The sequence below is a fragment of the Leptinotarsa decemlineata genome, unplaced genomic scaffold (assembly GCF_025532065.1).
Source record: "Leptinotarsa decemlineata unplaced genomic scaffold, Ldec_3_MD MMD2_tig00000010_RagTag_RagTag, whole genome shotgun sequence".
NCBI lineage: Eukaryota > Metazoa > Arthropoda > Insecta > Coleoptera > Chrysomelidae > Leptinotarsa > Leptinotarsa decemlineata.
In genome coordinates, this window is record NW_027412538.1 from 3,353,848 (window position 1) to 4,507,280 (window position 1,153,433).

At 35.2% G+C, this 1,153,433-nt stretch overlaps 9 protein-coding genes, 3 long non-coding RNA genes and 2 pseudogenes across 19 annotated transcripts; 6 read left to right on the forward strand and 8 right to left on the reverse strand.

Moving 5' to 3' along the window:
* Nucleotides 1–12,383: 12,383 nt before the first annotated feature.
* Nucleotides 12,384–49,380, reverse strand: LOC111502328 (endoplasmic reticulum metallopeptidase 1). Its single transcript, XM_074171274.1, has 12 exons — nucleotides 49,109–49,380; nucleotides 38,378–38,915; nucleotides 31,219–31,388; nucleotides 29,169–29,379; nucleotides 28,774–29,082; nucleotides 23,814–24,043; nucleotides 23,581–23,764; nucleotides 22,309–22,457; nucleotides 22,059–22,250; nucleotides 18,401–18,719; nucleotides 17,624–17,799; nucleotides 12,384–15,113 (listed from the first exon to the last, which is right to left on the reverse strand). Exons 1-12 carry the CDS (start codon nucleotides 49,115–49,117, stop codon nucleotides 14,949–14,951), a joined length of 2,652 nt encoding a protein of 883 aa, XP_074027375.1. The 5' UTR covers nucleotides 49,118–49,380; the 3' UTR covers nucleotides 12,384–14,948.
* A 188-nt stretch (nucleotides 49,381–49,568) lies between these two features.
* Nucleotides 49,569–57,401, reverse strand: Csp8 (chemosensory protein 8). The gene is made up of 2 exons (XM_023156393.2): nucleotides 57,169–57,401; nucleotides 49,569–49,786 (listed from the first exon to the last, which is right to left on the reverse strand). Exons 1-2 carry the CDS (start codon nucleotides 57,335–57,337, stop codon nucleotides 49,638–49,640), a joined length of 318 nt encoding a protein of 105 aa, XP_023012161.1. The 5' UTR covers nucleotides 57,338–57,401; the 3' UTR covers nucleotides 49,569–49,637.
* Nucleotides 57,402–65,370: 7,969 nt separating this feature from the next.
* Nucleotides 65,371–79,294, forward strand: NijC (Ninjurin C). Of its 6 annotated transcripts, none has more exons than XM_074171278.1 (3): nucleotides 65,371–65,526; nucleotides 70,666–70,839; nucleotides 78,961–79,294. In XM_074171278.1, the coding sequence occupies exons 1-3, from the start codon at nucleotides 65,497–65,499 to the stop codon at nucleotides 79,186–79,188; spliced, it is 432 nt and encodes a 143-aa protein (XP_074027379.1). In that variant the 5' UTR covers nucleotides 65,371–65,496; the 3' UTR covers nucleotides 79,189–79,294. The 6 variants fall into 6 exon arrangements, with proteins under 6 accessions (XP_074027379.1, XP_074027377.1, XP_023012162.1 ...); XM_074171276.1 differs by lacking the exon at nucleotides 65,371–65,526 and adding an exon at nucleotides 66,283–66,438; XM_023156394.2 differs by lacking the exons at nucleotides 65,371–65,526; nucleotides 78,961–79,294 and adding exons at nucleotides 66,283–66,438; nucleotides 75,628–78,527.
* A 3,267-nt stretch (nucleotides 79,295–82,561) lies between these two features.
* Nucleotides 82,562–118,244, reverse strand: Art8 (Arginine methyltransferase 8). Its single transcript, XM_074171280.1, has 5 exons — nucleotides 118,013–118,244; nucleotides 92,510–92,746; nucleotides 89,676–89,863; nucleotides 85,169–85,407; nucleotides 82,562–82,910 (listed from the first exon to the last, which is right to left on the reverse strand). Exons 1-5 carry the CDS (start codon nucleotides 118,061–118,063, stop codon nucleotides 82,573–82,575), a joined length of 1,053 nt encoding a protein of 350 aa, XP_074027381.1. The 5' UTR covers nucleotides 118,064–118,244; the 3' UTR covers nucleotides 82,562–82,572.
* On the forward strand, nucleotides 100,121–116,116 carry LOC111510941 (prostaglandin reductase 1). The gene is made up of 6 exons (XM_074171281.1): nucleotides 100,121–100,506; nucleotides 102,199–102,301; nucleotides 103,453–103,641; nucleotides 113,918–114,191; nucleotides 115,673–115,772; nucleotides 115,855–116,116. Exons 1-6 carry the CDS (start codon nucleotides 100,401–100,403, stop codon nucleotides 116,082–116,084), a joined length of 1,002 nt encoding a protein of 333 aa, XP_074027382.1. The 5' UTR covers nucleotides 100,121–100,400; the 3' UTR covers nucleotides 116,085–116,116.
* A 1,022-nt stretch (nucleotides 118,245–119,266) lies between the features above and the next one.
* Gclm (Glutamate-cysteine ligase modifier subunit) lies at nucleotides 119,267–128,318 on the forward strand. Of its 2 annotated transcripts, none has more exons than XM_074171282.1 (4): nucleotides 119,267–119,601; nucleotides 123,795–123,996; nucleotides 124,170–124,490; nucleotides 126,613–127,007. In XM_074171282.1, exons 1-4 carry the CDS (start codon nucleotides 119,488–119,490, stop codon nucleotides 126,990–126,992), a joined length of 1,017 nt encoding a protein of 338 aa, XP_074027383.1. In that variant the 5' UTR covers nucleotides 119,267–119,487; the 3' UTR covers nucleotides 126,993–127,007. The 2 variants fall into 2 exon arrangements, with proteins under 2 accessions (XP_074027383.1, XP_074027384.1); XM_074171283.1 differs by lacking the exon at nucleotides 126,613–127,007 and adding an exon at nucleotides 127,932–128,318 and having other exon boundaries at nucleotides 119,269–119,601.
* Nucleotides 128,319–130,667: 2,349 nt separating this feature from the next.
* On the forward strand, nucleotides 130,668–134,218 carry LOC111510940 (uncharacterized). The gene is made up of 2 exons (XR_012464568.1): nucleotides 130,668–131,986; nucleotides 132,394–134,218. It is a non-coding gene; the product is annotated as an uncharacterized lncRNA (long non-coding RNA).
* A 22,857-nt stretch (nucleotides 134,219–157,075) lies between these two features.
* Nucleotides 157,076–951,293, reverse strand: side-IV (sidestep IV). Of its 2 annotated transcripts, XM_074171284.1 has the most exons (14): nucleotides 950,955–951,292; nucleotides 501,875–502,007; nucleotides 429,002–429,210; nucleotides 399,208–399,318; nucleotides 384,358–384,561; nucleotides 367,482–367,633; nucleotides 350,151–350,295; nucleotides 322,370–322,500; nucleotides 317,773–317,932; nucleotides 262,866–263,159; nucleotides 201,718–202,020; nucleotides 169,294–169,632; nucleotides 162,254–162,393; nucleotides 157,076–157,276 (listed from the first exon to the last, which is right to left on the reverse strand). In XM_074171284.1, exons 1-14 carry the CDS (start codon nucleotides 951,088–951,090, stop codon nucleotides 157,145–157,147), a joined length of 2,589 nt encoding a protein of 862 aa, XP_074027385.1. In that variant the 5' UTR covers nucleotides 951,091–951,292; the 3' UTR covers nucleotides 157,076–157,144. The 2 variants fall into 2 exon arrangements, with proteins under 2 accessions (XP_074027385.1, XP_074027386.1); XM_074171285.1 differs by lacking the exon at nucleotides 169,294–169,632 and having other exon boundaries at nucleotides 950,955–951,293.
* Nucleotides 481,060–481,153, reverse strand: LOC111511322 (U6 spliceosomal RNA; annotated as a pseudogene).
* On the forward strand, nucleotides 728,968–731,316 carry LOC141480799 (uncharacterized). Its single transcript, XR_012464569.1, has 2 exons — nucleotides 728,968–730,592; nucleotides 730,929–731,316. It is a non-coding gene; the product is annotated as an uncharacterized lncRNA (long non-coding RNA).
* Nucleotides 737,530–739,878, reverse strand: LOC141480800 (uncharacterized). Its single transcript, XR_012464570.1, has 2 exons — nucleotides 738,254–739,878; nucleotides 737,530–737,917 (listed from the first exon to the last, which is right to left on the reverse strand). It is a non-coding gene; the product is annotated as an uncharacterized lncRNA (long non-coding RNA).
* Nucleotides 881,441–882,560, reverse strand: LOC111504306 (probable serine incorporator; annotated as a pseudogene).
* Nucleotides 951,294–1,086,193: 134,900 nt separating the features above from the next.
* Nucleotides 1,086,194–1,087,690, reverse strand: LOC141480801 (uncharacterized). The gene is made up of 3 exons (XM_074171286.1): nucleotides 1,087,194–1,087,690; nucleotides 1,086,913–1,087,134; nucleotides 1,086,194–1,086,855 (listed from the first exon to the last, which is right to left on the reverse strand). Exons 1-3 carry the CDS (start codon nucleotides 1,087,242–1,087,244, stop codon nucleotides 1,086,208–1,086,210), a joined length of 921 nt encoding a protein of 306 aa, XP_074027387.1. The 5' UTR covers nucleotides 1,087,245–1,087,690; the 3' UTR covers nucleotides 1,086,194–1,086,207.
* A 28,837-nt stretch (nucleotides 1,087,691–1,116,527) lies between these two features.
* Nucleotides 1,116,528–1,117,656, forward strand: LOC141480802 (uncharacterized). Its single transcript, XM_074171287.1, has 2 exons — nucleotides 1,116,528–1,116,736; nucleotides 1,116,791–1,117,656. Exon 2 carries the CDS (start codon nucleotides 1,116,792–1,116,794, stop codon nucleotides 1,117,467–1,117,469), a length of 678 nt encoding a protein of 225 aa, XP_074027388.1. The 5' UTR covers nucleotides 1,116,528–1,116,736; nucleotide 1,116,791; the 3' UTR covers nucleotides 1,117,470–1,117,656.
* The last annotated feature ends 35,777 nt before the right edge of the window (nucleotides 1,117,657–1,153,433 follow it).

The window sequence follows — 1,153,433 nt, forward strand, 5'->3', positions numbered from 1 at the left end:
CCCATCGTTTTGATTTTGTTGTGAAACGATAGAGCCATGTTTCATCTATTGTCACATATCGATGGATGAATTCGGGATTTTCATAGTGGAACAGTTTCAAACACTGTTCAGAATCATCAAATTGTTGTTCTTTTAGGTCCAACACGTTCCCATGGTATCTTTGGAGCCTCAGCTATCGCGATCAACTTCACTTAGCAATTAACTATATATAAAATTAATGTGTAGACTTTTTTGAGGCTAAATTATACTTTATGAGATACTCACAGATTTTCGAGATTTTTTCTGCTCAATTAGTTTTCGAAATATAGCCTGACAAAATTTGTATGACGTCATATTTTACTTTTTTTTTCAACAATAAACGATTGCAGTTCACATTTCCTCATTCAACAAAACGTTTTCCATATGATCGAACCTTTTTCTATCCCTCTTCAATTACTTATTGCTGAGTTTCCTGAAATTATAATGAAATTCCATGTAACTTGCATTAAGTTGAAACTAGTGAACTAGATATTCGAAAATACGTTCCTTTTAGAATTCGGAGGTCAAGTTAGATGTTGAGGAAAGATAGTTTTTTACAAAAGTAAATATTCGAAAATACGTTTCTTTTAGAATTTGGAGGTCAGGTTAGATGTTGAGGATACATAGTTTTTTTAAATTCTAAAGAAAGGTTAGACTGAGCTAGGTTAGGTAGCGTTAGGTTAGGTTGAGTTAGCACGTGATAAATTATGGAATTTGAATCTAATTTAAAGAAACTTGGAAATAAGTAACTGAAAAGAGATAGAAGAAAGTGCGATGAAATGGAAAAAGATGTGTTGAATAAAAAATATGTTAATTGCAATCGTTTATTGATTAAAAAAAAGGTAAAATATGACATCATACAAACTTTGACAGGCTTTATCTCGAAAACTACTTGGATCCGACAAAAAATAAAGAGTGTTCTGAATTCCTACTATCACGTAGTATCATTCCAGCAAAAATCGCGAAAATCCGTGAGTATCCCATAAAATACAATTTTCCCTTTTTTGATGTTTTTGAAGGTACATCACTTCTCAACAAATCACTTTCTCAACAAATGATTTTCTAGATACAAAGTCCGGATAATGTTTTATCAAGCCAAGCCTTGGCTAAAACAGTTTTTTTTTTATAGCCAAAAAGCAATGCTTCATCAACACACAGAATTCTTTGTTTTCAATTTTCTTCAAACTAATAAAAGTTGCCTCACTTAAAATGTTCCACCACCCAAACTAATAGCCGGCAGCTGTGAAATTTGTACACGTGTGTTTAAAGGTTAGGGTTAACTTAAAATCATATGGATTTAATACTAGTGACGCCATCTGTGTTAGCCTACGAACTTTTCAGCTCATCTGGTACATTCTTACTTACACGCTTTATATTAGCTTCACCTGTATGTATGTATGTATGCTTGTTTGTATGCATGTTTGTTTGTAACTCTCAAGCTCGGGATCTGTATTGACAGAATTATCGGCATTATTGCTTGATCTATTCGCGGGAAGATGGCGCTGTACGTAACCTCCTTGATACGTTGTTCAAAATAAAATCAAAATAATGAATATAGTTTAAAAAACTAAAAAACACGCTTTTATATCATATGGAATTCAAAAGTAAAAAATATAGTTTTAAAAAACTAAAATCAAGCTTTAAATAAACATCGAACCAAAAAGTTAAAAATAAATATATTTAAAAAAAATAAAAAACACGCTTTTAAATGACATCGAACTTAAAAGTTAAAAATATTTTTTTTTAATAAGCTCAAAACAATAACGATCGAAAAATACTAGTATTATTGTGACAAAAGCGGGGGCACTTTGTGCCAGTATTTTTCGATCGTTATTGTTTTAAGTTTATTTTAAAAAAATATTTTCAACTTCAGTTCGACGTTCTTTAAAAGCGTGTTTTTTAGTTTTTTTTTTAACTATATTTATTATTTTCTCTGACATGATGAATATTTCTTGATTACTATGAAAATTGTTAATAATCTTCGTTTCGATTATTCATTGCGATTTAAGTTCGTTTTTCATTGTTCAGAAAGAAAATCTGCGAAACTATTACTACTGATGCACTTCAAGGGATCTGATGTTACTTTTATTCTTTAAGTTTTTACTATTTTGATTCAGAATATGAGAGAGGGGCATAAAAGTAAAAAGTGGAATACGGTGATTGTACTCGAGTCATTGATGCTGTTAATTTTTTTCTAAATTTCAGTTTTTGCCTCTCAGTGTAATACTATATGATGTTCTCAAACAATTTTTGGCCAATTCTCATCTACGAATTCAAATCGAAGAGACTTCAGCCTCTAAGATGAATCCCGAAGTGGTCGACCTATAGTAATCCAGGACGATGATTTGAGAACCCTGGGGGAGACTGGAAAAACTGGGCGTCAGCTCCCGTTTTTGATGTTTTAAAACATATTAGAAGGATTAAAAATCTCGAAAAGTGGGTGCTCCAGGATTTGAAGGAACAACAGAAATTGTCAGGTTTCGAAATCTATTCCTCTTTGCTTTTGTGCAACCAATACAATCCTTTTTTTGATCGGATTGTCATGTGTGATGAAAAGTGGATCCTCTACGACAATAGGAGATGTAAAGGAAGTGGTTGGACACCGATAAGAAAACCAGGCACTTCCCTAAGACAAAAGCACACAAAATAATGGTTCCTGTATGGCGTTCAGCGGCTGGTGTGAGTCCTATTGTGAGAAAATCGACGAAATGTACCAAAATTGCGTCACACCTGGTCAACAGAAGGGGTTAGATCCTGCTTCACGATAACACCCATTCGCACGTTCCGAAAATTGAACGAATTGAGCGACGAAGTTCTGCCTCACCCACCATACTAATCAGACCTCTCGCCAACCGACTACCATCTCTTCAAGCACTTCGATAACTCTCTCACCGGTAGAACCTTCGCCTATCAGGATCAGGCAAAACGGCCTTCGTCGACTTCATCGAAACACTAGTACACAATTTGTATGCTGAGGGAATTAATCGACTTGTAGTACGTTGGTAAAAGTGAATTGATCCAAATCGCGCTCGATCAAATTGAAAAAGTATCCACTGAGATATTACAGTTTAAAGTAGACTCATACAAACGGACAATACTTTTGAAACAACCTAATAGTAAATTGTCACATATCATATAAACAGCATCAAAAAGTCATTTTTTTACTATTGTATGAAGGACTTTTTTGTGCAAATTCGAAAATAATTATTGATGTATTAGGTATAAAAAAACGTGTTTGATAAAATATCCCTGAAGAAGAGGTGTCGCAGTTCTGGTACGTGATAAAAGTGATTTTGATGATAAAAAATTATACAATATGTTAAGACTTCATTTGTCTTGGGTACCCCCAAAATGGGGTGCTACATTTCTATTGATGTAAAACTTTAAACTGGTTGTTGAACAAAAAGGGTTGGAGTATAGAGATAAGCTATTATACCATTTTGAGTGATCATTGATTTTTTCATTTTCTAAACGTAATGTAGCTTCTAAATTTGACACGGTTTGTTACTCTGCAACTTAAAGCCTGTATCAGATCATAAATACATTTTCTAAGGTTTTGGTAAGGTAAGTAACCCTAATTCAGACAGTTTAAGGATAGGGGGAACTATATTACTTATGAATAAATATTGAAATAGTTTTGGGAGTGGAAAACGTTCATGTAGCATTCAGTATATACCTATTTAACATAGATATCCGTCGATGACACCTCCAGAATGTTCAGAATTGCACAAAAATAATGTTTCTGATGATAGTACCATCGTAAGCAATTTCGACAGCCATCGAAGCAGATTGACCATAATTTCGATGAGATTAGAGCCAATTTTCGACAGTGTTCGCAAATCCGACATAAGACATGTACTCGATTCAGACATATTTCATATTGAGAACTAAGCTCCATAATCACCTTATTCCGTTGAAAAGTAAACTCAATTTCACTCCATTCATAAGAAAAAATACGAATCTATTCAAAAATAGTATTTATTCAAACAAGAATTCCAGAATTAGGATTTCTAGTTTCAAGCAAAGGTCTTGTTAAGTTCTTCGACTTCAAAAACATTTCTTTCATTAACTTGCTCTGGTGTAACAATTTTTTTTACAATTTCTTCGAAACTGTACCAGATTTCATCATCATCTTTTCGCCATTTCCAATGATTGGGACCACTCTTGCATATGGTCTTCACCTTTACGCCAGTGTCTTTGATTTCTGTAATGATGCCGCTCTCTCTCTCTCTCTCTAAATTTGTCCAAGCTCCTCCTATCAAAGTTTTATGATAATAACAATATATTTTTCATTGTCGCCTCCTGCTCAGGAGACCTTTTGAATTTTTCCAAATATATATTTATTGGGTTGCCTCCTCTTTGGGAGACCTTCGGGTTTTTGAATTCACATACATGCCCCCCTTTACGTGGTTATCCGAACCACCCCAGCTTGGATACCGGTGTGAATGAAGGGGGCCCTAATTTCACATTTTTGACTAAACTTTCTCAAAAACTTTTACATATTGATGACTTTACACATAGACAATCACAACATATATAAAAGCCTCCGCGTACCTTCTTTGTGGACGAACTTTATCGGCACGTCCGTCCTCTACCACGGCCACTACGAAACCTCGTAATGATAATCGTTTACTTTGGTTTCAGGTATTGCAGGTTCATTTGGTTGTTGAATATCGGCTAGTTCAAACTCCTGACTATCTTAATTTTCAACGTTCTTCTTTTCCTTATTTTCATTTTTCTTATTCTCTCCATTATTTTAATTTAATCTCTTTTTTCTTTTGCGGGCATTTTCTTCAGCTATTGTTCTTTTTTCTTCCCTCTTGTGCCTTCGCTGCTCCTTTTCATTTTCTATTTTCTTTTTTTTATCGATTTTCTTTGAATAGTATGCTTTCCAGGAATCTGATGTCACGGACGGTAACTTTTCCTTCTTCACTTTACATTTTCTTGATGCGGTTGGCTCTGGCCAAAACAGCGCAGTTTTGAATGGTGATGGAACAACAACTCCGGGAAGAACTTTTTGGTATTTGTTGTTAGAGCATCAATAGTAGGTTTTTCTGTCAATCCCGGTATTATCAGTAGTTACATCTCTGTCAGTTTTCTCAGGTGTTGTTTCATTTAAGTATTCTCGTAGTTGTGAGATTGTTGTCCTATTCTCTAACTCGGTGTATATTGATGATGCCTCTTCATTTACGTCACGTAAGTATCACGAAGTGAAATAAAGTCTTGTTCATAACATTTCCACATTCACTCCATTCATATTCGAGCGAACAAAAATCTCAAGTTCGAAGGACGGTATCATTACTATCATTAGGCGTCGCTAATGAAAAAGATACACAGAGAATAAGTGTGATTCTACGTAATGTATTTCAAGCAAATCCACGTGTTAATTGTCGACATGGACGTGGAATAGATGTACCTCAATTATTATGAAGTGTTTTCAGTGTTTTCTCGAAGGGAAAGTTCAAAGTACAGAAAGAACTGTAAAAACCATTGTCTTCACAGAATGAAACTGGGACAGTAACGTTGATGGATTCAAGAACATTCTGTATACATGAATTCTTTGTTTTTGATAATTCTTTTCAAAATTTCAACACTGTTTAAGTTATTATGGGTATTGTGCGCATGTCAAGGCTGAAATGTACTCATTTTTGCCATGATTTTAGTTTTGGTTTCAAAGGCCATTCTGATTGAGTGAATAGAATTTATTTTTGGAATAGTGACAACGCAATATCAAAAATTATCTAAGTTACTCTTTTTATTGAAAGAGTGAGTTTGTTTTCATTGTTTCAGTTGATAAGTATACCTTCCTTCTACTTGTGTAAAAAGGTGTGGCCGCTGACGGTCACATCAAGGCTGTTGCAGAAGAAGAACACAACTTGCCAACTGGTAATGAAAAAACTGGTTTGGAAATCACAACTAATAATTTTCACGCCCAATAAATTGAAAAAATCACATGAATTCCACTTGAGATTGATGCCACCATATATACAAATACAATCCACCCTTATGTGGGAGTGGTTTACTCTTGTGATTTTTCTAAATATTCTGCTGATCGAGGTGTTCCCATTGAAATATTTCAATGTAAATTTAAAATCTCGTATCACTTGATCTGATACTGTTACCACCAATGAGTAGAGTCAAATCAATCCCCTTCGGAAGGTAGTTCACTTTTGTGTTATTTCATATTCTTCTGCCGACCAAGGTTTTCCTATCGGAATGTTTCAGCCAAACTTCATGATTTCATATCTCTTTATGAGTTTTTATTGTCACCAATGAGAAAATTTGAATCAACGCCATTCGAAGGGTAGTTTACTCCTGTGATTTTTCACTATATTCGACGACCAAGGCTTTCCTATCGGAATATTTCAACCAAACTCCGTTACATTTTTTTCTTTATGAGATATCATTGGCTCCAATGAAAAAAGTTGAATCTACCCCTTTCAAAGGGTAGTTTACTATTGCCATTTTTTCAAAGGCTAGTTTACTCTTGTAATTTTTCGAATTCTTCTGCTCACCAAGGTTTTCCTATCACTTCAACCAAACTCCATTTTTTTATCTCTTCATGAGTTATCATTGGGTCCATGAGAGAAGTTGAATCCACTCCGTTCAAAGGATACTTTACTCCTGCGATTTTCCATAATATTCTGCCTACTAAAACTTTTCTAACGAAACGTTACAAACAAACTCCATAATTTCTCATATCCTTATGAGTTTTTATTGCCACGAATACACACTGTTGCCATCAATGAGTAAAGTTGAATCAAACCTTCTAGAATGTATGGAAAGATGTGGAGTTTACTCCTGATCACTAAGCCTAAGGATTAAGTGGGGAATGGGAAAAATACCAGCGTGGTTCAAACAGAACTGGCTGCTATCTCAATCGCCACAAAAGAAATAACCAGGAAAGGAATTTCTGGCAAAAACATAACGATCTGCACTGATAGTAACAAACCCTATAAGCCTTGAACAGACAACGTGTTATCTCAGGGCTAATACTAGAGTGCCACCAAAATTCAGCCAAAGCCTCGGTAGATAAAAACATTAGCCTAAGCTGGGTTAAAGGACACGACAGGAGTAAAAGTAATCGTATCGTCGACTCTTGAGTCAAGGAAGCGTCTGGACTAAGAATTTTAGGACCCAGTGACACCTACGGCCTGATGACTTCGACAATTGCGGACTTTGGACCTAACCCAGCCACCTGTGATAATCACCCAGCTATCTTTCTTGCGAGCTCTCAAGGACCTCGACATACACAGTTGATGAGAATTTCCCACAGAACTCGCTAGAGACATCACCTACGATGAGCACAATGCTAGATTTTTTGGTAGCTCTCAGAGACCTCGACATGGACAATAAATGATAATTTCCAAAAGAACTCGTCACACAATACTACAGACAACTCGCCAAAAGATTTCACAAAATGTATTGTTTAAAACTTTCCCGCAGAATTTCGCTCAGAGCTAGTAGAGAATATCCCGGCGGCGGACATTTAATGAAGATATAAAACTCTCAACAACTTCCAGATAATTCTCAAAAAGCGTTACAATGTCCTAACAAAAGGTTGATGAGATATGTTTAGGACCCCTTCGTTTTACCTGGGTATTCTGTAGTCTTCACCTATGCGATTATCCCAATATCAGTATAAAGATCAATTTGCCTGAAAAAAATATACTTAGTGTAATGTATTGGGACTTGATACCAATAATTAAAATGACTCGTGGTTTTACTATAGGTGTTTATTGTTGAACGATTACATACATACTCCCCTGATACCTACTGTTTTTTTCCTCTAAGAAACTGACGTCCTCAAATATAAACTGAAGTACCGAGTGGTCCACTAAATCAATATACTACACTTAGAATATAAATTAATGGAAAAGTTCGAACTGTCAATTTTGTTTGAAACGTTTTCGCACTTTCCAAAGTAATTCTAGAGTCATTTGAAGGCACTCTCATAGACAATTTTCAATCCATATTTTCTGAAGTCTATACATTTCACTTTTTAGATATCTACACAAGAAATCAGGGGGAGACACATTGGATACCTGATAAGACCATTCATTGCTTTCTGTTCTGCCAATCCGGCACGGCGGAAAAAGGTTGTCCTAATCAAAAATGTGATAGTCATTTCATATTTCAACATAACGGTGCTGTCTGCTGTTCCGCATTAAGCATTGATGTCACAAAATGTGATGTCCCATAATGTTTTTGAAGGGATAACTGAAAAAGAATACCTATGCTAAACAAATGTCTTTAGAAAATTTGCATCAAAGAATTATCAACGAACGCTGTTGAATCACTCTGGAAAATTTGATAAAATTTAGAAATAATCTTTAATGTTAGGTGTATGCATTTTTCTTTCATGGACAAAACACAAGCACTACAGAAAAATCCTTTAGGCGCTCTTGAATCGGTGCCTGTGCGAAAATAGTCATTCACATTGGATTTGAATCGCTGAAGGAAGTTCATTCCACATAAACGCCGTTCTCCAGATGAAAGAGTTCTTAAACTATATGATGGAATTGGTCGATACTTGATGAAAATCCATAACTAACGTATTCAAAAAACACTTTATTGTGAGATTTTCACTGAACGATTTCACAAAAACGCGTTTTTGTCAAATCGTTTAGTGAAAATCTTACAATAAAGTGTTTATTGAATATGTGAGTTCTTAAACAGTGAAGTTCAAGGTGAACTGAGTTGAACCTCAAAACGATGAGCAGCCACTGTCCGTCGCGTATTTCTGATATATACCGCTTTTGGTGGAATCAAATGTGCTAAGTCACTTGAACACTTCCCGTGAAAGTATCTATAGAAGATAGGCAAATCTCCAACCTTTCTTCGTTGTTCCAGACAATCAAAGTTGCAATTGATGTTCGCTTCTCCAATCAGGCGGATGGCTCTTTTCCAGATGGAATCCAAGCAGCTTCAGGGCGTGTTTGGGGCAGAACTCCGTACATGAAAACAATACTCCAAAGAAAGTCTACTTATCAAAGCAGAAAGAAGAATGGGCTAATTTAGTTTTTTATTGAAAATTATATAATATAAAAGTAAATCATCTCTCAAATATCCCACAAAATTTTCCGGTTTATATGTCAATTAATAACTGAACAAGAGCAATTGAAAATGTGAGATCGCCCGCGGTACATCTTGACGTCACACCAGGCAAACAAGCTTCGAGCGGTGGCAACCAGGCCTGAACTTGGAGATTATGAATAGCTGCTATGTCAATTCAATTTAATTTTCTTCAAAGTAATGTATATATCAATTCTGGGTAACTGGCATTTTTGAGACAAAAGTTCTATAATAACTAAAAAGTTCCTTGAGATTCCAAGACATAATTTCGTATTTTTCTCTATGACGTAAATACACACATCGGAAAAGTCTAGGGATATTTTTAAAAATGGCAATAATTTTTTTTAGATCGCTTTAGGGAAAAAAAAAGTTGACGGGTGATTATTAAACGAATGTAACTTACAACAAAATTTATTAAATGGTCAAAAATACTGAGTGCGCATATAAGCAAAACTAAAAAAAATATGGCTCTTCTTTGGCACCCCGAAAAAAAATCATAATACAAAAAAAATTGGAATCAATACAAAGTATGGCCTCCACGCTGATTTATTACGGCCCTACATCTATCGTGCATCGACAAAATGAGATTGTCAATGTCTTGTTGAGGTACATTTGCCCATTCAGCGATTAAAAGCTCTCTCAATTGAAACGTTGTGTGAATGTTCCCCATATGCGGAGTAATTCTTCGTTGAAGCATTTCCCACACATGCTCGATGGGATTCAGGTCCGGTGATTGTGCTGGCCATGGCAATACATCAACTCCTTCGTTGGTGAACCAGTCAGTCACTAGACGCGCGACATGTGGACGAGCATTATCGTGCATTAGGTGGAAGTTTTGACCAAAAGCAAACGGACGGACGATAGGTAGAAGAATGGTGTCGAGGTACTATCGAGCTGTGAGGGAGCGATTTGGAAAAACGAGATCGGTTCTGCCGCCGATCATGATTCCGCCCCATAGCATTACTGTACCACCTCTGTATGTGTGGACTTCCTGGACGTGTCTCAAACGTTCATTATTTCCAGGTCGTCTCCACAGTCTTACTCGACGAGAATCTGGATGAAATCCAAATCTGGATTCGTCTGTAAACAAAACTGTGGCCCAATCATTTGCATCCCAGTTTTGATGTTCTTGACACCACTTTAATCTTCTACCGCGATTGCCTCTCGACAAAGGTGGACATCTAAGTGGCCTTCTATTGTGGAGATCTGCTTCATGCAGTCGATTTCTGACAGTATCACGACCAATGGTTACCTGGTGCGTCTGCTGCAACACGTTAACCAACTCAGGTGCTGTGATTGTCGGTTGTCTTCTTATGGTTAAGACAAAAAATCGGTCTTGAACTGCAGTTGTAGTGCGTCCTCGCCCTGGATATTGTTCGGCTGGACTGCCAGTTTCACGGAAACGCCGCCACAATCGACTGATAACACTTTGGGAGACCCCCAAACGAAGAGCTACATCATTTTGTCGCATGCCACCTTGATGAAGCCCTACAGCTCTATTCATCTCAGCCAATGGTAAGTGATGGCGTTCCATGTTAAAGCACAATATTTCCAGTTTTATTGCTGAGCAAGAACTGCATAGAATGTACAAACTCGACACTTTCAGATTATTCATTTTAGCCGAAAACCTACAGTTTGTATAAAACTTGATAAAAGATTAGTTACCGTTTTTGCAGGCTTTGTTCAACCCATAGAAATCTACAGGGTGGTCGAGTGTACCAATTTAATCGAAATTAAACGACCTCATGCATTTATTTTTATGATATTTAGTATGTTATAAAAATATCCCTAGACTTTTCCGATTTGTGTAGATCTTCGCTCAATATTGTTTTTCGAGTTCCAGTTTTCAACTAATATTCCAGACAAAGTAGAATCTGATGATGTATCAACAGAATTCATGTCTGATGTACTCAAACTCTCACTGTCCAATACCTTTTGATCTGTTCATTAACTTGAATTCCAACATCAAAGGACTTTTCCTGTGATGATTTGATTTTCAGCGATATCTTCGTTACAAGTATTTTTTTCCTTTTTTTGAACAAACGATGGAGCTTCCAAGGTCATAGCTTCTAAACATGAAGTATAATTCCAAAAGATTATGTTAAAATTCAGTCAACTCTGTTAGAAATCAAAATAATCGAGAAGAGATACATATATATATATAAAAGAAAATAGATGTTTCGAAATGAAAACTCGAAACATTCATTACCCCCATTGTAACCCGTGGGTTGGGCTATCTATGGGGCGCGTCCCCAGGTGGCGGATGGGGGAAGGACTGGGGACCCTGTCCGGGAAGACAATATGTGGCCTTACGGACGGGATCGCCGGACTCATGGTCAGTGGCAGAAATAAGTAGGGTGAGGGGAACTAAAACTTCTCAAAAGCCTTTGCGAAACATGCCACTGTGAACCAGCCTACCCAAGCTAAGGTGTAAGGAATCGTGCCGACAGCTGAATGGCCGCAGGGTAATATGCGGTCACGAACGATACCTTTGGAGAACCGGGTGAAACCTTATTGTAATCAACCTTCCTCTGGTAATGCGGGGCTCTGCCAGTGGTGACCAACTATTCACTTGCTACTCGTGGGAATACGCATATATGAAACAAGCAAACACAACAGAAACCAATACCGAGGCTGGACAGAAGTGCTCACCTCAATCTATGGTGATGGCTGAGGTTGAACAGAAATGTCCATCCCAATCTACCGCCCATCACCTTGTGATTTAATACAAAGGCGGCGCATTTGCGGCGCCGAGGCTGAAAGGAGAAAGAGAGCGAAAGAGACAGGAGTGGTAGCAACTATAAGTGCACCCTCCTCACCCACTACACCTCCAACAGCAAGGGCACTTCCTGCGGCGGGCGCCATGATCTCCTCCTTGAATAAAGGCAAGAAACCGGCTGCCCCTGTAGGAAAGCGCCCTCACTGGAACACCTCCACTAGGAGAACCCCGGGAAGGTTGAAGAAGCCGCGCAACGACAGTAATGTCGCTGCACCTTCCAAATCTTTCGCGGAGGCCGCCGGAAAGGATAGGATGGACGATGACCTAGAAGGACAACTCCTAGGGAGGATGTACAATGGGTCACATGTGGCCTAAGTGCTGTGGGTATACACTCACCCTGCCTACTATATACATACATACTCCCAACGTACTTACACAGTAGGTGCTGGTAAATGCCTGCCGGAAAACAAATATATCTGAAGAAAAGTGAATAAAAACAAGAGCTTTACTCGAATATGTATTATAATCCGTATAAACTACTTGGTGATATTCTCACAATAAAACAAATGGAGAACGAGAAGGAATTTATTTTTATAACAGTTGTAATAATGAATTTTTTCAACAAAATGGTGTGCGTAACGTCACCGAAAATAAATAACGCATTATACAAAAATTTGGTGTTTTGTTATAAGTATCACATTACTTCTATACTCTATACCTCAGCACCTATCTACGTAAAAATTCTTCATGATATATTGCAAGTTAATTTTTATTCATGCACATGCTTTAGATATTATTCAACATTAGAGATATGGTAATCTAGGGCAACAAAAATAGTACGTGTTTTGAAGCATACAAAATAATAAATAAGATACCGGAGATCCGAAATCGGCCATAAAATACAAGTTCTTGAGAAGTATTGGGGATAACATTAAATGGGATAAAATAAATGAAATATTCCTAAAAAAAATTTGGTTATTAATGGCTGATTTCCACTCATACACAAGATATTTTTCAGATATTTCAAAAGGAATATAATTTTGCCAAAGTTTCAAATATTTATAAACTTCATTAGGGATCATAATCGACCTTTCAAGAATCACTATGATCATACAATTTTAAAATTTCAATCTAACCATTGAGTTTTGAAATCAGATTACAATTCCGCTCCCTACATCCATGTGCAGGTTATAATTTCTTATCAAAAAAAAATCAAAATATTTCACATCCTTTACCCAAGTTCACACTTAATTATTCTGAACTTCTTCTATACTTAATCATTTGCTGAAATAAATTCGTTGGCAGGTAGACCATATGATTTTTTTTCATTTTGAAGATTTGAAATGAAATTGCGGACACTTTTTTCCCTGATCAAAAAAAAACTCAATACCTGACTATCTCCCGAATCAATAGATATTTTTACATGGTGAAATTTTCTGAGTTATTTTTGTTACTGTTCCCTTTCGAAACATATTCAAGAATGACCCAGTAATTATGAAATTCTATTAATTTTTCTATCCTCAGTGATGGCTTTGAGGCATTCAGAAGTTCTCAAGTCCAAATTCCGTTGCCTACGATACAGTTGAAACCGATTCAATATGTTGACGCCAAAGAAGTTTTACCACACAGGTCAAAAATTTTACACCACAGGGCATGGTGTGCAGGGACACATATATAAGTACAGTAATAACTCCCATAAACGCTTTTTCAAAAATCCTCATTGCTACTGAAATATTTACAAAAATACCTCTGACACATAGACCAAGACTGGACTAGGTCAACCCTTCTTCTTAATCATTCTGGAAGTTCCCGACCGAACGAACTTTGCAGACCTAAGTGGAAACTTTTTTTTGTCAAATAGGCCGAAACGGCAGGCAACGTGTTAATATTGTGTTGCAGTGCAGATGAAGATATTTATTTAAATATGGAAACTACAGTCAATTGCTTGGGTCTAGTTGTGGACTCATTTGTCCAATAAAGTGCCAAAATTTTAGTCTCGTTCAAAAATCGTCAGTATAAAACCCTCCTGACCAAGTCACATCTAATATTTGCAGATTGTTTTCAAAATAAGGTAACATCAAATAACCCTGGGTACGCTTATTTTGAATACCGCAAATATTAAAAATTTGTGAATGAAAAACAACATTTAATTGTAAATCAACACTAAAATAATCCTAATGAAATGTTACTATCACATTCTGATTTTTGAATATCGGTAAATAAAAAAACAGTACCTCACATTATTATTTGGCATTGGGTGAAGTCAAACTTAAAGCACTATGTTTCTAAAAACTAATAAAATTGCATAGGAACACAAAGAGGTACACAATTGAATACCAATATATGCATTTATCTACAACTTTTCTCACAAAGATCATATCGGAAATATTCAACTGCCCCTTTCTTCATAAACATAACATAAATATAACAGAAATATTTGAAGTAAGTAATGTAAATCACATTGCAGTTAAAAGTTTGCATAAATACAAGAATAGTACGTCATTTAAAACATACGACACACACAGGAATAGAGAAATGCACTTCAACAGATAAAAGAGTGATTAAAATGCTTGCATAAAAAATAATAAGAAATGGTTAATGAAATCTATGAACCTAAATCACATTCAACGAATACAGTGTAAATCACAAATTATAAAAATAACGGATGGGATTTTCACAAATCAAATACAAAAATATTTTCATTCAAATATTTGCTTCAAAGAATTGAGCTACTAAACTATATATCATTCACAAATTTGGGTTCATGATATTCCCGACTGAATTTAGGCTCTTAGAGAAGAAAAACGCAGTTTACCATAAAGAAAAATAAGATGACAAATATTACATTTTTTTGTTGGTGAAATCAAAACAAAACCCAACAGAAAAAATGTAAAGATGGTGATATGTATTCAATTGGCCCAGACCATAAACCCTTTACCAAATCTGTAAAACTTTCAGGAAAGAGATACTTGACCCACTTTCTTTGAGAATACTTGAAAACATGCTATAGCCAATAGTGTCTGAATAATATTCAGGCAGCATGGCCCCTTTGGCACAAATGTGCCGCGCGGACTCTTAGAATTCGTCAAAATCAGTCAATTGCAACCATGCTTGTAATAAATACTACAGAACATTACTACAGTATCCAGGATTCATAGGAAGCTGTCCAATGAGTAACTGTAGTCCAGGAAGGAAACTGAGCCACAAAATGCTGGAATTCTTTAGAAGCCTTGCCGGGGCCAAAAAGGTAGTGTGAAGTTATAGCCAAGTCCATTGTAGGGCCTTTGTGGTCTTCAGGAATCTGCAATAAATTATATTAGTTGTAAAAGTATGAAATAAAAAATGGATAGGATAAATTTCTTCACAGATGTTTGAAATACCTTAATCTTCTGTGAGAAGAAAAGACTAATGAATTTATTGTCATGAAACAATCAGTAAGTGATTGTTCTCAATCCAGTTAATACATGAATCAAGCAATAACTGATAGGTATTGCTGTTAAAGAACTGGTTGTCAAAGTATTTTCAAAATTATTTCAACTTTCAACTGATCTAGCTGCTTTGTTTCATTTTCAATTCAGTTTTTATAATACTCATAGCCTGGTAGTATTCAATAATTTCATTTAATGAAAAATAAAACTTTCTATGGTCTTTTACTATTTGTAACTAAACTTAGGGCAGTTTCGTCCTATAAGGACATTTTCAAAATTAATAAAGAGTTTATTTTATTAGAATTGAAGGGGTTATATTTTTAGGAGTGATTAATTTTTGGGAAAGAAAGTTTTTGGCTTTCTACTACTCCATCTTTCAGTTTGTGTCTGAAAGTTACTTCTTTGCAGGATCTACACATCCATGTATAGAGTTACTTATTTTCAAATTGATTACTTCCTTCCTTTCTTTGGAAGATTCCCTCGTCCTTTTTTTGTATCAAGATGGAGTAGTAGAAAGCCAAAAACTTTCTTTCCCAAAAATTATTCACTCCTAAAAATATAACCCCTTCAATTCAAATAAGATTCCTCTTGGCTGGGATTAAATCAAATAGGTGAATGAATATCATTATGATGTCATCGATGACATAAACAGATCAAGCTTATTCCGTGACATTATAAATCTTTATTCATGAATGAATTGTGTGTATTTTCTATAATGTTATCCAATTTGGTACTGAAGAGCCTTAGGGCAAGTGTCTTACGGCGAAATATCGGTGTATACCAGTGAGGATGACAGTGTTCTATGTAAGTGCAATTTGTTACCATTCATTTAAAGTAGAACTCATGTGAATGATATCTGATTTTTATTCCACAACGAATGTTTGAAATACAAACTGAGTATAGAAAAGTATCTTCTGTATAATTCAGTGTTCATATAGAAGTATTTGTTTCGAAAGAATTTTTTCTTTCGTATAATTCAATGTTTATATGAAAGTAGCTGTTTCAGGAGGACTTTCTTTCAGTTTGTGTCTGGAAGTTACTTCTTTGCATGATCTACACATCCTTGTATAGAGTTACTTATTTTCAAATTGATTACTTCCTTCCTTTCTTTGGAAGATTCCCTCATCCTTTTTTTGTATCAAGATGGAATAGTAGATATCCAAAAACTATCTTTCCCAAAAATTCATTGTATTAGTTTCAAAATGTCAAACTAATAAATAAAGTTTATTGTATAAGTTTGAAAATGTCCATATAGGACGAATCTGCAGTAACGTTAGTTACAAATAAAAAGTGGTAAAAAACATAGAAAGTTTTATTTATAATTTTTCATGATGATCTCTTACTACGTGGTAGATTAGATTAAATTGTCGGGGAGCTGGCCAAAGGCCTGATTCACTACGACCTTTTTCAGATCTATTGTGATGCTCCTTGGTTGTTCTTGCTTGATCTCTTTGATGAGACTCCATAGTCGTGTACCTGACTCCTTCATATAGCCGGCATCCTCTGGTTTCTCTTCCCCGCATCTTGCTTGTCTCAGCCTTGCTATCGCTTCGCATTCACAGAGCACATGCAGTGCGGTTTCTTCCTCTTCTTGGCAGAACCTGCATTGGGTTTCTTCTGCCAGACCCATGTTGCTCATATGTTTCCTGAGTCGGCTATGCATTAATAGACCCACCACTACCCTTATCACCTTTCGGTTGTGGTTTAGCAGGTCTTTCGTGAATCTGGGCGATGGTTTCTTTATGAATTCTTTCGCCTGCCTCATTCCTGGGAGCTTATTCTACCAATCTATCGATTCGGCTTGCATCCAGAAGGGTTCGCTATCCCCCAGAAGGGTTCTGGGCCGATCATAGCCTTGGATGCGCCTTCACGGGCTTAGAACATCAGCCTCCTCATTGCCCTTGTCACCCTCATGTCTGGGTAGCCAAGCTAGAGTGATCCTTGAGTCTAAAGCTGAGTGCGATTCTTGTCTTTGTTCTACGTGGTAACAGCTACATTCACCAATTTCATTTGATAATTTTTTTCATATTACTTGTGTACCTCAGGTCACACTCTAAAAACTCTTGCTGATTGTGCTGCATGTTCCCATGATAGAATGACGTGACATGGTGAAGTAAAAAGAACGATATATGCAGTTCTGAGGTTGAGGGACAAGGAGCCTGGGAGACTACATACAAAAATCGTATCTATCCATAAAAAAGGGACCAGATGAAGTCATAATGTACCTGAAGTCATAATGTACCTCAGGTTGTCTTTTAGTATTGAAAAATTCATGAGATGCAGGTTCCATATAAAATTCGAATAACCTGCTGAACTTTTGAAGATTTAAAAGAAATTCCAGATCATGATTATACAATGAAATTAAATCAGTTGCAAAACTTACCTTGAAATTCAAAGACAACACAAAGGGAACAGCATCTAAACCATGTGCATAATAAATAAAATATGTTTTACGCCCATTCCAAAGAGGACCAGCAAGTAGCTCATCTGTTTTTAAGCTCCAACTTTCTAGCTCAACTCCTTGAACTGGTGATATTATTATTCCCAAGTGGGGTGGACCTGCAGAGCAAATTATACATTTCAAATTATAATAACAAAAAGGAGGAAATTGATGTGAGACATTGGTGGTTGCCACAACCGTCCAATGTGTTGTGCTTTCAGGACTTGGACACAGATAATTATCTTTGAGGAGCATGTATTTAATACCTTTTTTTTAATGTTTTTCACTATTGATTTACTGAAAAGATAAATATTATTTACCATGAGTTAAATTTACCAAGTTCCCACTTTAAGAGATTAGCTTCATCAGACGTGTCTGATGCATGAAGAGAGGTTTTTGAATATGTGCGAGTTTCTTAGATAAGAGGAAGTATTAATAGTTTGTAAAAGCTGAGCCTCAACCAACCTTTTTTCAGAATATTGTTGATATTTATAAAATATATTGCAGAAGATCGAAAAATATTGCTTTTTGTACCTCATTACTGTAGGGAAATATCTTAGGTTGTTTTTGTTCAACTTCAAAATTACACTATTCATATGTTTCTCTTTAGGTTTAACTCTTCTTGAGAACATTTCCTGTACTCTCTTTCAAATGTCTGTATGTAATTCAAAAACCAATTTTCTGGATGTGTTTAATTCAATATCAATCTATTTCACTAACCTTCAGCTTGTATCGTTATTGTCTCCCCACCACGTACAGTCGTTCTCTGTAATACTTTCATCAATACTGGTTTCTGCAGTACTGGCGGAGGGCCTGCCACCCAGTGTGTCTTCCATATCATAGTCATCACAGGCACTATGTATGGCAAACCACAGTATAGATGGTCGACACAATCTTGGGTAACGAGCTCAGCTTTTCTCATGTTTGGCACATGTCTGTCAACTGTATGCGGGCTATTGATGTCCATATCCGCTATCCAGAAACCAGTCATTTCTTTGGTAATGTTGCCAGAACTGTCATGGAATGTTCTACGAGTATGCTGAAAAATGAGACATTTTGTACCTACGGTCTGATTTTAACTCAACCACTCCTTTCAACTATTTCGTTGAAAAAGCAATATTGAAAAAAAAATCGTTTTTCATCTGAATTCATAGCTTACTGACAAGTTTCATCAGAAAGACAAAATAAATATACGTTTATCAGTTATCAACACAAGAAAAGCATATTTTAGACAAAAAATGAAATGGACAAAACGATATTTTTTCATTTCCTCATAGACAGTTAATAAAGTTTGTTTCTAAGATATTATAAATCTTGGAAGTGACATTGAGTGATATCTGAATCATGTAGCTATTTAATGAAGGATATTATCTGCACTAGATGAGCTTAAATATCAAAACTAAAGTGAATATTGATGATGAAAGATAAACATCTGTCCAGAAAAACCCATGACATAACTTATGCTGAGCCACATTATTTCAGATAAAATGCAAAACAATTTATCCAAAACTATTATTCTGTTTTTAAACAGATTTTTTATTATTTTTACATTTATGCACACCGTTTTTTCTGAGTTCGAGCAAAACATTTACAAGAATATTCAACCATTGAAATGAACATAAAAAAATAGGAAAAATAAATCAATCCTGATGGAAACTAATTGAATTCCTAAATGAGCAAACGCACTGTCTTTGAAGAGGTTTTCATTGGTCAATAAAATCATAGAACTTTATAATTATTAACAGTGCCACAAAGAGGCTTTTACAATATAATTTATTCGATGGTCCCATTTTAGATGTCTATTAATCATTATTTGACTTATTTGACCTAGTCGCTTTCAAGAATTTGTGTATTATTGGTAATTTTGAAAGGGCCAAAGTTAAATAATAAATTTTCATAAGAAGTGAACGGAAGATATAGGATTTTATCAAAATTCATCGTTAAAAAGTTATTGTCAAACCACCGAATAATATTTTTGAAATATTCTAGAATAATGGTTTTCGATTAAGTCCAAGTTTCAGCTGCATATGAAATAACCGTATCATCAGCAAAAGTGTGATTTTTTCCTTTGGTTTCTAGTGAAAGCAAGTTATTTATAAAGATATTAAATAGTAAGGGTTCTTGAAGAGTAATTTGTGGAACCTCATATTCAATAAATTTTGGATCAATAAAAATATCTTCAATTTGAACTTGTTGTGAGATGTTCTTATTCATTAAATGATTTTTCAGGTATAGAGATTGTGTTTAATTTTTTGCCATAAATATTATTCACCTGTTGTTTTTTATTAGTATTGGCCATTTCCATGTAACCTGTATTTTGTCTACGTGAAAATAATGTTTTTTATCAAGAGTTGAAGAGCAAAAATGTGAGAAAAGGAATGATAAATTGAAAAAAATCAATATTCGGTCGAAAACTGCAGGACATTTAAACCAATGCAAGTATTTACACTGCCGCCAAGATGTGACACAAATATAATTATTTGCCTGGGGATACATTTGAAAAGTCCAAAAGCGATGAGTCAAGAATGGAGTATACGAGGGTGGTCCGAAAAGTTTCCGACCTAACAAAGATACAGGACATCTTTTCAGACGTTTTTTCATTTTTCAACATAGTCTCCTTTAACACTCAAAACACATCTTCCAGCGATGCTCCCGTCTCTGTAATCCGTCCAAAAAAGACTCGGTGTTTTTCTCTGTTCCTTCACTTGACGAAAATATCTGTCCTCCGAACGCAATTTTCAGATGAGGGAACAAAAAGAAGTCGCTTGGAACTAGATCTGGTGAGTAAGGAGGATGGTCAAGCAGTTCAAACCCCTGAGGTGTGAGACGGTGCGTCATCTGGGTGAATCAGAATTTAGTTTTTCTGCAAATGTGGCCGTTTCTCCGCCAGTTCTGCCTTCAGCTTGTCAAGTAATGATGCGTAATATACTCCTGTAATGGTTTTTAATTTTTGAAGATAATGGATTGAAACAACTCCATGACTATCCCAAATAACGGTCGCCTTCGCTTTTCCAGCCAAATAACAGTTTTTGCTTTTGTTGGGCCGGTTCCCCCTTTGCAGTCCACTGTTTGGACTGTATTTTTGTTGAGGGCGTGTAATGTTGTATCCAAGTTTCGTCTACAGTAAATAATTGGCGCCAAAACTCGAATGTATGGCGCCTGAACTGCGCCAACGGAGCGTTGAAAATGTTCATTCGAACAAGTTTTTTATCTTATGTGAGCAAACGCACCATCCAACTCGAGGACAGCTTTCTCATGCAAATGTTGATTCAATATGTGACAAACACTTTTTTTGTCATGTTCTAACCTCTTCTATCTCTCTCGCTTTAATTCGACGTCTAGCACCATTTGGTGAATTTTGGCGATGTTTTCGTCGGTAGTTGCAGTTTTTGGACGTCCAGAACGTTCATCGTGTCCTAAGCTCTTACGACCACATTTGAATGCAGCTATGATAAATGATAGTGCAGAGTCCCCATAAACAGAATCCAACTCATCTTTGATTTGCGTGTGCATATTGCCTTTCAAAAACAAATATTTAATGACTCATTCAAACGACTGTTACATAACAACTGTGCTACCAAAATGGCTGAAACTTTGGTGAATAACAGTCAACAGATGAACAACGAAATTCACTAGTTTTCATTTACGAGTGCCGCTGTCTTCATTTTGAGGTCGGAAACTTTTTCGACCACCCTCGTACACACTGTGTCTACGATAAGAATGAACAGCATGGGGATATCGAAAAGTAGCGCAAGTAGCGCAAATAGTTTCTGTTTATTTCCTATAATACATATTAGCTCCTTGTTATTACATTACAATTACATTTTATAAACTAAACCTTTGATATTGCGACTTTGTATTCAACAAACGCAAAAATTCCGGCAAGTAGTAAATCAATTTACTTCATGTATCAAAATATGACATTTTTTCCAGTGCATCTATCTAACATTGAAAAACTTTCTAAATGGCATATTATTAGGCACATAAATGCGCTACTTTTCTCTAATTAAATCGACATCACTTACCGTTTCCGATATCCCCATGCTGTTCATTCTTATCTTGGACAAAATGTATACACAAGTTTAAATCCGCATGAAAAAAGCGGGAAAAATTCACAAGTCAAAAATAAGTTTTCTGATTTGAACATAGCCAAGTATATATACATTACACATTACAAGACGAAATGATCATTTCATCAATAATTTATCCTAATTATTTTCATATATTTTCTTATTATTAAGGCATAATTCAGCTCATTTAAATTAAGAAACACATATAACTTCACAGGTTTCAAAAACCACACAAAAAGTTTCATTCAGACTTCATATCAATAAAAATTTTTGATTTCATGTCCATTTCACTGTTCTAATTCACTTACCGTAATCATAAATCTTTGGGGAGCTAAAGCACCTGCTTCGCCAGAATAAGGAAACCCTAATGGCGTGAGTATTAATATAGCCAGAGACAATAAAAATAGGCCAGTCAAGAGGCTGAATATCCTTTCTATTCCTCTAACAAGTAATCCTAGTGGTACAACAAAGGTGAATAGTGTAGAGAACATGCATGTGACCTAACAAACAGAGAAAGTTTCATCAAAGTACATTAAAAAAGTTTGATAAGCTACAAACCATTATCGCTATGAGATATTCAGCATGGCTGCCAGCCCCAGCTCTACCCATTATTGGTATGAACAGGTAAAGGGCTCCTATCATTAAGTAAAAGCATTGTACAAACGGTAGTCCCATCATTGATATATGGAGGAAAATCCATTTGGAATCTGTCAATGATAATATCAAAAATGAATAATTAAATCCAATGTAAGATCTCTGCAATATCCAAAATAGTAGCTCGAGGACTTGAGAATTGTAAATTTCTCGATTATTTAAATTCAGCAATAAAATAAACTCAAAATATACTAAATTAACTGAAACAAACCGAAACGTAAAAAATTATATTAAAATGTACCATAAGGAAATAGTTTCAACTGTTAAGAAAAAACTTTCGCTAGATTTTCGTAAATCTTCCTCCAGTGACTAGAGAGAGGTAGTATAATGAATAATGAGATAAGTCTGATAAATCTATTAAAACATTTTCTGATATTTCGGGATGTCATCGCTTTTGTTTACTCAGGATTGTTCAGAACAGATGAGTCCAGCAATGCATTTGTGATTCAGCTTAGCACCACTGATGAGACCTATAGCGGGTCGAAACAGCGCTGGGTAGCCTCATTTATATTTGATATTCAAGAAAAAAGTTCTTTATCGATTCCATAGATGGCGTATCTGTTAGAGGAGATGTCATCGCACTTGTTCATCTGTCTTAATGTTTTGGTGACTTTGTTCCCATGCTCATTTCACTTCAAATTTACATAAATTGTCAATACCTACCGAATATTTGCAAAATTGTTTCGCATGTCATGCGAAATGAAGGCCAAAGGCTTTATTTTGCATTAAATGTGTTTTGCCACATCTTATATATTTTATAATATTCAATTCAAATTTTTAATAAAGCTTTGTTGTCTGTAGATCAATATCTTATTGACAAAATAATATTGTATCAATGATAAAGTGATTCATCAAAGTGTATATGGATTAATTTTCAACCATTGCATTTGCAATGTAAATGCAAAAAAATGTGTTTATTTACGACATCACATTAGAAACCTATTAAATTATCAGTGTATCTTCTGCGTGTTAATTACATATAAACCTTCTACTTGAATCACCCTATTCTAGTACAAAAACACGCATCAAAGTCCGTTGCGAAGTTTTGAAGATCTAAGTATACATAGAGACAGACAGTGGAAAGTGACTTTGTTTTATACTATGTAGTGGTTTAATTTAATACCAGAGTCTGGATATTCATGAAGTGCTAAAAACAATTCCAATGGTATTATTTACCTCTCCATTGGTTGAACAACATCGATTTAAGAACATTTCCTAAAGCAGCAGCAAACACCCAAATTAGAGCTATAAAACTCGATCTCAATCTTATCAAAACTCCCATCAACAACACTACTGTCCAAATTGTTTGATATGCATCATAATACAATTGAAACAATGTCCAAGGGGAAGAGTCAATATCCTGAAAAAGTAGCCTATTAAATAAATGATGTGACTGTGAAAAAAGTTACCTTATTATACACTTTGGCATGCGTTAAAATAGTTGCCATCGATACGATTAACGTTGGAATCACATACAAGAAGAATACCCATAAAGGACGGGCATACCAACTCATGGTTCGTCCCAGGCAATTGAGGAATGTTGCTATCAATACTGTTGATATGACTGACAAGAGCCAAGACAGAAAAACAACAATCATGCATCCTATAAGTTTCCTAAAGTATTGTCTTTTAGTGAGGCCTGAAATTAAATATTTATTCATATATTCAGAGTTATCCAAAGTAACAAAATAACTTTAATATATTTGTAAATATATTGTATTCCCCAGATATTCAATTACTTAAGAGTAGTACTTCACGACAAAATTAAATTCAATAGCGATTGTCTTCTGATAGAGAATTTGAAGTCTTTACCACATGATCAAAAGTCAATCACATTTGAAAGTGGACATGTCACTGTCTAATTTGAACATTAATCAATTTTTAATGCTGATTAGTCTGACTACCCAGTGTTTCATGTATTTTTATAAATCTATTATTTCTTTTGGTCATCATCTTCATAAAGATTATTATTATCACCATACAAAAGCTTGAGGAAACGATATCAATGTCACAAAGTATGGACTTTTGCTGATCACAGTTGACTACTTTAAACACAATTAATTCAACAGCTTCGATTCACTATTCACGATTTCAATAAAGACGCAAAGTACCAGCCTTAATCCTGCTAGGTATATAATAATACAAGAATGAAAGTTATCCAGTGTCTTCATATGAATCCAGAAGGAAGATTTTTCGGTCAGAATACTCAGAAAAAAATAAAGACACGTGTTCCAATCTAGTTTTTCTTCATCAGTACGATACAGCCAAGTGCGGGTGTCAAGCATGTAATTATAGCTACCTCCGTGGTACAAGAAGTTTTTCTTGTAAATGAGCTTTTTCTTGAAATCTAGTATATGTGCACTTAGCTGCACTGTATGGATGAGGGTCATGCAACTGAAAACACGTGTCTATAACTTATTTTTTTCTAAGTGCTCTAAAACATTGACAGTGATAAAACCTTATCACATTTTATTCTCTGGGTGACCTACATTAGGGAAAGATATATCATGAGAAAGATAGAGAGCTATTTTTGTTGTTCTAAGAAAACAAATTCCTGTTGACAAAGATGTTTGGGACATTTTTTGAAATCTCTTCTGAAAAGGATAACCACAAATTGACTAATCAAATGGAAAACAACTCTTCAATATAGTCATCTTGCGAGATTATTCAGAATGGATAAATGCAGTATAAACAGTATGCAGTATAACAAATCAATCCAGTTACTGACTAATTGGAATTTTCGAACTTTCATATTCGACAGTAAATTTTTTAAGTGAAATTTTCAATTTGTCCTTTATTACAAGAGAGATCTGTCCATCTATATTTATTTATTTTTTAGGTTGTGAATGGTTAGGAGCTTAGAAAACGTGAAGAAATCAATTGAGATGTGTACACTTGTAAATACATTAACTTTTCCTTTTTGGGAAAGAAAGTTTTTGGCTTTCTACTACTCCATCTTGATTAAAAAAAAATTAATCACTCCTAAAAATATAACCCCTTCAATTCAAATTAACTTTTCCATTTATGAATTCCAAATATATAATCTTTTTGTTAGTTTGATCTTTGAATTTCACTAGTTCGGACTTCCATTGTCTATTAGATAAAATGATTTGAAATCCCTGAAACAAGTAAAAAAGAATAATTAAAAAAAAAAGAGAATAGTTGAAAATAACAATTATATTAAGCAACAATAAACCTGAAATGAAATGATAGTAAAATAACCTACAAGTAAAAATATAATAATTGAATAAATAAAAATTAAAGGAATGCAAAAAGAAAATAATAAAAATAAAAAAGTGTAGAGATTCCAAGTCACGTTAGTTCACGACGTTTCGATTGTTGGTATCTACAATCGTCTTCGGGTGATGACTGGACTGATTCCTCCGAGAGATGACTATTTTATAGGTCGTTGAAATACTTTCACTTTCTCTACTTTCCATTTTCCGCTTCACTGATTCCGTGAGAGATGACCGATTTGGCGGGAGTTGGTCATTTCTCGTTTGATGATGGGTTTCCATATGTTTCGTATATCTACGCTGGCCTGGCTGAATACGTTGTTGGACAACATGTATGCGGCTTCCTTAAATTTTCTCCTGAACCAATGTTCCTCTCTGTGCAAGATCTCAGCTTGGGACCACTCGATGTTGTGTTGATGGGTCCAAACATGGTCTGCTATTCCTGATTTGCTGGTTTCTCCTCGCTGTGTGTGCTTCTTGTGCTTTCGTATATCTACGCTGGCCTGGCTGAATACGTTGTTGGACAACATGTATGCGGCTTCCTTAAATTTTCTCCTGAACCAATGTTCCTCTCTGTGCAAGATCTCAGCTTGGGACCACTCGATGTTGTGTTGATGGGTCCAAACATGGTCTGCTATTCCTGATTTGCTGGTTTCTCCTCGCTGTGTGTGCTTCTTGTGCGAGAAATGACCAACTCCCGCCAAATCGGTCATCTCTCACGGAATCAGTGAAGCGGAAAATGGAAAGTAGAGAAAGTGAAAGTATTTCAACGACCTATAAAATAGTCATCTCTCGGAGGAATCAGTCCAGTCATCACCCGAAGACGATTGTAGATACCAACAATCGAAACGTCGTGAACTAACGTGACTTGGAATCTCTACACTTTTTTATTTTTATTATTTTCTTTTTGCATTCCTTTAATTTTTATTTATTCAATTATTATATTTTTACTTGTAGGTTATTTTACTATCATTTCATTTCAGGTTTATTGTTGCTTAATATAATTGTTATTTTCAACTATTCTCTTTTTTTTAATTATTCTTTTTTACTTGTTTCAGGGATTTCAAATCATTTTATCTAATAGACAATGGAAGTCCGAACTAGTGAAATTCATCACGAAACATTGTCAATCACCTTCAAACAAAGTTTGATCTTTGTTTTGCTTTACGGCCACCGCCATCTTGCAGCACTCCCTCAAATAATTAAAGTTAAAATGTAAGTGAAAGGGTGTTATTTGTTCAAAAAAAGAAAAGTATTTTGAGCTAATGGCTTAGATGAAGCAACACTGTGTATTTCTTTTATTAAGACTATCAAAAGAATAGGCATTAGAGAATGTTTGAATGACGCTTTTGATATTATTATTAATCAATACTGAAATGAAACAAAGTTCTGATATATTTTTCACAGAAGTAAAGGTAGGTGTACCTTGTATATAATTCAAATATGTAAATATTTATCTACAGTTGAAGCAGGTCAGTGTTATGCATATTATGTGAAATACAAATTTCAAAACAACACTGCTTTGTGAAATAGAACATGAAAATATTTTATGTAAACAAAAATTGAGCAAGTAAAAACAATGATGAATGAATACCTGATGAACATTTGTTCCTTTTTCAGTTATAACTTAAAGTGGATTCATGTTCTAGTCCTAAATTGTAAGTCACAAGTCATGAGAAATTGGATATTTGCTTTACATCTGTTTAAAATCTGTTTTTCCATTAACCACCTGTCACGACAACTCTCAAAAGTCAAAACTTGTGCGAACTAAGAACTAACGAAGTCTTACCTTTTAACGTGTGATTCATACATACAGAAGTCATACATTTTTTGAAGTAATGAATAGAAAACGTGAATTCACTTGAAACTTGTGACTTATGACTCAAGACTGCCTACATGAATTCATCTTTAGTTTTCTTATTTCAAATTTATTTTTGTCCATTTTCAATTCAGATTTGAAAACCATTGTTGACAATTTAAAAATGCGAATTTTACATGTACTATCTGGGCTGAACTCTAGGCCAAACACATAGATGGCGCTAATGTTATTGCATTCAACGCTTTTACAGTTGGTACTAACCTTCAAAAGAAAGCTGTCGAAATTTCATGATAGTCTACTCATAAGTTTGTGAGTTATTGTGCTAAGAGTGACACTACTTTTGATATTTTCAAAACAATGGATAAAAACAATTTCTTGTTTTAATTTTACACTGCTTCTTGATGGGAAAAAATACCTTTCAAGGGAAGTAATGGCTTGAAAAGTATTATAAGGACCCTGCTTCATCAAAAACAACAATTAAACGTTGGTATAGTGACTTCATATGTGATTGTAGAGTCACCGACGATGCAGAACGCAGTGGACATCCAAATGAGGCAGTAACACCAGAAAACAAAAATATCCACAAAATCGATATGAATGATCGAAAAGTGAAGTTGCGTGAGTTAGCTGACATTGTAAAGATATGAAAAGGACGTGTTGGCTTTATATTGCATGAGCATTTCACTATGAGAAAGCTCTGTTCAAAGTGGGTGCCGCGGGAGCTCATTGCTATCCAAAAACAAAAACGTCTTGATGATTCTGAGCAGTTTTTGGCCATGTTTAAACATAACAAACCAGAATTTTTGCGTTGATAAATGACAATTGATGAAATATGGATCCATCACTTGCCGCATATGGCAAAGAAAAAATTTTGTTTCATCAAGACGATGCACGGTGTCACAAGTCAATCAAAACAATGCCAAAACTACATGAATTGAATTTTGAATTGCTCTCACATCCATCGTATTCGCCAGATTTAGCTCCCAGCAACTACTGGCTGTTTGCAGACCCCCGTAATAAATTTCGCTCATATGAAGAGGTTATGGCTGAAACGGTGGCCTATTTTGTTTTACCTTTTCCTAAAGGTTCTTTCATTGAAAGGCATCAAACAAAATGAGTTAAAAAAATAAACAAGAAGAAAATAATTAAAAAAAGTGAGAACACTTTTTTTAGGCTCTTGTTGCTCTCAGGGTACTGCCAAAAATCTTTAAATGAGTATTATGAAACAAATTTCTGACTTATGATGAAGAAATGCAATTCTGAATAACATGAACATATACTAAAAAGTTTTTTTGAATTGTCAGCTGTACTCACCATCAGTTTTTTCAGCACTCCTGGTGTTACCATAAATTGAGTAAAATGAAAATATCACAGACGATATGTTTATAATATCAGCTACCAACATGGGCCAACGTATAACGAATGCTCCGAGAAAATCAAAGAACACCAAATTTCCAGCACGATACTTTTCAACATTGGAAAGATGGTGGCCTTGAGCCATCCCTTTGGCCAGAGCTAATATGTTATCTCCGGTTCTCTGCAGTGAACCTAGAGGGACTTGCTCTATTGAATCGAATTTTGTATGGTAGACATATCCATTGGCTGACCAAGCGAAGTCCAACCCTGCAATGATGATTTCTAGTCATTTCCAGAGTAAATGAAGAGAGAATAGCTTCTTTTGGAAATCATCCATGAATGAGAAAACTCACCAGATAGGTTTCCAAAATCCCTGAATATCCTATAATCAGTATCTCCAGGTATCACTCCGCTTTGAAATATTTCTTGAGCCAATGACGAAGCATATGGATAAGGCACTTCTTCTGAGTATGTTTCCAAAATCCATGGATGGTTTGGGCCTGCTTGGAAGAGAACCTCTCGTCCACCAGCTCCACAAGCTTCCAAATTTATGAAAGCTCTAACCTGAAAAAAATATTGAATAGATTTATTTTGGAAAGTCTTCTTATCCGAGGAAATTCATTACTAATTTGTAGTTGATTAGCAATGATCTAATAGTAGTAGTGATCAAATCAAAGGAAATTAATTTCAACTCTCAAGTACTACAAGAGTTTATTTCATGTTACATGGACGAAACTGCATAAAACACTACACTACTGTATATTTGAATGATACACAGTAATTTTGTATCCAAGAAAAAGCCCATAAGGTATATTAAACTTTGGAAGTTATCGAACTTTCTCTTTTGAGGTGATCTTCCTATAATTTTCTGTAGTTCTGGACAAAATGAAAATTGTAGATTTCAAAATGTGTAAACTTCAAAATAAAATGGAACCTTTGAAGAAATAATTATGACTCCCCCAACAATAAAGTCTGACAATAAATCTTAACTTCATAGCATGGCTCAAATAAGACTCCGAATTTTACGCAACTCGTGGCTGTACTTCCAAAGGAGACCTGCGAGTTGCGAGTTCACAAATACACCCAGCAGGACATGGCAGGTGAGCAATATTTCACAAAAGCTAGTAGTGTCGCAAAACAGTAGGAATCAAGAATATTCCCAAAAACATCTTTTCCAAGAAGTACAGTTCCCAGAAACGATCACAAAATAATGTAGAGCCGCAGGATAAGATTTCATGAAGATATTTTCAAGTAACTATAATACACCATGAACTCCTCCTTACTGTTTTTGGCTACCTAGGGCTACCTGTAGGACTACTGAAAAGTTACCTTTGCAATCGTTTTCAATGAGCTGTGTAGAATAACGAAAAACCGGTGTTATTCAAGGTTCAATATTGGGCCCTCTCTGATTCGTTTTATAAACATCTCAATTTCATAGATAACTGCAATTTGCAACCATGCATTGTTACGTCGACGATACTCAGCTGTACATGGAATTCGACGAGAATTCAATTTACGAGGTCCTACGGCAAATTGCCTATTTGTCAATGAACGCATCTAAATCTAATGTCATGCTTTTTGGTAGAACAGCTGCGAGAATCATTGTTCTGACCTGATAAGTAATAGATGGAAAAGAACTTCCCTTGGAAAGAAATTACAGAAAACTTGGGCCTATATCTTGACAATAGTCTTCACAAATTCTGAAACGGGGGTTATGCAAATTTTAAAATGATATATTCCAACAGGGCATTTCTGAATAAAAGAAGTGAAATTATTCTATGAGATACTTTAGTTCTCTCACATGCCAACTACACAGACATGATGTACACTCCAGGAATTTTGAAGAGTGACAGTTTTAGAATTCAAAAGCTCCCTAATGCATGCATTAGGCTCATTACGGGTACGATGAAACGAGAACATATTTCACATCTGTTTGGGGATGTGGGTTGGTTGTAATTGTATGGAACCATCATTAAAAGCCATTATTGTTTTTACTAAGTGCTCTATAGTTGCACCTATAGTAAGTAATAATAATAATAATCGTCTTTATTGTTTCCCAGCTGTAGTTACATGCAAATATTTAGATAAATTACAGAGCTAGTTGCTGATATAACAAAAGGTGAAGTTCAATTCAGCTAGAACAAGTGCTACTGAGTTGTTCTTGAAGACTGGCTATACATCAAATCATCTAAAGGACCAATAATTTCAGGCCAGTCTTCACTTCAAAGGTTTTGTCCTTTGTAAACGTCAAATAAATTTTTAAATCCTTTAGAAAATCAGAAATTAAAGATATAACCCAGTATATGGTCGTTTGTACTACAGCGGTACTGATGATTTGTTTTGTTATCAACAGAAAACCATTATGGTAGGAATTCGAAACGGAGTTGTCATTTATATTTTTACCTCTTTAGCCCACTTGTGTTGAGTGATAAAGCCGTGGGACGCGGGCAAAAAGTTCTCCTCCGCTCCATTGAATAAAAATATGATATTATGCCTCAGCCTCTTGTTTGATTTCGACAGAACTCGTAATATTTCCAGCATGACTGCGCAGCTTGCCCCATCATCACTCGCACCTGAAAAACACCATCATATAATCCAATAATGGCGAACCTTTTGAACTCTTTGTGTCAAAATTGGAAAAATCGAAACATAATTTTCGTGGCGTGTCACACATCACAAAAGTAAAAAATAAAATAACAGAATTATTTTTAATTCAAGTTAATTCATTGAACAAAACCAAAAAATAATATGAAATTAGTGAATTTTTTGCTGCTGAAGTTTGTCTGTTAAATCTATTTCGGGTTTATATTTGGTACACTTCAAAGCCAAGCAAGCGCCACTGACTTCATATAATAATAATAATACTAATAATAATAATAATAAATCTTTCTTTTCCTTTTTTTGACAAAGTTTTAAAATTTCTATAGGAATCGTCAAATAAAAAAAAAGAGATCGAAGAACAGAAGTTTCTGAAAAAAAGATAATAACAACTACCTACTCATACACATAAATTATTCAAAGCGATAATAACAGTTATCAACAAGAAAATCCTTGAGTTTTCTTTTGAAGATATACATAGTTTTGTATTTTTTTATAATATCTGGTAGCAAATTATAGGGTGATACAAAAGCTAATTTGGTTTTTGCAAATGGTACAAAAATATTCTTTTTTTGTCTTGCTTACATTCACATGGTACAAACAACTTGTTTCTATTCTCAAAAACAGACAAGCATAAGTCAAAAATAAAAAGACTGGGAACAGTTAGCATTCTAAAATTTTTAAAAGCATTTCTGCATGAATTACGGTTACTTATGCCACTAATGATACGTATATGTTTTTTTGTGCTGTAGAGATGTCAGAGCAGCGAGAGGAAAGACCCCAGAAGCATACTCCATATCTTAGTCTGGAATCAACCTGGAATCAACCTCAGCATCTGATCAACATTCAAAACCTGCCTAATATTTCTAAACTGATATGAAATATAGTTAATTTTATTGATTAGGAACTCACACTGGTTCTGCCAATTCAAACATTCATCAAGACCTGAAAATTTTAAGCTCGCAAATTCTGTTGTTACCGTGTCAGAATTATCAATTATTCTGAAACTGATGACATCACATTCCTTTTGCCGATGATGAAATCTCATTCGACGTGTCATCTGCATGCATTGTTAAGAATGTTCCGGGCGTTGCATACTCCAAATCATTTATGTACAATACAAACAATATAGGTCCCAATATCGACCCTTGAGGTACTCCTAATTCGAAAAGGCCATGCTGGAAGTTGCATTGTTAATAGCGACATCTGTTAACCAATTCCGTTTGTTTGTCTTAATATTATTCGATGCTGTCTAAATAAAATATGTGAATGAAAAAAATGTTAGCAAAGCCATCGCTAATATTTTAGTTGTTAAAGTATCAGGTAATCTGTTCCAAGATTTAAAAATTTCTTTTTCGTAGTTGTACTCATTTTCATCTTTCAAACGATTTCGTTCCATATTTTAAATTCGACAAATTCTTGAGTCCAAATGCTATTCTGAAAATCTACCAATTGCATCTCTAAATCGTCAATTAGCATCCACTGAAAATTATTTTATTCCAAAGTATAGTACCTAATCATTTACATCAGGATACTTAATCATTTTAGTTGTCTGTTGTAGGCTTCTAAACTGGTTGAATTTTCGCTCTTTTATGAAACATTAAGAATACACAGACATATATTAAATTCATTATTTGTACATCTGAAATCCTGCTTTCAATAAAAACCATGACGATAAATTGATAGCTCTGATAAAATTTCTGTAACTGTTCGAAAAGAAGGTTCCGTAGCCCGCAGTTTTATGGTTGACATGCACATGTTTTATTTTTTTGAAGAAATACTGAAATATCTTGTGAACAGTTGATTTTGTTTATACGGAATGTTTCACTAAAATGAGTCATAATCACCTCGGAATTTCAAAACTATCCTAAAATACAAGGTGTTCCATTTGAAAGAGCTCAGTTTTGGTCCATTTTTATATCTTCAGACTTAGTCATAACATTTTGGAAATGTTACTCCTACAAGACGATGGAATGAAGTATTGTGATGATTCAATAATAGCTTAATTATGTATTCTATCAAACTGTTGAATCTTATGGGGGAATCAATCACTCAGGAGCGGAATACCGAGTTTTTTTTAGTAAACAAAAGAATATTTCGAAAACCGTTCATTTTTGGTATAGAGTGTACACAAAGTCATATTAGAATTATACCAGGTATTCAAAAATGTGAAAATATACAGGGTGTTACACTGGAATTAAGGAAGTTGATTCCAACTTCCGGTATAACCAGAACTGTTGGGAAAACCGCATTACCTTCATTCGATAAAGCAAACTGAAAAACATATGTTTGCCAATTTTCAGGATATGAATCCAATTATTTCCCAAAATACGGCTAACCGACGATTATTGCGCCGTATCCTTTTTTGGAAAGAGTGGCCATGGGCGACATTATATTGGGTCGCCTAATATACACAGGATGCCTAAACAAGTTTAAATTGTTTAGGCATCAAAATATTCCTAATAAGAATAGTATTCAAACCCAGAACCCTTCGGATATTTTTCTTTGAAAAATCAAAAAGTACTGAGCAGTTAATTACTGAGTACTTATTTTCTAAAAGTAACACCAACGTGGACAGACTCTTTGATTAATCATTAAGGCATATTTGAACGTTTATGTTCATATTTTCAGATTTTTAAAGAGATATATTTATTCTACCAGAAAATGTCTGGCTTGACTTGTTACTCCTAATTTATTATACAGTAACAGACAATCAGTCCTGATAAGTACGGTTTCATGAGCAAAACAAACCCATTTCAATATGTTGAATATAGATAGGTTTCGGTAGAAGTATTTTTAAACAGTTTCATTTAGCTTGTCCTGTTTGTTTTTTTGGGTCAAATTTTGTAATTGAAGTTTGACCCCCTTCCTGCCGACACATTGATCTGATATCTGTATCTTTGTAAATCCAAAATGGCCGCACCTTCAAAATGGCGGATTATATTATGTTTCACAACTACCTCAATATGGGTATCAAATGACAAGGCTTGACTTGTAGAATGGTAATACACTTTGAAAAAGAAGCAAATTCAAGATGACCGCAGCTATACAGAATGGTGGATTACATATTATATTCATATTACTGAGGCATTAAATGAATTAAACAGAATGAGAAGTATTAAGTGATAAAGTCGGAGGCTAAAAACTCGAAATTAAAATAGTAAAACAACAAACGGTTATAATGAAAAAAATTTTTAATAATGTAATGTAGTGTAACCTGAGTAAATATGTAACAACTACGCCCAACGATTTTATTTTTTTTCATCTGATCAATACCGTAGATTGCTAAGGAAAATGGTGTGATGACTGCTACCCAGTACATCAGTACATTATCTACATCATGATTATCATTTTTCCAATAAAAACGTTCAACATAAGTTTTTTTTAACTTATTTTACCATAGTTAAATTCAAGTAAAAAAATCATAACATAAACTATAAAAATGGAGTTTATTTTTTATCATTTCACATAAGAACATCGATTCCCATTCATTCAGAAAAATCAATAGACATCATCAATCAATGATTCATTACTTATATCATTACCGAATGATATTGTCTGTAGATGAAGGTCATATTACTCATAAATAGCTATTTTTAAATCTTTAAACAAGTAGAACAGCCCGCCATACCTTAGTAAAATTATTGATTATAAATATGTATTTATGTTCGTTAGAATAACAAAGAGTTGCGATAAGCAATACAAACATTTAATATCCACAAAATATAAAAAAATTTATAAATTACCCTAAATTCCAAATATTTGCTTATTTTTTAATCATAGTCTCAGGAGTAGTTCACTATTACAATTTAACTTACTTTATTGTGTCTAAATGTGGCTAACTTCCTCAGAGGTTTAACCATCATGGCTTATCATCGGACAGCATCGGCTTGTCATCGGACAGCAAGCCATGATGGTTAAACCTCTGAAGAAACTAGCCACTCGCACCAGTGAAACGTCAGGAAAAAATTCCAAAAATCCACGGCTTTCAAACTCGAAAAACAGTGATACTGAAAACCTCAGCCGCGAAAGTCTAAACCATTTTGTCAGTTGAGGATCTGTTTGATTCCAACGAGGCAACATGCGATACATCGCTATTAACGCAGTTTACATGTACCCAGGATGAAGATGAAGAAGAAAAAGAATAACAAGAAAAATTCGGAAGTTACGACTCGGACGATTATTTCACTACTTTTTTTTAACTTGGATTGCTTTTATTTTTTTAATCTCTTTTAATATCCATTATTTTGCAATAGTTTCAAATTAAACAGGATCACAACTGACCCGTGGAATACTGGCGAAACCACGTTACAACGCGCTAAGTACACTACCTCACAGGTGGCGTGGAAACGTGTGCATATTATGACAATTACAACTTTTTGAATCGTTATATCTACGGTGGCTCGTAGGAAAAAAGTATTGATAAATTTTTTGTAGATAATTTTATGATCTACAATTTTAGTCTGAAGTTGTTTTATGATAAAACTTACCGTTTTGCTGAAAATCGCGAAAAAACTCATTTTTTTTTGACCTTTGACATTTAATAAAAATGTTTCCATATAGGGAAAAGATGGGGAACTTTCAACTATTATTTTTATTCATATTATAAATATATTTCTGATTTGTAGCTTTGTGGGAATTTAGGTAGGTTAGAATGTCTAAATTTATAATGCATACAAATAGCATAAAACCAATAGGAAAAGATATTTGTAATATTTTGTGTAAAAAATAGTTTTTTTGACCTTTGGCCTTGGAATATCTGTAGTCGCGCACAGGAAGGTTTTGAAACAAGTTCCGAGGTGAAATCACTAATATTCCTGATTTAATTAGCCTTTTTCCAGAGAATAGTACAGCAAACGTACGGCAGTACTAGTAGTAAGGACAAACATAAACTATTCACATGTAAAACAGTGTTATTCACGTAAAATTAATTTGTTATTTGAAAATATAAATCTCATATAAAAAATTATTTTGTGCTAGTAAAGCGTGTTTTTTATAGAGGTATAGAACTTTAAGTTGCAATAAAACAACGATGGATTATTCGATTGACATGAATTTTATTTATCCGAAAGATAATCTTGTGGCATTACATTTTAAATATGATTTCTGGCATATGACCGCCACGGCTGGCGCGGATGTAGTCCAATCTGGACGTCCAATTTTCGATGACTTTTTCCAACATTTGTGGCCGTATATCGACAATAACACGGCGAATGTTGTCTTCCAAATGGTCAAGCGTTTGTGGCTTATCCGCATAGACCAATGACTTTATATAGCCCCACAGAAAGTAGTCTAGCGGTGTTAAATCACAAGATCTTGGAGGCCAATTCACAGGTCCAAAACGTGAAATTAGGCGGTCACCAAAAGTGTCTTTCAATAAATCTATTGTGGCACGAGCTGTGTGGCATGTTGCACCGTCTTGTTGAAACCACATCTCCTGGACATCATGGTTATTCAATTCAGGAATGAAAAAGTTAGTAATCATGGATCTATACCGATCACCATTGACTGTAACGTTCTGGCTACCATCGTTTTTGAAAAAGTACGGACCAATGCTTCCACCAGCCCATAAAGCGCACCAAACAGTCAGTTTTTGTGGATGTAACGATGTTATGACATACACTTGAGGATTACCTTTACTCCAAATGCGACAGTTTTGTTTGTTGACGTAGCCATTCAACCAGAAGTGCGCTTCATCGCTAAACAAAATTTGCTTATGAAAATTGGGAACAACGGTAATCCCATTTTGGGCCCATTCGACGAATCTACGCCTTACTTGATGATCGTTTGGCTTCAATTCTTGCACGAGTTGGATTTTGTAAGCACGCAAACCAAGATCCTTCCGCAAAATCTTCCATAAAGTGGATGGACACAGATCCAATTCCTGTGCTCGATGGCGGATGGACTCCTCCGGGTCTTCCTCAATGCTATGCTGTACAGCAGCAAGAGCTTCTTCTGTACGCACCGTACGGCGTCTCTGGGGATGCGAGTTATCAATAAGAGTAAACGTGGTGCGAAAACGTTCCATGGTTAATCGAATTAACTGCTCTGATGGACGATTTTGTCGACGATAAAATGGACGTAGTGCGCGATACGTTTTCCGCACAGAACCATTATTTTCGAAATAAAATTGCACTATTTGCAAGCGTTGTTCAGGCGTGAGTCTATTCATGATGAATTGCCAAACCAAACTAAGAATAAATCACTTGACAGCTGTTAAATCGGTCGCCATCTTGAAAAGTAATGCCAACTTAAAGTTCTATACCTCTATAAAAAACACCCATTATAATGCCAACAAAGCATTGCTGTTTTGCGAATTGTACGTCGGATAATCGATATCCGGAAGAAAACTTGTTTTTTATGCCATTTATTAAACCTCATATTAATGAGGTTAGATGTAAGAAATGGAAACATGTTTCAAAAAAAGTGGATTAAACAGTGCAATAAATAAATAAATATTCATATGTATGCTCTAACCATGAAATGAATAGTAAATTTTTCATATTAGTTAATAACCATTGATTAGAATGAGATATAACCTCAATCGTTCATTAAATTATATTCATTTATTATATTTAATTGGATTTATTTCACTACCATCTATATTTCATTCATATTTCACTCGGAAATAAATCTGAAATTCATAATTATTTTGAATTTCTTTTATTACTGTTTGAATCTACCGCTACTCTTTTACTTGAGTCTGTATACTAACCTTTCTATTAATTCACTTTTTTCCAGTTACTTTCAAATTACGGCATGCAAGCCAACCTTTTAATGTTACAGGAACATTTTCTTCTGTTAAAAACATTCTTTTTTATTTGTACTCTACCATATGTTTATATGAGGATTAGGCAGTGTTTGTCCCTACCGAACTACTAGCGCCGCTAGTGAGTGATTTTTCGTACTTCAGGAAAAAGTTTCATTCTACTTATAGCAAAGAAAAACTTTCAAATGAGCTCACCTGGGCTGTCCATAACAGAATCGAAGTGGCAGTTGATCAACAAACTGTGGTGAGATTCCTTCTCAGATCCAATTTTAACGACGACGTTTTGTATATCCTGATAAACATTCGTCATACCATCTAAGAACTTCAAAGTAAACGCCCCCGATGCCTTCTGGATGTCCAACTGTATGACGTGGTGCTCGTCAGCCTCTTTGATAATGCTATCGACTTCCTGCTTGAGGAAATTCACAGCCAACACCTCGTTTTCGTAACTTCCTGCCGGTCGTGGTCCGATTTTCGTTAAATTTTTCAAAATATTGTAGGAGCGCTCCGCTATGAAGCTGTCGGGATATTTCGATTCTTCGGCGATCTTTAGACCAGTCGGTAACTGTTTTTCTATCAAGATAACCAAAAAGAAAACGACCAGTATCAGGACAAAGACCGCCAGAAAGTTGATGTACGGCATAGGCCGGCGGAATTTAGATTTTTCGCGATTGTGGTCGAAGAATTCATTGCCGGGCGATCTGTCGTAGAATCGATTGCGCAGAAGGGAATTCTGTAGAAAAAATAAGTTTGAAAAAGTTAGTACAATGGAAATGAAGCTACAGAGGCTGCTCCTACAATTTGTTTGAAGTGACACACAAGATGTCTAGGCCAAAAATGGACAGTTTCGTAGATAACGATATTTAGATAAATTTTTTCAACACCAAAGTATAGTTCCTGATACATATTGAGGTAAAAATAATATACACAAGTACAAGCAGAAACATAAATAAGAGAAGGTGTATAGGTACATACGAAATCAACTCGGTAAAACAAGTGCTCTCAATTTCATGATATTATTCAAGATAACATTTTTTCTCATTTGATAAGTGAAGACAGGGCATTCCGTGTTAGGAATCACACGTTAAAAGGTAAGACCTCGTTAATCCTTAGCTCGCACAAGTTTCGACTTCTGAGGGTTGTCGTTCGTACGGGTGCGACAGCTGGTTAACGGAAAAACAGATTTTAAACAGAAAACAGATAAAAAATGTGATAAACCTTTTGGATGGTTTCAGGGTTTTGCCGTGGTCTTCTTTGGTTATGATTTCCAAACATTTCGACTGCAACTCCGGAAGTCAACTTCAGTGGCGAGGTTGAAGTACTCTTCTTGACATGTCAACTGAAACTGAAGCTCCCATTTCTGCCGTTGTCATTTATGGTGCTGATTTTTCGAGCACTTTCTGTAATGGCTGGTTCGAGCGATTTTGTTGACTTGGCTTCGTTTTGGCGCTTTTCAAAGCTGTGTGCCCGATCTTTAGTAGATATGTTCTCTCTTCCTTTCTGTTGAAGTTCTCTTGGTATTTGTGAATTTCTATGGCTTCTAAATGTATTCTTGTTGAATAAAGATTCAAAGTTGCTATCCTCTCGGTATTTTCGAACAGGATCTTGTGTTTCCCGTCGGACAGTGCATGTTCAGAGACTGCAGACTTCTTGGTTTGTCCCAATCGGCAACTCCTCTTGTGCTCGACTAGGCTTCTTTTCTTCCAACGCTTCTTTTCGTCTGATCGATATAGACTTTACCACAGTTACATTAAATCCTGTAAACTCCCGCCGATTTATGTGGATCTTTGCTGTCTTTTACTGATCTCAGATATTTTCTTAGTTGGGTTGAAGACGGTGTTGATTTTCTCATTCTTCAGAATTTTCCCGATTCGGTTGGTGGCACCTTCTATGTATGGCAGATAGACAGTGCCTAGGGTTGATCTTCACTGGTGTTTTTCTTCTTTTCCTTTGGACGTGAAGCGCGGATTATGTCTTTTCTGTCGTAGCCGTTCACTTGTAATACAGTTGTTAGGTGTTTTATTTCGTCGTCGACGTACCTTTCTTCACATATTCTCAAAGCTCTGTTCACTAGGGTTTTGATGACGGTTCGTTTCTGTTTTGGGTGATCATTGGATGGTTGTGATAAACTGTGTCATAATTTTCTTTTATTTCAAACGGTGCAGAACTCTCTGGGATTCATAGGACAGTTAATGGGGAATGTTCCTCAATTTGGGTTATTACAGCAAATGCAAGTTTGAACAAAATAAAGTTGAGTTTAATTCATGATTTTTTCAAATTCACTTCGAAAAGTATTCAAATTGATGATGTTGGGTTTTAATTTTTAAAGGGATTTGTTTCTAATTCACATATAATTTATACGTACCTAGATATTTTACTTTAAAAAAGGAAAATTATCTTTATAAATCAACAATTAAGGCAAAATATAAATTATAGTTCAATACCACTTGTGGAAGTGGTATTGAACTATAAACACATAAACAACAGTTGTTTTGTTATTTATTTATATGGAGGAAAATAGGTTAGGTGCACAAAATGTCATATGTCACCGAATGTCTCGGAACTCGGAACATAAGTAAGCAGAACAGCACGCCTCTGAAATATGTCATCTTTGTTTGTCTCATACAGGTAACAGATTCATTGTCCTTCATTAGCTATAACCGATGTTGCAAAATGGTGAAATAGAAACGAATCCCTTTAAATGTTGAATGCATTATTTCATTCCTCTTTTTTAAGTATTAAAATAATTTTAAAAGAAAAAGGTTGAAATGATAAGTTTAAAATGAGTTGTTTTAAAGCTCTTTTATGAAATCTACTTGATTTTCGTCAGGAGGAACATTCCTCATTTCAGCATAAATTCATTAGAGATTCTTGTAAACTGTATTAGCATTCCCATATCTAGATATTTTCGGGATAGTTCACTGAAAAGTTACATTTAGGGTTGTGCTCTTCAGAGGACACAATTTTATTTTTTTTTATGTGTAGGGAAGTTAATGTAAGCTGAAGTTCAAGTTTGTGGGTCGCAACCCTTGTTCCCCGGTCTCCATCTTGAAAAAAGGGGTGCAGAGGGTTTTCACGATGTATCTTGTAAACTAACGACCCTACAGAAAATTTGATCCCACACCATTTGTAGCAAACCAAATTATCTACAACTCTATTCCTATTACTTTTTATCGTAAAATAAAAAATAAAAAAATTATAAACAAAAATGACTGAACCTTTTTTTGAACAAAATTTTTGGCGTTATAACTTTGTTATCCCACAATAGAATAACATCGAAACAATCTTATAGAGATTTTTTCATTGAATAATTTCCTCTACAAATTTGTTTAATTTCATTAATTTACGTGGGTTTTACAGCGCTCCGAAGTTCACCGGGTTCTTGAATACTCGTAAGAATCGATGGTGGTTTTACATAAAGTGGTTTGGGATCCGAACTCGATTTTGAACAACATTATTGTTAAGCATGTTGGGTATGTACAAGAACCCCACGGACTAATATTTGATGGCTAATTCGAAAACCCAGATATCGCAGGAACAAAGTCGTGGGAGCTCTTGTGTCAGTCACAAGAAGAAGCATCAATCGATAGAGATGATAAAGTTTAATAAGAGCACCGTACCAACATTTTCTCAAGACACATTTCTTGGTGATGAAAAGAACAATGCAAACTTAAAAGACCTTCTCAAAAGTGCTGTAGGTTTTAGTGTTGTCCAAGCTGAATCAGATGATGCAGATCGTCCGTTCTGAGGTTACTGCATCCCAATCTTCTGATTCTGTGACTATCGTAGCAGAGAACATTGACATTCTTGTCATTAGGAAGGAAGCAGTCTAATGTATTTTTTTTAAACCAACTTCAAAGCAGCGTACATCTGATCAATTATACTGTCCTTCAGGTTTTATATATGGCAACATCATTGCAGAAAATATGCTGTTTCTCCATGCTAACATAGGCAAACCTGGATCCATTAAAATTTAACAGTAACATCCCGAGTTAGCTAGAGGAACAGCATTATTTTTCAGTGAGAAAGTCGGTAGCAAACTTTTTTTCGTCTATTTATATGGTGGAAATAAAGATGATTCTCTGTAGATCATGAGATTCGCCAAGACAGTAACCAAAAATGCATCGCTCCTTTCAACACAAGATGCAGCCTGGTTCAGGATCACCAGGTTCAGTCGTGGCTCAACAAACACTGTGATTCTGAAGATTGAGGCTAGAAAGAGCATTGAAAAATTTGGATACCAATCCAAACTTTCAAACCTCCAGCATTTCCCGAACTTCTGAAATCAATTTTCTGCAGATGCAAGGGAAACTGTGAAAGTATATGTGGTTGTCGATAGGCAAGCGTTAAATGCTCTGCAGTGTGTCATAATTGTTCTAGTGAAACCTGCAGTAATATGATGGAAATACCAAAATTAATCTAAGAAAATTAATTCGGAGGCGAACCACGCACAATGACGACAATTCTAACTTCCTATATTCTGCAAACATTGACCTCCGATACTGAATTGGATTCCGAACCGCAGCATGGACCATCAAAGAAAATGAAAACACAATAGCAGGAAAACAAATTTTTTAATATATAATAATGCGCCTAGGAAATGTCCGTGGATTAGGCCTACTGGGGATACCACTTTAAAAAACGCGCCTCCAGACTCTAGGGTCGATAATAAATGAATGAGAATAAAGGAGTGTGAAGGAAATAATAAATTATATGAATAAAGATATATAACAGAAAACTAAGCGTAATGGTTCGTTTTTATCTTATTCTTACAAGTATTCAAGAACCCGGTCTACTTCGGAACGCTGTAAAACCCAGATAAATCAATGAAATTAAACAAATCTGTAGTGGAAATTATTGAAAAACCCTCTATACGATGGCTCTGATATCATTTCACTGAAATATGATTAAAAAAAAGTTATTACACCCAAAAGATAATGTGTTCAAAAATTCTGTTCTGTATCTGAATCGGTAGAGTGGAGAGGGTGAGTGTAGGCCCACAGCACTTAGGCTACATGTGACCCATTATACATTCTCCCGAGGAGTTGTCCTCCTAGGTCATCGTTCATGCTGTCCTTTCCAGGAAGGTGAACAGGTCACTGGGAGACATCTCCTCTATATCAGCAGGTGTAGGCCAAGACTAGCCAAACACACACTCTCTTATTGACGATAACTCCGGACACGACAGTTTCATCTTCCTGTTCATACATCCTGCATAGAGGTGTGTCCCCTAGCCCCATATTATGGAGGTGTTTTCTTAGTTGACAGTGGCCAGTCAGAAATCCTACTTTCAAGCGTAGATTTTTTTCTGGTCATCGCCAGATATTTCTTCGGTGCCAGCTTCCCAGGGTCACACAAGGTGATCCTGGCAAGATAACATCCTTTGGTTTCGTCCCATCGATTTAGGGATTGAGCATGTGTTTAACGTTTGGCTAGTTTCGCAATTGTCGGAAGTCATTAGGCCGTAGGTGCCACTAGGTACTAAAATTCTTAGTCCAGCCGCTTCTATGGCTGAAGAGTCGGTAATGCGATTACCTTTACTCCTGTCGTGCCCTTTAAACCACCTCAGGATAATGTTATTATCTACCTGCTTCGACAAAATATTTTTCTCGAGAGAATTTATCTGGTTGAAGCTGGGATGATTCTGCAACCGTGTTAGGAATCACACGTTAAAAGGTAAGTCATTGTTAGTCATTAGCTCGCACAAGTTTCTCAACTTCTGAGAGTTGTCGTTCGTATGGGGCGACAGCTGATCAACGGAAAAACACATTTTTTAAACCAAGGCTTTGGCTAAATCTTGGTGGAACTCTAATACTAGCCCTGAGGTAACACGTTGTATGTTCAAGGCTAATAGAGCGTGTCTGCTATCGGTAAAGATTGTTATGTTTTTGCCAGAAATTCCTTTCCTGGTTATTTCTTTCGTGGTGATTGAGATACCAGCCAGTTATGTTTGAACTTAATCCTGAGGCTCAGTGATCTGGAGTACACTCCACATCCTGAGCCTTCTTTGATTTTGGAGCCGTCTGTATATATGCGTATTGCATTTGTAGCATCTGACTCTGTGTAAGGTTTATTTAACACAAACCTGGGTTCAATTGCATCACTTGTTGCCTGCAGTAGAGGTTGCGCAGTGAGCGCTTCTCGCCATAGGCTCAGCCTCAATTGACCCATTTCTACTTCGAGGTTTACACCAGCCGTGCTCAATCGTAACATGGCCATTAACGCAACCTCCTTAACGTACAGGTCAAGAAGGGTCAGACCAGTAATTATTTCCATTGCCGCAGTCGGTGTTGTTCTCATGGCTCCTGTGATGTTTAAATAAGCCAGTCACTCTATTTGATATAATTTTTGGATGGCCGTTGCTTGTAGAACTTTCGGTCCCCATGCAATGGCTCCGTACGTTGACATAGGTTTTACTGCAGTGTAGATCCAGGTGACCACACGGGGTGAAGACCCCATGCGCGTCCCACTGTCCTCCGACATGGCTCATAAGCCACATATGCTCTTTTTGGTCTACTCTGTAGGTGAGAGTTCCATGTTAGCTTCCTGTCGAGGAGTGTAGTTCATTATCTGCATCGTCTGTGGAGATAGTCAGAAAAATTCTCAGTTGTTTTTGTTTATAATTTTTTTATTTTCCATTTCACGATGAAAACTAATTAGAATGAAGTTGTAGATAATTTGATTTCCTACAAATAACGTCAGATAAAATTTTCTGTAGGGTTTCTAGTTTGTATCCCTTTTTTCCAAAATGGCGGCCAGGGAACAAGGGTTGCGTCTCTTGAACTTAAACTAATCCCCCCTACACATCAGAAAAATTAAAATTGCGACCCCCGAAAAACGCACGCTAAGACCTAAAAAATGTAACATTTCACTGGACTGAGAGCCATTTGTTACGTATGACTCACCAGCCAACGATCTATTTTCTAGCTGGAGTTTGAACTGGAAAGTGTCTAAAATTCATGATAATAGAAAGACAATTTTCAAACCTTCAAAAATTATATATAACTTGGATTTTCTAAATGTTCCATCATATTCAAATGATCCTAGAACCCATATTGTAAATATACAGAGAAGAGAGACAGTTGTAAAACTTTACAGTTGTTAACAATTTCCATTTCCAGACAACCGTGTGCAGAGTCCTCCTGACATATTTCTCGAAACGGTAATTTGAAGTAGATGTCGAATTTTATCCGGTATACACCAGATTATGAGCCACCGTGAGTTTATGAAACAAGGACAAAAGTCGAACAAAAACGTTGATTCACCACTTTGAGAAAACATAAAATTAACATAAACAAGGCTCCAGAAATAGAACAGATTTATTCCTATTACGTTGTTTCAAAAGTTTGGCCGTTTTAATATCATGTGTTTTTGTAGCTACAATCTCAAAAAATTATTAATTCTTTTGTGTCTTGGTCCTAATTTGAATTTTTGGCCTCTTCTGAGCTTATTGCTATATGATGTTGAGATTTTCGCCCAATTTTTCTCTACGAATTCATATTGATCCAACGCGCTGCTGAAACAGAGCGAAAAATTGACCAGGCATTTGGCACTAATAGTGTTGATGAACGTATTTACGAAAATATGATAATGTAATATTAAAAATGGATCATGTGCACAGTGAAAGTTATAGATATGTACGATGTTGACGTGATTGTTCAATTCCATAGCACTACCTAAATCACATCACCAGTTCCGTTGCTAAGGAAAAATCTGGGTTGCTATGTACATTTTCTGATTTGTTCAGTTCAAAACCGCCATTTTTTATTCGTTTATCTTAAGAGTAAATTTTTAATCTGTGTTTAGAGCTTCTAACAATTTTTTTTATATTTTCTAAAATAATGGAAAGTAAGGAAGAAATGGTAACTCCTTCCGGTTTATTGGATGCAAAACTTCAATAAAGGAAAATGGCATCCCCGCTGAAAACACGACATTTTTGTTATTTTGTCAATTCTTTCATGAATAAATATTGAAATTCATGAAATAACACAGTGATAGTTTTCAACACCGGAGGAAATTATTTTCGTTCTCAAAAGATATGCTTATTCATTCAGTTATGGCTTATACATTTGAAAAATGCATCTAGGGACGTTATATGTATATTTCGAAAATCGTATAGTTTGATGTGGGAAGATAAGAACTTCATTGTACGCGTGTACGCCATTATTGTGATAACACGAATGCGCTAAATTACTTTTAGATAACAACAAGTAAATTTGAAAATATTTTGAACAAATTTGTGACACAAATAGCTTCATTTTTTGTCAAATGCAATCATATCATCTGTTATTCAAATAAGAAAAACGACCGCGTTTCACTCATTTATTAAATTTTGATTATTTATTATAACTGTTTAGACAAAGTGTGAAACAAATGGTGCGAGTCTCAAGGTCAAAAGCAATGTTGCCGAGTCGTCTAATATCCTCCTCCAGCCGGTTGGACGACACTAACTTGCTCAGTTGGGCCACTTGAGAATCTGCCGCTCAACGAAAAAATAGTGAGCGTTTCAATCAAACACTTATTGTTTAACTAATTATCTATCAATTCATTTTCATTTCAGGTCACATTAATTTGTTTTCTTCACAAATTAGCTTTCTTGCTATTTTTGCTACTCCTATTTGCTCATATTTTGACATTATTTTTATATTTAACTAACTCAACTGAATTTTTTTGGTACCATTATTTTTATCAATTCAATAATTTTAATTTTTAAATTCGATTCCATTTCATTAGTTCCTCTCTAGATTTCTAACCTGTTAACACCTTTTAGACAATGGAAGTCCGAACTTGTAACATTCACTAAGTTAAAATTATCGGGAACCTTTCGGAGAAAATTTTTGGACAATTTCCAATCGAAATCACTGATGTCCGTCTAAAAGTTTACGTGAACCCTCTTAAACATGAAAAGGTCAGATTCAGAGTTATGAATTAGCCTACTTCATCTTCTGAATACGACTTGGTTGATGAAACATGCGTCAAGAAGAGTGTTGCAGTTCTGGTGGTTGGAATCAGTGCTTGTTTTAAAAATATCTAATGTTCAAGTTACTATAAATGAAATATATTAAGTGGCCAAGAGAGTGAATAAACCGCTTGATTGAAATTCAAATGTCCTCATTAGTTTCAGTTTGATATTTTATTGTAGTTGCTGGTTTGACACACCTCATTAAACAATTTTGACCTAATAAATTCCGTGAATGAACTCCAATTGTTCTATTAGCTCCTTTTGTTTATCGTGCCCGTTCAGTAAAGTTTAAAGATATAAATTTGCATATATTTTATAGAACAAAACGATTTTTTTTCAATAAATAAATACAAATATTTTGATTTCAAACACGAACTAGCGAAAGTCAATATTTCCATAACTGATTGGAAAATCTATGATGAAATCCGGATGCGATGTGGATTATGTATTTATGATATAAGTATATAGAATATGTGTATTGTATAACATATGATGTAAAAATATGCATAAACTGTACATATGTACATATATGTACAAAATAAATTACTTTCCTATAAAAAATTTTGATATTTTTATTCTGGTTCCATCAAAACGGATAAGTCATCCAAAATAAGTGCTTCTGATTTTTTAAGAAGTCATGTTTATTTTCTTCAGAATGAGTTTAAATATACATTTCCAGACCAAACGGGGACTTAGAATAGTTTTTTCGTTTTGAAACAAAAGAATTGTCATTTTGACAGACATTTTAATAAAGAATTGTTTTCTGGAGAGCATATCTGAAAACTAGATAAATATGATAATTCATTATCATTAATAGTGGATTTGCGATGAAATTAGCCATTACTTGATGAAAATCTATAACGTATTCAAGTAACACTTTATTAATATTTTCACTGAAAGGTTTACAAAACCGCAGCACGTGTTTCCCTATACAATACCTTTCTCAGGCGTGTTCATTCTGGCACGTTTTTTAGGTAAATAATAATATGATATTCACTTTCCATTTGACACATTCAACATCATCATAACCTTTTCATTCAATTGCTAGAATATAATTATACATGCTCTTGGGATCTTTGTAAATTCTGTTGTAAATTAACTCCTCGAATTATCTAATTTTAATTGTCACAATATACTCGAATTTTATGCTTGAATTATATTAAATAATATATGAATAATTTCAAATATACCGTATCGGATGAGGATTTTGTTTGGAGCACAACAACTCTTGCCCAAATGAAATTCTCAATGTTAACAGCATAATTGATAGAAGGAAAGGATTACAATTATATTCATTAACTAATGATGATGAACTATATAAACATTATTATGCAGTTCCTAATCCCCATTTTTCTTCAATATTTGGAATTTCAGGCTAACTATCTTGAAAATGAAAAATTAAAAAATGTATCACAGCCAATGTATAATAACAGACTAATAATCTAGTTTACCTAGGTAATTGATCAGTTTACCAAATGTTGAGGAAACCGAAGAGTGGTGAATAATTTTCTTTCAACCAATCTTTAGTTGTCTTTCTTCATAGAGTGACAGCCAAAATTATATATTCACCAATGTTAAACAAAGAAAGTAGACCGGCGGTTAGTTGATAATAATGACTCAAATCTTGGAAAAATGAATCAGACACATATTTATCAACCCTTTGTGTAGCAATATCCCAATGGGTGAACAAAAAAGTTGTGGACAGCTGAATGAGTGTACAAGCTGAGTATTTGACATAATAAAATATTTCAAATCTTCTTAATTATTAGATACACTGAAAAATCTCTGAACTGAGGGAGAGTTGTAAATAATTTGTAACCATTCAATGACTGTATTTTTATTAGTGGAACTTAAAAAAGTAGGAGCATACCTCTAAAATTGTGAACAACACATTGCAGATGGATTGTTCGCTACTTTTAAGAAACAGTCCATGGTATAAAATAAAAAAAACTTTTTTTGCTTACCTTAGACATTGTTCTCGCAAACACTGCACAAATTTGAATGAACTTCAGGTTAACTACACCTGTTTATTACTCTTATCATCGACAAAGATAACATTTTATCATCAGTTTTCCCTTCTTACATGTAACTGCCGGATAAAATGTATCTATAATTTTTAGTAAACAAATAATAATTAAAAGATTGCGCATACCACAACACAATTTAGGCAACACTTTCCTTGTAAAATGTCACATTCCAAATATTGAATTGTCAAATAGACGAGTTTCAATGTTTCAAAGTGCAAAACGCAAACAACAACAATATTCGGAATCGACACTTAATGTTACTCAACTATTCACGCTGAATATCGACCTTGGCGACGATCGCGACTAACATGTGAACTAAAATCGTAAGGAAACGCAAGACACAGGAAAGAGACTCAACGTTGTTTTCACAAACATTATCAAATTTCTAACGAACAGATTGATTCTGTCACTATTTATTTTGAAAATAAAAATGGCGACATGAATAAATAGCAAACAGTAAATCTCATCAGGTTTTTATAGTTGAATATTTATTCAGCAATGCGATCCAAACATCCGGATACTTAGATTGAATGAATATTGCAATTTTTCTCGCATTTGCAGCTTGTCGATGGTCGCAAGAATGACAATTATTTCCAATTATTTCTGGCAGAGCATCTGAAACAAAATTATGAATACATTTTTAGATTGTTTGCTGAGTGAGTGTAAAAGTAGAGTGATAAATTATTTGTGACTATTTTTCTGGCCACATCATCAATTAAAGCAAGTATATTTCACAAATCATAAGTTCAAATCCGCCATCGACTAACTTTTTTCCTCTAGATAATTTATTTGGAGGAAGGGGGATTGATTCTGTCATGTTACATGGCCGAAAGGACTATAGGTAACCTATCCAAAACACAATGCTAATATGACTATAGTTGAGGATGCCGCTGATATCAAAAAGAAAAAAAGAAAGATGAAATTGTTCCAATATGAAGATACACGTCTTCGGGTGACAATTGGGGATACTAACAATCGAAACATCGTGAATTATAACTTTATTTGGAATCTTTTGATTGTAATTTTCATTTCTTGTTATTCATTTTTAATTTTCATTTCGTTTTAATATTTAATTCTTTTAATTTTTGGTTGTCACTTGTATTTTATTTCATTGTAATTTCAGTTTTTTGGCTTGATATAATTGTTATTTTTTTAGCTAACCTTTTTATTTTTTAGATTATATCAGATTCTTTCAGGGATTTCAAATCAATTCATATCATACTAGACAATGGAAGTCCGAACTAATGAAACGCACCATGAAACATTGTCAACCACCTTCAAACAACTTGTGATAATTACTTTCCAGTATAAATCATCTATTTTCCAAGCATATCAATTCAGATAAAGTTACAAATAAATAGTTTTGAAAAATCTATTGATCTGCTTACATAGAATGTAACAGCAGGTTTGGTGCTTTGATATTTTTAGAGTGATTTATTTAACGGGTGATAAGTAAAAGCAGTAATTTGTTTTGGGAAGGTTGAAAGATACGGTAGGTAAGTATCATTCATTGGGACCAATTTGATGAACACATTTCTCAAGGTCATATATTTCTTTAAATTAAATTTGAGGCATGCCTGCCTCAGGCATGCATTTAAGTAAGGATAAAAATACAGTATCAACTTTAGGTCCTGATAAAATACTTTCATTTCTGATAAAGGGTTGCTTGAGTGTAGTGTTGAATCCACTACAAATTATTTTCAATCTTATTCTGAAGTCAGCAGTTTTTCCAGAAACTTGGAATTTTTTTTTAAAGTTTGTCCAATTCATAAAGCGCAGGATCGTATCGTTATTAGTAACTATATAGGCCAATTACCAACTTTGCAAAGCTTTTGGTGATGATTATGTACAACCACATTTACCTGTCAACTAGACATATTATTTTCGACCCACAATCAGTAACATGGTTGTTTTTGATCAATTTTTGTAAAGCCGTGGACTGTATTATTCATGCGATTCTCATTCACAAACTGTCTAATATGGGTTTCATTGAAATCTATATTCATTTTTTGAAAGCATATCTTGATGAAAGAAAGCAGTATATCTACTATATTGGTTTTCCTTCAAATATTTATTTTGTCACCAATGGCGGCCGTCGAGGATCTAATCTTGGGCCATTACTTTTATTACTGTTCATAAATGATTTATGCAACACATTATACTACAATAGATTAACATTTGCATATGATTTGAAGTTATACACCTGTGTTACCGATAGAGATGAATGTTACTGGAGTTTTAATCCCAACACTAAAACGTTATTTTCAACACCTCGACACGTGTTTCAATCACCAAGTGATCATCTTTAAGAGGAAGATTGTTTAGAGACAGATTAGTTTAATCCCAACACCAAACCGTTATTTTTAACGTTATTGTTAGAAATAATGGATTGACGTTAGGATTAAAACTCCAGTAACATTCATTACTACACCAAAGGTTCCAAACAGTGCATCACAAGTAGTAGCCGGTCGGTTCGACGTGCATGCTTTGTTCACTCACTCGATTCGACCGCCGTGTTGGTCGGTGGTTCAAGCCTCAGACTGAACGATCAATTTTCACTTGCTATCGTCCAACCCGTGATAGGAATCACACGTTAAAAGGTAAGACCTCGTTAGTCTTTAGCTCGCACAAGTGTCGACTTCTGAGGGTTGTCGTTCGTAGGGCTGCGACAGCTGGCTAACGGAAAAAAAGATTTTGAACAGACAAATGACTGTACTAGATTGCAACAGCAACACTCTGAATGACTGATGCCGCAAAAAGCGTTTCGATTTAAATTTTTAGAAATGCCAAATTGTATCATTTACCAGAAAATTCGATACATTATCAGCTATAATATCCCAAGGACATTGATAACTAACGAAATTATTTTATCACAGTTTTCGAAAGCACGTTATTTGGTAACATCCCGACGCCGAAGGCGGAGGGATGTTACCTAAAATAACGTGCTTGAGGAAGTTGTGATAAAATTATGAGTTATTTATCAATGTTCAAGGGATATTCGGTGAGAAATTTTTTTGAAATTCGAACAAAATTATTTATTGAACACACAGTTATTAAAAGAACAATTCGTATAATGATATTCCGTTGATCTTTCCATAAATATTTTCCAAAGGTATTTTTTACCATTGACAGTATTTTTTGGTGTATTTTCTTCAATAATTTTGTCAATTGCCGCATCATTTTGAACACCAAAGCGAGGAAGTGACATTTTCGAAATAAATTGAATTACTGAAATGTCAAACAACTTTATTGTGTTGGTTGCTTAGCAATGTCATGACATAAGTGATAACTACCCGTGAAGACTATCCATGGGTAGTTATCAGTGTAATGATGGTTTCATTGGTTATTTCGACACACATGACTAGAAATAGACAAATTTGATAGGATAATTTTTTTGGCAAAAAATTTTCGATAAAACTATCTTAGATAGGACTAACACTATCAGGTTTTATTGTCAAAAATTGTATATATTTCAATAATATTCTATACCTACTTCCCTATAGCTTGGCTTAGTGAAGTCATAGTAAGAATATGGGTCCTTGATATAAAATCGCATTTATAATCAGTATACAGGATGTAACTAAATTGAGGAGGTGATTCCTCATCAAAAAAGATAGGATCTTTTATATAAATAAATTTCATTGGAGCATCCCTTGTTAAGATACAGCCCCTTAAAGGGGTTACATGGAATTTGTATAACAATGTTTTTCATAAGCACAATATTGAAATTAACCTGACGTTTTGTACTACCAAAAAGACACTTCGCCAGACATTTATTTGGTTTACCCCATGGTTGTAAGGGGTGGAAAACGCAACCCCTAAAATTTATTTCCAATGTAACTTTTTGTCTTATTATTTACCTTTTAAAAATTTATTTCCGATATATTATATTTTATATTATATTATATTATATTTATTACATCCTTCAAGATCACAAAAAATGATATAGGATACGTCTTATAGAAAATAAAATATATACATACAAACATAAATATCAATATACATACATATAATTATAAATATAAGTGTAAATGCAACGATAAAGATAATACATACACATAAGTATAAATGAACGCAAATAAACGTACATACATATAGGTATAGATATAGATAAAATAGTTGGCAAATAGAACTTAACATAGCATCTATTATTAGTCCTCACATTGACTCAAATATTCTGCAATACTGTAAAAGCAACCGCTAATCAGAAACTTTTTAAGTTTGGCTTTGAAGATAATATCGATTTTTTCACTTCTAATTATGAGAGGTAGAATATTAAAAAAATTTGCACCAGCAAAAGACGAGCAGTTTTCAAAAAACGAGTTTGAATGTTGCCGAAGTCTTATCAAATCACCATGTCTCGTTGGGTACGAATGCATTTCAGAATTTCGGTGATGATCATGTATGTAATTTATGTCATCATAATGCAGTCATCTTCAGTGGCGTGGTCAATGTATTTTTTTGACGTATCAACTGACACGTCAAGAAGAGTACAGTTGAAGATGACAGTTGCAGTCGAAACGATTGGAGATTATAACCAAAGAAGACCACAGCAAAATCTGGAAACCAACCAAAATATTGACGCCAGCCGTGAAAGCCTACATTCCAATAAACACTATTATCATTATTCAATTTTTTCTATTGTATGACGATGTCAAATGAAAATAGCGCTACCCAGCAAACACAATCATGTGAAGTTGACATGAATGTTACATAACTGATAATACGTGTTATGTAACTATGTTACCTAAAACTTACATCTCTGTTATGGCGAAATGCCCGCCACAAATACAACCTGATTTTTACGTAACATTAATGTCATTATTTTACATATATTTTATATATAATTTTTTAATTATTTTTATAGATTGAATATTTCTTATATTTATATGTAATAAGGAACTACAAATAAATATTATTATGATTTAATTTCAATGAGTAAACATAAACAAATATAACACTCACAGAAAAACTTGGAATCATTAACTGGAAAAAGGATCCTTCAAAAACCAAAACTTCCAGACCAAACTCTGCCTCCACAGTTTTTTTTTTGTAAAAAATACTCATCATGAAAAACACAAATCTCAACGTATCACGTGATAAAAATGTTTCAAAAACTCTAACCTCTCCCACAGAACTTTACACAGACCAACATATAACTCGAAAACGGGTATAACTATTTTGCAGGTCTGCAGGTCAGCAAATTGTTCTCAGTAGACAGTGCTCTCGTAATCTTGTAGAAGGACAGAAATTTTTGCAGGTCGGGTCTGCCAGACATGAATCTCGACCAGGTTAATCATTTTCGACAAAAAAAACTTCGAACCCCCACCCAAAAATTTCACAATTCTCAAAAAATTGGTAATACATTTTGCAGGTCGACGGAAATTCTTGCAGGTCGGATATGCCAAACATGAATCTCGACCAGGTTAATTATTTTTGAAAGAAAAATTTTCCAAGCCCCACCCAAAAATTTCATAATTCTCAAAAAATTGGAAATACATTTTGCAGGTCGGCAGAAATTCTTGCAGGTCGGCGGAAATTCTTGCAGGTCGGGTATGCCAAACATGAATCTCGACCAGGTTAATCATTTCGACAAAAAAAAATTCAACCCCCACCCTTGAGTATGGAAAAATCCCACATTTCTCATTAAATTGTATATAAACCTTGCAGGTCGGCAGAAAATCCTGCAGGTCGGGTATGCCAAACATGAATCTCGAGCGGGTTAATCATTTTAAACAGAAAAACTTTCCAACCCCCACCCAAAAATTTCACAATTCTCAAATAATTGGAAATAAATTTTGCAGGTCGGCGGAAATTCTAGCAGGTCGGGTATGCCAAACATGAATCTCGACCAGGTTGATCATTTTCGAAAAAAAAATTTCAACCCCCACCCTTTGAGTATGGAAAAATTCCCCATTTCTCATTAAATTTAAAATAAACCTTGCAGGTCGGAAGAAACTATTGCAGGTAGGGTATGCCAAACATGAATCTCGACCAGGTTGATCATTTTCGACAAAAAAAATTTCAACCCCCACCCTTTGAGTATGGAAAAATTCCCCATTTCTCATTAAATTTAAAATAAACCTTGCAGGTCGGCAGAAATTCTTGCAGGTTTGGTATGCCAAACATGAATCTCGACCAGGTTAATCATTTTCGACAGAAAAATTTTCCAACCCCGACCTGCAAGAATTTCTGCCGATCTGTAAGGTTTATTTTCAACTTAATGAGAAATGTAGAATTTTTCCATACTCAAAGGGTGGCGGTTGAAATTTTTTCTGTCGAGAATGATTAACCTGGTCGAGATTTATGTTTGGCATACCTGACCTGCAAGAATTTCTGCCGACCTGCAAGGTTTATTTACAATTTAATGAGAAATGGGGAATTTTTCCATACTCAAAGGGTGGGGGTTGAAATTTTTTCTGTCTAAAATGAATAACCCGCTCGAGATTCATTTTTGGCATACCCGACCTGCAGGATTTTCTGCCGACCTGCAAGGTTTATTTTCAAGGTAATGAGAAATGTGGAATTTTTCCATACTAAAAGGGTGGGGGTTAAAATTTTTTCTGACGAAAATGATTGACCTGATCGAGATTCATGTCTGGCATACCCGACCTGCAAGAATTTCTGCCGACCTGCAAGGTTTATTTACAATTTAATGAGAAATGTGGAATTTTTCTTTACTCAAAGGGTGGGGGTTGAAATTTTTCCTGTCGAAAATGATTAATCTGGTCGAGATTCATGTTTGGTATACCCGACCTGCAAGAATTTCTGCCGACCTGCAAGGTTTATTTTCAAGGTAATGAGAAATGTGGAATTTTTCCATACTAAAAGGGTGGGGGTTGAAATTTTTTCTGACGAAAATGATTGACCTGGTCGAGATTCATGTCTGGCATACCCGACCTGCAAGAATTTCTGCCGACCTGCAAGGTTTATTTACAATTCAATGAGAAATGTGGAATTTTTCTTTACTCAAAGGGTCGGGGTTGAAATTTTTTCTGTCGAGAATGATTAACCTGGTCGAGATTCATGTTTGGTATACCCGACCTGCAAGAATTTCTGCCGACCTGCAAGGTTTATTTTAAAGGTAATGAGAAATGTGGAATTTTTCCATACTAAAAGGGTGGGGGTTAAAATTTTTTCTGTCGAGAATGATTAACCTGGTCGAGATTCATGTTTGGTATACCCGACCTGCAAGAATTTCTGCCGACCTGCAAGGTTTATTTTCAATGTAATGAGAAATGTGGAATTTTTCCATACTCAAAGGGTGGGGGTTGGAATTTTTTCTGTCGAAAATGATTAACCTGGTCGAGATTCATGTCTGGCAGATCCGACCTGCAAAAATTTCAGGCCTCCTACAAGATTACGAGAGCACTGTCTACTGAGAACAATTTGCTGACCTGCAGACCTGCAAAATAGTTATACCCCTCAGAAAACTCAGAGAGATTCTCATCTGTGTCAAAAAGTCATGGCATCTGGTTGTTACCTACAACCTGAAAACAGAGCGAACATATTATTGAAGTAACAACTTTACGTAGAAGTTATGTGAACCCTAATATACCATATTGACCTAAGTTTTTACGTGCTACGACATATTCACATAAATTATTTATGCCCAAGCACAAGTTTTACTTTTGTGGGTCTTCTTTTATTTATTAACCATTGTAAACTTGATTTGAAATATTTAGTAAATCAATATTATTATTGTTATTATTATTATTATTATGTAAATATGGGGTAAAAGCATCTTAGAAATAAAATTAAGTAGTTACATAAATGTATTTCACAAGAGTACACATGTTCCGTTAATTTTATGTCATATTTACGTAAATGTAACAAGTGTATTTGCTGAGTATTACCAAAATACTTTCCTTACTTTCTTCAATGGTAACTATAATCGATTTCGCGACAGTACGTTATTTTGATCCGTTATTCAGATCGAAAGTTTTGTGAAATTCAATAAAGTTTCACTGCATAATTTGAAGTGTTTTTGCACTGACCTTTGATCTGGGATCCCAAAGCATCGCAAGGCGCTCTGTCCAGGGCACACAGCAGCTGTTTCTGCATGTAGTCGTTTCCGGGTAGTCTTTGGCTTTTCGTTATCGTGGCCATTAACAGAACAAACAAGACCAACGAGGTCCATTTCTTTATCAACTTCTGGGAATGCATTTGTTGTATACTTTATCATTAGAGCACAAACTGCGACTGAGACTGTCGCACACTTGACTTCTATTAAAATTCGTAAATCTTTCACTGATGGCTTTTACCCCGAGAATAAAAATAGTTGAGTAGGGCAGAAGCGCATACGAGGGGAAAAAGATGTTCCAAATAGGGACAGTTATTTTTTCGCTGTGAAGGAAAAAGTAACACATTTATGTTTACTTATTACAAAAAAAAATCAAATCTTTCAAAAACTCTGGCTAGAGTGTGAAATTATTACCATATGTGAAATCAATAATTATTTTTATTGAAGTTTAAGGGTTGGTGGCACAAGTACTTTTCCTCTTGGTAGTTGTTTTCGATAATTAATATATTATGTGCAGGGCCAGAATTGGAAGTCTTGCGGCTTTTGGGCACATAACTTTTTTGTTACAAAAAAGTGAAAAATAGTTCAAAACTAATCACTCTCACATATATAGAAGGAAAAGGAAAGATGATGGACCCCTTAACAATTTTTTTCATAAAAGTTGAGTTTTTAACCTCTCACTAAGAAAATTGGAATAATTTCAAAAAAAAAAAGAAGCGGGCGTGTTTAACAGTTTCCATTCAAGTGGTTGGAGTTTTGAGCTCGAAGAAGCGATAAGCTGTAAGGAAGACCTGCAGGATCAACCGTTTTCGGATTTTTTTACTTATTTTATTTCTCATCAGCTCATAGGTACAAATTACATATCACACATAAAAAAGTATTGCCAGTGAAATGCTCGATAAAATCAAAAATTGATAGTTACCTAATGGAAACTTGCAATCAGGGCTTTCTGACATATCGATACCATTATTATTATGTTTGTGCAAGTATTCTTAGTGAAAATGCAAAAAGTTTGAATAGGGTGGAAAAACGTAAAAGTTGCAGACCCATCAAAATTTGGAATTTTTTTCATCTTTAATGTGGGGGCCTCTCATCTGTGGAAGACCCGGGGCAGTATATAGAGCCCCGTCTGCCCTCCCCTAAATCTGGTCCTGCTTATGTGTTTGTATTGTTTGTGGTTGAATCCAACAGGGCCTCAAGACATGACATTGAATTTGTTTTCATGGAAGATTGTTATCTGAGTCTTTTTGAATAATTTCAAATTTTCCAGTGACAGAGGTTTCCCTCCAGGTGTTTCCTTCAAATTATTAATGATGACGGGTCACCGGGACCGCAAAGTAACTATCAGGTTTACGTCTGAAAGTACAATTTTGTTTCATTCAATATCCATCAAAATGATCCGTCAATACCGTGTAGAACATCCAAATTTTCATCAAGAGTTTTGGAGTCCATTTGAATTAGTTTCAAACACAAGCTTGTTTTCCTTGCCTTTTGGGAACTCTGAGTTGTCCATTTTTTACTGGGAAGCTATCGAAAAAACAAAACCATATCTTTTTATGACACCCCCAACAATCATCTGTTCATAATACTAGTGTGTGTAGGTAGTCTACAGTAGGAGTTCCCAACCGACGGTACGCGTATAGTTCAAGTAAATGATATGGTGCAACCTACCTTCCAACAGATCCCCTTTAGTAACATAGTTAGGGAGCTAACTAATTTCGTTATCCAATAATCATTTCTAATTACATAAGGATCACAATAGTAACATAGTTAGGGAGCTAACTAATTTCGTTATTCAATAATCATTTCTAATTACATAAGAATCACAATAAAAATGATAATGATAAAAATAAAATGATAAAAATATATATGATACTATATATAATAAATATTTCGTTTATATACGTGAGTAGAAAAGTATTGATTCAAATAATAGGGTATTAATTGAAATACTCCTGAATACTACTTACTCACACACACACACACACAAATATATAAATAAATAAATATATATATATATATATATATATATATATATATATATATATATATATATATATATATGAACACGTAACAGCACACCTTGATAATGACAAATGAGATTTTGTCGAAACGTTGGTGAAATTAGAGATAATATCACATACACGGATCATATACCCGAAAAACCAGTTCAGCATATATATAATATATATATATATATATATATATATATATATATATATATATATATATATATATATATATAGGGGGGATATCTCAGTATGGTGTGTCCACACTTTTCAGCAATATACCCAAGGGCATACACTTGTTCAAATGTTTTTGTCTGTAAAACTTCAAGTAGGTTTTTGGTATAGTAATTTTCAAAATACAAATTGTTATCTAATAAAAATGTTTGTATTTCATCTTTCTTCGAATTTTTATTCGGAAGGTACTTTGTTGAGCTGTCGCGAATGATAGGATCCAAATTTGGGATCAATGTGTTTTCAAACCATTCCTCGAAACTGTTAGCTTCCATGTTCATATGATAGTCAACATTGCAGTCCTCAAGTTTTTTTCCACATAATTTCAAAGAATTCGGAACCTATCTTTTACTTCCTCCGCAATGCACAATGATTATTAGTGATCCTTTGTTTGCAGGCATGTTAGGCGTACACATTCGTGAACCATCAGTTCACCCTTTCGTAACTGTGTCGTGAGTGTCATATCAAGTTTCGTCCAAATAGAAAATTTGCCGTTGTTCTTGTCTATATTTAATTATTTGTTCCACTATTCTTCTGCTTTCCCTAACTGCTTCATCTTTGTTTAAATCTAAATCCTAGTTTCTTTATCCAATTCTTAAGAGTTTTGTCACAGCAGCTCACGTTATGGCCGGAAGTATTCAACTTCTTCCTTATGATTTCAGTTGTAGGAATCTTATTGCTTTTGTAACAGTCGTATATTGTTTTTTTCAACGATTTTATTAGAAGAACATCTAAAGGTTTTGCTAATCCTATATCACATCGCGTCTTGCGTTCATAAGGTTTTTATTTGACTATTTTACGTACAGTTGAGAAAGGAATTTCGGTCAAATCTGATATTGCTTGTAATAGTTTGTTTACCTCGAAACCAAACTTGAGATGTAGATTCTACTATGCATTGAAACATACTCTCTGTTTCAATATTAAAATGCATCCGAATCCTATTCACTGACATGCCATGACACATGTAACGAGTTACTTGTGAGAGAGTGGATTTTCTGAACTCATGTACATAAAAATAAACATAGAAGCAGAATGAGTGTTGAAGAGGACTCAGAAAGTGATGGTAAGTTCCATCACTCCTAATGTTGATATTTCAATCACAGGCAAATAACAACAAGTTTCACAGTAAAGTCTATAAAAGTAAAGTCCGTGTTAGGAATCATACGTTAAAAGGTAAGACCTCGTTAATCCTCAGCTCGCACAAGTTTCGGCTTCTGAGGGTTGTCGTTTGTAGGGGTAAGACAGCTGGTTAACGGAAAAACAGATTTTTTTAAAACAGATATATGTACTAACTTTTTATTTGTATGTTTTTAGACCTATGTGTAATAAATAAAACTGTAAATTAATACCTTTTTCTTTTTATTATTCCTTCATTACAAACATGTTTAAAATAATCGAATATGTAACCATGCAATATAACGTTTTTTTCAGAAAACTCAGTATCGGTCAGTGATGAATAAATTTATACAGTGCATTGCATCCCTGAATAACTTTTGGTGCAATGATTTGCAGGAAAAATAAAAAAACACGTCAACCATTGTACACAGGGGGACACATTCTGACATATTCACATTTGATGTTATTTCCACCCGCAGAGCATGTCACCAATTTTTTTTAATGGGATCACCCTATATTGTTTCGCATTATCAGATGAACAGATATGGTATAAAGCTTATGGTTCGGGAGCTATAAATTATTTGAGTTGAAAACGAGCCACCCTGAATAACTTTTGGAACAATGATTTTCAGGAAAAATAAAAAAAACACCTCATCCACAGTATGCAGGGGGACACATTTTGACATATTCACATATACAGTGCATTTCATTCACAACGAACCACCCTGAATAACTTTTGGTGCAATGATTTGCAGGAAAAATAAAAAAACACGTCAACCATAGTACATAGGGGGACACATTTTGACATATTCACATTTGATGTTATTTCCACCCGCAGAGCATGTCACCAATTTTTTGTTAATGGATCACCCTATATTGTTTCGCATTATCAGATAAACAGATATGGTATAAAGCTTATGGTTCGGGAGCTACAAATTATTTGAGTTGAAAACGAGCCACCCTGAATAGCTTTTGGAACAATGATTTTCAGGAAAAATAAAAAAACACCTCAACCACAGTATGCAGGGGGACACATTTTGACATATTCACATTTGATCTAACTTTCCCTGTCGCAAACCAAGGCCATATTACCATTTTTTTAATGGATCAATTGTTTTGCATTATTAGATTTGCATGATAAACAGATTTCAACAAATTAGAATACATTATGGCCTGAAGTTCATAATTTGGAATGAACTTCTGTACAATATTTTACCTACGTTTCATAGGTGTTTTTGTGAAGTATACTTTAAAAGTCTCATTTTGCCTAGTTAAGTTTGAATTCGATATTCTCTTCATTTTGTATTCGTCTCAGTCTACAATAACCATTACCTACCAGGTGAAGTTACAATTGGTATTTCGATTTTTGTGAATTCTTGAGAAGCAATGGTTTATAAACTTGGAGAACGGATTGAAATAGTGAGTTTGTACTACCAGAAGGGTAATATTGCTAGAGCTGCTGCCCATATGTTCAATGATAATCATCCAGGATGAAATGTACGACACAAAAACGTTTCGGAATTATTGAACAAATTTATGGAAACTGGATCTATCAACAATAAAAAGCATAACCGTTCAGGAGTTGTCAACGATGAAGCTATTTGTACTGCAGTTTTAGGCACGTTGGACTAATGGAAAATTAAATTGATGGATTTAGCCGTTACTATATACATGGTAGGAAATGATAATGAAGAGAAAAGAAATGAAACTTTCTATGTTTTTTACCACTTTTATTTGTAACTAACGTTGTATAAGTTTGAAAATTTCCGTATAGGACAAAACTGCAGTAACGTCAGTTACAAATAAAAGTGGTAAAAACATAGAAAGTTTTATTTCTCTTTTCTTCATAATGGAAAATTCGCAATCTCTTACTAAGTTATCTCGAGAATCAGGAATCAGTCGTACAAATGTTTTCAGGATTCTTCATGAGTACAAATTTCATCCATATCAGATTAGACTAGTTCATGAATTGAATGAAGATGAATTCGATAGACGTATCGAGTTTTGTGAAAGACTCACTGAACGAATCAACTTGCATCAGAATTTCTTGTATGAAATTTGTTTTTCGGATAAATGTACGTTTAGTTTTAATAGAGAGGTGAATCGACAAAATTGTCGATATTGGAGTGATACGAATCCTCATTTATACCGTCAAGTTCATTACCAACGACCTCAAAAACTGAATGTTTGGGTAGGAATTTCAAGTGACCACATCATAGGACCTTTTTTATCGATGATAATTTGACTAGTGATAAATATTTGGATATGTTGGAGAATCGAATAATACCGTGCATGAATAGGGCAATTGAGGAGGATATAAATTTATTCGAAAACGAAATAGTTTTTCAGCATGATGGTGCACCTCCTCATTATGCAGCTCCAGTGCGACAATTTTTGGATGATCATTTTCCTGGTCGCTGGATTGGCAGGTCCTACAGAATGGCCACCAAGGTCTCCAGATCTCACTCCGGTAGATTTCTTTCTATGGGGTCATTTGAAATTGTAAGTGTATGAGATAGAATCAACATTGGGAGATTTGAGAGAGAATATCACGAGACATTGCAGAGAAATAACACCAAAGATTCTCAACCATGTGAGGGCGGCAATGGAAGCTTATTTGTACCATTGTATGGAAGTTGGTGGAAACGTTTTTGAACATTTACTATAGAAAATTGTTTTCTTCTCATTGTCCAGTTATCATATTTTGATTCAAGAATTAATAAAAAATCTCTTTTTCCGATTTATTGCTTTCATATTTGTCTCTAGAACGAATTTTTCAAAATGATGTTCCCTGTATAATTGTTGATCTGTTTTTTTATTTTTCCAGCAAATCATTGTTTCAAAAGTTATTCAAGGTCAACGATTATATAATCGTTGATTCAGGGTGGCTTGTTTTTCAACTCAAATAATTAGTAGCTCCCGAACAATAAGCTTCAGACCATATGTTTATACTTTGTTGAAATCTGCTCATGATGGAGTATCTGATAACGCGAAACAATATAGGGTGATCCACTTAAAAAAATGTTGGTGACATGCTCTGAGGGTGCTATAAGAGAAGTAACATCAAATGTGAATATGTCAAAATGTGTTCTCCTGTACACTATGGTTGATGTGTTTTTTTATTTTTCCTGCGAATCATTGTACCAAAAGTTATTCAGGTTAGCTCGTTTTAAATGGAATGCACTGTATTGTTGAGAAAGTGATATTGCATTTTAGTGTACAAGAAGTATATTTTTGTTAGATTCAGGTTAATCATATGTTTTCTGTTGCATCTTTTGTAGATCGTATCACTTCACGAGAAAAAAAATATCCGTTTTTAATTATTGGTAACTTCGCATGCATTTCAAACTAAGTACGCATGGACGCAATTATAAAACCAATTGAACCTTATTTTAGAACACCAACTATTAGTACGGTGTAATTAGACCTAAACCTCAACATCCAAAGTAAAAGTTTTCCTCCAACACCAAATTGCTCTACATAGTCCCCTTATTCTATGGTAAAAAGTTACACCATTTTGAGCGTCGGGTTTGGGGGTGAGGGGGGGGGAATTTGAAAAATCACTAGTTTTTTTAGTTTTTCGTAAATATTTCAAAAACTAAGCGGTTTATCCTAAACATTGTTATATACAAAAATATTCTACGTTAAATTTTAAATAAGAATGGTCCTTTTCATAATCACTCTAAATTGTACGGTTCAAGAGTTACAGACGGTGTAAATGTTAACTTTTTCATAATTTTGATAATTTTTTTAAAAAATAAGCTTCGTAAAAGAATGTTGCTATTTCAGTGGCCGGTGGTATGTTAGTGATAAGCCCTTGAAGGAACGACAACCTCACCACCTTATCAAGGGACACTCTTTTTTAAGGGAAAAGAGGCTTCCACAGGCCTAGGCCATATAAACCTGTGGTACGGAGAAACCCACCCTGAACTTTTTACGAACATTGCAACATAAATTCACTTCTTAAGCATAAATATCTTTCAAATTTGGAATGTTCAATGTGCGTGAGGGTGGGGTGGAATGGAGGGGGAGACAACAGGTGCAGAAGACAGAACCGCCATTGGTTGCGGCCCGCGGTCCAAGGTCACTATGATGGCGGCCACGCCTGCTTGTACTACCACGTTTCTCCTAACAATTATTTTTACTTTTTCAACCTTCTATGGTGCCTCTTAGCCTCTTTTTGACTATAATACTGTAGTATATTATTACTCTTTAATTAAATCATTTACTTATTTCTATATAGCTTTATTTGGAAAAAAAAACCTTAAAAATTATATCATTTTTATTTTTACACCGTCTGCAACTCATGAACCGTAAATTTTACAGGGAATATGCATATGACATTTTTTGTTTAAAATTTCATGTAGAATATTTTTGTATATTACACTCTTTGTGCTAAACAGCTTGGTTTTCAACCAATTTCCAAAAAACTAAAAAAACTACTAAATTTCCTACTTTTTCTCCCCCTCCCCCCAAACCCGACGCTCAAAATGGTGTAACTTTTTACCAAACAATAAGAGGGTTATATAGAACAATTTGGAGTTGGAATAAAACTTTTACTTTGGATGTCAAGGTTAGGCCTTTTTTTAGGTTAATAACACCGTACTATATGTAATTTGATGAACAACAGAATGGTCGGCTTTCGTCTTGGTACCGAATATGTATTGTTGTGAAAGATTGACCTAACAACCGGCCATAGTGCTCAGGAGTGGCTACAAAAACGATTTTCAAATTCAATACAGTTCAAATATATTTTTTATGAAGTTAACTATGCATAAAGTGAATGAAGAAATGCTAGATTGAGTTCGAGACTTTGTAAAAACAAAGTTGAATCATATCATATGAAGTGATATCGTTTGCGATCAGGATTAAGCGACATCAGTAAAGTAGACGGCCCAATCAATAATCTACAATCAACCACAAAGGCGAATAAACTATTTCAGACAATGTCTATATCACCGATACAAATCAGAAATGTAAGTATCTACGTTTCAGATTTTTCAGATAAGTTAATCCTTAATCATAATTTTTATGTATATTCTATGTTGAGAATAGGAAATATTCGAGTGAAAGGTAAATATAGAAAGCCCATAATTTCGTAACAAATAAAAACGCACATACCTATTTTGATCAGGAAAGTTTTGATCAGACCCCAGTACATAAGATTATGAAAATAATTTCATTATACTCATTAACAATGCAATTATATTTGCGTTTCCTCTCATTGTTATTTGATTGAATTATTGCTTATATAAAGCTTCTATGATTCATAATACGTTAGTGCAATTTCTGATTACTTTACGATTGAATCATCTGTAGATTTTAAAAAATGTTTCACATTTCTATTCGAAGTATTTCAGGCGTTGAAAATGTTCACCGTTACTAGATGAAATTATCAGAGAAATTGTATATTTTATTTTCTGGCTGTGACTCTAGAGAAGATGGCGTTACGAAAATATTACGTTAACGTCAACAAATGTGCAAACCGCCAATTTTGTAATTCCATGTGTAATATGGTTATATGTTTTCTTTTTTAGGTTTTTTTGTAGTAGGTAAAGTGAAATATTGGGTTTTAAATAGGATTTTTGAGATTTTGAAAAATTCTATAAGTACCTATTAATCTTTCGCGTCGCAGTTTTTTTTTTAGTAAATTGAAGTAATCTTTTGTAAATTTCTGATAAACGATTGCATTATCAAATCAATCCTCAGCGTAGATAATGATATGTCAACAAAACAGAACAAAAACGATGGCCTCCGGAATTTATCATATAAACCACAAATGCGACTTCCAAAACGTGTTATAATAATACTATTATAGTCGATAGTTACGAGAAGTTGACAAGATGGCGCAACGCACAGATGGCAACATTATTTCTGAAATAATAAAGGTATGCTTTTCGAGAACTGACATGTATTGAGTTTTTCTATTAAAAATGAATTTTTGCGATCTACGCAACTTCATGTTATTGTACAAAATGACAAAAATTTACGAAATGGCCGAGCTATATTTTGCCATTATTTTCTCTCACATTCTCTTTATAAGATAGTAACAAAATGAATAGTTTTTCAAAATACTACTCCGAAGTCTTTTTGAAAATAATTGATTTTCTATCAGAGATAGTTTCAATCAAACATTGAACACCAATGGTTCAAATACATTACGACTCGAACAGAAGTATGCTTGGAATTGTCACTAATTACTAAATGATTCTTTTAATTTTTTGTACTTTGAGTACCTACTTGTTTATGGAAAGCTAAAATAAGAAACTGAAAATAAATCTATTAAAACTTTTACAGAACCCCTAGAATTTTGGAATTCCAGAAGAATATCATCATTTCCTTTTGCTTCAACATTTTTTGAATTATTAAATTCGATCAAAAAAATATTTACCTACGTTATTTTTCAATAAAAACACAAATTGGTCGAAATTCAATACTAAAATATCTAGTGAAATTGAATTTAATGATTGGTGAAAATGATAATCAACTAAAAATACTATCATTAGGTACATATCATAACGAAAAGCCTCAGAAAATGAAGACTGTGAAAAGTCATGTTTTAAGCCAAGGTAAATAGCAGGTATTTCCCCTTTTAGAAAATTAAAGTGACTAATGGATTTACCTACATTAATAAAATTAAATTATTCCAACTTATTCTACATGAAAGTAATTCTTGTCAACTTCAAATCAGAAGCTGTTGTTTTCCACGGGTACATGATAGAAAAGTTAGGATGAAGTATACATAATAAACAATATTAATGCAAAACATATATACTATACATATTTCTTTTCCGAAAAAAAAATCCAAAAGTTGGATTATTTCTCGAAATCAAAAAGATGGTATTCAAAAAAGTTTTTTGAAAACAATTTTCAGTCCATATGCAAAATTTCAGCTGTATGAGGTGTTTTTGATTGTTCCCTTTTTTTCTTAAATCGAACCAGTATTGTTCCAAAATATGATTCAGAGCAATCCACATAAAACTTATTATAATATGAGAAAGAAAGGTTTTGACTTTCTACTTCTCCATCTTTATAAAAAAAATGTGGGAATCTTCCAAAATAGGAAGAAAGCAATTAATTTTGAAATATACTCAATACTACATACATTTCATTAGCAATTTTTTTATTTTGATACACTCTATACACTCGTTTCGAACAAATGTTCACAGTTTTAGCTGTTGATGAGAGCACAAAAACACTCAGACTGTTGACAGTGGCATACGGTGATTGTACTCTGGGTCAGAAACTTGTTGAAAAGAAAAGATGTGAATGATGACGCTCGCTCTGGACGTCCCAGCACATCAACAATCGATGAAAATGTTGGGAAAGTGAAGAAAATTGTTATGAAGAAACCTCAAATCACTATAAGAGAAGTTACTGAGGATGTCGGTATATTGGTTGGCTCATGCCATGCAATTTTTTTGTAAATTTTGGACATGAAGCGTGTGGCAGCGAAGTTCCTTCCATAATCGCTCAGGAATTGTTGAATGACTTCAACGGCGATCCAGATTTGCTTACCTAATAAGATCGTAATGGTTATGACATCGAAACCAAAGTCCCATCGCCCCAATGGAAGAGCCCAGGAGGGCCAACACCAAAAATAGCACGCCAAGTTCGATCAAATATCAAGATTTTGCTCGCTGTTTTCTTCGATTACCGTGGCGTAGCGCATCAGTTCTTGCCACATAGTCGTATAGTCAATAAGGAGTATTATCTTGAAATAATGCGATGCTTTCGAGAAGCAATATGAAGAAATCGTCCGGTATTGTGGAATAACAATTCAAGGCTTCTGCATCCCGATAATGCACCTGCTAACTCATCTTAGTTCAGTCGTAATTTTTTGGCCAAAAAAAAACATCATAATCATGGTTCAGCCACCGTATTCACCAGATTTGGTCCACTGTGTTTTTTCTGTTCCCAAGTCTGAAGAGACCCATGAAAATACGGCGTTTTGCAAAGATTCAGGAAATAAAAACCGAATCGCTGAAAGAGCTCAAGGACATATCAAAAGTGCACATCAGAACTGCTTCGAGGATTAGAGAAAACGCTGGCCCAAGTGTATTATGTTAACTAGTTTAGTGATCCAATAATTTTCCTGAAAAAAAGGTTGGTTGGATAACAGGATTAATTTTTTCTAGAAAAAACAAATGTTTTCTTGCCGACGTTTCGAATTTAATTAAATTCTTCTTCAGGGCTCGAAAAGTAGTTTTTTCTACTATTTTAAAAACCATCATACATATTTAAGAATACATACTTAAGAAAAAATAAAAAAACATTGCAAAACAACCAAAATTTCCAAGACAACACCAACACCAAACAAAAAAAACATTGTAAAACAACCAAAATTTGTGTTGGTGTTGTCTAGGAAATTTTGGTTGTTTTGCAATGTTTTTTTTTTTTGAAAGTATCTAATATGTCTGATGGTTTTTAAAACAGTAACAACAAGAAAAAATTCATTATTTTACACAACCTGATGAACGGAAAAGAAAGATTTTAAACAGATTTTTTTAAACCAACCTTTTTTCAGACAAGTGTATTATAATGTGAGGGGGGCTACTTTGAAGGAGACAAAATATAAATTAATGAATTCCAGCGATTCCGGATTATTAGTTATCAGTTTCTTCATCTCCTGAAGAAGTCAACTTGGTTGAGTAAACCCGCGTTGAGAATAGTATTGAAGTTCTACTGATCTCTGAAAATTGGTTGTTTCCGGATTTATTTCACGCCAGAGGTTCCAATTTACCTTTTACTAAAAACCAATCTCATCTGAATATCATGGACTCCTTCCATTGAGAAATAATTCATTATTGTTTTTGAAGAAGGAAAATCAGATATCGATATACTTTAGAAATTGTTTACCGAACAAAGAAATTTCTATCAGTTGATTTATCTCAGACGAATGATCGATTATTTGCCTTGTTTATCAAAGTGAAATTTCATTTTGAGATTTCAATTACTTATATTATTAGAAGAGCATGTGCAGCCATAGTCATTGTTCAATATAATTTCATTACACTACATTTGCTACTTGTAATTTCTGGAATGCCTGGGAGAGTCAATGAGATCCGTGGTAGTGGACTTGATATTCTGGTAGGAAATTTGTATGTATTAGATGTGATAGATAGGACAATTAGAGTTTTCACATACATCAATTAGCCAACCCCAATAAAACAAAATGCAACCTTCGAGTAGGTATACGAAATAGGTATAAAGTTTCCAAATAACAATTAGCTTTATTAAACAATTCGTGAAACTCAAAAAAAAATGTCAAAGTCTAGTCTCGCGACATTCAGCAAATGAGAAATATCATCGAGTTTAATCATGTCATGAATACATATTTACGAATCTATGATTCATAGCCATCCTCAAAAGTCTCTCGCACTTAACTTTATTAATTCAGACGTTTCAAAATTTTATCGAATAATTGAATTTTGTTTCATTTTTTCTGTCCGCAATTTCTATTCAGAGCATCCTACTTCACTTTTGAATTTTAGTTAATTTCAAAATATGATATCTTGACCCTAAAAGTCAAGAATAATATCTAGGATAATAAGGATATTAAAATCTAGTTTTTCTAAAACTGATACCAAATCCGAATATCAATTTCAAAAAATGCGGTGTGTTTATTGAATCATATTTAGACACAACTTCGAACAATCGTATTCTGCCAATAGAATTGAAAAAATTTGAACTACTTCTTCTGGAAATGTTATGAAAAAAAACATATTTTTTTTGTATTTTATATGTGATTTTGCGCCCACGCTCTTAAGCATGTTTTCAATGTTATTGCTCAGTTTTTTAGATTGCTCGGCAAACCATGGACAAGAATCATATTGATAAATGACTAGCGTTTTTAATTGGTCATACCTACAAGAAACTTAATATGAACTTCAATAAGTAATTTATAAAAATATATCATAAGCATATAGGTAAGTATAAATTGAAAAATTCCTTTGACGATCAAAATATTCTTCAAAAGCAATTTGCAATGCGATGTTTCGTTCATGTATTGTAATTTGTTATACAAAGAGCGATTGACTGCAACCTCACAAATATAAGTATATCATCCACTTCTAATTTGAACAATATCTCCAATGTATGTATATTTGTTTCAGAAAACTTTAGATGTCAACAAGTATGCAACAAAAAAAACTATTGCCCAAGGACTCCTAGATGTTGCTTTATTAACAGCAAATGCATCCCAGCTAAAATACGTTCTGCAAGTTGGCGAAAAACACGAATTTTATGTATTGATGCTTTGTCTGATAATAATATCCATCTTGTTACAGGTTAGTATAATGTTGACTCATTTGAATATCCGAAGTAACAGCTCTATACAGGGCTTGTCTTGATGAGCGTTAATTAGCCGTTTCTGGCAAACTATTCAACGGATCAACCTGAAAATTCCACAGTATGCATAAGTCAATATGACCTACACTCCTAAAATATTTTAGACGGAGCGGCGTTGTCGCTTCTATTATTATGATTCACTATCACTTTGTCAACAAATTCATATACTATTTCTCTATACCTACCTATTACCGTTTAGAAGATATAAATTAATTTCGATATTTTTTTACCAAACATGAACTTTTATAAATGCTGATAATCTTGAACTCTCTTGCACTAAAACGATCAAATTTGAAATAGAGGGGAGTGATCTTCACTCTGAGTCATATTTTCATTTGCCTCATACAGGGTCTTCAAAAATGCAGATACTTTGATCTCATGAAACACCCTCTATATTTTAACATTTTTGAGCTCTACATCCAATTTTAGATTAACTTTGTTCAGATAATACTATTTTTATTTTGAACCGTTTTCGAGATAAACTGTTTCAAACGGAAATTGACATGGTTTCCTTTTTCATCACTCATTTTTGTAAAACAGATTTCGTTTGATGTTTCCCAATTAGTCACAGATAATACAATGAAAAGATAATTATTAAAATACTCCTCAACCATCGAATGAAACTTCTCTTCAAACAATAGTTTTATTAACGCAGAAACACGAACTGAAAATAATAAACCCATAAATTAATGAGTTAATTTAATCTTCAGTGTATTTCAGAATATGTTCAAACACATCTCCACCTCTACTTAAACAAACATGTAATCTCTTCAAAAGATTGTCATGTGTAGCGCTTCTGATCAAGTCTGGAGTCAAACTATTAAAAGCAGTTGTAACTCTCGATTTCATATCTTCCATTGTTGTTATTGGAGTAGAGTAAACCATATTTTTAATGAAACCCCACACGAAATAATCTAATGGATTCCCATCTGGTGTTCTAGGAGGCCAACGAAAAGGTCCATTATTACCAATCCATCTGTCTTTGAAGATTTCGGTTAAAGCTTCGCTGATTGAATGAGAATTATGGGGTGGATCACCATCCATTTGGTACCATACACGTTCTCTTTCTGCTCTATTTTTTAAAATCATTTGAATTCCATTCCTCAGTAAATCTTCATATTTTGATGCATTCAAATTATCATAATAAAACTCGATATAACAAATTGACTCATTCTTTATGGCACAAAATACATTGAATTGCCATCTTTCTTGAAAACCCCTTCGGCGGACAACATGGGGATTCTCTGGCGCCCAATAATGACTGTTGTGTCTATTGAAAACTTCATTTTTTGTGAACTTGGCCTCATATGTCCATATGATATTGTCAAGGAAATGTTCATCCTTTCGAGTCTTGACAAGTAACCATTCAAAGAATTCCACTCTACGAGGTAAATCAGTCTCTTTCAAATGTTGGACACAGTAGAACTTATAGGGATGCCATTAAGAATTCGAAAAATTGTCACGTAGGGTATACCTACGTAGGGTATACCTACGTAGGGTATACCCTTTCAGCCTCGTGCAGAGAAGCATTTGGAAATGCATGAAAGTATCCCAAAACTGTTATACCATTGTCATCATCACCCACTTTAGTCTTCTTACGAATGATTTTTGGACAGAAGGTTCCATTCAACCTACAGTTTTTTAGTAATCGATTTATCACATTATTATTCGGCTTCGGAAGTTGTGGACATCTTTCATGAAATACTCGGCACGTTCTACTTGCAATTCTATTTCCCTCACCATAAATTATTAATAAATTCAAGAAATCTTCATTAAAGTAACCTAATCTTGACATTATTCTATTATAATTGGTAGCTATGACAATCAGTCAAAATCACCAACGAAAGTCTGACGTTAAAGAATTGGTTTATTTATTTTTCCAAAGCACACTATTAAAAAATATTAATGTGTACTTTTGTACGTTAGAGACCAATACCTCAATGTATACAAATTGTAACTTTTTCTAAGGTAGGTACATACCAATTTCGAATTGACTGATCTGAGAAAGTTAAAAAACTGGATCAAAAAGAAATATTACTAAGTATGAAAAAAAATGAATATCCAAAATAAGTGATGAATTCAAAAAAACCACGTCAGTTTCCGATTGAAACAGTTTATCTCGAAAACGGTTCAAAATAGAAATAGTATTATCTGAACAAAGTTAATCTAAAATTGGATGTAGAGCTCAAAAATGGTGAAATATACAGGGTGTTTCATTTGAAAAAATTGAGTTCCACTCATTTTTTCATGAGATCAAAGTATCTGCATTTTTTGAAGACCCTGTATGAGGCAAATGAAAATATGACTCGGAGTGAAGATCCTCATAGTATCACTCCACTCCATTTCAAACTTGATCGCTTTAGTGCAAGAGAGTTCAAGATTATCAGAATTTATAAAAGTTCATGTTCGGTATAGGGAAATAGTATATTAATTTGGTGACAAAGTGATAATGAATCATAATATGATATTATATATGGGGTGTTCCATTTGAAAAATCAAAGAAGCCGCTACTTTATAGTAGAAGCGACAACGCCGCTTCGTCTAAAATATTTTAGGCGTGTAGGTCATATTGATTTATGCATACTGTGAAATTTTCACGTTGATCCGTTAAATAGTTTATCAGAAACGGCTAATTAACGCTCATCATGAAAAGCCTTGTATTATTGAAAAAGAAAATAAAAATATTCAATCTTGAAAATATAGTTGCTTACATTTTAAAACTTATGATTAACAAACCAAGGAGAATAATCTAGATCAATATATTTTTGAATCGTTTTTTGATTTCTAGTTATCGATAGCAACCCTAAATCCTTCAGTTCTTTATATAATTAATATTACTGAAGTTTTTTTTTCCCAACACCAAACCCTTATTTTAACCAAACCGTTATTTTAACACCTCGACACGTGTTTCGATCACCAAGTGATCATCTTCAAGAGGAAGATTAGAGAAAGTTTAATCTTAAAGAAAATTTAATATTTCCCTTGAAGATGATTACTTGGTGACTGAAACACGTGTCGACGTGCTGAAATAACGGTTTGGTGTTGGGACAAAAACAACAGTATTATTCATTACCACACCAAAGGTTCCAAACAGTGCATCACAAGTCTTTATATAATTGTTGAAAGAAAAATGAAGTCTGAATTTCTGATCCAAGAAAAATGCCAAAGGTAGCTTTTAACTGTATTGTCAGCTCATTTTTGAATATGTTCCAGTAAATGTGCTTTGAGAGACCCTATTCTAAACAGACTATTGTTCACTTTTCATAATCGTTCTTAAAATTTTCAAGTGAGATGATTCAGATTTTCATAACAAAATAATTTTGGAAGTTGATTAGGTAATTCTAACCATCATCAGTCGGATAATCGTTAAGGTGGAAGGCAGAAAGTTGGAAATAGTCGACTTGATAAACGAAATATGGTTTGTTAACATTTTTCTGGCAGATCTGGTTGGTGTGGAGTGTAGGAATATATTGAACCTATTATCATCATTTCGTAATAATTATGTCCATTGTGGTTGCTACTAGTCGTAAAATGGCTTATTTTTCTAATTACTTCCAAATGAAGACCCTCTGTTTCATAGAAACCAAGTGTCAGTTTCAGTTCTTCGGGGACATATAAAAATTGAATTATCAATAGACTATAACATTTTTTAAGTGTAATAAAGTATACAAAGTAGTACCTGAAAGAACAAAATTTGGCACCTAGCTCCTTTGAGTTTGGAGTCCCCTTAACGCCCTTAACACCAAAAACATATTCAAACTTGATGTCCTGGAAATTGGTATTTACCTCTTTTTGAACAGGAACGTTTCAAATACTAATTGTTTTCTCAAACATTATATTTCATTGTCTCTATTTCAATTTGATAACTTATTTGCATATTTAGTTCCGAAATTTTCGTATTTTGCTTTGAGATTTTAAATCTCTACAATAATTATGAACCGATGCTCCATTCAACTATTCAAATGTTTTTACAAGAATGTATTTTTGTTTAAAATTTTTTAGTTCCTACATTAATGACTGGCACCTTGAAATTTTTTGAATAGTTACAAAAATATCTCCACTGGATTCTGCTAGTAACCATTTCTATTATTCTACTATTCATATTCAACTATCAAAAATTCACGATCAAAATATTTTGTGTTAGTTGGAATCCTCTGCCTCACTTTGCACATGTTGAGGGACTGCAGATTACATTTGGAAACTCATCACGCCACAGCAAATTCCCTTAATCACCTTACAACTATTTTGGCTTTCATTATTACAGTTTTAAATCTCATCATTTCCTGTTTTGACCCCACCATCGCCAGATACACAGTTTTTGAACCCCCTGACATTTCAAACTCTCTCAACGGAATTTTAATTGTTTTCATTTGCAGAGTAAGCAAAAAGAGACCAGAAAATAGTCTATAAAATGAAGGAATGTGTTAATTAATTGAAGGCAATTTCGAATTTAGGAGTCTAAAACTTCTAATTCTATCTCTACGTCATTCATTATTCCAAATAACGTTATTTACTTTGAACTAGTTGAGAAATGATATGCTTAATAACGTTGATAACGTTATTCACTTTGCACTAGTTGAGAAATGATATATTTAATTTTTTTATAATATTCTATTTCTAATTATGAGATCAATAATAAGTAATAAGAATATATTTTGTTAACATTTTAAAATTACAAAATAACGTAACATTACTATATAGTAACATATATTCTTTATATTTTTCAGCTTGTAGTGGCTATACTTTTTATTATAATAGGAGGACTGAATATAAATAAGCAGAGAGACTACAAAGCAGCCATTATTCTGAACGACATAATACTTATGTTCATTTTTATAATTTCGATCATTAATATTATTATTTCTGGTTTTGGTTTAGAATACGCAAGTCAACCATTAATGCTTATAGAAACCCCCGAAAAAATTTCAGGTAGACTCAATAGTTAATATTGTTTGGTGAATATTTTATTTAGATAACAAAAACTGAAGAAATATGTTCCTGTACTTCATTATCGAATATCGACATATATGTTAAATTATTACATTGAAATATATTGAGGAACACATGCGTAGATTGAAGATCTGATTTCTACAAAGGAAAGTTTTACAACTTTTCTTGAAAATAATTCTGGGGACGAAAAAATATTTTTCATCTTCTTATCATAGAGAAAAGACCGGAAAATCTTCGGAACTATAAATATTGCTAAAATATATTAAACTCAATTACTTTATTTAGAGTCTCAAGAGTGAAATCTTTAAATACCTAACAAATATTTTAACACTACTAGATATTCAGTAGTTTATCTTGAAATTTCTCAAGTCCACATCCATCATTTGCAAATAAGGGTTAGCCCTAAAGCTCAAATAAATAAAAACCGGTTTTGTGAAATAGAAACTTTCAATTAGAATATATAACAGCAAATCATTTTCCATGTGTCTCTCAAGAATAGGATTTATAGCACGAGCACAAAAGTTTCCATTGAAAATCAATAATTCGACTTCTTATTACTTTTCACTTAATACTTATTACTGTAGTAGGAACATAGTAATCGTGACATAACGGAATGTAGGTACTCATATAACGCCTCATTCAGAACAAGGGGCACCAATCGAATGAAGGATCTTGTTCATTCCTGCAAATGTTGGCAAATTCTTGCGATTTACAACTTATGACTGAGAGATGCTTGAATCCATTTTTTTTATCTCTAGCAAAGACATTTTTGGCGCATGACTAATTGTTATGTCGCGATAAGATAGAATATTTTACAACAAAGCCGCAATGCAATTAGACTGCAAAATATTGTGAATCAATCCACTGTAGATGAAAAAGAAATCGTGTGAGAGAAGTGTCGTGTTCAGTATTGCCAGGTCTACAGTTTTTGCAGTAAATCTCCTGTTTTGGATCTCAAACTATTGTTCTAATTTTCAAATTATGAACACAAATAAACGTAATATACAGGCATAATAATATATACCTGCTACTTCTTAATCATTACTTTCGCCTTCATAAAAAAATATTAGATAGTTGCAAAGAGGGGTAATACAATGAATCATCAGAATTTCCTAGACATATCTCATTCTTCTAATTTGGAAAATCTAAAGAAAATGCCTACAAACTGAGATAAAATAAATAATCAATTAAATTTATTACATTTGTATCCCCTAATTTCATTATCCTTCTATCTTTCAGTATTTGTAAATTTCTCTCTTGATTTACTACCAGTTTTAATAAAAAAGATGGCAATAACGCTATAATCCTACTCATTAATAAATACAATTCAATATCCGTCGTGGTATCTAACAAAACAGCTAATGTTTGATAATGAACGTCTACCAGAAACCTCCAGTATAGGAGAGAATGCTCAAATTAGCGAAACAATTTCAAATTTAGTAATTGAAGGTTCCACTCATTAATTATTATACATTTTTTCAATATTACAGAAATGAGAAACATGACCTCATAATATACACTAACCAAATTCATCTAGTTTTCACTTTGTGTATAGTAAAATGAATATTATTACCCAGAAATATATAATTTTTTAGCGTCAGACTTTTATATCAATTTTATTTTACAAAATAAATCACTTGATATGAAGTAAACAAGGGTGTTGATTTTCCGAACTGGTCATTTCCTGAATCTCGAAAATTTTGCAGAACAAATGTTGAAAAAGAGTAATCGTATGGATTTTTTACTTGCATAATGATACATGATTGAGTTGAAGCGAATCCGCCGATTTCATTCCAATAAAATAAGAGGCTAGACGATGCTTTTAGTTAAACATATCTACATGTTGGAAACGGAGCACAAAAATCAAAGTATTGGCGATCTTACACCAGACAGCGTTGTTTCAACCCGCCTTAGACCTCATCAGAAATGATAGGCTAAACAACGAATGCATTACTGGAATCAACTGTCCCTAATGAACAAGGCTGAAAAAGTGAAAGCGATAACATGTCCCTTCACGAAGATGAAATCTATGGGATCTCTGTGTTGTAAGGACATTTTCATGTTGAGCAGTAGGTTCATATAAAAAGCAGTAAAAAATACATCTTGTAGTTACATACTATCATGGTAATTTTCACTATTCAGTCATTTGATCAAAAAGTAAAACGAGTCATCAGTAGATTCTACACCTTCCCTTTCCGATTCACATCAATGGTTTTGGGTAAAAATTTGCAGGAAATTATCTCGTGAAAGTTTCCCCAAATTTCAACAGAATGATTCATAAAAAAGAATACAATGGGCTGTTTCGAATGTGACTTTTGTCAGTGTTCATAGTTCTCATGCTATAGTTTATATCCAGCCATTCGAAAGCATAAAAAAACCCTTGTAAATTTTCGATATGCACTCTCTTTAAATTTAGGGAAACTTTCGAGAGAAATTAGGAATTGTTTTTTAATCTCCATTTTGGCTGGTGAAAGGTGCGTCGAGAAAATTACTGCATTTCTGGTGATTGAGAAAAATGCTAGTTATAACAATATTTTCGTGGTATACAACTATTTTTAAATGTTCATGACTGCCTTGAATTGATTTAAACTGGGTGAAAATCAAAATATTAAAAGGTGTTCAATAACTGTTCAGGTACTCTTAACAATGATAAGAAACTACAGTTGATACTTTTCTTCTGTAGGTTACTGCAGCTTTATTGTCGATAATAGTTGGAATTCTTAGAGGTTATGAAGATGAAAAACTAGAAACACTGTCATGGTTGTTGAATCAAATATCGTTGGGGTTCGTCACTGGTACCTTATTTTGTGAAGTCATCAAAATGAACTTTGGACTGGATCCAGCAATACATATAAACAATACAATACTTGGATGATATATGACATGTGATTTCTTGATTGATTCGGGGGGTTCAAAAAGCTCTTTAGTTTGATTTTTTTTAACTGTGCATGTACTTTGCCAATTCACAGAATGAATGTCTCATTAAACAAATTTGGCAAAATACGGCACTGATAAAAACCTTTATTTCAGTTATCAAATAGTTATGTTTTACTTAATATTTTTTTGTTTACCAATTTTTATTTTTTTTTGTTTTTCTTTTTGTTTAAAAGGTGGTTCAAGGATGCATCTGCATACTTCTAGGTTCCAGTTTGAATCTCAACAAAGAAGATCATCAAGATAATGCTAACACAGCAAATAATGTTGTTTTGTGTATCAATGTCATACTAATGGTTTTGAATATATTAATAAATGCTTTTGATATGAAAGAAGCAGATGATGGTAGTCATGTTACAAATTCAAACATCACTACAACTGAAAGTAGTTTGTTATTTCGATAATGAACCAGTTGTAATTTCTTTATCATTATGTTATTTTCATTTCTGTGAAAACCTGATTTAATACTCTAATTTGTTAACTTATGAATAAATACAATATATAACTTATTTCATAATTATATATATATATATATACATATATATATATATATATATATATATATATATATATATATATATATATAGAAAATGGTATTGTCTGAAACCAATAAATTGAATTGAAGTAAAACAATCTAGAGTTATTATAAACCCAAAATTATGTATGCAGATTTTTTTACATTATTTCAGATGTTATCACAAAGTCTGTACTTTATGTTCAAGATCTTGATTTACATAGCACTGTACAAATGGAAGACTTATTAAATTGTTCGTCTTCTGAAGAAACTACTTCGCAACGGCAGTTCTTCATACTACCAATATTTAAATATGATTGAAATATAATTTTCAGTTGAAATTTCACAATTTCAGACAACTTCGACAGTCAAATTAAAACCATCAAAATTTTATAAGTCAACCTCTAGGCAACAATCAATTCATGTCACCTATCTTTCTCAAGTAAATTGTAGATTTCATTTTTCTTTAGTTACTTTCATCAGACTGACTGCTGTTGTCAACCAATTATAACATACTGAATGAAAACAAATATAAGTTTAAGTACACATTACTATAAAATTTCTCCACCCTGATGGAAATTTCAGCGACTATGAACACTCGAATGATCCCAGAGGTTAATAGCATCCCATCTTCATTCCAATACTAAACAGTGCTGTTTCGAATTGCATTCTATCCCAACTAGAACAACCCTGAGTAAGTAGTGGTGATGAAGACTCCCCTTATGTAGACGCCATTTATGAGACCGTCGTTTGTCTTCCATATTCGAGGTGCAAGTTTTCTGATCCCACAGATGGCATCTTCGTAAGAGGATTTGTCATCGCTACTACTCTACTAACTCAAGTTGAGTATAAAACAGCTCGTTGATAAGTCGCTGATGCAATTTGAACATCTACTCTTTTACTAAACTATTTGGACCAGATGACTTGCAATATTCTAGGCGTGTAGGTGAAGCGGCATTGTCCTCTGTTGCTTCGTCCATGTATTCCGTCTTCTCAAAGATGAGAGCGATTCTTCCATTTTTTTATATAGTTTTGTGTCAGGATCTACTCTAACAGGTCCTAGATTGAAGACAGACTGTGAAAAACCAAGACAAGTACTTCATAAAAAGCACTGCGTCAAAGCAAGTAAGAGATATGTGGAACCACATATTGGGTGAATGATCGGAGAAGTACTCCTATTTATCTTTTCATTTTCATGGAATTATTTTCCAGCAGCTTTACTTCTTTGACCTGCCTTAATATTTTAGACGAGCACGCTCGATGATACTACAGTAGACAAAAACTTATATTCTTGCCTGCTGTGGCCGACAATCCTATGTGACTATTCCATAATATCTGTATATCCTTTCAATGTGAACATTAGTTGGTGTGGCGTCGAAGATCAGTCAACTCTCACCACAGATCTCCCATAGTGTCCATTACCTGTCAACTTATTGCCTATGCCATGAAACCTGTGATCTGAGAACTCACCCAAAACTCCCCACTAGCTTGGAGACTATGGGCCATAAAGCAAGTAGTCCTTCCAAAAGTCCCACATTCACTGTACCAGACTACTTTCATGTCTGACCAATGGGCTTCTCCGATATTGATCAAAGCAGATCCGTAGTGTCTCTCAGCACACTTGTACTCTAACTTTGAATCTCTGCTGTTGTACCAGTCATCACTATCCGTGGGTATTCTCAACTTGTGCACTAACTTGAGAGTGTTTTTTTTTATTTTATTACTACTCTCCCTCAAGGAAAGTTTTTCCTAACCAACAACGTGTTTGACGTTTGTTTGAAAGTGATTGACAATGTTTCGTGATGAATTTCACTAGTTCGGACTTCCATTGTCTATTATATAAAATGATTTGAAATCCCTGAAACAAGTAAAAAAGAATAATTAAAAAAGAATAGTTGAAAATAACAATTATATTAAGCAACAATAAACCTGAAATGAAATGATAGTAAAATAACCTACAAGTAAAAATATAATAATTGAATAAATAAAAATTAAAGGAATGCAAAAAGAAAATAATAAAAATGAAAAAGTGTAGATTCCAAGTCACGTTAGTTAACGACGTTTCGATTGTTGGTATCTACAATCGTCTTCGGGTGATGACTGGACTGATTCCTCCGAGAGATGACTATTTTTATAGGTCGTTGAATACTTTCACTTTCTCTACTTTCCATTTTCCGCTTCACTGATTCCGTGAGAGATGACCGATTTGGCGGGAGTCTAAATCCCGCCAAATCCCGCCAAATCGGTCATCTCTCACGGAATCAGTGAAGCGGAAAATGGAAAGTAGAGAAAGTGAAAGTATTTCAACGACCTATAAAAATAGTCATCTCTCGGAGGAATCAGTCCAGTCATCACCCGAAGACGATTGTAGATACCAACAATCGAAACGTCGTGAACTAACGTGACTTGGAATCTCTACACTTTTTTATTTTTATTATTTTCTTTTTGCATTCCTTTAATTTTTATTTATTCAATTATTATATTTTTACTTGAAGGTTATTTTACTATCATTTCATTTCAGGTTTATTGTTGCTTAATATAATTGTTATTTTCAACTATTCTTTTTTAATTATTCTTTTTTACTTGTTTCAGGGATTTCAAATCATTTTATATAATAGACAATGGAAGTCCGAACTAGTGAAATTCAACGTGTTTGAGTTGTGGGTCAGTGTGTATTGTTATGCTGTAAGAACTATTAACTTGGATTTTTATCGTACTTTGAATACAGTACGTACTTTATTTAGTTTCATCTTTGACGCCTGTTCCATATTTTTACTGGGGAATTTATATACACGACTTTTATATATACATATATGATAAATACCTACCTATTTTATTCATATCACACTGTTATTATATTCTATATATGTTTTGAGTTATTGACATACCATATGTATATACTGTACCACAGTGGCAAATGAATAAATAAATGAATATGGTTGGCAGAAGGAGATTTGATCAAATGTTTTGCTTCAATAGATGACACTGGATTCGAATGGTTTCAGCAAGTCCCCATAGGCTGGAGGAAGACTTACACTTATAGGGTTTGAGAAATGAAGGGCTTTCCATCATTTCATATGGACTGAAAATATTGTCAAATCAAGACCAGTATAAAAAGAAATTTATTCAAAGTATTTAAAATTGACATTTTGAACATTTGTATGACTAGTTTTTTCTCGAAATAATTTCTTGAAAGAGAGAAAGCTAAATCAGAATAACAAAGTTATTCTGATTTAGCTTTCTCAAATATTGAAATCAGCTGAAAAAATTCAATTCATTTATTCTCAGAACGTTCCATATCATCTTTCTCGTACTTCTCTAACATGGCTCTTACTAAAATACACTTTGTCAAGTGGCAAAGACAATACTCCGGGTGTTCAACTTCCGAAGGATCCAGCATGGTGACCTCGATGGTGTACTTCCTTTTGTCAACTGAAGATCTTCTTAACAATAAATCATATGCCATTGGGGTTGATTCTTCTACCTGGATGTTGGTAGGTAACACTATTGTTGTTTGTTTCCAATGACTGGGTGGCGATTCTGGTTCGGTAGATAAAATCACCGGTTCCGAAAATTTACTTGGAAAATTGCAAGTAAACCAAAGACATATTCCTGAAAAAAAAATTGAAGGAAGTATTCCTATGTAAAGATTGAAACTTCTCAAGTAGCAAAAAGCTATTGGAAATGAATTTTTTTAATATTCATTTATTTTATTTTGAACATTCATTTATTTGAATCTTATATACGAGTATCACATCTAGTGATTAATAGCAATACCTTGCCTAAAAATGCCCTACCCTTAGACAACAAATTATAGGAACCTCAACTTCGTTGAGAAACAAAAGTTTATGAAATATTTGTTTCCTGTTATCAATTTTTATTTTTAACCCATATTCTTCATTAACTAAACTTCAATTTATGTCTTCACTCTCAGTACTTCACTATGGATTATAACCTGTACCTTGTTGCTTGTGTGGGTTTCGATTTTATTAGAGACACAAACAATTGTGAAATACAAGTAATGTTAGATTATTTTTTCCATTTCATGTTTCATGTCTATGACACTTTCTTCAGACTCAAAATCAGATATATGGAGAATATTATTCAATACCTCATGTGATTCCTATTCAATATATAGAACTATGGTCACTTGCTGAAGATCTATTATTATGATATTCATACTAAAAACGTTCTGGAATTATAAATATGAAATTTTTATTTAACATATCAGGAAACACATAAAAATGACCTAAATTTTATTATTTTTTATCAGTCTTTTTGTACTTAAACATTGAATATTACTATAAAATATGTAGAACTTGGAAGAAAATGAACCGTGGAGTCGGGTAAAGTATATGGACAAATGTTTTTTAAGGATCGTAAAAAATCTTTCACAAAATAAAAAAAAGTATTGATAAAAATCCATCAAAGTTTTAGTCAGAAAACTCTCACATTCAATGTACTCTTTTCTCTATTGAAGTTGGGTTATTGCAAATTCCCGTTTATTTCATTATTTTGTGTAAAAATATATTCCTTTACATTTAATGTAATGTATTGTCATATATATTATTGGTATGAATTTTAAATCTGATATGCATTGTATTATCATAAATCAATAAAATACTCAAGACCAAAAGAAGTGAGTTTGAATGAATTTTTCAGATACTTTCATAATCTTTCTATTACCTTTTTGATGTATAAAATAAGTTTAGAATATATGTTACCATTAGTTGACATATTGTTCTTGAAAAGACAAAACTGACCATTTCATAAAAATTGTATCATTGTTTTAAATAAATGTGGCGTTCGCCGGAAAAAGGTACATAGTATAAGAAAACCACTTTTTGAGGAAAACACGTTTAAAGTTTTGCAGTGTATTACTCTTATGTACACGCCTTCAGTGTGTTGTAAGGTCTTGATATCATTGGTCTGGGTATCTGTGACGTCATTCTTCAATCTGCCATGTTTATTCACTTTGTAGTGTGGCGGTAGCTTCAGTTATCGAGTCTGTGAATGGAATGCAACGCAGCTGATTTAAGTAATCTTTTTAAGTAATCTTTTTGTTTCTGCATTTTCTATTTCATCGCCACAAATATTTTTTTCAGTTTCGTAATTTTCGTAAGAATTTCATCGTGAATTATTAATTTATATGAATTCTATTTTATTAAAATGAAAACAAGTGACGATTTTGAAAAAAACCAAGAGGTTTTAAGAGTTCGAAGCAGTTAATGGGATATACTATGAGGAATGTAATGAAGATGAATCTTCTGCAAGTTCTTGTTTGAATATTACATCACAACATTGTGAAAAGGAGTATGTTGAGTTTGTGGAGAATTTGAAGGATTCATACCTGAATAGTTATCGCATCAGCATCGTAGAACTTAAAGAATCTGGAATACGGGTACCTGTACCCATATCTTTTTTCAGTGAATGGTTCTTAACATACAATTACCAAATAAAGGTGTAAGAATATTTTTTCGCAAGTTTGACGAAGTTCGTGTGGAAGAGCACTCTTTCGAATGAACAAAACCATCGTGAAGTCAAAACTAATTTTGTTACACACTATGTACCTTTTCTCGGCGAACACCGCATATACTTGTAATTCCTAAACAACAAATAGTTAATAAGAATATATTTCGAATATTTAACAACATTTTATAAAATATTTATATAAAAATATACTAATTGGGCTAATTTTTGTGTAATTGAATATCAGTTAATTATTCAAGATGTTTTCTTTCATTTTGTGCCTGAAAAAATATTCTGACCATAGTCTAGATAGGTATTTCCTTGTACGCTGTAGTATATATTGAATTAAATAAATTTTTTCATCACCTCGGAACGAATTATTAAACCTTACATCAACTTACCTTGATACTTTCCCGTTTTGTTAGCAACAGCAACATGCCTTAATTTAATTGTATCGAGTTCTTCCAATGTTACCTCATTCAGATCTATCCAGAGTACAACTTCTGGATCAGACAATAACGATTCGGGAAATACGATATCAGTTACGGGTGTCTTTGAAGCATTTTCTCTCAATTTCGCACCTAAGTAAGTCATCGAAACTCCCTGTACATCTTCCCAATAATCATACATCGAAGGTAAACTGAAAAATATCAATAAATTGGATTTGGATAGTTGTGCCATTGGGACTGCTCGAAAGCTCGAGATGGATTTAATGAAAATCGATTTGAGGATTATTATTATTCAATCCCTAGATGTTTCACTGAAATATATACTTTTCTTTCTATTTAATTCCTCAACAAAAAATGTACTGCATGCAGCAAGTTCCATGAAATTGAAATTCAGTAAACGCAACATTTAATACTAAACGCATGTAAAAATATTATTTTGCACATTAAATACTGAAAAGTAGACGAAAAAAAGGAAATTTAATTACAGTAACGGTTAATTACTACTGTTGTACAATTATCTAGAGAAGAAAATTGGATTGAATAATTTAGGAAACACTTGCTATATGAATAGCATTTTACAAGTGTTATTCATGACGAAGAATTTCAAGAACGAAGTTTTAATGATGAACAAGAACGGAAATGTTTCCTACTTATTCATCAAACTCAAACACCTGTTCTGCAGCTGTAGTTTCGTAAGAAGGTATCATCTTTCCCTCCAACCGACTTCCTTGAGTCTTTGGAGTCCATTAGATACTCGTTAGGACAACAAGAGGATTGTTCCGAATTCTTGGGGTTCTTGTTGAATACTCTTCGTGAGCAAAACAACAGCAAAATCAATACAATACCGCTCTGGATTGAATGATTCCGTACAGCCCATCTCGTCTTGTGTTTGTAAATCTTTTGCTGGAAAAATCCTCACTTGTTTACTTTGTAGTAAATGTTCAAGAAGTAGTGAAAACTTATGTGAATTTCTGGAACTTCATCTAGCTTTTCCTAATATGACTAATAACCAGTCCGTGTAAAGCTTACTGTTAAATCATCTGAAAATGTAATTTTTAACAGGTGATGATCGACTGTATTGCCAAACATGCGTCAAACTAACTGACTGTTATAAGAAAACAAGTATAGGTGATGCACCAGTCAATCTAATAATAACACTGATGATCTTCAAACAAAACTCAACCTCTAACGGAAACAAGAAACTCTTAGGAAGGTTCGAAATAGATGAACATTTCAATCTAGTAGACCACTATTATAATATTCATGCATTCATTGTTCACTGTGGTTCTGGCGTTGAATTTGGTCATTATTACTCCTTGGTCAAAGACGAAACGGACTGGTTTAAGTTTGATGATAGTCGTGTCACGAAGTGTTCTGGCGATGAATTGAATCTATTGGAGCCTCTGGAGACACCCTAAATATTGTTTTATAAGAGAGAAGACATTGGTAGATCAAGATCTTCAGATGATGTGGTGCTACAGGTTTTTCTGCAGCTGAAAAAGCAAATGCGCCACTGGAATCAATTAAGTCGCCCCGGAACGCCAATAAATTTTTATTGTTGTTTTTATTTTATTTTTATCGTTGTTTTAATAACATTTCTTTAATTATCTGCATTAAATGTGGATTGAAATTTAAATAATGAGAGAATTGTTGAAAGAAGAGATATGTTTTAGGAAAGATTAGTTTTTGGGAAATAGGTTTTTGGCTTCCTGATTCTCCATCTTTATACAAAACAAAATGTATGTGCGTTTCGCCATTCAAAACAGAAACATATGATCTAAACTGATCATCTATAAAAATCAACTACTGATGAAATGTGCGTCTTGAAGTTCTGTAGCGCTGGTTTGTAAAATAGTTGTTAACGCCGAAAAAACTTGCCGGCCGTACGCCTATGGCACTTTATACCTGCCATGCAACCTTGCACTTCAAGGGTCACAGACACCAGTGCCAAAACGAGAAAACCTCAGAGTAATAATAAGACATAGAGTTGCCACGCCTCTACCAATACAATACATGTATAGGTTGTTCACGTTAAGAAGAGAATGACGTCACAAGATGACAAGTTACGTCGTTGCCAACATGTGCACTATTTCGAACTTTCAAATTTGTTTGTACTGTTGATATGTTTTATTGCTATTATCCTTACTTACTTTTAGTTTAGGCATATTGAATATATGCAGGTCTTATCAAAAGAAATGATTAGTTCTGCAAAGAAAAGAAAGACTGACACTTTTCGAGTTTTTTTCGATTCGGCAACGTCTGAAATCTTACTATCAGTTGAGCAACTTACAAAATGAAATGTTACTAGTTTCATTGCTGTTGAAAGCATTTCAGTGGGAATTTTAACATTGTTATGTTGGATATACAAAATACCAATAATAAAGTCATTCTCTTCTTAACGTGAACAGCCTATATTTTGAAACGGGTATTGGACTATCCTTTTCTGTACAACTTATGGGCAAAGGGGGGTGGCGGGTAATGAAAGGTTATGGAGAGTTTGTTGGACCATTACCTATATATTTATAAAATAAATCATTTCAGGTGAAAATGCATTCTGATCAAATAGTTCCTACAGGAAATCTGATTTATTATTAATGGTTATGGAAATGAGGCCAATTTTTCTACCACCAATTTTATAAATATATAATATCCCTCCGATTATCAACTAAACCAACCGTCACTGTTTTATGGTCCAACTTATTTTCCGGAAACAAACAAATTTATGCTGCCTTCAATGTAAGGATGGAAAAGGCCTCTCTATTGTCTTTTGTTACTCTGAGAGAAAAACAGTAAGTGTGTTGTGTCGCATGATATATGAAAGGAAAGGCATTAAAAACTCGATTTGTCTATTTGATGTATTCATCCAGAAATCTTGTAAAAATTTAACTATATGTTTCTATAAAAACCACACAATCTACAGTCCACTTACTACCCAACAATAGTAGAGGCAGATAAGTTATATATCAACCAATCAGTTTCAGTGAAATATTAAGTCACGTCATCGTTCAAATGGCAGCCACTGCTTCTCTGGCGCACAAATCAGGTTGAATTTTACCGATGACATGGATTATGTCGGTTTGACGGCTGTGATTTGTGGCTTATTCGCATAACATGCGACTTAAGAAAACCTCACAAGAAAAAGTCAAACAGGGTCAAATCGCCCGATCTCGGAGGCCAGTTCATATCACCTCCACATGAGATGACCATGATCCCAAAATCGCTCGTGCAGAATATCTAATGTGACATGAGATGTGTGGCACGTAGCCCTGTCCTGTTGAAACCACATGTCGTTGGTGTCCAGGTCATCCAATTCAGGCCAAAAGGAGTTGGTAATCATCGAGCTGTAGCGCTCGCCGTTGACAGTGATGGCTTGGCCAACGTTCTCAAAGAAATATGACCGATAACACCGCCAGCCCATAATCTACACCAAACAGAGACTTTTTCGGAACGCATTGGACATTCTTGGATCTTATGTGGATTGGTATCGTACCAAATTCGACAATTTTATTTGTTCACGTAACCATTCATCCAGAAATGGGCCTCATCACTCAAACAATTTTTTGATTAAAATTTGGGTCAATTGCCAACTGCTCCAGAGCCCATTCAGCGAACACACGTCGTTTTAGTGAGCGACGCGAAATCGACTGCCTCGGATTCTCTTGCACTCTCACAGACTGCGGCGATGTTTTCGGCAGATCTTGCGTTTTGTCGACGTTGATTAAACAATTTCATTATTTGTACGTATTGTTAAATGGCATTTCCGTCCCTAGTGATTTCCCAAAACCGACTGAACAAATGACAACTATTTTGACAGATGTAGCTTCAACAAGTTGGCCGTAATCAATTGTCAAAGTTCGTAAGTCCCTGTTGGAAAACGGTATAGTTGTTATTTATTGGTTGCCTTCATGTTTTTCTACATACTTTCTGTGTTCTTGACGTGAGTGAGTAGCTTCTATATATTGTTATATAGGTCATATTTAAAGGGTTGAAATACACAGTCATTTTGTGTAAGTTAGTAAAAATATTTATTGGCTACATGTAGACGTATGGATTATTCAACACATAGGAAGCCAACTACTCCACATGTATCCTGCAATGAGTGAATTTCGAACAGACGATATCTTCGCAATTTCATATTAATTTGTAATTAAGTTAGTCATAACACTGTCAGTTAATTTGCTGAATATCTTCGGAACATAAACTTGTAGACGACTTGACTTTCATTTGAATCGTATTTACGTTGAATTATTATTAGTTTAAGTGTTTTTGTTGTATTCATTCAATTTTTTTAACCTCATATATCTCTTTACCCTTGATAAACTTAGTTTGAGTTTTTATCAATAGCATAAATGGCATCTTCGCGAAGAAGGTCACCAAGATTTGTTGATCACATTTCAACATATGTGAAATTACTGTTTCTTGTAAGAGCTCTAATCTGTACTATTGATATTTTTTTCACCTGCAAGGTGCTGAGTACAGTGTAGCCGATTCAGGAAACATGAGACCATCTTGTTTGAGGAATTTATCTCTAGCTACAATGACAGAATCCAACATAGCTTCATGAAGTAGGTAGAACCCCATCCATTCGGACACTATAATGTCAACTTTTTCTGGTAAATCAAGTTGTTCTACCTTGCAATGAATGACCTAAAATAAGTAAAGGAATATAAATTGCTCCGTATCAAAAATCAACAGTATTTCAAAAAACAAGCAAATCACGTTTATTTGAGTGTTTCAATTGAATTTCACAATTATTTGAATAAATCTTTCATATATCCAAAACCTTTTGTTAATTATATAGCAATTCTTATTACATATGAAATTGAAGGAAACAAATATTTTTTTTAAAGAATGTTAATAGGTATGCTGTTTCCAATTTCTCGTGTTTTCTTGGTTAGATTTTGTTAACCTTCCAGCGGGCGCGGTATTTATACCAACAATAAAGGGCGAGTGTATTAACTAGATACGCTAATGGCTAAATAGTTGTTTTAAGATGCAGGTAATGATTTGGTGGAAGATTAATAAACACTGTATATCTCAACAATTTTTATTGAATTCCATCATAAACAAAAACTATGACATAAAACCCAGAGATGATGTCCCCTAGATGTTGCATATTACACATATTACTGTATCGCAGCTTTGCAATCTTGACAGATGTGCTTTGAATGTTCCATACAGATGAATTTCTGTATGGAGGATCACGCAGAACCGCGTGATCCTTGTACGTTTATCATTTTGACAAGGTTTACATCTTCTTTCACTTGCCGCATCTACTGTCTCGATACCTAGTTCTGCTTTTTTATGAAATTTTTTTGAGCTCGTTTTGCAGGTAGTATTGTGTTCTTTGTTTGACGTTTCCTTTCACAAGAGCATTTGAAATTAGACGAAGGTATTTTCTTCTAAGTATATTTTCTTTATTATTGGTGGAATAGATCGCGGCTACATTTAAGATTGAAAAATATACTACTAACGGCCATCGTCTGGTGTTCCTGGCAATATGTAAGAAGCACAAAGCTTGTCTACTGTATCTATACCTCCTTTCGTGAAGTTATAGAATGTTATAATCTCGGTTTCTCTCGGTCACCTGTATCTGCGTCGATTGCTGTGTCATCATGCAGACTTGAAACTAATATAACATTTTTATAGCGCTTAGGCACGTAAGAAACAAGAGTCATGTCCTTCCTAAAACCAAAAATACTGGTATTGGGCTCACGCTTTTTTGTAAATTTAAATTCATTTGGAATTTGGACTTTATTTTATTTCAGCGTTCCTACAAAGGCAATTTTTTTCTCATCAAGGTCTTTTATCAAATCAAAATCCGAAAACCAGTGGTCAGTGTTCTCCCCGTATTTAATATGAAGAATGGGCCATATGGTTGAGTTCCTGCGTATATTTCCATGTTATAAGTGTAAAAGATGCGAGCATCAACCATGGCATAAATTTTGATCCCATATATTTATTGGGTTTTTGGGGATGTATAAGATAAAGGAGCACCTTTCACGAAATGCCTCTAGTTTTTCTTCTATTGTAACATTTTGCCCAAGCAAGTAGCATTTTTGGAAATTAGTCACAAACTTTTCGAAAATATTCCTATCGGAGCCAAGCGATCTATTCTTTTTCGTTCTATTCTCGTATATGCAGTCAAAACGTAATGCTCTCATTAAAAAAAAATTTCTTCAAACTCATGATTGTTTTGAAATCATCCATTCTCCATAGTTCTTCAAGGTTAACTCGATTACCATGGTAGATGCCCGCCAAATAAAGCAAACCCAAAAGGGCTGCTATTTCTATTTTGTCTGTATCTCTGACATCTCTTGGACGAGAATAATTAGGTATTGCAGGACTTATACTTATTTGTGAAGTTCACGATGCTCTCAATCATAGGATCAGTTATAAGGCACTTCCAAATATCAAAAATGTCCGTGAGATTCTTAGCTGATCCAATAATCCCAGCGAGATGAAGTAATATATTACGAGTTGGTCGCTTAATATTTCTGTTTGGGTTTTTTTGCCAAATCCATGATTCGAAAACTTTTCCATTTTCCTTTAGGTGAGCTATATAAGCCTCGTTGGAACTGTCTGCTTCGTCTTCGGCATTGCTTTTACCGCTCAATTCGGACTCGTTATCACGTTCCGAAACATGTTCCTCTTCGTCTGTATCGCTATCATTTATAATTAAATCGTCATCCGTGTCAGCAAAGATCAAATTTGTAACATCTTCAATATCTGTGGGACCATTGAGATTGAAAATCTGCTTCTTATAAACAAAAGAAATTAGTTGCCACGAGCGGTCGCGTGTATATGAGAGAACAGAGCTCTCATATTAACGAAGACAGTTTTCAACACAAAAAAATGCATGAAATAGTAATATCTTATCAATAATACAACAAGAATAATTTAACGATAAAAGAAAAAAGCAGATGTGACAAAAACTTACCGAAACAGTCGCGCGTATAGATAGATAGTTATTGTACTAAATCCATTACTCGTGTATCTACCACATACGCGCGACCGCTGGAAGGTTAAAACAGCAAATATAGCTATATGAATAATTATACACTTTGAATGAGAGAGATAACCTGCATGTGTGAATCTTTCTAAAATTATGCTCTTCTAGGAATTATCAATTGGAGTAAACAGCAGCCCGAAAAATTCCCTCGGACCTTCGCACTTAGATTTGTTTCTCATAAAATTTTTAAGTTATCCTTTTTCAAATTATATCACCTTTTCTTGAAACATCTATATCTAAATATTGAATTGTTTTGACAATAGTTTACTTACTCAACATACTTTAATAACATTCTCGAAACTATTTTCTTTGGCAACTTCCTCTGCAATTTTATAAACGTTGCTAGCCTCAACTGCATAAACAGTCTTAGCTCCTGCTTGTGCGCAAAAAACTGACAAAATTCCAGAACCGGCACCAACGTCTAAAACAACTTTACCGCAGAACTCATCTTTATTGTTTAAAATCGCATTTCGATAGGATTTGTTTCTCTCAGAGTCTTCCAACATCAATCTGTGGATCTGAAAATGACGAAATTTATGTTACACATTTAATGGAGGTTATTTTGAAATTCATCTAACAAAACAACAAAATAAAATATTAGGTAGTTTCAAAAGTGTTGTCCGTTATTATGAATCTACTTTAAATGATATCTCAGTGAACACTCATTCAATTTAATCTAGATAAACGCCATTTGAATCAGTGTGTACTTTTGCCAGCATAAAATTGGTTGCACGGAATTCGATAGAGTCGACGAAAGCCGTTTTTGCCTGGTCCTGATTGATGAAGGTTCTACCGGTGGGAAAGTTATCGATGTGCTTGAAAAGATTGTAGTCGGTTGACGAGAGATCTGGGGAGTAAATGGTAGGCGAGGCAGCACTATGACGGTGATCTGTGAAACATGCGGGCGGTTGTTGTTGTGAAGCAGGGTCAGATCTCTTCTGTAGACCAAAGCCGGCTGCTGCTGACGAAATTTTCGGTTTGGGCCAGTTGCAGAAAGCTATAGTGAATCACTCCAGCCGCTGACCACCAAACAGTAACCACGGTGGTTTTTGATAGGTTTTCGTCTTCAGGAACTGCCTGAGTGGGTCATCGCTGTCCAACCACTGTTCTGAAAGTCTCCTGTTGTAGTGGATCCACTTTTTATCACACGTGACGATCGGACCCAAAAAAAGGATCACTTTGGTTGCGCAAAGCAATTTCGATTGTTCAAATTGTAGGTATAATAATAATTAGGTATATTATTTTTCCTTAACTATTGATTACCAAAACAGATGGGTTTCTGTTGAAAAAGGGAACCTTCATCAGCTTTCAGAAATAATTTTAGGTCAACCAGAGCCAAGCCAAACAAAAGAGAAAAGTCGTTAAAATTAACTGCTCGATGTTTAAGAAATCTGATATTTTTAAACATTCAACCTCATCATTCATTTCATTATCATGACGTTAAGGGTCCAAAATATATTATTCAGTCTGTGTACCCCATTTAGAATAACTGTCGTACCCTATTTAGAATAACTGTCAAGACGTACTTAAAAGTATAATAAATATCGAAATTTATTTTATGATTGTTCAGCTTTGATTTTAACATGATAAAATTAATGTCTGGAATAGTCTACATACTTCTTATTGGAGACAGAGAAAATATAAAAATAACCCTTGCAGTGACATCTATATATCAGTAGCAGGCTCACGACATTAGAAATATCGGGGAACAGTCGGGAATTCTTGCGGACTTATTCGCTGGACATGTAGAGGACGTTAAGAGTACCGGGTTTGGAAATAATTTCAGACTTTCTGATTGGTGGGAATTTTTATGAGATCATTTGAATTACATCCCCTAACAAAGTTAAATTTGGAAATTTTTGAGAAAGAATTAAGGCAGTCGTGCGCGGACCCCAGGGTCGTTTGGGGGCTCTTAAATGGGGCGGTTGGCCCCTTTGGGGAGGTTGCTGGGAAAGCTATTGAAGGGACTGTGTTGCTAGGTGTTTTAAGACACTGGGTCGCGAGGGGATTTTAGTAGTGATTAATATTTGCGGTTTATTTGGTTAGCTGACTTGAGGTAAAAAGTCAGGAGCGTACGAACTCAGAAGTAGGTCGGTTGGACTTTCTACGAAGTTCTGAGTAAATTCTAGAGGTACTGAAATACGAGGTAGTTCAGAGCACCGTTTTGCGATTGTTTCGGGATTGATAAATATTCGCGGTTTAGTTGAATTGAGGTGAGCGGAGAATTGTCTAGTTCAGTTGAATTTCCCACAAAGATTGGAAATTCTTGAGGAAGTTTTGTGTGGGTTGAAATATTTAGATAATTCATGTCACTGTTTTGAGAAGTGATATTGGTATTTGGGAGTTTGTCGCGTTTTATTTGGCTAACTGATTTGAGGTAAAATGTCAAGAGCGTACGAACTCAGAAGTAGGTCGGTTGGACTTCCTACAGAGTTTGTGAAATTATTGAGAGAACTCGCGAAGTGATCGGGTTTTGAAAGTATTCGCGATTTGATTCAATTTAGTTGATCTAGAGAACATTTTCAAGTTCCTGGTAACAGTTTGGGGCAGTTTTTGGGAAAGAGTAGCTTTTGTTGAAAACTTCAGGAGAGTCCATCTACGTTATTTATTGAGCATATTTAAAAACAATTGTGATATATATTGTATATGTTATTGCATGCGTATGTGTTTTTATATTTTCGAATTGGCACCTAGGGTATTATTGAAAATTCATTACTACGAATCGGGTTCCATTTTTCATTATTAGGTTAAAGCATTTTCCATACGTTATACAGGAAGGAGCGATTAGGTAGGTCTCTTAATAGTTCATTTTGTTTTTATAGCAGATCTAGTAGAATTCAGGCCAGGCATATCTGTGTCCTGAGTGATGTTATTTCAATTTTCAGAGAAATAATCCTGTCATTTAGTTTTAGTGGTTTGTTCATATTTTTCACATGATTATAAAATTATATATTTCTTTTTCTTTCATATTACACAGTTTGAATAATGTTCAGTGAAACAGATATAAAAGAATAGTATCGATATCATTTTGTGTAGGTTAAACTCCAGTTATTAATTTTTGTTGATTATTTTTTATCAATTGTTAATCCGATTATTCCGCCGACATTATTCATCAATAAAGTTGGTTTGTGAAAACTCCGCTAATATTATTTTATTCCATAACCAAGCCATTGCTCTATGAAGATAGAAAGGTAAAAAATTCAACTTCTGACCAAGTCGCCCACGTATTCTCAATCCGTGTGATCAGGACGGATTTCAAACTTTTTCTAATCTCCCCCATATACAGGGGGTGTATTTTTCTGGTGCGAGTATAACTGAGATAATTATTTTACAGTGCCTTCATTTCAAAACTACCCTTCCCTAGTATTTCGTTTAGCAGGGAGAATTTGCCGTAGGCGAAAAACACGTCAATTTAGATATCGAGGGGGAAGTTTAAAACCACTGCCAGTGGTATTTTAGGCTGGACCCCCTTACCCCTAGATACCCCCACTTAATAATTTTAAATGGCACCCCCTATCTTGTAATATATTATTTTATAGATCTTAAAAATCCTCACTCAACCCCGTTTAGAAAACTGAAATTGGTTTAACCGCTCTCGTAAAATAGGGCAAAAAGAAAATTAATTATAATAAAAAATAAAATAATAGTTATTGCAATTAAATGAATGTACCTTACTTTATTAGGTGTCAGTAATCCTGTGTCTTAGATCCTGAATGTCCTGCGGGGGAGTTTTGTATACCATTGTCTTCAAATAACCGCAGAGAAAGAAATCCAATGGCGTTAAATCCGGAGATCTCGCCGGCCATTCCAGAGCGCCTCTTCTGCCAATTCATTTGTCAGGATACCGTTGATCGAGCCACTGTCGAGCATGCAATGCGTAGTGTGGCGGTGCGCCGTCCTGTTGAAAATGTAAATTTTGTTCATCCAAGAGCGGGTTGTCTTCTTCATCAACTTGGCGTTCTAAGGACTGTGTTACATTTTCCAATAAGTTTAAATACAATTGACCAGTTAAATTTTCTTCAATAAAAATAGGGCCAATTATTTCGTTTCCCAGAATTCCAGTCCAGACGTTTATTTTTTGTGGATATTGCGAATGATCCTCTCGAAACAAGTGTGGATTTTCGTTATCCCATTATCTACAGTTATGATTATTTACAAAGCCATTAAAAAAAAAGTTGATTCATCACTGAAGCAAATATTTTTTATTGAATTCGGGTCATTTTGAATTCTCGCAGTCATTATTTCACGAAATTCAATTCTATCATAGTCATCGTCACTGAGTTGCTGAAGAATACTCATTTTGAAAGGAAAGAACTTGTTTAGTTTTAAAACTTTGTATATCGAACCAACTGAAATATTTACTAACTTAGCGACTTTCGAAATTGAAGTAGTAGGCTTAACGGCGAATTGTCCTAAAATCTCAATCTGTGCGGCTTTCGTAAGAACTCTTGACTGCTTTACTGCTTTGTACGAGCACACCTTTCTTCAGCACCATAAATAAAAATAATTTCATTTCTTTCTTGCAAAGTGTACACCATTACGATTTGTATTACTGTCAGTGCAACTGACACCACTTGACAAACAGTTTAAAATCAGGAATAACTAATTCTGATAAATGTTTTCACCATTTAAGTGTAACTGACGCCAAGAAGCAACTGTGTGCCCTTATCTCACTTTCAGTTATAGCAAAAAACTCATTGTGAAAAAGAGACATAAACATACCCTTATTGAGTCAGTGGTAGCGGTTCCATAAATTTTTGCATTTTGTTATAATTCATTTTCTTTTTGCCCTATTTTACGAGAACGGATTAACCAATTTCAGTTTTCTAAACGGGGTTGAGTGAGGATTTTTAAGATCTTCAAAATGATGTGTTACAAGATAGGGGGTGCCATTTAAAATTATCAAGTGGGGGTAACTAGGGGTAAGGGGGTTAAACCTAAAATACCACTGGCACTGGTTTTAAACTTCCCCCTCGATATCTAAATTGACGTGTTTTTTGCCTACGGCAAATTCTCCCTGCTAAACGAAGTACTAGAGGTGGGAAGTTTTGAAATGAAGGCAATGTATATCATTAGTAGTATATTTATAGGGATCGCCAATTCAGACCCGACGGTCATTTATTACAGTTGGTCACCTACTATTTCGAGCTTACTAACTTTCTCAATACGATTCAAACCATCAAAAACCGCATGGGAGCGACAGCTTCCATGCGCTGTCGTTTTTGATGAGCCAGTTTCCACCAGGGTCCTCAAATCCTCTTCCTATACTATAGGTAGACTACTTTGGGGCTCATATTCAAGGCTAGAATTTCCGGAACAAAATTTCGCAAACCAACGTCGTTGGTGCGTTCATTAATACTACCATTGCCAGTTCGATTTGAATTCGTAGAGAGAAATAGGCCGAAAATCGCTCAACGACATCATAAAGTAATAAGCTGAAAAGAGACGCAAAATCAAACTTTGGAAAAAAATTAACAGCATCAATTTATAGTGTACGAAATTCTCTATCGATCAGTAACTACCACGACACAAGAATAAATATTTCTCGAGATGTGGAGCTACAAAACACCTGTGGCATTAAAACGGACAAAATTTTTGAAAGAACCCAAGACTGAATTATAACAGACAAAATTAAAATGATAGTGTGCCATGTAAGTGAAAATTTCATATCAATTCTCTTTCATATACGTTGTGTAGTGTTTCTATGGATATTTGTTTAAATTCCATTACGATTATTTGGAGTACAAACTGAATGGGAAAATGGTTTTCGTGTACATTCTATATTCTTATGAAAGTAGTTGTTTCGAAAACATTTTTTGATCCAGTTTGTCTATTTATTAAGAGTTTTCAGTACTACTTCTTTTCTTTGAAAGTTTCCCACATTTTTTGGTCAATGATGGAGAAAGGAGAGAGCCAAAATATTTCTTTTTTTTTTCCTTTTCAGAATAACTGAATGTTAAACATAGGTTATGTTTATTCTTGTGGCCACTTAGGCCACATGTGACCCATTGTACATCCTCCCGAGGAGTTATCCTCCTAGGCATCGTCCATCCTGTCCTGTCCTGGAAGGTGTACAGGTCACTAGGAGGCATCTCCTTTATACTGGCAGGTGTAGGCCAAGACTCGCCGAACACACACTCTCTTTGGCAACCTTGAGGTGTATCACGGTGGCCTCCGCGAAGGTTTTAGAAGGTGCAGCGATATTACTTTCGTTGCGCTGCTTCTTCAACCTTCTTGGGGTTCCCTCCGTGGAGGTGCACAAGTGAGGGAGCCTTCCTGCCGGGATTGAATATCAGAAACTGAGTAAAATAATTTACTTTCACTCGCGGGAAGAACAAAAAACCACGACAATATATGAAAACAGACAGGACTAAGTTTTATCATCTGTGTTAGTTTCAATATGTCCGCTAGATAGATAGATAGATTTATTAGTGTGCTACATTATGTAGATGGGACAGGTCATATTTCACAGGTATAATATTAATTTGCAATATTATAAGATGCCATTTGAATAAAAAATAATGTGACACACATTGTAAAACAAACACATACATGTTAAAATATAAGTAAAAAAATACTGTGTAGAAACCTTTTTCTGATAGAAACTTGGGGTGGTAGTGCTTTCATATCGCATGGCAGCATATTAAAGAGACGAATACCAGCAAACATATAGGAGACTTTTTATACTTTGCGTGATGAGCATATGGATATTCCTAGTATGATAATTATGGACTTCCGATCTCGACTCTAGTTGTCTTCTATTTTCATGGATATACGTCAATGTTTTCAAAATGAACAAAAAGGCAACAATTAGTATTTTATTTTGACGAAAAATCTCTTTACATGACGTTCTGTAATCTAGATTGAAAATTAGCCTCTGTAACGCTTTCTGTTTTATGAGAATTCTGTCCACCTCAATTGCTAAACCTCAGACAGCAATGTTGTTGTAAATAATGTACTGAAACTTAGCGAAAGAAACTGATATCAGTGCCTTAGTATCTGATTTATTCTTAAGGGATTTAATGAGATAATATGATTGGTTCAATTTCTTGGATGTGAACTCTATAAGTTCTTGCCAAGTGGAATGTGAATTCATTATTGTTCCTAAGAATTTTGTTGAGCTTGTTAATGCCAAGGATTCATTCCGGAAAATGGAATTGAAATCATGTAGGCTTCGAGATGAATTTGCAAATTCCATGCAGACAATTTTTCTCGGGACAATGAACATTTCTAGAAGTAGAAGAGAAATTGAGTCACATTGTGATATTGTTTATCCTTAAAAAACAGTTGCTATCTGGCATATTAGCAATTTTGAATGTAGAATAATGATTATAGACGAATTCTCCTATGATGTTTTTGTATTTTTATATTCAAGAAAAGTTTGTTAACGGCCTTCACGCAACTGAATACCTATATTTTCTTATTTGAACAGGATTGTACTAGGAAGATCTATTTGACCGCATTATTATATTTGCTATTGCAACATACCAGCAGGTTGGCGTAATTACTTACAAATACTCACCAAACTATATATCTTATTTTAGCATGTAGAAGTCACAATAACAAATTGATTTCAATTTAAATATCCTTCAAAGGAATTTCGATTTTGGGGCTAGTTTCATGTCTAAGCAACTTGCAATGCAATTTATCAATTATTGGTCTGAGTAATAAGCAATCCTCTTGAAATATGAGAAGAAAAGCAATATTTTTTTCGATTTTTTCAATCGTACCGTCGATTTTGAGTAGAGATGATAGGATTAAATATATATTTTGTGATCTTACTGAGTAGTGGATGACCTTTTTGTGAACCTTTTGACATTTTGACCAAAGTTCGAACCTTCTCAGTGAGTATCGATTTGACAAGTATACCTACCATTCGATGACAGATGTCAAAAATTTATATTGTAATTTTTTATAGAAAACTCGGGTATCCAACCACCCAAACTGGCTATCGAAATGTGTCAAATCAAGTATAATTGATTCTCAATCAAAACCGATAACATTACGTTATACATATTGTACTTTTGGTTTTATCAGTGATAAGGACATGGACCTTGTGAATCAAAAATACGTTTTTACCTTGTCACTTAAAAGATACCGATCAACAAACAATAACCAATTAAATGAGTATGTGATACGGGAATCATTTTCATAGATTTTATAACGTTCAAGATGGTGAAGGCGAAAGCATATATTTTTGATAAACAATTTGATGGTTTTCCAAAAAAAGATGATTTAAAATTGATAGAAGAGGATTTGCCGCCAATCAAAAATGGAGGTGAGGCAATAGTCAGATTTAATATTTGCATTGCGAAAAATTTTAAGAGTGTGAGCCTTGAATTCTTGAATAATTGTGCAAATTATTAGAAAGAGGTGAAAGTAAATAATGTTGGAATTTCTCTATTTTCATTTGTTCAAAAACGTGTTTTATCTAGCAAGAAATTGTTGATTGATTATTTTTCAATTATCTGTTTATATATAATTAAAATATTTCTTTGGAATTCAAGGTTTGGCAATTGTATATTATTGTCGTAAAACATAAAAAAAATTGGCAATTCAGAAGAAAACATTCAGTGTCAAACTTTTATGTTTGGGTAAATATCAACCGTATTCCGATGATCAAGAAACAAATAACTTGCTTTAGTTTCGATAACAAACTCGAACCTGGAATTCCACTAAATAGACAAAAACTAGTCTTGAGTCGCGTATTTTGTTGTGAAATCTTTAGTTTCCACTACACCGTTTTAGTTTTCATGATACCTTCTCTAGACTATGTTTTAATAATGGGTTGCGATTTTCATCTATCTAATTTTTTGAGCGAAAGAAGCGAGAGTGAAAAATAAAATAAGGTACTAGATGAGACCATCATTAAGAAGACGAATAGTATATGGAACGGATAAATTCATGGCAGATTTGCTCCATCTCCATCTGATTTGCTCCTTCCAAAGAAAGGAAGGAAAGTAATCAATTTGAAAATAAGTAACTCTATACATGGATGTGTAGATCATGCAAAGAAGTAACTTTCAGACACAAACTGAAAGAAAGTCCTCCTGAAACAGCTACTTTCATATAAACATTGAATTACACGAAAGAAAAAAATTCTTTCGAAACAAATACTTCTATATGAACACTGAATTATACAGAAGATACTTTTCTCTATTCAGTTTGTATATCGAACATTTGTTGAGGAATAAGAATCAGATATCATTCACATGATATTCTACCATCCGTGAAAACCTACATTGTAATATATATATATATATATATATATATATATATATATATATATATATATATATATATATATTATATATATATATTATATATATAATAATGAACTTGTATCTGACAGTCATTCATATACATACAACTGTCAAACAATAACTGAAAATAAATGATTGATGTACAATACAGGGTGTGTTGCATTTTCAATCACCAACACATCTACATCAGCAGTTCGTGATCCTATAAATATGGGAGAACAAGAGGACGCCGCATTCTTGACTAACTTCGCGACTATCCATGTTCGTAGAAATCTTGAATCATTATTTGTAACATATAATTAGATTCTTGAATAACTTCGCGACTATCCACGTTAGTCGAAATCTTGAATCATGATATTCAAATGTCTTTATTGTGAATAAATTTGTATTCAATAAAGTTTATTTTTAAAAATATAAATTCAGTGAAAACCACATAACATCGCTGATCGTTTTCACATAGTCCTCTCTGTTTAAAAAACACAGACAAAGCATCTACACTTTTTGATCTTTCCGGCCGCTGACGAGACATTTCATTGTTGACAAAAAAGTCGCCCGTTATACAAAGTTTTCTGCGTACTCAGATTTGCCTCGAATAATCTAGTATACTTCAAAATAATTTTGTGACTGATAAACATCTCTTGATGTACATAACGTGGTGTTATGTCAGATTTTTGAAAAAACGTATATAATGAAGTAATTTTTTTTAGAATTCCTCGCAGAAGCCGTGTATCTTAGCGTGGATCCATATATGCGAGCGTACGCGCCCGATTTAAAATTGGGAGAAACTTTTTTGGGATCACAAATTGCCAAGTAAGATTTTTCAATCTCTTCATTTATATTTACGAATGCGGCTGCGTTTCGAAAATTTCATTATATACAGCGTGACTCACGTTCGATGGTAGGTTAGACGTTTCTGGAAAACGCAAAGCATGATTTTCCTGAAAATTTCACCTCTCACATTTCCTTACCTGTTCTATCGATCTAAAATTTTTCAGCATTGCGGCGGTGCCACTTCTATCAAAAAGTCCTAGCAACCAATAATCCTCCTTAAAATAACGTGAGTTGGCGTATGTAGTTGTAACATATGCCTTGTAATCCAAAGATCGTGTGTTGAAATCCCATGGACTCTATTTTTTTTTTATTATCAGCAGTAACGTTATACAGAAAAATTTGTATGATACATTTGTTAAAAGTGATTTTATTTTGCTCGTGAGTTTGCTCCACTTGCTGACGCTCGTTTTGCAATAATCCCCACTCACAAAATAAAATGCCACTTTCAACACTTGTAGGTAAAACATGAATAACTATTTTTCCACCAAAACGGCTTTATTAAGAAAACTTGACGATTTAGGTATAGGGATATGTATATCATCTTGAAGCATTTTTAACCACTTTTCAATTTATCGAGTAATATACATGGGGTTTCATTTGAAAAAATGAAGTTTCGAGTAATTTTATGCACAATGGAAATACTAGTAATTTTAGCACGCCCTGTATGTCGATTTCTTGGTGTTATTTGAATATTCGAGTTTGTCCAAACTATCATCGAAATATCAACTTTTCATGAATTGAGAGTACTGATGTAGGTACTTAATTTCAATTGAGGCTGTTTTGGACCATATTTAGCACAATTTATTTTTCATCTCGAAAACAGATAGAGATAGGTATAGGACATTATTAACAAGATAGGTATTGAAATACCAGAGCGATTCCAAAAATGTATTAATATACGGGGTGTTCCATTTAAAAAAATAAAGTTGCTAGGTTTTTTTGATGGAAGTGGCAACGCCGCAATGCTGAAAATTTTTATATCGATAGAACAGGTAAGGAAATGTGAGAGGTGCAATTTCAGAAAAATCATGCTTTGCGTTTTCCAGAAACGTCTAACCTACCATCGACCGTGAGTCACGCTGTATAATATTGGGGCTTTTTAAATATTCATCATATCAACTTCTTCGAAGGATCATCGATAGTAAAAACCCCAAATACCCTGTGGGCCAATACGTCATAGGTCAATTCGGATGGAGAACTCACACCATCGCCACTGGAAACATTTTGGGTATGACTGGTAGAGGAAGAGCACCGACTCTAGTCCCCAAACTTGGAGATCTACCGTTATCTCTTGCACTCGGAGCCGCTGGAATGGTGGGGTGAGTACATTCTATAGTCAATAATCAACGTGAAGAGATCAGTTCAACTTCAAGGGGTTATACTTTTTCTCCTAGTTTCCAAGATTCTAGAACGTTTCTAAAATAGGTGAAATATTTATAAACACATGAGACTGAAGCTAAGTTCAGTTGGCAAATCTCCTCATGACCTCTACATACTCATGAGCGGCTAGTAGAACCACCTGATATAATGTCATGCAATATTGCCGTGCAATAGTCCGTTTTCAAAGTAAAAAGGAGTTCCACTGAGTGCACTATAATTTGGAACTTCATCACACTTGAACACGTTGAATTTTATAATTTGAAAGATAGAATTTAAAGCTGACGTTGAATGAATACAGCAAAAATACTTTCATCATCACTATACCTGATCACCGACCACTGGTGAAAAATAACAGTTTCTGAAGAGAAGCTAGGAGAGCTGCGTTCTTTCTCTGCCTCTCTCTCTCTAGGTTTATTGGACGTTGCCTCCCACTCGGCGCATTTGTCCATCCTCTTCCTACCAAAGTTGATAGGAGCTTCGTCTGGGGGGCGAAGCGGTCTTGCTCGAAGCAATGCTGCCACCCTTTTTTGTCAATCTTATTTATTATGAAAACACTAATTTTTTTATTAAGTCGCCTCCTTCTCTTCTATCACATATCTTTCTTATAATTTATGCAATTCTATTCACACATGGACATCCGGTCCACCCCGGCTACTAAGCGGCGTGAATGGGGGTAGTTATTATGTATATCCACTTTAGCACTCACACATGGACATCCGGTCCACCTCCGCCTCCATCAGACATGAATGAGAGTGATATTCCTCTTCAAACACTTATGAAGCTTTTCACAAAATATTAATTTTAATGGTGGCACGTTCTATGATGGCGGACCGTTACAACACAAACTGAGTTCCATCTACAACAAAGGCATCCGCATACCTTCTTTGTGAATGGTCGTTATCGGCCCGTCCGTCCACCACCATATCATGAATGAAACTCCGAGCTTATTTCCTTTACTTGCTGTTATCCTGCGTTCTTTTACTCGCTGTTATCCAAGTACTCAATTTTTTGCGTATTTGTGTTTCATGAAGTGCTGAACTATGATTTGTTCAGAGAACAAATACTCGAGAATAATGCAAAGCGCACACTGCGACAGCACGGCACTTGACGGGAACATGCCGGAAAAGGAACGTGACATGAATTTTCGTTTTTCTTTCTATTGTTTCATACGGGGGGGGGGGGGGGAGCAATGCAATGCGCACACTGCGGCATGACGGATACATTGCCATTTACTTCGCCCCCTGTTTCAGTTGTTTCCATTTTTTCTTCTATCTCCTGCCAAGCATTTTATTTCATTTCTACATGGTAATATAATTTATTCGATAAATCAAACAATACAGATATTGTTGGATTTCACATATCAATTTTTCCTAGAAATTCTCTGTATTTTTGTAGCGACAATCCGGTGGCTGAAGGAAAGACTCGTGAATATCTCGTGGTGTCTTCATTGAGCACTAAAATCCAAGGGCAAACATGAAGTTTTTGCTTTTCGATCGGAGACGGCCTGCCCCAAAAACTCCCCCACCCCATAATAAACAATGGAAAAAGAAGCGAAACTTAATGCCGTCCGTCTTCGCTCGAAAACTCCCTGTGACTGTTCCAGAGGTTCCTTCCACCTCTGTTCCTTTCCTCCTCATGCTGCATGCTTAACCTTGGATTTCAATGCTCTACGAAGACACCACGAGATATTCACTCGTTTTTCCTTTAGTTCTCTGGATACGAGAATACGGAGAATATCGAGGAAACATTGATATGTGTAATCCAACAACACCCTGTACTGTTTCATTTGTCCAATAAATTATATTACGATGTAAAAGTTGCAATTAGAATATCCTCCTCACCGGATGAGGTGTCAGAATCCGACAGGGAAGTCATCGTAAACAATACTAGTATCGAGCTATTAAATACGGGAGGAGAAATAAAAAGAGGAACCGAGTAGGAAGGAAAGGACTTCATAGAATAAAAATTATAGAAGTAATTTCTTCTTCGATTCAAGCTGCGCATATAAAAATTACAAGTCACACATAGACAAGGATAACATATCAGATGTCTACAAAACTAATATGCGGATCATGTCCAAATGTTCATATATGAAGGGCTTCAAGAAATTTTAAAAAAGGATCTCCGAACTTAAAAGTAGTTTTGAATTAAAGATGAACTCCAACTATACGAGCCCCTTTTTAGAGAACAATCACGATTTCAACACTGATTGCAACATACTTCATACAGAAAATAAAGGACATACATGTAACCTGCAGGAGTCTCTGGAAATTGATAGGGGCAAACATTCAAATTCCCCACTTAATGACCAATAAGATGTTAACAACTCCATTGTGTAAATGACAATGTGCACAAGTCAATATGCAATCCATCTAGACTCCAGAGAGCTTTGCCTGGGCCGTTTTCTGTAAAGCCTTCGGCGACCAGGCAATTGCACCATAAATGATCATTGGTCTGACAATCATCACATAAATCCAATGGATTTGTTTGAAACCTGAAGTTCCACCACAAATCCTTTGACATGTCCGTAGGGACAGTCTGGCTTTGTGTGAAACTTTTTCCAAGTGAGCGTTCCAGTTTTTTATCAAGGACAATGCCAAAATATTTCCAAATGGATTGACCTCACCATTGAGGGAACAACGTCCAACGTGCTTTGGAGGATATTACAAGCTACCCTTCCCGACGTGGACCTTGCCAAGATGACAAGGTCATCTGCATAAGCTTGCAGATCTATTTTTCTTCTGTCGAGGGCATTACTACCGATGAAGATACTTTGTTAGCGAAACGCGGCTAGAATAAAAATTTAATTTGTGAAAACTGCTTAATTATCCTCATGGATGGTTTTATTAATTTATGACACTACAGTCTTCCATCATATGGGTTTGAGAAAGCCTAAAACTATGCATATTCCAGCAAATGAACCCACAACAAACGCGTATAATCGACGAAAAAGATCTATTAATCTATTGAAATTAATTTTTTGTTGAAATTGTATAAGTCTATGATCCAGTAAAAGTCTGAAACGTCCTCACTTCTTCCCATTATTGCGTCAATTTTAAGTAGCATCTAACAGCTGGATTGAAGAACAAATTACTATTTCTTTATCAAAAAAAAGGAATTTAAAGCTGACGTAGAGCTGACGTAGTTCAGCACTTTATGAGACACTGATATGCAAAAAATTTTACGACATGGATAACATCAAGTGAAGGTCGCAGCTCTCATATCCTCACTTCAGAAACTTCTTACTTTTCACCGGGTGTGGTGGCCAGTTATATAGAAAAAAGTATTTTTGTTTATGATATAGCGGAAAGTATTTTAATATTCATTCTACATCAGCTCGAAATTCTCATTCAGATTAGATAATTCAACTCATTCAAGTGTGATATTTCCCTCAGTGGAGCTTCCGTTCACTTTGAAAACGGCAAATGAGAAATCACATATATAAGAATGGTAATACACGGTCGGTAGCCGGGTGGTTCGACGTGGGTGCCTTGTTCACTCAGTCAATAGGCCGATGTGTGAGTCGAGCCACAGGCTGAACGCTCGATTTTCACTTGCTACCTCCCAACCCGTTTTAGGAAACACACGTTAAAAGGTTAGACCTCATTAATCCTTAGCTCACACAAGTTTCGACTTTTGAAGTTTGTCGTTCGTAGGGGTGCGATAGCTGGTTAATGGAAAAAAAACATATTTTAAACATAACATACTACCTGAGCTGAAAAGTCTCGGGCCTGTCAAATAGATGACGCTAGTTTCATTGCATTCACCATTTTTTTCAGTCAGTACTAACCTTTGAAAGAAAGCTGTTGAAATTTCATGATATTCTACTCATAAGTTTGTTAGTTATTGTGCTGAGAGTGACATTACATTTGTGATTTTCAAAACAATGAATCAAAAACAATTTCGTGTTTAAATTTCACCCTGCTTCTTGATGGGAAAAAATACCGTTTCAAGGAAGCAATGGCTTGGAAAAGTGTCATAAGGACTCCGCTCCATCGGAAACAACAATTGAACGTTGGTTTGCTGACGTAGAGACACGACCACAAACGTGGTCGTAGAGACTCCTATGATGCATAACGCAGTGGACGTCCAAATGAGGCAATAACACCAGAAAACAAATAAAATCCACGAAATTGTTTTGAATAATCGAAAAGTGAAGTTGCATGAGTTATCTGACATAAAAAAAAGAGTTGGCTTCATAATGCATGAGCATTTGAGTACGAGAAAGCTCTGTTTAAAGTGGGTGCCGCGCGTGCTCACTGTTGACCAAAAACAAGAACGTCTTGATGATTCTGATCAGTGTTTGGCTATGTTCAAATGAAACAAACCGGAATTTATGCGTCGATATGTGACATTGGATGGAACATGGATCCATCACTTCACCTCGGAATCAAAACGATCGTCATGTAACTGGGCAGCTACTGGTGAACTTCGTTCAAAGCACCGGAAGCACAACAATCGGCTGAAAAGGTTATGACCTCGGAATTTTAGGATGTGCGTGGTATAATACTCATCGACTATCATAAGAAGAGAAATACCATCAACAGAGAATATTATATAGCGTTATTGGAGCGTTTGATGGCCGAAATTGCAAAGAAACGACTGCATATGGCAAATAATAAAAATGTGTACCAGTGTGAAGGTAGCCATGGGTTTCAGCCACGAATTGGGGGAATTCACCATTAACGGAAAGGAGTGCGCCAAGCCACCATTTGTCGTTAAAATTCATTGTCTTTTATGACAATAATTTCATAGCCATCCATGGAAATTTCCACATGAAACGATAGTTTTCAACGTTTTCAATAATACCTTTACAGTCCTCGATTTTGTCGCGGAAAAAAAAACATTTTCTGTGACCATATAGATACGACGAATACTTTCGTTTTATGTGAAAATAACCCCAGCAGCACAAACTTTTCAAAAGATATATTTTTTTTTATCAAAATAATTGAATGGGTTGCAAGGAGGGGTATTTTTCCGCGACAAAATCGAGGACCATATAGGTATCATAGAGTTACAGGGAATGTTTTTTTCCGCGATAAAACGTAAAGGTATTATTGAAAACTATCGTTTCATGTGAAAATTTCCATGGCTGGCCATGAAATTATTGTTATAAAAGACAACTTTTCATGGCTAGCAATGAATTTTAACGACCAATGGTGGCTTGGCGCACTCCTTTCCGTTAATGGTAAGTTCCCCCAATTCGTGGCTGAAACCCATGGCTGCCTTCACACTGGTAAAATTTGTTTCATCAAGACAACGCACCGTGTTACAAGTCAATCAAAACAATGACAAAACTACATGATACGACCTTGAAATTGCATCAACATCCACTGCTGAAACCGAGGCATATTTTGAGGCAAAAGATAAATCGTTTCACAAAAGTAGAATCATACCAATCATTCTAGCCCCGCTGAAATGATTGTGTAACTCTTGATGGAGATTATGTTAATGAATGAAGCCAATTTTCAACAAAAAAAACCCATTTTCTTTTCAAGGCCCGGGATTTTTCAGACCATGGTTACCAAATGCTTCTACTAGTAGCTCTGTTAAGAATATTAAGAAGACATGAGGAGATTTGCCAACTGAGCTTAGCTTCGGTCTCATGTGTTACAAATATTTTAGAGAAATTTTAGAATTTTGGAAACTAGAAGGGGAAGTATGGACCAGTACATCAGGTTCCTTTCGACAACATTCTACTAGTAATAGGGGAGCCTAATAGGGGAGTCCAAGCGGGGATTTTGAGATTTACTAAAGCGCGGCAGACTAATATACTTTTATACCTTGTACCCGGTTAACTACCTCCCCCCATATATAAGGCCGCCCGTGAAGGATAAAGGATTAGATTAGTAAAAAAAAAATTGATTACAGAAATTATTGAGCGCGTCAGATTAAGGTAGGGTGAGTTAATTACATGCTGAAAAGTGTATATTCTAGTAATCTGACAATTTTAGAGTGACGTAAAAAAAGGGGAGGGCACAAAGTTGTAAAAAAATAACGTCATTTCGATATTCACGAGCGCAGCAATTTTTTTTATTTTCAAGGAAATAATTCAAGGATAACGAAAATTATATAATCTGACGATTTCCGCAAGCCGAAATAACAAAAAATCGTCGACAAAGTTTAATGTGTGCAGCTGTATGATACCTATATTTCCCTCTCCGAGTTTCTATTCCTCTTTCACTTTTTCTTTATCTACTTTCTCACTGCGTCCCCAATCTGAATTCTGTTGCCATGACGCCATCGCAGTTGATCAGTTAATTAATCAATTGATTATAAAAAATTAATTTTTTTGAGCATTAATTATTCTACTTAAAAAAACATACACTTATTTATTTGCATGGTATTTCCTGAGCTTTTCAATTATTTAAGTTCAATGATTTAAAAAAAATATATTTTTTTGTCAGATTAGGCGAATCCCTCTAGATAATCATCCGATTATGAGTCTAGAACATTAGGATGAACCATATATATATACAGGGTGTCCCTGGACTTGCTCTTTTCCTCTCGGGAATGTATAGATGGGGTCAAAATATCACCAGTACTTCATATAACTTTTTTCCTAAAAGTCTTCGTAACCAAGTTACGGGCCCTCGAAGTTACAAAATGAAAAATGTTTTTCTTTGATAACTTTTCAAGTGAATATTCAAAATCATCCAAATTTTGGAAACTGACTAAACAAATGAATTCCGTCGATGAGCTTTCATGCAGGAGTCAGTTGTTTTGCTACAAAGTCAGGAACGGACTACCCCCGATGGTCCACACCCCAAAACTTTGAAATGACAGATATTTTTCAATATTTTTCAACAAAATAAGGTTACTTGGACAATTTTATGAATAAAAGTACTCGTGTGGAAAGTCGATCGGAGCAACGAGTCTTGATAAAAATGTAGTCTACTCGACGACATCAAACCCGCTCGTCCACCATTATTTGAAATGAATAATTATCAAAGCAGAAATAATAATGATAACGTTAATTCAACAACATTTATAACAGGAATAATACAAAGTATGCTAAAATGAAGTCGTAAACAAAAAGTACAGTACCTATATGGAAGTTTAAGTCACAATTGTGATAGCAGATATTTTTTCAAAAGAAATATCAAGTTCTGTAGATTCGTGGTGTTTTTAAACTAACAAGCTACTCTACTATGAAATATCGAATTCATTCCATATTTTGTATGTACATAATACGTGTGGAATAATCACGTTTCGTGTTGATCAGTTATCTGAATCTCATGAAACTCAACATTCGAATGTTTCAAATTCTTCTTCACAGCTAAACTGTTGAGGAGTTTCACTGATAATTAGAATTTTATGGGAGAAATTCTTCAACACGAATCTAAATTTAGCTGAAAAAACGCACATCGGAAAAAATATTTACTATACTAATAAAAAGCAAACGAATGAACTACAAAAACGGCTGCACATGATCAGGTGAAAAATATCCAGGGAATAATTATGTTCCATTTCTTTCACAGATGTTGACAAAAAAACCTTTTAGGAAGTTTTGATAAAAAATGAGAAACTGGAATGCGATTTTGTTTTGTTGAGTGGTGTGTTGTCATATGACTATCATTGTATTGTCAATATTCATAGGATATTTTGAATTTTTTTTGATATGGCCGAACAGTTTACATTCAATGAATATGCAGATATGCATGTATTTTATGGACGAGCATTTTGTAATGCTGCAGAAGCTCGTCGTCTGTATTCCGAGCATTTTCCCAATCGAACGGTACCGTCAAGAGAAACATTCGAGCGTGTCGATCGCAGCTTGAGGAAGACAGGTATGTAATAATTGATAATTAATTTGAGCACGTTGTTTTATTTCGATATTATTGTAGGTACTGTTTTGCCAAAACGAGGTGGTGAGGGCGCTCCTAAGACTGTACGTACCGTTGTATTGGAAGAAAATATTTTGGAAGCCGTCGCTGATGATCCTTCAATGAGCATCAGAAATCTATCAGAACAGTTCCATACATCCAAGTTCACTATTCATAGAATAATTAGGGAACAACTGCTCCACCCATTTCACATCCAGAAGGTACATGCCATGACACCTCAAGATTTTCCAGCACGACTGGAATATGCCAATTGGTTCATGGATAGGCAAAGAGAGGATATGACTTTTATTAATCGAGTTTTATTCACTGATGAAGCAGGTTTCAGTAGAGATGGAGTTATCAACTCTCATAATCTCCATTTATGGGCCGAAGAAAATCCCCATGGGATATTGCAAACCAAACACCAACGGAAATTCAACGTGAATGTTTGGGCTGGTATCATAGGAAACCATCTCATAGGACCATTCGTTCTACAGGACCGATTGAATGGAGAACGTTATTTGGAGTTCATTCAGAACGATTTGAATGGACTTTTGGAACATGTTCCATTGCAAAACCCGAAGAGATATGTGGTTTATGCATAATGGCGCTCCTCCTCATTTTAGTTTGATTGTGCGTGACCATCTGAACCATATTTTCCACAATAGATGGATTGGTAGAGGTGGGCCATATTCATGGCCATCGCGGTCTCCGGATTTAAATCCATTGGATTTCTTTCTGTGGGGGCATCTAAAAAGCCTTGTTTACGCTACACCTATTCACACAAGAGATGCATTGTTGAATAGAATAACATTACATTGTGAAGCCATACGAAACGAACCTGGAATGCTATTTCAAGTACAGAGAGGGTACTTCGCAGACTAAGAAAATGTATAGAGAGAGAAGGTGGTCATATCGAGCAGTTTCTGTAGCGGATTTTTCATTTCTGTTTGCTCTTGAGGCTCTTGAGTTTCGTTAGTTAAACGTATTTACATTATAAAAATTCGTTATGAACATTTTACCTATCATTTCCATTTTCTCAAAAACTAATATTTTTGAATAATGGTAGACATCTCAGGATAAATGTTGTTGAATTAACGTTATCATTATTATTTCTGCTTTGATAATTATTCATTTCAAATAATGGTGGACGAGCGGGTTTGATGTCGTCGAGTGAAACTACATTTTTATCAAGACTCGTTGCTCCGATCGACTTTCCACACGAGTACTTTTATTCATAAAATTGTCCAAGTAACCTTAATTTGTTGAAAAATATTGAAAAATATCTGTCATTTCAAAGTTTTAGGGTGTGGACCATCGGGGGTAGTCCGTTCCTGACTTTGTAGCAAAACAACTGACTCCTGCATGAAAGCTCATCGAAGGAATTCATTTGTTTAGTCAATTACCAAAATTTGGATGATTTTGAATATTAACTTGAAAAGTTATCAAAGAAAAACATTTTTCATTTTGTAACTTCGAGGGCCCGTTACTTGGTAACGAAGGATTTTAGGAAAAAAAGTTATATGAAGTACTGGTGATATTTTGACCCCATCTATACATTCCCGAGAGGAAAAGAGGAAGTCCAGGGACACCCTGTATATATATATATATATATATATATATATATATATATATATATATATATATATATATATATCTTAATCTGACGGGCTTGAGTATTTCAAAATGGCGAATTTTTTTGCACATTATAATAATAGCCGCGAGTTTGTGTCAGATCGAAATCGTCAGATTATTGAATGAGAGCTTTTTTTGTTGCACTTAACACCCCCTTAGAAAATCTAACGTGCTCGATTAAATTTTTTTCTTTTCACTTTCAACATTTACGTACAACCACCCATATCATGCAAACGATCAGATTACCATACCAACATTATTAAAAATACGTAGGACATGATACTATCAATATCTGACGCGATCGAGTATGTCCAGTCAAGAATATTTTTTTACATATTTAAAAATCTATAGCAGCTTCCCCCACCGACGGAAAGTTATATATTATATAACATTTTTTATTCTTATCATCTAAGCTTTGCAACCTAAAATGTCTGTCTCTATGACGCTCGAGTAAGTCCCCATTTTGCATCGTGGGCTCCCCTACTATAGCCAGGATTTTATTCTCTTTAGTTTCTAATGAAAATGAAATTCGGTCATGAAAACATATAAACTCATAAACGACAACTTGAGGCTAAATTGATTGACTCTACTCTGACAAAAGCATGAAAATATGTTTAAATCAGTTTTTTAAAATAAAAGTTATCTCTGATTATCAATCCACTTTTTATGACTTCAAAGTTGTGTTTTACTTTTATAATTCAGTTTTGATCCAATAATACAGTTTCAAATGAAATAATTCTGTTATATATTCTAGCAACACAGCCTATTTTGGTCTGCTTGAATTGTGTAAGCCCCAAGCGGGAGAAACAGTTGTCGTTTCTGGAGCAGCAGGAGGTGTTGGCAGCCAAGTTGGACAGATTGCCAAAATCAAAGGATGTAGAGTAATAGGGATAGCAGGATCCAATGAAAAAGGCAAATGGTTAGTAGATGAACTTGGATTCGACCATTTTATAAACTACAAAACCGACAACATAGATGAGGCCCTCAAGAAATTTGCGCCTGAAGGTGTAGACTGTTACTTTGATAATGTAAGTAAATTTGCTGATGAAATTCAATCCATCTGAATTGCTTATTGAACCTTCATCTTATTTTGAAGAAAAACCCCCGAAAAGTCCAGGCGAATCCTTATAGAGGTTTTATATTCAATTTCAGGGGTTCAAAATAAATATAGTTTAAAAAACTAAAAGAAACACTTTTAAAGAATATCTTACTAAAAAGTTGAAAATAATTTTTTTTAATAAGTTTAAAACAATAACGAACGAAAAATACTAGTATTATTGTGAAAAAAGCGACGGGCGCTTGATATACAAAAAATATGGCACAAAGCGCAGACGCTTTTTTACAAAAATACTAGTATATTTCGTTCGTTTCTGTTTTAAGCTTATTTACGTAAAAAAAGAGCAGGTAGTCACAATAAGGAATATGGGATGAATGAAAAATATTGTATGACATACATAACACGTGATTCAATTGAATAAGAATGTCCGTACGCACAAATTTGAAATTCAGTATTTACGTTACTCCAACTTTCAGAAAAAATGATGCCATACTGTAAGAAATTGTTCAAATGTTGCATAAAATTTTATAATTGTTCGTATATCACCTATGGCATGGAATTATAACAATTATGTTTCTAATCATAAAAACAACTACTAGACCAAATTTTGTGGTGAAAGTTTTTCGAATTTTCAAAAATGACACGTTTGAAGGGGTATGGCGGGTATTTTGGACCGTCGGAATAGTATGGCGTGGTGATTTTTGTACAAAATTAATGAAAAACATTTGTTTAAAAAATTAGCCTGTAAGAACAAAATAGAAAAAACATTAAAAAGTATGGCGAGTCTTAACACCCACAGGAGAAGTATGGCGTATAACGAGCGCCTGATTTTTTGTTAAAATACCGATAAACTGAAGAAATTTTGTGAAGAAAATTGTTTGATACCTACTGATTTTCGGACAATATCAATTAATTATTCTGCAATTGCGTCCCGCGCACCACTGGTAAGAACATACTTTTCCTTTCATTTATTACGTATATGAACCCCCTTAGAAGCGCCTACTATAAGAAATGACTTACCAAACTCTTCCACCATTTCCCGGTCTATAACTTTTTCATTGTTAATAAAGATTTCAAGACGAAACTGACATTGACAGTCACCATGGCCCCAATAAAAAAAGACGGTCTTTTTCAAAACTATTTTCCGGGTTTTCTGGCTGTGGTCTGCAGGTTTTTATGCATGACGTTTCGTTTACTACTGCGGTAAATTATCAAAGGCGAAAACAACCTACGCATTTAAAAATATGGTGTACAATTGGGAAAGAAAAAGTAATTTATTTGACCGTATGAAAGGAAGTAGTTGTTTCGGAAGGACTATTTTCAACTAACTCAATCTAGTTATCCTAAAAAACAAGTCACCCAGTGAAAAATGAAAAAGAACAATATAATTATTAAAGATGAAGATAAATATATATGTTTTATAAGCAGCAGTTAACAAGATAAATTTTATAGGTTGGTGGAGAAATAAGCAGTACTGTTATTCAAAATATGAATAAATTTGGAAGGGTATCAGTTTGTGGCGCTATTTCAGGCTATAATGAAAAAGTTAAAGGTAACTATTTTATTGTGAATTAAATTCAAGTCTTATTTGTTAGAGGTATTATTTAGTATGTATTCAACTTTATATTTTTCAGCTCCATCAATATATGGAAAAGTAGTGAGCAGCGAATTGGTAATCGAAGGATTTCTTGTAACTAGATGGTTGGATAGATGGAATGAAGGAGTGCAGCAGAATATAAAATGGCTGAAAGAAGGAAAACTCAAATACAAGGAAACCGTAACAGAAGGATTTGAAAATATGTTTACTGCTTTCACTGATATGTTGAAAGGTGTCAACACAGGAAAAGCAATCGTCAAAGTGTAGTTAATGCCAAAATATATATATAATCAAACAGAGCTCGCATTAAGAATATTACCAAAGAAATGAAATAATTTGGAAAACCTTTAATATACAATTTTCCTCCTACATAACATTTACCAAAAGTAATCTGGTTTCAATAAGTCAGGTTTTTGTGTTCCTGGGTCAGTGATAAAAAAGAGAGCCATGAGATGAAGTTCACTAATGAGTGATGTATGAAAAAATACATGAATGGTTTATACAGCTTGTCAATAAATACTTAGTCTAAATGTTTAATTTAACAGTAGTATTTAAACTAAGGTAGGCTTACATCATTTGTCCCATTTCTAGGTAACTTTTTTTAATAGACAGCATCAACTACTGGGTCATTACTCAGCTGGGAACGTCAATTCTCAGTTATGTATGGTAGAAGTTAGTTTGTTTTATAAAATTCAACGTATTTTTGATTCGGGCCACATCATTCAATAAGCATTCTTGTAGTGTGTTAGGCATATTCAGTGTCTGCCTAAGTTGTTCATAAACTTGACATTCGATTGAGATGTGATGACCGTCTCTATGCTATTGCAAATGTTGCATACTTCTGGTCTATTGCTCCGTAATAGGTATAATTAAATGAGACAGGTATGTCTTATTTTCAAGCTGGTTAGTATCACTTGTTCATGTCGGGTCAACTTGCACAGAGAGTTTGTTTTGTCTACCTGCTGTTTGACAGGCTTCGTTATTAGCTGCTTCATTTCCAGAGATTCGGACATGTCTTGGTGACCAAATGAAGTATAAATTTTTTCCGTATTCAGATATCCAGTTAGTCAATACGATCATGTGTTGAACAAGTGTATCATCTGAAAATATGTTCTACATAGTCTAGAGAGAGCTCAGCGTGTCTGTGCATATTACGATAGTTTTTTGTTTGACTGATTCGGAGTACCTAAAATCTAACAGGATGGCATATAACTCAGCAGAGAATATGCTAGAGAATTTTAAAAGCAACAAAAGAGGCTGCCTCTTTTTCAGGTGAATTACTGAAATTTTGAACAGTTTTTGAGATTTTCGTGTCAACCTGAACTGACTAGTCAGATGTAAGTGATTTGTTATTTCATGTGTTTACCTAAGGTATATTTGTAAAAGCTAATTCAACTCAGTATCATAAGAAGTTGAATGGCAAAATTGAGTAGTTCCAACAAACAGTTATAGTTAAGTGATTGCAGTCAGTACTGTATTTCTGAAAAACTATGTTCGAGGTTCTTTATTAATGCAATTGAACTCAAAACAATGACTTTTAGAATTGTTGTCTGTTTAAGCATTTGTGCGTGCTAATCTCACAAAACGGCCCAACTGAGTGGCTTTCACTAATGTGTTATGATAAAATTCACTTAACAATTAGTGTTCAATTTAAATCAGTTCATAAAAAAATTTATGGTAATTCACATCAAATATTTGTTGGAAAATAATACTATAGTGGTAGTGGTGGTAATTTTTTGACCAGAGCCATAATAATCTAAGAGAAAACTTCCACCTGTTACTTCCTTCAGAAAAAAAAATAGAATAAAAAGGTAACAAAAAAAACTTGAAAAGAAGCCCAAGTAAAACTCAAGGAAACGAGAGGAAAAAAAGAGAATCAGCAAAAGAAAATAGTTAATAAAAAACATCCTGATTCCGAAATATTTGCTGAGGAATGGGTCCAAACTCTTGGCTTTTCAGAAAACGTCAGCTTCATGAATACTGATCTTCCACATTCTGATAACAACAGAGCTGAGGAAGATGTACCTTGGATATAGCCACTGATACAACTTTGGGCTAAATTGTACTTTATGGGATATTCACGGATTTTCGCGATTTTTTCTGGGATAATACCTACTACATGATAGTAGGAATTCAGAACATATCTCGTGACTATCCCATAAAGTACCATTTTCCCAAACTTTGTTTCTACTAACCTCCAAATTTTCATAACTTTCGAAATAGGTACTGGTTTCCATATGCTCCATTATTAAGAAAATATGAAAAAAGTCTTTTATTTCAATTGTTAGTAGGTTCCTGTGAAAGCCGTGGCCCCAAAAATCACTTATTATACAACTTCTCTATGGCAAATCAATTAAGAACAGGAAGCACAAAGCACAAACTATATCGTGCCTTCGGCATGGGACATGGGCACCGACATATGTCGATTGTCGATGGTCGATGGGCATGGGTGCCGCTGTCACGTCTTGTCTCTTCACTCACTTGTCAGGTGTCAGAAGACAGATCCTGAGAAAGAAAGTTTTTTGCCTCCTACTTCTCCATCTTGATACAAAAAATGTGTAGATCATGCAAAGAAGTAACTTTCAGACACAAACAAAAATTAATCTCTCCTAAAAAAGCCTTTCAATTTAAACAGATTCTGACTTTTATAACTACAATAAAAAAATATTGGGTTCTGTGCTTCTGACTCTCAGAATTTGTTTACTATTTTGTGTCAAAAGCACAGAGCCCAAGAAGTGTAAGAAAAAGTTGCTGCACCTAGATTGCATCGTTCCTTCCAGAAGTTATTCTCTACCTTTTTGATATTGATGTATTTTGATCGAGCAAAAAGAACGAATTACTTTTGGCGGAAATGACAGATCGAGAATAAGACATACCATAGATGCATAGAAACCCCGGAGATTCAACTGACTGACTTGTACATATGTTGTTGATAGATAGTGAGTGCAAGAATCGAAATCTTGTCGCGAGTATTTTGTTCAGATCTTCAATTGAAGTACCAAAATATTGACATTGAAAATTGAAGTAATACAGTTTAACATAGTCAAGCTGAATGGTATTCAGCAGCAAATGAAATTTATTAATCATTCATCAAGGCAGTAGGTCGAGAGTTTTTGATAGGGAAAGAGCCCAAGTAATTATACCAAGAATATTTACGCATCTTTGACACATCTGTAAAGTCAAAATATTCTTGGATATGGTCAAATATGTAAAAGTAGTCTGTATTCCCACAATTATATCTGATGATTTTTCAGTTTTCTGATTGGTGCAAATATAAATAAAATTTATTAGAAAGGGAGGAGATATGATAAACAGTTCTTCAGTTTTCTGGTAAGAACCTACTGTCTGAAAATCAGAGTTAGAAATTACTTATTATCGTTCCAACATACATATACATACGTCTCGGGTGTACATATAACTGTTCTGTTCTATGTCATATGACAGTGACACACGACTATTGACACTAGCCAAACAACCAAACAGGAATTTGAATAATTTTTGTTGAATAATTTTGTAGCAATTGGCAGCAAGTTGAGATTATTCATATCATACTAAATCAGAAGTATGCTAACATTATACTTGTAATTACGTTTAATATTTTAGGTAAAAATTAGGCGGGGTCGAATCACGTGTTTTAGTTACAATATTTCTAATTAACTATTTTTGAATCATGGTGATGGAGAAGTACAATTTGGAAAATCTCGATGAATTCATTATCAATACTGGGAATATTTTATCAATTAATGATATTACAAAAAAACCCAACCAAAATCCATCAGAAGAGGTAAGTTTTCAAAATTCAGTATGTTGATAAACATTTGGAAAATGGAATACTGTAGGTACAGTGTATTGCACCACATGAAATAGAATAGATGAAAATAGATAGGTACACCTCAGAAAAGGTTTTCAACATTTCATGTATACCATCCAGATCTTGCACTCACAAGCTGTCTGATAATCAGTAAAAGAATATGTAATTGCACAATCAAAAAAATAATACATATTAAAATAGTTTATGAGATAATGTGGTGGATTTGCAACTATAATGTACATTCTAGTAACTTGCTAATTGGACTTTCCAGTAGTTTATATTACGCAGTAACTTTTCGGGTGAACTTTTTAGTTTGCCCATTACACTTCAGCAGATTCTCTATTGACTTATTCTTAATTTTTTCAGATTGTGGACGGTTATAAACCCCAAAAAAACAGTATAAAATACATTCTGGTATTGCATATTTGAATCAAATGAATATCTGGAACATGAGCTTATGAAAATTGTTTAGTGAATAGTGTTGATAATTTTTATCAAGTAACGAGTGATTCCATTCATATTCCTCATGAATCTTTAACAATATGAAGTTATAAACTTTGAGAAAGTTGTTCCAACGTATACCATTGGAGCTATGTACATACACCACATTTCAACTTTTTCTTTTACTTCAATGAAATTTTTGTCGGTGAGTAGGTAGTTTGTCTTCAAAAATTTTTTGAAGTAAAAGAATGAGCATGCATTAACCGACAATGTGGTAATATTATTTCTAATATATTCCAATTGAACAATGCAACATTCTGTTTATAAATGTGAAGTGTAAGTAACATCAAGTCTAATGAATCTTTTCACAGTTTTAGTCAACAATTTTTATTAACTTCATTAGTCAAATTATGAACTGTTGTCAACCCTTATAAAAGTTCTTTTTTTATATTCAGAGTAGTAATTTTATAACTTGTAAGCAACCATATAAGCAAGCAAATATCTTAATAACATTTACCCCGTAGTGATGAAACTAGCAGATGAAACCAGCAGATGGATCTCTCCTATTCAAACAGAAATCAAATAATTCTGAAGACTGTATTGACGAGGGATACATATGTATGCCTGCCGAAAAACATCTACTTCCTCGGCTATTACCTCGCTGGACATTGAATTATATTCGACAGACATTTATGCAAGATACCTCACAAAAAATTACAAACATCTACAAGACTAACCTCTGTGAGATATTTTGCATAAATCCCCATTAGCCTACTGAAGTCTAGTTTTTTGGTCTCCTTATTTCTGGTTACAATTTTTCAAAGGCTCTCTGATTAGTTTCACAGTTTAATGTCATGTTTCACATCTACTGTATTATCAATTTTGAGATTCTTGGAACTCTTATATCATCATCATTTATGGCTTTATTAGATTGAAATTTTGAATTATTATAAAAGGGAAGAGAGAGTTCATCTGAAACACTTACTTCCTTGATCATGCGATGTTTCTTTCATGTATTTTTTATTCAAATTGGTCTAACAACGATTTTACTTGTCAATGACCTATAAGGTTCAGAGGATTCTTATTCAAATACTACAGTCTCTTGAACTACCACGACCATTCTTTTTGCTATAAGTTGAACGCATACATTTCAGTTCATTTCTATGTGCAGTGGTGGTTAGTTTTTTTTGAAATTATTCTTCAATACCGTTTTGAATTATGAATGCTTTTTATACAAAATATGGACAACATCAGATATTTACTACAAATCAAATATACTTCAGATAACTTTATAAGCAAAAAAATACATTTTTCTGGTCAACATAAAACATATTTCAACAGAGATATTTTTTCATCAAATCAATTAATTATTTAATAACGATAAAAAAAGCGATTTATTTCCAACAGGAGTACCCAGTTACAGGAAATGCTATTATTACAGAGAATATATGAAATGAATATTAAAAATAATGGAATATAGAAATGTCTAAAAGTAAATGCTAAAACAAAGTATATATAAAATATTCGTATACGTAGAATTTCAAAAAAGGAATGAAAAATTGAATATATAACACAAAAAGTTACAAATCATGCAATGTAGCAGTACTGACACAAATGTTATTTATAGTATTATTAAAAGTGATTGTGGATACATGATACCATGGCGTTCAGAGAGTTGAAATGAATATCGTAGTGTTCATAGATTTTATTGAAGCTACTGCCATAAAATTCAATGGTGATCGTAGCATATTTGTGCGTGATGCTTCGCGATAGAATTTCAGATTGTGTTGACCTTCACTTCTTGGTACTAAGAAATTAATTTAGGGTAAAAGAACCGTACTGTCAATATTGTTGCTTAGTAATTTATGCAGAAATTTTATACCAAGGATAAGTCTCCTATTTTCCAAAGATGTCATATCAAATCGTGTCAACAATATGTTATGATCGATGCCTCTCGTGGGGTATTGACCATTAACTTTTAGACATAAGTATCTTAGGAACTTCCTTTGCACGCTATCAATTGATGTTTTTTGTTAGTCGTAAACTGGATTCCATAACACAGAGCCATACTCTAACTTAGATCTGGCATACGCAAAATATAGCAATTTTAAGGTGGCAACACTTTTGAAGTTCTTGCCATTTATGTAAATGAATACAAGCATCCTATTTGCATCAGCAGTCATATTCCTTATATGTGTTGTGAATGTTGATTTACTGTCGTATGTTACACCATGATCTTTTATCTCATGTACGCAGTTGATTGTAGTTTTGTTGATTGAATAATCATACATTGAAGTTCGCTTTTTTTTGTAAATGATATTATTTTACATTTGGAGACGTTCAGTTGTAGACAATTATTATTACACCAAAGTTTGATTACATCTAATTCATGTTGTACACTTTGGCAGTCATTAATGTCGTCGATTTTATAATATAGTTTCAGGTCGTCTGCAAATAGTAGGCTAGGAATATTCAAACAGGTTGCCAAGTCATTAATAAAAATTAAAAATAAAAGAGGTCCAAGATATGATACATAAAATACAATCCTAGACTTCATGGTAGGTATTCTCAAACCCCTTCTTCATTAAAACATAAAAAGATTCCACTGCCCTATTTTTTTATGTATGACTCAGTGGTTTTCTCAACAATGTGTTCAGGTACATTGCAGTTATATTTTCGCCATGGGATGTTCAATTTCAATGCGATTCCTATCTCTTCAGGTTCTCATTATGGTGGTATCCGATGTACTGTAGAAGTTGGATATAAAGTGGTCAGCCCCCTTGAAAACTCTCATATCAGCTATACATATCCTTTTACATTTTGAAAAAACAAAGTTGTTCAAAAAGTGCAATAGATATAAAGTGGACATTTACATATATAATCTTGTTCTTACCCCAATTATATTCTGATAGGTACTTTTCTGTACCATCAGGCACTAACTAGTTAACACCCTTACAATGGTAGATTGTTTCTTTAGCTCCATCACTGTGAAGTTTTCTTTCAAATCAGTAATGTCATCTTTTGATCCTTCTCATCATAGAATTGTTCAAGTGGAGCCTAGAAAAGTAACATACTTACCTAATAAATAAATTTCTATCAAGAATGTTTGGATATTTCTCTTGAAGATGATCACTTGGTGATCGAAACACGTGTCCAGGTGTTAAAATAACGGTTTGGTGTTGGAAAAAAAATCCAGTAATATTTAATATACCTTTGGTGTAGTAATGAATATTACTGAATCTTTTTCCCAACACCAAACTGTAGAATCTTCCTCTTGATGATGATCACTTGGTGATCGAAACACGTGTAGAGGTGTTGAAATAACGGTTTGGTGTTGGAAAAAAATTCCTGTAATATTTAATATACTTTTGGTGTAGTAATGAATAATACTGGAGTCCAATCGCAACAGTTCAAGTTCAATCTTCCTCTTGAAGATGATCACTTGGTGATTGAAACACGTATCGAGGTGTTAAAAATAATGGTTTTGTTGGGATTGAACTCCAGTAATATTCATTTAAGAATTTGTATGTGAAGGAAAGATCTCCTACGTAACTGAGTTAATGAAATTTTGAAAGATTCAAGTATGTTTTGAAACATTTCACAATTGTTTCACTTAAAATTTCAATATAATCAGTCATAATGTAATAATAAGAAACAAAAGATCTGAAGGTGTCATCTATATCGGTAAAACCATGTGATACATATATAAATGAAAATATTTTCAGTTGGTGGATGCTGTTAACTGCACTATCAAGGAATTCCAAACAAGTGATACTTCTCAACCACAATCAGATCATTTGCTGATTGTTAACAGACAAAATGACAATCTCAAAATAAGTGAACATGAACTTTCTGACCTGAAAATTGGATTCAAAGTATTTTTGAATAATGACAATCAGGAATCATTTACTGAAGCTATCCAGAAAGGTAAGAATGTGACGTAAGTTATTATATATATATATATATATATATATATATATATATATATATATATATATATATATATATATATATATATATTTTAAATTGATTTTTATATTGATTTGATGAATGAGAAATGAGAAACGAATCTTTTATTGTTTTTTCTCTTATATTTTCAGCACTTATGATTTTGAATGTGAACTCAATTGATGATTTGATCATATCGTTCAAACATAAACAGTCAGAAGATAAAAAAGATGACTTAAGCCAAATACAAACAGTATGGAAAATCCTGGAAAGTTTTGTATCTGAAGAAAAAATAAAACAGATTGGGATTGCCGATATTGAAGAAAATACCTTCAGAGCTCTTCATGAATGGGCTCAAGTGAAACCCACGATCATACAAATAAATCTTGCAAGTTGTTGTGTGGTCCCACCAACACTGCAAACTTTCTGCAAAGAAAACAATATTAAACTATTAACACACAGCGATCCAAGTGGTGAGTATATTCAGTCTCAAATGAAATTGAGAAAAATGAAACATCTGAAACAAAAGTAAAGAATTAGAACCCTCCAGAAGTCATTACAAAGCTTATTGGGTGAATATTGATATTTGATCTCTCACTTTGAACTATCCCTAGGGACAGATCAAGAATTTGGTTCTGGGAGGGGCGTTCTCGCTGATGTTAATGAAGTAATTTTATATACATGTTTTTTCTACATACTCTGATAGTATGAAAATATTAAATTGTACATCAGTTTGGATTTCCTAACATTCCCAAGGAGTTTCTCTGAACATATCTTCATTACATGTATTGTTTTTTTCAAAGAAAATTATAAATTGTTATGTAAAATTGAAACAAATTCGTCTTTCCAATGAGCTTCCGTTTTGAAGAGTACTCCAAATGGAGTGATTTGGCTCTTTGGTGTGAATGGGGTCACAAGTTCACCTGTACGTATGGTTAAGTGAAACAAAAAATATCTTTGCTGGTGAATATCGAAGTTATACTCTTATAACCTAAAATTTTCATACTACCAGTTTTATGACATCATCCTTAGTTTTCTTTCTGTGGAAAATTTATTATTATAGGCTATCTTCACTGGAAATATTGGAGTGAATCAGAGCACCATGTTAGAGTTTATAAACAAGATCCACGCACAAAACAATATATCTGTTTAAAATCTGTTTTTCCGTTGATCAGCTAAGAAATATATTTTGAGCTGGAGTTAGAGCAAGCCTATAATGCCATCTATCTCCTTTTCAGTCTTACAAAAACGGTACAAAATAATAGATCACCCAAAAACAATTTTCAGCCTTTTCAGTTTCGAATATTTCCATGTAATTGAAAAACTGAGAGTAGTTGGTCTTTATCATGTTGGATACATGTCATTCGCAATGCTATCCGAAGCTGCATCAGGATGTTGTAAAGGTCATGTCTTGTAATTGAGTAGTCGACAATGACCAGAGGGCTTATATCATATGTTCTGAATCATTAGAACAAGGCTGAAGAAGCATGAAAGAAATAGACAAGTCGGCTGTGGTGGAGCAGGCACTCAGTGAAGGAAACCACAGGATTCTGTTTGAAAACATGAAACTTGTTGCCCCCAACCAGGGATACCATAGCCGACTGGTACGGGAGGCAATAGAGATCTACAAACACACAAAACAATTCTGCTGAAGAATATGTCTGTGTATTAGGGAGTTATTATACAATTGTGGATATAACAAAAGCCAAAGATGATGTCTTTCTTGTTTTTTTTTGGTGAAGTTCAACAAATGGATATTCAAGCTACTCATAATTCGATTCATTTGAGTGGTTTTAATGAGGATTTGAGCACAGACTGTTTGAAATTTGATACTTGTGATGATATTTTATACATTACTTACCTCCCAAAGTTTTGTTGAATATGTAATACCCATTGAGATGTGGATTAATAAAAATATTGTTGCTATGTATTTAATTTTTATTTTTCAGAAATGTATGTAATAAAAATTTGAAAAATGATTTATTAGTTGATCTACAAACTGAACAATTATGACATGTGATATAACAATCAATGCAACATGACATGTGTATGTATATGTTATTAACAATATATTTATCTCTTTTTCTGAACAAATTTTACAAGTAATACTTGGGTTGGTGATAAAAGGGCAGCTATTTTTGTTGTCTTTTGGACGTTGGCTCCATTCATTTTCAGATAAACAAACTGAATCTTTTTTATTGAAAAACTGGCTGCCATCTGAAGCGATCTATCGGCGGATCATCTCTAATCTCCCATTTGAACCCTTCACTGTGACATTTCGGACATACAACTCTATCACCTTTACCTGTATAAATAAACCCAGCAGCAGCAATTTTATCTTTTGGAAATTCAGACGTCCAATTATGAAATGTTTCAAGTATATCTTCAGAAGTTTTGAAATTTCTTTCATGTAAAAAACATGAGGTATACACAATAAATCAACGAAAAGTTGTAAATTATATATTTACAGATACATCGTCTTGTAGTTATAAAATTTAATCCACACTTGTATTAATTTTTGCAATTAACCTAAAACTTATATTTTGTCACAATGGAAAGTGATTAGGGTTTTTTACTGATTTGACGATTTTACAGAGTTGAATATGAATATTCAAGACCATAGAATCAATAGTAGTTCCGAAACAAGTAAACAAACACCAGATATTATTGGTTCATCATTATTCAAATGTGCCCGATGTAAACGTTTATTCATGAGTATAGCACCATATGATGTATGTTGCTCATATCATAGCCGTGAGGATCGAGCAACACGCAGAAAACGGGTACGATTTCAAAGGGAGATGGCGGACATGTTAGAGATGAATAGGATAGATAATATCATATATATAATATATCCAGTAAAATGGATTGATGGGAACTCTCAGTCATATCTCAAAATTCTCCTCTACTTTGCCAAGCTTTGGCTTCTAATGGGAAGCTTCTTCAGGGCAGTAAACATGAGTATGAAGCAATGAATTGAATATATAAATTAATAAAAAAAGTGAAACATGTTTCAACATGTGTCCAACATGATCTAGGACCACCTTTTTTTAACTATTCAAGTACTACTGAGTGAACCCAAAAAATTAAAAAGAGAGTTCAAGTTTGGAAACATTTTTTATCATATATGAATTATCTAAAGTGCCTTTTATATAATTTATTATTTTAAAAATTGAAAAAAAAATTTTTGTATCAGGTACTTTCTTCATTTCCATGTTCCTTTTTTCATCTGATAACTGATTTTATTGATATTTTAAAAAGTTTTATGATACTTTCGCCTAGACTTTATGGTAATTCTTCACGGTAATTTAGTAAAAACGAGTTGAACATTTTAAAATGTACTTTCAGTACATTTTCAATAGGTGGATTCTATTAACCAACTGTTGAGGGTCAGCAAATGAAAAATACTTATCTGTTTGAGTAGTTTTTCGAAACTGATTGTGTTTACAATCCACTATATTGGATATACTTGTATTTTTTTAAGTTGAAAACCGACCCTATTCACCATATTTTACGGTAGGAAAGACAGTCTACTTAGCACAAGTGGCTTTTTGGCACTCTGCTTCTATATCTTGCGTTTAAAATGCTCTTAATTCATTGACTCATATGGCATTATAGCAGTTGTGATGCATTGTTTGGAACCTTCGGTGTACTAATGAATATTACTGTAGTTTTTTCCCAATACCACACCGTGGTTTTAAAATAACGGTTTGGTGTTGGGAAAAAACTCCAGTAATATTCATCATAGCAGTTGGATATTTTTCGGTGTATACAAAACATACTATTTCACATTCTTGCGCTATCATTACTGATAATAACATATTAATTTGGACACTTTTATAATTTTATATATTTCAGTTGTATTATTATAAATTTGCGGTATTTTGTAAATATTCATTCTTTTTTTATTTCAGATATTCTTCCAAAGTCTTCGGGGGAGGGCATATTTGGAAAACCACTGGTTCTGAAATGGGCCTTGAGGTATTTGATTCATGTGAAATGCAGAGGAGTATTAACTACAAAGGGTTATTTATTGAATTTCATGAAAGGATAAAACATTAGAATAAGTTTGATGTGTAATATTTTATGTTATTTTATTCTGGATTTACTATATTTATACATATGCACTTGCCATTCCATTTTTTAAAAGAAAATCAGATTTTTGTTAAGAGAAAGAAACATTTTGAAGAATGGTGCAATAAACATATTTTGATACTGTATTCGATATAGGAACCTTGGTTGTGATATGAATTATAGTTAACTGACAAAAAGTTAATAAAATTATTTTATTGAGTGATTAACTATGCCCCTGTTGCAATTCCATTCCAAGGCAGCAGTGAATGTGATCGAGAGGGAAATTGGAAGTGAAAGAGAGCAGAGATAATCTGAGAAATATAAGCACGATACCATTCTGTAAATCCTTGTTGATTGGAATTTCCTGTCAGTCACCTATCATCAACTGTGTCAGGGATATAGGCTAGACCAATGACGTTTTCAGTGAAAACAGGTTATAATAAATCTAGAAAAGACAAAGTGACATATTTTCATTTCCTCAAATAAGTATACACTGATCAGAAGTGAATTGCGATCTTTTTCCATATTATTTTGAAGCATCTTGAATAATGTGTAAATGTTGTTCTGAAATAGCTGACCGGTAAAAACTGTGTTCTGTACTTGGTAGAAATTCTATATAACCATTAAAATTTTTTTGAAAGATATTTCTGTATTAAGAGCTCAACATCCTCAACAATACAGTACTATTCAATAAAGAGGCAACTTGTTACTCAGTAACTTTATTCACAGATACAGAAATACAATTAAAATATAACTTTTTTTTTACTGGTTGTATGTCGCTGTATCTTGTTTTATTTGTCAGCCTCATGACTAAATTGACTATTCATGTATTCTTCGTAAAAACATTTCAAATCTATCTATTAAAGCCATTATGTCATATCTTCAACTCAATTTTTTTGACTGATAAAATTCCTTCTGCTTTCAAAGATTCTATCACAACTCCGATTTATAAATCTGGGGATAAACATAAAACAAATAACTACAGACCAATAACAGTTATTAATAACTCTGCTAAAATATTTGAAAAGATTTTAAAAAATAGACTAGTCGATTATTGTAACATAAATGGGATCCTCTCCAAATCTCAATATGGATTCAGAGAAAATTTATCGACTGAAGGAGCAGTTTTTGAATTGGCAAATAATGTTTTCAATAGTTTTCAGGATCAGGCAAATGCATCACTGTATTTTTAGACTTAGCCAAGGCATTCGACACCGTCAATCATGATATCCTCTTTCAGCGGTTACAGGACATTGGAGTTAGAGGAATGCCTCTCGAAATTTTCAAAGATTACATATCTAACAGAATTCAGATAGTTAAAATTAAAGATTCATATAGTAATCCACTACCCGTCAGCATGGGCGTACCTCAGGGAACAGTATTAGACCCTATTTTATTTTTGCTTTATGTAAACAATATTTTTAATATCAGCAATTTTGAAGGAAAACTATTATCCTACGCCGATGATACTGCGGTAGTATTTGTGGGATGAACTTGGAATGAAACATATGAAAACGCAAACAAAGGAATGAAATCGATATATAATTGGCTAAGTAATAATCTATTGAGTCTTAACATAGATAAAACTAAATTTATAATTTTCACTTCAACAAGAAAAGATCAACCTGACGAAAACTTCATTAAGATTCACAAATTAACGTGTACAGAAAACCAAAACTGTGGATGTTCCCGAATATATAAAACAAATTCTATCAGATATTTAGGTGTCATGATCGACCAATTTCTACGCTGGAATGATCACATAGATCACATAGTGAAAAAACTCCGCAAACTGATTCGGAAATTTTACCAACTAAGAAGTATCCTAAGTAGAGATGTCATACTGACGGTGTACGGTGCCTTGGTGGAGTCGATGATTAGATACTGCATCTGAGTATGGGGTGGTTTATTCAAAACATCACTACATAATCTTGATGTTATACAAAATACATTGATCAAAATCGCATTGAAAAAGGATAGGAGATATTATACAGAGTTACTTTACGAACAAAGTGGTTTGTTCAAAGTCAGAAAATTATACGCTCATCAATGTTTATTATGGATTTGTAGGAACCCCATTAACAGCATTTCACATAAATATAATACGCGAATGACCTCCAACCAAGCAATTACCATACCACACTGTAGATTGAGTCATAACCAGAAATTTGTGACATAGTTTGGTCCGAAATTATATAATAAGCTACCACTCCATTTGAAGAATAATAATAATTATCATAAATTGAAGAAGGAACTGAAAGTTTTCATCAGAAATCATTATGATCAATTGCAGGATATCTTTGAAAATGTTTAAGCTAAATTACCTGCTCTCTCTTTCTCTCTTCTTATTTCCTCACTATAGCCATCATTCTCCAACTGCGGTTTTTAACCTAGTGAGGTGGATAGTATTATGTAACCAAACGACCTATTTTAGTTTTTTCTTTTTTTTGTATTTATTTTATTATACATTATATAACACACCTTATATCAGTCTGTAGCCACGACACAAGCCTAGCTTAGGTGGCTACAGATTGTGTAATATATAGTTATATGATACAAAAAAAAATAGAATGTTAACTCTGTTCTGCACTTCCATTCTGTGTGGAAAAGTTTAGTCTAGTATCAGTGTAATTATCTTCATTCGGGTTTGTAGGCCGTCGTAGTTTGGAACTGTATCCTAACGTTTCGCCAGCACGAGTGGCTGGCTTCTTCACAGATTTATTCATCTTGATGATTCACCGATGACTGGTGATCTCTAGCTCTAGTTCCTAGGTTGTACTTATGTTGACTCAGGTAGCCCGCCTTTCTTGTTGATGCGTTGCTATTGGCCGAAGTGTTATTACCTGATGATGACATGACATTGCATTGCACTGTTGCCACCTTAGCATCTTTTAGTATAGGATTCCAAATCCGGTTCAGCTACGGTGGCACAAATATTGTGTGAGCTTTTGACAATTTATGCATCAGATGCCTGTTAACAAATTAATAATAAATACAGAGAGTACTGGCCACAACTTTCTCACAGGTGGCCATGGCAATCTCATCTTATATGCCATGACATAATTTCATTAATTTAATATACTATAAAATGATAACCTGACAAACAGTATTTCGTGTTCAATACTATAGAAGGTTTTTAGAAGGTCCAAATTAACAGCTGTTGTAATTTTCTTTTTATTGATGGAATCTATTTATGTTACCTAAAGCCTGCTAATTTGTTCTGTGTATCACACAGAAGATTTCATTTTTTTCTTGTATATAATTTACTTTTCTGATGTTGCTAAGAAGTGCGATTGGTCTGAAGTTGTTTAGCTCACTTTTGTTGCATTTTTCAAACAGAGCTGTCACATTTTTAAACTATCTGGAAAAATAAGTTCATGCCAGATATAATTTAGTTATTTTCCAATTCTGATATCTGAAAAAACCTGACATATCTAACGTGTCTCAGTTATTCCACAAACATAATATCTACTTTCTTTCAGAAACAAGGCAAAAAGGAAGCATTCAGATAAAAAACCTTTTCAGGTGTAGAACATGTCAATTACAGTAAACATTACAGAAATAGTAAAAAAATCATGAGGCAATATCATTAATATTGGTTAAGAATATAAATGGCCACAGATGTATGAATAACTAGGTTATCACAAGGTCAATATACTTAATGTAATATTGTTATATTGGATACAGAACACGAACATATACATCTATATGTAGGTTCAAAAGAGACTAAACTACATCACAATGCAGAATGATACGACATGAAATATTCAACGCGAACATCATCAATTCAAATTATCATTGAAGAATTCTTCCAGCGAATAATAAGCTTTGGAGAGAAGCAAAGTTTTCAATGTATTCTTCATGATCACAGAAGACGGAGTTCTGAGAGATTCAGGTACCGTGTTATAAATATTCATGATTGAAAAAGGTATATTTTTTTGAAGATAGGTCAAATGTGTCTTTATATTCAAAATGTTATTTTTGTTTCGTGTGTTGTGGGTGTGGTTTCTATCATGAGTCGCAAAAAGAGATACATTTTCTTTGACAAATACCACAGATTCATAAATATAGAGACCTGTTAGTGTTAATATTTTTTTATGTACGAATATTTTTTTACAGCTTTCTCTCTGAGAAAGGTTGAATATTTTTCTGAGATACCGTGTTTGCAATACGAATATTTTTTATGTATGTGCAGACATTCCCCAGAATATAATGCCATATCTGATGTGACTCTGAATATAACCATTACATGCTAACATCGCAGCCTCAGTGGATATACCTATTTTGTGTAATTATTTTCAGGGCATAGCAGTACCTTGACATTTCTGTTGCCACTTTATCTATGTGGCTCTTCCAGTTCAGCTTTGAGTCAATTATAATTCCAAGAAAGGAAAGTTGGGACACTGGTTCTAAAATAGTTACACCAACACTAAAAGTATTATTTGTTCCGTTTTGGGTAAAATATATGATTTGTGTCTTGTTTTTGTTCAGTTTGAGATTGTGTGATGTAAAGTACTCCTCCAGAATCTTTAGCCTGAAAAAGATATTTGCCTGTAGGTAGTCGTGATCGGTTGAACTGAAAACCACAGAACAGTCATCGGCATACTGAACTATGTATTCATCAATAACTTCAGGCACATTGTTAGTGTGAAGAATGTATAATACTGGGCCCAACACTGACCCCTGGGGTACACCTCTTATAATACATAGCATTTCTGATTTCATTAGATTTCCATCAGTATTCCTTTCAGTAACACATTGCTGACTATTTTTCAAATAGTACATAATTAGTTCGAGTGGCAGCCCTCTGATACCGTAGAACGACAGTTTTGTGATCAGTAACCTATGGTCAACACTGTCAAAAGCCTTGGACAAGTCCAGATTGACAGCTGTTGTAGCCTTTTTACTATTGATACATTCAATTACCTTACATAGAGCTTGATAGTTAGCTCGAGTAGTAGATTTATTTCTTCTCAATCCATTCTGCATATCACTTAGAAGATTATTATTCTCTAAATAAGTGATCAGTCTATTGCATATTATTTTTTCAAAGTTTTTACTAACATTTGACAATATTGCAATGAGCCTATAGTTGATTATTTCATGTTTATTTCCCTTTTTAACGATAGCTTTGACATGCGCAATTTTAAGATTATCAGGAAAAATACCTGTCAAAAATGATAAGTTGCTTATTTGTGCAATAGGTTCACATATCTCATATGCTACATGTTTCAGTAATTTAGTTGGTATTTCATCTTCACCCTTTACTATTTTTCAACTTCAGAATAGTATCATAAACTTCTTTTGAATCTGTTGGGAAAAGAATATGCTTTTATCAAATGATGGAGGCTCTAAATACTTATTGCTCCTACTTACACTATTCAAAGCTGTGCAGTTATTAATAAAGTACTGATTCACCTCATTTAGAGCTAGTGTTTTATTAGTTTCATCTGGAGAAATGTTTTCCGATACCGACATAGGTGTCTTAGTGTCCGAACCAGTAATAGATTTTGCCAGATTCCATACTGTCTTGGACTTATCAGTGGATGTTTTAATGTAATTTTTATTACAGCGTTGTTTTGCTTCTCTAACTACTTTTTTGAAAATAGTGCTATATCTTTGGTATGTATCATTAGATATGCCATTTTTTTAATCTGTATAAATGTTGTTTACGTTTGCTTGATGTCTTTATTCCTATGGTAATCCAATCCCTATTTTTTAAGTTGGTGTCTGCTTTACAAGATTTTAGTGGGGTGACTATATTCATTAGTTGTCTGAGGACTCCAGTGAAATAATTATAAGCTTCATTTGGATTATCATAGGAATAAAGTTGATATATGTTGATATTTCTCAATTCATTTTTCAATTGATCAAGCTTAGCATCTGAGAATACTCTTTTCTTATTTTTTTATTTGTTTTTTTAGTTTTAATTTTTCCTGATCTTTCAATTCGGAGCATTTGAGTCTCATAATCGGATAATGCAGAGGTAATAACTTCTCCAGGATAATCGTTTTCGAAGTTGATAAAAATATTATCCAGTAGTGAAGAAGATCTTGATGTTATTCTTGTCGGTTCATTTGTTTGTTTGTGCAGATTATATGTTAATAAAAGGTGTAGAAAAGACTGAGCGGTTGCATTATTTGAATTCATAAGATTGATATTGAAATCACCAGATAGTATTGTATCATATTTCCTGAATATATTTTGTACAAGATCAAGTATTTCAATGAGAACTTGTAGGAATATATCTAAATTTCCAGAAGGGGGCCTATAGGTACAAATTATAATACATTTAATTTCCTTACAAACTACCGATGAGCATTCTATTATACTTTCGAAACTTTTAATTCTGATTTCGACAATTTCACAACTGTTCAACGGAGTTTTAGAGAAGATGCATGATCTGCCGTGTATTCTTTCCCTTCTTGAGTATGAAGAGGTCATTTGATAGCTCTCTAACTTAATCAGATATTGCTCAGTCTCTGTGAACCAATGTTCTGTTATACTTACAAATGAGGGTTGACATTCAAGTGTCTTCAAAAATATTTCTAATTCCAAGGCCTTATTTTTCTGACATTGTATGTTTTGGTGTATAATACTATAGTGTCATTTCAGGTCTGGGGATGGGGTAATGATTAGTGTTTCTTTATTTATCTTATTATAAGCTTTTTTCATTTTTATTTTTTCTTCTATATTGTTGATATTAGTATTATTTACCCTCTCCACTTTCTCGAAAAGACTGCAGGTTTTCGTTTTCATTGATTTGTATGGTTTTGACCACAGTTTTCAGACTTGTTGGGGATATGAGGGCATTCTTGATTAAGTCACTGATCATAAATTTGCTATTTGGCCTATTAAGGTCTATTTGATACCTAAGAGAACAGTTAAGCTTATTTCTCCTGAATTTCTCTATTCTTTTTTGAAAACTTCGAGTTATATATTCATCTGGGCATTCATTCAGTTGTGGTATAATTATAAGGTTTGTGAACTTACTGATATTCATAACATTCTTAATGGCAAGATTTAGTGTTTTACTTATTACTTATGTTATTCGTGTTGAACATGATGATAACATAATCATCCTGACCGTAATTTATAACTTTGGCAAATGTATCCTTGCTTATTTCCGACAGTTCATTACCAGGGCAGATCCATTCATCAATCCTATAGGAAAGGCAGTCGGTTGTTAAGCTAAGAACTCTTTGGAATCATTGAGCATATTGATCTCCAGTAATTAGTATTTTCTTCTTCCTGTGTGGAAGTTGCGTCACTGCGGAGTTGACTTCTGGTTTCTCAATATTCCCTATTACTGTTTTCCGGTATTTCTTGTGCATATTCATTTAAGATTGAGGCATTCCTGTCTTTGGACATATCAACCTGTTGGATTTCGTCCATAAGTGATACATTATTTCTTTTTTCTTCATTAGGTAATCTTGTGTCTGTATCTTCAAAAATTTTCCTTTTTTTATTCTCGGATTCTATTTTCATTTTCTCTACTTTCCACTCTGTTGTCACAGATTTCTTTTCTTTTGCTTTCATGATGTTGTTTTTTTAGGCTTATGTTTCATGGTGTGTTTTTCTTTTCTCTTTCCATATTTATTACAAATACTTCCATCAGTTGTAGATTGCAATAATTTTTCATTTCTCATTGATAAGTTTATACTTGGCAACAATTTAGAGTGGTTTTCCAGACTGCTCTCAGTTTGTGAGAATCTATCATGAGTCATTTTTATTTCTATTTGTTTTTGCTGGTCCATTATTTTATCAGTTTGCGTACTTGCAAAAATTAGCTCCCCTGTCTTATCGGCATCTTTGCTATTCGTTAGTGTTTTTATCTTTGATTTAAGGATTTCAGTAGTTTGTTTCTGTTGTAGAATTTTATTTGTTAAATCCCTTTCAATTTCAATGGTATCTTCATAGAATTTGTTGAGCTCTATTTTCATTTTTTCTATAGTATTGTTTTTAACTATAATCTCGTGTTTCAGTTCTTCTATGCATTTCTTGAGGAATGTATCACTATCACTGTCTTTGTCATGGTATGATTCAGATGCACAATCCTTGCATATTATTTTGTGTCCTTGTAGTAGTCTTTTTCCATGTATTCTTTCAGCACAACTGTGGTGAAATACTGCACAATACTTCACACACACATAATATTGATTCAGTGTTTTTTTACAACAGGTGAACATGAAATTGTTATTTTTATTGGAACCACTATCAAGAACATATTTACAAGCCGCCATATTTGGTATTCAAGACAGATAACAATTTGCATTCATTTATAAATAATTCAAAGTCAGCATAGTACAAATTGAAAAAATTTGGGCTCTACAAGCTCCCATTATCAATACGTTAGTAGTAATTTCCCAAATGTCCTTTGATACCTCTTTCTACCTACCAATGCAAGTCTTAGGATCAGGAGGTGACATCATATACCTAGGTTAGTTTATAAGTCGCTCATGAGTTGACACAGTATGTCGAAACAGCTGTTAGCGTTGAATGTTAGTGTTGTGTAAATTGTGAAGTACCCATTCAACCCGTGTTAGGAATCACACGTTAAATGGTAAGACCTCTTTAGTTCTTAGCTCGCACAAGTTTCAGCTTTTGAGAGTTGTCGTTCGTAGGGGGGCGACATGAGACATACATGTTGGAATATTTTGTTGGACATTTTGTACACATCTCGTGTACAGTGATTTTCAGAGAAAAATTTGGAATTCCAATAAGATCTATCGTGTATCCAGTTTTCGTTCTATGAATTTATTTATTTTAGTGTACTGAACAATATGCTTATCTCGAAATATTTTGTTGCTCGGAAAACATATTGAATTAACGTTGAAACATGTGCGAAGCCTGAGGAATCAACTGAAAGCAGAAAAAAAGATAAAAAGAGGGCTAAAAGGCACAAAATAGACTGTAAATTATAGGGTTCATTCCGCCTCAGCTCTTGGGTCAAGGTTCAGAACCGGCATCATCACTAATCTGAAACACTAAGATCCTGGTACATTCTCAGAGAATAGTAGGGCCTTGTTCAAAAAGAGAATACAAAATGTTTTGAAGAATGAAGATGCAGTCAGGGTGAATAGGTACTGTGTTTGGTGGCGAATTTAAATTGTGAAAGGTGAACTAATTTTGAAGGAAATCACGTTTTTCACCACATCAAATGCTACAATTTATCACAACACAAATTTGAACGACTTTCAGGAAAATTCAAAGAGTTGAAAAACGTAACAATATCTCAGTAAGTGGTCACTTTGATGACGTCATTAATCTCCACCCGTGCATGATAACTTTTTATAATTCTTTCAAATATTTCGCGGATCTAGATTTTTTTAATAATCGTATTCATTTTATTCTGTACAAAACCCTTATCAAAATATTTGGGAAAAAAATCAACCCCGACCTCGTGCATAATAATTTTCAAAGAAAAACCATTATCTGCCAGACAAAATATTTCGAGATACAAGATACGAGTTCTGTTCATAACAATAAAACGAATATATTCATAGAAAAAAAAAATCTCGATTTATGAAAGGGTTTGAAATGTTATAGATTTTTCTTCGAAAATTATTATTTCTTTCCTTCTTGTTGGAAGGTTGCTCGCGTTAAGACTATATACTATTGACCAGTCGCTTTGCCATCAGTGATATCAAAAATCATGGAGAAAGTTGCAAAACATATCCTCAAATATTCGGAAGGCTTCAACATCTTGAGCGATCATCAATATGGCTTTCGGAAACAAAGAACAACAGGCAACCTTCTGTCGTTGTCACCCATATTTGGAATAACATAATTGAGAATCAAGAGCTCTTGGGCTATTTCTAAGGCTTTCGGCCGTATGTGGCATATGAGGCTTTACTGGCCAAACTTCGATGCTATGGCTTGTCGGATCGTTTCTGTGTATGTCTCTTCAGCTTCCTGAAAGAACGTTTTCTGCAAGTGGCCGTCGATGAATTTCTCTCGAATACTTTCACCATAAACACTGGTGTTCCCCAGGGATCCATATTGTCTCCAACCCTCTTTTTATTGTATATCAACGACTCATTGGAAAAAACCAAGAATGCAATATATTGCTTTGCTGACGACAGCACCCTTGTGCTGCAGGAGGTTGCATATCTTAATGAGGATCTAGATGTGAATTCGAATATGAGTGAAAGTAACCAGATTCAATTCAATGCCACAAACATCCAGGCATCTGTTTTCTCCAAGAAGATAAATGTCTCCGAACCGGATATAATAATTTCAGGTTAGACAATTTCGCTTTCTGCTTCGATAAGTTTGTTGAGGGTTAAAATGGACACCAACATGTCTTGGCATAATCATGTCGCTGGAATTTCAAAAGCTGTTTTTCAAAAGCTTGGAACACTGTTCCGAAACAAAAAACTGTATATACCTCAGCAACTTTTGATGCTTTATAAAGGTCAGTTCAGACCTTCTTTGGAGTATTGTTCTCATGTATGGAGCTCTGCCCCCAAACATCCAGCACTGGAATTCAGCACTGAAGTTGCTGGATTCCATCCAGAAAAAAGCCATCCGCCTTATTGGAGACGTGAAGATCACGTGTAACCTTGATAGCCTGAAATATAGAAGAAAGGTTGGAGATTTGTCTCTCTTCTATAGATACTTTCACGGGAGGTGTTCAAGTGACTTGGCATATTACCAAGTCACTTACTTGGCACATTTGATTCCACCAAGAGCGGTACATATCAGAAATACGCGACGGACTGTGACTGCACATCGTTTTGAGGTTCAACTCAGTACATCTCGAATTTCACTGTTTAAAAACACTTTTATCTGGAAAACTGTGTTTATGTGGAATAAACTTCCTGAGAACGGTTTTTCCTGTAGTGCTTGTGTTTTGTCCTTAAAAAAAATTATACGTGAGGAATGGGTGATTTTCTGTTCGGCAAAATATTCCGACTTTTGGGTATTATGCAATACGAAAGATATGAAGGAGTTGATGATTTTTCTTTGAAAATTATTGTACACGAAATTGGGTTGATTTTCTGCCCAACAAAATCTTGTGATCTTTTGACGCAATTAATCAAAACAATCAAATGAACCCAACAATGTCAGTTTTAGAATTGCATTGGTTGAGTTTTCCTTTCCATCAGGAAACTTTGCACGCCCTAAATTCATCGATTAAATTGATGGATTGAGATAGGAATAGAGAACAGGTGCAAACGTGAGTGTTATACAATACCATATGTGAAAAGATATATAAGTCGGATCACTTTGCTACGAAACTCTTACGTTACACATCTACAAACGCGATACTGTAAAATGTAATTTACAATTTACATATATCCTCCAGTTTCCAGAAGTACGTCGAATATGGGGTGAATAAACTTTCTATGTATCCTACGGGCTCAGCTTCCGCATTTTTAATGCAAATACGTATTTGAGTAGTAGGAAGTGCTTCCAGGTGATAACCCCGGTGATATCCTTGATTTAGTTGAAATTTACATTTTTTCTTATTTAAGGGTTGCCGAGGGACGAAGATGGGCGAGAAGAGAAAGGTTTATGTTGCCTTCAAGTTAGAGATGACATGATATGTAAATAAATTTAGATCAGCTCAGCATCGGCGTGCAAGAGATGATGGCTGTGAGCCATAATTTTGAATTGCAAATGAGAAAACAATTTTTTTTCGTTTTCTCCCTGGCCATCAGACACTGATAGCTCATACGAGAGATTTAAGAAATAATTTCGAATAATTTCTGACTAACAAATATAACAGGTTTCTTCTATATTTTCAATGGTGATGAACAATCATTGTGAGATTTGAATCAACAATCATTTTGAATAACCTTAAACTAAAATTCATACAGGCATGTAGAAACATTAGATTTAGCATTACCTATTGAAGTATTCAGATGCTTTCAACTTTTTCCATATAAAAAATAACCAAAATAAAGAGATATAACATTCGTAGAATGTCGATAGTTTTCGAGATGTCGCTTATATGAATTTTATGAAAATTCTATGTTATATCGGTTGATCAAGTTCTATAACTACTTATTTTAAGGGTTCAGAAACGTGAATAATCCCTTAGTGCTCCCAGTTCGAAATACAGGGTGTCAATTTGAAAACTTTCCGTCCTTAATATTTTCCTTCCAGTAAACAATATGAGGAATCGAAAAAACAGGTCAATTTTATTGTTAAGGAAGACACTTTCAAGGACTATTTGTAACCCTTGTGATTACCCTTAGAATTTTAAATGGGAAGGGGATCAAGTGGCACATCATTTTGATTGGCGTTCAATTCTGCTTCCAATGGAACCCTGACTTATTATTTTTTGATGAGCATTTTTCGAAAAATAGCATTCTAAACTTATACATGTAATTGGAATTTATTGTATTGACTCCTTTTAGAGAGTAGGTGGTACGATTCCAACCAGTGACGGCTCATGAATTGGAGAACAGGGGAGACTAAAGTCATAAAGACTATATACACACAGAAAGGCCCGCCGGAGGCGCGAAAATTTTTATGTTGTTGCACGCTTTGCTTAATACAAGTTAGGACATGGGCGTGACAATGCGTAAAAAGTGCATGAGGAGCTATGGACTATATTTTAGTTTGTAAACTATTTAAATGGCCGGCCATGACCGCAGCCCCATAATAGGTTTGCGCAATTAACTTTCGCCACACGTACGAATTAAAAAATTAAACAAATCGTCAGCTGTGCTCCCAGATGAAACATCATGAAAACCCATAAAACGTTCTACCACATTACCATCTTTGACATATCTAAAAACGATTGAAAGTTGTGATGTACAGGTGAGATCGGTAGTTTCATCAATTTCCCATGCAATATAAGAAACACTTTCAATCCCTTTGCTTATATTTTCCTTAATAATATATGCCACATTGTCTATAAGCTCATTTTGGATGCTTTTTGAGGTGTCCGAAAAAAAACGCTACCGTTTAAAAAAGTGCCAAATTGTGAATCATATGTGCCCCATAACATTAAAAGTTCCTTGTAATTGCCGCGATTAATCGAATCTTCGGTTTCATCGTGTCCACGAAAAGCTAATTCTTGGGAACCCAAATAAATCGTAATATCGATAAGTCTTTTTGAATTCGATCGATTTTCCCTAACCTGATTATTAAAATAAATTATGGCCTCTTTTTGACCTGTATCTAAAGCTGTTGCTATATTTTGTTTGCTAAACAATTTTAATTTACAAGACAAAAATATGTGCTCCTTAGATTGAAAATGTCTTTCTGTAGAACGAGGTAAATTTTTTAATCGGAGTATCCAATTTTAGACCACGTTTGTATTCGGTTTGTACGGAAAATAAAACACAGGGCCAACAAAAAAGTTTTTCTCGTTTAATGAAGCCGGTTAACCAATCGCATTTATCGTACCAACGAATATTAAATCCATGATTTTTTCGATTATCTGACGATTTAATTGAAATCAAATTAGGTTGAGGCCTTCCCTGAGTTTCAATAATGTAAAATTTATTATCATAAGATAAAGACTTAAAATTATTTGTCAGTGACCAATCGACTATATCGTCAGATTTTCAATTTCGTCCAACTTATCCATAATAAATGGAAAAAAAAACTTACCGAAAATTGAAAACCTGAAAACACCTTGAAATTGAAAGAAAACACTTTATAAACACATTAAAAATATTACCAAAAAGCACTGCTATAATACAATACTGCCTGTTTTATACACATATAACAAATATTATCAAGGAACACTAAAACAATTTACCGAAATATTTTTCAATATAATCATAATTATTTGTCAATATCTTTTAATTAATTGCGATGAATAGCCTCAAATTTTATGGGGAGGCTATGCCTCCCTTGCCTCCTCTGACGAGCCGCCGCTGGTTCCATCCCAAACATAAACATCAAACATAAAATCTACTTACTTACGCTTATCTTATAAACTGTTCGAAATGTCGTCCATTTTGCTCTGAACAGTAATAAAGTCTGTTGAACTACTTTTCAACATTACGGAAAACTTCACTAGGAATTGACTGGCATGCTGTTGTAATTCGCCTTTTAAGTTCTTCAATATCAGAAGGTTATATTTTATAAACAACGAATTCAATATGCCATCAAAAAAAAAATAAATCTATGGGTGTTAAATCCGGTGAACTCGGGGGCCATTCAATTGCTCCCCTTCTGCCAATCAATCTATCCTGAAATCTCTCGTTTAACCACTGTCGGACGGGAGGAAAATAATTAGGTAGAGCACCGTCCTGCTGGTAATGTAACGGATTCTCCCGCAAAAGTTCATTACCTTCTGCATCCATTTGAGTTTCTAGCCTGTGAGTTATAAGAGGATCGATAGTCTCTTTCAAGGTACATATTGCCAGTCAAGTTTTTTTTCCAAAAATAATGGACCAATAATGACATTTCCAAGAATACCAGCCCAAACATCAACTTTTTGTAAGTGTTGTGTATGCCCTTCCAAAAAAGTATGTAGGTGTCCGTCACTTCAATAACGACAATTTTGTTTATTAACATTGCCATTCAGGAAAAATGATCACTCATCGCTAAAACAGATGTTAAACAGAAGATTAGGGATGGCATTTACTTGATGAGACATGATTTCACAAAACTCATAATCCTCGTACAGTTCTGGTCAAACCATGCATCTCAGTAAAGACGTACTAATAATTACTTCTGTTAGTTCAGAACGCCATTTTTCGGAAAATGCTCAAATAGTTCTTGAAAGTGTCCCTCTTAACAATTAAATTGTTCACTGGAAGATATTAGATATTAGAGATAGAGATATTAGATATTAGAGTCATGTGGGATAAATGTATGCAATTATTAGTAAATTGCTCCCAAAATAAAAGTGTTAGTTAATTGAAAAAAAATCAACGTTTAATCTAATGAAATAAATCTTTATAAATGAAAACAAAACATAAATTTTTAATTTTAATAATAATTTTTTATTTTAATTGAAACTTTTAATCAACAAGGGAAATTGCGGACACTTACCCTCATCAGTGGGAAAGTGTCCGCATGCCTTCGGTTAAGTGTACGCAACAACGACAAAGTGTACGCACGACAGAAACTTAACTTATTGTACATAGATCACAAGTAAATATGCCACTCTCGTAACTGGTACAGGCTTCGTGTCACCAAGATTTACAAATTGTAGGTACCTAGACTCAATCCACACTTCAGCCGTATTTCCGCACTTTTCTCGACATAACGGACAATAGCATTCTTGTTTCGAAGATTTATCTTTCTTAATATTGTATTTATTCTTTGGATTGCTTCTGGTTTTCTTGTCCATCTTTGGTATTCTAATTCTCTTAGATTTTTGATCAATTTGTTTTTGTTTTTCCTCCAACTTATTTTTGAAGGGACTATTGGTGATTATTTCCGATTTGCTATAATTTTTGCGTCAAGTCTGATTATATATCGCCTTTGGTAATGGGATTATATCGATTAAGGAAATATGAGACTGGTTATCATTCGAAATGTTACGAAGAGAGCGAAATAATTTGCTACTCCTGAAATTCTTCAATTTTGTCCATTGGATCTGTAAGTGCGAGTAATGGTTCATTGGCTTTGTTTATTTCAGCTGCAGCTTCCATGTTCCGTTGTCTAGGTAGTGTTGAACTTTGTTCATTATGCACTTCAGCAATAGTTGCAATGACGTGTTGTTCAGCCAGTGATGCACTTGGTTGACGATGTGTTTCAGCAATAGTCAAAATCTCTTACCTTTCTGCCAAATCGGCAGACGTAGAAGCACTTGATTCTTGTGCAATAGATGCAATAGCTAAAGCTCGATGACTTTATCTACCTTGAATTTCTACTGTAGTTACAGAATTTGAAGTGGATGGATTTTGAGTGACAGTTTCATATGGACAAAACATATCCGTAACTGAGAAGGGTGCGAAGTCTGCTTCTGTAAACAGGGTGTCATCGTATGGATATATTCCAGTGAGCCTGGATGCGGAAGCTGCGTTACCAACAGTTACAACTTTTCTGAAGGCTCTGTCGAAAATCGAAGATACTTGGTATTGATTAATAGATCTACCGGGATGTTGTGCCATCCATTTATCAGCTTCTATTGCGTACTGATTTTTCAGAAGACTGTAAATAGCCCTATCCAAGGGCTGTAGCTTGTGACTGCTGTGAGGTGGCAGTGTGTGTATAATGATGTTATTCTGTCTACAATACAAGGTAGTTTGCAGACTAATGTGGCTTGAATGATTATCAATAACCAACTTCTTGGCTGTATTAATTTGCTCTTGAGTACAGATTTTGCGATCAGAACATTTTCTTATATATTTGTGAGGCATTTTCAAATAATACTTGAAACATTGAATTTTACTTCAGTGGGGTAAGTATACGAATTTTAATACTGCGGACACTTACCCGCGTATACTTTCCCCATCCCGTCAAAGCAAACGAAAATAAAAAAAAATAAGTACGACTTTCCTTAGAGAAAACACGAAAATACTAAAAATTATTGATTAATTTCTCCTGTTCATAGTCACTTTATATATATAATTAGACTAACCGTAATATCTTCACCATGCAAATGAATTTCACGAAAATTAATAATATTTCTATGCAGAAATAATATCGTCGAATAATTATTTACAGTCCTGTACAGCAAACCTGTGACGCAGTACTCTCGCTTGGCAGTTCAACAGCGAACTAAATGTGGCAGGTCTCGACAAGTTGTCAACCGTGGTATTCGCACGCTGTTTACTTCGAACACTTATCCGCCCGACATATTGAAGTCTCGTCCACACCAGAGCGAATATCTTCAAGTTCGTAGTCGTAGTTGATCCATCTACTTTGTGCGAGCAGTGCGAGAGCGGTAAATATGCCAAAAAATCCAGCTCGAACGATCATATGCACCTTAAGGTGCGTGTTCACCAAAAAAGCGAGCACGAGCGAGCATTCGTGTATGTTTGCTCGTGTTTGTTCGACATATTGATGTCTCGTCCACACCAGAGTGAATAACTTCAAGTTCGTAGTACTACCTTCTTCTCGATCTTTTCTGAACGCGAACAAGCATACGTTCGCTCGCTCGCTAGCCCGTATTCACCAGACGATTATTGATGAAGAATGCTCGTTCACCCTTGTTCGCTCGTGCTCGCTTTTTTGGTGAATACGCACCTTTACGGTTACCCCACATGATTCTAAGGGTGGGAAGTTTTCTCAAAATTTGTGAAATTTTTTCATCAAAGTGGAGATGATATTGCGTCCTTCTATGTCTTTTCTGGGATTTATTCTGAGAGACACATTATCCTGAGGTGGGTTAAAGGGCACGACAGGAGTAAAGGTAATCGCATTGCCGACTCTTTAGCCTAGCAAGCGGCTGGACTAAGAATTTTAGGACCCAGTGGCACCTACGACCTGATGACTTCGACAATTGCGGAACTAGTCAAATGTTACACCCATGCTCAATTCTTAAAGAGATGGGATGGAATCAAAGGATGTAATCTTGCCAGGAACACTTTGGGCGACCTTAGGAAGCTGGCTCCGAACAAATATCTGGCGATGACCAGGAAAAATCTATGCCTAACAATAGAATTTCTGACTGGCCACTGTCTACTAAGGAAACACCTCCATAATATAGGGCTAGTGGACACAACTCTATGCAGGATGTGTGAACAGGAAGATGAGACTGTCAGGCATGTCCTGTGCGAGTGCCCGGAGTTATCGTCAATAAGAGAGTGTGTGTTCGGCGAGTCTTGGCCTACACCTGCCTATATAAAGGAGATGTCTCCCAGTGACCTGCCCACTTTCCTGGAAAGGACAGGACGGACTATGACCTAGGAGGACAACTCCTCGAGAGGATGTACAATGGGTCACATGTGGCTTAAGTGCTGTGGGCTTACACTCACCCTCCCTACTCTACAGATACAGATATTCTGAGAGACTTTTTGAAAATGTTATATGGTTTTTGAGAAATTATTTTATGTGAACTGGAATGGTCCAATATTCTGACACTGTCATATGAAATTATATAGTCGCAGAAAATAGTTAATTGTCAAATTCTCAAAACTATCAAACTATACTATTAAAACTACATCCTTTTTTCGACGAAGATTTTTTGATAAGTGCCCAATTGTGAGAGACATTTTTTCGCGTGACCAATTGTTGGCAACTTTTTTTCGGGACACTCATGTTTTTACTTGTATCGTTTATGTTTCGAGTTAAAATTCGAGTATAAAGTACAAGAGAACTACAGCGTGACAATCACGATTTTAAAAATGAATATTTATGGAGACAGCGATAGATACTTGAGTTTTAAGACGTTGTGTTCAGATTTATCTCAACGAATTGTAGTTTTATCCCCTTGACAAACTTATCCACTTTGAGCGGCAATTTTATTGTGATAATAAGTGATGATAGCAAAATGATTGTCTAACTTACATCCATAAATATGATAAATATTTATTAGTATTGTAATATATTAGTTACTTATATTGGGCTTATGTTGGAGTTTACCATGTTTAGGAAACAAGAAATACGACCAGGTATAAAGCAGTAACATATGAGTGTATATCGTGTGTCTATGGGAACCATTTGTTTACTATAATTTCCCGAAATATACTTCATTCTTAGACATAACAAGTATAAATTAACTGGTTTGGTGATCCAACTTTTTTTCAAGAAGGGTTGGTTGGGTAACAGGATCAATTAAAAAAAAACAATTGTTTTCTTGGAAACGATTAAATTCTTCTTCAGGGCTCGAAAATAGACATTGACCTTATAGTGGGTTCGTTAATTGCCTTTAATTTGATTTCTACTATACTGATTTAACTGTGGAGAAATATTTGTTTCTTTTATTTGAATTTTCAGTTTATCTTTGATATATTTAATAGGTATTTTCAACGTCACTATCAGATCATATTTTCATCAGAATATAGGAATATTATAATCGTAAAACTTTCCATATATACGTATTGTATTAAATTCACCTTTTGATATGCCCAATTTGTGTAATTGTCACGACATAATTAATTACGGTAAACTTCAGTTTTTATAGTCTCCTCCCTACGCTCATGAAATTAACCCACTATCTGGATCAGATCATTACGTTTTTCAGTGAAACAAAAACCTCCATCAGACGCGAATTGAATCAAATTCTAATTCGGCAATTAATCCCTTTCAATAGGCGATTAGAATAGTAGGAAGGTGGCTTTTGAGATTACCCATCGAGCGTATCCCTTTGGAGTTGCCACGAAACGAACTAACCGATGATAATTCCCTCAGGGAGAAACAAAACTTGTTGTTTTGGAGTTATAGCAAATATTGGTTTTCTCTACATGTTGGAAATTGATCACTGAATATTACATTTATACTGGATTTGCAGATACTTGATGTTATAATAATCTATTCTCTGATATTTGTGAGCGATGTTTTTCATTAATGAAATATTTGAATACTGGAAAAATGTACATGAAAAATCGTGAGTTCAATATTTTTTTGACTCAAAATAAAATAATAATAATTGTTTCAAATTTTTGAAAATCATCTTGTGGACTTTCCAAGTCAATTTCATGAAAAATATAGAAAATGGTTTAAAAAACTGATACAATTATTTTTAATTTATTTTAGTCATCTCCCTACGTACGGTTGTTTCTATGCATTGAAACTTCACGACTGTTCTTATATACTTCAGATTTTATAATATAAAATATTATTAACTTTCATGTTGGCTTCACATTCATAACCCCTCAGCTCCTAAAGTCTCGAAAGCTTAAACAGAAAAAGAGTTCTAATTTTTCTTGTCTCAGACTGCAATACTTGGTTTAATAGCACGCCGTTTCTTTACAAATTCAATAGAATAACTAAAAATTTTAATCAACAAAAATACCTTTCATGTGAAATGTTGGAATGTTAAATTTGGAATATGCGATGAAATGGTTGAATAGATAGTTACATGTACCCTTGAAATTAAATCCTATCGACCGCACTGATCATTCCGTTCAAGTGTTCTGTCACATTGAAATATACTGTGGTTTTGTGAGATGTCTATTAATTATAACCTGTCTTTCATGTGAACTTTTTGTTTTCATGTAATTTTCTTTGTTATGAGATCTCGTGATTAAATTGCATGCAATTTGTGAATTATGATCGATCAAATGAAAGTTTTATACCTGTCTTGGATGTTGGCTGGATCAGTAGATCAGTATAACATAGTTTTCGTAACTGTATGGCAGTTAGTTTTCCTACTAACCATTTCAATTAATTTAGGTCCTGAAATTTTATGGGTTGGCAACAGGATTTTTATCTGTCCATTACGTTTTGTTCTATTTTCAAACCGGGTAATTCAGATTTGTAAACATTGTGATATTCTGGTGTTCATGAAAATGTTGTCACTGATGTTATAATATTGGTCTGGTGATTGTTATCGGTATGTGTTGTTTCTGAAAAAATGTCATCGCCTAATAAAAAAACAGTCATCAAAAGTGAAATAATTTTTGCAGTTTTCAATAATTTTGAAAGTGTTAAATGTGAGTCGGATACGTTATCAAAAGTGAAAAATAAAACATCTCTCGCTACAGGTAACATTAAATGAATAAAAAAATTATTTCAACACAAATCCTTATTTTATATTAGGTATTTCAATAAATACCATTGAAAGAGTGGTTAAAGAATGGGAGCGATTAATTTCAGCAACGAAGAAGTAACATTTTCTACCCCAAGAAAAAAGCGGCCTAGAAGAGCACCAGTAACCGATATTCGCGAGTATGAGTATTCCAATATTAAATGGATTATTTACGACTTTCATAAGACGAAAGGGTGTCGTATTGTAAAAAAGTTCTAACACAAAATTAATGACGTTTTGGGAATGGTGGCTTCCGAAACATCTCTTTGTAGAATTTTAAAGAAAATAGGATTCAAATGGAGAAGGACTGAAAATAATAAAAAAGAAAAAAAAGAGAAAATAGACATTAGAGCATTGAAGATCAATTATTTACATAAAATCAATTAATTCCGAAGCCAACAGCGAACAATTATGTTTCTTGATGAAACAAACATTCATAGTGGGCATACATCTTCCAATTACTGGACGGGTAAATCAACCATGGTTATTCAAAAATACTGCGGAGGGACCAAGACTCATTATGATCCATGCAGAAGGTGGCATGTGCTTTATACCTATTCGTCTGTTTATATTTAAATCAGGCACAACTTCAGGAGACATGGTGAAATGGCTGAACGAAAAAAGTATTATGTTCACTCGTAACATGCTCAAACCCGAATTAGACGAGTTGAACAAGGTAAATAAAAAGCATCATATTAGATAAAAATTTGATGAGGTTCTGCTTGAACACGGACATAACGTTTAGCGACTTCCACCCTACTATCCGGAATTGAATCCCATTGAACTCACCTGGGCTACTGTCAAAAATACCGTGTCCAAAAGAATGTAAGTTTCAAGTTGGAAGATGGCGGAGCACGAGTTTGATCAAATCACTTCCGAGGAATGTCAAAAGCGTTGCCAACATGTAGTAGATATAGAGCGGAAATATTGGGAAAAAGAAACATTCGTAGACGTTCAAATAGAGGTAAATCCAGTGATTATGAATTTAAATGAGGATAGCAGCGCAATCACAAGTAACAGTGTAGATGAAGAAAATTTGTATTCAGATAGTGACTGATTAAAGTTTATATTTCGATAAGTGTACCATTATATAACATTATAATGAACTATACTACTACTTATAATACTAAATAAAATGTGGAAAGAAATTACGAAGAAGTCTTGTTCCATTTGCTACCCTAATTAAAACTAATTATAGGTACGAATTGGTTGCTCTTAGGAACTCTTGTCGTAAATAATGAAAAAACAACAAGGTATTTCTGCAGAACTATTTTTCTTACACAGAAATAACATCTCTTTATTGACGCACATAATAATTTTCTCTTGGATAAACTTCACGTTTCACCGGGTTTATAAAAAAGAAAGATATCAAGTCACTGATGTAACAAAATATTGAATCAATGGTAATGTGAACGGATCGAATTTTGCTGGGTCATAATAAGATTGATGTTATTCAATGAAGGTGTTATTGTTTGAAAAGAGAGGAATCAATAATATCTATTTCGTAAGGGTTACTATCAGCCCTTCGTTGCATGAATATTACTATTTTTCATTAAATTATTAGTTTTAAACTATTATTTATTTTTCACTTTTTAGTTTGAAATTCGATAAAAATTGTGGTCGTGAAGATATTCACGAAATTTCATCAGTTCGGACTTCCATTGTCTAATATAGGTGATATAAATTGATTTGAAATTCCTGAAAAATCATTTAAAAAATTAACCGAAAATAACAATTTCATTTGAACAAAAAAACTGAAATAACAAAGAAATAACATATAACCAAACAACAACCAAAAAAAAATTGAAATACCAATAAAAACTGAAAATTAAAAATTATTATTAACAAACAATTAAAAATAAAAATAAAAATTAAAAGATCCCAAACCAAGTTATGTCACGACGTTTCGATTGTTAGAGGGGAATCATCAATACTCTACAAGACCGTGCCTTCGAGCTCTGTAATACAAAGGAAAGTCTCGAAAGGGAACTAGGCATCATCAAAAACGACCTTCAACGGAATGGTTACTCCAGAGTGATGGTAGAACAGGTTTTAGCTAGAAGATAGCAAGAGCTCCACAAGTAAGAGAAGCCTCCACAACCAGTACTTGTACTTCCCTACATCAGAGGATTATCGGAAAGGATACGAAAGATTTGGTCCAAGTATAACATCAGGACCTGCTTCAGATCTGGGAACACTATCCGTAGCAGCTTCACGAAAACCAGGCCACCAAACGCGGACTGCGATTCCAAGAATTGCATTTACCGGATACCCTGCGAGTGCGGAGAATCATATATCGGTGAAACTAAGATGTCATTGAAAGTTCGCATTGCTGAGCACAAGAAACACACACAGCGAGGTGAAATCAGCAAATCCGGAATAGCAGAGAATGTTTGGGCTCATCAACATGATATCAAGTCGGCTCAAGCTGAAATCATCCACAAAGAGGAACATTGGTTTAGGAGAAAATTCAAAGAAGCTGCGTAAATGTTGTCCAACAACGCAATAAGTCAAGCTAGCGTAGAGATACGTAACTTATGGAAACCTCTAATCAAACGAAAAACGATCAACTCCCGCTAAACGGTCATCTCCCACTAAAAACCAATGAAGCGGAGAGAGAGAGAAGAGGGGATAGGTGAAAGCACCCAAATGGCCTATAAATAGTCGGATCTCGGAGGAATAAGTCCAGTTATCACCCGAAGACGATTTTGGATACTAACAATCGAAACGTCGTGACATAACTTGTTTTGGAATCTTTTAATTTTGATTTTTACTTTTTTGTTGATAATAATTTTGAATTTTCAGCTTTTATTGATATTTCAATTTTTATTTTTTTCATTGTTGGTTTTATGTTATTTCTTTGTAATTTCAGTTTTTTTGTTCAAATAAAATTGTTATGTCCGGTTAATCTTTTTAATAATTTTCCAGGAATTTGAAATCAATTTATATTATATTAGACAATGGAAGTCCGAACTGATGAAATACACCACGAAACATTGTCAACCACCTTCAAATTCACGAAATTATTGTACAATATTGCTTTAAAAGAGTTAGGCTCAGAAGTGATGTGAGAAGTGACATACCTAGACCACTAGTTGAGCAATTTATTTCGTGTCAATTTGTTTTTGAAAGGAATGACTTGTATAACGAGCGTTAGTAAAAGAAAAATGGAAAAGTCTGACATTGAATTTTTTTCTCAAAAAAGGGAATGATTCCATTCCTCCTAATCTTACTCGATATCATTGACGTACCTACATCTGAAAGTGAAAGGGTACCCTGCTAGATATAAATAGAGACCGGTAAATGACTCGGAATTAGTCTACTTCATCTCCTGAAGGCGTCAACTTTCTTGGTGAAACACGTCTAGAAGAGTGTTGTAATTCGGGTGTTTGGGAATGGTGCTGGTTTTGGATTAACTGTTCATTACCTTCAATATTTTTATAACATAAATCGAATGGGATCTTTGCAATTTGATGAACTTCTATTCACCAAACTGAAGAAAGATAGATAGTTATTTTATTCAAGAAAACTGAATATGAAACAGTCTAGGCTAGACAATATGATATAATCAACAGAAAGTGAATATCGGTCATTGTATTTGTAGTGAGTAACAGAATGTTGATAGACTGTTGTCGAATGGCACCCGAAGTAACAAACATTTCGTTTGCTACTGCGGCAGTCATTATCAGTGGTATGTGAATCGACTGTTAGCAACTACTGAGTCAGTTGTTGCTGAGCCTTTGATATTTTCAAGATACAACTAGAATGTGATTTTGAAATTTTGACGCTGCCGAAACGGCTCGAAAAATTAATCAGGTTTGCGGAATTTTGTTTCCGAGATTTCAGCTCCGGAGATGAATCCCGAAGTGGTCGACCTAAAGTAATCCAGGACGAGGATTTGAGGACCCTGGTGGAGACTGAACCGTCACAAACGGTGCGTGAGATGGCAGAAGAACTGTGCGTCCGCTCTCAAGCGGTTTAAATCGTATTGGAAAGGCCAGAAAGCTCGAAAAGTGGGTGTCTCAGGATTTAAACCATCGACAGAAATTGTCACGTTTCGGGGCCTGTCCTTCTTTGCATTTGAGCATTCAAAGCGATAATTTTTTAGATAGAATCCTCACTTGATGAAAAGTGGATGCTCTACGACAACGGGACAGTGGTTGGACACCATGGTTACTATATGGTGGTCAGCGGCTGGTCAGCACATCCATTCGTCAAATTGAGGAAAGGTGGATAGTTGTTTTGTTTATTAAAACTGAATCTGAGACACTCAATGACTAGACAATATGGTATAATCAACAAAAGTTATTATCGGTCATGCTATTCGTAGTGAGGCATATTTTGATCAAGAGAACTAAATCCGGAATGATATAGGCCGTGGTCGAAAGGAACCTGACGTATCGAACGTTTCGTCAGCTACTGCGGCATACATCATCAGTGGTATGTGCGTTGACTGTGAATACGAAGGTTATCTCTTGAAGTCTCAGCAACGACTCACTTATATTTTTTCATGAAGAATTGTATGAAGTTGAAGGTTTGGATGAATCAGTTCGTTCGCCCGATTAGACGACAACCTTGATACTCGTACGACAATTTGAAAAATTGTGCTGCTTCTGAAGCATTACAATTCGTTACGTAACAAAACTTACCCAGAACACTGTATTGATTATTAGATCAATCGATTTCTTTGCTACAAAGAATAGAAAATGTGCAATTTCGTATTTCTAAAAACTGTACAAGAAAAATGTTGTTTGCATTTTATTGGAATGTACGAGCTATATCACGATGGTGGCGTTTTACTTTATAGCGTGCCTTTCACATATCATTTCGGTACGTATACAGATAATGTTCTGGATTCAATAAAATGCAGCCTTTACAGCTCGTCATATACATATATGAATATTTGAGTGAGACTTTTATATTCCGGATCCCAAGAAATCGAGGCAGATCTTGCAATGAATGGGAAATATCGATAAAAAAGCATTGTGTGTAAATGGAAGGGTTCATTGGTCTATATATATATATATATATATATATATATATATATATATATATATATATATATATATATATATCAATATTAAATTTTACAAAAAGGATTTGAAGCTTTATATCTTCTATTAATTTTCCGCGAGCGCTTTCGACAGTTGGTAGTACTGTCATCTTCTTGGCACTCCTCGCTACACTACACTACTGAAAATTGACAGGTTATTGATAGGTTATTGTTACAATTAATTGATTTTTTTCATCAGAATTACATTTCGGAACTTTCCTTCGTTTAGAAATTGAGAATCCTTTCTTGGTTAGATTTTTTGATTTCTTTGGCGTATACTTTTCTGATTTTGAAGAATGATTGAAGTTTTGTATAGTCGGCAATATCAGAATTGTGGTTGATGCGTAGAGCGGCTTGAATCATCGAAAATTGTGTGGCTGTCTTATATTTCTTGAATGATCACCAACACAACGTTTTCAGGGTATTTGAATCTCCCAACTACAGACACTTTGTATGCTGCAGCATACCTATATTTATATGTCTGTAGTGAAAGATCTAGCGACAAATGTTTCACTGTGTCTTCAATTTTGGAGAGAGTACACTCCAATTTCTCCTCAATGCATGCTAAAACTAAACTAAAAAGTTTGCCCTTCTACACTTGTATAAAGTTCTCCATTATAATTTTTATATTTTTTTAGATTGTGGAAGGTAACAATTACCCAAAAAAGGTCGATAAAAAAATGTCGTTAAAAGAATAAGTATATGAATAAAATATCAAGTAGACCATACTTTTAACACAGTCTGAACTGTGCGGAAAAATATCACGCAGATGTATGTAATTAGTCACTTTTAGACTTTGTTTCCCTTGCTCATTGGTGTTTTCTTAGCAGCCGTAGAAAAAGGTATTTTCGTTCGATCAACCAATCTAGCTCCTGTCTCACGAGGCACAACATTGAAGCTGCTTCTCTTTATAATAGTTATTGGTGATATTGGAAATTCATGTGTATCTCCACAAAAAACAATAATATATGCTGATGGTATCTATCAAATAGTAGCAGAAAATGAACTTATTCTCTCTGTTTAAGCTGCAAATAGAACTACTGGTGAATTTTCACAATGGTGCACAAATAACGGTCCACTTGTTAATGTAAATGAATTTGTTTTCATGAATCAACAAAATATTCTTCCCAATGATCTTTGTTAACTGATAAAAATAGATCACATATCTATAGAGCAGGTGAATCGATATAAGTTTCTAGGATTAACGATTGATCAGACGTTAATTTGGCGAGAACACACATATTATCTAATCTCAAATCTGAGTAGAGTCTGCTTCGTAATAAAACAACTACATGGGACAGTATCTCTACAAGTACCCACACTGGCCTATTTCGGACTAGTAAAATCTAATATCGAAACTTTACATAATTGATTGTAAAAAAATAATTAGATGTATCGCTGGCATACACTGTAGACAATCATGTAAGACAACTTTCAAAGATCTGGCTATTTCAACACCACCGTCTTTATATATTTCACTTATAACTTTGAATATCAAAAGAAACGGATCACACCAAACAAAAAACAGTATGATAAACACAATACTCGCCAACAACTGAGACTACGTTATTCACGATTAGCCCTTGGGCAAGACTCATCAAGCTTTCAAGGAGTCGTATGTTATAACAAAGCAACTAGGTTACTAGGAAATATTGAAAACTACAATGAATTCAAAAAAGCTCTAATGGACCTTCTCTTGGAAAATGCCTTTTACAATGTCGAATGATTTTTAGAGACTTGAATGTATAACCTGACTTTTTATTCTGTTTTCTTCTGTTTGTATTGACTAGTCTGATAAATGTAATTTTTTTATTGCTTAACTGATTTGTTAGTTCTTTATATCAGTATATTTTTCTCATCCTCTCTCTTTTGTTCACCAAAAATCAATTGAAACTAAAATGCACTAAGTGCTCTTTCCGATTCCAAGCATAAATTTTCTTCAATAAAATAAGTGCTATAGAAAAGGATATCATATTGTCAGAAATTATGATTCCTCTAGATCCAGTCGATTAATATATTGGGGTTCGAATTGAATACCAATATATTTTGGAAAATGGCGACAGCTTCTGAGAAACTAGAAACACTTCTTTGAACTAAAAGGTATGAACCCAATAGGTACGAAACATCAAAGAAATATATTTCTCTATTTCATAGAAACTCTCACGTACATTGGTCGATTTAGTTAGTCCAATTAATTTTTGCAAAAGCGGTTTATCGAAAGTAGGTGACAGTCTATTTTTACGCATTGCTTCTAAATTCGACTTGTATACACTCCTCTGTATATCACACCTCCAGAGTTGCTGAAAGTATCAAAGTATCACATTCTCGAATATATCAAAGTATATATAGGTTTCAGGAGAACAAGATGGAATTCTGAAACGAATTGCTGCAGAAACTATTTTGTAAACTCTCATCGTGGATAAAAATTCGTGAATCTTTGTTCAAGAATTTTGAAAAGTTCTGAAAGACTGACTAGGTGAAGTATTTAATATGGGATAATGGTAAATTATCTAAAACGTTAAAATGTCCTCAGGCACTGAACAAATATTATTTGAAGATACTGTAATCAATAAGGCATTGAAACTGTGAACTACTCTTCATTCAATGTGGAATATAGTTTTATAATAGCTTTTCTAGGTGTATCTTATTTCATAACTAGCGATCCGCCCCGGCTCCGCACGGGTGCAATGCTAATACTAAATATAAATATGAACACGTGGGATCGCTGCTAATCGTAAAGTGCTATAGGGGGAAGCCCGCCCTTCGACATGCTATTTTTGGGGACGCGCCGCCGGCCCGCCGGCCGGTACGGCCGCAACCACCATGTGCCTGCATTTTGAATCTGTAATATCTTCGAAAATATTCATTTGATGTACGTGCTGTAAATGGCCATTTGATCTATATTGAATGCGCAATGTATTTAAAGTACTTGATTGGATAAGGATTAATGTTCTATTGCTTAAAATCGCTTCGTAAATGAGTCATTATTTTTTGAGGATAAAAAATGGTTATTGTAGGTTATCCCTAAGAGATGGACATATACCATTGATAACTTTTTTATAGATCTTTTTTAAGATGTACAATACTGTAGAACAATTTTTGATCTATATCGTAGGGGTCAGCTAGCGTTTGCAATGTAAGCGCAAAAAATGTCTTTATTTACGACATCGCAGGTGATGGTGTATCTTTCTGCTTGACTGACTAACGGGCTCGGGACGGGTGGGAATACCGATTATTTTTCTACTCAAAACTTTCGTAATATTATTTCTGATTTGATTTGCCTATATTTCAATGAGCACTGTTTTTGTTGAATATACCCAAGTATCATTTCTGCTATTAGTAAATAGTATCATTTGAAAAATAGAAACAAAGAGTCGACAACGAAGTCTTTATTTTATGTTTAAATATTACATTAATATATTACATGATGAAAACAATGACACTTATATGCAACTCTCCTGTATTCGATTCGACGTGGTAACAACTTCTGGACCCCTATATTTATGTGAGAGGGTTTGTGCGCTAGACATGGTTGGCAGCCCTGTCCGGCTAGGCCTCTGCAGACTTCTATAGATCTGTAAAAGAAGACGAAATTGAAGGAAACGAATTTATATTCCTTGTGTAAAATTTTGTTTCGTAACAGTTTGGTTCAATCTCATACTCGTGGGTTAGTTTCAGGGTCAGAAAAGACCTCCATTTTGAATGAAAACTTCGTTAGTTAGCAATACCATGGGAGCAATCATTATGGAGATGGTTTGAATCTATTGTTGGTTTCTTGATTGGCATTTTGAAAAAGGGATATTTAATAAGTGGGTTGAAAAAATCTTAGGCTATCACACAGATGGCGCTATCAGTCTCGAATCCATTTGAATTTTAGTTAACCCCAACCTTCAAAATGAAAAAAGCGATTTATTTCCAACAGTAGTACCCAGTTACAGGAAATGCTATTATTACAGAGTAGGTATACATGGAATGAATATTAAAAATACTGGAATGTAGAAATGTATGAAAGTAAATGCTAAAACAAAGTATATATAAAATATTCGTAGAAGTAGAATTACAAAGAGAAATGAAAAATTGAACATATAACACAAAAAGTTACAAATCATGCAATGTAACAGTACTGACACAAAAGTTATTTACAGCATTATTAAAAGTGATTGTGGATACAAGACACCAAGGCGTTCAGAGATTCGAAATGAATATCGCAGTGTTCACAGATTTTATTGAAGCTACTGCACATGAAAGTCAATGGTGATCGTAGCATAATATTTGTGCGTGATGCTTCGCAATAGAATTTTAGATTGTGTCGACCCTCACTTCTTGGTACTAGAAAATTGATCTCGGGTAAAAGAACCGTACTGTCAGTATTGTTGTTCAGTAATTTATCCAGGAATTATATACCAAGGATGACTCTCCTATTTTCCAAAGACGTCATATCAAATCGTGTCAACAATATGTTATGATCGATGCCTCTCGTGGGGTATAGACCATCAACTTTTAGACATAAGTATCTCAGGAACTTCCTTTGCACGCTCTGAATTGATGTTTTTTGGTAGTCGTAAACTGGATTCCATAACACAGAGTCATACTCTAACTTAGATCTGGCATACGCAAAATATAGCAATTTTAAGGTGGCAATACTTTTGAAGTTCTTGCCATTTCTGTAAATGGATCAAAGCATCCTATTTGCATCAGCAGTCGTATTCCTTACATGTGTTGTGAATGTTGATTTACTGTCGTATGTTATACCAAGATCTTTCATCTCATGTACGCGATTGATTATAGTTTTGTTGATTGAATAATCGTACTTTAAAGTTGGCTTTTTTGTTGTGAATGATATTATTTTACATTTGGACACGTTCAGTTGTAATGATTATTATTACAGCAAAGTTTGATTACATCTAATTTATGTTGTACACGTTGGCAGTCAGTAACGTCGTCGATTTTATAATATAGTTTCAGGTCGTCTGCAAATAGTAGGCTAGGAATATTCAAAGAGGTTGCCAAGTCATTATTGAAAATTAAAAATAAAATAGGTCCAAGATTAGAACCTTGTGGTACCCCAGATGAAACTATGTACTGGGCCGACGAATTGTTTTCTGTTAACTATATATGATTCAATTAGAGTAAGCAGTTGGTTAGTGAGTCCCAATTTTGTCAATTTGCTGAGAAGAACGTAATGATCTATTTGATCGAAGGCCTTTTGAAAGTCTAAATAAACAACATCGACTTGTTTTTGCTTGTCCAGGTACGTACAGAGATATTGATTTAAATATGCAAGATTTGTCATACATGATCTTTGTTGTACGAAACCATGCTGAGTAGGTGAAATAACTATTTGAATATGAGAGTATATAATATTTTGCACACATATCTCGTTTAAAAAAGTTACATAAAATTGAAATTGCCCTGTACTTTGTGATATCGGTAGAGTCGCCTTTTTTTAATATCGGACAAATTCGAGTCGTTTTCCACTGCTCAGGGAAGGCACAAGTTGATAAAATTAAGTTGAATATGCCTATTAGAGGTATAGAGAGAACGTCGATACAGTCCCTTATCACAAGACTAGGAAATTTTTTGAAGCAGTAATAATATTGATTTTAGAGAAGGCAGGGATGTTTAATGTATCTAAATCAGAATCATGAGAATTTTCACGAAGCATATTCTTGTCCGAAACCAAGTATACACTTCTGAAGTACTTGGCGAATCCATTGACAATATTCCCAGGTGTACGAATTTCACACAGCTTTCAGACTATTAGCTTGTGGGATACAGCATTTTGAGTGAAGCAACTTCTGTAAGTTTGAAGAAAATGGATGAAAAGGAATTTAGTTTGTTGATAAAGCATTGCTTCTTGGCGAAAAAAAATTGCTGAAGCCAAGGCTTGGCATGCTTGACAAACATTATCCGAACTTTGCCCCAGGAAAAACAATCGTTGCGAAGTGGTTTGTCAAGTTTAAATGAAGTGAAATGAGCATCGGAGACGATACAAGCAATAGACACCCCAAAGAAAACATGAAAAAGTACACAAAATGGTTTTGAATGACCGCAAAGTGAAGTTGATCGAAAGAGCTGAGACTCTAAATATATCAAAGGAACGTGTTGGACATATCGTTTATAGATATTTGTGTATGTGACAGCTCTGTTCAATGTGGGTGCCGTGCGAGCTCACAATCGACCAAAAATAACAACGAATTGATGATTCTGAGCAGTGTTTGAAGCTGTACCACCATAAAACACCCGATATGTCCATGGATATGTGACAATGGATGAAACATGGCTCCATCATTTCACAACAGAATTAAAATAATAATTATCTGAGTGGACTGCACGTGGTGAACTGACTCTTAAGTGTGCAAATACGCAACAATCGGCTGACAAGGTTATGTTATCAGTATTTTATAATTCGCATGTAATATTTCTAATATTTATCGACTTGAAAAAGGAAAAACCATCAACAGCGCAGCGAGCATTACATAGCGTTATTGGAGCCTTCGAAGGACGAGATCATGAAAATACTGCCCCATTTGAGAAAAAAGTTGATTGCTGTTTCATCAAGATAATGTACCGTGTCACAAATCAATGAAAAATATGGCAAAATTGCATGTATTAAGCTTAACATTGCTTTCGCAACCACCTTATTCTACAGATCTATCCCCCAGCAACTTTTTTCTGTCCTTAGATTTCAAGAGAATGCTCGCTGGAAAGGAACTCAGTGCCGTTGAAAAGGTAATCGTTGAAAAGGTAATCGTTGAAACTGATGCCTTTTTTTAAAAGCTTTCATTCAACTTGACTTGTATGTATGTTAACAAATCTTGCAAGTTCAATTTGACATACTTCCCGGTATCCGATTGACCTGAAATTTTGTATGCGGTCCAGAACCGATGACAATGCATGTTAATCATAAACGTAACCTGATGCTACTGCCAGGATCGGCTCTGTACGAGAGATCTCCTCAGCGGTAAATAGCAGGGACACGGTGAGGCCGTACCGAGGACTGAGTGGCATCAGGGTGTAAAATGATGTCGTGAATGTACCACCTCCGGGCACCGGAGCGCACCCTGTTGTATATTAGCTCTTACCCTGTTAAACGAAGCTCTGGAAGGAGGAGTAGGTACCTACCTACTTCTATAGAATATAGTTCATCCTAATAATAGTTTTCCCCGTTCCTTAAGTTTTTCTGTTGAAGGACTCTCCGTTTTATAGATTGACTTTCGTATTAATCGATAATTATAATGAAAGCTTGTCACGATAATTTCAATTTGTAATTGAAATTTTGTAATTAAGTAGACACCTACTGAACTTCTAAGCAATTCATAATATTTTCAATTAAATGAAAGTGCCGTGAATGCTTAAAATGAGGAACTTGAACCTTGAATAACTTTTTTGCACGCATAGGATTTATCAGGTTTGAAATTTTTTGCAGTACCTAGTTGAACCGCCAGAATGTTTCTCAATTTAAATTTCATCTGACTGAATATGTAGAGATTTCTTGTAGGCATCGCGACAAGTTTTTATTATAATTTCAATTCTGTAAAGTGGTTAATGTGATTTAAAATTTTATTTTGATTTTTTTAGGGCACTTGAATAAAAGCTTGTTTCAACAGTTTTTTATCATAATTTTATTTGAAGCTAAAGACACATCGGGCTATGAACATGGTATCGAAACGTTTCAGTCGAACTGAAACTTTTTGGGTCGAGTAGTGGTCGTAAAGATTATTTTCTGGAATATTCTCAGCTGAATGCATGTATATAACAACAAAATATCGACTCTCAAATTGAATACATTTTATTAACTGATTGACGATACATTTCAGAACATTTGTTTGAGACTATATTATACGGAAGTCGTGTTTGTCAACAATAGTCGACCTACCTGAAGCGGGTAGATACCTACCTGTACGTCGCGTATTCTTTTCGATTTCTTTGAAAATCAAAATAACGTTTTCATTCGTATTGAAATATTATACAAAAAACTTTCGATTATGATTTCGGGTTTTCTGGATATAATAAGTAAATTGTTCTTATTCAAGGAAACTATTCAATCGGAAGATTGTTGTCTTATTTTCGTAGAGTTATGTGAATCTGTGACGTGTGGCAATCCATTTTTAATTTCGGTCTCTCACATCTGTTCATTACATTTGTGAGTTTTATTTGATTTATAAATTCATTCAGGTTGTCTCAGTAGAGACAAATTGAACCTGTGAATTTCTGTAGAAAAATTTATGACAAGTTTTAATATTCAGTGATCTCTCAATATATAATTCCATTGGTTCAATTCTATTGGGGCATTGACAGTGACTGAAATTGTGAATAATTGCATCTAGATATTAATCGGTTTATCGCTGTTAACTTCCTCCTGGCTTTTAACTTTTCCATCATGTTTTCGTTCGAAAGGAAATGATCATCACGAAGAACCGAGCTTGAAAGAAATGACAAAAATTAGTTTTGAAGCTACGAAAAATCTGTATATTTGTTCAATTTCACGCAAATTGATCATAGAAAAACGAGTTCGAGAAGTATACAAATAAACGATTACATTCACATACCGTCTGACTGGAGGGGACATGTGTCATTTCTTTGGCAACGTGTCTGAAGTCATATTCCTCTCCTTCTTCTTCGAGGTCTTCTTCTTCTCTGACCCCAGGCGGCTCATAAACTTTCATGAATCCATGCATAGGACGCCTTTCTGAAAATCAAATGATTTCAGTGTTAATTTTGGGTATATAGATTCACGTGGAAGCTTCATTAAATATAATACTCAGATCGGGCCTTCCATTAGCATTGGAAACGGTAGCGTGAACACACAAACATGCAACACATTATCCCATGGGCCTCTTCTCATTTTACCTCTTCGCTTTCTCTTAATATCATTCGCTGATTTGATGTCAGAATGATGTGACTATAATTTTGTGGATTTGGAGGTGAATACAAAAAATGCACAGTTCTGAGTTACTTTTTATCACTTCACTATCTTTTTCCAAAAGATAGTGAATTGATAAAGAGCGACCTAAACTTGGACATAACAGTATTAAAGATATGGAATTTTCGTAGTGTGATTTTTAAAATATGGTGTGTATCACTATTTAATACACATTTATTTGCTTTCTATAGCTTTATCAAACAAAAATGGTATTCAGTAAATGTACCTACAAACAGTAAATATACAGTAAATGTAGTAGTTTGAAATTAGGTAAATAGAAGGAGGTGTTAATAATAAATGGGTAGCCTATTGATGAACAGGTAGTTTGCTTAATAAAGGAAATCTATTCAGAGTAATATCAAAAAGATGTTTTCAGTTATATCACATATATGCAATTAATTATTTAAGAGGTTAAGGAGTAATGAAAGGTTAACATCTAACTGTTCATTTGGTAAATTATTGGATTGTTTTCCTTTGTTGGTGTCAAGTGCTTCTGAGAAATTAAATTTCGAGCTTTTTCTTTCTGAATGTAAAATTTCAAAATTTGGATCAACATCATCTATAAGGTGATTTGAATAATTTGAATCTCTCCTGTGGTTATCAAAGCTCCTTTTATGTCCTAGAATGCGGGTTTTGGAATTTCTAAAAGTTTTGCCGACATATATTTCAGGACCATCTCCATATTTGAATTTGTAAACCCCAGATTTTCGTGATTTTTCGGTTCTAGTTTCATTGTCTTTAATGCATTCGCTCAAATTATTGCTGGTTTCATAGGAGGTTGTAAAACTATGTTGTGTAAAAAAATATTTTTTTTGTCACTAGATTTGCTTGAAAAGTTAATGAACATTATTCAATTGGATCTTGTTTTTGGATGGAGTAGACTTCTCTGATAGCAATAAAACATCTTTTTTTTTAATGATTTGATCTATTAGATTTAGGTCATGGCAATTGTTATATGCTGTTTGTTTTATAATATTGAGTTTTTTTAAAGTTTGAGTATAACAAATTGAAATGTAGTCTACATATCTGTACTAATATTGATTATTTCTGCTAACAGGGGGTGTACGCTAATGATATTTTCTAAATTGTTCATGAAAATTTCGGTTAGTAGCCGAACTGTTGATACGTCAAAAATTCAACCCGTAATCTATACAGAAATAATCTCCTTACTAGAAATTTGTATCAAGCAAAATTATTTTACATTCAGTAACGTCATTTACAGTAGTAAACATGGCCTTATCATTGGTAAGTAACCCCTTGAGATCCCTACAATTTAGGAATTATTATCAATGTACGTACACCCCCTCAGCAGAAATATTCTATATTGGTATAGATATGTAGACGATATTTCAATTTATTACACAGGAACACGAGCAATACTTAATAATCTTGAGAATTGGATCAATATTCTACACTCCAATATCACAACTCAGTTGATTTTCTAGACCTCACGATAACAAGAGTAGACAATAGTCATAGCTTTTTCATCTACCATTATCCATCTCACAAGGACATAACCATTCATAAGTCTTCATTACATCCCTATCAGCATATAACACCATACTTATGATGTACTGTTTGGAACCTTTGGTATAGTAATATTACTGGAGTTTTTCCCAACACCAAATCGTTATTTTCAACACCTTGACACGTGTTTCGATCACCAAGTGATCATTTTCAAAGAGGAAGATTAAAACTAGAAACTAATGCGAGCTAACCCTATTTATGCTATATCGGTATCCCATACAGGTAAACCATCCAGACCTATACCAAAGAGCATACTATATAGCTTGTTAAAATAAAATAATGTTGTTGGGTTTACTGATTACTACATATGGACACATTGCAGAAATAAATTTGGATAGGCAATATTGTGGAATTAATTTTTATATAGCTGAAAATTGTTTTATATAAACATATATTGTAAAATAATAAATAAGGCAAAATTGTGAAATTAATTTAGGTTGGTATACCTGTATGGGATACCGATATAGCATAAATAGGGTTAGCTCGCATTAGTTTCTAGTTTTAAACTTCCTCTTTGAAGATGATCACTTGGTGATCGAAACACCTGTCGAGGTGTTAAAAATAACGATTTGGTGTTGGGAAAAACTCCAGTAATATTCCATATATAACACCATGATACATACACTACTGAATATTCCTATGTCAGTCTACAATTTCATTCTTGAACATAAAAAAGCTTTGATAACCACAAGGGACATACTATAAATAGTAATATATTATGGACATTTCGAAAATGAGTGTTATTTCATTTAACTCCTGGTAATTATGGATATCCATCAACTATAAATGGAGTCCCCGTGGAGCGCCAATTGATTTTTATTGTTGTTTTTTTATTTGTACTTTGTTTCATAATTTCACAATATTCATCATAATAATAATAGAGTAATTAATATATATTCAATAATTTCTGATTTGATATATCTGCCATACATCGGAATATTGAGAATGAAGAGAAGATTAAATAGCCATCGGATTGTCAGACAGTGGCTAATTTAGATTTTCAATCCTTTGAATATCAAATTCAGAATTTCATCAATACTCACAAGAAAAACACTACAACAGAATTTAAGATTTTTACTACTAGAGGTTTTACAAAAACTGAGACGCGTGTTTCGTATAGGTACAAAAGCTTCCTCAAGAAGGACTGCTCGAGGAAGATTCATAGTGAAAATAGTAAGTACTGTAAATTGTGTTTTAATGAAGATTTGAATCAAGTGTCGGTCAATTTCATGAAAATTTTCAATTACATATATTACATTTCTCATAGGTGAGATTCATTACTACTTCGAGAATTTGAATTTACACAGAAAAAAAGCAAAGAAATGAAATTCGCCGCTTTCTCACAAATATATTTGAGAATTTGTGAAGTGGACATTGCCACTGTTTTATAAACTGTTACGTGCAAATTTACAAATGAAGTATTGTAAAATACATTTTTGTGAAATTTAAAAAGAACATATGTGTTTGGAACTAATTTGCAGATAACTCTCACGCTGCACTCGCATATATACTTTGTCAGTATGTATGATGATTGGCTTATAAAGTGCTAATGAATAGGTTGTCCATTTTGTCCGATTCATTGAGTCTTCTTTCAACTATATCTCTGTGAATACTCATTCAATTTTTTCGAAATGAGTGTCACTTGAATCAGTGCACTTTTGCCAACGTAACACAAGTCGATTGATTACGTCAGCATGAAATTTGCATGCTCAGGATTAGATGAAGTCGACGAAGGCCGCTTGATCTTGACTGGCGAAGAACCTATAGGTGATTCAGTTATCGTAGTGCTTGAAAATATGGTAGTCGGTTGGCGAAAGATCTGGGGAGTATGGTGGGTGAGATAGAACTTCGACTCTTAATTCATTAAATTTTCGGACGGTAATTTGTGAAATGTGCGGACGATTGTTGTCGTGGAGCGGGATCGGACCTTCACTGTTAACTAGTGCCGGATGCTGCTGACGCAATTTTTGGTTGATTTCCTTCCAATAGAATTCTGCTGTGATGGTTTGGCCGGGTTGCAGAAATTATAGCCGCTCACCACCACACAGTAACCATGGTCCTTTTTTTGGTGAATTTTTGGCCTTTGGGAAGTGTCCGGCTGGCTCACCGATGTCTAACCAATGTTCTAAAAGTCTCCTACTGTCGTAGAGGATCCATGTTTTATCACATGTGACGATCCGATCGTTTTGGTTGCCCAAAAGCAAAGAAGAACAGACCTGAAGAGTAACAATTTCTGTCGATCGTTTAAATCGTGGGGCACCCACTTTTCGAGCTTTTTGACCTTTCCAATACGTTTTAAATCATCCAAAACCGCATGAAAGCTTATGCCCGGTTTTTTCCGCCACTACACGCACCGTTTGTGATGAGTCATGTTCCACCAGGGTCGTCATATCCTCGTTCTGGATATCTGTAGGTCGACCACTTCGAGACTCCTCTTGGAGGCTAAAAGCTCCGGAACGACATTTCGCAAACCAACGAACAATGCCTTCATTAATACTAAAATTTGCTAAATGCCTGGTTGATTTTTCGGGCTGTTTCGGCAGCGTTTTAGTTCAGTTTGAATTCGATGAGAAAACTTGGCAGGAACTCGCTCAACAACTTCATATATTTACGAGCTGAATGGAGGCTTTGACCACCCTAATATCCTTCTCAACTCAGATAAATCTGGTGGTTCAGTTTTCTATAACAAACTTTTCACATATCGCCATAAAAATAATTCTGAAATTGGACAAAAGCGATGGTGATCATTTTTTTATGAGAACGTACAGTTCCTCTCTGATATTATATTCGCAATATGATTTTTCCGTGATAGAAATATTGATTCCGATCAGACATACACTCATGAATTTATTACACGTAGCTCTAGAATCAATATTTTTTCAATTCAGCTATGACCCGACCCACTGAAAATATTGTCCTACCTGTACAAGCAAAACGATGTCATGCTTTGATGAGCTAGAAAGATGAGTCACTTTTATAGTCTCTAATTTAATCCGTCTAGCAGAACAATAGGGCCTTGTATTTTCTCATAATTTGCTTTGTGTTTTGAATTAGGGTTATCTGCACATACATTTTCGTTGAAGTAGCATGAGAGTAATATACTTTCTTGCACTTTGGAGAAAATTTGAAACAAATATATTAGTTTTGGAAGATAAATAAAAGTAATATCGGAACATTTGTTGCTAGCCATTACGAATTGACGTCAAAATGAATCGTGGAACTTTTGGGATATTTCATTCTAAGAGCTAAAGGATTATTTTTCATCATGCATTATCACAAAATATCTGGTTTGAATTGAAAGGATTATATTTTAAGGAGATAATAATTTTTTAGGAAAAAAAAGTTTTGGCTCGGTGTTGACAACAAGTTGTTCATTTATAAACGAATAATAAGACCAGCTATGTTGTACGTCTGTTTCCTATTGTGCAGGCTCAAAAAAGCTCCTCCAAAGAGACCCGAGACCATGCAGAATAAGGTGCTCCGTATTTATTTATTTATTTATTTATTTACCAATATAGGGGTTACAAACAGATTAACAAATCCAATAGAGAACGAAGTATAACATAATTCTTATAAGAGTGACAGACTCTTCAGAAATCATCACAACTTATCAATGAACATTTTTTTCATCCTGCGTTTGAAACAGTCTGAAGAGATTTCAAAATATTGAATATCATTGCAAATTTCGTTAACGGTTTTAGGCATTCTATGATGTGGTGAATTTTGAGCAGTACTTTTCTTTGTGCAAGTTAACTGAAAGAATTCTGTACTCTTCAACTTTCTACCCTGAACATTGAACTCGATTTTGGAATACAGCTCTAGGCAGTGGACTAATCCTTTCATCAACTTGAAAATCATGATAAGATCCGTAACAGTTCTTCTATCCTTCATAATACTGTATTGGCGCATAATGGGACTGTAATCGCTATTCATAATTGGAAAATTTAATTTGTGACTAATGTAGCGAAGAAATTTGTTTTGAACTCTCTCAATACGATTTATGTTTATGTGGTACTGAGGATTCCAAACAACCGATGCAAAGCAGAGCCATGTACATATGAATATTATAAATTGAGTAGAGGTTTTGCCGTTCTGAAATTTTGACAGTTTCTTTTGAGGAATCCAATAATACTATTAAATTTATTGATGAGAATTGAATGACAACTTCGAGTCTATAATTATTCCCAAGTCTTTAACTTCTGAAACTGATTTTGGGTCATGATTTTCAAAGTAATAATTATTTCTGATCATATTTTTGTTCATGGAGAATGAGATCCACATTTTTGTGGATTGAGAAACAAATCATTATCATCACAGAATTTTTTGCACGATTAGTGACAGATGCATTTAATTGGATGATCTGTTAGATCTGGCTGAAGTTGAGACGGTCACAGATCATATCAGGAAGCTGTGTTAGATTTTTGTTTTAATCTATATATAAGGTCTCATTGACCAGTCTACTGTGCCTGTGCGAAAGTAGCGATTCACACTGGATTTGAATCGCGGGAGATTGAATCCATTTGGAAAAACGTTCTCATGAAGTTTATTCCACATAATCGCAGTTCTCCAGATGAAAGAGTTCTTGAACAGTGTTCGAGGTGTACTGAGTTGAACCTCAAAACGATGAGCAGCCACAGTTCGTCGCGTATTCCTGATATGTTCCGCTTTTGGTGGAATCAAATGTGCCAAGTCACTTGAACACCTCCTGTGAAAGTATCTATAGAAGAAAGATAAATCTCCAACCTTTCTTCGATGTTCCAGGCTATCAAGGTTGCATGTGATATTCGCATCTCCAATCAGGCGGATGGCTATTTTCTGGATGGAATCCAGCAACTTGAGGGTATGTTTGACGGCAGAGCTGCATACATGAGAACAATACTCCAAAGAAGGTCTGATCTGAGCTTAATAAAGCATTAACAGTTGCTGAGGTGTGCACAGTTTTCTGGTTCGGAACAGTGTTCCAGAAACTTCTAATTGACGCTCATCGTGAATAGTAAACATTAACTTTACCATACACATGAAGCACATGCAAAAACGAAAATACTGAATTAGCTGCGGCACAAACACTCAGACTAATAATGAGAACCAACACAAACTCCAAACAATCTACAGAAATTTTTGCGAAAATAAAGTACACACCATACTGATTTCTGATAATATCGGGATCGCTTCCCTCCACTGCACCCCTTTGATTAACCGCCTCCACCATGAAATGTTGCTCAGACGTGGGGGTGAGCGGCGTCCTAACGCCTGTCACGGAGCCGTCTACGACGAGATCGTCGGCAGCGATGACCGCCTCCATGGGTTGGTGCTTGGATCCGTTGTCGGTGGGACGCGAACAGGGCCGACCACGATGGGGGTGGGCATAGTGACAGCGGCAAAGGGCGGCCAAGACGAGGCAGACACCCGTCGCCAGGCAGGCAGCTGTTCCCAGAAGACCGATGAGAAGGGGGCTCACTGGCATGACTCCTGTTGAACCTGGAAATGTGATATTATGGATAACATGTCGGTGGCGGAAAACTGATTGTTAATTCAATATTTGTTCTGAAAATAGAGGAAATATTATTGTTGCCGTGTAATATTTGTTTTCCATTCATAATATTCCCTCACAAACTTCATATATGATAAATAATACGTGTGAAACAGCATAAAAGGAAGATAAACCACACGACTGTGAATATGATGTCAAAAGGGACCCTTTATTCGGGTAACAAAGCCAAAAATGAGATATTTGGCGCTTTTATTAGAGAAAATCTTGTTGATCAGTCGTAGTCATTTAGAACTTGCTGGACGGTGTCTGAAGTCGAAATTATTATTTGTTTTGTTTCTAATAATCTATGATGAAGGGTGTTGTTTTCCTTACTGACACTATATTTCAAAATGTTGTTACTCGTCGTGAATTATACAAGTCCGCAACAAGAAAGCTGCCAGGAAGTGCTCAGATGTTTTCTATATATTGAGATGTTCTAAGAAATAAAAAAATACTCAAAAAATCCAGAACGTCAGGTTCTTTTGAACCTGTATCTTGAAGTCATAAATAAATGCTTGAAAAGAAGCTTAAAAGCAGTTATTCTTAACGATGGTGGTTTCTATGCCCCCATTTCTGTCATTCCGTAAACCTCGAGGAAACCTACAAGAACCTGAAACAGATTCTTTGCAAATTGAAATATGAAGACCATGGTTGACAAGTGTGCGGTGATTTAAAAATCCTGAGCATGTTGCTCGGACAACAATCTGGGTTCACCAAACTCCCATTCTTTTTTGTGTCTGTGGGATAGTAGAGACCGAGCAAATCACTGGACCAAAAAGTGTTGGCTTCCGAAGGATCTTAATTTTGGCGAGAAGAACGTCTTGCATGAAACTTTGGTTTCTCCTCATGAAGTTTTTCAACCATCGTCATTTTCGGATTCAGCACACCCAAAAATATAAGAATTACGCAAAAAACAAAACAACTCTCGAATGTAGACTTGTGAGAAATGAATTATCAATACAAGTGCAGAAGGGACGGTACCTGGAATAATGTTGGAACAGCTTTGAATCTTAAATGTGGTAATCACGCTATGAAAATAATAATTTTTTTCTTTATTGTTTACAGAACTGACAGTTGAAGGAGTACCAAAATTTTCATTCTGAACTAGTTTATGTTCTTCTTATTTGGTGCAAATCTTCAGAATTTGTTCAGAACAGATTCCTTCACACCATTACTTTCAGACGACTAGTTCACCATTCATGGTATTTAATCAAGAAATTGTGAGTGATTTAGGATTCGTGATTGAGCAATTACAATTGATTTCCTTCAGAATTTCCAGCAAATGAATTATACGTAAGATACTGTTGAGACTTCCAATACTGGCAAACAACTTCAACTCTCTATTTATATTGGGTCTATTCCATATAGTTATAGTACTAGAAACATTTAGAAATTATAAAGAAGTGTTCCCCCTTTGATGAAACGAATAAAACAAATCAATGGAACACAACAAGCTTGAAAAATTATCTAGATTCAGGATTTCAGGTAGTTCAATTGAAGATAAAAGAGGTCATAACGTTGCATACACGAACTGGTCTAGAACTACTGATACGATCGATTGTAGATCGAAATTTGGAATCACGGATACAACGTGTATCATCTAGTAGTGCTACTTCTGAAAGAAGTTGGGAAGTTGCAGAGGAAGACAGGAAGCGATGTCTCATTAGGCAGAAGAGTTCAAAATCTTACATCTATGTTAAGTTAAGGTTAAGTACTATTAATGGGATCGAAGACAAGTCGGAACAACACTGTCTGGTATTGGATCAAAGATTCACATCACTTGTGCTCTGATATGACAGAAGATATTTCGGTTCAGCCATGAAATAGGACTCAGGAGATTTACGTGGAATTTTTAATGGAAGAATGTTAGCGATGATATACAAAGTTTAGCTTCGAACAACATGAATATTTTCCATACATTCAGTGACCACTTACATACAACTTTCTATATAAGAAACCCTCTTCATTGATTGACAGTAAAGATGGAAGCGACCACTTAAGCGACCACTTATAACGCTAGATAAGATGGGAGCTGGTGTGAGTCTTGGATATTTTTGTCTTGAGATCTCGATTTTTATTGTATGTTCACATGTTTTTTATAAGAAAATCAAACTGCTGATTATTCAGGAATGGCTGATATATCCAAAAATAAAACAGTTTGAAATATGAAATCTGTTTGAAATCTGTTTTTCCGTTAAACAGCTGTCGCACCCCTACGAACGACAACCCTCAGAAGTAAAAACTTGTGTGAACTGAGGATTAACGAAGTCTTATCTTTTAACGTGTGATTCCTAACACGAGTTGGACGATAGCAAGTGAAAATCGATCTTTCAGACTAGGGCTTGAACCACCGACCAACACGGCAGTCAATTTGAGTGAGTGAACAAAGCACCCACGTCGAACCGCCTGGCTACCGTATAGACAATACAAACATTTATCAAACAACGTATCACAAAATTTAATTTTTCATAAAAAAGTTTTTAGGGTTCTGTCAGTGATTAGTTATGGAATACCGTTGTCTTTCTCATAAAAAAAATATTAAAAATGATGATTCACTAATACGAATATTTGATTTATTTGAATCCAAATATCAATTAAACCCTCCTCAAATGGATTACTTATTTTTAAAATTTTCCATACATAAACGTAATTTACTGCATACATTTTTATTTTGGAAATAGTAACTTTTTCTAATCACTTTTTCACTTATAGCCGATTGCATTTACACCTCAAATTTAAATTACATCAGGAAAGGAATCGTATTTCGTGTGAAATGTTTTTATTTGTAAATTGCAAAGTGCTTTCGGCTGTTACGCTATCATCAGTGCGATACCTGCAAGAAAGTAATATTCAATGATATTCATTTCAATTTCAGAATGAACTTTAAATTCTTTTAATATTGTCGAATTACTTACTCGTCAAGTATATACAAGAAGATCCTGCTGTCTTAAGGTACAACAACTTTAGTAAAAACCACTCTGAGTGGACATGAACATGAACATCACAATAAGCAAACATTTGCACAAAATGTGAATGTTCCTGTTTGAATATTTTTGAAATTATTTTTACAGAAAACCATCTCCAACGTGCCGAGTACGAGAAGGAAAAGGAAATGAAAATTTGACATTGACACAAAGTCTTCAACTATTACAGAACATATTTGGTTTGACAAATGATATATTTAGTGACCACAGTACGTAAAGTTTTCCAAAGTGAGCAAAGAAACATTCAATTGGGATTTTGAGAAACGTTGATTTTTGAAATGATTAATTTAATCGTCTATGTAAAGGAATATATGATCTAATTAATTGTACTTGCGTATTCAGGAAAAGGGGGTTGTTGTGTAATTATTTGTATATTTGTAAATCTTCTAGAAAATCCAACCTATTGAAATTTTTTGAATTGACTTCTTTTAGAAATTGTGAATTACGACTGGGGCTGAAATTGTTTTCAGGTGTTCATTTATTCGAACTTTCAAAGGTCTACAAGTCCTTCCAATATATGAGGCATTGCAATTAAATTTGTAGATTCCACTTTTTTACAACTTATTGATTTTATCTTTTGAGTTAACTAAATGTTGACTCAAATTATTTGAACTTTCGAAGGAACATTTAGCAACTTTTAATTTATTGCTGATTAGACTAGATACTTTCTGGGAAATGTTTCCATTCAAAAAAGGTAATGAAATATATTTAGAAGGTTCTTCAATAAAGGGATAAGTGGGATTTTGTTCTCTTTTGTTCTTGACTATATGAATTGAATTTGTGATGAAATTAGGGTTATAGCCATTGTTTTAAGCAATCTGTTTGAGGATATTTAGCTCAATATTATAATTTCTAAGTGCGAGTGGGATTTATCAGTCACATGTTTGCAGTTTTATCAAATCTCAAAATTTAAATTATAATTTGACATACTTCAACGGAAAAATGCTACTATCCCCAAGTTTTTTAACTTGGAAGTATATGCTTGTGATATATCGTTCGGAAGGATCCTTTATTTTCTATTTAAAAATGTTATCGTTTTCAAGTTCATTGCAACAATTAAGATAGAATGAATTAAAATCATGTGGTTACCGAAATTCGACAAAACTGATATGTAATGCAAAACGTAATGAAATGTAGAATACAAAAAAAATGGATGTTAACGAAGTTGATGTTCAAAATGTTCATCGCGCGTCCTGACAACAATCTAACATTATTTAACATATCAGGCGTGACCGACCAAATCGCAAGCGTTATTCGTTCTTTTGAGTCATTCAAATCTGAAGTTTCAGTTTTGTACACATTGCTCTTAACATATCTCCATAAAAAAAAAATCTGATGATGAAAGATCAGTTGATCACGATGGCCATTCAATCGATCCTCGCCTCCCTATCCACCGATTGGGAAATATTGTATCGAGGTATTGCCGGACATTAACTTGGTAATGTGGTGGTGCTCCATCCTGCTGAAATCATATCGTATTCAATGGAACTTGAGGATTTCGTGGATTAGGATATAAATTTGCTAAACTTGGAATGATATCATTTTGAAGTAGTGCCATATAATTATCGCCATTCAAGTTGCCCTCAACGAACAAGGTACCATTGATATGGTTTGAAACAACCCTGCCCAAACATTAACCTTTTGAGGGTATTGCGTGTGTTCCTCTCTCATCCAGTAAGGATTTTCCGTTGATCAGTAGCATTAGCATGACCATTAAAAGACAAAGTACACTCATCAGAAAACATAACGTCTTCTAATTGGATGACATTTTTATCCAACATATCCATCATTTACCCACAAAAATAAGTTTTTCTATCGAAATTGAGCTCCTGAGTGGGGATCATTTTATATGGATGCATTTTATTTTCTTTTAATATGTTTCCTATCGATGTATGGCTAACAATGAATGTAGTGAATACCTGTCTACTCGATGTATGTGGGTTTTCCTCAAACTCAAGCATCTCATCTAATTTGAGTTCATCACTCATTGCATTGGCAGCTGGTTTTTTATCTACCCCACATGACCAAGCTCACGAAACTGCTTCTCTATTTTGCTATTGAGATATGGGTGGCAAATTAGGAAATTTCTCATGAAATAGGCGAGCTCCTTCCTGTTGGGTTCGGGTTTTACTTCTGTAACCAATCATTTGTAAAATTGTTATTATGCATTTCCGTTAATCAAACCATTTGTCAGACTTGAAGTTAACGAACTTTAAACTTACATTGAAGTACTGACAACTGATGTTGACGAGACATTTCGAACTAACGTTGCCACGGAAATTATATACAGTTTTTTGAAGTATATCATGTGAAAAACATTCCAATGGTTTTTGCTTACTTTCTTATTATCACTACCTCAACATGAAATAAGTTTTGAGTATATTGCAATTAGTTTTGAGGGTATTTTATCGAATTTCGATAACGACATAATTTTAATTTATTTTGTCTTAATTGTTGCAATAAACTTGAAAGCGATGAAATTTTTGAATAGAGAATAAAGAGACCTTTCAAACGATATATCACAATCCTATACTTCCTATTAAAAAAAAAGCGGTAGGGGTAGTATTTTTCCGTTGAAGTATGTCAAATTATAATTTAAATTTGACGTGTTTCGGGTTTTTTTAAAATATGTACCGTAACTGAAATAATGAATTTATTCCATGTTCACAAAGACCATTTTAACATTGCATAAGTTTGATCAGTAATTTCTCAATCATTTCTCAATCAGCCTGTATAGTAAAACGTTTGCTTCGCTATAACGTACAATTTATCTCGAAATATTCCCCATGAGTACACCAAATTAACTTCACAAACATTACCAATTACAGTAGTTTCCAAATCTAATATTGTGATTACAAAGTCTGCTGTACTTCCAACGGGGAACGGTACACTTCACAAATTTGCGCACATTCTGGGAGTTGGGAGTTGCCTTGGAGAACGCCGCGGGTTCATTTATTGGGATTAATTAGTGAACTGTAAAAATTACGTTATATTGCCTTTGTACGCTTTCTGGAAATTTCCTTTGAGACGGTGCCGGCAGTGCGTTCGTTTGTTTGAGTCGACGGCCTGTTGAAAATTTGAACCGATTCGTCGTACGCCTACGAGGGGACAACATAATAGGTTTGTGACCGAATACTAGTTTTTCATGGAAGTGAAATCATTTCACAGATCCACGACAGGGGTATTGCAGCTCTGACTCTCTTCCAAGGGAAGAAACTGTCATTTTTTTAAAGGATGTAGTATATGTGCATAGTACTTTTCGGTTGTTTGTTGTGTCGCTAAAACATGTTCTATGAAATGACAGTTGACACTGACGGAAGAACAGAGATGTTGGCGTTGTTTGGTGAGACTAGACACGTGCATGAAATTAAGTACCATAAAATATAATATTAATGCTGTATATTATTATAAATAAGTATGTAAATAAAGCTTGTAAATAGTATTCATAAGTGTGGTAAATGATAACACAAAGGACAAAACGCAAGCGCTACAGAAAAATCTTTCAGTCTCTCTCAGAGCAGTGCCTGTTTAAAAGTAGCCATTTACATTGATTTGAATCGCTGGAGATTGAATCCATTTGGAAAAAAGTTCCACATAAACGTGGTGTGTGGTGTACTTTGAAATGATGAGTAGCCACGGTTTGTCGCGTATTTCTGAAATGTTTTGCTCTTGGTGGAATCAAATGAGCCAAGTCACTTGAACACTTTTCGTGAAAGTATTTATAGAAGAGAGACGTATCTCAACCTCTCTTCGATGTTTCAGACTATCGAGGTTGCAAGTATCCAAGGGTCTGATCAGGCGGATGGATCTTTTCTGGATGGAATCCAGCAACTTCAGGGTGTGTTCCAGGGGCGGAGCTCCATACATGAGAATAATACTCCAAAAAAGTTAGATCTGAATTCTATAAAGCATCAAAAATTGCTGAGGAGTGAACAGTTTCTTGGTTCGGAACTAGGTTCCATGCTATTGAGAATCATCCTTTGCAATTTCAGCGACAAGATTGTGTCAAGACATATTGGTGTCCATTTCAACCCCCAACAAACGTATCGAAGCAGAAAGAGGAATTTATTATATTTGGTTCGGAAACATTCATCATTTTGAAGAAAACTCTGATGCCTAGCTTTTTGTGGCATTGAATTGAACCTGGTTACTGGTTACACCGAGGTCCTGGAATCCAAATGAAATGACGAGTCAGGTGTGGTGTCGTCAGCAAAGCAATATATTGGATTCTTGTGTTTTTCCAATAAGTCGTTGATATACAATAAAAAGAGGATTGGAGACAATATGGATCCCCGAGGAACACCAGCGTTGATGTTAAAATTATTCGAGAGATATCCATCGATGGGAACGTTTTTTCAGGGAGCTGCAGAGCTATACACAAAAATGATACGACAAGCCATAGCATCGAAGTTTGGCCAGCAAACCATCATGGTCAAAGGCCTGAAAAATATCATCAGTTCAAACGAACATTGTATACCTGGATTTCGAGAACAGTTTAAGAATTCTGAAAAAATCTAAAAGGACAAACAATTTTTAGCTTACATCAGGGTGATCTATGTTGTTTGACTGGCCTACTTATAGATCGAATCATCATTTTAAGAGACTGGTACTGTCAGAAGACAGTGCGTACCGAAGCAAGTTTTGAGTGGTAGATTGAGTTGTACTCTAGTTATCGGACCTGAGAAATCATTCACTGAATTAACGAATCGATTTCTTCGAAAAACTGGATTATTTGGTTGAGTTTGAGTATGTGTCAGCCACAACAAAACCCGTGAGTTGCAGTGTAGAATCAAATAGTTCCACATGCTTTGGGCCTATCTACCTACGGCTTTTTGATACATTGAAAGATACATAAAATGTTTTTAATAATTTTTTCTCGAGTTCTCGAGTTATGCCAAAGACATTTGATTGTGATAGTAAATATGATTGAGTCAGAATACCGAAAAAACATATCAATGAGAATGATTTATGAATGGATTTGTGTTTTTTTTATAATGTTATCCAGATTTGAACTGAATAGCCTTAAGACAAGGTTTTACTGCGAAATATATCAGTGAAGATGACAATGTCAAATGTAAGTGAAATTTTTACCTTCCATTCAGTGAATTGTGTAGAAATCCTGTGAATGATATCTGATTCAGTTCCATATCGAATGTTTGGAATACCACCTGAGTAGAGAAAAGTGTTTTTTTATAATTCAGTGTTCATATAAAAGAATTTTGTTTCGAGAGAATTTTTTTTTCGTGTAATTCGATGATAATATGGAAGTAACTGTTTCAGGAGGGTTTTTCTTCCAGTTTGTGTGAAAATTACTTTTTTGTATGATCTACACATTTATATGTAGAGTCACTTCTTTTGAAATTAATTAAATGGAACTGGCCGATACTTGCTGAAAATCCATATTAAAACTAATTAATACAGTTTATTGTATGATTTTCACTATGAAGGGTTTTATAAAAATCGCTTTTATGTTTTGAAAAACCCTTGTAAATCCCTTTGTAGTGAAAATCATACAATAATCTGTATTAATTAATTTCTTTTTTGAAATTGATTGCTTCCTTCTTTTTTTTTTGGAAGATACCCACATTTTTTTGTAGCAAAATGGAGTAGTAGAAAATCAAAAACCTTCTTTCTCAAAGTGATTAAATTTTTTTGAAAAATAAAAATTTGAAGTGAATTTGTTTATTTTTCCGATTATATTTTGGAACAACACTCAATTTTGTAGACTTTTTTATCGAACATACAATAACTATCTGGGATATTAAAATTTTAATTATGAAATGAATAGATAAAATGGCAAACCATTTAGAGTGGGGTGCACAATATAATCGATTTCCTTCATTTTCGACGCATATGATCTAGTACATTTCATTAATCGTTCAGACTATTGAAACTCAAGGCCATAGCCAAGAGGGGGATCAAGGGGGATTTATCCCCCCCGAACAATGTGAGGATTTTGTGAGGAATACTGAATAAGGGCGAGAAAATGTGAGTATTATGGTAGCTCAAAGTAAGCAGTTTTGACATGATATTGGCAACACCGCTTATGCCATTTCTGCGGAATATATAAGAGCCCTGTTGAGCACGCAGGCGCAGTTCTGTCTTACGTGATCCAATGCGAGTACGGAGATATAAGCGAAGTAATAGTGCATTGTGTGGAATTATAGTTGTGCGAATTAGTGAAGTGAAAGTGAGTAAAGATATGATTTTTTAATTTGAAGCCTTATACGTTCATTGCAGCTCACATTTATTGAATTTAGCTCTGGCTCATTCTTGTCAAGTACAGCCTATTCGGAATACTAATGGAATTATAAAATCCGTTGGAAATTTCAGCAAGTCCTCGGCAAAACAAAACAAGTGCTTGAAAGAGAGTATTGAAAGAAACTTTCCCGAAACACAATGGAAAAACCTCACGGCAATGTGCGAGACCCGTTGGATTGGAAATCACGATGGGTTGTTAAGATTCAAGGAAATCTATGAAGCTAGACGACTAGACTAGACGACTTAAGCACTGACATGGATTGTGAAACATCGTCAAAGGCTGATTATTTTCTGAGATCAGTCATTTCGAGTGATTTTGTTATAAGGTTATGTTGCTCAGGAATGTTGTTCCCATGCAAACTGACACTATGCAAAATACTTAAATCTCCCATTTGCGATTTGGCAGCAGCTTTACAACATATTAATTTAATCATGAAGACTATTGAAGATATTCGCCAAAATATTGATTCAAAATATGCTAATCTTTTCCAGAATGCACAGAATTTGCTCTGTACTGTAAACGAAGAGATTAAAATTCCGCGAATAACGTCACGCCAAGAGCATAGGGCAAACTACAACACAAAAGAATCTGAAACTCATTTTAGAATTACTATAATGATTCCACTTCTGGATGATTTCATTGATCAGCTTCAGTCGAGATTCCAAAATCATAAAGCCACATTATCATCTCTCAACTTTTTAATTCCTTCTGTGTGTTGCAAAGAACAAATCAATAATAAATATCAAGAATATTCCTTTGAGTTCTATAAAAAATATTCAGAATGGGACTTTGTGAATGCTGAATTAGACATGTGGTGGTTAAAATGGCTGGAAGAATCTGAAATAGATCGACCATCATGTTATATAGAAGTTCTCGGAGAATGCAACCAGTCCTTATTTCCAAATATTCACAAACTTTTAAAGTTCTTGGCGACACTGCCTGTTTCCACATGTACCCCTGAGAGGACTTTCTCTTCCCTGAAATGACTCAAAACTTTTTTAAGAGACTCCACAAGCCTGGAACGACTAAATGGTTTGGCGTTAATGTCAATCCACCGTAGAATTGACATCGACACCGAGGAGGTAATTGATTTGTTCGCTGCGAAGAAAGTTAGAAAACTAAATTTGATTTTGTAAAAAATGTTAATATTTCTGTAATGGTTTTCTAATAAATATATTATATCATGTAACAGCATTTTTTTTCTTTCGTTTATTTTAATATTCCATGTGTTTCTACTATTCCACCAAACCAAACCTCCTCCGAAATGATTTTCTGGCTACGGCCTTGATTGAAGATACTTTTAAGGCTGAAGAAAATTGGTGATGGATATGGATTATCGTTTCTATATACTGTCTGTTCAGAAAATAAGGTGAATTTGCATTTTTCTCAAAAAATATTTATTCATTCATCAATTTCTGTTTTGTCCCCGTTAAAGTAGTCCCAGTCAGATATAATATACTTATGCCAGCGTTTTTTCCAATCCTCGAAGCAGTACTGATTTTGGTTTGTCCTTGAGCTCTCTCAGCGACTCGGTTTTTATCTTTTCAATCGTTGCGAAACGCCGTCCTTTCATGGGTATCTTGGATATAGGGAACAGAAATGAATCGCAGGGGACCTAACCTGGTGAATACGGTGGCAGAGGCAGGATTACGGTGTTGTTTTTTGACAAAAAAAAACTGTGAACAGGCACTGACGAGTAAGCAGATGCATTATCGTGATGCAAAAGTCATGAATTGTTTTTCACAATGAGGGGTGTTTTCTTCGTATTGCTTTTCGCGAAGAATCGAAGAAAGCCACCTGTAAAAATTTTTCTGATTCCGAGTATAATCATCGTATGCCACTGTCGAAATTTCCAGTATTTTTAAGTACTTCATTCCATTTTTCATACAAAATTTGATACAAACTCTTCAATCCATTTCTTCGATAGCAAAAAAATCGACGAACACCCAAAACACTTCTAACTTGTATGCCTCTCACCAACGAACCAAACAGTTGAAACTGTGAACATATGTTCAAAACTTAGTGTAGCAACATAAAAAGAAAACAAAATCGCTAATCGAATATTCACCTTATTTTTTGAACAGCCCACGTAAATTATTTTTGCAAAACTAATTTACGTAGCTAAAAGTTCCGGAAGAAAAGATACCTAAGTTATGAAATATCTCATACTTATCGGGAGATGAACATTTCTGAGGCTGGATTCTCACCAGAAACTTATCCGAGACCGACAAAAAGTGCCGTTGTAGTTTTTATGTGTTAATATTTCCACCATCGAGTAAGTAAAATATATTAGAAAATTCCTATATAAAACTGTCATTGAAGACATCCAATCCTCAATATTTTTCCACCAGAGACAAATTTTACGGCCAATAAAAAATCATTTTGTAATATTTCAACGATTATTCCAATGTTATGTTATATACAGTGCATTCCAGTTGAAACGAGCCACCCTGGATAACTTTTGGTACAATGATTTTCAGGAAAAATTAAAAAATATATCAACAATAGTATACAGGGGGACACATTTTTACATATTCACATTTGATGCTACTTTCCTATCGCACTCCCAGAGCATGTCACCAATTTTTTTAATGGATCACCTTATACAGGGTGTCCCTGGGAAAAGAGGAAGTCCAGGGACACCCGGTATAATCACCCTATAACTAAGATGGAAATCGAATAAGTTATCAAAAAAGTTTGTAAGAAAAAATCGTCCAGTATTGATGAAATTCCTGGTCATGTTATGAAAAACGTTGCCAATGTAATTTCTGATCCTTTGACTCATATAGTTAACTCCACTTTCATAGAGAGGAGGTTTCCTGATATACTGAAAATGTCAAAGGTTTTTCCAATATATAAAAATAAGGGCTCGAGATCTGACTGTGCATTTTACAGGCCTATATCGCTACTTAGTCAGTTTTCTAAGATTATTGAATACTGTTTCTATCAAAGATTATATGATTACTTTGAATCATTCAGGTTATTTTCTTTTAGTCAGAATGCTTATAGAAGAAATAAATCCACAGTTGGTGCAATTGATCAACTCATTAAACATGTGTTGGAAATCTTGGAAAACAAACAGCAGACTCTGGGGTTATGTTTTGATTTGAGCAAAGCTTTTGACCTCGTTGACCATGACATACTGCTACACAAATTGCAGGTTTATGGTATACGTGGCCCTGAATTGAATTGGGTTAGATCTTACCTGACTGGCCGTAGTCAGCTGGTCTGTGTGAATGGAATTGACTCTGTAAGTAAATGTATAGTAAGAGGGGTACCTCAAGGCTCTATTTCAGGACCTCTTTTATTTTTGGTTTTTATTAATGATCTTCCGAAATTTTGTTCGAAAGCTTCCATTACTATATTTTTCGCGGATGAAACTAACATCTTGGTATCTGTGGAAATTATGTCCAAAGTAATTGTCAATGCTTATCAAGTAACTGATCAAATCAAGGAGTGGTGTTCTACAAATGGCCTGCTGCTAAATTCTGCCAAATCTCAAATGCTCAACTTTGTTACTAAAAATATAACTATTGATAAAAGCTATTTGGTAAGATTAAATAATGAAACTTTACATCAAGTTAATTGTACTAAATTCTTGGGTGTTGATATTGATAATAAACTTACCTGGAGATTCCATGTTGATAGTGTCAAACTGAAGCTCAGTAAACATATATATTTAGTTCGTAGGTTGAAACAAACTGTCTCTTTTGATGTTCTCATGCTTTTATACCACAGTTTAATTCAGTCAGTGATTTCCTATGGTCTTGAACAGTGGGGCTTATCAGCTAAAGGTGATGAAGTGTTTGTTATTCAGAAAAAGGTAATCAGAATTCTGGCTGGGGCATCTTCAAGTGTAAACTGCAGGCCATTATTCATTCGTTATAGTGTATTAACAATGCCTATTTTGTATATCTACCAAATTCTGATATATATATATATATATATATATATATATATATATATATATATATATATATATATATATATATATATATATATATATATATATATATATATATATATATATATATATATAAGAAACAATATTTCAATTACTCCTAGAAATGAGCAAATCCATGAACATTTCACCAGAAATAACCCTCAACTTTATCAGCCTTATAGTAGATTGACAGTATCGAAGAATCACCCCATGTGCTGTGGGATTAAACTAAATAATAAGCTCAGTGATGACATTAAGTCCTCAAACATCAATGTCTTTAAAATCCAGCTCAAGGTTTTTCTATTGCAGAAAGCATACTACTCTGTGGATGAGTTTCTCCTTGAATCATAATTTGATTGTAGCTTAGTAATTTTATTTTTATTCAAGTTATGCTTTGTATTTGATTTTTTATAATAGTTTGACCTGTTGTATCAGCCAGTATTTTATGATGATGTTTGCCTAATGTGATTGTAAATGAAAACTGATTCAAAAAATGTTTGATTGATTGACTGATATATTATTTCGCGAGATTCTCCATGATGAGTAGATTTCAACAAAGTATAAAACATCTGATCTGAAGCTTATGGTTCGAGAGCTACAAATTATTTGAGTTGAAAACTAGTAACCCTGAATAACTTTTGAAATAATGATTTGTAGGAAAAATAAAAAAACAGGTCAACAATTATACAGGAGGCCACATTTTGAAATATTCATTCTAGCAATGGAAGCAATAAATTAGAAAAAGAGATTTTTTATTAATTTTGAATCAAAATCTGATGACCGGACAATGAGAAGAAAAAAATGTTCTATAGTGAATGTTTAAAAACGTTCTCATCAACTTCCATTCTGTATGACCTCTTCTGCCAATCCAGCGTCCAGGAAAATTATAATTCCAAAAATTGTCGCACTGGAGCTGCATAATGAGGAGGTGCACCATCCAGCTGGGAAACTATTTCGTTTTCGAATTAATTTATATCCTCCTCAATTGCCCTATTGATGCACAGTATTATTCGATTCTCCAACATATCCAAATATTTAACGCTAGTTAAATTATTATCGATGAAAAAAGGTCCTATGATGTCGTCACCTAAAATTCATGCCCAAACATTCAGTTTTTGATGTCGAATGGGTATGAACTTGACGGTATAAATGATGATTCGTATAACTACAATATCGAAAATTTTGCCGATTCATCTCTCCATCAAAACTAAACGTACATTCATCCGAAAAACGAAGTCTATACAAGAACTTCCGATGCAAGTGAATCCGTTCAGTGAGACTTTCACAAAACTCGATACGTCCATCGAAATCCTCTTCGTTCAATTCATGAACTAGTCTAATCTTATATGGATGAAATTTGTACTTATGAAGGATCCTAAAAACATTTTTTCGACTGATTCCTGATTCTTGAGATCACTTAGTAAGAGATCGCGAATTTTTCATTAGTCCAACGTGCCCTATAACTGCAGTAGCTTCATCGATGACAACTCCTGAACGGTTATGCTTTTTATTTTTAACAGATCAAGTTTCCATAAATTTGTTCAATATTTCCGAAACGTATTTGTGTCGTACATTTTTCCTAGATGATTATCATTAAACATATGGGCTTTAACACTATTTCCATTCTGGTAGTACAAACTCACTATTTCAATCCGTTCTCGAAGCGTAGGTAATCGTTATTGTAGAATGAGACAAATACAAAATGAAGAGAATATAGAATTCAAATTTTAACTAGGCAAAATAAGACTTTTTTGAAGTATACTTCACAAAATCACCTAGGTAACAGATTGTACAAAGTTCATTCAGGGTGGCTCGTTTCCGACTCAAATAATTTTTAGCTTCCAAACTATGAGTTTCAGACTATAAAGTATTCTACTATGTTGAAATCTCTTCATCATGGAACATCTGATGAAGCAATACAATTGATCCATTGAAAAAATGGTGACATGCTTTGGGGCTGCCATAGGGACAGCTAGATCGAATGTGAATATATGAAAATGTGTCCCCCTGTATACTATGGTTGACGTGTTTTTTATTTTTCCTGCAAATCATTGTATCAAAAGTTATTCAGGTGGCTCGTTTTAAATGGAGTGCACTGTATATATCATAGAAGTCACTATCAGTAATCAAGTAGATTGAATATTTCAGAAAAAGATTGAATGAAATTTTACTTATCGTATTTACTTCTATTTATAAAAATAGTTGGAAGAGTTTTCATTACTGTAGGGAAACTGTATATTATTGTATACTGAACGTATCCGACAACTATAAGAGGGAAAATTCGTTTGTAATATTCTATGTTCTTCCGTAGTTCTAGCAGTTCTGAAACAAAGTGATATCAAAACATGGAATAACAATGAAATTAATTCATATTTCACATTCTCCGAATATTACAAGTGAATCTTCACAAGTATTTCGTCTCTTTAAAACCCCTGTAAAACCTCCCGAAACAATAAGCTGGAAAGTAAAAGTCAGACCCACACAAAATTAATCTTCTGGCATTTTGTAAGTCCCACTTTCAGAGAAAGAAAAAATGAGGAGCATCAGCACGGAAAACAATTTTCATCGGTTGTCCGACTTGTAGAAATAGAATGTTATAGTCAGGAGGCCAGTCAGAATCACGTTTGGTTTGCAATAAACAAAATTTTCTTTTTTTTCGATATTCGACAATGAAACTGGATTGTGAATTGATTTTGATTAATGTTAAATATAATACATAATTTCTACTAAGATTTGTATTTGTTACTGACGCAGTTTGACAAACAAATCCTTAAATATAAAATAATGTAGAGAATGTCATATACATAGGTTCATCAAACCTGTACTTGAAATAACAAAATGTAACCTGAATCAATACTACCGTATTTGATTTGACTTCCATAACATAAAAATTACTGAGTATTGATCCAAAAATACTACTTACTCCAAGTACCAATGGATTCTAAACTAGTTGTCAAATTGACAAATTCAAAAGGGAAAAGCTGCATAGTTCTAGTTGGTCTTTGAGGGTTTTGAAATTGGGGTTTTTGTTAAATTTATTTATTTCCAATGTTACCAACAAAATCATCTCTCTTCTTTCACTGCACGTATGGATAATTTTCATGTTTGCTTTATATACTGTGTGGTTTGTTTCTTGTAGGTGCAAATTCGATTGATGTTATATGAATTCTGAAAAGTTGACATCACGTATTCTTATGTTCGTTTTCACGTTTGATCTAGGGCCGGTCCATATATAATGTCGCAATACGCTAATCGGGAGAATATGAAAGACTCGCATAGATTCAATTTAAGTTTTTTTGATATCAAGTGCCTGAACGACATGTATAATTGAGTTCATCCGCGTTATGTTGTATTTTGATTGATCTGACGCAATCGTGGAAATTGGATATATAGAGAGCAAAGAGTAGAGGTCCCAAGACAGAGCCTTCTGGAACGCCATAATGTCTTCTGAAGGAAGAACCGTTCAAATTGACAGTTCAAGTTCGTCCAATTAGGTAACTCTCCAGGAGTGAAACTGCTCCGCCAGAGAAGCCAAAATATTTTAGTTTCTTACATAAAACAGACGGGTCCAAAGTATCGAAAGACACCATAGTCTAATAGAATGAGACAGGTCAAATTTCCCTTATCAATTGCTGATCTATAATCAGACTCAATGCTGTGGTTGTACTGTATTGAGGATTAGTCATAATAATATATCTCGTAACCTGTTCTTTAATTATCATTTCGAACGCTTTCGAGAATGTTGGAAAAATACTGATTGGTCTCAAATCTACAGTTCTGCAGGATTATTACATTTAGGTAAAGGTCTGACATTAGCGTGTTTCCACAGAGAGGGGAATATATTGGATTTGATGGCAAAGTTAAAAATATATGTAATATGCTCTAATAAATGAGGTACTATCTAGTTTAGCATGCGAATAGAGATTCCATCAGACCATACAGCATTGCTTTTTATTGTATTGAGGCATTTCAGGACGGTTTTCGAGTACTAAATTAGAAATCAGGATCGTGTAAAAGTATTGTGTATTTATCAAGCAGGGCTGTTTGTCCTTGGGCTTTACTCAGTACCGTTGTATCAGTGGATGAATTCCAGGTGTACTTTTATCACGAAGTACTTCAAGTGATCTCAGGGTATTCCGAGTATTTTGAGTATATTTGTTTCAAAACATAATTCAGGTATGTAGCTTTCTCTCTACGAATGGCATCACTAACGACATAGATCCGTAAGTCATTATAGTAGTTCCATGACCTAATTGTTTTTAGTTTTCAATATCGTCGAAACGCTTTATGTTTCTAGTTGAAGAAGTTGAATTGAGTTGAGTGGAAGTATCGAGTTGAAGCATGTTTGGTTTGGTTGCCTTTATCGTACGGTAAGGCGTATGACCATCGAATATATTTATAACCTGGTTATTGAAAAAAGTTAGCATTTTATACGAAGATATTCTGATAGACAATTTGTGACATGATGATCAGCAATTCAGAAGATTATAGCAACTTTCACATCCTGATGTACGTTTTGATTTAAAATACTAAGACTAAATTGTTATTATAAGATGAACTGAATTTTTCTAAAACCCGCTGAGGTAAATATTAAAATAGAAAAATACAATCGACCTTTTTCTGTTAAAAACAAAACAATTACACAGGATGTATCATTAGTGGCGACTTAAACGTTATACTCTACGAAAAAAGGTTTATTTAAAGATATACCCTATAAGTGGATACTACATAGATTATAAATAACTCCAGTGGCATCGCAAAGGATTACCTGGTTGGTACTTGTAGTAAATTGCATTGTAAATCACCAGTTTTTTGTAAGTTATCTTTATGTTATCATCAGTTTGAACCTTTAAAGATACAAACTGTCTGTCTCGTATTCAGAAAAATGATGTGACTTGTTTGATTTCTCAGTATTACAAGTGAAAAGAGGTGTTATAATTAAATAAAGTTGACAGTAAATGAAAATTATAAGACATCCATGCTGCTTACAATTTCATTTTCGTTGCTCTACTAAATGAATTCATAATTTGCCTGTTTTGTACTTGGTTCTAGTATCTTATCTGAATTGTACTTGTACTTTTCAGTTTTACTAACTATGGAAATCTTGGTAGTTATTTCAAGAATATTATCTATTTCAGGTTAGTTATTCAGCACCTAAATGAGTCAAGCCGCTGGGTCATGATTCTTTCAACTTATAGAAATGCGACATAAGGCTGAACCGCTTTGTACGCCGCAGTCATTTGACGAAAAATATTTGGGCTTCACGCCACTCCAAGTGAAATATGACTCTGCACAGGTTTTTTTAATTCGGCCACAGGGACCGAACAAAAGGAGTGCATTGTTCACTGTGAAAAGGGCTGGACGGAAAACGGATGTTTTTTATTGTGAATTCGCCAATGATTTTGTGTGGGGTTTGTGGGGTACTTGAGTTTCGAGTACAATGGTCAAAAAAATAACTAACGACAAACAAAAGTTTGTCCCCCGACAAATTGGAATAATATGCGGCGTTTTTTGCTTTATAAAGAATATTCTGACTTGTTCGTCATTGGAGATTTTCCCATCTCATTGTTTGTTCTATGGAAGTAAAACAATTTGTAATCTCTCAAATCATTCTTTTGCAGAAAACTATTGAACGGTGAACATATTCGGCAAAAATTGCCTCCCTATATATTGGGGCATATATGACAGTTAACTAAAATGATATTATTTCCGTACACTTTGAACTTTGAGGGCGAGTTTAATAATAATTATTATACTCAGAATCCAGCAATTTCTCCGAAACAACTTTCTACCTTAAAGGAAAACAATAATGACAAACGGTAATAGTGTTACATAAAAGACTTGGAAGTCTTTCACTGTCTATATGAATGGCATTGTATTGGAAAAACGTTTGATAAACTTAAGAGTTTTGAAAATGTCAACCAGGATGAGTAATGCCAGGTTGGATCCCAAGAAGTGCTCGATATCCCAGGAGCAGGTAAGTTTTCTTGGCATGTAATGCCTGAAGAGGGAAAAACACCAACACAAAAAAAGGATATTGTGAAGGACTGCTCTAGATATTCTTTCAACAATCTTTCGATTTTGAGTAAGTCAGATTATTGATGATATCGATAAGCACATTTTTCACAGAAGGCATCAGAAAGAAAAAATTTCAGATTTGAGGCAACTTATTCAAGAGATATTGTTTACATTGTTTCTATTATCCACTAATTGATTTTTGATGTCTTGAAAATAGCTGAAAAATTCCTCAGATGACAAAGTAGAATCATTTAATTTCAATATCACTATATACACTTTCCGCTGTGTGTCCCTATGTATGATCAGCTCTTTGAAACTACACAACGGTTTTTGGTGAGTGTTTTTAAATAGATAGAATGATTCAAGAGGAAGGTTTTTATGTATATAACATGCTTAACATGTGATGTCGTGTATAAACACATTTTTTGCGCTTACATTGCAAATTCTGGCTGAACCCTACGAGATAGGTTGATCAAGAAATTGTACACCTTGAAAAAGTCTTCGAAAAAGTTCGCGATGGTATATATCTCACAATAACCATTTTTCATCCTCGAAGAATAATGGCTTATTTAAGATTTTAACCAAAACAATATTATTCCTTATCCAATTAAGTACCGTGAGTATATCGTGCATTAAATATAGATCAATATGGCTCCTTACACAATGTAATTTGAATGAATATTTTCGAAGGTATTACAGATTTGAAATGGAGGGACATAGCGGTTGCGACGGTATCGGCCGGGGGCCGTCGGCACGTGCCTATAAATAGCGCGTCGAAAGCCGCGCTTCGTCCTATAGCACTTTATGATAAGCAGCAATCGCACGCGTTTATATGTATATTTAGTTTCAGAATTGCACCCGTGTGGGGCCGAGACGGATCACTAGTAAGTAATATGTGTCTTTATGAGGTCCTAAGCAGATTTTGTTTCATTTTTGGCTTCAAACAAAAATTCCTGCGATTTTGGCCGATTTAATCATTAATCAGGGTCCTGTTTTTGTTTTTATCGATATACTTTGTCAACCAACAGACTGTTGCACTCTGCATTAAATTGATTTGTGCAATTGGCAATGTGCGCAAGTCTATATTCAGTCCATCTAGCCTTTCTCCAGAAAAATTCGGAGAGGAAGTAGATCTAGAAGAATCTCCATGGGCGCTGACGGTGTGGTACTGATGGCACCACTGATAGTCAGATAAGCCTGTGTCTGTAAGCCAGAGAGCTTCGCCTGGGCCGTTTTCTGTGAAGCCTTCGACCACCAGGCAATTGCACTATAAGTGATCATTGACCTGACAATCATCACATAAATCCAATGGATTTGTTAGAGACCTAAACCCCAAGTTTCACCACAAATCCTTCGACATGTCCATAGGGACAGTCAGGCTTCGTGTGAAACTTTTTTCAAGTGAGCGTTCCAGGTGAGTCTTTTATCAAGGACAATGCCAAGATATTTCACCTCCGTGCCAAATGGAATGACCTCGCCATTGAGGGAAAGTGGCATTAGATCGTCCAATTTTCTCCTCCTGGTGAAAGGAATTATCACAGTTTTGCTGGGGTTGACAGACATTTGCTCCCTCAGGCACCAACTGTGAACAACGTCCAACGTGCTTTGGAGGATATTACAAGCTACCCTTCCCGACGTGGACCTTGCCGAGATGACACGGTCATCTGCATAGGCCTGCAGATCTACTTTTCTTCTGTCGAGGGCATCAAGCAGACTATCCACCAGGAGCGACCACAGAAAGGGAGATAGTACCCCACCTTGAGGGCAGCCTCTGGTGACCCTGAACCTAATGGCTTCGCCTTGAAGAGTCGTAGTTGCAGTTCTGTTACCAGCATGGCATATATTTGAACTAACTTCCTTGAAGAGTTCAAGTTTTTAAAAAGTCTGTTAGTGCGTCAGCCGCGTCATCAGGATCATCCAGCATATAATAATTATTTCAGTCATAATTAGAAACTATGAAAATACTGACCCATTATTTGACGAAAATTAAAAACATTATTCATTATAATAATTATACAATTTTCACGATGAATTTCCTTCATCAGTTAGACTGCTGAAATCATATATTTTTTACCCAAATTAGTTTACTGCTGTGAATTCACATCTTCGCTTCGAAACGAATGCAACTAAAATTATTGTTTCAACAAAAAATAATGACAAATCAAGGCTATTGAACCATTATTTTGACAAAAACATTGTTTTATCAGCAATATGGTGCCTCAAACCACCATTCAGTCAGTTCATAGTTGAGTAAAAGATATTAAAGCAAGTTCAATGGGTGAAGGGGTTCAGTGGAAGAGCGAGCTGTCTCATCGCATACAACCGCTTTCAATGTATTTGTTTATACTTTTAGCTGAATCAAATAATTCAGGAGTGATGATCAACTTGAATTTTAAGGGAAAAGTTATGTGCAGCTGATCTTTCATATCTTTCGCAAGGTGTCTCTCAAGCTAATATTTTCATCTTTCATAAGTATTCATCAACTTTTGATTTTTCAGCAATCTTTCTGAAATCACCTCCTCGAAAGAATATAATGTATACAATGAAACCTTCAAATATTCATATAGCTCCAGGTACGGAGTACCGCAAGATTCTAATTCAGGATCGCTCTTGTATTCATTTTTTATTGATGATCTAACTGAAATTCAGTTCAGTTCAAAATTGTTCTACTTTGATGAACCCAAAATATTCAAAGATAAAGAAGATATGGAGACTGCTTGTACCTTCGGAAAGAACTAGACTAAATATTCGACTGGCATTCCAGTATATTCAATTTCGAAATTGATATAATGACGTTCCCCTTTCTATCATCTACTGTCGGGCACTTGTGATGTACTGTTTGGAACCTTTGGTGCAGTAAATAATATTACTAGAGTTTTATCCCAACACAAAACCGTTATTTTCAACACCTCCACACGTGTTCCAATTACCAAGTGATCACCTTCAAGAGAAAGATTACCTTCATCAATATTCATTCACTATCGGGTATATAGAGAGTTGGAGGGGTCAAATTGCAATCATTTCTAATTAATCTAATCTAATTGTCGAAACAGAAATCGACTAGCACTTCTGCTTCTGAAACAAACATGGCATATAAAAATAATCCTCCACAACCTCTGTTGACGCGAAAAAATTTCAAGATGAGGGACTGCCAATGGGATCGCCACTTTCACCAGTCATAGCCAACATATATATGGAGTGGTTTGAAACTCTGGCCATTGAAGAAGCCCACAAGAAACCTCGAGTCTGGTTGAGATATGTTGACGACACCTTCATAATATGGAACCATGGGAATACTGAACTAGACGCCTTTCTGAAACACATCAACAGCGTGAGACCTTCCATCACTTTCACAATGGAGAAGGAAATCCACAATGAATTGCCATTCTTAGACGTTTTGGTGAAGAGAACCGACACTAAGTGGGAAACATCTGTATACCGAAAACCCACTCATACGGGACAGTATCTGAACCACGAATCCAACCACCATCAATCGACAAAAAGAGGAATCATCAAGACTCTATTAGACCGTGCTTTTGGGCTTTGTAATACAAAGGAAGGTCTCGAGAAGGAACTAGACATCATCAAAAGTGATCTTCAGCGGAATGGATATTCCAAAGCGATGGTAGAAAAGACTTTGGCTAAAAGACAGCAGGAGCCTCGCAAGGAAGAGAAGCCGTCACAACCAGTGCTTGCACTTCCCTACATCAGAGGATTATCGGAGAGGATAAGAAGAATTGGTTCCAAGTACAACATTAGAACCTGTTTCAGATCCGGTAACACTATCCGTAGCAGCCTCACGAAAATCAGGCCCCCAAACGCGGACTGCGATTCCAAGAATTGCATTTACCGGATACCCTGTGAGTGCGGAAAATCCTATATTGGTGAAACTAAGAGGCCATTGAATATTCGCATTGCCGAGCACAAGAAGCACACACAGCGAGGAGAAACCAGCAAATCAGGAATAGCAGACCATGTTTGGACCCATCAACACAACATCGAGTGGTCCCAAGCTGAGATCTTGCACAAAGAGGAACATTGGTTCAGGAGAAAATTTAAGGAAGCCGCATACATGTTGTCCAACAACGTATTCAGCCAGGCCAGCGTAGATATACGAAACATATGGAAACCCATCATCAAACGAGAAATGACCAACTCCCGCCAAATCGGTCATATCTCACGGAATCAGTGAAGCGGAAAATGGAAAGTAGAGAAAGTGAAAGTATTTCAACGACCTATAAAATAGTCATCTCTCGGAGGAATCAGTCCAGTCATCACCCGAAGACGATTGTAGATACCAACAATCGAAACGTCGTGAACTAACGTGACTTGGAATCTCTACACTTTTTTATTTTTATTATTTTCTTTTTGCATTCCTTTAATTTTTATTCATTCAATTATTATATTTTTACTTGTAGGTTATTTTACTATCATTTCATTTCAGGTTTATTGTTGCTTAATATAATTGTTATTTTCAACTATTCTTTTTTAATTATTCTTTTTTAGTTGTTTCAGGGATTTCAAATCATTTTATATAATAGACAATGGAAGTCCGAACTAGTGAAATTTCAAATTCCATGCGTAATAACTACTTCAGACTACTCTCGGATCTTTTTCCTTTTCAACTGATATTTCCATAAGGATCTCATGAATTCGATTGTAGAAAGCTTCCTCCGCTTAGCCTCATATCGTCTGCATAGTCCTCCAGTGGCTGTGTCCGGAATCCGATAGAGGTTTTGCAACAAACTCGCCAACTACCGTGCTTTTTGTTCTCGTTCGGACTTCCGCCTTATGGAAATACAGAGAGGATCTGCTCAAAACAGGCCGTGTTTGTTTCAATGTTTGGATAATTTTATTTCTAATGGAGGACCAAGCAGCCATCATAAATAATCTTTGGAAGGCATATTCATTGATGTAGTTTATTTTAATCTATCTTTATTCGGAAATGTTTATATAATGATGGATTTTCAGGAAACTAAAAGGTGAAAAGTCTCTTTTTCCAATCACATGAATTTTCTTTTGTTCAATATTGATTAGGAGATACTTTCAAATCATCTCACTATGATTGACGAACAGAAAAAGTGCGAACTTCATTATTAGTGAGTGGGGAAACATTTTATTTGTAATTCTAACAGGGTTCTTCGTTTATCCTCGTATTTTTCGAGAAGAGCAACACTTACTGCTGCAGGTGTTTTCAGTCGCAGACCCACGACAGAGATATCAACCTGCCTAGGAACCTATGCGACTGTATTTCAAGCGGAAATTTACGCTATTGACCTGTATGTGGAAAGATTGAAAGAATCCAAACATATACACAAGTCAATAAAAATATTCTCGGACAGTCAAGCGGCGTTGGAAACTCCTACTGAGCAACGTCTAAATTGGTAGCAAATTGCCAAAAACGACTCTCCTCGATAGGAAGACTGAACAGATTGTCTCTGGTCTGGATTCCTGGCCATACTGGCCAAGAAGGTAATGAGGCTGCTGACTCCCTTGCAAAGGAGGGTGCTGCAAACAGCTTCATCAGACCAGAACCAGTCATTGGCATCACTTTAGGATTTGCCAAACAAACATTGAACACCTGGATGGCAAGAAGATTCATAGACTTCTGGCAGAATCTTCCAGGATTGGCTTACTCCAAGGCGTTAATTCACCTTTCGAAGCTTGATACCAAACAGTTGTAAGACTACAGTAGGGATGAACTACGATGTCTAACAGGGTACTGTCAATTGAATCATCATATGAAGAGACTCGGACTGTCACAAGACAGTGTGTATCACATCTGTTTGGAAAATCATGAAACAGCAGAGCACATACTTTGTTCTCCGCTGGGAACCGAATCAGGTTTTCAGAATTTGGCAGAGCCACATTCTTACTCTCACCATCTGACCTGAAAGACCACTCACCATAGAAATTAATCGGCTTCATTGAAAAGCTGGGTTTATTTGGTCGAGTGTGAATAGGTGTGAGCCACAATAATCCCCAGCGGGTTGCGGTGGAGGGTCGAATAGAACCACTCACTTTGGACCTTACCTAACCTAACATTTACTTTTTCATTGAACAGAAAGTCGTAATTTTCTCAATTATTATATTGTAGCAAAATTTTGTTCACATTGTGAAAGAAAAAACAGTTCGGGTATGAAATGACTTATATTAGGATTTCAGTAAATATCGACTTTTGCAAAAATATTCATTCTAGTTTCTTGAAACAATGTTTTTAGTTCATGTAAGACATACTGTGACCCAAATCAAATATAGAAGCACCTGTTACGTACAGATATATGGATTTTTTTGAAAAAAATCACAGGATATCAAAGGAAAAGCGGGAATTTCAAGACCCTTACATGAATACTAAACAAAACCACCCTTCCAGCCATAAAATATATACCAGACTCAGGAACAGAAATCGAAATCACTGAATACGCTTCAGAAAACTTACGCCGGGAACAATTCCCGAGTTGCAAAAAACCCTGCCGGTCGACTTTTAACAATTTACATAACCAATTTAGTCATCTGAAAAATACATAAATCAGCAAGAAACCTATACATAAAAACGTTCTGTTTCTCTCTGTTGATGGCGCAGTCAAAAGGCCGCATTTAATATCTCATGAAGTCCTTTGTTGGTCCACGGATACGGCCAGACATAAAGGTTTCCATGGAAAGATGACGAGGAAAGAAGACGAACTCGTCGACAGAAATGAATTATACATGACCTGGTATAGAGTATGGAAATATGAATGGTGGAAGAGAGGAGCGGGCCAGTCGACCAAAAATATTCAAATAAATGAGGTGGGAATGAAAAACTGACGACTGGGTAGCCGTGAAGAAAGAGTGAAAGTTATGGCGCAGGAAATTCTGCTTTTGATTCCAGATAGTTCTTGCGACATATTTTGTTTAACAGACAGAGCCTGATGAAGAGGCGGGTTGAGTCGGTCAGGAGATGATTCAGCTGGAAAATTTTCAGGAAAAATATTATTATTATATATACTTTATTCTCCAAAGAAAAAATCTTGTTGACAAAGTTAATGAATAAATATAAAAGAATACATAAATGTCATATGAATATAAAAATATAGATAAAATATAATGTAAACTTGAGTATGAAAACACTGAATAAAAAACCACAAACTATGGTTGAAACATATATACACATAAAACATGCTAAGTTAAAAATGATGGGTATAGAACTCAATCAAACTGTAATAGGGTTTACTACTCAAAATTTCTTTAATCATTTTTCTGTACTGATTGGTATCAATATTCATCTCTTTAGTGTAACTCGGCAGATGGTTATACATCTTCACACCATTGTGAAATAAGGAGTCTTTGACCAGAGAGTTGCAAGGAATAGGTAATTTTGAATTTTTTTGCACGTTCTGACGAGTTGTATAGTGATGGGTGGTATCCTCAAGTTTCACAAGATGTTTCTTGATTAAACACACTGTTTCCAGGATAAAAAAAGCCACAACCGTCAAACTATTTTTATCTATAACAGTTGCCTGCATGAGTCACGAGGTTTAGCTTTGCACAAGTATCATATAGCTCTCTTCTGTAATACAAAAACATACTCCAGCAAATTAAGGCTACACACACCCCAAAAAGTATACCGTACCTTAAGTGAGACTCTACCAAAGCGTGATATGCTGTTTTTGCAGTATAAACTCCCAATTCTCTAGCAATAACTCTCACTGCATAACAGCCGGTGGAAATTTTACTTTTCATTTTTCTGATGTGAGCGTCAAATTCCAGTCCACCGTCTATATACAGCCCCAGAAATTTAGTACACTCTCTGTTTTCAATGATACCGTTCGCTACAGATAAATTCTGAAGTGAACATTCGAAATATTAAGGGAGAGTAGATTGGAATCACACCAAGACTTGATTTTTTGTATATCATGAGCTATTGTCTCATTGAGTATATTTATACCTTTACTACGCCACAATATAGTGGTGTCGTCAGTGAAAAGAATGAATGTTCCAGATATACTTATGTTCATCAAATCGTTAATATACAACAGGAACAATATGGGACCGAGAAACGATCCCTCTGGTACACCAGTATTTATTTCAATACTGTTTGAACATTTGATCGTTTTCACAATCTGACTGCGATCATTGAGATACGACTCAAATCACCGTAGTGTTATCCCTCTACATCCATAGATATTCAGCTTTCGTAGCAGTATTTTATGATCATCGCAGCCAAACGCTTTTGTAAGGTTACAAAATACTGCTGCAGCAGCATCTCCATCATTCATATTGGAATACACCTCAAACAGGAAAGAGAATATTGCATCATAAGTGGTCTTGTTGCTCTGGAATCCAAATTGATTTTTCCTCATAAGGTTATGGCGAAGGAGAAATTCATTGAGTCTTTTCTTAACTAGTTTTTCAATTATTTTTGCAATAGTAGGAATGAGAGTTATTGGTCGATAATTTGAAGGATCATCTACAGAGTTACCTTGATATAAAAGAATCACTATCGAATGTGATAATTGAATAACTATTTTTGTTCAGATAGGGCCTTTAATTGAGCGCTTTCTATCTTTAAATTTAAATTAATCAAAGGGTGTGAGATATCGGATATTTTCATTCGTTTGAAATATCTTTTGTTTCCATTATGTGTAGAATATCGTTCAAATGTCTGCCACGGCTTCTCTGGTTGGAGCGCATCCGAAACGTCGTATTTTCCATGACTGGTTTGTGGTTTAGTCGCATTCACCTGCGACTTGAGGAAACCCCACAGATAATGTTTAATAGTTCGCATGACTATGCCCTCAAGTCTCTCGTGCACAATTTCCAATGTGGCATGAGCTGTGTGGCACGAAGCACCGTCCTTTTGAAATCACATGTCATTGTTGTCCAGATCACCCAATTCAGGCGGAAAGAAGTTAGTGATCATCAACCTATAGTGCTCGCCGTTGTCAGTAATGGCCTGGCCAACGTCGTTCTCAAAAAAAATGGACCAATGACAACGGCAGCCCAAAATCCATAACAGAAGGTGAATTTGTTGTTCAAGTGGCCATTCATCCAGAAATGGGCTTCATCGCTGAAAATGATTTTCAAATGGAAATTGGGGTCTATTGCCAACTGCTCCAAAGCCCATTCGGTGAACACACGTCGACGAGTATGATCGTTTACTTTCAGCCCCTGGTTCAGTTGAATTTTGTACGGGTGCAGGCCTAGGTTACGTTAGGAAGTGAGTGGGTCTATTCAACCCTTCACCGCAACCCGTAAATGTTTACTGTGGCTCACACCTATTCACACTCGGCCAAATAAACCCAGCTTTTTAACGAAACCGATTAATTGTATGGTGAGTGGTCTTTCAGGTCAGATGGTAAGAGTACGGCTATGCCGAACTCTATGATCCTGACTCGGTCCCAAGCGGGACAGGCACAAAGTATATGCTCTGCTGATTCATCATTTCCCAAACAGAGGTGACACACACTGTCTTCCGAAAGTCCAAGTCTCTGCATATGATGATTCAAATAACAGTGACCTGTAAAAAGACCTGTTAGACATCGTAGTTCATCCCTACTGTAGTCCAACATCTGTTTGGTATCAAGCTTCGAAGGATGAATTAACGCCTGGAAGATTCTGCCAGAAGTCCATGAATCTTCTTGCCATCCAGGTGTTCAAAATTTGTTTGGCAAAGCCTTCAGCGATGCCAATGACAGGTTCTGGTCCGACGAAACTGCTTGCAGCAGCCTACTCTTCAAGGGAGTCAGCAGCTTCGTTGCCTTCCAGGCCAGTATGGCCAGAAATCCAGACCAGCGACAATCTGGTAAGTCTTCCTATCGAGGAGAGTCGTTTTTGGCAATTTGCTACCAATTTAGACGTTGCTTGGTAGAAGCCAAGAGCTACCAACGTCGCTTGACTGTCTGAGAATATTTATATTGGCTTGTGTGTGAGGTTGGATTCATCCAATCTCTCCACACATAATTCAATAGCGTACATTTCCGCTTGAAATACAGTCATATAAGTTTCTAGGCAGGTAGATATCTCTGTCCTGGGTCTGCGACTAAAAACACCTGCACCAGAACCGGAAGGTGTTTTTGATTCATCTGTGAACCAACAACTATTTGCTCTTAATATTTCCTTCTCTCGGAGGATCCAGTCCTCCCTATTCGGGAATAGTACTTTATAAGGCAGTTCGCAGTTGACAGTTGGAGGCATAAAGTCAGAGGTCATTTCCAGAATGCTGTGACTTCCAGTGTCAACCAACAATCTGTTTCATTCTGCATTTAATTAATTTATGCAATTGGCAATGTGCACAAGTCTGTATTCAGTCCATCTAACTTCTCTCTCCAGAAAAATGTGGAGAGGAGGTATTTCTAAAAGAATCTCCATAGCCGCTGACGATGTGGTATTGATGGCACCACTGATAGCCAGACAAGCCTGTCTCTGTAAGCCATAGAGCTTCACCTAGGCCGTTTTCTGTAAAGCCTTCGGCCACCAAGCAATTGCACCATAAGTGATCATTGGTCCAACAATCATCACATGAATCTAGTGGATTTGTTTGGGACCTAGACTCCAAGTTTTACCACAAATCCTTCGTCTGGCTTTGTGCAAAACTTTTTCCAAGTGAGTATTCCAGGTGATTATTTTATCAAGGATAATGCCAAGATATTTCACCTCCATTCCAAATGGAACGACCTCACCATTGAGGAAAAGTGGCGTTAGATCGTCATATTTCCTCCTCTCGATGGAAGGGATCAACACAGTTTTGCTGGGGTTGACAGACATCTGCTCCCTCAGGCACCAACTGTGAACAACGTCCAACGCACTTTGGAGGATATCACAAGCTACCCTTCCCGACGTGGACCTTGCCAGGATGACAAGTTCATCTGCATAAGCTTGCAGATCAACATTTCAGTTAGCGTAAGTCACGACGCAAAATCCGCATATTTGTGGTCTGCGAAAGGCGAGTTCTCGTGAGCGACGCGAAATCGACAGTATCAGATTCTTCTGCACATTCTCACAGATAGCGGCGATGTTTTCGGCAGATCTGGCGTTTCATCGGCGTATGAGTATTGGTCGATCGTTCACTGAATCAGTGGTCCTAAATTCACCCATTTTGATAAAATAATTTTATTATTTGCACATGTTGTTGAATGTTACTTTCGTCCATGGTGATTTGGAAAAACAGACTGAATAAATTACAGATGTAACTCCAACAAGATGGCCGTTATCAATTGTCAAAAATGTGTGTCAGATCATTCCGATGATTGGAACACGTTGTAATGAGCTAATTCGATCCTTAGGAACGTGGACATATAAGAACTGTGCAGAACCCCATCTCAGTGTGAATGATAAACCAGTTTCCAAATCTGCCACCCCTTTCAAGTTCTAAGAATGTGCATTGATGAACAACTCCATTGAAAAATACATTGTTCGAGTTTGATATCAGCTCTCCATTCGTAGTGCTATCTTCTGAAAAATGTAAGAATGGTACAGTTCAAGTAAACGATATAGTGCCCCCCACCTTCCAACAAGACACAATTTACTTCACGACGTTCCGATTGTTACTGAGGTGATGACTGGACTATTCCTCCGAAAGATGACTATTCATAAGTCATTCGAGCGCTTTTACCTAACGTCTCTTTCCTCTCTCAGCTTCACCGTCTTATCGGAAGTTAACCGTTTGGTGGGAGTTGACTGCTTGAATACAGATTTCCATATGTTGCGTATTTCTACGCTAACTCGGCTGAATGCGTCGTTGGACAACATATATGCAGCTTCTTTGAACTTCCTTTTGAACCAGTGATCTTTCCTGTGTATGATCTTAGCTTGGCACCACTTGGTGTTATGTTGATGAGTTCAAACTTGTTCTGCTATTCCATGTTCTAATTTCTCCTCGCTGTGTGTTTCTTTTATGCACGGCAATGCGGACATTCAGTGGTCACTCAGGTTCACTGACATAGGATTTGCCGCACTCACGGGGTATTCGGTAAATGTAATTTTTGGAATTCTAATTCGCGTTTGGTGGCCTGGTTTTCCTGAGGCTGCTAAGGATGGTGTTTCCGGATCTGAAGCAGGTGGAGATGTTATACTTGGACCCAATTCTTCCTTATCCTTTTCGACAATCCGCTGACGTAGGGAAGTGCAAGCACTGGTTATGACAGCTTCTCTTCTTTGCGGGGCTCTTGCTGTCTTCCAGTCAAAGTCCGTTCTTCTGTCTGCCTGTTCTTATATATAATTGATATTTTAGCTATTCATTCTGATTTTATATCTTTTTTCATAGATTTCGAGTCGAATTAGAATCATATTAGACAGTAGAAGCCCGAACTAGAAAAATTCATTATGAAACTACTTTCAAACAAACTTCTCATTCCATTTTTGCTATTTCTAGACTCTCGGAAGCATCCAAAAATCTAATGTTATGTACTAATGTCAACAATTTTGGATAGTTACCATTTATTCTCTACCCGTACTCCAAGGCATATTGAGCGACACCAGATTTTTGTGATCTGCAAAATCGAAAGGGCTGCGTGTTCTTTGAAACAAATTTGACCGGTATTTTCATATCCAACGAACTTTCTGAAACCTTGTACACTTATTTGGGGTCAACTAACATTTGCTGAAGTGAGCTGAAGACATAAAGTCGAAAGAATGCAAGGCATTATGTTGAAATCTGAATTTTGTTGAAAATAAAAAACTATTTTTGAATTTGAATGTCATAGCCACATAACGTACATTTCATGGCTTTGCGATTATCAATCGTTTGTCGTATTTTAAATTATTTGTAACAAATATCGCTCATAAACAGAACCTTACTGATCCTTATTATTAATCATTCACCAAAAGCTCAACAGTACTAACTCACCCTGTAATTTAGCTACTCCTTTGAAGGTAACTGGATCGATTACCATGGGGTCACTCCTGCCTTTGGCGTTGACGGCGTAAAGTACAATCCTGTAGCTCGCCCCCGCATCGAGTCCGTTGGCGGTGAAAGACGGCGGCGTCCGGTAGGTCGTCAGGTTGTGCCTAATCCGTAAGCCCGGCAGTTCGAGGATTTCCATGAGAAAGCTTTGGGGAAGGCCGCCATCGAATCCCTCCAGACAGTCAACTTGGACAGAGTTCGAAGTCTGGTTGATGAGGGTGCAATTTTGTAGTTGCGACGGTCGGCCTGAAAAACATCAATTCCAAATATAAATAATATTAAAGGTGACATTCTGTATACTAAACAGAAATGTAGGTATATTCCAAACTTCTGTATATTGATGAACAATGAAAATATTCGACATTTTAACGTCAGCAATATTTGCCTGCTAAAAATATGTCAATCGATAATAAATATACAAAACAATATGTTTTTGAAACAAATAGTATTTTCTTCTGAGCTTTCCAGTATCTCTAAAGTTACAATGTATTGGGATTTTTATTTCGATTTGATCGCCTGATCATTCATAATAATAATAATAATGATAATAATAATACTGTAATAATACTGTAAATTCGTCAGAAGTTCGGATCCCCTTCTCTGCATGGTCAGTGACCATGAGAGAGCAGGAATTGGAGCATTTCTCTTTAGGGCAGCTGCACGAGCAGCTGATGATTTCAGTATCTTTTTCGACACTGAACGAAGTGACCACAACTCTGTCACCGAGTTGGAACCCGTTCAGCAAAAAGCTCAGATAAAAGCCGCAGAGATCACCTTACTTTTGCGGAAACACAAGGATAAGCCAATGCATGGGGTTTTCTTCAATAACATTGGAGACCTTGGCTTATCGAAGCGCCTGACGTTCACTTTTCTCAGGTCGAGTTGGCTGAAGTCGAAAACTGAGGGGTTTATCATGGCTTGCCAGGATGGTGTCTTCAACACCTTAGTCTACCGCAGTCGTGTGATGGGTATAGAGGTTCCTCACACATATTGAATCCGTTGTGGGGAACGAGAAGTGCCTAATTTATTGGAACTATTCGTTCCCCACCCTCAGACTCATACAAGATAATAAGCCTGATGTAGTCCCTCTCGACCACCTGGGCAAAACGATATTTTTCGTGGAGTTTTCAGCTCCTGGCGAGACAAATATCTTCAGAAAAGAGGAGGAAAAACGGATAAAATATCGAGATTTTCTTTTCGAACTCAGAAGACTCTATCCAGATCACTCTGTCAAGATGGTTGTTCTGATTATTGGATAAACGGAAAATATTTTACCTAATAGAAATACACGAAGAAATGGATGAATATAGGTTATTTTCATCTGTCAGTTTCAGACAAAAAGTAATTCACAGAACAAATATACTTCTTCACAAGCATATATTTTAATCAATTTTAAAAAGATTCAAGGTATAGAATTCGGTATTATAATTCGGTAACTTATTGAAGAGCTGTGGCCCTACGATTTTGGGAGAATTACATCCTAATTTATATTCAAAGATAGTAGAATTTTTTGAATAAATCCACACATGAATAGGTAATAAATATTTATGTAATTGTTCTGATGATTATTTTTTGCACCAAGATAAGATGAGCTTAAGCGGACCAGCCCCAGAAAATTATTCCATATCATCTAGGCAAGTACGTTTGTTCTTAAGAAGCATGTTCACTGTACACCAGTGTATTCAACTTATTAGAAACATATATGCAGTAATTTGTGAAATTCAGGGTTTTATCAAGATAAGTTCCTAGGAATTTAAAACTCTCATCTTGCTTAATACAGCTGCCCTGAATACAAATTTTGAGTCGAGAGCATTTTTTTCTGATAATTGTGAAATCTGTTGAATCTTGTTTTAGTGCTATTCAGAAATGGAAAGTTCTCACTGAACTATTTGCTAGCATCATTCAGTATACTATTACATTTGGATTCAAGAGCATCATCTGATTTTTCAGACATCAAAAATGAAGTATCGTCAGCATAAATGAACATGGCGTCTGCAGAAATACACCCAATTTCATTTAGATATAATATGAAAAGTACAGGACCCAAAATAGACTTCAGTTGGATGAATAAAAACACTTTTGTCTAATTACCACTAGTTAATTTCATGTATACGGCCGGTTCCGGGTTTAACCCCATTATCAAGTGTAAAACTTAAATGTGACAATTCGAAAAACCATTCAGAACATCAGATGTGATCTTCATTATACCAACTCAAGTTTATACCAATGTTACGGACGTTTATCAAATTCAAAAATTCATCCAATAATTTGGGACACATTTCTCAGGATCGACACATCAGTAATAACAAAACCACCACTTAGGTAAAAAAGCTAGACTCACTTATAAAACGGAAAACACCTCAGTCAGTCACATTCGATCCCCCCGTCCTAGTCCACAACTCCTTCAATACCCCATTGGATTATAACACTCTCAGCATCCTGTCTGAAGGCTTCAACTTCTCCATAACTCCCAGATCCATTTCCATCGAAACCATTATTACCCAAACAGAATCGGTCATTGCTCACCTACCTGAAAACCTTGCTGAAGAAGAACCTGAACAATAACCCAGATATAGTCGCCTGTTCAGCAGACAAAGGCAATGCCATGGTGTTTCTCAATACCATAGACTACATCGACAAGATGACGACATTACTCGACTCTCCGAAATACCAAATAACCCTTAGAGACCCAACCGTATACCTTGAAAAGAAGACCAAAGCACTCATCAACAATTCCAATATTCCCACTGAGAGGGAGAAACCTCTCATTCCAAGAGAGAAATCTTCTCTTCTCTCCCATCGTAAGAGCATTTGGTTCACCCACACACGCCCTTGCCAAGTTCTCCTCTCTCTCCAGTTCTTGCAAACCTCCATTTGGAGGACTTCGAGACCAGAGCCATTGACATGTCTCATCTCAAACCCACGTGTTGGCTTTGATATGTGGATGACGTCTTCGTTATATAGCCCCATGGATCCGAAGATCTACATGCAGTGCTGGACCACATCAACTCCTTACACTTCGACCTAAAGTTCACAATGTAAGTTGAGAATAATAACTCACTCCCTTTCCTAGACGTTCTCATCACAAAGTCCAAGAGCTTCTTCTCACACACGGTCCACCGAAAACCTACCCATACTATCCGCTACCTCAATGCGAAGTCCCATCATCATCCTGCCCAGCTAAATTCCGTTTTGAATTCCCTCATAGATCGTTCTACAAGACTCACTGACAACCACAACAGATCCAGGGAACTATACGAACTCAAAGCCGCCGTTCACCAAAACGACTATCCCGTCTCCCAAATACAAAGATCCATACAACGACAGCAAACACAAACTCCACCCCACGAGTTACCGGAGGAACAGACCAACTAGACGAAAGCTGTTCTCCCCTACATACATGGAGTTACTGACAAAGTGAGCCGAATTCTGAAGAAACATAACCTAAAGACAGTATTCACAGTCAACAACCAAATCTCCACTATTTCAAGAACATCCAAGGACACGATACGCAATGAAGCACATTGCATATACGGAATGTTCTAACTGTCCCAGAACTTACATCGGCCAAACCAATAGGATAATTTCCAACAGAGCCTATGAAAATGAACTAGCTGCTCGCAAATCAGATCCAACATCATCTCTCTTCAAATACCACCAGGAAACAGGCCACACAAACACCAAGACCATTGCTATGGAGAAAAATCTTCAGGCCAGGATAATTCGGGAAACAATCAAAATTAAAAAAAGGCCCAACTGGCTTAACAAGCGAGATGACCCGCAGAGATAACCACAAACATGGAGGTCATTGTTGTCATGCAAGATACCTGTTTGCGATTTTTCTAGAAATGAATGCTTCTAGAAAAATCCATGACAAGGTAATTTTTTTGAAGATATTGATATGAACCCTTTTTTCCGATGTACTTGTCTGAATTACTTATCTAGTTCATTTCCTTTCAATAACATGTTGGGAATCACACGTTGAGAAATGAGACCTCGTTAGTCCTTAGCTTGCACTTGCTTGGTCGTTAACAGAAAAACAGATTTTAACTGATAGATCAACAGATTTTCATTAACGAAACGTATTTGGCAAAAAGTTTGCTGAAAATAAGTATCTTTCAGTTCTGATGATTATGAAAGATAAATTATTCAGATTCATCATACCAAAGAATAATTGATGAATATCCTACATTTATTGTCAGCGCCCCCTACATTTGACAAAACAAAGACGAAATCCTAAGTGGGATTCAAAATACCTCCATTTCGTGAAATAATTAATCGAAATTCAACATCTTGAACAAACTGAGGCGATTTTCCTCTGCCTGAACTATACGAACAAACTTCCCCTAGTCCACTAGGAATACACGAAACTGCTTCCTAAAGTACAACTGCGGCCAATTCACAATTTGATTCAACAGCAGACATTGCAGGAAAGTCCTGGAAAGCAAATCGAGCATTCGAGAATATTCTATTCGAGCCCATAGAAGTGGGTGAGTATTAATTTCTCCCAATGGAGAGTAATAGGGATATGGTGAGAATTTATTGATATTCGATTTTGGCAATTCTGTTTCTATTAATGGATTATGTTGATATTTTCTGGAATTCAATTCACCAGTGCGTGAAATATTCATCAAAAGCGGACGTTTCAGAGCTGTCTCCAAAACATACAATTATATGAAGGTTGAACCTTAATCGAGATTTTTGTATTCTGTTTGATCCACATTTTCGCAACTGGAATTCAGTATTGACTTAAGGAAATTAAAACATGCCTGAAATGAATCGAACTTTTTAATTAGTTTGCCAGGAGGTAATTAACAAAATACCAATCAGAAAGTATTTTTTGCTAATTTTTTTGTTGAATGTTGAACTGGAAAGTTCACCATTTCTGTCTCCATCTCGACAAATGTTTCTCCTTGGAGCGAAACAATGTTTTCAAGCAAAAATTAACAAACAGTGAAAAATGAGAAAGAGAAATTAGAGTCTTTGAATAATTTCAAGGTATAGATTGTTTTCCACTAGTACAGTAGATACATTTTCACTTGTAAAATGCGAAACATAATTCTTGTTCAGATTCATTCATAATCATGGTGCTTTCTTGAGAAAAAAAATGAAAAATCAGTCTTGAAACTATAGGGTCTTTCATTAAGCACTTCCTATATTTGAATTTAAATAAAACAAAGTGTGTGTGTGAGATATCGAACTTTTGGTATTCGTCTGAAATACCATTATGTGTGGACATATGTGTGGGACGGTTGACGGTGGGACTAAGTTGACGTGGGTGATTTGCTCCAATCACTGAATCGACCGCGTGTGAGACACTGGTTCTGACCGCAAGGCCGGACGATCGATGTTCACTCTCTATCATCCAACCCGTGTTGGGAATCACATGGGTGCGACAGCTGGTTAACGGAAAAACAGATTTTGACCGATGAAAAGGGTTTTGTTGGCTTTGAGGACCGCTGTGGTTTGTAGCGTATTCGCATTCACCTGCGAGTTGAGAAAAATTGGCAATTCCATTCTACGAGAGACTCAGTCGATTTCATTCCAGTTTACAACTCAATCAACCTGAAATTTTTAACACCTCAAACATTCCTAATCCTCCTCCATGGACCTTTCCAAGCATTAAAATTGAAAAAGGGCTTGTACAATTGAGGAAAAATAACACCAACTATAGTCTAATTTTCGCAACTTTTCCACAACTATTGCAGCAATTCCAAGACTGTATCCAAATATACACCGACGCATCCAAATCAGAAAAAGGAGTAGGGTCAGCATTCACCAATATTACCCCCAATCACTCTTTCAAACTACCAGCAGAAAGCACTGTGTTCTCAGGAGAACTTATGCCATAAGGAAAGCACATGAATATGCAGAGAAAAGCGATCATTCAAAATTCTTGGTGATAACCGATTCGTTAAGTACAATCGAGGCAATAACGAAGTTAAACCCAAAATACACCATCATACTTCATATCATACTCCAAAGAATTATAGGCCGATCAGTAAATTATGTGTATTTGGCAAACTTTTTGAAAAAATAATATATAATAACATCCTTGATACGGTCAAGGACATCATAATCAGTGAACAGGATGGTTTCTTCCCCCATTGATCGATAGAAACTAATTTAATAGGATTCACCGATTTTTTGTTAAACTCGATGGATAAACAGGTTCAGGTTGATGTTGTATACACCGACTTCAGTAAGGCTTTTGATAAGATTAGTCACAAAACTTTATTAAAGAGACTTGCTGAAGTCGGTGTGAATGACTTTTTATTGAGATGGATATGGTCCTATTTGAATAACAGGTCACAAATAGTGGCCATAAATGGATTTACGTCACTCCTCTTCACGGTATCCTCCGGAGTTCCTCAAGGCAGCCATATGGGTCCTTTATTCTTCATTATATGCATCAACGAAATCTCTAGTTGCTTTAATAAGTGTAAATTTTTACTATATGCCGATGACTTGAAAATCTATCACACAGTAAAAGATTCATATGACAGCGGAGAAATTCAGGAGGACTTGAAGCGGCTTAAAAAATTCTGTGATGATAATGATTTGTTTCTCAATCCACAAAAATGCGTGTCAATCTCATTCTCCAGAAACAAAAATATAATTAGAAATAATTATTACTTTGAAAATCACGAACAGAAATCAGTTTCAGAAGTTAAAGACTTGGGAATAATTATGGATTCGAAGTTGCCATTTAATTCATATATAGAAAAAGCCGTCAATGGATCTAATAGTATCATTGGATTCCTCAAAAGGAACTGTCAAAACTTCAGAACGGCAAAACCTCTCCTCAATTTATATTATGCATATGTACATAGTAGGCTCTGCTTTGCATCGGTTGTTTGGAATCTTCAGTACCACATAAACATAGATCATATTTAGAGAGTCCAAAACAAATTTTTTCGCTGCATTAGTCACAAATTAAATTTTCTAATTACGAATAGCGATTAGTCCCATTATGCGCCAATAAAATATTATGCCTATGAAGGATAGAAGAACCGTAACGGATCTCATCATGATTTTCAAGTTGATGAAAGGATTAGTCCACTGCTCAGAGCTTTATTCCAAAATTGAGTTCAATGTTCAGGGTAGAATGTTGAGGCGTACAGAATTCTTTAAGTTAACTTGCACAAGAAATGCCGTTCAAAATTCACCACCTTATAGAATGCTTAAAACCTTTAACGAAATTTGCAATGATATTCAATATTTTGAAATCTCTTTAGACTGTTTCAAACGCAGGATGGAAAAAATTTCATTGATGAGTTGTGATCATTTCTGTAGTCTCTGTCACTCTTATAAGAATTATGTTATTTTTCGATTGTCCAATTCAATTTACAGAAAATTAAAATTTACATTTTTTTTTCTCAAAGGCCACTTGAACTGAAATTATAAAGTGAGTTCTGTATTGGATTTGTTAATCTGTTTGTAACCCCTATATTGGTAAATAAATAAATAAACATAAGCTTCACTCACTCATCGAGAAAAGTAAACGTATCCACTTTATGTGATTTCCATCACATGGTGGTATAGCCGGTAACGAAAGGGCCGACCAGTTGGCAAAGGATGTTATTACTAACCCACTCACAGATATTGAAAAAAGAATAGCCCACCCTGACCTGAAACCGTTTTACAAATAAATCCTTAGTAACGTATGGCAACAGCAATGGAATGGTTCCACTTCGTTATCAGCAATTAAACCATTGGTCTCACCCTGGAAGTCACTTCCAAAAACGAGAAAATTGCAAGTTATCCTGTCACGTTTTCGACTAGGGCCCACTCGCCTCACTCATGAATGCATCCTCACCGGTAATAACCCTCCAACATGTGAAGTTTGTGACTGTGTAATAAGTGTCAAACATATTTTATCTGAGTGCTTATCCTACTACAACGAGAGAGTTGAGGTCGACGTCCCCCCTTCAATTGAAGCAGCGTTATGACAAAATTGCAACTATGGAAAACTAATTGCCTTTCTGAGACGTATGAAGCTGCTGCACTGAATATTAAAATTTATTGTAAGAAATCAATACTGCTATAAAATTTGAATTGTCGCTAATAAGCCTCGATGTTGATGTGACATTAAATAAATGTAAATGAAAAAAATCCAACGGAGTCGAATTGCACGATCTCGGTGACAAGTTCACATCACCTCAACGTGAGATGGTCATGCCCTCAAATCACTGGTGCAGAATTTCAAATGTGGCATAAGCTGTGTATCACGTACCGCCGTCCTGTTGAAACCACGTGTCGTTGGTGTCCAGATCATCTAATTCGGGTCAAAAGAAGTTGGTAATCATCGACCTATAGTGCTCGCCGATGACAGTGATAGCCTGGCCAACGTCGTTCTCAAAGAAATATGGACAGATGACGCCGCCAGCCCAGTTTTTCGGGATGCATTGGACGTTCTTGGACCTCATGTGGATTGGTATGGTTCCACATTCGACAACTTTGTTTGTTCACGTACACATTCATCCAGAAATGGACCTTATCACTGTAGATGATTTTTCAATGAGAATTAGGGTCAGGTGCTAACCACCCCAGAGCCCATTCAGCAAAAACACGTCGTTGTCTATAGTCGTTTACCTTCAGTTCCTGGGTCAGTTGAATTTTGTATAGGTGCAGGCCCAAGTCGCGTTGCAAAATTTGCTAAGCTGTGATCTGCGAAGGCTAAGACAGACAGCGGCGATGTTTTCGGCAAATCTTGCGTTTTGTCGATGAACGGGTGTTGATCGATCCTTCACTGAACCAGTGTACACACACATCGCGAAGAGTCCCCTTGGTAGTACGAATATAGCGACCTTAAAATGGGCGAAGCGCGCGATACGTTGCCCGAACAGAACTCCCATTTTGATGAAACAATTTTATCATTTGTACGTGTTGTTTAATGCTTTATCCGTTCATGGTGATTTGGCAAAACAGAGTGAATAAATGAAAACTATTTCACTAGTTCGGACTTCCATTGTCTACTATATAAAATGATTTGAAATCCCTGAAACAAGTAAAAAAGAATAATTAAAAAAGAATAGTTGAAAATAACAATTATATTAAGCAACAATAAACCTGAAATGAAATGATAGTGAAATAACCTACAAGTAAAAATATAATAATTGAATGAATAAAAAATTAAAGGAATGAAAAAAGAAAATAATAAAAAAATAAAAAAGTGTAGAGATTCCAAGTCACGTTAGTTCACGACGTTTCGATTGTTGGTATCTACAATCGTCTTCGGGTGATGACTGGACTGATTCCTCCGAGAGATGACTATTTTATAGGTCGTTGAAATACTTTCACTTTCTCTACTTTCTATTTTCCGCTTCACTGATTCCGTGAGAGATGACCGTTTTGGCGAAAAATGACCAACTCCCGCCAAAACGGTCATCTCTCACGGAATCAGTGAAGCGGAAAATAGAAAGTAGAGAAAGTGAAAGTATTTCAACGACCTATAAAATAGTCATCTCTCGGAGGAATCAGTCCAGTCATCACCCGAAGACGATTGTAGATACCAACAATCGAAACGTCGTGAACTAACGTGACTTGGAATCTCTACACTTTTTTATTTTTTTATTATTTTCTTTTTTCATTCCTTTAATTTTTTATTCATTCAATTATTATATTTTTACTTGTAGGTTATTTCACTATCATTTCATTTCAGGTTTATTGTTGCTTAATATAATTGTTATTTTCAACTATTCTTTTTTAATTATTCTTTTTTACTTGTTTCAGGGATTTCAAATCATTTTATATAGTAGACAATGGAAGTCCGAACTAGTGAAATTCATCACGAAACATTGTCAATCACCTTCAAACAAATGAAAACTAATTTGATAGATGTAGCTTCAACAAGATGGCCGTTATCAATTGTCAAAGTTCGAAAGTCCCTGTTGGAAGACCCTATATATCAATTCCGAGGAAAATACTCTCTTTTTTCGTAACTTTGATACCTTTTTTCATGATAATAATTACAAATTTTCAATACGCGTTTCACAACATGATAGTTTTCTCAGTTACACTAGTACTCTTCATTAAGTTACCATGCAATTTATACAAATTATCGACATTTATCAATAGAGATTACTACTGGGTAAACAGGTAGTCTTGAAAACATTCAAAAAGTTGGTAAATTATTGTTACTAATGATTCGACCAATTCCAGGAAATTTCTCATGGAATTAATTCAACAGTAGTGACAGAATAACTCCTTGTTGGTAGTTCGAAATTTCTGAATTCCTAGTAATTTTAACGATGGTCTGAAAACCACACAAACTCCCTATCTTCTTCTACCATATAGTAATCGCAGGAACTCATTAAGAATATATTAAAAATTCAACTTCCCAATTTATTTCCCTCGATATCACAAATTTATTCCCAAGCGTCCTTCCAAATGAGTCCTACGAACTCATAGATGAAAGTCTAATCAAAAATCACACAAACTTTCCAATTTATTCAGATATTCTCACTCTACTAATCAGATGTATGAATAGAAATCATTTTGAATTCAATAACATCATATATAACAACACAGAAAGCCTCATAATAGATAATCCTCTAAGCCCCCTACTAGCTGAAATATTTATGGACAACTATGAAAGAACTATTAGACAACACCCAATTTTTGAAAACTTCATGTATTGGTTCATGTATGTGGCCGACGTCTTAGCCTGTTTCACAGGTACACATCGACAATTATAATCATTCCTCCAATTCATCAGTTCCATTCATCAAAACATGAAATTTACAATTAGAGAAATGAACAACAAACATGACTGTGCAATTTACCACAAGTTAACCCGGAAAAACACAAGTTTCAGTAACCAGTCTCATCACTCTCAGCGACATAAACGAGCAGCTTTCCACAGTATGATTAGTATCCCTATGTCGATAGAGAGACCAATAGGGTCACCAATCCGTAATTAAGTTTATATTGTGAACATTTGTAAAAATTATCATGATTGATGTTATTGATTTCGACCAAGTAACGAATCAGTGACAAATCTTCTAAGAGAATTTCAAAAATGAACCCGAAGAACTTCTTCATCTCCTGAAAGCCATGAGATTTTCAGAGTACATTGGACAACATGCCTCTATCAGCGGGTTGAAGGACATCGAGATGCAATAAATCAAGAAGCTAGGTCGTCATCTAACCACTAATGCTGCAATAAACTAGTTGCTGCAACGAACCTGACACTCAACATATCAGTTTTAAAAAAGACACAACATTGAAGAATAAATCAATGAACTGAATTGAATATCACTGGACTTTTATCCCAACACCAAACCTTATTTTCAACACCTTTACAAGTGTTTCGATCACCATGTGATCATCTTCAAGAGGAAGATTAATTTTCCTGAAAAACTGGAAAAAAAACACCTGTGGATAATGTAGAACGCCAGATCAAGGTCCCTCACACCTGTGAGAAGATGTGAAATCCGAACCAGGAATCAGTACTCAAAACTCCAGGATACAAATCCCAACCTCAAACAGCAAGTAGGTGGAAAAGTAATTCCTATATTTGAAAAACGGGACTATTTGAATATACCTTCCTAGGTAGACTTCATTCATTTTAAAACCAGCAATCCATTTTAACATAAAAATAACATGGATTTTCTCAACAAAGGTCCACTAATACAGCAATGTATTAGTGCATTTGACTGTCAATCATGAGAAATTGGCTTCAAAATTGGAATAATATGGCATAAGATGTGTTTCACAAAGTTGGATGAATTCATTTCTCCAGAACCGCGATCAATATATGTCATTGCAAATGATGAGAAATGACAGTACCTTCAAGTTTAACTCTGAACGTAGAAACATAACAATGAGTGTACCACAGGGCTCCAAATTAGGTCCTATTTTGTCCATTTTCTATGTAAACAGCGTTGACTCTATAGTTGAACAGTAGTTACACAGCCTATACTGACATTTTTCCATTAATTGTCTCTGCACCTAATACTATAATTTTAGAAAATTAATTTTCAAGTACATTGAACCAAGTATCCAGTTTTTTCAATGGGCACGATTATTTTCTAGGGCAGATAGAACACAGGCTATTCGTATTCAGAATCGGCAGAAAACAAATTGAAAATTTCCAGTTCAATGTAAATAACATATCTTCAAAAAGTGATGGTAATAGTGTTGCGTTTTTAGGTATTTATTTGGATTAATTCCTGAATTCGAATAGTCATTGCCATCATCTGATATCGAAACTCAATTCCTGAAGTTTTTTTTATCAATATGAGAATGAAAGTGACTAGAGCTCAATTAAGTACCTATTATGGTCATGTAGACTTTAGAATTAGGTAGAGTTTTTGTTTCTGAGGAGGGGCAACTCCAGCATGAAACGTATTCGTTGCACAAAAGTGTATTGTAAGACACATGGCAAATATTTCCCAAAGAGAGTCTTTTTTAAAATATAATATTTTAACTCTTGCATTAGTCTATATATTTGAAATGTGTGTATTTGTATTTAAAATGAGTACAATTTTACATTAAATGAGAGTATTCATCACCACGATACGAGAATCAGAAATGAATTACTTATTCTGGGCCAGAATACAATGGTCCAAAATATGTGAAGGCTTCAAAGCATCTGCATGATTTTGAAGTAACACTGAAAGCATATCTCTCAGAAAGTCTTTTTTATACACTAGCAGAATTTTTCAACGATTCTTAGGTCTGTCCTAATTTTACTATCGTCTCATTTAATTTTTATAATTGACTATATTTTTTTTAATTTATTGTGTTGACAGTTTCCTGAACAACTTTATATTGTCTCAATGGAAATGAAGTTTTATCATTATTATTTGTACCAAGTTTTCGAACAGGCGAGTAGAGGTGAATATGCTTAAAACTTTGTCCTGACTATAAATGTGACCGCATCAACAGACAGATAGACATATTATTTCAAAGATTGCTTTCAATATTTATGTTAGTAAATAAGTGAAACAAGTGTAGTAACTGTGAAGTAACTGAACTGAAGTGTTTTGAATTGTATTTAGGTTGAATTCTCACTACAATAAAATTGTTGATGAGACATTGTCCATATCATTATTGCTTAGCATTATTGCATAAAATAATTATATTTCCTTTCAAACTGAAATTATATATCCTAATTTGAAATACATGTTACTGAAATTTTATATATCTGTAGAAAAAATACTCAGGATCATTAATTTCATTTGGCTCAAGAACTCGTTCAGAAGTTAATGATCACAATATTTTTTGAGATGGTGATTCGTTAAATCAAGCGTCTGTCATTTCGCTTCATGGCTACCCCGCAAATGCACGACTAAAAATTATACTCAACTCAATTGCCAGTCAAGAACCGTCATTACCCTAAAACCCATTTCAGTTTTCATCGATTTCGTTCACGAAATAACCGATGTTTTCATAAATAACATAGGCGGCAGTGGAAGTAACACCAAGATTTCGCATGCAAACACGAACGTACTATAAAAGTCACCGATTTGGTTTTTGTTGTTTTTGATCGATTCTGTGAAATATCCACTTGTCATGAAACGGTATCTGCACATTTCGATGCGATATCTATAACTGCTCCGGGAAGCTTGGAATGGAGACACTTCTTTTACTCGATTTGTAAGTTGTGATATATGGAAGTTTGTTATGCAATTCCCTTTTATTGGCCTCGCGAAGAAAAATGAACTCAATTCGTTCATATTTATGTTTCTTTCGTATGGAAATCAACGATATTTCACTAGATTGATCCATGTTGATGGCTATTTTTGGTTGAATAAGAAACGATTTCATCTACTCAGCACACAAAATACTTCAAATAACTGTGAAAAATTCCAAAAGTGATTTATAAACGTAGACGTTGAAGATATTAACCGCCTGATTTTTTAATCTGTTTCACGAAAAAAATACAGGACTGATTGAGCCCCTCTTCATTTGTTTTTAAGGTACGAACTTTGAAAATGAGTAACATCTTTATGATATTGTTCCTCAAGTTGTTACTTTATTTTCAAATTTTACTCGTTCGTGACGTCATAATTAAAAGAAAATGGGTGACTTATATTACAGTGTATGTGTTGTTTCAAAAGTTTATTTCTTCTCAATGTCCACTTTTTTTGAAATGTTTGCTCTACGAATTCTAGTTGTACCAAAGCGCTGCTGAAACAGCCCAAAAAATCAACCAAGCATTTGGCAATGATAGTTTTAATGCATATACTGCTCGACGCTGGTTTGCGAAGTTTCATTACGGAGATTTTAGCCTCGAAGATTAGCCCTGAAGTGGTCGACCTACAGTATCCAGGACGAGGACTTGAGGACCCTGGTGGAGACTGACGCTTCTTTGCTTTCGCGCATCCAAAACGATCCTTTTTTTGGATCGGACTGTCACGTGTGATGAAAAGTGGATCCTCTACGACAAAAGGAGACGTTCAAGACAGTGGTTGGACATCGATAAGCCAACCAGGCACTTCCCAGAGGCGCACTTCCAAAGAAAGGCCATGGTCACTGTGTGGTGGTCAGCATCTGGTGTGATGCACTCTAACTTTTTGCAACCGGGCCAAACCACTTCCGCAGAGTCCTATTGTGAGGAAATCGACAAAATATACCGAATTGTTTCAGCTGCTAGCACATGTCAGCAGGAAAGGTCTGATCCTGCTCCACTCATCCACCATACTGTCCAGATATCTAGCCAACCGATTATAATATTTTCAAGCACTTCAATAACGTTCTCTTTGTCAATCAGGACCAGACAAAAACGGCCTTCGTCAATTTCATTTAATACCGTGCACCCAACTTTGATGCTGACGTGATCAATCGACTTGTGTTACGTTGGCAAAAATGCACTGATTATTATTGAATCTTGCATCGTACAGTACATCCGTACAAATGATTTTCAGGAAGGATAATAACAGCATAAAATGATAATAAAAAACTTTTAAAACAAGTTTTCATTTATGTGCCCTACAAAGATCAAAATAAAATTTTAAATCACATTAACCATATTCATTTATGACTTTACAGAATTGAAATTATAATAAAAGCTTGTCGCGATAATTTCAATTTGTTATTGAAATTTTGTAATTAGGTAGGTACCTACTGAACTTGTAAGCAATTCATAATGTTTGTAATTGAATAAAAGTGCCTTGAATGCTTAAAATGTGGAACTTTAACCTTGATTAACTTTTTTGCACACATAGGATTTATCGAGTTTGAAATTTAAAATTCTGTATAGTCATAAATGAATGTGGTTGATGTGATTTAAAATTTTATTTTGATCTTTTTAGGGCACTTAAATAAAAGCTTGTTTTAAAAGTTTTTTTTAACATTATTTTATTTTATATTTTTTAGTTTCAATCGATAGTTATCGATCAATACGAAAGTCCATCTATAAAACGGAGAGTCGTTCAACAGAAAAACTTAAGGAACGGGGAAAACTATTATTAGGATAAACTAAATTCTATAGAAGTAGGTAGGTACCTTCTCCTCCGGCATACCTTATAGAAGAATTAGCTTGTTATATTTCTTAGTCTATTCATTTCATTGATGGCGTGATTATTACATGGCCGAGTCCCAGTTAATTTCGAACAATCTAATTCTTCTATCAGGAGGCCTTCTATTGATGTGACCCTAATACTCAAAGCCCCGTACGTTTGACCGGCAGCGAATAACTTTGAACACAAGTATACAACAGCGTGGTCAACCGTACTACCCTGCGTTTTGTGAACTGTACAAGCCCAGCATAAAAAAATTGGCAACATTCTATGTTCAGCTGTACCAGGGCTGAATTTACCGGGAAATTGCACAGTTTTTGGTTGAATAACGTGGATCTCATCTTTGTCGAAGTCGATACGGACTGATGGAATGTCCGTGTCATACATTTGTGGTCTCCGGAAACAGGGTCATATAATTTCTATTATATGACCGATGATACCATTCACTAGACCCTTAGACACATCAACATTGTATCGCAAGATCACCTTGGCCCCCACACATATTTCCAACTCTTTAGGCAACCCCCCAGTCTTGTTTATATCAGATTTAATTTTTTTTCTAGAAATATATTTTTTTTATTGGAGGCAACCCTGGATGTGGCATCTGTTTCATGGTAGGCCTACCAACTGCCTTTCATAAACGAATGCGTATACAAAATTACGTGTCCCTGCTATTTACCGCTGAGGAGATCTCGCGTACGGAGCCGATCCTGGCAGCAGCATCAGGTCACGATTATGATTAACATGCATTGTCATCGGTTCTGGACCAGCATGCAAAATTTCAGGTCAATCGGATACCGGGAAGTGGGTCAAATTAAACTTGCAAGATTTGTTAACATACATACAAGTCAAGTTAAATAAAAGCTTTAAATATAAATAGCTATGAAAGAAAGGAAATGGTGTACTCATTACGGAAAAAATGAATTGAAGTCAGTACGCGGATGCAATGGGATGATGTTTAGGAGTGGAAAATGATTTGTCTCATGATTTCAACTTCTGGAAAACATCGAATACAAAAATTTTAGGAAAAGTAAAGACCTACAAATTCTGTAGTTTCATTTTTTCACATCACCTGAAATTCTCCGAAAAGAATTGGGAAAACCGGTTCTTTATTTTTTGATTTTTTCTATAAAAACAATTTGTTTTGGACGATATTTGATGAGTAGTTTCCTTTTCGTGATCTGAATACAGTGCATTCTATTTAAAACGAGCCACCCTTGAATAACTTTTAGTACAATGATTTGCAGGAAAAATAAAAAACACGTCAATCATAGTATACAGGGGGACGCATTTTGACATATTTACATTTGATGTTACTTTCCCTATCGCACCAGCAGAACATGTTACCTATTTTTTTTAAATGGATCACCCTATATTGTTTCGCATTATTATCAGATGCTCCATGATGATCAGATTTCAACAAAGTATAAAACAAATGGTCTGGAGGTTATGGTTCTGCAGATACAAATTATTTGAGTTGAAAACGAGCCACCCTGATTAACTTTTGAAACAATGATTTGCAGGAAAAATAAAAAACAGGTCAACAATTATACAGGAAGCCACATTTTGAAAGATTTGTTCTAGAGACAAATATGGAAGCAATAAATCAGAAATAAATTTTTATAATAATTCTTGAATCAAAATCTGATAACTAGACAATGAGAAAAAAAAATTCTATAGTAATTGTTCAAAAACGTTTCCACCACTTTCCGTACAATGGTACAAACGAGCTTCCATTGCCGTCCACACATGGTTGAGAATCTCGGGAGTTATTTCTCGGCAATGCCTCATGATATTCTCTCTCAAATCTTATAATGTTGTTGATTCTATCTAATACACTTCAGACTTCAATCAACCCAATAGGAAAAAATCTACAGAAGTGAGATCCGGAGACCTTGGTGGCCATTCTGTAGGACCTCTCCTGCCAATCCAGCGACCAGAAAAAATATCATCCCAAAATTGTCGCACTGTATATGCATAATAAGGACGTGCTATTTCGTTTTCGAATACATTCATATCCTCCTCAATTGTCCTATTGATGCGTATTATTGGATACTCCAACATATCTATGTTGGAGTATTCAAATCAAATGTGAAAATATGTCCTCCTGTATACTATTGTTGACGTGTTTTTCTATTTTTCCTGAAAATCATTGTACCAAAAGTTATTCAGAGTGGTTCGTTTTGAATGGAATGCACTGTATACTGTTTAAAAAAAATCTGTTTTTCCGTTAATCAGCTGTCGCCCCCATACGATCGACAACTCTCAGAAGTTGAGAAACTTGTGCGAGATAATGACTAACGAGGTCTTACCTTTTAACGCGTGATTCCTAACACGGTTGCAGAATCATCCCCGCTTCAACCAGATAAATTCTCTCGAGAAAAATATCTGGTCGAGGCGGGAATCGAACCCACGATCTTCCGATCGTGAGTCGGGCGCACTACCACCGCGGCCAATTCCACAACTGTGATACTTTCAAATTGAGGGTTCTTCACATCTGCGAAGCATTTTGTCATTGAACTGTCGAAAGACATTCGTCAATAAAATGAAATGAGGATGCAATATTATTTTTGCAACATTTCATCTACTGCCGAAAAAAGAGTGTTTTCATTATCAATTGTTAACTTCAATTGTTATTTTTATAGGATCTCCGATAGGGGTATCGAAAAATAATTAACATAACAAACAGAATGAGCAAACATTATGTAGATTTCAATTCCCATTGATATATAAATTCCGATGATTTCAATACAGATGCTCCTCTTCTCTGTTATGAATTCATCAAACTTGAAAGTCAGTAAGGTCTCTAGAAGTGTAATAACAAATTTTGCGAGTTTCGACAGACCGACTCTATTCAAATTACGAGAAATTAATATTTGACCCCGGAAATAACTTGGAAAAGATAGGGTGGAAAAGAGCAATTAAAATTCAACACTCTTGCATCCGCTCCTGCCCGCTTCATAATTATTCATGATCCGTGAGCTATACTTTGATACATCCACCAAAGTTATCCTTCTCATCAAATTTATATATTATTTTGTAATATCATTTTAACCTTATCATGAAATTGAATATGAGAGAAGTAGGAAAATTAATTGTTTTCCAAAATAGCCGCCTTCAAAAATGATGAACTTTTTCACGAGGTCAAACTTATTCTAGAGTTTTAACAGTTTCCTCACTTATGTCTTGATTCAAAGCAGTGATTCCCAAAGTCATCCAGATGGACTCCCAGGGATCCACGAGACCCCTGGGGGTCCACGAGACCCCTAGGAATCCATCTCCCAGGTACATCCCTTCCATTGAAATTATGACTATTTTGTGATTGTCATTGCAGTGTGGAAGTTATTAATGTTTGATTTCAATTGCATCATGACTGAGTAATAGTGTAGTAATCACACATTTGAATAAATAACACAAAGAAAAAACAAATACCAAAATCTTGGTAATAACTTTCTTTTCCATCCAGTAACGGTTAAAACTTTTGGTGTTTATGGCCCAGAATCTTTGTTATTCGTTCATGAACTCGGAAGGAGAATAGGTCAAGCAACAAAAGATCACCTTTCTACCTCTTTTTTGATAGAAATAATTAATATCGCTATTTAACGTGGTAATGCTGTTTCGGTCTTTGAAACTATTCCTTTTTCACATAATTTTGATGAGATCATGCATTGCCCTCATTTCAGAAAGGAACTAAAATCTCTTCGAAAAAATCCGAGATATGTGGATATTCATCAGTCTCCTATCGAGGTTGATTCGCAAGTGATTGATCTACCTTCTTATTTTTTAGAGCGGCCAATGGACTTAGGTCATTCTTGCCCCCCCAAATATGAGTTGCAGTCCTCGTGGTTCTGGTACCCTTTCAGTGGAAGAGCTTCATGAAGCAAGAGGCGAATCGAACATTTTATGAAACCCTTCATCGATTGCAGCTTGAGTAAAGGTTTTTATGTAGATTCTGTGAAACATGTTCTTCCTTATGACTCAGTAGAGAGTTGTCCCGAAAAACTTGAAAAAAAAAATTGGACAAGTGTTGTTCATGATGAAGAATTTCAAGAATGGGGTTTTAATGATGAACGAGAACGAGACTGTTTTCTACTCATTCTACATACTCAAACACCTGTTCATGCAGCTGCAGTTTCGTAAGAATGTATCATCTTTTCCTTCAATCGATTTCCTGGAATCTTTGAAGTACACTAGATAGGTACTCGTTAGGACAACAAGAGGATTGTTCCGAATTCTTAGGGTTCTTGTTGAATACTCTCCGTGAGCAAACAATAGCAGAATCAATACTTCTGACTGCTCTGGATTGAATGATTCCGTACAGTTTATCGTCTTGTGTTTGTGAATCTTTTGCTGGAAAAATTACCACTTGTTTACTTTACAGAGGTAGCAAAGACGTATGTGAATTTCTGGAACTTCAACTAGCGTTTCCTAATATGACTAATAACCATTCCGTGTTCTTAAATTATTTGAAAATGGGACTTTTAATAGGTGATGATCGACTGCATTGCCAAACTAACTGACTGTTATGAGAAAACAAGTATAGTTGAGGCATCAGGCAATCTAATCATGACACTGACGATCTTCAAACATGACTGAACCTCTGACGAAGCAGCAAACTCTTACGAAGGTTCGAAATAGATGAAAACTTCAATCTAGTAGACCACTATTATAATCTTCATGCAGTCATTATTCACTGAGGTTCTGGCGTTGAATTACTACGTCTTGGTCAAAGACGAAACGGACTGGTTTAAGTTTGACGATAGTCGTGTCACTAAGTGTTCTGGTGATGTATTGAATTTATTGGAGCCTCTGGAGACACCCTATATTTTGTTTTATGAGGGAGGGCATTGGCAGATCAAGATCTTCAGATGATATGGTGCTTCAGGTTTTTCCAGGTTTTCCTGCAGCTGAAAAAGCAACTGCGTTACTGGAATCGATGAAGTCGCCCCATAGCGCCAATTAAATTTTTGTTTTTGTTTTATATTTTGTATTTTGGACGTGTTGCTGATGAAAATAGTCAATTGAATAACACAAAAAATATATATATTCTTTTATTTTCACCACACCAAATGGGGAGTTTTCTAATTGAAATACGTGAGAATTGATTGCTTTTTTATGCTTTGAGTAGATGTCAAAAACGGAAAGTTGGATGGAATCACTTTTTTGATCGATCAACATCACTTTTTTGACATCCACCCGAAGCAAAATCAATTAATATATTAACCAATCAATTTTCACTTTTTGTTCGAAAACGGTTAATTCGTGGTTGGAAAGTAGTCGTAACGCAAATCTCCACTATCAGATCAAATCATCAAGTGTGCTACATTTTTGAGAAGGTACTGTCAAGCTCTATTGAAATATACATAAATATACAGGGTGTCCCATAAAAAATCCAATTAAATAGTATGTAAACAAGTACTTTAGGAATGTTTTCATAGGAACAAGAAGGTTTTGACAGAAAAAAGTTACAGCGACTTTTCGATAAGCACATTTTCGAATAACATGTTGTAACTCAGAAACGATGATAGATATCGATATGCGGTTTTTACCACTGAGTTTGTCATGAAATTTGACCCGCAAACAGAGTCATCAGTTTTCATCTAATTAGTTTGAAAACAGGAGTTTACCCCTTTAAATGTATCCAATTTGGTCCACTCTGTACACGTACATACACGCCTGAAGAGGTTATTGCTGCGTGTTGCGTTTTTGTAAAACTGTGTAGTAAAAATCTCACAATGAAATGTTTCTTGAATAATATAAATGAAAACGTATTTTCATTTCAATCCGGTATAGGGAATTCATTCGTTATTGAGCGGCTATACTTCGTTTTGTATTTCTGAGCATAGTCTTGTTTTGAAGAGTATAGCTTCCATAAAAATTCATTTCATAGTATGCTCACTATTGCTCACTGACTATTTATCTACAGTTCCGACGCTCTTAGCTGATTGGAAACAGGAAATACCAAACTCGTCAAGTCGAATAGCTCAAGATGAAATTTTCTCAGGTTTGTACAATGGATCCAATTTCCTAACATGGGAAATTCAAATTCTCTGTTGGAATATTCTTTCGTCAATTACTTTAAATTAAATGTTGGTAGTTGTTACTGAAAGGCCACGTGCACAATTAGATAATGAGTTGATGTTCCACCTTGTGGAATTTGGTGAATTTGGAGTCGAACGGCCATTTTCAGTTTTATCAATTGAATTGCTGGGCGTGGAGAAAAATCAATTATCTTTGAAAGCATATCAAGCACTTCAGTGAACGAATTGTTGGCATAATAATAGTGATAATAGAAAATTATATACCTACAATAATGGAAAAAGATAACATTTTTGTAATGGATGAACTCAAAAATTGAGGCGATTTCAACAATGTTTTCATATTTAGAAATCTACATTGTCACCGGGGACGTATTTTATTTCCAAAAAAGTTACCAATGAAAGTCATTTTTTGACTTGTACGGCGGCAGAGTCCCTAATATGAATAATAAAAGTAATGTTGATAGAAATCAAAGATATCGCTTAAAAATTATTATATTTTCAGATTATTAGATTTTAATTATTTGTCGATGAATGAAAATTCACAAAACATATGACGTCGTTGTCATTTCGAACAATACCATTTGAGTAAGAAGTAAGCATGGTCAGTCCAAAAAATGCAATCTTTCAAGGCCAGAGATAACTGTGTGAAAGCTATTCTGCGGGTTTTTCGGCCGTGGTATGTCTGACGTTTCGCCTACTACTGTGGTAGACATTATCAAACTCGACTTGGTAACGGTTGCAGTGCTCAATTTGGATCTTCCGTTGTTTCGAACGCATTTACTACGATGCTCGTATTTGACTCTGATTCAATATTTTTATTAGTGGGCGTGGCCTGCTTTCTCTCAATTGGATTATCTGACCTTGTTTGTGTACCTCTAAGGACAGTTAGCCAGACGTTATTGAGTGTCTTCTTTGCTGAGAGCATGTTCGGTTACAGTAGATTTTTCGGTTATGTCATTCAAAAATACAGTAATACTCGATAAAAGTCAAAATTACTATCCAAGAGTTTACTTGTATAGAGAGACAATAGACATTCGAAAACACGATAGAAAAGAAGAGGAAATGAACATCAATCTAGTCTGGCTTTCTGTACTTAAAGGTACACAAACAAGGTCAGGTAATCCAATCAAGAGAAACCAGGCCACGCACACTAATGATAAGATAAAACTAGAGTCAAATACGAGCATCGTAATAAATGCATTCAGAACAAAGGGAGTAACAACTCTGGCACTGCGACCGTGACCATATCGCTGTTGATAGTTTCTACGCAGTAATAAACGAAACGTCAGGCATACAAACCTGCAGACCACGAACACTCGCTAAATAGATTTCACACATGGTCAATCCATCAATGGAAATAATGTCTACGGGATCGACAGAAAACTCATACCTATTCCTTCAAAGGTGAACCAGGGTCCCAACGGGATCTGTGCCAAGCGTCAACATCTTCTATCTTCAGCTTTCACTGAATTCCTTTTTTAACATCAATGGACGTTTTAGTTTATTGTGTGTTACATATATGGCGTCTTAAAGGGGTATCTTCACTTTATGCTTATAGTCTAAGAGCCAGTGAGCGGCTACCTGCATGTATTTGACCAGACTCAGGTTTTTGTACATTGAGGCCCCGATACCTACAGGACATGAGATGGGACCTGACTGAGCCCAAAGTGGTGGACGCGGTGCGTGCGCAGATAGGACAGGTATTGGTTTCTTAGTAATTTTAAATGCATTTGACGACGTTTGCCGTTTTGATATTTTAAAATATATCAATATCGTAAACGGAAAATAATAACTGCTGAACATTACCTCGCGTTCAACATTGTGGCAGACAGTTTTGAAAATGTTAAAAAATAAGTTTTGAAAGTAATTGACAAGATCTGCCATTGATACATTTTACTTATTATAGTTTTAAAATCTTATATTAATTAGGGCAGAAGTATTCAGTGTGTACAAGAATCAACAAATAACAAAATCTGAGATACTCCCCGGCCAGATGTCTATGTATTACGATAACTGAAGATTGAAACGTAAGTATTCAACTAAAATTAGGCTAATACAAGCAGATATTTGGTTTCTGAAGAGCTGTAAAAGATATTCAATTTTTCCTAATTTTATCACCGTAAATATTCCTATTAAGTCTTCAGTTGCTGATAAAGTCCAAAAATTCGCCAAAGAAAAATGGCTTGATTTAGAAATCGATCATCTGTACACTAACCATAGTCTCTCTTCAGTTTTAATCTTCCTCTTTGAAGATGATCACTTGGTGATCGAAACACGTGTCGAGGTGTTAAAAAATAACGATTTGGTGTTGGGAAAAAACTCCAGAAATATTCATTACTACACCAAAGGTTCCAAACAGGGCATCATAAGATCATGGTTGAAACTGAAATGCTAGCTAGTGGATCCGTTTCAAGTTTTATTGAGGGCAAGCACTTTAACCGTTGTAAAAGATTACAACGGTAATTTATTTTTGTCAATTATTCATTTATTATTGTCAATTATAAAATTTTGAGATGAGAGCACAAATTTGTGGGGTGAGATTGTGCCATTCAGTGGCACAACTTAAGTTCTCGTATTGATGCAAAAGTTATAGATCTCTGCCATGAAAATGGCATATCATTTATAGCTTTGTCCCCAAATGCTACCCACCTGCTACAACCTGTAGATGTAGCATTTTTTAGACCTGTTGAAATTGCCTGGAGAAATATTTTAAATGAATGGAAAGAACATATTCGCAATAGTCGCTGCATGACAGTTCCCAAAGATGAATTTCCAGGAGTGTTAAAAAAAAAACTCTTGGATATTTTATAGGAAAATTGTGCTCAAAATCTCATAGATGCGGTATTTTTCCTGCAACCCCTCAATTATAAGAGACAGACCATCACATCTACAAGGACCAAGATGAAAAGAAGAAGTCTTAACGTTCCTGCAGGAAGAAGTATCACAGCTTCCGACATCAACCCGCAAGATATTTATGACTTACCAGGGAGCTTGAATCAACCTTCACTTCATCAGGACAGACTCATAAGCAACCTAATCTTCCTCAAAGAGTGACAAGACTTGATCACGAATCTGATAGCGAAAATGACAGTACAGGACATGTTTCTTATGCAGAAAGCGATTAAAGTCCCTATTCACCTCAACTGAGCGAGCGATCTGATACAGACATGGTAGCCATTGAAATTCCTGACACAAATGTGCAGAAAAAAGAAGTTAGTGCTGGTGAATATGTACTCGTTATGTACGAAAATCAACTGTATCCAGGACAAGTAAAAGAAGTGGCTGAGCATACAGTTTTGATTTCAGCAATTGAAAAGTGTGGGGGAAATTGACAGGCCATGTCAAGTATCTAAGAAAGAAAGTTCCTGAATGACCGTAACTTAAATATTTTGCTCATTCAAATTTGATTTATTTTGTGCTTGATATTATTAGTTTGGTTTTTATTTGTGTCACCCTTAAGAGATACATTTCTCTTCTATTTGTATACAAATTCTTCATAGAATATATGTTTTTTGTACACAACTGTGTGAATTTATCCAGCCCTATATTCATTGAGTGAAAAGATAAAGGTGAGGACATGACATTTGTGTTTCTCTATTGAATATGCATTGAAAACCGATATGGCATCTAGACGTTTGGGAGGCCAAAATCCGCCTCTGTCTTCAGAAATGGATTATTTATTTCTCAACTTCTTCGACAGATGTTGAAGGAGTTTGGAATGCGAAATTATGTTAATGTTGTTGATTGACAACTGAAACATTCGATATACTCGATGTGCTCTCTGATATCAGTCTGTTGCCATTTCGTTACTATCCAAATTTTTCTTCAAGGCGGGTAGCCGAGTACGATCTATTTCTGAATAGCTGTTCGAAATACAATTCTCTCCAGATATGAGAATATACGCTGATTCTTTTAGTTTACGTCTCTTGGAGTGAGGCTCATTCGTAATCATTTTTGTCTTGGTCCACTCAACTCGATGTTCACCGTCTGATTTTGAAATGTGTATTGACAAATCAGATCCTGCCTTTTGAATAGTTGTGCATCAAAAGAAGACCTTATCAAAATCGAGTCGGATCAATACCACATATTTTAAAACAAAGTTCTCCCGGTATATCTGCCTGCACGCGATAAACTCATAAACTACAGAATTCACTACAAAATTCAAACTATTGCGCGACAAAATAAAATCAAACAGTCTCGCAAACAGATGCGACACATGTGATCAAGAAAGGTTGCAATTGCGTTGGTTTTGTTTTGGGTGGTGAATGACTCTAAAGATTGCGGTCGTATTTTTGTTCCGTGTTGTATTAGGTAGAAAGGTAAGGAATAACCTATTGTAATATGAAAATTGATAGTTGTGAACATACTTTTGTTGTTCTATTCTTGCGATGCCGTGGCGTGTCGCTAGTGATGAAATCAAAATCATACTTCTGGTTCAAAAAAGAAAATATGATTGAATAAAACTGGCCGATACTTGATAAAAATCAATATAAGGAAACTAATCAATACAGTTTATTGTATGATTTTCACTATAAAGGGTTTCACAAAAACCGCGACACATGCTAAACAATAGGTTCCTAAAGCATAAACTGAGAGTTACTTCTAAATTAATAATACAATCTTTATCAAAAAAATTATACAGTCAAGCTTTGAAAGAAGTTTACCCAATTCGAAGGGAAGAGGATAAAAGTTATAGAATCATAACCTACTTAGGCGAACCCACTACAAATATTTCAGATTTTCTGCATAGCAAAGGTGTAAATACTGTTAGGCCAAACTGGAAGAGCGTTCAAAGCCCGCATAAAGAAACACAAGTATAGTTTCCACAATGGAAGAATAATTTCCACATATACCAGTCATTTAATCTCAGAGGGAGATACCTTCAACCATAAATACAAACCCCTCCATTTCCAGGAGAAAAGTTTGAAACTCAACCTGTTGGAGAGTATGGAAATAAACAAATTCAAAAACTCTCAACATCTTTTGAACGATCAAACTGAATTGAATAATTCGCCATTATTGAATCTGTTCATTTGCAGGTGAAAATAGTTAGGTATATTTACAGGTATACTTTCGAAAAATTCATCGATATAAGGTTCGTTCCAACCAGCGTCAGAAACAGTTTCTGACAGTCAGGATTGTGCGCAGTAATGTGATTGCGTTCCAACGTGAGTTTCCAACCATTAGTAAACTATCAGTTTTCTGTTCCATCCAAGATTCAAACCTGTTCGATATCTAACAGAATGGTTTGAGGATTATCTTCCATCCATGAATCTGATGCATGCGTATTCCGTATTACTGTTTTTGTTTTATGTTCATGCAACTTGCAAACAACATAACCTGCAAAAATTGTTATAAAATAAATTATGTATTTGCTGGCGCAGGAAAAATTAGGAATTCTTTAAGTGAACCTAAAATATGAACATCTTCAATTACACAAATTAATTATTGCGGTGACCTACTTTTACCTCCCAGTTCCATGTTGATTAGTAAATAGAATAGAGATATAAAATACTGCAACCTTCTTTTACTCTTATTTGCTGATGATACCCTTGTATATACGGAAAACTGTGATTTAAAAGAAGCTGTACAAAATATCAATATATCTTTAAAGATCATTGAATTATATCTACAAGTGAATGAACTCAAATTGAATATCAACAAATCTAAGGCAATGATGGTTACAACAAATTCGAATCAAAGAAAGATTGATACTTACGACGTTAATATCAGCATATTCAATAATCAACTCACAATTGTAAATGAAATTAAGTACCTAGGATTCATTATAGACCATCAATCAAATTTGAATAAGCATGCCGAGTATACCATTAGAAAGATATGTAAGAAAAAGTATTTTTTCTCTAGAATTTCAAAATCTTTATCAACCTTTGCTAGACTAACATGTTACAACTGCATAATGAGGCCACACTTTGACTGCTGTGCCACACTGATGTATCTATTCAATCAAAATCAAATGGGACAGTTGCAGAAACTACAAAATTGAGGTATGAGAATCATTTTGAGATGCAACCAGTATACCCCTATTGAATCTATGTTGAATACTCTACAGTGGCAGCCGGTACATAAAAGAATGTATTATTTGAGCATGATTTTTATTTTCAAAATTACGAGTGGGCTACAACCAGCCTATCTTAGCAGATATTCAGTCCGAAATAGTGACATTCATTCATATAACACAAGAACATGTAATACATTTTATAGATTTCGAACAAACTATAAGAGTGGAATGAATTCATTGTTCTTTAAAGGTCTTGATAGTTTCAATAAGTTACCTGATGAAATAAAACATGTAAATTCCTTAAAAGTATTCAAAAAGTTATTATTAGAATATATCAAATTGTAATACATGACGCACTGTAAAATTATATACGTATATAAATTATTCATATATGCATAACTATATATTGTATATTAGGATTCCTAAAATAAAGTCTACTACTACTACTCTCTAGAAATACACTTGATTAGATTTATTTTTAAAGGTTATGTTGAAATTCCATGCCAAATTTCAGTTGAACTATCAGCTGTCAGCTGTTCCAATCAGAAATTTCAAATTAATCAGAAACCAATATCTACCAGACATGCGCGTTGACAACGATTTACAAACTGTTGGAAATCTGTTGGTGACTCAAGGTTGGAACGAACCTATAGTTAATGAGTTCATACCTGACCTTTTCAGGTAGATTCATTATTTAGGCAGACGAGTAGGTAATAGGTTAGAGTATAAAATGATTGTAATTTAGAAGTAACTCTCAGTTTATGCTTGAGGAAGCTATTGTATAGCGAAACACGTGCCTCAGTTTTTGTAAAACCCCTTGTAGTAAAAATCATACAATGAACTGTATTGATTAGTTTTTAAAGAAAATATGATATAATTCTTGAAAATAAGAGAATGTATTTTGTTCCTGCCTAATTGTAAGTGACAGTGATCAAAATCCCTTCGATGAAGAGATAAGTATAAGAAGCTTCTGTCTAACAAAGTTTGAAACTCTGTACCCGAAGGCTTTTTATCCAGATTTAGGATTTTCATCAATAACAAAACTTCAGTCACAAAGTCTTCTTCGGAAGAGTCGCCACCGGCTCACCCGATCCCTTAGTAAGATTCCATTGATTTCTTGTTGTGCGTGCTATTGCTTCCGCTAACACGACTTTCTCGTTCTTTGAGAGCGTATCCTGAGGGAGACGGACGCTCGGAGAGAGCCCTTGAGTCCGGGATAGCGCCTCTAGTAAATCTTGTTTCCCCACGTGTAGTTCGATTTAAGCGTGCCTAAAACGCACCGGAGGTCCTTAATCGCCGAAAGTGATTTATCGCGTAACGTAAGTCGGGTCAGCAGTCACTTTGACCTCTTTGGACTTCAGGAAGAGCACTACCGCGTTTTCGTTTCGGAAAGGGAGCGGTTGTTTGTGTGAATTAGCGTCTTCTTCGGAGTGATTAACGTTCTGGGTCGACAATGCAGATTTGCAGGTGGTTTCAATGAACACAAGATAGAACAAATATGTTATCAACAATAATGCTGTGCCATCTCAACAATCCTCAATCTTCAATTCTTCTCCATCAATTATACTCCGAGTTTTATTTTTGCAAACATCCAAATTATGTATTTCATCAGTTCGGACTTCCATTGTCTAATATCATATAAATGGATTTGAAATCCCTGAAAGGCTCTGTAAAAAAATTAACAGATTGGCTGTATGTTATTTCATTGTAATTTCAGTTTTTTGCTCAATAAAATTGTGTTTCAGCTAATATTTTAATTTTTTTACGAATTCTTTCAGGGATTTTAAATTATGCTTCATCATATTAGACAATGGAAGTTTGAACTGATGAAATCCCACATAGCAATAGATATTCCAGGAATATTTCATGAATATACATTCAAGGATCTTGTATTATGCTATGGATATGCCATGGATATATACATCTTCGGGATAATATTCCCTGGAAGTGCTCCTGGCGAACCTTTGATACATTCTAAGAATATTCTTTGGGGATATTCTTGGAATATCTTGAAATATTCTTAGAATATGTAAGGTATATTCTATTAAGAATATTCCGGGAGTAGAATCCGAGGAATCACCATAGAATATTCTAAAAATATATTTTATGAAATACTTGACGTTTCTACAAATATTGAAAATAAAAAATCTTATTCGAGATATTTATTCACTGAATAAAATATTCCTGAATATTGTCATGTTACAAATATTAGAAATGTATTCAAATTAGGATGTTCCTACTCTCAAAAAAATGTATACTGAAAAATATACTGAAATAACAACTTTCTGAATTCATCAGCGCTAATTGAAAAATAATAAATATATCATTTCATTCAAGAAGAAAAAATGTATAACATCAAGAAATGAGCGAGATATAGGTTTCTCACTTCAAAAAATAAACCCACAAATAAAGTATTTTAAAATGAGTGGTATGATGGGTTCTTCAATGAATTTCACTCACTCAAAGTTATCCAAACTTTGCTCACCAGAAGAGTTTTCCTACTATTTGTCCAACATTAACGTTCATTATCACTGTTTGAAAGTGACACAATAAAATTGGAATAAAAATCAAATAGATATTTTTCTCATAGGTTCCTCATGAAAATTTACAACTTTTTATGACTTGGAGAGCAACTTGCATTCCCTAGATGAAAAGTACTCATTACGTATTCAGTTTCTTGGCGCACCGTCTTGTACCAGGTACCACTCCGTTTCCTTTTGGGCATATTGATACTATCTTGAAGAAGAGTGATGAAAATCATGGAAACAAATGATACAAAAGAATGTGTCATTCACTTACTTTTCTCTACTGGAGATACACAACTGAAATCACTCTAGTTTAAACATGTCAAACCAACAAATCCCAACTCTCCTCGGGCCTGAAATGAGGTATTGTAGGCTGAGCATCGTGGCTTTATTATGTCATTTACTTGTAATATGTAATATTACATTATTATGTCATTTACTTATGTAATATGTAATATGTAATATGTAACTCTACTGTTTGAAGATGCAAAAGCAAACTATTCGCTGTGCTGCAAATTGGACAGCTCAAACTATAAATGGTACACTAAACATGAGAGAATTATACTTTGATAATGACACCAATACACCATACATTACTCACGCAAACCTGCCATGTCAACCGCCATGTTAAATCAAATGTCGATTTCAACGCAAAGCTGCCAAGCGATGTCTGTCGCGCGCTACAATTCAATTGACCAATGAGAAACGTCCAATAGTTCACTAAACAATTTCTCTGTTGCCAGAATTTGTCGCTTTGTAATTGAATAATTTCAATTACAAAAAGACAAATAGGATGAGAATAAACCGATTCATTGATGTATTGGTTCATTTATTGGCCCATTCGAATTTTTTTGTCGTTTCCAACAGTCAGAATTTTCGCGTTAAGTTCAAAAAGTTAGGTTATGCATTCGATTGAAATCTTCAAATATTTTTGTTTTTAATAATATTGAATTATTTGAATACGTTATCATAAGATAATTCAAAATTCCAGTAAAACATATAATACAATATTCCAAGATATACCGTGGGGATATATTCTAAGAATATACCAAATACCATATGGTATATTCGATTGACAATATACTTAGAATATTCACGGGATAATAATCCATTTATAGAAATTCTATGCACATTCTTTCGGGAACAATCCTGACATATTCATTCAAGCATATTCTATGAATATTCTAAATGCATGTATATATTCCAAGAATATTCTATGAATATTTGGAATATATGCATTCGTTTTATGACATTGAGGGAATATTCCATGAATATATGGTGCTGTGTGGGATGCACCACGAACCATTGTCAACCACCTTCAAACAATCCAAATAATGAATGATAATCAGGAATTGGAACCTCTCTGTGGCTCAAAATATCATGGTTTTAGATTTCGTTGAAGTGATGAGATTACGAGCTATCCTTCTGATGTGATGGATTTTTGAGACAATAATATCAATGATCATAGGTATCTTAATACTTTTGTTGTCTTAGTGATTTTTCGACCAGCAGAGGTTATACATGAAATATCGAGCATTCGACAATTCATTATTTAAAATTTTGAAATAATTGCACCTCCATCCATTTCAAATCTCATCAAGAGTGTTCTGTGTAGAAAAAATACTGTATGATCATTGCGGCGACTCTGTTGTCAATATTTTTCCAATATTAATGAAAGTTTGCAAGAATACTTCGTGATTCAGTAGGTTTTCTGTTTATAGATATTTCTTTAACTGTGAAATATTTTTTGAATATATTTGTATGAAAACTGATGGAAATTGATGATAATTTTCTTAGGTACGTTGCCTTTACTCAATTGTCTCTATATACGGCATCATCAGATATAATTGGGCTCTTACTACTGTTTCAAACAGTACGGGAAATTTCATTGATTCATTATCGTTACGGTCAACACAAATATACCCACAGATCAAACAATCAGAAATCAAGAAATGGGTAACTCTAACATATTTTGGTAGGTCAAACAACAGAGATAATTGCGGGTTCCTTCAGAAAATGTGGAAGTGGCATCCAGACCCATGCCAGGTTATCTGAGTTTCTTTTCAATGCCAAAGATAATGTGCACAAGTTGGAGAATTCTGTAACAGTGTTTATATAGGACAATGTGGTAGAAATTTCTTAAAACGGTATGCTGAACGTAAAAATGATTCGAAGTTTTCAAACCATTCCTTGGGATGCAACCACAAGTTTCCGAATCTGAACGTTACGGACATTTTGCACCATTCAAGGAAGGGTTGCAAACTCAATTATTTGGAATCCTTGGAAATTTATAAGCATGAAAATTGCCATCTGTTAAATGATCAAATGGATCTAGTTTACTCACCGGTTTTCGAATTAGATTATCTACATTGTCACAGATAAACAAAATTCAGGTGCTCAATTAAGCTAAGTACTTCTGTTATTTCCTACAGTGGTGTTATATAAGGGCTAATGTAATCAATCATTTTTAGTTTAATGTATAAATTTGAAAATGTCTTTATAGGACGGAACTGCAATAACGTTAGTTACAAATAAACGTGATAAAGAACATATAAAGTTTCAATTCTCAATTTTTATGATGATTTCCTACTACGTAGTACGTCAGGTCAGGTTAGGTCCAAAGTGAGTGGGTCTATTTGACCCTACATTCGACCCTTGCAATCCGCAAGGGTTTATTGTGGCCCACACCTATTCACACCCGACCAAATAAACCCAGCTTCTTAATGAATCCGATTAGTTTGTATGGTGAGTGGTCTTTCAGGTCGGATGGTGAGAGTACGGCTCTGCCGAACTCTAAGAACCTGATTCGGTCCACAGCAGGGCAGACACAAAGTATGTGCTCTGCTGTTTCATCATTTCAGAAATAGAGGCGACTCACACTGTCTTTCGACAGTCCAAGCCCCTGCTTATGATGATTCAAATGACAGTGACCGGTAAGAAGACCTGTAATTCATCGTAGTTCATCCCAACTGTAGTCCAAACAACTGGTATCAAGTTTCGAAGGGTGGATAAACGCCTTGGAGTGAGCCAATCCTGAAAGATTATGCCAGAAGTCCATAAATCTTCTTGCCATCCAGGTGTTCAAAGTTTGTTTGGCAAAACTTAAAGCAATGCCAATGACAAGTTCTGGTCCGATGAAACTGCTTGCAGCACCCTCTTTTGCAGGGGAGTCGTCAGCCTCATTGCCTACCACGTAATGTTTACATCCATTAATTTATAATTGCGATTCTTGAAATAATATTCATTCACGTAGGATGAAAAAAAAAAAGGAAAGAACTATAGCACAAATATTCTCAAAGAAACCAGATAAAACACTGAGTTCACCATGTTCAAAGTTTCCTTGTCATCAAACTTCAGCATGTCAAATTTTCACTAGAGATATTGACAAGAAACATTTTCATGGATTTGTGATTTGAGATGAAAAGGAACTCCGCTTATATAGGGTCTTCCAACAGGGACTTCCGAACTTTGACAATTGATAATGGCCATCTTGTTGAAGTTACATCTGTCAAATTAGTTGTCATTTGTTCAGTCCGTTTTGTCAAATCAACATGAACAGATATAGCATTCAACAAGACGTACAAATGATATTCTACGGTCGCCATAATCGTCCTACCAAAGGGACTAATGGCAATGTGGATAAATTCAAGTCCACTGGTTTAGTAAACGATCGACCAACACCCGTACGTTGACGAAACGCAGGATCTGCCGAAAACATTGCCGTTGTCTATGAGAGTGTGCAGGAGAATCCGACAAAATTTAACTTACTCAGGAAATGAAGCTGGAGCTTGGCAGTTGTCCCTAATTTTCATCGAAAAATCATCTTCAGCGATGAGGCCTATTTCTGAATGATTATCTCCCGAAAAATTCACTGTTTGGTGTAGATTTTGGGCTGGCGGCGTAGTCGGTCCATATTTCTTCGAGAACGACGTTGGCCAGGCCATCACTGTCAGCGGCGTGCACTATAGATCGATGATTGACAACCTTTTTTGGCCTGAATTGGATGATCTGAAAACCAACGACATGTGGTTTCAACTGGACGACGCTTCGTGCCACATAGCTCATGCCATATTGGATATTCTGCACGGATATTGTGAACTGGCCACCGAGATCGTGCGATTTGATCCCGTTAGACTAATTCTTGTGAGGTTTTCCTATATTGCAGGTGTATGCGAATTACCCATAAACCACAGCGATCCTCAAAGCCAACTTAACCTATGCCATTGGTCAAATTCAGCCTGACTTATGCATTCGGATGCATGATGATATATTTCACATATAATGGCATCAATAGCCTCTTCAAATGAATAAAAAAAATCGATGATACCTCACACACACTTTGCTATATTTAAATTTTAAGATAGGAAGCGGTCAATGAAATATCCCATATTTGCTTGGACTCCTTAAGGGATGCTCTTCTGTGAAGGACCACTAAAAATTCGGTCGGTTGCAATTGCAAATTGCGGTTTTGTCACTGAATGAATGTGGAATAGGTTCTTCAGAGATAACTATTGTAGTCTCCCAAATGATGAACATTCATTGGGATGAAGTTCAGGAAGTTTAAATTAATTTTTCTTTCCAACCACGACATTATTTGTTTGTTTGCTGCTTCTCGTTATTTAGGCTAACTTGATTTCCCAAGAAAAAACAATGTTGGATGAGGAAGTGAAATAGTTATCAAACGGAGAAACTCCTCATTTCAGTTGAAAAAACAATGTTGTCAGAGCCCTCTCGTCGACAAATGGTGCAACACCACTATTTTTCTGATCCAAGGGTACTAAAAATTACACCTTTCAAAGTGAATATTCTCTGACTTTGATATCTTGTCTCGTTCAAACAGTAATACGGAAGGGGTCAAAGTTGTAGTACCCATCAGAATCTTCTGAACAAATTGAAAATGAACTGGTCAAAAAACCTCTGGTCAATAATGACGTAGTATACATCCAGTTAGAGCGTAACACCAGAATTAGAAGTTAATATTATGGTCAGTTGAATGACTACAAAATTATGTCAGGTAATACACTTCAATAAGTCGGTACCTTGAAAGGCGACAGAAATTTCTTTCATAAAGGTGACGAAAAAAATTGTAAAATTATCGATAGATCATTCAAACTCAGTATTAAAATTATGCAATCTGAATGTTTTCATCAGTTTGATACCATCAAAACATAATAAACTTCTTCTTCATTTGTATCTCCATTCTGAGTATTAGTTCCCTGAATTTCATCACAATATCAAAACTCAATCACCGAGAGTTTAAAAATATTATGGTTCACAGAATCAGTTTCATATCACGTTTTATAGTGCATAAAACATGATTCTACATCAGTTTCTCTAAAGCTTTCGCCTCAAGACCATATTAAACCATAAATGCAGACGAAAACAAAATAATATCATACCCATCTCTGAAAATTTCAGCAAATTCCTGAGAAGACAATAAATCGGATGTATAGCCCCACCAATAAAGCCGAAAGAATATTGTCCATAGAAACATAAATCGCAATAAGCTTTCACATACATTTTCATAAGCAGGCCATGAATTCGCAGGCGAATGATAAAATTCCGAAGATGGAAGTAAGTTTCCAGTCAGTGGACTCTTGGCAAGACCTTGCATTCGCGCTCATACATAAAACATTAGATGCTTTTGTGAAAAGACACTTATTATCATAACCAACTATTAACAGTAGGATGACTTTGGCTTACTCGGGTCATTTGTTGACGAAGTAGGACATGAAAAAATGGAGAATGGATTATGTTTGTAGTTTCAGTGAACTCTCATTTCAAATATTGAATATTGAACTTTTTCAAATGGAGATAAGCAAGCAGTGCAACAAACTGTCAAAAAATCTCTGATATTAGCGGATTTTCCTGTGGTTAATATTCATGAGAAGATGACCTTAGAAATAGTATTCCATGAAAACGCAGATTTACTGATGTATGAGTCCTTAAAAAGTTTTGTTCGAGGTATATTAAAGAATCATGAAGTGTATTTTTGATACCATTCCCCTTTTGAGTAATTGAAGCTATCAGTATAACATTACCCTTGAAAGTGACTGTATTGAATATGACTCCCAGACTGCTGTTAGCACAGTAAGAGAATACAACAACAGGCATCTAGAGTTAACAACAACAGGCATCTAGATGTCTGTTGTTATTAACTTGTCTAACTAATCTTAATGAACTGAAGTCTATGGAATAATTTTGTTGCAAGTCAAGATGGGCGACTGCTGATTTTTCTGGTCTTCATTTTTGAGGTGTACTAAGTGTTCCTAATAACTTGTTTTAATGGATCTTTCAGTCGATCCATAATATTTTGCATTGTAATCCTTACATTCAGTTTCGTAAATTCAAGACTATTCCGAATTCTCAACTATGTCCTTTGGATTCCTTAAAAGGCTCTATAGTGTATGACTTGTTTTTTGAATACAACCTATATACCCACTTCCTTGAAAACGTTTCCACGTTTTTCGTGTATTGGTGGTATGAATCAACAACTAACACATCCAATGCGGTGCAGAAAAATATTGAGAATGGATAGTTGTTGGTTCACCGATGGATCAAAAACACCTTCAGGTTCTGATGCAGATGTTTTCAGTTGCAGACCCAAGACAGAGATATCAACCTGCCTAGGGTCATATGCGACTGTATTTTTAGTAGAAATATATGTCATTAAATTGAGTGCGGAGAGATTGGTAGAATCCAACCAAATATACAAGTCAATAAAAATATTCATGGACAGTCAAACGGCGTTGGAAGCTTTTGGCTCCTATCGAGCAACGTCTAAATTGGTAGCTTATTGCCAAAAACGACTCTCCTCAATAGGAAGACCTGATAAATTGCCTCTGGCCTGGATTCCTGGCCATACTGGCCTGGAAGGCAATAATGTTGCTGACTCTCTTGCAAAGGCGGGTATTGCAAACAGCTTCATCGGACCAGAACCTATCATTTGCATCGGTTTAGGCTTTGCCAAACAAACATTGAACACCTGGATGGCAAGAAAATTCATTGGACTTCTGGCAAAATCTTCCAGGATTGGCTCACTTCAAGGCGTTAATTCACTCTTCGATGATTGAACAGTTGTTTGACTAGAATAGGGATGGACTATGATGTCTAACAGGTCTTCTCACACGTCACTGTCGTCTGAATCATCATATGCAGCGACTCGGATTGTCGGGAGACAGTGTATGTCACCTCTGTTTGGAAAATGATGAAACAGCAGGGCACATACTCTGTGCCTGCCCCGCTGGGGACTGAATCAGGCTTTTAGAGTTCGGCAGAGCGGTACTCTCACCATCTGACCTGAAACACTACCCACCATATAAACTTATCCTCTAAGTTAAGGAGCTGTGTTTATTTGGTCGAGTATGAATAGGTATGAGCCACAATAAACCCTTGCGGGTTGCGGTAGAGAGTCGAATAGACTCACTCACTTTTGACCTAACCCAACCTAAGTCGGAAGGGGGCAAAATGAAAATTGATGGATAAATAAATTGTTTTCGAGAAAAATGAAAACTCGCCTCATTTTTTTAACAGACTGACCTAACTTTGGATGCTGATTTGGAGATATAATCATGCGGAAATCATTTGAAAACCTATACTTCCCAAATCATTCAGGGCTCTTTCAGAATCATTTTACAAGGAAATGAAAATCAGAATACAACAAATTAAACAAATTCATCCACATGAGATGTTCTCCAGACTAGGATTCATTTTATTGAAAAAAAATCCCAAAAAGTTCAACTATACCCTGTATATTTTTAACAACAAAAGGAACTAAAACCACGTATTCAATCGTCTATTAAATGATCATTCAATTGCGGTGTTTACATAGCAGAAACATTTTCAAACCATTTGCTTCGAGTAGGATTTAGAGTCATCAAAATGACATTGATGACGAAACAAAGCTAAACTGATAGTTCTGTAGGTACATTGAAATCCCAGGAATTAGTCCTTGATTGAATCGGTATCAATAAGTGATGGGTTCAGAATAGTTCAGGAGCGTTTGTGAATTAATACATTTTCTCCATGATTTTACGGAACGTTCCATTAGCACCATTTGCATGAAACATGTTGATTTTGAATGTAAGTGTTTCGTCGGATTTATATTCATCGGTGAAATTGAACACTAGTGTCTGTGTTTTCAGTGGGGAGGATTCAAACACAAATCTGTTATTTTATGCACTTTATGAGGAGAGCATGAAATTTGGTATACTCATTGAAAAATTTGTCTCGTCTCAGGAAACCTCATTTTCGGGTAGGTATGCTTTTAGGAGCAAATTATTGATTTTTCATATATGATTGCGATTTAGTTACCCACAATGCATGTACATTTCAACATATGTGGAAATTAGGGTGAAATTTCACGGACAAAAGCAATATTCTGGGATGTCTGTCTATCTTCTAGGGCGATATAATGAATATCATTCCAAGTTGGGTATAAATAATTTGTTTCATTTAACTCCAAAAGAGGGACAACTTCGCATATACTTAGCATGGGCCGTAAACTATTAGGTATACTACCATATATGAGCTGAAAAGTTCGTTGGAGAACACACAGATGGCGTTACTAATGATAATAATGAATAATACTAATTTTATTGTGCATAAATTGATAGATGTAGCGGTTACCACGTAATAGGAAATCATAATAAAGAAGAGAGAATTGAAACTTTCTATGTTTTTACCACTTTTATTTGTAACTAACGTTACTGCAGTTTCGTCGTATAAGGATATTTTCAAACTTATACATAAGTCCTTATAGTCCTTACAGGACGAAACTGCAGTAACGTGAGTTGAAAGTAGTAAGAAACATAGAAAGTCTCAATTCTCTTTTCTTCATTATTACTACATAAATTACTCACAAAAGGGTAGGGGTTGGCCTATGGCTATCTTTCACCCCACCTGTTCAATAATAAAATTAACATTTTCGAGTGATAAGATATTGGCGTGATGTAATTCGGTTTTCTTCGAACACACACAATTTAAGAGAACGAATGTGAATAATATATCTCAAACTACAGAAAAGCAAAGGAAAACACTACATTACTCCATACTGTTCAGCAAAGTTGATTTCAAATGATATGTCACTTCATATAAAGATGAGTTCAGGAAAGTATGAAGGATGCTAACGGTGCATCCTTCATATTTAGATGTGACATCATTTGGAATGTTGAATTTATTGAACGTAGTGTTGATATTACGGATATCAGAACGAGGTATTATAAACTGATACAAATACATGGATATTTTGTTTTTAATGAGTTCAACAAGAAATATTGTGATCAATATCTCTTGTTCAATTCTCCCAAACCTATTAAAAGAGGAGTATTGTGCTCTCTATAAGGTACACAGCAGACAAAGCGTATACAAGAATTTTGAATGTGTTGCAATTTTTGTCGATTATATTCAGGGAGAAAATTATAATAAACTGAAGCGCAGTCTGGCCCTGATGAAGTGCCCGTCATTGTACCTAAAAAATGCGCAAATGAACTCGCACTAGTATTTTGCAGACTTTCCAACCTGTATTAAAAGAAAGGGATTTTTCCTTCTTGTTGGAAGATTGATTGCGTTCAGCCTATTTCCGAAATGGGCAAAAAAATCTTTTAAATAACTATAGACCAGTCGCTTTGCTATCAGTTATATCAGAAATCGTAGAGAAAGTCGTAAACCACCATATCCTCAAATATTTGGAAGGTTTCAACATCTTGAGCGATCATCAATATGGCTTTATGCCACCATATTTGGAATAACGCAATCGAGAAACATGGAGAATCAAGAGCTGTTGCGCTTGATATTTCTGAGGCATTTGACCGTGTATGATATGATAGTTTGCTGGCCAAACTTCGATGCTGTGGCTTGTCAGATCATTTTTGTTTATGGCTCTTCAGCTTCCTAAAAGAACTTTCCCTGCAAGTGGCCGTCATGGATATCTCTCAAATACATTCACCATCAACGCTAGTGTTTTTCAGGGATCCATATTGTCTCCAACCCTCTTTTTATTGTATATTTATGACTTATTGGAAAAAACCAATAATATAATATATTGCTTTGCTGATGACAGCACACTTCTCTCGCCATTCCATTTGGATTCCAGGACATCGGCTACGGAGACACATCTACACCGGCAACAGGAGGTTGCATATCTTAATGAGGATCTAGAAATTATTTCGAATTGACGTGAACGAAACCAGGTTCAATTCATTGCTACAAAAACCCAGGCATCGGTTTTCTACAAGAAGATGAATGTCTTCTAACCGGATATAATGATGTCAAGTCAGACAATTCTGCTTTCTGTTTCGATGAGTTTGTTGGGAGTTGAAATGGACACCAATATGCTTTGACATAATCATGTCGCTGGAATTGCCAAGGCTGCTTCTCAAAAGCTTGGAACACTGTTCCGAACCAGAAAACTGTACACAACTCAGCAACTTTTGATGCTCTATAAAGTTCAGATCAGATCTTCTTTGGAGCTCTGCTCTCAAACATATCCTGAAGTTGCTGGATTCCATCTAGAAAAAAGCTATCCGCCTAATTGGAGTCGCGAACATCACGTGCAATCTTGATAGCCTGGAATATCGAGAAAAGGTTGGAGATTTGTCTCTTTTTTATAGATACTTTCACGGGAATTGTTCAAGAGACTTGGCCCACTTGATTTCACAAAGAGCGGTACAAATCGGAAATACGCAAAGGTCTGTGACTGCTCATCGTTTTGAGGTTCAATTAACTACATCAACTTTATTGTTTGAGAACTCTTTCATCTGGAGAACTGCGTTTATGTGGAATAAACTTCCTGAGAACATTTTTCCAAATAGATTTAATCTTCAGCGATTCGAATCCAATGTGAATCACCACTTTTGCACAGGCACCGCTCTGAGAGTGCCTTGAGGATCTTTCTGTAGTCCCTGGGTTTTGTCTTTGAAAAAAATTCTATATGCGAATAAATGAGAGATTTGACGAGTTTGAGTTAAATTTTAGTTGTGAAGTGATTTCAGTTTGAAAAATGCTATTTTGAATATATCTTGTACGTGGTCATCAAAATCAAGTTTTGACCGATAATCAATCCAATATTTTTCATTGAGTCACCCATTCAATATTATTTTGATTCATTTCGAGAATACATTGTTTGATCGGATAAGTCTTTCTCTGGCAGACTGCAACAGTTTTGTTCGAGTTGATACGCAAGCTATGTTCTTCAAAATTGACTTGGGTGTTTTGGGAGATCTCCGTTAATATTGCTCACATAACTTGTTCGATTGATGTAGATTTTGTAGAAATTCATATTGAATACAGAATGAAGGAAAATAAAGTCAAATAAGATTTTATTGAAACAACGATAAAAATAAAATAAAAACAACAATATAAATTAATTGGCGCTCCGGGGCGACTTCGTTGATTCCAGTGGCGCATCTGCTTTTTCAGCTGCAGGAAAACCCGGAAAAACCTGAAGCACCACATCATCTGAAGATCTTGATCTAACAATGTCCTCTCTCTTATGAAACAAAATATAGGGTGTCTCCAGAGACTCCAATAAATTCAATGCATAGCCAGAACACTTCGTCGTGACACGACTATCGTGAAACTTAAACCAGTCCGTTTCTTCTTTGACCAAGGCGTAATAATGACCAAATTCAACGCCACAACCACAGTAAACTATGACTGCATGAATATTATAATAGTGGTCTGCTAGATCGAAATGTTCATCTATTTCGAACCTTCCAAAGAGTTTCTTGTTTCCGTTAGAGGTTGAGTCTTGTTTGAAGATCATCAGTGTTATTATTAGATTGACTGGTGCCTCAGATATACTTGTTTCCTTATAAAAGTCAATTAGATTGGCCCATGTTTGGCAATATAGTCGATCATCACCTGTTAAAAATTCCATTTAAAGATGATTTAACAATAAGCTTTGCACGGACTGGTTATTAGTCATATTAGGAAAATCTAGATGAAATTCCAGAAATTCACATAAGTTTTCGCTACTTCTTGAACATTTACTACAAAGTGAACAAGTGAGAATTTTTCCAGTAAAAGATTTACAAACACAAGACGAGATGGGCGGTACGGAATCATTCAATCCAGAGCAGTCAGGAGTATTGATATGAAGGAAATAATTTTTACATTTTCAGGTAATTTGAAAATGCTCTAATAAACCGAAACCGGTCGTTAAAGTTATTTGAAAATGATTTGATACACCGAAATCGGTCGTAACAAATGATGTACTCAGTAAAAATTAGACAAAAGTTATATTCTTTATTCTCTATCGCTCACATGGCTTTCTATATCATACAATCGCAAGGTGAATATATTTGAAAATCGTCAGAATTTAGATGAACTCGACAAAAGTTTAAACATGATGACAAATGAAAAATTATTATGACAAGTAATAAAGGCCCGAGAATACTACCTTCGTGTACTCCAGAAATGGTTTATTTGAGTGTAGAGCATAGCATGTTACTATCAAGCGTTACTCTTTGTGATCGCCTCAGATATAGCTATTCATTAAATCGAAACCCTCTTTACAGAAACCTAATGAATTTTAATTTCGCAAGAAGAAGCTGAAATTTGACAAGACTGAAGGCTTTGCTTCGATCCAAAAGAATTAAAATCGATGGGATAGATTCATCAACATGAGTGCATACATCATTAACAACCTTCAAAAGAGCCGTTTATGTACAATGTTCCGAACGAAAGCCGTGCTGTACTTCTATTGAGCTATTATTGAACTCCAAGTATTGTCTGATCTGTAGAGGAAGTCTTTTTTCAAATAGTTTGGAAAATGTAGCATTGAATCCATATGATTTTCTATTAACCCTAACCTTCAATAGATAAGTTTACAAATTTCACAGCTGTCGGTCTATTAGTTTGTGGGAGAGAACATTCTGAATGAAGCAACTTTTGTTAGTTCGAAAAAATAGATAAAAAAGAATTTCGTGTGTTGCTTTTTGGCGAAAGAATACTGTTGAAGACAAGGCTTGACTTCATAAACATTATTAGGACTTTGCATCAGGACAATCAACCGTTTAGAAGCGGTTTGCTGAGTTCAAAGGAGGTGATCTCTGTTCATAGTGGGTGTCGTGCGAGTTCACAATCGAGGAATTGGCCGCGGTGGTAGTGCGCACGACTCACGATCGGAAGGCCGTGTGTTCGATTCCCGCCTCTACCAGATATTTTTCTCGAGAGAATTTATCTGAAGCTGGGATGATTCTGCAACCGTTCAGGAATCACACGTTAAAAGGTAAGACCTCGTTAGTCCTTAGCTTGCACAAGTTTCTCAACTTCTGAGAGTTGTCGATCGTATGGGGGCGACAGCTGATTAACGGAAAAACAGATTTTAAACAGACAAGAAACAACAACTAATTGATGGTTCTGAGTAGTGTTTAAAGCTGTTCCATCATAAAAACCCTAACTTAGACGTCGATATGTGACAATGGATGGAACATGGCTCCATCATTTCACACCAGAATCAAAACTATTGTCATCTGAGTGGACTACACCTGGCGAACCGACTCCAGAACTGGCAACACTCGGCTGGCAAGGTTATGGTATAAGTTATTTGGAATGCGCATCCATCGACCGTCTTGAGAAGGAAAAACTATCAACAGTGACTACCACATAGCGTTATAGAAGCGCTTGAAGAACGAAATCGCAAAAAACGACCCCATTCGAAAAAAAGAAAGTGCTGTTTCGTCAAGACAATGCATCGTATCACAAATAAATGAAAACGATGGCAAAATTCCGCATCCACCGTATTCTTCGAACTATTTCAGCAAGGAAGATTAATCTTCAAACTTTTCAATATTGAATTCTTATGAAAGTTCAACTTCGAAGTCAAGTGACGACCTACAAAATTTTATCATTATCGAGTACAATATACAATGCAGTTTTTATTCATTCATTCATTATATTAAATATTTTTCCGAAGTTTGCTTGAATTGAAGTTGGAACAAGTGATGATTGGAAATTTTCCGTGCCGTAGATTATTTCGACAATATAGAAGTCGCTTCGGTTATGTTCACAGAAGTTGAGTTATTTGTCATTTAATTCAAAGAAAAAGTTTGCTGCTGAGTGAGAATGAAACATTATCGAAAATAATGCATGCCGGTTATTTCTCAGAATTCAGAAATGATTAATCGGAAATGAATCAATTCAGGTGATCGATAGTTCTTTAGAACATGTTCGAAAAGAATGAGAGTTTGCTGTAGAAATATATATGCAAAACATGATAAGAATTCCAGAGGATGATGAGGGATATGGGTCAGTTGATGATGGAATATACAGTGTGTCCCAGCTAAAAAATGTCACCCCCCTAATCTGTGAACTCGTGAAAAAATTTGAAAATCGCTTAGACCCGTCGATTTTCATTTCAAGGGAAAACACGTTCACTGAATACATCATCATTGTGGCTCACACCTATTCACACTCGGCGAAATAAACTCAGCTTCTTAACGAAGCCGATTAGTTTGTATGGTGAGTGGTCTTTCAGGTCAGATGGTGAGAGTACGGATCTGTCGAACTCAAATAACTTGATTCGGTCCCCAGCGGGGCAGGCACAAAGTATATGCTCTGCAGTTTCATCATTTTCCAGACAGAGGTGACACACACTGTCTTTGGACAGTCCCAGTCTCTGAATGTGATGATTCAAATGATAGTGACCTGTAAGAAGACCTGTTAGACATCGTAGTTCATCCGTACTGCAGTCCAACAACTGTTCGGAATCAAGCTTCGAAGGGTGAATTTTCAATGGGACTACAATACTTATGATACATCATTTTGAAGGAAATTCAATCCCAAATACATCGGTGTACTGAAATAGAGAATCGATCAAGATTTGTTGAACTTTGAATCAAGATATTTTTATTTATCATCACCTAAAATGTTATCATCATAATGAAGGTTCTCTGTGGGTACACCACTCACTGTACTGGAAAATAATATGTTTTCAGAAATAATAGTTTAGAAGGCGTGACAGACGTTTTCATAAAAAATAATGTCGCCATGTGTTTTTGTATACGCATATCTTTGTTCAAGCCTTGGTATATTGATGTAATCGATTCACTTCATTCAACAATTTGAAAACTATCGAAAATGGTTTATACTATACAAGAGAAAATATCCATTGTACCTGTGTATTTTGGAAATGGACGATATGCTGGAGCTACGGCTCAAATTTTCAATGAAAATCATCCAGAAAAACCACCTCATATCAGTACGTCATTCAATTGTTGATGAAATTTATGAAATCGTGGTCTGTGCTGAATAAAAAACATGAACGAGAGAAGCCTATGTGAAATGAAGGAGTCGCTGTTGCAGCGACACTCAATAATGTTTGCTATTAGACCAGCCAGAAATATATATACAAGTATGAAATATTGTCAATTTGTTCGCAAAGACCTTTTCAAACAAATCTTTCTTCAACATTTATGTATTTTTGTATCCCAACAACAAATAAACAAAAAATTGAAAGGCATCAATGAAACAAGTTAGCTGTTTGAGACAAAAGGAAAACAACGAAATTTCAAATATAACATTTCTTAATTGAGAAATTATTCATAAAATATCTGTTGTGGAAGTATCAGCCTTGTATATGTATGTATATTCACACATAGGCAGTAATGCTTCTGTGGTATTACTTTATTCACAATCTGTACCCTTATATCGTTGTGAATAAATAATTATTTTACCGTAGTATGCGCTGGTCAGGCCCTATCCCCTGAAGCCCCGATACATTCAGGAGGGTGTGCCAGTATTATCAACCAATGAACACTCCCCACACCGTGGAGTAAGTGATCATTGGGTCTCGGAATCATGTGTCCTGAGCAAGCACAGTGAGCCAAGAATGATAGCCTTTTGCATCTGTGTGGCTAAGATTTCTGCCTTAGTGCGGCAAGCCGGAATGATTTCAAGATTTGAGAGTAGAGAGGGCATCATTCCACCAAGGAACAACCATTTTGACAGAGTGGTCTGGATAGAGTCTACGGAGTTAGATATTTTATCCGTTTTCCCTCCTATTTTCGAACGATATTCGACTCGCCAGGAACTAAAAACTCCACGACAAATATCGTCTTGCTCTGGTGGTCGAGAAGGACTACATAAGGCTTATTAACTTGTATGAGCCTGAGGGTGAGGAACGATAAGAGGAACGTAAGAGTACCGTAGATGGTACATAGCACTCTTAGGGCCGCGTTATGTCGATGGATGTAGGCCGGGACCGCATATGCTGTACATGCTGATAGCAAGTATATTATGGTCTCGGGTGCCTCGCGGCAGGCCCTGCACCTTGTGTCAGGAACCTCTATACCTACTTATTACGCGACTGCGGTGTACTAACGTGTTGAAAACACCATCTTGACAAGCCATGATTGATGAACCCCTCCGTTTCCGACTTCAGCCCACTCGACCTGAGGAAAGTGAAAGTCAGGCGCTTTGATAAGCCAAAGTCTCCAATGTTATTGAAGAAGACCCCATGCATTGGCTCATCCTTGTGTTTCCGCAGAAGTGAGGTGATCTCTGCGGCTTTTATAGGAGCTTTTTGCTGAATGGCTTCCAACTCAGTGACAGATCGTTTAGTGTCGGGTAGCTGCCAGACTATTTTCAGTACCATTCTCTCATGTAGTCACTTCAAATTCAAAAGTCCACAGCCTCCCTGTTGTCGGGGGAAGCACAACCGTGGAACGAACGATTTGAGATGCAATCTCCTGAAGAGATGCATCATTTTTCGGGTCTTTACGTCAAGTTGATACAGCTCCTTCCGAGTCCACTTCACTACTCCAAACGAGTAAAGTAAGATTGGAACGGCAAGCATATTTGTTGCAGAAACTTTGTTCTTCCTCGACAGTTTCGATGACCAGATCTGTCGAAGTTTCTGCTGATACTTGCCACGGAGAGAGTTCTTCACTGCTGCTGGCATTGTTCCACCCCTAGAAAAGTATACGTCTCTCCGACATCCAGATGGTATACACTGCTTCCATCTACAAGCTCCATATCCTCTCCGTAATCCCCGCATTGTCCTCTTTTGAGGTGGACCATTGCACATTTGTCTATCCAGAATTTCATACCGATAGCATGCGTGTACTCTTTCACCATTCTCAAGGATTGATGGAGATCCTTCTCTCCATAGGCATAAAGTTTAAGATCATCCACCTCCGGTTTCCGGGGGTGCCATAGTTATACCCTCGAGTATTCCTGAGCGCAACGTCTAATGGCAATAGTGAGATGCAGAAGAGTAGGGGACTGAGGCAATCGCCCTGAAAGACACACCCCACATTATTATTATTGACGGAATTGATATATTATTTGGAAAGCTGTTTTCGGTCAATCACGTTATATTTGTGTGAGGTGGAGGATTTGGCGAAGGTAATCGTTATCGAATATTGTCGACACGACGGAATACAGTATCTATAATAAATTCATTGTCAATTTTACCGCATAGTCAATCTTTTGAACAGCCCAATGTGTGAACACGAATCACCGCGCATTCGCCATACCGCTAAGAGAAATGCGCTTTCGCCAGTTTGTAGACAGGTTGGGCAGCGATAGTGATGCATAATCAATCAACCGATTCTTACACTGCCGGTGGACAATGAAACTATCTTGGTGCTTCGAATACATGCGAATTTTACGCCACCTTTTCTGATCAAATATTCATTCACGGAAGAGGGTTTCGATCGTTATAAATGAAAACATGACAGACATTTTTCATTTGTATATACCGCTTTTAATTTTTTCCACATGAATAGTGTGCTGACGAAATATGTTTTTCTAGTATTATTCATTCAACGTACATTACTTTTTTCTTCACAGTTTTTATTAGATGTCATACGCAATATGATTTATTATGAAACGATCACAAATATGAAATTATTTCAATATATAATCATCCAGATTCGGAGAGTGAGTGAGATATTAAATTTGATGTAATTCATCGATCCGAAGGAATTGAGAGACATATATTTTTTTAAATCTCTGACGGGAATTCATTTTTTCAAAACCTGATTTTTGGCTACGTATTTTGGGTTTTTTTTTCCGAGATGAGTTTTAGAGAAAATATCGCTTGTGAATAGAGATAAATATCGCTCCTAAAAATAAATGAGTTTAAAAATGAAATCTGTTCTGAAACACGCAGGTATTGATTGGGCTACATATTAGAGTAACCAGATAGGAAACATTTTTTTATGTAACGAGTTGGTGAGATACCACAAAATAGCGTGGGTCACGCAAAATGAAATTTTGCAATTTATACCAGATTTTTCGATAGACAATATTCTTTCATCACTATTCAGATAATAAAAATTTCACATCTGACAATATTTTTCTATTATACACAAAACATCTGAAAAAAATAATTAGTGCCTATGATAATTAATTTTCGATTGACTTCGATGAATATGAAAGAGAACAGCAATTAATTATTTGACTTAAATAATATACGGTTTTGTTTTTCGTATTTTGTCACTTACTTTTCTTTCGTATCTGGGTACAAATATTGAATAGAGTTAATATCGATAACGATTTCCAGAAGAGTCACTTCATACAAAAAAACAAAAATATAACATTAAACTTGTCGGAAGAATATTTTTTGAGGATCCAATAATTCTTCTTAGGTATATAGCCTTCCAAAATCTGGAAAATGAACAAAGCTAAATCAATAGAAAATCTGCTGAAGTTTGATGGAAGGTAAACTGAAAAGTTCATCCCGATTAGTTAGTAACTTGTCGTATCCCCAAATTTTGTCTACAAATCGAAAAATTTAAAGGAAAAAAATTAATATTTATACTTAGCTTTCATTAGTGGTCGACGTTTCGGGAAACATTTTTTTTCCGTTTCCAAATCCTGAATTTCATTTTAAAACTTCGGCCCCAAATTGTAAATACCTACCTTCAATTCTTTTGACATAATATGTCGTATTCATGAATTTTTCCTACAAATTGGAATAATCAATTGAAAAAAATATTCATACTCAGCTTTCTTCAGTAGTCTTTTATTAGAAAACATTTTTTTTCCACTTTCAAAACTAAAATTCACTTTCGGTTTACTTTCCTTTTTCCACAGGAACAAGGTATATTGTTAATACAATTATAATTTTGGATTTAGTTTGTGGCAGAATTCATATAACATCTAGACAGATCATTCTTGCAATGTATGCTAAAAATGATGCAATTCCCAATTTGAGACGAAAGTATTGAAGAGAATTTTGGGGTTCGATAATGGAAAAAGATTGATTTACAAAATGTCGACTACTAAATAAATTGATTTTTGCAATTTGTAGGCAAGATTTATGGATACAAATTACTGACTATTTGGACTCTTTGGTGGTTCATTTCAGCAGCTTCTCCGTTGATTTAGCTTTTTCATTTTTTAGAAAATTGAGTACAGCAAGAAACATTGTACATGTTTTGTAATAATCCTGATTAAAAATTATAGAATAGAGCTCAATACAGGTGTATAAAATGTAAACTTTATATTCACAACCTCGAGTTACTGCTTGAACACAATATACTACACTCAAAGTGAAATATTTCATTCGTCGGTAACTTGTGGTGAATAATTTTATCCATATACTTGTTGACACTTGATATTTTGGAGTGAAAAAATACACCTTCGTCAGTAGAAAACAAAAAACATTCACACAATAACTGTTTTATTCTGAAACGCTTCTTTGCATTCTCAACTTCTTCAACTGACTTCATTTTTCTCATTCTTCATATTGACATAATTAGTTTGTTGGTGAGAGGCATGACAGTTAAAAATGTTTTGCGTATGTGCTCAAAAACAGTTGAAATGTTGACAGAGGCATACGATGCTTGTACTTTGAGTACACCGAAAATTGAGATGATGTGAATGGCGATGCTGGCTTTGGACGCTACAGAACAACAATAACCGATGATGAAAAATGAAATTTCACCATATTTTATGAACAGAGTGGTACATACTCATATTATATACAATTTTCACGACTAAAGGTTCAGTATCAGAGATCGTCAAAGAACCCTTGCTGATCATTCCATATCGGCAGGCCGTTTCCAGCTGATTCTGGACGGTATCAACATACGCACTTCCATGAAGTTATGTGTATATGATCTCATTGGTAGAAATTTCCGCGAATCGGGCCGGTGCTCTTCGGTCTAATGGGTGACAAGCTGAAGAGGCAGTGATATTTTTGCCAACCGATAATGGAAACTCTTTGAAAAGTTTCGATGAGGAAAATTTAATATCTGAAATTTTATTGACAGCCGAAATCGAACACATGTCAATTACAAATCCAATGTTTGTTTGAAGGTGGTTGACAATGTTTCGTGATGCATTTTATTAGTTCGAACTTCCATTGTCTGATATGATATAAATTGATTTAAAATCCCTGAAAGATTCTATAACAATCAAAAAGATTAGCTGAAAAATAACCATTATATTAGGCAAAAAACTGAAATCACAATGAATAAAATACAAGCAACAATTGAAAATTGAAGTGATAACAAGAGATCAAATTTAAAAATCATTATTAAGAACTGAAAATTAAAAATTAAAGATTCCAAGACAAGTTACGTCACGTATCTTCAAACTTTTTCGAGTGATGACTGGACTTATTCCTCCGAGATCTAACTATTTATAGGTCATTCGAATGCTTTCACCTATCCCCTCTTCCCTCTCTTCGCTTCATCAGGTTTAGCGGGAGCTGACCGTTTGGCAGGAGTTGGTTGTGTTAGCTTGGCTAAAGTGGATATACACATATGCGGCTTCTTTGAATTTTTCCATGAACCAGTGTTCCTCCTTGTGGATGATTTCAGCTCAAGACCCCTTCATGTTATGTTGATGAATCCACACATGCTCTGCTATTCCTGATTTGCTGGTTTTTCCTCGCTGCCTGTGTTTCTTGTACTCGGTAATGCGAACTTTCAATGGCCTCTTAATTCCACTAATGTGTGATTTTCCGCACTCGCAGGGTATCCGGTGAATGCAATTCTTGGAATCGCAGTCCGCGTTTGGTGGCTTGGTTTTTGTAAGGCTGCTACGGATAGTATTCCCAGATCTGAAACAGGTTCTGATGTTACACTCAGACCCAACCCTTCTTATCCTTTATGACAATCATCTGATGGAGGAAAGTACAAGTACTGGTTGTGGCGGCTTCTCTTCCTTGTGGAGCTCTTGCTGTCTTCTAGCTAAAGTCTGTTCCACCATCACTTTGGAGTAACCATTCCGTTGAAGGTCATTTTTTAAGGTGCCTAGTTCCTTTTCGAAACCCTTCTTTGTGTTACAGAGCCCTAAAGCACAGTCTTGATGGTTCCTCTCTTAGTCGATTGATCGTGGTTGGATTTCTGGTTCAGATACTGCCCCGTGTGAGTGGGTTTTCGGTATACAGATGTTTCCCATTTAGTGTCAGTCATCTTCACCAATACGTCTAAGAGTGGCAATTCGTTGTGAACTTTCTTCTCTGTTGTGGAAGTGATGGAGGGACTTACTTTATTGATGTGCTACAGGAAGGTGTCTGGTTCTGTATTTCCATGGTTTCATATTATGAAGGTGTCGTCAGCGTATCTTAATCAGACCAGAGTTTCAAACCACTCCATATATATGTTGGCTACAACTGGTGAAAGTGGTGATACCATCTTACGTAAAGAATTCATTCGTTCTTCAGGTGGAAATAACAGTTCCATACACAGCATCTTAGAGATTCCATGATTACTTGTATCGGTGAGTTTGTTCTATCTTTCAGGTCCCTATCTTCGGATAGCTTCCTTTGTATGATTTGAAGTGCTTCTTCGACAGGAGCTTTGGTGTAGAGGCTTTCCACGTTGAAACTGATTACTGATCCTGCTCTGTGTCGAACTATTAGGGGCAATCGGAGTCACAGTATACTGTATTTTGGGAGTAAAACTCAGGAGCTATCTAGGAAGATTATAGTTTCAATACTTATATTATAATAATAATAATATATTTCACTACGGTGAAAAAAAAAATGATAATGCTGGCGCGCCCTCCCGAATGTATCGGGGCTTCGGGGGATAGGGCCTGACCAGCGCACACTACGGTGAAAATAATAATAATGATAATAATAATAATAATAATAATAATGTTTATTTATAAATACACAACATCACAAGATAGTAACATGTAAATAAAGCAATACAAACAAACATGGAGAAACCCACTAAAACCGTAGTTGTGTGTGGGAATTCTTTAGTTACGCAATGCGTAACTGATGTGCAGAATTGATTTTACATTCAAACAAGGCGATGAAAAAAATTCAATATTGAACTGAGACTACAGGACACAAATGAATGATAAATTTTTCAAAAATAAAAGGTATGTTATATAAATAAATGGAAATACATTTAGCAGTAAACGAGTATGAACGAACAATGACAACGTAGATATTTTATTTTGAAGTACAAAAGAGGATTATTTATTTATTCATGAATTTATCATGAACAATGTCTCTATTAGTATTATATGCATACTTTTTGAAGATGGTTTTCATCAGGTTAATATTATTTATTTGATGAATGTATGTTTTGTACAGATCAGGTGAGTGATTAAAAATTTTTGCACTGTGGTATTTGTAAGAGTGTTGTCCAATTGACTTTTTTGTTGCGTTTAGCTGTACATTACCTTTTGTTTTAGTGCGAGTAATCATGACCAATTTGGTGAAAATATGTTTCATTTTTGAAGATATACAATATTATATCATACATATATAACTGTCGTACATCAAGTAGCTTTGAATCTCTAAAAATATAATCAGAGGGGTAGTCATTCTTTCTATTGTACATAATTTCAATTATTTTTTTTGTAATACCTCAGCTTTTTTCAGGTGGATGTCTAATATGCCACCCCAATTGAGTATGGCATATTGAAGCCTAGATTGTACCAATGCGTGGTATATTATTTCGAGATGATTGATATCGAGAACGGATCTCAAGTACTTGAATTTATACAATAAACATCTCAATGATTTAGTTATTTCTTTAATATGTTCATTCCATCTGAGATGTGAATCAATTGTGACTCCCAGGTATTTAATATGATCTGTTCTTAGGTCTTCTATTTTTTTTCCGTGGTTATTTATTATTAATTCATTATAGTTGGGTAGTTGATTTTCGTAGCTTGCAATGGGTAGACATTTTGTTTTATCAAAATATATTGTGAGTGACTGATGATCAAACCAGTCTTCCAATACATGAATTTGAGTTTCAACTTTCATTTTCAATTTTTCCCAATTATCATCATTACATATTATGGCCGTATCATCTGCAAAACTGTAAATGGAACCATCTATATTCATGGTAAGTATAATGAAAATAATGTAGGTCCAATCACAATACCCTGTGGTATACAATAAGTAATTTCTCTTTCAGAACTGAGAGTATTGTTTACTTTCACTATTTGCCTTCTGCTACCCAAATAACTTCTGAAAAGTAGTTGTGTTTTGCCACGTATTCCTGATTTATTTAATACCCCTAACAACTGATCGTGGTCAACAGTGTCAAAAGCTTTTGCTAAGTCTAAAATACACATAATGCCGGCCGTCTCTGATCTATGTGTCCGTTTATTTCCCCTGTTAGTGCAGCAATTGCATCATTAGTTGAGAGACCTTTTCTAAAACCATATTGTTTGCAAGAAATAATCCTATATTCATCAATGTATGAAGTTATCCTCGAATTCAGTGCTTTTTCGAATACGTTATTGAAACTTGTTACAAGAGATATTGGCCTGTAGTTATTGACTATCTCCGGTTTTCCTTTTTTAAATATGGGTGTGACTATCGATATTTTGAACGTGTTTGGACATTGACCGGTTTGAAATATATTATTTATTGAAAGGGTTAGTAAGGGTGTGATTTCAGTTGCTAATTCCTTGAGTTCTTCTGCTCTGATACCATTATGTCCTGGCGATTTTCTATTTTTCAGAGAGTATAGTATTTCTCTGATCTCGTTATCAGGAATTGATGTAAGGAAGAGTGAATTTGTACCAGGAGTTTGTTCTGGAATATTCGTAGTATAAAAGTAATCAATGCATATTCTGTTATTTATAATCATGGAACGTGAAGTTGAGTTTGAATATAAAAAAGACTGCCATTTAGGCATGAGGAAGCTGTACGCACAGCCGCGTTTGTTCACGTTAGACTAAAAATGTGTTTGAATGAACATTTCTAACATTCCGTTGACGCAGTTGAAGGGCAATAAATACCATTTTACGCCCAAAGCAAAAAGACAGTGGACTGCAAAGGGGAAACAAGCGCCAAAGAAGCAAAAAAATGTTTTCTCAGTTGGAAATGTGATGACGACTGATTTTTGGGATAGTCATGGAATTATTTTGATCGATAATCTTCAAAAAGAAAAAAACATCACTGGAGCATACTACGCATCATTACTTGACAAGCTGAAGACAGAACTTGCGGAAAATGGCCACATTTGCAAAAAAAGATCATTCTGTTTCACCAAAGCAACGCAACGTCTCACAACTCAGCGGTTGCCATGGCGAAAATCCACAAATTACGGTTTGAACTGCTTGACCATCCGCCTTACTCACCAGATTTAGTCCTAGTCGACTTTTTTGTTCCCACATCCGGAAATTATGCTCGAAGGACCGATATATTCGTGAAATGAAGAATCAATCACATCTGTGAACAATTATTTTGCAGAGTGTGTAGAGTCAAAACGAGACTATGTAGAAAAAAAAAACCTGAAAAAAATGTCTTGTATCTTTGTTAGATCGGAAACTTTCCAGACCACTCTCGTATATCTACAACACAAATATTTTGTGATCGAATTCGAAATCTTTGAAAATTTTCATAACCCAATGAGTGAAGAAATAGAAATAGCATGCGTATCCTAATACATATTCATACCCACTTCTCATTATAATTGGAGCAAAAGTTTCAATTTTCACGAATAAGGATTCATTCTGAGTAACTCAATTCAAAATCAAACCAAAAGAATCATCATTCGCATTCTATTCGGAATCGAATCATTTAATTGGAAGAAAATCGTTCAAAAAAACTTCTATGCACTGTTCAATATGCAACTCAACTACTGAAACGCCGGGAGCCACCGAATGAAGTAATCGATCACAATTAAATGTGTGGGACAATCAGATTTTTTACCTAACGCAGCGTAAATCTTCGTCGGGCTTTCGAGAAATCGTGAATCAAATGTTGAACGCGCGAGAACGAAATTCAGATGTTATTGCTCACTGTGATTTATGGTACTGTACATAATTGGAAACAGAAGATTCGCCTGAATGAAGTTGCCTGAATGCAGCACCGAAAGTTTAAAGATGAAATCGGTTGGAAAACAAAAATTTTAAACGCTTTGTAAGAGTGAAAACGAACGTGAAATCATTGAAAAAAATATAGAGACTTAAGTAGTTAGCAGATAACAAATATAATGTTTCTCATATTCCTGACGAATAAACAATAATACAGTCCACTATCCCTCTGGACCTGTACGTTAAGGAGGTTGCGTCAATGGCCATGTTACGATTGCGCACGGCTGGTGAAAACCTCGAAGTAGGAATGAGTCAATTGAGGCTGAGCCTATGGCGAGAAGCGCTTACTGCGCAACCTCTGCTGCAGTCAACCAGTGATGCAACTGAATCCAGGTTTTTATTCAATAAACCCTACAAAATACAGATAAAACACAGCACTGAGTCAGATGCTACAAATGCAATACGCATATATACAGACGGCTCAAAAACCAAAGACGTCTCAGGATGTGGAGTGTATTCCAGATCACTGAGCCTAATGATTAAGTGGGGAATGGGAAAAAAATACCAGCGTGGTCCAAACAGAACTGGCTGGTATCTCAATCGCCACAAAAGAAATAATCAGGAAAGGAATTTCTGGCAAAAACATAACAATCTGCGGAGATAGCAGACAAGCCCTATTATCCTTGAACAGACAGCGTGTTACTTCAGGGCTAGTACTAGAGTGCGTCCAAGATTTAGCCACGGTAGATAATAACATTATCCTGAGGTGGGTTGAAGTGCACGACAGGAGTAGAGGTAATCGCATTGCCGACTCTTCAGCCAAGGAAGCGACTGGACTAAGAATTTTAGGACCCAGGGGCACCTACGGCCTGATAACTTCGACAATTGTGCATCTAGCCAAACGTCACACCCATGCCTGAAGATATGGGATGAAATCAAAGGATGCAACCTCCACCTCCACAATATGGGGCTAGTGGACACACCTCAATGCAGGATCTGTGAAAAGGAAGATGAAACTGTCAGGCATGTCCTATGCGAATGTCCGGAGTTACCATCAATGACAGAGTGTGTCTCCAGTGAGTCTTGGCCTACACCTGCTGATATAAACTGATATAAAGGAAATGTCTCCCATTGACCTGTCCATCTTTCTGTAAAGGACAGGATGGACGATGACCTAGGAGAACAACTCCTTGAGAGGATGTACAATGGGTCACATATGGCCTGAGTGCTGTGAGCCTATACTCACCCTCCCTACTCTACAAATGAAGATACAGTTCACTACATAATTTTGTATGAACTGTTTTGGAAGAAATACTATGAAATTGAAGTCATCTCAAAGTTTAGTTTGCAATTTCGAGTTTCTTCTGAACAGTTTCAAATTATATTTACTGACATAAACGTTGCTGAAAATACAGTCAGTATTTTATAGTGACAAATTTTAGGTTGTTACTAGCTGACCCGGCAAACGTTGTTTTGCCACATAAATTATTTCTTTAGGAAAACTTACAGATAATAATAATCCCTCAATGCAATAGTGTGTACAATATTTTTTGTTAGTCCATGTTTAGCTACTTGTCCGTGTGAAAAACATGGTGTGCTCAAATCCGAGCCACAAACGAAAATCGTTTGGCCTCAGAACTCAGTACTGTCATTGCAAATGCCAATCCAACTGAAAATTGCACATGCCTAAAATGAATTGGCACATCTGTCGGTATAATACGGAATCGTGGTATTGATATATTTCCACCTTGGAATTTGCCATTTGAAATGCTGGCTCTGACAACGCTTTTCATTCATTTTTCATGACTAATCGCGTGCCGATGCATATCCGTGGTAGATTCAAGTTACGGAGCGATCCAACCTTCAGTTGTCAATTATGCAGTGGCATGCCTGGCGAATACAATGAGTTCAAACACTCTATTGGATAATGCACAGATTCGGTGTCGTCTCTAACTGTATCTACTTTCGATGGAAGAACAATAATAGGGGCCCAAAAGTGTGTAGGGAGTGAGAGAAGCCTTATTGTGTGAGGAAGACCGTTCTCATCTCTGCCCTGTGTTGTTTACTTAGTGATAAGTGACACCGGTACACACCTGACGAGAATAACTGATCTATGATCAGGGTTGAAAGTCTATTAAAAAATAGGAGTTGGTAATAGAAGGATAAAAATCAAGGGTTATATGTATTCTTCAGTGCCACATTAAACAAAAATATTTTGTCCAAAAAATAAAAGAAATGTTTGGATTGGAGCACCCTTATCACATCAGGGGATAAGAAATAGTTTGAAACCTACTCTCAGACCTACCGAATATACAGATGGAATTTCATAAAAATCGGTCAAGCCGTTTCCGTGGAGTATGGCAACTAACACTGTGACACGGGAATTTCATAAATATAGGATGCTGTAGTTGACTGCATATGTCAATAGTTCGAAATTTATCTCAGCAGTCAGTTCATTGAGTATAAATAGTCAATCTGCATCATAAGACTGCGATATCTGTCATTATTCTGACATATGAAGTTACTGCGTCTCACAAAATTCCATAAGTTGTATAATTCCATTTTCCACTTTCCATTTTTTATGAAGACAGTCTGAATACAAAAACAATTACCCATTTTGTATTATAGATCATAATCAGAATGCCGCCACCTATTCAACGTACATACTCTTTATTTCCAATATTTTCATTCATTTTACAGTTAGGTATACAAGTAGACGTCTACCAGTACACTTCTTCTTTTATTCAGTCAAATCTTAGTAATTATTCAAAAAAAATTTTTAGAAATTTCAGCAGGAACAATCTTGATTTATTGAACACTGGATTAATAATGGAAAATTGGGATTTGTACTCAACTGATGTTAATGTTATATACGACAACCTGATGGAGAATATAGAAAGGCAGGTAGAACTAATTTCACCATTGAAATCATTCACAATAAAGAAAAATGCACTTCCCTGGTATGACCATGAAGTTGTTGTATGTAGCAAAGCAACAGATAGGGCTTATAAAGCATTTAGGAGTAGCATTGATGTAAACGAAAGACAATTGAACTGGAATATATATATATATATATATATATATATATATATATATATATATATATATATATATATATATATATATATATATATATATATATATAAACAACCACAGAAATGAAGTGGTGAATTTTCTCAAAATAAAAAAATTAAGTTATTATAAAATAGAAATCCGAGAAAAATGTGGAAAACACTCGAAACTCTTATCAAACCCAATAATGCACATATACCTACTCAAATAATTTTTGAAACAACAACAGCTAATTTAGACTACGACAAGGCTGAAATGTTCAATTCTTTTTTCATTGATAGTATAGTATCAATTAAAAATAGTATTCCCTTAGCCTACTCTTGGTCAAACCATAACCTTCCAATAATTGAATGCACTCTGGTAGTTTTTAAGCCTTTAACCTTGAATATAACAGTATTATGTATATATTAATAAATGCTCTTATTATTATTATAGAGTTTATTTTCATAGTGAAGTAGAGTGGGATGTGAGGGACAGAGAGAGATATTTTCATAGTGAAGTGGGAGGTAGGGTGAGATTTTAGGGACGGAGAGAGATACCTACTTTCAGTCATGACATACTTAGAATCGGTGGGCATTGTGTATTTGTCTGAAGGGACTAATGTAACAGGTGGTAAAATTGCTTGAACTTTTGAAAGGGTCTTATCTGTACCTGGCTTCGTATAGAAAACACCTAGTGGAGATTTGAGTGGAATTTCTAAGAATCATTCATATGAATGAATTCCATCTTTTGAGGTGTTCATAGGTATCAATTTAAAAGTGAATCATTTGAAATCACATTTTGAAATTGTCATTTTCAACTCAATTTTGACTTTTTATTATAGTTCTACCAGGCAAAATCGTAGAATTGTAAAATAGCAAAATAATAAAACCCATACGATCATAAAAAGCTTGAGAACCAATAAAAGTATACGAATCAGTAATAGCATAGAAATAGGAACGGAATGAATGAACTGGACACAACGAGGGGATAGTCTTGGACGTGTCTGACTGTACTCTAAAACATAGGTCCGAGGTAGCTACTGCTAGAGGCTGCCGGAATCCCAGATTTCAAGAACCACATCTGGAGAAGTGTAAAATAACAGCTTTGATTTTCCTTGATGGTTTCTGGGGATAGTATTTCGATCAAAAGTTGTAAAGTTCAGTACGTTAAACCTTAGGGTAAGACCCTGTACTTAGTTATATTTCCTATTGAGGACATTGGAAAGAGTCAGAACACTGACTTCCATTTATTTTCAATATTGATTTAGTAGTTTTGTTAACTAATTCATTTCGAAGTTGGAGATGCAAAACCCCATTAAAACTCTCAAGTAAACCGTATTCCTTGTTTCATCAGAATTCTTGAAGTGTCTCCTATCCCAGTTCAACTAAGTTGGTCTACAGTGAGAGATGTTGAAAAGTACACTATTTTTAGAAACTTCTATAGATGGTATTCGAATGAAAGCTTTCAATTTGGTCCCTTTCCATCACTCATCATAGAATTTCTATAGAAAATCAAGTACCCACCTACGCCCTTGCCTTCGTAAATCAGAAGCTAGTCATTCCAATTGGATTAATGTACTGCATTTTTGCTCAAGATCAGGAGAGATTTAATTTTTGGAAAAGAAAGTTTTTGGTTTTCTACTACTCCTAAAATCATAACCCTTTCAATTTAAACAAGATTCCTTTGGCTGGGATTTAATCAAATGAGCGAATGAATGTCATTACGATGTCATCGACGATGCAAATGTCTACCAGATGACATTGTTCCATATGAGTGAAATTTTTACCTTTCATTCAGTATATTCTGTAGGAATTCTGTGAATAATATCTGGTTCGATTTCATAACGAATGTTTGGAATACAAAATGAGTGGAGAAAAGTGTTTTTTGTATAGTTCAGTGTTCATGTGAAAGTATTTGTTTCGAAAGAATTTTACTTTAGTGTAATTGAATGTTCATATGGAAATAGTTGTTTAAGGAGAGCATTTGTTTCAGTTTGTGTCTGTGTTACTTTTTTGCATGATCTACACATCCTGGTATTGAGTTACTCCTTTTGAAATTGATTTCTTTCGTTCTTTTTTTGGAAGATTCCCCTATTTTTTGGTATCAAGATGGAGGAGTGGTAGAAAGCCAAAAACTTTCTGTCCAAAAAAAAATATAAAGAGTAAACCTCTTAGCATAAACAATTTTGACTCCTGGCAAAAACATAACAATCTGCGGTGATAGCAGACAGAACGATGCCTAGGCATATGCAAATGGTGAATGTACTATCAAAAGTCGTTGTCGGCGAAGAACACTCTAGAAAAAAAATTCAAAATATGGACCAAAAATGACAAGAAAGCAAAATCTGATATCATCATTTCCATTAGTCCTCCGAAATTCATACAAACCAAAATAGTTACTCTTTATGGGAAACTTATTCTTTATCGTACAGATGAAAGAAATGATGTACGTGGACATATCAATCTATTATTTAAGCTGGTAATAATATGCTCTATGAACCAATTAGTCAATCTCCAGTGCCAGACGTATTTTTAATGAAACATTTTTTACCCCCGAGAAGGGGTGTCATTCACAATTAGGGCGAAATAACCCCCAACTCATGCTCATTTCTTAAGTGAAGGGTACCTAAATCTCAATCTTTGCTCTTCTTGGCTATCTTTGCTGTTTCACAAAACTATAAATAGCTCACTGACTGAACTAAGATTGAAAACAAAATTTCAAGAGGTTTCGTAGAAATTTGGAAACAGAATATTTCAGAAACTAATTGAAAGAAAAATCTCACCTGCGACGACAACCTGGAAGACGCAAGGCTCTTTCTGCTTGCCAATTTCGTTCTCGCCGTAACAAAGTAGAGTGCCGTAGTCGAGATCGGTGGTGGGGGTGTAGTTGAGGCGTGAAGAGGTGACCTCGTTGGTGAATTTGCTGGGAGAGACATCGCTCTGGTCGCCGCTGTTGTTGAACGTCCAGTGGAAGGTCACGACGGCGGGGTTGGCGTCCACCCGGCACCGCAGAGTCACGGTCTCCTGCTTCAGTGCTCCGTAGAGCTCTTCGCGCTCCTGAGCACACACCGGCACATCTGCAAACAGAGTGGTCAGTGTATAGGGGTGTGAGGTGACAATGGAACAATCAGATGTATGCATTCGAACGATATAATGAATTGTTTGGACCATGAAAGACCCTGAATACATTACAGGAGATGCGTGGTGTTCAGTTGAAATGTTTGATATACAGGGTGGGGCACCGACAACGAAACAGATCGAATATCTTCAAAACACATGTGTTCTGAAAGAAATGCAAGAACACGTCGATTTTTAATCCAAGAGAGATATCTTCCTATCGTAACCTCAACTGTCATGCCTCTTCCCCCACCCCTCGGTGACTATCACCCAAACAATTTGAATAGGGAAAGTAGTAAGTGTGACCCATCGTTAAAAAGGTAATTTCATAATTCTTCAAACCACATGTGTTGTGAACATAATGCAAATAATTCTCCAAACCACATGTGTTATGAACATAATGCAAAAACACGTCAGTTTTAAATCCAAGGGGGACAAATCCTATCGTTACCTCAACTGTCATATTTTTCTCCCCACCCCTTGGTCACTCATACAATTTGATTCGGGAAACTACTAAATGTGGCACAGCATTGAAAAGGTAATTCTATTGCAGGAAAAACAACTGTTTCTTTTTTCAATTCACATTTTATTTGAAAGGTAATGTGAACAACTCACGAAAAAAGAACAACAATTGAAAAAATTACATAACCCAATCATCACAAACTACTTTGATTCACAGTAGATGCTCAAAGTGTTCGCTATTAACTTCCATAAATGAGTATAGGTTATTCTCGAAACGCCGTCTGATGTTTTTGAGCATTTCTGAAGTTTGAAAATGTCCATATAGGACGAAACTGCAGTAACGTTAGTTACAAATAAAAGTGGTAAAAACATAGAAATTTTCATTTCTCTTTTCATCATGACCTCCTACCACGTAGTAACTGCTACATTCATCAATTTATTTCTGAAGTTATTTGATGACATTTGTACCTTAGGAATAGCAATAGACTTACTACGCCTATGTATTGGTATAATGAAAAACCTTTTGTATCAGTGCTTATTTGTGTCAGTTCTTTGGCAGTAGTACATCAGGTACATTCAAGGATAGGAAGGAAATAATTGTATATCATTTAAAAATAATGAATGTGCCAACAAAGCTAGTAGAATTTTCAATGAGCAACACCCAAACAAAAACGTACATCGTAAATACGTTTTGGAACTAATTCAAAAATTTTGACAAACGGGATCCGTGGCAAATAAAACACGTGAAATTGAAAACTCAGTAAGAAACAAAGCAGTGGAGGTAGCAGTTTCAGGACAGATTGCTGCGTATCTAACTCTTGGTACACGAAAGCTTGCCGAATTATCTGGAGTAAGTCGACGTACCGTCGACCGGGCGAATTTTGAAAGCTCACAAATTCCATTCATACAAAATTGAACTGGTTCAGGAACTTTACGAAGACGACTTTGATCGTCGAATACAAATTTGTGAAATCATGAGTGAACGTGCTATACAAGACCCAAATTTCGTTTTCAATATTTGTTTTTCGGATGAATGCAGTTTTTATTTCAACGGGATTGCCAATCGACATAATTGTCGGTACTGATCAGATTGCAATCCAAGAGTGTTTCACCAAGTAGGTACATATGCAATTCTCTCAAAAATTGAATGTTTGGGCTGGAATATTTGGCGATCGTATTATTGGTCCATTTTTTCTACCAGGTAATTTGACTGGGGATATGTATTTGGAATTACTCGAAGATACCGTTGATCCAACTTCAACGGACATGGTAGAAAACGATAACCGATACCTTGAGGATCACCGAATATTCCAGGACGGAGCTCCTCCACATTTTGCTGTAGCGGTTCGTCAGTACCTGAATGAAAGATTTCACAGACACTGGATTGGAAGAAGAGGATGCAGTGAATGGCCCCGCTGATCTCCAGATTTATCCCCCTTAGATTACTTTTTGTGAGGCCACTTGAAAAGTAAAATATACGCCACTCAGCCAGGTTCGTTAGCAGAGTTACGTCAACGTATTATTACCGAATGTCGTCAAATAACCCCAGACATGCTCCAAAACGTCAGACAACGTTTTGAGACGAACTTATACTCATGTATGGCAGTGAATGGAGGAAACTTTGAGCATCTACTATGAATCAATGTAGTTTGTTATTTTTTCGTGAATTGTTCACATTACCTTTCATATGAACCGTGAATTGAAAAACGAAACAGTCGTTTTTCCTGCAATAGAGCGCCAAAATGGAAAGTTGAGTAGCGAACACTCATATGTCGGAATTCCTTAAAGAATTACCTTTTCAATGCTGTATCAACCTTAGTACTTTCCCTAATCAAATTGTATGAGTGAACAAGGGGTGGGGAGAGAAGTATGACAGTTGAGGTAACGATAAAATTTGTCTCCCTTGGATTTAAAATTGACGCGTTTTTGCATTATGTTCACAACAACTGCGTTTTGAAGAATTCGTTTTCGGTGTCGAGTTAAACTGAACCATAATTCATAATTTCCTACCCTGAAAACCCCCACTTACTTATCAGTTTTGAATCAAATCAGACCATAATTGCAAATCTTGTCCGCCATTGTGAAGCCGTCATCTTGTTTTTGCCCCTAGAAAAACTCCATAATGTCACCGAATTTATGTCAAATTAGCTTGCGAATGAAGTATCATAATTTGGAATACGGAACATTTTTTTCTGCAAGAAGGCGCCAAAATCGAAAGTTAGGTAGCTAAAATTAACATGACCGAATTCCTTATGAAATTACCTTTTTAAGGATGTGTCACACTTACTACTTTCCCTATTGAAATTGTTTGGGTGATAGTCACCGAGGGGTGGGGGAAGAGGTATGACAGTTGAGGTTATAATAGAAAGATGTCCCCTTGGATTACAAATCGACGTGTTTTTGCATTTTTTCAGAACACGTGTTTTGGAGATATTCGATTTGTTTCGTTTTCGGTGCCCCACCCTGTATAAAGTACAAGATGCATATAAGGTAGGATGGCGGGCGAGTCTAATGCATCTCTCAATATTTGTTATAAATGCAAGAGTTCTATAGTAAAACAATTCATGAAATGTGAAAATTGTGAAAAGGTTTATCACCCAAGTTTTGCCAATCAAAAAAGGTGAAAATAATTGGTAATAATGCTGCTGTGTGAATAGTGAAACCAGTGATATGGAACACTCGATGTTGTTGACATTCAAAACTATGACAAGGTATACTTCAATTTATTTAAATATATAATGAATTAAGAAGATGTAATCCACGAATTGCGTGAAAAAATAAAAATACTTATATCGAAGCTATACAACTATGGTATTAGAGGTGTTTGTCTCAGTTGGATTGTGTCTTTCATTAAAAACCGATCACAGTTTGTCAGTTTGGAATATTTCAATAACAACTTACTTCAGGACATCAAATCTTCTGAGGCTCAAATCGATATGGGTGTCCCGCAGGGCTCTGTCTTGGGCCCGGTTCTCTTCATTTTATACAAAATGAAATTACGAAATCGTTTCCAAACGTAGGACTTACAATTCATGCTGAAGATACCTCTTTACTTATATCTCATTAAAATCCAGATACTTCAAAAGAAACTTGTGAAAATACCTTGAAACAACTCATTGCATGGTTCAATGAGATTTGTTTGCATTTCAAAAGTTCAAAAGTGACTACTCATGTCGTAATCTCTTCAAAAATTACAACGTTCTCACTGGTATAGGTCTGTATGTGTTTAAAATCTGTATTCGTTTACGAAAATGAGCAATGGAGATTTTCACTCGTACAACACCCGTCGTAACAATGATCTGTGACTGTCACTGTCCAGGGTCAATGTTAATACAAAGCTCCAAGTAGAATCGGAGTTAAAATCTTTAATAATTTACCAGATACCCGGAAAGGTCTGGAACATGAGAATAGTTTCAAAAAATATTCAAAACTTTATTTAGTTGAAAAATATTTATAAGTACTCCATGACTGAATACTTCTAAACAACAATCCAACCATATACCTGTTTCTTGTCTTATGTGTGATAATGCTTTTATTTATATATACCATATTTTCAACCTGACTGTGTACTGTATCTACGTATGTATCTCTTTGTCTCTTATCCATCTAACCAACCTGACTGTTCTACATGAAACATCAATTGGCTAGGTAAAACTCAGGTACTTGAAATTTACTTACTTCAAATTGTAAAATATAAATGAAAAACATTGAATATGTAGAATTTAGTTAGTAGAGACACGCCGGAACAAGTCATTCGTAAAATTGTTTGGAGAATATCTCACAATAAAGTGGTTTTTAAATAGGTGTTTCACCACAGTTGTACCGTTATGTTTATTGTTGAAAAGTAAAAAGTGTTTCTAGTCGAATCTTGTGGTTTTGGCTGATACGAAATGAGTGGCAGTGGCAGTGAAGGGAAGAAAAGGCAAGCAGGCCTACAATCATTCCTTTTTAAGAAACCAAAGTTAACCTTGACAACATATTCTCGTACCTACTTAATATTTTCGTTTTTTTTTTACAGATTTTTCGTGTTCCCGCTAGATCTTTGAATTGTTTATTATTTTAATCACAGAATATGAAAATTGTTTGGTTCCCCAAGTACTATGGTGAAATCCCTGATACATTGTTTAAAAGTGCCAAAGGATGAAATACAACGAAGAAGTGGCTGAATTCAGAAACATATCTACGCAATACAATGACTGAAGAGAGATTGAATAGTTTGCCATTACTGTACGTGCATCAGGATATTTCTTAAATAATGAAAGCTGAAGGAGTCTTGAACGTATACATAAGGGAGCACAATAAAAAATTATTTCTGGAGGTGTTATGAAGAATTAACATATCAAAAATATTATGTTTATATTATGAAATATTATATGTTCGACCATTAATGAATTTGATTCCTAAAAGTCATTATAATCTACGTGTTAGTTAAAACATTGATGGATGTAGTCGCTACTACGTGGTAGGAAATCATAATGAAAACAAGAGAATTGAAACTTTCTATGTTGTTACTTCAATGTAGAAGTTTGAAAATAATCTTACAGGACGAAACTGCAGTAACGTTAGTTACAAATAACGTTAGCCATGGACTGGCTGAACATGTTATCTCTTCAGATCATGTTATGGATTATGAAAATACAAAAAGTTTAGCAGTTGGAAATAATAAAGTCAAAAGGCTATTTCTGGAAATGGTTCACATAAGTGAAAATAATAATAATTTAAGTCAAATCTATCTTGACAATCACATTTGATCTGGTGCTCTGACAAAAATTTTCAACGTCACATTTGCATTTGACTTTTCGGCTTTTTTATGTTTCCATTTATATGCCTTTTTATATTTTAAACTAACTTTGGTGAGTCTTTTGTAATGTTTTCATTATTATATAATGTCTGCATTATATTTTTTTGTAGATATTCTTGATAAAGGAAAAAATAAGTTTCCGAAAGCGTGAATAACAGAAAATAGTGTTTCTATAGCCCACAGAGATTTGACTGAAATACCCACTCAAAAATAACCTATTGTTTTATAAGCCAGTCGAATAAACTTTACATTTCAATATATATATATATATATATATATATATATATATATATATATATATATATATATATATATATTTATATATATTTATATAAATATGTATATATATATTTATATAAATATGTGTATATATATATATATATATATATATAATGAAACATACTGAATGTTATTAAATCAAACAGAAAAAAACTTCGAATATGAGGTTTCTATGAATAACCCTGTATTCTCGGATCATTATACTGTAATAACAAAGAAAATGAGTGCGATATTTCAAGCAATTTTTAGAAGATCGTTAAAAGAATCAAGGGAATCTAGGAAGGACCATTAAAACCAAACGTTCTTCGAAAAGAACGATCCATTAAACAAATGAAGAGAGAGTATGTGGAAATTTCATTCGGAATGAAGTCTAGCAATTTTCATAGAATGCACTTTTGTATAGTGCTTTTATTCACATTCATTTCAGCTGTCATGAACTAGCGCAATGGGCTGGTGACTGATGGTGGGGCTTTTATTTCTAAATTCAATGCGGCGTTTCGCCTTTATCATAACGGGGGAAACCACACATTCAATGTGTCGTCTGAATGCGGAATTCCATAGAAAGGGAGTCGAAACGATGTACCACTTCATTTCGTTAGGCGCATGGAAAATCTTGTTACTGGAAACACACAGTTTTCACTTATAACAAAATGAAAGGATTTTCAATGTATGAACACTAATGATCCTATTCAGCACTTTTTTCTTCATGTTTCATACATATATCTTCTGATGACAACCACTGATGTATAAAATGAATTAAAACCCAACTGGCTATCTTTGAACTGATCATAATTATTCAATAACGAAACAAACACAACATAGAACCAACTTTTGAAGATTCATAAGACTTTGAGACTTCCGTTTTTTACTCAATCTGCTAAGCAAATAGTGCGAAAATCAAATTCCCCACATTCGAATATACAGTGTCACCGATAAAGTCCGCATCAAATGGGAAACTTTTTTATTTATCGTTTTATGTGAAATTTGATTTTGGCAGTAGATTTTGCTTAAGAAATGATGTCAAATGGCATCTACAAAACAGGTCACGTGATTTCCTTAACCTGTCAAAATTGACATTTAAAAAAAGAAACATCCAAATATCCAAAAATATCTAAGGATAAAAACATTTTCTTTTGTAATTTTATACCCACACACCAAGTTTCAAACCCATAATAAGTATTTTATATTTTCACTATTTTTCCGCACTCCTGCTTTTTCTACTAAAATTTAAGCACACCTGTACTAAATCATTTATTTTAACTAAATTCGTCACCGAATTTCTTTTTTTGTAATATAATAATATTTTAAGAGCCTCTTTGATGTTAAAAACAAATTTTGAAAAATAAAAGTTGTCAAATTTGATGCAAAGTTCATCTAGTTTCAACATGGCTTTCAAAACTATCCAGTACTTGAGTTTTTTAATGAGCAAATGGCCTCACAATATGAATTAGAAAAAAACGGAACATTAGGAAACATCATTTCGTGATTTTTGAAGCCCATTCAATAAAAGAAAAAAACTCATAGTATTTACATTTACCTACTCCGCTAACAACACTAATTTAAAAAAACTGGGTAGGCTGTGAAAAAATATGAAACTACATAATGTGTTTTAGAAAACGTCACTGTCACTGAATAAATTAATGCCCGTTAGTTCAATGTAATGTATGAAAATTAAAATAATATGTTATCTTTACAAGAAAAAATTGAAATTGTGCTAATTTGTGGTGAAAACACATTGCATCGACAAGTGGCTGATATTTTTAACGCAAGACATCCTGGAAGACATGTACAGCAATCCACTGTAAGTAGGATTTTAAAAAAATTTAACTCACACAATAATGATGAGGTTCAGTTGGTTGTCTGCCTGGATGTTATCGAACAGGGAAAATCAAGTATTACCAATATTGCAGATAGAACAGGCGTTAAAAGAGAAAGCGTAAGAGCAATTTTACATAAAAATGAATTCAAACCCTACAAACCCAAATTTATAAATACCTTAAAGGAAAGAGATTTCGATGTTCGACTAGATTTCTCTTTCTGGTACCAAGAAGAAGTAGAATTAAACAGAAAATTTCCTTACAAAATCCTATGGACCGACTAAGCTACCTTCACATCGAACGGCGTAGTCAGTTCCCAGAATTGTAGGCGGTGGGCTCAGGAAAATCCTCATTTTGTGATAGAATGTCGGAACCAATATTCATTTAAAACAAATGTGTGATGCGGTGTTTTAAATAATCAGGTAATCGGACCATTCTTTTTTAGACACAATTTAACTTCTCAGGATTATTTGCAATTTCTAAATACTGAGATCAGTGATATAGTGGACAATATGCCGGTTGAAATAAGACACAGTCTGTGGTATCAATGTGACGGGGCTCCTATTCATAGTTCAAGACAAGTCAAAGAGAAACCATCAGAAATGTTTAGGGGCAAAGTTAGTGGGCGAAATATGGAGCAAATATGGCCGCCTAGGTCGCCAGATTTAACCCCACTAGATTTTTTCTTGTGGGGTTACTTAAAACAAATCGTTTATAAACAAACACCTTTTCGTGACGTGAATCACCTAGAAACTGTTATTAGAAACTCTATTTTAAACATAAACCCTGTGAGTATCAGCAACTCAATAAAAGATGTATCAAGAAGGACAATTATCTGCATAGAACGCGATGGAAGACATACAGAAATGTAGTGTATTTAATGTCGTGAGTCTTTTTTTCGTGTTTTTTTGCTATTAGGTATAGGTGCATGTTTATTTTCAGTTCCTTTTAATTGAGATTAAATTCCACTGTATTTTTTGTTAAAAAAACAATAAACACTCTAAGATATTGTTTCCTAATGTTCCGTTTTGTTCTAATTCATATTGTGAGGCCATTTGCTCATTAAAAAACTCAAGTACTGTATAGTTTGGAAAGCCCCGTTGAAACTAGATGAACTTTGCATCAAGTTTGACAACTTTTATTTTTCAAAATTTGTTTTTAACATCAGAGAGGCTCTTAAAATATTATTATATTACAAAAAAAGAAATTCGGTGACGAGTTTAGTTCAAATAAATGATTTAGTACAGGTGTGCTTAAATTTTGATAAGTAGAAAAAGCAGGAATGCGGAAAAAAGTGGGTATAAAATTACAAAAGAAAATGTTTTTTTCCTTTGATATTTTTGGATATTTTGAAGAATAATGTCATTTTTCGATGTTTCTATTTTTAAATGTCAATTTTGACAGGTTAAGGAAATCACGTGACCTATTTTGTAGACGCCATTTGACATCATTTCTTAAGCAAAATCTACTGCCAAAATCAAATTTCACATAAAACGATAAATAAAAAAGTTTCCCATTTGATGCGGACTTTATCGGTGACACTGTATAGTTTATAGATATTAGGTAAATATATGGCTAATGTATTTTAACCTTATCTGATATGGGTAACTTTGTACATCTTCAGAATTAATGAATGTGTTGAGATATTGGCTGAGTTATATATTTTTTGTAGATGTTTATGAAGCCCGGAGTCGAAACATACCAACACGTCTAGAGTCAGCAGATGATGTTTATGCCTAACAGTAGATTTTCTGCCAGAAAAACAGTAGATTGGTACGAATGACATCAGAGAATATATTTTATAGACACATAATGGACTTCCTACCATTTTTTCTTGAAAATAAATATGTATTACCACCAAAAACAAAAACCAAACATGGACATGTTACACGTCCACGAAATCAACATATCACAACACAAAGGCAAGAACTAATATCCCGAAGTTCATAAAAATTCTCTGCTCCAAAATTATACAAAACACTTCCACATGAAATCAAATTGATTGAGAACCCACATCGCTAAAAAAGAACTGAAATCTTTCATACATGAAGAACCCCGGAAAAAATTTCATGAAGTCATTGTTGATCGACGTGAATGCTTACTACTTTTTATACTCTATCACCTCTCCTCTCATTCACTACTCGCTAGTATGTAACCTTATATTGAATTATATATAATAGGTTTAAGTTTATATTTCTCCAACTTAATTTTATCGATGTCTTTATTTTTCTTTGTCTTTTATTGTATATATATTTTTAGTATTATTTTATCACTAACAAGCACGTAGAGAGCTTATGTGATTTCTTGTTCATTCATACATAAATCTTATATAAATCGTGTAAATTGGCAGGATGAATAAACTTTATTATTATTATTTTTAATATATACATGGTAATTCCACATATAGGTTACATCAGTGGTCATGTTCTTGTTAGGTCAGATTTACCTACTAATTAATCGATTACCAAAATATTAAATGCCGTAGTCTTCGTACGTGAGAAGTATCTCAAAAATATGATTTGAGAACATACTTCAGCACCCTATGATATAACGATTATTTCGTGTTCTCTGTGCTACATTTGATCATTACACTATTACACACAAAACTTAAAGCATAACTCAAGGCAAACTGGTACAAATCCGCACAAACAAGAAACTCCGCTTCATGCATTTAACTTCGGATATCATATTTGTCTATGAGACAAGTTCTGTTCGAGCAGTTCCACGCTGCACAACGACAAAGTTTTATGAAATTTCCTTTATGCAGACCCACTTCTGAAAACTTTTTACCTTTGTTATTGAATATCACAATTCCGGCAACTTTGTTCGAAGTTGAATTTGTTCCCTCAGAGGTGATTGAAGAATCCCTGGAAGAGATAATGAATATTTCTGATTGCTGTTTAGAATCTTCCATTTTTTTGAGCAATTTCCAATGAGGAGGAAATTTACCAAGCTAACTCGTATCATATTTAAATAGTCTTGAGAGTTTCTATAGTGAAGTGTTTTCAATTTGTCTAATATGATCCTAATATAATTCGAAATCTATGAAGGAACAAATGAAGTTAGATTGAACCGCTGAAATATCAAGTATATATGAGTAATAAAACGAATGAAAGGAATAAGATAAGTAAGGAAGTAAGAATATGATAAAATAATTTATACAGGATTTGTCCATGTCCTAAATTAAAGCCTACACCATTCATTTCACAAAAGAGGAACATATATATATTCAGATCCTATATGTTGAAAAACTTTAAAAAAAGATTTGGTGACCGAATAATAATAATTTTTTAGTACAGTATATATGTACTGTAATTTTCTCTTATTCTTTTCAAATTTCTCTTTGTCGAAGGTTGAGTTTGAAACATCTTTCCTGACACTTCGCCCATTCACCTCAATTATTATTATATATCTGTAAAGTCTGGAATCAGTGCAAAAAATATTCATTTACTGAATGAAAAACTTGACTCAATAAACATTTTTTGAATGCTGTTTTGAATAATTTCAACTCAGAAATAGAATTCATAGTCAAGGTAATTTATTAAAAATCTTTCGGCAAATATTATAAATGGAGAATTGAAAATGATATATGTATATACATTTTTTGAAAAAGGTATATATAGATCAGTATGTTGTTTTGTATTGACTGAATGCACTTTTAAAATGTTTTGTATTGCAGTATACAAATACCTATACAGACTTCAGAAGTAAACAGACTTGATAGAGTAAAGATTTTAATCAAAATAAAAGATGGAAATGACAAAAGAGTAAAAAAAATTGAATAAAAGAGATTGATAAAATGGAAATAAGCAAAAAATTTAAAAAAAATGAAAGTTGAAGAAAAAACGAATTTAAACCAAGTTACTTCACGACGTTCAGATCGTTAGTATCGTCAATCATCTGAGAGTAATAACTGGTCTATTCCTCGAGGTCATTTGAGCGCGTTAACCTACCCTCTCTCCTCCCTCTCCGCTTTACTGGTTTAGCGGAAGTTGACTGTTTTCTGTTGATTACTGGTGTCCATATGTTGCCTATCTCTACGCTAGCTTGGGCTAAATAAATCATAAGACAATATATACGCATCTTCTTAGAACTTCTTCTCAAACCATTGGATGATATCAGCTTGGGACCACTCGATGTTATGTTGATGAGCCCAAACATGTTCTGCTATTCCAGATTTGCTCATTTCTCCCCACTGTGTATTTCTTTTGTGCTCGGCAATGTGGAATTTCAAAGGCCTCTTTGTTTCACCGATATACGATTTGCCGCCCTCACAGGGTATCCGATGAATGCAATTCTTGGAATCGCAGTCCGCGTTTGGTGGCCTGGTTTTTATGCAGCAAGAGCCTCTTCTTTTCGAAGTTTTTGCTGTCTTCTAGGCAAAGTCTGTTGCACCATCACTCTGCAGTAACAATTTCTTTGCAATTTTTTTCTGACGCCTAGTTTCTTCTTGAGACCTTCCTTCGTATTACAGAGCCCGAAAGTACGGTCTACTAGAGTCTTGATTCAGATACTGTCCCGTGTGGGTGGGTTTTTGGTATACAGTGTATCGTGTGTTTGGTATACACTTAGTGTCGGTCCTCTTCATCAATACGTTTAAGAAAGGCAATTCGTTGTGGACTTTTTTCTTCAATGTGGAGGTGATGGAAGGTTTTACGCTGTTGATATGCTTCAGAAAGATGTCAAGTTCTGTATCGCCATAGTTCTCTATCATGAAGGAGCCGTCAAAGTATGTCATCCAAACTCGGTGCTTCTTTTGGGCTTCTTCAATGGCCGGAGTTTCAAACCACTCCATATATATGTTGGCTGTAACTGGTGGAAGTGCAGATTCCATTTGTGGTTTCTCAACTTGTGGTTCATACTTTTTTTCGCGCAAATTTACCTTTTTCTATAAACATGCATATTTTTGTCAGAACTGTTCATTAGCTCTTAATTGTTCCATTGACAGATTTCATGTTGAAAATTTACGTCAAATTTTCACAAATTTGAATGATGTTAAATCAGTTCACCTGTTTTCGACGCCATACTCAGATATCAAAATATTTTTCGGGGATATGATTTTGAACGATATAATTAATTTAGTTGAAGTGAGAGAACTCAATTATCTATTCGATGGAGATTGTAGTTTTTGCGTTAGTAACATTCCCGGATTGCAGCATTATTTTTAAATTGAACAAGGAAACATTACTCATTAGTTCAATAGAGAAAAATTTTTGGAAGACTCGAAGAAAAAGCAATAATTAGTTTCTTGTAATTTTCTTCATCTGAAAACAATTGAATTGATTTCAAACTCGAATTTCGCTCGAACTTTCAGCTCAAAATCTGTCAACTAACTGATAAACTATTAGGAAACTTCTATCTTGAATTTTAAAGAAGTTATTTTGGAAGAATTTTTTCTTCCATGTGAATTGAAGTTCATAGGAAAGTATTTTATCAAATGGGCTTCTTCTCTCAGTTTGTATCTGAAAGTTTCCTACATTTTTTTGTATGAAAACCATAGAAATAAATAGTCAAATCTCATTTTCACTACATCAATAATTCACAATGGCCACTCAAGAATAAATTCCAGAAAAAGAAATGAAATTAAAAAGAAGTGAATTACTAGTAGGTGTTTATGTTCACAAGATAAAAACAGGTATGCAGTTATTGTGCATCATTGAACGTCTGGATTGTATACAATTGTTATAGAGAAGTGGAATGTGTTGAGACAGCAGTGTGTAAATTTTAGTATATGTTAATATCATTGACTTTCAATTAAGTTTTTGAGTTAGTACTATATAACCTCTATACATTTTATATAGGCTAGATGTATTTTCTGTCAAGTGGAAAATACACAGAGTAAAAAAAAACTATTGAAAACAATCATTGAAGACGGATTATTACTGAAGTATAACCAGAGATTTTGTAGTTTCTCAGAACTATGTGATTTAACATTCATTGAAACACATAAAAAATTGTTGACCCTAGATTTGAATATTTGAAGCGTTACAGAATCAGGTATTTTTTTTGAAAACTTATTTGCCTTCGGTTCATCAATAATTAACAGGTAATTGTCCAGCAATTATAGGATATATATTTTCGAGTTCAATGCTTTTATAATCCATCAGTGAAGTGAAAGAAAACGCAATATTCACCTTTAGAGTCTCACTAATAGTTTTGAAAATCAGTAACACTGACGCTTCAAGTTTAACAAACATTTCAAAAATATAGACATCCCAGTAAAAAATTGACTCTCATTTCTAGATGGATATATATAAAAAGTTTGTTCGTTTTTCCGCCGAGAAAATCATAAATGAAATGAACTGTAGCATTCTTCAACGTACAAAAATACATTTGAAGAGGAACGAACTCATGCCCCTGTTAATTTCGTGAACTTTTTTTTGTATCGGCTAATTCAATAATTGAAGTGAGATCGAGTTCTTACAATACACCGAACACCAGTTTGACTGAGTAAGCTATTGTGTAGCGAAACGAGCCTTCAGTAAATTTATTAGTGTTATTAGTTTATGTCAAGTTCTTGGTCAGTAAATTGATAGTCATTTAATGGAGTTGGTTCAGCACATACCTGTCTAGTGCTTCTTGCTGAAAGTAACTGATGCATAAAATTTAGAATTTTGTTTTTTTTCCGAAATCGATGGAACTATATTATGCAACTGTTTTTGACAATTCACATACCTCAGGTACACCAACCTACCAGAGTCAACATAAACACGCTTTACGCAATATACCTAATCCAGGTCCATGTATCAACCTAGCTTCATTCATCAACGTCATTTCCATCAAGAGCCACTCAATCATTTCAACGCCACTCTAACACTTCAATACCAGTTTTGTAGAATATTTACTTTTGCCTCAAAATAGGCCACAGTTTCAGCAATAACCCCTTCATTCGAGCGAAATTTTTTACCAGTGAGCATTTGTTTAAGGACTACGAACAACCAGTAGTCGCTGGGAGCCAAATATGGTGGAAATGGTATATGCTCCCGCATATACCATATTCACCAGAGCATGTCGGGTCATTTTCCCGTAATTTCGGCCTTCAAATGCTCCAGTAACGCTATATAATTTCTACTGTTGATGGCATGAATATTGAACCACGCACATCCCAAAATACCGAGGCCATAATCTTTCCAACCGATTGTTGTGCTTTCGGACGCTTTGGACGTGGTTCTCCATCCAGATGACGATCGTATTGATTCCGGAGTGAAGTGATGGATTCTTATAGACAAATGCTCATGAATATGAAACCAGCACGTTCGTTCAATAACTTCACAATGTCAGCTTACTCACGCAACTTCACTTTTTGATCATTCGAAACAGATTCGTGGACTTTTTTGTTTTCTGGTGTAACTGCCTCATTTTGATGTCCACTGCGTTCTGCATTATCGGTGTCTTTACGACCACGTTTGAAGTCAGTAAACCAACATTCAATTGTTGTTTCTGATAGAGCAGAGTCCTTATAACACTTTTCAAGCCATTACTTCTGTTGAACGGTATTTTTTCCCATCAAGAAGCAGTGTAAAATTGAGAAACAAAATTCTTTCTGAACCATTGTTTTGGAAATAATAAAAGTAGTGTAACTCTTAGCCCAATAACTCACAAACTCATGAGTACTATATTATGAAATTTCAGCAGCTTTCTTCTGAAGTTCAGTACAAAGTATGAAGGAAGGTGCTGCAAGCAGCTTCATCGGACCAGAACCTGTCATTGGCATCGTTTTAGGCTTTGCCAACGTGCAACGTCTAGATTGTCCCTGGTCTAAATTCCTGGCCATACTGGCGTGGAAGGCAATGAGGTTGCTGACTCCCTTGCAAAGGAGTGCTGCAAGCAGCTTCATCGGACCAGAACCTGTCATTGGCATCGCTTTACGCTTTGCTAAACAATGATTGAACACCTGGATGGCAAGAAGATTAATGAACTTCTGGCAGGACATTCCAGGATTGGCTTACTCCAAGACGTTTCTTCACCCTTTGAAGCTTGATACCTAATAGTTGTTGAACTACAGTAGGGATGAACTACGATGTCTAATAGACCTTCCTACAGGTCACTGTCATTCGAATCATCATATTGTCAAATATGGAAAATAATTATGAAATAATTCAAATTCATTTAAGTAAATACATGAATTGAAAGTTGTTCCACTCTCAACTTCAATATTTTAACAAAAAAAAACTCAGTATTCAGAATTCCATCTTTTAATATTCCAAGTTCATAGACATTGAAATTGATCCGATCACAGGATATAGAAATATAAAACAATCTCCAAATACGCAAACTTTGCACAAGTTGCATGCTGAGCATGCAACTTATTTTACAGTACAGTCAGTACAGTTACCTTAGTACAGTGACCGGATCAAAGTTGCAATGTCAGCGTATAGATCTTCATAAATATTGAGGGAGGTCAAGATCATGAAGAGACAGTATTCAGAAATTCATTTGAGTATCTATGGATCATTAGCAATGCAGCACATCTCCTTCTCTTCAATCCTGCTGGGTGGAAGAATAATGTAAGTTTTTGCAGTTTTAATGTATTTTTTTTATTAACATTTGAATGTGAGTTTATTCCTAAAGTATTTTTTTCCGTTTCTTCACAATAAATATTTAATTGTTTTTAAATGAGTTCTTTCATTATTTGGATGAATGAACGAATAGGTGAAACAGCGAATAAAATCCTCTCGTTAATAGCCGAGCGAGTACTGAGTTGCGACAATATACAGAGACTCGGACTGTTGGAAGACAGTGTGTGTCGCCTCTGTTTGGGAAATGATGAAACAACAGAGCACATAATTAGTGCGTGCCCCGCTGGGGACCGAATCAGGTTTTTAGAGTTCGTTAGAGCCGTACTCTTACCATTTGACCTGAAAGCCCACTCACCATACAAACTGTTCGGCACCGTTGAGAAGCTGGTTTTATTTGGCCGAGTGTGAATAGGTGTGTATAGGGTCAAATAGACCCACTCACTTTGGACCTGGCCTAACCTAACTAGTACTAATTGAAAAAGTGGTAAGAGCAATTAGACTAGCGCCATCTATATGTTGGGCCCGAGATTTTTCAGCTTATGCAGTAGTACACCAAACTACCCGAGTCGCAATACGCTGCTGTAATATCCAGTCATCGGAGATGAACCCAGGATGTATAAACCTTTGAAGAAGCTAGCTACTCGCACCGGCGAAACGTTAGGAACAAATTCCAAAAACCGACGGCTTTCAAACCCAAAAAAATGTGACAATGAAAACCTCGGCCGAGGAAGCTTCCACCATTTTGTCAAATGTTTCTGTTTCTACGTTTCGATAGATTAAATCAGTTTGACCTTCACCCGACATTTTCTGAATTCTTTGCATTATTGAGACTAAATTATATGATGAGCAGACACAGTGACATAATTATGAAAATATCCTGGCGCCTTTATATATCACAAGGAATTTCCAAGTACATTTTTCATTTCCCCATCAGAAAAATGAATTTTCTCCAGTTTTCCAGTTTTATAACCAAGGAGACTCATTTTCTCCTTTGCAAGACACAATTAGTCTGAGGAAGGGGAGGTAATTGAATTATTAATTTTGTTAAAAACGTAAGTTAGGCTAACAGCGCTGAATGCTCTTGGAGTTTTTCATAACAATTTCTTTTCGTAACTAATTCAAATGTTTCCCAGGATTAAGTTAGACTTGGTAGCAGCAGAAATAATTATTACCATTTTGTTTTCATTCTCTCAAAAAGTAACCCAATGGAGCTCCTCAGTGAAACGATAAATTATATGAATGTTTGAGCTGATAATGCATGAAAATATTTGATGATAACGAAAAGTTGAGTGAGTTGACTGATGTGATACTCAGGTAGGACCTGAGTGGATAAGTGAAAAAGTTTGTCTGATATTTGAATTGGAAGAAACGGATATCATTTGAAATTATAGACCTATTTCAGTTATGTATATAAAGCTAAAGTTTTCCAAGTGTCAGTTTATGGACAGATAATGCCAAAGTGAAACTTCTTATTTCACATTATTACCATGGTTTCATGAGTAAGAGGTGAAATGCATCTAATTTAATCAATACATCAACTCAGTTCGGTTTCAGTTACCTATTTGTTAGTCTATTTTTTCATTCCTCCAACAGTGGGTCAATGGTTTGTCATCCTTTTATTATTTGTTACTATCTGTGTTATCTGGGGTACTAAAGGGTTAGAATCTTGGACTTCTGCTATTTACAATATGCATTAATATTTGTTGTCATTTGGGGTACCGCAGGGTTATAATCTTGGACCTATTGTTTACAATATGCATTTGGCTAATAGCCTGGAATGTGGTCATTTATTATTTGCAGATGAACTGAAACTTTACACAACGCTGCAAGATTGAGAATGTCTCCAATCTCAACTGAACATTGTTGAACCTTGGTCTTCTGACAATAAACTCCACATGAATATATAAAAAAGTCGGTAGCTTAAGTCGTAACTTAACCTTGGTGCAGGTCTCGTATTTGTTTGGAAATACAAAGTATCTCAGTATTTTAGGAGACAAAAGATTTGGGGGTTTTATTTGACAGATAGTTGAGACCTTTGTTAGATAGAGACATTGTTAATTAAACATTTTATCTTCCAGTTTAAAAATTTGGGATTTGTTATCCATAATTGTAATCAATTTATAGATATCCCAGCATTGAAAACTTATTGTACATCAAAATGGAATCCTGTATACCTATAGATTGTGACAGTACTGCTCTATAAACTATCCAGCGACGTTTTTTGAAAGTTCTATATTTGGAGGCAGTGAGAGGAATTCCTCAAATTATTTTATTTCAGAAATGCAGACCACCTTTCCTAGCTTACAGAAGAACTTTCGTAGCATCACTTTTTGTATTTTATCATTTGATTATACTGTTTGCGAGACATGATGGAAATCTTTTTGTTGATTTGAACTTGTAGATTGTAACATACCAATCATTTGAATGTGGGGCTCTGCCAGAAGTGATTAAAATCTTCCCTTGCTACTCGTGGAAACACTCATGGATGAAACAATAAAAATAGAAACAACAAAAACAAAAACCAATCCCGAAGCTGGACAGAAGTGTTCACCTCAATCTAAGGCGGTGGCTGGGAATGAACAGAAATGTCCACCCCAGTCTACCTTTGGAATGAGGCTAAACATAGCAGATTACGTCCAACAGCAAGGGCAGTTCTTGCGGCGGGCACTAAGAGCTCCGCCTCGAATAAAGACAAGGAACCGGCGGCCCCTGCAGGAAAGCTCCCTCACTCGTGCACCTCCACGGAGGGAACCCCAAGAAGGTTGAAGAAGCCGCGCAACGACAGTACTATCGCTGCACCTTCCAAAACCTTCGCGGAGGCCACCGTGAGGCCCCTCAAGGTTACCAAAGAGAGTGTGTATTCTACGAGTGTTGGCCTACACCTGCCAATATAATAAAGAGATATCTCTTAGTGACGTGTACACTGTCACTGGAAAGGACAGGATGGACGATGACTTAGGAGGACAACTCCTCGGGATGTTGTACAATGGGTCACAAGTGGCTGTGAGTCTACACTCACCTTCCCTACTCTACAGATACCAGATACCCCGTTAGCGATCTTGTCCAACGTATATTGAAGGATGCTGTTTAGGCGGGTTTTCATTTATATTTTTTACTTCATATAACATTTAGCGGAGTACACGTCTTGCTTGTCTGTTTTTCCATTCACATGATAACAATAATGACATGATAACATGATAACAATAATATGTGAATATCGAACACCCTCTGTGTGCATGTTTGAAGGATTTGATGGAATATCTGGTAACATTGCCTGGGTTCTGATGTGAAGGACGGAATTTTAAAAGGGTAGTTTCTGTGCCTGACTTCCTCTGAAGAGGGCGTAGTGCTGATCTAAATGGAAAGTTTGATATTCACCAATCAGGAAATATTCCAACTTGGAAGTTACGATATGAATGTTGACATGAAAGTAAATTACTTAGAATCATTCTCTATATTGGCTCATTTTTACTTATAATTTTTACAATAGTTTTTTTTATTTTTGTTATTTTAAAGTTCTACCAGGCGAATCGAAGCAAATTGAGACAAATCCATACATATTGAGAGAAATTCAGACATATTGAGAAAAATTCAAGTGAATTTAAAAAACTTCAGGTGAATTAAAAAATCGAGAAATCAAGCTTATTGTCAACATTGTAATTTGTGACAAAAAACAAGTTTGTAGTTGGAGTTATAGTTAAGAGATAGAAACCAAAGTCGGATTCCGAAAGTGAAGAGAGTCCCTGAACAGTTGGCTGGAATATCGAAGCACCTAGATCCTAGATAACTGCTGATAAATATTGCCGGAATCCTGGATCGCATATCAGATAGTGAGAAAAATAAAATCATTGGTTTCTTGATGATAAGAAAACCTATTTTCAGTACTTTAAATTGAATTGCTATAAAAATTGAACGATTGAACGTCAAACCGCACCTTTGTCTCCACAAACTCAAGAGCTACTCATCCCCACGTGAGCATTACTACTATTTTCTCAAGGAAATAAGAAAATAGCAAGGGTAGTTTATACTATAAAAAAGTAATGGGACTTTGAAGATTTGAAATTTAATGAGGATTTACGAGTCAATGAAATTGAGGCCCGGATTATTCCAAATATCTAATAAACCGGTCATAGAGATGAACTTTGAGGGCTTCTATATGTTGAACTTTCGCTAATTTCATTTTAACCACATTGAAGAAGAGATGAAAAGGAAATAAACGCCTCTGCTAACCTAGCTGATGTCGCGTAGAAACCCCAATGGATATTTTCTGTATGAATGCGGTTCTACAGGAATCACACCTTCGTGTTCAGAAAATTCAATAACTCAGCCACATCCCGTGAGTTGGGCTACCTATCGTGCGCGACACAGGTGGTGGATAGGGGAACGTCCAGGGGACTAGAGGCCCTGTCTGGGAAGCCAATGTGGCTTTACGGACGGGTTTGCCGTACTCCTGATCAGTGGCAGAAATAAGTAGGGTGAGGGGAACTAAAACCCCCCAAAAGCCTTTGCAAAACATGTCACCATAGACCAGCCTACCCAAGCTAAGGTGTAAAGAATCGTGCCGACAGTTGAATAGCCGCAGGGTGATATGCGGTCACGAATGATCCCCTTGTGAAACTGAGCGAAACCTCATTGTAATCAGCCTACCTCTGGTAATGCGGGGCTCTTCCAGAGGTGACCAACTCTTCCCTTGCTACTCGTGGGAACACACATGAATGAAACAACAGAAACAACAAAAACAAAAACCAATCCCTAGGCTGGACGGAAGTGCTCACCTCAATCTGAGGCGGTGGCTGGGGATGAACAGAAATGTCAACCCCAATCTACCGCTTGGTATGAGGCTGGACATAGCAGATCACCTCCAACAGCAAGGGCACTTCATGTGGCGGGCGCCAACAGCTCCGCCTTGAATAAAGGCCAGGTACCGGCTGCCTTTGTAGGAAAGCTCCCTCACTTGTGCAACTCCACGGAAGGAACCCCAAGAAGGTTGAAGAAGCCGCGCAACGACAGTACCAAAACCTTCGCGGAGGCCACCGTGAGACACCTCAAGGTTGACAAAGAGAGCGTGTGTTCGGCGAGTCTTAGCATACACCTGCTAATATTAAAGAGATGTCTCCTAGTGACCTGTTCACCTTCCTGAAAAGGACAGGATGGACGATGACCTAGAAGGACAACTTTTCGGGAGGCTGTACAATGGGTCAAAAGTGGCTTAAGTGCTGTGAGTCTACACTCCCCCTCCCTACTCTACAGATACCAGAACATAGCCATATAGATAGAGAACTCCAACGAGACGACACATAATCAATCAATGAGTTTAGAAGATTCTGTTTAGAGTTGAAGACAAAATTTCTGAACTATCAAATTGATTCGAATCATTGACTACTGAAAATTATTGAAAATAAGTTGACTATAATCAAAACTGAGATCATTACAAGCACCAACTTTTGAATTTTGGAGTAGAAACAACATTACCAATAGACCGGGAGCCCGTGACAGAAATATTGACCCTATTTTTTACCGTCTGCCTTTTTCAGAGGACATATTTACAACCACAAACAACAATATTATGCATTGAACGAATTTTTTCACATGCTTAAACATTAACTCTAGTTTGCATAAAAAAAGAGGTTCTTTGACCAACATTTTACCGTTTGCCATTAATGCGACCGGAAGGCTAGGTAAGGCAACCCACAAAACGAATGATTGGCAGCCGGTTACATGGTGTTCTGGCTGAAGCATGAATTTTTTATTCAACCAAAAAAATGGTTAACTAAAATCAATTGTTTACCGTCTGCCAAGCACAGCGTAGACTAACAGTAGCCTGAAATGAACGAATTTTCACAAGGCAGACGGTTTGCCGGTGTATTGATAATTTATAGGCATTAGTTAATTAACAATTTTTTTACAGTGTCTCTGATCATTTTTTACCATATGAAACTTGGTGAGATATAAACTTCAGTATTAAAAATACAGAGAAAAATTATTGGCTGACAAATAGACCGTGTTCATACAACTGAAACATATTTTTTGATTTGTTAAAAAAAGTAATAACTTTTGCCGACATTTTACCGTCAGCTATTGTTCACTTGCAATATATATTAGGTGGACAAATTGTCAATCGGCAGACAAATATATTGTGTTTATACAACTGAAAAATATTGACACAGGCAATAGGTAAAAGTCAACTTGGTCAAACAAAATCATAACAGTGAATCATTTGAAAAAACCAACCAAAAACCATGAACTGAATTATTCAGTTTAATGAACTTCTACCAGTGATTCACCGTAAAAGAAATGCAGATGGAAAATGAACCAACGACAGTATAAAACTCACTTTTTTTCCACTGAAATTATCTGGTCAATATTCGAAATCCACTTTTGAATCACCCGCACGATGCTCAAATCATCCGCATGCAAATATACTCGACCAGCATTTCGCTTCTTTAATTAAAACCAGCCGTTGACGCCCCTGCGACAAGTGGAATAACGTTTGGAAATCAAACAAAGCTCGGATTTCATCTAATTGCGGACTCGCTTATTCGAACATAAGCTAGTCAAATTAAAAACACTGGAGGCATATGAAACGGCGTTAGTAGCCACCATATGATAGAACACAGAACGCCTGGGTTTTACAGAGACCCTGCTTTTTGCACAAATGAAATTTTGTCTGATCTGGAGGGCCACAGAACTAAAAAGTTGAATAAAAATCTGCTAGAAAATTCATAGAAATGAGTGAGCTACTGAAAATATTGATGAATGAACAGATAATAGGGAACTTGCATAAAAATTCAATCACGTAAAATTATATTGAGAATAAAAATATATCGAATTGAAACGGTTATATTTTCAGAAGTGATTAATTTTTGGGAAAGAAAATTTTTGTCTTTCTACTACTCGGGTACACAAGAAACCCCACGTTTGATTGAGTTATGCTCATGATACTTTCATAGTATGTTACCACAGAGACTTAAAACTGGACAAGTTTTCATAAAACCTCAATAGTGTGAGACCTTTAGTTGAAATCCAACTTGAACCAAGAAATCCAGATGTGCATGTGAAACGGATCAACAAGTGTAAAGCATATATTCATGGAAAACTAATTCATAAAAGAATATATTTGAATTTGAAATTCAGATATTCTGGAGGGTAATGGATCAACGAAGAGAAGAATTATTAAAACACTGATTGATCGATCCTTTATTCTTTGTAACAACACAGAAAGTCGCGATAAGGAACTGTACTACAGTGAGAAGGGTCTAAAGGGTATTCGATATAAACGAAAAATCAAAGTAGCACATGAATGAACGTGAGTAAACAATATTTTTCGATGTTACGACGAATGATAAAAACAAAGGACCAAGCTGGTGTTCTTCACAAGACTCATTGTAGAAATCGTGATGCTGCACACACGGGAGGAACATTGAACTATCTAGGTTACGCGTTTTTTACATTCCTCTGTTTGTAAGTTTATATATTGAAACTTGCCAAATTTTTTTGTCAGTGTTGGTGGTTTGACCAATCATCGTTTCGACGTTTCGGCTCCTACTTTGAGGCCATTTTTAAGAATCACTTAGATTTGTACCTACATGACACAAGGACGAGGTCGTAATCTCCCTTGTCCCCAAGTTAGTATGGGTAGGTTTTCGGTAGACCGTGTGTAGACTCACATGGGAGACTTATCACAAAGTCCAACAACTCCTTCTCACACACGGTCTACTGAAAACCTACTCATACTAACCGCTACTTCAATGCCAAGTCCCATCATCATCCTGCCCAGCTCAATTCAGTTCTGAATTCCCTCATACATCGTTCTATTAGACTCACTGACAACCACATTAGATCCATGGATCTATACGAACTCACAGCCGCCCTTCACGACTATCCCGTCTCCCAAATACAAAGATCCATCCAACGACAGCAAACACAAACCCCACCCCACGAGTTACCCAAGGAACAGAACAACTAGAGAAAAGGTTTTCTCTCCTACATCCATGGAGTTACTGACAAAAAGAGCACAGTATTCACAGCCAACAACCCAATCTCCACTATGCTAAGAACACCCAAGGACACGATACACAATTAAGCACAGGGCTTATACGAAATATTATGTTCAAACTGTCCCAGAACTTATATCGGCCAGATGAATAGAATAATTTCCAACAGAGCCTATCAACATGAAGTAGCTGTTCGCAAATCTCTCTTCAAACACCACCAGGAAACAGGCCACACAATAAGCTTCGAAAACACCAAGACCATTGCTACAGAGAAAAGCCTTCAGGCCAGGATAATTCGGGAAGCAATCGAAATTGAAAAACGTCCCAACTGCCTTAACAAGCGAGATGATTCGCAGAGGCTACCACAAACATGGAGGACATTGTTGTCACGCAAGATACCTGAAAATGACTCAGGTACCCGGTCAGGCAAACCAGATACCTGCTACAACAACATAAATATGGGCTCCGAACAACAGAGTGACCAGTGCGAACTAAGAGTGGATCACAGCAAATATAGAGCTAGTAACGAGACTTGGGCACAAAGGAGATTACGGTCTCGTTGTCGAGTCATGTAAGTACAAATCTAAGTGAAACGATGAAAACAACAGACGGGGTTCAACCTGGACAACCACCGGTAGACAGCTATTTCAGCCTATTGGGCATCGTCAGTAGCGGGCAGGCGGTCCTCGATTGAAGACAACATGAGAAAAACCAAGAAAGTACTTGATAAAAATAGCTGCGTAAACGCAAGCGAAACATAAGTGGAACCACCTATTGGTGTGACATATATATATATATATATATATATATATATATATATATATATATATATATATATATATATATATATATATATACTATTTATATATATACTTATATAAAATCTAGAAAGGTTAATGCAGTCAAGCTGCTGAAAAATAATTCCATGAAAATCAAAAAATAAATGGATAAGTACTTCTTGATCATTCCTATATTGATACAATTTATGAGGTTGCAGTCAATAGCTGGGCTGTTACAAAGAAAACTCTTTGTTATATGTCAAGTTTTCGCTATATTTCACACCTTCGTCATGACAACTACAATAATGAGATTATATATCTTGTAAAAAATATATAAATATGGAGAACTTACTCACGTGAGAATAAAATATAAAATGGTTCAAAAACAGATAGAAAAAACATGAAATGATGACAGTTGTTCAAAATTTGACTGACAATGTCAAGTGGGAAAATTTAGAATAATACTCGAATTACTAGATCTTTTGATTTCTTCATCATATTTCAGTAGGTATGTGTGAATTTTGCTGAAACTATCAATATTAGTTCAGCTATTGACCGCAACCTCACAAATTGAATCGATTTATAGTTAATCCAGTCACTAATTCACGTTTTTCGATTACCAAGTGGTCATCTTCGAAAGGGAGATTAAAACAGTTTGATCTGCTACTTATTATAATGTTTGAATTTTAAAGCTGTAGGTACAAAGTGGCGTTACGAACCTAACTAATACGGACACCATCAAAACATGCGTCACGGGCCTCATGAAAACAAGCTGCGGGCCGCATGCGGAGTTTGGTGCTTCCGTCAGAGGCTGAGTCATGTTTGAGGATCTTCAGTGTTATTATTAGGTTGACTGGTGCCTCAGCTATACACCTTGGCGCATGTTTGGCAATACAGTTGATCATCATCCGAATTCGAAATTGAAATCCAATAAAATATGTGGATTTTAAAAATTCTCATGAATGATTATATTTATATAGTTTTAATAAGGTAGCAGATCCCCGCCTATGATGTCGAGTAGAACACAGCCTGATGTGGTTCCGGTATTAAAAGTTATTGTTCATTGATTCACCATCGGAGAAAAACGATACATATCGAAAAATACTACTATACTTCATAGTTCTTTGACACCTCGGAGAGCAGTGATATGCGTGACAGGATACAGTCCTAATTGGCATTGTTTCGAAAAATGTTTTCCGTTGGATCTTTCCCATCCTAATAGCGCAGAGTGTTTTTGAAGCATAAAATGATTTCGGTATTTCCACAAACCGTAATAATTTCGTGCTGTTCGGCGTTTGTCTGAAAATATTCGAATTTCAGATAATAAGATCATTGATGAAATTGTTATATAGGTTATATATAACAAGGAAGATTAACCTTTCTCTTGAAGATGATCACTTGGTGATCGAAACACGTGTCGAGGTGTTGAAATAACGGTTTGATTTTGGAAAAAAACTCCAGTAATATTCATTACTACGCCAAAGGCTCCAAACAGTGCATCATGAGTTGTAATAGTTTGTTTCCATCGAAACCAAACTTGGGGTGTAGATTCTTCTATACATTGAAACATACTCTTTGTGTTTCAATATTCAAATGCATCCGAATCTTATTCACTGGTATCTCTTTTTCGCATTGTTCACCATTGCTATTGGAATTACTTCACTGTGAAAAGTCTGCGTAGTTATCATACTCGTTACTATCAGTACGTGTCCACATTTTAAACAAATAACAATAATTTAAAGTAATTATAACTGCACCAATATCGAATTTCAACACTCAAATCTCGATCAGTTCCTGAACTGAACAGGACGGCTATAACCATCCCCACATTCCCCGATTTCTATTCATCACCGTAACATGACTTCCAATTTGATTTTTTGACTCTTCAGCCAATCATAGAACTTGGTTAATAAAAATTATCCAATACGAACCGCCAAGTCTACAGTCCACGCGGACTACTTCGCTGCCGGTTGATTTCAATGTATTGGTTTTTTGGCCTTTCACAGTGCCGTCAACTTTAAGAGTGCACAACATTGCTTACTTCGAACCTACTCCGGTTATCAGGCGTATGGTCTTTTTTGAGACCTGAAAATCATTGCGGCATGGCTGGAATTACTCTTTAAGATTGTGCTATAACGAGAGTGAAATAAACTAAATTATGTATTACACAGTATTTTTGTACTGATAATATATCGTAGCCTTCTCATCAGAAACAAGATACTAGATAAACCTTTATTTAAATTTTCTGTATCAATATACCAATTAAGGGAGTCATCGATTGTAGTACCAAGAAGTTTCCAATTTTCACACATTGTATAGCTGTTATAACTTGAAATTAGTGGCAAGTGGATTTGAGTAGTCGGAGCAGATTTGAATCAGATTATTTTTTTGTCGAATGCACATACATAATCCATACTCTGACGTTTTACTTTTTGAAAATCATTGATTATAATTATAATATCATATATAATATGTATGATACTAAAAAAAAATCACAATAGGTGTATCGAAATTGCATATAACTTTTCAGAGAAGTAAGAGAAATCAGTATTGGTTTTTCATGAAAATTGTGAGTACTAATAATAAACCATAATTCAAAATTGATTTTAATGCAACAGTTCCTCTTAATTTCAACATATGTTTTTGCAAAATAAGTACTTGATTTCATATTACTGGAGTTTTTTCCAAACACCAAATCGTTATTTTTAACACCTCAACACATATTTCGATCACCAAGTGATCACCTTCAAAGAGGAAGATTAAACTAGAAACTAACGCGAAGCTAACGCTATTTATGCTGTATAGATATCCCATACAGGTAAACCATCCAGGTGTTCCACCCATACAGGTATACCAACCTAAATTAGTTTTACAATTTTGCCTTATCTATTATTTGTTATAGCTGTATACAAAACAATTTTCAGCTATATAAAAATCAATTTCACAATATTGCCTATCTAAATTTATTTTTGCAATGTGTCCTTATGTAGTAATCAGTAAACCCAACAATATTATTTTAACAAGCTATTTCCTGTATTGTACGTCTTTCTTTTGTGAACCTATCATGTGTTAGAGGGAAAGTCAAAAGACGATGCACTAAAAATTTAACCCAGCACGTTTGTGCTGTCCACAGTGATGTGAACTGTCAGGAATATACCTGTAAGTGCTTGTTTCTTTTTTAAATAAATCGCATTCCAACCCAATACGATATACAGGAAATACGTACAATACAGGGTATTGGGGTATTGTAGATGACATAATAAGGAAGAAAAAGTTTACGTTGAGAATGAACGAAATCTCGACTTTCAGAAAGGACAAAAACCAAGATAAATAAATCTCAGTTCCATACCACCAATATACGAAGTACTTTGGAAATATTTCCAAGGAACTAGGTATGAAGGTGGTTTTTAAAAGAAGTCATACACTACAGAACCTTTTGGGAAGTCCAAAAGACAAAGTCGAGAATTCGGAAAAGTCTGGAATTTACGAAATAGAATGTAAGGACTGCGATGCAAAATATTATGGACAGACAAATAGATCTATTGAAGTAAGATATAAGGAACACATATCACACTTAAAATATGGAAGACCTGAAAAGTCAGCAGTCGCCCATCATATTTTGCAGTATAACCATTCCATAGAATTGAGTTCACTGAGATTAGTTAGACAAGTTAATAACAACAGGCAACTAGATGCCTATGAGAGTGTAGAATAAGTTAACACAATATTATTGTGAATAACGATGACGGGCCTATCAAAGAGCATACTATATAGCTTGTTAAAATAATATTGTTGGTTTAGTGATTACTATATACGGACACATTGCAAAAATAAATTTAGATGGGCAATATTGTGAAATTAATTTTTATATAGTTGAAAATTGTTTTATATACAGCTATAACAGTTAAACTTATATTGTAAAATAATAGATAAGGCAAAATTGTAAAACTAATTTAGGTTGGTATACCTGTATGGGTGGTACACCTGGATGGTTCATCTGTATGGGATATCTATATAGCATAAATAGCGTAAGCTTCGCGTTAGTTTCTAGTTTAATCTTCCTCTTTGAAGATGATCACTTGGTGATCGAAACACGTGTCGAGGTGTTGAAAATAACGATTTGGTGTTGGGAAAAAACTCCAGTAATATTCATTACTACACCAAAAGTTCCAAACAGTGCATCATAAGTACTTGATTTCATATTTTATGAACTAAAATTCTCGAAAGCTCAAAAACGAATTTCAAAATTTCCATCAGTATTTCTCGATCACATGAGTTTTGCGGAGTCAGTGGAACATGGAAAGTAAAATAGGGACCAATCGGAAATTAACATAAAGTATGCAAAAATATTTGCAAACGTTACAATCGAATGCGGATGCGGACGAGTTGAGTAAATAGACATTTGAATACAGTATTCCGCCTTTGTTTCGACTGATATCTTCGTACTGACGTAAAGAAAATAGAACTCAATGGGTATGTGGTAATCTACTTTGAAAGTGATTAACTAGTTGAACGTTTATGTTTCCGTGTCTTGAGACTAAAGTTGATGAGAAATTCAGTGAGTTTCGTGTTATTTCGTATGTAGATGTAGTTTTATGGATGAAAGTAAGTTTCTGAGGAAATAAATAATCAGGTATTCATTGTTGATTTACAGAATTGTATGTTGTTGGTTTTTTAACATCTGAAGAAAATTTGCGAAGACCACAACTAGGGTTATGCTATGTTACGATATCTGTAACAATGAGTAAAACGATTCATTTCGAACAAAATATTGAAAAACATCTTTTTATATCACTATTGATGATGACTATTAGTATGTGATCGTTTCTTGTTAGCTGAATAGGCAATGAATCATTCACATTTGTAACAGAATAGAACTGGCCGATACTTGATGATAAGTCGATATTGAAACTAATGAATATACTTAACTGTATGATTTTCAGTATAAATGGTTTTACGAAAACCGCGACACATGTTTCGCTATACAATAGCTTCCTCAAGCGTAAACTTAAAGGTACTTCTGGATTACAACCATTTTATATCTACTCTAACATATTCCCTACTCGTATGCCTACTTTATAATGAATGAATCTACGTGAAAACGTCAGGTATCAATTCATTAACTATATGAATAAATTTATCGCAAAATAAAAACTATCGCGAAACAAATGAATTCATGCAGTCTCACATATCGATGGAAGACACATGATGGGGTAAGTTTGCGCTGCTTTCATTAAGAGTAGTGGATCAGAGTTGAGGAAGCGATTTTGTTTTCTGCTGTGGTTTCGTCTTCGGGACCGAAGAAACATCTGTATATCGAAAACCCACCCAGTATCTGAACCAGGAATCCAACCACCATCAATAGACCAAGAGAAGAATCATCAAGACTCTACTAGACCGTGCTTTCGGGCTCTGCAATACGAAGGAAGGTCTCGAAAAGGAACTAGGCATCATCAGAAATGACCTTCACCAGAATGGTTACTCCCAAGTGATGTTGGAACAGGCTTTAGCTAACTAACTTGCTTCAGCAAGAGCTCCACAAGGAAGAGAAGCCGCCACAACCAGTACTTATAGTTCCTCACATCAGAGGATTGTCGGAAAGGATAAGAAGGATTGGGTCCAAGTATAACATCAGCACCTGCTTCAGATCTGGGAACACTATCCGTAGCACTGTCACGAAAACCAGGCGGACTGCGACCCCAAGAATTGCATTCACCAGATATCCTGCGAGTGAGGAGAGTCATACATCGGTGAAACTAAGAGGACATTGAAAGCTCGCATTGCCGAGCACAAGAAACACACACAGCGAGGAGAAACCAACAAATCCGGAATAGCAGAGCATGTTCGGACTCATCAACATAACATCAAGTGGGCTCAGGTTGAATACGTAACATATGGAAACCTCTAATCAAGCGGAACTCGACCAACTCCAGTCAAACAATCAACTCCCGCTAAAAACCAATGAAGCGGAGAGAGGGAGGAGAGGATAGGTGAAAGCACTCGAATGACTTATAAATAGTCAGATCTCGGAGGAATACATCTAGTAATCACCTGAAGACGATTGTGGACACTAACAATCGAAACGTCGTGAAGTAACTTGGTCTGGAGTCTTTTAATGTTCATTTTATGTCAATTTTTTTTGGTTGTTGCTTGTTATTATTTCATAGTAGTTTCGGTTTTTTGTTTAATAAAATTGTTTTTTCAGCTAATCTTTTTAATTTTTCACAGATTCTTTCAAGGAGTTTAAATCAATGTATATCATATCAGACAATGGAAGTCCGAAATAATGAAATACACCACGAAACATTGATGTTATTTTAGCTCCGTAACTCGAAAATTCCCCATTATCTGATGGTTAGTCAACAAGCAGTTGAGTTCATTTCTGATGAAATCTGTGAGGTGAGTGAAAAAAATGCAGTAAAATCTATCGAAAATGGAGAAAACACTCTAAAACTCCAAAACATTCAATAAAGAATCATAACCTGACCGTGTTGGTCACTATTTCACATTAAAAGTCCTTGAATCCTTTTAGTTCAAGCCAACTACGGGACCTCGCAGTGGGCATTTTCCAGAACTTATCAATCTGGAAAAATCCTTGCTTTCAATGGGAATATTCAAACTTCAAGAGCTTGAAGAAAACGATACTGATTCATCGAGCTATATTTCGTTCAGAATTTTGTGTATAAATGAACTCAAATTATAAGAAAACTACCAAGAATTCTCCCTTCAACACGGACAAAAACCATTTTACGTTCCTCGTTAAATGAGAGAACATGGTACAGAAATGTCGCATCAGAGCTCACAGCAATGTTCCTCTTGTGGAATAGATTAAAAGCCTTCATGTTGTGAACTTGTCATGCCAAACCGAACTTCGAACAACAAACATCCGCTGCGGTTATGTAATTACTTATTCCAACTACTAAACGACTGGGCAAATAACTTGTTACAGCGTACTTCTCTACTGCATTTTCATGCTCTTATTTGATAACGGAAGTTTCCCCATTTTCCGTCGTTCATTTTTGATATATTGAGTTTTATTCGTTTCCTGTTGGATGCTTCTGAACGTTTGTGTGGCATTTTCCGTTGGAGACAATTTCCTTGACACGTTGTTAGTCAAATTTGTTAGTTCAGTCATTTTTTCCTGTCAAAAAAATAAATTATGAAACAAAATTATCCAAAAAGACTTCAAAATTGGTTTCACTATTGTTTCGAAAATGTCCAGATAGGAAATATTCCAGATAAAGAGATGTCTTATTTTTCGGAATCAAGACAGACTGATGAATTCTCAGGTTGTTTCAAAAGTTTTGTACGTTTAAATATCATGTGTTCTTGTAGCTCCCTATCTCGATACATATTCAATCTACTGTATATAATGATCGATGGAGAATTTCATACCTACTCCATACATTAATGCTGTTCTTTATTTTCAAATTACTATTTTTTGCGCCCTTTCAGCCACCATTATAAGATGTTTTCGAGCGAAACAAAGCGTTGCCAACACAGCCCGAAATTTAACCAAGCATTTGGCAATAATATTGTTAATTAACGCACTGTTCAACTTTGATTTGTGAAATTTCGTTCCGGAGATTTCAGCTTCGATGATGAGCTCCAAAGTAATCGACCTTCAGTAAACCAGGACAAAAATTAGAGGACTCTGGTGGAGATTGATGCATCACAAACGGTGCGTAGGGTGGCAGAAAAACTAGACGTTAGCTCCCATGTGGTGTTTGATGGTTTGAAACGTATTTAAAAGGTCGAATAGCTCGAAAAGTTGGTGCTCCACGATTTTAACGATCATCAGAAATTGTAACGTTTCGAAGTATGTTCTTCTTTGCTTGTGTACAACCAGAACGACCTATTTTTGGACGGATTGTCACATGTGACGAAGAGAGGATCCTCTACCTCAACAGGACATCGATGAGTCACGCAGGCACTTCGCAAAGGCGAAAGCCCTCCAAAAAGATCATGGTTACTGTATGGTAGTCAGCGGCTAGTCTAATTCACTATTATTTCCACGACAACGCATGTCCCCACGTTTCGCAAATCATCGTCCGAAAATAAAACGAATTGAGCGTCAAAGTTCCGCTTCATCTACCATACTTCTCAGACCTCTCGCCAACCGACTACTATCTTTTCAAGCACTTCGATAACCTTCCTTCGCCAATCAGGACAAGACAGAAACGGCTTTTGTCGATGTAATGTAGGCAATTGCCATGTATAGGCAATTTACTACTATCAGTATAAACGGCGGGCGCACCTGTTTACCTAATACTTTTTCAGTTTAATACAGTTTGTGGAAAACTGTTTGTGGAAAAACGTAGCTTCAGTTGAACACCACAATTTTAGCGACGACGATCAAGAGTTTTTGTCCACTTGCATCATTGCTAATATAGTTGAGACAAAGCACAAAGTCTTGTGCTAGTGAGTCAAGGATGGCTTTGAGAGGAATTCAAATGGAGTTCAACCCAGCTCTTAGTGACTGGTCTGTGCATTGGAAAAGGTTGCAGCAGTATTTAACCTTGAATGATATCACTGAGGACAATATCAAGTGGGCAATACTGTTGAATAGCTTGCACCAGGATGCATACGGGTTGCTTCAAACTTTATGTGTGCCAGATGAGCCAGAAACGTTCAGTTTGGCGATATTAACCGGTCATTTGGATAGTTGTTTCAAGAAACAAAATGTTGTTTTTGTAGAAAGATTCAGTTTTAATTCAGCATCCAAGCGGGAAGCAAAAAGTGCTCAAGAATGGAGTGCAAGGTTGAAAAAGCTATCCATGTATTGCGATTTTGGTGCATCCAATTCATGAGCACTATTTTGAGATACAAAAATACAAATCATGAAAGTATAAAACAACAACAGCAATTAATTGGCGCTCCGGGCTACGTCATTGATTACAGTGGCTCATTTGCTTTTTCAGCTGAAGGAAAACTCGGATAAACCTGCAGCAACACATCATCTGAAGATCTTGATCTGCCAATCTTATCTCTCTTAATAAATAAAATGTAGGGTGTCTCCAGAGGCTGAAATGAATTCAAAAAATCGCCACAACACTCAGTAACAAACAGTTGCGGCATAAGAATATCCAGTCTCTATTGAAGTAGGGCTGGTTTTAGACCGTCAGGTCCTGGTGACTTGAAGGGGGAAAAGCCCGATATGGCCCATCTTATCTTGTCCCCATCAATTACTGCACTAGCAGATTGCCAGTCATATTGTGAGGGTGTTGTTGGTACTTCCATCTAGTTCGTTGTTCAGGAAAGACAGAACCTGGAAAGTAAGTTTCCATAAGAATCTTAGTCATTTGAGAGTGCCTTCTGTAGCCTGAAAGCTGGTGGGAAGTCTTCGACTGCCTCACAGTAGGCTCTCTAGGGTTCTCTTTGTTTTTGTCTGCAGACTTTTTTGAACTCTCAGAGGTTGGCTTGATATATACCCAGTCCTTTTCAAGTCTTGTACGTTTTGTCTTGTTGAAGGTCGTTCTCGCTGTTTTCCTGAGGTGTTCCAGTTCAGGGCATCACCATATATTGGTTGTGCCATCTGTTTGAACCATTCTTATCGGACAGGATTTTTTGTATGCAATGTCTGGTGCATTATGATGATGCCCAAAACGGACTTCCTTATGAGGGGTCAGATCTGTTAAGTATATCGTTTTCTTTGATTTTATTCACCAAATATATTTGAAATAAATCAAGAACCCTGTCTGCCATACATATCTTTTTCCAGATCTTTTTGTTTTTGAATTCCAGAATGCTTTTTCATCTGAGCAGTAAGAAAAACATCAAGTATAATAGCTTCATGTAACGTAGCAGACAATCAAAACACGAATGACTTCAGAGAGCCTAATTGTCATGTCAACTTGGTCACAAAATGGAGGAAAATTCCAAAATATTTCATTACGCAATATGAACGTCTACTATATGAGATCAGGGGTGTCTGTTGCCGAAAACGATTAAAAACCCAAGAGCAACATCCGGTTACAAAAATGAAAACGTAAAACTCATCGCGAGAGTCGTAGAATAATTTTTCCATCTGCAAAATATCTGAATTGTTACTCAGGGACGGCACTCGTTCATCCCGACCAGAGAAATTTCTCATCTCTGCAACCCGAACGACACAATGAAATGTTGACCTGAATATATAATTGTTCCTGTTTTGAAGCTGATATCAGAACAAAATGGTTTTATTTTGGATAAATGTTCCGCCTGTTCCGTGTTGTGTAACTACACGGGGATTTTGTTCAGGGCGTAGTGTTTTTAGATTGGTGCGCTGTAAATGAATGCCGAAACAGTATTTTTATTCGATGGAATTTCATTCAATTGAAAAATTTCAGAGTAGTGATATTCCACAATTCAAATAGCAATCCAAAAGTCAACATTCAAGTTTATCCAGATAATACATTTCGTTTTCTATCATTCATAAATAATTGAAATACTCAAGAACTATACACCCTTTCCTGATAATCACCAAATGAAAATGAACTTGAATCGAAATGAGTTATGGCCACATCCCAACCAGCAAAATTGTTTTATAATTTCATGTTCCTGCAACAGTTTTATTTTGATGGTATTTTATAATTACTTCCAAAATGCTAATTGATTATATTAGACGAGCCGTGAATAAAATTATAAACACGTTATGAAAATATTCACAAAATGATCACAGAACCGTTTTTACAACTGACTTATAAAACATATTTTCCTTCAGAGGTAAATTGTTTTGTAGAAGTTTTACAGCACTTTTCTGTGAGGTTTCTATGCTCTTTATAAACCTATTTCAAGATTATTTTATAACTGCTTCCTATAGCTTCAATAAAATTATTTTATTGAAATGCTTTCAAACACAATTTTGTTTCCATTACCATATTGTCACTTCAATGATAATTTCCCAACTATTTCATAGTATGGTATATTTTCTACAATTCCAAAACAACAAAATAAGTGTTATAAAATCAAATTGCTTCCGCTAATATATATTTGCTGTCGCCAACAATAAAATGCATCACGTAAGAAGAACCAGCTAACATTGATTTCAAAGGTCGTGTAACGAAGTACGGTTTGTCAAGTTTCATTTGACTAACGTCCCCAATAACTATAGTGTTTCGTTTTAGATAAAGACCAACGTAACCTAGTGCTTCAATTTTGTTCTTGCAAAAAACATGATAATCAATGATTAAAATCTGTCGATTTGAGTGGAGCACCATGTTTATATACACTCAAATCACTAGCTCAAAACTACTTCGAAATTCAGCCTTCATGATCGATGGAAAAAGCTACTTAGCCAAAACATTCCGACAGATAATATTTATACAAACAATACGTGAGAAATCGAGTCTTCATTTTTATAGAAATCTATAGCTTCAAAAGTAGTCCGATTCTGAAATTCACTATATTTCATCTCCATACCTTGGGTAGACTTGAATTTATTTACTGAGGACGATATTTTCTTCTTTTTCTGTTATGAAGTTTTACTCTTTATTGCAACTCTAACAGGCTTCTGCATTAGTATATGAATTTATTATTGAGCGTTTTTCAATATTTGATATAGTTTTAATTTTTTTACTTCCAGTTTAATCGACTATTTACAGATTAACTTTGATTCATGGGAAGCCATTAATATGTCAATGGTTTTTTGCGTCACTATTTGTACGTGAATATGTTTCAATTGAACAAGAGCTTGACGATTGTATTTAACGTTATCTGTTTGTTTGTGATCATTCGTCGCTAATACCCCCATATTAAAACAACCGTATCGAACAGAAATATCAGTTTCGTAACTCACTGTTAAATGGAACTGCATTCAGAGCTTCAATTTTGAATGATGTAGGTACGTGGTGTAAAAAGTGTTATAGATTTCTAATCGGTAAATCACTAGAAAACAAATTGGCTTCCTCACAGTCAGAAGTTTTTTCATAGTGTGCATTAATAATAATAATAACAATAATAATAATAATAATGATTTTATTCCAGTCAGATCACAATTCAAATGATATTGGAACAGTCAAAAAAAGAGAACACAGCACATGTATATATAAAATCTTGAATAATAGTAAAAATTGATATTCTGATAATTATCACCGGTCATATCCGTAAGAGTATAAAAATACATATTTAAAATACATTTAAAATGCATTCAGGCACCATAGTCACTCAATAAAAAATTCATCTACTTTATAGTAACATTTACTGATACGAAGCTTTCTCAATTTGTTTTTGAATCTTCTGTAATTCCTCTCACTCGCAATATCCTCAGGCAGCTTATTGTATAGTTGAACCCCTGTAAAGAAACGGACATTTTCGAATAGGGTTATTCTATTTTGTAGTATCTGCAAGCGAGTACTGTATCTTGTATTATAGTTGTGATTATCACCACTTGTCGGGAGGTTAGAGAGTTGTAATTGAATTGCCAATAATTATTTCATGATCTATATACATGGCTTAGTGGGGATATTGTTTTCAATAAAGTAGGGTTTGCTAGAATCTGTAAGTTCAATTCCGTAAATCAGGCGTATTATTTATTCTCTTTTGTGATATCAGTAATCTTTGAGATGATACTGCATTACGTTCGATAACTATATTATAGGTTTTATGGGGATATATGAGGGCATAGTATATACTGATAAGTTGAAGCTGATTGAAGATGTTCTTCATTTGCAGAATGGCATAATACCCACTAGTTACTTTCTTGCTGATATGATCAATACGATTTCTGAAAGATAGATTGGATTCTAAGAACGTGCCTAAATTCTGATGTAATGAATGTTCTGTTGCGTATATTTATTTCCAGGACCATACTATTGTTTTTTTGTAGAGTATTGCATAAGAATGTCTCCGTTTTGATTAAGAATTAATCGATAAGAGAGACACCAGTTACTGAATTTGTTATGAGGTTCGTAAACTTCCTTATCGAATTCACATTCATTTTCACTCTAAAATGCAACAGATACATCATCAGCATATAATACCAAGCAATAGACATTCATATACTCTGGCAGATCATTGATGAATATAAGGAAAATCAATGGACCCAGTATAGATGCTTGTGATACTCCTAGGTTGATGTTATGCAATTCGGATCGTGCTCCATTGAGTTTCACAATAATTTTCTTGTGCCTTTTGAAAGTTGATCTGAGTCAGATGTGCTGGATACTTAGACGAAAGCAAGAAATTCATGGACGAAGCACTTAAAAAATATGCAAACCGCAGACACGTGTTTCTTGATTATCATTTTTTTCAAGTACACATGCACTACAGGAAAATCCTTTAAGCGCTCTTACAGCGGTGCCTGTGCGAAAGTAGTGATTCAGATTAGTTTTGAATAGCTGGAGATTGAATCCATTTGGAAAAACGCCTTAAGGAAGTTTATTCCATATAAACGGCGAGGTGAACTGAGTTGAATCTCGAAACGATGAGCAGCCACAGTCCGTCGCGTATTCATGATATGTAACGCTCGTGGTGGAATCAATTGTGCCAAGTCATTTGAACATCTCCCATGAAAGTATCTATAAAAGGGAGATAAATCTCCAACCTTTCTTCGATGTTCCAGGGTATCAAGGTTGTACATGATGTTCGCGTCTCCAGTCAGGCGGATGGCTCTTTTCTGGATGGAATCCAGCAGCTTCAGGGTATTTTTAGGGGCTCCATACATGAGAACAATATTTCAAAAGAGGTCTGATCTGAGCTTTATAAAGCATCAGAAGTTGCTGAAGTGTGTCTAGTTTTCTGGTTTCGAACAGTGATCAAAGCTTTTGAGGAGCAGCCTTTGTAATTCCAGCGACATGATTGTGCCAAGACATATTGATGTCCATTTTGACCCTCAACAAACTTATCGACATTTTTCTTTATGGAGAAAAGCGACGCCTGGGTTTTTGTGGCATTCAATTGAACCTGGATACTTTCACCCCAATTCGTAATCACTTCTAGATACTCATTAAGATATTCAACCTCCTGCTGCCGGGGTCGTTAGTAAAGCAATATAAAGGATTTTTGGTTTTTCCAGTAAGTCGTTGATGTGCAATAAAAAGGGGGTTAAAGACAATGTGGATTTCTGGGGAACACCAGCGTTGATGGTGAATATATTCGAGATATATCAATAGACGGCCATATACAAAAATGATCAGACAAGACACAGCATCGAAGTTTGGCCATCAAACCCTCATGCCACACACTGTCAAAGGCATTAGAAATATCAAGCACATCAGCTCTTGACTGTCCATGTTTCTCGATTGCGTTATTCCAAATATGGGTGACATAGGGTAGAAAGTCGCCTGTTGATCTTTGTTTTCGAAAGTCATATTGATGATCACTCAAGATGATGAAGTCTTCCAAATATTTGAGAATATGGTGGTTTACGGCTTTCTCCATGATTTTTTATATCACTGATTGGAAAGTGACTGGTGTACAGTTATTTAGAAGAGTTTTCTTGACCTTTTTGGAAATAGGCTGAACCCCTTTCTTGTGAGACATGTGAAAAGTCTGCAAAATACTGGTGAGAGAGAGAGAGAGAGAGAGTAGATAGTCAAAGTAGAAAGACAAAAACTTCTTTCCCTAAAAATCAATACCTTCTGAAAATATACCTGTTTCAATTTCAAAAATTTGCATTTTTAAATGATGGCTTCAGTATGTACTTGAAATAATGTCATTTCTCGAAAGTTTGAAACTTTCGCCTTCAAGTATTCGTTCATTTTCTATTATTATCAATACGTTACTTAAAACTTACTTTCTAACTTATAATCCATTAGCAGATTTACAGATTTACACTGATTGAAAGAAAAAAATTACTTTCATCAATATGAGATATATTTTTGATGTTCAGTGTTTCATCAAATATTTGATTCATGAAAAATTAATACATGATATCCTTTAACAAACGTCCTTCAATCGCTCATTATATATGCATTATTTATGTCACAGTATACGCATTATTGTGTTCCTGATTATCATCTAATCACAAACATAATCATTTGGAGTTATTTTGTTATATCTGCAGCCCTTCCCGGAAACCATTATGTGACTGATATTTAGCATAAACATTGTTCACTTGTTATGATTATGAACATTTACTCCAATCAGTTTGTTGTAAACATTGGTTGGAGCTCTCAGAATATTACTGAAAGTATTGGTATTCCCAATAGCTGAAATTCATTCCAGAAAGGACGAATAGGAAAAATACCATTACTTTTAGATATATGCCTGAAAGCTCCTGAAAGCACAGTTGTATACAACAAAACTGGCGGGATTACATATTTATCAGTAAACTCCTAATGTTTATTTGAACAAAGGGTGATGGTTTATGATAGAGATGGGTTAAAATTCGTTGTAGTTTTTGAAACATGAAAGTGGCATGCAACACTGCCTTCGGCAAATCTGATACAACCCAAGTAGTCTGGTCAAATTAGACCAAAAATAAGAGTAAAGCTACCTAAATTCCAACCAAGCTGAAAATCAGTAATATTGTTTGAAATATGAATAAAAATAAAATTTGAGAGTTATCCATCTCTCTCCTGTATTGAAAAAATATTATTCGAAGTCAAAAGCAAAAAAAATGAGGTTTTCGCGATTTTCAGCAAAATGGTGAGATTCATCATAAAAATACTCTCAACAAAAATTGTAGATCATAAATTTATCTACAAAAAATTCACCAATACTTCTTTTCCTACGAGCTACAGGTTTTGAGGTATAACTATTCAAAAAGTTGAAAACATTGTAATCGTCATAATATGCATGAGTACGCCACGTATATATATATCTCTGTAGTTGTAAAATATGTTGCAATATTCTTCTATTGATCATTGCAACTAACACTACATAATTTGAAAAACTACACCTCACGATTTGATCTCCACAAACGTTTATTTGGAAATATATCACAACATGTTTCGCTAAGACATAAGCTTTTTCAAGAGATTCATACATCAATTATTTCAATTTGAAAATAGCACTGACAACTTTGAAAATTTGGGAAAAGAAACAGAAATGGCATTGAGAGGGACATTGAATAGCATTAATAACAAACACTACATATCATAAATCAGAATTTTTGAAAGGAGGTAGTTTTATGAATGAATTGAAACTTGTGAAATCAATACGCAGTGAAATTAACGAAAATGATGTTATATTGACTAGAGAAGATGAAGGCAACACGGTGGTTGCCATTGACCGAATTGACTATGTCAACAAAACCCTTGATTTCTTGAATTTGGGAAATTTTGAAATGCAAAGACAAGTGAAAGATTTTTTGAAAAATTCAAACATACTTATTACTGAAAAAAAAAAGTTCAAATCAACATTGATGAACTCCCAAATGCCAAAATTATATTCACTAATGAAACTGCACAAAGATAATTATCCAGTTAGACCAGTGATTTCCTTTGTCACTGCACCATCAGTGAAATTATCAGAAAGGCTAATCAATATCATCTTGAATCATTGTAACGTCCAACCAAAATTTAGTCAACGGAATTCATATGACTTAGTCAATAAAATAGAGAACATACCTCTACCAGACAATGCAAAATCACTATCCTATGATGTGCAGAATCTATTTTCCAGCATACCTCCTGGTGATACTATTACTTTAATAATAGAATTATTAAATGAAAATAGAGTGAACCCAATCATGAAACGAGAAATAATTGACCTTCTGTTATGTCTCAGACAAAATTATTTTCAATTCAACAACAATATTTATACCTCCTCAAAAGGTTTAATTATGGGAAATCCATTAAGCCCCATACTTGCAGAAATTTTCATGGATAATCTAGAGAAGTCGATTTTCAAACATCCTATGATTAAGAATTTCTTGTATTGGCATAGATATGTGGATGACGTTTAGGTATGTTTTACAGGTACTAAGAGGCAATTAAATACTTTTCATAGAGATATTAACAAAATTCATGAAAACATTAAATTCACTATTGAAATAGAAGCAGACAACTCAATCAATTTCTTGGACCTAACAATTAGTAGAATGAACAACAAACATGATTTTTCAATTTATCACAAACCGTCCTATACGGATATAATTATACATTACGATTCTACCCATCCTTATCAACACAAAGTAGCAGCTTATAATAGTATCATTCACAGATCAGTCAATGTTCCTCTTTCAATAGATAATTTCGATAAAGGACTGAATATTATCAAGCAAATTGTGGTCAACAATGGGTTCAAAGCCGAATTAATAAACAAAATACTTGCCAAGAAAGTCTACACAAAAGAGATTCGAGACGTTTTTTTCTATTGATAAGGTAGATAATCAAAATTATAGAGCTTCAACGTAATTTGGATAACCAACGGAAAAAGTGGCTTCATTTTTGAGGAATCGAGATATTAAAATTGCATATAGAACAAGTGAAATGTTGGGAAAGTTAGTTAAAAATAAGACAAAACATCCAAATTCGAGAAATCAGGAGTATATAAATTTAAGTGTGGAACATGCCCTAGGGTATATATTGGTCAAACTGGCAGGACATTTAGGAATCGAATCCATGAACATCATACGAGCTATGTAAATGAGAAAACAAATTCAACGTATTCAAATCATCTTCTAGAAGAAAATCTTATCTTCAACGAAGAGTTCGAAATTTTGCACACAGAAAATGAAGGTTTGAAACTGAATCATTTGGAAGCAATGGAAATTAAGAAACTTAAAAATTCAAACATTCTAATGAATGACCAACTAGATTTGAGTAGATCACCATTATTGAACTTGTTTTCTTAAAAACCGAGAAAGAATTATTATTGATGTAGGTGTGAGGTAATATGCTTCAGGTGTTCATAGTTGAACATGTACGTTAGATAGAGGTTCAGGTAATTTCTTAGAGGTACTCTCAATTACGGTTACCTGTAGTAAATAAATATTAATGTAAATATAACTTGATGTATAAATCACTTGAAAAAGCTAATGTCTTAGCGAAATATGTTGTGATATATTCTCAAGTAAAGTTTGTGGAGATCAAATCGTGAGGTGTAGTTTTTGAAATTACTATGGATCTTCATCAAGTAACGGCCGAATCAATCAGAAAAAAAACTTTACTTCCACCTGCGCCGGAAAAACTGTTGAACACAATCTTTTGCAATTGCAAAAAGAGGTGCAGTGCTGATTGTGATCGCAAAAAAGCCTGACTCTTTTGTTCTCTGGCATGTACACCTTGTCAAGGTCGATCGTGCTCTGATATCGAATCAACAATTGTGGAAGAACAAGAATAAGAAGAAGAAGACCAAGACAAACAAGAACAAAAAGATCAAGAAGGAAAACAAGAAGAAGCATATGAAAGTTACGACTGGGACGATTAAATTTCACAACTTTTTAACTTTTCAATCTCTTCTAATATCCATTATTTTGCAATAGTTTCAAATCAAACAGTATCACAACTGACCCGTGGAATAGGCCTACTGGGGAAACCACGTTATAAAAACGCGCTAAGTACACTACCTTATAGATGACCAAACGTGTGCATATTACAACTATTTGAATCGTTATATCTCAAAAACGGTGGCTCGTAGGAAAAAAGGGATCGATATTTTTTTTTTAGATAATTTTATGATCTATAATTTTTGTTTCGAGTATTTTTATGATAAAACTCACTGTTTTACTGAAAATCGCGAAAAAGTCGTTTTTTGACATTTGACCTCGAATAATTTTTTTTATACATAGAAAAGATGGGGAACTTGCAAATTTTATTCTCGATCATATTTTAAGCGATCTCACTGATTTACATTCTGGTGAGAATTTAGGTAGCTTCGAATGTCTGAATTGACCGGACTGAAGCGGAAGATAATGGAAACTAAAAATATATTATAAAATTGATTATAACTCATTATTATTACTGATATTATTGAAAAAAAATTAAAGATATTGATCAGACCATGAACGCTAGTGAAACTCGAATATAGCTCCTTTCGTGCGCCAACAAAAAATATTTTCTTTCGAAACATCTATGCATTGGAATAAAAAAAATATTGGTCGAAATTAATGAGACTGATTCATGACACTAGAATTTTAGATAATTTTCAAAGTACATATACAGCAAAGTATAGCATTTCAACAATGAACAATGGTGAAATTTCCATTCCAAAGAATCTCTTAATCTTTTTCAAACACTATTGTTTTGTTTGTAAGTTGAAGAATTGAACTTTCGAATATGTAATGCAATAAATATTTTGAAGTATTCTGCTGGAAATATTACCGTACCGTATATTTTCATCAATTTTCCTTCCAATTTCACTCTACACATGAACGATATTAGCATAATTGAATAATCAATTTATCATGTTTCACCCTGAAGCATAATTGTTAGTGTTTCCATGTGTAGTTGTGGAAATAAATATATAATGAATTAATTTTCGGTTGGTTATTATTGAACGCTCATTATGAAAAGAAAAGGTAAATTCTAGTAACAGCTACATACATACATTGATGTATAAGTTTGGAAATGCCCTTATAGGACGAGACTGCATTAATTTTAGTTACCAATAAAAGCGGCAAAAAACATAGAAAGTTTCTATTCTCATTTTTCAAAAAGGAACGGTTTTTCACCAAAGTTTTTAGGTTTTCGTGGCGTCTTTATTTTCTAACTGAACCGATTGTGAATATTTTCTAAACATCCCTAAAATTTATGTTCAACTCTTCATACCATGATATACTGAGTATTGTTTTCTCCAATTCACATTCTTGTTGCTCCAACATATAAAGTGAACTTCCCGTATCAATAATATATTGAAATTTCTTCAGCTAATAGCTTTCAGTTCTGAGTTAGTTACTTGTGTGGAATGTACTTTCTCCTAAAGCCAATTGTTGTGGATTCCGAATATATTTCAGTTCTTGTGAAAAAGATTTAGTACACGAATAACATGTACATTCGTGAACGATTTTCTTTCTTGGTCTTCCACCGCAGCTCATTCTTTATGGATAGTTGAGTCAAAACATCGCTGTTAGATCAAGAATGCTTTGTTTTATGACCTCCAGTTTCAACTAGTTGCCTTGCACAGAACAAAACAGTATAATTTTTCATGAAAAATATTAACGATACCAAAGGAGTATAGTCAGGGTAGCTGTTCGTCAATTTTTCCAGTTGACAGTTGGACAGTTGAGTCAAAACATCGCTGTTAGATAGAGAATGCTTTGTTTTTTGACCTCCAGTTTCAACTAGTTGCCTTGCACAGTAAAAAATAGTATAATTTTTCATGAAAAATAATAACGATACAAAAGTTGCTTCACAAAGTAAAAAATAGTATTATTTCACATAAAAATAATGACGAAACAAAAGAAATAGTGTCAGGTTAGCTACTCGCCGATTTTTCCAGTCGACAGTTGAGTCAAAAACATCGCTGTTAGATCGAGAATGCTTTGTTTTTTGATGTTCAGCTTCAACTAGTTGCCTTGCATAGTAGAAAACAGTATAATTTCACATAAAAATACTAACGATACGATACGATAACGGCAGTAGCGGAACACGCGTTTGAAAATGTGAAACTACTTGCACCCGATCATGGATACCACAGTCGGCTTGTATGGGAAGCCATAGGAATCCATAAACATACAGAAAACTACAACAGAAAACAGAAGGCGACGACAACACTTAACCGGTTTTGGAATCCCATACTAAAAGATACTGAAGTGGCAGCAGTGCAACACAATGTAACAGGTAATTAATACTTCGGCCAATAACAACTTACCAACTAGAAACGCGGGCTACCTGTGTCAACATAAATACAGCTTACGAACTAGAAATCACGTCTTCGATGAACCATCAGAATGAATAGACCTTTGAAGAAGGTAGCCACTCGTGCTGGCCAAACGTTAGGATACAGTTCCAAACCACGACGGCCTTCAAACCCGAACGAAGATCGTAAAACGTTTGGGAAAAATTACTATTTGGTATAAACAATATCGAGGATGGATGAGAGACTACTTATTCAAGTGAGTTTTCAGTCTTTTCTTGAACTTGTTGATTATGAACGATAAGAAATCAAGAGGTAATTGATGGTAATATTTGTGTGCAAGAAGCAGCGGGTGGAGACAGAAGAATTATGTTAGGGAATGACAATTGAACTCAAAAGTGAAATATATAGAGGAGAGATACATACGTATGAGGAAATAAGTATTTCGAAATAATTTTCAAAATATTATTCTCTCGCAAAAACCTACACAGTAGTGTGTGGTAAACGTCTGTCAAAAAACAACTACTTTCCCGGCTAATAACACGCTGAATATTGAATTATATTCGACAGACATCCATGCAACATTTCTCACAGAGGCGAGTCCCAGACACTTTGCTATCTGGGTAAGATCTTTCTTGTACTGACGAGATGTAGACCCCGAAACCAGAGACAAGCCTCTGTGAGGAATGTTGCCTGAATGTCTGTCGGATATAATTCAATATCCAGCGTGGTAATAGCCGGAAAGTAGTTGTTTTTTTTGACAGACGTTTACCACAACCTACTGTGTAGGTAGTTGGGAGAGATTATTATTTCGAAATTTATTTCGAAATATTTCCTTATACAACTAAACTGTTTCATTTATTTTACAAAAATTATTTCCTAACGAAAAATGTTTTCAATGAAAACTAATAGTAAACTCCAGTCACGATTTTTCGAAAAATACATTCGCGATGTTGATATTTCAATACGTCTACAGAAATTTCAGTATGCAGAAGAGAGCACTCGTGAATTTTTCCTTGCTGGTATGAATACGACCAAATACAGATTTCAATATTCAACAAAGTGTTCCACTTTTCAGTTACAGTTCCCATTCAATACGTGTGGGGAACGTTACGTGGGGACTTTTTCATAATTCCCAATACTGATGGAGGATACTCATAACTGATGAAGTAATTGCGCATAGAAATGAACTGGTGAAGGAAAATCGATATGCGGCACCTTCTGTTCTTGTTTTTTCAATGCAGCCTGTCAGATATTTCGTGGACATTTTCCAAGCGTTCATTTCTATAAGTGAAATTTTTATGATTGGTTCATACCTGTAGACTGGCTGGAGTTTAATTTTTCTAGAGCATCAGTCGAATGGCTTCTAGCTCTTGAAATGATTGAATTTTTAATATCTGAGTGTTTCATGTGAAATGTTGAAATTTCAACAATAAACAACAATTTCAAGAAAATACAAAGTAGGCTGGCAATACTATACCGTAACTTCTCCAGATAAGCCTCTCCTGACTCCTGATGATGCCATCTTTGTTAACGAAACTCTGTTGAGATACAATATTTCAGTAGGCTTTTCATTGATTGCCAACGTCTTTTGGTAAACCAAATTGAAAGGCATGTAAAAACCAAAGCTAAGTAAAACTTCTTTAATTGACGACTTCATTTTGTGGGAATTCATGTTCACTGAGGATACACTATAAAAACTATACAAACACACTTTTGTCTATTTTCCACGATAGTTTTATATTTGTTGACTAGTTTCAGTCATTTCAAAATTAACTAGATTATAGTGAAACGGTTATATTTTTAGGAGTGACTAATTTTTGGGAAAGAAAGTTTTTGGCTTTCTACTACTCCATCTTAATACAAAAAAATATGGAAATACATGTAACTTTCAGGCACAAACTGGAAGAAAACGCCCTCATGAAACAACTACTTTCATATAAACATTGAATTACACGAGAGAAAAATTCTTTCGAAAGGTATCTATACAGGGTGTAACTGAATAAGTGTAAAACATTTGAGGAGGTGATTCCTCATCGAAAAAAAGATAGGATTTTTCATATAAAGAAACTTTATATAAAGAAACATCTCTTGTTAAGATACAGCCCCTTAAAGGGGGTACATAAAATTTGTATAACAAGCACAAGCACAAGCACTGTAAAAGTTACAATATTGAAATTAACCTGACGTTTCATTCCACCAAAAAGACACTTAGCCAGTGATTTACTTGGTTTACCCCATGGTTGTAAGGGGTGGAAAACGCAACCCCTAAAATTTATTTCCAATGTAACTTTTTGTCTTACTATTTGTTTACCATTTGGAAATTCATTTCCGATAGCCTGTTTCATTCTAAACAAAAACTGTCTCCTGTGTTTTTTGCCCAAAATGATTCGGTTCGCAGCAAAACATTATTTTGAGAACAACTACAGAGATACATCGTCATAAATGCGAAAATACGAAACTTATCTATCTAGTAGGTCGCTATTAGCGATAGTGACTATTAAATTGTTATGACGCTGTCAGTTACTGTTACTTTAATAATTCAATTGTTATTGAAATGACATACACAAATGAGGAAATGGCTGATATGCATTACATTTACGGTCTGCCGCAGCGGGAATGGGTGAGAAGCTTGTAGAAGATATGCTGAAATGTATCCTCAACGGCAGCATCCTTCACATATAATATTTGTTCGGCTTCATCAACGATTACGAGAATATGGTTCATTAGACAAAATAACGCAGGATTGTGGTCGCCATCGAGAAGTATGAACACCACAGCTTGAGGAAGCAGTACTTAAATTAATAGAAGAACAACCTACTACCAATACTAGAAAGATTGCTTTCCAGCTAAATGCTGATCATATGACGATATTTCGAATTTTAAAGGAACAACTCTTATACCCTTACCATCTGCAACGAGTACAGGCACTGTTACCGCGAGACTTTCCAAACCTTTTTGAATTTTGCAATTGGATGCTGGAAATGATTAGAAGAAATTATGACTAGCTGAAGACGATAGAATTCACAGACGAATGTAGTTTTTCTCGGGACACGATCATTCTCATAATTACCACATATGGGCTGATGAAAAAACTCACGCTCATGTCGAAACTAACAGTTTCTTCTTAACGTGTGGCTCGGAGTTATTGGGGTTGATTTAATTGGTCCTCGATCAAATGGTGAGGCATACGTTCACTTTTTAAGAGAATTACATCCAGTACTGCTGCAGGAAGTTCCTTTGGGCGTCAGAAGGAATATGTTTTTTATTCATGATGGGGCTCCCGCCCACTTTAGTCAAGTAGCATGTCAGCATTCAACTGAAACATATGCAAATCAGTGGATAGGTCGAAGAGGACCACATAACTGACCAGCTCGATCCCCAGATCTCAATCCTCTCGATTTCTCTATTCTCTATCGTACTCCTGTAGAGGACTCAAGAAACCGCATCGTCGATGCGTGCAGGGTAATCAGAGAGACTTCAGGAATATTTGATCGAATACGTGGCTCAATGCGCCGACGTCTAGACGCATGCGTAATGTCTGAACATTTAGTATGATTTCTACATGTTGTGTGTTTTGTTATTAATAAATTAGTTTTGTTTATTACCCTTCAATCGTTCAAAGTAGGTACTAACTACAAAATAACAATAAATCCAGTTCGCATTTATCACAATGTTTCTCTGTAGTTGTTCGTAAAATAATTTTTTGCTGCGAACTGGTTTATTATAAGCAAAAAACCCAAGATACATTTTTTGTTTAGAATGAAACAGGCTATCGGAAATGAATTTTTGGATGGTAAACAAATAATAAGACAAAAAGTTACATTGTTACATTAAATTTTAGGGGTTACGTTTTCCACCCCTAACAACCATGGGGTAAACCAAATAAATTCCTGGCTAAGTGTCTTGTTGGTAGTACAAAACGTCAGGTTAATTTTCATATTGTAACATTTTTAGTGCTTGTGAAAAAAATTGTTGTGCAAATTTCATGTACAAGGGATGCTCCGATGAAATTTCTTTTCATGAAAGATCCTATCTTTTTTTCGATGAGGAATCATCGTCTTGAATGTTTCACACTTATTTAGTTACACCCTGTATATGAAATATCAACAAAAATTAGTAATGAAAGAACTTTATTCAATTTCCTCAAGATCAGAACACAAATATGTTGATATAAATTATACAGGTAGAATCTCTGAGAATATTGAAAATTATCTTTCAAAATTCAATCTACAAACATCGTTCAAATTTAACGAGAATTCAAGAAACAGAATATTCAATGTCAAACCTAAATTAGACAGAGGGAAGAGATCTGGTATTTTTGGGAAAGAAAGTTTTTGGCTTTCTACTACTCCATCTGATACAAAAAAATGGATGAGAGAATCTTCCAAAGAAAGGATAGATTAATCAATTTGAAAATAAGTAATTCTATACATGGATGTGTAGATCATACAAAGAAGTAACTTTCAGACACAAACTGAAAGAAAGTCCTCCTCAAACAGCTACTTTCATATAAACATTGAATTACACGAAAGAAAAAATTCTTTCGAAACAAATACTTCTATATGAACACTGAATTATACAGAAGATACTTTTCTCTATTCAGTTTGTATATCGAACATTCGTGGAGGAATAAGAATCAGATATCATTCACATGAGTTCTACTTTGAATGAATGATAATAAATTGTACTCACATGGAACACTGTCACCCTAACTGGTATACACGTGTTTCGCCTTAAGACACTTGCCCTAAGGCTCTTCAGTACCAAATTGGATAACATTATAGAAAATACACACACTTCATTCATGAATTACGATTTTAAATGTCACGGAATAAGCTTGATCTGCTTATGTCATCGATGACATCGTAATGACATTCATTCACCTATTTGATTTAATCCCAGCCATGATGAATCTTATTTGATTTGAAAGGGTTATATTTTAAGAAGTGATTAATTTTTTGGGAAAGAAAGTTTTTGGCTTTCTACTACTCCATCTGATACAAAAAAATGGATGAGAGAATCTTCCAAAGAAAGGAAGAATTAATCAATTTGAAAATTTTTTGTATCAGATGGAGTAGTAGAAAGTCAAAAACTTTCTTTCCCAAAAAATTAATCACTCCTAAAAATATAACCCTTTCAAATCAAAGATCTGGTATATATCGACTAGAATGTGGTGAATGCCCCGCTATATATACATGCCAAACTGGTAGGAATTTTGATATAATATATCATGAACATCTTCAAAATTAGAAACATAAAATAGATAAAGATAATTCAGAAATCCTTCACACATGCAAAAAAGGGGAAATGATTAATTTGTTGGAATCTATGGAAATAAACAAGTCAAAGAAAAATCCCAATTCTATTATCCTCAACGAACAATTTGATCTAAACAATAGTCCTCTCCTGAAACTATAACCCAGTTCCCAAAACCAAAAAAAATTTGTTATGTTCATGGATATACTGCTATTAATTGAGGTTATCCAGGTATAGACGATGTAGGTACCAAATTATTCATGATAGGTATAAGAAATGTAGGTATAAATTACTCAGATTTGAATGTAATGTAGTTGGTTTTGAAAATGGTGTAATGACCGAAACTAGTCAACAAATATAAAACAAACGTGAAAAATACACAAAGGTGTGTTTTTATAGTTTTTATAGTGTATCCTTAGCCAACGAAAGCTGCTCGGGTATCCTTTGAACATCAAAACAACAACTCATTTCGACTACCCCGGTCTCCCAATAATCGATCCAAACCACTAAGCTTCGCTTCAAAGTATCCGTCATAAGGAAGATCGATGGTTGCCAAAGGGCTTCAAATATTCAGTTCCTCACGTTCGAAGCGCTACTCTCAATTTCCATTGTTGTATTTGTAAAATATTTCATGCTAATCCCTATGAACGGCCCGAGGAGCGGGAAAAACTCAGAAGCCTATGTTTATTACGTTCTTATTTCGGCACTGAAGACGCTTTATCTGGCTCTTTACGACTGAATGAGCGATATTCAATTTACGTTCCGTAATGTCTTTGTTCCCAAGCTTTCGTTGGGGTTGGCGATTTTTTTTGTTCCGTTCAGTGAAAATCTGTTACTTCTTACCTTATTAGAATGGTAATACATTTAAGTGATCAAATGGAAATCCAGTAAAAATTACAGCTTTGAGTAGGCATTTGAAACAAAGTTTTGCTAAAACAGCGATGAATTTTGAATATTTCCAAAATTTTTCGATTTGTTGAATGGAAAGTTCTGTTGACGTGATAATATAATACACTCTTGTCAGTGTTTCCTTCAATCTTTGAAGCAGTTCTGCTATGCACTTTTTGGTGTGCCCTTGAGCTCAGCGATTTGATTTCAATATCCGCAATCGTCGCAAAACGCCGTCCTTCCATGGGTCCCTTTAGATTTGGAACAGAAAAAAGTCGCAGGGGGACAAATCTGGTGAATATGGTGGCTGAGGCATGATTACTAGGAAAAACTATATTACCAATGCGTCAGGGAAGTATCTCTATCCCTCGTAAAATCATATTTGTCGAATAGATATCAAGCAGTCGATAACAATAATTTCATTTCGAATTTAAAACTCGTTGAACACGCTGTTCTCCAAGGATCAGTATTGGAACCATTTCTATTCATAATTTACATGAATGACATTAGCAACTTCATGCATCCATATAAATCTGTTTCATTCGCCGACGACACTACGTTTATTTACTCTGACAAAAATTCTTGTGAACTATCTAGAATATCAAAGGAAGTTGATGAGAATGCAGAAAGTTGTTTCGTGACGAATCGACTCAAACTGAATACAGACAAAACGCAATAGTTACAGTTTTCAGCAAGCTCTGCCGCTACATCAAGTGCAAACAGTGTTAAATTACTTGGATTACTTGTCGATAGTACTCTCACTTGGACCTGTTATATTGACCAAATGAGTAAAACATTATCTAGAACTATTTTTTTATTGCGTCAGTTGAAAAATATAACTGGTTTCGATACACTAAAAATAACAATTTCTCCCTTTTCCATTATAACATTAGTTAGCGTGTTATACTCTGAGGTAACACAACTGGAGCTGTAAATTTTTGAATCTCAGAAAAAAGCTCTCAAAAGGATAATTACTAATTCTGGTTATAAGGATCATTGTCTACCTCTGTATTTGAAATTGAGAATAATGCCGTTACTTACATTATTTTTGTTCAGAGTTCTCATAGAAACTCATAAAAAATCAACTTCATTAATCAAGCAATCAGACCTTCATGACTTTCAACCTCTACAACTATCTTCCCGATAGTTTCAAAATTCTTAGTATGTCCAAATTCAAAAAAAAAACAATAAAAACTTATTTTTCGAGTTTTTGATTCTATTCTATCGAAGAATACGCGAGTCATTTCGAATGTTCATAATGTCAACATACATACTCAATTTTGTTCTTATATTTTTGTATTTGTGTTTCTCGTTTGTTTTATAATATTTTGATCGTTAACAAATTACTTTAATGCTATTTTTTGACTTGCTACAAACATTTTATTATGTAACGTGGTGAAATTATCTTGTGTTATCTTAAATTATTATCTTATCTTATCTTTAAAAAAAATATTGATATGTTGGAAACAATTCTTAATCCTAAACATCTAACATGAGTTCGTTTTTGATTTGGAAGTCAGGTTAGATGTTGAGGGTAAATGCTTTTTTCCAAATGAAGCATTCTGAAATACGTTAGTTTTTACTTCAGATTCCAGGTTACATATGTTGGTTAGGATAGGTTATGTTAGGTTAGTTTAGTTGAAAAGTACTCGATTTTATTTAATTCATTTTTGATGTGTTTAATGGTAACTACAAACATCTAATTTCAGCTACAATCAACCCCATCGTATGTAGTTTGGGGACAATTGTTATTTCATGATTTGAACTCTCGTAGCTTTTTTGCTATACTTCAAAAGAATATAAAATATAGTAATATTTTGTTTTTACTACAATAAACTACAATCCATTTAGAACCTATTACAGAATTTTTTGGCATTATTACTCGTCCTTCTTAGTTAGAATAATATCAATAGTGCTTTCTCAGTAACCGATAAGAATACAAAAAAATTAACATTACCATATTTATCAGTATCGTTTGTATGTAAAGTAAGCTAAAACAAGGTAAATTTTTTTCAAAGCTGGTTCCAGCGTGACGAAGCTCGAACTTGACGTGCTTTTTGGTGTTTGCCTCTACTGGGCTCTTCCATAGGGATGATTGGGCTTCGGTGCGATCCCCACCAAGATACTAGTGATTTACACCTACATGCTCATTAATGAATCGTACATCGGAAATAAGCGCTGTTTCATTAGTAAATCATTATATGGAAGTGGCTGCAAATAATTTGTCATGCATGCAATTTGTTTCGTGTAATTATGGATGAGACCGATAGATTAGATTAGATTAGACCGGTTCACCTCAAATGTTGATTGAAATGTGTCTATTGTGTGATTTGAACGACTCTGTTACAATGAACTTGTGCAAAACTTAAGCGTTACTCAGTAGTTTTAATGGTTATCCTACCTGGTGTTGTAAAATGGTAACTGCTTTGGGAAATAAATACAATGTAGGTAGAATTTGTTACTTCCACTATGGAGAATATAGTAAATAACATATGATTATTCTAGATTATGAATAAATCTTCAAAATTTTATTTGTAGTGAAACAATGACACACTGCAACTAGTACCAGTCTATTATCCTTCTCAGTTATAGAATAGTATGCATACTTCCTTTCATTTGACGGACGTCGTCGCACATCTTTACTCACGAGAAAATTTCGCTTTTAAAGCTTGCCAACCATAATTCAGGACAAAATATATGGAGCCAATCCTCTATCACCGTATTCGCAATGAAACAGTGCCTATTTCGATATGAGATGCATTTAATGAACATATGACTGTGAATTACGCAATTCTTCAGATGGAAGAGTTCTTAAACAGTGAAGTTTGAGGTGAGTTGAACCTCAAAATGATGAGCAGCAACGGTTTGTCGCGTATTCCTGATACGTACCGCTCTTGGTGGAATTAACTCAGAAAAACGTTGGTATATTCTATATCATTCCCGCTATAGTTAGCTTAGCGTGACGTTATCAAAACTTCACAAAAGAAAAAAGTCAACTGATTTCCTTCAGCGGTGGTATTTCTACCACGGGTTGGACGATAACATCACAAAGTGGTCTACCGGCTCTTGTACAAGTTTGATGGGTAAATGATAAACTACATAAATGATACTTACATTTTATAATTAGTTTCACGGGATTGCTGGTTCCTTTACCTTCCAGATTTGCCGCCATGCAGGTGTAATCTCCTGCTGTCGATCTAGCAACATTCTGTAAAACCAAGCTCTGGTCACTCATGATGATTCCTGCTGTAACATTTTGAAATATTTCCATTCCCTGTAAAATAGATGTGAATATAAAATTCCGTATTTTCATGGATCTCACAGAACATAATTGTTATGAAAACATTTGATACTAATACCCTCAGTTGCATTTTATAATGCAATAAGAAATAAAATTCGACTTCATCCCAGATAACCTTAAGAATACGCTACATAAAAATATGAGGCTAATGATTTCAAAACTGGGTGTGATGAAGTTGTGAATTTCGAAGTATTATCAGATGATTCCATAACAATTGCCCCTCGTATTTGATTCCGGAGAAGTACGAGAAAAATAGGATTTTTTACTGAATCTTCTATATTCTGAAAATTTTGTCTGTACCGATCACACCAGTCAGTTATATAGTCTACAGAGCCCACTCACCATTGTGACAGTGGAAAGGAAATAATTACATTAAAGCTCATCTTTTTCTTCAATGGTATGACTTACGAAAAACTCACAGGAGTAGTTGGATCAACATATTTTGGATGATGCTTCAATTATTCAAATATTGAAGTCGCAAAAATTTGTTTGAAAATCTCGATTGGTATCTGATATACTACATAGGAGAGTAGTGATTAAATTCGATCATCAGAAACCTAATGAAAAAATAATTAATGAGATGAAGATCAAGTTAGCCAAACTATCATGAAAGGAATGGAATTTGTGTCGTTTTTCAAGATTATTAACTCGTATAAAATTTACTACAATCTTAAGGTTGTGATCATTTTCTTGGGAAATATGATTATAGTTAATAAGCCGCAAAACAAGTTGTTTTTCTGGAAAATATTTTTGAGAAGAGATGCCTATGTGATATCTTTCCTCTTTTTAGGAAAGCCTAATCAACGTACCAATTTACTTTGTTGCTGGCTAAAAACAACATGCAATGATGTTCCATATTCGTCCGAACACCTAATTATGGACATCCTATCTACAACTCAAGCAGGTGAGCAGAAGGAATATGAGGAGGTAAATTATTTAATTTATCGAGACACCTGAAACCTAATCAACACGTTTTGACTGACAAGGATTATGTATCCAATGTTCATCTTGATTGGTAGATCTTCAAGTAGGTACCGAGTATAGGTTTATATTAATTTTTTCACATTTTTTGCAGAAACCAATGACAATGAAGATACACCCACAACAGTTTCTGCTCAACCATAAATGAAAAATTCCCTGACCTCATTGAAAGCACCTGCCAATTACTGATTATCATTACTTCTTTCCAACCTTCGAGCAACTTCCGGATGAAAATTACGCAATACTATCGGTAGCTTCCACACAAATTCCTGTGGCTGGTTACCTCACACCAAACGAGGTTTCTGAGGAATTTGGTGATTCTGATTACCAAGTGCTGTCTGCTGCTCCTGTGCCAATCTTGGAAACTGAATACTATGCTTCTGAGCAACTTTTGGAGGCTGAAAACCCTGCTTCTGGCAAATTTTCAATTCTGATTATAATATTTTGATGAATGCAGCTCCAGCACAATTCCCCAAGACTGATTATCCTGTGATTAATGCATCATCTGCGGAACTTGGGACTGAATACCTTCTGCTAACCGCAGATTCCGGAACACGTTCAGAGGCCGATTGTCCTGTACTACCTATGGTTTCTTCACAACTCTTAGTTTCAGAGACTGATTCTGATTTCTGATGACACAACACTGACGATGGCTTTGGTTCAAGTCCCAGAATCTGATAACGTTGCTTCCTCTCAAGTTTCGTCTGATGCTGAACGCGATTTTAGCTCTGACGACAGTTAGTGAGACCCTGTTCCCCTAGAAACGAAAGACATTTCTGCCAAGAAGAGCAAATGAAGACAAGTATTGTTCAAAAAAAAATAATAAGAATGGAAGAGAAGTGGCAAAAAACTGAAGCCGAACTTCTCAAAGCACAAGGAAAGATCTATAATTCATTAGGAAAGATCTGAAAAATTTTGCCTGCGAAACAAATTGGTCATGGCAAACTTCAATGTTCTGAAAAAATTATTGAAGCGGAGAGAAAGCAAATTTTTCAAAACTCTTATGCATTGGGCAACACTGAACGACAGTATATTTTCATTCTCTTCTTTGAAGGAAGTTATACCTAAGTACAGATATAAACGAGAAAACAGCAAGAGGATTCCCAATAATGCCTTTCATCTTAGAACTGAGAAAAATGAACCTATAAGGGTTTGTAAGAGGTATTTCAAAAATACTGTTTGCTTTACGGATCGGCCCATTAGGACTGTTTCAGAGAAGAAAAATACGTCTATGTTTGATGATAAGCGAGGTCAACATGGAAAACAGGTAACTGTTCCGGTTGTACTGAAATATTCAATTAGGAGTCATATTGAAAAATACCACGTATTGAAAGCCATTACTGCAGTTCTGTTACTAAGAAAGAATATATTGAAAGAGGGAAAATAATCAGAGATTTGCATATGGATTATTTGGAAGAGTGTGAAATGAATGGTGTATCACCTGGAAATTATGTAATGTGTGCCAGGATTTCCAATGAGGAAGGAATTCAATTTATCTTTCTTTCAACCTAAAACAGATCAGTGCGAAATTTGCCAATCATATGAAAATATGAACAGAGATGACGGGCAGCTAGCCAACAATCTTATGAAAATCATTCGATGCATAAATAATTAGCTCGGCAAGAGAAGGTCACCGTTTATGATCTGCAGGCCATATTACCATGCCCAATAGGAGAGACTTTGCCTTTTTACTACGTCAGTAAGCGAGGAGTTTACAACCAAATTTCACAAATTTCTATTGTTGAAAAACGACACAAGTCAAACTAGAGAATCTATTATAATTCAACATAAATAATTGTAATAGACTATAGCTGATACTTAACACCATTATCTTTAAGTTAGGTAACATAGTGCAAAACAAAAGTTTGAATAGGTCGTGAACTAAATTATCAAACTTTTGAAAAAACTTAAATCTCGTGTACTCAAAAGCGCTACTTTTCGTCATATGTAATTTCTTCTCCGAAATAACGATTTTTTCAATGAATACTTTTCATGATGTGAATGTGACATTTCACCGGATTCAAAACGTTTATGATATTTCATGTATACATTCTGGAACGCAAATATGATTCAAGTGTTATGGAAGCTTCATGATGATGCCATTCATTTATTTCAAAGAAACAAATAGCTTTGTATATACAGTTCACGATATTTATAACAAATTACTTTCAAAGAATCAGATATAAATTATTTTCATTAGAAAAATACCACTGTTTTGTGTTGCACCGCTGAATTTGTATAAAAAGCAGTAATTCACAAACTTTTTGATGAAACTCTTATCTAGTTGTAATGCTCGTAGATTACAATATATCTTGAGAGATACTTCACTATATTACTGTGCATGGATACATGCCCTGCGAGGTGTTTTCTTGAGCGTCTAGTCGAGCGGAAGCTTTCCTCTCAATGGCTGATGATGTAAGCATGATATGAAAGGATGCGGAACTCTCACTGGTATCCAGAATATCGAGATATATAATGAATAATAAATGAATATAAAATCAATCAATATTGATTTGGAAATAGGGTTTGCAATGTCGCACAGTTTAAACAAAGAGAGAATTTTGCGGAAAATCATATGTTGCCCAGGGATTTCACCGAATTCACAAATAGTTTTTGTCCAAGAGAAGAATACCCAGTTATAAATTCTGGGTATTCTTCATCTAATGGAAGCGAACAAACAGTTTATCCTATAAATACCACCAAAAATACCATACCATTGATTTACTGAACTTGTTTGGAGCTTTTCTAAATATCCTTGTTGATGAAATAAAAACTGGCTATTTTACGAAAAACAGTAGATAATATAATGGTAATTGGGGTTGATTTCTCAAAGTAACGAAATACCTATTTTCACAGTAGAAGTTGTAACTTGTTTATAAAATAAGAGCAGGAAAATTATACCATGTACATTGTTTGGCCAGGTAGCCTGTTTTTTACAGGTCTAAAGATGTATTCAGCTTCAGATTTGATTTTTTGAAATATAATGTACAAGATAGAATAGTTCTGAATAAGAAATGCATCTTTTTATCTTTCTTTTAAATTCACAACTTCCATATTCTGATTATTTCTAGTTTTTTCCTTTATATTCATATTACAATTGCGCTTCAGGTTTCGGAAAAAATGAAAATGCGTAGTGCGAGATTATTAACACTATTTGGAATATTCAAAAAATTAATTATCCACATGTTTTTACACTTCGAAATATTCTGCAATCTCTAGAACATAGTTCAACTTTTTCATTCAATTAAATTTAAACATTTTCTGGTCAATCACGTCATCTGTTTATCTTTCATGACATATTATATCTTTCATGAAATTTCCAAAAATAGGAGATATCAACATGGAATTTCGTTAGCACAGCATCAATTTCATCTCATTTATGCACAGAATCGAATCAGTTTCGGATAAGGAATATTACATTATACTTACATTATGAAACCAAGACAATTTGTGTGCTTTGGGATTTGAACGAACTGAGCATTCGAAATAAACATCGTCTCCTTCTTTGATGTCATCAGGATTGAGAGATATTCCCATCCTCAATGTAACTATTGGCATATCTGTAAAAAAGGATGTCTTTGATTAGATTTCTAGATAGCAATTTCGAGTACGTGAAACTGGTTAACACTAACTTCATACGGAATCACAGTTTGTGGCAGTTGATAATTTGTCGAATATGCGAGAAAATGGTTGATATCGAGAGAATAATGTGTTTCTATCCGGAACCAGTGCATGATAATTATAGGCATTGAAGATGCTTCTGAGCACGGTATGTACAAGTAAGCATACAACACATTTTCGTATCTTTCAAAGTTTTTGTATTCTGGCACAGATCGGCCAAACAAGTTCAACTAGACTTTTTCCCGATATCACGCTTGGAAGATAAAAAACTTTCATTTTGAACATATTGTTGTATATGATGGAATCGGCCAGTACTTGATGAAAATCCATAACTAACGTATTCTAAACACACTTCATTGTGAGATTTTCACTAGAGGGTTTTACAAAAATCACAGTATATTTAATGAAATATGTTCTGGATATGATGGAGATTCTTAGCAGAATTTACCTCAAGTAGTCCATATAAGTTGGTGGAGGCTTTCGCGGACAAAATTTTCAGTATTACAATCTTCATTCGGGTTTGATCCCGTCGTTATTTGGAATTGCATCCTGACGTTTTGCCAGCACTAGTGGCTTACTTCTTCAGAGGTTTATTTATCCTGATGATTCACCGATGACTGGTGATTTCTAGTTACTAGTTTGTATTTATGTTGACTCAAAAGCGGGGAATTATCAATACCCTGACCGTAGAATATGTGAACCAGAACTCTTACAAGAAGAATTGGAACAACTTCAAGTTACTTTGAGATCGAATGGATACAGTATAACCGAGATCAATAAGGATATGAATCTGAAGACTTCCACGAGTCAAAATAGGGAGGAAACTCAAACAGTTGCACGTGCATTTCTACCGTACATCCCTAGGGTTACAAACAGAATCGGTAAAATCTTGGGGAAACATAAAATGAAAACAGTGTTCAAGCCCACCTGGGAAATACAACAGAGCCTTAGATCTGCAAAAGACAAAAAATATCCACTATCAGCTGCGGGGTATATCTTATACTATGCACCTGAGAAAAAGTTTATATCGGTAACACCGAACGATCCATGGGTACAAGGGTGAATGAACATTGGACAAACTATAGATTAGGTCAAATAGACAAATCGGCAGTACCGGAACACGCGCTTAGTGAAGGAGATCACACGATACTGTTTGAAGATGGAAACTACTTGCCCCCGATCATGGATACCACAGTCGGCTTGTACGGGATGCCATAAAAAATCACAATCATATAGAAGAGGAGCCGGTAGCGCTACACACGGATTTGAAATCCCATACTAAAAAAGACTGAAGTAGTAACGGCGCAATGTAATGTTACGTTATTCACAGGTAATAAAACTTCGGCCAATAGCAACGCATCAACAAGAGAGGCGGACAACCTGAGTCAACATAAATACAACATACGAACTGGAAATCACCAGTCATCGGTGAACCATCAAGATGAATAAACCTCTGAAGAAGCCAGCCTTTGGTGTTAGGAAACGTTAGGATGCAGTACCAAACTGCGACGGCCTTCAAACTTGAATGAAGATAGTAACACTGAGACCATACGAGTTCAAACTTTTTGCGTTTATTGAAATTTCTCACCTAGTCATTATCGATTATTTGTTCATAGAATAGGCAAAGATGCATCCCGTTTAGCTGCAGGGGAAACTCGTACAGTAGACTCTCTGTTCAAGTTGCTCCATCGCGGTTATTGTAGTTTGATTCTGTAGCTTTCCTAGCTAAACGCCTCTTCATCTGATCAATGGTAATTTGTAGGCTTTGTTTTGTAGGTATGGATTATTTCCTCATTCTTCAGTTACTACGATGAACTCGTTGAAAGACACTTCTCAGCCCACTAAGCTCACCAAGTAGTTTCTCTCGTAAATGCCGAAGTATCCTGATTTGTGCTCTTCGTGAGATCAATTTGTGCAATACCGTTATTATTCTACTACTTGCGAGTGTAGAAAAACTTATTGAATCTAGTTAACCTTGACAACCATTTTTGGACAATTGCTGTCATCCCGTTGATGATCTAGCTTGAGTTCCTTCTCATTCCATTAATTTTCCAGCCGTTTCAATTTAATTTTTTTCCAACCGCTTACTGTGAGCTATCAAAGTGAGCATTTATGGTGAATGTCAACATATCCTCATGATTTGTTGCACTTCGGTTTCCCGTTTTACAAGTTCTCTTATAGATCTGGGTTGGGGATGGGCTTTCAAATGTGTTCTTATACTCCTATATTTTCTTTTTCGGGTTTTGATATTGGTTTGCCATTTAATTTTTCTAGTGTCCTCAAAGTTCTAGAAAACACGCATCAGTCATTTGCCCTTCAGATCTATTGATGACGTTGTTTGCTGTCTCAAATTTTTGGGATGCACATAACCCACGATGATTATTCATTGAAAGTTGACGATTGCAAGTTTTCATGCTACCATGATCTTGCCCAAAGGGGGATATTTGGCTAGTCATGTGAGTATTCTTGAGCTGGTTTGACAATTAGCTGACATATTCATTCAACGTCTTCTTGATCATATCTTTCAGTATTTATGAGTTAACATTTCCCAACGCTTCTATTCCATTAAAAACTTCGCATGTTAAGGTTGGTTTCCGAGTTTTGCCGTGGTCTTCTTTGGTTATAATCTCGAAACCTTTCAACTGCATCTACGGCAGTGGCGTGGTCGGAGTACTCTTCTGGACGTGTCAGTTGACACGCCAAGAAGAGTAATTTGTATGAGTTGACACGTAAAGAAGAGTACTCGGACAGCGCCACTGAAGATTACTGCCGCAGATGCAGTTGAAAGTGTTGTAATATGTTGAATAATACATTTTTTCTACACCCGTACTCTAACAATACACTTATATGACCATAATCTGTTTCATAATGATATCCATTATGATATAGATTTTTCATAACGATACAAATTATCAACCAATAGAAACCCATAATTTTTCAATCAAGAATCCTGTTCCTTTGTTTGTCCTAGATTCTAACCTAAGTAACTAATTGCTTTATTTGTCAAAATCAGTTTTCATATTACCTACCTATATTATCAAAATGTCTGAAAACAGCGATATAGAAGGAATACCATCGACTCCAATATTTTTGAAAGATCAGATTAATTACAGTTGTTATATTCAATATAAATATAATTAGAATCTTTATAGTTTTCATATATCCATGATAATACTATTAAGTTTGTGTTTTTGAAAAAATTACTGTAAATGTGTTCAATACAAATATAATATTTATCGTTTTTCATTATTTATCGGCTTTAGAAAAAATAGCGTATGCAACTCTCATGTAATGGTTATTAAAACACTCGCATATACCATACAAAACTCGCCTTCGGCTCGTTTCGTATCCCGGTTAATGCTCGTGTCTTAATAACCATCATTACATGATCGTTGCATAATATACTATTATTCCCTCTTATTTTCATTATGCTATGCGTGGCGCCATCTGTTACCCAATAATGACAATAATGACGTCAACAATATATTTTAATCATGGCCGGTTTTGACTTCATGTACGTACAGTGTTTTGACAGAAATTGATTTTATTTTTACTTTTAATATATTATAATAAAGTGGTGTGTTACAACAACACGAGTATTATTCATGACTATTCCAACATGGTAGCAGTCCGTGGTTAGGTGATCAGCAAGCCAGAATCAGAAAATAGACTGTGAAGGACAGTTCACGCCTCGTGCCGGCGATAGTTTACAAAAGTGCAAATTATAGTAAGAGTTATTAACAAAATGGCTAAATACGCAAGAAAAGAAGACATAATGTTGCCATTTTCGATGGCGTGAATTATTCAAGTTGGAAGTTGAGGCTACTAACTTTACTAGAATACAAAGAATGTAACGAACCCGCCATTTTGTCAATGTCTGTCAAATATATAAATCAAGAAGCGGATTGGAAGAAAATGGATCTGAGAGCAAGAACAATTATATTGAGCATAATATCCGAATAACAATTAGAATATATGATTGAATGTTTAACAGCCTATGAAATGATGAAAAAGTTTGACAAAATATATTTAACATAGTCTACTGCCATGCAAATAAAATGGAAGAGTTGAAATTGGATAATTACAATATAAAAGAAGAATTTTTTGTTGAAGATTGGCGGAGGTTGGCGGAAGCCAACCAAAAAATAGAAGCCAGCTGTGAAATCCTGCATTCCTGTATACTTTGCACATTGTGCTTTGCTTTTGACTTGTTCTGTACGGTTTGATTTCCATGTATATTTTCGTTTCTCATGATTCTGTTTCAATTGCGTCCAAGTTCATTATTTTTGCTCTTTCCGTTATGTAAGTGGTACAATTCATTAATTAACAACTGCATTCAATTCATTTGTTGTCACATCTCGCAATGAACGTATCGCTTCTACAATACTCTGATCGATTGTTAGTCCCCGTACGGTAAATTGTAATCTTTGTGTAATTTTCCAGATGGACCACAGTCTTTAGGTCTGTTTTTTGTTTTTTAGTGGCAGAGTTCGTACCTGAAACCTCCTAACAGAATTCGAGACACTAATTGTATTTTGTTTTGAAATTATTTCTACGAAAACATGTATTGTAGCTGAAAAATTCGAAAAAGAAAAAAAGATCTTTATAATTATAACAACTTTGGAGCTAAATAACCGACGGTAATGAAGTAAATGCGGAAAATAAAACGATGCAATGAATTTATTCTTAGTGAATTATATACCTCCATGAATATGAATAAGTGAAAAAGTACAATGCAGGAAGGCAAATGTGAAATTATGCTTCCATCGAGGATGAGCAAATGTTCATTTTTTTCAGCTTTTTCATTGAATTCAAGATAGTAGTAACAGAATTATTTTAGTAGGCTAGAAAACTATCGATTTTTTGATCTGTAGTTTGAACTACACCGATATACTATCCTAGATATCGATTTTGGAACATATTTCTCATCCAATTCATCTATCACATGATCGATTTTGTCTTCTAAAGATTTCGTTGAAGAAAAGTTCAAATAGCACAAGTTCCTGTATTTCTTATAGTTATCATCATATCGTCAGGCATGCTTATCAATTCATAAGCTGGTCAACAGAAAAACAAATTTCAAATAGATTTTTAGATCATCCTCTAATTTTGTTTGTTCAAGGGGATTTGGCAACTTCTTCAACCATGCAAGAATGATGACAACTTTTCGTCATTTGACCAGAAGCTAAATCGGTCAATTCTCTCTATAAAGAGTAATGTTGAGAAAATGTCCCCAAATTCCATTTTTTCCGATATAATGGCATTGATATTGAAGATAGTTTCAATATAATTAAACCATTATTCTGTCCCGTTTTCCCAGAAAGGGGAGAGAATAAGTGATTTCGCTTTATCAATTTGTTCTTCTGGATCAAACGATATCTTTGTTTTCTTTGGTTCATTCTGAATGATATTCTCATCTGGACTGGGAACAAGTATGTCTTTACTAGAAGTAACCACGATTCGAAATGTTTTAAAAAACATATCAAATTGAAATGAATACATCAATTATGTTAAACAATAAACGTGAAATGGAAACACAATAACTCAAAAATGAAAAAAAAAAAGATAAAATGAACCGAAAATTCAAAAATAAATTGAAAGAGAATTCAAACCAAGTTACTTTATGAAGTTTCGATCGTTTCATGAACTGTTTCATGAGTTTAATGTATTAAAATTCAATACTGTCCACTATCGCTGTAGTTTTCAATGCCTATTATTTTGTTTTTTCAATATACAATAACATATAATTCATTATAACATTAAAATCAATAGTTCAAAAATAACTTCTCAAAACGCTCAAAGTTGCGAACTCGTTTCCTCCTTTTCATAAAAGAGGATATATGCATCTCCACTCACCATTTTGGTGAAACCAGTGACACGTGTGAATCATTGTATTCGTGCCACGGGCCAGTATAAGAATTTCTGCAGAATGCTGTATAATATCCCACTGCGATTCGAAAATGCATATAGATTATAACGACAAGGAGTCACATTTTCTGCTGCATAATTGTTCATTTCTAATCCATCTAGAGGAAATTCGATGGCAACATTATTTAACTGTAATACAATCTCGAATGGTTGGGGCACTAGTTGAAAACTCATCATTGTTCAATTGATTCAGCAGAGTTGTGAAGTCAAAGTCTTTCGAATTCGTAAACTCGAGATACTGCTACATTGGTGTCGATATCGAAATGTCGTAGGATTTCTGCAACTTGTTGTTTGTTGAGCCGTTGCAGAAATGCAATCATCCTTTTGACTTCTTCAATAGAAATTTATTCATGAACTTTTGAAAGCCATATATTTTTTTAATATTTGACAAATCAATCCAATAACATAACAAAAATTGTTTTAGATATTTTTTTCCACTGAAAACTCAATTCTAGGCGTTAATGACTGTGATGATTTGATACTACGGAATAATAATTACTGCAAGTGATATCCAATCACTTTAAGATTCTTCACTATTTTCGTCAAAAAAACTACTATCCATATATACAAAAAATGAATTGCTGTTCGTTAGTCTCGCTAAAATTCGAGAACCGGTGTACAAAAAAAATAATAAAATGAAAACAATAAATAAAAGAATTCAAGAACGGCTGGACCAATTTATATGATTTTTGTGTTTTTGGATATAGCTTCGTTGTAAATGAGATAATAAGTATTGAAAAATGATATTTTATTAATAATAATAATAATAATAATAATAATAATAATGGAGCCTGTAAAGTCGTCAGGAGTTCGGATCCCCTTCACTGCACGGTCCGCGACCACGAGAGAGCAGGAATTGTAGCATTTCTCTGTAGTAGCTGATGAACCCGGTTTAGTTTTCGACTTTGAACGAGGTCATCACAACTTTGTCAACGAGTTGGAACCCGTTCAGCAAAAGGCTCATATAAAAGCCGCAGAGATCACGTCACTTCTGCGGAAACACAAGGATAAGCCAATGCATGAAATCTTATTCAATAACATTGAAGACCTTGGCCTATCAAAGCGCCTGACTTTTGCTTTCCGCAAGTCGAGTGCCCTGAAGTCAGAAACTGAGGGGTTCATCAAGGCCTGTCAGGTTATTGTCTTCAATAGCTCACTCTACCGCAGTCGGGTGATGAGTATGGAGGTTTCTGACACAAGGTGCAGGGTCTGCCGCCAGGCGTCCGACACCCTAATGCATTTGCTGTCAGCATGGTCAGCATATGCGGTCTCGGCCTATGTCAGACGACATAACGCAGCCTTATCACCACTTACGGCACTCTCACGGTTTTGATGAGACATCAGGGTTGCTCTACGCTCCGGGGGATATTGAATCCGTTGTGGAAAACGGGAAGTGCCGAATTCATTGAACCTACGTGTTCCCCACCCTAAGGCTCATTCAAGCTATTAACCTTAATGTGGTCTTTCTCGACCATCAGAGCGTGACGATATCTGTCGTGGAATTTTCATCTCCTGCTGAAACAAATATCGTCCGAAACGAGGAGTAAAAACGAACAAAATATCGAGTTTCTGTCTTCGAACTCCGCAGACTCTAAGCCAGACCACCCTGTCAAGATGTAACTGTAGAAGGTTGTCCTACTTGGCTCACTGCGCTTACTCATGGTACATGATTCTCGGACCCAATGATCACTTACATCAACGTGTGGGGAGTGGTCGTTGGTTGATAATGCTGGCGCGCCTTCCCTAATGTATTGGAGATTCGAGAAATAGGGCCTGACCAGCGCAAATTTCGGTGAAAATAATAATAATTATAAGAGAACTCAAGAACACCTGGACCAATTTTTATGATTTTTGAATTGTCTTCTTCGGAAACTTAAGTATCATAAGTGTCAATTCATGATCACAACACAACAAAAAAATATTTTTTGAATGTTTCCTACACTAAATTAGTCAATTTCTACTAATTTTGGGGTGATAAAAACGAAAATAACAATGAAAAATTTTTATTAGCTCTGGTTTTTGAGATACACAGTACTTAATCTTAAAGAGTAGTTATACTATACGTGAAAAGTGAAAGTACATAAAACAATATTGTTATGTTTCTTTTAGAATATTTTAAGTACAAAATTAATAAAAAAAAACATTATTCTTAGTGTTTTGACAAATAAAAGAAGTTTGTACCACCAAATTTCAATTAAGTCCATCCGATTCATTGTAAGATCGCTGTCGTTTAGCTTGTCTTTTATAAAACACTTCTGGAGCATCCCTACACACAGACCAGCAGTAGTCTGCAAGCATTGCTTCATTCCAACGGCCCTGATATCTCTGTTCCATTAAGGCAATGTCTTGATGGAATCTTTCTCCATGTTCGTCACTCACAGCTCCACAGTTTTGTGGGAAGAAATTAAGATGAGAGTGAAGAATATGAATTTTTAAGGACATGTTGCATCCAAGTTGGTGGTAAGCTTGAAGAAGCTCTTTAACCAATGCTGTGAAGTTATCATCTCTTTTGTTACCTAAAAACCCATGTACAACCCCCTTAAAGGCTTCCCAGGCTCTTTTTTCATTTCCTGTTAAAATCATGTCAAAAGCAGGATCATTTACGATTTCAATAAAGATGCCTTCCTTGACTTTAGCATCACTCAGCCTGGGAAACTTTGCTCTCAAGTACTTAAAAGCTTGTCCTTCCTGGTCCATGGCCGTCACAAAGTTTTTCATTAGTCCCAACTTAATATGTAATAGGGGAAGGAGAACATCCTTAGGATCTACAAGAGGCTCGTAAACTACATTTTTCTCATTAGGGTTTAGGTCTCGTGTAGGCCAGTTCATTTTTTTATAGTGAGATTTTCTATCCCGTCTGTCCCACATACACAAAAAACAACAGTACTTGGTGAACCCTAATTGCATTCCTAGGAGTATAGCAATGACTTTCAGATCACCACAGATGTGCCACTTGTGTTGTTCATATTTGATTGATTGGAGAAGTGTTTTCATATTTATATACGTTTCCTTCATGTGAACTGCATGACCTATAGGAATAGAGGGTAGCTGATTTCCATTATGCAGAAGTACAGCTTTTAAGCTTAGTTTTGAAGAGTCTATAAACAGTCTCCATTCAGATGGAGTGTGATCCAAATTCAAGCAGTCCATCAAACCATTAACATCAGAACAAACTACGAGGTTTTCTTTTTTCTCAAAAAAAGGAAGCAAATCTTTTTGACGCTGTCTGTACTGAGATATTTTCACATCATGTTTTAGAAGATTCCACTGTTGTAGTCTTGACCCTAACAGCTCAGCCTTTTCCTTAGACAAGCGAAGATCTCTTATAAGGTCACTCAACTCTACTTGACTAATTCTGTGCGGATCACTAGACCTATCGCTTACCTCAAAATCAGGGTCATAGGATGTAGAAGGATGGGTTGCTCCTTCTAAACAGTCTTCATCACCTTCCTCTAAAATTTCATAGTTTTGGGGTGGAGAAGGGACTGGCAAATTGTCTGAGTGTGGTACAGGCCGAAGAGCAGATGGGAGATTAGGGTATTTAACCGTTCCTCTTTTCCTCATAGATAAACCTTGCTTAATGGGAGGAGTTAAGCAGAAATAACAGTCGTCTGTATGATTGGTAGGCTCACGCCAAACCATAGGTACTGCAAAAGCCATTGCCCGGTTTTTATTTTTCAGCCACTCTCGCAATATGGCGGAACAAGAATTACAACATACATGAGGAGCCCATGATTTATCTTGGTCCCTAACTTTCACATCAAAATAATGTTCATAGGCTGTCTTAACGATAGGTGTCATTTTACGTTTCTGAGTCTTAAATGTTATTTCACCACATATATAGCAAAAGCTATCGACAGAATTCACACACTTTCGAGGCATTTCAGATCAGCACTTAAATTAATTTAAAAATCAACTTCACACGATAATTTCAATAGCAACCACTTGCGTACAATTGACAAACTCACATAGGTTATGTTTACTACTTAAGAACAGCTGATGAGAGGGGTGTTATGTAAACAAACATGTGTACCAACTGTTGGTGATGAAATATTTCGTTTGTTGAAAACTCAATATACATATATATAATATAATGATACTATATCTTGAAAACAAGAGCTAATATATAATTTTTATGGTCACTTTCGGTTTTAACACGTGGAAATACATTAAAATCATCTAATTTCAACCCCGAAACAAAAACTTTGTTGTGTTGTGATTTATGAATAATAATAATAATGTTAATCATCATCAATAACGACTGGTCCACATTTTTTGATTTTTGTATTTTTAAATTTGTCTTCGTCGGAAATAGGATAATAAGTATTGAAATATGATATTTTATCAATAAAAAATAATAATAATAAAAGAACTCAAGATAGACTGGACCAATTTTCATGATTTTTGTGCTTTTGGATTTGTCTTCATCGGGAATTGAATAATATAGAATAATAAGTATTGGAATATGATACTTATCGATGAAAAAGATAATGATGAAAGAACTCAAGAACGGCTGGACCAATTTTTATGATTTTTGCGTTTTGGATTCGTCTTCGTCGGGAATAGGATAATAAGAATTAAAATATAATATTTTATCAATGAAAATAATAATAATAAAAGAGGAAAAATATCAGTGATAATAGTGACGTGTATAGGGTGATTTACTGAAGAGTGCACTCTCACTACCAATTCCCATTCATTTTATTATAATATAGCAATACCTAATGATTTTGTATCAGTTTTAAAATCCGGAATCCGCTCATACATTGACTGTCAGGCGGAACGACGTTTGCCGGGTTCGTCAGTCTTCCAATATAAGAATAATACTGTTTGTGGGACTTGAAATCGATCAAGTCGGACTAGGTTGTCAAAGCCAAATGCGTGCTAATATAATATTTTTGATAACAAAGTTCAAGCCAAACAAAATACTGCTCGTAATAATATAGATGGATGAAACGAAAAATATGAATGTTTCTATTTCGACTGGAAATTTCTTCCATGTACTACTTCAGGTCGACTCTTTCACTCACAAATATAACCATTTGTTTCTTGACATTTCCCTTACCCGAAAAAGCAACCAATGATTTGTTTGCAGAGAAAGCTATTTTGTGTCGTTGTTTGCGAACTTTGTAATGTTAAAGACGAGTTAACACAATTTGCAAGGCTCCTCGAAGAACAGAACTTTATTCCGTCTGTAGGTACATTAAAAGGGTTTCGCTCTACACTGCCTCATTTCTAAACTTTATGCGCCTCTAGAAGCTTCTGTTTTAGTAGAGATACTTCGTAATTATATTGATTCAGATATGCTTTGTGGAGTTGGAGTGCTCTGGAATTGTTTGTTTTTATCTTCGAAACTTTCACGAAATATCCAAGAAACACAAAAATTTCAATAATTTATGATATAATGTAAATATGTTGTTATTTTTTCTGATTTTTAACGAGAGAGTTTAACTTGATAATAATAACTTCGAATATAACGAGTAATGATTTGTCTGAAGTTACATTTCCATAATATAATCCAGAAATTTCAGAAGAATATTTTTTTAAATTTTCAAAAATTCTACAAGCACGTTATATAAGTGCATTCTGAACTAACATATCGGAAATAGCGACCAATGGTATATGAGAAAAGAATTGATTTACTGGGATGGTCAACATATGAAAGTTCATAACCCCCACATTATTCTTCAGTACTTTCCCCATTTAATTGTTTTCATTCCACTTTCTTGAAAAAGAATGCGGTTCATAGATAGATCGAATTCTTTTACCGCCATTTTGAAGCAAACACAAACCCTCTTTTCATATACAGGGTGTTTCCTAACTACGGTACGAAACTTTAGAATGTGATTCGTTAGGTTGTTTCAAGAAAAAAATTTATTTTGAACTTTAGTCCGGAGTTTAAAAAAAACCGGATTTGTAAAATATCATAAATATGCTTACACCAATTTGGTTGACATTTGCTAAAGTTATCTGAAGTATTAAGGCGCTTTTTAAGCTTCAACTATATAGAAATTATTAGGTCGAGTAGAGTCTTAGTTGGCACCACAGTAAAAAGGATCCGGAAAAATTACGCTACTAACTTGTAGTTTTTAATTTTTTTTTTGGTACTCAACTAAAAATAAAACTTTTTCGTCTCTTGTACTTCCTTCATATTTGGCTTCGTTTTCGAGAAAAAAAATTGAAGCCACTTTGCATATCATGAACACCTGTTTGGAGACCAACTGACAGTGATATACAGGCTGATTCACGGTGGATGACACATTAGACGTTTCTGGTGAACCAGACAACGGATCACTTTGAAAATTTAATGGAGGGTATATTCGGACATTCTCTAGCCAACTAAAATATTTTCGACGATGCGGTGTTGCCGCTTCTATTCGAAAGCAGTAGCAACTTTGATTTTTCAAGTGGAACACTCTGTATATAATATTATTTTTGGAATCTCCAACAATTTCTCGACAACTTTTCTTGATATTTCTATACCTATCTGTTACCGTTTTCGAAATAAAAATTAATTTCAATTTTTTTCTTCGAAAATCATGACTCCTAAAAATGCCGATATCTTTTAGTTAAGAAGTACTATGATATCGAAATTTGGTTTGGAGTTAGGTGATACTTGGACACTTCCCACACGTCAGACTAATCTCCGTTATTTCAATACAGGGTTGTGAAAAAATACAGTTTTTTCGTTTGCTTGAAAAAGTTGCTGAAATTTGATTATTTTAAATGGAACACCCTGTATATAATTGAAAATTCGGAAAGCTGCTGAAATTTGCTTCCTTTCTATGTATATCATACCTATACCTAACTAGTCAAGTTTCGGACTTATGAACATTTATTTGTGAAAATGTCCCTTCAGAATGGTATTTCCATTCGGTATTTGGTAAGCAGGCCATGATTACTATTTGACAGTAGCATTGTGACATTCTCCTGATAATATCGACATTTTCGTCACTTCAGAAGTTGCAAATACCTTCAAAACGATGGAACAAAACTATTCAAACGAAGTTCTTATGAATTTGTTTATTATTTTTGGACAGTGTGACAAAATTATCAGCAGAACATGTAGAAAGTTCAATGAAATGTATTCGAATCTACCGCCAATGAACCTCAAGAAATTTATACGAATTCAGAACAATTTCAATGCATTTGGATCAACTTTAAAAGCACCAAGAAACTTGCCTCGACCCGTAACTTTCGAAGACAACCAGATAACTGTCTTAGCATATTTTCACGCATTTCCCGGGTCATCGATAAGAAGTGCTGAAGAAGATTTGGGTATAAAATATTCATCGGTTCAAAGAATCTTGCGAAGACACAAAATGCATGATTATAAATTCACCAAAATTCAAGCAATGAAGCCTCAACATCCTCAACAGAGAGTAGAATTTTGTGAAATGTTGTTGACACGCATTCAACAAGATCCACTTTTTTTAAATAAAATTATTTGGACTGATGAATCGAAATTTTCGAGAGAAGAGATTTTCAATAGAAAAAATCGTCATTATTGGTCCAGTGAAAATCCTCACGTCACAAAAGAAGCCGAATTTCAAAAAAAATTTAGTTTTAATGTCTTCTGCATGTTGAGGGACAACAAATTGAGGTACGTGATATACGAGGAGTCATTTACATCCAGAAGCTACCTGAATATTTTGGAGAATACTGTAGACAGTTTCGTGGATAATCTGCCACTCGAAGATTATCGAAACTGTTGGTACCAACTTTTTCAAGCAAACGAAAAAACTGTATTTTTTTACCACCCTGTATTAAAGTAACGGAGATTAGGCTGACGTGTGGGAAGTGTCCAAGTATCACCTAACTCCAAACCAAATTTCGATATCATAGTACTTGTTAACTAAAAGATATCGGCATTTTTAGAAGTCATGATTTTCGAAGAAAAAAATTGAAATTAATTTTTATTTCGAAAACGGTAACAGATAGCTATAGAGAAATATCAAGAAAAGTTGTCGGGCAATTGTTGGAGATTTCAAAAATAATATTATATACAGAGTGTTCCATTTGAAAAATCAAAGTTGCTACTGCTTTCTAATAGAAGCGGCAACACCGCATTGTCGAAAATATTTTAGTTGGCTAGAGAATGTCCGAATATGTCCTCCATTAAATTTTCAAAGTGATCCGTTGTCTGGTTCACCAGAAACGTCTAATGTGCCATCCACCGTGAATCAGCCTGTAGTTGTCATATCAGTGAAAGTCGGAGTTGTGAATTTGCAGTGATTCCATCATGAATAATTTCACCAACGCTGAAATAGCTGACTTTTCTTTAATGACAAAACACAAGCACTACAGGAAAATCCTTAAGGCGCTCTCAGAGCGGTGTCTGTGCGAAAGTAGCGATTCTCATTGAAATTGAATCGGTGAAGATCAAATCTACTTGAATATCATTCTCAGGAAGTTTATTCCACATGAAGGAAGTTCTTTAAACGAAAGAATTCTCAAACGAGGTTTACTGAATTGTACCTCAAAAGGTCGCCTCAGTCCGTCGCATAATTTTGATATGTACCGCTCTTGGTGGAATCAAAAAACGTGCCAAGTCACTTGAACACTTCCCGTGGATGTATCTATAGAAGAGAGACAAATCTCCAACCTTTCTTAGACGTTTCAGGCTATCGAGGTTTTACGCGACGTTCGCGTCTCCAATCAGGTGGATGGCTCTTTTCTGGATGGAAGAAAAGTATAAAATTTCTCTCGAAAAAAAATCGCATTATAAAGCAATCATTAGTGAATCGAATGACAAAACGAAAACACTTTGGCACATTGTAAACAAAGTTAAAGGAAAACATAAATCTAACAAAATATCTGTAAATAATTTTAATAACGAGGTCCTAACCGAACCAGAAAACATGGCCCCTGTGTTTGGATGATATTTATCAACAGTGATAACTGATAAACTGAATGAACATTTTGGTCAACCAGTTTTCCACACAATGTACCACAGGTGAATTCAATCCTGCATCAATGTTCTTTGAACCCGTCACAAAGGACGAAATACTTGAGGTCATAAACTCATTACCGAATGAAAAATCTACAGATCCGGACGAAATTCCGATTCCAGTAATTAAAGACACCACTGATATAATTACACCAAGTCTCGAGCATATTATCAATCTGTCCGTTTTGCAAGGCAAATTTTCCTCTAGCCTCAAATTAGCCTCTATAATTCTTATTTAAATAAAAGGCGATCCAAGTAATATTGAGAATTATAGACCAATCGCTTTACCAAGCATTTTTTCTAAACTGATAGAGAAAGTAATGGCCAATAGAATCACAAATTTTCTCAACACATTTCAGATTTTATGTGACAACCAGCATGGATTCCGTAGTGGTTTATCAACTGAAACCAGCACGATTGAATTTGTTCAATATGTCAACAACAAAATGGACTCTGGCGAATCCAGAGTCCATTTCCTATGATCTTACTAGAGCTTTCGACTCGGTCGATATTCCTTTCATATCTGATAAATTGAATAACCTTGGTGTCCGCGGCCCAATCAATGAGTGGATCGTGTCCTTCCTCGAACGAAAAAAGTTCATTGTTAAGATTGATGACGTCATTTCGGAAGAATTTGAAACAGATATTGGTACACTCCAGGGAAGCGTACTCGGTCCTCTAATTTTCCTCATTTTTATTACCGACCTTCCCATTCACATATCTCAAGGAAGGGTGCTTATGTATGCAGATGATACTTGCATTACTGTGTCAGATACTTCATCTGTAAGACTATCTGAAACGGTCAACACAATACTAAGACAGTTCAAGGACTGGTGCTTTAAAAATAAACTTATGAATAATCATAATGAGACGGAATATATAGAGTTTTGTAGCAAACATAGAACACCTCTGCATTTACCGCTCTCATTTGATGGAGGGGAAATTGAGTCATCTATAATGGTGAAGTTCTTAGGAACACAATTCGACTGCAACCTATCATGGAACTCGCATGTCGATGTAGTTTGTGGCAAGCTGAACAAATGTTTGTATGTGGTCACCAAACTCCAAAACATGCTGGAACAAGATTGTCTGCTTGAAGTTTACTATGCACTGGGGTACTCCGCTATTTCATATAGTATCGTTGTCTGGGGTCAAGAGTCCGAACTACAAAGAGTGTTTGTGTTGCAAAAACGTATTATTAGGCGTATTTTCTGCTTATCTCATAGAATATCATGCAGAGACACCTTCAAAAGTAATAAAATTCTCACAGTGCCCTGTATTTATTCATTAAAACTTTTGACTCACATTTTCAAGAACCTAAGCAGCTTTAGAAGATATTGCGATATTCACATGTGTGACACCAGAAACAAAAGAAACCGAAGAAAATTTGTCACTCCATGCAATAAAAAGCTCCAGTGACTACTGGAATTCGTCTATTCAACCTTCTGCCCCTCGAATTGAGAGAGAACAGAAGTCCAGATATCCTCAAACGCAAATTGAAGAAAGTACTCGCCGAAGGATGCTTTTACTCCCTCCGTGAATTCGAACTTTTTTGTCGTTAGTGACTTTCAGTACTGACCTTCTCATATTTCTTCATATCTTGCTTCATCTTTGTGTGATTTTTCACAGGCGGTGAAGTATGCATCACTGAAATACCCGATTCAAATTCTGTTTTTGACTCGATGATTCATAATATTCAAGAATGTAATCTTTTTTTTTCAACCATTATTTATGTATGTCATTTTATTTGTATATATTCATCGGAAACAATTTAATTTGTGAACTTGGACTAATCCGATCTATTACTTGTTAATAGGATATGGATGTAATAAAATTTGAATTTGAATTTTGAATTTGAATTTGAATACAGCAACTTCAGGATATGTTGGGGGGCAAAGCTCCATACCTTAGAACAGTACTCTAAAAAAGGTCTGATCTGGTCACTACATCAGGAACATATGCCTTGTTGATATTGAGCTGTTTCAAAATTCGCCTGACTAGACGCTGTCGAAAAGTAATTACCGGCATTGTGGATTCTAGTATGGAAATAGTGGGTGGTGCCTTTCCCAGAAAACCATCTGTGGAGTAGAATGCAAATTTTTCAGCTTGTAAATTTGCTTTTTCTATGTCTCTTGTTGCTATTGAACCATCCGCTTATCTCAGTGATGGAATTGTGAATTTTGTTAAGTTCTGATTAACAGCTGCAGCTAGCGACCAGAAAAATCTAGACCCGTTGAGATTGGCAAGCAGTTCAACCCTAATTCTCTGACTGTGAAGTTCTTTCTTTCATTTATTTTAATTTTGCAGCTGTTGTGAGCATTAACAAACCTAGTTCGGTTTTCGGCATTGGGTTTTTGCCCCACTGCTGGTAGGCGAGATTTCTGGAGGCGATAGCTTACTCGCAATTTTCGTTGAACCATGGTTGGCCGTTAGGTCGTTCCATTGAAAAATGAATATATGCATTTATGGATGATAGAATAACTTACGTGACCTCAGAAGCACCAGTCGATCTTTAGAGCCGAAACAAACATCTAGACAGGGAAAATTTTTGAAATGGTCTTGAAGATTCTCCTATTCAGCTGATCTGTAATACCAAATCCTGTGCGGCTTAGATTGTTCACCGACATTTATCGGTAATTCACTCAATGAAGACTAGAATATTCTCCATCACGGTGAGGAATCCCGCTTGGCCCATTTTCAATCAAAGTAACTTTCGCAGCTCATTTCAAAAGCTTCAGCGTCGCGATCTTGTTGGTCGTTGATATTTGAACATATGTAAATTCCGGCAGTGATTTGCAGAAAGTCAGTGGTGTTTGCAAGTGAAAAGAATAGAGCTCTATAATGTGTATCGCTTGGTGATCGCTAAATGCAGCATATGAATTCAGTTACCATCTGTAATATTATTTTCAACCACATAACATCAAAGGTTTGGGGTCAATTCATTTCCTCCCTTTGTCAGTAGAGATCACTTCTGATAAAGAGAGATAATTCCAAAGTTACGTCTGAAACGGGAGTGGAAATCATAGCCGGGATATAGAAAATTGACGGGGTTTGTTGAAGCACTGATTTTCGTTTTTGTTAGTGCAATAATATGAGGAATATTTGATTGCAGATGTTGGTGCACTGAGTTTATAATTGAGTCTAGGCCTCTGATGTTGCAGATATCGATTTTGAAGTTGCTAGTGGGCCTCTTAGCAACTGTAGTTACTATATTTATGGAATAGCAAATGGAAATGCGGAAGAAGCACGTTGGCTGTGGTGCCCTCTGAGATGCTACTGGACTTAATAATTTCAACCTAGTTCGGGCTAAATAAGCGCCTTATCACATCAAATAACTGAAACGACTCAAAGAATCACCCTCTGAAGTTTCGTACCGTAGTTAGGAAACCCCTGTTGGAAAGGATAGAGTTGTAGTGATCGGACCAATTGTACATGTGCATTGATGGCATAAAAAGTATTGGAAAGGTTAACAATCTCGAAAAGTGCGTGCACCTTCATGTGAATGGTTAACAGAAATTGTCACGTTCCAAGGTCTTCTGCTTGTGCGCAGTGAAAACGAACCTTTTTCGGATCGGATCGTCATTTGTGATGAAAAGTGGATCTTCTACAGCAGGAGACGTTGAAGGTGGTAGTTGGACATTGACAAGCCACCCAGGCACTTCCCAAACGCGAAAACCCACTAAAAAAGACCATAGCTACTGTATGATGTTCAGCGGCTGGTGAGATCCACTATAACTCTCTGCAAGGCCCATCCGCATGGTTCACAAAATCACTGTCTGAAAGTTAAACAAATTGAGCATCGAATTCCTGCCTCAGCCACTATACTCCCCAGATCTCTCACCAATCAACTATCATCTTTTCAAACACTTCGATAACTTTCTCACCGGTAGAACCTTCGCCAATCAATAGCAGGCAAAAACGACCTTCGTCGACTTCATCGAATTCCGATCAACCAATTTTCATGCTGACGGAAGCAATCGACTTGTGTTACGTTGGTAAAAGTGCACTGTTTCTAATGGATCTTATTGGAACAACCTTACATCATTGGCCAAAGGAAATGTAATATCAAGTGCATGAAACATTTACTTTCATTTCTGGAAGCTTTCCTGTGATTTGTTTCAGCCACCTATCTCAACAAATTTGAACGTTTGATTTTCTCCTCTTTCCTCCTTTCTCAGCACTATATTCGCAGCAGCAGCAGCACTATAAGAAGTTCTGAATAACAAGAAAATTTAATGGTGATCTGAAACATTTGGTTCACCCACTAAGACAGTCGAATGTAACTATATCAACAATATGAAATTGGAAAAGAAATAGAAATTTACTGTACATAGATCAATTCTGATACTTTATACATATCTACACATATTTGAAGGATAAACTTTTAAACAAAATTGCATCCAAATACATATTCTAAAATGGACGTAGGCAAATATCAGATTTCAAGGTCCAGCAGAAATAGTTCTCGATTAAAATTAAAACTGAATGTCCAATTACCGAAACGATACACACTCTGTCTCTTCAATATCCCTCAACCAATTAAAATAATCAATTATAAACATAAATGAACTAGAGTGCATTCTTTTATGATGTAATTGGAGACGCGAATGGTGCCTATTAAACTTGATTATGGCAATTAGTGTCTCACCCTCTGGGAGATACAATTTGGTAATGACATCGTTAAGTTGAATAAATAATATCACCACTTCAATTCTATTGGTTGCCCGTATACAATAGACGTTTATCAGTCAGCCATGAATAAACCCTCAATGTCCTTAGAAGCAAATATTGATTATTTATGGAATGCCAGTTCGAAATTTCATTAAAGCGTTAGTTTTGCAATATGTCGTTCTTCCATTTCGAAACTTATATATGTACAAATGGGAAAAATGTTCATATGAAATAACTTCTTTCCAGTGCGTAATTGTACAAAATAGCATTTCATTTGTTAATTTGTATTGCTTGCATATGAAAATTGGAATATATATCGTTTTTGGCAAATGGCACATTATATAATGAATGAAAAAGTAGCTTCTGAGAAAAAACACACACACACACATATATATATATATATATATATATATATATATATATATATATATATATATATATATATATATATATATATATATATATATATATATATATATATATGAAATCTGAAGTTTTCACGGATAGGAATATGCTAAACTGGTTTTCCGGGTATTTGATCCGTGTATGTGATATTATCTCTAATTTCACCGACGTTTCGACAAAATCTCATTTGTCATTATCTAGGTGTGCTAATACGTGTTCAGAAGTTTTGTTGACCTTGCTCAACTCACTTCTTACTATACTGGTAAAACGGTATTCGTTACGTGTTCAGATATAGAGGGTCCATAAACACTCTACTACCTACTACTTAAATGTTGTTGAGTTTTACCTGAGTTCTTCTTCTTCTTGGTTGACCTCATCTCCCCGTTAAGGTATCGCATATGAAATCTGAAGTTTTCACGGATAGGAATATGCTAAACTGGTTTTCCGGGTATTTGGTCCGTGTATGTGATATTATCTCTAATTTCACCGACGTTTCGACAAAATCTCATTTGTCATTATCTAGGTGTGCTAATACGTGTTCAGAAGTTTTGTTGACCTTGCTCAACTCACTTCTTCCTATACTGGTAAAACTGGTAAAACCAGTTTAGCATATTCCTATCCGTGAAAACTTCAGATTTCATATGCGATACCTTAACGGGGAGATGAGGTCAACCAAGAAGAAGAAGAACTCAGGTAAAACTCAACAACATTTAAGTAGTAGGTAGTAGAGTGTTTATGGACCCTCTATATCTGAACACGTAACGAATACCGTTTTACCAGTATAGTAAGAAGTGAGTTGAGCAAGGTCAACAAAACTTCTGAACACGTATTAGCACACCTAGATAATGACAAATGAGATTTTGTCGAAACGTCGGTGAAATTAGAGATAATATCACATACACGGATCAAATACCCGGAAAATCAGTTTAGCATATATATATATATATATATATAATATATATATATATATATATATATATATATATATATAAACTATAGATGTAGATTGAGTTTTTGTTCTTTATATTCAAGTTTGTTGCCTCATATAATGTGTCTTCCAAAAGTGACTTCTAAACTTTGACAATCAATAACTGCCATCTTACTGAAGCTACACCTGACAAATTAGTTGTCATTTATTCAGTATGTTTTGCCTAATTAGCATGGATGGATATGGCAGTCAACGATACATGCACATTATATATTTGTTTTTTCAAAATGAGTATTCTATACAGGAAACTATTCGCCATATGGTGGATGAATTTGAGTCCACTAGTTCAGTAAACGATCGACCAACACCCGAATTGATTCCTTCTTTCCTTCCTTTGAAAGATTTCCACATGTTTCTGTATAATGACAAAATTGTTCTCAAAAGTACTGTTGTAAATTATTACACCCTAAGGAAAATAACGCCGGCCGCCACTGATAGCCGTAAACCAATTGTGACAAGGGTAAGAGCGCTCTCAGTCCGACCGAAGTTTCGCAGTTCTTCGATGTTCGCCGGCGTTCTAGACATGGCGAGAATAATACTACCGGCTTCGATAGAATTCCGAGGAATTTTTCACCTCAATCGATTGCCAAATATAAACGCCATCCACTCGCCTATCGGGATAGTTTCGCGGAAAGTGCGGTGTAGAGCGATCTAATAAGGCGATAGACGTTTTTTATTGAATGGAACTGGCCGATACTAGATGAAAGTCTATATTTAAACTAAGTAATACAGTTTATTGTATGATTTTCACAATTGAAGGATTTTATAAAAACTACGACACGTGTTTCGCTATACAATAGCTTCCTCAAGCGTAAACTAGAATTTTCTTCTGAATTACAACCATTTTATACTCTAACATATTACCTACTCGTATGCCTACTTTCTAATAAATGAATCTATCTGAAAAGGTCAGGTATGAATTCATTAACAATATTAATAAATTTTTCAAAGTATTGTGAATTTACTCAACTATTTTCACCTGGAAATGAACAGATTCAATAATATCAAATCATTCAGTTCAGTTTGATCGTTCATAAGATACTGAAAGTTTTTGAATTTGTTTATTTGCATACTCTCCAACAGGTTGAGTTTCAAATTTCTCTTTTGAAAATTGAGGGTCTTGTATCCATGGTTGAACTCATGTCCCTCTGTGATCAAATGTGTGGCATATGTGGAATTCATTTTTTCATTCTGAAAACTATTCTTGTGTTTCTTTATGCGGGCTTCGAATGTTCTTTCAGTTTGGCCTATATAAAACATCGGACATGACCCACGTGATAATTTATACACTTCTGATTCTTCTTCACTTCCTTCAAAGATTGGCTGTATAACTTGTTTTGAAATAGAGAGGCTTTTATTTATGGTTCAACTCATGTCTCTCTGTGATTAAATGAATGGCTTGTGTGAAATTGATTTTTTCATTCTGAAAACTATTCTTGTGTTCCTTTATGTGGACTTTGAACATTCTTCCAGTTTGGCCTGTATGAAATATCGGACATAACATGATAATTTATATATCCCCGATTTTTCTGAAACTGAACTTTTATCTTTGTTATTCTTAATGTGCAAACGTAAGTTGTTGGTTTTGAAAGCGATATTCAAACCTTTGTTGTGCAATAAATCTGAAATATTTGTAGTGAGTTGGCTTAAGTAGGTTAAGGTTCTATAACATTTATTCTCTTCCCTTCTAATTGGGAGACTTCCTTCAAAGCTTGGCTGTATAACTTTTTGATAATAAAGAATGTATTAGACTGCTATCATAATCATTGTTGACGGCTATTTGTTTTATTATGTTCAGTTCTTTATTGAAATTCGACTCTGACAAGGGCACATTTATTAGTCTGCGGATCATACTGTGTTTGTCACAGAATTACTTCCAATTCAATTAAATTTTTTACTCATCCTCTAAAGTTCTCATAATGAGAAACCCACTCAGTCCTATTCTGGCAGAGATTTTCATGGAAGATTTGGAGAGAAAAATACACAGTAACCCAGTGGTTACAAGTTTCGTGTATTGGTACAGATATGTGGATGATATCCTGGTATGTTTTACAGGAACGAACAGACAGTTTTTGAATTTTATCAATTATCTCCATCCTTTTATCACATTCAGAATGGAGATGGAAAAAGACGACTCTATAAATTTTTTGGACTTGACAATAACAAAAGTTAACAAAAAACATGATTTTCCATGTATCGTGTACATACAGATATTATCATTCATAATTCGTTCACCCACCCGTATTAACACAAAGTAGTAGCTTTCAACGATATGATCCACATACTGATAAATGGGCTCTTGTCAGAGTCGAATTTCAATAAAGAACATTGATTACTATAGTAGTAGTAGTAGTCTAACACATGCCTTATTATCAAAAAAAGTATACAGCCAATCATTGACAATAGGGGAGCAAAAGCGGTTATTTCGGGATTTACTAAAGCGCGGCAGATTAGTATACAGGGGGATACCTTGTACCCGGTTAAGTACCTCCACCAAATATGAGCCCCATTTATAAGGCCGCCTATGATGGATAAGGGATCAAATTAGTAAAAAGAATTGATCATCAGAAATTCTCGAGCGCGTCAGATTAAGGTAGGGTGACTTAATTACCTGCTAAAAAGTGTATATTCCAGCAATCTGACAATTTAAGAGTGACGTAAAGAAAGGGGAGGGCAGCAAAGTTGTAATTTCGACATTCTCGAGCGTAGCTAATTTTTTTTATTTCGAAGGAAATATTTCAAAAATAACGAAAAATATATAATCTGACAATTTCCACAAGCCGAAATAACAAAAATTCGTCGATGAAGTTCAATGCATGCAGCTGTGTGATACCTATATTTCCATCTCCGAGTTTCTATTCCTCTTTTCTGTATTCACTATTTCTCTATCTATTACTCTCTCACTCCGTCCCCACTCTGAATTCTGTTGCCATGACGCTATCACAGCTGATCACAGAGACTTGTTAGTAATGAAGATGGAGATGATGATTATTCAATCAATTAATTGATGGATGTAGCCGTTACTACGTGGTAGGAAATCATAATTGAGAAAAGAGAAATTGAATTTGTATGTTTTTTACCACTACTTTTATTTGTAACTAACGTTACTGCAGTGTTTTCCTATAAGGATATTTCCAAACTTATATATTGTATAAGTTTGAAAATGTCCTTATAGGACGAAACTGCAGTAACGTTAGTCACACATAAAAGTGGTAAAAAACATAGAAAGTTTCATTATTCTTTTCTTCATCAATCAATCAATTGATTATAAAAAATTAAATTTTTTTTGAGCATTTGAAAAAAATTATTTTCTTATAAATACAAATATTCTACTTAAAAAACATACACTTATTTATTTGCATGTTATTTCCTGAGCTTTTCAATCAATTGAGTTCAATGAATCAAAAAAACATTAAAAAGAAATATTTTTTGTCAGATTAAGCGAATCCCTCTAGATAATCGTCAGATTATGAGACAGCACGTCTAAAACATGAAGATGAACCATATATATCTTAATCTTACGCGCTTCAGTATTTCAAAATGGTGAATTTTTTACACATTATAATGATGGCCGCGAGTTTGCTTCAGATCGAAATCGTCAGTTTATTGAATGAGAGCTTTTTTTGTTGTACTTACCACCTCCTCAGAAAATCTGACGAGCTCGATTAAATTTTTTTTCCTCTCACTTTTAACCCTTACGTACAAACCACCCACACCATGCAAACGATCAAATTAATATACCAATATTATTAAAAATACGTAGGACATTCATGCTGTCAATATCTGACGCACTCGAGTATGTCCATGCAACAGTATTTTTTTACATATTTAAAAATCTCTAGCCGCTTTCCACACCAATGAAAAGGTATATATTATATAATATTTTTTTCTTCTCATTATCTGAGCTTTGCAATCTAATATGTCTCAATGACGCTCGAGTAAATCCCTATTTTGCATCGTGGGCTCCCCTGCAAGTGAAGAAAAATCGGAAGTATAAAAATTACCGTTATCGTTATCGTCTGATGTTTTGTATAGTTCAAACTAGAATCCCGTTCAGAGCCTGCATAAAGGAACACAAAAATAGTTTCCAGAATGGAAAAATAAATTCCACATATGCCACCCATTCAATCACAGAGGAAATAAGTTCAACCATGAATACAAGTCCCTCCATTTACAGAAGTAAAGTTTGAAACTCAACCTGTTGGAGAGTTTGAATAAACACATGTTAGGAATCGCACGTTGAAAGGTAACACCTCATCAGTCCTTAGCTCGCACAAGTTTCGACTTCTGAGGGTTGTCGTTCGTAGGGGTGCGACAGCTCATTAACGGAAAAACAGATTTTTTTTAACATTCAAAAAACAATTTTTCATGAACGACAAACTGAATTGAATAATTCAGCATTATTGTTCATTTCCAGGTGAAAATGGTTAAGAATATTTACGGTACTTCTGAAAAATTTATTCATATAGTTAATGAATTCATACCTGGTTGAAATGGTTGTAATTAGAAGTAACTTTTAGTTTACGCTTGAGGAAGCTATTATATAGCGAAACACATGTCGCGGTTTTCGTAAAACCCTATATGGTGAAAATAATAAAAAAAACTGTAATAATTAGTTTCGACAGACATTTGATTAATAATTGAGGTTTGAGTTTGTTCCATTTTGATATTGATTTGAATATTCTAAAGAATAATTTAAATAAAATCCAACTAATTTGAATTAGAATTTATTCATTACTGTGTTGAATAGGAAAGCCTGCGATCGTCGGTCGCAAATCAGAATATAAAAAAATATAAAAATACTTAGTTTTTATAATGCTATCCTGACCACAAATACAGAGTGATTCAGCTATACATATATAACACCTTCCCCTTTAATATTATACGATAAAATGAACAAAAAAAAACACAATTGAGAGCCAAAACGTTCTGGAGGTTCAATTTGGCTTCTTCTTCTCAATGAACGATTATTATGATCAAAATCGTCACTTTCGTTATCTTTACCACCACTATCACAACTTTTGGGAAAGAAAGTTTTTGGCTTTCTACTACTCCATCTTGAAACAAAAAAAAAAGGATGAGGGAATCTTCCAAAGAAAGGAAGGAAGTAATCAATTATGAAAATGAGTAACTCCATACATGGACGTGTAGATCATGCAAAGAAGTAACTTTCAGACACAAACTGAAAGAAAGTCCTCCTGAAACAGTTACTTTCATATAAACATTGCATTTCTTTCCCAAAAATTAATCACTCCCGAAAATATAACCCCTTCAATTCATCATATCACAACTTATATTACTGTTTTCACTCACCTCATCATCACTATCTACATGTACAGTATTTACATTATTTACAAGTAAGTCTGAACGAGAAATGATATCGACGTTACTGATGTATTCACAGGTGTAAAATCCTTTTCAATTTGATTTAAATGACGTTTTCATATCATTCCTTCAGTTGTTCGAATTTTGAAACTTCGTTTCCCAAGAACATCTATAATGATACCACCACTTATCAGAATTATGTCTAAAATCGCGAACCCAAACTCTATCGGTTACCTCAAAGTTTTCCCTTTTTCTTCCCTTGAAATTATTAATTCGAATGTTTTGTTTCCTATTGACTGTATTTTTCACAGACGGCAAACATAAATCGAATCTACATCTCAATTTACGTCCTAGCAACAATTTTGCTGGGGTTTCACCTCTCGTAGTTTGAGGAGTATTTCTGTAATGGAACAGAAATCGATTTATTATTAAATTCAAATCAATATTATTGCTATCATGTTTTGCTTTCAAAATTGCCTTTTTCATGATTTTAACTGCATTCTCCGCTTGTCCGTTAGTTGCATGATGGTAAGGAGAGCAAAGGAACAACCTCGTCGCCAATGTTCTGTTTTGATATTAATTTGAATATTCTAACAGAATGATGTAAATAAAATCCAACTAATTTGAATTAGACTTTATTCATTACTGTGTTGAATAGGAAAGTCTGCGATCGTCGGTCGCAAATCAGAATATAAAAAAATATAAAAAATACTTAGTTTTTATAATGCTTTCCTGACCACAGATACAGAGTGATTCAGCTTTACATATATAACAAAGTTGAAATGTTTTGTAGTATTGAAAGTAAAATAGAGTTGTTTGATTATTGTTCAGTGTAGTCAATTATTTGTTAACCCTCGGGGAAAAACATATCAGTACATTTTAATTCAGTTGTCCATATTTTCTCTTATCACTCCTTCTTAATTCAAGTACTTATGTCATTGTTTCTACGCTAACTGGTGAATAATTTGTGAAAATCACAAAATTATTGAGAAAAAGTTGACTGGAAAAAGTGAAAAGTTCAGTTATTTTCAAAAAAAGAGCTTAGGTTTGGTTACTTGAATGACATATTTGATTTTTAGGTCTGGTCCTAGTTCTAGGTGATTCTACAAAACCAACCAAAAAACGCAATATTGTGAATTTGGCTGATACACACTGTATGTGAAAATTTCAATTAAAATCCGTGGATTTTCAAGTATGGACGTGAAACAACAACGCTGCATGTAGGCAATTCAAAGTATTACCCCATGTTCTCAGACTATTAATATCCGATTTTTTCATACTCGTCCAGCGAAATAATCCCCTCAGAGACAAATATAACTTACAATAGACGTTCAATCTCCACTTGTCCTCCAGGGCGCTGTCAGGGATGGACGGATTCTCCGCTCGACAAGTCAAGTATTTGCCGTCGTCGTCGATCACTGGCACGAATGTCAAAATGCTCAGGCTCTGATTGTTCTGCTCCGAGAACTGAAACAAACGAGGGTTTATTGGTTTTTAATTTGTCTGGCGGAGCCCAACATTACTGTGAGTTGTGGGAGTGGCTGTGTGACAAGAAATATTTTGGAAATCTATTTAAGTGAGTTAACGATATTAGTCTCCATTTTTTTAGGAAATTGGAAATTCTATTGGAGCTGGAGAATTTTTTTCGATGATGTGAAATGGAAGGATATTATTGAGGTAGTGTGGATGAATTAAATAAAATTGATAGGGCTGTTTTTCCAACAAAAATTAAATGGTTAAAGTCATTTTAACTTTTCTGATTTATTATCAGAACCCCTCACTAAACTGATCAATCTATGTTTTTCATTTGGAACCTTCTCGGATGTATTTGAAATAGCAAAAGTTATTCCTATCTGTAAGAGCAAAAACAGAGACATTCCTTGAATCCTCATTTTCCACCAGAAAACTTAAATACTCTGTGAAAAATAGAAACCTTGGGATTACTGAAGGTTTAATGCTATAGAAATGAAGCAAAATATGTAGAAACAGCTATCAAAAAATAATAGTTACACAGGTGTTCTACATCAATACAAACAATATAAAAATGGCCCCACTATCTCAATCAAAACAATCAAAGACAATTATTATATAAGCAGAAAACCAAACAGGATAATAATAATTCCACGTACTTGTGGCAAACTATCAAAACATCAACATTGTCAACAATAATAGAAATATATCAAACAAAAATTAAATATCGAACATTTTCAGTGAACACTTCGCTAATATAGTGTTGTAAATCATGCCTTAAAAAAATAACGCCGGCCGCCACTGGTAGCCATAAACCAGTTGTGACATAGCTGAGAGCGCGCGAATGTACGATGTTCGCTGCTATTCTAGATGTAGCAAGAATAATGCTACCTGATTCGATGTTCCGGCGCCTTCGATTGCCAAATATAAAGGCCATTGACTCAGTCAAGTGGAAGTTACAGTGCGGTACGCGAAGCGATCTAGTAAGGCGATAGATATTCGAATAATAGTTGCAGTTTCAGTTGGAGTGTTTGTTGCATTTGAAGTGAAATGAAGTTAGGTTTGATTATTGTTCAGTGTAGTCAATTATTGGTCAATCCACGGAAAACGTAACATTTGGTGTCGGAAGTGGAATAAATGACTGAAAAATTTTCTGTCCCATGGTGAGAACAAGGAGTGCATTGGTTCCTCTCTTTCTGTTGGCATATATGAGTTCCCAACACGACGCAACAGGTTACAGATCATCCATGTTGATAACTAGTAGGGAACTGAAGATTCCGATAGATGTATTGTTTCGCAGTCCTTCCGATGAATCTCAAGTGGTACCCCTTTCAGAGAATGTGAATGACCTGAAGGAAATTGTACACAAACGCGCCATCCACTCGCCCATCGAGACAGTTAAGTGGAAGTTATAGTGTGGCACGCGAAGCTATCTAGTAAGGTGATAGACATTCGAATAATTGTTGAAGTTTTAGTTGAAGTGGTACTTTACTAGTTCCTGCTTGTCAATTTCCCTTCCAGAGATTCTCACTTTTCTGGCCGGAGAAAATAGTATTCTTCCCATGGTTATCGCCTAGGTCTCTTCCGGGTTCACTCGGATCTTCCATTCGAGGTACCAGCGCTCGAGGTTGTCCAATGCGCGTTGCATGTAGACAATCCCGAGCTACCGACCCATGGAAGATGAGAGGAGAGCCGTGTCGTCGGCGTAGAGGGATACCTTCACATGCTCGGACTTCGGAAGGTCACTGGTGTAAAGAGAATACATCGTGGGAGAGTGCACGGCCCCCTGTGGCGAGGATCTTTCTGTTGCCAGACAGAGAGCCCTCTACTCTAACCTGAAATGTTCTGTCTTTCAAGAAAGACCCAATTCACTGGATTAGGCTCTGAGGCAGGTCGAACACAATTAATTCATGCAGAAGGCCTTCGTGCCAAAAAATTTCGAAGGCCTTTGAGATGTATAAAAGGACGATATGAACTTTTTTATTTCGGATCAGGTCCGCGATGGTATTTTCAACCAGTCTCAGAGCCTGTAACTCAGTAGTATCCACCACAGTTCTCTCAGTAGGACGATTATGACGATCGTAAAATGTTTGAAGCACGCGGTACGTTGCCCGAACATAACACCCATTTCAATAGAACAATCTCACTACTTGCACGTGTTGTTTCGTCCACGTCGATTCGGAAAAACTGAATAGCAGATGTTGCTCCAACAAAATGGCCCCGTGTTAGTCCTCAGCTCGCACAAGTTTCGACTTCTGAGGGTTGTCGTTCGTAGAGTTGGGACAGCTGGTTAACGGAAAATTTGATTTTGAACAGATTTTTTTCAATTGCCTAAGTTTGAACCCTATACAAGTGACATTTATTTCCACTATTCAACTTTTATAACTGAAATACTCGTAGTAGAACAAGATGACAACGTTACGGAAATACCTTCACATTATGCTGCTTCTCTTCGTCAATTCCCAAATGGAGCGTTTTCTGGAAGATGGTTAGGCATGATAATTGATATAAATGTATTCTTGATAAATTTGAGGAGAGAAAAGGAAGATATGATGTTGAACTCTTGCAAACAATCTGTGATTTTTCGAATATTTCTACTAGTAGTGAAACAACAAATATCGCAAAGTGATTTCATTCAGAAGAAGACGAATTACTCCAAGCATCACGAACTGAATAAAAACGGAAAAAAGAACCGGAAAGGCAATTCCTGCGACTAATTCAAACGATTCGCTATGAAAAGTGGTCTATATATTTCCACTGTAATTCAATGTAACAAGAACAGCATCTCCCAGAGCTCATTAACTTTGAAAAATTCCATCCGTGTCTGAAATCGTTTGTTACGCATACTTTTGTGACGGCATCTTTTCACTGAAGTTGGAAATTCTTTACAGATTCCTTTCCTTTATTCAATATTGAATGGGTCGCATCTGACAAAAGGGAAAAGCACAGCGCGGTGATTAGGGTGATTTCTTATCCAAATACACAAAAAGGTGGAATCCACTGTCTGCAGCATCCAGGAGAATAGCTAGTTTTGTTCCAGAAGGTTTTATAGGACTGGTCACGGAAACAGACGAGTCCTTCCGTTTGACCCTTATTTATTTTCGTAAATAGGGACTTTGTATAAGCAATGCATTTGAATTTGTTACGTAATGAAGCTGAAACGTGAAATGCAAGATCTCTCACCAATGATAAATTACAAGAAATATGTTGTAGGAAATTGGTGAAAATCCATAGTAATTTCAAAAACTGCACCTCACGATTTTGGAAAATATATCACAACATGTTTCGCTAGCACAGTAGCCTTTTCAAGTGTGCTAGCGAAACATGTTGTGTTATATTTTTTGAAATAAAATTTGTGAAGATCAAATCGTGAGGTGTAGTTTTTGAAAATTATTTCAAATCAAGTTATGCGATGAAATCGGAAGATACGAGATGGAAATCCATAAAGTGTTCGAAAAACACTTTATTGTGGAATCTTCACTACACTGTTTACCAAACCGCACTGCGTGTTTCATATTAATGAACACTACAGGAAAATCCGTAAGCCACTCGAGTTGTGCCTGAGCGGAAGTAGCGATACACGTTGGATTTGAATCGCTGGAGATTGAATGCATTTGGAAAAACGTCCATTCCACATATACGCAGTTCTCCAAATGAACGAGTTCTTGAACAGTGGAGCTCAAGGTATACTGAGTTGAACCTCAAAACGATGAGCAACCGCAGTCGCTCTTGATGGAATCAAATGTGCCAATTCACTTGATCACATTCCGCGATATTATTATATCCGGTTCGGAGACATTTATCTTTTTGGAGAAAACCGATGCCGAGGTTTTCGTGGCATTGGATTGAACATCGAGATCCTCATTAAGATATGCAACCTTCTGCTGCCGGTGAAGATGTGCATCCACAGCCGATCCTGCAATCCAAATGGAATGATGAGACAAGTGTGCTGTCGTCGGCAAAGGGTTGGAGACAATATAGATCTCTGGGGAACACCAGCGTTGATGGTAAAAGTCTTCGAAAGATATCCATATGAAGGCCACTTACAGGAAACGTTCCTTCAAAAATATGAGGAGCCATACACAAAAATGATCCGACAAGCTATATCATCGAAGTTCGGCCAGCAAACTATCATGCCACACACGGTCAAAGTCTTTCCATGGACCACATGTAGCTTTCTGTGCTCGAAGACTTGGTTACTTAAAAAACGGAAATGATTTTTATTCAACTCACTCCATAGAATTGTAATTGTATTGGAATAATTTCGTTTGAAATAATGTGTTCTTCTCTTCAATATATATTATTTTGCAAAATAGAAACACTGAATCAAAGAAACTGAAATAGTCAACTTCCGTCATCCATAAACATTTTGACAAAGCTTGATCGTTGTTTCGATTTCAGTACACCGATCAATTCACCTTTGAAATTCGCAACTTTTTTGTATTTCAACCAATCTTCCAACTATGAAGATTGCTGAGATACTGATAGTGACACGCTTTATAAAAGCAACCTGTGAAAGTAATACGTAAAAACCAACATTATCGAGTTTTACCAAGATCGCTCTCTGGCTTACAGGGACAGGCTTGTCTGGCTATCAGTGGTGCCATCACTACCACACCGTCAGCGACCACGGATATCCTTGTAGATCTACCCCCTCTCCACATTTGTCTGGAGGGAGGGGCTAGATGGACTGTATTCAGACTTATGCATATTGCCAATTGCACAAATCAATTTAATGCAGAGTGCAACAGACTGTTGGTTGACACTGGAAGTCACAGCATTCTGGAAATGACCTCTGACTTTATTCCTCCAACTGTCAACTACGAACTGCCTTATAAAAAACTGTTCCCGAGTAGAGAGAACTGGATCCTTCGGGAGAAGGAAATATTAAGAGCAGATAGTTGTTGGTTCACAGATGGATCAACAACACCTTCCGGTTCTGGTGCAGGTGTTTTTAGTCGCAGACCCAGGACAAAGATATCTACCTACCTAGGAACCTAAGCGACTGTATTTCAAGCGGAAATTTACATTATTGAATTGTGTGCAGAGAGATTGGAAGAATCCAACCTCATACGCAAGTCAATGAAAATATTCTCGGATAGTCATGCGGCGTTGGAAGCTCTTGGCTCCTACCGAGCAACATCTAAATTGGTAGTAAATTGCCAAAAACGACTTTCCTCGATAGGAAGATTCAACAGATTGTCTCTGGTCTGTATTCCCGGCCATACTGGCATGTGAGGTAATGAGGCTGCTGACTCCCTTGCAAAGGAGGGTGCTGCAAGTAGCTTCATCGGACCAGAACCTGTCATTGGTATAGCTTTAGACTTTACCAAACAAACATTGAACACCCGGATGGCAAGAATATTCATGGACTTCTGGGAGATTCTTCCAGGATTGGCTCACTCCAAGGTGCTTATTCACCCTCCGAAGCTTGATACCAAACAGTTGTTGGACTACAGTAGGGATGAACTACGATATCCAACAGGCCTTCTTACAGGTCACTGTCATTTGAATCATCATATGCAGAGACTCAGGCTGTCGGAAGACAGTGTGTGTCTTCCGACAGCAGATCATATACTTTGTGCCTGCCCCGCTGTGGACGAATCAGGTTTTTAGAGTTCGGCTGAGCCGAACTCCTACCTTATGACCTGAAAGACCACTCACCATACAAACTGATCGGCTTCGTTAAGAAATTGGGTTCATTTGGTCGAGTGTGAATAGGTGTGAGCCACAATGAACCCTTGCGGGTTGCGATGGAGGGTCGAATAGGCCCACTCACTTTAGACCTAACCTAACCCAACCTCTACCAAGATACAACACCGTTTTTGTCGACATTCTGCTTCGAAAATGGATTTTATTACCTTATTATCACCTCATTATTACCTTATTATTTCAGTTGTAATAGAATTAATTACTCAATAATGGTTAGTTGTAGAATGTTATTGTACGAAATGAAGATCACTGTAAATAATACTCAAAAAACTTTGTTATGAATACCTTCTAGGAAAGGTACTATTTATAATAATGTGGAAGTTATCATGAACTACTAGTTTTCTAGATATATACGAGTATGATCGTCATTGAATAATTCAGCGATCATGTGTATGGAATAACTGATCAAACCTAAACAATTTCGATAATGTATCCTTTGAACATTTGGTGAGTGAACTGTGTTATTAAAATTGACCTATTAATATCCTGTTCTTGTCATTATTGGAATCAATATTGTTTGTATGCGTTATTTCATGTTCAGTTCCTGCATTATATTACATTGTGATGAGTTTATGGATAATCAATTGATCTGGGAAATGCAATCAAACGTGAAAATAACAAAGATATATGGTGAAGTTTTATGTATACATTCATGATGCAATAACATGTCTTCTGTAGAACTGACGATGATAATTTCAAGTCAATAAAATTGAATATTGCCGAAGAAAAAATGAAGTGTTGTTCAGAGGGTTACTCAAATAATTGTGAATATTGGTTTATATGCGATACAAAACTAACTACAAACTCTGGAAAATTACTTCTTTTTACAAAAAACGATTTTAAAGTCTCGAAGTATTTTGAAATAATCAGTCATTTATATTTCGTAACCGTCACAATATTAATCATGCACTGATATTTTTGAAGCAATTAAGTGGTGAAAGTAGGATTCAACTAACTCAAGCTTATTTTGTACTATCGTTCAGTCAAGTGTAACAGCTGTATGTCACCTGCCGATATTTCTGAAATTATTGAGTTTTGTATCATCAGTCGAGTAGCAGAAATATTTCTTGATTTGTTGGTGTTGGTCATAATTCACGAGTGTCACAAGGCCAGAACTGTGCCGATTCTGAAAACAAAAGACTATTCCATGTACTGAATATTCTAGTCGATATCAATTTTTAAGTTATTTTCATTAGACGGGTTGGCTGTCCTTGTTCATCTTCTACTGCCTGAACCACTGTGCATGCTGTTTTTGGCGAGTGCATTGGCTTGGGATGTGGGGATTGAGCAAACCGGCCATCGGATACCTGCTTCCACGTAGCCCCGCTGGTTCTGTTATTCCCTAACTGAATGACATCCCAACGATGGCTCAATCCTAAGGTGTGTGTATCCGTGCCGAGAGGATGAATGACACTGAGCCCATCAGCTGCCTCTACGGAACCTTCGAGATACCGGGCGCCCTCTCGTCGTAGCATCGCCTTGTCACGGTAATGCGGGCCTCTGCCGTGATTGACCTTCTTTTCCTAGCTACTCGTGGAACTTTCATGGGCAGAGTAAACTTAAAAATTCTTTCCGACGCTGAGTCTACAGAGGAGATGGATGTCGATCTTACGACTCCAACTGATCTCCCTGTATATTTAGATCAGGAGCGAGAGCTTCTCAACTCTCCAACTCCTGATCCAAAAACTGAACCTGAAAAAAAAGGTTTGGTGGTGCAGTCAGGAAACGACTGAGTTGTGTCCTCAAGAGCGGGGTACATTATAAAACCGCCTTGCACCAAATTCTTGAGCGGCGAACGCAGAATCCGTCTCAAATGGAGGAACAAAATCCTCATGAGCAGGTTAGCAAACGTTTGTGTTCAAGTGATGATTCACCAAAACCAGAGGCGAAAAAGCCCTGCACTGTTGAATCTAAGGTATCGTCAGGTGTAGGTGAGGTGCAAAAACCCTCATATGAAAAGGTTGTCGCGGGTATCAAGGTGGGAATTTTGTACTTTGACTATCCGACTACCTCATCAACGATGAAACAGCAGATCATATACTTTGTGACTGCCCCGCTGGGGACCGAATCAGGATTTTAGAGTTCACCATACAAACTAATCGGCTTCGTTAAGAAGCTGGGTTTATTTGGCCGAGTGTGAATGGGTGTGAGCCACAATAAATCCTTGAGAGTTGCGGTGGAGGGTTGAATAGACCTACTCACTTTGGACCTAAGCTAACCTAACCTATTTGTAATGAACAATGTGTTATTGTTACTGATATCTCACAACTCTTACGCTGGATGATACTAGAGCCCAAAAGTGTTGAAACTATGATCAAGTACCAGTTTGTCCTGTTTAGATTTACGACGTCTGTTAGAAAAATAAGGTACAGTTTGTCAAATTTAGGAAGCGACTTCAAGGTCTCGGCTTCCCTAAGATACGCGTGACAGAGCACCCTTCAAGACGATCAAAGCATAGTCTTAATGACGATCTTGTAGTGTCAATTTCGGTGATGTATAGACCGCGACAAAAGTCTGCGCTCTAAGAAACTGGCATTCGAATCGAAATTGAAACGCAAAATTTTGTGTGGCAAGCGAGAGAAATTATTGCTAATGTACTTTTTTTCATGCAACAAGAAGCTTATAATGACATAAGCAGGGACCTAACCTAACCAAGAGCGCTGTGCAAAAGCGGTGGGATCAAGTTTGGGTAGCATTAAAAGAATAGCTCGTGAAATGAAAATGGTGTGTCGTCATCCTCTTTTTCAACGCCTGATAACAAACACAAAAAAAGCATCTAAATCAGATTTTGATGATTGCAACACACGACTTTTTCGTCGATTATTATATTACTAAGAAAAATATTCCCACCTTACGCCGCATACATAAAAAATACGATGACGAAAATGCTCACAGGAGATTTCCCAGGAAAGTGATGAGAAAAATAGGGCTCAGATGAAGAAAAACAAAAAAAAATTGAAAATTGCTCATGAAAAAACTGGCGATTCAGAAATTGCGAAAAAATGTTCTCAGCAAAACAATTATTTATATAGATGTGTATGCTTCACAAACACATGAGAAGAGTTGGAATGATGATTCGAATGAAGGGTTGCTTGCACCAATTTTAAAAGGGCAGGAGGAGAAAAGGGACTTGTTGAAAATTCATATCTAAAATTCAAATCTAACGCAAAATCGGGCGACTATCATAGCGATATGAATTACGACAATTACAAAAAATGATTGCAAGAAATGTTAATTATCAATCTTTCAGAAGGAAAGATTTTATTTATATTCAATGCCCCATACCACAATATTCAGTATTAAAAGTGCCTAACCATGTCCTCAAGAAAAGATGAGATGAGTTAATGGAAGAATATTCCAAAAAAAATTCTTCACAAGAATACCGTTTGTCTCGTTGAGAAAATCCACTATTTTGTCTCGTTTCATCTTGTGTCGACTTCACTTATCTTGATGAGGAATTTTACTTAGTATTTAAAGTTTGCAACTGGTGAACGAAGCATTCATATATTAGAATCGTACTGCACTGGTGCTAATTACTTCAATCTGGTATTCATGGTGTCAATTGTAAAAAATCCAAAAACATGAATATTACCCAACACCAAACCGTTATTTTGAACACCTAGACATATGTTTCAATCACCAAGTGTTTCAAATTAATTTTACAATGTTGCCTTATCTACTGTTTAAAAAAATCTGTTTGAAATCTGTTTTTCCGTTAACCAGCTGTCGCACGCCTACGAACGACAACCCTCAGAAGTCGAAACTTGTGCGAGCTAAGGATTACCGAGGTCTTACATTTCAACGTGTGATTCCAAACACGAGTTGGACGATAGCAAGTGAAGATCGATCGTTCAGACTAGGGCTTGAACCACCGACCAACACGGCCGTCAATTCGAGTGAGTGAACAAAGTACCCACGCCGAACCGCTTGGCTACCGACCGACTAGTCAGGTAAATCTGATAACTAAAATATTATTTCAACAAGCTATATGGTATACTATTAGGTATTGGTCCACCATCGTTATTCATAATAATCTTATATTTACTTATATCTACGCTCTCATAGGCATCTACATGCCTGTTGTTAACTTGTTTAACTAATTTTAATGAACTAAAATCTATGGAATGGTTTTATTGCAAAACATGATGGGCCACTTCCATATTTAAGGTGTGCTAAGTATTCCTTATATCTCATTTCAATAGATCTTTTAGCCTGTCCATAATATTCCTTCCTGTCCTTACATTTAACTATTCCGAATTCCCGACTTTGTCCTTTGGATTTCCTAAAAGGTTCTGTAGTGTATGTAGTGTAGTGTATTCTTACCTAGTTCCTTGAAAATTTTTCCAAAATTTTTCGTGTATTGATAGTATGGAACTGAGATATATTTATCTTGGTTTTTGTGTTGGGATAAAACTCCAGTAATATTCATTACTCCAACAAAGGTTCCAAATATTGCACCACGAATCCAAAAACATGTGAAACGTATTTTTATGATGAACACTTTGTAGGCTTATTTTGAATTGAATTACACCAACCGTACTTCGGGGTCGAACACGAATCCTGAAATCTTGAGTGGAAAGGGAGGTGATACTTCCTTTCAAAGGTCATTGGATCTTCAAACATGTTAAGTTAGATTTTGGATTGAGCCAAGTTAGATGGGGCCATTTTCTGTTTTATTATATAATATATACTGATTATTTGTGTGATATAGATTTCAAACCATAAAAACTTTACGCTTCACAACATGAAACTGTCAAACGACAGTAACTCGTGATCAGTTCGTCTTCAAATTGCCAACTCACTTTTGTGGGAGTTTTCAATGATTGAACGCAAACATCAACTATTTTTCTATTTTTTTCAGTTGTAGGAAAAAAAGATACTATGATTTATCATGTCATGCATTGATGAAGTTTGGCGAAAGATTCATTGGTCCCAATTTTTATTTATCTGGAACTGTTTCTGAAACTTGGTCTTCCGAAAAGAAGAGACGAACAAATTTTCTGCTGATCAGTGTACTTCATTCCATAAGAATCTTCATGTTTTCGAAAATTGATATGTATCCACACGAAGTCAACAAACACCTAAGGATAAAATGAATTGATTGTGTCACACAATGAAATAGTCACATCTTCTAGAATGAGTTGGAGAAGAGAAATTAATACCTTTGACAGTATTGTCAAGGATAATATTCTCTTTCATGCAAATACTTAGTTGATGAAATTATTCATTTCTGAGGAAAATTTAGTTTCTTGGAGACTTAATAACAAATGATTGAAGTGAAACATGTATATAATATTATTCCCAGATTGCGCACGGCTGGTGTAAACCTCGAAGTAGGAATGGGTCAATTGAGGCTGAGCCTATGGCAAGAAGTGCCTACTGCGCAAACTCTGCTGCAGGCAACCAGTGATGCAATTGAACCCAGGTTTGTGTGTGTGATAAACCCTACAAAATACAAATAAAACAGAACATAGAGTCAGATACTACAAATGCACTACGCATATATAGATACGGCTCAAAAACCAAATAAGGCTCAGGATGTGGAGTGTACTACAGATCACTGAGCCTAAATATTAAGTTGGGAATGGGAAAAAATACCAGCCTGGTTCAAACAGAATTGGCTGGCATCTCAACTGCCACAAAATGAATAACCAGGAAAGGAATGTTTGGCAATAACATAAGAATATGCACCGATAGCAGACAAGCAATATTAGCCTTGAACAGACAATGTGTTACCTCATGGCTAGTACTACAGTGCCACGTACCAAGATTCAGCCAAAGCCTCGGTAGATAATAAAATTATCCTGAGGTGGGTTAAAGGACACGACAGGAGTAAAAGTAATCCCATTGCCGAATTTTTAGCCAAGGAAGCGGCTGAACCCAGTGGCACCAACGGCCTGATGACTTCGACAATTGCGGAACTAGCCAACTCAATTCCTAAAGGAAACACCTCCATACTATGTAGCTAGTGGACACACCCCAGTGCATGATGTGTGAACAGGAAGATGGAACCGTCAGGCATGTCCTATGTGAGTGTCTGGAGGTATCGTCAGTAAGAGAGTACGTGTTCGGCGAGTCTTGGCCTACATCTGCCGATATGAAGGAGATGCCTCCAGTGACCTGTCCATCTTCCTGGAAAGGACAGGATAGACAATGACCTAGGACAACTCCTCGAAAAGGTCACATGTGGCCTAAGTGCTGTGGGCCTACAGTCACCCTTCCTACTCTACAGATACAGAAAAAAATCATTCTCAAATACGGCTTGTTGCACTCACATTTGTGGTCATGTGAAAAAAATGGTTTCTATAGCATCATGTATTGCATGAAAATCGAAATTCAATTAATATAATATTCCATTTATTCATACGTTATATATTATGTGAAACGTTGCAAACAAAATTAAATAATACTTTAGTATTCAATGAATAATGGAGTCGAATGATTTAATTACGCAAGCACACAACTACCAATTATTGATATATATTTCATTAATTTATTACGGAAAGCAAGGATGAAAAAAAATCATTTTGTATGGGGCCCGTAAAATCACCACTAGAGTTGAGTGAGTATTTGGTAATTCAGAGAGGTCTGCCATTGAAATCCTGTGATATATTGCAATATTAATATTATTCATGGAATTGGAGAATATTGAAAAATAGGAAAAAAATGTTCTATGAAATGAAGTGAACTACTTTGAATGAAAATACAAATTTGATTGAATTGTCACATAGCACAATATCACCACAGTGAAAACTGTTATTATTAGGAAGAAATCTTTGTAGAAAATTGATATTTTCAGTCAAGACATAAAATAAAAAATTGATGTACGTTTATCAGTAGTGAATTCATATGTTTTATATGTTTTTTCATTTCTAGGAAGTTTTTTTCACTGAAATGAACACTGCCATTTCCCTAATTGTACTAACGACTGTCATGGCGGACCACAATCGAAATGTTTGTTTTTTTAGTCGATAAGTAATAATAATAATAATAATAATAATTTATTTGTTCTCACATGTATGTTCTTACTAATATGAACTATATGATTCAAATTGTAACATCATATGAAGCACTAATTAGATAACAAATGAACTGAAAACCCACAAAGTCGAAGACTGTCTGTGGTGTGCGTCTAGCCTATGGTAAATAGTATCGATTAATAGTGCATGAAGCCAATGCCAATATATTCCCACCTTCAAATTTGAATTTTATAGTAAATAAGCGTGTTTAATATGCTACTGAAATAGTGGTCACTTCATACAATACTAAAAATTACAGAACAAACAAGTAATTTAACATACAATTTTCCCAACATTAGTAAACAAAAAAGATATATATATATATATATATATATATATATATATATATATATATATACACATACATACATATACACATACATATATAACAAATAAATAACAGATAAGGGTAATAATAAACGTATGATAACACTTCCTATAAAATAATACAAACCTACACAAGTTCATGAATAGTGAGTCTGTTTGAAACAATCAAAAATTTTTTCAGTTTCTTCTTGAATCCTCAATAAGAATGAGTTTCTTTTATTTCGACAGGAATAAAATTGAAAAATTTTGGCACCAAGTACGAAAAGCATCGCTGTCCTATAGATTTTGAAGCTAGCGGTGTTCTGAAATAATTGGACTTTTATCTTGTTTCGTAGCAATGTTCTAGTCTTCTGAGATTAGATTTTTTTTGAATTCAGAGCAAGATACAACAGAGAAATAATGCTGGCGGATGTCAAGGATTCTAGATTCGGAGTATATCGAGAGGGTTTGTTTAGTAATATTTTCAGAAATGTTTTTTTAAGTGTTTTTTTTATTTAAATGATTCGAAAAAGATGTTTCCGAATTGTATATCACGTACAACATAATAAAAATATATTTTGAATTCATATTATCTTTGAGTTTGAACCATTTGTTCGCAACTTTGATATTTTGTCACTTATTTCAGAAGTTCCAACCGTTTTCACACGCTTTATATCAGCTTCACCTCTATTTATGTACGTTTATTTGTTTGTAACTCTCCTTTTCATTTCATATCGGGATCTGTATTTGACAGAATTATCGACATTATTGTTCGATCTTTTTGCGGGCAGATGGCGCTATACATAACGTCCTTGAGATATTGACATTATTCCTTGATCTATTCACGGGCAAATTGTGCGGTACATAACCTCCTTGATATAAATCGAACTCACTTTACATGTATTTCTTCATTCAAAAAAAATATTTTTTTTCATCATGACGCGTGCCTGCTGCCTTATTTATAACCATCCATTGCGCTCCTGCTGCCTTGGACTTGGTAGCTGATTTTCAGACTCCCTCTCCGGAATCGGAAAATATCAAAATATCAACGGTCATTGTTCTAAACAATATACGACTGATTGATCCCAAAGTTTAGATGTAATGAATATAGTTCAAAAAGACAAAAATACGCTTTTATAGCTTATGAAACAATAAAATGAAGAATAAATATAGTTCAATAAACAAAAAAAACACGCTTTTAAAGAACATCGAACTGAAAATTTGAAAATATTTTTCCTTAAATAAGCTTAAAACAAGAACGAACGAAAAATTAGTAGTATTATTGTGAAAAAGTGTGGGCGCTTTGTGCCATATTTTTTGTATATCGAGCGCTTGTCGGTTTCTTCACAATAATACTAGTATTTTCCGTTAGTTATTGTTTCAAGCTTATTTTAAAAAAATATATACAACTTTTTAGTTGGATGTTCTTTTAAAGCGTGTTTTTTACTTTTTCAAACTATATTTATTATAAGTTCACTTTAAACTGTAATATCTCAGTTGAATTTTTGCTAACGTAACACAAATCGTTTGATTTCTTCAGCATAGAAATTATGTGCTCAGGATTCGATGAAGTCTACGAAGGCCGCTTCTGCCTGGTCCTAGTCGGCGAGTGTTCTACCGGTGATAGTTGGTTGGCGAAAGATCTGGGGAGTATAGTGGGTGAGGCAAAACTTTGGTACTTGATTCGTTCAATTTTCAGACGATGCTTTATGACACATGCGGAAGGGTGTTGTCGTTGCTGACGCAATTTTTGGTGCAGTTTGTTGATTTTTTCACAATAGGTGTCTGCTGTGGTGGTTTGGTCCAGTCCACTCGTAACGATCCGACAAAAAAAAATCGTTTTGGAAAAAGCAACCAAGAACATACTTCGAAACTTGACAATTGCTGTCGATCGTTCAAATCGCGGGCCACCCACTTTTCGAGTTTTATGAACGGTTTTGAACCATCAAAAACTGCATGAAAACTGACGCTCAGTTCAAGGATTCTCGAGATATTTACCGAATATTTTCATAATATATCTCTTACAATTGGTTCCACAAACTCTCCGTAGCAGCTGAAGTTTCAAATAATACAAATAGCATATTGAAAGTGTTACATTTTTGGAGGTGACTAATTTTTGGTTTTTGTCTTTCTACTACCTACTCCATCTTGATACAAAGAAATGTGATCTTTCGAAGAGAGGAAGGAAGCAATCAATTCCGAATGATCTAAATAGATGTGTAGGTCATGCAAAGAAGTCACTTTCAGACACAAACTGGAAGAAAAAGTCCTTCTAAAACATCTACTTTCATATAACATTGAATTAAATGAAAGAAAAATTCTTTCGAAACAGATACTTTCATATGAACACTGAATTATAAAAAAACACTTTTCTCTACTCAGTTTGTATTCCAAACATTCGTTATAGAATTAAATCAGATATCGTTCACAGGATTTATACACAATATAGTGAATGAATGATATTGTGAAAAAAAACACCTTTTATGGATTTTCTATTTTATTTGCTATTATTGTTACCCACTTTGTTGTACACCTGAATATTATGAGCGAAAATAATTATTATTATCAATGTTCAATAATTATTTTTTTGAAAGAGCAAATTCCTTCTGTCAGCCCACCGAAGACATTTGGAGGTTGTTGAAAAATCGGAACACGATTAGAAAACGGGTCATTCGTTTATGTTACGTGAAAACCTTTTGAAAAAGAGTATTAGATATAGTTATCTGATTTGATTCCATAACGAATGTTTGGAATACAAAGTAGAGAAAAGTTTTTTTTGTATAATTCAGCGGTCATTTGAAAGTATTTGTTTCGAAAGATTTTTCTTTCGTGTAATTCAATGTTTACAGGAAGGTAGCTGTTTCAGAAGGGCTTTTTTAAAGTTCGTGTCTGAAAGTTACTTCTTTGCACGATCTACACATCTATGTATAGAGATGCTTCTTTCAAAATTGATTGTTTCCTTCCTGTCTTCTACAGATTCCCACATATTTTCTATCATTTTCTATCAACAAAAAAAATAGTTTTGAACTGATATACATTTTTTCTTACAGCTAGAAAATTCATCGTCGACACAAACCTCTTGTTCACATTACGTAATCTGCTATGCTTTTCAACGACAGCAAGTGAAAATCGTTCAAGCCTGCGGCTTGAACCACAAACCAACACAGTGGTCGATTGAATAAGTGAACAAAGCACCTACGTCGAACCGACTGGCTACCGACCTACTTATTCAGACGTACTGTCTTCAATATTTTTTAACGAATCATTATATTTTTCACACCCCTCAATAATTCTGATCTATTAACGATTTTAAAACCCTATAGAAAAATTAACCGCCGACTCCTCTGGATCAGGAAGTTTTCTTAGCTTAAATTTCTTTTAGTTTAATCTTTCTCTTGGAGATTATCACTTGGTGATCGTATCCTTCAAGTTTCTCAAACAGAGCATCAAGAGACACAGTGTCAAATGCTTTGGCCAAGTTCAGAAAAATTGCTAAACACTTAGATGATTCGTCAAGAGAAGTTATTATTTCTTTTGTTAGATCTTAGATAGCATTTTCAGTATTTGAATTCTGTATAAAGCCATATTGACGTTCTGTTATAACATGATGCTCCCTGAAAAACGTTACCAGTTTACTTTTGATGCATTATTCAAAGAATTCAGTCTAAGTAGATATAACAGAGATTAGTGCATGATTACTAAGTTTTTATGGATAACAATTTCTGAAGAGAGGTGTAGCTATAGAGTGTTTTCACTGGAATGGAATTGCTTCATTTTCTACAACACTATTTTTCGACAAAATCTTAGGCTATACTCTTTGATGAGGTGTTTGATTCGGTTTATTCATATGTAGGAAAAATATGATCAATGAATCGACATCGAGATATTGATATTGAATGAACCGATTATTATCCGTGTTAGGGATCACACGTTGAAAGGGAAGACCTCGTTAGTCTTCAGCTTGCACAAGTTTCGACTTCTGAGGGTTATCATTCGTAGGGGTACGACAGCTGGTTAACGGAAAACATATTTTAAACATACATTTTTTTATGTTCTAGTGCAAATGTCACGTTCAGTTAATTAATGACTTCCAGACCAAGCCTCACATTTCGCAGATTATCCTCGTTTATTGTAATAAATACTCACGTTTTTTGCGAGCCTCTTGACAGGCCTATTTCCCTTCCACCAAGTGATAATGGCATCAGGCCTGGATCCCGAAGTCCGGCATTCCACTTCGTACCTTTTATCAGCAGACACGTATTTTTCTTGCGTTAAAATATTCACACTTTGGGGTTTTACTGAAACAAAAAAGAAGGAATTAATCAACCGCTGAAATTAGTCTGGTTGGCGCGGAACGTTTGTAGGGCGAAAATAAAGTGAATTGAATTTTTTGTTCGGCATTTCTTCATCCTGTCAGTGTTGAATTTGCAATTGTTTTGCGACATTTGTCTCCAATCATATTTTTCTTTGTATCATCTTGGTCATACAATTATGACGAATTAGTTCATAATTATGGAAGTGAGGGAATTTTTGAGTCAACATTTGGGAGTATAGAAACCTCATTTATATTCTATTGTACAAAACGAAATATATAACCTCGATACAGTGTCACCACAAATTACTAAGAGTATCAGAAAATATAGGTTTCAGAGGTGAACCATTGAAACTTGTCACTAGTTACTTATCGAACAGAAAACAGAGAGTTGAAATCAATAGTTTATTCAGTTGAGATCAAGTGATTGCATGTGGAGTGCCCCAAGGAACGGTGCTTTTCAAAGAGAAATTTAGAAAACAAATTCAATACAAATTGGACCCTAACAACACATAGACACAGAACACTTTAAATTACATTCAACTCGAACTGCCTTGAATATACTGCTTATATTTGTGAACATCAGAAGAGATTCATAAAATAAAATCAACGAAAAAAAAAATAGATTAATATCTTTGTGGGGCCCAACTCTACCTTTACCCCCATACTCAATTCACTTTTATTGTTATATTTTATTATCATTGTATAACTCTTTGATCTTTATTATTATTATTATATATGGGTGTATATATATATCTATATATATATATATATATATATATATATATATATATATATGTATATATATATATATATATAAATATATATATATGTATATATATATACATATATATATATATATATATATATATATATATATATAATTTTTACTTCATTATTACATTTTATAGATTAGACTCATGTTTTAGTAGCATCCCCATGCACAAGCGTTCACCTTTTATGGATTTTCTATTTTATTTGCTATTATTGTTACTCACTTTGTTATACACCTGAATATTATGAGCGAAAATAATTATTATTATCAATGTTCAATAATTATTTTTTTGAAAGAGTAAATTTCTTCTGTCAGCCCACCGAAGACATTTGGAGGTTGTTGAAAAATCGGAACACGATTAGAAAACGGGTCATTCGTTTATGTTACGTGAAAACCTTTTGAAAAAGAGTATTAGAGTTTTTGAGTTTGTATTTCATCAGTTCGGACTTCCATTGTCTAATATAATATAAATTAATTTGAAATCCCTGAAAAAAAAAATAGGTGACGTAACTTGGTTTGGAATCTTTTAATTTTTATTTTTAATTCTCTGTTGATTTTTTTTTTAATTTTCAGCTTTCATTAATATTCCAATTTCAATTTTTTTTTGGTTGTTGCTTGCATGTTATTTCTTTGTAATTACAGTTTTTTGTTTTATAAAATTGTTATTTTCGGTAAATGTTTTATTTTTATTATTTTTTTTTCAGGGATTTCAAATAATTTATATCATATTAGACAATGGAAGTACTAACTGATGAAATACACCACGAAACATTGTCAACCACCTTCAAACAAACTTTTGAGTTTGTGTTGAAAATTGTGGGAGATTGGAAATAACTTAGATAATATCTTTTGATTCTTGTCACATGTTTACTCTAATTGCAGGTAAAAACTCAGAATTTGAATCAACTGGTATGTATTTTTTGAAAATTGTTTGGAAAAATCATCATAAGTCTAGACATGAACATATTTACCATCAGGGATCCTTTTAAACGATCGTATGCTTTGACGTAATATGAATAACAATGATATGAATAAAGATCTGATTTACAAACATCAATTAAAAAAAATAACTATCAGGCATACAAAAATGTATATTTCATAATGACATTTATCTTTCAAAGCTAACGATAGAAATGACATAAATCATCTATTTAAAACATCATCAGATGATGGTACTGAATAAAAAAAAAACGTGAGCGGAGAAAACACACTAAAATTTCGTGGTTCTGTTTAAAACTAATGAAATTTCGTGATTTTAATGATTTCATTGATTTTTGACACGTTACATTGTCTTGATGATACAACACTTAATTTTTGTTCAAAATGAGCCGTATTTTCGCGATTTCCTTCTTCAGACGCTCCAATAACGCTATGTAATAGATGTAATAATCACTGTCAATGATTTTTTCTTTTCAGTATAATCGATGAATATTATATCATGCGCATCCCAAAATACTAATACCAGTGCTCAGAATCATCAATTTGTTGTTGTTTTTGATCGATTGTGAGCTCGCACGGCACCCACTTTGAACAGAGCTTTCGCATACCAGAATATTAATGCACTATATTTCCAACACGTTCGTTTGATATCCTCAGAGACACTACTATCTCGATCAACTCCACTTTGCGATTATCCAAAATTTTTTCGTGAACTTTTTTGATGTTTTCGTCGGTAACAGCATCTTTGGGGCCTCAGCTGCATGCATCGTCCTTGGTGCTCATTTCACCTCGTTTAAACTCAGTAAATCACTTTGCAACGAGATATTGTAAATAGTTTCAGAAGGAAAACTAAAATTGACAATAAAAGGGAGATTAGTCTTAAAACAAATGGTATCCGGATCAATGATTGAACAGAAGTTGCCAATAATTTTGCTTGCCACTTTGCCAGAGAAGCTTCGGCAGCTCTGTTAGAACATGTCACTACCACATACAGTCTCGGCATTTAATGAAAACTCAATGTTTTTTGAAGAAGTGCTAGAACCTGAACTAGTTTCAACAATGTCCCAACTAAAATATGTCATTTTATCCATATCTGAAATTCTATTGAATCTTATTAACTTCTCTATAATGGAAGGCGTGTTTCCGAGTGTCTTCAAAATAGCCAAAGTTATTCCAATTCTTAAAAGAGTTCACATGAAGATATAGATAACTATCGCCAAATATCATTACTGAGTATTCCATCTAAAGTAAACTAAAACATTCAAGATTATAATCGATCATCAACATGGTTTTAGAAAAGCTAGATCAGTTGAAACTGCTATTGCTAGAAAATTCGAGTTTATTTACAATGAAATCGATAAGGGGAAGTAAGTAGTTTCAATATTATTTGACTTGGCTAATGCGTTTGATTCAGTAAATAGTGACATAATGGTTAGTAAGTTATAACATTGGCATTAGTGGTTCCTTCTGGAATGGATAAATTTTTTTATGGGAGATTGGAAATGGTAGTGACTGTGAAAAATGCAATATTCAAGATATTATCCCTGGGGTACCACAGGGATCCATTTTAAGAGCACTGCTTTTCTCTATCTACATAAATGATGTTCCGAAGTATATAAAACAAGGTTCATTATCCTATTCGCAGATGTCACTACCATCACAGTTCCGGAAATACTGCGGACTGGATGACATGATTTCTTGGTGTGATAGAAATCAACTGAAACTGAATGAAACTAAAACAGTACATTCACGCTTTGTTTTAAGGAAAACAGTGAAACTAAACAACATCCAACTTTCGGAAACAGCTAAACTCCTTGTTATGTTTATAGATGAAATCTTATCTTGGGAGCCCCATATCGATCATGTCAGCAACAAATTGAATCAAGCAATATTTGCAATACGACAGATCAAAGGCGTGCTTAGTTTAGATGGTGTCAGGACTGTTTACTATTCATTGGTTTACTCACATTTGGCTCAGAATGTATTAATGTGGGGTTCTTCTGTGGGGGCAAAACGCATTTTTATTGTTCAGAAAAAATTAATTAAAACTATCTTCAATATTGCACCGAGGGATAGCTGTAGACCCGCTTTCTGCAAGAACAAGATACCAACGTTATCGTGTATATCTATATATATATATATATATATATATATATATATATATATATATCTATATATATATATATATATATATATATATCTATATATATATATATATATATATATATAATATATATATATATATATATATATATATTATATATATATATATAAAGCTCCGCTCCTTGTGAAAAATAATGTACCCAATCTGAAAGATGAATCAATAGTTCATAACTATGCAATACGAAATAGACATTTATTAACTATTCCAAAACATATTCAAGGAATCACTTGCATAAAATGCCATAATATTATTCAAGATATTGAAGATTTGCATATTATACCATTTGAAAAACAAATAAAGAAGCTATTAACTAATAAGGGATATTACAGCATAGAAGAATTTTTAGAGAGGGATACACTGTTATGATTATTGCTTTCACTGCATTTCTTTCATCCTAGTTAAAATAGATAAGTACTTTTTGATCACTCCCATATTGATTTCAATTTAAGAGCCACCAATTTCAGTACTATATCAAGTACTTTCTTGATTTTTCTCATCTTGTCTTCAATCGAGGACCGCCTGCCTGGTACTGACGATGCCCAATAGGCTGAAACAGCTGTCTACCGGTGACTCTTGAATTGAAATCAAAATGGGAGTGATCAAAAAGTACTTATCTATTTATTTTTTGATTGACTATATATATAATGTTGTATGTGTATCTGGGTTTGTTTTATTTTTTATATATGTAACAGTTAAGTACCTGTCTTGAGTGTCCGATTCATGTTATACTGTGAACCATTATTATTGTTTTATATAATAGGTACTCATATTTTTTATTTATGACATGGCTTATATCATGTAAATGATCGAAAAGACGAATAATGTTATTATTATTATTATTATTATTATTCCTGGTACAAAGTCCGAATAATGTTCATCAAGCATTGGCCTCAACAGTATTTTTTCGCCGAAAATAAATGCGTTAATAACACTCGAAATTTCTTTTCTTTATTTTTCTTTAAACTTACAGAAGTTGCTTCAGTCAAAATGTTCTATCCCACAAAGTAATAGTCCGACAGCTGTGAATTGAAGGTAAGGGTAGCAAATATGGATTTGATACTAGTAGCGCCATCTGTGTGTTAGCCTACAAACTTTTCATCCCACCTAATATATGCACATTGCCAAAGAATACAAAGCCCATAGAAGCTCAGCTTGACTAGCAGTACGAGGTCAGTATTTAATGTGGGTATCAACAGAATTGGGTAACTTCATTACTCCTGATTGAAATCAAGAAGACGTCAGTGAATTGGGTAACTAGCAGTCGCTGACAACCATTCGGCTGAATCATATCGAAGAGGGGATGTACTCCAAAATTTAATTACAAAGAAGACTGTCAGCGACTGCTACCTAGAGTTCTGTTGGTAATCACATGAAATACTGACATCGTACTAGCATCGCCCTCTGGTGGTCAGGTTTAGCACTACAAATTTTAGAGTACACAAAAATGCCAGTTCTGAGCTTCTATGGGCTTTGTATTTTTTGACATTTACAATCGATCGTCATACTTTCTTGTTATACCGACAAAAAGTAGAGGTGAATCATTGAGGTTAATATTGTGCAATTCATTCAGTTTTACCATCTTGAGGAAGTTTGGAAAGATGACAAATGTAAGTATTAAAAATTTTCGATACTGGGATTTTCCGCTTGTCCACTATAGAAAATTTTTTCCAGACCGAATATCTGCAATCGATTACAAATTCCCAATTGTAGACTTCAAAGATTGAGAATGATCGTTCTGAAAATGTCTTTTCAAGCGCGGATCGTCAGCTGCCTTTCCTTTCTAGCGGCATTCCTCGATAGATTGATATTTTCACAAAGAAGTACGGTACGTAAATTGGCATGCTTTCGACGAAATTGAACGGGAATACTCTCTGAAAAAAAATTGGATTTATTCGAGTAGATCAAATTATATTGTCGTCTGATGAAAGAAATATACTTTTTGCTGCGAAATAATGAGATAGATAAACCAGGGATCAAAAGAGCGGAAATACCATCGATTGTGGAAAAATATCAAAACGTCTTTAGATAATGTCATCTCAATGTGGTGTATACTGTAACAAATTAAAGAATTAACTGACTGAAACAAATGTATTTCCAATAATATTTCACTTATCACAAACTAATTTATTTACAACACTTAGCAACTAACGCTCAATTTATTTCCACTATTTGAATTCCTTGTTTAACCGCTCGATTCACTTTCTGAACTCTCCCTTGGGTCGGGAAGCCGGACTTATATAGTGTAAAGGTTCTTTCCCGAAATCTGGAGTCGGTACGATACTCGACTAAATTTTACCGGCGGTTGCCGACTGCATTCCTTTTGCGGTAATGTCATGTGTTTGTTCACTGGCCGGCATATCGGTCAGGGGCGGCTTGAGGTTCGTTACAATACATACTAATTTGTGAACGTGAACTTGTTTCGATGAGTACTACATAAGATGAGTTGATACATTTTCTGAGGAAATGAATCAATATGCATCTTGGTAATATAAGGGAAGCAAATGTTCCATTCGGCGATTCAAAGTGTAAAAAAGCGTTATTAATCTAATCAACAAGTTCAAACACATGAAAAATAGAGATAAAGGTTCTAAAAATATGAGCGATAGCTCATTCGGTTCGGAATCACATCTAGAAAAATATTTTCGAAGTATTTTGGTGCAGGTAAAAAACTGCAATTGTTATTAACAAAATAAGATTAAGAAAACTGGTATTTAGTTTATCGTTAATAACTCAAAAAATATTAATATTTGAGCAATTTTGAAAAAAGCTCTTTGAAGAGGAGAAAATTTCCGATAAAAAGTTACTACTCCTGAAACTCTATCTCCATTATTTATAATTTTAATTTGACGTTGAAAATGGGGTTCCGCGCGGCTGTTACGGTATGCGCACGCTGCCGCTAAAGAAAGTTCATCAAAAGAAATTTTTTTCATAATATAAAATGTAATTTTAAACATTTGAAAAAATCTAGTATCTTCTTAACACTTGAATGAATCGAGTCACGTAGAAAAAAAGTTTTATCACCATTTTTCAAAAAGTTATTCAATTGTTAACTAACAAAACTAACTGGATGCCACGTCCAGTGGCGTCTCTAGCGGGATTTGAACGAATATTTTTGACTTAAAAATGTATGACACTGACTTTTGTGCCATTTTTATTATTTCTATGGATTGAGCAATAAGAAATACAACTTTTTTGTTTCCCAATTTTTTTAGTATCTTGCTTAGTTTTTAAAGAAAAAAAAGTCGACCTAATTGCATATCCCTGGACCTCACAAGGAATAATATGTGGAATTGAATGTTTTTTTTTGAAATTATTATTTTAACAATTTTTCATTACTAATTATGTAACAATAAAAACAAATATTAGATAACATTAACATCTAGACTAACGAATTGCACTAAATTAAGTGTTGGAAATCGCCAACCGTCTGGCCGCCACATCATCGAATTTCGCACTCTTCTGAAAATACCTGGAGTATTTTTTATTATGTCACATGAATTTATGATTTCATTCCATAAATCCTCTTCACTTTGAATAGCTGTTTTGTATACCAAAGGTATACCAAAGATGTTTCCAGAGAAAATAATCTGAGGGATTCATTTCGGGCGAGCGAGGTGGCCATGGGTGTGGGCCTGCTCTCCCAATCCAGCGATTATGGTAATTTTCATCCAAAAATTGCCGTACTACTTATACTTAAGTGTGGTGTAGCACCATCGTGCATGTACCACATACGAATACTTCCATGACTGGAATTTCTTCTAAACGTCCAGGTAAAACAAATTCTAAGAACCTTCGGTATTCTGCTCCATTAAGCCTAGGTGGAAGGAAGTGAGGCCCAATGAGATGGTCCTCGACAATTCCAACCCAAATGTTAAAAGAAAACGGTTCTTGAAAATGATTTTTTATCAAGGCGTGTGGATTGTTTTCGGCCCAAATGTGATTGTTGTGGAAGTTAATAATTGAATTGCAAGAAAAAAAAGCTACATCTGTAAACAATTTTCGACTTAGAAAACCTGGATTTCTTCTTATTTTATCGCGTAACCAATTAGAACAAGCTAGTCTTATAGGCAAATCTCTGGGCAATAGAGCTTGCACACGTTGAATGTGATAGGGTTATAGCTGCTGGGTTCTCAAAATCTGCCACACTGTGACATGGGTTATATTCAGTTCTTCTGTTATTTTCCGAGTTCTGGTATGAGGATTTACTTCAATCTCATTCAAAACAGCTTCTTCAATTTGAACTTTCGTACCGTTGCCGGCCTCCCAATGACAACCGTCGATCTTTAAAAGCTGCCTGTTTCAGAAAGTCGTGCATGGAGACGTACAAAAGTTCTTCTATTAGGCACTACACGCTGAGGAAATTTTTCATCTGTTATGGAATGACTTCCGTGAGCCATTCCATAACAGAAATGAATATCTGCCATTTCACTGTTAGTAAATTGAATCATGTTTTACAAAAATGGTTCGAAAAATAACCACTAAACACACTTTTTATAACAATTATAAATTAAAACCTCATAAAGTTGACAACAACTGTCAAGTTGTTTATTAAATGCTGCAATCGTTTTGCAAGGCAACCCTTGATTATTATTTATGGTATTTTCAGAATAGTGCGAAATTCAATGATGCGGCGGCTAGACGGATGTATTGAAGCCGAAGGAGGCCATTTCCAACACTTAATTCAGTGCAATTCGTTAGTCTAGATGTTAATGTTATTTAATATTTGTTTTTATTGTTACATAATTAGTAATGAAAAATTGTAAAAATGATAATTTCCAAAAGAAACATTTAATTCCCCATATTATTCCTTATGAGGTCCAGGGATATGCAATTAAGTCGATTTTTTTTCTTGAAAACTAAGCAAGATTGAAAAAAAATCACGAAACAAAAAAGTTGTATTCATAATTGCTCAATCCAAAGAAATAATAAAAATTGCACAAAAGTCAGTGGCTAACATTTTTAAGTCAAAAATATTCGTCCAAATCCCGCTCGAGACGCCACTGGACTTAATAAATTGAATCACGTTCGGGCTAAATTAGCTCCGTAATGTTATAAATACCATTGCCAAATAACAATGAAATAAGGTAAAAGATATTTGAAATATTTACGAATAACTTTTTTTTTATTTTTATTTTAACACCCTGTATCTTGAGAACGAAGAATTTGCGGACGCATATTCATGTGAACATTTCGTCTCAAAATTACCTAAAGAATCGTCTGTTAAATTTATGGTACATACTCAATTAACATCCTGTATATGCCTTCAAGTCTCAACGGAAGAGTTTTTTGAAGCTGAAGAATACAGGTCCAGCGTACAACACATCTGGTCTCATGACTTGTTTGTTGTTGAGCAACTAAGCTTGTAGGTGATACTTGGGTTCCACCACAGTACCCGCTGATGAATCGACAAACTCAAATGCTTATGAAAATTGAAAATTCAAGCACCTATCCACGAAAACTCTCAGATATCAAGGGTTTCTCTGCTCATTGAGATTTCTTCATTCATTGGGTAACTTTCCAAAAATGTTCACCTTAGTGAATTTTTCGAATAGGTAATCAATTCAGTTTTCGTAATTTCAATGTTGATTTTGTTATTTGTCATATTCGGCACGACAGTGGCATCGAACAACTCACCCTACCGAGCTCACCGTTTTAAGAAACGGTCAGTTTGACGTTAATATTGGTAATTATTTCATATCCATTGATAGTTTCATCTTCACCAGTATCACAAATAGAGGCTTCACTTTATGAAATAAATATTTGACGTTATCAGTTTGACAGTTTTGAAATTTAAAGATTATTTATTCAAATACATTAGGATATCGGATATACTTCCTGATACTTTGTCCTCTTCAAAGTAGTCCCCTTCAGATTTAATACACTTGTGCCAGGGTTGTTTTCAATTCTCGAAGCGATTCCGACATAAAGCACTCTCAACCATTCTGTTTTTATTCGCATAACGCCGTTCTTTCATGAGTCTCTCCAATCTTGGGAACAGAAAAAAGTCCCAGAGGGGCAAATCTGGGGAATGCGGTGGCTAAGGCATGATTATGGTCTTGTTCTTGGGTAAAATGTTACAAGCAATTATTGACGAGTGAACAGGTGCATTATTGTTATGCAAAAGCCAAAAATTGTTTTTCCACAATACCAGACATTTTCTCCGTATTGCTTTTCACAAGTGGTGCATAACATCAAGACGATTCTCCTTGTTGACCGTACTATCATGTGGCAAGAACTTCCGATGCATCTCGCCATGGTAATCTAAGAAAACAGTGAGCAAAACCCTGACTTTTGAGCTTTCGAGCAAATATGGATCCCCGTTGGTCAAAATTCATTAATTTTGGAACGAACTGAGCTGCCACAAGATTCATGCCGGAATTTCCTGAAAAAATTGTATGGCATGAGCCAACCGATATGCCGACATCCTCAGCAACTTCGCTAATAGTGATTTGACGATTCTCCATATGACTTTTTTCCACTTTCTCAACATTTCCATGGGCGGGGCGTCATTCACATCTTCTCGACCTTCTGTGATAAGCCTGTACCTCTTGTGACATTTTTCTGACTGAGGGTACAATCACCGTATGCCATTATCAACATTTCGAATGTTTTTGAGCACTTGATTTCATAGAACATAATTTCATTCAAATAATTTTTTTCACTTCTTTCGATATCCAAAACTCGCCGAAAACACAAAACACTTTTAATTTTTATGCCTTTCGCCAACAAACTAAACATGCCCAACATCTGAAACTGTGAATATGTTTTCGAAACGAGTATAACAACAATAAATATAGTTTAAAAAAACTGAAAAACCTGCTTCCAAAGAAAATCTGTTTAAAATCTGTTTTTCCGTTAATCAGCTGTCGCCCCCATACGAACGACAACTCCCAGAAGTTGAGAAACTTGTGCGAGCTAAGGACCAACGAGGTCTTACCTTTTAACGTGTGATTCCTAACACGAACTATCGAACAAAAAAGTTGAAAAGCTATTTTTTCAAATAAGCTGAAACCAATAACGAACAAAAATTAATAGTATTTGGCAAAAAGCGCCCACATTTTTTTCACAATAATACTAGTATTTTTCGTTCGTTATTGTTTTAAGCTTATTTAAAAAAAATATTTTAAATTTTTCAGTACGATGCTTTGAATGCGTGTTTTTTAGTTTTTTAAACTATATTAATTTTTCATTTTTAGTTTCGTATGCTATAAAAACGTGTTTTTCAGTTTTTTTAAACTATATTTATTTCATCTTAACTTTGGGATGGATCAGCCGTATATTTTTTAGAAAAAAAACCATTGATATTTTCCGATTCCGGAAAGGGAGCCGGAAAATCATCTACCAAGCCCAAGGCAGCAGGCGTGAAAAGAAATACTTTTTTCCAATGAAGAAATACTTATAAAGTGAGTTCGAATTATATCAGGGAGGTTTCGTACAGCGCCATCTGCCAGCGAATAGATCAAGCAATAATATTGATATATCAAGGATGTTACATACAGCGCCATATGCCCGTGAATAGATCAAGCAATAATGTCGATAATTCTGTCAAATACAGATCCCGAGTTTGAGAGTTACAAACAAACAGATAAACATACATACAGGTGAAGCAAATAAAATCGTGTTAATGTTGATAAATAAAAAAAACTTAGTCAAATGGATGTAGTCCGTGAAATTTGTACATTCACCTCATTCTCAGAACAGACATCGTATAAAAGTTTTTTGAACAAGTTACTCAAAAGTAAATGAATGCTTGGTTGATAAATTAAAATGAAAACATGTTTCTTTTTGAAATATTCAATATTTGCATAAGTCTTTTCAATTACCTGACATCAAGACATCGTTAAATATAACACAAAAAAACCTTATCCAAGAAGGAGCATAATTAATTAGTCCAATAAAAATGTGAGCGTGAGTGGATGTAATGGAGTTTCCTTTGAACAAAGTTGCAATTTTGTGTACAGAGTTGAGTAGATGCACTTCTTCCAAGTTAAAATCATTTAAGATTGTTAGTTAAAGGTAGTGTATCCTGAACATAATATCGATTGAAAGAACGAAAATGAACTGAAGTGCATAAGAGCCTTGCCCGAAGGAATTTGTGAGAAGATTAAGTTCTCCAATTTCCTCGTTCTCCTGCAATTTGAATTAAAAAAGAGGTTCTACTTTGTTCCGCTCATTAAGGATGATTCTATTCATCAATTTATTTGTTGATCATTATATAGGTATCAAAAACTCAAACTTTCCGAAATATGTTTGTATCATTTCAGAAAGATGGTTTAACTTATTATTACTTACTTCGACATGGAAAAAATTGACCAAAATTAGTTCTGATCTTGTCTGTAGTTTAACTGACAGTTCAAGTGCTGCAATCCAAAATAGATCAACTGTTCTGATTGATTATTTCAACAATCGATAGTTGAGAAGTGAATCTGATGAAATTATCACTTACATCAGGTATGAAAAAATTCGTAATCAACCTAAGAGCAAGAGAAAAGTAGGTAAAATGTTCAGGTTTCTCTCCAAAAATAAACAAAATATCAAGTCAAATCATCTAAAGGAACGATTCGTTCAGGTCAGGCTAAGCTTACCTACACAGTAAGTTTATGGACTCAAATCAAATCATTTAATTTTTTTAAGGCAACATACAGTTGATACCGTTGGAATCAATATTTTGTAAACATTCAATAACAAGGTTAAGAGACAGCTGTTGGTTGACATCTGCCGAACTTCCGTAGTGTCGTTCCGACGACCTACACCGAACTAGTTCTACAGTTATTCACGGGTGAGGGATTGATCGGTTACTCTAATTGTCAAGGGTTGTTTAAGGGTTGCATTGCTTTGAGAAGGAGTTTTGATGGGTCATGGAATTGTTGATGATGTCCCGAGCGGATGTGGAGGAATTGATAGATTTATGATGTTGTGCACAGCGCCCTCTTGGTGCTTGTAGCGTAGATTTGATACACAGTGGCAAAAACTGGATAGCTGTTAGATGTGGCAGTCTCTCAGATTTCGGTGTTGACCTTCGTTGAGCTTGGTTGAGAGTACAAGGGTACCATCTGACTGATTTGTAGGATATATATGGTTGTATTTGTGCCATCCTTCACGGGGATTATTTCTACAAGTCAGGATTGTATAGTGGAAGACTGGTGTGGATATTTGCAGTCTGAAACTTGAACTCTTTTGAGGATTTTTGGTGGTTACCGAACTCATTGTGCCAGGTAGAAGGATTTGCGAAATCAAGTATGTCTGAATCACTATCGCATCTCTCATGTGGTCTTATCTGTGATATCATCTCTTCAATTCTACAACCTTCGTTTCTCGTTCCTAGATTCATAAGAAACAGAAGGCCCTCAGTCACTCATCAAGTCCCAGTAGGACTTCCGTGCGGAGCACCGCACAGGAAGAAACGTATAGAAAACCCCTTGGCCAGGGTAAGAATTATACCATTAGATGTGCTTTTAGTAATTTTTGATCCCATTGTTGTAATTCAACTCAATATTAGTTTTGAAGAGAGGTTTCAGCACTCATTCAATTAGTCAACTAGTCCCTATTGAATGGGCTCGAATCTCACTTTGGTTTTATCTGATTCTGATTGAGAATTTCCTTTCGTAGGGTTTTTTTTTGGGATCCTATTTGGTGATCCATTACAGGTTCATCTTGTTGTGCCCTACAGGGTGATCTATCTTGGTGGTGCTACAGGGTGATCTATCTTTACGGTGCTACAGCGTGATCCATCTCCGCCGTACTACAGGGTGATCCACCTCTGTCGAACTACGGGGTAGCCTAACCCCATATACCGGGTGGCCCAAAAGGAGCACGCAAGTTATAATTGATTTATTTGAATATTTGTGTAATACTGAGTTATTTAAATAATTGTTTGCCCTTTTGATTATTGTTACCTGTTTAAGCAATTGTTCGCCCTTTTGTTTATTGTTACCTGTGTGATATAGTGATTGCCTTTCTAGCTGAATTCGCCGCTAGTAGACAACGTGTTTGGTTTCATTTGTAAAACGCAAACTGAAGTGTTTTCTCCCTTTTACAATCGTTTGTTGACACCGATGCGCTACGCCTGAGCTCACGCAACGCAAACGAGATTGTCTCACCTTCCAATACTAGTATTTACGATTTCGCCCACACCTACTCAATTTTCGTGGTAGTTTCACTTGACGTATTGTAGTTTCTTTTAAGAGTCGTTACTACCTAAATTTATGGCTGATTGAATTTGTGGTTATATCCACCGGGCGCTTGTATTGGCATTTGAACATCGCGTAGTAGTGTGAATATCGCATTGTTGTCTTAGAAGCGTTGTCGGTTAATCCATGCAAGTTAGGTTTACTGAATAAATCATATTGGGGATCTTTATCTTTCATTTCCAATATTAATTGGTAAGTTATTGATATTGTAAGTTACTTAGGGTATCTGGAGGATTAAATTTACCTGGCGCCCATTAAGATCTATTTGAAAATTGCTAATTTGGTTAACCCACTCCCGTCTCCAGTGTTTAGCTTAGCCGCGGATACCCATCTGTCTTATTTGTTACCGACAGATGATTTAGTCTCCTATTGTGGTTTGTGAGGTGATAACAGGTGTCAGTGCAGGATTCGTCAAAGAAGTAATTTTTGCATATGCTTTTGGCGATACCACTGCCAGAATCGATTTTCATTGCAGACCGGCTTCGGGCTATTTGGCCTCTCGTCAGTGCAAGGTAGTGTCCAATATCAACAGGAAGCCGATGATTTCCTTTGATAGTGAATCAAAACTTTTCAGAGTATCATACTTCGAACAAAGCTGGAGCGAACGACAGGCAATGTTTCTGCAATCGCCCCCTCACCTATAGTGAGTGGGCATACTTGAAGACTGGCTTTGAATCAAATCATCTGAAAGAAGAATTCGTTCAGGCTACTCACTATAGGTGAAATTCATTTCCTCATATGGGGAATTGGGCTATATGGATGAGCAATTGGTTAGTACCCCGTCTACAGGCAGAGGGGGCGATGGCAGATACGTTGCTTGTCATTCGTTTCAGCTTTGTTCGAGGTATGATACTCTGAAAGGATTTGATTTCCAATTATAGGAAATCATCGACTTTGGGTTGATGTAGGACACCGCTTGCACTGGCAAGCAACCAAATTGCTTAAAATCGATTTGCAAGTGTGCCTGTTCCAATAGGTGGCAGTCCATAAATCTACTGTGTAGGTAAGGGAAGACAAATTATTCTTTCAGATCGGGGTTTCTCAAAGTGGGGTACGCGTACCTCTGGGGGTATGCCATTGAATTATCGAGTCGCGCATGCTAGTTCTCAAAGCAAAAAAAAGTTCGTCGCTGACGTGAAGTTATCAAAGGGGCATAAACCAAAATACGATTCAAATATGATTCAATGGTTGGAAACTGGTTCTTTACACGAGAAATATGCTGTAAATCAAATATTTTTCCACCATTCCACGAAATGTACAAACTACGTCGAGTCCTATTTCGTTTTTTGTTCTATTACTCAAGGCTGAGCATGCGTATCTACTGTTTTTTGTATTAATTTTCAATACATGCCTATCGAGAGTCAGTATTTTTTGAAGCGCTTTGCAGTGGTTTCGAAGATCTAATAGGGGTACATTGGACGATGAGTTTGAGAAATCTTGCTTTAGATAATTTGATGTAAAACCTGTCTTTTCAAGTATGCCCACTCAGGTGAAAAGATCAATTTATAGAAACATGATGATGACGAAGGAACGTATTCCAAAAACACTTTATTGTGAGATTTTCAATAAATTGTTTTACAAAAACGCAACACGTGTTTCGCCATACAATGGCTTCATCTGGCGTGTCTTTCAACTAATTCTACACATTCAATACTAAATATATATATATATATATATATATAGTTTATGGAGTACCTGAAATCAAAGTACCTGTAAACGAAGTACCTGAATTTTAAGTAGCTAATATTTTACCTGAGTTTCTAACGAATTAAATTAGCTGCACTTATGTTCCATTTTCACATTTGAAAAAATATATTCAGTAACGGAGAGTTATTGAGTTCCTGAATCTATTGATTTCTAAGCATTCTAGAAGATTAAGTTTCCAACTCTTCTCTTCTAAATGTAACACCTCGTACTCATGATTGAACTCATGTCCTTCTGCTAAAAGATGATTTGCAAATGTGGAATTGGTCTTTCTATTTACAAAACTACTCATATGTTCTTTAATTCGTTGGAAAAATGTTCTTCCTGTTTGGCCAATATACAGTTTTGGACGAGAGCCACAAGTCAGCTTATATACTCCTGATCTATCCGACACCAAAGTTTTGTCCTTATTGTTTTTAATAAATTTACTTAGGTTATTATTCGTTCTATAAGCTACGTTTACGCCTTCTTTCTTCAAAAAACGGGCAATATTCCTGTTTGGTTCCCCCACACATGTCAATGTCTTATAACTAACGTTTTCGCATCTTGAATATGGGTAGACCAGATCCATGGCTTGCTTTTGTCGTTTTTTGGAAAGAATGGAGCTTACATGACGAAGAAAGCAATTCGGCCAGGTGCATACAATGCTATGAAAGTTCATCTTTTCCTCGCAATCTTATCAAAAATAATTCCAGAAATATAATATTTGGGTAAAAACATTACATTCAGGATCTTCAACAATAACCGTCAAAACTACTCTAAACGAAATCTATTCTGACATGATGAAACCATCTTGTATATTTGAAATTGAGTTCAGTTTTTTTTTATTCATTCCGAGATATCTTTTTATCTTACATTCATTATGTATATTGATGAACAAATTTGGTCGTTGAAAACGATCACGAACAAAAAACGTTCAATATCGGTTTCAAACTCACAGTTAATATCTAGTACGGCCACTTTTGTCTCAGGTTCCACGATATTATTGTTGCTGGCTTGGCAGATCAGTCTTGCGTGCAAATGTTGTCTACCGACGTTTGGGAATGACAGGTGGTTGACGGTTGCCCCATCGGATCTGATATCGAAGGAATCATCGATTATGGTATTTTCCAAGAACCATATTACCCTTGGCCGTGGACGACCTGTAACAAAAAATGAACAGACTCATTATGGTGGAATTAGGTCACTCTAATATGCATAAAAGAAATTCCGGCACCTGAAAATAATTACAGGTACCGGAGTAAGGAAGCTGCAGTACACGGATGACAAATAGTTCCTAACCATGTCTACACTGAAGATTTTTTTTAGACTGAGACAAACCAGCTCTGACAAACCGGTTACTACACAGGGTGTTCCAAATTAGGTCGAAACCATTGCCAACTCCGTTTTTATTGATGATACGAATTCGTTTGAATGGACAAACTGGTAGAACCTTCAATGGCCTTCTCGATACCGAAAACAAAAAAATTGATTGTCGCGTTTTAAAATATTTCATAAAATGAAACACCCCATATTTTATCATGTATTTCGATTCGTAATAACATTCTCAACAACAAAAAATGTCTTCGTTCTGGCGATTAAAGAGCTATAAAATATCCAGTAAATATTCAAAAACACCGCCTTCTTGTTGAACACATATTTGGGCCTTTCTCTTAACACTACCTGTTGCTTTCATCACAATTAGGCCGTCAATTCTATTATATACAGTTTCAATCTAATTTTTTAGTTCATCTATATTACTAGGTTCCATTTTGTTCATTTCATTCCCCAGAATTCCCCAAAAGATAAAAATCTAGAGGTGTCATGTCGGGTGAACTAGGAGGTCACTCAACAGGGCTATTCGTAGCAATCCATTTGTTACCAAAACAGCCTCGCAACATTCTTTTTACGCCAGTGAAACTATGTGCTGGTGCTCCTTTCTGCTGGAAATAGATCATCCGACGAGCCTCCAGATCAAGATCATCGAAAAACTCTTTCAACACACTTGTTAATAAATTAATGTAAGGAGGTCCTTTCCAAGAACTATGGTAGAAACATGGATCAATAATTCTGCATCAGAGCTTGAGGCGTCTCGCGGAACCTGGTGCCACTACGCGACTGCGGAAGACTATGGTGTTGCATACACCATACTGTTGCAAACACCATACCTGAGAAAAGCGAAGGTCAGATACACCAATGAGACGAAGTCATCAATTTTGTTTCAGTAGACCTCAGACATTGGCTTATCCTTGAATGAAGTAATCTCTGCGGCTTCTATGCGGGCCTTTTGCTGAACCCTGAATTTTCAGTAAGCCCTACTGATTTTGACTTGAAGAAGGAACGGAAAGTTGACATTCCGGAGTGCAGGATCTCAGAACAGCTTCCTATACAATGTTCATTTCGTTTTTCCAGTAATTTTTCGGTCATATTCTGTAGAGTCCATTACTACAGTAGCATTGCTCTTGTCTGCTTTTTGATCCCATCTGTAGATAAGGGTTCTGCAACTCTGCAGAACTTGATAGAAAAATAATCGAACTGGAGGAACCAACAGTATATACAGAAGATGCCATGCGATCTAACGAAATCACAATTCAGTGTTGCCAACCACCTCAACAAGGTTTCCTAGATACCAACAGACATTCAGAGAATCATTTCGGAATGGGGGGCATTGACACCATGTCTACAGGCTGCTTACGGAAAATCCAAAAAACATCAGTGTTACTCAGGCCGATCATACATGACTCTGTACCCCAAATTATGCGCAAAAAAAGTACCTCGTTACACTTCTACATCAACTAAGTCTTACTGAAGCTAATGTGAAGGACTCAGGAGACTTTATTGATGAAATCAAAAGAATTTGGTTAGAGTTACGATATCTTGCGAGATTTCTACACGCATTGAAAGCTGTAGAGAGATAAAAGAAACAATTTTTCAGTGAGGTATTGTAGAAGTTTCATGTGCGATTTGAGTTTCCTGTCTATTGCATAGATGAAATGTTTGGCTTTCCACCCAGGTAGAATATGTGCTATCAGAATTATTGTCCATTAACTGAATTCGAATTAGTTGTTTGGACATCTCCCGTCTATTTCATATCTACTCAATTGCACAATAAAATATTTTATTATATGACTCATTAGTTCGAATGACTCTAAGAAAATCGAAATTACCTACACAGGTACCATAATAACATTTTGATTCAGTTAAGAGAATATTTCTCAAAGTATATTTGCATCTGCTACATCTTTAATCATTCCAAGCATTTTTACGTGGTAAAGTTGAAGGTGATTCTATTACACCTTATGGTATTCATAAACATTCCTAATGCTGACAGTATGGAGTTCGAAATATTCTGTTCCTTATATTTTAATTCACAAACGATTCAGCAGCGACACGACTCATGAATAGTTTACCATTGTCAAGCCCTCCCTATGTTTTTACGAAAGGGTCTTTATGCTGAGATGTAACCCATGTCTACCTTCTTCACACTTTGTTAACCCCTCGCAAATCCAATCAGGGTATCTTTTCAGTGAGTTGATGATGACTTTCCTGTTTCGGGTGGAAAAAATATGTCACGGTATTGTTACAGAAAAAAAAAAGTGGACGGATACATATGAATTTTTAATGAAAATGCGACCCAATGTAAAATAAGATATTCACTGACCTAAAAATGGATTCTGCTTTGATGATAATGCTTTCTGACCCTCGAAATATAAATAACAAATGTGTTGGGAGAACTGTTTCTTCAATAGGTTCATTCCACCGGAAAACACATCGATTTATAATACTGTCTAGTTAGGCGTGACAGGAATATGAGGGATTGGGTACAGGAATATCTATCAGCGAAAATTCAAATGACAAAGTTTTCCGGGACATCTGGAAATCATTTTTGGTCCATTGCGTGCCTTGGAACGGACAATGCTGGTAGATTTTGTCTAGTACTATTTTTGCAGTGCATATATTCAGAGTTTGGTAAAGCTCTTAGCACTGCCAATGGAAGGTTCTGGTCCAATAGGACTTTTTCTTGAGGACAACACAAGCACTACAGGAAAATCCTTAAGGCGCTCTCAGAGCGGATCCTGTGCGAAAATAGCGATTCACATTGGATTCGAATCGCTGGAGAATAATAAATCCATTTGGAAAAACGTTCTCAGGAAGTTTATTCCACATGAACGCAGTTCTCAAGATGAAAGAGTTCTCAAACAGAGAAGTTCGAGGTGTACTGAGTTGAACCTCAAAACGATGATCAGCCACAGTCCGTCGCGTATTTCTGATAGTACAGGTCTTGGTGGAATCGAAAGTGCCAAGTGACTTGGACACTCCCCGTGAAAGTATTTGTAGAAGAGATACAAATCTCCAACCTTTCATCGATCTGAGCTTTATAAAGCATCAAAAGTTGCAGAGATATGTACAGTTTTTTGGTTCAGAACAGTGTTTCAAGCTTTTGAGAAGCAGCCTTTGCAATTCCAGCGACATGATTATGGATGTGTCAAGACATATTGGTGTCCATTTTTACCCCTAACAAACCTATCGAAGCAGAAAGCGGAATTGTCTGACCTGACATTATTAGATCCAGTTCGGAGACATTTATCTTCTGAGAGAATATTGATGCCTGGGTTTTCGTGATATTGAATCGAGCCTGGTTACTTACACCCTAATTCAAAATCACTTCTAGATCTTATTAGGATATGCATCCTCCTGCTGTAGGTGAAGATGGGCCCCTATAGCCAATGTCCTGGTTCCAAATAGAATGACAAGACAAGTGTGCTGTTATCAGCAAAATAACATAATGGAATTCTTGTTTTTTTTTTCAATGAGCCTTTGATATACAATAAAAATAGGGTTGGAGACAATATGGATCCTTGGGGAACACTAGCGTTGATGATGAAAGTGTTCGAGAGATATCTATCGACGGCCACTTTGCTGGGAGCCATACCCACAAATGATCCGATAAGCCATTGCATCGAAGTTTGGCCAGCAAACCTTAATGCCACACACGGTCAAAGGCCTTAGAAATATTGAGCACAAAAGCTCTTGATTCTCCATGTTTCTAGATTGTGTTATTCCTAAAATGGGTGACATACGATAGAAGGTCGTCTCTTGCTCTTTGTTTCCGAAAGCCATATTGATGATCGTTCAAGATGTTGAAGACTTCTAAGTATTTGAGGATTTCCAAATATTTGAGGACTTTCCTCATGATTTTTGATATCACTGATACAAAGCGACTGGTCTATGGTTATTTGAAATATTTTGCTCACCCTTTTGGGAATAGGCTGATCGAGAGCAATCTTCCAACAAGAAGGAAAAATCCCTTTCTTGTAAGACAGGTTGAAAAGTCTGCAAAATACTGGTCAGAGTTCATTTGCGTACTTTTTGAGTATGATGACGGAAACTTCATCAGGGTCAGACGCCTTGGCCAGGAATCCGGTTAATAGACAATTTGTTGTTGGGTTTGTGAAAGCAAAGTCTTGCTAAAATGGTTGGCTGTCTGAAATTATTTTCCCCAATGTATATGTGAGGTCAGTTCCTGCCAAACTCTTCACATGAATCAGTAAAATGAGTTTTTACTTGGAAGATCCCCAATCAAATTGATATATCTGTTCTGAGTTTACAACTGTGTACACCTGCACTTGAACTCAAAGGTGTTTTTGATCCAGCGGTGAACCAAAATTAATATGATTGTAGTATTTGATCCTTCCCGTCAAACATACTTTCGCTTCATGAAGGTTTCTGTATTCACATCACTGTTGTGAATGAAATAAGGGAATGTAACATGATGGGTTTCAGTGGTATCCATAGAGAAAGAAATTTCCAAAGGAAAATAATAGGTATATCGCAGTGGCCCAGTCGGCAATTAGTGTTCTGTGATGAATTGAAATTGAAAATTTCGATTTGATAGTTGGAACAAGTTGAATTCGTCGACAGTAACGTACTACATATTCATCCAATACATTCTGATTTGTATTTGAAATGATATACTCGTACATTTATCACAATAGGGAATTTCATTCATCTGGAGGCCTACGCCGCCTAAATTATCTTTAGGGCTGAAGGATTCTCTACCTAAAGGAATAAATTATTACACAGTTGGTTCACTAGATAACGGAATTTTAATTTTTCAGAAGTGAAATCAACGGAATTTCTATTTTGCTAACGATATTCCAAATGGAAGTTCTGAAAGCTTCAAGTATATCGATCAAATTGAATGAATGAAATTATTTATTGGAGATAATATATTTTATAGCCAAAATATTGCACAAGTTATTGATGTAGTGGATTACACTTGCATCAATTGTGTTGAAATAATCCAAAATAAAATACTGAATGGTAGGGTGAAAAGTAGCTGACAAAAATATTCCATCACGCTTTTTTCTTCAAATTGATGCTCATTCTTAAAATCCTACTTAATTGTGTTTATATACTAAAAAAGTTATCACGCTATTAATGATATATTCTCGTCATCGGAAAAATATGAAATGAACATCAACATGGTCGTAATGCTCACTTCGCATGTTCAGGCAGTGTTACTGAATAATTGAGGGAGCGCAACTTGGTGGATGTCATTCATTTTGGAGGACCGTAAGACAGAAGAAGGGCGATGAATCATTAGTTACTTTTCTGGAATGGAATTCAATAATCAGAGTGAAGATGTATATATTTTGCCCAGTTATAAAACAGGTAAATTTTATCTCTTCGTTGATTATCTGGCAACATAAAAATTTGGCGTCATTGAATTTCAAGTATCACAAAAAATGAAAAAAATATCCACTCGTTTCTTTTTCAATTTAGTTTTTACAATTGGAAAACTATATTTCAAATTACATCAGTTGCAATGAAATCACTCATGAAATTTACTTTGTTCGGAAGCTTATACTATTTAGAAAAAGAACCCGTCATTTCATCAAAACTGAAAGTTTCTTCATAGGTAGAAAAAGTAGGCTATTTTGAAGTTTGGATCGAAGTATCTTTGTCAATTACAGCTTGCCAAAGCTGATTGTTATTTTATGCACTCACAAAGTGGAACGAGGGGTCATTATCATCGAGGAACTCGAGTAGCCAACAACGTATTGAGATTCATGCAAGCGGAAGCAACTGTAGATGAAATGAGAATACCTTTTGTGAAGATAAGAAGTGAAAGAAAAAAATAAGTGAAATTGTAACAACATCGTATTTTAACTTCAAGAACGAGTAACCAAGGCCAAATAATAAGAGATGTATCGAAAAATTCCAAAATTCTGATTCAACAATTTTACGCAGATGCATAATTACTTTCCATATCGAAGAGAAACAAGTTCATACGCTTAGGAATGGTAATAATCATTTGATAAATTGACTATAGGGGGGCAGAGAGGAGTTGCGAAAAGAGATTCATACTCTTGGATTTCGATGGAAAATTGTGAAAAATAACAGAAAAATATTGATGAAATGCCAGCCTATTCAATATTATAAAATTCTTGATGAAAATGCGGACCTATAGAATGGACCATGGAAGGTCTGAAAAAATCTGACCATAAAACATGCGTGTGGGGAAAAATGGGTTTGTATCTAATGCTCACTTCAGATGCAAGTCGAATTGTAAAGGTAATTATCACGGCGAGATGAATTTTGGAAATTATTAGAAAAGGGTTTCGGAACAGTTGATTGCGAATTTATTGTTGAGAAGCGTTGTGGTGATCGGTAATGTTTAAAAAAAAATCTGTTTAAAATCTGTTTTTCCGTTAACCAGCTGTCGCACCCCTACGAACGACAACCCTCAGAAGTCGAAACTTGTGCGAGCTAAGGATTAACGAGGTCTTAACTTTTAACGTGTGATTCCTAACACGTACCGTACCGTATTTGTATATTGTACCGTACCACAATATACAAATCGACAAAATGCCAAGAACTTAAACCAAAAACAAAGAAAAATATTTCATATGGAAAATTATAAACTGAAACCTGAGTCATATGCTATCATAAAAAACTATAAGCCAAAATACAAGGAGTATGAAACAGATCAGCTTATTCTAGCAGAAAATCACAACGTTGTACAATAATTATTGTGGCCGTATTAATGTTTCAGGCATCACACCCACAGTTACACATTTTTTCGAAATTTCATGATTTTCCAATCATTTTATAGCATTTGAAGGTATAAATCGGAATTCAAAAAGTACAATTTGTAAATTTACATAGAAGTTATTGAATTTTTGTTGTTTTCAACTTATAAATTGAATATTGGATGCGCAGTATATCTCGCAGAGTGGCGCAGACACATTGACATCGAAAAACTCGTGCAGTGAACATTGTGTCAGGATGGTGAATGGAGAAATTATTTTGTGTGATAAACTGAAAAATAAAGTTACCATCGGACGAGGCGAACAAATTATGACAAACGTTTTGAGATTTATATTAGCGTATGCAATAAAATATCCACTTACCCAGGTAAGAATTAATAGTAATAATAAGTGAAATTGTAACCAACATTGTATTTCAACTTTGAACGTTCAAGAACGAGTAGCTTAGGCCATAGGAGTTTGCGTGCGAACTGTACGAAAAATGAAAACAGAAACGGAAAAAATACAAAATGGTGAGAAAAAAACTATAACTTCAATTAAAATTTCAAAATTGTGATGTATTATGCTGATATCGGCAAACAAGCCAATTGCAATCATGGTTATCAGAAAGGAATATACCATTTAGAAATAAACATGGAAAAACCTGAATTATATGCCCTCATGAACAATTTTGGACCAAAATTCAAGCGGTATGAAATAGATCAGTTCTTTCTAGCAGCAAATCACAAAGGCACATCACCTGAATTTGAACCTAATTGAGTTGGTATGGGCTGGACTGATTACGTTGCAAATAAAAAAGTTACTTTCAAGCTTTCTTCCAAGCAATGGGAATCTCGTTATGGATCTGCGAATAAACTCGAGGGCGATTTCATGCCAAATGAACCCATGATAGACACCATTGTGGATGATATGAGTGTTGATTTACATGATGAGGATGTACCTATGATGAATTATAAATTGAAAGTAATTTATCATATCTTATAGAGCAAGTTATTGCATAGCGGAACACGTGTGTGGTTTTGTAAACCAATCATAGTGAACATTTCACAGTCTACTGCATTCGTAATTTTTTTTACAAATATTTTTGTTGAATAATGGTTGTCTCCATTCTGTCGTTCGTGGATTATCGAGTTTATAGATCCGTTATGCTTCATATGAGTATTTATATGAAGTTAATTCTGTGATTATACAAGTATTTTATAACATTCAAATCAACAGTTCAAAAATAACTTTTCAAAATGCTCAAAGGTGCGACCTCGTTTTCTCCTTTTCCTAAGAGATGATGTATGCATCTCCACTCACAAGCAATTTTGGAGAAATTGGTGACACTTGTGAATCATTGTATTCGTGCCACGTGCCAGTATAAGAATGTCTGCAAAATGCTGTATAATGTCCGCTGTAGGTAGACCCACTGTGATTTGAAAGTGCATATAGAGTCTAGCGACAAGGAGTCACATTATCTGCTGCATAATTTTTCATATCTAATCCATTTAGAGGAAATTCGATGGCAACATTTAACATGCCTCTAAATCTTTCTGTTAGAGAAAATCTTTTAAAATGAATGACTGAAATACGGGGAAACTTATGGATCGATGGAGACTTTGTGCATTTTTTTCTTTCCTTGCTACTTGAATACATCGGTTTTTCATGTCCATTCAAAGTTTTCTCTCTTGTGAAGAAATTCAAGCAATGTGATAAACTCAATTGGCCACTTCTTTGTGGTATGGGGAGTGACAAATCCCAGAAAGGATCGAAGGTTACAGATGAGTGTCCACAATGTGTGCACTTCATCGTGGATTTTAATTGACCAACGAAATTATCTACAATCTTAGAGTTATATGTACTCAAATAACTCAGCCACGACTCTTGTGCTTTTCCGCTGTCGCTCATTTTTTCGTTGATCTTCGTTAAGGTCGGTTTAGGTTTCTCAATAATTCTAATAACGTCATCATGTAAACCTTCTGAAAGATAACGAAGAGACTCCTGGGCGTCTTGATGAGCATGACCCATGAATCGAGGGGCAAAACTCTGAATCTGACTTTTTGAAGAGACTGTGTTCACTGCTTTATCAGATGAATCTTCTGACCACAATTCCTTGATAACTTCCGCAAAAGTTTTGATTAAAGCACCCTCTGTACTGGGAATATTAGTATTGATATCTTTCATGTACTCATCCATCCATATTCTAGTAACCATCTCGTATTTGATAAATATTGAATTACACCTGTTCTTCAAACGGGTGTTGCCAATATTTTTCAACCCATCAAGCCCAAGGGTTTTGACTGAGAAACGTATCACTGAACTAATTGTGTTGTAGCTGTTGTGAAGTTCATATTGTTCAGATTGCTTTGCAATATTCACACTAGAGAATTGAAGCAATATTATTTTTGAATATCGAGGCCAAAATATATACTATAGTAAGGGATTTACTGGGATTTTTTCGCCTTGTTCGATTTCCTTGCCACTTATTCGCACATCAAAAAATAAAATCCTGACGTACTGTCTGGAGAGATTGACAAATCCTGGATATTTCAGACCGAATGTAACCACTGCCGTAAAGGAGAGAGAAAAACTCGAGGATTTAATATATTTGAAGGACTCACGAAAGAACTTCATTCGAATTATGGGTGATGCGATGCGATTCCTTTAGAGAGGCGGAACAAATGACGGAATCTAGTTGAATCAAAAGAACTCTAACGACTGAGATTAAAGAGTCCCTGTTTCGTTGAATAATAGACTATAAAGGAAAGGTAATTTAGCGCTCGAGAAGCTTAAAAGACACGTTAATTATACCCGGGGAGAAAAGCAGAGTGCGTTTTCTGTTTTTCGAAATGAAAATACTAACAAATTCGCAAATTTGATGGAGAATAAAGAACTAGTGATCTTTGGGATATTCTGCAGATCCAATACTTTTATACGGATTCATATAGATTCACAGTCAGCAGAACGAAATGATTTTGTTTCAGAAAATCGTCTGCAGGAGAATTTTAATATATTACAGGTATTGTCTAATGAAAGTCAGAAAAAAAATGTTTCACTCATGTCTATTCCAAACCGACTTTCTTTAACCTTGGCCTATTTTCTCTGATATGAAGTCAATACCACATTCTGAAAACTGAAGTACAGAAACCGGCTACATGAATATGGAAAAAAAAGGTTTTGAAAATGAAACCATGCTGTCTTGAGATAAGGTTAGGTAATTATTATATTTGACCTATCAATTGAACAATTACAGTGGAACTGTGTACAAAGTTTTTATATGTTTTTTGTTCTATATTTTTATAGCCGTAATTATCCCTTTCTTTGATAGTATATCACATCTAAGTTCATCTGTTTCATCTTCAATCCCATTCCTTCATTTATTTCAGGAATATGGCCATCATAATTTCCCGAATACCAATGTACCAAATAAAAATGAAAATACAACATAGGAATTCGATGAACTGATGTTTTAGAATGTTCCAGTCCAGGATGTGGATGGGTGATTGTAGAGACTCATGGGATTGTACAGTCTCATACGCATCTATCATCTCGATGATTTTTTATGAATACCTTCAAACTGCCCGATGAATGTTCAGACTCTTGATAGTTGTCTTCTACCATCCTTACTTCATGTAATGAATATCATTTGTTTCACGCTTTTTCAACCTAATGAAAGTCAATAAAAATTATTGCAATTTACTATTAAAATGACCAAAAAACATGAGCCGCGGCATATTCAGGAATGAAAAATTGGATTTTTCCAAGAATATCATAGCTCATAATTAGACTAGTACAGAAATCCACCTCAAAAATAAAAATTCAACGGAGCGGCTATGGGTTTCTCGGAAGAGACTAAAGTCTCGTTCTGTGGTGATTAGTATGAAAATAGATTCAATTTAATTGGAGGAAAGGAGTTGGTTTACAAATATCAGCGTTGATGGAGTGTGTACAATTGCAATGTTGCATATCAAGCTGTTGCATGTTTAGCCGATTTCCACGCTCATTAAATATCGGTTACTCTTCCTGGTATAACACTGAGATCGGTCTAGACTGAATAAAATGCTATGCTTCATTGATAACGTCTGCTGATGTTACGAACATCAACGATGTATACGAGGGTGGTCTAAAAAGTTTCAGAACTAACAAGAATGCAAGACATTTCTTCTGATTTTTTTCATTTTTCAATATAGTCCCTTTTCAACTCTCCACACTGTGACGCTTTCTTCTTTGTAACCCGTACAAATAGTACTAGACGTTCTTCTCTGCAAAATAATTGTTCACGAAGGTGACTGTCTCTTCATTCGCCAGAAATATCTGTCCTACGAGCGCAATTTTCAGATGAGGAAATGAAATGAAGTTGCTTGGCTAGATCCGGTGAGTGAGGAGGATGGACGAGCAGTTTAAACCTTTGTTCTAGGATTTTCGTCATGGTAACCGCTGATGTGTGAGACAGTGTATTGTCTTGGCAAAATAGGATTTTGCAAATGAGGCCGTTTTTTCGCCAGTTCTGCCTTTAGCTTGTCAAATATTGATGCGTATTCATCCACAAAACGGTTTTTGTTATTTTTTGAGTTGGTTTCACCCCAACAGTCCACTGTTTGTACTGTATTTTGTTATGTATCCAAGTTACATCTGCAATAATTAATCGGCGCCAAATCTCGGATTCATTGTGCGTTAACTGTGCCACCAGAGCATTGGAAATGTTCATGCGAACATGTTTTTGGTCTCCCGTGGGTTGGACTACCTATCGGGTGCGTCTCCAGGTGGCGGATAGGGGAACGGCCAGGGGATTGGAGGCCCTGTCCGAGAAGCCAATGTGGCCTTACCGATAGGGTCGCCGGACTTTTGGTCAATGGATGAAATAAGTAGGCTGAGGGGGAATAAAACCCCCAAAAGCCTTTGCAAAATATGCCACCGTGGACCAGCCTACCTAAGATAAGGTGTAAGGAATTGTGCCGATAGCTGAATGACCTCAGGATGATATGTGGTCACAAACGATCTCCTTGGGAACTGGGCGAAACCTTCGTAATCAGCCTACCTCTGACAATGCGGGGCTCTGTCAGAGGTGACCAACTTTTCCCTTGCTACTCGTGGGAACACACTTGAATGAAACAACAGAAACAACAAAAACAAAAACCAATCCCAAAGCTGGACAGAAGTGCCCACCTCAATATACCGCCTGGAATGAGGCTGAACATAGTAGATCACCTCCAATAGCAAGGGTACTTCCTGCGGCGGGGACCAAGAGCTCCGCCGCGAATAAAGGCAAGGAACCGGCTGCCCTTGCAGGAAAGCTCCCTCATTTGTGTACCTCCACGGAGGGAAACCCAAGAAGATTCAAGAAGCCGTGCAACGACACCTTCCTGGAAATGACAGGAAGGACGATGATCTAGGAGGACAACTCCTCGGGAGCATGTACAATGGGTCTCTTGTGGCCTAAGTGCTGTAAGTCTTCACTCACCCTCCCTAAATCTACAGATACCAGATACCAGATGTTGTTGGTCTAACATGGAAAAACTCGGCACCCAACACGCGGACAGCTTCCTCATGCCTAAATGTTGATTTAAAATGTTACAAACACGTTATTTCGACATGTTCATAACCTCTGCTATCTCTTTCACTTCGCTTCGGTGATCAACTAGCACCATTTGGTGAACTTTGGCAATGTTGTCGTCGGTAGTTGTAGTTCAATATGATGAATGATGGTGCAGAGTCTCCATATACAGAATCCATCTCATCTTTAATTTGCGTCGGTGTATTGCCTTTCAATAACAAATATTTATTGACAGTTCGATTCTCGATTTTGTCCATTTTCATAAAAATACTCACATCAACTCACTCAAACGACTGTTACATAAAAAGTGCGCGTCCAAAATGGCTGAAATTCACACAAAACTGAATTCACTAGCTTCCATTTATCTGGATTATTACATCGGAAAGTCACGCAGCTACATATTAATATACTTACAAAAATGTTATGATACGCAAGACCATTGAAAGTTGACCCTATCCAATTGATAATATGATAGAACTGATCAATACTTAATGATAATCTTTCAAATTGGCTCAGTACGGTGTGGGGTACCACAAGGTTCTAATCTTGGACCTCTTTAAGTTTTAATTTTCATTCATGATCTGGCAACCTCTTTCAATATTCCTAGCCTACTATTTGCAGACGACCTGAAACTTTATTATAAAATCGACGACATTACTGACTGCCAACCTGTACAATCTGAATTAGATGTAATCAAACTTTGGTATAACGATGATCGTCTACAACTGAATGTATTCAAATGTAAAGTAATATCATTAACAACAGAAAAGCGAACTTTAATGTATGATTATTCAATCAACAATACTACAATCAACCACGTACACGAGATAAAAGATCTTGGTATAACATATGACAGTAAATTAACATATTCAACACATATAACGAATATGACTGCTGATGTAAATAGCATGCAGAAATGGCCAAAACTTCGGAAGAATTGCCACCTCAAAGTTGCTATATTTTGCGTATGCCAGATCTGAGTTAGAGTATAGCTTTGTGTTATGGAATCCAATTTACGACTATCAAAAACCTCTATTGGGAGCGTGCAGAGGAAGTTCCTAAAATACTAATGTCTAAAAGTTGATGAACAATATCCCACAAGAGGCATCGATCATAACATTTTGTTGACACGATTTGATATGACATCTTTGGAAAATAGGAGAGTTATCCTTGGTATAAAATTCCTGCCTGAATTACTTAACAACAATATTGACACTACGGTTCTTTTACCCGAGATCAATTTCTTAGTACCAAGAAGTGGAGGTCGACACAATCTGAAATTCTATTGCGAAGCATCACGCACAAATGTTATGCTACGATCACCATTGAATTTTATGTGCAGTAGCTTCAGTAAAATCTGTGGAAATTGCGATATTTACTTCGACTCTCTGAACGCCTTGGTATCAAGTACGAGTATCAACAATCACTTTTAATATCACTATAAATAATATTTTTGTCAGTAATGCTACACTGCATGATTTGTAACTTTCTGTGTTATATACCCAATTTTCCAATCCTCTTTTGAAATTCTACGTATATGAATATTTTATATATACTTTGTTCCAGCATATATTTCCATACATTTTTATATTCCATTATTTTCAATATTTATTTCATATATACTCTCTTATAATAGCATTTCTTGTAACTGGGTACTCCTGTAGAAAATAAATCCCTCTTTTATGACGTATTAAAATGAAACACTTCATTGTGAGATTGTGACGTGTGATGTTGCTATTGTATAGCGAAACACGTATGACCTATCCAATCGGATATCAAAAGTGAACGCTGAAAGATCGATGCAAAATTACTGAATTTATGAGTTATTGATTATCCTATTGGGAATCTACGGGTATTTCACTGATTTCCTGAACATTGGCAAAGTAGTATCAATCAGAATTGGAATGATTAAAGATGATGACATTTCTATTCACTTTTGAGGAGTATCCACAACCTTCAAATTTTCTATTGGAGAGTTTGAAACCATTCCTAAATGAGGTTGATGTGATTTGTGGCATACATTTTCAATATTCTATCGAGGATCTCATTATATATTTTTCAAAAATATAACTGTTTGACCAACATCATAGTGAGTAATGAATTTAGATTACATGCATGATTTTGTTCACTTTCGATATCTGTTTACAGTTGTTTTTCTGATTGATTATACAACCTGCTCGGAAAGAACTATACCTATAATTTCAGAATTGAATACTAACCTCCTCTCACTTCACATAAGAGATTGACATCCGAACCTTCATTGTAGGGTCCAATTAATACTGATTTGTCCACATGTTGGCCATCGTATATTTGTATATGTTGAGGAGGCACTGAAACAAAAAAAAAACATTAATACGTTTTCAAATTCTGATGTTATTTATGAAAACTATGGTAAATATTCGTTTTGAGGGCACCCGGTGATTTTGAATGAATTTTTGAGTGTACTTACGCATATTGATGCGTAGATTACGAATCTGGAAGAAAAAAGCGGCGCTCTTTCTTTTTTACAAAGTTACGGCCCTTCATAATTTAGAAGAGGACAATTTTTCAGCCTTCTTTTTCACAAGATAATCTGTTTAAAAACACAAGCATTTATTCACTAGGTCACCTCTACACCTTATTCCTCCTTCCTTGGTACTTTTTACTTCAACAATAAACATTTTTCCAATAGAAAATTAAAAAAAATGTACACAGCTGCTTTTTGGTTATATATCTTATTATCAAGTTTTTAAGGTTGTTGACATAGTTGGTATGACTGATGCAAGGATTCGTTTTTAAATTAAGTTTTTTTATAAGGAAAATGTTGATTGTTGAATTGAAAAGTATCAATTAAGGAGAAATAAGGTGTTAAGGTGACCTAGTAAATAAATGCTTGTGTATTCAAATACATAGTTGATCTTGTGAAGAAGAAGGAGGCTAAAAAGTTGCCCTTTTCTGAATTTTGAAGGGCAGTAACTTTGTAAATGAGGAAGAGCGCTGCTTTTTTCGTTCGGATTCGTAATCTACGCATCAAAATACGTAAGTACACTTGAACATTTTTTCAAAATCGCCGGGTGCCCTCAAAATGAATATTTACCTTTGATCTTTTTGGTCATGTTTGAATAATAATGATGAGTATGATATGTGATAGAATTGGGTGATAATTGATGGAAAGTCATGATTATATATGTATGTAACCCTGATATTTTTAATAAACGGTTTATACTTCAATACTAACCGAGTTCGAAATACATATATCATTCAAAAACTTTTGCTTCACCGTCGAAGCTAACTCATTTCATACTACGCAGAGCTTCATCAAACAATCCTAAAATATAATAAAAAAAACAGTTTATCGCACATTTCGTAACATCACTCCAGTGACCAACTGATTCTTCAAAGACAAAACACAGGCACTACAGAAAGATCCTCAAGGCGCTCTGAGAGCGGTGCCTTCACGTCGAATTTGAATCGCTGGATATCAAATCCATTTGAAAAACGTTCTCAGAAAGTTTATTCCGCATAAATGCAGTTCTACAACTGAGTTACTGAGTTACTGAGTGGAACCTCAGAACGATGAGCAGCCATAGTCCGTTGTGTATTTCTGATATGTATCACTCTTGGTGAAATTGAATGTGACAAGTCACTTGAACACTTCCCGTGAAAGTATCTATAGGAGAGAGACAAATCCCAACCTTTCTTCGATGTTCCAGACTATCTAGGTTGACAGTGATGTTCGCCTCTATTCTAGGTAGCAGCTTCAGGGTATGTTTAGGGGCGGAGCTCAATACAATAGTCTAAAGAAGGTATGGTCTGAGCTTTTTAAAGCATCAAAAGTTGCTGAGGTGTGTACAGTTTTCTGATTAGGAACAGTGTTCAAGATTTTGAAAAGCAGCATTTGCAATTCCAGCGACATGCTGTCCATTTCAACCTCCAACAAACTTATCGAAGCAGAATTGTCCCCCTGTCATTATAATATCCGGTTCAGGTACATTTAAATTTTTGAAGAAAACCGATGCCTGGTTTTTTGTGGTTCTGAATTCAACATTTTTACTTTCACTCCAATTCGAAATCAATTCTGGATCCTCATCATGATATGCAACCTCCCGCGGCTGATGAAGATGTACATCCGCAGCTGATGTCCTGGAATCCGAATGAAATGACGCTGTCGTCAGCAAATCAATATATTGGATATATGAGGAAAGGTTAACGTAGTCAAGCTGTCAAGATGAAAATGAAAATGAAAATCTGATTCTCTACCCATTGGCTTATAATGTTACATTCGAGGATCAATACATTGGTTGAATAGAACTGGCCGATACTTTCAATCCATATTAAAACTAATTGATACAGTTTATTGTATGATATTCACTATAAAGGGTTTCACAAAAACCGCGACACGTATTTCGGTATACAATAGCTTTATCAAGCGTAAAGTTTACGTTTGAGGAAGAACTGTTTCGTATTAACCGTATTTGTAATATTCAACTGCTATTCAACCAATTTCAATGTTAGAAAACAAATATATCAAAGAGGAATTATTCAATTCTAGTTGGTCATCGAGTAACTTTTGATACTCAAGCATTCCAGAAGATTGACCTTTCTCTCTCAAATGTAAAATACTCAAGTGGTAAATGAACTCATGTCGCTCTGCCAGAAAATGATTTATCTAAAGAAATGAACTTTAAACGTTCAACTCAGTCTCAGATACACAGTAGGTGGAATGGACTGACGCCTATCAGAAAACAACTTCCCTGGCTAATACCACGAAGGACGTTGAATTATATCCGACAGGCGTCAGTGCAGGAATCTTCACAGAAAATTTCCTGCATATGCAATTTGCAATGCAACTGAATGAGTCGACCTTCAATTTTGGAACGGGCACACTTGCAGATCGGTTTTGGGCTCATTAGCCACTCGTCAGTGCAAGATAGTGGCCATCATCGACCTAAAATCAATGATATTCCATAATTGAAAATCGGAATTCTTTCAGAGTCTTTCATTCATCTTCCTAAGTTGGAGCGTACAACAAAATGTCACTCTATCTAGAGGTACGGATATGCAGTTGGTTATTACGGATATGCAATTGGTTAGTACGTCGCCCACTAGATGGAGAGACATTTTGTTGTACGCTCCAACTTAGGAAGATGAATGAAATACTCTGAAAGAATTCCGATTTTCAATTATGGAATATCATTGATTTTAGGTCGATGATGGCCACTATCTTGCACTGACGAGTGACCAAAATTGAAGGTCGACTCTTTCTGTTGTATTGAAAATTGCATATGCAGGAAATTTTCAGTGAATATTCCTACACTGCCGCCTGTCGGATATAATCCAACGCTCTTCGTGGTATTAGCCAGGAGGGTAGTTGTTTTCTGATAGGCGTCAGTCCATTCAACCTACTGTGTAGATATATTCGAGACTGGCTTGAAAGTTTAAAGTTCATTTCTTTAGATTTGTTTACTGCCAGTCTTCAAGCACACCCCACTGACTAATAAAAAAGAAAATGATTTGTAAATGTTGAATGTTGGAATTGAGAAAAGAACGAGAAGCGGAAACCAAAATGTTTTTTTTTCAAAAACTAATATCTCCTAAAAAATACCCCTCTCAGTTGAAAAAAAAATACAATATTTCTGACATTTCAGTAGGGTGGGATATCTGCAAGAAAATGTCGCTAAAAGCAAACGACAAAACCTAGTTTCAAAATGACAAGTAAGCCACAAATTTTCTTTTCATTCCGCTTTGTATAGATAAAATGTAAATCACACCGAATATCATCTTATTTTCCCGGAAGCGGTTTTATTTCCACAAAAAGAAGGGTTTCTTCAGGAATTGAAATTAGGGTCCCGTTCTTTAGAAAATGCCGGCTTGATCTGTTGCCGCTGAGGGTGCTCTTGAGTCGTTTCGAAAAATGTGACCAATTCAGGAGCTCTTGACGGGGGATCATTCGTAAGAAAACTGGGTGAAAAACTCTTCTGATATCGCAATATCGAAGTAGGTGGTTGAGAAGTGATCACTATATTGTACATTCAATCGATTGAGAACTACGAAGAAGGTAGTGATGATCCGATATCAAGTAGATGAATGATATAACAATAACGATCGAGATATCTTCTGTATTTAGGAAAATATCCGACTGTGGCTAAAAAATGTGTCCAGTTCTGCTTGTTATTTGAAAAATTTCTCAATTTCATTGATGAAAATGATAATAATCATCGTTGAAAGGTATAGTAAGTCACAGGTAGAAGGGGATTATTGAAATGTTGCTGCATTATTACTGCCAGCATAAATACTTGGAGTTCCTCAGTGGTCTCTTCTACTTTCATGCAAAAATATGAGAAGTTCAGATTTCCATGTTATCGACATGATCGATGCCTCTTTATAAAAACGATCGAAACAGTGGTTTTGAAAATGAAACAGTTAAATTTCCGAATCCAGGGCTGAGGATGAGTAAGTAAGTAAGTAAGTAAATTTATTCAATTCATTTATATGACAAAATACATAGTCGTTCGTCTATGACAAAAGGATAAAAAAATAAAATAAAATTGAAATAAAACTAAAAATAAAATACATGAATAAAGATACATGAAATGTAGAGATTATACAATTCTAATGAAAGTTACGGCTACCTAAGCAAGCTTCTGTTGTAGCCAGAAAACTAAATATTACATCTTCACCTCTATAACCAATCATAGTGAATAGAGTATAGAAAGGAAGAGATAGTAAAAAGAAGATAGAGAATGAGAAAAAAAGAGAGATGTCTCTCTTTCTGTGATGCGCTGATATTTCTTATTCAAGTATCAGAAGAAGCATATCATGATCATTGTGAACAAATTTTTTCAACTCTATTTTGAATTTGAGTTTGTTTTTCATGTCTCTCAATGATTCAGATAGAGTGTTGTAAAGTTTGGGTTCCAGATAGGTTATGAATTTTTCATTATGCGTGAGTCTACATCGTGGAACAATCATGGTCTTAACTGAACTGTTACGAGTATTGAAAGCATGCTGTACAAATTTGATTGAAGAATTTGCAGTCCATAATAAACTCTGAAGAATACAAGTTTTTCTAACACCAAATATCCCAGTTTCATCATACAACGACTGGGTACAATACATCCGATCTTGTTTCATCATGATTGTTATAAATGCATTTTGAATCACTTTTGAGTTAATTAGCGATGTCTTGAAGGTACCACCCCATACTATTATACTGTAACGTATTATGGAGTTAGCCAAGGCAACATACATCATCAGTATCATTTCCCTGTTTACTATATTCCTGAGCTGATGAAATTTATATATTAATTTACGTAGTCTAGCTACTGTAAAATTAATGTGTGCATTCCAACGAAGAGATTGGTCCACTAATACGCCTAGGTATTTTATTGTATCCGTTTTCTGTAAAGAAGTACAGCTACAATTGAGAATATTTGCACAAGATGTTTTTGTTGATTTTCATGATGTTTGTACCTGGTTGATCTTTAGTTGTTGGAGAAACAATTTGGTTTTTTTAACATTGACACTGAGTGTATATTTCTTTCCACGTTTTTCCAACAAAAGTGATAGCTGTGTCACCAGCAAATGAAGTTATTTCACCATTGAAATAAGAAATTTTGAAGATGTTCATATATATTAGAAATAATATGGGTCCTAATACAGTTCCTTGGGGTACGTCCCGAGTAATTTTTAGTGGGTCGCTGAGAGAGTCGTTTACCTTGACAATCTGTGTTCTATTTGTCAAATGGGCTTCATATATTTTCAAAGCAACACCCCTCACATCCATTTTCATCATGTTCACAATATGGGAAAATGTATAAATACAAATCAGCCCTGATTTTCTCCTCTTCAATCGTGAAACCTTATGTTCTTATAGAGAGAATAATTATTTCAAATCAAAAATAAGTTTTTTTGGGGAAGAAAGTTATTGGCTTTCTACTACTCCATCTTGATACAAAAAATGGGAGAATCTTCCAAAGAAAGAAAGAAAGCAATCAATTTCAAAAGAAGTAACTCTATACATAGATGTGTAGATCGTGCAAAGAAGTAACTTTCACACAAACTGGAAGAAAAAGCACTCCTGAAACAGTTACTTTCATATAAACATATACTGTGTAGAAATCCTGTGAATGATTGCTGTTTGGAATACAAACTGAGTAGACAAAACTGTTTTTTGTGTTCATATAAAAGTATTTGTTTCGAAAGAATTTTTGTTCCGTATTATTCAACGTTTATATGAAAGTAGCTGTTTCTAGAGGACTTTCTCTTCCAGTTTGTGCCTGAAAGTTACTTCTTTGCATGATCTACACATCCATGTATAGAGTTACTTATTTTCAAATTGATCACTTCCTTCCTTTCTTTGGAAGATTCCCCCATTTTTTGTATCAAGATACAGTAGTACCTAGAAAGCCAAAAACTTTCTTTCCCAAAAAATTAGTCGCTTCTAAAAATATACCCCTTTCAATTCAAAAATAATAATTTGTTTGGATTTCTATTTCTTCATCTCCATTAAAAAATGTGGAATACTTCCAAAGATAGAAAGAAGCAATTGAATGCCTTTCTTCGGATATTCATCATTGTATTACATGAGGAAATAGAAGTAGAAAATAAGCAACTTTTTTCTAAACATCAGTATCTCCTGGAAATAGTCCCCTTTGGATTTAAGTTACATGAATAAATATGAATTCACAGGGATGGAGGTAATCATTCAGTTTGCTCTGCTGTATTTCAGATCGAATCACTTTACTGAAATTCATTATTTGGAATGTGAGATGAATAAATAATGTGATAAATTGGACAAATTGATATATGGGCATATTGTATATCATCAATTTGTAATTTTGTACAGTGATAAACAATTCGATATCGAGTTCTGCTTCGTAACTAACTGAAAAATAGCACTACACAGATGAAAAATAATTTTTCAAAATGTATTTGGAATTGCTAGTGGGAAAATTGAGATTTATATGAACTTTCAACATCAATTTAGGTAAGTAGTCGCCATTTTTTCAAGACGTTCAAATGATTGAAACGAAATGATATGGAGAAAGAACAAATCTGGCTTTCTTCTTCCCCATCATTGAACAAAAAATGTGGAAAACTTTCTCAGAAAGGAAGAGAGAAAATGACTCCTTACATCTAAATGATACAACTCTTTAATATTGTTACGGCCGGCATTAATTTTTTCAGGGGCTGATTTACAATAATATATTCCAATCATATAGGTGATATAATGATTATTATTATAATATTAACTCTCCATTGAATAAACTGAATCATTTTCATAGTTATTATATTGGAAAAGAGATTTTTCCGAGTGAAATTACAAAAGGTAATCTCTTATAAAGTGCTTACATCGTAAGGTCTGGTAAATTCCAGATATTTTTCTCGGGAGAACTTATCTAGTTGAAGCTGAAATGATTCTTCAACGTAACATGGCTGACGGACTGCCAATATCCATGATGCTCTCTAGGTGGCTCGGGGAGTTATTAACATTGCCTACCCAGGACACGAGGCTAATGACCAATGCAGTCGATGCCGATAACACCCAAAAAATGCCAAGGTTTGTACAAAAATGGGGTGATCGTTCAAATTTCGCCGGCTACGTACATTCGATTGACAATTGTCTGATTTGTTATGTTGATACACTCGTTTCGAACATATGTTCACAGTTTTGGTGCGAGGCATAAAAATTAAAAGTGTTTTGGGTGTTCGGCGATTTTTCGCTGTTGCAAAAAATGATCGAAGAATTGCGAAGAATGCGCCGCCTGCTAGGAGCAATACGAAGGGAACATCCGGTATTTTGGAAAAACAATTCATAGCTTTTGCATCACGATAATGCATCCGCCCACTCGTCATTGCTTGTTCGTATTGTTTTGTCCGAAAACAACACCATAATCATGCCTCAGCCACATTATTAACCAGACTTGCATCCCTGTGATTTTTTCCTATTCCTTAGATTGGAGAGACCCATGAAAAGATGGCATTTTGCGACGATTGAGGAGATTGAAACCGAATCGCTGAGATAGTTCAAGGACATACCAAAAAGTGCATATCAGAATTGCTAGGTTTTTGATTTCACTTACAAAGGTTAACGGCATACCTGCTAACCTGATTTGAAAATTTTGTGATAGCTGTTCACGTTTTGATTTCGTTCCGAGGAGCATAGCTACTGATTTCGAAGGGTTAAGTGTGAGATTATGTGCGGTTGAGATATTGTATGAAGATGTTAAGTCTTCTTCAATTTGAGAAGTTGCTGAAAGGATTGAATTGATCGTGAAGTCTAGGTATAATTGAGTATCATCGGCATAGTGGTGGATATTACAAAACTCTCATGACACTCATGAAAATCCGAGATATAGATGGAAAAAAGAATAGGTCCCAAGATTGATCCTTGAGGCACTCCGTAATTCACTATTTGGGCATCTGACTTAAATGAACATACTACTACCGACTGATATCTTTCCGATGAATAGTTACGAATGAGCCCACGAGCTTCCTGAGAAAAACCGTAGTATAGAAGTTTATCACACAAAACATGACGATCAATAGTATCGAACGCCTTACTATAGTCTAGTAGAATCATTATCAATTGAAGTGAGAATGTCATCGGTGATATTTAGTAAAACTGTAGTGGTGCTATGAGATTTTCGGAAACCAGATTGAACCGAAGTTATAATATTATTTGTTTCAACAAAATGACATATTTGATCTTTCAAGATTAGCTCAAACATCTTAGATAGAATCGGTAGTATGCTTATTGGCCTGAGGTGACCGAATTCAGTGGGATTAATACGCTACCAAGCCGCAGGGAAGGTACAAGTAGAAATAGATAAATTAATAATATAAGTAATATGGTCAATAAGTTTAGTTTCTACATAACGCAACATTCGTAGAGATATTAGATCCGATCCTGTAGCATTACTGGTGATAGCATTCAGGTGTTTTCTTATGGTGTCTTTGTCTATCACGTGAAAACTGAAGTTGCGATTATTTTGAAAAGAATATTTGTCAAGTAAAGATAATTGACCTGGAGTTTTAGTGACGTGATTGAAATTGAGAAAATGATAATTCAATAATGTGGGATTATTTAGGTTATATGGAAGTTCAGATTTTTTATCGTTCCTCAGGATATCCAGAGATCTAAGGGTATTCCATTTGGCTTTGGCATTTTTATTGTGGAGTACAACATTTAGATAAGCTCTTTTTTCGCGTCGTATAGCTGCCGTTGTATAATTACGTACATACAAAAGTGTTTGGAAAAACACGCTTCGTGAAGTTTTGAAAACCTGAATTTTGAAGATGAAAACAAACACATTTTCTGTAAAACCTCACGATTTTATGTTTATGTCACCGGATAAAACAGTTGTGCCCATTTCCCGGTGACAGTACAAACATTCATGCATTTTCAGCTTAACTTCCTTCTTTTTTCTTCCTGCAGAAGTTTACAACTTTTTTTGTATGGAGATAGAGAATACGAAAACCAAGAACTTCCTTAGCGAGTGAAAAACGGACACAAAACAGTTAACGTATGTGCGTTATCAGAGAAAGTTCTCCTGTACGATAGGCTAAGTCCTAATTCGGCAACTGACCACAGAACACTATCATTTGACAGATACATGTTGTTTTTCGTGAAGTTGCTACTGTTTGAAGTTTTATACTACACAAATAGTTGTTTCCGCAACAATGAACTTGAGGCTTTTGAAATTTCATGGTAAATAAGGTTTTGACATTCTACTTTTTTATTCATGAAATATGTGGGGAAAGAAGAAAGCAATTATTTCAAATCAACATAGAACGCTATCATCTTCAATGGCAGACATCGATGTTGTGGAATAAGACACTAGTCTTATGGCCCCTTCAACAACATATCTGAATAACATTTCAAGATGAAGCCTCAACTGATTCATTAAGTTACGACATTCATTCGCTTATTTCAATCCAAGCCTTGGGAGTCTTGTTTGAATTGAAAGGAGTATATTTTCAGAAAAGAATAATTTTTGGGAAAGAAAAGTTTAGGCTTTCTTCTTCTTCATCTTCGTACGGAAATTGTGTGAATCTTTTGAAGAACCGAAGAAAGCAATTGGTTTCAAAATACATTTTCTACAATGATATGTATATCATGTAAAGACGTAACACAAACGTGAAAAATGCCAAAACCTCTCTTTCCCAAAATTCATTTCTATTGAAAATATAGTCCTTTCAATTCAAACTATGGATAGTGTTATTAATTTATGTCTTCCCACACAGCACCAGATATTCATGGAATATTTCCTCTATATCATAAAACGAACATATATATTTCAAATATTCATAGAATATTCTTGGAATTCTTTAGAATATTCATATAATATGCTTGCATGAATATGGCAGGATTATTGCAGAAAGAATGTGCATAGAATGTCTATAAATGAATTATTCTCCGTGAATATTCTAAAAATATCGTCGATGGAATATACCATATGGTATATTTTTAAAATATATCCCCTGGGTATATTTCGAAATATTCGATATTGCTGGAATTTTGAATTATCTAATTATAACGTATTCAAATAATTCGATATTGTTAAAAACAAAAATATTTGAAGATTTTAATCGAATGCATAACACAATGTATATATAACCCTTATAGTGTTAACCAGCTTTTGAACTCATCGCGAAGATTCTGGTGAATTGCTTCAACTATTGGAAACGACAAAAAAATTCGAATGGTCCAATAAATGAATCAATTGCATTAATAAATCGGTTCATTCTCATCCTATTTTTCTTTTCGTATTTGAAATTAGTCAATTACAAAGCGACAAATCCTGGCAACAGAAAAATGGGGAAGTGAAGTATTGGAGTAAACGTTTCTCATTGGTCAATTGAAGTGTAGCGCACGTTAGTCGAAGCTCTGTGAGAGCGTCTGCCCCTTAATGCTTGACAGTTTTGCTTTGAAATCGACAATTGGTTCACATGGCGGTTGGCATTGGTGTTATTATTCAAGTATTATTTTCCCATGTTAAGTGTACCATTTATAGTTTGAGACTGTCCAATTTGCAGTACAGCGAATAGTTTGCTTTTGCATCTTCAAACAGTAGAGTTAACTATTCAGTCTTTGAAAAAAGTAAGTGAAAGACAATACTATCAATTATAAAGTCATGGTGCTTAACCTACAATATCTCATTTTAGTCCCGAGGAGAGTTGGTGAGTGGGATTTGTTGGTTTGACTAAGTACATGTTTAAACGAGAGTCATTTCAGTTGTGTATCTTCAGTAGAGAAAAGTAAGTGAATGACACATTCTTTTGTATCATTTGTTTCTATAATTTTTATTATTATTTTTCAAGATAGTATCAATATGCCCAAAAGGAAAAGGAGTGGTACATGGCCAAGAAACTGAAAACGTAATGAGTACTTTTGAACAACGGGAATGCAAGTTGTTCTCCAGGTCATAAAAAGTTGTAAATGTTCCTGAGGAACATATGAGAAAAATATCTATTTGTTTTTATTCCAATTTTGTTTTCCGCTTTCCGCTGATGCGTTGTTGCACCAAAATCAGAAAAACTCTTCTGGTGAGCAAAGTTTAGATAACTTTGAGTAGTTGAAATTCATTTGAGAACCCATCATACCACTCATTTAAAATACTTCATTTGTGGGTTTAGTTTTTGAAGTGAGAAACCTATATCTCGCTCATTTCTTCATGTAATACATTATTTCTTTTTCAATGAAATGATATATTTATTATTTTTCAATTAGTGCTGATGAATTCACAGAATTGTTATTTCGATATACATTTTTTTGAGAGTAGTAACATCCAAATTTGAATACATTTATAATATTTGTAACATGAAAATATTCAGGAATATTTTATTCGGTGAATATATATTTCGAATTGGATTTTTTATTTTCAATATTGGTTGTGTTTCCAGGTCAATATTTCAGTGTGTTTATTTTTTTATGAATATTATATATATATATATATATATATATATATATATATATATATATATATATATATATATATATATTATATATATTATATATATATTATATATATATATATATATATATATATATATAATATATATATATATATATATATATATATATATATATATATATATATATATATATATATATATATGTTAACTCGAAGATTCTCACGGATAAAGTATGATGAGCTGTTTTGTCGGGTTTTTTCAACCAGACATCACCAGAAGATGGCAAATGAGACTTTGCCGAAACGTTGTGAAAATAATCCTTATGGGGAGAAAATATACAAATATATATATATATATATATATATATATATATATATATATATATATATATATATAAATATATATATATATATATATATGTATGTATATATATATAAAATATATGTATATATATATAAATGTATGTATATATATATAAATATATATATATATATATATATATATATATATATATATATATATATATATGTATATATATATATATATATATATATATATATATATATATATATATATATATATATATATATATATAAATATATATGCCTAATAGTATTTACTCATCACATTCTTGGAATATTCCAAATATTCTAGAATATTCATAAAATATATTTGAAAAATATCATATGGTGATTCCCCTTTTAATATTCCTGCATTAAAGTTGGGTTGTTCGAAGTAGTAGCTGGATCGTTTTGTTCGCAATACTTTGATTACTTATTTCGGATACACGAATCGAAGAGGCACGCATAAATATCCATCAAGATTTGATCTCTTGAATACATTGATTTTCTTCGTTCTCCAGCGCAAACTGTCCTGCTCCCCAAAATGAAATGGGGCATTAAATCCCCCACCCTACTAATCCCGCAATAATTTTCCCATTACCAAAGACATAAAGACCATGTATAATTTCCCATTCAGGGCCTATTCTCCCAGCTAGCGACGTCACACCAGATCTTGAACAAAGTTAGTCTAATCTATTTTGCGAAATTGCATTTAATCCAAATTCAGAGGAGCGAATCATAAGATAACTATATAATTTATGCTGAACAGGTTAAGTTTGTTATGAAAGTGCCCTAGCGATTGGAGTAATTAATTAGATTAATTGAATTATTTCCGATCAATGAGCCTCTGGGCGAGTCGTGCGGGAAAGGGATGCGAAGGCAAGAAGCAGGTGAAACAGAGGGCTGTAATATGGCCCATAAAGGAAGATAAGGAGACCCTTTGTCGGGGTGAATACGTGTCAGGTCGGGTGATTGGAGGAACTGTGGAGAATTGATTGCGAAGTCAATGCCGTTAATTCCAGTATTCAATTGGAGTTGGTAGAGATGTGCGTGATCTTTTTACATATTTCAAAATATTGTAATTCATTTGATATTTTCAGTTGGAGAATCAAAGATATTCTGAATAACAAGTATTCACAAAGTTATACTGGATTTACAGTTATTAAATCAAAAATATGATAAATAAGTAGATAGATAGATAGTTTATTGAACCGCGTTATGTAAAAAAATACATTTTCAGCAAGTCAAAACAATAACTTTTGAGCCATACAAACATATGAACAACCAACAAACATTTCAAATAAGTTACAAATAAAATTGAAAAACACAACAATCACCAGTGGTGACGACGCAAATGAATATGAGAAATACAAACATGATGTAAATAATATGGTGAATGAAACTGAAAAAATATATATGGTAATAAAAGGCCACAATTGAAATGATTCCGATTCAAACATGTGAGTTGGTGTGGCCAGGTACTCGTTAACACTATAAAAACAATGTGTTGTCAAGAAATTTTTGGTAAACCTCTTGAAAAAGTTATCACCCGAAGACGATTGTGGATACTAACAATCGAAACGTCGTGAAGTAACTTGGTTTGGTATCAGATGCCTGCTTCTACGTAGCCCCGTTGGATACGGGAATGACAGAATCACTTGTGGTTCTGTTATTTCCTAACTGAAAGGCATCCCAACGATGGCTTAATCCTAACGTGTGTGTATCCGTGCCGAGAGGATGAATGACACTGAACCTATCAGCTGTCTCTACGGAACCTTCGAGATACTGGGCGCCCTCTCGTCGTAGCAACGCCTTGTCACGGTGATGCGGGGCTCTGCCGTGATTGACAGAGTAAACTTGAAAATTTTTTCTGACGCTGATTCTATAGAGGAGATGGATGTCGAGTTTATGACTCCAACTGACCTCCCTGTAAATTCAATTCAGGAGGAGGCTACAGAGGAGATGGATGTCGAGTCTACGACTTCAACTGACCTTCCTGTGAATTTAGTTCAGGACCGAGTCTACAGAGGAGATGGATGTTGGGTTAACGACTCCAACTGACCTCCTGTAAATTTAGTTCAGGAGCGAGAGCTTCTCAACTTCCCAACTCCTGATCCAACAACTGGATTGAAAAAAAGGTTTGGTGGTGCAGCCAGAAAACGATTGAGTCATCCCCCCAAGAGCGGGGTACCTTGAACTGCCTTGCATCAAATTCTTGAGCGGCGTACGCAGAATCTGTCTCAGGTGGGGTAACAAACCCCCCTTAGCAGGTTAGCAAACGTTTGCGCTCAAGTGATGATTCACCAAAACCAGAGGCGAAAAAGCCCTGCACGGCTGAATCTAAGGCATCGTCAGGTGTAGCTGACGTACAAAAACCCTCATATGGGAAGGTTGTCGTGGGTATCAAGGTAGGAATTTTGCAACTTGACTATCCGACTACCTTATTAACAGAGCATATACCTTATGCTCGCCCCGCTGGGGACCGAATCAGGTCTTTACTTACCGTACAAACTAATCGGCTTCGTTAAGAAGTTGGGTTTATTTGGGCGAGTGTGAATAGGTGTGAGCCATAATAAACCCTTGCGGGTTGCGGTGGAGGATAGAATAGACCCACCCACTTTGGACCTAATCTAACCTAACCTAACTTGGTTTGGAATCTTCAATTTTATATTTATAATTTTTATTTCTTGTTGATAATTTTTTAATTTTTCAGCTTGTGTTCAAGTTTGTGTTCAGTTTTTTTTTTGGTTGTTGCTTGCATGTTATTTCATTGTAATTTCAGTTTTTCACTTAATAGAATTGTTTTTTCAGCTAATATTCTTAATGTTCTTACAGATAGGTAGATCTTCAACAGTGGGTGGCATTATATTATAAATATTAACTTTGAGTGTATTGATCGAGGATTTGTGTAGTTTTATCTTGCGTGGTCTTAAAAGATTGGCACCTCTAGTGTTATGTTCATGAACCTGTGAATTAGTCAAATGTTCATTTTTGTGGTTTTGAATTTCCAATTGAGACTGATAGATAAAGATACAGGGTATCGTCATTATGTTCAGTTTTTTGAAAAGAGGCCGGCAGGTATCTGTGAAACCGGCATTTGAATTAATTCTAATAGCTTGTAGTAGGCAATTGAAAAAATTTTTCAATTGCCTGAGTAGAAATGTATATTTGGTATGACCAATTCGAAGTATCGTCTAGGGTGATGCCTAATAGTTTGACAGTTTCACCTTTTGCTATATTATTATTTGTAGAGAATGTGATTGTTTGAGTTTTATCTGTATTCAGTTATGTATACGTATACTGAGTTTGGTACGTTTGAAGTCTTGAGAAATGATATCGAGGAACACTGAACTGAGGAAGAAATAAAATATGTCCACAGTATTGAAAATACAGCGATGAATAGATGATGAAATGAAAATCATGGACATAATGGATAGAGGTAGAAAAAACGTTCACTTTGTCAGATCTTTTGTACTGATTCATAAATAAGTCTTTAGGTGCTATAGTTTTTCAAATCGATTTATTTTCAATTTTCGATTTCGTTTTCACAACCTCAAGTCAGTCATTGTGACATATTGAATCAAATATCGATTCCCAAAATATTTCGTTTATGTTGAGGGAATTTATTCACTACAAAAATCAATCTTCCATATGAGCTGGAGAGTTCAGTTCATAGGCTAACACACCGACAGACACGAACACGTGTACAAATTTTACAGCTGCTGGACTATCAATTTGTGAAATAGAACATTTTGAGTGGAGCAACTTTTGTTAGTTTCAAGAAAATCAATGGAAAATATTTTTATATGTATGAATAAAACATTGCTTTTTGCAAAAAAAATACTGTTAAAGCAAGGCTTGGGTCGATAAACATTATTTTGACTTCGTACCAGGAAAATCAATTGGTGGTTGATGTGTTGAAACGAGGTGCAAAGAGCACCACGGACGAGGCACGCTGTGGATGCCCCAAACGGGCTGTTACCGACGAAAACATCAAGAAGACTATGAAAAAATTGTGGATGATATCACAGTAGAGTTGACCGAGGTAGCTGAGGCTCTAAAGATATCAAAGAAATGTTTTTTGACATGCAGTGCATGAATATTTAGGTATGCGAAAACTCTGTTCAAAGTGAGTGTCGCCCGAGCTCAAAATCGACCAAAAATAACAACGAACTGACGATTCTGAAAAAACAGAATTTATGTGTCGATATGCGACAATAGATGAAACATGGCTCCATCATTCCAAAACAAAATGAAAAATATCGTTATCTGAGTGGACTGCTATTGGTGAACAGACTCCAAAGCGCGCAAGGAAGCAACAGTCGGCTGGCGAGATTATGGTATTAGTATTTTGGGATACGTATGGTATAATTTTCATCGACTGTCTTGATGCATCTACTATTACATAACGTTACTGTAGCATTTGAACGACAAAATCGTGGGAGAACGGCCCAGTTTGAAGAAAAAGAAAGTTCTGTTTCATCAAGACAATGCTCTGTATCGCAATCGATGAAAAATACATCAGAATTTCATGAATTGGTTTTTGAATCGCTTTTGCACCCAGAAAATTCTTCAGATCTGGCCGTCAGCGACTTTTTCCTGTTCAGTGTCGATGAAGAGTTTATCGTCGAAACTGATGCCTATTTCGAGGATAAAGATAAATCGTACTGTAGAAATGGTATCGAAAAACTGTATGACCGCTATAATCTCGAAGGCAACTATATTGAATAAAAAATTCGAAACATTTTATCCTAACTGTCAATAAAGTTTTCGATGATTCACAAAAATACCAGATTTGTGAGATATATGCATGAAAATGTATCAATTTGATAAATCAACACGTTGGTAAGGACCGCTGTTCTGAGCCTGTTTTGTATAAGGCGAAGATAAATATTCTATGAGTCACGTTATAAGGTTTCAATGAATCATCTGAGGCTCTAATATTAATCTAGCGTATGGAACTGTCTTATAATGGATCCTCACTTTCTTCACTTTAAAATTGTTGAAGCGTATTATATGTGGTGTTTCAGCATTCTCACCAGGTCTCTTATCACCATGAGACAGAAAACTGTCTCATGGTGCTTTGAGATGGCTTGTACAAAAACATGCACCACTATATGCAGTGTTGGTACCGCTAACCATCCTTGGATAACGAATGAGATTGTACAAGAAGGCAAATATTCAAGGGAGTTGTTTGGACAAGCCAAAAACTATAATGCAGCATGTATGAACCAATATAACAACAGATTGAAATTACACAAAATGTACATAATGTACTACACGAACAGAGTGAATAATGTAGCTTATACAAGTGAAGAAACATGGAAAACGATAAATAATGAACTAGTCGAAGAGGAACGCGATAATGTGGTTCTGAAGAAATGAGTGAATCGGGTAAAAATGTTGAATTATTCGAGAACTACTTCTCCACGATTGGCTCAAACAGTACTCCCAAACATATTGGGCAACATATGCCAACAGCCCCATTGCAAATATTACTCATCCCTTCAATAATGACCCAATTACTGAAGATGGAAACTACCAAACAGATAAAATGAGATGAATAGATCTGAACATATCATATCCCAATTGTGTGAGTAACATAAAATATATAAAATGACATGAATTGAATGATATAAAAATATGTAAGGTTTCGGTTACTCTTAAGTAACCATTAAGAGAGTCACTGGAGTCACTGAGGGGCCTGGGGGGCCGGTTAGGCCCCCTAGACGCACCCTGGCGTTGGATGCGATCGGGTGTGGAGGGGTGGATTTTCGGGAAATCCTTGCGGGTACCGCCCCTCACCCCACACCAACAGGATTTCGCAGGGCTTCCTCCCGCTCACCGAACCCGGAATTGCTTCCTTACATCTACTTAGTGTGGCAAACCAAGAGACAGGACCATCGGCAGCGTTCGACCGAACGTTCGTAAGTTAACTAAGCTCTTCTTTCGCCAGAGAGTGCTCGCGTCGCACACACTGCCCCCGCCAACCATGCCAAATCTATTGGGAATATGGTCCCGGAAGTGGCCGGTCGGGGTCCTAAGCTCGGATACTAGTAGCTCCGTCCAACCGGAGTCCGACACCTCAAGCGTCTGCCTTGGTGCCCTCCAAGACTAGACTCGGATACTAGAGCCCGAAGGACCGCGAGCCCCGACACCTCGAACGCTCGGATCCGTACAGAAGCAGGCGAGGATCACGGAACAGCATAAGCCGTCCAGTGCCTCAGAATGGGGCTGCAATGCACCCATGAATGGATTACCGCAACCCTGTATGCCTTTACCCGCTAGCGGAGCCGCTGCTCCTAGGAGGCCAACGCCAGTTGGAGATGAGGCTCACTAGCCTCCAGCCGCGAGCGGGCACTCACCTACCCCCTAGAACTCATGTTAGGAAAGTTCCCTTTCCAACGTTTGATGAGTAACCGTCGGGGACTCTCACGAGCATCCTCTACCACACATCATATGTCGAAGATGTCGCGCCCATTACCCGTGTAGGTGCGGGATAGGGCGGTTCATCAACAACTTTTGGGTGTACGCCGTGTGGTCTGCACCGCATACCCTTACGTTACCCCGAGGGGCACTCATGTTAGGAAAGTTACCTTTCCAGCGTTGGATGAGTAACCGCCGAGGGCTCTTGCGAGACACCTCTCCCACACATCTAGCTTGAAACCGGCCAACGCCTGTTACCCGCAGGTGCGGGATTGGGTGGTTGACCGATAACTTTACTGGGTGAGTGCCGTGTGGTCTGCACCGGGGGACTGTCAAACACCCATAAGAGAGAGACAGTGATCCCCCGCCACTCACCCCGCCACTCTTAAGATAAAAATTTCTTTCAATATTTCTGAATCATCTACTCTGTTTCATTGAAACCCCATATATTTTGTTTGTTGAAGGAAATCATTGCATCCGTATGTGCCATGAAAGTCAATTTATGATCATACATTTCTTAATATTGAGGTTTGAAATATTGTATCATGTTCGATTGTCTCATTATCTCGTGCGTAATGACGACCAATGAGGAAACATCTAATTGGGTATAATCATCATGAAAAAAAAATAAAATGAAACCATGTCACTATGTAGATGCAGTCAGATCCAGTCTACTCTTTTAAAAATTTCGATATGAAATACCTAGTAGATTCATGAATCAAAAATAAAATATTGTAGGATACAGCTAAATCTATATTGACAATGTCAATAAACGATGCTAACATGGAATCTTCATAGAACTGGCAAAGTTATTGGATCCTTACCAATTTTCTGGAAAAATTCTATGCCGATGGAAGAGTTGAGCCATGTTTTTATTGGCATTGAAATTTCTACACGTGGAGACCATGTTTCCATGTCTCCATGTCTCGATAAAAAACATATATACTATATTATTGAATCGACTCAAATTATGGAAGCGTCGAAGAAATAGAAACCTTTCAAAAATTTCATGATTTTTTTTTATATTTTCTGTTCTATATACAGACATTTTGCCAGAAGACAAAGGTTTAATAGTGGTCAACTGCTAACTTTGGTTCAAAAATTGACACATGTGATGTGAATAAAAAAACTCTCAACAATGCTGCCGAACTCTCGAAAAATGTATGGGAAAGTTAAAAATAACTCACCAACGATAACGCCGCAGTCGTTTGCATGAAAAGCGGGGTAATAAAATTTCGTAATAATAACTTTTCGAGTTGGTTCGGCCGAGGATCTTGTAACGGCGGCCTTATGAATTACCGAAGCTTAAAGTAAGATATTTCTCCTTAGGGTATAGACACTTCGAGATAGTTCCCGGACGTTTTCTACGCGTCCTGCCTCAAACTTAAATACAATTCCGAAGTTTGATACGCTATCAATGTAAAATTTGCTTTCTCGCTGGTGAACCCGATTTTGCGCTGCCCATATTAATGTCGTTCAGATGTACGTGACGATATTTCTGGAACGCTCTGGAAATATCCAAAGGAGTGTGAGGTTAGGAGGAATATTACTCGGCTCGAATTGATCGTTACGTGGATTTCAATGATTTCTCAGAATTACACAAAGCAACAAATTCAAACACCAATCAGCTATCTAGTCAGCTGATTTTGTAATTGAATTGAGATGACTGAAAGAGGGACATTCATTTTGATTTCTGGTGATGAATCATTGAAACAGTCTTCGACAAAACATTGCATGTATGTCACGTTTTCACCAGCCATAATTTGGAAAAAAAAGTGTTTAAATTGAGTGACAAGCGTTGGAGTTTGAGAGCGATTACAATTGAAAACTAGAAAATTCATTCCTAAAGAATTTTTAAGAATTTCGTGCGACAATCCTGAGTTTTTCAACCTCAAAAAGTTTCGAAAATTACAAATTATACCAATTCAGAATAGTCATTAACCTACGTTTCATCATTTTCCAAGTAAAACAAACTGTCATATTTCAGTTAAATATGAAATGAAACAGTGATAGTGCGAACTTCATTGGGGTGTCTGTATATTCAGTCAAAACATAACCTAACCTAACCTATTTAAAATTACCTATCCCTTGTAAGTCTCTGGTCAAAGACCCTCTATTTTACAATGGTGTAAAGATGTATATGTGTAACCACTTGTCAAGTGACTCTCAACAAATAAATATTGATACCAATCAATACGGAAAAATATAATAGAAGAAATTTTGGGTAGTAGACCCTATTACAGTTTTACTGAGTTCTGTACCGATGATTTCCAACCTAGAATGTTTTATGTGTATGTTTGTTTCAATCATTATTTGTTGTTATTTATTCAGTGTATTTTATACTTTAGTATAATGTACATCATATTTCATTTATATTTTTATATGTATGTATGTATTTCATTCTATATTTATTTGAATAGAACTTTGAATACTTGATGAAAATTTATATTATAAGTGATTATTACAGTTTAGTATGATTTTTACTATGAAAGGGTTTTACAAAAACCGCGACACGTGTTTCGCTATACCATAGCTTCCACAAAGAAAAAACTTAAACTAACTTTTAAATCACAACTATTTTATACTCTTACATACTCTAACTACTTGTATGCCTACTTCCTAATGAAATAATCTACCTGAAAAGATCAGGTATGAATTCATTAACTATATCAATAATTTTTTTTTGAAAGTGCCGTAAATATACCTAACTATTTTTACGTGTAAATGAATAGATTTAATAATGGCTAAATATTCAATTCAGTTGAATCGTTCATGAGATATTGAGAGTTTTTGAATTTGTTTATTTCCATACTCTTCAACAGGTTAAGTTTCAAACCTTCCTTCTGGAAATTAAGGGGTTTGAATTCATGGTTGAACTTATGTCCCTCTTTGAATAGATGAGTGGTATATGTAGAATTTATTTTTCCATTCTGAAAACTTTTTTTATATTCCTCTATGTGGGCTTTGAACGTTCATCCAGTTTGACCTATATAAAACATCGACATGACACACACGGAATTCATACACTCCCGATTTTTCTGAAACTTTTATCTTTGTTATTCTTAATGTGCATGCCTAAGTTGTTGTTGGTTTGAAAAGCAATATGTACACCTTTGTTGTGCAGAGAATCTGAAATATTTGTGGTGGGTTGACCTAAGTAGGTTGAAATTCTATAACTTTTTTCCTCTTCTCTTCGAATTGAGTAAACTTTCTTCAAAGTTTGGCTGTATAACTTTTTTGATAATGAAGATTAGACTACTATCATAATTATTGTTGACAGCTTTGTCAACAAGATTTTTTTCTTCAGACAATAGAGTTCTTAAGAAAAAATGGAAAAAATGCTTGGCCGGCTTTACAGTAGTTCACAATATGATATTTGATGGAATTGATCGATATTCGATGAAAATATGTGGTAACGTATTCAAAGTAACATTTGTGAGATTTTTTACAAAGCAGTTCACTGAACCGCAAAACATATTTCACCTAATAATATAATAACAATAAATACATTACCTTCACTCAATGTGGCGCGAGATACTCTTCCACTCAACCACAATTCATAAGTACATTGATTTGTAGATTACATTCAGCGAAAATATTGAAAGTTGCCTGAACTGAAAATTGAAATGGCTTTCCGGCATTAACTGTCAATTATAATATAATTAAATGAACTTAAAAATTGTTGTTGTGAGTGTTCACTTAGTAGATGATTTTTCATAATCTTTTTCAGTGACAGTACAGCAATAGTTTACAATTATATGCCATGTGGACAGAATAAGTCGTGGTAACGTGTCTTATGGAAATTGAAACTGCTTCTGCGGCAGACCTCATGGGTATGTGCATTACTGCTAGAAGTCCCAGCAACGAATGACTGGAGAGCTACGTGTTTACTCGTATTCATAATTAGAGGGTGGTGGGGTGTTGTTTTGGACGACGGCGGGGTTGACAGTGGTGTGATCTTCAAGCATTCCAATAATGTCAACGAAAACAGAAGGACGTGATATTTAGTACACAAGAAGGCCAGCAGTGGAATATATTGAGATCCCACCAGTAGCATTCCTGTAACGTGTACCAATCATAACCAACTAGTAACAGTACGGACCAATCCGAGTGACCCAGCAAAAGTGCGGACCAATCAGAAGCGAGCGTTCGCATGGACACCCCACAATAGCTTCAACACTGTCTCTATCGTTGGACAAAATGACAAAATGTTGGGTACTTCAGACTTCAGGTTTCATTCGATCATGACCCACTGGATCGGATTTTGTTTTCTTCAATTGTGAGTCCTGTTTGTTACCTGAAGTGGATTGCTTTCTTTTGATTGGACTATGAGATACTCCGATTTAAAAGTTCATGTGTCCATAATGTGCTCATAATATGCCCAACACACATTCCATTTGCGAATATTTTTAATCATGAATGTAGTATGTATCTCGTATTTGCGAAAGTAGATTTATGACCTACATTTGACATATGCAGTGTAACTCATAAATTCTGCAATATACGGAACTTTCGAAACTAAATCGTGGAGGTGAGGAAGTTGATATGTATGGGCTTATCTCATTGCTTGAGAAACTTTTTTGCTATGGGGCTATGGAGCAGTTGTCTACTGTTCCAGATCCCATTCAGCGAACTCACGGTGTTGTCTATGGACGTTTACCTTTAGTTTCTGGTGCAGTTGAATTTTGTACGGAAGTTGTGGTCTGCGTGAGGCCGAGTTCTTATAAGCGACGCAAAATCGACTGCTTCGGATTCTTTTGCACAATTTCACAGACAGCGGCGATATTTTCGGTAGGTCTTGTGTTTCGTCGACGTAAGGGTGTTGGTTTTCTGAACCAGTGGCCTTGAATTCATCCGCCACATTGAGTATAGTACTCTCGGTTGGACGATTATGGCGACCGTATAATAGGCGAAGCATGCGATACGTTGCATCCATTCAGATAAAACAATTTTATTATTTGCACGTATTCTTGAATACTATGTCCGTCCATGGTGATTTGGCAAAATAGACTGAATAAATGTCAATTAATTTGACAGATGTAGCTTCAGCAAGATGGCCCCCGCTGAAAGATCCTATACAATGTTATACACTTAGTGGAAATCATCCTTTCATGTGGTCGAAATATGCCATATCGAGAGTTTGCTTGTATTTTCAATTACCGGAATACAAGAAGAAAAGTTCAAGATAGTATCGTGGGAAAGATATTGTGAACGTTCAATGAATTCGGGTTCTTTGGACAATAGATTCAAGAACCACATAATCCAATAAGGTATCATGGAGAAAAACAACTCAATATTTGTATCAGTTATACAGACACACGTGTTTATATATGCACTCCTTGGAGAAACTATTGTATAAAGTGCATTTCTTTAATCTCCCTCACTTTTATTATTCGAAAGGGTCAAATCAAAAAATAGAAATTTGGGATAATGGAATTAATGCATGAATACTTCATTGTGAAGTGAAATTAACAGATGAAACTTTCAAGATGGCGATTGGGCGCTATCTAGGAAAAAAGCTAAATGAAAGGCGTTTTATGTTACATACTTTTGGAGCTCCTGACGAATACTTCACAATCCTAGAATATGAAGTCAATATAATCACCTACTATGAAATGGTGAAACATTTAATAATCTCCTGAAGACAAACACATTAATATCGATATTTCTAGAAATATTCCTTTTTATCTGCCATATGGCAATTCTAACATACCGATAAGGTTTGTTAAGTTATTTTTTGTTCATAAAAACGGCAAAAAATGTCAGTACAACAATGAACAGCATTGTTCAGTTAGAATATTCTCATTTACTTTTCGATTGCACTAGTAGAAAAGTACCACGTCAACAATCTCTAAAATGGTCATTGGACGTCCATTGGAAAAAAAAATTGAAGAGATTATTATTTACGTTGCGACGCGTAACTTTCATGAGACCGAAAGGATTTTCAATTAACGTTTTCCGAATCGTCCTATCTGTAGAAAATATTTGAGGGAACTTGTATCCTAGTTCACAACTACCGGTAGTGTACATAACAAAAAGCCCCCTGGTCATCCGTTCATTCCGGAAGAACAGCAAGTGTAAATAATTGGTGAGATGGTAGTAAATCCTGAACAGTGTACTTATTCCGTCGCGAATGTTTGTGAGGTGTTTTCTTCTACTGTGTGGAAACTCTTGAAGAGGAATAGGTATCATCCATGAAAAATTAAAATGGTACACCAATTAACTGACAATGACCCTGAATCAGTGAACAGTGTTACTTATTCTGTCGCGAATGTTTGTGAGGTGTTTTTTTCTACTGTGTGGAAACTCTTGAAGAGGAATAGGTATCATCCATGAAAAATTAAAATGGTACACCAATTAACTGACAATGACCCTGATCGAAAAACAGAATTCTGCGAAATCATGACGAAAACCATTGCAAGGCAACCTACCTATCTTCCCAATATTTGTTTTAGTGACGAATGTACATTTTTTTTCAAGCGGCAATGTTCACAGACAAAATTTCAGTCATTGGAGTGGAACGAACCCCCACGTTTTCCGGGAAACACATACCCAATATCCAGAAAAAATTAACGTTTGGGCAGGAATAATGGGAAACCATATTGTAGGACCTCTATTTATTGATCAAAATTTACCAGGGGAATTGTATTTGAATATGCTCAAAACTATTGTTGACGCTCTCATCACTGAAATCGTCGTAGCAAATCCTAATGATTTCGATGTGGATATTATATTTCAACAAGATGGAGCACCATCACATTACTCAAGACAAGTAAGAAACTATTTGGATACTACTTTTCCCGGTCGTTGGATTGGCCGTCGAGGTCCTACAAAATGGCCAGCCCGCTCACCAGATTTGACACCTTTGGACTTTTTTATGGGGCTATTTGAAACAAAAGGTGTGCGAAACTGAACCTGCTTCAATATTAGATATACGGCAGAGAATAATGAATTTTTGTAAAGATATTGACGTTCACGTATTCGAAAATGTTCAGCGTCAAATATCGGATAGGCCGTTCATATGTCAAGAAGTTCACGGCAACCATTTTAACCATCTTCTGAACTGACCTTAAGCTTATTACCTCATATTATTTACTTAAATGTCAATGTATTAATAAAAGTTCCGCCATTTTGTAGTAGTTAAAGATATTGACATTATACTCCAGGGTTGTGAAGCATTTGTCAGGAGCTTCAAAAAGATGTGTCACAAGACCCCCCTATCCATTTAATTTTTTTTCTCAGATGGCGTTCAGTCGCCATCTTGACAGTTTCATATGTCAATTTTACTTCAAAATAAAGTATACATACCTGCATCAATTTTATTATCCCAAATTTCAATTTTTTGAGTTGACCCGTTCAAAGAATACAAGGGGGGGACATTAAAGAAAAGCATTTTATACAGCGAAACAGGTGTTGCGTTTTTGTAAAACTTGAATGAATATCTTACATTTAGATGTTTTTCGGATACGTATATGTTAGGATTATTTCCGAAAAAAAATCACACCAGCTTCAACTGTGGACATGCTCAAAGAAGCTATTCCATAGAGAGCACGTGTTGTGTTTGTGTGTGGTTTGTTATACCGTTCATCGAAAATCTCACAATGAAACGTTACTCGAATGCGCTGAGGGTTTCCGTCAAGTATCGGCCAGTTACATCATATCATTCAAATATAGTTTCGAAATTCACATTTCAAAATTTATGTGAAATATAAGCATCAATATATATTAATTTCAATCGGTTGAACAGGTATAATGCATTTCATGGGTATAAAATTCTGTAAACGCTTATTAGTTTCCAATAATCATTGGAAAATTCTCTATGACCCAACAAAAAAAAAATATTTCCTTCGCGCGTTTACCACTTCCACCAGCATTCAAGAAATACTCCCATTCGAAGCTATCTCGGATCCCTCAAAAGACTAGACTTCAATATCAATGAGGCAAGAAAAACAAATTGTCATTTTAGCCGGTACATCCATTCGACGTGTGATAAATGGCTTTTCCTTCTCTCTTTTTTTCCTTCTCTATCCGTCTCGAAGGAAAAACTTCAAGTCTTGATGAAGTTCCATCGGCGGTTTGTGAAAATACTGAAATTATCTTTTTGAAGGTTATTTGATTGATCATTCTACCAAGTTGTGAGGAGGAAGAGAAATATCTGGAACGATGGTTTATTATATAGTACTTCATCAATTTGGAATATCGATTTCATGGAAAATTTCCATAACAAGAAATTGGAAGGAATGAGAAATTACCTGTGGCTAGATAAATTTCTGTAGATGTCGGCATCAGAAGTTTTGAAATAAGAATGGTGAGGTTGGTGATATACTTTCGATCTGGATAATGTATTCTCTCATTTTCCACATCAATTTCACAATATTTATCGAGAGTTGCACCTGCAAGAAGCAGTAGTAGATGTGTGCATTTCGTAATTCCATTCTATAATGATTCTTCGATAAGTTTCGCCTAGGTAACACATCAATTCATGATTACCTATTGGCGAAGTCAAAACTATTGTAAGAAATTTTCAAAACATGTCGATTCATTATTTTAATTCAGTGGAAAATGTTGCACAAGACCAGAAAACACTTGATCTAGAACGACTGTAGAAGTATTCCTTATTCAGGCAGCCTGTGACGTCATCACACCAGCCAGGTTGCCTCTCAGCTCACCATGCAAGGCAGACAGATCACCCAGTCAACCAGAGTACACCAAATTGTCACGTGGTGTCCTGTCACCCAGCGGTGAACCAATTGAAGTGTGTCAAATTGTCACGTAGCATCCTCGAATTGTCACGCAGCTTGCCAGCTAATCAGAGCATACGCTTCTGCATCTCAGAACATCGTGGCGGGAGATTTGAATATTCTGTGGACATAAATAATTCAAACAGACGACCAGGAGTATCCCTCAACGACAGAAGAGAGTGAATCTTTTCTAGTGTGGAAATTGAACTGTTCAGAACAACCTACAATGAATGAATTCCATTCAGAAATTGGGGAATACCTTTTCCTCGAATAGGACGATGTTGAATCAAACCCGTCAATGAAAAATTGTTATGAAAATTATACGTAATGAAATTTGCAGATACTTGATGAAAATTCATCATGGATCTATAATTATTACACTATGTACACACTGATGGAATTCTGTTTTTGATCATTGGTTGAATTGCATCTTCAACCAATATTCAATTATATCAGAATGACTTTAAATTGTGCATTTGTGATGGAATCAGCCAATACTTGACAAAACTCCATAACGTAATCTAAAAACACTTTATTGTGAGATTTTCAATAAACATTTTCACAAAAAACCACACGTGTTTCGCCAGACAATGGCTATTTCACGCGTGAAGAGTGAAGAGATGCTGAAGAAATTATTGTATAGCTTAACTCATGTTGCCTTGAGTGGAAATCTCACAGTTAAGAGTTTCTTGAATATATCTCTTAATGTGTTTAACATATACTTTTAGGTTACAACAAATCTATCCAAAGTTAATACCAATGCCGTGAGAGAGCGTTTTTAAACTATCAAGACTCTACAACCAACTTGAAAAAATGATGAATGCTACAAACTTTTATCTTGTTTTAAAATATTTACCGAATGCGCCAAGTATGCAACTTTGTCGGTAACAAGTAACATCAAAAAACAACGTGAGTCACAATCGATATTGAAATCTGGAATAATAAAGTTCTAATTATTGTACAAAATAAGTGACTATTGGAACATTTGATCAAATGCATTATATTAAGGATCGTCCGTTGATCATATGGGGCTCGAAAGGAGAGGGTTCCTGATGAAATTACGAATCGTCACTAGATGGAGAGAAATATATCATGATAGTTAATTGTTTCTATTTATTTTTTCTCTCATTTTCCTCAGAACTGTGATAATCCCCTTCACCAGGAGGAGAAGATTGGACGATCTAACGCCACTTTCTCTCAATGTTGAGGTCATTCCATTTGAAACGGAGTTGAAATATCTTGGCGTTGTATTTGATAAAATACTCACCTGGAACGTTCACTTGGAAAAAGTTGTACACGAAGCCAGCCTGTCCCTATGAACATTTCGAAGGATTGGTTGTAAAATTTGGGGTTTAGGTCCCTAATAAATCCAATAGATCAATGTGATGATTGACCAATGATCATTTATGATGCAATTGCCTGGTGGCCGAAGGCTGTACAGAAAACGGCCCAGGCGAAGCTCTCTGGCTTACAGAGACAGGCTTGTGTGGCCATCAGTGTTGCCATCACTACCATACCGTCATCGGCCATGGAGATCTTTCTAGATCAACAAATCAAATCAATACACAGTGCAACAGACTGTTGGTTGACACTGGAAGTCACAGCATTCTGGTACTGTTCCTGAGTAGAGAGGACTGGATCCTACGGGAGGAGAAAATATTGAGAGCAGATAGTTATTGTTTCACAGATAGATCAGAAACACCTTTCGGTTCTGGTGCAGGTGTTTTCAGTCGCAGACCTTGGACAGAGATATCAACCTGCCTAGGAAGCTATGCGATTGTATTTCAAGCGAAAATGTTCACTATTGAATTGTGTTCGGGGAGATTGGAAAAATCCTACCTCATACACGAGTCATTTGAAATATTCTCGGAAAATCAAGCGGAGTTGAAAGCTCTTGGCTCCTACCGAGCAACGTCTAAATTGGTAGCAAATTGCCAAAAACGACTCTCCCTGATAAAAAGACTCAACATATTCTCTCTATTCATCTGGATTCTTGGCCATACTGGCGTGGAAGGCAATGAGGCTCCTGACTCCCTTGCAAAGAAGGGTGCTGCAGCCAGCTTCATCGGACCAGAACCTGTCATTGGCATCGCTTTAGATTTTGCCAAACAAAGATTGAACCTGGATGACAGGAAGATTTATAGACTTCTGGCAGAATCTTCCAGGATTGGATTGGATGAAACAGCAGATATCATATTTTGTGCCTGCCCCGCTGGGGAACGAATCAGATTTTTAGAGTTCGTCAGAGCCGTTCTCTCACCATCTGACCTGAAAGACCACTCACCATACAAACTAATCGGCTTCGTTAAGAAGCTGGATTTATTTGGTCGGGTCTGAATAGGTGTGAGAAAGATCAGAATAGTACTTATCTATTCATCTTTTGATTTTCATGGAATTACTTTCCAGCAGATCAGTCAAAATGTTTCACTGATATTAACTGAACTACCTGATAATAATTATGATTCACATCATTGTCATCTTTGGAGAAATGTACTGATTCCCTTGCATTGCTAGGTGTGAAAAAAAGTTTTAATTTCAATATAATAAATTCATAGGTGATGAAGTTTGTTAGTCTTTTTTTTTCAATACATAAATTTGATTCTTACCGATGATAGATAGGTTGACTTTGCTATTCCTAGTCGGAGAATTCTTGAAATCTACCCGACATCGGTATACACCTTCGTCAGATAATTGGATATTGTCTATAACCAGAGTGGCCGGGGTAGTGGACGCCCTAAAGAAGGCTCTCGGCCCGAACACTTCCTGCGATGACCACAATTTGGCTTGAGTGAATTGCCTTCCTCTCACGTCGAAACTGAAACAGAATAACACGACTGTTATTTTAGGTGTAGGGTGATGGAATTGAGTCGGCTTGAACTGATGAAAGCTGCAATGAACAGGCTACAAATAATTTGGTGTTTGTTTGAAAGTGAAAGGGGTTGACAATGTTTCATGGCGAACTTTATTAGTGCGGACTTCCTTCGTCTGATATAAGTTAATTATGATTCGAAATCTACGAAAGAACCAATGAAATTTGAATGATCAACTGAAATATCAACCACCAATATTAAGTAATAACTCGTTAAATGAAAATTTAATAAAACGAATGATATGATCGAAATGGAAAATGAAAAATCAAAAAAGATTTCAAACTATGTTACTTCACGAAGTTTCGATTGCTAGTATCCACAATTGTCTTTAGGTGATGACTGGACTATTCCTTCAAGAGATGACTATTTATAGGTCAGTCGAGTGCTTCCACCTATCCTTCCACCTCTTCCCTCTCTTCGCTTCACCAGTTTAACGGAAGTTGGCTAGTTGACTGTTGTTCCCGCCCAATTGCAGTTTTAGACATTTTAGACATGTTGCATATCTTTACGCTAGCTTGCAACTTTGGACAACATATAATATGCAGCTATTTTTGAACTTCACCTTCAAACCAGTGTTATTACTGTGGATGATATCAGTTTGGGACTATTTGGCCTCTCATTTTCATCGATATAGGATTTGCCGTACTCACAGGGTATCCAGTGAATGCAATTCTTGAAATCGCAGTCCCCTCTGGTGACCTGGTGTTGGGGAGGCTGCTATAGATGGTGTTTCCTGATCTGAAGCAGGTTCTGATGTTGTACTTGGACTCAATTCTTCTTATCCATCCTTTCCAACAATCCTGTGATCTAGGGAAGGACAAGAACTGGTTGTGACGGCTTCTTTTTCTTGCGAGGCTCTCGCTGTCTCCTAGCCAAAGTATATTTCACCACAACTTTGTAGTGAACATTCGATTGAAAATATTTTCTGATAGTGCCTAGTTTCTTCTTGAGACCTTCTTTTGTATCACAGAGCTCAAAAGCATGATCCATTAGAGTTTTGATGATTTCTCTTTTGGTAGATTGATGGTGGTTGGATTCGTGATTCGGATACTGTCCCGTGTGAGTGGATTTTCGGTATACATATGTTTTCCACTTGGTATTCACCAATACGTCTAAGAATGGCAATTCTCCTTTGTGAAGGTGATGGTAGCTTTTACGCTGTTGATGTACTTCAGAAAGGCGTCTAGTACTGTTTTCCCATGGTTTCATAAAACGAAGTTGTCGTCAACGTATCTCAACCAGACTCGAAGCTTCTTGTGGGTTTCTCCAATGGCCAGAGTTTCAAACCACTTCATATATATGTTGGCTATAACTGGTAGGAGTAGCGATACCATTGGCAGTACTTATCTTCTTTAATTTTTTGAATTCGTAATTTCTGCCTATTTTTATTTCTATATTTTAATTTCATTTTATTCTGTGGTCATTTTCATTTTTCATCTTGATTATTTTATTCGTTTCATTACACGCTTTATATTAGCTTCACCTGAATGTATGTTTGTTCGTAACCCTCAAGCTCGGGATCTGTATTTGACAGAATCATCGACATTATTGCTTGATCTATTCTTGGGCAGATGAAGCTGTACGTAATCTATTTGATATATCGATATTATTGCTTGATCTATTCGCGGGCAGATGGCGCTGTACGTAAATTCCTTGATATATCGATATTATTGCTTGATCTATTCGCGGGAAGATGGCGATGTACGCAACCTCCTTGATATAATTCGAACTCACTTTACATGTATTTCTTAGGCTTGGTAGCTGATTTTCAGGCCCCTTCTCCGAATCGGAAAATATCAATGAACACTTTTCTAAACAATATACGGCAGATTGATCCCAAAGTTCAGATAAAATAAATATAGTTTGAAAAAGACTAAAAAACACGCTTTTATAGCACCCGAAACTGAAAAATGAAAAATTAATATAGTTTAAAAAACTAAAAAACACGCTTTCAAAGATCATCGAACTGAAGAGTTGAAAATAGTTTTTTCAAATAAGCTTAAAATAATAACGAACGAAAAATACTAGTATTATAGTGAAAAAAGCGTGGGCGCTTTGTGTCATATTTTTGTATGTCAGGCGCCCGTTGCTTTTTTCACAATAATACTAGCATTTTTCGTTCGTTATTGTTTCAAGCTTATTTAAAAAAAACTTTTTTTAACCTTTTAGTTTGATGTTCTTCAAAAGCATGTTTTTTGGTTTTTCTATCTATATTTATTTTTTGTATTTTCATTTCACGTTTTATTACTTGATTTTCATTTTCAGCACATTCAGAAAACAGTTTCTAATGGAATCATGAATGGTAAAATATATGTATACCCATAAGGACCAAATTGTGTGCCGAGTGTGTCATCATTAGCTTTTCATTGAAATTGTTCATCACATATGATCGTAATTCAGTAAGAAGTTACGTATATACTTTCCTGGCATTGAAAGTGACATTTCTTGTGAAAATTGTGGAGTAATGAGAAGGAAAAAATGAGAACATTTCTAATGCGTGTATTTAAAATAGTAAACTTTGATCACATGAAAAAATGAGTGGAAGCCAATTTTATCAAATGGAACACCATGTATATTTCCACATTTTTGAACTCTATATCCAATTTTAGATTGAATTCGTCCAAATATCGGTTTCGAACCGTTTTCGAGATAAACTGTTTTAAACAGAAACTGATGTGTTTTTATGTATTCATCACTTATTTTTGAAATTTAACATCGTGAGAAGCGTTGGTGATGATAGAAACACAATTTCAATTTGAATTATCCTTCTAGATAGTAATGCAAATAACTCATTTTTGTATGATATTAATAGTTAGACGACTTGAATTTTTTGTTATCTAATATATAAAAATGGATGTTTGTTGGTTGGTAAGTGATAAACTACTACATCGCTCAACCGATCGTGATGAAACTTGACATGTATAAGTAATTCTTCATAGAGAAGGTTTTCAGGCTATCAATTTTTCTCTAACTCGCCACTAGATGGCGCTGTAGAGCAATTTTTTGAAAGCACTGTTCTATAACGCTGCGCACGCCTAAGTTCGTTGATTCTGATTCTGTCAAAACATTGGAACAGCAGCGATACAGCAACATAGTACTAATAAGTACTACAACTACCAAATTCTACGTTGACGAAGCCGCGGACAGCAACTAGTCTAATATATAAAAATTGATGTTTGTTGGTTGGTTGGTTGGTTGGTAAGTGACAAACTTCTACATCGCTCAACCGATCGTGATGAAACTTGACAAGTATAAGTAATTTTTCAAAGAGAAGGTTTTTAGGCTATCATTTTTTTGTAACTCGCTACTAGATGGCGCTGTAGAACAATTTTTTGAAAGCACTGTTCTATAACGCTGCGTACGCCTAAGTTCGTTGATTCTGTCAAAATATTGGAACAGCAGCGATACAGCAACATAGTACTAATTAGTACTACAACTACCAAATTCTACACTGGCGAATCCGCGGGCAACAACTAGTTTCATATGAATATGAAAGCATTTTGGAAAAATTATTTGACTTTGTAACGAATTTCTGAAGTCAAGAATTTTCGGTGTTTTCATACATTTCAAGCGATTTCCCCTGTAATGCAGACTCTCAAATAATATATTAGGAAGCTTTCACGTATATAAATAACAAAATTGATTTATCTATGCAGCTCAGTGTATTATTATATGAGAACATATTTTTGTATCGGGTTCATTGGTCACTTTTATCCTCAACTGGTCGAGCTGAAATTTCGCATAAAGGAAATGTAGATACAAATATTCAAATATTCGTTGTCATATTTATTCATTGACAGATATATAAAAGACATCTATTCCTATAATCATTAGTAAATGAATATAATTGAATTTTATAATACCATATGAGAATCAGAGGCGAGAATTACGTATTCTCTAAAGTTGATTTCAGTTCGTGTTCATGATACATTACTGTTGAAACTTGGAGTTTTTATGAGAATCACAAACAATGACGGAAGTAACTCGAAATATAAAAAAATTCAATCAACAAATGCAAAACTAAAATTGTTTTCAAGATGGTAAGTTGTGTTTATAGAAAACTTCCGAAGAAACAATAACAGAACTCGTTTCTCTTGTCAAGTATTTCGTAAAGGAAACTCGAATACATTCGTTTTTATTACAATTTCATTCGCCTATAATAACACCGATCCAACAGTTATCCTCGCATGGTTGATACTATACAGAAGATTATTTCATACTGTTGTTTTTCAGTTGGGGAAACAAAAGGCGGAATTACCTCTCTTCTCGCAGATATCCCAAATACGGAACGTTATTGCAATCTACACTGTCGCCAAAATTGTGTCCATTTTACGGACAATTTAGAAAAAGACGATTCCCCACGTTGATAGTTAGGTCTGCATTGGCAAAAGAGCGGTATTGGGACATTTTATTTGTTGATTTTCAGAATCAATGTTCCGTTTTATTGGATTTATTTCTTTAATTTCGCTACATGACTATTGATTTTGAGATCCGATATATTATTCGCGATTATAATGGATGTTTGAAAGAGAGGGAACAGATGAATCATGAAACACTTATTACTATCGTCAGTACAGAAGGTGGTAAACTTGGGAACTTCATGAGATTCATTTTCCAAATAGATAAAACAGAGGTGTCTCAAAATAAAATAACGCAAAACATTCCTTGTGGAGTGGAAGTTTGCCTCCGCTTGCCCGTTAATTTTTGGAAGATTGCTCGCGATCAGCCTATTCCTAAAAATGTCAAGACAAATCTTCCAAATAACTATGGGCCAGTTGCTTTGCTATCAGTGATATCAAAAATCTGAGAGAATGTCAAAAACCACCATATCCTTGAATATTTGAAAGGCTTCAACATCTTGAGCGAACATCAATATGGCTTTCGAAAACCAAGATCAACAGGCGACCTTTCATCGTATGTCACCCATATTTGGAATAACGCAATAGGAAAACATGAAGAGTTAAGAACTGTTGCGCTTGATATTTCTAAGGCCTTTGGTCATGTATAGCATTAGGGTTTGCTTGGCAAACTCCAGCTTCCTGAAAGAACGTTCCTTGCAAGTGGCTGTATATGGATATTTCTTGAATTTTGGTGATCCTCAACCTCCTACCTGTTGTATATGTACAATGTACAATGTAAAAATCCAGGATCCAATTTTTTGCTTTCCTGATTCCTGATTTTTGATAACACTGTGACGTTGCATTCATTAATAATTCTGTAGATGAAAAACAGAGCTCACTGTAGAGGATCAACTGTATAATAATTGAAACTAATTAATACAGTTCATTTTCACTATGAAGGATTCTACAAAAACACGACACATGTTTCGACCATGAGTTCAAGCCCCTCCTTTTCCAGATGAAAGGTTTAGAACTCAACCTGTTGGAGAGTATGGAAATGAACAAATTTAAAAACTATCAATATTTCATTAAATATCAAACTGAACTGAATAATTCACCATATTTGAATCTGCCTATTACCAGGTAAAAAAGTTAGGTTTAATTACCGTCCTTTTGGAAATTTAATTATTTATTCATATAGTAAATGAATTTATACCTTAGAAAGTAGGCATACAAGTGGGTAATATGTAAGAGTATGAAATAATTTTAATAAAGAAGTAACCTATTATTTTACGCTTGAGAAAGCTATTGCATGAAAATAAACGCCTTGGAGTGAGCCAATCCTGGAAGATTCTGCCAGAAGTCCATAAATCTTCTTGCCATCCAGTTGTTCATTCTTTGTTTGGCAAAGCATAAAGCGATGCCAATGACAGGTTCTGGTCCGATGAAGCTGCTTGCAGCACCCTCCTTCGCAAGGGAGTCAGCAGCCTCATTGCCATCCAGGCCTATATGGCAGGAATCCAGACCAGATACAATCTGTTCAGTCTTTCTATCGAGGAGAGTCGTTTTTGTCAATTTTCTACCAATTCAGACGTTGCTTGGTAGGAGCCAAGAGCTTTCAACGCCGCTTGACTGTCCAAGAATATGTTTCTTGACTTGTGTATGAGGTTGAATTCTTCCAATCTCTCCGTACAAAATAAAATAGTGTAAATTTCCGCTTAAAATACAGTCGCATAGGTTCCTAGTAGTCTAAGATCCGAACCTAAATCGACCTTTACCGAGCTGATAATAGAATGAAATATATTTTATAATAAATTCAGTGTATTAGAAAATATGTTGAAAATGGGTTCGCTAAAAAAATCCTGGACAGACTATTTTTAATTATTTTTTGAAGAATGATTTTTATTTAAATTTTGCAACATCGAGATATTGAGAAAATTTTTGTCCTTACTTGAAGTATAAAACGTATAGAATGTGCAGCCGTTGGGTTGTCTATTATTCACCTGGGCGAACTACTGGTTTGTCAGGTATAAACAGGTATATCGATGCCAGTTACTTTCACTGATTAGATAATAAAAAAATTTTATATCATCCTAAGCGCTGTTTCATTGCGAACACGTTGATATAGGGTTGTCTCCAGAAAATTCGGTCCTATTAGGGGTTTGCGAACTTTAAAGATTTGAATTTCAATGCGCGTGGAAATGTGTGAATTATCCGAGGTAAGTATACTGTGTAATAATAAAGACCCAACATCGTAGTCCAGGATTTTTTTAGCGAACCCATTTTTAACATATTTTCTAATATAATAAATTTATTATAAAATATATTTCATTCTATTATCAGCTCGGTGAAGGTCGATTTAGGTTCGGATCTTCTACTAAAGGCAGGTTGATATCTCTTTCCTGGGTCTGCGACTGAAGACACCTGCACCGGAATCGAAAGGTGTTTTTGATCCATCTGTGAACCAACAAATATCTGCTCTTAATATTTTCTCCTCCCGAAGGATCCAGTCCTCTCTACTCGGGAACATCACTTCATAAGGCAGTTCGAAGTTGACAGTTGGAGGCATAAGGTCAGAGGTCATTTCCAGAATGCTGTGACAAATAACAGTCAGTTGTACTCTGCATTAAATTGATTTTTTGTGCAATTGGCAATGTGGACAAGTCTATATGCAGTCCATCTAGCCACTCTCTCCAGAAAAATGTTAAGAGGATGTAGATCTTGAAGGATCTCCATGGCCGCTGACGGTGTGGTACTGATGGCACCACTGATGTTCAGACAAGCCTGTATCTGTAAGCCAGAGAGTTTCGCCTGTATGTAATGCCTTCGGCCAACAAACAATTGCATCATAAGTGATCATTGGTCTGACGATCATCACATGAATCCAATGGATATATATTTCAATTATATGCGCTCGCATATAATTAAATAGAAGTTATAAAGCTTCAAATCCTTTTCAAATCCTTTACATACAGGCGAAGCTCTCTGGCTTACAGATACAGGCTTATCTGGCCATCAGTGAAGCCATCAGTACCACACCGTCAGCGGCCATGGAGATCCTTCTAGATCTCCTGGGTGGTATATAGTTCCACGCTAGACTAGCTCTATACAATTTCATGAGAATAGGTAAAATTATTTGCAGTCCATTTTGAAGAAGAGCATGAAATTTACCATCCTCTCCAGGAAATTTGAAGGGCTGAAACGGCGTGATAGCCAATTCAACTGCTGGTGCAGTCACCCTTCGTGACAACCTCCCATTGGCTTTTCTTTTGGTCTTTTAGCGCCCTCGAATATGGAAGATCTGTTCTTATCAAGTCAGATTTTTAGGAAAGTGGTTTTTTATCAAAAGCTCTAACGTTTTTTTACTAGAGGTTATGAATGTTCCATCGTGTCGTTTAAGCGACCCAATTTCAGCAGTCAGCTCTCTAGAGAGAATCTTGTGAATTCTTGTGCTGCGAGGTAAATCAGAGACACTCTAACAGAAATTTCTCCAAGACTTCCGTTTTGCCATTCTAATTACCTTGTTGTATGTCGTTAAAGGAGTTTTCTAAAGAACTTCCATCCCATTTTTCGAAATCTTTCGTTACTTTCTATCTAGTTTTTATTTATCAAAAGTTTTTAATTCGATACATATTTCATATCAAATATCAGAAAAGATGAAGAGCTGTGCACTATGATGCTTATTAAAATTTATAAAGCACGCAGAAAACGAATGCTATTAACTTTTTTGTAGTATATTGTTCACCTCCTTCAACAGAGTCTAATTTCCATGTTTACGTTGGCAGTTAATCAAATTTGTTCAGGAACTAATATAGCTTTATCAAGAACTCTTCAACTGTAGACAGTTTTGAGCTTTTGTATACTCGAGTTTCGCAAGAATTTTAATACAATTTTAATACAGTGGAATAAGGCATATAATAGAACAAAAAATTTCATATTCATCTTGTTCTGATCCACTATTAATTTATTCGATACAGTGAAAGAGGTCTGTGAATAATTCATAGCTAGCCAATAATAAGCAACTTAACGATACACAATTCATAAAATTGCATTTTTTGTAGCGACATGAATGCTGCCATGAAATTGTGAATAATTAAATTTCAGTGTGATGGGGATTGAATAGAGAATAAATGTGTACTTAATATTGTCAGTCTGAATACAATAGAATGAAACAATAATGTTCATACATGTCTATCAATTCTCAATTTTAAAGCTCTTTATTTTCATGAATATATTGAATTTTTTCATTTCACGAATCCAATACACAATGAAAAGTAAGTACAATGCGCTTTGATAATGACTATTGTCACTTCGGAAAATGATTGTTCTGGTTTTTGAGATAAGATTCTTTCAAATGGAAATTTAGTAGAGCTATTATATTCATTGTTGAAAAGTTTGAACGTGTAACAAAATATATTATTTATATTCACGGCTTTGGCTGTTTCATAAGTTTCAATAAATTGACCCATAATTTATACGATTTTTCTGAAAATAATTTAACGCAATAGCTTTATCAAAACAACAACAAATTGACATACTGTTTTTTTTCTTCGATCTGTTCCACCGAATCCTCTACATTCTGTAATATGTTGACGCTGAAGAAATCAGAACTGAGTGTTTGTGAAGAGGTGTAGAATTATTCCAAAATCCCCATTGTTGGGGCATTGTGGCAATTTATAGATTAAATACAGTGTGATATATTTAGAATGGGAGAGAAGTCAATAAGACTCCAAATTTCACTAACGAGTCCTCGTTTTCAGTGCAGACTGTTTCATTTTTATTGCAAAGCTTGAAAGAAATTGTTGTAAATCATGCCCGAAAGGAAATAACGCCGGCCGCCACTGGTAACTATGAACCAAACGTGACGTAGCTGAGACCGTGGGAATATCCAATGTTATCTGCCGTTCGAGAAAGAACAAGAAACATGCTACCGATTTCGATAGAACTTCAGCGAAATTATACGCTTTTCCATTGCGATATTTAAACGCTGGCTGCAAGCGTGTTCGGACAGTGAAGTACATAGTGAAGTGAACGTAACAGTGCGGTACGCGAAGTGATCTAGTAAGGCGATAGATATTCAAATAATAGTTGAAATTTTTAGTTGAAGTGTTTGTTGTATTTCAAGCGAAATAAAGATAAGTTTGATCATTCAGTGTAGTCAATTATTGGTCAATCCACGGGGGTAAAACGTAACAATATTATAACATTTCATTTAATATTTTACGATACCACTGATATTCAGATAGTGTTGGAATTTCTGTGTCAAAATTATGGCAAAATGCATTCTTCATTGGATAGTTATGAGGGAATAGAAGAATTCAAAAATCATGGCATTCAATATGAATGAATATGATGACGTCTCTACTGGATTCAGCAACATTTGGTTCATAACAAAATTACTACTTTTTTTTGAAAATGTCTCAACACACGACTGATATTCACGTAGTTTTGTGATTTTCATGTCAAAAAAAAGTCAAAATATATTTGTCATTGAAAAATTGTAAAGGAAATGAAGTTTGAAAATTATGCCATTTTATCATCTCACCAATTCAATTTCAGAATAACGTTACTGAACTCAGCAGGAATTGCGTTATCACTGAAAAAGTTATGAGTAAAATATTAAACGACATCAAACGGCTTATTTTTCAAACTTTTTTGCTTCTAATTTTTTTCATGATTGAACAGATTTTGATTTGACGAAACACCGGAAAGTGATGAACCAAATCCTGCTGAATTCAGTGAAGTAATACTTTTCTTGAAATTTTTGAAATTAAATTGGTGAGATATTTGAATCACAAATTTTTAAATTTCATTTTCTTGGTACGTTTTTAATGACTAACGACGTGATCAAGTGGTGTGATCAGCTTTTCATTTGATGATAAATCTCTATTATTTCTTTTCAATTCTAACAATCAGAAATAATAAAACTTGCAGCGAAGGCTCATTCATGAAATTTTATGTTTAAGTGAACTCTTAGAATTTCTGTTCATTGAAAAAATCGGTTCATTCTAATCGTTGGATAATGAGTGCTTCCATTTCTAATAGGACTATATGACAATACTATGACTATTTCTATAACAAATAACAGTTGAACAGGATTGTGCGAATGAAATGAATCTTCTATCGGAATGGTGAAACAACAAATTCGGAATTGTGGTTTATTTTTATTTGACTTCTTCCTTATTTCACCTAAGAACTTTCTCTCAGTGACCATTTGTTATCAAAAAAGGTCTTTCAACAGGAACTTCAGAACTTTGAAAATTGCTAACGGCTATCTTGTTCAAGCTACATTTGCAAAATTAGTTGTCAATTATTCAGTCTTGTGATATACTGTTTGGAACCTTTGGTGTAGTAATGAATATTAATTATTCAGTCTGTTTTGCCAAATCATCATGGATAGATATATCATTCAACAAAAGGTGGAAATGATGAAATCCTCCTATCAAAATGAGTGTTCTGTTCGGGCAACGTACCGCGTGCTTCGCCCATTTCACGATCGCCATAATCATCCTACCGAGAGCACTATCCGCGATGTGGTGGATACATTTGAGTTCACTGGTACAGTAAACGATCGATCAACACCAATACGTCGATGAAACGCAAGATATGTCAAAAATATTGCTGCTGTATGTAAAAGTGTGCAGGAGAATTCGAGGCAGCCGATTTCGCGTCGTGACTTGCACCTGCACCGGTATAAAATTCAACTGATCCAGAAATTTAAGGTAAACGATCATAGGCCACGATGTGTGTTCACTGAATTGGCTCTGAAGCAGTTTGCAACCGGCCCTAATTTTCATCAAAAAATCATCTTCAGCGATGGGACTTATTCATGAATGGATGAGTAGGTGGAGAAAAAAAAATTGTCGAATTCAAAACGATACCAATTCACATGAGATAGATCCAAGAGGATCCAATGGATCCCGAAAAAAACACTGTTTGGTGTGGATTCTGTCTGATTCTTTGGGAACGACATTGGCCAGACCATCACTGTCAAAGGTGAGCATTATAGGTGGACCATTAGCAAATTTTTTTGGCCCGAATTGGATGCCCTGGGTACCAATGACATGTGGTTTCCACAGGACGGCGCTACATGCCACACAGCTCATGCCACATTGTATAATATTCTGCACAGGCGATTTGAGGACGTGGTCATCTCACGTGGTGATATGAACTGGCCACCGAGATAGTGCCATTTTACCCCGTTAGATTTTTTGTTAAATCGCGGGTATATGTGAATAAGCTACAAACCACAGTGTTCCTCATAACCAACAAAAATAGTGCCACCGGTCAAATTCAGCCTGATTTATGTACTTGAGTCATAAAAAATCGTGGGTTTTGATATCTCACACATACTTTTTTTCAGTTAACTAGTTTAGTAATCCAATATTTTTTATGTAAAAAGGTTGGTTGGGTAACAGGATCAATTTTTTTCTTGAAAAACAGTTGTTTTCTTGCTGATGTTTCGAATTTAATTAAATTGTTATTCAGGGCTGTGTAACAATGAATTTTCACAAACATACCTTCCACAAAACTTATACGATTATTATCGTTTCACTTTAACAAGAAATGATGAGTTCCTAATTAAATTTCTTCGTGTTGGTAATATTACTATTTTAAAAATCATCAGACATTTCAGATACGTATTTGAAAAAGAAATAAAAAATATTGCATAAAAAACCAAAATTTCCGAGACAACACCAACACAAAACGAAATGAAACGAACGAATGGCTTTATCTGTGAATATGATAAGGTGGTGTCTGTTTTTTAATCAATGACAGATCCCTGAAGAAGAATTTAATTAAATTCGAAACGTCGGCTAGAGAACAATTATTTTTTTCAAGAAAAAAATGTGTCCTGTCACCCAGCCAAACTTTTTTCAGGATATACAGGGCTATTGGTTTTTGTACATGGGGAGCTCGTAAACGATGAAAGATAGATTGTCGGTTGAATCGTGGCAAAGTTGTGTATTTCAGACACCTATTCAATGATGTAAAGAAATCGAATATAGCTCTTTTGGTTCTGAAAATATACAGGAAAAACCAAAAAAATCCCAAATAATTTTTTGCCTATATCTTTTTTATTCGCAGACATATTGAAAATCAGTCCATATTCTGCTACTGGCACTTGAAGTGAATCGGGTGTCATCTGACTTGGGCCACCCCCATCTTTTAATTTTTAAATACGGATCTGTATTTTTTGTTGTAGTTTTTGAATCGTAGACGTTCACTTCATACTGAGAAATTAAATACAATTCTATATTTCGGGATGTTTCGGTAATATTCGTTTATAATTGTGTGAATTATTCTCTTTTAAATTACGGTCCTGGAAATTGGTTGACAGAGTTGAATTGAAACTTAATAGCAACTTTCACGTCTCCCTATGTATTGTAGAGTTTTTTTGGGAGTTTTTTTCAATTTTCAGGTTCCTATTCATATTTTTTCCATTGCTCTGAGCGTTTTCTACAATGAACTTCGAATAAGAAAATCTTTTATGATTATTTGAAACATACCTATATCAAAAAAAATATTATACGGGCTTTAATGAGCATACAAAGAAATGATAGCAATAATAACATCCGAAACGAACACTATAATTGAAATTGAAATTGAAATGAAGTAATTTATATAGGTACCCAAAAAAATTATTGGCGCAATAAATATTCGAATTGGAGTCCTTCCATTTCGAGATATTTTTAACCTCGGTTTTTCGTATTATTCATTGCCCTTAATACACTCATTTCCTGCATTGTTGCGAAATCATTCAAAATCCTCAATATCGAGTCTTCCACATCTTCTATCTTTCTGCCAGCGTAAATCCTATTTTTCAATATCCTCCATAGAAAATAGTTCAAAATTGTAAGATCTGATGATCTTGCAGACCATCTCATTGTCCCATTATTTGTTTCGAAATGGAAGGACTGAAATTCGAACATTTATTGCTCAATTGATTTGTTTGTGTATATAAATTACTCACTTCATGTCAATTTTCATTATAATTATAGTGTTCGTTTCGGATGTTGTTATTGTTACCATTTTTTTTTTCAGCTCATCAAAACACATATAATAAGTTTTTGTTGCAGATATGTTTCAGATAATCATAAAAGGTTTTATTATTCAAAGTTCATTGTAAAAACGCTCAGAGCAATGGAAAAGATATGGAAAAGTACCTAAAAATGAAAAAAAAAAACTCTCGAAAAACTCTACGGTACATAGGGAGATGTGAAAGTTGCTATTGTGTTTTTATTCAACCACTTCCACTCAGTCAACCACTTTCTAGGCCCGTAATTTTAAAGAGAATGATTCACACAATTATAATCGAATATAACCGAAAAATCCGGAAATGTAACATTTAATTTAATCTTTCAGTATGAAGTGAATGTCTACGATCCAAAAACTACAACAGAAAATACAGGTCCGTATTTAAAAATTCAAAGATGGGGGTGGCTTAAGTTAAACACCCTGTATAGAAGATTCATGGATATATTCTGAGAGCCCACATCAAGTGCCAATAGCAATATGTGGACAGATTTTCAATATGTCTGCGAATAAAGAAGATATAGGCAATAAAATTATTTGGGATTTTTTTGTTTTTCCTGTATATCTCCAGAACCAAAGGAGCTATATTCGATTTCTTCACATCATTGAATAGGTCTCTGAAATACGCAACTTTTCCATAATATAATCAACAGTTTATCTCTTATCGTTTACGAGGTCCTCATATACAGAAACGAATTTGGATAGCCCTGTATATAACCGTCTCAATACCATCATATTCAAAAATTGCCATACTCGTTACTCCACTTTAATTCACACCTAAATTCCAAAGAATTCTTTAAAGTTATTATCAGGATGCCATTCTGATGAATACTTCTTCACCTGTCTTACTTACGAAATATAGAAATTTACTTGAAAAATGACAAATGGAGGTTTTTATGAGTTTTACCACTTCCATTTTCAACTATCATTACTGCAGTTTCATCTTATATGGACATTTTCAAACGGATACAATTTTTTTGTATTTTTTATATTGTATTAGTTAGTTTTTTCATTGTATTAGTTTGAAAATGTCCGTATAGGACGAAACTGTAACGATAGTTACAAATTAAAAAAATAGAAAATTTTATTTCTAATTTTCCATGATGATCTATCATGTAGTAACAACGGCTACATCAATCAATTTATTAAAAATTCATTTCTTAACTTTCTTTAAGTATTCCAAAAATGGCTTTATCCTATCGATCGTTATTCACGGTGAATGGGCGTTAATGCTTTCACTTCATCTATTACAGATTTCATTAACACAATTTTTTGGAGCTCATCACCTGATATCAATTCCAGGAAAGGATGTTTGTTCCACCGTAAATGAAACAAATTATTCAAAATGACTGATGAGATGGTAATAAAAATAGAAAAATTATCCACATCAATTGCTCAACAAATCGCATCCTTATCTCTCTTTAACGAGTTGAAGCTGTAGGTGTCTCTAAAACAATTCCGGAATGATCGTAGGCCATTATTTCAGACAGCGACTGACATAAACTCTTTTCTCAGTGTAACGACACGTCACGACGATGAAAAACACACGTCTGAGAAACGTTTTCATTGCTACGTTAGTGGAACATTAAACGCTGAAAAAGCTACCATTGTCTCAACGAAATCTCTCTGGAAACTCTCCGGCGATGAATATTCATCTTCCTTATAAAAGCCGATCTTGAGTTCGCGAGGGGTACGTAGCGGTTTTAATAAAACACTTAAATCAGGTTAAAATACAGACGAGGAATATGAACGTTTGCGAACTGCAGTTGGATTACATAATCATTACCTGCTAGCTTTGCAATTATTCGTCCTTAGAGAGTGTTCGCCATTATGGCTTCATGAGCTGAGCCAACTTCTTGCATTTATTATTGAACGAGTACGACTTAACATACTTTACGGCGCGGCATCTTGAGGATTTGTGTTCGTTTGGATATAAAGTTTGGGCTCGGTTTTAAAGATGAAGATGTATACAGTCTTCTATAAAAGTAATTATTTATGATACGTGAATTGTGAATGGACTGACCCATTACTTGATGAAAATTGTGTGAAGACACGCCTGAAGAAGCATAAAAAATATAGCGAAACCCCTAGGTATTGTGTTTTTGTAAAACTATGTAGTGAAAATCTCAAAATGAAGTGTTTCTTGAACAAGAAAATCAATAGCACTATCTATGAAACAATTGATTTTTAGAATTCGAAACTGTTCCAAAAAATTGTTTAATCATCGTTAATAGTATAATTATAGTTGATAGTTATAATGCAGTATATTGTTTTTTCAACTGTAGTTTGCGCTGGTCATGCCCTATTCCCCGAAGCACCAATACATTCAGAAAGGCGCGTTAGTATTATCAACCAACGACCACTCCCCACAACGTGGGGTGAGTGATCATTGGGCCCGAGAATCATGTGCCCTGAACAAGCGCAGTGAGCCAAGAATGACAGCCTTCCATCTCTGTCCGGCTAAGATTTCTGCCTTAGCGCGGCAGGCCAGTATGATTTTAAGATTTGAGAATAGAGAGGGCATAATTCCACCAAGGACTCCAATAATCATAACAGTCATAGTGACAGAGAGGTCTGGATAGAGTCCGCGGAGTTCGAAGAGAAAATCTCGATATTCTATCCGTTTTTTCTCCTCTTTTTGGATGACATTCGTCTTGCTAGGAGCTGAAAACTCCACGATAAATATCGTCTTGCTCTGGTGGTCGAGAAGGACAACATCAGGCTTATTAGCTTGTATGAGCCTGAGGGTGAGGAACGAATAGTTTCAATAAATTCGCCACTTTTCGTTTCCCACAATGGATTCAATATCCCCCGGAGCGTAGTGCAACACCGGTCAATACTCGTCAATACCGAAAGAGTGCCGTAGATGGTAATATAGCAATCTTAGCGCCGCGTTATGTCGATGGATATAGGCCGAAACCGCATATGCTGTGCATTAGTGTCTTGGGCGCCTCGCGGCAGGCCCTTCACCTTGTGTCAGGAACCTCTTTATCTATCACGCGACTGCGTTAGACTAAGGTGTTCAAGACACCATTCTGGCAAGCCATGATGAACTCCTCAGTTTCCGACCTGCGGAAAGCGAAAGTCAGGCGCTTTGATGAGCCAAGTTCTTCAATGTTATTGAGCCCATGCATTGGCTTATCCTTGTATTTCCGGAGAAGTGAGGTGATTTCTGCGGCTTTTATATGAGCTTTTTGCTGAACGGGTTCCAACTTGGTGACAGAATTGTGGTCACCTCGTTCAGGGTCGAAAACTAAACCAAGTTCATCAGCTGCTCGGGCAGCTGCCCTGAAGAGAAATGCTCCAATTCTTGATTTCTTATGGTCACAGACCATGCAGAGAAGGGGATCCGAACTCCTGACGATTTTACAGGCTACATCCAGTAACATTCTCCCATGTAGACACTCCAAACTCAAAAGTCCGCGGCCTCCCTGTTGTCGGGGGAAGTTAAACCGTGGAACGGACGATTTGGGATGCAAACACTTATAGAGATGTATCATTTTTCGGGTCTTTACATCGAGTTGATACAGCTCCTTCCGAGTCCACTTCACTACTCTAAATGAGTAGAGTAAGATTGGAACGGCAAGCATATTTGTTGCAACAACTTTGTTCTTCCCCGACAGTTCCGATGACCAGATATGTCGAAGTTTGTGATGATACTTGCTGCGGAGAGAGTTTTTCACTGCTGTTACCTCTTGTGAGTGGCGTTGTTTCACCTCGAGGTAAGTATACTTCTTTCCGGCATCCAAATGGTGTAAGATGCTTCCCTCTACGATATGCACATCCTCTCCGTAGTCCCCGTATCGTCATTATTATTATTATCATTATCAAACAAATAAAATCTGATGACATAGTCCTATATAAGCCTGAAAACTGAAGAGATCAACAAGTTAATACAATGTATGCAAAAAGAAAGGAAGAGAAATCATTGATATATGCATAGAAACGACTAGGCAAATCAGCAAATGTTTATTTTGTTTTGGAAACTATTCACTGAGTCAGAATTTTCAACATTTTCAGTATTGGCATTTTTGAGTAAGAAATTCAATCCGCCTTCAATACCCACTATGAAAAATTGAAATACGTATCATGATTTTTTTTTTCATGAAAACAAAAACAAGCGGAAACCCCAATATCGTCCAGATCAACCTAAAAGTATGTCCATCAATGTGCAGTTCTCCATTGGATACATGTGAAATACATTACGTAATTTGGCTGGACCGAAAATAAAAAACAGGTTAAATATTTCAGGGACTCTGAATATTATAATTCGATAGGGATTGCGAATTTTCACAGGGATGAAAGAAATGGTTTTTACCGTATGTCAAATCTTCATCAGATATTCAATGAGTGAACCACTATATTTTCGTTGTCCAAATTACCATAGTGTTTGTGATATGATTTGTATTTATTTTATTATTTATCAATAGTAAAGGCGTTTGCACGAATCATTAAACTTCTATGTGACTTGTTACGACGTAAAATAAGTAAAAAAAGTTGAACGGTTTCATTGAAAAAAATTATGATGTAGATAATGTACTGAAATCTGAAAAATAATTCGAAAAGTCCTAGGTATCAGTCTTCACACCATTCTCCTCAGCAATCTACGGTATTAATTTTAAGGAGAAAATACAATATTAGTTCGACATTTGACCGCTTGAGTCATGTCATTTTTTTTTATTTACACAACACACAATTGAATTATTGCACAATACGGTTTTGAAAAAAAGGGAATGAACCATTTTGATGAGGATATCAAGAGATTGGTATATCATCCAAATTAGGGATGATTCGCTGAGAATGGAAAACTATCTCATTCAAGTTTTTCCCGAATGGGAAATGAGAATTCATACTTTCATAGGAATGAGGGATACTAAACTATTCAAATTCTCTAAGTTGGTGAGTCCATTCTGAAGGATGAAGAGATAGACGGTTGGATATTATACAATTGAAAAGTAATTCAATGATTAAAATGGAGCTGTTTTATCAGTTTGCTGATTTTTATGAAATGTTTTCATTACTTCTGAAAGAAAATGTGATCAACTATCAACTGAAAAGTACAGAAGATTATCTATAGAATTTTCTTCGAAATGATATCTCCCAATTCAAATCTAGTATATTCACTGAAACTCATTGAACTTCTATTCAGCATGTCTTTTATTGCTTGAAATCGATGCTCCAAAATTACAAGCATTGAAAATTAAAAGCAATTCATTCATTCGTCCGAAAAACCTGGTCAGTTGATCTTCGAAACTTTCCACTAAATTGATATTGGAGCTCAATTTGTTTATTGATCGACTTCTGAATTGCCAACAGGCATTCGTTGAACTTTGTAGAAAGCTTTTACTGGGAGATACGAAGAGAATCGTTCAGCAAAAAAGTTTCGGAAATGAATTCGCAAGTCAAACATACGAAGTCTATACTTTTTTCTAAGTGGAAATATAGGAAGCGCTTTTGGCTTGTTTTCTTGGAGTTTGAAAACGGTTTGAATAATATCTTTTCGATAATTGGAAGGGTTTCAATCAACAGAAATAAAACATCAGAAAAGTTTTACTTTCTCTGGAAATAAAATATTGATATGTTAGTTTTTAGTATGAAAACGACTGGTTTGTTGAAATAATTTCATTCTATAGTGTTTTATATCAATCATAGTTCACTTGGATTACTTCTTATAGTTCAATTTTATGAATATTTTTCACATATAGTCAGTGGGCATTATTTTACCTTCATCGTCAATTCACATACCTCATTGAAGTATTGTTTTTCATTGGTTTCATATCTGTTAGTTTTTGTTAGATTGTGAAAGTATAAAAACCCTATTCCTCAAAGTATTCAACATATGGTGAATTTTTCTGTTTATTGAAAACAAAACATTTTTGGAGTAGATTGAGTTTTTGTCAAAAAAAACATTTTTGGTTTCTCCACTTTCATATATCAATACTTATATAACGTAATGTTTTGTTGTTCTCTTGAGTGATACCTGCTTTTATGTTATTCCATTCTCCCAAAAACATTACGATTTTCATAGACAGGGTTTTGAATCAACTGCATCCTGAATATTTCAATTTGTTAAGTATTTGTACATGAAAACCCAAAAAAAGTAATAAGAACTACACACCAACATGAAGATATCTTAGACCAATCGTTAATGCGATAGGTTCACCATCTTATGAACTGGCCGAATACTAGACGAGGGGTCGGCAAATAGTTTTAGGTGGGGTCCGGTTACTGTGAAAAAATTTTAACGGGGTCCAAAAAAAAAACAAATATCAATAATGAAGTGCTTCATATTTTTTCGGGTTCAAATCACATTCTGAATTATAAAAAAAATACAAGACCTCTTATCAATGTGAGAAACTACACCGACGGTCTTTAGACAGTTTCTTATAGTTTGGTTCTCGAACGCTATTCATTATCCAACAAATTAATCTTAGAGAAAGATGTTTCACATATGTATGTCGGGCCAAACATAGAGACCAATTTGATAGCTAGTCTTTTACAATTTTCATATTTTTCTGGGACATGTTTGGCCCAAAACTCTTCAGTGGATACCGTTCTATACATTTGCAGAGACACATCTTGCAAATCAATTATTTCCATTCAAAGTGATGGCTTTGACAGATTAAACAACTTGGCAGCCACATCTGTCCATTTTGCCGCTGCATCAATTTCAAATGGAGATAGCTTGCCTATCTCTGCAAAGTCTTGGGATCTTGTAGCAAATTCGTTCTTAAGATCGGCCAGAAATTTTACAAACTCTGAAATGTCCTCTTGAGAGGTCTCCTGGTAAAATTCAAGAATTGTCAGAAAATTAATAAATTCAAACTCTGTATTGAGTGCATTCAAAAACATTAAAATATCTTGCAGAAAAGCCACAACCAGCGAATTGCGCTCGTTTTTTACACGCTTTATATTAACTCCACCTGTATGTATGCATGTATGTTTGATTGTTTGTATGCATGTTTGTGTGTAACTCTCAAGATCGGGATCTGTATTGACAGGATTATCGGTATTATTGCTTGATCTATTCGCGAGCAGATGGCGCTGTACGTAACTATCAATTATTGCTTGATCTATTTGCGAACAGATGGCGCTGTACGTAACTATCAATTATTGCAATCAAATTAGATCAAATCAAAATGTTTTGATTTGATTTAATTTGATTGTTGAAGATGAAATCTCATTGACAAAGAGTTACTATTCTAGGAAATATAAGATACACAACTTAAAAGATATTGTCGAAGATAAAATATTATTGTCAAAGTGTTATTATTTTGAAGAATATAAGTTATACAAATTGAAAGTAATATTTGAACATTTGGTGATTTCAGCATTTTCAGGTAAAAAAGTAGTCAGAAAATAATAAAATAAATGCTACATATTGAAATGAATAATAATAATAATGAATATTCTCATGCAACACATAAATGTAAGTATGAGAATATAAAAACTATAAAGCATAAAAATATAAAAGTGAATGGATAGAGAATAACAGTAAGAATCAACTTCGCTTGAGCTATTCGCGGGCAGATGGCGCTATACGTAACCTCTTTGATAGGTTGTTCAAAAGAAAATCAGAATAAAAAACATATTTTAAGAATTATAAGTGTTAGCAAAATTTTGTACTACAGATGAAATATTTAAATCTTTTCAATTACCCGTGATTCAGTACAGAAAAAAGTTTTGAACGAAACGGAAGATACATTTTGAAATCTTATTCGATTATTTGAAAGCAAACCAGAATATGGATTTCAACAATGAAAACTTTATCGTAGATTGTACACCTAAAAAATGCAGTTACTTAAATATTTCAAAAAATCGAAAAATTAGAATTAAGGTGCTTGACATACATATCAAATCAAAAGATTGATTTGAAACATGAAATTATTCACTGAAAAAATATTTTTAGTCCATTAACATTTTGAATGAAATTTCAAATCAAAACATCAAGACTGAATTGTTTTTTGAAATTATTACTGCAAATTTTCTCTTTACTTCGAAACAAATGTTACAACTGTCCGCCCTCTGTTGGAGACTTACTAAGACCTCAAACCAATGCTCAAACTTTATTATGTGTTTTGAGAGGAATTTTACGCCGTCTGTTAAAGATTTATAATACTAGTGACTAGAACTTGAAAAAAAAATTTTGACAATAAATCGGGCTAAAAAGTGAAAAATAAATATAGTTTAAGAAACTGAAAAACACGCTTTTGAAGAACATCGAACTAAAAAGTTAAAAATATTTTTTTAAATAAGCTTAAAACAATAACGATCGAAAAATACTAGTATTGTTGTGAAAAAAGCGTGGACGTTTTGTGCCATATTTTTATATATCAAGCGCACGTCGCTTCTCCACAATAATACTAGTATTTTTCGTTCGTTATTGTTTTAAGCTTATTAAAAAAAATATTTTTAACTTTTTAGTTCGATGTTCTTCAAAAGCGTGTTTTTTAGTTTTTTCAACTATATTTATGTAAACTCAAAGTGCTTTCTGGCTCCCTGCGTATCCAAGTTTTGTAAGAAGAAGGATACTTGTTCTTTTATTAGCCAGAAACCTTCAATAACTTGACCTTCACTTAGCCAACGAACATTGTTGTGTTGTAGTAAGCCAAAAAACGCAGAATCACATTCAGAAAGAAACTCTTTGAAATGTCGGTGCTGAAGAGCAGAATGGGATCTCATAAAATCAATCAACTCGACCAAGTGTCCATCACTTCTTTGAGTGTAGCACTAAGTATTCCACAAAGGGCTGCCTGGGAATTATGCACTGATACGATATTAGACCTGACTTTTTATCTCTGATTCTCTTTACTACACTTTTTCTTTGCCAATCATTGCTGGGGCCCCGTCAGTTGAAAGTGAAATCATTTTATCATAACTGATATTATATTTCGTAATAAAACCATCAATGGCCTTGAATAATCTTCTCCTCGAGTAATACCTTTCAACGGCAATATTGCTAGCAACTCTTCCCTGAAAATCTGACACTCAATGTCAAAAAATCTTACGAAAATTAACATTTGTTCATCATCAACAATGTCACATGTTTGATCAAGTGCTATGGCGTAGCAAGGTACCTTTTGCAGCAGTTCAAGAAGAGTGTTTTTAATGTCCGCAGCTGAAATTTTAGTTCTTCGTGTATTACTTCTTGCTGACAATGAAATACTTTGAATTGCGAGACAAGATATATTTTTTTCTTCAAAAAGTGACCTAACTACTGCCAACATACATTTCTTCACTATTTCCGAATCTGAGAATGGTTTCTGGTGTTTATTGAGCGTCTAGCACACACGTAACGCTGCCTCTGAGGATTTTTCTTGGTCGCTCATGCAACGAACTAGTAATTTTGTACTCTTTTCGTAAGAACTGAGATATGTCTGATTTTTTCTTTTCGAGCCTGACTGCCAAGAGGAAAGTTTTTGTGGAATTGCTGATGAGTTGTTTCGTAGTGTCGCTTCAAATTACCACTCTCAACGAAAGCGACATTTTTATTGCATATAAGGCACACTGGAACCGCTTGAGGCCTATCAGGCAGCGTAAAACAATATTGCTCTATTCATTCTGCCAGAAACCTTCCATTTTCATTGTCGACTTTTCGTTTTTTAGGATCGATAACAACGTAAGTACTGAAAAATTTTTTATCAAACGAAAGGAAACGACAGAAATACGGTTACTCCGTTGTTTGTGCTGTGCTGCCACTATCGATTTCGATACACGCTCCTGCTTGTTTCAACAAAACAAAAAGGAGCAAGCACGCTGAAGTAAGGTAAGCAAGCGACGCTCCCCCATATATTTCCGAAAAATTGGTACGAAGTCCAATCTATGGATGTTTCGTGTGCATAACAAAGATTTGGAAATATTTGAATCGCATCAGTCTGCTTCGCACACACACATAGGCTAGATAGGAAACTTATCAGTAGTAGGTAAAACAGGTTAACTGGGCAACTTGAAATAGAATACGTACTAAGTTAGATTTAATTTGTGTTATTTCAATTGATAACTCATAACCACCCAACCGATATATGTGTCTTCCATTTTGATTGGCTGACCGACGTCATAACTTGGGTTGAGTGTTCCACAAGGTTCCGATTGGAGGTCTGAAAATTCGCAGACTGAACCTTCAGTCGTAAATGACAAATAACAGGCAGTCCATTGTTTTTTATCGAGTTGAATCGGTGATCAAATCGATGACGAATTCGAGAACTAATTCAAAAGCAAAATCGAGGACCAAATCCTGAACTAATTCGTGTACCTATTCGAGGACCACACTGGCATCCCCTCATTCAAATAGCGATCTAACTCAGTATCAACAAACATACGGTCCAGTGCCTTTTGGCCACCTTCTTGTTATTTTTCCACGGTCAATTGACTCAACACATATTTTTCTCTTCATTCGATGTGCTGAACGTGACGAACCGACGCTTTGTTTTTTCTTGGTCGATGAATTCTTTATTCCTTTCTTCTTCATTTGATGTGACTATAATAAGTAAAGATACCCTTCTAACATGCCAGCTCTAGGTATAAATATCTAATTTGAATTTCAATATACTCAAAGTTCCTTCTGCACCCAATGATCTGTTTAAAATCTGTTTTTCCGTTAACCAGCTGTCACACCCCTACGAACGACAACCCTCAGAAGTCGAAACTTGTGCGAGCTAAGGATTAACGAGGTCTTACCTTTTAACGTGTGATTCCTAACACGGTGATGATTCAACAGTCCTTTCAGGTCTCAGTGCTCATTGTTTTCATGTTTCAGAATTATTATCATGATTATTATTATCATCATCATTTCTATTCAATCCTCAGCTCCGAGTTGAATTTTATCCAATACCACCACCCAAACGATATTTACTCTCTTCATCCTGACGGCTGAAGGCCTTCCTTGCCGACCGGTTTGAATGACCTGGAATTTGTTTAAATTTTGCAAAATGAAGCAATGTGATGCACTGTTTGGAACCTTTGGTGTAGTAATGAATACAACTGGAGTTTTTGTTCCAGCACCAAACCGTAATATTCAACACCTCGACACGTGTTTCAATCACCAAGTGATCATTTTCAAGAGGACGATTTAACTGAATATACATACAATGTTGTCCTTATTCTTAGCATAGATACCTCTTCTAGGTACCTGCGACTCAATTGTTTTGAAATAATCAAATTAATTATTTAAAACAAGTCATACACCACAGAGCCTTTAAGGAAATCGAAAGGAGAAAGTCGAGAATTCGGAAAAGTCTGGAATTTACGAAATTGAACGTTAAATAAGATATAAGGAACACTCAGCACACTTGAAATATGGAAGACCTGAAAAATCAGCAGTTGCCTGTCATATTTTGCAACAAAACCATTCCATAGACTTCAGTTCATGGAATGGCCAACGAGAATGTAGAAATAAGTAAACAACATCACATTATGAATAACGATGGCGGACCAATACCTAATATTATACTATATAACTTGTTGAAATAATTTTTTTTTATCAGCGTTACTTGACTATTAGATAAGGCAACATTGTGAAATTGATTCAAGACTTGTAGATAAGGCAACATTGTAAAATTGATTCAAGACAATTGGGACGCAGATACGTAGCAGAGGTATCTAGCAGAGGATCTCCAGTACTATTCAGCTTTTGGAAATATCCTTCTGAAGTGCGCTCTGTTGCACATGAACATTTTGAATACGTCATTGGATCGGTTAAATTGAAAATGTGACGTACAAACAATTTCATTTTCTCCAATCTCCTATTCAGGAGCTTCAACACAATAATGGATTCTGTAGCTGCAACAACTTGAGCAATATCCAAAAGCGTATAATGAGTAGATTTGTTTGTTTACCTCACAAACAACTTAATCAATTATATAGTTCCCTAGTAGAGAGTCATTTGAGATATGGTATAACAGCATGGGGATCAGCTCTGCGTGTACACCTCAATCCGTTAGAGGTATTACAAAGGAGATTCATGAATTTGATCATGTCTGGAAATTCACGTTCCTCGTCAGATCTCCTGTATAAAGAGGGTGAAGTTATAGATATGAGACAATTATATTACTATTATACAAACGTGAAGTATCATTTCAGCAAAAATAAAGCATCATTACGAAACCACGACTATAACACACGACATCGCGACCAACTAACATATCCTACTGTTGAAAAGTAAATTTCGGCAAGTGGCCGTCAATGGATATCTCTCGAATTCTTTCATCATCAACGCTGGTATACATATTGCCTTCAACCCTCTTTTCATTGTATATCAACGAATTATTGACTCACAATGAACCTTTTACCTGAAGTACGAAAAATCACTCACTAGCAGCGCTAGTAGTAGTAGTAGTTCGGTAGGGACAAACACTGCCTAATCCTCATATAAACATATGATAAAGTACAATTAAAGAAGGATGTTTTCAACAAAAGAAAATGTTCCTGGAGCAAAACTAAAATTTGCATCTGTAAAGGATAACAATGTTGTAATATCAAAATGTTGGCTTGCATGCCGTAATTTGAGAGTAATTGGAAAAAAAATCAATTAATTGACAGGTTAGTATACAGACTCTAGTAAAAGAGTAGCAGTAGGTTTTATAAATGGTATAAAAAACACGTTTTCTTCCGGAAATCGATTATCCGACGTACAATTCTCAACAGCAATGCTTTGTTGGCATTATACTAGCACAAAATAATTTTTTATATCAGATTTATTTTTTTAAATAATGAATTAATATTACGTGAATAACACTGTTTTACATGTGAATAGTTTATGTTTGTCCCTACTACTAGTGCTGCCTCTCGTGACACCTTCGCTGTACTATTCTCAGGAAAAAGGATCATTGTCTCGTCATTCCATTTGGGTCCAGGACATCCCCTGCGGATGCATATTTTCACCGGCAGCAGGTGGTAGTATCTTGATGAGGATCTAGGAGTAATTTCGAATTGGGGTGTAAATAACCAGGTTCAATTCAATGCCACCGAACCGGATATAATAATGTCTATATTGACAATTCCACTTCCTGCTTCGATAAGTTTGTTGAGGGTTGAAATGGCACCAATATGTCTTGGCACATTCATTTCGCTGGAATTGCAAAGGCTGCTTCACGACAGACCGGAACACTGATTCGAATCAGAAAAATGTGTACAACTTAACACCTTTTGATGCTTTATGAAGCTCAGATCAGACCTTATTTGAAGTATTGTTCTCATGTTTGGAGTTCTACTTCTAAACATACCCTGAAGCTGCTGGATTCCATCCAGAAAAGAGCCATCCGCCTGATTGATGACGCAAACCTCACTGGAACATCGCAGAAAGGTTGTGGATTTGTCTCTCTTCTACAGATACTTTCACGGGAATTGTTCAAGTGACTTTGCACATTTGATTCCACATATCGGTACATATCAGAAAGATGCGACAGACTGTGGTATCCATCGTTTTGAGGTTCAACTTAGTATACCTCGAACTTCACTGTTTAAGAACTCTTTCATTTGGAGAACTGCGTTTATGTGGAATAAACTTCCTGAGAACGTTTCTTCGAATGGATCTAATCTCCAGCGCTACTTTTGCACTAACATCGCTCGTAGAGCGCTTCAAGAATGTTTATGTAGCGCTTGTGTTTCGTTCTCACAAAAACAGAAATGATTGTTCTCTTCATGGACAAAACTAATTATATTCCAATGCTATATTATGTGTTTTGTTATTTATTTTTCTAGCATGTTTCAGAGAGGACAAGTAACCAAGTGGTCATAATATATCATTATGAAAATCACAATTTTCAATTTGAGGGTTATTTTCACGGTAACTATAAATTTCTCCAGTTTACGGTTTTTTATTCGAAAACAGCAGGATTATTGCCATTGATTTCAATGTATTAAAAAGTTGAGTTGATAGTTATAATTCATCGTAAAAATAAAGACTTCACCTCTGGAAATGCATATCTGCCTACCATGAAATTGCACATTTTCTGAATTACTTTCTGTATCTATCCACCAGAAAAACGAGACTCCTTTACATTTCCCCATGGAAAGTATTCAAACACTGAGGTTTCAACATGTTACTTTTTGTGGGACCAATAAACGAACTTCAGCATCTTAATAAGAGAGAGCGGTACATTCGGTTTGAGCTCTATAAGCGGGTCATGAATGCCTAAGAGATCAGGGAATCGTAAACTTGAGAACAAAGCTTACTTCATTGCGAATTCCAGGGTTTGCACATAAAACTTTGGCCGCTCGGCTCAAGCAGAACGTCGGCCCAATAAGGAACTGAGTTTTTTACGGTCATTTTATTAAATACGAAGAAGAGAGGATTGTTTTCGGATATCTATTTCAGAAGACTGGGTAAAAATTGCAGGGTTGCATTTTGAATACACAGCCTCACCTTATATCTACAATGATCAATCATTTTTTATGTAATTTTTCCATAGTAGGTGAGCCAAGTTGAAGACTCTTCTTCAACGGGATTCAAAGATTATTGAAAATTATTTTTGTTTGGTTTTCACTTCTCCATCACTACACAACTGATGTGGAAAATTTTTGAAAGGAAAAATAAGTTCAATATGAATCATTTTCAAAAATAAACAGGTCATTCACAGGAGTTTCTTCCAGAAACAAAGTGAAAGAAGAAGTCCACCCGAAAGACGACTTCCAAATATATGTGTAGTATTCACATGAGTGATATCTGTTTCAATTCCATAACAAATGTTCGAAGTACGAACTGACTGAGTAAAGTGTATTTCTGTAATCATATGTTTGAGAGTGATTTTTGCGGTTGGAATTTTTGTTTTATGTGGTGACACTTCTTTGCATGATATATAGCGTTTACATTGACGTTATTTACTTTTGTATTCTTGATGAAAGTTTCCGACACTTTTTGTATATTGAAAAAAAAAACCAAAAGCCATAACAGAATTACAGGATGTACTCATTTAATAATGATAATAATAATAATAATAATGATAATAATAATAATAATAATAATAACTTCATTCACAACGTATATAGATTAGAGTACAATTAAAACAAAATATGTGAACAAAGTGGTTTGGCGATAAGAGCAGAGCTCTTGTTTCGCAAGAAGTTATAAAGAATATTTAAGTATATGAATATTTGTATAAAAATATGTATGGCCTTCATGGAGGAGAAACTACAAAACATTTTATTAAATTTTGTAAATTTGGTGTTATAGTTAAGCAAATTATATTTCGGCCTGAAGTAAAATAGGCCGATTGAATACTAGACAAACAAAAAGTAAGAAACATAGATAAAACCTTAGACAAATATTACATATTTGGAAGATTCTCTCATCCATTTTTTTGTATCAGATGGAGTAGTAGAAAGCCAAAAACTTTCTTTCCCAAAAAAAAAAAAAAATATTACACGTTCTATAAGGTCAAAGGCTTTAGAAATAAATATCAAGCGAAACAGCTCTTGACTCTTCATGTTTCTCGATTGCGTTGTTCTGAATATGGGTAACATACGATAGAAGATCTTTTATGAAATACTAATGATGTATAAAAATATCATCAAATTTTTCAAATCTCCACTATGGATATCAAGAACAAAGTGAACTCTGGGGAATTTGAAGTAATAGAGAGAAAATGCAAATTTTTCTGAAAAAAAAGTATTATATGGTTACGTCAATGGAATGAATGAAAACACTTTTGTCTAATTACCACTAGTTGATTTTATTTATATGACCGGTTTCGAGGTTGACCCCATAAAATCAACTAGTGGTAATCAGACAAAAGTGTTTTCATTCATTTCAATTACCAATCATGAATCATCAATCACACATATTGTATGGCTTATCAGGATTGTAGAAATGAATCACGTTTGAATCTTCACTAGTTTTCAATTATTTTGATTTTTTCCAGCTTCTAGATCAATAAACAATCACATCTTCTCAGTACAAAACTGAATGATGTACTTTCTTGTTGACTCCGTCTACCACTACTGACAGAAATAGCATAAATAACCAAATATGACAATAGATGAATACAGAACATTCAAAGTCGAAATCTCTATCAAGAAGTGAGGTGAAGCGGGGTAAATGTGATAACGGGGTAATTGTGATAACGCGCAATAATTTATATTAAATTCATAATTGATGCTGCCATCTATCTTACAACTCTTCAAGCTTGTATACGAATAAGTACGACACTAGACGAAACGATATTACATGCTGGTGTAGTTGCAAACGGCGTTACAATTTCTGATTATCGTATTACCTAACTGTCAGATCGACAAGTGTTTTGAAATTTCCCCGAGAAACTATTGCTGCTACCAGTCCACACTGGTATATCTGGCATTATGTTCTTGAGTTATATTTTGTGTTTATGAATAATTTTGATGCAATAATCACGCCGCTATATTATTTGGGCATATATCACATTTGCCCCTTGGAAAGTACTGAGGTGGGGAAAATGTGATAGACGAATTTTGGGGTGGGGAATTGGGGGTGAGATATATAATACATTTACTCCGTTGTTCCAGATAGGTTCGAATATACATCAGGAAAAAACTACAGATGACATGAAATATTCCAAAGAAGCGTTGAATTCAGTAATAGAAGAAGTGATTGCAAGACGAAAAACCATATATGGGGCTTCAAAAGAATACAAAATACCATATGTTACACTATATAGTCATGTTGAAGGTATACGAGGACAAAAAAAAATAATAACTGACGTCCTACAGATATTCCAATAATAGAAGAACTGAAATTGGCCAATGGCCTGAAAACTTTAGAGAAGTGGGGATTTGGGTTGTCGAGGAAAGAAGTATTTGAAGTGGTTGGGAAATTTGTAACGGAAAACATGATCAAGACAAGTTTCAAAAATGGAATCTCTGGTGAGGACTGGTTTTTAAACTACAAAAAACGTCATAATATGAGCTTGAAAATTCCACAAAATGTGGAATATGCTCGTGAATAAGCATTAGACCCATTCATAATCTATGAATATTTAGACTTGTTGGAGATAACTTTGATAGAGCTTCAACTTCTTAACAAGCAACATAGAATATGGAATTTAGACGAGAGCAGCCTAAGTATAGACCCTAGAAAGTCTAAAGTGGTCGGTGCAATCAACAAACCATCGTCAAAAACTATAAGTTCCCCGGTAAGGAGAACACTACAATTTTGTTAATGTGTTATCCAAGTGGCGATAAAGCGCCACCATTAATAATATATAAAGGCAAACACATATGTGACCAGTGGCTTGCTCCTCCGAAAACAGATTTTTCAGGCACCGTATATGCTGCAAGCAAGAAAGGCTGGATGGAGAGTGATATTTTCACAGAATATTTCCTGACGTTCTGGTCCAGCCCTTGGACCAGAACGTCCTGTTTTGATAATTTACGATGGTCATTCAACACATGTAGGTTTAAAAATACTTGAAACAGCAATTCAGAATGATATTACATTATTGAAGCTTTCCCCGCACACCAGCTATTTGCTACAACCCTTGGATCTTTCTGTTTCTCGGCCATTCAAATCGAAATGGGATGAAAAACTCATTTCTTGGCAAAGACAACATGTGGGCCAGAAATTACCGAAGAGAATTTTCTCACAGTTTCTCTGTTCCACCTGGAAAGATATTTCAACTAAAGTTATAAAAGGTGGATTCCGAAAAGCCGGAATTTCACCATTGAATAAAAAATCATTCCAGACGGAGTTTTCCCACCAGAAGCTCTCAAAAGATGGAATGATCATAAGGCTGTTGAATACAATGCAGAAGCTGTCGTGATGACAAATAGTCTTACTGTTGATGGAAGTTCGAAACCAGATGATACTGAAGTGGTTAGTACATCAGGAGAAATATCAACAAATATAAATGTGATGAAAAACACAACTACGAATGGGCATTCGATTCTAGATGACAATGTAGTGGCTTTTACAACGTCAGAAATATATGTAAAAGAACCTAGTGGTAACAACTCGTACGAAAACCTATAATTAGCTTCAGTTCGCCAAGTTTCCGCAAGGAAATAAAGAAAAAAAACGAGCAGAATCAACAGAAAAAAATAAGAAAAAGCGTAAACTTTCATCCAGCAGTGAAGACAATGAGCCAGAGTCCCCACCTTGTATGGATTCTGACAACTCAGAAGAGTTTTGGCAGACAATAGAGAATAATACAAACGATGAAAATGAAGATATTGACCAAACTATAACTCTTACTTCTTGGGTATTAGTGGAATACCTACTATACCAAGAAAACGACCAAGCATTTCGTTGGAAAGGTGACCGAGGCTTGTGACGATGGTTGGATGGTCAAATTCACAAGATTTTCCAAAAACATAGTTTCGTGGCCAGAAGCGGTGGATAACGACATTGTTAAACAAAGTGATGTAGTTATGGTTTTGCCAGAGCCAACTGTCAATAGACGCGGTTATTTTATATTCGCGGTGTCATTCGAAGGCTATAAACTTAACCTATTAGTGTGTTATCAATGCGAATATAAGATCTAGTTAGATGAAGGAATAGAAAAAAATTCATAGTTTTTTTCTTTATTAAGATATTTTAAGTTTGTGGAAATTGAAATAAACTATAAATGTTATACATTTGCCTCATTCAATTCCAAGTGAGTTATGCATAGGAAGGTATATATCTTTATCACATTTGCTGCAAATGTTGGGGTAAATGTGTTATACCTACATTGTTTGAAAAAATACCACCTCAGATTCTTCAACAAGGCACTGAAAATATGTATGTCCTATTATCAGTTTTAAAATATATTTTTATCATCGTTGTTGAACAAGGAAAAATATGTTCCATTGAAAGTATCAGTTATAGCCCTTCCTTCGCGAACTATTGAAAAACTATATCACATTTACCCCACTTCACCTAACCTACAGTTCACATATGTCCTCCATTCTCTCTCTTTCTCCTCTCCAAAGCAGACGTAACAAGTTGTCCCTCACTATGTTGACTTCATGTCATCAAGTTCATTTGGAAAGGCTCATTTTCAGATTAGCAGAAAACAATAGCGTAGGTTAGGTCCCTCCACCGCAACCCGCAAGAGTTTATTGTGGCTCATACCTATTCACATTCGACCAAATAAACCCAGCTTCTTAACGAAGCCAATTAGTCTGTATGGTGAGTGGTCTTTCAGGTCAGATGATAAGAGTACGGCTCTACCGAACTCTGAAAACCTGATTCGGTCCCCAGCGGGGCAGGCACAAAAATAAGTGCTCCGCTGTGTCATCTTTCCCAAACAGAGGCGACACACACTGTCCGACGACATTCCGAATCTTTGCATATGATGATTCAAATGACAGTGACCTGTAAGAAGGCCTGTTAGACATCGTAGTTCGTCCCTACTGTAGTCCAACAACTGTTTGGTATTGAGCTTCGAAGGGTGAATAAACGCCTTGGATTGAGCCAATCCTGAAAGATTCTGCCAGAAGTCTATAAATCTTCTTGTCATCCATATGTTCAATATTTGATTGGAAAAGCCTAAATCAATGGCAATGATAGGTTCTGGTCTGATAAAGCTGCTTCCAGGACCCTCCTCTGCAAGGGAGTCAGCAGCCTCGTTGCTTTCCAGGCCAGTATGGCCAGGAATCCAGACCAGAGACAATCTGTTAAGTGCTTCTATCAAGGAAAGTTGTTTTTGGTGATTTGCTACCAATTTAGACGTTGCTCGATAGGAGCCAAGAGCTTCCAACGCTGCTTGACTGTCCAATTCGTTATAATGTGGGAATATGAATATAATATTCAATATGAATACATTACATTGATTTTGACTATTTTATCATTTCTGTACCTTGTTGTTGGGAACTATTAATTGAAAATGTGACTTGATTCTGAAAATTCTGAATTTTGGGTTCAAATTTGGTATCTAGGGTCAAAATCGATTTCTAAACAACTTCTTGGAATATCTTATGCCGGTATCATCAACGCGAAGAAAAATATCGAGAATTTTAATTTTTGGCGGGTTCGCAGTAAACTGGGTTTGAGGTTGTTACTCGGGCTGAGTATTGTGTAAATTGCGGCTCATGAAGGTCTGAGCCTGTACTAAAAATCAAATATCTGCTTTGAAAAATGACCTTAATACAGGGGTGTCTTCATCTTAAGTTTGTCACACTGTATAACACTATAACAACTGTTATTGCTTCCTAAGAAAAATAATTTTCCGGTAGTTGTATGGTATTGCGTTACCGGTGTTCCAACTCCACGTACAGGTTATATTTTGGGAAAATGAATTTGTTTCATCAAATTCAAGTTTTTCGATATTAGAGAAGACCCCATCAAGGCTGTTCCTTTGCAACCTTAAAGTAATTTTCAGTAATAGGGAATGTCTCAATATCAAAAAAACGAATAACTCCTCTTCCAATCATTGGTTTATTAAAAATTCAAATATGAAGGCTTTTTCTATGGTTCATGTTATCACCTCAGAAAATCAACGTCAAATACAAGTTATGCAAATTGTCTGTGTAGGACTCATTTCAGGAATGAGACACCGAACACGGGTTTCAAATAGATTGAAAAAAATTAGAATAGTTGGAACGAGGGCGTCATATTTTGCTTGTCTGGCACATAAAATCCTAATTTCTAGAGAACCTCATATGTTAGAACCGCCAGACGAGTAATCAAGACTTTCATTATGAAAAAAATTATTCTAGATCAACATAAGAACTGAGCACAGATCGATCAATAAGTGTAGAGTTTCCCGACCGGATGTACCTAACTGCACATCTGCAAACTGCGTTTGTTGGACGTTGTCTGTAGATTTCATTGGCTGATGTTTTGTCTGCTACTGCGTTAGACATTATCAAAAGTGGTGAGGCAACAGATGAAGTGCACTAGTTGTGCTTATAGCATAGATACTACATTCAAAGTTGTCAAATTGGATTACTTATTTGTATCAGCAGGTAGCCGGACGATGTTACTTCCTCTCCTTTCCAATCGATATTTATTCTATATTGATCAGTTGTGTTCAGGTCTGAATTCTATCAATTATCTGAATACATAATGTCTTGCACTCAGATCAGATAGCCGTGTAGCGAAATTTTTCTTCGTGATTCCATGTGAACCGATTCACAGCTACAAGATATCCTATATATTCCCAGTTTTGTTGAGATCCTTCACCCTTTCTGATGGTTTTCTGATGCCTGCGTATCGATCAAATTGTGTTCCTATAGAATTGGAAAAATTCTCGTAGATGATTAGCCACAATACTGTGTACGTATGTTCTGTTGAGCCCATAGAAGAGCTGACTAGTGTCAAATTGTTGACAGTACCTGTTCCAATTTTTTTCGATTTTATAGCTGACAAAAATCAACAGAGACTTGGCGTGTTTTATTTTGAAGAGATATCACCACTTTCCTTCTGTTTTTTGGTACTCAAGAATTTGTATTTCATCCAAAGGTTCGGTTGTTTATTCATTTTTATGATTATAGCAGTTTTGAATCGTGCAAAATGAACTTCACGTCCATGTTTCAGAAAAAGGAACATTAAAAATAATATGAGTCCTGTCAAACGGAGTATTATTTTGACCCATGTTCCTGTTTTAGGGGTTTAGTTCACTTTCGCTAGTGCTTGATGGTAACAAAGATTCATGAAATTGAAATTAACCTGTTCGAACCATTTTTTGTTGAATTTCACTAAGATTAGAAAATCTAGGTGATGCATAGACCACTCTCTATATGTAGTATAAATCTATAAACTTGAATGATCCTTTTCTGCCTCGCAAATATGCATTTCATTTTACCGTTCTACAATAACAGTTTTATGATTGAAATATTGATGTCTGAATAATAGGATGACACAACAACCACTCGAAGAAGTTGTATATTCTAATTAAAAAAAAAACACATTTTCAGTATCAAATCATAGAAGTTGCATAACAAATAAAATTTTCGAAATGAAATGATTATTCCGATAGAAACACATATCTTCAATAGTATTTTGTCGAACATAGAAGAAATATAACCATTAATTCGAAAAATATCATTCAACGAATTGATATAACGGCATTTATACAAGCCAGTTATGGTAATATTCGAATAGTTCATGAAGGCAATAGTGGAACTTGCAATATTTATTGAACAGCAATATGTGAGCTAGACCGTGCATACGTTGAATTTCCAAGGAAGTTTGGAGCTTAATTGTTAGAAACATCAGATTACATTCTTGAAAGTTCAAATCGATATTGTTCTATTCAGGAGGTATGTTGGAATTATTCTATTTGAATGAGTATATAAAGAGAATACAAAGACATCCAGTACCTCCATTAATACCAAAAAATTGATATCTACCATACATCTATGAATTTTTAATGAATCCAAATGAATTGATTTCAGCAAGAGTTGAAAAATATACTATTTTAACGATGGTCAAATTACAATAAAACGAGTGGAGAAACAATTCAGAATTAATCATGATTTGGAAATTGCCATGACACTAATATTTCACTTCACTAGCTATAGAAATCAATTCGAATAACGCTATGATTGATTACTCGTTTGAATCTCAACATTGCTTCGAAAATAGCCCAATTCCAATTATTCGAAAATTTTACCAACATCATATTTATTGAACTTTAGAATCAGATGGTGGTAAATAAAGTCCTTTCTATTTTTTTTTTGGTACTGACAGAATCGACTGCTATGCCTCTTGTTCTGGTTTTTGTCGACTCAATTTTTTGATATTTGTATAACAAAAGATTCCTCAGATTATTTTGTTATGACATATTGAATAAATGTATTACTTTGAATTTCGACGAGTTCAAGAATATCTCCAAAATGGGAAGCAAACAAAAGGCGTACCTCATACTCCCTGTTGATATAAATTGGTATGTTTGGCCGGAGACAAATTATGTAGATATAAGGTTATCTACACTCAACTCTGAATTAACCATTACCAAAATAATTCCGTTGGATACGGAAAGATACATAGACGAGTGGCAAAGGGAATGGCTTCAGACAAATTCGAAACTAAACGAAATGAAGCCATCCGTGAAACCCTGAACACACCTTCCAAAAACCAGGAAACATCTGGTAATCCTTTGTTGATTTCGTATTGGACTTGCCGAATTTTCGCGCGATTTCCTTTTATCGCGGAAGGATCAAACAACATGTAATATATGAGATACAGTAGTAACTGTGAATCGCGTTCTTCAAATTTGCCCAAACTACCAAGAAATAAAAATAGAATTCGGAATACCGAAAGAACTACGAGAAACTCACAGTGACACTTGTAACGTTAAAAATATAATATCATTCCTGACAAATATTTATATATTTCATTCAATTTTAATACAATTATCATGTAACGTAGCGCTAATAACCCTAGTTTTTGATGCACTCATCTTGAAATAAAAAAAATAATATTAAGTAAAGTAATCAGTTCTTTTTTGGTAAAAAGTTAGCCGGCCATCTTGTTTTCCATCATTGAACAAAAAAATGTAGGAAACGTTCTAAAAAAGGAAGAAAAAAAATAACTATAAAGGTATGAAGATCATACTCAGAAGTTTCTTTCAGATACGAACTGAAGAAATCTTCCGAAACAAATAATTTCACATGAAAATTGAATTATACGAAAGAAAAAAGTCCTTTCCAATCAACTCCTTTCATGACGTTGAATTACATGATAATCATGTCGTTCTTGCGTGTCAAGTAATTGTATTCAAATCAGAATTCATCCAGTTTATCGTTTCTGAAAAATTTTCGTTTCAGCTCACTTGATGTCTTTTGGAGAATTATTCATTATCAGATATATCTGTCATTACATTCATCTTTGAGAGATCATGGAAATATTTCTCTTTATCATTATCTGAATATTGATAGTCAGTCAGAGACAATGTAAAAAGCAATGATGCAATGCAATCCTGAGAGCCACCTATCAGAACTTCGGGAACCATAATGATAAATATAACCGTAACGTGTCAAGAACAATGTAATTATATATTCATGTCATTTTATTTATATTGGAAATTACCTTTAATTTTTTTATTGAAACTCATGCAGATTGAGTTATATTCACTGTAATGTGAGGTTATTGTGGTTAAGATAGATTTCGTTTTTAGTATCTTCGACTTCAAATTGTGTATACTTTCGTGATATCAAGTGATCGATGCTTGTGCAGTTTCCAGTTGAGAATTGTGAAAATGAAAATGAACTTTCTCCAAAATAATAATGCTGGAATTTCTTGCCAAATTCTTCACTGATTCTTCTAATATAGTCGGTTGATGGAGATGAAAAAAATGATGATGCTAGATGCTATTCGCTACCTATGATAAGTCATTTAGATAACTTTTCAAATCCAAGCAAGCCTAAAGTAAATTTTGGGTATATTCTGAATTAGGTGCAGAAAAACCTTATGAATGGAACTGTAAAGTTTGAGATGATGATTGATAATGGCTCTCAGGACATATACCTGGCATCTGATTTCCTGGCAAATGTGCTTGTATTTCATCTCACATGAATAACTTCCCCATTATTTTTCAATACACTGTTGATAACAGAGTGATTACCAGGTATGGAAATGCAATTCGATCCTATAATGAGTAATTTTGATGATTTCGACCTTAATTGTGGAACTTTTGTGAAATCAGCCATCCCCGTGTCACATTTCTTATTTTTTTTCCATTCAAACTGCAAAACAGATACCATCAATCAAAACAAAATAGGTTAACTTCACGTCTTGTCTCGACTGGCAGAAGTGTGGCAGATTGAAAAATTATCGTTTCACCAGTGTATGTGCTGAATCCAGCTGTTGGATACAATTGAGGCAATTTAAAACACGCTTTTCGCTGCATTCAGCACAGCACTCGTTCTGGACGCAATGTCGTGAACGTACACATGAGAGTCATTAATTCTGTAATTTTTGCCAATATTTCGTTGGATTTGATTGAAACAATTAACTAAGTTATGGTACTAAAAATCAGTGTAACACTGCATTTCACGATGTAACATAGTACCCCAAGTCAAATTATGATACATAAAAATAGTATGGTTGGCAACACTGCGTTATTACGGCTTATATGACAGTGTGTCAATTGTTAACTTCCTATTATTTCTCCACTAACCTTCTATATTCTACTCCCATACTTGGGTTTCAACTACGCCAGCGTTATCTATGAATAAACTCCGTCCCCATCTAATTATTTGTCCATAAGTTGATAGATCATTTTCATGAAGACGATGCCTTCATGCTTTATATTAAGTGAAATTTGTGAAAATTCCATTTCACTTACACAAGTCCTGATACTTTTGGATACCATCTTGTGGTTTGAATTCTCAAATCAATCGTTACCATGAATATTTGACCAGAAATGGCCACAATCTTCTTATACCACAACATCGACTGGCAATTACTCATAAAAGTTTTTTTTTACTATGGCGATAAGGCTATTCAACCATCTACCACCATATACGAGGAAATTACATATAATTAAATTCAAAAAAAGTATAAGAGAGCTGCTGGTTGATCTCCGCCCTTATGACGAAAGTGAATTTTTCAACTGCATGCTTTGCCTTTTTAATGTTCCTGTTTTATTATGTATGTTTTGTATTTAGTTTATATACCTTGACGATGCTGAATCTGTTATACTGATAGCCACCTACCCCAATTAGGGCTTGGTGAAGTGTAAAAAATAAGAAACATTCATGAGAACGATCTTCCTCTTGAAGATGATCACTTGGTGATCGAAACATGAGTCGAGGTGTTAAAATAGCGGTTTGGTGTTGTAAAAAAACTCCAGTAATATTCAACGAATCCACTGACAAAGTTCAGCCAAAATTGTTTTGTAAATAACTGAAAATATGTGCGTGAATACCAAAAGGGGTTCAAGCTGAGGTATTCGTTTTCTGTCAGGCCTTTCTGCCTCAGGGATATTTGATTATTGATGTGTATCATTCAGAAAGAGTATGTTTTGGTTTTCTCAGTTCTGGAAGATCTGTTTGAACTTCACAGGCTGAATTGGGTGGTGACCATTTTTTTTCAACAGCCTAGATATGAACATAACCTCAACGGCGTGCTTAATAATCGCCGTCGGCATTTAGGCTTTACTCTTGAAGAAATAGAGTGTAAGTATTTCAAAGGATCTCCAAAAATTATGAATTTACATTTCTTTGTTATGAAATCCATCAGAGGTTTGTGAAATTAGAGTTTCCCATATGCAGATCGGGATGTATTTCCCGTACTATGAGGTAGTGACTCGACAAAGTTATGGTGATCATCTGCATACAGCTTCCGCGCCGTTGCAAAGCTTGTGTCTGGTTTAATCTAACCAACCGCAGCAGCTCTAGGAACACATTCATCTATGCAAACACATATTGTATCGGGAAATGAGAATATAGGTTGCAATACTGGTAACAGCTATTTAGAAGCGTGATTGCGCAAATTTGATTGAAGTTGTGTAGTTGTACCTAATGGCGCGTTATTTTGGATTCATATTATATGAGTTACAAATTGTTGAGAAAGGTACAGTTGTGGCAACGAACTACGAGTGAAAAACTAAGACAGAACCGTTAAAGTTCAATTCAGTTTTATTGAAGTCTTTCACAATACATTATTATTAGCTTGTTCCAAAAGATTTGTCCGTTTTTATGTGTCTACTTCGCACTGGTATATCTCAGTGGATACTTTTTCAATTCATTCGAAATGAACACCATTTGTTTCAGTGTAGGTACTTTTAACAACGTGACACAAGTCGATTAATTTCGTCAGCATTAAAATTGGATGCTCAGGTTTGGATGGAGTAGAAGGCCGTTTTTGCGTGACTCTAATTGAGGAAGGTTCTACTGGTGAGAACTTCTACACTCAATTCATTCAACTTTCCGACGGTGATTTGTCAAACGTGCGGACAGACATCGTCTTGGGGCAGGATCGGACCTCTTCCGTAAAGAAGTACCGGTTGTTGCTAACGAAATTTCTGATGCATTCCATTGATTTCCCCACAATGGGTGGGTAGGTAGGTCTGAAGTGAGTGGGTCTATTGGACCCTCCACCGCAACCCACAAGGGTTTATTGTGGTTCACACCTATTCACACTCGGACAAATAAATCCAGTTTCTCAACGAAGCCAATTAGTTTGTATGGTGAGTGGTCTTTCAGGTCAGATGGTGAGAGTACGGATCTGCCGAACTCAAAGAACCTGATTCTGACCTCAGCGGGGCAGACACAAAGTATATGCTCTGCAGTTTCATCATTTTCCAGACAGAGGCGACACACACTGTCTTCCGACAGTCCAAGTCTCTGCATGTGATGATTTAAATGACAGTGACCTGTAAAAAGGCCTGTTAGACATCGTAGTTCATCCCTACTGTAGTCCAACAACTGGAATCAAGCTTTGAAGGGTGAATAAACGCCTTGGAGTTAGCCAATCCAGGAAGATGCTGCCAGAAGTCCATAACTCTTCTTGCCATCCAGGTGTCAAGTGTATGTTTGGCAAAGCCCAAAGCGATGCCATAGACAGATTCTGGTCCAATGAAGCCGCTTGCAACACCCTCTTTTGCAAGAGAGTCAGCAGCTTCATTGCCTTCCAGGCCAGTATGGCCAGGAACCCAGACCAGAGACAATCTGTTCAGTCTTCCTATCGAAAAGAGTCTTTTTTGGCAGTTATGCTACCAATTTAGACGTTGCTCACCACAACGGGACTCTGATCTATGGTTTGCCCCGATTGTAGGTCTATTTTTGGTGGGTTTTTGCCTTTGGAAAGTACCTGGGGTAGCTCTTCGATATCCAATCACTGTCCTAAACATTTTCTGTTATCCAATTTCCGTCGCATGTAACGATTCGATACAAAAAAGGATCGTCTTTGTTGCGCAAAAGCAAAGAAGTACAGACCTCGAGACCTGACTATTTCTGTTGATGCTTAGTTGTTCCGCTATTCGACGCAATGTTTATGATGGGTCAGTCTCCACCAGGATCCTCAAATCCTCGCCCTGAATTACTGCTTCAGGGCCCATCTCCGATGCTAAAATCTCTTGAACGAATTTTCGCAAACCAACATCCAACAGTGCTTTTATTAACACTATCATTGCCAAAAAACTGGTAAATTTTTTGAAATGTTCTGGTAGCGCTTAGCAAAATCCAAAAAACCACTTTTCTTGATATTCTTTGTTTTCAATAGGGACCTGACCACATCCAGTATCGTGTTCATATGGACTGGACAATCAATTCTTTCGACTCGTGTCAAATAGTTTGGGGCGACATTTTTATAGTGAATTTCGTATTTTGAAAACTGAAAAGAATTGTTTTCTTGAACGTCAACCACTTGAGAGAGCTGAATATCAGTAATTAATATTTTCAATTGATTTTCCCAATTTGTAGGCAAAATTTATGAATACGATAAGTTGAAAAATTGCAAAACAAAAGAAAACAGTATAAAATATTGAGTCCTTTACAAAAAATGTCTTTTTAGAAATATACAGTGTCATCCCAAAGTATACACCATCTGGGAAACTTATTTATTGAGGGATTCTCGACAAAAAGTTATTTCTGATGAAAATTTTGTGCATCCCCTAAACTCAAACATGCACCAACAAAATATAGTAAAACACACGTAATATATGAGGAGTCTTCAAATATTTAACTTTTAGATAGTTGAAAAGTTCTCTTATTTTGAAAAATCCCTAGAAATGTTATTTGAAAAAGTTGTTCAGTATTCAAAAATACATCTAGGTTTGAAGTCATGTCCATCTGAGTGAAGTTTTATTTTTTTACCCATTATTTTAAATGGGGATTACGAAAAAAAATTGCTAAAACGATAAATAGACAGCCTCCTGTATACAACGGTTCATTTTACAAGCCTATAATATTACAAATTACACAACTATGGTGTTAACCACGGTCAATTTTTTTGAAGAGTAAAATATTTTTCGAAGTATTTGGTGCAAAGTTATTTTTATTTTTTGTTAACACCGGAAATAACTCAAAATTATGCGGTACTGTAACATAACAAAAACTAAATATTCAATAATATCAAATCACAAAACATCAAAATTTTCTTGTTCAAAATAAGTGTTTTAAGTTGGCTTTGAAACCAAATGTATGTTTGAATTGAATACGTAACATATTTGCTAAATATTCATTACATAGTTATTGTTATTGCTCATTTTGTTGACTTTTGATGATAAGAACTATTCAAATAGTATCAAGATGCTTACAAAAGAAGAAAATGTTGAGATCATATTTGTAATGTGGGGAAAATACTCCAAGCAGACAAGTTACAGACATTTTCAATGCTAGACATCCTAATCACAATGTGAATCACACTACAGTTACCCATATTTGAAATACATTTGAAGAAACAGGCAGTATCAATAACAATTTCAAAAAACCTCACACAGCTGCAAAATTATCTATAGAAGTGGAAGAGGAAGTGTGTTTAAGTGTTCTCGAAAATGGTAAGACATCAAATAAACAAATATCAACATCTCTTGATGTACCCATTACTACCATACAAAAATATTTAGGAAGAAATAAATTCAAAGCTATCAAACCATAATTCCTGAATACGCTAAAAGGAAGGGATTTTATTCCAAGTTTGAGTTTTCCACATGGTATCAGAGAAAACACGAAGAATACGCACGATTCCCAATAAATAGTTTATCGACTGATGAAGCAACATTTACAATTAATGGAACAATAAGTTCACAGATTGCAAGGACCAATACTCATTTGAGGTGAAAGTCTTATGTGGAGTGTTCAACAATACTGTGATTGCTTCCTTCTCCTTTGATGAAAACCTTAATGCCAACCGATATTTGCAATTTTTACAACAATATTCATTACCAATTTCAAATCAAATGCCAGTTAGATGGAGCTAGTGTTCACTGTAGTGTAGCAATACAATTTTCAAATGAAACATTCAATGAAAAATGGATAGGACGTTACTCAGAGTATCCAGTGCCAGCGCGCTCACCAGATTCAAACCCAATGGATTTCTTCTTATGGGGTTCATTGAAGAACGAAGTTCACAAAGATCGTCATTTTCGGGAGAGAGAACATTTAAAAACTGTTCTTACTAATTGTGTCTGGGCCATTCAACCGGAGCACATTACGAATGTAGTCAAGGATTGTGTAAAAAGAATCGAACTGTGCATGTTGCGGGATGGATATCATACGGGGATGTGAAATACTTCTTTCGGAAACAAACAACGTTAACAAAATAAGCAATAACAATAACTACGTAGTGAAGATTTAGCAAATATGTCACGTACTCAATGTCAAACAAACTTTTGGTTTCGAAGCCAACTTAAAACACTTGTTTCGGACAAAAAAATCAGTAAGTTTGTTGTGAAATACCTTTTTTATTTTGAGGTCTTGTGATTTCATATTATTGAATAATAAGTTCTTGTTACAATACCATATAATTTTGAGTAATTTTCGGTGTTAACAAAAAATAAAAATAACTTTGCACCAGAACCTTCGAAAATCATTTTACTCTTCAAAAAAATTTACCGTGGTTAACACTATAGTTGTATAATTTGTAATATTATAGGCTTTCAAAATGAACCGTCGTATTCAGGATGCTGTCATCGTCTTAGCAAATTTTTTTTCGTAGTCCCCATTTGAAAAAATGGGTGAAAAAATAAAACTCCGCTTGGATGGCCATAACTCCAAATCAGTATTTTTTTTTATTGCTGAACAACTTTTGTAACATTTCCCGAGATTTTTCAAAATAAGTACTTTACTCCTGTCTGTTTTACTGTATTTTGTTGGTGCATGTTCAGTTTTAGGGGATCCACAAATGTTCATCAGGAATAACTTTTTGTCGAAAACCCTTGATAAATAAGTTTCCCATATGGTGCATATTTTGGGGATATACAATAAGCGTCTCAAAACGCTGGTAATGAATGCCTTCGAAATACTCCAGTAATGCTTCGTAATGCACGAAAACGTACATAACGAAGTTAATTTTCAAGCAATGAGTAATGAGTAATCTGAGTAAATTTGAATTATGAAATGTATTTTTGTGAAACTGAAAAGTCAACATAAAACAAAGATACTCCTTCTCTCCCGTCCTGTCGAGATTCCATCGCATTTCAAGTAGGTAGGTACTCAAAAGGTTGTAGCAACGATGTACGATTAATGAACAAAAGACGATTAATTCAGTTTACATGGAACTCAAACCAACGAATATGGATGGATCGATACATTGAATAATGATGTAAATATTTACATTTTGATTGAAATTGGAAACGATCACATGAATTAATTCATAACATATCGATTTGTTATGCATGGTCGATATATACCAGTAGTTTGTGTTTGGTGTTGATGTTATGGTTGATAGCATCGTAAATACCATAACATAATATTGAGGTGTCTCGATCTGTATGCGAGATGTTGACACAATACCATTATTATAGAGAAAACATCGAGGCAACTAGAAAGAGAATCATTTAACAAATTATTCGCATCAAGGATCACTCAAAATAGAAATTCCTACAAAACAGCTCCCATTCTGGAGCTTTTTCTTCAGTTTTTGTTTTCTTATACCTTTTTTGAAATGGAGACAGGATTGTTTGAAAAATATGCATTATATTCATATAAGAAATGTAGCTTCGCCTAGTTGTCTCCTTCTTAAAAAAAAACAATCAATACAAGTTGTTTTTGATGGAAATAATAATGACGAAAATAAATGGTTATATAGAAATCGTAGATATATACTTCAATCAATTATTTCGTTAGAGAAGACTTGCTTTCAAAGAAACATTTTCAGGACAGCTGCAAGTTGCTTCATTCCGATTGGTCTATGCTGAATCTGTTCTTCAGGACATAAAAAGTAACAAAATGAGTTGTATGCTGTTCAAGAGGTATACAGAATGATAATGCTGTAAACCCTTCCCTGAAAAAAATTACGCTGGTAGGACATATGATGATATTCTCCTATTGTTAACTGTGCAAGAACACCCTACTTTTGATTTGAAAGGGTTATATTTTTAGGAGTGATTAATTTTTTGGGAAAGAAAGTTTTTGGCTTTCTACTACTCCATCTGATACAAAAAATGGATGATAGAATCTTCCAAAGGAAGGAAGGATTAATCAATTTGAAAATAAGTAACTCTATACATGGATGTGTAGATCATGCAAAGAAGTAACTTTCAGACACAAACTGAAAGAAAGTCCTCCTGAAACAGCTACTTTCATATAAACATTGAATTACACGAAAGAAAAAAATCTTTCGAAACAAATACTTCTATATGAACACTGAATTATACAGAAGATACTCTTCTCTATTCAGTTTGTATATCGAACATTCGTGGAGGAATAAGAATCAGAAATCATTCACATGAGTTCTACTTTGAATGAATGGTAATAAATTGTACTCACATGGAACACTGTCACCCTAACTGGTATACATATATGGCGAAACATATCAGATGGAGTAGTAGAAAGCCAAAAACTTTCTTTCCCAAAAAATTAATCACTCCTAAAAATATAACCCTTTCAAATCAAATAAGATTCCTCATGGCTGGGATTAAATCAAATAGGTGAATGAATGTCATTACGATGTCATCGATGACATAAGCAGATCAAGCTTATTCCGTGACATTCAAAATCATAATTCATGAATGAAGTGTGTATATTTTCTATAATTTCATCCAATTTGGTACTGAAGAGCCTTAGGGCAAGTGTCTTAAGGCGAAACACGTGTATACCAGTTAGGGTGACAGTGTTCCATGTGAGTACAATTTATTACCATTCATTCAAAGTAGAACTCATGTGAATGATTTCTGATTCTTATTCCTCCACGAATGTTCGATATACAAACTGAATAGAGAAGAGTATCTTCTGTATAATTCAGTGTTCATATAGAAGTATTTGTTTCGAAAGAATTTTTTCTTTCGTGTAATTCAATGTTTATATGAAAGTAGCTGTTTCAGGAGGACTTTCTTTCAGTTTGTGTCTGAAAGTTACTTCTTTGCATGATCTACACATCCATGTATAGAGTTACTTATTTTCAAATTGATTAATCCTTCCTTCCTTTGGAAGATTCTATCATCCATTTTTTGTATCAGATGGAGTAGTAGAAAGCCAATACCCTACTTTTATGTTATTTTGATGCATTCTCTATGGAAGGTAACAAAATGAGGTGTATGCTGCTCAAGTTGTATACAGAATAATACTTCTGTAAATCATTACCTGCAAAAAATAACGCCGGCCGCCGCTGGTCGTCGTCAATCAATTGTGACTTGGCCAAGGTCGCGCTCCACTCGACTTGCGCTTCGCGGTCATTCTAGAGACTTCCGTTACGATATATAAACACTACCAACACGCAGATCGAAAAGTTTAGTTGAAAGTTCCGTACGAAGTGTTCTAATGAGGCGATATACATTTGAGAAGTAGTTCAAAGTTGAAGTTGAAGTATTTGTAATATATTATCAGTGTATCAGTGAAATGACGTTGAATTAAATTTTACAGTGTATTCAATTATTGTCAAACCCACTGGGGAAACGTTACAATAATACGAACCTAGATGATGAAATCATGATCATGGTTTCTGTCGAAAACATTTGTACAAACTTGTAAAATTGACAAAAATTTCAAGATAGTGCGAATCTAGTAGTAAAGTATCCACCAGTACCGCAAGTCATTCGTGAATGGAGTTCATTACAAAACACAGAAAGGAGTAACATCCTTCAGTGGAGTAAATTCATCAACTTGATGTTGAAAACACTTGTATGATTCAGAAAAAGACACTTTTCTGAAGTTATTGTAATAAAACAAAGCAGTGTTAATTAAAGCATTCAGCTGGTGTCTACAAGTTTTCTCACGAACGAATTATTAATGTATAATCATATTCAACATCAAAGATGTTTTTATGAGTCATGATATACAGGGTGGCCCATCAAAAAAGTACCGCCAGGTTTTACAGTTTGAAAAACTTTTTGAGAAAATTCAAAAACTAGTTAAGTTTTTTCTGAAGGTGAGAACTTTCAAAGCGAAACGAACAGCAAAATTTTCAACCTCGTAGGTGGGGTGCTAACTTACAATTCTCAATTTGAATAGAAATCAAGTAAAGTGATATCTCATTGGAAAATAATTTGTAGTCCTTATACTTTGATACTTTTTGATGATCGATTCAGCGATTCACTCTTTCAGAATATACAGTGCATTTCTTTAATGTTTCCCCTTTTATTTTTTCGACTCAAAAAATTTGAATTTGGGATAATGAAATTAATGCATGAATACTTCATTCTGAAGTGAAATTGACAGATGAAACTTTCAAGGTGGCGACTGGGCGCCATCTGAAAAAAAATTAAATGGAAAGGGGGGTATTCTGACACACCATTTTGAAGCTACTGACAAATACTTCTGAACAATAGGATATAATGTCAATATCTTCAACTATTACAAAATGGCGGAACTTTTAATAATTGCCTGAATACATTGACATTTAACTACATAATATGAGGTAATAAGCTTGGGGTCAGTTTAGAAGATGCTCGAAATGGTTGCCTTGAACTTTTTGACATATAAACAGTCTATCCGATATTTCACGACGAACATTTTCGAATAAACTAACGTCAATATCCCTACAAATATTTATTTTTCTCTGCCGTATATCCAATATTGAAGCAGGTTCAGATTCGTACACCTTCTGCTTCAAATAGCCCCATACAAAAAGTCCAAAGGTGACAAATCTGGCGGGCGGGCTGGCCTTTCTGTAGGACCTCGACGGCCAATCCAACGACCGGTAAAAGTAGTACCCAAATTCCTACTTGTCTGGAGTAATGTCGTGGTGTTCCATCTCGTTGGAATACAATATCCATATCGAATTCATTAGGATTCGCTTCGACGATTTCAGTGATGAGAGGGTCGACGGTAGTTTACAGCTCATTCAAATACAGTTCCCCTGTTGAATTTTGATCAATAAATAAAGGTCCTACAGTATGGTTTCCCAATATTCCTGCACACGTTCTCGTGAAAGTTACGCGTCGCACCGTAAATAAAAATCGTTTAATTTTTTTCCAATGGACGAGACTATACCATTTTAGAGATTGTTGACGTGGTACCTTTCCACTAATAAAACCGAAAATTAAATGACAATATTCTAACTGACCAATGATGGTCAATGTCGAAATGGCATTTTTGGACGTTTTTGTAAACAAAAAATAAATCAACAAACCTCATCGGGTTGTTGGAATTGCCATATGGCAGATAAAAAGGAATATTTCTAGAAATATCGATTTTAATGTGTTTGTCTTCAGAAAATTATTAAATGTTTCACCATTTTGTAATAGGTGGAGATATTGACTCAATATCATAGGTTTGTGAAGAATTCGTCAGGAGCTCCAAAATGGTGTGTCACAAGACTCCCGTCTCCATTATTTTTTTCCCCAGATGGCGCCCAGACGCCATCTTGAAAGTTTCATCTGTCAATTCTACTTCAAAATAAATTACTCACGCATTACTTCCACCATTTCAAATTCAGTTGACCCGTTTAAAAAATAGAAGGGGAGGGGCATTAAAAAAATGCACCATATGAAGCTAAGAAATAGCGACAATACTTCAAACAGAAAATGCTGCAATAGATTCAATTCCACAACGAAACTGTGAAATGAATTCTCAAACTGCCGCCAACGTACATAAAATGAAACAGATTTTTTTTTACATTCTGGAACACTAGCGGTGTCTGTCAAAGTATTTTGTGGAGTGACGTTTACTCTGAACTTCATATATCCTCACAATCAAAAGCAATCGAATCGGGTAGCGCAGTAGGTCACTCAGTTGCTTACGTTGCTAGTAATGCAAAAAAGCTCTATCTAATTGTAAAATCAGTTCTTGCAAAATCTTTCTCTATGATAGCTTAAAGCTGGATTGATGACATTTTGCAATGGAACTGAATACACATATCGTTTATTGAATTATCAGTAAGGTAAAGAACGACGTACAATAATTGATACATTCGAAAGTTGCAGAAACATTTCAATCACAAGTCGAGTGACCACCTATTCAGCGAATGAAATTGAATTGGTTTCTGTATTTCTTATTGAACGTATTGTCAGTTTTCTAAATCTCCATTATTTTCTGAAAGACTGGATTGATCTTCGGAAACTGATAATTAATCAACACCGAAACACCGAAACAATCAGAAGTTAATGAAATGAAAAGTATCTGCCTCTCGACAACACATTAATCGTTCTGGTGTCCACTGCTATATGATTTCCTCAAAGAAGGATTACGAGAAACCGTGCGTAAACATCTGTTGAACGAGTGTTTCAGTTTCGCGAAAAATAATGGACATATATTGAATGCAGGATAATAGCCATCAATTAAGACTCCAAGAAAAACGGGGAGTAAGAGGTTCTGCCATTGTTCTTCTAAATTGACGGAAGTGATTGATTTTCCTTTGAGTTTCCGACAAAGGAGCAAAAACGGTAATATACTTGGCTCCCTAGAAGAACAATTCAGGTGATTAATAGGGTGTATGGAGTAGCATCATATATTTCCATGTTCAAAAAATATCTATAGAATATATTTTTCCTTCAACCAGCTGTCACACCCCTACGAATGACAAACCTCAGAAGTCGAAACTTGTGCGAGCTAAGAACTAAAGAGGTATTATCTTTCAACGTGTGAATCCTAACACATGAATGTAGTAATTTTGTATGCCAATAACACATATCCATTATTATACTTCATTGAGAAACAGGTTCATATTATGAGGGAGAAGTGATACATTATGGAATGAACATAGGTTGAAGTCACGAGCTGGCAGATTGTGGTCGAATGGAATCTGAAGTACCATACTCAACCACCACACTCAAAACAATAAGTATGTACGTACGATTTCTTTCACCGCCCATGGCTCAGTCCGCTAGCTGTTCCTGCGTACTTATGACAGCTAATTAGCCATGCTTTGGTCATGAATTTTTTGTTGTTGCCAGTCGCTGAAATATCATCTACTCATATAGAAATGTAAGCTTTCACGGCTGGCGTCAATGGTAACTATCAAATGATGACAGTTGACAGGTCAAGAAGAGTACCACGCCATTGAAGATGACTGCCGCAGTTGCAGTTGTAAAATTTGGGGATTGTAACCAATGAAGACCACGGGAAAACCCGAAAACCAACCAAAATATAATCTACTTATATCTTATACTAGACTCGAATGTCACGCCTCGTGAAGATTCAGTGATTCCTTCAATACGAAGTGATCTGACCGAAACCACAACGTGCGATTGACTTCTGTTGATGACTCCGTGCATTTGTGTTGTTTTTGCAAACAAGGGTCTGTGGTCTGCTCATTTTCTGAGTGCTTTGAATATGAAATTTCCCTGTTTTTTCTGTCATCCCGGGTTTTCATTCGTTTGATTTTGACATTATCACGACGTTTCGGCAAGTTCACACTTGGCATATTCATGTGGTCTCCTTTCTATCTGAAATTGAGAATTGATTGGTCTCTTTATACGTTGCCGTAGGTTGGAGTTGCGGCGTGGGAAGTACTGATTGGTCCGCGGTGTGTTTGTACGGCGAAAAACGTTACAGTTGATTGGTGGGTGGGAGGTGTGATGTACTACGCTCGGTCAAAGTATACAAAGCCCATAGAAGCTCAGAACTGGCATTTTCGTGCACCGTCAAATATTTATTACTCACCCTGACCACCAGAGGACGATGCTTGTAGGATGTCAGTATTTATTGCGATTACAAACAGTCCTGAGTAGCAGTAGCTGAAAAACCAGTCGGCTTTTTAATTTTATTCAATTTTGGCATACATCCCGACTTCGAAATGATCCGGCCTACTAGTTGTCAGCGACTACTAATTCTGTTGATACATTAAATACTGACATCGTACTGACATAACCCTCTGGTGTTCAGTGTAAGTACTAAACATTTTACGGTACACGAAAATGCCATTTCTAAGCTTCGAAGGGTTTTGTTTTCTTTGGCTCGACTGAGGAAACAAGTATCATTTTCTGGGCGGTGTCTTTGCTGTAGGTGATGCACTGGCCTTGGTTTTGGATATGTTAGTTTATCACGCAGCGGAGGGTGTGTCATACATCTGCTGATCTTCTCAATTTCCATGAAATGGGAGGTTGAGAATATTCTGTGAGAATCTAGTGATGCTGGAAAAATGACCTCATTCCAAACCAAATTATGTGATAATGATATATTGCATTGCGTTCTGTTTTTCATAGTTATGTGAATTAACATTGTACTCGTAGGCCACTGCTCAACGCGTTCTGGCATTTTGGGAGATTTGGTCTGCTGGCTTCACCCCGATATTTAGGGTGTTCCAAATTATTGAGTCTCAATTATTTCCCTGCTTCATTGTCATTCTGCATAAAAACACAAAGAGAAAATGTGTCTGTATTTTCCGCCTTATTTGAATATAAGCAGACACATTATCAACTGGTACATAGCGGTAATGATAAAGGAGGGAGGGTTGGCATTAGACTGTATTTTATTTGCCACAGAAATTTGATATGGCATGCATTGCACCTTATTTTGATTTACATTTCTTCGCATATTTAACAAATAAGGGAACGCTTCACGATTATGCGTGTCATCCTAATGGTAATCTTCTCTGTATCGTTCCAATTTTAGTATAGTACCGCCGAAGCAAGTACTTAGGCACTTGATTCTTTATAAAATAATCCAATGTACTTCAGCGTTCCATTCACAGATGCGCTGAGTACACACAAACGTTTACATTTGGTAACGATTATTCACAGATTACAACAACTACGTAGAGATATGGAATAATACACCTGTTCACAACTGTTCTATCGATAATGAAATTTGGCGATACATTTTGATTGTTCAACAAGGATAATAATAATGATAATAAGATCACCCATTTGTTTTATATGGATGACCTTAAACTTTATGCTTCTGGAGAGAAGGATCTCCATCAGTCCATGAGCGTGGAGGAAGAGTACACGCATGCTATCGGTTTGAAATTCGAGGTAGACAAATGGGCAATGGTCCATCTCGAAAGAGGACGATGCGGGGACTACGGAGAGGATGTGCAGCTCGTAGATGGATGCCGTATGGATGCCATCTGGATACCGGAGAGACCTATACTTACCTCTGGGTGGAACAACGTCACTCACAAGAGGTAACAGCAGTGAAAAACTCTCTCCGCGGCAAGTATCAGCACCAACTTCGACAGATCTGGTCATCGGAACTGTCGGGAAAGAACAAAGTTGCTGCTACAAATATGCTTGCCGTTCCGAGCTTACTCTACTCGTTTGGAGTAGTGAAGTGGACTCGGGAGGAGCTGTATCAACTCGACGTAAAGACCCATAAATTTTGAATCTCTACAGGAGTTTGCATTCCAAATCGTCCGTTCCATGGTTGTACTTCCAACAACAGGGAGGTCGTGGACTTTTGAGTTTGGAGTGTCTGCATGACAGAATGGTACTGAATACATCCGGTAAAGTCATCAGGAGCTTTGATTCTCCTTCTCTGCATGATCCGTGACCATTAGAGAGCAGGAACTGAAACATTTCTCTTTAAGGCAGCTGCTCGAGCAGCTGATAAACTCGTTATAGTTTTCGACATTGAACGAGGTGACCACATCTCTGTCACCGATTTGAAACCCGTTCAGCAAAAAGCTCAGATAAAAGTCGCAGAGATCACCCTACTTCTGCGGAAACACAAGGATAACCCAATGCAAGGGATCTTCTTCAATAACATTCGAGACCTTGGCTTATCAAAGCGCCTGATGTTCGCTTTTCTCAGGTCGAGCTGAAGTCGGAAATTGAGGGGTTCATCATGGCTTGCCAGGATGGTGTCTTCAACACCTTAGTCTACCGCAGTCGCGTGATTGGTATAGAGGTTCCTAACACAAGGTGCAGGGCCTGCCGCGAGGCGCCCGAGACCCTAATGCACTTGATATCCATGTCCAGCATGTCCGCATGTCCAGCATATGCGGTCTCAGCCTATATTCATCGACATAACGCGGCCCTAAAAGTGCTATATAACCATCTAGGGCACTCTCAGGGTATTGACGAGACACCGGTGTTGCCCTACGCTCTGGGGGATATTGAATCCGTTGTGGGGAACGAGAAGTGCCGAATTTATTGGAACTATTCATTCCCCACCCTCAGGCTCATACAAACTAATAAGCCTGATGTAGTCCTCGACCACCAGAACAAAACGATATTTGTCGTGGAGATTTCAGTTCCTGGCGAGACAAATATTGTCAGAAAAGAGGAGGAAAAACAAATGAATTATCGAGATTTTCTCTTTAAACTCCGCAGACTCTATCCAAATCAGTCTGTCAAGATGGTTGTTCTGATTGCTTGAGTTTTTGGTAGAATGATGCCCTCTCTACTCTCGAATGTTAAAATCATACCGGCTTGCCGCACTAAGGCAGAAATCTCAGCCGTACAGATGCAGAAGGCTGTCATTCTTGACTCCCTGCGCTTGCTCAGGGCACATGATTTTCAGACCCAATGATCACATACCCCACGGTGTGGGAAGTGATAATGATATTGGTTGATAATGCTGGCGCGCCCTCCCGAATGTATCGGGGCTTCGGGGATAGGGCCTGACCAGTGCACACTACGGTGAAAAAAAAATGGCTTTTATAGATGGTTCCATACAATGACAACCAATCAAGTGACAGGATTCAATATCTGCTAATAATCTCAGAGATTGCTCTTCTATCAAATCGTAAGAACAAAAGAGAAAGATTGAAAAACAGTATGTTATCAAGAACAGTGCAAACAGTACATACAGCGAAATGGATCTAGATTTATCAATTGGAAAGATCTCTTATGGTGGAATATGCTGCATTTTGAGTTGCCATTCATAGTTTTCTGTCCAAAATATGATCACCTCAGAATCAATATAACGTTTACAACTCAGTCGAAGGCAGGTGATAGCGAAACTACTAAAATGTAGCTAAAATCACTGGAATTATAGGGGTAATGATTCGGTAAATGTGAAGAGCCATACAGCTGAATCATAGGAGTCACTGATGGATCGCACTTCTCATAAGTTGAAGCATTAGAATGATTCTCACTTTTTCAAGAGTCAAAAATCTAAAATTTACAACTGGAACTTTTGGCGTGAAAGAAATCCAATCAAACGCCTGCAATAGTATCCTCGATGAGCTTTTCACCAACCAAATCATACATGATATATGACTATAAGTTACAGAGTAAGTCTCTTCTATTATTTAAAGATACGTATAGTTAGGAATTGGTCTAGTTCATATTTTGATGACTCCCGATTGATCGGTGTAATATGCGTCGAGAAAAGTGTTCTAGTAAATGGGAGCGGTGCTTGCCTAGGATAAAAAATCTGGAAGAATGATGAAGACCGCATACTTTCCAAATAATGACTGAAATGATATTTATGAGCTTCACTCGAGAAACTGAGTGAAATTACTTGCGGAACCCCCAAAATCCTTGTATCCTTGTATCCTTCGTGATTTGGAGGAAATTGCTGACCCAGACCACAAATGAGCTGAATACATATTGGTGGAAGGAATCATTTATGACACTGAAAATCAGTTTGAATGGATATTTTATGAATGGCAAATCCCGTGAATATCACTTTTCAGACACTAAAACTATAAAACACCAGTACTACTTGTTTCTTAATCTATAATTTTCCCGCATTTAAATCAAATATGGCCATCTCAAACTCTGCTGTCGTTGATTCATATCACTTTACTAAACTTTGAAATCAGTCATCCAAAACTCGGATACCGACTACCGATTGGCAACCCACAAATTTTCCCGCTCGGATAAACAGTTAAACACGATGTTAGGATTTCGGTGGCCCTTGTCAAAACAGACAAACCTCACCCTCTCACCCTCTCCGTTATCTTTCGGGAACTTCAGGTGCTTCAATTCTCACGTATCTCCAAACAGTTGACGCCGCAGAGTTTAATGGCAATAACACAGAAAGAAGTAAATAGTCAAGGAGGATAGTTGATAATTTGATTCAGGAGAGGGTGAAATTCAATTTCACATCTGATATCACATGCTCCTGAAAACGTGATCATTATCGTCTACCTTGTGAACTTGGTGAATGAAACTGAAGTCATTGGAAGACCAGAAAGGAATAGAAATACGATGTCATATACAAACGGGAAGAACCCAAAGACAGTTTTCATTTGTAAAGGTACGGCACAAATTACGCTTCCGAATCACGTATGGACAAATTTCATTCGATGTAAAGAGTATGTTCTCTAACATACCGTACAACGAGTGTAAGCTCCTCATTTTATACATATTAGATCAAGCCAAAGGAGACCATATCACTCCCTTTGAAGTTTCAACAGCTTTCGATGTGTGCCTAAATCAGAGCTACCCACAGTTCAACAACAAATTTTATAAACAGGATTCAGGTTTACTGATGGGCTCACCCCTTAGTCCTCTTTTTAGCAGACATATTTATGAACAGCTTGGAGATCACTATAGTAAATTCCGACCTGGGTAAAAAACATATTCATTTTTGGTACAGATATGTAGACGATATTCTCGTCTGTTTCAGAGGTATTACACGACAGCTGAACCATTCATGAATAATTTCAATAGCAACATTCAATTCACACTCGAAACCGAGATAGAGAAATAGATAAATGTCTTAGACCTGACCATTACACACAATCAGAATAAATTTCAGTTCAATGTTTTCATAAAACCTAGCTATACAAATCCCAAGCGATTCTTTCCATCCAGACAGTCATAAATTAGTAGCCTACAATTCAAGGTTGCACAGAGCATTCTCACTGCCTTTGTCTGCTAGCAATCTAGCTAGGGAAATTGATATAATTACACAGATAGGTCATAGTAATGGTTTCAACACAGATACTATCCAGAAGTTAGTCAGAAAACAAAGCAGTAAATTCACTTACAGATTAATACACCCACAGGTCAACCATCAATCAAGAAATCGGTAACTAACATATTTTGACAAAAGAACAGAGGTAATTATCTGATTTCTTTTTCAATGCCAAAGATAAGGTGGACAAGTTGGAGAAATCTGGACTTCATATGCTTAATTGTCTGGAATGTAATAGTGTTTATGTTGGACAATTTGGTCGAAATTCACAAAAACGGTATGCTGAACATGAAAGGTCCTTCAGACTAGGAAAAAATGATTCGACGTTTTCAAACAATTCCTTGGCATGCAACTACAAGTTTCCGAATCTAAACGATACGGAAATTTTGAACTATAAAAGGAAAGATTGCAAACTCAATTATTTAAAATCCTTGGAAATTCACAAGCATACACATTGCGGGTGCAACCTATTAAATGATCAAATCAATTTAGTTTATTCACCGGTTTTCAAATTAGCACATCCGCATTGTAAATTGTAAATTCAGGTACTCAATTAAGCCAACTAGCTCTATTAGTACCATAGATATGTAAACAAGAATTAGTACCTATAGGAGTGGTATATAAGGGCTAATCTGATGAACCATTGTTAGTTCAATGTATGAGTTTGATGTCATAATTACTTCCTCTTTTAGCAACACTGATTAAGTTTAATTATACAGGGTATTCCAAATTGGGTCGGCACCACTGCCAACTCCATTATTATTGATACTACGAATTTGGTAAAACGGGCAAACTAGTAGCATTTTCAATGGCCTTCTCGATGCCGAAACAAAAAAAATATTTCATGAATGATATTTTTTTACAGAGAACACCCTATTTTTCATCATGCATTTTGATTCGTATATCATTCTCAACAACAAAGCACATATCGCCTTTCTCCATTAAGTTGAAAATGAGCGACTTATGTGGAATTGTGAATTTGATTCTCTAGTACAAAAATTTTTTTGTTTTGGGGAATAAAGAGGTATGAAATTCAAAAACAACGCCTTCTTATTTAAAACATATTTGAGCCCTTTTCTTGACACGACGTGATGCCTTTAACACAATTCGGACATTATAGTTTCAATATAATTTTTCTGTTCTGTTCTAGAGATGTCATGTCTGGTGAACGAGGAGGCCACTCATCTGGAACATTTGTTTCAAAAGTCTCGCAACACTTTTTTAAGCTAGTGAAATTATGTGCTGGTGCTCCAGCTTGCTGAAAATAGATCATCTGACGAGCCTCCAGATCAAGATCATCGACAAACTCTCCCAACACTCTTGTTAAGAAGTTAATGTAATGGGTCCTTTCAAAGAATCATGGTAGAAAAATGGACCGATAATTCTGCCTCCAAATAGACCACACCAACCGATAATACTAAATCGTCTTTGCGGATTATGTGGATGGACTTGAAATGGATTATGTCTATTCCAATAATGAAAATCATTTCTATTATACAATTTGAAAATTACCCTCATCGCTCCGTATAACATTTGGTTGTGGTTGGTTTCCAGGCTTTGTGGTTGGTTTCCGGGCTTTGTCATGGTCTTCTTTGGTAATAATCTCCAAATGTTTCGACTACAACTGCGGCAGTCATCTTCATTAATGTGGTCGAAGTACTCTTCTTGACGTGTCAACTGGCACTTCAAGAAGAGTACTTCTGTAATCAACCAAAGACGATTGTGGATACTTACAATCGAAACGTCGTGAAGTAACTTGGCTTGGAATCTCTCAAACTCTTCTTTTTTTGTTTTTTGATCAATTATTTCATTATTACTTGTATTTAATCTCACTGTTATTTCATTTCAGGTTTTTTTGCTTATTATAATTGTTATTTTTAGCTATTTTGTATTTAATTCTACTTGTTTATCAGTTCTTCCAGATATATCAAATCATTTTATATAATATCAGACAATGGAGGTACAAACTAATGAAATTCATCATGAAACATCGTCAATCATCTTCAAAGATACGAAAGTAATGAGGTTCAATTCAATGCCACAAAAACCTAGGCATCGGTTTTTTCCGAAAAAATAAATGTCGAATCGGATTTAATGATATCAGGACAGACAATTCCGCTTTCTGCTTCGATAAGTTTGTTGAATGTTGAAATGGACTTTAATATATTGTGACAGAATCATGTCGCAAGAAAACTGTACATATCTCAACTCAGATCAGACCTCCTTCAGAGTATTGTTCTCATGTATGGAGCTCCGCCTCTAGGCATAACATGAAGCTATTGGATTCCATCCAGAAAAGATCCATCTGTCTGATTGCAGACGCGAACATTATTTGCAACCTCAATAGTCTGGAACTTTGAGGAAAGATTAGAGATTTATCTCTCTTCTATTGATACTTTCACGGAAGGTGTTCAAGTGACTTGGCACATTTGATTCCACCAAGAGCGTATCAGAAATACGCTACGGGCTCTGGATGCTCCTCGTTTCAATGTTCAACTCAGTGAACCTTGAACTTCACTGTTTGAGAACTCTTCCATTTGGAGAACTGCGTTTATGATGAATAAACTTCCAGAAAATCTTTTCCAGATGAATTTCATCTCCAGATTCAAATCCAGTTTGAATCGCTACTTTTGCACAGGCACCGCTCTGAGAGCGCCTTATGGATTTTTGTGTAGACTTGTGACATCAAAAAAAAATCATATGTCTCATCAGTGATGCTAGTCTCAATCACTGCTGTAATCAACTGTTCTGAAAGACCAAGCTCGAAGTCAATGACATCCACCATTTCGAAGACCATAGATTTCATCTGTGGGATCGCCCAAAGACTCCACGAAGATGAACAAAAGTTATTTTATGTTTTCCGTTTGGTACACTATCAACTTCTGAATGTTGGTGTTCATCAGGAAAAAACAACAAGTTAACTGGAAATCTTGTTTAAGGCACAATTTTTTAACACTGCTAGAGATTTATATGAAAAAATTTCCAACCACTACTGATAGTCGTAGAGTGTACAATAATTAAATGAGTCCAAAAATTATTTTAGAGACATCCCGTTCAGTAATACGATCTATACTTTTGGTGCAATGTTTGGAACCTTTGGTGTACTAATGAATATTACTGGTCATCTTCTAGAGGATCTTCCTTCAAGATGATCTTTCTCTTGAAGATGATCACTTGGTGATTGAAACACGTGTCGAGGTATTAAAATAACGGTTTGGTGTTGGGAAAAAACTCCAGCAATGTTCAATACAATCTATATCTATAATTATATTATGAATGTGAGAGTTTGTGAGGATGTATACATACATGTATGTATGTTTGAGGCTCTTTCATGCCCAAACAACTGAACGGATTCAGATGAAACTTTACATAAAGCTTTTACATCAGAATAACTTATAAGCTATAATTTACGAAGGTTTTGTGTAATTTTGGTCATAATATAACGATGAGTATTAAGTAAGTCCGAAAAATTCTTCCACCCTGAGAGGTATCTTGACATGTGCTGCCTATACCGTTAGAGGTACATGAATATAATGTACCGTAACATTGTTTATCTCAAATACTTCTGAATAAAAGTTCGCGATAGCATATATCTACCTGTTATGTGGTGTCCACAATATGCCAAATACTGAGCTATGAATACAATTCAATTGGATACTTCTTCCACAATGCACATTCTAGAATATCTGTCAAATTCTCATAAAAATTTATACAATTGTCATTTCAAGTATTTGATTTACATAAACTTTGTTTTCACACTTAGTAATTTGGTCGTATCGTTAAAAAATTATCATGATGAGATTAACGTGACGCAACGCAGTGAGCCATTCGCGTGGCGTCGGCTGTAAGACGACGAGGGACGGAGCGCGGGGGTAGAGAAGCGGTCTAAGCAATGAAGCGTCACCGCCGAGAACGCCACTTGAACGTGGGCAGACGCGAGAGGCAGACGTCGTTGATGATTATGTTAGTTTTGCGAATTTCTTGATATGTAACAAAATTCGATTCTCGAAGTTTTTATAATTCGATTCTCGAAGCTATTCATTACTTAGTGCAGTTGGCATATTATTTCAGTAACTGTATAAATAATTAAGTGTTCTCCGCTCCTATATTAACGTACAGTCGAAGCTAATGAACCTAGAATTTTGAAATATGCAGGTAGGTTCTTTGTATAGCACAAATAAGCATCATGAAAGGAAATCGGGAATTTCCATCCCCAAGGGTTAGAATAAGGGTTCAAAGATTGCATTGAATTTAGTCATTTTGAACTTGGGAATCTGAAGTTTTTGGTTAATGAAAAAATATTGTAACTATTTATCTGAAATGGTCTGTCACGAAATTTAAAAATACGTTTAGGATATGTTTTATCCGTTAACCAGCTATCGCACCCGTACGAACGACAACCCTCAGAAGTCTAAACTTGTGCGAGTTAAGATCTAACGAGGTCTTACCTTTTAACGTGGGATTCCTAAGACTCAATGTGACAAACCAAATTCTACGCGGGCCAAGCCGCTGGTAACAACTAGTATTTTATATATTTTTTTCTCCTCATTTGGCGATATGATACATAAATCACTTTCCATCAATCTCAGTCAACCACCGCGTATGTGTAGGAGAATTATTGCATTTTCAATGATCCGTTTTGTCACAAAGCATTCATTAGATGCTACCGTCTGTGGCCCCGGAGCCAAATCTCTCTCATGAATATGAATTCATCTTCCACGGTTGTATGGATATAAGAGCTTTATTAGTTTTTTGACGGCAGAACAGTTTTCTTTATGATAGCAACATATACTTAGTAAAAGCCGTTGGATAATGTTCGCTAACGTCGTTACTTTTGGCAGTTAATTTTCACGGTGGAAGAGGAAAGGTGAATTATGTAAAGAAACAGAAAATAAATTTTAGGATTTTGAAAAATAAATTTCTCTACTACTTTAATGGATCTAGATGTAGAATAGAGCCCATACCGCTGCCCATACTTTGGTTGAAATTATTTTTCTCCCAATAACCAAATTGAAAATGATGTTATTTTCCTTTCGTTTGATGATAGAAAAGTAAAACTAGCTGTAACCCCCTTATACAAACATCAGCCTTCATAAGACAAAACGTCGTCTTGCCTTTCAGCGTGCGATACCTACTACGGTGAAAAAAAATCATACTATCTGAAACATTTACATTTCATGAGAAATCGTATATCCCCACCTACGTGTACCCTATCATCAGTGTAAAATGATGATAATATAAATGATTGATTTGTGATATTGGGATAAGAGACATGAGCCGCGTCAAGAATGAGTCTACATTGTGTAACAGAATTTCAAAGAAATTGATATGAAAAACTTAAATTTTAAAATCTTTCAGTTTAACTTTCACAGATCACCAAAATTCGTTGAACGAAAACATTTTCGCTTATTCAAGACTTTTTAATGATAGATAGATGGATAGAAAGATAGATAGAAGTTTATTGATCTGACACCAATCAAACTCGGGATTGACAAGTCAAAATACCATTTTGCTCATTGCTAAAAAATTAATAATGTCCGTAAAATATAAGAATACTATCCAGTAGAATCAAAATCGTCAACAGGACTCTGAATCGTGAATTCCTTTATATCATAGAATGCATTCAGGAGCAGAAATGGTTTCAGTTCAGACTTGAATCTGAACAGGTTGGACTGGTTTTTTAATTCATAGGTTAATGAGTTGTAGAAATTTGCGCCTGAATATTTTTTGTAATTGTTGAATATGGCTAGTTCTACTCTAAATTCGTTTTTTTGCGAGTTTGATAGTTGTGAAATTTTGAATTTTGCATTAGTCTGTTTTTGTAAATGTAGCTGTGAATCTGAAGTGTATAAATAAATATTAATGAAAGTTAGAAGTTTTAGTTCTTTGAAGATATTTTTGTAGGATTCTCGGTAATCCAAATGGAATATCAGGCAAATTATCTTTTTTTTTGATGAAAGATAACTTATAGTCGAGTAAACCAATGCATAGTACACAGAAATTATAACCTCCGCATCAAGGCAAATTATCAGATTTTTTATTACGAAGTAGTGTTTATTCAATTTGGAGCAGATTATAGTGATAAATTCCTCCCATCTGAGATTGCTATCAACCTAGAAATTTGCAACTTTCTTCAAATTTTATTGTCTGATCATCAACGTTTAGTTGATGATCAGATGTTTTGGATCTCTGGAATTGAACCGCAATGGTTTTGGAATAATTTATGATCAAACGGTTCTTTTTACACTAATTATCAAATTGAAGAATAACGTTATTTGTTTTTCTGAGTAGCTCATTTGTATCTGGGCTATTATAGATGTATCGTCTGCGAACATATGTACCTCCTCGTCAGTTATGTAACCAGGAAGGTCCGAGAACGCAACCTTGGGGAATACCAGTGTCGATTGAGTAATCATCAGAAGTTTGTTCACTAATTTTCACTATTAGATTACGACCTTCTAGAAATGAACGGATCCATTGTGATATGCTTCCACGAATCCTAAGTGCATTTTTTTGTTACGATGAAATCAAAGTTTAGCGTGTCGAATGCACGTGACAGGTTGAAGAAAAGTCTAATAATAGATTTTTTCCTCTCTAGTTTTTCGTTTATTATGTGTATGAACTCTATTGTTGCCGTTTCAGTGAAAGGACCTTCTCTGAAAGCTAATTATTCTTTTTGATGTACCTACCTTTCTCTGAAACCTTTGATAAAGTGCTCAGAAGCGCAATGGGTTTGTAGTTCATGAGGGACATTTTATCTTCTTTTTTGTAAATAGGTTTCACTAACGATATTTTTAGGCGACTTGGAAATTGTAAATTCAATTGATTCATTCAGGATAACTGTAAGGTGCTATGTCTGAAGCACACTTTTTCAAGGACTTCATCTTTTCTGGTAGATTTCTTGTTTTTTAAATCTTGTATTATTTTTTTCATTTCGGTAGCGGTGAAAGGTTCAAAGGAGAAGGAATTGATAAGTTGAAAACGCGAAGTTGTGCAACTCATATCGTTGAAATGAATGAAAACGTATTTTCCAATCAGAGGTTCAGTGAATTCACACAATGCAAGTAAATGTAATTTTTCACCAGGCCGCAATAGTTATGACCAACGGAAATGGGAAAAAATATTTGTGACGCAAAAGTATATTCATGATATGAAATGAAAATTAGTATGTTTGTTAGGACTACTTTCAGTATGTTATTTCGGAATTGTGAATACCATTAAGTGCGGTATAGTGTCATCTACAAATCACAAACACCCAATGAACTTCGAAGCGGTAAAGTCTATAAAATACCATGCGCAGAATACAACAGGATCTACATCGGATAAAACGGTATATATTGAAAAACCCCTATATCGATTAGTAAAAAACCCGCTTGTTCAGGGACAACTGTGAAATTAACTTCCCCAAGTGAACACTCCGCTAAATATTTACATAAATTCCGTTTTGATGACACACTGTTACTGTACTGTGACTTTTGTAATGGCGATATTCAAAGAAAAACTGAACGGGCGTCGAGAGATAGTGCTTCAGTTCTTGTAAGAAAATATTGTTTTTATCAAAGTAGTAGCTGATTTTTGGTAGGTTTTTGACAAACTTCACTAAATAGAAAATCTTACCGAGAAGAATGAATGGAATTGTGGACGGAGTATTTATTTTCCAAGATACATTATGAACTTAATATGAACACGTCTCAACAAAATTCGTTTGATATCAAAATACAACTCATCAAATAGATGTGACATGATAACAAATTTGGGAAGAAAACTTTTTAGAACGGTACTTCTCCATCTTGAACAAAAGATGTGGAATTGTGGAATTTACTTCTAAATAAACTTATCAATTTGAATCTCACCCATCCAACAATACTTCAACTTGGAAATCAATTTGTTGAAAAATTCAACAATATACCTTCACCTTCCCAACTCTCTTCATTTTCATTTCACTCTTCGGTTTTGATGTTGATAGACCGCAGTCATTCAAATATTCATTATTACTTTGAAACATATTCTTTAGGAACTAGAGTATGAAACCGTGTCGAATTTATCAGCAGATCAATTTTTAATATCCTGAAGTATCCTTTCGAAAATTTCTTGGAAGTATCTAGCTAAAGTTTCAAGCACGAATTTATGAAACACCACCAGAGTATAATTTAATGTGCTTTCAGAAATCGTAGCCGACAGGCAAAATCATTGGAAATTTCGAATATTAAAATTGCTTTTCTCTTTCTATCACGAAGAAGAACTTTTGAGGAATACAGAGAGTCACATATGCACTGAAATCAATGTATATGTAACTGTGTGTGGATGAGTTGGACAAATAATAATTTCATTCATACACTGTGTCCGTAAAGTATGGAACAAATTCATTTTTAGCTAAACAGGGCATTTTAAGAAATAATCCTGAAACCGTCGATTTTTGATGTTAATTTACCGTATTTTAAAATAATAATCTAATATACAGGGTGAATTACGTTCAAGTAATGACGTCACCGTCATTTTTTTTTTAATGGAACATCCCCATTTTGTCTCAATTTTCGGATTACTCTAGCTGAGCTGATTCCAAAAATGTATCACATGTTGATTCCAATTGGTACAGGGTGGACAAAAATACAGTAGTTGTGTGTGTGCTAATAAACTAACATTCTTTATTAGGTAAATTAACAATATTATCAAAAATACTTATTGTCTAGCGGCAATTGGTTTGAATGTAACACCTCGTAGTTTGCTACATGTGTAAAGTAATAAAAATGAGCTGTTTCCAAACATGTTTGGTACTAGCAGACAGAATTTGAAAGAAATTATTTCTTATCTACATTTATAAAAAACATAGTCGTCTAGTTTTTTGTGAAATATCATTATTTGTTTAGTAATTTATTGATGTTCAGTGACAGTTTAGTACTACAATATTTTTGGTATTCGTGAATATTCGAATGATTGCTTAGATTTAATTGGAAGTAGAAATGGAGTTAAGTGTAAAAAAAGAATTGAAATACTTATGATGATTGGGTATGGAGACAGATTGCGAACTCAGATGGAAGTGTGCAATTTGTTTAATGATAAATATCCAGAAAGACCTATAACGCGTTCAACAGTCAGTAAGCTGGAAACGAAATTTCGAGAAAATGGTACGGTTGCAAATGTACGCAAATCAGGTCGTCCCCCTGCAAATGCTGATACAGCATTAGATGTTTTACTGAGTTTTGAAGAAGATGCGCACACTTCTGTTCGTAAAGTTAGTCGCGAAATCGGTGTTGGCAAAACAACGGTACACAAACTATTGAAGCTTGAAAAATGGCATCCTTATAAAATCAAACTTGTGCAAGAATTAAACGAAGATGATCCCTATAGACGACTCCAATTTTGCGAAGAAATGATGGATAAATGTCACCGAGACCCTCTCTTGATACAAAACATTATTTTTTTTGATGAGTCCACTTTCACCTTAAATGGTGAGGTTAACCATCAGAATTGTAGATACTGGGAAAAATAAAACCTCCACTGGATGCGTGAGCATCATACATATCATCCTCAAAAGGTAAATGTATGGACTGGAATTGTACGAAATCGAATCATTGGACCCTACTTTATCGAAAGTAATTTAAACGGGGCAAAGTACCTTGAGTTTTTAAGGGGGTATCTCGTACCTACTTTATACGTAATTTATTTCCCAGCAGACGTAATCCTGGAGGTTTTGATGAAAGTTTATGGTTTCAACAGGATGGTGCACCTCCACATTATGCTGTAGATGTTAGAAAGTAAGTGGATGAAATTTTTCCGAACAGGTGGATTGGTAGACGTGGACCCACTGAATAGCCAGCGAGGTCACCAGATTTAAATCCTTTGGATTATTTTCTGTGGGGCCATCTGAAGAATGTTATTTATGAAACGAAACCAGCAAATATTGAAGATGTACAAGTGAAAATTCGAACAGAAATAAACAATATTACGCAAGAAACCATACAGAAGGTTCAACAAGAATTTGTACACCGTTTCGGTTACTGTCAAATACAGCAAGGGCTGCAGTTCGAACATTTAATATAAAGTCATGTGTTCCAGCATATTCTGTCCGCTAGACAATAAGTATTTTTGATAATATTGTTAATTTACCAAATGAAGAATGTTACGCGTTACTTTATTAGCAAACACACAACTACTGTATTTTTGTCCACCCTGTACCAATTGGAATCAACATGTGATACATTTTTGGAATCAACTCAGCTAGAGTAATCCGGAAATTGAGACAAAATGGGGGTGTTCCATTTAAAAAAAATGACGGTGACGTCATTACTTGATTCATATTAGATTATTATTTCAAAATACGGTAAATTACCATAAAAAATCGACGTGTTTCAGGATTATTTCTTAAAATGATCTGTTTAGCTGAAAATGAGTTTGTTCCATACTTTAAGGACACAGTGTATAATTGGAATTAAGATTTCACGTAAAACAAAACAGGAGTACAGAGACAACTTACATTATGGATATTTATGAAACATGAAGATGAACGTATTGAAAAAATGAATGAATATTTTATCGAAACAACGATAAAAATAAAATAAAAACAACAATAAAAATTAATTGGCGCCCCGGGCGACTTCATTGATTCCAGTGGCGCATTTGCTTTTTCAGCTGCAGGAAAACCCGGAAAAACTTGCAGCACCACGTCATCTGAAGATCTTGATCCAACAATGAAAAAATACAAAAAAAATCATGTAAACAATTTGCATAATGTCAAAGTGTTTTCACTCAGTACAAGAGCTTTTCCTGGCAGAATATTTTTTCAATTCAATATTTTGATTCTTTTCCGAATATTTTTTCAACCAATTGAGAAGTGTTGCCACATTTGAGCGGTAAATGAAGAACTAGTGAATCGCTTCAACTCCGCACAGGTGCAATGCTGATACTGAATATACATACAATGCTTTCTTTGGGATGAAGAAATTAATGCATGAATACTTTATTTTATAGTGAAAATGACAGATGAAACTTTCAAGATGGCGACTGGGCGTCATATGGGAGAAAATTTAATGGAAAGGGGGGTCTTGTGACACATCTTTTTGAAGCTGTTGACAAATTCTTCACAACCCTAGAATATAATGTCAATATCTTCAACTGCATATTACAATTTGAAGATGATCACTTGGAGGAAGATTGAAACTGTTTTAATCTTCCTCTCTTAAGATGATCACTTGGTGATCGAAACACGTGTCGAGGTGTTAAAAATAACGATTTGGTGGAAGATTAAAACAGTTTTAATCTTCCTCTTTGAAGATGATCACTTGGTGATCGAAACACGTGTCGAGGTGTTAAAAATAACGATTTGGTGTTGGGAAAAAACTCCAGTAATATTCATTACTACACCAAAGGTTCCAAACAGTGCATCATAAGTATCTTTAACTGCTACAAAATGCGGGAAAATTTAATAATTGCATGAATACTTTGACATTCAACTACATAATATGAGGTAATAAGCTTGACGTCAGTTAAGAAGATGCTTAAACTTCTTGTCATATGAACATCCTATCCAATAATTCACGCCGAATATTTTCGAACACAGTAACGTTAATATCTCTACAAATATTCATTATTTTCTGCCGTATATCCAATATTGAAGCAGGTTCTGTTTCGAACATCTTCTTCGAATAGCTCCATTGAAAAAGTCCAAATGTGTCAAATTTGCCGAGCTAGCTGACCATTCTATAGGACCTCGACGGTCAATCTAACGACCGGGAAAAGTAGTACCCAAATAGTTTCTTACTTGTCTGGAGTGTTGTTGATCCATCTTGTTGGAATATAATATCCATATCGAATTCATTAGGATTTACTACGACGATTTCAGAGATGAAAGGGTAAACAGTAGTTTCTAGCATATATAGTTCCCCTATTGAATTTTGATCAATGAATAGAGGTCCTTCAATATGGTTTCGCAATATTTCTGCCCTAGCGTTAATTTTTTCTGGGTATTGGGTATGTGTTTCCCGGAAAACCTGTCTGTGAACATTGCCGTTTAAAAAAAATGTACATTCGTCACTGAAACAAACATTGTGGAGATAGATAGGATGCCTTGCAACGGTTTTCGTCATGATTTCGCAGAATTTTGTTCTTCGATCAGGGTCATTTTCAGTTAATTGGTGTACCATTTTAATTTTGTATGGACGATACCTATTCCCCTTCAAAAGTCTCCACACAGTAGAAGGAGACACCTCACAAACATTCGCGACGGAATAAGTAGACTGTTCAGGATTTACTACCATCTCACCAATTATTTGCACTTGTTGCTCTTCCGGAATGGATGGATGACCTTGGGGCTTTTTGTTATGTACACTACCGGTAGTTGTGAATTCGGATACAGGTTTCCTCGAATATTTCCTACAGATAGGACGATTCGGAAAACGTTTATTGAAAATCCTTTTGGCTTCCTGAAAGTTACGCGTCGCACCGTAAATAAAAATCGTTTGAATTTCTCATTCCAATGGATGAGAATTGACCATTTTAGAGATTGTTGTCGTGGTACCTTTCTACTAGTAAAACCGAAAACTAAATGAGAATAGTCTGATTAAACAATGATGTTCATTGTCGTACTGGCATTTTTTGTCTTTTTTATAAACAAAAAATAACTTAACAAACCTTACTGGGTTTGGAATTGCCATATGGATCCATTCTAGAAATATCGATATTAATGTGTTTGTCCTCAGGAAATTATTAAATGTTCCACCATGTTGTAGTAGCTGAAGATATTGTTTTCATATTCTTGGGTTGTGAAGCATTCGTCAGGAGCTTCAAAATGATGTGGCACAATTTCCCCCTTTCTATTTTTTTTCCCAGATGGCGTCCACTGGCAATCTTGAACTTTTTGAGTTGATCCGTTCAAAAAATAAAAGGAGGGACATTAAAGAAATGCACTGTATAAACGCGTGCGGTCGCTGTTTATCATGGTGTGCTGAAGAGCTAAGCGCGGTTTGCATTTTGAATCTGTAATATCTCCAAAAATAATCATTTGAATTACATGCTGTGACAGGCCATATTGCTCTATATGAAATTATTGCTGTATTGCTTAGAAACTCTTCGTAAATGAGCCATTATTTCTCGACGTTACCAAATAGTTATTGTGGGTTATCCCTAAGAGATAGACACATACCATCGCGAACTTTTTTGTAGACCTTTTCAAAGTGTGGCGCAAAAAAATGTGTTTATTTACATCACATTCTTTATACTATGTGTAGCGGTATTCGACGTTTTGAATATTAAGTACTGAAAGTGAAAATATTCGAATTTTGGAAGTTATTTCCAAAGTAACAAAACTATCGCATGGTTGATCAACTTTTCAGAGAAGATGATGAATCAGCTACTCATGTTATAGTACAATTCCATAATAGTAGGTCATTTCTAAGAATTTAGTGCCTATTTTCTGGAATTATAGTAAAATATAAAATTCACCTGAATTGACAATTTATTTTGGAATAATTGTCTCACAAGAACGGAACAGTATTCAGAACCACGACAAAAAAAATCTGAAAATAATTGTCAATAAATTGAAAAAAAATCCTCCCGAAAGACGTAAATTATTATTGAAATGAATCATACATTGCGATGCATCACTTCTTCTGGTATTTATTTTTTATGTTGGCACCACTGACTTATCGAAGCTATGAGGGGAGTTGAGAAAAAGGATTTTTAATGACATAGCGATACGATAGTGGAAAAATTGAAAATTATGATATCAAATCATATATGACTAGTTTTTTCATGTCATATGATTACATCAGCCTGTAGTTTTACCATATATGTGCTTTATACTAGATAATTCAACTCGTATAGATGGCAACATGGCGACAAGTGGAAACGGGCTTTCTGATACTCTTCGCACTTAACTGTGTAAAAAATGTAAAAAAAATGTGGTAAATGGCATAAGTTGTATGTACTGTTATAATCCTTTTCATAATAGCTGTGCAAGAAGCTGTAATGGTGTCAAGTTTGTGAACGACAAATCAATTACGTGTTGTGATATGGAACTTCCTTTTACGATGCCGAGGAGAACCTAACTGTTGCTGATAAATTGATCGATATAAATATCTTCAAGTTTGTATTGAAATAAAAAGACGCAATCATAAAAGAATTGTATGACAAAATTAATTTCATAAATGAACAAATCGCTCTACTAAAACAAGTAGATGTAAAAAACACAACTAATCAACTGTCACAGATCACCTCAAGAAACAGGGATTCCTGTACTGCAAAGGGTAAAAAAATATTGACGGTAAAATGTTTGAATGTAGATGAATCGGCTATTGCCGGCTCTTCAAAAATACCAACAATTACAGAACAAGATGTTGCTTCCGCAGTTTTAATAGCAAGCACTGTTCAAAAATGTAGTGAAGTTATAAATCTGAATGAAGATGAAATAAATAATATTGATACAAAGAAACAAAAATGGTCAACTGTTGTCAAAAAGAAAAACAGAAGGCAATCAGTTGTTGGAAGAAACAATGATATATCAATTCAAGAAAAAGCGATCAAGGGAATGCTAAAGTTTGTGGACTTCCATATATATCGCGTGGATCCTGATATGACCCCAGATGTTCTGAAGGAGATTATAAGACCTCATTTTCCTGAAGCAAGTGTTGTTTCCTTAACTTCAAAATACCCAGAAAAATACAGTTCTTTCAAACTGAGTATTCATCAACAAAATTTTTAAAAGGCTATGAACCAAGAAATTTGGCCCCATGGAACATACATCCAGGAGTTTTTTACCCTGAGGCAAACAAAGATACCAAATACATAGAGGAAAGGTCAGTGCCTCAAACTCGATACATGTCCTCAAATACGAACATTGCATACTGCTCAGTATTAAATTCAAATAACAAACAATTGCCTGATAATTTGCGTGCTAAAACTGATTCAAATATATTCTTGATTACTGTTAATATACAAGGCTTCTCTAATAAGTTGGCTGTAATCGAAGTACTATTTTATCATTATCAAGTAGACATAGCATGCATAAGCGAACACTGGTTTCAGAACTCAGATTTGGAGTTATTAAATTTTTCAGGTTTTTTATTAGGATCACATTCTTCTCGTAAAAATCACATTCATGGAGGTTTTTCCATTTTTGTAAATGAGAATTATAAAATGACAGAAATCAAAGAAATTTTGCAAATTCGATCTCTCATTGCAAAGATGGGCACACATCTGTCTAGTAGATCAAATATTTCGTTGGGAGTTCCGCAGGGATCTGTTATAGGCCCGCTAATTTTTTTATTATACATTAACGATTTGCCGTGTTATATCAGTAGTGGTAGAGTAGTTATTTTTGCTGATGACACCACCGTCACTATGTCAGGCCAGATCACAGAGAAACTTCTGGAAAAAGGGCACTCCACATTAGAAGAGATGGACATCTGGTGCAAAAGAAATCGTCTTGTCTTAAATACGAAAAAAACTGAGTACATAAATTTTCATTCTAGATCTATGCCACAAAACCTTGTTATACCAAATGTCCCTTTTGCAAAATGTGTGAGGCTTCTTGGAACCCATCTAGATTGTGACCTAAAATTTAGTTCACATAAAGACCATGTATGTTCTCAAATAAATAAGGCTTTTTATATGATCTTGCAGATGAAGTATGTGCTAAATAGAGAGGGACTTATTGATATGTATTACGCTTTCGTCTACAGTCACTTAGCTTATATAATACGACATCGTGGGTAGGGGCATGCGACTAGAACAGAGTTTTCTGTGCTCAAAAACGTATCGTGCGGTTGATCTTCCACTTAGATTATCGGGAAAGTTGTAGAAATTGTTTCACCAAAAATAAAATTTTGACTTTTCCGTGCATTTACATTTTGAAATGTGTCACTTTGGTCAAAAGTGTTCAAGAGTTTCAACAAACAATTAGTAATAGAAACAATAATTTGATTGTACCAATACATCGTACATCATTTTATGAAAAATCACCGCACTATGAGGCAGTTACTCTGTTCAATTCACTACCAAAACCATTACAAATGTTGAGAACTCATGAGGCTTTCAAAACTGGCGTTAGGAGGTACTTGGTGTCGAAAGGATTTTATAGTGTGAAATAATTTTTAAAGGTAATTTTGCCCAATTATATTTTTGAATTGTTGGTAATGTAATACTTCTGTGTTATTTATTCGACAAATCATAATTATGTTTTTGTATATACCTACATATTTATGTGTTCCTTTATGAAATGTTACTTGTAAGACGTGCCTATGTACTTTGTATAACAAAGGGTGAAAATAAAATGACTATGACTGTGACTATATATATCGATTCTAGAAAAATGAAGAAATAAATAATGAATTAATTTACTCTACTGAGTAGGTAACACCTTTTTTGAAATATCCGTATGATCGCAATATCTTCAATTCTGAATAAAAACTAAACCTTTCTGTATTGAAAACAGTACTGACGGTTATTTTAACGTTTTGTTCTCAGAACATCACGTAAAACGTTACGAAAGTTCAACACGACACCAAATTCAATTTTCAACTTGTCCAACCAGTAAAATATCACCACTCACCTGTATAAGGGCTCCCCGATGGTTTCTTTGAACCACAACACCATGGCGACGGCGTCGTCTTTGCCTTTCGGCCTAATATCACAGGGTAGGCCTTGCTTTCTTCCAAGCACCCCTTCGATCGAATCCATCGGGACTGCAACAATAATTCACGTTACCATTGTTCGAATGTCTTTAGTTGGGAAAGTTTCATTTCCAGTGAGAGTGTAATAAGGAAAACTTTGCTGATTAGGAGGTTAGGCACGAGGTGATCTTTGCTAGCAAACGAACTTATGTCTGCATGTTCTATCAAAGATAATTCTGGTCGCAATAATGAGGTCGAAGGACACTGTAATGGGAAATTAGAAACCTAATTGATGAAGTTCAATTTTCATTTGTTATGTTTATTCGATTTCATCTGATTTTTTTTCTGATACATAAAAACAGTCAAACGCGGTGCCGCGTTTACAGAGTTCAACTCATATTTCACATAAATTCTGAAATCCGGAATCTGGACCATTCTTTATCGTTTACTTTGTGTTTGAATTATCGGTATATTTTCTAGAAAAAGTCTTCTCGTACACGAAACTTAGTCAATCAAATTACCATAATTTCAATAATTTCACTTTCAGGCAATGATCCACGAACTCGGAATTTTATGAAATAATTTTCAATCCATTTGCCACGGAGAATTTCGAAAATGATACCTTTACACATATTTTAACCAAATACATTTAGACTAAAATCATTCATGAAAACCTCATCTAATCAGAACAAAACATTTTCAATGAACTAGTTGATTATGGTACTATGTATAAGTGAAACGAAGATGCAAGATATACTGATCAAATTCGAAAACCGTTCTTATTTTTAACACGCTTTTATTAGCTTCACCTGTATGTTTGTATGTATGTATGTTTGTTTGTAACTCCAGAATTATCGACATTATTGGTTGATCTATTCGCGGGCAGATGACGCTGCACGTAACATTCTTGATATGACTCGAACTCACTTTATATGTATTTCTTCATTCGAAAAAGTATATAATAAATAATCAATTCGCTTCTATTAGCTCCACCTGTATGTATGTATGTATGCATGTATGTTTGTTTGTATGTTTGTAACTCTCAAGATCGGGATCTGTATTTGACAGAATTATCGACATTATTGCTTGATCTATTAGGGCGCCTGCTGCCTTAGACGTGGTAGCTGATTTCTCTCTCCGGAATCGGAAAATATCAATGGTCATTTTTCTAAACAATATATGGCTGATTGATCCCAAAGTTAAAATAAAATAAATATACTTTAAAAAGACTAAAAAATACGCTTTTATAGCACACATCGAACTAAAAAGTTAAAAATAACTTTTTTTTCAAATAAGCTCAAAACAGTAACGAACGAAAACTACTAGTATTATTGTAAAAAAAGCGTGGACGCTTTGTGCCATATTTTTTGTATATCAAGCGCCCGTCGCTTCGCTTCTTTCACAATAATACTAATATTTTTCGTTCGTTATTGTTTCAAGCTTATTTAAAAAAATATTTTTAACTTTTCAGTTCGATGTTCTTTAAAAGCATGTTTTTTACTTTTATAAACTATATTTATTATATTTCATTTCTTGAAGTGACAAATGTAAATGAACAAGAATTACCTAGAAAAGCTCTTCTAGACTCAAAATAATAGATTCACTGACTGGACCTAAAATGTGCTGTGAAATTCAAAAATGTAATGAAATACAGGTTGTTCCATTTGAAATAAGGAAGTGGCCCTCAAATTCCGGTATAACGGAAGAAGTCCGGAAGTTGAAAACATTTCAGTTGAGAAGGCCATTTTGTAAAACTCACTACCACAAAATTTCGAATTTTTATTATGAATCGTTCTCCATATATTCCTAAAGAACTCTCATCGTGAAGGACCGTGTATACTATTGTAGCATTAATGAAAAAGTGAACTCCAAAAGTGAATACGAGTGTACCTCACCAGAAACTTACAGTGTGGCGAAAAAACTGATATCAGGTGGTTTTGAAAGCTTTGTCCGTTTTAACGAATCCACTTGGTGATTGGCAAAGGTATCAAGGGTGAGAAAGTTATTGAAGAGCTCGAAAAGATGGTAGTCGATTGTCGAGAGGTCTGGGGAGAATGGTGGATGAGGCAGAACCTCGACGATCAATTCATTTATAATTTTCTGACGGTGATTTGTGAAACGTGCGGATGGGCGTTGTTGTGGAGCTCTTCTGTTGACCAGTACTAACTGCTGCTCCTGACGCAATTTTCGATACATTTCGTCGACTTTCCCACAATAGAAATCTGCTGTGTTTCGGAGTGGCCCGGTTGCAGAAAGTTATACTGAATTACACCAGATGCTGTCCTGAATGTTTCCTGTTGTAGAGGATCCACCTCTCATCATAATTTTCGATCGATCAAAAAAGGATTGTTTCGGTTGCGGAAAAACCAAAGAAGAAAATACTTCGAACGTGATAATTTCTTTCGATCGTTCAATTCGTGAGGCACTCACCATTCGAGCTTTTTGACCTTCGAAATAAGTTATAATCCATCAAAAACCGCATGGGAGCTGTCTCTCACTTCTTCCGCCATTCACCATTGCCGGACAGTGCATTCATCAACACCGTAATTGACAAGAGCCTGGTTAATTTTTCGGTCTTTTTCGGCAGCACTGATTCAATTTGAATTCAAAGAGAAAAACTGGTGAAAAATCGTACAACGAGATCATGAAGTAATAAACAGAATAGAAGCGGAAAATAAAAATTTTGGAAAAAAGAAGTGCATTAAGGCATAGAGTACAAAAATTTTCATTGCTATCAGAGGAAACAATTTTTTGAGTTGCCCAACTTTTTTTTTGCAATCACATCGATAAATACTATCTGTGAAAATTATTTTTTCGCATACTGGGTGACTCAGCTGAGTGTGGCCAACCAAAGTTACATTTTTTAAATAGAACACCCATTATATGACTACGTTTTAGTAATTGTTGTAACCACATAAAAATGTATTTTCCTACGTTCACTTAATCAAATTTGTGTTTCGAAAATTCAAAATGATCGCTAGTACATTACCATATTTCATACCATCTAGTGATAATCATCAGCGGTTTGAACGGTGGAATATGCGTAAAAAACCTGAAAAATATTTATACTGCTTTCTTCTTTAAACACCCAGTTATCCATGACTGACATCAAAAAATGGATCTCAGAATTTGTCAATAACGCCATGTGTTAAAGTTTCTTCAGCGTGCAGATTGAATCATTTTCATTATGAATTATGTATAGAAAGATATATTGCAAATGGTCTATGCTTTGGGGAAAAGTGACGGAAACTGCCTCCTTCATGTAGGATTCACAAAGAGAAGTTTCCCGAAAGAAGACAACCAGATGGAAGGGCATTTCAGGCTCTAAAAACTAGATTTGAAAGAGCTGGTAATGTCAATCACGAGGAGTTCGAACATGTCTGCCCTGTAACAAATGAAGAGGATACATTTCGAATTACCCTTCACCTTGTTGAAAATCCCGAGACCTGAGCAGGGAATTAGGATATTCTTAAACCAGCATGTCTCGAATGATACGAGTAAGCAAATTTCATCCTTACCACATGCAAATGCAAGAGTTAAGAGGACGATATTTTGAAAAAATGTTCAATTTTGCCGATGGGGCTTAGAAAAGATCAATTTGTATTATTTTCTGATAAAGGGACTTTTCATAATAGTGCAACTGTGAATCGGCATAACATGCATTGTTATGCAACGGAAAACCCCCATTTTGTTCGTTATCTGAACCATCAACATCGTTGGTCACTGAATGTTTGGGGTGGAATTCTCGGAAAAAGAAGTATCGGTCCGTATTTTATGGATATGCATCTCACTGAATGAACATATGTAAGATTTCTTCGGCATGAGTTTACGAATTTATTAGAAGGCGTTCCATATGGAAAAATACTCAGAATGTGGCTACAACAAGACGGTGCACTATCACATTTTGAAACTGAGGTACGGCAATACATCAACGATAATTTCAATAAAAAATGAATAGGTAGGAATAAGCCTGTGGCGTGGCCAGCCAGATCACCTGACCTGACCAAAATGTATATTTTTATGGGGGTATATCAAATGGATTGTCTACCAAACTCCTCCAACATCTATAGAAAACATGAAATGTAAAATCAATAGAGCATCAAAGAATAATCCCAGAAGATATGCTGGAACGTGTAGAGAATTCGTTTGAAAAAAGACTGACATTATGTGTTGCAGAAAATGGTCGCCATTTTGAACATCTCTTGGACTCCTCTATTGAATAAGAAATGTAGGCGTTATTGTTCATATTGAAAATTTTTTGAGTGAGTCAACGTAAATATATGATTTTTTTGTGGATACAACAATTGATAAAACTGGCTAGGATTTGTGAAATATCTGTTTTTAGTATATTTCCAATGAAAAATATGGGTAAACGTTGAAACATTTCATACTAATGTAAAAATACTGGGTGTTCCATTTGAAAAGTTGAATAATGACTGTTAGAAAATGAATGAAACTTGACCGGTTTTACCGAGCACGCTATATATTGTTTCCGAAAGTTGAGATTTCCGAAATCATCATAGTGATGTTGACTAACTATTCCTGAAAAAATTGCTGTAGACATGCGTATGGTGAATTAAAAAAATATTGTCTGCAAAATAGGTTTATCTGGAATAACTTGGCAATGCCGCAACAGAAATTCAAAAGAAAAATCTATTTTATAACTTTTCGAAATTGAATACAATAACGAAATCAGATCCCATCTACCCTAGAAGAAGCACTCGGCAGCAATGGTCCTTATAGAAATATTATAGAGTATGTGAAATCAATCAAAATTGTAACCAAATCGTAGTAGAAACAAAGAGAGAGAAAGAGAGATTTTGTTTTTTTTATGTTAGTTCCTTATTTCCTACAGTCCCAATTCCACAGACCTTGCAATACCTGAGGGAATTACTAGAGAAAAATAATTTCAATAGTAACGAAATCGATTAATTCGTTTCTCTTACTAATTTGTGTATGAAACAAAATCGGTTCCAGGTAGAAGGTTGCTTTTATAAACAACAGGAAGGAACGGCCATGGAAAACCTTTTGTCCCCCTATCAGGCAGACCTGTTCATGAGCAGATTCGAAATGGAAACCAAAGAAAAGTCGAAGTATTTTCCTAGTATTTGGTTAAGGTATGTGGATGATATTTTCGCGATATTCGATACCAAAAAATCGAATATTGACGTCTTTGTTTCCATTTGAAATAATAGATGTCCATCAATAAAATTCACGTATGAGTTAGAAAATAAGGGATAACTACCATTTCTTGACGTTTTGGTAATGAGGAGCCAATATGGAGGGTTAGAATACGATATATTTAGAAATGAAAGAAACACGTACAGGTATATTCCTGACAGTTCACATCACTGTGGACAGCACAAACGTGCTGGGTTGAATTTTTCAGTGCATCGTCTTTTGGCTTTCCCTCTAACACATGATAGGTTCACAAAAGAAAGACGTACAATACAGAAAATAGCAGCCACTAACGGTTTCTCAAGGGGTGTTGTAGATGACATAATAAGGAAGAAGAAGTTAGGTTGAGAATGAACGAAATCTTTACTTTCAGAAAGGACAAAAACCAAGATAAATACATCTCAGTTCCATACCACCAATATACGGAGAACTTTGAAAAGATTTTCAAGGAACTTGGTATGAAGGTGGTTTTTAAAACAAGTCATACACTACAGAGCCTTTTGGAAAGTCCAAAAGACAAAGTCGAGAATTCGGAATTTACGAAATTGAATGTAAGGACTGCGATGCAAAATATTATGGACAGGCAAAAATATCTATTGAAGTAAGATATAAGGAACACATAGCATATTTAAAATATGGAAGACCTGAAAAATCAGCAGTCGCCCATCATATTTTGCAACAAAACCATTCCACAGACTTCAGTTCATCAAGATCAGTTAGACAAGTTAACAACAACAGGCAATTAGATGCTTATGAGAGTGTAGAAATAGTAAACACAATGATATTATGAATAACGATGACGGACCTATACCAAAGAGCATACTATATAGCTTGTTAAAATAATATTGTTGGGTTTACTGATTACTACATGAGGACACATCGCAAAAATACATTTAGAAAAGCAATATTGCGAAATTAATTTATATATAGCTGAAAATTATTTTATATAAACGTTTATTGTACAATAATAGATAAGGCAAAATTGTAAAATTAATTTAGGTTGATCGTCTTCGGGTGATGACTGGGTGATGACCCAGTCATCACCCGAAGACGATTGTAGATACCAACAATCGAAACGTCGTGAACTAACGTGACTTGGAATCTCTACACTTTTTTATTTTATTTTTTTATTATTTTTTTTTCATTCCTTTAATTTTTATTTATTCAATTATTATATTTTTACTTGTAGGTTATTTCACTATCATTTCATTTCAGGTTTATTGTTGCTTAATATAATTGTTATTTTCAACTATTCTTTTTTAATTATTTTTTTTTTACTTGTTTCAGGGATTTCAAATCATTCTATATAGTAGACAATGGAAGTCCGAACTAGTGAAATTCATCACGAAACATTGTCAATCACCTTCAAACAAACATGAAAACTTCTGAAATAACTGGAAATTATTATTTATAAAGTCAATCAAAATTGATTTTATTTATTTCCTCAATACCCAAATTGACCCTGAAATATTTCAATATTTAATTTTTTTTTATTAATATCATCATATTATCTAGATGAAATGATCAAAAATATCTTCAAATTGAACACTGTCGACTTTGTATTCCATCTAATAAGAATGAAGACTCTGTATGAGTGAAGTGATTTATTTTATTCATACGAAATTACGGAACAAAAAACGATTTCGGCAGTGATTGAAACGCAAACGGTGCAATCAATAAGGAATATAGAAGTTGGCTGTAATATTTCACTGAGCTGAAAAATATTTGAAAGCCGATAGTGATACCGACGACGTTTTGATTAAATTTCGCATTTGTTACGAATGCTCGGATGATTGATGCTCCAGATAAACAAATGCCAGTTTGAAGAGAAATGTAAATAAAAGAAGTATGGGATGAAAACGCAATAAAGGACACAGATCTTTTATTAAAACTTTTTGTGGATCAGGACTTTTTTAATAAACGCCTGTTGTGAAAGGCACGACCTGCACCCGACACCTCATGACTGATAATGAGGAATTTTAACGGTTGTTTACATTTATTGATACGGAAAAGGTTGGAAAATATAACTAATTGGAAAAATTGTGCCTCTCCCATCCCCAGGAATCCAAAAATGTCCATTTCTGTGATGTTTGTTCACTTCTATTAAAAGTACTTATTGAATCATTATATTGTTTCCAACATGAACCATAGTTACTGGCTACTCTGGTAACATTTTTTTCCAAAAACTTCGAAGAATTATCTGATTTTCCTTCATGAAAATGAAGTATAATATAATTCCAAAATAGTAGGGATTGAATTTTCATAAACTACTGTGACGTTTTTGTCTTAATCTGTCGCTTGCAGTGGCGTACAGTAATTTATATGATGGAATATATAGAATCACTACCAGACAACAATGTTATCGTTTCAGTGCAATAATATTTCTGAGAATTCAGTGCCTACTATTATAGAATTTCAGTATAGCAATAGTTAATGGAATCTTTGAGTTTCTCTAGTTTTGAATTCCTTGTAGACCTCGTTATCATATTTTCTCCTCTAATCGTATCCTTCATCTGTTACTACTTCCTTTTCAATCTTATTTTCCACTCCTATATGTGTCTGGTGACTGAAAATATGGTTACGAAACACGTCTTCCATCTTTTTTGTCGAATTGAAATTTGTTTCAAACATGAACAAGGTAGCGAAGCTGAGGCTTTCACAATAAGCAGCGGACTTGCTCAGATTATAAATGAGCCAACCAGGATACCTGACCGTGATGGAGGATATGCTAGTCTTCTGGATCTATAACTAACAACCAATTCAGAAATTTACACAGTCACCGTAAGGTTTCCATTGGGATCTTCTAACCACAAACTCATTTCAGTGTTGAGTGAATTATTGATGAATCTTGGGAAACAATTTGAGATGCGCAAAGTTTGGTATTACAGATTAGCTAAATGGAAGGATCTTCAAGCCCATTTCCAAAATTTCCCCCGGCTGGATGTTTTTTTCAGCTCTGAAGATCCATTAAATTGTGCTTCTGAAGTCACGGAAGTTATTCTATCATCCATGGATGCATATATTCCTTTTTCAATGAAACGACCTTCTAACGAAAAACCTTGGTTCAACAAAAATTGCAAGCTGTCGTTGCAAATTGCAAGAGCAAGCTGTCGCCTCCAAAAAATTTTCCCTACCGGTAGTGACGTAAAAATTCCAATACCGAAAACCGAACTAGGTTTGTTGATGCTCGCAACAGCTGTAAACTTAGGATAAATGAAAGCAAAAAACTTCATATTCGGAGAATTAGGAACGAACTTCTTGCCAATCCCAACGGGCTTAGATCCTTCCAGTCGGTAGCTGAAGCTGTTAATCAGAACTCTACAAAATTCACAATTCCACCACTAACACAAGCGGATGGTTCGATCGCAACAACACCCATAGAAAAAGCAAATCTACTAGCTGAACCATTCGCGTCCCACTCCACAGTCAATTTTGTGGTAAATGCACCACCCACTATCTCCACACTAGAATCTACAATGCAGAATCTACTTTTCGACAGCATTCAGTCAGGTGAATTTTGAAACAGCTCAATATCAACAAGGCAACTGGCCCTGATGAAGTGCCCGACTTTTGGAAATAAATATCACCAGTCGACTTTTTATCGTATTTGAAATAACGCAATCGAGAGACATGGAGAATCAAGAGCTGTTGCGCTTGATATTTCTAAGGCCTTCGATCGTGTGTGGCATGAGTTTGCTGGCCAAACTTCGATTCTATGGCTTGTAGGATCATTTTTGTGTATGGCTCTCCAGCTTCCTGAAAAAACGTTTCCTGCACGTGGCCGTCGATGGATATGTCTCGAATACTTTCACCATCAACGCTGGCGTTTCATTTGGATTCCAGGTAACCGGCAGCAGGAGGTTGGATATCTTAATGGGGATCTAGAAGTGATTTCGAATTGGGGTGGAAGTAACCAGGTTCAATTCAAGGCCATGAAAACCCAGACATCTGTTTTCTCTTAACAGATAAATGTCTCCGAAACGGATATAATAATGTCAAGTCGGACAATGCCTCTTTCTGGCAAGTGATGCTTCTCAAAAGTTTGGAACACTGTTCCGAACCGAAAACTGTACACACCTCAGCAACTTTTGATGCTTCATAAAGCTCAGATCAGACCTTCTTTGAAGCATTGTTCTCATGTATGGAGCTCTGCCCAAAACATACCCTGAAGTTGCTGGATTCCATCCAGAAAAGAGCCAGCCGCCTGATTGGAGACGCGAACATCACGTGCAACCTTGATAGCCTGGAACATCGAAGGAAGGTTGGAGATTTGTCTCTATTCCATTTCAGTTTGTGTCTGGAAGTTTTATCTTTGCATGATCTACACATCTTTGTATGGAGTTGATTTTTTGAAATCGATTCCTTCCTTTCTTTCTCAAGAATTCATCTCTACTGAAAAAATACTCTTTCAATTCAAACGCAATAATTCTTTAGTAGATGAGCAATAAGTTGCATTGATAGTTGAAGACCTAAGTGGATAAAGGTGTTATGTTATAAAACTGAAGTTTTGAGTCAATAGTAATAAACCGTTTTGATTTGGAACTTTTTTGTTTCATTTTTGCTTTTAGCTTGCGGCTTTTATTGAATGGGTATTTTATTATCCATAAATTTTGATTTGTAAAAAAGTTGTAACTTACGAGAAAAATTGAGTTTTATGTACATAGCACCTTTATTCACCAAACTTAAATTTGAAGTGAGGTTTGGTTTATATGGATAAAAGAGTCAAGTATACTAATGTTGGTGTATTGGTTCTATAAGAGCTGGTTATTGGAAAATTTAACATGTTTTTCTCTTCTTTTTTGGGTTTTCGAAGTTGATTTTTGAAATGTCCTCGTAAAGAGTCAAACCGCCTGTTTTCTGTGTAAGTCTAGTTGGTTTCATTTTACTTCTGTCAGGATTTTGTGTACCTTTTTATTTAAATCAACTTGACGAAATGGTGTAAAATCATGTAAACATGTTTTATAATAATAGTAGCCAAATTCGTTCACTCTAATCCATTTTACATCATCATTCAGAGTGTTCTTTTGCTTTCTAAATAAATATTGTTTTTCTGGGAGCTCTTCGAAATTATAGAAAAAGTTTTCCATGTTTACACAGATACTATTTTTTGAACTTGACTTTATAATGTCACGATATTTGTCAAAAAAAAATGGTTTGATGTTAACTAATAACTTTCTCGATACGCCCAAAGTCCCTGTAAGAATCAACATGGCTATGACCTACTTCCGGGAACTTGTGATCAATTATTTCAAAAAAGCAATTTGAAATCATATATTCATATAGTTCAAGAATCACGAAGTTCTTATTCTGTCCGGCACACGAATTGGACCATACAATCAAATGATTTGTTTCTGGATTTTTTTAAGCATTTTACAAAACCGAAACAGACATCTTGCAATTTCATTGCTGCCCCTATTGGCTACATCCTCAGTCCACGTGAAGAAGTATGATTTCTGTCCCAAATAGGTAATACAGTGTATCCCAAAATTGTATAGCCACATTTGTCTTGAGTAAAATGCTTTTGAGGTTGATAGTTTGGGCAGAGGCATAGTTTGTTGCAAATCCATAGTTATGTAGACTATGTTTTCGTTGGAAAGTGGCTTTTGCTTGTCAATTTTTTGAGATTCGAAAGCAGAGGTATAGTTGTCTTCGTGGTCATCAGTATTTCCACCGGCATCGCATACACTGTACGTATCGCTCTTGAGGTGACCAAATGAAAGGTAATATCTTGTTTCGAATATATGACGATACATAGAAATTTTGACCAAATACATGTCTTCAAGTTGTTTTTCTTCACATGTACATATGGTGCATCTGTGTTACGTGTAGTAATGGGGATAAAAACTGTTTGTTTTCAGTTTAGTAATAGTGAGAGTTCTCTGCCGGAAATTTCTTGATATGATTCACAATACAGGCTATCACTTCCTCGCTAATTTTGTGTGACCTATTTTTATGTTGTTTACTTGGCGATGGAGCTGATAAGCCACTTTCCAACTGATTTTGTATGTTTTCTATCTTTTTTCTTCCTATTTGATACAGGGAACAAAAAGCGTCTTTACACACCGGTATTTTTTGTTTCTCAAAACTTATTGAATATGCAAACAAATTTTGCTTCTGTTGTTTTGTACCAATTCGATGTCGAGCAACTGGATGTATATCAATGCCTACGAACAAAAGACAGTTTTTGGCATTATTCTCCAATTCATGAATTTTTTTTAGAATAGCTTCCCTAGCTTCTAGATTAAATTTAGATTCACACTGTAACCTGCATTTTTCTTTGCACAACATGTCTTTCTCTATTACTTATTTTGACATGACTTTTCCTCTTTGCGAAACGTATTGCAATCCCCTTTCTCTACACATTGTAGCTTTTTTTCGCTTCCATTCTTGGGGATGTTGTAGCTTTTTACTGCAATTCTTGGGTTTAATTTCAAAAATTTTTTTCTTGGTTTGTTTCTGTGTTTTAATACTGTACATTTCTCCTTCGCCAGTAACATGCAACTGTTCGTGAGCAATATTTTCATTTTCACAAGTGTTGATCTTTTTTTCATCTTCATCATTTTCAATCTCAAATACATGACCTTCATTTAATTCATTTTACACATCTACATTACCTGGAGTACTTCTAGTATTAATTTCTTGGCAACACATTTTTTTCTTCACATTTTCTCTTCTCATACAGATGGTATTTTCTTTACTTTTTTTATAATCATCATCAAAATCTGAATCTCCACTAGAATAATCCGAATTATCTGACGGAAAAAATTCGTCACTAGATGAAATGTATTCCTGCTCGTCGCTTTCTGCTATATCTAAAATTGAAGATTTTTCTGAGTACTATCTTGTTGTACATTTTTGTTGAATGTTTATAGTATTCGAACTGCATTGTACGTCTACAAACAATAATGTATTGTTTCAGATTTTAACACTTGAAACACTTATCAAAATCTTACTTTCCTTCGCAGAATTCAACTTTTGATGTTCACACAATAATCTCAGAATACGTTTTCCTCTACTCTCCATCATATTCAAAATATAAAACACAAATCAACTCGGTAATTGGTCAAAATTATGTGAAGCTATGATGCACGGAATTTATGAAACATAACCTCAAAAGTGACATGTCACTGCAATCCAACTCGTGCCTACCAAACAACCGTACGTTTTTCAGTAGATAAAGGTGTTATGTCCTACATTTGTGACATGACACTTGTATCCACTAAAACGGTGAGTATGCTATGCGACATACCACTTTTATCAACTGGCAGTTTTTTCAAATATGTAGTTTAAGATATGTATTACCTTATACAAAGATAGAATAGAACCTGGGGGCTCAAAAACAAAATAAAATCAATTTTTCCAAAAATGTGACATAACACCTTTATCCACTTAGGTCTTCAGTTCTTCAAGCAAATCTCCCAATTTGTTTGATTTGTTGAGAAACCGGTAAAATTTGAAATTTTTCGTCACATTGAAACTCGATAGATTTTCATTATCATCAACAAATAATGCCTATTATGAGCGAATGTTTATTTTCGTTTCGAAGTATGGTTTTTACGTATTATTCGAACATCCATCACAAATATATTTTTTCATAGTTCTGAATCCGATAAATAACCATCTACCGAAAATTTTCTTTCACTTGTAATTTCTCCATTATTCAGTGATATCAAAGACGCTTTTATGAAATCCCTTCTTATGACTTTCATGAACGTATTTGTGTACATTGTTTCCCAGAAATTAATTTTCAGTCATAAAGGAATCTCATAAACGACTTGAAGGGTTCTTTCTGTGCGACACTCTTTATCTGATTTTAATTAAATCCCTTCTTATCAACAAATAACGCCATTGAAAATTTCGAGGGAAACTTTAAGATTCTGAGACATATTTTGCATGACTTCTGAGTCACTAAAAATCATAATATGAACTTCAGCATCTTGATCTTATTACCTCGTTTTCAAAACGCTACTCAATGATAATTAGTGAATGTCAACCGTGATATACTTATATTAGTATACAAATACATTTGGTGGACTTTTTCATCATCAAGTCTTGTATTTTGAAAACCACATTGAGAAAAATCATTCGTAGAAATTATTCATACGAACATATGCCCTTGAAGCTTTTCTTTTTCAAAATACAGCGTGCAGAAGCTTGAAAAAAATTGTATGATCCTATATATGGATGGTTATAATAATAGTTCATTATAACCATCTTCCATGCATAATAGTCCGGTCAAATCAGTCCAAAAAATAAAAGTAAAACTACCTATATTCCCACCAAGCTGAAAATCATTAAGATTGATTGAAATATGAATAAGAATAGGAGTTTAACATTTTTCACCTGCAAGAAATAAAATCAATTCAAAGTAAAAAGTCTAAAAATATGAGTTTTTCGCGATTTTCAGCAAAACGGTCAGTTTGATTATGAAAATATTCTTGACAGAAATTTTAGACCATGAAATTTTACACCAAAAATATATCAATACTGTATTCCTACGCACCACCGTTCATGAGATAAAACGAATCAAAAAGTTGTAAGAGTTGTAATCGTCATAATATGCATGAGAACGTCACGTATATACATCTCTGTAGTTGTAATATATGTTAAAATATTTTTCTATCGGTCATTGTAACTTATACTTATATTAACTCATGCTATATTACATTAACACTTGATATTAACAACACAAATGCGACATACATCATTGATGGAGGATACTTACTATATCGCGTTGTGTGGGATAGCGAAGAAACATTTAACTGTCGTATTTGATGGCTATAACAACGTCGTCGAACTTTAGCAATATCTACATCAATCGATATTTTATTTGATGAAAATATGACAGTTTCAATCACTCAACAAAAATATCTTATCACTAACGGCATTCGCTTTTTCTGTTCTATGTATGAAGCTCCTAAAAAAACTACCTGCTTAGATGAACATAGATATGCATGTTTAGTTAAAAATTCCAAAAGTAAAAAACAAGTACAATTACCTTGTTTTCCTTCAACCTCAGTTGCTACTCATCAACATCTTTTTCGGGAATATTACCAAGTTCAAGTGTGGCTTGGTTATCAGCTAGACCCTACAGACTGGGGTTGGAAGTTAGTTAACAATTCATTGGAACCAGTCCAACCTTTACTTTCACCTGCGCCGGAAAAACTGCTAAACACAATTTTTTGCAACTGCAAAATGAGGTGCAGTACTTAATGTGTTTGTTTTGTTCTCTGACCACCAACAGTGGAGGATCCGTTGGATTCCAACGAGGCGACATTCGATACATCGCTATTAATGCAGTTTACATGTACTCAGGATGAAGATGAAGAAGAACAAGAAGAAGAATTTGAAAGTTACGACTCGGACGATTGAATGTCATTACTTCTTTTAACTTAAATTGCTTTTATCTTTTCAATCTCTGCTAATATTCATTATTTTGCAATAGTTTCAAATTAAATAGGATCACAACTGACCCATGGAACAGGTCTACTGGGAAAACCACGTTAAAAAAAACGCGCTTAGCACACTACCTCATAGGTGGCGTGGAAACTTGTTCATATTATGACAAATACAATTTTTACAACTATTTGAAGCGTTATATCTCAAAAACGGGGACTCGAAGGAAAAAAGTATCGATACATTTTTTGTAGACAATTTTATGATCTACAATTTTTTTCTCGAGTATTTTTATGATAAAAACTTACTGTTTTGCTGAAAATCGCAAAAAACAATTTTTTTTTGTATTTTGACCTTGAATAAAATTTTTTTCATACGGGGGAAAGATGGGGAACTTTCAAATTTTATTTTTAGTCATATTTTAAACAATTTTACTGATTTTCAGCTTGATGGGAATTTAGGTAGCTTCGAATATCAGAATTGACCGGACTAAAAAATATCATTTTTTGCTTTACAACATGATTTTTTATTTTTGTCAGTGATGAGTGTGGGAACTGCACCTAATTATACCACTACCTGAGAAGCCATATAATCTACTTTCGTTCCTTTCTTCAGAGTGGCAGCAGTGCTGCCGCAGCACTGATCTAGTTTTACAGAAGCACTTCTGAAGCTAGATGATGTCATTATCGTTTTCATAACCAAATGCCTCGATCGCGATAAACTTCAAGCTAATATTCCACAGTATCTGCAAACCTTAATTTGCAGTTTAGTTTAGTTTTCAAAACATATACTTCACTTTCGCTGATACGTCAAAACTGATCCTCAGCAGGCACAACATATTCTAATCTTTTACTTCACCTCTAGTTATGGTAGTCGAGAAGGTACCTACTCTTCAACTCACTTATATTATTTACCGCCAACGATTTTATCGCCTGAGAAAAATTTTCGGTTTTGAATTCTGTTCCAAATATTTCTCAGCAATCTCCCTGGTAGCACCAGTTCAAAAGCGTTGTTCAAGGAAAACTGAAAGTACACATTTGCCTCTTCTAGTTCGTTGGTATGCTACATGTTTGCTGTTTGGCTTTTCGAAGTAAGCAGGTTTGCAATAACTTTGGGAAGGAGAATCATCATTCAGAATTTCGTAATCGAGTTATGATATGAGTTTCAAACTGCAATAGAACGTAAATTTTCAGCTACTGAGATAATGAATCACTACTATCTCTTGCAAAATTCAATACAGTGGAGTCTATACGCGTGGAGTTTATGATTTCGAAATTATCTGTTGACAGAAATTTTTACATTTTGCCATATATTATACCATGATCTGACTAATATCTCAATAAAATATCACAGTAGTAGTTGACAAAAAAATTCATTCACCCGGAGACGACTTTTTGAACGAAAATTTTTCCCAACGAAAGAATGGAATGTCTATTAGTCGATATAATATATATAAATATGATATGATATATATGAAAAATACATTTTCCTTCATCAGTTAATATATAATATAAATGAATGAATGAAAATATTGTGTATAATATTTCATGGCTATAGTTGTCATTTATTTTTTTTTTATACATAGCATATTTCAAAAACTCTGTTAGTTTTCTGATTGAGTCGGCCGTTACTTGATGAAGATTCCTATTAATTTCCCAAACTACACCGAAAACGATTTGATCTTCACAAATTGTATTTCCAAAAATATAGCAACAGTTTGATTGAAAGGGATATATTTTTAGGACTGTTCAATTTTTGGGAAAGACAGTTTTTGGCTTTCTACTCCTCCATCTTGATTAAAAAAAATGTGGGAATCTTTCAAAGGAAGGAAGGAAGCAATCAATTTCAAAAGAAATACCTCTTTACATAGATGCATGCAAACAAATAACTGCCAGAAGTTACTGAAAGAAAAAGTCCTCCTGACACAGCTACTTTCATATAAACATTGAATAACACGAAAGCACAATTCTTTCGAAACAAACACTTCTATATGAACACTGAATTATACAAAAAACACTTTTCTCTACTCAGTTTGTATTCCGAACGTTCATTATGGAATTGTGTGGGAATTCTGTGAGTGATATCTGCTTCAATTCCATAACGAATGTTTGGAATACGAACTGAGTATAGAGAAGTATTTTTGTATAATTGTCACCTCAAAAACCACAAGAGGAGACTAAATCATCTGTCGGTAACAAATAAGACAGATGGGTATCCGCGGCTAAGCTGAACACTGGAGACGGGAGTGGATTAAACAAATTAGCAAATTTCAAATCGATCTTAATGGGCGCCAGGTAAATTTAATCCTCCAGATACCCTAAGTAAATCACAATATCAGTAACTTACCAATTAATATTGGAAATAAAAGATAAAGATCCCCAATATGATTTATTCAGTAATCCTAACTTACATGGATTAACCGAAAACGCTTCTAAGACAACAATGCAATATTCACACTACTACGCGATGTTCAAATGTCAATACAAGAGCGCGGTGTTTATAACCACGAATTCAATCAGCCATAAATTACGGCAGTAACGACGCTCAAAAGAAACTACAATACGTCAAGTAAAACTACTACGAAAATTGAGTAGGTGAAATCGTAAATACTAGTATCGATAGGTAAGACAATCTCGTTTGCGTCGCGTGAGCTCAGGCGTAGGCGCATCGGTGTCAACAAGCAATCGTGAAAGGAAGAAAATACCTCAATTTCCGTTTCACATATGGATCACTATATCAATCAGGTATCAATAAACAAACTCTTCATCAATAAACGATAAACAAACACTATATCAACAGGTATCAATAAACAAAAGGGCAAACAATTATTTAAATAAGTCAGTATATCACAAATATTCAAATAAATTAACTATAACTTGCGTGCTCCTTTTGGGCCACCCGATATATGGTGTTAGGCTACCCCTTAGTTCGACGGAGGTGGATCACCCTGTAGTACTGCTGAGATGGATCACCCTGTAGCACCACCAAGATAGATCACCCTGTAGGGCACAACAAGCTGGACCAGTAATGGATCACCAAATAAGACCCAAAAAGAAAATAGAAAAAAAAAAAGAAAAACCCCTGGCCAAGGGGTTTTCTATACGTTTCTTCGTGTGCGGTGCTCTGCACGGAAGTCCTACTGGGACTTGATGAGTGACTGAGGGCCTTCTGTTTCTTATGAATCTGATTTCGGAAATCCTTCCACTTGGCACAATGAGTTCGGTAACCACCACAAATCCTCAAAAGAATTTAAGTTTCAGACTGCAAATATCCACACCACAATGACCAATCAGTCTTCCACTATACAATCCTGACTTGTAGAAATAATCCCCGTGAAGGATGGCACAAATACAACCATATATATCCTACAATCAGTCTGATGGTACACTTGAACTCTCAACCAAGCTCATCGAAGGTCAACTCCCGAAATTCAAGAGACTGCCACATCTGACAGCTAACCAGTTGCCACAGTGCGTCCAATCTACACTACAAGCACCAAGAGGGCGCTGTGCACAACATCATAAATCTATCAATTCCTCCACAGCCACTGGAGACATCATCAACAAGTCCATGACCCATCAAAACTCCTTCTCAAAGTAATGCAACCCTAAAACAACCCTTGACAAATTGAGTAACCGATCAATCCCTCACCCGTGAACAACTGTAGAACTAGTTCGGTGTAAGTCGTCGGAACGACACTACGAAAGTTCGGCAGATGTCAACCAACAGCTGTCTCTTAACCTTGTTATTGAATGTTTACAAAAATATTGACTCCAACCCATTTTCAACTATTTACCGATCCTTATTCATGCCATGGAATAAAAATATATAAGGTAAGTCGCCACATCTTTCCCTTTCAGTACGAATATTTGAACATTCATATTATGCAGAATATTTACCGAAAATATCAAACAGTATTCAGAAACCCAGAGCTAACTAATATTGTTTTTCAGGCGATATGGCTCTAATATGTAAGTAATCCTTCTGGAAGTGATGAATAACAATCTATGCAAGAAATATTCTTGGGAAGGTATAGAGAATAAGGCAGACAACGGCTGAAAAATGATAGGTGAAGTAAACTGAGAAACAAACAATAACAACTATTTCAACCTAGCGAGGAATTTCGGATCTCCAACGTCAATTGGCAATAGGAGAATGCGTAAGTACTGGTCAAAGCAGTTAGTCAGGGAGGAGCATACATATATTCTTGTACATTTTAGGTATGGTTTTCTATGGAACGGAAGATTCCCATTATTATGATGTTAAATGAATAAAATCAACTTGTAACTGAATTACATTGTTGATATCCTCTGAATAAAGATCTTAAAAGGTATGGTAGTGTTTTGAAAGGTCACATAGGAGCAGTTTTGATCTAGTGCTAAATTGAAACGTAACATAATACAGTGTTCATATGAAAGTATTTGTTCCGAAAGAATTTTATTTCGTGTAATACAATGTTTATATGAAGTTGCTTTTTCAAGAGTGATTTTTCTTCAACTTTTTGTCTCAAAGTTACTTCTTTGCATGATCTACACATTGGATCATGAACACAAACATTTTTCTGTATCATGATGGAGTAGTAGAAAGCCAGAAATTTTTTTCCCAAAAAATATCACGGCATGGTTCGCTGTCACAGTAACCGTTTGTGAAGATCAAATCGTTTCTGGTGTAGTTTGTGAAACTCTTTCGGTACTCATCAGGTTTTACAATAGAGCAAAGACATTATTTCTTCGGAAAATATATGTTTGAAATATGTTTTTTCCGTTAACCAGCTATCGCACCTCTACGAACGACAACTCTCGTCGAAACTTGTGCGAGCTAAGGACTAACGAGGTCCTACATTTTAAAGTGTGATTCCTAACACGAGTTGGACGATAACAAGTGAACATCGAACGTACAGCTTAGGGCTAGAACCACCGACTCACACATCGGCCGATTGACTGAGTGAACAAAGCACCCATGTCAAACCACCCTGCTAACGACCGACTTCGGCCGGCTTTGAAGATAGAAAATTCTTGAATTTGCATGAATTTTGAACATTCATTTGGATGATTCTCATTATGAAAGATCAAATTGCCTATTCTGTTAATGAGAGTAGAACTGGAATCTCTTGACCCGTTTTGAGTCGGTGAGTTTGTGGTATGAAACGCTAAGATAACGGGAGAGTAATAAGCGAGTAATAAGCGAGTCATTAGATCACAATTGAAATCCTTCAATTGTTAGAAATATGAACTAGTAATTCGTTTGGCAGAGAACATCCTCATTCTATTTTTTATTTTTTATTTTTTATTAATTTGGTTTCATTGAAAACAGGGGTGAATACTATTACGTTTTTCCCCGTAGGTTGACCAATAATTGACTACACTAAACAAATATCAAACTCAACTTTATCTCACTTTAAATACAATATCTAATATCAACTAAAACTTCTACTATCAGTTGAATGTCTATCGCCTTACTAGATCGCTTAGCGTACCGCACTGTAACTTCCCAATTGACTGTCTCGATATGCTCGTAGCTAGCGTTTATATATCGTAATCGAAGGTGGTAGGAAATTGGCCGAAATTTCATGGAAGACAGTAGCATTATTTTCGCTACATCTAGAGCGGCAGTGAACATCGTACATTCGCGCGCTCTTAGCTACGTCACAATTGGTTTATGGCTACCAGTGGCGACAGGCGTTATTTTCTTTAGGGCATGATACAATGAATTGATTATTGAAAAAAACCTTTCCTTTGAGAAAGGGATTTCAGCTTGGAATAATATGAGTGTAGGATGAAACATGATTTTCTGTTGGTGATATTCATTAGTACTCTATGAACTATATTTAGTGAACTACGGATGAACCTGAATATTTATACATTTCCAACTTGGATGAGGTGATTCTATATATTTTGTGCACAAATTTGTGATTATTTGTCCAGTTACGGGTATCGAAGACGTCCATATTCTTCGAATTTTCAATACAAAAAATTAAATAATTCCTAGGATACAAAAAGTCAAGAAAAATTTGAAAGTTAGAATCATATTGCTTTCAATTTTCAGTAAATATGTTAGATATTCACAAAAATATTAGGAAGACTGCATTCATTCAAAAGTTGAATGAACCAAATTCTGAATATAGTTTCAATTTCATCTATCAAATTAACAGCCGCTGAACAATTCACAGCCAAACCTTACATTCATATTAATTTCTTTTGTGATTTCTGAAAACTACACCTTACGATTTGGTCCCCACAAACTTTATTTGAAAAATATATCACAACATAGTTCGCTAGCACAGTAGCTTTGTTAAGTGATTTGAATGAAGAAAAACAGGAAATAAAACACGTTCTTCGAAAAGCCGTACTCGATTTTTCTCGCAAAAATAAATGCGAATGGAAAATATGAAATTTCCAAAGTCAACCTCAGATATTTCGTTTCGGATACTTATAGAGTACAGCAGCTTGCAATTCTCGTGACTTTTCTGGGGATTCATAATTGACAACATCATTCGCAATTCTCGAATAGATCCAGGAAAATTGTTGGATTGCGAAAAAAAAAACAGAAGGATATGTCCCTGTTCAATGAAATACCTAGAGGTGGAGAACTAAAATTGAATTTTCTGAGTCAGACAAAGAATCAAAGATCACCTCTATTTGAGAAAGCGTGGGAAATTATGACATCAAATTTCGAGGAGGATGAGTATCACAATAATCTTCGAAATAATTTGAAATCGTTGGGAGTCTTCGAGAGACTTGTGTGAGCTGAAGAAAGATGTGAATTTTACTTTTCGATGTGCGATCAAGAGCAGAATCAAGTTTGGAGCGAGAAAAGCCTGAAGTTTCATTCACCTATTCAATGTGATTGAATGATTTCCAATAGATTTCTGAAGGGAAGCATATTATTTAACGAGCAAGAAATATGTCCATTAGTTAAGCGTTTGAAGTTTGCCGACGCAAGCCAAAGACGAGATGTGACTTTTGAACCCAGAACCTTCCACGAATTGGTCGTTACATAACCTGGTCCAGGTTATGTAAGGTTAGTTTAGTTGAAAAATACTCGATTTTATTTCATTCATTTTTGATGTGTTTAATGGTAACTACAAACATCTAATTTCAGCTACAATCAACTCCATCGTTTGTAGTTTGAGGACAATTGTTATTGTATTATTTGAAGTCTTGTTATAGTAGCTTTTCTGCTATACTTCAAAAGAATATAAAATAAATTATTATTGTGTTGTTACTACAATAAACTACAATCAATTTAGAACCTATTTCAAAACTTTTCAGCGCATTATTACTTTTATTTCGTAGTTTGGATAATATCAATAGTGCTTTCTCAATAACCGATAAGACTACAAGAAAATGAACATTACTAAATTTATTAGTATCGTTTGTAGGTAAAGTAGGCTAAAAGAAAAGTTGATTTTTTTCAAACCGGGTTCCAGCGTGACGGAGCTACGGAGCTAAGTCCTATAGCGGCGCTATCGTTTCTGAAGTTGAGTACAATGGCGGCGCCACAGGGGGGCAAGCGGGGTCAGTATGCCCCTCGCCTTTTGCAAAATGTTATTGATTATGGAAAAAAAGATAAAATTGTCCAGAGCGGATTATCCAAAGTTAGACGAAAAGAAGAAGTTAAAATATGCTGATAAATCACATTCTCAAACAAAATAAAATTTTTCTAAAACTTTCAATTCGTAAGTTCTTAATTTTTAGTTGAAGATCCGAAATCGTATTCATTATGGAAACTTACAAACAGAGAAATAAAAAAACAACTAATTCAGTACCAAATAAACCTAGCACTTCGGAGAGTACGGTCAGTACGGAGTCAACATTTCTTGATGTTCCATCTACATCAACTGATATAGTAGGAACAAAATCCGAATTTTCATTAGGTTCTGCTGATTTAACATTCACGGAAGTAGATCAAAATTTGGATTTGGATAGTGATAGTACTCAAGATAAGATGTCTGCTAAGAATGGAGGCGAGAAAAACATTTTGTTTTTACATAGATCATTTTACAAATGATATTTCAATTTTGTAGGTATTCACCTTTCTGTCGATGATGATGCTTATCTCGTCGATCTATTTTCATTCAAAAATACTATTTTGATCCCCGAAATAGTGCGTCAACTAATTCTAAAAGAACCTTTCTTCAGATGACTTCCAAGACTTTTCAGTTTACAATTACAGAAAATTCAAGGTTTCTTGGTACAATCTTAAAAAAAACGACTTTTGGACAGCGCAGCGTACGTGAATGGTTTATTCTCCAAGAGATGATGAAATGTTTTATTTTCTATGCTGGCTTTTTGATAGTGCGCATTGTTCATTATTAAAATATTTTTTTTACTAAAGTTTTGTGATATCATTCCTTTTCTCAATGAGAAATATAGTATTACTTCAAATACATATGCCTTTTTACATATGCCCCCTGCCCTTAATTTTCAGAATCGCCACTGGTTTGGTAGACCTGATCCATGGCTTGTTATATATTTATTTGAATTAATTCGTACACTTCCTCTTCTCTTGTTATGTTAGAGTTGAAATCAATTATTGATATTTATATAGGAATTATTCCAAGTGTAAATATCTGATGAAAACCATTCGAGCAGCGAAAAATTATTGAAAACATTCCGAGGGTTTCAATTCATAAGTGAACTCAGCTTCCTCCCAAAAGACGTGTGTTTTGGAAAGAATTGATTTCTTGATTTCTGCTTCTATGTTCTATCATAGGTTATATACATTTTCTTCTAATCTGATCCATTGGACATGATATACATGACCTTCAGTAAATTCCTGATCTATGTGTAACTAAAATAATGTCTTAGTAGTTTTAAATTTGCATAATTAGGCTAGTATCGGTTGTATATACTGATTATACTACAAATTAGGTCTCACCCCTAAAACCCGGATCCTCTTTTTCGAGTAGATCTGAGACATTACCTCGAATAACAATATTCCAAGAGGAAAGTTCGAATTTCTTGAATAAATTCGTACTTCAACTAATTCCCTTGTTATCTCATTTATTAATCTGTTGCTACAGAATCGAACACAACGAAAACATAACTTTTCCAATTATAATGTTTGTAAAGTAACCAATTTAGATAATCTGTTTGCCGATCGATACCGAGGTTAGGTGTTTTGTGTGCCAGGGTTTTCACCATATTAAATTTTCTAATTATAGGGCAGAGTTTTCGATTGGATTCAGCCGGATATTTGATATTTTCTTAGGATCTATTGGGACCGAGTACAAGGGAAATAAGTTCAGATGCGTTCCTCTCGAAAGGTAATGAAATGAGAATTGGATATTTGAATGTCTGGAAATAAGATACGAAATTCTAAGAAAAATATCGCTCAAAGGAACCAAATTAGTACTGAGTGAGATAGTTCGTGTATGGTATCTGATATTCTTTGAATATGGTGGAGTTGTACGGAGAAAGCGACATAAAGAACAGTTTCTTGTTCTACATGAAGTAACATAAAATGGATAAGAAATTTTTCAATACTGAATTGACGGTATTGAATATAGTTTTTTAGACATCCACACCATCCTGTGGGTATTTACAACATTGTTTGATGATAGTATAATAATAATAATATAATAATTTCATTCATTCAATTGGAAGGTTTCACACAACATAACAATAATAATAATAGTTGAATGAAGAAAAATGACGATAATTGTAAAAGCACTTGCTTCGTATAACAGGAACAATACAATTTCAAGATATAATATATAGATATGAAGTTGAACCCATAATATTAATGATAGTAAAAAGAATATATAAGAGTTCAAGATATAACTATCTTCAGTGGCAATTTCAATTAAACAACTTAAAATACAGTGTAAATAAAAGTAAAACTTTTAAATAAATGGAAAGAATAATACAAACCTATATACCTGTAAAAAAATGGCACAATAGTTGGAACACAATGAAATATTTTATATAAATAAAACATTGTAGGGTGTTGTTTCATAATTGGAATGATAGTACTCTATCATGTACATTGAATTAAAGAATTTGTTTTGTTAACAAAATTGGAAACTACTATCCTAGGTTGAGAAAAAATGAAAAGTCCTAATTCTGAAAGTATAAATCTTCTCAGGAATAGGTAAGTAGTAAGGTAAGGCAGGTAAGTATAAGAGTCTTGGAAAATTGATTTTTGTGTCTGGGGAATAACATGATCATTTTTTCTGTGTGTGTTGTGCAAGTGAGTCGGTAGAGCCAAATATCTGTTCTTATGGTAATCACACAAATCAGGTATATATAGAATAGAGTGTGGCGAATGCTCTGCAGTATATACAGGCCAAACCAGTAGATATTTCGATATGAGACTGCGTGAACATATCTGTTTGGAAAAATATCTATAATGTACATCTTCAAGAATCAAAACACAAGATAAATGAAGGTAACCTCAAAATCCTACAAATATTTAATGAAGGGAAGAAAATGAATTTGTTGGAAGCCATGAATATTGAGAAATCAATGAAAAACCAGAGAAATATACCCATAAACGAGCAACTTGATTTATGTAGGTCTCCTCTCTTGAATTTATGAGTTGAGAAACCCCTAGAATTTTCAGCGTGGAATTTCAAAAGTTAGCATCTTGGTTCTCCCAACTACCTATCTCTCAAATACCTGTCATTGCAGCATACCTGACAAGTCTAAGATGAACGATATTTCAAACTTCAGATTTCAGTTTTATACTGATAATGAGGTCAAACCAGAAACCGGTCGTATAAATAGAATCTACCAGTGGTATTTAGACGAAAGTGTATTTTATTCATTTCATTTTTTTGAAAAAGAATACTTTCGAAGTAACTACTCTCAATAAACTATAACGCAAAAATAATATTTTCTGAATCTGCTTGTATTTCAGACATTCGTTGAGGAATGGAAATAGATTTTATCAATAAAAACGCTGTATCATGTGACAAAAAATGTCACTTCATAGAACAATATCATCCTTCATGGTCTGCTTCGAAGTTTCGGGATAAGGCTCTTGTGTTTTATCACCAGTCTCAGTCCAACTACACTGTAGGTTAATGAACTGACACTCATCAGAATAAAACTATTCCCGTGGCTAATGCCACAAAGAGCGTTGAAATACAGGATTTCTCACAAAAGTAATTCCTGCATATGCTGTTGACGATACAACTGCCAGAACCGACAAACTTGCAGACCGATTTCGGGCTAGTTGGCCTCTCGTCAGTGCAACATATAGTGGATGACTTCCCATAATTAAAAAGCGGGTTATTTATTTGGGAGCAATGGTTAATAATGGACTAGAAAATTCAATTATTTTATACTCAATGACCAATTGGGTTCAAATAGATCAACATTACTGAAGTTGTTTTCTTAGAAACCGACATTGTATTATTGATATAATATGCTTTAGGTAATCACAATTTGAAAATGTATCAGAGGCAAAAAGTTGATTAGGTGTTTAAGGTTATTATCATCGATGAAGTTCCTACACTTTTGATTACGTGGGGTAGGTATATAAAAAAAATAACAGTATATAATATAATAAAGTGTTAGTATGCCATTCATATGAAAAAAATACTGTAATAGCAAAGACATTTTTGAAAATAAAGTTTGTGAAGATCTTCATCAATTTTTTATCGACCTTTTTTTGGGTATTGGTTACCTTCCACAATCTGAAAAAATATAAAAATTATAATGGAGAACTTTATACAAGTGTAGAAGGGCAAACTTTTTAATTTACCCCGATAAGTTACTGCGTAAAAATCAAAGTATTTTTCACAAAAAAAAATCTTCTATTTATCAGTAACTTGTCGTATTTCACAATTTTGCCTATCAAAAAAATATTAAGAAATTATACTTATCTTTTACGTTTCGGAGGCCAAAATCTGCCTCCGTCTTCAGTAATGGATAAAAATTCGAAAAAATGAGTTTCGTTGAATATCTTCATCAAGTAACAGCCGAATCAATCAGAAACCATGCTATTAGCTGTTACTTGTTTCCAAATTGCCTCTTCGTATATTATTATGTTAAAGCAGTTTGTAACATATATTTCACCCATTCAGTCCTAAGGCAAGATGCTGAACCGTTCAATCCATTTAGAGCTCGTTCAAAACCAGCAGCCGTCAGGCATGCAGATTCAGTCTCCCGTGGGTAGTCGAGATTGCCGACAGACTTGTATGCTGCAACCAACTATGTGAAACTCCCCTGCCCGCTTGGATGATGAACATGCAAATGTTATCTATCGATCGGCGATTAATAAACTATAATATGATAAACTATACTCTCGGTCCATCAAAAATTCTACTGAATTGTTTCTATAGTTGTCTATGCATAGTCCAAACAAAAACTAACGGACTTGTAAAATTTATATATCGGCCGTTTCTTTTATCATGTGGTAACATTGCTATATTCTAAACCGTAACAGATACGAAGAAGATTAAATGAGAAAAAAAGTAACTGTCATAGGGAACAATACAATGGTCGAAGAAAATTTACAAGGACTTTTGCTCTTCTCGAGTTATACGTAGAAAACCAACATGGCCACCATCAACTTTTTATTAAATACGGAACTTTTTTTTATTACAGGTATTGATAAAGTGATAAATTCACAATCTGAAGGTATATCACATTTGATATTTTTATAGCGTTTCATTTGGAATAACTATCATCATCAGTGACAACAGTCAAACAGAAAAACAATTTTTTTTTTCATTTACTTTTGGGAAAAATTAAACCAATACGGAAAATCGAAGCTACATGGTAATCCACATTAAATGCTCGAATTGACGATCTCTTTGTTGAATGCAAATAAGTTGTCGGTCCAGACAATTTCTGTGGAAATTTTCTAGCATACTAGGTGTAATACTAATACATGCATCTCTTATTTTTTTGTTTGAGATGGTCGATATCTGTACTTACTATTGCTGCATTATGGAAAGGAGCGCCATCCTGTCGAAAATATTGTATTTCAAGGCGAATATTCAGTGGCAATTCATCTAAGTAGGCATCAAATTCATTGAATAGAAAATGAAGATGTGCCAAGGATGTTTGTTAACACAATTTTCAACCAAACGTTTATTTCAAACCTTTCTCAAAAATTGGTTTCCTTATGTGAATATTCATTTGTATTATTCCACCTATAATGGATATTTCTGTTGAACCAACCATCGTTGGTGTATTTTGATTCGTCCGTCCATATTACTTTTTTGCAAATATTTCCAACTTCCCTATTTCTACGTCTTAACCACTTCGCAAATCGTACTCCCCTTCCGTAATCCTGTTCATTAAGGTGATGAACTTCGCGTATCCTGTAGCATTTATATTTGATTTTTTTTTTAATAGTTTCAATGGATTTTACATACAAAAATCCCAATTTCGTGGGCAATTTCTCATAAAGAACAATCTTGATCAGAATAATTTTTGTAACTGGACATTATTAAATTAAAAAAAAATTTCTTCTGTGTGAATTTTTATGTGGTAATATTTGCTTACCCATACCATTTATTCAATTCCTCACACTTCCACATAGTCCCTCAAATTTATTTCTAACATTTTAACATTTCTATCGTTCAAACATTTGGATGTTAGTAGTACGACAATTCGGGTATAGCTCAACATACATATTCCTTGCCAGAAGAGGGTTTCTATTTCATCATTTGAATACATCTTTGATATTATGTTCATAATATCACTGGGTCCTAAAATTCTTAGGACCCCGTGGGTGCCACTGGGTCCTAAGAATTTTAGGACCCAGTGACACCCACGGCTTGATGACTTCGACAATTGCGGAACTAGTCAAATGTTACACCCATGCTCAATCTTTAAAGAGATGGGATGAAATCAAAGGATGTAACCTTGCCAAGATCACCTTGAGCGACCCTGGGAAGCTGGCGCCGAAGAAATATCTTTCGATGACCAGGAAAAATCTACGCCTTACAGTAGGATTTCTGACTGGCCACTGTCAGCTAAGGAAACACCTACATAATATGGGGCTAGTGGACATACCTCTATGCAGGATGTGTGAACAGGAAGATGAGACTGTCAGGCATGTCCTGTGCGAATGCCCGAGTTATCGTCAATAAGAGAGTGTGTGTTCGGCGAGTCTTGGCCTACACCTGCCGATATAAAGGAGATGTCTCCCAGCGACCTGTCCACCTTCCTGGAAAGGACAGGATGGACGATGACCTAGGAGGACAACTCCTCGGGAGGATGTACAATGGGTCACATGTGGCCTAAGTGCGTGGGCTTACACTCACCCTCCCTACTCCACAGATACAGATATTATGTTCATTATCATCTGACAGTTTTCAACAAATATCAACAACGCATTCATTTTTCCTGCCATAGAATCAAGTAAAGCCTACGCGTTAAAGATGATAAGTGAATTGGGATGCTATTTGATCATATCATATTATACAACAATCAAATTTTGACCAAAAACTGAATTTTCGTTACTTCCAGGATTGAGAATCATAACAATATCACGAATTATAATTGATTGGGGATAAATAAGCCTTGAAAGAAGGATTACGGCAATATAATACGAAAAAGTATGAATTTTTATTGTGTACCTACTTGTCGAATTCATCAGGTTATTTGAATTATTATTCTGAAGAAATTGAATTCATTTACAAAAGAAGTAACGATATGATCGTAATTAGAAATTTTTATCACTGAAGATGGTAGTTATTTCAAATGAAACTTTTCGAAAATATCAAATGTGATATAACCTTGGATTTTGAATTCATTGCTCTATCAATATCTGTGATGAAAAAGACAGATCCGTATTTAAAAAAGTTGATGGTGGCTATATTGACACGAAACATTTTATCGAATATTCATCATTACATCGTAATAGTACACTTCGAATACAATAACATTTTTCTCCATTTTTGATATTCTCCGAAATAACAATAACAAAAACAGTATTTTAGGTTTTTCCCGTATAACTCGAGATGGTCGAGAGTCCCTGTGAATTTTTTTCGAGCATGGTATTGTTCCCGATGACAGTTACCTTTTTTCCAATTTAATCGTCTTTGTATCTGTCACGGTTTAGAATATAGCAATGTCACCACATGACGAAAGAAACGGCCTGTATATCAACGGATGACGAATGAGGCCTTATATTTTCTGACATATTCAGCAGTATGAGAACATAGGCTTCCACGTCCAATGTCAAGATAACAAATAACAAAATCCGGGATTGTCTGCCGTTGTCGAATGGAAGTGGCAGTACCAAGTTTTGTTTTCTGCGGTAAACATATTCAGTGGTACGAGTATATGCGTTGACTGCAGAAAGTAAGGTAGTATTCTGAAGTTTTGGCAACGCTGTTACAAACGAAACATTTTCTACTACAAGTTCCATTCGATCACGAACTACCAGCCCAGATTTAGTTTTCACTAAGATTCAATTGTTTCAGAGAATAATAATGAAAACAATATCCATAGATATAAACATAATTTGACTGAAAAATGGTTCTGCTGATTATAAAGCATTATTTTCGTGATAGCAAACGAATGTTAATGGCTAATAAAGGATCACTAGTGAGGCACACAAAATGTTCTTGTATATTCCAAGACCTACCAGTGTGGATGATCCAGGTCCTGCTGATGGGGTTGATTTTACCTGAAAGACATACAAATATTCGCAGCCATATCCATTTCAACATAGTCTCAATTTTTTTTGGGGGTTTTGACTCTTTGTTAGTCTTAGCTCATTGGAACCCAATACCTCTAGAAGGAATTCGGATAGTATGGTCCAAATGGGATGAACGTTTGTTGAAGTACCCTTCAAAACCCATCAAAAATAGTTTTAAGCTATAAACAATAAATACCGTGAACATTTTTTCTTCTCATTCTATTTGTGATCCAAACATTCGTTATGGAATTGAACCAGACTCAATTCACAGAAACGCTAGACAGCCCAACATAAAAAGAAATACCGATATAAAATTGATTTTTCATGGAAATATGAAATTCTTATCATTCACTTTTCGAAGTTTCCTTTCGAAAACATTTGTCTTTCACTCTTTTTAAGAAGTCGAAAACATACATTTCTTGCAAAAGAATACCACTTCACTCCAAGTCTATTTTGCACTTGCCACGATGATAGTATGTGGAAACATTCACTTGGATATTTAATAATAATAATACGTAGAGTTTTTGAAGGTGACACATTGTGATCGGTTTTGTAAGTAATTTCCAATCAACTCAGTTGCACTCGGTGCAAATACAAGGTAATTCAGAATAGATATGCGAAGTACATGGTTGATGCGGTCAAACGCCTTTGATTGATCGAGCAGAACTAGAAGGCAGAGTTTATTATCATCTATTGACCTTTGGATGTCATCAGCTACTTTTAGTAATTTTGAACCCAGTCATAAAATTGTTGGAAAACTAGAATGAATGGAAGAAAATACTCAAGTTCAAAATAATCTGTTTACAAAGATGTGTACATCATGCAATTGGGTTTTTATCAGATACAAACTGAAAGCTCAAGCACATTCAAAACAAACACTTTCATGAATACGAGTAGAACACTCATAATGAACTTCACTTTCTGTGTGACGATTCGTTAGTAAATAATAAGTAGAAATGATTATCAAATTGATTTCATTAATTTATTGGTATTATTCTTGATCCACAGCAGAATGATTCCCAGTTACTAACGATCAGAACTCAAGCATTGTAAACCCGTCAGTTCTACTTGATCCGGCTTATCTCAAAGCGAACATTATGATCCCAACTCATTCAACTCTACGACAGACCGAAGATATTTAATGTATAGCTGGAAGGACCCTACCTAATTATCTTTCTTTCAGAGTGCTGTTTTATATATTTTATCTTATCTTTCAGAGTATTAAAGTGGGGTTGCTTCCGTTTGTTTTATTACCAAAATGAGTTTAATATCAAAATGTAATTATTATCCGTTATCCTTCGCATCCCCCTGCTGAAGGTGATTTTCCTGTTTTTATTGCTTCTTTCTGTTTTTACGCTGATGTACGATGTTTTTACTCCACCCCTAAAAAGTCAAAATTGAGTTTTTACGTCAGATTATTTGAAGGTTAATGATTCACGGAGAGAAGAGATCATTTTACCCGACCTCTCTTTCGAATAAACATAAGCAATATGGTTTAGAAGGCAGAAGTTCTTATAATTTTCATTTTTCCACACACACACACACAGAGAATCAAATAAACAATGTTTATTTGAGAAGCCTATGTATGAATGTACATATATTCGTGTTACACAAAAAATATATAGAAGGGAAACTTCACTGAGACGGTTTCGATGAATGGAGTATCAATATATTCGTTATTATGGTCCAAGTAACATAGGATAAATTTTTCACGATCAGAATCAATATGACGTGTATATAACAATGAAAAAATGTTCAATTTCTGCAATATGCTCTGCAATATGCAACTGTGAGTTGAAAGTGCATATAGATTATAACGACTAGGAGCCACACAGTCTGCGGCATAATAGCTCATATCTATTCCATCTGAAGAAAAGTAATTGGAAACACTCAATTTGCCTCTGAAACTTTCCATTGGAGAGAATCTTTTCAAATGAATTACTGAAATACGGGAAAATTTATAGATTGATAGGGAATTTGTATATTTTCTGCTTTCCTTGCACCTCGAACACGTTGGTTTTTCATCTCCATCCAGAGTTTCCTCTCTTGTGAAGGAATTCAAGCAATGTGACAAACTCAATTGGCCAGTTCTTTGTGGTATGACGAATTCCAGAAAGAATCGAAGGTTACTGATAAGTATCCACAGTGTGTGCACTTCATAGTGGATTTCAATCGACCAACGAAATTGTCTACAATCTTAGAGTTGTTCATATTCAAATATCTCAGCCAGGACTCTTGTGCTTTTCCGCTGTTGCTGAAGTTTTCGTCAATCTCCGTTAAGGTCAGTTCATATTGCTCGTTCATTTTGTTGAGGTACTCATGTAAGCCTTCTGAAAGATATCGAAGGAATTCGTAGGCGTCTTGATGGGCAGAACCCATGAATCGAGGTCCCAATCTTTAAATCTGACTTTCAAAGTGGACTGTGTTAACTACTCTATCAGATGAATATTCTGACCACAATGTCTTGGTAACTTCTGCGAACTCTTTGATTGAAACACCTTTCATACTAGAAATACTAGTATTGATATCTTTCATGTATGTATGTATCTCTTCAAATATTCCAGCAACCATCTCGTGTTTGATGAACACGGGATGGATCGGTGGGATAAGGAATCCGAAGGGAAACTGCTCAAAACTGAATTCGATATTAGTTTTTTTGGGGACTATGAGCGCTCAGCCAGAGGACTGAAGTCAACCTCATTTAGATTTCCCACTTCCTCTTCTGACCGGTCAAGCAGAGCTTGACCATTTTGCTGCGAGTCCTCCACCACACTGCACAACTCCAGTTCTTCTACTGTCTGTACATATTCGTTTCGTTGCGTAAAAACATGAGAATTGGATATCGGCATCGGTAAAGAAGATTTGTGACAGATAATGCACGATTGAAGATGAGGATAGGACAAGATTTGCTGTAACATCATAGATAGATGCTGATATATTTTATTCATGGAAAACATTGATTGAGGAATTGTACCAAAACATGAAGCTGCATTTTCATTTTGGATCAGAATGCTGATTTTTTCAATTAACAAAGAGGTAGCTTCTTGAGTCATTTGTCTCGTTGGAGATCCTAATACTGATTTCATGGACTCCAATGCTTTGGGGCCAAAGGTACCAAAAGTTTCGATTCCTATTGCATAAAAAATGAAATTATCTCCTAAATAATTGTATTTCCTTTTTTTAGACAATTCCCCTGATGAAGCTGCTGCACCGCTGGATACAGAAGTCGAAAAAACGTGACAAGGAGCCAAAGTATCGTCGCAGGTGGAATCCTAGACAACCGGTTCTCCTCTCTGCCACCAAGGAATGATATTCATACAATCTGGTCGTTTCCCATTATCGCTGCAAGTACCTGGGGGTTCTAAGATGGAAGGTATATCAGCCGAACCTGAGGCATGTTTGATAACATCATTTACAGCTTGATGATGGAAAAAATGCCCGGCGCTATATCTACAACTCAATCCATGATATCCTCGGGTGTCTACTTCCACTACATATTTGCATTTGAGTTGAACAGAAATATTGTAACCTAGTCGAAGGCCTAGAGCAACTCTAAAAAATTCATTGTTCAATAATGTACCAAGGGATGCAATTTGTAAGGCATCCAACCAAGCGCCTGCATGTATTGACGACACTGCTTCTATAAGTGCCTTATCTATAAGAGATTTACCCAAGTCTAACAAATCATTCAAGGTATTTTTTACCAGAGAAATATCCCAGGTTAGCTGAATTTTTTTCTGGTACTTGGTACTTCTAGATCAGTTCGTGAGATCCATAGTTGTTCGGCCTCCGTCAAATTGTTATCCGATGGAAATGAGGTTGGTAAAATTGAAAATATTATATTGATCACACTGTAAGTTGAAGAGAAGAAGGAAGGTAGGTAGTGAAAGATCAGTCTGAACCTTCATAAGATTCAGGAAGAGTAGTTAATGTTGTTACTGCAGTTTTGTCCTATAAGGACATTTTCAAATAATTGCGATGAATAATTGCAATAAACTCATTGCTTTTGTTTGAAAATGTTCTTATAGGACAAAACTGCAGTTTTGCGAATAAAAGTGGTGAAAGAACATAGAAAGTTTCATTTCTCATTTTTTATGATGATCTCCTTCTAGGTAGTAACAGCTACATCCATCAACAATTTTACTATTTTACAATGTAGGAAATGGCGATGGCATCGCGACTATGAACACGCCATCTGTGGAATCGACAGAAGAATCAATCTAGGACTCTCAAGATAAACTAGTTTCTCAAATCGGTCTGTCGCATAATGAAAATTTTACATCAACTTTCGAAAGATATTCGTTCTCTGTCTATCCCAGCAATTTCTCTGCCAGGCAAGAAGTTGAAACCATCAACTTGTGCTAATGAAGTCAAGGAAGTTTTTGTATCATCCATGAATGCATATTTATACTTCTTTCTCAATGAAACGTTCATCCAATGGCAAACCTAAGTTCAACAAAAATTGCGAGCAAGCTGTCGCCTTGAAAATTCTCTCCTACCGGCAGTGGCGAAAAAATCTCAGTGCGGAAAACAGAACTAGGTTTGTTAATGCTCGCAATAGCTGTAAACTTAGGATGAATGAAAGCAAAGAACTTCACAATCAGATAATTGGGGATAAACTACTTGCCAATCCCAACGGGTCTAGATCCTGCTGGTTGGTGGCTGAAGCTGTTAATCAGAACTTTACAAAATCCACAATTCCACCACTAACACATAAGCGGTTGGTTCAGTTGCAACAACAGCCATAGAAAAAGCAAATCTACTAGCTGAACAATTTGCGTCCCACTCCACAGTCGATTTTCTAGGAAAGACACCATCTACTATTTCCACACTAGAATCCACAATGCCGAAAATTACTTTTCGATAGCGACAGCGTCTAGTCAGGCGAATTTTGAAACAGATCAATATCAACAAGACGTCTGGCCCTGATGAAATGTCCATCATCGTACTCAAAAAGTGCCCAAATGAACTAACAACAGTATTTTGCAGACTTTTCAACCTGTCATACAAAAAAGGGGTTTTTCTTCTTGTTAGAAGATTGCTCGCGTTCAGCCTATTCGCAGAAAGGCAAGAAATATCTTCCAAATAACTATAGATCAGTCGATTTGTTATCAGTGATATCAAAAATCATGGAGAAAGTCGTAAACCACCATGTCCTCAAATATTTGGAAGGCTTGCACATTTTGAGCGATCATCAATATGGTTTTCGGAAACAAAGAGACCTTCTATCGTATGTCACCCATATTTGAAGTAATGCAATCGAAGAAAATATGAAGAAATATGAAAAATCAAGAGCTGTTGCACTTGAATAAGTAACCAGGGTCAATTCAAGGCCACAAAAACCCAGTCATCGGTTTTCCCCTAGAAGATGAGTTTTTCCAAAACGGATATAATAATGTCAGGTCATACAATTCTGCTTCGATGAGTTTGTTGGAGGTTGAAATGGACACAAATACGTCTTGGCACAATTATGTCGCTGGAATTGCAAAGGCTGCTTCTGGAAAGGTTGGAACACTGTTCCGAACCAGAAAACTGTACCTACACACCTCAGCAACATTTGATGCCTCGTTAAGCTCAGATCTGACCTTCGAAGCATTATTGTTCTCATGTATGGAGCTCTGCCCCCAAACATACCCTCAAGTTGCTGGATTCCATCCAGAAAAGAGCCATTTGCCTGATTGGAGATCCGAACAACACGTGCAACCTTGATATCCTGGAACATCGAAGAAAGGTTGGAGATTTGTCTCTCTTCTATGGATACTTTCACGGGACGTTTTCAAGTGACACGTTCAAGTGACACAATTGATTCCATCAACAGAGTGCTTTAATCAAAGCTTTTGCAGAAGTTATCAAGGAATCGTGGTCAGAAATTCATTTGATAGAGTAGTGAACACAGTCTCCTTAAAAAGTCAGATTCAGAGTTTTTCCCCTCGATTCATGGGTCATGCGCATCAAGACGCCCAAGAGTTCCTTCGTTATCTTTTAGAAGGTTTACATAATGACGTTAATAGAATTATTGAGAAACCCAAACCGATCTCAACGGAGATTAACGAAAAATTGAGCAACAACGAAAAAGCACAAAAGTCGTGGCTGATTTATTTGAGTACATATAACGCTAAGATTGTAAATAATTCTGTTGGTCAATTAAAATACACGATGAAGTGCACACATTGTGGACACTCATCTGTACCCTTCAATTCTTTCTGGGATTTGTCACTTCCCATACCAGAAAAAACTGACCAATTGAGTTTATCACAGTGCTTGGATTTCTTCACAAGAGAGGAAACTTTGGATTGACATGAAAAACCGACGTTTTCAAGTTGCAAAGAAAGAAGAAAATGCACAAAGTCTCTATCGATCCATAAGTTTCCCCATATTTTCGTTATTCATTTTAAAATATTTTCTGTAACAGAAAGATTTGGAGGCAAGTTAAATGTTGCTATCGAATTTCCTCTAGATGAAATAGATATGAACAATTATGCAGCAGATAATGTGATGAATCTATATGCACTTTCGAATCACAGTGGGTCTACCTACAGCGGACATTATACAGCATTCTGCAAACATCCTTATAATGACACGTGGCACGAATACAATGATTCACAAGTGTCACCAATTTCACCAAAATCGCTTGTGAATGGATATGCATACATCATCTTTTATGAAAAGGAGGAAACGAGTTCGCACCTTTGAGCGTTTTGTGAAGTTATTTTTGAACTGTTCATTTCAATGTTATGTATTATATAGTTAAATGTTTAATTATTATTAAAATATAAATGTATTGTATCATTTCTATACTGTTTGTATTTTGTCCTTCAAAAAATAGCCGAAGTTCATTCACCTTCTTTCCGTGGTTCAGTTTCAAAAAATTTTCTTCTGAAAAATTTTCACTTAATCGCCAATATCTCTCCAAACTGAAACAATTTGGAGTGGAAATTTGTGACGAAATGAAGTTCTTAATAGAACTAAATGAACAGTAATTTTTCACGTTTCGAAATAATTGTTTTTCTCAGAAAAATTATAAAAGCAACCACTTAAACCACCTAAACCTATTCAAACTATGAAGTTTATCGTTTCCATTGCCTAAATAAATCAATTGTTGGCGACTAAAGGGTTAATATATGTGTATCATTAAATTCTTTACTTATTTTTAAAAAAATATAAATTATTCAATGCTATGGAAATAATATGATTTCACTCATTTATGTAAAAAATATCTCATGTTTTTCCTACACAACTATAATAGTAATAATGATATTATTTATTCACCAAAAATCTATACATACACTTTAAATTCATTATTGAAGAATGCAAGGGAATAAGCACAGAATATCTACGAAGGCTAACTTGCGCGTGGATCACTGAGGTTGTTATACAATAAATTCTAAAATAAGTTACTAGTTAATTGTAAATAAATAGTAAATTCATAAAATATTAAAGAAATATTGGAAAGCAATTGAATGAATAAAGGGAATATATATTAAAAAAATCACGCTAGTAAACAAACACAATCACATAATGAACATATTAAAATACTAATGAGGAAAAAAAATTAAGAAAATCGATAACACTAATTTGAGCACAGTCACATGTATATAAATGATATGCTGAGTGGAATTTATAATTTTATTCACAATAATAACAATCGTATATGTACATATATTAAATACCAAATGATACACAAGTAGATACGACTTTAGAACATGAATACATTTCAATTTGCGTTTTAGAGGTCTATTAAATAGAATATTTCATTTCTAGGTTTCATATTAATCTTGACTTCTCGTTCGAATAGGGAGAGTGAATTGAGATTCTTAATTTCAATTGGAATTTTATTGAATAGTTCAGGAGCAAGAAAAACATAACATCTCTGTCCAAAGTTTTGGTCATCTTAGCTTCTTTCTCATATCGAGTGTTGTATATATGACGTAGGTACGTGAAAAGTTTGGCGTATATCAAGAAACCCTGATTCCCTATAAAGATAATTACTAGAATAGTCACGTTTTATACCGAGTAAGATTTTTATGGGCCATTTCTGTAGTGTTTCGATATTTTTCAGATAGTTGTTTGTTATTAAAACTACAATAAATATTTGGCTGAAAAAGTGAGCAAGGGTACCTTTTAACAGTCACTCGTTTGAATATTCCTTATTCAAACCGGTTATGTGCCCAATTGTCACTCTCACCACAACAAAATTATTGGTGAGTATTTTGACGTTCAATTCAATTAGGAACTGTAGGAACATATCTCGAATGTCAACGATACGAATGATCTCGCTTGCATAGTGATAAGTTTATAGGCTGACATAAAGAAATGGTATTTTTTTGCAATAATTCTTGAGAATAACAAAAGTTGCTTCCCTAAGAATGTTCTCTCCCACAAACAAATAGTCCAACATCTGTGAAATGTGTACACACATCTATGAAGGTTAGAGTTATCTAGAAATTAATTAATATGTATTTAATACTAGTATTAGTAGTATATAGTCAGCATATCGTATCATTTTTATTTTTCGTTAAGCTCTCACTTTTGGAAATTATTAAAAATGAATTGAAATACCTGTGACATTTGTTTTTTTCTGGAATTCTTCAAAATAAATAAAATTGAATTACCAAATACATTAAAAAAAGTCTGGGCCATCAATGCCTATGTTGTACTATTTCATCACCTATATCATGTCGTGACGTCTCAACTCCAAATAAATATTATCAAAACAAACTTTCTGAGTTTTAATACAACTTTGGACTGCTCATGCATTCTGAAATTGATTAGTTCAGTACAATGCACCACGCAACTCCATTCTTCAACTTTAGGAATAACTCACTATTATCCTGTCACATACCATTGTCGTTCTGTTTAAAACTCTCAACGCCATTTCAAATGCGGATATTTAGCATAGCAACGCTAAAGTTACCCGAAATGGAATTTTCAATATACAGGATAGTGCATAATCCACAGCTGGTTAGAATTGTGAACATTCTAAAAGTAATATCAAAAGCGAAGTCAGACATTCTTTATAGCGTATTATATTACAGAAAGAATTCAACATACAATAAAAATTTGCAAATTATTCGGAAATCAGCTATTTTTAGTGACTTTCAAGAAGACACAATGCAAAAAACATAATTTTTGTGAACAGCAATAAATATGGCATGCTTGTTTACTGAAATAGAGTGAATATGGCTTTTTTCACTGTTTTTTCGGTCTTATAATCTTCCATAATCTGAAACAATAAAAGATAAATCAATAGAGACTCTGCTGAAGTATAGTAAAGGGAAAACTGAAAAGTTCACCGAGTAATGAAAACTACTGGATAGTCGAATTAGTCAGTAACTTGTCGTATTCATAAATTTTGCCTACAAATTGAAAACCATCAAAACTTAATATTGATACTAAGTTTATATTACGCAGTAACTATTCGGAGCGAACTTTTCCGTTTGCCCTTTATAACACTTCAGCAGATTCTTTATTGATTTATCTTTAATTTTTTCAGGTGGTGGAATGTTATAAACATAAAAAACAGTAAAAATTATTGAGTTCTCCAAAAATAAAATCTCAAACTTCAAACAAAAAACCCTGAAATGAAATTACAGTGAAATAAACGATTCAACAAAAAATAAAAATAGGAGAATCAAAAGATTTCAAGCCAAGTTACTTCACAGTATCTGAACCACGAATCCAACCACCATCAATCGACTAAAAGAGGAATCATCAAGACTATTAGACCATGCTTCCGGGCTCTGTAATACGAAGGACGGTCTAGGAACGGAACTAGACATCATCAAAAATGATCTTCAACGGAATTGCTACTGCAAAGCGATGGTAAAACAAACTTTGGCTAGAGCACAGCAAAATACTCGCAAGGTTGAGAAGCCGTCACAATCAGTGCTTGCACTTCCTTACATCAGAAGAAGGAAAGGATAGGGAGAATTGGTTCCAAGTACAACATCAGAACCTGCTTTAGTTCCGGAAACAATATCCGTAGCAGCCTAACGAAAACCAGGCCACCAAACGGGAACTGCGATTCCAAGAATGGCATTTACCAGATCCTGTGAGTGCGGAAAATCCTTAATATCATAAACTGAGAGGCCCATGAATTTTCGCATGGCCGAGCACAAGAAACACACACGGCAAGCGGAAACCAGCAAAACAGAGATAGCAGAGCATGTTTGGACCAATCAACATAACATCAAGTGGTCCCAAGCTGATATCATACACAGAGAGAAACATTGGTTGAGGGGTAAATTCAAAAAAGCTGCATACCTGTTTTCCACCAACGTATTAGCCAAACTATCGTAGAGATACGCAACATATTGAGTATGATCGAGTTGGTCTTTCAATTCATTAATATCTTCCGTAACCTTGTTGGCTTCATCCATGACTCGCTTTCTACACGTTCCATGGAATTATGTACTTCAACTCGGACTTCCTCAATGTCAACTTCAACTTTTTCGTTTATTTCCCTCTGGAAAATTCGTTGGCCCCCACTCATATTTGAGTAATCGAGGATATTTGCTATCTCCGCCATCTTGTCATAATTATTCGCTCGAGTATTCACCATACACAATTAATCCGCTTCTGTCTTCATTCTTCAGTACCACTATTAATCCCACCGCTGTCACCACTGTTATGTCCTTGCGTTTTACTGAATTTTCTTTTGCGTGGGTGGATAATTAATAACTAATAAACCAGTGGTATCCGTATTCAAAACCTTCTTCAACTATACAATTTACACTTTTACTAATCACAATACTTCAATTCACACTGTAACGCCTTCCTCGCTGTTGGATTCAAATTTCCGAGCTCTGATTTCAGACTACCCGTGCTGCCTTATATACGGCTAGTCTAGTATTTCGAACATTCTGTTGTCTTCGATTCGTTCCGCTATCTTCGCTATGAGTTCCACATTATTCAGGTTCTTTCGATGGATGCTCGCAGCGTGTTTACTTTCTCAGCGGCGGGTAATGCCCATAGGCGTAGATACTTGCTTCGGCGCGCGAGGTGACAATATTATGGAAACCCATCATCAAGCGAAAAATGGACAACTTCCGCTAAATGGTCATCTCCCACTAAACCAGTGAAGCGGAAAAAGAAAAGCTGAGTGAGTGAAACTACTTGAATGACCCATAAACAGTCATCTCTCGGAGTCAGTCCAGTCATCACCCGAAGATGATTGCGCATACCATCCATCGAAACGTCGTGAAGTAACTTGGCTTGGAATCTCTCAATTTTTTATTTTTGTTCAATTGTTCTATTTTAACTTGTATTTTATTTCACTATTATTTCATTTTAGGTTCTTTTACTTAATAAAATTGTTATTTTCAGCTATTCATTTTTAATTCTTCTTTTTTATTAGTTCTTTCAGGGATATCGAATCATTTTATATAATATCAGACAATGGAAGTCCAAACTAATTGAATTCACCATGAAACATTGTCAATCACTTTTTATTTTTTGTTTAATTGTTCAATTTTTTACTCATATTTTATTTCAATATAATTTCATTTCACAATTTTTGATTGTTATTTTCAGCTATTCTTTTCAATTTTACATTTTCCACCAGGATGGTGGAAAGTTATGTGTATTAAAATATTGAGGAATACGATTTAGTAAATTAAAATAAGCACTGTCCAGTCCTTCTATGTCCCTTATAGTGTTAACACTGTTTTGGTTGAAAATGTGGATCATCTCAGTAAACACTCGTTTACCTAATAAAGGTTAAATTTCTAAAATCTTGGGGTTTGCAAAGTCAAAACTGTGGTTGTTTTCTCTTGTGCTTTCAACGAGGGGTGTTGGATCGGCAACATTCAACTTCCTTGTATCTATTTCATGTTCAGATAACCTGTTTTTTAAGTAACGTCCCGTTTGCCCTACCTAATATTCTGGACAATCTTTTCAGTTGATTTTGTAAACGACGTTTGATTGCATATTTATCGGAGTTCTTGTTTTTTGTTTCGAAAAAAATCTTTCACTTACAGAGTTAGCATTTGCAAACGCAATTTTGATGTGTTCATTATTTAGAAGTTTTTCAGAAATGTTATGTACATAAGGAATTTTGAAATATTTTGAATTGTTTATTTTCAGTGTAGGTTGTCTATTTTCATTTATAATTTTTTTCACCAAAGAAGGATAGTAATTGTTTTAATCAAGAAAATATTCTATATATAATGATGTTTTTGTTATGAAACTCAGTATCAGAAATTGTGAGTACTCTTGATTTTAAGTTCCTAAAATATAATTTTAGACAATAGAAGTCCGAAATAATGAAACATTGTCATGAAACATTGTGAATAACCTTCAAACAAAGGTTATATATAAGTGAGTTCTTTCAATTTTTACTGCAGGTTTTTAAGAACGAACTAAAATCAAATGTATATGTCAGACCCACACGATATTGAATCGCGACCATAACACGAAGTCCAAACGAAATTTCGTTTGGGATCTGTAAATGACACCGGGTAGAAGATCGAATTGATCCAGCTGCGATGTCCAGTTTACCGTCGAACGACAGTAATCCCCAATTCCCGTGCGTGATTGGAACGTATAAACGTCGTTTCCAGTTGTTTTCCTCATACATCGCTAGCCGAACATCTTTCCATAATCCTTTCCCAGCTTCTCTCCCCTTCATCGGAAGGGATTCATTGAGCAGTTTATGAATTGTTTTTGGAATCAAAATGCACACTTATACAGTGTGGTCCACTAAGTCTGCAACAAATGGGAAACTTTTTTATTATCGATTTCTCAGAAAATTTCATTCCTGACAAAAGTTGGTGCATGTTCCAAAACTATACCAAGTGTACCTGAAATGGCTTTATGACAAATACCATACAGGATAGGCCAAAAGTTCGTTCAAGAGTAAAGTACCCTCATTTCAGAAAATATAGAAATATGTTGAGGAGAAAAGTTGCTTTGAATTGAAAGTTATGTTCAGATACGAAGTCATGGCCTGCTATTCGAATTTTTTTTCGACAAAATTACGACAAAGTTACGTAAGGGTGAACTGATGGTTCGAGAATGTGTACGCCTAATATGCCTGCAAACAAAGGATCGCGACTAATGATTGCGGATGAAGTAAAGGATGGGTTCCGAATTCTTTGAAATTATGTGGAAAAAACTTGAGGACTGCAATGTTGACTATCATAAGAACATGGAAGCTAATATTTTCGAGAAATGGTTTGAAAACACATTTATCCCAAATTTGGATTCGAAGAGTATAATAGTTCCTGACGCGTTCTATTACTCGCGATAGCTTTTCAACGTACCAAATGAAAATTCGAGGAGAGATAAAATGCAAAGTTAATAGATAACAATTTGTATTTTGAAGATTACTATACCAAAAACCAAGTACTTGAAGTTTCATAGACAAAAATATTTGTAAAAGTGTATGACCTTGATAGTACTGCTATTTTTGTGTTTCTAGTCCCATCGAGTTGATTTAGGTAAAATTGAAACAAATCACCAGGCGTAAAAAGTTTTTTTTTTTTTAATTTGATAAGACGGTAATAGAGTCAATTGAGGAAGAAGTATATGATGATATTGCCGAAGAAGGCTGGCAGAAAAGCATTCAAAAAGTAATTTTACTTGAACGAAACTATACGGAGATTGGAAACTTCCATATTATTGGTGGAAATGAATTCGTTATTGATTTGAATGACGACAGTGATAATGAAACTGAGAATATGGGAGAGAAATTATCAGAAGCTTTTGAAGAAAGTTAGTGAAGTATTTCAAGGGATCTATTGTATATATTTATTATATACTATATAATATAGTATATAATAAATATATAATATATATATATATATATGTATATATATATATATATATATATAAATATATATATATATATATATATATATATATATATATATATATATATATATATATATATATATATATATATATATATATATGATGAGCTGTTTTCTCGGGTTTCGCTCCGTGTTCTGTGTATTTTCTCCCCATAAGGATTATTTTCACAACGTTTCGGCAAAGTCTCATTTGCCATCTTCTGGTGATGTCTGGTTTTTTTCAACTAGACTGATTAATTCGAACTCTGTGTCTCAATTCATAGGGATGGATGTTTCCCTTTACCTGCGTTGCTGCCACTACCTGTGTTTGCTCGACTACCTGTTTTTGTCTTATTACCTGAGCTGCCTCTCCTGTCTCTGTTATTGTACCTGTATTGTCATGTACCGAGTTTTGCCTCTGGAGTTGAGCAGTCTGATTGCTTGTGCGAAGTGATAAAACGGATCTCCATGTTGATGGTAATCTTTGCGCATCATCCCTCTTGTTCATATTATTAGGTCGTTTTTCAATTTCGATTGCCTCTCTGATTGTTCGTGAGTAAAAGTTTTCATTGCTTGCTAGCATTTTTGTGTTGTCGAAATTGATGTTATGTCCTGTTTGAAGTACGTGTTGGAAGAGAGAAGACGTGGTGACTTTTCCCTTCACTGCTAGTTTGTGTTCATCTTTGCGAATGTTGATTCGTCTGTTGGTCTGGCCGATGTAAGTCCTGTCACAATCATGGCATGGTACTTCATACACTCCTTGTGATTCCAGTGGTATCTGATCCTTGGGATTACGAAGCATGGACCTTATTGTTCGTTCTGGTACGAACGAAGTTGATATGTTATGTCGGTGAAGAATTCTGCTGATTTTATCTGTTGTTCCTGCAATATATGGTAGTGTGGTTGTTATGACCGGTGTATCTCGAGTTTTTTGTTGTTTCCGTGTGGTCTTGGCAGCCGCTTTCATACTTCTTTCTGAGTAGTTATTCATTTGTAGAGTTGTTTCGATGGTGTTCAACTCTTGTTGTCTGTGATCGTTGTCTGCCAGCCTCCTCGAACGTGTAATGAGTGTTTTTGCCACCGCGTGAATTTGTTTTGGGTGGTGGTGTGAATTTGCGTTTAGGTACCTGTTCGTGTGTGCTGGCTTTCGATATACCGTGTGACCTAATGTTCCGTCTGGCTTTTTCATAATCTCTTCCAACACGTACTTCAAACAGGACATAACATCAATTTCGACAACACAAAAATGCTAGCAAGCAACGAAAACTTTTACTCACGAACAATCAGAGAGGCAATCGAAATTGAAAAACGACCTAATAATATGAACAAGAGGGATGATGCGCAAAGATTACCATCAACATGGAGATCCGTTTCATCACTTCGCACAAGCAATCAGACTGCTCAACTCCAGAGGCAAAACTCGGTACATGACAATACAGGTACAATAACAGAGACAGGAGAGGCAGCTCAGGTAATAAGACAAAAACAGGTAGTCGAGCAAACACAGGTAGTGGCAGCAACGCAGGTAAAGGGAAACATCCATCCCTATAAATTGAGACACAGAGTTCGAATTAATCAGTCTAGTTGAAAAAAAACAGACATCACCAGAAGATGGCAAATGAGACTTTGCCGAAACGTTGTGAAAATAATCCTTATGGGGAGAAAATACACAGAACACGGAGCGAAACCCGAGAAAACAGCTCATCATACTTTATCCGTGAGAATCTTCGAGTTAACATATATATATATATATATATATATATATATATATATATATATATATATATATATATATATATATATATAATTGAATAACGAAATTGGTTAGCTTCCTAATTAGATTAATAGAGGGAAGGTTGAACTAATTATATCGTTCACTTGAACTGAATAATTCATGAAATACTTCTCTTACAGTTCCACAATTGAAGAAAATAAGATGAAATAAAGAAAATTGTTTTTTGAAAGGGAAACGCACATAAAATATATGTATGTTTTTTCAAGATAAACAAATTCATAACAAAACCCCAATCATCACTAGGACCCCGTACAATTTTTTTATTCCACATTTCCACAAACCATTTGTAGTATGTATATATCTAACAATCTCCAGACCTTCCTTATTGCTCGTAGACCGTTCAAAAAATAACTCGTGTATTGGAAGATTCAAAAGACAAGTATGCTGAACTCCACAATCGAACACAAACGATTTATTTGCTTAGAAACCCACATTTGTTTGTAGTTCATTGAAGTCTGGTTTACATTAACTGAAATAAACAAACAATTGTTCTACTTGCATCGGTTTATTAGTCTGAGGCAGCTGGGACTGGTGAACAGCTGCCGCAAGGAGAAACCTGCGAATATCTCAAGCAATTGCTACAGTGTCTGGTCGTATGTTTAGGGTAAATGTTCTATCTATGACTCTTTGTGTTGTTGAGAATCACGAGGAGTTGTTTGATCGGTAAACGTTTCAACGTAGAACAATCAACTTATCAGTTCCAAACGTCTAGCAAAGGAAGAAAAAAACTAAAAAAAGACAAATTGTCTGTTTTTACAAAAAGTTGTGACAAGTAACGGGTCAGTCCTTTCATAACAGACAATCTATTTATGTATTTGTATTTCAATAAGTGGAATCAATAGTCACCGATTTGGCAAGTTACTCTTCTCGTACATCAAAGATATACAGGGTATTTATTCAACATGCGGCAAAAATCCAAGGGACTATTCCTTGAACTATTCTAAGGATATTTTGTCCTTCAATGTTTTTTTCATTGGACGATTGGGAAGATACGGAGCGAAAAATAATCTCGACAATAACAACTTGTTACCAAAAATTATACGTAATGTTTTTCAATCTACAAGAACTGTTGCGCACATCTACTTCCGCACTCCTTCAAAAACACCAGGATCGTTTCTGATTGCGTTACATCTGGCAAATATCCGATTTCCCAAATCTTCCACATCTTCCCCTGGAGTAGTATAAACCAATGACTTCAGGTGGCCCCATAGGAAATAATCCAGGATGTTTAAGTCCGGTGACACATTGCATTTCTTTTGATCAATGGTACTTCCTTCAGAAGCTGAGGTAGCGTTTGTTTGAAAAAGTTGGGGTATACCTCGCCGGTAAGTCTTCCTGGCAGAAATACCGGTCCAATCAGGAAGTCACCTACAATTCCCACCCAAACGTTTAACGAGAACTGATATTGAAAGCGATCTCCAAGCACCTTATGTGGATTTTTGTCACCCCAAACTGGCTCCATTGGTGAAAAGAATAAGCGTCAGTAGTTGAGGGATTTGAACCATGTGCGCAAAAGCCAGACAGAATGTAATACGTGGAAGAAAATCTGCATGAAGAAGTGCCTGGACTCGTTGTATGTGGTATGGGTACAACAAATCATCTCTAAGAATGTCCCACATTGCCTCGTTACTTACACTTAAAGTATTTGCAATTTTTCGAGTGTAGGTACCTGAATCTTCTTCTATCATGGCCTGCACATTTTCTTCTACTTCTACCCGTCGTTGATGTATACTTCGAAGAATTTTCTATTGAGCACATTACGAATAGGAAATCGTTCACTGTACTACCGTCTAGTTCTCAATGAATTGCCATCAGCAAGTCCATAAATGGAATGCATGTCAGTCATCTCTGCATTACTATCTCCATTCATTAACCAGACTTTCGATATTGAACACAGAAAATTCATGTCAAATAGAGAAAGACAATCAATGATCACTTGCGAAACATACTATTCAAATTGAATGTTTGCAGCCGTTTGTAGTAATCGGAATGTTGTTGATAGGTACCAAAGGAATTGTTAGACTTTTTATTGCTTGATAGGTCCGGTGTAGTATGCTATACTTTTTTTTCGGCTACGTTAATAATTCTGAAATTACCAAAATTGTTAAAGTTGAAATTCTTTTTCGCCCAGTATCTTCGAAACAAAGCTCCCTATTGAAAATTATCAAAGGACAAAATATCCTTAAAATAGTCCAAAGAATACTCCTTCAATTCTTTGCCGTATGTTTGATAAACACCCTGTATATTTATATTCCTCTTGCAGGATCCGAAGATTTCAATGAAGATATCATTTTGTTTGTAGTTTATGAAATATTTTACCTGTACTACGATTTCAACTTCATATAATAAATTCATAATATCAGGAAATAAGAGACAAAAAAGTCAGTACTTAGTTTTCTCAATTTTTTACAACAAAATGATTCAAAAACAAACACTATTTGTCGAGTGCTCCAGTTTATTTTGCATATTTTATTCAAAATACTGAATGACCTAATACGGAAAATATAATTCACCTCATAATATTTTGCATCTAAGTAAAGATTATACAGCGTGACTCACGGTCGATGGTAGGTTAGACGTTTCTGGAAAACGCAAAACATGATTTTTCTGAAAATTTCACCTCTCACATTTCCTTACCTGTCCTGTCAGCATTGCGGCGTTGCCACTTCTATCAAAAAGTCCTAGTAATTATATTTTTTCAAATGGAACACCCCGTATATTAATACATTTTTGGAATCGCTCTAGTATTTTAATACTTTTCTGTCAATAATGTCTTATAACTATCTCTATCTGTTTTCGAGACAAAAAATAAATTGTGCCAAATATGGTCCCAAAACATAGCCTTAATTGAAATTAAGTACATCAGTACTCTCAATTCATGAAAAGTTGATATTTTAATGATAGTTTGGACAAACTCGAAATATTCAAATAACACCAAGAAATCGACTCCATATCATACAGGGCGTGCTAAAATTACTATTATTTCCATTGTGCATAAAAGTAGTCGAAAGTTCATTTTTTCAAATGAAAACCCCTGTATATTACTCGATAAATTGAAAGATGGTGGAAAATGCTTCAAGATGATATACATGTCCCTATACCTAAATTGTCAAGTTTTCTCAATAAAGCCGTTTTTGTTGAAAAATAGTTATTCACGTTTTACCTACAAGTGTTGAAAGTGGCATTTTATTTTGTGAGTGGGGATTATTACAAAACGAGCGTCAGCAAGTGGAGCAAACTCACGAGCAAAATAAAATCACTTTCAACAAATGTATTATACAAATTTTTTTGTATAACATTACTGCTGATAATAAAACAAATTATAGGGTCCATGGGATTTGAACACACGATCTTTGGATTGTTACAACTACATACGCCAACTCACGTTATTTTGAGGAGGATTATTGGTTAGTCATGAAGGACTTTCTACAGTTGGACTGAATACCACTTCGTCATCGTCAGTAACTTCATAAAGATTTAATACCAATAGCACGAAATGCATGTGTGAACTTTTTTAAATGATTTTTTGGTAGGTGTTCTGATTGAAGTGTTTCTATCAAAGAGATTTTCAATAACAGTTGTACAAAAAATAATTTTTAAAGAATTTGATTCCTAGGTAGCCGTGGAAATATCAAGCTTATGACAGTTTGGTGACTTTTATAAGTAATTGATAAATGTTTATTGACGGTGTTTCAAAAAATCGCCAAAAATGAATGCAAATATTGATTATTCAAACGAACTTATGAAATTATTTATTATACACGGACAGTGTGATCAAATCATTGCCAGAACTTGTAGAAAATTCAACCAAATGTATCCTGAATTGACACCAATGAACGAGAGGAAGTTAGTAAGATTACAAAATAATTTCCTTAACTATGGCTCAAAGTTTGCAGGTAACAACTGTACCAAAAATCAGTCATTTCTAGGTAAAATCAAGAAAAGTAAGATGGACTTTTGACTACTTTTTTGCACAATGGAAATAATAGTAATTTTAGCACGCCCTGTATGATATTGAGTCGATTTCTTGGTGTTATTTGAATATTTCGAGTTTGGGCAAACCATCATCAAAATATCAACTTTTCATGAATTGAGAGGAAATGTGAGTGGTGAAATTTTCAGAAAAATCATGCTTTGCGTTTTCCAGGAACGTCTAACCTATCATCGACCGTGAGTCACGCTGTATAAAATGCGGTAAAGTTTCTGAATTTTCATTTGGTGCCATGAGATGCGCGTTAGAAGGAGATGACAGCGCCCAGTCCCATAAACATTGATAAATGGTTGTAGCCCTTAAATTTTGCTAATAATACGCTATATAGTTGTTTAACTCGCAGTAAAAATATCAATTTTTGGAGCACAAACAATGCCTTTAACTTTTTATATGTATAAAAGTGAAATTAATAAAATGGCTCCAACCACTCTTGTTAGTTTTTAGTTGGTGACATATCTATTATATTTTTCTAGTGTCCAGTACAAAATTACTTCTTGTACCTCAAAGATAACATTTCTTACAATTTTTTATTTTATTCCTATCGTTTCAGCCAGAAAACATTTCTTGCATTTTTTATTTTATTTTTATCATTTTAGCTAGCATTATATTATATAACCCCAACTTGGTATTACTAAGAAACTCTCATGAAACTGTCTCTTAATTATTTCAAGAGTTTGTGCAAAACTCGTTTTTAGGAGTGTTAGAAAATTTTTACAGTAACTGCGAAAATGTTTATGAATCTGTTTTGTGATGTTTGTGAAAGGCCTCACAAAATATAAAAAAAGACTATAATATTTTATGAAACGGTGGCAATTTTCTACTTGTAGCTGTTTTATAAACACATTGAAAATATTTCTGGGAAAAATATAGTTTTATAATTTTTTGCTTCGAAACCGTTTCGCAACTATTATGAAATTTGAAATTGTTGGTTGGCCATTTTTTATCCTGTATTTTTTCGGTATCACAATTTGATTTAAATGATTTGACTGAAAAAATGCTTCCATATACCGCCTGCCTAAATAACTACCAAAGCATTTCCTTACTGTTTACACCCAAATCAGTTAAAATTCAGCTTGTTCATATTCTTCCATTCTTTTCAATCTTCAAAATGAGCTCAAGATGGATGAATCCGGTTGCCGAAAGTGAAAGCAAAAAAAAACAGTTAAATCCTTGATAATAGGACAACACAACCTCGTGAATTGTTCCAGAGCTTTATATTTAAACTCAAAAGTCCGTGAAGGGAGATAATAAGAAGAAAAACATCAACTTCTCCGGGAGATTATAATTTCAAAGTACAATAACGTGAACGCGGAAAGGGGAGCTGAAAAGATTTTTTGGAGATTTAGATTTCGAATCGCTCGGTTAAGGGTTTAGAAAAGAACAGTACGGAAAGTTTGATTTCTATTCAGGAGCAGGCGTTCATTTTCAGTTTATAACTATAGGTATGTTCATGTTGATGAAATGAAGTGCTTTCTAGAATAAAGTTTTTCACTTCATTTTGAGTTTAAATAATTTGTGGGTGCCAAGTCATTTCACATATAATTCATATAAATCTTTACGTACCAAGGAATTATTCATAGAAGTTACTATCTTACATGTAATCACTGATCTGAAATTGGACACACTGTGTGAAATAATACGATTATCAATAGCTGTTTTCTCAAATATTGACATTTACATCTTGGAAAATATGTTAGTGAATTGGATATTTGACGCATCTGAGAGGTACTTCATATTCATCATCTTATTATGGAAATATTGAAAGATAATTGAAACCCTGACTCACATGAAATACTCTAGAATAATTTGAAAAACACTATTGTATGTAGGAATTCATCCCTATTGTTTTTTGTTGAAACCAAATTTCATCAAATACTTCAGATCTTGGATCTTTGTGCCATCGCCATAAAATTTCTTTGTTTTTGAGGTTTTGATTGAAGAATGAAATGAATAATTCAAACTATATTCAGTAGCTATGTGATTCTGGAATTATTGTTCATTCAGAAAAAACATATATTTGAATGCGAAGTACGAGAATTTTTTTTTATCAATATCACCTCAGTTAGAATTCAATTTAGTTAAGATAGTGAATTGGGACAACTGAATACAGTTTTTCCAAATGTAATGGAAAAAGTTGTTGTTACAACCTGCATACTTTTGCATTCATCCATCAGATCAATAATACATTTTGAATCACATATTTCTTGCTCAAACAGGTATGGCCAAACTATCAACGGTTGGTGTCTAGCAAATGCCGCAGTTTGAATGATATCTAAACGACTGATTTTCAGTTCAAATTAGGTTTTTCTAAAATAAATTATTCAAAAATAGTATTTATGCAGATACTCAAGCCAAAAGTATGATTATTCTGCTCGTTATGTTTTCCAAAGATGATATATGAAGGTTAAATGATTTTGCTGAATAATGAAAAACTTGTGAACGCTTCCAAGTCGAAGATTTTCAAAAATTGACTTTCATCAGAAAACTTTCTCGGAGAAGTATTCGAGGAAATACATTCAATGATCAATTCACTGCACATCTATGGGTATTGGAAATATAATAGTTAATTCCAGGAGTTCAGATTTCCATTGTTCAATATGATTCTACTATGATTTGAAATCTACGAAAAAACTTATAAAATTCTAATGAATGATATCAACTATATCAAACGATAGAATGAATTAGAATAATCAAGATACAAAATGGAAATGGCCATAGGGTAAAAAGGGAACTGAAAAATAAAAAAATGTGAATATAAATAGACAAAAAATTAAAACAATGAATTGAAAAAGATTTCAAAACAAGTTCACGACTTTTATCGACCTTTTTTTGGGTAAATACCTTCCACAATCTGGAAAAATATAAAAATTATAATGGAGAACTTTATACAAGTGTAGAAGGGCAAACTTTTTAGTTTACCCCGATAATGGAATGGAATAGGACAAGAAAGATTACCAATGAGCCTCATTCTGAAAGACGTAAGCTAAAAGAATCAGCATATATTCTCATGTCTGGAGAGAACTGTATCTCGAATAGCTCCTTAGAAATAGACCGTACTTGGCTGATATCGGAGAGTACCTTGTATTACATCGAATATTTCAGTTGTCAATCAACAACATTGACATAATTTCATATTTCAAAACTTCTTTGACATCTGTCGAAGAAGTAAAGAAATAAGCTCTCAAAAAAAGGAATAACTGCGTATATATTCGAATTTTTATCCATTTCTGAAGACGGAGGCAGATTTTGGCCTCCGAAACGTAAAAGATAAGTATTATTTCTTAATAATTTTTTTTATAGGCAAAATTGTTAAATACGACAAGTTACTGATAAATAGAAGATTTTTCTTTGTGAAAAATACTTTGATTTTTACGCAGTAACTTATCGGGGTAAACTAAAAAGTTTGCCCTTCTACACTTGTATAAAGTTCTCCATTATAATTTTTATATTTTTTCAGATTGTGGAAGGTAACAATTACCCAAAAAGGTCGATAAAAACTGATTTTTTCCTCCACAAAAAATGACTTTCGTTGAATAAGTTCACGACGTTTCGATTATTAGTATTCACAATCGTCTTCAGGTTATGACTAGACTATTCCTCCGAGAAATGGCTACCTATTGATCATTCGAGAGTTTCCTCCTATCCCCTCTTTCCTCTTTTCGCTTCACCGGTTTAGCGGAAGTTGACCGTTATCGGTTTGGTTACAATTGTCCATGCTACATCTCTCTAGGCTAGTTTGGCTGAGTGCGTAGTTGGACAACATAAATGGAGCTTCTTTGTGCTTTTTCCTGTGGATCATCTCAGCATTGAACCACCCCATGTTATATTGATGAGTTTCCAATGGACCCTCAGTTTGACCGATATAGAATTCGCCGCACTCCGGTAAATGCAATTCTTGGAATCGCAGTCCGCGAATTATATTTCTCGTTCACACAAAAGGGTTTTTAAAAACTTTTTATTTGAACAGAGTAACAACTAATAACTATGAAATATAAGCACTGGCTATTACAAATCAATTGCACCTATTTATATATAAATTATTGCCGACTTTGCAGATATCAGCAAAATAATTGATGTCGTCTTCGGGTCATCGAACAATATCCTGCTGATGTAAGGAGTTATCGAACTGTAACTCGCGTTTGCTGACCTGGTTTTCATGAGGCTGTTACGGATGGTGTTCCGGATCTGAAGCAGGTTCTGATGTATGTGGCTTGTTCAATGACTAGAGTCTGAAACCACTCCATATTTATGTTAGCGATCCCATTGTCAGTCCCTCATCTCGCGTAAAAAATTCACCTTCAGTTGGTAATAACAGATCCGTACACAGCATCCTAGTAACTCCATAATTACTTCTATAGGTAAGTTCGATCTATCTTCTATGGACAACCATAGACTTCAGAATTTCAATAATAAAAACACAAAATCTAAAGTAATGTTATAATAATTGTTTCCCAATGCCTCAAATATTTTTTTTTTTATTTCATTGTGATGACGAAAATAACAAAAACTTTCATAGCAGTTGTTTTTTAAGGATCTTTTGTAAGATGAAGTGGGTGATGAAACTAATTTCAGCACGAACATGGTCTCTCGAAACGTAGGTGAAGTCAGACTCTATTTTCTCTTCCAATAACACGACATTCATATCATTCTGAAGATAGTCAATAAAAAATATACCAACACCCACGTATGGTTATATTTTCCAACATAACTCAGGATGAGGTTCTTCCACTTCAAATGGAATCTATATAATGTGTTTGGAAATTCAGAAATCAGAATATACATTCGTCACTAGAGGTCGATATACAATCTTTCAAGGAGCGTAAAAATTAATCACAATGTCTGTAAGGATAAACAGTCACACAAAAAAGCGATAAAAATACACCCGTGATCCCAATAAAACTAAATGAGGCTCGGGAATCTTCAAAGTCGAAATCGCAATTACGTGGTTAGCAAGAAAATGTATTGCTGACGTTTACTTGTTATCTATTTATCTCGTGGTTCCCTAAGGGAAGGTTATTTTCGTTTTGTTCGTATATATTGGGGCTACATAATTAACGATGGAGATTTGTAATATATATAAAAGCGCCTTCCGAAAATATGTGTTTCCGTGGCATGTGTTTCAAAGAAAGCCGTTTAATCTCAGAACTAATCAAATTTTGGTGAATTTATCACGATAATTTTCAAAGATAACTGAACTTTTGAATGGGTATAAGAGTTTTTCATTTATTTATTCATTTAGTCGGTAGGTAGCCGGTCGGTTCGCCGTGGGTGCATTGTTAACTCACTCAAATCGTCCACCGTGTTGGTAGGTAGTTCAAGCCCCAGGCTGAACGATCGATTTTCACTTGTTATCGTCCAACCTGTGTAAGGAATCACACGTTAAAAAGTAAGACCCCATTAGTTCTTAGCTCCCACAAGTTTTGTCTTCTGAGGGTTGTCGTTTTTAGGGATGCGACAATTGGTTATCCGAAAAACAGATTTCAAACAGATTTATTTAACGGCAAAGCCAATTTACAAAAACATATTTGACAAAGTGTGAAAAACTGCAAAGTATTTTTGAATGCTCATGTCTAATGTCTACATTACTGGTACTTACAAGGAAATGGATGTAACAAATCTAGTACTTACAAAGATAATTAATTGTAAGGTGAAGAAAAGCTTCGGAAAATCTGTGGTCTTTTCAATTGATATTTGAAGACCTGAAATGACACATTGAACAGATCTCAGTTATGATATTGATTACCCAGCTTCAGAATACAAGAAACTGGACTATTCAAAGCATAATTGGTATGGAAAAAATTCATATGAAAAATATCAGGAATTCTCGTATCTTTTTGTTTGATATGAAAATTTATTAGTTGAAGTAGTTCTGGGCAGTTAATCTCACTATTTATTATTTCGAAGAGGAAACTCAAGTTCATAGAAATTCTCCTATCTTCCAATGATTTTATATTTAATTTGGTTAAGAGTTGACTGTACTCATATTTATTCTTGGTCAAATCAATATTTACATTATATGTAGTATGGATCCCATAAAACTGAACAATATTCAAGAATGGCTCTTACGAAAGCACAATATAAAATCTTTTTCGTTTTATATGGAAAAATCAGTAGCAATTTCCAAGACTTGATTTAGCATTTTGAGACTTTTTGCCACAATTTCTGATACTTGAAGATTAAAATCAATTTCGCTATAAAATTTAACTCCCAGATCGTGAATGAATGTTTCTCTTTTAGGAGATATATAATTCAATGCATATTTAAAGAATATTGAACTTCTAATTCTAGCGAACGTAATGATTTGACACTAATCGATGTTTACCTCTAACAAATTACTTCTACAGCATATGGAAAAAGCTTCGAATTTTTTTTGAACTAATTCAGCATCTTCCCGGCAACTAATTGTTTGATGAAGTTTGAGATCATACGCAAACATAAGAAAATCTAAATGATTGAAAACAAACTGCATGTCCGATACAAACAAGTTGAACATCAATGGGCCCATATGGGATCCCTGCGGTACCCCTGATGGAACCTGAATGGGCGTAGATGTTGTATCTACGTATTTTATAAACATAGTTCTACCAGTTAAAAAGCTATTGCTTACTTGCAAAATATTCTGGCCTATACCAAGCGCTCCAATTTTAGATATAAGTAGGCCGTGGTTGACCTGTCAACCTGTAGCTTCCTCTCAAGATTTTCAGTTGAGTAATTTGTGCAAAGAGCAAGGTTATGATCAAACTCTAGCTTAGTTCATTCTGATCATTGTTTCTATTCTGAAAATGAAAAAAATTGTGAGCCGTCACGGAATGCCTTGCAGATGTGAAATATCAAATGTAATATTTTGTGGCCCCTGAGATGATTTTTGGGTACTGAATATTCATAAAAAATATGTGATTCAAATATATATGGAAAAATTTCGGTGCACTATTTTTCATAAAAATTAAATTAAAATTAATGAATGCTTGATTGAATTGAAAAAGATATGTAATAATGATGATAATGATTGCTTTTAATGATAGGAAACAAAATACAAAAAAATATATATATACAGTGTCACACATAAAGTCCGCATCAAATGGGATTTTTTTTTGTTCATCTCTTCAAGCAACTTTTGATACCTCCATTAGGTTGTGCTTTGAAAATGATGCCAAATGACATGCATATGACCGATCAAGTGATCGTCGAATTTGACATTTTTTCCCAACAATGTTCAGAAAAGCAGTTATTGCTCGAAATTTCGAAAATCGGTAAAGAGAAAAGATGATTATTTTTTCATTTTTTACCCATATACCAATTTTTAGCTCTCTAGTACAAATTTAGTTTTTTTACAGTTTTTCGAAAATATGACATTTGCCGATTTCTCAAATTTAGCCAAACGTCAACAAAGTTAGTGCTTCATGCCTAACTTATCTTTCCAACGCATTTTCATTACCAATTGCAATTCTAAATACAACTTATTTCGCAAAAATTTAAAACACCAGAAAAAATTATGCCAAAAATGATGCAAAGTTGATACAGTTTTTAAAAACAGATAAATATTTCACTTTATTTCTAGTTTTTGCGGAATAGCTTGATACATAAGCATAATTAAAAACAATATCAATGAAAAGTCAATAATTTATTCTTTACTGCACTTTTCAAACAGTTAAACTTTGATCTACTAATTACGAAAAATTACAACGCAATCATCTCAGATGGCATTATCAAGACAAGTTACTGCGTCGCTTCGAGAGGTGTTACCCCACATCATATATATATATATATATATATATATATATATATATATATATATATATATATATATATATATATTCCATAATGAGGGATATGCTGATTGTCGGATGCATATATTGAATATATGTGTAACATGGGGAATGATAAAAGGGCAACAAAGCAATCATATTTTGATGGTGATATTATCGGCACCAACCGCATTGGATTTTATTGAGAGAAGTGTTTTATACACCTCATTCTCCGTTACGTCATGAAAAGCAAAACTGTCATCATCAAAGGAATAGTTGTTGGAAAGGAATTATATGATATCATTTCCTGGATTCGAGATAAGTGAAGAGCTATTAAAAAAGAAGGTATTGAGATCATTGGCATCAGTGAGCTCTTCAGGGATGGTTCTATTGGATTTTTTATGTATGCCCAAGGAAGCTAAATCCTTCCAAAAATTGTTTCTATCACCTTTGAGACGGAACTCCAGGTAGGCTTCTTTTCCAACTCAATTGTGCGGTTTGTGAGGTTTCTCATTTTCTTGTAATAAACCCAGTGGGATTCGTAAGATCTACCAAAAAAACATCATTATCGGAATTTTTGAAATCCCTGTATGCATGGAAGCAAGAATTTTGGACTGTCCAGTACCAATTTTGCATGCCACTAGATTGTGATCGGAAAAAGGGAAACAATCAACTACAGTACGGTTGGTGATATCTAAATCTTCGGAACACATTATAAGATCAATCAAAGAACTTCGTGTCACATTGTAACGAGTAGGTTCATCAACAACATGAGACAATCCATAGGATTCTAAAATCCCATTCAGGTTCTTACATACCTGAGATGAGGGATTCAGAAAATCAATGTTGAGGTCTCCCTGAAAACACTACAAATTTTAATCAACCAAGAGGGTAGTTTTTGCTTTGAGACATACCAAATATGCTCGGACTCAATGCAATCTTATTATAAAAATTCAATTAACTTACTGATGACTTGGTAGTGTGTCGTAGTATGATTTTTGCTTCCTTTTCAGAAGGCTGCTCACTTTTACTTTCTAAATCATCAGTGTGAGATTTATTTCATTTTCAATTATTTTTGTGAATTATTCATTCAATTAAACACAGGATACGTATATTGTAGTGAACACAACTGTATACACAATATGTATCCCAGTTCAGTGTTGCGAGAGAGATAGCGTAACGGCAAACCAGTAAAAAAAAATCGCACATGCGCTTGCGCATGGTGGCTCGTCGCCACGGCATAAATCGGTTTCACGTGCGACTATAGATGTTTCACATCAAAAAATGTACTTTCAGTGATATATCCCTCGGAATATCGTTACTGTCCCACCTTCCTAAATTATAGTTAATTTAGGAAGGCATGATGAACTGTAGGCGAGAGGACCTACAATTTTCAAGAGTATTCGACACTGTGAACAATAAATAATGTATAGGAGTCCGGAAATTCACCTGTCCCAAATCTTCTAGTACTGCTTCAGTTATGAGGTAGTTATGTTTTGATGAAGATGTTTCCGAAGTCAAGTTATTGGGAAATGTATTATTCACATCCATAGACAATGTTGAACAAGCTATGTGACTTTCTTTTGATACATTGCTATATAAAGCACAGGAAACAAAAAAAAAAGAAGAAAAATCGAAGTCACCAATGAAAACCCATCGACATGATGTGAATATTATGCCAGAAAACTTTTAGATACGAATAGGGGAAATAATTCAATGGAAAACATTAAATTATAGTGATCATTTTTTCAGTATGTACAACGATCATTGTATAAAGAAAAAAAACCAGTCATAATTCACGGGAATCATATAATGTATATTGATATCAAATTTCACTTACAAAATTAGTTCTCAATCTGAAGATGTAGCACAACTCACTCAATTATTTGACAAAGTTTACGACTGTTCAACACTGGAGGATAAATTTCTGAAAGTTCCCCACTCTTTACATAGTGATGGAGAAGTAGAACGCCAAAAACTTCTTTTCCATTTTATCCATTTCTTTCTTACATGGTATCCAATCTCGAGATTAAACCTCTTCGAGTTCAGAACTAAATAAGAAAATTTCCGATTTTATCGAATTGAAAAACTTTGGATATGACAAATCCAATATCATGAATGTATTCCACTTCACAAGAATTTCATCGAATATTGCAATTGGCATCATTGTACACAACTGAATGCTTAAATCAAATTATTGAGTCATATTGAAATGTTCTGACTGATTCGGCCGTTACTTGATGAAGATCCATAGTGATTTAAAAAACTACACCTCACGATTTGATCTCCACAATTTTTTTTTGAAAAATAAATATCACAACGTGTTTCGCTAACGAAGTAGCTTTATAAAGTGATTTGAATACTTCAAGTTGCTTCATACACTGATATTTATATACTACAAATTACCATAATTGAGATTGTCTGTTTCTGTTTGAAATCTGTTTTTCCGTTAATCAGCTGTCGCCCCCATACGAACGACAACTCTCAGAAGTTGAGAAACTTGTGCGAGCTAAGGACTAACGAGGTCTTACCTTTCAACGTGTAATTCCCATTACCTATTAACTACCTCCAAAAAATTACCTATACCTCTACCTAAGGTACCTGTTCAATCATGATTACTTAAAACATATATATCTCACATCATGAATTTTTAAGTTTATCAATTTCCATTGCTTCCAAATGGTTTCAAACCTTTATTTTCCATATGCAAAATTTCGAAATTTTCGTTAAAGATATGATTTTCTCCTAGAAGCTGATTTGAATATGTTGAATTTGTTTTCAACATATCAAATTAAATTACACAAACAATTGTAAATACATTGAGTGATGAGTACGAGGGTAGATTGAAAACTCTGGAAAATGAAAATTCCATATCATCATCGTTTATTTACACAAAAAGAAAAGCAGCAAGTATAACAAGGCTATTCATTTTGCAAATAAACATTGGGAAACCCACAGAAGCAACAGGTGTTGCTTGTACGTGGTGTAAATAAATTTTTATAACTTAAGATACTAAAATTGATAATGAGTATAAGGTTAACAAAAAGGTGAAATAAATATATACAGAACATTCAAAAACTTTGTAGACATGTAAGTAGATATAAAATTAATCATATGTGGTATAAATAAAATAGATTAAAATAACCATTATAACAATCATAAGAACATCGGAGACTTTTATATATACAATGAATCACATGTATAAGAAAAACTACTCGGATCACAAAACAATTGGAGACGTGTAAGGATGAAATAGATCACATGGGAGGTGTTAATAAAATTTCTCACAAGTTGGAAATTGTCTCACGAGAGCGTAACGGTGAGTACATTTTTTTTAAATTTAAATACAACATTGATTTATCGACCGCTTTTTTTAGATGTGAAAATGATTCTAGGGAATGTATGCTATCTGGTAGGGAGTTGAATACAGTTGGTCCCAGAAAATTATAGGACCTCTGACCTACATTCTTGGATGCATATGGTATTATATATTTATTTTTGTGGCGTGTGATATACTCATGGCTCGACCGACTTAGTTTTCTCTTTTTCTTGAATTGATTTGGAACAAGTGTCTTATAAAATAATTGTCTTAGGTCGAACATCCCAGATTCCTCATACAACTTGTCACTTCTATAGTGGAGAGACTTGTTCAACATTAGTTTTAAGAATTTTCTGTGTATTACGTTCGATGGGTACAGGTAAGTTTTGGATACTCCTCCCCATCCTATTAGGCAGTATGTCAAATGACTTTGTACAAGACTATAATAAACAATTTTTTTTTGTTTCACGTCCAATCTGTTGTTAAGTTGGCGGAACTTATAAAGAATAGTTCTTAATTTTTTCCCTAAATAATTTATATGGAAGTTCCATCTCAAATGAGAATCTATTAAAACTCCTAAGTATTTTATATTTGCCGTTGAAGATATTCTGAATGTATTTTGAATAGTTATGAACAGGGATGAGTTGTTTATTTACGAGTATATATTTTTGATCAGATTCAGCCGATCACAATTCAATCTACAATTTATTAATCGAAACATCTTCTTGTTAATGTGAACTATATCATGAAAATATCGGTAAATCACTTCAATCTACCAAATTCGTTTCCCGCAAACCTCAGGGATATATCGGTTCAATCCTAAAACAAATTCATTTTGAGCATCTCCCAACAAAAAAGGGCTATTTATAAGGGTTCCACTGACTGACATTCCAAATTTATGTAGGGCCTTTGAACTTTTTGTTGTCCAATAAATATCGTATATGAAAGAAGGGTAGGTAGTCTGGTGTTCCTCCATATACATTGCGCCCTTTATAACGTTAAATGGACCCTACAACAGAAAATGACCCTCCCACTACATCCATCCCATTATGTTGCTCGTTTTTCTTCCGAATGGTTCTTGTTAAAGTTTAAGTAGGTGGCTGTGAAATATAACTGGTCATTAATTAATTGTTGCGATATTGATTTTGTGGAAAAGTAATTGAAATTCACTGAGATAGAACACTGGCTGTGGATTTTGGAATGGTTTTCAACTGATTCAGTTGAGGTGTTATGATGCTGAGGAAAATTCAATTTTTCATTCTTAATTTTTTGGAGAATTCATCTCAATTGATATACACTAAAAAAAAATCTGTTTAAAATATGTTTTTTCGTTAACCAGCTTTCGCACCCCTACGAACGACGACCCTCAGAAGTCGAAACTTGTGCGAGCTAAGGACTAACGAGGTCTTACCTTTTAACGTGTGATTCCTAACACGGGTTGGACGATAGCAAGTAAAAATCGATCGTTCTGCCTGGGGCTTGAACCACCGACCAACACGGCGGTCGATTCGAGTGAGTGAACAAGGCACCCACGTCGAACCGTCCGGCTATCAACCGGCCAACATGGATTTAATCCAAAATTTTGTCATTGTGTTAAGTTTCTTATATATTAGGTATATACACAGCGTTTACAAATAATAAAATTTAATAATAACACCAACAAAACGGCGAACAGAAAGATACATTGTAACTTCGTGGGGAGGAGAATGAACATTAGCGTTAGTTCCCGGTCGAAATCCCAGAACCGAATCAATGAATGCCTCTGTTAAAAATGTTACTCAAGTCACTTTTGAAATAATCGTCACTGACAATATGGTCAGGGTCATAAATATATTCGTGAAGGGTCGGTCACTTAGGCCCTCGTCTTAATCTATCGAAGTGTTAACAATGAAAGATCCCAAGTGGTTTCATTCTAAATACCCATGTTTTTCGGTAATAACCGATGGGTTGGAGAGAATAGAGTATTTCAATGGTTTGCCATGAAAAAATACAAACATACTGAGTAAAAATAAGAAGAAAAGAATTAACATGAAAAACCCAACCGATGGATATTTTGTACGATTGGATGATAGAGTTGAAAAAAATTAATTTCCTAACAAGGATTTATAATACAAAAAAAAGATATAGAAATGAAATGTTTCCAAACTAAATAGTTATAGGAAAAACCCTACAGTACCCCCTTGCCAGTGATGAACGATATGTATATTTCAAATTAAATAAATTTTGCAAAGATACAATTTATGAAATGTTAAAGTGGAATCGCGAGTTTTATTAAATTGAAATTGAATTGCGATAAAGAGATGGAAAAGAGAGAGAAATTTGATTTTTGAATATTTGGACGTGAATTTGTAAAAAATGTTTATTAAATGGTATAAGAAAATGAAATGAAAAAAGAAATTGTTGTAGAAAAATACTCCACAACTATAAATATTTCGAAATAAATTTTTTCTCTCCGTATCTGATGGCCGATAGACGAAGAGAATGATGGAAAAGGTGTAGGTGCATGTTTCATTGTAATATTTTGTGAATTGGCTGAAATATGACGATGTTGTCCGAGAAAAGTTGAGTGGTGCTATCTTGTGAATTTTCATCGAAAACGCTGACCAATCAATTTTGTATATATTCAACCAGTTAAAGGTCTATAAAAATTTTACAATGGCATGTGTCTATCATTCTAGGACACCTTGCCATACCGATTTCAATGTTTCGAAAAACTGCACTCAGGAACTCTCGCGCTGTGATCGGTCATGTTCGGCACATTGAATTTCATACAAGCGACGAAGACATTTTGCCGCGTCCACGTGCCTAATTATGTTGTGACACACTTTGTGATTTACTTTGTTTATTACATAAATATTAGGTACCTACCTTATTATATTGAGTGAGTACTTGAACAAGTAACTTTATGTTTGATATTTTTGAAAAATCATTAATAATATTCAAAAGACAAATCAACACCTACTCAAATAAACACCTCACCTATTTTAAGTATTTTTGAGGTGCAATTAATATTTTTTCTCAAATAAGGTGTTGTTATGTTAATTTGTTGTTCAACAATAAGTAAAAATGTCGAAGACTGCATAACGTTGTCATTCAAAGATGAAAAAATAAAGACTGACTGATTATAATAATGTTTTCTTTATTTTTCCCTCAAAACATAATCCTTGTGAGGAAGTTTCGGTTTCGGCTGAAACTGAGACCGTTGCCGAAATTCGGTTTCGGTTTCGGTCGTAAAAACCAGTTTTGGTAGGACACTAGTGAAGGTTTTTATGGAACTGAGCTGAATCGAGTGTAGAGCTGTCATTAATAATTGTTTTTGGAACGCATTATGCCTACGCGATTGAAAGATGAGTTGGACACCTGAATTTAAACGTGATCGTAAGAGCTTGAAAGACGGTTAACGTTTTGGGACGTCTGAAAACTGCAACTACCGACGAAAACATCGCCAAAGTTCATCAAATGACGCTGAACGATCGCCGACTTGGAGTGAGAGAGAAAGCAGAGGTTATGAACATATTAAAAGAACGTTTTTGTCACATATTGAATCAACATTTAGACATGAGGAAGCTGTTGGGTGCCATGTTTGCTCACGTAAGACCATTTCGAATGCTCTGTTGGCGCAGTTTGGGTGTAATAAAGTTTTGACGACAAAAAAATATTTTGGATGGAACATGGATACACCATTTCATGCCTGAAACGAAAAAACAGAGGGAGCCGACTCTTAAAAAAGCAAAAACTATTTTTTTGGCTGGGAAAGTGATGGCGACTGTTTCCTGGGATAGTCATGGTGTTATTTTAATCGATTATCTGGAAAAAAAACATTATAGGAGTATCGCTTGACGAGCTTAAGGCAGAACTTGTGGAATCACGGTAACATTTGCAGAATAAGAATATTCTGTTTCACTAAGAGAACCCATCTTATCACACCTCAGTGTTTGCCACAGCAAAAATTCACACTGATTACGGTTTGAACTGCTCCAACGTCCGCCTTTCCCACCAAATCTAGCCCCAAGCGATTTCTTTTTGTTCCCTCATCCAAACACTGCGCTTGGAGGTCAGAGATTTTTGTCAAATGAAGAAGCAGCCACCTTCGCTAACAATTATTTTGCAAAGAAAAAACAGGTTACATAGATGAGAGCATCGCTGAAAGAAGTGTGTAGAGTTATAAGGAGACAATGTTCATCCAGTGTTACGATCTCCTTTCGGGTTTGAAGGCCGTCGTGGTTTGGAACTGTATCCTAACGAAGATCTAACACTGAAAATTTTGGCCGCGAAAACCTTAATAAATTTAATGTTCATCCAGTTTTCGCCCTTGCAGTAAATACCTGTTTCATAGGCGAATTATAATATAGTACCGACAGTATTTGAAGTGGGAAGTTGATTCAGATGAATATTGAAGAGTATGGACAAAGTACGGTATCCACCGTAGATTACACCTCATTACTGATATAATCGTTGATCTGTTTCCTATCAGTCGAATAATATTTAAAGAGATCCAAAGCAACTGGATTTATGCCAAAATGTACCAATTCATCCGGTAAAATTCTATGGCTCGAAGTGTCCAAGGCCTTTGTCAAATTTACAAAGACTCCTTTTCGCGAACACTTATTGTATAGTACAAGGGTTCTGAAATAAAACTGACTGCTATTTTCAGATGTTCATTACCAATTTCATCTGGTCTCAGTAATTTTTCATTTTTGAGCTCACCGATGATTTTAGTGACGTCATTTACATCAGTAGGTGAAAGATATAGAGAAGTTGTTTGCACAAATGAAAACATATTGTAATTGAAAGAAAAAGAGAAGTTGCATAGTTGCTCGAGCTTTGTGACAGGTTACGATTGAGTACTTGTAAAGCAAGATTCACCCAAAGAATGAGTTGAATGCATTTACTCATTTATAACCAAATACGAATTGACTTCAGATAAACAATTTGGCTTCAAAGAAAAAACCTCAACCGAAGACGCGATTTTTGAACTGACAAAATTGATACATAAATCCTTGGAGAAAGAGAAACCTTGTCTATTTATAGACCTAACGAAGGCTTTCGATACTGTCGATCATCAACTACTCCTACAAACTTCAGAAAATTATGGTATCAGAGGGAACTGCCAAACGCTTTTTGAAAGCTATCTTCGAAATAGAATGCAAGTTGTGCGAATTGCAGATATAATGAGCAATAAAAAACAAATAGAATGTGGAGCCCCACAAGGTACGGTACTGGGTCCTCTGCTTTTCAATTTATATCTAAATGAATTATTCAATTTGGACAGCGTTGGGAAAATAATTGGATACGCAGACGATACTGCGATATTCTATGAGGCAGACACTTGGCTTGATTTCAAAAAGAACGTAGAAACAGATTTCCACTTGCACAAGAAGCGGTTTGACCAAAGGCTCCTGACAGTGAATTTGTAAAAAACTAATTTTTTTCTTTTAAGCTGCAATCTATAAAATGATTGTCCATTTGAAACTCTTGATGTCGGCGAACAAGAAAAAACAATAAAAAGATATTCCCTGAGAGAAATCAAATACTTGGATGTCTACATAGAGAGATACTCAAGGTGGGACTTTCATATAAAATATAAAATAAACAAAACTGCAAACAATGCTTCACAACTTCCGTCCCTAGTAGAGAGCCATTTGAGATATGGTATAACAGCATGGGGATCAGCTCTGCGTGTACACCTCAATCCGTTAGAGGTATTACAAAGGAGATTCATGAAGTCGATCATGTCTAGAAATTCACGTTTCTCGTCATATCTCCTGTATAAAGAGTGTGAAGTTATGGATATGAGACAATTATACTACTTTTGTACAAACGTGAAATATCATTTCAGCAAAAATAAAGCCTCGTCACGAAAGCACGACTATAACACATGACATCGCGACCAACTAACCTACCCTAGTGTTAAAAAGTCAATTTTACAAAGAGCATATTCCTTCATGGCAACGAAATTATATGACACCGTACGTCACAAAATATGAGTCTTAGTCAAATTTATCCCAAAGTTGTATCATACTGTATTGTAAGTAGCATAATCTTATCCATATTGTCTAAGACTGCATCTATTTGTACATTGATATTTTTTTCTGATAGAACGTGTAATATTTATCTAAGGTTTTATCTATTTTTCTTACTTTTTGTTTGTCTAGTATTCAATCAGCCTATTTTACCTCAAGCCGAAATATAATTTGCTTAACTATAACACCAAATTCACAAAATTTAATGAAATGTTTTGTAGTTTCTACTCCATGAAGGCCGTACTTACCCTTATAAAAATATTTATGTACTTACATATTCTTTATAACTTCTTGCGAAACAAGAGCTCTGCTCTTATCGCCAAACCACTTCGTTCATATATTTTGTTTAAATTGTACTCTAGTCTGTATACGTTGTGATTGAAGTATACGTGTGATTATTATTATTATTATTTGTAATTTCATAGAAATTGGTGACTTTGGAGATATTCACGTCATGCGATTCTGTTTATGGATGAATTTCTCGTTTCAATTCAATTTAATATTCAATATATTTTTCAAAACTCTTTTACCTTCAAACATCAATATCAAAAACAATCAATAATGTAGACTCACGCTACGCAAATATAGCATGTTTTGTGATGTCTAAATCAGCATGGCATTTGTACAATTGTATATCTAATGTAATTGTATTCAAATAGTAAGTGAAGCTTTCTTACATTTTTTATGAATATAGAAAAAAGATAAGAGAGAGAATTCAAAATTAGGGTTCAAATGATGTTTGCTTGGTGATTTTCCATAAAGTATCTGTATAATCGTTGTTCGCCTTGATGTTATTTCTGTAATAATTATTTTTTGTTTTTTTCAGATCCTAATTTGTTGAGTTTATTCTTGAAGGCAAAATAGTCTTTTTTGTTTCATCATTTGTCTGTTCAATGCATAGATTATATAACTTGTCTCTTGTTTTTAGAGAACTAATTAATCCTGCTGCAGTCCTTTCTCCCTTTACCTTATTTCCTTTCACTCAGGAAATCGTATTATCCTTCTTAATTTCATTCAAGAATTTTGTAAGACACATATTCATCGCTGTATCAGGGTCATAACATGTATATATTGTTGCCCAATTTTTGATTGTTATTAACTCAATGCTTCATTCTCGTCTACTTTCTTTATTTTTTCTGAATTATTATTTATTAAGTTTATTATTATATTGCCTCATTTGCCTTATTGCCTTATTGAATATTATATCGCATTCAAAATGCTTATTTTAATAAACTTATAGTTATATGGTTATCTTTTTTCCGCAGATCAGTATTTCATCGTTTTGATTGTTACTTTCGATTGTGTTAACGATTTCATATTTCTCAATGTTATGAAAAACTTTTCAGTTATTTCACAAATTTCTGTGAGTAAAATGCAACTAACAAAAGGTTAGTATTCCTTCTTTATTTATTTTTCATCTCCCGTTCCTTATTCTCTTCTTTACCTTATGATAGGCTTCAAATATGTTCTCTTCTGCTCTCTTTTTTGGTCCTTCATAGATGTTTTCTCTTAATTAGCCTGAATGTTTTCTTCTCTTACTGTATTCAGTTGAGTTACCAAGAATTTTCGCCCAATTTCGCCATAACAAGGTTACACATATGGAAAAAACTGTTCGTGAAGGTAAGCGTAAGGCCTCATGAGAGAAAAACGTACCTTGATTTTAATTAATTAATTTTATTACTCCGCCGAGAGCATTGGAGGACGGAATGTGTTTCAACAAAGCTTACAAATCAAGCAATCCAACTGGAACATGAAATAATTCATTAACTCAAAAATTTCATCATTTCTGAATAAATAAAAGTCGTTTTCTCTCTCCACCTGGGTCAAATTATGCTCAACAAATCTTCACTAACTCGATTTATCAAAATTTCATGCTGCACCAAATCCCACGAATAGAAATGAACTTTCGTGTCAAACTCAAGTTTCACCGTCTCACTCAATTAATTTTTCTCAAAACTTTTGTAAATTGCGAAAGTGCTCTCAACTTTTCTTGAGAAATGTTCGTGAGTTTCAGGATTAGCATTAAGCTATATGGAACGCTACGAATACAATATTCGACACTACGTTTAAATAATTGGTGTTATGAATGTAGCTGAGTTTGTCATTTGTCAGAAATATTGTTATCAATGATGAATGTCAGAATGGAAAAACAAAAACTGAAAAAGTATTGACAAATATTCAATTCATGGATGAAACCTTATACAGTATAAATGAATAATCAATAATAATATAATCAAATAATCGTTTATCATGTGGTGAGATGAAATTTGAGAAGGGTTGACGCTATTTATCTTCGAACCTTGAAATGATAATGATTATTGATGAAAAACGTTCTCAGAAAGTTTATTCCATATAAACTCAGTTCTCTAAATGGAAGAGTTATCAAACAGTGAAGTTCGAAATGGATTGAGTTGAACCTCAAAACGATGAGCAGCCACAGTCCGTCTCGTGTTTTTGATACGTACCGCTCTTGGTGGAATAGAATGTGCCAAGTCACTTCAATACTTTCCGTGAAATAATCCATGAGAGAGAGACAAATCTCCACACTTCCTTCGATGTTCCAGACTATCAAGGTTGCAAATGATGTTCGTGTCTCTAATCAGGCCGATGACATTCCTGGATGGAATCCAGTAGCTTCAGGGTATGCTTAACGGCGGAGCTCCATACATGAGAACAATACTCCAAAGAAGGTATGATCTGAGCTGTATGAAGCATCAACATTTCTGAAGTGTGTAGAGTTTTCTGGTTCGGAACAGTGTTCCAAGTTTTTGAGAAGCAGCCTTTGCAAATTCAGCAACATTATTATTCTGAAACATATTGATGTCCATTTTATCCCCCAATGACCACATCGAAGCATAAGGCGGAATTGTCTTTTCTGGTATTATTATATCCGGTTGGGAGACATTTATCTTTTTGAAGAAAACCGATGCCTGGGTTTTCGTGGCAATGAATTGAAGCAGGTCACTTCCACCCTTATTCGAAATCATCTCTACATCCTCATTAAGGTGTGCAGCCTCCTGCTGCTTCCTGAAGATGTGCATCCGCGGAAATTATCGTTAATTTACGTTGATGAACGATCAAATTTTTCATTTCATCAGCTCTGTTGCTGATAACAAATCTCAATAGAGGACTAGGATCTGTGAAGGAATAACGAAGATTCCAAAATACACCAATGAATTGGTTCAAATTAAAAAAAAAAATTTGGGTTTTGAAGATTCTTTAAAGGACGGGACTGAAAAGTCTGCGAGTTACGAAATCAGCTATGAGGATCGCGACAAAAAAGATGTTGATCAAACTCAACGGACTATAACAACATGCCTCAAAAAATGTTCACCAGTTGAGTGGAGAATGCTTGAAATTATTGAGAGCGGTACATACCAACACTCCTTCGGGAGTTTATAAATAACAAATTGTGGAATGTGATCTATGTTACAGGTCTCATTTTAAAGAGCCCATTGTTACGTAATAATAACAGGTATAAAATACAGAAACAACGACTCAAAATAACACAATGAGTAATATTAGGAATCAACTTATTCTCACACAAATTCAAATTCAAAATCATTAATAAATGTTCAATATCAAATGAATGTCTATGAATATTAAAAAATTGTCATTACATGTATAATATTTCAACACAGTCTGATAAGTGTAAACACTCGTGTTTGACTGGGTTAGTTGAAAAATAAAGATAATGTTAACTGTTAATAGATATTATTCATGAAAAAATATATAGAAAAGGAAAAATGTATCAATAATAGTATTTTATTATGAATGAGGCTGAAATAAATTGTCTGTTGAACTGAACTATCTCAACGTGAGCACATTTTCAATTTTTTCACTATTATCTAATATCCAATTGTGTAATGTTTTTTTAAATGCTGTTGTTCTCAACGTATTAATTTTTCGTTGAATTATATTGTAAATTTTACAACCAATACATGCAGTGTTGTTGCATTAAATGTATATTACACTTAGCAATTTGAAAGCATTTATTGGTCTTTGATCTTGTATCATATTGATGTTCTATTATGTCACTATTTTCAAAATGTTTTTTATATAGAGGGTACTGATTTTGTGAAATATTTGTTTGATATTTAAAATGGAATATTTTCTGAATAAAACTTTCGATGGAAATCTGAAAGGTTTTCAAAAGTTATTTTTATTGCATATTTACGAATAAACTTAACGAATCTTCATATGCACCACCGCAGGCTATGATTCCGTAGGTCATAATGTTAAAAAATAATACATGATAAAGCAACAATAGTGTTTTTACTTCAAATATATTTCTCAGAAGTCTGAACTTATGAAGACATTTTCTATGTAATAACGCCTATTATGTGGGATGATGATTCGTGCAGATGTATGAAACAATCCTCACCCAACTAGCAATTTCGTATTTTATAATAGTTGCGGAAACGTTTCGGAGAAACAAATTATAAAACTACATTTCTTCCAGAAATGTTTTCAATGTGTTTATAAAACTGCTATAAATAGGAAATTGGCACCGTTTTATAAAACATTATAGTTATTATCAATATTTTGTAAGGCCTTTTACAAACACTACAAAACAGTTTTATAACCATTTTGGCAGTTACTATAAAATTTGTCTTACACTCTTAAAAAGTAGTTTTGTAAAGACTTCCCTTACTGCACTTTTGCAACATATTCAAGCGATACCTATAAAATAATCAGAAGACAGTTTCATTAGAGTTTTTCAGTAGTTCCAAGTAGGCGTTATAAAATATAATACAGCCGAAAACGATAACAATAAAATGAAAAAGTGTTATAAATGTTTTCTTGAAGACGCTAGAATAATTTTGTATTGGACACTAGGAAAATATGATTGATATGTCACCAACTAAAAACTAAGAAATAGAAAGGCCATTTTAAAATTTCACTTTTGCACTCATAAAACTGTCAAAGACATTGTGTTTCGAAGATTGATATTTTCACTGCAAATGAAATTTTATTGACAAATATATAGCCTATTATTAGCAAAATTTGAGCGCGCTATTCATTTATAAATGTTTTCGGTAGAATTATTAATTATTCAAAAATTCACTCTGTCGAAGTATTCATTTTCTCACTTTATTTTTAAATAATATAATGTTATAATATTTATGTATTTTTCAGCTGTAAATATCACTATATGTGCGGTATTTCATATCTTCAACTCACCTAATTTCAGTATACCGGATCGCTATCATTTAAAAAGGCGTCGTTCTATAAAATAAATTGGTATCAGTAGTAAGCATTTCAACGTATTTTAGCTACTATGTTACCCCTATAAAACTGTAAAGAAACAGTTCTGGGAGTGATGGTATTGCGGCAGAGTCTGACTACTTTTAAAGCTGTAGGTTTCTACAGAAGTGCTTGTATGAATAAAGGATTTCTCACATACAATTTGGATAAATATTATCTGTCGAGATGTTTTGGCTAAAAAGTTTCTTTCATCGATCATAAAGGCTAAACGACGGGTTTTAACCATTATAATAACCTTTTTCTGTTTTTCGCAAAAAAAAATTGAAGCACTAGGTTAGGTGGGATAGTTTTGGGTGTTTTTAGTATTTCCAATATACAGGGCGACTCAAAGCTTCCAGAAAGTTTTTTTATGGAACACCAATTCATTTCTTCGTCTATTTGAAGCTCCTCGAACTGAATCTAAAACTATTATATACTCCCCAATAAATGTTCAAAATGGCCGCCATTGAGTTATTCATTTTTATTTATATATTCGGGATACAAACAGAAAAATTCACTACAGTATTCACACAATGGAATTATTATCAAATTGAAAGTATAACATATATATACACATATATATGCATATCATAGTGTCTAAAATTAAGGATGAATTGAAAATATTGAATTTACTTATGGGGTACCTATACTCAATAAAAATCAAATATTTAGAAGTTGCTGTAGAACTACTTTCCACCACGATATCGATGGTGTCCCACTTGAATAACTAAACAAAAATATTCTTACTAAACATAACTAAAATTTTGAAGAATTTTTCAAAGCTGTGATTAGGAATCGATGTCAGCAGGTTGTTCTTAAATGCTGCATTTTATTCTTGGTGGCAGCAAATATAAGCAGAAGCAGAAGCAATTTGATTTTATAAAAGTTATATTAGTGTTTTTGAATTGTAGTTAATATACCATACTATAAAATAGTTGGGAAATTATCATTGAAGTGACAATATGGTAATTAAAATAAAATAGTATCTGAAAGCATTTCAATAAAATAATTTCATCAAAGCTACAGAAAACAGTTATAAAATAAGCTTGAAATAGTTGTGTTCACCGATCATCTAATATAAACAATTAGCATTTTGGAAGTAATTATAGAATACTAATGAAATAAAACTGTTGCAACACCATGAAATTTTAAAACTTTGCTGGTTGGGTATACAGGGTGTCCCTGGACTTCCTCTTTTCCTCTCGGGAATATATAGATGGGGTCAAAATATCACCAGTCCTTCATATAACTTTTTTTCCTAAAAGTCTTCGTAACCAAGTTACGGGCCCTCGAAGTTACAAAATGAAAAATGTTTTTCTTTGATAACTTTTCAAGTGAATATTCAAAATCATCCAAATTTTGGTAATTGACTAAACAAATGAATTCCGTCGATGAGCTTTCATGCAGGAGTCAGTTGTTTTGCTACAAAGTCAGGAACAGACTACCCCCGATGGTCCACACCCCAAAACTTTGAAATGACAGATATTTTTCAATATTTTTCAACAAAATAAGGTTACTTGGAAAATTTTATGAATAAAAGTACTCGTGTGGAAAGTAGATCGGAGCAACGAATCTTGATAAAAATGTAGTTCTACTCGACGACATCAAACCCGCTCGTCCACCATTATTTGAAATGAATAATTATCAAAGCAGAAATAATAATGATAACGTTAATTCAACAACATTTATAACAGGAATAATACAAAGTATGCTAAAATGAAGTCGTAAACAAAAAGTACAGTACCTATATGGAAGTTCAAGTCACAATTGTGATAGCAGATATTTTTTCAAAAGAAATATCAAGTTCTGTAGATTCATGGTGTTTTTAAACTAACAAGCTACTCTACTATGAAATATCGAATTCATTCCATATTTTGTATGTACATAATACGTGTGAAATAATCAAGTTTCGTGTTGATCAGTTATCTGAATCTCATGAAACTCAACATTCGAATGTTCCAAATTCTTCTTCACAGCTAAACTGTTGAGGAGTTTCACTGATAATTACAATTTTATGGGAGAAATTCTTTAACACGAATCTAAATTTAGCTGAAAAACCGCACATCGGAAAAAATATTTACTATACTAATAAAAAGCAAACGAATGAACTACAAAAACGGCTGCACATGATCAGGTGAAAAATATCCAGGGAATAATTATGTTCCATTTCTTTCACAGATGTTGACAAAAAAACCTTTTAGAAAGTTTTGATAAAAAATGAGAAACTGGAATGCGATTTTGTTTTGTTGAGTGGTGCGTTGTCATATGACTATCATTGTATTGTCAATATTCTATAGAATATTTTGAATTTTTTTGATATGGCCGAACAGTTTACATTCAATGAATATGCAGATATGCATGTATTTTATGGACGAGCATTTTGTAATGCTGCAGAGGCTCGTCGTCTGTATTCCGAGTATTTTCCCAATCGAACGGTACCGTCAAGAGAAACATTCGAGCGTGTCGATCGCAGCTTGAGGGAGACAGGTATGTAATAATTGATAATTAATCTGAGCACGTTGTTTTATTTCTATATTATTGTAGGTACAGTTTTGCCAAAACGAGGTGGTGAGGGCGCTCCTAGGACTGTACGTACCGTTGTATTGGAGGAAAATATTTTGGAAGCCGTCGCTGATGATCCTTCAATGAGCATCAGAAATCTATCAGAACAGTTCCATACATCCAAGTACACTATTCATAGAATAATTAGGGAACAACTGCTCCACCCATTTCACATCCAGAAGGTACATGCCATGACACCTCAAGATTTTCCAGCACGACTGGAATATGCCAATTGGTTCATGGATAGGCAAAGAGAGGATATGACTTTTATTAATCGAGTTTTATTCACTGATGAAGCAGGTTTCAGTAGAGATGGAGTTATCAACTCTCATAATCTCCATATATGGGCCGAAGAAAATCCCCATGGGATATTGCAAACCAAACACCAACGGAAATTCAACGTGAATGTTTGGGCTGGTATCATAGGAAACCATCTTATAGGACCATTCGTTCTACAGGACCGATTGAATGGAGAACGTTATTTGGAGTTCATTCAAAACGATTTGAATGGACTTTTGGAACATGTTCCATTGCAAACCCGAAGAGATATGTAGTTTATGCATGATGGCGCTCCTCCTCATTTTAGTTTGATTGTGCGTGACCATCTGAACCATATTTTCCACAATAGATGGATTGGTAGAGGTGGGCCATATTCATGGCCATCGCGGTCTCCGGATTTAAATCCATTGGATTTCTTTCTGTGGGGGCATCTAAAAAGCCTTGTTTACGCTACACCTATTCACACAAGAGATGCATTGTTGAATAGAATAACATTACATTGTGAAGCCATACGAAACGACCCTGGAATGCTATTTCAAGTACAGAGAGGGTGTCTTCGCAGACTAAGAAAATGTATAGAGAGAGAAGGTGGTCATATCGAGCAGTTTCTGTAGCGGATTTTTCATTTCTGTTTGCTCTTGAGGCTTTCGAGTTTCGTTAGTTAAACGTGTTTGCATTATAAAAATTCGTTATGAACATTTTACCTATCATTTCCATTTTCCTTAAAAACTAATATTTTCGAATAATGGTAGACATCTCAGGATAAATGTTGTTGAATTAACGTTATCATTATTATTTCTGCTTTGATAATTATTCATTTCAAATAATGGTGGACGAGCGGGTTTGATGTCGTCGAGTAAAACTACATTTTTATCAAGACTCGTTGCTCCGATCGACTTTCCACACGAGTTCTTTTATTCATAAAATTGTCCAAGTAACCTTAATTTGTTGAAAAATATTGAAAAATATCTGTCATTTCAAAGTTTTGGGGTGTGGACCATCGGGGGTAGTCCGTTCCTGACTTTGTAGCAAAACAACTGACTCCTGCATGAAAGCTCATCGAAGGAATTCATTTGTTTAGTCAATTACCATAATTTGGATGATTTTGAATATTCACTTGAAAAGTTATCAGAGAAAAACATTTTTCATTTTGTAACTTCGAGGGCCCGTTACTTGGTAACGAAGGATTTTAGGAAAAAAAGTTATATGAAGTACTGGTGATATTTTGACCCCATCTATACATTCCCGAGAGGAAAAGAGGAAGTCCAGGGACACCCTGTATAGCTGAAAAATCGGGTTTCAGTCATTTCCTAACGATGCCAACTCAGCAAAACGTGTATCCAGAGACAGTATCATTGTTCAGGGGTAGTGTAATTATTTCAATTAGATTCTAGTCTTGAAATTAAATAATCTTATTTGAGATTTACAGATTCGTAAAAGTCACTGACGTGTTCACAACTATCTAGTATAGGTATTAAGTTGTTTCAAGAGTTTTATGCATTTTTATCATGCATGAATACTCAATCAATTCAATCAAAACTAGCGCCATTTCAATTAGTGGACTTTTTCCAACGTAGATCAAGTTGATTGATTCCGTCAGTGTAAAATTTGGATGTTTGGGATTCGATGAAGTCCACGAAAGCCGTTTTCACCTAGTTCTGATTGGCGAAGATTCTACCGGTGAGAACATTATTGAAGTGCTTGAAAAGATTGTGGTCGGTTGACGACAGGTCTGGGGAGTATGGTGGTTGAGGCAGAATTTTAACGCTCAATTCGTTCAATTTTCGAATAGTGATTTGTGGAACGTGCGGATGGACGTGTCTTGGAACATGATCGGATCTCTTCTGTTGACCAGTGTCGGCTGCTGATGACACAATTTCTGGAATTTCCAGTGAGTTTAGTCGATTTTCCTACGATTGGACACTGCTGTGATGGTTTTGCCCCGTTGCAGAAAGTTATATTGAATAACGCTAGCTGCTTACCACCATACAGTAACAATACATCATCAATGTATAAAGTACCAAATTTATCGATCAGTATACACCAACACACAGTAGAACGAATATTTATTGAGATATGGAGCTTCGAAAACACATGACAAAACGGGTAAAACTTTTGAAACAACCTTTAAGTTCGAAATAATGTTTCAAGTTTCGGAAAAACTACTTTGCAAATAAAAATCACATCAATGATAATTTCCCAACTATTTTATAGTATGGTATATTCACTACAATTCCAAAACAATAAAGTAACTGTTATAAAATCGAATTGCTATCGCGAATATAATATATTTGCCGTCGCCTATAATAAAATGCAACATTCAAGAAAAACCAGCTGGCATTGATTTTAGAGGTCACGTAATGAAGTTTAATTTGTCAGTTTCCTTTAACTAGCGTCCCAATAATTTTATACCTACTAATGTCGTGTGATATTGGTCACTGGACGTAACCCAGTGCTTCAATTTTTATCTTGATGAAAACAGGAAGAGGTTATTAAGGATTAAAATCCGTCACTGATCTAAAACTCCTTTGAAATTTTGCCTTTATGATGGATAAAAAGGCTCCTTAGCCAAAACATCCCGATAGATAATATTCATCCAAACTATACGTGAGAAATCCCATCTTCATACAAGCACTTTTGTAAGAATGTATAGTTTTAAGAGAAGCCGACTAAGTGTTTCAAAACAGTTTTATAGGGCTAAATACGTTAAAATGCTTGCTATTGATACCAGATCATTTTGCAAAACGATGCCATTTCAAAATGGTAACAATTCGGAAAACTGGCATAAGATGAGTTGAGAATGAAATACCGCACATATACTGATATTCACAACTGAAAAGTACATAGATATCATAAGAATATATCATTTAAAAACACTAAGTTTTTGCGACTAAATATATACTTATATTGAAAACATTTTTTTTTATTTACAAATAAGTGACACACTTGAATTTTGCTAATGGTAGGGTATATACTTGTAAATACAATTTCATTCGTAGCACAAAAAAATCTTCAGCAGTTTAATAAGTACAGAAGTGCAATTATTGAAATTACTTCAACCTCCCTATTTGTTAGTCTTTAGAAATACATTTAAAAAGGTTCTCTGCAACGGAAAGATTCAGAGGCAAATTGAATAATGTCATCGACTTTTCTCTAGAAGGATTGGATATGGAGAATTTTGCAGCAGAAAATGTGGCTATTTGTTGTTGTAATCTATATGCGCTTTTGAATAACAGTGGGACTACTTACAGAGGGCATTATACAGCATACTGCAGACACCCGTATACTGGCGCGTGGCACAAATACAACGATTCACACATGTCACCAATTTCACCAAAATCGCTTGTGAGTGGAGAAGCATACGTCTTCTTTTATGAAAAGGGTGGAACAAAATCGCACCTTCAAGGTAACTAAGGAAAAGTTTCGATTATTATTTATTTTTTGTTGAGTTCTAACGTGTACCTGTTTCGTCTATGGGTTATTTCATGCCGAATCGCCCACTTTTGAACTCGACCCCTTTCCATGTGGCTAAAAGTTTTCAATTCTTTTCTACCCTTCAGAAAACATTTTTGAGGATCTTTCCAATTTTTTTCTTTGTATTATATGAATTTTCCGTAAAAACAATTAACATTATCAACTCTATGAATTTATCGCTTTTTTGAATGAAAAATATTAATAAAGACTATAACGTTTTAAAAAACGGTGCTAATTTTCTACTTATAACTGTTTTATGAACACATTGAGAACATTTCTGGGAAAAATGCGGTTTTATAACTCGTTTCTCAGAAACGTTATCGCAACTGTTATAAAATATAAAATTGCTCATTGGGATATTCAATCTGCTTTGATCACAAATATCAAATGAAATACTGAATTGAGTGAAATGAATAGTCATAATTTTGTTTCAGATATCGTCACACTTCCAATGGAATGACAACAATGAACGATAGAAAGTTCCTTAATGAAGGAATATTCACCAAATGGTGCAAGTGAAGAGAACTTTATAGTATATGCTGAAGCTTAACGAGACCTTTCGCACCTCTTTAATTTCCGCAGAAAGCAAAGGGTGGATGGAAAGTTAATGGAAATGTGCTCTACAACTCGCGTCTTTCGCGCAGTTACATGTCGCAGATAACTAGAGACGGCCATACTTTGAATTTCTCCAAATTAGAAAATTATCGAAACATTTTGGTGGGAAAATTCGTTTGAACACATTGGATCAAACAGAGTTGGTTGAACGGAAGTTCAGGAAAAATATTATTTTGGGTAGTTTACTTTCATAAAAGGTTTTTGAATGGAGTCTTCTCTATTAGAGAAAAGAGGATCCTGGGTCCATTTCCAATCTCTCCCACTTGAAAAAATAGAAAAGTGATCCAGGATCAATACAAAAACTCTAGGAATATATGAAGACCTATTTGATTCTTTGTTCACAAATGAACAGGGAAACAAATGAACTATTACAAAATGATTAATTGATACAGATAACATGAAAAGAAATATGGTTGTGCAGCAATGGGGAAAAGCTACGTGATGAGGAGACTTGACGTTGAGTTGATGTAATCGAAATTTAATTTATTCGTAACTATTGATTCTGTTTGGGTTGGCTTTTTCCTGCATTGACGAGGGATGATATCCCCAAACTGGTTGTAGGTGATTCACTCGATTGATTTCAGGGAGGACTCAATGCCATACGAAAGCAGAGAATTTCTTGAGGTAATTTATATAAATGTTTGTTGGATATAATCTGATGTTCATCGTGGTATCAACCGAGACAGTATTTGTTTTTCAACAGACACTTACAAGATTTCAAATTTCATTTCAAAATATTTGCGTTTTCAATACTTTTCAACCTCTGTTTATCGCCCACGGCCGCGAGGTTACATAAACTTTATTAAGTTATAAAATTGATCGACTGAAAAATTATCATATTTGTCGTTACTCATCATTCGTTTTCATTTAGCCTGACAACATCACTTGGCGTTGAGCAGCTAACGCGGGTAATCCCCGTCAGAGACCTCGGGACTTCCCCTTAATAGAAATCCAATCAAAGTATTGCATGCACACGCAGTCTCGCTTCATGTTCCTATATTATAATTTTTGAAAGAATTTGATGCGAGAATAAAGAATTACATAGTTTTTAACGATAACACGTGTTTAATAAATAGAGTAGAGATTCTGGAAAAGGAAGTTTTTGGTTTTCTACTACTCCATCTTGATACAAAAGAAAAAGTGGGAATCTCCCAAAGAAAGGCAGGAATCAATCAGTTTTAAAAGTAGTAAGTCCATACAAAGATGTGTAAATCATGCAAAGAGTTTGTATTCCAAACATTCGGTATGGAATAAAATCAGATATCATTCACAGGAGTTCTACACACGGCCTCATTTGGCTGAGAAAAAAGTGTTGTAGTAGTACCCTCAATTCAACGAGACAGTGACGTCATCATACCAGCCAGGTTGACTTTCAGCTCGCTCAGTTAACCAGAGTGAACCAAATTGTCACGTGGTGTTATGTCCCCCAGTTAGCTAGGCGGTGAGCCAATCAGGGTGTACTAAATTGTTATGTAGTGTCACCCAGCCCGTCAGCTAATCAGAGCTCACGCTTCTGCATCTCAGAACATCGTGGCGGGAGATTTAAATTTTCTGTGGACATGAATAATTAAGGCAGACAGACAATTACGTTCAGGCGTATCCCAAAACAAGACAAACCATCACCCAGTTATATGGCGCGATTACGTCAGCCCTTCTTTTTGCTCAATACCTTTTGGTTTCGCCAGAACCATGACGTTATAAAAAAAGTTTTCCTTGGAGCACGTTGGTGTGATAAACTTGATTTTTAGTCTCGACACCACCGTTAGATATTGAAAGTAATTGCGAACTATTGATGGTTTCGGTTTGGTCATTGCTTTTGGAATTGTTTTTACATTTGAACTGTAATTATAATCCCTGTTCAGTTGATAAAACATATTTATTTTTGTTCAAAATTTGAGGTATTGAGAGAACTATTGAAATCTTGCTGTGATTTTATGGAACAGAGTTACTTTTTATTGAACGTAAGAACACGCCTATTATACTATTAGATATGACAAGAATTTTTATACAACAAAAGTGACGGAACAATCGAAAAGTCAAACATATTCATTTATATGGTTACAAATCGTGATCGAAGTAGTGTCGCCGTAGATCCACAAATTAATAGTCCAACACACTCCCTATTTGTGGATTCCTTGGCACACAAGGTGCGATTCAACGTGTAAGAAGGACACTGAGTTTCAATAACCAAGTTGCCATCGTCAGCAGAAGTTGAACAAATGTAGGTGAACATAATAGAAAAATTTAAATAGGGTGTCGTTGGAGAAAGAACGGTATTTATCGTTTGAACGTTCGTTTCCCTCCGTATACAGCGTGGACTATTGAAAGCGGTGTTCAAAATGTTTTGGTCTCCACGCTAAAAGCGATTTAAATTGTCAAACAAAACACATTTCCTGAGAGTGTGTGAATCTCACGAGTATTGGTGAGATAATTACAATATACAATGCATAAATAATAAAAATATCTCATTCACTTTAAATTATCCTGTGTACTTTCCACTGTAGACAGAAATCGCTACCTCATGCACCCTATTCGCCAGATTTAGCTCTCACGGATTATTTTCTGTTCCTGAACTTGGAAAAATACCTGAGTGGTCCAAGATTTTTCAACGATGAAGAAGTGATGTCAACAGTTGATGGCTATTTTGAGAAGTAAGACAATTTTTACAATAAAAACAGTATCAGACTCATTGCACGTAGCTGGGAAAAGTGTATTGGAGCTGCATCGAGAAATGTCTGTATTATTTTTGCTAGCCCGGGTATTTCCGTGACCGCTCTCATACATATATAACCTCCAACAAATTTGAAGTTCGCGTGAGTCAAAAAGGATATATACTGACTTCGTTTCGTTTTTGTCGGATAACTCGGACGGTGACAAGCAATTCTCAAAGTGAGGAAAAGCTAACCTCTGTCAATCCGATGCAGCACGGATGGATACACGATACCAATCGATTTACAACTTTCGTAAACATTTCGTACGACTGGAAAAACGAAAAATCTAAAGTTCCTGCGTTTCAATTTCCAGATGGGGGAGCCCTAGATTGAATGGGATTCGAAAGTTAGCAACAGGGTGTCTTTGTAAGCTGAATTGTTCTTGATACCCAGAGATTTGTTGGGAGGTGTATCGAGAATTTATATTCGAGTGAAAATGGAACATCTCTCAGGATAAGTTTTGTTCGAAAAATAGAAGCAATTGAGTTGACTCTCCACTTCCTATAAAAATCAGTTTGAACATCTGAAATATGTCAAGTATAGCATGAATGAAAATCATTTTTCTGTGGAACTCGTTACATAAATTGTGTAATCAGAACCAAAATTTGAATTTTGATTCAATGAGAATGAGAAAAATAATTTCCGGTCATTCATGCAAGTGAATTGTGATTCGAAAACTGAATGCAAGTGACTCCACAATAAGCTATTGGACTAGTCAGATTCATGTACAAAAATGATTTTCCAATGAAAAACAATTGAAAACGAAATAAAAACACTTGAAACCATTAATTGTGAAATTTCATTAAAATCAGCGTTCTGAATTGTTACACGTTACCTAACCAAAATCTTTCTCCACTTATTCACAGGGTGTACAATAAATAGTGGTTCAATATAATTATCACACAAACGGCAATAAGATCATCTCAGTACGTGTGGAGGGGAAATCACTCGACAAAGATTTTTTCGGATAATTTTTCATAAGTTGATGAACTCAACTCAACAAAAATATAAAGAATTTTTCCTTCAATTCTCAATAATGAATCAGCATTGTTGCAAAATGATAGTAGTTCGACCGTCAATGATTCTCAAGAAGGTCGATCAAAGCCGATTATGATTTCAAAAATTACCGATTTCGTGAGCAAGATTGAATCCAAAACAAGTTTTTTTTCCAATCACTAAAAATGCGATACTCTTCTCGGAGCGCGTTTCACGACATCTTCAGGAGATGGCGTCTTCGGAAGTGTTGCAGTTCTAGTGTTTGGGAACAGTGCTTGTTTTGGATTTCTGAGACATATGATTTGGAGTGACTAAATTCTGATATGAAGTAAATTTTTATTCGTATGTTACACCTCGTGATACCGCAGTTGCTGCCGCATTTTACATTCATTTTCAATTCCATCATCACAACAAGTCGATTTCCGTCTATATGAACTGCGTTAATGTGGAATAAACTTCCTGGGAACATTTTTCTAAATGGATTTAATCTCCAGCGATTCAAATCCAATGTAAATTTTCCTTCAGAATTTTCCTTCAGTGTTTGTGTTTTGACCTCAAAAAAAAAACATGACAGATTTACTCCTCTAGCAAAATGTAGCGATCCCACCGAATTGTCTGACATCAGCCTACTTCCCACTCCGTCGATAATACTAGAAATTATAATAAAAAAACAAATTTTGAACTACTGTGTCGATAGAAATCTCATTTCTGACGTGCAATCAGGGTTTTGCCCACAATTCAGTACACCTGCGCTGTCCCTCATCACTGACGATATATTCAAGTATATATGCGATAAAAAAATCACTTGCCTCATTTTGCTTGATTATAGCAACGCTTTCGACACAGTAGACTTGTTTATCTTGTGTAGAAAACTTCAGTTCTCTTACCTTTTTTCGGAACGCAGTATCTCTTTTGAACTTCTATTTATTAGAGCGGACTCAGAGTGTCATACTGGATGGTTAAAAATCTACTTCTGAGTTAGGTGAGGTCCAAAGAGAGTGAGTCCATTCGGCCCTCCACCGAAATCCGCATGGGTTTATTCTGCCTCGTACCTATTCAAACTCGACCAAATGAACCTAGCTTCTGAACGAAGCCAATTAGTTTGTATGGTGAGTGGTCTTTCAGGTTATATGGTAAGAATATGGCTCTGCTGGACTCTAAAAACCTGACTCGGTCCCCAGCGGGGCAGGCACAAATTATGTCCCCTCCTGTTTAATCATTTTCTAAACAGAGGCGATACACACTGTCTCTGTATATGATGATTGAAATGACAGTGACCTGTAAGAAAACCTGTTAGACATCGTGGTTCATTTCTACTGTAGTCAAACAACTGTTTGGTGTCAAGATTCGAAGGGTGAATAAACGCCTTCGAGTGAGCCAATCCTGGAAGATTCTGTCGGAAGTCCATAAATCTTCTTGGTATCTAGGTGTTCAATCTTCGTTTGGTAAAGCCTAAAGCGATGCCAATGACAGGTTCTGGTCTGATGAAGCTGCTTGCAGCACCTTCCATTGCAAGGGACTCAGCAGCCTCATTGCCTTCCAGGCCAGTATGGCCAGAAATCCAGACCAGAGATAATCTGTTGAGTCTTCCTATTGGGGAGAGTCGTTTTTGGCAATATGCTACCAATTTTAACGTTGCTCGGTAGGAGCCAAGAGCTTCCAACGCTGCTTGACTCCTGAAAATAATTTTATTGACTTTGACACACAATTATTCCAATAGCGTGAATTTCTGCTCAATATACAGTCGCATATATGTTCTTAGGTAGGTTGATATCTCTGTCCTGGGTCTGCAACTGAAAACACCTGCACCGGAACCGGGAGGTGTGTTTAATCCATCTGTGAACCAACAACTATCTGCTCTTGATATTTCCAGACAGACAGATTGCAATACCGGGTCAACTCTACAACAAACTGATGCTTGGCGTCCTCAGAAAATACAAAGTATTTGTATCAGATTTTCACATGGAATCCATAAATACGATCACACAAGCTCGTGCTTTGAGAATTCTGGTTGTCTGTAACTGAATGATCTCAGAGAACTCTACCTTCTCACCTTCAATCATGAGATTTTGCAAACCGAAACTCCCCCCTATCTGTGTGTTGAACTCATTTCACTGCCTCTCAATAACACTTGTCGCTATTAGCATCTCCTGTTCATATCAAATCATAATTCGGATAATTACATATACACTTGGTTTCTTTAAAAAACAAAGACTAAAACTCTCAACGAGGCAATAATTTAACTTTATATTACTTTGCTCAAGCTGTCATAAAGGTTTCGTATTTTCCATACCGTGATTGTAGGATTTTACCAATTTGTGATTTTTTATAATAATTTATTATTCATTTATGATACCTTGCACTTTTTTTGTACTGTTTTGGAAGGTCAAGTTATAAAATCAGCTATAATACTGCCATTGCTGGATTCACGCCTAGGCCCGTGAGGCCTAGGCCTAGGGCGGCATGCTTTGAGAGGCGGCAAAACTTTTGAAATACCAAAATTTCAGAGATAATAATGATAATAATAATAATAATGATCTTTATTAGGTGAAATAGAATATAACATCCAAGAAGCGAAGTTCAAAAACTGCAGTGTAGAACACTACAGGTTTGTTCTACCACTTAACCTCCATAGCAAACTACGAGAACTGGCAACAAAAAAATATAACAAATACAAAAAAAAACAAAAAAAGTTGAACAAGTAATACATTATACACCTGATATCAATCAGCATTCGAATAACAACAAAAACACATGGATAAATTATTGAGTATTCAAGTTTGTTTACCTAGTAGTTCGATTTTCAATTTTTGCTTAAAAATACCTAATTTAAAATGTTTTAAATGAGGGGGAAGTTTATTGTAAACGTTGCATATCTGCAACGTACCCCATGAATGAGGCAAAGGCAGAAGTTTTAGATTCTTTTTTTGTTTCTAATTGTGAAGCTTTGTCCATAGAAGCATAGTTCAAAGATGAAAGAACGAGACTCTCACATAGAATAATTTTTGTATTTTTAGGGAGGAATTTTCGATTTCCGTAAATCAGCTTGAGTGAGAGGTAAGCTTTCTGGATTAGTTTATTCACATGGGAATCAAATCGGAGATCACTATCTGTAGTCACCCCAAGATTTTTTGCTTCATTCACAATTTCTATCACATTAGATCCTATACTAATAATGAGTTGTTCTTTCGCAATATCTCTGTGATTTTCTGGGCCAAATATTAGAATTTTCGACTTAGATGTATTATTCATTAAGCACATATTTCCAGCAAGGGATAAAAATGTGTCGAGATCATGATTGATCTGCCCATTAGCGTCATTTACTCTGTGTGGTTCAAAAGAATAATATATTTGGGTGTCATCGGCATAAAGATGTACACTGTACAATACTGAAGGCATTTCACTAATTGACTAGTGTACATCTTAAATATGAGAGGGCCAAGAATTGATCATTGTGGATCGCCTGTTTTAGAATTCAAAGGCGTGGAATGTACTCCATCAAGACCAACTTCCTGGCGTCTGTTGTGTGGATAATTTCGAAAGAAAAGAACTGAATCAGTTGACGATGATAGACAATACAGTGTGAGAACGACAATAACAATGAGTTCGAATTAATTTTTATAAAATACTCTATGCAATGTTAGACTCAAAGATTCCTCAGCAAATAAGGAAGATGTACACTCTGCAAAAATATATGCAATGGAGTCTTCAAGGTGTTTATCCAAATGTAGAAATTGCTTTACGTATTTTTTTTGTCTTCCGGCTACAAATTGTACTTCAAAAAGAGTAAAAATCGATTTACCTACGTGCAAGTATAGGTCAAGATATACTTAATGCTTTTGCTTTACGATCTAATGAAGCTAAACTATCAAGAAATTTATTATGTTGAAGTATCTCATATATTTACGTATCTGTAATGTTTATTAGTTAATATTGAATCAAACTTAATAACATTAAGGACGGCGCGATGAACAGGGCCTAGGGCGGCATCAAGCCTAAACCTGCTTGAACCTCGCCTATTCACCATCCTTTTTTGATTATATCAGGTTACTGTTTGTTTATTATGATGAATAAATACCTGTTATTATCATTATTATTATTCACGATGTATATCGACATGTCTGTGGCATACCCAACTAATACAGAGTTGTTAGTATTGGTGGATTCTCATTTCTCTTCTGCAGCTCCAGAAAATTGTGAAAATCTTTACTCTGCTATGTCGACTGTGGAATGGTGGCTAATTGAACAGTGAAATTAATACCTATTCTGATTTCAAATCTAATAAAATGAGCTTCAAAAGTTCAAGCCAGTCTCGATATACCTACACAGTAGGTTGAATGGATTGATGCCTATCAGAAAACAACTACTCCCCTGGCTAATACCACGAAGGGCGTTGGATTATATTCGACAGGCGTCAGTGCAGGAATCTTCACAGAAAATTTCCTGTATATGCAATTGGAAATACAACTGAAAGAAGAGTCGACCTTCAATTTTGGAACGGACACACTTTCAGACCGGTTTCGGGCTCATTAGCCACTCGTCAGTGCAAGATAGTGACCATCGTCGACCTAAAGTCAATGACATTCCATAATTGAAAATCGGAATTCTTTCAGAGTATTTCATTCCTCTTCCGAAGTTGGAGCGAACATCACCAAATGTCACTCCACCTAGTGGACGAGGTACTAAACAACTGGATAACCGTAATCTGCCCGATTCCTCTGAATAAGGAATGAAAACTTTCTTAGTAGTCAGTGGGCTATGCTTGAAGACTGGTAATAAACAAATCTAAAGAAATGAACTTCAAACTTTCAAGCCAGTCTTGATATACCTACACAGGATACACTTGCAGACCGGTTTCGGGCTCATTAGTCACTCGTCAGTGCATTCAACCTACTGTGTAGGTATATCGAGACTGGCTTGAACGTCTGAAGTTCATTTATTTAGATTTGTTTATTGCCAGTCTTCAAGCATAGCCCACTGGCTAATAAGAAATATTTGAATTTCGACAGCCAGTTTCATGTGATTGTGAAAAATTGTAGCGAAAATCAACATCACCACGAACGCTTGAGCTACTTCTCAACAAAAGACATGAATTACTTCCATCGTCCCCGGTTTCTATGTGAATGAAATAATTTTACCAACTATATACTCGCTGACTTATTCAAATTATCGTTCGATATATTATATCAATAAAACTGTTTCAAGATGATACAACTTCATTGACACCAAATACTTCCAGTTTTATGAAATTCGCATCAAAGCAACGTCGTTCAGAATTTCAAACCCGATGTTTTTATTTTCTCATTAAGATTGATTGATTACCCATCAGAAGCTTTCACGAATTCAACCGAGTTATGGATTACCAAATTTTCAATTAGGGAAAGAATTTGGTTTCTCTATAAAATTGTTGAAACAAGTTTGATAATGTGTTTGAAATGAATTGAATTGAACACACAGGATGTTTCCTAACTACGATACGGAACTTCAGAGGGGGATTCGTTGGGTCGTTTCAAAAAAAAGTTTTTATGGCCATATGTCCGGAGTTGCTTTGTTTCTGAAATACAGGGCGTTGAATTAAAAAAAAAACTATATTTATAAAATATCATAACTAACCTTACACCGATTTGGTTGAAATTCGATACAGTTATTTGAAGTAATGAGGCCCTTGTTCAGCTCTAACTAGATTGAAATTATTAGATCCAGTGGATTGTCTGTGGGACCAACTATTATAAACATACAGGACTGCTTACTCACATATATCGCCATGTTAAACAAGCGTCGAGCAGATGTGACGTATTACTGGTGACACTTTTAGTAGCTGCCATGAGACTGTGTGTTATTTTAACATTTTTTGAGGATTATTTTCGGACAGTATTATATTGTTTTTGTATATTTTGATTGAATTTTTATTTAACTATACCAATTAGGTTTCTGAAACATTGAGTTTGTTATTGTGAAAGTCGTATTTCTTTGTGCTTTTGGATATTTTTCAAACGGGTGTAACGAGTAGACGTCATATAAGACTTTGTTATTTTCTTTCGTTATGAGGGTTTGTTTTTCGCCATTGTGGAACTTTTTTTTTGTTTTTTAAACATTTTTAAATTAAATTAAGGTAAAAATTGGAAAATTCACCTTTTCGTAAGTAATAGCAATAATTGTCTAACCATTAAATAACCTTGTAATTTTTAGTTAAAATGTCTGGTCGTATTTGTAAAGTGTCAACTTGCAAAAACAATCAGTTGACTTTAAAGAAAAGTGGTGTTACTGATGTAATATTTCACTCTTTTCCTATCGCTGAGAATATGATTTCTACAACTTTGCAAAAAGAATGGATTCGTCGTTGCAAAAGAGGGGATAAATTCACTCTCAAAAATGGATTTGTTTGTTCTGAACATTTTTCAGAAAATGATTATGAACGAAACCTTGAAAATTAATTGTTAGGTAAAAACTTATTATATTAATTTACTGCTTAAAATAAATATGGTTTATTTTTAGGTTTGCCTTTGCGTCGTAAATTAAAAAAAAAACTGCAGAAAGAGATGCTTTTCCTTCAATTTTTTTTTTAATTTTGCAAACTGAGAACAATTATCAGAAAAAATATAATAATTCAAAGGTTGACGAAAATAGGTCACTAGAAAAATATTCAAACAATTCTGATGATAGGAAAAAAAATCGAAAATTAAATGAAGAAATACATTAGTCCTTTGAATTTATTTTTTTAGATTCATGCAAAAAAAATTAATTCAAATATATTTAGTGGATAAAGAAGTTTCTTTTTGCTCTAATGTAGTATTATAATATATCAAATTGTAGATTTATCAATTTCATCATTCATGGAACAAAGTTGGAGTTGAATTATTCTATCTGAATTTCCCATTTTGTTAATAAAAAATAAAAACCGTATCATGTATTTTGTCAGATAAATAAAAAAAGTTGTTACAACTATAAAAAATTCATTACTTATATATATTTTTGATTATCAAGCGTTTATTATAAAAGATGGAGCAAAAAGTTTCGGAAAAATTTTTTAGATGATATTATTATCTAAAACAAAGTTCATTACAAATTTTTTGGGGGTTTTCTGCGAACAATTTGTTTTTGAACGCGAAGAAAACATATTCAATGAGATTTCATCATCGGCAACGGGAATGTGATGTCATTAGTTTTAGAACAATTGATAATTCCGACACAGTAACAACAGAATGTACGAGCTTAAAATTTTTAGGTCTTCACATTGATGAATGTTGGAATTGGCAGCATCACTGTGAGTTCTTGATCAAAACAATTAAGTCTTTGAATGTTGATCAGATGCTGAGGCTGTACTATGCTCAGGTTGATTCCGGACTAAGATATGGTGTGTGCTTCTGGGGTCTTTCCCAGAAGCACACACCATATCTATATTATATACGTATAATTAGTGGCATAAGTAACCGTGATTCATGCAGAAATACTTTTAAAAATTTTAGAAATCCAACTGTTCCCAGTCTTTTGATTTTTGACTTATGCTTGTCTGTTTTTGAGAATAGAAACAAATTGTTCGTACCGAATAAATGTAAGCATAATATTGATACAAGACAAAAAACAATATTTTTGTACCATTTGCAAAAACTAAATTAGCTTTTGTATCACCCGATCAGATGGTTCCACTATAATTTGCTTCCAGATATTATAAAAAAATCCAAAACCATGTATATCTTCAAAAGAAAACTCAAGGATTTCCTTGTTGATAACTGTTATCATCGCTTTGAAAAATTTATGTGCATTAGTACGTAGTTGTTATTATCTTTTTTTTTCAGAAACTTCTAGTCTCCGATCTCTTTTGTTTTTTTTTTATATTTGACGATTCCTATACAAATTTTATAACTCTGTCAAAAATAAGGAAAATAAAGATTTATTATTATTATTATTATTATTATACTCATCTGAAGGCTCTTGATCATAAACTTCTCTACTAGATGTGAATGACTTGAGAAATCGAGTAATTGCAGTGTTATAAGGTATTCTTGTCCAGGTATTTCTGAACTATTGCAGTCGTGTATTTTATCAGGAACTGGACATTCTGCTCATTCACTTGAAGGTCAAAATTAGTTATTATTCACTTTTGGTTTTCATTTTGTGTTGTCCATGAATAGTTCTCAAAAGTGATTTTATTCTCGAAAACGAAGCTATATATGAAGAAAATACAAACAACGGAAAAGTTGTATTTTCAATTGCTCAATACGAAAATATAAAAAAACTGCACAAAAAAGTCGGTGGCGTTCTTTTTTTTTTCTCATTATTCTTGGCTTTTGTGCCCACTGAGACGTCACTGGACCTAATGCTTTCAACCTAGTTCAGGCTAAATAACCTCCTTATCATTTCAAATAACTGTAACAAATTTCAACCAAATCGGTGAAAGGATATTTATGATATTCTATGAATACCTCTTTTTGAAAAATTCAATGCTCTGCATCTCAGAAAAGAAGCCACTCCGGACCTTTTGTAAAACGACCTAACAAATCACCATTTGAAGTTTTGTACAGTAGTTGAGAAACACCCTGTAAAATATTAGTTTGCGAGAACATACCAAGAATATATAACGAATACCTAACTATTTTTGTAAGTAAGGTACCTCTCACAGTTACAAGAATAAAAATTTGCATTCAGTCACTCAGTCAAAATCAGTCACTCATGTCCAAATTATTTATGATTCGATTTCCGACCGAACTTTTAATATATCCCTTTAAACAAGATAATATAATGAAAAACGACAAATGACACTTTTTATGTTTTTTACCACTTTTATTTGTTACTATCGTTACTGCAGTTTCGTCCTATGACGACTATTTCAAACTAATACTTATACAATGAAATAGCTATTTATTTTGTGAGTGAAAAATTTTCTGCATCCACCGCAGCGTGTTGAGCAATTTCACGAACAGAATGAAACTTACTGTCCTGTTTTCTTAATAAAATATAATTCTGAATACAAAAACGAATATAGGTCGTTCTTTCTGCATTGTTGAAATAAACATTGACTATTTTAATAAATACGTTGCATTACGCCCTTCTGTTTTCATACCAACCCAGTTGGTATGAAAACATTTGGGAAAATCACCTCTACCATTGCTGAGTTTCTAAAGCTCCCGGAACCAAAGGAATATATAGCTCACTGTTTCAGAAGGTCTTCTGCTTCTTTGCCAGCAGATTGAGGATACTAAGAAGCACGGAGGATGAAAGTCTACAACAGTAGCTGAGGGTTACATCGATCAATCTATTTCTTATGAAAAACATTTTGCTGACATCTATATCTATTGTTCATAATCAAAGTTTTTTGAAATTGAATAATTATGTTTTGTTTATTGCTATTCGGTCGAAAAAAATAATGTTAAAAATAATTTGAACACTAGTGTTGAAAATATTCTCAACACGCTACGTTGTGTATATCATCTTTCAATACTCTTGACAACCAATAAAAATGTCACTTTTAATGACAACTGTACGAAAAGTTTATTGTATTAGTATTATTTTTTCATGAAATAGCATTGAACGTTTCACAAACAAGTAAATCAGGAAAAAAGGTACATCTATGCTTAGATAACCTTTCTTTGCATCTCTCACCTCATTTGGGTATATTCTATAAAAATCACAACGTATTTGACAGTTCCTTTCACGTGTGATATCTACTCACGGGATCAATGAAGGGAAAACTCTTGGAAATTTATTCAAAAAAATGTATAGCGAAAAGCATTTCACAGATCATTCATTCTCAGGAAGTTCCGTTTCATACTAAAAGTGCTTCTTTGCACACACAACAGAAATGCCCATTGAGTTTTCCATTCAACTGAATAAAGACAAAAGGAAAGAAATATATCTTTCGAATAAAGACATTGTACAGCGGAAAAAGCTTCAGTTTTTCGTATGAAATTGATATTTCACTAACAGTTGCTCTTGTAATGCTACATAAGACGGAAACAAACAATAAAAAAGAGCTATTCCCGCATATGGATATAAAAGGCAATAACACAGGGGAGGTAAGTGCCAGTATTCAGTTTAGCGGAAACATTTATTCAAATATGAAATGAACATTTATTTCCAGTGATCCCAAACTCCTTTTCTTTTTCGTTAAAAAAAACTAGTATCATTTGAAAAGCCGTCATAATTTTTCTCACATGGGTTTTTGAGAGTCAACTTAATCTGTATGTAAGTTTCACATTCTTGAAACTAGCACATCATACATCATAAATATCATGCACCAAGTTATACTGAGATGTAAATAAGAGTTTTCAAAGAACTGAGTATTTGAATCACGACTCCAACCACCATCAATCGACTAAAAGAGGAATCATCAAGACTCTATTGGGACCTGCTTTCGGGCTCTGTAATACGGAAAAAGTTTCGAGAAGGAGCTAGACATCATCAAAAATGATCTTCAACGTAATGGCTACTCCAAAGCGATGGTGGAACAGACTTTAGCTAAAAGACAGCAGAAGCCTCGCAAGGAAGAGAAGCCGTCACAACCAGTGCTTGCACTCCCATACATCAGAGGATTTTCGGAAAGGATGAGAAGAATTGGATCCAAGTATAATATTAGAACCTACTTCAGATCCGGAAACACTATCCGTAGCAGCCTCACGAAAACTAGGCCATCAGACGCGGACTGCGATTTCAAAAATCAAATTCACTGAATACCTTGTGAATGCGGAAAATCCTACATCGGTGAAACTAAGAGGCCATTGAATGTTCGCATTGCCGAGCACAAGAAACACACACAGCTAGGAGAAACCAGCAAATCAGGAAAAGCAGAGCATGTTTGGACCCATCAACTAAAATCGAGTGGACTCAAGCTGAGATCATACACAGGAAGAAACATTGGTTCAGGACGAAAATTGAAGAAGTCGCATACATGTTGTCCAACAATGTTTTCAGCCAAGCTAGCGTAGAGATACGCAATATATGAAAACCCATAATCACTGATGACTAATCATCGGTGAACCATCAGGATAAATATACCTCTGAAGAAGCCAGCCACTCGTGTTGGCGAAACGTAAGGATACAGTTCCAAACAACGACGGCCTTCACACCCGAACGAAGATCGTTACACAGAAATCTTGGCCGCGAAAGTCTCAACCAATGTATCAAAAGAGTGATGTGTTAAAAAACCGTGAAAAACTGGTGAACTAGAACAGAATGACTCTCTACTGGGTGCCAGGATACTGACAAACTGATGAAAGTGCTATAAACGTATCATTATCTCCTAATATGTACCCACAATCAGTTGTGAGAGTATTGAAGTCTATGGAACGGGACCTTATCAGGAAACGGTTCAGTGAAAAACCACCTAGGAAAATTTTTATGAAAGGAGTGTCTGAAAAATTGTTTTATCACAGCTGGATAGGCTCAGAATAACTAAAGAATAAAATAGGTTCATGTAACGAAAACCATAGCTGTAGACATTACAGCAAACGGATAGGGACAGCTCGTCAAATATGACAAATATCATGCGAATGTCTAGCACTGAGTTACTAATTGGATCAAGGAAAAAACGGAATTTTTTGAATGCTCCACACGAAAGTATAGGAGAAAAAACGTGATAAGATCATTTGCTGCAGTGTTTTCCAGAGACTTGGAAAGTGACAAATCAGATTTCCCATCAGCAAAACAATTCTTGGTTATTAGCATCCTTTCTGTCAACCAGAAAGACTTTTCTGTTGTTTTGACTCTGTATTTCTGTTAGTCCTCTATGTTCATTTCATATGTAGATTTTATTCTTTGAATCTGAGGTAGTCAAACAGTTAGGTCTTTATAATTCGTTTAACATTTTTTGTTCTTGCACCATCGGTTTCTCATATACACATATATGCATTTTGGAATTGTTGGAATAGATCCACTTTTCAACACTGAAAAGTGTCATACAAATGTGTAAAAAAATTGGAAAAGGTCAGCGCTTCAGGTACTTTTAATGACACAGCTTAGTTTAAACAAACGGAATGAAGTAGAATCTAGAATAAAATAATAAAAATATTTCGAACTGTTTTATTGAAAAAGAAAAAGATGTTATATGATGAACTATAAACTAAACAATAATTTGAAAGGTCCTAGGTAGCAGTCATCACACTACTCTTCTCAGCAATCTACGGTATTGATCAGATGAAAAGGTGATAAAATCTTTGAGCGTAGCGTGATCTGGATGAATATATGTATATTAGGCGTAACGATTTTATTATTATTTTAATCGTAGCTGCGGCAATCTTGGATTCGCATCTCTTTCAAAATAACTACTATTCTACTAGTCAAGTCCTGTCATTCCATAACTATATTGAAGTAGTTGTGAAAAAATATGTAATACGCCATTTTGTAGCTGCGGCCATCTTGAATTCGCATCTTTTTCAAAATAACTACTACTCTACCTACTAGTCAAGCCCTGTTATTAATGATAAGTTCAAAAAAGGTGATAAAAATCTTACTGAAAACTACCGTCCCATTTCCATCGTTCCCATTTTTGGAAAAATTCTCGAGATAATCCTAAAAAAAGGTTATACCTCTATTTTGAAGGAAACAATCTTCTGAACACTAACCAATACTGTTTCCGAAATTCCTGCTCGACTGTTCAAGCAGTAGCTTGAGTTGTGAGGGATATAGTTGATGGTTTTGAAAAGGGTCATCACAGTGCTGTGACAATTTGTGATTTGAGTAAAGCATTCGACTGCGTTTCTCATACAAATTTGTTACATAAACTGGAAGAATATGGAGTCAGAGGGGTAGCACTTTCACTTTTTTCATCGTATTTAATAGATAGAATACAGCTCGTTGATCCAGGAAATAACAGAACATCTGATCTACAGCTGATTGAGTACGGAATTCCTCAAGGGTCTGTGCTGGGGCCTCTTCTATTCATAATTTATATCAACGATTTCTTCTATGAATTATTACCCTACACCTACTGAAAATTAATAAGGAATAAACACAAAAAATATTTTTCTCGACAAATAATAATATTTCTGTGGGCAAAACTGTCAATTTACTGGGAATCACTCTTGACGATGGTATGAACTGGTCACCTCATATAGAGTTATTAAACCAGGAGCTCTCGAAATATTTATTTTTACTTCGACAATTAAGAAACTTTATTAACATAGAGACTCTTATTTCAGCTTATTATGAATTCTTTCATTCTCACGTCAGCTATGGAACTCTACTCTGGGGTAACTCCTCCAATGTCAGAAAAGTTTTTACGCTTCAAAAGCGTGCAATTAGAATTATTTTGAACGTATGTTTCCGTGATTCATGCAGGCCATTTTTCACAAGACTAGGCATTATGACGGTACCATCTATCTTTATATATCATACACTTTTGGAAATACATAAGAACATAGATAAATTTTCGACCAACTCCCAATTTCATGGGTATAACACTCGTGGAGCTAATTTTTTGATACCTCACCGGTTCAATTTACAAAAATCCTCTGAGAACTCACTCGATGTCAATCTATATAATATTCTGCCATCTAGTATCATAAGTTTACCCTTGTAAAGTAAAGTTTCAAAAAGCGCGTCAAGGACTATCTAATGAAACAAAGTTTTTATAGTACGGAGGAATATATTGCCACAACATCAGTGCTTGAAGAATTTTTACAATATACTATGTTTATTATTTAATGTTTACTTTCTTTCTGAAATTGTATGTACATTTTATTCAATTACTTTTCTGTATATTTTTGTTCATCTACATGCTGTACCACCGACTTGCTACTAATGTACCTTCATATACCGTAGTGAAATAAATATCTATCTATCTATCTATCTATATATGCCTAGGTATTTAAGCTTATCTATTGCTTATATATTGTAATCCGCCATGTTGTAGCTGCGGCCAGATTGGATTGACGATGATACACAATTCAGTGAATTGTATTGTCATGAAAACTAAATGCGTGTATCAAATTTCAGATCAATCTGCGAACAGAAAGTGGGTCAAACTTCAATTTCTGAATTTGACACAAACAAACAGGACAAACTGAATAAAACCGCTCAATAAATAATTCGATTATGAAATGAGCTCCACAACTTTTATATTACCTGAACAAGCGAAGGAGTTGAAAGCAATCTTCTTTTTACTTTTGCATCAAGACCTTACAGAAAAAAGCGAGCCAACCTCACGCAGTTTCGATAATATGGGTTTGAAATGAGGACAGGTTTATAGCCCTACCGTCATTTTCCCTTCGAAAATAACCATCTCTCCACTTCCTTACAAGTGTATCCATAAACCGATACAAATAAATAATCCTGCTCAATAAAGTCAGGAGTGGTTTTCGATGAAACAAGAAAGTATTTTGGCAGATTGATATTGGTGGGCGTGCGCCTTGCTGTACTTCGCTAGTTTTATATAACACTTATTTACATTTTACGATCCAGGTCAGGATGTGTCCTCCGGACACACATACAGCGGCCGAAAGCAGAATAAATTTTGGAAGGGTGTATATAGTATGAGGTCGAAGTTCAAAGCAACGAACGAAAATAAGTTCTACAAAGGCGAATCCGCCGGATCCTGGGATTTCTTGTTTGCCCCATCAAGTCGACTGATTCTTGGTGGGGAGAAGATATTATACAAATCCGAAATTTGAATTTAATCAGTTGAAGACCGACTTCACGTTGTGTCAACGTAAGGTTTTTCAATATCGCTTTTCATATTCGAATTATGTCAAGGAAGTATTCTCAAAAAATATAAATATATTTATACATATCAACTTTGGATCAAATCTTTCACTGTTCTAGCTATCCCATTTTTTTTAAACTCGCCAGCTTTCATTCAAGAATTATTTTTGAGAATATTCAACATCTTCAATTTCACTGAAAACATCAAAGTACTGTTGTACAGATATTAGTCAGTGTGACACTATTCGAATCATAATTGCATGCTCCATTTGCAGACTTTTCAACCTATCTAGAAAAAGGTGGTTTTCCTTCTTGTTGAAAGATTGCTCGTTTTCAGCCTATTCCCAGAAAGGGCAAGAAAAATCTTCCAAATAACTATAGACCAGTCGGTTTGTTATGAGAGATATCAAAAACTATGAAGAAAGCCGTAAAACACCAAATTCTGGAATATTTGGAAAGCTTCAACATCTTGAGCAATCATCGGAAACAAAGATCAACAAGTGAGCTTCTATCGTATGTCGCCCATATTTGGAATGACGCAATCGAGCAACATGGAGAGTTGAGAGCTATTGCGCTTGATATTTCTAAGGTCTCCGACCGTGTGTGGTTTGCTCTCCATACTTCGATGCTATGGCTCGTCGGATCATTTTTGAGAATGGCTCTTCAGCTTCCTGAAAAAAATTTCCTGCAAGTGACCGTCGATGGATATCTCCCGATTACTTTTACCATCAACGCTGGTGTTTCCCAGAGATCTATATCATCTCCAATCGTCTTTCTATTGTATATCAACGACTTATTGGAAAAAAACAAGAATCCAATATATTGCTTTGCTAAGGACAGCACCCTTGTCTCGTCATTCCATTTTCATTCCAGGACATCTGCTACGGAGGCACATCTTCACCAGCAGCAGGAGGTTGCATATCTTAATGAGGATCTAGAAGTAATTTCGAGTTGGTGTGGAAGTAATTAGGTTCAATTCAATGCCACAAAAACCCAGGCATCTGTTTTCTTCAAAAAGATAAATGTATCCGAACCGGTCAGGCAATTTCGCTTTCTGCTTCTATAAGTTTGTTGGGGGATAAAATTGACATCAATTTGTCTTGGCACAATCATGTCGCTGAAATTACAAATATACCGCGAATATTACTTGCAACCTTGATAGTCTGGAACATCGAAGAAAGGTTGGAGATTTGTCTCTCTTCTATAGATACTTCCACGGTAAGTGTTCAAGTAACTTGGCACATTTCATTCCACCAAGAGCGGTACATATCAGAAATACGTGACGGACTGTGGGTGTTCATCGTTTTGATGTTCAACTCTTTCATTTGAAGAACTGCATTTTTGTGGAATAAACTTCCTGAGAAAGTTTTTCCAAATGGATTCAATCTCCAGCGGTTCAAATCTAGTTTGAATCAGCACTTTCGCAAAGGCACCGCTCTCACAGCGCCTTGAAGGTTTTTCTATAGTGCTTGTGTTTTATCCTCAAAAAACATTGTGTTACAACGACTTGACAACTGACAGTTTACTTGGACATGGCCTCCACGACAGTTATGAAAATGTTCATGAAAATTTCATGACAGGGTTCTACTTTTATATACTATTCTTACGTGCCTCAATCAATTATGTTTATCAAGAAAAACATAATTTATCTGCAAGCTTCACATTTGATATCTCAACTCTCGTAAGTACCAATTTACTGATTGTAATTTTATCATTATACACCTCATTTTAACAAGCATTTTCTGAAGAACCAAACAATATCATCAAATTGTTTCAGGGTGCATACACGGTTGTGATAATATATACATAATGCCATCAAGTAAATATGAACAACTCTGAATTAGCCGCAATGCATTTCGTTTATGGACTAGCAAATGCTGGTGAATGGTGAATATTTTCCTCGATAGAGGAAAATAGACTGCGCTAGACTGCGCAAAACTAGATCCCTAACAAAACAGTCTCAATGTCCTAGTAGACCGGAAAGCGTTGTGACTCCACAATTAGAGAAAGCAGTTCCACAAGAAGTTGATGGAAATTTTTCAATAAGTATCCGAAAATCAGCTGCATAGTTCAATGTCAGTGACCAAATGGTTTGTAAGGTTTTGCATAGAAATTCACTGTATCCATATCACAAGCAACGGGTAGGTACAAGCACTGTTACCGCAAAATTTTCTCAAACGACGGGATTTTTTGTCAGTAGTGCTTTCAGAGAATTGCACAAAAATTCAATTTCACTTACAGATGATGCAAGTTCTTCAAAGTATGCCATCATAAAGAATCATTCTTGGGCCTACGACTACCTTCGCCAGTCAGAGGAAATACGTAGTTTATGTAAGATGGGGCACCTGCTCATTTCACTGTATCTGCTCGTGAATACCCTATTGGCAATTTTGCTCACCAGTTGATGGTTGGTGGGGGACCTCAATAATAGCCACATTGATCTCCAGACTTAAACCCTCTGGATTATTCATTTCAGGGATATCAAACCACTTGTTTGAGAGGTACAAGTTGTCGATGAAAATTACTTGAAGAATAGAACTACCCATAATTCGAATGTTATACGCAACACCTCAGAACGTGTGCGGCACTCGATGAGAAGAGTCAGGGTTCTCATTTTGAGTATCTACTATCCAATCAGATTTCCATTCCTCACTGCGTTCAAATGGCGACGAATATCAAACACATTTTGAATTTGAATGATGCGTTATAGTGTGTGTCATCTCTCTTGTTCAGATTGCCGATCTTCTCATCTGTTTGCAGCTCTTGAAGTCGATGTTATGACTTTTTTCAAGGTGGCATTTGTATAAGGCTGAGGTTGTTTGTTTGTTAATGAATGAGAGTTTGTATTCCTCTAATCTATCTGATATTCGCCTGTTTGTTTGGCCAATATACTCTCTATTGTAATATCCACATGCGATCTTGTAAATGCTTTGGTTTCTCCTATGTTGACTTTGTCTTCGGGGTTGTTTAAGGAGTTTCCGATGGTGCTCATATATATTTATATATGAATTCTTTATATTTTATCTGTTATTCTTTTGACGAAACGCAGGATGGCTTCAGTATTTTTCGTGTTTGTTTCTTTCTTGTTCTACTTCTTTCTCTGGTGTGTTGTTTTGTAAATTACATGATTTCAATATCGTTTCTGCTAGAAATCTTTTTGTTCTTCCCCAGGTTCTTCTTTTTTTGTGTCTTCGTTCAAATCTGGATATGAAGGTATTGGCTACTGCTTCTATTAATGCTGGATAATGAATTTCTCTTCTGGGTTTTCTTCTAATTAGTACATTGAGGAATGATAACTCGTTGTTTCTTTCTATTTCAGTAAACTAGATTTCCTCATAGATTCAGTTAGAGTATGTCACAAAACGGTTGAGATCTCTATGTCCATAAGGTCTGATGGTGAAAATTTCATCAACATATCTCAGTCACAATTTGGGTTTCATCGGTGCCTTGTTCACAGCCTTGGTTTCGAAATGGCCCGTAAATATACTGACGATGACAGGTGATTATGCGGTATCCATTGGGGCCTCTTTGCTCTTTCTATAATATAGTTTGTTGGTGTACCTGAAATATTTGTTTTCCATCAGTGTTCAGAGAGTTCGATAACGTCAACTTGTGAGTCTTGTTTTGTGGCTTTCTGGTCTAAAGTTTCATCAATTGGTACGTTGGGATACAAATATATTATTTCCACACTGGAACCTACTCGTATACTTTTCGTGTCTAATGTGACGTTTTTTATAAGGCTGATGAATTGCTCTGAGTTCTTGACATATGATTGCAAATGCTGTATTGGTGGATGCATCATGCTGGCCAGATATCTTTCAAATGGCTCCAGTGGAGATCATATTGTGCTAATGATAGGTGTCAGAGGTATGTTTTGTTTCTGAATAACTGGTAATCCGTATAACTTAGGTACTCATCTTTTTTAAGTGCTTTGCATTTTCTACTGCTCAGATTGGGTTGTGGTGGTTCACTGGTTTTGAGTACCCTAGCTATATTTTATCGTTGTTATGTATCTTTTTTTGGCAGGTGGTCAACAGCTGCTTATGATTATTGGATATATTATATTGGGGTAACCTTTTTTTCACTCTCTTCAGAAGTTTCCCATATTCTCTGTCGATGGAAAAATAGAAAGGTAAAATGCTGCTTTGTCGAAACTAATCTCACCTTTCAAAATCATTCACTTCATATTTTTAACAATGACAGTGAAAAATGATTTCTATAATTTCTTGTTGGAATTAGTAACTTCAATCTCAGCAGTATGAGTGATGAATTTCAAACACAATGATTTATAAAAAGAAATAAAGCTGAACTTCATTTTTTCATTATCAGACTTTCTTCAAGAGCCTCATTCTCAAATAGGTGAACTTTTTAAATGAGGGGAAAATGAATGATTTTCTCTGTTTCGAAAGTAAACTAGAGAAAGAAAACAAATGCGCTCACAATGTGAAAGTTCAGCTGATTTGAAAATAAGGCCGCAGGTCATAAATTGTTAGTCTGCAATTTCCACTTTTCACTAAGTTTTTCTTAGCTTTTACGGAATATTCATACTCAATGAACCCATTTCGATATAATCTGAAGAAAAAAATAACAATGCTCTGAGAAAGATCTCTGTTACGATATTTGTCAGAGAAAATCGGCTTACAGAATTTTTGCGAAATACTCAAATCCCCAAAGTTTTTATCAATATTTCTGGCTATTTTCACCATGTACATAACAAAAAATAATGAAGAACTTTATGAAAAACTCTGATTACCTTCACAAAAAGGATATTCGTTGAATATCCCGTGCAAAATTCTGAATTGAAGGAAAATGAATCAATCCCAAATCTCTACAATATTTCTCAACAATCAAATCCATCCGACGTGTTTGGTGGCTCCAGCTATATACGTGTTAACATCCTAAACCAGATCGGCTTTCGACGCTATCAAAAAATTCGCCAGATCCCCCTAAAGGACACGGCGTTTGGCTGGGTAGATTTATCAGATCGATATCCATTTCTGCAGGTTATCAGAGGTGAGTTGTTTGATAGCCGATTCGTAGCAAAATGGGATTTTGGTTGGATATTCCGAAAGGAAGGAAATTGGATAGAGTGTTTTGTGTCATGCATGGCAAATATGGAGGATTTATTTTAGATTATCCGGACTAACTCATAATTTCCAGAGTCTTCTTGAAGGAATTCTCATAACATAGATTCATATTCATGAGAAAACTTCCCATATAGACATGAAAAGAATACAGAAGAGATATTTCTTCGGTTCCGATATGCTGTCAACAATGATTATTATTATATAGTGTGACACACTTTAGATGAAAACTCCCACGTATTTAAGTCATTTTGTGAAGCAGAGATTTGATTTATGGTACAAGCGTTGACCTTCAGAAACTATTTGTACCCCAAATATCAGTTTGGTTAAATGCGTTAGAATAGACACAAAATTCTTATTTAATGTTTCAATTCTCGAGAAAAATGTGAAATAATAAAGTTACTTGATGGTGATGGTGCTCCAAGTAGAAGACAAGTGGCTCAAGAATCCGAAACGAAATCGCATTCGACATGAGAAGGCAGCCTCCGTGAACGAACTTTCTACTCAAAACAGAAGTGTATTATAGAATCGTTCTGCTATTGACAATCCACGTCGAAATTGAAGGTACCATGATGACGATAGTGACTTAGCTTCAATTCGTGCCAATCTCCAAATCATTTTGCTTGAAAGGTCTGCGCAGTTAAGTTTGAGTAGACAGAAAATTAGAAGATGTCTCGTTCCTCATAAAATTAATCCTTTTAAACCAATGTTCTTGCACAGTCTGAACGATCGGTTTTCACTTGCTATCTTCCAACCCACGTTGAGAATCATACGTTAAAAGGTAGGACCTCGTTAATCCTTAACTCGCATAAGTTTCGACTTCTGAGGGTTATCGTTCGTAGGGGTGCGACAGCTGGTTAACGGAAAAACATATTCCAAACAGATTTTTTCAAACATTGAAAGAAGGAGATAAGTATCAATAATCAAATTACCACTATTGGGCCCAAGATAATTTTTTAAATGATAGAAATTTTCTCAGGAAAATATTGTTCAATGATGAGGCAACGTTCACTACCGATGAAACAGTAACTGCTAAAAATTGCCGATACTGATTTACTAAAAAGCCCTACCGAGTTATAAACTATGAGGACAAATTGTATCAAAAAGTTAATGTATGGTATGATATTTTGAGCGACAAAATAACTGGACCGTTTTTCTTCAGTAATGCCATTGAAATCATTGAAAATCTACTCCTCAATGTTCGACAAGAGCTGTTCTTTCAGCTAAACGGAGTTTCCGTCAATTTAGGATGTTCCGCGAGTGGTTGAACGAATATTTTTCATCACGTTGGAATAGCCCATATGAACAATGGCCTCCTCCCTCTCTTGACATGACTCCAATGGATTTTTTTCCGGGGAACTGCGATAAGGAAGTGAATGAACAAAGCCGGTTCTGTGACATCGGAAATTCAACCAACAGAAGCAATGAAGTACAGTGCGTTTTCGACCGTTTCTCCTACGTAACCGTCACATAATTTACCAACTGCGCCACGAAAGTGCTATACGAAAAGCGTTACGCGAAAAAACGTTACGCAAAAGCGTTATACGAAAAAAACGTTACACGAAAAAAGATCGTTTTTTTTCCGTAACGCTTTTCGTGTAGCGCTTTCGCGTAACGTTTTTTTCGCCTAACGCTTTGCCTCTAGCGCATTCGTGGCACAGTTGGTCAAGTATATAACACTTACGCACGAAAACGCACTGTCAAATCCACTTTTCTCGAAGCATTTATCCATTTCTTACATCTTACCTCATTAATATGAGGTTTTATAAATGGTATAAAAAACACGTTTTTTTCCGGATATCGATTATCCGACGAAAATTCGGAAAAAGAGCAATGCTTTGTTGGAATCTTACTGGCACAAAATAATTTTTAATACCAGATATATTTTTTTGAATAATAAATTAATATTACGTAAATAACACTGTCTTACATGTGAATAGTGCTGCCTCTCGTGACATGTTCGCTGTACTATTCTCAGGAAAAAGGCTCATTTCAGGTGTCACAGAACCGGCTTTGTTCATCTACTGACGGCAACCAACCTTTCCTCAGTGTTTATTTCATTTTCCATTGCATTCGCTACATCAATTGTTGTTTAATTTCGTCCGATGTCTCTGTGACGTTTTAGCAATCAATAACCAGAATTTGAAGTTTTTCATGATGAATATCAGGTTTTATCATTCTTATTCCTACATTGCAAAAAATTTATTATTTTCGTAGCTTCTCATTCCGAATCATTAATTGAAAATCGGACTGGAATGTGAAAAATACAACAAAAAAATCAAAATTCGAGTTTGGCGTTGAAATTCGGTATGTAGGGTCAAAATCGATTTCTTAACAAATTTTTAAGATAACTTATTTCAGTATCATCAACGCGAAGCAGAATATCACAAATTTTCACTATTCGCAGGAACGCAGTAGGCTGGGTTAGTGGCTATCACTAGGGACAAGTATCAGCTCCCAGCCAGGGGGCTGGGAGCCCTGTCCGGAAAGCCAATGTGGCCTTACGGACGGGGTCGCCGGACTCCTGGTCAGTGGCAGAAATGAGTGGGGTGAGGGGAACTAAAGCTCGTCAAAAGCGTTTGTGAAACATGCCACCGTGGACCAGTCTACCCAAGCTAAGGTGTATGGAATCGTGCCGACAGCTGAATGGCCGCAGGGTGATGATATGTGGTTACGAACCGTAATGTGTGGATCTGCCATAGTGACCAACTTTTCCTCTGCTACTCGTGGGAACTCACATGAATGAAACAAACACAAAAACAGACACTGAAAAAATAATAACCAATCCCGAGGCTGGACAGAAATGCTTACCTCAATCTATGGTGGTGGCTGGTGATGAACAGAAATGTCCACCCCAATCTACCACTTGGAATGAGGCTGAACATGGTAGATCACCTCGTGATATAATACAAAGGCCAGGGCGTCAGCGCATTTGCGGCGCCGAGGACAAAAAGAGAAAGAGAGCGATAGAGGCAGGAGTGGCAACAACTATAAGCGCACCGTCCTTCTTCTCTACCCCACCTCCAACAGGAAGGGTTTTTCTTGCGGCGGACGCCAAGAAACCGTCTGCCCCTGCAGGAAAGCGCCCTTACTTGAACACCTTCACGGAGGGAATTCCAAGAAAGTTGAAGAAGCCGCGCAACGACAGTAATGTCGCTGCACATTCCAAAACCTTCACGAAGGCCGCCGTGAGACATCTCAAGATTGCTAAAGAAAGTGTGTGTTTAGCGACTCTTGGTTTTCACCTGCCGATATAAAGAAGATGTCTTCTAGTCACCAGTCCACCTTCCTGAAAAGGACAGGACCTAGGAAGACAACTCCTCGGGAGAATGTACAATGGATCACATGTGGCCTAAGTTGTGTGGGTCTACCCCATCTACTCTACAGACACAGACACCGATACACTGTATCAAAAACCTTATTCACTGGTAAGTGTTTGAATATGTTTTTTTTTCATCAGCCAGCTATCACAACCCTTCGAACAACAACCCTCAGAAGGTGAAACTTGTGCGGTCTAAGGACTAACGAGGTCTCACCTTTCAACGTGTGATTCCTAACACGGGTTGGACAACAGCAAGTGAAAATCAAGCGTTCAGCCTAAGGCTTGAACCATCGACTCACACATCGGCCGATTGACTGAGTGAACAAAGCACCCACGTTGAACCGACCGGCTACCGTCCGACCCCTGCAACAATAGAGTCTCGATTTTTGCACACAAAGTATCAACTAAGTATTCCAAAGATTAGTGCCCCAATACTACTAGAAATGAGTGTTATGAAGTACCAACTTCCATTGTCCAAAAAAATGTAACGATTTGAAATTTAACAAATAAAAAGGGACAATGAAACACTAGGAGTGGAATGAATGTACCTGTAACTTACAGTAATGTGGTAATAACGTTTATCTCTAATAAGTTTGAGAAGCATTTTCTTTGACGCTATTCAATTTCCGTAGAAAGGTGTTATATCAGTTTAATGAAACCGAAGCACAAAAACAAAACATTCGTGATTCAATATCAGACAATAATAGGTCTGATCAGTGGTGCTATGCTAAACCCAGAATTCATTGCTGCATTGTCAGCTTCAATCGAGAAGCCCGAGTAAGTAGAGGCCAGGATTTCTCTCTTTGTCTTCTACTGCAGCTTTCATTGCAAGGCAACCAAATGCAATAACAAAGCCTGACTTTGCTATTGATCATTTTCGGGAGCCTCGCTTACTACTACTCACTCAGGCTCACCCTCACTCACTGAGGTTCATACTTTGAGTGCACCTGAGTCCATAAAATTCCCGTTCAGCCTAGAAAAACTGATGGGAAATATGGGTTACCTCATTCGTCTTCAATATTCTAGAATTGAGTCTTCTCCCGATTCCATAGATAACGTCTCCGTATCTATTGACATAACTATGATGATTTTTCAATTCAAGTTATGATTTTCACTCATTTCCGAAAGTTATGTCATGAGTGCACCAAGTTTCATCGCTTTCAATGTGTAAGTTTCGACTTGAATTACGGGTGTATAATAATTTAATCAAATGTCGAGTCGGTAGTTCAAAGTTGCACGGTAATAAAACCCGGAAAATAGCTTCCATACAGTCATGAGATATTCAGAAATCAAAATGAATTTGTAACTATATCGAAAAGAGACACATACATATTAGAAAATAGATTAATTGAAGGGGTTATATTTTTAGGAGTGATTAATTTTTGGGAAAGAAAGTTTTTGGCTATCTACTACTCCATCTTGATACAAAAAAGGATGAGGGAATCTGCAAAGAAGCAACTTTCAGACACAACCTGGAGGAAAGTCCTCCTGAAACAGCTACTTTCATATACACATTGAATTACACGAAAGAAAAAAACATTTCGGAACAAATACTTCTATATGAACACCGAATTATACAGAAGATACTTTTCTCTACTCAGTTTGTATTTCAAACATTTGTTAATTCCAGCCTCTTGGCTGGGATTGAATCAAATAGGTGAATGAATGTCATTACGATGTCATCGATGACATGAGCAGATCAAGCTTATTCCGTAACATTGAAAATCGTAATTCATGAATGAATTGTGGGTATTTTCTATAATGTTATCCAATTTGGTACTGAAGAGTTTTAAGGCAAGTGTCTTAAGGCGAAACATCGATGTATACCAGTGAGGATGACAGTGTTCCATGTAAGTGCAATTTGTTACCATTCATTTAAAGTAGAACTCACGTGAATGATATCTGATTTTTATTCCACAACGAATATTTGAAATACAAACTGAGTAATTCAGTGTTCAAATAGAAGTATTTTGTTTCGGAAGGATTTTTTTCTTTCATGTAATTCAATGTTTTTATGAAAGTAGCTGTTTCAGGAGGACTTTCTTTCAGTTTGTGTCTGAAGGTTACTTCTTTGCATGATCTACACATCCTTGTATAGAGTTACTTATTTTCAAATTGATTACTTCTTTCCTTTCTTTGGAAGATTCCCTCATCCTTTTTTGTATCAAGATGGATTAGTAAAAAGCCAAAAACTTTCTTTCCCAGAAAATAGATGTTGCGAGATGGGATTTCGAAAAATTCATCTTTCCCAGAATACCTACACCGTAGGTTCTGATAAATGCCTACGGAAAAATGACTGCTTTCCTGGATAATACTGCATTGAACATTTGATTGTACCCGACTGCTAGATACCTCACAGAGGTTATTCTTGCAGATGTTCCCGTTCATCCAGCAGTAAGACCATGCTGAAATCAGTCGAGTAAATCACCTACAGATCGGTTTCGAAGAATAACATCTCATCGAAATGTACAAAATTTGAATGTCTGTTTCCTTATCACATATAATCAGTGGGCATACTTGAAGACGGTATATAAATCAAATCATCTAAACTAACAATTCGTTCAGGCCAGTCTCAACTCCTCACACTGTAGGTTAATGAATAGACACCTATCAGAAAACAACTACTCCCCTGCCTAATACCACGAAGGGTGTTGGATTAAATCCGACAAGTATCAGCCTAGTTCGAGGAATGATATTCTGAAGGATTTCGATTTTCGATTATCGGAAATCTTCGACTTTATGTTGATGATGGATACTACCTTGTACTGACGAGTGACCAAACAGACCGAAACCAGTCTGCAAGTGGGTTCCAATGATTAAAAATATATTGCGGCGGTTGAATCGCAAGCAGCATATGCAGGAATAACTTCAGCATATGCAGGAATAACTAACACCTGTCGGATATAATCCAACGCCTTTCGTGGTATTAACCAGGGGAGTAGTTGTTTTCTTATAGGTGTCCGTCCATTAACCTACAGTGTGGGGAGTTGATTAGTTTTCACATGGAAGTCACTCCTATTTTCACAGTTTCATAGTTATTTATTTTATTTATCAACAGTCTTCTAAAAAATATCACATCATCTTGCTACTTGTTGTTTGCAGATGACTTGAAAACTTTCAAAAAAATTTCAACAGTTGTGTCTACAAAACGATATAAATAACATCGTTGAATGGTCAGAAAAGAACAAATTGTTATTCAACGTTCAAAAGTGTAATACTATGACCTTCTCCCGGAAAAAAGAAAGTATAACAAACAGCTACGAGATGGACAGTATAAAACTCAACAGAACTCGAAAAATAACAGACCCTGGTGTTACTTCTCATTATGAATTATCATTTAGATCTCATATATATAACAAACAACGCCTCAAAGATGTACCTATGGGTTTGTAGTTTATGGAGATCAAATCGTCAGGTGTAGTTTTTGAAATTACTATGGATCTTCATCAAGTAACGAACAGATAACTATGACCTTGATATTTCCAAAGTAGTGCTATTTGAAAAGTACAACATACAAAATTTCGAGAAAAAAATATTATTTGTATACTTAATATACTTGTACAGGATGATATATGGTGAAGAGGATGATCCCTATCTTCTATCAAAAATCGATTTCAATGTACCTGCTCATGAAACTAGATCGTTTCGCACATTTTACTTATATGGAATCGGCAAGAACAAATTATTATCAAAATGCCCCATTGAATGATATGTGCAATGCCTATAACAATGTACAAAATGACTGTGAGATTTACTTTCAAAATCTTACTAGTTTTATAAATAGGTTGTATGCAATTGTATACCTCTTGTTTAATATTATTTTTATAACTTTTTTGTCATTTTATTGTATGTACAAATCTATTTGTGATATTTACCTTTCCTACTCTGTAACTGGGCCATGATCTGTAGAGTTTGTAAATAAATAAATAGTCAGTACCCAACCGATGTCATCTCACTTTTGATGAATAACTATCAATTCAAAATTATATTTTTCATATTGACTTTCATTTAATCTGTTTTTGTTACAAATGTCTTTTCATGTGCATGTTGTTTATAGTTCCATTTGTAGTTTCTGTCTTAAATATTGGTGAAACATAAGTTCCAACCCAGTTTTGATGCCAAAAATGAAATTTCACCATTATTATTTTATCCTCTGCTACCCCTACGAAGCCGAGGCGAGAGATAGTTCAAACAATATAAAAATTTTCATCTTTCACAGTAAGATTCTTTTGATTCCTGAAATCAAAGATTGCATTTTGGGTATAATATTCTAAGCAACAAAGAAAATAATATGAAAACCGATTGATACTTGTTTGAATCCAATCTCACGAAAAAGTTTGAATTTCTTGCTGTCCAAACATTCCTTTGTGAGGAAAATATAAATACAGAGTTGCGCGAGGAAATGACCACCAGAAAATAATCTTATTTCCATTTCATTTCGTGAGCCTTCATTATGAGCTAACAAAAATGATAACAATCTACCTCAATCACAAAAGGACATCGTATCTCACAATTTGTTATGTACACTGATACCTACTAATTATTATAGTCAACTTTCCTTCGGCCACAACCGGAACACCTGAAACTTTTAATTGTCCATGATTAACAGTCATATTTCAACATGAAATACAGCAATTAGAAGTGAACTTCGGAAGGGTGTAATAATAGGCTGCTCAGAACACTTCATTATTGAGTTGGCCACTGGAATAAGAAATTACACTTTGTGGTATAATTAGAATTTGGGTATTACGCAACTGTGAGCTCCTCATCAGATCATTTATTATTATGTTTGTCTTAAAAATATCTGACTCAACAGGCAGTCCTTAGGTATCATTCAATAATTGAGAACGTCACTACTGTTTACAATACGAGTATTATGGATTCAGATTAAATGAAATGCGAGAGTGAAATGGGTTCCTTTTTGGGTTTTGGTTGAAAAACTCTCATTTTGAAACATTTCACCGTGATGAGAATACTTACTGTGAGATGAGTTAGCTATATTCTTCTACCTAATCATTGAATATTGAACAGTATGTATAGGTATCTGGCGAACTGAAAAAACTTCATTCAGGATACTGGATTCAGTATTTCTCTCAATAAATGATTTTTACTACATACCACCTGATATTATGATAGTTCAGCCATGGTATGAATACTTAGCACTGAAGCATTAAGAATATTTGCCTTCACGTTAGTAACAGGAAGAGATAGTTGTTCGGTGTGGGGGTGGATTTTCCATTTCCCTTCAAGAATATTCCACCCTATGGAAAACATCGACTCCTGAAGTTACGTTGGTGAAGTTGCTTCTTCCAGCTTGGTGGCTTCTTTCCGTCGTCTGTTTCTTGTATTTGCCTTTTCTGAAGATGAAGAGTAGATCAGGATCTTTGATTTGGAACTCCCCGAGTTCTTGCTTCTGTTTACATTTCACTTAGTTGATATCACCCAAATGTATATTTCTAGTTACATTCTGGTCTTCTATAATAGTTTTGATGAAGAAATGTTGGTATTGATGCATGTTACCATGATATCTGGTACATCGTGCTGGAGTCCAAACCACCAAAACCAAACTGTGAGAGGTGAAGAGGGACTGAACAACTATGTATATCAGGTATCGACATACTTTCGGCAATACGCAATGAGAGGAGAGTTACATGAATCTGTCGAATTTCATAAAATAGAATTTTATCCCTATTTTTGGTTTTTCAAGGAACGAATGATTATTTATAAATGAATCATCAAAGATCAAAAGATTTTTAGTTTCATTATCATAATGTTTCAAAGTATAGATACCTATACTTTTATTCCCATACATAGTGAGATTGCATATAAGAAGAGGATCCGATGGTGAGAGATACGTTTCAATTTCAATTACAGGATATTCTGTGAATGAGAATTCATATCAATTGAAACAGTTCTTTTTTTTTAAGGACAAAACAGTCACTACAGAAAAATCCTCAGAGCGTTCCCAAAGTGATGCCTGTGCAAAAGTAGCAATTCACATTGGATTTGAATCGCTGGAGATTTAATCCATTTGGAAAAACGTTCTCAGGAAGTTTATTCCACATAAACGTAGTTTTCTAGATGAAAGAGTGCTTAAACAGTGAAGTTTGCGGTGTACTGATTAGGTTAAGTTAGGTTAGGTCCGTAGTGACTGAGTCTATTCGACCCTCCACCGTAACATCTGAGGTTTTATTGTGGCTCACACTTATTCACAATCGACCAAATGAACCCAGCTTCTTAACGAAGCCGATCAGTTTATATGGTGAGTTGTCTTTTTAGTCAGATGGTAAGAGTACGGCTCTGCCAAACTCTAAAAACCTGATTCAGTTCTCAGCGGGACAGGCACAAAGTATGTGCTCTGCTGTTTCATCATTTTCCAAACAGAGGCGGCACACAGTGCCTTCAGACAGTACGAGTCGCTGCATATGATGATTCGAATGACAGTGACCTGTAAGACGACCTGTTAGACATCGTAATTCAACCCTACTGTAGTCCAAAAACTGTTTGGTATCAAATTTCGAAGGGTGCATAAACGCCTTGGAGTGAGCCAATCCTGGAAGATTCTGCCAGAGTTCCATAAATCTTCTTGACATCCAGTATTTGTTTGGCAAAGCCTAAAGCGATGCCAATTTGCTTACTGATGAGTGGCCAAACAACCCAAAACCGGTATGCAAGTGTGTTCAAATAATTGAAAATCTATTACGGCAGTTGTATCGCCAACAGTATATGCAGGAATAACTTCAGTGAAGAATTCTGCACTGACACCCGTCGGATATAATCCACCGCCCTTCGTGGTATTAGCCAGGGGGTAGTTGTTTCTGATAGGTGTCAGTCCATTAACCTACAGTGTAGGGAGTTGAGACTGGCCTTCAAGTATGCACTGACTATATGAGAAAAGTCTGAAATATTTTTTCATAGTCAACGCCGCCCTATCGAATATTATATCAGCCTCATTTCGTATCGTGAAGCTACATTCCTGGAAGTTTTACATTGGGTTAATCTGAAGAGTAGATCAATAATCTGCTTTCCCCCGATTATCTCTCATAAACATTCTCTTCTGCATTCCTTTATTGGAAGTTTCATGAAATTTACGATCCATTCACGCTATAAGGTCTCTAATACAAAGTACAAATATTTCTTAGGCAAACAATACGACGTAAGGTAAACAATGAAACTCGTTTACGAAAATACATCCCAAAGATACGAAAACAGGATTTTTTTCTACCAGCAGTTTCTCTTTTCACGTTACAGAGTTTCTAGAGATAGAGGAGAAATACTTTGATTGGAATATAAATAATTCATACGTTTGACATCAGCTATAACTGTGAAAATACCAAATTTTACCACCGATGCAACACACGAAAAGAAACTATCTAGAACTCAGGAACTGAAGACAAAATGACTTAAATGTTATAAATATAAAATGGATGAGGTCAAGAAATTAGTCCAACATTGTGCAGAGGTACTTGTAGGAAGGTGGCATGAAAATTGGCATAAGTAGTAGAATGACAATGATCTACAACTCAAGAAAACAAAAAATATTGATTATTTTTTTGGTTTGCCAGCAAATTAATAGCTGTAGAATATTTATATCTATCTGTTGCCGTTTCAGATAACTGTATCACGTATTCACTATTTTTTTTACTGATTCCCGATCGGCCTGATAATTTAGACTTTGTGTTTTTGAACTCTCATGCTAATAACTGATGACCGAAATACTAGTAAACATATTCTTCGGATTTTTTTTTTCGTGTGGGACCCAATATATTCCTTCCTGTTTGTTTGGGTATATAAACTTCCACAATCTGAGAAATAAACGAAGCTCAATCGATAGAGAACCTGTTGAAATGTGACGAAGGGCAAACTGAGGGGTTTACCCCAAAATAATGTCAGATCAGACAATTCCACTTTTTGCTTTGATAAGTTTGTTGGGGATTGGAATGGACAGTAATATATATCCTGGCACAATCATGTCGCTGGAATTGCAGAAACCGTTTCTCAATAACTTGGAACACTGTTCTACAGCAGAAAACTATACACACCTCAGCAACTTATGATACTTTATGAAGTTCAGATTAGAACTTCTTTGGAGTATTGTTCTCATGGAACTCCGCCCTCAAGCATGCCCTGAAGCTGCTGAATTCCATACAGAGAAGAGGCATCCACCTGATTGGAGACCCGAACATCAGTTGCAACCTTGATAGTCTGGAACATTGAAGAAATGTTGGACATTAGTTTCTCTTCTATAGATATTTTCACGGGAAGTGTTCAAGTGACTTGGCACATTTGATTCCACCAAGAGCGGTACATATCAAAAATACGCGACGAACTGTGGCTGCTCATCCTTTTGAGGTTCAACTCAGTACACCTCGTACTTCACTGTTCTACAACTCCTTCATTTGGAGAATTGCGTTTACGTGGAATGAACTTCCTGAGAACGTCTTTCCAAATAGATTTAATCTCCAGCGATTCAAATCCTATGTGAATCACTACTTTTGCACAGGCACCGCTCTTTGAACTCCCTAAGGATTTTTCTGTAGTGCTTGTGTTTTGTTTTTGAGAAAATACTACATACTATAATATTAACGAGAGTCCAATTAGTCAGTAACTACCTGTGGTATTCATAAATTCTGACTTCATATTGAAAAATCAATTGAAAAACTGAAAATTGCTATGCCTTGCTTTTTTTGTGGTCGACATTCCGAAAATCAATCTTATTCCATTTTCAAATCCCATACTGCAAATTAATACTTTCAAAGGATTATGTCAAAAGCTGTATTCATTTCAGCAAACGACAAAGGAGTATATCAAAATAAATGCAATTTTTCACAATTGAGGTAAAAGTTTTCAAGTGAATTTTATGTTCTAAAAACGCAAAAATATTGTTTTCCGGAAAGTTGACCAGTAGAAAAGTATGAAAATTTCATATTTTTCAATTTAATTTTTCAATTTGTAGGACAAATTTATGAATTCGACAGGTTATTGGCTTATTGAACTCCTCAGTGATTTATATTACGCACTAACTTTTTGAAGTGAACTTTTCAGTTTGCCCTTTATTACACTTCAGCAGATTCTTTATTGATTCAGTTCGAAGTTCACAAAAATCGACTTTTTGCACATTTTTTGCAAATATCTTCTTTTCAATGGGTTTTTCACTATTTGTATTGATCGTCGATATTGAGAAGGTTTCCATTCCTCACAACTTTTTTTTTGTTTCAAGATATTTTCATATGTTGAATTGTTATCGAGATAGAGGGCAGAGAGAGCGCGGTTAGAGCATCATTCGAGATCAACCGTTAGTTTCGGTCAAAAACAGTTCATATAAAGCTAATTAAGTATTGGTAAATACATAATTATCATTAATTTTTATTTCACATCAGCTAATACATTAAATTCAATCATTACTAAACTCACGTACCTACCTATTTTAATCAAGTATATATTTATTTAATAACACCTGCCTGTGTAATTATAGAATTGTTAGGTAAAATATCTGAATAATATAGCAATTCTAATGTAATTTATATCTTGAATGATTGTAAAAAAATCTAAATATATGATCTTAGTAAGAACTAGTCCACTAGTTCATACATTTATGATTGTGGGAATTGAAAAAGTTGAATATGAATTACAAGAACTACATCTCATGATTTTGAATGTAGTATTTAAAAGTCCTATTCTTCTTCGTCTTCAACGACATTTGTCTCCAGGTCTTCCATGATTTCGGTGTCAAAGTTTCTGTCCTCATTGACATTTCTGATATGGTAAAGCATTGGGACAAGTTTGCTTATTACACTGGCCACAAACTCAAGAGAACTGCAACATCGATTTCCTGCATCCACATCGCGAACCACAACCTCCTATTCATGTGGTTCAACACCGAAAGTTAATCAAGTTTGAACTTGATAACAAACAAGATTGACATGTGAGTGAGCTGCTGCACTTGTTGGTTAAGTATTTAATAGCTACACAGGTTTATTCAGTTTTTACGCTAGGTGATGAACGATACTGTCCACAGATTTTGGAGCATTATAGATTTGGATTTCATTCTCAAATGATATTTGAACCGGACGGTTCTATTCTTCAGTTGCTACTGCGAGTTGATCTAAATTCGGCAGTTTCTCGATTGCCTCTGAAAACGTTTTCTACTTTAAAAGCTCGCTGTCTATATCAGAAAATATGTCAATGAGGAAAAGTACTCGAAAATACACCTGGGAACACACGTTGAAACCTGTTTGACGGAAAGATTATGAATTACTGCTTCAATGAAGCACGTTTTAACAAAATTTCTGATGAATATAAATATGACCATTTGAATTAACTTACCTAAATTTACTGGTTTTTCGTTGTGCCGTTTGAAATCGATTCTTTCTGAGTGAAAAAATCTAATACAGGATAATTGATAATAATAATAATAATTAAAGATTTTATCAAATTTAAAATACAAACTTATATGGTAATCCGGCAAGAGGCAGAGTTCGGCCTTGACGGTAAGGTGAGTTATCGAAAAGACGCGCTCTTCTTTGAGTGGAAGAAAAAAGGGCTCTTCCACTCAACCTGGAAACAAATGATTTTTCAAAAGTTTTCCCAGATCACGCAGGGGAACTGAAAATTTTATCTCAGACCACACAAACTAATCTATAATCAATTTGTCAGTTGCAATAAGAGTGCTGACTGGTTTTTTAAATGCAAATGGAGAAATATTTCTCATTTCTATAGGTATACAATTATAAAACTTGGCCATATTGTAGGAAAAAGATGACTTGAAAAGAGAAGTTTTGAAACGAGGAATTGTGAGTTGATTTTTAAGACCGATATTCACATCGTGGATTTGTGAGCGAAATTTAACTTTACTGTAAAGATAAAGCGGCTTTTTTTGGAAGTGTCAGATGGTTTATGAAGACAACCTAAAGTAGTTTTGTTATTTTTGAAATCAAAGGTTATCTGAAGTTGCTTTGTTTCCACGTAGTTATAATTCATACACCTTGATTTCAGAGTATTTTTAATATACAATTCCAAGCCACCACCTCTCTTTCTAAGTCTGCCACGATGATATAACTTAACCCTAGTAATTTTATAGTTGAGTCCAGTATATCATCGTCACGTTTCTGAGACAGCTGTGATACCATATTTATTATATACTAAATTTTTGAAACCAGCAAAGTTGAAATAAATGATCTGTGGCAAAATTTCATTGACATTCTGTATTATATTTGGTTAACCAAAATATATATGAAAGAAAAGGAAAGTAAAAAGTTACTAGTAGATCAAACTCAACAAGTAGATAATTTATGTATTTCAAAGTGAAATACACTGTCGCGAGTGGCGGACAGTGTATATCACTTTTGCTAACCCCATTCTGATGGTAGGTGCATTTCGAGCATTTCCATCAGTCCTGAGAGTTTCATCGTTCCACCTCGAAAATTACGGAAGATACGGGGATGTTTTCATAAGAAGTGAGACAAATTCGGATTTTTCAGGACTGAAATTTTTTCAGGAAAAAAGTGTATTCGTAGTAAGTTGGTGATCTTGATCACGAATCTGAAGGAATTTTGAACCTATTTTGCCACCTAATATGTTTTACCGTAAAAATGGGGTGTTCCATCGCGAGTGGCGGACAGTGTATAGCACTTTGGCCAACCCCATTCAAGTGATAGGTGCATTTTGAGCATTTCCATCAGTCTTGAGAGTTTCATCGTTCTGCCTCGAATATTACGGAAGATACGGGGGTGTTTCCATGAGAAGTGAGACACACTGTATATTATAACTCACCCTGAAGATGACACAGTTGTTAGCATTGAATGTTGGTGTTGTGTGAATCATGAAATATTATGCGTTTAAATTTTTCATTCAGGTCCCCATATATATTGCTAATTGTGGTAAATACTCAAGAATATGACGAAAGCTAAAATTTGATATATCGACCACCTGTTGAACTTACGCTTGTAACAAGACCCGCTCATATCTACCGGAATAACACAAAGTGCATTAAAAATTCGTTCATCCACCGTGCATTATGATGAATTAGCTTAATATCTACTGACATTATCTTTTCCCATAAATCCTAGAACAGAACAGCGTTTTTGCCGAAATGAATTAAGCTTGTCGCTGCAGGGGTAATTTAATGCTTGATACTATTAGCAGCTAAGAAGTTGGCTTTCCGGGTTTATTATATTTTTGTTGTTTATCACAGCGTGCGAGTAAAGAAAAACAATGGGGTGCTTTTATCGTGTAAAACAAAGGAAATGAAGAATATAATCACTATAACGTGATGCGAAGAAGAGAACAACAATCTCAGTAAAACTGTATTTTTACCCGGAAATGGAGAATGGTTCGATGATAGGTTTATCCAAGTTGATAGGTTTATAAGAATCAACAATGCTCACAGTATTTCATTCTGTGAGAGAGAAGTAAAATAAGTAATGAGAAGTACATAATTTCCGTATAACGAAAATTTGATTTCCTCAATGAATGGAAGTTTGAAGAAATGGTGTAACCCTCAATGAAATGAATGTGTAATGGATATATCCAATCAAATAGGACGTTTCAATATTTCCTTTAGAATCATTCAGGAAAATGTATCGAATATGGATGGTGATGTATACGGGGAGACTTTCATTTTTTCCATGCTGGCATATCGAAGTGATTTTAAAAAAATCTATAAAAAGAAGGATCAATTCCCCATATTTGCTTCTTTAATCATCTCTTTATGATGCCAAATTGATAAAAATAGTGTATTTTTCAAATACAATAGTAGCTCAAGTCGGCTGCAATATATATATATCATACATGTAACTAATATTTCTGTGCAACAACAGAAGGTGAGGTAAAGGATTCATGTGAATATCACGAGAAAAAACGACGAAGCAAATGAAGACTGTATAAATACATACATACAGAATATATTCTACTGTGTTGATAATTTTCATTTGTAGTTATATTATATAATGAGACTTTCAAAATATCCTTTCTGTTTAAAGTAAATCTTTTTCCTTGAACTACAGTTGTTAAAATCATCAATGTGAACAATTTCAGTATTTCATCAATTGTCAAATCTGTTACGTCATCGAAGCCTATTTTGACCTACTTCGCAAAGCTAAAACATAAATTTTACAATTTTTCCGGGTATTTCAATAAAGTGTAGAATTTTTCTATCGCTTACCACGTGTGCGCTTGAATTAGCCTTATTTGATTAAAAATCATATTTAAAAAAAAACGCAAATAATGGTGTTCGAAGTAAACATTTTCCACAAAAATTTTTGGGTAATGTTGATCCTCTTGTGAACTACAGGCTAAATTATAAGTGTATATTCATATACATACATGTATGTATACGTATACATGTATATCTATACTTCTGAATGCTGAAGTCACTCACATAACACTCACTCATTTATCTCTGCTTCTCTGTACTGATGGCCTAAAATTTGATATATTAGTGCTTCTCAGGTTTTCGATGCTCACTAGGAAAGGCTTTTCAAATATTCCAACTGTACTGCCCCCAGTGAGGGTGGAAGGAGTGCGTTTACATATGTAAAATACCTTTTCATATGTAATAAATTTGACTTGTTTTCTCGATTCCTCATATCGTTTACTGCCAGGAAGATATAAATGGTGGGAAGTTTCCAAATCGGACACCATTTTTACATATAAACAAACCGTTTTTTTTTGCTAATCCCGCTATTACTATTTCGGAAACGGTAAAACCTACAAGGTCGGTTAAACTGAACAAAATTTTTTTAATTTGGGGAACTGGATTGAGTTTTCAGAAGAACAAGAATGTCAGGGGTTGTTTTTGGAATATTCGCCAAAAACTATAATTGTTGAATTCAGTTTCTTGGCTTTACCATCTCCATTTCGAATGCTATAAAAAAGAATAGGAACTTCCAATAGTGTTTGATATTTGTTCATTAGATTTCATCATCAACTTCATTTTCTTAAATATGGACCTCTAGTTTTTCCCATCGATTTTTGTAGCCACTGTGATAACATATTCAGCTATTTGTTTGAATGTGATTGACAATGTTTCATGATGAATTTCACTAGTTCGGACTTCCATTGTCTAATATATAAAATGATTTGGTATCCCTGAAACTACTAAAAAAGAAGAATTAAAAATAAATAGCTGTTAATAAAAATTATATTGAGCGAAAAACCTGAAATGAAATAATAGTGAATAGAATACAAATGAAAATGGAACATCTTGTGTAAATAATTTGTCATTCAGTTGGGAATGACATGAATAATGGAGAAGGAAATTCACAACGAATTGCCATTCTTTGATGAAGAGGACCGACACTAAGTGGGAAACGTCTCTATACCGAAAACCAACTCACACGGGACAGTATCTGAACCACGAATCCAACCACCATCTACCAACTAAAAGAGGAATAATCAAGACTCTATTAGACCGTGCTTTCGGGCTCTGTAACACGAAGGAAGGTCTCGAGAAGGAACTAGACATCATCAAAAATGATCTTCAACGGAATGGCTACTCCAAAGCAATGATAGAAAAGATTTTTCCTAAAAGACAGCAGAAGCCTAGCATTTCCCTACATCAGAGGATTATCGGAGAGGATAAGTAGAATTGGTTCCAAGTACAACATCAGTACCTGCTTCAGAACCGGTAACACTATCCGTAGCAGCCACATGAAAACCAGGCCACCAAACACGGACTGTGTTTCCGGGAATTGCATTTACCGGATACCCTGTGAGTGCGGAGTGAAACTAAGAGGCCATTGAATGTTTGCATTGCCGAGTACAAGAAACACACACAGCAAGGGGAAACCAGAAAATCAGGAATGGCAAATTATGTTTGGACCCGTCAACACAACAACGAGTGGTCCCAAGCTGTGATCTTACACAAAGAGAAAGGAACATTGGTTTAGGAGAAAATTCAAGGAAGCCGCATACATGTTATCCAACAACGTATTCAGCCAAGCTAGCGTAGAAATACGCAACATATGGAAACCCATCATCAAGCGAAAAATGGCCAACTCTCGCCAAACGGTCATCTCCCACTGAACCAGTGAAGCGGGAAAAAAAGAATGGAAAGCGGGATTGGTGAAAGTACTCGAACGACCCATAAATAGTCATCTTTCGGAGGAATCAGTCCATTCATCACCCGAAGACGATTGTGGATACTAACAATCGAAACGTCGTGAACTAACTTGGCTTGAAATCTCTCAATTTTCCATTTTTATCTTCATTTCCATTTTGTATTTCTTCATTTTTATTTTTTTGGTTCAATTGTTTTATTTTTACTTGTATTTTATTTCACTATTATTTCATTTCAGGTTTTTTTTTGCTCAATATAATTGTTATTTACAGCAATTTATTTTTAATTCTTCTTTTTTAGTTGTTTCAGGGTTTTCGAATCATTTTATATTTTAGACAATGGAAGTACGAACTAGTCAAATTCATACTCAGCTATGTTTTACAATACATATGTTTCTCGGTGTTTGTCTCGTCATCAACATCAACAGCTCCATTATGAGAACTCACACATGATGTATGTTTCTTTGAAAACGCTGAACAAGGGTAGGCCACGCACATACATCTAAATACACAACAAAGTGGCAATATCTTTCTCATGGGACGAACACCATGTCGACCCAAATGGGAATATTTATTGTGGTAAATGGCCATATCTTGCGGTGAATGCACAGGTGATGACAATATAACCAGGCGATAGTTTCCAGTTTCCGCATACACATTCGAGTAAGGATGTAAGCCGTACGTCGACCGACGCTGCCATAGGCTTCTCGTGATGTATTGCCCAGAATATGTAGGTTATATTACTACCACGTTAGGTACGTCCGAGTGAACTACGGTACGTCAAGGGAAAACACGAATACAAGACGAATTTTTCGAAATAATTAGTTTGGTTTGGTACAGTATGTCCCCGCCGAAACGCTCAGTTTTTATTCAAATCATACAATCAGCAAAGTGATCCGGGAAATGGATTTTTCTCAATCTTGATTCATAGAAAAATTGTGAAGCATCGAATTGGTTCTGAAACGCTATATTTTTTAACATAACATGAGAAAACAAGTTTCAATACAAGTATTTCTTGTAATTTATTATACGAAAGTTACAGGCTGTTTGAAGGTGGTTGACAATGTTTCGTAGTGTATTTCATCAGTTTGGAATTCCATTGTCCAATATAATATAAACTGATTCGGAATCCTTAGAAGAAATTAAAAAGATTAACAAAAAAATAACAATTTTATTAAACAAAAAACTGATATTACAAAGAAATAACATACAAGCAACAACCAAAAAAATTGAAGAGTTAGTAGAAGCTGGGAATTAAAAATATATATTAAAAAGAAATGAAAGAAGAAATTAAAAAATTCCAAACCAAGTTACGCCACGACGTTTCGATTGTTAGTATCCACAATCGTCTTCAGGTGATAACTGGACTTATTCCTCCTAGATCTGACTATTTATAGGTCATTCGAGTGCTTTCACCTATCCCCTCTTCCCTTTCTCCGCTACATTGATTTAAGCGGAAGATGACCGTTCGGCGGGAGTTGGTCGTTTTACGCTTGATTAGAGGTTTCCATATGTTACGTATCTCTACGCAGGCTTGACTAAATGCGTTGTCGGACAACATATACGCGGTTTCTTTGAATTTTCTCCTAAACCAGTGTTCCTCCTTGTGGATGATTTCAGCTTGAGCCCACTTGATGTTATGTTGATGAGTCCAAAGATGCTCTGCTATTCCGGATTTGCTGGTTTCTCCTCGCTGTGTATATTTCTTGTGCTCAGCAATGTGAACTTCCAATGGCCTCTTAGTTTCACCGATTTATGATTCACCGCACTCACAGGGTAAATGTAATTCTTGGAATTGCAGTCTGCGTTTGGTGGCCTGGTTTTTGTGTGGCTGCTACGGATAGTGTTTCCAGATCTGAAGTAGGTCCTGATGTTATACTTGGACCCAATCCTTCTTATCCATTCCAATAATCTTCTGATGTAGGAAAGTTCAAGTACTAGTTGCGGCGGCTTCTCTTCCTTGTGGAGCTCTCGCACTCTTCTAGCTAAAGCCTGTTCTATCATCACTCTGAAGTAACCTTTCCGTTGAAGGTCATTTTTGATGATGCCTAGTTCCTTTCCGAAACCTTTCTTTGTATTACAGAGCCCGAAATCACAGTCTAGTTGAGTCTTGATGATTCCTCTCTCAGTCGATTGATGGTTGTTTGATTTCTGGTTCACGTACTGTCCTGTGTGAGTGGGTTTTCAATATACAGATGTTTCCCATTTAGTGTCGGTCCTTTTCACCAAAACGTCTAAGAAAGGCAATTCGTTGTGGACTTCCCTCCCCATTGTGAAAGTGATGAAAGTTGTTGATGTGCTTCAGGAAAGGGTCTAGTTCTGAATTCCCATGGTTCCATGTCAGGAAGGCTTCGACAACGTATCTCAACCAGACTCGGGGCTTCTCGTTGGCTTCTTCAATGGCCAGAGTTTCAAACCACTCCTTATAAATATATTGGCTATAATCCGTGAAAGTGGCGATCCCATTGGCAGTCCCTCATCTTGTGTAAAGGATTCGTCCTTCAGTTGGAAGTAGCAGTTTCGTACATAGCATCCTAGTAATTCCATGATTAGTTGTAACGGTAAGTTTGTTCTACTTCTCAGGTCCCCATATTCGGATTAGACAATGAGAGTCCGAACTGATGAAATAGTGATTGACAATGTTTCGTGGTGCATTTCAACAGTTCGGACTTCCATTTTATAATATGATATAAATTGGTCTACTGCCAATTTCTGGCGGGTTGGCTGTCCGTGTTTATCTTTCACTGCCTGAACCACTGTGCATGTTTTTGGCGAGTACATTGGCTTGGGATGTGGGGGTTGAGCAAACTGGCCATCGGATGCCTGCTTTCACGTAGTACCGCTAGATACGGGAATGATAGATTCACTTGTGGTTCTGTTATTCCATAACTGAATGGCATCCCAATGATGGCTTAATCCTAAGGTGTGTGTATCCGTGCCGAGAGGATGAATGACACTGGGCCCATCAGGTCTCTCTACGGAACCTTCAAGATACCGGGCGCCCTCTCGGGCGCCCTCTCGGGACTTTTATGGAAACAGTAAACTTAAAAATATTTCTACGCTGAGTCTACAGAGGAGATGGATATCGGGCTTACGACTCCAACTGACCTGCCTGTAAATTTAGATCAGGAGCGCGAGCTTCTCAACTCCCCAATTCCTTATTCAATAACTGAACCTAAGAAAAAGGTTTGATGGTGCAGGTGGTGCTCCTCAAGAGCGGGGTACCTTATGAAACCGCCTTGCACCAAATTCTTGAGCGGCGTACGCATAATCTGTCCCAAGTGGAGGAACAAATCCCCCATGAGCAGGTTAGCAAACGTTTGCGCTCAAGTGATGATTCATTAAAATCACAGGCGAAAAAGCACTTTACGGTTGAATCTGAGGCATCGTCAAGTGTAAATGACGTGCAAACATCCTCATATGGGAAGGTTGTCGCGGGTATTAGGGTGTGAATATGGCACCTTGACTATCCGACTATTTCATCAACGTTGAAACAGCAGAGCATATACTTTGTGTCCGCCCCGCTTGGGACCGAATCAGGTTTTTAGAGTTCGACAGAGACGTACTCTTACCTTCTGACCTGAAAGACCAATCACCATACAAACTAATCGGCTTCGTTAAGAAGTTGGGTTTATTTGCTCGAGTGTTAATAGATGTGAGCCACAATAAACCCTTGCGGGTTGCGGTGGAGGGTCGAATGTGCCCTGCACCTCACTTTTGACCTAACCTAACCTAACCCAACCGCCGGTTTTCAGATTATCATACACACATTGTCACAGGTAAAAAAAATTCAGGTCATTTAGGACCGTCTGTTATTACCTAACGTGGTGTATAAATGAATAAGGGTTAACATTGTTAATTATTTCAGTTCATCAAATTCGTTTGAAAATGTCATGGTAGAACGAAACTGCAGCAACTTTAGCTACAAATACACGTGGTATAAAAACAAACAAAGTTGTACTTCTCATTTTTCATAATTATCTCCTTCATTGTCATATTTTTTCAAATGGAGGCGGTAGAGACAAGAAATTCATCATTTGTGAATATCTCGAAAACGGTTTTGGATTGTCCTGATCTGAAAGATTATTCCAATTTACTTCCCAAATAAGAATTTTTTCTTGTGAGTTTTACTTTATCTTGTGAATTTTACTACTATCCAAATATGAATAATTTCATATAATGATAATATTTTTTGGTAATATCAGATGTACGTACACAATATGCCAGGAAAACCAACATTTTTGTTTTTTTTTTTTGAAATACAAACATTTCAAAATTTTTTCAACCGACGCACATATCACGTCAAATTCTATACAAATCAAATTTCTACTATCAATCTACTACTGACAGAAGTACAGAAGCAATGAAATTCATGACCCTTTTCGATTCAGTATGTCAGAATGAATATAAATGGATATAATTAATTTTGGTAACTATATCAAAGTCAGCCTTGGCATTAATTGCCTACCCTCTCAATAGGCGTAGCAATCTTTCGTGCACAAAATTAGGAAGTTTGTTTTTATGGAATGAAAAATGACCGGAAAGTGTTCCGGAAAGTTGGCTGGGGATTATCATTACATTGAATCAAATGGAAAAAGTCATCTAACAACCAAAGAAATACAGACGTGTGATAGAATACCAGTAAACGATATTGCTTAGAAAATCCATCTATTCATCTATTCTCCCAACGTCTCTTTATTCAATTGTAAGTTGTGAGAGATTGAATTGAATCTTAAAGTTTTTCTCTGAGAAGAGGTGATATTTGCGAGTTAGAGACAATGTTTGAAAAGATTAAAAAACATGGGAACATTTACTCTCGTGAAATGGAATCAATTGAAAAATATATCACGCTCATTATAACACAGGGTCTTTCACGACGAGAGTTCGTTAGGAATATATGGACAAAGATTCAAAATAAAAACTTGAAATTTTGTGGTTGTTGGTTGTACAAAATTGCCTTTTCAACTTCCGGTCTCTTTCTGTTATACCGGAAGTTGAGGGCAACTTCCTTATTTCACTCTGTATTTTATTACATTTTTGAATTTCCCAACACATTTTAGGCCCACTTTGTATAACAATGCCTACACCCAAATTTGTTAGTTTTCGAGATATTAATTTTTTACTGAAAAATTTGACAGTTACAGCACCACCCCGAAAAAGTCATAACTCATGGACAGTAACAGTTGAAAATGTGAAATTTCACAGAATCACACCTTAAGCGTCAAGTCATGAACATGTCCATCGAATTTTCGAAAATAATTTACAGGGTGGTCGAAATTTCCACCTGAAATATAACATCGAAAAAACTGATGAAACAAGATGCCTTCAAACGGAAACCATACACTATTCTATTATTTTTGGATACTACGAAAAAAAATATATCAAATTCACCGCTGGCAAGATATAATCGATTTTGGGAAATATTTGAAATGTAAATCATTCGAAGCAATAGCAAACCAAAAAAGCTTTGAAAACAAATGGTATTACAACAAATATGTCAAATTTTGATGCGATATAATTGACGTGTATTTCATAGTTTTCTATTTGTGTGCAAAATGTCTCGTTTGGGGTATTCGTACAAGGATTCCTGGAATTTAATAATCATTTATGATTTATGATGAATGCAATGAGATAATGGACAGAACTTGTTGTGTTTTTGCAGAAAGATTTTTAAATCTACACAAACCCAATAAAAATATTCAGAGAAGATTTCAAAGAGACTGCCGTGATTTCGGATTATTTTTGTCTGTCATCAACAAAAAAAAACCACTCGTAAACAATGAGGACATCGAAATTCTAGTTTTGGCTTACTTCACAGCCTATCCAGAAAATTCGTTGAAAGACGCAGAACAATCACTTAGAATTCCATGTTCGTCAGTAAACTGGATTGTAATCAAACATAAGTGGCGTCCCTTCAAATATCACCAGGTTCAAAATCTGAAACCTCACGACTTACCTGCGAACGGTTTCTTATCAACATACAGGAGGACCCTGAGTTCATGAAGAACATGATATGGACAGATGAAGCCAAATTTGCCAAGAATGATATGTACAACCTCCATAACAGTCATTTTTGGGCAGCAGAAAATCCAAAGCTCGTTCGCCAGAGCAACTTCCAGGATTCATGGAGACAGAATTTCATGTTCATATATTTATGAAGAGAATTTGAATAGCAATAGATTTTCGCATATAATTAGGAATGTGGTTGGTGAATCCATAAGGCATGTTTCTGAACAATACCGTTTCAAGTTATGGTATCAGATGGATGGAGCCCCTGCACATAGTACTGATACCGTTGCTGGGTTGTTGAATGAGATGTTCCAAGATCAGTGGCTTTGGTACAACGGGTCATTTAAATTTCCTTCTCACTTTCCAGACCTGACGCCACTGGACTTCTTCATCTGGCGATATATAAAAAAAAGGTTTATGCGAATCCTGTGAGTGATAAAGAAAACATGAGACGAAGGGTTCTAAGAGCTTTCAATAATTTGATTCCTGACTTCAAACAGAAAGCTACAAATGGTGGTATGCAAAAAAGAATATAGTCTTGTTTAGAACAAAACGGCAATGTCTTTGAACATATGTTGATATGAACCACAATATTATTTGAATTCAAAAAAATTAAGTTAAATTTTTAAATTAAAGTAAAATCTAGCATCAAAAAATATAAACAAAATAAAATAACTGTATTCGATATCAATAAACAAAGATATAATTCATCTCTCTGACAGTATTTTATTTCAATACATCCATTTTCATGTTGAGTTACCTTTTACCAACAACATATTTAATATTAGTTCATCATTTGTTTTAAAAACTTTCTTGGTTTGGTATTGTTTCGAATGATTTACATTTGAAATATTTCCCAAATTCGGATATATCTTGCCAGGGGTGTATTTTAGGTATAGGACATTCTTCATAAATTCGATATATTTTTTTCGTAGTATCCAAACATAGTAGGATAGTGTATGGTTTCCATTTGAAAAAATCGTGTTTCACCAGTTTTCTCGATGTTATGTTTTAGGTGGAAATTTCGACTAACCTGTGAATTATTCTCGAAAATTCGATGGGCCTGTTCACGACTTGATGCTCAAGGTGTGATTCTGTGAAATTTCACATTTTCAACTGTTACGGTGCATGAGTTATGATTTTTTCGGGGTGGTGCTGTAAAACTGTCAAATTATTCAGAAAAAAATTATTATCTCGAAAACTCACAAATTTGGGTACAGGCATTGTTATACAAAGTGGACCTAAAATCTGTTAAAAAATTTAAAAATGTAATAAAATACAGGGTATTCTATTTGAAATAATGAAGGTTCTACCAACTTCCGCTTTAACGGAAAGAGACCCGAAGTTAAAAATATTTTAGTTGAGAACGCCATTTTGTAAAACCCACTACCACAAAATTTCAAGTTTTCATTTCGAATCGTTCTCCATATTATATTCCTAACGAACGCTCGTCGTGAAAGACCCTGTATTTTGTTAATATTCATAATGGAAAAACAAAACAAATCCAAAAGGATTAATCAGAAGTGGGACGAGATATGATTACCTATTACTGTAAATGCCACGGTGCAAGTTCTCTAATATTCGAATAATCATGATTATTTGATGTTCATTTCATGTTTTTGTTTATATTCATTTGAAATTTCATTTATTTTCAACCGATTCGTTTAATCATTTTCATTCCAATAACTTGTTTGTTTTACAAATTAGCGTATTAACATGTTTGAAATTTCATCATTGCTTATTCCTTTTTGTTCAGTTTTGATCCGGTAGTGTTCAATATTTTCAATAATTTCAACATATTCACTTTTATTTCATTAGTTTTTCTTCAAACTTCAAATTTGTTAACACCTTTTTTAGGTAATGAAAGTCCGATTTTGTAAAATACGAGGTCTGTTGAAAAAATACGATGAATGTTCAAATTTCGCTGGCTAAGTATATATGGTTAATGTTTTTTTTTTTTTCATTTTCTCATATTGGTACACTTGTTTCGAACATATATTCATATTTTTAGCTGTCCAGCATGTTCAGTTTGTTGGTGAGAGTCGTAAAAGTTTGCGTATTCAGCGATTTTCTGCTACTTAAAAAATGAATAAAATAATTCGCATCAAATTTTGTATGTGTGGTACAAGCTTTTTACAGAAAATCGAAAAGATGTGAATGACGACGCGTGCATATCGAAAACCTATAAAAATTTTGAGAAAGTAAAGACATTTGTTGCTGAATTTTCACTAAAAACCGTTACATGGGCATTGCCCATGAATTGTTGAATGACATAGACGGCGATCCAGCTTTGCTCGAAAGGTGAAGAATCATGAGTACATGGTTATGACATCGATACGAAAGTCTAATCGCCCATTGGAAGAGCCTGGTAGAGCCAAGACAAAAAATTATGTAAAACTCGATTGAATGTCAAGGTTTTCCTCACTGTTTTTTACCGTGCATCACGAGTTTTGCTCTATAGTCGTACGATCAAATAAGGAGCACCTGCTCACTCGTCATTTCTTGTTCGTTATTTTTTGCCCAAAAACAAAACCGTAATTATGCCTCAGCCACCGTAATCTCCAGATTTTGCCCCCTGAGATTTTTTCATGTTCCCTATTCGAAGACGCCCATGAAAACGGTATTATGCGACGATTGAGAAGATAAAGACCGGCTCTCTGAGACAGTACATCAGAACTGCTTCGAGAATTGGAGAAAACTCTGGCATAAGTGTATTATATCTGAGGGCACTATTCTGAAGGGGACAGAATTGAAATTGATGAATAAACAGATACTTTTGGGAGCAATGGAATTACACCATATGCTTTGAACAAACCAAAAACCATTGTCAAACACTTTCAAATTCTATCTATGTTTCAAACCTTTTTTCGAAACCATATAGATATCTATACTGATATTGTAAAAGTGAAAGTTTGTGAAGATGTATATATGTATGTTTGTATGTATGTTTGTTGCTCTTCCACGCCTGAACGATTGAACAGATTCAGATGGAACTGCACATAAATAAAGCTTATACATCGGTATACTCGGTATACTTCAGCTCCCGTTTCATGTTTGGTCTTCGATCTATCTGTATACCAGGTGTTTTTTTCCAAACATGTTTTCGGGATGACTAATGGTCTTCCACTCTTCACGGCTTATGATTTTGGTCGTGAAGTTTGTGTTAAAGGTGTACTTCGGTGTCATGCTCCTAGAGAGCGTTTGTGGCGTGCGCTACCTATAACGTTCAAGTTACATGCAGATAATGTACCGTATTATTGATACAATTATCGTTTTGAGTATAATAATATAGACATACTTTGTATTTTACAATAAGTGGTTTGGGCGAATCGTTATCACGATAAGATTAACTTGACGCACCGCAGTAAGCCATTATGCGTCGCGTCTACTGCAAGACGACGAAGGACGATGCGTAGGGGTAGAGGGGCGGACTAAGTAGTGAAGCGCCATCGCCGAGCGTCTACTGCAAGACGATGAGGGACGATGCGCAGGGGTAGTAAGTAACGAAGCGCCATCGCCGAGAACGCGATCTGAACGCGAGAATACGCATGAGGTCAGACGTCGTTGATGGTTGTGTTAATTTTGTGAATTTCTTCATAGGTAATATAATTAGATTTTCGAAGCTGTTCATTACTTAGTGAAGTTGGCATAATTTTAGTAACTGAATTTTCAAAGTGAAAAGATAAATTACTAGCTGCTGCCCGCTCTTCTGTAAGCTACTGAAACTGAAATTCTTAAATATGCAGGTAGGTTCTTTGTATAGCGTAAATTAACTTCAAGAAAGATAATCAGGAATTTCCACCAACAAGGGGAAAAATTAGGGTTCAAAAATTGTATTGAATTTCGTCAGTTTTGAAGTTGGGAACCTGAAAATGTGGATTACTGAAACTAAATGTGACAAACCAAATCCTTCGCTGGCGAAGCTGCGGGCATAAAAAAACATCTCCATCTACATCTGTATTAACGGGGACTTACCCCATACTTCATTGCGTTATACGATTATCCATCCGACAGATGGACTTTGAATCCATTGAAAATCTCATGAAACTCATCACTAAAAAACGACGAAATTAAAAAACTTCCTGTCTCGAAGGTGTTATACAGAACTTATGACTTTTAATAATTGCCCCTATATTTTATGTCTTCTCGTTCCTTTATGAAATTACCTGGAAACTTTTCGGAAGTCTGTGAAAGTTTTTTCTTTCGAATGGTATGAATACTTGAAAAGGATCCTGCTCATGACAGTTTCAGATTACAAAAAGTATTCACTGCGGACTTTTCGGCAGACAAATGATGCAACAGACACATTGTTTTACTTTGAGTGCAAGTTTTAATGTAAATTCAATCTCTTGGCGAAAAGAAAAGTTGTCACATTGGAATATTTATTATGGTGTACATCCTGAGATGCTTTTATATGGCGCACAAATGAAATAGATTATTCAATGACGAAAAATGTGTTCTTATTGAGGTTGATTGGAAGATTTTTCCCTAGAACATTGAACTGAAAACTAGAATTTTGCAAATAATGTTTTTGACATTGAAAAGATAATTGGAAGTGTATATAGGAAGGTCATCAAGAAAATTTCAACCCGTCATCTGAAAATTTACCTGTTGTTGGTTTACAATTTACTATTAACTAAATTCAATAAATATGTATTGTAGGCAACTGTATAATGTTAGTAATTGTTCCACCCCGAGACAAACCCCTCTATACTAGCCACAGAGAGGAGAATTCTAGGAAATATTGCCAACCTACACTACATACACCCCTCTGACTCCCTATACAACACCATCAGTAATATAACCAAAACAGCAATCACACTCAGTACCTCTCGTTTGCAGGATATCTGGCTGGAGTATACCAAGAGGCACTGCAATAGAGACACTCGTCACCCTCTGAAGACCGGAACCACACCTCTGGAAGACACCAGAGATGCCAACCCACAACCACATACCAACGAGTCATGCGAAACACGAAAACTAATTACAACACAAGGAACCACACGATCCAATTCAACAAGGATCACAGCAACCACCCGGACACACAACTCACACACGCAGAACCAGCCCAAAGACGACCATTGCTATGAAAACGAAGACCAACTATCTTAGAACTAAGACATAATAGCTAACCACCAAATATAAAGATTATTTGTAGTAACTAACTCGCCCCTGAAGAGGAGAAAATCCTATAACAGGGGTCCACACGTAACCATAAGTATTAAAATAAAAAGAAACAATAAACGTATTTGGATTGGATTGTGATGTTGATGTTTATCGACGAAGCTACGATGTTACCAAAATGCGTCTAGTGATAAAAAATATTCTTGAAAATTGTTTCATTGATATCATGGTCACTATATAAATTTATAACTTCCTACATTCTATATACTTCTGTCAGTTGATTACTTTAGAAAATACCCAATAGGTATCACTTGGTAAAATATATGTGTAGACCTTGAAAGATGTAGTATCATCATCTTAGGGAATCTACAAAATTGAAATTTGAAAGCATAAAATTGAATAAATAGTCTGATAATGGTATGAAAATGAATGTGAATATTTTCCAACTCTAATATGGTATACTGAAACAATTGAGTGATAGTATGAACAAATCTATACTGTATTTTTGCTTTGACAGTTCTGTAATTTTTTTTATCATTTTCATATCACATCAATTGCAGAGTTATATTGTTGAAAGTCTGCTTTCGAAAATTGTTAATGAAATAACTGGGATCTCTCACGTATAATAAATCCACTACAAGTACTACTTCGAGAAACACCACAACGTAGCACTCTTCTTGATTAGCGTTTCACCAACGAACAAAGTCTTAACTCCAGAATTCATTTCCTAAATGATTTTTTTGCATAATATTCTATTATTTAACATTGCAGCTGATGGGAATCATTCATTATTATTATTTTTACCGAGGTTGAGCTAGTCGGCCTCTGCCCCTGACGCTTCGATAGATTCGGAAGGGTGTCCCAACATCATCAACTGAAGACCTTCTACATTTGTCCGTCCAATATTTCTGCCTCAGTATGCCAAGTTCGCATGATCTTGAGACTCGATAGTAGAAAGGGAAACATTCCACCAAGGACTCCAATAATCAGAACAAACACCATATTAGAGCGGTCTGGATTTTGTCACTGATTTTTAGATATTTATTTTGCCAACGCATTTCAACAATCAGTTTTCTCATCAGTTCGACGGTTCAGACTTATTAACACGTTTTTATTATCTTCACCTGTATGTATGTTTGTTTGTTTGTAACTCTCAAGCTTGCGATCTGTATCGACAGAATTATTGACATTATTGTTTGAATTATTCGCGGGCAGATGAAGCTGTACATAACCTCCTTGATATAATTCGAACTCACTCACTCTCCGAAATCGGAAAATATCAATGGCCATTTTTCTGAACAATATACGGCTGATTGATCCCAAAGTTTAGATAAAATAAATATAGTTTAAATAAACTAAAAAACACGCTTTCATAGCATACGAAATTAAAAAATTTAAAAAAATATAGTTTAAAAAACTAAAAAACACGCTTTTATAGCATACGAAACTAAAAAATTTGAAAAAATATAGTTTAAAAAACTAAAAAACATGCTTTTGAAGAACATCGAACTAAAAAGTTGAAAATATTTTTCTAAATGAGCTTAAAACAATAACGAACAAAAAATACTAGTATTATTGTGAAAAAATCGTTAGCGCTTTGTGCCAATAATACTAATAGTTTTCGTTCGTTATTGTTTTAAATTCATTAAAAATAAATATTTGTAACTATTTACTTCGATGTTCTCCGAAAGCGTGTTTTTTAGTTTTTTAAAGTATATTTATTTTTTCACAAGTTTACTTGGCAGGATCACTTGTTTTTGTCGTTTCAGATCTGTAACTTCTTGAAGACAAAGAAAATACATATTTGCCCAATATTAGGAACTGCAGATATTAGCAACCACATTTGAACAATCATGCAGGATATGCTCCCGCATTCAAAATCTTCCCAACTATAATGAAATAATAGAGAAACTACATAATGATTCTTCGTTCGACCTCAACACTGCTGTTGTTTGAAAGATAAGAAAAAATCACTCACTGTGAGATATTCATATTGTAGGTTTCTTCTCCTGACTTACCTGAAACAAAAGAAGTCATGAAATATCAGTCAGAAATGGTGGACTAATCAAAATTAACCATTCATATGTGGTAAAGAAAGTTCATAGCAGAGCTACCTGCGTCTGAAGTGTCTTAAATTAATTTCACAATGTTGCCTTATTTAATAGTTATAGATCGCCATAGGAACCCTTATTTATTTTGGATGAGTGAAACGTCGCTGTGAAAAAATATCCCCATGCTAACTCATATTGAGGTTAGTATTTCCTTCCAAAGAGAGTTGGATGCAACAATGCATTCTCACTGAGCCTAGCACCACTGTTTTATGTTGAGGGTTTCAATTTCATCAATTGTTCTGCAGTAACGTTTGAAAAATAGATTAGCGAGAGAGATTCATTCATATCATTAATCGACTGCTATGTGAAACGGTGGTTCGAGCTCTATGGCCGGATGATTAAGTTTCACTGTGTATAGTCCAACCCTTGCTGGGAATCGCACGAAAGGTGAGACCTTTTCAATCCTTATTCTAGAATTCAAATCCTAATATTTTGCAATATATTCATTCGTATTGTATCGGCTAGACCCATGCAGTGTAATTTCTAATCCAACAATAGATTCTCAAAATATCTCAGGAACTTTCGTACCCGAGAAAAATAACTGATTTATAGAAGGACTTTCTGAAATGGTGGTTGACTCGCATTCGTGGGATTTTATAGAGGTTGAGTGGAAGATCAGATTTTTCAGAGACCTGTCTCTACAAAAAGTAAACTCCACCTTTTATTTTTAGTTCTACTGAATTTTATATAGATTAAAATATTACTGAAGTGTCTAAAAAGTGGAAACGAAGACGTTGATTATTATTATTATTACTGAGTTGATTACATTGTGGTGAGGTCAGATCAGCTTATCCTAAAAATATTGCTCTTTGTATATTGTGTAAAATTATAACTTCACTCCCGAATGCTCAACGCCTAACACGAATAATATTGCAAAATGATTCTCAACTGATCCTGACTATCAAATAAAACGAATAGTGTACTACCTTTCTACTTACTATGCTGTACTTGCAAATGGAATGCCCGTCTCGATGCAAAACCTAACAGATAAAAGGGATCATTCCGTTAGGAAACTGTCCTCCGAAATGTGCATCGCTATAGTCATCTGAGTGTTCGAGTTACACCAATTAGCCACTCTCAAATTAAACGGGTTCATTTGCATATCCAATTCGGACGCACAAACAGCCATTAAGGTTGACAAAATTCCGTAAACGACAGCGACGCTACTTGGTGTCACACTTTTTTACTTCACAGTTTTGCCTATAACTCAAAAACCTGACTGGAATCACTACATGGTTCTTGGTAATAAAGTAACTTGTGCATAATAGGTAAAGGCAATGATATATTCTTCAGACAGGTAGAAGCTTATTGCAAAGTTGTTATTCACTGCGATTTGTTTTAACAGATTCAATTCCTCATTGAAATTATCCAAGGACATTGGTAAATCAATGAGTCTGAAGATCATATTGTGGTTAGCTGCTAATTTATGTTTCTGTGGTTAATTAGAATGGTTGTTTATAGTTGTGACTGTATGGGTTGGTTTGTCGTAAATTGCGAAATCATGTTTGTTTTTGATTCTTGTGATTATGAGGTCTACAAAGTTTATCCACCCACTCGGAGGAGTTAGAGGCAAGATGGTGGGGCACATAAGGATGATTTGCCTATCGATGACAATCCTGGAAGTGACAACGGACGCTTTGAATGGACGCATGAGCTGATAGATAGCCTTATGCATTGCTAGGAGGGTAGTGAGCCCGTGTGAAGAGGATATATGGCTCTTGGTATGGAACATATTCGAAGCATGCTGACTTTTCCGCCCAAAACCAGAGGATTCACGTATTCTTTTGCCGGCGGCAGGACTATATAGCCACTTTCCAGCTTGCTAAGGAAATGGAGGAAGTGACAATTCTACCACCTGTGAGCATGGCTGGAGAGGTCAGGCAGGGCGCTCTACAGAATTAGGCCCTGAAGTCACGAAAACTGGTTTGTTTGGATGCAGAAGAGGCTGACATCTGGCAAATCAACATCATCGTGTACATCGTCACCCAATCGCTTTCTGAATTGGAATGACAAAATCTCTGTCTTGTGGTTCGGAAGATTGAATGGCAGGTACACAAGATGAAGACTAGAATCACGTCGGCGAAACAACACGTGTATCTTATCCGATGTGTGATGGATTACAGAGTGACCAATGGACCTTTCACTCTTGTAGTGCGGCAAATAGTCCCCAAACTACGACGCATCCATCACACTTCAAGTCAAAGCGTGCTGTTGACCACCAAACAGCACTGCATTGATAGGATACGAATGATAGTGGCTGACCAGAAGTCACTAGTGAGGTGAGCGTAAAGTGTCGCAGAAAACCTCGGGTTCGGCAAAAAAACTTCCCGCTTATTTCAAGACCATCAGCGAGTTGTGGACAATCCGCCGACCACTGATCAGGTGAAATCCTTCTGAAAGGACATCTATGAACACACACCCGCAACCACTTAACTCAGACACTCCAGCCGTAGCGCAGTTTGAAGCTTCTATAATTTTCAATATTTCTTCACAGATGTTTTTTGATTTTTTAAGAAAGGTATCAATTTTCAAATCAAACTAATTCGGAGATACTCTTTGAATTGTATCAAAATATTGTCCCACTGTATTGTTCATTTTTGAAATAACATAGTTATTATACTATTTCGTTCTAAAGAAATAGGCGAGCACTCGTAATAAACTCACACATTTCATCTGTTTAGATATTGTTTGATACATACTTGTATGTTAAGGTAGTTGATATACCTCCTCAAGCTATCATCCCATAATTCAAATGAGATTTTACTTATCATTCTAGATAAGAGAGGAGAAATTATGAAAAAATTACCAAGTAAGAAAGATTCATTCAATATGAGCCAGGAATGTGTTACAGTAATTTTTCAAGTCATTGATAGAATTCGTTACTTCAATGTTGGGAGTTGGATAAAATAAGGTAGAATTCCGTGTTACTGATGTAATTTCAACTTCCATTAATTATTGCGGAATCAGTGATATATTAACCATTTTCATTTTTTATTTCATTAATTTTTTCGAGACCAGGTATTTTCAATACTTCGTTTACTGTTTGCCAAAGTTTTTTCGTTCATTTTGTTCTCGTTATACGAGAATTCAGTAACTGATGAAGTTATAGTGTAGCAAAACGCGTCTTTATATAAAAGTTATTGTGAAAATTCAATAACTATCAAATCATCATCATGAATTGATTTTCGTCAAATAATGGGTCAGATTTTTCATACTACCTGTATGAATTCATTTGTTACAGAATCGAGATTCAAGAGAAACGAGAGAACTTCATTTCACTGGATCTTTCGAGCAAGTTGAAATAATATGGATTGGTCAAATATTCCTAAGTGTTCATTGGATTGATAACTTTCTGAATGATTTTTGTTACTTATTGCGATCTGTATAATATTGTTTGATGATCAGTTATGGCAGTATATTATCACATTTGTTTTCAGCTGCAATACTCATTAGATCCAGGCATTTTAATGGGTTTTTTCATTTGGTTAATTCATTATATGTCATTTTCGATTGATAAATCAACATCAAGGACCGCTAAGATTGTAATGACAGTCTTCTTTTCCCGTTGTCAATATATCATTCAATTCGTAAGACAAAAATGCGACCACGCTTGAGAGGGTTCTGTAAAAAGCATTAGATTCAAATTCAATCGATACGCTTACATAAATTGATATTAGATCATGTGACACGGAGATATGTGATTTAATGAACATAATCACCCCGTAGTGTTGATTAAAACTTCTCTGTCTATAGTGTAACCCTCAATATCATTATGTTGGTCCCATATATCCGGAGGGAAACATGACCGATCATGAATGTCTTAAATTTTTCAAAACCTCATTCACCTCATCAGTTGTTTCTTCGAAAGTTGCTGATAATTTTTATTCCATATTCTCTCTCTCACTATCACTGTCGTCATTAAAATCAATAATGAATTCATTTCCACCATCATTATGGAAGTGTCCAATCTCCATATAGTCTTTTTCAATTAAAATTACTTTTTTAATCCTTTTCTGTCAGTTTTCTTCGGTAATATTAGATACTTCTTCTTCAACTAGCTCTATTACCTTCTTATCATAAGGTTTGTTTTTGACTATTTTACGTACAGTTGGGAAAGGAATTTCAGTCAAATCTGATGTTGCTTGTAATAGTTTCTTTCCCTCGCAACTAAACTTGAGATGTTGATTCTTATATACATTGAAACATACTCTCTGTGTTTCAATATTCAAATGCATCCGAATCTTATTCACTGGTATCTCTTTTTCGCATTGTTCACCATCGCAATTGGAACCACTTCACAGGAAAAAGTCTGCGTTGTTGTCACACTCGTCATTACTATTAGTACTTGTTCAAGGACGCCACATTTTAAACAGATAACAAAAATTTTGAATGATTATAACTGCACTGATATTGAATTTCAACACTCAAATCGTGATCTGTTCCTGAACTTAACATTGACGACACAACGGCGATACTCATCCCCACATTCTATTTGTCACCGTAACATGACTTCAAGTTCAACTTTATGACTTTTTAGCCAATCATAAAACTCGGTTAGTAAAAATTATCCAATACGAACCTTCAGTTCGAATTCTTCAGTTCACACTAGTTGGCAGCGGAATTATTTCTCTGTATTGGATTTTTTGGCCATTGAGATGCCGATAGCTTTAACTATGCACAATACAGATTACTTCAACTATACCTGAACGTTATCTGGATTCGCAAAAAATCATTTTGACCATGCGTACGTCTAGAGAATACTTCATCTCCTCTGAACTCGTCTGAAAGTTTACCATTGTACATTAACGGTGAAACTAAAATTAAAATTCTGAACCTGTAAATAAATCAACAACTTTCAACAACGATCGAAAGAGTCTTCTGGCCCTTTCCACTTGAAAATTATGGTTACGCTAATCCTTGTATTAGATCTGTCCAAATTAGAAATAATGGCCATAACTCACGGTTAAATTTAAGCTCCCATTAAAGCGATCTGACTAATTCGCTTCTAAATACGCTCAGCCAGTGCGGATTTCGTGTAACGTTACGTTTCGTGAGAAATGAGAGCTGTAGTGAATTACAGGCAGCTTTTCTTCCACATCTGGTTCAAATTAGGTGCGAAAGTAGCCGAGTCATCGTCAAATTGAGATATTTTTGGAATCCAATCGATATTTTCAGGGGAACAGTTTAGCAATTACAGTTTCAATAGTTTAGAATGAAAGAGAGTATCTGAAACATTAGTGGAGAAATTTTATCGAGGTTGGCAGAAGGTAGTAGGCAGTATCAGAAAAAAAAACGTGAGTTGAAGCATTTGTAAAAGAATGACATTTCCTACATTGACCCACTCATTTTCAAACATGATTATTGTACTAACAAGACCATATATTTCTCTAGGTGGGTATTATAAAAAGTTATTCAATTATAACTCGACAGAAAATCAAGCGATGTCAGATCAAGTAATCTTGCTGACTATCGAACATGTCCGTATATACATACAATTTTGGATGATGCAACTAATTTTTTTTCATTTTCAGTATTTTATTATTATTGTAAGTTACAAAAAGGATTCGAAGCTCTATAACTTCTGATTCATTATCTGCGAGCGCTTTCGACAGCTGGTCGTGCTGTCATCCTCTAGGCCCTACTCTATCTGAACGTGTCATCCTGTTGTGTCTCCTTTTATACGGTCCGAACGCCTCAATACAGGTACTTCAGGTACTTTAGGTAAACTTGCCTCTATTTGGATTACATTAGGTACTATTCTTTGTGTTGGATCTTCTCTAGGTTTATTGTTTCTAGGAGTGCGTCTTGATTTGTTCAATATATTGAATGTTACGTCTTGTTGTTTTGATTTGTACTTGTTTCTCGATAAGTGATTCATGACTGTTAAATTTATGGATGTTTAAGTTTTCCCAAATGTCCCTGCGGTTTCCCTTATTGACTTGTTTTATGAGTTTTATGTTCTCTGGTGTTATGTTCTCTGGTGTTATGTTCTCTGGTGTTTTGTATGGCGTGTGTTGCGAGGTTTGATTTATATACCATTGGGTTTATGTATGTCTTTTAGTTCTCATCGTTCCTTTGGATCAGTTTTTTCTTGGTTTGGCCGATATAGAATTTGTTGCAGTCCAAGCATTGTATACTGTATATCCCGTTTTGGTTTTTTGTCTTCTTCTATTTGATAGTTGTTTATTTTTTGTGTTATTTTCGTGTTTGGCTTGTATGTGATGTTGATGTTCAACGAATTGAAGATGTTTTTTAGTTTTTTGGTTCAATTTTCAACGTACGTAAATTCTGTCCATCGTTGTGTTGTTTTGTCTATTGGGGTGGCTTGATCCTTGTTCTGTATTTGTTTTAATCTGTTTTTTAATTTATCTATTGTCTTTTGGATGTATTCGTTTTCGGTCGCTATTTGGTATATAATTTTCCGTTCTTTGTTTCGAGCTTCATTGCTGAGTGGTATCCTTAACATTCAATATATGAATGTGTTATAGGCAAATCAGAGAACAGAATCAAACAAAAAACACAGAACAAGGATCAATCCACCCCAACAGACAAAACAACACAATGATGGACAGCATTTGAACATCAACATCATAAACAAGCCAAACACGAAAGTAACACAAAAAATTAACAGCTATAAAGAAGAAGACAAAAACCAAAACAGGATATACAGTATACAATGCTCGGACTGCAACAAATTATATATCGGCCAAACCAAGAAAAAACTGATTCAAAGGTACGATGAGAACAAAAAAGCATACATAAACTCAACAGTATATAAATCAAACCTCGCAACACACGCCATACAAAACAAACATAATTTTTCCTCACCAGAGAACATAAAACTCATAAAACAAGTCAATAAGGGAAACCGCATGGACATTTGGGAAAACTTAAACATCCATAAAGTTAACAGTCATAATTCACTTGTCGAGGAACAAGTACAAATCAAAACACAAAAAACCTAACATTCAATATATTAAACAAATCAAGACACACTCCTAGAAACAATAGACCCAGAGAAAATCCAACACAAAGAATAGTACCTGATGTAATCTAAATACAGGCAAGTTTACCTAAAGTACCTGAAGTACCTGTATTGAGGCGTTTGGATTGACTACAAGGACACACGACAGGATGACACGTTCAGATAGAATAGGCCCTAGAGGATAACAGTACGACGAAAGCGCTCGCAGATAATTGAATAGAAGTTATAGATCTTCTAATCGTTTTCGTAACTTACATTAATAGTAAAATACATACAATGATATTGAATTCATATATTCAATAAAAATCGAAATGTACTACATATCATGTACTACTACATGCTGGAATCATATGTCTTCTAATGTCAGAACTAGAGTGTGCGCATCATTTTCCCAATGACGTCGTGATAGCTTGCTCCTTTCAGTATTTTTTTTTCAAGGACAAAGCACAAGCACTGAAGGAAAATCCTTAAGGCTCTCTCAGAGCGGTGTCTGTGTGAAACTAACGATTGATATTGGATTTGAATCACTGGAGATTAAATCCATTTGGAAGTTTATTCCACATAAATATAGTTCTCCAGATGAAAGAGTTTTCAAACGTGTAATCAGAACCAACGATTGAATCAATATAAAATCAATTTCGAGATCTACAAGCATGGGTAGCATGTGAAATGTAAATCAGTAAACAATTTTCGAACTAATAATCATCTTCTTTGTGATCTGACATGTTCAGCTAAAAAATGGTGGAGAAGCAACTCTTCACAAGCTACCTCACGAATGGTGCTAGTGCTCAATGAAAATAACTTTACTGATTTGTGAAGTATTTGGCATTTGAGAAAGGAAATTGGTGTCAAAAGTTCAAATATGTGGAGAGACAACCAATGGATTCTGCACCATCTCACAAGGCTGTCATTGTGAATGAATTTCACACCAAAAACTCTACAAATCTCATCAAACAGCCACCGTATTCATCTGATATAGCTCCAGCCCATTTTTTTACCTCAACTAACATACCACTTCGAGGCACTCGTTTTTTAGGTCAATAGATGATACTGGAGTCGATTCCCAAAAATGCGTTCGAAAAATATTCTGATGATTAGGTTGTTCGTTAACGTGAGTGTATTATTCCGGAAGGTGCCGAATTTAGAGGCGATACAATGAGTTCGAAAGGATAATACATATTTTGCGTTTTATTGACCGATTTCCGTTATTTTTGACAATGTAGTAGGTATTTTTATGTAAGTACATGATCCGTTTGAACATATCCATCGATAATCCATAAAATAGTGAAGTCGGTTCTATTTGAACGAACTGCATGGAAACGTGATGAATAAACCGATTTTATTAGAATACGTTCAACCTTTTACCCTCTACTTTCCATGGATCAGACAAAGAAGGCAAATATGTATTATCGTGAGTCTAAGCTTTAATATTTCATAGTTCAGAGATGCATCCCTCGAAGAATATACTGTGATTACAAATGAGTAGAAAATCAAAAGCATGCATAACATAAATCAAACTGATGATTCAATATTGAATTCATTACAATCTCAGAAAGTACTCGTGAAATTCGAATATTGATAAAATGATTCCTTAGTTCACTCATGATTATTCTTCATTATTTCATTTCAAATGAGAGAAAGTTCATGGAGTAAATGCAGTTCATATATTCCCATTTGCAGAATGTTGGATTCATTTTATATCCAAAGCTCGATGATCATGTTTTGAAAGTGAAACAAATTGATTTTTCTGTTTTAGATGATGACGGAATCCGACGAAATACCATTTGTAAAATTCACTGTTCTGTATTTACACAATCGTCCATTCTGATGGGCTATGAATATTAGATTTCCAGTCGATTCATATAAAGCCCTGTCATGGAATAACAACTGATATACACCATTGCAGAATTTCAAAGTGAATAAATTTCACAATACATTTATGACACATTGAGCTACAAAATGCATATGAATAATTAGTCATTTTTGGAAGAAGTCAATATTTTCAGGATAGGAAATAAAGAGTCGTTAACAAGATAGTATTTGCTGTACTTCACCAATGCCTCTTATTTTTTGTTATACAGGGTGTTCCAAATTAAATCAGCACCATTGCCAACTACGAATTCGGTTGAATGGGCAAACTAGTAGCATTTTTGAAGGCATTCTCGATGCCAAACACAAAAAACACCCCTTTCACCATGCAATGAGCGACCAATGTGGAAATATTTATTTATATCACTAGTACAAAAATGTCTCTGTTTTGGAAAATAAAACCTCATGATTGTCCAAACACCAAATTCTGGTACTTATAAGAATGACAATAATTTGTAACTAACAGCAAAAAGAGAAAAATGCGCTAGGATTTGAAACTTGACACTACTGAGCTATTTGGTATCAATTTATAAAACGATAATTTCCATCTCAAAGCTATTTCACCAGCCGTATTTGATTTGTGAATCAAAATATATAATGATGACATTGAAGCCGTTTTTGTACAGAACATAAAATACTGGAGCATCATATTAATGCGGTTGGAAAAGAGTGTGTTTGATTCGATAAAACAGAATTATTATGGGTACTAAAGTTGCTTTGAAACTTTGTTGAAATACTATTTGTCAAACATTCTCAAGTGTATAACAATGTCATAAATTATTGTAACTGTCAATTTTTCGAAATGTAGTTTTCCCATCAAGAAAAATGTGATATGTCAAAATCATACTTGGCGTTAGAGCAGTCCAACACTACAGCAATTCGTTCCCCGATCAATTACCTGATTGACGTTTTTTTTTGCTGTGCTTCATCGTCGAATTGAGGAACAATGAAAAATTAACGACCTCGTTACAGTAATTTATTAACAAGAGTTTTGAAAGAGTTTTTCGATAATCTTGATGTGGAGGCTCGTCAGATGATCTATTTTCAGCAGGATGAAGCACGAGAACATAATTTCAGTGGCTTAAAAAATATTGCGACACTGTTTTGGAAACAGATGGATTGCTGCAATGCTTCAAAATTATATTGAAACTATAATTGATATAATTGACGAATAAATTTTTGTACTTTTGAATTAAATAAATATTTCCACATCTGTATCTCATTTTCAACTTTAGATATGAGCTTTATTTTTGAGAAAGTTTTTACGAACTGAAATGCATGATAAAATATAGGGTGATTCATTCAAAAAATATAATTTCATTGAATATGTTGAAAACGCGACTGTCATTTTGTTTTCGACATCGAGATGGCCATTAAAAATGCTACTAGTTTGCTCATTCAACCGAATTCGTAGCATCAATACTAACGAAGTTTGCCATGTTTCCGACTTGATCTGGAATACCCTATATATTGATAATATTGATATCCCAGTAAAGTTCACTATCTTTGCTGATGACAGAACCACCCTATGGCGTGAAAAATTACCGCTTCAATTGAAGAAAATATTAATAATGATGTGAAATGATGGAATTGTATGGTGCGACTCGTCTAGCTTCAAAACTGTCGAAGAATAATTTATTTCCGTTTTAAACTGAGATTGAGGAGATTCAAACTCAGGCAATGACTCCAGCAACTTTTCTAAGTTTCATAGAACTTGCCTCTGGATATATTACAGAAAGATGTTTGTGAATGAACTCGTATGTATCATCACAAAAATAGTCTACTTCTCGTTGATGAAATTCCAATTATGGAAATATAGTATATTTTTCGACAAACTGAGCAGTATCATTCCCATTGACAACACTTTTGTAATTCAGAAACATGCTTCATTTGAAAGGAACATTTTTTATCCATTTCAAGGGAACAAGTGGAGACAAAAAATCAAGAGAGCTGTCCCAAGTATTCTTGATAATAAATATTGTCTCATCATGAGAGCTATTGTTACATCAAACGAAAACTTTTATAATTCACAAGGAATCGTCCCCTTTTCATGGAAAATCTATACCAGGAGAGAACACTAATTATCTGCTTTCTCTTCGGAGAATTTCTGTTACGGCTAACAATACAGGTGAACTGTAAGTCTCAGCATTTCGAGTGGCAACAACCTTCCAATCTTGGTCTCTTCTGTTTGAACGCCATAAAGAGGAAATGTGCCTCGGCGAAAAAATTTATTAAATTAATTTCCATAGTACTCCAGAAAATGAGTGAGAGAAAAAGAAATTCCACTAAAAACGGGTCATTATCAACAATAGTGAATCAGGAGTTCGTTTCGGTGAAGCTGAGCTCCGACCAATGACATTTTCTAAGACTTCTCAAGGATTTTACGTCTCTATGTGTTATTTTTAATATGTTTATGTCAATAACCACTCTTTCATCAATTGAGTTTTGGAAGGATCTGTAATCTTCACTCTGGCCTAACTTAATTATTCAATTCGTTTGCACAAGGCGTGATAAGAACCGAAACCGGTCGTAATATCCATATTATTGACAATCAATGTAATATACCTACTGTTATTTTAATTATAATCATTGAAATGAATTGAAGTATATGAAAGGAATACATCCAATTAACATTAGTGTAATCTGGCTACCTGTTCTCAATATAAAAACGAAAACAAATTCCAACATTGTAGTTTCTGTGATGAGAACGACTGGAGCATTTCGACCGTTACCTTATTGCCTTCGATAATTTCTACCGCAGTAGTAGACGAAACGTCAGGCAGACCACGGCTAAAACATCCAGGAAATGGCTTCAACAAAGTCTCTGGTTGGCTTCGACAATAGTAGTAGCTACTGCATTTTTAGTGATTGTGAAAAGTACTTATTTTGGATTTATTTCACACCAGAATTTTCAGTTTCACCTTCCATTTTAATATGTGTACCTTTTTTTATTATTTGTGCGTTCGTTACACTTTTTGAGAAACATAAAATATAATCTAGTAACAGACACGTACCTTTCTTGATTATTATTGTTCGATATCAAATATATCACCAATCAAATAAAAAAAATTAGTTATATATCACACTCCACAAAAGTTAATACACTAATGGCGCTAAGAAACTCAGTCTATTACTACGGAGAGGTCAGTTCGTCAATCAAAAACACTTTGGTGGAATTTCAATATGCAAATGAAGTAAATTAATATTTTTTTCGAAACTTATAACATTAATTGTTGAAACGGATCCCTGGTCGATGGAATCTTGTAGCACTGATAACGGAAAAGAACCTGCCAATTTCAAGAGTAATTTTGCGGCAACTAGGTAAAACGTATTACAGTAAATGTCTCTTTTGCTTAGGTGGATAACAGGGTTTAGTCCATTTCGATCGACCCTAAGGTTGATCAGGAAAATAGTAATCACAAAAAATGGAGTATGATCAGCAAAACTGTTTTTATTTTCGTATAGATTCTTCATTCCTATCAAGAGTCATACTGAAACACAGATTATTTTTTGATTATCTCATTATCTCATCAAACATTCATCTTCCATAAACCGATGAATAGGTATTCAAAGAGACAGGTGAAAAAGGTGGTATCTCATATTTATTGTTAGTATTTTCAAACCAGGTGATGATAAATATTATTGGAGATTTTTTTCCAATACTAAACCGTTATTTAAACACCTCAACATGTGTTTCGATCAACAAGTGATCACCTTCAAGAAGATCAAACAAAACAACAAAGATTTGAGATTTGATGTTAACAAATAAGTTTATAGAGATCAAATCGAGAGGTATTGTTGAGATCAAATCATGAAGAGTAGTTTTTGATATTACAATGTATTTATCATCGAAAATCAACTATTTTGCCGTCAACTGAGAAATTATTAAATTGATTCTGCAATTTTCCAATCTATACAGTAAATTATCTCATAATTTTTCACAAACCACAAAATATCATGGTAAATATTTCACAGCTGAAAAATATTTCGAAAAGTGGTGCTTCTTTGCTTTTGAATCAATATTATAGCAATCAACATAGCAAAATTATAGTGAATATTATAGGAACCAATATATCAGACTTTGCCAATCTAATAGAACGTAAACAGGTATTTCTTACGAAATTTCAAAATTTGGGACATAATTAAAATTTCTTTTATTAATGGAATTTTCTTTTTTTTGTGCTGAGATCAATAAAGTAGCTTGAAGATATCTATTTAGAAATCTTGGTCTGCCGTTTTCTTGTCTATTTTCTCTTAAAACTGAATATTGAAAAAAAATAAAAATGAGGGAATGATTAACAGGGTGAGGAAATGATTTATTATCATTTTCAGATAAAAAACAAAGAATAATGAACAAAATTATGTAATTCTTATGAAATGAAAAAAGGTATTTCTTATTCTGAAGAAGAGCAACTGAAAAACTTTGTACTTAGAGTCGATATAAATAACTCAAAAAATTAATAAATATACTATTAAAAAGGTAATAAATGTTTTTCTATCTTTAAACCTACAAGTATTTATTTTTAATCTTTGTATCTAATACTCTTCATAACTTCATATATATTCAAGTAATAATAATAATCATCAATGTTCATTTTTTCTTGCGTTAGTTTCTATTTTTTGAGATCAAATTCATCAATCTTAATTTTCACATGACTCTCATCTATCTCTGTTATAACATAATCCCCCTTCTTAACTAACTTTGGCGTCTTTATTTTCTGTATCACGTCTTCCCAGCATCAGTTGAATATTGGCATGCTGTATGAATTGGTAAATATTTCGTGCATTAACATTTTGCCAAGTAATCCAGAAAGGTCGGAATCTGCAGAAGGTTGATAAACTTATCTTATAATTAACTGTCCTCAAAAACTGTTGCTGTAAATTATGCAGTGATCATATAAAACACTCTTTTGTTGTGTTTTACCTTCGTTGGATTATAAACAGTATTTTTTACCCGATAACATTCTTGAATTTCCATCTTTCTCCAAAAATTCAACTACATTGTCTTCGACACTGAGCATTTTAGTGCTTATTTTGCGAGGTTTTTGTCTTTTGGAACTATCTTTTTTGAAAAAAAGGTTTTGATTCATGAAATAACTTGTATTTATTTCTGCAGTGATTTGAATTTCAACATTTCGTTATACTTTTTCTTTTTTTCATGTTCCTTTCCAAGACCATTGTAACTTGTCTCTAGGTCTCTCGTTAACGCCTCGCTGAAAAGTAATTTCTTCTTCACAATCTCAGAAACTTTTATATTACCTTTTTACCTTTTCTTGTATTTTCCAGTTAATTTCACTGCTTTCTTAATTTTTTTCAAAATTAACAATTTTTGCACACAAAATAGCTCGGCTTCATTAATGAGAAATTTTGATTTATTTTAGTCGAACAGGCATTTTAGTAATATTTTTGTACTAAGGGACAAGGTGAGGGAATAATTTCATTGTAACAAAGTGGTCATATCTTTTTTTTTCTTGAGTGGCAATGTTCTCTTTTTAAACAAAATTAGTATCAGACAGCATGAATTAAATAAAAAAAGACTTGCGTAGTTAATGCATATGATTCGGAACCAATGACTCGGGAATCAAATTTCGCAATTTGATGAGAAATACTCAAATAATCCTATTCAATGTTAATTTTATGTTGTTTTCAGATATAATTCGTTTCTGAGTTGAAATTTCGGTTTCGTACGAATTTTGGTTTCGTATGAATTTTTTCTGAAAAATTATTCATCAATCGTTTTTTTCAAACTAGAAGTATCTCTTGACTGAATTTGATTTCTCCTCCAGGAAAAATTCATGTGAAATTCACGTTAAGTAAAGGTAGAAAGCCTGTGTCATTAAAATTTGTGTTACCTACTACATCTCACGTGGAACGATAATTTCATTCAGTTTTTTCAGTATTCCTCCAGGATTTGTGAATCTTCTTTGTGAAATGAACTTTTCACCAGCCTCCTGATTATGGCATTTTCTTCCACTGCCACTTTTTGTGAGGAAAAAATTTGTTATTGAAATGACTGTTTTTATTCCCGTGAACTGAATCTCAACACCTCTCGGATAAAGAAAGCGCAACATTTCTGAATACCAATAGATTCTTTTCAAAGGCCATTCAATCCGTGCTTTTCCATTTTCCCAATTATTTGTTTATCCCTGAGGAGTAACAAGAGCAATATAGGGTAAAAGCGTGTTTCTCCCTCTTTTTACTTTCCTAAACAAATGTTCCTTCAGTCGGAAAACTGCATAAATTCCACCACAGGGAAATAAATGTATTCAACAAATCAGTTTGTTCATTTTCCAACCTGCTTCGAGCAGGCGGACTTGTTGGTTTGCGCAGGAATAATAATAGATGCTCAGAATTTAATATTGGAATTAAAATCCTCTTCGAGGTATACGAGTAAAGTTGCCCAACATATAACAGTTATTTACTGTCAACTGTGAACAGTCGCAAATACAAAAAAATTGCATTCATTTCTACATTTCCATCAATCCTTCTCACAGAGACAAATATACATTTTTTTGTCGTAAAAATATTACTTGGTGGCTATTTGATCCATTAATTTGGAAATCAATGAGTTATTCTCTTGAATTTTGTAAAATAATCTCTTCCCGTGAAATATTTCACCATATCGATATCGAAACTTCTTTGTGATATATTGGGCAGTGAATGGCGGAAAATAATTTGTCATCGAATAGGCCTGAACCACACTAATGAAAACTCATCACCGTTATTTATTTTCAAGATTTATATCATTTACATCGGTATGATGAAATTAGCATGCAATTGAAATGATCATACCCTCATTTTTTAATACTAAACTATTTAAATCTGTTTTTCCGTTAATCAGCTGTCGCCCCCATACGAACGACAACTCTCAGAAGTTGAGGAACTTGTGCGAGCTAAGAACTAACGAGGTCTTACCTTTTAATGTGTGATTCCTCACACGGTTGCAGAATCATCCCAGTTTCAACCAGATAAATTCTCTCGAGAAAAATATCAGGTCGAGGCAGGAATCGAACCCACGGTCTTCCGATGGTGAGTCGGGCGCACTACCACCGCGGCCAATTCCACACTATACAGGGTGTAACTGAATGAGTGTAAAACATTCAAGGAAGTTATTCCCCATCGAAAAAAAGAGAGGATCTTTCATATAAAAAAACTTCATTGGAGCATCCTTTCTTAAGATACAGCTCCTTAAAAAGGGGTACATAAAATATGTATAACAATTTTTTTCACAAGCACTGAAAAAGTTACAATATTGAAATTAACCTGACGTTTTGTACTACCAAAACGATACTTAGCCAGTAATTTATTTGGTTCACCCATGGTTGTAAGGGGTAGAAAACGCAACCCCTAAAATTTATTTCCAATGTTACTTTTTGTTTTATTATCTGTTTACCATTTAAAAATTCATTTTCGATAGCCTGTTTTATTTTAAACAAAAAATGTCTCTTGGGTTTTTTCCCAAAATGAACCAGTAAAAAATTATTTTACGAACAACTGAAGAGAAGTAGAAAATGAGGCCCAATTGTATCATCCCCAATAACTCCGAGCCACGTTAGGAGAAAACTGTTCTTTATGGTTAGATTCGACAATAGCGTGAGGGTTTTTATCAGCCCATATGTGGTAATTAGAAAAATTAATAATGTTGTCCCGAGGAAAACTACATTCGTCTGAGAATTCTATCGTCTTCAGAAAGTCACAATTTCTTCTAATCATTTCCAGCATCCAATTGCAAAACTCAGGACGGTTCGGAAAGTCTCGCGGTAACAGTGACTGTACTCGTTGCAGATGATAAAGGTGTAAGAGTTGTTCCTTTAAAATTCGAAATACCGTCATATGATCAACATTTAGCTGAAAAGCAATCTTTCTAGTACTGGTAGTAGGTTGTTCTTCAATCAATTTAAGTACTGCTTTCTCAAGCTGTGGTGTTCGTACTTCTCGATGGCGACCACAATCTTGCGTTCTTTTGTCGAATGAACCATATTCTCGTCATCGTTGTTGAAGTCAAGCAAATATTATATGTGAAGGATGCTGCCGTTGAGGATACATTTCAGCATATCTTATAGAAGATTCTAACCCATTCCCCTGCGACAGACCGTAAACGTAATGCATATCAGCCATTTCCTCATTTGTGTATGCCATTTTAATAACAACTGAATTATGGAAGTAACAAATTGCGAACAGAACAACAATATACAATTAGTATTAATTCAATTTCGAAAATTCACAAATTGACAGCGTCATACCAATTTAATTGTCACTATCGCTAATAGGGACCTACTAGATAGATTAGTTTCGTATTTTCGCATTTATGACGATGTATCTCTGTAGTTGTTCCTAAAATAATTTTTTGCTGCGAGCTGGTTTATTTTGGGCAAAAAACCTATGAGACATTTTTTGTTTTGAATAAAACAGGCTATCGGAAATACATTTTTAACTGGTAAACAAATAATAAGACAAAAAGTTACATTGGAAATAAATTTAAGAGATTGCGTTTTCCACCTCTCACAACCATGGGGTGAACCAAATAAATTTCTGGCTAAGTGTCTTTTTGGTAGTACAAAACGTCAGGTTAATTTCAATATTGTAACTTTTTTAGTGCTTGTGAAAAAAATTGTTATACAAATTTTATGTACCCCCTTTAAGGGGCTGTATCTTAACAAGTGATGCTCCAATGAAATTTCTTCATATGGAAGATCCTATCTTTTTTTCGATGAGAAATCACCTCCTTGGATGTTTTACACTTATTTAGTTACACCCTGTATTTTATTAATGGGAAACTAGAACTGAGGGGCACCTAGAATACTTTCTTACAGCACACACTGAAAATGAAATAATTCATCAAAAAAGCTTCAGAATAAGATAAAATTGAGGTAATATTTTTCACTCAAAAATATATTCCAGTGTCTTTCGACTCAGTTAATAGTACAGTACTCGTGAAATGTCTGATTTTGAAAGTCCTGCGGGTCACATTTTTCAATGAGGATACTTGGTTACTCTTTGCAGAACGATTCAAAGAAACTATTTGCACATTCATTACAAGTGAACTGAAATTGGTTACTTCACCAAAATGAAATTGCGTAGAGTCTGTTTAGAAGAAATCTCCAAAGTCCTTTTTAATGCCATGGTGAATAAACTAAAATAAGTTGTGCTCCTATTGTTCTGTATTATTCAATTTTGAGGTGATGATAGGTTGAACTTGACTGCTACAATCAATTTTTAAGAGTCGTTGGCTACCGACCGATCAAACTTTGCTCTTCCTCAAAGTTTGATCTTCCTCTTGAAGATAATCACTTTTTGATCGAAACACATGTCGAGGTGTTGAAATAACGGTTTGGTGTTGAAAAAAATCTCCAGTAATATTAATCATCACCTTGTTTGAAAATACTGACAATTAATATGAGATATCACCTTTTTCACTTGTCTCTTTGAATACCTATTTACTGATTCACGAAAGATGAATTTTTGATGAGATAATGAGATAATCAAAAGATAATTCTGTATGACTAATGATAGAAATGAAAAATCTGTACGATAATGAAAACAGATTTGCTGATTATACTCTATTTTTTGTGATTACTATTTTCCTGATAAACCTTATAGTCGATCGAAATGGAATGAACCCTGTTATCCACCTAAGCAAAAAAGACATTTACTGTAATAAGTTTGACCTAGTTGCCGCGAAATTACTCTTGGAATTGGCAGGTTCTTTTCCGTTTTCCGTGCTAAAAGATTCCATCGACCAGGGATCCGTTTCAACAATTAATGTAATGAGTTTCGAGAAAAATATTAATTTACTCCATTTGCATATTGAAATTTCACCAATATTTTTTCGATTGACAAACTGACCTCTTCGTAGTAGTAGACTGAATTTCTTAGCGCCATTAAGATTAACTTTTGTGGAGTGTGACATATGACAGCTTTCTTTTATTTGATTGGTGATATATTTGATATCGAACAATAATAATTAAAAAAGTTACGTGTCTGTTACCAGATTATATTTAATGTTTCTCAAAAATCTTAACGAATGCACACATAACTAAAAAAAGGTACACATATTAGAATGGAAGGTGGAACTTTGGTGTTAAATAAATCCAAAACAAGTACTTTTCACAATCACTGAAAATGCAGTACATACTTCTATTGTCAAAGTCAACCAGAGACTATGTAGAAGATATTTCCTGGGTGTTTCAGCCGTGGTCTGCTTGACGTTTCGTCTACTACTTCGGTAGACATTTCGAAGGCAATAAGTTAACGTTCGAAATGCTCCAGTCGTTCTCATCGCAGAAACTAAAATGTTGGAATTTGTCTCCGGTTTTATATTGGATTAAATGACCTTGTTTGTTTACAATTGATGACGGGTAGCCAAATTTCACTAATGTTAATTGCATCTTCTTTTCTATTGGAAGTATTCCTTTCATATACTTCAATTCAATTCAATGATTCTAATCAAAATAACAGTATAGTACATTGATTCCCAATAATATGAATATTACGACCGGTTTCGGTTTTTTTGACGCCTTGTAAGAACGAATTGAATAATTAAGTCATGCCAGAGTGAAGATTACAGATCCTTCCAAAACTCAATTGATGAAAGAGTGGTTAATTGATGAAAGAGTGGTTATTGACATAAACATATTAAAAATCACACATTGAGACGTAAGATCCTTGAAAAGTCATAGAAAATGTCATTGGTTGAAGCTTAACATCATCGAAACAAACTCCTGATCCGCTCTTGTTAATAATGACCTATTTTTAGTGAAATTTTTCTCTCTTTCACTCATTTTGTGGAGTACTTTGGAAATTATTTTATAAATTCTTTCGCCGAGACACATTTCCTCTTTATGGCGTTCAAACAGAAGATACCAAGATTGGAAGGTTGTTGCCACTCGAAATGCTGAGACTTACAGTTCACCTGTATTGTTAGCCGTAACAGGGATTCTCCGAAGAGAAAGCAGATAATTAGTGTTCTCTCCTCATATAGATTTTCCATGAAAAGGGGACTATTCTTTGGATTTGGAATCGAATGAGCGATAGCTCATTCGATTCCAAATCACCTCTAGAAAAATTTTTCTGAAGGATTTTGGTGCAGGTGAAAAATTGCAATTGTTATTACCAAAATAAGAATAGAAAAAATGGTAGTTAGTTTTTTGTTAATAACTCAAAAAATATTAATATTTGAGCAATTTTGAAAAAAAACTCGTTGAAGAGAAGGAATATTCCGATAAAAAGTCCCACTCCTGAAACTCTATCTCTTTTATTTATAATTTTAATGCGCACGCTGCCGCTAAAGATAGTTTTTCAAGAGAAATAATTTTCTTTGAATTTGAAAAAACTCTAGTATCTTCTCAACACTTGAATGAATCGAGTCCCGTAAAAAAAAAGTTTTATCACCATTTTTCAAAAAGTTATTTGATTGTTACCTAACGAATTTTTTCCCAATCTCCATTGGCATAAAATAATGAGACAGAAGGTATAAATAATAGACCTATAAATTTTAAACTGCGTGGAGCCCTTTTGATATATATACTTCATACGATCCTGCGATAAAAGTTAATAAAAATTTATTAATTTGTTGATTATGATTTTTTATAACTATTGCAAAATGAAATATCTAAAAATTGTTGATAATTTTTTTTCAATTGATATTTAGCTATGTCTGTTTTCACATTAAACAATGGCAGTTATAAACTTAGGACATGAATTTTTTACGTAATTTGTTTATTAAATTCTTTTGAACAAATAGAGAGATTCAATATTTTTGAAAAATTTTTTTTTATTTTGTTGTCTAGAGATAACTATGATTGAAAAAAAATAACCTAATTTCAAATTTTAATTGTTTAAAATCGATTTTTTCATATTTTGATTGTTTAAATAATTAGTTGAGATCTAATTTTGCTTTTCAAAATCATAATTTACACTTTTAAATAGTTTGGCAAAAAAATGATTATTAATTATTCAATTGTTTATTAGTTTAACAATTTGTTATAAACAAATATTGACCAACGTTATATTTTTTCTGGAGCAGAAAAAAATTATAAAAACAGCTATATACAAAAAAGTGCCATAATTTTTTTTCATTCATTATAATATACTTCGAGATTTCGTAAGAGTATGGTGCTTACGTCAGAGGTTGATTCATGTTTGAAGATCATCAGTGTTATTATTTGATTGACTGGTGCCTCAGATATACTTGTTTTCTTATAACAGTCAGTTAGTTTGGCGCATGTTTGTCAATACAATCGATCATCACCTGTTAAAAGTTCCATTTTCAGATTATTTAACAATAAGCTTTGCACGGACTGGTTATTAGTCATATTAGGAAACGCTAGTGGAAGTCCGAACTTATAAAATTCATCATGAAATATTGTCATTCACCTTTGAACAAGAAAAAAGTACTTTCAATCGCAAATAGTGTCTCAGAGTTCGTTTCTAGCACCATCTGTCGACATGTGTTCAAAGTGCTTTTGACAAAACGGAATTAAATCGGTGAAAATGCCAGGGCATTCTGACTACCGAATGAAATGATCAAATACTTAATCTGGCCAAATGCGCCTGTCCGAAACTGACGGCCACCAAAACAGATAATATATTTGTTTTTGCGTTGGTCAGCTGTCGTACCCCTAGGGACGACAACCCTCAGAAGTTGAAACTGGTGCGAGCTGAGGACTAACGAGGTCTCACCTTTTAACGTGTGATACCTAATACGAGTTGAAAGATAGCAAGGGAAAATCAGTCGTTCAGCCTGCGGCTTGAGCCACCGACTCACACATTGGTCGGTTTAGTGAACAAGAGTGAACAAAGCACCTACGTCGAACCGCTGTTCGATGTGGTGCTGGTCAAAATAGTATCCAAAGAAATATTTTTCAATGATATATTTTACCTGTATTCTCATTTCAACTCTTTCAGACGTAATCGTTTCAAGTATGTGAACTCCCAATAATATCTTCCATCTGTGAAGATTCGAGTTGCGGTTTCAGAAACGTTTGAAAATCCGTACACCGCCAATATCATTTTTTAATGTCTCGAACCTGATCCAACATATCCCAGTGATAAATCGCCAGGAAAGAATGATAAAACCTCGCAATTCCATCCCGAATTTGGATGGATCAGATGTGTTCGGAAATATAAGATGGATACTTTTAAAACGCATACCTATTTGGGCTAAGTAGTATTTTATCGTTTACTTTTCATCACTGTCAAATTTCAATTGGAAACCGTCTGTTCATCAATCAAAGGCAACGGCGGAAAAGAGCAAATATTTTCTCGTTTTGTGATGGCTGGGGATTCCGGAAAAGCGGCATTGTTCATCTCGAATGAAAGGTGGGTTACAAGACGTGGCGGAAAATGCCGTTCGAGAGTAACAAGAGGAATCCGAAGAAACGAGTTATGATGGAATTCTATTGAAAACCACTAACGAGGAAATTTCGAGGGGAAGAAGACCTTGATGTTTCCTTGTGAATTGTTTAGGAAGGATAATATAGTGAATACAATTTTTGACATCAAGAAGTGATGAATCAGATAAAACAGGACACAACACGTGTAGTGAAAATGAATCAGGAATGTCCAAACCTTTACCCAAATAACTGAAGATAGATGATACAATAACTTGTAGTCCTGGGAATATAATCGAGGTTGACAATAATTGTGATATGGGATATCGAAGAATAAAAACATATAAGATAAAATACATTTTAAGGGATAACTAAATATGAATATATAAAATGTAAAATGTATGAAGTATGATGTATGAAATGTAAAAAAATATATAATGTGAAATGTGCAGAATGTCGAATGAATGAATATAGATAATATGAATATGAAGAAATATAGATAAATGTATGAATATATACTGTAACAATAAAATGGGAAATTTTATTCAATCACTGTGATTATTCATGAACAAATGCCGGATTTCAGCGATCAACTGAGTGAATTCTTGGAAATTGTAAATACAGTTACTAGATAATATAGATTTCAATTTGGATTTGAATTTTTTTGGAGGTAAATCTCGAAATTGAGATGGTAAGTTGCTATTGAGTCCCGTATCAATTCTGGTGGTTTTTTGAAGCCTTGTTTTTGGTTCAACTATTCTGGTTGTGAACCTTGTATCATATTCATGTATCTCTTCATGAATTTCATAGCATTCAATATTATTTTTAATATATATTAGTTTGTGGTATATAATTGAAGCAAAAACAGTCAGTAATTATTCCTAGAGCCAGAGATGAAGGCCTACAACTAGCCTCCCAATTCAACTTTGTATCTTATGGCACACTTTTTAAAATTAGTAGTTTAACTATGTGTGTTTGAGCTGCATTACTCCAAGATAAAATAGCATACTGAACTTGTGAATGGAATAGGCAGTAATAAGAAGTTAGCGCCGCTGTTTAATTCACAAGGTCTCGAACTTTTTTAATAGCAAAAACAGCCTTGGAGAGTTTAGTACACAAAAAATTTACATGTTGTGACAACTGGAGGTGACTGTCAATTTGTAAACCTAGAAATTTCACATTTCCATATATTTCTTCCTGATTTTAGGTTTACAATTTTACTCTAATTCAGTATAAATTCATTGATGGCGATCTATGTATCTGCTTCCTTTTCTATACTGATTGTGAATGTAGCGTCATCTACAAAAAGAGTACAGATTATCTGTTATTTGCAGCCATAGGGTAGGTCATTAATATAAATGAGGAACAGCAGAGGTCCCAAGATTGAACCTTGAGGTACTCCCCTTTCAATTTGTAGGAATTGACTTCTATTTTTGCACTCCACTCGCTGTGTTCGGTTGGTCAAATACGAAGTGAACATTTATTGACAGGTTCCACGAATGCCATAGTAGCTCATTTTGTTTAACAATAAAGTTGAATGATTGATTGAATCGAAGGCACACGTAAGATCCGTGAAGATACCCAGACAGTGTTTGTTTTTGTCAACACGTTCTTCAATAAATTTGTTAAGGGACGTTATGGCATTGGCAGTCGAGACTCCTTTCCTAAAGCCATATTGTTCTACTACAAGTATACTGTGAGTATCTAGATAGGATGTTGAGTCATTATACATTTTTTTCTTCAAGATTTCAGAAAATACTGGCAGTATGGATATTTGTCTTAAATTATTTATCATACATTGATTACTTTCTTCATAAGCGGGTAATACCTTTCCAATTTTCAATTCCGAAGGAAAATTGTCTTGTTCTAGACAATTGTTTATTATATTGCATAATGAATCCGTTAAAAAATTCACACATTTTTTTAAAATGAACGTAGATATTCCATAATATAGTATTTTTATTCTTGAGTCCCATAATGATTACTCTGATATCATCAGGTGTAGTTGGTATGAAAAACATAGAATTGATGAAATTATTTTTCGAATTATCCAATAAAGATTCGGTACTAATATAAGTTTTGTTCAACTCTAGAAAAGCTCTTGTCGCGTTACTTACGAAATGATCATTTAGGTCATCTGCTGACAAGTCAGTAGGCTGAACTATTTTTTTTCTTCACTATTTCATTTTATTATAATCTTCTGATTCTTGTAATGATTTCTCTTCGTAAGCTTTTTTGGTAGTTATCAAGATTTGATTGTATGTTTTTTTGAAATCTGAGTAATTTTTTTTATTGTCTATAGTTCTATGTTGTTGAGAAAATGTATGAAGAAAGAGAAGATAATTTTTAGCTGTTATTACTTCATCTGTGATCCAATTCTTTGTTTTATATTTCTAATTACTAGGGGGTACTGAAAAAAAATAACGTGATAATATAAATGAGTATTATGAAAATTATTGTATTTTCCACTCAATTTTCCTTACTTAAATAATTTAGAAATATGTCAATTTTATCATTTGTATAACTTATATTACTTGTAGAATGTACAGTTGGAAATCCTTCGAGAAACTTAATAATTGGCCCTTATGATCAGACAAACATAGTACTAGAGTCAATATCGTATAATATTCGAAGTTGACAAAATAATTCTGGAGAGAATTATTTTGTCAACTGAAGAGAAGACTGAGCAAGAAACTCGAAGTGCTTTCGCATGTTTGGGATCAACCCACTTCTGGACCTTACCGAATCACGCGAGTGTTTTCACAGCAGATCTATATGCAATCTGGCAAGCATTGCTATACATGGAATTATGTAATTTTCATTTATACATCCTTTGCACAGACTCGCTGAGTTCTATTCAAGCAATTGAAAACTCTTTCAGTAAACATCCGCTGGTTCAAAGAATCTTAACACTGATGAGTTGTCTCCAGTCCAAAAGAAAATTGATCGTATTTGTTTCGGTTTCTAGTCATATAGGAATGGACGGTAATGAGAAAGCTGACACTGCAGCAAGAGCTGCAACTGAGAATAATGTCGATCTGAATATACCTGTGAGTCCAAATGACACAAAAAAATTCATGAAAAACTCAATACTCAACACAAGGCAACACGAATGGACAAACAACGATTCAAAATTGAAATATATCAAACCTGATATTGCAGCCATGAGACTTCCACAAGGGCTAACGAGAAGAGAACAAGTCATAATAACACGACTTAGGATAGGACATACGAACTTAACATCCTCTTATATACTGAGAAGACAAAGACAACCATCCTGCGAAAATTGCCAAACTTTGATGACGGTTAAACACCTTCTCTTAGAATGCCACCAGTATGAAGCCGATCGACAACGATATTATTTACCGGATAATATCAGAACTTGCCTCGGTACCAAAACTATAAGAAATGTTTTGAACTTTCTGAAAGCAACAGACCTTTTTAACAAAATTTAAACAGTTATCGTATACTATGAAATGGCTAATGACCTCCTAAACCTAAACCTAAACCTAACCTAACCTAACCTAAAGTTAGGAATAATTGTTTAATTTTGTCTTTTCTAATATCTGAAAATAGTTTTAGAATACTGTGGGCATATGCATCATGCAAAAAAGTATTATAGTAATAAAATGTGTGAAAGCTATTTTCCGTTTATTGCCCTGGTCTGCAGATTTTTATGTCTGACGTTTCGCCTACCAATGCCGTAGATATTATCAAATGTGGTAACGGTCGCAGTGCCCGAGTTGTTTTCGTTGTTCCCAACGTAGTAACTACGGTGTTGATATCTGACTCTGGTTTCATTTTATTATAGTGGGCGTGGCTTGGTTCAACTCAAATGGGTTACGTGACCTTGTTTGTGTTACTTCAATGACAGGTAGCCAAATTTCATTTATGTTCATTGACACTTCTTTAATATTGAAATCACCCTTGTGTTTTTTAATTTCTACTGCCTTTCTATATAGGGTGTTCCAAATTGAGTCGGCACCATTGCCAACTCCGTTATAATTAATGTGGTTGAATGGGTAAGTTAGTAACATTTTTAAATGCCTCACAGTCGCTTTTCTAGAGAAATAGCTATTTCATCGTTTGTTACTCAACGAATTCTGAAAAAAAACATAAGGTTTCTCCTTATGAAATGAGACCAGTGCAAACACTATAACCTGGTGACCCTGAATGACGATTGGGTTTTTGTCTGTGCTTTATAAATAAATGCAGACGAAATCCAAACTTCTATGGAAGTATTATATGGAGCGATGAGGCTAAATTTGTGGGACGTGTAATAGACAGAACTTTCATTATTGGTGTAGACAATCCATTTCTGGTCCATCCCCACAATCCGCTAAAACAGTTTAGTATTGATGTTTGGTGTGGTATATTCAGAGGCAAAATTACCGGTCCGGTTTTCTACCGTGGTCCTTTGAACGGACACCGTAACATTAATTCATTAACAAGAGTGTTGAAAGAGTTTTTCGATGATCTTGATCTCAAGGCATGTCAGATGATCTATTTTCAGGATGGAGCACCAGCACATAATTTCAGTGGGGTTAAAAGAATGTTGCGAAACTGTTTTGGAAACAGATGGTTTGCTGCAAATGGTCTTGTGGCCTTCTCGTTCATCAGACATGACACTTCTAGATTTTTCTTTTGGGGATTTCTGAAAAAAGAGGTGTATAAAATGAAACACAATAATGGCGATGGAATGAAAGAGTATATTAAAACTATAATTAATAGATTTGATGACCGCATGGTGTTGAAAGCAACAAGGCACTGTGGCTGTTACTGCATCGTCGCAGTAGTGAACGAAACGTCAGACATGAAAATCTGCAGATCATGGCGAAAAATTCCGCAAAATAGCTTTGATATAGTCTCAGGCGTAAAAGTTTATAGTCTTTGATAATAATAAATTATCAATGAAGAATGAACGAACGTTTTAATAAACGTTACTCGTTTTAAATAACTTCGAAACGTGTTTCACTACTACTAATGATAAGGATGATAATCATATTATTATAATAAATGCTGAGGGGAACTCTAACCTGATTATGTCGATATGTCTCATTTTGAACTTCTTAATGGAAAAATGTACAACTCCAATTCGCGATAAGAATCGCACGTCGAAAGGTAAGACTTCGTTAATTCTTATCTCGCACATGTTGAGATTTTTGAGGGTTGTCTTTCATAGAAAAGCAACAGCTGGTTAACGGATTTCAACAGAATCAATTAAATTTGATTTGAACTTGTGTGATGATGGCGTGCAGAGGAGGGGATTTTTCCTTAGCGAGCTCGACTGAACGATGGATTGCTTCAGATATTTCATACAGAAAAGAGGTTGCCAAATTGGTTGTCAACTGAATATCCAAAAGACTCGTTTCATTTATCGAACAAAAAAATTATATTTAATAAAAAAGTTGAAAAGAACATTATAAAAATTGTAGAATTTGTGCAAAACCAACAAAAACATTTTTGTCCATATGGAAATTTCGCCAAATGTATTTTTGGAAAGTAATATCAATTCGTTTTGCTTATAGTAGACATAACACAAACTTTTTTCATTTCAATATTGACTTGTATTGGTAGATGTATTGGTCATATCACGAAATTACACAAACGATTTTATGCTTTATTAGATTCCGGATACGTGATTTCTATTGATCGAAATTCTAATAAACGAACTGATAATTTGTGAGATTTCAATATTTGCTTTATGAAATAATGACGAGTAATTTTTCTAGAAATAGCAAGCTGAAAGTAAATATTATTTCTTGAAATGTCTACGATATATAAGAGTTCCAAGTCGAACAAATCATGTTTCTGTTTACACATGAAGACTCCGGAGTGATAGCCAGTGGCGTTCCGATATTTTCCAGGGTAACTCAAAAACTCCGATTGAAAATACTATTGCTGAATATTGTAATGATCTGAAGAATTTCATGTAACGAAATGATGAAAATTACCTCAATTCTCGGTTCGTATTTTAATGCTTCTATTTCTTAGATTCGAGATATCGATATAAAAATGTTATGAAGGGGTTTCCCATTGAACTTTCAAAACTAATGATATTTGATACTCCGTTTGATTTCAATCGTCTATTCTTCAGTTAGTTTGTTACTGATCAAAAACTGTTTCACTTGTTTTTTCCACAATGTATATCTTGAAACTGTATGCTTGTGATGAAAAGACAATAATGTTGTTTTCGCTTACTTTCCTCAAGCAATCAATTTTCGGTATTCTGTTGAAAGGACTATACTTGATTGAACAATCAACTGAATCTCTTTCAGTTGATTTACTTTCTACCTATCATTACAGTCTAAAAAGAACACTCAGTATCCGCATATTATCGTAAAGAAAGGTTGTTTGCAGAATTTTTTTAATAACGAGGAAGCATAAACTTTTCCTTTGATGATCCATGGCTGTGAACTTGTTTCAGATATATTTGTGTTTATTATCGCTTCACTATCAAGAAGATATATTTTATATTCACATTATATATTATTATGACTACTCCATTAGTATCATAAGCAGCCAATGAAAAGACATGAATTGAAGGAGTTTTCTTGTATAATTTCAATTAAATTTTTTGGGAAAGAAAGTTTTTGGCTTTCTACTACTCCATCTGATACAAAAAAAAGGGATGGGAGAATCTTCCAAAGAGAAGAAGGAAGTAATTAATTTGAAACTCTATACATGGATGTGTAGATCATGCAAAGAAGTAACTTTCAGACACAAACTGAAAGAAAGTCCTCCTGAAACAGCTACTTTCATATAAACATTGAATTACACGAAAGAAAATGATTCTTTCGAAACAAATACTTCTATATGAACACTGAATTATACTGAAGGTACTTTTCTCTACTCAGTTTGTATTTCAAACATTTGTTGTGGAATAAGAATCAGATATCATTCACATGAGTTCTACTTTGAATGAATGGTAATAAATTGTACTCACATAGAACACTGTCACCCTCACAATTAAATGTGTCAGCCGACTCAGGCTCGATAATATCAGTCAAAGTTGATAGAGAATATTGAATAAAAATTCTGAGGTTTATTATAACGGGTGATTTTTTAAGAGCTTGAGAACTTTTTTTAAAAAAAAACGCATAAAATTTGCAAAATCTTATCGGTTCTTTATTTGAAACGTTAGATTGGTCCATGACATTTACTTTTTGAAGATAATTTCATTTAAATGTTGACCGCGGCTGCGTCTTAGGTGGTCCATTCGGAAAGTCCAATTTTGGGCAACTTTTTCGAGCATTTCGGCCGGAATAGCCCGAATTTCTTCGGAAATGTTGTCTTCCAAAGCTGGAATAGTTGCTGGCTTATTTCTGTAGACTTAAGACTTGACGTAGCCCCACAAAAAATAGTCTAATGGCGTCAAATCGCATGATCTTGGTGGCCAACTTACCGGTCCATTTCTTGAGATGAATTGTTCTCCGAAGTTTTCCCTCAAAATGGCCATAGAATCGCGAGCTGTGTGGCATGTAGCGCCATCTTGTTGAAACCACATGTCAACCAAGTTCAGTTCTTCCATTTTTGGCAACAAAAAGTTTGTTAGCATCGAACGATAGCGATCGCCATTCACCGTAACGTTGCGTCCAACAGCATCTTTGAAAAAAGACGGTCCAATGATTCCACCAGCGTACAAACCACACCAAACAGTGCATTTTTTGGGATGCATGGGCAGTTCTTGAACGGCTTCTGGTTGCTCTTCACTCCAAATGCGGCAATTTTGCTTATTTACGTAGCCATTCAACCAGAAATGAGCCTCATCGCTGAACAAAATTTGTCGATAAAAAAGCGGATTTTCTGCCAACTTTTCTAGGGCCCATTCACTGAAAATTCGACGTTGTGGCAGATCATTCGGCTTCAGTTCTTGCAGGAGCTGTATTTTATACGGTTTTACACCAAGATCTTTGCGTAAAATCTTCCATGTGGTCGAATAACACAAACCCAATTGCTGCGAACGGCGACGAATCGACATTTCACGGTCTTCAGCAACACTCTCAGAAACAGACGCAATATTCTCTTCTGTACGCACTGTACGCATTCGTGTGGTTGGTTTAATGTCCAATAAAGTAAACTGAGTGCGAAACTTGGTCACAATCGCTTTAATTGTTTGCTCACTTGGTCGATTATGTAGACCATAAATCGGGCGTAAAGCGCGAAACACATTTCGAACCGAACACTGATTTTGGTAATAAAATTCAATGATTTGCAAGCGTTGCTCGTTAGTAAGTATATTCATGATGAAATGTCAAAGCATACTGAGCATCTTTCTCTTTGCACCATGTCTGAAATCCCGCGTGATCTGTCAAATACTAATGCATGAAAATCCTAACCTCAAAAAAATCACCCGTTATAAGGATGAAACTTTAAAAATATCATTTTGAAAATCATGAATAATTTTTCCTGGTCTATAAAATTAATGATAGTCTATTATTTCCATGGTAACAGTTATATTGTCATCATGAAGGCAAATTAACAACCGTTCATTATTTTTCCACAAAATGAATATATTCCAAAAAGTTTTTTTGGAGTAAATACATAGTATTGTGAAAGAAAACAAATTTTCGCGAAAATAATATTATTTGACAGAGAATAGTCCTCTCGCTTTCCGGTCAGAATATTTGAACTCTATTTGTACCTCTGTCATGTTAAAACTAATAAATACAGTTCAATGTACGACTAAACAATAAATATGATTCTTCTAATTATCATAAACCAGCACATACAGATATTATCATTTATAATTCGTCCACCCAGCTGTATCAGCACAAAGTAGCAGCTTTCAACAGTATGATCCACAGACTGATGCATGTTCCCTTGTCAGAGGCGGAATTCAATAAAAAACTTAACATAATTAAAGAAATAGCAGTCAGCAATGATTCTTTATTATCAAAAAAGTTATTCAGTGAAGCTTTGAAAGAAATGTTTCCACCCAATTCGAAGAGAAGAGGATAAAAGTTATAGAACCTCAACCTACTTAGGCCAACCCACTATAAATATTTCATATTTTCTGAACAGAAAAGGTAAATATTGCTTTCAGAACCAACAACAACTCAGGCATGCACATTAAAAATAACAAAGATAAAAGTTCAGTTTCGGAAAAATCGGTAGTGTGTAATGTCTGACGTTTTATATAGGTCAAACGTCAAAGAACGTTCAAAGCCCGCATAAAAGAACACAAATATTGTTTGCAGAATGGAAAAATGAATTCCATATATGCCACTTATTCAATCACAGAAGAACATGAGTTCAATCACGAATATAAGCCCCTCCATTTCTAGAAGAAAGGTTTGGAACTTAACCTGTTGGAGAGTATGAAAATAAACAAATTCAAAAACTCTATATCTTATGAAGGATCAAACTGAATTGAATAATCCGCCATTATTGAATCTGTTCATTTGCAATCGTTATATTTACAGGTATACTTTCGAAAAATTCATTGATGTAGTTAACGAATTCATACCTGACCTTCTCAGGTAGATTCCTTCATCAGGCAGGCGAGCAGGTAATGAGTTAGAGTATAAAATGGCTGTAATTCAGTACTAACTTCAACTTTATGCTTGAGAAAGCTATTGTATAGCGGAACACGTGTCGCGGTTTTTTTAAAACCCTTTATAGTGAAAATCATGCGATAAACTGTATTATTCAGTTCAATTATGGGTTTTCATCAAGTATAAACTCTTTCATATTCCATATTTCATCAACTATTCAATTCTTTCATATTGTTCAACAAGTAGTATGATGGCCTTATGAAACTACAACTGAAAATGGACGATGATTCGATGAAAAAAAATTCAAATTGTGATACGCCACTGTCATAGAACTTTTCTTCCTCTCAACGTTTCGTCTTTTCTGTTTGCCGAGGAAACCTTATCTGACCAAGCCATCCCTTGGCAATCATTCTGTCGTTATCGCCGGCTTTACGTTTTCAGCTTCCACTCTGGGAGACGAGAGTTAAATTTGGCTCTGGATGGAATCTATCTACCTATGTATTCTGCGTGCGTATATGGCAGGATCTCGTCCGTTTAAAGAGATACTCCAGCATGTCATGCCGAGTTTTAATGGGATATTCAATGTCTTTTCTCCGGGCGCCTTACGGGTGGATGTTGCTTTAGTTTTCCTACATTTTCAACCTGATACATAGAAGCTTTGAAGTGAAAACTTTTTTTGCATAATGTAGGTATGTAGCTCATAATATCGATTTTCCGTTCATTGTAATTTCTTGATATTGATAGAGTAAACTATTGCAAACAAACCTATTTATTTTATCGCCTATGACATGTATTAATCTCTTTTTCTAAATACAATTTCTTTGTATATATAACGAAACATCTTATTTTATATCGTAAAAACTTTTTCTGTAGTACCTAATGATATTTGCAAAAATAAATCCATTTAAGAAACACATTTTGAAAAAGTATAGAATATTCATAAAGCATTAAGTATGTGGATTTGAGTTAGTAGAGACACCTCTAAAGAAGCTATTGTCTAACGAAACGCATGTTACGTTTTTATAAAACTGTGCAGTGAAAATCTTACAAAAAGTTATGGATTTTCATCAAATATTTGACCGATTCCATCAAATACAGATGGATCTATGACAGTTTTTAAGTATTCTTTTCATTTCCTAGTTACAAAAAAAATACTATAGCCAAATTTGTCAATCGACAAAATTTCTGGTTATTCACATGGATACGGTTTCTTAAACAATAATGAAAAACAAAACTTTTGGATCTTTCATTTCACGGAGGAGGTGAATTTAATGAAAAATTTGGATATTTTCGACCTTTTGATGAGAAAATATTATTTTTCCTATTTTTGAACAAAATTTACTGAACTATGGCTATTATATCAGAATCGTGATCCATGAACAATGTTTCATGAATTTTTTTTTCGATATTTTCAGTCTTCAGTTCCAAATTGTATCTTTCCTACAAAAACTTTCAATTCGTTTAAGTTTTTGCTTTCCGTAAAGAATTTTTCAAAATAATATACCTATGAAAAATATTTTTTTCATAAGGAAGTACTTGAGGTCGAACTGTACTGTATGCCTTAACTGCCTGGAGCCAGTGCCCAGCGACATACAGACGCAGTATCCAGACGTTCATGAGCGCCTGCCTACGAGCTGCCGTGAATGCCCCAAGATACATGCCAAACAGATACTTCTACCGGGACCTGGACCTCAACATCCACTACGCAGACGCTTACATAAGAGAGCACACGCCAGTCCAGTGCTGCATGAAGCGCTCAACAGGGACGACCCCAGATTTCGCCAAAGGGATAAACACATGAGGCCTACTAAGCAGAACCAACGACCACCTTCGAAAGTCGCTGTTAGGCGGCTCCTGTAAGTATTAAAATTACTTCACTAATTAGATCACTAATACACACTTTCTTACAGATACACACACAAAAACTTAGTTCGCGACCGAAAGACGCTTGTCTCCGGTAAGGTTAAGGGGACCCCCATGCATACATTACATTTGGTAAAATCACGACAAATACAATTAACAGATCACGAAAGTGAAAACACCTAAAAACACCGACCACAGGAGGTCAGATGTCGATCTTGCTGAAGTGTCCATCAGTAGGTTGAGGTCCACTCAGGAATGAGTGGGGGTGGATGAATGAGATTCTAGCTTCTGCACACAGTAACCGTGCGGGTAAGATTCAATCTCAGGGCACTCAATCTCGAAGGGGGGGACTGGATGAGGTCAAAATTCAATTGTTTTTGATATTTTTGGAAATGGCGATGACATTATTGAATTTCACCTAGATTTCCCTTCCAATTATGACCTGAAAAAAATAATTTCAACAATATTATAAAACTCATACTCATAATCATTTTTATATCTGATGGGCTGAAAAGTCCGTAGGATAACACACAGATGGCGCTATTAGTATTGAATCCATATGATTTATAGTTAACCCTTACCTTCAAAAGATACTTGTACAAATTTCACAGCTGTCAGACTATTAGTTGTGAGTTCGAGGAAAACGTGAGAAAAGAGCATTGCTCTCTGGTGAAAAAACTACTGTTGGGGCCAAGGCTTGGCTTGGCATTATTAGGACTCTGCACCAGGAAAATCAATCATTGAGAAGTGATTAACTGAGTTTAAGCGAGATGAAATGAGCACAGAGGACGATGCACGCAGTGGACACCCCAAAGAGGCTGTTACCAAATATAACATCAGAAAAGTGATCCAAAATAATTTTTGATAACTCCAAATTGAAATTGATCGAGACAGCTGAATCTCTAAAGACATCATTTGTTGGACACATCGTGCATGAATCTTCAGGTATGCGAAATCCCAGTTAGTTGAAAGAGGGTGCCTTCCGCGCGAGCTTACAATCGGTCAAAAACAACAACGAATTGATGATTCTGAGCAGTATTCTGATCTGTTATACCATAAATATTCGAAATTAGGCGTCGATGTGTGACAATTAATGGATAATGGCTCCATCAACTCATACCAGAATCTAAACGATCGTCATGTGAGTGGACTACTCGTGGTGAATCGAATCCTAAGCCTGCTAAGAGGCAACAGAAGGCTGACAAGGTTTTGGTATCAGTATTTAGGGATGCCCATGGTATACTATTCATCGAACATTTCGGAAAGAGAAAAAAACACCGACAGCGACTATCACATAGCATTCAATCGCGAAAAAACGGCCCCGAACGATGGCAAAAATCGCATGAATAAGTCTTCGAATTACTCCGCATCCCCCGAATTCTCCAGATCTGGTCCCCAGCGACATTTTTCTGTTGTCATACTTCGGAATAATGCTTGTTGGAGAGAAATTTAGCGCCGATAAAGAGGCAATTCTCGAACCTGAGGTCTACTTTGAGGCTTAAAACAAATCGTTCTATGAAACTGTTATCGAAAAATTGTATGACCACTATAATCGTTGTGTCGCCATCGAAGACAACCTATTTCTGGGTTGAAAATGTCAGAAAAACTGATATTGAAACTTTTGACATAGTAAACACAAATCGTGAAATAAAAAAAAATTACAATTTTTTTTGATTGTAGTAGGTGGCTAATCACTGAGATGAACTCACGAATCTAGCTGGGGTTGTGTACATTTTGAAAACTGTTGCAAAATTGATTGGGTTTGGCATGTATCCTCAAAATGTCGAATCAAATCGTCATCAAAGGTTGCTCTCACTCTACAGCTTCCGGGTAAACTGTATGCATACGCCCAATCAGCAGCGAATAGTGTACATCAAATCTATTGTGTTAGGGTTGAAAAAGAAATTTTCCACTGGCATAGATGAAATACCAGCAATTCTACTGAAAGAATCCATTGACAATATCTCAAGTACATTAGCCATTATAATAAACCACTCTGTCATTAGTGGAGTGTTTCCAAATAAATTGAAAATATCAAAAGCAGTTACGGTCTTCAAGACTGGGGATACCCAGTACGTGGAAAACTACATAATGATATGTCTGCTGAGCTGTTTTTCCAAAATTATGGAAATGGCAGTCTATAATCAAATAGCATCATACCTAACTGAACATAATCTATTAACCCCACGACAGTTCGGATTCCGACCTGGCTATTCTGTCGAAACAGCCTCAGCAGATCTTGTACAAAATATACATGATAGCATCAACGAAAATAAGCTTGTGGTTGGACTATTCTTTGATCTGTCTCGTGCATTTGACACAATCAACCCTTGGTATCTACAAATAAAACTGGAAGCTCTAGGCATCCGAGGTCCAATTCAAAAATGGATCGAGTCAAATATGTCCGGTAGATCTATTAAGTTGCAAGTTGAGAAGCAGTTCTCCGAAACTTTTGATATGAAGATTGGCACACCCCAAGGTGGGGTTCTTGGGCCACTGCTATTTCTGCTGTATGTCAACGACCTTCCTAACCACATCAGTCAAGGACGTACTATTGTATACGCAAATGACACAACAATCGTTGTTACAGTTGAAACTATCAATCAGGTACAGGCCAAAATAGATACTGTAATAAAATAATTTACATACCGGTGTGAAGTAAATCACCTCAACAATAATGCAAAGATAATGATCTCAATTGAATTCACTAGTACTTTAAAGCGCAGTAATAAATTATCAATAAATTTTTCGGTAACACAGAAGTTCACAACTCAGAATCAACGAGATTTCTAGGCCTCGAACTAGACCAAAAACTTTCTTCTAATAGACAAGTTGAAGCTCTGTGTAAAAAACTCAACAAGCTGTACTTTGTATGTGTTACTCTTAAATCGAGTTTTCATAGGCACCACCTGTAATAAATTCAAATAGATCCTATTTGTATGTGTGTGCCACCATGTATATTCACATTGTACCTTTGAACATGCGCGAAGAAATGCTCTCTAGACTACATTACGAACACATGGGTATGAATAAAACTAAAAATAAAGCAAGAGCAATATTTTTCTGGCCAGGCATGTCAAAAGATATTGAAAATCGCATAAAAAGCTGTCAAACCTGCGCAAAATTTGGAACAAATAAGCCAAAGGACATCATACTCTCCCTCGAATTGCCAAATTTACCATGGGAGAAAGTGAGCTGTGATTTATTCTTTTTTAACAATGAGACATATTTATTAGTTGTTGATTATTTCTCAAAGTATATTGAATTGGCAAAATGCGTTGATAGCTCATCATCATTACAAATAATTACAAGTTTGAAATCAATTTTCGCTAGGCATGGAATTCCAAAAATTTTGATTAGTGATGGAGGTCCGCAATTTACAAGTTTGCATTTCAAACAATTTTCAAATGAGTGGCAATTTAAACACATTAGATCTAGTCCTTTTTATCCTCAATCAAATTGTTTAGTAGAGAGACAAATTCAAACTCTGAAACGAATGCTGAGAAAAGCTCTTTATGATAATAAAGACTTATACATGGTATTATTGCAATATATATATTGCAATAAATGAGTGGCAATTTAAACACATTAGATCTAGTCCTTTTTATCCTCAATCAAATTGTTTAGTAGAGAGACAAATTCAAACTCTGAAACGAATGCTGAGAAAAGCTCTTTATGATAATAAAGACTTATACATGGTATTATTGCAATATAAAAATACACCCTTATCATCTCATATCGATTCCCCCGCTAAACTTCTGATGTTAAGACATCTTAGAGATACCCTACCAAGGGAAATTTCCGAGTTCACACCAAGTACAATTAATTATAAAAAAATTAAAAATGCTTTGGAAAAAGGACCAACAATTCAAAAACAATACTATAACAAAAACTCAAAACAGATAGTCACAACTTTCGAAAGGGTGATAATGTTTTAGTAAAAAAACAATTATCTGATAAGGTGTGGAATAACGCCAAAATTGAGAAACCTAGATCATACGATATAGAAATGGCGGATGGTAATATTCTGAATAGAAATAAGAAGTTTATAAAAATTTTCAACAGTGACTCAAATGAAAATGAAGAAATAGTAAGTCCACAACAAAATATCTATAGTTATGACAGAAATAGAAATATCTCAGATCAAACAAGGAAAACCGAAATTAGCGATTCAGATGATGTAATAATTGTTCCTAATTGTACTAAATCTGGTAGGGAAATTAGAGCTCCATGTAGACTGAACTATTCCTAAAAAAAAAAAAATTAATTAAGTAAGGGAAATGTAATAAATTCAAATAGATCCTATTTGTATGTGTGTGCCACCATGTATATTCACATTGTACCTACCACTTTTTATATATGTTTTTGATGAATGGTATGTTTACTTCCTCAAAATGAAGATTTATTGAAATGGAATCGTAGAATAATTACACCACCTAGTAAACCTATATTATTCTTTAATATACAATATCATTTTGTGGGGAAGAGCTACAGACACATGCAGAATTTTCATATCACAAAAAAATTCATAAGGTTAATATATGATTTAGACTATAGAGAAACGTGCAGAAACACGTTTATTGAAAACAATATCCTAACACTAACAGCTATCTATCTCTACAAATTATTGATTTATACCCATCAGAATGCTCAAAATATGAATAGAAACAGTGACTAGCATGAATGTGGTACCAGACAGAAGAATGACTTCCATTTGCACCACTTGCAAAGAAAGCAATATAAAGAGCCCTCTATATGCTGAAGCACATTTGCTCAATCTTTTGCCTGAAGACTTGAAACTCATCACCAATATGAAACATTTCAAACTATCTTTGAAAAAGTTTCTCATCCGCCATGCCTTCTATTCATTAGACGAGTATAAAAAACGTAGCGACTAGGCAGTTTCGTTTCAATGTATTTTAATATTTGAATTGTATTTAATATTTGAATATTTTATATTTTAATTCATTTTATTTTTATTATTCTTAATTAATTTGTAACAATTAGAATGTTTGTCATGTTTTTTTCTTAATGTTCATATCCAACGAGAATTTTTTCTCTCTTTATGAACTGTGACTTATCTCATGTTGTAAAGCAACCATAAGAGATTAAATAAATATCTATATACCTATCTTAAGGGGTTGATTGCTTTATGGGTATAAAGTAGCACACGTAACTCGGCACTTTGGTTTCTGGATACTCGATAGCACCGGCATGCACGTTTTTTTCGTAATGTCACTGTCAAACTCCAACTTTTGTTCGTTTATCGCGGAGAGCAATTTTTTGGCTTGTCCGTTTGACGATATGCGCGAGGAAATAAACATACACGGGGTGATGGATACCAAATCCGAAATATATTCTGACATATGCTTATGATTATACTTAACTAAATATAGGGGGGTTATCTGAGAACAAATCCAAAACAGTAACATAACTGCCCTGAAAACTTAAGAGTAACGAACGAAAAGTTACCCTGCTGTACGAAAATTCATTCGTTTTTTTTGTCAGAACAGAACAAAGCCCTGATTCAATAGACGCAAATTATAGTGGAAACGGTATTGAACCAATAACGGGAATTTGCTGACCAAAGAATTGGAATCGGATTATCATGAGCCGCGAATCTCCTGGCCTACATTTCACGCCAGTATTCCCAAACAGACAGCGAATCGTAATTATTGGTTTTTGCTTCTTGCAATTTATAATGCATCGTAGGCCACAAAACACACACATTTCATTCGGCAAAATTGAAAACGAACAGTGCAGGTTGTGCCCCGCCAATCGATTGTTCTGCAGATATTGCTTCCTGCAGTCGTTAGAACCGTGTGCAACGTTGGCCATCTTTTTATGATGACTTCTCCTGTGCGGTGCAGGAGTTACGATTGGAAGGATAGGAAGTGAGGATTCCCTATTCATAGCACTGGCAAGGGAAAAATATAGCTTACGTGGTGGTATAAGAACGTGCTGAATATTCCAATCGGTCAGTTTCATGTCGGTGGAAAAATGCGAAGAAAATATCTACTACTTACACAGTTTCAGGAGTTATTTCGTTGAAATCATTTTCTCTTCATGAACATTACGTGGTTGTAATATCATTTGATTATACGTATAGTCAAAGTAACTGATAAAGTAATTCTTAAAGCTATCAGCGAACTCAAAGGGCAAAAAAACAATACAAAGAAATAATGCCGCTACGAATTAGTCCACGTGGACTGAAGAATTGGCGGTTCGTATTGAATAATTTTTACTAACCGAGTTCAATGATTGGTTGGAGAGGCATAAAATTAAATTTGAAGTCATGTTACGGTGACGAATAGAATGCGAGCCATCGTGTTGTCAATGTTTAGTTCAGGAAGTGATCGCGATTTGAGTGTTGAAATTCAATATTGGTGCAGTAATAATAACATTTCGTTGAAATTAATTTTTGTTATCTGTTCAAAATGTGGCGTTCTTGGACAAGTACTAATAGTAATAACGAGTGTGATAACGCAGACTTTCTCTTGTGTAGTGATTCCAATAATAAGTATTGCTGAAAATTATGGACACACTATACTGAGAATTCCTCCCTATTTTTGTGTTTTCAATCCCATCGAGTTGATTTGGTGAAAATTGAAATAAAACATCAGGCGTAAAAATGATTTTCCAAAATTTGATAAGAAGGTAATAGAGCTAGTTGAAGAAGTATCTAAAATTACCGAAGAAGACTGGCAGAAAAGGATTAAAAAAGTAATTTCAGTTGAAAAAGACTATATCGCACTAGTATTTCTAAAATGCCACAACTCAAAAATCGGTATATTTGAGTTGAGACTATGAAAAAATTGGTAAATATTTCTTTATCTGAACTGTATCAAGTTGTATTAACATCCAAACTGTTTCAACTTGATATAGTTCAGATGATACTGTATCAACTTGATGCAGTTTATATGATCGATAAAAAAATATTTATCGATTTTTTTCATATTGATTTTTGAGTTGTGTCCCTTTAGAAATACTAGTGCGATATGTAGATTGGACACTTCCATTTTAATGGTGGAAATGAATTCATTATTGATTTCAATGACGACTGTGATAGTGAAACAGAGAATATGGAAAAGAAATTATCAGAAGCTTTCGACGAAAGTTAGTGGAGAATGAAGCCTCTACTGAGTAGCGGCTTGATACTGATTGCACGACCAGCTGTCGAAAGCGCTCGCATATAATAAATTGGAGTTACAAAGCTTCCAATCCTTGGTAAACATTCGTTTCGAGGGCACTCGGCGAATTTGAAAAAATTTTTGAGTGTAGTTACGTATTTTGATGCGTAGATTACGAATCTCTTGTTTACAAAGTTACGGTCCTTCAAAGTTCAGAAAAGGGCAACTTTTCAGCCTATTTAAAACACATGCATTCATTGACTAGGTCACCTTCACACCTTATTCCTCCTTAATTGACACTTTTCAATTCAACAATCAACATTTTTCTTATAAAAAACCTAATTTAGAAACGAATGCTTTTTCTGGTGACATACTTTCATTTCTGTGTTAGTTACTAGTGACATTTCAGAAAGAAGCGGTTGGTATTTGCCGCTATCTGGTACTTCAAATTCCCAGATTTGGATTCTCAGTTTGACGTGATAAGAAAAACACAAAGAATGAAGGCAAAAAACATTTGAATCACTTCAGGAATATTGACAGCATTAATCGTACCAACTATACCATTAACCTTAAAAACGTAAAATACAGAGAAATATAACCAAAAAGCAGTTCCGTACGTTCTTTATATATATATATATATATATATATATATATATATATATATATATATATATATATATATATATATATATATATATATATATACAGCTGAAACAGCTGTATACCGGTGGCTCTTAAATTGAAATCAATATGGGAATGATGAAATAGTACTTATCTATTCATGATTTTGTAATTGACCACAAATTGTCCTGAAATCTGTTCTATCTGAAGCATCTCCATAATAATTGGAATGGAAATTTTTTCAATCAACATTTTCATTAATATAGAATAGATTTCTCTTGTGCGCATCATCGAAGCTGAAGTATTTGCTCCGTTGCTGATAATTTCTACTTTTTCGTTGCAACAAATATGGAGTTAGCAGTTGCAGCCTATGATAGATAATAGTTGAATTGCTTGCGACAAATTCCTTCAAACGTGAGATTTCGAATTTGGGAAAAATTACAAAAATCTACACAATAGATGCTTCTGTATTTGAAGGAAATGAGCTCAAAATTTTGATATGACACGTGTAAGTTATTACATGTAAATCAGCCTCTGCTTGAAACAATACAATTCAACCGAAATCATCAACATAGATTTTGTTGTGGAAAATTGTTCAATTAATTAAAAAACTTCTGAATAAAACTGTGAAGTGAGAGAGCACAAAACTGCCACGAAGATTATGTAAAATAATCTAGAGTCAAGACATTAGTGATTCCCTGGTGTTCCCCGAGGATCCATATTGTCTCCAACCCTTTTTTTATTGTATATCAACGACTTATTAAAAAAAAAACAAGAAACCAATATATTGCTTTGCTGACGACAGCACACTGTCTCGTCATTCCATTTGGATTCCAGGACATCGGCTATGGAGGCATAGGAAGTTGCATATCTTAATAAGGATTTCGATTTGGGGTGAAAATAACCAGGTTCAATTCAATGTCACAAAAACCCAGGCCTTGTTCAGACAATTCCACTTTCTGCTTCGATAAGTTTGTTGGGGGGTTAAAATGGTCACCAATATGTCTTAGCATAATTGAGTCGCTAGAATTGATCTCATATATGGAGTTCTGCCCCTAAACTTACCGTAAATTTGCTGGATTCCATCCAGAAAAGAGCCATCCGCCTGATTGGAGACACGAACGTCACGTGCAGTTCAACAAAGACCTTATTAAATATACCATTTGAGCCAAAGTTTCACAATTATTGCTTCACCCTGTACAATTATCATTTATACCATTGGATAGCATTTTTATAGCCTTTTCAATGATGTATCACTAGTAGGGGTTTGCAATTTAAACTTTTTGAGTTTTGGTGGGTGGGGCCTAGGGGGTTGATGGGGGTGAGTTCTCTTTCATGTCACTTTAGTTTCCCTCTACTATCCTAGAAACGTTTTCAAGCATTTTGTGATATCAGCTTTCGTTCGTGAGATATAGCCCATTGTAAGTTTTGATATTGACTCACTGTATTAGAAATACGCGAGAAAATGTGGCTGCTCATCGTTTCGAGGTTCAACTCAGTACACCTCAAACTTCACTGCTCAACAACTCCCTCACCCGGAGAATTGTGTTTATGTGGAATAAACTTTCTGAAAATGTTTTTCCAAATGAATTCAATCTACAGCGATTAAAATCCAATATGAATCGCGACTTTCGCACAGGCACCGCTCTGAAAGCACCTAAAGGATTTTCCTGTGGTGCTTGTGTTTTGTCCTTAAAATAAAATTTCTTTCAAATTCCTGTATTATTGATAGATAGATTAGATGATAGATTATTGATAGACATTGTATGGATAGAAAAAAAAAGATTCGTGTTGGACCAGACAGTAAAATTAAAACGATCTGAGTATATATTTTTATTCATTCATCGTCAGTGCTTATTGTCAACTCTAGCAATAAGCTATTTGTTCTACACAGATTTAATTAAACCTTCGCCGAATTTCCGCTCCATGCAAATGACACAAAAGGGAAGCAGCATTAAATAAAACGTATCGTTTTATTTTGGAAATAAAGAGTGAGCCAGAACGGATATGAGCAAAGTGTTAGGGTTGCCTTCTCTCTGGTCAATTGAACACGTCTGCCGTATTATTGTCGGGAGTTCAAGTAGCGTACAGAAAATATGTTATTTGCTACAAAGAATCGGATAACAGTTACACGTACAGTTATTTTGAAGTGTTTACCTTGCAGCTCTCGAAATGGGAGGGTATTATTAACATAAGTGACAAAATGTAGTGAATTGAAGTGAAATATTTCATTCGAATGCTAGTTAAATGAGATGTAAGACAGCATGTACAGTAGTTTGGTAATTGTGAAACGTTTTCAACATAGAACTAGGAGTTAAAGAAAAGTTATGAAATAAAGAACGTCAAAAATGTGACTGACAGTTCCATTCTCCTGATAATCTGATTTCAAGTTCAAATCATCATCACCACGATGACAGTTCCACCGCTTGCACTATCAGTTAGCAGATAGCATACACCATTGTCCACAGCATAAAATGATGGTGAAACACTTCCTGGTCCATAGGCTCGTTTCTTACCCTTTGACTAAAAAATGATACGTTGGGCGTAGTATTTACACATTTACTCAGGTTACGTTACCGTAGATTGCTGAGGAGAGTGCATGATGTGATGACTGCAACCTAGGTTCTTCCGAATAATTTTTTTAACTTTCAGTACTTTATCTACATCATTATTATCTTTTCTCTCAATAACCATTTAACAATAAAATTTTGTTTTCGAATCACATTTCGAGTAACTATTAGAAGAGAGTCAGTTATATCAGGCATTGACGAAATGATAGTTTAGTTATGTTATGTCAAAAGTGAGTGGGTCTATTCTACCCTCCACCGCAACCCGCAAGGGTTTATTGTGGCTCACACCTAATCACACTCGGCCAAATGAACCCAGCTTCTTAACGAAGCCGATTAGTTTGTATGGTGAGTGGTCTTTGAGATCAGATGGTGAGAGTATGGCTCTGCCAAACTCTGGAAACCTGATTTGGTCCCCAGTGGGGCAGACACAAAGTATGTGCTTTTCATCATTTTCCAAAGAGGTGACAAACACTTTCTTTCAACAGTTCGATTCTCTGCATATGATGATTCAAATAACATGTGAGAACGCCTGTTAGACATCGTAGTTCATCCCTACTTATAGTCCAACAACTGTATGGTGTCAAGCTTTGAAGGGTGAATAAACGCCTTGGAGTAAGCCAATCCTGAAAGGTTCTGCCGGAAGTCCATAAATCTTCTTGCCATCCAGGTGTTCATTGTTTGTTTGGCAAAGCCTAAAGCGATGCCAATGACAGGTTCTGGTCCGATGAAGTTGCTTGCAGCACCCTCTTTTGCAAGGGAGTCAACAGCCTCATTGCCTTCCAGGTCAGTATGGCCAGGAATCCAGACTAGATATGTTAAGTCTTCCTATCACAGAGAGTCGTTTTTCGCAATTTGCTACCAATTGATACGTTGAGCTCCCAACGCCGTTTTTTATTGACTTGTGTATGAGGTTGGATTCTTCCAATCTCTCCGCATAAAATTCAATAGCATAAATTTCCGCTTGAAATACAGTCGCAAAGGTTCCTAGGCGAGTTGATATATCTGTCCTAGGTCTGCGACTGAAAAAATCTGCACCAGAACCCTAAGGTGTTTTTTATCCTTTTGTGAACCGACAACTATCTGCTCTTACATTCCTACTGTAGTCCAACAATTGTTTTGTATGAAGCTTCGAAGGTTGAATAAACGCCTTGGCGTGGAAGATTCTGTTAGGAGCTTAAATATATTTTTTTTGGGAAAGAAAGCCAAAAACTTTCATTCCCAAAAAATGAATCACTCCTTAAAATTTAATCCCTTCAACTTAAATATATGTTTGCCATCTACCTACGGAGTACCTAATGGAGTTTGCTCAAAAATTATATCTCAAAAATCGATATGGGTACAGAAACCAAATGAATAAATTATATAAGTGAAATTTGTAGTTTATAGCGTATGTCAAGTAAACGAAAGTTGACCAAGGGATCTTTAATAGACATTTTTAGTTTTATTCGTTCGAGTATGGTCTTAGGTGAGTTGCCCTACAACAAGTTGATATGAGTTGAAGAAAAAACTCCACGAATTCATCCAAACGAACATTATTACTGATCAACGATAATAACATCGCTGGTATATTCGTAGGTGTTGAAAATATATTCGACATTTTGTAGAACCTCGGCAAGCTTAGTTGGCTATTGGTCATAATCAATAAATTTTCATATGGAAATGTGACAGGTATGAATTTAAAAAATAATAGAAATACGGTAAGATGGAGCGAATACAGAAATGAGGTATGTTTCTCAGTTGATCTGTCAAAAAGCGTCAACATCGATTGAAATCTTCAGGGAAAATTCCAAAATCACATGATGCATTTTTAGTCAGCTGCAAGGTTAGCCTTTCTAGGTTGATCATGAGTTCAGTCTCATTTCACTATTATGACTGAATTGTAACCATTGGTACACTTTTCGTATTTAATAATAATAATAAATTATCTTTATTTTACGTAGCGGAGTGTAGCAAAGCGCTATTCTTCCACTCAACAACGTTTGAAAAGAAAAAGAAACATTACAAAGAATAAATGGCAATTTCAGTACAATACTGAAATAAAACACAAATGTTTATGTTCGAATCAATGTTGACTGAGAAATCCATTTTTAAGTTTAGGGGAGACCGAGGAGGGTTGTGACAGAGGAGAGTTGTGACACGCGCGATTTCGCTGTATCTGTGACCGTTAGCGAGCTGTCAACGTCGCACATTTATTGTTTTCTAGACTGCTTATTGGATTTAGTACGCGCCAACGGCCCACGAGGAGCGGCTGAGTTACTGTGACGCTGTCATCTAAAAAACGACCAAAAGTAAGTTTTTGATCATAACTTTCTTATTCTGTCTTTTGCTATGTATTACGGGAGCATTAGTGTAATATTTTTTCTAATTTGCATCGGGCCTTCAAGATTCAAAGCCATTCATAATTTTATTGAGATCTCTTACTGTTTGGAGGTTATACATTATTATTCTGGCACACTCACGATTTTGCGCACCTAGGAGAGTTGTGACAGGCTGTCACAACTCTCCTATTTTATTTACTAACAAGTGATATGGCTATTTTGTATGCATTCGATTGCTGCATTGCTTTTTTATTGTTTCAGAATGCCTAATACATATGTTCGTAAAACAGAGAGAGGAATGGCTAGTATCGAAATTTACGATCTGGCCTTTGAAGAGGTGACGGTTAGAGGCCAAAGCCTTCGAAGTGCAGCATCTTCATATAATCTAAATTATATGTCTTTACAAAGATACATTAAAAAGAAAAAGGCACATCAACAACAATTATCAGACGAGGCTCCATCTGTAGGCTATATCAGCCCAACAGTTTTTACGAAGGACGAAGAAAAGATATTGAGCGATTATTTGTTGACTTGTGCCGCGTCTAATTATGGACTGACTACAAAAGAGACAAGGAGTTTAGCCTATTTATTAGCAAAAAAACACAATAAAAAAGTTCCTGAATCATGGGAAAAAAAACGAAATGGCTGGAGAAGTGTGGTTAAAGCTATTCATGAAGAGACATTCAAATTTATCTCTTAGGCTACCTCAAGCTACAAGCATCGCTCGCACCACGAGCTTTAATAGGACAAATGTCGCTGCCTTTTTTGAAAACTATACAGGAGTCTTGGCCAAGCATACTCTCAGCGGTAAAGATGTATGGAACGTCGACGAGACCGGGATTACTACAGTCCAAAAACCTGATAGAGTAATCGCACGACGTGGAGAAAAACAAGTCAGTGCGATGACTTCTGCGGAAAGAGGAACCTTAGTAACGCTGGCTTTTGCTGGGAACGCCTTGGGTAATTATATACCACCTATGTTTATATTCCCTCGGAAGCGATTTCAAGAACATTTTATTCGGGATGGCCCAACAGGTTCAGTAGGAACAGCAAATGGATCCGGGTGGATGCAGGAAGACGACTTTCACTTTTTTCTTGAACATTTTACAAACCACGTGAGGCCAACAAAAGAGCAAAAAGCTTTGTTACTTCTGGATAACCATTCATCCCACATGGCTTTGAAAAATATAGAGTTTTGCAGGGAAAACGGCATAATTTTGCTCACGTTCCCTCCACACTGTACACACAAGCTGCAACCAATGGATCGTGCAATTTTTGGTCCTCTTAAAAAGGCCATTAACACAGCTTGTGATAATTGGATGCGGTCAAATGCTGGCAAAGTTATGTCTATCTATGATATCCCTTCCATAACAAAAACTGCCTTTGATGTGGCGATCACTGCAAAAAATATCAGCGCTGGTTTTGCTGCAACAGGAACATGGCCTGTTAATACAGATATTTTTGGAGAAGCAAATTTTTTGCCAAGCCAAGTTACAGATCGCATTTTGACCAATCCTGTGCCAGAACAAGCTTCCATTACTGCAGAAGAAGAATTGATAGAAAATCCGGAAGAAGGAACCCCCACCCAAAATTTGTCAGTTGATATAGTTGAGAACGACGTTGTTGTTGGGGAAGGTCTAGAAAAAAGAGATCACAACGAGCACGTTGGATGTGAAGAACGTAATGTGACTCCTCTTGTTATGACCGGCGACAACTCTAAAGAGCCTGCAAATATTGAACCTGTTGCATCTACATCTACAGTTCGTAATCCACTTGCCACCCAATCTAATGTATTCTCGCCAGAAACAATAAGGCCGTTGCCTAAAGCTCCGCCAAGAAAAGCCACGCAACAGAATAGACGTAAGATCAAGTCTGCCGTGCTAACAGATACACCAGTTAAAGATGAAATTGCTGCCATAGAAGAAAATAGGAAAGTGAAGAACGTGAAGAAGCGCATTTTTACTGATAAAAATGCTAAGAAACCAAAGGGGAAAAAACCAAAAAATAAATCAAAGACAAAGAATATTCGTGACGAAGAGGAGGACGATAATGAGGGCAGTGATGGCACAGAAAATGAATGTTTCTGCTTATGTTGCCTCGAGCCCTTTGCCAATAGCAGGCCTAACGAAAAATGGGTGCAATGCATTAATTGCAAAGGATGGTCACATGAAGATTGTACTGGGGGAGAACTGCAATACGAGTGTCATAATTGTTTTTCGGATTAAACTAATATTAAGTATTTTTATTCTCTCTGTGCCATTTAGAAAGATGATTTATTTTGTTAAGTTTTAATAATTATGTTACTTAATTAGCCAAAGATTATGATTAAAACTGTTTCGTAATTACTTGTTCATTTTTAATCTACAAAAAGTGCCGATAAATTCCAAACACTGAAGTGTCACAACTCACCTCGAGCACTGTCACAACTTACCTTGGTATTAGGAGAGTTGTGACACGGGTTGTCGCTTTGGTTTTAATCCATTATCTCGGGAAACTTATTAGTTTTGTGTATTTTTATTTTTGATTCTAATAGAGAATAGAACAAGCTTTGACTGATGTAAAGTTCACAGATATAGGTCAATTTTTAACCAAAATATATGAGTGAAAGCAAAAAGTGTCACAACCCTCCTCGGTCTCCCCTACTTTTCAATAGCGATAGTGATGAATTTTTCAAAGATTCTCTGAATGAATTATACATGGTTATAGTAGGATACATACAGGATACATAGTGCTGTTATGATTCGGATTGTCAAAATGATTGTTGAATTAAAGGTTTCTTGAATGTATCTGATGTCTGGGAAGGAGTTTCTTCACCAAATAAGGCCCTACCAAGTTCTTACCCCCTTATTTAAAAAAATAGGGGAAATGTTTGGTGAAACCATAGGAAATTGCATCTTTGATTTTCTATTATATAGGAGGGGCTTATGAATCTCAACCTACAATTTCATAGCTCAAAGGTATATTACACTTCAATGGATAAGTATCGTCATTTTTCCCTATTATTTTGTCTATTGGTACGTTTATTCGTCAATTTTTATATTCAACTGGAATTTCCCACTACTTTAATTCACAATATCAATATCTAAAAGTTGAACCTCTAATATTCGAAACTGATATTTAGCTTCAATTTATATTCATAATGTAGTTAGTATCTGAAGAAATAGTTCAATTTTATATTCCAGAATGATTTATTACATTTCAAATTATGTTCAGGGTGCTTTGGACTCAATTGAAAGAAGTATATTTTCATTTTGCTCCCTTTCTCTACAAACATTAGCTCAATGTGCTGTTGAAGTTAATAGCTCGGTGAATCTTTGTTCAGTTTCAAGATTTCGAAATGGAAAATGATCGTTGGAAGTTGTATTTTCTGCTTTAGTCCTGGTGAAAATATTGGAGTTTTGTTATCCCGTTACGCGAAATGCGTTAATCATATTTGAAAAGTGATTTTTAGTCATACTGCTGATATGTCTGGAGGTTGGGGAAAACAACTATACAAACAACGTATACAGACCAGGAATAAGTGTTACCTCATCAATAACTACTATTTTTTAAGTTGTTGATGTAGTTAAACTCCAACCATACCTCAGTTAAAGTAACTTCAACAAGTTTCGATTTCAACTTCTGGAACGTTTCATTAAAAAATACAGATACACTGACATATTCATCTTCGGTAACAAATATGAAAAATTTCAGTGAACTTAAAAAGATGTAATACACTTTTTCACCTTCCATTATTGAATAATTAGCGAAAGTTCATCTGAATCAACCACGTTTTAAGCTGATAGTCATCACCGCAAAAAATTCTACGCATCCATAACTCTTCAGTTTCAATTCATTTCCATTACCATAAATGTCTGGTTAAAAAACTAACGCAATTTTCTGTATTAACAATACTACAAAGCGTTTAAACTCTCGATATCAAAGCTGTGAATATTGAAACGCACGAAAGCATGAATAGCTGCCATTTGAAACGTGTACGTGGTATGAAAGTGTACAGAACGAAAAGGTAAAAAACCGTTTAAAAAGGAAGCCGATACTGAACCTGCCGATAGAACAATCCAGCTGTTCTGATGATGGGGCGTCCGATAGTAATTTCAGTTGTCAATGCAGATTACGTGAAGCCAAATGGAGTCTTTACTCTATCAAAGCGTATAAAAATTGATTGCAGAAAGATTAGTCACACTCACGTTGTTTGGATCAAATTAGTGTTTCTCATGTTTACTATTATTATGCTGCGGATTTTATGAATTCTAGATCCACTATCGGTAATCTAGCTATTATTGATTAATATTTCCGAGAATCGTTAGACCATAGAGGCCGAGTCGATGTGGTGTACATGGACTTCTTTTAATGATTCGATCAGTCATGAGTTACTCATTCGTGAACGAAATTCATTGTAAATTTTCGAAATCACCTCGGCGAACGCGATCAATATGAATATCATCATCGTTTTTTTTCAGATGTGTATCTCGACAGCAGCAGTGTGCTGCAAGGATATAATCTTGGTCCCCTGTTGTTTTTATTATTTAATAATGGTCTGTGCAGCTCACTTAGTTGCGATAGATCGATGTTTGCTGATGATTTGAACCTGAATAGTCAGCAGTTCAGATGACTGCAGCTTTCTGCGAAAGCTGATTGATTTTCAATAAGATTAGTGTTCCAAGAACAGTTTTCAATTGAATGTACCTGATAACAAAGTCGTGAAACTCAGTCGAAAAAATTCAAATCGTTCAATTGTTATTATTAGGGACTATTTTACTAATCATATGACTTTCAACTACCACAATACTGTGAGAATTTCCATAATATGCTTACGGTGACCTCAGTATTTCATTTTGGTGAGGCCAAAAATTTTATCCGTAATATGGAATCCCATATACAACCGATACACATTGGCAATTGATATAGTTTCAAAATCACTGGAACTTATTCCTACAGAAATTTTAATTACTTCGATCTGCCATGTACATTTGACTTTGTAGCATTAGACAAACAAATAAATCAGACACCCATTTCAGTTTTGTCCAAGCATAATAATAATTCTGTATGCAAAATACCAACTTATTTTGAAAACACCAATCAACCTGATGTGTCGTTATTCAAACAAGCTCTCTTGTGATATCTATATTTTTTGTTGCAGTATATGTGAAATTAAAATTGAATCACGTGCGTACTTATAAATCAGTATATAGTGTATTATATGTGAATATTCACAATCGTCAATTTATGTGTTTCAAATCAAATATTATTAAAATTCTTCACTTAGGTAAATTAAAAACTCTTGGTATAAATTCGTATACATTACGATCAACCTTCTACTATTGTTGAAAAACAATGGCATGGATATTCACGAAATTATGAATGTTAGACAATCAGCCTACATCAAAGAAACTTATCTTTATTCTGCAATTATGACTCGATTAAACATCAAGATATAATTATGTCATTAATATTATTATGAATTATAATGCATAATTGAGTTTAATTCAGTATTTAGTTACATTATATAATTGTGGGATATTCATCAATTTTTTAGAATATGGTGAGAACCACATATCTGTAGGCATTGTTCAGAGAAATATTTCTTTGACAGAGGAAAGCCTGGATGAACAATCGTGGTGATAAAATAGTTTTTGAAGCCACACTATTGGGCCCATCCATTTCAGGTAAATTTACGTGACGGTCATACATTCATGGTGATTGCTGTTGACATTAGTTTCATTTTTCGAAGGTGTTTTGCCTGAAGTAAAAGCGGAAAACCGACGTTTCTGTTTACTTTTGACGGACAGTAGTTTCCAATGAAATATAAGATGAAAAGTAAAAAAGTGAATGTCCGTGGATTCAGTTTTCGTAGACATGCGATCTTTCACTGCTTAGAACTTAATTAATGTGAAGGGCTCTCGATCACGATTATTATTGAAATGAGGCTATGAGGATTTTTGCTGGCAGAATGAGCAGAATGTGTATATTTTCGGAAGGAATTGAGAAACTACCAATCCAAAATAGGGTAGGATAAACTTTTGTGTAAGATTATTCAATCTTGTGAGAGGGGATGAAACGATACTTGTGTAAAGAAACCTGGGAGAACATAAATAGATCATTTGTTATGTTGTGTATGCTGTAAATGATTGATTGTGACTTCTCTTCCTTATCGATTGACTTCGCAAGCTATCTTTTTGATACAGATGCTTCTGACTGTTTCTACATATTCGGCAAGATATTACTGCTGAAAATTAGCATCTAAGCCTGATTGAATCGAGATCACTTTTATAATTTCTCTTATGTCTCGTTGGTGATAGTAAGCTTATAGAATATCAGTATTATCGATTCATCACAAGCAGAATATATTCCAGAAACGTTATCACAGGTTATTTCCACCCTCTCTTCATCTTGTGAGAGAAATTTCTACTAGCTAATAGACAGAAGACAGCTTGAGAAAGCTAGCGGCTAGTATAACAGGTGGAACATGGAGTTGAGTGATAGTGCCTGGCATTTCCAATATCCTACTTTGACAATTTTTCTTCACTTCTGTATTACCAATATAATTTCTACCTAGAGAATGAATGCAGACTAAGTGGAAGTTCACTTAACTTTTCATTACTCAAAACTGATAATATACATTCACATATGATAGCTTTTATCTTTCGTAGGACTGAGTGTTCATAATTTGCTCGTCATCATTTTCCGATAGTAATAATTTCTTCACCATGTGAAGGTCTGTCAAAAGAAATTCTCATTCTTCACTGACATTCTGTTCCATTTTTTCATTTTTTCTTCTCTTTCGTTTCACAGCTCATCAAAAAAGAAATCATTTGTGTATTACCAGTAACTTCATTCAAAATTTTAGTTTTTGACTAGTAGGAATTTCCCCATAGTATGCTTTAACAGCATTCAAATTGTTCCATACCGGGACCCTTCACAGTTATATTTATTGCCATTCTTCTATTGCATCTGTGAGTAATGTGTTGTAGTTTTGTCATCACTTGATGTTCTTTCTTGTACCTTATGGTTTTGATCTATATTTCGATTGCTTGATGAATAATTTTCAATAAAAGTCAAGTGAATTTTTCTCAGAGGTTTGGTAACCACTTTCGTTTACTTATCAAATTTGTTTTGTATTCAAATTCATTCAGATGTTGTACCGTAAAATACACTCACGAAACTTTTCGAGCATCAACGTTATTCAAGGCAAAATATAACCACGAGGTTCAGATGATACATTTCGTCTCATAAACTCATCTCTTCACACGCTCAACACAAGCTGCGTATTATTTCCTCAGATGATTCGCAGAGGATACCGCATGAGTTCAAATCACAATCAAGTTGTACTCGAATCATAGTCCCGATGATCCAAAAAGTCCTTCTATACTTGTCATATGGAGTTAGTCCTGTCTATATCTGATTTGAGCTCTGGTGCGACGAGCAGGTGTATTTCCATTGCCACCTGTTTACAAACTCAGACAGTAGGAAAAGTGGCAATATAGATCCAAGTCGAATACCAGCGTTTAAACTGAAGTTATTAAAAGAGACCCACCAAAGTCAACTTGTAAAGAACAGTCTTTGAAAGCTTGAACACAGTCGGCAGCGCGTCACTTCGACGCTCAATATAATATACCAGAAACTACACTACCTGAAATTATTTCATTCGGAGAAACATGCTCATGGGATAAACTTCCTGAAAGGGTTTTTTTGAATAAATGTAATCTACGGCGATTGAAATTTAACGTAAATGGATACTTTTCCACAGGGCACTTTATGAATCTTTCTATAGTGCTTGTGTACAGCTAGGAAAAAACCATTGCAGAAAAATAAGGAAACTCATTGAACGTAATGAGTTTCAGCAAATGTACCATACTTTGGAGAATCGATGCCAATCAGGTCAAACTTTTTCATGGATCCATTGCCTAATTAGATTTCACTCTTTTCTTGCTATCTTTCATCTCTTCTTTATATAAAGTAGAAAGCTTTAGTTTGGTCTATATCATCTTCAACTCTTTTCAGTTTGCCCTTTATCTATGATGTTATCTTCCAATAATCCAACATTTTTGGTTTTTTCTGTTTAAAAGATTCGTTGACCATCAATAATTTTTATTAAAGATTTATTATGTTACTCTAACCGTTTCAATAGCATTTTAGAGTTTCACTTTTGTTATCGTTTCTTGTAATGTTGAATTATCTGTGTTAATGTTTGCAGATCTTTTTGCTGGAAAAATTCTCACTTGTTTACTTTGTAGTAAATGTTCAAGAGGTAGCAAAAACGTATGTCTCTCTCTATTTTGGATGGTCGTTGCTTCCTATCTTCCGGCGCATATGACCAATGCTCCTTCTGTCGGTTGACAGGAGCTTCGTCAGGGGGCGCAGCGGTCTTGCACAAAGCAATGTTGGCACCCATTTTTTGTCGAATTTTTTTAACATAAAAACAATTTGAATTTTATGAAGTCGCCTCCTGCTTGGGAGATCTTTTGGTTTGTTACACATATACAACCCCCTTTACGCGGTTATCCGAACCACCCCGGCATGGATACCGACCTGAATGAAAGGGGCTATTTATTCATCACTTATTCAAAGACACTCACACATTTCAATATTCAACACAAAGGACTAACACAATACAAAACGGAGCCCCACGATAGCACATGGCTTCCGCGTACCTTCTTTGTGGACGGACGTTATCAGCACGTCCGTGTACTACCACAGCTACCACGGAACACCAAAACGTATTTGATAAGATTTCGAAATAGATGAACAGTTCAATCTAGCAGATCACTACTATAATTTTTATGAAGTATTTGTTCACTGTGGTTCTGGCGTTGAATCTGGTCATTATTACGCATTGGTCGGAGACGAAACGGGCTGGTTTAAGTTGGACGATAGTCGTGTCACTAAGTGTTCTGGCGATATCTTGAGTTTATTGGAACCTCTGAAGACACCCCATATTTTGTTTTATGAAAGAGAGGACATTGGGAGATCAAAATCTTCAGATGATGTGGTGCTGCAGGTATTTCTGGGTTCTCCTGCAGCTGAAAAAGCAAATGCGCCACTTTAATAATGATTTATATTACTTTCTTCTTTAATACCTACACTGTAGGTTTGTGGACTGACACCTATTGAAAAATAACTACTTCTCTGGCTAATACCATGAAGGGCGTTGGATAATATCCGACAGGTGTCAGTGCAGTGAAGTGCATAATACAATGTTCTTCGTAGTATCAGCCAGAGGAGTAGTTGTTTGCTGATAGGTGTCACTCCAATAACCTACAGTGTAAGGTAATTTGAAACTGGCCTGTACTTATAATTCTTTTAGATGATTTGATTTACAGCCAGTCTCCAAGTATGCCCACTCAATTTGTGAAGCAGCCTTGTTATTAATTCTTAACATTTCTTGATGCTGAAGTTCATTCAAACACACCTCCCACATTTTTTGCTTGATTTTTTTCATTACTTTACTTATTTTCCTTCTCATTTCAAATTTTCATTTTCTTGTTCCTTCTTTCGATCATTCCAGTATTTCTATTCTCACCCTTCTCTTTTTGTGCCTCACTTTGGAAATTTCGTTACCAGTGATTGTGTGTTTTGAAAATTTTCCTAGAGTAAATTTATTGAAATAAACTCTCAAATTTCTGAATAAATATATATCAATAAAAAAATACGTGACAAGAATCATTTTTGAAAAATTATTCAGAGAATATACTAGCTGGGCCCAAAATATTGTATTAACTGTAATAATATATTTCCCGTGGAAATTAAACTGTTCCGGTTACAACTTCATTTCAAGCCCATCTACTGAACGGAGATGAAGTTGTGTGGATCTAGCAGGTGACATGCTGCGCTCTGACACCACCTGACTTGAGAATTTCCTATTAAGAATAAGCCAAGAAGCACGACACTTGATTAAAACGGCTTTGATATAAGTACATCAATTACAAAAGGAGGCCTGATAAAGCTCTATCCAAGATTAAACTCCTGTGGATCTCACCAGGAAGATGTAGGGGTGAGGGTTGATTTTGTAGTTGTTACTTCAACATATTACGAGACTTGTGGGTATTTCACGCTGTGCTTTTTAGATATGTATGTTCCCCACTGGAGCAGATGGTAGAAAATAAAGCGGAAATGAAAATATTCCTCCATACGTATAATTTTATGAATTGAGCCTTCACGCAAAACTTTCAAGGAGTAATGTAAGTATTGGCTAAAAATAGAATTATACAATAATATAAAAGCCTATCAAAGGCAATTAAATCATCCCGTTTATGTTAATTCACAAGTAAAAATATTAGCAAATTATTCACCTGTTGTTATGTAACAGTCTTTGAACATTTGTTTTTGAAAGGCAATACACCTACAATACACAAAGATGAGTTACAATCGGTATATGGGGACCTTGCATCATTAATCAAAGTGAAATTTTGGCAGGTGAATTTGAACGTGGCCGTAAGAGCTCGGGAGAAGATGAACGTTCATGACGTTCAAAAACTGCAACTACCGACGAAAACATCGCCAAAGTTCACCAAATGGTGTTATACTGACGAGAGATATATCAGGGGAAAGAGAGAACGAATCTACCTATAGAAGTGATTATGGAATTACTAGGACGCTGTGTACGAAACTGTTATTTCCAACTGAAGGACTATATCTTCATCCTGCCAATGGATCGCCACTTTCACCAGTTATAGCCAACATATATATGGAGTGGTTTGAAACTCTAGCCATTGAAGAAGCCCACAAGAAACCTCGAGTCTAGTTGAGATATATTGAAGACACCTTCATAATATGGATCCATGGGAATACTGAACTAGGCCACCTCCTGAAACAAATCAACAGCGTGTGACCTTCCATCACTTTCACAATGGAGAAGGAAATTCACAACGAATTGCCATTCTTAGACGTTTTGGTGAAGAGGACCGACACTAAGTGGAAAACATCTGTATACCGATAACCTACTCATACGGGATAGTATCTGAACCACGAATCCAACCACCATCAATCAACTAAAAGAGGAATCATCGAAACTATTAGACCGTGCTTTCGGACTCTGTAACACGAAGGAAGGTCTCGAGAAGAAACTAGACATCATCAAAAATGATCTTCAACGGAATGGCTACTCCAAAGCGATGGTAGAAAAGATTTTGGCTAAAAGACAGTAGGAGCCTAACAAGGAAGAGAAGCCGTCACAACCAGTGATTGTACTTCCCTACATTAGAGGATTATCGGAGAGGATAGGCAGAAATGGTTTCAAGTACAACATCAGAACCTGCTTTAGATTCGGTATCACTATCCGTAGCAGCCTCACGAAAACCAGGCCACCAAACGCGGACTGTGATTCCAAGAATTGCATTTACCGGATTCCCTGTGAGTGCGGAAAATCCTATATTGGTGAAACCGAGAGGCCATTGAATGTTCGCATTGCCGAGCACAAGAAACACACACAGCGAGGAGAAACCAGCAAATCAAGAATAGCATACCATGTTTGGACCCATCAACACGACATCGAGTGGTCCCAAGCTAAGAGAAACAGAGAGGAACATTGGTTTAGGAGAAAATTCAAAGAAGCCGCTTACATGTTGTCCAACAACGTATTCAGCCAAGCCAGCGTAGAAATACGCAACATATGGAAACTCATCATCAAGCGAAAAATGGCAAACTCCCGCCAAACAGTCATCTCCCAATGAACCATTGAAGCGGAAAGAATGGAAAGTGAAAGTACTCGAACGACCCAAATTCACAAAAAATATGTGAAGCTTCGACCATGCACAAATGAAACAATGTTTTTTTTTAATTACAAAAAAACAAATGTACGAAACAGCCTGTGTGGATAAATAAATTTGGCACCATGACGAGAGAAATAGCGAAAGTTTTGCAATTACTGAACCCTGAATTATATACTGACCACTGTTTCCGAAGGTCATCTGCGACTATTTCAGTTTTCAGTTTAAAACGCCATGGGGGTTGGAAATCCAACAGTGTTGCTGAATCTTATATCGACAACTCCATAGCTAACAAAATAAAAATTTCAAAAAGTATAGTGGAATCCATTCAGCCTCCAGCGTCATTGAAACCTGAACACAACAATAATGTGGAACCTCGGTATGTTTCCCCATCAACTCCAACTTCGACCGCAGCTAATATTTCAATTACCGAAAACATGTTGAAACAAAACGACCTACCAGGAGTTACTTTACGAAATTGTTCAAATATAACTGTTAATTACTATTTTGAATGAAGTATAAAAATGAGTTAAATACATACAAGTATTATTATATATGTATTTTAATTTTCAATACTTGAAAACAACGCAACCGTAGAAAAAGTACAGTGTACAATGCGTGAGAAAATGACATATTTCTCACTCGCTTGATTTGCGCTTGATTTGCAAACTTCCGCGCTCGTGAGAAATATGTCGTTTTTCTCACTTGTTGTAAAATATACTATTTCATAAATCTATTATCGCGCAGTCGTCCAAAATATCTAACTGCTTGGGTTTTTTATGTTAATTCTTTCATTTTGATTTTTACTTATCATTTTCGTATTTTACCATCGAATATCATTGAAATGCTCTCTTCTCCCGAAACGAAAGTTCATTGCCAAAAAACAAATGAATATTTAGGATGATAGACACCCTCGGGATGTGTCGACTGGGTTATCATTGGTAACACTTTTATGGATTGAAACAAGGGCCCAAGTGGTTGATCCTTTTAGACTATATTTATGACCCGACCATTGTCAGTGAGAAAGTAACTTCGAACAAATCTTTTAGCCGATGCATTAATTCAGTCTGTCCAGGGATTTTGTCCGGGAACTAATCCTAATTCTAATTCTCCTCGCCACGAGGTTACACTGTTATTTTTTGTCGTTTTCATTATTTGTGATCCGTCTGATTAATAATTCACCTATCACCAGTCCTGACACAACATTTAGGTATGAGAAAGCTATTCGCGTGTTAGGTGCCGCATTTGCTCACGTTTGACCAAAAACGTTTCCGAATGAACATTTACAACACTGTGATGGCGCGGTTTATGCGCAATAAATCCTAGTTCTGGGACCGGTTGTTAGATGTATATGAATATTGGATGCACCATCATATGCCCAAATCAAAAATACAGTCTAGTCAGTGGACTGCGAAGAGGGAACCGGCTCCAAAAACCATAACAGGAGCATAATACGCATCATCACTTGAAAATCTGAAGGCAGAACGGCGTAAAATGTCCACATTCGCAGAATAAGAAAATCCTATTCAACCAAGATAACGCACCATCTCACACCTCAGCTGTTGCCATGGCAAAAATCCTCGAATTACGGTTTGACCATCCGCCTCACTCACCAGATCTAGCCCCAAGCGATTTTTGGTTCCCCGTTCTGAAAATTGCGCCTTAGAGCATTGAGATTTTTGTCAAATGAAAAGGCAATCACTTTCGTGAACAATTATTTTGTAGAGAAAAACGCCGAGTACTATTTGGACGGGAGCTTCGCTAGGAAAAGTGTGTTGCGTTGGAAAGAGAATATGATGAAAAATAAAAAAAAACTGGACAAAGCTCCGGTATCTTTGAAACAACCCAATCTCGTAAACAAAATTTAGTACTGTTACACATTATCAATGTATTCACTATCAATACGAATGTCTTTAATAAATGTAATAGTTGATGAGACGCTAAATAAAGCTAATGAAAAAAATATCTATCGCACATTATAACTTTTGCCTTCAGTTTTTTGTTTCCACCGCATCACATATTTCAAATACAGCGAGGGTTTGATAGGTAGACCATCACTATAGGGTGATCTCATTAAGACGCTCCAAGATGGTATAATGAGATATACAAATGCAATAATGACCTACTTCAGATACAATCATCTGAAGGAACAATTCGTTCAACTCCTATCAGAAAACAACTACTCCCCTGGCTGATACCACGAAGGGCAATGGATTATATACGACACGTGTCATTGATGGATTCACAGAAGCAATTTCTGCATATGCTTTTGGCGATAAACTGCCAGGATCGAGTACGGTAGAACGAGGATATTATTTTGTTGACACTTTACATTCATGCAATTATTATTGTTTAAATATTTATCATTACACTGAAATCAATGTTATGTATACTTTCTGTTGCGTTCAATCCAACTGATACAGTCGATTCAGCCATTTTACGTACTTGTCCTTATTCCTTTGTATTCCTTTCATTTCTAGAACAAATTCTATTAGATCCAATGTGAAATATATCGAACAATGATTAGAAGCTCCGTTGGTTTTGATGAACTAATATTTTTTATTAAACAGAGGGAGGCAATTGACCATATGAATTTGCTATTATTCAAAGGCTCGGCAATATTATTCGAACGATTCGTTTACGTTTCATTTGGTGATAAATTCGACTAAAGCTGACCATCGACCGAATTGGTTCGGATCATAAATTTTGTCGTCGAGTCGATAGACAAAATAGTGAGTAGTCTATGTTTAAAGCGAGTGAATGCGAGTTATACATGATTTTAGATTTTGATCTATCGACGCAGTTTCATAAATTCGTGTACAAACGGTATGCTGATATAGAGAATTAACTGAAACTTCTGTTCCGAACCATATATGCATCTAACTGTTACACAGTCACGATGACATATCAAAATTATTTCTTAGACTCCGGCAGTGATGAACTGAAAACCAGATTTTCATTAAGAATTTCATTAGATCGGGCTCCCATTGTCTGATATTATATAAGATGATTTGAAATCCCTGAAAGAACTAATAAAAAAAGATGAATTGAAAATGAATAGCTGGAAATAATAATTATATTAAACAAAAAAAAATTGGAATGAAACGAAAGTGAAATAAAATACGAGAAAAAATAAAACAATTGAACAGAAATATTTTCGAAACAACCCGAGATGGATATTCATCAGTCTCCTATCAAGGTTAATTCGCAAATGATCGATCCACCTTCTTCTGTTTCCGTGCGATCAATGGACATAGGTAATTCTTGCCCCCCAAATATGAGTTGCAGTCCTTGTGGTTCTGGTTCCCTTTCAGTGGAAGAGCTTCATGAAGCAAGAGCCGAATCGACCCCTCTACAAAACCATTCATCCCTTGGTAGGATCGTTCGTAGTTTGAGAAATGTTTTTTATGCAGATGTCCTGAAAATTTTGAGAAGAAAATTGAATTAGATAATTCAGGAAACATTCGCTACATGAATAGCATTTTACAAGTGTTGTTCATGACGAAGAATTCCAAGAATGAGGTTTTAATGGTGAACGAGAATGGGAATGTTTCCTACTTATTCACCAAACTCAAACACCTGTTCATGCAGCTGCACTTTCGTATTAATGTATCATATTTCCCTCAAACCAATTTCCTGGAGTCTTTGAAGTCCACTAGATACTCGATACGATAACAAGAAGATTGTTCCGAATTCTTAGGGTCCTTATTGAATACCCTTCTTGAGCAAAACAGTAGCAGAATCAATACTCCTGACCGCTCTGGATTGAATGATTCTATACAGCCTATCTCGTCTTGTGTTTGTGAATCTTGTGCTGGAAAAATCCTCACTTGTTTACTTTGTAGTAAATTTTCAAGAAGTAGCAGAACGTATGTGTCCTGGAACTTCAACGAGCGTTTCCTAATATGACCAATGACCAGTTCGTGCAAATCTTATTGTTAAATCATCTGAAAATGGAACTTTAAACAGGTGATGATCGACTGTATTGCCAAACATGCGCCAAACTAACTGACTGTTATAAGGAAACAAGTATATCTGAGGCACCAGTCAATCTAATAATGACACTGATGATTTTCAAACATGACTCAACCTCTGACGGATGCACCAAACTCTTACGAAAGTTTGAAATAGGTGAACACTTCAATCTAGCAGACCACTATTATAATATTCATGCAGTCATTGTTCACTGTGTTTCTGGCGTTGAATTTGGTCATTATTTCGCCTTGGGCAAAGACGAAACGGACTGGTTTAAGTTTGACGATAGTCGTGTCGCGAAGTGTTCTGGCGATGTATTGAATTTTTTGGAGCCTCTGGAGACACCCTACATTTTGTTTTATGAGAGAGATGACATTGTCTGATCAAGATCTTCAGATGATGCGTTGCTGCAGGTTTTTCCGGGTTTTCCTGCAGCTGAAAAAGTAAATGCCCACTGAGGCTCCAATTAATTTTTGTTGTTTTATTATTCCATGATTTGTATTACTTTCTTAAATATATAAAAACAGAAATATTCCAATGAAGAAACCGAATGGTCCATAAATCAATAACATCTGGTTATTTTTGTTGGGTGCTGTTCATGACATTTCACGAAAATTTCGCAAGAAAAACAAATTTTTATCGAAGAAATCAAACATGCAACCCTCATTAACCCTTACCACAAATTCCCATTTTTATGTGTCCGTTTTAACATCGATGTTGTCCAAACCACAAATATATCAGGGATTATTAAAGCTATTCCGTAGTTCAGGGGTGTAAAATATTTGCATGTCGTGCGACGATAAGGTTGTCTATAAAAGCCGTTTTGGCATTAATGTCACCATTTCATTTATTGCTTTTTTTGTTACACCAGGATGTATTCAATATTTTACGATTTTCACTCATCTGGCGATAATTTCTAATAAGAAAGTATGTTCCGAAGGAGACTTGTGAATATGGAGTTGTTAGAATGGGTCGGAACAGATATTCACGATCATTTAGTGCTAGTTTACGCAAAAGATTAGCTCACTGAATAATACAACAGAAAACAAAAATGTTAAGAGGTGTTAGTACCTATTTCGAAGTACCCTACATTCATTGAAGTCCTTAAAAACAGAAATCATTTAAAGAATCGAAGAACTCGACATTTGCAACCATTTCATGTCATCTTGCTGCTGTAACGCATTTGAGTACGGAGCAGAAGTGAGGCTTATCGCAACGAAAAAGAATCATGAAGTGATAGTCAAGGGTTAATGCAAAATCTTGGGAGAGACAGGGTACAGGGTAATGAATCATTTCATATTGAGACTGTGAAAAAATCGTAAAACACGTTCACTGCATAAAAATCGACCCATTGTCAGCTACCTCCTCCATATAATAACCCTCATATCAAAACTATTGAATGGAAATATTAGTCGAGTGAGAAAAGACTTTTGATTCCATATTCGAATCTGTAATATTTTTCATATCACAACCTTTTGGTGTTCTTTCTCAATTCCATATTTCTTCAGTTGGAATGTTCAAACTAGTTATTCCAAATAGATAATACTAATAAAAACAACAGAGATGAGCGCTCAAGGTGATTCTCTCATTCAATTAGACAATACTGTTCTGAATATATCGTTACTGCTGAATTTGTTGATGTTCAGGTCAACATTATTCTGAAAACAATAATTTTCGCTCGAGTTATTGTTTCGTCAATTATACAAGCCAACAAATAAGAAAAAAATTGCGACAAATATTATAATGGCTATACACAAGAATATAAAGCATCCTGACTGCGACTTCAGCATCAAAAATTTTCCATCACGTAAAGATTTTGAGTTATAATTATTTTAATTTTATACAAAAATTTGCACATATACATAAAATCAAAACAAAAAAAAAACAATAAATTTGAGGATCACAGACTTTATCTACAATAAACATGAAAAAACATTCAAATGAAGTCTTTTGTGCATAACCTTTTTGCAAATGTTGACTTTCGTTTATATGTTTCATCATTTTCTCCAATAAGGAACCAACAATAATCTCTTATCATTGCTGCATCCCATCTGTATTGGTAACGTTGCTCCATTGTCAGTATGTCTTAGTGGAATCTTTCCCATTGTTCGTCACTGACAGCATCCAAATTTTCTGAAAAAAATTTCAAATAGGGGTGCAAAATATGGATTTTGAGAGACATGCGACAGTAATTGTCAAGTAGTTCTTCTACAAGTGTTCCGTGATTTTCTACTTTTTTGTTCCCTAAAAACTCCGAAACAATTCTTTTGAAAGAACTCCACGCAGCTAATTCAACGTTATTAAATTTTTGATCAAACTGTTGATCACTTATCCAAAATATTTATGGTAAGCCACTTTGGTCATTTGATTAATTGGCCGTTTCTGCGATCTAGGAGTAAACTGACCACATATATAGCAAAAAATATCTGCGAGATTAACGCAGCCACATTTCTGTACTTTGGACATTTCCGTACTGTTGCGTATGTCGAGTTCAAATATGTGATACTTCGTTTACAGGAGTCAACTCATTTTATTCACAAAGAGCACTAATATAATATTCTTGATGTTGGCGTGTTTGCTCACCTCGCTTCTCTTATACTAACTCACCACTACTCGCGTTAAACCAATATTGATGAACCGATTGTCAACCTGCTACTTTTATAGCGGTTATGTATTTCTGGTATTTTCTGGAAACTTCGAGTGTTGGAAGTTCGAGAAGCGGCATTACAAGTCTCACATACAGCGGAAGCAGATTTGAATGCTGGGCAGAGCCACTGTGTTGCCAGATTTTAGACAACTTCCTCAATTTAGGGAAAAAGCAAATTTGGAATGTCGTGTTCATTGAATTTTTGTGGAAAATATCATAACTCAAAAATCTTACGAGTTAGGAAATTTTAACTATCATTTTCCCATCTAGGGACCAAAAAATGATAGAGAACTGCCTGTGGCATTACAGTCGTAAATGGGCTGTGAACTAGCGTTATCTTATGTTTCATGAATAATGATTCAAGAGGGTATTGAAATAGTATGTCTCACATGTCCGGGCAGACATGTGGGACATGAAGATGTATTGGAATTGTTATATGAACTCGAGGAAGCTGCTAAAAGACAATATGAACTTTCAGAAGTAGTCAATAACGAAGTGATTAATTTTGCAGTCTTAGATCACATTCTCTGATGATTGAAATAGTATGTCCCACATGTCGACATGTGGGACATGAAGATGTATTGGAATTGTTATATGAACTCGAGGAAGCTGCTAGAAGACAATATGAACTTTCAGAAGTAGTCAATAACGAAGTGATTAATTTTGCAGTCTTAGATCATAGTCAAGTATAGCTGAGGCACCAGTCAATCTAATAATAACATTGATGATTTTCAAACAAGACTCAACCTCTAACGGAAGCAAGAAACTCTTTGGAAGGTTCGAAATAGATGAACATTTCAACCTAGCAGACCACTGTTATAATATTCATGCAGTCATTGTTCACTGTGGTTCTGGCGTTGAATGTGGTCATTATTACGCCTTAGTCAAAGAAGAAACAGACTGGTTTGAGTTTGACGATAGTCATGTCACGAAGTGTTCTGGCGATGCATTGAATTTATTGGAGCCTCTGGAGACACCCTACATTTTGTTTTATGAGAGAGAGGACATTGTTAGATCAAGATCTTCAGATGATGTGGTGCTGCAGGTTTTTCCGGGTTTTCCTGCAGCTGAAAAAGCAAATGCGCCACTGAAATCAATGAAGTCGCCCCGGAGCGCCAATTAATTTTTATTGTTGTATTTATTTTATTTTTATCGTTGTTTTAACACATTGTAATAATTTTATAAATATATAGTATATTCTCTGATGATTGAAATAGTATGTCTCAGTATGTCCGGGCAGACATGTGGGACATGAAGATGTATTGGAATTGTTATATGAACTCGAGGAAGCTGCTAAAAGACAATAAGAACTTCCAGAAGTAGTCAATAACGAAGTGATTAATTTTGCAGTCTTAGATCATACTCTCTGATGGAAAATTACGCATTTTTTGATAAATTGGTCTCAAAGAATCAGGAAATTGATTGAGCGTATGAATGCCATTGGGTACTGTCACAGTGACACGAGTGGAGTTGACCAATTCGAAAGATAAAGTCGTAATGTTGAGAAAGAATCGAGTGCTTGTTGTCATAAGGATATGATATAAGTGACCAAAACTTCTTTGATGAAATTCGAATAACGAAAGTACTATATTTCATTTAATTGAAAAAACAATTTTGATTAGCCACTTTTCTGTTATGTACCCTGAATATTGGAAAATTTTTCAGAAAACCCAAATAAATTGATATCTGGAATTTTTATACAAAACATTGCTTCATAATGACTTCATTGCTTCATCTCAAACTCCTACTGGAAGCTCGATGTGATAAACTGTATAGTGGCAGTGTTTTTTTAGATGTTATTTATTTCTTGACCGTTCATGATCATTGCCATATGTTCATTTGATGATGCATTTGTGTTCAACGTTTGAATCAAAAAAATTCTCGAACAAAAAGGTTTAAATTTGTGCTGTAAGTATTCTTGTTTCTTGTGATTAATAAAGATCATTATTGTTATTATTATCACGCTCGAATACATTTCTATCATTCATTTCTATCATTCAACATATTCCACTGGAAAATCTGAGATTGAAATCAAATTCAAAAACTTTGATACGGCCTGAATATTTTGCATAGCGATCATTTTGTGTTGCTAGGGAAACATTGCGTGAATTAGCGAATTCGATCACAAAGCTGATAATGAATGAATTGTAAAAATTGTTCACTTTCCAGCTGGACAGATACAAATTATAATCAATTTCAAAAGGGAAAATTAGTTCAATGTTGTCATGGTGTGCGCGTAAATTTAGCGCTTATATTTCCGGTTGATTAAATTTTTGAAAAATTAATTTCAGTTGATATCGATTGTGAACGTATAGTTCAATATATTTTCATATATGTGATTACAAAAAAGGTGACGTAGTGGTGAATGGGCGCAGATATTAGTGCCCGGCTCTCGATCAAGGTATTTATCATGATATTATTCAGCTAGATGAATTTGTTGATTGATTCTACAACGTGGCTGAAGTGACTGCAAATAGCTGTAGACTCGGTAGGGTTATTAACATGAACTACCTAGAACACGTGACTGATTGTCATAGTAGTCGACAAGCCCCACGTATTTCAAAAGTCTCCCAAGAATTTGATTGCCATGAATTGAAAATATACCTGATACGACAGAAAAATGAATTGTGAAATACTCTGAACTCAAATGTGAACAGCCAGTGAAACAAAGAGTGCATATGCAAATTTTAAATGAAAATAATAGTTTATGCTTGTGTCGATAGCAACATTTTTGAAGCGCACACTTTGCACCATTATCCAACCATTGATGAATTATCAACAATATCTACAGAAATTTGAGCAGAACGTTTGAATACATTTTCAAAGATTATCACCCTGAAAAAAACTATATTTAAATATAGTCCTACATTCATATATACCTTGACTATTAATTTTTCAAAATCAACTTCTTTCAAAAACTGTGTGAATAGGAAAATTTCAATGGAGTATCTGCTTTTCTCAATGAAAACTGTACATTTATATTTGTAGAACCTCACCCGAATGTGATTAATCAAGGTGATACCAACAAAACATATTCAAAACATAATATATAAAAAATATTTATATAAAATTCCACTAAGATGAAAACTATCGAAATTTTTGGTCGGAAACACTTGCCATCGAATTCTTATCAACACCGTTCCGCAGTTAGGAAGACAGAAACACACATTTATCGCTTAAGCTAACGATTATATGAAAGAGTTGACATCAAGAATTTCACTAACACGGAATACCATCATCTCAAAATCTAATTTCTTCAATTGAAATTCCTGATGTTTAAACTTTGCAATAATCATATCGAATAGTACCTGATATGGTAAACGTTATTCAGATCCACAATATTTAGAGGGTATCAAATTTGATGCTGAACGAAGAAAACAAAATCGCTTTTTGTTTCTAGCGAAATGGAACCAATTAAATTTCAAATGAAGGTGTGTAATAATGAATTTTAAAACATATCCATACTTCTTTTCAAATAACCTACTTTTATTGTGTGAGCACTTCTCCTATTGAAATGAGATTTTTCTCTCATGACAACTTTTATATGCAACTTTTGCAAAGTATAAAAACTCAAAGTCGTCTCCTCAATTCATTATCAACCCAGATGTTAGAAAGGTAAAACCATCAATCAGTATATGTTTCGCACCGATATAGGTTCATCATCAGCTATTTATTTGAAATTCTACGATAGAAGATGAACAACAATGTAGTATAAAATACTTACATGAAGAAAAAACAACTTTTTCATAATGGGGAAAAGAATATTATCACATGTTACCAATCAATAAATGACATATGAATAGTAATTTTTTTTATATTTAGTAAAATGATGTAAGCTTATAACATCATATCTATGAAAGATTGAAGTATGGGAGGATGGGAGATGAACTACCATCGTTTTACTAAATATAAAAAAAATCTTCACTAATAACATGTCTTTGTGACCATTTATTGATTGGTAACATGTGTAAGTATTATATATTCCATTCTATTAACTATTCTCACGTTGTTTTTTTATTGTAGAATGATTGATAGTCTTACCGTTCTAACATCTGAGGGTGACAATAAATTGTGACTTCGAGTTTTTATGCTTTGCAAATCTTCTACACTCCACTTCGAGATATAATGGATGTCTACCACAGATTTTATATGCAACATTTGTATTTTTGACAACCTCAAGTGTGATTCAATACAGAACTTGGACTGATAATTCATCATTATTAATTATCTACTTAATAACCTTTTCCCATACCTATCAGAAAAATGAAAAAAATCATAAAAATTGGTCTGACCGCTTTCGAGGAGTGCAAGCATAAACATCGTGTGACGAGATTCTGCTATATCAAATAGAAAAGTATTTAATGAATACGTAAAGTAAAAACTGTGTGAATGTAACCGAAATAAAATCCAGAAATCTGTTAAAAGACCCTCAGACCCTCAACCTTCAGAAGTCTAAACTTGTGCGAGCTAAGTACTAACGAGGTTTTACCTTTTAACGTGTGATTCCTAACACGGGTTGGACAATAGCAAGTGAAAATCGATCGTTTAGCCTGGGGCTTGAACCACCGACCAACACGAAGGTCGATTTGAGTAAGTAAAGAAAGCACCCACGTCGAACCGACCGGCTACCGACCGACCAATCATCAGATTACCTTGAAATGCAGGTATGAGCAACTTGATGAAATTAAAAAAAGCAAAATACGAAAAATTTCTTTTTTCAGATGTAGAACAAAAGTTGTTTCTATGAAGGAACCTGAGTTTTTAATTTACCTTCCTGATGATAATCTGAAAAACTATATATTAGTATTGAAGAACGTTATACAGGTGAAGAAGAGGAATATTTCCATTTCACCGAAATAATTTACTGAGTGAAATCATTATATTTTTCTGCAAGAAAATATTCTGATTATTAGTTACCCACCACATTCAATAATTTTGTCTGTCGAAAAAATGAGCTGAGATACTTTATAGAACATATCAATGTTCGTTGAGATGACCTTTGAGGGTTTGATTTAAGAACTAACATTGAATGACAACATATTTTGTTAAAGCTGTCACTTCCAGAGCAGCTGCGGAAACTATCCATAATAATTACTCATAGAGTTGAAAAACCCAGAGAATGAATGCATTTTGATGTTTGTGGAAAATGTCCAATACATCTCTGGAAAAGGCCAGTTTGTTCGTTGTCTTTTGGGACGAATATATTTTTCATCGTTCCGTATATTATATTAAATATTATAGAATATGAACACAAAAAAATTGCTAATCAGTTACTTGTATGGAGTATGTTGAATCTAATGACTACCAATACAGTACTGACAAATGAATATTTCGAAACATTATCTCAAAATATTCATCTCTCCCAACTACCTACATGATAGGTTCTGGAAAATGTCTGCCGGAAAAAACTACTTCCTAGGCTAATACCACGCTGGATATTGAATTATATCCAACAGACAGAACCTACGGTGTAGGTAGTTGGTAGGGATGAATATGTTCACATTTCTTTCAGTACATATGTATCTCCCCTCGATACAATCGTCAAATATTTCAGTAGTTGATTGGAAATTTTTCTGGAAGATAATTGGTATTTGATCAAAAACAATTATTTTATATCAGTTCAACATTGTTGATAAGTCATTTGATATGATTGATTTCGAGAATGAGGTTTTAATTGAAAATTAGATAGTGTTTTATTTTTTTTACAACTGATTTAAAAACGTTATGTTGTAAGAATCTAATGGCCTCTTTGAATGGAGGGCGCTTGAAGTTTTTGTCGATCTCATAGACTTTTTCTTTACTTCTCTATGTTCTGAAGTATATTGTCCTCTCGATTGGATGGTATGTAAAAAAACGATGATTTTTGAGTCGATATTGTGGTGTCACTTTTTGGGACAAATAGAACATCTCGTTAAAATAACTCGTATAGAGTATTTATTCAATTAATTGCACTAGTGCTTTGATAGGATGACCCAATACATATTGAAAACTAACAGGAGAGTAAATATGGAAAAACTTCACTATTTGATTCATCTTATATCCTAGTCTGAGTCTTACAAAAATTTTTCAGTATAAATTCTTAAATGAATCGATGTTGGTGCTCATGCTATCTCAATAAGTCAAGATACACAACAAATTAGGTTTCTGGTTTCTTAATTAGGAAAAGGCTGAATAATTACAACAACAACATACGATAAGTAATTCCATATAAAATAGAATTTGTAGTAGTGATGTTGTCCAATGTACAGAGATGAAGAGAATTCATTAATTTTAATTAATGCAGTTAATTTGTTGTGTATTGCGTTCGGTGAATGTGATAAATTTCAATCGCAAAAGTTCATGATTACAGCATGCTACAAAATTGCAATCGTGGTGCCAGAGTGTCAAGTGATGTATTGAATTCATTTATTCAATCAACATGATTATTGAAACGGTTTCTTCATTGCCGCCAATCTACTGAATATGAATAAGATTTTCATAAATTACTATATGTCTGTGTGGTTGGTTCCAAAATGTAATTGTTTGAAATGATGAGAAACATGTTATAGAAAGATTTTTTTCAATTGCCGAATAACTATGATAGTTTTTAATAGTAATGAAAAGTAGAAAAAAGTGAAAATGATCTGAGTGTAATATTATATTTTAATCAGGATTCCAATGAATTTTACAGTTGTTCGTTTGTGAATGCTGAAGACATTGATAGTTCATAACTGAAATATATTTTTTGGGAAAGAAAGTTTTTGGCTTTCTACTACTCTATCTTGATACAAAATACAAGGATGAGGGAATCTTCCAAGGAAAGGAAGGAAGTAATCAATTTTAAAATAAGTAACTCTGTACATGGATGTGTATATCATGCAAAGAAGTAACTTCCAGACACAAACTGAAAGAAAGTCCTTCTGAAACAGCTACTTTCATATAATCATTGAATTATACGAAAAAAAAATATTTCGAAACAAATACTTCTGTATGAACACTGAATTATACAGAAGATATTTTTCTCTACTCAGTTTGTATTTGAAACATTCGTTGTGTATACTGAAATACAAACTGAGCAGAGAAAAATATCTTTTGTATAATTCAGTGTTCATAGAGAAGTATTTGTTTCGAAATATTTTTTTTTCTTTCGTGTAATTCAATGTTTATATGAAAATAGCTGTTTCAGGAGGACTTTATTTCAGTTTGTGTCTGAAAGTTACTTCTTTGTATGATATACACATCCGTGTAAATAGATTACTTCTTTCCTTTCCTTTGAAGATTCCCTCATCCTTGTTTTTCATATCAAGAGGGAGTAGTAGAAAGCCAAAAACTTTCTTTCTCAAAAATTATTCAGTCCTAAAAATATAACCCCTTCAATTTGAATAATATTCACATTCGATATTGATGATGTGGAAGAACAAGAATCCAATTCAACAACAATTAATTGAAGATGTATTAACGTATCTTTGATAAAATGAATGAATTTGTTTTGAAAAAAATATCCAATTGTCATAGAAAAATACACAAGTTCCAGCCTAGTGAGGCTGTTCTGCCTGATAGGTTACGAAAAAAACGAGTTTTTCTGACATGCTGAAATTAGTTATTTTCGAATTATCAATGTGATGGATCAATTCAGCTCGTCTACAGCAAATGAAAGGAAACTTGAAAATGAGAAATGTTTATTCACAATAGTCATTGAATTTGTATGTACGTATACATATCTGTATACATATACAATAAACAAGGGGATGGTAAAATAGGTGATCTATTTTTTCAGTTCGAGTTTTCGAGTCTTTATTGGCTCTTCATCAGGAACTCTACAATAAATTGATAAAATTGATTTTAATATTGATTTAACAATAATTTTTAAAACGAGTAAATTTTACAAAAGTGAGGTTAGTCCCTTTTACTTGCCCTTATTTGTAAAAATAACATATCCCAAACGACAAACACTCTTGGTTAACAACAACCTTACGTTTTTTTCTAGTTGTGAATGGCGATTAGCGATTTTGATAAAAATAGTAACATTTAATTCTAGAACGATCGACATATCTTAAAGAAGTTATCAGTAGCATATTACTGAATATTTCGATATTTTGAATGATGAGTTGAAAACATTATTCACAGCTGTGCTTCGAACATCATTTTTGAAAATTTTATTTTCTCATGACAGATGGTTTCGTATTATGTATAATATAAGCGTTGGAAAATGTTTTATTAGCTTTTTGAGAATATCATACATTTTGCACGAAGGGCCAATGATTTGTACCTGTACAATCTTTCGCGAATACTGGACGATTTACTTACAATCTTGCTTGAACTAGTGAACACATGGTTTGCATACCTGTATCCACTGATAAGACTTGTATTCACTGTATTCACTGATAAGACGTTTATATTGTTGGACTAGAACTCCAAACCAAAAAATATATTTCTGATTCTGATTCGGAATTGCATCTAAAATCTTTATGAAACTTTTGAAAAAGGGTCGACATGAATTTCAAAAGTTATAAACAATCAATCGAATAGATGTGGTTTGGTTCAATTATGTATTTCAAAAACCATTTGAAAATATCTGAGATTGAAATGCAGGAAGTTTTCTAAAATATTTCAACTCACGGAACTATCCTTCCATTGTAATCCGAAATTGTATCACTTATTTTCGGTAATAATCATTTCTATAGATATTCAACGGATCATCATTGTTTTTGGTTATGTTTGTAGTTTTTTTCAGTTACCTACATGATTTATACCGACCTTTTCTCTTCCATTTTGTATTTGAACATTTCAAATTCCTAAACTCCTTCTGATATTTTTTATACTCTGAAACTGGATTGTTTGGCATATATTTCCGTTTAAGGTTGAAAAAGTAGAACTTGTATTCAATAATGTGTTTCAATACATCGTGATAATTATGATGCACATTCTCTTATGAAAAATTACGGAAAATTAATAAGCATTTTAATCAACACCTATTATATTTCTGCAGAAGGTCGTTTCGCTGGTAAGGGCATTTCTCATAATGTTAAAAAATGGCACTGACATTTATCATGGAATGATATATGACGAAAGATAATGAAAATTCAACAACCTTTTCGGGTCGTCGTAACATTCGACTGAAATGCATAGTTACAGAAGCAAGTGGAATATACTGTTAATTTAATCGATGATTTAAATGAATCGCTTATCAGCGAAATCAAAAATTTTGCAAATATGAACCCACTCTCATGCAAACTGGTATGAACTTTCTCGTTTTTCGTTGGGATCTACTCCAAAATTTGATAACTCAAAGTAATTTTGAAGTAGCTTTATAATACATTGTCAAAAACGTGATTGCCTGAAGTAATTGCATACATCGGCAGATTGGGCTGCAGGGATAATGAAATGAATGTTCGTAAACTTGGATCTGCCATTGAACTCCGTACACAATATGTGTTGATAGAATTACAAAAATAAATACCACCGCATGAAATAATTCCATTAACATTCCGACATCAAACATCAAGCAAACAATTTATTGGGAAAGAAGAGGATCCTCAAAAAATGCTGATACTTTTCTTGAATCGCAACGTCTTGCATTATTATTCTTCTCATTCGTGACAAAGGAATCCTTCGGTTCAATTGATATCATGACGATGTATATGAAGGAAGGGAGTTTGACGTCCTCAGACTTCCTGATGTTCGGCAAAACATTCTTCTTGCGTCGTATTCACACTACGTTAAAATATCACTTCGTCAAAATCTCACATCGTCGAATTCCCACTACGTCGAATTCCCATTACGAAGAATTCTCGTCATGTGAAATTAATTTAGGTTTAGATAACTTTCGGATTTTCGTGACGTCAGTATAAGGAATGGCTTTCTGCATAGTAGGATTTAGACGTAGTGAGATTTCCATATCGGATCTATAATATTCGATAAACATTATTTTCTTTGTTTCATTACAATATAGTATATTTGAAAACTCCCGATGACACTCATCAGAACAGCGTTGGCACAGAGAATAAGTTTTGGACTTAGGAAATAGAACAGGTAAAAAAAATTACTAATCGAATGGTTTTCAATTATGTGATCGACAATACGTATAATTTTCCTAATCGGAGAAAATTATTTCTACATCCGTTCCATTCGCTAACATGAAAGAACACTGAAAATAGTTGGTAAATGGTGATAACTTTGTTCCAGACTCAATAAAGTTGTGAATAGCATTTCCATTTGATAAAACTGCATTTTTATATTATTATCGATTATTATACGATAATATTTCGAATATATTGATACTTTCATATGATGTAAGTCGAAACTCCTAATACTCAATAAAAAGCATTGCTCAACACACTTTCATTATATTGATTTTGAAATGCTGTCAAATGCATATTGCTTATCAATTCCAATCTCATGGAAGCTATAGTGATGAGCTGGTACATTCACAAATCTCCACTCTCCTAATGAACTCATCTCTATAATTGATAGCAGCATCAATAGACAACAGGATAATATGCTGACAATAGTTCACATGTGTCGAGATATTACTCTACTGTCCAGATGTAATTCACACAAATGTAACCAGGGGCGGCTCGCCACTTAGTAAGAACAGTTGATATGCATCGTTTGTTTGAAGATGGTTGACAATGTTTCGTGGTGCATTTGATTAGTTCGGACTTCCATTGTCTACTATGATATAAATTGATTTGAAATTCTTGAAAGAAATTGTAAAAAATTAAGAAGATTAGCTGAAAAATAACAATTCGTTTCGATTGTTAGTACCAAAAATCGTCTTCGAGTGATAACTGGACTTATTACTCCGAGATCTGACTATATGTAGGTCATTCAAGTGATTTCACCTATCCCCTCTTCCCTCTTTCCGCTTCATTGAAGAGAGGGAGTAGGGAATAGGGGAAAGCACTCGAATGACCTATAAATAGTCAGATCACAGAGGAATGAGTCCAGTTATCACCTGAAGAAAATTGTTGATACTAACAATCGAAACGTCGTGTAGTAACTTGGTTTGGAATCTTTCAATTGTTATATTTCATTTCTTGTTAGTTCAACTCTTTATTTTTATTTTCTGGTTGTTTTTTGTATTTTATTTCATTGTAATTTCAGTTTTTTTTGCTTAAAATTGTTATTTTTCAGGTAATCTTTTCAATTTTTTCTACAGTTTCTTTCAGGGATTTCAAATCAATTTATATCATATTAAACAATATAAGTTTGAACTAATGAAAAGTTGATATGCATAATAATTGATTCTCATACATATTTTGTGCATACAGTTCCAGTGAAGAAATGATTCAAGATAGCTAGTTGAGAAATTCCAATTTTTTTCATAGAAAATCCCCAAAAAACTTCGAGATGAGTGATTAATTCCGAACTGAATCATTACAAATCATATGTAGTTGGAAGAAGGGTCTTGGAAAATATCCTTCAGAAGTACGCCAATCTAAAAAATAAAGAATTATTGAAAGGTCTATTGAGCGATTCAGTTATATGGATATTTTACTTCAAGATTGCTTGAGATATTTTGATATCTAATCAGACGAAATCTTTTGGTGGAATCTACTTGCAGCTTCTGTGTATGCTTGGCTCCATAAATATGAACATCACGGGGATGAAAGATTATATAGAATTATAAAAAACCACATTTGTTATTCCAATGGAGTAATTGAGGTAAAAGAGAGCTGGAAAATTGATCTAGTTCACAGTGAGTCAGGCACATAGTATGGCTTGAATTATCTACTTCAAAGTTGATAGTTCATAATACATTTTCTTCAATCTAGTAAAGACCTAATTGCTTGCTACCATCGTCAGGAAGGTAAGCAACCCAAATGTGTGACTTGGGAAGTAGGTCTCATGGCTGCAGGGTAACAACTGTACTCAACAGCCAGGCAACGTTTTCTTGATAATTTTATGTGACCTATAGTCATCTAGGTCACAATGCGTTCATCTTCTGGAATTGCCTCTTTAGTGATATTCTGATGAGATTCCAGTTATTTTGCCGATATTGGGGCGGGTTCACACATTGCGACGAAACGTAACAACTTGTCTGCAGCGATAAGTTGTTACATTTTGTCGAATGTACATAAAACAGATCACTCGAGATGAAAGAAATCTGAATACGAAACCACATTCGCCATAATTCACAAAGATTCTAAAGAAAAAAATACAAATTCACAACAAATATGAAACAGGAAGATTGGTCGTGGACTCAACTGGCGTTTATTTCGCAATAATATGTCGAAATAACTACACCAACCTCCAACCTGACTCCAACTCCGACAAATCATAATGATTTTGTGTCCACATATCACGACTTGTCTGCAACGTTTTGTAGTTGCAGACAAGTGTGTAACAGTTTGTTGCATCGTGTAAGCTCGCTTTCAAGATAGTCGGTAGACAATTGGTCCCAATCTGGCTCTTATTTCTAGTGCAAGATTACCACTTCAATTACAGCAGTAAGCTTTCAATATAAAATTATCTGTAAGTCAGCAATACATTAGATTCAGTCATGAAAAGTTTTGCAACTGGTTTGGATGAATCGTCGTTGGATGTAAGCGTTTGTTGATTTGCGAAAGGATACTATATTTTTTTTTCTGATGCAGGGTCTGCTTGGTGTTGACCACCAAGGACATGGAAATGAAATGAGAAGACTGATATATTATCTTCAGAAAAGTATTTGAAATAACATGGATCTCTGGGTAACACCATCGTTGATGGTAAAAATATCTGCAAGAAAATTTCGACAGCCATTTCTGATGAACGATCCTCAGGACAGCTTTTCAGCCACGATTGAAAACATATGGGCGAGTCATAACGTGAAAATCAGTTATTAGTAATAAGTTCCGTATTATTTGAAGTGAATGGAAAAATCATTTGAAATCCAATTAGTCCATGAATTCCACTGTTACTATTCTCATTCGGGTTTGAAAGAGTCGAAGTTTGAAACTGCATTCTAACGTTTCGCCAGCATGAGTGGCTGGCTTCGTCAGAGGTTCATTCATCTGAATTTTATGGATTATAAAAAAGGAGACTTGAAAAATTGTATCCATAGACAAAAAACCTATGGTCGTTTCAACTACATAAATATGTGAACTGTCAAACTCAGGATTGCAAAAAAAAACTTGTAGATTCTTCGAAGCATAGAATCATCAAATAATGTGAGGTACATAACATGAATCAAATAGTGATGAAGGCTGAGGTAATTAGATGAAAAATCAGATGTAATTTTCGATTACAGTTTTAAGGTAGGAATGAAATTCGTATTTCACCAGCTCATTCATCGACTATCCGACTAGAAAATTATACTAGGTGAACTATGTCCTGTTTATGAAATCATTTTCTATATTTGAAAAATTGTCCACATCGAACATTTCCAATAATTGACAGCTTAAAAGTATATGATATGAATCGAGTGTTGATGAAGACAAGAAGGAGAAGAAAAACCTCATTTAATGTAATGTTGAATTCATCAAACAATAATGAAATATTACAAGATACATCTTTCAATTCAACTACATGTTTTTCCAAAACTAATCTGATCCTATGGAATATGATGTAATTTCTTATGACAACTATAAGATGTAATTTTCGATTACAAGATCAAGATCTTCAGATGATGTGGTGGTGCAGGTTTTTCCGGGTTTCTTGCAGCTGAAAAAGCAAATGCGCCACTGGAATCAATGAAGTCGCCCCGGAGCGCCAATTAATTTTTATTGTTGTATTTATTTTATTTTTATCGTTGTTTTAAAGAAATAAATTGAATATGGGGATCTAGTAAACGATTTGTATATTATAAGAAAACATGTTTGGTGACTATCAAATGTTGTGACAAACACGAAGCCGCTTCTGTGCCTAGAGTATGTAGCATTCCGTACGCGTGTTTCTAATAGACAAGGTGCCCTTTCAGAATTACACCACAATACAGCGCGGCCAACTATGAAGAGCCATAATTACTCCAGTATCGATTAACGCGGTCTGTCTGTTTTGTTGTGTGTTCTGAGGGTTCCAATAGATATTTTTGTAAACAGACAATGTCAATTAATTCGAATATACTGACATAGTAGCCATTCAAGAAGTAATAGTTTTTATAACTTCAACACACACATTTTCGTTTCCATTTCAACAACAGTCAGAAGTATCATCTATTCCCGGACAACCACAGGCCAATAAGCTTAACCCCTTCTAGGTGTAAAGTAGCAGAACGAGTCAACTTGAAAAGACTAGAGAACCAAACTAGCGAACTGGGAATATTACCAGACGAACAGTTCGAATACCACACCGGAGCGATATTATTAGACGTCTCCAAGGCGTTCGACAGAGTTTGGCACAACCGACTACTAGTCAAAATGAGCAATAATGGCTACACGAAACAAATGGTGAGACTAATCAAATCTCTTTTAGCAGACCGACGATGCCATTACAGAGTGGGACAAGAACTCTCAACCATGTGACTTCTGGAAGTAGGGGTCGTACAAGGTGGAGTCCTTTTCCACACCTCTTCTTGGTATACACACCAGACGTGCCCAAGACAGAGAACAACTTCAACAAGTTGGCACTCTACACGGATGAGACAGCTCTGCTAGTGGGATCCACTAGCCATGCGCAAGTTACTAGATACCTACAACAGCAAGCGAACAAATTAGAGGAATTGGCAATCTTCGGAAAATCAGTATAAACCCTGACACGAGTCAGAGGATACTGCTCACTCGAAGGCTGGTACACCCGAAAGAATACGCCCTCTTCAACGGACAAGAGATTCCCTGGATCAACGAAGCGAAATACCTGGGAGTCACCCTCTACAGAAGACTAACGTTCAGGTCCCACATATGGCAGAGACTAGGGCTGGCGAGAGCCGCCCGACAAAACCTATACCCGATCATAGGTCGCAGTAGTAGCATGGGAATCCACGTAAAACTACTGCTTATCAAGACATATCTGATTCCAATCATTCTGTTCGCCTGCACTGCCTGGAACCAGTGCGCAGCGACATACAGACGCAGTATGCATGAATGCTTGCTTACGAGCTGCCGTGAATGCTCCAAGATACATGCCCAACAGATATCCACTATGTAGACTCATACATGAGAGATCACGTCGAAAATGTATTCGAAAGAATACCAAGACACACCAGTCCAGCACTGCGTCACCTGCATGAAGCGCTCAACAGGGATGATCCCAGATTTCGTGAAAGGGATAAACACATGAGGCCGATGAAGCAGAATCAACGAACACCTCGAAAAGTCTCTGTCAGGTGGCTCCAGATTACTAAAACACATTTTCTTACAGATACTCAGACACAAATTTAGTTCGCGAACCGAAAGACACTTTTCTCCGGTATGGTTAAAGGGACCCCATGCATACATTACATCCAGTTAAATCACGACAATTAAAATCAACAGATCAGGAAAGTAAAAGCACCTAAAGGCTGACTTTCGACAGCAGGAGGTCAGATGTCAATCTTGCTGAAGTGTCAAGAAATGAAGTGCAGCAGGTTGAGGTCCACTTAAGAATGAGTGGGGTGGATGGGCGATATCCTAGCTTCTGGAGACAGTAACCGTGTGGGGAAGATTCTATCTCAGGGCACTCAAGCCCGGGGGCATGGGGGAACAACAGTCCTAATAGTCTAGTTCAAGAATGCCATTTAAAAAAATTTGTTTAAAACTCCTATACAAGTTAGTTGTGAAGAGGAGTTTGTTTTTTGAGAATATTTTAAAGAGTATTGCAAATATTCGAAATCTGGAAAAATATCTTTGGAACACGAAATAATAGTTTGGCCTACGGAGAATGTGAAATGAATATTAACAGTTTCAAATGAGCGGTGAAAATACGGGGAGAACGGATGGTACGTCTCGCACGCGACGCGACGCCCAATTTGGACGTTTCAACAGAAAATATGATTTCTATGCATTGAATATGGATATCAAGAAATGAGAATAATGGGTACTTAGTGGATAGTGAAAAAAACATTAGTCCAACAGTGGAAAGTTTTTGTAACAATGTTTTTGTTTGTCATGAATAATTTATTGTTTATGACATGGAAAACTACAATTTATTTCTTTTTGATGATATCCTTTGATATTTGACTAATTTTAGAAATACGAGTTTCTTTTTTTCGATTGGGTTTGGAAGTCGAAAGTTTACCAAATTGATATATAAGAAACATTGATCATTCGAGCTTTCCTAAAATAATATATATATATATATATATATATATATATCTATTTATTTTTATATATATATATATATATATATATATATATATATATATATATATATATATATATATATATACAGGTCCTTATTTAAAAATTCAAAGATGGGGGTGGCCCAAGTCAGATGACACCGTGTATAAAAGATTCATGGATATATTCTTAGAGCCCACATCAAGTGTCAATAGCAAAATGTGGACAGATTTTCAATATGTCTGCGAATAAAGAAGATATAGGCAAAAAAATAATTAGGGATTTTTTTGTTTTTCCTGTATATCTCCAGAACCAAAAGAGCTATATTCGATTACTTTACATCATTGAATAGGTCTCTAAAAAACGCAACTTTGCCATAATCCAACCGACACTCTATCTCTTATCGTTTACGAGATCCCCATGTACAGAAATGAATTTGAATAGCCCTGTATATGAATTGATGGATGTAGCCGGTATTACTACGTAGTGGGAGATCATCATGAGAAATCACTACATTGTGTACTATAGAAACACTGATAATTTCAGTGGTTTCTAATGTGATGTCGTTAATGATTACATTTTTTGCGCTTACTTTACAAACGCTAGCTGAACCACACAACATAGATTAAAAAAATCTACTGCAGTATTGTACGGCTTAAAAAGGCCTACATGAAATTTTTCGATGGTATATGTCTACCTCTCAGGGATAACACACAATAACAATTTTTTATCCTCGAGAAACAAATGACTTCTATATGAAGCGATTTCAAGCGATTACAGATTTTCGGAAACTTATAATGGAAGTTTAATTTGACGTTGTGGATTTCCATTAGGAATTTGAGAATTCAATCACAGAATTCATTTGTTCGGAAATATATTTTCAGAATACGAAAGAGCTGTGTTGAAAATTATTTCTTACAAAAGTAATAACATGATGTTTCTCAGTAATAACATCATCTGCCAAGAATAAATAGTAGGTTTTTATATATATTTTCTACTATGGGTGGAAAATATGTTGTTGTCAAATGATTGTTCCTCTATAAATCACAAACATTCCTTCATCTATGGAAATTTTCTAAACATCATGGATAAAACATTGACGAAGTATATTTTCCTGTAATTTTCATGAATGAAAAAAAAATACAATCCTGAAATTGAAAAAAATTACATCTTCGATTGAAACATTTTAATTTTTCCAACGAGAAACATGAATAGAATAGCTTGGAAAATTAACTAGAACTGGCCGATACTTAATGAAAATCCATATCAAAACCAATTGATACAGTTAATTGTATGATTTTCACTATGAAGAGTTTCACAAAAACCCCGACATGTGTTTCGCTTTACAATAACTTCTTCAAGCGTAAACTGTTCACGCTTGAGAAAGCTATTGTATGGCGAAACACATGTCGCGATTTTTGTAAAACCTGTTATTCAATAAACTGTATTCACTAATTTCAGCTTGGAAAAATTGATGGTTTTCACTTTAAAAATAATCCAAGGTTCTCATGTTAACACTCAATTATTTGTTCTTTGAGAACTTTTTTCAAGTTATGAATATTGGCAATAATTTTTCATTTATTCGTTATAAACGAGCAACTTATTGTGTTGAACGACATTGTTAATGAACTCATTGCGCATTTGGTTCAAATCGTGAATTACTATGGGTCAACCATAATTTTCTGTGACGGTGAACTCAAATTTTGGCACTTGTGAAATAGAATACATTTTTCTTCAGAATAATCATTTCATTGATTTGCTTACCTGTTATTCGCTTATGTACTAGTTGATATCAATTGTTTAACTCACCTGAAAAAAAAATCAACGTCAGAAACTTAAATAATGGGCTATTAATAAGACAAATTCAAAGAACTAGTGAAAATTATTTGTCAAATTCTGTGAATTGTTTGGTGGATATCTCACAATAAAGGGTTACATGAAGATATCAAATGAAATGAATGAGGTGTTATATTATTGGAATCTGACATATATATCTGACAAAATATTGGAGAACTATTCAATTTTTACAGTTCATTCTCAATAGTACATACATGCTTAAACAATATCAACTATTCTTGGACTGGGTAATATTCACCTTATATAGTTAGGTTCAATATAATTTATATTTTTGTAATGTTTGGGGTGGATGATAAACAAATCATTATTATTACTATTTATAAACATAGGGTTCTATCTAGTCGTGAAGATCCCAATGCTCTATAGCAATCAAATAATTTTATTTCGAAAAATGATTTTAACGATCACTTCATTTACGAAACCACGATCTATATGATCGACTCAATTTTCGAATATTGAAGATAAACGAGATTCCAATGCGATCAGTTGCTAAAACAAGCTTCAACATTGACATTGAAATCAGAGCCCAACCAATACCAGACAACATTGGTTAAACCCGCCATGTGCCTCATCAGTGGTGCAAGGCTCAACCACAAATGCATAGCTGGACTTGAAATAAGTAGAAGCGATGACATTTGGATAGAGAGAAATCAAACATGAAATTGTTATTCTAATCGATGAAAATAACATAGAAATGGCAAACTATATATGTAGAAAATATCCCTTATTCTAAATTCATTAAAGCAGTACAAAACTAGCCGGCGAAGTATCAATAAGAAACCTATGACATTTTAAAACAGAGCTGTCTAGATTTGGATTCCAGATGTAATGTTTCTAAACTGATTTCAGTGAGAACTGCAGAGACAGACAGAAAAAAATATTTCACGTGACAGTTGAATCAAAGGTTTATTTTGATATTCGTAGTTTGAATTAGATCTAATAAATCAAGTTTAGTCCGATAACTCATCGATTATCGAAAGTTATAGTACAGCCACTGTCATAAAATAGTTGAAAAGAAAATAAAACCGAAACTACCCGGAGCATAGTTCCAGCATAGATAAGTTAACCAATCTAAATCTACCTCTGTTTGTATTTCAATAGTAGGTGAGGAACGGGAATCGATTGGAATTGGAATAAACAGACGCAGCTGGGTGGAGTCTTACGTGATTGCGGTTTTCAACTTCTATTGCCTACTTGATCCGGATGCTGTAGTTCCGTTTCCGCTAATAACCTCCTTGATCTTTCCTATTCGACTCTATCGGTTCTTATTTGCGGCAGTAATTACTGAAAGTGGTCATGCAAAATGAATGTCGAATCATAGCCGTACGATAAGAAGGGGTATTGTATTTGACTTTGAACGTAATTAGGATCCAATCAATTGAAAAAGGTTTGAAATCGTCACTTTTCTATTAGATTATATAAATAGAGAAGTATACAAAAACTGCATCAAAAACTTCAATTTTCACCACCAGAAAAATTTATTTCATGATTCAAATATAAAACTACATTTCTCCCAGAAATGTTTTAAATGTGTTTATAAAATTGCTATAAATAGGAAATTGGCACCGTTTTAGAAAATATTAAAGTTATTATCAATATTTTGTAAGGTCTTTTACAAACACCACAAAACAGTTTTATAAACATTTTGGCAGTTACTATAAAATTTGTCTTACACTCTTAAAAAGCAGTTTTGTAAAGACTTCCCTTACTGCATTTTTGCAACATATTCAAGCGATACCTATAAAATAATCAGAAGACAGTTTTATTGGAGTTTTTTAGTAGTTCCAAGTAGGCGTTATAAAATATAATACAGCCGAAAACAATAACAATAAAATAAGAAAGTGTTAAAAATGTTTTCTTGAAGATGCAAGAAGTAATTTTGTATTGGACACTAGGAAAAAATAATTGATATGTTACCAACTGAAAACTAAGAAATAGAAAGGCTAAAGCCATTTTGAAATTTCACTTTTTCACACACAAAACTGTCGAAGACATCGGTTGTGTTTCGAAGATTGATATTTTTACTGCAAATGAAATTTTATTGACAAATATATAGCCTATTATTAGCAAAATTTAAGCGCGCCATTCATTTATAAATGTTTTCTCTGTCGAAGTATTGATTTTCTAGTCACAAACTTAATCCACTTTATTCTAAATAATATAATGTTATAATATTTATGTATTTTTCAGCTGTAAATATCACTATATTTGCTAAACGACGGGTTTAAACCATTATAATAACCTTTTCCTGTTTTTCGCAAAAAAATTGAAGCACTAGGTTAGGTGGGATAGTTTTAAGTGTTTTTAGTATTTTCAATATACAGGGTGACTCAAAGCTTCCAGAAAGTTTTTTATGAAACACTAAATCATTTCTTTGTCTATTTGAAGCACCTCGAACTGAGTCTAATTATATACCTCCCAATAAATGTTCAAAATGGCCGCCAGTGAGTTATTCATTTTTATTTATTAATTCGGCATACAAACAGAAAAATCCACTACAGTATCCACACAATGGAATTATTATCAAATTGAGAGTATAACATATATATACTCAGATATATGCATATCATGGTGTCTTAATTTAAGGATGAATTAAAAATATTGAATTTACTTATGGGGTACCTATACTCAATTAAAATCAAATATTTATAAGTTGCTGTAGAACTACTTTCCACCACGATATCGATGGCGTCCCATTTGAATAACTAAACAAAAATATTCTTACTAAACATAACTAAAATTTTTAAGAATTTTTCAAAGCTGTGATTAGGAATCGATGTCAGCTGGTTGTTCTTAAATGCTGCATTTTATTCTTGGTGGCAGCAAATATATATTAGCAGAAGCAATTTGATTTTATAAAAGTTATATTAGTGTTTTTGAATTGTAGTTGATATACCATACTATAAAATAGTTGGGAAATTATCATTGAAGTGGCAATATGGTAATGAAAATAAAATAGTATCTGAAAGCATTTCATTAAAATAATTTCATTAAAGCTACAGGAAACAGTTATAGAATAAGTTCGAAATAGTTTTATAACTATCATAAAAATCTCGCAGAAAAGTGTTATAAAACTGCAACATTACAATTTACTTTTATAGGAAATAAGTTTTATAATTTAGTTGCAAAAGCGTTTCTGTGATAATTTCCTTACTATTTTATAATGGTTTTTTAATTTTATTTTATAAATGTTTCTATGACAAATTTATAAAACACTTTTATTACCTACAATTGTATTGTGTTCACCGATCATCTAATATAAACAATTAGCATTTTGGAAGTAATTATAAAATACTAATAAAATAAAACTGTTGCAACACCATGAAATTATAAAACAACTTTGCTGCTTGGGTATGGATGTAAACGAAGCAAATGCTCAGAATGTTCAGCGCGAACGTTTTGCCAACATCCTAACCTCATTTTTTACTTATGATGCACTGTTTAGAAGTTCTGGTGTAGAAATGAATATTACTGGAGTTTTTTCCCAACACCAAATCGTTATTTTTTAACACCTCGACACGTGTTTCGATCACGAACTGATCATCTTCAAAGAGGAAGATTGAAACAGTTTTAATCTATCAGAAAACAACTACCCCCTGGCTAATACCAAGAAGGGCGGTCTTTTATATCCTGCAGGTGTCAGTGCAGGATTCTTCACTGAAGGTATTCCTGCATATGATCTTGGCGATACAACTTCTGTAATAGATTTTCAATCATTGGAACACATTTGAACACTGGTTTTGGGCTGTTTGGCCACTCGTCAGTGCAATGTGAATCAATATGAAGTCGATGATTTCCGATAATTGAAAATCGAATTCCTTTCAGAGCATTATTATTCTAACAAGAAGCGAACAACAAACAACATGTTTGTCAACGCCCCCAATGCCCGTGAACGAGGTAACTAACTGCATATCCAAAATTTGCCCAATTTCTTGTACAAGAAAGAAAATTTCCCAAAATGAGTGGATATATTTTAAAACTGGCTATAAATCAAATTATCCAAAAGAACAATTCGTTCAGTCCAGTCTAAAATCAGCCAGGGGACTAGTTGTTTTCTGATAGGTGTCAGTCCATCAATCTATAGTGCAGGTAATTTGATACTGGCCTGGCCTGAACGAATTGTTCTTGAAGATAATTAGAATAATTAGGATGGAAATCCATATTAAAACTAATTGATACAGTTTATTGTAGGATTTTCACTATAAAGGGTTTTACAAACACCGTGACAAGTGTTTCGATATACAATAGCTCCCTCAAGCGCTTGAGGAAGCTATTGTATAGCGACACGGGTTGCGGATTTTATAAAACTCTTTATAGTGAAAATCATTCAATAAACTATATCAATCAGTTTTAAAAATTATTTTTTTCATCTCTTTCCTCAAATAAGAGAGTGTGCAACATAAACGAATCGAAATGTAACTTCAACTACTTTTTGTCAGACCCTATACAAAGAAACACTTATGAAAACAGCATAGCACGTGTATCACCCACCCTCTTCAACTTGCGGTTGGATGCATTTGCTTTCACCAGATAGGGTAGGATATCAGAACAGCTAAGGACTGTTGTTCCATTGTTGAAAACTACAGCCGGATTATCAGCGAGAGAGTGGAGATGTAGGGTCATTAGAGATCAAAGGCGTAGAATGTAAAGGAAAAGATTTCCGAAATTCAGAAATACAATATTTTTGTAGAAATTTTTTCGCGATAGATGCAGGTACTCCTCTATAAAATTATGAATATTTATGACAGAGCAACATGAAGAGAACGAAAAAATTCTGAATAGAATTGAATTCTACTGTGACATTAGGGTATGTTACGTTGAACTTGATGATGTTGGTAGCAAATCTAGATAATATTATAGAAAAAAAAACTCAATTGGTTTATAAAATAACGACTTCATGTCACGGAATGGGTTTAGTCTACTCGTATCATCGATGATGATACGTAATGACATTCATTCGCTTATTCGATTGGATCCCATCCATAAGAAGATTACCACAGTTTGATCAGTTTGATGATCTTTCTCTTGAAGATGATCACTTGGTGATTGAAACACGTGGTGTTGAAAAAACGGTTTGGTGTTGGAAAAATCTCCAGCAGTATTCATCACTACACCAAAGATTCCAAACAGTGCATCACAAGTATATTATGGATAGAATTGAGAATGAAAAATTCATAAGATTCATGATTGGTATATTGCCTTCTTTTGAATTCTTCATCTCTCTTCATTGATATTTATTTGAAGAAATGTATATTATAGACACCACTGAGTACTTGTGAACCTGTGTTCACAAGTACTCAGTGGTGTTTTATTAGGAAATGCTCGTACGTTATGAATTAAAATGACCTATATCCAGATCCTCATATTTTTCATAATCGAAATTCAAAATTTCTCATGAGTTTTCATCAATCATTTAAATTTTACAACCCGCCATTAAAATTTCAAATTCATAATCTTTGTTCAATACATCAAAATCCAGATCCAGACTTCAAGAGAAGGAAATACTCTGTACATCGAATTCAAAAGCAAAACACGTTGTTGAGAATCCAAAAAAAGTATTTTATTCCTAATTAATGATTTTTCGAATTGACACCGATTGAATTAACAGCCTTTCTGTATCATCAAACCTGACTGTCGACTGGATTGAAGTCGGGCGATCTTGCAGACTATTTATGAGATCAGCCCGACTATTCAATCATTTGGAAAATAATGCTGTGTAGAATATTTCATTATTTTCCACCATCATATTGAAAATATATTCCTTCATCGACAGTGATTCCAGTACCGCCTTTCAATAGCGAAATACTGAATAAAATTCTGCTATTATCGTATTTTGTATCAACGAGCTTGGTTCCATGATCAAACGTAACTCAACCCCTACATTTTTCGTCTAATGGAAAAGCCCTTCGACAAACCCTATCGATGTGGTACTCCGGTGACGAGAATCATGGAGATTATGTTAATTCATGTAAATTCACTAACACAAAACCATCTGAATACGAAAGATTAATGAGAGCTCGTTAAAAATAAACGACTTTTTTTCGGTTCGCATCTGCGGTGCGTTTGGCCTAAAGCCCGGAGCAGCTCGGTCTCTCACCTCAAACGCACCAAAGCCGCCTGAGATAACCGAGATAACTTTGTAATGTATAAGTAATCATTAGAGTGAAATATTGCGGTTTTGTGGATGTTGTGATGTTGTTTCAGCCAGTTTATTATCTTCGTTATTCAGAGCAATAACTCTATTTTGATGACGACGCGCTTAGAGATGATGGAATTTATGAACTCCATAACGATGGAGCAGAGCTTTATGTTTTTAATATCCCGTTTACCAAACATTGAGCTATATAAATGTCCAGATTACCTGAAATCAGATTTATGTGGAATGGAAATGTCACAGAAACAACACATCAGAATTTGAGTAGTCTTTACGACATACATTTTTGGCGTGTTATCCTACAATCAGATACTTCCGTGTTAACAGACTTCTAGAGCGACTTCAGATTTGCCAAAGAGGAGGTTACTTCACGGGCAGTAATTTGAGGAATAAAATTCTCCCAGCAGCCCTAAACTATCGATTACTAGGATGATATGCTCTAAGAAACAAATTGATGAAAAATAAGTTTTAATACCATTCGATGAAACTCTTTTTTCCAGTTAAGCAAACCAACAATATAACGAAATGAATTTTGCGCATACTTCGAAACCTAATTTCATTCCATCTAATCAAAATGGAATTGTTCAACTGAAAGCTTGGCCCTGATAAATGAATCACAATGAGACGGTAGGAAATCAACAAAGTGGGGGGGGGGAAATAATTTGCCAATAGTTCTTGTACAGATTTTATTATTATTATTTTTACCACTTGGATCAATCTCAGCCAAACGAGGCACAAAAATGGGACAGGGTAATGAAAAAAAAATCGTTTTTCATTTCATCAGACCATATACATTTTTGGGTACATGTAATTTCGACCTCCTACCCTAGAAGGGAAGTTTGAAGTTATATATTCTTGTATGTTTCTCGTACGTTAACCTTCTCATTTCTACAGCATCGTTTTCGATATAGAAAACTATTTTCATGAAATCCATACTTACAGAAAGTTATCACATTCTAGAATGAAGACAATCCATTTTTTTCTATGAAATATAAATTCATGAAAATAATATATTCCGGAATATACAAGTAGTAGAGCAACTAATCATAGTTATTCCTTCATTGCAACTTATTCTGTTTAGGAAAGTTCCATTGGTGCTTTGTCATCATTATATTCACCATTTCCAAGGGTACCAAGACATTTTTCCTTGTGTTAATATTGCTCATTCAGCACTTGATTATGGAATAATCATCGGGTGGAAATCTTTTTCAAAATCTCCATAATGCTGTAAGAACAGTATATCATTACTGAAATCCGACTCCTATAATGACAATATTTTCCAAAATGGAGACTTTGAAACATGTCCATTGATAATGCAACATAATAACACATAGTTGTTAGATTTTCACTCAACAATTCACAAAACACAATACGTTTCTTGCTATAAAATCGCTTCTTCAAGTGTATTTGATACAAACTAAATATCTCATGAAGTTATTATATGATGAAACACATGTTACGGTTTTGTGAACAACTCAGTGAACGTCTAATAATAAAGCGATGCTCTAATACGTTATCTTGGAAGTAAATAGGCTGCAAGAGTTCTGGCCCATTCCTTATGGAGATTAACATGGGAAAACGGCTAAGGTTCATTCTGCAATTTTTGGTTCCTTTCAAGGTCACGCGTACGGCAGAGTCCAATCCGAGCGCTCCAAATTGTCACGTGACCCAGATGCATCGTCGCGAGTACACCACACTGGCGCCACCTATGAGTCACTAGCTGAACTATCTATTGGTTGAAGAAGGACACTGTAAACACTAGACATATGGGTGTTGTCATGCGACGCAGTATGCGCAGTTGCCGGTTTTATGATGTCTGTCAATACGGATCGGTGTCTGTGCAACTGTCAAATGTCAATGAGGGTGCAGGACGGTGTCTGTGAGGGGGAAACGTGTGACGTCATCGACGCAGGATGGAACGAGTATCGTAGCGATTCAAGCGTAGAACTCCGCCCCTCGCCCCCCTTAGTACTCCACATCACCGCTCAGGCCCCCTTGGTACTCCACCTAACCTATCAGCTCCCTCGGCCCCCTTCAGTCACGTGATTTTAATTAAAAAAAGTTTATAGTAATGAGATTCGAACCTGGGTCGTCCGCGCCGTAGACATTGTCCTTAGCCTCTACACCATCGTAAGATATTGAAGTTAACTGCGAATGTTGGGTATTTACAGCGTTAGTTTTGTCGGGACCGAAATTGACTCATTCATTATACTTGACAGCATTTTTATTTTTGATTTCCATAGAATGTAATTGTCATTATCATATTGAAGATAGGAAAATATACTTAGATTTGGGAAATAATTAATATTTCATGTAAAGATGTGCATGTGTGTGTAAGAGCGAGAGGCGCGTGTGACGTAATCGATGCACAAATTTACGTGGATTTGCGTATATTGAGAGATTCATTTGAATAATTTATCGTACAGAATTGTTTCATGTTCTGTTATCAGTAACCGCACAAAAATAGGCGCTCGATTCATCGATACAAAAGTATATGGAAACACCAAAGTTATAGAACACACAGAGTCATCTATAAGTCACTAGCTGAACTATCTATTGGTTGAAGAAGGACACTGTAAACACTAGACTCATAAGACGGCATCTGTCAAATGTGAATACATGCCAGCATGGCAGGTTCGGCGTTGCCAGTTGTACAATAAATCATTGTTTATGGGGCAATGTGGCGTTGCCGGTTTAGGAATTGATCGTGAACTACTCGACGAAAATTGGAAGCGCGAAAGTGATATATTAATAATAATGAATCAGATTTAAGAAAAAACATTACAGATTAATGAGGCTGTATCGTTTCAAAGTGTGATCCCTCAATGTTACAAGGTATCCCAAAATACATCATTGAAAACAAACATGGCGTCGAAGTGTACAGGGTGCGTCAAAATATATCATTTAAGGAAAAAAACATGTCGATTTGAAATATGATATTAATGTGTATACAGGGCGTTTCAAAATACATCATTTAAGAAAAAAACATGTCGATTCAACAGAAGTCTAGCGTTCCAACATGTCGGAAGTCTCGTATCTTTGTTAACCAAGTTAGCATCATCAGGAGAAAGAGGAGATCCAAAAGTGTCGAGAGGTTGAGCGTTGTGGACTCAACGTGAGGGCGCGAATGGAGAGCGAAGTATTCGACAATGACATTTCAAAATACGTGGTTATCCGTGCGTTTTCGATCGTTTTTCGTGCGTTTACGATCGTTTTTCGTGCGTTTACGATCGTTTTACGTGCGTTTACTATCGTTTTTCGTGCGTTTTCAACCGTTTTCCGTGCGTTCATTCGTTACCGTTTCATCGTTATTGTCGTAACGGTTTTTCGTGTTTCAATATGACAGTCATTTATCACTTAACGCGTTTCGCTAACCAAGTTGGCATCATCAGCAAATGACTAACGTACATGCTTTGTCATATGAAGATTCATTTTGCGAATTTTCAGACTCTTGAACGGAACCTTGTGGAACACCCAACCTAACTTCTGTTGTTACAGAGTGGTGTCGGTCAGCCAATCAGAATGGAGAAATCAAATATCGCTCGATTGATTGTGCTAGATGAAATTGAACTGGAGAATGAGGGTCGAATAATAATAATAATAGTGATAAAACATTAAAAGCTTGAAAGTGACGTAGTCAGCGTGATAGGTGGTGGCGTGTGTGATAATGAATGAGTTATTACAAAGAATAATAGCGCAACTGTCAGAAGGGCACTGAGTTGTATATTTACTAATAATGATCGGATCGTCGCATACGGCATGTCAAATGAAAGGATAAGAAATGGAGAATTCGTCGACAGAGAAAAAACAAATATGGCGTAATGAATATAATATCCAACGCCTAATGTGAAATAACATAGGAAGAATTGCAAATTCAACAAAAATCACTGAAAAAACTTGTAATTAAAAATTGTTGGGTTATGAACAACTATAAGTTTATTCCAATTGCAGAAGCTTGATGCAAAACACAGAATTTATTGACAAAGAAAATGAAAAAAATCATTGGATACTGAAACATATGATATATTTGGATTCCTTAGGGTGAGAAGATTTCGAATCCATAAAAAAACGACCACTTCCGGTGTCCACTTCCGGTCCTCCGATTTCGATGACTTCAACATCAATGGATTCGTTTAGATGTCATGAAACATAATTAATCATTTGTCGAAGCCAAAAGGGCCTTATAACCTATTTTCATTATACTAGCAGCAACAGACCGATGTGGGTACTCATTTCAAATGATGTCATTTGTAGATTATGAAAAGTATAATATCGAGCATAGAAAGAATTGCACATTTGAAGAAAATCATTGAACATATTTGAAATTAAAAGTTGTTGGGTTATGAACAACTACGAGTGTAATGTAATTGTAAAAGTTTGATTCAAAACACATAATTTGTTGACAAAAAAAATGAAATAATCATCGTATACTGAAACATATGGTATTTTTGGATTCCTTAGGGTGAGAAGGTTTCGAATCCGTCAAAAACAGGTCACTTCCGGTTTTACTTCCGGTCGTCCGATTCCGATGATTTTGACATCAATGGATTCGTTTAGATGTCAAAAAACATGGTTAATCATTTTACGAAGCCAAAAGGACCTCATAACCTATTTTCGCTATACTAGTCGCAACAGGTCGGTGTGGGTACTCATTTCAAATGATTTAATGTGTAGACTATGGAAAATATAATATCGAGCGCCTAATGTGAAACAGCATAGGAAGAATTGCAAAGAGAATCATTGAAAAAACTTCGGATCGTTACGTACATCATGTCAAATGAAAGAGGAAAAATTGAAGAATTCATCAACAACGAAAAAACAAATATGGTGCAACATGTCAGAAGGGCACTAACCCACATCTTCATTAATGATAACTGAATCTCAACGTGCAGCAAATCAAATGAAAGGGAAACGAATGCAGAATTCATCAACAGAGAAAAAAAAACCGAGACGATGCCAAGAGGGCACAAAGTTGTATCTTCACTAATAATAGTCGCATCATCACATGTAGTACTTCAAATAAAATGGGGAAAAAAAGCAGAATTCATGTGTTTGTTGCGCTATTCAAATCCAAGGTGACATGGATCAATGTCAACGCTGAATATTCATATAACAAAGACTCTTTGATTTTCTTTTGTTTCATTTCAGAATATGTCATCACTAATTTTTATATTCAAACCCAAAGTGACATTGATCACTGTCAATGTCGAATCTACATCCGGAGATATGCAGTTCTCAAAGCGACGAAACAAAGGCTCTTTGTTTCATTTTAAAATATGTCATCACTTATTTTACTATAAATACGTCATGCATGGCGAAATGAGTTAGTTGCATCCGTTGAAAGTGATACCAGTGACAAGTGCACCGATTCTATTTGAAAGTAAGTGTTTTAGGTTTGACTCTTTCCTCAGATGAATTTATTCAAATGTAATTTAATTGAAAATTGGTGAGAATTGTTGGATCATTTGGTTTCCAAATTTTTTTTCGATATATATATGTTGGATGATTTCAGTCAAATGTTTTACATGTCGTGGTTTGTTTGAGATAGTATTCGCATATATTGTGAATCAAAACATAAAGCTTTCATTTTTTATTTTTCACAGATGGATTTACAAAAGTTGAATGCAAGTTCGATCGTGAAGAGAAAGCCAAGTATCAAAGTAGCAGATTTGCCTGTGGAGATGCCGCAGAGGATATTCACTGGCAAAATCGTGAAAGGAAAATTTGGTGAGGCGGTCTTGTTAGATTTGGGAGATATAGTATCATTTCTGCCCCACCGAGTGACGGAGGCGTATCGTCCTCACTTAGAAGAATTTTCATTAGGAAAATACACTATTGTGTTCAAAGGGTTAATGGACATTGGGAAACCGAATCTTGTCGTTTCATTTGAAATTGTACAAAATTAAGGTTAGTACTGTTTCCAATTTTATAGGCAAAGAGTTTTTGGGTGTATACAATATTTTTCATTCGAGTCAAAAATTCTCACTCACAGATATGATCCGCATAAAGTAGTATTTCCTTACAATATTTTTCCTTCACTTAGTACGTGCAGAATATATGTTTTAAATTCTTTATTTTGGATGACACTTGATTTTTTATTTTCATTATAATTGTAGCAATTAGGTACTTCATGAAAGACATTACCCTCTCTGTTGCCAAAAAAATTTTTTTAGTGTATGTTTTTATTGAAAAATCGAATTTATTTCAGTGTATTTTTTTATTGAAAAATCGAATTTATTTCAGGATAATACATCAACGTGTGCAGTATCAGTCAGAGTCATCTCAACAACAACATTCAAAACCGTCATAGCAACCTTTCCAGAACGAGATTCAAATCTCAGCAGTTTCCATTTTTTTCAGTCTATAGTTGCACATTATGAGGCTAGAATTTGTCGATATTCAGTGATTTGTTGAACAAACTGCGTCTATTCAATATATAGATACACAACCGTAATGAATTTGGAAGACTTTGAAGATTCATCGTGGTGTGTTCCAAAATTCAAGAAAAACACGCCGTTCTGTATGGGTCATTTCAAAGGAAATTTGTTCAGCTGCAGTCTCAATAACGTTGATATTTTATATAAATGGCTTTATAATATACTACCAAAATAAATAAAATACATATCACACACATCTTTTTTGAAAATGAAAACTTATCTTATACAGGGAAAGTTGTCAAAAATATGCAATAACAAAACATTATATACCAGATTTTATAGAGATGAAGAAACATCATATTGAAAGATACTAAGTTGACAAAAACAGGATATTTTAGAAATAAAGGAAATAAGTTTATCTGTCATTTTATATTCTGATTCGTTGGGTCGATATAACAAAAAATGGCATTTTATATCTTGAATTTTATTCAGGACATTATTATAGATGATTGACATTTGTCATTGAATTTCAAGTGTGATATTTGGAAATTCATTTCGTATTGTAGTTTTTTCGAAATTCCCATTCAAAATAGCATCCTTTGATATAGATACCACCGGACGAGTCTATTATGTGTAGATAACCTGAGTTTCAATTGTTCGGAGTTCTGAGTTCTTGTACATATAAACATAACAAAGTAACGATACAGACAAATATGAAAAATCGTCATAAAATAATTCAAATCCATTCAAGTGAATACATGAATTGAAAGATATTTTAACCTCAACTTCGATATTCTGAAACAAAAACACACAGTATTCACAATTCCATCTTTCGTTATTCCAAGTTCATAGTCATCAAAATTGATACGATTATAATATATATATAGGAATATAAAACTATCTTCAAATACAGTTGCATGAATGCACATCAAGCATTTTGTCGTAGTACGGTGACCGGGGCAAAGTTACAACTTCAGCATAATATGAATGTTTATAAATATTAGGGAAGGTCAAGATCATCAACAGGTATTAAGAAATTCATTCGGTGTCCAAAGCTTTCGGAATACAATGCAAATAATTTTCTTTATGACTATTCGTTCGATATTAAATATTATTACCTCAAAATATATCGAAATCATAACACGTTTGCGATTCATTTTTTCAGTTACATTTGAAAAGTGAGTTTCAGTTTGCAGAAATAATAGCCCACACATGTTGGAAATTTTGCCATAGTGTGGTGAAAATCGTATTGAAAATTCTACGAAATATAAGCGCATACATACAGAGTGAATCAATATTTGAAATATGTCGTTTGGAACCCCCCATAACCCTTCTCTATCGAATTTTGGCAGAAATAATGCTGAGTCGTATTGTAGAGTTAACGTTCGAAATTGGGGAAAGTGAAGTATTCAACAGTTTTGCGTGCGACGGTTTTGCGTGCGTTTTCGAACAGTTTACGTGCATTTATTCGTTATCGTTTCGTTGTTATTGTCGTTTTTTTTTCCTATTTCAATATGACAGTCATTTAACACTTAACGCGTTTCGCTTACCAAGTAAGCATCATCAGGAGATGAATAAAGTCCACGCTTTATCGTATGAAGGTTCGTTTTGCGAATTTTCAGACTCCTGAACCGAACCATGAGGAACAATCAGTCTAACTTCTGGTACAGAGTGGTGTCGTAAGCCAATCAGACTGGAGAAATCAAATATCAGTAGAATGATTGTTTTAGATGAAATTGAACTGAAGAATGTGGGTCGAATAATAATAATAGTGATAAAACATTAAAACTCAACTTGTATTACAGAGTGGTGTCGGTCAGCCAATCAGAATGGAGGAATCAAATATCGGTCTAATAATTGTGTTAGATGATATTGAACTGGGGAATGTGGGTCGAAAAATAATAATAATGATGATAAAATATTAAAACTTCGAAAGTGACGTAGTCAGCGTAGGAGGTGGTGGCGTGGTAGAAAATGTGTGAGGATTTGTGGAAATGAATGAGTTATTAGAAGAAAAAAAATGGAGCAACTGTCAGAAGGGCACTAAGTTGTATATTCGCTGATAATAATCAAATCTTCGCTTACAGCACGTCAAATGAAAGGACAAAAAATCCAGAATTCATTGACGAGAGAATACAAAGATGGCGCAACATGTCAGAAAGACATTAAGTCACAATTTCACTCATGATATTTGGATCTTAACGTGCAGCACATCAAATGAAAGAGAAACGAATGCAAAATGTTATCGACAAAGAAAAAACAAAGATGACGCAACATGTCAGGAAGGAACGAAGCCACATCTCCGTTAATGACAATTGAATCTCAACGTGCAGTACATTGACTGAAAAAGAAAAAAATTCAGAATTCATCGACAGAGAAAAAAAAACAAAGACAACGTAACATATCAGAAGGGCAATGAGCCGTATTTTCGTTTATAATGATTTGTTCTCAACGTACAGCACATCAAATGAAATGGAAACGAATGCAGAATTCATCGACGGAGAAAAAACAAAGATGGCGCAACATGTCAGAAGTGCACTAACCTGCTTCTTTGTTAATAAAAGTCGCATCGTCACGTGCAGCATATCAAAGAAAAAAACAAAAGAGGCAACCAAAAGGGTACTGAACCATATTTTCGTTAATAATAGTCGGATCGTCGCATTTGACATGATACATTCACTCAAAACTGAAATGTTCAGAAGATACCAAAGGAGATCTTACGGTGACTATAAGTTCTGGTATGCTTTGTTAGGTATCGAATGATGCGTGCAATTTCTTTAATTCCAGCGACGTGATTATTCCAAGATATATTGGTGTCCATTTGAACCTCAATAAACTTATTGAAGCAGAAGGTGGAACCCCAAAAAAATATCAGATATAGTACAACAAGTCAGTGAAGAGCGGCTTTTTTCTGCAGAAAAATGTTTGAATTTCTTCAAATTTTCCAAATATCTGTAACAGAAAGACAAAACTCAGCTACGGAACGCTTCTATCTACTAAAGGTAAGTATGTGTCGGTAGTGTGTAACGAAGGTTTCCATTAAATTCACTGGTTGCGCCCTCTGGAGGATGTTTGTTGCGATACACCATAGATGACAATATTTATTATCATTTCGAATCCGTTGAATACAAGGGGTTTGGAAATAGAAAAAAACAACGTTTCAACGTTTTGTAGACGTGTTTGATGCTCTATGACCAACTCCCGTTATCCATATTTCCATTATTATTCCGATTGTATGACCACCAAACATTCAATTTTATTGGATTGAAAGGAGCTGATAGGTTAGGTGGAGTACCAAGGGGGCCGATAGGTTAGGTGGAGTACCAAGGGGGCCGAGGGGCGGAGTTACACGCTTAAATCACTACGATACTCGTTCCATCCAGCGGCCCCCTTGGTACTCCACCTAACCTATCGGCCCCCTTGGTACTCCACCTAACCTATCAGCTCCTTTCAATCCCAATAAAATTGAATGTTTGGTGGTCATACAATCGGAATAATAATGGAAATATGGATAACGGGAGTTGGTCATAGAGCATCAAACACGTCTACAAAACGTTGAAACGTTGTTTTTTTCTATTTCCAAACCCCTTGTATTCAACGGATTCGAAATGATAATAAATATTGTCATCTATGGTGTATCGCAACAAACATCCTCCAGAGGGCGCAACCAGTGAATTTAATGGAAACCTTCGTTACACACTACCGACACATACTTACCTTTAGTAGATAGAAGCGTTCCGTAGCTGAGTTTTGTCTTTCTGTTACAGATATTTGGAAAATTTGAAGAAATTCAAACATTTTTCTGCAGAAAAAAGCCGCTCTTCACTGACTTGTTGTACTATATCTGATATTTTTTTGGGGTTCCACCTTCTGCTTCAATAAGTTTATTGAGGTTCAAATGGACACCAATATATCTTGGAATAATCACGTCGCTGGAATTAAAGAAATTGCACGCATCATTCGATACCTAACAAAGCATACCAGAACTTATAGTCACCGTAAGATCTCCTTTGGTATCTTCTGAACATTTCAGTTTTGAGTGAATGTATCATGTCAAATGCGACGATCCGACTATTATTAACGAAAATATGGTTCAGTACCCTTTTGGTTGCCTCTTTTGTTTTTTTCTTTGATATGCTGCACGTGACGATGCGACTTTTATTAACAAAGAAGCAGGTTAGTGCACTTCTGACATGTTGCGCCATCTTTGTTTTTTCTCCGTCGATGAATTCTGCATTCGTTTCCATTTCATTTGATGTGCTGTACGTTGAGAACAAATCATTATAAACGAAAATACGGCTCATTGCCCTTCTGATATGTTACGTTGTCTTTGTTTTTTTTTCTCTGTCGATGAATTCTGAATTTTTTTTCTTTTTCAGTCAATGTACTGCACGTTGAGATTCAATTGTCATTAACGGAGATGTGGCTTCGTTCCTTCCTGACATGTTGCGTCATCTTTGTTTTTTCTTTGTCGATAACATTTTGCATTCGTTTCTCTTTCATTTGATGTGCTGCACGTTAAGATCCAAATATCATGAGTGAAATTGTGACTTAATGTCTTTCTGACATGTTGCGCCATCTTTGTATTCTCTCGTCAATGAATTCTGGATTTTTTGTCCTTTCATTTGACGTGCTGTAAGCGAAGATTTGATTATTATCAGCGAATATACAACTTAGTGCCCTTCTGACAGTTGCTCCATTTTTTTTCTTCTAATAACTCATTCATTTCCACAAATCCTCACACATTTTCTACCACGCCACCACCTCCTACGCTGACTACGTCACTTTCGAAGTTTTAATATTTTATCATCATTATTATTATTTTTCGACCCACATTCCCCAGTTCAATATCATCTAACACAATTATTAGACCGATATTTGATTCCTCCATTCTGATTGGCTGACCGACACCACTCTGTAATACAAGTTGAGTTTTAATGTTTTATCACTATTATTATTATTCGACCCACATTCTTCAGTTCAATTTCATCTAAAACAATCATTCTACTGATATTTGATTTCTCCAGTCTGATTGGCTTACGACACCACTCTGTACCAGAAGTTAGACTGATTGTTCCTCATGGTTCGGTTCAGGAGTCTGAAAATTCGCAAAACGAACCTTCATACGATAAAGCGTGGACTTTATTCATCTCCTGATGATGCTTACTTGGTAAGCGAAACGCGTTAAGTGTTAAATGACTGTCATATTGAAATAGGAAAAAAAAACGACAATAACAACGAAACGATAACGAATAAATGCACGTAAACTGTTCGAAAACGCACGCAAAACCGTCGCACGCAAAACTGTTGAATACTTCACTTTCCCCAATTTCGAACGTTAACTCTACAATACGACTCAGCATTATTTCTGCCAAAATTCGATAGAGAAGGGTTATGGGGGGTTCCAAACGACATATTTCAAATATTGATTCACTCTGTATGTATGCGCTTATATTTCGTAGAATTTTCAATACGATTTTCACCACACTATGGCAAAATTTCCAACATGTGTGGGCTATTATTTCTGCAAACTGAAACTCACTTTTCAAATGTAACTGAAAAAATGAATCGCAAACGTGTTATGATTTCGATATATTTTGAGGTAATAATATTTAATATCGAACGAATAGTCATAAAGAAAATTATTTGCATTGTATTCCGAAAGCTTTGGACACCGAATGAATTTCTTAATACCTGTTGATGATCTTGACCTTCCCTAATATTTATAAACATTCATATTATGCTGAAGTTGTAACTTTGCCCCGGTCACCGTACTACGACAAAATGCTTGATGTGCATTCATGCAACTGTATTTGAAGATAGTTTTATATTCCTATATATATATTATAATCGTATCAATTTTGATGACTATGAACTTGGAATAACGAAAGATGGAATTGTGAATACTGTGTGTTTTTGTTTCAGAATATCGAAGTTGAGGTTAAAATATCTTTCAATTCATGTATTCACTTGAATGGATTTGAATTATTTTATGACGATTTTTCATATTTGTCTGTATCGTTACTTTGTTATGTTTATATGTACAAGAACTCAGAACTCCGAACAATTGAAACTCAGGTTATCTACACATAATAGACTCGTCCGGTGGTATCTATATCAAAGGATGCTATTTTGAATGGGAATTTCGAAAAAACTACAATACGAAATGAATTTCCAAATATCACACTTGAAATTCAATGACAAATGTCAATCATCTATAATAATGTCCTGAATAAAATTCAAGATATAAAATGCCATTTTTTGTTATATCGACCCAACGAATCAGAATATAAAATGACAGATAAACTTATTTCCTTTATTTCTAAAATATCCTGTTTTTGTCAACTTAGTATCTTTCAATATGATGTTTCTTCATCTCTATAAAATCTGGTATATAATGTTTTGTTATTGCATATTTTTGACAACTTTCCCTGTATAAGATAAGTTTTCATTTTCAAAAAAAGATGTGTGTGATATGTATTTTATTTATTTTGGTAGTATATTATAAAGCCATTTATATAAAATATCAACGTTATTGAGACTGCAGCTGAACAAATTTCCTTTGAAATGACCCATACAGAACGGCGTGTTTTTCTTGAATTTTGGAACACACCACGATGAATCTTCAAAGTCTTCCAAATTCATTACGGTTGTGTATCTATATATTGAATAGACGCAGTTTGTTCAACAAATCACTGAATATCGACAAATTCTAGCCTCATAATGTGCAACTATAGACTGAAAAAAATGGAAACTGCTGAGATTTGAATCTCGTTCTGGAAAGGTTGCTATGACGGTTTTGAATGTTGTTGTTGAGATGACTCTGACTGATACTGCACACGTTGATGTATTATCCTGAAATAAATTCGATTTTTCAATAAAAAAATACACTGAAATAAATTCGATTTTTCAATAAAAACATACACTAAAAAAATTTTTTTGGCAACAGAGAGGGTAATGTCTTTCATGAAGTACCTAATTGCTACAATTATAATGAAAATAAAAAATCAAGTGTCATCCAAAATAAAGAATTTAAAACATATATTCTGCACGTACTAAGTGAAGGAAAAATATTGTAAGGAAATACTACTTTATGCGGATCATATCTGTGAGTGAGAATTTTTGACTCGAATGAAAAATATTGTATACACCCAAAAACTCTTTGCCTATAAAATTGGAAACAGTACTAACCTTAATTTTGTACAATTTCAAATGAAACGACAAGATTCGGTTTCCCAATGTCCATTAACCCTTTGAACACAATAGTGTATTTTCCTAATGAAAATTCTTCTAAGTGAGGACGATACGCCTCCGTCACTCGGTGGGGCAGAAATGATACTATATCTCCCAAATCTAACAAGACCGCCTCACCAAATTTTCCTTTCACGATTTTGCCAGTGAATATCCTCTGCGGCATCTCCACAGGCAAATCTGCTACTTTGATACTTGGCTTTCTCTTCACGATCGAACTTGCATTCAACTTTTGTAAATCCATCTGTGAAAAATAAAAAATGAAAGCTTTATGTTTTGATTCACAATATATGCGAATACTATCTCAAACAAACCACGACATGTAAAACATTTGACTGAAATCATCCAACATATATATATCGAAAAAAAATTTGGAAACCAAATGATCCAACAATTCTCACCAATTTTCAATTAAATTACATTTGAATAAATTCATCTGAGGAAAGAGTCAAACCTAAAACACTTACTTTCAAATAGAATCGGTGCACTTGTCACTGGTATCACTTTCAACGGATGCAACTAACTCATTTCGCCATGCATGACGTATTTATAGTAAAATAAGTGATGACATATTTTAAAATGAAACAAAGAGCCTTTGTTTCGTCGCTTTGAGAACTGCATATCTCCGGATGTAGATTCGACATTGACAGTGATCAATGTCACTTTGGGTTTGAATATAAAAATTAGTGATGACATATTCTGAAATGAAACAAAAGAAAATCAAAGAGTCTTTGTTATATGAATATTCAGCGTTGACATTGATCCATGTCACCTTGGATTTGAATAGCGCAACAAACACATGAATTCTGCTTTTTTTCCCCATTTTATTTGAAGTACTACATGTGATGATGCGACTATTATTAGTGAAGATACAACTTTGTGCCCTCTTGGCATCGTCTCGGTTTTTTTTTCTCTGTTGATGAATTCTGCATTCGTTTCCCTTTCATTTGATTTGCTGCACGTTGAGATTCAGTTATCATTAATGAAGATGTGGGTTAGTGCCCTTCTGACATGTTGCACCATATTTGTTTTTTCGTTGTTGATGAATTCTTCAATTTTTCCTCTTTCATTTGACATGATGTACGTAACGATCCGAAGTTTTTTCAATGATTCTCTTTGCAATTCTTCCTATGCTGTTTCACATTAGGCGCTCGATATTATATTTTCCATAGTCTACACATTAAATCATTTGAAATGAGTACCCACACCGACCTGTTGCGACTAGTATAGCGAAAATAGGTTATGAGGTCCTTTTGGCTTCGTAAAATGATTAACCATGTTTTTTGACATCTAAACGAATCCATTGATGTCAAAATCATCGGAATCGGACGACCGGAAGTAAAACCGGAAGTGACCTGTTTTTGACGGATTCGAAACCTTCTCACCCTAAGGAATCCAAAAATACCATATGTTTCAGTATACGATGATTATTTCATTTTTTTTGTCAACAAATTATGTGTTTTGAATCAAACTTTTACAATTACATTACACTCGTAGTTGTTCATAACCCAACAACTTTTAATTTCAAATATGTTCAATGATTTTCTTCAAATGTGCAATTCTTTCTATGCTCGATATTATACTTTTCATAATCTACAAATGACATCATTTGAAATGAGTACCCACATCGGTCTGTTGCTGCTAGTATAATGAAAATAGGTTATAAGGCCCTTTTGGCTTCGACAAATGATTAATTATGTTTCATGACATCTAAACGAATCCATTGATGTTGAAGTCATCGAAATCGGAGGACCGGAAGTGGACACCGGAAGTGGTCGTTTTTTTATGGATTCGAAATCTTCTCACCCTAAGGAATCCAAATATATCATATGTTTCAGTATCCAATGATTTTTTTCATTTTCTTTGTCAATAAATTCTGTGTTTTGCATCAAGCTTCTGCAATTGGAATAAACTTATAGTTGTTCATAACCCAACAATTTTTAATTACAAGTTTTTTCAGTGATTTTTGTTGAATTTGCAATTCTTCCTATGTTATTTCACATTAGGCGTTGGATATTATATTCATTACGCCATATTTGTTTTTTCTCTGTCGACGAATTCTCCATTTCTTATCCTTTCATTTGACATGCCGTATGCGACGATCCGATCATTATTAGTAAATATACAACTCAGTGCCCTTCTGACAGTTGCGCTATTATTCTTTGTAATAACTCATTCATTATCACACACGCCACCACCTATCACGCTGACTACGTCACTTTCAAGCTTTTAATGTTTTATCACTATTATTATTATTATTCGACCCTCATTCTCCAGTTCAATTTCATCTAGCACAATCAATCGAGCGATATTTGATTTCTCCATTCTGATTGGCTGACCGACACCACTCTGTAACAACAGAAGTTAGGTTGGGTGTTCCACAAGGTTCCGTTCAAGAGTCTGAAAATTCGCAAAATGAATCTTCATATGACAAAGCATGTACGTTAGTCATTTGCTGATGATGCCAACTTGGTTAGCGAAACGCGTTAAGTGATAAATGACTGTCATATTGAAACACGAAAAACCGTTACGACAATAACGATGAAACGGTAACGAATGAACGCACGGAAAACGGTTGAAAACGCACGAAAAACGATAGTAAACGCACGTAAAACGATCGTAAACGCACGAAAAACGATCGTAAACGCACGAAAAACGATCGAAAACGCACGGATAACCACGTATTTTGAAATGTCATTGTCGAATACTTCGCTCTCCCATTCGCGCCCTCACGTTGAGTCCACAACGCTCAACCTCTCGACACTTTTGGATCTCCTCTTTCTCCTGATGATGCTAACTTGGTTAACAAAGATACGAGACTTCCGACATGTTGGAACGCTAGACTTCTGTTGAATCGACATGTTTTTTTCTTAAATGATGTATTTTGAAACGCCCTGTATACACATTAATATCATATTTCAAATCGACATGTTTTTTTCCTTAAATGATATATTTTGACGCACCCTGTACACTTCGACGCCATGTTTGTTTTCAATGATGTATTTTGGGATACCTTGTAACATTGAGGGATCACACTTTGAAACGATACAGCCTCATTAATCTGTAATGTTTTTTCTTAAATCTGATTCATTATTATTAATATATCACTTTCGCGCTTCCAATTTTCGTCGAGTAGTTCACGATCAATTCCTAAACCGCAACGCCACATTGCCCCATAAACAATGATTTATTGTACAACTGGCAACGCCGAACCTGCCATGCTGGCATGTATTCACATTTGACAGATGCCGTCTTATGAGTCTAGTGTTTACAGTGTCCTTCTTCAACCAATAGATAGTTCAGCTAGTGACTTATAGATGACTCTGTGTGTTCTATAACTTTGGTGTTTCCATATACTTTTGTATCGATGAATCGAGCGCCTATTTTTGTGCGGTTACTGATAACAGAACATGAAACAATTCTGTACGATAAATTATTCAAATGAATCTCTCAATATACGCAAATCCACGTAAATTTGTGCATCGATTACGTCACACGCGCCTCTCGCTCTTACACACACATGCACATCTTCACATGAAATATTAATTATTTCCCAAATCTAAGTATATTTTCCTATCTTCAATATGATAATGACAATTACATTCTATGGAAATCAAAAATAAAAATGCTGTCAAGTATAATGAATGAGTCAATTTCGGTCCCGACAAAACTAACGCTGTAAATACCCAACATTCGCAGTTAACTTCAATATCTTACGATGGTGTAGAGGCTAAGGACAATGTCTACGGCGCGGACGACCCAGGTTCGAATCTCATTACTATAAACTTTTTTTAATTAAAATCACGTGACTGAAGGGGCCGAGGGAGCTGATAGGTTAGGTGGAGTACCAAGGGGGCCTGAGCGGTGATGTGGAGTACTAAGGGGGGCGAGGGGCGGAGTTCTACGCTTGAATCGCTACGATACTCGTTCCATCCTGCGTCGATGACGTCACACGTTTCCCCCTCACAGACACCGTCCTGCACCCTCATTGACATTTGACAGTTGCACAGACACCGATCCGTATTGACAGACATCATAAAACCGGCAACTGCGCATACTGCGTCGCATGACAACACCCATATGTCTAGTGTTTACAGTGTCCTTCTTCAACCAATAGATAGTTCAGCTAGTGACTCATAGGTGGCGCCAGTGTGGTGTACTCGCGACGATGCATCTGGGTCACGTGACAATTTGGAGCGCTCGGATTGGACTCTGCCGTACGCGTGACCTTGAAAGGAACCAAAAATTGCAGAATGAACCTTAGCCGTTTTCCCATGTTAATCTCCATAAGGAATGGGCCAGAACTCTTGCAGCCTATTTACTCTTGGATGTCTTCAAATATTGGCCAATTTCATCTGACATTCATTACGCAAAATCAGTCCAATATTTTAATACAAACAGGACAGCACGCTTATGTTCATAACGTCTGTTGTTCTGGCCGATGTAAGTCCTGAACCAGGTAAAACAAGAATCAAGGTCACTCTGCTGGTTACTCCATGAGCAGAAGGAGGAGCTTTTGGGTGGTCCATCTGTTGATTGGGTTGTTTGGGATGTTGGCTATGGGTTCGATGGATCTTTGGAGATTGGATTCGGAATAAATTGATGGATGTAGCGGTTACCATGTGGTAGGAAATCATAATGAAGAAAAGGGAATGTTCTTCACCACTTTCATTTGTAACTAACGTTACAAACTATCTTTTGTATAATTCAGTGTTCATATAAAAGTATTTGTTTCGAAAACATTTTATTCTTTCGTGTATTTCAATGTTTATATGAGAGTAGCTGTTCCAGGAGGGCTTTTTTCCAGTTCGTTTCTGAAAGTTGCTTCTTTGCATGATCTACACATCCATGTATAGAGTTACTTATTTTCAAATTGATCACTTCCTTCCTTTCTTTGGAAGATTCCCACATCTTTTTGTATCAAGATGGAGTAGTAGGAGGCCAAAACCTTTATTTCCCAAAAATTATTCACTCCTAAAAGCATAACCCCATCAATTCAAGACATTTTCAACTTCTAAATTGAAATACATTAATCTAGAAATTTGAAAATTTCCTCATAGAACGAAACTTCAGTGCCTACTTAACGTTACTTACAGATAAAAGTGGTAAAATATATAGAAAGTTACAATTATCTTTTCTTTATTATAGATTCGAAGTAGTCTTTTGAGCGAAGAGCGGATTCAAGTTCGTGTAGTTCCTTGAATCTATTGTGGCTGGTCTATCAGTCTGGTTGATCGGTGTTTGACCGTAAATCAGATCAAGTCTCATCCCTGTTCAAAAATCATCTTGAAACAGGTCACACAATAAACTACGAAAACCATTGCCATCGAAAAAACATACGACTACATACGGCATTATTCAGAACGATCACCTTCTTCACTACCACGCCTTACATCCCACAACATTGCACCTCACGCTTCGGCAAGTCAGATCCATGTTCTCACTATCAACTCCACCCTCGTTATCACCACCGGTTCGTCTCTCCAGTTGTCTAGGCAAATTAATACCAGATCAGAGTCTGTGGAACTTAAGATTAGGCAGATTGAGACCCTTGCGGAGACCAGCGACGAAAATTGGAGAGTAGGCATATTGAGACCCTGGCGTCAAGTCACAAAACCCTTACAATGTGTCATTACCTCAGAAGTAGGCAGATTGAGACCTTAGTGTAGTTATACCGTCTTAAAAATGGTTTCAAAGTCGAAGCCGAAACGTCGAACATCTGAAAACATCTGACACTCGGTTGAACCTGGAATTCAGATGTATAGCGGATGAGAAAACCAATATACCAAGAAATAAACTGAATCTGCTGAGTTTATGACATTTCTTTCCTGACGACATTTCATCATAATCAATAACAAAAACATTTGTGTAATTTTCGCATTTTTATCATTTTATTTCTGGTATTTCACAAATAAAGGACTATTATGGTCGAATGAACAAATCGTCCATCATATTAATTTATCCATGAATACATCCGCAAAATCGTCGAATATTTTTCAGGAAAACGTGATTAATATGCCAGTCAAATGTCCTTTAATGCATTGGCATATTCCATGATACACCAATTTCATTAATTCCGATCGGTTTTGCTATAACTATTTTATATGTTGATTGTTTTTCGAATACCCGCAATATTCCGGCTTCACTTGTCCAATAGGAGAGTAGAATTATCACATTCGCATAGAAACACCATTACCGATATTAATTGTGCATAACTAGTTTTCTCTGAAATTGTAAATCCCTTAATAAGCATATTAATCGATGGTTGCATGGTAAACACGCAGTAAATTATTTCATATTAGTAGAAATGATAGAGGAATCTGGAAAATTTGGTATTTGGGTTCAACAGATTGGAAAATATGAATGTTTCGGTTGAATTATTCAAATTACCGTTTATTGCATTCATTCTGAGATGAGAAAAAATTGGAAATTAAATCAACAGAAAACAATGCTGGAAACAAAAAAAACCTCACAAATACTATCTACCATTACCTTTTCCGAAGTTTGGGAAAGGAAGGTTTTGGCTTTCTACTTCTTCATCTCAATAGAAAAAATGAGGAAATCTTACGAATTTTATATTTTTATTATAATGTTATACGTATTTGGTACTGAAGAGTCGAAAACTCAAGTGTCTTACTGCGGAAGATCGGGTATCCACCGATGAGAACTGTTGCATATAAATGAAATTTTACTTCTTTTATTTATTATATTGTGTGAGAATCCTGTAAGTGATATCTGATTTCATTCCATTACGAATGTTTTGAATTCAAATGGAATAGAGAAAAGTGTTTTGTCATATAATTCAGCGTTCATATAGAATTATTTCTTTCGAAAGTATTCCTTTCATGTAATTCAATGTTTAAATGGAAATATCTGTTTCGATTGAGCTTTTACCTCTAATTTGTTTCTGAAAGTTAATATACCCTTTCAATCTGTCTGAGGTATTTTCCTGGGTTCATTGATCGTAACCTGCGGATATCAAATTGGTTGAATCAAATGACCCTATAGTGCAGGTAGCCAGATTTCATTACTGTTAATTTTCTATTTCTTCCATTAAAAATCATTTCAGTATTTCTGAATTTCTTTCAGCTTCCGATAGAGTTTTGAATAGTAGTTCTGAGTACACCTACATGGTACACTCCCTCTGGGGTTCTTAGATATCTTAGACCCGCCCTGATGTTTTAAAGCTTGAATATCGATTTTAAAACCTCAGTCATTGAACACAATTTTTTTTGTTTTGTTATAATAAAAATATGATTTCGTATGTTACGAAAATATCACCACTCAATTTGATTTTGAAGCAACATGAATTGCATTCACCGGATACCCTGTGAGTGCGAAGAATCCTATATTGGTGAAACTAAGAGGCCATGGAATGTTCGCATGGCCGAGCAAAAGAAACACACACAGCGAGGGGCAACCAGCAAATCAGGAATAGCAGACCATGTTTGGACCCATCAACACAACATCGAGTGGTCCCAAGCTGAGATCATACACAGAGAGGAACATTGGTTCAGGAGAAAATTCAAGGAAACCGCCTACATGCTGTCCAACAACGTATTCATCCAAGCCAGCGTAGAGATACCCAACATATGGAAACCCATCATCAAGCAAAAAATGGCCAACTCCCGCCAAACGGTCATCTCCCACTGAATCAGTGAAGCGGAAGAAATGGAAAGCGGGGATGAGTAAAAGTACTCGAACTACCCATAAATAGTCATCTCTCGGAGGAATCAGTCCAGTCATCACCCGAAGACGATTGTAGATACTAACGATCAAAACGTCGTGAACTAACGTGGCTTGGAATCTCTCAACTTTTTATTTTATTTTCATTTTTATTTCTTTATTTTTCGTTCAATCGTCCTATTTTTACTTGTATTTTATTTCACTAATTTCATTTCAGGTTATTTTTGTTTGATATAATTGTTACTTTCAGCTATTCATTTTTAATTCTTCTTCTTTAGTTGTCTCAGGGATTTCAGATCATTTTATATATCAATGGAAGTCCGAACTAGTGAAATTTATCATGAAACATTGTCAATCACCTTCAAACAGACGATAAAAGTCGAAATTACGACATAAAAGTCGCAATTTCCACGTTTAAGTCGAAATTATGCTGAATCAAATAAACAAATAATCTTTGGCCATTCTACGCTTCCGTAAGGGACATAACAGAAGACCATCCAAATAATGTGTCACTCGACCCCCCATGCCATTTAAAAAAATAGGGGGGAAAGCTGTTGACAGCAGGCGGATGTATATCAGATCAAATCCCCCTAGAAATGAAAATTGGCGTGTTTTATGAAATTGTCGATTACTTGCCCGTTTCTGACTTAAGTGGGGGCTCAAGTTTTTGTTGGACCGCCCTATATATTGTTCAATATATTTTTTTATCCCCATATGTGTGTGTCCCCGAGGAGATATCAAGCATGTGATCAAGCATGTAGATTCCCAGATACAGAAGTATACATGCTCAGTGTCCATAACCAAAGGAAAATCTACTAAAAAGAAATTCTTCAAACTATGCACATCATTTTTTCCACAATTCATATTGATAGTTGAAAAGTACTCAACAGAAAATTAATCGCATCAAAATATCGACAGAAATTCATTTTATTTCAATTTCGCACTTTCCATCACTGGTTGTGATAATGGAATTTTTGATGGAAATGTACAATGCCTCTTTCATTTGGAAATGATTTTGTTATTCAAATTGAACGCTGCCTCTGGAATCCCAACACGATTCCATTATTAGCAATTGATTTTACATTTGTTCAACAGCGAATGGTGGAAAAATTCAACAATCGGAGTAGTCAAAAATAGGTGAGGTCGCAATTCTGACGTTATTATTCACTCAAACAGATTCGGTAGATATGATTGGTTAGCATTTTATTTTTGTCAGTACTACCATTGATATGGTAGTGGAATGTTGGGTAATAATGCTAGAGAACGTGATATTTACAGATTAGAAAAAAATCAACATTGATTCGATAAGTATCGGCATTCTGACAATCAATCAATCAATGTATTTGCTTTTTATCAATACAGATTCAGCATCGTCAAGGTAGATAAATATAGAACAAAACATACACATTAAAAGGCAAAGCATTAAAACTTGCAGCTATTCACTTACGTTATAAGGGCAGAGATCAACCAGCAGGATTTATATACTTTTTTTTAATTTAATCATATGTAACTTCTTCATATATGGTGGTAGATGGTTGAAGAGCCTTATCGCCATAGTAAAAAAGTTTTTATGTGGCATAAGAAGATTCTGGCCATTTCTGGTCGAATGTGATCAACTTGAGGGGTTATTTTGTGTCTTGATATAGACAAGATATTGAAATATGTATATAGTCGTAACGGTTAATATAATATTTTTTTAAATAGAAGTCTACCGCTGTCAGTTCGTTTTGGCCTTCCCAGGATTCTGATAGCCGTTTTTGTAAAATGGATATCCTTTCCCAATCAGTTGCAAGTCCCCAAAAAACCAATCCGTAGTATGACAGCTTAGACTGAAATAACCCATGTAAACTGCTCTCGAAACGTAAGAGGAAAAAAATGCAATAATTCAACGAAGCAGATAAAGAGTGCTGGACATCTTAGTAGAGAGATCTTTGATGAGTTCTTTCCAATCAAGTTTTTGATCTAGCGTTACCCCCAAAAACCTAATGGATTTTTGACAGCCTTCAGTTCTTTTAGTGTGAACGTAATTGTTTCAGTTTTCTTGACATTCAAGCATAACTTGCTCGTCAGGTAGTTGCTTTGGATATTGATGTTCAGGGTGACTTTCACAAATATTATTATCATCGGCATACTGAATCGTGTTGGGGGTTCATATAGTTTGGAAGATCATTAACATATATCAGGAATAGTAGGAGTCCCAAGATCGACCCCTGAGGCACACCTGCTGTTACACTTACTGCTGCAGATCTCACACTACTTTGTTCTACAACCTGTTTTCGTTCGGATAGGTAAGAATCGATCAAATCGGCTATTTTCCCCCCAATTCCATAGTACGGAAGTTTATCGAGTAGAGTCGAGTGTGACACATAGTCGAATGCCTTCGAAAGGTCACAGAATACGGCTGAGAGTGTTTCCCTCCTCTCGAAGGCATCCACCGTGGCTCGCACCAGATCAGATGTGACATGCGATGTAGATAGATTTTTTCTGAATCCAATCTGGGACTTTTGAGAGCAAGTCGTTCGAGTCCATAAATTGTATTATCCCACTATTCATTGCAGCCTCAATGGGATGAAGTTGAGATTATTGAGATGGGACGGTAGTTTTCTATATCATTTTTGTCTCCTTTTCTGAATACAGGGGTCACTTTACTGGATTTAAGCTTCTCGAGATATACACCTGTCTCAGAGCATGTTCTACTAATTCTTTTTCCATGATTTCCAACATCTTGTTAGTCCCAATAATATAACGAACTTTTGTGGAGTCTACAGGCGTGAAGAAAATACTTTTATAGAATTGTATATAAGATGAAGTAAGTTTCGCTGGATCAACTGAAGTATTCTCAAGCTGTTTTGGAATATTGCTACTAATGTTTACAAAATAATCATTCAATTGATCAGATGAGAACCGGGTATCTTGTGGGGATTCTCTAGAGAGGGGCTGCTTGATAATCTGCCAAATAACGCTAGGTTTATTTACGGATTGGTCTATCTTGCTCTAGTAGTACTTTTTCATTTGGTTGATAATCTCATGTTTTATTTACCGTGCATGAAAAATCATAAATGGTACACTAGTTTGATCTAACGATTAGAATTTACTTCGGTTATGAATAATGAGCTAATGACGAGACATAGGATGATTAGAGTTTGGAGAAGTATATACATAGTTTCATCACATTTTCACTCTCTAAATTCATAGGGGACCGTCCAAAAAAATTGGTAGATTTTTCAAATTTCGCGGGCTACGTACATTGGATAATTTTTTTTTTATTTTTGATGTTGGTATACTCGTCTAGAGCATATGTTCACAGTCTCAGCTGTTCAGTATGTTTGGTTCATTGGTGAGAGGCATGAAAGTTAAAAGTGTTATGCATGTTCGGCAATTGTCTGCTGCCGAAAAAAATCATTCGGATAATTTGTCTCAAATTTTGACAAATATAGACATGAGTATTCCACCCGACAGAAATCCAATTATATTGTTCCTAAACATAGATTGAAAAACACAGAGCATGGGCCGCATTACGCATCAATTAAATTCTACAATCATTCACCCTTGATTATAAAATAAGATCGGACAAAATAAATTTTTGAAAAACGTGTTTTCGATCTGTGATATTTACTTATTTGTTCCTGTCATTTTCATATACTTTGTATTTACCTTTACCACGTGCTTTTATTAATATTAATAATAACTGACATTTGTATTGTTCATGTAATCATTTTTATGACTTGAGTTTTATCAATTGTTCAAATTGAAAGCTTCAATAAATCTATCTGTCTATCTATCTGCCCGCAAATAGATCAAGAAATATCAAGGAGGTCACGTACAGCGCCATCTGCCCGCGAATAGATGAATCAATAATGCCGATTATTCTGTCGATGCAGATCCCGAACTTGAGAGTTACAAGCAAACAATCATACATACAAACAAACATACAACATACAGGTGAAGCTAATATAAAGCGTGTAAAAAACCTGAATTCATGCGTCGATATGTAACAATGGATGAAACATGGCTCATTCATTCAACATCAGAATCAACACTATCGTCATCTGAGTGTACCCCACTTGCTGAATCGACTCCAAAACGTGCAAAGATGTAACGGTTGGCTATTTTGGGATGCGCATGGCATAATATTCATCGACTATCTTGAAAACGGAAAAAACCATCAACGGTGACTATTACATATTAAAAAAAATGACTCCATTGAAAAAGTAAATGCTATTCTATCAAGACTATGCACCGTGTCACAAATCAATGAAAATGATGGCAAAATTGCTTCCGCATCCACCGTATCCTTCAGATCTGTCCACCGGCACCTTTTTTCTATTCTCAGACCACAAGAGGATGATCACTGGAAACAAATTTACGCCAAAGAAGACGTTCACGTCGAAACTGAGACAAATTTTGAGGCTAAAGACAACTCGTACTTTAAAAATGGTATCCAAAAATTCTAAGCCCACTATAATCGTTGTATCCCTTTGGAAGGCAATGTTATTGCCCAATGTTGATGTAATCTATTTTTTCGAATTATTTTTTGCATTCAATTACATCTGCTAGATTCAAATATTAATGAATCTCCATACATATGCCTCATTTGCCTTCATTGAAAACTGCAAGGCTTATAAAATCCAACATTGTGTTTGACTTTTTCAAACTCACTGAAAATGCTGGAGAACTTTTGGATTAAAGAGATGAATGCGACCATTGATAACAGTTCATAATCCTCTTCCATCTTGGATGATCATGCTTAAATTAACAATTCCAATTTCTGATTAGACTACCGCAGCTTTCCACTTACCTCTAATTTTTTACTCAGACAAGGAATAATAATAGAAATGCTGTTTCTTGATTACTTATGAAATCCAGGTGATACAGGATTTATTATCACTGAAGAGATAACAGATATCTCAAGTTCAAAATATAGCAAGGACCTCAGTACGGATAATTCTGAGAATTTGTTTAGCCACTGAAATGAGTGGTGATATTAATTGTGTATTGTTCAATTACGGAACTAAAATTTATTATTATCCACAAGCAGTAGAACTGTAACACTATTTTCGACATACGTTCGACTGACTAGGTTGGCGTCTTCAGGAGTAGAAGTAGTGGTTGATAGAATAGTCTTCAAGAAGAGTATCGCTGTTTGAATGTTCCAGAAAAGAGCTTGTTTTGAATTCTATGCCACAGGTTCCAGTTTATCCTTTCATTGAAGAAGATTACATTTTCAGAAGAAATAGCATAAATTTAGTTTTCTTTAATAAAAGCTCATGATAAATGTTAGATTAGTTTTTTTTTTTAAACAAAAGTAGTAGCGATTCACATTGGATTTGAATCGCTGGAGATTTGGAAAAACGTTCTCAGGAAGTTCACTCCACATGAACGCAATTCTCCAAATGAAAGCGTTCCTTGACAGTGATGTTTGAGGTGTACTGAGTTGCATCTCAAAACGATGAGCAGCCATAGTCCATCGCGTATTTCTGATATGTACCACTCTTGGTGGAATCAAATCTATCAAGTCACTTGAATGCTTCCCGTGGAAGTATCAATAGAAGAGAGACAAATCTCCAACAATTCCTCGATGTTTCAGGCTATCAAGGTTGCAAGTGACGTTCCTATCTCCAAACTCCTGCTGCCGATGAAGATGTGAAACGTTGGTGGTGAAAGTATTCGAGAGATATCCATCGACAGCCACTTGCAGAGAATGTTCTTCCAGGAATCTGAAGAGACATATACCAAAATGACCCGACTAGCCATAGCATCAAAGTTTGCCCAACAAACCTTCATACCACACACGGTGAAAGGTCTGAGAAATATCAAACGCACAGCTCTTGACTCTCCATGTTTCTAGATTGCGTTATCCCAAATATGGGTGACATACAATAGAAAGTCGCCTGTTGATGTTTGTTTCTACAAGCCAAATTTATGATCGCTCAAGATGTTGAAGTCTTCCAAATAGTTTAGGATGTGGTGGTTTACGACTTCCTCTATGATTTTCGATATCACTGATATCACTATAGTTATTAGAAATATTTTTCTTGCCGTTTTTGCGAATAGGTTGAACGCGAGCAATCTTTGTTGAACATAGGTTTGCCATCAGGAGCACAAATAGATGGATCTGAAACGAACATTTAACTAGTGAGAATTTCGGAAATGATCTTGAAGACCTTTCCACTCAGCAGATCTCTAATGCCAAACTTTGCGAGTTTTAGATTGTTCCCCGACATATAAAGGTAATCCACCCAACATTGAAATGAGTTTGTAGTCAGAAGATCCCAATGGAGACCTTACAGTGAATGTGAAAATTTCTGGATTGGTTGTTGGATATATATATCCAGAGGACTAGCATATTCTGCATCACGATCAGGAATCCTGGTCGGCTCGTTTATAATCTGAGTAAGACCACAGCTCATTGCAAAAGCTCCATTGCAAAATATGGAAATTTCGGCACTGATTTGCAGAAAGTCAATGGTGCAAGTGAAGTGAATAGCGCCCTATATTGTGTATCGCTTGGTGGTCGATAAACGTAGTATATGAATTTAGTGACCTTCTGTAATATTATTTTGAACCACATATCATCAAAGTTTTGGGGTTTCAGCATTTCCCCTCGTTGTCAAAAGAGATCGTTTCTAATGAAGACAGATATTCCAAAGTTAGGTCTGAATTGGAAGTGGAAATGCCAGGAAGTAGAAAATTGACGAGGTTAGTTGAAGCACTGACTTTGTTTTCTATGAGTGCAAGAATATGAGGACTATTTGTGTGCAGGTATTGGTACACTGAGTTTTTATTTGAGTAGAGCCTTCTGATGTTGCAGAAATCGATTTGAAGTTGCCAGTTACCCTGCTGACTGTCGAGAATAGTGGTTTTTGAATAACTTCTGCAGGGTGATGCCCTTGAGTCAGCCCCCAACCGAAGATCGGATTGGAGAGCTATTTCACCTCCAAAATATTTTTACCCTGAAAGTGCCAAAATAAAATTTTTCTTTATACGATTGGGAGTCGTAAGCTAAGTTTGGTGATATATAGAGTCTCCCAATAAGCGCTTTTCATCTTCAAATTTGGATAAAACAAAGTGTATATGGGATATTACTCTTTTATTTGCTTGTGAAACCTATTGATGCAATTATGTGTGGAATATAACATAGTTCAAATGACTGCCCCGCCTTCTCTGGGAGGAGCTCATCCGCTACATCCAATTTTCAATGACTGGCGCAAGAATCAGGCTTAATTTGACTGATGACATGGGTTATTTGGCTTTGGCGACCATTATGGTTTACTCACATACACCTGCGACTCAAGGAGGCCTCACAAGAAAAAGTTTAACGAGTTCGTATCGCACGATCTTGTTGGTCAGTTCTCATCAGCTCCACGTGATATAACAATGCCTCCACATCTCTCGTCCCCTATTATATGAACCAACTGATACCAACTTTCAACTAACAACTTTAAAAAAAATGTATTCGCTAGTTATGCCTATCAGATAGTGGAGTGTGTTTTTGAAACTCCATTCCCAAGATTACGATTTTTGCAGAAACTACTCGCATTTCTACAAATACTTTATATTCCAACAATTTATACAGCGGAGAAAATCTAAGGGAATTAATTTGAGTGTCACTGAATTGTGACAAGAAGTATGAGACTGTGGAATATTTTGGAAAGTATGACAATCATTTTTCGTTTCCTCAAAATAAAAAAATTAATAATATGAAAAGTAATACTTAACAAATTTTTATGTTCCATTTATATGTTCATTCATTAAATGTTTTCACCTAAAATAACAGTGGATAAATGTATAGAGATTTAGAGTGAAGGTATTAAATTGATATTTTATGATGTCGTAAGGAGGTTTAAAGTACACAGTTCCAGTAGAATTTCAGGTTATTACAACGCTATTTAAAAGAGTCTTCTGTGTTATTTATTATAGTTAGGGAGCTTGTTAACAATGACCAATTGGACACTGTAGCTCTTATGAACGTAGTGAAGTTTGAATGAGTACTGAATATTTTCATGAATGAAATATATGACCTTGATAAGGGAATGCAGAAAACATTATAGATTCTTTTATATTCCAATTTTATTTACTCTGAACGATTTCATGATTTGAGTTCTAGGAGAGTTTGTGAGTTATTGTAGTTTTTGAGATAAATCAATTTATGTTTATGTTTGATTTGAATCGCTGGAAAATAAATTAATTCTGAATAATGTTCTCAGGAAGTTTATTCCACATAAACGCAGTTCTCCAGATGAAAGAGTTCCTGAACAGTGAAGTTCAAGGTGTACTGAGTTGAACCTCGAAACGATGAGTAGCCACAGTCCGTTGCGTATTTCTGATATGTATCGCTTTTGATGAAATCAAATATGCCAAGTCACTCGAACGTTTCCCTTGAAACTATCTATAGAAGAGAGACAAATCTCCAACCTTCCTTCGATGTTCCAGGCTATCAAGGTTACACGTTATGTTCGTGTCTCCTATCAGGCGCATAGCTCTTTTCTGGATGGAATACAGAAACTTCAGGGTATGTTTGGGACAGAGCTTCATACATGAAAGAAAGATCTGATCTGAGCTTTATGAAGCATCAAAAGTTGCTGAGGTGTGTACAGTTTTCTGGTACGGAACAGTGTTCCAAAGTTTTGAGAAGCAGCCTTTGCAATCCCAGCAACATGATTGTGCCAAGACATATTGGTTTCCATTTTAACCCCCAACGAACTTATCGAAACAGAAAACAAAATACGTGACAGTATTATATCCGGTTCGGGGACATTCATCTTCTTGGAGAAAATCGATGCCATGTTTGAACCTGGTTACTTTCACATCAATTGGAAAGTACTTCTAGATCCTCATTAAGATATGCCACCTCCTGCTACCGTAGCCGATGTCCTGGAATCCAAATGGAATGACGAGACAAGTGTGCTGTCGTTAGCAAAGCAATATATTGGATTCTTGGTTTCTTCCAATAAGTCGTTGCTATACAATAAAAAGAGGGTCGGAGAAAATATGGATCACTGTGGATCACCAAAGCTGAAGAGCTACATACAGAAATGATCCGACAAGTCATAGCATCGAATTTTGGCGAGCAAACACTCATGCCACACACGGTCGAAGGTCTCAGAAATATCAAGCACAACAGCTCTTGATTCTCCATGTTTCTCGATGGCGTTATTCCAAATATGGGTGACATACGCTAGAAGGTCGGCATTTGATCTTTGTTTCCGAGAGCCAAATTGATGACCAACCAACTTGGAAACAAAGAGGGATATGTAAGCAGATTAGTATCATCAAACAAAGATAATATTTAATTTATGAGAGGGTATTTCTATTTCGTAGGATTGATTCGTTTCTATGTTCGTACTTTTCTGAATTCAGAATATTTTCCAAATGATTTTCATGAATTTTAAATCATCTTCATCATTTTCAACATTCCGTGTAGTAAAATAAAGTTGTAAAACTCACTATTTTGTAACTTGGCGACAAAAAAATGCTTCTGAGATGATGAAATATAATGAGAAAACGTTGTTCAGATATTTTTTCATGATTTTTTTCAAGAAATATTTTGTAGATTTATTTTTGTTTTCTGAGAACAATACTTCTTATCTTCTACGAAAAACGAATTGTAACTGAATTTGACCTCCTATGATGAAATTAATATCGTCGAATTAGAACATTCTATCGGAAATGAGTATACGAAAAGTGAAAACAGTATGTGGGGATGAGCGGAAGTGTGGAAATTTGATGAAGCAATTAATTAATATGACAAAGGCTTGGCTACCAATATCACTGGATGTGTGTTGATTCACTTCCCAGCTTTGATGAAAGTGGAATCATGACTGACATCGGAACAAAATATGTCGTAGTACCTCAAATAATTCTTGTAAAATTTGAGTCATCGGCTGACCTGTTCCAAACATTGACGTGTACAACTGTTTTCAAATATCTTTACCAACATCAATTACACCCTCATAAAATTGAAATGAGTCATGAATTTAACAAAGATGATTTCGATAGAAAAATCGAATTCAAAAATGCAGCTTTGTTACATAACGAATGATTTTTGAATGAATGTGAATTTCATCCGCATAGATAATTGAATCTTCGAAGTTTTCTATACTAGATTGATTGAGATTCTAATATGACCCCCAAAAATCTGGAAGTGGAAGTGATTAATTGATGGAGGATACTTCAATTTGCTTAATTATTAAGCTATGCCAAATCTCAGCAACGTCATTAAGTAAGATCCTTTATTACGTTAATAGTTTTTCAACAAGATGGAACAACTTCCTAGTCCGTAGTACACGTGCAATTGTTCCCCGATAATAACATTTCAGATCAATGCATTGGAAGGAAAAGTTCCAAAGAATGGCCACCCAGATCTCCCGATTTGACTCCACTGGACTTTTTCTATGAGTATTAAAAGTACACGAGTCGTAGCCAACTATATATGATACCAATGTTTTAAATAAATAGTCGTGGAATTCTCATTTCACAGTATGCCACAAAAAATTGAAATAGTCATTATAGTAATGCATATTATTGCGAATTAGTGTGAATCTAGTAGAGCATTTTACTGGATATAGAAAATGAAGAAAAAATCAGTTTTATATCTGTTTAAAAAAATCTGTTTGAATTCTGTTTTTTCGTGAACCAGCTGTCGCACCCCTACGAACGACAACCCTCAGAAGTCGAAACTTGTGCGAGCTAAGGATTAACGTGTGAGTGAGTAGAAGTACTAACGAAGTGAAAATCGATCGTTCAGACTGGGGCTTGAACCACCACGGCAGTCAATTCAAGTGAGTGAACAAAGCATCCACGTCGAACCGCCTGTCTACCGACCGATATTGACGTTCAAACATAATTATAAAATACAGTTATATGAATACAAAAATACAAAAAAAATCAAAAAACGTTTATAAAATTCCAATGAATTGATACATACTTGTATGTGGTGGATATATGGTTTTGTTACTTATTGAATTAGAGGTAGAGTATCAAAAAGAATATAAATCCAAACAATATATATGTGTATTTACAACACATACACCGCATATCAGTTCTCTATTATTAACTCGGCCCTCTATTATTTTTTGTATTTTCATTTTGTCCGTTTCTTTAATAAATTATAGGTGTCGGTTTTTGAAGCGTTTCAAATAAGTTTCATCGATTATTGTTTGCAGTAGTTTCCTGAATACTTTAGGTGCTAAGTAGGAGTAACTTTTTTTACCTGTTGTTTTTGAAGTTGTTGGTATACAATATTGATTCTTGTTGTGTATCTTCGGCTTTGAGTCGTGAGATCGTTTTTATTTTTATACTGCTGGCATCCTATCTGAATAATATACAAATTTCTAATATCTAATATTTGCGTTTCCGTATAAAGTAATGAACTTGGATACCGTATAGGATTAGCACCATTGATTCCAGTGGCGCATTTGCTTTTTCAGCTGCAGGAAACCCGGAAAAACCTGGAGCACCACATCATCTCAATACTTGATCTGCCAATGGCCTCTTTTCCATGAAACAAAATGTAGGGTGTCTCCAGAGGCTCCAATAAATTCAAGACATCGCCAGAACAGTTGGTGACACGACTATCGTCAAAATCAAACCTGTCCGTTTCGTCTTTGACCAGTGCGTAACAATGATCAGATTCAACACCAGAACCTCAGTGAACAATGACTGCATGGATATTATAATAGTGGTCTGCTAGATTGAAGTGTTTATCTATTTCGAACCTTCGTGAGAGAATATTTTTGATATTTCATCAGTTCGGACTTCCATTCCGAATGATTTGAAATCCCTGAAAAAAAAAATTGAAAGATTCACCGAAAATAACAATTTGTAATAACAATTGAAAAAATAAAAAATTGAAATATTAATAAAAGCTGAAAATTAAAAATTCAAAAATATTATTAACAAAAAATGAAAAATGGAAATTTAAAGATTCCTAACCAAATTACGTCACAACGTTTCGATTGTTAGTTTTCACAGACGTCTTCGGGTGATAACTGGACTTATTCTTCTGAGATTTGACTATTTATAGGTCATCTGAACTATAAATTTCACCTATACTCTCTTCCATCTCTCCGCTTTATTGGTTTCAGCGGGAGATGACCGTTTGGTGGGAGTTGGTCGTTCGCTTGATTATAGGTTTCCATATGTTACGCTAGCTTGACTAAATGAGTTGTTTGACAACATTTACGCGGCTTCTTTCAATTTTCTTTTGAACCAGTGCTCCTCTTTGTGGATGATTTCAGCTTGAGCCCACTTGATGTTATATTGATGAGTCCAAACATGCTCTGCTACTCCGGATTTGCTGGTTTCTCCTCGCTGTGTGTGTTTCTTGTGCTCAGCAATGCGAACTTTCAATGGCCTCTCAGTTTCACCGATGTATGATTCTCCGCACTCGCAGGGAATCCGGTAAATGCAATTCTTGGAATCGCAGTCCGCGTTTGGTGGTCTGGTTTTTGTGAGGCTGCTACGGATAGTGTTCCCAGTACTGAAGCAGGTCAGAATGTTATACTTGGACCCAATCCTTCTTATCTATTTCGATAATCTACTGATATAGGGAAGTACAAATACTGGTTGTGGTGGCTTCTGTTCCTGGTGGAGCTCTTGCTGTCTCCTAGCTAAAGCCTTTTCTACCATCACTCTGGAGTAACCATTCCGTTGAAGGTCATTTTTGATGATTCCTAGTTCGAGACCTTCCTTTGTATTACAGAGCTCGAAAGTAGAGTCTTGATAATTTCTTTCTTAGTCGATTTATGGTGGTTGGATTTCTGGTTCAGATACTGTCCTGTGTGAGTGGGTTTTCGATATACATATTTTTCCCACAGTGTCGGTCCTCTTCACCAATACATCTAAGTAAGGCAATTCGTTGTGGATCTTCTTCTCCATTGTGAAAGTGATGTGATGTGTGAAAGTGATGTGTGAAGGACTTACGTTGTTGATGTGCTTCAGGAAAGTGTGTAGTTCTGCATTCCCATGGTTCCATATTATGGTAGTGTCGTCTACGTATCTCAACCAGACTCGGAGCTTCTTGTGGGTTTCTTCAATGGCCAGAGTTTCAAACCACTCCATATATATTGGCTATAACCGGTGGAAGTGGCAATCCCGGAATTTTTTTCCATGTTTCAATTTATGTTTCGGTATTAATGAAAGCAAGAACTGTAAATAGTTATTTCAATTCTTGTGATATCGAAACAACAAACTAAAACATATTGGGCTTTGTAGAAATGATAACAAGCTGCTTCCTGGTCTATAACTTGAGAAATGATCATATTCATCCAATCATCAATCGTTAATATTATGAAGATTCACCACCTTCAGTCCCTGTTTTATATTTTTAAACTACGTTTCCAAATATCTTTCACAAAGAATCAAAGTTCAATCATTATACGCGTTATAATTTTTCTTCGTATTTTCCGCTCGTACGGAAAATTTTCACTGTTCCGTAACGCAATGTTCAACCTCAAATTCCACGTGTTGTTCGAAAAGTATTTTTTTGTTCTTGCCATCGAGCGAACTCGACTAGGTTATCCTCAAATTTCAATTAGAACCGTCAATTTTACCTGCGCCTAATTAACCAACCCATAACTCGACTTCTGAATCTACCGACTTTCAATGCTTGTAAGATAGTAGCTGGCCTAATGACGTTCCTTTTTTGTGATGTTAACACCGTAGGAAAACTTTGTCTTAATTTTATTACCACAGATTTCAATTTTCGATAGTAGCCAATTATTTATAATCATTGATCCACGGGTAATTACAGGAATGTTATCCAGATCGTGTATAATGACGGTATACAAATAGTATAATTAATTTTCCAGTAGAAATTATGGGTTCGCTCGAAAAGCGGTTCACAGAAAAGTAGGCCAGACGATTTTTCAGCGCTGAGTTCCGAATGGCGTCCAGACATAATATAATAATTGATTTCGAATAATTCACAAGTTTTGATCAATATTTTACCGAGTTCGCTGCAGTCACTATCAGTTGCTTATTTTTTTTATAAACGGTCTCCACAACGAGATTTACTATTTGATTTGAAATTCAGCACTATTTATTGATTGTCTAGTGAGCTATTGCCCTGAGCACGATATATTGAGAAAGTTATTGGAATAGCAACCTCATTGTCATAAGTTGATTGAAAATAATTTTCTAATCAGATCATTATTATCCGCGGCATTTGATCAGAACAACTATGATTTTCTTCATGAATTATATCTTCAATATAACCTAAAGTTTCATCGAGAAAATCAACTGTCCACTAATAAATCAGAACGTAATATATGCTACTCAGTATCGAACAAATTGAAGTGGCCTTTTTAAATGAAAAATGCTTCCTGAAAGCATTTTTTTTCGAAACAAAATCAAAAACACCGTAAGACATACAATCCAATATCCAAAATAGCACAAATGCTATTTTGGTCAAACCAAACGGTATCTCAAAACATGAGTTTCAGAACACATGGTAGACTCTAAGAAACTAAATATTAAAAAGCCCACAGCCCTCTTTGAACATGAAAGAGAATATGGACACATTTTTTATTTTGATCTTCCAACTATTCTAGATGTTCCACCATATATATCCAAGCGAAATGATAGATATCCTCAAATGGGCCAGTGTTAACACTATAAGAGATGTCGATGGCCTTGAAACTGTATATAAAATACCTGAATAATTTAGCCCCTTCTCATTCTTTTTCTTTCTGTTAATAATTGAAAAATAGACACCTCCTTATCAAAATAACAGATAAAGCCATTCGTTTGTTCCATGTCGTTCTGTATTGATGTCTCAAAAATTTGGTTGTAGCAATGTTTTTTATTTTCTTTAAAATGTATCTAATATGTCTAATGGTTTTCAAAATAGTAATATAAAAACAAACAGACTACTTTTCGGTGAGTAATTTAATTGAGAACTCAATATTTCTTGTAAAATTGAAACAATATTAGTCGTATATGTTTTGTGGGATATGAGTTTATGAAAATTCATTGCTATAAAGCCCTAATTCAAAACGTCGGCAAAAAACAATTGGTTTTTTAATTGATCCCGCTACCTAATCAACCTTCGTTCATAAAAATTATTGGAATACTAAACTAGTTTCCTTGTCCCCCTCACATACGTACTGACCTGATGATGTTTTCAATTATCGATGTCACACCTCATAATGAATTAAATATTACTATTCATATGTATGAAACGTATCCAAAATAAAAACTGATTGGGACTGATTGACTTTCGAGTTCAACTCTATAGATTTTTCAACAGATGATGTTATCGAAAAATCAACTAATTTATTGTATTATTTATAAAAAAAGATGGAATTATAGAAAGCCAAAAAATTTTTTTTAATTTTTTCTCTTCAATTTTAGTTCAAACAAGATTTCTATGGCTGGGATTGAATCAATGATTGTCATCACGTACTGTCATCGAAGACATGAACAGATTTAACTCATTCGAGACGAAAAATCACTTTTGAAGTAATAACTTCTTATGGGAGGGCAAACCGCTTCGTTATCTAACGCGTTACCGCGTTAGTCTCTCTGGCTTTCCTTCCTCTCATGTATACGTCAACGGAAGGCAGGCTCCTCCTCTCTCGTTGGACAGACGCTCAGTATTTAATGTGCGATAGAGGTACGATGTTGACGCTATAATACAAAACCAACCAGCAGGAACATGATATTCTTTCATTTTGTGAAACGTGGCTTAAAAATGACGATACTAATTTTGTGTATGTACATCCTACAAAAGTAACAGCCAAGCAGTTGCAGGAATATTTTTTTGAAAAGTATAATCGCAAATTCAGTCCATTTTCTGACAGAATTTTTGAACTCTAGAGCTGCAAAAAATGCTAAGCGCCGGAAGCTACAAATGGATTCACCAAGATAAAGAGAAGTTCATCTGCACTATCAGCAGACGAGTTGAGGAAAATGACTGAGCTTGGGGACGAAAACACTCTGGAAGGACTGCAGAAGAAGTTTTTCCACGTTGCTGGTCATGAATTGGTCTGGAAAGGAAATGAAGGAGCGGTAGCACAACTCAAATATTTTGTGAAGGAAATTGACAATGGAAGGAAACCACCAACAGGCTGCATTGAGTATAACCTTGTTTTCTCCAAGACCACCCAAGGCGGTTCAAAGAAAACGGCTGAAAGTGGCTAGTGCCGAATACACTCAACGAAGAAATATGCCCAGTGAGACTGTTAAAAAACTAACAAGCAAGCGTGGCCCCATCAAAACAAAGCGTTTATTTTTGACGCCAAATCCAAACTGGAAGAATCCAAGTTCCAAAGGCTGGTACAAAAACAGTCCAGTTGGACAGAATAAAATATCTTCCTGATTCAAATCCGCTGCTTCATTGATTGGAATGTATGTTAAAAAAATCAAAATAACAAATGATTCTGTAATAGCCACTGCTGTTTCAAATTTAGCCAAAACGGGAATTGGAAAACAGCAATTGATTAAAATAACCGGTCATGGTAGCAGCTACTCAAAAAAAGTATATCTGCAAGTAGACCCGCACCATCATCAGGAAATAATTGACGCAATGAAGTGTGTTTCAACTTTGGTAAAGACGATTCAAGAATCTCTGAATCAAGAACAAGCAACTACTTCCAATCAACCTTCCTTTCGTACTTGAACATTTTGTATCGAAGTGATACAATACACATCAAAAATGTTTCCACTGTAAAAGAAATGACACCAAAGAAATTACAGATGCGATCTGTCCTATGAAATATTCTGTAGAGAATGAAAGAGTTATGTTTGACTCACCGAAAGGTATTTTGGAAGACGTATCTCAGATCAATGAAAATAATGCAACCCAGCGATTATCACATGAAAATATCTTCGACTGAACACGCTTCGAAAGGAATACCAAGGAATTGATACTGATGTTCAGTGGAATGCTAAACAAGCGAACTGGTTGAAACGAAAATAAAACAGTGAAGTTTTTCAGGATAGCATAAGTTCATAAGGCATTGAAAATATTTAAATGGAATCATGATAAACAACATAATTGATACAAAATTGAGTCTGTACATCATGAGCTCTCATTCAATATCATGCAATCTTTGTCATGTGATATTTACAGATTTACTTCTGTGAAAAATCTGAAATTTCTCAGAATTATGTAATACATCTCCAATAGAAATATCTCATCTTTCTTTCTACTGCACAAAAGTGTTTTAATCTCAGTTGAATCTACATTTCCAAAGTTGAATTCCCATCAACATATCACTCCACTGCTGCCGTCATTTCATATTATCTTTGTGAAAATTCAAACTTTTATTGCCGTATTATATTACGTATCAAAGTTACTGTTGGAGGTGAAATTGAGTTATTCGAGATATTCTGAACATCTAATGCCGTGGAACGAATTCATTTTTATTTCAAGACATTTCTCCGTATTCTTTGTAGAATACGGGTTTTAACTGGAGGGTATTCACTCATTCAGAGATGAAACAAAATGTGTTCATTTGTTTTCTTCGTTATGTAAATGGTATGTGAATTTCGGATATCATATAAGTTGATGAAACTCTACTGATAAGCAGGGTATTCCATATTATTAGTGGAAATACATACATTATTGATTTAAATGACAACAGTGATAGTGAAACAGATGATATGAAAGAGGAATGTAAGTAGTATTCAGAAGTATTTTTAATTATCATCTTGTTATTTAAATCCCTACTCTCTCATGTATATATATATATATATATATATATATATATATATATATATATATAATTCCTTGATTACTGATTGGTATGTCGAACCTACCAATTCAGGAAGATATATCAATTACTATTCCTTTCATAAAATATCAGTTAAAATTAATTTGATACTCTGTTTGAAAAAAGAATTGAAAAATTAGTACACCCTTCCCTCAAGCAAAAAAATCTCAGACTTCTTAGAGACATATTGATCAAAAATTCTTTTCCCAGAAAACTTCTTAATAAGATAATTTTCAATACTGGCAGAAATACAAATTCCGATGTAAGTAATCAACATAAATGTATGTAATGATAGTTCACCTATCAATATTCCTCATAAATCTATACCTAACTTTGGAAATTGATCGTCAACTATCATAAAACTTTTTCATAATGAACAAAATATGAAAATATGCCAAAAAATATTAAAACTATGAAGAATTTGAAAACTAAATTGAAAGATAAAACGGATACTACAAAAAAGTCAAATGTGATTTATAACATTCCTTGTAACAATTGTAACTTAGATTATATTGGAACAACATCTAGAATTCTTAATGATAGAATAACTTCACATAAAAGTGATATAAAGCTTAATAAGAAATCATGTGCATTAGCGCAACATAGAAACAGCACATAACCCAAATTACTCTAATATCAAAATTTTACATTCAGAAAAAAAATATTTCCAAACGCCTTTTTCTTGAAATGGTTGAAATCAATAGGTCTTCTGATTGTATGAATAAGACAACTGACATTGATAATCTCAGCAGTATATACAGTAACTTACTGGAACTACATCAAAAACATAATAATAATGAAAATTGTATCAATCAATAACTGTTTCTTCAGAGTCAAAAATTATAAAATCATCATACCCATTGAAAAATGACATTTATATAATCACAAATGATTATTGAATAAATAAGTATATTATTTAACGAGAGCTGTTGAAAGGTAGGTTACACTATATTGTTTACTCAACGATATATGTTATTGAAATTATCATCATACAGATTTTTCTTATGCGTAAGTATGATGGTTACTCAATATTCATACAACATTGAAAATAGGAACACATTGTCTCAAAAAACGTATTCTAAACGGCGCCATTATAATGCCGTCCATCATTTCCAAGATGTAAATTGGACGTTTATGTCACACTTATAGAGTAAAAATACTCATCGGGTTGTGAAAGAGATCAGATGCTTTTAACAAACTATTTCGTTATTCAAAGTCCAAGATTTTTTGGTGAAAATGGCATTTTTTTGATGAAATATAATTTTCTGAAGAAAAAAGCATTCTGTCTCAAAAAGGGATGATCAAACTTGAAGAAAATATATAAATTTCATTCGATACAGACCCGGTGGGTCCACTAAACGCTGGTCTATTTTATCGCGAGAGTCAAACGCCTGAAGTTATTAAGTGACTCGAAGAACCAGAATCCGGTGTGGGATCGAGAATGATTGCGCGGAAATTCCAGACGTCTCTTGCTAGACATCCCAACATTCTTTATCCGCGCTGGCCGCAGCTTCGATACAGCTTGATAAATAGCTTTGTTTCTTTTTATATATTATTCTACGAGTACGAGGACTTATGTTGCGAGTTTTATTTCAGCCATCTATTGGACGCCGACCCTTTTTCACACCATTTCAAATTGCTTGGATCCGGAATGAGAGGATGGGGATATATGAGGCTGCCTTTGTTTATTCGAGGGTAATGCCGCAATTTCGTCGATGAATTTGTATTGGGCACTACTTGGTGGAGAATTCAACATGAAACGAGAGGGAAAATTGAGGTAACGTGGAAAATCTAGAGAGTGATGATTACAATTCATTCGGTATCTTAAAATGTCCTGAAGTGAACAGAAAATATTGTTTAGTCCATACGTACGTGGCCAGATCAGGAAAGGAGTATTGTGAATGGAAATCATGGGGAATGAAAGGCATACGCTTTCTGTATATTTATTTATTTATTTATACACTGTTCTACAGGTTACATGCAACTACAGTCAAATCACAATATCATACAATTTCAATAACTTATGAGATAAAAACAATTCATAGTAAATTAGATGAAGTAAAAAAACCTAATCTCAGAGATGGAACAGTAAAAAATGTCGAGCTGACAACTTGCTGAATTGAATTTGAAACACGTGTTATGCAGAGGTGAACGTTTCAGAATATTTGTACGTGGTGTTGAGAGATAAAAGGATTAACCACTCTAGAGGTTGGTCTAGGTACATTGAAATTCAGTTTTTCAGAATATGTGGGTCAATAATTTAATTATCAATCAGTTTAAAAAAAAAATTTGGAATGACAATCACGAAGTCTACTCAAGCTATTCATGGCATGTCTAGCTACCATGTGTAACACCATTACTCAACATGTTTCAGATTGAGGAAGAGTTGAAGACAGTCCTCGATGCCATTGATCTCACAATATAATTTCGGGTCATCCGCGTATATCAAACAGTTGATGTCAATCACCTCAACTATGTCGTTTATGAAGGTGTTGAAGAGAAGTGGACCTAGGTTGCTTCCTTGTGGAATACCTGAGGTAGCTGCGTATTCCACGGACTTGAATCCATTGAATATAACATACTGACGCCTGTCAGTGAAGCATGATATAAAAAGTTGGATCAGGGTCAGAAAAAAGCCGTACTTGTACAATTTCCATAGCAGTAATCCGGGATCAAGTCTGTCGAACGCCTTAGAGAAGTCAGTATATACGACATCATTTGTGATTGGCGTTGGTTGTAACAAGAACCTTTGCCAGCCAAGGGGATTCACTTTTCTCAATAATTGCTTTGGAGAAGAATCTTTGAATTACCGATTCGATGAATTTTTCATCATCCTGAGAACATCTGCGAGATTTTATAGCAATGAGCTTACAATTTCGAAAGAGATTTTCAAGAAGAATAACCGATGAGACTGACGCATGTGTCAAACCGCAAATTTTGAGAAGAGTTCTTACTCTATCGAAATCAACTTCAATTGCAGAGTGATCTTCGAGAATATCATGTCCAGATTCAACATCTGTACAAAGATTATACGAAAGTATTAGTTTGAGATGTTTTTATACATGATTTTTCACTTTAAGATCGACTAAACAATTTTTCTCCACTTGTGGCACATGCTTTGAAGAAGCCACATTGATCTTTGTATAAGGATGTATCATCTTCATCTTATGATGGGAAACACTGAAATTATTGATTGAACTAGAAATGCTTCTGGTATCAATAATCCCTGTAGCGTTAATTCCATTGATAGTGATTGGTACTGTGACTTACTGAGGCAGCCAGGTAGAATGGTTGATAATAAATAACTGAATGTTTTCTGTCCAAGCCACTTCTGTTTCCGCTGTCCTACTTCAGCAAACTTAAGCAGAAAGTATTTTTCTTCGAACAGTTTCATGTTTCGTTTCTGAAACTGGGCATTCACTGCAATATCGTAATAACTGGATGACGGATCTACCGAAGTCGCATTTATTGACGAGGATGGCAGTGAAATAATCATATAATTCAGTTGAGCCATCTCCAGTGATCGAGTTTTATAGAAAGCTGTATCAAACTCAAGATTAACGTTTTCGATTGATCGCTGTCGTATAGTGGAACACAAACCCTTGATGAAGGCATCTCTCATACCGTCATTCTGATTTCGTTCTTCTGTCACAGCTTTGAAGTTGCATTCTTTTGATTAAAACAGTGCTGGAAGATATTCATCAATAGTTTCTTCAGCCTTCTGAATTCGTGAAGCAACGCAATGACGGGCAAACATTTTGTTTCTGAGTTCAACATACACTTTATCAAGTGCACCAAAAGCTAATTTAAAATATTCGTACTCAGTGATGTGACCTCTGCGGCTTTTATATGAGCTTTTTACTGAACGGGTTTCAACTCGGTGACAGAGTTGTGATCACCTCGTTCAGTGTCGAAAACCAAATCGAGATCATCAGCTGCTCGGGCAGCTGCCCTAAAGAGAAATGCTTCATTTCATTTCATTTATCCGAACTCCTGACGATTTTACAGGTTACAAACAGTACCATTCTGTCATGTAGACACTTCATATTCAAAAGTCCACGGCCTCCCTGTTGTCAGGGGAAGTACAACCGTGAAACGGACGATTTGGGAAGCAAACTCCTATGGAGATGCATCATTTTTAGATCTTTACGTCGAGTTGATACAGCTTCTTCCGAGTACACTTCACTACTCCAAACGAGTAGAGTAGGATTGGAACGGTAAGCATATTTGTTGCAGCAACTTTGTTCTTCCCCGATAGTTCCGATGACCAGATCTGTCGAAGTTTGTGCTGATACTTGCCGCGGAGAGAGTTCTTCACTGCTGTGAAGTGGCGTTGTTCCACCGCGAGGTAGGTATACGTCTATCCGGCATCCAAATGGTGTAGGATGCTTCCATCTACGAGCTGCACAACCTCTCCGTAGTCTCCGCATCGTCATGTTTCGAGATGGACTATTGCATATTTGTCAATCCCCAATTTCATGCCGATAGCATGCATGCACTGTTCCGCCACCCTTGAAGACTGATTATTATTATCATCATCATTTTTATAACATCTTGTCCCGTTCAAAAGCTAACAGAAAATGTGTTTTCAAGTCCATACTATAAACGTCGCTTCTATATTCTTGTTCAACACTTTCTGTGATTTTTTGTTCTTCATTCACGTTGAAATATAATGATCGTTTATTAGTAACCCGCAATTTACCGATTGTGTAGGTTGTTGCTGCAAGTACCGTACGATTTACGATAATAATAACATTCGCGTTACACTCGTGAGACTGCACCTAAGGGCTCAATGTATATTCCCATTCAACAATTCGAGTAAAAAATCAAAATATACAAATCAAAATCAATATGCATTTCTTAGAAACAGCACTATTCTCGATTGTAACAGAGTGGTCGTGAGCCTTTTATTTGCATGAACTAACATATATGGTTTTCTTTATTCCGCCTGCAGAAATAGTACTTATAAACGAGAGATATTACCATGATTCACATCGATATTATTGTAGGCGAACAGCAATAACAGACACGCCAGTTCTGAACTTCAAACAATTTTTCCCAACACCGAAGTATTATTAGGATTGGCAGTTCGTACAAATAGAGCTTTTGCATGTCTGACTCGAAACGGGTTTACCTGCAAGTTCCTTAGAGTGTCTATAAATAGAAATGAGCTTTCAACTTTTGGGGTGAAGGCTTGATCTTGAATTATGAATTGATCGGTTGTTTCGAAATTTGCAAGAGTTAGAGAATGGAAAACAAACTATTTGGATAATGTCATAAAATGATGCAATATCTGAGTTTCACTGAGCTGAACTTTTATTGCTGATTTATTTATTTGGAGGTATTATGTTATACAACTAACTCTTTCAGTAGTCGACTGCGTTGATTAAACGCAAGAATATCGTCTACAGTACTCCCTAAAATCCAAAAGTGAATAATCAAGTAATTAGAAAAAGCATTAGGGGTCATCTGCTGATGATGCTATCAACGAAGTCTTCTAATAACATAACATATTTATGAGGAATTTCACTAGTTCGGACTTCCATTGTCTACTATATAAAATGATTTGAAATCCATCAAACAACTAAAAAAGAAGAATTGAAAATGAATAGCTGAAAATAACAATTATATAAACCAAAATAAACCTGAAATGAAAAAATAGTAAAATATATTACAAGTAAAAATAGAACAATTGAATAAATAAAAATAAAGAAATGAAAAAAGAAAATAAAAATAGAAAGTGAAGAGATTCCAAGTCAGGTTAGTTCACGACGTTTCGATTGTTAGTGCTTGCACTTCCATACATCAGAGGATTATCGGAGAGGATAAGAAGAATTGGTTCCAAGTACAACATCAAAACCTGCTTCAGATTCGGTAACACTATCCGTAGCAGCCTCACGAAAACCAGGCCACCAAAAGCGGATTGCGATTCCAAGAATTGCATTTACCGGATACCCTGTGAGTACGGAAAATCCTATATTGGTGAAACTAAGAGGCCATTGAATGTTCGCATTGCTGAGCACAAGAAACACACACAGCGAGGGGAAACCAGCAAATTAGGAATAGCAGACCATCTTTGGACCCATCAACACAACATCGAGTGGACCCAAGCTGAGATCTTGCACAGAGAGGAACATTGGTTTAGGAGAAAATTCATGGAAGCCGAATACATGTTGTCCAACAACGTATTCAGCCAAGCCAGCATAGAAATACGCAACATATGGAAACCCATCATCAAGCGAAAAACGGCCAAGTCCCGCCAAAACGGTCATCTCCCACGAAATCAGTGAAGCGGAAAATGGAAAGCGGGGATCAGTGAAAGTACTCGAACGACCTATAAATAGTCATCTCTCGGAGGAATCAGTCCAGTCATCACCCGAAGACGATTGTAGATACTAACAATCGAAACGTCGTGAAATAACGTGACTTGGAATCTCTCGATTTTCATTTTAATTTTTTTTTCATTTCTTTATTTTAATTCATTCAATTGTTCTATTTTTACTTGTATTATATTTTAGTATTTTTTCATTTCAGGTTCATTTTGGTTAATATAATTGTTATTTTTAGCTATTCACTTTCAATTCTTCTTTTCTAGTTGTTTCAGGGATTTCAAATCACTTTATATAGTAGACAATGGAAGTCCGAAATAGTGAAATTCATCATGAAACATTGACAATCACCTTCAAACAAATACTTATGAGGTTTCCAATAATTTTTCCTTTTTTAAAAATTCATTTTTCATTCGCCTTATTTTTTCCGAATGAAAGAAAGATTACTGAGTTGAGAGAAATTGAAACCCATTTTTTTTTTTTCGAAAATAGTTAAGTAACGGGAAATTAAATGAAACTTTCTCTCTTTTCATTGAAAAATGGTTGATATATCTAGAGAGTGAACATGCACCGGGTCTATTATTTTTATGAAGACTGAAAATTTTCCTTTTTCTGGAAGTCAATAAACCTAGTGGAGTCGTTCATGTAGTTTTAACTTTTAAACGAATAATAAAATGAGATATTTTTGACTAGTAATAATGAATACAGACAAATTCATTATTGTTTGAATTGAATTTAATCACTCAGTACAAAACTGTGCTGATATTTTATTTTTCTCATGAAGTGAATTGTTATTTGTCAAAAATGAAAATAATCTACTTTGCCATCCCCCATCCTTACCGTTCATACTCTCTGGAAATTTTTCTGATTTCTGTCGACTATCACATGAATTAACACTATAAATTTTCCAAACATTCTTTCAATAGAATATGAGAGTTTGTAAGACATTGAGAGATCACTTACATTTGTAATGTAGCTTCAGCAGCTGTTTTATGTCAACAAAGGAAGGGGCCGCATACAAAACTCTTCTCTTTGGGAAAACTGATACTTACCTGAAAAAAAAACAATAATCAACTATCACTGAATTTCGACCAACTGTGCCTAATACATATTTCTTAAAGCAGAATATTTAAAAAATAACTATTATCTAAAGGTTTATCCTCAGTCAGCTCAATAGTTTCTTGAGAGAAAAGATAGCACGTCAGTTAAAAGCGAGTTTATTCTTTTTTCATATAATGATAATAATAATAATACCCTTTATTTTTCTGACAAACGGAAACTTGTATAGAATCAGTCATCGAAATCCTTAGAGTATACATTTCTCAATGTCATCTCAATGTATGACCATCAGTTTCCTCACACCCCCACACGACTGGGAGGAATGAAATTTGAACTGGCTAACCCAATAATCATTGAAGGTTACTTGGATATACATCCAGTGGGGTCCAATGACTAATGGATCCCATGCTCAAAGAGACAACAATAAAACGATAAAAATGAATCAAATATTTGAGCTGGAAGTTCATTGAATAATATCTGTTCCAATAGAAGAGGAGATTTGATGTGGACATTATTCTTAGAAAATGGTATATATATCTCTTTTCGATTCCTGGCATCGAAACTAGGTACAAGTGTGGTAGAGACAAAACTTTAAATTGAATAGAATGGTAGTTCTACAAGATACGCCAGCAATATACATAATTAACTTTTTTGTGGATAAACATGATTGTAAAATGTGTGGATAATCATCAAATTGGCGTTTTATTATATCATTGAAAAATATCACAACTATATAAAATCAAGCAGGAATGTATCAATATAATCACCCTCACTTTCAATATTGCCCCTGAGGTAGTAGCAATAGTTAGTGTATATCAAAATAATGATGAACCATCAAGCATACTAACTTTTTTCATGTACTAAAATCAACCAATAAACGTTTTCAATCAATCAACTGTTCCTTCAACTGTTATATCAAGATACTCATTTTTCTAACGAAAGTATATTTCACAGAACGAGTTAGTCTAAAGATAATATTTGATGATATTGGGTTGACAGTGATTCACATGTAGAAGAGTTTCACCTCTATAGTAAAAACGACTTTGATTGTTCCGGCCGGCATTTCAGGTGATGATATTGTTTCGTCCATTTTCATATTATGCATCACTGACTGGTAAAAGCTATGTCCAATTGAGTTGATTCACAGATAATACATATTTCAATAAAAAGGGGGAAATCTGTGAAAACAGTCTCATTTTTTTTCTGATTGACTCGGCCGAGACATAGTAATTCCACAACCTACACTGGAAACGACTCAATCTTCACAAACTTTATTTCCAAAATTTCACATGTTTCGCTATCATTGTAGCTTTTTCGTAGTTAATAACATACTAAAAACTAATTCTCTATTACAAACCCAACGTAGTCACCAGTAAAAAATACCTGCTCTTTGATGATTGATGATTATCTATCGATATCTTGTGATATCCTGATTCATAGATTGGTCAATGTTTCTCTTTCAATCAAAATTTTGATAAAGAACTTAAAATCATTAGGCAAATTGCAGCAAACAACTAATATAGAGCTGAATTAATAAAGAAAATAATTTCCAAAATTTCAACGCAAAAATGAAGATTCGAAATTAGATCATTTGGAAGAAATCGAAATTAATAAACTTAAATATTCAAACATTTTACTGAATGACCGACTGGATTCAAATAGATCACCGTAAGTGAACTTGTTTTCACAGAAACCGAGGTTATGCCAGTCTTCGAAAACATATTATCAATAAATATATATAATATATTCTAGGTAATTATAATTGAGAATTTACCTGAGGTATATAAAAGTCGAGAATGTGCTCGAATGTGTAATTATGATTGAGTATGTACTTGATTAGATAGTTCTCCCCGCTGATTACGTAGCAAATATAGAACTTAGAGTAAATAATTAGTTTTCAGTAGTGTTACATTCTTTTCTGTGGGCTTACCAATAACTGACTACACTGAAAAATAATTAAATTCAACCCGATTTCACTTCAAAGAAAACAAACACTTCAACTATTATTCGAATGTCTATCGCCTCACTATATCGCTCCGTGTACCGCACTGTAGATTCCACTTAACTGTCTGATAGGCGAGTGGATGACGCTTATATTTGGCAATCGTAGGTGCTGAAGCATTACTCAGGATTCCATCGAAGCCGGTAGTATTATTCTCGCTACGTCTAGAACGGCAGCAAACATCGAACAATCGCGCCCTCTCAGCTGCGTCACAATTGGTTTATAGCTGCCAGTGGCGTCCGGCGTTATTTTCTTCAATGCATGATTTACAACGGTATGTTATTCGCTATGGAAAAGCTACAGTGATAGCGAAACATATGAATATTTTAAAATGAAGTTTGTGAAGATCCAATCTTTATTGGTAGAGTTTGTAAAATTTATATATTTTTGTTCAAATTTTCCAACCAGTGTGATAGAAAAAAAAAGAAAAGTTCTCCAATTCTACTGAGAAACACTTGAGTTTTTTGTGTTTAGGTTGTCGTGAAAGCAAAGTGCCTCTGGACCTCATCTGCTATATATTCTGTTGCGAATAACCTATCAATAACAAGGCATGTAGACTTCTCAAATCATCTGCAGCCGCTCAACTTGAGTAATATACCTCTGCAGTATTATAAATTATTAGGAAGGTTTCAACAATATGACTATAGAGAAGATGTGAAGTCATTACACCATAAGGAATGAGTAGACCCCTATCAGGCCGTAAGGAATGAATATTTATCAACAAAAAAACAAACAGCGAAGTTTGCTTATCATCAGAGAGAATTATTTATTGGTTATTATCATTTTGTTCATTTTAAAATTTAATTTTTTCATGGATATGACAATATCATTCAAACATGGAACAATTTGAGTTGACAGGAAACGCAAGCACCTACGGAATCTAAATCACTAACTGCCAAACATCAAACGATAGCTGGGTGATACAAAATCAAATATGCAATAGACCACTCCCAATAATTCAATATTTTAATCGTTCACGATTTGCTAGGAAATTTTGTCAATTAGTTTTCGATCTATGCTAGTATATAATTCATATTCGTGGTCTATTTGGAAATTAATTTTCATGATCATATTTCAATCATGATGGCAATACCATTATATTTTCGATTCTGTAGTTATCCTCTACAATACAAAAATTCCACATATACATTATATTGATCGAACAAAAACTATTGACAAAATGCTTCAGATAATGGTTTATTCAGTTTTGATTGAAGAGAATATATAAAATTCATTATTAAATAGATAATGTTGCAGCAAAATTTCAACGGCAGAATATATTCGTTTTATATATTTCATTCCTGACTCATTGACTGCCAGCTCCACTTGTTGGACCGATATTTATCTAAGTAACATTTGAAAATCCCCGCGAAATTATTCGGAAAGATCACTTTGCTCAATTATGAATCTTATTGTTTTTATTTCCTTCTTGAGTCTCCATGTATTCATCGCCTCTTCTTATTAGTTATCTGTCTTCATTATCACATAACAAAAATGTGGATGGTTATTATTGGATAACCGACACCAGCAGATATGGATTTAATTGTTTAGATGGTGAAGTTATAACTTCACGTGTTAATAACTTCAGAATTTATATCCTAATTAATATCTCCCACGTCTTTGTTGCATAGAGTACTTAACTGGTCACTTTCTTCGAAAATAATCTATGAGTTATTTGCACCGCACAGGCAGTACTTTGTATCGTGGTGAGGTCATGAAGCAGACTCAGCGTGGATGCAACAATTGTTATCTTGATTGAGTATGCCACAACCACCACACATAATAAAATGAGATCGATGATGATGGGACCATCCAGGTGGCAAGGTATATTCAGGAAAACTTTCTGATACCAGTCACCGTCGAATTTTTCAAAAAAATTGAAACACTCTGACAAAGACTATCCGTTTATCTAGATTGGTGCAATTGGTCTCGAATTATTTGAAAGGCCTCCTGCAAATATTTCAGTTGGCTCCTACTTAGTGGAGAAGACATCCAGTCTGCATGAAAGGTCAACTAATTTGCATATAACTTGTGACAGTTCTGGATCACACATTCTAAGAACGATAACCGACATAGCAACATATTCTGTGATCTTGTCACTGAGACCAGGACGTCTAAATATTTGGCATCGGGTCATTTCTATACACTTAGTGTTTCTTTGATTATTTGGGATTGAATTGAGAAAAAAATAGGGGGACGTGAGATGAATAGGACTTTAAAACTTCGGAGATAATAATATAAATGATAATATCGTTCATTATGCATAAAAAACATTTATGCATGCATTATCTTCCAACCCTTCCAAAAATTATACAGTGAGTGTAAGAAAATAGTTATTAAAATACTTATCTACTATCATAACAATGAAAGTACGATTCATATTGTCAATGCCTAAAGCATTAGATTAGCAGTCAAAATATCATCATATATATCGCTAAGGAAAAAGTTCATAGGAGCTTTCCATTTATTATTATTGTAGAATGGAAGAGTGTTATTATTTACTATTGAATGTCCAGCCACGTTTAAGAAATAGTAATTGATTTCTTCAGGTCTACGTAGTTCATTTGGCAGGCTATTGGTTTGCGAGGATGATTTTGTAGTAACACCCCAATCTTCAACATTTCTCCATGTCATTTGTGAATGCCAGATGAAGAAAATGTTGAAGGCAGAGATTATTTCATATGCCAAAATTCATACTGTTTTGTAGTAAGTTGGTGAGCTGGATTACAGATCATATTATCTAATCTTTCGAGAGATGTCTGTTTTTCCACTTCGTAGAAATCAACTTCATTCGTGAGCACCACATTCAGTGAATTGGGTATTCAAGTTTGGATTCATTTATAAGTTGTTTCATACTCTAGGTGATTCAGATCTTGCTGCTTGACGGCCTAGATCGTTTTCTCTGTTCCAAGGTTCCAATGGGTTCTACAGTAATGAATCTGTAATCAAGGGCATACATTGAAATACGTTTTTATTACATTTATTGAAGCATAGATGTTTGAACCTTTTCCATGTATCTCTTTTTTCTCAAAACTCGCAATAGGCAGATGTAAATATTCAGTTTCCAAATCAAAACAATGTACTATTAGAGTATATGAGCGTATTGAATGAAAATATAATATAAAAAAGGATCACTGTGAAAAAAACAGGTATTTTCATATAAGCTGAAAATGCATTCAATCATTCAACAAAATTATGTATGGATAAATGTAAATCAAACTTTCTTCGTGTACGTAAAGGCAGGACAGACAATTCCACTTTCTTTTTTATTAGGCAGATACTTGGAAACAGGCAGTGAACAAATCTGAAGGAATTAACCTTATATGTTCAAGCCAGTCTCGGATATACCTACACAGTAGGTTGAATGGACTGTCGCCTATCAGAAAACAACTACACCACTGGCTAATACCACGAACGAAGTTGGATTATATCCGACAGGCGTCAGTGCGGGAATCTTCACAGAAAATTTCCTGCATATGCAATTGGCAATACAACTAAAAGAGTCGACCTTCAATTTTCGAACGGGCACACTTGGAGACCGGTTTCGGGCTCCTAAGCCATTCGTCAGTGCAAGATAGTCACCATTTTGTCGACCTAAAGTCAATGATATTCCATAATTGAAAATCGAAATTCTTTCAGAGTAATTCATTCCTCGTCTTGAGTTGAAGCGAACAACAAAAATGTCACTCCATCCAGTGAACGAGGTACTAATCAACTGCATATCCGAAATTTGCCCGATTCCTCTGAATAAGAAAGAAAACCTTTCGTATTAGGCAGTCTTGAAGATGGACAGTAAACAAATGTAAAGAAATGAACTTAAAATGTTCAAGCCATTCTCGGATATACCTACACAGTAGGTTGCATGGACTGACGCCTATGGATATGATCCAATATAATCCAACGCCGTTCATGGTATTAGCCAGTGAAGTAGTTGTTTTCTGATAGGTGTCAGTCCATTCAACCCACTGTGTAGGTATATCCGAGACTGGCCTGAACATTTAAAGTTCATTTCTTTAGATTTAATTCCGCTTTCTGCTTTGATAAGTTTGTTGGGGGTTAAAATGGGCAACAATATCTCTTGGTACGATCATGTCGCTGAAATTGCAAAGACTGTTTCTCAAAAGCTTGGTACACTCTTTTGAATCAGAAAACTATACATACCTCAGCAACTTTTGAAGATTTACAAAGCTCAGATCAGACCTTCTTCGGAGTATTGTTAACATGTATGGAGCTTCGTCCCTAAGTTGCTGGATTTCATCCAGAAAAGAGCCATTCACCTGATTTGAGACACGAGCATCACTTGCAACCTTGATAGTATAGAAAATCGAAGAAAGGTTGGAAATTTGTCTGTCTTTCTTAGATACTTTCACGGGTGGTGTTCAAGTGACTTGGCACATTTGATTTCACCAAGAGCGGTACATATCAGAAATACGCGACGGACTGTGACTGCTCGACGTTTTGAGGTTCAACTCAGTACACCTCGAACTTCACTGTTTGAGAACTCTTTTATTTGGAGAACTGAACGCTACTTACAACGTGAATCGCTACTTTAGCATAGGCATCGCTTTTAGAGCGCCTTAGGGATTTTTCTCTGATGCTTGTGTTATAATGAAAGTCTCCTTAATGACATCCTCTGTATAAAATGACAGAACTCACTTGAATTCCCAAGTGGTGATCGCTACACTTCCAAATGATCATACCCCAAACAATATACAGAAAATGAGCCTATTCGTGGTAGGTAATTATATTCATGTTCAACACCGTGAGGTGAATAATTGCTGGTCCAGTTAAACCACAACAGTTTCATGAATTTCACCAATTCTTGAATCCCAGTCACCAGATCTGAAACCCACCTGCCCGTTATTCATAAATTATTGAAAGATGAATGCTGGGAGAGAAACAGACATAAAACATAATCCTCTCGCCTGCAATAATTCATAACGACTCCCGGATGAGTTATGATGTTGTGACTCAATAAAGGATTGAAACATTTCGATTAAGAGTGGATCAGAGCCACGGAATCGAAAAATTAATTTATGTTTCCAGGTAGTCCCTGGATTAGTTCAATCGATTTTGCAGACATGCCATAAATCGCCTCTGCTGCGACATGTCGCACGGGGTTCAATTGAGTATTATTCTGTCTCATTCGGGTTCATTTGAATTTCGCGGTTGTTCGTGTGTACTGGAGTGTGCATAAAAAAATATTGATTCAATAATTGAGTGCTTCTCGTCAGGATGACTTCTGTCATGTGATTTTAAAGTTACAACAGAGTTGCGTGCAAAAACAAAATTCATTGTTGACATATTCATGAACAAATTGAAATGATGAATAATATTCAAAATATCTATATACCTATAAAAGCGCATATCCATTTTCATCAAATAGAATAGAATAGGATAGAAATTTATTTATACTGAACAACAAACAGAATGGTTTCCACTCACATGATGCACGTTTTTTCAAAGTTCCTTACATAAAGTATTCATTGAGTACTATTGGTACAGTTAAAATCGATATAAAATATAACAATATGAAACGAAAAGTAATAAAAGTATTGTAAAAAAAATTCAGACACATTTGAGCATTCAAAGGAGTTGTCCCTCTGTAGTACTGAATATATCCAGTTCACCGTTCCTCACAATTTTGCTAACGGTTTCGAGACATTGCTGAGGAGGAGACAAATTGTTTGACACACGAAATAGATTGATTCTTCGTCTCAGTTACACGTCAGGTACAATAAAGTCAATAGTACTTATGATGCACTGTTTGGAACCTTCTATTTTTAACACCTCTACACGTGTTTCGATCACCAAGTGATCATCTTCAAAGAGGAAGATTAAAACTAATCTTTATCTTTGAAGATGATCACTTGGTGATCGAAACACGTGTCGAGGTGTTAAAAATAACGATTTGGAGTTTTTTCCCAACACCAAATCGTTATTTTTAACACCTCGACACGTGTTTCGATCACCAAGTGATCATCTTCGAAGAGGAATGATCACTTGGTGATCGCATTGCCGAGCACAAGAGAAACATACAGCGAGGATGAACCAGCAGATCGGAAATAGCACAGCATGTTTGGACTCATCATCATATGGACAAGTGGTCACAAGCTGAGGTCATCCACAGGAAGAAACACTGGTTTCAGAGGAAATTCGACAAAGCTGCATACATGTTGTCCAACTACGCATTCAAATGAGTTAGCGTCGGAGTACGCAACATATGGAAACCTTCAATTGAGCAGAAAAACGGTCAACTCCCGTTAAACTGGTGAAACGGGAAGAGGAAAGAGGGGATAGATGAAAGAGTTTGAATGAACTATAAATAGTTATATTTCGGAGAAATAGTCCAGTCATCATATGAAGACGATTGTGAATACTAACAATCTTCATCAGAACCTGATTCAGATCCGGAAACACTATCTGTAGCAGCCTCACGAAAACTAGGCCACGAAATGCGGACTGGGATTTCAATAATTGCATTTACCGGATACCCTGTGAGTCCAAACATACTCTGTCATTCCTGATTTGCTGGTTTCCCCTCGCTGTGTGTGTTAGACCGTGCTTTCCGGCTCTGTAATATGAAGAAAGGTCTCGAGAAGGAACTACACATCATCAAAAATCTTCTTCAACGGAATGGCTACTCAGAGCGATGGTGGAACAAACTTTGTCTATAAAACAGCAGGGACCTCGCATGGAAGAGAAGCCGTCACAATCAGTGCTCCTCTACATCAGAGGATTATCGGAAGGGATAAGGAGAATCGGGTCCAAGTACAACATCAGAACCTGCTTCAGATCCGGTAACACTATCCGTAGCGGCCTTACGAAAACTAGGTCGCCAAACGCGGACTGGGATTTCAAGAATGCATTTACCGGATACGCTTTGAGTGCGGAAAATCCTATATCGGGTAAACTAAGAGACCATTGAATGTTCGCATTGCCGAGCACAAGAGAAACACACAACAAGAAGAAACCAGTAAACCAGGAATAGCAGAGCATGTTTTTACTCATCAACATAACATCAACTGGTATCAAGCTGATATCTTACATAGGAAGAAACATTGGTTAAAGATGAAATTCAAAGAAGCCGCATAAAAGTTGCCCAACAATGGAAGTCCAAACTAATGAAATTCATCATGGAACATTGTCAATCACCTCAGAACAATGTTGATGAATGTTTTGTGAATGAATTTGGCCAGGGTAAAAATTAGTTTTATTGTTGAGAATTACGTGATTCCGTCGGGATCTGCAGACAAACTCCTGGGGTTATTGTTGATGTTACTCTCTATTTCATTTAAATATGCTTGGTGGCAAGTGTTTCTCAAAGTTTTGTATTTATCTCTCATAAAACAAAATTCTTCATATTTATAAAAAAATACATTTTTCTGATCTCTGTGTATTCTGATTGATAGCAACGAAACGAGATTAAATTTTCTAAAAGATCGTATATTTGCTAGTCATTATAAAAATACTCTGAAACAAGACACATGTACACTTCACGTAACATGAAATTTCAGGAACGAAATCATTCAACTGTAACGAATGAACAATGAATCATCCAGTTCAACTTGTCATAAAATCAAGATCATAGAAATCATATTGGTATCTCGTAATGAGCTCAAGTTCCCAGAAAGGCAAATAAATATCCATCACGGAGAGATACGTTTCATCTGTACCGAATATGCTGTCTCATAATATTGCGAATATCTCAACCCAATCTAGGTAGTGATTTGTCATTACATTCCGGAGTGCCTCAATTTGGGAGGTCAATTAATCACGCACATCATATAGATGAAGGTATAAGAGGATTGCTATCGATTGTTTACTTTGCCTCCAGTAATTTCAGTGTTTCGCAAATTGAATGATGATTTTGCAGATCTACTTTTCCACGTATAGATATAGTTACGTTCAACATACCTCTTCTCAATTGCACACAATATTTGTGTGCAATTGTGTGCACTTTCCAAGATTAAATTTTAGTTCCTGTTTAAAAGTGGTAGATACTGTTTCATGATGAATTTTACTACTTTGGACTTCCATTGTCTAACATGATCTGAAATCCCTGAAAGAACAAATATAACTCCGCATTGTCGAGCACAAGAGAATCACACAGCGAGGATGAACCAGCAAATCGGATATAGCACAACATGTTTGGAATCATCATCATAAGATCAAGTGGTCACAACCTGAGGTCATCCACAGGAAGGAACACTGGTTTCAGAGGAAGTTCGACAAAGCTGCATATATGTTGTCCAAGTACGCATTCAACCAAGTAAGTGTAGAAGTACGCAACATATATGGAACCCTTCAATTAAGCGGAAAAACGGTCAACTCCCGTTAAACTGGTGAAACGGGGAGATGAAAGAGGAGATAGATGAGAGAGTTCGAATGAACTATAAATAGTTATATCTCGGAGGAATAGTCCAGTCTTTATCCGAAGACGATTGTGAATACTAACAATCTGAAAGTCTTGAATGAACGTGGTTTGAGATATGTTACATTTTTTAGTTAATTTTCAATTATTAATTTTTGAATTTTTGCTTTTTTTATTTTACTGTGATTTAATTTCGAATTTTATCACTTATTTTGATAATTTCTGGCTAGTCATTTTGAATTTTAATTTTATTTTTTCTTTCAGAAATTTCAAATGATATAATATCATATTAGACAATGGATGTTCGAATTAGTAAAATTCATTTCAATCCATATGCACACAACTTTCTCTAAAGGACAGTTTCAACCCCAATTCCATATGACACGTGCATTTTAGCACTGCGGTATTCTACGACAATTTCTACGAAATAAAAATTATGGCATTTTTCAGAAATATTCGTCCAATGATGATATGAGGCTCGATATTATGGGCATAATGGTATAAAATGATTTTTTATGAGAAATCATGAACTCCTCCTTACTAATAACGATAAACAAGATTTATAAATCCCTTTCTTGAATAAAGTTTGAAGTCTTAAATTCTTTGAATTGAAGGGGTTATATTTTTAGGAGTGATTAATTTTTTTTGGGAAAGAAAGTTTTTGGCTTTCTACTACTCCATCTGATACAAAAAAAAGGGGATGAGAGAATCTTTCAAAGAAAGGAAGGAAGTTATCAATTTGAAACTCTATACATGAATGTGTAGATTAAATTCTATAGTAATACTGACATGCAGAAAGTCTCCAACAGATGGCGGACAGTTGTGAAATTTGTTTCAAAGTAGAGAGAAAATTTGCAGTAATAATTTCAAAAAACAATTCAGTCCTGATGTTTTGATTTGACGTTTCATTCAAAATATCAATGGACTAAAAATATTTTTTCAGTGAATGAATTTATTTTTCAAATCAATCTATTAATTTGATATGTATGTCAAGCACCTCAATTCTAATTTTTCGATTTTTTGAAATATTTAAGTAACTGAATTTTTTAGATGTACAATTCAGGAAAAAGTTTTCATTGTTGAAATCCATATTCTTATTTGCTTTCAAATGATAAAATTAGATTTTAAAATGTATCTCTCGTTTCGTTCAAAATCTTTTTCTGTACTAAATTACGGGTAATTGAAAATATTTAAATATCTAAATATTTCATCTGTAGTACCAAATTTCGCTAACACTTATAATTCTCAAAATATGTGTTTCATTTTGATTTTTTTTTGAACAACCTATCAATGAGGTTACGTACAGCGCCATCTGCCCGCGAATAGATCAAGAAATATCAAGAAGGTTACGTTCAGCGGCATCTGCGCGCAAATAGATCAAGAAATATCAAGGAGGTCATGTACAGCGCCATCTGCCCGTGAATAGATCAAGCAATAATGCCGATAATTCTGTCGATACAGATCCCGAGCTTGAGAGTCAAAAGCAAACAATCATACATACAAACAAACATACAAACATACATTCAGGTGAAGCTGATATAAAGCGTGTAAAAATTGACCCAATGACGTCTACGCAAACATGTTTGAAGTTGCAATTGAACTTTTCATCACCCAAATAAGAGAAGAATTGTAATGTTGATCGTCTTCATTCCCAGCAAGATGGTGAATTGGAAAGAGAGGCCCAATTGAATGACCTATCATGTTTTCTGACTTATCGCTTTCAGACTTTTTTCGGTGACACTCAAGTAAGGGATATTTTGTTACAGAGCTCGAAACAAGTCGTTTAATAACTTGTTCATTTCTTTCCAGAAAGGATCGTTACAAGTAACAAACGTTGAAATTCACCACTAGTTGTGGATGTTTTGATTGCCAATTATTTGTATTTTGTATCTTTAATTATTATTATCTAACTCATTGAGTTGATGTTCTCAGAACCGTTGTTGCGATAACCGTTTAAGTAAATTTCAATGAATACGGTATCATTAAAAAAATAATTTGAATCATTTCCCATGATATATTACTGGACCTCACTTTCCATTTGAAATGTTAGGTTGAAATATTTGTCTAAAATGTGTTGACGTCAAAAGCAAACACGACACAGGTTACAGTTCTGGAATGAGAAAATACTGTTCATGTTGGGAAATATAACTTCAGACGTACCAGAAAGGTTTGTGAATATCTACCAGAATGAAAAAAATTGGCGTTCATGAGTTGACATTAAAAAACATATTTTTCAACAAATCTATTATACTTATCATACACTGTTTGGAAGCTTTGGTATAGTTATGAATATTACTGGAGATTTTTCCCAACACCAAACCATTATTTCAACACTTCAACACGTGTTTCGATCACCAAGTGATCATTTTCAAGAGGTTACCGTTTTCTCTTGAAGATGATCACTTAGTGACCGAAACACGTTTCGAGGTGTTGAAGTAACAGACTAAACCTCATGATTTGATAATCACAAACTTTATTTTCGCCAGCACAGTAGCTTTTTCAAGTGATTTATACTTCAAGGTGGTCTTACATTGATATTTATAAACTAAAGGTTAATGTAAGAACAATTCAAAGTATAAATCACTTGAAAAAGCTACTGTGCTAGCGGAACATATTGTAATATATTTTTTTAAATAAAGTTTGTGGAGTTCCAATCGTGAGGTGTAGTTTTTGAAAGTACTATGGATCTTCATCAAGTAACGGCCGAATCAGTCAGAAAACTATACTCAGTATTTTTTATAAAAGTTTTGAGAGCCAGAGTTTTCATTGTCAGGAAGTTATTTAAATTTCCTATTGAAACGATAATCACGGATCTTTCTCCTTTATCACACTCGAGATATAATTAAAACGAGCCCTAGAAAATGTTCACAATATCTTTCCATTCAAATTGAAACTCATATATTACATACTCGGGTCGAAAAAATACCTCTGAAACATCTACCGCTTTGAATTTTTATTTCGTGCGGTAGGTAGTCAAGAATTAATTGCTTCCAGTTCCATACAGAATTCTTTTCCCAACCTATATATTGCTTTGAAGGAGTGCTCTTAATTATCTTCTGTATTATATTACTTTTGTAAAGCAAGAAGCACACCGAAGTTGCAGTATCTCCCATTGAATTTTTAAAGGAAGAGTCGGGGATGCTGGATAAGTTCTGCAGTAAATGTAATTTATTGAGGAAAGACAAAAGGGATTTGAGTCAATTCATATACTTTTTCAGGAACAAGGTAGAATAATTCCATGGAGATGAAAAGAATTTTATGCAGAAAAGAATTGAACTTAGTTGATTACTTCATCTGTAGCTAGCTGGGGATTAAATAATGAGTCGATTTGGAATAAAATTCATTTCATGAATCATTCGAAAGGATTAAAAATGAATAAGTACATATTTTCAATTGGAGTGTGATAAATTCCATTATAAAATATTTAGTGGAAATTTGAAGCGAAAGTTTGGTGTATTTGCTTCAGAGGAGACCGTATCTACATTCCGTGCTAGGAATCACACGTAGGAGTGGGGCAGCTGGTTAACGGAAAAACATATTCCAATGATAAACTTTGATGGTTGAAATAAACACTGTATATAGAGTTTGGCATTACAAATTGTTGAGTGGAAGGTTTTACAATTTCCAAAATTTTCCCCAGCTGGATATTTGTTTCAGCTGTAAAGATCTATCTGTTTATGCTTCTGAAGTCTCGGAAGTTATTCTATCATCAATAGGTACATAATATATTCCTTTTTCAATGATAAGAACTTCTAACGGATAACCTTGTTTCATCAAAAATTGCGAGCAACCTGTCGCCTTCAAAAATCTCGTACGCAACATATGGAAACCTTCATTCAAGCGGAAAAACGGTCAACTCCTATTGAACTGGTGAAACAGGGAGAGGAAAGAGGGGATAGATGAGAGAGTTCGAATGAACTATAAATAGTCATATCTCGCAGGAATAGTCCAGTCATAATCCGAAGACGATTGTGAATACTAATAATCGAAACGTCTTGAAGTAATGTGGTTTGAGATATGTTCAATTTTTTATTTAATTTTCAATTAGTAATGTCGCCTTCAAAAATCTCGTCTACCGGCAATGACGCGAAAATTTCAGTGCCGAAAACCGAACTAGGTTTGTTAATGCTCGCAAAAGTTGCAAATTTAGGATAAATGGAAGCAAAAACCTTCACAATCAAAAAATTAGGGATAAACTGCTTGCCAATTCCAAAAGGTCCAAATTCTTCTGGTCAGTAGCTGTAGCTGTTAATCAAAACTTTACAGAATGCACAATTCCATCACTGACACAAGCGGATGGTTCATTGCAACAACAGCCATAGAAAAATCAAATCTACTAGCTGAACAATTTGCGTCCCACTACACAGTCAATTTCTTTGAAAAGGTACCACACACAACTGCCACACTAGAATCCACGATGCCGAAAATTACTCATCGACAACGTCTAGTCAGGCAAGTTCTGAAACAGCTCAACATCTACAAGGCGCCTGGTCCTGACGAAGTGCCCATCATCGTACTCAAGAAGTGAGCAAATGAACTCGCATCAGTATTTTGCAGACTCTTCAACCTGTCTTACAAGAAAGGGCCTTTCCTTCTGGTTGGAAGATTGCTTACGTTCAGCCTATTCCCAAAAAGGGTAAGAAAAATCTTCCAAGTGACTATAGACCAATCGCTTTGCTATCAGTGATATCAAAAATCATGGAGAAAGACGTAAACCAACATATCCTCGAATATTCGATTCGTTATTCGATTTGGATTCCAGGATCTCGGCGGCGGATGCACATCTTCACCTGCAACAGGAGGTTGCATATCTCAATGAGAATCTAGAAGTAATTTCGAATTGGGGTGAAAGTAACCAGGTTCAATTCAATGCCACAAAAACCCAGGCATTGGTTTTCCCTAGGAAGATAAATGTCTCAGAAACGAAGGTGATGATGTCAAGTCGGATAATTCCACTTTCTGGCTTTGTTGGAAGTTGAAATGGACATCAATATGTTTTGGCACAATCATGGCGCTGGAATTGCAAAAGCTTGGAACACTGTTCCAAAACAGAAAGCTGTTCACACCTCAACAACATTTGATGCCTCATAACGCTCAGATCAGACATTATTTGTAGTATTGTTCTCTTGTATCGAGAGCTCTGGCCCTAAGCATACCGTGAAGCTGCTGGATTCCATCCAGAGAAGAGTCATCCGCCTGATTGGAGACGCAAACATCACTTGCAACCTAGATTGTTTTGAACATCAAAGAAAGGTTGGAAATTTGTCTCTCTTCTATAGATACTTTCATAAGAAGTGTTCAAGAGACTTGGCACATTTCATTTCACCAAGAGCGGGTGGCTGCTCATCGCTTTGAGGTTCAACTCAGTACACTTCGAACTTCACTGTACAATGACTATTCAATTCGGAGAACTGCGTTAATATGGAATAAATGTTCTAAGAATGTTTTTCCAAATGTATTTTTTATTCTCCAGGGATTGAAATACCATGTGAATCACTACTTTCGCACAGGCACCGCTCATAGAGGGCCTTGAGGATTTTCCTGTAGTGCTTGTGTTTTGTCCTTGAAACAAATTCAAAGATTACTATGATTGATAATAGCTCAATATATTCATTATTAATCAGTTATAACATTCATGCAGGTATTGCAATGTATGTGTGTATACTCATATTCATCTGTACTATGTAATATAATTTGATTTGATTTACATTCATTCTACACTTCGATTCATTTTTTTTATTCATGATTGTCTATATTCTAATTCCACAAACAAGTATGTATAATCTGTTTAAAATCTGTTTCCGTTAATCAGCTGTCGCTCCCATACGAACGACATTTCTCAGAAGTTGAGGAACTTGTGTGAGCTAAGGACTAACGAGGTCTTATCTTTTATCGTGTGATTCCTAACACGGTTGCAGAATCATTCCAGCTTCCACCAGATAAAATATCTCGAGAAAAATATCTGGTCAAGGCGGGAATCGAACCCACGGTCTCCCGATCGTGAGTCGGGCGCCCTACCACCGCGGCCAATTCCACAATACTTATGTGGATATTGTTATTTTTATTCATTTTCATACCCAAATCTTTTTTTTTCGATCCGTTACTTGATGAAGTTCCATAGTAACTTCAAAAACTACACTTCAATTGGAGATCAAATCGTGAGGTGTAGTTTTTGAAAGACTTATTATCATTTTAACTTTTCAAAAAGGCTGCCAGGTTCAGAGATATTCGATTGATTGAAATTAACTGCAGGAATATCGAACAAGATTTTGGGAACAGCCACCAACTATTGAATATGAGAAGTAAAGACATTTCCAATTTTTTCAATTTGTAAAAAAAGATGATTGAAATGATGATGAATGAGGTCCCAATAATGATTGATCATTGGTGTGAAATCAATATACTTCTTGAAATGACTCATGGTGTTTTTTCTGGGGATGATCCAAAACGTCTCAGAAAGTTTTCATTGCATAAAATGTATTATTAGCTGCATCATGAATGTGCCTAGTGCCAAGAGCTGTAAAATAGAGTACATTTCTGCTCTCCGACTAATAATGACTTAGATACATTCAATAAACTACAAAGGTTCCAAACAGTGCATCACAAGTTTCAAAAAGCAACTAAAAAAATTTCTTGTCAAGATGTTTTCATTCAATAGATGAATTCTTTTCAAAATATACCCCATAAGAATGTTGTTATCAATATTTCTATTATATCTCATACATATACTATATCTAATATGTTTCAACGGCGAGTCGTTGTATTTCAAAGCTCTGAATATGAACTCAACATGAATCAACATAGTATTTTTTCCCTAGACTTGACGATTCCAATTCAACATTTTGTCTCTTGGGAAATCAATCGTTATCACTATTATTAATAAATATTGCTTGCTGAATTGTGATTTAATTTCCATTCAGAAATTTCCATTAAATTCAACTGTATCGAGTTAAAATACTCCCGAAGCTTCCAAATTACGGATCACTTCATTTCATAACAAATATATCAGAATCATTCAGAACAGAAACCTGGCAGTTGCACTTGGGGCATAATGAGAAACGCGAGCCTCGAATTTCATACTTTATAGAATTACAAAAGACCACCCTCTCAAATCTCCGCACAAATATTTTCTTCAAAAATGAAATATTTATATCGTAAATAACATCTTCCCTTCATCAACATCCGAATCATCCATCGAAGCATATTTCCCAATTCATTTCCATATTCAATATCCCAACCGACGACTTTCGCTTCCCGAGACCAACAAAAGGACTACCAAGTATATTAAAGTTCTTCGATTCGAGAATGATTCTTTTCAAATTGGAATTGGGTTAATATTGTGATTGCAGACGATATCGAAGCAGGTCCGGGTCGATTTCGTAAATCATTATTTTGCTTGCGTTCATCTTCCCAGAATCACCTTACATTCTCGTTTGATGAGTATTTTTGTATAGCAATTATAACTAACCAACTAACCTTTAGAAGGAGATCGAAGGAGTGCAGACAGGGTAGTAGATCAAGATTTATCCATGAGAAGGGAGAATTCATTAGAAGAAAGTGTACAAAAAATTGTCTACTATGCCTGCGATTGAGATTCAATTATCCAGCTGTAATGATTTTCTAACAATAATTGCAAATGAATAAGTTTTTTTTTCGCGAAATCTGAAAATATCAAAAATTCCCGCAATTCACTCAAATTCTTGAATACCCTGAAAGATTATAAGATTATCATTTTTCATATGTTTCAATGAAACAGTGGAAAGCTAAAAAATTTGTATTTCAGTCCGAGGTGGGTAACCGTTGTCCAATGAAAGAAATTTGCTCCAAAATTTGTTCCGAACTTTGCTCCGAACTTCTCGCCCATAACTACGATGCGCATCTTCAGCAATGCGTTGCGACCTTCTCGAGTCTACCAACGAGAAAATGTATTTCCACGAAGATTCTTCGATAAAAAATTTGCTACTTCCATATTCAGTGTTTAACTGACGTAACATGTTTGTAGTAAAAAGTTCTGGAAAAATATTATCCACGAGCAATATCCAGAATGATTGAAATGGTAATAATTGAGAACCATAGACCCTTAACAGTACCTACAGTATTGTGTAAATTAATCGAAAGGTGTTTCTACAATAAAATGGTAGTATTTTTAGATCGGTTTCGCATCATGTCTTAGTAATAAATAACTTTAATATTGGAGATGTTCATCATACCCTAAAAAAATTAAAGCCTAAATTTACTGCGGGGCCTGATAATATTCCAGCATTCATCATTAAAGATTGTGCCTCAGCTCTGGTTGAACCACTAACAACTCTAATTAATATATGCCTGAAAACATCAACTGTACCATCAATATCGACAATGTCGAAAGTCCGCCCAATTTTCAGAAAAGGAGATGAAAGTGAGATAAAAAATTACAGACTAATCTCTATCATATGCAACTTGAGATGCTTTAACAATTTGAGATGCTTCTTTTGAAGACAATCTATTGTCATGTTAGCAACATTATTAGCCCCAATCAACACAGTTGTATGAAGGGACGATCACCAATCATGTAACAGTCACTCAAGGTATTGATTGTCAGTCTCAGACTGATGTCATCTACACTGATTTTTCTGAAGCATTCGATAGACTTGACCATAGTATCCTGCTCAACAATATTTCGACTTTTAGGTTATCCTGTGAATAAATTACTCTCTTCAAATCATATTTTTACAACCGTAAGTAGTACGTCCAACTCAATGGCATCGAGTCTATCGAATATATAACCACATTTGGTATACCACAAGGATCAAATGTAGGACTCCTACTGTTCAATATGTTCATTAATGATATCGGCGCTGTGATTGATGTCAATTTCCTTCTATACGCAGATGATTCGAAACTCTATCACAATATAACATGTTCTAATGATTGCGAACGTCTCGCCCTGAATTTAAATCGCGTTGCTACATGGTGTCGTAAAAATAATCTATCTCTCAACATATCCAAATGTAATATTATGTCTAACTCACTGAAAACGAACTTGTATTTACACAACTTCGTCATAAACAATCAAGTTCTGGAGCGTCCTGACACACTCACTGATCTAGGTGTTATTTTTGATTCATCCCTCTCTTTTAATAAACATATTGATACTACTTTAGCAACAGCTTATTGCATGTATGGATTCTTAGTTAGAAATACAAAAGATTCGAAAAAGCTTCAACACTGAATTTACTTTATTTTGATCTAGGCTGGAATATGCATCTGTCTACTATCAGGTTCATATAAATCAACTGGAAGCCCTACAGAGGCGCATCCTAAAACGTAGGTCTTTTTGACCTGAAGGCACGTATCCTACTGTAGAAATATTCTATTATGAATTGCTTTTACCTCACAATATTTGTAGTCTCGAGGAAAGGCGTAAATATTATCTTTTTTTTAATCAAGGTCATAAACAATATCATTATCACCTGCTCTCAACTGTTACAAATGTTGAATTTTTGGGTTTCTAGACAGTCATCTAAAAATAGTGTTACATTTCATCTCAAAACTCCGCGTACAAATATAATGAAAATATCTTCAATTGGATGGAATTGAAAAACCGACCTGTTCGAAATGCAAGGAAAGGAGAAAATGCATAAAGTCTCTATCAATCCACAAGTTTCCCTATATTTCAGTAATACATTTAAAAAGATTCTCTCCAACGGAAACTAGAGGCAAACTGAATGATGTCATCGAATTTGCTCTAGAAGGATTGGATATGGACAATTTTGCAGGAGAAAATGTGGCTACTTGTTATAATCTATATGCACTTTTAAATCACAGTGGGACTACTAACAGAGGACATTATACAGCATACTGCAGACACCCGTATACTGGTGCATGGCACAAATACAACGATTCACACGTGTCACCAATTTCACCAAAGTCGCTTGTGAGTGGAGAAGCATACGTCCTCTTTTATGTAAAGGATGGAACAAAATCGCGCCTTTAATATAACCGAGGGAAAGTTTCTTTGTGCAATTATTATTTATTTTTTGTTAATTTCTTACATAGTAGAACTTAATATTGTGATTTTTTAATAAGTCAGTTAAAACACAATAAATTGTACAGAATTTATCTTTAATTCTGTCAGTCATGTCCTGGATATATTCAACTGCCAGATTATACAAATCAAAAGACATTTCTCAGCTAACTGACTGTTCTGTTTTTTTTTATATAGATTCACAAATTATATTATGTGAATACATATTCACATAATATAATTTGTGAATACATATTTACATAATATAATTTTTGACTCAGTGACTCAGGTCGTACTTGACTCTGAGAAAAATACATGTTAAAATTGATAACTGTTATTCTTAATCATATAGCATGGACCTTGGAGTTCCTCAAGGCTCTATTATGGGACCACTTATCTTTTTACTATATACTTATGATATACCGAATTGTGTGAACACAAATTGTATTGTGTGCGGATAATAAAACTTCAGAAATTGATGCTGATTGCCCGAGGAATTTTAAGGAAAGCTCAACGTACTGTCGTCTGAATTCACAACCTGGTGCAGAAGAAAATTCATTAGTTGTGAATTCAAGCAAACCAGTTGTGATGCAATTTCACTATAGAACGATTCAAAAATCAGCCCACTCGTGGTCAGGTAACTACCCTTACTGCAATAACTACCGTTACTGCAGTTTCGTCCTATGAGGATGTATTGTACAAGTTATAGTATTGTATCAGTTTGAAAATGTACTAGTATGACGAAACTGCAGAAAGTTAATAACAAATGAAAGTGGTAAAGAAAAGAAAATTTAATTTATCATTTTTCATGACTTCACCTCTTCCATTTACTATATTGTGTAGGAATCATGTGAATGACGTATGATTCAATTCCATGAGTAATGTTCGGCATGCAAACTGAATAGATAAAAGTGTTTTTGTATAATTCAGTGTTCACATAAAAGTATTTGTTTCGGAAGTATTTTTCTTTTGTGAAGTTCTATGTATATATGAGAGTAGTTGTTTGTGTCTAAAAGTTACTTTTTTGCAAGATCTGCACATCTTTGTATGGGGTGACTTTTTTAAATCGATTGCTTCCTTCCTTCCTTTGGGAAATTCTTCCTTTTATACACGCTTTATATTAGCTTCACCCGTATGTATGTCTGTTTGTTTGTCTGTTTCTTTGGAACTCTCAAGTTCTGGATCTGTATTTGACAGAATTATCGACATTATTGCTCGATCTATTCGCGGGAAGATGGCGGATGTACGTTACCTCCTTGATATAATTCGAACTCACTTCACATGTATTTCTTCTTTTGAAAAATGTATTTTTTTATTAACACGCGCGCCTGCTGCCTCATTTGTAACCCTTCTTTGCGCTCCCTCTCCCTCTCCGGAATCGGAACATGTCAATGGTCATTTTTCTGAACAATATACGGCTGATTGATCCCAAAGTTTAGATGAGTATAGACTAAAAACACGCTTTTATAGCATACGAAACTAAAAAATGAATAATGAATATAGTTTAAGAAACTAAAAAACCCGCTTTTAAAGAACATGGGAAAAAAAAGAAATAACAACGAACGAAAAATACTAGTGTTATTGTGAAAAAAACGTGGGCGCTTTATGCCAAATATTTTGTATATCAAGCGCCCGTCGCTTTTCTCACAATATTTCTAGTTTTTTTCGTTCGTTATTGTTTTAGGCTTATCAAAAAAATTTTTTTCGATTTTTCAGGTCGATGATCTTTATAAGTGTGATTTTCAGTTTTTTAAATAATATTTATTCTTCAATTTGAATTGAGTCTCTATATTTTGATTTCTTGTCCGAAACATAATTTATATTGATTCAAGATTCGTGTTCAATATTAATACGGGCCTGTAAAGCAACCACGGAATGCCTATCATATCTTAAATATTACATAAGTATGTTAAAGAGCATATGAAAGACTCGATGAAAAATTCATGATTCGCAATTTTCTCGTAGCGCAATCTTGGCTTGTAAAGCTGACCGGTCCAGCGAAAATGGTGGCGACATGTTTCCACTCAATTTTTCCATCACTTTAGGAAATGCCTCAGGAATGATAAAATATTTCACGGATATTTTTGTGGTTTATGAGTTTTCAAATTGCAACATACATTCTGGGATAATATTAATCATTGAACTATGTATTTGATAGAATTTTGATTCTTGTGATGCCCGTTGAAAATCTCATTTGATCTGTATAGAGAAATCCCATGATTTTTTTCAGTTTATATCTCTGAAAAAACTATACCATAAAAAATCAACTTCATTTGTCATTAGTACACTATAACCACATTTTGTGGGCGGAGTAAGTATAAAATATTATTTTTTTGTACAACTGTCATCAAAATTAACATTCTCAATGGTTGTCAAGATTATTAAAAGATGATTTTTACAAAGTAGCATGTTAAAAATATTCAACACTTGTCTTAATTCGATTTTTTTCGACCAAACAGCAATATTCAATTTTCAAGGAAGTTTTATTATGGACTATAGATAGATAGACTATTATAAATAGACTATTATAGTTGAAATTTTGTTACAAATATTGTTACAAACAATACTGTTTATTGGTAACCGGGTGATTCGGCGTCACTTGACACGGTCACTTCACAGCAAATGCGATAACACGAATAAAACATGTTTTTTTGCGGCATCAACTGCTAGGTTATTAGACGCGGACTTGTTTGTTTTCAAATTTCATCTATCATATTTGCAGCTTTCAAAAATGCCATCAGGTTGTTCAACGTTCGTCTATTATCTCATAGATTTTCTTTCATTGTCCCAGTTATATTATGTTGTCTCCTGGTTTCCTCAGTAGCAAGTACAGGTGTGTCATTTTTGTATGGCCGATTCGCAGACGCGTGAGAACAACTTGTTTTTTCCTGGTCAATTTCAGTGGTGAGATTCGTTTATTCACACTTTGTTTCGAGCATTTCAATTTCGCGTTAGTTTCATTCCAAAGAGTCTGCCAGTCAGATTCTTCCTCGGTTTTATTAAAATTATTCAGATCTTCTAAGTGGAGTGGTTCATCTTCATATTCGTTAGAGTTAGCAATCATTCTAGCTGCCTTGTCCACATCCTCGTTGTTCTTTATGCCACAATGACTAGGCACCCACCTGAAGCTGGCAGTTCTACCGCTTTCCTTCAAAACATGAATTCTAGCAAGGATAATCCTTCCAAGGGGGTCAAGAGTAAACTTATTTTGAATGATCTTATGGAACTCAACGAGTCGGTACAAATCAGGAAATGAGTTTCGTTTCGTGCGAATTCACAGAATAATAAAGTTTGGTATATAGCGTATAATTCTGCTGTGTATACGCTGGTCGTTGAGTGCATCGACCAGCTATGAAAGTGTCCATCTACAAGGAATGCACAGCCCACCCCATACTCGGTCTTTGATCCATCGGTATATATTTTACAGTAGTTAGGAAATTTACTGATGTTATTATAATAGTTTAGTTTGTGTTCTTATGAGTTCAATTCTGACTTTTTCATTTCACTTCCCGAAACATTGCAATATATATCAGCTATTTTCCATGGAGGGAACTCCGGGAAAGCGAGCGTGAAAACTCTCACTCTGGGTCTGGTTGCCGTTGGTTTTTGTAGGAATAAATCATGGATTTTGTCATTGAAGAAGATATCATAATTCGGGTGGTTAGGTTGACAGTATATTTTCACAGCATAGTTTGCAAGAAGTCTCGTTCTTCGAAATTCAAGACGAGGGCAGGGAGGGGGAGGGGAACAAGACATGTTGAAATGTGTTTTGATAGAAATATTAAATTTATCAATTTTATTGTGGAAACAGAACAGTTTTATAAAAAACTTTGTATTAAATTTGTGTTGAAAGTAGGTTTTATTTTGCGAGTGAAAAAGTTTGCGAAACGAGCACATCGAGTTGAGCAATTTCAATTTAACTTTCAACACTCATAACAAAAATAGCTATATCATCATTATTCATCAGAGAAAAAGTATCTGAAACCATTCTACTCTACTACTTCTGGACCAATCTTTTTTTTTTTAAATCATTTAAAACTCATATTTGTAACATTTTCATTTCATTCTTATTAGTCAATGGGCTGTGCTTGAAGACTGGCAGTAAACAAATCTAAAGCAAATGGAACTTCAAACGTTCAAGCCAGTCTCTATATACACCTACACAGTAGGTTTAATGGACTGACGCCTATCAGAAAACAACTACTCCCCTGGCAAATACCACGAAGGGCGTTGGATTATATCAGACAGGCGTCAGTGCAGGAATCTTCACAGAAAATGTCCTGCATATGCAATTGGCAATACAACTGAAAGAGTCGACCTTCAATTATGGAACGGGCACACTTGCAGACCGGTTTCGGGCTTATTAGCCACTCATCAGTGCAAGATAGTGACCATCATCGACCTAAAGTCAATGATATTCCACAATTGAAAATCGGAATTCTTTCAGAGTATTAAATACACAAATACACTTTCAGAGTATTAAATACACTGAAAGAATTCCGATTTTCAATTGTGGAATATCATTGACTTTAGGTCGATGATGGTCACTATCTTGCACTGATGAGTGGCTAATAAGCCCGAAACCGGTCTGCAAGTGTGCCCGTTCCATAATTGAAGGTCGACTCTTTCAGCTGTATTGCCAATTGCATATGCAGGACATTTTCTGTGAAGATTCCTGCATTGACGCCTGTCTGATATAATCCAATGCCCTTCGTGGTATTTGCCAGGGGAGTAGTTGTTTTCTGATAGGCGTCAGTCCATTAAACCTACTGTGTAGGTATATAGAGACTGGCTTGAACGTTTGAAGTTCCATTTGCTTTAGATTTATTTTCATTTCAATTTCTATCATGAGAGTTTGGTAGATTGATCGAAAGAATGTAATTCAAATTGTCTATTTCAGTTGAGATTTCATCTGAGACAAACATTTGTATGTTCTTGATATTTTCTTAACGAGCGGTTATTAATGTTTCTCAATATGTTTTGGGTTTTCATTCTTCCTCAATATAAAAAATTATAAATCTGGTCTTGAGTGAGAATAGGTTAACATAAATTGATCCACAAAAATGGCTACATGATATAACTATCTCTGTTTATCTAGATTCATTCAATATTCGAATTGTGGAAGGTTGAAAACCCAAAAAATATTGATAAATACTGACTTTTCTACAAAAAAGTGCTGTTGAATAATATTCACAATTTTTTTTTTCGGTTTTTCTTACATTTCGATTTCTTACATATTGATGTAGAAGTAAATGAAAAAAAGGATTTCTATTCCAAATCTGGTTGCAACTTTGGAAGGCGTAACTCCTAGTTTGAAAATTTTTTAAACGATTTTCATGTGTATTATTCATCAGGAAGTAAGTTCGGAGAAGAAAACACAGGGAGATTGTACAGCTTACTTGTCACATAAAGAAAGAACATAGATGAAGTGAAAGAAGATACAGAAATAGGATAGAATGGATGAAAAATCAATTTCCAAAGACCCTTCAACTCCGATACTGAAGAAATTACCAATAGTTACAATGAAATATCATAAAACAATGAAGACTTATAATAATAATAATACTATCGACGAAAAGACCCGAATAATGATGCACCTCTATAGGGGTTTGAATCCCAAATCATCCGTTCAACGGTTGTACTTCCCCCGATAACAGGGAGGCCGTGGACTTCCGAGCTTGAAGTGTCTACATGACAGATTGGTACTGGATACAGCCTGTGAAGTCGTCAAGAGTTCGAATCCCATTCTCTGCATGGTCCATGACCATGAGGGAGCAGGAATTGGAGCATTTCTCCTTAGGTTTTCTTAGGTCCTTATAGTTTTCGACTCTGAACGAAGTGACCACAACTCTGTCACCGAGTTGGAACCCGTTCAGCAAAAAGCTCAGATGAAAGCCGCAAAGATCACCTTACTTTTGTGGAGACACAAGGATAAGCCAATGCATGGGGTCTTCTTCAATAACATTGAAGACCTTGGCTTATCAAAGCGCCTGACGGTCGCTTTTCTCAGGTCGAGTGGGCTGAAGTCGGAAACTGAGGGGTTCATCATGGCTTGCCAGGGTGGTGTCTTCAACACCTTAGTCTACCACAGTCGCGTGATGGGTATAGAGGTTCCTGACACAAGGTGCAGGGCCTGACACCAAGCACCTGAAACCCTAATGCACTTGCTATCAGCATGTCCAGCATATGCGGTCTCGGCCTATATCCATCGACATAACGCGGCCCTGAGAGTGCTTTATTACCATCTAGGGTACTCTTACGGTATTGACCCCACGGTATTGGCCCTACGCTCCGGTGGATATTGAATCCGTTGTGGGGAACGAGAAGTGCCGAATTTATTGGAACTATTCGTTTTCCACCTTCAGGCTCATGCAAGCTAATGAGCCTGATGTAACCAGCAACTCCCCGATAATCCAATCTAATCTAACCAGTTACTCATCGGATTTATCTGAAATGATTGAAGTGAAACAGGACTGAACTGGTTATTTGTCCAAATCATTCATGTATAAAATGAATAAAATCGGTTCTTAAACTGAACTTTTGGGACCTCCAACGGTGACCTTCTGTACCGAGGAAGTTATGTCATCAAGGCAAAGTATTGGTGTTTCGAACTGAGGAAACTAAACTGCCGCTGGTGTGGGATACCTCTTATTCTGTATTGTCTGGATGTAAATTTCAGTAGCATACATAACCGACATGAACATTCCATATATCATCTGGTTTTGTCGTTTCTTTCCATCTGCCAACATTTATATGAGATTGAATCAAAAATTTAACAATCGTTTTTCAATTTCTGCTTGCGCTGTAATTAAGACAAACAACAAACAGTGGTTTAATTACCTCTCCAAATCGAAAACAGAACAGAGCAACAACAATACTCTTCAAGTAAATTGAATGTTCCGTCAACCCATATTACAGGCCATACCAGTCAAGAGACATCGCTAAAATTACAGTCGACACACAAGAAAGCCATTACGGTTTTTGTTTTCTATACACACCTAAACTAATGGATATAATTTCGAACTGAAAATAGCGTGTCCCGTCTAATCAACATTGTAAATAGTGACTTTTTGTTAGATTAGCCTCTAGGAACGAGAATGATGCCGGGGATTAATGCGAGTTCAAAGCCTACTTGGTAATTAGTAGTTGGTGACCAAACGGCTGAAGATCATTAATCACGGACACACATAGTCCTCTTCTAGAGATGCGTAATAGGGTTGGTTATGTAATGACTTGTTCAAAATCGATGCTCCAGCGAGAAAGTAACAGAGTGGGATACATCATTTATAATGATTCTGTTCATTCTGACTAAAAATTTGAAAGTTTTTCTAGGAATTTTTGCACGAAACTATTATAGAGAAAATATTGAATGAATGCAGAAACGATGGAAGTTTTCGTTCATTACCCAAAACAAAGGCGTGTTGGCTATCCCTGGTCATCTTTCACTGTCTGAACCACTGTGCATGTTGTTTTTGGCGAGTGCATTGGCTTGGGATGTAGGGGTTTAGCAAACCGGCCATCGGATGCCTGCTTTCACGCAGCCCTGCTGGATACGGGAATGACAGAATCACTTATGGTTCTGTTATTCCCTAACTGAATGGCATCCCAACGATGGCTTGATCCTAAGGTGTGTATCCGTGCTGAGAGGATGAATGACACTGGGCCTATCAGCTGTCTCTACGGAACCTTCGGGATACCGGGCGCTCTCTCGTCGTAGTATCGCCTTGTCACGGTAATGCGGGGCTCTGCCGAGAGCTAATGAACTGCCCAACTGATGATCCAATAACTGAACCTAAAAAAGGTTTGGTGGTGCAGCCAGGAAACGACTGAGTCGTCTCCTCAAGACCGGTGTATCTTATAAAACTGCCTTGCACCAAACTCTTGAGCGGCATACGCAGAATCTGTCAAAGGTGGAGGAACAAACCCCTATGAGCAGGTTAGCGAACTTTCGCGCTCAAGTGATGATTCACCAAAACCAGAGGCGAAAAAGCCCTGCACGGTTGAATCTGAGGCAGCGTCAGGTGTAGCTGACGTGCAAAAACCCTCATATGGAAGGGTTATCGTGGACATTAAGGTGGAAATCTTACACCTTGACTATCCGACAACCTCATCAACGATAAAACAGCAGAGCATATAATTTGTGCTTGCCCCGCTGGGGACAGAATCAGGTTTTTAGAGTTCGGCAGAGCTGTACTTCTACCATCTGACCTGAAAGACCACTCACTATACAAACTAAGCGGCTTCGTTAAGAAGCTGGGTTCAATTGGTCGAGTGTAAATTCATGTGAGCCACAATAAACCCTTTCGGGTTGCGGTGGAGGGTCGAATAAATCCACTCACTTTGGACCTAACCTAACTCACAACAAAATATTTTGTAACGAAGCCGGTCCTGCCTGCTATGATAAGTTCAGAATGAACTGTATTCAACAATGAATCGTACCAGAGGAAATGCCGAACAGTTCAACGACCAATAAAATTAGTTAATTCTGAAAAATAACTGAGCAGAGCACTCTAAGAAAAATTACCCCTGTACAATAGGTATTTTGTCGAGTGACCTGAAGAATTAGTTCAGTACGGGGTATGACAGTGTAAACCAGCAAAGTAGACCAGCAAAGTAGACCAGTTGGTAACGAAAGTTATATTGTAGTACAAGTCAAAAAATGTTCATTACTGAGTTGGTCTCTCACACATCTCACTTCAGATAGTTGCAGAATGCAATATACAATATTCACCCACCTCCAGAAAGGAGGTGGGTGTATATACTTATACCTTTTGTATAAGAACTTGACGACAATCAAACTAAAGATCGCTGTTAAGGGAAGAACTGAGGTGATCGTCATAGGATCATTAGAAACTCTCATGTTTCTGATGATGTTGATGAGTTGATGAGAGTTTGCCAAGCAGACAGATCACAGCTCATGATTGGTTCTGATGCCAATGCACATCACCTGATCTGGGGGAGCACTGACACCAACGAAAGAGGTGATCATTCACCAAATTTTATCATGGCAATCAATCTAGATATTTAAAACGTAAACATACCTTCGTTGACATGGGGCTTAAGCGTAGTCGCATTTCATTCATGAGTTGCGATGTTGAGAAATGGAATGGGTCAGATGGGGAAAGTTGTTCAGATCATCGCCATATAAACTTTGAAAGCGGAGGGTCTCATAGCTCGATTATATCTTATCTTAACGCCTGGACAACATTTTGGGAAGCCTATGAGACATAGGTACCTGGAAATTCGTTCATACCGGATGAGTTTTGTAATAAGAGACTCTACAGACTGAGAAATGGCAGCAGACAGCGATTTCACGATTAAACAGAAGTGTTTTCTTGTGAAATGACAAAAATTAATGAATCCATCAATAGAGTGAGGATCAATATAAACTGTTTCTAACTGAATAAAATGAAGCTACGAGGAGACTCTTGGAAAAGGCAATGAAGAGAGGTCGAATATACCTAAGTATGCGCCAGACTCTATAAGGACCTCTCTAAGGGACCCGATATCTCAATGAGTAATCTCAAAACTAATATCCAGGAGTACTATTGAAGAAACTGTGGGAGAGCTTCTCCAGATGCACTTCCAGGGATCAGAAATTATAAATCGACATAAGTTTTGGATAAATTCAGAACTGAAGGCTCCCAAAAGGGCATTCATGGAGGATTCGCATAATCTCATTCCAATCTTATAGGCCGCCGGGATCGGATGTTATCCACCTAATAATTCTACTGAAAAAACAGAAATATTGTGAATAATATTCAGAGCAAATTTAGCTCCAGAATATATACTTTATCAAATTAAAGAATTTACTGTTTCATACAAATTCATTTCTAACAATATTTAACTATGACAAACTAATTTATATTCAACAGTTAGCAATTAACGCTTGATTTTTCTCCACTATTTGAATTCCTTGTTTAACCGCTCGATTCACTTTCCAAACTCAACTGACCTCTCGAGACGAGAAGCCAGCCTAATTTATCGGTAACGATCATTCTTGAATTCTATAGTCGTTTCGGTACTCAACCAGAGTTTAATCGGCGGTTGCCGACTCCATTCCTTTTGCGGTGATGTCATGTGTTTGTTCGCTGGCCGACATATCGGTCAGATTCATTACAATACCAAACACATGAGAAGTGATTAGTTTCATCTTCAGTCCAAAACCTGGGAAAATAGAATAGGACTAGGCAAAGGTCTTGATACCAATCAGTCTCATAACTTCACTTCATACAAATCACTTAACAGTCATGTGAAAGACATATCACCAGCTACCACACCACGGCATCTTGGCCATTGCACCTACAGATCAGGTATGTCGATGGAAACGGCTATCCACCCTTACAAATGACAACACTCACAAGTTGAAACTCGTGCGAGCTAAGGACTAACGAGACCTTAACTTTTAACGTGTGATTCCTAACACGGGTTGCACAATCGCAAGTGAAAATCGGGCATTCAGCCTGGGGCTTGTGAGCCATCGACTCACACATTTTCATTTCCATGACCTTAACAAATATAGACATGATATATGCGATAGTATGTTTTCATTATATGTTGATATTAATTTATATTCCCTAGATACCTCACACTCACGTTTTGTCAATGTACTGGCTTGAGTTTTGATATGTTTGATTCAAAAACAGATCCTGAATTATAACTGAATTGATCGATGAAGAAGGGTTGAACAAAAGCTCAACGAAATCGATCATAGTAGCCTTCACCAAGAGGAACAGAAGGTACGGGATCTCTGAAATTTCGGGGTGATGAGATAAATCTATCGGGAAAGTAAAATATCTGGGAGTGATACTAGATATCAGGCTGATATGAAACCAACATCTAGGAAGAGTTGGAGGAAAGGCTGATCAAAATGACCATAGTTATAGTAAATGCAATGCAAAAGCAAGAAGAAATATTGGTTGAACATTCATCAGCAATGTGATAGTTTGATAAATTTTTTTATGAACATTCATGAACAAAATTTTATCGGTAATACATCGTAGTCAATACAAGTCAAGTAGTTGGTTAGTGAAATAATGATGATAATATTGACTTCCTGGAACGAATATTCCGGCGAATCGTTATTTTAATGACTCTGCGGAAATAATAACTGGATTCATTTCAAAATATCGTTAGGGAGCGCATGGTTATCGATGCATAAATTATACGAGTATATGGCCTCAAATAACGACAGCCACTTTTAAAATAGTACAACCTAAAGCCGCCTATAATGAATGATCTGCCCAGCAAGATCTCTAACTGAAACACAAGATTTCTACATAATCATTCATTGATAAATTGCATTCTGAATGATGCCACATACCTGAGAGTACCAGGCGTTCAGCACTACTATCCACCATCATGAATATCTAACTGCGATAAATCAGTTGAGATACAACTAATGAATACATGAAAACCTCTGTCAATAACGTGAATAAAAAACCGTCCCTTTATGGAACGACTTCTTCCATCTCTATCGTTCCTATCATCATTGTAATTAAATAGAGAAATGTATTCGCTAGTTTTATAATCCCACTATACGTTTTAGCATATGGTTTGAGCAAGTTTCGTTCATTAGGACGTCTGTTACAGACAAGCTGGGTTATGAACTGAAAGTTGGAGCCTCTAACAGCGAGTTAACTACCTACTCCGTTAGCGATTTCCCAGAAATATTGCCGCAGATTAGTCCGCATTTCATTTTCGATGAGTGCTACATTACTGCTGGTAGTCCTTTATGAGTTGAACATGTTCATGAAATATGATACATGTTTTCATGAATTCTGAATGGTTCAGAGCCGGAAAAGAGGTTAGGTAAATTTTCATTGCATGTTTCTTTTTATAAGAATTTCATTCCATGTGTGGTATCTGAAATAGTCCATTCAAAGAAGGGAAAGTTTACTTACAAAATGCCCAGTAGTTCTGAATGTGTGATATGATATCTAAGATGGTCAACTACAAAGGCGTAGAAGGACACAAAATAATTTTAGGAAATCAAATATGGAGATAAACTTAAGAATTTCGAGTTTTGAGTCGAAAATTACCAAAAATTTCTGATTGGAGTCGAAATTAATGAAAATCAAACAATTCCGAACTCATGTTGAATTGCAATTTTTATTTCCTTGGCACCCGGCACTTATTGGTTTTATGTACATCACAGTTGAGGAACAGATAAATGAATCAAATTCCCATGATTATTTTACCAAATGTTTCAAAATATTATAGCTCTTTATATTTTTACAAATAATCAAATATTATTTCAAACTTGATTCATAAGTACCTAGATTATACATTTCGTTAACTCATATCTGTTTCAATTGCATTCACAATTTAGGCGTATGTATACTCCATAATGAATTTTCTTCGCGTTAGAGAAATCTATTTGTACAGAATGGGCCAAACTGGGGATTCTTAAAGAAAAACACCTGTTTTGAAATACATATCGATATCTATAATCGTTCATGACTTACAGCATGTTTTTCGAAAATGTGCTTTTTCTGAAAATTGCTGTAACTTTTCTCCTGTCAAAAACTTCTTGGTTCTATGAAAACATTTCCAAAGCACTTTTTCACGTATCAACAGTTATTGGTGGAAAATAATGTTTTTGATGAGACACCCTCTATTTTCCTCCATATCTCAATAAAGCTCAAAAGTACGTTTCCAAAAATGTAGAACACTTGATGTTTTGCTAGAGTCATCTTTGAAATACAGAGCTTTAAGGTTTTTTCCCATAGACTTTGAAACGCACACTTTGATCTAGAAGGCTTTGACGACATAGCAATAAAACAGAAAGCAATTGCTCAGTAGTAGCTATCAAATGTTCAGAAAGCTTTTAATAGCAGATATTAAAACGGATAGTTTCAATAAAAACTGATAACAAATAATACTATATTTTTTATTAATGAATGAAACTTCAACAATAATAATAATACTGATAAAAAGCAAACAATAAAATATATTCCTTCCGAAAGGGTGTTCGAAATATCTACCACCTTCTCCTACACACAGATGACACCTTTTCTGAACGTTTTTTCCCGAGTTAATTAGTTCACTAAAAGTGAGAGAAGCAAAACTCTGCATTACTGCTGCTTCCAATTCGTATCTAGAATTGGTGGGCAATTTAACCCTAGAGGTGGAAGTCCATAGGCGTACGTCCGGTAACCTGGTCGGCCAACGGTTGGGTCCTTGCATGGTGGCCTATCCAATTATTACCGAAATTTGCAGTCAAAAAATTGGTGACGATTGCAGTGTTGTGAGGCGAAACCATGTATGGTTGAAAACATATTTTTCTGAACTCCATTAATGGCAATTCATCAACAAGGGGTTCAATAGTTTGCTTTGGAATTTCTAAACAGCTGTCCACACTTTGTCCAAATCTTCCAAGTATAAGAATTGTAGCGATTGAAAATACCGAGACTGCTCACACAAGCTTTGTCTGTCCAATTATAATTTGAAGAAAAATGCCGCACTTGGTAACAACTCGTCAGGAACCACTGGCAAAAAGCCATGCGGCGTTCAAAATCTCATGTTCTGAGTTGATGAACTCTTCTGGTCCTGTATGGCCTGTTGATATTTTCAAATTTTGCGTTGACATTTTGGGATTATTATCAACAGCTCTTAAAACGGCTATTTGTTTCAACTCCTTATCCCTATTTGATTCATATAATTTTGACCTTTTTTTTTCAAATTGGCCATCATCAATTAGGTTTTTAGTGACACAACCTCCTCTCTGGATACCACTCATGATATAAATGCTTCTGCATTTTCCACGGTTTGTATTGAACAGATTATCATATCCCATTTTCCATAATTCTATGAATGTGTTTGAAAACTGAACAAAAACCACAGTTTTCAAACACTGCTTGAATCAAAATTCGACAATACACTTACATTTGACTTCCTCAAAAATTGGACAAAACTGCGGACAAGTGTTTTTGGCTTTTGGCCTCATCAGCGCAGTTCAGCCAAGTATTCATTGTCGACAATGACCTAATTTCTTAGCCGTCGCATAATTTGCAAAGAATAGATAAAATCACATCTCATTCAGTCAGTTGCATATCTTCTCGAGATGATCTGAGGAAGAAGCGTTCCTAATTAGTGGGTTCTATAGCTTCTCTCCCTGTTTGACTGGGCTTGACCCGTCTATTTCATGACCTGATGGTATGTTCCCAGGAAAACAAAATAACCTGCATTGAATTCGGAATGTAGTTTAGCCAGATTGTGCATGGTGTTACTTTTGTTATGGTGAAGACAGCACAATGACTGATGTCTACTGTCACTATATAGAAATACCAAGATTTATTTTACTGCTGCTGAAATTCATTGAGGAGTGACAGCACAGTCAGAATTTCTGTTCCTGGCGTTATTTTAAGAACATTCAGCATTATTCATCCTCTCAGAAATCAAAAATATTTGGAGTAGATTGGTATAATTTCCAAGATAAAGCCAAAACTTCAAAGTGAGTAGTTATGTTTTCGATATATAATATAGCGTCACAATAGAAAAATGAATGATATGCAATTGTGTTTTTTTGACAGTTCGTATTGGAACTTCTGGTTTGAAATGAATTCATTGAAAACACTTTCCAACACCAGAACAACATGGGCAACATGAGGGTATGCAATAGGAAACCTGTTCTCTTTTTTCATGGCTGATCTGTTCATGAGCAGATTTGGAATGGAAGCAAGAAAAGAGTTGGAATACTTTCCACGGACCTGGATCTGATACGTGGATGATGTATTTGCCATTTTCGATACGAATAGGCGTGAAGTAGAGGATTTTGTATTTTGCCTCAACAACAAATTTGCAAATTTAAAAATCACGTTTGAAATTGAAAATGACGAAAAACTACCATTCCTGGATGTATTAGTTATTGAAAATGTCGATGAAGGTTTGGAGTTTGATGTATATAGAAAGAATATGAGCACTTTCAGGTATATTCCCGACAGCTCTCATCATTGCCCACAACAAAAAATGTCGGGACTACAATTTCCTGTCCACAGACTGCTCACATTTCCTTCAAGCAAAGAAAGATATGTTGAGAAAAAAGTTGTAAGGGAGGTAGCTGAAGACAACGGGTATCCATCAAACTTAGTGGATAAATTAATTAGAAAACAAAAATTTAGAGTGTATCTTAATGATGCCTCGACTTTTCGAAAAGAGGACAATTCAAAATTCATGGTGCTTCCATATGAACCCAACGACGTCAATGGGTTGGTCCGAACATTAAAAAAATTGAATATGAGAGTGCACGTACACTTTAACAAGTGATGGGCAGTCCGAAATACAAGACATTAGAAAAAGAAAAGTCTGGCAGTGACGAAATTAGTTGCGAGGATTATGATAGGAAATATATTGGTCAATCCAAAGGGACTATATCAGCTCCGTACAAGGAACAAATTTCGCATATTCGGTTTCATAGACCAAGATGCAATAAAAAACGACTACAGAATAAGTGAGAAATGTCTGAAATTGTTGAGACCGGCACACAAGAACAGTTTACGGGATGCCTTGGAGAGCTCGGAAATCGAAAAGTGTGAAATGAGTTCTATGAATAGCGACAAAGGTCCTATTTCGAACAACCCTCTATTTGGTATTATACGTAATAATTCTAAATGGAAAAAAAACAAAAACATAGAGGAGATACATAACAAATTGGAGGTAGTTTAGCATAAAAACAACAACAGGTAACACTAACAGGTAGTAGTTAGACTTCTAGCATATATAAATACTAACAAAGCAATAAAATTCAGTCATAATGACCTCATGAGGACGCTAAATTAGTTGGCGAAACGCGCGTCGAGATATCGTATTTTTGTTCTTGTGTTGGAAAGTGTTTTCAATAGAATTGTGGTTTCATTTCTTTGATGAGGAGTATTTGCATTTCATTTCGGAATGACTATTTCTTCACAGTTATGTGAAAGCAGTTATGGCGTTTTTCAGTAAAGAATTGAATAATAATTACCATTATCTCTTTCGGCTATTTTTCCAAGTCACCTGGAAAATTTGTACTTTCCAATTTTGAAATGATGCAGTCACGGCTCTCAAAACCAATCATCTCTAAGAGATAATTTATGTGCTTATGGAAAACAAACTGAACATACACGAATATGGGTAACGATTAGCAATTCATCAAATGAATTAACATAAATTCATAATGAATATTTCAAGTATTTGACAACTTGAGTTACAAATCTCTGTGGTCCAGGTCCATTTTCATCATTATCGATCAGAGCAGACGTATTTTTCAACATTGAAATATTTGATAAATTGATAGATGTAGCCATCACTACAAGACTAAAGAAATGAACTCTAAACGTTCAAGCCAGTCTCAGATATACCTACATAGTAGGTTGAATGGACTGACGCATATCAGAAAACAACTACTCCCCTGGCTAATACTACGAAGGGCATTGGATTATATCAGACAGGCGTCAGTGCAGGAATCTTCACAGAAAATTTCCTGCATATGCAATAGGCCATACAACTGGAAAAGTAGACTTTCAATTTTGGAACGGGCACACTTGCAGACCGATTTCGAGCTCATTAGCCACTCATCAGTGCAATATTTTGACCATCATCGACCTAAAGTAAATGATATTCCATAATTGGAAATCGGAATTCTTTCAGAGTATTTCATTCCTCTTCCTAAGTTGGAGCGAAATAACAAAATGTCACTTCATCTAGTGGACGGAGTACTAACCAACTGCATATCCGAAATTTGCCCGATTCCTCTGAATAAGGAAGAAAAACTTTCTTATTAGTAAGTGGGCTATGCTTGAAGACTGGCAGTAAACAAATCTAAAGAAATGAACTTTAAACGTTCAAGCAAGTCTCAGATATAACTACACAGTAGGTTGAATGGACTGACGCCTATCAGAAAACAACTACTTGTCTGGCTAATACCACGAAGGGCGTTGGATTATATCCGACAGGCGTCAGTGCAGAAATCTTCAAAAAAATTTCCTGCATATGCAATTGGCAATAGAACTGAAATAGTCGACTTTCAATTTTGGAACGGGAGCACTTGCAGATCAGTTTCGGGCTCATTAGACACTCATCAGTGCAAGATAGTGACCATCATCGACCTGAAGTCAATGATATTCCATAATTGGAAATCGGAATTCTTTCAGAGTATTTCATTCCTCTTCCTAAGTTGGAGCGAAACAACAAAATGTCACTACTAACCAACTGCATATCCGAAATTTGCCCGATTCCTCTGAATAAGGAAGAAAAACATTCTCATTAGTCAGTGGGCTATGCTTTAGATTTGTTTACTGCTAGTATTCAAGAATAGCCCACTGAGAAATAAAATATTCTATGTGCTTTTACCACTTTTGTTTGTATTGGACTGAAAATGTACTTAAAAGGATGAAACTGCAGTAACGTTAGTTAAAAATAAAAGTAGTAAAAAAACATAGAAAGCTTCATTTTTCAGTAAAATATTTTTTTAACTACAATTACTTGTAAGTGTTTGATGATGCTACATTGTCCGTGAACAAGAAGGAAAATCTGCTTCAACTGACTCAATTTAGCATTTCTGTTCTCTTCATTGCCAGGTATGGAGAATAATCATTATATAATTCATAGATCTGCATAAAACGATACTTTTGACCTGAGAGAGTCTGAAGAAAATTACTTTTCAATACCAAAACGGCAAATTTGAGATCTGCTACCGGTCGGTCGGTAGCTGGGCGGTTCGACATGGGTGCTTTATTCACTCACTCGAATTGACTGCCGTGTTGGTCGGTGGTTCAAGCTCTAGTCTGAAAGACCGATTTTCACTTGCTATCGTCCAACTCGTGTTAGGAATCACACGTTTAAAGGAAAGACCTCGGTAATCCTTAGCTCGCACAAGTTTCGACTTCTGAGGGTTGTCCTTCGTAGAGGAGCGACAGCTGGTTAACGAACAAACAGATTTTAAACAGTATAACATTGAAGTAATCGTATATTTCAGTAATTCTGAGAATATTTCTTCAGAATGTAGTTTCAAGAATATACGACGATCTGAATTTTATTTTTCCCTGACATTATCTCGGCCTCGTGACCGTTGAACCTAAAATCAATCTTGCTGTGAATGGTATGGCCTATCTAGACGATCTACACGGATAAATTGGTTCTGATATTACAAATATTGATGTGACGAGAAAGTCTGGTGAGCTTTATTACACCTTTGGAAATTCGAAATTATGAGTGATAGCTTTGAAATTGGCAGTAGGGGACGGTGTAATTTGTTGAGTAATAATTATAAATGCGTGATGCTGAAGTTATGGTCTGCATATAAATTAATTTCAGAAAGAAAAATCAATGTTTCTGGCTGTAAAACCAGTTACCACCTACAGAATTCTTTATAAATGCAAGGAAGACACTACTGGCAATATACAAATTGAATATCAGTATGAAATAAGTTGAATTTGACTCTGAATGTTTCATAATTTTATATATATTCTTTGAATGAAAGGCGATATGCCGTCATGAGTAGAGAACCTGTGATTTATGGGTTAAAAATTCAGCTAAAACGTCAATTTTTTCATCGTATCATAATTAACTAATCGAGAGACTTGTAGATGAAAGTCATCAACGTGAGTCACGATGAGACATCACAAGTGCTCCAAAATGTACAACGACTCAAAGGGTACCTATATTATTCCATGTAGATTGAAAGACATATATTTCCAGAATTCAGTTTTTCAGTAATATCTATTCAAGTTTTGCATTTTCCGTGAAACGAAACAAACGACGATAAGCAAGGTAGAAATTTCTCATTGGATTTCCATTCTTTGGAATAAAATTGGTGAACACATTCTTGAGGGTTGATGGTTTCTTCCATAATTGACGTGTTTTTGTTTTTTTTTTACGAAAAGCTGATGCCTTGAGGTATGTTTTCAATGGCTCTTTTTGTATATTGAAAATGAAATTCATTTACATCTCATTGTTCATTGAAATCAAAGATTCTGGAGGATATTATAGCTGTAATACAGTCTATAGAATATCTACCTATAAAAGGCAATTTTTGTTCTGAAAATGATTATATTCACCTGAAAGAAGTTACTGCAGTCACTTTCTCTAAAAAATATGGAAGGATGTAATGGAAGTGATGGTGAAAAAATGTTCAAGCCAATATTGTCAGTATATCGTATCGAGATGATTCGTATTTACAATCGCGTATGGAAACGCCGAAGAGCCTGTTTTTTTTATCTCGTAAACTACGTATGTAATCGGGAAATTCAGATTCTGAACTCAATCCCTCTACAATCCAGAGTCACTCCATATTTTTCAAATAAGAAAAGAGGTCGTTTCATTCATTGAAAATTATTTGTATTCTCTATATGACCTTCATTTCGTTTTGCATTTTGATGGATATGTTTCAGAGGAATGAGGATGGACGTTGTTGAGCATTCAAACTTTATTCTGCTTTGGAATCTTATTCTCTACATCACTGCAGTTTGAGTTTACAGTTTACGCATTCAATGAACGAGAAATACAGTACAAATATTTTCTCCAGCACACTGTACCCACTTTCCACAACTTCTATAAATGGAATGTGAAAGATATATTATATGCAGATGATATTTAGATTCAATATGTGTGATTGATGACTTAGTTATTTTGTGGAAATTCATGATCCCTTTAATGAAATTTATACAAACACTTTTGTCCAATTTCCACTAGTTATTTTATTTTCACGACCGGTTTTGGGTTCTTTCCCATTATCAACTATAAAACTAACATGTGAAATCTGAGAACTCGGTTATATGTACATTACATTAATTGAAGACAACTTAATGACAAATGGACGAAGTGTCAGCTGAATCTGTTTTTCAACTCGACCCTGATATGAATATCAGAGGTCGATTCCAATTTTCATTGAAATTAATTTTGTTGAAAATCAATTTGATTTCATATCCATTTATCGGGGACATTCATCCACGAAAAATGCAAAACTGAAAAAAAGGTCCTATAGCAAATGAAAACACCTCAAAATCAAATTATCTTTCCTATTTTGTATTTAGCAGAATATGAGACATCTCTCTATAGAAGACGCACTTAACATCACATGATAGTTTCATCAATATACACTATTTCAAGTAACAAAATATGTTCACAAAAATATGGAGGTGAATTGTTTACACCCAGTTTTCTCACGCTGTCTGCTCAAAAAAGTGTGGGTGAATTTTTATTTTTCTCAAAAAAATACACATTTATTGATCCTATTTTATTTTGTCCCTTTCAGAGTCATCCCCCTCTGATAGGATACGCTTATGACAGCGTGTTTTCCAATCCTCAAAGCAATTCTGACATGTGCTTTTTTTGTATGTCCTTGAGCTTCAATTTTTATTTCCTCAATCGTCGCAAAACACCGTCCTTCCATGAGTCTCTTCAATTTTGGAAACAGAAAAAAGGCACGGGGGCCAAACCTGATGGATACGCTGGCTGAGACATGATTACGATGTGGTTTTTGGCCAAAAAATTATGAGCAAATAATGACAAGTGAGCAAGTGCATTATCGTGATGCAAAAGCCATGACTTGTTTCTCCACAATATCGGATGTTTTCTCCGTAATGCCTCTCGCAAGCGGCGTATAACTTCAAGATAATAACTCTGATTTACCGTACGACCATGTGGCAAGGAAACAGTGAGCTGAACCTTGACATTCTGTCGAACATGGCGTGCTTTTTGTTGTACTTGACTTTCCTGAGCTCTAACATTGGTACGATTGGAATTTGATTTCCATATACCCATGATTCGTCACTAGATATGACCATTTCAAACCAATCTGGACTGCCGTTGATGTCATTAAACAATTTTTAAGCGATGCTCATGCAATGGTTTTTTAGTTGAAATACAGCAATTCTTGAACGAACTACGCTGACACACGCTTCATGCACAAAATTTCTGAAAAGTTGCTTGGCATGAACCGATATGATGACATTCTCAGTGATACGCCGATTATCCAGAAGAATATTCCTCGTTTCCTCACAATAAGAGAATTAGGCCAATCCCAACGGGTCTAGATTCTACGGTTCGGTAGTTCAAGCTGTTAATCAGAACTTCACAAAATTCACAATTCCACCACTAACACAAGCGGATGGTTCAATTGCAATAACAGCCATAAAAAAAGCAAAACTACTAGCTGAACAATCTGCTCTCCACTCCACAGTCGATTTTCTGAGAAAGGACCCACTATTCCTACACTAGAATTCACAATGCCGGAAATTGCTTCTCGATAGCATCCAGTAGGGCGAATTTTGAAATAGGTCAATATCAACAAGGCATTTGGCCCTGATGAAGTGCATGTCATCGTTCTTAAAAAGTGTGCAAATGAACAGCACCAGTATTTTGCAGACTTTTCAACCTGGTTTGCAAGAAGGCTTCAAAATCTTGAGCGATCATCAATATGGCTTTCGGAAACAAAGACAAACAGGCGACCTTCCATCGTATGTCACCCATATTTGGGATAACGCAATCGAGAAACATGGAGAATCAAGAGCTTTTGAGCTTGATATTCCAAAGGTGTTTGATCGTGTGTGGTAAGAATATTTGCTGGCCAATGTTTGATGCTATGGCTTGTCGGATCCTTTTTGTGTATGGCTCTTCAACTTCCTGAGAAAATGTTTCGTGCAAGTGGCCGTCGATGGATACCTCTCGAATACTTTCACCATCGACGCTGGTGTTCCCCTCGGGATCCATATTGTCTCCAACCCTCTTTTTATTGTATATCAATGACTTATTGGAAAAAACCAAGAATCCAATATATAGCTTTGCTGACGATAGCATACTTGTCTCGTCATTCCATTTGAAATCCAGGCACATCTTGGTGTGATTTCGAATTGGAATGAAAGTACCCAGGTTCAATTCAATGCCACAAAAACCCAGGAATCCTTTTTCTCCAAGAAGATGAATGAAACCGAATATAATAATGTCAGGTCAGACAATTCCGCTTTATGCTTCGATAAGTTTGTTGAGGGTTGAAATTGACACCAATCTCTCTTGGAACAATCATGTCGCTGGAATTACAAAGGCTGCTCCTCAAAAGTTTGGAACACTGTTCTGAAACAGAAAACTGTAGACACCTCAGCAACTTCAGATGCTTTATAAAACTCAGATCAGACCTTTTTTGGAGTATTGTTTTCATGTATGGAGCTTTGCCGCTAAATACAGGCTGATTCACGGTGGATGGCATATTAGACGTTTCTGGTGAACCAGACAACGGATCACTTTGAAAATTCAATGGAGAGCATATTCGGACATTCTCTAGCCAACTGAAATATTTTCGACAATGCGGTGTTGCCGCTTCTATTAGAAAGCAGTAGCAACTTTGATTTTTCAAATGGAACACTCTGTATATAATATTATTTTTGGAATCTCCAACAATTGCCCGACAACTTTTCTTGATATTTCCCTATACCTATCTGTTACCGTTTTCGAAATAAAAATTAATTTCAATTTTTTTCTTCGAAAATCATGACTTCTAAAAATGCCGATATCTTTCAGTTAAGAAGTACTATGATGTCACCTCACAAACCACAAGAGGGGACTAAATCATCTGTCGGTAACAAATAAGACAGATGGGTATCCGCGGCTAAGCTAAACAGTGGAGACGGGAGTGGGTTAAACAACTTAGCAAATTTCAAATAGATCTTAATGGGCGCCAGGTAAATTTAATCCTCCAGATACCCTAAGTAACTCACAATATCAATAACTTACCAATTAATATTGGAAATAAAAGATAAAAATCCCCAATATGATTTATTCAGTAATCCTAACTTACATGGATTAACCAACAACGCTTCTAAGACAACAATGCAATATTCACACTACTACGCGATGTTCAAATGTCCATACAGGAGCGCGGTGTATCTAACCACGAATTCAATCAGCCATAAATTACGGTAGTAACGACGCTCAAAAACTACAATACGTCGAGTAAAACTACCACGAAAATTGAGTAGGTGAAATCGTAAATACTAGTATCGGATGGTATGACAAACTCGTTTGCGTCGCGTGAGCTCAGGCGTAGGCGCATCGGTGTCAATCAGCAATCGTGAAAGGAAGAATATACCTCAATTTCCGTTTCACAAATATCTATATCAATCAGGTATCAATAAACAACTCTTAATCAATAAACGATAAACAAACACTATATCAACAGGTATCAATAAACATAAGGGCAACAATTATTCAAATATCTCAGTATATCACAAATATTCAATTAAATCAATTATAACTTGCGTGCTCCTTTTGGGCCACCCGGTATATGGTGTTAGGCTACCCTGTAGTATGGCGGAGATGGATCACCCTGTAGCACCGGAGATGGATCACCCTGTAGCACCACCAAGATAGATCACCCTGTAGCACCGGTGGATCACCCTGTAGTACGGCGGAGATGGATCACCCTGTAGCACCACCAAGATAGATCACCCTGTAGGGCACGACAAGCTGGACCAGTAATGGATCACCAAATAAGATCCAGAAAGAAAATAAAGGAAAACAGGAACCCTTGACGAAGACAAAAAAAAGCAGGAAGAAAAGCAGGAAGAAAAAGCAGGAAGAAAAGCAGGAAGAAAAAGCAGGAAGAAAAAAAACAGGAAGAACAACAGGAAGAACAAGCAGGAAGAAAAACCCCTGGCCAAGGGGTTTTCTATACGTTTCTTCGTGTGCGGTGTTCTGCACGGAAGTCCTGCTGGGACTTGATGAGTGACTGAGGGCCTTCTGTTTCTTATGAATCTAATTTCGGAAATCCTTCCACCTGGCACGAGTTCGGTATCCACCACAAATCCTCAAAAGAGCTTAAGTTTCCGACTGCAAATATCCACACCAAAATGACCAATCAGTCTTCCACTATACAATCCTGACTTGTAGAAATAATCCCCGTGAAGGATGGCACAAATACAACCAAATATATCCTACAATCAGTCTGATGATACCCTTTGAACTCCGAACCAAGCTCACCGAAGGCTAACTTCCAAATACCAAGAGAATGCCACATCTGACAGCTAACCAGTTGTTGCCACAGTGCATCCAATCTACACTACAAGCACCAAGGGGGCGCTGTGCACAACATCATAAATCTAACAATTCCTCCACAGCCACTTGATACATCATCAACAAGTCCATGACCCATCAAAACTCCTTCTCAAAGCAATGCAACCCTAAAACAACCCTTGACAACTTGAGTAACCGATCAATCCCTCACCCGTGAACAACTGTAGAACTAGTTCGGTGTAAGTCGACGGAACGACACTACGAAAGTTCGGCAGATGTCAACCAACAGCTGTCTCTTAACCTTGTTTACGAATATTTACAAAATATATTGTTCCAACCTATTTTCAACTATTTACCAATCCTTATTCATGCGATGGAATAGAAACATATAAGGTAAGTCGCCATAACCTTCCCTTTCAGTACAAATATTAGAGCATTCATATTATGCAGAATATTTACCGAAAATATCAAACAGTATTCAGAAACCCAGAGGTAACTAATATTGTTTTTCAGGCGATATGGCTCTAATATGTCAGTAAACCTTCTGGAAGTGATGAATAACAATCTATGCAAGAAATATTCTCGGAAAGGTATAGGGAATACGGCAGACAACGGCTGAAAAAAAAATGATAGGTGAAGAAAACTGAGAAACAAACAATAACAACTATTTCAACCTAGCGAGGAATTTCGGATCTCCAACGTCGATTGGCAATAGGAGAATGCGTAAGTACTGGTCAAAGCAGTTAGTCAGGGAGCATACATTTATTCTTATACATTTCAGGTATGGTTTTCTATGGAACGGAAGATTCCCATTACTATGATGTTAAATGAATAAAATGAACTTGTAACTGAATTACATTGTTAATATCCTCTGAATAAAGATCTTAAAAGGTAAGGTAGTGTTTTTGAAAGGTCACATAAGAGCAGTTTGATCTAGTGCTAAATTGAAACGTAACAACTTCTTTGAAAATGTAGGTTGGGCACACTGACAAACCAGATGTGTCCCTAGCTGTGACGAAAAGTTCGTCATCAATAAATGACAATTCTGTCGATTCCATAGTAAATAAACGAACAATATCTACAATATTTACAAGTAAATTTAGACCGTTACAATTCCCCCCTTGCCTCAAGAAAATTTACTAGCGTAAATTTTCATCAGCGCTAGCTGACTTTAGGTCTTTCGCATTCCATATCCCCTTATAATTACCGTCTTCATCTCTTAATTCATATGTCCACGGGGATACCCTTTTTTTAATATAAAAAGGCCCGACAAATCTTGGCGCTAGCTTAGCACTAAAATATTTGTCCGCCTCTGATACCACAAAATTCTTCCTCCAAACGGGTTGATTTGGCCAAAATTCTTCACTCCTTCTTCGAAGGTTATAAGTTTTTTCATTCTTTCGAGCAGCCACATCTAACCTTTTCCTTATCTCCTCAAAGAGTTTTCTAAATCCTTCAGGCCTCGAATCTTCAGCAGGTTCACTATCAACCAATAGATTTTTCCTCCGAGAGATCTCCTCTCCGCACAAAACCATTGAGCGGCCGAAATTCACGAAATATGGAGTGTGGTTAGTCGTCTCATGTCGAGCCGTTCTCAAGGCGCATGATAGCTTGGGTAAGTTGAAATCCCAGGTCCTGTGATTATCGGACACATACATAGCCAACATTGACTTCAATGTTCTGTTCACTCGTTCAGTCGGGTTTGCCTGAGGATGATAATGGGCATTATACCTAATTTTCACCTTATATTCTTCCACGAGTTTTCTCATCTGTCGAGATCGGTATTGCGGCCCATTATCGCACAAAAGAATTCGGGGAACTCCATATACCAGAAAAACTTCCTCTTCGATCTTCCTTATGATGATTTCTGCTGTTGACGATCTTAGCGGAAAGACTAATGAAAACTTGCTAAAGTAATCTGTTACGACTAAGATAAATTTATTGCCTTTTGTAGATCTAGGTAAGGGTCCCATGATATCACTGGCGATCATTTCCCATGGCCGGGTCACTTTCGGTTGTGGAGTCATTAGTCCATTTGGTCCTCTGAGGTCGGGTTTATAGGCGGAACAAGTGGAACAATTTCGAACAAACTTCGACACGTCAGATTTCATCTTTGGCCAATAATGCCTTTCCCTGATACGATGGTAGGTTTTGAATATTCCTTGATGTCCTGAGGTCGGGTCTGCATGAGCTTCAATAAGAATTTTCTTCCGATCCGCTTTTGGTACAACTAACTTCCAAACGTCGGTTTGGTCTTCTAATTCCACGTAACACGGTTTGACGTACTTGTAGAGTGATCCCTGAGAGAATCTCCAATTGGGGTATTTTTCGGGTTGTAAACTCACTCGATCTTTCACGCGCAGGTACCACTTGTCCAAAATCTCTTCTTCCATCTGCTGGTTGATGGCATCAATGACTGGGACCGATCGAGAAAGGGTGTCAGGAACGATGTGATCCTTCCCTTTCCTGTGAACAATTTTGAAGTCATATTGCTGCATGCGGACTGCCCATCTTGCCAGTCGTCCTGATGGATCTTTCAAATTCTGTAACCAGACCAAGGAATAGTGATCGGTTATTACGGTGAACGGAATAGCTTCTAAATAAGGTCGCAGTTTTTCAATCGCCCACAGCACGGCCAAGCATTCCCTTTCTGTAGTAGAAAAATTGCGCTCTTGTTTCGTCAATGATCTACTCAAATAGCAAATTACTACGTCCTCATCCTCGCGAGTCTGAGTGAGAACAGCGCCAATTCCAAATGCCGAGGCGTCTGTTTGCAGAACAAATGGGAGGGAATAATCCGGACAGCTCAAGACTGGTGCTGATATAAGACGTTCCTTCATCTTCTGAAAAGCGATATCGCAAGTTTCGGTCCAATCAAACTTTCTACCCTTTTTCAGCAGCGATGTGAGTGGAGAAACGATGGATGCAAACTCAGGTATGAATCTCCTGTACCAGGAAAAAGTACCCACCAGTCTCCTGACATCTTTTACCGATTCTGGTCTAGGAAGCTGCAACATAGCCTTGACTTTATCGGGGTCGACATGCAATCCATTTCTATCTACAACGTATCCCAAATACTTCATTTCTGGCCTACAAAATTGACACTTTTCGAAGCTAACAGTGAGATTTGCTTCTCTCAATCTGCGGAAAACTTCATCAAGAATTGTCAGATGTTTCTCCAGAGTTTGGGTAACGATCACTACATCATCCAAATAGACGAAGACGTGTGGTTCTAGTTCAGGTCCTAGGACGGTATCGATCAACCTCTGCCACGTTGCTGGTGAATTATGTAATCCGAACGGCATCCTTTTAAATTGGAACAAACCACGCCCAGGAACGGTAAACGCTGTATACGGTCTCGACTTTTCCGCCACAGGAACTTGCCAATACGCAGACTTGATATCAAGAGAGGATAAATAATGTGCATTTTTCAATTTATCGAGCGTGTGGGAAACATATGGGAGAGGGTAGCTGTCTCGTTCCGTTACCGAATTTAGTTTTCTGTAATCAACGCAAAAGCGGTAGCTCCCATCTTTCTTCTTAACGAGAAGAACCGGTGACGACCAGCCACTATTCGACTTCTCGATAATATCGTTCTTCAACATCTCTGTTAGTTCTCGATCAATATGTTGTTGAATAATAGGCGACACTGGATAATAACGCTGCTTGATGGGTGGTGAGTTGGTCACGATGACATGTTCAGCTAGATTCGTACAGCCTAAATTATTCCCCATGAGCTCCTTGTTCTTCTCTACTACAGCGTTTAGCCGGGCCTCTTCCAATGGTGATAAAACTGTTTGTCCTCGAAGATGGTCCAATGCGTTCAGATAGCAAATTTCCTCAGAAAATTTCCACTCGTTGTGCCTCAGATTCGGAACCACTCCCATTGCTCTCCAGAAATTCGTTCCCAAAATTAAGTGATGAGGGACATCAGGAACCACTAAAACTCGAATTAATTTCAGCTTGCCTCTTAAACAAAATGGCACTTCACATTCTCCTATACTTTCACATACTTGACCATTGGCAACAGTGCAACTAATTCTCTTTGCTGAATTCAAATGTACCAAATCTTTTACGATTTGCCAACCTGGGTGTCCCAAGATAGTGGCTGAGGCACCTGAGTCTAATAACCCCAGTAAACTACGCCCCAAGACTTCAACTTTAAGGTAGGGTCTCTCATCGTTTTCGGCGTGATCCAGAATATAATCAAGGATTGGTTGAATAGCAGTCGCCGAGTGCAATTTGCGAGCGCCTTCCCCTCGACGATTCAAAGGCGTCGCTTGTCGTTTCCCGACACGGAGCAGTTTGGACAATTACGAACGGTATACCCTTTTCTCTTACATCTGTAGCATTCCAGTTGCTTCGGTAGAGCACATCCTATAGCACGATGTCCGGGTTGATCGCATCGGAAACATACTATCTCCTTCGACTGATTGTTCGACGGAATTCGTGCCGTTGCTATCTCTAAGGCATTCAATTCCTTGGTGACCTCTACGAAAGCCAAATCCTTCTCTATCACGTTGCCACGACGTGCTGATGGTTCTACGTAGCTATTGATTATGTCCCTTCTGGCTTCCATTCTTCGACATACCGAGCGAAGTTCTGAAATGGTTGTGGGTAAGGGTTCACGTAATCTGTCTTGGTAAAAGGGATGTAAATTCTTCATAACTATGTTCAGCTTAGCTTCCTCTGTCATTGGGCAACCTAGGCGGCTGAAGTAGCTTGACATCACTGCAAGATAAACTCCGATGGTTTCTGAGTGGTGTTGAGTCCTTTTCTGCAATTCTTCGAACAATGCGTCAGAATGATTGGCAGGGAGATATTCTTCTCGAAACTCTTCCACTAGTTCTTCCCAGGTCGATACTCGATTCCGACAATCTTTATAAAATTGATACGCCTTGTCAGCAAAAAGGTCCACACCTGAGTCCAACAAAACAGCGTTGGGGACATGTCGCGCTAGTCTCAACTCCTCTATTCCCTCGAAAAATGCTGTCACCGACATTCCTTTACCATCTCCAGAAAACTTCTTCAGATTCCATTTATAAGGCGGAATCATTTTACTGGTTGAGCATGGGTCAAAGACTGGATCTTCCGTCAGAGACGATCGAGCAACTGCTCCTAAGTTAGCATGGAATGATTGCGCTCCCAATCTGCTTTCTAATTGATTTAGTGCAACCGGCACACGCTTCGTATCACTTCTCTTGCTGCTGTCAACTTTATGTGAAAATTCGTCCATCAACGACAGAGCCAAACCCAGGAGTTCGGATTTCCGGGTTTCTTTGTCCTTATCCTTATCTGGGTCCATATTGTCTATACGATTCAACACATGTGCTAGCTTGGTCTGAAGTTTCATTGCCCGCTACTCGTTCCAGAATCGGTTATGTCATCAATCAGCCTTCTGATATCATCTAGTTTCCCTCTGATTGCAGCCTCATCTTCCTCGAAAGTGAATGGATATGAAGGATATCGAAGACTCTCGCCGTACCTTTCCATCTGCATTACTTGAACCAAACGATGTCTCATTTCCTCACAAGTGCCAGTTGCTACGCCCCGATATGCTAATTCATAGGTCAGTTCGTCTTTATCAAGACGATTTATTACCAGTCTTCTTGCCATAACGCTATTCTACTAGAGTGGTATCAATTGAAAAAAAAAAAAAATATTTATATTTTTCCAAAGTTTCCAAAAGTCACCTACTAACGCCAAAACGCAAAAAAAAAACAAAACCTTCTTTTAAGGGCCCCACGTTGGGCGCCAAAATGTCACCTCACAAACCACAAGAGGGGACTAAATCATCTGTCGGTAACAAATAAGACAGATGGGTATCCGCGGCTAAGCTAAACAGTGGAGACGGGAGTGGGTTAAACAACTTAGCAAATTTCAAATAGATCTTAATGGGCGCCAGGTAAATTTAATCCTCCAGATACCCTAAGTAACTCACAATATCAATAACTTACCAATTAATATTGGAAATAAAAGATAAAAATCCCCAATATGATTTATTCAGTAATCCTAACTTACATGGATTAACCAACAACGCTTCTAAGACAACAATGCAATATTCACACTACTACGCGATGTTCAAATGTCCATACAGGAGCGCGGTGTATCTAACCACGAATTCAATCAGCCATAAATTACGGTAGTAACGACGCTCAAAAACTACAATACGTCGAGTAAAACTACCACGAAAATTGAGTAGGTGAAATCGTAAATACTAGTATCGGATGGTATGACAAACTCGTTTGCGTCGCGTGAGCTCAGGCGTAGGCGCATCGGTGTCAATCAGCAATCGTGAAAGGAAGAATATACCTCAATTTCCGTTTCACAAATATCTATATCAATCAGGTATCAATAAACAACTCTTAATCAATAAACGATAAACAAACACTATATCAACAGGTATCAATAAACATAAGGGCAACAATTATTCAAATATCTCAGTATATCACAAATATTCAATTAAATCAATTATAACTTGCGTGCTCCTTTTGGGCCACCCGGTATATGGTGTTAGGCTACCCTGTAGTATGGCGGAGATGGATCACCCTGTAGCACCGGAGATGGATCACCCTGTAGCACCACCAAGATAGATCACCCTGTAGCACCGGTGGATCACCCTGTAGTACGGCGGAGATGGATCACCCTGTAGCACCACCAAGATAGATCACCCTGTAGGGCACGACAAGCTGGACCAGTAATGGATCACCAAATAAGATCCAGAAAGAAAATAAAGGAAAACAGGAACCCTTGACGAAGACAAAAAAAAGCAGGAAGAAAAGCAGGAAGAAAAAGCAGGAAGAAAAGCAGGAAGAAAAAGCAGGAAGAAAAAAAACAGGAAGAACAACAGGAAGAACAAGCAGGAAGAAAAACCCCTGGCCAAGGGGTTTTCTATACGTTTCTTCGTGTGCGGTGTTCTGCACGGAAGTCCTGCTGGGACTTGATGAGTGACTGAGGGCCTTCTGTTTCTTATGAATCTAATTTCGGAAATCCTTCCACCTGGCACGAGTTCGGTATCCACCACAAATCCTCAAAAGAGCTTAAGTTTCCGACTGCAAATATCCACACCAAAATGACCAATCAGTCTTCCACTATACAATCCTGACTTGTAGAAATAATCCCCGTGAAGGATGGCACAAATACAACCAAATATATCCTACAATCAGTCTGATGATACCCTTTGAACTCCGAACCAAGCTCACCGAAGGCTAACTTCCAAATACCAAGAGAATGCCACATCTGACAGCTAACCAGTTGTTGCCACAGTGCATCCAATCTACACTACAAGCACCAAGGGGGCGCTGTGCACAACATCATAAATCTAACAATTCCTCCACAGCCACTTGATACATCATCAACAAGTCCATGACCCATCAAAACTCCTTCTCAAAGCAATGCAACCCTAAAACAACCCTTGACAACTTGAGTAACCGATCAATCCCTCACCCGTGAACAACTGTAGAACTAGTTCGGTGTAAGTCGACGGAACGACACTACGAAAGTTCGGCAGATGTCAACCAACAGCTGTCTCTTAACCTTGTTTACGAATATTTACAAAATATATTGTTCCAACCTATTTTCAACTATTTACCAATCCTTATTCATGCGATGGAATAGAAACATATAAGGTAAGTCGCCATAACCTTCCCTTTCAGTACAAATATTAGAGCATTCATATTATGCAGAATATTTACCGAAAATATCAAACAGTATTCAGAAACCCAGAGGTAACTAATATTGTTTTTCAGGCGATATGGCTCTAATATGTCAGTAAACCTTCTGGAAGTGATGAATAACAATCTATGCAAGAAATATTCTCGGAAAGGCATAGGGAATACGGCAGACAACGGCTGAAAAAAAAATGATAGGTGAAGAAAACTGAGAAACAAACAATAACAACTATTTCAACCTAGCGAGGAATTTCGGATCTCCAACGTCGATTGGCAATAGGAGAATGCGTAAGTACTGGTCAAAGCAGTTAGTCAGGGAGCATACATTTATTCTTATACATTTCAGGTATGGTTTTCTATGGAACGGAAGATTCCCATTACTATGATGTTAAATGAATAAAATGAACTTGTAACTGAATTACATTGTTAATATCCTCTGAATAAAGATCTTAAAAGGTAAGGTAGTGTTTTTGAAAGGTCACATAAGAGCAGTTTGATCTAGTGCTAAATTGAAACGTAACAACTTCTTTGAAAATGTAGGTTGGGCACACTGACAAACCAGATGTGTCCCTAGCTGTGACGAAAAGTTCGTCATCAATAAATGACAATTCTGTCGATTCCATAGTAAATAAACGAACAATATCTACAATATTTACAAGTAAATTTAGACCGTTACAATGATATCGAAATTTGGTTTGGAGTTAGGTGATACTTGGATACTTCACACACGTCAGCCTAATCTCCGTTACTTCAATACAGGGTGGTAAAAAAATACAGTTTTTTCGTTTGCTTGAAAAAGTTGCTGACATTTGATTATTTTAAATGGAACACCCTGTATATTATTGAAAATTTGGAAAGCTGCTGAAATTTGCTTTCTTTCTATGCATACCATACCTATACCTAACGAGTCAAGTTTCGGACTTATGAACATTTATTTGTGAAAATGTCCCTTCAGAATGGTATTTCCATTCGGTATTTGGTAAGCAGGCCATGATTACTATTTGACAGTAGCGTTGTGACATTCTCCTAATAATATCGACATTTTCGTCACTTCAGAAATACAAATACCTTCAAAACGATGGAACAAAACTATTCAAACGAAGTTCTTATGAATTTGTTTATTATTTTTGGACAGTGTGACAAAATTATCAGCAGAACATGTAGAAAGTTCAATGAAATGTATCCGAATCTACCGCCAATGAACCTCAAGAAATTTATACGAATTCAGAACAATTTCAATGCATTTGGATCAACTTTAAAAGCACCAAGAAACCCGTAACTTTCGAAGACAACCAGATTAATGTCTTAGCATATTTTCACGCATTTCCCGAGTCATCGATAAGAAGTGCTGAAGAAGATTTGGGTATAAAATATTCATCGGTTCAAAGAATCTTGCGAAGACATAAAATGCATGATTATAAATTCACCAAAATTCAAGCAATGAAGCCTCAAGATCCTCAACAGAGAGTAGAATTTTGTGAAATGTTGTTGACACGCATTCAAGAAGATCCACTTTTTTTAAATAAAATTATTTGGACTGATGAATCGAAATTTTCGAGAGAAGGGATTTTCAATAGAAAAAATCGTCATTATTGGTCCAGTGAAAATCCTCACGTCACAAAAGAAGCCGGATTTCAAGAAAAATTTAGTTTTAATGTCTTCTGCATGTTGATGGACAACAAATTGAGGTACGTGATATACGATGAGTCATTAACATCCAGAAGCTACCTGAATATTTTGGAGAATACTGTAGACAGTTTCGTGGATAATCTGCCACTCGAAGATTATCGAAACTGTTGGTACCAACTAGACGGAGCTCCTGCACATTGCACAAGAGAAGTGAGCGCAGAACTGGATAGACTATTTGACGATCGGTGGATGAGGCGCTTGGGACCATGGAATTGGCCAGCGAGATCACCCGATCTTAATCCATTAGATTTTTATTTGTGAGGAATGTTTAAAGAAAAAGTTTAAAAAATACCGGTGCGTTCGAGAGATGAATTGTTAGAAAGGATTGCCCAAACATTTGAAGATTTGGATCCCAATGAAATCAGATCTGCCACCACGAAAGCAGTCAACCCTCGCATTTTAAAGTGCTTGGAAGTGAACGGCCAGCGATTCGAACATATTTTGAAATATTCCATATGATTGTTTTACTTTTTTATAATTATTCATATCAATATTTCCAATTTCAAGTTTCTTGGTGCTTTTTTAAAGTTTATCCAAACATATTGAAATTGTTCTGAATTCGTATAAATTTCTTGAGGTTCATTGGCGGTAGATTCGGATACATTTCATTGAACTTTCTACATGTTCTGCTGATAATTTTGTCACACTGTCCAAAAATAATAAACAAATTCATAAGAACTTCGTTTGAATAGTTTTGTTCCATCGTTTTGAAGGTATTTGCAACTTCTGAAGTGACGAAAATGTCGATATTATTAGGAGAATGTCACAACGCTACTGTCAAATAGTAATCATGGCCTGCTTACCAAATACCGAATGGAAATACCATTCTGAAGGGACATTTTCACAAATAAATGTTCATAAGTCCGAAACTTGACTAGTTAGGTATAGGTATGATATACATAGAAAGAAAGCAAATTTCAGCAGCTTTCCGAATTTTCAATAATAAACAGGGTGTTCCATTTAAAATAATCAAATTTCAGCAACTTTTTCAAGCAAACGAAAAAACTGTATTTTTTTACTACCCTGTATTGAAGTAACGGAGATTACTGACGTGTGTGAAGTATCCAAGTATCACCTAACTCCAAACCAAATTTCGATATTATAGTACTTCTTAACTGAAAGATATCGGCATTTTTAGAAGTCATGATTTTCGAAGAAAAAAATTGAAATTAATTTTCATTTCAAAAACGGTAACAGATAGGTATAGGGAAATATCAAGAAAAGTTGTCGGGCAATTGTTGGAGATTCCAAAAATAATATTATATACAGAGTGTTCCATTTGAAAAATCAAAGTTGCTACTGCTTTCTAATAGAAGCGGCAACACCGCATTGTCGAAAATATTTTAGTTGGCTAGAGAATGTCCGAATATGCCCTCCATTAAATTTTCAAAGTGATCCGTTGTCTGGTTCACCAGAAACGTCTAATGTGCCATCCACCGTGAATCAGCCTGTATACCCTGAAGTTGCTGGATTCCATCCAGAAAACAGCCATCCGCCTGACTGAAGACGTGAACATCATGAGCAACCTTGATAGCTTGGAACATCGAAAAAAGGTTCTTTCACGGAAAGTGTTCAAGTGACTTGGCACATTTGATTGCACCAAGAGCGGCACATATCAAAAATACACGACGAACTGTTTGAGAACTTTTTAATCTGGAGAACTGCGTTTATGTGGAATAAACTTTCCGATCAAATTCTTGGATCCATTTTTGTCGATAGCAGAATATCGCAGGACTCACAAAACACTTCTGACTTTCACGCTTCTCTTCAACAAAATAAACATGCTGAACAGCTGATTGGGTGAACGTATGTTTGAGACGATTGTACCAACATGAAAAAAAATAGACAATCGTACGTAGGCCTGGAAATTTCAATATTCACGTCACTTTTGGAACAGTTCACGCATATCAAGTTTTTCAATAACTAGTAATTCAGGAAAAATGGAAAAACATACATATATATTCAGATGGTGGACTAAAAATGAGTGTTTCTAGTCATTTGTGTAAAATTTCAGATTGAAGTCGAAACTCGAAAATTGAAGTCTGAATTTTGAGTTTGAAGACAAAATTTCCTGAAAATGAAACTGTTCAATACTGTAGTGTGTATAATCAACATATTTTTGATAATTACCATTCTGAGATTTGAAATTTATAATTTATTTTTCTCAAACTGTAAAATATTTTTTTCATACTAAATAAAGAGAATAATTATAAATGTCATATAACTCTAACTTTTACACAGCTGACAATATTGTTTCAAGGTAACTCATGTGAATTGTTGCTGAAAGTGTTGGGTTTAAAATTGAATTTCCTCTAGTTTCGCACTCTCAAAGGGCGACAATTGCTTTCATGTTGCCGCGACTTGACTGGTTCTACGAATACAGCCGTGAGTTGCTCCCGGGCACAATTGAGAAATACATACTGTCGACTTTGTCTCTGGTGAAAAAAAATGAGTTTTTTAATTCCATTTCAAACTACTACCCATATGAGCAAGTAAGCGGTACAAAGGTACAACTGGAATAGAATTTGTATTTTAGTGAATTTCAGAAGTTGTAATATAATTGTGGGAAATGTTGGACGAATACTGTAATTAACAAAATGTGTACGGAATTTCTGAAGAATATACGGGGGTGGTCTAAAAAGTTCCCGACCTAACAAAGATACAAAACATTTTTTAAGTTTTTTTTTCAACATGGTCTACTTTCAACTCTACACTCCCATCTCTGTAACCCGTCCAAATGGTACTCGGGGTTTTTCTCTGCAAAATAATTGTTCACGAAGGTGATTGCCCCTTCAGTTGAAAAAATGTCTGTACTCCGAGCGCAGTTTTCAGATGAGGAAACAAAAAAAATCGCTTGGGGCTGGATCTGATGAGTAAGGCGGATGGTCGAACAGTTCAAAACCGTCGTTCGTAAAATTTCGCCTTGGCAACCGCTGAGGTGCGTTGTCTTGGTAAAACAGGATTTTAATCTTCTGCAAATGTGGCCGTATATCCACAAGTTCTGCCTTCAGCTTATCAAGTAATGATGCTTCTGTAATGGTTTCTCCTGTTTGAAGATAATCGAATGAAAAAATTACATGACTATCCAAAAAAATAATCATCATCACTTTTCTAGTCGAAATAGTATATTATACACCTAGGGAGAAAAGTACGGTATTCTCGCCCGCGATGTTGTCAAAATTTCGAGAATGCCATACTTTTCACCCGTGGTGCATATACAATTTTTTCTCGCTGTGGGATTGAAAGGTATTTGGATCCTTTGGTTGATTCAGTGCAGATTTAAAATTCAACTGTTGTCACGTATTTCAAGTTGTCACAGACAGTTTGATAAACAACGCATTCAAAAATCAATTTATTGTGAGATTTTCACCAAACAGTTTTACAAAAACGCAACACGTGTTTCGCCATACAATAGCTTCTTCGGGCGTGTCTTTACTAACTAAATTCTACATATTCAATGCTTTATTAACCTAATTTTACGTTTGGAAGTATCTAAATGTCTATGTGTCCCTGACTTTGAAGTCTGTTAAAAATCTGTTTTTCCGTTAATCAGCTGTCGCCTCCATACGAACGACAACTCTCAGAAGTTGAGAAATTCGTGCGAGCTGAAGACTAACAAGGTCTTACCTTCCAACGTGTGATTCCTAACACGGTTGCAGGATCATCCCAGCATCAACTAGATAAATTCTCTCGAGAAAAATATCTGGGTCGAGGCAGGAATCGAACCCACGGTCTTCCTATCATGAGTCGGGCGCACTACCACCGCGACCAATTCCACGATGGATGAATTGAATTACATGAGTTTATGTACCAGTTTCCATATCTCAAAAAATATTTAGTAATGGGGAGTTATTTGATCCAATTTGATTATTCAGTGAATCACCCGAATTATGAAATCTCAAAATAATTGAAAAACTGGTTAAAAAGAGAATGCTTAACTTCTTAAGTAATCATAACATACTATGCGAATCTCAATATGGATTCCAAAGCCATAAAAACACAGGCGATGCAATCTTCTCTTTTCTGGAAGATGTATATATTGGTTTAAATAATAAAGAATCTATTGGGGCAGTATTTTGTGATTCCTCAAAAGCGTTCGATTGCGTGAACCATGAAACACCATTATTTAAGTTTCAGTGCTATGACTTTAGAGGATTATCATATAACAGGTTTTACAGTTATCTAACAGGAAGGAAGCAGTTAGTGAAACTCCAAGAAAATACATTGCATATTGAGAATAATTTATCAGGTGTACCACAAGGTTCGGTTTTGGGTCCTATCCTTTTTCTGCTTTATCTGAATGATCTGGTAATCATTGACATTGAAGGAAAGTTAACACTTTTTGCAGATGACACCACGATCCTTTGGTGTGGGACAAATGAAGATAATCTCAGAGACATCATAACCCTGGATCTCTATAGGGTTGAACAGTGGTGCGATTCAAACTCCTTATGTTTCAACACAAATAAAACAAACATAGTTTGCTTCAAACCCAATTTTGACGACTTACTTATAGAAAATCACGCTATACATAACTCACACAACATTTTTAGGGGTATTTATAGATGATAAATCAAAATTTGATGAGCATATAACAAAGTTATGCAAAAAAATAGCATCTGGCTGCTATGCAGTTCGAGTTGTTTCTAACGAACTCAATCAAGCCTCAGCCAGAACTGTTTATTTTTCCTTGGCACTTGAGATATGGAATTCCTATTGGGGCTATTGTAGTCAGTAACTACTAAATTCAGTACTCGTTCTACAAAAATGGGCTGTCAGATACATATGTAGGGCAAAATCACAAGACCACTGCAAACCACTTCTTATCAGTCAAAAAATTCTTACTGTACCATGTTTATACCTTTCAGAAACCGTTTGCTTGAATCACAAATAATACTCCAACTCAGCAGTAAATGATGACAGACGTTACCACACGAAAGAAAGTCGGAATTTACCCTTGCCAATTCCAAAATCAACAATTACAAAATTTTCTTTGATATATGGGAGCAAATGGCAAATTTAAAACAATTCAAAAAATTGGTTGAAGGATTACTTCTACAAAAAGCCTACTATGACTGAAAGGAATATTACGATAATGTATTTTAACTCTTAGTATTTTAGATGCTTACATATCTGTAAAGATTTATTCATTCATTATCTGTAATGGTTTATATATTGTTTTACTTATGAGTATTCGTATATGTACATTTTTTAAACTTATAATGATTGTTCACTGTATATCATGATTTTATTATTTTTTTAAAAAAAACTTCAACATTGTTGTCTTCATAAAGTTTCACTAGCTTTATCAATGAGGATTTCTTGGACAATAAAGCATGATTGATTGTGTCTGACTCTCAATACAGTTCATGTAATCAATATTGGAAATTTTCAAAATACATTGCTACTGGCTATTTTCCCAAAGTGTTGTATTGTGCTAAGTAAATACAAGCTGTTTTTGTTATCTTTTTATATCCTATATTGTTACATATACATATATTCAGTATCTACTTGAAATTGTATATTATTGTATAGTTTTATATGACCAAGTAGCGATGGCTTTTATGTGTATTTTTGTTTGTTTGTTTTTTAATTCAATTATTTAAACCCAGCTTTGTCAATAAGATATGAATCTTCAGACAACAAAGCATATTTTGACTTGTCTTGACTTGATTGATTTCCAAACATTCTATAATATTGACTTTCAAACTTTTTGCAAATGTGAATTGGTCTTTCTATTCACTAAACTACTTCAATGCTTTATTGAAATGAATAAAAACACTTTTGTCTAATTACCACTAGTTAATTTTATTTAAATTACCGTTTTCGGGTTTAACCCATTATCAAGTTTTATACTTGGGTGTTCAGTCCAAACTCCAGGATAAAAACTATTGTTGCCTATATTCATTTATAAACAACTGCGGCATGAGTTTTCTTTAATGCGACGGTTTAAATAAAATATTATACATTTCTCTCGAGACAGGTTGGGTAGGATGATCCACTTGACGAGATCTGAATTCCTAGAATAACCCTCTTTTGAGATATGTACCGCTGTACATGTATATCTCTACCAAGAATTTCACGCTAACATGCTCTGATACTCTTCCACTTTCCCTAAGGATTGATAGAGAACTTCAATCCAGAGGTAAAAAATTAAACTATGGAAATAAATTCTTCATACTCTGGTTTCTATTTGTGACAATGCCTACAGTCAAACATTTTTAATCGAAAGAAGTGAATATTGAACTTGAATAGATTTTTGTTGTATTATTGATTCAATCAATAGTCATCAATACAGAAGAGTATGGTCGGATATTGAAAAATCTGTCAAAATCTGTTTTTCCGTTAACCAGCTGTCGCTCCCCTACGAACGACAACTCTCAAAAGTCAAAACTTGTGCGGGACTAACGAGATTTAACTTTATAACGTGTGATTCCTAGCGTCCGACCTTGCGGGTCGATCCACCGGTTCACACAGACCTAGATTAAGTGAGTGAGGCAAACCACCCACAACAACCCACCAGGCTACCGTCACATTGCTTTTTCCCACTCAATCAATTGAAATAAATTACTATAGGGTGTGACAACTCAATATTTTACAATTAAACGAGCAAATTATGTTATACAAAACCATCAAACAACAAATGACAGATTACAACTAACAAACATTCACAGTGATAACCTGATAACAGACATCTTTTCGATTTGAATTTGAACGAAAGAATGGAAAGATTTTTCAAATCGTTTGGGATTTTGTTATAGAGCCTAATTAAGTTATACGAGAATGACGATCGAAACTGACTCATTGAATACAGTTGTGGCGAAAGTCTAGATTTGAATCGTACTTTCAGGTGGTGAATGTCAGTTCGAAAGGTATTTTTTTCATAAAGCTTTATTGTTGATTTAATCTCATGAAACAACGTGCAGGTATGAATAATTTGTCTATTGTGAATATTGAGGCCAAACGATTCCCCTCAGCGGTCTAGATACGTGATCGAGTCTTGTAAGACCTTGGATCATATGTACATACATGAATTCTAAACCATTTGTCACGAATAGCAGACGTTTAAATCAGAAGCAAATTGCCAACGACTCTCCTCGATAAGAAGACTCAACAGATTTTCTCTGGTCTTGATTTCTGGCCATAGTGACCTAGAAGGCAATGAGGCTGCTGAATCACTTGCAAAGGAGGGTCCTGCAAGCAGCTTCATCGGACCAGAACCTGTAATTGGCAGGCTTTGCCAAACAGAGATTGAACTTCTGGATGGCAAGAAGATTTATGGACTTTTGGCAGAATCTTCCAGGATTGGCTCAATCCAAGGCGTTTCGAAGATTGATACCAAACAGTTGTTGGACTACAGTAGGAATAAACTACGATGTCTAACAGGCCTTCTTACAGATCATTGTCATTTGAATCATCATATGCAGATTTTCGAAGTATCGGAAGACAGTAGATTAGTAACTTAGTTTGGAATCTTTTAATTTTAATTTTTCATTTCAAGTAATTAATTTTTTTAAATTTTCGTCTCGTGTTAATAGTTCAATTTTTCATTTCCATTTTTTGATATTTGTTTGTATTTTGTTTCATTGTAATTTCAGTTTTTTTTCCTTAATATAATTATACTCCTACCGAGTAGGATAGGAAGCCAATTACCCGCGAGAGTGAGTACGATAATTCGCGAGTGGACTCGATTTGCTTTATTCTTGAGGTGCCTACTATACTTTTTCTATGACCGACCGTAAAATGAAATGGTCAAATGCTGCCAAACACGTAATGATTAGTTTAAAATGGAGGGAGTGAAAATACATTTTCAAAAACTCCTATAATCCTTTCAGGTAAGTCGAAAAGTCCATGTCGTACTTTTAGATATCTCGAAGGCCTTGGATCGTGTATCGCACGTAGGTCTTCTGCACAAGCTGATTGCGTTCGACCTGCCTTGGGGCCTGATCCGGTGGATTGAGTCTTTATTGAAAGACAAAACATTTCAGGTTAGAGTAGAGGGCTCTCTGCCACAGGGGACCGTGCTTATCACGCTGTACTCACTTTACACCAGTGATCTTCCGAGGTCTGAGCGTGTGGAAATATCTCTGTACGCCGACGACACGGCTCTCCACTCCATTCCATTGGTCGGGAGCTCGGGATCGTCTACATGCAACCTGCATTGGACGACCTCGAGCGCTGGTACCTCGAATGGAAGATCCGAGTGAGCCCGAACAAGATTCGAGCGATAACCATGGGAAGATTGAAATCTTCTCCGGCAAGAAAAGTTAGAATCTTTGGAAAGGAGATTGACTGGCAAGCGCGGGTAAAGTACCTCAGTCTTCTAATAGAACGCAGGGTCACCTGGAACCCGCACATTATGTACATTGAATCAAAGGTCAAGGGTCAGATAGCTAGTCTATACCCTCTGGTCAACAGAAGATCAAAAATGAACCTTGAGAATAAAATTACCATCTATAACACGATGTTCTAGCCTGTCATCATATATGCTTCAGGCGTCTGGGTACAAGCGGCTCCGTCTAACATCTCCATCCTGGAAAGATTACAAAATAAGTTGATACGGATGATTATGAATGCTCCGTGTTTCGCGCGGAATGAAGCCATCCACAGAGATATGCAGCTGTTTTCCATTCAGCAGTCCATTCAGTCAAGGAATCGGCGAGATAGCGCGGAAACTTACGAAAATCCGTTAGTTAGGGAAGTTATAAAATATTCTGTAGACGACCTCTTCCGATATAGAAGGCCCCGACACTCTTTCGAGTGAAGCCCTCATACCCCCCGTTAACGGATGGACAAATTTTTCATCCATCCCACCCCAACCAGGTAGGGGTAGGGCTGAAGGGCGCTACTGATATCTGAGGACTTTCATACCGCCACATCTCTTTAGTCATGAACCTGTTTGTCTTTCTGACGAAAAGCAGCTGCAGGGGTAAGGGAGCTAGGCTCCAACCTGATTGAACTGAGGATGAACTTGGTTTCAGGTAAGTCGATTGACCTTGCGATTATATTTTGCAGCTTCGTCTCAGATTATGATTCGCCAAAGATTTATTTGTAATATAAGTTGAAGTATACATACATATATATATATATATATATATATATATATATATATATATATATATATATATATATATATACATATATATATATATATATATATATATATATATATATATATATATATATATATATATAAATTTTCAACACACATATACATATAGTGCTCCCCTCCTCTTCATCTTCTGGATGAACCAAGATGACAGGCAATTGATGTCGACTAATGTCACTTCTAATGTATTTCGATTCTCTATGAAACGTTTTCAGTTTAGATAATCTATTGCGGAGTTATTGATGTAAGAACTGGAGACTAGGAAATTTGTAATTTTGGAATCCAGAGAGGATTGAAATAATTCCAAAATTGGTAATTACAGTTTGCACAAAGTTTTTATTGTGCGAGAGGGAGAAATTTTCATGGAAATGAATTGTTATTAAGATAAATTCGAACTGAAATATGTGATGGAACTGGCTGAGATTTCTTGAAAACCCATATCGTTTCGAAATTACTTTTTATTGTGTCATTAGACTAGTGTCTAGTGAACCAAAGTATCCGACTGGAAAGCGCATTTGTGTTTTCATTTCCATTTGAGATTTTTGCGTTCAAACAATGATTTGGTGTATCATTGGTGAGAGACTCAGATACATAGTATTCAGAGAATAATCTATACTTCGTAGAAGGTTAAACCAAGAAGGCTAAAAATTGTTCTCAACTTCCTCCTTCATTTTAAAAATGCGTCACGTTTGAGTTGTTAATTTTAACTCACAGAATGATCATTATAGTCACATCAAGTACTTTTGTGGCCATCCCATATCAACAAAACCATATCCTCAGGAGTATTTCACTAACAAATCATCATATCTGCAGTGGTAAGATATCTTATGAAATAAATAAAACCGTAGTGCAGGACAAAATACTTTACGGGAATTTATTTCCAGAAAAATGGGTTTCCTTGAGCAATAATTCAGAATAAACTGTTGTTTTTGTTGGTGACAGAATGTATATGAAACATAAAATGCCAGCCGGGATACTTCAGTAGAGTGACAGAAACTTTCACAAGGTAAAGGATGTCATTATTCATATCGAAACTATGCTTGCAAGAATGAGGTGAATAAAATATCTTATCTTGACCCTACAAGAGATGTGTATAGTTTATTAATTTTTGACATAACTGACAGATGATCGTGCTTGATAGAATTGAGTCTGTTATGGATTATGATAGAAAAATGAATAACAAACAGTTTGAACACAATTGCGGTAATGAGTTCCAGAATATAGTCGAAATTCCTCTTAGAACACTGTTTGACACACGATTAGTTTACCGCGGGTTTATGAAATTCCGCATGAAATTATTATTGATTTCATTCCAAAACCGACAATTATCCATAAGAATTGTGAAGTTACTTTATGGAAAGGTTATGTACAAGTCTAGACTTTTACCAAATTGAAAATACACGAGCAATCAATATAATCTATTATGTCTTCTACCCGTATTACCATACGGGTAGAAGACCTAGACTTTCAAGAGAAAGATTGAAATTTTACAATAAAAAAATGTTTCACTTGTCGTTTGAATAGATATTTTGAAAAGGTATCAATAAGAAGGATGTGAAGAGACATTACCAAATATTTACTATCACGTTAGGTAGAAGAGACTGAAATTCTTACAATTTTGTATAATTTTATTGAAGTGACGGTCAAACTGCAGGCCCTCAAGCCGTGAAATTTCCAACCTAAATTCCATTACAAGTTTTTGAAATTGAATCTTGATTCTAAACTTTTCCTAGCGACAAACACAGTACAGCAGTGACCGATATATGATCCATAAATGTGTAACTTATCGCTATCTGTTTTGCGTTTATGAGCACCAATCTCAAAAACAATATAACCGATTTGGGTACGGTTCTCATCGTGCTTGTGGTAAGCCATTTCAATCAGCTGATAAATGAAAAAAATATTATAATTTGGGAAATCATATCAAATGATTGTTGGAAAATAATACTATGGAAATATACCGTTGTACAGTGTGTAAAAGAATTTCCTTATAAATCAGAAATAGGCAAATACAAAGACAATTTGATAATCTGGAAAAACCCAAGAAAAGGATTCCAAAGTGGAAGAGTATAGAATGAATTATTTTTGTAGTAGTTTGTATGAAATTCAAATGAATAACCTCACCTTTATGTATTGACATTCTCTGCTGATTCGGATAGCATAGAAAATTTTTACAGATACTCACACATCCTCAATTCAATATGAACAATCGAAGCAATTTGATGATGATGGTTGTAAATTATATTCAGTGTTCACAATTTCTTCAACAAGAGAACTGTGGTATACATTCTATTGACATCATTTCAGCCACCGCTTTGATTTGAGAAGGAAATCATTTCCACACGAATTGGCTCTCAATCGTTCAGTGCTGTAAAGCATATCGAAGTTTCGTTGTGGCAAAAAATGATTTTCAGTTTATCTGATCTAATGTGTTGCTACTACCAACAAGCTGCTCAGGACAGTGAGAAATCTGGTTGGTTAAATCCAACAATCGAATCCAATCAGGTTGAAAGTCTTCTGGATTATGATTTTATTTTGTATCAGTAGTATACTCAAAATCAATAAATATTGTTGTTTGTACATTGTAGATATTTGAGAAGAAGTGGTTACCATTATGGGGTCTTCATTAATGCAATAGAGCCCAAAACGATAATTTCTATAATTTCTGATTGTGTTTTCAAAATGGCTCATCTGATTTGGGAGGGGCTTCCATCAATGCATTGTGATGAGATTCACCTGACATTCAGTGCTGATTGATTTTAGTCGATTCATGAATAGAGAAGTAAACTAAGTTGAAGAATCACGTCGAAACTCTGTTGAAAAAAACTTTGTGGAACGATATTCTCATCGACCGAAGGTAGGAAAATATATAAGATCCTTTTGCTTTTTGCTGTTAGACAATCCAAGAAAACACAAAAACTGAAACGTAGTAGCTAGTATGAAATGACGTAAACTCAGTAAAAAGTGACATCTGGTGACAATAGTATCGCTTGCAATAACATTTCAGAAAAAAACTGCAGTATTAATTATGTGTTTAACGATTGATTCATAACAAAACATGGAAAATTTTGTCTAGTTATAGATTTTCGGAACTCAATAATTGTCAGAACATCAATCGTTTCTGAATATGGAAATAAATAGATTCGCCTACAACGAAATCCAATAAATCTTTAAGGTGAAATGAAAAATTCGTAGGCTAAACACAGATGTCGCTACTAGTATTGAATCCATATTATTTTTAGTTAATCCTAACCTTCAAAAGGCACGTTTACAAACTTCACAGCTGCCAGATCATTAGTTTGTGCCAGATCATTAGTTTGTGCCAGATTATTTTCAGAGCAGCAACTTTTGCTGGTTTAAAGAAAACGAATTGAAATAAATTTTCTGTATTAATGAAGCATTGCTTTTTGGCGAAGGGAAAATACTGTTGAAGCCAAGGCTTGTTAATCATAATTCGGACTTTACACCAGGAAAATCAACTGCAGGGAAGTAGTTTGCCAAGTTCATTTGAAGTGAAATGTGTAACAAGGCGATGCACTCAGTGGAAACCTCAAATAGGCTGTTACCGGCGACAACATCAAAGTCCATGAAATAATTTTGGATGATTGCAAAGTGGAGTTGATCAAGACAGCGAAGGCTCTTAAGTTATCAGAGGGACGTGTTGGACATATCGTGCATGAATATTTGGGTATGCGGAAGCTCTGTTCAAAGTGAGTTCCGCGCGAGCTCGTAATTGACCAAAAACAACAACTAATAGATGATTCTGTGCAGTATTCAAAGCTGTATCACCATGAAAAACTAAAATTGATGCATCGATCGTCATCTGAGAGGACTGCGCATGGTGAACCGACTCCAAACGTGCAAAAACACAACAATCGGCTGACAAGGTTATGGTATCAGTATTTTGGACTCTCTTGAAGAAAAAAATTATCAACAGCGACTGTTGTATCCGTTACTGGAACGCTTGAAGGACGGATTCGCTTCGAATCGAAAAACTGCCCCATTTGAAAAAAAAGTGGTGAAGTGTCATCAAGATGATGTACTATGTCACATATCAATGGAAACAATGGCACAATTGCATAAATTGGGCTTTGAATTGATTCCGCATCCACCGTATTCTCGAAATCTAGCCCCTAGCGACTTTTTTCTATTTTCAGACCTCGAAGAAATGCTCGCTGGAAAGAAATTCAGTACCGATGAAGAGGTGATCGTGAAAATTGATGTATTTTGAGGGTGAAGCAAATCGTACTATAAAAATGGTATCGAAAAATTGCATGACTGCTATTGTATCATTCGCGAAAGCAACAATATTGAATGGTGGAATCGAATTCAATCAGTTTTTCCTCTATGTTAGCCTAAGAACTTCCCAGCCCAACTTATATGAGCAGAGATATATAACAAATTATAGTTTGACTAACATAACATTTCTTATCATACAAATGTTTGAAATTTCATATCACAATTTTCTTTCTATTAAAAAAGCAACTTGTTTTCTCAACTTATCTCAGAAATAATCGGTGTCATTAAGCCATCAAAGTGATCAAGTTTTTTGAGTAACTCAACAATTCCTTCCCCATAGAGATTATCCTTTTCCATAGAGATTATCTGGGCAGAAAAGTTCGTGCTACCAAATGTCCCTTATATTTGACAATTCCAGTAGCTTGAGAGTAGAACTTTTTCTTTTTGACCTTCCTTTTTTTGAAATGATCGTACCATTACCATTTAGAATATCGTAAAATTTTAGGGGATAAAGCTACGATAATTATATCGCCTGAAAGCAGTGATTCGAGACATTTTTACGGAATAAGTTGACACTTACTCAATCAACGGCACTTAGTTGAATTCTCAGCGGTTCAGAAATTTTATGACATGGATAAGACGTCAACAACATGCGTCACGTAGCTAGTGAATATTGAATACAGGCTACACATGACATATTCATTCAAAGGGTGTTACGGACCATCGAGCGGAATTTTCTTGATGAAATATCTGATGGCTGTGAGGAAGTATCTGGTGGGGTAATAGTACCTCAAACACATTATATGGATAAAATATCGATCACTGATCGAAAAAAAAACAACTTCTTAAAGAATATTTCAGTGCAATATATCGATGTACTACAATCGACAGTTCGGAGTGTCCACTATTAATTATCGAATATCGACAGTATTTTGGCTGTTTTCTGGCCGTGGCAAATTTTTATGCCTGTCATTTCGTCTATTACTGCGGTAGACATTTAAACATTATCAAAAGCGATGAGGTAACGGCCGCAGTGCTTGAGTTGGTGCTCGAGTTGTTGTTTCCGAATGGAACGCGGTAACTATGGTCCTGGTATGCAGAGAACGTTTAGCAACACCCGGAGTATTCTGGATTGCTTGCATTCTGCATTGGAATCACGGAAAGAAGTGTAGTTGTCAGTCTCTCTGAACCTAAGAGAAATTATCGACTTGGACAAATCAGCTGTAGCCAAACATACTCTCAACAAAGGATGCTCTCACATTATCTGATTCAAAGCTCCGGTAATACTCGATGAAACTCAAAATTACTATCCAAGGGTATATAGAAAGGTGAAGAAATTTAAAAACACAGGCATAATTTCAATAGAAAAGAAAAGGCATTATTAACATTAATAAAATCTTGCTACCTGTCCTTGATGGTAGAGAATAAGCTTTATTGTGAATGAACCCAAAGTTATTGCAGTGCTGTTCACTTTCATTTGTATTAGAAGAAAATGTAGAGAACCACAATGAGTCATTAACAAAACTGCTTGTGCCCCAAATTCCGAAATAATAATTTTCAATATAGGCTTCGCCCCGAACAATAACCCCTCCATTCTAATTTCCGCATGCCTTTTCAGAACTATCTGAAGGATATAATCAAAGACAATAAACACTTATCAAAGAAACAAACTTCTTGCCATATTATTCAAGTTATACCACATTAATTAAAGCTCCCCACAATTCGACGTTGGCAAAACGCAGGACTATTATTAAATGGAACAATGCTTTCGAGAAAACATACGCTGTGTGAGTCTCTTACTGAATGCATTTCTATTCTGATTCAATTCATAACAACTTGTCATCTACATTATACTGTCTTTACTTAGTTTATCTGGCATATTTGGAATAGGTGTATGAAGCCGAATTATTCATATAGTCAGCAACGACTACCCTTCCTCTCATATATATATATATATATATATATATATATATATATATATATATATATATATATATATATATATATTCGTGACTTGTGCAGGTTTTGTGCAGTTACATTTGTAACTTGTTCATGTTAGGTTAGGTTTGCTGTCAATTCTGACCAAATGCATTTCTCTTTCGACTGGAGTCGCAATAAAAAGAACACGAATATTTCTTATGGAAACACATATGTTTATCTAGTTCCGGCATTCAAAAATGACACGTTCGCATATTGACGATCAAAAATTTGTTTTTGATTTTCCAGTTGCAATTTTGTCACTGCCATTCACGTACTTCGGAAGCAGTTGGATTACGACTCGCGTTGTATCACACAAAATAAAGAGATATTCATTTAATAATATCATGGGTTGAAATAACAATTAATAAAAATTAAATTAATTAATTGATGGATGTCAATTTTGCTATATTTTTCAGAAATTTTCAAAGCAAAATTTTGAAACTCATAGTGGGAAACTATCCTGTTCAGTGTGTGCTTGGAACAAACAACAGCCGGTAACTTTCAACGAACTAGATCATTCTTAATCTCCGAGAATGAAAAGTTGTCGTTATGCGACCAGCTTAACCGGACTATACTGTGGAATTGAATTCTTCTGAAAAGAATTCGTTGAAACAACACCCGTCAAGTTTTTGTCAGAAGCGGGATGTGCTTCAGATAATGCAAACACGTTTCTTGCTATTAAAATCGCATTAAACGTTGAAAACTTGTAATTCCTCTCGTACAGTATTTCGTGTTGAACGCCTACTTTCATAAGCATGAGGGGACAAAACACATGTTTGTGCAGATGCTGGGATGTACCTACTAGTAGTCTGGTTCAAAAATGACATTTTGCAGCTTTTGAGTTTGCCTTCATCTAAAGTTATGATTGAGATGACATTTGATTCGTAATTTCACTCAGAGTAATTTAGTAATCGATTCAAATCTCACGAATAAATAGTAGGAAAGTTATAAGAAAGTCTGTTAAAAAACGTCTGTTTTTTTGTTAGTATGTATGATGGAATTGACCGACACTTGATGAGAATCCATAACTAACGTATGGTAAAAACACTTTGTTGTGAGAATTTCACTAAACGATTTTACAAAACGCAAGACGTGTTTCGCCATACAATGGCTTCTTTGGGCGTGTCTTCACTAACTGATTCTACACATTCAATGCTACCTTATTCTATAATTTGAAGTACTTACATTTCAAGTACCTGATTTTTACATAGGTTTTCAATGAATTGAATAACCTGAGCTTATGTCCCAGCTTCCACATTTGAAAAAATATTCAGTAACGGGGAGTTATTGAAATATAATTGATCATTCAGTAAATTCCTGAATCTATTGATTCCTACACATTCTAGAAGATTGAGTTACAAACTCTTCTCTTCTAAATGTAACACATCGTATTCATGATTGAACTCATGTACTTCTGCTAAAAGGTGGTTTGTAAATATGGAATTGGGCTTTCTATTTACAATATTACTTCTATGATCTTCAATTCTTCGGGAAAATGTTCTTCCTGTTTGGCCAATATACGATTTTGAAAAAGAGCAAGGATATTTAAGTTTTCTGAAAATTCCCATTTCACTAAAATTCTGCCCAAATACCTATGCGGTATTTATATGAAAGCACTGTTAATGAGATGTCTACATTTTTTTGAGATCCTTATCAATACAACTAATGACGAGAAAATCGTTAATATGGAAATTCATTGCATAAAAATGGATTTGGTAAGTTACATTAACTTTTGCCTTCAAATATGGTATAAGGTAATATTTTTTCAAAGCAATATTTCTTTCACTCTTCCAAATACTGAATAGCTCTTCATTTATTTATTCAATGAACAATTTATTGTGATTAAATGAATCTTCATACCCCATTACTGTTCAGAGTGGGCAAAACTGAACACTTTGAAAGGAAAACTCCTGTTTTCACACTGGATAGATGAAAACTGATGATTGTGCTGGAGGGTCAAGTTTTATGAGAAACTGAATGGTGAAAACCGCATATCGATATCTATAATTTTTTTGAGCTAGAGCATGTTTAAAGAAAATGTGCATTTTCGAAAAGATGCTGTAATTTTTTTCCTGTCAAAAATGTGTTGTCTCTTTGAGAACATTTCCAAAGCACTTTTTACGTAGAATCCTATAGTATAACTTCTTTTTTCAAATGAGATATCAGTAGTTATTGATGGAAAACTATTTTGGTCAACGAGACATCCTGTCTTTTCCTGCATATTCCGATAAAACTCAAAATAGCGTTTCCAAAAATGTAGTGTGCAAATATTGAGAAACGTTTCAATAAAACTTATAACAATGTTTACTTCATTCACTAATGATAAATGAAACTTCAACGATAATAATAATAATGATAAAGAAAAAACAAAGGAATATACTCCTTCGAAAAGATTTTTGAATTGTTCACCAGCTTCTCCTACCCACAGGCGACAAATTTCCCGATCGTTTTCTGCCGAATTAATGAATTCAATTGAAGTGAGAGAAGAAACATTTTGCATCACTGCCTCTTCAAATTCGTATCTAGAATTGGTAGGCAATTTGGAAATAGAATCTTTCAAATTTCCTCAGAAGGAAAAGTCAATAGGCGTTAGGTCCGTTGACGTGGCCGGTCAACGATTGGGTTCTTGGTTGGCTATCCAATTATCACCAAAATTTGCAGTCAAAAGAATGGCAGCGTCAGTGGCAATTCATCAACAATGAGTTCAATATTCTGTGTCGTAATCTTGCAAAAATATCCCTGAAAGGTTGTCTTCTCTCTGGATATATCTCTCGTGAAAGAAATTGCCTGCTGCTTCTGCATTTTCCCGATTTGTATATCTACAACAGGCTATCATATATATAATTTTTCATAATTCTCATACTTCATTGCAAATGTGTTTGAAAATTGAAAGAAAAACACTAATTGAATAGCGTCTTCACTGCCAAATCAAAATTTGAAAGTTTCCAGTAAAGATTTGCATTCTGTTTTGTCAAAGCCTATTTGATCAAAGTGTGCGTTTCAAAGTATACATGAAAAAACCTAAAAGCTTTGTATTTCAAAAATGACTCTAGCAGAACATGAAGTGTGCAACTTTTTCGGAAAGGTTATTTAGAGCCCTATTGAAATGTGCTGGAATATATAAGACTAAAATAGTTTTCCATCAATAAATATTGTTATTCCATTTGCAAAAATTAGTTTCTCATATCATTGAAGCCTACACATATCAAGTTGCTCGTTTAGGGGTATATGATTTATGTAGGTCTCCTCTCTTGAATTTATGAGTTCAACAACCTCTAGAATTTTCAGGGTGGTATTTTAAGTTGGCATCCTGTCTCTCAAATACCTGGCCTTGCAGCATACCTGAATATTCTAATAAAATCGATATTTCAGAATTCAGATTTCAGTTTTATACTCGATAATGGGGTCAAAGCCGAAATCGGTCGTATAAATAAAATTTACCAGTGATATTTAGACAAAAGTTTTTTATTCATTTCATTCAAGTAATCATGAATTACCGAAGTAAACAATTCATCAATCACCCATTATATTGGAACACACTTGCAGAGACCAGTTTTGAACTGCAAGTGTGCCAATTAGTGATAAGTGTGTTTCAATAATTGATAGGTCGAATGGCCGATAGCCCGTGGTCAAATGGTATCTGAAGCGCCAAACGTCCCGTGTGCTACTACAGCAGACATCATCAGTAGAATGTGCGCCGTTGTCTGAGATTTGGTGCTATAGTTTCGGGAGAAGGACTTTTTTCAAACCAACTCACCTGCTCTTCATCTTCAAATTTTATATAACTGCAGTAATTTTAAATATTCGCACAAAACTAACGTCCCCTTTTTTTAAATAAAATTTTCCATAACTTCCGAAATAAATTGTTCATGATAGTTGGCTTGAATCGTAGATTCCTCTGGGTAGAGTAACGAATCGATTGAAACCTCAATCACAACTTTCAATCAAAGCGAACTCAAAAGTTGCGAAATAGTTCTTGTGAACTAGACTATAGGCCCGCAGTCTACGGGCTAGTGTTTTGTGAGATATTTCTCGAGTTAATTATGTTTTATAGCTTTATATCATGGAATACTGATCATCGGGCCATAATGGAGCATGTATAAATAATATCAGAGTCAAAAAATTAATTATATTCCATTCATTAGCTGTAAGTGTCAGTAGTCATGTAACATAATGTTTTTCAAATTGATCCTACGACGATATCGTAATTTTCCATACATATTGGAGGAGTGGAAACTTATAACGTTTTCAATAGCCCAATCAATATACCGAGTGGACAAGTAATCTAGTTGAATTGACTGGTCACGCACCGGTCAAACATTACTATTACACCAAATATCCATTATACGTACGACAAATTGTAATACTCGTATATTCATCAGGGGGGATTTGATATTCAGAAATGGAATATTCATACAGGGTCAGGAAACTATGTCAAGATCATAACTAGACGAAATATGAAAAATTGACAGTGTGGTAATGATGCCAAATCAAGTATTGCTCTTTCGCAATAGACTCCACAACAGAACTGCAACATTCTTCTCGAACCGCGTGTAATCAACCAAGGTAGCCCTAAACAGGAGTATAGTTTGTTTGATGAAGCCTACTTGGTCGGTAAAATACGCTTCAGAAAGAGTTTTGTAGTTCTGTTGTGTGAAAACGGTGTTTGTTTGTTTAGGGGTTATCCTATATTTCTTCGATTGACGACTTGTTTATTTTGTGGTAATCAGTTAGTTTTGAAAATGGTGTAATAGCCGAAACCGGTCATCGATAAAGAAATATAGTGGAAAATAGACAAAAGTGTGTTTTTAGTGTATCCTCAGTTATCCTATATACAACAAAGGTTCTAGTTCTAAAGGGTCTTTCGTTGAGCGATTTTTATCTTTCCATTTGAATGAAACAAAGTGTGTAATATATCAACAAAATTTCTTATTCGTTTGTAAGACACATTGATGTCATTGTATATGAAATAAAACGTTCAAATGTCCGCCATGACTTCTCTGGGTGGAGCGTATCCGAAACGTCCAATTTTCCATGACTGTGACGCATGAATCAGACTGAATTTGACCAATGGCATGGGTTATGTTGTAGAACTCCAACGGGATCAAATCGTATGATTTCGGTGGCCAGTTCAAATTGTCTCTACGTGAGATGACCGTGCCCCCAAATCGTTGGTGCAGATTATCCAATGTGGCATGAGCTGTGTGACAGGTAGTGCCATCCTGTTGAAATCACATGTCATTGGTGTCTAGATCATTCATTTCAGGACAAAAGAAGTTGGTAATCATCGACCTTCATTGCTCGTCGTTGACAGTGATGGTCTGGCCAACGTCGTTCTCAAAGAAATATGGACCGATAACGCCGCCAGTTCAAAATCCACACAGAACAGTGACTTTTTCGGGATGCATTGGACGCTCTCGGATCTCATTATGTATTGGTATTTTTCCAAATTCAACAATTTGGTTTGTTCACATACACATTCATCCAGAAATGGGCTCCATCGCTGAAGATGATTTTTCAATGGAAATTAGGGTTAGTTGCCAACTGCTCTAGATTCTGTTCAGCGAACACACGTCGTTGGCTGGGGTCGTTTACCTTCAGTTCCCAGGTCAGTTCAATTTTGTGATCCACGAAACGCCAAGTTCTTGTGAGCGATGCGAAGTCGACTGCTTTGGATTCTCCTGCACAGTCTCACAGACAACGGCAGTGTTCTAAGCAGATCTCAGATTTATCAACCACATTGCGAATGATTCTTTCGGAAGTACGATTATTGCGACCGTAAAATGAACACTCGTTTTGATAAAATAATTTCATTATTTGCAGCTGTTGTTGAATACTGTATCCATCATGATGCTTTGACAAAAGAGACTGAATGAATGACAACTAATTTTTCACATATAGTCAGTGGGTTTACTTGAAAACTGGCCATAAATCAAATCACCTAAAGGAACAATTCATCTCAACTCACTACACTGTAGGTTGATGGACTGGCACCGATCAGAAAACAACTACTCTGTAATTTCATAAACTACAATTAACGATTTGATCTCCACAAACTTTATTTGAAAAATATATCACATGTTTCGCTAACAAAGTAGCTTCTTCAACAGTGAATTGAGTACTCACATCACACACACTCAAATCTATGTTAAAGAAGCTACTGTGTTAGCGAAACATGTCGTGATATATTTTTCAAATAGATTGTAGAGATCAAATCGTGAGTTGTAGTTTGTAGTTTATGAAAATACTAAATGATTTCAGTTACAAGTAAGTACTTTACTTCAATTACGACTAATTTGACAAATGTATTTTTTTAAAATGACCGTTAATAATTGTCAGAGTTCGTATGTCCCTGTTGAATGACACAGTTTTGCAAAACAATGGCAAAACTACATAAATTGAACTTCGAATTGCTCTCGAATGCACCGTTTCTGTCAGATTTGGTTCTTAGCAACTACTGGCTGAAACTGGGGTCTATTTTGAGGGAAAAAATATGAATCGTTTTACAAAAGTGCTGTTGAAATGTTAGAGCGGCGACGGCATGATCGTGTGGCTCTTGATGGATATGACGTAGATCAATATAGCTTATTTTGAAAAGAAACGCGTTTTCTTTTTAGACCCGGAATTTTTCAGCCCATGTCAGTAACTGTAGATGTTTATTCCGTTATAAACAAGCATGGAATTATACCCTGAGCTGTACATACAATAATCAAAATTATTTCAAGCTACTTCAAACTATATTTAAGCTGAAAGGCACAATTTCATACTCAATAGATAGCTATATTCTGTATATTCTGTATATAAGGGGCAAGGTATACCAATGGCTAAATAACTACCTCCAGCAACGTAGCCAAAGGGTACGTTTCAAGTCTGAAGTTTCGTCTGAGTTAGATACTGATGTTGGCATTCCACAGGGAAGTGTTTTAGGCCCATTATTGTTTCTATTATACATTAATGATATTAACCTCTTTGTGGAATGCGAATTCATCAACCTCTTTGCTGATGATACCTTAATTGCTTGTAGTGACGTCTGCCTAGATACGGCTATTCAAAAAATGAATAATGTTTTACAATCAATTAGCAAGTATTTGTTTTTGAAAAAATTGAAATCGAATGTGTCTAAAAGTGAGGCTATGATATTCACAAGTAAATACAGATATGATACCAATAATATTAATAGCCTTAACCTAAACATCAATAATGAACAAATTGAAATTGTATCGAATATCAAGTATTTGGGTTTCCATTTGGATAACTTTCTGAACTTCAATACCCATTTCAATTATATTCATGAAAAAATTTCAAAAAAACTTAATTTTTTCTCTCGTATAGCCCAGGAATTATCAACCGAAACAAAAATCACGGTATATAATTCAATTATTCAGCCGCATTTTGATTATTGCTCATCAGCCCTGTTTTTGTTTGATCTAACTAAGCTGAATATGCTACAAAAACTTCAAAATCGTGGCATGAGAATAATTCTGAGAACTAATCGTCTCACCCCCATAAGATCTATGTTAGCAACGCTTAATTGGTTCTCAGTCGAAAAAAGATTGTATTATTTCACAATGATTTTTGTATATAAAATATTGAATAACCTGGCTCCTGTTTACTTTCATACATTTATAATATTGAATAGAGACATTCACACTTATAACACTCGGGGTAAAAATGACATTCACATTAGCAGCACTGCTTATCGCAGTACTATGAACTCTTTATTTTTCAAAGGTTTCCAAGAATTTAATAAACTACCAGACTTCATTAAAACATCATCATCGTTGAATTTGTCTTATTTGAACTTATTGAGATGAAATAGATATCGTACTGAAAGCAATTCTTGTGATTTTTGTAATTCTACTAATTCTATTAATTCTATTCTTAAAATTGTGATTTTCGTTTATTATTGTTGCATTGTATTTCTTTTTTTGTGTTTGTCTAATGTTGTATATATACACCGTTGATTCAATTGGGATATATATGTATATTAGGGTTACCTATTTTTAAATGAAGATCTATCTATGTATCTATCTATTACATCACGAGTGGCTGCTATGAAAATATGTAATAATACTCTAGGAAAACCCTAGGAGTTTCGTTTGAGAGTTATTTTGAAACAATTCAATGGAATAATCAACTGTAATTTCTACGGAAAAATAACAGGTCCTTCAAATATCACAGCTGGTTGAAAGACATAGTTTGGATGAGTTGATGCGATTATTGTTTTCATGAAGCCTTAGTCGAGATAATGTTATGATTCATTGGTTCTAGTTCTCTATCATCGTTTTGAAAAACTTTTTCGTTAAAATTTAATGGATCATGAATGATAGTATTTCTGTGTTTACTTCACAAAATTATTCAATAAGAACTCCCGTGCCGATGGTAGAATGGTACACTGAGTTATGGTACTTATTCCAGTAGCTGTTCTTGAGTTCACTCACCTTGCTGGCTCCGCCAACGGCGTGACAACTTCCCTTGTTCAATTTTCTCCACCCTGACCAACTTTTCTGTTTCATTCTGATGCATCCACTTGAAAGGATCATTTCAAAGTGAACAGTCAGTGGTTGACAATGTTTCTTCGTCCATGTCAGACTTACATTGTCGAAATGGCGTTAACAGACGCCATGTGGAATAACCACTATAGTTTCTAGCAACCAAAAAGGTCTTGCTTGGTACGTTATCTTTGTGTTTTTTTTTTCAATTATTTTCCTTATTTCTCCACTATTATTTCTCCATTTTGTTGTTTGTATATTATCAGCATTTCACTTATTGTTCAACATTATCATAAATGCATTTCCATTTGAGTGTACAGTAATGGACTTTTTATAAAATTATTGTTCTCATATTATTGAGTATCATATTCATTGTTTATCACCACTCACTTCAATACGTAACCAATCCGAACATTTTCATCCTGCCGTACTTTTATTCTTTCGGATATTTTAGTCTTATTTCTTTAAAGATTTTGAATTTGTTAACAGCTATCAGATAACGGAAATCAGTCAGAACTTCCAGCATTCACCAATGGTGTGACCCTTGTCATAAGTTGAATGCGATAGAGCAAATCGTTTATCTGCCTAGTCACCGAGTCTCTCCATTTACTCTGTAATTTGAAACATTTTTTTTTCAGTTTTCGTTTCTTGTATAAATCATCACAACTCCCTTTAGAAGATGAATTCCTTGTTTTCTAGTGATAATATTTATTTGTAAAGCTGTTTGTAGTATAATCATTGGAAAGGTATCTGTATTATTTTTTTGTTATGCGTTGAACCCTGTGGTACATCACCTGAAACTGCTATAAACTCTCAGCCACATCGCAACCTGACCTTCACTTTCTCGAGTTTATTATCCACAGTTCTTACCGTGAAACGGTGCAAAGTCTCAATAAGTCCAATAAGTAAATGTGGAAGCCCTAAAAATATACGAATAGGTTCAATACCTCTCCCTTGGTTAAGCAATAGTTCAGCGTGGCTTTGTTGGAGGTTTTTGGGGTATCGCACACTTCTTGGGATTCAAATTCAGAATGGATTTTCCATCATGGTAAACATTTCTCCAAAATTTTCAAGGTTTTCACAAAACTTTTTCCATTAGGATCAAATGATTGAGCTTGACAGGAACTCTTCAATTTAGTTCTATATCAGAGAACTCTGAACTGGTACAAAGTTCACAAAACAATCGAGTGGAAATCCTACACTGAAGTGTTTAGAATCGTTATAATGAGTTTTCATCCAGTATGGGTCAGTTCTATTATATTTTTCAAATAATTTCCAGTATAAGTCAGTGTTGATATTTTGTTGTGTAGAAAACATTGTTTTTCCTTCAGATTCAACTACCTCAGTAATAATAGTGTCAATCCTGAATGATGATTGATAATTTGTGAGAACATTTAGCTGCCTATGATACACACAAAAGTAAGTTGAACCTTCCAAGATCATCACTAATACCACTGAACCACGAACTGACTCAGTGATAACACCTTCTTTGAGCATACTATGAAGCATTTAGTTTGCTTCTTTCTGCTTGATTTATAGAAACATTTTCGAAGCCTTTCTTATCGATCAGTCATCACTGGTGTTCATTCCATATTGTACCAGGTTTGTTCACCTCGTGGATATATGTGGCAGAGATATCATGGTGATCTCATCTATACGTCCAGTTTCTTATTCACTTCGTTCTGATTTCAATTTTTTGTTGCATTATCTGCAACTGCAGTTTCTTTCATACTTCCCCATTTCATTGTGGTTATCTTCTGAATGGGAAGTGCAAATTTCTAAGTATACTTCTCAGTTGTTATCTATGTTTATAATGGACCTAGTGATTGTGAGGTATGTTTAAGTGTGTATTTATTGTCTTCAGTATGTTTGATTTTGTTCCGTGAATAACTGGAAAAGCCTCCTTGAGTTATCCTTACTGATAAAGTTATTCAAATTATTCTATATATTTTCCAAACAGCGTACATGCATCACATTCCAAATATGAACTACTTGTAAGTCCATATTCATATTCGGCTACAGAAATTGCATTGAAAGTTCCGCATTGCACGAATTTATTTTGGAGTTGATGTAATATCAGAGCCAGAAGCATTTCACTGTGCACTTATTCAATTATATGTGGTATAAATTGAACCCGACCCAATAAACCATGATTGAATTAATGTCAGTTTTTCAGATAGAGAATTCCAGTGGCGCCTTTGCTAAGACTGGTTAACGGATCCAACAAAATAATAATAAATATATTAAGCTGCCACTCGAAATTTAATGATGAAAGGTTAGGAATCACACGTTAAAAGGTGAGACCTCGTTAATCCTTAGCTCGCACAAGTTTCTCAACTTTTGAGAGTTGTCGTTCGTATAAGGGTGTACAGTACAAAAAGTCTCTGAATATTTTTCAGCTGATACCGTCAGAAGTGACGGAAATAAAATTGAAAAATGTCAATTGATCCTATGACGCATATTGAAGATCAGAATGAATGTCATCAGCAAATTTTCAAGTGAGGCACTCACAATTTGATGATTGTTGAAGAAGCTAGTGAATCTGAAAATTGAAAGGTTGTGTCTCGTGAACTTGAATATTTCTTTGAAAGAGACAACTCTGTTTTGTATATTATAACAATAACTGAAATATTCAGTCCAATATATCTCACAAATATTGGGCAAGAGGAAAAGTTAAACATTGAAAGACATGTGCGTGTTACAGTGATATTTCGGTCTCATCGATCAGGACAACTTCTCTTGCAATCGATCAGAATCAAGACGTCTAGCTAGACGACACTGAATGTTTTCGTTGAAAATCGTGGAACTCCAAGTTTTGTAACCACTTCGACCATTTTGCGTGTAGTTCTTGATTATTATTTAATTTCTTTCGTATCGGAGCGGTTTCCAGTCTAACGCGTGTTTCTTTAATGTTAATTGTATTACACAAGGTCACACAGGTTGCACGCAATCTGGTACAATATCTGAATAAACTCACTTCCCAATTATTACAACTTTATTATCGACAGGCATATGATGAAAATATATATTTTCAGTGATTTATGCTGCTTTCCCTATCATCAAAGTGTACTATTTTCGTGGAAAATACTTTTTCATGAATAATTTAGTTATTTTCGAAGAGAACGAGAGCTGACCGTATTATTATTACAGGAAAATAATACGATTTGGTTGAAATGGAAGGTTATAAGGCAAACTGGCATTTCAGCGTGTGAAAATTGTTGTTAATTATTGAAACATGGAAAGAACCAACCTAACGGAAGTTTTTCCCGATCATACCATTAAGAATGGGATTTATAAGGGAATTATTTCGAAAGATATTGGGTCGTTTCCAAACTTTTGTCCGGCTAATTTTCCTCTACAAATTGAAATTGAATTGAATTGGCATTGTGCTCAACTTCAAATTGCAGCAAAACTTGTAGTTGCAAAAAAAATGGGATAAAGTGTAAGGAATGTGGTAAAGGGAAGAGCTGTTCAAATGCTACTGACCTTGTTGATTTTAATGAAAACGCCAATGAAGATGAAGATGAAGAAGACGATAGAGATGAAGGTTTTGATTATATTTCGGAAATAGAGTTAGAAAAGTGAAATAAAAAACGATTAGCTCATGGAAGATTCAAACGATCAATCTTTGGATTTGAGGATACTGATTCAGAAGAAGAAGAAGATCAAATGGAAGAAGATCATGCTGTTGAAGAAACGGTAGAAGACTCTCCAACTTCCAACGTTAACGAGCCAAGTTGTTCCCGAATTTCTCCCTTAAGAAAAAAAACGTCAAATATAAACGAAAACCGTTAAGAACAATTTCAATACTGTCAAAGATGAAAATAAATAAAATAAATATAATCGAATTGATTTTATTATTATTCAAAACCATAAGTCATTATTATGAATATCTTATATGCTTGAACACAAAAAAATTATTTTCTCACGAAAAAAAATTCGAATAAAAATTAAAAGAAATGAATTAGAATTTCGACGAGGAGTCTATTAAACTGTTAAGTATATAAAGTATATAAATGAAATACACAAAAAAAATTGGATTAATAACATTATAAAATAAAATGCATTTATGTTCAACGGAGCTCCAGTCAACTGAACACAAAAACAGTAAGTATAATGTTTAAACAATTAGCAATAAGAGTATAAATAATTAATAATTTGATAGGCAATTTATCCCTTAACGAAATTGTTCTGGAGTTTATTGCTTTATCTGCATAATTTGACAAGTTAAAGATCACAAAAGATACGAAAAAGTCAAAAAAATACCGAATTTTTATAAAAAATGCATGTAATAGGTAATAAACAATAGATACGAACCTAATCTTAGATTTATCTGAAAGAGAAATTTATTCTCTGTAAAAAAGACTTTTGTCCTCTATCGTATCTCTAATAGTTTGAAAGATACATCAATTTTTCAATTGACAGATCAAGTAGGCGCTACAATTACCGTATTTTATGATATTAGAAAGTATTATAATCAATAAAAAAAATTTGTATGGCACTTTTTTATATATAGCTGTTCTTATAATTTTTTTCTGCATCAGAAAAAAAATGTAACATTGCTCAATATTTGTTTATAACAAATTGTTGAACTAAAAAACAATTGAATAACAAAAAAATCGATTTTTTACAGTTAAGAATCAAAATTGGAAAAAAATATTTCAATCATAATTATATCTAGACAACGAAATAGCAAATAAAATATTTCAAGAATATTGAATTTCTCTATTTGTTCAAAACAATTTAATAAACAAGTTACGTAAAAAATGTATATCCTATGTTGATAACTGCCATTGTTCAATGTGAAAACAGACATAGCTGGCTACCAATTGAAAAAAAATTGTATCAACAATTTTTAGATATTTCATTTTGCAATAGTTATAAAAAATCCTAATTAACAAATTAATGATTTTTTATGAACTTTTATCACAGGATTATATGAAGTATAAATATCAAAAGTGCTCCACGTAGTTCAAAATTCATAGACCGATTATTTATACCTCATCCCATTATTTATGCCAACGGAGATTGGGAAAAAATTTGTTAGTTAAGAATTGAACTTTTTGAAAAATGGTGATAAAACTTTTTTTCTACGGGACTCGCTTCATTCAACCTATTTTCGAAGTCAAATTAAAATTATAAATAATGGGGATAGAGTTTCGGGAGTCGGGACTTTTTTATCGGAAAGTTCCTCCTCTTCAAGGACTTTTTTTCAAAATTGCTTAAATATTAATATTTTTTGAGTTATTAACGAAAAATTAATACAATTTTTTCTAATCTCATTTTGTTAATAACAATTGCAATTTTCTACCTGCACCAAAATCCTTCAGAGACATTTTTCTAGAGGTGATTCCGAATCGAATGAGCTCATATTTTTAGGACCTTCATTTCTATTTTTTCATGTTTTTGAACCTGTTGATTAGACTAAATGGTGCTTATTTTGTTAGAATTGAATGAGTATTCGCTAAGATACTACAGTTGGAAATAGACGTTTAGAAACGGACAAAACTTTTGAAACAACCGATTCAATTCAAATATAGAAGTATCGACAGAAAAAAAATTAATTTCAGTGATAATAAAATTACTTCCTCTTACTATCAACAAAATCATTAAGAAAACATCCGATGACTGAAACATCAATATTTCGATACGATACGATATTTCGAAATAGTCTTCCATTTCTATGTAATAACTGAAGATGATCATAATATTCAGTGCTTTCAAATTATTCAGAGTATCATATTATTGTATTATGAATACCCCCCCTCGCTCCTGAATGCCAGGCAATTTCATTATTTAGAAAATTTCAAGGAGAGAATTTGATCAATTTCAAAAGCCACAGATAAAATCAAGTAACATGCTTGGATAATTTACTTTGTGTATCTAGGAAATCCCCCATAGTTTCATATTTGATATTAATTGGCATACATAAATTTCAAACCCTTAGTCACTACGGACGGGTCATTTTGACCCACAAGACATGACACGAACCGAAATTTTTAGTTTTGAGTGTGAGTAGTGTAGTTATTTTTTCAGTATTTCCCTATCGCTACATCATCTTTGTTCTGTGTTCCTGTGTTTCTGTGTTTGTTGATATTGCTGTATTTGGGTAAAATTGACCTGTGCTTAGTTTGAACGGTAGTTTTCTATGAATCATAAGGTACGTTTTATATTCCATTCAATGAATGAGTCATTTTACACTATGAATAGGACACTCACTGAAGCTAAAATTTTACAAATTGTTGAAAATGAACAGTTTTGGGAGGATTGAAATTTCACAGATAATCCAGATGGCGATAAAATATGTTCAAAGTGCAAGACAGAGTAGATGATACTGAAGGTATTCTAGATGAAGGAGAGTGAACCCGAGGAAAATGATCATGAAGAATATAATATAATCGTCAAGCTTTTTATGGTGGAGACAAAGGAAATGGTCAAAAAATGCACCAAAAAGAGGTACACAATACATGCAAATTCCAAAAAAGAGAATATGCAACTGAAATATAACATGTTCAAAAGAAGGAGAAATTGCCAATTGCAGTTCTCTGCTTCTTTCATTTACAATACCGATCAAAAAGAAACAGAGGCTTTCTTTGGACTGCCCTATTCAACTGGCATTTCCAAATCAGGTCATGAGGATATCAGATCTCTATGGGCCAGTGTTACTTGCAAGGCTTTCTTTCTTGTTACCCTCTATTTGATTCGATGATGATAGTACAAGAGAGGAAAGACTGAAGGAAAACAAGTTGGCCGCAATATCTGAGGTATTTATTCAATCCGTCTGAAATTCAAAGAGTTGTTACCCTCCTTTTCAGCATTTGACCATAGATGAGCTTCTAGTTCCAATTAGAGGTCGCTGTGGATTCCGAATGTTCATGCGAGGTAAGCCTGCCAAATATAGATTAAGGTACAGGTTTTGGCAGATGCAAAAACTCATTATATTGTAAACTCCAAAATATATTGTGGAAAATAGGCACCAAGTAACGCTTGTTCAGAAAAAGGAGACAGACTCTCACTTCCAACACATGTAGTTATGAGGGTGAAAGGGTCCAATAGAAATATAACTACCGATAATTGGTATACCTCTCTAGAACTTGAAAATGCCCTAAAAAAATTACATTAGTTGGTACTTTGAGGAAGAATAAGTCTTTCATTCTACCAGAATTTCTACCGTCCAGAAGAAGAAAAGTGGTAGCACTCTATTTGGATTGACTTCCGATATGACGATTGTTTCTCATGTTCCTAAGAAAAACAAATCTGTGACTTGATTATTCTCTATGCAGTCAGATAAATACCTAGTTGATGAAAAAATCAAGAAGCCAGATATTATACTATTTCACAATGGTACGAAGGCTGGCGTAGATGCATCAGATCAAAAATTCGCCAGTACGTCAAGAAGAACTCGCAGGTGGCCAACGGCCATATTTCACATGATTTTGAATGTTTCTGGTGTGAATGCCTGAGTTACTTATCAGCTTTCACCAGTAGGAAAGGAATTAACGAGAATAGACTTTCTGAAAATATTAGCCAAGGAGTTGTGTAGACCACATGTAGTAACCAGGATAACTAACCCGAAGCACAGCACACACATTTAATTTTGGGTTTTTTTATCCACTGGAATCTTAGCCTCATGCAGGAACTTCGAAAAAAAAGAGATGTGCCATTTGTGCATCTGAAAAAGATAGAAAAACAAGCATCTTTTGATGGATGTGTAAGAAACCGATTTGCAAAGAATGTGCCGTAAACGTATGCCCCTTATGCGAAAATACCAAATAAAATAGTTGGGTTGAAGAATTATCCTCTGAAAATCATTATTTTGAAATAAAATGTGAAAATGTAGACGTTTTTCTTCTGTTAATACCCATCAAGAAATCGGGTCACATTGACTCACCATCATAGTAAAACTTAAGTCACAAAATTTTTGTGAAGTAATCAAAGGTCAAGAGTCACAGAAAAAGTCTAATAACACGCTTCGATGATTTACTTAGTTCATCTAGGAAATCCTTCATACTCTCATATTTGACATCAGTTTTCATACATAAAATTCAGTTAGGTATTTGGCACGATATTTTGATTTTTTGCAATAACTGATACACATACTCATAAAACAAATGGCTGGGAACATTTCATTTCAGTTCAGAATAATTTGAAATCTTGGTAATTTTTTTCACGTATATATACGAGTATATAAGTGGCATTCTTTTACTCGACTTTCGGAAGATAATTGCCTGACATATTTTCATGAAATGAAAAAAAGTCGAATGAAATACATTACATCAACTCAAAAAGCTGTATAAAAATCAAGTGATATCAGATCAAACAACCTACGACCTATAAACAGTCACTGCCATATACGTTTTCTCATATTTTGGAATTCATGGCGACATAAATATTTATACTGGAAATTTCCAGCTTCAATAATATTTTCATACTTACTGTTTACATTCTCAGAGCTCGACACGCATTGCTTTCATCTTCCAATGATAAAGATGCCTCATGTTGTTTATATTTACGAATAATAGCAAGACGCCATCGGCGGCAATATGTCTGCTGAAAACAGGAAGTTGAAGGGCTGTTAGCACATGGTACAAGGGATACTTTTATAAAGTGATATGTTTTTAATTATAATCTAACATGTAAAATTTGGTTAATATATTTTTTTTTTCTGGTTTCAATTCATCAATTTATCTTGCAGTTCACAAAGCGTTTCCGAATTCACAGTCTTCTTTGGTTTCAATTTCCCTTTTTGGTCACCTTGCTATTGCTGTAATATTTTACTTCCACATATTTGTTTTTTTTGTGTCTCTTTTTTGTTGATTTTTCGTCTTTTCTGTCTGTTTTTATTTGTAAGATACTATTTATATTTTTAAATTCTAACGTCTCTATCATTTTTGGTGTTTGACATTCATCTGTATCCGTAGAGTCGTAAGACAAGTTATCAGAAATAAATTCATCATCTTCAGAGTCTGCTTGATAAGGTTTATTTTCGGGATCAGTGAGATAGTCTGCAATTAAAAAAGCAAAATTCTTGCCTTGGGTTTTATGTGACAGGATCTTGATGGGCCAGCTATAAGAAACACAAAAAAAAGTTTTAAAAACCTATGGCTCAAGGTATATTCATATTGATAATATCCAGACATTTTTGACTCCCGTAATTACACGTAGATAATAGTACCCTACTTTCAAAAATTCACCTTTTTGTTCTGTAAAATCACGCTGTTCTTTATTCAGGCTTTTTAACGAATTTTTGGTAAACCTTTAAATTCCCATTTTCACCAATATTTTTTCACTCTAATTTTCAGTTGATCTAAATATTTCTATTGCCTTCTGCAGAATCAATTTATTTCTCGAAAACAAGGTAATCAGTATTAAAGAAAAGCGATTTTATTATCGAAATCAAAATTAAAAGAAAACACACTTGCACTTTTTTGGGAAAGAAAGTTTTTGGCTTTCTATTACTTTCTTTGGAAGATTCTCTCATCCATTATTTTGTATCAGATGGAGTAGTAGAAAGCCAAAAACTTTCTTTCCCAAAAAATTAATCACTCCTAAAAATATAACCCTTTCAAACACTTGCACTGTTTGACATTTGACTACTGACCTATTATTTTAGTGGATAAAGGAGACAAGTGAGTGCAAAGCTGTGCCACCTAATGGATTAAGGAGGTATCTACTAGTTTCAGTCAATAAAAGGGACAAGAAAGTTAGATACCTCTTTCATTCATAAACTTGTGTTAGAAAATATGCACATACCTCCTTTTTGACGTACAAATTCTCTTTATTTTTTATATTTTTGCTGCAAAGTTAAAGTTAAGTGACAAATTATCACTTACCCGTTTTATCTATGGGGAGAAGTCAATTTTTGACAAAATGTCACTTACCTCCTTCATCCACTCGACTCTTGAATTACACTACAGAAAATTTCTTTCGAAACCAAAGTGTTTTTGTATAATTCAGTGGTGTAGGGTAGAAAATAATAACTAACTGATAACTAACTAACTCATTGTGTGTGTCAGAGCAATAACATCCAGAAATAATATCAATCACTCAATGCTATAGTGTGTAAAATATTTTTTTTACCCATGTTCAGCTAACTGTTGAAAAAATCTGGTAAAATCTGTTTTTCCGTTAACTAGCTGTCGCCCCCCTAGGAATGACTACTCTCAAAAGTCAAAACTTGTACGAGCTGAGGACTAACGAGGTCTTATGTTTTAACGTGTGATTCCTAACACGGGTTGCTCATGCGCATTCATGCGGAAATTTGTTTGGGATATTTTCTAGGATGTTTTTTATTTATTTGATTCAAATAATTGATGACTGAGGTTAGATAACATTTGAACTGATTATCAAAATGCGTTCTGGTTTAACCAAGTGTCCGAGACTATTTCGGACTGTTTGAGATTTTTTGCTTGTACGCATCATGTCTTGCACAGTTTCCAAACAGTTTTGTATGCTAGGACCAGAACAAACCTATTAGTGGCAAAAAACTGGGTAGGAAGTGAGATAAGGAAAGAGACAGGACACCGACGACCGGCTTAGTTCTCATCCCTACTACGTGCTGTTTACTGAGTGAGAACTAACACCTGTAGACACCTGGCGGGATTAGCTGATCTATGATCAGTGTTGATAATTATTAAATTACCGAAATGACTATCAAAAATAGGGGTTAGTGCTAGAAGAATGAAAAAAATTAAACAAAAAATTACGTCTGAAAAATAAAAGAAATATTTGGGGTGACGTACCTCTATCACTAAGCAGTATGAAAAATAGAAAACAACCTATTCTCAGATCACAAGAACCTACTGTGTAGTTGGTTGGGAGATCTGTTCCAAAAGAAACACAATAACGAAAGTATTGCAGAATACATATTCGCGAAAGTGTCACATTGGTATAAGAAAACTGAAAAAATACAAAGCAACAATGCGACTTGAATTAATAATGGAATGATGGCATACTAAGGTGAAAAATTATGAAGGACAATGTTGAAGAAAATGGTGGAATTTAGTAGAATGGTGCATGGAAACTGATTCTTCAAGCCAAACGAATCAGAAGAGCTCCACTGATGACAATAACTTTGAGGATGATAAAACACCATTTCTGGTAATGCTGACTATCATTCAACAACAAAAACGTAATACTCAAAGTCTTAGAGTCAACATATTATTTGAAAACCAATATGAAAAAATTGATCTCATAAGTAATCAATAAACACTTTATTGTGTTTCAATACATAGTTTCACAAAATCGCAACACGTGTTTCGCTATACAATAGCATCATCAGGCGTGTCTGGCAAACCTGATAATATATGTTGCGATTTTGTAAAACTATGTAGTAAAAATCTCACTATAAGTTATGTATTTTCATCAAGTATCGGCTTATTCCATCAAATGATCCCATAGGTATTTCAAGTACTTTTAAATAGCTATGAACATCAAATGTTAGAGAAAAACCACAATTTATTTTATCGACTAGCGCACTGATTTTTTTTTCAGAATCACTACTTTAAATTTTTTTCAGCTGAGTGTCTTCGTATGCTATTTGCTGAAATTATGGTAGTGAACAATATACTTGTTGCTTTTAAAAAAACATCTTTATCTACGATCATTCGATAAGTAGATGATATACCGTATCATTCATGTATTATGCAGAGACAATTATCAATGTTGAGAACAATACACTCAAGTTGAATAATTACTTGTTTCATTTCCTTGATTTAATATGATTATGCCTTATAAAACTGGCATGAGAGAAACTGATGGTTAATGGAGATATGACTGAGTATAGAAATTAAGCACAGAAATTTAGAATTGATATTCTAAATAATAGAAAACTGAAAATATGATGAAGAAAGTATCCACCTTGTTTTCTGAAGAGTGTTATGAGCACAATATGCAGTAATTTTATGAAATCATGAAATCTACTTTTGTATCCGTTGGAAACAGATACATCAGAACAAAAATGATTTCTCTAGACCCGCGTGTCACTAATTGAGTTAGCATCATCAGGAGATGAGTGAAACTATTTCTAGCGGCTATATCAATATTTTCATATGCATGCTTATGTTTTGAATTCATATAAAGACATCAATATGGAAGTTAGAAGTGGTTTTACTCATCTCCTGATAAAAATTTGGTTAGCGAAACGCGCGTTTAGACAGTTTTTTTATTTTGGCAAGGGAAACGTTTTTTAAAACATTTGTTTCCATAGGAGGTTTCAAATTTCACCTATCAAATTAACTTTCAACAAAATTGTCATTTTCTTTCTAATTATACATTACACATTCCATAATATATAGAAAAGCCCTCCCCTCACGACTACCAGTTAGAGTAAACGTCTTTGGACCGAAGTAACTTTCTGCAGGCCGGACCTGGTTGAGCGTCTCTCAACACTTTGACAGGAAGGAATCCAAATAAACTTATAATCTGGTAGACATGTATCATACAGAAATGGGATGTATATTATTATTAGCCTTATCTTTATCGTTTGTTTGGAAAGACAGATGTGTATGTATTTCATTGTGACGACGCTATAAAAAAAATTATGTTCCGTCTGAATATCTGAATTTCCCCGACTCGGTAGAAAACATAAGGAACAAAGGCGTTTTCGGATATAAATATCTTATATAGTTACAGGTGCAAACATATTGTATGGACCTTGAAGTAGATGGATTGAATAATGAATGTTTAACCAATAATTATTTTAATACATTCATGAAAGTCATACAAGTTGTATATAGAATGTGCGAAATTTGAGAATTGAAATTGACTAGATTTTTTTAAATTCCAGCAATACAATGAGAAATCGGCTTTATTTCGTTCTCATTGGCTTACTCTGTATATATTATTCATCATTATTCGTAAAAGTATCACCCGTTCTATTCAATTCATTTCTTGCCCCGTCTACTATTTGAGATAATCGATAATTTCATCTGTCAAAACATCAACACTGACATGTGAGGAAATCACGTAACCCGATGTTAGTGAACATCACTCGAAACATCATACAAGACCTTCACTGGCTTTTTCATAAAATTAATTTGAATCCTGGAAATTTTTTCTTTAATTTTCTCAACAGTGCGCCAAGAAGTGATCTCGAATCACCAATCAGAAGGAAGCCTCCGTTTGAAGGTACCTACTTTAGTTCAAGTAATGCTGTCTGTGATCCATCACAGCTTGAATCGCGTGACCAATAATACCCGCACAGGATGTATACTACTTTGTATACTCGTTTGTATACTCCTATGAAATGGATTGATGTGAGAGCACACAGTCATTATTTTACATAAGTCAAACCCTGATATTCCGTTTCGGATTACATTATGCCGTTAACTGGCTATCGCTCAAGTGGAAACAGTTGATTTTTTTTCTCAGTCCATTATTGTATCAGTAATAAATTGATTTGAAGCAGTTCTCATTATCAACCAAAAGAGCAGCCGCACACTGGCAAGCAATTTTTAATCACAAAAATGTTGAACGGTTTTATTAAAAAACAAAGATTTCAATGTAATGATGTAGATAATGTACTGGAAACTGACGAATAATTAGAGAGGTCCTAGGTAGCAGTCATCACATCACTCTCCTCTGCAATCAGATGAAAAATGTGAAATAATTGGACGTGGCATAACCTGAGTAAATATAAAATACAACGCCCAACGATTTTATTATTTTTTAATCTGATCTATACCGTAGATTGCTGGGGAGAGTGGTGAGATGACTGTTACCTAGGACCTTCCGATTCATTTTCAAGTTTTCAATACATTATCTACATTATCATTATCTTTTTTTCTGTCGATAACACCGTTCAACATATTTCTTTACCTTCATTTTCAAGTTTTCAGTTTCTAATGTTGTAACTCAATTCTTTGCATTCTGTTTATATGAGTCAGTGCATGAGTGTTTCAAGATTATATTTAATCCGCCATTTGTAGCTGGGATATCTTTTTCAAACTGTATATTACTATTCTACTATTCAAACCCTGTCATTTGATTTATTTATTTATTTATTCAAAATTTGGGATACAAATGAGTAAATACCCATAGAAGCATCCACTGGTAGTATTAGTGGTTACAGAGATACACGACGTCAACAGATACAAGAAAAATTAAAATAATGAATTGATAAATTTTGTATATACTAACCAATTATTCATTTACGTTACTACAATATTTGTTGAAAGAACCACACATTCTAGTAATTTGGACAAATTTGTGTTGAAATTCGGACTGGCAAGTAATTTTCTGTTTCTAGTGTTCCTATGAGGAACATGATGAAAAGTAATTGAAACTTGAAATTGGGTGAGTCATAACAGTTTGTTATAATTTTATAAATAAAAACTAAGTCGGTTATTATTCTTCGTTGTTCTGGAAGCTGTATTTTGTAGTGGAAGATTGATAAACATATTGAGGTGATTGTGGAACAATATGTAATCCACCATTTTGAAGCAGCAGCCATCTTGGATTCACAATGATCACGAATTCAATGAATTGTATTGTCATCAAAATTAAATGTGTTCACCAAATTTCAGATCAATTTGTCAACAGAAAGTGGGACAAACTTCAATTAATGAATTTGACCCAAGCAAACAAACAAACAGGGCAAGTTAAATAAAATCGTTTGTATGAAAATAGAATACCTAATTTGTTTTGAGATCACGTTCTTGTTATTCCATTACCATTTTGTTGTGAACCAACTTGTCGCCAGACAACCAGTTAAAATACGCCCTACAATTCTCAAATCGTCCATCCATAATCCTGGTGCCGATCAATGGATAGTTTTGGAAGAGGTCCACTCAGATTCACAAGTAGTCTTCAAGAATTGCTAACAAATCATGTATATGACTTCCAAAAATATTATGAAGCACTGAATGATTGTTCAAATGAGCTGACTACACAATTTTACATGCGAATTTTGACTGTGTTAGATTCACTGAAAATGCCTAAAGAACAATATTTTTTATATTCACGAAAATCATCAACATAACAAAATCGTGCCAAAAAATGTGCCAGGAAAGTCAATGAAAATGAAATTGAATAGCAACAATGATTCAAAAACGGAATAGTTATATATTTTGTAATTGTTGATATTGTAGACTTCCTTGTTGTCTATACTTCTGAGTGCTTATAATGAAGGTTTTCCAGTCAGTACCATTTATATTTTTTTATATGGTCAGGTACCACAGATTATGCCACTTCCACAGCTCCTCAATATTTCAGGTTGACAATTAATATCAACTCAGTCATCTGGTTAGTTAACAGCAGTTCTTCACTAAAATGTTACGAATCGAAGCCGCTGTGATTCAGAGAAATCGACCAAAAAGCTGAGGGAAATAAATATCAAAAAATATCTCTGCCATAACCTCGACCCGAGGCCATTACTCTTCTTATCGTTGACAATGCGGAAATCCAATTTGTTTCGTGTTTTGCGATACCGCATCCGATAATGTTAGAATTTCACCGAATTGTACCTTTCGCTGTATTGGATTCCAATTCAAATATGTGAAACATATTTTAGCAATTATTATGCTGGAGTATCGGAGTTTTTGTATCTATTCAGTTTCAGTATTTTACTGAATTGAAAAATCACAAAACTTTCAATTTTATGGGTAGCAAGAATATTTTTGAAGTAATGAATGGTCATACTTTAGATACATGGGAATCACTTCAAAGCAAGGCTCAGGGTGTGGAGTGTACTCCAGATCACTAAAACTAAGGATACAGTGTGGAGTGGAAAAAAATACCAGCGTGGTCCAAACAGAACTGGCTAGTATCTCATCGTCACAAAAGAAAAAACGAGGAAAGAAATTTCTGGCAAAAACAACTTCAGGGTTAGTACTAGAGTATCGCCAAGATTTGGCCAAAGCCTCGGTAGATGAAAACATTATCCTGAGGTGGGTTGACGGGCACGACGGGAGATAAGGTAATCGCATTGCCGACTCTCCAGCCAAGGAAGCGGTTATACTAAGAATTTCCGGACCCAGTGGCACCTACGGCCTGATGACTTCGACAATTGCGTAACCAGCCAAATGTTTCACCCTTGCTCAATCCCTAAAGGGATGGGCTTTTAACAGACGGCGCACGAATGTAAAATTCCTCTCAAACATCATAATAAAGTTTGAGGTCTCAAATTCTATAGTAATACTGAGATGATGTATGTCTCCAACAGACATACATCAAAATATTAATGGACTATAAATATTTTTTCAGTGAATAATTTTATTTTTCAAATCAATCTTTTGATTTGATATGTATGTCAAGCACCTTAATTCTAATTTTTTGATTTTTTTAAATATTTGAGTAACTGAATTTTTAAGGTTTACAATTTACATAAAGTTTTCATTGTTGAAATCCATATTCTAGTTTGCTTTCAAATAATCGAATTAGATTTCAAAATGTATCTTCCGTTTCGTTCAAAACTTTTTTATGTACTGAATCACGGGTAATTGTAAATATTTAAATATTTCATCAGTAGTACAGAATTTCGCTAACACTTATAATTGTTAAAATATGTTTTTTATTTTGATTTTCTTTTGAACAACCTATCAAGGAGATTACGTATAGCGGCGTATGTCCGCGAATAGCTCAAGCAATAATTGATAATAACGTACAGCGTCATCTGCCCGCAAACAGATCAAGCAATAATTGACAGTTACGTACAGCGCCATCTGCCCGCGAATAGATCAAGAAATAGCAATGAGGTTACGTACAGCGCCATCTGCTCGCGAATAGATCGAGCAATAATGCCGATGATTTTGTCAATACACATCCCGAGCTTGAAAGTTACGAATAAACACGTACATACAAACAAACATACATACATACATACAGGTGAAGCTAATATAAAACGTGTAAAAAACTAAAAGAACCATTTTTAAGTTCTAGTTGTCTATCAGCATTGAAAAGCAGAAATGGGTCCGTTTTCATTTGAGACAACTTCTCCAACTGCTGCTGAAGATGGCTTGGTTTAACAACCTGGACAATGATGGAACCTGCACACCAAAAAGTCTATAGAAGCTGCAGTGATTCTGTTTCTAAAAAAATCTGTTTTTGAAGTGAAAATCGATGGTCCGGGCCTTGCAGATCGAACCATTGGTTCACACAGCGGTCGATTGAGTGGAGCAAACCACGTCAACACGACCGGCTATCATCCTACCTTAAATTACTCCTGTAGCATATAAAAATAAGCCAATATATAGGTAGATTATTAGATATATTGACTTAATTTTCGAGAATGGAATGTCTCAAAATTAGTGGAACTACTTATTATCTACATTTCAGCAGATATGAGTTGATGAGCCCCATGTAGTCGTCGACCAGAGAAGTACTGGTCTGGGAGGCAATAAGGCTCTCTTGCTGACTCTCTTGCAGGAGGGTGCTGCAAGCTGCTTCATCGGACCAGAACCTGTCATTGGCATCGCGTTAGGTTTTGCCAAACAAACACTGAACACCTGGATGGCAAGAAGATTTATGGACTTCTGGCAGAATCTTCCAGGATTGGCTCACTCCAAGGCGTTTATTCACCCTTCGGAGCTTGATTCCAAACAGTTGTTGGACTACAGTAGAGATGAACAACGATGTCTACAGGTCTTCTTACAGGTCACTGTCATTTGAATCATCATATGCAGAGACTTGGACTGTCGGAAGACAGTGTGTGCTGCCTCAGTTTCAAAAATGATGAAACAGCAGAGCATATACTGTGTGCCTGCCCCGCTGGGGACCGAATCAGGTTCTTTCAGTTCGGCAGATCCGTACTCTCACCATCTGACCTGAAAGACCACTCACCATACAAAGTAATCGGCTTCGTTAAGAAGCTGGGATTATTTGGCCGAGTGTGAATAGATGTGAGTCACAATAAACCAGTGCGGGTTGCGGTGGAGGGTCGAAAAGACCCACCCACTTCAGACCTACCTACCTACCTATCTTACAGTTTTCGATCTCTGGGTGAGACGAATATCGCCAGAAAAAAATAGGATATTATTCGTTTTCGAAATGAGGGATGAGGCTGGATCTGATTTACGGACAGTAAGCTCATGTTCATAGGTTCTGTTGGAGACTCTTTTATTGGTCTGGCTGATGTAAGTTCTAGAGCAGGTGGAACATGATATTTCGTAATACGCCCTGTGCCTAATCAAGTATCGTGTCCTCAGGTGTTCATACAAAACTGAAAATTTGATTGTTGGCTCTGAATACTGTTCTTATATCGTGCTTCTTCAGAATTAGGTTCACTTTGTCGGTAACTCTATGCATATGAGGAAGGAAAGCTTCTGAGTGTTTAAGAGCTACGTGTATGTACAGTGATTATAAGTATACACAAAAATTAATAACAAGTGAGTGCTATTCACGAGATGATTCTCAACCTTGTTATTGAAAACACGTGAATTCGATTTTTTTTATTCGCGCACATAACACTCAAAAATTGACCAGAGTGGCTCTGATAAGGCCAATAGTTAAAAACTCGTGGCCGTATCAATAAAAATTCAATAATAACATACTCATGTATGTTATTATTGAATTCACTTTACTATTCAAAATATATAAACCCATGTAGGTTTTTTCGAATGAGAATGCTGATTCGAAAAGTCAGCAATAATAACTATCGTTTGTGATGGGTAAAACAACTTTGGAAAATTCCAAGGAATTTAAAAATTTGTAAAATCTCTCAATATATAATTCATTGGTTTTTCGAAAAAAAAAAAGTATCTTCTAGAAAAATGAACACAGCATATTTTAAATAGAATTTTTTATGCACCAGAAAGTGCTTTTAGCATTCATCTACATCATTTTACCTGAGGTTTATATTTTAATTGATAAATTGTACGTGTTCGCTAAGTGGTCAATTTGGAATGAGTTGCATCCAAGACGTATCAACAAAAACTCAATAATTACATATTTCAGAATGAACTAGAAGGCAAAAGACCTGTAATAATTATTATAGCCTCCACCTATCAATTATGAAGTAGTCTGAATTTATAACGGAAATAAAAATTCCTCAAAGCACTTTAATCACCATGATTTTTAGTATCAAGCGAACTGTGTCGTTGATTCTAATTGAAATACCTTTATTTATTTGGTTGATGAAATAACATTTTGGAAACGTATTCCCATGAGATTGTATAACCAATAGACGAAGTGATCCAAAAGGAAGGTTTGTATGTATAATGGGGAATGCTCCTCAATTTGGGTTATTACAGCAAATGCAAGTTTTAACACATATCGGCAACAGTGCCTATATCAAGTTGAAATAATTTATACGTACCTAGATATTCTACTTTTAAAAAGGAAAATCATCTTTATAAATCAAAAATTAAGGCAAAATATAAATTATAGTTCAATACCACCTCCACAAGCCACATAAACAATAGTTGTTTTGTTATTTATTTATATAGAGGAAGATAGATTAGGTGCACGAAATGTCATATGTAACAGAATGTTTCGGAACTCGGAACATAAGTAAACAGAACAGCACGCCTCTGAAATATGTCATCTTTGTTTGTCTCATACAGGTAATATATTATTTGTCCTTTATTAGCTATAATCGATGTTGCCAAATGGTGAAATGGAAACGAATATCTTTAAATGTTGAATGCATTATTTCATTCTTTTTTTTTAAGTATTTAAATATTTTTGTAAAGAAAAAGGTTGAAATGATAAGTTTACAATGCGTTGTTTTAGAGCTCTTTTATGAAAAATACTTGATTTTCGTCAGGAGGAACATTCCCCATTTACCGTTTTGTGTTGATTGGTTTGGAATATGACGATGTTATCCGTGCTGAGTTGGGGCGATGTGGAGCCGAACATCTTCAATTGCTGCCTTATCACTTTGAGATGTAATAAAAATATCCTTTGTTGTTTTGAAATCCACCACCACCTTCTGAAAATCCGTTAAAGACTACCATCGTTTTGACTTACTGCTATAGTGAATTTGGCATATTAGATGGCAGATGATCCAGCTTATATTTTCTAAAAAATGAAAGACTTTGAAGAAACAATTTTCGAGAATTTAATTAAATTTAAAATATACTCATTCGAAGTTTGATTTATTGTTTCAATATTGTTTCATGATATACCGTGAGTAAAATCAACCCTACTTTTCCATAAATGAAAATGCAAATTTCTATATCACTAAATTTACATCAAGTTGGTTTCGAATATATCCGCATATGTTGGTCAGTTTTCAAGGAACCACCCTCATGCATACGTTTGTAGGAACATATTTGATCACTCAAATACTTGAAGACGATAATCTATTCGCAAATCCCTTACTTTTCATCAAGATGAAGTTATTTCAAATTGTATCGTATCCGTACATGAATATAGGGATGGATCAAGGAAGGCAAAGACCAATAAATGACCTGCGGGATGCCCCGGTTCATCATTATTAGACGTTTTCAGGAATACATTTTGAATCCAAATTGTTTATCAGAGAGCCCACTCATTTTTACGATTCATGCAAAACTGTAGGTGAGTGTATCATAGTGGTTCTAGAAAAGTCAAAAAATTTGCAAAAATACTTGTACGTCTGCATGAAATGTGATATCATAGCATCTCAATTGAGACACCGCATTTTCAATTCGATTTTACATTACATCAAATCGATTCTCAAATAATCGTACAGATAGATTCCACTATTGAATTCTTTTCAAAATGATGTACTGAATATTTCGAAACGAGAAATGAAGAAAAGGAGATTCATTACAATGTTGACGTTCGGACCCGAAAAACTGAAAGTGTTTCGTAGTTGTAATAGATTTCGTAGTTGTAATAGATGGCAATTTATAGTTGCTTCATACTGTATATATAAATCAAATGAATGATCACAATTTTGATCTACCAAATTCACAGTAATATAGAAGTAAAAAGTAAAAAAAAAATACTGGAAATGATAGGTTAGGTCAGATTAGGTTCAAAGTGAGTAGGTCTATTCGACCCTCCACCGCAACCCGCAAGGGTTTATTGTGGCTCACACCTGTTCACACTCGACCAAATAAACCCAGCCTCTCAACGAAACTGATTAGTCTGTATGGTGAGTGGTCTTTCAGGTCAGATAGTGAGAGTACGGCTCCGCCAAACTCTAAAAACCTGATTCAGTCCCCAGCGGGGCAGGCATAAAGTATATGCTCCGCTGTTTCATCGTTGATGAGGTAGTCGAATGGTCAAGGTGTAAGATTTACACCTTCATACCCGCGACAACCTTCTCATATGAGGATTATTGCACGTCAGCTACACCTGATGATTCAACCGTCCAGGGCTTTTTTGCCTCTGGTTTTGGTGAATCATTATTTGAGCGCAAACGTTTGCAAACCTGCTCATGTGGGGTTTGTTCCTCCACCTGAGACAGATTCTGCGTACGCCGCTCATAAATTTTGTGCACGGCGGTTTCATAAGGTACCCCGCTCTTGAGAAGACGACTCAGTCGTTTCCTGGCTGCACCATCAAACCTCTCGTAGGTTCAGTTATTGTATCAGGAGTTGGAGAGTTAGAAGCTCTCGCTCCTGATCTAAATTCACATAGTCGTAAGCTCGACGTTCATCTCCTCTGTAGACTCGCTCCTGATCTAAATTTACAAGGACAGTTAGAGTCGTGAGCTCGACATCCATCTCCTCTGTAGACTCAGCATCAGAAAGATACAAAGATGTCATATCTTGATATAATAATCATACAAATATTTTCATGACGATTAAAAATTCACAACGACTAATTTTCAAAGCAATCAATATTCCAATGGAGAATGAAATGTTACATGTTAATCGCCTCATGCTACTCAGAAATTTTAAAGGTGAGTTCACTTGAGGGTGCTCTACCACGCAATCCTTGCTATTTTGAATATTATTACATGGATTTTAATGTGGAAAACTAACCTTACTAATCTTAAAACATACATCTATATCACACAGTTTTCTGCATTTGTTGGGTCACTTGAGTATTCATCGGCAACAACCAAAAGAGGAAAAAAAGTAATATGGAAAATGAGAAAACATGAATACTTGTCAAAAACAGGCTGAAAAAAAAGGATGTACGAAAAAAAAAACGTTGAATTATGTTAACTTGCAGAAAATGCTCAAGTTTTTTTTTGAATGTATGAATATTACTTTGTTCCTAATACGAGTTACGTGAAAGCAGATATCAAGAAGCGTGCCTTATCTACAGGAGCCTGAGACTTTGCAAACTCATTAGATTTCAAATCTTGTAATAATTGTCTCAATGAAGATTCATTCTTTGTACTACTCTCGAAGAGAATAAACGCTTCTTTGAGTCTTATGTGAAATAGTTTTTTCAAACTAAGTTCTCGATTTCCAATACATACTTGGCGCAGTCGGTAGGATAGTTACGTGAAAGCAGATATCTAGAAGCGTGCCTTATCTACAGGAGCCCGAGACTTCGCAAACTCATTATATTTCAAATCTTGTAATAATTGTCTTAATGAAGATTCATTCTTTATACTGCTCTCGAATGTTTTTTTTTTAAAAAACTAAGTTCTCGATTTCCAATACATAATTTGCGATTTGGGAATAGAATTGTGGGTCATATTCATTCATAGCTAACTAGAGAATGCAAAAAGATTGTAATTATTCAATATTTTTTCATAAAGGTTCACAATCTGATTAGAAATTGATATGTAGAAGTCAGAGAATGAATGTTTTCAGATAATTTGAGCAAATCTACACACTTCGAAACCCATGTTGATGTCATAAATAAAAACCTACTTTCTGAGCTTATGGAGGTAGAAATAACGTACGAAAGATAATTGAGGCATCTCATGGAAACCATATTCGCTTTCAAGCACCTCAACGAAATTCCTCATTGCTTTCTCGCGGGAAATAGGTGCGAGCCACGTGACTTCTTGAAAACCCCAGCGATATATTTCACGTAGCTCTACGCTCTGTCAGTAGTTGTGTGAGCGTGAACCGTTTCCAGTTGAAGAAACAAGATTTCCCGAGACTCTCTCCTTCGGGTCATCCTTTTCTTCCAGCAACTGTATTTATGTTAATGCGGGAATAATTCAAAAGACCCTTTCAAATATCCTAGAGACGGATAAGAAGCGAATAAAAATTTCCTGCAGAATAACTGTAGGCAGCATTTGTATGCATAACAACACGTCTCGGCATTACTACGAAAGCAGAGGGAACCTTTTCGGAAGTAGGCGAAATGCGGTAACGACACGATATAAATATGCCAAAGCGATGAGAGTTTCAACTAAATTTAAAAATCATCCAAATGATCCTAGATATTTGTTATGACAAATAGTTTTCACTTTGTATGTTTTTTATAATCTCAATTAAGATGTGGGTATTTTGTGAATACAACATATCTCTAGGAAAGTTATTAGACGTTCTCAGGAGTTCACCGAATGATTACCGCTATATTGTGCAGCATGATGTGCTCCTGTCTAAGCTGCACAGATATGGTTTCATTCGACTGAATACAGAGTTTGTTGTCACACAGAAAACAGTTTGTGAATATAACCTTGGGAAACGCCCAAGGCATTCCCCAAGCCTCTGTTATGGGGCCAATTTCATTTTTATCTATATGATTCACATCGACCTTATTCCAAGATGTGATCAGAACTCTCTTTATTCCAACTGGATTGTTCCGAAATGTTGGTGTTCTTGTTGAATACTCTTTGTGAGCAAAACGAAAGCAGAATCAACATCTTTGACCGCTCTGGATAGAATGATTCCGTACAGTCTATCTCGTCTTCTATTTGTTAATCTTTTGCTGGAAAAATCCTCACTTGTTGACTTTGTAGTAAATGTTCAAGAGGTAGCAAAAACCTAAATAAATTTCTGGAACTTCAACTAGCGTTTCCTAATATGACTAGTAACCAGTCTGTGTAAAGCACATAGATGAATAATCTGAAAATGGAACTTTTAACAGATGATGATCGATTGCATGCGCCAAGCTAACTGACTGTTATAAGAAGTATAGCTGAGGCATCAGTCAATCTAATAATAACACTGATGATCTTCAAACATGACTCAACCTCTGACGGAAGCACCAAACTCTTACGAAGATTCAAAATAGATGAACACTTCAATCTAGCAGACCACTATTATAATCTTCATGCAGTCATGGTTCACTGTGGTTCTGGCGTTGAATCTGGTCATTATTACGCCTTGGTCAAAGACGAAACGGACTGGTTTAAGTTTGACGATAGTCGTGTCACTAAGTGTTCTGGCGATGTATTGAATTCATTGCAGCCTCTAGAGACACCTCATATTCTGTTTCATGGGAGAGAGGATATTGGCAATGATTTCATTGGCAATGATTTCCATCAATAACTGAATTAATATTTCAGATGGTAGTGTCATTTATACGGAACAGAGCCCATTTTCCTTGGTCTATCACCGTGAATATCTACGATATTTGCTCGAAATATAATGGTTTCATTTCAATTATACCGGATGAGCCAAAATTTCGATGGAAGAATAATTGTAACAATTGAATGGATGATTGAAAATATCATGATTCGCGATAGAATCAACTGTTCATCTGAGTTTTTTGGACGGATTAGCACCGCAGTAACGATACCTGATACATCTGGCGTAAAATGAATCAGGGAATGACTAGTCATCTCTTGATGATGTCGAGAGAAAAAAGTTTCGTTTTGGCGATAAATAAACTGGGACAAGGATTGTCTAATATTATGTTTTTGAGTAAAATGAATCAAATCTGTGTCACAATCAACCTATCGAATGATGATGGGCTCCGCACTAATGAAAGCGCAATGTACGTTAGTCATATCATTCATGAAGTTAGGTTTCACTCTGCACCATGAGAACATTGGTGATAAAAAACTTTCGTACGGCGTAGAAAAATGAAAAGGTATAATATAATACAAACACTAGCTACTAGCTCAACAATTTGCGTCCCATTCCACAATCAATTCTCTGGGAAAGGCACCACCAACTATTTCCTCAATAAAATCCACAAAGCCAGAAATTACTTTTCGACAGCGTCCAGTCAGGCAAAGTTTGAAACGGCTCAATATCAACAAGGCGTCTGGTCCTGATGAAGTGCCCGTCATCGTACTTATGAAGTACGCTAATTAACTGGCACCAGTATTTTGCAGACTTTTCAACCTGTCTCACAAAAAAGGGTTCTTTTCTGTTGGAAGATTGCTCGCATTCAGCCTATTCCCAAAAAGGGCAAGAAAACTCTTCCAAATTATTAAAGACTGATAGCTTTGCTATCAGTGGTATCAAAAATTATGGAGAAATTTGTATACTAACATATCTATTTTCCTTGGTTCATCACCGTAAATATCTACGATATTTGCTTAGCGATACCTGATATTTGGTGGGAGTAAACTGGAAATATAATGGTTTCATTTCAATTATACCGGAGAGCTCAATATATTTGGAAGGCTACAACATCTTGAGCGATCATCAATATGGCTTTCGGAAACAAAGATTACCAGGCGACCTTCTATTGTATGTCACCCATATTTGGAATGAAGCAATCGAGAAACATGGAGAGTCAAGAGCTCTTGCGCTTGATATTTCTAATGCCTTTGACCATGTGTGGCATGAGGGTTTGCTGGCCAAACTTCGATGCTATAGTTTGTCGGATCATGTTTGTGTATGGCTCTCCAACTTCCTGGAAGAACGTTCCCTGCAGGTGTCCGTCGACGGATATCTCTCGAATTCTTTCACCTTCAATGCTTGTGGTTCTCAGGAATCCATATTGTCTCCAATCTCCGTTTCATTGTATATCAACGACTTATTAAAAAACACAATCCAATATATTCCTTTGCTGAGGACAGTCATGATATTTGGATTTTGGGATATCGGCTGTGGATGCACATCTTCACTGGCAGTAGGGAAGTGAATATTTTAATGCGGATCTAGAAGTAATTTCGACATGGGGTGAAAGTAACGAGGTTCAATTCATTGCCTCAAAAACCCAGGCATTGGTTTTCTCCAAGAAGATAAATGTCTTCAAAATGGATATTTTATTATCAATTCAGACAATTTCGCTTTCTGCTTCGATAAGTTTATTGAGGGTTAAAGGAACACCGATATGTCTTGGCACAATCACGTCGCTGGAATGGTGAAGGCTTCTTTTCGAAAGCTCAGAACACTGTTCCGAATAAGAAAACTGTACACATCCCAGCTACTTTTGATGCTTTATTGAGCTCAGATCAGACCTTCTTTGGAGTATTGTTCTCATGTATGGAGCTCCGCCCTGAACATATCCAGAAGCTGCTAGATTCCATCCAGAAAAGAGCCATCCGCCTGATGAAAGACGCGAACATCACTTGCAACATTGATAGTCTGGAATATCGGAGGAAGGTTGAAGATTTGTCTCCCTTCTATAGATATTTTCACGGGAGAACGGCATCAATGTGGCTTCCTGAGAATGTTTTCCCAAAAGGATTTTTTCTCCAGCGATTCAAATCCAATGTGAACCACTACTTTCGCACAAGCACTGCTCTAAGAGCGTTTTGAGATTTGTAGTGCTTGTGTTTTATCCCTAGAAAAACCAATACCAATATTTTCTTACCAACCAAGTTGACTTTATCAAGAGATAAACTGTATCTGTTCAACTACTACTACTATTCAAATACAGTTTTGCTCACTGGGTGAAACTTCATTTTTGGTAATGTATTAACGATTGCTCAAGTACAAATTAGCGAGATATTTCTCAGAAAACTCCTCGCTATTTTCAACAGAACGGTTCCTGAAAATAATAGTTCTCGTGTGACTTGTTGCTATTTTCAGTCATTTTAACGCATTCAGTAGTCTTCTGCTTCATACCAATTTCTATGGCTTGCTGACTTCTTTGGTGCCAGAAATTGAATATGCATATTGTGTTCTTCAAAACAAGTTTCAATAGCTCATTTATTCTGACCACTGTACTTTCTGTTGGAATCCTCATAATATTTCCATAGATAAAAAATTCTTCAGTTTTCATGATTCCATGTTCAGTGTTTCTCAACATTTGTCGAAGTGAACGAGTTTTCAGCACAGTCTTCATCTCACCAGCAATAATTTCATTGAAACAAGCTTGTTGACGATTATTAAGTGAGTGAAAAAGTATACATCAAAGACGCCACTCTAACAACTAGAGGAGAGAAAACATAGATTTACGAAAATATTGTATTTGGAATTGAAATTTTCATCCGAGAGATGAATTTTCGGCAAAAGACCGTGAAGTGGCAATGGGATCACTACCGATTGTAAATCAACGTATGTGTAGAGATGTTTGGAACAGTGGTCATTTAAAAGCCCATTAGTATTCAATAGTATTGCATAATGGAATATTAAAGACGCAGAACTAGAACGGTTTCTTCAATCATTTAATATCGTAATAATATTCATAAGGCAGGAGAAACTATAAAATAAACCTATTGATCAAGCATTTAGAAACTCGATGAGAATATGAAGCTGGCCGTGATTTGACAAAAAAAGATTGTAGAATGAACATTGACATAAACACAACGGAAAACGAGAAATAAAAAGTCTTAAGCAGAGGTGTATATTGCTGAAATAGAAAGGTTGTTGATGATCTAGATCAGGGGTCTCCAAACTTTGAAGCCTTCGGGCCATAATGATTTTTTATTTTTGTTCCATGGGCAAATTTCTGCCCTTAACTATATATCTAGACTATACTAAACTTAGATACTCAAGTTATGTTTCCTTTGTCATCATTTCTGTCGTTAAGTTTTACCTTGCAAGTAAATAAAACCGAGTAATTATCATTCTGTGTTTTCTTCTTCAACTTATCACAGCAATAGTAACAACAATTAGGTAATCATTAGCTGTCGCGGACCAGATTGATGACAGTAAATCATTGGCTGTCGCGGGCTGGATTGATGACACTGGCGAGCCGGATTTGGCCCGCGGGCCGTAGTTTGGAGACCCCTAATCTAGATGGACGAACAGAAGAAAAAACATCTGTAGAAAAGAAAACAGAAGATGGATAATAGTCGACTGTGTTGAGGAGAGAGCGCCTTGAGGAGAAGTTTGGAGAAGTCACTCATATATTGACCTATGATACATTCAGACTCTTGATGAGATCGGGAATAGAGCTGAAGTGTTTGAACTGTGAATCCGCGCAATTTGAGAAAATAAATAGATGTGCTCCTAACTGTACTTGAAATACTCTCGAGTCAAATAGGACGAGTCAGCTATCAGAATACTGGTATCGAAGATCCCAAGAATCACAAAGTTTTCCTGAAACTGTAACTCACGAAATAGTTAAGACATTATTCTCAATAAATCATCTGAATCCTCTTGCTTGGATCATTCTGTAGATAAGTTATAAACCTACTCGGTTTTTTGAGTGTTGCGTTCTTCTCACTAGACCTTATGTGAAAAATATATAGAAAAAGATATGAAGTGAGAAGCACAGTACATGAAAAAAATACTTGGACTCACTCTGGAAAGTTTGAATATTTTATTTTTCATCTTGGTTATTGAATTAAATATGTTTCCCAATTCAGTTTTTTTTTTGATAATTCACCATTTACAACCACTAACATTCCTAATGCATTCTCAATCGTGACGTTTGAAATGTATGGTTTGATTATTCACCCATTACCACCGCATTCTAGAATTACTGAGAACATTTCAATCAGGTGACAGAGAAGAACAAATTCGCTAGCTATATGGTCAGTTGTTATTATAATACATTCATTTTTATAGATTTTGCGATTAGTTACAAATCAATGCGCTTGTCCTGTTTCTTATACAATGGTTAGAGAGCGGGTATCAAAGACCGAGAGATCTCCAACTTACAAATATTCACTGAGAATTTTCACGGCATTTATACATGATTAGTTGATTATTGTTTTTCCCAACACTCCAACAAAAGACTGGCGCACCTTCTGACACAGGATAATTACGCGTTTTTCTTGTTCGTGAGATTCCTGACGATCATTTCAATCATTTCATGGTGAAGCAAATCGGTGGCAGCAGTTATCACGAATAGAGTGATATCCAATTAATGAAACTGATCGTATTTGATTGAAATGTTCATTCTGGAACTCGGTCAACGAGCATAATAATTAATTCGTGCTAACTGGATTCAAACATTTGGATAAAATATATACTGGATGTGTGGCAGACCAATTAGGTGGCTGTTGCTTGTTTATCCTGCTTGATTCGTTGATTTTTCGAAATACTTGGGACTACACTAAGTATCCGGAATATTTTTGAACTCGGACTACAGTTATTGGACACTGCAATATAAATATGATAATATATGAAAGTTCTAGGTTTTATTAAACATTATTAAAAGAATCACGAGAAAATCCATTTTTGCCAAAAGGGCACTTTTTAACTTTATATTGGCAATATCATCAAGAAACTATAATGGGGAATGTTCCTCAATTTGGGTCATTATGGCAAATGCAAGTTTGAACAAAATAGTGTTGCGTTTAATTCATGAATTTTTCAAATTCACTTCGAAAAGTATTCAAATTGATGTTTCAAATGTTGGGTTTTAATTTTTAAAGGGATTAGTTTCTAATTCACATATTGGCAACAGCGCCTATATCAAGTTGAAATAATTTTTACGTACCTAGATATTCTACTTTAAAAAAGGAAAAGTATCTTTATAAATCAACAATTGAGGCAAAATATGAATTTTAGTTCAATATCACCTCCACAAGCCACACAAACAACAGTTGTTTCGTTATTTATTTATATAGAGGAATATAGGTTAGATGCACAAAATGTCATATGTCACAGCATATCTCGGAACTCGGAACATAAGTAAACACAACAGCACGCCTCTGAAATATGTAATTTTTGTTTATCTCATACAGGTAACAGATTCATTGTCTTTTATTAGCTATAACCGATGTTGCCAAATGGTGAAATAGGAACGAATTCCTTTAAATATTGAATGCATTATTTCATTCCTCTTTTTGAGTATTTAAATAATTTTTTTAAGAAAAAGATTGAAATGATAAGTTTAAAATGCGTTGTTTTTGAGCTATTTTATGAAAACTACTTGATTTTCGTCAGGAGGAGCATTCCCCATTGTAATAGATTGTATTTGAATGTCGAGACTAAATATTGCCAGTGTGTGGCAACATGAGGTGAAACAAACGAATTCGTTTCATATTGTTCTGTGTTGGTGTTGTCTTCAAAATTTGGTTGTTGCAATTTTTTTTGAAGTATCTAGTATACCTAATGGTTTCCGTGGGTTGGGCTACCTATTGGGCGCGTTCCTAGGTGGCGAATAGGGTAACGGCCAGGAACTGAAGGCCCTGTCCGGGAAGCCAATATGGCCTTACGGACGGGTTCGCCGGACTCCTGGTCAGTGGCAGAAATGAGTAGGGTGATTGGAACTGAAACTCCCCAAAAGCCTTCGCAAAACATGCCACTATGGACCAATCCACCCAAGCTAATGTGTAAGGAATCGAACCGACAGCTGAATGGCCGCAGGGTAATATGCGGTTAAGAACGGTCACCTTGGGGAACTGGGCGAAACCTCATTGTAATCAGTCTACTTCTGATAATGCAGGGCTCTGCCAGAATGAATGAAACAAAAACCAATCCCTAGACAGAAGTGTTCACCTCAATCTAAGGCGGTGGCTGGGGATGAACAGAAATGTCCACCCCAATCTACCGCTTGGAATGAGGCAAAGGCGTAAGCGCATTTGCGGCGCCAATTCCAAAAGGAGAAAGACAGCGAAGGAGGCAGGAGTGACAGTTACTATAAGTGCACCCTCCTCCTCCGCCATTCCACCTACAACAGCAAGGGCACTTCCTGCTGTGGGCATCATGAGCTCCGCCTTGAATAAAGACAAGGAACCGGCTGCACCCGCAGGAAAGCTCCCTCACTTGTGCACTTCCATGTAGGGAACCCCAAGAATGTTGAAGAAGCTGCGCAACGACAGTAATATCGTCCCACCTTTCAAAACCTTCGCGGAGGCCACCGTGAGACTCCTCAAAGTTGCCAAAGAGAGTGTGAGTTCGGCGAGTCTTGGCCTACACCTGCCGATATAAAGGAGATGTTTCCCAGAGACCTGAATTCAATTATTTGCATGAAATATACGTAAAGAAATTGCGTTCCTGGCATTTATCTCTACCGGAATAACTATAGAATAGTTTGAAAATTTCAGACAAAAAATTATAATATATGCAACAAAGTCGCAAAATCGTGTTAGTCACATTATTAATAACTCCAAAACGGCTTGACTGATCATCATGATTTTGATTAATTCATTTTGTCACTGACATGACATTGGGATATTTGAAATGAAAAAAGCGAATTGAAAGATGAATTAAAAGACGACATTGGGTTTATCAATTTATGACAGTCGTCATGGTGAATGCATAAACAAGCGATCGAATGTTATTTGTGATTGTGATGAATAATTGTTTTATCATAATAGAATCAAAGTGAACAATATCCATTATAGTGTTATTCGCAATGCCGCAAGCGAGAAGATAGTAATGCAATTAAACCTTGAAATACTGCAAATCAATCTGTTGCAGATTTAGAAAAAAATCACAGAAGAGTGATGTATTCAGTGTTGCCAGTTCAACCGTTTTTGAAGTAGACTCATTTTGGCTCTGGAGCTAGTGTTCTAGTGTTTGAGAGTTGAAATCTACATTCAGTTACAAATAAGTGAAAGCCACGATGTATGTATTATGTATCTTTGAAATACATTTTTTCCTGTTTTCGTATCACATAATCTACTGCTACGTATGAAAAACCTGACAAACTCGTCAGTGTTAATATGACTCGAATTTGTGTCCCACAAACATAATATAAAAATCTGAATATTACTCAGCTGAGCTGAACACAACATCCGAAGTGGTTGATTTTTTTGTAGATGAAAATCTGTAGCAACATAATTCAAAAATGTCTTCAGCAAATGATATTTTGCACAATCAAAAAACAGTAGTGAATTGGAACTGAATAACAGAAACCAAAATTGATATTCAGAATCTCCAAATTCTAGCCTATTCATTTCTGAAGGATAGTCAACTGACTATTCACACAGCTTGTCAAGATAGAAAATCAAATAAAGTCTGGAATTCAAACAAAAAATTCACATTGCTATGAACATGTGACTGAAATGGAATATTGATTATTCTACAGAATATATGACTCTTCAGTTTTCCACACATCTTTGTGAAGGAATGTTATTGAAATCTATTAGTTCATGCCTCTATTTCGAATTTACAATTTTTTGTATGATGAGCAAGAAATAGAAAGTCAAAAAGCTTTTGTTTTTTTTAAATAGCCTCTATTTAATTTATATGCAACTAAATATTCTTGGAAGAAAGAAATGACACTGATTATAATTCTTCCCCCCTTAAATTCACTGTGAATGGTAGTCATGATAATTTTCTTTTTTGAATCTACTGAAACTGTTTTTTTGGAAAATATTCGAAAAGAATTATGTGCAAGTTAAATAAGTGAGTATATCAGTTCCTGATAAATTATTATCAAAGGTGATAGAGATTACAGAAAGCCTGACAGAGACACGACAAAAGTCGTTTTCTGCGATTTGGTTCCAAATTGATTTGAAAGGATTATTACTTACTCAATATTTCAAATTACGTTTTCCACAATTTCTGTTGGGCACTTACCTGAAACAAAAAAAAAACTATATTGTGATAAACTATAGATACAAGTTGATTGCTTGGCCTGATTCAGAAAATCTTTTTACATCGTCGAAATAATATTTTTCCTCCATTTATATTTTCACATATTGATTCAGCAATATTGAACTATTGAACGCTACAGAGCACCATCTGCTGATTGTAGCTGGTTGAATATTTCACACAACCACGGAGGACATTCGCTGAAGAGTAGAGCTGCTATTCCACGTATTTCAATCACAATTCATTGTGGAATCTCACTCAACAGTGTTGAAAAAACCGCAATATAACCTCTTCAGCGTAGGTGATATTCGTCTGCGTTGGCTGGTTGAAGATATATTATTTCAACAACAGCCTCCTACTGCTCCATTGTATATGTTCAGCCTATTTTCAGACACTGTTATTTTGGATAGTTCACTAGCAGATCGCAGAAATGAAAATAAAACACTGCACATCCATATTACCAAGCCCATGATATCATAAGGAGTGTTATCCCCAGAAGACTTTTTCCAAATATACCCCATAGACCAGAAATGCATTCTTTTGCAGAGTTAGCAACAGCTGACCACGTCAGTTACGTCACATACGAAGATAACACTGAAGATTGTAACAGACCTGAACGTGGCAGCTTTTCCTGAACCACTAGCAAAATCGCTATTTTACTCACCAAAATACAAAATATGAGTTAGATAGATCACATGCACCATATTCAGTGAAGAATCCATAGAGAAGAACAATTCATGTGATACTCAAAAAGCATAGTTGATTTCAATCCTACTAATGAGGGCAAAATACCACCCTTTTGATTCTGTTTCTTCAAAGATTCCAACCCAAGCCTCAGCTCATGAATGAGCAAAGTCCACAATTAAAATCAGTTTTATCAAGATGAATGCAAAGCCACCTATCAGTTCAAAGTACATCCAAGTTGGACCAAATGAACCTTCTGGAATAAAAAAGGTCCAATGATCCCACCTATGACTAGAATATATTTCATGCCCCAAAATCCATTTTGAATACCACTTCTTGGATCTGTAGAACTTTTCACTTCAATCATCATCAAAGCCAGGAGAGCGAAAAAATATTAATGAAACAAATACGATATACTGCCAGATATTCATCTGCCCCTTGACAATCAATCACTATGAAGTTATGTACAAAAGAACTACTATTCGCACGGAAAGGTACCTTTTTTAAGACATGTTTCAATCCTGGAGACAACATGATACATGCTACAGTAGTAACGACAAATATCATAAGAGTTTACATGCAGAGCAACAAAGGGAGCAGGCAGCGCTTCCACAAGAGCAGGCGAGCTGCACGGCAGAACAAAGACCTAGTAAGGCCCTCATTTTGATTTTTATTTATTACCAGATGAATAAATATTCAACAATTATACATTCGAAATTTTTGATGTTATGAAAGTGTAAAACAAGTTATATTGAAATGTACGAAGATAAAAACACACTGATGACAAATGACATTGACGGTTATGAATGAGAAAACGTGCGTAGGATATTATATGCCTCATATGAAAATTTGGCAACTTGATCATCCAACAATATCAAACAATCAACTCCTGACTGCTAGGCATAGTTAATAGCCATGGAAGAGGTCATTTCTAAAATGTGGCACAACTGAAGAATTACTCCTTGATATTTAAAAAACAAGCTTTTTTTGAAAGACATTCATGAACACGTTAACTCATTTAGAAGATCTACTTATCATATATTCCACTAAACAGTTAGTGAATTATTACTATGCACATATAGAAATTAGAAACAGATATGGCGTGTGCTTTTGGGGAAGCTTTCTTTGGCTCGAAATGTATTTATTGCCCAAAAAGATCATACAGATTCAGCAGGCGTTAATCAGAGAACCTTCTGCAGAGAATTATACAAACATTAAAAAATTTTAACTTTCCCGGATATTTTCATTTTTGAATTGTGTGAATTCATACACACCAACGGATCTAAATATGATCGCATTTCTTCTTACCACAATGTTAATACAAGAAAGTGCAATGATTTTCACATAACTCTCGTCAAATATAATATAACCGCTAACTCACCTTCTTACTTGAGGCTAAAACTTTGTAACAAACTGCCCGAATCATTGAAAACTACTCATAGAAGTCAGGTTTTCAAAATCACCCCTAAAAGGTTTTTATTAGATCATACTTTTTATACCATAGATGAATTTCTCAATCTTCCGTAATTTTATTTTTTTTCACATTGATTTAATGAAGTTGTACTTGATATGTTTTGTCCATCATTGTATGCCTATGACAATCTTTCATATTTTGTATGTTTGGTTTGATTTTTCTTCAAGTATTATTTTATGTACCTATGTACAAAATGCTATTTGACCTATTCTCATCAATAAAGTGATTTGATTTGATTTCTTATTCAATGGTATAATTATTACAATATTTATATATACAGGTTGAAACTTTTTATTCGTTAAAATACAAGAAAATTTCAATAATTGTTCAAATCGATGAACTCCAGCAACAATGCAATGTGAAAGAGTCGAACAGTGAATTCCTTTCTAACGTTTTCGAGATCCTCGGGGGTTATTTGTGCAATCTTCTTTCTGACGCGTTCCTTCAACTGTTCTTAATTATTTGGTCGATTTTGGTAAACTTTGCTCTTCAAGAATCCCCTTGATAAAAGTCTTACGGGGTCAAATCCGGTAACCTTCATGGCCATTCGATAGGACCTCTGATTCCTATCCACTTACCTCGGGAAACAGTATCCATGTAGGTTCGTACAACAACGGCGTAGTTTGGAGGCGCCACATCCTGCTGGAACCACAAATCATCCCTAATTGAAAATAGTTGATTCAATTCTGGCATCAGATAATCCCGAAGGAAGTGTAGATACCAAGCACCACTTATGCTTTCCCCAAAAATGTATGGCTTTTTTATCTGGTTGTTCAAAATTCCGACCCAAACATTCACTTTTTGCGGATATTGTGTGCTATGCTCCTCAAACCAATGTAGATTTTTTCTTGCCCAGTATCGATGCATTTAACGATTCACGTGACCGTTGAGCATAAAAGTAGCTTCATTTGAAAATACTACATTTTGTATGAAACTCCGATCTCCGTTAGAGTGTTCCATCATGATTTCGCAGAATTCGACTCTTCTGTCAAAGTCATCTTCTAACAGTTCTTGGACCACATGAACTTTATACGGATGCCGCTTTTAACACTCTAATAACAGTCGATTGGTGTGAATCATTCTACAGTGCAACTTGCTTCGAGCTGATAAGGGGTTTTCATTGGAATGCCAGTACCACGTCACGTTTTTGGACTGCTAAAGTTGATTTTCTACCACTGGTAGGGAGATCTCTCAATTTTACTAATTGTTAATTGAGAAACGGGTTCTTGGTTGGGGTGTTTAGTATTGAATAAATCACGAACTTCTGCCTGAGCCCCCACTTCATCTCTACAACTAATTATAATTGCAATTTCGATTCGTTCAGTTTGAGTGAGGCTCATTGCTAGATTATAAGTGATTTCAATATTTTTATAGAAATAATGTTAAACGCTTCAAAGACACTTCACTTCAGTGACACCGACTAATTTCAAGTGGAGTGTAGAACTTTTATCAATCAATACATTCATTTTACCAAATCATCAAAAACAAAATAAGACAACGATATTTTATTCTCAGTGGCGGTTCTCAGCATAGTTCAACGAATAAGTATTCATTGTAATTTCATGCTTCTAAGTACATAATTTTGATTGACCCCGTATAGGTACATATTGGAATGATTATACCGTTAAATACAAGATTGTAAGAACTGTTGAATGAAGTGCCACAGGACCCAACACCGAATACGCCAACACCGGTGACGAAACGTATCTCATATGAGATGGACCGTCAAAAATTAAAGTTGAAGTGTTTTTGGATTTCTTTCGAAAGACGTCTGTTTTTGAAATATCACAACAGTTTTACACAAACGCAACACACCATGTTTCGCCATACAATAGCTTAAGTAAAGACATACCCTAAGAAGCCATTGTATGGCGAAACACGTGTGGTGTTTTTGTAAAACTGTTTATTGAAAATGTCACAATGAAGTGTTTTTTGAATATGAAGTAATGGGCTTCGTTGAGAAGCTGGAATCATTTGCTGGAGTTTCAATTGATTGTTGAATATTTGTGATTCACAATATTGCAGTGAAGCGTCAAATAATAATAATGAAAAAAAATAATAATATGTTTTTTTACCAGCAATAGGAAGATTTTCCAATACAGCATATGCAATTTCAGATAAAATACAAAAAAAAAATGACAAACAATCAATTGAATGGAATGTCAGATATGGGTAATTAATATCGAGAGATGTTAATTACCCATATTTGAGAAAAAATAAATGACAATGAGAGGAGAATCGAAAATTCAGTTCATTTCTATAGCGATGAAAGTAGGGAAATTTGGATAAATTATTTGTTATCAATTATATTTAATATGATTTCATGATCTACATTGGGGAAATACTTTTCGAATATATTTTTTATTAGTGGTATTGAGTTGACTTTCATTAGTTTATTTTTATGCATATGTCTAGAAAGTTATAGAATTTATTTGCTAAAAAACTGAAACGACGTTGTCCCACCGATTTGTTTGTTGTCTGTATTTGTACCAACATTTCTGTTTTATTTCTTGTGGTATAACTATGCTCTAACTGTTGGAGGGTGTATTTATTTTTACTTATGAGAATTGCTAAATATATTTTTCTGACGCTGAGGATAGCTGCATCCTCAAAAAATTTTTTTGACGGATATGTATATTTTTTTTGGAAATTATTTTCAAAATTTCCTCTCTACTTTCTCGAATTTTTTAAGTACACCACCCCGGCTAAGGATACCATATCGCAGTCGTGACTCCACAAGAGTATCTAATATTCTATTGTATTTCTTTCTATTCTATTTCTATTCATTCTAAGTATTTGAATCTATATAACAATGGTCTCAAACTTTCAGTAACTTTGTTGATATTAATTAAAAGAGAAATGAAAATTTCTCCACTTTTAATTGTAACTAACGTTACAATACTACTACTAACTAATACAATAAACTCATAGTTTATACTAATACAATAAACTCATAGTTTATTGTATTAGTTTGAGAATGTCCATATAGGACGAAACTGCAGTAACGTTAGTTACAATTAAAAGTGGTAAAAACATAAAAATTTTCGTTTCTCTTTTCATTATGATCTCCTACCACGTAGTAACGGCTACATCCATGAATTTATCGTCGATATTATGATTTCATCTTAAATGAAACACCTAGATATCGGACTTTCTCTGCTTGTTTGATGACAATCTGTTGATTGGTTTTTACCAGTGTGAGTTCTTTGAACTCAGGTAAGTTAGTTCTGTAGCTCAGAAAAGGTATATAAATGGTTAAACCAATTGATAATATTGGAACCCTGAAGAGGTATAAACCTATTATAGCAGGGTCCCAACAAACATCCAAATACTTTGTAAACTACTAACCTCTTAATAATGAATAAACGTAATCATACATACATACATTGATAATATTCAACAGATCGTTTTCCATTTTCATTTTCAAACTCTCCCAGGTTTCTGCAGTGTATAGAATGGCAATGTCATCAGCGAAGCTTACAAATTGATCTGTAGTTTCATAGATAGTGAGTAGAATATTTATATATAATGAAAAAAGTAATGGCCCTATCACTATACCTTGTGGTACTCCATATTTTATAAAATGGATCAACAGCTGTTGATGATCCACAGTATCAAAAGCCTTTGCAAGATCCAGGAACACACACCCGTACTGCAGAGATGATATCACATTATTCTTATGAGGAAAATCATTTATTCTGGACTTTTCAAAAACTTTTGTAATTGACGTAATCAGAGTGATCGGTCTATATAGTTACAAGTATGAGATTTGTCGCCCTTTTTATATACCGGGGTAACAACTGAAGTTTAAAATTCAGATGGACATTTGCAAGTTTTATATATTCGATTAATGAGATGTGCCAATTGTTCAGATATTTCCTCAGAAACTTTTTTCAAAGTTTCTGCAGTTATATTGTTAAAACCTGGTGATTTTTTAGTCTTAAGTGAATTTATGATACTCATACTTTCATTTTTGTTTACAGGTTTGAAGAATATACTTTCTTGTATTGATGTCCTTTTTGGAGGTGGATTTGATGACTTCTCAATTTTTTTAGCATTTACTTCTCCAACATCGACAATAGATCCATTCACTCCATTCGCTATATTAAACCTGCTCTGCAATTCTTACCGTTTTCAAAATATCCATGCATACAATCGAATTCCACTTACTCAGTACCGAAAATAAGAAAATAACCTGAGCATTTATGTTTCCATTATGTTTTATTATGTTTCCATTTGCATATCTCAATCACATTTTTACAGAATGGAATTATATACTTTCATCACTGAATGAATAATGGATCAATGAACTGAATACTGGATATAAATCCACCAAATTAGCCATAGTTAGCTTTTCTTCAGAGTTTACTATTCCATTCAATTCAGTTATTGCGGTACAGATGCCTATTTTATCGTCGTTTCAACAGGCTATTAAAATCGATTTGCCGCATACAATGTAGTTAAAGTTCCAGTGGAAGAAAATACTCGTTTCGAAATGCCTCGGGTTGAATAAACAAAATTGTAATCCATTTCAAAATAATGGAACAATCAATTTTGATTGCAGGAGAAACATGCCATTAGATATTATTGAACTCAGAAATATAATGGGTAGACATTACATTAAAGAATGTACGCTTTCACGACCGGTGTCCAGCAAAGTTTTCGATGTTTCCAGGTTCATTCGCAGGTTTTTATACCTGACGTTTCGTCTGTTACTGCGGCCCACATTATCAATGGCGATGCGGTTAGGGTCGAAGCGATATATCTTGTTGCTATGCGCAAACTGGGCATCGCAACATCGTTTTGAATAATGTCTGCCGCAGTTGTAGTAGTAGTGCTTGAGAGATGCATAAATAAACAATGGCATCACTGAAGAAACAATCGCAGGATTGCTCCTTGTGCGTGATATAGCCTCTAGAAAAGATTCAACAAAATGACAAAAAAAAAACATTCATGTAGCACATAAGACAATATTTAAAATAACACAATGATTGGTTGTCAGTTTCATGCAAGATATTACATGATAAAAATATCACAGTCGAGTCGGTAAAAGCGTCGCATCCAGATCAAGTGAATAACACGATCGGTTTGAAATCTCAGTGAAACATAATATACATATATCACATTATAAATTATCTAAATATCACCAATAGATGTTTAACAGTTTTATGCAAGGTATCACATGAGATAAATATCACAGTCGGTAAAAAGTCACATCTAGATTCTTATTAGAGATATATGTCATTGTTTTTTGAATATGACAAACAATTTGTTAAAGCTTATAAATTATAACAGGTTTGAATTTTTGCACTTTTCACAGTAAAATAATTTTTTGGAATATATCTCTGTCATAACTATTTAGCCAATTTTTTACTTGTTTCTTGAACTTAATGTAGTTTTGACTAGTTTTTATGGTTTCAGGTAGTAAATCCCAAGTTTTTGGACCCAGATAGCTGCAGTGTCTCTGTCCCACTGTTTTGTTACATTTCGGAACCACAACACTATGTTTTTGTCTCCTAGTATTGTATGGGTGATCCGAGCGTGTTATTTTAATTTCATTTTTATATATTTTCTGCAACATTTTTTGGCAATAGAGTTGTCTAACATCGAAAATGCCACTTTCTTTGTATAAATTATCGCTTGGATACATCCTTCCTTTGCCCAAGATAATTTTAAGAATTTTTCTTTGTACAATATTGAGGCAATTTAAGTGTGTGTCATTTACTCCTCCCCATCCTATTATGCCGTATGAAAGTTGGGACTGAACTAAACTATAATACACAGTTGTCAAATGGGTGATATCAAGGTATTTTTTCAAGAGTTTGAATCTTGATATGAATCCTCGAAGTTTATTTGTGAGATACGATATATGTAAATCCCATTTCAAATGTCGGTCAATTTTTATACCAAGGTATTTAATGGAGCTGGCTTCTGGAATTGATATATTCTGGTTTATATCCAATGGCCCCATATTCGGCAAATTGTTAGTATAGGAGGTGAAGGGTAAGTATTTGGTCTTTTCCGCATTCAAAGTAAGTTTATTGTATAAAAACCATTTATTAATATTATTGAAATCTTTTTCCGCCTTCGCTTTCAGTTGTTGCCATGTATCGTCACTATAAAATACTGCTGTGTCATCTGCAAAGCTCAGAATAGTTCCTTCAGAGGTCATTTTCAATAGGCTGTCTATATAGATGGTGAACAGAAGAGGGCCTAAGACCGTGCCTTGGGGAATCCCGTAGGTAATCGTCCTTGGTGTACTTACTGCACCATCAATATCGACTACTTGCTTGCGGTTTGAGAGATACGATTTCAATAGATCATGCGGCTTACCCCGCATGCCAATTTTTTCCAGTTTCTCAAGAAGCCTTGTATGACAAACAGTATCAAAGGCTTTGGAAAGGTCAATAAAAATGCAGAGTGACGGTTTGGAGATGTCGAGTGATTTGTAAATATGAGTCGTCAGTTCCAATATTGCATCTTCTGTAGATCTTCCTTCTCTGAATCCATACTGTTGTTGGGACAGGATATTATGTTTTTTCATGAAATGTGTCATTCTTTCTTTTATTATTTTTTCAAAAATTTTTGCTATGTGTGATATCAGAGAAATGGGTCTATAGTTTGGAATGTGTTGTTTATCACCACTCTTGAAGAGCGGTTTGATAACACCTGTTTTCAAAATGTTTGGAAAGATTCCGTTTTCGAAGCCACTATTAATTATGTGGGTAAGAGGGACTATTATAAAATCTGCTATATGCTTCAACATTTCTGCAGTAAAACCGTCGTGTCCAGGACTTTTTTTTAGTTTTAGTTTTTGTATAATTCGTAAAATTTCTTCAGTGTCTGTGGGATATAAGAACATATTTTTATTGATTTCAACTGTTTGGTCTTTAAAATAACCGGGTTTTAGGATTTTGTCAGCAAGTTTTTGGCCTATTTCACTGTAATGTCTATTGAATTCATCAGAAATGACCTGTCTATTTTTCGTTATATCACCATTATTCAATACAATTTCAGTTATTTTTGTTTTGGGACAAGTTTTATTGCATATTTCATTTATACTATCCCAAAGCCCTCTTGATTTGTTACTATTTTTATTGATTTCGTTTTGGAAATATTGTTTCTTTGCTTTTTCTGTAAGTTTAATCAAGTTGCGTTTGTAATCATTGTATATTTGTTTGAGTTGTTGATCATTGGGGTTTTCAATTGATAGTTTGTAAAGATTATTTTTTTCCCTTATTGATGTTGACAACCCTAATGTTATCCATTTTTTTCTAATTTTTTCATTATTTTTCAATTTGATTTCAGTTGTATTTTTGTTCACATGATATTTTAGTCTATTGATGAAGAATTCACATTTTGAGTGGACATCACTTTGTTCATAGATGTTGGTCCATGTTTCAGTTTGTAGCGCTAATTTCAACCTTTTGTAATTAATGTACACTTTTTTATTTTTTGGTGTTTCGTTGCCAACTTTCTCGCCCATATCTATTGTCAAAGCAATTGGTCGATGGTCGCTTATTTTATCTTGAAAGATAAAGGACTTTATACGGTCGTGTGTTTCTATATTTGTTTTTACGAAGAAGTGGTCGAGACATGTGGAGGTATCTGGTCTAGTGATATCATTTATATAAGAAATGAATTCGAAATATTCCAAGTTGTTTTTATAATCTTCAATGTAATCATTTTCTGATAACAAATCTATGTTTATATCGCCAGTTATTATATGGATGTCATTCGGATCAATAGTTTGTAAATAGTTGAAAAAGTGTTCATTGAAATCATATGGACATGAACTCGGAGATCGATATATCGAGCTCAATATCATCTTTTTGTTATTGAATTTTATCTTGAGCTCCAGAATTTTTATGTTACCTAAACTAATATTTGTTTGATCGTAATCGAGCTCATTTTTTATGAATATTATCACTCCATCATTTTTATTAAATGAAGATTCATTATAGAGTGTGGCAAATCCTTTCAATCCTTATATATTAGCATCAGTGACTTTGAAAGTTTCCGTCAATACGATTATTTCAAAATTTTTTTCCAACTGATTTAAATAAATGAAAAGTTCGTCTATGTTTTTGGCAATACTTCTTATATTGGTGTGGAAAATTTTAAAGTCGCTGAGTCCTTTCATCAAATGTACATTGAAGTCTGTTACCTCTTTTATATGTTCAGATAATCAGAACAACTATATATATATATATATATATATATATATATATATATATATATATATATATATATATATATATATATATATATATATATAGTTGTTCTGATTATTGGAGTCGTTGGTGGAATGATGCCCTCTATACTCTCGAATCTCAAAATCATACCGGCTTGCCACACTGAGGCACAAATCTTAGCTGGACAGATGCAGGAGGTTGTCATTCTTGGCTGACTGCGCTTATTCGGAGCACATGATTCTCGAACCCAATGATCACTTATCTCACGATGTGGAAAATGATCATTGGTTGATAATGCTGGCGCGCCTTCCCAAAAGTATCGGGGTTTCGGGAAATATGGCCTGACCAGCGCAAACTTCGGAAAAATAATAATAATAATGTCCAGCACGGCATTTTCACGGTATTAATGAAACACCAGTGTTGCCCTACGTTCCGGGAAATATTCAATCCGTTATAGAGAACGGAAAATGTCAAATTTATTGAAACTTTTCGCTCTCCATCATTATGTTCATCCAAGCTAATGGGCCTGATGTAGTTCTTGTCGACCATCAGAGCTTGACGATATTTGTCGTGGAGTTTTCATCTCCTGGCGAGACGAATTTAATAATAATAATAATAGTATCGTATTTATTATCTTCTAATACATTTAAAGCAAATTAATCATGTACAGTTCATTTATTATAAGAACATAAAAGGCAAAGTTCAATTCACATGATGAAATGTCATCATTCAATTGCTCTTCCACTTAACCTCAAAAATGTCGCCTAGTACGCAAAGGAATAAACAAAAAGGATTTTTAAATATCTTAAAATATTATGAATATTTATAGATTTGTAATAGGAAGGTAGCTATTGGGTCGTTAATAGTTTGAAGATAATAAGAATCGTTTGAAATTGATATTGAAATGATTGAATTCATCTCGTTTCATGGGCTCGAGAATGTCATTATAAATTGCACAGATCTGGTAGCTGAAACTCCTTATAAAGAGCTCTGTGCGAAAGGATGGCCGAGTTAGTCGGCCTTTATACCTTGCATTAATATTATGCACATCAGTTCTAAAATAATTTTCTGGTGTAAGTGAGACGGCACTTTACTATTTATTTTCTGGAACAAAGTTGCAGCATGTAACACTCTCCTGTCGTTCATATTCAACCAGCCGGTATCCTTCAGTTTATTTTATATTCTTTCTCTTCTTCTAATACCAAAAATTAACCGTAAACAGGAATTCTGAACTTTCTGTATCTTTTTCTTGAATTGGTTGGTTAAACATGGACCATACAAAATATCAGCATAAATGAATATAGATCAAAAAAATGATTCGCACAAATTCGCATTCACCTTCATGGGTAGGGAATTACGGTGTCCATATATAATTTTAAGCGAATAATATGCACGCCTAATAAACTGATTAACCTGACTTTTGAATTTCAAGTCCTTATCTAAAATGATGTCCAGGATTTTGGCTTCCGGGACAACCCCAAGTACATGATCATTCACTACTACTTTCACAGATTTGCAAATATCATTTCTAGGGCCTTTTGGTCCGAAAACAATAACATCGGATTTACTACAATTTATATTTAAGCAGTGATCAGAAGCATTTTTCACAAATAATTTTAAGTCACTATTGATTTGAGTACACGCATTATCTATCATTACAGGTGAGAAGCTGTAATATCGTTCGGAAAGAGGAGTAAAGACGATTGGAATATCAAGATTTTTCTCTTCAAACTCCACAGACTATATCCAGACCACTCTGTCAAGATGGTTGTTTTGATTATTGAAGTTCTTGGTGAAATAACGTCCTATCCACCTTCGAATCTCAAAATCATGCCGGATTGTCACACCAAGGCAGAAATCTTAGCCGGACAGATGCAGAAGGCTGTCATTCTTGGCTCACCGCGCTTGCTTGCTCGGGGCTTCAGGGGATATGGCCTGGCCAGCGAAAATAAATACAGGAGAAAATCAAACTATAATAGTGAATATAATAAAAAACCCTCTCATCGACTGTGCTGAAGGGCACAGGCATGATTGAATTGTTCATGAAATGCGGCCAACAAGATTCCCTGACATCTAATTTATAAATCAACCGCAACACTTTCTTTAAGCCAACGAAAATGTTATTCATATATTTGGAGCAGCCCCATAGAACAATATCGTAAGAGATGTGAGAATAAATGAGCTGACCGTTGGTGTCGATATGAATTTCATGACGATTCAAAATTTCACTTTTTTTTAAAAAATGATTTCGGTTTCACTGCCCAACAGCCAACAAATTTGTCATTGATTCTCACAAAATATTCAGTGGGATCGATCAAATTATATCACTAAAAAAGTACTTCTGAGTAATGAATAGTAGTACTCTAATATTACAACAAATCATATTTTCATCAATCATACTTTTACTGGAAAAATTATTTCAATGGAATTTTCAAAATAGTTTCATGCATCAGCTGAACCTCTCATAATTAGAGAACCAAGTGGAACAGAGGCACTGAGTCAAAGAAAGTGACCAAGTTATAAAATAACTTAAAATTATTCATTCATTCATTATCAACTCAAAAATATTCATTTTCAAGAAGATAACTGACATAAATCACTAGACTTCAGTAGACTTTTGTAGACTTCTCTACAAAATTTCTCTCTTCTGTAGTATTTCGAGCTGAAGAATGTTTGTAAAAAAATGGATGTTTCCAATATTCCGAAACATGGCGTGGTCACAACCACAAAATTACAATCCAAATACTCAGAATTTCTCGGAATCTTATTTGAAGTTCAGCGTTATTGATTCTTCGGAACCAATCCTGTATTTGAATTCATATACTGCTATTTCGAGATTCAATCAAAATGACAGTAACGATGAATAAATAGGCAAAATCACTAATTAATGAGGTATTAGTCCTAACCGATTATTTCACAATAATGCCGTATGCCAGCAAATTCTTTTTCTTTTTTTTATATTTTTTTGAATATATTGGAAATCAGTAGTGAATATATTGAAGGTGTTGAGCTGATGGATACACCTCCCATAATGTGGTGAAAGTATCATTTTGTATTCTAATTGGTTGCAACAGTCGTAACCTTCATTAAATAGCTCTCATTTGACAAATGATGACCATATTCAACTCGTGAGTGATTATCGAGACTACATATTCCAGGTATCTCAAGCGAACAGGCTGAACAAGGAACTCAATAATTATACTTTTCTTTTAAATTGGTATAGTCTTGTACACAAATACACTGAAGATCTTCGAGGCAGGGATTATTAAAATCAATGAATAACTGTTAACAATATAAAAATTTTTTTTCGTCTTCGAAAACTTGAATATATTACCCAGTACATATTAAACATCACATGATATTTTATAGCATTCTTTTGCTGTTATATAGTCGTTCACGGAGGAAGCTTTAAATAATTGTTGAAAGCCTCAATTTTAATTGGGTAACTTCTAAACCAGGGATCTTTCTTTCTTTCGGTTGATAAGTTTCAGAACGACTGGGAGAAATTCTGACATCTTTCTAACAGGATACAATAATACATATTTTATAGAAGATTTTTCCATGTAGTTTAATTGATATGTTTGATTATTCATTTTCAATTCCATTACTGGAATGAAAGGAACCATTGAAGTACATATCAATCCATATTTAAAAAACTAATCAATAGAGTTTATTCTATGATTTCACTGTAAGGGTTTTACAAAAACCGCGACACGTGTTTCGCTATACGAAAGCTTCTTCAAGCAGTTCAAGCAGTTGATTTTCATCAAGTATCGGCCAGTTCTATTCAATTGATCAAGTTATGTTCAGGAGATTATCAAAAGCATCTGACAATGGACCTGTACAAACTAGTACAAGGAATATTATTGAAGAGATGGATGTCATGAAGAAATGAAAGGATAAATACAATATCAAAAGTTACACTGTGTTCAAAAGATTGAATTTCTGTGATGATTATATCATATAATATACATATTATAGAAATACAGAACTTGTCCTAGAATTGATATCAGATATAAGGTCATAAAGAAAAACTGAGTATGATGAAACGCCATATTGGAAAATTATTTTTATCCATTTCACCATCTCGCTTGATCCAGTATAATAGGGGTCACGTTCTCAAAAAAAAAACAAAGTATTGGTTTTTGAAATCATTATTTCATTCATTTGAATACTTTCAAGAAAAAAAATTGTCAATCTCGGGATTATGTTGTCTCTATTTTCAACAGATACAATGAATTTCAATCAAATCGCTTCAGTCATTACTGATAGAAACACTTCATTTTCGATTAGTTCTGCTTACGTGATGAAGATTTGAGGCTTTTATCTCACCAACGCTTTCATTATTTGGTAACAGTCGATTATAATGCTTCATCACACTGATCAAAGTGTTCAGGATGTAGAAAAAAATATATTCGGCGCATTTAGTTGTTTACCTTGGTGCCTACTTTCGTCCAGATGTTTGTTACAATGATAGTCATCGCAAAAATATATTTGTTTTCAGCGTGGGAAATCAAATTGTAGGCCCAGTATATCTAAATAGTTTTATAATTGTGCTCGGAACATGGCATTCGCACCTGTACGATATTAGATATAATGACTAATCAAAAAACAAGTTTTTCATTTGTACTCAATCATATATCATGGTTGCTAATAATCATTTTATGCTCGATCGATAGAAGAAAGAATTTGTCAAGGCACACTTTCTACCAACGCGGGTGTTTCGCATTTGTATTTATTAAACTTCTTGAACTTCTCCAATATAACTGTGTTGTTAGTGTGTTTATTTTCTAACATCCTGTGATTTGGTCAACTTTAAGACTTCCAATATACATTAACTGGAATAACTAAAAAATCAAATCGTAAACGTATATGTATCGTTATGTTTATCGAGATAAATGAAGGTGGTGCAAATAACCAAAGGTGTGACCGATCGCAAAAAGGCCGAAAAGTACGGCGAGCACTGGCAGTGTTCATAGACTGAAAGATGACCTGAAAGAAAAACAAAATACAGGCAAGAATACGGTACAAAGACTAAAGGCCGCCATACACTGCAATGTTGCCCGACAATTTTAACCGTGGCGAGTAAAATTGTGCGTGCAAAATTGTAGGGACGAAGCGTTCATATATTGTCAGGTCACAAAGCCAGTTCGCAGGTAGTTTGGACAGCGACACGATGAAACGAGCACATAAACTGGCAGTGGCAGCGGCATTAGTGATAAAAAGGCAAAATAAAAAAAAACGTCGCAGGTGGTCCAAAGATTGGCTGCTAAAAAGACAGCAATTTTCACATATTGATTTGTTAACTTCATTGAAGTTACAAAAAGACATACTTTAGTTATTCTATTTTCAACATGTCGTTTAATTATTTCAGCAGTTTTCATTTTCAGCACTTCATAATTCCACAGTAATTTAATTTCATCTGTTCTAGCATAGAATGCTACGTTTTTGCCTTTACGTTTTGGACAATGGAAGTCCTGAACATTTCTTCTTATACAGAAACATTGTCAAGCACCTTCAAACAATCTTAGTTTCAACGTTACCACATTGTTTAGCTTCGCTCTTTGTCTATAAAAACAATTTTGTCGTTATACTTCTTTGAAATCACCTTATTTTCAGTTTAACCATTTCAAATGTGCAACAATTTCACCGAGTACGGGTTGAAAATCTGAAAAAAGAAGTTAACACAGTCAACTCCCCTGAGTGTAATTTTATAACATAAATATTAATATTTTTTTCATCTCCAACATGTTCAAACTGTGAAAACCCAAATAACTGTTCAATTTGTTGGTATTACAATTAACGAATTAATATTTGGTTTCTTTCCATAAAAATGAACAATTCCTTACATAAACATAGAAAATACCCCATATATTTGCATTATCACCTGTTGTAATATTCCTGTTCTGCTAGTTCCTGATCACTTCCAATATTGGATTGGCTCTGACGCGGAACTTCTTGGTCCTCTAAAAACTGGAAATGTGTAAAATACCACAAATGTGGCTCATATACTGCGTCACTTCCTACGCCGGATTTTTTTTTATTTATTACTTTCTTCCTTTCTTTTCTTACTGATTCTCTCAAGGAATCTATTTTCTTTTAAACAGTCTCCTTCGTCGCATCAAGGTCTACCTGCTGTACTTTCGTCACTAATTCCTGGTACGCTTTGTTTTTCATTATTTTGTTGCTATATTCTTTGCAGTTTACATTCCACAAACAAGGGTGACTTCTATATAACTCAATAAACTCTATTACAAAATCTTTGCTCCGAGTTCTTGTATCCATGTTTGAATTATTTTTGCAAGAAACACACCCTTTTTGAACGAGTTTTCGCTGTCGATGAATGACGGTTCAGATTGCTATGCCCACACACACGTCGACTTGCACGAACCTGTTGACACGTACGTGTAAAATTATGGTGGCGACCGTAATTCAAATTGCCGAATAAGATTGTCAGTACTACGCCACACACTGCAATTTTGCACGCACAATTTTACTCGCCACGGTTAATATTGTCGGGCAACATTGCAGTGTATGGCGGCCTTAAGACAGACAGAAAGAACAGCAATGAAAGCAGGGGGACTTGTTAGATTGCTGACATACTGAGAAAACTGAAAAAAAATCTGAAATACTTGCCAGAAAAGAAGGCACTAGGACTTGACAAAATTTGGTACAGTTGTGCTCCAGAACCTGATGAATGATAAAACATATCAATTAAACAACATGAAAAAAATCTTCTATGAAATTTATATTATTGTAACCTCCCAACAAGCAGTTTCGTATTTCATAATAGTTGCGGAAACGTTTCGGAGAAACAAATTATAAAACTACATTTCTCCCAGAAATGTTTTCAATGTGTTTATAAAACTGCTATAAATAGGAAATTGGCACTGTTTTATAAAACATTATAGTTATTATCAATATTTTGTAAGGCCTTTTACAAACACTACAAAACAGTTTTATGAACGTTTTGACATTTATTATAAAATTTGTCTAACACTCTCAAAAAGTAGTTTTGTGAAGACTTCCCTTACTGCACTTTTGCAACATATTTAAGCGATACCAATAAAATAATCAAAAGTCAGTTTTAAGAGTTTTTTAGTAGTTCCAAGTAGGCGTTATGAAATATAATACCTACAGCCGAAAACGATTACAATAAAATAAAAAATTGTTAAAAATGTTTTGTTGAAGACGCAAGAAGTAATTTTGTAGGAAAATATAATTGATATATCACCAACTGAAAACTAAGAAATAGAAAGGTTGAAGCCATTTTAAAATTTCACTTTTGCACTCATAAAACTGTTAAAGACATTGTCTGTGTTTCGAAGATTGATATTTTTACTGCAAATGAAATTTTATTGACAAATATATAGACTATTATTAGCAAAATTTAAGCGCGCCACTCATTTATAAATGTTTTCGGTAAAATTATTAATTATACAAAAATTCACTCTGTCGAAGTATTAATTTTCTAGTCGCAAACTTAACTCACTTTATTCTAAATAATATAATGTTATAATATTTATGTACTTTTCAGCTGTAAATATCACTATATGTGCGGTATTTCAAATTTTCAACTCATCTAATTTCAGTATCCCGGATCGCTATCATTACAAATGGCGTCGTTCTATAAAATGAATTGGTATCAGTAGCAAGCATTTCAACGTATTTTAGCTACTATGTTACCCCTATAAAACTGTTAAGAAACAGTTCTGGGAGTTATGGTATTGCGGCAGAGTCGGACTAATTTCAAAGCTGTAGGTTTCTACAAAAGTGCTTGTATGAATAAAATATTCCTCACATACAGTTTGGATAAATATTATCTCTCGGGATGTTTAGGCTAAAAAGTATCTGTCATCGATTATAAAGGCTAAACGATGGGTTTTAACCATTATAATAACCTTTTCCTGTTATTTGCAAAAAAAATTAAAGCACTAGGTTAGGTGGGATAGTTTTGAGTGTTTTTTTAGCATTTCCAATATACAGGGCGACTCAGAGCTTCCAGAAATTTTTTTTTATGGAACACCATGCCATTTCTTCGTCTATTTGAAGCACCTCGAACTGAATCTAAAACTATTATATACCCTCCAATAAATGTTCAAAATTGCCGCCATTGAGTTATTATTTATCTTTATTTATATATTCGGGATACAAACAGAAAAATTCACTACAGTATCCACACAATGGATTTATTATCAAATTGAAAGTATAACATATATATACACATATATATGCATATCATAGTGTCTAAAATTGAGGATGAATTAAAAATATTGAGTTTACTTATGGGGTACCTATACTCATTAAAAATCAAGTATTTAGAACTTGCTGAAGAACTAATTTCCACTACGATATCGTTGGTGTCCCACTTGAATAACTAAACAAAAATATTCTTACTAAACATAACTAACATTTTGAAAAATTTTTCAATTTTATGATCAGGAATCGATGTCAGCTGGTTGTTATTAAATACTGCATTTTATTCTTGGTGGCAGCAAATATATATTAGCAAAAGCAATTTGATTTTATAACAGTTATATTAGTGTTTTTGGATTGTAGTTAATATACCACACTATAAAATAGTTGGGACATTATCATTGAAGTGACAATATGGTAATGAAAATGAAATAGTATATGAAAGCATTACAACAAAATAATTTCATTGAAGCTACAGGACACTGTTAAAAAATTAGCTTGAAGTAGTTTTATTATCATAAAAATCTCGTAGAAAAGTGTTATGAAACTGCTACATAACAATTTACTTTTATAGGAAAATAAGTTTTATAAGTTAGTTGCAAAAACGTTTCTGTGATAATTTCCTGACTATTTTATGATGGTTTTTTAATTTCATTTCATGAACGTTCCTATGACAAATTCATGAAACACTTTTATTGCCTACAACTGTATTGTGTTCACCGATCATCTGATATAATCAATTAGCATTTCGGAAGTAATTATAAAATACAAATAAAATAAAACTATTGCAACACCATGGAATTGTAAAACAACTTTGCTGGTTGGGGCTGTTGGAAAGATGTCAGAATTTCTCTCAGTCCTTATTCTAAAACTTATCGGCCGAAAGAAAGAAAGATCACTGGTCTAGAAGTTACTCAATTAAAATTGAGGCTTTCAACAATTATTTAAAGCTTTTTCCGTGAACGACTATATAACAGCAAAAAAATGCTATAAAATATTATGATGTGATGTTTAATATGTACTGGGTAATATATTCAAGTTTCCGAAGACAAAAAAAATATTGTTATATTGTTAACAGTTATTCATTGATTTTAATAATCCCTGTCTCGAAGATCTTCAGTGTATTTGTGTACAAGACTATACCAATTTAAAAGACAAGTATAATTATTGAGTTCCTTGTTCAGCCTGTTCGCTTGAGATACATGGAATATGTAGTCTCGATAATCACTCACGAGTTGAATATGGTCATCATTTGTCAAATGAGAGCTATTTAATGAAGGTTATGACTGTTGCAACCAATTAGAATACAAAAAGATACTTTTACCACATTATGGGAAGTGTATCCATCAGCTCAACACCTTCAATATATTCAGTATTGATTTCCAATATATTCAAAAAAATATAAAAATAAAAATAAAGAATTTGCTGGCATACGGTATTATTGTGAAATAATCGGTTACGACTAATACCTCATTAATTAGTGATTTCGCCTATTTATTCATCGTTACTGTCATTTTGATTGAACCTCGAAATAACAGTATATGAATTCAAATACAGGATTGGTTCCGAAGAATCAATAACGCTGAACTTTAAATAAGATTCCGAGAAATTTTGAGTATTTGGATTGTAATTTTGTGGTTGTGACCAGTTTCTCGCGATGTTCCGGAATATTGGAAACATCCATTTTTCTTACAAACATTCTTCAGCTCGAAATACTACAGAAGAGAGAAATTCTGTAGAGAAGTCTACAAAAGTTTACTGAAGTCTATTGATTTATGTCAGTTATCTTCTTGAAAATTAATATTTTTATGTTAACGAGTTGCTTTCCTCCAACTCAACTTCAAATTAAAAAATATTTATGCTCTATATTATACAATATCTAACCCAAGATCTAGGGGTATCGAAACTCAAAACTATAGTAGCTTAGCAATATTTTATTCACATATTTACATATATTCACTTCTTTTCACTAGAGCTTATCGAAGCGTAGATGATCGATTACATGCCTCCTTCCTCCTACCTTTTGGTTTATGCATGTGTGGTAAATGTGTGCAGTTCGGTAACTGATTTACTTATCTCATTACTGCATGTTGTTTTTAAGTGGTGTCTCAGGTGAAGAATCCCGGAAAGTGGACTCAAAGAACCAAGGTTTAGTGTATGCTTGTACGTGTTTTGTCAATGTGTGTTTATGTTATGCTATGTGGGTAAATATTTCATGTTTCGTGTTGTGTATAGTATGGTGTTGTTTTGTGTTATGTGGTTAATTCATCATGAATCAACTCCCTGTGTTGATTATGATAAGGCCTACTGCTGGTGATGTTCGCCATGGGAGGACTTCTAGGTAAGAAAAACTAATAGAGCTTGTAGGGGAGCTTCCGGATCTAGTCTGTGATTCTCTTCATTCCTGCCAACTCCAGAAGGTCTTCCCCTCACTTCAGTGATGATACGGAGTACTTTATTCTGCATCCGTTCAGCTTTTGAAAAGGTGTTTTCTTCAGGCTGCAGAACACAGGACAGACGTATAACATTTCTGGTTTTATGATCTGCTCATATCAACAGTTTAGCGTCTGTACTCGATTTTGAATTTCGTGCAATGGGCGGGTGTGCCCTTTCGATTGCTGCTGTAACTCTTTGCACAGCTAGAATGAATGCGCGTATATCGCAGTATCATCTCCAGATATCGCTGTATTCATTCTCGGGAACAGAGGTGTGAAGACAAACAGCATCCCTGTGGAATACCTGCCCTCATGGGATACTACTTGGACCTGATCTGGTTCACCCTTATCGTTAAAGTCTCCGTCAAATAATAAATAATCAATGTTTTGACGTTGTCGAATGCTTTCTTCTTGTCCAGCAGAACCATACGGCATTTTTCACCTTGTGGAAGTATTCCTTTATCCTGTCGACAATACGGACCACCTGAGACGTAGTGTTATGATCCTTCTTGAATAGGAATTGTTTCTCCGGGATGAGTTTCTTCGGTCTATCAAACTGAACAATCCTCTTCAAAACGATTTTATGGACCACCTTGTCAACCGCGCTCAGGAGCAAGACGGGCATGTAGCCGTTCAGGTCCGTTCTTTTCTACTCCGGTGTAATAACTGCCATTGCGATGGTTGCCGTGAAAAATTATTTCATCCATAGAGATTCGAGGTCGATCACCCGTTTCTTCGGTGTCGATATTTTTCCAGTTGAAAAAGCGCTGAATTACTTTATGACCTTCGAGCGTCGTTGTGGTCATGTTAAATTTGAGCTAGTCTAAACAAATGAATATATTGCATCCTGCCGATGATCATATGCTTGGAAAGGTAAAAAAAAAACGTTGAGATGAGGTTTTTGTTGATAGCGTAGCTGATGCTAGGGCTTGGCAGTTTTCCTTAGGGAGACACGAGAGGTCGGTCACTCACCGGAACTCGTCGAGACGAGAAGGGGGGTCTCATCCCTCAGCCTTTGTGGCTTAAATAGGGGAGTTAATTTGTTTGTAAGCGCGTGGTGCGAAATTTAGGTAAAATCGGTAGTGAAATCATAAACCGGTAATGGGTACAGGTGAGTTCGAATTTAAAGTGTTGGTGTTGAAGACACACCGGTTCAACAGAATCTATGGTTGACCATGAACCACCCAAAGAGGCGTTACGTGAGTGTTTGTTATTTTTTACTGACCAGATGATCTTGAGAGAGAGAGAGAGAGTTCACATACTAATTTGTCTTCCTATTTGCATAGAGATTATATATTGTTGGGTTCCCAGTGCTGATTGTTTAGCTAATGTTATTAATACAATTACAGAAAAGGGCAAAAATTTGAAGCTATACACCACTCTCCCTAAAGTAAAAGTAAAACTAAGAGTATTCTGTACCAAGTTGGCACATTTGTAATTATTAAACAGGTTAGATTAATAGTAAATAGGATGGTGAAATTGGCGGCATTTCCTTTGTTCTAGTTTCTTTCATTTTAAAGAATTTAACATTTTCCTTTTATATTATATTTTACACTTTGTTTTTATTTTGTCCATGGAGTCATTTTTCTACTTTTTATGCTTTATATTTGAATCCTTTGGACTTTCATTTTCTCTTGGACTGAGAAAAATACCATCCTAGTAGAATAAGATGAAGTTAAGAGAACAAAAAATAAATAAGAGACCTTTTGTTAATCTATCGAGAAGAGAATAGTGAGTAAAAAGCATTTCAACTAAGATTGAAATTCAGTTCTGGAACCATATAATGAGAGAGAAGATAAGTAAGTATTCCAAATGATCAGATTTCAAAAATACGGCCCTGTGCGATCGGCACGAACCCTACAGCTTTTTCGGAATTGCCTAACTTCCAAATTTTGATGTGGAGAAATCTGCATCTGGTGACAGCGCTGTTAAAATTCATTACAGAAAATCAATAAATGAGAAAAGCATTTATGAACCAGCTTTTGTTACACCGGTTTATGATTCCATCCAGAAAAGAGCCATCCGCTTGATTGAACGCAGATCATATGAACAATATAAGAAAATATTTTAAAATATCGGAATTTATTATATCAAGACAGTCCTTCGAATATTTGAGAAATATTTGTCAGTTTTCATTGAATTGTGAGTTCTTCAAGTGAAGATAGCTGTAAAACCTCAATTACTATATTAAATGATTTCCGTCAAAATTCTTTCAATTCAGTCCTTCAATTCTTGCTGGGAAATAAGCAAATCACTTCCAAAGCTCACCTGGTATTTTATTTCTTCAAATCCGATTCTCAAACCAGAATAATAACTAGTTAATCAACTTTGTGACAAGTACATGAAGGAACTTTTTGCTTTCTCTTAACCTCTCGATCTGAACTGATTATTTCCTTTCCGTAGTTATTTATGAAAGAATCAGAAGTATTCCAACAACAATCGGCATCCCAATGAACGTCTACAATATTCAAATACATTCGAGTGAAACATCCTTGTTTGATCTCCACAAGTTTCACAATAAAATTAATGGACTCATTAGTTTAAGTCGGCACAAAAAATGTGTTATGTAATTACTTGTCGGTAAATTGAACTTGACCCGCGGAAGAAATTGATTAATTGAATATTGGGTGGGTTCTTGTGTGGATCACGATTTGGGTGTTCTTGAATAAACTTCAAATCAATCGAGAATATGTAGGTGTAACGAAAGCTGTTTGCTGAAGAAAATGTATAAGACCAGCTGAACATACACTAGATGAGTTTGACTGAAATATCTCATATTCACGTTTGGAATTATTATCACATTTTTTATTTCACATAGCACAGCCAAATGACATTTTATATTGGACTCTGATGAAGTTTCATTAACTTGATTTTGAATATGAATGCAATAAAAAATGAACATCCAATTAATAACCAAATGATCCTACAAACAACATTGACAATTCAACCATCACCAACTCAACAATAATCGACACAACAACACCTTTCACAACTGACGTTATACCTCATATTCCAGAGCTATCTGAAGAAATAAGATAAACTGGAAATAGATATAATATCACATTTTCTTATAAAACAACAAACACAACCATAACAACACAAAAGAAAAGAAATCTTATTAGTGTGGTAACAGTTATATATACTGGGGGAACTTCAGTATATATACAGTCGAATGGAACAAGGCGAGAATGATTAAAACTGAACCCCACTCTAAAAGATGTAAGATAAAAGAATAATGTGTACTACATAAAATGTTTCAGAAGTCAATCAAAAACATCGACATATCTCACATTCTTAAACTTTTTCGACATCTTTGGAGGACGTGTCAAAAATAAATCCAGCCGAAAAAAATCTGCAAAATTCGTTACATTTTTTCCAATTTTCAAGACGGAGTCATATTTGAACTTTCGAAAACTTAAGATAGGTACTCATTTATGTAATTTCTTATATTTTTTTTCGATAGGTGAAATTACCAAATACAACTTACTGATGAATGAAACATTTCAATTGTGAAAAATACATTCAGTTTACACAGTAACTCATTCTGGTGAACCAAAAAGTTTGCCTTACTATACGTGTATGAAGATTTCCATAATTTTTTTTTGTTTTTCACATTGTGGACAGTAAAGAAATTCAAAAAAGGTCGTTAAAATCTCTATTGTATCACAACAAATGACTTTCGTTTAATGCGATATAAATTCGCTATGAACTTTTTTCTTACGAAGTCGTCAGATAATTAGGTATCACCAGAGAAAATAACGTCGAAAGTCGATTCATAAAATACATACATAAAACACATAATCTCACATGTTTACTTGTGAATCGTTTGAATTTATGGATGTTTAGGTTTTCCCCGATGTTCATATGGTTTCCATGAAACAAGTCGATGAAGGAAACCGTATGAAAATCTGGGAAAACCTAAACATCCATAAATTCATAAGTCATAATTCACTCATCGAGGAACTCATACAAATCTAAACAGAACAATATCTAACATTCAATATACATTCACTAACATTCAATATACATTCAATAATTTCTAGAAACCTAGAAATAGTGAACCTAAGAAACACCAACACATAGGGTGTTACCTGATGTTACTCAATTACAGGCAAATTTAAAGAGACATCCGTATGGAAGGAGACGACAAATATCTCAGCAATGCTTTCTAATCGTATAGAAGAACAAACAAGGAGATAAAACGTTCAGTTTGAGTAGAGCCATGAAGATGATAGCACAGTTTGCTTTCGAACTCGCTTGCATATAATAATCAGAAGTTATTAAATCTTCAAATACTTAAATACTTTTTGTGAAAAAATATTAATAATGAAACTTCGAATATAAAAGAAAACTAGTAGCGTCAATCAAAATATATATTCCTCTCATGCAAACCTACGACTTTGTAGGTACGTGTGGCAGATGCCCAACGGAAAAACAACAACCCACCCAGCTAATGCCGCACAGAGAGTTGAAGTAAAACCATCAGGCACCTCTGCAACGTCTTCGACTTGAAAGATTCGTCGCAAGTTATTTCCACTATGAAAAGCAGAAATTAATTTTGTTTGGTCGATCCGACCAACCGATAGACCGGTTTCGGGGTGAAACACCCCTGAGCATGTCACAAGACGAGCTGGACTGTACGGAATCATTCAATCCAGAGCGATCAGGAGTATTGATTTTGCTATTGTTTTGCTTACGAAGAATATTCAACAAGAACCCCAAAAATTCGGAACAATCCTGTTGTTGTCCTAACGAATATCTATTGAACTTCAACTGCTTCTTTGGCGCTCATGAATCGTTGACCACACTGTTCATTTTCGATATTCGGGAACAAGAAGACATTGGTTACCAAATCAGGACTGTACGGAGGATGAGTCATCAATTTCATGGTTTGACTGCTCAAAAATTAACCTGTTTGGCGAAATGTGTGAGAACTTGCATGTCATGATGCAAAATGATTCGTCTTCGGCGATTAGTTTCACGAATTTCTCCGGAGACTACCGGCAAACGAATAGTCGTGTACCACTCAGAATTGATCGTTCTACCTACGTTACTCAAGTGTAATAGTGGCCACATGACCCACTTGGTCGAAGAAACAGGCAACCATTTGCTTCGCTGTGCTTCGCTGGCTTCATTAATAACTTTTGTTGGATTTAGCTCGTCTTGGAATACCCACACGATTGATTGCTGTTTTGATCAGACTCTTACGCATATATCCATGATTCGTCACCGGTCACGATTTTATACACGACTTTTGAAGCACCACGGTCGAACCCCACTTAACGCGAGCCTTTTTTTTGAGCGATTGATAAATTATGGGGTATCCAACGGAAACCAATTTTTTGTGTTTATTTTTTGTGTTCATGCAAAATGGATTGAAATTATTTTGCATGGATGCCTCTATTTCACTATATGTCACATGACGATTTTGCATCATCAGTTCACGTACTGCATCGATGTTTTGTGGCATAACAACCTTCACTAAATTCGTCGGCGACCGAACTGAGACCACGATTGAATTTACTATACCAGCGATATACCGTGGCTTTTGATGATGCTTCATCGCCATAGAAAGAACAGAGTTCACCGACACATTCTTGTTGAGATGATTCACGTCTATAGTTGTAAAAAATAATTCAACAAAAAACTTGTTTCAGAATTTCCAATTTTGGGTCAAATTGATTTTCTTAACTCACGGTAAACAAAACGAATAGCACTTGTATATCAAAACTTTGTGAGTATGTTTATGCTAAAAAATGTCAAACTTCATTATGTTGTTCCCGCATTTCATCTATCGATATCAATGTTGCCAGTTCCCGAAATATAAATAGTCCCACATCATATCTTCAATTGAACAAAATATTCATATTCTCATATATTTGAAAGGAGAAACTGGTTTCATCCTTGATTCTCTCACGACAATATGTTAATATTTCATGTGTTTATTTACTTTGAAATATTGATGAGAATCTCTCCCACCTGGTACAGCTTGCGTAACAACGAAATATTTTCCGGTATCAATAAAGCCCATCCTATAACTCATGACAGAGAAAACGAAGTGAGTAATGAGATATGTTTTTGAGAAATTTGTGAATGCGCGATTTGTCCGGTTGAAAAACAATGGTAGGCAAGATAAGCAATGATATGAAAGTCAACAGGTTGAAATCAGAAAAAGTATTGGAAGGGGGAAATTATTTAGGAGGTATTAGTTTTCATGAAACAAAAATAGCTCTCTGGCTCTCTACCTCTTCAGCTTTATAAAAAAATGTGGGAAACTTTTGAAGGAAGAATGAAAGAAATTGGGTTCAGAATGAAGTTTTCAAAAAAATGTAAATATAGACAGAATGTTACTTTCAGATACAAATTGTAACAAAAAACCCTCTGCAAACAACTACTTTTCACATTAGCATTGAATTAAATGAAGAAGTATTTTTCAAATCAGTACTTCCATATGATAAGAAAGGAACGTTAAACAAATGTAATTTATGAAGTTTCCCATATATTCTGTATGAAAATGAAGAGGTAGAAAGCCGAAAAGCCTATTTTTCTAGAAGATAGAAATTATGAATTTCATATGACATCATGAAAAAGGCATATTTGGAGTACAGATTCAATTTTGAAATGGTTAGAATGTCGAATATTTTTGGTGGTTATAATCGACTCAAAAATAACCAAAATGAAAACAAAATCAACACACCACAATGAAAGGCACACGAGCTGAATTATTTTTCTCTGAAGAAGAGGCTGAGTTTGATATATCTCAGTAGATGACGATTGAAATAATGTGAGAACCCGATAGAGAACTGAATCATTGAAACCAGAGTGTTGACGCATCCCAAAAAAATATATTTTAAAAATTCTGAAATAATGTTTCATTCACAACTTCCAGACAGTAGTTGGTATTCTGATGAAAAAGTCAGATACATTCGAAATTACCCAATATAGCTTTTAGCTAGATTCAAAAATAAAGTATTCGTAATAAGCTAGGTGATTTTTTCAAATGTTTTGGGAAATTAAGGCAATGTTATAAAACCTTATATTTTTTCCAGCATCCACCATTTTTTCTATCACTTCAATCACCATAAGATCGGTCCAATAAAAATTCATGAATTCCTGATTTTTTTTTATTGAAAATCGATAATTGCGCTTACTGAAAAATAACGAGGTTCTAATTTTCAACGTGTGATTCATGGAGAAAATAATTTTTGGGAAGAAAAGGTTTTGGCTTTATACTTCTTCAGTTCTATTGAAAAATTGTGGAAATATTTTGAAGAAATAAAGAAAGCAATCAGTTTCAACAATTTAACTCTATACAAAGATGTGTAGATGATGCGAGAAGTATGTTTTAGACACAAACTGAAAGTAAAAACCCTCTCGAAATATTTCCACATTTTTTTTTGTATGAAGGTGGAAAAGTAGAATGCCAAAACTTTAATTTCACAAAAATCTGTTTAAAAATCTGATTAAAATCTGGTTTTCCGGTAACCAGCTGTCGCACCCCTACGAACGACAACCCTCAGAAGTTTAACCTTGTGCAAGCTAACGATTAAAGAGGTCTTACGTTTCAACGTGTGATTCCTAAACCGATGCAACTATCGCATTCAAGAACTATTCAGTCTTGAACTCCAAAAAGTAGTTGACATCTTCACCACTGGAAACTTCTGGAAACATTTTCATACAAATTATGATCATGCGGCAAATTGGATCTGAGATACATTTCATATCATTATATTATCTGACCATAGTAATAATTTTCGTCTAATTTACCCAATGTCAGTTTGTTATTTGAATTTTCATCCTGTCTTTCATTTATATTGTTCTACATCGTTTTGTAATATGCATTCTTTTATATAAATACGTGAAATTCTTTTTTTATTACACCTTTTATATTCACCTGTATGTATGTATGTATGCATGTATGTTTGTTTGCTTGTAATCCCTGAGCTCGGGATCTGTACTGACAGAATTATCTAAATTATTATTGCTTGATCTATTCGCGGGCAGATGGATTTTAAAAATTATAAATTTTGTACTACAGATGAAATATTTAGATATTTAAATATTCTCAATTTTCCGTGATTTATAACAAAAAAAATTTTGAACGAAACAAAAAATGCATTTTCAAATATAATTCGATTAGTTGAAAACAAACCAGAATATTGATTTCAAAAATGAAAACGTTATCGTAAATTGTACACCTGAAAAGTTCAGTTACTTGAATATTTCAAAAAATCGAAAAATTAGAATGAAGGTGCTTGACATACAATCAATACAATCAAAAGATTGATTTGAAAAACAAAATTATTCACCGAAGTCCATAAATATTTTGAATTAAACTTCATGAAATTATTACTGCAAATTTCACATTCGTGCGCCGTCTGTTAAAGATTTATAATACTAGTGACTAGAGAAATTTAAAAAACTAAGAAACACGCTTTTAAAGAACATCGAAGTGAAAATTTAAAAATATATATTTTTTTTCAATAAGCTCAAAACAATGACGAATGAAAAGTACAAGTATCACTGTAAAAAGAGCGTGGGCGCTTTTTGCCATATTTTTTGTATATCAAGCGCCCGTCGTTCATTTCAAAATAATGATAGTATTGTTTTAAGCTTATTCAAAAAAATATTTTCAATTTTTAGTTGTTTTTTTTTTCAAAACTATATTTATTCAGTTGTGTTTGAAAAAAAAAATGAAAATCAGTTTTTCATTTCCACCAAATGAATGAAGTAATTTATCATTATCATTTCACATAATTACAGTTTCAGAAGTGATTTTGATTACACCATCCATATCACAGTTTCATTATATTCAATATGCAATCACTTGAATCAGCCGGGATAACCAAATATCTGGATGTACCGTTTTCAATTCATGTCAAAAGAGGTATGCATTGAAAAGTTTCATCTATAACTATTAATTTTTCAAATTTCAATATTCCTCCATTTAACATCCTTTCCTTTCATAAAGCCCACTACACGGAACTGGAAATTTTAGTATGTAGTCGGGAGAGAGTACAAAAAAGTATATCATAGACCCCGCCCATATACTGAAAGGCGTATCACATGTACTGAATCAATGTAATCAATAAATTATATCAACTATTATTTCTAATGCACTTCAAACGTTCCCGCCTTCTACTAATATTCAAATTCATATTCAATTATCGGTTGTAATCAACGAATCAATAACAGCAGTATAATCTTGTTAATGCAAATCAAATTCAAGGAAGTAACTGTTTTATGATACTCCTACAAAAAGTTTCAAGTACATTTGCCAAGATAAAATCTCCCAACCATAAATTAGAATCGTGCACGAGATACACACTCCTGCTAGTTCATCCGCTCCTGCTGCTCACATACATAATACATAAAAATTTCATAATGTTTCCCTGCTAAACAAAAGATATGTATCCCAGTTTCGGAATTTTGAAATTATAATCATACTCTGCATACAATGCAGGATTGGCCGTTATTCTCAAAGGTTTCTTTGTAAGAATGAGTTCGCTTGGTATGGGGTGCCCGAATGGACGACATGCGATTATTATCAACTAATATTTTTCTGAAGAACTGAACAAAGGAAGCGTGTAATCTCTACAGAACCCAAATTCAACCAATTAGGTATCATTCAACTCTAAACAAATTATTTATTGAGTGATAAAAAAATTATTTTATTGGAACCATGGGAAGTGAATCAAAGTTTTTATTGACATTTTTCGGATCTGAAAAAATATAAATTGTTACGGAGATTTCTACACACAGTTACTGCGAATATTTGAGAGATTCTCCATTGAAATTCAAATTTTTTTGAGATAAAGAAAATCAAAATTCTCAAAACAGGTGAATGAAAAACTGACCACCCAGTCCTCGGTAATTTCAATACTGATGGACTGTTCCCCAGTCAGATATCAGTATTCTTCTATCTGAAGCAATTAACCCCAAGTTAATTTCATTTGATTCATTACATGTCAAAATCTACTTTCCTTAAAAAAAAATCCTCACTGCTGAAATCTCTTTTATCTACACTATTTTTTCAATTACTGTTAGAAACCTAGCAATATATTTTTCTTCAATAGTTATTAGTTTTTCAGGAGTTCCGCATTTTTTTTTCAGACCGAAATCAAGTTTTTCGAAACAGTTCGAAATTCTTGTCTAACAACTTGCCTCTGAAAATCGAGCCATAAATATACCACTGGAAATACATTCACTGAAGAAAACTATTTTCATAGTATTGCTCTTATTTTTATCAACCCTCACTTTTATTTGGCAACAACTATTGAATACATCCCTTAGCGATTGACTGACTTGATTCTACGATCAATTGAATGATTAAGATGAAATACTTTGTCTAATTTCCACTTACTTAATGTATTGATATTAATACGACCAAGGTTTCGGTTTTTACACCATTCTCAAGTATTCTAACAAAATAATATTATGGGCAAACAAAAATATCTATTGGAATAAGATATAAGGAACACTGAGCACACTTAAGAAATGGAAGTCCTAAAAAATCAGCAGTCGCGTATCATATTTTGCAACAAACCATTCCATAAGATTAGTTGAATAAGTTAATAACAGGCATCTAGATGCCTATGAGAGTAGAAATAAGTAAACATGATAATATTATGAATAACGATGTTGGACCAATACCTAATAGTAAACTACATAGCTTGTTGAAATAATATTTTAATTATTATATTTACTTAACTATTACATAAAGACACATTGTAAAATTATTTAAGACTAGTAGAACAGGCAATATTGTGAAATTATTTTAAGACACTTCGAATCTTCGAATTCAGATAATACCTAGTTACATATTAGTGTGCATCATTCATTTTCTCAATTCCATCGCCACCATTCTCGTGCACGTCAAAAAATCATTCATCAGAATACCTTGTGATGATCACCGTGATGATATCTGAGTATAATATTTCAGAGTATACGTGACTTTTACCTTCTTTTATTCACCAGAACATTTTCTATATCTGTAGAATAGGGAGGGTGAGTGTAGGCCCACAGCATTTAGGCCACATGTGACCCATTGAACATTCTCCCAAGGAGTTGTCCTCCTAGGTCATCGTCCATCCTGTCCTTTTCAGGAAGGTGGACAGGTTACTGGAAGATATCTCCTTTATATCGGCAGGTGTAGGCCAAGACTCGCCGATCACACACACTCTTATTGTCGATAACTCCGGACACTCGCATAGGACATGCCTGACAGTCTCGTCCTCCTGTTCACACATCCTGCATAGAGGTATGTCCACTAGCCCCATATTATGGAGGTGTTTCCTGAATTGACAGTGGCCAGTCAGAAATCCTACTGTTAAGCGTAGATTTTTCCTGGACATCGCCAGATATTTCTACGGCGCCAGCTTCTCGGGGTCGCCCAGAATGATCCTGGTAAGACTGTATCCTTTGATTCCATCTCATCTCCTTAGGGATTGAGCATGGGTGTAACATTTGGATCCGCAATTGTCGAAGTTATCAGGCCGTAGGTGCCACTGGGTCCTATAACTCTTAGTCCAACCGCTTCCTTGGTTAAAGAGTCGGCAATGCGATTGCCTTTATTCCTGTCGTGCACTTTAACCCACCTCAGGATAATGTTACTATCTACCGAGGCTTTGGCTAAATCTTGGGGGCACTCTAGTACTAGCCCTGAGGTAACACGTTGTCTGTTCAAGGCTAATAGGGCTTGTCTGCTATCAGCGCAGATTATTTGCCAGAAATTCCTTTCCTAGTTATTTCTTTGTGGCGATTGAGATACCAGCCAGTTCTGTTTGGACCACGCTGGTATTTTTTCCCATTCCTGACCAAATCATTAGGCTCAGTGATCTGGAGTACACTCTACATTCTTCTTTGGTTTTTGAGACGTCTGTACATATGCCTATTGCATTTGTAGCATCTGACTCAGTGTTCTGTTTTATTTGTATTTTGTAGAGTTCAATAAACACAAACCTGGGTTCAATATGTCACTGGTTGCCTGCAGCAGAGGTTGCGCAGTAAGCGCTTCTTGCCATAGACTCAGCCTCAATTGATCAATTCCTACTTCGAAGTTTACACCAGCCATGTGCAATCGTAACATGTCCATTAACGCAACCTCCTTAACCACTAGAACATTATTTCACATTAAAAAAATGTATGAAATCCGAAAACATTCAAATCATTGAATAAAACTCGAGTGACTTTTTGTTTGAAGTACCATCACGAATCACAACTAAAATCATCGCACGATTCTGAAGTATATATGAAGATGTATATATTCTGCTTTATCGATAATCATCTATTTAGCAACTGAAAGACATGTATAACATTCGTCAGAATCATTCACAGCTAACAATGAGCTTACTTTCAACAATCCCCAGTAATTTTAAGGGATTTGTTTAAATAATAGCATGTAATAAAACAATCTGATTATGTTCGCTATAAACTTGTTTGAAAACAGCTTTTCGCTATAGTGAAGATTTTATCTGAAACCATTGGATATGTTTGCGTGAAGGTCAAAGTTCACAACTACTACGAATCAATCATCGTTATAGATTTTCAATCGTTCATTGATATTAAAAAGTAATCTTGCTAGGTGAATAATTAGCCACGTAATTTATACTGTTCGGTATGCTATTTGTAGCATACTGTGTATATAATTTTGAGTAATGACTTAATCTCGTGAATTAACCAAAATTATGGAATGTTGTAGTGCTTTTAGTAACACTTAAAAGCAGTGTATCCCAATGTCAGTAGTGCAACTAATTGTGATGAATTGCGTCGCCTTCGGGTTGTTTAATGTTTTGTGACATGCAATGACCAAATACAAGTCGTGTAGGTTTTTATTAACAAAATTTGATAATTTAAGCACAATTCATGAAATTATATAGCTTCATTGTCGTTTCATTGATTTGATCCAAAAAATCACAGAGTTGAGTTATTGTAAAACAACAACTCAATATTAGGCTTTAATAGATTGGAAATTGTGAACGAAGCAAAAAATCTTTTGGTGACTATAGACAGTGATCTCCGATTTGATTCCCATGTGAATAAACTAATCCTGAAAATTTACCTCTCACTCAAGCTGATTTACGGAAATCGAAAATACCTCCCTAAAACACAAGAATTACTTTATATGACAGTGTCGTCCTTTCATCTTTGAACTATGCAGATGTACTCTATGGACCAAGCCTCACAATTAGAAACAAAAAAAGACTGTAAACCAATCAAAACGTAGGGTACGTGGAAGGCCCACAATCTCATCAAAGATGTCAAAAACTTTTTGGCTCACTATGTAAAACCAAAGGTCCCTTCACTCTGCGTGTATCAGTAGAGGAGGGAGGGTGAGTGTAAGACCATAGCACTTAGGCCACATGTGACCCATTGTACATCCTCCCGAGGAGTTGTCCTTCTGTCTTTTCCAGAAAGGTGGACAGGTCACTGGAAGACATCTCCTTTATATCGGTAGGTGTAGGCCAAGACTCGCCGAACACACATTCTCTTATTGACGATAACTCCGAGCACTCGCATAGGACATCCCTGACAGTCTCATCTTCCTGTTCACCAATCCTCCATAGAGGTGTGTCACTAGCCCCATATAATGAAGGTGTTTTCTTAGTTGACAGTGGCTAGTCAGGAATCTTTCTATTAGGCGTAGATTTTTCCTGATCATCGCCAGATATTTCTTCGGCGCCAGCTTCCCAGGGTCGCCCAAGGTGATCCTGGCAAAATTGCATCCATTTGATTCCATTCCATCTCTTTAAGGATTGAGCATGGATATAACATTTGGCTAGTTCCGCAATTGTCGAAGTCATCAGGCCGTCGGTGCCACTTGGTCCTAAATTTCTTAGTCCAGCCGCTTCCTTGGCTAAAGAGTCAGCAAAGCGTGCCCTTCAACATACTTCAGGATAATGTCATTATCTACCGAGGCTTTTTCTAAATCTTGGTGACACTCTAGTACCAGCCCTGAGGTTATACGTTGTCTGTTCAAGGCTAATAGGGCTTGTCTGCTATCAGTGCGGCTTCTTATGTTTCTGCCAGAAATTCCTTTCCTGGTTATTTCTTTTGTGGAGATTGAAATACCAGCCAGTTTCGTTTGGACCATGCTGGTATTTTTTCCCATTCCCCACTTAATCCTTAGGCTCAGTGGTCTGGAGAACACTTCACATCCTGAACCTTCTTTGGTTTTCGAGCCGTCTGTATATATGCGTATTGCATTTGAAGCATCTGACTCTGTGTTCTGTTTTATTTGTATTTTGTAGGGTTTAATAAACACAAACCAGGATTTAATTGCATCAGTGGTTGCCTGCAGCAGACGTTCACACCAGCCGTGGGCAATCGCTCCATGGCCATTATTGCAACCTCCTTAAGGTACAGGTACAGAGGGGTCATACCCGTAATTGATTTCATTGCCGCAGTTGGTGTTGTTCTCATGGCTCCTGTGATGTTTGAACAAGCCAGTTGCTGTATTTGATATAATTTTTGAATGACCGTTGCTTGTAGAACTTTCGGTCACCATGCAATGGCTCCGTACGTTAACATAGGTCTTATTATTGCAGTGTATATCCAGGTAACCACACGGAGTGAAAGACCCCATGCACTCCCACTATCCTCCGACATTGCTCATAACACATTTGATCTTTTTGCTCTACTCTGTAGGTGAGACTTCCATGTTAGCTTTTTGTTAGCTTTGTGGTTGTTATATTCTATTGCACCCCAAGAAGACCATTATTATTATTATAACTTTTTTTTCACCGTAGTGTACGCTGGTCAGGCCCTAGCCCCCGAAGCCCCGATACATTCGAGGGGGCGCGCCAGTATTATCAACCAATGACCACTCCCCACATCGTGGGGTAAGCGATCATTGGGTCCGAGAATCATGTGCTCTGCGCAGTAAGCCAAGAATAACAGCCTTCTGCATCTGTGCGACTAAGATTTCTGCCTTAGTGCGGCAAGCCGGTATGATTTTGAGATTCGAGAGTAGAGAAGACATCATTCCACCAAGGACTCCAATAATCAGAAAAACCACCTTGACAGAGTGATCTGGATAGAGTCTGCGGAGTTCGAAGAGAAAATCTCGATATTTTATCCGTTTTTCCTCCTCTTTTCTGACGATATTCGTCTCGCCAGGAGCTGAAAACTCCACTACAATTATCGTTTTGCTCTGGTGGTCGAGAAGAACCACATCAGGCTTATTAGTTTGTATGAGCTTGAGGGTGGGGAACGAATAGTTTCAATAAATTAGGCACTTCTCGTTCCTCACAACGGATTCAATATCCCCCGGAGCGTAGGGCAACACTGGTGTCTCATCAATGCCGTAAGAGTGTCGTAGATGGTAATATAGCACTCTTAGGGCCGCGTTATGTCGATGGATATAGGCCGAAACCGCATATGCTGGACATGCTGATAGCAAGTGCATTATGGTCTATTATTATTATTATTATTATCACTGGAACATTGAGGAACTTTGAAAATTATGTACTACAGGAAGTGAAGAAATATGTTATTTATCAATGAATAGTTCATTAATACTTAGTTATATTACGCAGAGTGAAATCAGATCTCTTTAAAAATATATTGAACATTATTCTTCAGTGAATTTTTGTGTGAACTTTTCGAATAAAGACTTCAGTTGTCAAGTTGGTGGTTGATATTACTTCAATTTCAAAGTAGCAATAATGATTCACTTGACGATAATTGTTCATTGACTGAATAGACACGAGAAGGGTTAAATTTCCATAATGTTTACCATGAAATTTTTCGATCAACTTTTTCAATACTCTGTTTAGGGATCTGTGGAAACGTCGCAAGCAGTAATGTTTCGCGATACTACTTTTCTGAAATACTACTTTTCTGAAATGTGTTGATACTTGTAATCCTTTCATAATAGTTTTTTTGAAATCATTTGATTAGTGACTCTGAAGACAATTTATCAAAGTGATGATTCTATCATTCCTACCGCTTCACCTGATATGAATTTCGAATCATATCGCTGCCAATAACAAATCAATTCGAATGAAAATACCCGTCTTCATGCCTTTTGTCTTCTCAAGGGTATCATGGAAATGTACTCAACTCGCATCATTATTTCGGTTATATCTTTTGTTACTTTCATGCAGCAAATATCAAAGAGAGTCCGTCATCTTATTTAATGACACCAGAACATGCAAGCGTTTGTTTATTTATTCGAGTCTTTTCGTTATAACGAGGATGTTTTTGTATGTACGGTAAGTCTTGGAATTTCCGGATGTATTGTTTTGCCTTCATTATGTTTCGAATCGATTCATTTTCTTGACATTCGACGATCCATCATTGTCTGAGGAGTCTGTGTTTTGGAAACAAAAGTCCTGATTATATTCAATCGAAACAGCTCCATAGATACAGAAACAGTTTTTTTGAGATGAATATTATTTCATGTATTTTTTCAACCTTTTCTACATCTTGAATTGAAAGTACAGACAGGGGAAGAAATCATTAGGTTATGTTAGGTTAGGCCTAAAGTGAATGGGTCTGTTAGACCCCTCACCACAACCCGCAAGGGTTTTTTGTGACTCACACCGATTTACACCAGACCAAATGAACCCAGCTTCTTAACGAAGCCCATTGGTTTGTATGATGGGTGGTCTTTCAGGTTAGATGATGAGAGTACGGCTCTGCCGAACTCTGAAAATCTGATTCGATCCCCAGCGGGGCAGACACAAAGTATGTGCCCTGCTATTTCATCATTTTCCAAACAGAGTCGACACACACTGTCCTCCGACAGTCCAAGTCTCTTCATGTGATGATTTGAATGACAGTGACTTGCAGAGCCGTAGCGAAAAGAAAAACCAGGGGGGGGGGGTGGAATCCAAATTTTCCCAACCCCACCAGCAAAATTTCCCAACATTCGAAGAAATGAAAGTCGAGGGATTAATTACTACTATAATATGTTAATTTTCTTACTCAGCTATCCAAAAATTGGCTGAATGCTTATGCCCGTTAGGGTATGCACAAACAAAAATAAATTTTGGTGATTATAAAAATGAAAACGGGAATAATTCTACTTTGGACCAAGGTCCTTGGTCGTCCACCATACCCACCATGTATAGGAATATTCAATACAAATGTAAGGAAACAACACTTGAATAATATTGTGCTTATTGTTTTATTTCTTTTTTTCTATCTTCACGGCCCGAAATTTCCCAACTTTTCCAAGTGGAAAAAACAGCGAAAATTTGGGTATTTTGTAAAATTGTCACTTCAAAATGTGTGGACTGTTCAGGACTGTTTTCTTACTTGAGAGAGATTAAAATTGTTTGAAGATCTCAAACAACTTATAATTCTTTTCGAATTATGCATGTTGGGAAATCCCAACCTTCTCCTGGTTCTTTCCATTCTCCTATTACCTCTCCTTTTCTTTCCTCTCATTTTTATTTTTTTAATTTTTATTAATTTTCTTACAATTATTTTTATAATTATTGTCATGGCCCAAAATTTCCCAATTTTTCCCAACTTTTTCCCAAGTCGAAAAAGCAGGGAGGGGAGGCTCCCCCCCTTCATCTCCCCCATGGCGACGGCCCTGGTGACCTGTACGAAGGCCTGTTATACATCGTATTTCATCCGTTCTGTAGTCCAACAACTGTTTAGTTTCAAGCTTCGAAGTGAGCCAATCCTGGAAGTTTCTACCAGAAGTCCATGAATATTCTTGTCATACAGGTGTTCAATCTCTGTTTGGCAAAGCTCAAAGCGATGCCAGTGGTAGATTCTGGACCGATGAAGCTGCTTGCAACATCCTCCTTTGCAAGGGAGTTAGCAGCCTCATTGCCTTCTTGGCCAGTATGGCCAGGAAGTCGTTTTTGCCAATTTAATACCCGGATCCCGGATCCTCCGGGAGAAATGGAGAACTCCTTAAGTCACTCTCAAAAAATTATTTTCCAAACAAAATCATCACTGAGAAATTTCTGTCATGATTTGGAAAAAACAAAGCAGTTATTCTTTAAAAGACATTATTTTTGTGGAGGAAATAATGTTTCTTGATTTTTTTGCGATTTCTAACCTTCGACACTATGAAAAATTAATGAATATGGGTCAACAGAGAATTTGCTCAAGTGTAATATAGGGACAACTAAAGAGTTCACCCCGAAAAGTTACTGCGTGATATAATGTGACATTCGTCAAAAGAAATAAAAGCACTCACAAAGGAACGCGTATTCGATAGTATTTCTGCTGGTTCTAGAAAAAAAAACATTTATCGAAATGCCAGTCGTTCTAAAAACTTTTCTATTGAAAATGTAATGTTTTTCGATGATTGAGGTTATTTATAGACAAAATACGAGAAGTTACTGACTGATTGGACTATTCTAAAGTTTATTGTTCTTCATTGAACTTATGCGAATTCTCCGTTGATCTATGGATTCATTCAGTTTTTGATTTATGGAAGGTTAGAAGTTCTTTAGTTAATCATTTTTAGGAAGACATAACTACTGATTACATTAAAAACATATAAAAAGATCAGCCTGGAACATGACAAAATTTTTCGAAATGAAAACTAGGAAGTTTCTGTACTGAACTTAATCATAAATTCAAAATAATTGTATGACTCCTACTATTTCATTATTGACACTTTCGACTTTTTTCCATAAGTAGATGAAAATTCGCTATAAAACACAATAACATTTCAGTTGTGGATGAATATAACTGGAGTACTATTCCAACACCAAACCGTTATTTCTAACACTTCGACACGTGTTTCAATCACAAAGTGATCATCTTTATGAGGAAGATTAAAACTAATCCGAACCTGAATAGTTTCTTTATTGGTTTGGATACAACTAGTTTATTTAAAACTCACCTGCATTATGTTCATACTAGCGCACCGCCCCGGCTCCACGCGTGTGTAATGCTCTTACTAAATATACTAGAGAATATCTTTATGTACACTGTTCACAGCTTTTTGGCCAGTAGACAATAAAACCATGTTCTCTATAGAGGTAACTCTTGAAAGAGCGACATATAATTGGCCTGGTACCGCCGCAATCACTATGTCCCTGTATTTTAAATATGTAATATTTTCGAAAATATTTATTCGAATCACATGCTGTTAGGGGCAATGTCAGAATGTTTCGATGAAAATCTGTAAGATAAAGGCTACATACAAAATTTCAGCAACCAAAAATATACCGGTAGGTACAGAGAAACAGTGATGAGAAGGTAACTTCATTTTAACGCCCCCTCATTCGCAGCGGCTGGCCCTTAGTGGTAATATTTGAGAATTCTTCCTTATTGCACATCTACAACATAAAACGAACCTACTTACAGAAATTCAGCCTTCAAAAATATAGCGGTACGGAGAAACAGTGATGAAAAGTTAATTTTCATATGTAAACGCGCCCCTTTTATCCCCAGGCGATGGAATTTATTTCTTATCGCACTCCTACAACATGAAACTAACCTACATACAAAATATCAGCTTTTGAAAAATAGCGGGATGGAGAAATAGTGATGAAAATGTTATTTTCATATGTGCACGGGCCTCTTTCATCCCCAGGGTGGAGGCTCGTCGTTTGGAATATTAAAAAATTCTTTCTTTTCACATCTACAACATAAAATGAACCTACGTATAGAATTTCAGTCTCAGAAAATATTGCGGTAAACAAAGCGGTGAACAGTGATGTAAAGTTAATTCTCATATGTAAACGCGCCACTTTTACCCCCCATGGAGGGGCCCCTAAATGGAATATTCGAAAATCCTCCTTTATTGCGCATCTATGACCTAAGAAGCACCTCAATACCAAATTGTAGCTTCCTAGATCTCACCAGTACGGAAAAAGACATGAATGAGTGAGTGTTAAGTGGGTGACTTTCGCATTTTTACGTAAAGATTATTTTTCGTGAATATTCGGGATGCCTTTCCTAGCATACCATATTCCTTATGTCGTTTTTGTTGCTTGAAAAATAATCACTGCATTCTCAGTATCAAGCACTGAATTGATTACTTATGAGAAAACCTTCTCAATACATATAAATGAGATCAAAAATCTGTCAAATTTTAATGAGGCTCATTCGAAAGATCCGCCCGTGACACACACACTGTAGCTTATTATTTTTCCAGTTATTCACTTTGTGCGTTATTCTCCCCAACGACGTACCAAAGTAGCGATAAACCACAGTTACATAAGTAGCATTCTTGAACTATCGAGAAATCAAGAAACAGAGATCGCACGAAGACCGGTTTTAGTTATAGTCAGTTAAGAATTTGCATCGGATGTGATTATGTATAATTAATGGTTGAAAATTGAATACTGGCCGTTTTTTGCAATAACAATTATTCACTTGTAGAAGCACAATCGTAATATTCTTCATTCCGTACTGCAAAAAAATCACAAACAGTTTCATGATGGAAATTCTTTTTTCGGGACTGGCATTGAACTTTTTGCAATTAAAAGTTTCAGCTGAGACTCGACATCAGTAGATAAAATAAAAAAGTCTGGAGGAAATGAGACCGATGACATCTCTCATCACGAACACGCCATCTATAGGATCGACAGGGAACTCAATCTGCGAATATCAAAGATAAAGGAGGCTCCCCAAGGCGGTCAGTTGCAAAGTCAAGCTTCACCATCGACCGCCGACAAAATTCCTCCTCTGTTTCCCACTGCAGCTTTCACTGAAAGGTAATCAGATGTGAACTAGAGACTAGAGCCCAAACACAACGCAATTCTGATTCAACACCAGACATCCCTATTTCAACATGCCTTAGGCCTCATCACTGATGTTGGGCTGAACCATGAATGCATTGCGGGACTCAACTGTCCACTACCAGCCAACTAGTTGTACACTGGAACTGAATACATGCTGATTTCTACACTCAAAGGTAAAATCTGAAGTCGAACATTTTTTAAGGTAATACTTTTCAATTATTACTCACAGTACATTCGAATGTATTAACAATATCTATAGTTCATAGGTGAAGTTACGAGATAGCGACAAAAATACTGACATACGCAGGTGGTCTGAAAAGTTTAGGACCACAACATGAAGATAACACTACTCGTGGATAAAAGCTAACCTATATCCATCCAATAGAAAAAACAACCCAAACAATGATGGATGCGTGATCAAAACTTGATTACCACGCACACCTGCATCTATTGGGTAAAATGAACGGGTCTCCTCACGCTGGCCAATCAGATTTAACTGCAAGCGGCTTGTGGAATTCATTGGTACAGGGTCAAAGTGGTCAGTTACGTTTAAACGCCTGTGGTGTGAACAGATACGGTATTGGCAAGTTTGAAATATTTGAAATGTCAAGTACTCATACGGCTGGAAAAACTGCAAATTTTTGTCCCTCCACCTCACCTGAAAAATGTTCCTATACCCAGCCACATACTATTGAAAAATAAAATAAAATATTGGTCGTTCATCACAAGCAGTCTTGTCTGGGAGATCACGTGCTCTATGCATGCATTGTGGAATTGGCAGCGGTGGTAGTGCGCCCGACTCACGATCGGAAGACCGTGGGTTCGATTCCTACCTTGACCAGATAATTTTTTCGAGAGAATTTATCTTGTTGAAGCTGGGATGATACTGGAACCGTGTTGGGAATCACACGTTGAAAGGTAAGACCTCGTTAGTCCTTAGCTCGCACAAGTTTCTTAACTTCTAAGAGTTGTCGTTCGTATGGGGGCGATAGCTGATTAACGGAAAAACAGATATTAAACAGATTCTGTTGCTTGGTTGGACAGAATATAATGAATTTCGTTGTTCATCTGTTGTAGGATACTCACAAAAGTTTCAGTCATTCTGGACAAGCAGTTGTTTTTATGAGAATGGACAAAATCGAGTATCGAGCTGTCATTGAAAGTAATACGCCAACATAAATCAAAGATGAGTTGGATTCTGTGTATGTGGACTGTGCACCATCATTTACCACTATGGAGTTTCAGGCAACTGATTTTGAAAGTAGCTGTAAGAGCTTGGATGATGATGCAACTATCGATGAAAACATCGCCAAAGTTTACTAAATTGTGCTAGACAACCGCTGAATTGAAGCGCATTGGGTGCCGCGTTTGCTCATGACTGAAAACGCTTTCAAATGAACCGTTACAGTGTTTTTCTGGTACAGTTGAGGCGTAATAAATCCAAGTATTGACGTCGATTAATTACTGTAGATGAATCCTGAACACATCAATATACACCCGATACCAAAGTACAGTGGACTGCAAAAGCTAACCAGCTCCAAAAAAAGCAAATATTGTTTTCTGATTTCGACTGGAAAAGTGATGGCGACTCTTTTTTGGGATAGTCGAGAGTTATTTCAATCGATTATTTTCAAAAAGATACAAATATTAGAAGGGCATACTACGCATCACTACTAGGCAAAGTGAAGGCAGAACTTGCGGAAAAACGTCCATATTCGGAACAATAATCAAGTTTTACTTAGACAATTCACCGTCTCAGACTTCAGCGGTTGCCATAGCAACAATCCACAAATTACAGTTTGAACTGCTTGACCATCCGCTTTACTCACCAGATCTAGCCCCAAGCGACTTCTGAAAATTGAGCTCGAAAGGCAGATATTTCCGTCAAATGAATGGACAATCTCTATTTCGACGGATTACAGAGATGAGTTAAAAGGAGACTATGTTGAAAAAACATTCTGAAAAAATGTCTTATATCTTTGTTAGGTCGGAAACTTTTCAGACCAACTTCGTATGTTATTTCACGGCACAATATGGAATTATTGTTCGTGGGAGGGTAATAATGAAACATGAAACCAGTGCTTGTGATTTGTCCTTAAAAAAAATCGGTGTATTTTCAAAGAAGGTAATAATTGATGTCATCTGCTTAAATTTCCTAGAAGTGTATATTTATTAAAAATAAACTCCACTACCAGACGACATTGTGTAAACAATTCTGATTAGTTTACTGAACGAGTTCTAAAGATTCCGTCGATCTGAGAAAAGTTTGTGTATGCAATTGGCATGCACATCTCTTTGAACCGTTTCTCGGAAATTACGTCGATCATTCAACGAAGTAACAAAACGTTGACTTCGATGATGAAAAATTCATCATGTGAATTAGTGAGCAATAGAAATATGAAACCTTTAAAACTCGATTCAACATTTCATCAATTAAATATTTCCTTCATGAGTCTTATTCATCCGATAATGATTTACATTTCGGGAATAGCACATGATAACAAACATTTTTGATGAAAATAGCTTTGATTTTCCTCGAGATCATCCCCTTGATAATCAATACACTTTTGCATTCGTTCAAACCATTTGTCAAAGTAGTTTTTCCATTCCTCTTGAGACACCTCCAAAACATGGTTTTTGAACGCTTCGACTGCTTCTTCGGCGCTCGTAAATCATTGACCACGCAGTTCACCTTTGGCATTTAAGATCAAAAAGAAGTCATTGGATACCAAATCAGGAATGTACGAAGGATGAGTCATCAATTCAATGTTTTGACTGCTCAAAAATTCACCAGTTTGACGAGATGTGTGAGAAATTGCATTGCCATGATGGGGAATGATTCCTCTTTGCCGGTTAATTTCACGAATTTCTCCAAAGACTTCCTGCAGAGTAAATGGTCATGTACTACTTAGTATTTATCGTTGTACGTTGCAGAAGCGAAAAAGTGGCCACATGATCCATTCAGCCGAAGAAATTGGCTATCATTTGCTTCGCTACTAACAACTTTGTTGGATTTATCTCGTCTTGGAATACCCACACGGTTGACAGCTGTATTATTTCCGGCTCATACGTATATATCCATGATTCGTCATCTGTCACGAGTTTATACTAGTGTTCGACCGAAATTGGTTTTTACGACCGAAACCGAAACCAAATTTCGGCAACGGTCTCAGTTTTGGCCGAAACTGAAACTTCCTTACAAGGATTATGTTTTGAGGGTAAAATAAAGAAAACGTTATTATAATCAGCCAGGCTTTATTTTTCATCTTTAAATCACAACGTTATGTAGTCTTCGATATTTTCACTTACTGATAATCAACAAATCAACATAACAACCCCTCATTTGAGAAAAAATATTATTTGCACTTCAAAAATATTCAAAATAGGTGAGGTGTTTATTTGAGTAGGTATAAATTCTTCTTTTGAATTTTATTGATGGTTTTTCAAAAATATCAAAGATAAAATTACTTATTTAAGTTTTTACCTAATATCACAATAGAAATTTAATATTTATGTAATAAACGAAGTGAATCACAAAGTAAGTCACGAGTCACAACATGATTTGGTATGTTGGTATGTATGCGGCAAAATGTCTTCATAGCTTCTATGAAATTCAACGTGCTGAACATGACCGATCACAGCGCGAGAACTCCCGAATGCAGTTTCGGTTTCGGTCGTAGTTTCGGGAGGTTTGCTGCCAAAACTAAAACGAAACCCGTTTTTTGCCGAAACTCGACCGAAACCGAACATTCGGTCGTATTTTATACACGTGTTTTGAAGCATCAGGGTTAAACTTTTCATTAATTTCTTTTCACCGCCTGACGTAGGCCTTTTTTTGACCGATTGATAAATTGCGGGGTATTCAACTAAGTGTTCATGCCAAATCAAATATTTTGAAATGGAACTAATGTGCACGTATGTCACAACATGTCATAATATGTCACATGATGATTTTGCATTATCAGTTTACGCACTACAACGATGTTTCGTGGCACAACAACCGATTTTGTACGATCTTCGGCGACCGAACTACGACTACGATTTTATTCGCTATACCAGCGATATACTGTGGTTCTTGTTGGTCGCCATACATAAAACTGAGTTCATCGATACATTTTTGTTAAGGTAATCCAAGTCGAAAGTTGTGAAGAATAATCCAACGACAACCTTCTCTTGAAAATTCCTATTTTTTTCAAATTGATTTTCTTAACTAAATGTAAACACTGTAAACACAACAAATAGCACTTGCACATCAAAATGTTGCGAGCAAGTGTATGCTGAAAAACTGAAAAACACGCTTTTAAAGAACATCCAATAAAAAGTTGAAAATATATTTTTTTGAAATAAGCTACGAGCGCTTGATATACAAAAAATATGGCACAAAGCGCCCACAGTTTTTTCACAATAATACTAGTATTTTTCGTTCGTTATTGTTTCAAGCTCATTAAAAAAATATTTTTAATTTTTTAGTTCGATGTTCTTTAGGAGTGTGTTTTTAAGTCTTTTCGAACTATGATATTTTTCGATTCCGGAGAGGGAGCCAAACCCAAGGCAGCAGGGGCGCGTGGTAATAAAAAAATACTTCTTTCAAATGAAGAAATACCTACATGTGAAGTCAGTTCGAATTATATTAAGGAGGTTACTAACAGCGCCATCTGCCAGCTAATAGATCAAGCAATAATGTCAATAATTCCATCAAATACAGATCTCGAACTTGGGAGTGACAATCAAACAAACAAACAAACATGCATACATACAGGTGAAGCTAATAAATGCGTGTTAAAAAAATGTCAAACTTTAGTATGATGTTGCCATATTTTGCCAATTGACATTAGTGCTGCCAGTTCCCGAAATATAAATAGTCCCTTATCGTATCTATTCATTCGACTAGGATTTTGATTTATACTGTAATGAAGCACATATCCGCCTCATATAACCCCACTCAAAGTGTGGAATGCATGTTACATTTTTTAGGCCTTGGCGTGCGTTTTTTAGAACACGCAAATTCATTCATTTTTTGTGTATAGGGCAATTATTATAAGTTCAAGTTTGTGGGGTCGTAACCCTTGTCCCCTGGTCACCATCTTGGAAAAAAGGATGCACCCCGTCTATCTGTAGCACCCAATTGTCGAAAGAGAAACATTAGATAATTTCTAGGAGTTTATATAGGTATTTAGGTATGATCAATTGGAATTATACGTACTTCCATCCGATAAGTTCTGCCAATTCCATAAAAATTATCGAAGAAATAACTGTAATCCATTCAAGGCCTACTAGAATGTAACATAAATTTGATTCATCTCACTACCGTAAATGGGTCCGTCTTTCCCATGTGCTTTAAATTTTAAACGAATACAAATTTAAAAACATGGTTAAGACATCTTATTGGTCGTTAAATTCAATGTATCTGTTGAAAAAATGTGATTCAACTAATGTTCTACTAGTTTAGAATCTGTGGAAATATACTGATGGGTGATTATTTACACGAAAGGATTAACAGCTTACATGCAGTCATAAAATCTGTAGTTATTTTGGTTTCAGTCGATTGATAAAGTTGTCGGGCAGTGCAATGTAATGTCTTGATAATCAAACTGAAATACTGATTCCAGAATCTGACACAGAAACTGAGCACATTAAATTGTTATTTCAATTCAAATGGAAATGACTGATATTTTGTTTTCAAACATATCGATTTATACTTTCATATATTACAGTATGACTTCATTTCATGCATTTGTTCTGGTTATAAAAGTATATTTGTGAGCAAGGTGGAGAAAACAGAACGTATAATATACTGAACAGAAAAGCTACGTCTCGACATATCGATAGAGGTTGGGCTAATAAAACCAGTTGATGCTTACATTTCCGTTATGATTTCACTTTGAGAAACTACTCCAAAATGTAAGAAAAACTGGCGAATTGGAATATAATCTGGTATATTCGACTACAACACTACAATTACTGAAATCTCGATAGAAATATAGTGACATCAAACTATTTTTAGCATAAAAACTCCATCAAACTCATAAGAGTTCCGTAGAAAATTCTAAGTCATGAATTCATTTGTTCGGTTTAGCGCGTTTCAATTCTTCGAGTGAAAAAATTTCAAATGATCAATGAAGCTTGAAGAGAAACTCAAAATTCTTGCATGACAAACTGGAACTCAAAATATAATGGTATATTATAAATACTATGACGATCTACAGTTATGTTCATACCTTCTTCAAAAACATAAAATAGCCAAGAAATATTCATCACAGAAAGTGAATCTGAATTGAAATATTTGAATGTTCACACACTATAATAACGATAAGACTTCACAAAGTGTTCTTGACGTCACATACTGTCTGTCTAAAAATCGGGCCAGAATGAGAACATGGGAATCTGGGAGAGGTACAAAATCGGTTAAATTAGAAAAAGTTGCCCGTTTTAGGCAAAAGAAACATATCGCTCTCGAAAGTCGAAACTTGTGCGAGCCAAGAACTAATGAGGTCTCACCTTTTAACGTGTGATTCCTAACTCCATTCTTGGAATGGCTGTATCTCTCGTAATTTGAAACTTGTATAAAGTATAACATAGAGAGAGATTATCAGGCGTACAAAAAAAATAATAATTCACCTGATAACCATCAAATAACTGAAAGTACCAGAAATATGGGAAAAAATTGAATTCCTCAATATGAAAGAGATAATTCAAATCAAAAAGTTGCTTCAGAAACTACAGGTGTATATAATGTTCAAAAGTTGGAGGAAATTGGACGACACCCTGTGAATGAGTTTTGACAACTTATCCTAATGATACATACAAAATTATTGCACAAAGAGTAGATTGATTTCTAATGAATCAGAAAAATATCCAACCAAAAATAAATTCAGAGAATAACTGAAGATAGTTGTTTTTCCATTAGGTAGATATCCAAAAAATTCAATAGAACATCAAATTTTATGAATGAATATTTGTCTTCGGGGCTAAATTTAACTATTTTTCGATTTCGAGAATATCTGAACACATCACTAGATTCATGTAGCTTTTATATGCTTAATGTTAATAAAATCATTAAAAACTCACTGTAAAATGTTTTATTTGATTATCACATAAATTGCACTATGAAACTTTCATCGAATTTCTAACTATTCTGTTGGGTTCAGCAAGTTTTGGATCATCACCGTTGTTAAGTTTTGAAATACTTTGTATTAGATATTATTATGTTGTTATGTGAAATTTATATCAAGTTTGGGTTTTTGTTATTTTTACATGGAGATAAGTTGTTGATAACAAGAAAGTGTCGAGCTAAAATAAAAGTTCCTTGAAAAAAGTTAAAAATATCATTTTTTCCCAATTTCTCCATCAGAAAAAAAAGCTGAACATTGTGCTGGCCTTTCGACCGGATAACTGACTACGTATTCACAGGTAAAACTGAACAACCGTTTTTTTTATAAAAATATGTGTTTCATTAAAAAAATTATCAGTGAATACATTTTTAAAACTATATTGTTCGATGGTGAACTAGAAAATTTCTAATCACTCGACTAGATTCGTAACAATGTTCACCAAAATGTAATCAAAATATTATTATTTACCTAGAGTCAATTCTTAATCACTGAAACATATCAGTGGAAAGAATATGAAATTAAAATATAATGCATTCAATATATTGCTTGCGAATTATAAACTTCCTGAATTCTTGTGCACAGTTCCTCTCTATTTCTTGGTGAAGATTTGAAGACTTCTTGTTCGAGCTCCACAGAAAAAAAAGTCTGTGAAGTTAGACCTATAGGTGGCTATTCAACGGAACCACTACCCCGGACTATCCAACAGAACCACCATTCGAATGTAAACATTTTTTTTTATTGAGCGTTGAAAATTATAGGTAATTTGCGGAATGATTTCGCAGTCAGAGAGGAAAGAATCAAGCAAGCTTCAAGGTAGCTTTGACGTTAAACTCTGTCTTTTCCTTTCTAGGATTTTATCGACCGGAACATTGGTATAAACAAACTCACAACATCAGAACTCTTGAAAAAATCTTCATTTGGAATTTGTGATTCAATAATTCCTTCAATAAAATCAGAAGTATTTTGTGTAAGTGCTGCAATTTCTAAATAATAATTTCAAAATTCGAAGAAGATAATTTGCGAGTTTTCAATACGGAGATCCAATTAAACTGAGAATTCGTCTCAGGGGACAGTGTCATTTGTGATTCAATTTATACTTTGATTTCATCCAACTGTTCCACTTTCCATAACAAGCATAAGTGTGATGCTTTCCATAATTTGAACCCCCTAAAAATTACTTTACATATTTTTAGATATCTGTTGATCCATTCTAAATTTATTAACCTTAACTTAAAATAGAGACAAATAAACTATCTTGAAGCGGCTTTCAATGTAAATCCTTGGGTTGCCCTTTATAGACCTCCCTAATCGAATTTCCTGAAAATGTTGTGGGAATATACGGCTCTCACATCATCTCTCTGTTTTTTCGAACCAAAATACCTTTCTGTCATGAATATTTCATGGAATATGAAAAATATCACTCTTCGGAATGTTTACAATAAAACAGTCTTTTCATACGATTGTGCATACGAACCTTTCCAAATGTTTATTTGTATTCCTTCACAATGTATCGCATCTGCCCACAAGGGAATAAAATACACCATTTTGTAACCGGTTTACTTCACGCGACAAGCATTCTAGCTGTTAACATAATTTACAAGGTTTTTTCTAGCACTAATTTGTTTTTTTTCATGCACCGAAACGACTGAAGTTATTTTTGAAATGGTTACATTTGAAAAAAGGAACGTAAACAAAAGTAGAATTACATTTCTCTGTAGTTGATTCTTGAATCTTTCAGTCCATACTTTGACTCTTTCATCTGTACAGCAGCATACGTTTGCATGAATATAAATTTTCTTCGACACATCTATTCTTAATCAAATTTCAATTTGTCAACATAATCTACAAGGTTTTTTCTAGCACTAATTTGTTTTTTTTCATGCACCGAAACGACTGAAGTTATTTTTGAAATGGTTACATTTCAAAAAAGGAACGTAAACAAAGGTAGAATTACATTTCTCTGTAGTTGATTCTTGAATCTTTCAGTCCATACTTTGACTCTTTCATCTGTACAGCAGCATACGTTTGCATGAATATAAATTTTCTTCGACACATCTATTCTTAATCAAATTTTAATTTGTCAACATAATTTACAAGGTTTTTTCTAGCACTAATTTGTTTTTTTTCATGCACCGAAACGACTGAAGTTATTTTTGAAATAGTTACATTTCAAAAAAGGAACGTAAACAAAAGTAGAATTACATTTCTCTGTAGTTGATTCTTGAATCTTTCAGTCCATACTTTGACTCTTTCATCTGTACAGCAGCATACGTTTGCATGAATATAAATTTTCTTCGACACATCTATTCTTAATCAAATTTTAATTTGTTAACATAATTTACAAGGTTTTTTCTAGCACTTATTTGTTTTTTTTTCATGCACCGAAACGACTGAAGTTATTTTTGAAATGGTTACATTTCAAAAAAGGAACGTAAACAAAAGTAGAATAACATTTCTCTGTAGTTGATTCTTGAATCTTTCAGTCCATACTTTGACTCTTTCATCTGTACAGCAGCATACGTTTGCATGAATATAAATTTTCTTCGACACATCTATTCTTAATCAAATTTCAATTTGTCAACATAATCTACAAGGTTTTTTCTAGCACTAATTTGTTTTTTTTCATGCACCGAAACGACTGAAGTTATTTTTGAAATGGTTACATTTCAAAAAAGGAACGTAAACAAAAGTAGAATTACATTTCTCTGTAGTTGATTCTTGAATCTTTCAGTCCATACTTTGACTCTTTCATCTGTACAGCAGCATACGTTTGCATGAATATAAATTTTCTTCGACACATCTATTCTTAATCAAATTTTAATTTGTCAACATAATTTACAAGGTTTTTTCTAGCACTAATTTGTTTTTTTTTCATGCACCGAAACGACTGAAGTTATTTTTGAAATGGTTACATTTCAAAAAAGGAACGTAAACAAAAGTAGAATTACATTTCTCTGTAGTTGATTCTTGAATCTTTCAGTCCATACTTTGACTCTTTCATCTGTACAGCAGCATACGTTTGCATGAATATAAATTTTCTTCGACACATCTATCCTTAATCAAATTTTAATTTGAGAAAAATAAAGAATACATTTATATCTCATGGATGATATTTCACCTGACAATCAAATATATTCAATCAAAATCAAGAGGAAGGGGTTATTCAGTTGAACCCTTTGGTATCTGTCGAGCTTTTGGCAATGTTTATTTTTGTCTTTACGACTTTTGTAATATATATAAGGGTGATTATATATCAGTTGAGGACATTTTCTATTTACTATAATGAAAATCAATGAAAAAAGATCTATATGAAAACAGGAAAAACATAAATATAAATAAATGATGGCACTGTCTTCGATATACTATCAAGAAGGAAAGAAAGAGGGAAAGAAAAATTTCGAATAAAGGGTGATGTGAGTTTTTATTTTTGATTTTTCAAAATGAATTTATAGATTTGGAATGTATATTTTTGAGAAAAAAAAGTTTTGGCGTTACACCTTTCCATCTTCATACAAAAAAAATGTGGAAATTTTCCAAAAAAAGGAAAAAAGCAATGGATTCAAAAAATCAACTCTTTACAAAGATGTCTAGCAATGAGGATAACAATGTTCCATGTAAGTGGAATTTTACTTCTTTCAATTATTATATTGTGTAGAAATCCTGTGACTGATATCTGATTCGATTCCCCTACAAACGTTTGGAATACAAACGGAATATAATTCAGTGTTCATATTCAATTCAATTCAATTCAATTTATTTGGAATATGTTAATATACAATTTATTAATATTATGGTTAGGACCACTAGGAGTTTGAGGAACGCAGCCTAAGCGCAGGTGGCTTGTAATGTGCTTCCGTCTGTCTCCCCGTGGAAGTACTTTAAAAATATATCAGGCACAAAAGTAATAAAAGATTAAATAACTGTTGCAGTTGTATTAGTAAATAGACAGAGGAAGCTGGTATATTTTATGAGAATAAGTACCTATAATTATCTATACATCTAGGTTTACATAATATTGGAAATTGATATACATACACTTAAAGACACATTGGAGGATTAGAAAATGTACTGAGCGATATTTCTGGGTTATTGGGTATGTTTGAATAAACTGTTTATACGGGCATTATTTACAATTATGAATTCTTTTGTATTTTTTTTATACTTCAAAAATGTGGTATTTATCTTCATTTCAAAGGAAAGCATGCAATATCGTATAACTGACTCAACAAGAGATTTGAAAACAATAATTAAGCTTTTTTTTTGTGAGTATATCCCTGAGTTCATACATTTTATAGCTAAGATGTCTAAGTCATTTTACTATATATTGCAAATGTTCATCCCATCTCAGATGTTGATCCATTACAACTCCTAAATACTTCAGTTCAGTTACTTTTTCAATATATGGACATTCACAATTGGTTTCAGAACACTTTGGCATATGTAAATGAATTTTTTGTTGGACAGGTTGGTGATTGCTCAGAAGAGTGAAAGTAATAAATTTCGATTTTCCAACATTAAGCTTGAGAAGATTGTTACTTAACCAAATTTGTATTTTAGCCAAACACTCTTATATACCTGTTGCCATGTATCACCTGTACAGATAATTACAGTATCGTCAGCATATGATATGAGGTGCCCTTTGAAATTATTTATGTGACTTAAACTATTAATATATGCTAAAAATAGTATTGGGCCTAAAACGGTACCTTGAAGTACGCCACTAGAGATTTTAGCCAGTTCACTAACATTGTTACCCATTTTGACCCGTTGGGTTCTACAAGAAAGATAATCTGTAAAAACATTATTTGTTGGTCCTCGTATTCTTTATAAATTCAGTTTATTTAAGAGTGCTTTATGAGAAATTGTATCAAAGGCCTTGGCCAAATCAAGAAAAATTGCAAGGCACTTCTTTGAATTGTCTAAGGCATCCGATGCTTGCTTAAATAAATCTAAAACAGCTAGTTCAGTATTACTTCCATTATTGAATCCATACTGCCTTTCTGTTAATACCTCATTTTTTTGAAAAAAATCCAGTAGGCGAATTTTGAGGGCATGCTCCAATATCTTCGCAAAATTATCTATTACAGAAATTGGTCGATAGTTGCTGGGATTAGATTTATCATCAGATTTAAAAACGGGAGTGACTATGGAATATTTCCATTGCAGTGGTATGAGAGTATTTGTTTGGAAAGTATTTTTTTTTCGGGTAATTCAATGTTTACATGAAAGTAGCCATGCCAGGAGAGTTTTTTCGTGCAGTTGGTGTCTGAAAGTTACTTCTTTTGCATGATCTACACATCTTTGTATAGAGTTAATTTTTGAAATTGATTACTTCCTGTCTTTCTTTGGAAGATTCCCTCATTTTTTATGAATCAATATGGAGAAGTAAAAAGCCAAAACCTTTATTTGCCAAGAAAGTATATATTTTTCTGAGATTATTGTGGTCTGATTTTTCATTCATAGCTTGATCTTCGTTATCCATCCTATCCAATTTAAAAATGATTCTTTTGAAAGATTCTACTCAGTATGTCAAATTTAAGTATTATTATAATCCATTTTATGATCATAGTTCAACTAAAGAGCCTTCTGAACCATATGCATCTAGTAGGTCATTCATTTCATTATGGATTCATATTTTTGAAATTGAATAAAACAAGGTGTGTGTGAGTTATATATCATCAAAATTTTCCATTCGTTTGAAAGACCTATTGATGCCATTATGTGTGTGATATAACATCGTTCAAATATCCGCCACCGCTTCTCTAGATGTAGCGCATCCGAAACGTTCAATTTTTCATGACTCTAACGCATAAATCAAGCAGAATTTGACCAAAGGCATGTGTTATGTTGGTTTTGAGGACCGCTGTGATGAATGGCTTATTCTCATACAACTACGACTTAAGGCATAAACAAGGCTGATTTTGACCAATGGCATAGGCTATGTTGGCTTCAAGGACCATTGTGGTTTGTGGCATATTCGCATACAGCTACGAATTGCAAGAAGCCTACAAGAAAAAGTCTAACGGGGTTGAATTATACGATCTCAGTGGCCAGTTTACATCACCTCCTAAGATGACCATGCCCTCAAATCACTAGTGTAGAATAGAAACACTTTTTCGTTGTAACAAATAAAATGAATACCCATTATGGATGCAAATTGCTAACAGAGTGCTCAAACACAAACAAACAGCTGGTAGGTATAGGCAGGTCCACCCTATCTTCGTATCATCAATCTAGAGTGTAGGTAATTGGAAACTGGTCTGAACGAATTGTTTCATATCATTTTATTTACAGCTAGTCTCCAAGTATGAACACTCCCTTTGTGAAATATTGGGAAATGTTCACACTCAGATATTGGAAAACTGATTTTATTATTAATACATTATTTCACTTGCTTATAAGTGTAAATTAAGAGTAAATGAAATACTTCGAGTTGATCTCAACACACAGTAAAAAGTATTTCTTTCAAAGAAGAGCATAGGTTGCTTTGAAATGTTTATCTCTATTGGAGAAACTATCACTTCATGCACCATGTTCCATAAGAGAATCACACTTTTTCTAACGAAGAAATCAATTTTCTTGGCCTTTCAGTGACAGCATTCGTTTGATTATATTATTGCGAAGATGAACTATTTTCAATCAAGAAAATATATCATCTCAAAATCTACCACCTATTTAAAAAGAAAAATAAACTGTATCAAATGGAGAGCAATATCAACTTGATCTGAAAACATATTGTTTGTTTAAATTTAAAACTGTATCCCTTCAAATAACTCAATTCGTTTATAACAATACTTTTGTGAATCTATATACAAAACTATATTATGATCGACTGAAGATAACAGGAATTTTGTATAGAATGAACAGGATTCCTTTCTTTTAAAGAAGAATTTCATTCAATTCAGTTTGAAAAAACTGTTTCATTTGAACATAGATATATTTAGTATTATGAGAAACTAACAATGTAGAACAGTGTTTGGTACTCGCCAGTATGTGTTGGAAAGTGACGTTGATGTGTTGTGATTTTATGGAGGAAGTGTCTGTAGGTAGTGGTAGGTAATTCTTTTCCGATTATTTTGTATCTACTATAATGGAACAGATTTTACAAGACTGGGGTCTTACACAGTTGGAAGATATTTTCATGGGTAAGTATTTTAATTGGATAAAATTGACGTGTTTGGGTTATTCAAGAAAGAAACTCCGCTATATCAGTAAGTACTGCGTTGTATACTAGTACCGAAGAGAAAGTGGTAAACTTTGACAGTTACTCTCAATTTTGCCCTCGTTTTGCGAAAATTTTATCAATGCTTCGTAATTTTTCACACATGCATTATTACATTTGCCGAGCTCTGCAAGTGTATATTAATTTGAAAAGAGAAATCCTCCACGTTGATTTAAATTCGCCTATCTCTTATTTTGAACATATATTTCATCTTGTTTTAAATAAATGCATTTTCTCTTAATAAAATTTGATTTTCTCTTAGACCAAATTCATTTTTGATTGAACGAGAGAAGTACTTATAGTTTCGACAATAAATTATAATACAAAAAATACCAAAAAAAGGCACCGGTAGGTGTAAAAAGCACCTACATATGACACTTTCTGATTTCAACATGTAAATGTTTGTTGAATTCCGAAATGTCTTTGCTTTCTTTAATTACTTCAGAAATGTTTTTATGTTATTCATTGGAAACAAATTGAATATACCCTACTCAGCTTGAAATTATTTGACATATTTCCTTTAGGAATGTAAGAAATAGGTAGAAATATTACCAAACTCTCAAGAGGAGAAATCAGAATTTCCAAAAACGTGAAAAAAGTGAATACAATAATACTCACACAGCACTATAGCGGTTCCAAAACGATTAATTTGAAAGGCAATTTTTCTATAGAGACTTCTGCAAACTTCAAAGGGATTTGAGGTACGTCTCTTGAACGATTATTTTTTTCTGATCAAGGAATGTTTAAGCACCTTTTAACTTGCTAGGAATCGTATGTTAAACAATAAGACCTCAGACAAGTTTAGAATATTGAGGGTTGTCGTTCGTATGCGGACAAAAAATGTATCTCTTCAAAGGAAAGCAATTAATTTCTCCTATGGAGATATTTAAATGGTGTCCCAAAAAAGTTTTGCTTCGAGATTAATTTTACTTACACTAAAGAGTGCATACTTACTTCTCTTGAGCTAATGTGATGATTTCTATTGAAATGTATGCACAATCTTGCTGGAATATTTTTTTTACTTGAAAGAAGCATTTATTCAGTCCATTTGCAGTAATGATTCAAATTCAACTTGAGAGAATATATTTCTCAGTTTATAAAAATATTTCTTCATGAATTTGGGAGAGCAAGATTTTTTCACATCGAGATAATGTTCTTCACTTTGTAATTTTTATTTGTACTGTACAGTACTGCACAAAATTCGAGAGTAGTTACTGTGTGAATTAGACTGAATTCGAAAAAGGGTATTGAAACATTTTAGTTGAATCGTACACTTGTCAGATCATTAATTAAGAAGTTGACATTTACACTCCAGGATTGTGAAATCTATTGAGTTATTGATGTTGCCATACTGGTAACTTCAAAACGCGCGTTGGATTCAATCACGCTGAAGCATATTTCAAATAAGTAATATGCATGCTTAAGAATGGCACATAAAGCATATGAATGGTATTTATATGAAAACGTGGAAAGTTAAACACAACTGTTGGTTAAAGATATTCTCTGCTTTGATAAAAGAGAACCAAAGACAACCATTTTATGAAAACAATTCGTACAAAGTATAAACAGTCAATTGATGTTTGATACGCCATCAAAAGTTCTCAGCAATCCCGAGAAAACTTCAAAACTAATTGTAAATCTCTCAATTGATCCAAAATAATCATAACACTTCAATTCAATGCTTTGAAGATTCACTGTTGTTTTTTCTTTATTATCTCCATGCATTTCTAACTCGTCCAAATTCATTGGCCTAGTAAAGACATACATATTGAACTGCAATCAAATACAAAAATATTTCAACACCTTTTAGAAACCGTTACGATGCTAGCCGGCGCTTTGTAAGATATTAACCTCTGTATAGGTCTCGTCAATTATGAAATTTCTAGAGTTCTTCAAACTTCTTAAGTGTCCCACGCCGGAGGCGTGTAGCGGAGAAGGCGTTCTTCCAGGGGCAATATCTTTCACGACAAATTGCTTAGGAAGTCAAGATGTCAATTATGAAAGGAGTGTATACAAGTGGGGTGTTGATATAGGTGTCTGTCAATTGAAATAGTCTTAAGACGAAACATTATAACTCAGTATATAATATATAAGCGTACTGATAATAGATTCTGCAGTAAAGTAAACTGACGTTGACAAATCATTCAACTCACTACACAGGTTAAAGCAGACAACTGTTCTGGTTACTCCTTAATGATGGTAAGTCGGTTTTTCGACAAAAATTTATTAGACATCGATTTTTTTTTGTTTAAGTTGATAATTTCACTTACAAAAATGGCGATCCTTTACTATAGCTGGTATAGAAATTCTATTTGCTCGGAATAAAACCCATTAATCTCCCTATATTCGATGTACAGCGTGGGCAGAATTAGATACATTCAAATGGAAACTTCTGTTTTAAAACTAGATATATAAAAGATGATGGCTGTATCAAATTTCATGACAAACTCATATGGTGCTCCATCCCGTGTCGGGAATGAATCAATCAATCGGTCAATCAATTTATTTTCTCATTATCAGTTTAACAGGTAGATGAATATAATACAAAACATACACATTAATACATACATATTGAAAAGGCAAAGGATTAAAACACGAAGTTGAAAAATTCACTCACGTCATGAGGGCAGAGATCAACCAGCAGCCCTTTTATACTTTGTTTAAATTCAATCCTATGTAATTCCTGCATATCTGATGGTAGATGGTTGAAGAGCCTCATCGCCATAGTAAAAAAGCTTATATGAGTAATTTCCAGTCGATGTTGTGGCATAAGAAGATTGTGGCCATTTCTGGTCAAATATTCATGGTTGCGATTGAATTAAGGGATGTTATTTTGTGGCTTGATGTAGACAAGACATTGAAATATGGATAGAGCCGTAATGATTAGTATATTAATTTTTTTTATATAGAGGTCTACAGCTGTCACTTCGTTTTGCTCTTTCCAGGATTCAAATAGCCGTTTCTTGCAAAATTAATATTCTTTCCCAATCAGTTGAAAGTCCCCAAAAAAACAATCCGTATGACAGCTTAGACTGAAATGTCCCCATGTAAGCTGCTCTCGAAACATAAGAGTAAACAAATTCATTGATTCTACGAAGCAGGTAAAGAGTGCTGGACAGAGAGATCTTTGATGTGTTCTTTCCAATTAAGTTTTTGATCCAGCGTTACCCCTGAAAACAGTGGATTTTTGACTGTCCATCACAAGTTTAAAGGCAAGACCTCGTTAATCCTTAGCTCGCACAAGTTTCGACTTCCGAGAGTTGTCGTTCATAGGGGTGAGACAGTTGGTTAACGAAAAAACAGATTTCAAACAGATTAAACAGATCCTGTTGGTACCAGATATTTTTCGCATGTTTCATTGATAAATTATCCACTTCAACTCTCACAAAATTTTGTATTGTGTTTCAGATGATGTCCACATTCGAAACATTTCCATTTGGGTTTCGAAATATGTTGAGCGGTTCTGGGTTTAACTGATATGTTTTTTCATAATCTTTCAAACACGCATTCGTACGAGTAGCATAATATCCAAGATCTATTTCCAGATCTTCGTTATCTATCCTAGGCTTTCCTGTGGTTATTTTTGGAAGAAATGGTCCATGGTGCAAACAATTATTAAACAGCCTTTTCACTGTATTACGATTCGGTCCCTCTTTTTCCAGATACCTTTCGACAAATAAACTGCATGTCTGGTTGAAAATTCGGTAACATTCGCCATAGATCATGATCGAATTCGTATAACCTAAATGGGACATTCTTCTCATGAGTTCATGAACCGTGAATATCACACACCAAAATCGCTAACATCATACAGCGGTTTCTATAATAATTTTCAATTTCACACTAGCAAACTTATCATTTCAGTTTCCGTTTCATTGGACTGATACAAGTGGATAAGAATAAAACATTCACTAGAAACATACCACTTAATAAAATACGATAAAACTGCTGTGCTGTCTAGTTCAACGTATTATTACTACGCACGACTTCATACGAGCATCACAAAAATTTCAACAGAAGAAAACAAGGTTCACCGGTCAACGGTACTCAAGAAAGCCATGAATCTCAGTAGCACAAATGTGAACAACGTGGACCAATCAGAACATGATCAGTCGCTTTCACCAACATCCCTCCCATCAACCCTGCCACCGTCCCCACTATTACTTCCACCAACCTCCGAATGTGTTAATACGAGTGAACATGTAGCTAGGCAGTCAGTTGTTGCTGAGACTTCGAGATATAGCATTTATCCTCGCAGTCGAATGCATATACCCCTGATGATGTATATCTTCAGGTTTCATTTTACTACGGCCCAACCTCCCGCATTTTGTTTTCTTCATTCGGCCGTGGTGCCTATGTTTTTATATCGGGAATAGATCATTTACGTTCGCAAAATCGCACATTGAAAGGCAGGACCTCGATATTATCTCACCCCTCACAAGTTTTGACATCTGACGGTTTTCGTACGAGGGGTGACAAAGCAAAGGTAGAGAAATATACACATCATCCTGTCAATGAACTTTTTGAAAGATATGGAATTATTATGTTCATAGTGTCGAAATATTTACATATTTGCATATATTTGAAAATGTTTCAACATAAATCTACTGAAGGTCATTCTACATAGCTGATAAAAAGTGACGCTTTCCTTCACAATGCGCAGTATTCTTGGTATTATAATTTCAACTCCACTGCAGCACTATCTTCAGTAGTTTTTAAATAACTTCTCATCTCATGAAGTTTATTTTCTAGCGTCATTTGTGAAGCATCTCAATGCAAAAATAAAATTGAATTTGTGGTTCTCAACACCATTGAACCAACAATGAATTTGCGTCTGAAACACAAAAAAAATAGCACATTTCGACCACCCACGTCTACAGTTGATTTGTGAGATAATGGACAATATTAATGTCTAATTCTAAATGATAAGCGTGTAATGGTATGATAAATATGGAATTTTCAGGTGTATATTAAAGTTAATTTGCAATCTTGTTTGATCACTAATTGAAACTCATTTGAAATTCAATATGCTGGGCAAATATATTCATTGGAGTAATTCAATAAACAATGATTTTTATGAAAAGCTCACTTTTCCTTGTTTGTTAACGGATATTTGGCACACTGACTAAGGGTAAATTTATGCAGCATCAATTTCCACCTTAATTTTCATTCCAACTTTAACTATGAAATTTTCATTGAAATATAATAGATATCTGATGCGTCACTTACTATTTCCAACGCAATCATACCATAAAATCATACACAACGAAGTCAACCCATTATTCCTAACACAGGTGGTATTTTGTATATTGTGAATACCTTGTACATCACAATTACTTCAAATCATAAATAATGAATACTTATATGATGTTTGCAATTTTAAAATGATTGACAGCGTGCAATTTATATTCACTACGAATAGTTGACTTTCCAAAATTCTGTGGTTATGGTCATATATTTCTCAACTGAAAATCAATAGTTTACCTTTCATGTTGAAAGCTAAAGTAAAAATGAAGATGATAATTTATATTGCAGAAATCCAATGTTGAGAACAAAATATTCATATGAGTAGTGCTTGAGAGCTGAATAAATAAACAATTAACAATGGCATCACTGAAGAAACAGTCGCTAGATTGCTCCTTGTGCGTTATATAGCCTTTAGAAATAATAAAAAATTTACAAAAAACATTCATATATCACATATTTGAAATCTCACAATGGTAGGTAAAAACGTCACATCAGGTCAAGTGAATAACATGATCAGTGAACATAATATTCATATATCACATTACAAATTATCAAAATGTCACCAATATATGGTTAACAGTTTTATGCAAGGTATCACATAAAATGAATGTCACAGTCAGTAAAAAGTCACATCTAGAGTCTCATTAGAGATATATATCACTGTCTTTTGAATAGGACAAACAATTTGTTGAAATAGAATAATTATAACAGATATGAATATTTGCGGTTTCTATAGTAAAATGATTTCTTGAAATATATCTCTGTCATAACTATTCAACCGATGTTTTACATGTTTCTTAAACTTACCGTAGTTTTCACTAGTTTTTATGGTTTCAGGCAGAAAATCGCAAGTTTTTGGACCCAGATAGCTGCAGTGCCTATGTCCCACTGTTTTGTTACATTTCGGAACCACAACAATATGTTTTTTCCCCTAGTATTGTATGGGTGATTTGAACGTGTTATTTTAGTTTCAATTTTGCAACATTTTTTGGCAATAGAGTTGTCTAACATCGAAAATGGCACTATCTCTATATAAATTATCGCTTGGATACATACTTCCTTTCCCCAAGATGATTTTACGATTTTTTTTGCACTATATTGAGACAATTTAATTGCGTGTCATTTACCCCTACTCATCCTATATTCAGATACTCAAATACATTTCCGAAATCGTTTGAGGAATAACTGTGCAGCAGGTCTGGTGCACTATTTGCTTTTACATCGGTCACTAATTTCTTCATAGTTTATATTGTTTCTCTAAAATTATATAAATTGTTTTCACCTCAAATACGACATGTGACGTTGAATGAAGGTTATGTATAAAATGTTATGTATTCGTATTCTTGAAATATTTTTGTGACCACGATATACGGTATCAAAACATACGGTATATGACTAGCTTCAATATACGCGAGAAGAGTATCGCATATCCGGTTGTTGAGAAAACTGCTTGTTTGTAATTTATGTTTTCCCATTCATTTCAACACGCTTTTATTAGCTTCACCTGTATGTATGTATGTTTGTTTGTCGGTTTGTTTGTAACTCTCAAGCTGGAGATCTGAATTTGACAGAATTATCGACATTATTGCTTGATCTATTCACGGGCAGATGGCGGTGTACGTAACCTCCTTGATATAATTCGAACTGACTTTACATGTATTTCTTGATTTGAAAAAAGTATGTTTTTCAATAACACGCGCGCCAGCTGCCTTCCTTGGGCTTGGTAGCTGATTTTCAGGCTCGGAATCGGAAAATATCAATGATAATTTTCCTAAACAATAAACAACTGGTTGATACTAAAGTCTAGATGAAATAAATATAGTTCAAAAAGACTAAAAAACACACTTTCATAGCATATGAAACTAAAAAATGGCAAATAAATATAGTTTTAAAAAATAAAAAAACACGTTTTCAAAGAACATCGAACTAAAAAGTTAAAAATACTTTTTTCAAAATGAGCTTAGTACAATAACGAACGAAAAAAAAACAGTGTTATTATAAATATTACTGGAGTTTTTTCCAACACCAAATCGTTATTTTTACACCTCGACACGTTTTTCGATCACCAAGTGATCATCTTCAAGAGTTTCATGAAAACGTTATTAAATTTGAGTGACATTGTGATATTCATTAATATGGAATGAGATTCACAAGTTTAATGAACAATCAAAACGTTATTTTAACACCTCGATCACTTGGTGATCACCTTCAAGAGGAAGATCAAAGATCAGTTTTTTCTTCCTCTTGAAGATGATCACTTGGTGATCGAAACACGTGTCGAGGTGTAAAAAAAAAGGAAAAATAACGATTTGGTGTTGGGAAAAAACTCCAGTAATATTCATTACTACACCAAAGGTTCCAAACAGTACGTCATAAGTACAGTGTTATTATGATAAAAGCGACGGGAGTTTGATATACCAAAAATATGACACAAAAATATTTTCACAATAATTCTAGTATTTTTCGTTCGTTATTGAATTAAGCTTATTAAAAAAAACATTTTTTACTTTTTTGTTCAATGTTCTTTGAAAGCGTGTTATTCAGTTTTTTAAACTATATTTTTTTCATACTTAAATGTGATGATTATAATTATACAAACAAAAATTAATAGAACCATATGGCTCTGCCCTATGTGGTCTCACGACAATATAATTATATTGACGTAAAAAAAAAACTGATTAAAGGAATATTTGTTGCAAATTATTCATCTATTTCACTCAAAATTGGAAAAAGAGATACTTACAATAGAAATACAATTGGATGGCACCAAAATTATTCGAGGTGTTTTGCATTCTACAAACATTCAGTTCGGGTTAGTTCATTCACATTTCTTCATTATTGAATTAACATCTCATTATGTCTTCAGAGAGAAATTATTGGAAACCAGTTCCCAATGAGTCAAAATAATGAAAAAAATAATATAAAAAGCAAGAGCGTTCCAAGGTTATTCTTCAGAGCAGAATGATTTTATTAAATTCCATAAATTGATACTGAAGAAATTTACTGAAGATATTTTTGGAGCGGAAATGATTTTTTGTGTAAGAGCATCGCCTAAGAAATGTTGAATGACGTCGACGGCGAAACAGATTTGCCTGAAAGGGTTATAACTGGTGACATGGCTATATGGTTATGACATCAAAACCAAAGTTCAATCGTCCCAATGGAAAAATCTAGTGGAGCCAAGACCAAATGTTGAAGTTTTGCTCAATGTTTTCTTCGATTACCGTGACGTAGTGTATCCAGGAGTTCTTTTCATATTTCGAAGTAACGCTCCGTTTGCGAGGAGAGATACGAATAGAAAGTCCGGTATTGTGGAACAATAATTCATGGTTGTCGCATCACGATAATGCACCTACTCAATGCTTGTTCGCAACTTTCGTCCGAAAACAACACCATTATCATGGATCGAACACCGTATTCACCAGATTCGCCCCCCTGCGACTTTTTCCTATTCCCGGTATTGAAAAAAAAAACATGGGTGGATGGCGTCTCGTAACGAATAAGGAGATGAAAATCGAATCTCTAAGGGGGACTAAATAAAAATTCATGAATGAATAAATATTTTTCGGGAAAAATTAAAATTCATTTTATTTTTCGAACTGAAAGCGTATATCTTAAAAGAACTCATGAAAAGTGAAATCTATATATACAGGTTTTATCAAAATTTGGATTAAATAAAAAAAGTAGAGTCGAAAGTAGTACAGCATAGGCGGTAAAAAAGCCCAACATGTTAAATTTAAAATAAGCGATACCACTCCGTAACTAATAAGGCACATAGTTACTTCTCCAGTTAACCCTCTAGAATAGCTTTTCTACGATTGAATTTATATGTATGCCAACAATTTCATCTATATCGATATTTCTTTTCTGATAAATTGTACGTATCATAATAGAAATTCAAATTCAGGACAGAGTGACTTCATGGAACCGCGGATTCTAGTTCATTCTGCAACTTTTCAACAGTATTTTAGTATACCACTGTTTCCGTTTCTGCAACATCCTGATCACAATTATAGAAGTCTGTGTCAAATGAGACCACTCACTATGCCAAAGAAAAAACATCTTGTTGAAACAACTCATCCATGCCTGAATGCCTCCAAGTGAAGGAATTGTATTCCTTGCTTCATACCTACACTCATATCCATCGCATGGTAGCATAACAATAAAATTGTTATATTTGGAATAACATATCTCTTACTTTACAGTAAGATATATATTCACAAACCTTTCCGTATTGAAAATCCATCTATTTACTTCGTTTTGACAATCGAAGTGCCTTTGTCAGCCAAATTCTCAGTATGAATTATTTTCCAGAGAATTAATTCAGTTACACCCGTCCATTTCCAGTAACTTAACTGTCGTGTTATTTGCTGTCAAATATTGCTCAAATTGACTGAAAAACTGTTGGTAAATTACTGATTCATAGTAATTGAGAAAAAAATTAGAGATGAGTATAATGAATCGCCCTTATTATTTCAATTTCATTTCATGAAGGATTTTTCAAACAATCTGTTCAAATAATGAACTTTGAATATTGATAACCCCTGAAAGGATCAACTGAAGAAAATTGAAGGAATTACAATCAATTTCCAACATAGTCGAAGGACTTGATCACAAAAAGCACCCATTTTTAACGCTATGCGACCTGACAAAGGCCTGTGACTGTGTATCGCATACTATATCAATTGAAAAAAATTAGTTACTATGGTGTCCAGGGCGTAGGTCTTAAGCTCGTCCAGTCTTATCTCACAAACAGGTACAAATATGTTGAAGTGAACAACTAAAGTCAGACCTCAAAGAAATCAAGCATAACGTCCATCAGGGTTCCATTTTAGGTCCACTATTTTTCTTGATCTATATCAATATTCTATGCAGTTTACTAAAACCAGTAAAATGTACCTTGTTTGCAGACGAAACGACTCTATTATGTTCTAGAAAAAACTCCACCAGCTTACAACTAATGGCGTGAGATAGTGATACATTAGCGTATAAATGGTTTGCTGCTAATAAGCTGACTCTGAATAAAATTAAAACTCAAAATTTAATGGTATCTTCCAATACAAATATACATCTATCAAGAAGTATACATTTTTCAGGATATATATATATATATATATATATATATATATATATATATATATATATATATTATATATATATATATATATACAAACAGGAGCCAACAGGAGCCAACCGCACATGTGCGGTGGCTCCTGTGCATTTGTATTTCTATCTTTTGGTAACCAAGTGTTGCCCATCCTTACACTTGGCTGCACCAGCTGCACCATACTGATGATGGGCCAAAAGCCCCAAACACGTGTCTATGGTTTGCCACTTTCATGAGTGCTATGTCCAATATTAACTTATGTTTATATATCAAGACACTCAATAACTTTCATATTTGTATATATATATATATATATATATATATATATATATATATATATATATATATATATATATATATATATATATATATATATATATATAAAGTTTCACCTGAGTAAATTTGACTGACATTGTGATATTCATATTCATTCATATGAAATGAGATTCGCAAGTTTAATGAACCACCAAAACGTTATTTTAACACCTCGATCACTTGGTGATCACCTTCAAGAGGAAGATCAAAGATCAGTTTGATTTTCCTCTTGAAGATGATCATTTGGTGATCGAAACACGTGTCGAGGTTTTAAAATGAAGGTTTGATGTTGGAAAAAATTCCAGTAATATCCAAACAATGCATCACAGGTATGAATTAGCAATCAGTAAGAGAAATTCACTAAAGTTACATTTGTATAATCATCTTCACTCATCTCTGAAGTCATCAAGCCTCGCAAAATTTAAATCTACTATTGAGAAGTTTTTTTTACAACACTGTTTTTATAACATTGAGGAATATATTGACAAGGCAGGGTATTTAACTCATGAAAGACCTCATTAAATGCTTGGTTTATTGATTTTGCATTTATAGTTTTATTTGATCTAGTCTTTACTTTTATATGAATATTTCTTTAAAGATGATTTCATCCTTGTAACTCTAAACAAGGACTTCTGCATTCGCGACTTTCCATAAATGTACTGTAGTATGTAAAATGGACCAATAAATTACCTGTGATCAACAAAAAAATATATATTCAATACATTATGGTGATTAGAAACGACCATCTATAATGAAAAAATCGAATGAAAATCCTTCGATAATGCCCCACAAAATTAATTTTCTATAGTCTGCAATCCTCCGAATTGATTTCTGTCGATTCTCCGCTAATCGCTCTCTTTTATCAAGAACGAGACGAGAATTCGATTCACTCTTCCACAGGATATCGTGATGAGAAATAATTGGATTTTTTTTTTCTCCCTAATTACAGCCCAACGCAACGATCCTTTCAGCAGAGTGATTGACTGCATCACTTACTGTTTATTCAACTTGTTGGGGATGGATTTCTTATCCAAACTAGTTACCTGGAACCACTTACGAAGGCTAGTTTTTGTTCAATCATATCAGCTTATCACATTCCAATTTTATTCAATCTAATGCAGATTCTTAAGCAGATATTATGTTGAATAGTTGTTGATTGTGAATGTTTCAACTCTGATTTGTAGTTTGGTCATGTACGAAATTTTCGAAATTTATTAGTGTAGGAATCACAATATATTCAGTATTTGCATTAGGTTTTTTTTATATCACCGAATGCCAAATGAAAGAACGTTAAAAAAATATCATGCCCTCTCATTTTGCACCCTTACAATTTTTGATGAACCAAGAATCAGTTAGTTATGAGAAAATATTTCTTGGTTAACAACACAACAACGCTGAGGAAACTTCAAAAAATGTATCTGAAGAAAGTGTTCATGAGTTTCAAATAAAAATGTCAGTGCAAAATGAGTTGACGCTGATAATATAGGCTGATTGGTGAAAGAGAAATGTGATAAACTTACAACTTACAAAGTTGAAGTCATGGAGGAGCAAATTTAGAATACGAAGAGAAACGCAATCTTGTTGGGATCGAAACAAATTGTGTTTCAACTTTCTTCACTAAAAATTTTATACACCTACACTACCTAGTTGAATTCCAATGAGGTGATATTGACAACAATTATTGTAGATGAACAACATGTTTCAAACTATCGACTCCAAATGAGTAAGGTAATATTGTTGTTTTCATTGATGAATTAACGTTATTGAATATACTTTCCATTTTTATTTATTATTGGCATAATTTTCATTATTGGATACATCAGCAATTACTGGAATTTACCCCACAACCAAAACCTAATATGGCTCGCCAAACTAACATCTCATATCCTCAGTCTTTTCAGTAGCAAAACCTAAACGGTGAAGGACATTCCAATTTACTGAATAATCCAGTTGAGCTACGCATTGGAATTGCTATACAGTTAGATCCTCTATTGCGAAATGGGGTAGTAGCGTTTCAACGAGAGGGGGTTCTTCCTTCGTTGCGACTAGTACTACTCAGTACTAATGCAACACTTTCTCGATAATAACTTCAACGAGTTGATGGACGGGACGGAAAGGTTCTCTAGAATAGCCACACATATTCTCCGATTTGGTTCCACTGGACTTTTTTCTATGAAGATACGAAGCGAAAAATAATTTCGACAATAAAAACTCATTACCGAAAATTACATTATAATCTTTCTTCATCTTCAATAACTGTTGAAAATGACCACCCCCTGCTCGGACGCAATAATCCAATCTTCCCTCATCGACTCGCGAACTCTTTCAAAAACACTAGGATCGATTATGGAGTTGTTACATTTTTTAAAATATGGTAGGTCCAGTGTAGTACTCCATACTTTTATTTCGGCTACGTTAATACTTTGTAAATAATCAAAATTGTTATTGTCGAAATTTTTTTTTGCCCCGTATCTGCAAAACAAAGGGCTTTATCAAAAATCATCGAAGGACAAAATATCCTTAGAATACTGCATGTTCAATAAACACCCTGTATGTTGTATCCAGATGCAAGTTTGGGATTCAATGTGGATCCCTCAAACTTTGACTTACGTGCACCACATTTCAAACTACATGGAATCCCCGAGTATTGCCAAAATTTAAAAACAGTTGTATCCCAAAGCTATCTTCCGTAGAAGAAGAACAAGATGGGGTTATTAAAAATTGAACAAAAATTATGTATTAATAAATTAGAGACCCCCATCTATCCAAACATTACAAAGCCTTGGGCAGAACCTCAGAACTTGCTAGTTGAAACTAAACTGATGAGTTTAGAACTGAATTGCGTATTGATCTATATACCTCTATCTAACTGTTATTGTTATTTCTTCTTGATATATATATATATATATATATATATATATATATATATATATATATATATATATATATATATATATATATATATATATTTATATCAGTTTGTGGAAGGAAAATATATAATTGTCAAGAAATGGGTTCCTAGACCATGCGTTTCAAACGCTCAATATAGAGTCAAAAATTTCGTTGCATCAACCACCCAATTCTTACTTGGTTTGTCCAGCTCATTGGGGGCGGATCCTTCGTCCAAAGTATTGAAACTGGGAGACACCATAGGGAACAGTGCCAAAACAGCAAGAAGTGGAGCCACTCCTCGTTGCACATACATACACCGAAAATTTTTCATCACTCAACAAGGGCAGTTAACACTAGCCAGCAAGCAATCCAAACATCGAACTGGTTATTACATAAATCAAAGTACAGGTAGGTGCACCAATCTATGACTTGGGGTAAGACACGTTTCGCATGTCAACGCGTATTTGAAATAACCGCGGTAGCCCGTAAGAAGCGTTCTCCAGCGTTGTCCGCGACATACTAAGCGTACCATCGCGTTCAACGCCGCCTTCGATTGCGCGTTACCTTGTAGATTTCGGCGGCTCGCGCTTTCAGATGAAAGCATGCTGTGGACCGCCGGTAGCAGCATCCTTGACTTTCGATTCGAAAAGATTTTGACATGCTGATACGATGTTTTGCACGGGATTTTCACTTGTTATGGAAAACTGCGACTCTCGGTCATGGAACGAGAACGGTATTGGAGGCTGATCGCTAGGTTGGCGGATGTTATAGAAAATATACTGACACTGTATGCTGAATCGATGGAAAATATATATTTTCGGAATGTGACATAATTTTCGTACAACCGCTATTGGTGTTTTCTCCGGATCAGATAACTTTATTATTTTTATAGCGTTTTGCACGGCTGAGTCGTCTCCTCAAGAGCGGGGTACTTTATGAAACCGCCTTGCACCAAATTCTTGAGCGGCGTACGCAGAATGTGTCTCAGGTGGAGGAACCCCACGAGCAGGTTAGCAAACAGTTTGCACTCAAGTGATGATTCACCAAAACCAGAGGCGAAAAAGCCCTGCAAGATTTAATCCTACCAACTTATTTTGGCCTGAATTGGATGATCTCGACAACAACGGCAGGACGCTCCACGCAAATAAGCCATGGCGGACATTTGAACGATATTTTCTTTCACACATGATGGCTTCAATAGGTCTTTGAAGCGAATGGAAAATGTCGATGATGTCTCATTCAAGAAGTATTGCTATTTGAATTGAAGGGGTTATATTTTTAGAAGTGATTAAATTTTGGAAAAGAAAGTTTTTGGCTTTCTACTACTCCATCTTGATACAAAAAAAGGATGAGGGAATCTTCCAAAGAAAGGAAGGAAGTAATCAATTTGAAAATAAGTAATTCCATACTTGGATGTGTAGATCATGCAAAGAAGTAACTTTCAGATACAAACTGAAAAAAAGTCTTTCTGAAACAGCTACTTTCATATGAACATTGAATTACACGAAAGAAAAAAATATTTCGAAACAAATAAATACTTCTATATGAACACTGAATTATACAGAAGATACTTTTCTCTACTGAGTTTGTATTTCAAACATTCGTTGTAGAATAAAAATCAGATATCATTCACATGAGTTCTACATCAAATGAATGATAACAAATTGCACTTACATGGAACATTCTCATCCTCACTGGTATACATCGATGTTTCGCCTTAAGACACTTGCCCCAAGGCTCTTCAGTACCAAATTGGATAACATTATAGAAAATACACACAATTCATTCATGAATTACGATTTTTAATGCCACGGAATACATCCAAGTATAGAGTTAGTTAATTTCGAATTGATTACTTCCTTCCTTTCTTTGGAAGATTCTCTCATCTTTTTTTTTGTGTCAAGTTGGAGTAGTAGAAAGCCAAAAATTTTCTTTTCCAAGTATCGCTATATTGTTGAATTTTTTTCAAGGAATAAAATATGAGCGTGCAAAGTATCAGCATATCCTGCATTTGCTCAGGTACCTTTCGTCTCCGCACCATAACAGAAATTATAGATCGAATACATTCTGAAATTTATCCTACAAGTTTTTCAATTGCATAATAATTAACCAAATACTTCATTGACCAGTAGTTCATGAGCTATATTAGAGAGAGTCAAAGTACAGGTTGGCTGGCTGCAAAAAAATCCGCCATAGATACACAGACAGGGTCCAGTAACAACGTTATATTTTCATGTTCTGAATCGGCTATTGTTTGATTTAAGGAGGTCACTCTTAGAAGACCACACTGATAACCTTGTTGTTCAGGTTCAGTATTCATTCTCCTAGACAGGTAAAGAGCAGATGTATTGAACTAGTGCAGGCACACGACCTGCCGGAAATTAATTCTTGACTTTCAAACTGACGTGTGTTACCTTGAGATAAGTGGCGAGAAAAGAATGTCCTTATTCAAACATATATGAGTACTATTTCGATTATGTCCGATTTGATTTGGGTTCAAGAACCTCCGGTAGACAGCTGTTTCAGACTGTTGGGCAGCATCAGCACCTGGCAAGCGGTTCTCAAAATGTGAAGAACCAAGAAGAGTACTTGATGATGATAACTGCATTAACGCAGGTGAGACATAAATAGAACTGAATTAAAACCAGTCACAGCTGCAGATTTTTGCGTGGCATTAGCTGACTTAGTTGTTGTTTTTTCTTCGGGTATCTGCCAAACGTACCTGAAAAGGCATAGGTTCAAATGAGAGGTAAGGGTGAGGTGTTTTCACCTGAACTTGAGTAAGTCATATGCACCTCTTCGAACGATGTTTATTATTCTGACTGCCACCCTGGAGTATGTGTTGTTGGAGTTGTTTCCGGACTACGTCTGCAGGTGGCGCAGTGGTACATCCTACTGAATTAACGCAGATATAGCTTGTAAATAGTTGGAATTGGATTTTTTTTGTTCGGGATATTCAGACGGTTCACTCACTCCATCTGAAATAATTCACCCGGTACTGGCGAAGAGCTAGTACTCCAAAACTAGTCAATCGCTGTTCGTCCCGACTGAATTAATGAATTAAATGTTTCTTTATATAGGAGATTACTTGCAACGAATATTCCAAATGGAAGACGTTGCACAGATGTCTGATGGTTTTACTTCAGCTCTCTGGGCGGCATTAGCTGGGTTTATTGTTGTTTTTTCGTCGGATATCTGCCACACGTACTTACAAAGTTATATCATGACCTCATCATTGGTGTAATACATAAATTATAATGAATTCACTTGCAAGCTTGATACAATGAGTACGGCAGCTCTTCGTCGATATGCACTATGGTTTTCGTTTGAAAAGACTTTTTCAATATCCTAATATTTCAGCGATAATTTTTTTTGTATAGAGAGCTAAGTTGGGCGCCACACTGCTAATAAAATCAATGGTCGGCTGTGTGGCTAAATCTAATCAATTTTTTTTTAAATTACAGGAATGAAGTGAATACATGAAAAAATATGGAACTCGCAATATACTCAATATTTACATAATACTGCCCGAAAAATCAAATGAGGGAGGAAAGTAGAATTTGCATATGCTCCAAATTTGTCATTTAATCGTGTATAAAAGTAATAATTGTAATGAATTAAGGATGATTTCAAATAAAACTTCAATTATCTAAGGAGAGTCCAAGTAATGAAATCACGAAAAATATTACTTACAAAATTATCATGAGTGAAGATACCGATGAATGGAAATTATACCAAAATTACTAGTTTACACTATAAATGTTGATTAACTCATAAACAATAATTGTATCATGTAGATAAATCAATATTTTTAATGTTTGCAAAAATATAGTAATTTTCAGAGGAATGAGTCAATTATAGATGAATTTGCTTATTAGTTTTCTGCCAAACTTCAGGTGAAGTCTTCTTCAACCAGGAACGGGACAGACTTGAAGTACGTACTTTTCTGAAGAAAAATAGATATAAACTTTCATGTGGATGTGGACAATGACATTAATCGAACTGGGCGAATATAAAACCCGCCATTCGGCAAATTAACTGAAATTTTTTTGTGCGGCACCAAATATAGAAGTCTTTGTTCTTCCCTCTTAATTTTTTTACGGAAAAGCTACTGTGATAGCGGAGCATTTTTTGAGATTGAAGTTTGTGAAGATTAAATCGAAAAGTATATTTCATGAAACTTTCGTCTTCAATCATTCTAGACAGACAAGTTCCGTAGAATTTTTCTGCAAAAAAACTATCGTTGAAAAGTCTCCAATAAAAACCTGAAATCAACAATTTCAGTAACGGACGTTTGATCGAAAGTGCGATTCACTAAACGGTGAATCTCATATGCAAATAAAAGTATCAAAATGTGTTTCTATACCTTTGTAAACAAAGAGTTCCATTAACCAAAAAAAATCACAAACAATGTTTTTCATGAGATGGCGTTGCTCGTTCTGGAAAAGTGATTGTGACTCAGTAAAACCTCAGGAAGTGCAACCTTTTATGGAAAGTATGAGAAACTCAATTCGAAACTGGTTTGTTTAAATTCTTGAAATTGAATCAAGGGGCTCATCACTAAACAAATTCTTCACTAGATTCTCATCCATTCTATTTTTCTCAAAAATAGACCCATCTACTTGCCGATCTCATAATCAAACATCACTTATGGCGCAAGTCTATTCTGGGAAATTTCTCCAAACGATTTCAACAACATTTCATTTCTGATTTTCGGTTTGAAGAATATTGAAATGCCACCTCAAAAGGGTCCGATTGAATTCGTCATATTGGAAAGAAAAATTCACAAATTTCTGCCGGAAACGTGTGTTGAAAAAATAAATTACAAAAGACATTCGAGAAAAACTAGAACTTTCAATAAGTGATAAAGAAATGTTTCATTTATATAAATTGATAGGGTATATTTTTAGGAGATATTAACATTTGGGAAAGAATGGTTTTGGCTTTATATTTTTCATTATAAGATGACACACTCAATTCTTTTACAAAATTATGACTTTTCATCTCGCTCATGTGAATAAATCACACCCAAAGGAATCTTGGGTGGTATATTTTTATGAAAATTTCAAAACGTAACGTGGCAAAAGATGTAAATATAGCAATAGTTGAACAATTCTCTTATTATGATATAAAACTCCAAATATTGTTAACAGTATTATATAGCTTCTGAATTGAGTTTTTGTGATAATTCACTTCAACACAGAAAATGTTTTTCATTCATTTCGCCCTTCAGTACTAATTGGAAAATCTCTTTAACTAAATTCGAAATGAAAAAGCGACTATTTGTCTTAATTTTTACGGGATCTATCGGAATGAAAAATTTAATTCCTGTCACGTAGTTCTTGACCAGTCTGGGAAATTTCTTCGGAAGTTACGCTTCAAGTTAAGATTTTCCTCTTCCTATTTCTCATTTCTTTCGATGAATCTGCACTTGTGGCATGTTGAAACGAAAATTTCCTGATACGTGTGCTAATGTATTTGATGACGTTGCTGTACTTCGTATTTTGTTTGAAGAGTAATATCGGGGTTGCCATCTATTGATGTAAAAAAATGAGGAATATTATTTTTTTGCTTCAAGAAAGGGTAACTGCCGATTTAATTCCGGTTACTGATTCTGTTATTTTCTGGAATATCAGATAAGTATGTCAGACTTTTGTTTTTTCATGGCTCAACCAGGCAGCCCTGTTTGGATCCACCGTAGGTCTCATCAGTGGTGTTAGGCTAAACCACAACTATCCTTGAAGAATAAGCCTGAGTTAGTAAGGTCGCTTACATTTTTCCTCAAGGAAACGATTTCTATGGGATCGATTGAGAATTTGAAAATGCTGAATGAAAATGACAAGTGAGTAGTTACTAGCGGATCTCCTCGAATATTTCATCCGTTTAAAATCAAATCAAGTGAATTAAAAAGTGAAAAGTGCATCAAAGACATCAGCATATCGAAGTCTATCATATGCGTAATTATCTTTCAAATTGTTGAGCTGGGTCATCCACATTCCACTTTGAAAGGTGAATTATTAAAATATTTAACTTCATTTCAACGTACGATCAGAGAAGTCGTGAGGTTTTCTGCTGCAATCAAACGAATATCTATGTGGAAGAAACGCTTCATGAGATTTTGACCAATAAACTTAAAATAAAAAACTCTACAACCTCTGATATCGAAAGCACATTTAAAATATCTGATAAGGTTGTGTTGGTGAAGTTTGCCACATACCAAATAAAGCAAGCAGTATTCAAAATAAAGAATACACTCGAAGGCTCCAAAATTACTATCAGAGAAGATTTGACTCCTTTCCGTCATAAAACCGCAATACTGGCTGGAAATAAATACGGATATAAAAATGTATGGGCCATGTAAGGACCGAGTATCAACGATTTATGAAAGGAGCTCTCCACTCGGATGAACAAGAAAACTTATATCTGTTTTTTTAGTAATTGTTGGTGTAATATTTGAACTCTTTTTTTTTTCTTCACCAGATAATATTCATTCATTTTTGATATTTCAATATTAGTTCATCAACTTGGAATATAATTTAATGTCCTTCGATATGTTGATACATTCAACTCATATGATTTTTTTTATAATGGTTAGAATGCTTTTTATATTTCAAGTGTCAATAGAAATGTTGTGTTTATTTTTACACATTCATATAAATTTAGGATTCTATGTATCTTTAGTTCCACTAATTTGATTTTAATTAGGTAGCATTTTTTTCTCTCTCTACTCTGTTCGAGGAACTCTTAGTTATGAATCTCAAAATCGCAACTCTGAATGTTAGATCGGTGTTTGCTGGGTTCGACCATTCGAAAGAGATAATACGTAAATACAATTTTGATTTGATAGTTATTACCGAAACATGGCTTCCGCCAAATATTTCACAGCACATCGTCGATGTACAGGGTTACGGAATGATACGAGAGGAACGTTTGGGCAGAGGAGGAGGAATAGCTGTATACTATAAATCCAACATTAAATTGAAAAAATTATGCATGCACGATGCAAATTCATAGATTTTTTGGAAGCTTACGGTTTCACAGTAAATGATGAACCCACTAGAGTAACAAATTCAAGTGCGTTCCTGATTGATATTATTGCTGTATCCAATACGGAAAATATTTCAAGCGTGCAGACAATAAATGGCGATATGATTTCTGATCATAGTTTAGTATTCTGTGAGATAATTTTTCAATCAATGAAAATGAAACATACTTATCGTACTTTCAGAAATTATAAATATTTCAACTATGATAACTTTCTAAATGATCTCATGGAAATGCCATGGCATGATATATATCTTTTAGAAAATGTAGATGAAATTGTAAAAATTTTCAAAGATTATTTACTTTACGCATTCGATGTTCATGCTCTCATAATAACGACGAGAATAAGCAAACCCAAAGCTCCCTGGTTGACTGACGTTTTGAAGATCATGATTAAGACAAACAATTCAGTATTCGCGAAATATAAACGGTACAAACCGAGTGATAATTGGAACACCTATAAGGGTTTGAGAAACATGGTGACAGCTGCTATACGGAAAGAAAAAAAAGCCTACTTGAATTTCATTAAAAATCAACAAAACGCCAAACATCTATGGGACACATTGAACTTATTTCACATTGTCAATCGTAAAGACAGAAAAGATATTCCTGAACATCTTTCTAATCCTAATGAAATAAATAATCACTTATTACTTCGGTCACTCAAATTGCGACTAAACTTCCGGATACTCTTCTTAACTTCTACAAAACAACGCAATTTCAAAAATATTAAACTTTTAATTTCCATCAAATCAATATGGATGATATTAACATGATAGTCAACTCCACAAAAACGAATGCTACCGGATCAGATAAGATATCTATCAAAATGATCAAAATATGTGTCCCTCACTTAACTCCAGTTCTAACATATCTAGTCAACAAATGCCTTGAAACTAGTTTTTTCCCGGAACTATGGAAACAATCTATTAATTTGCCTATAAAATAATATCAAAAATTGTAGAAAAGGCACCTATAGTCAGATATACTCTTATGGCTTTGATAATAACATCTTACCTGAACACCAATTTGGTTTTCGGAAAAATCACAGTGCATCTAGTGCTTTGTTGAAAATGACCGACGATATTTTTTCAGCCACCGATAATGAAAAGGTCACTGTTTCCTTGTCTCTCGATTACAGTAAGGCTTTCGACACCATGAATCACGATCTGATGTGTGCTAAACTTGTTTTTTTTTGGTTTCAGTATGGAGGCATGTGACTTTATTAGTTCATTTAAAAAAAATTGAAAGTAACGTGTTGTGATGAAGGGTAGTTAGTCTGATAATATGAGTGTATGTCATGGAGCCCCGCAAGGTTCAATTCTCGCCGCGCTACTCTTTATTATCTACACATCTGACTTCTCCAAGGTCCTTCAGTCATTCAACATTCATACATATGCAGACGACACTTACTTGTACTACTCCGATGAAGTGAAGTGAAGTGGACATTATGTGGAATTGTTTGACCAAATAAAATGTTTAGGATTTCATATAGACTACAACCTCAGATTTGTTCATCAAGTCAATACTATCATTCAAAGGTCGTACGGTACTCTGAAACATCTGTATTCAAACAGACATTATCTTAGTAGATCTCTCAAAATTACTCTTTCAGACGTACTGATTCTATCTATGTTTAATTATTGCGATGTCGTCTATGGCCCTTGTATCGATTCCATAACTTCTGCAAGAATTCAGAAAATACAGAACGCCTGCATTAGACTAATATCCAGCTTAAATTACAGAGATCATGTGACCTCTCCCATCAATCAACTCAATTGGTTAAAAATGCAAAACAGAAGAGAATTGCATTTCGCTTGTTTTATTCACAAACTGATAAAAACCCAATAACCCACTTATTTGGTAAATAAACTTCTTCCCAATCAGATACACTCAAGAAACCTTAGATTTAACAATAATTTTGACATTCCGAATTATAACAGCACTATCTATGAACGATCAATCAACTAACTCAATTGGTTAAAAATGCAAAACAGAAGAGAATTGCATTTCGCTTGTTTTATTCACAAACTGATAAAAACACAACAACCCACTTATTTGGTAAATAAACTTCTTCCCAATCAGATACACTCAAGAAAACTTAGATTTAAAAATTATTTTTGACATTCTGAATTATAACAGCACTATCTATGAACGATCCTTCACGTATCACGCTGTAACAATGTATAATTCATTCAGTGAATCTTTGAAAAATTCGCCACTACCGCTATTCAAAAGTAAACTTAAAACTAAATTACTCGGCCAACAGTGATCCAAATATAAACATTTGAATTTAATCTTACTATTGTCCTGAAGTTGCCATTTATTTTTGGTAATGTTCCTTTTTTTTCCAAACGTGGTTGAGTGGAACAATAGCACTTTGCTAAACTCCGCCACGTAAAATAAAGACCATCTATTATTATTATTCAATTCTGGACTATCAAAAATTAATGAGGCTTTTCAAGGCGGTCACTTTCAAAGACAAGTTTTACATCGACGAGATTCGTCCTTGGTGTTTCACTCCAGCTTTCACTGCAGGGGGGCGAGTAACTTCCTCATTGAAAGACAACTTTGAATATCTTTGGAGAGAAGTCAGAGTATGAAAAGGAAAATTTGCCGTGGGAGAATGTTAAAGACCTCCTAAATGAATACAATCCTGATTTGATACCATCCGTCTTGGCGACTTCAGTGTGGATTATTTCAAAATGCATTCAAACTCAGATGATTTTTGATTTAGCCATCCATTTATTCGTCCAAACAAGATTCAAAGACCTAAAACTATCGTTCGACATAAAAAAACATACTTCAAATAAAATAAACTGCAGTCTAAAATCTGCTGTCTTAAAACTGCAGTAGGCCCCAACAAACTCGCGATAAGTAAGATGTGAAGTTGAAAAGCATAACAAGTGAAGAGATGTTTACTGATCATTGTTTATGATGTATTGGATGGTTAAAAACTAGTTTGTTAATTTTATTCGGGGACATACTCTAGTCTATATATATATATATATATATATATATATATATATATATATATATATATATATATATATATATATATTCATTGGTTAAACTCGTCAGCTAATTGAAGTATAACAGCAAGGTGCTTTGAAAGTTAGGAAGGGATATTGCAAAGCAAATTCTGAAATGAAAACCTTTCTAGAGCGTTAATTTCATCATTAATAATTCCTAAAAGAAATAAGAATACAAAACCAATAACGTCAGGTGTACCACAAGGAAGCATTCTTGGCCCCTTTCCTTGAACATTGTCCACGTAAGACTTTTCTCAGTGTTACTATAAACTATATGCCGATGGCACTCAAGTGATACGGAAGAGGCTAATGATATGGTTGAAGAAGATGATCAAGACGTATTACGTTGTCGAACGAACATTTTTCAAACTTGCGCCAATTGATTCGGAATTTGAATACAGAAAATGGAGGCTACGGGTGAATTACGGATCTGTATCAATAATGATTGAATCAGTTTCAATCATCAGGTGAAAAATTTTGGTTTGCATATAGGCTCAAAGTTACGATTCGACAAATATGTCACTGCCAAATTAAAGACAGCGTACGCAGCTCGGAAATTATTTTAATAGGGGAGCCCAAGCGAGGATTTTGTGATTTACTGAAGCGCGGCATAATAATATACAGGGGGATATCTTCCACATGGTTAAGTACCTCCACCAAATATGAGCCCCATATATAAGGCCCCCTGTGAGGAGTAAAGGATCAGATTAATGAAAAAAATTGATCATCAGAAATTCTCGAGCGCGTCAGATTAAGGTAGGGTGAGTTAGTTACTTGCTAGAAAGTGTATATTCCAGTAATTTGACAATTTGAGAGTGACATGAAGGAAGGGGAGGGCAGCAAAGTTGTAAAAAAAATAACGTCATTTCGGCATTCTAGAGCGTAGCTAATTTTTTTCCATTTAGAAGGAAATGATTCAAGGATAAAGAAAAATATATAATCTGACGATTTTCGCAAACCGAAGTAAAGTGTAATGCGTGCAGCTGTGTGATACCTATATTTCTATTCTCTATTCACTTTTTCTCTATCTATTACTCTCTCACTCCGTCCCCACTCTGAATTCTGTTGCCATGACGCCATCACAGCTGATCACAGAGACTCGTTCGTGATGGAGATGAATATGATGATTAATCAATCAATTAATAGATGGATGTAGCCGTTACTACGTGGTAGCAAATCATAATGAAGAAAAGAATAATTACACAATATATACGTTTGAAAATGTCCTTATAGGACGAAACTGTAGTAACGTTAGTTACAAATAAAAGTGGTGAAAAACATAGGAAATTTCATTTCTCTCTTCTTCATTAATTAATCTATTCATTATGAAAAATAATTTTTTTTTAGCATTTTTCAAAAATAATTTTCTTATAAATATAAGTATCCTACATAAAAAATATACACTTATTTATTTGCATGCTATTTCCGAAGCTTTTCAATTAATTAAGTTCAATGAATTAGAATTTTTTTTTAAATATTGTTTTTGTCAGATTAAGCGAATCCCTCTAGATAATCGTCAGATTATGAGACAGCACGTCTAAAACATAAAGATGAACCATATATCTATATATCAATGATTTTTTGGACCCCACGAGTCATATTCTGGCGTATCCTTTCCGAAGCTCTGGTCTGTCAGATATATTCCTCACAATCGTAGGGGGCTGTGGAGAAACAATTTTTGGAGTCGTAGGGGGCTGTAGAGAATCAAACATTCCTCAGAGCCGTAGGGGACTCGTATGGTCAGTTTGTTAGAAACTCAAGTTTCTAAATGCACATATATATATCTAAATCTGACACGCTTGAGTATTTCAAAATGGCGAATTTTTTTTGCACATTCTAATAATGGCCGCGAGTTTTCGTCAGATCGAAATCGTCAGATTATTTGCACTTAACACCCCCTTAGAAAATCTGACGCACTCGATTAAATTTTTTTTCTTTTCACCTTTAACTCTTACGTACAACCACCCACATCATGCGAACGATCAGATTAATATAACAACATTATTAAAAATACGTAGGACATTGATGCTATCAATAACTGACGCGCTCGAGTATGTCCATGCAACAGTATTTTTTAATGGGAAAGAAAGTTTTTGGCTTTCTACTACCCCATCTGATACAAAAAAAGGGGATGAGAGAATCTTCCAAAGAAAGGAAGGAAGTAATCAATTTGAAACTCTATACATGAATGTGTAGATCATGCAAAGAAGTAACTTTCAGTCACAAACTGAAAGAAAGTCCTCCTGAAACAGCTACTTTCATATAAACATGAAAATAATTCTTTCGAAACAAATACTTCTATATGAACACTGAATTATACAGAAGATACTTTTCTCTACTCAGTTTATATTTCAAACATTTGTTGTGGAATAAGAGCCTTAGGGCAAGTGTCTTAAGGCGAAACATCGGTGTATACCAGTGAGGGTGACAGTGTTCTACGTGAGTACAATTTATTACCATTCATTCAAAGTAGAACTCATGTGAATGATATCTGATTCTTATTCCACAACAAATGTTTGAAATACAAACTGAGTAGAGAAAAGTATCTTCTGTATAATTCAGTGTTCATATAGAAGTATTTGTTTCGAAAGAATTATTTTCTTTGGTGTAATTCAATGTTTATATGAAAGTAGCTGTTTCAGGAGGACTTTCTTTCAGTTTGTGACTGAAAGTTACTTCTTTGCATGATCTACACATTCATGTATAGAGTTTCAAATTGATTACTTCCTTCCTTTCTTTGGAAGATTCTCTCATCCCCTTTTTTGTATCAGATGGAGTAGTAGAAAGCCAAAAACTTTCTTTCCCAAAAAAATTAATCACTTCTAAAAATATAACCCTATCAATTCAAGTATTTTTTTACATATTCAAAAATCTATAGCCGCTTCCCCCACCGATGAAAAGGTATATATTAGATAATATTTTTTTCTTTTCATCATCTTAGCTTTGCAACCTAATATGTCTCAATGACGCTCGAGTAAGTCCCCATTTTGCATCGTGGGCTCCCCTGCTATTATACCCCCACCAAAAAGAAAAAAGAAAGGTATCAGAGTCGATTATTAAATCACATTTCACCCTTTGTGACACGGTTTAGCGCTTTTTTGTTTCGGAAGTCTGATGCCTATCGTAATCAGAAAGTTTGTAACTCATGTTTGCCTCTAATTTATGATTTCATAATGAAAGCTAGGATTTCACATTGGCTGAAAGAAACTGGTAGGCTGAATATGTACAATCATCGTCTACTATGCTCTCGTTGTTGTATAAAATCATTAGATAAATAAAATACACTTGAATATCTGTAACATACAGGACAGATGTTCATATTATCAACTTGAGGTGAAAGCATTTCAATACATGATAAAGAAATGTTGATATCCTTTTTATCATATCAGATTGCCTCAAACGCCTCTGTAATGGATCCCGCTGACTTTCCTTTTACTGTAAGTTTCCTCAAAAAAATGAAAATAATATTTGCCAACTGAATGAAATGAACTGACTTTTTTTTTCAAACTTATCTATGCAGGTATACTATCTATTAATGATTAACTTGGGTTATTGGTTCTAACTCTACAATGATTTGGTAGATTTTAAGAATTCTTCAAGTGTGAAAGTATCTGTCTGATGACCTAACACTACTTCTGTTGTTTAATCAATGTTTCTTCAGATCAAGCCTGCAGTGTCTTCAACTCAGTTAAAAAAAGGAAACAAAAAAGTCTGACAAAATGTTAGAGGCTTTTGCGGCCGAGGTTTTCAGTGTCACTATTTCTCGTGAAACTCTGAACACTCTAAATATTTTCCTGGACCACTTGAACGCTCAACACTCCAGAATCAAGTTTACCATGGAGACTGAACAGCGGATAGCATTTCTAGATGTACTCATGTAGTCTCGATGTGTTTCGAGACTAATACACAAAGTGTACAGTAAACCCACGCATAAGGATAGGTACCTGCACGCACTATCTGACCACCATCCTAGTCAAAATAGATGAGTCATCTCTACTCTAACTGAATTGGCTCAAAGAATATGTAAACCACAGCATCTAGAAGAAGAACTGGAATACCTTCAAGTGACCTTGAGATCGAATGGATACAGTGTACCTGAGATCAACAGGGCCATGAGACTGAAGAGTTCCACGTTTCAGAATGGAAAGAAGGCTCAGGTTTTCAAACCCACCAAGAAGGTACAACAGAACACGTGTGGGAAGGTATACATTGGAACCACCAACAAAGTTCAAGGAGCATGGAAGTTCCGCTGTGGCGGAACACACACTCAGTGAAGGAAACCAAACGATTATGTTTGAAAATACGAATATAATTGCCCTTAACCAGAGATACTATGGCCGACTGGTACGGGAAGCAATAAAGATCCACAAACAGAAAAGAAGTTGTGAACCTCAAATGAATATAAGACTCCATTCTAAGAAGTTGAAGAATAGCAAATAGCATGAAGACAGGTAGAAAAGGGCCGACGAATGTTATTGACAATTTACTCAAACCAGGTACAAGTTTATCACACCAGACTACCTTATTATAAATACGATTTTCGCAGCCACTGGAAATAATTGAGGATGTATAAACCTCTGAGGAAGCTAGCCACTCGCGTCAGTGAAACGTCGGGAAGAATTCCCAAAAATTGACGGCCTTCAAACCAGAAAAATAGTGTCACCCAAAAAACAATTGATTAATAGCATCATATAATACAGAACTCAAATCGGCCACCATGTTGGTTGATGGTTCAAGCCCCATGCTGAACGATCGATTTTCACTTGCTATCGTTCAACCTTCATTAGGAATCACACGTGAAAAGGTGAGACCTCGTTAAACCTCACCTCGCACCACAAGTTTCGACTTCTGGGGGTTGTCGTTCGTAGGGGTGCGACAGCTGATTAACGGGAAAACAGATTTTAAACAGACAGATTTTTTCATGGAAGAAGAAATAAATATTTCTTTTACGTATTTTGACCGGTTTATCATTTTTCACCTGCACACAGTAATCAATCAATCTTCTTCGAATATAAAAAGAATAATTTACAACTGTTCTGCTAATTCAATGATTCTCGAGACACAAATATAATTTCTAGGGATAGGTTAATGTTCGTCATCAATTCTTGAAACAGTTTCATTTATCATCGCAAATTTCCGTCAGCAATAACGAAAAATTGTCATTTCATCGTGCTTATCGAGTGTGAAATTAATGTGCTCTTCATTGAACATCGAGGGAGGTCTATATTATACTAAATCCAAATTTTCACAATTGGCAATGATGAGTGGTTGTTGGAATTATTCTTGTCGTGTTAAATGCATGATTAATCGTCGGTAGTGTTGATAAATTTATTATTTTAATGGATCCATCTGTACAATTTGCTTGAATTTGTGTGTTTACTCGACTATTCGTCATTCCAAACTCAAATGTACTCTGGAGCTTTACCATATAACATTTTATTGATGAAATTGAAAACAGGGTTCAATAAACAATGGAAATTTGATATTTGCTCGTTCGTGCACACTTTACTGAAATCATTATTCCAGAGTGGTTCATATTCCGAAAATTTACGAATGCTTTTATTGAATTATACTCGTTAAGTATTATTGAAAAAAGTAAAATGGTACATGGCTCACCGAAAAATCATTGTGTAATTGGTACTTCATTTCAGAAGTACCAATTACAATACTGATGTTCTATTGTGAATATGATAGGCACAACTAGTATTTTCAGTTGCAAAAATAAAAAACAAATGACTACTTTGTTTACCAAACCTATAATTAACCTTTTATGTTTCCCTATAGAAAAAATATACCATAATTTTTTTAAAGAAAATCAGGAATTTTGCTTCAGGAAAATCCTGAAGGCGCTCTGAATGGTGCCTGTACGAAAGTAGCAATTCATATTGGATTCTTAAACTCCGGACACTGAAGCTTATAAACTCCATAAACTAGTGTTGATTTCTCGACGGTATGCTGAACATGAAAGGTCCTTCAGACTAGGTAAAAATGATTCGACGTTTTCAAACCATTTCTTGGGATGCAACCACAAGTTCCGAATCTAAACGACACGGAAATTTTGCACTATGCAAAGAAGGGTTGCAAACTCAATTGTTTGGAATCCTGTTCAATAATCAAATCGATCTAGTTCACTCACCGGTTTTGAAATTAGCGTGTCCAGATTGTCACGAGTGAACAAACTTCAGGTACTCAATTGAGCTAAGTACCTCTATTATTTCCTACAGTGGTGTTACAGATTAAAACTGTTTCAATCTTCCTCTTTGAAGATGATCACTTGGTGATCGTAACACGTATCGAGGTGTTGAAAATAACGAGTTGGTATTGGGAAAAAACACCAGTAATATTCACTTAGTGACATAACTATCGTCAAACTTAAACCAGTCCGTTTCGTCTTTGGCAAAGGCGTAATAATAACCAGATTCAACGTCAGAACCACAGTGAACAATAACTGCATGAAGATTAAAATAATGGTCTGCTAGATTGAAGTGTTCATCAATTTCGAAACTTCGTGAGAGTTTGGTGCTTCCGTCAGAAGTTGAGTTATGTTTGAAGATTATCAGTGTTATTATTAGATTGACTGGTGCCACAGGTACACTTGTTTTCTCATAACAGTCATTTAGTTTGGCGCATGTTTGGCAATACAGTCGATCATCACCTGTTATAAGGTCCATTGTCAGATGATTTATAGCAATAAGCTTGGCATGGACTGGTTATTAGTCATATTAGGAAACGCTAGTTGAAGTTCAAGAAATTCACATACGTTTTCGGTATCTCTTGAATATTTACTACAAAGTGAACAAGTGAGGAAAAATCCGGCACAAGATTTACAAACAGCAATCCAAAAAGATATGTATGGCTCCATTATCCAGAAAACTTTTACAAAATCCACCATCAATTCATTTTCATTACTATAGTATTATAAGATGGAACTAGATGTACGTCATTTCGAATACTCCATCCGTTGATTGTGTTGCTATTGATATTACTTCTTTTGATTTCTGACTTACAGGTGGGGTTTAATTTCGTTGGAACGCCCTATGTATGTCATTGGGAGATTTTTGCGTGGTCTCAAAACTCGTACTTTTTTAAAATATGAACAGTTGAAGTTACATAATCCGTTGAAAAAAATCTGTTTGATTTATATTTTACAATAGTGAAGACGTGGTATTCAACCATGCTATTGGTTTTCTTTGGAAAAAGAAACACCATCTGGAAAATTCTATCTTGGATTGTTCACAATTATTTTTTATTCACCCGGAATTTCAATTCTACTGAATCTCACCAGTTCGGACTTCCATTGTCTAATATATAAAATGATTTGAAATCCCTGGGACAACTAAAAAAGAAGAATTAGAAATGAATAGCTGAAAATAACAATTATAATAAAAATGAAGATAAAATAAAAAATTAAGAGATTCAGAGTCACGTTAGCCCATAATACAACCATTACAAGGAAAAACATCGTCCTTTGTGAGGAATTCAAGGCATTTTGTCGAACTACTAGTGTCAATCGAAGTCACACAGGAAGATCAACTAATTAGCTTCGACGTAGAAAGCCTTTACACCAATGTTGCGGTCGAAGAAGCACTACAAATCATACAGAGGAAGCTATCTGAAGACGGGGACCTAGAAGATAGAACGAATTAACCTATAGAAGTGATTATGGAATTACTAGGATGCTGTGTACGAAACTGTTACTTCCAACTGAAGGACGAATTCTTTCCACAAGATGAGGGACTGCCAATGGAATCTTCACTTCCACCAGTCATAGCCAACATATACATGGAGTGGTTTGAAACTCTGGACATTGAAGAAGCCCACAAGGAACATCGAGTCTGGTTGAGATATGTTGACGACACCTTCATAATATGGAACCATGAGAAGACGATTGTAGATACCAACAATCGAAACGTCGTGAACTAACGTGACTTGGAATCTCTACACTTTTTTATTTTTTCTTTTTTCATTCCTTTAATTTTTATTTATTCAATTATTATATTTTTACTTGTAGGTTATTTCACTATCATTTCATTTCAGGTTTATTGTTGCTCAATATAATTGTTATTTTCAACTATTCTGTTTTAATTATTCTTTTTTACTTGTTTCAGGGATTTGAAATCATTTTATATAGTAGACAATGGAAGTCCGAACTAGTGAAATTATTCACGAAACACTGTCAATCACCTTCAAACAAAACTGATATATGTTCTGTTCTCACATAATTACCAACTTTTTCATTGAATATTTCTTCCTTGGTTACAGTTATAAATTTGATTTTTATATTCATCCATTATGAGTTCTTCAATTTCATCAATAGTGGTATTGAGATCAACTGATCGATATATGTTTGAACTTTTGATATATGCATACCTATGATTTGATATATAGTAAACAACATATTTTTTTGAGGAAAACGTAAACTCCAACGTCTGACAAAATTTCAAATAACAAAATATGTGAAAATATTCGTCAGATATATGTCAAATATTTGGCAGGCGCTTTAAAAGTTTTGAGATCGGTTTTGTGTGACTGCAACATATATATTCTGGCTTCACTTTGATTACACTGGTTCTTATGTCACATGACTCATATTGATATCAATACATACGAAGTCATAACCATCATAATTTGCTTCGATGTAGTCGAGTGAAGATATTTTTGAACTGTGATGAAATTTCCAATGCCCTTATTTCATACATCAGTGATGTAATCCCTTGTGTTATATTACATAGAAGGGATACGGCAAATAATATTTTGATCTGATACATAATAAAAAGTACTAGAAATAGTATAATATATGTACACATATAGACACAACGTGTATACATATACACATACATATACACATATACACATATATATACAAACAAATACATGAAGATCTTAACTTCACATCAACATTAGCCTTAGGTAATCAGACAAGGTAACAGACAGTAATGATAAAATGAGGTAAAAAATATCGTAAAAAATATTAAATATTCATAACTTCAAGTAGAAATTCGTCCACTTTATAGAAACCATTTTTTGATAGAAATGATTCTCTTTGAAGGCAATTGGTGGCAGTGTCTTTGAGATGTTTGGCAGTTTATTATAAATACTCGTTCCAACAAATACATATTTTGTAAATATATGTTTTCGAGTTGTGAAATGCGATTTCGTGGTATTAGTTTCGGTTTTATTGGTGAAGAAAGAAATATTTCTCAATAAAAACCATTTAAAAGTTGTCTACAATTTAGTTTGAATGGATTCACATACTAGTCTTGAATCGTAAGTCACGTAAGTTTCACATACATATTACGACTAAGTATGTATAGAACAATATGTTTGCTCATGGACATATTTTTCCCCTGTAGAAAAATTGATCAACTGCCCATTATTTTCCACTACATATGACTTGAATACACATTACGGTAATTTTTCACTTTTATTGTCATTCTACAGATCATTTTGAAAAATAATATGTACTCCAAAACAACACATCACCAGGTGAGTGGCAAATTATAATGAACTTTTTTCGACAAGAAGTAAAATGATTACGAATACTACCAGGTGAGCTGTCACGTCTTATCAGAATATCATGAGTTGATTCTAATTCATTATGGAATTTACGCCGCACGCTAGACATGCAACGCACGAGTTTAGAAAAATTGTTTTAATTTTGGTGCACCCGCACATGTGAAATGTGAATGAGACGTTTAGATTTCGTTTGATGTTTGCTACCGTTACTGAACCATGATAGCACAATAAAGATACCTCAGATCTCCACAAGGTTATATCTTTAGATATCAGGATTACCAAGGACAGGTGCGATGCTAATCTCTTATCTTTGAATATCAACAAAACTAAATTGATACCTTTTCGGGGTTCTATTGATAACTTTTCTATTGCTATCAATGAGTGTGATATGGAGGATGAATTAGGCACCAAATTCCTGGGTATTATCAGCTATAATATCCCAAGGACATTGATAACTAACGAAATAATTTTATCACAGTTTTCGAAAGCACGTTATTTGGTAACATCCCGACGCCGAAGGCGGAGGGATGTTACCTAAAATAACGTGCTTGAGGAAGTTGTGATAAAATTATGAGTTATTTATCACTGTTCGAGGGATATTCGGTAAGAAATTTTTTTGCAATTCGAACAAAATTATTTATTGAACACACAGTTATTAAAAGAACAATTCGTATAATGATATTCCGTTGATCTTGCTGTATTTGCCTCGGTTACTGCATAGGTCAGTATTTTTTGGTGTATTTTCTTCAATGATTTTGTCAATTGCCGCATCATTTTGAACACCAAAGCGAGGAAGTGACATTTTCGAAATAAATTGAATTACTGAAATGTCAAACAACTTTATTGTGTTGGTTGCTTAGCAATGTCATGACATAAGTGATAACTACCCGTGAAAACTATCTATGGGTAGTTATCAGTGTGATGATGGTTTCATTGGTTATTTCGACACACATGACTAGAAATAGACAAATCTGATAGGATAATTTTTTTGGCAAAAAATTTTCATAGATATTGACTTGACTTCTTCGGGTTGTTATGCGGTGAGAATAACTTCTAGAGAAATGGGTTCTTCTGCAGCTGAATCTGTTTCTACTATTCACTAGTAGACTCACACTTTAGATATGGAATTCCGTTCTGAGGAGTGTGTTCTAGAACTCATATGAATTCTGTGTTTTTCATACCAGAAACGACCAATATGATAAACAAGCTAGAGATTAATTTTCTTTGGTCTCCTCTAACTATTTCACTCGTCAGACTGACGATTTGAGACTGCCTATAACCATCTCGACACTCACTAAAAGGTCAGTAATTTACAATGACCTGAAAATATTTAACAACCTGAACAACTAAGTTAAATGTATAGAAATACCTTCAGAATGAAAAAAATCGGTGTATCGGTGTGTATATATGTACGTATAAATATTTTTATACGTTTTAAATTATATAGACTTTTAGTATGCTTTTTCAATAAGATTATTTCTCCTGACAACAAAGCGAGTTTATTTTTATTATCATTTTTATTATCATTATTTTGTTTATCGTAGTATGCCCTGGTCAGGCCCTGTCCTCCGTAGCCTCGATACATTCGGGAGGGCGCGCCCACATTTTCAACCAACGACCTGTCCCCACACCGTGTTGTAAGTGATTATTGGGTCCGAGAATCATGTGCCCTGAGCAAGCGTAGTGGCCAAGAAAGACAGCCTTCTCAATATTATTATTAGTATTATCGATATAAAGAATAATCGGTGTCTGTCAAGGTGACATCGAGAACATCAGTGAAATTGAAATTAGGGTAGACTGGGTACGGTTGAAACAAAGGACGGTTGAAACAAAACGAATATCTCGCAAACCGTTGGCGGGGCGGCGAGGGGTCCAAGGGGAGAACGAAGCGGACGACAGTTCTAAACACGAATCTTAGTGTTGCGCCACTCTCCGCGCGCTTTGGCTGTTTCTAGGGGACCCTATTGTGTTTTGATAACCAAAAGTAAGTATTTTTGCTTGGAGATTTTTCCAATTATTGTCGTTTTTATTCAAGTGACAGCATTGAGGGTGCGTTGTTGTTTGAAATGAAGCTCGCGGAATATGACATTGTGACTAGTTTTTGTGTATCATTATTGTTACAATGACTAATAACTGAATTTCACCTAAAGTAGGAGTTGGGGACGGTTGAAACATTTTTTTTGGGTACGGTTGAAACAGTGTAATTATTTTTTTTCTTGTTTTTTTAGATGCCTAGAGTACGCGTAAGAAAGACATCGAGAGGGCAAATAGACTTGTCGAAGTACAAAGACGCATATGAGGAGGTGAAAACATGAGGATCATTGCGAAAATCGGCAGAGAAGCACGGATTAAACCATTGTTCGCTTCTAAGATATATTCGAAAGCGAGATGTCCCTGGCGAGCAAGAAAATCCAGACATGAGATATAAAGCACACAACCGAGTTTTTAATGAGGTGCAAGAGCGAGAGCTTTCAAAGTACTTGATTCGATGTGCTGATATATATTTTGGACTACCTAAGAAGGAGGTAAGAAAACTGGCGTATGAACTTGCAGTTAAATATAATTTATCAAGACCTAAAACTTGGGATGATAACGAGCTGGCAGGTGAGGAATGGTTTCGGATGTTTATGAGAAGAAACCCCGAACTGTCTCTACGCGCAGCACAAGCTACTAGCCTCTCCAGGGCGACTAGTTTTAACAAAACAAATGTAGATTCTTTCTATGACAATCTGACCACTGTCAGAGCCTCTTGAGCCTCAAGATATATATAACGCTGATGAAACAGGCATAACCACTATTCAAAAGCCCGACAGAGTAGTGGCTAGGCGTGGTGCTCATCAAGTAGGTTCAGTAACTTCGGCGGAAAGGGGTACATTGGTCACAGTCGCCTTTGCAGCGAATGCCATTGGAAATGTTATTCCGCCATTCTTCGTCTTCCCGAGAGTGCGTTATCAAGAACATTTTATTAGAGATGGGCCCCCTGGCTCTGCTGGAGCTGCTAACCCCTCCGGCTGGATGCAAGATGAAACATTTATGCATTTTCTGGAACACTTTAAAAAACATACAAATGTATCTCTGTCTCATAAGGTGTTACTTCTGCTCGACAATCACTCTTCACACGTCCACATTAACGCACTAGACTTTTGCAAGAACAATGGCATTATCTTACTATCTTTTCCACCCCACTGCTCGCACAGACTCCAGCCACTTGATCGATCGGCATATGGCCCTTTGAAGAAAGCTGTCAATTCAGCCTGCGATGCATGGATGCGAAACCATCCAGGAAGGACAATGTCCATTTACGATATACCAGGGATTGTAGCGTCTGCTATGCCAGTTGCTCTTACGGCTTCAAATATTCAAGCCGGCTTTCGCAAAACAGGAACTTATCCGTATAATCGGAATCTGTTCACTGAGCTTGATTTCGCTCCTGCATTTGTTACGGATAGACCAAATCCCGAAAATACTACAGAACGAGCTGTTGTTCCTGTACCAAATACTACCCTACCTGTAGAGCCTGTATTTGTAACGGATGTGCCAAACCAAGAAAATGCAGCAGAGGTAGCAATAGTTCCTGTATCAGTTACAAATCCACCTGAAGACGAAACTCCGCCATTATCACCTTCTCTATTAAATTACAAACAACCTTCAGATATGGTCGCTCAACCAGGAGCTATCAATAGTTCATTAGTCCCTATAATTGAAAATCAGGAAACTGTAACTACACCACCCAGACACCACAGCAGCATTAATATTCAGGAAACTTCTCCGAAACCCAGTACAAGTGCTCAAACAATTTCTTCTATTATTCCCGCTGTATTTTCACCGGAAACAATACGACCATTTCCGAAAGCTGCTCCAAGGAAAAATAATAATAAAGGGCGCAAAATCAGGAAGTCTACTATTTACACTGATACGCCAGAGAAAGAAGAGATAAGAAAAGAGCATGAAATAAGATTGAAACGAACAAGAGCTAAACAAGTGAAGAAGCAATTGGATGGAGGAAGAAAGAAGCAATTGAATAGAGGAAAAAAGAAGCAACTTGATGGAGGAAAAAATAAAAGAAACACCATAAAAGGTAAACAGAAAAATATACAAGAGGAGGTATCATCAGAAGATGAGGAGTACTTCTGTCTTGTCTGTATGTCTTCATATTCAAAGAGCAGACCCGGAGAACAGTGGATCCAATGCATCAGTTGTAAACTGTGGGCTCACGAAGAATGCACAGAAAGTGGTCTTAGCTATATTTGTCAGAATTGCGACTCTGATTGATCTTTAAATTTGGCTTATCCTAATTGGACTAATGAATGCCAAAAATTGTTTTCTTTCAAACTTTTTTTTAAATATTATTGTTTAGTTTGCTATGTTTAAAAAACAAACAGTTGATTTTGGTTTAATTTACGTAAATTTTATATCAATGTTAAGTAATTTGTAATGACTTAGTTTTTTGATGGTTGATAATATACCTATATTTTAAATAGTGTGCTTTAAAACATTAAAGGCTGATTAAAAATATCGTTTCAAGTATATAAATATTGAAGACTGATTACTAATGTCAAAGAGTTACTTAATTATACTTAGATTTAAAATAAACAATTAATAAAACGTGTTGTAATATTATATTTTGTATTATTCGCATGTGTTTCAACTGACCCCATTCACTGTTTCAACCGCCCCTGGTATGGGGACGGTTGCAACAAATCCGATTTATTTTTTAATTTGATCTACTTTTAAAAATAACACACCTGGGACTAAAAACATATTGCCTATTAGTAGACAGAAACATGCTCTTTTATTTAACATATCTTCTTCATCGCTCGGGTTATAAAAAGCAGAACTATGGACGTTATAAGTGAAACTGTTTCAACCGTACCCAGTCTACCCTACGTGTTAGGAAAGTGTGGAAGAGAATTAAAATGAAATAAATAATAATTCACAAAAATACACTTAGTTGAGACGAAGCGGGGTTAGTGTATAGCTAGAGAAAAATAAAAAAATATCATACACACTTCAAAAGATGGTTCATGCAACTAGTTTTTTGGGGGAATTGGGCTGATCATTTCCTCAATATACAGGGTAATTCAAATTCTGGGGATATTCTATTCTACAGGAGATACGTCGAAACTTAAATTGAGGCAGTGTTGCGTTTTTTTTTGTGCTTAGCAAAATACTGTTCCGAAACTTGAAAAATTCCTAGTATTTCCGGAAATACCTGGACAAAATTTCAAAATCGGAATTTTCGTTATCATTTTTTTCTAGCGTTATTTGACGACATAGCTCAAAACCAAAAACACATTTTCACTGATACTTGTTTCAGCTACACGTTTTCATATTCAGAATATCTATCCGAGGTTTCGTCTTCTGGCAATCATCATCAACTTTTTTTGTATTACGGGTGCCATATTTTTATATAAAGAAAAATGGTGCTTCTCATTCTGATTTCATTGATGTATAACTTTTTATGATTTGCTCCTCATTATTAGAAATTCTATCCCTTGAATTGGAAGGAGTACATTTTCACTAGAGATTAGTTTTCAGGAAAAAACGGTTTAGCTTTGTATTTCTCCATCTTCATACAAAAAATGTAGGAAATTTCTAAAGAAGAGATGATAGTTTTATGATGAACTTCTCATGGAAATTGGTAATTGGTAGTTTCATAAACTACACTATACGATTCAATCTCCACAAACTTCATTTGAGAAATATTTCATGACTTGTGACAGTTATTTGAATACTAAAAGTTACCTCTTATGCTAATATGTATATAACACAAGTAACTACAATTGAGACTACCTCCATCAAATTACCTAAATCTCTACAACTTTCATATACCTGATGTATCTCTTCAATTATGATTACCTGAAGCATATCATTGATGAAGGAATGAGGTAATACGCTTCACTTTTCGAAATGCACATTTTCTAAAAATATGTTGTAACTCAAGAAACGATGATAGATATCGGTTTTCACCATTTAGTTTGTCACAAACTTTAGTACTGAGACACAGCCATCAGTTTTCTTCTATCTAGAAGCACGGTCTAGTAGAGTCTTGATGATTCCTCTTTCAGTCGATTGATGGTGGTTGGATTTCTGGTTCAGATAAGGTCCTGCGTGAGTGGGTTATCGATATTCAGATGTTTTCCAATTAGTGTCGGTCCTCTTCACCAATACGTCTGAGAATGGCAATTCGTTGTAGACTTCCTTCTCCATTGTGAAAGTGATGGAATGACTTACGTTGTTGATGTGTTTCAGGAAGGTGTATATTTCTTCTTTCCCATAGTCCCATATTATGAAGGTATCGTCCACATATCTCAACCAGACTCGGGGCTTCTTGTGGGCTTCTTCAATGGCCAGAGTTTCAATGCAAAATAAAAATGGAAACAACAATGAAAATTAATTGGCACTCCGGGGCGACTCCACTGATTCCAGTGGAGCATTTGTTCTTTCAGCTGCAGAAAAACCCGAAAAAACCTGCAGAACCACATCATCTGAAGATCTTGATCTGCCAATGTCCTCTCTCTCATTAAACGAAATGTAGGGTGTCTCCAGAGGCTCCAATAGATTCAATACATCGCCAGAACACTTCGTGACATGACTATCGTCAAACTTAAACCAGTTCGTTTCATCTTCGACCGATGCGTAATAATGACCACAGCCAGAATCATAGTAAAAAATGACTGCATTGATATTATAACAGTGGTCTGCTAGATTGAAATGTTCATCTATTTCGAACCTTCGAAAGAGTTTCTTGCTTCCGTCATAAGTTGAGTCTTTTTTGAAGATCATCAGTGTTATAATTAGATTGACTGATGCCTCAGCTATACTTGTTTCCTCTGATAACAGTCAGTTAGTTTGGCGCATGTTTGGCAATACAGTCGATCATCGCCTGTTAAAAATTTCATTTTCAGATGATTTGACAATAATCTTTGCGCGGATTGGTTATCAGTCATATTAGAAAACGCTAGATGAGTTCCAGAAATTCACATAATTTTTCGCTACCTCTTGAATATTTTCTACAAAGTGAACGAGTGAGGATTTTTCCAGCAAAAGATTTACAAACACAAGACGAGATGGACTGTACGGAATCATTCAATCCAGAGCGGTCAGGAGTATTGATTTTGCTATTGTTTTGCTCACGGAGAGTATTCAACAAGAACCCCAAGAATTCGGAACATTCCTCTTGTTATCCTAATGAGTATCTAGTAGACTTCAGAACTCCAGGAAATCGTTTGGAGGAAGAGATGATTCATTCTCACGGAACTGCAGCTGCCTGAACAGGTGTTTGAATTTGATGAATAAGTAGAGAACATTCCCGTTCTCGTTCATCATTAAAACCTCGTTCTTGAAATTCTTCGTCATGAACAACACTTGTAAAATGCTCTTCATGTAGCAAGTGTTTCCTAACTCATCCAATCCAATTTTCTTCTCTACATTTTCAGGACAACTCTCTACTGATTCTTGAGGAAGAACATGTTTCACAGAATTTTCATAGGAACCGTTTCTCAAGCTGCGATCGATCCTATAACCGGTGAAAGTGGCGATCCCATTGGCAGTCCCTCATCTTGCATAAGTAATTCGTTCTTCAGTTGGAAGTAGCGGATTCGTACACATCATCCTAGTAATTCCATGATTACTTGTATCGGTAAGTTGGTTCTATCTTTCAGGTCCCCATCTTCGGATAGCTTCCTCAGTATAATTTGAAGTGCTTCTTCGACAGGAACGTTGCTGTCGAAACTGATCAGTTGATCCTGCTCTTCGACTTTGATTGCCCTTAGTAGTTCAACAAAATGCCTTGAATGCAAGTCCGAACCAATGAAATGTTCCAGAAATATTGTTAACCACCTTCAAACAAACATTGAATCAGATATCATGCATAGCAAAGCTACACAATCAATCGAATTGTTCAAGAGTGATATGCAAAGGGAAATTATTGATAAGATTATGCCAGGGGCGCATTAACCACGAATTAGAGAACATCAGAATATTGATCCGATCTGTCGAATACATTTTGAACAATATCCTTTATTCATTATCTGACATTGATATTGATACTCGGTATGAAAATTATATCAATCGATATACAGGGTACGCTAAAATGTTCATATAACGTATGTCCGAAACAACTTCAAAAAAGTCTACATTAACTTGTGTCCGGACATGATTTGTTTCGAAGATACAGGGTGGTGAATTTGATTTGTTTGTTCCTTTTTTTAATAACTTTCGCAGAAAATCAGTTATTGCCACGAAATTTGGTACTCGGGGGTTTTTTGAAATGGTGAATCATAATTTCTCAATAATTTTCGTGTAGCATGTAGGGGGCACTGCACACGTTGTAATTATTCATTTAAAATTGCTCGAAACTTTTTGACAGTGAACTTTTGATCCTTTTTTGTTGATACTTTTGTGGTTTTTTCCATGAAATATTTGAGTAAAATTGCAAAAAACTCATAACAAAAACCAACCATGTTTTGAAAAATTTCAACAACTTGTATTTTGAAAATAAATAATTTTTCGATAAACATTTCATGATGAGAAGTTTGTTTTGACGAGATCCACCACATACTTACTTTTTGTAATGTTCTCAGCGACTTCAGTCAGAGCCCTAGGAGTTAAGTAATATGCATCGATATAGAAAATTGAAAACATCTTGTGAACGATCACCTCCAGTGTTGTTGAGGTAGAATTCTTTTTCCACTTGGAAAAGTACCAAAAGTTTACTGTCAAAAAGTTAGGGCAATTTGAAATAAATAATGACAGCGTACGCAGCGCACTCTAGATGTTACATGAAACTTGATATGAAATTATGATTCCTCACGTCAAAAAAAACTGGGCTGTCAAATTTCGTGCAAATATCTTATTTTTTGCGAAAGTTATTTTTGAAAAACAAACAAAACAAGTCCATTTCAACACCATTATCTCAGAAAGGAAACATTTCAGGACACAAGTTCATATAGACTTTTTCTTGGAATATTTCAACGTACTTATGTTGCACCCTGTACAGATAAATTACTTTGCTACTTCAATTTTTGAAGTTGCGGTTGTGGTTGCGAAGAAAGAATTAAAAACTTCGGATCGACAGGTATGAGTGAATCACTCAACTACTGAATCTCAGATAAAGTATATTTATCATGGAATCGACATGAAATTCCCCGAGAGTTTCACGACGGTTACATCAGCCTGCTTCATTCATACGATTGATGAATTATTCCGTTTTTTAGGGGTAAATGACGAGGTCGACCTCATTGTACTGCAATAAAAAGAATCTAATTAACTTGCGGGAATTCATCAATCTTCAGATACTTTTCTGTCTCGCTATTTCCTCATGTTCAGCGAAGGTTTTCAAACTCTCATTACGAATCTGTTAACGTGGGCGGTGTATAAAAATTTTGATTGATGTCTTAGCAACGAGTCGTCGATTAGCACTGCTATTGAAGGGCTACTTTTCACAGTTGTAATGAAAACATATTTTTCGTTAAATTCCCATTTATTTTCATTGTTTTTTCAGTTATCATTTGATTTTAGCTAATACCTAGAAACGTTATAGAGTTGAGAAACTACGCTATAACCTCGGTATTGTTTATACAGTCAGAACGAGAACTGAGAAAATGTTTCATAATTTCCCAAGATATTCTTTTGAATATTGTCGCTTCACTCAATACATTTAATCTTTCCAAAATAACGAAGAGACAAGTTTTCGGATTTACTAATAGGACGATACCACATCAACAATCTCTAAAATGGTCAATTCTCGTCCATTGGAAGAAAAAATTGAAGCGATTTTTATTGACGGTGTGACGCGTAACTTTCACGAGACCGAAAGGATTTTCAATGAACGTTTTCCGAATCGTCCTATCTGTAGAAAACATTTGAGGGAACTTGTATCCAAATTCACAACTACCGGTAGTGTACATAACAAAAAACCCCCAAGTCATGCGTCCATTCCAGGAGGACAGCAAGTGCAAATAATCGGTGAGATGGTAGTAAATCCTGAACAGTCTACTTATTCCGTCGCGAATGTTTGTGAGGTGTCTCCATCTACTGGGTGGAGACTTTTGAAGAGGAAAAGGTATCATTCATAGAAAATCAGAATGGTACTTCAATTAACTGAAGATGACCCTGATCGAAGAACAGAATTCTACGAAATCATGACGCAAACCATTGCAAGTCATCCTCCATAATATTTGTTTTAGTGAACGGCAAACTTCACAGAAAAAATTGTCGTTATTGGAGTGACACCAACCCTCACGTGTTCCGGAAAACACATACCCAATATCCAGAAAAAATTAACGGGCAGGAATATTGGGAAACCATACTGTAGGACTTCTATTTATTGATCAAAATTTAACAGGGGAACTGTATTTGAATATGCTGGAAACTACTAATGACCCACCCATCACTGAAATCGTTGAAGCGAATCCCAATGAATTCGATATAGATATTGTATTCCGCCCGCTCGCCAGATTTAACACTTCTGAACTTTTTTATTGGGCTATTTGAAGAAAAAAGGTAGAAAAAATTGCACCTGCTTCAATAATGGATATGCGGCAGAGAATATCAAATATTTGTAGAGATATTGACGTTACTGTGTTCGAAAATATTCGGCGTGACATAGGCTGTTCATATGTCAAGAAGTTCAAGGCAATCATTTCCAGCATCTTCTGAACTGAACTCAAGCTTATTACCACATATTATACTGGGTGTAACTAATTAAGTGTAAAACATTCAAGGAGGTGATTCCTCATCGAAAAAAAGATAGGATCTTTCATATAAAGAAATTTCAATTGAGCATTCCTTGTTAAGATACAGCCCCTTAAAGGGGGTACATGAAATTTGTATTACAATTTTTTCACAAGCACTAAAAAAGTTTCAATATTGAAATTAACCTGATGTTTTGTACAATCAAAAAGACACTTAGCCAGAAATTCATGGTTGGTTAACCCCATGGTGGTAAGGGGTGGAAAACGCAACCCCTAAAATGTATTTCCAATGTAACTTTTTGTCTTATCATTTGTTAACCATTTAAAAATTTATTTCCAATAGAATGTTTCATTCAAACAAAAAATATCTTCTGGGTTTTTTGTCCAAAATGAACCAGTTCGCAGCAAAAAATTATTTTAGGAACAACTACAGAGATACATCTTCATAAATGCGAAAATACGAAACTAATCTATCTAGTAGGTCGCTATTAGCGATAGTGACAATTAAATTAGTATGACGCTGCCAGTTCGTGAATTTTCGAAATTGAATTAATACTAATTGTGTGTTGTTGTTCTGTCCTTGATTTGTTACTTTATTAATTCACTTGTTATTAAAATGACATACACAAATGAGGAAATGGCTGATATGCATTACGTTTACGGTCTGTCGCAGGGGAATGGGTTAGAAGCTTCTAGAAGATTTTATGCTGAAATGTATCCCCAACGGCAGCGTCCTTCACATAGAATATTTGATCGACTTCATTAACGATTACGAGCATATGGTTCATTCGACAAAAAAAAGCAGGATTGTGGTCGCCATCGAGAAGTACGAACACCACAGCTTGAGGAAACAGTACTTAATTTGACTGAAGAACAACCTACTACCAGTACTAGAAAGATTGCTTCCCAGCTAAATGTTGGTCAAATGACGGTATTTCGAATTTTAAAGGAACAACTCTTATACCCTCACCATCTGCAACGAGTACAGGCACTGTTACCGCGAGACTTTCCGAACCGTCTTGTATTTTGCAATTGGATGCTGGAAATGATCAGAAGAAATTGTGACTTTCTGAAGACGATAGAATTCATAGACGAATGTAGTTTTTCTCAGGACAAGATTAATAATTTTCGTAATAACCACATATGGGCTGATGAAAACCCTCACGCTATTGTCGAAACTAACCATCAAGAACAGCTTTTTCTTAACATGTGGCTCGGAGTTATTGGGGATGATTTGATTGGGCCTCATTTTCTACCTCCCCGATTAAATGGTGAGGCATACGTTCAATTTTCAAGAGAAATGCATCCAGTACTGCTGGAGGAAGTTCCTTTGGACGTCAGAAGCGATATGTTTTTATGCATGATGGGGCTCCCGCCCATTTTAGTCAAGTAGCACGTCAGCATTATACTGAAACATATGCAAATCAGTGGATAGGTCGAGGAGGACCACAGAACTGACCCGCTCGATCTCCGGATCCCAATCCTCTCGATTTCTCTATATGGGGCCATTTACAACATCTGGTTTATCGTACTCCTGGTCGCGATGTAGAGGACTTGAATCGCATCATCGATGCGTGCAGGGTAATCAGAGAGACTCCAGGAATATTTGAGCGAATACGTGGCTCAATGCGCCGACGTCTAGACTCATGCTTAATGTCTGAGTGTAGACATATTGAACACTTACTATGATTTCTACATGTTGTGTGTTTTGTTATCAATAAATTGGTTTTGAGCATTATCCTTTAATCGTTCAATGCAGTTACTAACTACAAAATAACAATAAATCCAGTTCGCATTCATGACGATGTATCTCTGTAGTTGTTCGTAAAATAATTGTTTGCTACGAACTGGTTCATTTTGTGCGAAAAACCCAGACATTTTTTGTTTAGAATAAAATAGACTATCGGAAATACATTTTTGAATGGTAAACAAATAATGAGACAAAAAGTTACATTGGAAATACATTTTGGGGGTTGCGTTTTCCATCCTTCACAACCATGGGGTAAACCAAATAAATTAATGGCTGAGTGTCTTTTTAGTAGTACAAAACGTTAGGTTAATTTCAATTATGTAACTTTTTCAGTGCTTGTGAAAAAAATTGTTATACAAATTTTTTGTACCCCCTTCAAGTGGCTGTATCTCAACAAGAGATGCTCCAATGAATTTTTTTATATGAAAGATCCTATCTTGTTTTCAATAAGGAATCACCTCCTTGATTGTTTCACACTTATTCAGTTACAATTTTTTAGTGTTGTGAAGCATTTGTCAGGACTCAAAAAGATGTGTCACAAGACCCCCTTTCATTTTAATTTTTTTCCCAGATAGCGCCCAGTCGCCATCTTGAAAGTTTCATCTGATACTACTACAAAATGAAGTATTCATGCATTGATTTCATCATCTCAAATTTCAACTGTTTGAGTTAAGCCGTTCAAAAAACAAAAGGGGGGGGCATTGAAGAAATGCACTGTATTTCAACAAAAATGGGTAGAACTAACTTTGTTGGTTTGAATTTAGTTAAAATTGTTCACCAAGCTAGAGTCTCTCAAGCCAACAACTGCGGTGAATTATCGATGTTTTGCCGCATTGTTTCTAATGCTTCTAGACCGACGTGAAAGTCCATAATTGTAGGCACTGAATCCTCAAAAATATAATTCCATTGAAACGAAAACATTGTTGTTAAGGTTGTGATTCTATATATTTCATCATAATTTTTCCTAATCTGTTTAGTATAATTTCCATACGGCACTGCAAGACAGATATTAAGGCAAAAACGTCAGTCATTTCTGAGAATGCAGTACATATATGGAGAAAATAATTCCAATCTTTGAATCAGGGGGCAGGAAAGATCTGCACATTTACCATGGAGTAGCTCTCCTACCTATTTCAGCAAAATCAGCTGAGAAAGTGATTAACCTTAGAATAATTAATTATTTCGAGGAGAACAGTTTTTTCTCAGAACATCAGTATGGTTTCAGGAAAGGAAAATCTATAGCTGAAGCAGTGAGCAGGTTTGTTGGGTTTGTAGCCGATGGGTTTGAAGCAGCAACTCCCTCTGTAAAGCGTTTGACTGTGTCAATCACATTATACTAATTGACAAGTTAGAATTCTATGGTTTTTCTGACTCCGCAATAAAACTGATGACCTCATACCTTCAAAATAGATCCCAAATAGTTCACTGTAATAATAAGAGCAGTTCAAGTCTGATAATATGCAAAGGTGTTCCACAAGGAAGCGTTTTGGGACCGCTATTGTTCTTGATTTATATGAATGACCTACCCAAAACATAAACGCATTAACAACCTTATTTGCCGATGTTGCTACGTTCGCAACCAGAATCGAAAAGAATGATAGGATCGATCATCAATCAAGCTACTGAGTGGTTCACGGCAAACGAATTTAGTTTGAACACACGCAATACTCAGACAATCATTTTCAATACCAAGCATACTGCCAATCAGAGCGTAAAATAACCAAGCAAGTTATCAGAAGCCATATTTACAATTAGACGGATTAAATCGCTAGTGAACTTGGAGGCAGTCATCTCTGCTTACCATGGAATGTTTCACTGTAATATGACTTACGGTCTAATTAACTGGGGCAAATCTTGATACACTCAGTCGATATTCATTATCCAGAAAAGAGCCGTTAGAGCTTTGGCCGGTATAACTCAAAATGAAAGCTGTAAACCATGGTTCATTAAGTTCAAAATACTGACACTTCCGTCAGCAATTATTTACAACGAAGTAATCCACGTAAAAACGCACATGCATTTGTACACACTTAATAGAGATTCACACAATTATCTGACTAGAATGAGATCCCATATCGCTATTCCAAATAACATATCAATCTCTACGAATAAAAAATTCATTGGTATCAGATGTTGTGGAATTGGCCGCGGTGGTAGTGCGCCCGGCTCACGATCGGAAGACCGTAGGTTCGATTCCTGCCTCGACCAGATATTTTACTCTAGAGAATTTATCTGGTTGAAGCTGGGATGATTCTGCAACCGTATTAGGAATCACACGTTAAAAGGTAAGACCTCGTTAGTCCTTAGCTCGCACAAGTTTCTCAACTTCTGAGAGTTGTCGTTCGTATGGAGGCCACAGCTGATTAACGGAAAAACATATTTCAAACAGATTATTCATCTCTCTACCAGACTTTATCAAAGAAGCTCCAATAGCCATTTTTAAAGCAAAACTGAGAACTCAGTTACAATGCTCTGCCTATTATGACATCTCTGAATTTAGATTTTCTCAATGTTAGTCGTTAAACTGTGTGTAACATTATTGAACCCAATGAAGAGAGAAATGAAAATTTCTATGTTTTTTACCACTTTCATTTGTAACTAACGTTACTGCAGTTTCGTCCTATACGGACAGTTTCAAACTTATACAATAAACTGACTAACTACAAATAAAAGAAATTTTCATTTTCCTTATCATTATGATTTCCTACCACCCATTAACTAACGGCTACATCCAATATGTAAATAAATCTTATATATTTTGAAATTTGGAATCCAAAAAAACAGTGACGTGAAAATGTATAATTATTATTGTGAAATTCAATATGTATATTTTATTCATAAACAAATTTTCTTTAGTTTTAGGATTAGGTGTAGTCAATGACTTGTCAAAACACTATGTCGTGTATTACTGACCAATAAAGTACAATACAATACAATACATATCCATCCAACAAACAGAGTAACCCAAACATCGATAGATGCATGAACAAAGCATGATCACCATGCACATTTGCACCTATTAGGTGAAATAAACAAGCCTCTCTACGCTGGCCAATCAGATTTGACTGCAATCGGCTAGCGGAACTCATTGTTACAGTATCGGAGTGGTCAGTTACGTTTAAACACCTGTGGTGTGTACATATACGGTATTTTGAAGTGTAAAATTCAAGTACGGATACGGCTGAAGAAACTGCTAATTTGTGTTCCTACACTCCATATAAAAATACTTCTATACTCAGCTATATGCAGAGTATAGATCCATCAGTAAGTTGCACAGGGGACAGAAATAATGTTCCCTGTTCATGTCAGGTTCACATGTGAGGTGCTAAATGCTCAAATTGATATCCAATCGTTTTTTATGGCTCCTAATAAATGGGCGTGAAAAGTTCTCGCCTAATTTCTCCCGAACAATAGCGAATCCCATATTAGAAAATACCAAATATATACCTGTACTTAATATATTAACATATCTTGGGAGACCATCAGTTACCAATAATGACCAGACAAAAATCTTCAATAGAACCTTGCAGGGTCGGATTATTTGAAAAATAACTGCCGTGAAAGGTAAGAAAATTATAGGGAACTTTCCGAAGTAAATTAGCTTCGCGTGTTCTCATCGGACACCGATGAAAGCGTTAATAAAAAATCGATAACTGGTATCCAAGTCGAGTCTATTTGTCTTGTCTGATTGTTGGGAAATCGATAGCGCCGCAAAGATTGATGCGGTGTTTTGGCTTGTTAGTTGAAGGAAATCATATATGATTCAATTCAGCGTTCTTCTTCACTTGGACTACGGCGGGTATTTTTGAAAACAATTCTGAATTTATTGTTACTTTCATAAATCGCACTGACGGAGTTCAAAAAGTATTAAAAAAGGAATATGTCTTCATCCAAAAAAAATCGATGTCGGTCCAACGGCACTTTCTAGCTAAAATGACCACTTGTCCTCCAGTTTCAAGTTCAATCTGCAATTTTTTCAATTTTCTGCATGAAATGCATAAATCGTTAGAATTCACCGTGTTGCTTTTTTACATTTGCTACAGTTTTCTCAAAAGTAGTCGTGTGTAGTCGCACGTGGAAAAATATTGGAAAACAACATTGTTTGATTTATCAAACATTCCTAATTTTTTTATTTTCTGATGAATTTTACAGACAATCATCTGCAATATTTGTATTATTTGCAATTAAGTATATTTTTTGTAACTTTTTGCTTCAGTAATCAGTTACATATCATATAATTTTTTTTGGAGATTGGAGATATGCCAAGTCACTTGAACACTTCCCGTGAAAGTATCTATAGAAAAGCGTCAAATCTCCAACCTTTCTTCGATGTTCCAGGCTATCAAGGTTGTACATGATGTCCGCGTCTCCAATCAGGCGAATGGCTCTTTTCTGGATTCAGCAACTTCAGGATATGTTTAGGGACAGAGCTTCATACATGACAAAAATAGCTTAAAAGCTTGGAACACTGCTCTGATGCTTTATGAAGCTCAGATCAGACCTTTTTAGGAGTATTGTTCTCACGTATATAGCTCCGCCCCCAAACATTCCCTGAAGTTGCTGGATTCTCTCCCAAAAATTGCCATCCGTCTGATTGGAGAAGTAAACATCATGTGCAACGTTGATAGTCTGGAAAGGTTGGACATTTGTCTCTCTTCTTTAGATACTTTCACGGAAAGTGGTCAAGTTACTTGGCACATTTTATTTCACCAGGAGTGATACAAATCAGAAATACGAGACGCACTTTGGCTGCTCATCGTTTTGGTGTTCAACTCAGTACACCTCGAACTTCACTCTTTAAGAACTCCTCCATTTGGAGAACTGCGATTATGGGGAATGAACTTCCTGAGGAAGTTTTTCCATATGGATTCAATCTCCGGTGATTCAAATCCGATGTTGATCGCTACCTTCACACAGGCACCGCTCTTAGAGTGCCTCAAGGATTTTTCTGTGCTGCTTCTGTTTCGTACTAACAAAAATAATACAACATATTCCCCTGTTTAACTGTCGTTTCACCTACACAGTCATTTCACATAAAAAATTTTCCCCAATTCGCTGATACCTAACCCAATTTTTTCTGTGATAGTCACTAGAAAGTGGAGCCTTCGTATTGAATTTCGGATTCAACTATTGCAAATGAACGTCTGTTTTCCAATATTTCACGACGTGCAATCACCCTTTGTTTTGTCATCACCACTTCATTTGAGAAAAATACAATATTTCAGGAAAAATTCGCATCTTGGTCAAATTTCATGATTTATGTGAAGCATTGGAAAAACAGTTGAAGTTTGACCTTGAAATTGAAGGTCGATGAGTCAAATTAACGAGTCAGCTAGAGAATACCGTTAGACCGAAATCATTATCTTTTTTGGTTTAACCCATTAGTGTTCATTGGCAGCATGGTCACTAGAAAGTGGAGCCTTCGTATTGAATTTCGGATTCAACTATTGCAAATGAACGTCTGTTTTCCAATATTTCACGACGTGCAATCACCCATTGTTTTGTCATCACCACTTCATTTGAGAAAAATACAATATTTCAGGAAAAATTCGCATCTTGGTCAAATTTCATGATTTATGTGAAGCATTGGAAAAACAGTTGAAGTTTGACCTTGAAATTGAAGGTCGATGAGTCAAATTAACGAGTCAGCTAGAGAATACCGTTAGACCGAAATCATTATCTTTTTTGGTTTAACCCATTAGTGTTCATTGGCAACATAGTTTGCCACTGTTTTCAAATCAATGGCATGTCAAATTTTGATAGGTTATGTCTGAAATTTCATCGTGAACGTGTTGTACAAGTCTTACTCCGACATTTTGTGAAGAAAAGTATTGTATATTCCATCTGAGATTTTCTAAAGTTTACTTTGATTTTTGTGAAGTTCAGAGCTCACGAACATTCCTATAAAAATGTAAGTATAATTTGTTGTTATCACTAAAATATTCTTATGCATCTGTTAGAATCAGTTACTAAGATATATATTTCTGAGGTTTTGTGGCAAGTAGTAGACTATAGTTGCCACCGAGCTGTTAGGTAGCCATGTAAAGATAAAATAATTTTATTTCTTAGGTCGGAACGCGAAGATGGCACGTTTATAGTTGATGAAATGCTGAATGCCTACGAAGAGTATTACGGTGAACGAATTCCTTGTATCAGATCTATTAGTATCATTCCTCCGCATGAGCTTCCGAATGCTGATACAGACGAAGACTCTGATTTGTCTGATGATGAAGTGGAAGGAAAGCCAGCACATTTGCCTGGCCGTACACTTCGAAGTAAGGCTGTGGTTACTTTTGAAGAATCACAGGAAGAGCAGAATGAATATACTCAATCTGAGCAAAATCTATATACTCAAATGGAAGATATTGTGAATTATCAACCTGAGCAGAATGATGACATTCATATGGAAGAAAATGATGCTCCCGAACGCGCGTTCGTCTGCAGAAGAAGAAAAAAGTCCTGCCATCAAAATCAACTTGGTCTTCAAACAAACAACATGTCTGGAAACTGCCATCTATAGAGAAACCTTGCGAACCACTCACTTCGCCTTTAGATGCCTTCAAGTGTTTTTTTACTGACCAATAGGTGAACCATATCGTTACACGAAGTAATATTTATGCCGGCCAAAAAGGAGAGCATCACGTGAATATCTCCTCTGAAGAGATTTATACAGTGTTGGGCATTATGTTATTGAGTGGATATCATAAGTTACCTAACAAGCGTATGTACTGGCAAGAAGATCCGGACTGCAACGTGACCATCGTTTCGGAGGCAATGCGCAGACGCAGGTTCGAAGAAATCTTACGATATATTCACCTGACTGATAACACACATATTGACACGGATAGTTTTTACAAAGTAAGACTTCTTTTTGATTATTTGAATGAGTCATTCAAGCAAGTTCCATGTGAAGGTTCTCTTTCAATTGAGGAAAGTATCATACCATATTATGGCCGTCATCACGCGAAACAGTTTATTCGCGGAAAACCTATAAGGTTTGGGTTCAAGATGTGAGTGATAGCTAAGCCGAATGGATATATAATACATGTAGAACCTTACTGTGGATCAAACACCAAATTGCCTGATACTGGTCTCGGTCAGGGAGGTGATGTGGTAATTGGTTTGGTGGATCACTGCAATGTTCCCAAAGGAACAATACTATATTTTGACAATTTTTTCACTTCAGTTTTCCTTCTGGAAGAGTTATGTAAAAGGGAATTGGGAGGAACCGGTACTCTACGAGAAAACAGAATAGGCATATCTATGAATTTACCACCCAAGAAAGGATTCAAGAAGGTTGAAAGAGGAAAATTTGTAACTGTTGGAATGGAAAACTGATCGCAGTTTCCTGGAATGACAATTCTGTGGTTACCGTTCTGTCAAACTGTGATGTAGTAAATCCACTCAGGAGTATTCAGAGATATAGTCGTACTGAAAAAAAAAGATAACTATGAAAATACCTAACCCTTTATCTCAATACAATTCAAATATGGGAGGGGTTGATCTCAATGATCAATTCACAAGTGCCTACAGGACAAGAATAAGAATCAAGAAATGTTGGTGGCCTATGTTTGCTTGGAGTGTGGATGAATGTTGCGTACAGGGATGGCTCCTCTATAGACAGCTAGGACACGATATGCCACTTTTGTAGTTCAGAAGACAGGTTGTTCTGCAATTATTAAATTTATATGGTACTCCTGCTATCAGACCTGGAACCACCATCATCTTATTCAAGATCTGTTTCCCTTCATGACATAAGAAGAGATGGAAGGAATCACCTCATTGTGAAAGGAGAGTCAAAGTACAGGCAGTGTAAGATGTGTCACAACCGTACTGTATACCTCTGTTCAAAATGCGAAGTGCCACTTCATTCCGAATGTTTTGAACCATTCCATGATATGTAATATGCTAGAGTGTAGTTTTGAATAATAAATAAAATGAATGATCAAACTTTTTGTTTATATGAATCTTCAGATAATATTCTTTATAATATCATCACCTGTTGACATACTTTAAATGCCCTAAAGGCTCAGTGGCAACTCAGGTTGCCAAGCGTTTCTGAAGTCCTTGAAAAGGAAATATTTTTTTATATATTTTTCAATTGCTCGAGTGATTATATAGTAGCAGAAAAGACATTGCAATATCAATAAATTCGACATTTTTAATTCTGAGCACTAATGGGTTTTGAGAGATATTTATTTTTATATTTTTAACCTCCTTTGTTGCGCCGGAATCTTTATGGATGTATAAATCACCCAGAGGGTGTCTACAATGATTTTGGGATACAAAACTCAAATTGAGACTCATTCGAGAGAAAATGAATGAAATCAGAATAATGGCATGTGAAGCCGCACAAAACTGAAATGTAGTCTTTAACACTTCACCTTTGCCTTCATCTCCAACTGAATGGAAACCGTTTAAAAATTCAAACGGAAACTATACAAATCTCAAAGTATTTGTTCTGATATTTTAAAATGGAATTTCAATTAATTGTATCCATTTTGTAAACTGAACCTCATCAAAATAAGTTCGAATTGAAGCGTAACTCATATGTTGTTTCACTATAGACAAATACTTCGCACATATTCTAAATAAAAAAATTGCAAATTCAACACTGATTATGAAATGTAAACAAAGAGCTCAAAGACGAGTAATTCAACAATCAACTCGAATATATTCAACAATCAACGCCTATCCAACAGGACTATGGCCATATCATCCCCAAATAACATCATTCTCTACTACTTCTTGATATTTGAAATCAAGTTGACTTTATCCAACTGACAGAAAATAATATTGCAGAAATAGTAGGTACTAGTTATGGTTCAACTCACCAACTGAAACTTTGTTTTTTTTTCAATTCAATGTCCATATTACCATTTTGAAAATTATGACAATATGAAATCAAAAAAGCAGAAAAAATATTTCAAACAATAATTTTTCCTCCCGATTTTTTTTTCAGGAATCCAATTTTTACTGAAAGGTCAGAGTGGTTAGATCGTAATTTTTTTCATGACGGTATCATAAATTTTCTAATTATCATGGAGGCGCAGATATGTCAAATAATCGAAAGGCAAGTAATATATTGAATCATAACCCAATCTGCCAATCTGCCCAAGTAATTAACTTGCGTGGATTTTCCGAATTTTTCTATAACTTTTTCATTGGGGTTTGTGTATTTTTTTTTTGAAAATGCTTCTATTTACAATCTACTATTTGAAAATCCTGAAGGCAATTTAATCTGAGGGCTCAACAAACTAAATATCAACATTTTTCTGTCATATCATGATGAATGCCTTTATCTGCCAAGCCCAGTTTTCATGAAGTTCATTTCAAGAAGTGTTGGAGAAATTATTGTTAGTGTCTCAACTTTTATCAAACTCATAGGATATTCAATCACACTTTTTTATCCCGTAGGTGGAGTTGGATAAATCAAGGTGAAAAATAACGATCAGATCATCCAACACGTATCAATGGGCTGGAAAACAGACAAATCACCTCAAACAGAAATTATATTCGTTATCATTCATGTTATGATTTATCAAAAAATTCACATATTGAAAGTTATCTACAAAACCTGTAGATCAACTCAAAAAAATGGTTTGATTCAGTTTTGAACACCATGCTGCTGTTTATTGAAATGAATAAAGTGTACCTTTTTCATATCATGAACCTAAAGATCAATAAATGTGTATATTGGGATTCATTTCAAATATAAGTACATTTGAGGAAGATGATCCTTCTGAGAAATCAGCATCACGCATATCAAATGGAGAATCTAGATAATGTCATTGAATTTATATTCATCATTTTGGAAATACCAATCAAAACTTCATTACATGAAACAAATATATAATCAATTTTTGAATCTTGCCATAATGAACTCATTAGAGCACAACTAATTTTAATTAAGTGTAGACCTCCCGTCGGTTTCAAATCGAATTAATGTACGGAGCAGTTAAATAGAAATTTTGCGGTACGACGAATCGAATTGAGTTTCGTATTTCTTTTTGAATTACCTGCCGTCATTGAATATCGTCATCATAAAAGGGGTAGGGGAAAATTGCAGTTTACCGACAAACATTTGGAGAACTGTGACCTTGTACATGAACTTCACGAAACGGTTTTTTCCAATGAATATAATCTACAGCGATCTGAATTCAACGTTCATTGATTGTTTCGCATAGTCTATGTTTCTTGCAGTGTTTGTACATCCCCGTAAAAAGTATCCCAAAACATAGAAACACATGATCTATTTACTATCGCCAACATGTTTTAATGTTTATTGTTTTTTGAAATATTCCCCTTGAATATCGATCACCTTTTGCATTCGTTCAAACCATTTGTCAAAGCAGTTTTCCATTCCCCTTAAGACATCTCCAAAACATGGTTTTTGAACGCTTCAACTGCTTCTTCGGCGCTCGTAAATTGTTGACCACGTAGTTTACCTTCGGTATTCCGGAACGAGAAGAAGTCATTGCGTGCCAAATCAAAACGGTACGGAGGATGAGTCATAAATTTAATGTTTTGACTGCTCAAAAATTCACCTGTGTGACGAGATGTGTGAGAGCTCGCATTGTCATGATGGAGAATGATTCGTCTTCGGGTGTTAGTTTTACGAATTTCTCCAAGGACTTCCGGAAAACGAATGGTCGTGTACCACTTAGAATTGACCGTTCTACGTTGCTCAAGCAAAACAGTGGCCATATGACCCATTCGGCCGAAGAAACAGGCGACCTTTTGCTTCGCTGTGCTTCTTCCACGAACAATTTTTGTTGAATTTAGCTCGTCTTGGGATACCCACACGTGCGATTGCTGTTTTTTTCCGGCTCATACGCATATATTCATGATTCATCATCTATGACGATTTCATACACGCTTTTTGAAGCACCACGGTCAAACTTTCTGATCATTTTCTTACAACACTTGACGCCAGCCTTCCTTTGAGCGATTGATAAATTATGGGTATTCAACAAGAATAATCTTTTGTACATCTGATTGTTAATGCAAAATCGACACAACAAAAACCTTTCCTTGAAATTTCTATTTTCTGGTTAATGGACTATCTCAACTCACTGCAAACAAAACAAATAGCACTAGTACATCAGAACATTGTGAGTACGTTAATGCTAAAAAATTTCAAACTTTATTATGGCGTTGCCATATTTCACCTATTGACATTAGTAATACCTATCTTCGAAACTGGAAATCCAAATGATCCTACAAACTGCAGACCAATATCTCTGCTACCAATAATATCAAAAATATTTGAAAAATGTATGGCTCTAAAAATTGTACATCATTTTGAGAATTATAACATATTCACAAACTGCCAGTATGGATTCCGGAAAGGTAGAAACAGTGAAATGGCGATGCTAGATCTTAGCAACAGAATAACAACAACTTTTGAAAAACTAGAGAATACAGTGATAACTTTTAATGATCTAAGCAAAGCATTTGATTGTGTTTCACATGAAATTCTCTTGAATAAACTGGAACTATATAATATTTCTGACAACACTATAAAGTTGATCAACTCATACTAAGAAAATCGATATCAAACTGTGAAAGTGGGCAATTCTCTATCAACAAGAAAAAAAATTACAACTGCTGTACCGCAAGGATCTATTTTGGGACCTCTACTATTCATAATTTTTATTAATGACCTACCATATCGGGAGAACCCGTTATCATATATTTTATATGCAGACGATACTACAATCCAAACAAATGCTAGAACTCTAGACGAAGTACTTATATTATTCTCTGAAGCACAGTCACAAACTGAAAGGTGGTTTAATGCTAACGAATTATATCTGAATAAAATAAAAACCCAAAACATGGTATTCATCCTAAGAAATATGGAAAATTACTCAAATTCGCAAAGTAGTGTGAAATTTTTTGGGAATTTATTTTGACAGTGAGTTAAAATGGGATCATCACATAAATGAACTATCAAAAAAGCTCATGAGAAATCTATTTTTACTAAGAAACCTCTCCAGACAAATTTCAAAAGCTACTCTTTGAACGCCATATTTTTTCTTATATAAAACCATTATTTCTTATGGTATTGTCGCCTGAGTACATGCAACAGATTGTGATAGAATATTTCGACACCAAAGGAAAGCAATTAAAATATTAGACAATATCGACTACAGAAATGAATGTCGAAATTCATTCATTACAATAAAAATACTAACATTTTCTTCTCTGTATATCATGGAAAATTTAATATACATAAAAAATAATGTATCTCAATATGAAAGTTTCGAGAATGTGCACGACAACAACACTAGGCATAAAAATGATTTGAGTACAAACTAATTCCGCTTAAAAATATGTCAAAATGGACCAAATTTTTGGGCTGTGAAATTTTACAATGAATCACCACAAAAAATAAGATCTCTATCCATTAACATATTTAAAATAAGGATAAAACTTTTTTTAAAGAAAAACGCCTTCTTCAGCACCGAAGAATTACTGAACTGTGATATAAGTTCCTTAACCATATAGGCATTTGTCGTTGTTTTATAATACCCAATTTTAAATTTTACTGCTTTGTTTTTAAATGTGATCGTCGACATAATTCATATGTACTTATAAGATATAAATATTTTTTATAAAAAAAAACCTTGTTCTATGAATTGTAAGCATTTATTGTTCATGTAAATATCAATAGATGCCTGGCATATACTAATTTTATCAATATGTATGTATTGACTTGTGTAAATACTGATGAATGTATAAAATACCAATAAATCATCTATTAGCGTTGCCAATTCCAGAAATATAAATAGTAAACCATTCGTACAAAGAAACCTTTTGTACGTCACTCAATTTCGATACCAAGAATGTGAATATGTTCATTCATTTCAGCAGTTGATGAAACTGCGAAGAATCATGAGCCCCTTAGGTGGCTTGAGAACCTATAACATGAGGCTAATAACCATGGTTGTCGATGCCGAAGGCACTAAAATATTCCAATATGATTTCCATACCTACTATCAAGGACATTGTACAAATCAGGCAGGCAATGATTTCCCCACCGGATTGCTAGGAAATTTGAAATGTTGTACCTCTTGATATTCTGATCAAGAGTCTCCATGTGCTCGAGGACAAAAATTTGACAGTTTCTCACACATGAACCGTCAAAAGAAGCTATCGATACACATCTCGCTGACTGAAAAATTGTCACATCTTGGAGTATGAAAATCTGCAGAAACAGCTTAAAATGATAGTATTCTCAGGTGCATAAAAAACGGACACCTCCAAATGCCAAAACATTTCGATCTTGGATAACTACGCTATTTTTAGTCCGACTCCGGCAAATTTATCCTGTAAATTTCATAATAAAGGGTGTATTCTAGCTTTTGGATTACACCCGAAATCATCCTGTATGCAAGCTTGGTTTATTCCTCATTCATCCTTTCTTCATTTATTTTGATATTGAATTTAGAAACCATTGTATTTACTCTACGTATTCGTCATATTCAACGATCAAGCAAGCTTTCCGGATGCAAATCATATCCAGCATGTCTGGGACTACTTAGGTAGACGTGTGAGAAATCGCGAAAGACCACCTACGAACAAAAATGAACTTCGTGTTGCGCTCATAGACGAGTGAAATAACATGTCCCAGGAGTATATTCGAACGCTAATGCTTCGGAGAATGAAAACTATTATTGTCCCAGCTAAAAGAGGTAACCCTCGATATTGGAATTTTTTTTTTTTCAACCGTTCGCTATTTATGTAACCGTTTGATTGTTAATTTTTTTATTATTATTGTGGAGAATGAAGAACAAACAGATAAAACGCAACGTTTTATTTCACAGTTATTTAATTTGAAACGAATGGCGACACCGAAATGGTTAAGGAAACATTGTTCAGGAAATGAACCAAGTTTGCATAAATTATATTCTTGACTGTCGAATATTACTACGAATATTACGAGTTGTATCCTAACACCAAAGCGTTATTTTAACACCTCGACACGTGTTTCGGTCACCAAGTGATCATCTTCTAGAAAAATATCATCGTTTTCTCTTTAAGATAATCACTTGGTGATCGAAACACGTGTCGAAGTGTTGAAATAACTGTTTTTGGTGTTGGGAAAAAACTCCAGGATTATTCGTGATCTAACCTAATTCAGACCGGGAGATGATGGAAAACTTTGGCCAGACATTCCTCACAGTATGGCGCTTTTTGGAGGGTTCATATACCTAATAATGATATAGGTATTTTACCAAAAAAAAATCCGGCACTCGCTATAAGCCATACTTCTCCGGTGGGTGTTTAGGCTCGGCATATTTATTGAAAAAGTTTTTTCTGCCACATTTTCTACCTTAAAATTTGGTCTAGTGGTTGTTTTTATGACTATAAACATAGTTTTTATATTGTTATCTGTAGAGTGGATGATATACGTACAATGCGAATGAATAATTGTTAAATTTTATGCTACATTTGAACAATTTTTACAGTATGGCACCAATTTTTTTTTTCAAGTCAGACATGTGAGTAACGTACATACTAAATTTCAAAGTGGTATGTAGGGACATTCTTGTTTAAATAAATAACGTGTTATGTCGTATAATATTTCTCATCAATTCCATATTCGCTTACTGTGACTGCCTGCTGTTCTTTACGCGTATCTCAGTGGAATTTTTCAGATTTTGAGTGGAAATTTTTGAACAGTTTTGAACATATATACTCTGAGGAAATTAATAAAAATTGATTCCTTTGACATTTCACAGTGGCGTTTTCCCATAACCATATTGAAAATTATTTTTTCAAATGAATTGATTCAAGATGCCACAGTGAGGGACGTAATTACGTACCTACCGTTAGGAGTACCTCTCATACAAGTACTTCTACTGGACTTCACCATAAGTATGGGATCATTTTCTAGAGTCATATTTTTATAAACTTCCCAAAAATTTCGATACTCTAAAAAATCGTTTAATTTTTTACTTTATTTTCACATCGCAGCGTGCTTAAAATAGTTTTCCGTACAATGATCACACTATGGTGTATTTTTTTCAAATTATAATCGTATTGGATCAATCTAATTCCATTTATGCTATACTGTAAAAATAATTCAACAGCTTCTATAGGCGTGTTTTAAAAACTGTTGAAAAATACCATTTTCCAAGTATGGCAATACTTTTCTACTGAACTAGAAGTATAGCGACTATAATTTTATCTCACTATATCATAAGCTGCCATACTCAAAGGTAGGTATGGCGATAAATTGAAAGAAAAATTGTGAAAGAAATTGATTGACACTTCCGGATTTTTAAGCAATTTCAATTACCGTTCTTATGAAGACGCACCACCGGTAAGGACATCATTTTCTTACAGTATGGCGCTAAAAGCGCCATACTGTAAGAAATGACCTACTAAAATTTTTATTTTTAATAATCTAAAGGCTGTATAAAAATGCAAAAATTGAGTCATCATAATTTTTTCAAACACTTCCATTCAAGACACTATTTATACAATCGCTACCAGAACAATTGCATCATATCTTAATACATTCAACACCATACCGTCGACAAGTACATTTACCACTACCACGGGGCTCATTTGTATCCGTTTTGCAAGTGCAGCTGATAATGTTGAGCAATAACTCTGGTCTTCTACTTTTTTCCAACCCCACTCTTCAGGGTTTTACATTATTGGAGTTCAGGGTTTGCCAACAAAGACATTGTGAATATACATGAAGAAAGTGCTGAGCACCATTATCTTCAGTTGGTGACAATAGTGCAAAATTAAATTCACTTTTGGCTGTTGTAATTTTTTACAAGTAGAAGTTGTATCGTAGCATATCTGAAGTATCTGTCTTTGGATTTCCTCCGTACAAAGGTACCAATGGTTTGTTGCCAACATCAATAAGTTCTTTTCTGGACGCATTTTCGGATCCAAACAAAGTAGCGCAAATGCTAAATGTTGCTATGCTATGTCGCTATGTTCTCAATAATATTTGTACTTTAGGATCCTTATCCTAATCCTGTTCAGTATGAAATTCCGTTAATTGATACCACACACGATTTCTTACATTTTCTGTAAATATTCAAGATGCCGGCCAAAAAACGCATTTCGCACACTCAAACTTTTCTAGACTTTCAGTATGTTGAAATGATATGAGTAACAACTTACTGTTCAGCATAAAATTTCCGTTAGTTGATACCATACACGATTTTTATGAGTTTAAAAAAAAATAAGATGGTGCCAAAAAAACGTATTTTGTACACTCGCATTCTTTTAGACTTTCAGTATGATGACATGATATAAGGAATAAACCCCGTCTTTGTGGGAATTAGTTCCACCCTAAACTCTATTTCGACTCTACTGATTATTAATTTATCCAGAATGACTTTTTATGCGTTAAATGGCACATCGATATGATATTGATAATTGATCAAGTAACGATCAAACCGTCATTTTGCAACTTTATTCAGATTTCAACAATTCTAATGATGGACGAATATTGATTGAATCAAATACGTTAATGTGCATAGACAGAAAATTGAAACCAGTGTTGAGCGATGGTGAACGCCGTTTGACACCAGAGCTTTGGTATTATCGAATGATCATCAGCAAACATTTTGGGTGAATTTCGATGACATTTCTGACAAAGCGACAATCAAACGTGAAAACGGATTACGTGGATATAACTCACGGGTATGAAGAGCTTCATGGATTGAAGCCATCTATTGTTTTAATATACATATTTTATTTTTATAACTGAGCTATTGTGAGATATATATATATATATATATATATATATATATATATATATATATATATATATATATGTTTTTAAGGGTCACATTCAATACTGTATCCGGGTAGTTACGATCTGACATTCACAAAGGTCCTGTTCACATGCACACATTGACATATACTGAATCTCATGAGTATCCGAACTCACTGTGGCGAGAGAGATAGCGTAACCAGCGGAAAGAAAATCGCACAGTCGCTTGCGCAGTGCGACCCGTCACCATAACATGCGTCGCAACTTCAGCAAGCGGTTTCACATTAATAAAAAAATCTTCTTGAGACAGTTTCAAACATAATTTTGATTTGCCGATTCGTATTGATCACTTTTTCTTATCGGCATAGTATTCACATCGCTCAATCTCATAATTGAACACATCAAATTGTTATCAATCATCATAAACTTTCAAGATAACAATCTTGACCGAATAGAAATTCAAAATACTTGAACAAAGTCATGTCCAAGATACTTTTTTGTTTCGATACAAACATTTGTATAAATTATTGAAGAACAAAAGCCGTATAATTGTTCTTTATCCGAACATTATTTGAAATGTACATACAACTGCTTTCAAAGTGCACACAAACCTTCTGTCGTAGCGAGTCTAATGATACGCGAAACGTTACAAGTAACTAAATAACTTTTCATTAACTTATAACAAAGTAACAATAGTTCGATGAACAAATGACACTTCTGAAAAATTTAAACTACTTTTCTTTCACCTTCTATTCTTTTCTTTCTCCAAAAGAGATTTGCTAATGAAAGGATCGGGCCGAAGCCACGGCATGTGAATGTATTCAGGGTTTAGGGATTCCTATTATTTTCTAACCAATTGTATTTCGCTGAAAATGAAAGAACAATTACATATGCAGTGGCTAGAGGCTTCTAATGGATATTCGTTTCATTAGGCTATTTCAAGAGTTTTATCCTTTTATTTTGAGTCTGCTTTGAACTGTAACATCTTTCATTTCTGATTATTATATTACTACGGTTTATTATCTTGGGATTATCATATTTTTTCCATAAAATGTTCATAAAAGAACTTTTGTTTTATATTTTAATATTTTATATCACGATACACGCTTTCCGAAACCTAGATGAAAGTTACTCATTCAACATAATTGAAATCTAATGAATTTTATTAGTTTGGAATTCCATTATCTGATATTAAATAAAATGATTTCAAATCCCTGGAAGAACTAAAAAGAACAATCAAAAATGGTTATCTGAAAATATCAATTATATTAAGCAATAAAAACCTGAAATAAAATGATAGTGAAATGAAAAACAAGTAAAAATAGAACAATTGAACAAAAAATAAAAGCCAGGTTACTTCACGACGTTTCGTTTGTTAGTATACACAATCGTCTTCGAGTGATGACTGGACTAGTTCCTCTGAGAGATGACTATTTATGGGTCATTCGAGTACTTTCACTTATCTCCGCTTTCCTTTTTCCGCTTCACCGGTTCAGTGGGAGATGACCGTTTGGCGGGAGTTGGCCATTTTTCGCTTGATTATGGGTTTCCATATAATGCGTATCTCTACGCTGGCTTGGCTACATACATTGTTGTAGATGTATACGGCTTCTTTGCATTTCCTCTGTTCCAATGTTACCTCTGTGTATGATCTCACCTTGGGACCACTCGATGTTATGTTGATGAGTCTAAACATGCTCTGCTATTCCTGATTTGCTGATTTCCCCCGCTGTGTGTGTTTCTTGTGCTCGGCAATACGAACATTCAATGGCTTCTTAGTTCCACCAATATGGGATTCTCAGCACTCACAGGTTATCCTTTGAATGCAATTCTTGGAATCGTAGTCTGCGTTTGGTGGCCTGGTTTTCGTGAGGCTGCTACAGATAGTATTTGCGGTTCTGAAGCAGGTTCTGATGTTGTACTTGGATCCTTTTCTTCTCATTCTTTGCGATAATCCTCTGGTGCAAGCACTTCCCTACACGGCTTTCCTTCCTTGCGAGGCTCCTGATGTCTTTTTGCCAAAGTTTGTTCCACCATCATTTTGGAGTAGCCATTCCGTTGAAGATCATTTTTGATGCTGTCTAATTCCTTTCCGAAACCTTCCTTCATATTACAGAGCCCGAACGCATGGTCAAATGGAGTCTTGATAATTCCTCTCTTAGTCAATTGATGATGGTTGGGATTCTTGGTTCAGATACTGTCCCGTGTGAGTGGGTTTTCGATATACAGATATTTCCCATTTAGTGTTGGTCCTCTTCAGCAATACGTCTGAGAATGGTAATTCGTTGTGGATTTTCTTCCCCATTGTGAAAGTGATGAAGATGTCGTCAACGTATCTTAACCAGACAAGAAGTTTCTTGTGAGCTTCTTCAATGGCCAGAGTTTCAAATCACTAGCTTTGACTGGTGGAAGGGGCGATCCCATTGGCAGTCCCACATCTTATGTAAACAATTCGTCCTTCAGTTGGAAATAACAGTTTCGTACACATCATCCTAGAAATTCCATAATTACTTCTACAGGAAAATTCGTTCTATCTTCCAAGTCCCCGTCTTCGAATAGCTTCCTCTGTATGATATGGAGTGCTTCTTCGACCGGATCGTTGGTGTAAAGGCTTTCCACGTCGAAACTGGTTAGTTGATCTTCCTGTGTGACTCCAATTGCCCCTAGTAGTTCGACGAAATGCCTTGAATCCTTCACAAAATACGATGTTTTTCCTTGTTATGGTTGTATTATGAGGAGTGAAAATCTAGGCAAGTTTTGAGAAGTTGAATCTCTGGAGCTGATGATCGGTCTGAGCGGAACGTCTTTCTTGTGTATTTTCGGTAGTCCATACAAGTGAGGGAGCTCACTGTGGTGCGGTGCTAGCAATGATCTCTCCTTGTCCGAAAAGTAGACTTGGTGTTTTCAAAAAAATTTGGTACAACTTCCTTTCAATTGATGCAGTAGGGTCCCGTACGATTTTCGTGTATTGTCCCATCAGAAGAAGTCCTTCGATCCTCTGTTCGTAGAAAACAGTATCCATCAACACAGTAGCATTTCCTTTATCTGCAGGTAGGATCTTGATGGTGTTGTCTCTACGTAGACTAATCAGAGCTCTACGTTCTTCATTCCTGATGTTAGATGTTGGAACTGGTTATCGATCCAGCTGTTCTCTGATTACCCATCTGAAATCTCCTGCCTTGTTCTGGCCATTAAGGGTACTGGTGGATTCCACTGCCGTAATCATCTTCAAAGTGGGCACAGATGTTGGCGCAACGGCGAAGTTTAGGCCTTTCCTCAACAAGGATTCCTCTATTCCCGTGAGCGAGCGGGAACTCATGTTGATGACATTGGCGGCTTCAGAGTTGTCCTGTTTTCGGTCTGCATTTGGGCATTGTGTCCTCACTAATCTAATGACTATATCATACAACATATTGTATATTATAATGGAAATAAATTTGCTTTGATTTGATCTGATTATATCTTTATTGTTGATGAAACGAAATTTTCATTATTGAATACGAGACATCACCTATTGCATTAAAAAACAATTGTAACTGCGGGATACATCAATATCAAAGGCAGAATATTACATAAATGGGACCGGTTAAATTTTCATCAGAAAATCGAGATTATCAAAGAAGTATGAATATCTTTCAATCAGAATCAGGATGCAATGTATATAAATTACATCACAAATGAATCGTGATTTCGAATATTCATAAATGTTGAACATTTATAGCTCACTTCGTGCTATAATCAATTTTGAATACGACACGCGCATGCCCTGCCCAACTTGAACACGATACCATCAAATAAATCATCTCGGATCAACCACATTATGAACGGTGATGTTATTCATAACGATCAAACTACTAGTGGGAGTTGACTTAAATTGGGTGTTCTAATGAACGACAGCTCTCATAAGTTCAGAATGATAATTTGAAAAATGTATTTTCAATAAATGAAAAACGTAAAAGCCAAGGGATTCATTCTGGTTGGTACATTTTTTGAGCGAGTTACACAGCGAGTTTCGCTAATACAGGGGATTGGCATCTTCTGGAGTTCCTACAACCGGTCGTACGAAAGCCGCATTCAGTTTATTCTGATCTTATTAGGAATAATAATATCTCACCATTGTTCACTTTTTTTTTATGGAACTGATCCAAATCGTGAAGTAATTGAGAGGTATGAAGTTGATTAGTAAATTTTTCCAAAACTCTTTTTGTCACCAGTGATGTACTGCAAAAGAAATGACCCAAAGGAGATAAATGATAGTGTTTTGCCACAAATACAAGACATTTTTGTCTCTCTCTTGTCTCTTCTTGTTTCGAACGAGGCAAAAACGGATTTTTTTTCTTGAAACATCCTGTTTCAACAACAACAGACATTGAGTTATCTTGATTAAGACCAGATAAGTCATGAGTCCTCTCTTGGCAAGAGAGAATTCGTAAGAAAAGTAAAAATTATAGAAATTCACCTCGTTTCTACTGTACAGCTGATGAAGAGTGTTTTTTTTTGTATAAAAATCAAAATGTAAAAAGCCAAAACATTTCTTTTTCAAAAATATTTCATGTAGAAGTAGTTGTTTCAAAAATATTTTTCTTTCGTGTAATTTGAGGTTTTTATGAAATTAGTCGTTTCGAGAGGGTTTTTTTTCGGAAGAAATCATTCAACGAGTTAGCAATGTAATACTTACTATTGAAAATGAAGTTTCTATTCAAAAATCAAATTCATTTGTGAATGTAAATGTAAATGGGAGTGATATTGTTGAATTCAAAAAAATAACCCAAACAAAGCATTCAAAATAATTTTTCATTCATGTTATTCTATACAATTTCGAGTAGTTATGGAATTGGGTGGTTGAAAAATATAAAAAACTGCCCTAGCTGTCACTTGAACAGATAATTACTGTTTCAAAGCCACGAGTACAACAATCTGCCCCAAAAAGCCGCTCTAAAATTAATGTGACATACAGCTATTTGAGTTTCTTTTTACGTTCATTTTATCATTGAAAGAAATATAATTTCTTTTCAGCATCACACATTTCTTGTGTACAGTATCTTTTGAAATGTAGAAATAAACGTCTTCTGCCGTGTTTTTCGTTAAAAACTAAACTCTGTCTATCCAACAAAAAAAGTAACCCAAACTATTATAAATGCGTGATCAAAGCAAGTTTTTGTACGCTGGCCAACCAGATTCAACTGCAATCGCCTGGCGGAGTTCATTCAGGTATATCTCTACAGGGTCGGAGTTTTAGTATTTTTAACGCCTGTGGTGTGTACATGTACGGTATTACAAAGTTTAATAAAATTTTTAAAATGTCAAGTACTATCCGGCTGAAGAGAGTGCTAATTTGTGTCCATATACTTTACATAAAAAAATGTGTGAACCCAGCCACATATTAATAAAAAAATTAATTTCGGTCGTTCCTTAGTGTGACTCTGTACAAGCAGCCTTGTCTGGGAGATCACGGGCACTATGCTTAGATGGACACAGTATATATACCTCTCTACGATTGAATTTGATAATAGATTACATAATTTGAATTAGGTAAATCCTGAAGGCTTGAGATTCAAATACAATTGTGAAAAAAATGAATATACTCAACTGTGATTATTCAAAGACTTGTGTTAGCATTGCCTACTCACTTGACAGAAACCGAACATATAAGTGAAAAACAATTGCTAGAAAAATAATTGTAATTCAATTTTTCTAACTGAATAATTGCATTCATTATATTTATCCAATGGGGAATGTTCCTCCTGACGAAAATCAAGTAGTTTTCATGAAAGAGTTCTAAAACAAAGCATTTTAAAAGTTCTAAAACAACGCATTTTAAACTTATCATTTCAACCTTTTTCTTTAAAAAATTATTCAAATACTTGAAAAAGAGGAATGAAATAATGCACTCAACATTTAAAAGGATTCGTTTCTATGTCACCATTTGTCAAAATCGGTTATAGCTAATAAAGGACAATGAATCTGGTACCTGTATGGAACAAACAAAGATGACATATTTCAGAGGCGTGCTGCTCTGTTTACCTATGTTCTGAGTTCCGAGACATTCTGTGACATATGACATTTTGTGCACCTAACCTGTCTTTCTCTATATAAATAAATAACAAAACAACTGTTATTTATGTGGCTTGTGAAGGTGATATTGAACTATAATTTACATTTTGCCTTAATTGTTGATTTTTTAAAGATAATTTTCCCTTTTTAAGGTAGAATATCTAGGTATGTATGAATTATTTCAACTTGATATAGGCGCTGTTGCCAATATGTGAATTAGAAACAAATCCCTTTAAAAATCAAAACCCAACATCTGAAACATCAATTTGAATACTTTTCGAAGTGAATCTGAAAAACTCATGAATTAAACTCAACTTTATTTTGTACAAACTTGCATTTGATGTAATAACCCAAATTGAGGAACATTTCCCATTACCAATCATTCATTAAGATGTTTCTGATCATCAGCTCAATAATCCAATAATCATAGTAATGATATTTATTCGATTATTTTGGGTAATCACATTTTAATTTCATTTTATTGATTACGTTTTTACGAAATGAGGATTTTTTCATCTCACATTATCTTTCAAAGCATCAATTTGAACAAATAATATTTCTTACACTCTGGTTTATTCCGACAGAGTGAAGTACACCTCAATACTGTATGTGAACTAGTTACGTAGTGAATAAAATAATATGTTACGTTTTTTCGAATGTTTATAAGATAACATGAATGCTTTGAAAACTTTTCCCACACAACCGCCTGATGTTTATTAGTCTCTCTCAATATTAACCATAGTGAAAATATTTTCAGACTTTGATCGATGTACACTTCATAACTGTTGTATCAAAAATTTTGCGAATGAATGAAATCGTTTCGCAGATCCTGGTTTCTATCAAAAACTGAAGAGTCTCAAAATTATTTGAATATTTAATTTGACTGTTATTAAAATATGAAAACGTTATGAAATTATGACATGTGTTATGTCAGATATTTCAGTTTCTCATAGAAGTTTCTCAATTTAATAATTGAGTGTTCTTAGTACACTTCACACTGTTTTCATTGAGTATTGTAACAGATTGTGGCTCTGGAGAAATAAAAATAATCAACAATTTTTTTTAAATCGTTCGAAATTCTCATTCGATGAGGAGAACGGGATTATAGAGATCAGTGTGATCATTCAAATCTGCTGAGAAACATTGAATTAAAACGATAAAGAAAATATGTATGTAAGCAAATTATACATCAATCATATTCATCGAATATGTTTGATGAAACAAAATCGACAGTAACTCATTTGAATGAAAAATTTCTAGAATTCAACACATGGTAGAGATGAAGCAATTCAGTCAGATCAGGTAAGAAAGCTTCACCAGAAAAAACGAAATATCTATATCTATAATTCTGATCAGTTTGAGGTGATGAAAAAATTTGCATGTTCTTGCATCCTATAACAGACAGTACTATGAAATATTGATAGCTTTTTCAATCAGGAAATTGTAACATTCTGAAATACGTGACAAAAAAAACAAATTTTGAGAAACCCTAGATATTAGAGGTAAGTGACCATATATGGAATACCATTTTGTTTTCAATGCATAGTTTGCACAAATATTATAAGTGAAGGACTTTTTGTACTGTTTATTAACAATCATATATTTGCCCTTGAGTTGATAAAAATTTTAGATTATATTGATGAGTTCGAGGTAACAGAAATGTTCAAAAACTGAATAACCACAAAGGTACCCATATATGGAATAGGTACTCCAAAAGTGGAATACTACAATCACTATCAAAAATTAACATCAACTTATAAGATATTCTTTGAAAACTTTGATGTAACATAGATAAGAATACAAATTATTTACAAAAATCACAAATCCACGTATCATACTCAGGCCCGGCGCAATCAGTATGTGTCCAGAGTCCACACATGAGACACTTGATCCATGTTTCCCCATGAGTATCATTGGAAAACAGCACACCACAAAAAATACACTCCGAATCTTCAGAGTCTGGAGCTGTATTACCTATTAAGGCATCAGGTTCACTATCTGCATCAAACAGCATCACCTCCTCATCATCTGAATCTGACATAGTCATAGTCTTCTCTATTGATTTTTTTCCTTCGGATTTCTTCTCATTCTGGTTTTGATTCTTGTCCTCTGCCAATTTATTTATTTTTTCTTGATTTTGTCTACAAGGTCATTCTTTCACGGTGACGACGTGATGACTGCTACAACAGATGCATTCTTTCCTCTATCAGAAGGTTTTTTTTTTTGTTTGGTACCGAACTGATGTCATATGGAGACACTAATCCTAAATCACTGCGAGAAAATCCGGAAGTTGAGGGTACAGGTTCAAAGCTTGTATCTTGTCTGGGTGTGACATCCCCAGTTGAAGGCGTAGACTTTCTTATTAGTCAGTGAAGTCTGGCAGTGAACAAATCTAAATAAATGAACTTCAAACGTTCAAGCCAGTCTCGAATATACCCACACAGTAGGTTGAATGGACTGACGCCTATCAGGAAATAACTACTACCCTGACTAATGCCAGGAAGGGCGTTGGATTATATCCGTTTAAAGTTCATTTCTTTAGATTGAAGGCGTAGAGTTATCAGGTGTTCTTTAATTGGCCATCGATGGTCCTTCACGTTGGTGACCTGATGACATTAATGTAGTTGACTGAGCAACCATCTTCAACTGCATCTTATTGTGCAGCAAGATAGTCGACCGTGGTCAAATATTTTTGTTCAATGGCCATAAGCCAGTTGCACTAAGTCAATTTGCTAAAATATTGCCAGTTTGCACTTTCAAATAAGCTCTGCCAAATAGCTCAACAACATCATAAGGGCTCAATGGTCGATTATTGTCTTCAATCCACATGCGTATTTCTTCAATGTAATAGGTATTTGGTGGTCCCATATACGTTTTATCTAATGGCTGGAGTTAACATTATTTCTTGTCAAGCCATGAAATTTGCTCACTATCTTCAAAATGTAGACTACCAAAAGATTTTCAAGTGTTGTCCCTAATACAGTTTTCCTTCCGAGTGTAGTAGCTGCGGCTTCTCCCGGAGAAAAATCATTTTTCTAACATGAACGAAACAAGGTAGATCTTGGTACATCAAAGTGCTTTACAGCTCTCAAATCGCCCATTTTTTCTCTCTTACTAATTTATTGCTTTCGCCATGCTCTGCATTGTATTCTTTTCGCTTTGTTTTCAAGTTGACAACCGTCATTCTGATAAAACACGAAGAAAATATAATTTACAAAATTATCAAGTCAGCTGATACTCCTGAGTACCAAAATTATGGACTAGTCCGTATTTGGATACTGTAATCTGTCTATATTTAAATTTTCCAACAATTTCAAACTGTGATTAAAATTTTTGTAATTATAAAAGTAATACCATCGAATGCCGCTAAAGCATTTTTTGTACAAAAATATGTACTTTTCACATATCTTAGAAAGTTCTGCGGAAGCCGTGAAACAAAACACTGTCACAACGACGAAAGGGCTCACACGACTGACATGTAACCACTTATACGCGTGAAATGTAGTAGAAAGAGACAGGATATTGCTGATTGATGCGTGTGTGAGTTTGTACATGGATTAAAATAGTAGTAATTGAAGACGTGCATTCACATCCGATATCCTGGAATCCAAATGGAATGACGAAACAAGTAGTTGATTTACAGTATAAAGAGGGTTGGAGGCAATATGGATCCCTGGGGAACAAACACCAGCGTTGTTGGTAAAAGTATTCGAGAGATATCCGTTGATGACCACTTGCAGGGAACGTTCTTTCATGAAGATGGAGAGCCTTACACAAAAATGATCCGACAAGTCATAGCTTCGAAGTTTGGCCAGCAAACCCTGGGTAACCCAAATTCCGATATACCTACTTACCTAATTTTGACAAAAATAAACAGAACCATATTTGTTGAAACTGCCGCAACTTCCGGAACACATCAGCATCATCAACCCTTGAAATTTCTGGAAAAATTAATAGCGAAGCCTTCAGTGTAAAACACCCAGTAAGAAAATTGCTATATTATTCGCAGGTATCTCGTTCACCACAACTTATCATTAGAGACATTTACATACTTTTCTAATAACACGGCGAGTTCCCAGCCGAAATTCAAATGTGAATAATGGAGCCGGTATTATATATAATATTCGAAAACAAATTTGCATGTGGAAACAGTAGCTACCTCGCACGCAAAAACGTAATCTGTCACCGAAGAGACGCGCTATGAGCAGAGCGTGTGAGTACTTGTGTTTCAACGATATTTTCATAATTGTGTTCTTTGCATTTTTATCCCGCCCGACAGACATCAGTTATATGTAATTTGTAGTTTCAGACCGCCACTTCGCATGGCATATATGATAGAGGGAAATTGAAATCGAGGAAGGGGCTTCAAGGTTTGTGGATATATTGTGAAGTGTTCAAATAATATCACAAAGATTTTTATATTTTTTCCAGAAAGGTACGTCACTGATATATGGTTTGGTCTGTTTCAATGCCATGTGTTTTTTGGAGCTATAGTCTCAGTAAATCTCAATTTTACTGTGTCATGGTATATACTGGTATATACAGTAGAGAATTTTATACAAAAAACAAGAATGAGGGAATCTTCCAAGGAAAGGTGAATGAATGCCATTACGATGTCATCGATGACATAAGCAGATCAAGCTTATTACGTGACATTAAAAATCGTAATTCATGAATGAACTGTGTGTATTTTCTATAATGTTATCCAATTTGGTACTGAAGAGCCTTGTGGCAAGTGTCTTAAGGTGAAACATCGGTGTATACCAGTGAGGGTGACAGTGTTCCATGTAAGTGCAATTTATTACCATTCATTTAAAGTAGAACTCATGTGAATGATATCTGATTTTTATTCCACAACGAATGTTTGAAATACAAACTGAGTAGAGAAAAGTATCTTCTATATAATTCAGTGTTCATATAGAAGTATTTGTTTCGAAAGAATTTTTTCATTCGTATAATTCAATGTTTATATGAAAGTAGCTGTTTCAGGAGGACTTTCTTTCAGTTTGTGTCTGAAAGTTACTTCTTTGCATGATCTACACATCCATGTATAGAGTTACTTATTTTAAAATTGATTACATCCTTCCTTTTCTTGGAAGATTCCCTTATCCTTGTTTTTTGTATCAAGATGGAGTGGTAGAAAGCCAAAAACTTTCATTAATCACTCCTAAAAATATAACCCCTTCAATTCAGAATTTTATATTCTATACATTTCTTTACAAGTTTTAATTTTTGCTTCATTTCAGCTCATTACTATATGGAGTCGTTATTCGATTTTTGGCCAATTTTTCTCTTCGGATTCAAATTGAGACGAGGCGCTGCCGGAACGTACCGCAAAATTAACCAGGCATTTGGCAAATATGTTGAATAATGCATTTTTTGACGATTGTTTGCGAAATTTCGTTCCGGAGATCGACCTACAATAATTCAAGACGAGAATTTGAGGAACCTGGTGGATACCGACCCATCCGCGGGTTTTGATGGTTAAAAACGTATTGCAATCATCAGAAAGCTCAAAAATTGGATACCACATGATTTGAACAACGATAGAAATTCTTACTTCTCTTCTTTGCTTTTGTGGAACAAAAACGATACTTTTTTGATCGGCGTGCCACGTGTGATGAAAATTGGATCCTCTTTGATGATAAATTGAGTTCAAAAACTGAAAAACACGCTTTTAAAGAACATCTAACTAAGAAGTTGAAAATTCTTTTTTTCAAATGAGCTCAAAACAATAACGAACATTATTGTGAAAAAAGCAGCGGGCGCTTGATATACAAAAAATATGGCACAAAGCGCCCACGCTTTTTGTACAATAGTACTAGTATTTTTCGTTCGTTATTATTTTAAGCTCATTCAAAAAGATATTATTTTTAACTATTGAGTTCGATGTTCTTTAAAAGTGTGTTTTTTAGATTTTCAAACTATATATATTTTTCATTTTTCTGTTTCGTATGCTATAAAAGCGTGTTTTTCAGTATTTTTAAAGTATATTTATTTTATCTACACTTTGGAAGAAAAATGACCATTGATATTTTCCGATTCCGGAGAGGGAGTCGGAAAATCAGCTTTCAAGCCCAATGCAGCAGGCACGCAAAGAAGGGTTAAACAAACATACATACATAATTAATTAAAAAATTAAATTAATTAAAAAGAAACGTTCAGGACAGTGCTACGACACCAATGGGCCACCCAGGCACTTTCTGAATGTAAAAACCCACTAAAAATACCATGATTACCATCACAACAAAGCCCTATTGTGCGCACGTTTGAAAAATAACTCTCCGAAAATTGAACGAATTAAGTATTAAAATTCGGCCTCACCCGCCATATTTCCCTAACCTCATGCCAACCAACTACCATCTTGCTAGGCACTTCGATAATTTTCTCATCGGTAGAACCTTCGCTAATCGGGACCAGGCAAAAACGGCCTTCGTCGACTTCATTGAATCCCAAGTACGCAATTTCATTACTGACGGAATTATTCGACTTGTGTTACGTTGGCAAAAGTGTACTGATTCAGATGGCGCTGATTTCCTTAGAATTCAATTAGTATTTACTAACATATTAAAGTAAGCGGCTTCTTCGGACCAGAACCAGTCATTGGCATCACTTTGGGCTTTGCCAAACAAACACTTAACACCTGGATGGCAAGAAGGGTTATGGACTTGTGGCAGAATCTTCCAGGATTGACTCACTCCAAGGCGTTTATTGACCCTTCGAAGCTTGATTCCAAACAGTTGTTGGACTGCATTAGGGATGAACTACGATGTCTAACAGGCCTTCTTACAGGTCACTGTCATTGAATCATCACATGCAGAGACTTGGACTGTCGGAAGACAGTGTGTGTCGCCTCTGTCTGGAAAATGATGAAACTGCAGAGCATATTCTTTGTGCCTGCCCCGCTGGGGACTGAATCAGGTTCTTTGGTTTCGGCAGATCCATACTCTCACCATCTGACATGAAATACAATATACAATACAAACTAATCGGCTTCGTTAGGAAGCTGGGTTTATTTAGCCGAGTGTAATAGGTGTGAGCCACAATAAACCATTATGGGTTGCGGTGGTGGGTCGAATAGACCCACTCACATCACTTCAGACCTACCTACCTTCCTACCTACATATTATAATTCATAATAGACTCTTGAAAACGGAACAAATTTTGAAACAACTAACACAATTCTGGTGAACGTGTGGTCCAATTCGAATAATTCAGAAAGAAATCCACAAGTACATAATCAACGTTGATTATAAAACATTCGATTCCATCCATATTATGATTGACTAATTTGAACTAAAAGCAGTTATTTAGAAGTAACTATAATATGTTGGCCATATAGCCTAATGGATTTTTTCGTGGTCATTGGTTAGTACTGTAAACATGTACTACATCATTCTGGCGAACTACGAATAATTACTTTCATAGGCAAATCGTTGTATGGCCAAGCTTCTACATCCAACGAGATCAGTCCTCTTTCATTTACTCCAAGGTAATTAGATGAACTCGCGATTCAACACCAATCAGTGGTGCTGAGTTGAAACACGCAATTGTTCTCAAACAGAACGCATCTCTTTCGGCGGTCGATATCCAAGATTGGCTTGGACAACCACCTTGGAAAGCCTTGCTTAACCTTGATATTCGTCGATTGAAACTTCTGTCGATCTCATAGATGACGTCTTCGTGGGAAGAGATGTCATTGCTTCTTTTCCAGGACTGTTCTGTTAGGACAGTTGAGTGGTTTATTGTAGCACCGCTAATGAGATCTTTGCAGCATGATGGTTTGCTGGCCACATGCCTTCGATGGATATCTCTCGAATACTTTTATCATCAACGCTGGTGTTCCCCAGGGTTTCATATCGTCTACAACCCTATTTTTATTATAAATCAACGACTTATTGGAAATAACGAAGAATTACATATATTGCTTTGCTGACAACATCACACTCGTCACGTCATTCCATTTGGATTTCAGGACATTTGCTGCGGATGCACATTTCCACCTGCAGCTGGAGGTTGCATATCTTAATGATGATCCTAGAAGTGATTTCGCATTGGGATGAAACTGTCCTGGTTCAATTGGAAGCCTCATAAACCCAGGCATCGGTTTTTTTACAAAAAGATGAATGTTTCCGAACCGGATATAATAATGTTAGATCAGAAAATTTCGCCTTCTGCTTCTATGAGTTTGCTGGGGGTAGAAATGGACACCAATATGTCTTGACACAATCATATCGCTGGAATTGCAAAGGCTGCCTTTCAGAAGCTTGGAACACTGTTCCAAGTTCGATTAGAGACGCGAGCATCACTTGCAACCTTGATAGTCTGCAATATCGAAGACAGGTTGAGGATTTGCCTTTCTCCTGTAGATGATTTCACGGGAAGAGTTCAAATCACTTGGCACATTTGATCTCTCCAAGAGCGGTACACATCAGAAATACGCGACGAACTGTGGCTGCTCATCGTTTTGAGGTTCAACAGAGTACACCTGGAACTTTACTATTGGATAACTCTTTTATTTGTAGAACTGCGTTTATGCAAAATAAACTTCCAGAGGACGATTTTTCAAATGGATTTGATCTGCAGTGATTCAAATCCAATAAGAATCGCTACTTTCGCACAGGCACCGCTCTTAGAGTGTCTCAAGTATTTTTCGGTAGTCCTTCTGTTTTGTTTTTGAAAAAAAAGATGCTGTCTGGTGTTGGATCACAAGTTCATCTTAGATAACATTAATGTAATTTTTTTAGGGGTTTCAACATAAGTTATCAGTGTTTTCATTTACGAATTGAATCAAAAAAATCTCACTAGGTTGTTGAATGTCAAACTCTACTTACTGTATTGATTTACACTTTGGATATTGGAAAGCACTCTGTCCATCATTCACAATAAATTTGCCCATTGAAAAAGCTAAGAATTTCATAAGTTACTTATCTTGATGGAAGTTGATGTATTATTCTAATCTATTTGATGTATGTAAAAGAAAATTTTCAGTATGATACGCAGTTTCCTCGAAATATTCTAGTCTTCTAGTCTGCACCTATCGGCATGTAGAACATTATTCCATTTCACGCGATGATTACCTTAGAGTTTCAACAATATTGATCCTGTTGATTTTGAATGTTCCACAGGGTTCAATACTTGGGCCCCTGCTCTATTTTATTTATGTTAATGACATATGTAATTTCATGTCTCCCTATAAGTCCATTCTCTATGCAGATGACACGGTGCCAGATTGGGGTCTTCGAAACTTGTATATGAGAACCGTATGAAATTCTGTTTGAAAAAATCTGTTTAAAATCTTTTTTCCGTTAATCAGCTGTGGCCCCCATACGAACGACAACTCTCAGAAGTTGAGAAACTTGTGCGAGCTAAGAACTAACGGGGTCTTACATTCTAACGTGTGATTCCTAACACATGATTACAAAATACGACAATTTACTGATGAACATTTTTTTTTTCAATAAATTCATTCATTTCACGTAGTAACCTATCGAGATGAATTAGAAAATTCCCCCTTTTACATTTGTATGGAGTTCTGCATTACTGATTTTTTATTGAATTGATGGATGTACCTGGTAGAAGATCATCAAGAAGAATGAGAAATGAAACTTTCTGTTATTTACCACTTGTATTTGTAACTAACGTTACTGCAGTTACAGTCTAAACATTGTTCTGTGATTAACTGGATATAAGTAATTAGGATAAAATCCACTTGCATAATGCTTCCTGCTCTTCTTTAACCATTCACATCAAAATGTAAAAATCAATGCAAAATTATTCACAATTACATTATTCAAATAATAGATATCTTTCGATAGAAACCTGAAGTGGGTATGTGTGGGTGAAGGAAGTTGCCATGACCCTAAACATTTCTATTATTAAACTCCTTTCACAGTTTTATGATATCGAAACAGTTATCTGCAAGCTATATTATATTATGTATACAACGCAGTAGAGGTCATATTGCTTGATATGCACTTCGGTTACTGTCATCTTCAGAAAACAGTATGATTCAGGTGAAGACCGTGATTTATTATTATTGAAATTCTAGCACTAGATGTGATTACTTGAGCGTGTTAGTAAGGAGTGTGTATAATTACTTCATATATCTCTATTTGAAATATGTACCGATTGAAACATATTTACGGTGCCTTTCATTATAATCATCGTACTATTTCTTTACAATATTATCCAACTGTCAAATATTTCATAAGGAATTGGCTTGTAACTTTTTGGTGAAAGAAAATATTGATTCTACATTACTCAAAACATGTGTGTTTGTTCTGAAATATAAAAATCATGAAAAGCTTCATGAAACTCTGGTTATAGTGGATCATTGTAATTCGTTTCGTCACAAACATTAGTGACAAAAATCAAAGTATTTTGCAAATCAGAGATACCATGCTGTGCGATGCATTAATTAAAAAATTGCCATATGATTGTTTTCAAAATCATTCATCTGAAGTTCTGTAAGAATGTGGCATACAGTGCATCTTAGTTAGTTTGAAGGTAGTTGACAATGTTTCGTGGTGCATTTTATTAGTTCGGAATTCCATTGTCTACTATGATATATATAATATATATTGTCGAATATAAAAATGAAAATAAAAATTGAAAATTAATTGGCGCTCCAGGGCGACTTCATTGATTTCAGTGACGCATTTGCTTTTTCAGCTGCAGGAAAACCCGGAAAAAGCCTGCAGCACCACATCATCTGAAGATCTTGCCCTGCCAATGTCCTTTCTCTCATAAAACAAAATGTAGGGTGTCTCCAGAGGCTCCAATGAATTCAATAATCGCCAGAATTTTATCGGTGTAATAACTGGACTCATTTCTCCAAGATCTGACTATTTATAGGACATTTGAGTGCTTTCACTTAACTCCTCTCTTTTTTCTCCGCTTCATCGGTTTTAGCGGGAGCTGACCGTTTGGCAGGAGGTGGTAGTGTTCCACCTGATTATAGGTTTCCATATGTTGCGTATCTCTACGCTAGCTTCACTAGCGTTGTTGGACAACATATAAGAGTGTAGAAGTCCGATCACTACGATTTCGATATCAGAATAGAAGAGTAAACAGCTATTGCAGTTACGCTGAAGGCGAAAATTGTCACATAGTCACATAATCTGAGATTAAATTTTGGGTTGATTAGACAACAGTTAACAGTATAATAATAATATTATGAAATTAATTTTTATATAGCGAAAAATATAAACAAATATTGTAAAATAATAGATAAGGCAAAATTGTAAAATTAATTTAGGTTGGTATACCTGTATGGTTGGTGCGCCTGAATGGTTTACCTGTATGGGTTACCTATATAGCATAAATAGGGTTAGCTCGCATCAGTTCCTAGTTTTGGTCTTCCTCTTTGAAGATGATCACTTGGTGATTGAAACACGTGTCGAGATGTTAAAAATAACCATTGGGTGTTGGAAAAACTCCAGTAATAATCATTACTATACCTAAAGTTCCAAACAGTGCATCATAATTACACAAAATGATAAAAATGAAAGGTAACTGTTTGAAATCTACAGTTGTTATACAATCTAGCTGCCATATATGAGTAACTGTGATTTGAACAGGAGGTGTCGATTGCCACTAGTATTCTTGAGAGAGTGAAATGAGTTTATCACGCAGATAGGGGTAAGTTCCGGTTTGCAAAATTTTAGGTAAGCACGTGCAGCTCTCTAAGAGCATTAAGTTTCAGCCAATCGGAATTTTCAGAAGATGAACTTATGTGATCATTTTCACGGATTCCATATGAAAATCGAATGCAACTAATTTGTATTTTCTGAAGACGCCGAGCATCAGTTTATTGTAAAGCTGGTTCGGAATGCAATCACAATAGAGAGTAGCAGAGCCTCACAAAGGCTCAGTTTCAAAATTTCAGGAAATTTAAGTCTGTTAGGATATAACTACGCCCAAGAAATCTTACATACCTGATTTCGCATGTCTGTATGTATTTATGAAAATCACCTATATGGACGGCGAAAAGAAATGGTCCCAATACAGAACCCTGTGGAACTAAAAATCTTCTGACTAGGGAAGTAGATTGTGCACTATTCAGTACGACACTTTGAAACCTTCCTGATAAATAGCTGTCTGAACGAGATACTGCTCTCCGAGAAAAACGAAAAAACTGAAGTTTTTCATTAATTGAATAGAACTGGCCGATACTTGATGAAAATCCATATTAAAAAACCAATCAATACAGTTTATTGTATGGTTTTCACTACTTCAAAATTCAAAAACCGCGGTTTTTGTAAAACCCTTTTATAGTGAAAATCATACAATAAACTGTATTGATTAGTTTTTTGAAGTTTTTCACATAAGACAGACAAATCTACTGTGTCAAAAGCCCCACTGTGTCAAAAGCCTTACTGTAATCAAGCAGAATGAGACAAGTGATTTTCTTTATCGTATGACTTGAAAATATCATCAGTGATAAGGGTCAGTGCTGTTGTATGTAGTTCTCTTTCTCGAGCAAGATTCATTCGCCCCCTTTTGGAAAAACCTGTTCAATAGGCACTAAAAGGATGGATTTATTCAATGAAACCCCATTGATGGGAAAAATTATTGTTCCATTAGGAGCGAGATTGACGAAATTAACAAACCACTATGATATTTCGCCTGCCAATTACAGCGAATTATGTTCCATTATAGTAAACGAACGAACATGACATTTTGTGTAATACGACAGTAGTACTCGACGCTAGTTTTATCTGATTTTCTTCACGACTTAAAATTGTTTACAGTGACTGGTTTCTTTTGTTGTGTTGTTAACTCAAAAATGATATAAAGTGAGTCATGGAACAAGAATTGACAAAGGCAAACAGCGTTATGTGTGATTCTATGCACATTAGCGTTGATGCTGGGAGAGTTTCTGGCATCAAACAAAGACTTTTGTTCGCAGAGCTCAGAAATGTTGAAACTTCCATTCAAATAGAACAATAGTATTTCGAAAACAAATAATAAAAATGAGTCTGAAGCCTTTGAAAAATAATTGTAGTTTGATAGTAGAGGTAATGCTATTGAAATTTTATTTCTAAAGCTACGTACTTACTACACACTCACACATTGATTTACTGATATCCATTTCAGGTCCTTCATGGCATATACTAGCAGTAAGTCACGTGTAGTTGAAACGAGAAAAAATATGTGCACATAACAAGGGTGAAAGATATAAGAGATGAAAGTAAACCCCAAAAAATGTGTTCGTTATCGAAGTTTATCCTCGCGTAGATAATACTGGTTCATGAGCTTTTTTTTAAGGACAGAACGCAAGCACTACAGAAAAATCTTAGAGCGTCTCGCTACGGAAGTAGCTATTCACGTTGGATTTGAACCGCAGGAGCACCATAGATCCCAAGCAGTGAAGTTCGAGAAGTAATGAGTTGAACTTCAAAACGAAGAGCAGCCACAGTCCGTCACGTATTTCTGATATGTACGGCTCTTGTTGAAATCAAATGTGTGAAATTGAAGAGTGATTTTTTTGCCAGTATCTTTTTGGCAACACTGTTTTTGACACATCATGCGTGAATCGTGTCTTGTGTCATTGTCAAACTTGTTCAGTTTGGTCTATAATACAACCATGAATCGAATTACGAATGAAAAACGCATGCAAATTATTGCATTTTATTATCAAAATTTATGCTCGGTGAAGAAAGTGCATCGTGCACTCTTTCCAATTTATGGGCAGTTTCGTCGGCCTACTGAGGGAGCTATTCGGAAGCTTGTGACTAAATTTCGAACCCAGTTTAAATTATTAGAAATTAAACCACCAACACGCGTACGTAGAGTGAGGATCAAAGAAAATATTGCGGCTGTATTCGCCAGTGTTCGTAATGACCGTGAAATGTCGATTCGCCGCCGTTCGCAGCAATCGGGCCTCTCTTACTCCACTACGTGGAAAATTTTGCGAGAGGATTTGGGTGTGAAACCTTATAAAATACAGCTGGTGCAAAAATTGAAGCCACACGACCCCTCACAACGTCTAACATTTGGTGAATGGGTGCTGGCAAAGTTGGAGGCAGATCCACATTTCTATAGAAAAATTGTGTTCAGCGACGAGGCTCATTTTTGATCAGCCATAAGCATTGCAACAGCTACCGATGCATCCCGAAAACGTCACTGCTTGGTGTGGATTATGAGTCGGTTGCATCATCGGCCCGTACGTTACTGTGGAGAGCGAGCGTTACCGTGTGATGATTGACGACTTTTTGTTGCCCAAAATGAAAGAATTGCAGATGTGTGATATGTGGTTTCAACAAGACGGTGCCATATGTCACACGGCACGGCAATATTGAAGCATTTATACCTGAAATACCGGTCGATATGTTAGAGAGAGTGTGCCAAAATTGGACCTTGCGCATCTAAAGCGAAGCCGCGGACAACATTTGCATGAAATCATCTTCAAACATTAAATTATATTGATCGTTCTATCGATTCCAATAAAGATTTCATAACTTTTTTCAAAATTTTGTGTTGTTTCGAAAATAAAATCCTATACCTCTCAAAAAATTACCCGTTATCTTTTAAAGAGAGACAAATCTTTAACCTTTTTTCAATATTGCAGACTATCAAGGTTGCAAGTGATGTTCCACTCTCCAATCAGGCGGATGGCTCTTTTCTGAATGGAATCCAGCGAATTTAGCTAAATACCTACGTCCAATTGGACCCCTTTATGCAATAAGGAACCAACTGACAAGAAGATGAACTTGGAGTAAAATTAGAAGTTAGTAGTCTGGTGATTATTGAAAATAATATTGTATTCAAAAGAGGATATTTAAAATTGTTCGATTTTTTTTTATTGAAATATAACCTTAGGAAACATACTCTAAACAAATTGAATACAAACTCCAAGAAGAACTTGGATATATCACTTAGGCTTTTTTTGCAAAAATTAATTTTAAAAATTCATTCATCTTCCACTTGAAAATCCAAGTTTGTATTGTAACCTTCTACGTCTTCCTCGATTGTTTTATCGCCTATAAGGTTGAGATAAAACGGATGGTCCGCAAAAGGAATCAAATGCAAATAGCTTTTGATGTCTTGAAGTTTTGCTTCTGCTACTGGTTTACCATTGGGCCATAGCGGAGTCAGATGTCTAGAAAATAATGTTCCTGGTTGCCTTCCTTCTCTTTTTTGACATTGATCTCTGTATACCCATCGCCATCATCGTATTTCGTTTTTGTAAATATACTGTAGGTTTTTTTTTCGAAATCTTTAATTCTTTCATTTTCAGCCAGTTAATCTTTTCTTTTTCGCAGCTTATTTTCCTTTTTGTTACTTGCTTTTCCAGTATTTCCGTGCTCACAAAGTCTTCACTCTTCATAGAAATTACTTTGATTGGATTTTTTTTCGGCAGGTTTCCATTACCTCCACGTAGTCTTGGGAAGAGAATAATTTGGGCGGTTTTTTGAGGGCACATTCCACGTCGCCAAAATCGCTATCGTTTGGCAAGAAAATGTGCCCTGAAACTAAAAAACGCAATCTGATGGTTTCTAAATGTGTGGAACGTTCGGGTATGCATTTCAGCATTAGAACCATTTTTATGTTACGGTTTTAGCCGCCGCATAAATCACTCCACAATATAAGATTTTTTTCTATTGTTCTCAATGTAAAGCATCACACAAGAACCAACTTCTTGTGACCCTCGACCTGACTGTCCTTCCACCCTCAAGTTGAAAACTGACTTTAATTCCTTTCCCCCATAAATCCCGCAGTTGTAGAGCCACATATTTTTTTTATAAAATATTATGTTAGTAGTTAGCCTCGGTAAAGCAAAAAAATGTGCAACATCTTCAGATTCCTGGAAATATTTTTTTTGAAAAAGTTCACTTGAACTTTCAATATTTTTACATTTCTGAAAAGATTCTGCCGTTTCCACACTCGGACATTTTTCAATAGGCTTTTTTCCAGTAGTTTCAGTCGTAGTCGCAATATGAGTAGTTATATACTCATTATTGTCATTCGTTACATCTTGTTCTGAGATCTATAAGAACAGAAATTTTCAATAAAGAACCAACTGTGTCACACAGAAATAGACTTAATAAATAATAGGTATCTGATAAGTAACGGAACTCGAGAATAATATTAAATAACATGCAACTCTCGTTTTCTACACAGGTTAATAATAAGATGCTCGAAAATAAGCCCAGTTGTAGCAAAGTTTTTTTAAATTTGAGGTTAGAATAATATAAAACTACATAAACATTATTTTAGTATGTATTACCGTATGTGTATTATCCTCTGGCGAAATGGCTAATGCTTTTCCTCTCTCTACCATGAATCTTATTCTTTGGGAGTACATTTTAATTGAAAAACGAATATTTTTCGTCACTAGTTGTCAACAAACAACAAAATGATTTCGATGAAGTCTGACAGTTGTATTTTGCAAAAGAGTTCCAAGCAACGTTGGATCCATTTCGACACAATAGTTCTGTTCAGTATTCTGCAACAAGGCACCAAGTTAACCTGGTTCTGTATTGAAAAATGTGATAAGGACTTCTTACAATTTTCAGGTGGTTCAGATTATATAACTATTGGTGCCGATACACTCCTAACAATTGATTCTCTATTGCAAAACCTTAAGAACGATATTTGAGTTCTGAAACACGGCATATCTCATTTTACCTGAAAATGTCAGTTGGTTCCTTATTGCATAACGGGGTCCAGTTGGCCCTCGCCAAAGTTGAATACTAGGCAATATTCCCGTTGAATTTCGCCTTGTAAGTTGAAACCATTTATGTCGTTTTGTTTTTTTTTGTAAGGGATGAACACAAATAACTTGTTCAGAGTTTCTAATGAAGTATCAATACACTGATGGACTGCACACTGAGGATACACTTTTGAATTCATATTCATTAATAGTTATCACTTAATTCATGGAAAAGCTACTAGTGTTTATATGAAGTATACTCGAACGTGACGTAACAAGCGACGATATATGACACTTTGTGAAGTGTTTTGTTGCAAATTTTGAACTATTGAATAAAAATGAATTCATTTTATTATCTTTTTTTTGCGGGGATATGATATACGTTGTAATTATAATATATTTGCAAACAATATAGAATATAAACAATTTGTTTCATCACACAATCTATTTTTATTTGGTCCAGTTATTTTTAATTTTTTCTTATGATGAATATTAGGTTAAGTGTAAGAGTAGCTAATAGCTAAACTTCGCCTATTATGTAATATTGAATACTGAATAAAGCCGATTATTATTATTATTATTATTATTATTTCAAAATCTGTCATCATGTCTGTTTCAATTTCTATCAACAACGATCAGTCTCATTCAAATGTTTCAAAATCCATTTTGAAATGTTACATATAAACAGACCTGTCAACAGATATTTTACATGGGAAAAATAAAACATTGAATAATTCATTTCGGTGAATTTCCCGCCAAAAATATTTTTCATGAATATAATTATATGAATAAAAATTGAACGGAATGTTGCAATACAATCACAATATAAAATGTGAGGTTCCCCTTATTCCACTTCGAACAATTATAGAAGTGTCGACAGTGAAAAGTTGAAAAGAAAGAATTAGGGTGTCACCCTAGGGGATTTATATATTTCTGTTCCTCCTTGTTAGTTTCCGATAGAAAACAAACTCGTTAATACCAACAGTCTCAGCCATGTATCCGAGCGATCAGTTTGGTTTAACTTCACTGAGATTCATGGTGCCTGGGGTATTGTTTAAAAATAGATATGTTTACGGCCACAAAACTGGTAACTATTTGCTTAGGACATATTGTGACTATTTCGTTAGTAATAAAGCTGTACAAAGACAAGCCAGACGTCAAACTAATATAGTGAAAGAATTCTTTCATTTTTCATTTCTGTTGGAAGCGACGAATCACCTGACTTGTTTTATTTTGTGCTCGAGATTGAAATTTTTCCAGAATTTCGTCCATAATCAAAGTTTGGACAAGACAAATTATATACTTGTGTTTAAGTTTGAATGATATGAAAAATTTACCATAACATCACATTTCGCTGTGATATTCATTATTTAATATGTAAGATTTAGAGGAACACTAACGCTACCAAAATTCAAATTCAAACGTTATTGTTTATAACATCAAATATGCACCATATACCTTGGTATATGGTATATCTTTCACAAAATTCAAATCAAACTACTAGAAATATCTTTCAAGACAATCTCAACTGTATTTTCTATTTCTGTTTTTTTTTCTATATAAACTTTAATGTGAAATGATATGTAAGGATATGATGAGAACATCTCATTTGATGAATGAATTCAAGATACTGTCTGTCCAAAATAGGCGCAAAATATGTGTAATATCACTTCTCCACTGGCTGCTCAATAATAAAATAAACCCACCTCATTTATTATTGTTAGTTGATTTTCACGTTCCATACGATGTTTTATACACTAAATTTCTGCTCTATAGGTGCCCCACATGCAGGTATGTTATCTCGCAAATGAACTGAATGTTATAATCGATATAGATTGGACAGATTCTCTAGAAAATTTAGGGAAAAGAGTTATTATACAGCTAGTGGCAATCTATTTGTAGGATCATCACACTTATTAGTTAACCCCGTCAGTAAATGACTTATTTTGTTATGTGATTTTTTTTAAATGTAAAATATTGTGTGTAATGCGGTCATCCTCGTACTTAGACCTATGTGGTCTATTAGGGAGAATGAAAAAATAAAAAATGGAGTTTATAAAATGAAGGCAGCATTTTTAGGGTTCAGTGGATGAAAATTTCAGTGAAGGTCTTGTCTCTAAATGATGAAAGAATTAATTTTCATATGTAAACGCTCCCCTTTTATCCCCAGTGGGGAAATCTTCAAAAATTTTTTTTTATTGCATGACTACAAATAAAACAAACCCTTATACAAAATTTCAGCGTACGAAAATATAGCGGAATAAAAAAACAGTGATAAAAAGGTAATTTTCATAAGTGAATGTAATATGTCATGTCATGAGATAATTCCGTTTTTTGCTTCGATAAGTGAGTTGGGGGTTAAAATGGACACCAATATGTCTTGGTACGATCATGTCGCTGAAATTTATTTATTTAATTATTGAGAAAATATATCCAACAGGTCATGAGACCTGTTGTATATAATACAAAATGGAAAGCTTATATTAGTCCTGAAAAACAAAAATTAAACATAAAACGTAATCTATATTAACCTTACATACCATGTAACATATCAGTTATGTAGTGCATTATATATTGCTTTCCCAAACTGAGATAAGGGTAAGAAGAATATATCGATGTTTTATAGACTATTGTAGCTTCTACATATAGATGTCAAAGGACAGTGAAAGTGGTGTTGTGAGTTAGGTATGTCTATGTAAAAAGTTATATGTGACCTGGTAGTTATACGAGGAACGTTGAAATTCAATGATAAAAGTTCGTTCGTTTTTTAAGCGATGTATAGTTGAACTCTTCCAAGAGTAAATCATAGATATACTCTCTTATGGGGTGAGAACCATGCTTTTTTAGGTAAAGAAATTTCAGAAACTTTTTCTGTACAGCTTCAATACAATATATATTTTTTCCCTGACAAGGATTCCATATGGAGCTACAATATTTGCTTCTGACTAATGAATAATATATAGATCTAATTGCCTCTAATGATGAGAATTCTTTGCTACTACGCATAACAAATCCTAGCATTTTCATTGCACGGGATGTTATTTTTTCGATATGTGACGAGAACGTTAGTTTTTCATTGAAGATATTGCCCAGATCTCTCGATTCGGTAATTCTTGCCAATGTTATATTATCCAATTTGTATTTATATATTTGTACTGAGGATTTTCTTGCAAAAGTCATAATTTTGCATTTGCCTATGTTTAATGATAGTTCATTTTCCTGACACCAATCATGTAACTCAGTAATATCGTTTTGTAATGATATACAGTCAGAGTAGTCTTCAATCTCCCTGAAAATCTTCATCTGCAAAAAGTAGTTTTTCAGAGTTGATATTATCAGAAATGTCATTAACAAACAGAAGATATAATAGTGAACTCAAGTTTAAACCTTGAGGAACCCCGGAAGTTGCATTAAATATAAACGAATCAATTCCTTCGGATTCTACAAATACTTTTCTATCACTAAGATATGATTTCAGCAGATATTGAAGGCTCCTCAAAATGCCAAAGCTTGATAATTTCATGAGCAACTGATGATGTGAAACCCGATCAAATGCTTTGATCGTATACTTGTTTACGTTGGTCCAGTTTGTCAGAAACATATAGTGTAAAAATACAAATATTTGATGCAGTGCCATGACACTTCACAAAACAATGTTGGAATTCAGAAATTGTGTTTTTTACGTGCTTATAAATGAGGTCCGATGAAATTATTTCAACTAATTTCGAGTACACTGATATTAAGGTAATCGGTCTATAATTTACTATTTCCAAATTCTTGCCAGTTTTGAAGATAGGGCATACCCTCGACAGCTTCCATATATTCGGAAAGTGATAATTTTTCAGCATGAGGTTGTAAATGATACAGAGAGGCTTCGCAAAAAGAGCAATATGATTCTTAACAAGTTTGACTGAAATGCCATCTGGTCCAACTGTCAATTTATTTTTCAACTTAATGGAAGCCAAGATGATGTCATTTTCCGAGATTTCACTAAGATGTGAGTAATCACTGGTGTCGAAACATTCTCCATTACTACAGTTAGAATTTATTAGATTATTATTAGAAATATACACGCTTTGAAAGTTCGTTGCAAATGCATTTACTATTGCGTTAGGTGATGACCATATTTGATCATTAAAATACATATGTCCTGGAATTCGAGATTTATCATTCTTTGAGTTCACATGGCTCCAAAAACCAGAGGGAGTTTTTTTCAGGTTTTGTTCGGAGTTCGCAATGAACCGTTTATATTTGAATTGCAAAGGTTGCTTCTCGAAACCTTGGAACACTGTTCCGAACCAGTGACCATGTATGAAGTTGCTGGATTGCATCCAGAAAAGAGCCATACGCCTGATTGGAGACGCGAATATCACGTACAACCTAGATGGCCTGGAACATCGAAGAAAGGTTGGAGATTTGTTTCTCTTCTATAGATACTTTCACGGGAGGTGTTCAAGTGACTTGGCACATTTGATTCCACCAAGAGCGGTAAATATTTGAGGTTCAACTCAGTTCTTCTTGGACTTCACTGTTTAAGAACTCTTTTATTTGGAGAACTGAGTTAATGTGGAGTAAACTTCCTGAGAACGTTTTTCCAAATGGATTTAATCTCCAGCGATTCTAATCAAGTACATGTTTTTTCCACTTTTCAAATTTTATTTTCCATTTTAATACTGGCTTTGGCAAATAAATATAGGTACTGGATAAATAATAAATGAAAAAAAAACAAATCAATACAGTTTATTATATGATTTTCACTATAAGGGTTTTACAAAAACCGTGACACGTGTTTCGCTATACAATAGTTTCTTCAAGCATAACATAAAAAATTAGATTAAGCAACAATAAACCTGAAATGAAATGATAGTGAAATAACCTACAAGTAAAAAATATAATAATTGAATAAATAAAAATTAAAGGAATGCAAAAAGAAAATAATAAAATAAAAAAATAAAAAAGTGTAGAGATTCCAAGTCACGTTAGTTCACGACGTTTCGATTGTTGGTATCTACAATCGTCTTCTGGTGATGACTGGACTGATTCCTCCGAGAGATGACTATTTTATAGGTCGTTGAAATACTTTCACTTCCTCTACTTTCCACTTCACTTTTCCGCTTCACTGATTCCGTGAGAGATGACCGATTTGGCGGGAGTTGGTCATTTTTCGTTCGATGATGGGTTTCCATATGTTTCGTATATCTACGCTGGCCTGGCTGAATACGTTGTTGGACAACATGTATGCGGCTTCCTTAAATTTTCTCCTGAACCAATGTTCCTCTCTGTGTAAGATCTCAGCTTGGGACCACTCGATGTTGTGTTGATGGGTCTAAACATGGTCTGCTATTCCTGATTTGCTGGTTTCTCCTCGCTGTGTGTGCTTTTTGTGCTCGGCAATGCGAACATTCAATGGCCTCTTAGTTTCACCAATATAGGATTTTCCGCACTCACAGGGTATCCGGTAAATGCAATTCTTGGAATCGCAGTCCGCGTTTGGGGGCCTGGTTTTCGTGAGGCTGCTACGGATAGTGTTACCGGATCTGAAACAGGTTCTAATGTTGTACTTGGAACCAATTCTTCTTATCCTTTCCGATAATCCTCTGATGTAGGGAAGTGCAAGCACTGGTTGTGACGGCTTCTCTTCCTTGCGAGGCTCCTGCTGTCTTTTAGCCAAAGTCTTTTCTACCATCGCTTTGGAGTATCCATTCCGCTGAAGATCATTTTTGATGATGTCTAGTTCCTTCTCGAGACCTTCCTTTGTATTACAGAGCCCAAAAGCACGGTCTAATAGAGTCTTGATGATTCCTCTTTTTGTCGATTGATGGTGGTTGGATTCGTGGTTCAGATACTGTCCCGTATGAGTGGGTTTTCGGTAAACAGATGTTTCCCACTTAGTGTCGGTCCTCCTCACCAAAACGTCTAAGAATGGCAATTCATTGTGGATTTCCTTCTCCATTGTGAAAGTGATGGAAGGTCTTACGCTGTTGATGTGTTTCAGAAAGGCGTCTAGTTCACATCAACAGCGATATTTGAAAATATGTTGCTGATCAACGGAAAAACAGAAACAGAACAGATGTGTTTCACAGCGTCAGGTATGGATGATACTCATGTTTAATGAATCGATGCTGTGCATACAAGTACATGTTTTTTCTACTTTCCAAATTTCATTTTCCATTTTAATACTGGCTTTGGCAAATAAATATAGGTACTGGATAAATGATAAATGGAAAAAACTAATCAATACAGTTTATTGTATGATTTTCACTATAACGGTTTCACAAAAACCGCGACACGTGTTTCTCTATACAATAGCCTCTTCAAGCATAACATAAAAAATTAGACGAGTTATGCTTATTAGACGAGTTATGCTTGAAGAAGCTATTGTCTAGCCAAACACGTGTCGCGGTTTTTGTAAAACCCTTCTAGTGAAAATCATACAATAAACTGTATTGATTAGTTTTTTCAATATGGATTTTCATCAAGTATCGGCCAGTTCTATTCAATTAATAAATGAAAAAATATTCCATAGAAAACTAAAACATACTGCAGAACTACAATATATTTTTTATTGAAAATGTAGGTATATCAATTTTCTTTCCTGTATTACGTTTTGTATCGGTCTCTTGTATAATATTCGTTTCAATACATTCACATATGTTGAGAGTATCAAGTGAATGAAACAAAGTTATTTTAGTTCCTTTCAATATCATGAATATTTAAAGCAGGTGTTTCGGATGATTTTTTACATCTGTTTGTAACTAAAAAAGCTTCCGAGTATGATCAACATACCTGTAAGAAATTTCCTACTTATTACATATTGATGATAAAGCTGATAGGCATGAAGGTTTTCTCACCAAAATAATGTTTTTGCCAAATATATATATATTTATCACGCACATTCATCGTCAACCTGAGCTGTCTGATTTTCATTTATTATCAGCACCCGTTGATCGACTTACTCTCAGTAGTTCATTAGTGAAGTTTGAGTGGAAAATAACGATTGTAATTACAAATTAGTCTTGATGGAAAAGACTGGGAAAAGTGCTTTGTCGCTGTGCCTTTCGCAGTATTTTTCTCTGAGGCGGTGTTTAACTCCAGGTAATAGGATAATTCAGTGGGTAGTTACCATTTTTAATGAGACCATTTCCAAGGAGTCTTCTTGGCTTGATTTCAACATAGTGCTGACGGCTTAATTTATAAAATTGTCTGTAACTAATGATTTGAGTTGAAGAAATTGACAAAGTAGAAAACATTCCAGGGAATTATGAGAATTTGAGTAAACAAAAAAAAAATAACCAAATTTCGTAGCTGTTTTTGATCATCGCTATCTCATATTTTCATTATATTCCATTGTCTGTGAATTGTCTTAACAGTATTGAATTAATTTAAATACATTCTTCATTGTGAGTGACAAAATGAAAGGAAAAAATTGATTAACATATTAATTTGGCACATGTTCCTCGTTCAATAGATAACTTCAATGAAGAATTCGAAATCAATATGCAAATTGCGGTAAACGACGGCTTTGAAGCTGAATCGATAAACAAAATACTTTCCAAAAAGTCTAAGCCAAAGCAATTTGAGACGTTTTAAACAGATTTTAAACAGATTCAAACAGATCTACTGATAAGTGAGATGATCAAAATCAAAATTATAGGGCTCACGATATTTTGAACGAACAATAAAAAAATTACCACCATTATAAAACAAAATTGAAATTGCATAAATAACAGGTAATAGGTTGCGAAAGTTGAAAAAAAAAACATAAAACCAAAACATCCAAATTCCAGAAATCAGGAGTATATGACTTGAATTGTGGAATTTGTTCCGAAATATCTATTGGTCAAACCAGCACAACATTTAGAAATCGCAACTAAGAACATTATTTGAGCTATGTGAATAAGAAAATGAGTTCAACATAGTTAAATTGTCTTTCATAAGAAATTCATATCTTCAACGGAGATTTAGAATTTCTTAAAAACCGCTGCCATCCTAGTCTTTGTGAACATATTATTATTGATGAAGAGGTAATTTGTGCTCTAGGTAGTTGATAGTGTTGAAATTGTTTCATCATGGATAGTGAATATGGATCAGTTGTCGTATTCATGAATTTTGCATAAGTACATGAATTTTGGATTCTCAATTGAGAAAAATGAAACTTCAATACTCAACTTTCTTTGGTATTCAACTTCTCACAAAACAATCAAACAAACTGTAAATAGCTATATTTTTTCCAACGTACGTCTGAAAAAAACGTTCATGTTAAATATGCCATAGAAAAAGATAGAAATCTGGAAAATAAAAGAGAATTTAATGTGAAAACTATTTTGGAGCTTCTAAAATCATGAACCGATATTACTTTTTCCAGTTCAGAGAGGATTTTTATAAACATGAATTTGAAATGGCGATGACCCCATTCTTGACATTGATTCTGAGTAACATTTTCATAAAACAATCTGAACAAACATATATCGTAACTCATCATAATGGCCCAGAGATATGAAGGTATATGTTGAAGATGCATTTGCTATCTGGGACCATAACCCAGATGTCATCAACGTTTTCTTGACTCAATTAGATACAAGAATGAGGAGGCCATAATCAAATTTTTTTTTCTCGATGTCATGATCCTAAAACTGATGAATAATTTTGATATGAGTGTTTATATTGAAGGAAAACTCATACCAATAGATATCTCCACTATGATCCAGACATCACGCTAGCGTCAAAAAAGGTTTCGTCAGCTGTTTGTATGATAGGGAAGAGACACTTTGTGATTCATTTCGTAATCTGGAATAGGAAATAACTATCATCAACCCGTGGGATGAGCTACCTATCGGGCGCGTCCCCAGGTGGCCGATAGGGAAACGGGCCCTGACTGGAGGCCCTCCCTGACCGGGAAGCCATTGTGGCCTTACGGAAGGGGTCTTCGGACTCTCCTGGTCAATGGAAGAAATGAGTAGGTTGAGGGGAACTAAAACCCTCTAAAAGCCTTTGCAAAACATGCCACCATGGACCAGCCTACCCAAGCTAAGATGTAAGGAATCGTGCCGACAGTTTAGTGGCCGCAGGGTGATATGCAGTCACGATCAATTCCCTCGGGGAACTGGACGAAACTTCATTGTAATCAGCCTACCTATGGTAAGCGGGACTCTGCCAGATGTGACCAACGCTTCCCTTGCTACTTGTGGAAACACACGTGATTGAAACGACAGAAACAACAAAAACAAAAACCAATCCCGAGGCTGGGCAGGAGTGCTAACCTCAATTTAAGGGGGGGATGCACAAAAATGTACACCCCAATCTACCACTTGGCGGGCGCCAAGGGCCACGTCTTGAATAAAGGCCAGGAACCGGCTGCCCTTGCAGGAAAGCTTCATCACTTATGCACCTATACGAAGGGAACCCCAAGAAGTTTGAAAAATCCGCGCAACGACAGTAATGTCGCTGCACCTTCCAAAACCTTCACGAAGGTCACCGTGAGACATCTCAAGGTTGCCAAAGAGAGTGTATTTTCGGCGAGTCTTGGCCTACACCTGGCAATATGAAGGAGATGTCTCCTAGTGACTTGTTCACCTTCCTGGAAGGTGATAGAAGCAATACACAACAAATACAGATTCCACAATCATAAACGCCAACTGAATTCTTAAAAAAAACATTCTTTTTTCAGTCGTGGAAAAATTGAGTCCTTCAGAAAAAACTGGTCCCTTTGTTTGGCTGAAAACTGAATTGTTTCGAGCAGGTTATGTTATCCATGATTAGAAAGTTTTGAAAGCGTATCTTCACTCTTTTCTCTATTATTTCCGCTAAACTAGATATTAGCGACATGGATGTATCAACTTCATTGGCACCCTTATGAATAGGGATAACTACAGAAGTTTTCGAGAAGTATGGGAAAGTTCCAGATATGAACGAAATGTTAGATAATCCAACCAGAGCACTCAGTGCTACATCCGGAAGATTGAGATTTATATTAATTGACATATCATCTATCCCTGAACAATTGTTGTTCTGATTATCTCTCGGGATCTCTTTGAGTTCACTGAGGTTGGTATCAGTAGGTTAAAATTCGTTAACACAGTTAATATTTTCCATATATTTCATAGATGAGTTGAAAGCTGAGATACTTTTGGTTAGTGTATGTACAATATTGCAAAAAAATGTATTTTTTAAAATGATAATTATTATTATTATCAATTGACTACGTTACATGATACAATATGTTTGTAGCAAGTCATGTTAGGCTTTACATTTTAAGTTCAGAAGGAAATAACAACAATCACATATGTAAAAACTTTGAAAATCAAAAAGAGGTAGTGACTTGTGTGTTACCACAAAAATGTGTTCTGAAGTCATCAATCACAAATCAAGTCACAAATAATTTTTCAATTTTCTCTTGTAAGTTTTCAGACTGAACTCTTTGAAATCATGTGACAAAATATTTTATAGAGAGTAATCAATAGGATTTTTTTTGCGACAGTAAAGAAAAAATCGATTTAATTCAATGTGGTGAGCGTTTCGTGTGTTATATTCGTGGATTTGACATTGTTTTGCCAAGAATGGTTTTTTCTTATGAATTTCAATCGAAACAAAATGAAGAAATGAAGTGGGCAATGGCATTATTCCGATTTTTTAAAAATATTCTTGATAGTGATCCCTGAAACAAATATTAGCCAGCACTCTCAATGCCTTCTTTTGCATCCTAAATATTTGAATAGAATGACATGAATTTCCCCAAAGTTGTACACCATAACTGAGATGGGAGTGAAACAGTAAAAAATATAAGGTTTTTGATATATTTGCACTAGTGATGTACTTTAATTTTCTTTTCAGTTGAGAAATATGTGCAGACCAGTTGAGTCTCTTATGTAATGCCCAGTAATTCAACTTCAATAGTTTCATAATTAGATATAATTTGATTATTAGCAGAATTCTGTATGCATTGTATCCTCTGACCATTCAGTTCCAGCTTATTGGATAGCAACCTCTGATTAGCACTATTAGATACCTCGTCGAGATGAAACTGTAACATATTTAGTTGGTCGGGATCTACTGATATAGGCTGATCTGTTTTTGTTTTGCCTTCCATTGGCTTCCAGAATTCTTTACTTTTATTATTCGATCCTCTAATCTATCCCGGTAAGAACTATCTTTTGCTAGTTTGAAGACGCGGTGGTATGTGCTTCTATTATTTATGATAATGATCGGGAAAGAATGGCTCATTTGTGTGCTTGCGAATGTTAATCAGTGATGTTTTAATGCCGAGTGTCATCCATGTTTCTTCTCTTTCAATATTGATATTTTGAAACGGAAATATTTTCTCGAAGTTACTTCTAAGTATATCATAGAATTCATTGAATGCCTTATCAGGCTTTGTATAGTAGTTTCCCAGTCACTGAACTTAACAAAGATGAATATTCAGATATCATCCCTCGAGCGTTTTTTTGGTTATTCATATTTTCATTGGTTTCTGATATTTATCGAACGATGAAGACACGAAAATCAAAAATAATTCTCGAAGGATTCATGTACTTCCACTGACTTGACTGCAGAAAAAAATGTTTACCTTTCCTATCAATTTTTCCAAAATATATAATCTCTAAAATTATTTTTTTGTTTTCTATTCTCAAGAATTTCGTGTACATTTTGAAAATTTTTGTTGTACTTTTGAGTTTTTCGAATTCCAACTTTATTATTAGGCAATGCAGGTCAACAAATTTTGAATTAGTTCAGTAACGAAGTTCCTTTGGAAGTCAATCAAAATGGTATCCAGAGAAGTTGTTTAACATCGAATGTTATATTAAAGTTTTGAGTCATTTTCAAATTTCCTTTATTTTGTTTGGAATTATTATGGTTCAAAGTCGTACAAATTCCCCCCTGAAATGATCAATTCAAAGAGTAGTTATCGTAATCCTTACAACACATATGATGGAATCAAGCATCCAATGCAACTCTCATATTAAAAGAGACATCAAAAAATTATTTGATGTTATGAGTCGAGTGTATCAAATTGAGATAAGTCTTGATAATCCTTACAACACAAGGCAGTCCCAAAGCAGCCACATAAATTTTAATGAACATAACAACAATCACGTCTAATCAAATTGGACATTAAAATATTATTCACTCGTACTTCTTACGTTGTATGAAGCAAGACTTCTCCTAAACGAGAAGCAAGTTCTGTAATATCCATGAATTGGTTCTTTGAATCATATCTCTCTGTCGCATCAATCCATCCCATTATGCACCTGAACAAGTTAATATACATTTATATTGGATGCAGGTGGGTCCTGAATGGCTGGTAATCAGGGAGAGAAAGATTAGAGCAATGTGAGAGGAGTTGTTGATATCTAATGAAATTATAAAGATAACCATTGTCCCCGGGTGAACAACCAATTTTCTTTAATCTTTGAAGACTGAGGCCTAAGGCTTGATGGCAGGAATGTTCAGATACGGAGTGTTTTTTCAATGATATAATATATATTATGATATATAATATATACTTCGTCGAGTTTTATTCAGTCCCTCAAAAGTAACTTAGATTTCAAAATAAAATTAGCTAAGAATTTTTTTATTATTCCAGTTATTATATCAGACACAAGAGAATGGTAATTTGCACTGGAACCTCTGGAGTAAATTAAATGTATTGAAAATACTTTTCCAACACCGAACAGAAATTACGGTCGCTCGACACGTGTTTCGCTAACCAACTTGCGTCCTCAGAAGATCATCATGACTAAATTTCACTACTATTTTAGAGTTTCCATATGCTAGAGGCCCAACTATTCGGTACGTGTTATTGATCCTATGCTGAGCTACTTGTTTTCAATACCTCTAATTTGTTATGTATTTCGTCCATGTTAATGATTATCACTAATATTCATTAGGTTTTTCATTCTCAGCTATCACATGAGAGAGGGGTAGATGAACGGCATATATATTGGTGCACATTGCCAATTGCACAAATCAATCTGATGCAGAGTACAACAGACTGCTGGTTGACACTGAAAGTCAGCATTCTGTGAATGACCTCTGACTTTTTGCCTTCAACTGTCAACTACGAACTGCCTTACAAAATACTGTTCCCGAGTAGGGTGGACTGGATCCTCCGGGAGAAGGAAATATCAAGAGGAGATAGTTTTTGGTTCACAGATGGATCAAAAACACCTTCAGGTTCTGGTACCGGGGTTTTTAGTCGCAGACCTTAGACAGAGATATCAACCTGCCTAGGAACATATGCGACGGTATTTCAAGTAGAAATGTACGCTATTGAATTGTGTGCAGAGATATTGGAAGAACTCAACCTCATACACTAGTCAAGAAACATATTCTCGGACAGTCAAGCGGCGTTGATAGCTCTTGGCTCCTACCCAAGCAACGTCTACATTGGTAGCAAATTACCAAAAATTACTCTTATGCATCTGGTAAAATTTGACAGGATTCGCTCACTCCGATGCGTTTATTTACCCTCCGAAATTTGATACCAAACAGTTGTTGGACTACAGAAGGGATGAATCACAATGTCGAACAGACTTTCTCACATGTCACGGTCATGTGAACCATCATATGCAGAGATTCGGACTGTCGGAAGACAGTGTGTCTCGCCTCTATTTGGAAAATGATAGAACAGCAGAGCACAGACTCTGTGCCTCCCCGCTGGGAATCGAATCAGGTTTTCAGAGTTTCGCAGAGCAATACTCTTACCATCTGACCTGAAATAACACCCACCATACAAACTAATTGGCTTCAATAAAAAGCCGGGTTATTTGGTCGATTGTAAATAGGTGTGAGCCACAATAAACCCTTGCGGAGTGCGATGTGTTGAATAGACCCAGTCACGTTCGGCCCAATCTAACCTAACTTAGTTCATAGTGAACAAGTTGAATAAATCATATAGGTAACACTTTTTTGTGATATTTCCACTGGAATAGGTGTGAGCCACAATAAACCCTTGCGGAGGGTCGAATAGACCCAGTCACGTTGGACCTACCCTAACCTAACATAGTTCACGTAATAGTGAATGAGTTAAATGAATCATTCAGATACCACTTCATTGTGATATTCTCACTGGACAGTTTACAAAACCGCAACAAGTGAATCGCTATTCAATGGCGCCGTCAAGCAATTTCATGCTCCATACTCATACTTATTCTCCAAATGAAAACCGAAAATCGAAATAAAATTTGTTTTCTCGTGGTTTTCGTGGCAATTTCTTGACATGGCTGATGTCATACATGCGCTTATGAAAAATATCAATTAAAATCGGAAAGCATGAATCCGAATATTATGAGATGGACCTAGGAGTTCCTCAGAGATCTATGATGGGTCCTCTTTTTTTTGTTATTCATAAATGATATACGTGAACTTATCAGTTACGATTCTGTAGTTCTCAATACAGATGATGAGAAACAGGATAATTCAGCAGATATTCAGATAAGTCGTTATTTTGAATTAATATCCATAATCATTTGAAATGACCGCCTTCAAAGTTGTAAAAGTTTGCCTAAAATGTCCAATTTATCGATATTTTCCAGAGTCTATCAATGAAATAATTTTGGAAAAATGTTTTGACTTACTTCTGTCATCTCATTGAATAGACAATGTGAAAAAGTAGAAAGCTAGACTGTTTTGTTTTCAAAAAAAAATGATTTCTCCTGAAAATATTTCCTAACCACTAACAACTTACTAAATGTTTACTACTTTCTTGAATTCAGATGTTTTCATAACTTTCGAATTGTTGTTTTTGCGACTGAAAATCCTTCTCGTTTCTCATTTATGTTTTTCGATTGATTTCTCTCGTTTAATTTTTTGTTTAACTAGACATAATTGTAGTTTTTACCAAAGTTGAATTTGGAAAACCTGATTTTTCAAATTAAGTCTTTCTCAGTCTCTAAATTGAAACTTCGAATTTTTGCTTCAATTCCCCCCCCCCGACACTCTACAAACAACAGAATTATTTTATTCGGTAATCAGCCATACATTTCAAGAATCAACTTCAGATAGTATGTTCTAAATAATTAATCCAGAAACATTCCAAAATATATGGAATTGATCCATTGAATAACTTTATCTTCATTAGGAAGTAGATATTCAACATTTTAATCATAAAGGAAATAATTGGGATATAATTTCTCACATAATTTAATAATTATCGTTAATTTGCAGATTCTTCAAACAAATATCAAACTGTCATGAACAGATTGATAGATTTCCGAAAATAAACCAGTGTTGAAGAGAAAATGAAAAGATATGTTCCTTTTCAAAAAAAGTTATGCATTTTCATGCAAATTTCATCAGAGTTTGAAGAACGGGTCCGCACTGTATATAATTTAGATGTTCTGTATAGTAGAGTGGTGTGACCAGTGACCAGCCATCTCAAAAAATCCATATTTCTTTTAATAATCTCTAAGCCGTATGGCACACTATCGACTTGGGTTTTAAAACTGTTATTATAGCCATTCCGGATATTTTCATGCCCATAAAAATGACGAATCACTATCTCGCACCTTCGTTTATTGTATTTGATAACACATTAACTGCCCACAAACGCGTAAATCGCACTTAATCCCTCGACTAGCTTCGTTCGAGACGAGTATGCTGCGCTGCCCAGGTTTCATTACCACGTGTGATAATATCTTGTGATAAATCAGCGACGAATGGAGCAATTTATTGCCCTATTAGTGAAGCAAGACGAGAACAAATAGCAAATATTGGACCCAAATATTTGCCAACCACCTAATAGGCTTCGGCTACCATCTCATGAATTATTCAATGTGTTGGGAATTGTTCAGGTAAAAAAATGAGACTCTGTGTGAACCGAAGGATTCTTCCACTAAATGAAAATTTCTTGGTACGAAGACACAGAAGGGCCACAAATGAGTAAAAAAAATACTTTCGTGCCTGAAGTTGGAATTTAATAGAATTTCGAGTCGAAATTTAACGAAGTTCCGAGTGAAGTCACACTTCACAAAAGTTGAAGTTTTGAGATTGAAGTCTGAAATCAACAAAAGTGCCATCTTTGAAACGTGTACCAGTTAGTCCAGAGTGAAAATATGGCAATTATTTTTTTCAAATAATGTATTAATGCTGACAATAGTTCCGTTACATCAAAGGTGCTAGCTTTCTCACATTATTATGTTGAAATATAAAAGAGACTGAAAGGCACTATCGCACAACACTAAGGAAATGACTGATCTGTACAACGACATTTTATTAATGAATAATTCCTTTCGTAATAAACTGAAACATCAGACAATGAATAGTATTAAGAAGGAATCATAACTCCTGGTGATTCAGATGGCAAGGAGCGATGCCATAACAATTTGACCATCCTGTATAATTCCGTCCTCGGTAATTTTCTGTGCCTTGGTCAGCTCTTCACATTTGTGACCTGAAGCGGAAATCAACGGCACTAAGTAGTTCAAAACAAACCGTTTTAGGTTGGACAACAACTACATCATCCTCTTTCCTTCTTTTTGTTTTTTAGCAGACTGCTTGGGCTTGGCCAGAGCCTTCTGCTGTGACTCTCCCATAGCAATTTGATGTGCAGTACTCCACAGGTTACCTTTAAGGTCGTCCTGCCCGACCATCAACACTCCACATTCGTCCCTAGGACTTTGATAGTTCTCGAAAGGTGCAAAGATCCCAGCATAAAGTTCATCTGGAGATGAACACTGGAAAGCACGTGCATACGTGGAGGTCGAGTGGTAGTCCCCTTATCAAGCAAGAAATAGTCGCTCCTTTGTCAAGTCAACATTGTTGTATAAGTGCCAATTTTTTGTGGTAATAATGGGTCATAGACTCACCTTGTTTTTTTTACGAGCCACCAATTCTTCTGAAACCGTTGCATAATCGACGCATCTGGGGAATGCTCGAGTTAGGGTAGTTTTCCATTCTGCCCAAGTTTTTCTGTAATCGTCCAAACGATTAAACCAGTTTCTTGCTGACTCTCTCAACTTCTGCTGCGTAAATGACTTCTGATATTCGGTCCAGTTGTGAATTTCTTCAAGTTGGCCAATTTTTTGTAACCACCCTGTAACAGTTGAAGTCTTCTTATCAGGATCAAATGCTGGAATAATAGCTTCTCGGCGTCGATGAATTTCTTAGTCCAGCCGCTTTCGTGACTGAAGAGTCGGCAATGCGATTACTTTTATTCCTGTCGTGCCCTTTAACCAACCTCAGGATGATATTATTATCTACCGAGGCTTTGGCTAAATCTTGGTGGCACTCTAGTACAAGCCCTGAGGTAACACGTTGTCTGTTCAAGGCTAATAGGGTCAGTACATATTGTAATGTTTTTGCCAGAAATTCCTTTCCTGGTTATTTCTTTTGTGGTAATTGAGATGCCAGTCAGTTTTGTTTGGACCACGCTGGTATTTTTTCCCATTCCTCACTTAATCCTCAGGCTTGGTGATCTGAAGTACACTCCACATCCTGAGCCTTCGTGTCGAGGTGTTAAAATAACGGTTTCGTGTTGGAAAAAAACTTCAGTAATATTCCAAGATCTACTATTCACTGACGAAACCACATGCGATCTACCAATTACATACTTCGTAAAATCCTAAATGAAACAGAATAGTTCAGTTCACAATTTTGTAGTACTTTTTATTTTATCAAGAGGAAAAATACAAAACTGGAAACTCATCTATAGTAATGTGAGTATTGCGTCTGAGCATCTTCCGCTAGATTGCCAAACTTAAAGTATCCAATGTATGAGCGTCTATCAAGCGAGAACAGTTTTCATTTGTTTGTTCTTAGTAGTAAAATGAATCGAAACCCGAATTTATTATTTGAATTATTCAACAAATTCCTTCAAATTTGAATATTCGTTGTTGAAACCAATACCCAGAAATCTAGACCTGAGAATGGCCTTGCTTTTAGAAATATATCGCAACGCATCATTTGGTTTATTTGAAATGTATCTGTAAATTTTGTGGCCATTCCATAGCTACCACTATGATTAATGAAATTATTGAACGGGTAACTGATGAATTCTACCAACTTCCATTTTTTTTCAAATCACTGAAGCGAATTTCGAAGTCTGATACCACTGCCTCAATTTCTACCTAGTACTTGCCAGGAATGAAATTATAGGTAGTATGTTTTTCCATATGATCCTTGATGTTTACAAATTGTTGAATTTTTCAACTATCAGAGACGCTGTTGGACTTTGAAATCATTTCTGTAACTGTTCAATTTTTTCTTGTAAAATCTGTTCGAAATGTTGAATCACACTGCCAATCTATATCACGCAATTGCTGATAATCATCATTCCATTTTTTGAAACAATTTTATTATTTCGTCCAATAGATCTCGAAATCTTTGCGCAAATTTGCTTCGATTCAACCACCTAACGTCAATGTGGATGCCAAATCTAGTTCCTTCTCATCTGATTGCTGTTCAAAGAGTCGCCTTTGGGAAGATTTTGCTTTCATGGAATTTACAATCTTGAAAGAAATATCCATCACATGGATTGTGTTTAGTCTCTTACTAGCCAGTACTTGTTGATGAATTATGCAGTGGTAGCTAATGAAGTCTGGAAAATCTTCGCATATGTGACAAAAAGCAATAAAACCATTATGAATATCTGTCATTGCATTGAAAATCTCACACTTAAGTGTGTTAGTGAGTCTTAAAAAACGATTGTATTGTTGAATGTTCTCAAAGGACAAGCTTTGAATTAGAAAAAGGAGTGACACCTTTCGTTTTGAGGATGTAATTTATGGAACCGACAAAAGATACGGTTTGTTGCTGATTTAAATTGACATCGACTACTGTACGAATTTCTTCTCTCTGTAGCTTTCACTGAAATCAGACAACTAGATAATGAACCAGCCGCATGAATAAATAGTGTCATGTGAACTTTACAAGAGATGTGCATGGAGAATTGTTGTTGAACTCGGGTCACCACTCCTTGATACATTCATATTATACGTTGTCTGTTCAAAAAATTTGGTAAAGTATCATTTTTCTTAGGAAATGTTTACTTCTCCATCAATTTCTATTTTGTCTTCCTCAGTTTAGTTAGAGGGATTAGGATTAAATTCAATATGCATTTGATCACTTCAACATTCATTATTTTTAATGATTTTATCACATCTCTAACTTCATTGTAGGTGAATCCTATTAGAGTAAAATTTTCAAAATTCAAATTGTTTAGTTTTTTGAGAGGGTCCAAGTTTGAACTATCCATTTCTTTGATTAGGTTTTTTGCATTATCCACAAAGTAGGCATTGAAGGTGTTTCGTGAGACTGGTGGGTCTTCAAATTGTTGTTCCCTGTTTTTGTTTTCCTTTATGATATTCCACATGCATTCATTTTCATTTTCCAATATTTTTATTTGATTATCATAACATTCCCTTTTAGCACATGCAATATTTTTTTTGTATATTTTTTTCAAACTTATTAGTTGTTGTTTGAGATTATCAAAAGGATGCTCTGTATATATTTCGTGCAAGAGGTGTAGCTGCTCTCGCATGTTTCTTATTTCGCCATTAAACCATGTATTATTTACTTTTTTGTTTCTAATATCATGAGGATATGAGTCCATGAATGCTTTTTCTAATACACCGATGAGAATTTTCATTTTATCGTCAGTTTTTATGTTGTCGTCAATAAATGACCAATCTGTGTTTTCAATGCTGTTGTAGAATAGAAATTTACCTGAATCTGTTATAGGCTCGACTTATCTTTTTATTTATTTTCAATTTGTTCTGACGTATTTCCAATTTCAAGATTTGTCCGTGATGGTCAGATAGATCTGTTTCTATTATTGTTGTTTCGTAGGGATAACATGTAAAATTTATGAATGTATTATCAATACAATTTTTTACTCTAGTAGGACAGATAATCATTTTCTGAGAACCTAAATACTCAAGCAGATTACATAGGGCTATATTTTCCTTTTGTTTTGTGCCAAAGAGTACATTGAAGTCTCCAGCCAATATGATATGTTTTGTGCAATCTAATTTTTTGAAAATATTTTCTAGTGAGTTCAAAAAGATGTAAAAATCTCCATTTGGGGATCTGTAAATGGAAAGAATGAATATATTATAGTTTTCTATGAGATCAGCACGAATTTTAAAACTTTTTTCGGTACAAAATGGGCTCAAATAATCCAGACATATTACATTCGAATTTGGCTTACAGAGAATAGCTGTTCCACCATGTACGAATTTCAATTTCAGTTTGTTGTTGGGAATACCTGGGATGGCTGATGCTTCATAGATGATCTTTACGAAGGGCTAAGCTGTACTGGAGGACTGCAGATACTTGTAACTATCTGATCTGGATAGGGATGGATCTATAGCTCATGTGAGGGTGACTCATTGACTCTCTTAGATATGGGACCTACCTGCTTATAGTATCAGTCCTTCACCCAGTATGCAGGTCTCTCGATATCATACGAAAAAATGAAGTAAATCAGATGAAGTTTACAATAATAAGGGAACGAGGATATCCTTAGAACTTAAATACGATATTATGAATTTTATTGAACAAAAATTACACTGAATACAAGATGAGAATTCCACTAGAAATTCAATCACATGAAAAAGTGAAAACTATATGAAATTATTACTTCAATATTGCAGATGATCGAAATTTTGGTGACTAATTTGTCAGTTAGTATTATAATTGGTATTATGAATATAAGAATGGAACGAAATATTTGTTACAGGATCGAAATTAACCAGATTCAGCAATCCAAATTATACTTTTTTTTGTTGTAGACTGACTGCAGACTGCATACTTGACGTGATCTCACGACAAACCAATGTCGAACCCCATCACTTATTCAACAGAGTAAATCCAAAATATTTTCCAACATTTCCCGAGAAGTCAAACAAAATAAACTACTGGCAAGTGCTAATTTAACATTCTGGTTGAGCGTCAGGTAGGTCGTTAGTTAAGGAAATGTCCCAGATTACCGCAAACTTCACCGAAGGCTGAAAGTTATCTCGGAAAGTCAAGGAGCTAACTAATTGCGGCCGGTAACTGAGTCTCACTTGGTATACCGAAGATAAATCATGCCGTTTTGTATGAAACGAACATACAAATATAGGATGTTTATGAGACAATGGCGGTCTACTTGACATTGTGTTGAGTTCAACATACTATCTCACCCATTCTGAAGGCTGTAAAAACTACGAAATACTCACCTTCCGAATCATTGTCGAAAAATAATAACTGACCCCGAAAAATTGAGTTGTCTTGGTCAGCAAGAATATACTCTCACTACAGCGATATTGTAGATTTCTTTTATAGGATGATATCCGTGTCAATCCGTGACGGTCGCCCGTAATACACAAATCACATTGAAAATATGTCAATTCTAATTAAGAAACTGTTTTACAAGTTTTGTTCGTTTCAATGTCATGTGGTTATCTAGCTCCATATCTCAATAGATATTCAGTCTACTGAGTAGTGTTATACACTTTTTGATATAGAATTTTGTACTATATAATTCCTTGCGGTTCAGGTGCAGGTGTTTTCAGTCGCAGGCCCAGGACAGAGTTATCTACCTGCTTAGGAACTCATGCGAGTGTATTTCAAGCGGAAATTTACGCTATTGAATTGCGTGCGGAGAGATTGGATGAATCCAACCTCACTCACAAGTCAATAAAAATATTCTCGGACAATCAAGCGGCGTTGGAAGCTCTTGGCTCCTACCAAGCAACGTCTAAATTGGTAACAAACTGTCAAAAAAGACTCTCCTCGATAAAAATACTTAACAGATTGTCTCTGGTCTGGATTGCTGGCCATACTAGCCTGGAAGGCAATGAAGCTGCTGACTCTCTCGCAATGGAGGGCGCTGCAAGCGGCTTCATTGGACCAAAACCTGTCATTGGCATCGCTTTGAGCTTTTTCAAACAAACACCGAACACCTGGATGGCAAGAAGAGTTATAGACTTCTGGCAGAATCTTCCAGGATTGGCTCACTCCAAGGCGTTTATTCATCCTTCGAAGCTTGATTCCAAACGGTTGTTGGACTACAGTAGGGATGAACTACGATGTCTAACAGGCCTTCTTACAGGTCACTGTCATTTGAATCATCACATGCAGAGACTTGGACTGTCGGAAGACAGTGTGTGTCGCCTCTGTCTGGATAATGATGAAACAGCAGAGCATATACTTTATGCCTGCCCCGCTGGGGATAGGTCTAGATTGGCTTCGTTAAGAAGCTGGGTTTATTTGGCCGAGTGTGAATAGGTGTGAGCCACAATAAACCCTTATGGGTTGCGGTGGAGGGTCGAATTGACCCACTCACTATAGACCTACCTACCTTCTCTATAATTCATGCTCTTCATTTTTCTCAAATTTTTTTTTGCATCTAATAACTATATGGTGTCGTGAAGCGATTTTTGGCTAATTTTTCTCTACGAATTCAAATTGCCTCGAAGATAAGCTTTGAAGTAGTCGACCTGCATTAATCCAGGAAGAGGATTTGAGGTGCCTGGTGGATTTTGACCCATCACAAATGGTGAGTGGGATGCAGATGACCTGAGCTTTAGCTCCCATGAGGCTTTTGATGGTTTCCAACGTATTGAAAGAGTAATTAAGTTTGAAAGAGGGTGCCACACGATTTGAACGATCGACAGAAATTGTTACGTTTCGATATCCGTTCTTTTCTGCTTTTCCGCAACCAAAACGATCTTTTTTTGGATGAGATCGCCAAGTGTGGTGAAAAGTGGATATTCTGCGACAACAGAGGACGTTCTGTATAGTCATTGTGCACCGATGAGCCACCGATGAGGCACTTCCCAAAAGTAGACACTCACCACCCCTTTTCAAAATATAAAAATACTATACAGAGGTTTTTCAAAAACTATTATGAAAAAAATTGAGTTGAGATCTATTCATTTATTCGATATGTTGTCATAATAGGAAAGGCCAAGCAAGAATTTCTGGATTTACTGAAGCGCATCAGATTAATATACAGGGGGATACCTTGTACCCGTTTAAATACCTCCACCAAATATGAGCCCCATATATAAGGCCGCCTGTGAGGGATAAAGGATCAGATTAGTAAAAAAAAATGATCATCAGAAAGGATAACGAAAAATATATAATTTGATGATTTCCGCAAGCCGAAATAACAAAAATTCGTCGATAAAGTTTAATGCGTGCAGCTGTGTGATACCTATATTTCCCTCTGCAAGTTTCTATTCCTCTATTCTCTATTCACTTCTTCTCTATCTATTACTCTCTCACTCCGTTCCCACTCTGAATTCTGTTGCCATGACGCCATCACATCTCATCACAGAGACTCGTTCGTGATGAAGATGGAGGTGATGATTGATTAATCAATTAATTGATGGATAGAGCCGTTACGCAGTTTCGTCCTATAAGGACATTTTCAAACTTATATATCGTATAAGTTTGAAAATGTCCTTCTATATTGTACGAAATATATATATATATATATATATATATATATATATATATATATATATATATATATATATATATATATATATATATATATATATATATATATATATATATATATATATATATATATATATATATATCAACAATTATATCAACCAAAATAAACCTGAAATAAAATAATAGTGAAATAAAATACAACTAAAAAATAAAACAATTGAATAAATAAAAATGAAGAAATGGAAAAAAAAAAAATAAAAATAAAAAGTGGAGAGATTCCAAGTCACGTTAGTTCACGACGTTTCAATTGTTAGTATCTACAATCATCTTCGGGTGATGACTGGACTGATTCCTCCGAGTTATAGGTCGTTCGAGTACTTTCAGTTATTCCCGCTCTTCATTTTCCGCTTCACTGGTTCTGTGGGAGATGACCGTTTTGGCGGGAGTTGGCCATTTTTCGCTTGATGATGGGATTCCATATGTTGCGTATTTCTACGCTGGCTTGGCTGAATACGTTGTTGGAAAACATGTATGCGGCTTCCTTAAATTTTCTCCTAAACCAATATTCCTCTCTCTGCAAGATCTTAGCTTGGGACCACTCGATGTTGTGTTGATGGATCCAAACATGGTCTGCTATTCCTAATTTGCTGGTTTCCCCTCGCTGTGTGTGTTTCTTGTGCTCGGCAATACGAACATTCAATGGCCTCTCAGTTTCACCAATATAGGATTTTCCGCACTCACGGGGAATCCGGTAAATGCAATTCTTGAAATTGCAGTCCGCGTTTGGTGGCCTGGTTTTCGTGAGGCTACTACGGATAGTGTTACCGGATGTGAAGCAGGTTCTGATGTTGTACTTGGAACCAATTCTTCTTAACCTCTCCGATAATTCTCTGATGTAGGGAAGTGCAAGCACTGGTTGTGACGGCTTCTCTTCCTTGCGAGGCTCCTGCTATCTTTTAGCTAAAGTCTTTTCTACCATAGCTTTGGAATAGCCATTTCGTTGAAGATCATTTTTGATGATGTCTAGTTCCTTCTCGAGACCTTCCTTCCTATCACAGAGCCCAAAAGCACGGTCTAATAGGGTCTTGATGATTCATCTTTTAGTCGATTGATGGTGGTTGGATTCGTGGTTCAGATACTGTCACGTATGAGTGGGTTTTCGGTATACAGATGTTTCCTCTTCACTAAAACATCTAAGAATGGCAATTCGATGTGGATTTTCTTCTCCATTGTGAACATGATGGAAGGTCTCACGCTGTTGATGTGTTTCAGGAAGGCGTCTAGTTCAGTATTCCCATGGTTCCATATTATGAAGGTATCGTCAACATATCATTTCAGATTTATTTTGGTTAATATAATTGTTATTTTCAGCTATTCATTTTCAATTCTTTTTTTTTAGTTGTTTCAGGGATTTTAAATCATTTTATATAGACAATGGAAGTCCGAACTAGTGAAATTCATCATGAAACTTTGTCAAACACCTTCAAACAAACCTCTCTGGTATCTTCACCTCGCATGTAAGAACGCGCTAGGAATATGGCTTGCGGATTTGGTCTTCTATTTACTTCAGTCACATCCATCTGCTGAAATTGATTCACCGAAAATACTCAAAGTATATTGTATACAGAATTGAATGAATTTATTCCGAACAAGGTTCAGATAATAACTTATCACTGCAATTGTTTTCGTCGTTATCTCTGAAAGACCGTAGAACCTACCACTCTTGCATGTTCATATATAAACTCACAAGTTACCTGACTATTTGTCCAGAGTTAGTATCTCAACTGAACTTCAACATACGCTGTTTGAACAGCAGAAGATCACTGTGTTTTCATCCACCTACTCCATGAACGAATATATTATTGAAATCTTCAATTGATTTGATGTGCAGAAAATTTAATTAGATTTGCGAAAAAATTGATCAATTTTTTTTAAAAAGAAAATAAAACATTTTCTCTCCACTGTGTCATATTTATGAAAAATGTAAAATTTATTCCTCTCTTTTCATACATGTTATCCATATATACATGTTATCAAGTTTTATTTCATTAATAGTTTTTTTGTTACTATGATTCAACACTTCCTACCTATTATTGAATGATTCAATTCAGTCCTTGTTCACAGTTACATGTATACTTTTTGAAATGATTCACGAGAATACATTTCTGGAAAAATACTACAAATTTTCCTAAAAAAAGAATTTGTGTGAAATATTTTGACGAAAATACGTCACTCATGATTCCTAATGCACCAATATTTATATTTTGGAAACGATTATTGTTCCATAATATGTCCACATGCTCCATTTCTCTCGTCAACAGATTTTCATAAAATTAAAGCGATTCGGTTAAAACACCAGTTTTCTATGCATCCTTATTTAACATAACAAGCTTTCACTTCAATTTTGCAATGTGTATGCATTTATGGTTGTTCAGATCGAATCAATCTTGCAACTGAATTTGAAGCAAATTCCGACACCACTTGTAAGCGGATGTCAAGATGGTTTCAGTCTCAGATAATATAATCTTCGTTCTGTCTGTCCCCTGGCTCAACATTGTTATTTACAAGGCCTTTAAGCTAGGCAAACCGCACGGGAGGAAGGTCAAATTCGGTCGCAAGGACTATTTGTAGATATTTGCTTCGTTACTATAGCTTCCAGGCAGTGGGTTTAAACTCCGCCATGCATAATCTGGAGCAACTTTCTGTTCCACTGCCAATAATCGCCGAATAAAGTGATTTATGTGTTGGGAGTTTTTGTGAACGAAAAAATTATGAATATGATGACATAAAAGAAGAAAGATTGCGGGACCCTTTTTTGGAGCATTCGAAGGGCTTTTTGAACCTTCAGTTATTATTTAAGTGGATAGAATATGGATAGAAACATGTTAATGTTACGGAAGTGGGGTCGAAATGAAGTTACCAAAAATGCAAATGTATGTCAGGAATGAAACTGGTTGTAAACTCATATCAACATGTGTTATGTAATGGAATAAGACGATCACTATTATGAAATCAAAATCAACAAGTTTTCAAACATTTCATGTGCCAACTGGAATGTGACAGGAAATATGCCTGATATAAATTCATACCTGATATTTCAAAAACTACACCTCACGATTTGATCTCCACAAACTGTATTTGAAAAATATATCACAATATGTTACGCTGGAACAGTAGTTTTGTCAAGTGATTTGAATACTTCAAGTTGTTTCTTACACTAGTTTTTATATACTTACTACATGTAACCATAATTGAGACTACCTCCAAAAAATCACCTAAACCTCTACCTGAGGTACCTGTTCAATTATGAATACCTCACATCTACATAAATAATAATTCTTTCTCGGTTTTTAGGAAAACAAGTTCAATAATGGTGATCTATTCAAATCAAGTTGGTCATTCATTAAAATGTTTGAATTTTGAAGTTTATTAATTTCAATTGCTTCCAAATGATTCACTTTCAAACCTTTATATTTATGTGCAAAATTTCGAACTCTTCGTTGAAGATATGATTTTTTTCTAGAAAATTATTTGAATATGTTGAATTTGTTTTCTTATTTACATAGCTCGTATAATGTTCCTGGATTCGATTCCTTAATGTTCTGCCAGTTTGACCAATATATACCTTAGGACACGTTTCACACTTCGATTTATATACTCCTGATTTCTCGAATTTGGATGTTTTGTTTTTATTATTTTTTACTAACTTTCCGAACGTATTACTTGTTCTACAGGAAATTTTAATATCTCGTTTCCTCAAAAATGAAGCCACTTTTTCCGTTGGTTGTCTAAAATACGTTGAAGCTGTATAATTTCGATTATCTACCTCATCAATAGGAAAAACGTCTCGAATCGCTTTTGCGTAAACTTTCTTGGCAAGTATTTTGTTTATTAATTCGGCTTTAAACCCATTATTAACCGCAATTTGCTTGATGATATTAAGTTCTTCATTGAAATTATCTATTGAAAGAGGAATATTGACTAGTCTGTGAATCATCTATCATAAACTGCTACTTTGTGTCGATAAGGATGGGCAGAATCGTAATGTATAGTAATATCCGTAAGTATATAGCGGTTTGTGATAAATTGAAAAATCATGTCTGTTGTTCATTCTCCTAATTGTTGAGTCCAAAAAATTGATTGAGTTGTCTGCTTCCATTTCAATAGTGAATTCAATGTTTTCAGGAATTTTGTTATTATCCCTATGAAAAGTATCTAATTGCCTCCTAGTACCTGTAAAATATACTAAAACGTCATCCACATATCTATGCCAATACAAGAAATTCTTAAACAAAGGATGTTCAAAGATCGACTTCACTAGATTATCCATGAAAATTTCTGCAAGTAAGGGGCATAATGAATTTCCCATAATTAAACCTTTTGAGTAGGAATAAATATTGTTGTTGAATTGAAAAAAAAATTGTTTGAGATATAACGACAGAAGGTCAATTATTTCCCGTTTTATGACTGGGTTCACTCTATTTTTATCTAATAATTTTATCATTAAAGTAATAGTATCATCAGGAGGTATGCTAGGAAATAGATTCTGCACATGAAAGGATAATAGTTTTTCGTTGTCTGGTAGAGGTAAGTTCTCTATTTCATTGATTTAGTCATATGAATTCCGTAGACTGAATTTTGGTTGGAAGTGACACTGGTTCGAAATGATATTTCACTGATGGGGCAGTGACAAAGGAAACCACTGGTCTAATTGGATAACTCTGTTTGTACAGTTCTATGAGTGAATACAATTTAGGCATTTGGGGGTTCATCAATGTTAATTTGAACTTTTCCCTTTCAGTAAAAAGTATGGTTGAATTTTTCAAATTTTGTATGTAGTTAAAGTTGTGGATGTGTAATGAGGAAATATTTCTGAATATTTTAACTGGGGAGCCAGTTAAAATATTCAGACATTCTGTAAGTAGGTTCGTTTCATGTTGTAGATGTACAACAAGAAAAAATATCCGAATATTTCATCAGCTGTGGGGGAAACAGACGCGTTGATGAAATGAAGTTACTTCATCACTGTTTTTCCATGCCCTTGAATTTCAGGTAGGTAAATTCATAATCAGTATCAGCATTGCACCCGTGCGGGCCGGGGTGGTTCGCTAGTTATGTATAGTACCCAGTATTGTAATCATACTGAAGTTCATTGAATGTTATTTGAAATTGGGTTAAATTTTCTGGCAAATTTCGTATCTGAGTATAAAGAACTAGTTTTTTGTATTATTATTTTTGTTTCAGTTGTTATTGTTCATCGTTACGGGTAATTGATAAGTTTTTGATTCAATTTGAGCAACCATATAAATTGATGGTGCTCTATACCTGTTTTTTATATAAAATCTGTGGAATGTTTAAAATAAGCTGGGGAAATTCACGACGCTAAGAGAATAATCTATCGATGGAAACATCCATCATCTGAAATTATTCCTTGTTTTTCAAATGACAGAATTCCACGTTGTACCTTAACTTTCTGAATAATTCCACAATTTTATATTTGTGTTGGATCAAGAAGTTCCTATTTCATTCTGGTGATGAGAGAATATCATTATGGAAATATATCATGACTATGAGTTAGGTGAAAAATTATTACAGTATTCATTCAGAATGTGGTTGATAACTATAATGAATAAAACAGCAGGTGCTGATACTCAATTACCTGCAGCGGTAATCGAAGAAATAATAAACAAGATATCTTGATGAGTGTCTTGTCAGTTATCTTGACAGATATGGGGGCGTTCAAGTTCTTCGTCATCAATTATTCATCTTGAAAATACCGACTCATATAAGGTCATAATCAGAAGTGTATGCCTGCATAATGATCATGAAACATTTGTAGGTATTGTGAGTCGAACTGAGTTTGAATTAAAAATAAAAATAATGTATGACCTGATGAGTGATATGCAAAACGTTTTAAAAAACGTAAAGGCTGTTTTGAATAATTACCAATCAGCAGTAAGATGGTTTAAGGTTTGAAAAACTTGAAAGATATTCGAATTTCAAAATTTGTGATTCACGTGCATCACATAATGAATTCAACTGGTGAGAAGTTATCAAGATACACAAATTGCATTGAGAAATTAACAAATTATGATATTCGCCTTAAACCCCTTTGTTCACTTTGCGGATTTCAAAATGACGTCATTTACGGGTGTGAAAATGAAAACAGCTATACCTACTGAGATACAGTCTCCCCAATACGGATTTTATAAAATGAACATTGAGTTTCACAATAGAATAGAATACAATAGAATAGGACTTTATTCGTAAGTGAGGTCATTACAAAAAGGAGTACAGAATGTATAACTTATAGGACTCGTTACAAAATATTGAATTAGGTATTTGTACATATATAAACATATATACATATGAATAAATCTGAACAAAACGTATAAGTTGCCCTGGATTCTGAATATTCGTACAGGAAGTTTTGAAAAATCCTCAGATCTGTAAAATCAATTTCATTGATGAACAAATCTATGAGTCTATTGAAATGAAAATACTTTCATATATGAGCAATTTTGCCTAGTGATGGATATTGAGTATAGTTAATGTAGGTTATCACATATATACATATAAATAAACACAAACACAACGCACTGCAGTGACACCTGTCGGATATAATACAACACCCTTCGTGGTATTAGCCAGGGGAGTAGTTGTTTTCTGATAGGTGTCAGTTCATTAACCTACTTTGTAGGGAGTTGAGACTGGCCTGAACGAATTGTTCTTAGATTATTTGATTTATTAGCCAGTCTTCAAGTATGCCCACTGACTATATGCGAAAGTTTTCTTTCCTTATACGAGGAATTGGGCAAATTCGACTATACAGTTGGTTACCTCGTTCACAGGCAGATGGGGCGCGACAAACCTGTTGTTTGTTGTATGCTTCAGCTTAGTTCGAGGAATGATACTCTGACGGAACTCGATTTTCAATTATCGGAAATCATCGACTTGTGTTGATGATATACACTACCTTGCACTGACGAGTGGCTAAACAGCCCGAAACCGGTCTGCAAGTGTGTTCCAATAATTGAAAATCTATTGCGGCAGTTGTATCGCCAACAGCATATGCAGGAATAACTTTTGTGAAGATTCCTGCACTGACACCTGTCGGATATGATCCAACGCCCTTCGTAGTATTATCCAGGGGTGTCAGTCCATTTAAATATTGTATAGGGAGTTGAGACTGGCCTGAACGAATTGTTCTTAGATAATTTGACAACGTATTAGTTGATTCCCCTAGAAATTTATTTCCCAAATAAAATGCCCTGGATTCTGAATATTTGTACAAGAAGTTTTAAAAAATCCACAGATCTCCAAGATCAATTTTGTTGATGACCAAATCTATGAGTCTATTGAAATAAAAAATACTTTTATATATGAGCAATTTTGCCCAATGGTTCATCTTGAGTATCGTTGATGTAGGTTATCACATATACAGGCTGATTCACGGTGGATGGCACATTAGACGTTTCTGGTGAACCAGACAACGGATCACTTTGAAAATTTAATGGAGGGCATATTCGGATATTCTCTAGCCAACTAAAATTTTTTCGACAATGAGGTGTTGCCGCTTCTATTAGAAAGCAGTAGCAACTTTGATTTTTCAAATGGAACACTCTGTATATAATATTATTTTTGAAATCTCCAACAATTGCCCGACCACTTTTCTTGATATTTCCCTATACCTATCTGTTACCGTTTTCGAAATAAAAATTAATTTCAATTTTTTTCTTCGAAAATCATGACTTCTAAAAAGGCCGATATCTTTTAGTTAAGAAGTACTATGATATCGAAATTTGGTTTAGAGTTAGGTGATACTTGGACACTTCCCACACGTCAGCCTAATCTCCGTTACTTCAATACAGGGTGGTAAAAAAATACAGATTTTTCGTTTGCTTGAAAAAGTTGCTGAAATTTGATTATTTTAAATAGAACACCCTGTATATTATTGAAAATTTGGAAAGCTGCTGAAATTTGCTTTCTTTCTATGTATATGATACCTATACCTAACTAGTCAAGTTTCGGACTTATGAACATTTATTTGTGAAAATGTCCCTTCAGAATGGTATTTCCATTCGGTATTTCGTAAGCAGGCCATGATTACTATTTGACAGTAGCGTTGTGACATTCTCCTAATAATATCGACATTTTCGTCACTTCAGAAGTTGCAAATACCTTCAAAACGATGGAACAAAACTATTCAAACGAAGTTCTTATGAATTTGTTTATTATTTTTGGACAGTGTGACAAAATTATCAGCAGAACATGTAGGAAGTTCAATGAAATGTATCCGAATCTACCGCCAATGAACCTCAAGAAATTTATACGAATTCAGAACAATCGATATCATAGTACTTCTTAACTAAAAGATATCGGCATTTTTAGAAGTCATGATTTTCGAAGAAAAAAATTGAAATTAATTTTTATTTCGAAAACGGTAACAGATAGGTATAGGGAAATATCAAGAAAAGTTGTCGGGCAATTGTTGGAGATTCCAAAAATAATATTATATATAGAGTGTTCCATTTGAAAAATCAAAGTTGCTACTGCTTTCTAATAGAAGCGGCAACACCGCATTGTCGAAAATATTTTAGTTGGCTAGAGAATGTCCGAATATGCCCTCCATTGAATTTTCAAAATGATCCGTTGTCTGGTTCACCAGAAACGTCTAATGTGCCATCCACCGTGAATCAGCCTATATACATATAAATAAACTTAAACACAACGATTTGTTTATTTCTCTAGAAATTCATCTCACGCATAAAATGCTCTGAATTCTAAATATTTGTATAGGAAGTTTTTGAAAATATTCAGATCTGCAAGATCAGTTTTGTTAATGAACAAATCTATGAATCTATTGAAACAAAAATACTTTTTTACGTATATGAGCAATTGCCCAATGGTTGATTTTGAGTATGGTTGATGTAGGTTATCACATTCTCTTGTATCGTACTTGTGTAAACTGCTATTTTCAAAAATGAAATTCTTTTGTTTTATCATATTTATGCAGTTGTAAATGCACTGTAAGAATACCTACCTTTTGAAAATTCATCAACAAGTTGTAAAAGGCTTGACTCCAACCATGCTTCTAATGATTTTTTCCAGATAATGAATATCTGATTTAGGTAGCTTGAGCTACCCCAGACTGAGTGTTGACTAAACCAATCCATAGTATGCCAATTTCAGGGTTTCAGTATTTTTCAGTTGCCTTATTACAAAACTCAACTTGGTGGTTGATTAATTTATATAATTTTTCTATGTAATTTCATAATCTAATATGATTTTCAGAAAGCTCAATGCAACTATGAAATTCCTATTCAGATTTTTCGTTAGAAACTGCATGATATAGGAAAACTTGTGAGTAATATCGATATTGTATTATCGACCACGAGGAATAACTCTAACCAATATAACAGGTATACAAAGTACAAAGAATAAATAATAGTTCAATATAACTAAAAAAACACAAACTAAAAAATAAGCAAATTATTCGAAACTAATTTAGAATTGCGTTCATCATCGATAATGAGTTCTATGGCTTGATGTAACTAATGGCTGACTGATATCAGAATGAATATATTCACAAAAACTTTATAATTAAATGCAAGTCACATGCAGTGAAATAAAAAAAAATAACAGGATAATAATCACAGAAGCCATAGTGTTGCGGAACGGCTAACATATTTATTTTCATTTATTTAATTTTGTCGCACCCTGTACCCTCAAAACGACTTCAATATGATCGCGCCCTCTGTGGTGTGTTGGAGTGATGAGAAACGACGAACATGTTGCATACTTCTCTGTGTGGTTGATTGTCCGCCATTCTTGACTACCCAGTTCAACTTGTGAATCATTTGCTATTTTGATAATAATATTTTTGTGTTATCACACCGCATAATATCGTGCTTCTCGATACACTGATTAGCTTCGATTCCAACAACTAGTACCAATCTCAGGACTCTGATGAGACAGCCGCAATTCAGTGAAGGTAAATCGTCTTTGAGGGATTTCATTTACCATTTTTGTTAAATAGCATAACGGTATACAGTCCCTACTATTACTATTACCGTTCTGTTACACATAGAGTTCTATAGCTTGTTCGTGAAAATAAATCAAATCATCTGAAGGAACTTATCTTCCCTTATCTTCCTTTCCTGTCCTTACCCGGTCATTCATGCCAGTCTTTCCTTACCTACACAGTAGGTTCATGCACTGACACCTACCAGAAAACAACTACTCCACTGGCTGATACCACGGAGGCCGTTCGGCTATATCCGACAGGTGCCATTGCAGGATTCTTCACAGAAGTAATTCCTGCATGAGATTTTGGCAATACCACTACCAAAATCGATTTTCACTTAATGGAACGAGCACACTTGCAGATCGGTTTCGTGCCAGTTGTCTTCTCGCCAGTGCAAAGTAGTGTCCTACATCAACACAAAGTCGATGACTTTCCATTATTGATAATCGAATTCATTCAGAGTATCATAACTCGAACAAAACTGAAGCGAACGACAAGCAACATATCTGTCATCGCCCCCTCTACCTGTCGAAGAGGTGATAACCAACCGCCTATACGAATGGTCCAAAACCTCATATAAGGAAATAAGTCCGCTATGATGAAAACGGTATTTTTGTTTCATAAGTAAAACGCCCTGTCATTCGAAACTGCTCATTTTTAGATACACATGTCTAACTCTCCCTTCAACATTTCAAGGGAGAAAGGTGCCTTATGAGTTTGTCAAAAGAATTCTGAAACACCCTATATAACTTTAAATCACATCTGCTAGCCATCTCTGGGTGAATCCAGAAATAGAAAAATATGCCTACAAAGTACGACAACGATTATCAGATTAAACCTGAACATTTTCAATTTCATAACAAACTAGGGGTTGGGTGTAAGTACATAAATTGCGTCGCCGCTGGTCGCTGCAGGGCATTAATCACTACAGAATATTTTTAATCTGCTTCCTAAAGGGTTAGTGCACTCTCAAAGTTTGGTGGACGTGATAAAAAACTGCGAGTGTCTGACCAAATTATGATTTAATGGTACTGATTGTATTATACAGAAACATTGTTGGCAAGGCTACACAACACGATGTCCTGATTGTACTCAATTATCTTCAAATCAGGATGGAACATTTCTGGTAGTTTCATCAGAATTGGTTTTAGTTTCTCTATTAAATTTGATACATACATATGCGTGGCAACATCGTGTCTATGTCTTCATTCAAATATTGAAATAATCACATGGAATCAAAATGTTTATTTGAAACTAATAGGCAAATTTTCTTGGTGAAAGTTAACGATTCAGACTATCGTCATCTGAGACGGTGTCGACAGGTTAAATCAAGAAAAAAAAATGGAAAAATAAAACAGAAAATGAAAACGGAAGAAGGATAACTCATGAAGAAATGAATTGAAATGAAAATTAATTTAATAAATCGATTAAATAAAAAACTCTTGTCATGTTATGAAGAGATGAGAAAGCACCCAGCCAATACTTTTGGAGGTGAAAGGGAAAAAAAAACGAAGCAGTCGTCATCCAACATCTTGAGGAAATACAGAAAGCGATTTCTCATTCGATAATCGATGTCGTCGTGAAGCAATAGATTGATGTACAAGTTATCTTATACAATCTACCTAGAACACGAGGCTAGTGAGCAATGCTACGAGAATCGAATACAATATATACCCGTTTCTTTTATCATCTGGTAACATTGCTATTTTCTGAACCGTAACAGATATAAAGACGATTAACTGGGAAAAAAGGTACTATCATAGGGCAAAGTGAAATGGTCACAGACTATTCACAGGATCAGGTGAGGTTAGATCAGAAGTATTCGATCCATTCGATCTATTTGAACCGCAACCCGCAAGGGTTTATTGTGGCCCACACCTATTCACACTCGACCAAATAAACCCAGCTTCTTAACGAAGCCGAATGGTTTGTATGGTGAGTGGTCTTCCGGCTCAAATAGTAAGAGTGTGGCTCTGCCAAACTCTGAAACCTGATTCAGTTTGCAGCGAGGCAGGCACAGAGTATGTGCTCTGCTGTTCCATCATTTTTCGAACAGGGGCGACATACACTGTCTTCCGACAGTCCGAGTCTCTTTATAGGTTAGGTTAGGTCCAAAGTGAGTGGGTCTATTCGACCCCCCATCACAACCCGCAAGGGTTTATTGTGGCTCACACATATTCACACTCGATCAAATAAACCCAGCTTCTTAACGAAACAGATTAGTTTGTATGGTGAGTGGTCTTTCAGGTCAGATGGTAGGCGTACGACTCTGCTGAACTCTATAAACCTGATTCAGTCCTCAGCGGGGCAGGCACAAAGTATATGCTCAGCTATTTCATCGTTAATGAGGTAGTCGTATAGTCAAGGTGCAAGATTCCCACCTTGATACCCTCGACAACCTTTCCATATGAGGATCATCACTTGAGCGCAAACGTTTGCTGACCTGCTCATGGGGGGTTTGTTCCTTCACCTGAAACAAATTTTGCGTACTCCGCTCAAGAAATTGGTGCAAGGCGGTTTTATAAGGTACCTCGCTCTTGAGAAGACAACTTAGTCGTTTCCTGGCTGCACCACCAAACCTTATTTCAGGTTCAGTTTTTGAATAAGGAGTTGGGGAGTTGAGAAGCTTTTGCTCCTGAAGTAAATTTACAGGGGGTGTCAGTTGGAGTCGTTAACTCGACATCCATCTCCTCTGTAGACTCGCTCCTGATCTTAATTTACAGAAAGGTCAGTTGAAGTCATAAGCTTGACATCCATCTCCTCTATAGACTCAGCGTCAGAAAGAATTTTCGAGTTTACTCTGTCCATAAAAGTCCCATGAGTAGTTAGGGAAAGAAGGTCAATTACGGCAGAGCCCCGCATCACCGTGACAAGGCGATGCTACGACGAGAGGGTGCCCGGTATCTCGAAGGTTCCGTAGAGACAGCTGATAGGCTCAGTGTCATTCATTATTTTGGCATGGATACACACACATTAGGATTAAGCCATCGTTGGGATGTCATTCACTCTCTGCATATGATGATTCGTTCGACAGTGACATGTGAGAAGGCATGTTTCATTCAGAAAATATCAAAATATTCAAAAGTGAAGTTTCATCATATTAGTAATGTATTACAACGATCTAACAATGAATATTTTCTCAAACGTTTCGTGTAAATACTGCCATCATCATTTTGTTCCAAATATAGGCCTGTCTCTTTCATTACGAATATTGATAAAACGACAAAATATAATATCTGTGGTATACCACACTTGCTTCATATAGGGTTTCATTTAACGTAACTAGCATCATTAGTGAAAATAATTCCCAATTAAGGTCCAGTCGTGTTTCCATTTTGAAAATATTTCTATTATTATTATCTAAGCCTTGTTTCAAACCTTCAATGAAATGCTATTCCAGAGTTATAGTGGATTCAGAAAAATCATCGGGAGAAAGAATGATTTCGATTAACTTTATCCAAAAATAGAGATGAAGAATGTACATTGTAATTAAACAAATTGAGCCTTTCAATGGGAAAGTTAAATGGATCACATAAATTAAAAAATACACATTTGATTGTAATGGTGAACTGTATGATGAGCAGAAAGGGCTTCTAATGCATTCCGATGGGTTATTGCGTGAACTAAATATATTTTTCACAAAAAAGATGATGTTCATCATTTAATTGTCTTGTACAATAATTTTGTCAATCACAAAAAAAGGTCAAGTGTTCAATAAATAGAGTGTATCCAGAATAAAAATATCCAAACAATAATTGTTTTCCATATTTTAGATGGTTAAATTTGCATTGAGCTTCCTCTATCTCTACGCAAATGGCATTTGTTATATACAGTTAGTTATACATAATCACGAAGTAGCACATCTCTGGAAATAATTGTGTTACGAAGACATATATTTCAGTTATTCAAAAAAAAAACGGAATTTTACACAACATATATCTATAATGGTGTGCAAATACCGTCAAAATTTCCTAAGTTACTCAATATATAAAACTAAACCACCCACTTATAACACTAATACAAAATTCAATTTTCGTATTTCTGTAACAATGGACCTGTTACATATATTTCAGTGTCCCAATTATGTTTCTCAGTTCAATAATATTACACAGGGCAATTTCATTTGGAACTCAACTTCAGGGGTCTTATGAACTTTATTCCTAGATTCTGTTACAACTCATGTTACAGTTATTCTCATATTTTATGGTGCATATGGGTGCACAAGCACTCAACAATACCCCATTTAATGATTTCATATTCCGCTATCGACGTTATCCGGGGTGTAGACAAACTTTATGATAATATTTCGCTATATTAGAAGAGATGTGATATGGTTCTGAACCAATCTATCGAATATAGGGCAAGTGTAGCTAAGTGGCAGTTTTTCAACATCAATATCACTGAAATATATACAACTGAATTGAATTCTTACGCGAAATGATATATAACATATATTTATTGCAAGATATTACTCCTAAAGATTTGTTGAACACTTCTCAAGTCTCTTCAGTACACTCATTCCAACTTAAGTAATCTCAGTACTAGGTTGAAGATATCGTCTGTTGGATGAAAGTGCCTAGGAGAGCCAAAACCAAAAAAAGCACGATCGAATGTCAAATTTGTGCCTGATTTTTTCAATTACCGTAGCGTAGTGTATCAGGAGTTCATCTTGAAAAAATAGAACGTGCTCATGTTTCAATATTAAATTTCACAAAAAGGATTTTAAGCTTCATATCTTCTATTGATTATCTGCGAGCGCTTTCGACAGCTGGTCGTTCTGTCATCTTCTAGGCACTCCTCAAACTCAACTTGTCATCCTGTCGTCTGCCTCTTCATACGGTCCGATCGTCTCAACTCAGGTATTTCAGGTACTTTAGGTAAATTTGCCAGGTACTATTCTTTGTGTTAGATCTTCTCTAGGAATGTGTATGGTTTAGTTTGATATATTGAATGTGAGAGGTCTTGTTGTGTTTTGATTTGATTTATGACAGTTAAATTCATGGATGTTCAAGTTTTCCCAACATTTGTGAATTTACTTTATCATTAAGAATTTTTGATGTTTTTTCAATATAATTCAAGTTACAATTGTTACAAGGAATGTTATAAATCACATTTGACTTTTTTGTAGTATTCGTTTTATCTTTCAATTAGTATCCAAATTCTTCATAGTATCAATTTTTTTTTGGCATATTTTGATATTTTGTTCATTTTAAAAAAGTTTTATGATATTTGAAGATAAATTTCCAAGGTTAGGTATATTCATTTATAAGCAATATTGATAGGCGAACTATCATTTCATACATTTCTGTTAATTACATTGGAATTTGTATTACTGCCAGTATTGGAAATTATTTTATTGAGAAGTTTTCTGGGATAAGAATTTTTGATTATTATGTCTCCAAAAAGTCTGAGATTTTTTTGCTTAAGGGAAGGGTGTACTAATTTTTCCATTCTTTTTTTCAACTCATTAGTGCTCAGAACTAAAAATGTCGAATTTATTGATATTGCAATGTCTTTTCTGCTATATATAAAAAAATATTTCCTTTTCAAGGACTCCAGAAACGCTTGGCAATCTGAGTTGCCACTGAGCCTTTAGGGCATTTGAAGTATGTCAACAGGTGATGATATTATAAAGAATATTATTTGACGATTCATATAAACAAAAAGTTTGATCATTCATTTTATTCATTATACAAAACTACACTCTAGCATATTACATATTATGGAATGGTTCAAAACATTCCGAATGGAGTGGCACTTTGCATTTTGAGCAGAGGTATACAGTATGGTTGTGACACATCTTACACCGCATGTACTTTGGCTCTCCTTTCACAATAAGGTGATTCCTTCCATCTCTTCTTATGTCATGAAGGGAAACAGATCTTGAATAAGATGATGATGGTCCAGGTCTGATAGCAGGAGTACCATATAAATTCAATAATTGCAGAACAACCTGTCTTCTGAACTGCAAAAGTGGCATATCGTGTCCTAGCTGTCTATAGAGGAGCTATCCCTGTACGCAACATTCATCCACACTCCAAGCAAACATAGGCCACCACCATTTCTTGATTCTCATTCTTGTCCTGTAGGTACTTGTGAATTGATCATTGAGATCAACCCCTCCCATATTTGAATTGTATTGAGATATTGGGTTAGGTATTTTCACAGTTATCTTTTTTTTTCAGTACGACTATATCTCTGAATACTCCTGAGTGGATTTACTTCATCACAGTTAGACAGAACGGTAACCACAGAATTGTCATTCCAGGAAACTGCGATCAGTTTTCCATTTCCAACAGTTACAAATTTTCCTCTTTCAACCTTCTTGAATTCTTTCTTGGGTGGTAAATTCATAGCTTTGCCTATTCTGTTTTCTCGTAGAGTATCGGTTCCTCCCAATTCCCTTTTACATAACTCTTCCAGAAGAGAAACTGAAGTGAACAAATTGTCGAAATATAGTTTTGTTCCTTTGGGAACATTGCAGTGATCCACCAAACCAATTACCACATCACCTCCCTGACCAAGATCAAAATCAGGCAACTTGGTGTTTGATCAACAGTAAGGTTCTACATGCATTATATATCCATTCGGCTTAGCTATCACCCACATCTTAAACCCAAAGCTTATAGGTTTTCCGCGAATAAACTGTTTCGCGTGATGACGGCCATGATATGGTATGATACTTTCGTCAATTGAAAGAGAACCTTCACATGGAACTTGCTTGAATGACTCATTCAAATAATCAAAAAAAGATCTTACTTCATAAAAACTATCCGTGTCAATATTTGTGTTATCATTCAGGTGAATATATCGTAAGATTTCTTCGAACCTGCGTCTGCGCATTGCCTCCGAAACGATGGTTACGTTGCAGTCCGGATCTTCTTGCCAGTACATACGCTTGTTAGGTAACTTATGATATCCACTCAATAACATAATGCACAACACTGTATAAATCTCTTCAGAAGAGATATTCATGTGATGCTCTCCTTTTTGACCGGCATAAAGATTACTTTGTGTAACGATATGGTTCACCAATTGGTCAGTGAAAAAACACCTGAAGGCATCTAAAGGCGAAGCAACAGTGTTCTTCAGAAAGTCTATAATGAGTGGTTCGCAAGATTTCTCTATAGATGGCAGTTTCCAGACATGTTGTTTGTTTGAAGACCAAGTTGATTTTGATGGCAGGACTTTTTCTTCTTCTGCAGACGAACGCGCTTTGAAGTAGAAGGTTCGGGATCCTCATTTTCCTCCATATGAATGTCATCATATAGATTCTGCTCAGATTGAGTATATTCATTCTGCTCTTCCTGTGATTCAAAGGAAGAGCAGAATGAGCACAGCCTTACTTCGAAGTATACGGCCAGGCAAATGTGCTGGCTTTCCTTCCACTCCATCATCAGACAAATCAGAGTCTTCATCTGTATCAGCATTCGGAAGCTCATGCGGAGGAATGATACTAATAGATCTGATACAAGGAATTCGTTCACCATAATACTCTTCGTTGTTGTTGCCATCTGAATTTACATACTTGGTACAACAATACCGAGAACAAAATTCATCTTCTTGCCACAAAACCTCAGAAATATATATCTTAGTAACTGATTCTAACAGATTCATAAGAATATTTTAGTGAGAACAACAAATTATACTTACATTTTTATAGGAATGTTCGTGAGCTCTGAACTTCACAAAAATCAAAGTAAACTTTAGAAAATCTCAGATGGAATATACAATACTTTTCTTCACAAAATTTCGGAGTGAGACTTGTACAACACGTTCTCGATGAAATTTCAAACTTAATCTAACAAAATTAGACATGTCGTTGATTTGAAAACAGTGGCAACCCATGTTGCCAATGAGCACTAATGGGTTAAGTTAATTTTAGCAGATTTTTTATGAAAGGAATAGTGGTTGATATATCTTCCTGAATGAGTAGGTTTGACATACCAATCTGTAATCAACGAATTATCAGTTTTACCGATAACTCTTGTATCAAGAAAAGGAAGGGTCTGATTATTTTCCATTTCGATAGTGAATTGTAACTTTTTATCATATCTATTGACAACATCAAGAATTCCATTAGATTTGTCATAAGATATTGCACAGATAACATCGTCAACATTTCTGAAGACGGAGGCAGATTTTGGCATCCGAAACGTAAAAGATAAGTATTATTTCTTAATAATTTTTTTGATAGGCAAAATTGTTAGATACGACAAGTTACTGATAAATAGAAGATTTGTCTTTGTGAAAAATACTTTGATTTTTACGCAGTAACTTATCGGGGCAAACTAAAAAGTTTGCCCTTCTACACTTGTATAAAGTTCTCCATTATAATTTTTATATTTTTCAGATTGTGGAACGTAACAATTACCCAAAAAAGGTCGATAAAAAACTGATTTTTTCCTCCACAAAAAATGACTTTCGTTGAATTTCGTCAACATATTTCTTTAAAAAAGGAATTTCAAAACTCAATTTAGGAAGTATGTTTTCAAAAAAATCGTCCATTACGTATTGAGCTATAATAGGAGAAATAATAGCTCCCATTGGTGTACCAAGAATTTGTTTATAGTATTCACCTTCGAAATAGAAATAACTTTAGTTGAAGATGAAACCAATTATTTCAAAAACTTTTTTTGGTTGATTGAACATTTTTTATTTATATCATTCCATCTTTTGATAATACTGTTTTCCACTAGATGCATAGGTATATTGCTAAAAAGTGAAATCACATCAAGGATGATCAGAATTTAACCTGGAGGTAGTGATTTTTCATTTATAAAATTGGAAAAATCGAAAGAATCCTTAATATGGAATTCATTTCCATAATTATAAGCATCAGTGAGAATTTTAGTGACCATTTGAGTAATTTCACTATTTGGAGCATCAATGGAGGAAATAATACAAATAGCACAACACAAATAGGACATAAATCAAATTACTCCAATATCAAAGTTTGACATATAGAAAAAAATATTTCCAAACGCCTTTTTCTTAAAAGGGTTGAAATTAATGAGTCTTCTGATTGTATGAATAAGAAAACTGACATTGATAATCTCAGCAGTATATACAATAACTTACTGGAATTACATCAAAAACATAATAATAATGAAAATTGTATCAATCAATAACTCTTTCTTTAGAGTCAAAAATTATGAAATCATCATACCCATTGAAAAATTACATTTATGTGACGGTATGACATTTGTCAATTTATATATTCAATTTATTGTTTTTCGCTCATTTTTACTGTAAGTATGATTTGTAATGTTATCCAATGGCGATAATATTCACAATTCATTAAATTATAGGTTCTGAAGAAGCTTCCCATTAGAAGCGAAAGCTTGGCAAAGTAAAGCAGAGTTTGATTTTTTAACTGAGATATATATATATATATATATATATATATATATATATGAATTTGTACACTCGACCACCCTGTAGATTTCTATGGGTTGAACAAAGCCTGCAGAGACGGTAACTAATCTTTTATCAAGTTGTTTACAAACTGTAGGTTTTCGGCTAAAATGAATAATCTGAAAGTGTCGAGTTTGTACATTCTATGCAGTTCTTGCTCAGCAATTAAACTGGAAATATTGTGCTTTAACATGGAACGCCATCACTTACCATTGGTTGAGATGAATAGAGCTGTAGGGCTTCTTCAAGGTGGCATGCGACAAAATGATGTAGCTCTTCGTTTAAGGGTCTCCCAAAGTGTTATCAGTCGATTCTGGCGGCGTTTCCGTGAAACTGACAGTCCAGCCGAACAACATCCAGGGCGAGGACGCGCTACAACTGCAGTTCAAGACCGATTTTTGGTCTTAACCGCAAGAAGACAACCGACAATCACAGCACCTGAGTTGGTTAACGTTTTGCAGCAGACGCACCAGGTAACCATTGGTCGTGATACTGTCAGAAATCGACTGCATGAAGCAGATCTCCACAACAGAAGGCCACTTAGATGTCCACCTTTGTCGAGAGGCAATCGCGGTAGAAGATTAGAGTGGTGTCAAGAACATCAAAACTGGGATGCAAATGATTGGGCCACAGTTTTGTTTACAGACGAATCCAGATTTGGATTTCATCCAGATTCTCGTCGAGTAAGACTGTGGAGACGACCTGGAAATAATGAACGTTTGAGACACGTCCAGGAAGTCCACACATACAGAGGTGGTACAGTAATGCTTTGGGGCGGAATCATGATCGTCGGCAGAACCGATCTCGTTTTTCCAAATCGCTCCCTCACAGCTCGACAGTACCTCGACACCATTCTTCTACCTATCGTCCGTCCGTTTGCTAGTGCTGTTGGTGAAAACTTCCACCTAATGCACGATAATGCTCGTCCACATGTCGCGCGTCTAGTGACTGACTGGCTCACCAACGAAGGAGTTGCTGTATTGCCATGGCCAGCACAATCACCGGACCTGAATCCCATCGAGCATGTGTGAGACATGCTTCAACGAAGAATTACTCCGCATATGGGGAACATTCACAGAACGTTTCAATTGAGAGAGCTTTTAATCGCTGAATGGGCAAATGTACCTCAACAAGACATTGACAATCTCATTTTGTCGATGCACGATAGATGTAGGGCCGTAATAAACCAGCGTGGAGGCCATACTTTGTACTGATTCCAATTTTTTTTGTATTATGATTTTTTTCGGGGTGCCAAAGAAGAGCCATATTTTTTTTTAGTTTTGCTTATATGCGCACTCAGTATTTTTGACAATTTAATAAATTTTGTTGTTAGTTACATTCCTTTAATAATCACCCGTTAACACCCGTTATTGTGATTCTTATATAATCAGAAATGATTATTGAATGACAATATAGTTAGCTCTCTAACTTTATCATTGAAGGAGAACTGTTGGAAGGTAGGTTGCACTATATCGTTTACTTGAACCATACATACCTAGATAATTACCCTAACATACTACATGAATACAAATATACATGAAAGCATTACATATCGAATGAAGGCTTGTAAAAACTCTCTTCTGTTTGGAATTCAGTCGATATGATTTCATACTTCAAAAAATTCAGCAGTCACTCCTTGTTAAAAAAAGTTCATAGTAGAAAGAGAATCCGGAAATAAAAGCTGCACGTCGTTACGTATTAGGAACGAGCTGACTATGAAATCTTCATCCTTTCATTTCCCGTCCAGAACGGCATTCACGGGAAAATCAAAGCTCATATTATCAAATGAGAGAGCGCATTTCGGAACGAACGTAAAAAGCACACGTGACATTATACGCAGCGCTTTGTTGTGTTTTTCATTTGGAAGACATTTCTGTGCAAGAATACACGCTTCGTTGTGATATTCATCTGTCATGACTAGTCACTCGCACTGTCATTCAAGATTTATTTCAATGAGAAGTAATAGTTTTCGGTATCAATGTATGATTCTCGATGATTAGATTATCAAGTATATGTCATACGAGACCAATAAATGAAGCATCTATGATTTTGAAATTCAAAACAATCTACTGCTGCATCATTTTAGATTCTTTCAAGCATTGCGAGTATTTTCACGAAACGCACCGTCTGTCAAAATAATTTATATTTATAATAAGGTTGATCATCATTGAATTTTTCATTGATTATTTTATTTGTTACTTTTGTAGGACTAAATAATGATGTACATATACTAAATTATTATTGGCATTTTTAAGCCGCGTATCGCATATTAAATGAATTGTATGTGCTTGTAGGTTAGATTTTCATAATAATGTCAATAATATATATCTAACGCACACTATACACTGAGAGTCTTTCATGAGAAGTTATAATTTCAAAACTAATTCATCAGAAGTTACCACCCAGATAATATTTGTTTCTGGGACTTCATAGAACTAATTTTCATCATCAAAATATTTCACAAGAATATTATATTACCTACTATAGTACAATTCCATAATAGTAGGCATTGTATTCTCGAAAATATTATTGAAATAGAAAGAAAACATTGTTGTTAAGGTTGTGATTCTATAAATTTCATCATCATTTTTCTCGTCTGCTTAGTAAAATTTCCGTAAGTCACTCCAAGTGACAGAATAAAGCAAAAGCGTCAGTTATTTCTGAGAAGTAAGTGCCTACTATTTTGGAATTATGGTATGTCAACTGATTTTGAACAAATAATTAGTATCATCGTAGAAAAATTCTGGTATTGGGTTTTATGTGAAATGCACATTGTTATTCAGAATAATATGTTTGGAAAACACACTTTAATGTGAAACTTCCTTTGGAAGTTAACGAATCTGCGACACCTGTTTCGTTATACAGTGGTATCTTTCGGGCGTCACAATACACAAATGTATTGTGGGGCTCGAAACACGAATGTATTGAGACTCCCTAAATACAAATGTATTGTGACGCCCGAAGATGCCACCGTATAACGGAACACGTGTCGCGGTTTTGTAAACATTCCAGTATAAGTCTCACATTAAATTGTGTTTTTGAATATGTTGAAATGAATTTTCATCAAGTATCGGTCACTTCTATTATATTTTTAATAATAATAAAAATCTGAAAGAAAGGGAGTAATAGAATGTGTAGCCATTATTACCAAAATCATGATTATGTTTGTCATAATGATGTATTGGATATGTTTCATACTGTTAATGTCGCATGAACCTGACAAATGAGTGAATCTGAAGTATTAAAGATACAAATGCAATTGATTGAAGAAAGGAAATCACAACACGAGTCCTAGCACTTCGATCTTTATAATTCTCAGAAGTGAACCAAGCCAATATTCCTTTCTTAATTGAAGGAAGATAGTTTAAGGAGGAAGTTTTCTTCAAGAAGAAAAGTTTGAAGCTTCCTACTTCACCAATGAACATGGGAAATCTCCGATGGAAAACAGAGAGAAGTTAACTACAATCAAACTTCTTCATGGATCAAGCACAGAAGTTGAACAAAAACACACCCGGTACGGACCCGGAACCAGCGACTTATTCCGAGGATATGAGAAGATTATCAGTTTTCTCATATCCTCATATTAGTCAAAAGCTTCCTCGAGCTCGAGGAAGCTATTGATGAAACACTTGTCGAGATTTTTGTACAATCCTTTATAGTGAAAATCGTACAATAAAATGTATTAGTTTCAATATGGATTTTTAACAAGTATCAGCCATTTCGAAAATTAAGTCAGTAGAAAAAGGCCTGATTAGGTTAGGTTAGATCCAAAGTGAAAGGGCCTATTCGACATTCCACCACAACCCGCAAGGGTTTATGGTGACTAACACCTATTCACACTCCACAAAATAAACCCAACTTCTTAACGAAGCCGATTTATTTGTATAGTGAGTGGTATTTTAAGTCAGATGGTAAGACTACGGCGCTGCCGAACTCTAAAAACCTGATTTGGTCCCCAGCAAGGCAGGCACAAAGTATGTGCTATGTTGTTTCGTCATTTTCCGCAACACATTGTCCGACAGTCCAAGTCTCTGCATATAATGATTCAAATGACAGTGACCTATAAGAAGGCCTATTAGACATCGTAGTTCATCCCCACTGTAGTCCAAACAACTGTTTGGTATCAATCTTCGAAGGGTGCCAGAAGTCCATAAATCTTCTTGCTATCCATATTCACTATTTGTTCAGAAAAACCTAAAGCGATGCCAATGACAGGTTCTGGTCCGATGAAGCTGCTTGCAGCACTCTCCTTTGCAAGTTAGTCGGCAGCCTCATTGCCTTCGAGGCCAGTATGGCTAGAAATCCAGACCAGAGACAATCTGTTTAGTCTTTCTATCTAGGAGAGTCGTTTTTGACAATTTGCTATAAATTGAGACGTTGCTCGGTAGGAACCAAGAGTTTCCAACGCCGCTTGACTGTCCAAGAATATTTTCATTGACTTGTGTATGAGGTTCGACTCTTCCAATCTCTCCACAAACAATTCGAAAGCGTAAATTTCCATTTGAAATACAGTAGCGTAGGTTCCTAGGCAGGTTGTTATCTCTGTCCTTGGTCTGTGACGAGAACCGAAATTTGTTTTTGATCCATCTGTGAACCAACAGCTATCTGCTCTTGATATTCCCTTCTCCTGAAGTATCCAGTCCTCTCTCATCGGGAACAGTATTTTATAAGGCAGTTCGTAGTTGACAGTTAGAAGCATGAAGTCAGAGGTCATTTCAAGGATGCTGTGACTTTCAGTGTCAACCAACAGTCCACTCTGTCCACATTGCACTCTGCATTGAATTGATTCGTGCAATCGGCAATGTGCACAAGTCTATATGCAGTCTATCTAGCCTCTTTTTCCAGAAAAATATGGAGAGGAGGTAGATCTAGAAGGATCTCCATGGCCCCTGACGGTGTAGTACTGATAGCACCACCGAAGGCCATTCAAGCCTGTCTCTGTAAGCCAAATAGCTTGGCCAGGGTCGTTTTCTGTAAAGCCTTCGGCCACTAGTCAATTCCATTTGTGTACGCGCTTTCATTCTTCTTTTGGTTTCGTCTTCCTACAAATATAAACTTTTATTAGTCGACAAGAGAGCCAAATTCGACAATATCTCACTCTCCAAGGTGAAATTTCTATCCCAGATCAGACGATACATGTTGAACCCACTCAGCAAACCACGTGTCAAACTGGCTCATAGGGTATCGGGCAAGACACCATTGATTTCTCGCCCAGGAACCAAACCCTCATTTATAATGGAAATGGGTGAAATTCGACGAACAATTGTTTTGGAACAACGTTTTTTATGTGTTCACAAAAAATTGGAAGATGACTTCAAGTGGATCTGGTCGAATTCCTTCTGAATTTGATGAGTCCCAAAAAAAAAGTATCACAAAAGTAAAATCACTAAAATTAAGTGATAACATGAACTGAAAAGAGACATATGAATAACATAACCTAATACAAACGTTCAGGATATGAGAACATGGTCAATGAAATGAAATGAATCAATTTAAACTATATTTAATTAAATCAATAAAATACCGTAGATATTACAGTTACTCATACTCAATTAAAATTATCATCGTAAAATTCTGCCGAAGTCTTGAAGAAAGCAGGTCTTTCATCTCTTTCTTGAGAGCGCTAAGCTCATTTATGGTTCTTATAGGCTTGAGGAAGGTGATTGAACATTTTGAGACCGTTGTAAATGATGGATTCTTTGACTAGGGTCGAAGAAGGCAGCAGTACCTAATTTAAAGCTAGTCGAAATTGTCAAACAAGTCCCTATTTTTGAAGAGAAGGCAGATGGTCTCATATATAAATAGGGAGACTACAGTTAGGATTTTGTTAGAGGCAAAAAGAGGCCGACAAGAGTTACTTTCATCCTGTAACAATCATTCAATTTTTTTCACCCAGTCCACGAAAAAGTGGAGGGGTTATCAATATTCTAAAGTATATTTCTCATGGTTGATCGAAAACAACTATAATGAAAACATGTGTTCGTTCTAGAATACACGTTGATCTCACAATAATATTTTTCAATTCAAGTCTTAGTGTTGTTTATCTTCCAACTGAATATCTCTCCTCATAAAATTCTAACAAGTTTATTGCTCATTTCTGTTTTATCATCGATGAAATGTCGACTCGCTTCCTCTGAAACAGACTCTACCCAAGCTGACGCTGACGCCATGTAATATCAGTATACATTATATAAAGCAGGTAAGTGGTTATATGTAACACATAATACTGCTCCATCCAACGTTACAGGAATTCTGCCAGGCTGGCTGCTTCAGATGGAGCACTAATTAAAGCCTGTCGTAATTATGTTGGGTGTAATTAGCGGGCATTAGAGCAAAACGACAAGTGCGTGAGCATGTTTTCATTTAAAATTTCCGAAGGTGTTCTTTGGTAGTCACAAGAGGTTATATTATTTCAAAACGAGTGAGATGAGAATGAAATATTTGATGATGAAATCAACAGCAGAATACTTAGAATGAAGTGAAAGATAGATCGTGAGAAGGTTTCGAAATCATTATTCAGTCTTTCCGTATTTTCTGCCCACTCATGAAGGGGACTTCACGAAGATTTCTCGGATCAACTCTTTCAGCTGATGGAAATTAATTTAGAGTAAGAAATAATCTGCTTCCTATGAAACGTATTACTTAACAATTTCAAAACTAGAAGAGATGACTTTCCAATCGAATATTTTCTAGATATTCAGTGATTAATGAGTTTTCTCCTTTCACCTGGAATTTTCCATTTCAGGAAGATTAGAAAAAATGTTTCAATCCAATAGTGGTCTATGGTGTCCCTAATTCACAACAGTATATTCATTCAACAAGAACAACTTTTGCTTCGTCACATAAAATAAACAGCTACTAGTTTAGACTGTTGACGTACATATCTTCAATAAAACAGTTATGATGATAGTATATGTCTTTATTGATTTTGCATATACTTTTCACCTGACGATGAAATAAATGGGCGACAGAATTAGTTATAATATATTCACCACTAGTCCAAGCCGTGGGTCGAAAATACGGGGGGGCCTATTCGCAAAAGGTCGGGAGGAAATGAAATTTGTTGGAATGGTAGACATAGGTCTCCTAATAGTACACCTGAGTTGTACTCAAGTGTAATATTATGAGGTTGCTGCTCGGGGGGTTGGGGGATGAAAACTCTGCATCGCGACGGTTTGAGAGAAAATATAGCTTTGTGGCAAGTCCTATCGGGAAAAATTTCAAATAGAATATGTACAGAATAAAATTGTGCATATTGAAAGGAAATAAAATACATCCCTATAATAGGGGAGCCCAAGCGGGGATTTCGGGATTTACTGGAGCGCGGCAGATTTATATACAGGGGGATACCTTGTACTTGGATAAGTACGTCCACCAAATATGAGCCCCATATAAAAGGCCGCCCGTGAAGGATAAAGGATCAGATTAGTAAAAAAAATTTGATCATCAGAAATTCTCGAGCGCATCAGATTGAGATAGGGTGAGTTGATTACATACTGAAAAGTGTATATTCCATTAATCTGACAATTTGAGAGTGACGTAAAGAAAGGGGAGGGCAGCAAAGTTGTGAAAAAAATGTCATCTCGACATTCTCGAGCGTAGCAAATTTTATTTTTTTTTGAAGAAAATGATTCGAGGATATCGAAAAATATATAATCTGACGATTTCCGCAAGCAGAAATGACAAAAATTCGTCGAGAAAGTTTAATGCGTGCAGCTGCGTGATGCCTATATTTCCCTCTCCGCGTTTCTATTACTTTTTTTTTCACATTATAATAATGGCCGCGAGTTTGCCTCAGATTGAAATCGTCAGATTATTGAATGAGAGCTTTTTTTGGTGCCCTTAACACACCCTTAGAAAATCTGACGCGCTCGATTAATTTTTTTTTTCATTTTCAACCCTGACGTACAACCACCCACATCATGCAAATGATCAAATTAACATACCAACATTATTAAAAATACGTAGGACATTGATGGTATCAATATCTGACGCGCTCTAGTATGTCCATGCAAGAGTTTTTTTTTTACATATTTAGTAATCTATAGCAGCTTCCCCCACCGATGAAAAAGTATATATCATATAACATTTTTTTCTTCTTATCATCTAAGCTTTACAACTTAATAGGTCTCTATGACGCTCGAGTAAATCCCCATTTTGCATCGTGGACTCCCTTGCTACTATGAAATGATACCTACTCAGGAGCTCATGGGAAACGATTTTGATAGAAGAACTCATTTTTTGTGAGCTAATGATTGACATGTTGATCAATGATAACGTAGAAGACGTTATGTTTTCTGATGAGTATACTTTGTCTCTTAACAGTCATATAGATAGGCAAAATTGCCGCTAAATGGTCAACAGAAAATCCTCACTGGATGAAAGAAGAACACACGCAATACCCTTGGAAGGTTAATAATTGGGCAGGGATTGTAGGACCCCATATCATTTTCTTTTCGCATTGAGGGCAACTTGAATGGCGATAATTATTTGGCACTACTTCAAAATGATGTCATTCCAAGTTTATCAAATTCATATCCTGATCCAGGAAACCCTCAAGTTCCAGTGAATACGATATGGTTTCAGCAGGATGGAGCACCACGACATTACCGGCAATACCTCGATACATTTCCCAATCGGTGGATAGGGAGGCGAGGATCAATTGAATGGCCAGCGCGATCACCTGATCTTTCATTATATTTCTTTTTATGGGGATATGTAACTTTCAGATTTGAATTACTAAATATAGCATTTTCTTATCATGCATTATTCCATCCTTATCAAATGTTATTTCTTTCAAGGTGTAGCTTATGTTTCACTTAGTCAAGTTGAACTATATTCAACTAACAGTACCTAATCATCAACTGAAGCGAATTATACTGGTATTTTTTATTCAAATGATACATTCACATCATATAGATAACCGGCTGTTCATGTTTTTCATATGTGGACCGTAATAATGCTCCACCAATCTCTGGAAAGGAAAAAAAAATCAGTGGTGTTGTAGAATATTTATTATGTTCATTACCTACCTTAGAGATGTCATATAATTGTACTATATCATGTAGAGCACACAAAACTTTCATAAATGCTGTCTTCTGTAGATTACACTACTAGTAGGATTCCTGTAAATCGAAAGAGACGAATTCACGTGATGGGTACAAGCATTTCTTCAACTTTCAATCAGCTGAGGGATATTTTCTTGTTCCGAGAGCAGATCGGTTAATGTGTGCTGTTCTCACCATCCTTCCCCACTAGGTGCGTTTGTTGTTTAGTCGGCACTACGAAACGTGAATCCCTAGCATGCCATCTGGCGGGTCGAAACAACTACGTTTTTCTTCTGGTAGTCCTTTTGACAGAATGTATACCAGTCAGAATGCGCTGTAGGTTGATTTTTAATGAGTTTTTTTTTATGAAAGAAAAGGGCCTTTTTTTTGATGGCCGGCGTGACTTCAGAGAGGCGAGTCATAAGCACTGGTTTCTTTGTGAAATATTTCTTTTGCGATGAGGATATGCTCACATAGAATGTGATTTTGGTGTTGAGTTTGCTTCTGTTGAGACCAAGTTTACCCTCTGATCCCGATAGGTATGTAATTTCAGTATTTGAATCTTTCAAGCTTCCCTTCGCCATTTTGCCTTTTTTCTGGTATGTTGAAATTGATTGTAACTAAGCCTATTTCACAGGGTTTTTCCGTTGGTGTTTGATAATATTTCACGATATATTCTGAGTAGAAAATAATCCATTCCTGGAGTTCTTTTTTTTCAAGAAATCCAGCATTGGTACCAGGAAGCCTTGTCCCGCAGCTTCCTGTTGTAACCGAACTGTGTCAGTACTCTCAAACCGTAGCAGTATCCCAATCTCCGTAGATGTATCCCTGGTCCGATGTAAAGTTCTATTGAAGTGTTCAGAATCCAGGTTCCATTGCAAAGCAGATTTGATTCCACCAATATCAGCTGATGCGTTTGAATCTAGTCTTTACTTCAGCTGGAAGTAAATCCATCACGCACATCCACCATACACGTTCACCACCACCAATATACCGTCTAAGGCAGAGCTGATTCTGAAGCTCTTCAAAAGATATACAATCCTATTATTTTATTCATCATCCATGTATAGAACAAAACATATTTGTTTATAATTATCTTGGGTAAAGATTTTGTATATAACTCATTGTATATTATAATCATTCTAAGCCAGAAACAAAAATTATTGTAGTAATAAATTATTGTTATCATAAGGCTCTCTTGAACTCAATATTTTGTTTTCTGGATTTCATAAAATCGAATTCTAGTGGCACCTAACATTTTTTCACCTCGCTATCAATCGATACTTAGTTCAAACTTGACCCCATGCCCAATGCCTGGAGACGAAGAGCTGCCGTTCGCTGTGTGTATATATGTATAAGTAAAATGTATGCCACATTGAAAGAACGAATAACATTTGCGATTAGGTTGGACACGCCTGATATGTTAAATAATGATAGAAGACAGTTTTATTTGAGATTAAGATGTTGCCAAGACGTTCACGGTGAATATTTCAAACATCTACTTCGTTAATATCCATAGTTCTTTTTTCGTATGCTACATTTCATTACGTTCTGCATTACATCTTAGTTTCAGAGTGTGTTTTATCTGATTTCAGTAACCACAGGATTTTGATTTATTTTATCTTATTTTTTTTTTAAATAAATATTTTTATTCCTTAAAAGATCATTCACATAATGTCCCTTGTAAACAAAAGTATTGAATAGAATTAGCAACATGTTGAACATTTGCACAAAATGTAACCAAACGAATCAGGAGAACCCATTGATGACTCTAAGGTTGCGCATAGGTTTCCTAGTCATTTGGTTACACAAAGTATAGTAGTAAACATTTCGGCTTTATAACTACAGCTTATATAAAAAAATAAATGAATATGAATAACATTGTGAATATAAAAATATATATAAATAGTAATGTAAATATAAAAATATGAATAAAATAATAAGTGACAAACATATACAAGAGACAGAATAATAAAAATACGCAGATGAAATAAATCAAGTAAAGCTAATAATATTGATATATAACATGGAATACGAGTAAATAATGGAGTGAGTGAATGAAGACAACTAACAAACAGATAAAATAAGATGAGATGAGAACATACAATATCAAAATTATACGAGTAACATGAAATATATCAAATAACATGAATTGAATGATATAAATAAAATAATTCATATAGAATAGTTGATTTAGATATGAAGTAAAACTATCTTGATCATATTATAAACCTTCGAGTATGATTATAATTCTAACCTGTGTTGAATGTCCAGGAATATTATTCAATAATATTCAATGCCTACTCAAACTTCCACTAGTGAGTGCAACGTAAGTCTGTCTGTCACAAGTAAGTATTTTTTTAAGATTTCTTTAAATACATTTATGGACTGTATATGATATATATAAGTTTTGTATATATCGGGCAATGAATTGAATATTTTGCAGGTGAGATAAGAAAAGGATCTTTGTCCTATCGATTTCTTGCAAAAGTTTGTTTGCACTATATCTTTGGATTTGTTCCTCGTCTCGTGAGTATGTTCTGTTTGCTGTAGAATTCGCTCATTTTCAAAAGTTTAAATGATTAGGCTGTATACATATATCTGTATATCTGTATACATATTTCAATAAACTTGAAAGCGATATAATTTTTGAATAGAGAATGAAGAAACCTTTCAAACCTATACTTCCCATTTAGAAAATTGGAGGTTGTAACTTCGAAGATGGTTGAAGGTAGGGGTGACATTATTACGTTGAAGAATGTCAGATTGAAATTTACATTTGGAGTGTTTCGGGAGTTTTCTTAAATATGTACAGAAATCGAATTGATGAATGTATTCCATTTGACTTTTACACACTGTACATCAAAGTTTATAGAGAACAAAATTCTCTATTGATCAATATATACTTGAATACAGTAAAATAAATATTCTTTGAAATATAGAGCTGTAAAAGCACATTATATCAAAAGAGAAAGATCTTTTGAAACAACATGGTATTTGTGATATACTGTTTGGAAACTTTGGTGTAGTAATGAATATTACCGGAGTTTTTTCCCAACACCAAATCGTTATTTTCACACCTCGACACGTGTTTCGATCACCAAGTGATCATCTTCAAGAGAAAGATAAAACTATTAACTACTCGAAACTAAAGCTACTTATACTAATCAGGTACATCATACAGGTAGGTAATCAGTAATACCACCCATACAAGTGTACCACCCTGAATTAATTTTACAATTGGCCTTTTTATTATTTACAATATGTCCTTATGTATGTTTGAATGTTACAGCTATATATAGAACAATTTTCAGCTATATAAAATTAGTTTCACAATATTGCCTATCTAAATATATTTACAATGTGTCTTTTTGTAGTAATCAGTAAACCCAACAATATTATTTCAACAAGCTATATAGTATGCTATTTGGTATTGGTCCGTTATCTTCATTCATAATATTATTACGTTTACTTATTTCCATACTCTCATAGGCATCTAGTTGCCTGTTGTTATTAACTGGTCTAACTAATCTTAAAGAACTGAAGTCTATGGAATGGTTTTGTTGCAAAATATGATGGGCGACTGCTGATTTTTCAGGTCTTTCATATTTTAAGTGTGCTATGTGTTCCTTATATCTCACTTCAATAGATCTTTTTGTCTGTTCATAATATTTTGCATCGCAGTCCTTACATTCAATTTCGTAAATTCCAGACATGGTATTGCCTGAAAATCGCTACGATTTTTCTAATTCAGTTTTCACATGGCATAACTTCATCCTTCCAATTCCAACAGTACGATATAATGCTTATTCATTCCGATATCAATTTCATACTGATTGAGATAATATATGACATAAATATTCTTGAACCGAGAAAATCAACAAAATTCTCCTTAATGAAAAATGGAGACAAAAAAAACTCAATTTACACAATACTTTTCCTCTCGTCTGCAGACACCCATTCATCATCCTGCATTCTATTTTGTATAATTTGTCACGGCAAACGCGATACATAAAAAACACTATACGTCAAAAATAATGAGTGATATATTACAACTTGGGAACAAACTCGCGATATGTTCAAGGTTCCGGGGATGTAACACATGCGTCCTTATGGCATCATAAGTTGGGAAAACATCCCTTGTTGATAGATGCTCTTATCCATTTCACACGCGTGTAGGCTGCACAATCAGCACTTGTGGGTTCATGTTTTATTGATGGATAGGGAAGCATATGAGCAAATTGAGGGGGAAGTAACTGTGCACAATTTGCCTCATATATTATTCGCAGTGCACAAATAACAATTTTTTCAATTCATTTCGGCCTATTTCAGTTGACTTCATTTTCGAGTACAAATTTGTTTCAAAGGTACTCTTTGGTCTTTGAATAATCAAGTGACACCCTTTTTCCTACACAAGCAAATTTCCAATAATCACATGGTTAACCATAAGTATTTCTAGCTAATTGACTCTTATTAGTTAATAAACTTACGGATCATCAAAGTATAAAACAACAACCAAAATTAATTGGCCCTCCGGGGCAACTTCATAGCCTCTAGTGGCGCATTTGCTTTTTCAGCTGCAGGAAACCCCAGAAAAACCTGCAGCACCACATTATCTGAAGATGTTGGTCTGCCAATGTTCTTCTTCCATAAAACAAAATGTAGAGTGTCTCCAGAGGCTCCAATGAATACAATATTACGCCTGAGCACTTCGTGACATGACTATCATCAAACTTAAATCAGTCCGATTCGTCTTTGACTAAGGCTAATGACCAGATTCAACACCAGAACCACAGTGAACAATGGCTGCATGAAGATTATAATAGTGGTCTCTAGATTAAAGTGTTCATCAATTTCGAACCTTCGTAAGAGTTTGGTGCTTCCGTCAAAGGTTGAGTTTTGTTTGAAGATCATCAATGTTATTATCAGATTGACTGGAGCCTCAGCTATACTCGTTTTCTCATAATAGTCAGTTAGTTTGGTACATGTTTGGCAATACGGTCGATCGCCTCCTGTTGAAAGTTTCATTTTCAGATGATTCAACAATAAGCTTTGCACGGACGGGTTATTAGTCATATCATGAAACGCTAAGTTCCAGAAAATCACAAACGTTTTTGCTACCTCTTGAACATTTACTACAAAGTAAACAAGTGAGGATTTTCCAGCAGAAGATTTACAAACACAAGACGAGATAGACTGTACGGAATCATTCAATCCAGAGCAGTCAGGAGTATTGATTGTGCTATTTTTATGCTCTCGAAGAGTATTCAACAAAAGCCTCAAGAATATGGAACAATCCTCTTTTTCTCCTAACGAGTATCTAGTGGACTTCAAAGACTCCAGGAAATCGGTTGGAGGAAAAGATACATTCTTACGAAACTGCAGCTGCATGAACAGGTGTTTGAGTTTGATGAATGAGTGGGAAACATTCTCGCTCACGTTCATCGTTAAAACCTCATTTTTGAAATTTTTTGTCATGAACAACACTTGTAAAATGCTTTTCATGTAGCAATTGTTTCCTAAATTATCTAATCCAATTTTTTTCTTAAGATTTTCAGTACAACTCTCTAGTGATTCTGTTTCACAGAATTTGCATAAAAACAATTTCTCAAGCTGCAATCGATCCTTCCAAGTGATGAAAAGTTTCGTAGAGGGATCGATTCGACTCTTGCTTTATGAAGCTCTTCCACAGAAAGGGATAAGACGCCTGCGTAAATATGTCAATACATCCTGTTTGACACATCCATATTGTGAAAATAGACAGACAAATACCACTATTCATTATAAAAGAATTATTGGGAAAGTTTCGGAATGAGGAGAGAAAATAATCATGTCTTCACATAGAACGTGAATATATGAAATACAATCATTTCTAATTTACAGGATGTTTATTGTAGATGCAGCAAAAAATTGAGAGAGCATTCCTTGGACTATTCTAAGGATATTTTGTCCTTTGATGATTTTTGATAGGGCGCTTTGTTTCAAAGATACGGGGCGAGAAAGAATTTCGACAATAACAATGTTGGTTAATTCAAAATCATTAACGTAGCCAAAATAAAAGTATAGCGTTCTACACTGGACCTACTAAGTAACAAAATCTAACGTTTCCATTGGTAAGTATTACCTCTCATTTTTTCAATGACAAAAGTGAATTTATAAAGGTAACCGTAATTTTAACCCAGTTTTGAGAAGTTGATCAACTGTGAATAATTATTCTCAGCCTACCTTCACAGAAATTTGAAATTTCTATACTTTCACTGTGTAAGATTGTTAAAATAGAAAAATATTACTGAGAAGTATTTCAGGGTCTTTCAATGAATTCCTATAATCCCTAAGACCATCTGAAAAAGCCGCTACTCACTACGAATGTTGAATTACACAGTTAGACAGGACATAAATCTCTTCATATTCAATAATTTTCAACTTCAAACCTCCACACAGTTTTCAGGTGAAAACTCTCGTTTTGATCTCATGGCAAGTAATGAGGAAATAAATTATTTAGTTTCATCAGGAATACAGCCGCTCTGTCTCAAAAACATTCTCCACAACGGAAATCATTTATATTACTATAAAAGTTTATATAATTTCTATGATCTCACTCATGTAAATTGAGATGACATAATTATATTTTCTGTGAAGGGGTTTATTGTTTTAAAATGATAACCTTTTTGAGCTCTTTGCTTCTTCAGTATAACAGACATATTCCGAAGACGAAATAGAAAATTAACAAATGAAAACGAAATGTGTAGACTATCTACAGATGATTCTTTCAAATACAAATTGGAAGAGAAAGTCCATTCGAAATAACTACTTGCTATTACGAATACTGAATACTTTAGCATCGGTTAATTCGACAAACATCCATATGGAAATTGAAGCAGATGATAAGTGAAAAAGATAGAAATTAAATTTCAGTTTCTAGAATCACTTTCATTCTCCAGCTGAACGCAGCATTCTGGATGAGAAAATTCATCTCAGTGTCATCATGTTTCCAATATCTAGAGATATTGCTGAGCAAATACTAGATTCAATTTCAAAATGTTTCAAATGTTTTCTATCGCACAAGTTGCTAATTTATCGAATCGTCATTGGAATGAAGAAGACTGAGTCCTTTCCAACTTCAAATTATCATCATCACGAGATGAAAATGACTTTTTATCTTCTTTCAGTTCCACTAGGACTGCAGCGCAACATGGATCAGACTATAATGTTCATTATTTATTTAAATTTTCAATGGGTAGTGAAGATTTTTGTTAAGTGACTTCCAGAATTGAAAGCCACGAAACATTTTCTTTCAGTATCATATCACCTTCCAAATAGCAAAGTGGTGATATAATAAACCATCTAATCATTTAACTGTCGATCGAATTGAGACTTATCTAGAGATCAGTATGAACCATAGAAGTGTGATACACTCTTTCACAATATGGACACAGCTATCATAACAAATCATATGTTGAAAGCTGACTACAGAATCCAAAGTGAGCGTGATATATGTTTGTTAAAGTTCATGTTTAATTATACTGAATTATGAGATTTAAAAACCTGTCTCCATCATAGAAAACATCTAAAGTTTGTGTTGACACTGATGTGAGAACAATTTCTGTACTTACGTTGTTAAAAGTGACCAAACTCACCGTAAAGCCTACCAAATCTCTCTCTAGATTCGAGGTCCCACTCCCAAATCTTAAATTTATCCCCGATACAAAGGCTCATCCCCAAATCACAGAACCATCACCTAAGCAAGACATTGCAACTTGTAGTCCGTTATATTTCTGAAAATAACTATGAATCCAAGATATAGGACTAAGACTCGTGATCAGTCATACTCGTCCTCCATCTGCCCCCCAATCACGTAATTTTTCTGCCATTTGTCACTAACAGACAAGAACCTAGGTTAGGTTAGGTTAGGTAAGGTCCAAAGTGAGTGGGTCTATTCGACCCTCCACCGCAACCCGCAAGGGTTTATTGTGGCTCACACCTATTCACACTCGACAAAATGAACCCAGCTTTTCAACGAAGCCGATTAGTTTGTATGGTGAGTGGTCTTTCAGGTCAGATGGTGAGAGTACGGCTCTGCCAAACTCTAAAAATCCGATTCGGTGTTCAGCGGGGCAGGCACAAAGTATATGCTCTGCTGTTTCAGTGTTAATGAGGTAGTCGGATAATCAAGGTGCAAGATACCCACCTTGATACCCGCTACAACCTTCCCATATGAGGGTTTTTGCACGTAAGCTACAACTCTTGAGGAGACGACTCAGTCGCCTTCCTGGCTTCCAGGCAGTTATTGGATCAGGAGATGGAAAGTTGAGAAGCTCTCGCTCCTGATCAAAATTTACAGGGAGGTAAGTTGGAGTCGTAAGCTCGACATCCATGTCCTCTGTGGACTCGCTCCTGATCAAAATTTACAGGGAGGTAAGTTGGAATCGTAAGCTCGACATCCATGTCCTCTGCAGACTCGCCAATGATCTAAATTTACAGGGAGGTCAGTTGGAGTCATTAGCTCGACTTCCATCTCCTCTATAGACGCGTCAGCGTCAGCGCAGTTCACCCTGTCCTTAGAAGTCCCACGAGTAGCTAGGGAAAGAAGGTCAGTCACGGCAAAGCCCCGCATTACCGTGACAAGGCGATGCTACGACGAGGGGGCACCCGGTATTTCGAAGGTTCCGTAGAGACAGCTGATAGGCTCAATGTCAGTCATCCTCCCGGCCCAGACACACACCTTAGAATCAAATCATCGTTGGGATGTCATTCAGTTATGGAATAACGGAACTACCCCGTATCCAGCGGGGCTGTTTTGAAGCAGGTATCCGATGACCGGTTTGCTCAATCCCCACATCCCAAGCCAATGCACTCGCCAAAAACAGCATGCACAGTGGTTCAGACAGTGAAATGTGAATAAGGACAGCCAACTTGCCGGTAAATACCTAACTCGGCAGGCCCGGATCTCGGAGGGGGGCAAGCCGGAGCCTATGCCTCGGGCGGTAAATTCAGATGGCGATCAAATTCACACAAATCATCATTTACTCAACTTTGACCTTCACTAGGCATTTTTATTAGCGAGGCGCGTAGGCAGAGTTCAAAATACGCGCCCGCTCCCTTCACGAATCACAGATTGCGGCAGCACGCGTCTGGTTACCGTGCGTGCGGTACAGTCCATATGTGTCCTATGTGGAATAAATGAGCCAGGTAATTTGATATGTAAAAAGAACTCTCGATGAAAATAAAGTTTCGTTCATTTCATAGATGTTGCTGGAAAGTCAAGTAAGGACATTCATCAACAGATTTTGGAGAAATTGGCAGTTGATGATTTAGATATTGGACAGTGTCATGGGCAATCTTATGATAATGGGTCCAATTTGGCCGACATGTATGAAGGAGAGCAAGATAGGATTGCAGAAAGGAATCAGCTAGCCGAGTTCGTACCGTGCTTGGCTCACTCCTTAAATCTTGTAGGTGTTCATCCTGCCTCATCATTCCAGGAAGAGATTAACCTAATTGGACTGTTTCAAAAAGTATTTTGTTTTTTTGTTGGCTCCACTACTAAGTAGGTCATAATGAAAAAATGCTGAACAAAAAGCTCGAAGAGTAAAATTGTAATTCCAATTCACAATATGCAATAGTATATTTGATTTTCATTTTTATTATACATAATTTTGTTTTGAATCCTATCCTGTGCTGTGTATAAAATATATATCCAACACGTTTAAGTCTATATATCTGTGAATAAATAGGCGGAATGCGGATGTCCAAATGTCAATCAATCAGTGAAACATCTGATAGCTGAAATCATGACGTAAAAATAAATATTATTGGGCGGGGGCGACATTTTTCAGTTTTTGATCCGTCTAACAAAACTGAAGATCCGGAGCTGTCGGTATCAGGCGTTACGAAGTCATTTATGTTGAGTTGGATTCTGGTACAACATGAAGGGAGAAATTTTTGAAAATGAACCAACAATGGAAAATTCTTGCCGAGATTACATTTTTGGGAGAATGATATTTTGTTCTACTTCTACATAATTATATAAAAAAAGTATGAAAAAGTATGAACGACTACCGGAAGAAGAAAAAATGCCTCTACATAGCATGTGAATCATGTACAGAAAATTCTCAGAGACAAACTGTAAAAAAAAGTATATCCAAAGGAATTACAAGAATTAAAGAAAATAGGCTTCCACATCCGCCGGAATCTTGATTGAATAAAGCGAAATCCATGCTGGTGGCCGTAGTCGAATGGAACCTCGAGTAACAAACGTTTCATATACTACAGCGGCAGACATCATCAGTGATATATGTGTTGACTGCGAGAACGAAGATTATAAAGGTTGAATGATGAAGTGATAAACATATGTGTAAATCATGCACAAAACTCTCTTTCAGATACAAACTGAAAGAAAATATGTATCTCAAACAGCTATTTACAATAACGCTTTTTCGCTCTTTGAATTTTATGTCGGCAACTGCAGAAATCCAGTTCGAAATAATTTTTTTCAAAAATATGTGGACCGTGCATAGACCTTACCTTCAGATACAAACTGGAAGAGAAAACATATGACTCTCAAATGAACATTGAAATGCACAAAAATTGATTTTTCGGAAATTTTCCACAACTTTGAATAGAAATGGAGAAGAAGTAGAAAGCACAACAATATCTTTTTTCTAAATTCAATCCCCTAATTCAATTTTTACTATTTTCTACTTTGAAGTTCGAATTTTCGGAGCATTATCTGAAAACTGAAAAGTAATTCGTGTAATTCAATGTGCCTATCACTGAAAGTTACTTTGGATGGACTTCTTCTTCAAGTTTATATCTGAAAGATACTTCTGTGTATGATTCATACACATTTTTCTGAGTATTAAATGAAGGTAGTTGTAGGAATATGGGCTTTCAAACAAGATATTTACTTTCTTTCTGTCTTCGGGATCAGTACTTCTTTATATAATGATGGAGAAGTCGTAAACCGCGAAGATTTTCACAAAATTATTTCTAAGTGGGTCGTATTGCAACTTTTTAATTCATAATATTCCTTATATTAATCTATATTAAGGAAACCTGAGTACTTTCATGACCTCACTTTCCAACTTTCCAAAACCATTACGGTATCAAATTCAACTACCGACTCATTCTTTTCGAAACAAAGTTGAAGCCGCGTAATCTTTTTTATGGTTCTCCACCTAATTAACTCCCGAAGAGCATTCAACCCACGCCGAAAAGAGAGAGAACTATTTACGCCAATCCTTTCAGGGTGAACTGTTGAAACTCCCGGAGTACGTTCAACAATTCCAAAAATGCAATTATCCCCGAATTATTTATGTTTTACCGCAAAGCGAGTGATTCATATGGATTATCCGCGCCTTAGAAAGCCGACGATGTATTTTCGTAAAAGTTTCGCAGTAACTGAAAACCATCCTATTTGGAATTTGATAGAACAATGTCGGTAGAATTGTTTGAATCTTCGAAAATATTGGAATCAAGGATGAGTGCAATAACTTTAAATTTTTATATTATAATTTTTTTTCTACACCCGTACTCTAACAATACACTTATATGACTATAATCCGTTTCATAATGATATCCATTATGATACAGATTTTTCATAACGATACAGATTATCAACCAATAGAACCCATAATTTTTCAATCAAGAATCCTGTTCCTTTGTTTGTCCTAGATTCTAACCTAAGTAACTAATTGCTTTATTTGTCAAAATCAGTTTTCATATTACCTACCTATATTATCAAAATGTCTGAAAACAGCGATATAAAAGGAATACCATCGACTCCAATATTTTTAAAAGATCAGATTAATTACAGTTGTTATATTCAATATAAATATGATTAGAATTTTTATAGTTTTCATATATCCATGATAATACCATTAAGTTTGTGTTTTTTTTAAATATGAGTTAATTACTATTATTTCTGACCGGGATATTATAAGCTTATATCGTCATAGTTACGCTATCAATAAAGAGGGTCATAACTCCCTTGGGACATTATAGATTTTATAATTCCCTCTACTTTTCACAAGTAAAAATAAATAGAAATGAAAACTGAACCATATTTTATTTATTCACGTCATTACAAATAATAAATGTACAATTTTGAAATGTTCCCTGAAAATTACTTCCGCCACTGGAAACAATTTCTTCTTTTGTATGGCTGGAGCTTCTGTTCACTACAGTCGAGATACCTGCCTCTTCTGATGACAAAGTAGACAACATACGCGCCGTTTTATTTCTCAATTCGATGCTATCCTCCAAATACCCCTCCGCCACCGTGGAACTTTTCCAACCTCCGTGTCTTTTTAAGTTAGTCATAGTTGCTCCTGCATTGGCTAGAGCAGTAGCAGAAGTGCGACGAAGGCAATGTCCCGTATAGAAAGATGAGTTTGGCAATCCTAAATACATTGCGATTTTGCTGGGGATTTTCCCAAACATGTTTTTTCCAATTGGCTGAGATGTACATTTATTTTGTCGGAAGCTCAAAAAAAATCGTTCAATACCTTTAGGACGCAAAGACATATAAAGTCTTAATAAAGGCAAAGCGGAGAACTCTTTTTCATCTACAACTGTAAATTTCTTCGATACACCAGTTTTACTTTCCGGTACGTTCACTACCATAACGGAATCCCGGTCCTCTATATCCGATATCTTCATATTCAAAAGTTCCTGACTTCTGCATTCTCCAAAATAACCCATAATCAAAACAATCTATAACAAAAAAAAGGAAATAAATACACACAAAAAGGAAAATACGAAAAAAATTACCTTATGCAATAAATGAATATCATTAGGAGCGTCCTTTAGGAATCTGATAACATCTTTAGGAGATAAAACAGCAGACTTTTTCGGCTTATAACTCTTACTCTTCCGTTTCAAAAAAGCCTGTAGTTCATTGAACTTGGTGATATCTCGTTTCTCATGTATAGTCACCATCGATTTCAGCATTGACCATTTAGTCCATAAAGAATTCGGACTATACGTTTCTGACTGAAACGAATAAACACAATTACTACCAAATCTACCGAAAAACATAGAAAATTCCTTACCAGTTCTTGAAAATATGCCGGAAATACAGTTTCAGTGACATCTTTTGGCATAACATTTTTCCGTGTCAGCCAGTCCAGATATATCTTGTATTCTTTTTGGTATACGGCTTCACTTTTCGATGGAATTAATGATTCTCTTGCTTGTTCAGCTTTTTTTCAAAATATCCTCCATTATATTTGGAGTAGAAAACACGTTTTCACCGCAAACACAGCTTGATAACAAAGTTCTGTTTATAAACAAGTAACATAGCAACAACCTAGCAACAAGAAAACTCTACTATAATCAACGGTACCTGATTCAAATATACCGGGAAGGTAATGAATTGGTACATTTTTCCGTTTCAAAAATGAACAAAATTTTATTAAAATCGGTCAGAAATGAAATTATCTATGTACCACGGGAATTAATCAGCCTTAATAACCTCAGGCAATTGCTGTCCCTCGGGCCAGAGGCCCTCGGGACGCAAACTTTGCCATCGGTAATTAAGGCCCTCCAATTCCCTTGATACATAAATAACTATAAATGTGTTCAATACAAATATAATATTTATAGTTTTTCATTATTTATCGGGTTTAGAAAAAATAGCGTATGCAACTCTCATGTAATGGTTATTATTACACTCGCATATACCATACAAAACTCGCCTTCGGCTCGTTTCGTATCCCGGTTAATGCTCGTGTCTTAATAACCATCATCACATGATCGTTGCATAATATACTATTATGCAATTCGAGGGTAATGAATGTGTAATAAGTATAAGACAACCATTCGAAAAAAAACAACCAGAATCCTGATCTGCATATCATTGTAGCAGAAGCGATAAATACCTGAATTTCGTGATAATACAAGGTGTTGATTAAGTATACCATAAATTTAACAGACGATTCTTTAGGTAATTTCAAGACGAAATGTTCATCATGGGTCCGCAAATCCTTCGTTCTCAAGATACAAAGTGTTAAAATAAAAATAAAAAAAAGTTATTCGTAAATATCTTAAATATCCTCCACATTATTCTGTTGTGATTTGGCAATAGTATTTATAACATCAAGCAGCTAATTTATACTGAACGTGATTCAATTTATTAGGTCCAGTGGCGTCTCGAGCGGGATTTGAACGAATATTTTTGACTTAAAAATGTACGCCACTGACTTTTGTGCAATTTTTATTATTTCTTTGGATTGAGCAATTAGAATTACAACTAATTCGACCTAATTGCATATCCCTGGACCTCACAAGGAATAATACAAGGAATAATATGGGGAATTAAATGTTTCTTTTGGAAATTATTATTTTTACAATTTTTCATTGCTAATTATGTAACAATAACAACAAATATTGAATAACATTAACATCTAGACTAACGAATTGCACTAAATTAAGTGTTGGAAATGGCCTTCTTCGGCTTCAATACAACCGTCTAGCCGCCGCAGAAGCTGTTCTAAATGAGATTGAAGTAAATCATCATTCCAGTACTCGGAAAATAGCTGAAGAACTGAATAATACCCATGTCACAGTGTGGCAGATTTTAAGAGCCCAGCAGCTATATCCCTTTCACATGCAACGTGTGCAAGCTCTATTGCCCAGAGATTTGCCTGTAAGACTAGCTTTTTTTTTAATTGGTAACGCGGTAAAATAAGAAGAAATCCTGGTTTCCTATGTCAAATATTGTTTGCAGATGAAGCTTGTTTTTCTCGCAATTCAATTATTAACTTCCACAACAATCACATTTGGGCCGAAAACAATCCATACGGCTTGATAGAAAATAATTTTCAAGAACAGTTTTCTTGCAATATTTGGGTTGGAATTGTCGGTGACCATCTCATTGAGCCTCACTTCCTTCCACCTAGACCTAATGGAGAAGAATACCGAAGGTTTTTAGACTTTGTTCAACCTGGACTTTTAGAAGAAATTCCAGTCATGGAAATATTCCGTAAGGGGTACATGCACGATGGTGCTCCACCACACTATAGTGTAGTGGCACGGCAATTTTTGGATGAAAATTATCATAATCGCTGGATTGGGAGAGCAGGCCCACACCCATGGCCACTTCGCTCGTCCGAAATGAATCCTTCAGATTATTTCATCTGAGGACATCTGATATTCAAAGTGAAGAGGATTTACGGAATAAAATCATTAAATCATGTGACATAATAAAAATTAGTTTTCACGATATTCCAATTATCTTCGCATCATACAGAGTATATGATACAGAATATACTTCAAACAAGTCTACTACTCGTATCATATCAAAAACATCTACCATACATTGAAGAACATTGCTGCTACATATCATGAGGTGCAAGTGTTTTCAGTCGCAGACTCAGGACAGAGGTATCAACCTGCCTAGGAATCCATGCGACTGTATTTCCAGCGGAAATTGTGCGTGTGTAACGAATTGAAGAATTAACTTATTTATTTTCAACAATATTTCACTATCACAACTAATTTATATTCAACACTCAGCAAATAACGCTTAATTTATCTTTACTGTTCGAATTCTTTATTTGAACGCACGATTCGCTTTCCGAATACAGACTGCTATCTCGGGACGGGAAGCCGGTTTTTATATCGGCAACGCTCACTCCAGATCTCTCTAGTCGTTTCGGCACTCATCTAACTTTTCGCAGCGGCTCGCGGTACGTCATGTGTTTGCTGGCTGAGATATCGGTCAGGGCCGGCTTCAGATTCGTTACAGTGCAAAAAGATTGGAAGAATCCAACCTCATACACAAGTCAATAAAAATATTCGTGGATAATCAAGTGGCGTTGGAAGCTCATGGTTCATACCGAGCAACGTCTAAATAGGTAGCAAATTGACAAAAATGACGCTTGTCGATAGGAAGACTCAACGACAAAGCTGCGGCAAGCAGCTTTGTCGAACCATAACCTGTCATTGGCACCGCTTTAGGCATTGCCAAACAAGAATATTTGCGGATTTTTGGCAGAAACTTCCAGGATTGGCTCACTCCAAGACGTTCATTTACCCTTTCGAACTTGATACCAAACAGTTGTTGGACTACAGTAGGGATGAACTACGATGTCTTACAGTCCTTCTTACATGTCACTGTCATTTGAATCATCATATGCAGATATTCGGACTGTCGAAAGACAGTGTGTGTTGCCTCTCTTTGGAAAATGATGAAACAGCAGAGCACATACTTTGTGCCTGCCCCGCTGGGGACCGAATCAGGTTTCTGGAGTTCGGCAGAGCCGTACTCTTACCATCCGACCTGAAAGACCACTCACCATAAAAACTAATCAGCTTCGTTAAGAAGCTGGTTTTATTTGATCGAGTGTGAATAGATGTGAACCACCCTAGTGGGTTGCGATGGTGGGTTGAACGGACCCACTCATTTTGGACCTAACCTAACCTATATTACATGGAGGAATTGAACAATACAATTGATAATATTCGAATCAAAGTTTTCAAAACTTAACTGGAACTGAATGATTCTACTGTACAACTACAGAGTGGAAATTCAAAAAAAAAAATTGTAGTTGATGAACGTTATACATACAATGGTCAGCGTAAATGTTAAATAATCCACGAAAATTTCATGTAATCAAAATCACCTTCAAAATGTTTTATATGAACTGTCTTTATTCTTCAGAAAAGTACTGAATTGTTTCATATGAAATCAAAATATGCCGGATGATGCTATTATTTTTTTTATATTCATTTCGATAAAAGCAGAAATTGATGGCAGACTCAAATTTCCAATAGAATTTTTCTCAAAAAATATCGATGATGCGGTTTCACTGGCCAAATGTATATAATGCCGAAGACTGTATACATACGTATAAGGAAATAATTATCACGAAATGGAATTCGAAACATTCATCTTTCCCAACGAACCTGCAGAGTAGGTTTTGATACATGTCTACCAGGAAACAACTACTTCCCCGGCAAATACCACGTTGGACATTGAATTATATTCAACATACATTCATGCAAGTTACCCCGCAGAAGTAAGTCTTACAGATGTTTCTCGTTCATACATTAGCAGAGTCATACTGGAATCAGTGCAGTAGATCTAATCGATTCATTACATCTATAAGATTGAACTTTTTTGGTATGTATCATGAATGTCTGTCGGATATAATTCAATATTCATCGTGGTATTAGCCGTGAAATAGTTTTTTTCCGGGACAGTCATTCACTTACTAAGTTGAAAGATATGAATGTTTTTTAAAAATTTGCTTCGAAATATGTATTTTCTCATTACATATACAGTGAGTTTCAAAAGATGTGCATCATATGGGAAACTTTTTCATCATACATCTGTCAGAAAACTTCATGTCTGATAAAAATTTGTGCATTGCAGGAAACTTGGATTTGAGTTGTCAAAATTCTAAATTTTCGAACGGTATACAGGGAAGAACAAAAAAAAATAATTTTGATCATGAGTAAACTAGGTAGGTACACTTATTTTCGATATTATCAAAAAAGTTCATTCACAAAAGTTGTTCAAATTTAAAAATAATATTCATATTTAAAATCAAAGTCACTCACGTAACAGAACAAAAAAATCAATTTTTTTATGGTTCTACCGTCATAAAGAGTACTTGCATCTCATATACACCTTAGGCGTTTTCCTTATATTACTATTATGATATTTCAATGCGGAATTTGTCCCAATTCATTTTTGGAACTCGTATATCGATGTTTGTTAAAAATAGTTTTGATTTTAACCAGTTTTTTGGTACAGAATTGATATTTCACTCTGTGTGTATGTCCATATTAACGATTATAATGTCCATAATTACAAAAAATAATTTACTGAATCAATTCTTTGAAGTTTGGTAAAGAAGGCTTGAGTCAATATTATACCGTTTTGGGTTTTTTGTGGAGCTTGAGTCAAAATTTCATACTCTCTCGATTGATATAAACGGCTTAAGTCTAGGCAGTTTTTGACCACACAATTTGCTCTGATAATTGAGAGTTAAGTCAGAAATGCACAATTATGTTTGATATTATGGGCTTCAGTCAACATGCGCCCACGAAGTTTGCTACCTGGTGTTAAGAATTTTCTTTTCAATTATGACTTTAGTGATATTGATGACAGTAGTCATTATAGCGATTCCAGCAAGAAAAAGCTGGGATGAGAAAAGAGAAAAAAAAATTTTGCTGCAACAGAGTTGTTTCCGCATTTTCCCCAATAGAGATGTCACACACTCAAATTAAACATAAGAATTCATCTCGAAAATCTAAAGTCCCAATAGTAAATTGAGTTATTCCACAATCAGGCATCAAAAAAGAAGATATGGAAGAGCAAGAAAATGCTGAGGGAGAAAAATATTATGAAGTCGAAGGAAAGAATATGAAAGAACAAGAAGATGCTGGGGAAGAAAATAAAAATGGAGTTGAAGGAAATATGGAAGAACCAGAACATAATGAGGAGGGAAATAAAAGTCGCAGAAAGAGCTAGGGCTGAAAGGTAAAGGTCAAGATCTATTCGAAATGAAAGAACGGAGTTGCTTCACATAGGGCAGAGTTATACAAATATTAGCGAAAAGAAATTGTGAGGAAGAAAATTAAGACCATTGAGATAATGTCGAAAAAAATGTTACCTAGCATTGAATTGTGACATCCGCAAGACTTTATTCACTGGATACTGGGCTCTTTGTACGCACGATGAATAGAACTACCTCATTGGATTTGGACTATCCATTTATTTCTGTGAGCTTTCTACGACGTGGAAAAAATGCGAACTTGAAGCAGATTCCATTGGAACAGAAGTATAAAGACATGGTTCCTATTTCAGCAGAAAAGAAAAACAATTTGGTTACTTCACTGCGTTTGGTTCCGTCAGTTTATCATGAATTTTATTTGAACTTGCCAACCTCAGCAAACAATATTGATCAAGATCCAGACCTTGAAGAAGTTCTGTTTGATGATTAGGGGAACAAAAATGTCACATCATTTCAATTATTCAATTTTTATACCAGAATCAACATTCCAGTAATAATAAAGTTCGTTCTTTTTGTACACTTTGTCGTTAATCTTACAATTGAAGTCTTATGCCTTGTGAACCTTTTTTTCCCTCGACCAAATATGCTCAAGGGCTTGAGTCATTCATATTGCAGGTGAGGGGTTGCACTAATAAAATATTCTTCATTGCATTTTGTTCAACTATTTGAATACAAGATTCTAGTATAATTTGGTCTCTGTGGTTCAATAACGCGACGTATGACATAACCTTGAATGTTCAATCTCGATTTCTGAACAAACGAGATTTTTTACTTAATCCCTTCTCACCAAACCTCAGATAATCAATACTGAATAATTGAGAAATATAAATCTGTAAGTAGTACTAGTACTCTTTATGGGGCTAGAACCATGAAAAAATTATATTCTCCGTTTTTTTACGTAGGTGGCTGTGATTTCAAATCTAGATATTGTTTTCAAATTTGAATAACTTTTCTATATGAACTTTTTTGATTTTGTCGAAAATAAGAGTAGTTTACTCTAGATCAAAATTTCTATATTTTACTCTCCCCTCTTCACCTTTCGGAAATTTAGACTTTCGATAACACAATTCCAAGTTTCCAGCAATTTACCTATTTTTATCAAGAATCAAATTTTTTGACAAATGAATAATAAAAAAAATTCCCATATGGTACAAACTTTTTGAAACTCACTGTATAGAATTGAAGTTTTTAAATCTCGACATATCATGACTGAATTCCTAACTGCATCTCACTTCCAACATTCCTTTGTTACCAGACTTTCTAATTTATGCTTCGGCAGTATTCGTCATCGAGAATCTTTAGCCAGAAGAAAACTCTATACCAAAACCTCACCTTTGATTCGAAAACATTCACAGTTACTTCTGTTTTCATCATTCCGCTTATTTCCGTCGTTCTTTCGGAATAACTTGATTAGGGAACTGCCTCACTTCAACAATAGAAAACTCTTCCGTTTCCAGAGACCAAATTCAAACTACACGCTAGTCAGACGCACAACTGTGAGCAGTTTGGTCGTCCTCAGAGACAAAATATAATTATGGAGATGGTTGAGGAGCGCATTAAAGCAGATATGCTGAAAGCCTTGATCCATAAAACAGTTTACGACTATTTGAACTGAGTTTTGAGTATGCCAAACATTGGGAGGAGAACGAGAGGGAGAATTGCGAAGCAGAAATCACATCGATTCTCGATACTTTGAATATTTTATGCATACATGTCATCAAGGTTGGATGCAAAAGAGAAATTTTAACCTGTTTTGTTACAATTTCAAGAATGTATGACGTGTGTATCAGTTTCACACAGCAGGTTCAATTCAATGACACAAAAACCCAGGCATCGGTTTACTTCAAGAAGATAAATATCTCCGAACCGGATATAATAATATCAGAACAGACAATTCCGCTTTCTTTTTCGATGAGTTTACTGGGGGTTGAATTGGACAAGAATATGTGTGGAGCTCCGTCCCTAAGCATATCCTGAAGCTGCTGGATCCAGAGAAGAGTCATCCGCCTGATTGGAGACGTGAATATAACTTGCAATCTTTATAGTCTGGAACATCGAAGAAAGGTTGAAGATTCATGTCTCTTCTATAGATAATTTCACTGGAAGTGTTCAAGTCATTTGGCATATTTGATTCCACCAAGAGCGGTAGGATATATCAGAAATACGCGACGGACTATGGCTGCTCATCGTACACCTCAAACTACACTGTTTAAGAACTCTTTCATCTGGAGAACTACTTTTATGTGGAATGAACTTTCTGAAAACGTTTATCCGAATGGATTTGATCTCTAGCGATTTGAATCCAATGTGAATCGCTACTTTCGCACAGGTACTGCTCTAAGAGCGCCTTAAGAATTTTTTTCCTGTAGTGCTTGTGTTTTCCCCTAAAAAACACTGAATTTTGGAATATGAATTGTAGGTGCTGGAAAAATTCACCTTCAATACTTTAAAAATTTGAAAACAGGTTGAAAATTGAAAAAAGTTCGAAGAAACGAATGATCTAAAAAAATATTAAATATGAAAAATGGTCCAATTATAAAAGTTTCTACTAGAAAATAGAATTCAAATATCACGATCATCAGAGTGGAACCAATTTTTTTATTTGAAAATATACCTGCTTAGTCAGGCTCGCCCTCATAACTTTTTCATCTTCACCCGTATCAAGTTTTGGTGGCTGAAAGGATATCACAATTTGGATTGGATGAATCAAAAATCGTTTCCGTTATGCTTTCAGTCTCAGAGGAAATTATCTCAACTTTGGAATTTCATACGGAACATATTGTATATTTTTCCATTTTTCGATTCAGTATTCCATTCAACATATGAGTATCCTATTTACTTACTACTCAATGTGAAGTTATTTGTTATGAATATCACGTATAGACGCTGCAACCACTAAAAAATATTTGCTCTGATGTGAAAATTAAATCAGTATTTCTGCTTTTCCAACTATAAACTTATTAACCAATTTTTGACAGATAAAATTCGCGTTTTCCGAGAACATTGCATACTTATTTTCTATTTTGCAGTGATTGAGTTGGTTATAAAATTGATAGTACCCATAATTCAACAAAAATTTGATATATACGATGTCAAAATCAATGGAATAATCATAAAACTTGAGACATTGAAAAAAAATAATAGAAAACGGGCTAATTAGCATTATTGAAGTCGATAATATAGTTGGTATCTATACTGAATTTCTCAAATTTTCGAAAAATCTACTGCATTTCGTTGTTGTTACTATATATACAATACTAGCGAGTGGCCTCAGCTCCGCACGGGTGCAATGCTGATACTAAGTATACTATAGAATGTCTCTATATACAACGTTCACAGCTTTTTTGTTAGTAGACGATAATACAGACATGTGTTTTTAAAGGTTACTCTTGAAAGAGCGACATATAATTGGCCCGGTACCGCCACAACCGCAATGTCCCAGCATTTCAAATCTGTAATATCTTAGAAAATGTTCATTCAAATTACATGCTGTAGAAAGACAAATTGAGTATTTATGGACAGATAAGATAAAGGATTCATTGAAGATTATTTTATAAATTTCCACATACAAAATTTCCATTTTTTAAAAATTCGGCATACGAAATTTCAGCCTGTGAAAATATAGAAACAGTGATGAAAACATAATTTTGTTTTATGGACACGCCTTTTCCCCCGAAAATTCAGAGTCATCCCCAAAGTATGCACCATATGAGAAACTTATTTATTAAGGGTTTTTTCGACAAAACGTTATAATTGATGGAAGTTTGTGCATTTCCGAAAAATAAACATGCACCAACAAAATACAGTTATACACGTAATATACGAAGCCTTCAAATATCTGATTTTGATACAAGAGTAAAGTACTCTTATTTTGAAAAATCTCGGGAAATGTAATTTGAAAAAGTTGTTCAGCATTGAAAAATACATCGAGATTTGGAGTCATGACCATCTAAGTGAAGTTTAATTTTTTTACCTTTTTGTTAAATGGGGACTACGAAAAAAAAAATTTGCTAAAACGATAAACGTCCTGTATACGACGATCCATTTTGGAAGCCTACAATATAACAAATTACACAATCATGGTGTTTACCACGGTCAATTGTTTTTAAGAGTAAAATAATTTTCAAAGTTTTGGGGCAAACTTATTTTTATTTTCTTAACACCAAAAATTACTCGGAATTATACAGTATTGTAACAAGAACTCAATATTCAATAATATCAAATCACAAAACATCAATTTGAAATAGGTATTTTGGAACAAACTCATTGATTTTCTAAAAATTATTTTGGAGAATTATTTTGGACAAGAAAATCTTCAGAAAATCAATGAGTTTGTTCCGAAATACCTATTTCATTTTTTCGTTTTGTGATTTGATATTATTGAATATCAAGGTCTTGTTACAATACAGTATATTTTTAAGTAATTTTCGGTGTTGACAAAAAATAAAAATAACTTTGCACCAAAAACTTTAAAAATAATTTTACTCTTCAGAATAATTGACTGTGGTTAACACCATAGTTGTGTAATGCGTAATAATAAAAGCTTCTGAAATAAACCGTCGTATACAGGATGCTGTCTATTTATCGTTTCAGCAATTTTTTTTTGGTTGTCCTTTTAAAAAAATGGGTAAAATAATAAAACTACGCTTGGATGGCCATGACTTCGAATTCAGATGTATTTTTCAATTCTGAAGAACTTTTTCAATTAATATTTCCCGAGATTTTCCAAAATAAGAGTAGTTTACTCTTGTCTCAAAATCAAATATTGGAAGGCTCCTCGTATATTACGTGAGTTTTACTGTATTTCGTTGGTGCATCTTCAGTTTTGAAGAATGTAAAAACTTTTATCACGAATAACATTTTGTCAAAAAACCATTAATAAATAAGTTTCCCATATGGTGCATACTTTGGGAATGACACTGTATAATCCGTATGGACAAACAGTGGTGAAAAAGTAACTTCACTTCATGAACGCGCCTTTTTCCTCGCGGTTGGCGCTCCAATTGGAAAATTCAAAAATTTTTCTTTGCACATCTACAATATGAAACAAACCGACATACGAAATTTCAGCCTCCGAACATATACCGGTATGGATAAACAGTGTTGAAAAGTAATTTTCATATTATGTAAACGCATTTCTTTTACCTCACCGGGGGTGTCCCAGTTGTAATATTCGGAAATCGTTTCTAACTGCGCATCTAAGACCTGAGAAGCACCTAACTACCAAATGTTAGCTTGCAAGGACTCACCAGTAAGGAGAAACAGAGATGAATGAGTTACTGTCAAGTGAGTGACTTTCCACATTTATAAGTATACCTAGATAGATAACATTTTCATAGGGGATTTCATTTGTGAAGTTTTTTTCATCTTTCTCGCTGATGCAAAAATTGAGAGGTTTTCTGCAGATCGAAACTATTTCGCAATATAATTCCATCTTCTGTTTCAACCAAATTTGGAAGGAGAAGATATGGAAGTTGTGTACGACTTTTCATTATTTTTGGTTTTCGAATACCGTTTTATCTTTGATTGAACTAAAATGGTACTCCTTTCCTGCTAGCTCTCATCTCTAAACTGTATAATTTCGATTTTTTAGTCTTCCTGATTGTTTTTTTCAGTTTTATAGTTGCTCAACTCATGTTTCAATAGTTGTAAATCAGGTTAAAAATCTAGGAGTTTGTATCGATGATGAACTCAAATTCAAAAAACATACTTCAACATTGATTCAAAGACCATTTGGGAAAATGAAAGTATTTTACCCTCATAGGCATGTCTTGAGCCTAAAAACCAAATTACTCATTTGTGATTCGTTGATATTATCTATTTTCAATCATCGTGACGTAGTGTATCATTATTTTCTGAATAAAAATGAGCAACAACGAATTCAAAAAGTTCAAAACTCTTGTTTGAGATTTTCATACGGTATCAAGAAAAGGGAACCGATTTCTCATACACTCAAAAAAGCTAGGTGGCTGAAAATGTACGATAGGCGGACTCTTCATTCTTCGACATTATTTCATAAAGTTATTGTCAATAGAACACCTCCCTACCTTTATAACAAAATAACTTATCGAACTGATATTCATAATGTGAACATCAGGCACAAAATGATCCATGTTGTTAGACACTCCATAGAACTATTCAAAAGGTCATTTACATATACGATAGCTGAATTCTATAACAACCTACCACCTTCCTTTCGGTCGAAATCTGTTTCCAGTTTCGAAAAAACACCTTCTGAAAACTGAATGTTGTACCCGCTATCACAATTCAAATTTTATTTTAGGTCCTTTGTTATTTTTTTTTTTTTATTTTATTTTATTTTTTTTATTTTTTTTTTCATCTTTTTCATTTTTTTTTGTAACGTGCAAGAGGAAGAATGAACTCTGTTCAATCTTGTATCCTATTGACAAATTTGTATTTTGTTTTTCTCCATATTGTATCATTTTATTTCAGCTGTCAATAAATTCATTTATTATTATTATTATGTAAGGCTGTGTTGATTTTTCTGCTGGATATTAATTTTTCCGATGATATATCTGAACCCATTTCATATTCTAATGAATAAAAAAAATGTCTCCACATTTCCTGCAGCAAAAAAGATATCTACACAAAGCTAAACCAACCTACAAAGAAAACTGCAAATATGTATAATGTAGGTATGTGTAGGTCCACAGTACTTAGGCCACATGTGACACATTGTACATCCTCAAAAGGAGTTGTCCTCCTAGGTCATTGTCCACCCTGTCCTTTCCAGGAAGGTGGACAGGTCTCTGAGAGACATCTGCTTTATATCGCCAGGTGTAGGCCAAGACTCGCCGAACACACACTCTCTTATTGACAATAACTACGGGCATCTGCATAGCACATGCCTGACAGATTCATTTTCCTGTTCTGTTGACAGTGGCCAGTCAGAAATCCTACTGATAAGCGTAGATTTTTCCTGATCATCGCCAGATATTTATTCAGGATCACCCTTGGCGACCCTGGCAAGGTTACATCTTTTGATTGAGATTGAGCAAGGATGTGACGTTTGGCTAGTTCCGCAATTGTCGAAGTCATTAGACCATAATATAATGTAGGTTATGACATTATCTCGAATTCTATGAAAGATGTTGGCAATGCTCTTTATAATTAGAGGACTGATGATTCTTTTACCTCTTTTTTGAATCTTAGAAGTATTCGCAGCTTCCATAGAATTTGATCAGAGAACTACACCATAGCACTCTTTGAAGTATTGCTATCAGATATATTTTTTTATTATCGTATCTGCGAAAATAATTAAAATTCCCGTACTGTTCTGAAATAAAATTGAGTCTTGAATTGAAGCCATCCTCAAATTTTGAAATTGGAACATTGTATTTTCGATGTAGTGAGCTGTACTTTTTTTTCAATTGAGTATTTCTGTGCTGAAATATTTCCTTCTATAAGTACTCATATAATTATGTTAATGATTCAAAAAATGTACAGTTTTCTTTAAAATGTTGCATAGAAAAACCGACAGCAAATTCCATGCCAAAAAGTTCACAATACGTAAATATACCCGAAACCTTCGCCATTTATTTCAATTCATTATATTTGGTGGTAGCGCTCAAAATACTTTATTCTCTGATAACTATCTAACTATGCTGGACCAGAGATCTTCTCTGACAGACTAGGTAATATTTTCAAAACCAGTGTTGACATAACTTCCTAAGTAACTTGTGGAAATAACATGCTACTAGACATACAGTGTATTCCAATTAAAACTACTTGAGAAAGTCTATTATTACCGTTGAACAGATGTCGCCGTCCTACGAATGACAACCTTTAACAGTCGGAACTTGTGCGAGCTGAGGATCAACGAGGTCCTACCTTTCAACATGCGATTGCTAGCACCCTGAATGAATCATTTGTTAAATGAAAAAATCGTGAAACACGTCAACTTCAATTTTCACATAAATATAAACCCCCCCTCAGCTCCTTCCATTCTCCATGACCACTCACAAGTGAAAAATTCTAGAGATAGAAATGGTAGTCGAGTGATACCTCATTCAAGTAATCTTTCGATTCTGAATCCAACCATGTATCATATAACAATACATAATAGTTTAAAAAAAAACAATGAACACGCTTTAATAGCAATACAAACTGAAAAATGAAAAATAATTCAAAACTAATATAAGATAGTGTTCAGCATCGATAATAAGTCCTATGATTCGATCCTACTAATGACTGAATTCAGAATGAATGTATTCACAATCTGGCAAACAGCTCCTAACCAAGTATTCACAACAATGAATAGTTAGCACCTCACGATTTTTTACAACAAAATTATTTTGTTTGTGAGAAGATTTATTCTGATTTCAGACTTATTGAAAGTCATTAGTAACATTAAGTCATCGATTTTGATTATAATCTCAAATGAACCTTCATTTATGAAATTATAAATTAGTTTCGAAATTATTTTTCATTTTTTGGTTCGTGTTTCTATCAAAGTGTGTTTTTTTAATCTTTCCAAACCATTTTTTATTTTCCACTTTTTATTTCGTCTTGGTATTTCAAGCCCATTAGTTTTAATATAAAAAATCAACGCATGCGCAGACAGTGTGGTTGTCTCACTTGCTGTCACACAGAGACTGTGTGAGGGAATTATTCAATCCTGGCGATCCTGATAAATATAATGAGATAAATTTATAAAATTATTGTATTGTCACCGATTCTACATGAGTGCAAAAAGTTTGAAATAAATTCGTCCATTTAATGTTTGTCAAAATCGAGTCCATGGTTACAAACGAACATACAAATGGAGCTGATAAAAGTGTGTTAATTGAAAAAGTTAAAACGATGCAAACTATCAGAATTTTGTTTTCAATTATATGCAATTCCAAACTATTTTACCAGTGCATTAATGCGTGAAGGTTGTGAGGTCGAATGATTGTAATGTATCTAATAACGTTTTTTATTTTTTCACCCCTAAACAGCTCAATAGATTCAAATATGAGTTGGTATATAGATAGATCATGACCTGGAATAACACATAAGGTAGTTTCCCATGGTAACACGGGTGAAACAAAGGGGAACGTGCATTTTTTTTAAATATCAAACTTAATTGTATATATGGCTAAGTATGTTGCATATAGTGGCTACCATATAAGAGGTAGATATCTATCGCGGACTTTCATTTAGAACTATTTCAGATAAACAATATTACGGTACAGTATCTGCATGTAACTTCAACGGTGTATGCAGCGCACGACAAGGTAGTTCTTAGGAAGCAAGAGTTTTTTTGACTTTCATCTAAATCCATGAAAGAACGACAAATATACATACATATATCTGTCCTCACAACTTTCACATCTATATTAGTATAGAGACACGACTTTGTCAACTTCGTCAGTTCAACCTTGTCAATTCAACCTGACGATTCTCCAACCAACGACACTACAACCTCGGCAGTTCAACTTATAGTCTACTTCTTTCTAGTTTTTGATTTTCCCGCGCATATATTGTTAATCGGTGGTCGGTAACGTAAGTAGTTTCACTACAAACAGTTAGGTTAGGTTAGCTTAGGTCTAAAGTGAGTGGATCTATTGGACCCTCCACCGCAACCCGCAAGGGTTTATTGTGGCTCACAACCATTCTCACCCGGCCAAACGAACCCAGCTTATTAACGAAGCCGATAAGTTTGTATGATGAGTGGTCTTTCAGGTCGGATCGTAGGAGTACGGCTCCGTCGAACTCTAAAGACTTGATTCGATCCCCAGCGGAGCAGGCACAAAGTATATGCTCTGTTAATGAGGTAGTCGGATAGCCAAGTTGCTAAATTCCTACCTTGATACCCACGACAACCTTCCCATGTGTGGGTTTTTGCCTGTCAGCTACTTCTGACGATGCCTTAGATTCAGCCGTGTAGGGCTTTTTCGCCTCTGGTTTTAGTGAAACCTCACTTGAGCACTTGAGTTTGCTAACCTGCTCATGGGGGGTTAGTTCCCCCACCTGAGACAGACTCTGCGTACGCCGCAGCTCTCGCTCCTGAACTAAATTTACAGGGAGGTCAGTTGGAGTCGTAAACTCGACATTCATCTCCTCTGTAGACTCGCTCCTGAACTAAATTTACAGAGAGGTCCGTTGGAGTCGTAAACTCGACATCCAGCTCCTCTGTAGACTCGCTCCTGAACTAAATTTACAGGAAGGTCAGTTGTAGTCGTAAACTCCACATCCATCTCCTCTGTAGACTCGCTCCTGATCTGAGTTCAAAGGGAGGTCAGTTGGAGTCGTAAGTTCGACATCCATTTCCTCAATAGACTCAGCGTCTGAAAGAATTTTCAAGTTCACTGTGTCCATAAAAGTCCCACGAGTAAACTGTGTCCATAAAAGTCCCACGAGTAGCTAGGGAAACAAGGTCAATCACGGCAGAGCTCCGCATTACCGTGAGAGGTCGCCCGGTATCTCGAAGGTTCCGTAGTCGTTTGTTAATGTAATCGCAAAAGGGAATGTTTTTGGCTAAAAAAACCAACATTTCATGGCCGTTTCGAGCCCTAGAATAGTGACCCACGATGCTGTCAAGTTCATCCTCTCTCTCAGACATGTAAATGACGGATCACGAATAGCAAATGTTTATTCAAACATGTATATCAGGAGTGCGCTTCATTCACAAGTGGATACTTGTGAGTTGCTGACATTCAAGAGAAAACTTCCTCCATTGAGAATATTCCAGTTGTGAAAATATGACGATATTTCCAAATTATTTTTTATCCGCATAGGAAATAGCAGATGAATGTTTGCTAAATCGAAATTAAAATTTTATTCAACAATCCAGAAATGTAGCCATTACTTGCGTTAGTGGAGTTTGTCGTAAACTTTCTGAGCAAGTGGGGACCATTTTTTGAAGTTTTGTGTTGGGAATATGTTGAAATAGGATTATTTCGCGAAAAAGACTCTGATAATAGTAATGAAAATGACTTTTATTACAATAACTAACCGAAAAGGAAACTTTGGGAACATATCCATTCTCCCTACTATTCCGGTCAATTTCATTCAAAGTCGATTGGAAAAAAATTAAAATAAAAAATCGCAATCAATGCCATCAACTGCTTCACTAAACTACTGACAAATCATGGTGACATTATGATATTTGAGTTTCGTTTTTGTAGCTCCATAACATCAATATTTATAATTATAATAATATGTTTAATTTTAACGGGTTCACACCCACAGATAGAGATAACACAAATAATCAGAGATGATGAAGGAAGATTCAGATTACAAAAAGAAAATGGAAAATAATCATAACATCGAATTTTCAACAGTCCTCGAAATGAACCATTTGCTGTCAGGATGTATATCGCACAGGTTGAGCCCTTTATTGAAAAACTCTCACATTACAAATATCGCCGACGGTTTCAATAATTTTGTCCTCATTGTAAAATGCAATCATATGCCCATATTGTGATCTAGGTACAAGAAACTGAATTTGTTTCAGTAAGTCACTACAATATTTCGTTGTTCAAGAGTTCAACTGAAAACATTATCGCGGTATGATTTTTTACCTTCTAGGGCTTCTGAGTTGAATGTTTTTCATAAAATATTCTGGTTTGTGCCCCTAGCTGGTTAAAATATATTGCACTTGAAAAACATGAATTCCGAGCACTCACGCTGAACAGATTCTAATCGCTGAATGAAGTTTTGATACCAATGAAGACCAAATCAAAGATGCATAATATACCTCATTTCTTTTGGAAGAAACATTCAACAAATTGAGCCTATTAACATTTTATAAGTTTTCCAAGTTCCCCGATCGCTTCAACAATATGAGTGTCCAATGTGAGTCGTCAAAATACATTGATGAAATCAATAAATAGAATGGAGTTAATCAAATGTTACTTGTCTTGTGATGCACTGTTTGGAACCTTGGGTGTAGTGATAAATATTACTTGAGTTCAATTCCTACACCAAACTGTTATTTTCAACACCTAGACACGTGTTTCAATCATCAAGTGGTCATCTTCAAGGGAAACATTAAACTTGAGGTGTCAATAATAATGGTTCGGTGTTGGGATAGAATATTCATAACTTCTTCACTGAAAATAAAGAAGAAGAATATGAACTTTCGCGACCTTATCAAAGATTGTTTTACCGATTTTTTGGTCCGTGCAGGTTTCATCTCTTTGATAATGTAAACCGTTCTCGTAGACGAAACGTCAGGCATGAAAACTAGCCGATCACGGCCAACAAACCCGGAAAATATCTTTGATACACATATTTATTAAAATTCAACCAACGAATCATCACTAGAAGTTAACAAGTTAAAATGATATATTGAATGTCTAAAGTTATAAATTCTTCATGAACATACGCGATTGCATTCCAAACGAGACAGAGAAAGAAGTCGTAATGAAAACCTTGTTAAAAGTTCCCTTCATTCATCCTGCAGCAGATAAATGTCTCTTCTAGACTCAAGGTGACACGATGAAAAGAAAAATACGTTCTGGCGAAATTGAATGGAACCACTAACGTATGGTAGGTGATTTCCTTCTTCCTGTGAAAGAGGGGATGTCGATCTCTCAGGTTGAATATACTCCGTTTTAGTAGTTTTAGATCGACAACTCAAAATCTGATTGAATAATCCAGTGTCAGTAAAACGTTATTTCAAAAACTACAAAAAAATTGTTTTGATCTCTTCAGCATTCAAAATAAATTATTTATTCATTTTATTCTTGACGCAATTTTTTCACTCTTGAATGATATTCCTCCAAAATTTCGATTTATTCAAAGGAGCTGCAGAAACATTTACTTGGATGAATATTTCTTCAGTTTCACCTTCTCTATGTATGTTGAATAGATATTCAAGATGTGCCTAGATTTCTGTAATTTTGCAAACAAAGAGAATACTTTCGTATGGGGAAACTTTCTCTGAAATATGTCAGAATAGGTCCAAACGAAAAAACCAAAACAATCGCAATGAGTTATTACAAAGCAAATCAAAACATGAAAAATGAGTACATTCCCATTCGATGAGAAGATGGAATTGGTTAGTTGATAGTTTGGAAGGAATATTCCAATAATAATGTCCCAAAAATGGAAAACTTCAGTACTAAAAAATGATGAGACCTTCATAAATCAGTGTATAGTCGAAGTAGACGATATTGTGCATATTTAAAGTTAGCGGCACACTCAAAGGACAAAAAAAACCAACATACAAAAGCCGAAGTAGTCCACGTGGACTGTATACTTAGCAGTTCGTATTGGATAATTTTTACTAACCGAGTTTTATAATTGGCTGAAGAGTTATGAAATTAAATTTGAAGTTATGTTACGGTGACGAATAGAAATTGGGAAAATCAGGAAATGTTATCGCCGTCGTGTTCAGTCCAGGAACTGAATTAGGTACATAACATTTTTGTTATCTGTTTGAAATGTGGCTTCCTTGGACAAGTACTAATACTGATAACGAGTGTGATAACACCTCAGATTCTTTTTCAGTGTAGTGACTCCAATAGCGATGGTGAACAATGCGAAAACGGAAAACCAGTAAATAAAATTCGGATGCATTTGAATATTGAAACACAGAGAGTATGTTTCAATGTATATAAGAATCTACATCCCAAGTTTGATTCCGAAAGTAACAACCTATTACAAGCAACATCAGATTTGACCAAAATTTTTTTCTCAACTTTACGTAAAATAGTCAAAAACGAACCTTATAAACGCAATACGCGATGTTATACAGGATTACCAAAACCTTTAGATGTTCATCTAATAAAATCATTGAAAGAAACAATATACGACTGTTACAAAAGCAATGAGATTCCTACACCTGAAGTCATAAGAAAGAAATTGAATACTTCCGGCCATAACGTGAGCTGCTGTGACAACTCTTCAGAATTGGATGAAGAAACTAGGATTCAGATTTAAAATAATGAACAAACGTCAAGCAGTTATGAAAAGCAGAAAAATAGTGGAATTGCGTAACAAGTACTTAGAACAAATAACTAAATATAGATAAGAACAACAGCAATTTTTTCATTTGGACAAACCTTGGTATGATACTCACGATACAGTTACGAAATGGTGGACTGATGGTTCGAGAATGTATACGCCTAACATGCCTGCAAACGAAAGATCGCGACTAATCATTGTGCATTGCGGAGAAAGTAGAAGATGTGATCCGAATTCCTTGAAATTATGTGGAAAAAAACTTGAGGACTGCAATGTTGACTCTCATAAGAACATGGAAGCTAATATTTTAGAGGGATAGTTTCAAAACACATTGATCACAAATGAGGATACGAATAGTGTAATAATTCTTGACAGTGCTTCCTTTCATTCGCGACATATCATCAAAATACCGAATAAAAATTCAAGGAAAAATGAAATATAATGTTTTTTGATAAATAACAATTTGTATTTTGAAGTTTACTATACCAAAAACCAACTACTTGAAATTTTACAGACAAAAACATTTGAAAAAGTCTATGCCCTGAGGTTATTGCTGAAAAGTATAAAAACACCATAATAAGACTTCCCCCCTATTTTTGTGTTTTTAATCCCATCGAGTTGATTTGGAGAATATTGAAACAAAGCATCAGGCGTAAAAATAATTTTCCAAATTTTGATAAGAAGGTAATAGAGCTGATTAAAGAAGAATTATCTATTATTACCGAAGAAGACTGGCAGAAAAAGATTAAACAAGTAATTTCAGTTGAAAAAGTCTATATGGAAATTGAAGACTTCCATATTGACGGTGGAAATAAATTCAATATTGATTTGAATGACAAGAGTGATAGTGAAACAGAGAATATGGGAGAGAAATTATCAGAAGCTCCGAAGAAAGATAGTGACGTGTTTTTGAAGCGCTCGATTTTATATATATATATATATATATACGTTGCTCATGTTGCTCATGTACTTCAACCACATGCGGAAAAGGTCGATTCATATGTGCGCAATGCCGACCACCTCATAGACATATTGAAAACACAAACCGTTAGTCCGGACGACATCCTTGTCAGCTTTGACGTAACCTCGTTATTTACCCAGGTACCCACCGGAGAGGCACTAGAAATAATCAAAAAGAAATACAAACGGGAAGAGCATATCATCACATTGGCGGAACATTGCATCAAAAACACTTACTTCATCTATAGAAAAAGATTAAACAAGTAATTTCAGTTGAAAAAGTCTATATGGAAATTGAAGACTTCCATATTGACGGTGGAAATAAATTCAATATTGATTTGAATGACAAGAGTGATAGTGAAACAGAGAATATGGGAGAGAAATTATCAGAAGCTCCGAAGAAAGATAGTGACGTGTTTTTTGAAGCGCTCGATTTTATATATATATATATATATATATATATATATACGTTGCTCACGTTGCTCATGTACTTCAACCACATGCGGAAAAGGTCGATTCATATGTGCGCAATGCCGACCACCTCATAGACATATTGAAAACACAAACCGTTAGTCCGGACGACATCCTTGTCAGCTTTGACGTAACCTCGTTATTTACCCAGGTACCCACCGGAGAGGCACTAGAAATAATCAAAAAGAAATACAAACCGGAAGAGCATATCATCACATTGGCGGAACATTGCATCAAAAACACTTACTTCATCTATAACGACCAACGATACAGACAAATTGAAGGGGCACCAATGGGCTCGCCACTATCACCCGTTGTTGCCAATCTCTTTATGGAAGAAATCGAAACCGAAGCAATAGCAACGTCACCCTTGAAACCTAAACTCTGGCTGAGGTATGTCGATGACATCTTCGTGATTTGGTCTCATGGTCACCAGGAACTGTCCAGGTTTTTTAATCATTTGAATGAAATCCATCCACGCATTAAATTTACGAAAGAAGTTGAAGAAGGCAACCAGCTCGCATTTCTCGATGTACTGATTATGAAAAAGCCAGACGGAACATTAGGTCACACGGTATATCGAAAGCCAACACACACGAACAGGTACCTAAACGCAAATTCACACCACCACCCAAAACAAATTCACGCGGTGGCAAAAACACTCATTACACGTTCGAGGAGGCTGGCAGACAACGATCACAGACAACAAGAGTTGAACACCATCGAAACAACGCTACAAATGAATAACTACTCAGAAAGAAGTATAAAAGCGGCTGCCAAGACCACACGGAAACAACAAAAAACTCGAGATACACCGGTCATAACAACCACACTACCATATATTGCAGGAACAACAGATAAAATCAGCAGAATTCTTCACCGACATAACATATCAACTTCGTTCGTACCAGAACGAACAATAAGGTCCATGCTTCGTAATCCCAAGGATCAGATACCACTGGAATCACAAGGAGTGTATGAAGTACCATGCCATGATTGTGACAGGACTTACATCGGCCAGACCAACAAACGAATCAACATTCGCAAAGATGAACACAAACTAGCAGTGAAGGGAAAAGTCACCACGTCTTCTCTCTTCCAACACGTACTTCAAACAGGACATAACATCAATTTCGACAACACAAAAATGCTAGCAAGCAACGAAAACTTTTACTCACGAACAATCAGAGAGGCAATCGAAATTGAAAAACGACCTAATAATATGAACAAGAGGGATGATGCGCAAAGATTACCATCAACATGGAGATCCGTTTTATCACTTCGCACAAGCAATCAGACCGCTCAACTTCAGAGGCAAAACTCGGTACATGACAATACAGGTACAATAACAGAGACAGGAGAGGCAGCTCAGGTAATAAGACCAAAACAGGTAGTCGAACAAACACAGGTAGTGGCAGCAACGCAGGTAAAGGGAAACATCCATCCCTATAAATTGAGACACAGAGTTCGAAGTAATCAGTCTAGTTGAAAAAACCAGACATCACCAGAAGATGGCAAATGAGACTTTGCCGAAACGTTGTGAAAATAATCCTTATGGGGAGAAAATACACAGAACACGGAGCGAAACCCGAGAAAACAGCTCATCATATATATATATATATATATATATATATATATATATATATATATATATATATATAATATATATATATTAGTATTCAAAAGTATTTTCAATTATTGTTGAATCTCTACTTTCTCACTCACTTATATAAATGAAATATTCATTATTAAAGGAAAGCTGTTGGAAGGTATGTTGCACTATATCGTTTATTTGAACTGTACCTACTGTTCAACTGTGGAAACATTCCAAACAAAGAAATAAAGAAATTGAGTTGAAAATGAACTCCCGGCAAAGACATGTATTGAATTTATCAAAAGTTTTGCCAAGCGTTTCTGTAGCTTCATATCTTAAGTTGACACAATCGTTTTCGATTGTGGATACTAACAATCGGAAAGTCGTGAAGTAACTTGTTATTTGTTCAATTTTCAATTTTTGACTCAATTTTATTCTAGTGTTATTTTATTTCACTTTGGATTTCTCGACATAATTGATATCTTTAGCTATTCATTTTTATTTTCATTCGTTTTTTCAGAAATTTCACGTCATATTATAATCATATTAGACACTGAAAATCCGAACTGGTAAAAATATTTCATTGATTCAACTAAATTCACTGAAACAGATATTCAATAATTTTGGGAATGAATAACATGCATGAGAGTTCATTTGAATTATTCGTTTTTTCGGCAATTTTCAGATCTCATTCAACAGTACTTCAAAATAGGAAACTCTATCAGTTGTGATAAGATACCAACAAACAAGTTCTCACTTCTGTCAGAAAAATCACATTGGATTAATTTTAAAAAAAGTTTCAATTGCTACTGTTTATTCATCGAAAGCTGGTAATGGGATTCTCTGTAGTCTGTTATTGTTAGGTCTGGTCAAGGCACCAGAATTACTGATACTACAAAGAGAATCGAGAATGCTGAGTGATGAGCAGTTGGCGATTACCCGTAACGCCAGATCGAGAAACCTTTAATGGATACAGCCGTTATCTCATTCAGTACTGACCACAACTCGGCTTTATTGCAGTGACTGGCACACGGCGGTTGTCAGTGAATAATGATTGGTTTCTCTGCAGAATAGCCATTTGACGTTGAATGTGTTCGTATGTTATTTACGGCACATGTATTTGCTGATCACCAGTATGATTAAAGTCCCATTTCCATTTCTTACATACTTCATTCCATATGCCGTTATAAAACGTACAAATTAGTAGTTGTTTACAGCTGATTCTCGGCCTCCCCCCACCACTATGACGTATTAATTGCTTTTTTTATTGGTTGTTGTTTGGTGAAGTTTTTTTGTTGTGCAGTGAAGTCAAGGCGTTGTGACCCCTTGAAGTGTCTGGTGCATGGATCGTTCAGATTTTTTTTTCATATGAGATTTTGTGTGTTTATGTGTGTGTGTGTGTGTGTGTAGGAGAATGCACGGTACAGGCTTTCATCATGTGCTTGTTTGTCTATGTACAAACATACGTCTGCATACTTCGAAGATCCTCCAAGTAATAAATGCTCCATCGGTGTTAGGGCACCAAGTTAGTAGTGGAGTGACGTCACAGCAATAACCGTTCAACGGCTAGAGAGCGACATGTTCACTCCACGACGTGTGGCAGAGTAATGCGTATTCATCGGTCTGCCCTCACCTCTCCCGAAGCGATGAAGGTTCGCTCTAGCCCCGCTATCGATGGTGACACAACGGCAGCCGAGGACCGTTTGCCTAGCGTCTACCCTCTCCGAGACCGCAACGACCACTGCTTGCTCGTATATCGACATCTGTTATCGCATTCAGTTGGGAGGTAATCTTGGCGCATGTAGTTGAGAAGTGGGGTTGGCTATGACGTCTTGACGGGTCCTATCAGAGTGTATTTAAGAAGCGTACGAGTGTTGGCTATGTCAGTTTACATCAAGTGAGTTAGTGAGAACTATTATATAAAATGTATTCCTGTGACTGTGGTAAATCTTTCACTCGTAGTGATAATCTTCGTCGGCATCAGCTCCAGAGTTGCCAAGGAGGCCTGCAGTGAAACGGGTGAGAGTGGATAATGCAACACCTATGTATACGTGCAATTGTTGTAATGTGACAATTCCTATGACCCAAGTGAATTCTCACCGAAGAACCATGAGTCATAAAAATAATGCATGTGTTCAATTGTCTGACGGTGTTCAAATTATAACGAATGCATTCAATTGCCGCATTGCTACATACAGGGTGGAGAGTTCGATTGTAACCAGTGACTACATGTCATTTTTCAATGAGATTAGGCAGAAGGTCATTGAATTACTGGAATCAGCCATCAGGATCCATAAAAGCATCAAGGTGAATATGGAAGTTTTTGGGAATTATATTCTTCAGACTGATGATTCGAGGGACACGAAGTCATTTAATTCCCAAAATAAAATAGTGGACCAATCTTCAGATTTGAATGCTGTTTTTGATGGATTCCGTGATGTAATTGTGGCTCAAACGACTGAGTTCCAGGATCGTGACTCAGGTATTTATTTTTTAAAAATTTCAATAAGATTGAATAGTAATTTTTTTTTTAATAATTCAGGTTGGACTTGTGAAAAAATATTGTTTCTCGAGGTCAACATTAATAAATACAGTCCACTGGAAGGACGTTCATATGTGAAGCTGCCTCAATGTATTCAATGGAAGAAAGCTGTTGTGAATGTTCGTAATGAAGATCAATATTGTTTTGCTTGGGCTATAACATCAGCATTATATCCTGCAGATAGTCGAGTGTCCGAACTTACGTCATATCCACATTTTTCCACTGTTTTAGATGTCACAGGTATGGATTTTCCGGTTAAAGTTAATAATAAGAGTATCGAAATATTCGAAGATAGGAATGATATTTCAATTAATGTTTACGGTTTAGAGAGTACATTTGAGAAGGGTAAAATGAAGTATGAAGTGATTGGTCCATTGCGATACTCACAGAGAAGACTCCGGAGACATGTCAATTTGTTGTTTATAACTGATGACTCCGGTAATGGTCACTATTGTTGGATCAAAGATCTTTCAAGATTAGTTTCTAATCAACTATCAGCTCATAGACAGAAAAAATATTTTTGTGACGGATGTTTGATATATTTTTCTGATGAGAGATTGCTTTTACGTCATAATATGTATGATTGTAATCACATTAGTACCACAACACCAACTACTAATTTAAAGATCAATAAATATGGTAGAATGGTTGCGGAAAATAAACTAATGTTTGAAAACTTTGAGAGGCAAATGAGGGTGCCATTTGTAGTGTATGCTGATTTTGAATCAGTGCTTAAACCGATTCATGTGAATGAGCCAAATCCTGAAAGTTCATACACGATTAAAACATTCAAACATGCCCCATATTCATTTGCTTATTTGATAAAGTGTTCATATAATGATGATTTGTCAAAATTTGTTACATATAGGGGTGTAGATGCAGCTCAGAAATTTGTGAGTAGCATTGAAGATGATTTGAAAGAGATACATGAAAATCATCTCAGAAACCCTAAACCGATGGATACACAAACTGACGAAGAAGAAGAACAGTTTGCTGCAGCCAGAACTTGTGGTATATGTAATAAAGCATTTACTGGTGGTGAAGTCAAAGTAAGAGATCATTGTCATGTCACAGGAAAGAAAAGATCACATGCCGCTCACTCGAAATGTAATTTAAATTTCAAAATACCAAACTTCATACCTATCATTTTTCATAATTTAAGTGGTTATGATTGTCATTTATTCATAAAAGAATTGTATAGGAATAAAGAGAAAGTTGATGTTATCCCGCAAACTAAAGAGAAATATATATCTTTCACGAAGCATCTCTTCACACACAGCTATACCGATAAAGATGGTGTGGTTAGGAAGAATTATCTCAAAATGAGATTTATCGATAGTTATAAATTTATGACTAATTCGTTGGAGAAGTTGGGTGCAAACTTGACCTCCGATCAATGTTTGGAGATGCACAAACATTTCCCACAAATTGAGAAATTCAATTTGATGAGACAGAAAGGTGTATTTCCATATAGTTTTGTTGATGACATTGACAAATTGAATTATCCATTACTTCCGACAAAAAATCAGTTTTATGACACACTCAATTGTGAACATATATCGGAAACTGATTATGATAGGGCTAGAAATGTTTGGAATTTATTCGAGTGTCAGAATTTGGGGAATACTCTGATTTGTATTTGAAGTCGGATGTATTGCTACTATGTGATATTTTTGAAAACTTCCGCACCACAAGTTTAGAGATATATAACTTAGATCCGGCACAATATTATACTGCACCTGGATTATCATGGGATGCCATGTTGAAGTTCACTAATGTTGAATTGGAATTACTAACTGACATTGATATGATTCACTTTTTTCAAAAAGGTATACGAGGTGGAATTAGTCAATGTAGCGAGAGGAAACATATAGCAAATAATAGATTTTTACCCAATTATAATCCCAATGAACCTTCCACATTCATTACATATTTAGATGCAACAAATCTATACGGTCACAGTATGTCACAACCTCTACCAACAAGTGAATTTACATGGTTGACACCAAATGAAATTCTTAATCTTGATGTGATGGATGTGAGTACTGATAGTCCGTATGGGTATGTATTTGAAGTGGACATTCATTATCCACAAGAGTTGCATGATAAACATTCTGACCTTCCATTTTTAGTCGAAAAAATAATACCACCTCGTACACAATCGAAAATTCCCAAATTAATTCCAAATTTGAATGATAAAAGAAAATATATTGTTCATTATAGGAATCTACAGCAAGCTGTCAAAAATGGATTGATTGTAATGAATACACATAGAGTATTGAAATTCAAACAATCATGCTGGATGAAACCCTATATAGATCTTAATACTGAAATGCGTAATAGGTCTAACAACAAATCTGTTAAAGATTTCTATAAACTAATGAATAATGCGGTGTATGGAAAGACAATGGAGAATGTAGATAATCGAATTGATGTTAGACTCGTTACACATTGGGAAAATATAAAGAAAAAATATAGGTGCCAGCACTCTCATAGCCAAACCAAATTTCAAAAATTGTTCAATTTTCACTGATAATTTCGTTGCCATTCAATTGGGTAGAGTGAAGGTTCATTACGATAAACCATTATATTTGGGATTTTCCATATTAGAATTATCTAAAACAGTCATGTATGACTTTTTCTATGGATGCATCAAACAACACTTTGATGAAAATGTCTCTTTACTTTACACAGATACCGACTCGCTCATTCTTAAAGTAAACACAGAAAATTTTTATGAATTCATAAAAACTAACATAAGTAGATTTGATACATCCAATTACAGTATAGTTAACCAATTCAATATTCCAGTAACAAGTTCAGTCTTGGGTAACTTCAAAGATGAATTTCCAAATGATCCAATCATGAGTTTTTATGGTACAGGTGCTAAAGCATATTATGTGAAATCTGTTGATGGTGAATTTAAGAAAGCCAAAGGGGTTAAACGATCGGTAATAAAGAATGAATTGACATGCGAAGATTATCAAAAAATCGTCGAACAAGGTGGTATGATATTCAGAAAGATGAATTCATTTAGAAGCGTGTTGCATGATATGTATACTGAATTGAAAAATAAAGTTGCATTATCATACCACGACGATAAACGATTTATCATTCCGAATACTACCCACACTCTTCCTTGGGGTCATAATGATATTGAATTTTATGAAAACGATCCAAATGAGAACATTCGTTGGATAAGTAATATTATTCAACAATCACAATCTCAGGAGACTCCATTGGATCAATTGATTAATTTATTATCTGCCGAGATCAATGATTGAAGTATCATTCAATATCTTCAAAACCGGAAAATTCAATATGACAGACGTATTGTGATATTAATGTATTATGTATGTATGTATATGTATTACTGTAATGAATATAAAATGATTGAAATTTTATTTGTATTATTTCTATTTCCCTAATCGATTACTGCAATATATAGTATAATGTAAATGAAAGGAATATCAGTTTGAAAAGAATCATCGTGGGTGCACAATGTCTAAAACAATCGATAAATTTGGCAGAAAAAAAAAATGGGGTGGTAATGTCATCCGAGGTCCACCCGCAATGGATTTAAATTAACAAAAGATGGTCATTATGACATGCAAAGAAAAATATTGAAAAATACAAGCGAACCAATTGACAAGAGTGATTGTGTAACTGTATCATACCTTGAGGGGGAATTAACGGAACAAAGGAGGTTATACTTCTAGCCCTACAAGCTGCAATACAATCCACAATAGGCAATATTGCTCGCGATGCCCGTCAAGCATTTGACGATAAAATTGCAGAGGCTCGGATAACTTTCACTCGTAAATTTGACAAACTTACAAATGATGTAGACATAAAAATGTCTGACATAACAGCGTCTACAAATAAAAAATTTGATGCTATGTCAAACATAACAGCGACTACAATGAAAAAGTATGATGTACTGGAAGAGAGAGTTGAAGTTTTGGAGAAAAGCCATAAAGTCAGGCCATCAGGTGGAGTGGGATATCCAGGACTGAACATTGATCCAAATATTAGAATAATAGAACCAAAACCAAAAGCAACAGATGACGTATTAATTGAACCAACATGGTGAATAGTGAAGTGGAATAGCCTGCCTGGGCAGGGCCTGATTAAGTTAGGTTAGGAAAAAAAATGTGTATTTGAAAAATTAATAATGAAAGTTATCAACAAGTATTATTATATATATTTCAATGTCCCTGAAGTGGCATTAGTGATGTACTCGAATTCTGACTTGACATGTTGCCAACTGTTAAAATTTGAAAAAAAAAATTTAATTTGAAAAAAAAAAGCAAATTTGAAAAAAAATTTTTGAAATTTGAAATAAAAAATTATATTTTTTCACAAACCTATACCCCCTTCCCACCATTGCTCGCCTCACCCCACAATTGCGCATGCGCGCCCCCACCTCACTCCCACCACTCCCACTTCTGCCTACACCCTGAGGAGCACACTTCTCGGCATTCAGTACGACAAGTCTTCTCATCGAGTGCAGTCCAGCTACAGCAATCTACTACAACACCAGTCTAATACAGCAGTCTTCTACAGTCTACAACAAGCGAATTTTGAGTAAGTTATCAATGTTACTTTTTCATAACAACTAACTTTGTATTACATTTTCAGAATGGAAAACTACACGCAGGAAATCGACAACGCTGTGGCATCGATCATACCTGTGGATGTTGAGGTGGAGCGACCAGGCAGCCCTGATATGTTCGAGGGAGACGAGGTGGCGATGGTCCAAGAGGTGAAGGCTTCAACTTCGGGTGGTGTGCAGCGGCCACGCAGCCCTGTCTTATTCCAGGAAGACAGGGTTGTTAACAAAGCCAAGCGGCAATCTGCAGCTAAGGTTGGTCCTATTCAAAGGTATAGGAGTAAATGCAATAGGACTAACCCTTATGCAGGTAGTTGGTCGACCGCCAAAAGGAATCCTCCGAGACGTCCCACACCGCTCGCATTGACAGTGGAAAGACGGAGGGCATATAAGCCGGTGCCGAGGGTGCCATCTCCAGGTGAAATCCTCACCCAATTTGCATTATTAGCGATGTTGACACCCATGGAACTCACACCGGTGCCTGATCCTGCCATGGAGGTCGTGCCACCAGTGTCGAAGCCTGCCGGGGAGATCGCGCCACAAGTGCCACCAGTGCCGGAGCCTGTCGGAGAGGTTAACCCCCAGGAGATGGAAACTTTCCTACAGAGGTGTAGGGATGTTGCACTTGCTTCACGAAATAGTGAGGCCGCGTTGGCTAGCATTTCCCGGAGGAGAATGAAATTGCTAGCCAACGGCGCGAGTTGTTAATGAGGATGGCCGAGCTAGATCGAAGGACTGCAGCTCTGAAGGAAAGGCGGAAGGCAGAGACCTCTTCGATAGAGCTCAATAATGAACTAAAAATATTTATAAAGAAATTTTGAATAAAGGGAAATAGTTTTTAGGTCAACTAGGATAGTTTTAGGATAATTAGGTAGCATGGTAGTTTTAGGTTTGTAATTATAATTTTAGGAATAAAAACAAAAAAAAAACAAATGAAAAAAGAAGTGAAATAAAGGGTGTACATTATTTTGGTTTGGTACACATTGAACAATGCGATGGTTGGAGCATTTTTCTTCACTTCGTCTTTTCATTATTTTTCTTTTTTTCCATTTTCAATTCCAAGTTCTTTCATCCCCACTCCTCCCCACTCCCTTTCAAAAGTATAAAAGTAGGATTATCTGTTGGAATATTCAGTTGATCAGCCACCTTCAACATGGAACCTGATTCAACTACTGAGCCGTACAGTGACCCAGCGCATCAACATCCTTACTGGCTTCTATCCATGAAGGATTCGTGGACTCCACAACGGCACCTCATGACATTCCCTTCGAATTCATGAATAATGACTACAGGGTGCAGGTTCAGCATGTCACTGGGAGTGATGAAGCTGACTTATCGGACGGGGATTATCCGGATCCCTACCAATGGGATGACGAATGGGGTGACCCACCGCCTGTAGACATCACAGATGAGGATGACGACGACGACGACGATGACGCTGGCGACATCAGACTTCCACCATCCCCAATCCTTATCGAGGACAGTCCTCCGCCATCTCCTATCCTAATTGATGACGATGATGTCCTAAATTCCGACGACGATATGTAATCGTTTCCCTGTTTCTTCCACCCTTTCCTTTCCTTTCCTTTCCTTTCCTTCCACGGAGTACACACTTTTTTGGTTGGTGTACACGAGGCACTGCGAGGCTGGGGCAGTGTCTTCCTCCCTCTCTCTTATTAGTTTTTCATAATAATCACTTAGAATTTCTCATAATAATCGCTCAGAGTTTCATGAAGATCGTCATTTTTAATGTTTTCGAATCTCAAACACTGTTCTACATTTACACTTCACCCCCTCCGTTTTATTTCTTCCAATATAAATATAGTATCAATCCCAGTTCTACATCATTCTTCCACAATGTCGATTGCTGATTCCACCACCGAACCGATGAGTGTACCAGAGTCTTCTATGATGAGTACAGGACCCATCCAGGTACATGAAATAGATTCTACGTTTGATCATTTCAGTACAACCTTCGCAGAAATGCTGCAACGCATCTACGATCTTCCTGATGATTTCCCGGAACGTATGCAAGAGGAAGTAGATGAGTTAGACGATCTACAGGATAACGAGCTAGATGATCATGCGGACGACATAATTAGTATATCATCTGATTCAGATGAATCTGATGAATATGAGGACGACATCATCAGTATATCATCAGATACAGATGATTCAGATGATGACACCATCATGATTGTTTCTGATGATGAAGAGCGTTAGTCCATACCATTGTATGGATTAATAGGAAAAACAGCCCTTTTAAGGGCTACAATTAAAGACAATAAACAACTATTTTCAGAGCTATCATTATACTTTCAATCAGAAATAGGTTAACACTATAGTCAAAACTTATGTGAAAGTATCATCATCCAACTCTGTAGTACTCATCATTATATTCAATGATTGAGAAAATATCAACTTCGACTTTTCAGTCAAAGTAGTACTCATCATATACACAGATATTCGATGATAAACCAAATCCTAACTTCGACTTTTTAGTCAAAGTAGTCATTTATCACATAATCTGTGAATTCTACTACTACCGTTTGTGTGAATAATGTAGCCCTGAAAAGGGCTGTTGTTTTTTTTTTTTTGACCAGTAGGTCCACGGTTATTGTGCCACAGGTTGGACATTATTACATATAATACATGTAGATACTCGGGTGAAGTTTGTTAGTGGCCTCTCGCAAGCTTCACACCAATTTTGTCCCATTTCCATAATTGAGACAGTGTTGTGGGTGTTGACATGGGCATACCACCCTCCATTATTGTTTCTATGCGAATAAAACCGAAAGCAGCACCAGCATAGTTTTTTGTTCTCTCCATCTATTGTGCTGATCAATACGTATGCATCCATTGCACAATACAAATCCAAGGGATCTTCCAATGTCTCACTGACATTGAGCGTTCGCATACCGATCCTCAAAGCACCATCGCCTTCAGTTGTGTCAGCTTCTATCCCTTCATCATCTCCTTCTTCATCCATGACCCTCTCAAACTCCATCACGTCATCATCTTCGTCGCTTTGGTTGGCCTCGTTTTCAACTTCGTCTATCTCATCTTCATCGACTCCAACATCTTCTGCTTCAACTATCACTTCCTCTAGCGGAACATTGACATCATCATCATCTGATTCGTCTATCCAATTGTTTTCATCAACAGCAGATATTCTATTTAATGCAGCATTTATTTTTGCAGAATTCATCTTGTTGTTGTTTGCTCACAGTTGTAGAGAGTGAATGAATGAACTTCAGGATCGCAAGTCGACTTATACGATTGAATAGGAAACGGAAGTGGTACGACTCCCACCTATCACTTGACTCGTTTTAAGTGGGAGAGAAGGATATGGCATCTCTAGTCGATGAAAGAGTGGGCTAGTTGACGAAAGAGCGCATGCGCTAGTTTATTTTCTTCTATAAAAGGTGAAGTATCAGTAACATCATCACCTTTCCTATCCACATTCTATTGCTATCACATATCATTCCTCCAAACCTAAATAATCATTATCATGAGCTCCATGCCACTATTGATTGCTGAAGATGGTTCACCACTTGTTGATATCGATCACACTAATTTTGAAAATATTCCAGTATTACATTTACAGTCTCAAGACTCGATAAGTGATTTTGATATTAGCGACTTCGTTAACTTCGCAGATGTGCCGGAACCAATTCAACAAATTATCGTTGAAACTCCAATCATTTCACAATCATCATCATCCAAACACCCTTCATCTACCCCCCCTCTTGGTGTTGATAAAAAATCCAGAACTATCAAAAGGACGGTTAATAATGCATCTTCATCGATTGTCACTGAGTTGAAAGAAAAAAAACAATCGAAAAGTGGTTTGCAGGAGAAAAAGCCCACAACGAAAAGTGACAGATCGAAGAGGAAGACAAAATGTGAACCCAAAGAAATGAAGGGTGATTTGATGACTGAATCGCTATCTTCTTTCACTCCATTACTTCGGTTTGGAGATATGAAAAAGAAAGCGAAATGCCGTCTTGTAAAGGCGCAAAAGGCTATTGCTGAACATGAAAAGAGTGAGCAAGCTATTAGTGTCAATAAGGACACTCTTCAAGCATTAGATGCTAAGATTGCATTAGCGAAAATTGAATTGGCTAACATGAGCAAAGAAGCAGATGAACTACGTTCAAAAATCATGAAAGATGACAAATTCAATCAACGTTCGAGAATGCAAGCACAGGCAGAGCTTGAGGAGTCGACTCGACTTTATGAGACGGCATTATCAGTGAGAGATAATTGGCGAAAAGAGTTGGAGAAAGCATTTCAAAGTGACAGCGATTAGTTTTGGGAATGGTATTGTGTTCTCAATATTGTGAGTTGAAAAAAATTTTAAGCGGGAATGGAGTATACAATTAATTTGGTTTGGTATACACAGAACATTGCGAATGGTTGGGGCAATGTTTACCGCTGCAATATTTTTTCAATTCACTTACATATAATTGAAATGAAAACAATAATGAACTTTAACATTACTTTATTCATAAATACATTATTAGATACATTTAAAGCATATTTGATTCATCAATCCAAGAATTCTGTTCACTAGGAAGTCCTAACCACTTTACATATACTTTATTTTTCCTTTTCTTCAGCACTTTCTCGATCAGATATACATCAGGATTTTCGGTTCGCAATAACTCTTCTTCGTAAAAACATCCTCTAATAGGTTGTTCATTCATATCTTCAAGATTATAGGTTGTGGGAAAAGTTTTATTGATTTTAACAATCTTGAAGAGTTCCGTGGTAAAGTTCGCAGTGTAAGACTTTTCAAAAATATTTTTGTATTTGCTTATTCGTACAATATCATTCAATCGGAATTTGGGTTTACTTTGTTTTTTTCCAACTCCATTGATACCTTTGAATATCAATCTTGTTGATGGATCAACATTAATGGGTGCCATACCTATTGTACGATGAACTTTATTGTTATATCTACTAGTTATAGTTGGAAGAATATCAAGCCATTTGTGGTGACCTCTCATCGAAAATTCCTTATAGAGCCACCCCTTTATTGTACGAATCACTCTTTCTGCTATAGCTGCCTTCTTTGTGCTAAATGTTGAATAATGATTGATATTATATTCTCGCATGAGAGATGAGAAGCTTTTATTGAAAAATTCTTTCCCTTGATCGCTTTGTATGTGTTTGGGGAGTATTTGGCTTCTTTCAGTACATGTTTCATTGCATTAGTTACTGTACTACCTGTTTTATCTTTAACTGCTACAGTCCACAGATATTTGGAGTAACAATCTATCACTACAAGTATATATCGGTATCCTTCATTACTTTTTGCATAAGGTTGCAGTTCAGCTAAATCTATTTGCCATAGATCTGCAAAACCTTTGATGGTGGTTATTCTTCTACGAAAATTACGTCTTGCAGGTTTATGTAATTCATTAACAACTTGTCGTTTGACATCACTTATTTCATTAGTCATTCTATTTCAATATGATTAAAGAGAAAATGTGATAATGTTACTGCATTGAATGATGATGTGACAGTGATCATTACATGTGAATATGTTAATATATTATACCTTCTTCACGTAATTCTTCAATTATTGAAATTATTTCATTGTCATGTCCTGTATGACCAGCTGACTTTGAAGCTACCAATAATCGTAGGCGAGCAACTAACTCTTTCGGTGAATTCCAGTACACATAATTCACAGTTTAGAATTATATATTTTCTCCATTTTCACTCGTTTGAGTGCTCCACCAATTTTACTTCTACTTCTTATTGGATATTGTCGTGAGTCTAATAGAGGTTTGATAACTTCACGAAATTTTTTAGAATTTGTATTTTTAAAACCATTCTTCTGATGATATTGTTTATATGGAGCATTCGTTTATTTTCAATATTTTGGAATATACTTGACGAGTTTCTTTATTATCAACATCTCGTGGATTCTTCAAAAAGATCATATCATACAATTCTGGACTACCTGCGCATTCATATTTTTTCACTTTATTAGCATCCCAAAATGAAATGTTTCCATCTTTGAAATGCACCACTAGACTTCCCATTTTCAGCTTTTGTGTAATAGGATCCATACGTACACCAAATGTTCCATCATATGCTGGATTTCTAGATTTTACATTATTCAAATGTTTCATCAAAACATCTTCACCACTTTCATTCATAACAGGTGAGATGTCAGGATCCGAGGAATCGATGTGGGACGATGATGTGTTTCGAATAGAGTTGTTCTCATATCGTCTTGAAGTGTGCTCGTGTCACTATTCACAGATGATACACTACCAAAAGATTGTTTTCTTCCTATTGGAGTACTCATGGGATAATTTGAAGTAGATTGAACAGTTCCATGATTTGGTGATAACACTGGTGATTTAGAAGTAGCGTTTGATGATAAAACATTCAATGGTTTCATTATGGGCTCATACAATCTTTCAAGTGTCGTACGATTTTCAATATTATCATTCTTGATAGAGTTGAATTTCTGCCTGACAGCTTCTGTTGTCTCTACTAGTTGACGTTTCAAATTCATTTCATTGTTTTTATTTTCAGAATCTTTTTTTGTATTCATAATGCCCTTTTTTAAATTATAGCCTAATTCGCTGATGAAGTGACCTCTACAATATTCAGTGATCGAATAAGTGTAAAAAACAAGATCATGGGTATATAAAACTATCGAATCCTTTGCGATATCTACCTTTATCTATTTTTCTATCCTTATCAATGACTAGAAATCCATATTGGTCCTCCCAGCATTTAACACACATCAATTGGAATTGTTTGAATGTTACATCGGGTGAAACATGATCTGAATAAATGTGATGTAAATTCGTCTCATCTTGTTTGAACATTAAAATGAAATTGGTATTGTCACGCACTAACTGTTTGGGTACCCGTGAATATGTCTGTGCTAGATAAAAACAATCAACATCCTTATGACGTCCCATACAGAAATATGATCTAATAATATCTTGCTTTTCACATATCACATCATCGAAAATGAAAACAGAATTAGGCTTAGCGTCGGAGGGTTCCACTATTTCTGCATTATTGCTGAATGTATAGAAACCTAATCCTTTTATAGGTTCCAAAACACTTCGCAAGTACTGATATTTAGGTTGATTGAGTGATTTCGAATAGAGATACACATTTCTAAATCTCAGTCCTTGTGGATGTGTTAATAGTGATATCATTGCATTCGTCTTTCCACAATTTGAAGGTCCTATAATGAGTCCTCGAACTGATGATGGAAGTAGTGGACCATGTCTGAATACCTTTTGTCCATTCAATCCACACCCAAATTTCTCATCTAGATTATCTACAGCAAACTTTTCTTTCTGTTTTACAATGCGCATCGTGCCGTGGTTGGAGACTATATAAATGTTATTAGCTTATTCATTTCAATGTGTACCATCAAACGATACGGACGTATTGAAAGTGATCGTAAAATTAAAAGAGGTTGTGGTTTTGTTAATGATTTAATAAACAAACTTCCTTTCGAATTACATCTACCCGGAGGTTATCAATACTGTGGACCGGGTACAAAATTGAAACAACGTTTAGCTCGTAACGACCCTGGAATCAATAAATTAGATATTGAATGCAAAAAACACGATATTCAATATTCTAAGCATCCATCCGATCTTGCAGCAAGACATTTAGCCGACAAAGAACTTGAATACAGCGCTTGGGATAGGGTTAAATCGAAGGACGCGAGTATTGGGGAAAGAGCAGCTGCATTACTTGTCACCAACATTATGAAAGCGAAAAGACATATGGGCATGGGTTGTAGTACCAATAAGAAAAAATGTAAGAGGAAACAAACGAAGAAAAATAAAATTAAAAAAGTTGCATTTGGTGCTGGGATAGTCCATAAAGTGCGAAATGTATTGAAGAAAGCTGGTGGGAATCAATTTGTGACGAATAATAGCAAAAAAGCTATCACTGTGGCATTGCAGGCGGCACGTAAATACCTTAAAGCTGCCGGTGGAAAGAAGAAAATCCGCACACCCACGCATAATTCCTGTTCCCAAGATCGGTGGACTTTTACCATTAATACCAATTTTTGCTGGACTATCCGCACTAGGAAGTTTGGCGGGAGCCGCTGCTGGTATTACCAAGGCCGTGAATTCGGCAAAAGCCAGCAGAGCGGCTTTAATGGAAGCCAATCGTCACAATAAAACCATGGAGGCTGTAGCATTAGGCAAACGCGGAAGTGGAATATATCTCAAACCATACCGTAAAGGTTTAGGACTATATTTAAAACCATACAAAGCCACAAACAAAACAAAAAACTAATTGAACCCCTACCTCAGAGGCCTCTTACTGATCTCGATCTCAGTTATTATGCACAAAAAATGAAAATTCCACATTTTCGTGGTGTTTTTTTATGCGTGATAGATTACCATCTTCAGGTCCAAAACAAAACGAGACAGCTATTGTTAATTTAGATGGAATAAGTGGACCAGGAACACATTGGGTGGCATATAAAAAATGTGGGAAAGAAGTCACATATTTCGATAGTTTTGGAGATCTACCCCCACCATTGGAATTGACTCGATTTTTTCGAAAATGTTCGAATGTAAAAATCAAATATAACTATGATCGACAACAGAAATTTAATACAGTTCTCTGTGGTCACTTGTGCTTGCAGTTTCTCTCTAAATAATTTTCCAAATAAAAATGGATTCAACACCAAAACTGGATCGGGAGGCTATCAAGGGAATGGGGTTTTCACTTAGAATGTTTTCAAAATATGGTACCTTGAAAAAAATGGATAAAGTGATGCTTGCAAATATGCCTAAGGAAGTGATACTTGCATGTGTTGCACATGAGATTGCATATGTTTGGGAAAAGTTGCCTAAGCATCTGCAAGATGACATCGATATAATGAAACATAGATATTGTTATGAGCACCACCACCACGATCAAAATTCAGAATCGGATGTTAATGACGGTCCTATACCTCGGAAATCTATGTGTTGTATTTGTAATATAGAGGATGTGAATATTGGTATCAATAAAAATGATACTTATTACAATACAACACCTTCCAAAAAGTGTAAATTGTCTCAAATGTGCTGTTGCTGTGTACAATAATAAATTGAAATGTGTTTCAAAATATTCATCAGTCATGTCACGAAAGTTCGAGCTACAAGCTGTCGGGACAAGTGTCTTGAGTGCGGATTTTTTTCCACCAATTGAATTGGATAGGAACAGTCGTTATGGATTAGGACTTTTGGGATTCTATGGATGCAATACAATCAATAATATAACTGAAGCTAATAACTTAGTTAGTTTTAGAATCAGTAATGACAACTCATCGATACCCCAAAAGTTGACAATTGAAATTCCATGTGGTGCTTATGAAATAGAAGAGATCAATGCCGTCATACAGAAACATATCATGTTCAGATTGTTTCATGATAAAAAACCAAATGATGTCGTTGCAGATGATATTTTCTATCTACACGCCAATAATAATACATTCAAATGTGAAATGCGATCCAAATATGAAATTGATCTGACACATCCAAATTCAATAGCAGAAATGATGGGGTTCGCTCATGAAATATTTCCACCAAATCAGATACATGAATCATCATTACCAATAAACATTACAACTGTGAGACTTATCCGCTTAGATTGCAATATAATATCTGGTTCATATATAAATGGTGAAGAATCCCACATTCTTTTCTCATTCGATATTGATGTTGAACCTGGCTACAATCTTACTAAAGAACCACACAGTATTATATATATGCCTGTCAGTCCAGAAGGTCGTCAATTGATTCACAACATTACAGTGCGTATTTTGGATGAAAAAAATAACCTTATCGATTTTGGAAGTGAAGAAGAGATTTTCATTATTTTGGAATTGAAGAAAATCGAATAACTGTTGTTATGGGTTTCATTTATAATAGACAAAATCGCATTGAACAATCCCAAACGAGTTGCACTATCAAAAAGAAAGGTGTGCATAAAAAGAAGCTCATTCCACAAGTGTATGCTAAACAGTTAGCACATAACGCTCTGTCTGTGAGTGATCTTAAATTTTTGAAATCGATTGGATTGAAAGTGAGAAAATAACAATGGTGCTCGAAACAAACAATGAAAAGTTGAATATATTCAATGAACCAGTACTCGATCATTCTCTCATAAGTTTACATGAGCACACATATAAGCCCTATGGATCACCGCTATTCAGGAATTCGGATGAAATCAGAATTGCAATCAATAATCAAGATGTTATACTAGATATTGCCGAGAGCTTCATTTACATAGAAGGTAAATTCACCCCCAAAGATGTAGCGAAAACATGCTATCTCTCGAATAATGCAATTGCATTTCTCTTTGACGAAATTCGTTATGAAATGAGTGGTGAACAAGTGGCTGTTGTTAGAAAACCTGGGATAACATCTACAATGAAAACCATGATATCATTTGGACAATCTCATGCTAACACATTATTGACATCTGGTTGGGGACTTTCACAATTGAAGCAAGATATCTTGGATACAAACAGTCATGTTTTTAGTGGAAAACTACCACTGAAATATTTGATGGGTTTTGCTGAAGATTACAACAAAAGTATCTTGAATGCCAAACAGGAATTGATTTTGATTATCGCTCGATCATTCAAAAACTCATATATAGGTGAGGTTGATGCTGATTTGGAAATAAATAAAATCGAATGGAAAATAAGACATATTGTACCAGATGATAAACACAAGCTCAAACTTTTGAGTAGAATAAACAAAAGCGGTCTGAATGCCAAAATCAAGTTGGCGTATCGTATGTGGGACCTCTATGAACTACCATCATTACGTGGGACTTCTTCAGACATATGGGCCATCAAAACAACTAACGCATTGGAAACTCCTCGTTTTGTCATTATCGCATTCCAAAGTACTACCACATCTGAAGATAGAACACAGGATATTACAAAATTCACAACTGCTGATATCAATAGTATTCGAGTATACTTGAATTCTGAAGTTTATCCATATGAGCGATGGAATTTGAATTTCGATAAAAAACTTGATGCTCCTGCTTATTATGCTTTTGAGAGTTTCCAGCGAAGTTATTATGATAAAGATATGAGTGAACCTCTGATGGACATTGGACAATTTAGAGAGAATCCACTATTCGTCATCGATTGTTCTCATCAACCGAATGCAACAAAATCATCAACTATTGATATAAAGATTGAGTTTGAGACGAGGAAGACCAAGTTTCCAGACAACACTAAAGTATATGCATTAATTTTGCATGATACAGTTTTAACATACAATGCATTGGATGGTTCAGTTCATAGCAGATATTGACACTTTTTTTTTCACTCTATCATGTACTGTTTCATGATCTTTTTTTTTTATTTGTAACTGACTTATATCATGTATTGTATTTTATATCATATTTATTGTTTTGTAATCATTTTCTATTGTATTTCATGAGATTTAAATAAATAAAACATGAAAATAATACAAAGTTTTTTATTTGACATTATTTATGATTTACAGGAACATACAGACTATCTAAAATAACTTCTTCCTCATAATCATCATTTTCGCGACCATCTTCAATTTCCTCTCGATTTTCATCATTCAATTCAAAGTGATGAATAATCCATTCTGGCAAGTATGGTTGGAGGCTATACAGGAATCTTCTTAGGTTCAGTTCAATCATAACATCACAAAGTTGCCACAATTCCAATTCATTATCCAAAAATTTGTTACAAACTTCTGCACCACTCCAATAGTTCTCAGCATCACGAAGGCATAATTCGATTTGTTTTTCATCATAGCATACACTCATATCATAATTGCTTGCATGTTCGGCTCCATCACCCAACACCTTCAATTTAGACGACAAATGTTGAACCGATGATTTGAGATCTACAACATCGACCCAATCTTGACTTGCGTACTGCATCCACATCTTTAAATGGTGGAACTGAAATTGAATAAAAAAAACAATAAGCAACCTCCAATTTTTCAGTGATATAATACTCACATTCCCATTTTACTTGTAGTTACAAAGTGAGTGTATTCAACTAAGTTAGTAATGTTTATATTTCCATATAATTATTATCATCTAATATATGAATATTATAAAACAATAAGAAATTCATTATAATTACTATTATTATTCAATCATATTGAATTTGACTAGAGTTAGCGTTTTCACACCAAAAAAACTTCGTAAGCTATGACCTAAAGAAATTCACTATAAATTATTACTATTATTATTCAATTATATTGAATTTGACTAGAGATCGCGTTTTCATGCCAGCAAAACTTTGTTGGCTCTGTCCTAAATACATCATCGTATATTTACCACCTGATGAGTTGATACAAGATATATCGTCATCACTGAATTGCAACGAAATACGTTTTGGTAGCCATGTTTTAAATAATTTATCATTGCTCACATCTTGCAAAGTTAATAAAATTGATTTACCAAATCGTGTAGAATAAGTTGACATATTTTTAATTATGAACACTTCATCAATTGGCAATGATGATAAGGCCTTTTGCTCTACTATTTCAACCTCCTGTACAATCAAATTATTAATTTTATTCAAGTCTACTTTTGAAACGGACATGATGAAAATATATACGAAAATATAAACAATTTCCAACAGACAAATACACTCACCGTCTTCCTTCTATTACGAACTGAATAACACTCTACCAATTGCTAACTGCTGCAGATATATTCGTCTACTGATTTCATAGTGTGCCAGGCATTTCTTTTATATTAAACAGTGTGAGTCACCCCCACCATGAAACCGTGAAAGATTCACATTGCTAGTTGCTATCCACTAGAGATGCCTGACGTCACAGCCAAGCCCATCTCCCAACTTGATGCGATAACAGTTGCCGGTACGAGCAAGCAGTGGTCGTTGCGGTCTCGGAGAGGGTAGACGCTAGGCAAACGGTCCTCGGCTGCCGTTGTGTCACCATCGATAGCGGGGCTAGAGCGAACCTTCATCGCTTCGGGAGAGGTGAGGGCAGACCGATGAATACGCATTACTCTGCCACACGTCGTGGAGTGAACATGTCGCTCTCTAGCCGTTGAACGGTTATTGCTGTGACGTCACTCCACTACTAACTTGGTGCCCTAACACCGATGGAGCATTTATTACTTGGAGGATCTTCGAAGTATGCAGACGTATGTTTGTACATAGACAAACAAGCACATGATGAAACCCTGTACCGTGCATTCTCCTACACACACACACACACACACATAAACACACAAAATCTCATATGAAAAAAAAATCTGAACGATCCATGCACCAGACACTTCAAGGGGTCACAACGCCTTGACTTCACTGCACAACAAAAAAACTTCACCAAACAACAACCAATAAAAAAAGCAATTAATACGTCATAGTGGTGGGGGGAGGCCGAGAATCAGCTGTAAACAACTACTCAAATTATATAAACCATACGAAGATGATTAGTGATTATTATTGGAAGTTTAATGAGAATGTCTTCTAATGTATGATACAATGTCGCAAAATATTGATAGTTACACCACTTATCTGTAACTCAAGAATGGCTGTACCCAGTTTTGGTTTACTGGATTAGCCTCCGCCCAGAATAGCAGAGTAACTATTCAAATATTCGAAAATTTAGGAAAAACGTGGAAGTTTGCGAATCAACCCACTGCATATGAAGAATAAATCGCATGAGAGGTGCGCCGTCAATGTTGCCAGCTTTACTCTTCTTCTGTAGATCTTCTGTTATGGCTCTCGAGCTACTATTCTACTGTTTGAGTGTTATTAACTACCAATATCTCAGTCAACTTTCGTGAAACAAATTGTGGTCATGACAGGGAAATTGAATTGAAGTCTATCCAAATTACGAGGGCTAAAATAGTATGAATTTCAGGAGTTTTCTATGATTCATATTGAATCCAGACCTTCCGTTGAGAAAAATTGAACATGAAAGTTTCAGGAAATATGGAGTTCCACGAATATTGTAATTTTTTCTCATAGCATTGATTTTCTTCAATAAAAAATCAAAAACATAGGTATTTCCATTTTTTGTTTGTATGTCCTACCAAAATCATTTATCTCTGGAAAAAAATCATCTTTTTTGATAATAAATATGGTGTGTATTTTCAGAAATGGATTATTCAATATAACAATTCATTTTGTTGTTGAATTCGAAAAATTCCTCATTTGCAGTCGCAAATACCCATGTGGTGAAATTATGTGTCTTTTTTAATTGATATAAGTATTTTCTTGTTTCCAAAGGTGAACAGAAAGTGAACAGAAAGTAACAATAACTAAAGAAAAAATTGTCGAATAACGTAAATTACTGAAAATTTCTGTTATTCATTTCTTCAGTAAACTTTTTCATGGCAATGTCACCTTCTGTGCACCAATTGGAATGAGCGAAAATATGGTTGTTATTGGAAAAAACTGTTCATAAGAGTACTATTTTGAGTAGGCATTCTTAGGTTCCAAATTTAAAAGATATTCGAAATTATAATCATGAAAAATGCAAATTTTAGGAAATGTAAATAATATATTTTCAGAAATTTCTAGGGAAATGAATATTTTGTGTGCCATAAAATCAAAAATGGAAGAAATTTTTCAAAAAATTGTGGTTTTTTTGATCAACTACAACCTAGAAACATGTAGTTTTGGAGAAAACTGGATAAAACATTTTCAATATCTACTAGTCCAGAACTGATCGTGCCTCCAGATTCTGTAACGGGAAGAAACGGCTCGATAAGGAACAACGATCTATCAAGAAAGATCTCCAGTGAAATAGTTACCCCAAAGAGATAGTAGGAGAGACTTTGGCTAGAAGACAATGAGAGCCCCCCGATAAAAATGAGCCTTCAGAACCAGTAGTCTCGTTTACTTACGTCAGTACCGGGAACACCATCTTGTATCGTTTCTTCATTCGTTTCTAGATCTAGACCAAGAAAGTGGAACCTTTGCCCAGTTTGAATGACTAGATCTTGATTTGCGGAGGCAAGGGTGCAGGTCAGTTCTTTATTTTTCATAAAATTTCAGTTATGAGTGCTGAAAAGGCTCACCAAATCCAAAAGCTCTTATTCAGATGCTACCAACGCGAATTTCCAGAAATACTGTATCCGTTTTCCACACTGTAGATGAACTCAGTTATATCGAAATAGAAGACACTTCAAGCATACCAATAAAACAAGGAGTACAGTTCACTTGACGGTTTCAATAGGGATTTGCATCCCCAGCGTTGACACGAACGAATAAATAAAAATAATGACTGATATAGGATTCAACATGTCTTTATAAAAAGAAATCAGAGTGACAAATCTCTGGAATTTTCTATGTTCTCCATTGGTTGCTTCAATAGGAAGAGTGATGGAATATATAGGGTCTTACACTGGGATTTAATGCACTTAATCTTACAACTTCTGATCAAAAACCGATTTCCAAAAACCACGAAGGAAATTCAAGGCTTTCGCTTCACACTCCTCCAACTAGTATCCACCGACTCTTGAGATCCGCGACTCCAGCAGTCGCCACCTCGGACCTATGTGTCACAGTCCAGCAAGACACATTAGAGATGATCTTCGCGCATATGATAAAATCCCTGAATGATTAAGGTATTTCAAGTTTGTCGATTTTCAAAATCATTCTTGTTCTTATGTTTGCAGGTATTTTTATACTTTCGGCTATTTTCATGCGTTTATGCTTCATGATTATAATGGTTTTTGTGCTTTTTATGCTTGTAAGCTTTCAACTGGCAGAACTATAACACAAGAGACAAAAATTTCTCCTTCACACATACAATCTGTATCAATTCAAAGTTCAGGGAATGCAACCATCTGTTCCATCGGTCTCTTCGGACGTATACTACACGGAACCCATCGATTTTGAGTGCGACATTACCAGAAATAGACAGAGATATTTCACAGAGAGTATCTCACGTCTCACTCTACTTTGATTACTATAAAAAACAAGTCATTAACTGAATATTTTTGACGTAACCTAACCCAACCTATCCTAACTGTGAAATTAATGAAAATGAATAAAATGGAGTTTGAATAGGTGCCAGCGTTCTGATTATAATTTATTTGGACTACTACTGCATAGGGGAAAGTGGTCACCATTCGTACGCGGGGCACATTCGTACAATTGGTATAACAGAAAAACTAAACGGCACACAAACACATCTTTGCTTCTGTGCATAGACATATCGACCACCATGTTGCTAGCGGGATGTCGCGCCAGTGGCACCACGGCGTTTCAGCTGACGTGTTTTTCGGGCTGTGAGTAATTTTTTTACCTAATTTCAGTTCGTAACTGTAAGTAGAATTGTTATGTTTTCGACAAAATGGTGATGAATAATTAATGTTAACATTGTTTAGTTTGAGCTTAAATTGTTATATTTCTCAAACCAAATTAGAATTTGTATAAAGTTGTATTTTAATTTTGTGCAAAGGCATGGGGTGCATTCGGACAGCCAGACAGGGGGCACATTCGTACGCGTACGAATGCTCCCCTTTAGATTATATTAACCACAAGTATATAAAATTTAATTTCTATGAAATAAAATGTAGTATCAGTTTTTAAAATTATCGTGCAGATAACACAATAACATATATTTTCTTTTATGAAATATTCTACTTCTAAAAAAATTAAATATTTTTGATGAGTCAACGTTATAATTAATATTTTATTGCAGAATCATGGTGCGAAAATATAAAAAAAAGGTACGCGTACTCAAGAAGTGGATGAAACCGGAACTGGTGAATCTTCCACCTCTGCCGCCGAGACACAATCTGTACCAAGTTCTTATCTTCCCATAACACCAGAGGTCATAAGACCTTATCCTATATCTGTCAGAAACAGAAAATCCAATAAAGGGAGAAACTCGGATAAATCCCGTATATATATATATATATATATATATATATATATATATATATATATATATATATATATATATATATATATATATATATATACCGGGTGTCCCACATTTTATGTGACAGGCAATATCTGGTTTGTTGAAGGAGATACACAAAAATGTTTCATACAAAAGTTTTAGGAGTTCATGAGAGCTATATTTTGATATAATTTTTAAATATACAGGGTGTTTGGTGTAGGTGCTACAGACCAAAATTCCATTTTTTAAAATAGAACGCCCTGTATATCATTACATATTCAGATGCTACGTTAAATTCTGATATCATTTCATGTTTTGTTTTTGGAATTTGGTTACGGCGTTATTGAGTTATTGCACTTTTCCTTAAATATAAAGTTTAAAAAAAATTATTTACTCGTACACGAATCCAGTCTATATCTTTTATTAAATTGAACTAGACTACTACTGAATACAAACCATTATTCTCACCTCTACGATACGATATCGATATCAGTTGAATATAATATTGAAATTCTTGAGAATGTGACTAACTTGAGGGTGAATTGCTTTATATTGCACAATTTCATCAAGTAGCTTATGCTTGTTGATGCCATAGTAACAAATGTTGTTGAATTGTATCTACTTGTCAGTTCGATTCAGTGATTCTTCGCAAAACAGTAACTGTGTTCTTTGTGCGAAAACTCCAGTATGCCTTTCGCGTTTAGTCCAAGTGATTGCATTGATATGTTATTAATTTTTGAGGAATGTCAGAAAAACTGCCGTCAAGCACAACGTCTATACCAAGAACGTTTTCCAGATAGACCCATTCCATCACGAATGAATTTTTCAAGAGTTGTAGAAAAATTGCGAACTGGGTCATTTCCTTCTACTATAAAGCATCGTCATCATACGAGATCTGTTAGAACTGATGATTTAGAGATCAATGTGTTGGCTTATATTATTATTCATCCACATGTTTCTATCCGTACTCTTGCAAAAGAAGTCGGTGTGAGTAAATCTAATGTACAGAGAATTCTGAAAGAAAATAGATACCACCCATTCAAAATTCAGTTGGTACAAGGTTTGAAACCCACGGACTTTGAACGACGACTTGAATTCATTGCTTGTATTCAGGTAATATTGGTGAAGAGGACCGACACTAAGTGGGAAACATCTGTATACCGAAAACCCACTCATACGGGACAGTATCTGAACCACGAATCCAACCACCATCAATCGACAAAAAGAGGAATCATCAAGACTCTATTAGACCGTGCTTTTGGGCTTTGTAATACAAAGGAAGGTCTCGAGAAGGAACTAGACATCATCAAAAATGATCTTCAGCGGAATGGATACTCCAAAGCGATGGTAGAAAAGACTTTGGCTAAAAGACAGCAGGAGCCTCGCAAGGAAGAGAAGCCGTCACAACCAGTGCTTGCACTTCCCTACATCAGAGGATTATCGGAGAGGATAAGAAGAATTGGTTCCAAGTACAACATTAGAACCTGTTTCAGATCCGGTAACACTATCCGTAGCAGCCTCACGAAAACCAGGCCCCCAAACGCGGACTGCGATTCCAAGAATTGCATTTACCGGATACCCTGTGAGTGCGGAAAATCCTATATTGGTGAAACTAAGAGGCCATTGAATGTTCGCATTGCCGAGCACAAGAAGCATACACAGCAAGGAGAAACCAGCAAATCAGGAATAGCAGACCATGTTTGGACCCATCAACACAACATCGAGTGGTCCCAAGCTGAGATCTTGCACAGAGAGGAACATTGGTTCAGGAGAAAATTTAAGGAAGCCGCATACATGTTGTCCAACAACGTATTCAGCCAGGCCAGCGTAGATATACGAAACATATGGAAACCCATCATCAAACGAAAAATGACCAACTCCCGCCAAAACGGTCATCCCTCACGGAATCAGTGAAGCGGAAACTGGAAAGTAGAGAAAGTGAAAGTATTTCAACGACCTATAAAATAGTCATCTCTCGGAGGAATCAGTCCAGTCATCACCCGAAGACGATTGTAGATACCAACAATCGAAACGTCGTGAACTAACGTGACTTGGAATCTCTACACTTTATTTTTATTATTTTCTTTTTTGCATTCCTTTGATTTTTATTTATTCAATTATTATATTTTTACTTGTAGGTTATTTCACTATCATTTCATTTCAGGTTTATTGTTGCTTAATATAATTGTTATTTTCAACTATTCTTTTTTAATTATTCTTTTTTACTTGTTTCAGGGATTTCAAATCATTTTATATAGTAGACAATGGAAGTCCGAACTAGTGAAATTCATGATTTATCAAGTTATATTATTTACATTGTTATTAATTAAAGATTTGTTTTCGAATACACCTCTTTCAATTTCGCAATTGTTTCATATTCAAAATGATTTTTGACTGAATTCCACAACTCAAAATTGAAACCATTACTTCGAACACCCAAAATTTTGACTAATTTTCATGTGATCTGATGCAGGGAGAACAATTGTATGAGATATTTTAAAAAATAATAGTCGTTCTTAAGACTTTACATTTTAAGCAATTACTCAACAACGCCGTAACCGAATTTCAAAAACCAAACATGAAATGATATCAGAATTTAACGTAGCATCTGAATATGTAATGATATACAGGGCGTTCTATTTTTAAAAATGGAATTTTGGTCTGTAGCACCTACACCAAAGACCCTGTATATTTAAAAATTATATCAAAATATAGCTCTCATGAACTTCTAAAACTTTTTTATGAAACATTTTTGTGTATCTCCTTCAACAAACCAGATATTGTCTGTCACATAAAATGTGGGACACCCGGTATATATATATATATATATATATATATATATATATATATATATATATATATATATATATATATATATATATATATATATATATATATATAGATACACCTGGAAAAACTGAACTAGAAGAGAGACAGACATAAATGATTAGAAAAAAAGAAAAGGAAAGCCAGAGCCAAAGCAGTGAAACGTAGTTTGAAAGAACTCAGTTCAATAAAAAAAAAGAAAGCTAAGAAAATAGAAAGCGTCGAAGATTCAGAGGAATCTAAAGGATCACAATTTACCTTGCGGGAGAGTTCAACATCTCCAGTTGATTTAAAATGGACGAAGAGACTGATGATCATAGTATCAATAATAATTCATTTTGGTAAAGTTTTTTACGTCGGAAAAGTTCTCAGTTATTATTCCGGTATAGAGATGAATATATCTGTGTATCAGAGATGTCGCCATGATCTTCCCTGATCCTCAACCACGAACGGGCTGTGCACCTAGAATGACTAGACTTTATACATTTGCAGTTGATTTAAATAATTATAATGTGCAATAAGTTTCAAAGAAACAACCAAATGTATGATTACCTATTTTAAGTTTGAATTGTCAAAGACTCTGTAACGATGTCATACAAAATGATTGTAAACATCTCATTTAGACTGATTGTAAAGCTTAGTGAAGTAAACTAAGGATGAACGATTTTATTTTTTGTTATTTTTATAAAAAAGTTTTATCGACTATTAGTCAAATCACATATTTTTAAGTTAGTTCATTGATAAATCCATATTTTCATAATTATTAAAAAAAATTCAACGACTTCAACGTACCCCGTACGTGGGGTACGTTCGTACAAATATCTTATCGTAGAAAAATCGCTATAACGCTTTAACCTTTTGACATAATAGATTCAAACTTCTTCGTGATAAACTACAATATATTTGTTACACTCTGGTACATAAAGTTGATAAATTCAACAATTAGTCATGAAGAAAAAAATTAAATCTAAAAAGTGTACGAAGGGTAACTACTTTCCCCTACCGCTCGGAGAAATTCCGGATCAGTGAAAATAGAAGTTTGAATAATTGGTATGTTACAATTCTCAAGTTCGAACCGACAAATAAAGTATATTTCTGTTCAGATTGTCTCGCGAATAATATAAAATGAAAAGTGGAAAAATGGAGTGTTACAACCTGTAGCAGAACAAAAACTGGGCTACTGAACGCGGACTGCGATTCCAAGAATTTTCTGCTTGGAATGCAACGATGCAGACCAAACAAATATAATGAAGAGCAGACAATGAAACCAAACAAAAATTAACAAACAATCATGCATCTTTGTGGAAAATACCCACTGTAATTTCCTGAGAATAACGAAAACGTGCATTGAGTGGAAAGTTTCGTTTGAATAAAAATTCTGCCAGATAGCCAGTAAAATGTTTTTTTCACTTACAACTCTAGAAATATTGTGTTAAGCTTCCCTTCAAATTCTCCCCAAGGACTCTATATTGGCATCTGAAAATTCATGATGACTATTGAGAAAAAAGTCTGCACATCTGTCAAAAGTGAGGAATGGAATTAATGCTGTGGTATACGGTGACATGGTCTCTGTACCCAACCGATTGTTGACTTTCCAACAATCGTTAATAATATTCGTTCCGTGTTCGTTATTTTCTCCATAAGTGTTTTTGTGATCCTTTCAGAAACTGGGACCCCAAAAACTTTTCTGGTATCTCGATTTATACCACCAGAAAGCCATACCTCGTTAGCCCTCAGCTCGCACAAGTTTCAACTTCTGAGAGTTGTCGTCAGCAGGGAGCGACATCTGGTTAACGAACAGATTCATTAATAATGATAATAATAATAAAAATAATGTTTATATGCATAATAAACTAAAATATTATAAAACAATTTAACACATGTAGAAAAAAATTAACAAAAAATCACAGAAGCAGTTCAAACTGCTTGTACGTGATATAATGACACATCCAGGTGAAGTCATATCTGGGTTTTTTGATAAGTTACATGTAGAGTAAATTTTACACTTCAGTAAATGACATAATCAGGAGGTAACCTTTTTTTCTTTTAAATACTCACTTAGAATTCATCATATTACTGAAAATATTATGTCTCGTCTTGAGAATCCCCTCAGTTGAAGAATTTTTGAAGTTTCAAAATTTTTCAATATTCCGAATCTCATGAGATACTTGCTTATATATACTTGGTGTCAGGTAATTGACTTTTCGTTTTCCTATCGTTTTGTCATGTCGGGGTAGAAATATAGAACCATTCTTTCGTATATTATGAGTATTTTCATAAACTTGTAATATGAGTTTTTTATTTTCAATGAGTAATAATATTTTCATGCAGAAAAGTTATTCTGATGTCCATTATTTGAGCTTCTTTATATAAGAGATCATCACTATAGTCACGTTGCTTGGCAAATATTAGATTTGGAATCCATTTTTGAACCACATTTACGTTTTCTATAAAACAATCACTAACCCGCCGCCCCCCTCCTATAGAAATTTTGAATGTACTAGCGAGAAATAAATTATTTTCAATTGTCTAATGTCTATAAATTCTTCGAGATATCTGAATTTCTCCTAATTTTTTGAGAAGTTGTTGCATATGTATATCCCACGTCATATGTCGATGTATCGTGACACCAAGGCATTTCACCGATGTTGCTGAAGGAATTTGTTTATTCAAGCCTACTATAACGGGGCCTAAGTTTGGCAATCCGCTAATATAAGATATAAATGGCAACTACTAAGTTTTTTGGTGATCAAAAGTTGATTTATTGAATTGGAACCATTTCGAAATTTTTGGAAAATCATCTTCAACGCTTTCTTTCATATTTTGTCAAGTGGGAGAAATGTACATAATGACAGTATCATCGGCTTAACCAATAGTTTGACCAGTGGTATTTAAAGGAAAACTGACTATTCATATAGATAGTGGAAAGAAAGGACCCCAGTGCAGTGCCTTGAGGAACACCATAGCTCACAGTTTTGTGAACACTTAGGACACCATTAATTTCAACACTCTGTTTTGTGACATAGAGTATCAAAAACCCTGGAGAGGTCTATAAATATTCCAAGTATGGGTATTTTTTTCATCTAGGGCATTATAAACAATTGTAGTAAGTTTATAATTGACATCTTCTGTTGATCTGCCTTCTCTAAAACCGTATTCAAAAACTTGGTCAGTTTAATTTTTACTAATCGTAAAAATTTCAGGAATATTGGAAAGAAATTGGTTTATAGTTACTGATTTTCAATTCATCCCAATTTTTGTATACCGGTTGTATCAATCCATATTTTAAAACCTCTGGAAATCATTAGAAACATTCTTCCGAGATATGGCATAAACGAAATTTATACAATGTTAGGTGGCATTCAAAGAAGTTGTGTGAAACTACAAATCAATGGTCTTGGCTTTGTTTTTCAATATTTATCATAATTAAATTTGCATTCTCCATTGCAATTATTGCTGCAAACAATACAACTTCAATTCCATAGATTGAGATTCATGATGATTTTTATGAATCGCTCATGTCAAAGAGGACATTCAGATTGAATTTTTAATTATAGTTGTGCTGCCACTTTTGAATTGAGTGCTGCATTTGGTAATGTTATCCATCGGATGTTCTTTTTCTACATTTTATCTCTTTCACATACTATTCTGTTCAAAAAATTATGGTTATTTTAATTTTTCTCAAAAAATAGTTATTTATTCATCAATTTCTCTTTTTTCCTCTTCGAAATAGTCCCCCTAAGATATAATACACTTTTGTTAGCGTTTTTTCCAATCCTCGAAGTAGATCTGTAATGCACTTTCTGACATGTCTATGAGCTCTCTCGGCGATTCGGCTTTTATCTCCACAATCATCGCAAAACACCGTCCATCCATGTGTCTCTTCAATCTTGGAAACGAAAGAAAGTTTCAGGGGGTCAAATCTGGTGGATACGGTGGCTGAGGCATAATCACGGTATTTTTTTTTTGGTCAAAATGTTTTAACAAGCAATAACAATTAAGCAGGTACATTAGCGTGATGTAAGAGTCATGAATTATTTTTCCAAAATACCGAATGTTTTCTCCGTATTGCTCATTGCAAGCGGTGCATAACGTCAAGATAAAACTCTTTATTGACCGTACGATGATGTACCAGGAACTCCTGATGCACTACGCCACGGCAATCGAAAAAAAAAACAGTGAGCAAAATCCGACCTTTGATCGAACTCGGCGTGCTTTTCCGGTCTTGGATCTCCTTGGTTCTTCCATTGGGACGATAAGATTTTCTTTTTGATTTCATAAACATATACTCATGATTCCTCACCAGTTATGTTCGTTTAAAGTGAATCTGGATCGCTGCTGACGTCATTCAACAAGTCCTGAGCAATGCTCATGTGACGGTTTCATTTGGTTAAAATTCAACAATTTTGAAACGAAATTTGCTGCCACACACTTGTTGTCCGAAATTTATGGGCAAATTGGTTGTTTTCCTCGACCTTCTGTGAAAACCTTTTACCATTTGTACTATACAAAATTTCTGACGCAGAGTATAAACACCATATGCCACTGTCAACATTCCAAGTGTTTCTGATCACTCAATTCCAATTCTTGAGCAGAATTCGGTGCAAATTCTATTATCCTTTTCTTTCGATAGCAGAAAATGGCCGAACACGCAAAATACTCCTGACTTTTATGTTCCTACCAACAAACCGAACATGTCAAACAGCTGAAACTATGAACATATGCTTGATACATAAAACTATAAATACATAAAAAAAAAATAAAAAAACACAAATATCGCTAATCTAATGTACGCAGCTTGCGAAATTTGAACTTTCTCCCTACGTCATAAACCGTGTTAGGAATCACACGTTGGAAGATAAGACCTCGTTAATCCTTATCTCGCACAAGTTTTCACTTCTGAGGGTTGTCGTTCGAAGGGGTGCGACAGCTGGTTACCGTAAAAATATATTTTAAAACAGATTTTTTTTAAACGTACCTACTATATTGTGTAGCACTTCTGTGAACAATATCTCTTCAATTCCATAATGAATTGGGGTACAAATTGTATGGGGAAAAATGTTTTTTGCGTGATTCAATGCTTATGCATGTTCATGTAGTTTTTATGTATTTTCATATGTGTTCATGTTTTTTTTTTTCGTGTAATTCAATATTTATCTGAAAATAGTTGTTTCGAGATAGTTGTTTTCTTCTAGTTTGTGTCTGAAAAGTCTTTTTTGCATGGTCTACATATCTGGTTGAAGAATTCATTCCGAAATTAATCACTGTATTTTGAAGATTTTCAAATTTTTTGTAAAAAGATGGGGAAATTGGAAGGCATAATCTTTTTTCCCAAAATTTGACTACTTCTGAAAATGTACATTTTCAATTCAGTATATGACTTTTGGATGAAAGAATGTCACCATAATACGTATCCATTGTAGAATCAAATTTTTCATTCATCAACTATACCATTATTTTTGTATCATATTTGAATCAATAAAATCACAGAACTTAATTCGTGGGATACAAAAATTTGCTATATTATACGATATTTCTCAATGAGAAATATTCATTGGGAAAATAAATCCGCCAAAAAATGTTCGTCTTCAACCCTAGTCATAACAAAATCTGAAACTAATATAACATGTATCGTGAAACACATATCGTAAACACAATAACATCGATTTCAAATTGCCAACAGACGCTCCCAATATTGTACACATCGATAGAAAAATAAAACTGAATTTTATTCAGTGACGAAGTTCAATACGACAAGAAGAAAATTGCTAGCGTCGATTGAAGTGATATTTATTGGTATACCGTAAAAGTGTTTCATATTGTGCTAGTTTCTAGGAACACACTCCAGACATTTATTTGTTTTAAAGCCACCAAATGGCTGTTGTGTCTCCAGTTCATATTTTCTCATGTCGGTTTGCGTATTGTGAACTTCTCATTTCGAAATACATAAATAACCCATGTTTGAATCAGTGATTCAGATTGACTGTATACCCGTATATATCCCATTGACACGTTCACAGACTGTACAATTACCTTTCATTATTTCAGTCCACTCTCACATAAGTTATCCGCGTTTAGGTCGATAATACAATGATCTTTCGCAATCGCTTCAACTGTAAAGAATTTCCAAGACGAACTAAAAATAATCAAGCAAATTGCAGTAAACAATCAGAAACTAATTTCACTAATATAAAAAATAATATCAGGTAAAACTCACAAAATACTTATGAGTAAATTATACCCAAATTGCCGAGAACACAAGAATAGTAGTATCAACTACATAGGTAAACTTTCAGAAAATATTCAAAATTATTTCTCTAAATACAAAATATCAACAGCTTTCATAAATAATAATAATAATTTAAGTAAAACCATGTTCATATAGAATAGAGTGTGTCGAATTCTCCGCAGTATATACAGGCCAAACCGGTAGAAATTTTGACATAAGGCTGCGTGTTTGGACAAAAAATCTACAATGTATGAACATCTTCAAGGATCAAAACACAAGATGAATAAAGATAACCTCAAAATCCTACACATATGTAATGAAGGAAAGACAATGAATTTGTTGGAAGCCATGGAAATCAACAAATCAATGAAAAACCAGAAATATATACCCCTAAATGAGCAATTCGATTTATGAAGGTCTCCTCTATTGAATTTATACCTTTAACAAACAATGGAGTTTCCAGTAGTGAATTTCAAATTTGGCATCCTGCTTCACCTAACTACCTGCCTATCAAATACCTGTCCTTGCTCCTGCTCATTCTTTCATTTCATTAAAGTGATTCATTGCATTCATCTACATCGATTTGATGATTAATTCGTTAAGTGAAATTTTCGTCATTTGGAGAAGAGTCAGTGTCATGTTTCGGTTCAAACTGAAATCACAATTTACCTGTGCTTCACTGATGCCATTATAATACAAGATCCAACAATGTGTTTGTTACTCAGTAAACACTGGATGATATACCTGGTTAGGTAGCTCTGGCACAATAATGTCTGACTTTGATGTAACATGTTGGGTAAATGTTCAGCGACTGATAGACGAATGTTTACCTAGTCGTACATCTCGGAGAGAAATTAATTTAATGGACATAAATGTGCTGCCATCCGGTAGCTACACATCAAAGCTGGATATCTTTATGTGCTACTTGAAACTAGTAATTAGCAGGACTGGTACAAACTATTCTAAAAGATAAATTGGTTAAGGCTTTCGCGGCCGAAATTTTCCGTGTTAGAGGAGAGTGATCAAATATGGAATACCATTTTGTTTATTACACATAATTTGCCAACACCTTAAAAATAAAAAACATTCAGTAGTCATTAATAATAATCATATATTTATGGTTCATTTTTTAAGAAGTTTTGATAAAATTGACAATTTTTAAATAAAATTTCAATAAATAAATGAATAATAGTAAAGTTATCTAAATATGAAATAGGTACCAATATATGGAATATTATAAACACTATGAAATTTCAACTTCAACTTAAACGATATTCTTTGGGAACATTGGTATAACATAGAAAGGAACACAAATTACTTGCAAAAATCACAAATCCATGCATCAGACTCTGGTCCTGCGCAATCATTATGTGTCCAGAGCCCACACGTGAGGCACTTGACCTTTGTTTCCCCATGGGTATCATTTGAAAACAGCATACCACAGAAAATACACTACGAATCTTCAGAGTCTGGAGCTGCATTTCCTATCAAGGCATGGGGCTCACTGTCTGTATCAAACAGCATCATCTCCTCATCATTTGAATCTGGTTTAGGCTTAATCTTATCTCTCAACTTTTTTTCTGTTGCTTTCTCCTCGTTCTGGTTTCGATATTTTTTTTTTGAACATTTATTTTCTTTTACGTCTTTCTTCCTAATTTTTTTTATGAGGACGTTCTTTCTCTATTAGAAGGTTTTCTTTTCTTGTTTGCTACTAGGCTGAGGTTATATGGAGAAACAAGTCTCAACACGTTCAATGCTGACCATTTTTTACCCTCGCGTGCCCCACGCTGACTATACATTTTTTTATGTATCGACTTGAAACTTTAGATAACACTTTGGGATTGTGTTTCTTTTTTTTTTTCATATTTATTATGGCTCATTTGTTGAAAACGCATACGGTGCGTCGTTAGCGTGTGGTGAATGCTTCGTTGGGCAGCGCTGCAAACGCACCGTATGCGTTCATGCTTGGTCCAAGCCTAGGAATCTACCATTTTTATATAAGATGACACAGCCACTTTTTTTCATCTATTTTGCATAAAGGAAATAAAATCCATAAACTTACATTTTTTTATTCAAAACAAAACAAGTACAAGATAAAAAAAAAACGAAAACCAAAAACAAACCATTCAAATATTATTGTTATTCCATATTTCGATGGAATTCCTCGAAGCAAGGTTCAAAGCAGAATCCTGCGTTGCAGACTTTACACTCATAAGGGATGTCTTTTCGTAATTTTTTTGAATGACACAATTTGCACCTTTTGCGTAGAGTCTTGCCCCCAGAACCTTTCGGGCAGTGAGAAACATAATGAGTCAACATTCTAGGTGTGAGCTTTCGTTTTTCTGGTAACAATTGCCGAATTATCGACAATCGAAAATCATAAAATGAAATTCGGCCATTTATATATTTTTTGTAAAAAAAAATGAATTCAACAATAATAACTGGAAAATATGAACAGCCACTTTTTTATACCACCTCAATGTTTTTCTATGGCAGGGATAATACGCCAAATATTGATCTTGGCGATCAATTCCACCCATATTTTCGTTATAACGAAGAACTGCAGTGGGTTTCAATTTGCTTTCACCCCTTTTGGTAAACACATTTCTCAAGTTGTTCTCAAATTCTGTGCTGATATATAGAACATCTCTACGGTCTCGCCATTTGCCAATCATAACTTCATTTGAGTATCTACCAATTGTTTGTCCCCTCTTCAATTTTTGATCTCGCACCTCAAGAGATGTATATTTTCTGTTGGCTCGCAAAGTACCAGTTGCGTATGTCCTTCTACGCAATAATTCCTTTGCGAGTGCAAAACTGTTATAAAAATTGTCCATGTACACAGAATGGCCAATATCCAGTTTTCCCTCCAGCAGATGGAGCACCACATTGGCGACATGTCCGTCTCCGCCAAAATCTCCCAAACATCCCGTATAAATCAAAAATTTCAATATCGTACCATCTGGTTCAGTCAGTATGTAAAACTTGATTCCATATTTGTGGCGTTTATTGGGAATGTATTGACGAAAACTAAGCCTTCCTCGCCAAAGTACCATTGACTCATCAATACATAAATTTTTTGTGGACTATAAATACTACTTATTTTATTGTTGAAATAATTCACTAATGGCGTAATTTCAAAAACACGGTCTTCTGGTTTAGAAATTGCTGAGGTTGGCGGATTAGAGGCAAAATGAAGGCATCTCAAAATCAACATGAACCTGTCGCGACTCATAGCCTCACGGAAGCACGGTGTGTTGAATAACCTGTCAGTTTTCCAATAGTCTTCCAAATGTGGAAGGTGTATTGTTCCCATATGGAAAAGTACTCCTAAGAAAACTCGAAATTCTTCTCTTATTAGGGGCCTCCATTTAGTAATGCGAGCGTGTTCCACTTCTGCCTTGTCCAAAAATACGTTTTCTGCGTACTGATTTGTCTCAGATAAATATGATGAGCTGGTAGAATTCATCATCCATCAGAAAATTGAAAATATCCGTGGGTTCCTTTCCTGAAAAGAAATTAAAATTATGTACTGATTTTGCAAATATATAAAAACGAAGAAAAGGTACCGCTCTGTCTGTATCTGAACAGAACAGCCTTCAGAAACTTATGCGAAATCATGTTTTAAAACTGATAAAAAGGTATATAAAATGATCCTAACAAAATTAGAACTATGTTTACCTGGAAATGGCACCAAAAATTTATTTGTTCCATCGAACCCAAAAACAGACAATTCTGCTTGTTCCTTCCACTGAATTGTAGACGGCTCGATTGCAGGAATTTCGACCGGCTCATCCTCCGAAGCTTCTTCGGCCACATCGCGATCATCCGTGTCTGAATAAACGTTCTCGCTCTCACTCCCTGCGAGCAATGCCGACTCGTCAAAATCCTCATCCGAATCGTATAAAAGTCGTTCCAACTCATCCTCGGTCAAATATCTTTTCCATGCCATTTTTGTGGCTTTTCGAGGCCTTTTACTTTGCGATAGGCCGAATTCCTGTGAGCCAGAAGTACTGGGGTGGTTTGGATCCATAATAACGTTTGAGTTCAAACCAAACATAAAATAACACTCTACTAGTATTAACGAAAACGTATATCACACAAAACACCGAGTTATTGCGTCGATGATTACGCAGTGAAGGTTAAAACTCGACTGAGTACAGAACGCAACAGTTGCGTCATGAGCGCTACGCAATTGACCGCAAGAACGCAACGTGTGCGTCATCAGCATTGAACGTGTTAAACTACTGCGACAAATTCCGGAAGTTGAGGGCACAGGTTCAATTTGTATTTTGTCTGGATGTAGAAACGTCAGTTGAAGGCTCACCATCATCAGGTGTTCTAAGATTGTCCATCATCGATTCTTCTAAGGGTTGGGAACTTGTAATTGATATGACCTCAACTGTGCAACCATCTTTAACTGATTCTCGTTGCGCAGCAAGATAGTCGACCGCGGTAAAAATGTTTTTATTCAACGAGAATAGTCCTGTAACCCGAAATCCGTTGGCTGCTATCTCACCCGTTTGTACTTTTAAATAAGCTCTACCTAATAGATCCACAAAATCGTGAGTAATGAGTGGTCTATTGTTGTATCTGATCCACATTCGTATTTCGTCACTGTAATACGTATTGAGAGGTCCCATAAACGTTTTGTCTAGTGGCTGGAGCTTATGGGTTGTATGAGGAGGTAAGGATACAATGTCTACATTATTTATCCTAGCAAGTTCTATCACATCGATGTTATGAGTATGGGAAAAATGACCGTTTAAAATCAGTAATACTTTCGATTCGGAAGTAGGGTTGTTATGTATAATGAAATGTTTCAACAGTAAATAATTTGGATCCATCCAGACGGATGTGCAATGCCAACAGCGCCTCTAATCAGCTGATCACTCATATTCTTGCGAGGAAATATAATAAAGGGAGGTACAAATGACCAGTAGCGTTCTTAGCAACAATATTTGTCATCAATAAACCTCTTTTAGCTGAGGTTAGTGAAGCTATCTGCCATTTCCATTCATGGCCAATCACTTGGGGTATCTTGCTCTGTTCTACGGAAAGCCCAGATGCGTCAACATTATATATGCGGTTTGGACCATATTTTTCCTAAGCATAATGGCCTTGATGAGGATCAAAGAATGTATCAACTTTTTTTTGCTAAATCCAAATGCTCTAGCAAAAGATGTGCCAGTTGATCTTCTCCAAAATCTTTTGCAGCTCTCAAATAACCCATTTTTTTCTCTCTTGATAATTTGATATCTTGCGGCATGTCCTCTGCATTCCAATCTTTCTGTCATCAATTATCATCAATGTATTTTCAAAAAGTACACCTCTCGATTTGATCTTTACAAACTTTATTTGAAAAATATATCACATGTTTCGCTAGCACAGTAGCTTTCTCTTTTTCGAGAAATCACTTGAGAAAGCTACTGTGCTAGCGGAACATGTGATACATTTATCAAATGAAGTTTGTGGAGATCAAATCGTGAGGTGTTGTTTTCGAAATTACTATGGATCTTTATCAAATAACAGCCGAATCAATCAGAAAAAAATCAATGTATTTGATGAGATATGGAGCTAGAAAAACACATGACATCAAAACTAGCAATACTTTTGCAACAACCTAATTCTTCTCATATCTTCATTCAAATCTCTGTTCCACTGAAGCTTGATGAAACAGATTGTGTCATTCAGTCAAAGAAAGCCTATTGATAGAATTACCTGTGTTACTGTTTTCACTCACTGTTCACTCTTTGAACCTGGGTACGTTGATGAAATTACGTTTGATGAATTATATACCTTGTTCTTCATATGGAATTGAATTGTATCTTCAGTATTGTATCAAACGGATGATTCAAGAGGAGCTTTGAACATTTGAACATAATCTCAATCTACAAAATTGTCTCAGTGATATATTCTCAAAAACGAATTGAATTCAAATGTAATAAAAGTATAGCCGGAGTAAACAATATTGTGCACTCTTAAAGTTGGCGGCACTCTCAAAGGTCAAGAAAATCAATATATAGAAATGAACCGGCTACGAAATAACCCACATGTACTGTAGAGATGGCGGTTCGTATTGGATAATTTTTACTAACTGAATTTTATGATTGGCTGACATTAGGTCTTAAAATCAAATTTGAAGTCACGTAACGTTTACGAAGAGAAATGCGGAGATGGTTATATCCGTCGTGTTCAGTTCAGGAACTGATCACGACTAAAATCGTGATCAGTTGAAATTCGATATTGGTGCAGTTACAATTACTTAAAATTTTTGTTATCTGTTTAAAATGTCCCATCCTTGGACAAGCGCTAATAGTAATAACGAATGTGATAACAACGCACTTTTTCCAGTGTAGTGACTCCAATGGCGATGGTAAACAATGCGAAAAAGAGATACCGGTGAATAAGATTCGGATACATTTGAATATTGAAACACGAAGAGTATGTTTAAATGTGTATATCTCAAGTTTGGTTTCGAGGGAAACAAAGTGTCACAAGCAACATCAGATTTGACCGAAATTCTTTCTTACCTGTACGTAAAATAGTCAAAAATAAACCTTATGAACGAAAGACGCGATGTGACACAGGATTACCAAAACCGTTAGATCTAATAAAAGCATTGAAAAAACCAATATACGACTATTACAAAAGCAATGGGATTCCTACGACTGAAACCATAAGGAAGAAATTAAATACTTCCTGCCAAAACGTGAGCTGCTGTGACAAAACTCTTCAGAATTGGATGAAGAAACTAGGATTCAGATTTAAAATAATAAGCAAACGTCGAGCAGTTATGGAAAGCAGAAAAATAGTGGAATTGCATGCGATCCTTTGTTTGCAGAAATGTTAGGCGTACATATTCTCGAACTATCAGTCCACTCCTTCGTAACAGTTTAGTTTTTTGTTCAAATACTCAGAACAAAAAACTTAATATAGACAAGAACTACGGCAAATTTTCTAGTTGGTCGAATCTTGGTAGTACACTGACCATACTGTTACGAAAGAGTGGACTGATGGTTCGAGAATATATACGCCCAACATGCCTGCTAACAAAGGATCGCATTGCGGAGGAAGTGAAGGATAGGTTTTCGAATTCAGCTGATTAACCGAAAAACAGATTTTGAACTTTCTTTTTTAAACAGATATGAAAAACTTGAGGACTACAATGTTAACTATCCTAAGAACATAGAAGCTAATATTTTCGAGGAACGATTTGAAAACACATAAACACTTCGATTCCAAATTTGCATGCGAATAGTGTAACAGTTCTTGACAACGCTTCCTATCATTCGCGACAGCTCATCAAAGTACGGAATAAAAATTCGAGGAAAAATAAAATACAAAGTTTTTTAATGAATAACAATTTATATACAAATCATCAGACGTAAAAATAATTTTTCAACACTTGAAATGAAGGTAACAGAGCTAATCAAAGAAGAAGTATCTAATATTACCGAAAAAGACTGACAGAAAAGAATTGAAAAACTAATTTTATTTGAGACTATATGGAGATTGAACACTTCCATATTACCGGTGGAAATAAATTCATTATTGATTTGAATGATGACAGTGATAAGAAACAGAAAATATGGAGGATGAGTTGTCAGCAGTATATATATATATATATATATATATATATATATATATATATATATATATATATATATATATATATATATATATATATATATATATATGTGTGTGTGTGTGTGTGAGTAAGTAGTATTCAGAGGTATTTTCAATCATCACTCTGTTATTTGATTTCCACTTATCTATATAAACGAAATATTTATTATATATTTTATTATATGTATTTTTATTATATATATAGCTGTTGGTTGCACAATATAGTTTACATGAACTATACACGTTTTGAGTATATGTATGTCAGATGAATCCTGAATATACCCCAATTTAATGACACTTATTACATTTTCTTGATTCGTGTATGTTGGTTTACCTATTAACCATGGTGAAATGAATTATTACCCTTCATCTAATTTCATTTCAGGTTATGATAATTGAGATATATCCAGTGAAGACAGCTTTTCTGAATATTGAAATATATAGTCCATGTTACGGAATAACTTCATTTGTTCTTTTTATTTTTTTCGAGTCTAAAAACTATTCGAATATATTCTTCAACACCTCGAAAATTCCTCCAATTTTTGAATATAAATTATCTTCTTCCTGGAACCATTTCATATCATAAACAAGTATTATTTTAATTTTGCAATTCCTGTTGAACTGGCAAAATTATCACAGACATCCGAACGCCTTGATAAAACTGGTGGAAATTACCAGACAGATAAACACGAATGAAAACAAATTCGCAGGTAATGATAGCCCCAACGCAATCCTGAATCCCTTTTACACTAAGGAATGAACGGTGTGCTCGAAATTATAAGAGAGCAATTTATTTCTGTGTATAAGCTGCGTTTTGCATGTTTGAGAGCATTTGGAAAATGTCTTTATTAAAGGCAATGCACCGTTATGAATTAGCTTTAATTTTACCTTTTGTTAGCAGAAGTACAATCCAGATTGTTTTCGGGATATTAGATTATATATGTTAGGGAATAAATACTTTCCATTGTATAATTAAAAGCTTTCATTTAACGAGAAGGTTATTATTTGTTTCTGATAATACTGGAACAACTGATTAAATTAATTGTTGTATTTTCAGTAACATCGCATGCTGAATTCGAAAATGAAGCTTGGGAAGAGGAACTTAACTATACGGTTGAGTTCAGAAAATTGCGGAGTCGAGTGCTAACGGTTTATACTTGTCACGAAAGGTAGGAATGGTCGTTTCAACCAACTATTTAATGAATATAGGACTTAATGCGGCATAAAAAAAGGATATGACAAAATAAATCACTTTTGCCATCGAATAATATCTGTATCACTGAGAAAAAACATAATTCAAGTCAACAACTTGGAGAGCCCATGAAATTAAAATTTATGATGGGTTTACAAATGAAGTATTCCATTGATAACATAAGGGAAGAAAGTTCAAATGTTTTTTGTTGTGTAGAATTTCATGACTGTTGCCCACCTTCTTGAGGTCGCTGATTTCAAATATATGCTTCCTTTCTGTCCAACAGCTCTAACTTTTGAGATACGGCTTCAGACCATAATCATAAAAATAAGTTTTTCTTCCATCTTTTACAAATTGACCTTTGTCACGACGTTGGGGAAAATCTGTAAAAACGATTCTTTAACTATACATTCAAAAGTTGTAGAACAAGTGTGTCGAAGTTTGTAAAACGCGTGTATTTTGAGTACTTTGGATTTTACATAGAAGCCCATGAAAAATACTGGGTGAATAAGCGTGGAGTCCCGTGGGACAGAGTTCATTGTCTGTTTAATTTGCTATTACGTCAATTATGGTACCTTTCAGCTCAGGTGGCTGATATCTAAAGAAATTACACGTTACCACCCCGTGGGTTGGGCTACCTATCGAGCGCGACCCCAGGTGGCGGATAGAGGAACTGCCAGGGGACTGGAGGCCCTGTCCAGGAAGCCAATGTGGCATTACGGACGCGGTTGCCAGACTCCTGGTCAGTGGCAGAAATGAGTATGGTGAGAGAAACAAAACCCCCAAAAAGCCTTTGCAAAACATGCTACCGTGGACCAGTCTACCCAAGCTAAATTACAAGAAATTGTGCCGACAGCTGAATGGCCGCAGGGTGATATGCGGTCACGTACGATCTCCTTTGTAATCAGCCTACCTCTGATAATGCGAAGCTCTGCCAGAGGTGACCATCTCTTCCCTTGCTACTCGTGGAAACACACATGAATGAAACAACAGAAACAACAAAAGAAACTAATCACGAGGCTGGATAGAAGTGCTCACCTCAATCTAAGGCGGTGGCTGGGAATGAACAGAAATGTCCACTCCAATCTACTGCTTGCAATGAGGCTGGACAAAGCAGCAAGAACACTCCCTGCTGCGGGCACCAAGAGATCCGCTTTAAATGAGGGCGAGGAACCGGCTGCCCCTGCAGAAAAGCCCCCTCACTTGTGCACCTCCACAGAGGGAACCCCAAGAAGGTTGACGAAGCCGCAACAGTATTAACGCTGCACCTTTCAAAACCTTCGCGGAGGCCACCGTGAGACACCTCAAGGTTGCCAAAGAGAGTGTGTGTTCGACAGGTCTGGGCCTTCACATGCGTGGAGTCTTTGATATTATGGGCGAATAAGGAAATACCCTATTTCAAGTAACAAATACCAATGATATGGTGGAATACGTTAGGGTGTTGCCCCAACGTGATATATATTTCTCGATCAATCATGTACTCTGGCTGTGCACTACTGTCACAAGAACTCCATTTTCACAAAATGATCACGACTTAGATAAAAATCTCCTCTTCAAGTGATGAAAGTGAAACAACTGATTTTGATCCACTTATTTCTTCTGAGCCCTTTGACTAAGAAGAGCTCAACGCATTCATCAGAAAATTTGATCATTTTAAGAAACAGTCGGAGATTCTAGCTTCTCAATTAAAACAAAAAATATTTCGAGTCAAAAAAAAGTATTCAGTACTATCGGCACAGAGAGAGAGAGAGAGAGAGAGAGTGAGACACGTTCACTCACATTCTTTTCTGAAGATGATGACTTTCTAATTGTTTAGATATTCTGGGTTTATTGAAATCAATGGGAATAGAATATGATCTGAATGAATGGCACCCATTTATTGATTCTTC

Excerpts from the sequence above, each read along its gene's own strand:
- side-IV (XM_074171284.1), bottom strand. The coding sequence starts at position 951,090 with ATGAAAAATTTTCGGTGTATGTATGTGCAACGAGGAGTGGCTCCACTT. Across the intron at positions 429,211-501,874 it reads ATCGGGGAGCCCTTATACAG|TTTCGACGTGAGAGGAAGGC; the intron begins GTGAGTGGTGAT and ends ATTCTGTTTCAG. Across the intron at positions 263,160-317,772 it reads CGTGAAACTAATTATAAAAT|ATGTGCCGGTGTGTGCTCAG; the intron begins GTAAGTATCATT and ends CTCTGTTTGCAG.
- LOC111510941 (XM_074171281.1), top strand. The coding sequence starts at position 100,401 with ATGGTGAAGGCGAAAGCATATATTTTTGATAAACAATTTGATGGTTTT. Across the intron at positions 100,507-102,198 it reads GCCGCCAATCAAAAATGGAG|AATTCCTCGCAGAAGCCGTG; the intron begins GTGAGGCAATAG and ends AATTTTTTTTAG. Across the intron at positions 114,192-115,672 it reads TAGACTGTTACTTTGATAAT|GTTGGTGGAGAAATAAGCAG; the intron begins GTAAGTAAATTT and ends TAAATTTTATAG.
- LOC111502328 (XM_074171274.1), bottom strand. Across the intron at positions 22,251-22,308 it reads AATATCTCATAGCGATAATG|GTCACATGCATGTTCTCTAC; the intron begins GTTTGTAGCTTA and ends TCTGTTTGTTAG. Across the intron at positions 18,720-22,058 it reads CCCAAAGATTTATGATTACG|CATACTCGTAGAACATTCCA; the intron begins GTAAGTGAATTA and ends CTCATTTTTCAG.
- Csp8 (XM_023156393.2), bottom strand. The coding sequence starts at position 57,337 with ATGCATTCCCAGAAGTTGATAAAGAAATGGACCTCGTTGGTCTTGTTT. Across the intron at positions 49,787-57,168 it reads TTTGGGATCCCAGATCAAAG|ATGCTCTGCCAGAAATAATT; the intron begins GTCAGTGCAAAA and ends ATTTTGTTTCAG.
- Gclm (XM_074171282.1), top strand. The coding sequence starts at position 119,488 with ATGGTGATGGAGAAGTACAATTTGGAAAATCTCGATGAATTCATTATC. Across the intron at positions 123,997-124,169 it reads TACTGAAGCTATCCAGAAAG|CACTTATGATTTTGAATGTG; the intron begins GTAAGAATGTGA and ends TTATATTTTCAG. Across the intron at positions 124,491-126,612 it reads AACACACAGCGATCCAAGTG|AGTTGAATATGAATATTCAA; the intron begins GTGAGTATATTC and ends ACGATTTTACAG.
- LOC141480801 (XM_074171286.1), bottom strand. The coding sequence starts at position 1,087,244 with ATGCCAAAAGATGTCACTGAAACTGTATTTCCGGCATATTTTCAAGAA. Across the intron at positions 1,087,135-1,087,193 it reads CGGCATATTTTCAAGAACTG|TCAGAAACGTATAGTCCGAA; the intron begins GTAAGGAATTTT and ends TATTCGTTTCAG. Across the intron at positions 1,086,856-1,086,912 it reads ATATTCATTTATTGCATAAG|ATTGTTTTGATTATGGGTTA; the intron begins GTAATTTTTTTC and ends TTTTTGTTATAG.
- LOC141480802 (XM_074171287.1), top strand. The coding sequence starts at position 1,116,792 with ATGGAAAACTACACGCAGGAAATCGACAACGCTGTGGCATCGATCATA.
- Art8 (XM_074171280.1), bottom strand. The coding sequence starts at position 118,063 with ATGGAGCATATGGAAACCAGTACCTATTTCGAAAGTTATGAAAATTTG. Across the intron at positions 85,408-89,675 it reads CTGTACTCAGCACCTTGCAG|TTTACCTTCGATGTATGATT; the intron begins GTGAAAAAAATA and ends GATATTTTTCAG. Across the intron at positions 82,911-85,168 it reads CAAAACGGGAAAGTATCAAG|GAATATGTCTTTGGTTTACT; the intron begins GTAAGTTGATGT and ends TTTTTTTTTCAG.
- NijC (XM_074171275.1), top strand. The coding sequence starts at position 69,593 with ATGCCTGGGAGAGTCAATGAGATCCGTGGTAGTGGACTTGATATTCTG. Across the intron at positions 69,641-70,665 it reads GTAGTGGACTTGATATTCTG|AAAACTTTAGATGTCAACAA; the intron begins GTAGGAAATTTG and ends TATTTGTTTCAG. Across the intron at positions 70,840-78,960 it reads TAATATCCATCTTGTTACAG|GTGGTTCAAGGATGCATCTG; the intron begins GTTAGTATAATG and ends TTTGTTTAAAAG.